Raw genomic sequence first — 1,153,433 nt, 5'->3', positions numbered from 1 at the left:
CCCTTCCTCCCTTCCTTCCTTCCTTCCTTCCTTCCTTCCTTCCTTCCTTCCTTCCTTCCTTCCTTCCTTCCTTCCTTCCTTCCTTCCTTCCTCCTCCTCCTCCTCCTTCTCCTCCTCCTCCTTCCCTCTCTCTCTTTCCCTTTCTTCCTTCCCTCTTCCTTCCCTCCCTCCCTCCCTCCCTTCCTCCCTTCCTTCCTCCCTCCCTCCCTCCCTCCCTCCCTCCCTTCCTTCCTTCCTTCCTTCCTTCCTTCCTTCCTTCCTTCCTTCCTTCCTTCCTTCCTTCCTTCCTTCCTTCCTTCCTTCCTTCTATTTTTGAAACTAGGATTGAGCCTAGCACATAGCATGCAAGCTTCTATCACTGATCCAGCTGCCTAGTGCCTTCCAAAGGCAGCAGCACCCAGGCCCTCTGGACTGCAAAGCTAAGTATGCAAAAGTCATACAGCCAATGAGGTGTGCCAAAATATAGCTTTTATGTGGCTAAAACATGGCAAAATATCACAGATGGATGAGTTTAATTACTGTGTGTGCCTGGGTGTGCTGCTGATGCTGTTGTCTGCATGGTTAATAGGGTCATAATTCATAGGGTTGCTACTGTGCCCATAAAATTTACTTTTCCTGAATTTCTTTGGCAAGTCACTGATTCTAACATAGATCTTCACAGATTCATTCATCCTATAGCAGAGACAAGCCAGACAACCTTTCTTGAACCCAAATCATTTTTATATCTATCTTAAATTTGGTTTGGAGCACTTCCTTTTGCTTAGGCAGGAGTCTCTGGAGTTGCCTAAAGTTCTTGATACAATGTTAGTTTTGGAAATTAACCATGGGTCAAATGTATCATGATTGAATGCTAGAGTCAGCCATCAAAATAAGTAAGTGGGTTTTCGTCACTGCAGAAGATATTGTGAAGTATTTTAATGCTTTAATTTCATAACAAAAAAAAACCTTGTTAAGCTCATGGTTTTCAGTCATTCTTATTGTTCCAAGGTCATTTTTGGATTTAACAGCTCAGCACACACTAAGTCATGGAGCAGTCGTCTTCCACTGAGCACAGACTTCCTGTTCTTCTACCTCAGCTGACTATGATTCAAAACTGTCAAATGGAAAACCCAGAAACAATTAAGAAGTCTTAACCTCTGTTACAGTCAGTGGTTAAATTGTATTTTGTTGTTAGTTACTATTACTTTAACTGCGGTTAACTTATGAATCACACTTCTCTCTCTCTCTCTCTCTCTCTCACACACACACACACACACACACACACACATACACACACACACACACACACACACACACACACACACACACACACACACACACCATATATGGGAAAAAAGCTGTGTGCAGGTGTCAGTGGTACCCATGGGTCCAGGCATCATCTGGATGCCTTGGGGTACGTCTAGTGTGGATGAATGAGGAAGATGACTATATATACTCAGTGTTGGTTTGTCTCTTGACAACTTGACACATCTGTGAGAGGGAACCTCAGCTGAGAAAATGACCCCATCAGATTGCCTTGGGAGCAGGTCTGTGGTGCATTTTCTTGGCTGGTGGTAGATGTGGAAGGCCCAGCCCACTACAGACAGTGCCACCCCTGGGCAGGTGGTCCTGGGTTACATACAAAAGCAAACTGAACAAACCAGGCAGATCAAGCCCCGCTCCATGGTCTCTGCTTCAGTTCCCACCTCTTCGGTCCTCCCTTGAGGTCCTGTCCTGACTTCTTTAGGTGTTAGATTATGATGTGGAAACATAAGCCAAACAAGTTCTTTCCTCCTCATGGTACTTTTGGTCATGGTGTTTGGTCAAAGCAATAGAAACCCCACCTAAGACACCCACGGAGAGACTTGGGTTCTCCCTGTGTCACTCAGATGTTGGGATGGTAACTTTATGTGTATTGCCTTCTGACCTTCTTTTGTAGTGGATGCTCTTCCTACATCCTTGGTGGGAATTTTAGAATGTCAGTCTTCAGTGATAATTCCTTTTCTGCAAGAATTTTTCCTTTTCTAAAATTTACTGATTTTTTTTTTTTGAGATAGGGTCTTATGATATAGTTCTGACAGGCCAGGAATTCACTTTATAGACCAGGCTGGCCTCAAACTCGCAGAGGTCCATCTGTGTCTGCCTTCAGAGTGCTAGACTTAAAATTGTTCGTCACTATGCCCAGTTCCTGCACGAGTTTTCATTTGCCTTTCACATGTAGAGCGAAGACACCAGTGGCCCAGGAACGACTGTGACATCATCCTTAGACATTTCTACAGCAAAAAGGAGGTGTAAATTTAGATTCCAAAGCCAGATATGATGGGCAGAATTCTAAGATGTCTTAGGATTCCCATCTGTCTTAGTTAGGGCTTTACTGCTGTGAACAGACACCATGACCAAGGCAACTCTCATAAGGACAACATTTAATTGGAGTGGTTTACAGGTTCAGAGATTCAGCCTCCATTATCAAGGCAGGAACATGGCAGTATCCAGTCAGGCATGGTTCAGGAGTAGCTGAGTGTTCTACATCTTCACCTGAAGGCTGCTAACAGAAGACTGGCTTCCAGGCAGCTAGGATGAGGATCTTGAAGCTGACACACACAGTGACACACCTACTCCAATGGGGCCACACCTTCTAATCGTGCCACTCCCTGGGCCGAGTTTATACAAACCCATCACACCATTCTCGAGCAGCACCTCTACATACTGCCTTCTTCCTGAGTGTGTAGAGTGGTCTGGGTCACAGGTGTCACTTTCACGAGTGAGGCATCTGGATGTCAGCTTTGAGATCACCAAGGAGCCTGTTCACGTTATCCTGGGCATGCCTGACCCAGTCAGAGGAGCCTATAACAGAAGGTCAGAGTGACCTGACTTGGAAGGTACAAAACTGCTGTGTTGTTAACTGCTTACGGGGCCCAGGGGATGGAGGTGGGGGAGGGAGCAGAAGGGCAGCATCACGTGACAGGTAAGTCATTAGGTGACCTAAATTACTATGGAAGTGGTGGATTCTAGTCTTGTACTATAAGATTGAGGAGAGTCAGGTGATGAGCTCCATACAAGGGATGTCAGAGTGGGGCATGGCGAATCCCCAGGCAAAGGATCTTCTTGGCTGTGTGTGGACTCCTTGACTTACCAATCTCTTCAGTCAGTGCTGTGTATGTGGTGTGGTTTGCCCTCTGAAGGCTCGTGTGTGGGATGTTCAGTTTCCTACTTGGTCCATGTTGGGACCTTAAAGAGATGGGGATTAGTTGGAGGGGAGTGTGACCTGAGGTTCTACCCTCATGAATGATCGATCAATGCTACACCACACCAGTGGACCAGGCCTTATGGGACTGGCTAAGTTACCACGTAAATGTTACTGTAAGCCTGCCACCTCCCCAAATTCCACTTTAAATGTGTGCCTACCTTTGTGATGTCATCCTCCAGATAGCCTTTCTCAGAATCCAGCCAAAATGAGGGCCACACTCTTGAGTCTCCTAGCCTCTTTTATCATTAAAATACACAGCTTGGGGGTTACTTTGAAGAAGTGGGAACTCTCAATCCTATCACTACAAGATGGAGGGGAGTCTCCTGGCCTTAGATGGACTTTACCAGCAACCTGGATCAGTTTGGAAGGGAGACGATGGTCTCCACACAGGGGCTGATGGAGCCAAGGGACTCAAACCACACCAGAAGAGTTATCCAATTAGGGTAATTTGTTTACCAGGGTAGAAAAAAGCCACATGTGGCTCAGATGGCAGTTTTTGGTTGTTCTCCTTTATGCCCTTCCCCAAACAGCCTCCTTTCCTGGACATGTCTGTGCTGGTAAAGGGAGCGTTGTCCACTGTCCCTTGAGGCTTCAGCTCTCATTCAGGAGCTTCAGGGAGGACCCACTGGGGGATTTCAGTCCTACCTGCCCCCCGCTGGCCCTGGCATTGCTGCACTACTTTGGGAGACCTTAGTTAGGGATGATGTTTTACTAAATGGCCCATGACAGTATTCACTCTTCTAGGTCTCTCCTCTTTCCCCCTGAGAAGGGGCTTCACGTCCATCCACTTGCAGGGGAGTGAGCCAGCAACTGTAGATGTGCTGGACAGCTGGTCCCAGAGGGTGGGATGAGAGAATGGAGGGAGAGAGCCATGCGTCATTCCTGGATATTTCCAGGACCATTTCTCTGAGAGAAAAATGGGGTCGAAGATGGGTGTCTTTGGGGTCCCCTCCCCCCAAAAGACCTCAGGTAGGTCTTCTTCCTACACAGTACTCTACCTCTGAGCAACTCTTGTGGTACCCCTCCTTGGGTTTCTGGGTCATAGTCTGGGAGTGATTGCCAATGTCAACCGTCACCGCTGAAGCATTCATTGGTCTGTACCAACTTCTCTGAGTCCTCTCCCACCCATGTGCAGTTAGTTATTGGCCACACGGAACTATGCTATACCCAACTGTGTAAAGAGAGAGGGAAATCAGAGCTCTGGGCTGCCTATAGCCACCGCCCCCTCCTTGGTTCTGTGGAAATATCTTCTGAGATTTTTTTTCATACTTCTGTCCCCTTCATACTTCACTCTCCCTCTCTTTCTCCTAGGTCATGTGACTCAGGTTCATGTTACAAACTGAGTTCCAGAGCCTGGTTCATGGAGATGCTGAGGTCCTGGAACCTCTGGGCCTGGGGAGATGTCTGTGGAAGATGCTACTTTCAGAACTGCCCACAATAACTTGGACAACTTGGACACTCAGTCCCTCACATGGTAAGCGTTTAGGACCTGGTCATGGTGGGTGGCTTTGCTGGGTTACATCTGAGGCTTAGACACCTTCCATGTGTTTTTCTTGGGACATTTCCCTCCCTGATCCCAGACACCATGGTGTGAGGAAGTCCAGGCAACACAGGGAAGCCATGAGTCAAGGTTCTGGCCGACAGCCCAGCTCAAGTCCCAACCACCAGCAGCGTTTGACTGCCACATACGTCAGGGGAGAGCCTTCCGCTGGTCCCAGACAGAGCTGAGGAATCCCACAGAAACCACAGTGGATAATAATTGATTAATATGCCCTTTTAAAATTAGCCTTTTTTTGTTTTGAGGTAGCTGTAGAAGAAGTCAACAGTGCTGAGAGATTCTCCTGTACCCTCCACCAGTTCTGCCAAGGGTAACATCCTGAAAACAAAAAAAGAAAAAAAAAAAAAACCAAAAGAAACATAACACCCAGACAGTACAGGCGAGAAGCAGCCACACCCACAGAACTCCTGCCCAACCTGGTGTCCTTTTATATGAAGCCATGAAGGCAGTCCTGGTATTCCCGCACACCTTTCTTAACTCCTGACGACCACTATACTATGCTATGGTTTTGGAAATTTCATTTCAGAAGTGGCACAGGGATGGAGTCTCAGTGTTTTGCTGTTTTACTCAGAGTGACTCCCCCCCCCCTCCCCCCCCGCCCCGGAGGTTCATCCCAATTGCATGTGTATTAGCTTGTTCTTTTTGTGGCTTCTCGTTAAGCCTTTTTCGCTTGTTGAGTATCTGGGCTGTCTCCACGGTGAATCTCTTACAATCCAAGCTGTTCCCGGCTCTCCTGTGCAAACTCTCGTGTGAACAACACGCATCGTCATTTTTCTGGGATGAGCGCCACGGTGCAACGGCTGGGTCCTACGGTAGTCACCCACTCCATATTCTAAGCTGCCAAACTGTCTCCCAACGCGTCTGTGCCATGCCAGATTTCCTCCGTCTGTACGAGTCACCCCTTTCTAGTTCTCTTTGCCAGAGTTTATTATTTTTAATGGTGACGAAATATGTGTGACCTAAAACTTACCATCTTAGTTCTGAGTGGAGAGCCCAGCGTGTTCAGAGCACTCGTAGCTGGGTAGTGGGACTCCAGAAATCTTTCCTCCGTCTTGCCAGTCTGAAACTGTTCTGTTATCAAACACAAACTGTTTCTCCTCCCTTCCCCCACTGTCTGGCCAGCCTCCACCCACTTCCCATTGTTGGTTATCTGCTTGATGCCCTAGAGCCTTCAAAAGAGTGACACACAATACTTGTCTTTTTAGGACTGGCTGTTTGTCAGTACGGTGTCTTTAAAGTTTATCCCTATGGTAGCACGTGTCAGAGTTTCTTTCATTTTTTAGGGTCAAATAACATTCCACTGTATGGATATACCATATTTTTTATGGCCCACCCACCAATGGACACTTGTGTTTCTTCCTCTTTGGGGCTACTGTGGATAATGAGCACAGGTATAAAAATATGTTTTCAAGTCCCTGCTTTCATTCTCTCTCAGTACCATGTCCAGAAGTAGAATTTCTGGTCATGACAAACCTTTCAACTTCTTTTGTGTGCATACATGTATGCACATGTTCATGCCTGTGCAAGTCTGTGTATGTTTGTAAAAGCAAACATTTTACGTACAGAGCCATCTCCCCAGTTCTGCACAGGCTTTGTGAGTTTTGAGGAATTGAATGATTTTGTTCCCCCTATTTTAATGGGTATGATTCTGCTGTCTTACTGTGGCCCTGTGTTCCCTGATGCTTAGTGATACCACGCTTTCCCCTGTACTCGAGGCTATCCGTGTGTGTTTGGTGAAACTTTTATGCAAGACTTTCTCCTGTTTTCTCATTCCTTTTGGCTGCTGCTTTGTTGTGGTGATTCTCTCTGTAATCTTTATAATAACCTTTTATTAACTTTATGACTTGCAAACGCCCTACTCCCCTCACCCTCATTCCATAGGGCTCCTCTTCACTGCAGTGGTTGTATTCTCTGATACATGAGATTTCAGCTTCAGTATGGCCTGACTTCCTTAGTTTAATGTATTGCCTTTGCTTTTAATGTCATGCTCAAAAAGTTATTAGCAACCCCAAGGCTGTGGAACACTTCCCCTCTGTTTCTTCTAAGAGATTTATATTATTAGCCCTTACAGTTAGGCCTCTCTCTGACACATTCAAACTCATTCTGTATTTTATAAGAAAAGGGTCGACCTTCTTCCCTTCCTTCCTTCCTTCCTTCCTTCCTTCCTTCCTTCCTTCCTTCCTTCCTTCCTTCCTTCCTTCCCTCCCTCCCTCCCTTCCTCCCTCTATCTTTCGTTCTTTTTCTCTTTCTTCCTTTCTTCCTTCCTAATTCCTTTCTTCTTCCTCTTTCTCTTTTTTTAATTTTTAATTTTTTATTATGTATTTTCCTCAATTACATTTCCAATGCTATCCCAAAGCCCCCCATACCCTCCCCTCCACATCTCTACCCACCCATTCCCAATTTTTTGGCCCTGACGTTCCCCTGTACTGGGGCATATAAAGTTTGTGTGTCCAATGGGCCTCTCTTTCCAGTGATGGCCGACTAGGCCATCTTTTGATACATATACAGCTAGAGTCAAGAGATCCCGGGTACTGGTTAGTTAATAATGTTGTTCCACCTATAGGGTTGCAGATCCCTTTAGCTCCTTGGGTACTTTCTCTAGCTCCTCCATTGGGAGCCCTGTGATCCATCCAATAGCTGACTGTGAGCATCCACTTCTGTGTTTGCTAGGCCCCGGCATAGTCTCACAAGACACAGCTATATCTGGGTCCTTTCAGCAAAATCTTGCTAGTGTATGCAATGGTGTCAGCATTTGGAAGCTGGTTATGGGGTGAATCCCTGGATATGGCAGTCTCTAGATGGTCCATCCTTTCATCACAGCTCCAAACTTTGTCTCTGTAACTCCTTCCATGGGTGTTTTGCTCCCAATTCTAAGAAGGGGCACAGTGTCCACACTTTGGTCTTCATTCTTCTTGAGTTTCATGCATTTATCAAATTGTATCTCATATCTTGGGTATCCTAAGTTTTGGGCTAATATCCACTTATCAGTGAGTACATATTGTGTGAGTTCCTTTGTGATTGTGTTACCTCACTCAGGATGATGCCCTCCAGGTCCATCCATTTGCCTAGGAATTTCATAAATTCATTCTTTTTAATAGCTGAAGAGTACTCCATTGTGTAAATGTACCACATTTTCTGTATCCATTCCTCTGTTGAGAGGCATCTGGGTTCTTTCCAGCTTCTGGCTATTATAAATAAGGCTGCTATGAACATAGTGGAGCATGTGTCCTTCTTACTGGTTGGAACATCTTCTGGATATATGCCCAGGAGAGGTATTGCAGGATCCTGCGGCAGTACTATGTCCAATTTTCTGAGGAACAACCAGACTGATTTCCAGAGTGGTTGTACAAGCTTGCAATTCCACCAACAATGGAGGAGTGTTCCTCTTTCTCCACATCCTCGCCAGCATCTGCTGTCACCTGAATTTTTGATCTTAGCCATTCTGACTGGTGTGAGGTGGAATCTCAGGGTTGTTTTGAGTTGCATTTCCCTGATGATTAAGGATGTTGAACATTTTTTCAGGTGCTTCTCTGCCATTCGGTATTCCTCAGGTGAGAATTCTTTGTTCAGTTCTGAGCCCCATTTTTTAATGGGGTTATTTGATTTTCTGGAGTCCACCTTCTTGAGTTCTTTATATATATTGGATATTAGTCCCCTATCTGATTTAGGATAGGTAAAGATCCTTTCCCAATCTGTTGGTGGTCTTTTTGTCTTATTGACGGTGTCTTTTGCCTTGCAGAAGCTTTGCAGTTTCATGAGGTCCCACTTGTCAATTCGCGATCTTACAGTGCAAGCCATTGCTGTTCTATTCAGGAATTTCCCTCCTGTGCCCATATCTTCAAGGTTTTTCCCCACTTTCTCCTCTATAAGTTTCAGTGTCTCTGGTTTTATGTGAAGTTCCTTGATCCACTTAGATTTGACCTTAGTACAAGGAGATAGGAATGGATCGATTCGCATTCTTCTACATGATAACAACCATTTGTGCCAGCACCATTTGTTGAAAATGCTGTCTTTCTTCCACTAGATGGTTTTAGCTCCCTTGTCAAAGATCAAGTGACCATAGGTGTGTGGGTTCATTTCTGGGTCTTCAATTCTATTCCATTGGTCTACTTGTCTGTCACTATACCAGTACCATGCAGTTTTTATTTCAATTACTCTGTAGTAAAGCTTTAGGTCCGGCATGGTGATTCCACCAGAGGTTCTTTTATCCTTGAGAAGAGTTTTTGCTATCCTAGGTTTTTTGTTATTCCAGATGAATTTGCAGACTGCTCTTTCTAATTCGTTGAAGAATTGAGTTGGAATTTTGATGGGGATTGCATTGAATCTGTAGATTGCTTTTGGCAAGATAGCCATTTTTACAATGTTGATCCTGCCGATCCAGGAGCATGGGAGATCTTTCCATCTTCTGAGATCTTCTTTAATTTCTTTCTTCAGAGACTTGAAGTTTTTATCATACAGATCTTTCACTTCCTTAGTTAGAATCACACCCAGATATTTTATATTATTTGTGACTATTGAGAAGGGTGTTGTTTCCCTAATTTCTTTCTCAGCCTGTTTATTCTTTGTGTAGAGAAAGGCCATTGACTTGTTTGAGTTAATTTTATATCCAGCTACTTCACCGAAGCTGTTTATCAGGTTTAGGAATTCTTTGGTGGAATTTTTAGGGTAACTTATATATACTATCATATCATCTTCAAAAAGTGATATTTTGACTTCATCTTTTCCAATTTGTATCCCCTTGATCTCCTTTTGTTGTCGAATTGCTCTGGCTAGGACTTCAAGTACAATGTTGAATAGGTATGGAGAGAGTGGACAGCCTTGTCTAGTCCCTGATTTCAGTGGGATTGCTTCAAGCTTCTCACCATTTACTTTGATGTTGGCTACTGGTTTGCTGTAGACTGCTTTTATCATGGTTAGGTATGGGCCTTGAGTTCCTGATCTTTCCAAGACTTTTATCATGAATGGGTGTTGGATCTTGTTGAATTCTTTTTCCGCATCTAACGAGATGATCATGTGGTTTTTGTCTTTGAGTTTGTTTATATAATGGATTACGTTGATGGATTTCCATTTATTAAACCATCCCTGCATCCCTGGAATAAAACCTACTTGGTCAGGATGGATGATTGCTTTTATGTGTTCTTGGATTCGGTTAGCGAGAATTTTATTGAGGATTTTTGCATCTATATTCATAAGGGAAATTGGTCTGAAGTTCTCTTTGTTGGATCTTTCTGTGGTTTAGGTATCAGAGTAATTGTGGCTTCATAGAATGAGTTGGGTAGAGTTCCTTCTACTTCTATTTTGTGGAATAGTTTGTGCAGAACTGGAATTAGATCTTCTTTGAAGGTCTGGTAGAACTCTGCACTAAACCCATCTGGTCCTGGGCTTTTTTTTTTTTTTTTTTGGCTGGGAGAATATTAATGACTGCTTCTATTTCTTTAGGGGATATGGGACTGTTTAGATCGTTAACTTGATCCTGATTTAACTTTGGTACCTGGTATCTGTCTAGAAATTTGTCCATTTCGTCCAGGTTTTCCAGTTTTGTTGAGTATAGCCTTTTGTAGAAGGATCTGATGGTGTTTTGGATTTCTTCAGGATCTGTTGTTATGTCTCCCTTTTCATTTCTGATTTTGTTAATTAGGATGTTGTCCTGTTGCGGCCCGCCCGCGGTCCACAACACGAACGGTTCACTGAGAAAGGCAGTTCAGGCTGAAAGAGAGGAAACTAGACGGGGCGGAAGAAACAATGGAGTCTAGACAACATTCTGATCAAGACTCAATTTTACTAATTCTAGACACTCAGTTTATAAAGGAAGGGGGAGGGAACCCAATTTCCCGCCAAGTAACTCAGGGTCCAGTAGCAGGACGAACACGTGTGTGACTCCAGGCAGCAAGGGCAGGTTCCAGCAGTGGGCGTGGCAGGACGAATGAGCCGGTAGCTCCACCCTTGAGCAGGCAGGTTTCAGGCTGGGGGGAAGGGAGGCCACATTTCCCCCCATTAGATAACAAAACAAAAATAAAAAAAGGGGGTGGCCTGTGGCAGAAAAATTATCTATGTTCAATAGTTCTGCCTGAGTTCCTAGGGCTAAAGAAAAAACCTATTTCCGTGGGATTCCCTAACTATTCTAATGGTAAACTGTATCTGGCTGAGACTGTCTTAAAAGCACTGACTGAATAGCAGCACTGGGCTGTAGGCTCTGACTTTATAATGCTAATTAGTGCTGAATAGGTAGCTACCTGTTTACATTTTAAATAGGGCGTTGGAACCCTGGCTGAGTTTAACTAAACAATTTTAGAATAACACTGAACTGATAATCCTCTGCAATTTTGGGTAAAAGGCAGGGGAACAGTGAGAAGGGGTTAAGACTGGCTGGCTCCTAGTACAAGGCCAATTGGCTTTTTTATTTTTTGGGTGGGAGGCAGTGAAGGGCCTGCTCTTACAACAGGAAGGTCTCCAATCTCTCTCCCCCCTATTAACTAAGTTTAAATAGGCAATGCTTAACAGAGGTGATCAAATGATTTTCTCATCCGTAGATGAGTGGGCCTTTAACCTTGACTTGGGTGGACATTGGCCTGATTCCTCCCGTGAGCATTGTAACAACTCACATCTGTGGCTCTTGGTATCTTTTGGGGAGGGGAGGCAGAGCCTTAAGTATTTTTGGTTTTTAGCTGGAGTCGGATACCAACCTCCTTTAAATCAGGTGTGTCGCACAGGGAACTCAGAAACGGTCAAACTGGACCTTCCCTCCGCAGTAATCTCTTGCGCCAAGCGGTACCCATACCGTATTCATATGATTATGAATCAGTAGCGCAATTCTGAGTTATTGCGAGGTCTCTATATGAGACTTGTCAACTTCAGATTTAGCAAGGCCTAGACAAGAATTATGTCAGTATTAACACCATTAATTTTGGTTAAAATAGGAGCTGAAAGTCTTTCCTCTTTATCTCTGTTATTCCCAGTAGCCTGAGGAACTAAGGACACCGTGCAGTAACAGCAAGGGTGAAAAGCCAGAGGCCAGCTAAGGGACTAAGCCTATATCTATCAAAATAAGAACTAATCTTTGTAAATATATATGAAATTTCTACTTTTCTAGCTCTCCTGTTAAATCTAAATCTTCTCTAGACTGAAAAGCCACATGCTGGGATGTCCCTGGAAGGGAGATTAGCAATACCACCTGTTTGCTCGTAGGGGCGGAGAACCGGAGAATGTAGATTGACCTGCTTGAGAGAAGGAAGAATTCTAAACAATGAGAGTGTAGCAATGTAAATTTTCTGTTCGGAGAAGTCAAGGTACTTTATTTAGATGCAAATTGTAAAGCTAAAGTTAATCTCCGGCCTCTTGTAGGGGAATTGGGAAACAGAGGAAAACAATTTTTTCTGAGAGCTTCCACTCCCAGCACAAGAGGAATTTTAGTCTTTAGAATGATACTTACGAGGAGAGACAGAATCTGTGTTTACCTGACGAATTAATCTCTCTGGTAGCCACCGTGCTTCATCTTCATTTCGTGAAAAAACACAAACCGAGCCTCTTCCCCAGATTAGAACTGGATCTGGACCCTTCCATTTATTAGTCAGGGCGTCCTTCCATTTTACCAATGCATAAGAATTAGAAGTAACTGGGTGCCAGTGGCGTTTTGCTGTAGACTGACCTTTAATGTCAGTTTGCAAAAAGTTTAGGACAAATAAGGTAAAGGCAAGGTGAGCCTTTGGTGACTTTGGGGGATATGCTCTGAATTAACTTTGCTAAGTAATTTAGAATATAGGAATCTCTAATAATTGAACTGAATATTAGACCAGTCTAAGATTGAGTTAGAATGGCTGGTCACACTGAAGAAGAGTGAAAAATCATTATGACTCTATTAAATGACTAATTTTACTAAGTCTGAATATACAGTCTCTGATGTACTATTGCCATAAAGTTAAAAGGCTAGAAGCTAGTCTAAACTGGAAAAATGACAAGTAAGGATGGATCTAAAACATGAATTTAATCTTTTAGTCCTTTTAATCAGGACACTGAGTTAACTTACCTGTCAGCTCAGCACACGAATTACCAATATGCTTCTGTAGAGTTCTGTGGAGAGAACCTGTCTTTTCCTTTCCTAATAAGGTAGCTGTTTTAGGATCAATTTATAAGCCAATAAGTAGATCCTTTTAAGATACTAAAAAGCATTTATTAAATTTGACATTTTAATCTCAAATTTTGAAAATAAAGGTATGTTTTAAATAGTGTGCATGGAAATGCACTAAATAGTATATATGGGGATACAATTTTTCTCTTTTGTCTTTTAAGAGGTTAAAGTTTAAAATTTTACAATATCTAACCTTTTGAATTAATAACTTTTTGGACAAAACATTTTAAATATTTGGCTGTAAAGGGGCAGTGACTAATTGTACTTTCAATCATTTTTCTTAAGGAACGGTTGTAACTAGAAAGCTTGAAAAGTTATTAAGAGTCACACGTGCATAATTTATTTATTTATTAACTAAAAATATGTATAAGCAATTGTAAATTTGAGAATTAATAGTATCTGAGGGACGAACAATTTTAAGTAATTATGAGCTCAGAGATATAGCATTGACTATTAATATATAAATTATGGTTTGATTGTTTAGCATTTTAAAACACCATCTACAGCACACAACCAGATTATTTGTGCTGGAATAGGGGCAACTGTGTGTCTTAAGACTCTGCCCCACAGCAGCTAGTTGGGCCCACGTGGGCCAAACGATCGGCTGGGAGGATGAGAAAAATGACTTTACAATAATGTTTTTTTTGGCCAAAGAATTGTCTTTGGCACAACTAATTTTTAATTACCAATTAACAACAATTATAAAAGCTTTCTTTATTTTTTGTAAAACCTTTTGTAGTAAACTAAAACACTAAGTAATAAAAGGATACTGTCTCTGAATCTTTTGGGTGAGAGCAAGGATTTAAGGTAAACTTCCTTTGAGAAGCATTAGTTAATAAAATACTTTCCACTTAGGAAACAATATATACTGAAAAATTAAAACTTTTGGCTTCTTGTAAAGAAGCAGAAACAATAAACATTTTTTTTTTACATAATATAAAGCTATATTAGCCATACATAGAGGCAAAATTTTTTAGTGATTACCAGTTTACTAGAAGCAAAAATCTTTGAATTTAAGCATTATTTTAAACATCTGAATAGATCTGTAACACTGTTAAAAAGAAATTTTCTTGAACACAGGGAAAAACTTTTTTAGGCATTGTTTGCAAAACAAAAGAAAAGGCCACAAGCCGCTCTGGGACTGCCCAGAGCCCTGTATTGACTCAAAGGTAAAATACTTTTTAATCTGAGCATTAATCTTAAATTTGCAATCAAACTGCAAGCTGCAGTCAATGGAACAATGGCAGTTTTAACCATAATTTTTAAGTTTTTGTGCAAGGTTAGGATAATATCTACAACGTTGGGAAAGCAAAACCTATGTTTAAAACAATTTATCACTGTTAAAATCAATATTAGAAGCATTACTATCATATTACGAAGTTTGGATATCAATTAATACCTATGAATACCTATTAAAGCAAGCTTTAACGCTTTAATAAAGAGGCATTGCTTTATATCTTATCTTAAATTTTACTATTTAGGATAGGAACCACATTAATCATTATCTAAACTAGAAATATCTCAAGAGACTCAGCCTCTGAAGCTTAATCTCAAACTTTAACTTGCTTCAGGGCCTCACCAACTTTTTCCCAGGTTCCACAATCTATCGTTTCTTCTTCTTTGAACCATGGACAACAGCTATCTATCTTATCTAAAAAATTTCTTACTAATTGTACTTCAAGCCTTACTCTTTTTTCCTTAAGCAACTCCTGAAAACTAAAAACAATCGCCTGATCCATGATTTTGAACCCTTCTTTCTTCCACCTAAGCAGTTTTCTAAAAAACTGCGGCACACCGCCTGTCTCCGTATCTAGTTCCGATTAACGAACTGCTGACCCCAAGCAGAACCAGTGTTGGGTCAGCACTGCTTCAAACTTGATTCGTATCCTACCGCATCCTCAGCAACACTTTACAAAACTGAAAATTTTTTAGGCTAGCGCTAGCATGTGTACCTGTCTGTTGCTCCGATGCTCCTCCGATATGAAGATTCTTTCCTTTCTTGTGGAGCTCCACACAGCAGTCGTTTCTCTTAACATCCCTCTGCCATTCTTCAGGTCCCTGTTCGGGCGCCAACTGTTGCGGCCTGCCCGCGGTCCACAACACGAACGGTTCACTGAAAAAGGCAGTTCAGGCTGAAAGAGAGGAAACTAGACGGGGCGGAAGAAACAATGGAGTCTAGACAACATTCTGATCAAGACTCAATTTTACTAATTCTAGACACTCAGTTTATAAAGGAAGGGGGAGGGAACCCAATTTCCCGCCAAGTAACTCAGGGTCCAGTAGCAGGACGAACACGTGTGTGACTCCAGGCAGCAAGGGCAGGTTCCAGCAGTGGGCGTGGCAGGACGAATGAGCCGGTAGCTCCACCCTTGAGCAGGCAGGTTTCAGGCTGGGGGGAAGGGAGGCCACATTGTCCCTGTGCCCTCTAGTGAGTCTAGCTAAGGGTTTGTCTATCTTGTTGATTTTCTCAAAGAACCAACTCCGTGTTTGGTTAATTCTTTGAATAGTTCTTCTTGTTTCCACTTGGTTGATTTCACCCCTGAGTTTGATTATTTCCTGCCGTCTACTCCTCTTGGGTAAATTTTCTTCCTTTTTTCTAGAGCTTTTAGATGTGTTGTCAAGCTGCTAGTGTGTGCTCTCTCCAGTTTCTTTTTGGAGGCACTCAGAGCTATGAGTTTCCCTCTTAGAAATGCTTTCATTGTGTCCCATTGGTTTGGCTATGTTGTGGCTTCATTTTCATTAAACTCTAAAAAGTCTTTAATTTCTTTCTTTATTCCTTCCTTGACCAAGGTATCATTGAGAAGAGTGTTGTTCAGTTTCCATGTGAATGTTGGCTTTCCATTATTTATGTTGTTATTGAAGATCAGCCTTAGTCCATGGTGGTCTGATAGGATGCATGGGACAATTTCAATATTTTTGTATCTGTTGAGGCCTGTTTTGTGAACAATTATATGGTCAATTTTGGAGAAGGTCCCGTGAGGTGCTGAAAAGAAGGTATATCCTTTTTTTTAGGATAAAATGTTCTGTAGATATCTGTCAGATCCATTTGTTTCATAACTTCTGTTAGTTTCACTGTGTCCCTGTTTAGTGTCTGTTTCCACGATCTGTCCATTGATAAAAGTGGTGTGTTGAAGTCTCCCACTATTATTGTGTGAGGTACAATGTGTGCTTTGAGCTTTACTAAAGTGTCTTTAGTGAATGTGGCTGCCCTTGTATTTGGAGCATAGATATTCAGAATTGATAGTTCCTCTTGGAGGATTTTACCTTTGATGAGTATGAAGTGTCCCTCCTTGTCTTTTTTGATAACTTTGGGTTGGAAGTCGATTTTATTCGATATTAGAATGGCAACTCCAGCTTGTTTCTTCAGACCATTTGCTTGGAAGATTGTTTTCCAGCCTTTTACTCTGAGGTAGTGTCTGTCTTTTTCCCTGAGATGGGTTTCCTGTAAGCAGCAGAATGTTGGGTCCTGTTTGTGTAGCCAGTCTGTTAGTCTATGTCTTTTTATTAGGGAACTGAGTCCATTGATATTAAGAGATATTAAGAAAAAGTAATTGTTGCTTCCTTTTATTTTTGTTGTTAGAGTTGGCATTCTGTTCTTGTGCCTGTCCTCTTTTTGGTTTGTTGATGGATTACTTTCTTGCTTTTTCTAGGACGTGATTTCCATCCTTGTATTTTTTTTTCTGTTATTATCCTTTGAAGGGCTGGATTCGTGGAAAGATAATGTGTGAATTTGGTTTTGTCGTGGAATACTCTGGTTTCTCCATCTATGGTAATTGAGAGTTTGGCCGGGTATAGTCGCCTGGGCTGGCATTTGTGTTCTCTTAGTGTCTGTATAACATCTGTCCAGGCTCTTCTGGCTTTCATAGTCTCTGGTGAAAAGTCTGGTGTAATTCTGATAGGCCTGCCTTTATATGTTACTTGACCTTTCTCCCTTACTGCTTTTAATATTTTCTCTTTATTTAGTGCATTTGTTGTTCTGATTATTATGTGTTGGAAGGAATTTCTTTTCTGGTCCAGTCTATTTGGAGTTCTGTAGGCTTCTTGTATGTTCATGGGCATCTCTTTCTTTAGGTTTGGGGAGTTTTCTTCTATAATTTTGTTGAAGATATTTGCTGGTCCTTTAAGTTGAAAATCTTCATTCTCATCAACTCCTATTTGGTCTTCTCATTGTGTCCTGTATTTCCTGGATGTTTTGAGTTAGGATCCTTTTGTGTTTTGTATTTTCTTTGATTGTTGTGCCGATGTTCTCTATGGAATCTTCTGCACCTGAGATTCTCTCTTCCATCTCTTGTATTCTGTTGCTGATGCTCACATCTATGGTTCCAGATTTCTTTCCTAGGGTTTCTATCTTCAACTTTGCCTCACCTTGGGTTTTCTTTATTGTGTCTACTTCCCTTTTTAGATCTAGTATGGTTTTGTTCATTTCCATCACCTGTTTGGATGTATTTTCCTGTTTTTCTTTAAGAACTTCTACCTGTTTGGTTGTGTTTTCTTTGATTTCTTTAAGGACTTGTAACTCTTTAGCAGTGTTCTGTATTTCTTTAAGTGAGTTATTAAAGTCCTTCTTGATGTCCTCTACCATCATCATGAGATATGCTTTTATATCCGGGTCTAGCTTTTCGGTTGTGTTGTGGTGCCCAAGACTAGGTGGGGTGGGAGTTTGCATTCTGATGATGGTGAGTGGTCTTGATTTCTGTTAGTAGGATTGTTTTCTTTTTTTCTTTCTTTTTTTTTTTTAGGTATTTTCCTCAATTACATTTCCAATGCTATCCAAAAAGTCCCCAATACACTCCCCCCCAGTCCCCTACCCACCTACCCCCACCCCTTGGCCCTGGCATTCCCCTGTACTGGGGCATATAAAGTTGGCAAGTCCAATGGGCCTCTCTTTCCAGTGATGGCCGACTAGGCCATCTTTTGATACAAATGCAGCTAGAGTCAAGAGCTCTGGGGTACTGGTTAGTTCATAATAAAGTTCCACCTATGGGATTGCAGTTCCCTTTAGCTCCTTCGGTACTTCCTCTAGCTCCTCCATTGGGGGCCCTGTGATCCATCCAATAGCTGACTGTGAGCCTCCACTTCTGTGTTTGCTAGGCCCCGGCATAGTCTCACAAGACACAGCTATATCTGGGTCCTTTCAGTAAAATCTTGCTAGTGTATGCAATGGTGTCAGCGTTTGGAAGCTGATTATGGGATAGATCCCTGGATATGGCAGTCTTTAGATGGTCCATCCTTTCTTCACAGCTCCAAACTTTATCTCTGTAACTCTTTCCATGGGTGTTTTGTTCCCAATTCCAAGAAGGGGCACAGTGTCCACCCTTTGGTCTTCATTCTTCTTGAATTTCATGCGTTTAACAAATTGTATCTTATATCTTAGGGTATCCTAAGTTTTTGGGCTAATATCCACTTATCAGTGAGTACATATTGTGTGAGTTCCTTTGTGAATATGTTACCTCACTCAGGATGATGCCCTCCAGATCCATCCATTTGGCTAGGAATTTCATAAATTCATTCCTTTTAATAGCTGAGTAGTACTCCATTGTGTAAATGTACCACATTTTCTGTATCCATTCCTCTGTTGAGGGGCATCTGGGTTCTTTCCAGCTTCTGGCTATTATAAATAAGGCTGCTATGAACATAGTGGAGCATGTGTCCTTCTTACTGGTTGGAACATCTTCTGGATATATGCCCAGGAGAGGTATTGCTGGATCCTCTGGTAGTATTATGTCCAATTTTTTGAGGAACCGCCAAACTGATTTCCAGAGTGGTTGTACCAGCTTGCAATCCCACCAACAATGGAGGAGTGTTCCTCTTTCTCCACATCCTCGCCAGCATCTGCTGTCTCCTGAATTTTTGATATTAGCCATTCTGGCTGGTGTGAGGTGGAATCTCAGGGTTGTTTTGAGTTGCATTTCCCTGATGATTAAGGATGTTGAACATTTTTTCAGGTGCTTCTCTGCCATTCGGTATTCCTCAGGTGAGAATTCTTTGTTCAGTTCTGAGCCCCATTTTTTAATGGGGTTATTTGATTTTCTGGAGTCCACCTTCTTGAGTTCTTTATATATATTGGATATTAGTCCCCTATCTGATTTAGGATAGGTAAAGATCCTTTCCCAATCTGTTGGTGGTCTTTTTGTCTTATTGACGGTGTCTTTTGCCTTACAGAAGCTTTGCAACTTTATGAGGTCCCATTTATCGATTCTCGATCTTACAGCACAAGCCTTTGCTGTTCTATTCAGGAATTTTTCCCCTGTACCCATATGTTTGATTTTCCCTACTTTCTCCTCTATTTTCCCTACTTTCTCCTCTATAAGTTTCAGTGTCTCTGGTTTTATGTGAAGTTCCTTAATCCACTTAGATTTGACCTTGGTACAAGGAGATAGGAATGGATCAATTCGCATTCTTCTACATGATAACCGCCAGTTGTGCCAGCACCATTTGTTGAAAATGCTGTCTTTTTTCCACTGGATGGTTTTTGCTCCCTTGTCAAAGATCAAGTGACCATAAGTATGTGGGTTGATCTCAGGGTCTTCAATTCTGTTCCATTGGTCAACTTGTCTTTTGTTATACCAGTACCATGCAGTTTTTATCACAATTGCTCTGTAGTACAGCTTTAGGTCAGGCATGGTGATTCCACCAGAGGTTCTTTTATCCTTGAGAAGAGTTTTTGCTATCCTAGGTTTTTTGTTGTTCCAGATGAATTTGTAGATTGCCCTTTCTATTTCGTTGAAGAATTCAGTTGGAATTTTAATGGGGATTGCATTGAATCTGTGGATTGCTTTTGGTAAGATAGCCATTTTTGAAATGTTGATCCTGCCAATCCATGAGCATGGGATGTCTTTCCATCTTCTGAGATCTTCTTTAATTTCTTTCTTCAGGGACTTGAAGTTCTTGTCATACAGATCTTTCACTTCCTTAGTTAGAGTCACGCCAAGGTATTTTATATTGTTTGTGACTATTGAGAAGGGTGTTGTTTCCCTAATTTCCTTCTCTGCCTGTTTATCCTTTGTGTACAGAAAGGCCATTGACTTGCTTGAGTTAATTTTACATCCAGCTACTTCACCGAAGCTATTTATCAGGCTTAGTAGTTCTCTGATGGAATTTTAAGGTCACTTATGTATACTATCATGTCATCTGCAAAAAGCGATATTTTGACTTCTTCTTTTCTGATTTGTATCCCCTTGATCTCCTTTTGTTGTCTAATTGCTCTGGCTAGGACTTCAAGTACAATGTTGAATAGGTAGGGAGAGAGTGGCCAGCCTTGCTAGTCCCTGATTTTAGTGGGATTGCTTCCAGATTCTCACCATTTACTTTGATGTTGGCTACTGGTTTGCTGTATATTGCTTTTATCATGGTTACGTATTAGCCTTGAATTCTTGATATTTCCAAGACTTTTATCATGAATGGGTGTTGGATTTTGTCAAATGCTTTTTCAGCATGTAACGAGATGATCATGTGGTTTTTGTCTTTGAGTTTGTTTATATAATGGATTACATTGATGGATTTTCATATATTGAACTATCCTTGCATCCCTGGGATGAAACCTACTTGGTCAGGATGGATGATTGTTTTGATGTGTTCTTGAATTCAGTTAGCGAGAACTTTATTGAGGATTTTTGCATCAATATTCATAAGGGAAATTGGTCTGATGTTCTTTATTTTTGTTGGGTCTTTATGTGGTTTAGGTATCAGAGTAATTGTGGCTTCATATAATGAGTTGGGTAGAGTACCTTCTGATTCTATTTTGTGGAATTGTTTGTGAAGAACTGGGATTAGATCTTCTTTGAAGGTTTGATAGTACTCTGCACTAAACCCATCTGGTCCTGGGCTTTTCTTGGTTGGGAGACTATTAATGACTGCTTCTATTTCTTTAGGGGATATGGGACTGTTTAGACCATTAACCTGATCTTGATTTAACTTTGGTACCTGGTATCTGTCTAGAAACTTGTCCATTTCATCCAGGTTCTCCAGTTTTGTTGAGTATAGCCTTTTGTAGAAGGATCTGGTGGTGTTTTGGATTTCTTCAGGGTCTGTTGTTATGTCTCCCTTTTCATTTCTGATGTTGTTAATTAGAATACTTTCCCTATGCCCTCTAGTGAGTCTGGCTAAGGGTTTATCTATCTTGTTGATTTTCTCAAAGAACCAGCTCCTCGATTGGTTGATTCTTTGAATAGTTCTTCTTGTTTCCACTTGGTTGATTTCACCCCTGAGTTTGATTATTTCTTGCCGTCTACTCCTTTTGGGTGAATTTGCTTCCTTTCATTCTAGAGCTTTTAGGTGTGTTGTCAAGCTGCTAATGTGTGCTCTCTCTAGTTTCTTTTTGGAGGCACTCAGAGCTATGAGTTTTCCTCTTAGAAATGCTTTCAGTGTGTTCCATAAGTTTGGGTATGTTGTGGCTTCATTTTCATTAAACTCCAGAAAGTCCTTAATTTCTTTCTTTATTCCTTCCTTGACCAAGGTATCATTGAGAAGAGTGTTGTTTAGTTTCCACGTGTGTGTTGGCTTTCTATTATTTATTTTGTTATTGAAGATCAGCCTTAGTCCATGGTGATCTGATAGGATGCATGGGACAATTTCAATATTTTTGTATATGTTGAGGCTTGTTTTGTGACCAATTATGTGGTCAATTTTGGAGAAGGTACCGTGAGGTGCTGAAAAGAAGGTATATCCTTTTGTTTTAGGATAAAATGTTCTGTAGATATCTGTCAGATCCATTTGTTTCATAACCTCTGTTAGTTTCACTGTGTCCCTGTTTAGTTTCTGCTTCCATGATCTGTCCATTGGTGAAAGTGGTGTGTTGAAGTCTCCCACTATTATTGTGTAAGGTGCAATGTGTGCTTTGAGCTTTACTAAAGTATCTTTAATGAATGAGGCTGCCCTTGTATTTGGAGCATAGATATTCAGAATTGAGAGTTCCTCTTGGAGGATTTTACCTTTGATGAGAATGAAGTGTCCTTCCTTGTCTTTTTTGATGACTTTGGGTTGGAAGTCAATCTTATCAGATATTATAATGGCTACTCCAGCTTGTTTCTTCCTACCATTTGCTTGAAAATTGTTTTCCAGCCTTTCATTCTGAGGTAGTGTCTATCTTTTCCTCTGAGATGAGTTTCCTGTAAGCAGCAAAATGTTGGGTCCTGTGTCTGTAGCCAGCCTGTTAGTCTATGTCTTTTTATTGGGGAGTTGAGTCCATTGATATTAAGAGATATTAGGGAGAAGTAATTGTTGCTTCCTTTTATTTTTGTTGTTAGAGTTGGTGTTCTGTTCTTGTGGTTGTCTTCTTTTAGGTTTGTTGTGGGATTACCTTCTTGCTTTTTCTAGTACGTGGTTTCCGTCCTTGTATTGGTTTTTTTCTGTTATTATCCTTTAAAGGGCTGGATTCGTGGAAAGATAATGTGTGAATTTGTTTTTGTGGTGGAATACTTTGGTTTCTCCATGTATGGTAATTGAGAGTTAGGCTGGGTATAGTAGCCTGGGCTGGAAATTGTGTTCTCTTAGTTTCTGTATAACATCTGTCCAGGCCCTTCTGGCTTTCATAGTCTCTGGTGAAAAATCCGGTGTTATTCTGATAGGCTTGCCTTTATATGTTACTTGACCTTTTTCCCTTACTGCTTTTAGTATTCTATCTTTATTTAGTGCATTTGTTGTTCTGATTATTATGTGTCAGGGGGAATTTCTTTTCTGGTCCAGTCTATTTGGAGTTCTGTAAGCTTCTTGTATGTTCATGGGCATCTCTTTCTTTAGGTTTGGGAAGTTTTCTTCTATAATTTTGTTGAAGATATTTGCTGGTCCTTTGAGTTGAAAATCTTCATTCTCATCTACTCCTATTATCCGTAGGTTTGGTCTTCTCATTTTGTCCTGGATTTCCTGGATGTTTTGAGTTAGGATCTTTTTGGATTTTGTATTTTCTTTGATTGTTGTGCCGATGTTCTCTATGGAGTCTTCTGCACTTGAGATTCTGTCTTCCATCTCTTGTATTCTATTGCTGATGCTCGCATCTATGGTTCCAGATTTCTTTCCTAGGGTTTCTATCTCCAGCGTTGCCTCAATTTGGGTTTTCTTCATTGTCTCTACTTTCCTTTTTAGGTCTTGGATGGTTTTATTCAATTCCATCACCTGTTTGGTCTGGTTTTCCTGCAATTCTTTAAGGGATTTTTGTGGTTCTTCTTTAATGTCTTCTACCTGTTTAGCAGTGTTCTCCTGCAATTCTTTAAGGGATTTTTGTGCTTCCTCTTTAATGTCTTCTACCTGTTTAGCAGTGTTCTCCTGCAATTCTTTAAGGGATTTTTGTGCTTCCTCTTTAATGTCTTCTACCTGTTTAGCAGTGTTCTCTTGTATTTCTTTAAGTGTGTTATTAAAGTCCTTCTTGATGTCCTCTACCATCATCATGAGATATGCTTTTAGATCCAGGTCTAGCTTCTCCGGTGTGTTGGGGTGCCCTGGACTGGGCGAAGTGGGAGTGCTGGGTTCTGATGATGGTGAGTGGTCTTGGTTTCTGTTAGTAAGTGTACTGGCTATTTTTGTGTCAACTTCACACAGCTGAGTTATCACACAGAAAGGAGCTTCAGTTGAGGAAATGCCTCCACGAGATCCAACTGTAAGGCATTTTCTCAATTAGTGATCAAGGGGGAAAGGCCCCTTGTGGGTGGGACCATCCCTGGGCTGGTAGTCTTGGGTTCTATAAGAGAGTAGGCTGAGCAAGCCAGGGGAGGCAAGCCAGTAAAGAACATCCCTCCATGGCCTCTGCATCAGCTCCTGCTTTCTGACCTGCTTGAGTTCCAGTCCTGACTTCCTTTGGTGATGAACAGCAGTATGGAAGTGTAAGCCGAATAAACCTTTTCCTCCCCAACTTGCTTCTTGGTCATGATGTTTGTGCAGGAATAGAAACCCTGACTAAGACAGTAAGATTATTACGTTTACCTTTCACCATCTGGTAATCTCCGGGTTAGTTGTTGTCGTTGTCACTGTTTAAAGATTCGAGCAGACTCTGTGTTCCACTCACCAGAAGTCTTAAGATCCTGTGGCGGGTGTCGTGGGTAGCTGGCAGGTGTCAGCTGACCCTGCGCCCTAGCTACCCCTGTGCTGGTCAGACCGGAAGAGGCTTGTGGCCGTACTCAGGCCCGTTTTCTGCTTCTCTAACTAATGCAGTCTCAGGTCCCGCGCGCAATTGGATTGGAGCAGAAGCTGTGTTCCACTCACCAGAAGTCTCAAAATCCTGTGGCGGGTGCTGTGGGTAGCTGGCGAGTGTCAGCCGACCCTGCGCCCAAGCTACCCCAGTGCTGGTCAGACCGGAAGAGGCTTGTGGCCCTACTCATGCCGTTTTTCTGCCTCCCCAACCAAAGCAGTCTCAGGTCCCGAGCGATTGGACTGGAGCAGAAGCTGTGTTTCACTCACCAGAAGTCTCAAAATCCTGTGGCGGGTGTCATGGGTAGCTGGCGGGTGTCAGCCGACCCTGTGCCCTAGCTACCACGGTGCTGGTCAGACCGGAAGAGACTTGTGGCCCTATTCAGGCCGGTTTTCTGTTTCCCTAACTAATGCAGTCTCAGGTCCTGCGCGCAATTGGATTGGAGCAAAAGCCGTGTTCCACTCACCAGAAGTTTTTTTTTTTTCCTTTTTTTTTTTTTTTTTTTTTTCTCTAACAGCAGTTTATTCAGCAAGCTTCAATCTTCTTTCTCCACCAGAAGTTTTAAGATCCTGTGGCGGGTGTTGTGGGTAGCTGGCGAGTGTCAGCGGACCCTGCGCCCTAGCTATCCCGGTGCTGGTCAGACCGGAAGAGCTGTTAGTAAGATTCTTTCGTTTGCCTTTTGCCATCTGGTAATCTCAGGAGCTAGTTATTATAGTTGTCTCTGGTTAGAGCTTGTTCCTCAGGTGATTTTGTTAGCCTCTATCAGCAGACCTGGGAGACTAGCTCTCTCCTCTGAGTTTCAGTGGTCAGAGCACTCTCTGCAGGCAAGCTCTCCTCTTACAGGAAAGGTGCACAGATCTCTGGCCTTAGGACCTCCCTCCTGGCCGAAGACCAAGGCCCAAAACAGGATCTGTCCGGAAGCTGAGTTGCTTTGACCTGTCCCAGAAGCTGTTAGCTTCTGTATTCTAAACTCTCACCTGTGCAGAATATACTCGGCAGGGTCCCGGAACCAAGATGTCTGCTGCCGATGCTCAGATCTTTTTTTTTTTTTTTTTCTTTTGGTTTTTTGAGACAGGGTTTCTCTGTATAGCCCTGGCTGTCCTGGAACTCACTCTGTAGACCAGGCTGGCCTGGAACTTAGAAATCTGCCTGTCTCTGCCTCCTGAGTGCTGGGATTAAAGGCATGCGCCACCATGCCTGACTTTCTTTCTCCTCTTCTTCCTCTCTCTCCCTCCCCACCCCCTTTCCTAGCTTCCTGGCCATTCTTTCAAAGTCTATGTCCCTTTGAAGAGTCTTGACTCCTTTTCTCATTTACTCTACTTTTTGGAATGAAGTAATTGTCGAATAGAAGCTAAAGCCAACTATAAAAAGAAAGTTAAATATGAGAGGTTAGCTCCTGGGCTCTCTATTTTATTCAAGGGGTACATGTCTTTGCCTTTCTTCCAGTCCATACCATTTGAATGTTAGAGCATTCTATACAGGAAGCATGAAGCCTCTGGCTTTGTTCTTTCTCAAGAGTATTTTGGCTGTTTGGGGCCTTTTGAGACTCCACATAACTTTTAGGATGGGCTTTTCTATTTCTGAGGAAACAATAATTGGGATCATTAGGCTACTTTGGAAGGCTCGAAGAGTCATTGTCCTAACCCTCTGGCACCCAGAGTCCCTGGAACAGCAGGACAGATTGGCCCCCAAGATGGAAACAGTTGCTCTCTCTGATGGAGAGGTAAGCCCCTGGATCAGGTCACCTTGTAGGGAACAGATCCGTCCCCTCAGGTGGTCACTGCAATTGGCAGATTATCAGTGTGGCAGATGACTCTGTAGGACAGGAGCTGAGAGAAGGATCAACATGACCACACCTAGAGCAGGTCTGCTTCCATGTATACCCACCTAGAGCAGGTCTGCTTCTGTGTATACCCACCTAGAGAAGGTCTGCTTCTGTGTATACCCACCTAGAGCAAGTCTGCTTCCGTGTATACCCCTTTGCTCGAACCAAGGTCTCCTCTGCTTAACCTGAAGCTCTCCTTGATGCAAACCTGGGATCCCTGAATATTCTTACTTGTTCTTTTCTTCCCAACTCACTAAATCTTCCTTTTCTGCTTTTGTCATTACACCTCTCCTGAATGGATGGATGAGGCTGGTGGCTGAGCCCAGACTGGTGTGGCCATTAGAGTCTGGCCTTCTGCCTTAACAGTTCAGTTACAATATTGACATCTTAACACATACTCATCTTCAACAATCCATTTGTGTGTGTGTGTGTGTGTGTGTGTGTGTGTGTGTGTGTGTGTGTGAGAGAGAGAGAGAGAGAGAGAGAGAGAGAGAGAGAGAGAGATCTTTAACTTCTTTCAACAGTATTTTGTAGTTTTCCTTCTTAGATTAAATTCATTAAATATTTTATTCATCTCACCACTGTTATAAATAAGGATATCTTCTTCTTTTTTTAAAGATTTGTTTGTTTATTTATTTATTTATTTATTTATTTATTTATTTATTTATTATATGTAAGTACACTGTAGCTGTCTTCATACACTCCAGAAGAGGGAGTCAGATCTCATTACAGATGGTTGTGAGCCACCATGTGGTTGCTGGGATTTGAACTCCAGACCTTTGGAAGAGCAGTCGGGTGTTCTTACCCACTGAGCCATCTCACCAGCCCCAGATATCTTCTTCTTCTTCTTCTTCTTCTTCTTCTTCTTCTTCTTCTTCTTCTTCTTCTTCTTCTTCTTCTTCTTCTTCTTCTTCTTCTTCTTCTTCTTCTTCTTCTCCTTCTCCTTCTCCTTCTCCTTCTCCTTCTCCTTCTCCTTCTCCTTCTCCTTCTCCTTCTCCTTCTCCTTCTCCTTCTCCTTCTCCTTCTCCTTCTCCTTCTCCTTCTCCTTCTCCTTCTCCTTCTCCTTCTCCTTCTCCTTCTCCTTCTCCTTCTTCTTCCTCCTCCTCTTCCTCCTCCTCCTCCTCCTTCTTCTTCTCTCCCTTCTCCTCCTCCTCCTTCTCCTTGTTCTTTTTTATTGATTTTCACCTACTTCTGTTCCTGAAGGTAGATATTTAAACCCCTACCATGTACTGTGGAGTTTTCTATTGCTCCCTCCAATTCTGTCAATATTTTCTTTATGTAGTTAAGAGATCTGTCATTTGGTGCCTATATATTCATAATAGTTTTTACATCTTCTTGGGAATTGTGTGTTAGCTGTGTCATCACAGTGTTTGTGCGTGTGTGCATATGTGTATGGTATGTGAACATGGGCGTGCATGTGTGACTGCAGGTGTGTATCCATGTGTGTAAGACTGATGCTGATGCTATGCTGATGCTGATGACATGATGTATCCATGTGTGTAGGACTGATGCTGATGCTGTGCTGGTCTTGATGCTGACGACAAGCACCTTTCGTCAGTGGTTCTTCACGTTTATTTTTGTGATAGGATCTTTACTAAACCCAAAGCTCATCAATTTGGCAGGCTGATTGGCCAGTTTACTTCATAGGTCTTCCTGACTCCATGGCCTCTTACAGATATGTGCTGCCATGCCCACTTTGTTTTTTAAAACCAAATTCAAGTACTCCTGCTTGCATGGAAGACAATTTGACCATCTGAGACATCTCCCTCCCTAGTCCTCAATCTTTTTATCTATGTATAATTTTCTTCTGTGCCATAATACTTTTTGTGTTTGTGTTTGATAAGAGACTATTTTGTCTAGTATTAGTATAGCGTTATCCCAGATCCTTCTAAATTACTGTTCCTATGGATTACCTTTCTCCAATCCTTCTTTAAAAAGTAGAATATCACAGGGCCCCTAAGGAAGGAGATAGAGAAAGCACCCAAGGAGCTGAAGGGGTCTGCAATCCTATAGGAGGAACAACAATATGAACTAACCATTATCCTCAGAGCTGTGTCTCTAGTTGCATATGTAGCAGAGGATGGACTAGTCGACCATCAATGGGAGGAGAGGCCCTTGGTATTGTGAAGATCATATGCCCCAGTACAGGGGAATGCTAGGGCCAGGAAGTGGGAGTGGGTGGGTTGGGGAGCAGGGTGAGGGAGGGTATAGGGGGTTTGGAGATAGCATTTGAAAGTAAATGAAGAAAATATCTAATAAAAAAGAAAAAAGTAGAATATCTTTTATTCACTCTTTAGCAATATCATACATGTAAACAATGTGCTTTGATTGATTCACTACTAATTTCCCCTCCCCAATCCCCTCAGATGCCTCTAGCATGCTCCTCTCCCATGAGTAACCAACCCCTCACTTTTTTTTGGTAACCCAGTGAGGGCAATTAGTGCCAAATGCTGAAAGCTTGTGGGCCTGCTCTTGTTCATGTACCAACAGCTGCAATGGGTTACTAGTGCAGTGGTTCTGTGGTGTCGAGAAGACAGTGTTTCACAGCCTTCTTCCTCATCTGCAGGCTCTTCCATTCTCTCCACCCCATCTCCTCCACGTTTCCTGACCATTGTTGGGAACAAAGGGGATAACGTTGATAAAGATGCTCCATTTAGGGCTGGGAAGTCAATAGACACTGGTCCTCAGCACTTGGCTGGCTGTGAATCTCTACACTAAGTGACCACTACTACATAGCCCTCCTTTGCAACCTGTTGACTCCATAGATTTAAATAAAACAACCCCCTCATAGGTCACACATTCAACTCTTCCTTCCTTCCTTCCTTCCTTCCTTCCTTCCTTCCTTCCTTCCTTCCTTCCTTCCTTCCTTCTTTTCTTTCTTTAACACATTCTGCCAACTGATGGCTTTCAACTGTGGAATTTAACCCATATATCTCTAAATCTCTAAATTTCTTTCTGGAAAAGACCATACTATTGTGTTTTAAAATTATTTTATGAATATCAAAACTTTTTTTTGGTCTCTTGGGTAATGATTTTTCTTTGTGTTTAACTGATTTTTATGGCACTACACTGTTATTCAATTCTCATTTTTGGCTGCATATGTCCTACAGGCTTTTTTCTTTACCGTTACTATGGTGATTACATAAGATAGTCGAAAGTTAAAAAACATTCCCTCTATTCTCAGAAGCGCATGAAACCTTCTCTAAAACTGATTGCAATATAGACCACAAGGCAAGACTTAAGAAATGCAAAAATGAAAACAACCTCTTGAATTGCATCAGACCACAGTGGAATAAAGCTACAAATTGAAAGCTCATCTCGGAAAATACACAGATACCTTGAGACTGAACAACTCACTGTTGAGTGAACGGGGGTGGGGTGGGGGAGGCTGTTGAAGAAATCAGGTAGGAAAATTAGAAATTTAGAAGTCAATGAAAAATGAGACCCAACCTCCCAGAACCTCTGAGATGCAGCCAAGGCAAACTTAAGAGAAATATTTATAAGTACTCATATTAAAAAGTCAGAGTCTCCAATAACTCAATGATACACCTCAAAGTTCTAGAAAATCAAGAAGAGGCAAACCCAAGTGCATCAAATGGCCAGAAATAATGATCAGAGTAGAAATGAACTAACCAGAGAGCAACACAGAGAATTAGATAAAAAGCTGGTCATTTGAAAGGATTGTCAAGATTGGCCAAAACAGACCGAACTAACTAATAGAGTAATAAATAATAAAATTAGAGGTGAAAAGGAGTTATTATAATAAATTTCAAAGAAATCTAGAAGATCAGGGAATGCTATAAGTACTTACATTACAACAAACTGGAAAAATCTAGAAGACATAAAGAAAATTTTAAGGGCATGTCAGCTAATAAAATACAGTTAAAGGCAGAAGGCAGAAGCACCTTAAATGGACCAGTCACAATAATAATACTGAAGCAGCAACCAAAATTCTATCCACAAAATAACGTCCTGGGACAGATGGACTCACTACAAAATACTACTAAACTTTGAAGGAAGTTCTAATAACAATACTTTCATACCATTTCACAAAATGTAAAGCGAAGGAACACTGCCCAACTCATTGTTTGATACCAGTGTAACCCTGTCACCATGACTGGATAAAGACACAGTTGTAAAAATAAAACTACAGGCCAATATTTCTGATGAATGTAGATGCAGAACCTCTCAAGAAAATACATTAAAAGTTAAGGTTGTATTAAAAAGATAATGTAGATGAAGAAAGGACCATCCAGAGACTGCCCCACCCGGGGATCCATCTCATATACAACCACCAAGCCCAGACACTATTGCATATGCCAGAAAGATTTTGCTGACAGGAGCCAGATATAGCTGTCTCTTGAGGCTATGCCAGTGCCTGAAAAATACAGAAGTGGATGCTCACAGTCATCTATTGGATGGAACATAGGGCCCCTAATGAAGGAGCTAGAAAAAGTTCCCAAGGAGATAAAGGGGTCTGCAACCATATAGGAGGAACAACAATATGAACTAACCAGTACCCCCCCAGAGTTGTGTCTTTAGTTGTATAAGTAGCAGAGGATGGACTAGTCGACCATCAATGGGAGGAGAGATCCTTGGTATTGTGAAGGTCATATGCCCCAGTACAGGGGAATGCCAGGGCCAGGAAGCAGGAGTGGGTGGGTTGGGTGAGCAGGGTGGGGTGAGGGTATAGGGGGCTTTGGGGATAGTATTTGAAATGTAAATGAAGAAAATATCTAATAAAAAAAAGATAGTGTACCAGCACCAAACTGACTTCTCACCAAGGATGCAAGACTTGTTGAAAAAATAGAAATTAATAAGTGTAGTACACCTTATTAATAAACATAGAGGCAGAAATTACATGATCAGATGACAAAAGGGTACTTGATAAAGCTAACACGTTTTTAAAAAAATATTTATTCTTTGAGAAATTCATATGCTATATTTTGAAAATATTCATCCACCCTCATTCCCTACCACACATTTTCTCCTCTTCTTGCTTCTCTTCCTCCTCCTGCCCCTCTTTTGTTTTCTTTAAGACAGGGTTTCTTTGAGAAGACCAGGCTGATCTGGAACTTAGAGTTCCTCCGGCCTTTGATTCCTGCTTGCTGGGATTAAAGGCATGTGTGCTGACCAAAAAGTCTTTCATTACAGTGTTTCATTGTTTCATTACAATAATATATCATGTCATCTTCATACTGAAATATATTAGAATGATTTGTTGTTCAGTAATAATTGTTCATTGCAGTATCACAATACGCTGTTTTACCACAACAACATATACCATACCACCACAATGCTGAACTGTGGAGTCACAACACTGCATTCTGTCACAAAAATGCTCCATTTAGACATCACAGTAGTATATTGTGACACCATGATGATGCTCCATTGTTTCATTAAAGTGCTCCACTTTGCTATTACAGTACTCCCTGTGCTATCACAGTGCTCCACTGTGGCATCACACACAGGCCACTGTGGTGTCACAGTATTCACTATGGGGTCAAAGTGTTCCACTGTGGTGTCACAGTGCTCCATGTGCTATCACAGTGCTCCACTGTGGTGTCACAGTGCTCCACAGTGGTGTCACAGTGCTCAACTTTGCTGTCAGAGTCCTCCACTTTGCTGTCACAGTGTAGCACTGTGATGTCACAGGGCTCCACTGTGGGGTCACAGTGCTCCACTTTGGTGTCACAGTGCTCCACTGAGGTGTCACAGTATTTCATTAGGGGTCAAAGTGTTCCACTGTGATGTCACAGTGCTCTACTTTGCTATCACAGTGCTCCACTGTGGTGTCACTGTGCTCCACTGTGGTGTCACTGTGCTCCACTGTGGTGTCACTGTGCTCCACTGTGGTGTCACTGTGCTCCACTGTGGTGTCACCATGCTCCAATTTCCAATCATAGTGCTCCATGTGCTATCATAGTGCTCCACTGTTGTGTCACAAGCTCCACTATGGTGTCACCGTACTCCACTGTGGTGTCACCGTGCAACACTGTGGTGTCACCCTGCTCCAATGTGCTGTCAAAGTGCTCCACTTTGCTGTCACAGTTCTTCACTGTGGTGTCACAGTGTTTTACTGTGGTTTCACAGTGCTCCACTTGGCTATAACAGTGCTCCACTGTGGTTTCACAGTACTCCATTATGGTGTCAACCAGCTCCACTGTGGTGTCACCATGCTCAACTGTGGTATCACAGTGCTCCACTTTGATATCACAGTTCTCCAATGTGATGTCACCGTGCTACACTGTGGTGTCACCCTGCTCCAATATGCGGTCAAAGTGCTCCACTTTGCTGTCACAGTTCTCCACTGTGTGTCACAGTGCTCTATTGTGGTTTCACAGTGCTCCACTTTGCTATCACAGTGCCCCATGTGCTATCATAGTGTTCCAGGGTAGTGTCACAATGCTACACTTTGCCATCACAGTGATGTATTTTCCTGTCACAGTGCTCCACTGTGGTGTCACAGAGCTCCACTGTAGTGTCACAGTGCTCCACTTTGCTATCACAGTGCTACTTGTGCTATCATAGTGCTCCGTGGTAGTGTAACAATGCTCTATTTTCCTGTCACAGTGCTCCACTGCAGTGTCACAGTGCTCCATTGTGGTGTCACAGTGTTACAGTTTGGTGTCACAGTGCTCCACTCTGGTGTTATAGTGCTTCACTGAGGTGTCACCGAGCTCCACGTTGCTATAACAGTGCTACACAGTGGTGTCACAGTATTCCACGGTGGTGTTAAAGGGCTCCACTGTGGAGTCACAGTGCTCCACTATGGGGTCACCGTGCACCACTTTGCTATCACAGTACTCTATGTGCTATCACAATGCTCCACTGTGTTGACACAATGCTCCACTTTGCTATTACAGTGGTCCACTGTGGTGTCACAGTGGTCTACTGTAGTGTCACAGTACTCTACTGTGGTGTCATAGTGCTCCACTTTGCTATCACAGTGGTCTACTCTGGTGTCACAGTGCTCCCCTATGGTGTCACAGTGCTCCACTGTGGTGTGAAACTGCTCCAATTTGGTGTCACAGTGTTCCACTGTGTTGTCACAGTGCTCCACTTTGCTATCACAGTGCTCCACTCTGGTGTCACAGTGCTCCACTCTGGTGTCACAGTGCTAAAGTGTGGTGAACCTTACTCTACAGTGGAATCACAGTGCTCCATGTGCTATCACAGTGCTCTACTGTTGTGTCACACTGCTCCAATTTGCTTTCACAGAGCTCCACTTTGCTATAACAGTGCTCCACATTGGTGTCACAGTACTTAACTGTGGTGTCAACGGGCTCAAATCTGTTGTCACAATGCTCCACCTTGCTGTCAGAGTGCTCCACTGTGGTGTCACCGTGCTCCACTGTGGTATCACAGTGCTCCACTGTGGTGTCAGTGTGCTCCACCTGGTGTCACAGTGCTCTAATCCGGTTTCACAATGATCCACTTTGCTATCACAGTGCTACTTGTGCTATCATAGTGCTCCGCGGTAGTGTAACAATGCTATATTTTCCTGTCACAGTGCTCCCCTTTGGTGTCACAGTGCTCCACTGTGTTCTTACAGTATTCAACTGTGATGTCACATTGGTCCATTTTATAGTCACAGTGCTCCAATGAGCTGTCACAGTGCTTCACTGTGTTGTCACATTTCTCCACTGTGCTTGCACAGTGCTCCAATGCGGTGTCAAAGTGCTCCACTGTACTGTAACAGTGCTCCACTGTGGTGTCACAGTGCTCCACATTTCTTAGTGCTCCATTGTGGTGTCACAGTATTCTCCTATGCTGTCACAGTGCTCCACTGTGGTGCCACATTGCTCCACTGTGCTTTCACAGTGCTCCAATGTGGTGTCAAAGTGCTCCACTGTACTGTAACAGTGCTCCACTGTGGTGTCACAGTACTCCACTGTGGTGTAACAGTATTCCATTGTGGTATCACCGTGTCCACTGCTTTCACAGTCCTCCATTGTGGTCACAATTATCCACTGTGCTGTCACAGTGCTCCATTGTGGTTTCACTGTCTGCTCTGTGGTGACACCGTGCTCCACTGTGGTGTCACAGTGTTCCTCTGTGTGGCAAAGTGTTCCACTGTGCTGTCACAATGCTTTACTGTGGTGTCACATGCTCCACTATGTTGTCACAGTGCTACATTGTGGTGTCACAGTGCTCCACTGTGCTGTCACAGTCCTCCATTGTGGTGTCACAATGATCCACTGTGCTGTCACAGTCCTCCACTGTGGTTTCACTGTCTGCACGGTGGTGTCACAGTGCTCCAATGTGGGGTCATATAGCTGCACTGTGCTGACACCGTGCTCCACTGTGGTGTCATATTGCTGCATTTTGCTGACACAGTGCTCCACTGTGCTGTCACAGTGTTCCTCTGTGTGGCAAAGTGTTCCACTGTGCGCATTGTGGTGTCACATGTTCCACTATGTTGTCACAGTGCTTCATTGTGCTGTCACAGTGCTCCACTGTGTTGTCACAGTGCTCCCCTGTGGTGTTACAGTGCTGAACATTTGCATCTTATGCACCATTGTGGTGTCCCAATATTGCCCTGTGCTCTCACAGTGCTCCACTGTGGTGTCAAAGTGCTCCACTGTGGTGTCATAGTGTTCCACTGCGGTGTCACATTGCTCAAATGTGCTGTCACAGTGCTCCACTGTGGTGTCACAATCCTGCACTGTGGTGTCACATTGTTCCACTGTGGTGTCACAATCCTGCCCTATGGTGTCATAGTGCTCCACTGTGGTGTCACATTGCTCCACTGTACTCCACTGTGATGTCACAGTGCTCCATTGTGATGTCACAGTGCTCCACTGTGGTGTCACAGTGCTCCACTGTGGTGTCATAGTGCTCCACATTGCCATCTTAGTGCTCCATTTTGTTGTCACAGTATTCTCCTGTGCTGTCAATTTGCTCCACTGTGGTTACACAGTTCTCCACTGTGCTGTCACAGTGCTCCACCGTGGTGTCACATTGCTCGATTGTGGTGTCACAGTGATCCAATTTATTGTCAAAGTGATCCATTGTGCTGTCACAGTGATCCATGGTTTTGTTGCAATGCTCAACTATGTTATAACACTGTTCTACTGTGGTGTCTCAGTAATCCACTGTGGTCTGACAGTGCTCCACTCTGGTGTCACAGTGCTCCACTTTGCTGTCATAGGGCTCGTGTCACAGTGATCCACTCTGCTGTCACAGTGCTTCACTGTGATGTTACAGTGCTTGACCGTGGTGTCACAGTGCTCCACTGTAGTGTGAGAGTGCTGCACTGTGCTGTCACAGTGATACACTGTGCTGTCAAGGTGCTCCACTGTGGTGTCACATTGCTCGATTGTGGTGTCACAGTGATCCAATTTATTGTCAAAGTGATACATTGTGCTGTCACAGTGATCCATGGGTTCGTCTCAGTGCTCCAATATGTTGTAACAGTGCTTGACTGTGGTGTCTCAGTACTCCAGTGTGGTGTCACAGTTCTCCACTGTGGTGTCACAGTGCTCCACTGTGCTGTCAGAGGGCTCCCCTTTTGTGTCACAGTGATCTCTGTGCTGTCACAGTGTTTCACTGTGGTGTCACAGTGCTCGACTGTTGTGTCACATTGCTCCACTGTGCTGTCACAGTGCTCCACTGTAGTGTCAGAGTGCTGCACTGTGGTATCACAGTGAGCCATTTTGTTGTCAGACTGTTCCACATTGTTCTCACAGTACTCCACTGTGGTGTGTCAGTGCTCCACATTGCCATCTAAGTGCTCCAATGTGGTGCAACAGTACTCCCCTTTGCTGTCAAAGTGCTCCACTGTGTTGTCACAGTGCTCTGCTGTGGTGTCACCATGCTGCACATGGTCGTGTCACAGTGTTCATCTGTGGTGTCACATAGCTTCACTGTGCTGTAACAGTGTTTCAAGCGGCTTCACAGTGCTCCACTGTGGTGTCACAGTGCTCCTTGTGGTGTCACAGTGCTCCACTATTTTGTAACAGTGCTCCACTGTGGTATCACAGTACTCCACTGTGTTGTCACAATGTTCCACTACAGTGTCACAATGCTCTACTGTGGTGTCACAGTGCTCCACTGTGTTGTCACATTGTTCAATTGTGGTGTCACAGTGATCCAATTTGTTGTCAAAGTGATCCATTGTGCTGTCACGGTGATCCATGGTTCTGTTGCAGTGCTCCACTATGTCCTAACAGTTCTCTACTGTGGTGTCTCAGTTATCCTCTGTGGTGTCACAGTGCTCCACTTTGCTGTTACAGCACTCCACTGTTGTGTCACAATGTCATAGTGTTCCACTCTGCTTTCACATTGCTCCACTGTGGTGTCACAGTGCTCCCTATGGAGTCACTGTGCTGCTCTCTGGTTTCACAGTCCTGCAATGTGATGTCACAATTCTCCACTCTGCTGTCACAATTCTCCACTGTGTTGTTACAGTACTCAACTGTGGTGTCACAGTGTTCCATTTGGTATTCACAGTGCTCCACTGTGGCGTCACAATGATCCATCCTTGTCCCAAGGCACCACTGTGGTGTCAGAGTACTGCACTGTATTGTCAATAGTGCTCCACTTTGCTGTCAGAGTGATCCACTGTGGTGTCACAGGGCTCCACTGTGGTGTCACAGAGTTTTTCTCTGTTGTTACAGTGGTCCACGGTGCCTTCACAGTGCTGCAATGTGCTGTCACTCTTCTCTGCTGTGGTGTCACAGTGCTGCACTGTGGTGTCACTGTCCTGCACTGTGGGTTCACATTGCTCCACTGTGGAATTACAGAAATACTCTGTGTTTTCACAAGGCTTCACAGTGCTTTCACAGTGCTCCACTGTGCTTTAACAGTCCTCCACTGTGATGTCACAGTGCTCCACTGTAGTGTCATAGTGCTCCATTGTGGTGTCACAGTGCCCCACTATGGTGTCACAGTGTACCTGTGTTGTGCCGCCGTGCTTCAATATGGTTTCATTGTGCTCAACTCTGGTGTCACTGTGATCCACTGTTGTGTCCCAGTGCTCCTCATTTCCATCTATGTGCTCCAATGTGGTGTAACAGTACTCCCCTTTGCTGTCATAGTGCTCCATAGTGTTGTCAGAGTGCTCCACTGTGGTGTCACCATGCTGCACTGTCATGTCACAGTGTTCATCTGTGGTGTCACATTGCTCCACTGTGCTGTCACAGTGTTCCACTTCCCTGTCACAGTGCCCCACTGTGGTGTCAGTGTGCTTCTTGTGGTTTCACAGTGTCCACTGCGCAGTTACAGTGCTCCACTGTGCTGTTACAGTGCTCTTCTGTTTTGTTGCAGTGCTCCACTATGTTGTAACACTGCTTCACTGTGGTGTCACAGTACTCCAATGTGTTGTCACAATGTTCCACTAGGGTGTCACACTGATCCAATGTGCTGTCACAGCGCTCCACTGTGATGTCATAGTGCTCCACTCTGCTTTCACAGAGCTCCACTGTGATGTCACAGTGCTGCACTGTCATGTCACAGTGCTGCACTGTTTCCTCACAGTGCTACACTGTGGTGTCACAGTGCTCCCTCTGGAGTTACAGTGCTGCTCTCGGGTGTCACAGACCTGCATTGTGATGTCACAGTTCTCCACTCTGCTGTCACACTGCTCCACTGTGGTGTTACAGTACTCAACTGTGGTGTCACATTGGTCCATTTTGTAGTCACAGTGCTCCAATTTCTGTCACAGTGCTCCACTGTGGTGTCACCGTGTTCCACTGTGGTGTCACAGTGCTGCACTGTGGTATCACAGTGAGCCATTTCGTTGTCAGACTGTTCCACATTGTTCTCACAGTACTCCACTGTGGTGTCTCAGTGCTCCACATTTCCATCTATGTGTTCCAATGTGGTGTAACAGTACTCCCCTTTGGTGACACAGTGCTCCATAGTGTTGTCACAGTGCTCTGCTGTCGTGTCACCATGCTCTACTGTCGTGTCAAACTGTTCATCTGTGGTGTCACATACTCCACTTTGTTGTCACAGTGTTCCTCTACGGTGTCACATTGCTCTAATGTGCTGTCACAGCACTGCACTGTGATGTCATAGTGCTCCACTCTGCTTCCACAGTGTTCCACTGTGTTGCCACAGTGCTCCACTGTTTTGTCGTAGTGCTCCACTATGTTGTAACAGTGCTCCACTGTGGTGTTACAGTGCTCCCAATGGAGTCACAGTGCTTCTCTCTGGTGTCACAGTTCTGCAATGTGATGTCACAGTTCTCTACTCTGCTGTCACAATGCTCCACTGTGTTGTTACAGTACTCAACTGTGGTGTCACAGTGTTCCATTTTGTAGTCACAGTGCTCCACTGTGGCATCACAATGATCCATCCTTCTGTCCCAATGCTCCACTGAGGTGTCAGAGTACTGCACTGTGTTGTCACAGTGCTCCACTTTGCTGTCAGAGTGATCCACTGTGGTGTCACAGGGCTCCACTGTGGTGTGACAGTCCTGCATTTTGGTGTCAAAGCGCTCCACTGTGGTGTCACAGAGTTCTTCTCTGTTGTTACAGTGGTCCACTGCGCTGTCACAGTGCTCCAATGTGCTGTCACTCTTCTCTGTTGTGGTGTCACAGTGCTGCACTCTGGTGTCACTGTCCTGCAATGTGGGGTCACATTGTTCCACTGTGGAATTACAGATATACTCTGTGTTTTCACAAGGCTCCACAGCCTGTGCTTTAACAGTGCACCACTGTGATGTCACAGTGCTCCACTGTAGTGTCATAGTGCTCCATTGTGATGTCACAGTGCTCCACTGTAGTGTCATAGTGCTCCATTGTGGTGTCACAGTGCTGCACTATGGTGTCACAGTGCTCCACTGTGGTGTCACAGTGTTCCTGTGTGATGCCACCATGCTCCAATATGGTTTCATTGTGCTCCACTCTGGTGTCACTGTGGTCCACTATGGTGTCTCAGTGCTCCTCGTTTTCATCTTGTGTACATATGTGGTGTAACAGTACTCCCCTTTGCTGTCATAGTGCTCCATGGTGTTGTCAGAGTGCTCCACTGTGGTGTCACCATGCTGCACTGTGGTGACAGAGTGTTCATCTGTGGTGTTACAGTGCTCCACTGTGCTGTCACAGTGCTCTTCTGTTTTGTCGCAGTGCTCCACTATGTTGTAACAGTGCTCCACTGTGGTGTCACAATGTTCCACTAGGGTGTCACAGCGCTCCACTGTGATGTCACAGTGCTGCACTGTCATGTCACAGTGTTGCACTGCCTCACAGTGCTACACTGTGGTGTCACAGTGCTCCCTCTGGAGTTAGTGCTGCTCTCGGGTGTCACAGACCTGCATTGTGATGTCACAGCTCTCCACTCTGCTGTCACACTGCTCCACTGTGGTGTTACAGTATTCAACTGTGGTGTCACAGTGCTCCACTGTGGTGTCAGTGTTCCACTGTGGTGTCACAGTGCTCCACTGTGGTGTCACAGTGTTCATCTCTGGTGTCACAGTGCTCCACTGTTTTGTCATAGTGCTCCAATATGGTTTCACAGTGCTCCACTCTTGTGTCACTGTGATCCACTTTGGTGTGTCAGTGCTCCACATTGCCATCCAATTGCTCCAATGTGGTGTAACAGTACTCCACTTTGCTGTCAAAGTGCTCCATAGTGTTGTCACAGTGCTCTGCTGTGATGTCACAGTGCTCTACTGTGGTGTCACAGTGCTCCTTGTAGTGTCACAGTGCTCCACTGCTCTGTCACAGTGATACACTGTGCTGTCACAGTTATACTGTCACTGTGCTGTCACTGTGGTGTCACATTGCCCGATTGTGGTGTCACAGTGATCCAGTTTGTTGTCAAAGTGATCCACTGTGGTGTCACAGTGATCCATGGTTCTTTCGCAGTGCTCCACTATGTTGTAACAGTACTCAACTGTGGTGTCACAGTACTCCACTGTGTTTTCATCGTGTTCCACTATGGTGACACAATGCTTCAATGTGCTGTCACAGCGCTCCGGTGTGATGTCATAGTGCTCCACTCTGCTTCCACAGTGCTCCACTGTGGTGTCACAGTGCTCCCTATGGAGTCACAGTTCGGCTCTCTGCTGTCACAGTCCTGCATTTTGATGTCACAGTTCTCCACTCTGCTGTCACAGTGCTCCACTGTGTTGTTACAGTACACAACTGTAGTGTCACAGTGGGACATTTTGTAGTCACAGTGCTCCAATGTGGTGTCACAGTGCTCCACTGTGGTGTCACAGTGCTACACTGGGATGTCACAGTGCTTGACTGTGGTATCACAGTGAGCCATTTTGTTGAAACGGTGTTCCACATTGTTCTCACAGTATTCCACTCTGGTGTCACAGTACTCCATTGTGCTGTCACAGTCCTCCACTATAGTGTCAGTGTGCTGCACTGTGGTGTCACAGTGCTCCACTGTGGTGTCACAGTGCTCCACTGTGGTGTCACAGTGCTCCAATATAGTTTCACAGTGCTCCACTCTGGTGTCACTGTGATCCACTGTGGTGTGTCAGTGCTCCACATTGCCATCTAAGTGTTCCAATATGGTTTAACAGTACTCCCCTTTGCTGTCAAAGTGCTTCATAGTGTTGTCACAGTGCTCCGCTGTGGTGTCACCGTGCTGCACTGTCATGTCACTGTGTTTATCTGTGGTGTCACATTGCTCCACTGTGCTGTCACAGTGTTCCAAAGTGCTGTCACAGTGCTCCACTGTGGTGTCACAGTGCTCCTTGTGGTGTCACAGTGCTCCACTGCGCTGTCACAGTATTCCGAAGTGCTGTCACAGTGCTGTCATAGTGCTCCACTGTGGTGTCACAGTGTTCCAAAGTGCTGTCACAGTGTTCCACTCTGCAGTCAGTGTGCTCCACTGTGGTGTCACATGCTCGATTGTGGTTTCACAGTGATCCAATTTGTTGTCAAAGTGATCCATTGTGCTGTCACAGTGATCCATGGTTTTGTTGCAGTGCTCCACTCTGTTGTAACAGTGCTCGACTGTGGTGTCTCAGTAGTCCACTGTGGTGTCACAGTGCTCCACTTTTCTGTCAGAGGGCTCCCCTATTGTGTCACAGTGATCCACTGTGCTGTCACAGTGCTCCACTGTGATGTCAAGGTGCTCCACTTTGCTGTTACAGTAATACACTGTGGTGTCTCAGTGCTCCACTGTGGTTTCTTTGTGATCCACATTGCCATCTTAATGCTCCATTGTGGTGTCACAGTTTTCGCCTGTGCTTCACAGTGCTCCACTGTGTTGTCACAGTGCTCCACTGTGCAGTCACAGTGCTCCACTGTAGTGTCAGAGTGCTGCACTGTGGTGTCACAGTTCTATACATTGCCATCTTCGTGCTTCATTTTGGTGTTACTCTATTCCCCTGTGCTGTCAATTTGCTCCACTGTGGTGTCACACTGATCCACTGTGCTGTCACGGTGCTCCCCTGTTGTGCCATAGTGTTCCACTGTGGTGTCACAGTGCTATACTGTGCCTTCACAGTGCTCCACTGCCCTGTCAGAGTGCTCCTCTGTGCTGTCACAGTGCTTGACTGTGGTATCACAGTGAGCCATGTTGTTGTCACAGTGTTCCACAATGTTCTCTCAGTACTCCACTGTGGTGTCACAGTTCTCCACTGTGCTGTCACAGTCCTCCAATGTAGTGTCAGAGTGCTGCACTGTGGTGTCACAGTGTTCCTCTCTGGTGTCACAGTGCTCCAATATGGTTTCACAGTGCTCTACTCTGGTTTCACATTGCTCCACTGTGGTGTCACAGTTCTCCACATTGCCATCTAAGTGTTTCAATGTGGTGTAACAGTATTCCCCTTTGCTATCACAGTGCTCCATAGTGTTGTCACAGTGCTCCACTGTGGTGTCACAGAGCTCCACTGTGCTGTTACAGTGCTCCACTGTGGTGTCACACTGTTCCACTTTGTAGTCAAGTGCTCCACTGTGGTTTCACAGTATTCCACTTTGGTGTCACAGTGCTCCACTGTGGTGTCACAGTGTTCCTCTGTGGTGTCACAGTGCTCCACTGTGTTGTCACAGTGCTCCACTGTGCTGTAAAGGTGCTCTACTGTGGTGTCACAGTTCCCCATTGTGATGTCACAGTGTTGCACTGTGGTGTCACAGTGCTCCACTGTGCTGTAAAGGTGCTCTACTGTGGTGTCACAGTGCTGCTCTCTTGTGTCACAGTCCTGCATTTTGGTGTCACAGTTCTCCATTCTATTGTTACAGTGCTCCACTGTGGTGGTACAGTACTCAACTGTGGTGTCACAGTGTTCCATTTTGTAATCAAAGTGCTCCTTAAGAAAGTACCCAAGGAGTAAAGGGATCTGCAATCCTACAGGTGGAACAACAATATGAACTAACCAGTACCCTCCCCCCGTAGCTAGTGTCTCTAGCTGCATATGAATCAGAAGATGGCCTAGTTGGCCATCAGTGGAAAGAGAGACCCATTGGTCATGCAAACTTTATCTGCCTCAGTACAGAGGAAGGACAGGGCCAGAAGTGGGAGTGGGTAGGGGATCGTGTGGGGGAATTTTCGGATAGCATTGGAAATAAATACCTGGTCGAATCCACTGTCTCCTGCGTGGGATACGGTTCGACCTGGAGCTCTGCCATTATGGCTCCACCATGTGGTCAACACCTCTGTCTCCTTCGGGAGATACATGTCAGCCTGGAGCTCCGTCATTAAACTACCTCATGCTTTTACATCAAGATGGTCGTCTGTTCGTGATTCTTGGGTGTACGCAGAAGGGGAATTGAGTGGGGGTTTCCCCACTAGGTTCTTTCATTTGGAGGTTCCACCAAGATCTGCGTGACACCCAGGAACCCCAAAAGACCCCTTGGAGGTACATTTGTGTGCGTCTTACATGTTGTCTGTTGTCTAAGTGTGGCATCACTGAATTTGTGTCGTGGTTTGTGAATTTGTGTTTTGGTTTCAGAGTTCCGAGTTCATGGGTTCGAGTCCCACCTCATGCCTTGGTTTTCTGTCTTGTTTTTGTGTTGCTGTCTTGTTTTTGTTTGTGGTTTTCATCATAGGACAGACTGTGTGTGTGGTGCTGACTATGGACTTGGACTGATGTTAAGAAAGAATTTGTCAGTGATAGTTAAGAAAAACAACTCAGCATGTGTCCCTGGCTGCAAGCAGCCGCTGGGCTGGACTGAGAACTTCTGGCTTCAGTGGCAGCGGTGCCACTGGCCGAGGCGAGGTGCCACATGGGAAACTGTGGCCCAGGGGGGGAACACCAATGCGGAGGTTTCCCCAGGATGCCCGCCCCACCACCACCACGCATTTCACCGCCTGTGGGACAGGCAAGAAAAGAAAGAGGGGCGAGGCCCACGGGGCCCCTGTGCAGGCCCCTCCTGGCTTCCTAGGGCCGACTAGAGTTGCTGCCTCTGCAGCCTTCTCCCCCCCCCCCAGTTGGCCCGGTGCATCCAGCTGTGAGAGCTGCCTTCCCTTCCCTGCCCCACATGTTTTCTCTTCTAGGTCGGCCCTACCCTAAGCTGCTAACCAGGAGGGAGACATCTGCTCACTTAAAATTTCTGTCCTAGGTAAGGAGCACCTACAAGTCTAATCACCAGGCTCTGACAAATGGATATAGAGGTCTAGAAAAAGGTGAACTTAGACTGTAAGGAAGAGCAAAGCTTCAGCAGACTCAGGAGAGAGAGGCAGAAGAAAGAGAAGACAAGAGGGATCGTAGACAAGAAAGAAATTTGACTAGAAACTTGGCCATGGTGGTTGGAGAGAAAGAAAAGACAGGATCTAGACAGGAAACCTGGGCAACAGAAAACTGAGCCTCAGCTAAAAAGGCTCAGCTGTGTTAGACTGAAGTTACTTATTTGGGATACACCCTTCGACATGGGAAGCAGTGCCTAAAAGAAGCCAGAAAAAGACTGTAACTACACCAAGGCAAGTAAGAGAATTCTTGGGTACTGGTGGCTTCTACAGACTCTAGATGCCTGAGTTGGCGACCTTAGCTGCCCGTTGTACCCCCTAACCAAGGAAGGGGAAGTGTTTGTGTGGACCCTAGATCACCAGAAAGCCTTTAAAGAAATTAAAAAGCTCCTACTGACGGCCAGCCTTGGCCTTTGCCTGATCCAACCAAGCCCTTCACTCTTTATGTGGAAGAGAGAACAGGGGTTGCCAGAGGAGTCCTTGCTCAGACTTTGGGACCTTGAAAAAGGCCAGTGGCTTACCTATCCAAGAAGTTAGACCCTGTTGCCAGCAGGTGGTTTCTTGCCTGAAAGCTATTGCTGACATAGCTCTGCTTGTCAAGGATGCTAATAAGCTTACTTTGGGACAGCAAATAACTGTAGTGGCACCCCACACTCTTGAAAGCATTATCTGAAGGCCCCCTGACTGATGGATGACAGCCAACGCTCCTGTGACACATTATCAGAGCTTTTTGTTGACTGAACGAGTGACCTTCGCTCCACCTGCTGTCCTCAATCTCTACCCTACTGCCCAAGACTTCCCCTACTCATGACTGTGCTGATGTTCTGGCAGAAGAAACTGGTACTCGAAATGATCTGAAGGATCAGATCAGCCTTGGTCTGAGAGTTTGAACTGGTACACAGATGGCAGTAGCCTCGCGGTTGAAGGACTGAGACGGCCAATGTGATAGCCAAGAAGATCCTAGAAGAAATCTTCCTGAGGTAATGGACATGCCTTTGTTGCCCAGGTAAATCAGGGACTGGCCACGATATTGGGGATTGATTAGAAGTTACATTGTGCATACAGGCTCCAAAGTTCAGGACAGGTAGAAAAGATGAATAGAATTCTAAAATAAACTGGTGCAGACTTGGTGCTCCTTCCCCATGCCCTATTTAGAACTAGAAATACTCCCTTTTGATTCAGCCTTACTCTTTTTAAGATCCTTTATGGGGCTCCCATGCCCATAACTGTCTTAAATGATGTTTAAACCTACATGTTGTTGTAATAATAATCTGTATGCTAAGTTAAAAGGCTTGCAGGTGGTGCAGAAAGAAGGCTGGTCATAATTGGGTATAGCAAATGAGCCGGGTACCACAAAGACAATCTTACCAGTTCCAGCCAGAGATCTGACCCACGTATACCTACATCATGCCCAGACCCTCAAGCCTCACTAGAAGGGTCCCTGCCTAGTTCTGTTTACCATCCCTTCTTATTCTGTTGATTTCTATTCTCCACATAGAGATATAGACTTCTAAAATTCTAAGATTAGAATTACTTAGTAGAAGAAGAGGGGGATGAAAGGAAATAAAACTTGAGACCTGTGATTCATGTAATGTATGTCAAATAGCCCAAAGAGTTGTTTGTGAGCTTTGAAACCTGGGGCTGAGAACATAGCAGAACAGGCCAGGACATGCCCAGGCAGGCCCGTCATTAAGACATTCCTGAGGCTGCTTGGTCCTAAAGATAGAGATAAAGAGAATGACATGCCGAACATGCCTGCCAGACTGGCCTGGCACCTCCCTATCTCCCACCCTTGTGACCTAAGTTAAATGTTAACAGGCTGTTAATGTTTAAATGGACCAATCATGTGAAACTGCGCCAATTCCTCCCCCAGCCCCACCCCTTTTTCTATAAAAACCCCTAGCTTCCAAGCCTCCGGGTCGAATCCACTGTCTCCTGCATGAGATAAGGTTCGACCTGGAGCTCTGCTATTATGGCTCCGCCATGTGGTCCACACCTCTGTCTCCTGCAGGAGATACATGTCGGCCCAGAACTCTGTCATTAAACTACCTCATGCTTTTACATTAAAAAAAAAAAAAAAAGAAAGAAAGAAAGAAAGAAAGAAAGAAAGAAAGAAAGAAAGAAAGAAAGAGAAATACCCAATAAAAAAGAACATAATAATATAAACAAAACAAAACAAAACAAAGTGCTCCAATGTGGTGTCAGACTGCTTCACTGTGCTGTTACAGTGCTCCACTGTGATGGCACAGTGTTCCACTGTGTTGTCACAGTTCCCCACTGTGTTGTCACAGTGCTTGAGTGTGGTTTCACAGTGTGCCATTTTCTTGTCACAGTGTTCCACTTTGTTCTCACAGTATTCAACTGTGTCACAGTGCTCCTCTGTGCTGTCACAGTGCTCCACTGTAGTGTCACAGTGATGCATTATGGTGTCACAGTGCTCCCCTGTGGTTTCACAGTGTTCCTCTGTGGTGTCACAGTGCTCCGCTGTGGTGTCGGAGTTCGCCAGTGTGGTTTCACAGTGCTCCACTCTGGTGTTAGAGTGCTCCACTGTGGTGTCACAGTGCTCCACGATCTTGTCACAGTACTCCACTGTGGTGTCACAGTGTCCACTGTGCATTCACAGTGCTCCATTCTGTTTTCACACTGCTATCTTAATGTTCCATTGTGATGTCACAGTATTCCCCTGTGCTGTCACAGGTCTGCACTGTAGTGTCTAAGTGCTCCTCTGTGGTGTCACAGTGCTCCACTGTGATGTCACAGTCCTGCACTGTGGAGTCACAGTGCTCCCCTGTGGTGTCAGTGCTCCAAAGTGCAGTCACAGTGCTCCAGTGCAGTGTCACAGTGTTCCACTGTGCTTTCACAGTGCTCCACTGTGCTGTCACAGTGCTAAATGGTGCTGTGTAACAGGGCTGCATTGTGGTGTCACAATGCTCCACTGTGCTTTCAAAGTGCTCCAGTGTGTTGTCAGAGTGCTCCACTGTGGTGTCACAGTGCTGCACTGTGTAGTCACAGTGCTCCACGGTGGTGTCACAATGCTCCACTGTGATGTCCAGTTGCTCTCTATGTAATCACAGTGGTGCTCTCTGGTGTCACAGTCCTCCATTGTGGCATCACAGTTCTCCACTCTGCTGTCACAGTGCTCCACTGTGATGTTCCAGTACTCAACTATGGTGTCACTGTGTTCCATTTTGTAGTCACAGTGCTCCAATGTGGTGTCACAGTGCTCCACTGTCCTGTCACAGTGCTCTACTGTGGTGTCACAGTGTTCCACTGTGTTGTCATAGTGCTCCACTGTGGTGTCACAGTGTTTGACTGTGGTGTCACAGTGTGCCATTTTGTTGTCACAGTGTCCCACTTTATTCTCACAGTACTGCACTGTGGTGTCACAGTGCTCCACTGTGATGTCACAGCACTCCACTGTAGTGTCACAGTACTGCACTGTGGTGTCACAGTGCTCCACTGTCCTGTCACAGTGCTCCACTGTGGTGTCACAGTTCTCCCTATGGAGTCACAGTGCTGCTCTCTGGTGTCACAGTCCTGCATTGTGATGTCACAGTTCTCCACTCTACTGTCACAGTGCTCCACTGTGGTGTTACAGTATTAAACTGTGATGTCACAGTGGTCCATTTTGTAGTCACAGTGCTCCAATGTGGTATCACAGTGCTGTACTGTGGTGTCACAGTGCTTGACTGTGGTATCACAGTGAGCCATTTTGTTGTCAGTGTTCCACTTTGTTCTACCCATACTCCACTGTGGTGTCACAGTACTCCACTGTGCTGTCACAGTCCTCCACTGTAGTGTCAGAGTGCTGCACTGTGGTGTCACAGTGTTCCTCTGTGGTTTCACAGTGCTCCACTGTGCAGTCACAGTGCTCCACTGTCTTGTCACAGTGCTACACTGTAGTGTCACAGTGCTACACTGTGGTGTCACAGTGCTACACATTGCCATCTTAGTGCTTCATTTTGGTGTCACAGTATTCCACTGTGCTGTCAATATGCTCCACTGTGGTGTCATAGTGTTCCACTGTGGTGTCACAGTGCTCCATTGTGCCTTCACAGTGCTCCACTGTGGTGTCACAGTGCTCCACTGTGGTGTCACAGTGTTCCTTTGTGGTGTCTTAGTGTTCCACTGTGGTGTCACAGTGTTCCTCTGTGGTGTCAAAGTGCTCCACTGTGGTGCCACAGTGCTCCACTGTGCAGTCAGTGTTCCACTGTCTTGTCACAGTGCTCCACTCTGGTGTCACAGTGCTACACTGTGGTGTCACAGTGCTACACATTGCCATCTTAGTGCTTCATTTTGGTGTCACAGTATTCCACTGTGCTGTCAATATGCCCCACTCTGGTGTCACAATGATCCACTGTGCTGTCACAGTGCTCCACTGTGGTGTCATAGTGTTCCACTGTGGTGTCACAGTGCTCTACTGTGCATTCACAGTGCTCCACTGTGGTGTCACAGTGTTCCTTTTTGGTGTCTTAGTGCTCCAATGTGCTTTCACAGTGTTCCACTGTGTGTCAGTGCTCCACTGTGACAGCACAGTGCTCCACTGTGGTGTCACAGTGTTCCTTTGTGGTGTCTTAGTGTTCCACTGTGGTGTCACAGTGTTCCACTGTGGTGTCACAGTGTTCCTCTGTGGTGTCAAAGTGCTCCACTGTGGTGCCACAGTGCTCCACTGTGCAGTCAGTGTTCCACTGTGGTGTCAGTGTTTTACTGTGGTGTCAGTGTTTTACTGTGGTGTCATAGTGTGCCATTTTGTTGTCACAGTGTTCCACTTTGTTCTCACTGTACTCCACTGCGGTGTCACAGTACTCCACTGTGCTGTCACAGTACTCCACTATAGTGTCACAGTGCTGCACTGTGGTGTCACAGTGTTCCACTGTGGCGTCACAGTGTTCCACTGTGGCGTCACAGTGTTCTTCTGTGGTGCCACAGTGTTCCACTGTGGTGACACAGTGTTCCACTCTTTTGTTACATTGCTTCTCTGTGGTGTTATAGTGCTCCACTGTGTTGTCACAGTACTCCACTGTGGTGTCACAGTATTCCACTGTCCTTTAACAGTGCTCCACTGTGTTTTCACAGTGCCATTTTAGTGCTCCCTTGTGGTGTCACAGTATTCTCCTGTGCTGTCATAGTGTTCCTCTGTGGAGTCATAGTTCTCCACTGTGGTGTCACAGTGCTCCACTTGGTGTCACAGTACTGTATTGTGTTTTCACAGTGCTCCACTGTGGTGTCACAGTGCTCCACTTTGATGTCACAATGCTCCACTGTTGTGGCACAGTACTCCACTTTGCTGTCACTGTGCTCCACTGTGGTGTCACAGTGCTCCACTGTAGTGTCACAGTGCTCCACTGTAGTGTCACAGTGCTCCACTGTAGTGTCACACTGCTCCACATTGTTGTCTTTGTGCTCTATTGTAGTGTCACTGTACTCACCTCTGCTGTCACAGTGCTCCACTGAGTTGTCACAATGCTCCAATATGCTCTCACAATGCTCCACTTTGGTGTCACAGTGCTCCACTGTGTTGTCACAGTTCTCTACATTGCTATCATAATGTTCCACTGTGGTGTCACAGCTCTCCACTTTGCTGTCACAGTGTGCCACTGTGGGGTCACAACACTCAACTGTAGTTTCACAGTGCTCCACTTGGCTATCACAATGCTCCATGTGGTTTCACAGTGCTCCATTGTTGTTTCATAATGACTAACTTTGTTATCACAGTGCTCCACTGTGTATCACATTTTTCCACTTTGTTGCAACAGTGATCCACTGTGGTGTCTCACTGTTCCACTGTGGTGTCACAGTGCTCCACTTTGCCATCGCAGTGCTCCACTGTGCTGTCACAGTGTTCCACTTTGCTGACAATGTGTTTCACTGTGGTGTCTGTTCTCCACTTTGCTATCGCAGTGCTCCACTGTGTTGTCACAATGCTCCACTGTTCTGTCACAGTACTCCACTGTGGTGTTACAGTGTTCCACTGTGGTGTCACAGTGCTCCACTTTGCTGTCACAGTGCTCTACTGTGGCTTCAGAGTACTCTACTTTGCTATCACAGGGCTCCATGTGCTATCACAGGGCTCCACTGTTGTTTTATAATGCTCCACTTTTCTCTCACACTGCTCCACTTTGCTGTCATACTGCTCCAATGTGGTCTCTCAGTGCTCCACTCTGGTGTCACACTGCTGCACTTTGCCATCACAGATCACCACTGTGGTGTCACAATGCTCCATGTGCTATCACTGTGCTCCACTGTTGTGTCACAGTGCTCCACTGTTCTTTCACTGTGCTCCACTGTGCTGTCACAGTGCTCCACTGTGGTGTCACAGTACTCTCCTGTGGTATCATAGTGCTCCACTGTTGTGTCACAGTGCTCAACTTTGCTGTCACCCTGCTCCACTGTGGTGTCACAGTGCTCTACTCTGGTTTCAGAGTGCTCTACTTTGCTATCACAGTCCGTTCAAATGCTCCACAGTGCTCCATGTGCTATCAAAGTGCTCCCTGTTTTTGTCACAATGCTCCACTTTCCTATCACAGTGTTCCACTGTGGTGTCACATTGTTCCACTTTGTTGTCACAGTACTCCACTGTGATGTCACAGTGCTCCACTGTCATGCCATACTACTCCACTCTGGTGTCACACTGCTCCACTTTGCTGTCACAATTCTCCACTGTGTTGTCACAGTGCTCCACTGTCATGCCATACTACTCCACTCTGGTGTCACACTGCTCCACTTTGCTGTCACAATTCTCCATTGTGTTGTCACAGTGCTCCACTCTGCAGTCACAGTGCTCCACTGTGGTGTTACAGTGCTCCACTGTGGTGTCACAGTGCTCCACTGTGGTGTCACAGTGCTCCATTGTGGTGTCAGACTGCTCCACATACCATTTTAGTGCTCCATTGTTGTGTCACAGTACTCCCCTCTGCAGTCACAGGGCTCCAGAGTGGTGTCACAATGCTCCAATGTGCTCTCACAGTGCTTCACTATGGTGTCATAGTGCTCCACTGTGTTGTCACAGTGCTCTACTGTGGTGTCACAGTGCTCCACTTTGCTTTCACAGTGCTCCACTGTGTTGTCACAGTGCTCTACTTTGCTCTCACAGTGCTCCACTGAGAGGTCACAGTGCTCCACTCTGCTGTCACTGTGTTCCACTTTGCTGTCACAGTGCTCCGCTGTCCTGTCACATTGTTCGACTTTGTTCTCACAGTGCTCCACTGTGCTGTCACAGTGCCTCCACTGTGGTGTTACAGTGCTCCTCTGGTGTCACTATGCTCTACTTTGCTCTCACAGTGCTCCATTGTGGTGTCACAGTGATCCACTGTGCCGTCACAGTGTTCCACTTTGCTGTCATAGTGCTCCACTGTGGTGTCACACTGCTCCAGTTTTCTGTCACAGTGCTCCACTGTTTTGTCACAGTTCTCTACTTTCCTATCATAGTGTTCCACTGTGGTGTCATAGTGCTCCACTTTGCTGTCACAGTGTGCCACTGGGGTCACAATGCTCCATGTGGTTTCACAGTGCTCCATTGTTGTTTCATAATGACTAACTTTGTTATCACAGTGCTCCACTGTGGTATCACATTTTTCCACTTTGTTGCAACGGTGCTCCACTGTGCTGTCACAGTGTTCCACTTTGCTATCACAGTGCTCCACTGTGGTGTCACAGTGCTCCCCTGTGCTGTCTCAGTTCTCCACTGGGTTGTCTCAGTGCTGCACTTTGGAATCACAATGCTCCACTGTGGTTTCACAGTGTTCCTCAGTAGTGTCACAGTGCTCCACTGTGGTGTCACAGTGCTCTCCTGTACTGTCTGTTCTCCCATGTGGTGTCACAGTGCACCACTTTGCTATCACAGTGCTCCTCTGTGGGGACACAGTGCTCCACTGTGGTGTCACAGTTCTCTACTTTGCTATCACAATGCTTCACTGTGGTGTCACAGTGTTCCACTTTGTTGACACAATGCTCCACTGTGGTGTCACAGTGCTCCACTCTGCTCACAGTGTTCCACTTTGCTGTCACAGTGGTCCACTGTGGTCAGAGTGCTCTATTTTTCTATCACAGTGCTCCACTGTTGTATCACAATGCTCTACTTTATTTTCACTCTGCTCCACTTTGCTGTCACAGTGCTCCAATGTGGTCTCTCAGTGCTCCACTCTGGTGTCACACTGCTGCACTTTGCTGTCACAGTTCACCACTGTGGTGTCACAGTGCTCCATGTGCTATCATTGTGTTCCACTGTTGTGTCACAGTGCTCCACTGTTCTTTCACTGTGCTCCACTGTGCTGTTACAGAGCTCCACTTTGGTGTCACAGTACTCCCCTGGGTGTTGTAGTGCTCCACTGTGGTGTCATTGTGCTCCACTGTGTTGTCACAGTGCTCCACTGTGGTGTTACAGTGCTCTACTGTGGTTTCAGAGTGCTCTACTTTCTATCAGAGTGCTCCATGTGCTACTAAAGTGCTCTGCATTTGTGTCACAATGCTCCACCCTCCTATCACAGTGTTCTACTGTGGTGTCACATTGTTTCACTTTGTTGTCACAGTGCTCCTCTGTTGTGTCACACTGTTCCTCTCTGGTGTCACACTGCTCCATGTTGTTGTCACAGTGCTCCTCTGTGGTTTCACAGTGCTCCACTGTTGTGTCACTATGTACCACTTTGCCATCACAGTGCTCCACTGTACTGTCACAGTGTTCCACTTTGCTGTCACAGTGCTCCACTGTGGTGTCATCGTGTTCCACTTTGCTATCACAGTGCTCCTCTGTTGTGTCACAGTGCTCCACTGTGCTGTCACTGGGCTCCACTGTGCTGTCACAGTACTCTACTGTAGTTTCACTGTGCTCCACTTTGCTAACACAATGCTCCATATGTTATCAAAGTGCTCCACTGTTGTTTCATAATGCCTAACTTTGTCATCACAGTGGTCCAATGTGGTGTCACATTTTTCCACTTTGTTGCACCAGTGATCCACTGTGGTGTCACAGTGTTCCTCTGTGGTGTCACAGTGCTCCATTTTGCCATCACAGTGCTCCACTGTGCTGTCACAGGGTTCCACTTTGCTGACACTGTGCTCCACTGTGGTGTCACAGTTCTCCACTTTGCTATCACAGTGCTCCACTGTGGTGTGACAGTGCTCCACTGTTCTGTCACTGTGCTCCAATGTGCTGTCACAGTGCTCCACTGTGGTTTCACTGTGCTCTACTTTGATTTCACAATGCTCTACGTGCTCCACTTTGCTGTCAAAGTGCTTCACTGTGGTGTCACAGTGCTTCACTGTGGTGTCACACTGCTCCACATTGCCATCATTGTGCTCCATTGTGGTGTCACAGTACTCACCTCTGCTTCACAGTGCTACACTGTGGTGTCACAATGCTCCATTGTGCTCTCACAGTGCTCCACTTTGCTGTCAAAGTGATCCACTGTGGTGTCACAGTGCTTCACTGTGGTGTCACACTGCTCCACATTGCCATCATTGTGCTCCATTGTGGTGTCACAGTACTCACCTCTGCTTCACAGTGCTCCATGTGCTATCACAGTGCTCCAATGTGCTCTCACAGTGCTCCACTGTGGTGTCACAGTGCTCCACTGTGGTGTCTCAGTGCACCACTGTTCTCTCACTGTGCTCCACCTTGCTGTCACAGTGCTCCACTGTGGTGTCACAGTGTTCCACCTTGTTGACACAATGCTCCACTGTGTTTTCACAGTGCTCTACTTTGCTCTTACAGTGCTCCACTGTGGTGTCACAGTGCTCCACTCTGCTGTCACAGTGCTCCACTGTCGTGTCACAGTCCTCCATTCTGGTGTTACTTTGCTCCACTTTGGTGTCACCGTGCTTCACTTTGCTGTCACGATGCTTCACTGTGGTCTCACAGTGTTCCACTTGCTATCAAAGTGCTCCATATGCTATCACAGTGCTCCATGTGCTATCACAGTGCTCCACTCTTGTGTCACAATGCTCCACTCTTGTGTTACAATGTTCCACTTTGCTTTCACATTGCTCCACTATGGTGTCATAGTTTTCCACTTTATTGTCACACTGCTCCACTTTGCTGTCACACTGCTCCACTCGGTGTCACAGTGCTCCACTCTGGTGTCAAACTGCTCCACTTTTTTTGTCACAGTGCTCCACTCTGGTGTCACAGTGTTCCACTTTGCTGTCACAGTTCACCACTGTGCTATCACAATGCTCCATGTGCTATTACTGTGCTCCACTGTGGTGTTACAGTGCTCCACTGTGGTGTAACAGTGCTCCACTGTGCTTTCACATTTCTCCACTTTGCTTTCTTAGTGCTCCACTCTGGTGTCACAATGTTACACTTTGCTGTGACAGTGCTCCGCTGTGGTGTCACAGTGCTCCATGTGCTCTCACAGTGCTCCATGTTCTATCACAGTGCTCCAATGTGGTGTCACCGTGCTCCACTATGTTGTCACAGTGCTCCACTTTGCTGTCACAGTGCTCCACTGTGGTGTCCAGTGCTCCTCTTTGCTATCACAGTGCTCCACTGTTTTGTTAAGGTGTTCCCTGTGATGTCACTTTGCTCCACTTGGTGTCACAGTGCTCCACTTTGCTGTCACAGTGCTCCACTGTGGTGTCACAGTGCTCTACTTAGTTGTCACTGTGCTCTACTGTGATTTCACAGTGCTCCACTGTGGTGTCATAGTGCTCCACTCTGGTGTCACACTGCTCCACTTTGCTGTCACAGTGCTCCTCTCTGGTGTTTCAGTGTTACACTTTGCTGTCAAAGTTCTCCATTGTGGTGTCACAGTGTTCCATGTGCTATCATAGTGCTCCACTGTTGTGTCAAACTGCTCCACTTTGCTATCACATTGCTCCACTGTGGTGTCATAGTGCTCCACTGTGGTATTTCTGTGTTCCACTGTTGTATCACACTGCTCCACTGTGGTGTCACAGTGCTCCACTTTACTGTCACCGTGTTTCACTGTACTATCATAGTGCTCCACTTTGCTGTCTCAGTGCTGTACTTTGCTATCACAGTGCTCCATATGCTATCACTGTGCTCTGCTATGCTGTCATAGTGCGTTTGGTCACAACAATGCATCACAACATATGATGTCATCTCAGTACTCTATTGTGTCCCAAATGCTGAGCTGTGACATTACAATGCTTCATTGTGCCAAATAATTTTGCACTGTACTGTCACAGTGCTTTATTTTACTATAACCAGCTACAGTTTAATGTCACAAACCTGCTATGTACCATTATAGTCCACACATCGTGTCATCATTATGCAAATCTGTGATGTCACAATGTTATGTCATGATGAAGCAATGTGTCATGACAAGGCTTCATGTTACCAGCACAGTCTACATTTGACATCACAGGGCCCCACTTTTTCATTACAGTAATGAATTGTGTCATCATAAGTCTCCATCAAGGTTCTCCACAGCACCATCACAAGGGTGTATTTTCACATCACAATAGCACACTGTGATATCACAGACTTTCATCATGCTAACACAACGGTAGACTTTTTCACCACACCCTCCCCTTGTATATCACAACCATCCATTGCAACGCTGTAATACTCCATTGTACCACCACATTGCTGAATTGTCAAATCACAGTGCTTCATATTATAATGGAATTCTAGCATAATCATTGTATCTAGGGTAAACATTGGACCAAAACAGTTGTATCTAGAGTAGACAGCAAAATAAATACTTCTTTTCTAAAAGTGCTATGAGTTTGAAGGGATCACTGTAGAAAGCAGTGATGTTTTCTGTTAGCTGTGGAGTTGCTTTTCCAAAGGAGCTTGACAGCCTTTGCGTGATTTTGGTCACAAGAGGCTCCTGGCCCCCCTGGAATGTCTTGCATTATCAGGTGCACTGCAAACAATGCACTGTAGGGACTGAAGTTGCAGGGACATGATGCTTTCCTTCACAAAACATAGAGATTAGATTAGGGGCTTTGGTATGAGGAACAATCAATAAATATGCCGCTACTGGGACTTCAAGGTTCACTTCATTGAGACTGTGCCTTCCTGCTTTCTCAGAGCCCAGTTTATGTTCTGGAGTGGACACCTTTCTTTGATTGACCTGCATGACTCAGACCACCAACACCACAGTTTCACCACAATACACTATTCTTCTATAGAACTGTTCTACATTGTGTCATCACAGTGACATATTTTTTTCAGTGTGCCATCACAATGGTATGCTATGCCTTCGCCATGTTCCAGTGTGTTATCAAGTTCTACATTACAACATCACAGTGCTGCTCTGTAACTTCACTGTGGTCCACTGCTCTTCAGAGTAGTTCACTGTGTTATCATAATGCAGATTAGAGACAATACAATGCTGAATTTTGTCCCTACATTGCAGAATTGTCCCACCATAATACTCCATTGTGACACCACAAAGCTCACCATTTTCTTTCCTTACCCTTTCTTTCTTTCTTTCTTTCTTTCTTTCTTTCTTTCTTTCTTTCTTTCTTTCTTTCTTTCTTTCTTTCTTTCTTTCTTTCTTTCTTTCTTCTTTCTTTCTTTCTCTTTCTTTCTTTCTTTCTTTCTTTTTCTTTCTTTCTTTCTTTCTCTCTTTCTTTCTTTTCTTTCTTTTTCTTTCTTTCTTTCTTCCTTCCCTTCCTTCCTTCCTTCCTTCCTTCCTTCCTTCCTTCCTTCCTTCCTTCCTTCCTTCCTTCTTTCTTTCTTTCTTTCTTTCTTTCTTTCTTTCTTTCTTTCTTCTTTCTTTCTTTCCTTCTCTCTCTCTCTCTTTCTTTTTTTTTTTTTACCATTTTATACATTTAATAAAATAATTAGGCAGTATATGTGGATTCAACAGAAAAAGACTCATTGACCAGTCAATTCTAAGATCTAACTCTAAAGAGAAATGCATACTGCTCATAAAATACATACAGCAGGAATGACCTAAACATTCATGGATACAGAAGCCTATAGCTGTATTCCCAGAATTCAGGATAGTTTCCACTATATGGCAGAAACAACAATAGCAGCAGCAGCAACAACAACAACAAAACAACAAAGTAAATTTTGTAAGTGAAAAGAACCATTGATAGATTACTGAGTTACAATTATGGATCTGAATTTAACATTTTAAAATGTGAGAATCCATATTATCATTGAGAAACTGATTTGAAAAATGGTGCTGGTTACCATAAGAACAACAAAAAAATTGATTTTTTTTCTGAGATTGGCTTTTTCTTTTTTTTAATGGAGTGTGCTGGACATTTCTACAATTCTATTTAAATTATTCTAGAACCTAGAAAAGCTATTGCTGATATTGATGCATAATATAGTTCTATTATTGATATATAATACATATGATATATATAAATATTAATGCATATTATATACATGAATAATCTGAATTTTGGAAACTTCAGCTATGCTGTCAACTATGGAAACAGTATCCCAGCTTACTGTGTTCAGTTGGCAATATAGAGAAATTAATAGCTATATTAATCTAGAAATATTATCCTTAATTTTTTTATTTGTAAAGGACTGTATTAAATATGTAAATATGTAAAGTCTTATCTACATGGAGTTGATTATAGAAACTAGTAAAAGCTCTCTTTTAAAAAAAATTACCTATTTATTTTATGTAAGTACACTGTAGCTGTTTTCAGACACACCAGAAGAGGGCATCAGATCTCATTATGGATGGTTGTGAGCCACCATGTGGTTGCTGGAATTTGAACTCAGAACCTCTGGAAGAGCAGTCAGTGCTCTTAACCGCTGAGCCAGCTCTCTGGCCCTAAAAGATTCTTTAAATAATAATAATAATAATAATAATAATAATAATAATAATAATAATAATACTTTAATGTGAAATTATATTCTACAGTTTTGATAAATGATCAAAATAGATGATAAAGTAGCCTACAAAGTTTGATCTCAGTGAAGGAAAATTCTTTCTCTGTCTGCCTATACAGACACAAGCAGACTTCTAGAAATAGAAGAATGGGAATTGGATAATTTCCACTTTTTTCTTTTTTCCCTTCCTTTCTTTCCCCCTCAACCCCCCCCCAGATCCTCTCCTCCTCTCCATCCATGCAAATCCACACTCTTTCTCTCTATGAGAAAACAAACCAACAACTAGGAAAAAAATCCAAACAACTATGTAAACTACAAATAAACCCGAATAGGACGAAACAAAATAACATAACAATGAGCCAAATATATAAGCACAAGAAACACATATGGACGGACACATACACACACACACACACACACACACACACTCACACTCTTACACAGAAATCTCATAAAACACAAAACTGGAAAATACAATACACAAGCAAAAGGCCAGACAAGGCATTATGAAGCAAACCTGAACCCCAACCCAAACCCAACCAAGCAACCAACCAAAACAAAAATTCGAACAAACAAAACCCCCTCTAAAATTACCACCGAGTTCTTTTGTGTTGGCCACCTCCTGCTGGGCACCAGGTCTGAATTTAAGTGTGGTTTGTATACCCAGTGAGACATCCTGGGGGAGAAGTAACTTTTTCTTTGTGAGCAGTTGCCAGCTGGAGAGAGTTTTTGGGTTAGGGTTGGGGGCTTGTTTCCACTTCCCTGTCAGCACTGGGACACTATCTCACCTATACCTGTGGAGGATCTGTGAATGCGGCCATAGACTCTGTGAGGTCATATGTTCATCAGCCCTGTTGTATCTAGAAGTCCTCAATTCTCTGGTGTCTTCATCTCCACTGGCTCTTGTAATCTTTCCACCTCCTCTTCAGTGTCCCCTGAGTCCTGAGGGGAGGAATTTGATGTAGTCACCCCCTTAGGACTGAGTATTCCAAGGTCTCTTACCCTCTCCACTCATAATCCAGTTGTGGGTCTCTGTCTTTGTTCCCTTCTACTGCAGGAGGAAGCTTCTCTGATGAGGGCTGAGCAAGCCATTGATTTCTATGTATAGAAGAATATTGCTAGGAATCAATTGATTGCTATCAGGAAAGTAGAATTTGCTTTTCCCTAAGTCCATGGACTGTCTAGCCTCAGGATTTTGGCCCACCGAGCAGTGTCAGACATGAATTCCATCCCATGAGCTCAATATCAATCAAATAATTACTGGTTATAACTTTTTCTGCCACTGTTATACTCGGATAGCACACTGGAAGGTCGCCATTGTAGACGGAAGGGTTTGTAGCTGGGTTGGTGTTTACCTTTCTCCTCTGGCAGCGTGTGAAGTACCTTCTAGCACTGGTCGGCTGTTAACACTGGTTGGCTGGGGTAAAGGCTCTAGCTCAGCACCAGCTCAACTTTTCCACGTTCAGTGTGATATGTAGGTATTGTCTTCATCAACAACTGGGCCTTCTTATCAGTTTGTGGAGAGCCATTAATAGTCTTTGCTATAGCTTGGGTTGTTTGTGGGTTCCCATAGAGCTCCCTTGGCCAACAACTCAATTCCTGGTCTTGGGCTTGGTAATAAAAGACATCTAGTTGAAGTCGTGTCTTCCCCCACTTTTTAGTGATTCCATTTAGAGTTCTTACAGATATGTATTAAGAAATGTCTAGTTTATAAATGAGCCCTCAAATGGCCCTTAGTTTTAGTTAGTCACACCCTGTCATCTCTCCCTAACTTCCTTCCCTTTGTCAATCCTCCCATTCTTGCCCTTCTCATCCACCCGTAAATACATATTCTATTTCTCCTTCCCAGGGAGATTCATCTCCTCCCCTTAGTCCCTTACTTTATACCTAAACTCCATGGTTATGTGGATTGTAGCTTGCTTATTGAAGACCTTAATAGCTAGCAACCACATACACGTGAATATGCACCGTATTTGTTTGGGTCCGGGTTACCTCACTCGAGCTGATTTTTTTTTTCTAGTTCCATCTATTTACCTACAAATTTTATGATTTCATGTTTTTTAACAGCTGAATAATATTTCATTGTGTAAATGTACCACATTTTCTTCATGCATTCCTCCACTGGCAGACATCTCAGCTCTTTCCAGTTTCTGGCTATTATGAGTAGAGTAGTCAGGAACACGGTTGAGCAAGTGTCTCTGTAATAGGATGTAGAGTCCTTTGGATATGTGCCAGAGGCAGCGTAGCTGGATTTGGAGGGAGACCTACCCACAGCTTCCTGAGGAACCTCCATATTGATTTCCATAGTGGCTGTACAAATTTACTAGCGATGGATGAGTGTTCTCCTTATCCTACATCCTCACCAGCATGAGCTGTCATTTGTTTTATTGCTCTTGGCCATTCTGACTAGTGTAAGATGAAATTTCAACGTGGTGTTGTCTTGCATCTTCCTGATGACTAAGGACTTTGAACATTTCTTTAAGTGCTTCTCAGTCATTTTTGTTTTATCTTTTGGTAACTCTGTTAGGTAAGTACCTCGTGTTTTAATTGGATTATTTGAGGTTTTTTTTTTTAATGATTTGGGTGTTCTTTATATATTTTAGATCTTATTCCTCTATTGGATGTGTAGTTAGAAAAATCTTTCCCCATTATGTAGCCTGTCGTCTTGTTCAAATGGGTGTCCTTTGCCATATAGAAGGTTTTCAGTTTCATGAGGTCCTGTTTTTTGTTGTTCTTAGTGCCTATGTCATGATGTTTTGTTCAGACAGCTTTTCCTGTGCCAGTGAGTTCAGGGCTACTCCTCAGTTTCTCCTCTATCACATTCAGTGTATCTGGCCTTATGTTGAGGCTCTTGGGCCATTTGGAGTTGAGCTTTATGCAGGGTGATAAGTATGGATCTACTTAATTTTTTTCAACATGTAGCTATCCAGTTTGACCAGCACCATTTGTTGAAGATGCTGTCTTTTTTCCAGATGCATTTCTGACTTCTTTATACAAAATAATCAGATGTACATAGGTGTGTGGACTTAAGTCTAGCTCTTCAATTTGATTCTACTAATCAATGTGTCTCTTTTTGTGTCAAGCCATAATGGTTTTTTTATTACTATAGCTCTGTAGCACAATTTGAGAAGTCAGGATGGTGACACCTCTAGCATTTCTTTTATTATTCAGATTTTTAAAAGCTATCTTGGATTTTTTGGGGTCGTATACGAAGTTGAAAATTGTCCTTTTAATTTCTGTGTTTGAATTTTAATAGAAATTGCCTTGTCGATTACTTTTGGTAGGATGACCACTTTCACAACGTTAACCCTAGGGATCAATCATGGGAGATGTTTCCATCTTCTAATATCTTCTTCAATTTCTTTCTTCAACATCTTAAAGCTTTTATTATATAAATCATTCAATTGCTTGGTTAGAGTTACACCAAGATTTTATTTTTTGAGGCTATTGTGAAAGGTATTGTTTTCTCAACCTCCTCCCCAGTCTATTTGCCATTTGTATATCGAAGGGTACTGGTTTTCCTGTGTTAATTTTATATCCTTCAACTTTGCTGAAAGTGCTTTATCGGCCGTTAAATTTCCCGGTGTGGTTTTTAGGGTTATCTATGTATATAGTTGTATTATCTTCAAAGAAAGATATCCCCTTGATCTCCTTCAGTTGTCTTATTGCTTTAGCTAAGATTTCAAGTACTCTATTGACTTGATATGGAGGAGTGGACAATCTTATGTTTGATTTAGTGAAATTGCTTTGAGTTTCTTTGCATTTAGGTTGATGTTAGTTGTGGGATTTCTGTAAATCATCTTTATTATGTTGAGCTATGTCCCTTGTATTCCTAGTATCTCCAAGACTTTTATCATGAAGGGGTGTTGGACTTTTGTCAAAGGCCTTTTCTGCATCTACTGAGATGATCATGTGACTCTTGTCTTTCAGACATATTTATTGATTTACACATGTTGGATGATTTCTGCATCTCTGGGATCAATCTTACCTAATCATGGTGGATGATTCTTTTGATGCATTCTTATTCTCAGTTTGCAAGTATTTTATTAAGAAAATTTGTCTTTATATTCATAAGGGAAATTGGTCTGTAATTTTCTTTCTTTTTTTTTTTTAAAGATTTATTTATTATATGTAAGTACACTGTAGCTGTCTTCAGACACTCCAGAAGAGGGCGCCAGATCTCGTTACGGATGGTTGTGAGCCACCACGTGGTTGCTGGGATTTGAACTCTGGACCTTCGGAAGAGCAGTCGGGTGCTCTTACCCACTGAGCCATCTCACCAGCCCCTGTAATTTTCTTGGGTCTTTGTGTGGTTTAAGTGTCAGGGTAATTGTGGCCTCATAAAAAGAATGAAGCAATATTCTTTCTCTTTCTATCTTGTAGAAGAGTATTGATGTTAATTTTTCTTTGAATGTCTGGTAGAATACTTCACTGAATACATCTAGTCCTGGATTTTTTTCTTGGAAGACTTAATTGCTGACTCTATTTTACTAGGGGTTATAAGTCTTGTTTAAGTTGCTTATCTGGTTTTAATTTAACTTCAGCATGTGGTATGTATTGAGAAATGTGTCCATTTCTTTTAGGGTTTCCAATTTGACAGTGTGTAGGTTTTTAAAATATGTCCTTAAGAGTCCTAGGATTTCCTTGGTCTTTTGTTCTGCCCCCTTTTCATCTCTAATTTTATCAATTTGCATTTTCTCTTTCTGTCTTTTAGTTAATTTGGGTGTTTATCAATATATTCGATTTTCTCAAAGAACCAACTCTTCATTTCATTGGATTCTTTGTATCATTTTTGTTTGTTTCTATTTTATTTATTTTAGCCCTGAGTTTGATTATTTCTTGATGTCTACTCTTTCTGTGTGTGATTTCTTATTTTGTTCCAGAGCTTTTGAGTGTGATGTTAACTTGGTAATGTAAGGTTTCTCTCTTTTATTTGTTTAAATGTAGACCTGCCTTCATGTGTCCCATACTTTTGGCTATGTTGTGGTTTTATTTCATCCAATTCTAAGATTTTAATTTCGTTCTTGACCCATTTCCATTCAGTAGTGAGTTGTTCAGTTTCCATGAGTTTGTAAGCTTTCTGTTGTTTCTGTTGTTGATATCCAGCTTTAATCCATGGCAGTCAGGTAGGATATAGGGTGTTATTCAATTTTGTTGTATCTGGTAAGATTTGCTTTAAGTACTAGTATGTGGTCAGTTTTGGAGAAAGTTTTATGAGGTGCTGAGAAGGTATTTTTTTGTGTGTGTTTAGGTGAAATGTTCTGTATATATGTTAGGTCCATTTAGTTTATAACTTCAGTTATCCTTAGCATTCTTCTGTTTAGTTTTTTGGATGAGACAACCAGTATTGGTGACAACTGGGTATTGACATCTTGCCCTATCACTGTGTGAGGGTCAATATGTGATTTTAGCTGTAGTCTAATGTTTCTTTTTATGATGTCTGGTGCCCTTGAGTTTAATGTATAGTTATTGAGAATTGTAATATCATCTTGGTGGATTTTTCCTTTGATATGTGTGTAGCATCCTTCCCTATCTCTTTTGATTATTTTTGGTTTGGAGTCTATTTTGTCAGATGTTAAAATGGCTACAAAAGCTTTTCCTTGAGTCCATTTGTTCGGAATATCTTTTTCAATTTTTTTTTTACCCTGACATGATTTCAATCCATGATGTCAAGGTGTGTTTCTTGGATGCAGCAGAAGGATGAATCTGTTTTTGAATCAAATCTGTCAGTCTTTGTCTTTCTATTGGAAAATTGAGACCATTGATGTTGAGAATTATCAGTGAGCAGTGTTTATTGATTTCTGTTATTTTGTTGCTATGGTGTGGGTTTTTCTTTTGATTTGCTGGTCTGGGATTACTTCTCCCTGTGTTTTCTTAAGTCTGGTAGTCCTCTTCAGGTTGAAGTTTTCTTTCTAGTGCCTTCTTGTAGAGATGGATTTGTAGACAGATATTGTTGCAATTTGACTTTATCATGGAATATCTTGCTTTCTTCACATTGTATGGTAATTGAAAGTTTTGCTGGGTATAGTAGTTTGGGCTGGCATCTGTGGTCTTTTAGAGTTTGTAGCACATCTAAAACCCTTCTGGCTTTTAGAGTCTCCATTGAGGATGCAGGTGTTATTATACTAGGTCTTCCTTTGTATGTTACATGGTCTTTTTCCTTGCAGTTCTTTTTTTTAGGTATTTATTTCATTTACATTTCCAATGCTATCCCCCAAAGTCCCCCACCCGCTCCCCCACCCACCCACTCCCACTTCTTGGCCCTGGCATTCCACTGTACTGAGGCATATAAAGTTTGCATGACCAATGGGCCTTTCTTTCCACTGATGGCTGACTAGGCCATCTTCTGATACATATGCAGCTAGAGGCACGAGCTCTCGGGGAGGGGGGGGTACTGGGTAGTTCATATTGTTGTTCCACCTATAGGGTTGCAGATCCCTTTAGCTCCTTGGTTACTTTCTCTAGCTCCTCTATTGGGGGCCCTGTGATCCATCCAATAGCTGACTGTGAGCATCCACTTCTGTGTTTGGTAGGCCCCGGCATAGTCTCACAAGAGACAGCTCTATCTGGGTCCTTTCAGCAAAATCTTGCTAGTGTATGCAATGGTGTCAGCGTTTGGAGGCTGATTATGGGATGGATCCCTGGATATTGCAGTCTCTAGATGGTCCATCCTTTTGTCTCAGCTCCAAACTCTGTCTCTGTAACTCCTTCCATGGGTGTTTTGTTCCCAACTCTAAGAAGGGGCAAAGTGTCCACACTTTGGTCTTCGTTCTTCTTGAGTTTCATGTGTATGCATGTGTGCAAATTGTATCTTATATCTTGGGTATCCTAAGTTTCTGGGCTAATATCCACTTATCAGTGAGTACATATTGTGTGAGTTCTTTTGTGATTGGGTTACCTCACTCCACTCAGGATGATGCCCTCCAGGTCCATCCATTTGCCTAGGAATTTCATAAATTCATTCTTTTTAATAGCTGAGTAGTACTCCATTGTGTAAATGTACCACATTTTCTGTATCCATTCCTCTGTTGAGGGGCATCTGGGTTCTTTCTAGCTTCTGGCTATTATAAATAAGGCTGCTATGAACATAGTGGAACATGTGTCCTTCTTACTGGTTGGAACATCTTCTGGATATATGCCCAGGAGAGGTATTGCGGGATCTTCCGACAGTACTATGTCCAATTTTCTGAGGAACCACCAGACTGATTTTCAGAGTGGTTGTACAAGGTTGCAATCCCACCAACAATGGAGGAGTGTTCCTCTTTCTCCACATCCTCGCCAGCATCTGCTGTCACCTGAATTTTTGATCTTAGCCATTCTGACTGGTGTGAGGTCCCATCCTCGTCGTCTGTAGCTTCTAAGGTCTACATTCCTTGCAGTTCTTAATATTTTTTCTTTTTTTTTTTTTTTTAGGTTTTTCGAGACAGGGTTTCTCTGTATAGCCCTGGCTGTCCTGGCACTCACTTTGTAGACCAGGCTGGCCTCGAACTCAGAAATCCGCCTGCCTCTGCCTCCCGAGTGCTGGGATTAAAGGCGTGCGCCACCACGCCCGGCTTTTTTTTTTTTTTCTTTGTTCTATATGTTAAGTGTTTTGATTACTATGTGCTGAAAGGAGGGTTGTTATTATTGTTTTCTGATCCAGTCTACTTGGTTCATATACCTTGATAGGCATCACCTTCAGGTTAGAAATTTTTTCTTCTATTATTTTGTTAAAAATATTTTCTGAGAGAGGCCCATTGGACTTGCAAATTTTATATACCCCAGTACAGGGGAACACCAGGGTCAAAAAGTGGGAGTGGGTGGGTAGGGGAGTGGTGGAGAGGGTATGGGAGACTTTTGGGATAGCATTTGAAATGTAAATGAGGAAAATACCTAATAAAAATATTTAAAAAATATTTTCTGTGCCTTTGATCTGTATTTCTTTTCTTTCTTTCTTTCTTTCTTTCTTTCTTTCTTTCTTTCTTTCTTTCTTATTTTTTTTGATCTGTATTTCTTCTTCCTCTATCCCTAGTTTTTATAGAGTTGGTCTTTTCATAGTACAGATTTCCTGGGTCTTTTGTGCCTGACGTTTTATTTTGTTTTGTTTTTTGTTTTTTAAGAGTTAACATTGTTGTTTGAGGAATCCATTTCTTTTATCTTATCTTTAATGCCTGAGATTCTCTCTGCTATCTCTTGTTGATGAAAGATTCTCTCTTTCATTCCTGTGTGTAAGGTTTGCTACTGAGGTTTTTGTTTGATTTCATGAATTTTTTTTTATTTCCAATTTTACCTCAGTTTGCATTTTCTTTAGTGATTTTATTTCCACTTTGCTGTCTTGGACTGTTTTAATCATTTCATTCCACTGTTTGTTGTGTTATCACAGACTTCACTTAAGGATTTATTAAAATCTTCTTTAAGGTCCTTAAACATATTCATTATAGCTATTTTGAAGTCATTATCTAGTGCTTCAGCTATATTGTATTTCTTGAGGGCCTACTGTAGTAATGGAGACATACTGTCTTGGGTGTTATGGTTGTGTTTTCATTGGTGTCTAGGCATCTGTGTTTGGGATAATTGTAATTCTAGGTGGTGATATCTGATCTTGTCTTTGTTGAGAGGGTGTTATATTCTTTGGTTTCTATTGCCTTTTCTGGAAGTATGGGGGCTGTGAGATGGTTGGTAAAGAATGCTTCTGAGTCCCTGCCAGGTGTAACCACTGGGGGTCTAAGGTAGAATGTGTTTCTAGGTGTTGGGAGTGACATGAAAGACACTCTTGGTCTTCCTATGGAGTTGCCATCCCCTTCAGTAATCTGGACCCCTGGGAGCTACCAGCGACTTAGCCACCAACCAAAATACATACATGGGCTGCTCCAAGACACCCCTCCCCCCATCCCAGGTAAATATGTAGTAGAGGACTACCTTGTCTGGCCTCAGTGGGAGAGGATGCTACTAATCTTATAGAGACTTCATGCCCCAGGAAGGGGAGAGGCCCAGGGAGGGCACAGGCCCAGGGAAGGCACCTCTGAGAGGCAAAGGGGAGGTGGAAGGGGGGAAGAGGAAAAGGGGGAAAACTCTTTGAAGGAGGATCAGGAAGGGGGCAACATTTGGGATGTAAATAATAATAATAATAATAATAATAATAATAATAATGATGATGAGTAGGGTAGGCTAAAAGGCAGTGAGGTAAGAGGGTCCACAGGAAGGAGGAAAACTGGTTCTGCTGAGAGGTTTGTCAGAGTTCCTAGGGAATGGAGACAGAGAGGGAGGACAGACCTCTGCATGTAGTCTGCTACAGGGCTGGTGATAAGATGCCATTCTCTTTCAAAAATGACTCACTCTGCCGTCACAGTGTTTATTCTTGCATCACAGAGCTGATTCTTTTTTTTTTTTTTTTTTTTTTTTTTTGGTTTTTCGAGACAGGGTTTCTCTGTGTAGCCCTGGCTGTCCTGGAACTCACTTTGTAGACCAGGCTGGCCTCGAACTCAGAAATCCGCCTGCCTCTGCCTCCTGAGTGCTGGGATTAAAGGCGTGCGCCACCACGCCCGGCTGGGGAGCTGATTCTTGACATGCAACTATAATACTTATTTGTGGCATATCACAATACTCCAGTGAGCCACCACAATGCTTGTTATTGTGCTAATATGTCATAAATCACAATGAACCATTGAAGCGCTTCATTGTGACATCTCAACATTCCATCTTGACTCAAAATGCTGCAAACTGCCATTGAAATGCTGTGCCATTTCATTACAATGTCTTATTGTTTCATCACAATAGTATATTGTGATGCCACAGTGACCCATGGTGGTACACAAATGCTCTCAGTGCCATCGCTAGACTCCCATGCACTATTACAATTTTGCATACAACTCCATTTGTTATCACAGTAGGACACAGTGACATCACAATGCTCCATTGTTTTAACAGAGTACTCCACTGTGCCATGGAAATGTAGGAGTGTGGTATCACCAAGCTCAGTGGTGACATCATGATCTTTCATTGTGTCATAATGATACTTCATGGTGTCATCACAAAACCAATGTTGTGATGTCATAATGTTCTCCAGTGTAATCATCTGCCGATTTGTAATATCACAGCACTCCATTTGGCCATCACAATGTTCCATCTGTTGCCATAATGATATAACATCATAGTGACTCATTTTGTCTTCGTGGTGCTGTGTTTTATTATGTAGGTATGCTCCATTGTGCCAACACCACATTCCGAAGCATGTGTGTGTCTGCACAAGTAAGTGTATGAAGGCCAGAGGTCTGCCTCAACCGTCACCTTTTCTTGTACTAGTCTGGAACTTGCCAATAGGCTAGATTGTTTGCTAGATTGTATGCTCCTGTTTCTGCCTCTTTGGAGCTGGGATTACAAGCACTCATTACCACTCCTGACTTTTTAAATGTGGGTCCTGGAGATGGGACTCCCATCTTATGCTATCAGAGCTGTCTCCTAAGACTCACAACGCTGTGTCTTTTGTTTTATTCACACTAGTTCCAAAGACTTTGTTTATTTTCCCAGGCTATTTTTTTCCCTCATTGCTCAAACTGAGTAAGTTTCATTAGTCCATTTGCATTTTCACATAAGTTCCTTGAGTGGATTGTTAACCCTTTTGCTGTAGCTTTTCAGTTTTGTAATTAGCACTTGGTTATTTTTATAATTCCTGTTTCCTTGTTGAGGTTTCGTTTGCAATTAATTACTGAATCATTTTGATCATGACTGCTTAAAATGTTTCTATCAAATAATTCTAAGACCTGATTCTTTCTTCTCAGTGCTATAGTTGATTACTCTTTTTTCCAAATTTCAGTGTTCTTGGTTCTTAGTATGCTGGATGTTTTTGTCATTATAGTGTGAAAGGCTGACTCTTCTATGAGGACAACCCAGACCACACCTAACTTTTCTCTATTTGTAGGTATGCTGTTAGGTTCAGCAGTGCAGGTGGGACCTGCTTTGTGGGCTGTGGTTGCCTGACATCTGATTTTCAGAGAGAGCCACGGTGGTGCTGTGGCTGTTTGCCTGTTTTTGTTTTTGTTTTTCTCATGTGTCTTGCTCTCCCATGGGTTCCTTTGGGTGCTGCTTGAGAACTCAGAAAGACCCTTTTCAGCCCCAGCTGTTGTTTCTAGAAGGAAGAACTGTCTATCCTTAAGAGGCCAAGTGTTCTTCCTGGGCTATGCACTTGTGCAAGAAATGAACACTTGTTTTGTGGCTGCGTTTATCTTGACTGCACTGTTCACTATCTGGTGTCACAGTCCTAGAGGGACAAAGATGTTTCCTGGGATGAGTTCTTGATAAGGTGGAATCCTCTTTGCCCATGCAGGCCACCTCTGTTCTTTCAGGGCATCTCCCATGCCATGAAATGAGAGGTGGGGCTATGTCCTTGGACTTGCTGGGGAAGGAAAGCCCTTCCACAGGGTGCTGATCACCAGCAGGGTCTTGGATCAGCTCTCCTACATTTCTGCTGCAGTTGATGGCTTTGCTGATTGCGTTGGTTACTTCTGTGCTGTTGTACTGGTCTCTGTTGTGATTTGAATATTGAACATTTCCCACAGAGTCATGAATACAGATGGTGGTGCTGTTTTGGAAGGTTGTCTATTGTAGATGGTGGAGCTTCACTGCAGGAAGTGGGTTACCATGAATTTTGAGGTTTCTATAGCCTGGCCACACTTTCTGTTCTCTCTCTGCTTCCTGACTACAGGTGCAAGGGGTCTAGGTACCCAACCCTACTGTATGTAGCCATGCTTTCATCATGGTAGACTGTATCCCTTCAAAACTGTAAGCTAAATTTAGGCCTGCAAGATGGCGCCATGAGTAATGGCTTTGGCTGCCAAGCTCCCAAACCAGAGTTTGATTTTCAGAACCCACATGTAGAGAACTGACTCCAGCAAGTTGTCCTCTGACTTCACATGCACGCTGTGGTATAGGCTTAGAATAGAGTTCCCATTCCAGAGAGGAAGATAACAAGAAAGAAAGAACCAACATAAGACCAAACTCCAGAAGATCAAATCCTACAGCCTCATGTCTGACATTCAGGGCACAGTGTCATCACCAGGGCTCCAACAGTGTTGGGCAGCCTATGTTCCTACATTTATAACATACATGGCCTCTCTTGAGTCTGCTACACCCAGTGCCTAAGCCATCCCTTGTTGCAGGATTTTCCCTGTCCAATTACATTACTGCAGAGGAGGCCTGTGATTGGACAGGGAAAAAGGAGGTGGAGCTAATAGTGGCAGAGACAGAGAGCTCTCAGTGGAGAAGAAGGAAGGAAAATGGAGGCAGATATGAACCAGCGTGGCTTGAACCAGCCACAGTTATGATATAATAAGATTAGAATAATTGGGATAAAGCTTTTATCATTATCAATTGGCTCTGAAATTATTGTATTGGCACCTTGTAAATTGTGATTTCATCAATACATAAATCTGATTGGTTAAGTATACCTTTAAGAGTTTGAATTCTACCGGGTAATTGGGTGCTATGATGGCTGACCATGGGGTGCATGGGGGAGGGGGCAATGCATGGAAATGAGAGGAACTGGGGATGGAGGGTGGCCTGCCAGAGAGTTGGCAGGTTGAGAGAAGCAGGAGAATGGAGAGTTGGCGGGTTCATTTTTAATATTTTCGGCAACAACCCCTCAGCAGACACCCCAGTTTGCTAACATGCCCAACATCCTAGACACTTAAATGAAACCACTACACTTTCCCTATCCCTCACTCAAGAGCTCAGGGAAATGAAAGGGATCTGATCACTCTACATATTACCTATCCCCTTCTTGGTACAAGCCCCCATGGACCCATAACTCTTGCATTGCTGATAGCAAATTCTGCAGCTAGCTCCAGAAGTAGCCACCTCCCCTTTGACCACAGTGGCACTGGTCTATAAGTGCCTGCATGATGAACCTGGAGAGATGCTTCCCTGCATGGCCCCTTACAGCAGGACATCCTGGAGACTATTTAAGCATTGCCTCCTCACCCCCACAGTTTTTTTCCACTGAAATATTTTTGAATGAATTTACATTTGTACAGCATGTGCCCTTCAACCACCTAGCCTTGTGTTCTAGTATAAAATATGTGGCTTCTTTTTAATGCTTTAATCTCATTAACAATGGCAGATAGTTGAGATAGGCGTGGTGGTGCACACCTTTAATCCCAGCACTCAGGAGGCAGAGACAAGCAGATCACTGGGCTACAGAGAGAAACACCATCTCTAAATATACATACATACATACATACATACATACACATATACCCTGTCCCAGTTGTAAGTATCCTTGAGCTCCTTTCCCTAATTCACAGGTTGTGTTTTGTACCTTTCTGTTATGTTCCCAGCCATTTCTGCCAGATTCTCACTGTAAATCTCACTAAAAACAATAAGCAAAAAGAACACCACAGCCCTGATACATCGTATTGAAAGTTCATTTGTCAAAGAAATTAATAAATTGCTCTGAACTCAGCTTCACTCAGACTTTCAGGGCCAAATGGGAAGAAGTTTTCTTCTACAGAGTGTAATGCAGATGACCTCTTGTCTGTTTAGTGAAAGAATTCTTGCTCCCATTCAAAGCCTTAGGAGCAATCTCGATTGCCTACAGCATTCTGGTCTTCTGAATCATCTCACATGCATTCTCCGTTAACCTGTTTATAACGTATCAGTAGGTTTGGTCTTCTCATTGTGTCCTGGATTTCCTGGATGTTTTGAGTTAGGATCTTTTTGCATTTTCCATTTTCTTTGATTGTTGTGCCGATGGTCTCTATGGAATCTTCTGCACCTGAGATTCTCTCTTCCATCTCTTGTATTCTGTTGCTGATGCTCGCGTCTATGGTTCCAGATTTCTTTCCTAGGGTTCTATCTCCAGTGTTGCCTCACTTTGGGTTTTCTTTATCACGTCTACTTCCCCTTTTAGGTCTTGGATGGTTTTATTCAATTCCATCACCTGTTTAGTCGTGTTTTCCTGCAATTCTTTAAGGGATTTTTGTGCTTCCTCTTTAAGGTCTTCTACCTGTTTAACAGTGTTCTCCTGTATTTCTTTGAGTGAGTTATTAAAGTCCTTCTTGATGTCCTCTACCATCATCATGAGATATGCTTTTAAATTCGGATCTAGCTTTTCAGGTATGTTGGGGTGCCCTGGACTGGGCGAAGTGGGAGTGCTGGGTTCTGGTGATGGTGAGTGGTCTTGGTTTCTGTTAGTAAGATTCTTACGTTTACCTTTCACCATCTGGTAATCTCTGGAGTTAGTTGTTATAGTTGTCTCTGGTTAGAGATTGTTCCTCTCGTGATTCTGTTAGCCTCTATCAGCAGACATGGGAGACTAGCTCTCTCCTCTGAGTTTCAGTGGTCAGAGCACTCTCTGCAGGCAAGCTCTCCTCTTACAGGGAAGGTGCACAGGTATCTGGCGATCGTACCTCCCTCCTGGCCGAAGATGAAGGCCCAAAACAGTATCTGTCCCCAGAAGGTTGTGTTGCTTTGGCCTGTCACAGAAGCTGTTAGCTTCTGTAGTCCACAGTCTCACCTTTGCAGACTACTTTCGGCGGAGTCCCAGAACCAAGATGTCTTCTGCCAATGCTGAGGCAAAGCCCTCCAGGGCCGGGCGGACACCTATCCTCTGGCCAGGAAGGTGCCCAGATATCTGGAGCCTGAAAAGGGGGCTGCCTCAGAAGCTCTGTGGCTCCCGCCTGTCCCAGAAGCTGTTAGCTTCTGTAGTCCACACTCTCACCTTTGCAGACTACTTTTTGCGGAGTCCAGGAACCAAGGTGGCTCCCGCCTATGCTGAGGCCATAACGTATCAGACCAGTGGTTTTCAACCTTCCCAATGCTGTGATGCTGTAATGCAGTTCCTCATGTTGTGTGACTCTCAACCACAAAATTATTTCATTGCTACTTCATAACTGTAATTTTGCTAATTATGAATCAAAATGTAAATATCTGTGCTTTCTGATAGTCTTAGGTGATCCTTATAAAAGGGTTGTTCAACCCCCAAAGGGGTCACTACCCACAGGTTGAGAAGCACTGTTCTAGAGCTTCCTAGTCCACAGCTACAAAATTTTTACATTCTATCCACAAACTGTCTCTAAAAGCTTATAACAGGTGGTAAAGTTTATCAGTAATGGCCCCACTTCACTGTTAACCGATTTTCTGTATTACTATTTTTTACCACTATGACAAAATAGCTCATAGAAATAGCTTAAGGAAGAAACATTTATTTTGGTGCATTCTTTTAGAGGTGTTTCAGTTTGTCAAAATGGGGGAAATAAGGAGGTTAATTCGTCTAAATGACTGACATGTTCATCTTCAGATGCCGACAGGGAGACCAGTTCAGAGCCAGAAGCAGGTATAACCTTCAAAGACCAACCTTCAACGATATCCACTCCTAGAGAATGACTTCTACCAGACCAGCCCCGCTTCCTAAAGACCCCACAGCCTTCATAATAGTGCCACACATTTGAGACTAAGCATTCACAACATTGGGGCGGGGGAGGCTCAGTGGGAGGAATTTTCAATTTAAAAATTGGAAGCTATTGCTATGACAATACCGAGAGAAAAACTTAAGGAGAATAGGTCTTTTTTGGTCCACGGTTCCATCTCACAGGAAGGGATGATGTTGTAGCTTAGTTCATGGTAGAAGGACTCTGTGGTGGTGTCTTTTCTCATCAAAACAGCCTAAGAGGCAGAAATCCTGAAAGGACACAGGAGAGTTAGATACAACCTTCAAAAGCCCATGCCTGGTAACTTAGTTCCATCAGCTATGTTGTCCTTCCTAACATTTCCACAGACTCCCAAAATGGCACCAGCAGTTCAGTAGCACGTGTTCAAACCATAAGTCTGTGGGAGACATTTAGAACTCCAACCATAGTAGGGGTGGAACTCAGGCTCCAGGTGGAGCAGGGAGGAGCCTGCCTTGACTTCCTTACCCTGATTTTGAGAGGCTCGGGGTCTAAGTCATCTTGTGATGTTGGGTCCCTAATTAGTTTGCTTTCACCTTATACCTCTCTGAGTTCTTTGATTGTATTTATTATCTCTAGGATGCCTAATTAGACTTCTCAGGGAGAAGCAGGAAAGGACAAGTCCAAAGCACCTAATGCAAATAGGAAGTCGGGTCTAGTTATTATTAAGAATCAGCAGAGGGCCAGGCATGGTGGTGCACACCTTTAATCCCAACACTCTGGAGGCAGAAGCAAGCAGATCTCTGTGAGTTCTGTTGTAAGCCAACCTGTGGCCCACATGAACCGGGAATTTCTGGAAGGCAGGCTGGGGCTGAAAAAGACTTAGACTGCAAGAAAAGATAATGAAGCCAAGACAAATGTTCTGGTCAAGGCCCGTGAGTTTACTAAGAGACCGTGCTTATAAGGGGGAAGGCCCATCTTCCCTCCCCCCCCCCCGCCCACCAGTCCATCCTCGGTGCTTTGTCGCTATGCCATCAGGACTTGGTCGCCAGACTGGTTGCTTATTCAGGAATGTCTCAGGAAGACAGGTTCAGCAGGTAGCAGAAGAGCAGGGCAGTTGTTACTTCAAAAGGAGCCAGCCAAGTCAGGTGGCCCCACCTCAGTGGCGACAAGGTCTGTACCAGCCCGCTTCAGGCTGGGGGAGGCTACAAGTTCAAGGCCAGCATTGTCTACAAAGTAGGTTCCAGGACAGCCAGAGCTGTTACATGGAAAAACCCTGTCTCAAAAAGTCAGTAGGACGACTCTTTCTTATGAACACAGAAAACAAGACAATTTCACCATGACACCACCTGTGTTCTTCCTGGAGTTGTGGGAGGGTTAGGGCACCCAGCAGCCCCAAGAGGACACACCTTTGTTTTCCTGATGGAATGGCCCTAATTGTAGCCTCCCTGTTCTGCAGCAACTTGTTCCCTGAGTCTCACATGAGAGGACCAGACTCATTGGAACCTGGCCTTCTTTTTTGCCAAATATGCTGTTTAAGTCTCTCACGTGTAATCCATGGAGTCCATTTTGTTCCTCTCAAGTAATCCCTGTTTTCATTAAGTCCCAAATGAAGTTAGATCAACATCAGTGAGTGTGAAGGCTCAGGCTCATTGACACTCAATGGTGCATGCCTCTAGTGCACATTGGATCTATTAGCATGGCCTCTTCTGAGAAGTTTCCCTTTTAATGGACCTAGAAACATCCAAGTGGGGATTCTTGGTTAGAATCTCCCCTGATTGTGAAGAAAACTGTAAAACAGTAAAGTCATAAGTGAGGCTCTTTCTCTCTCTCTCTCTCTCTCTCTCTCTCTCTCTCTCTCTCTCTCTCTCTCTCTCTCTCCCTCCCTCCCTCCCTCCCTCCCTCCCTCCCTCCCTCCCTCCCTCCCTCCCTTCCTTCCTTCCTTCCTTCCTTCCTTCCTTCCTTCCTTCCTTCCTTCCTCTCTTTCTCTCTCTCTTCAATACTTAGAAAGCTGGTAGTGAGTGGTTCAGGATGAAACAGAGGTCTGTGACACCCTTGGGGACATAGACTCCCAAGGCTCCATATCTAGTGAATTGTTTTTATCCTCACATTTGGAAAGCAGCCTACTCACATCCAGATCTCAGGCAGGTGACACGGCATGGGGTGGGGTGGGGGACGAGGAAGGAAGCAGCAGAGAGGAAGAGGAGCACCTTCCCTGAAGAATCCCCCCACTGGAGACCCCCTCCCCACAAGGTTCTCAGCCTGGCAAATTTGTACTTCTTGTTGACCAGGAAGGACACAGTCTCCCAGGGTGCAATGCATAGGCAAAGGAAGTTGCTTCCCTGAAGGAAAGCTTCAGGAGCTAAGGAAGGAGCCAGGTGAAAGGGGTATTAGGAGCTCCTGCAGCTGACTTTGACAGCAGTGCCTGGTGCACAAGGGCTCAGTCAATGACTGAGTCTTCCTAGGCTCAGTTGCTCATGCCCCCACTAGTCAAAGCATGGTTCAGGCTGGCCATGTGATCCTACACCTTTAATCTCAGCACTCAGAAGAGAGAGGCAGGTGGATCTCCATGAGTCTGAGGACAACCTAATTGCATAGTGAATGTCAGGCCAGCCATGGCTACACAAAGAAACCTTGTCTTAAAAACAAAATAAAAAAAGAGCAAAGCATGGTCTTGGGGCAGCAGTGTGGATGAGAAATGGGGTGCTAACATGATCTTCAGGTGATCAGGTGCAAGCCAAGATGGGTGGTCCATCTATTCTAGAGAAAGGGATGTTCCAGGATGTCAAGATGGAGTCTGGAAGATCAAAGACCAAAAGCTTTGGAGGTGGCTGTCCTGCTCTTTAGGAGCCCACACTGATTCTGAGGGTTGGTCTCTACTGGAATCAGCCTTGACTGAGCAGCATGGTATGGGCATCAGGGTATGAGAAGTAAAAACAGTAGTAGGGTTAGATGGTGGGTATAGGCAGTGAGGTGTAGATAGTATGGAGAAGGCCATTGGTATAAACAGTAGAGTGTAGATGGTTGAGTATAGATAGTTGGTATAGACAGTAGAATAGAAGTGTTGATTTAAGAAGTAGGTATAGATGTGGGTGCAGCCTTTGGTTAGTTATTATATGGGTGATGAGGTACAGGGGTTAGAAAGTATGGTATAGCAAACTGACAGAATACAAGTGTTTGGCATAAACAGCAAGGTGCAGATGGTGGAACACAGGTATTTGACAGGCAATGAAACTGCTGGTGAACTGCGTGGGATGGGTTTCACAGTATCTCCTCTTAGTTCATGTCACTGTAGAGTTATGAATTTGATAGGCACTAGGAACACAGATGATGCTGATACTGGAGTATTTAATCCTGATCACAATTTAAGCATCTGCTGCCTCTCGGTCTCATCTCCCGCTGGTGCACCTGCTGCCTCAGTGTGGTGTGGTGTGTCCTACACTGGATTGCTCCGAGTGGCCCAGGTAGCCTGGCAAAGACTGAAATGCTATGCCGTCTTCCTCCATGTGCTCTCAATGCCAGATGCTAAGATCTGTGGGTCTCATTAATGAATATAAAGTCTTCAGAACTCAGAATTTTTTTCTTGTTCCTCAATATCACTCCCACTTTGTGCCTTGGTGCCCCGAGAGGAGAGACTCCTGCTGACCTAGACCAAGGACTTGCTCAGGAAAGAGTGAACCAGCTGTGGATCCACATCTTCTGCAAAAAGACAATGATTTGCCCCTACTGTGGAGCTCCCTCAAGCCTCTGCTTGACATAACCCACCAGTGAAGTGTCTTCTGGCCTGGTGTCATAGCACAGCTGTTTGTAGAGGTCAGGGAGGGAGAGCATCCCTATTCATGGCTGCCTTGCTGTTTCTCTGCAGTGTCTCAGAGACTTCTGTGGGCATCCATACAATATAATCACTGCCTGTGACTCCCAGGCCATGGCCCTGCCTATGGCACACCTGTAGTTTGGGTGTTCTCTCTCTCTCTCTCTCTCTCTCTCTCTCTCTCTCTCTCTCTCTCTCTCTCTCTCTCTCTCTCTCTCTCAGTGTGTCAAACATTTGATGACATTTCTGTAGCTGAGCTTTGGAGCCTTGGGACTTCACACCAAGTATGAGCTCTCCAGTGCTCTAAATGAAGTGAGTTTGCTACAGTTGTCTCTCCTCTGAAATGCTCGTTTTCAGAACCTGCTAGAATTTCATCTTCATGCCTGATGAAGGGTGGTGAACTAATGTGTCAACAATCAGCACTTTCAAGAATCCATCTGAATGACGTCATGCCTTCAGGATGAACTCCTCCGCTTGCTCTCTTCTTAATGCAGAAAGCACAATTGCTAGATTCTGTCTCAGTCAAAGGTGGGCGGTTTGTAGATCTTGTGCACAAAAGCATGGTTTCATTTTAACCATGCAAACTTTCAAAGGAGCCAACGCAGGGAGATGATGGAGTAGCCTTTAGTCACTGCAAATGTCACTATGCAACAGGGTGACCCAGCACTTCCCCTTGTCTACATGACCATTTAGGGGCCTCTGTCCACTTCACAACACTCATTGTGCATCAGCAAATGATAGTCACTCAGTACTGCTTCTGTGGTGGTATGAGCCTGAGGCCTGGATACTGCTTGCAGGAAACAAAACTGGGGGAGGGAGGAGCTAGGAAATAGCTCACGCTGTAAAGTGCTTGCTTCTCGAACATGAAGATCTGAGTCAATCTTCAGGACCCACATAAAAATGTCAGACTTATTCTCATCTACAAAAAAAAAATGTTTCTATCATGAGGGCTGACAGCTATACTAATCTAGACACAGTGGGTTTAAAACAAGACTACATGAAGTTGGGAGGGGGAAGTGGTAGAGGGGTGTGGGAGAAATTGGAGAGAACAGAGTGGTGGTTCAGATCAAAACATGCATATATGGGCTGGAGAGATGGCTCAGTGGTGACTGCTTTTCCAGGGGTCCTGAGTTCAATTCCTGGCAACCACATGGTGACATACAACCATCTATAGTGAGATCTGATGTCCTCTTCTGGTGTGTCTGGAGACACACCAGCTACAGTGTATTCATATACATAAATAAATCTTTGAAAGACATACATACATGTATGACATTCTCAAGTAATAAATTAAAAAGCTTTTAAGTGTGTATTCTTGAAGTCAGATATGGTGGCCTGTTCTTCTAATCCCAGTACTGGGTTCTCACAGGCATCCTGGCCAGCCAGCCCAGGTAGAGCTCTAGGCCAGTGACAGACCCTGTCTCAAAAGGGATGGGTGTTGTTGTTGAGGATAATATCTGAGCCTATCCTATAGCCTGCCTACACACACACACACACACACACACACACACACATAAGCCAAAGCATAACAAAATGAAATTCAGGGCAGTATGTAGTATGTGCATGGCCAGGGGCCTCTGCAGCCATGAAGCCTTGGAGCACAAAAGCAAATGAAGTTCAGACAGGATCTCTCACACAAATGTTCTCTGCCTAGGCCTTGTACATAACAAGACATCTGTACGTTGGAATGGTAATGTAAATGTCTCCATAGGCTCGTTGAGTAATAATAATAAGAAAAAGAAATGAAAAAGGAAAGGAACATGACTGCTTCTGAGTATGGTGGAGGAGAAAGTTTATTGTACCTAAAAGGGAGAGCATTTTCAGAGGCAGGGACTTCTTGGAGAGTCCAGAATGAACAGGAGCAGATTGAGCTTGGCCAAAGACAATGATGAGTGGAGAGGGGAGAGCCAGACCAAGAGGCCAGGAGGGTAAAGGATAGATAGAATGACAACCAAATGGCTAGATTATATAGGGAAGGGCAGCTGGAAGAAGGGCAGCCCATCCCCTGGGCTGAAGAAGCTTTGAATAGAGGTGGGGTATGCCAGCCAGGAAGGCCTTGTAAGGAACAGAGATTCAGGGAGACCATGGCAGCCAGCATCCACTTAGCCATTTGTCCCGGGTTTGAGACCTAACACTTGTATATTTAAATACCTGGTCTCCAGCAGGTGGAACTGTTTGGGAAGGATGAGGAGGCATAGCTTTGGAGATTTCTCACAAGGGCAGGCTTTCAGGTTTCAAAAGCCTTCTTCCATTTCCGGTGCTCCTCTGTCTCCTGCTTCAGGTTTGAGATGTGAGCTCTCAGATCTTCTGGGCTTCACAGGCAGTGCACACATAGGAGCACACAAACATCTCTGTCTCACCATCTGTAACCTGCTGTTTATACACTTTACACCATCATATCCTATACCATGCCTTTGCTCCACCGTTATGGACCATCTAGTCAGGGTTCTCTAAGGCGACAGAGTTGACAGAATGAATGCATATTAAAAAGAGATTTGGGATGCTTCAGTCCTTCTTAGAAGGGGGAACAAAAATACGCACAGGAGGTAGAGGGTGGAAGAGACTTGGGAGGAAGAGAGGAGAGGGAAGGGAAAAAAGGGATCAGGTATGAGAGGAGACAGGGGTGATAGACAGAAGGTTCGAAAATTGAACAGAGGTGTGTAGCAATGGGGGATGGAGAACAGGGGGTAGCCACCAGAAAGTCTCAGATGCCAGGAAAGCAAGAGGCTTCCAGGACCCAACAGAGATGACATTAGCTGAAATACCCAACAAAGGGGAGGGAGAACCTGTAGAGACCATATCCAGAAGTTAGGGAAGTTCCCTGGTTGAGGGATGGGGACACTCACTCATCTCCAAAATTTAAACCCATAGTTGCTCCTGTCTAAAGGAAATATGGAGACAAATTATGGAGCAGAGACTGAAGGAAAGGCCATCCAGAGACTGCCCCACCTGGGGATCTGTTCCATATGTAGACACCAAACCTAGTTACTATTGCAGATGCCAAAAAGTGCTTGCTCTGCCATAGCCTGACCAATACATATGTGGATGCTTGCAGCCAACCACTGAGCACAGGGACCCCCAACAAAGGAATTAGGGCAAGGACTGGAGGAGCCGAAGGGGTTTGCAACTCCATAGGAAGAACAATAATATCAACCAACCAGACACTCCAGAGCTCCCAGGGACTAAACCACCAACCAAAGTGGACCTATGGTTCCAGCTACATATGTAGCAGAGGATGGCCTTATCTGGCATCAATGGGAGGAGAGGCCCATTGTCCTGTGAAGGCTTAATGTCCCAGTGTAGGGGAATGCTAGGGTGGTGAGGTGTGAGTGGGTGGGTGAGTGGAGGAGCCCCCTCATAGACGCAGAGGGAGGGAGTTTACAAAGTGAAAACCAGGAAAGGGGATAATATCTGAAATGTAAATAAATAAAATATCCAACAAAAATAATAATAATAAAAGGATTTGTTAGAGTAGCTTACATGCTGTGGTCTGGCTAGTTCAACAACATCTTTCTCTCAAAGGAATGACCAAGAATTAAGTAGTTGTTCAATCTACAAGGCTGAATGTCTCAGTTGGTCTTTAGTCTACCTTGGAATCCCCAAGAAGTAGGTTCTAATACAAGCAAAACAAGTATTCTCAGTTAGATGAATTTGCCATTGAGAGTGATGGCAAGCAGGAAAAAAAAAGGCAAGTTTCCCCTTTCCACACTCTTTTATGTGGGCTACCACCAGAAAGTGTGGCCCAGACTTAGAGTGGGACTTCCCACCTCATATGACCCAGGCAAGAAAATTCCTCACAGTTATGCTCAGCTGCTTGGGATTTAATTGATTTCAGATACTGTCAAGTTGACCACTATGATCAGCCATCACACCCTGTGAAGCTGTAAACCAAATGAAACATTTTCTTCTATAAATTGACTTGCTCATGGTGTTTTTATCACAGTGGTAGACATGTAGCTAAAGTAGTTGATATTTGCTTTCTTCAAGAAGGCCTTTCAGATAGGACATGCTTCATGCTTAGCAAATCCTGGGTCTTTTCCTTCTTTTTGTACCACAAGCCTCCATTGTGTGTGATCAGTGGAAGTCCTTGCCTGGGGGACACTGAAAACCCTTTTCCCATCTTTCTCGGAAGGAATAAGGTGATCTGCTGACAGATTCCACACAGTGAAGGTGACCCATGAGAAAAGCAAGTGAGACAGGACGGTCCAGAACACTCAGTGACAGGAAACCAGACTCAAGTTCCTGCATCCTCAAAGCCATGGGGGAAACTGATCCCCTCAGAAATAGGGCGTTGGGCTGGAAGGGTTGCTTGGCCATTATGAGCACTTGTTGCTCTTGCAGAGGATCTGGGCTCAATTCCAGCCCCCACACAGAAGTTAAAACTGACCTGTAACTCCTATTCCAAATGCACCAATGTCCTCTTCTGGCCTCCACAGGCACTGCATATGCACAGTGTACATATATACACACAGGCAAAATACCATCTCTCACACACATAAAAACTAAGAAGGAGGGAAAGGGGGAGGATAAAAAGGAGAAAGCGGAGGAAGAGGAGGGAGAGGAGGAGGAGGAGGACAATCACAGGGCATTACTAGAAAGAGGACAGACAGCAGCCAAAGCCAGGCCTCAAGGGGGCTTTATCCTGGCAGCAACCAGGCTACATGTGTACCCCTCCCACCACTGCCAACTTTGTCCCCTCACCAGGCCAACTTGGGCTTCTAGGAAAGCAGTGTTCTGAATGAATTCACTAAGTCATTCACTTGTTGTTGGGCCAATAATGGTTCTATGTGCCCTAATGCCCTGGATTGGACCAAAGACTCCTGGAGCTGTCAAAACATGGCCCTGTCACAGGTCTCTTCAAGCACTCAAGAGAACAGTTCAGCTAATGGGCATAATGAAGAACTGGGGATGGATGGGGTTCCTTATAGCATGCCCCAGAAGTTATATGTGGAGACTGGAGTTGGGGATCTCCCAGAGGTATAAGTCTCTCTAATCACTATGCTGGCACTCTAACTCTCATAGTGGCTACATTTGGAGACACGGCCTTAAAAGAGGCAACCACATTAAAATGAGACCTAGGACACTGATCTAATATTTCCTTAGAAGGAGACAAAGACACTATTAGGACAAAGACACATGCAGAGGTAGACCATGTCAAGACACAAGGAGAACACAGCCATCTGCAAGCCAAGAAAGACGCCTCAGGAGAAACCAGCCCTGCAGACTCTTTGATCTTGGAACTTCCAGTACCCAGAACTGTAAGTCAGTTCTGTTGTTTAGCTCCAGTGTGTGGGATAGCTGTGCTGGTTGGTTTCCCACATTTGTGGCCCAACCACTTGGGAGAGTAACTTAAAGGTGGAAAGATAAGAATCTATTTTGCTTCCTGGTTTCAGTCCATGCTCACTTTTCTCCATGTTCCATGTTGTCAGGAGCATATGACAAGGGATGCTGTGTCATCTCATTGCAGAAAGAAAGGTGACGATGAGCCAGGAAGGGGCCAGGGCTCAAATGCTCCCACGTACTTCCTAGCAGTGACCCATGTCCTCCAGGCCTGTCCTACCATCAAAATGTCACAAAAGAATGTCACATTCTGGGGACTATCTTCTCAATACAAGGGCATTTTGTTGGCTGGAGAGGGCAGGGACAGTCTATAACAATCGTTAGGGTAGCTGTTCTCAGCCTTCTTAACGCCTTCAATACAGTTCCTCATGTTGTGGTGATCCTCCATCCAGAAAATTATGCTTGTTGTTACTCTATTTTTTGTTTTGTTTGGTTTCGTTGTTTGTTTGTTTGTTTGTTTCATGACATGGTTTTTCTGTGTAGCCATGGCTATCCTGGTACTCACTCTGTAGACCAGGCTGGCCTCAAACTCAGAGATTGCTTGCCTCTGCCTCCCAAGAGCTGGGATTAAAGCCACACGCCACTATTGCCTGGCTTCATTGCTACTTCATAAATGTAATTTTGCTTTTGTTATGGATAATGATGTAAATCATTTTTGGAGATAGAGGTTTGCCAAAGGGGAAGAGACCCACAGGTTGAGAACCACTGTGTTCGAACAGCCCTACCTGACTAATGCAAGAGTCACTTCTGCAAAGTCATCATGTGGTTCCAGCGGTATGCTGATTGGAGCATGAGCTCTCTCCTTCTCTCTCTCTAGAAAACCACATCTGTAAATGGATGTGAGCCTTCCTCCATGCTAAGCCATCCAATGATTTCCTGGTCCTGCATGTTAGTTATCTTCATGCGTTCTGTGTCTGGGAACCAGGCCTTTGAGCATCAGAACCCAAGACCACCCCTACTCTTTGCTGACTCCTCCCAGTACAGTTCCTGGTAAAAATGACTTGCTAATGCTTGTCCCAGCACATGGATGCAACTACCTAGTGGGAATGTGTGTCAGTTTTCTGTCACTATGACAATGACCCGATATAAATCAACCCAATAAAGGAAAAGGTAGATTTTAGCTTAGAGGTACAGATGTTTCCATCTGTGGACTGTGGTGCGGTACAGCATTATGGCAGGACAGTATGATCAAGGCCATCTACTCATATTATGGCATTCAGAAAGCAAAGGGACAGACATGAAATGTGCAGGGTCTCAATGTTACCTCTAAACGCATACTTTCACATGACCTGACTCCTCCTACTAGGCCCTTCCTCCTAAAGGTTCCACCATCTCTGAAGAGCCCATGGACTAGTGAGCAGTCCTTTAACCCATGGTCACTTGTAAAAACTTTAAGATAAAATCCATGTAGGACATGTCTCTGGAACCATGATACCCCAGCACCTCACACTCAAACCTGTTCTGCCCCAGCCTGGGCTCAAGACTCCTCTGGGAAATCTAACACTTTTGGAATAAATCCTAGCAGTTTGTCCCATGCTGTGTGGGGGGATGCAAGTGGAGCCTGGATATTATACACAGCATCCTCTGGAAAGTTTGTTAGAAGGAGCCCTCTCATGGTCGCCCCTTGAACATATAGTGCAGTGGCCAGATAAGGGAACTGGTCTCACAGAGGTGGTGTGATGTGTACGGGATTTACTGCCTACTGAGGCCTGATGGGAGTGGTTTCCAGACCCTGGATTGTCTTGCCTTTGGAGCAGAGAGGATATGAAGCAGTGACCTAAAGCAACAGCTACCAGATGTGACATTCGATCCTGCCACCCCTGCTGTAGGAAGACAGATTCCTGGGTGGTCTGTAATTCTCAAAATAACAGTAATGTGTACAGATAATGCAGTATTTCAAAGTAAAGAGGAGCTAGCAAAAGCCCCCAGGCAATGTTTGTGTGCCTTCTAGAACAGAATGTTCTGAAGTTGTTAAGCTCAGCATTCCCAGTGAAGCTAGGGTTTAGAACCCAATGCAGAGTGTTTGGGGGTTCTCTGACACATGGAGGTGGGTTACACAGACCTGACTCCCACTGTCCCATGCAGTTTTCCTAGGCCTTTCAGTGTCGGCTCGCCATTACTCTTAGCAATAGAGCTCATCTCTTGCAAATATCAGACACCAATAGTGAAATGGTTGCAATGAAACCCTATGCCTGTGGACTACTGTGCCTAAACTTAACAGCAAAAGCAGACAGTCTGCTAGCCGCAAACCTTCATCGGAGCAGCTTTCCTGTAGGTCTTTGCTAGCTTTGTCAACTTAACACCACCTACAGCCATCTGAGAGGAAAGCCTCGGTTAAGTAGTTACCTAGATCAGATGGGCCTATGGCCATGTCTGTGTGGGATTGTCATGATGGCTAATTGACACAGGAGGGCTCATTCCACTGTGGATAGTCTTGGCTGTATAAGAAACCCAGCAAAGCATGAGCCTACAAGCAAAACCAGTAAGCTGTATTTCCCCCTTCTTCTGTAAGTTCTGCCCCTATTTTTCTCAGTTCTGGACTCTCTAAGCTCAAATAAATGTTTTTCTAAGTTAGTCGTGGTATTTGTCCAACAACGAAGATCAAGCTAAGACAAACCTAAATCATGGAATATTCTGTGGTTTATAAATAACTTCTGCACACATTAAGAGCACTTACCCAAACAGAGAGTGACATGGGGCCCTGACAGTTATGGAGAATAAAACTGAACAAAGCCTATAGCTCCCCATGGAGGAACTTGTGCTGGCTGAGTCCCTACCTAGCAAAGAGCATGCAGGCTTTCAGAGCTTGGCCACCTGTGTCTTGCCCTGTGACACAGGGGCAGGTGGACAGCCAGATGTGTCTCAGAGATAAAAAGTCCCATCCCCATCCCTGACATTGCTAGATAACTAACACAGGTGTGCCCTCGATTTCATGCAGGAGCTCAGCTTTGCCTGTGGACGGGCTTGCCTTTAATCCTGATTTAGTGCCCTCCAAAGTACAGGAAGCTTAAGCCTGGGGAATGGAGACAGAACAATAATGTTTGGGCTTAGTGTGAACTTAATTCTTCCCACTATTTGGGGTCTAGAGCTTTACAGTAGTACATTTAATGACATGGCTCTCTTGTGATCTATTTTTCCTTCTAGAATTAACCGGCTTCTACCTAGGAAACACCTTCCCGTCAAACCCTCCTGCCAGTGCTGCCTCTATGTGACTCTGTTCATCGGCCTCACCCCAGCAGAGTTTTCCTGTATCCTGACCAGACAATACTGTGCAGTCCTTATTTAGAAGGCCATGAAAACTCACACTAGTTATGAAGGGTTGGTCCCAGAACCTATGGATGCTCACATTCCTCATCCAAAATGATGTAACATTTGTGTATAATGTATGCAGTCTTCCTGATTCCTCTAGGTCAGCTTTAAACCACTTACAAATACCTACTGTGATACAAGCTGTGTCACCATACTATATATAATTCGTAGGAAGTAATAAAGGAAAAAAAACCCTTCATGTTTGGTACAGATAATTTTATTTTTTTGAGATAAGCTTTCTCTGCATAGCCCTGGCTGTTCTGGAACTCACTCTGTAGACCAGGCTGGCCTCAGACTCACAGAAATCTGCCTGTCTCTGCCTCCTAAGTGCTGGGATTCAAGGCTTGTACCACCACGGCACAGCTAACATTTTTTTAAAAAATGTTTTCATTTGTTGTTAGTTGATTCTTTCTGAGCATAGCCCATAGATACTTGGGTCTAACTGTACAGTTTTAAGGAACAGACTGCAGGTCACTAAGAGAGGGGAGGAGGAAGGAGAGACAGACCCAGAGAAACAGAAAGAGAAACTATACAGAAATAGGGATGGAGGAACTCAGAAATCCAGGCACGCGGATGAGCTGGCATATGGGGTTCTTGATGGAGACCTGAGGCTCTGAGACTGCACCAGACATGAAGCCCATGCCATCTCATGCCACAAAGACAACGGTTGCTTCAGTGTCTTCCCAACCCAGCCATGGTCATGCACAGTCTGGCTGCTGAAGCTTCCAAAGCACCCGCGCCACGCCGCATTTGTGGGTTCACCTGCTGCAGGGTGAAAACACTGGAGGAACAGAAGATCCATACAGAATATATGGACTGTTTTCTCTCGTTGCCATAACTTCCCAGTGACGTAGCCTACAACTGTGGGCACACACAGTACTACTTACACTGCCATTTTAAGTCGCTGAGAGAGGATTTAAAGCTTAGGAAAGGGTGTGCATGGGTGAGATGTGGAAACCACACCATTTACCGTCGAGCGGTGGCTCTCAACTTCCCTAAAGTGTGATCCCCCAACCACAAAATTATTTCATTGCTACTTCAGAACTATAATGGTGCTACTGTTATGACTCATAATGTAAACATCTGATACATGATCCCCAAAGATGTGGGGACCCACAGGAAGAACTGTTGCGAACTGTTGTCACAGAGGACTTGAACATCCATAGATTCTGGTATCTGAGGTAGAGGCCAGAGCCAGCCCACACATACTGAGGCATGGCTGTATTGGTCAGGCTACTCTGGCAGAACAGTGGTTCTAGTTTTCCTGGTAAATATCTACTTCCCACTGGAGTGGAGCTCCTCAGTGGGAGGGCCTTGTTTCCCAGAACGAAACTGAACCAGTGGCTTCTACGGCTGAATGCATCGGTCCCGAAAGCTCGTTCATTCTAAATCAGTTCCTCTCCCCACAACACCGAGGTCTACAGCTCAAGCCACAGGCTTCTGTCAGGAGATGCCAGTGTCTTTCCTCAGGTTACAGAAAACAGCCAGGGAGGAGTCTTCCCAGTGAGCTGGCAGGAGAGGTCCCATAACTCTGGGGAGGCTGGGATGGGGTCCCTGGGTTAAGTCAGATGAGAGAGGGAAGGAAAACCTCCAGGCTTGCCTGAAGCTGGAGGATACAGGCAGTGTGGTCATCAAAGAATGCAGGTGGTGGGCTCTTGGGGAGTTATAGCAGAGCCTTCTGAACACACCACAGGCTCATTCTCCCATGATCCAGTGGTGTCGTCCGCCATGTAAAATGGTTCCGTTTTTAAGAAATAAACTATCGTAGAAGTGATTTGTGGCAGTGGAAACTGGACTTCTGAATTGTGATCTTTCTCCAGCCTGGAGATGTTCAGCACAACCTCTCTCCAGATCTGGGTAGGTGCAGACTCAGCCACGTGACTGAGAGGAGCAACCAGAGCTCCAGACAGCCCTGCTGCTGGCCTTGATGTCTGGTAGCTTAGAATGTTATCTCCTACTTAGGATATTTTCGATCTATGTATGATGGGCCCATTGAGATGTAACCCATCAGAGCCCAGCGAGCACCTGGATGTCATAGCTGCTGGGTCAAAGTCTCAAGTAAATAGAATTACATCACTATGCGTGCCAAGTCTTTAACAACTGGGATTTTTCGATTAATTAAAACATCACAAATGGGATAGATTAAGAAAAATAGCTATGCAATGCCCCCTCCCCTCCTCTTGCTCAACACATCTGGGCATCACGGCGTGGTACCCATCTGAGTGGTTCAGCTTAGGTTCAGCTCTGTCTCTCACTACTTTTTCCCTTCAGTATTACTTTGAGAAAAATCCCATAGCTCATAGAATTTTACATATAGCTCTTTTGGTAAGAGCACACACGCTCTTTACAGTATCTCCTCTTGGGTTAATGCTCTCAGGGGATGGGAACTATAACCTGGACACTGGAGAACTCCCAGAAACCTGTGAGGCAAATGACCACGACATTGCAACCATGGATGCCTGACAGGTTCCAAGTATGGCCCATCCGTTTTTTTGTTCTGTACTGTTTGTCGTCTGCCTGTCTGTCCTTCCTAGTCCACCTCTCAGAGGGGTCCAAATAGCCAGTTCAGACTGTCCTTGAGTTTTGCAACCCTCACACACTGACCACTGCCCCTGCCTAGCTCCTCATCTGCCTGGCTCTACAAAGCCCAGCTGACCCATTTTCATAACCCCCTGGGGACAAGTTCCTCTGCCTTTGATTCTGCTAGCGATAGTCGGGTCCTTTTCTGTGGTTATGCTGCACAGCCTACATGACCCTGACTGAGACAGTGGGTTAGATCTAGATTTCTGCATCAAGAAACACTTTATGTGCCTGAGCTCCCAAAAGCAGAAGAAAACAAAAGATAAGCGACCTGCAGATTTCAGTGAAGGATCCTGCCCCTCCTACCCCACCCCCCAGCCATGTAGTTCTGAAGACTTCTTCACAGAGCCTTCTGCAGGAACAGCAGCAAAGCATCTGACCAGGCCGGGCAGAGCCCTCCTCTGGGTGTGAGCCTCTTCATCCATGCTGGAGTGCCAGTCTTAGGAGCCAAGGCCTGTGCCAGCCTTTCTGTCGCCCTCTGTTCCGGTTTTTCACAGTGAGAACCCCCAGCCTCGGGAAGAATAAAAATAACAAATGCACCATGCACCTTGCTGTCTGGCTATAGAGAGCTTTTCTTTTTAAAGAGACAGCAAGCTACCGTGTGAGCAGGTGCTCGGCCTCCCGGCTGCAAGGTAGCCAGGTATCTTGCAGTACCAGTTTCTTAGCTCTTTAGGGACTCCTCAGCAGAGCCCAACCCCTACCCCAGAAAGAAGTTGAACAAAAGCTGGGACTGTCAGAGCTGACTCAGTAGGCAGAGCTCAAGCACATTTGGAAATGTCTGCAGGCAAACTCCTGGGTGGGCAGGAAGGATGTTGAGAAAAGATTATCATCTCCACCCCTCCTCACAAAACATCAAACAAATGAAAGAAAATCATTACATATACATGGATGGATGGATGGATGGATGGATGGATGGATAGATGATAGATAGATAGATAGATAGATAGATAGATAGATAGATAGATAGATAGATTAAAATCTGGCTACCTTGAGATAGCTAACATTAGAAATGAGGGGCTATTTTTGTCTATGTCTCATAGTGCACACACACATGTGGGCACACATGCCTGGTGATGGAGCCATATCACACAAGCATCATAAAAATTTAAACACCTTTTTAAAATGTATTTATTGTTCTTTTGAACATCTCTCTTGGACCCCCTCACCTCCATCAAGCACTAATCTTTTAAAATCTATTATGGACTTCTGGTTAAATGTAGTAGATTGAAAATGTGCATTAACCTCTGCTCCCTCTCAAAACCTCACTAAAATGATGGCGAGTGGATAACAGAGGCATTATCCCTAAAGAACAAAGGGATCAGCGGAATCCGAGGCAGCACTGAGAGATGCACACGGTTTTAAGGACTAGAAAGCAGATGGGTGGAGCAGTGGTCAGATCTCAGCACAGGGTGCAGAAATGAAACATGCCCGCCTTCAGATGAAAGCTAATGGCACCCAAGCAGAAGTTCATGCGTGGGTATACATGCGTGGGTGGGTACATGGGCACGTGCATGGGTACTTGCATGTGGAGGCTACATGTTGAAGTTGAGTGTCTTCTACTATTGTTCTCCGTTTTTGATACAGTTTCTCAATGTATCCAGAGCTCACTGACTGGCTAGACTGCCTGGACAGTGAACACCGGAGATCCAACAGTCTCTAAACTGCCTCCAGATACAGGTTACAGATGTGTATACAAACACCTGGCTTTTATGTGAAGGGTGCATAGCTATACTCAGGCCCTCATGCTTACACAGCAGGCTCTTTACCAACTGCAGACTCTATTTCTGAATGTTTCGATCTTTTCCCAGTAGTAGCACTCTGGGGACTGTGCCTTTATACACTGGCCTTGGGAACACACTCTAGTTCCAAATTATAGCAGCAAGCTGCCCAGACCCAACTACCAGACCAACAACAAACCCTTCAATGCTGAGTTTACACGATAGGTAGGCACACACACACACAAATCCTTAGTTTTAAAAAGATCATTTGAGAAGAACCCAGACAGGAAAAATACAGAGACCAAAATAAATCAAGCTAGAAAGAAATGGAATTGAGACGTGATTAGTAACTTCAGACAGAGAAGCCCAACGTTATGGGAGCTCTATGACATGTTCCCGGTGCATTTCAGAGGAAATTCAGAGGATGAACAGCAACTATTGAAAAGCGATAGTTCATTGGTTAAATTCAGTGTAAGAGGTAGTGAGGAGAGTTAAGGAAGAGTCCCAGAGGTCAGTCTTCTAGGACAAAAGTGAAGGTTGTGAAGGGCAGGAAAGTCTTAAACTCGGGTCATCAATCTAGGAGGCCCAACCTCTGAAGAACAAGGGTCTCTGAGATTAAACGAGAAAGCTGCAGAACGGGAGGAAAGAAATTAAGAAATAATATTTCTTAGAACTGAAAAACTTGGTTTTCCTGACTGAAAGGGCACATACAGTATGTAACAAGACAGGTTTTTATTTTTTTATTAATTAATGGGATTTTTTAAATTGTTTTTCAGAGACAGGGCCTCACTAAGTAGCTCTGGCTCTTTTAGAACTCACTAAGTAGACCACGTTGGCCTTGAACTCACAGAGATCCACCTGCCTCTGTCTCTTGAGTGCTGAGATTAAAGGGCTGCACCACTATGCCTGCTTCACAACAGATTTTTAAAAAGGCAAACTACGTAGTGTTCAAAGTTTGGTACACAAGAGAGAATTATAACCAAAGAGGACAAAATGATATGGAAAGGTTGTGAATCAGCCGACACAGTGCCATATGTCTGGAATCCCAGCACACAGAAGCCTAAGACAGAGAATCATAATTCCAAAGCCAGCTTGAGCAACATAATGAGTTTCAGTCTAGTCTGGGTTGAATAATAAGACCCTCTCTCACCCCCCTTCCCAATTGTGAATGGTGGCACTTCTTGATGTTCAGAAAAGCTAAATTGAATGGAGAAAAATGTCCCAGAGATCTAGGGAACTGACTTCCACCCGATGTTTCATACCTAGCCAAGTAGCTATAACCAGAAAGTTGAACAGAGATACTCTCAGACATTCAGTGTCTTGAAAATGAACTCCCCAGATTTCCTTTACCAAAAGCTGCTCTCAGAGATGGCTCAATGGTTACAAGAACTTGCTGCTTTCCCAGAGGACCCAGGTTCAGTTTCCCAGGACCCGTGTGTGAGCTCACAAACATTGGTAACTGCAGTTCTAGGGATCCGATGACGTCAGACTTCTGGCCTCACGTCACACACCCACATCACATATATCACATCCTTAAAAATAAATTTTATTTTTTTAAAAAAAGCTATTTTCAAATAAAGAAGCATATTGAGAAATAGGAACAGACGGGCCCCAGGGCCAGGTAGAAGGAGACCCCATAGAGACTGTCAGCAAATTCCTGCACTACAATTGTGTAGTGAGCACTAGAACACCAATGATGAGCAACCCTGTTCTTGTTAGGAAAAGGGAGGGTGGATGTTACCAACTTTACAAATATTGAGAGCAACATTGCAGGTTAGAGGTACAATTTAGTGGTTCTAAACATTAAAACAAGTAAAAACATAATTAAATAAAAGAAAATACATCAAGTTTCAACTTCAAAGGGGGGAAAAGGCAGAAAGCAAATTATAGAAATATTATGAGTTATACATAATAACTTTGTAATAAATGTCATGAATACATTAAATTAACTCTTCTGCTGAGCTATGCTACCATTCCATACAAAAAGTGTAGAATTACGGATAGGGAGGAGGTGGTGAGTTCTGGTGTTCCACATCTGCATGTTTATCTTCCTTAACCCAATTCAGTGTCCAAAATCACAAGACCAAAGTACAACATCGAAAGCTTGTTATGTAGAATCTATAAGGACGTAGCAAATAAACAGAAACTGTAGTCAGAAATGATGGTCCCTGGAATGAGAACTTCAACTTCCATATATGTGTACTCAGTACCCATATCAACTGCTAAATGCTAGAACGAGAACAGAGGCAGACTCATTGTATGTCATCTGCACTGCTTTCGGGCGTCAGAGTCACTAAGTAGATGACTGGTAGGCGATAGGTGTGAGCCTACCTACATTTTTAAGGGAAAAGCTCATTGTAGAACCCTTCTGCCTCTGCATCTCACCCTACATGACAATATATCCCAGAAATCCTTGAAAGCCAAGTGATGTTGAACCAACTTTGAAACCATCCTTTGAGACTTTGAGACTTCCATGCAATGTATTTTAACCATACACATCCACACTCCTCCTTTAATACCTTCCAGAGTCATACACTTCCTTTCTCAACCTGGTGTCTATTTTGTTTTGTTTTCCGTTTTTTGTTTGTTTGTTTGTTTGTTTGTTTTTTGAGACAGGGTTTCTCTGTGTAGCCCTGGCTGTCCCAGAGCTTTCTCTATAGACCAGGCTGGCCTCAAACTTAGCGATCCACCTGCCTCTGTCTCCTGAGTGCTGGGGTTAAAAGTGCCATCATGTCTTGGTTTTGTTGTTGCTGTTTCATTTTGTTGTTTTGTTTTTAAATAACCCATCAAATCCAGTTTGTGCTACGCATATACTCATGAGTATATGCCTTCATGATAAAAGTCCTGGAGATGTTAAGGATAGATGCAGCATATTTCAAAATCAAATCATAAAGGTTGTAATTAATACTATACCAAATGGAGATACACAGCATTTCCTCTAAAATCAGGAAGGAGGCAAGCAGGCCCCCTCCCCTGTCTGTTGTTATAGTGCTTAGAGTCTTAGATATACCTATTAGAGAAGAGAAAAGCATAGAAGGAAAAAAATAAGAAAGGAAGAAGTCAAACGGTTCCTGTTTGCTGCTGGTATGATTCCTATGTATCCAACTCTGTAAAATCTACTAGGAAACTCTTAGATCTAATAAAGACTTACAGGAAAGTTACAGGATAGAAAAACCAATATACAAAACCATATATATATATATATATATATATATATATATATATATATATATAAACAATGAACTCGTGGAAAATAAATTAGGAAAAATGTCCCATTTATGATGTTTGTCTTCTTGATGAAAAGGCCAACCAGCCATGTGAGATCTTGGATGGAGTGACCACAGGCTGCTTTTATAGGTGGGAGGCTGGGGATGCTGAGCTGGGACTGAAGGTACTGAGCAAACTAAAGTTGAGGACAGAATTAGGGTGCTGAGCTAAGACTATCGGGGAGGGCTCACTAGCTGCAGGAGATTAATAATTGAACAATAAGGCAATTTGAAATTGAACAACTGTGTGTGTCTATTATTTTCATCCATGGATCCAATATTCTCTGGGCAGGGGCTAGTAGCATGGTCTGTCCGTTCCCAGAGCTCAAGTGGGGTATCGAAAGCTACACACAACAGAGGTGTCATATGTTCTAGACACAAATCCTCTATCAGAGACTCTACATCCTATAGGCAGGCTCGGTAGCTGATTGACAGCTTCCTTTGTGGCACAAACACTTTTTAATCACATGAAGTCTCACCGGTTGCCTTTTGGTGTTCCCTGCACAACCAGAATCCTGTTCAGAAAGTTCTTACCCGAGCCTAAATCTTGACACGTACTTCCTACCCTTTCTTCTTGAAGTTGAGAGCTTCCGATCTAACACGGAGATCTTTGGTCCATTTAGAATTGGGTTGTGTGCAGGCTGAGATGGAATGGGTTTTATTCTTCTGCATGTAGGTTTTCAGTTTTTCAACACTGATAAAGATGCTGTCTTCTCTCCAGTGTGTGGTTTTAGCATCTCTGTCAAAAGTCCGGTGGCTGCAGGTGTGTGGACTTTCACTCTGGTCATTGGTCCTGTGTCATAGATCACTGTGTGTGAGTTTGCATCGGTACTATGCTGTCTGTATTACTATAGCTCCATGGCACACCTTGAAGTCAGGAGTGGTAACAGCTCCAGCAGAGTTTTTATTGCTTCTGTTGTTTTGCTTATCCAGGGTCTTTCATGCTTCCATATAAATTTTAAGATTAATCTTTTCCCCTGTGAGATTGTATTGGAATTTTGACAGAGATTGCATTGAATCCATATATTACTTTTTATTTGAGGGCATTGCATTGGAATTTTAGTGGAGATTGCATTGAACCTGTGTTCAGTAGGTTGGCTATTTTCTCAATATCAGTTCTACCCATCCACGTGTGTGGGAAGGGCTCTTTATCTTCTGGTGTCCTTTTCAAGTTCTTTTTCAATGTTGTATAGTTTTCATTGTATAGGTCTCCTGCTTTGAGATTATTAGGAATTATTGTTTCCCTGATTGTTTTCTTAGTCTTTTTGTCTTTGGTATGCAGGGAGGCTCAGATTATATTGATTTTGTAGCCTACTACTTTGCTGAAAGTGTTTATTAGCTCTAAGGGGTTCCTGGTAAATCCTTTGGGGTCTCTACTGAATAGAATCATGCTGTCTGCAAGTAGGGATACGTTGAGTTCTTCTTTCCCTGTTTGTATCCCTTTTATTTCTTTCTCCTGTCTTATTCTGGCTAGGACTCCAAGCTGCCTGTGACTAGAAGTGGTATAATTATACTCTTTCAACTGCTTTCTGATTTTAACAGGAATACTTCAAGTTTTTTTTCCATTTAACAAACTACAGAATTTCCTGCATTCCTAGGTTGCTGAGGGTTTTTGTTTGTTCTTGTCTTAGTAAGGACTGATGGCTGTATGTTGCCGAACATGGAGCCTTTTGCTCTTTTTCTTGGTTTCCCCCCGTCCCCCCCCCCCCCCCCCGCCTGGGATGGGCCATATGGCTTCTGCAGCACCAAGATGATCATAATGCACCTTTGTTAATCTGTTAATGTGCCCAACAGTATGAATGGATTTTCTTGCACTGAGGATCCCTTGCATTTTGGGAATGTGGTGGAGGCTGCCCATCATGTGGGTCCATGTTTTAGAATTCTGGGAGTCTCAGTTTGTGCCTATAGTTGTTATGAGTTTTTACTTCTGCTATAGCTTCACAGCAGATTGGCCAAAGGTGCCCTCTCCTGGTCAGATTTTTATGCTAGGAGTGTCCCAGCACCATCACGCTTTCTCATGTTCTAAAAATTAAAGATATGGTAGAATTAAGTCATGTGAATCTAACAGACCCAGGGAAGGCCTCCAGGAGCTCCAGAGGAAAAAATAGGGGAGGGAAGGAGGGAAGGAGAGAGGAAGACAGAGAGAGAGAGAGAGAGAGAGAGAGAGAGGGAGAGGGAGAGGGAGAGGGAGAGGGAGAGGGAGAGGGAGAGGGAGAGGGAGAGGGAGAGGGAGAGGGAGAGGGAGAGGGAGAGGGAGAGGGAGAGGGAGAGGGAGAGGGAGAGGGAGAGGGAGAGGGAGAGGGAGAGGGAGAGGGAGAGGGAGAGGGAGAGGGAGAGGGAGAGGGAGGAGAGGGAGAGGGAGAGGGAGGAGAGGGAGAGGGAGAGGGAGAGAGAGAGAGAATAGCTTTACACCCACAGACTACTACCAGTGTCTTTTGGTTTTGTTTTGGTTTTGTTTTGTTTTGTTTTTCAAGACAGGGTTTCTCCCTCGAACTTAGAAATTTGCCTGCCTCTGTCTCCCAAGTGATTAAAGGAGTGCGCCACTACGCCAGGCTCACTACCAGTGTCTTAAGTGTTTATGTGTTGCTGAGAAAGTCAATGAGGCTCAAGGAGCTCAGAGGAAGGTCAAGGAGCAAAGGTCAGCGCAGGACCTAAGAAGTGGGAAGCAGGGTAGCACCCTGGGGGCAGGCGAGGGATGGGTTGGCCTAAGGGCCAAGGGCTTTGAAAAAGTATGACAAAGGCTGATCTTTGAGCTGTCTGGGAGGCCACAGTTTGGAGGTGGCTAGGACAAAGGTAGGGGATTCAGGGCAGTGACTATCTCAAAGACTCCTAGGATTTTCACCTTCTTCACAGGGTATTGGCCATTGTGGGGAGGAGCCTGGAGGCAAACCAGCTGTGGGAAATAGATCAGGGAACAGTGAGAATTGGCCTGGCTCTGACCTGCATGTGTAGGGAGTTAGCACGGAAGATAGTGCAGGATGCTAGGCCCAGAGCCGTGGATCAGGCTGTGGGTGTCCTTGGGAATTATAATGGCTGACGGCCAGAGAGAAGTCATTTAAAGCTAGAAGTGAGGAGAGCCCGAGACTTAGAGCCTTAAAAGAGACAACAGTCACAGATCAGATGCAAGAAGCTGGACCACTTGGAATGTTGAGGGTTTGCCAGTGACCAGGAGGAACACTAGGACTACATGCTCAGGAGGCATCCATACAGTTCAATTCTTCAGTGAGACCACAAAAACGTCGGAACTGACTATATCATTACTTCTAGTAATACAGAGGTCAGAGCATCCCCACACCTGCTCCCCACACAGCCTTCTTTGGGATTTTGGTTTTGGTTTGGTTTTTCTTTTTGAGATAGACTTGTGTCCCTCTGTTTTCTGAACTGTCTTTCAACTCCCTGAGCTAAAGATAACTCTCCTGCCTCAGCATCCTTTGTGCTGGGTACTACAGGCCAGCACCGCTGTATCCAGCCAGTCTGCACCTTATTGGAGGGACCCCCATCCTTCCAGCAGCTCTGGCCTGATTGGTGCCTTGCAGTTCCCTGTTATTTATCTTCTCTTTAGACCAGGCACCCAACCCTTTAGCACATCCTTTTGGCTTCATTTACAAACTCTCCCTGAAGTCAGGCCACCACCCTAAAAGGCTGCAGTTGCCACTCTGTGTCAGAGGCTGTCATTCTACTGAGCTGACATGCAGCTTGGGTTCCGGCTAGTCCAGTCCAGGGACTATCATATACCCTTTAGATCGTAAACCAGAATGAACAGAATCTCAGGCCTCAGTGCTTAGGCGTAGTTATATTCTTCTGTTCTTTCCCATCAGCATTCCTTTCTAGCTACTTCCTCTTCCAGATCTTTCTGGATTGTGCCAGGCACACCTTCAAGTCTAGGCCTTTGTTCTCATCCCTGTGTTTGCCTGAAAATCTTTCCCTAACCCTGACTTCCTGTAAAGTGTGATCCTATGCACCCTGGCCCAGATTTTTGAAGGTCTTCTTCTGAGACTTTCCTCTCTAAACTTAAGCAATCCCAGCCTGATCACTGACCTATCCTTCCCTCCCCATTCCCCATTCCCCATGATGTGTTTTATTGCTTAAGGGTAGCACATCTGATTTACCCACAGTGTGGACTAGTTTTATGTCAACAGCTAGAGTTATCTGAAAGGAGGGAACCTCACTTGAGAAAATACCTCCATAAGCTCTGGCTGTAAGGTAATTTTCTAATTAGTGATTGATAAGGGAAGGCCTAGCCCATTGTGGGTGGTGTTATACCTGATCTGGTGGTTGTGGGTTCTAGAAGAAAGCAGGGTTCTATAAGAAACAAGCCAATAAGCAGCACCCCTTTATGGCCTCTGCATCAGCACCTGCCTCCGTGTTCCTGCCCTGTTTGAGTTCCTGTCCTGACTTCCTTCAGTGATGAACAGTAATATGGAAGTATAAACCAAATAAGCCCTTTCCTCTCCAAACTGCTTTTCAGTCATGGTATTTCATTGCAGTAGAAACCCTAAGATATCCCCTTACTAGGAAGGAGCTTCAGCAGAAAAAGGACAGTCACCTGTTTGTCTCCAATGTGTTCCCAGAACCTGTTTGAAATGACCGTAGTAAAAGCTTGAACTGCACTGACTGAATGGTGGCAGAGAGTGCAGAGTGGAATGTGTTAGGGAGTGCACAGCCAGCACTCCTTGGTAGGTATGTGCTGGGAAGATCCTCTTCCCAGTCTTCTAAGCCAGACTTCTAAAGGCTGTGGCTCTACCTTCTGAACCCCCACAGCCAAGCAGTTCTCTTGGGGCAAGAAGCCACACCCAGGGAGGAGAAAGTTGGATCTTGGGTTACATGGCTGGCAAGTTAGCTTTTACTTACCTCCAGCCTTGTCTGTCTGTACTGTGTGCTGATTTTCTTTTTCTATGCCAGTGGGGCTCCTTCTCTATGTTCTGTGAGCCTTGTTTTTCTCCTCTGTACATTAGCTGATACAAACACCCAAGGAAGTCATCTTGAGAGGGTGACACATAGGTGCACTAGAATAGACCTAGGAGAGCTGCTGGATTGATTTCCTGTGTACCACTACCCTTCCCCTATTCCACACAGCAGCACAGAAGACCTGTGTCCTATCCTAGCCTGTGTTTTCAAGAGGGAAGACCATACCCCTGAAATATGATGGACAGAGCCCTCACGTGGAACACAGAATGGATCTGAGATGGACATGGGGCACACACAACAAGGTATACTGCTTTGTTACCCAGTTCATGGGAGAAAGCATCCCCATTGGCTTCTAGGAGGGAGCTTCCATCTACCCAGTCTAGGCCTGGAAACTCAGCCTACTGATATATGAATGCCATGGGAACCTTGCCTCAGTCTTTGCCAGTCAGATTTTGTCAACTTGACACGAGTGTTATTTGGGAAGAGAAACCTCAGTTGAGAAATTACCTCCCTCAGGTTGCCCGTAGGCAAGTCTGTAGGGTGTTTTCATGACTAATGATTGATGTGGGCAAGCTCAGCCCACAGTAGTGTTTGTGGAGTCACACTTGGGGGCAGGTGGTCCTGGGGTGTATAAGAAAGCAGCATGAGCAAGCTATGAGCAACCAAGCCTGTAAGCAGCACCCCCTCCATGGCTTCTGTACCTCTATGGCTTGAGAACCTGCCCTGACTTCCTTCAGTGATAACCTGAGAGTATGACCTGAGAGTGGAAAGTTGAAATAAACCATTTCTTTCCCAACCTGCTTTTCATCATGGTATTTTATCTGCACCATAGAAACATTAACTAAGACATAGCCCAACAGGGGCCTTGGGCACCAGTGTTGAAGGTTCTCACAGTTCACCTTGCTGGATCCCCAAATCCTCATCATGTGCCCACCCCAACCCCTCTGCAGTCACCACTTTCTCAAAGTAGATTTTACTTCCAATTGCCATTTGCTAAATCTGCCTCCTAAAAACCTTGCGGGGGGAGCAGGGATTAAGGCTGATTACAGATGTTACAGAAGCCATGTAGTCTCTGAGCACTGGGTGGGAGTCCAGCCGGAGGGTGAGAAGCAGTCCAGCTCCTTCTGAGCTGACTGAGCCAACAATATCACCCCAAACTCTGAGCCCTGCTGTCCAGTCTCATAAAGAGGACTCTCTTACCTCAACTGACCGGGGTCTCCCATGCAGCAGGCTGGACCTCACAGGGAATGCAGAAGCACCCATGGGGTCCATGAGGAAGATGAGCAGCTCCTTCAAGCGTGGTTCAATCAAGAGCTCCACATCAGGGTCCCAGAAGGTGAGTGAGCTTTGTTTGAGGCCCAAGGGCAGATGGATAGCAGGGTCAAGGGACATGGGTCTCTATTCTGTTTGACTGCTGCTCCAGTGGGCTCTCATCTTCCAGGTGTGTGTGTCTGTGTGTGTTATGTATATATACTTTCTACTGCATCAAGATCCTTTCTTAGGAGGTAACCCCACATTTCCTGCCTCTATGTCCCATGTCTGATGTCTTCATTCTCTCACTTTCAGGATGTTGTACTGGTACCCGTGACCAGTATCCTCACAGCTCTGAGCCATGACATCCCTTGTCTCTACATGGGAAACTGTGAAAGGGTTCTTATGTGGCTTGCTTGCCCTTGCTTTGCTCTGTTCCAGATTTATAGAATAATTGAGGGGACTTAGAGGTATACTGTTGCTTATAGAAGATGTGAGGGTGGCCCTGAGTGAGCCCTGTGTTTGGTATAGGTTTCTGTGGCCTCTGAGCAGGCTGAGTGGATGTGCCCTTCTGGAAAGGCCACTTGCTGTGTTAGGGTCACTTGTCTTCTGCACCTGGTCTGTCTAAGGCAATAAAAAACTAGCCCAGGAGTAGGTGGCCTTCAGTACCTTGGGCTGCAAGAATGGGTCTTTTGGACCCAGGTTACCATGGCCCATACAACTGGAGACCTGATTAAGAGAATCAGACACAAGTTAACTGTAAAGTTAGGATCTCATGGGCTATGCCCTCGGATGGAGACACACTATGTGCTTGGTTACTCTGTGTTTGTTACATACAAAGTAAATGAGGAGGCAGGTCAGCTAGTGCGTGTTTATTATATACAGTGTGAACAAGGAGACTAGCCAGCTAATGTGTGTTTATTATATATAGTATGGACAAGGAGGCTGGTCAGCTAATCTTGGTAGATGGTTTCTATAGAGAAGCGGCCTCAGGGGATTTGACCATGAAGTCATCTGGGATGAAAAAGCTCTGTACAGTTTGCACTACTGTTTTTTAGCTAACTGTCACCCATTCTTCAACATCCATCCTTGCACCAGGGAAAGGCCTTGCCATCCTATGAATCTGAGGTACTGGTGTCCTTGACATGGTCATGCTCATGACTTGAAGGCTCATTCAACAAGTATACACTCTCTTCCCACAGTAGGTGGCCTGATAGGTCATCTTACTCAGCTGCCCTCAGGTAGAGCACAAGGAGGAGGTAGAGGCTCCTTCCAAGACACTGCCCCTACAGTGGATGAAGGAGGCAGGAAGGAGAGGGTGTGAGCAGAAGGGTGCACCCCTGCAGTAGCTCTTTCTGACATTTCAGCCAGTGCCCTGGTCAGTGTTGGGGACAGAAGCTAGGACAGCAGTGTGATCCAGGTGAGTGCCTCAGGGAAGGTATTCCCTCAGGCAGGACACTGGGTCATCTTAGGAGCTGACCAGGCGGTTGACCTCATAGCACAGAAACAGCTAGGCATTTATCCATCCAGTTGTTTCCTAGTGCCTGATGTCCTAGGAACCTGAAAACACACACAAAGTAAATAGGAAATGGTTTATTTTTAAAGGCTTTTTGCAAGTTTCAAGAATAGAGAAGATCCATCCCCAGGGGCTCCTTGTGGGTGGTAGAAGGTACAGCTCTGTTCTCCCAGGCGTGTGAGAGTTAGCAGTCTTTCTGCAGAGCCCGCACGCCCACGGGCGTCCTGTAAATTAGCATTCACAAATCTACCGCCACACTTGGCAGAAACTCGACATTCACATGCCTCTAGCTGTGCCACTGCGCATGACCCTCCCTCCTCCCCAGAACACAGCTGCTCCCACTGCTAACTGATAAGCTCCGGAAAGGAAGCAGGCTGTGCTGTTCTGGAATTCCATGTCTCTGTTGCCCTCTGCCGGGTGCTTACCCTAGTGAAGTAGCAGAGTCTGGGTGTGGGGAACTCACCAGATGGGAGGAACACACTGAGTGTGGTCAGCTCTTGAAAACTAGCACTTCTCTCTCCTTTCTATTCCCCCTTCTCCTCTTCTCTCTCTGTCCCACTCGCGCTCTCTCTCTCTCTCTCTCTCTCTTCCTTTTACTCCCTCCTCCCCCCATCCTCCAGGACTACACATTTGATTTTACTTCAAATTTAAGAGGGTGTCCCTCCCCTTCCAAGGTGAACTCATCCCATGGCAATTTCTGACCCCCCCCAATCCTAATTCGCCAAGTCCTCACTGCCAGATCCGGTCCCTGGCACCTCTCCCCCAAATCCCGAGTCTCCAAGCCCTCCTTGCCAGAACCCGACCTAGTTAAAGGCTCCGTGTAGCCCTGGGCATGTTCATGACAATCCTCAGGCCAAGAATGAGATCACTGAAGGGAGAAGGAAGGATGGTTCTTCCATCTGTTTCTGTTACACTGTGTAGGAGTGTTACTCTGTAGCCCAGGCTGGTCTTGAATTTACAGCAATCCCCCTGCCTCAGTCCCCTCTTCCCCCTCGGCTTAGATTACAGGGGTGAGCCACTTAATCTGTAAGGGGATGGTGAGAAACAAGTTCCCAAAGTATGCACGTTCCTTTGTTTTTGTAAACACTTGAGACGCCTTTGTCCTTAGGAACTTGGTGCTCTTCCAAGGGTGATCCTGCCTGGCCCTCTGTTGTCAAAGACACTTTTGGCCTTTGGCCCCGCTGGTCAGCTTTTCCTGTTAGGCAGCTCCTCACTTGGCCTTAACACCACCACCCTCCACCCCCACCCCCTAAAAAACCAAAAACAAAAAACCTCCCAATATCCAGCCAAGGGAATTGAATCAGTGACTAAAGGGCAGCTACCTCTAGTGCAGGAGGCTCAGCCTTCCGCAGCTGTAGGAAAAGCTGCCAAGTGGCCATGTGGAACATGAAAACCCTGTCTACATTTTAATTTGCTAAACCATACAGATAAGATTTGGAATTGAAAATGGAGGTCTTGAACATATTAGATGGTAGCACAGCCCAGTAAACTGTACCTTAGATCCCCTTAGAAAATTCCAGCACAGGTCCTGAAGGACATACACAAAAATGCTTATGTCAGCATTCCACGTTACTGCAAATAAGAGTGCCCTGGAGCTCACTGGCAAGGGTGTGCTGGGATCCCTGCAGCTCTGAACAATGGAATACTATACAGTACTTAAAATAGCAACACAGATAAATTCTGGAACATATGTTATCAAAACAATAAGCTTCTCATAAAATCTCCAAAACACACAAGGAAATTCTAAAAATGACATGTCCTTTTAGGATAGAGGTGGTTAGCTCTATCTGTAATCTTTCTTTCTTCATGTGCTAGATGTAATCATTTTTCCTTTTCTTGGCCTCTGTGGTGGTTTGAATAGATTTTGCCCCTGTAGATTCCTGTGTTTGACTGCTTGGCCCACAGGGATTGGCATTACTGCTAGGAGGTGTGGCCTTGTTGGAGGGGCTGTGTCACTGTGAAGGTGGGCTTTGGGGGTCTCAGTCCTAAGCTTCACCCAGTGTGGAATTCGAGTCTCTTCCTGGCTGCCTTCAAATCAAGATGGAGATCTTTTGGCTCCTCCAGCCCTATGTCTGCCTGAAAGCTGCCATGCTTCCTCCTGTGATGATAATGAATTGAACCTCTGAAACTATAAGCTGGCCCCAGTCAAACGTTCTTGGTAAGACTTGCCTTGGTCATGTAGTCCCTTCACAGCAATGAAACCCTAAGACAGCCTCCTTCCTTTTTTTACACGGCTCACCTGTCTGTCAGCCTTTCTTATGATTTTGAAATCAAAGCGGTGCTTTCACAATTGAGAATTGTTTTCATCCTTCTCGAAGAAGCCCAGGTGCAGCAAGGAGAGCCTCGGAGTGCCTTGCCTGCCTCTAATCTCAGAGAAAGAATTCTACAGCGCTGGCTTTTACCAGCAGCCCTTTTGCCTCCTCAGCCCAGAAGCTGCACACAGGGGACAAGCCAAACTGGTCTACCCTCTGTATCCCACCACCCTCTGTAGCAGCTGCAGCAGAAAACATATCTCAGATCAAGGGAACAGGAGCTGTGATCTCGGGAACCAAGCTGGGGAACTAGACTTGGTTCTGTGGAGTGCGCCACACTTTTCAGAGAGCATGGCTGTTATCCGGGAGAGGGAGGGATCCCAGTAGATTTTCATGTTAAGCCACCACCCAAAGTCACTGTGAAATGATCAATATCCCCCCCCCAAGAAAATGTTCAAATTTCAGAACCAACAAACTGAACAGAACATGAGGAGGAGGCAGGTTGTTGAAGAAGCCCAGGGTCCACCTCAGATGCAGTATGTGAGTGAGTCTCTGCTCAGAGGCTCTGAAAGATTCAGGAGGGCCCCTGTGGCCCTGATGCCAGCAGTCTTCAAAAAAGCAGCAAGCTCATTGAGTTGAGGCAAAGAACACGCATGCGTCCTTCTCTACGCTGTGCTGCCATTTCCTTGGGGGCTGAGACAGGCGTGGCACTTTAGAGATCAGAATACTTTGGGCTGGCAGAGACTTCTGAAAATCCTCCTTTTCTCCTACCCTACCTTAAAGCCATCAGACATACCTGGCTTCCTCTGGCATAGTCATAGATGGACCAGTACATAAGTTTGGGGCTCTGCAACTGTGCCCCACACTGCTGGCAACCCTGTCCCCAAGAGCCAGAGAGAGTCATAGCCTGGCAGGAGCCTTCCCCAGGCTTCTGGCTCCACCCTGTCTTCCTCCTCCTTTGTCTCTGGGATTCAGAGATGAGCGGAGCAATTCCAAGGCAGCTTCTTGCCAGGCCTTCCCAGCCTCTGTGGGGTCTCGCACCTGCTCACATCCCCACAGGTCCCTCCCACGCAGAGCTGAGATGTATGTAGGTCGGATGACTCTAGGTTGCCATAACACCCCACACATAGAGCGTTCACATCAAGGGTCTTGACCACCCCTGTCTGCAGATGTGCTTAGGGTGCTGCTGTGTGATTACAGGAAAGCTATTGAACCTCTCTGGGCCTAACTTCCTCATTAATAAAGTGAGGAAGACATCATTGAAGACGTCTTCAGTTTCCACCCGTGTTAAGCCACTAGACTAACTACTCTTGTAACAAGTGTAGACTGAATGTTTACAACAGCGACTCAAAAGCAAAAGCAAAACTAAACACAAAAACTTGTCGTGAGAGAGTTGTTTGTAGCTTGTTCTTTGTTAATTTTTTTCTGTAAACCCATTGTGGTGTTTGGACAAAGGCTGGCCTTTTATAAATGCTCGCCTCCTTTCTCTCACAAGCCTTTGCCAGCATTGTAGTGGGTTCAGCAGTGTCCCTGGAGCTGGGGTCTAGAATGTCAAGACAGAAAACAGCACCACACCCAACAGGGGTGGGCTTCCTAGTGCTATCAGCTATGCACTCAGTAAATGGTGTGGAGAAGGACAGGGGAGAGGCTTTGGACATCAGGGTAGGGGGCTCACTGAGGCTGACAAAGGAAGCCATGCAGACACCCACAGGAAGAGCAGCAGGTGGCAGGGAACAGCCAGTGCACAGGCTAGGGAGTTTGAGGACACTTGGGGCAGAGGGGAATGGAGGTGTGTGTGAGGGATGCATAAAGGGAGAATCTGTGCCAGGACCTGCTGGCTCTCTGGCCCACAAGGCAGGCTTCATTTGCAGTCGTCTTTGACCTTTGATAGATCATTGACCCAAGAGTAAAGGGTGTATGCAGGGAAAGGCCACCTTGGGATTTAACCTTTGAGCCAGTTGAGGTGGCACCATGGCTGTCTTTAGAAGCAGTTGGACTTGAGCTGTGAGATCGGTGGCTGTGGGGGGGAGGGGCAGGGAGAGGGGGAGGGAAGCTGTGCATCACAGCTGCAGGCAATGCCCCTGAGCACTGAAGGCTGCAAACAACCCAGCATTAGAAACAGCCTGCCCTGTGTATTTAAGGCCACAGACAAAAACTCCTGTTTGTAGAAGCTGCTGGGAGATTTGCAGTCATGTGGTATCCCAGGCCACCCGTGCCTCCTGCTGCCTTGGGGACACCAGGGAGCTCTGGATGCTCTTCCCACCCCCATCGGGCCACCCATCCAAAGGAAGCAGAGCCCCTCCCTGCCTAAGAAAGGGTTGGCCACACCCCTTCCCATCAGTCTGAAAGTGTATGTATGCACAAGGGATCTGTTGGCAGAGCAACTTGGTCTTGGCTAATACAGAACTAAAGTCGGCTCAATTTTTCAACTTCATTACTGTCCTACTTCAGCCAGTTTGGACTGACACCACCACCACCACCCCTCTTGTGTGTGTGTGTGTGTGACTGACACATACATATTACATTTCCCATGTATGAGTGCAGGTAGTGTGTGTAAAGGTCAGAGGACAGCCCCAGGTGTTACTCCATGTCTTCCACATGTGATAGACAGGCTACCTGGAGCCCAGAATTGACCTCTCTCCACTTTCCCCCTCTCTGGGTGGAATTCTGCGACTACAAAGACATGTTCCAGTAGCCAGCTTTTTAACTGGGATTTGAACTCAGGTTTCTCCTGTTTGAAAGCCGAGAACTCTATTCACTGAACCTCTCGCCAGCCTCATTTTTCACTTCTTAAAACCAACAAATAAAAATAGTTTTTCTCTTCCATGCCCATGTACATAACATGACACTTTGAGGCACAGGAAGGGCTCTCTCTTTATGCCTTTGAGCGTTCTTCTTTCTCCCAAGAAGCCCATGATAGCTTTGGTGGTGCAGAGCTGTCTGCTCAAGGGAGGGTGTGTGCTACTGTGTGTGGGAGGTGGCACAGGCATCCAGGAGCTTCGGCAGTGTTTCTAACATAAGATTTGGGGGATCAGAGTCACTCTTTCCTTGCATTCTCCATGCTGAGACTCCCCTAGGCAGATCAACACACGAGTAACTGGAACAGATGTTTAATGGCGTGACCACCTACTGAATGCACAGGAGAAAACCCAGAGAGAAACGCCCACATGAGCATCTCCAGGATCCTTCTTCAACCCAGGCTTACACAGAACCCTTGAAATAAAGACAGAAAGGAGGGTGTGGGCAAAGCCTGTGCAAACAGGATAGGGCTTGCCCTGCAAATGTGGCTTGTGGTGTGTGTGTGTGTATGTGTGTGTATGTGTAGTGTGTGTGTCTTGGGGGAGGGGGGTTGTTCACATAAATGCAGGTACCCTTGGAAGCCAGAAAACTGAGTCTCCTGAGACTGGAGTTTGAGAGGGTTGTGAGCCACCCTTCGTGGGTGCTGGGAACGGAACTCGGGTACTCTGGGAGAGCAATGTGTGTTCTTCTCAGCTGAGCCCTTTCTTCAGCCTCACCTATGAAAATCTCTTCTGACACAGAGTCACCCTTGCTTCCTAGTGAGGAGAAGCCACACGAAGCATGGAGAGATTCCATTAGCGATGGGTGTTTACTTCTTCGAAGAGGCGCTTCTGCTCCAGTCTTAGAGTTGCTTTTGTCTATGGTTTTCCCCCTTATAATAATAAGGCAGACCTACGAGTTGGATCTTGGGGTGGCATGTGTTAAAACTCACCAGGACAATTTTTAATGCTTTTCTATGTTTTGTTTTGATTTGTTTTGTATCCCTTCCTGTGTGTGTGTGTGTGCACTTGTGCCATAGCAGGCATGTATGTGAATGTCAGAGATGAGCCCGAGCGCCAGTGTTCACTTCCCCAGTGTGTTTGAGGCAGGGTCTCTTGTTGTTTGTTGCTGGATATTGTGGGTCAGGCTAGCTGGCTTTCAAGCCTCTAGAGATCCTCCCACCTCCACCTCCCACCTCCCATCTTTCTACAGAAGTATTTAGATGACAGACGCATGCTGCCATGCTCAGTCTCACTGGGTTCTTAGAAACCAAACGCAGGTCCTCACGCTTGTGTGACAAGCCCCGCACTCTCTGGGCCATCTCTGCAGCTGCTTCTTCTCTGTGCTTTAGAAGCCACGTGATTTAAGAATTTTAGCAGCCAAAGCTGTTTTGGGGGACATGAAGAACACAGTGAGCATGGCTAGGCCCAACACAGCCTTTCCTGGGCTCAGTCTGCTGCAGCATTCCAGCCACATGGGCCTCCAGCTGCTCCTACCAGCTGGCTCAAGGGAGGCCTAAGTACCAGCTGGTCCCTGTCCCTCGAAGCCTCTTCCCAGTCGGCCACTGTCCCACGTAGCTCATTCTTCAGACCACTTGACTCTGAATCAGTCAATCCCATGATCGGTTCCCCTCAGAACTCATATGGGATGTGCTTGCTGTGGATTCCATCCCAGCCTCAGTAGAGGAGAAGCTCCAGAAAGCAGATGGGGCTACTTCTGTCTCAGCTCAGCAAACACACTTTCAAGACTTGCAGGGGGCAGTGGGGTATAGGGCTCGGGCTGCCTGAAGCCCCTCCATGGGTAGGGTTTCTGCTTTGTTCACCCCTGCAGCCTGACTCTGGGCCTGTCTCACTACAGTCTCCAGTTGTCCAAGAGACCACTGGGCAGAATTCCTAACCAAATGGTGACATAAATTCTTGCTGTAGGTCACTGGCCCAATGTGAGTAACTGATATTGTTCTCAGGTCCCCTACGAGGAAGGGGACTCTCGAGTTTACCACATGTGTGTTTCTCTAGGGCAGTGGTTCTCGATGTTCCTAAAGCTGCAGCTGTTTAATACAGTCCCTCGTGTTGTGGTGACCCCCAAACATTATAAAATTATTTTCATTGTTATTTTATAACTGTAATTTTGCTACTGTTTTGAATTTGTAACGCAAATATTTTTGGAGACAGAAGTTTGCCAAATTGATTGCGACCCACAGGTTTTGAACCACTGCTATAGGGTCTATTAGATCCTGAGCCTTCTGAAACAAATGTGCTTTTTACTATTAGTTGTCATGGTTACTAGCAAAAGGAGCATTGCTAGCTGGAAGTACTGAGGGGCCCTCCTTTTGTTGGATGCCTCTATAGTCCAATAGTAGGACATTTTGTATAGTCAGGAGAAATAGACCGTACCTAGCCATATGCAGACTGGAACTGTATATGAAATATACATAGAAATATAGAATAAAGCCCCTGCCATGAGGTCACGTTAGGCTGGACAGTGGTGCATCCTAGGTTAAGTCTGCTTTGAGTGGTCAGCTCACCATGCAGAGGGACATGTGCTATGGCTTCTGGCCTCCAAGGCCTTTCAATTCTCCATAGCCCTGGTACCCGCTGAATACCTGTTCCTCCAGATTTGGGCTCAGTCTTTTCTACTCTGGCACCTATAGGGGCACCCACTTGCCTTGGGCCTACAGAGCCTCCAGCCCATGGGGGAAGGCAGGTTCCCTGCTTTACCAGGCTGCCAGCATGACTGAGCATCAAGTCAGGAGGATGTGCTCCAAGGTCAGCAGAGCCATGCGAAGGGATCATCACATCTGCTTGGGGAGAGGAGATTCCTAAGCAAAGAAGTCTAGGGGCCATTACAGAGAGGGCAGGAGAAAGCACAGGTACACAGAGTGCTGGGTCCTCGGCTTAACGATCAAGAGTCCCACATCCCCAAGCCATGGGTGCCGAGTGCTGGCTGGGTCCAAGCATAATCTCCTAATGGTCCAGGCAGGCGCACAGCATCTGGTGGGGCCTAATGCCCTGGGAATATCTGCTTTCATGTGATTAAAGGCTGTCGATAAGACTTTGATCCCGGAAAAGCAGGCCTGGCCGATGAGCCCAGCTCCCATCACTTTGTGATGCTGGGAGTCTGGAGTCATTTCCGTGAAGAGGTGAGAATGGAGCTCATGGGCAGCTCAGAGAGACAAGGGGAGACGGGGGCCAAGCCTGGTGTCGAAGATGTAAAAGCAGCCAGGGGCAAAAGGTTCTTATCCCAGGAACCTAGCTCACTGGCCCCATGTCCACATTCCTGGGGCTTAGATGAAGTCCCTGGAACGATTCCCACTCACCAGTAGCCATGTAGTGAATGCTCTACCAACACATGATCTGTACCTGTTTTCCTCTGCTCTGGCTCACCTCACCTTCCTATCCTGGCCAGGCAAACAGCTGTTGGTGCAAAAGACCAGCTGCCAGGCAGGCACAGGGGCAGGTCCTTTCAACTCTGGGTCCTAAGATGGTGACCTAGGGCCCAGGCAGCCCTGTGGCTCCAAAAAGGACCTTTATCTAGACCTGGAGAGAAACATACTAATGTACCATTAACCTTTATGTTCACAGGTTTGAATCTAAGAATTTAAACAGGCTTTTTTCTTATTGCTGTCTCCTAAACAGTACAGGATAACATGGTTTGTGTGATAGTTAGGGATAAGGCTGTAGCTCCATGACTTAGTATGTGGGATGACCTTGGTTCAAGACCTAGCACTGCCAAAATACATGTATGTGCATCTTCATCAAATATGTACACAGAGCAAGTGGGCTCTTGTAAATATTCTATGTCATCAAGATATGTCTTAAAGAATGTACATAGGTTCTGTGCACACACAACCTTATCTTTTTTTATTAGGTATTTTCCTCATTTACATTTCCAATGCTATCCCAAAAGTCCCCCATACCCCCCCCCCACTCCCCTACCCACCCACTCCCACTTTTTGGCCTTGGAATTCCCCTGTACTGGGGCATATAAAGTTTGCATGTCCAATGGGCCTCTCTTTCCAGTGATAGCTGACTAGGCCATCTTTTGATACATATGCAACTAGAATCAAGAGCTCCGGGGTACTGGTTAGTTCATAATGTTGTTCTACCTATAGGGTTGCAGATCCCTTTAGCTCCTTGGGTACTTTCTCTAGCTCCTCCATTGGGGGCCCTGTGATCCATCCAATAGCTGACTGTGAGCATCCACTTCTGTGTTTGCCAAGCCCCGGCATAGCCTCACAAGAGACAGCTATATCAGGGTCCTTTCAGCAAAATCTTGCTAGTGTATGCAATGGTGTCATACAAAACCTTATCTTGTCTAAGGGCCTTGAGCACTTGCAGATTTTATAGACCTCGGAGTCCTGTGACCAGTCACCCTTGGGTACTTAAGAATAATTGTATCCCCTAAATACACACTTGCTGAAGATGAGGCCCCATGCCGTGACATGGAGGAGTAAGGGCTGGGGTGCCAAACCCACACACACAATAGCAAAGGCTCCAGGAGCCCACAGAGCATGTGGAAAGAGCTCTGTTAGGGTATCTTGTGGGTGCCACAATGCACTGTCCAGAGTTTTCTGAGCCATGGTGAGGTACCAATGTCCCCCAGAGCCACCATAGACCTCTGGAGCTGTCTACAGCAGGCACGGAATGTGTTTTAGCATTATCCTTCTTAATGCCTTCCACTCTCCTATGGCTTTCCACCCCTACTTATAAAACCCCTAGGACTAAATGGGATTGCTTTGTGCAAGTTCAAATTGACATTGTGCAGGTCGGTGTTTTGACTGAAAAAAAAAAAAAAAGAGCAGCAATTTGAAAAATAACTTTTATAGAAGCAAACCACAGCTAGGAGTCAGATTGGCTCTGAAGACAGCCAGCTGAGGGCAGCAGAGCGCTGAGCTGGCAGAGTCGGGCTCAGCAGTAAGGAGAGAAAGGTGGGCCATTGAAGGGAGGTAAAGGGTGCCAGGTCTCCCCGCTGGACAGGCTGACCAGCTGGCACAAGCTGGGGTACTGTTGTTGCTAGAAAAACAGCGGCTCAAGGGTTCCTAGCCCTCCTGCCAAGCCTCTATGGCGGGAGACACCCCACACTCGGGAAGTCTCCTGAACTGGCCCAGGGTAGACAGGCTGCTCAGCCAGTCAAGGTTCATGAGTCACTCACTTGGATACTTGCTTGTGACAGAGGTACTTTGTCAGAGGTTTGGCTGGAGTCATCTCCACCCTCGGGACCTAGAGGAAGCCACCACCTCAACTGCAGGCAAGCCTTTGGCACTTGGTGGACTCCCTTGGGTTTAGCATTGGTGGGATTTTCATCAGGGATCTGCTGTAACATTTGTGGGCTGGAACACAAAACAATAGGCGTGCTCCCTTGTTTTAATTTTTTTTTCCAAAAATTTTAAGACAGCAGTAGAATATGGAACTGAATTCAGGGCCACTCCAAGTACAGAACCCTATAGGACAGCACACTTCAGCTGCCCATATGATGATGCCATTGGCCTGATTTAAGCCCAGAGCCTGCTTGGCTTTTGAGTGATGCATAGGTGGTGTCTTAGGGTCTCGGTTGCTATGGCCAAAGCAACTTGGGGAGGAAAGGGTTGATTTTGCTTACACTTCCACATCACTGTTCATCTTTAAAAGCACTCAGGGCAGGAACTTGGTGGCAAGGGCCAATACAGAGGCCACGGAGGAGTGCTGCCTACTGGCTTGTTCTCCATCACTTAAGCAACCATCCCAGGGTGATCCCACCTACTGTGGGCTGGGCCCATGCACATCAATCACTAATTAAGAAAATGCCCTACAGGCTCGCCTATAGCCAGATCACATGGAGGCATTTTCTCAGTTGAGGCTCCCTCCTCTCAGATGACTCTTGCTTGACATAAAACTAGCCAGCATGGCTGGCTTCATGGTTCTCAGATAGAGAAGTCAGTTCTTCCCCCCATTGAGGAATGAGATGGATTCCTGGCACATACCCCACCAGCTGTTGAGGCCACCTGGTAGAAAAAGCTCCCTTTAACATTTAAACCACTTTAGCTTGTATCCCAGGAGGCCCAGACGCCTGATAACTGTGCTTTCTAATTCCACAACCGCTACTTGTTCTGAGAATCACTGGTGCACATGACTTCTCCTGGGGAGCCTATTTCAGTTTCCACAGAAAGAGGCAGCAACAACAGGCCAGAGTAATAATTCCAGCTAATCTCACCCTGGTAAACCGCTGAATTTCTTGGGGTCACTTGCAGAAGCACAGGTGAGTCAGACAACTTTAAAAAGAAATGCCCACCCAACATAGGTGAGGGCTCACAAAGGTGCACCCCTAAAGTCCTTGCATGACTTGCAGGCAACAGCACTAAAGAGTCTCCTAGCCATCAGAAACTGTCCACTGCTGATGTAACTTCACTGAGGGCCTCGGAGACAGGGCTTTTTGTGAGTTTGATATGCATCCCAGCACACCAGAGAGATGCATTTCAATCAAAAGGAAGGAGCCCTCCACTCCCTCTCTTGGACCGACGTGTTCAAGAGGCTCCACCTCACTAGCCTGTCTGTCCCTTTTGTGGCAACCCCCTGCCTGCCAACAGGCAGTTGTAGGAGGTCTAGTTGTGTGGGCTCAGGAATAACAGCAAACTAAAGCTGTCCTGAGACGCCCTCAGCTGCCTGTCTGTCCTCAGCTGTCACAGAGCTCTGCCCGCTGTCATTTCCTCTGTACACCCCACCCCAAGTCCTTTCTCTTGCAGAACTGTGTTGGCCTTCATTCAGAATTTCCTTGTCTGAATCTTGCCTTCCCCAGAAATTCGGGCCTTAAGATGATTTCTACAGAGAGGTACCAGCTCAGTGGGAGAGCACTTGTCCTAGTTCTGATTCCTAGCACACATAAACACACACATACACACACACACACACACACACACACACACACACACACACACACACGGGGTGGGGGCGAGGGGGAGGGGGGAGGGAGAGGGAGAGAGAACTACAGCCAGATAGGTGGCAGTTGCACAAGGCGGTCCTCATGTGACAGACTCAGAAATGCACATGTAATGACTTCCACAGAGGACTGTGAACTACACTCTGCAGGGTACCGTTTTGAGATTTTCAAGAAACTGCCCAGAAACCCAAGAAAACAGGAAAATACAGGGACTCAACCTGGGGCATTCATATACCTGCTTGGCAGGGGCAAATCTTTCAATTTTTCCTTTGGAGAAATGCAGATGTTCGCACCCTTCCCACCAGCCTCTGCAGCTGTGAAGGTGGCGAGGACACATTTGTAAAGCGTGAAGAAACCCAAAACATCTCCTTAATACAGTGTACACACACATGCCTGGTGTCAGCTCATGCCTTTAATCCCAGCCCTTGGGGGTAGAAGCAGGTGGATTTCTGAGTTCGAGACCAACCTGGTCTACAGAGTGAGTTCTAGGACAGCCAGGACTACACAGAGAAACCCTGTCTCAAAAAACCAAAATAATAATAAGTAATAGTAATAATAATAATAATAATTAATAATGATATTGTGTACACGCATGAAAAAAATCTTAAAACACCTTGGCTAATTGACTCTTTTTTCTTAATTTTTGTCAGAATAATGAACTTTTTATATTTTTAAAGACACAATTACATCACTTTTCAACCCTGCCCACTTGTTTCCATTCAAATTCATGGCCTCTTTTTCTTCATTACTCTTACATATACATATATATGCAAACTCTATACACGCCGCCTGTTCAGTCAGGTTGCTTTGCTTGCATGTACATGACTTCAGGGCTAACCAGTTGGCACTTAGTAACTAACTACTAGGCTCATCCCCGAGGAAGACTCTCTCTTCTCAGCGTTCCCTAGATGCCTGTAGTTCTTTGTGTAGGGCAGGGTGATTTCCTCCTTCCATAGTATCAAGAGCATAGTAGCATAAAGGCATGAACTTTAAAAAAAAATAAAGATCAATTTACTGTAAAGAATTTGCACATAAAAACACCATGCAGGGAGGTCAGCATAGCTGTCTAAATGAGCACTTGTCTAGACTCAGTGAACATCTACACCCTTAGATGAGCCATTCTGAAGCCGGAGAGCTTCTCTTTGGAGTTAAGGCTTTCCCCATGGACTGCATTTTTATGCACCTACCATGAAGACACGAAGCATCCATGGCAGAGTTAAAACTGGAAAGACAAGTAGCCTCAGCTGCTTCGACACAGCTCATTGTCTTGCTGAGTTCCGGTCTTCCTCACGGCCTAATGTTACCCTCCCTTGTTCTTGATTCTGTATGTTATACTACATCCACACGCACATTTGTTACCTGAAATACACATCTACAGCACAGATGAGGGTCCACATATGAGGGAGAACACATCTGGGTTGTTTTTTTTCTGAGACTGAGGACCTTATTTAATATATATTCTATTTCCATCCATTTTTAAAAGAAATTTTTCATTTTATTTCTCTATAGAGATAAGTAGTATTGCATATGATATATATACACCAGATTTTTAATATATCTCATTATATTGTATTGTATTATATTATTCTTTTGCCTTATGGTCTTTACCTAGATCAGTGGTTCTCAACCTATGAGTTGAGACCCACTTGGGGTTCAAACAATCCTTTCACAGAGGTCACATAACAGATATACTGCATATGATTCATAGCAGTAGCAAATTTATAGTTATGAAATAACAACAAAAATGTTGTCATGGTTGGGGGTCACCACACCATGAGGAACGGTATTAAAGGGCTGCAGGATTAGGAAGGTTGGGAGCCATTGTTCCTTTTGGTTTCAAGTTTTCTGTAGCCTTGTATATAAGCAGACTGACTATAAATGACATATGATAATTTGGGCCTTTTTAAAAAAGAAGTACAATGTTTTAATCATTTATGTAAAGCAATTATAGTATTACATGCAATATAATTTTGACTCACTTATGTAAATCTGCCATCTTATGACATCTTAGGTCTTATGTTTGATCTACTTCTGTGTTTCTGTCTCTTTTTTTAGATTGGCTATATGTTTTTTATTGTATTGGAAGACATGTGTATACATATGTGTGGAGATATACATATATGTATATATATATGTGTATACACACACACACACACATATATATATATATATATATATATATATATATATATATATATATTACATTTCATTGTTACCTGGGATTCCAGCTAGATAACTTAATTTGAGTATTAACTACCTAGGCACATCTCAAGATCCCAATCCCTGTAGTTCCCTCAGCAGACCTCAGGTCCTCAACCTGCTCTAACCCCCTCAGTGGCTCAGTAAATGAAGGAGATTGCCAGAAGCCTGGCAACTAAGTCCACTTTTTGGAATTCATGTAAAGGTAGAAAGAGAGAACCAACTCCATAGACTCTTTCTCTATGTCCACTCACACATACTAATGACTTTAAACTAAATCTTCTGTGCCCCAGCTGACCTACCCATCCTTGCCTCTACCTCCCAGAACCCACACAGTAGGGTTGGACTCATACTGTATGTGGCCCTCTCAGACTGGCTTCTTTCACTATGTGATTTGCATTTAAAGTCATTGATATCTGTGCCTTGTTCTTACTTAGAAATGGCAATACTCTCTTGTGTAACAGGTAACATTCACCTTTTGAATGACACCTTGTTTGTTTCTACTTTTTAGCAATGTTGAACAAAGTTATCATCAACATTTCTAAGCAGGTTTTTGTGGTTTGAATATATTCTATGTCCATCCATTTGTTTATTCATTTATTTTAGAAATTTTTGCATTTTATGGTGGTTTGAATATGCTTGGCCCAGGGAGTGGCACTATTAGGAGGGGTGGCCTTGTTGGGGTAGTATGGCCTTGTTGGAGGAAGTGTGTCACTGTGTGGGTGGGCTTGGAGACCCTGCTTCTAGCTGCCTGGAAGCCAGACTTCTCCTGTCTTCCTTTGGATGAAGATGTAGAACTCTTAGCTCCTCCAGCTCCACATTTGCATGGACACTGCTGTGCTTGATGATAAAGGACTGAATCTCTGAACCTGTAAGCCAGCCCCAATGAAATGTTGTCCTTTATAAGAGTTGCCTTGGTTATGATGTCTGTTTACAGCAGTAAAATCCTAACTCAAAAATTTTGTTTGTTTGAGCTTTTGAGACAGGGCTGGCCTGGAACATGCTTATGTAGACCAGGTTGGCTTCTAACTTTTGGCAATCTTCCTGCCTCTGTCTACAGAGCCCTAGATTCACAGTCATGTGCTATTATGTCTAGCTTCACATTTAAGTTGTGGATTCATTCAGCCCCTGGGGCACATGACAAGACAGTGTTTAGCTCATAGGATGCTGCTTGCCTGCCCTTCAAAGAGACATTTAAGAGCAGCACCGAGGAGCATTTGTCGATCTGCATCCTCGATGCGGTCTGTAGTGGTCACTTTTTGCATTTTAGCTATTCCTATAGAAGTTTCATTGTGTGTCATTGCTGTTTGAAACCCCTGCTGATCCTGATATAGGATGCTGAGCATCTCCAAGGGACTGCTTCCCATTCCTGCATCTTGTTTTTTTTTTTTTTTTTTAAAGACAGTGTTTCTCTGTGTAGCCCTGGCTGTCCTGGAATTCACTCTGTAGGCCAGGCTGGCTTTGAACTCAGAAATCCACCTGCCTCTGCCTCCCAAGTGCTGGAATTAAAGGTGTGTGCCACCATTGCCCAGCAGTATGTAGATCCTTACACTATTTAGAGATGGTTATATGGGGCCAATGTGATGACTGTGTGGGCAAAGGTGCTTGCTGCTGACACTTATGACCTGAATTTGATTCCTGGGGTCCGTATGGAGAGAATGAACTCCTGAGAATTGTCTCCTGGCCTCCATAGACACACTGTGGCATCTGTGTGCCTCTTGCCCAACATAATATTTTTGTAGATATCAAGTCATCTATGAATTTATGCATATTTGGATCAAATTCCTTTTCATTTGATGTTTTCTTCCAGTCTCTGTTTTTCTTTCATTCTCTTAATAATACCTTTTAGAATGTAAGTTTTTCATTAAAAATTTTTAAAGATTTATTTTATTTTATTTTATTCATATGAGGGCTTGTTTGTCAGTATATTTGAACACTGCATGTACATGAGGAGGGGTTTGGACCTCCTGGAACTGGAGTCACAGAAGGTTATGAACCATTGTCTGGGTGCTGGGAATTGAGTCTTTTGCAAGAGTAATGAGTACTTTTAACCAATGAGCCATCTCTCCAGCCCCCAATTTTTATTTTAATAAAGTCTGACTCATGATTTTTTTCTTTTATAAGTCCTTCCTTTGACACTATATCTAACAAGTCACCACCATGCTCAAGGTCTTGATTCTCATAGTTGGTGTCTCTCTATAGTTTGTCAGTATCCAAAAATATCTTGCATTTTGAAAGCTTGATTGGTGCTTGATTGGAATCTATGGATCATGTTGAAAGGAACTGACATCCTAAGGATGCTGACTCTTCCTATCTGTGAGCATGAGATAGCCCTCTGTTTAAAACTTGATTTTGTTCTTTCACTGGAGTTAGTAGTTTTCCTCCCTTCCCTTCCTTCCCTTCCCTTCCCTTCCCTTCCCTTCCCTTCCCTTCCCTTCCCTTCCCTTCCCTTCCCTTCCCTTCCCTTCCCTTCCCTTCCCTTCCCTTCCCTTCCCTTCCCTTCCCTTCCTTCCCCCTTTTCCCCTTCCCCCTTTTCTCCTTTCCCCTTCCCCCCTTTCCCTTTCCCCCTTTCCCCTTCCCCTTCTTCCTTCCTTCCTTCCTTCCTTCCTTCCTTCCTTCCTTCCTTAATTTCTTCTTTTGTTTTTTTGAGTTAGGGTTTCACTCTGGCTGCCCTGGAATTCACTCTGTGGACCAGCTGGTCTCAAACTCAGAGAAATACTCTTGCCTCTGCCTCCTGAGTTCTGGAACTAAAGGCATGTGCCACCCTGTGCAGACCCTCATGGTTTTCTGGTACACCTTTGCTGTGTTTGTCTCTAGATACTTCATTTGGGTGCTAATATAAATGGTATTGTGTTTCTCATTTCAAAGCCAATTGTTCCTTGCTGGAACATGGGAAAATGACATTTGTCTCTTACCAGCACATCCTGCAGATTTGCTGTCACCATCTCCTAATGTCAATGACTTTTATGTGCACTTCTTAAAAGCTTCCTAGAGATCATCAAGTCATCTGTGAACAGTTGTACTTCTTCTTTCCATTGATATACCTTCATCTCCTTTTATCTTGGGACATTTGCTCTGATTTTTAGTATGATTTTGAAAAGCAACGGTGTCCTTTGGAAGAGAACTAGAAGCTGTCTTGTCTTGCTTCTGTTTCTGCTGGGCATGATTCTGCTTCCTTGTCAGACGCTCACAAGCTATGGCGGTCCCTCTCTGCTATTTCTTGGAGACGTTCCTTTTCATCATACAGGAATGCTGAACTTTCTCAAATGCTGTGTTGACATCTATTTAATGTGATTATGTGATTATCTTCTTGACTTTGTTAATATGGTGTTTTACATTAATTAATTGAACTAATGCTGAACCAGCCTCCCATACTTGGAATAAATCCAACTTTATCATCTTTGCATGGTTCCAACTTACTGATATTTTGTTGAGAAATTTTTCATTTACATTTACGAAAGATGTAGTATACAGTTTTTATGTCTTATAATAGGTGATCTAGTCCTTATTTAGGGTAACACTAACATCATAAAATGAGCTAGTTTGGGATTGCTCATTCTGCTTCCATTTTAAGATTGCTACCTAATGAACATTGTTTGCCAAGTATTTGGAGGTTTCCTTGCTCTTTTTTTTTTTTTTTTTTTTTTGGCATTGTTTCCTGGTTTAATTCCACTGTGGTCTGATTTGTGTTCTTTTAAATGTATTAGAGGTGTGTTTTATTTATTTATTTTTTTATTAGATATTTTCTTCATTTACATTTCAAATGTTATCCCAAGAGTCCCCTATAACCTCCTCCACCCCGGCCCTGCTCCCCTACCCCACTCAGTGTTTGATTTTTAATATAATATTTTATCATTTGAGAATTTTATATATAAAAACAATATATTTTAATCACAGTCACCTTCTCTTCCCCTTAACTCCTTCCAGATCTACCCACATTTACCCACCCTTTCCCAGCTTCATGTTTATTTGTTGGTTTTAAAAATTATAACCCACTAAGTCCAATTCATACTGCCAATATACTCATGGGTATGGATCTAACTACCGCAGCATGCTTGACCTACCCAGAGCCACACCCTTAAAGAAAACGGACTCTCCCTCCCTTAGATGCCACCAACTGTCAAGCCCTCAGCTGTGGTCAGGGCTTGTGTACCCTTCTGCCATCCATGCTGGGTTGTTGACTGACTTGACCATGTATAAGCAACCACAACTGAGAGTTCATGAGTTCAGTAGCCTTGTCTAGAAAAGGCATTTCATTGTGGGTCTTACCCTACTTCTGGCTCTCACAATCCATCTGCCTCCTCTTCTGAGTGGTCCCTGAGCCTTGTGTGTGTGTTGTCTCATATGGACATCCATTTGTGGCTGAACACTCCACTGACCCTCTGCTCTCTGACCAGGGGTGGGTTTCTCCTCTAACTACTGTCCATTGCACAAAGAGACATCTCTGGTGCGCTCTGAGAGCCACTCTGAGGAGGTCTGCCTTCAGGGGTGTGTGCATTTAGGCAGTTGCTGTAGTTGATGGAGTCTTTCGTAAGGCTGGTTCCAGTTTCTGGATGCTCACTAACATTCTTCCGATTAGCATGACAGTGATAAACCTTCCCTTATATTTTTATCTGTGTCTTTCCAATTAAAATTGAGTGTGTCCTATATCAAGCCTGACTCTACTGCTTGCCTACTCTCTTCAGACTCTGTCTCTGTCTGTGTCTCTGTCTCTCCCTCCCCACCTCTCTCAATTGCTCATGCACGTGTGTGTGTGTGTGTGTGTGTGTATAAAAAACCCACAGAATAAAAGTTGACCTTCAAGCTAAATATGAGTGATCACGGCCAGGAAACAGACTCAGGTTTCTTCCAGTACTATGTCCACTTCTTAGTTACAGAACAAGGAAAGTTATAAAGCAATTATTTACCACATACATTGTGGGGTTAGGTAGGAGGGTTACAGCAAAGAGTGGAACTCTACTGTAAGTTTCTGATGACATTCTTGGATTTTGGATCGATGGAAGCTAGTGGTCTGCTAGGAATACTTAGTAAAGGTTTGATGGCCACAAGAATGTTAGATTAAACACAGTGAGCAGTGGGTGGCTTTCAAAAGGGCTGAAAACAGCTTAAGGTGATTAGATTCTAATCTGTAACATTTTCACTTTCCTTAACCTTGATGGGTAGCTTGTTGACTCATTAATATTGGTGCTGGATCTGTCTCCCTCCCTCTCCCCGAGTTTTCTTTTGGGAACTTCACTTCTCACTTGTCTTTGGCAAATCTTTTTTTGTTAAAAGGGCATACAGGATCATGGGATGGTAGAGAATGATGTGGGGTATCTTGCTGTGGACAATGGGGTAGGGAAGCCTGCTGGAGAGCATGGAGTGGAGCAGCCACTCTGTGAGGCTGGCTTTTCCCGGCTAGCATCCACTGTGTTCACTATTAACTACAGTCATATATGTTGAGGCCTTGTCTTCTTTGAGCATCTCTGTTTCTTCTACCTGTTATTTCTACAAATCTTTTTTCACATTTTTATTGGTAAAATCACTGTATTGTAATGAATGCACAAATAAAAAATCTCATGCAGACTGTTTAAGGTAGTCACTCAAATGCTTGACCAACCTAACTCTACACAACTCAATGGGCTTTTTCACAGCCAGAATGGCTACTCTGAAGCCATGGAGTTTTAGTTAGCTCATCATCAAGTACATCTGATTCACCTGATCACCACAGAGAAAGAAAAAAAATGGCAGCATTGAAGCTAGAAGAAAAATTAGCTTCATATGTTCTTTCATGACCCATGTATCTGTTTGCCTGCATTCCACCCTTCTTCCAAAATAATATTAAGTACTGTCTTAGTCAGGGTTTCTATTCCTGCACAAACATCATGACCAAGAAGCAAGTTGGGGAGGAAAGGGTTTATTCAGCTTACACTTCCATACTGCTGTTCATCACCAAAGGAAGTCAGGACTGGAACTCAAGCAGGTCAGGAAGCAGGAGCTGATGCAGAAGCCATGGAGGGATGTTCTTTACTGGCTTGCTTCTCCTGGCTTGCTCAGCTTGCTCTCTTATAGAACCAAGACTACTAGCCCTGAGATGGTCCCACCCACAAGGGGCCTTTCCCCCTTGATCACTAATTGAGAAAATGCCTTACAGTTGGATCTCATGGAGGCATTTCCTCAACTGAAGCTCCTTTCTCTGTGATAAGTCCAGCTGTGTCAAGTTGACACACAAAACCAGCCAGTACAAGTACCTAGAAGTAAGTCTATCCAAAGAAGTGAAAGACCTCTACGAAGAACTCTTCAAGTCACTGAAAAAGGAAGCCAAAGATGCTAGCTGATTTTTATGTTCCCAGACTGGCAAAATTAATATTGTGAAAATGGCCATATTACAAAATTAATCTACAGATTATTTTTTCATTTGTTTTTATGAGGCAGGATCTCTTTATATAATCCTGTCTGTCCTGAAATTCACTATGTAGACCAGGCTGGCCTCCACCTGACCGAGAGTTATCTGTCTCTGTCTTCCAAGTGCTAGGATTAAAGTTATCCATCACCACACAACCTACTCTAAAGATTTAATATATGACCATCCAAATTCCGATATCATGTCTAAAAAATATCCAGGAATTCCTGTGAAACCACCAGCGATGAGACATAGCAAGGGCAGTTTTGAGGAGTAAGAACACAGAAGTATCACAACACCTGCCCTCAAATCATACCCTGCTAGAGTGATAAGGATGGCCTCGCAGTGGCCTGCAAACAGCCAAAATCATGGGACAGAAAGATACCTGGGATTACACTGACAAACCTGTCTCCACAGAATCCTTAACAAAGGCCACAAGTGGAAAAAAAGAACCCAGTCAACAAACTGAAAAGTGAGACAAGAGCCAGATCCTTCACCTTGTACAAAAATCAAAAAGATCAAGAACACCAGCTCTAAAACACCTTAAACGCTGAAGCTGCTGGAGGGAAACACAAAGGATGTTCTTCATGACTTTGAGACAAGTGAGAACTTTCTGAACAGAACATCAACAGTGCAGGGTCCTGCCACAGGCGGGGGAGAAGGGCGGCATGAAATTTAAACATTTCTGCACAGCAAAGGAAACAATCAGCAGGGTCCACAGACAGCTCATAGAATGGAGGACAATCCACACCAACGGCACTACAGACAAAGGGTCAATATCTTGAATTTACAAAGCTCTGCCAAATTAAACACCAAGAAAATAGAACTTCCAACAACAAATGCACTCACTTGTATAGGACGTTTTCAAAAGAGGGAACAAAGATGCCCTATATCTGTTTAAATTTCCCCTCAATATCCCAAGTTCTTTCTTGGGCCACATTGGGTCTGACAGAGATTTCAGAATAAAAGAGAAATTCCACTTAAGTTTTCAGAGAGACTGGGTTGCCCAGAAGAAAAGAGCTTTCCTCACTGGGAGAGTCCCCAGTAGTACTCCAATAAATGCATATATATTAAGAGCCTCAAGAGGAAAACCTACATGCAAGTTGCCTAAATTCTGTTTACATGGAGAGAGGTTTTGCAAAGGCCCAAGCTTTGACTAGGCCAGTTTTATTTTGGTTTGCGTTTATTTGCCTAATTGCTTGTTTTCTAAACAGAACGGGGAGGGGGGGCAAAGTTGGGGTGAGGAAGGAGGATGGGGGAAGGGAACCATGATCAGACGACATTTTATGAAAAAAATTATTTTCAATAAAAATAAAGCCCTTCATAAAAAATAATAACTTAAAAATACCATTCCTTGAATTCTAGAGGAGGGACCATTTCTGAGCTAAGGATTCTTCAAAATAGATGGCACTCCTTTCATTTTAGCCAAGGTAAATCTGTCTTTTGGGAAGAAGGAGCCATGGACTGTGGAAAGGAGAAAACTCTGCTAAATGAAGGTTCCATGGCTCAGGGAGAACTGGGGATAAACTGTTGACAAACTCTTTAACCAGATATTCTTATCTAAAAGAAACCAGAGAAGCAGACGCTTTGGACCGGCTGAGATGGCTCAGTGGGTGAAGCTGCTTGCTGCCAAGCCTGAAGATCTAAGTTTAATTCCAGGGCCCTACAAAGTAGAATGAGAGAGCCAGCTACAAGTTGTCATCTAACTTCCATACCCAGGCCATGGCAGGTACACACACACACACACACACACACACACACACACACGTGCACACATACACACATACATGCACAGTCAACCAATGTAATAAAATAATGGAGGAGAATAGAATACCAGAACATCTTGTGCTGTGTCCTGGTCTTGAAAAGCAGGCCCTGTATTCCTGCAGTTCTTTGCTCACACTTGTGACCCGTCAGCAGCCTCCAAAGATGCTCAGTGGAAGATTAAAATGCAATGTATTTCTAATTTTAACAAGAGAGACTCGAGTAACAGTGTTCTATCCTGGCCTTTCATGTGATTTACTGAGCGCATCCAGATATTTCTTTGATGACTGTTCCTGATTGTCAACTTGACGACATTTGGAATTAACTAAAACCCAAGTGGCTGGGTACATCTGTGCAGGATGCTTTCTTAATTAATTCATTTGAAGTGGAAAGATTCGCTTTTAATCCAGATCTTTTGAGGTGGGATGATCTGCCTTTAATCTGGGCCACACCTTCTTCTGGCTGCCTGTATAAAGACCTGGAAGAAGGAAGCTTGCTCTTTTTGCCTGCTTCCTCTCACTTTTGCTGGCAAGTCTATTTTGTCCATTCCATCACTAGCCATTGTTGAACTAGCTTTACCATATTCTCAAAAACCACTTTATTAAATCACACACACACACACACACACACACACACACACACACACACACAAATTATTCTATCCTGCTCTTCTACAGAATCCTGACTAATACAGGGTCATTTTTCTTTAAAGGTTATTGTTCTCTAAATTGAGATAAAAATTCATATTTTAGGAGTGATGATGTATTACTCAAAAAGGAGGGGACTGGAACAAGATTCTCGTGATGGTTTTGAGTGCTCTTGTTTATGTACAATGCATGGACCAGGAATCATGGCTTGTCTGAGAGTACCGACCCCCAGCCCCTGAGCATCACAGCCTCACTATACAGCACTGGCAGCAACAACAGCTCATGATGGTGTGTGTCTTAGTCAGGGTTTCTATTCCTGCATGAACATCATGACCAAGAAGCAAGTTGGAAAGGAAAGGGTTTATTCAGCCTACACTTCCAAATTGCTGTTCATCACCGAAGGAGGTCAGGACAGGAACTCAAGCAGGTCAGGATACAGGAACTGATGCAGAGGCCATGGCGGGATGTGACTTACTGGCTTGCCTCCCCTGGCTTGCTCAGCTTGTTTTCTTATAGAACCCACGACTACCAGCCCAAGGATGGCACCACCCACAAGGGGCCCTCTCCGCTTGATCACTAATTGAGAAAATGCCTTACAGCTGGATCTCATGGAGGCATTTCCTCAACTGAAGCTCCTTTCTCTGTGATAACTCCAGCTTGTGTCAAGTTGACACAAAACCAGCCAGTACACTGTGCCATGTGTCCATCCCATGCAGTTAACTGCTGCAAACCAAACAAGTGTGCAGGCAAAAATAATCTCATATGCTAGTTCCTGCCCAGATCTCTTCTCTGGAACATAGACATCTTGAAAGAGGAAAAAGCCACATTGGCTTGTCTGTAATGAGACCCACATCCACATTCTGGGAAGTTCATGACAGCCCCAAGTGACTGAAGAAGCATGAGTCCTGGTGTTCCTGCAGAGGGCAGCCAGCACAGTGACACTGGGACTTCTGCCACTGACTGACTAAGGATGGATGAGATGGTGGAGACATGGTGAGCCATCTCTAAGGCTGTTTCCTTGGAACATCTTGAAACTCCAGCTGTGACCCTTTGTTGTAATAGAGCCCAGGGCCTGCCCTAATGTGCACCGGTTCTATGCACATGAACCCCGTGGGGCAGCGTGGACAGAGCTCCAGCCCAGGACACTCTTTTGCTGCAGCCACGACTGTTGTCTTTATCATAGAGATTATCCTACAAACTAAAGCATATTAAATGCTTGGCAGGTCGTTCACACCAACATGTCAGTTATCCCAGAGAACAGCATCTGCCAACATTATGACAACTCTCTGAAATGCAGGAAGAGAGAGAAAAGACAGAGGGGAAAAGAAAAAAGGAAAGCCGTACAACCTGAGAGGAAGACACTGTCCACTTGAGATCCACTCCTGGATTCTTCCACCATTGATTGGTTTTTCTAGAATGTGCATCCCCCAAGCACAGGGAACACAGCTCCTGCTAGTCTGGAGAGTGTGGAGGGCTGTGTTCCAGGTGAAGGATGCTGTGATACTAAATTATTGATAGGCTTGGATTCCTTTGAAGAATGGCCTGCATTATTTTGCCTAGCAGATGTTGTGGGATCTTACTTCTTGCCTAGCTGAACTAGTCTCCTCTCTGGAAAGGCCCTCTGGCCTTCAGACAGAGAGAGAAGTTCCCAAAGCCTGATTTTTTTTTCAATTTTTTTATTAGATATTTTCTTTATTTACATTTCAAATGCTACCCCAAAAGTCCCCTTTACCCTCCCCCTGCCCTTCTCCCCTACCTACCCACTCCCATTTCTTGGCCCTGGCCTTCCTCTGTACTGGGGCATATAAAGTTTGCAAGACCTAGGGGCCTCTCTTCCCAATGATGGACGACTAGGCCATCTTCTGTTACATATGCAGCTAGAGTCATGAGCTCTGGGGGTACTGGTTAGTTCATATTGTTGTTCCACCTATAGGCTTGCAGACCCCTTCAGCTCCTTCGGTACTTTCTTTAGCTCCTTCATTGGGGGCCCTGTGTTCCATCCAATAGATGACTATGAGCATCCACTTCTGTATTTTCCAGGCACTGGCATAGCCTCACCAGAGACAGCTATATCACGGTCCTTTCAGCAAAATCTTACTGGCATATGCAATAGTGTCTGCGTTTGGTGGCTGATTATGGGATGGATCCCCGGGTGGGGCAGTCTCCGGATGGTTCATCCTTTCATCTCAGCTCCAAACTTTGTCTCTGTAACTCCTTCCATGGGTATTTTGTTCCCTATTCTAAGGAGGAATGAAGTATCCACGTGTTGGTCTTCCTTCTTGATTTTCTTGTGTTTTGCAAATTGTATCTTGTGTATTCTAAGTTTCTGGGCTAATATCCACTTATCAGTGAGTGCATATCAAGTGAGTTCTTTTGTGACTGGGTTACCTCACTCAGGATGATATCCTCCAGATGCATCCATTTACCTAAGAATTTCATGAATTCATTGTTTTTAATTGCTGAGTAGTACTCCATTGTGTAAATGTACCACATTTTCTGTATCCATTTGTCTGTTGAGGAACATCTGGGTTCTTTTCAGCTTCTGGGTATTATAAATAAGGCTGCTATACATAGTGTAGCATGTGTCCTTCTTACCAGTTGGAACATCTTCTGGGTATATGCCCAAGAGAGGTATTGCTGGATCTTCCAGTAGTACTATGTCCAATTTTCTGAGGACCCCCACCCCAACTGATTTCCAAAGTGGTTGTACAAGCTTGCAATCCCACCAACAATGGAGGAGTGTCCCTCTTTCTCCACATCCTCGCCAGCATCTGTTGTTGCCTGAATTTTGATCTTAGTCATTCTGACTGGTGTGAGGTGGAATCTCAGGGTTGTTTTGATTTGCATTTCCCTGATGATTAAGGATATTGAACATTTTTTCAGGTGCTTCTCAGCCATTTGGTATTCCTCAGTTGAGAATTCTTTGTTTAGTTCTGTACCCCATTTTTAATAGGGTTATTTGAATTTCTGGAGTCCATCTTCTTGAGTTCTTTATATATATTGGATATTAGTCCCCTATCTGATTTAGGATTATTAAAGATCCTTTCCCAATCTATTGGTGGCCTTTTTGTCTTATTGACAGTGCATTTTGCCTTAGAGAAGCCCAAAGCCTGAATTTTTAATGTCTGAAGATCTTATTGTCTCCCAGTTGGGAAAGCATCTGTGCTTTTATTTAGTCAGCCCCGGAAGAACCAGATAACCTGAGAGACCACCAATGGGTCAATCTTCCAACTGCTCCCTCATCTAGCCACTCTTAATTGCCTCTTGTAATTTTCCTAATTCAGAATCAAAGATTTTTTTAAAAAAATAATTTATTTATATTTCATGTGCATTGGTGTTTTGCCTGCATGTATGTTTATGTGAAGGTGTCAGATCCCCTGAAACTGGAATTACAGACAGTTGTGAGCCACCAGGTGGGTACTGGGAATTCAATACCTGTCCTCTGGAAGAGCAGCCAGTATTCTTGACCACCGAGCCATCTCTCCAGCCCCCCGACCCCCCAAATCAAACATTTTAAAGTTACCACTTGGCTTCCTTTGTTCATGATATGATTCCACTTTAAAATAGTCATTCCCGTTTCTGCTCTAGAGTCTCTGATCACTAGATGAGACATGGAAGAGCAATGGAAAGGCATCTTGTTTAATATGTAAGTAAATTTCAAATAGGGACTACATCTGCTGCCAGTCTCAGGAGTAGCAGTGTTTTCTCCCTCCCCCTCCCTCTCCCTCTCTCCCTTTCCCTCTCCCGTCTGCAGAATAAATCTTGTCAGTTTTGTGATAGCAAAGCCAGATGAGGAAGAAAAACTATAACTAAACTATATGGAAACACCATTCTTTAATTAATTAATTAAATTTAATTAATTAATGTATTTATATTCCAAATGCTACCCCCATCCCATTCTTAAAGAGATTTGCAAAAGTCAGTCTAAAGTTAAGCATTACCCCTGACGTGAAAGGCAAAAGCCCTCAGGAACATTGGTGGAAAGCAGCCCCTATGCAGCGGGGCATTCGTATTCATTTGCCCTCCGTTGCTCATTTCTAGAAGCCCCATTTCTAGGAGCCTAACCCTAGGATTACTGGTAAATATAAAAAGACTCATGGAGAGATTTCGGGTTGCAGTGTGGTTTGTAAGAAGGAGAACTACCTAAGAGGTAGTTCAAGAGGGCACTGGCTCCATCAACTTCCCTGAGAGTCATTAAGAGGGGACCAACTCCAGCAACCTCAATACACTCACCCCAAAATCACAGATCATGCGGAGCTATGCACAGAAACTGGGGAATTTTTACCATCTCCTGAAAAAGAGACACTGGTAAGCCCAAGAATGAGGCTGGGGAGGAGTGTGAAGGAGAGGAGGGAGACCTGTGGGCATATTGAAACTCAAAAGAGGACCAAACATTTCTCAGGTTTACTTGTGGAGAAGGGTGGGGAGGTGGGGAGAGGAGATACACAGTAGCTAGATTCTGCAGAATAAATCTTGTTTGCATATTTGACTTTACAGTAATGAAAATATTTCATTTAAGTTGAACTCAGATTTAAATCTAAAAGCTAACTCATAAAAAAAAAAGAAAAACTAACTTTTCTGTGCAACAAATTTTTAGAATCACTGGAAGAGAATTATTTTTAAGAGATTCAAAAGAACATTAAGAGTCTTTTCCTAAAGTTGAGAAGAACAAGAAAACATTCGAAACTGTTTTCAGTAGTTAGCAGCAACGCTGGTATGGTTTCCAAACTGTACCCAGGAGAAGGGGAACTGTGCTCACATCATTAGGAATGAAACTTTCAGAGGAAAGGGACCTGGGATGTATGTAGCATTAAGGATGTTAAGTCCCCATGTTTCCAAATTTGAAATCAAAAGAATGCAAATGAATTGGAAAATCATTTTGAAGTCATGAAACACTTCAACATCATACAGATGTGCACATGTGTGCATACACCTGAATTTAGCTCCTGGTACCCACAAAGTGTGGAAAGACCACACACACACACACACATTCACACTCAATCACACACTCACACACACTCACACATACACACACTTGCACACACATACACTCACACACTCACACACTCATTCACACACACACACACACACACACATACTCACACACTCAAACACTCACACAGACATTCAAACACACTCACACTCATTCACACACTCACACATAGACTCTCTCACACACACACTCTCTCTCTCTCTCTCTCTCTCACACACACACACAGAAACATACACACACACACACACACCCCTTGATCCGTCTGCCCTTTACACTTTCTTTCTTGGGCCAAGAACTAGCCCGAAAAGAAGCAGACACAGAAACCAGGGTTACTTGGGGAATGTGTTCAAACCCACAAATTTGTACCAATAGTAAGAAAGAAGAAATATGGTCTCCCTGGGATGAGACCAAGGATCCAACTCCACAAAATAAAAGCTGTCTCCCTGCCTCTGCTATGTAACCAGATCTGACCAGCACAACCTTCTTTTTTGAGCTAGGGAGTTCAGTAGAGATCCACACCCACCGAGTTCTGTTGACTATCATCTAACCTGCAGCTTGCAGGCCTTGGGAGCACTCAGGATCCTCCAGTGACATCAAGCCCCCATCTTTCAGCCATGCCGCCTCTCCTGACCACTCCCTGGCAGATTCCTTGTGCCCAGGAAGTACCCCGTCTCTCAAGCTCAGCCTCTACCCATCCAGGCAGAACTGTAGCAGCCTATTTAGTACATTCCTCCTGCCCCCAGTGCAATTTCCCAGTGGAACTGAAAACTCATTGCCTAGAAAGAAGAGGGAGACCTGTGGCTGGGCTGCTGTGGTATAGGCCTGCCATTCTGGGTCTGTACCCAGTTCAGTGTTTGGGAAGCCAAGTATTGGTCCACAGTTCCTGACCCATAGCACAAAGGGTTCCAACCTTTGGTGGGCCCGGAGCTGGAAGGAACTAAGGAAAGAGCAGACTCGCTCTAGTACCTAGCCTGGCTGGGCTGCCCCAGCTGCATCCTCTGGGGAATTTAGACTCCCTGTGCTCCTGGATACCTGGTAGACTCCTGCCACGGTGTTCTACAGCCTACTGGTTATAGGAACATCTCCAGGTCCAGCCTGTATCCCATCCTCGGGGCTCTATAGTGAACAGAACAACCTAAAGTGTGCAGCCGGGCCTGCTCCCATTCCCACACTCTCTGGGCAAGTCAGCCACTCCCTACCCTCGGTGTCCCCATGTGCAGATGGGAACCTGTCCAGACATCCCACCCATCTACAGGTATATAAGCCCCTACTAAAGCAGAGAGGGGTCTGCTCCCAGGAGCCCCCCACCCCAGACCTGTGCTGAAGAGCTGCCCAAGGGGAGTACATATCAAGGGGCCTTTCTGGACTTTCCTTCTAGCAGGCAGAGAAAGCACGTCAGAGGCTAGGACACATGCAGGTGTGTTAGTTGGTACAGCAAATCCACAAAGCTCTCACTGTGGTGGCCACTGTGACCCCAGTCAGGCAGATTGCTGGTGGAGTGGAGACAGAACGGGATTAGAAGCTTCACATGGGCCTGAAAGTCATGTGGGACTCACCCAGCATTTGCCGTTGGAGTCATCCCAACCTCTGGCCCAACTCTGACCAACTTGAAAAGGCTCAGCAGTAATTGGAAGCACGTGGCTCCTCTTCCTGGCTCATGAGGGCTGGGGCATAAGCTGCCTGCCAGTGGGGGCTTCTGAAAGAATGATTATGCCCAATTGTCTCAATTATGCAAAGTGGGCTGACATTTGCAGCACTGGAAGGCTTGGCTGGGGCAGGGGAGGTGGGGACCACTTCAAAGGGAGGTGGCTTTTGTGCATAACTCACTGAGCAGCCTGGGAGCCAGGTCATGAGGCTGCCTCTGTCTCACGGGGATCATGAGGACCGGGCATAGGCACCCACATGCTCTTCATGTGGGCTGCTCCTCTTAAAGAGTGAGCCCCCCTCATTCAGTTTCCTGCCTGGGCCCAGGAGGAGGCTGAAGGAGGCTAGGCTGCACCCTTCCCGCTTGCTCAGCAGCTGAGGCAGGTAAGTTCAGTGACAGAGTTTGGCTCTTTCTGCCCCTTGCTCCTCTCTGCAAACGTGGCTTCAGGGTCTTCTGGGACTGGGTACTAGATCCAGACTGAGCCTGGGTTCCCAGAGGCCTGACAGGTTGATTGGCAGAGAAGAAGGTCTGTAGGGTTGAGCGCGATACTCTGAGCTTCCCTGGGGAAAGCTTCTCCATGCGCATGCCTGGGATTTGCTGGGAAACCTCAGCTTCAGAGCTGGGCAGCATCTCCCTCTTCTAGCATCTTACCCCCACCACTTTCTTCTGGGGAAACAGACATCTTTAAAAGCTCCAAAACACTGAAGTTCACCGATGGGTGAGAGTGTGTACTTCAAAGCCTTCAGCTGCAGGAATATTGAACTGTTAAAGTTTAATTAGGCTCAGGGGAAATCTGGGTGAAGGCTGCATTTCCTCTTATTGATCACCTCACAACAGAAGTATGGTCAGGACTCTAGACATGCCCAACAGCACCTGCCAAGGCCAGCAATTCCACATGGAGGACTCTGTCTGGAGGAAATGACCTGAAGGTATGAGGACATTCACCCAGCACTGTGTACCACAGTGCAACCCAGGCTCATCCAGGGACAGAGGATGGAGACATAACCATGGTCTATCCCTATAACATATCACAAGGCACTTTAAATGACAGAGAAAAAGGTACGTCAGCCTTGTGCAGAACAATCGTAGCTTTGGAATTTGGATTGCCTGTGCCTAACCACATGTCTAATCTATTTGTAGAGAAAAGGCAGGAGCGAGCAGGTGCAAACATTATCAATTGTCCTTTTAGGATGCGGCCTTGGCAGCATCTGCTTCTTTGAACCTTTGTAAGTCTCACTTTTTATTTTTCTCCTGTAAGTTTCAATAACAAATTTTTAAGCCAAAGTATGCATGTTTTCAAACCACAGCAATTTACCTAAATAGCGGGAGGAGGACACTGTGCGTAGAGTGGACTCGTGCTTATGAGAATGAAGGTAGGGAGAGAGGAGAGACTTGAGCCCTGTCTGAACTCAGTGCAGTCACAGGAACAAAGCCCCACCTCGCCACAGGAGGAAGACGGGTTTGACTGGGGAAGAGTTGTCTCTGGCAGTGTATTGCCTGGCATTTACAGTTATATTTGTAGTGTAAGTTGGCCACTCTCTGCAGCTTATTTTAGACCCCAGAAAATGTCACTGGAAATGTCAATTCCTGTCACGTGTGTTTGCTATAATCGTTGTTTGCTTGATTACTTTCTAGAAGTCTAGAGCTTGATTTGACTCTCTAACTTCTAAGTTCATGAATGGTGCAAGAAATGGAGTGGGCCCCAGACATTTGAGCTTGCTTGTCAAACCTCACCCCTCACCCCCAATGAGTGGAAATAGATTTTCCAACAAGCTATAAGTCTCTTACTTGGGGGACAAGGTGTTAGATGGTTTTGAAAATTTCTTCTTTCACTTTGGCTGAATTTTTTTTTCAAGATATTCTGGAGACACACAGAGAGATAGAGACAGAGACACAGAGAAAAAGAGACAAATGGAGAAAGAGAGAGAGAGACAGAGAGACAGAGAGACAGAGAGAGAAATTGGAGTTAGAGTCTGGGCCTGGATCTAGAAACTGGAAGTCCCCAGCTAGGAGTAAGTGGATCCCTAGTCACCAATATCTTCTGCAACCTAAAGGAATTCAATGTCTAAAAACTCAATTAGAAAGAGTAGCCTGCCTGTGCTTGCACACACCTGCAATGCCACAATGCCAAAACTTGAAAGGCTGGGTCAGGGTTCATCATCATCTAAACTACATCGAGAGACTGTCACAAGCTTGGGGGGGGGGAGGCAGGTTCAGCTATGGATACATCAAAATAGCATGCATGGGCTGCTACTGTGATTGTATATAGAATAAAGCCACTTACAAAAAAAATGAATAAATGAAGTCAACTTCAATTCTATAGGTTTTTAACTCAATAAACATGTCAACACCAAAAAGCTTATTTATGAGATACTTCCTGTCAGGATTCTCGGGTTTTTGAAATCTTGCAGACTCTGGGGCACACCTGACCATGGTGAATGGCTGTGTGGTGGTTTACCCTGTCCTCGGCATATCTCAACTGAGACCATACTCAAGGGCTCAGCCATGTTTCTGCCATGCTAGACAAATCAGTTCTAGTTCTTTCCATTTCAGCAGGGATGTCCCTTTCAGGGCAGGGCAATCTCGAAATCTCTTATTCTCAGCACCTGGAGCAGTTATGAGTCTATATTGCTGCCCCAGCAGAAAGTGGCTTCTCTGGTCAAGATGGAAGGCAGCATTGATCTACGAGTATAAACATAAATATAAGGCAGTTTAACATGTTCATTTAGCAAAACAACAGCAGTAGGTTCCCCTTGGGCCCCCTGACTACCTGAGTCATTGGCTTTTGAGCGGTTGTGCAGTACCAGGCATGAATTCCCTCCCCTGAAAGAGGCCTCAGTTCTGATCAGAAAGCAGTTGGCTGTGCCCAGAGTCTCATGCTACTGTTGCACCAGTGAGCATGTCTTGCCTGGCAGGTTGACATTGTAGTCTAGTCCAGCACTGGATAAGGCCAGTTTTTTCTCTCCCACTGGCATGCCCAGCACTTTCCAGTGCGGTGAAAACTAGTTGGCAGGGATGGTTTCAGGCCAGTTTCAAACTTCATACCTTATGTCCTGCAACCAAAAGCTATGCTACCTTCCTTGGCTCCTTCTCAGCTAGCTTGTCTTTCTGCTGTTGAGTGGCAAGACACTCTCACATGATCTAGGTACTAGACCCTCACCACATAGATGATTTGAGAATATTTCCTCCTGCTCTTCAGGATGCACCTTTAATGCGCCTTTATGCACAGTTCTAACTTAATGAAATTGTTTGTCTACTTTCTGTTGTTGTTCATGCTTTGGTACCATTTAGACGTGCACTGCCAAGTCAAGAGTTAGTCCCACGTTCCTCTTCCTTCTAAAAGATCTATGGTTCTAGCTCTTACTTCTAGGTCTGATCCCATTTGAGTTAGTTTTTGTGAGGGGCATGAGGTAAAGGTCTAAATTTATTCTCTGGTGTGTGAAAATACAACATTTTCAGCACTATTTGTCATAAAGACCTCCCCCTCAGCACTGAGAGAGCTTGACGCCCTCAGTACACATCAGTTTCCCATAGATACGTGGGGTTGTTTCTGAACACATTTATCATTGCAATTTTAAAATTCCTGTCTTGAGCATAGCCAAGGGAACATTATGATGGAGTAATTAATAACCAAAAACATCATTTTGGTTATTCGTATTGTTTATGGTTTTGTGATGGATTCTAGGCATCTGGAATTAGATTATTGGTGGTGTTTCTTGGGGTGGATATTTGGTCTTTCTTTGTTGAGTAGAGGCTTGGAACTTTGTTTGCTGTTACCCAAGCTTGTCAGGTGGTGGGCCAGATAAATGGCACTTGGAGTTCAGTCTTGGAGCCAATCTGTATTGATGTGAAAAAGGTGTCAAAAGTGGTCTTAACTCAGTATAGGCACAACTTCTGAACCCAGGAGCAACCCTCAGTAGGCTTAGAAGGTGTGTGTGTGTGTGTGTGTGTGTGCATGTGTGTATGTTTTGAGACAGGGTTTCTCTCTGCAGCCCTAGCTGCCCTAGAACTTGCTCTGTAGACCAGGCTGACCCCTAACTCACAGAGAGTCACCTGCCTCTGCCTCCTAATACCAGGAGTGCATCACTACCCAGCATGCTTAGAAGGCTCTTGCTGTCAATCTTCAGGAATGTGTGGAAGGCTCATTAGTGGTCTTTAGGTGGCAGAGGCTGGAGTTACAGTGAATGGTGCTTTGTAGAAGTGTGGATCAGGATGCTGTACTATCTTCTGGTGGAGACATGTAGGGTAGAGGCCAAGCTGGAGGTTCTTATCTGGATTCAGGGACAGAGGACACCATGAGGCACCAGGCATCTTGATATGTGGCATGACTGGGTCTGAAGATCTCTAACTAAGGATATAGTTGTCAGGAATTCACATGGTTCTGGGATGGCACCATGGGTGGGTGGGGTGACTGGAAGGCAAGCAAGAGGGAGTGAGTCCAGGGGTCCCTGCTTCTCTTTCTGAATTTGAAATCCTCTTTTCTTGGTCTATGCCAGGTGTGAATTTTGGCTGAAACTGTGAAACATGAGTTCTCCAATCTTGTTCTTTTTTCTTTCCAAAGATTCACAGTATTTATCCACTGAAACCTCCTTTGAACTTGGGCATCAGCCCTGATTTTGTTTCTACAAAATAGGTCCATAGAATCTCCACAGGGCTGCCTCTAATCTGAGCATTGCCTTGGGTTGTTTTGCTATCTAATTTTCCATCTTGGCCAAATAGAGTGATACAGGTTTGCCATTGCAGTTCCCAGAAGCAAAAGCAGATAAATCACGAGTTCAAAACCATCAAGGCTATGTAGCAGGTATGGGACCAGTCTGGCAGCCATGAATCCTTGTCTCAAAGCGAACACTAAAAAGGTGCCTCATTCGATCTCCCAGTGAGCAAACAAAGATTTCTTCCCTTGCCTTTATCATTTTAGCTTGCTTTCTATTGCTGTAGTAAACACCAATTACCAAAAGCCATTTGGGGAGGAAAGGGTTTATTTGGCCTACACATTGCTGATGGAAGAAGCCAAGGCAGGGGCTCTGGTAGAGCAGGAACCTGGAGGCAGAAATTGAAGCAGAAGCCATGAAGGAATGATGCTTACTGGCTTGCTCCCCATGGCTGTCTCAGCCTGCTTTCTTATAGAACTTAGGACCACCTGCCCAGGGGTGGGGCTACACAAACTAAGCAGAGCTCTCCCATATTAATCATCAATGAGGACAAGATCTATAGGCCAACTTTATGGAGGTGTTTCCTCAACTGAGATTTTCTTTTCCCAGATATATCTAGTTTGTGTCAAGTTGACAAAAGCCAGCCGGCATAATATACTCCTTGCCAGCTTGACATACAACATTTCACTGTTACTATAAACTTTCCTTTCTTGTTCGTCCCTAAGATCTCATATTAATAATGTTATAATATAAAACATTCTAACTTTTAAAAGTCCCACACTCTTTAGAAATTCAAATACTTTAAACGTTCAGTTTCTACCCTGTACCCCCAAAACCCAATAATATGCAAATAAACCCAAAATGCAAATAAAAGTTCAGTCTCTTTAAAACATCCAATGTCTCTTTCAAAGTTCAAAGCCTCTCTAAAACTACAAAGTCTCTCTAGAAGTCCAAGGTCTCTTAACAGTGGGATCCCATAAAATAAAATAAAAAGTTACATAATTTTATACTCCAAGAGGGAAGAGTCAGGGCATGGTCATAATAAAACCAAATCAAACCAAAACCAACGTCCAATAGTGTAAAAAGTTCAGCACCTGGCATCTGCAATGTACTCATGTTCCTGTGGGCTCCAAAGACCTCAGCAGTGACACTTCTCCAGCTCTGCCCTCTGCCACACACACAGCTTGACTTGTGGGCTCAGATGGGCATCCCTCCATGGCTGCTGCTGTCCTTGGTGGTCATCTATGGTACCGGAGTCTCCAAAATGTTGGGCTCTGTACTGTAATTACACTGGACTGTACCTTTACCAATAGCCTCTCCTGGCCTCTCCTCAGGGACTCTAACCTTGTTACTTGGGGCCAGGCCTCACTCTCTTCCCATGACCCCTTTGGTATTGAAGCTTCAACTGCAACTGAGTCTGCACCTTCTCCAATGGTTCCTTATGGCCTGTGTGTGTGAATGTATATGTGTGTATGTGTGTGTGTGTCTCTGTATATGTATACATATGTGTGCATATGAGTGTGTGTGCCTGTGTGTGTGTGTGTGTATGTATACCACAGTGCAGGTGTGGAGGCAGAGGACAGTTTGTAAAAGACAGTTCTCTCTTTCTCCAGTGTGGATTCTGGGGACAGATTCCCAGGCTTGGTGGCAAGCACCTTACCTGCTGATTTACCTTACCGCATGACTCTTTTATAGGAGCCATGAAGACGTTCTGGATGTAGACGGTGCCAATGGTTATATAGTCCCTGACGTGGACCAAAAGCAATGAACTACAAGCTTTAAGGCAAATTTTAGGGCTTGTGGCTTATATCTCAATATATTCACATTTTGACAATTTCACATATACATACAATGTGTTTCGATCATTATTCTTTTATTACTTTCTTTTATTCCCTCCTTCTCTTACTAACTCCCCTCTTTCCCCCAACTAGTCCCCCTTCCAGTCTCTCTGTGTGTAGCACACTGAGTTCAATTGGGGTTGATTGTGTAGGTGTGGGTGGGAGGAGATTCACCATAGACAGACAACGTATCAGTCCACACTACTGAGGAAGACAGCTAACTTAAGATCACTCTTCTTCTTAGGGACTCCCAATTGGAGAATGGTTTCTTAATGTGTCCAGGCAATGTCCCCTGGCAAGGACAGCATGAATCCTGTCACTGGCAGGGATGAGCTGGGACAACTTTTGACATTTCACATAGGCTAGCCCTGTGCTTCTGAGGGATATTGAGGGCCAAGCACCAGAAATAAAGTCTTCATGTGAGAGTCTAGTTAAACCCCCTAGGCACCATGACTCTCTGAGTCTGACACCAGCCTCAAGCCCACAGACAAGGGGCAGCTTCTCCTTCATTTTCTGGGGGCAGTTTGGAAGTGTTAAGAGCTGCTTCACCACAGAGACAGAGAAGCTGTGTCTAAACTTGAGACACAAGAGCCAGAAAGGCCAGTTGGCTCTAGGTCAGGGCCTCCCCTGAAGCAGAGGGTGGAGCAGGAAGGAATGACTGTGGGTTTTAATCCCTTGTGCACAGAAAGCTCTCTGGCTGGGGACCCTGTCTGACTTTCTGCAGTGGACAGTTTCCTTGGCCAGTTGGTGCTGCCCCAGGTGCTCCCCTTGCGGCCGGGGGTGGGGTGTTCCACAGTGGAATCCCACAGTCACCTGCAGTGTGCATGACCATCAGTCAGTCACTTCGTTTCCTGTAGGCTATAAGGAGAAACCAGAGTCTAGACCTCTTAAGTGCGACTGGCAGCTAGTTGTACTTTGTATGCCTGAGTCCAGCTAAGCCCCTGTGAGGGATGAGCAGCCATGGGTGAGAGTCAGGGTCGTCTGCTCTAAATATACACATGAAACGAGTAGTTTGTCCTGGCTAAACTGGTCCAGCAGTCAGTCATTTCACTGTGGACTTTGCTGTTAATTTTGGCCCAAGAAACGGCCATTGCGTAAACAGTCTCGCGTAGCAGAAAGCCAATGTTTATGCCTGGAAGCCACTTTTCCCATTTCTGCCAGAGTAGAGTCACACCCTGCCTTTACAACCCACAACTCACCCTCGTCCCTGCCCTAGACATCTCAAGAGTGTGCCTGCTCCCTCCCACCCTCCCTGTTGGGCCCTGTCCTTCATGTAGAGACATGAAGGTCAAGTTGTTAATGTGCCTTGTAGCCTCTCATCCCCCTAGAACCCCGACTTCTCTCAGCTCTTGTCATGGGCAAACTTCTCCAGCATCTGACACTGTCTCTACCTCCTTACTCAGCCCTTTTACTGTAAAGCTCTGTTAAAAGCCTAGAGAATGCACTCTTAACAGGACACCTCGGCCACACTCACAGGTCATTCTACCAGAAAATAAACACCAGTCTCCATTGCTCATCAGCCTGCTCTCCCTCACACCCTTCCCACTGCTTGTCCAGGACCCACATGCTGGTACTCTCGAGGGGAGAAGCCAGTATTCTGAGGGAAGCAAGGGTAAGAAAAGAGACTGTACTTGACCAGGACCACAAACAATGGCAGCCACTCAGAAAACCCCACCTTCTCAGAGACTGAAGGACAAAAGTCAAGCAGACACCACCCCATGGGGGGGTCACAGATGCCCTGCACAGGCCGAGAAGGAAAGAGAATCACACCTGAGATGGCTCCATCTCAGTGCTACCTGGGTGGACCTAACCGCCAGAGGCACATTTCTCCTGGTCAACCTCCTCCAGCTCCTGCCTTCTCATTATAATTATTTATTTATTTATGCTCCAATCGGTGCTCTCTTCTAGTCCCCTCCTCCGCAAGGCCCTCCCCACCCCCTTCTCCTCTGAGAGAGTTCCCCCTCTGTATCCCCCCCACCCCCACCCCCCACCTGCACATCAAGTCTTTGCCAGATTAGGTCTCTCCTCTCCCACTGAGGCCACACAAGGCTGCCCTGCTGGGGAACGGATACCACAGTCAGGCTACAGCTTTAGGGACAGGCCTCCACTCCAGTTGCTGGGGGCCCCACATGGAGACTGAGCTGTACATCTGCTACATATGTGCCGAGGACCTCATTCCAGCCCGTGTGTGTGTGTGTGTGTGTGTGTGTGTGTGTGTGTGTGTGTGTGTGTGTTCGTTCTGTGGTTGATGGTTCATTCTCTGAGAGCTCCCAGAAATCCCGGTTAGTTGACTCTGTTGGTCCTCCTGTGGGGTTCCCTTACCCTTTCGCTGTCCCAGCTTCTTTATGCACCTTATGGGACTACAGAGGAAGGCCAGTGTGAGCAGGTCACAGCCGGGCATCTGCTGTCTTTCCCATGCTCCCCACGTAGTGCCTTGAGAAGGCTCTCTCACCGAGCTGGAAGCTCAGAGTTTCAGTTAGGCTGGCCAGCCAGGGAATGCTCAGGACCTACCTGTCTTCACACACCTCCCTGCACTTCTGACTTACAAACCCATCTCTTTACACGTGTGCTGGACTCAAACTCAGGTTACCCAGAGAGCCGTCTCCCCAACACGCCCTGCTCCTTGTCTTTCTTACTGTGACATGCCTGAAAGCAACAGAAAGGGTAGAGTCTAGGCACCATGTTGATTTTGTTGTTATGGTTGTTTATTTTTAGTATTTTATACATATAGGTGTTTTGCCTGGGTGATGTCTGTGCATCACATCAGTGCCTGATGCCCAAATAGGCCAGAAGAGAGTGAAGGATCTCCTGGAATTAGAGTTACAGATGACTGTGAGCTACCCCGTGTGGGTGCTGGGAATTAAATCCCACGGACCTCCAGAGTAAAAGCTGGCACTCTTAACCACAGAGCCACCTCTCCAGCCCTTTGCTTTGTTTTATCAGAGAGTGTCTTGCTACATAGTTCAATCTCTCAGCAATTCTCCTGCATCAGCCTCCCAAGTATTGTGTGTCTTAAACTGTGAACGGTGACCCAAGTAGAGCAGGGTGCCGATTTGGAGACCCAGAAACATGGCTGCAACAAAGGCTTCTGAGTTGGGGTGACCAGAAATCAACTCAAAGTCAAACACAGGATTTGAACCTGTTTCTGGTGGTGCTCATGGGTGTGGTATATCTTGTTTCCACGGCGCCTGGGCCTTGAGCTCACTGCACAGAGCAGACAGGCATCCTCAGGTCAGGATCTCTCGCTGTGGCCACCTAAGACACAAAGGCTCAGGCTGCGGTATCTGACGAATCCTTGTGCTTCTGTTAACTGCTGTGCACTTGAAAAAAACAAAGTGACTTAATTATGGAGAGCAAAGATGTTTAATATTTTCTAGCCACCTCTCCGCATATAAGCACCAAATTAGTATAGCTTTAGATATGTCAGCACGTCTGACTTTAAAAATTGCTGTCTGATTTGTTGACACGAGTTTCATTTTAAAAAGTGATTGAATGAGTTTTGCCTTAGGATTGAGAAAACATTTCCAACAACTTCTGAAATGGCCCTAAACACATTCTGCACTGTGTGGTTTTGAGAGGCAGCATATTCAACACTGACAATTATAAAATTAAAACACCAGTCAGTTCTGAAAGCTGTGGTAGATGATCTGAATCATGCAGTATCAAATATTCGGCAAAGACAGAATTCATTATAAGAAAATAAACAAGCACATTTATTCAATTTATGTGCAGAATTGCTTCACCTTCGACAAATAGTAAAATTACATATTATAACATCAGAGAGTTATTATAACACAATGTGTAATCAAATAATTATTTTAAACACTTAAACACTTTGTTTCTTATTGATGAATGCTGTACTTATTCACATCTATGCTTTATACACCAACTTCTGGTAAAGACTTGATGTGCGCGGGGAGGGGTGGAGGGAGTACACCCTCTCAGAGGAGAAGGGGGTGGTGAGGACCTTGTGGGGGAGAGGACTAGAAGGGGGCACTAGTTGGAGTGTAAATAAATAAATAATTATAATAAGAAGGTGGGGGTTGGGGGAGGGATTGACCAGGAGAATATGCCTCTGGCATTTAGGTCTGTGTTCAAAAAGATATATAAGCCAGCATATATATATATATATATATATATATATATATTGCACATTCCACATAATACACACACACACATACACACCATCCATATATCCCCATTACCTCACCCCCAGAAACCATAATGTACATACCTATGCACACAGATACTGGTCGTGTATCAATAGGCATACATACTTATACATGATGCTCAGGTTGTCCACATGCGTACAGTGGCACAAATACAGCACACACTCGCACACATGCGTGCACACAGATACACACATACATACACACACTGAGTAAAGCCTCATGGAAACTGAGACTGTTAGTTCTCCTCTGGCTAGCCTGGATGGCTTTTGCCAGGGCCTTACCAGCACCTGTACCCAGAGGGATCTGCTGAGCCTCCACCTATGGTCACTGGGAGACAAGAAGATCCATGTGAGGAAGGCCAATCACTGCTCAGAGCCTCCTCCTCCATGTAAGGGTGTTTCCCTGAGTTCAGTATGACTTGAATAAAGGCCTCTGCCTTACAAACTGTGGTAAAGCCACTACAGGAAGTTCTCTCAATCCTTGTGGCCTGGAGGCAGCCTGACGTGGCCCCACCCCTCCTCCTGTTTTCTCAAGCATCACCTGCTATTTTGGGAGGGTGAAGGACACATTTTCCCTGCTCTCTTTGCTTGGAAACTCTCCACAACACCCAGCACAGAGCCATGTACACAGAATATCTTCAGCCACTGGATGCCTGTGAACTAAATTCAGCAAATGGAAACCATAAGTACCTGTTACCAGGCCACCACTCTTACAAAACACAGATTCTTTTCTTTTTTTAAGATTATTAATTATTATATGTAAGTAGACTGTAGCTGTCTTCAGACACACCAGAAGAGGGCATCAGATCTCATTATGGATGGTTGTGAGTCACCATGTGGCTGCTGGGATTTGAACTCAGGACCTCTGGAAGAGCAGTCAGTGCTCTTAACCATTGAGCCATCTATCTCTCCAGCCCCAAAACACAGATCCTTAAACATAAGCAACCCCTTCATTGAAATGACTGTTCAGTTATCATAGGCAAGGACAAGGCCATAGCTCAACAGTAGAGACCTTGAGTGAGGCATAGGTTTGATCCCCAGCATGACAAAAAGAAACACACACACACACACACACACATGCACACATACACATACTCACTGGGGGGCATAGGAAACCTCCTATTAATGGCATGTTATTTTTTAAAATTACATTGATGGACGGATGGACAGATGGATGGATGATTGATTGTGTTCATGTGTCATGGCTCACGGGCAGAGCAGAGGACAACTTGTAGAAGTCTGTTCTCTCCTTGTATACGGGTTCCAGGGAGATTGAACTCAGGTCTTCAGGCATGGTGGCAAACCTTAACCTCCTGATCCATCTTGCAAGCCCATTTGATTTCCTCCTCATGAACTGTAATAATGGCTTATGGCATCTAATTTTCATTCCTTTCTCTTCCAGGGTCAGAAAGCATGGATAGAGAAGACATTTTGCAAAAGGGAATGCATCTTTGTAATTCCCAGTACAAAAGACCCTAACAGGTACGTTGGATGCTATTGTAGAGACATGATCCGAGTCGGGGCTGGTCTGGCATGTCTCAGCAACTATTCTTCTAATGTCTGTGGGAGAAGGGAGAGGAGGCAAGGACATACTAAACTCTCTCCCCACCAGAGCCATTAATACAGAGTCACTGGGATAATCAGCTCCTCTTTTGAGAGGTAAATGCCTTGGCAGAGGACTTTTCTTTACAAGTCTCTTGTGAGCTCTCTCTCTCTCTCTCTCTCAGCCAGATGTGAGCAAGATCTTTAGACAGTTTCAGGATATCTTCCAGGGCCTCAGCAGTCTAATCCTCTAATTTATTTATACAAAAAGGAACTTCTATCCTTGGGAAAGATGTGAGTGACTGAGTGAAATGACTATGACCCTTGTTCACAAGATGGCCAGTGCTTCCACTTACCCGTCTGAAATGCATGCTATAGGGTAAACAGAAAGCCTTCCAAAATACTGCAAGCAATCTGGAGGATTCAGCTGAAACATATCCTCTGAGAGAAAAAGCTGAGGCTAAGCTGAAGGGTGGGGGAGACTTACCCACAGGCTCTCCCTCCAATTCATGTGAGCAGGGTCACTGGTGCAGGAGGACACAGATGCTTGGGCATCACCTGGTTCAGATTTGCTTGGTGTCTCTTCCCAGTATCTCATGTCCTCAAGCTCCCTGTTCCCCCAACCCCGTACCCTGCAGGTCTCACCGAATCCTTGTATAACCAGGAGAGAAAGAGGCCCTCCATCACAGGCCTTCTCTTTCTTCATCCCAACGACTGAGAGGTGAATGGCTCTGTCCCTCCTCCTCCTCCCTGCTATGAAGGACAAAGGTCTTTAAAACAATGAGAAAAAGCTTTCCTCCTTATTCCCCAAGTCACATGACTTTGTTATAGAAATTGAGAATCAAGTCCTAAAATTCACATGAACTTTTGTAAGAAGAAGGGAAGGAAGGAGAGAAGAGAGGAGCAATGCTTTGGTAAATATTATTTTGAGGGTTTTACCCCACTTAGACCATATAGTTTCTGAAATAAAAGACACAGAAGCCTTAATATTTATAATAAACTTAAAAGCACTAGAGCTGGGCAGATATCAACCCTCTGTGCTATTGTGTCTACTTCCTTGTCAATAACCCAAGATATCACTTGCCATGTTTCACCTAGACTACTCCTACTTCATCGCTCATGATCTACCTAGCCTATAGCAACTTCTCTCTCTTTCCTCTTATTCCCCTCCTGCTCCAACCCTCACTCTGTCCTCTCTCTTCTGCCCAGCCCAGACTTTAGGCATCTTAGTAGCCGATCAGGAATAACTTGGGGCGGGGGGAGGTTCACACAACAAAAGTTAGTGTCCATGAAGATTTTGGGTAGAAAAAAGGTTTCACTGAAACAAACAAGCAAACAAAAAAACCTTGAAGAACCATGCGGCACCATAGAATTCCAGAAGGGCACTTGTCTGTTCCAAGGCTATGACTATACTTGCTACAAATTGTTCAGCAATGTTCACAGGGCTCTGTTCATGTTCTTGAGACAGTAGAAAGATAACCAGTCATCCAGCGAGAAAGAACAGCCATGCAAAGAACAGCCATGCAAAGCAGACTGGTATATAAGTAGTGATGTGTTGCTCTTTGGGAAATGGGCATTTCAGGGGACACCTCTGTCCCTGATAAAGCTGATAACTAAGATATTCTTGGGGGCCCTGGCTGGTCCTAGCTCATCCACTCAGGCTACCTTACACTCACTGGTTGGATGGGAGGGAGGAAATGCTGCTGAGTGGCCTGCTTTGCTCTTCTTTCAGATGTTGCTGTGGTCAGCTCACTAACCAGCACATTCCTCCTCTGCCGAGCGGGGCTCCCAGCACAACAGGAGAGGACACCAAGCAGGCAGACACGCAGTCTGGGAAGTGGTCTGTCAGCAAACACACCCAGAGCTACCCAACAGACTCCTATGGGATTCTCGAATTCCAGGGTGGGGGTTACTCCAATAAAGCCATGGTAAGAGGGGTGATGGGGTGCTGTACACAGCAACTTTGCCTTCACTAGGGCCTGTACTCTTGGCCCTTAGGATGCAGAGACCTGGGTCTTCTTCGGGCTTACAGCTCAGCTTTCATAGGCACATTACTGCAAGTCCATGAGATGATTCTGTGCAGATGGATTTTACTCATTCATCAGAACTTGACATCACTGTACATGCAGCCTCCGAGAATCCACCCCAAGCTCTGAACCTAATGTACGAAGCATGCCCAAGCCCAACCTTGCACACATGCGCCTTTGCCCCATCCCCAATGTCCTCCTTTGCTTTGTATTGCTATGATAGATACTGCGACCAAAGAAACTTAAGAAGAAGCAGGGTTTATTCCATCTTATGTTTCTAGGTGATATAATAGGTCATCGCTGAGGGAACTCAAGACATGAACCTGGAGGCAGGAACTGAAACAGAGGCCACAGAGGAGTGTCGCTTACTGGCTTGATCTCCATCACTTTCTCAGCCTGTTTTTTATACATCCCAGGATCACCTGCCCAAGGGTGATACCCTCCACAGCGAGCTAGGCCCTCCCACATCAATTATTAATCAAGAAAAATGCCCTACACACTTGCCCAAAGGCCAGTCTGATAGATAAAAAGCATTTTCTCTCTCTCTTTTTTAAAAGAATTATTTGTTTTTTTTTTATGTATATGAGTACACTGTAGCTGTTTTCAGACACACCAGAAGAGGGCATTAGATTCCATTATAGATGGTTGTGAGCCACCATGTGGTTGCAGGGAATTGAACTCAGGACCTCTAGAAGAGCAGTTAGTGCTCTTAACCACTGAGCCATCTCTCCAGCCCAAGGTATTTTCTCAATTGAGGTTTCCTCTTCCCAGATGACCCTAGCTTGTGTCAAGTTGGCAAACAAACAAACAAACCAACCAGCATACCTACTGGTGAGAAAGTTCTTTAAAACAATATTAATAACCATGGGCTCTCCATCCTTCTCAGTCCATGTGGATCTCTGCAAGCATTTTCCTCTGAAGTCAGCTTCCCTGTGTCTTCCCTTCTCAATAAGAGGAAGGGAGCAGTCTCTCATAGTTTGCCATAGGTAGGGCTGCTACCTATATTTCATTGGTCCAACATTATGATTCAAATACAATTGTTATGTTCTGAATACCACAATACAAGGTTCTCTGGGATGGCTTCCTGTGTACTAGCGTGGGCACACATAAGCAGCACAGAGGGGCCATGGCCTCTGGACACTAATGTCTTTTTCACCCTGAGGAGAAGAAGGGTCCATGACCACTTTCTTCCTCACTCATCGGACCTTTGTTCTAGCTGAGTCAGTTTGGAAATTATCCCTTCAAGGCTAAGTTTGCAAATAAGTCACAAGACACTCAGGTATGTTTGAATGTCAGACAAAAGAAGAGACCATTTTTAGTACAACTCTATACCAACTCTTATGTGATGTCCTGCATTGAGAAACGATACTATGCTAAACCATTTTAAATATTCATCTAAAATTCAAATTTAGACAGGCACATTAGCCTGGTCAGTTGATACTACCATACTTTAGATGAGGTGATTTATAAACAGAAATATACTCTATGCAATTTTCAAAGCTGAGAAGCCTCCAATCAAGGTCTCAATCGATTATAGTTTCTCCCCTTGCTTAATAAGTGTTACCTTCTTCGTGTGTGCTCACATATGTGAGAAATGAGCAAACCCCTGTGGGCCTCAGAAGCACCGTCTCTTATCTACCCCTTACCCCTGCTGCACTGGGATGGAGTTTACACATGTTCCTGTCAAGCTGACACAATCCCCATCTTCAGTACTGTCACATTAGGGGTTGGTGCTTCAACAAGGAATTTGGGAGATGGGTAGAGTACAGATCTTCAAATAACACTGCACAATAAGATAGCATTTGATAAAAAAGAACAAATTAATGATATAAACCTATATGGTTTGATCTCATAAGCATTATTCTAAGTAAGAGAAGCCAAAAACCGTGTACCTTGTGACTCAACTTAGAAAGTATTACTAAAGATAAAACTCTGGAGACAGAAGCCAGTCAGTGATGCCAGGAATTATGTGTTCAGCAAACACTTGAATCATGGTACCGGTGTCCTGAATTTTCCTTTGCTAAGTCACCCATCTTTCCCCAGGTTACCTTTAGCCACTTGGCTGCAGATTAATGCAGAGGGCCCAAGATATAGAGAGCCTCCAGACACTGGGGGAGTTCTTGTTTGGATACGTGTCATATCCCTGCTCCCCTTTGATAGGCACACGAAGCCAAGCACGGGCGCGCTGAGCACCACCCCTTCTTTTGCAGTACATCCGAGTCTCCTACGACACCAAGCCAGATTCCCTGCTCCACCTCATGGTGAAGGACTGGCAGCTGGAGCTCCCAAAGCTCTTGATATCTGTGCACGGAGGCCTCCAAAGCTTCGAGATGCAGCCCAAACTGAAGCAGGTGTTTGGGAAAGGTCTGATCAAGGCTGCCATGACCACTGGGGCGTGGATCTTCACCGGGGGTGTGAGCACTGGTAAGAGCGATCCCGCCCTTGCTGTGAGTCTGCGCAGATGGACTCACTGAAGCTACTGAAGGGCCTCCTAGTAAGAACTGGCTGGAAGACTCAACACAAGGAAGCCTGATCCCAACTGTAACAGCATATTGAGCTTTACTCAACATGGTTTTTACTATTATCGTGATTGATTTGTTTAGATAGTACAAACATACTTTTGTTAGGTGGCTTTCCATCACCATGACTGACAGCTGAGATGACCAGTTTATAAAGGGAAAAGGTTTACTCTGGTTCACAGTGTTAGAGGTTTCAGCCTATGGTCCATTGCTCTGGGCCTGTATGTATCTCATGGTGGGAGTACACAGCTCTTCAAGGGCACTTCCCAGTGACTGGCAGATCACACGCTGGGTCCTTTCTCATATAGTGTCCACCACTTCCCAATGGTGCCCTGCTAGACACCAAGATCTAACATGGGACTTTGCAGGGACAATCGAGACCTAAACCTCAGCGAGCATAACAGCGATGATAGTGAACCTCTGAGTCAGCTAGTCTGTGCCATTCCCTGGGCACAGCCATGCAGAAGTGTCATTTCCCAGGAGCCAATAAGCATTGTTTCTACTCCGTATGGGAGAATGAACTGAATCATATATGAATTAAGGAACATCCCTGGTGGCCTGGCTCTTACTGATAGCAGAATGTAGCTAGGACTACGAGTGAGACCCAGTGACTTCCAGCTTTGGGTCATAGAAATCCATGCATGGCTGTTTGGGGCTCTGCTCATATTTTCCCTACTCCAGGAGTTAACACAAGATCAATGGTTGTGATGAGCACAGACTTGTGGGATGTATTTTCTTCGTGAAGAGAATAGGTTCCATCCCTGATCCACAGGGATTATGGAGGCTCAGAGTAGGCACCCCTGAAGTTCATCAGTGGTGTGATGTGGCTCAGCAGGTCCTGAAATGTGGCATGTGGCTGCTCACAGGTGTCGTCAGCCATGTGGGGGATGCCTTGAAAGACCACTCCTCCAAGTCCAGAGGCCGGCTCTGTGCTATAGGAATTGCTCCCTGGGGCATGGTGGAGAACAAGGAAGACCTGGTTGGAAAAGATGTAAGTTTTCTCTGAAGGCATTGGCAGGTTTTAAAAAATTGAAGTCTGTATTTTGAGACTGTGGTAAATTTGTATATTGTTATAAGAAATGCCAGAGAGCACCTTTCACTCCTTCCTCTGGTGGAAGGTTCTTGCAAAATGGTAGTATAATCAGGATGCTGACATTGCTGCCACCAAGATACCTCACCAACTGAAGGAAGTCTCCTGTTGTCCTTTAATATCTATACCAATTTCCTCCCATCTCTCCTTCCTCCTTAACCCTGACAACCACTTCGGTGTTACATATCTCTATCATTGTTGATTATGTTCACAATGTGGTATCACACAGTATGCAACCTTAGGAGGATAGGCTTTTCCCATATGGACACTCAGATTGCTATGGCTTCCTTCTGGGATATGGATAGACCACTGTAGGTTGTTTAACCACTATCTCTTGAAGAATGTCCAGGCTGTTTATCTCTGGTCTATTAAAAATAAAGTTGCTATAAAATGTGTGCTTAGGGTGCTGGGGAGATGGCTCAGTGAATGGGTAAAGTGCTTGCTGGATAGGCATGAGGGCTTGTGTTTGTATCCACAATACTCACATACGAATCCAGGTGTAGCGTGTGGCTGTAACCTCAGGGCTAGAAATGAAGGCAGGACGTTCCGGGGCTCACTGTCAGCCACTCTAGCAAGCCAGTGGGCTTCATGTTTAGTGAGGGACCTTGTCTTAAAAATAACCTCTGATCTCCACTGGCATGTGTAGCTACCACACATGTATACACAGAGACACTCACCTGTGCTCAGGATTTTTATGTTACTGTTATTTTTCATTTCTCTGCAGTAAATATATGTTCAATTATTGGGCTGCCACTGTCTAAAGCAAATGAGTTTCTTTCTTTTTTTAATACATTAATTGAGAAAATAGCCTTCAATGTGTAGAGTAGAGAAATGACACTTAAGTTTACATGTGGTAGCTGGGCAGTGGTGGCACACACCGTTAGTTCCAACATTCAGGGGCAGGGGCAGGGGCAGGGTCAGGGGCAGGGGCAGAGGCAGAGACAGAGACAGATCTTTGTGAGTGTGAAGCCAGCCTGGTCCCACAGTCTATACAGAGGTCTACACAGAGAAACCCTGTATCAAAAAACAAAACCAAATTTGTATGTTGTATGTTTACACACGTTTCTTGTGTCTCCTGTGACACTTAATATCTAAGTTCTGCAGCTTTGATTCACATCGTGCTTTGTCAGGTAACAAGAGTCTATCAGACCATGTCCAACCCTCTGAGCAAGCTCTCTGTGCTCAACAATTCCCACACTCACTTCATCTTGGCTGACAACGGCACCCTGGGCAAGTATGGTGCTGAGGTGAAGCTTCGAAGACAGCTGGAAAAACACATCTCCCTGCAGAAGATCAACACAAGTAAGTCCTGGGAGGCCATGGGCACCAGCTTGGGACTGACTCTACCAGGGTGGAAGCCAGCTGAGAAGGAAATTACCAGAGGGTGCTGATTCTTGCTAGGTCCAGGGACTATGCTCAGACTCTTTGACCTAGCCACCTAGCAAATCACCCTCCCAGAGCAGCCATAGGATGTTTTGCCCAGGTTCACAATTTGGTCTGAGACTTACCCTTACACTGTTTGTCACGGTTATCATGGTGATGGCACTGCCCACCACATTGCCCTCGTTCTTGTTCAATATACTTACTGCTATTATTTTCCTTCATGTTTTATCATGGAAAAAAAAAAAACTTGTTCCCAAAGAGTTGGTATGATTCAGATCATGAACCAATGAGGGTTGTAGGGTCATTACATTCTCTGTAGCTCTCAGTCTCTCACATGGACTAAGATGGTGAGATAAGGAAATCCTTAGACTTGGCTGCAGGGCCATCTGTTTCTGATGGGCACCATACTTGCTGGTCCAGATGGCACAGCTCACTGCTGGGGGGAAATGTGAGGATAAATTAGGGAGAAAGAACTGGCTCCCAACCAGATGAGAGGACCCATAACCTTCTGGGAAATGCCCACATGCAAAACCTCTGTCAGACAATTATTAAATGATCTCACAGAATAGTTCATTCTTAATATCACCAATAATATCTCTGTGCACCATAATCTAGAACTAGGAAAATGTCAGAATGTAAGGAATTGTGGTATCACTCAAGTGGTTAGAACTAGGGTGCCTACTCCTAAAGGCTATAGATTTCCGAGAATCATCTTAAACTTTTTCTATTAATTCTCAGTGAGTCTTATATAATGTAGTTTTATACAATTAATCTATTCCTCCCCTACTTGTCCCAGATCTACCCTCACCTCCCAAACAATTTCTGAATTCATGTCCTCTTTTAAAAAAAATGACTCCTTGAGTCCTACTGTTCTGACCATGCATTCACAGGTGTGGGATCATCCACTGGAGTGTGGTCAACCTACCAGGGCCGCACGCTTAAAGAAAACTGACTCCCTTCCCATAGAAGGGAATTTGTCAACCCATCCCCATCCCCATACTAGAATACTGACCAGCTTAATCCTGTACAGCCAGCCACACTGAATTCATGAGTATGGAGGTCCTAAGAATCAGATCTTGGTGGATAAATCAGTTGGATTTAGTATTTTTGGACTTGTAAGTTCTGCTTGGACCTGTGACCTGTGGGCTTCCCTTTGTCATCCTTTGCCTAGGCCTCTGAGTGAGGCAAGGACAGCAAAGGGGGGCTCAGTGGTCACCTCTACTACAGAGAGTTTGGAAGCCTAGCCTGAGCCAAGAGCAAGTTCTACTCTGCTTCTGGAAATGAAGTCACCACGATCCCGACAAAGTAAAAATCCCAAGCCTGCTTGGATGAAAATCTCAGAGACAGAGACGATGCCACCCTGATCCATTTTCTACTATTTCTTTTCTTTCTTTTTCTTTTTCTTTTTCTTTTTCTTTTCTTTTTTTTTTTTTTTTTTTTTTGAGACAGGGTTTCTCTGTGTAGCCCTGTTTGTCTTGGAACTCACTCCATAGACCAGGCTGGCCTCAAATTCAGAAATCTGCCTGACTCTACCTCCCAAGTGCTGGGATTAAAGGTGTGCACCACCACCGCCCGGCTTCATTTTCCACTATTCCTTATTCATGGCTTAGTCCAGTGGGTCCCACCCTTCCTAATACTCTGACTCTAATACAGTCACTCGTGTTGTGGTGACCCCTCAAACCATAAAATTATTTTTGTTGCTACTTCATTACTGCAACATTGTTACTCTTATGAATCATAATGTAAATATCTGATACGCAGGATATCTGATACGTGACTCCCCTAAGGGGTAGAGACCCACAGGTTGAGAACTGCTGGCTTAGCCCATGACATATCTTCAACGTTTGCTGGCTGGAATAAACTCAACTGTAATTCTTCTAACAGGAGACAACAAAGTTATCCTGAATCCTTAAGTATCCACTGGGGAAAGCAAAGTAGAAAAAGAGAGACTCGGAATTCACTCATTGATAGTCTCAAGGCTTCTTATAACCTGTGCTGGCAGATTTTATCGGAAGCTCTTGAGAACCATAACAACAAGGACATTTCCTTCCTCTTGCCTCTTGTAATGTTGCTCACAACTACAGAAACCAAGAAAAACCTGATCAGCAGTCAGTGATCCTTGGTGTTGCCAAGGTCCAAAGCCTGAAACTTCACTGGTTATAGACAGAAAAACATTCAGGAGAGAAATTCTGTCTTTAATTAATGTGTATGGAGTTTTTTTCCCAGTTGTTATCCCTCAGCAACACAATATAATAACTACTTTCATGTCATTGCATCATGCCAGGTATTATGAGTCCCTGGAGATGGCTTGAGGCATACAGGAGAAGATATATGCAGATGCTACATCATTTTATATGAGTCCTGAGCATCTTGAATTTGGTGTCCGGGGGATATTATAAGGTTCTGGAACCAATCCCTAGTAGATGCCAAGGAACAACTCTATAATATGTCCTGGCCAGGCAGAGATGACATTTGGAGGTAGGCAAGTTTGTCACAAAGCCTCCTCTCCAGCACTTCCCCCCAGTATTATCTCAGCTTCCAGAATTCTCCCATCACTTCCTGCTAGATCTATCACCAAAAATTTGTCTATTCCTACTGTGCCCTTGAAGAATTCTATTATTTATTTATTTTAAATCAGAGTAGACTCTGGAAATAAGCCATTGGCAATGGGCTAATAGTACTCCATGCTTTCACCCCTAAGGTAATATCCTGGGGCCAGAAGTGTTTTAGTCTTGGATTTATAAATTTTGGACATATTTGCATACCCTTTACCAATGATCATCTCCAATCCAAATATTTAGTCTTGGAAGATGTTTTGGGCACAGGTGATGCTCAACCTTTTCTGCTGTATTCAAGGCTCTGGAGGCAGCAACAAGAGCAGATTACCACACGTGTGCCTCTTCAACTTCCCAAACACTACGTAAAAGCCAAATCTATTCTTTTTTTTTTTCACATTTTTCAAAAGTTGCTTTACTGTATTTCACTTCTTCCAAAAACACGACATGTGACAATAGGCAAAAACCCTGCATCTCTACTGTCCATATGTGTAGGGGAGGGGCTATGTGAGGTAACAATTAGTGAAACAATGATTGCAGTTTTCAACAGCACCTGGAAATGAATCCTTAGGGTCAAGGGTCCTGGTATTCTCAGACCTTGTTTCTTTTTTTTTTTTTTTTTTTTTTTTTTTATATTTTTATTACATATTTTCCTCAATTACATTTCCAATACTATCCCAAAAGTCCCCCATAGCGCCCCCCACTTCCCTACCCACCCATTCCCATTCTTTTGGCCCTGGCATTCCCCTATATTGGGGCATATAAAGTTTGCAAGTCCAATGGGCCTCACCATTGATGGCCGACTAGGCCATCTTTCGATACATATGCAGCTAGAGACAAGAGCTCCAGGGTTCTGGTTAGTACATCATGTTGTTCCAACAATAGGGTTGCAGATCCCTTTAGCTCCTTGGGTACTTTCTCTAGCTTCTCCATTGGGAGCCCTGTGATACATCCAATAGCTGACTGTGAACATCCACTCCTGTGTTTGCTAGGCCCCGGCATCGTCTCACAAGAGACAGCTATATTTGGGTCCTTTCAGCAAAATCTTGCTAGTGTATGCAATGGTGTCAGCGTTTAGAAGCTGAATATGGGATGGATCCCTGGATACGGCAGTCTCTAAATGGTCCATCCTTTCATCACAGCTACGAACTTTGTCTCTGTAACTCCTTCCCTGGGTGTTTTGTTCCCAATTCTAAGAAGGTGCACAGTGTCCACACTTTGGTCTTCATTCTTCTTGAGTTTCATGCGTTTATCAAATTGTATCTTATATCTTGGGTATCCTAAGTTTTGGGCTAATATCCACTTATCAATGAATACATATTGTGTGAGTTCTTTTGTGATTGTGTTACTTCACTCAAGATGATGCCCTCCAGGTCCATCCATTTGGCTAGGAATTTCATAAATTCATTCTTTTTAATAGCTGAGTAGTACTCCATTGTGTAAATGTACCATAATTTCTGTATCCATTCCTCTGTTGAGGGACATCTGGGTTCTTTCCAGCTTCTGGCTATTATAAATAGGGCTGCTATGAACATAGTGGAGCATGTGTCCTTTTTACCGGTTGGGACATCTTCTGGATATATGCCCAGGAGCGGTATTGCTGGATCCTCCGGTAGTACTATGTCCAATTTTCTGAGGAACCGCCAGACTGATTTCCAGAGTGGTTGTACAAGCTTGCAATCCCACCAACAATGGAGGAGTGTTCCTCTTTCTCCACATCCTCGCCAGCATCTGCTGTCACCTGAATTTTTGATCTTAGCCATTCTGACTGGTGTGAGGTGGAATCTCAGGGTTGTTTTGATTTGCATTTTCCTGATGATTAAGGATGTTGAACATTTTTTCAGGTGTTTCTCTGCCATTCGGTATTCCTCAGGTGAGAATTCTTTGTTCAGTTCTGAGCCCCATTTTTTAATGGGGTTATTTGACTTTCTGGAGTCCACCTTCTTGAGTTCTTTATATATATTGGATATTAGTCCCTTATCTGATTTAGGATAGGTGAAGATCCTTTCCCATTCTGTTGGTGGTTTTTTTGTCTTATTGATGGTGTCTTTAGCCTTGCAGAAGCTTTGTAGTTTCATGAGGTCCCACTTGTCAATTCTCGATCTTACAGCACAAGCCATTACTGTTCTATTCAGGAATTTTTCCCCTGTGCCCATATCTTCAAGGCTTTTCCCCACTTTCTCCTCTATAAGTTTCAGTGTCTCTGGTTTTATGTGAAGTTCCTTGATCCACTTAGACTTGACCTTAGTACAAGGAGATAGGAATGGATCGATTCGCATTCTTCTACATGTTAACAACCAGTTGTGCCAGCACCATTTGTTGAAAATGCTGTCTTTCTTCCACTGGATGTTTTTAGCTCCCTTGTCGAAGATCAAGTGACCATAGGTGTGTGGGTTCATTTCTGGGTCTTCAATTCTATTCCATTGGTCTATTTGTCTGTCACTATACCAGTACCATGCAGTTTTTATCACAATTGCTCTGTAGTAGAGCTTTAGGTCCGGCATGGTGATTCCACCAGAGGTTCTTTTATCCTTGAGAAGAGTTTTTGCTATCCTAGGTTTTTTGTTATTCCAGATGAATTTGCAGATTGCACTTTCTAATTCGTTGAAGAATTGATTTGGAATTTTGATGGGGATTGCATTGAATCTGTAGATTGCTTTTGGCAAGATAGCCATTTTTACAATGTTGATCCTGCCAATCCATGAGCATGGGAGATCTTTCCATCTTCTGAGATCTTCTATAATTTCTTTCTTCAGAGACTTGAAGTTTTTATTATACAGATCTTTCACTTCCTTAGTTAGAGTCACGCCAAGATATTTTATATTATTTGTGACTATTGAGAAGGGTGTTGTTTCCCTAATTTCTTTCTCAGCCTGTTTATTCTTTGTGTAGAGAAAGGCCATTGATTTGTTTGAGTTAATTTTATATCCAGCTACTTCACCGAAGCTGTTTATCAGGCTTAGAAGTTCTCTGGTGGAATTTTTAGGGTCACTTATATATATATACTATCATATCATCTGCAAAAAGTGATATTTTGACTTCATCTTTTCCAATTTTTATCCCTTTGATCTCCTTTTGTTGTCGAATTGCTCTGGCTAGGACTTCAAGTACAATGTTGAATAGGTATGGAGAAAGTGGACAGCCTTGTCTAGTCCCTGATTTTAGAGGGATTGCTTCAAGCTTCTCACCATTTACTTTGATGTTAGCTACTGGTTTGCTGTAGATTGCTTTTATCATGTTTAGGTATGGGCCTTGAATTCCTGATCTTTCCAAGACTTTTATCATGAATGGGTGTTGGATCTTGTCAAATGCTTTTTCCGCATCTAACGAGATGACCATGTGGTTTTTGTCTTTGAGTTTGTTTATATACTGGATTACGTTGATGGATTTCCGTATATTGAACCATCCCTGCATCCCTGGGATGAAACCTACTTGGTCAGGATGGATGCTTGTTTTGATGTGTTCTTGGATTCGGTTAGCAAGAACTTTATTGAGGATTTTTGCATCAATATTCATAAGGGATATTGGTCTGAAGTTTTCTATCTTTGTTGGGTCTTTTTGTGGTTTAGGTATCAGAGTAATTGTGGCTTCATAGAATGAGTTGGGTAGAGTACCTTCTGTTTCTATTTTGTGGAATAGTTTGTGAAGAACTGGGATTAGATCTTCTTTGAAGGTCTGATAGAACTCTGCACTAAACCCATCTGGTCCTGGGCTTTTTTTAGTTGGGAGACTATTAATGACTGCTTCTATTTCTTTGGGGGATATAGGGCTGTTTAGATCATTAACCTGATCTTGATTCAACTTTGGTACCTGGTATCTGTCTAGGAACTTCTCCATTTCATCCAGGTTCTCCAGTTTTGTTGAGTATAGCCTTTGGTAGAAGGATCTGATGGTGTTTTGGATGTCTTCAGGATCTGTTGTTATGTCTCCTTTTTCATTTCTGATTTTGTTAATTAGGATGCTTTCCCTGTGCCCTCTAGTGAGTCTGGCTAAGGGTTTATCTATCTTGTTGATTTTCTCAAAGAACCAGCTCCTTGATTGGTTGATTCTTTGAATAGTTTTTCTTGTTTCCACTTGGTTGATTTCACCCCTGAGTTTGATTATTTCCTGCCGTCTACTCCTCTTGGGTGAATTTGCTTCCTTTTGTTCTAGTGCTTTTAGGTGTGTTGTCAAGCTGCTAATGTGTGCTCTCTCTAGTTTCCTTTTGGAGGCACTCATAGCTATGAGTTTTCCTCTTAGAAATGCTTTCATTGCGTCCCATAAGTTTGGGTATGTTGTGGCTTCATTTTCATTGAACTCTAAAAAGTCCTTAATTGCTTTCTTTATTCCTTCCTTGACCAAGGTATCATTGAGAAGAGTGTTGTTCAGTTTCCATGTGAAGGTTGGCTTTCTATTATTTATTTTGTTATTGAAGATCAGCCTTAGTCCATGGTGATCTGATAGGATGCATGGGACAATTTCAATATTTTTATATCTGTTGAGGCCTGCTTTGTGACCAATTATGTGGTCAATTTTGGAGAAGGTACCATGAGGTGCTGAGAAGAAGGTATATCCTTTCGTTTTAGGATAGAATGTTCTGTAGATATCTGTCAGATCCATTTGATTCATAATTTCTCTTAGTTTCACTGTGTCCCTGTTTAGTTTCTGTTTCCATGATCTGTCCATTGGTGAAAGTGGTGTGTTGAAGTCTCCCACTATTATTGTATGAGGTGCAATGTGTGCTTTGAGCTTTACTAAAGTTTCTTTAATGAATGTGGCTGCCTTTGTATTTGGAGCATAGATATTCAGGATTGATATTTCCTCTTGGAGGATTTTACCTTTGATGAGTATGAAGTGTCCCTCCCTGTCTTTTTTAATGACTTTGGGTTGGAAGTCAATCTTATCAGATATTAGAATGGCTACTCCAGCTTGTTTCTTCATGCCATTTGCTTGGAAAATTGTTTTCCAGCCTTTCATTCTGAGGTAGTGTCTATCCTTTTCTCTGAGATGAGTTTCCTGTAAGCAGCAAAATGTTGGGTCTTGTTTGTGTAGCCAGTTTGTTAGTCTATGTCTTTTTATCGGGGAGTTGAGTCCATTGATAATAAGAGATATTAAGGAAAAGTAATTGTTGTTTCCTGTTATTTTTGTTGTTAAAGTTGGCATTTTGTTCTTGTGGCTGTCTTCTTTTAGGTTTGTTGAGGGATTACCTTCTTGTTGTTTCTAGGGCGTGTTCCACTCACCAGCAGTCCCAAAATCCTGCGGCGGGGGTCGTGGGTAGTTGGCGGGTGTCAGGCAACCCTGCGCTCCTGCTACCCCGGCGCTGATCCGGCCGGATGAGGCCTGTGGCCCTACTCAGGCCGGTTTCTGCTTCCCTAACTAATGCAGTCTCAGGTCCCGCACAATTGGATTGGAGCAGAAGCTGTGCTCCACTCACCAGAAGTCTTAAGATCCTGTGGCCCCAAATCTATTCTTATATTTCAGGTCCATTGCTCTTCTTGAGATAAGTGAGGCCCTGATCCTTTTACAACTGGTCACCTGAGAGATGGTGCTTTAATCAATGGCCCAGCAGTATATTACTGATACAGGAGAGGCCCTGGATTGAGCTGAATTCCCCTCTGGCTCAGTCCAGCCCTCCTTATACTGGATCATTGTTGGAAGACAGCCCCCCAGCATTTCACACCTAGGCAAGGCAGAAGAGGAGCCTTCATTGCAATGCTTTTAAAACTGGCCCAGTGTCCCTGTGTGGATTCTTACCAGAGTTGGGTCACATGGGCGTGTCAGGGAGTTTAAGAGTTCTGAAGTTTGGAGTTTACAGTGGGGGGCCATGATATGAAGTTTGAATGCAAGAATGAAGACAGTCACCCTTCGCTTGACTTAGTCGGATCATTGGTCAACATTAAGGGTACAAGGAAAGCCCTGTGGCAGGAAGTTTGTGCTTTTTGCTGTTTCGACATTTAATGCAAGTTGGAGCTGTTCATGTTCGTGTGAGCAACAAGTGTGGTTGTGTTGCAGGGCTGGGCCAGGGTGTACCTCTCGTGGGCCTAGTGGTAGAAGGTGGTCCTAACGTGGTTTCTATCGTCCTGGAGTATCTCAAAGAAGACCCTCCTGTCCCTGTGGTGGTTTGCGATGGCAGTGGACGTGCCTCTGACATTTTGTCCTTCGCACACAAATACTGCGACGAAGGAGGGTAGGTTTGGTGTGTGACAAGGGTGAGCTCTTAATGGTTTTTTGTCAGACTGGGGAAAACATCTGACACATCCCCTCAGATATCCCCCAAAATGTCTAACTTACAAGGGGTTCTCTTGATCTTCTCTCCTGAGCTCCCGAGATCAGCATGAGAATGCCCAGGAGCTACTGTTCCTGACTGAATCCTCTCTGCTGACGTCTCTCTTACAACTTTATTTTACAGTATTAAGTCTTGCAAAGAGCTAAATGCAGGCCAATTTTTAATGCTGCTTTTAGGCTGGGTTGGCTTTTTGTCTCCTGTACACAAATCTCACCCATTAGCAGTCCAAAATCAAAAGTACCGGGTGGGCGAAACTGTCTGGCTCACTTGGGAGCTGATCTAATTCCCTTGCTTCCTTCCCTCTCTTTACCCCTTTGAACAGAGTCATAAACGAGTCCCTGCGGGACCAGCTTCTAGTTACCATTCAGAAAACATTTAATTACAGCAAGTCCCAGTCGTATCAGCTGTTTGCAATTATCATGGAGTGCATGAAGAAGAAAGAACTCGTGAGTGTCTTGAATTGTATTGCCAAACAAGTTCCAAGGAGAGAGCTCTTTCTGTGTCTAGCTCTGCCGGGCTTGCTGGATGGGCCATCTGTATACTTCAGTTGACCTTCTCAAAAGGCAGCTTAGGAACTCATCCCAAACTAGCTGCCAGTGCACCCCTGAAGGAATGGGAAAAGCCACGGAGCAGTGGTTCTCAACCTGTGCGTAGGGACCCCTTTGGGTGCCAACCAACTCCTTTCACAGGGGTTTCTTAAGACCATTGGAGTAACAACAAAAATAATTTTATGGTTGGGGATCACCACAACATGAGGAATCGTATTAAAGGGTCGAAGCATTAGGAAGGTTGAGAGCCACTGCCACAGAGGACCCAGGTGGATCCAGACCTTAGTGAACATAAGGTGATGCCAATCTTGTCACTCAACTCAGAAATTCAAATCACAAATGAGATGAAAAGTCCCCAGGGAAGAGAGACACAAACATGCCGTTAGATGTGACAGGTCACAAAGTCAAATTCACTTCCCTTTGCAAATGCAGGGCTCATTTCTCATTTCTTCCTTCAGCTTCCTTTAAGCTTCCTTATAAGGCGTAGGCACACCTAGTTCACGGATGATGACATATTCAAAATTCTAAATTCACGTTCACATATTCCTGCTGACTAGGCATGTGTTCAGAAGCTCAGATGGCTATTTAAATATGGGGCTATCCTGAGGTGCTTACCCTCTTCCCAAGGCAGGATGATAAATTCCAATCCCGGGCAAGGATTCCATCAGCTTAAGACAACAACATGGAAGCTCCTGGGGACTGAAAACTGTGAACATCCATCCAACCAGCTCTCAAGTCTGCTTCATTGCTCTAGTCTTTGTGTTCAGTTTTTAAAAAAAAAAAAAAAAAACAGCTCAGTCCCCCCCCCCTCATTTTCAATGTCGCCTTGATTCTGTCTTCTCCCCATTCACCTGTTTCCAGGTCACTGTGTTTCGGATGGGTTCCGAGGGTCAGCAAGATGTTGAGATGGCAATTTTAACTGCCTTGCTCAAAGGTGAGCTTCTGGGATGTGGAGATTCTGACTTCTGTCTTCCCAGAGCTGCCTAGCAGGGGCTTTGTCAGTAGTGAGAGCTCCTTCACATCCCCACCCCCCCTAAGAACTCACAGTAAAAGAACCCCGAGCTGGCTAGGTTGCCCCGGGTGACCTCTGCATGGGTTGCTGGGATGAGCAGACTCTGAGAGGGCTTTTGTGAGAGAGGGGGGTTGATGGATGCCCATAGATGTTACTAAACTGTCAGAGCTGAGTCCATCCATAGCTGTTCTAGTGGGGCTGCCTGAACACAGCAACCCACCTCTAAGGACAGGCTGCAATCAGGAGTTCATGATACAGGAGGATTGCCCTGGGAAGCCCGTGTCCTCCCTGTCTCTCAGCTAGCCTGGAGCCATAGGGACAAGAGGAAGTTCACCACTGTCTTCTTTATGCTGCACTGGGCTCTGTGCTGCCCTGGGGGTTATGGTCCTTGGGTTGTCCTGGCAAAGGTTGATAGTTTCAGATTTCTCTCCTTTTCAGATGAGGGCCACGAATTACTCGGCTCCTTCTCCATCCCTTCCAGGCAACCATGCCCCCTTGGCTTGGGATGAGGCTGCCCCTGGCTTTCTCTCAGGAAACATTTAAGGAAAAAAAGAAAAGCAGAATTATTAGCTTGGGTGGTGATTTGGGGGCAGGCAAGAAAGAAGGAAGTGGTAGGTGCTTAGTTCTGAATCAGTTCCCGGTGGGAAGCCCAGGTTCCCAAACCAGAACCTGCCAAGCTCAAGCCGTCCAGATGTGAGTGAGGAAAGCTCTCTCTTCTTCTTTTCCAGGAACCAACGCATCAGCTCCAGATCAGCTGAGCTTGGCCCTGGCTTGGAACCGGGTCGACATAGCGCGAAGCCAGATCTTCGTCTTTGGCCCACACTGGCCGGTGAAACTGTTTTTCTGTTGTTGTTTTGTTTTTTTTTTTATTTCTGGAGACAGGGTCTCATATAGTCTAGCCAAGAAGGTGCCTATGTAGGCGAGATTGGTCTTGAACTCCTGATCTTCCTGCCTTTACCTCCCTCATGCTGAGGTTAAAGGCATTCGCCACTGTGCCTTGCGGAACTGTTTTCTGTTTAGAATATTAATTGTGGCTTGTCATGGTGCTGTATTAGTGGGTCCTTGCTCATGATGTGGATCTCTGGAGAAGATCTGAGGGTGTGCTGATCTGGGTAATCCATGAGATTACTGGAAGATGTTGCTGTTTAACATCAAAGAAACAAAGGTTCTGAGCACAGACTCCACACTGAGTGGGTCTTCCTGAGGAAACTAACCACCGAACCTTTCATCATTGCTGGTAAACAAAGGTTCTTAGCGTTTGAAAGAAGAAAATGGATCATTAAAATTAACTGCAGCAATTCCTTCTAGAGGACTGAGTTTTCAGACTATGTTTCATGAAGCTTTGGGGGGGTCTAGAGAATGCCATGTGTGATGTAGATGTGATCATTGTGTCTGATGTCTCTGATCTAGTATCTGTGGTGTGGTTTAATGTATTGGATGAAGCAAGTCTGTGGACAGCATGTATGTAGAGTATGTGACTTATGATATACAGATGTAGTTTAGCATATGTGGTGTTTGTAGATTATAAATAACATGTATGTAGTACCTGTGTGAATGTGAGGGAATATACACATATAGCTTTCCAGATGTGTGTATATCACATCTGTAGAACAGTGCCTGTCTGTGCTCTGTGATGTGCTTGTGGTATGATGTGTGGGTGAATAATACATGTGGGCATGGGTGGTGTGTGTATGATTAGCAGGTGTGTGTACATGTGCATGTGTGTGATTAGCAGATGTGTGTGCATGTGTGTGATTAGCAGGTGTGTGTACATGTGCATGTGTGTGATTAGCAGGTGTGTGTACATGTGCATGTGTGTGTGCATGTGTGGGTTTAGCAGGTATATGTGTGTGATTAGCAGGCATGTGTATATGTGTGTGCATGATTAGCAGGTGTGTATGTATATGTATATTGTGATTAGCAGGTGTGTGTGCGTTTGATTGAGGAATATTTTATATGTTTGTGCCTATGACAATGTAAATGAAAGAGAGTCAGTTTGTGTGTGGTCAGAAGATTGTGTATGTTTTGATGTAGGACAAGCTGTGTGTATGTGCACACACATGTTACCATGGTAGACACAGTCTTCCATGTCACAACCATATCACGGTTTCTAAGACCCCAATTATATCATCTACCCGATTTTCCTCGTGGCTAAAGCAAATGTCATCAATACCCTTAGCACACATAGCATGCGTGATAAGTGACTCGGGCATCCTTCAGCCACTCCTTCCATCAAAGCCACTTCTTTGCTCTGAAAATTAGAGCATAAACCAGACTATAAGGCTTGTAATGAGCTAGAAAGACACATAAGGATCCCAAAGGAATGCCAGGACAATATTTCCAGCAATAATTGCTCAATCCATATTTGAAGTTCAAAGCAAAGTTTCCTCCTTGTGGATGTGGTCCATTGCAACCCACATCCTTTTAAGGGTGTGGCACCTACAATGTAAATACCCTGTGTTGGGTGTGGTCTCACCTGCACAGCACAGATGACTATCACCTGCCAGTGCTGGCTCTACACACACTTTGGCCCAGAAACAGACTCACTTCACCCCTGTTAACCCATGTTCAGAAATCCCCACAGGTTCTGTCATGCACACCTCTGACTACACAACTCCCCCCCCCCAATTCCACAGCTCAAAGGGTCAGGCAGGTGGCACCCAGGGGTAGAGGTGAGGTAAGTAGGGTGGGGATTCTGTTCCTTGTTATTTTTCACTTTTCTATGTTTAGTCTACCATGTCGCAACCATATCACATTTTGTAAGACTCCAATTGTATCATCCACCTGATTTCCCTTGTGGTTGAAGCAAAGACCATCACTACCTGGCTTCTTTCTAGGCTACCACTCTTTACCTCTTCTCTGGGATTCCTCCATAATATTCCATTTTAGCCTATTATGACAGCTCTAGTGTGGAGCATCCACATCTCATGTGTATGATAGCTACATTCAGCAATCAGCTGCCCTCTTCCTGACAGCTACTGAGGCCCCTCTTCCGAAGTGTAGGCTTTGCCAGCTTGGGCTACAAGCTCTTCTTCTGAGGTTACCCAGAGTGCTAGGCATCCTGAAAGGTAGCCAGGAAGCCCAATAGGTGAGCTCATTTGAGCAACTAGAAGCTCTCTTCCCATACCAGCCACACATGTAGTGCCTTCTCTACACCCAACAACAGCAAGGCCAGAGCTGCGGCAGGGAGATAGGTTACCGCTGCACACTTGCTCCATGTGTTTTCAAATCTGTGTATTTTTATTCACTAATTTAGGAAATGTTGGTTGACGGTTGCATCTTGTGTCTGGGGCCCATGTTCCATGTGCTGGGGACACAGAAGTTAATAGAATAGACTCACAAGAGCCTTTGATGAAGTCTTCATTTGGGCAGACATGAAGGTGGGAGATTGAAGACAGAAGGAGGCTAGTGTGGAATGAAAAAACAGATAATTATTGGATTCCAACATGTAGGAAATTGACAGCACATAGAGGGTACTAATTTGTACCTAATTTATTCCAATAAAGACACTGCTGAGTGGACACTGGGTGATTGACAGGTAGATGCTGGCTGCTGGGCCATGAGGAGCGAGCACCTTCCCTGCAGGGGGAAGGGCAACTGAAACCAGCTGAGGCAAGAAAGAAACAGGCAAAACAAGTGCAGGGAGATGGGAACATTACAGTTGGAATACAAAGCGAGACTGGGTGACTCAGGGGAAGGCTGAAAGCCAGGATGTGTGCTTCTGAGTCCTGCAAATACAATCCGGGACTGAATGCCAGGGTTCACAGAAGACATTTTTGTTTTTAATGCAACAGTAAGTATCTGCTATCCTGTTATCCTGTGGTGGCTGGTGTACACCTTAAATCCCAGCAGTTGGGAGGCAGAAGCAGGTGGAACACTATGAGTTTGAGATCAGTTTGTTCTACAAAGTGAGTTCCAGGCCCGTAGGGTTACACAGTGAGAGACCCTGTCTTGAAATGAGAGGGGGAGAGGGGGAGAGGGGAAGAGGGGGAGAGGGGGAGAGAGAGGGGGAGAGAGAGGGGGAGAGAGAGGGGGAGAGAGAGGGGGAGAGAAGAGAGAAGCCCTACCTTGTGTGTGTCCACACTGCTTCTCCATCCAGCCATCAATGAATCCTAGCCGTCATGAGTAGCATCACTATGGATGTGGGTGTGCAGGTGTCCATTTGAGTCTTGCCATAAATTCCTTTGGGAATATATCCAGAGGTGGACTTCTGTCATAATTCATAATTAAGTGATAATTCTGCGTCTAATTTTTTGGTGGTTACCAAGGTATTTTCCATGACACCTTCACAATTTTACATCTGCACCCAAAGTGCAAGCAGTCACATTTCTCTGCCTTCTCAGAAACATGTGTTATTTTCTGTTGTTTTATATTGCTGTTTACCATAACAGCCATCCCAGTGGGTTAGGATGGCATCTCAGCTGACTTGTATTTGTGTGCCCTTCGTGGTGGTGAGCATCTGTGCCGTCCACTTGTAAAATTCTTTGGCGAAACAGCTATTCAAGTGTTTTGCTTATTTTTGAATTGGATTTTTGATGTTGAGTTTTAGGAGCTCTGTATGCATTCTGATAATCCCTTTTCATATTTCTGATTTGCCATATATTCCCTCGTCCTATAGCAGTGGTTCTCGGCCTGTGGGTCATGACCTCTTTGGGGGTCACGTATCAGATATCCTGCATAGCAGATATTTACATTGTGATCCATGACAGTAGCAAAATTACACTCATGAAGTAGCAACAAAATAATTTTATGGCCTGGGAGGAGGGGTCACTGCAATATGAGGGACTGTGTTAAAGGGTGCAGCACTAGGAAGGATGAGAGCCTGGGCTATAGGCTGCCTTTACTCTTCTGGCAGTATCATCATTATCACTATTCTATTCTCTCTCTCTGTGTGTGTGTGTGTGTGTGTGTGTGTGTGTGTGTGTGTGTGATTTTTCCAGGCTGTAGCTGTTCCCACGCCTTTCCCCAAGTTTTTGATACAGCAAAGAGGTCCAGGGTAAAGCTGGCCCCATGTTACTTGGAGTCTCAGCCCCCAAAACTGTAGGCTCAATATACAGTGTCAAGCTCCTTGTATTTCATTGGAACAGCAAAAAGCTGACTGATACAGAAGTAAGGAGTCTCTGAGACACGCATATGCCAAGTTCACCAGAGGAACTCTGGGAAGGAGAGTGGGCTGAAACTGGGCAGGGAAGATTGCTCATCAGTAAATAAAGACCTGTGGTGTGAGCATGGGTGAGAGTGGTGGGTGGTGTGAGCATCAGTGAGGCTGCTGAGGGAGAGAGCAAAATGAAAGTGAAGCAGGCTAAGGGCAGAGCCCAGCCTTGGCATTGAGAAGCACTGACCACACAGAAAAGAAAACCTGGAGCTTGTGGTGCCCAGTAACCTGGGAGAGATGCCTAAGGGAAGATGCGGCTATTGAGTCAGATGATCTAAAGATGTGACATGAAGGGAGCTGGGTGATGCCCTGGATGTGGGCATCAGTACTGTCGCTGGTGACCAATGCCAGAGCAATGGATAGGCAGAAAGATGCATCAAAGCAAGCAGAGGAAGAAGTAAAGAGGAGGGAGTGTGTCTGTGGACAACCCACCAGCAGAGCCTGATGGGAGGAAGGCGGTAGGGAGAGGCTGTCAGCAGAGGGTCCAGTGGTTCTGACACTGGCTGTGTTACCATGACAGGCCCCTCATCCCACACTTACCAGGGGATCAGGCCCACTTCTTTCTCCCTCCTATTCCACTGAGTGAGCACCCTCTGTCCTTGAGGCCTTCCGTCTGTCACTGTACTACATTGAGCCCTTGAAACTTCTAGTTCATCACCACACTGTAAGTGTCCTCAAGGCTCCTGAAGCCTCTCTCCCTCCATCACCACATGCATGTGCTCCTGAAGTCTTCCTCCATCACCACATGCATGTGCTCCTGAAGCCTCCCTCTATCCATCACCAAATGCATGTGTCCTTGAAGTCTCCATTCATCACCACATGCATGTGCTCCTGAAGCCTTCCTCCATCCATCACCACATGCATGTGCCCCTGAAGCCTCCATCCATCACCACAAGCATTTGTTCCTGAAACCTCCTTCTATCCATCACCACATGCATGTGCCCTTGAAATCTCCATCCATCACCACATGCATGTGCCCCTGAAGTCTCCATTCATCACCACATGCATGTGCCCCTGGAGCCTCCATCCATCACCAGATGCATGTGCCCCTGAAGGCTCCATCCATCCATCACCACATGCATGTGCCCATGAAGTCTCCATCCATCACCACATGCATGTGTTCCTGAAACATCCATCCATCCATCACCACATGCATGTGCCCCTGAAGTCTCCATCCATCACCACATGCATGTGCCCCTGAAGTCTCCATCCATCACCACATGCATGTGCCTCTGAAGTCTCCATCCATCACTATACTCTATGGGCTCCTGAAGCCTCCATCCACCACCACATTACACAGCTCTAAGGTACCTGCCAGAGCTGTTTTAGCCATAATAATCTCTAGCTCACATTTCTTCTGAAATAGCAACTTGCATTATATCTTTTGCCTCTGACCCATTCACAGTCACATTCTCCCATCATTAGAGGACTATCAGCACACCTCTGGTACCTTTTAGTTTGTGTCTCAGCATCCTTTCCTTAAAATATACCCATCAATCAATATGTTATTTGCTTCAAATATACACATTAGGCCAACTAACTCTTTGTGCCTATCAGGAACAGTGGTTCACAGTATCAAGATCTTCTTCATCAGACAGCCAGGCCACAGTTGACTGTTTGTGTGTGTACATGTGTGTATGCCTGTGTGTGCTGGTGCATATGTGTCTTGGGTGTGTGCATGTGTGAATACTTATGTATATGTTCATAGCATTAACCATGGATGCATAACTTCACCACGTGCACACTGAGGCATTGTTTGCAGGTATAGGAATGTGTACCTTACAATGTGTACGTGCATCTGTACTATTCGTGTGTGTGTGTGTGTGTGTGTGTGTGTGCACATGCACACATAGAGTTCAGGGTGTCCCTGTGCATATCTTAAAATGAGGGGGGCCAGTCTTGGTACCTTTTCCCAATATGCTTGTTGTGGATTGCAGCCACTGGGAAGCCTGGCTCCTCCTGTGGACACCAAAGCCGCAGAGAAGGAAAAGAAGCCACCCACAGCCACCACCAAGGGGAGAGGAAAAGGAAAAGGCAAGAAGAAAGGCAAAGTGAAAGAGGAAGTGGAGGAAGAGACGGACCCCCGGAAGCTTGAGCTGCTCAACTGGGTGTGTGCTCACGTGCTCGTGTCCTTGCCCATGTGTCTTCAGAGTTCTGTACTGGCATTCCCCAAGTTCTCCAGAGAAGAGACCCCCTTGTAACCTTTTCTTCATCCCTGCTGGGATGGGGGACAGCTGGGTTAATGTCAATACTTCATGGCAATAGTGTGTTCACTTCAGTGTAGCCATCGGTGGTCACAACTGTTTCGTAAGGAGGAGTGGCTATCCCTGTGGCATATGCTTGCCACTGCAGAGTCCCTGCTTGCCTGTGTCTCAGCAGCAGGGAGACCTGGAAAACATGCATGATGGCTCCAGCCTCCCAAGCCGGAGGCTAGCTACTGCTAACCACCCATCACTCCTTTCTACACTACCACTTCAAAAGGGTTTTGTGGCATGAATTCTAAATATGTGGTTTGTTTCCCATATTTTCCTGCCCTGAGTGTCTGCATGCCTGCCAAGCAGAGAGAGCTACTACTGAGTAAGATGACCAGAACTTCCTTTCAGAGTGGTACCTTGGTTCCATAAATAGGAGCGTGTGGTCATCACTCACCCAACAGCACCCTAATGGACTATGACATGCCCACATGATCTGACCACTGCCAAAAAATGCTCCCCAGTCAAGGAAACAGCAGAGAGAAACTTAGCAGGGCAAACACTGGGATGGCTGTATTTAATTCATTAGAAATTTGTTTAGATTCACTTATTTTTACTATTTTACATGTGTAAGTATTTTGCCTGCATGTATGTATGTGCACCACCACGTACATATGTCTAGTCCCTACAGAAGTCAAAAAAAGGCACTGGGTCCCCTGGGATGGGAGTTAGCAGAGAGGTTGTGAACTAACATGTAAGCACTGAGAATTGAACCTGGGTCCTCTTCAAGCACAAGAAGTGCTTGTAACTTCTGAGCCAACTCCATGGTCTCTTTGACTCTTTTTTGTTGTTGTTGTTTTGTTTTTCGAGACAGGATTTCTCTGTGTAGCCCTGGCTGTCCTGGAACTCACTCTGTAGACCAGGTTGGCCTCGAACTTAGAAATTAGCCTGCCTCTGCCTCCCAAGTGCTGGGATTAAAGGTGTGCACCACCATGCCTGACTCTTTGACTCATTTTTAAAAGATAGAATCCCTTACAAACTTTGACAGAGCATGAGGGGACCAGACTGAAAACAGAGCGGAGAAGGTTAAGGCATGGTTATTCAAAGGAAACAACCTTGGGAACCACCGACTGTCGTGCAGGTCCTTAGTGCAGCTCTTGACAGGCATATGTGAGGCCTTAGGCTCAATTTCCAGCACCAGGTTAACAAAACATGTCCCCAACACACACATGCATGCACACATGTGCACAAAACAAACAAACAAAAAATCAAAACATTCCGGAACTTTCCATGGGATGTCCTAAGGTCTCATGACTGGAGTCTTCTGGGAGGCCACTCATGGTCTCCCTTCTGGATTTCCTGCAGGTGAATGCCCTGGAGCAAGCCATGCTGGATGCTCTTGTCCTAGATCGGGTGGACTTTGTGAAGCTCCTGATTGAAAACGGAGTGAACATGCAGCATTTCCTCACCATCCCGAGGCTGGAGGAGCTTTACAACACCGTGAGCATCCCGGGAGGAAGGGTGGAGGCGAGCTAGCACCGCGAATATGCTCATCATTGATGTATATTATTTCCCCCCAAAGCAGTGGGGGCAGAGTATAGACTGGGACAGCTTCAGCCAGAAGACACATATGTAGTGAGAGGCATCTCCTTCCTACTTGTTCCTGACCAGTGTGCATTCATCATATTCTTAGTAACTATGCTATAGCAGCCAGCCAGTCCTTCCAGCTGCAGTGGACAGATGATCCTCGTTGTACAGTGGGCTCACATCTTTATAAAGCCATCTCTGAGGTGAAAATATCCTAAGATGAAGATGTACTTGATGGTCCCACCCCACTGAACATCATGACTTAGCAACATAGACCACTGAAGCATCAGGCATTTCCCTGGGGCATGGGGCTTACCAGGAGCTGCAGCTCATGGGACTGTACATCACTAGCCTGAGGAAAGGATTCCCATTCTGTTTATCGTGAAGGCCTGTGTGGTGCTCGTGCCAACAGGGAAAAGTCTAAAATCAGCCAGATCGTAAGCCTGCGTCTACACTGTATGCTTGTGAAGCAAGAGGACATCATACCCTAAGGCATCAGCCGACTGAACAGTCACCAGGGCTGTTACTCAGTAGTTGCTTGGGATCCTCGAGTGTCCAGGGGCTACACTGAGAACAAGGTTTAGCAGTCAGGAGCGGTGCTGTCTCAGAACAGGAAGTGGTAGGATGAAATTGACATTGCTTCCACTAGAACAATTCAAGTTTTAGAAATTTATAACTCCTTCCCCGGTCTGACCTTCAGTGGCAGAAATGGTGTAAAACATGCAGGTATTTCACACTACAAGAACACCAAAAGTATTCAGAGTATTTCACACACGTTTGAGTGGGGTAACCACAGCCAGTTGTCTTATAAAAGAAATGAGCCAGGAGTACACTACAGACTCCACATTTCAGTGGGGCAGGAGTTTGCTCAAGAGCTGAAGAGCCAAGTGTGCTTACTGTGGCTAATGCTTCCCTTTCAGAGACTGGGCCCACCAAACACCCTTCATCTGCTGGTGCGGGATGTAAAGAAGGTGAGCCCATTTGCCCCCTTTCAGCCCTCTGCCAGCATCCATCACTAAAGTAATTCTTAAAGACAGTCTTCTGTCTTTAAGATGTATCATCTTCGTATTTAGGATGTAGGGGATAATGATTTCATCTATTCATAGTAAGAGTTTACTTTACTTTACTTTAAAGAGCAGAACAAAGGGCCAGGGACATAGATGGCTGTAAAGTGCTGGAAAGCGTGAGAACTGAAGTTGGGATTTCTAGAATCAAGTAAATGCTAGGTGGGGTCCTGTGCGATGACTCCGCAGGGGAAGGTGCTTGCTGATGAGTTTGATTACCTGAGTCGCGTCTCTGGGACTCATATGGTAGAAGAAGAGAGCTGATTCCTACAGATTTTTCTCTGACCTCAACAGGTGAACTGTGGTGTGAGTGCTCAGGCACACACACATACACACACGCACTTGCTCTTTCTCTCTCCCTTTCCATATACATATGCTTGTACATATACATATAATTTTTAAATCTAGTCTGGGTGGGTATGATACCTGCCCCCTCCATAACCCTAGCCTGCCAGAGGTAGAGGCAGGGAATCCCTGAAGTCAGCTGGCAAGCTCCAGGTTCATTGCAGGCTCTACTTCAGTATATAAGATAGAGAGAAGTTGAAGAAGACACCAGAAATCAACCTTAGATCTCCATGCACATGTGCACACATGCACAAACACAGATACATATATGCATATCAAAAACCACATTCAGACGATAAACAGAAATAAAACTTGAAATGGTGGGGGGGAGGGGGCTAGAATAAACTTTATCACAGCCTAGGAACACACTGACAATTGCTTGGTTATAGTAGTTTTAGCACCAATGTCACCCCAGAAGTGCCAACAGAAGGCTCCCCAGGAAGTCTGTATGTATGTCCTATGGACTGCATCAGAGGTTCTCTTAGCCTTTGCAATTTCTTGGGGAAGCTGCTCTCCTCACTCTCCAGGGCTCCTCACTATGGAGAGACTGTGTTCCTGTGGCATCTCTTGTGTCCTGTCATCACAAGTTAGAGATGAGATTAGATTCTCACAGGAGCAACCCATCTCTCTAGAATGAGGGAATGGGGCTCCTGGACAGAGTCCTGGACAGCCTGGTTACATTTTGTATCGATAATCAGTTCTAAGAATGTGAAAAAAAAAAAAAAGATTTCTACAGAGCAGAATAAAATCAGTGGATCTGGGAAATGGGAGATATCAGAGGCCTCTGGTCTAGAGTCTTGTTCCACACACAAGAATTCTGCTTCCTCCCTCAAGACCCAAGTGGAAGACAGTGCAAACTTTCAAGGTGAGAGCTACCCAAGTTCAAGCTCAACCACTTCTCAGCTGAATGCATGACTTCAGTAATTGCTCCTCCTCCTGTAGTCCTCCCTCCTACCACTTGATTCCCTGTTCATAAACACCACCTCCAAGCTGCCATGGCTGCATATAAAGTTCAAGCTTGTTCCAATACGCACAAATTCCCTCTGATCCTGGCCCATGCTCAAGACTCCTCCTACCACATTCCACTACATCTACACTGACCCATCCGAACATGGGGAGGCCTGGGAGGCTATATCCTGCCTGGGACACACTTCCTCACATCCACAGCACCCACTCTTTCTCATCTTACCTCACCATCCCTGCTCCTCTGTTCCTATGTCGGTCGCCATTTCTTGGAAACCCTTACTCGCCCTAACACCCCGCCTTGGAATCAACAGACCCTCCTTCTGTGAGTGACACATGTTGCTGCACTGATCTCTTTACAGCCTCATCCCTCTCTCCCGGCATCCACCTCAGAGAAGGTCTACATCTCCTTGTCACCAGTAAGAGACCCTTGTTCTGGGATGTGCTCATTGGTAGAGTACAAACCTACCATGTAGGAAACCCTGAGCTCAATCCACAGCACTGAGAAAAAAAGTCCCATTAATAAGCAATACCCAACAATGACCATAATCAGAGCAGAAGAAATGCACATTTTATTAGCAAAGTATTCAGCCAGTATAAAAAGTCTGCTTATAAAAAGGACATTCAGTGGATCCCAGGGTACCAACATCATTTCAGTTCTTACAAAATCAGTGACACAATGACATATGAACCAGTCTGGGATGTGGAGGAATGGCACAATGCAGGAAGGGCCTCTCTTCAGGCCATTGCTTCTCACCATTGGGACTGTGTCCCAGCAAACCCTCTTCCACATTGATTAGATTTAGTCCTTTTGGTAGTTCCTAGTCATACCACAGCTACTGGCTGTGTTTTACTGAAGATCCAGTGTCTCCAGAGTCACTGAGAACCATTTGTTAAGACCTAGGCAAAATATTAAGGCCTAGATGGAATGTTAAGGCCTAGGTAACTGTTACCTGGCTAGCCTGGTAACAGAACTGTTTTGTATAGTTACCCACAATAAGCTTAGACCCAAACCAACCTCCCAGAAGTACTTCCTGCACCTGTGTATAAGCCTTTATGGTATTTGTTTTTATAAGCTGCTCCTAGGATGAACCTCAGTGTAAGAGAGACTTCTGCACCAATATAAGAAACTATTTGAAATAAGACTTCCATTTGAGTAAGGGTCAAGTAAAATTTAAGTTCCCAAGACCTCCTTCTATTTGGCAGAAAGAGACATATGTGGGTAACTGGCACTCTGGTTGGCAAGTTAAGACATGAGTGTTAGACAAGGCAAGCCCCCTGCCAAAGATGAATTTTCCAACCAATGGGAACAGGATAAGCGTACAGCAAATTCGTGTTCCGAAGGAAACCCCCTAGCCCTAAAGCTTGATTGGTGGAATAATGTGCCACAGATGTTTGTAGATCTTCACTCAACGTCACAACCAGCTTCCGTGTCTGGGTTTGTGACGCTGACTGATCAGCCCTACCTGGGGTGTATGCTCAATAAACTATCTCTGTCTGACTGAGATTGGTGTTTGAATGGTTTGTGAGGTAACTCCCGAACCTCATCACCATTTAAAGCTTTCACTAGTGAGACTCCAGTTCTAAGAAGTACTCTGGTCTCCTACGGGTGTCCATGAGACTCACTACTTCCTCCATGAAACTCAGCCCCTCCCTGAGGCTAGCCCTTCCTCTGCAAGGGCTGATCTGCTGGTAGTCGGGGGCACCACACTGCTCCCTCCACCTCCATATACCAGCTACTGATCACTCTATCTGGCCACAGGTGTGCCATGGACTCTATAGTAGTTGAGTGTCCAACTTTTTATTCTCAATAGAAGTCAATTTCTGGGATATAATTTAACCTGTCATTCCGGTATATCATATGGTAACAGAATGAACACTGTTGTTATAGTAACGACCAGCTGCTCCTGGGATGGTGACACACTGTGAACTTCCTTTCTTGCAGAGCAACCTTCCACCTGATTACCACATCAGCCTCATTGATATAGGACTGGTGCTGGAGTACCTCATGGGCGGTGCCTACCGCTGCAACTACACTCGGAAAAGCTTCCGGACTCTCTACAACAACTTGTTTGGCCCTAAGAGGGTAGAGCTCAGCAGACATGCAGTGTCCTGTGCCTCCCAGAGTGACATGTGGTTCCTTGATGTGCTTCCCCAAAAGCCCACCTGTGCAGAATGCAACTCTTCACGTCACCTGTCCCAAAGTGACACCACCCCGCCTCTGCCCTGACACCCAGTGCAGGGCCTCCTAGCTTTCACCTGCAGCCATTCACATCGCCTCTTAAGACTGGGCCAGGCAGTGCAACCTGTCAAGCATGTCTGTCCTCCCTTCCTTCCTACAATAGCGCCCCCTCTGGGCCCCATGCCTCTGTTCTCTCAGCCCGTACTTCTCCCACCCATCGCTGGAGCTCCTGTTGTCTTCCAAGGCAAGGAACAAGGAAAAGCATCTTTTGCCCACAAAAGTTTAGGGCGCCCCGCTGTTCAACCATAGCCGACCTCACTGTCCATCGGAGTCATCCAGGCCAGCTGCCACACACAAGCCTTCCCCACCCTACCCCACCTACATCAACGCTAACTCCTGACCTGCCACATTGCTTCTGCTTGCTCCAGCCTGTTAAACCTCCAATAAACGTCAGATCTGTGGGAAGCCTTCCTCACTCCCACTCCACAGTTTGTACAGAGAGCGAGAGCCTCGTTTGGTTCTACTTACAAGGAAGGCGTTGTGTCTGTCTGTCCTTCCCAACTGACTTCTGTTGACAGAAGCAGTTTCCACATGAAAGCGTTGACCCACCTGGATGTTGTCATTAATTAATAGTGATACAAAATATTGACACTTCTTTTCCTGCTTCTTTGTTATGCAGCCGAAAGCACTTAAGCTTCTGGGAATGGAAGTAAGTAGGACGTGTTTGTGGCAGTTTATTTACTATATATACCTTTGTCATTCTGTGGAAGCAAAAATTGAGCAATGTTTTCCATGAATAAAGTACTTTGTACAACTCACCAAAATCTTAGATGAATTGGCTGAATCATAAAAAGTGCATATACCTTTAAAAAATTAAACTGCTCTGTGTGTGTGTGTGTGTGTATGCATGCCTGCTTGTGTGTGAGGGGCTGTGTTTTCCTGCATATGCATGTGTTTGTGTGTGTGTGTGGCCTGTGTTTTCCTCTGTGTGTGTGTGTGTGTGTGTGTGTGTGTGTAACACCTGTGTTCTTTCATGTGTTTGGGTGTGTGCAGGTCAGAGGTTGTCACCATGTGTTTTCCTCAGTTGTTCCCCCCTGTATTTACTAAGGCAGGAGCTTTCACTGAAACCTGAAGCTTGCTAATTACAACTACTCTATCTAACCAGCATGGCTTGGGGAAACCTCCTGCCTCTGATCTCCAAGGCCTAGGACTACAGGCAGGTGTGGCAGCTGCCCAGCTTTTACATGATTTCTGGGCATCTGAACTTAGTCCTTATACTTCAGAGACCAGCATGTTGTCCACTGAGCCATCTCCTCAACCCAAGATTATCATTATCATTTTTTAAAAATGATTTTCTTTTTTATTGAGTTCATACATGCATATAATGTGTTTTAATCAATCAAACCCACCCTCATTAACCACTAACTCCCTCCAACTCCTCCCATATCCTCCCTGCCCCCATCCTTCCCTCAATATAAGACTCAGCTCCCAGTCCTGGTTTTGGTTTATTTTTCATTTCCTGATGACAGACACTGGAAATAAAAGTTCATTTCAGGCTTCCTGCCTTAACAGTTGAGTTAAAGTTGGTAATTTTCATTTTCCTCAAAGTCACTTCATCTAGACTCTCATGTTCACTTTTACAAGTTTTCACACAACATTCTGGCCTCTTCTGCCTGCCTAAGAACTTCAGTGACGTGTCATGCTTCTTCTGGGTTATCTTTTTAATTACATTTTATTTGTGTGTGTATGTGCGCACGTGTGCGTGCACACGTGTGCTCAGATGTGTGTTACACGCCAGTAGAGGTCACAGGACAACGTGTAGAAGTCAGTTCTCTCCTTCCATCATGTAGGTCCTGGGAGTTGAACTCTGGTCCTTAGACTTGGCAGCAGAAACCTTCTGGGCTACTGAGTTTTTAAAAAATGCACATATCCCCCACCCACCCCCTCTCTTTCCCCTCCATCTTATTTTTTGAGACGTAGTCTTTCACTGAAGCTGGGCCTTGTTGATTAGCTAGACCAGCTTGCCCACCAGAGCCCAGGGATCGTCCTGTCTCTGCTTCCCAATGCTGGGGTTATGGGAACAGTCTGCTTCAGCTGGCTGTCTACGCTGCACAGGGACACAGACTCAGTTCCCCATGCTGTACAGCAACCCTGTTTCCTTTATTTTGAGGCAGAATCTCACTCAGTTGCCCAGATTTGCTGTTGACTCACTCCATAGCCCAGGCAGGTCTTGAACTTGCTTACCTCCTGCTTCGGTCTCCGGGTGAGTTGGTATTATAGCCCTATTTCCACCAGGCCCCACTTTGCACTGTTTCTATCAGTTTCTAGTTCAGCTACATCTTACAAACAAGTATTGATGTTCTACTGTGCTGGAACATATCCCTGAAGAGACAAACAGTGACTTCACCTTCCCTGTTGTGCTATCAGTATTTGGTTGATGGGGAGGTGGGGGAGAGGGGTCTCCTCCATTAAAGAAAGCCCTCTGTGGGGGGGGGGGGACTGAAGCTGCTCACCCAGTGGGATAAATTATTCAAATAGCAACATTCCTTTTCGGTTCACTGGCTTTAAAGTGATTTGCTTTTCATAATAAAAACTACGTGCCTTCTCCAAGGAATCAGTATGCGGAATGACAACCAGAGCCTCGGCTTACCAAGTCTCTTAGCGCTTCTGACCCGGAAGTCTCCAGAACCATTTGTTGCCTGTTGAGGAGGAACCTTTTTTTTTTTAAAGTGTGTTTCTCTCCCCCTCAGGATGATGAACCCCCAGCCAAAGGCAAGAAGAAAAAGAAGAAGAAGAAAGAGGAAGAAATTGACATCGACGTGGACGACCCCGCCGTGAGTAGGTTCCAGTACCCGTTCCATGAGCTCATGGTATGGGCCGTGCTCATGAAGCGCCAGAAGATGGCGGTCTTCCTGTGGCAGCGTGGGGAAGAGTGCATGGCGAAGGCCTTGGTGGCCTGCAAGCTCTACAAGGCCATGGCCCACGAGTCCTCCGAGAGCGAGTTGGTGGATGACATCTCCCAAGATCTGGACAACAATTCCAAGTGAGTATCTCGAGGGATTCTGAGGGCGAGGCTGCCTGCGGTCTGGTGCTCTCTGCCTTGAAGGCGTGCCAACTGTACTTCTCATTTAAGGACCATGTGGTTAAGGCTTACTCATAAAGGGCTTTCCCTATCACATCTGTCAGTATTATTTCTGAGTTGTTACCGGTTTCATCTGCTGCCTTCTCATGCATATGATCAAAGACAGTAAAATAAATTTCTATAAAAAAATATTCACGGCTGCTGTATATAAACTTCAACACATCTATGTGTTGGGCACTGGATGTCAGGAGGACTTCTGGATTTTTCTTCCCCTAGAGCTGGGGCAGATGTCCAAAGAGGGGTAGTAGTGCCCTTTTCTCTTCATATAGATTAGGCACTTAGTGGACTTTTCTGTTTAGCTCATTTCTCCTGACGGCAGGCCCTGCTAAGGAGAGCAGAGTACTGCCAGATTTCAATGCCAGATCTCCTTTTCCCCTACATCAGCTGTCATAATCTGGTCGGGTGGGGACCTGGACTTGATCACATTTGGACTTGGTCACAGCAAACATTCAGCAATTCATAGGTTATAGCTTATGTTTCCTAAGCCCGCCCTGGTTCTGCAGACACGTCTGCTACGGTAAGTGATAATTCTGAATCTGCTTGCTTGCCCCTGCGGTCTGGGGACAGCAGTCTTTCCTGTGATGGACTGAAGGGTCCTGCTTGTTCAGGGGATTGTCTGTTGTTAAGAGAGACCAGCTCTTTGCAGGTTTGTCATGTGACAGACTGGAAAGCTGGAGGCCAGAAATGACGTTATGGGCACATGAACTTGGGGCAGCCGAGCCAGGCAGCTGAGCCGGCATCTCACAGCTCTGCTTGGAGTCTTTCTGTTTGCTGTCTCTCTGGTTTCTGTGATTTCCACATGATTAGCTGGTTTCCAAGAGTTAGACCCCAAGGTTTTAAATGCTTTTCTCTTGGGTTTATTTTACTTTATTTTATGAGGTTTTTGCCCATTTGTGTGTGTGTGTGTGTGTGCGCGTGTACCATGTGCATGCATGCATGGTGCCTGAGGAGGTCAGAAGAAGATGTTCTGATCTCCTTGAACTGGAGTTACAGGTAGTTGTGAGCCACCATGGGGATGGTAGGAACTGAGTCTGGCTCCTCTGCAAGAGAGACACATGCTCTTAGCCACTAAGTCATTCCTGTAACTCCAGAACCCAATGCTTTTAAGAACAGAGATATGTTCACTTACCTTGGGTTTCTAGATGTGGTCCTGCCTTCTAGAGAGTCCCCCACTCCCACCCCTTGATGATGTGTCACCCTGAAGCCTAGCATCAGGCCCAGAAAATACTGTACACTCCAGAATCTTCAATGGACAGGAATGGCCATTCTCCTAACCTCATCTCCATCTTCATAACTGCAACAAAATCTCCTATACATGGAGAGACAAAACCAGAGGAGAATGATAACTATGTGGTAACTATAATGATAACTATTTTAACCACATCCCATGACAAAAAAAAAAAAAGGCAAAGGAGCTGGAAATGACTCTAGCTGTCATTAAATATTGGAATCAGGGTCATGAGGAAAAAGAAATAACAAACTAGGTTCAAAATTCAGTTGTGTCACTTTCTAGGTGCCCCTTACTCTTACACTTCCCCTGCTGTGGTTCTGTGTTCTATCTTGCTGCTGGGGTGTGTGAACTCTGCTTGGGCAGACAAAATGGGTAGCGTTAGGCTAAGAATTAGCCTAAGATAGGGGGCCCAGCCTGAGTGAGAAACAAGGCAGGCTGAGGCTGAGGAGACAGGAGTTCCCAAACTCCGGGGTGTCCAGTTGTTGCTGGAAACCTCGTGGAGTCTGGAACTGGGGCTGCATGGGTCTGCAATGACCAGCCTGGGGCAGGCGGAGACAGGGGGTACAATTCCAGCTTAGCTTAGCTGTGAGTGTCCAGGAGCATGGAGGGGCCTTCTGTGGGAGACGAAGGTGTGGAGGATCTATATGATGAAGGCTCCCCCCTCACAGTGGTTCTTGATGAGAGAGAAAGCCCATGCTTGTCCATACTGCTTATTCATTGTTCAGCATGGAAAATGGGTGAATACAATTTACTCAGGGAGAACCAGGAAGTGTCCAAGAAGGGAAGCTTATTGGCTAAACCCTCAGGGTGGCCCATCTAGATAACTCATTTACATGGAGAACTCTGTGCTCTAAGCTACATGACTAGGGGTCACAATCTTAATGTGGGGTGCTATGGTCACATGCTCCAGGACTCAAACCATATCGGGAGACGATAAAACACCTACCAATCTCAGATATGAGAATACTGGAGTTTCTGAATCCGTTCAACCTTCCCAGTTTTTGTCTGGTGACCCTTGCCCCACACCCTGCCATTAGCAATCAGATCTCTTGCTCTGGGCCCTATGACAGCTACACTCTGTTTTATTGCACAGAGCATGTTAGACTATCTTGGAATCAAGGACTTGTTGAATGAAGTCTTACACAACACATGAAAAGCTCAGGGTTGAAATGTTTGACTTTTAGCAAACATGTGGGGTATGGCCAACACCCACCATTAGAATCAGAACCTAACCCCCAGAAGTCATCCTGGTGATCCGAATGCCCCATTCCTTGGGGTTCCAGAAGCAGCCACTGGTTACCACTCGCAATCCCATAGATCTTGCCTGTTCCATCTGCCCCACTGTTGCTATGTACAGCCCAAGGAAAAGAGCTTTGTCTCCTTGGGACCTAAGGGACACAGCGAGTTCACCTAAAGCTCAGTTGCAGGAAGAGCAACCAATCTCTTTCCTGACCAATCACAGAGCCTGCTACTTGCCGCCCCTTCCTCTGGTCTTGAGAATGTACAGAGGACCTCAAAGCCACTTTCAACCCTGTGGTCTGTGTCTTATGGCTCCCCAAGTTACCTTGGGCACACATATTTAAGTACAAACTCATAACCTCTATGGTTTCCTCACCGCCGACATCTTTTTCTCTCCAGAGATTTTGGCCAGCTCGCCGTGGAGCTGTTAGACCAGTCTTACAAGCACGATGAGCAGGTTGCCATGAAACTTCTGACCTACGAGCTCAAGAACTGGAGCAACTCAACCTGCCTGAAGCTGGCTGTGGCAGCCAAGCACCGGGACTTCATTGCTCACACCTGCAGCCAGATGCTGCTGACAGACATGTGGATGGGAAGGCTTCGCATGAGGAAAAACCCTGGCCTGAAGGTGGGTGTGCTGTGGCCATCCCATCACTAAGTGTTAAATAAAAAAAAAATAATAATCAATTCATAAGGTTCCTTTGTTTGTTTGTGGGGCAATCTAGGGCCTGATGTAAGTTAGATGAAGGCTCTGCCACTAAGCTACACCCTAACTCCCTTGCTTGAGTTGTAAATTGCATTCTGAGCAGCACAGTGAAGTCTCGTATGATCACACTCTGTCCCACCCAAAACATACACCATCTGCGTGCCCAGTGTATCTACAATGTATTCTGCACCTACCTATTAGTCATCTAGCAGATATCCTGGCTACCAGATGAACTGTCACAACACTTCAGTGCTTGTATTCAAGTAACCCTAAAGTTCCTTACCAACAGCCTCAAAGAGGAGCGGCTCCCAGAACACACCAGGATGTACAATGTATGGCACCCTAGCTGTGCCACTAGGTGGTGATGCTACAGGACATATAGACAACACACAGAGGAAGCACAGATCAGCACTATATGTTTCAGGCATCCACTGGTGGTTAAGGGGGATAAGGAGGACACTGTATTCTCCTGAGCAACCCCACGAAGGAAACACTACAACAGTTCTAGCTTTACAGATAAGGAATTCAAAGCTTGGAGATTAAGTCACCCAAAGTCTGAGTTGCTCAGTGTGGGATAGGACCTGAGCTGAGGTGGTTAGACACTCCAGTCCCAGTATAGCCGGCATGCCTGGCTTACAGAGCTCTTGGTACAGTCTGTGTTTTCAGCTGGAACCTACCATGATCGTGCTTTCCAGAAGGGTCACCAACTTACGATTGATCCAGGGACTGAAGAGATAGCTCAGTGGTTAAAACCACCCTTGCAGAGGATCCAGGTTCCATTCCCAGTACCACAGTGGTTAACAAATGTCTGTAACTACAGTTCCAGGAGATCCAGTGCCCTCGTATGGCCTTCCCGGGAACTGCATGCACATAGTGCACAGACATACATGCAAACACAACATCCATGTGCATAAAAATAAATTAATCTTAAAAAATCAAAGTATCGATCTGACCTCTGTTTCTACAGTATTTTAGCTGACAATATCTCCCTTACAGGTGGCTTAGGAAAAAATATGGAGCAATGAAAAGGTTTGAAGAAGATATGTTGGGAGAAAAATCACTGTTAACAAACCCCTAGATTATCTTGAGAAACGTTTTGTAACCCGGCTGTCTAATGGTTATACTATGGTGGCTCTATGGGATCTCAATGAGAATGGAGTCTGAACACAACAGGCTTAGCATCACTTTTCTGAAATGTCTGGGGCCAAAAGTGTTTCCAGTTTCTTTTTAGGTTTGAAATTATTGCATAGCCCTAATAAGATATTTTGGAGATGGTATTCAAGTCCAAATGCAAAATTAAGTATCTCACATTCAATTTATATGCACAACCTAAAGATTCATTTTATTTGCTATTTCTAGGGTGCCTGACTTTTGACTATGGCTCATTACATTAAGTCAGGTGACTTCCCACTTATGGTATTGTATTAGGTTGAGAGTTTGGAGTATTCAAAATGTACTCACCAGGCAGTGGTGGTGCACACCTTTAATCCCAGCACTTGGGAGACAGAGGCAGGTGGATTTCTAAGTTCGAGGCCAGCCTGGTGTACAGAGTGAGTTCCAGAACAGCCAGGGCTACACAGAGAAACCCTGTCTCGAAAAACCAACAAAACAAAACAATCAAAAAAACAATAAAACAAAAAACAAAACAAAAGAATTGCACTCATCCTGTATGGCACAGTGACTAGCAGAAGAGACTCTACCTCTTAGAAATACAGACAATATGCCTAGCTATCCAATTCTATACAAGGCATAAATTTGCTAGATTGATGTTGCATATAGCTTTCGATATTAACAAATATAGTTTGTTTTCAGAATGGCAAGATCAAAGAGGCATTGAAGAAAACAGGTCAAGTGTGAAGTGAGGAATGCTGGGTCAGCATCACGAGTCATTGGCAGCATCAAAGCCTAGAAGGCTGCAGAGAAGCAAGGCCTTTGTCTTCATAGTTTTGAATGGAGAAACACTTAGAACCTGGAAACTTAAAACAAAACAAAACAAAACAAAAAACTGGTTCAGCTATTTAACACACATGAGGAGAGCCAGGGATGTTCAGTGGTACAATGCTTGCCTAGCTTGCTTGAGGCCCTGGGTTCAATCATGATGTGGCAACAGAATAAAAAGTCATATGCACAAAGAAAGCAGATTGTCTAAAAACAGGCAAAGAGCTAGGCTAGCGCTGACTGTGGTCACCTGTGGTCCTGGCTCTGTGGGAGGCTGAGGCAAAAAGGTTGCAAGTCTAAGGCTTGCCTGAGCTGAAGAGTGAGCTTGAGTCCCCTTGGGCAACTTAATGAGCTGTGGGCAAACCAAAAGTAGATATAGGGCTATACTGCTTAATGGCAGAGCCTTTGCTTGGGGTACATGATGCCTTTAATCCCAAGTACTTCAAAAATAAATACAGAATAAACTAGACAAATATTAAAACTTTGTTTTCAACATATATATCTCAAAATATTAACAGATTAAGTCCCCGTGTTTTACAACACCTCCTCAGCTCTCCCCTGCCCGCTGTGCAAAATTTATGCAACTGAGAGGCATGTAGACTAAAAATGTACAGAGACTTAGTTGGACCTGAGAACGTTGTACCCAGGAAGAACAGGAGGAAGACAAAGGGATGCTTCAGTCACTCAAGCATGAGGACCTAAGTTTGATTCCCCAGAACACATGTTTTAAAAAAAAACAACCAAAAAAAAAAAAACCAGTCAGACATGTAGTCTCATTGCAGGGGGACAGGACAGACTAGATGGGTGCCTGGAGTTTACAGCCAGGCAGGATACAGGCCTGTGAGAAACCCTGTATCCAAAAACAAAACAAAGTAGCCACTCCTGTGGAATGACACCTGAGGTCCTCTGGCTTCCCCATGAGCTCATACACCACACACACACACACACACACACAGTGGTGGGGGGAGAGGGAGGGAGGGAGGGAGGGAGGGAGGGAGGGAGGGAGAACTGATAGAATGAACAGCTAAAATGCCCCCAAGTGTCAGGGGTGCAGGTTCAGGGAAGCAAACACTGTAGAACTGTTGATAATCCTTAACAAGAAAACAGAAGGGGAATTAAAATTTCAGGGTGAAATTAAAGCCACGCACACAAAGTTGAGGTTCAGGTTTGGTTAGGATTAAACTTGGAGTCTGTAGAGCAATCAGTGGAGCATAGAGAAGCACCCGATAAAACAGCGGCGAACCACCGAGTATCCTTTGATCCTCTGCGCCGAGCTCAGCCCTTCCTCTGTGAGTCACATGAACCTCCCAACTCTCAGTACACATATTCTCATCATGCTGAAGTAGTTTTATATAAAACAGAGGTGGTACTAGATTTTAATGTAGTCATGTTCTTGCTTTGTTTGGGTAGTTTGCTTTTGTGGTGTTGGGATCTAGTGCAGGGGTGCATCCATGCAAGCAAGTATTCTAGCTAAGCCTCTGTCCCAGCTTACCTGCATGGAGAATCAGTGTGAGATCGTAGCTTTTTAGAGTCTGGATTACACACACCATTGCTTGTCATTTCTCATCTGAAAAAATGAAAATTAGCGGATGTTTTTCAAACGTCTCATGATTCAACTACCCAGCACACAAAGCCATGGATCATAAGAGCAGGGATGGACGCAGTCCAGGCCCCTATGTAACTGACAAGTGTGGACAGCCTAACTTTATACATTTAACTGTACACTCAGCCCTCCTCCAGGTCCAAAGATTTCATGTTTTCGAAATCAACCAAACACATACCAAAAGCCTCTTTAGAGGCTTTCAAAATAGCTTGGTGGGCAAAGGTGCCTGATGCCAAGCTGGTCAGCCTGGGTTCCATCTCTGAGACCCACAAAGTTGAAGGAGAGAACCACTTTCAAAAGTTGTGCTCTGATTTCTACAAATTCACTGTGGCATGGGATATGCACACGCCAGATGGGTGGTGGGTTTGTCATAAAAGAAAACAGTATTTGTAAATACATCTGAACTGAATGAGTATAAGCCATTTCTCCCTCTTTACTCCCTAAGCAATATAGTATAACAGCTTTTAACCCAGCATTGACATTGCATTAGGTTAGCAGCTCTCTAGACATGACTCAGAGCATGCGGAAGGATGTGTGCAGATGATATGCAAATACTGTGTCACTTAATGACCATAAGTATCCACAGGTTTTAGTATCAATGGTTGGTGAATCAGTAGAGTACCCTCTGGGTCTGCTAGGAGTGCATATCCAGGAAGGATTAATTCAAGAGACCTGCCCAAAATGTGGCTAGCACCGGTCCATAGGCTACCAATGGGTGATATAAAAGAGGAAGGAGAGAAAGCCCAAAATACTGGCTCATGGTGGGGGGTGGGGGAATCAACCCCCCCCCCCAGGATGTGAGCTGCTTTGCCCTCCTCTTCCCTCCCCACTACGATGAGTTAAAACAAGTCTTTCCTCCTAGAACTTGCTTTTTTAGGTATGTTGTCACAGCACACACACACACACACACACACACACACACAAAAGTAATCGACAGAGACTATATTTTCCTAGAATCACACCACAGCTTAAACCTTGGTTTGTTCCTCCTCTCATAGGTCATCATGGGGATCCTTATCCCACCCACCATCTTGTTTTTGGAATTCCGTACATATGATGACTTCTCCTATCAAACATCCAAGGAGAACGAAGATGGCAAAGAAAAGGAAGAAGAGAATGTGGTCAGTGGCACCCAAGAGGGTCACGTGGCTATCACTTTCAGTGTTAAGATTTGGCTCACCATTTAGAAAGCTTGCTAACAGGGGCACTTGGAGAGTTTTCCCTTATTAAGTCCACTTTGTGCTGGAAAGGTCCACCTGCAGGCCACCTTCCATGTGTTGGGAATGGCCTAATCCCACCTGCAGGCCACCTGCCAGATGTTGGAGATGGCCTAATCCCACTTGCAGGCCACCTGCCAGGTGTTGGAGATGGCCTATTCCCACCTGCAGGCCACCTGCCAGGTGTTGGAGATGGCCTATTCCCACCTGCAGCCTGCCTGCCATATACTGTGCTGTTTTCCAGGATGCAAATGCAGATGCTGGCTCGAGAAAGGGGGATGAGGAGAATGAGCACAAAAAGCAGAGGAGCATTCCCATTGGAACAAAGATCTGTGAATTCTATAATGCGCCCATTGTCAAGTTCTGGTTTTACACAGTAAGGCCCTCCCTGACGATTGCCCTTGGTCATGTGGGGAATACTGAGAACTACAATGGAATCAAGAGAAACTTCTAAAGTTTCAAAAGGTGTCCAAAAGTTCATTGAGCTAAAAACAAAACTAGGACCAGCTGAGAGCTTTATAATTAGATCACAATACATTGTCATACATATTTTATGTATGTAAGGATATTGGCTATCCGAGCCCCCCCCCATGACTTCCTGAAGCAAAATAACCATATTCTATGTGCTGAAAGGATTTTTAAAATGCTTTTAGTAATCAAAATTTAGGGAAGGGGGGGCTGGATAGATGGATCAGTAGTTAAAAGCACTGTCTGCCCTTCTAGAGGTCCTGGGTTCAATTCCCAGCATCTACATGGTGACTCACAACTGTCTGTAACTGCAGTCCCTGGGCATCCACCGATGCCAGGCACATGGTACTTAGACAAACATACAGCCAAAACACCCACACACAGAATGATTTTTCAAATAAATGTAAGAAGATGTTTTTAAACATTTTTAAACATTAAAATGACTAATGAATTAAAGAGCAGAGTCACAGATCCCTTTTTTCCCCACTAACTTGACATGGATATTTTCTATCACTTTAATACTGATCAGCTTGTAAAGAGAACAGGGTTCCTTCTGCTCATGGTACTGATGTTTCAGTCCCTGTCAGTTGGTCCTGGTGTTCTTGGACCTGTGGTAAGGTGGCGCACCATAGCTGGGAGTCTGTGGCAGAGCAGAACCACACTTCCCACAGCTGTGGAACACAGGAAAGTAAACAGAAGGTGCTCAGCCCCAATATTGCCTCAGAAGGCCCCGCCCCCACTGACCTCCTTCTGGGCCCCAGATCTTAAAGGCTGCACCACAGGCTGGGAACAAAGCGTTTAACACATGGGCCAATGGGAGCATTTCCAATAGAAACAATAGCAAGGCTGAACCCAGATCATAAACACACTCAGACTGTCTTCTCCAAAGCCCTCACCAAACAGATGTGCTTGGAATCAGCAGGTCATTTTCCAGGCTTGGGTCTGTCTATACTCCTTTGAGAATGAGGCTCACTAGTTGCAAGAGCAGGACAGGACACAGGAACAGATTGGAGCAGTCCCAGAGTCATGCCCAGAGTAGTTTAGGCAAAACACCATTCTGGAGAGCCAGCTGCAAACAACCTCCCTCCAGCTGTGCCCTTTCCCCAGGTGCCTCAACTCTTCCCCCACCCCAATCCTATCCCCTTCCTTGTCAAAATGATAATTTGTTGTGGCCACAGAATATCACAGACCTGTCACTGGAAATTGGGGAGTGGGGGGCAGGGACTCTTAGGTCAGCACTGTGACCCTTCGCTGAGAATTATCCACATGGCCTCTCCTAGCTTCTCAGTTGTCCATCTACAATGCGGGAATTTAAGAGCAAGTTGGGTGAGACAGGAGTGCTAAATCACCCTTGCCATTTTCCCAGAATATAAAAGACATACCAACAAACTACCAAAAAGGGTTCCTTGTAAAATATGATTCTTGCAACTTCATAACAAAGGTATAGCTGGGCAGAGCATAGGCTGTATATGTCAGAGCCTGTACTGCACCAAAGTGTAGGACACCCCCAAGCTACCTCAGTTTCCGAACCCGTGATAGACCCACAGGAAGGATGTCCTCGCAGTAGGTCAGTCTATGGGAAGAAGCCTTTGTAGATGAAGCACCGAATGTTATCCTGAGACACACCTGCCATCTTTTCCTTCTTCAGATTTCCTACTTGGGCTACTTGCTGCTGTTCAATTATGTCATCCTGGTGCGGATGGATGGATGGCCATCACCCCAAGAATGGATTGTCATCTCCTACATTGTGAGCCTTGCATTGGAGAAAATCCGAGAGGTGATTCTTGAAAAGTCTTGTCCCACCCCCTAATGGCTGAGTTCAATTTCCGGTGCTAGTAATGCAGAGTTGTGTGCAGATGACGGCTCCCAGGGAACCTCCCTCCCTCTGAGGCGTCACCATCTCCAGTCATTCCATTTGCTTGTTTCAGATGTATACACCCCCTCGTGCTGACTGAGTTGCAACTCACAGTTCAAAACGCAAGGAAAAATAAATGACATAATAATAAAACTAGGTTTGAATATGTAAACAAGCTATACCAAATGCTGCCAGCTACTTGAGATGAGCCAATAGTTCCAAATGGGCACAGATTTTGGCTGTCTTTTGAGACCTGAGAGCTAAACTGGAGTGATACATGAGATTGCACTTTTTAAAAGATGTGTGTGTGTGTGTGTGCATGTGTGTGTGTGCATGTGTGTGTGTGTGTCCCCCACACATGCACACTCACACCCTTGCCTGCACATGCGCTTGAGAATGTGTGTGCCCGTCTGTGTGAATGCACCCATCCATGTGGGTAGACTTGCCCATGCTCTCTTAGGTTGGCTTCATTTGTCTACCTTCAGGTTTGAAGCAGAATCTCTGAAATGAGCCTGAAACTCACTGTTGTAGTTAGACTGGCTGGTGGGAAAGTCTCTAGATCCCTCGGTCTCTGCAACATTCCTACCCTCATCACAGTGCTAGGGTTATAGGCACACACCACCATATCCAGATTTTACATTAGTTCCAGACATCTGAACTCAGGGTCTCATGCTTCCCCAAGAAGCACTTCACCCACAGGTCCTCCTCCCAGCCCCAGGAATAGGATTTATGCTGTAACTTTGGACTTTGGGTCACACTATGCACTTGAGCAGTTGGTCTCTTGTTCACAGGGTGCATGGAAGTAGAGTTCTCTGTTTGAGGAAGAGAGGCCTGGAGGCCATAGGAGAAGGAGCTGAATAAGGCGTGGCTTCAGAAAGAGGCTGTTCGAAATGTAATTCCACTGAAAGAAAAAGAAAAAATCCTGAAAGAAGGGAGAGGAGCTGCTTACCCATATCAGTTGTTTGGCACGACGCATAGCAGTGACTCCAATTACCCAAGGGCAGGCCTCCCAGAATGGGGCAGGTGTGAGCCTAACAGGAGCACCTGCAGCAAATGGGTGGCATGCCCACCTGGTGAGAGGCTCCAGAGAACCTGGGTGGGACCCAGAACAGCTGCTGCAAGCAGAGGGGCCCAGTTTCTAAAAGAAGTGCTGAAAAAGAACAGACAAACTCCTACACGGGACATGGTGGGGGGTAGTCAAGAAGGCAGTTTCTTCAGGAAGCGGAGGAAACACCCCTGAGGATGGGTCTTCTGCTGTCACCCAAAAGTCTGAACTTAACTACATTCACTCCCAAACAGCAAGTTTTCATCCTGGCAGAACAGGAGTTAAAGTGAAAAAACCACCCAGTACTGATTGCCGATCTTTTCCCTACAGACATAGAACCAATACTGTTGCTTCCTAATTACTGTTACTTTGTACTTACTGTTGAGCTCATCCAGTAGAGTAAGTATGATGTCTGTCGCTGGTCAAATGACAGCTGAGCAATCAAGAGTGCTGGGAATTCCCTCTCTACCCCACCCTCTTGCATGACTCCTATTGCTTCTCTGGCTCGGTTCCATTAGATTTCTGTGGCTGTTACAATCCAGGACTTCCCAGGGGGCCTGGATTACCATTATATAATGTGTACGATGCAGAGGTGAGGAGACACACATGTAGGAGTCAGAGGACGATTTTGAGAATCCATTTTTGTCTCTCTACCTTTACGTGGGTTTCAGGCAACCAAACTCAGGTCACCAGGCTTGTATGACAAGTGTTTTACCCACTGACCCAACTTGCTATCCCTCCATAAGATCTGGATCCTGTGAATAGTTACAGGAGAGTCAGGGAAGCTGTTGGCCAGTACACATGGCTTGCTGAGACATTGAGCCCTTCTGTGTTAGTTGATAGTCAGCCAACACTCCACTGTCCCTGGAATCCCAGGATCTCTCCATGATTTCCAAAGCTGAAGGGGTACCCTGGCATTGCTGCTTTGTACCCTGTATGCCTCTGCTGTGTCTGCCATGACTTTATATGCATGACTCTGCATACTGCTGGCTGAATAGTTTCCACTTTATTCTGTGTGGAAGTGTCCTGTTAGTCAGCGGTGACCCAGAAAAAGGATATCTCAAACAGGAGGGAAAATCTGGTTCAACTTTCCCTGACTTCTCATGTCTAACTTGAGAAGGAATTTTGGCAAGCCCATGCTTCCCAGTCCCATCCAGCCATCCTCTGCCAGGTGGGTCATCCCTCTGTGGTGACAGAGAACTTGTCCCTGCTCTAGAGTTGTCCTTCTGTAGAGTTCTGGAATGTGAGCCAACAGGCATGAGTCCAGATAATTAAAAAGGGAATCAAAAGGCAGCTGCTCTAATTACAGCCAGAAGGAGACAATTTGGAAGGCATTTCCTGAGTCTATGAAACCCCTGCATCTAAGAACACAGAGGATTCTGTGGAATTTCCCCCTCTAGATATACCCTCTGCCAGAAAAATTCATGTGCAGAATTCTTCAGCCACAAAGGCCCCGGGTGCCCTGACTGTCCTGGCACTCTTATCTTTCCAAGAATCTAATGATGATAAGGTTTCTAATAGTACCCTCTCAGCTTACTGCTCTTTGGGGTTTACTTGTAGATCCTCATGTCGGAACCAGGCAAACTCAGCCAGAAAATCAAAGTGTGGCTCCAGGAGTACTGGAACATCACAGACCTCGTGGCCATCTCCATGTTCATGGTTGGGGCCATCCTTCGTCTCCAGAGTCAGCCGTACATGGGCTATGGCCGGGTCATCTACTGTGTGGATATCATCCTCTGGTACATCCGAGTGTTAGACATCTTTGGTGTCAACAAATATCTTGGTCCCTATGTGATGATGATTGGAAAGATGGTTAGTAACAATTCCCCATGATTAACCAGACAACTTGGCATTAGAGCACCAAGCTAAGCTAGGGTGTGGCTTCCTTTGATTTCGTTTCAGTCTTTCCTTTGCAGCTGGCTTAACACATGCAATTGTCCTGCATGCTGACATCTTCATAAACTCCAACAGGAAGGCATGGGTTGCACATTTCCTATACATGCCCTTACATAGACATTTATCTCTTACTGTGCACCAGGGACTTGATACATGGCATCTTCCTTCTTCCATGTCATATATAAACTTAGTATGATAACTGCATTTATCAAATTTGTTCTGATTCGATACTGATTATATTTCAATAGTAAGAGAAAAGAAAACATCCTTTGCTTTTCTAAGAATCTGCTTTGCAGTCCCAGGACATCAGAGAGCCTAAGTTCTTAGAAGTAGTCGGAGTTCAGAAGCAGGTAGCTGGGGAGTGACTAAGAACACTGGCTGTTCTTCCAGAAGACCTGGGATCTATTCCCAGCAGCCACATGGTGGCTAACAACCATCTGTAATTCCAGTACCAGGAATCAAACACCATCTTCTCGCTTCTGAGTGCACTATATACACGTTGCATAGACATACATGCAGGCAAAGCACACATACACATAAGATAAAATAGTTTTAAATTTAAAAAATATTTCGGCGACAGTTGTATCTAGATATACTTGTTCTGCATCTTGGAAGCTAGAACCATCACAGAAATGATTCACACTGGGATCTGGATTTCATGTTTTAAGAAGTTGCATCCACTTTAGAAAGCTTTCATAGTAAAATTCAGATTGATAACTCCCTAGCCTTTGGCAGAAGTCGGTGACAGTGAGACCTAAGGCTTGCCCCTACCTGTGTTTGGTTCTCATGCTCTACCCTGGGTGGCTATGTTCTTTGGGTGATTAGCATGAGAAAAATCCATGATGACACTTACTTCAAAACAGGCCACAGAATGTGAGACTGCTCACAAACCAGCAAGTTATTCCTGACTACTAACATGGATTGTGTTAGGACTAGTCCCAGAATAAAAAGCCATCTTCTAAGTTATATAACAATCAACTAATGGAATAATAGAATAATAATTATTAACTTAATAGAGCCAGTGGGTTTGAGCTACAGGACATATGGTTTAGTTAATTCCAGTAAGGACTCATACTTATATACTTATACTTAAGAGGTGTTCAAAATTAAGGATTACAGGATCTAGAGAGATGGCTAAATGGTTAAGGGCATTGGCTTCCAGAGACTCTGAGTTCATTTGAAACCAAACCACCTCATGTTGGCCCACAACTATCGGCAACTCCAGTCCCAAGTGATCTGACACCTTCCATTGGCACTGCATGTGTGTGGTGCAGACAGACTTGTAGGCAAAGCACCCATATACATAGAAAAGTGGTTTTGTTTAAATTGGGAGTTATAGTAGTTTAGCACTGGCAATGCAGCTCAGTGTACCTGCCTAGCAACATATGGTTCAATCCATAGCACCACATAAAAAGGAGGAAATGGTATTTATACCAGCTTAGCACCCGGAGCACTCAGCATTCACGTGTCCTCACAATTCTTCATGTCTTTACTTCCAAGATGGATTCTCTTTTGCTGTTGTTCCTAAAACCTCCCATGTTTTCTGATATGAGTCATTCCTTCCTCTATTTCCTTGTCATCTGTAAAACAGGGTCTTTGCTAGCCCTGGCTGGCCTGGCAATCATTATGTAGACCAAAGTGGCCTCAAATTCACAAACCACCCCCGCCCCCACCTCTGTCTTCAAGTGTTGGTGTGCCACCACGGCCAGCCCCTTCTCCATTTGCAGTTATAATTACCAGAAGAGCAGCTGTGTATGGGTGTGCCTTGTGGCTTTTTGTCACCATAAATAAAATACAACTTACAAAAGAAATTGTATATTACAGCTCACAGGCATGGTTGGCTGAGCCTGTCACTCTGAGTGTGTGTCAAAGGAGTCACAGTGCATGTTAGAGCAAGCATGCTTACAGAGTAAGCCTAGGAGAAGAGAGAGAGGGAGGTAATGAAGTCCAACCCTCATCCTGAGGCCTTAAAGACCTCACAAAAGTCAGGCGTGGTGGCGCATGCCTTTAATCCCAGCACTCAGGAGGCAGAGGCAGGTGGATTTCTGAGTTCGAGGACAGCCTGGTCTACAAAGTGAGTTCCAGGACAGCCAGGGCTATATAGAGAAACCCTGTCTTGAAAAAACAAAAAAACAAAAAACAAAAACAACAACAATAACAACAACAACAACCCCCCCCCCACACACACACACACACCTCTCAATGGTCTCAGCTCCATCCTGGGGATCAATAGTGCCAGCTTAAAAACTAACCCTGTAACACATGGCCTTTAGTGTTGGCTATTCTAGATACAAACTCAAGAGCATAATTCAAAATTGTGAGAGGCATTCTAGAACCAAACTAGAGTAATGAACAGCAATAAAGAAAAGAAAAGAAAAGAAAAGAAAAGAAAAGAAAAGAAAAGAAAAGAAAAGAAAAGAGAGAAGAGAAAAGAAAAGCAATAAGGATCCCGTGCAGATGAAGGCAACAGGGTTCTGGAATAACAAATGGAAAAAGCAAATGCTTTATAAAGGACATAAAGAGCCAGTGGATGAGAAGGGAAGAGGGGAAAACTTGCTTCATCATAACTAAAGTTACACCTTTGGGGAGCACAATAGCATGAGCCAGTGTGAACGTGGTCCAGAAGTCGAACCGTGAAAACCGTGTTCTTCCCGTGCAGATGATTGACATGCTCTACTTTGTGGTCATTATGCTGGTTGTGCTGATGAGTTTTGGAGTGGCTCGGCAAGCCATCTTGCATCCGGAGGAGAAGCCTTCCTGGAAACTGGCCCGAAACATCTTCTACATGCCGTACTGGATGATCTACGGAGAGGTGTTTGCAGACCAGATAGACCGTAAGACTAGAATTCATAGTAAGACTCTCTTCCCTGCTTCCAGGACAGATGATCAGTTCCAAATTAATAGAAGAGTGCTCATTAATTTGGAAGTAAAGTAATGTTTTTATTTCGCCATAGGCATTTGATGGTTTTATGAAGAAATAAGTACAGACTGAAGTATAGATTTTGAAGTATCAGCTATTTTTTTTTCTAAAACCCACTCTCTAGAGTTCTGAGTCTCACTTCCCTTGAGCTGTTGGCTGTGATATCACATGATGTAGCCCTAGATATTACATTCATTAACTCACAACAACTCTAGTTACTTGTACAGGGCCCACACCAGACCAGGACTATCAATAAGTCAAGGAAATGGGATGGGTTCACAGGCCTCTACCCTTTACCTCTGATCTATTGGCTATCACTATCAATAGACTCTGGGAAAGGGGAAGAATCACTGTCTTTAGTTGTGTGTCCTCTGCTGAGCTCACCAGACTCCAAAGACTAGCGCAAAACTCACGGGCATACAGGTGGTCCTGATTAATCGAAGTGGGTCACAAAACAAATGACTAGTTATAAATAGGAGAGAGACATTTGTGGGGGTGGGTGGGGAGGTTGACAGGGGAGATAGAAAGGTGGGGATGTAAGTGGTCGGTATACATTGTATACATGTGAGAAGTTGTCTAAAATGAATTTAATTAAATATATATTTCAAGCAAGCAAACAGAAGGTTCTGGACTATAGACTGTAAGATTTTTATTGCTCGTGTTTTTAATTATACTGGTTAATGAGAGATGATAAAGGGATAAACAAAAGACTATACTTTTTTCCAGTAACGCCATTAAATGCAGGTTTTTAGTTCCACATCTGGCTGCTTCGCTGTCCCTTGGTATCCATTTGTGCTGATGAGGTTTTCACGGTAGGATTCAGGGAGTGCTTGGTTGTTCAACTCAAAAGTTAAAAGGATCATCTGCCAGCAACACTGTGTCTTTCCAGTACTTTAGCTCAAGCTGTGGCTCACAGACATATGACTAGGTAAATACTCATGACATCCATTTCTCAGAATTAATGATGGGCACTTTTATTCTAAGCAGATCACTGCTTCCCAGCATCAGCGTGTAACTCTCAGGCTTGAGTCTTTGTATCTCTTAGCAACAAATCAGTGCTAGTGCTGGTAGATTGTTTCATGTTCCTCTCAACCATCATCTTGTTTTCTTTCCCTCCCTCCTGGGACGACTGAAACACAACACACACTCCTCGTATCCAATGATCATCTAGTCTACGCCATGGAAATCAACCGTAAGTTCACATGGAATTGGTGGGATTACTTTGAGAAGTGTTTCATTAAATAACCTTTTCTCTCAGCTGATCACTGATCCTCTAATCCTATTTTAAAACATGTCTTCAGTTTTCTCAGGCCAATAGACTTCAAATAAAAGTAAGCAGACTATAAGTTCCACATTGGGATTATCCAATTTCCCTATTTTGGGAAATAGGTCTCTTAAGTGAACAGATTCAAACATGACTCCACAGTTGATCTGAGAGGGTGGCAGATACCCTCTACCCCATATCTGAACCAAAGTGTTTTCAGACTTAATGCACAATGCAGCTAAGAGAATAACAAGAAGACAGTGTCAGCTAATGGCAAACAGTTAGAAGACAGCAGGCTTCTAACAGACAACACAAGAAGATACAATAAAGGTAAATGAGACAGTTTAATCATTGAGAACTTGGATATAATTGGGGTGTGGCTCAATTGTAGAATGTCTGTCTAGCTGTGCAAGCCCCTGTATTTATTTTTCTGGCACTACCAAACAAACAAAGCTTCTAAATGAGGTTGGGGGTGAGTGAGAAAATGGAAATTACCTGCAAATACAACAAGCTCACTATCACTATCTCAGAGTGGAAATATGTTTTATTACCTTCTTCATATGATTTGATATTTTTGCTTAGAATGTTACTGCTTATGAAACACAGAAGTCAAAATACGTCAAGTAACTGTAATCCTAGCACATGAGAGGCTGAGGCAGGAGGATTTAAAGTTAGAGACCAGCCTGGGCTACATAATAAAATATATCTCAGAGTAACTAGGGCTGGGGAGATGGCTCAATGGGTAAAGTACTTGCCGTGAAAGTACAAGGCCCCAGGTTCTAGTCTCTAGAACCCATGTAAAAACGTCAAGTGCAGCAGCACATACTTAACAGGAAGGTCCCTGGGGCTTGCTGCTCTGGCCTCCACATACAGATACATACATGTGCATGTACTATCATCTATGTATCACTCCAAAAGAAATGGGTAATTTAAAGCACATATGATAGATATTTGTCCTTTTGTTACAAAGAAGTTCCCCTTCCCCCGCATTTTTTTCAGCTCCTTGTGGTGAGAATCTCTACGATGAGGAAGGCAAGAGGCTCCCTCCCTGCATCCCTGGTGCCTGGCTCACACCTGCCCTCATGGCCTGTTATCTCCTGGTGGCCAATATCCTGCTGGTCAACCTACTGATTGCTGTTTTCAAGTACGTATCATGACAGAGCATGACAGAGGCCTCATGGCTGTTGTCCACTGCTCTACAGATCTCTAATTCAGGTTATGGTGATACCTGCATATATGTACAGAGAAGTTTACTAAAGCTTTTAAAGGGACAGGGGTTTTGTGCAGTCCTTTTTTTTTTTTCCCCAACTTTAATCAGTCTGGCTGTAGTCATAAATCAAGTGTCCACACTCAGATACATTTAAATTTACTCTCAGTTAGTATTTTAACACTGAAGGGAACATTTTAATCTAATGGAAATATTTTCATAGGCAGAAGTCTCCTGAGATAGAGAAGTCTTGAAGAAGGTGTGCTTTTCATTCACTGCCAGACACACACAAAACCACTAACTCCACAAGCTGTGATTATTTTATACACAAAATAGCAAATCTTATTAGGCAAAGTGGCTTAAATTACCAAGTCCAGCTTTTTATAGAACTGCCCATTTGATAGCCACCAAGGATGGTGACAATACTTGATACACGTTGAAAAATATATTTTTTACATTCTAAGACAGATCTGGGTAGTAGAAGCAAGGTGATCAAGGTGTTCAAACTCACCCTCACCACAGAGCAGGTTTACGCCCAGCTTGGACTACTGGAGTCCCAGGCTCAAAAAAAGTAAATAAAATAAAATAAAATAAAATAAAATAAAATAAAAGGAAGGTAGGAAGAAAAACTAAATATCTGCTAAACTTAAAAATATGGAAGAAATTTCCCCTAGAATTGTAGTCATGTCATATAACAAGACAAGGCATTGTAGAGAACGGGCCCCAGCTGCAGCTTGAGAAAGGAGACTGCCATGGTCTCTAGACAATAATGGGCTTTCTTAAAGCCCTGGGGCTAGCAGACAATGCAGTCACATGCTGACTGGTTCCTGCTGGAAGCTAAATATGACAAAGATCACACTTACCCATATCCAAAATAATGTGCGTTCCAGTCAGATAAGTTCAGTAATTAATCGCCAGCTCATCTACAATGTACAAATTCTTTGATTTGAATCAAATGTTTTAACTCTTCAAAGCACCTTTCCATATGTGGACTAGCATGCTGAGGAGACTTCTGTGTGGGTTTTTAAGAAAACAGTGTACACCAAAAGCCAACAAGCATGTGTCTTTGAGCATAGATAATCCACACTGGGATAGCTCAAACAATCAGGTGACCAAGGAATCAGCCTCAGCAGATTATACCAAGTCTATCTCATGATGTATTTTCACTTAAACCCAAGTAACCAATGATCCTGAAATCACAAGAGAAAGTAACTGTAACGATGTCTTCCTTTTAAAGCAATACCTTCTTTGAAGTCAAGTCAATATCCAATCAAGTGTGGAAGTTCCAGCGATACCAACTGATCATGACATTTCACGACAGGCCGGTCCTGCCCCCGCCAATGATCATCTTAAGCCACATCTATATCATCATTATGCGTCTCAGCGGTCGCTGCAGAAAAAAGAGAGAGGGGGACCAGGAGGAGCGGGACCGTGGGTTGAGTACGTTGGCGACTCTTCATTTCTATTTGTGGGCTAATTTAAAAAACAAAAGACACTTCCATAGCAACCTCAGCAAAATATTGAGGTGTGTGAAAAGCATAATATCCAACTGCTGAATGCTTTAAAATGTTTCTTGGGTTTTTGTGTATTCCAGCTTTGCTCACTTATATTGTAATCAGTAATGGTAAAACCAAATCATGGAAGCCAGAGACTGAAATTCTCAAAAGCCTTTCTTCTATATATACTTCCATATGCTTTGACACCCCCTTTAAATGTATTAATATATTCCATCTAAAACGGGTGAGAGAAGAAGCTATATAAGCTTGGCTGCTTGTACAATAACATGCAAAACGTTTTTCTGGGAAAGCTTTTTGATTTCCAAGCAGACAGATGTAATTCACTTTGTCTTTCTATTTTAAATGTGACCCTTTTTGCTCCAGTCTTGGGGGGTGATGGAGAGACGGGGGCGGGGTTTAACAACTACTTGATCAGGAAACTACCTACCTACCCCTGGTGTAGAATTAAAGCCTAATCAATGTCAGGGTATAAAATTCTCAATGGCACAGCTAAACCGATCCTTCTCGAGTGGTTCCTGACGTGCCCCACGGTTTTTCTCCTACACAGAGTTGTTCCTCAGCGACGAAGAACTGAAAAAACTGCATGAGTTTGAGGAGCAGTGCGTGCAGGAGCACTTCCGGGAAAAGGAGGATGAGCAGCAGTCGTCCAGCGACGAGCGCATCCGGGTCACAAGCGAGAGGTACGCCAGGCTCTGCACCCCACTCTGCGCAGGGTGTTGAAATTCATTTTAAATCACATGTAGTTGCTCAGAGTTCTTCCGCCTTTTCAAACTGTGTTTTAAAGACTCACTTCTCCCACTTGTGTAATCGTGACGCACATTGTACATAAAAGTGAAAAATATCATTTGTTTCAAATAGGCAGGAAAAAAAACCCATACTTCCTTCAGTGGGATGTTTACCTCAAATCCTATGTCAGCTACAGGAAGCCATCATTTTCCAGCTTCTAGTGTGGTGTTGCTTTTGCCAAGCCAGTGACCCACTGGGGACTGAGCTCCTCACCCTGCCTGTGTGCATATTTCCTTGCTGCTGCAGTGACAACCAGAACAAAAATAGACTCCCACCTCTGGAATGGCATGAGAGTGAGATCTGGAAGGGCTGGGGCAAGGAGGAGGTGTGTGCTTCCTATAAGTCTCTGAATTGGGCAGGAGCTGTTCTGCAGACAGAGAAATCAGCATAATAGTGCTTAACCATGGATGGATTGATGGGTGGATGGATGGATGGATGGATGGATGGATGGATGGATGGATGGATGGATGGGTGGATGGATGGGTGGATGGGTGGGTGGGTGGATGGATGGATGGATGGGTGGGTGGATGGATGGATGGATGGATGGGTGGATGGATGGATGGATGGGTGGATGGATGGATGGATGGGTGGATGGATGGATGGACAGACAGACAGATGGACACATAAATCATTGAAGGGAAGTCAAGGAAGAACAGAAAGCTAGTAGTGTACCAGTCTGATATATTTCTGTACCCTACACTGGGAATAAATAGCCAGCAAAGAAAAGGTAGGCAGCAACAATGAACTCTTTTTATCTATATTTTTTTGAAATCAGCATTGATACAACCCTTTATTGCTTAAGAAAAAAACAATGTAAGCTTTTCCAGATCTTGCTAGTATGTTGTTCACGAGTGTTTAACTAACAGTGTGGGTAGAAACAGATGCAGGAGACATGCCTGGGTGGGGGGCAGGCTCATCCTTATATCCTTGAGCACTTAGAAATAGTTTCCTGATAGAGATGCCAATGTATACTGAGAAGTATAAACATGATAGGATTTGAAACAGGTTCCTCAGCTAAACTTGACCAACAAGAGCCCAAATAAGCTACTGAACTCACAGATACATCTCCAGCCCTCCCCTCAGAGTATGTGAGGCTATTGATTCTACCCCAGCCCACAGGACTAGATACGCCTCTGACATCAGTCTCTGACCCCTCCTGGTCCCCATCACTTTGTAATTCAACTGAGTCCAGACAGCTAAACGGAAAGGTTTCCTGCATCAACATTTAACCTTAATAAAATACATTTTTAATAAGGCTTTGAAATACTCAATTGATGGTTTTACAGTAGTTGCTAAGCTTCCAAATTATTATTATTTCTTCATATGTAGTAAAAATTTTCCGTTTAGACGTTAGACATTAACTTAATTGTAATTGTCAGTCCTTCACAATGGAGATTGTGTTTGGTTTTGTTCTGCCTCTCTTCCATCTCCCTTCCCCTAGCATTGTTTGGATTTTTATCATTCTTGGACCAATGATTCATGAATGTAGTTATCAGTGCACTACCAAATTGCATTTTTCTCTTGGGGCTCTGTACAGACGTAATAGGTAAGAAAGCGCAGGGCAATACAAACACACCACTTCCTGTTTTCTTGGCTGAGGCCCCCACAGGAGAAGGGAACATATTCCTGCCCCTCAGCTTCCTTTTGTTGCTCTTTGCCAAGGCTGACTCACAGGTGAACGCTCTAGGCGAGAGGAGGAGCAGTCATCCCAGTAACCAGACCACCAGAGGAGCAGGTGATACGGAGGAAGGGAAAGGATGCTTCTTGTCTGTACCTAACTTGGGGCACTTGTGGTTTCTTTTAAAACAGACATTCGTGTATTTGGAAATTTCTGCTAATTCTTCCACCTCTTTAATTTACTCGATCAATTCATTTCTGGACCATACTTGGCATTTGATGACTGCTCTTTCTCTCAGTGGTATCTGCGTCTTCCATCAGGTGTGGGTTCGGGTCTGGTCTGCTGAGGCATGGATCAGACCTTCTCTGTTGCCCAAGTACCTTTGCAACACACACCAGGGAATCTCAGTGCTTTTCTCCTAATGTGCTCACACAGAGCTTTGCACGTTAGGTACGTCCCTCCACACAGGGTCGGCTGATCATGTCAGCGTGGGGACTCAACTCATGGCTTCCTCCTGATTCTGGGAAATGAACATTAAGTTCTAACACTTTTGTTATCAAATGTCAATATTTTGTAACACCCAGCGTTTAGTCCCTCAGAAAGCGATTTACGGTATGACTCAGTGTTAGATAACATAGCCCTGAGTTGAAGCAGAGGGTTCAACCCAAAGCACCAACAACTTGCATGTCATCTCTCATAGTTCCCTCAAATACAGGCAATGTCTCTGGGGCACAAGGTTCCATAAATGGCACCATCATGAAGCTGCTTCGACAAGGCAGAAACTGAATGTCACCATGATTCCATATTCCTTACTTTACACTTCTTTGGCTTCTTCAAAGCACCTTTGTCTTTCTGTCACAGGGGCTCTGCCCATGCCAATCCTTCTGTCTGGTCTACCTACACTACCTTCCCTACGCATCCTTTGAATCTCTGCTCAAAGCCAATGCCATATGAAAAAGTTTCCCGACCACTAAACACAGTTCACTGGCTCAAGGCCATTGAACCTTAAGATGCAGTCAGCATGTCTGGATTTTACCCACCAAGATAATTCCACAAAGTATGAACAGAGTTTGATGAATGAATGAATGAATGAATGTTTATATCTTCTGACTTAACTACAAATCTCTAATCCATTCTCAGTCAGTTCATTTGAGGCAGGTGATGAGACTCAACGTTGCTCCCTCCTGGCTCAATTTTTCTTGGTTTTGACTAATCAAACTAATAATGGCAGACTCTGATGCCCCAGAACTTTCTATACTAGAGGTTTGGGCTTTGTGTGTTTGTTTTTAATTTTCACAGGCTTGTGCATGAATCTAGTTATAGGGCCTTCTCTTTACTCATTTTATGTCTTCTGATACTTCAAAATATACAGGACATAATGCAGCTCAGGGAGTATACATTTAGATGTAGTTGGTCCTGTAAGAAAGATGCTACTAAATGGTCCAAACCATTAATAGCAGGTAGGTTCTAATTCTTCTGAGCCCTGTTAAGAGGTTGTCTGTCAGATTTGTGTATCTGAGTTAAGGTTTGGGATTCCTGAAGACTTGGTGGTTACTATTAAAAATGGGAAAAGCAAAGGACCATACAATGCACAGCTCCCAGAACATTTGGTATCAGCTGGGCATGGTGGCACATTCCTGTAATCCCAGCACTTGGGAACTAAAGCAGAAGGATCAGTAGTCTGAAGTTATTCTGAGGTTTGTAGTGAGTTCCAGAGCAGCCTAAAATATATACCAAAAGAACAGGAAGGGAGGAATGGGAGGAAGAGGAGGAAGGGAAGGGGAAAATGGAGGGGAGAGGGGGAAGGAAGATAGGGAGGAGGAATGCTCAGTATTAGCAACACCAAAACAAGGGATATTGTTAGCAAGCATTGTCTCTTTCCACAAACAGCAACAGCAAACAGCCAAGACTTGGGAACACAAGACTGTAATAATGTCCACCAGCAGAACCAAGTCAGAACTTGTCAACTTGAGCATTTCATCTTCATGCGCATTACTTATGTTCCCTGCTGCTGTGATAAAATCCCTGATAAAAGCAGCTTAAGGATAGAAGGGTTTATTTCGGCTGATAATCTGATGCTGACTGTGGTGAGAAAGCCTGGCAGCAGGAACATGAAGCTGTCCATCCCCCTGCATCCTCAGTGAAGAAGCTGAGAGATGACTGCTCAGCTCACTTCCTTTAGTCCATTACTCAGTCTGAGACCTCAGTTAATAAACAATGCCATCTGCCTTGAGGGTAGGTCTCCCGACTCACCTAACCTTCTGTACAAACACCCTCATATACACACAGGGCTATGTCTCCTAGTTGATTCAAATCTAGTTGAATTGAAAATGAGACCACCCATCACTTCCTACCTGATGACCAGTTGGCAATTGGAATGGTTGGCAATTGCTGTATCAACATCTCCCCAAGTCTTCTGCAAGTCTAGCATTGAATACTTGGGTCTCTTCATGTCCTGCCCCTCTGCAATGGGTCCACAGGGCCAACTGGGTTGGAAAGAATATTTTCTGAAAAGACCTTATCAGAGATTTAACTTCTATTTTTCAAAAATCAAAAATTATGTTATCAAAAGTGTTTACCCTTTCAATGTAGCTTCAAGGAAGTCTAGCACCAAAATTAATATTTAATTACAATAAATACCTTAGTCTCAGTTTTAGAATATGTGATATATTTCTTTTTCTTTCCCCTTAACAATTTTGTTCTGCTGCCATTTATATTGCTTTGTTTTGTTGGTTTGGCTGTGTAGCCCACTCTGATCTCAAATTCAATATCTTCCTGCCTCAGCCTTCAAGTGGAGCACTAGCAGAAATTTTATTATGTTTATCTCAAAACATGAGGGCCAGAGTTTGCAAGTTACACATTTTGAATGCAACTGGTCCTGTACCTAGAGAACAAGTCAAAATTATATCCATAGATTCTGCTCAGTTGGAATTTTTGTCAGATTCATGGATCTGGGTTAAATCCTCCAGCAGACCTGACAGGAAATCAATAGTCCATGGCCTTGAGATGTTATTGGCCTCCTCTTGGCATGTGACTAGGAAGAGAAGGCACTGGTAATAGAGGTCTCAATGAGAAGGAGGCATGATGATAACTAGACAAAGAACTGAGATGTTAGTCTTACAAAGAAAGATGTAGAGAACATAAAAAGACAAAACACATAGTGGTGAGAGAGACATTTGGGACAGATCCTGGCTGGTTGCTTTCATCGTGTAAATGAATGGGAATTTGAAGGCTGTTTGAACAGAAAGGGGAATGGATTAAACGCTGGAGCTTTGAGGGCTCACTGAATGACATTCTCCTCATCTGCCTTTGAGAGCCTGTTTTAGTTACAGTTTCTATTGCTGTGGTAAAATACCTTGACCAGAAGCAGTCGGGAGGAACTATTTGGCTTACATATCTTGGATCATAATCCCTTAATGAAAGCCAAAGCTAAAGCAGGAACTCAAAGCAGGAATCTGGAAGCAGGAACTGAAACAAAAGCCAACAAGGAACGCTGCTAACTGGCTTGCTCATCCAGCTTTCTCATATCATCCATGACTGCTTCGGGGTGGTACAGCACCCAGTGAGCTGGACCCACCCACATCCATCATCAATCAAGAAAACGGCTTCCTACATGCAAATCTTATCAATCACATGAGGCATTTTCTTAGTTGAGAGTCCTCTTCCAAAGTGATTATAACTTTTTTCATGTTGACATAAAACTAACCAACACAGAGCCAATTGAGAGAGAGACACACACAGACATTAAGCAAATAGATATAGAAAGATCAACTTCATCAGCAATGGAGTTGTACTGGATGGTGTGGCTCAGTGCTTGCCAAATACTTCCAGGGTTAGGCATGCCAGCTCAGTCACAGGCAGCAGTCATTGCCTGTGGCACCTGCTCACTGCACCATCAGCAGCCCCACCAAGCTTTTACAGGACAAGACAATAGAAAACCACTTTCCTTGCAGGCATCTGACTCGCAAAGAATGAAGGAAAACTGGGTGGATGGCAGGATTTCAACCTCCAACCAGAAAGCCATTCCTCCTGAAGAAGTAAAGGCCACAAGAAAGGCAGGAGCATTAACGAGAAGACTAGGAACATAAGGGGAAAAAAAAAGTCAAGAATCAGGGCCATGGACAACCACCCACATGAATGCTAAAGTGGCCGTGAATCCAGTAGAGGTGATTCTAGTGGCACAAGCTTAGTTTCAGGAAAAAAGTATACACGGAACGGTTGTGGCCATGGAATTGTTTGACAGAGTAATTAAGATGCAGCCATAACAAGACAGCATGGCATTGTACTGGGCCATGTCGGTGTACCTCCCATGGCCTTCATCAGTGACATCCTGTCTCGGTTTGGGTTTTTCTTGCTGTGACAAAACACCATGACCAAAGCAAGTTAAGGAGGAAAGGGGTCATTTGGCCATATAACTGTTCATTGTGAAGAAAGTCTGGACAGGAACTCAAACAATGTTGGAACCTGGAGGCAAGAGCTGATGCAGAGGCAATCGAGGGATGCTGCTTACTGGCTTGCTCCCCATGGCTTGCTCAGTCTGCTTTCTTATAGAAACCTGGACCACCAGCCTAGGGATGGTATCACCCACAATAGTCTTGGCCCTCCCCCATCAGTCACTAGTGTAGAAAATGCCCTACATCTGGATCTTATGGAGGCATTTTCTCCACTGAGGCTCCCTCTTTTCAGATGACTCTAGCTTGTGTCAAGTTGACATAAAACTAGCCAGCACACCCCCTAGAGCTCAAAGATAAGGATGCACAGAGCATGGAGGAGCAAGAGGAGCTCTGCTCCCCAGAACTGACAGCAGGGATACCATAACAATGATAATGTCACCACTGGCAGCATAAACACACTTGCTTGCCTTCTGGCACCATTTACCTTCGCCAGGCTCTGCAGCCCTGGTCATGATAGATGAGGGGTGAGGCACGAGGAATGTAAACGGGAGAAGCCAGGATGCAAATTGACTCCACTCAGCAACCGACCCCAGGGTCTGGCCCACACAGAAAGTGCCAGGAGAGCTAGCGATTCAGATGCCTAGAATTCTAGGAGCCCGGAAGACTTCAGGAACAGCCAGTGGTAGAATATAAGTGAGGAACACAGCTAGCATCCCAGAGAGCCTAATACCCCTTTAGCAACTGCTCAGTGTATCGTGGATGACACAGAAGGAGGAAGATGAGAGATTTAAGGCTAGAGCTCCATTCCGTCACGATTAGTCTTCATTCAGCCTTTCGTGTATAAAATCTCTACAAGTCAGGACAAGGTGCTCCCCTGGGTGTTCTGCCTGTAATTACTCACCTTAAAGACAGCCCCATGAAAGGAAGTAACTGGAAATTAAAACAACCAGATGTAACATTTTAGAGTGGATTAGACAACCTTATGATCTATGGATCTGGAATAAAATTATAGAGTAGAAGCAGTCTTAGAACTCAAGCGTGGAATCCCAGGAGATCTTGAAATATGGGTTTATACAAGAACCAACTGGACCTAACTCTGGCAAGATCGTGTTTTGATATGAATATTTTACTCTGTCATTACAGAAATGTTCTGTGTAATTTAGGAGGTGCCTTGCAGGTAAATTGTGACTGTTCCACATGAAAAAGTGACTGCCCCCCTCCCAATGCATCTTAATAACTGGCTCCACATGCCTAGGTTCTGTCCTTCAAAGAGACACAGAGTTTCATCAGGTGAAGATATAGGCACAACTTACATTAACAGATGAGAGCCTATGAAAAAATCCAGCAGACCTGTACCATGCACAGATAATCCCATCGCAATTACAACAAAAATTCCACATATTGTCCAGAAGTTCTATATTGCTAAATCTAGTACAAGGTTTTGTTCAAGTTCAAGGTTCATGGATATGACACTAAAAACAAAATACGCACTTAGAAATCAGTGTAGAGAGCTGCGAAGATGTGGAAGAGGCTGGCAATGAAACCTAACTCCACACAGTCCTAATCTTTACACCTGCACAGCATCTGCAGTTCACAGGGAACCGGCACATAAACAGTTTCAATCGAGTCTTCCAATACCACTGTGCTGCTGAGGGGACTCTTGGTGGCAGGTGCATGATAAAGGGAAGTTGGGGGGTGTCACTCCATCCCCAACTCTAATAGAATTCCAGAAGTTGGTACTAGGTTAATCAGAAGTAGCCTTGAGATTTTTTTCCCTTTAAAAAATGAAACAAAACAAACAAAAAGAGTGTGTACATGTGTCAATTTCACCCATTAATCTGAAACCCTGGGAATGACATTGCTATTTAGGGTACACCCCTTTAACAGAGAAATCCAAAGTCAGTATACTAACCTCTGAATGGGACAGAGAAATATGAAGGGGTACAGGACACCACAATCATTAAAGTCTAAACTGACCCAGAAGATGCTCCAACATGTAATAAGGACACATGCCCCACTATGTTCATAACAGCCTTATTTATAATAGCCAGAAGTTGGAAAAAACAACCCAGATGTCCTTCAACAGAGGAATGGATACAGAAAATGTGATACATTTGCACAATGGAGTACTACTCAGCTATTAAAAACAATGAATTCATGAAGTTCTTTGGCACATGGATGGAACTAGAAAACATCATCCTGATTGAGGTAACCCAATCACAAAAGAACATACATGATATGCACTCACTGATAAGTGGATATCAGTCCAGAAGTTCAGAATATCCAGGATACAATTCACAAACCACATGAAGCTCAAGAAGAAGGAAGACCACAGAATGGATACTTCAGTTCTTCTTAGAAGGGGGAACAAAATACCCATGAGAGGAGATACAGAGACAAAGTGTGGAGCAGAAAATGAAGGAAAGGCCATCCAGAGACTGCCCCACCTGAGGATCCATCCCATATATGGTTCCCAAACCCCAACACTATTGTAGATGCCAACAAGTGCTTGCTGACAGGAGCCTGATATAGCTGTCTCCTGAGAGGCTCTGCCAGTGCCTGACAATTACAGAAGTGGATGCTCACAGCCATCCATTGGACTGAGCACAGAGTCTCCAATGGAGGAACTAGAGAAAGTACCCAAGGAACTGAAGGTGTTTGGAGCCCCATAGGAGGAACAACAATATGACCCAACTAGTACCCACCCAGAGCTCCCAGGATCTAAACCACCAACCAAAGAGTACACATGGAGGGACTCAAGGCTCCAGCTGCATACGTAGCAGAGGATGGCCTTGTCAGACATCAATGAGAGGAGAGGCCCTTGGTCTTGTGATGGCTCTATGCCAGGGAATGCCAGGACAAGGAAGTGGTGTGGAGAGCCGTGAGCAATCGCCATTACAAGATGGCGCTGGCTTCCGCTGTGCCTAACTAGTAAACAAGTCTTGTACGCAGGTGCGAGAGTGAATTCACGCCAAGTCACTGCCTATCTCGGGGCGTAGTAATGAGGTGATGGGCGAGCAACAAATCAGGTGCTGACACGCCACACTGAGGGCTATATAAGCAGCACCATTTTCCGGGTTCTGGGTCTTCCCTCCTGAAGAAGCAATAAAGCTTTTGCTGCAGAAGAATCCGGTCGGTCGTCCGAGTGTGTTCTTGCCAGCGAGAACAATAGCTCGGGACAAAGTGGGAGTGGGTGGGTTAGTGATCAGGGGTGGGGAGGTGGGGGAGTGGGGATGGGATAAGGGAGGTTTTGGACGGGAAATGAGGAAAGGGGATAAAATTTGAAATGTAAATAATGAAAGTATCCAATAAACATAAATTTTAAAAAGAAAAAAAAGAAAATATTCTATACCTGTAGGACATCAAGAATGTGTTAAATTTTAAAAGTAGAATAAATTTGAATGTTAGAATTAAAAAAAAAAAGTCTAAATAAGCAAATTAGTTTCTGGCCTCCTTGATGTCTTTAGAGAAAGGAGAGGTGAAACAGGTGATGTTTGAGATTAAATGGAAGTTAAACAATTCTCCTCAAAAGACAAGGGAATGGCACCTATGGCCCTGAAAACTTGCAGATCTCATTTGTGTATAATTTTCTTTCATATAAAACAAGGAGAAGGCCAGCCCTTGGGGATTTTCTGCTGCGCTGCCAGTTGAAAAATCTTGTTTGGCAAGGGAAATGAGCCCTTTGCAGAAGTGTTCCAAAGTGACCTATGCTGTGAATAAATACCACTGTGGTATGTGACACAGAACCCAGAGCTGCTTTCTGTGGTCCTCAAGTGAGTCCAAATGCAGTAATAGTTACAGAAACCAGGAGCTCAGTCTGAAGGGAAATCATGAGGAGAACCAGTAGGGAATCAATAGCAGGGACATTCAAGAGCACACTGCATCCCAAACGACCTGCTTGCTTGCCAATCAAGGAGGTTTGCTCTTGAGCTTGGAGTATCAGTCATCCTAGCAAAACAGTTGTGAATGGCTTGATCAAATGATTAGAAATATTTGAATGACAGCTGTGTGCATGATAGCCAGGGCCTCAGAGACGTCAGGGAAAGGCAAACATTACCTGCCTCCAGATGTTAGTTAAGTAGGCTGGTTTGACTGTGCTGCTTCCTAAATAGCTTTTATGTTTATCAAATATGTATTTTATAAAAGGTGTCAGAACCCCATTCAAATATTCCATGTATATGTGGGCTTTCTATTGTTTTTGTTGTTATTGAGGACCAGCCTTAGTCCATGGTAATGATAGGATGCATGGGATTATTTCAATCTTCTTGTATCAGTTGAGTCCTGTTTTGTGACCTGGACTATGACTATGTGGTCAGTTTTGGAAAATGTATCATGAGGTGCTAAGAAGAAGGTATATTCATTTGTTTTAGGATGAAATGTTCTGTAGTATAATGTAATAATCTGTTAAATCTATTTGGTTCATAACTTCTGTTAGTTTCACTGTGTCTCTGTTTACTTTCTGTTTTCCATGATTTGTCTATTGATAAGAGTTGGGTGTTGAAGTCTCCCACTATTATTGTGTGAGGTGCAATGTGTGCTTTGAGCTTTAGTAGAGTTTCTTTTATGAATGTGGGTGCCCTTGCATTTGGAGCATAGATATTCAGCATTGACAGTTCATCTTAGTAGATTTTTTTTCTTTGATGAGTATGAAGTGTCCTTCCTTATCCTTTTTGATAGCTTTTGGTTGAAAGTTGATTTTATTTGATATTAGCATGGCTACTCCAGCTTTTTTCTCAGGACCATTTGCTTGGAAAATTGTTTGCCAGCCCTTTATTCTGAGGTAGTGTCTGTCTTTGACACTGAGGTGCATTTCCTGTATGAAGCAAAATGGTGGGTCTAGTTTACATAGCCAGTCTGTTTGTCTGTCTTTTATTTGGGAATTGAGTCCATTGATGTTAAGAGGTATTAAAGAATAGAAATTGTTGCTTCCTGTTATTTTTGTTGTTAAAGGAATTATGTTTGTGTGGCTATCTTCTTTTAGGTTTGTTGAAAGAATATTACTTTGGTGCTTTTTCTAGGGTGTAGTTTCCCTCCTGGTGTTGGTGTTTTCCATCTATTATCCTTTGTAGGGCTGGATTTATGGAAAGATATTGTGTAAATTTGGTTTTGTCATAGAATATCTTGTTTTTCTCTGTCTATGGTAATTGAGAGTTTTGTGGGGTATAAAAGTCTGGGCTGGCATTTCTGTTCTCTTAGGATCTGTATTACATCTGTCCAGGATCTTCTAGCTTTCATAGTCTCTGGTGAGAAGTCTGGTGTAATTCTGATAGGTCAGTCTTTATATGTTACTTGGCCTTTTTCCCTTACTGTTTTTAATATTCTTTCTTTGTTTTGTGCATTTGGTATTTTGACTATTATGTGAAGAATTTCTTTTCTGGTCCAGTCTACTTGGAGTTCTGTAGGCTTCTTCTGTATTTATGGGCATCTCTTTCTTTAGATTAGGGAAGTTTTCTTCTATAATTTTGTTGAAGATATTTACTGGCCCTTTAAGTTGGGAATCTTCGCTGTCCTCTATACCTATTATCCTTAGGTTTGGTCTTCTCATTGTGTCCTGGATTTCCTGGATGTTTGGGGTTAGGATATTTTTGCATTTTCCATTTTCTTTGACTGTTGTGTCAATGTTTTCTATGGTATCTTCTGCACCTGAGATTCTCTCTTTTATCTCCTGTATTCTGTTGGTGATTCTTGCGTTTATGATTCCTGATCTCTTTCCTAGGTTTGCTAACTCCAGGGTTGTCTCCCTTTGTGATTTCTTTGTTGATTATATTTCCAGTTTTAGATCCTGGATGATTTCGTTCAATTCCTTCACCTGTTTGGTTGTGTTTTCCTGTAATTCTTTAAGGGACTTTTGTGTTTATTCTTTAAGGGCTTCTACTTGTTTACCTCTGTTCTCCTGTATTTCTTTAAGGGAATTAGTGATGTCCTTCTTAAAGTCCTCTATCATCATCCTGAGGTGTGACTTTAAATCTGAGTCTTGCTTTTTCTGGTGTATTGGGGTATTCAGGGCTCACTGTGGTCGGATAACTAGGTTCTGATGGTGCCAAGTAGCCTTGGTTTCTGTTGCTTATGTTCTTGCCCTTGCCTCTTGCCATCTGGATATCTCTGGTTTTGGCTGGTCTTGCTGTCTCTGACTGTAGCTTGTCCCTCCTGCAAGCCTGTGTATCAGTACTCCTGGGAGACCAATTCTCTCTGGGATGGATTTGGATATGGAGAGCTGTGGCACAGGGTTAGCTCTGGGGCACAGGCTGAAACCTGAAGGATCCTGTCCTGGGCTGTTCCTTGGTTCCTGTGTACTGATGACTCTGGGCTGGTCCCTCTTGGGCCAGGAATTTGAGCAGAAGTGGTGTTCTTACCTGGGCTCACAAGTGTGCTAGCACTCCTGGGAGACCAGTTCTCTCACAGTGGTATTTGGGTATGGAGCACTGTGGCACAGGGTCAGCTCCAGGTGAGTATGGAGCATGTTTCTTAAAAAGGAAGAAATAGAACTATTTTTATTTGTAAATAACATGGTTATCTATGCATTTGCTAGCTAATCACTTCACTATGAGCCTCTGTCATAAAAAAATAGAGATTCTTCATGTTAACAACTAAGCACATTGAAAGACATCAAGTAAACTCTAGGTAGCTAGTCATTGCCATGTGGAATCACTCTGTGCACATGCTAAGATCATTAAGAAGTCTCAAAGCATGACTAGAAAAGAAGATAGTGCTTATGGTGCTTGGAATGAGAATAGCTCCCATAGGTTCAGTTATTTAAAGACTTAGTCCCCAGTTGGTGGAACTATTTAGGAAGGATTATGAAATGTGCACTTGTTGGAGGAGGTGTATTACTGGGGGCGGGGTGAGCCTTGAGATTTCAAAAAAAAAAAATCCTTAGATTCCTAGTGTGCCCTCTTTTTCCCTCTGCTTTGTGGCTGTGATGTAAGCTCTCTGATGTTCCTTTGTTCCACCATCATGGACTAAACCTCTGAAAACAGAAACCAAATTAAACACTTTATCTCAGAAATTGCTTCGGTCATGGTGTTTTATCTCATAGAAATGTAACTAAGAGAGAAATTGGAACTAGAGAGTACACTATTGCTGGAGAGTAGGCCTGACCATGCTGGGTTTTGGGATGTGTGTGTGGAAGACTATGGGTCTTTGGGCTATAAAAGCAAAACATCATGGGCATTTCTACTAGGAATTTGGAAGACAGTAGTGTTGACAGCTTGCACACTGTAAAGGGTCAGTTTAAGATGTTTCAGGATAACAGTGTCAGCAAGGGGACTAGAGACCATTCTTGTGAAACTTTGGCAATGAATGTGGCTGCTTTCTGCCCTTGTCCTAAGAATTTGCCTGAGGCTAAACTGAAAAGTAGCAGACTAATTTCCTTGGCAAAGAGATGCAAGATTAATATTGACTGCCATGATGTAATTAGTAATCGTTCTTTTTGTTTTGTTTTGTTTTTGTTTCTCAAGGTAGGGTTTCTCTGTGTAGACCTGTATAGTAATCACTCATATGCAAATCTATCCTGAAAAATGACAAGTGAAACAAAAAGAAATATAAAATGTACAGTAAACAAAGAAGGGGGAGGAGCCCCAATGAATTTAATTTTGTAGCTAAGGCCTGTACTAAAAATAATGAGAAAATTAAAAAGAGGTATGGTGAGAAATGGAATTAAGAAAGGGGTGCCCTCAGGGTAAGACCCCACACACAGCTAAGCTTCCAATTCATGAAAAGACACGGCTTAAGGAGTTTTCTGACCTGAAAAAGCAATAATAAAGCAAAGCTGCTACAGATACTATTCAGGGGCACCTAGATTCACCCCAAGTTGGTAGTCAAACTTGAAAGTGTTTTCCATGTGGTTCCAGCTTTAGAATTATGGAGAATACATGGATACAGAGGTTGTGGATCTTCTATCTGGGGTTAAGGTGATCCCTTGAGGCCAGATGTGTGTCAGGGAAGTCTGCATGGAGGTCCTGAGAGGCCATTGCATGACATTGTGAAAGTGAAGCCTGGATTGTGTTAGAAACACCAGGATGCTGGAGAGGCTAGAGCCATGGAAGACCTACAAAGGAGAGCTGCAAACAGAGAGTGGAACCAGCCCAAGAGAGAGAAGTATGCTGCAGACACAAAGCTGGAGGGGTGGGGGACATCTAAGCCCTCAGACATCAGACCGTTTGCTACATCAGATATGGAGCAACAGGAGTTAAGTTTGCCCTCCTGGATTTTGGTCTTGTTCTGGTCCAGTATTCCTCACTAATTCCCCCACTCCCCCTTTTGGAATGGTACTGTATATCTGAGCTACTTCATGTTGTAGGTGTATAATTTGCTTTTTGATTTTACGGTGGGCTATGTAAATTTGTTTTTTTAAACCTTATTTTTATTTTTATTTTTTTGGTTTTTTGAGACAGGGTTTCTCTGTGTATTCCTGGCTGTCCTGGAACTCACTTTGTAGACCAGGCTAGCCACGAACTCAGAAATCCATCTGCCTCTGCCTCCCGAGTGCTGGGATCAAAGGCATGTTCCACCACACCCGGCAAAACCTTATTTTTAATGATGGTTCTTAAACGCTGTAATCTCCCTTTTAGCCCACCAGCCACCAAAGGTAGTGGGAAGGCAAGGATACAGGAGAAGTAGACTTGCTTAGGGAAGTTATTTGGAGCAACTCCTGTCTATCATGTCTATGTTGTCTGGAAATGGACAGTTCAGTTTACAGATTAGCAGCAGAAGCTTGGTTCACTCCTAAACACTTCACAGATACACCAGCAGTCCAGTTTGGTAGAATCGGGTTAACAACAGCTAGGAGAGATACCCAGGCCTCAGACTATGCACAAGTCAGTAAGAGGAACCAGGAGGAATGCCAGGAGTTCCTGGCTGTGCCTCTCTTAGGAAAGCAAAGGAAGATCAGCGAAGACGAGAGACTCACACGCATTGCACAGCTAGCTCTATAAGCAAGCCCAGCTCAGCCCCACCACTGTTTGTCGAGTCCTATTTATACTCTCCAAATATCACGTGTCCTCTACGAGTGTTGCCTCAGCATCTGTCTTGCCTCGGCATGTGCATCAGTCTTAGCTGACAGCACTCTGCCAATCAGCCCGCGTCCGCAGAGATGGCAAGAAACTGCAGCACACCACCAGAAGGTTTTTGGTGTGTTTCTCTCTATGGAGCCCCAACAAATGGAGCTCAACTACACAATGTAAGGCGGACCAATACTTGTGTGTCATTTAGCAAAGAATCCTTCATCACATGTCCTTTCACGTGCTTGCTTTATCAGAACATCCTTTCACCTGTGTCTGTTTCAGCTAAACATTCCTTTACAAGTCTGCCTTAGCCTTTCACCTGTGACCACTTCAGCTAAATGTTCCTTCACCTGATTGCCCCAGCAAAACACCATCCAACCGACTTTCCAAAGAGCACATATGTTTCCACTTCAGAGCTACAATTAATGGATTGTCTTCAGTCTTAGAAGAGACTTTGGACTTTGAAAGTATGTTGAGACTGTAGAAGAGTATGAAAACTTTTAAAATTGAACTAAATTTATTTTGCATTATGCTTATCCATAAGCTTATGGGCTCAGGGAGTGTGAAGTGTGTGCTTTGAATGAGAATAGCCCCCTTAGACTCATTTATTTGAATACTTGGTCCCTAGCTGGTAGAAGTGTTTAGGAAGGATTAGGAGGTGTGGCCTTGTTGGAGGAGGTGTGTCACTGGGGGTGGACTATGAGGTTTTAAAAGCCCATGTCATTCTCAGTGAGCTCTTTCTCCACCACCCTCCCCCTTCATGGTTGTAGATCAAGATATGATCTCTCAGCTGTTCTTTTGCCCCATCATCATGGTCTCTAACCTTCTAAAACTAAAAGGCAAATGGCACAATTTCTTTCATAAGAAATTGCCTTGGTAATGGTATTTTATCACAGCAATAGAAAAGTAACTAAGCCATTCATAATTTGTTATTTTCATTAATCATTTCAAAAGTAAATGAACTCTACCCATTTCCCCTTCTTTTTGAGTATAGATAGCATGGAGAAAAAGGGTAAAAAACAAAAAGAACAGCACCTCAGGTCAACCTCCTTCTATCTGGCAGAGTGACTGAAACTTTGCTTTCTCTAAGTAGCAGCAGGTTGTGGATTCTAAGAACATCAGGCAGCTTCTTCTGAGGTCTGTTGCTTGACAACGTATCTCCTCCTCAGCTTCAGGAAAGAGTAGCCTTAGAGAAGGTGTGAGAGGCCACAATGGGATTCCTCCCAGAGGCTGGACCAGATTCAGGGTGGTGGGATGGAGGGCTAGGGGGGTAATCAGCACAAGGGGAACAAGGAAACAATGACTTTGGGGGTTCTTTCTTCATGTATGAATAGCTGTCGAGGTGTACTCTTAATTAGTTAATAAGGAGGTGCAGATAAGTATAGAAGATGGCAGAGGAAAGATGCCTATCTCTACTTTTTCCAGTTTATTTCCATTTAGCTGTGTGCACAGCTGCACTATCTCTTACTGTGATGTTTGTTGAAGGATTTCACGTTTGACTGTCACAGAGGCATTGTGGTTTGACATAGTAGACTGAGGAGAGCAAGGAGCATAGTTAACAGTGAATTCCAAGTATCCTTTAGAAGTAATGGAAAGTTTTCAGTGAGATTCATTCATTTGCACACCCCTGAAGGGATAGAGCTGAGAGAATCCGCAGAACAGGACTGGCTGACAGGGAAAGGTTTTACCGTAAGGCAGCCATTTCTTCTCGTCCACACTAAATTAGGTCCTGCTTGGTGTGAGCTTCCAGGAAGCCAGATCTTGCTGATCAAATAATTCGCCTAATCAAGGGGCACATAAATAGCTCTCTCTCCAAGAAAAGAGTTAAGAATAGAAGCCAGGACTCTGCCACACAGTAGACTGCATCTGTCAATGTGGGCAGTAGAAGACCAGCACTGACCAATGCAGCTCTAGGCAAATGCCAGGCAAGGGTTGCTAGTGCAATGGCAAGCTACGTGTGGCACACTGGATGTCCAGTATGGGCAGAGGTGGCAAAAGGAGAGCCCCATGCATCACCAGATGATAAAAAAGAAAAAAGAGAAGAAAAAGGAAGAGCAGACTCTCACAGGGAGGTTGTGTGGAAAGTCAGCAGGACACAGAGGAGTTTGTTATGCTATGTAGCACACACACCAAAGACCTTCTGGAAACAGACTGTGCTACCAGCCAAGTTATTATAGAAACCACACATATTCTCTTAAGAAACTTGGGACAGAAATCAAAGCATGGTAGTATCACATCAGCCACCATAGAGGGAGGAACCTGCCTAGACAAGCCACTGCAGCACTCTGGAGCCAGGACTCCCAACTTATCCCTGGAAGAAATTCAACTTTTAGAAGGCAGTCCATAATCCTGGGCATATTTCACTGCCTCCTAGAGATGTATGTCATGAGCCTATTCACATGTACACACTGAAATATAAAACAAACTTTATTCTATTAGGTTTCAATCTAAGCAGCGTAAGTTTCATAAGCTGTTGCTTATGTTGATCTAGGAGATTTTTTAAATTATATAACACCAGATATTTATAATTTGTCATGACCTTTTCTTGTGTAGCCTTACTAAGAAAATATTAAATATAAATAATAATCTTGCATATATAATTTACTTGTGTAATTTACTGACACATTGTCTTCAAGTAAACCACATGATAATCTGCATTTAACTATTAACATTTATTTTTTTGAGTCTCTTGAACTTCCAGTAAAAATGTATTTATTTATTTATCTATTTTGTTATGACCCATTTATTGTTGGTAGCCATAGTTAAAACTATCAAAAGAATCTACTCATACTCTTAGCCTTCCAAATCTGTGGGTTCTGCATCTACGGATGCAACAACCTCAGACTGAAACATATATTTTTAAAGGCAGGCACAGTTGCTCAGTCAGTAGATGTGCTTGCCACCAGGCTCAACCATCTGAGTCTGATATCTGGTCCCCATGTAGTAGAAGAAGAACCAGTTCTGCAAGTTCTCCTTTGACTTCCACACATGCCCTGTTGAGCATTCACCCTCCCTACTCCATGGCACAGGCACTGAATGGTATACATGCACACGCGCTCGCGCGCACACACACACACACACACACACACACACACTTCAAATAAAAATAAATAAATATAATAAATCTTGAAGTGTTTTTTTTTAGTTCCCTCTATTCTGAACATATGAAGACTTTTCCCTTGTCATTATTTCCTAAGCAATTCAATGGAACGAATGTTTACATAGTATTTATATTACATTAGGCATTATAAGTCATCTGTAGATGATTTAAAGCATTTACCAGTTTCTGGTAAATACTTAGGCTGTATTGTATTTATAGAAGCAACTTAAAAGAGGAGGGTTTTACTTTGGCTCACAGTTTGGGGTACAGTCCTTCACAGCTGGATGGCAATGGCATGGCAGCTGGTTTGTGCTCTGGAGGTAGGAGCTTGCTCTCTCCTGGTGGGTCAGGAAGCAGAGAGAGGTGGGCGCCAGCATGACTCGTGGGTGTACTATTGCAGCGGCTTTCTCCTTCCCTTCTTTAAAAGTGGGAATACCAACCTATGAGAAAGTTCAGCACATAGCGAGCCTTCCCCCTAAATTCATCCTCTGTGGAAATACCCTAACGGGCACTCCTAATGGTGTACTCAGTTGGGTCCTGGGTACTTGAAAGGTTCCTTAATCCAATGCAATTGACCATCAAACAACCATCACAGTATCTTTTTGGTTACTAAGACTATGGCTGAAGCAAACGTTGAGTGCCCAAATCACACATATATATCCTGGGCTTATTAGCTGTGACTTCGGGCGAGTTCCATTGCTTAACTTCCTTTCTGTAAAATGGGGATGACAGTAATAGTGTTTACCTCATTAGGGCAGTGATGGGATTTAAATATACCTAAACCAGCACCGAGTAAAGAAATATTAGTGAGCATCCACTGCTCTAACAGAATGTCTGGCATTCCGTAAACACTATATGTTAATGGATATTTCTTAATCTCGTTATTTAAGTAAGAGCTTTTATTGGGGGTAGGCAACATGAACAAACAGGCTCAGCAAAGCTGGTGATCAAAGCCTGGGGGCTCATACAATGACATTATCTCTACTGTGTTCAATGTTGAATTAATCTCAATTTAATAAACTTATCTCTTTGTATTTACTAGGGTTGAAAATATGTCAATGAGATTGGAGGAAATCAACGAAAGAGAAAATTTCATGAAAACTTCTCTGCAGACTGTTGACCTTCGGCTCTCTCAGCTGGAGGAGCTATCTGGCAGGATGGTGAGCGCTCTGGAGAATCTGGCAGGCATCGACAGATCTGATCTGATCCAGGCTCGATCTCGAGCATCCTCAGAATGCGAGGCCACCTACCTGCTGCGGCAGAGCAGCATCAACAGTGCCGATGGCTACAGCTTGTATCGCTACCATTTCAATGGCGAGGAGCTTCTGTTTGAGGAGCCTGCTCTCTCCACTTCGCCAGGGACAGCGTTCCGGAAAAAGACCTGCTCCTTTCGCGTGAAGGACGAGGATGCAAAGTCGCACCTGGACCAGCCCAGCAACCTGCACCACACCCCTGGCCCCAGCCCACCTGCCACGCCAGGCCGCAGCCGGCTCGCCCTTGACGGTCCCTTGAGCACAGAGCTGAGACCTGGACCGGACCCTGGCATCTCCGCAGGCGAGCTCGATCCGCGGGCGGATTTCAAGAGCACCGAAGCTGCACCAAGTCTGAACGCAGCGGATATTACAGGCACTCAACTGACTGTTGAAAGCACTGATTCCCACCCTCTGCGGGAGAGCAAACTCGTGCGCTACTACCCCGGAGACCCTAACACCTACAAAACAATGAAGTCCAGAAGCTTCGTCTATACTGAAGGAAGAAAGCTAGTTCGAGGTGTTAGCAACTGGGGTGCAGAGTACAGTTCAATCATGGACCAAGCATGGAACGCGGCAGAATGGAGATGTCAAGTTCAAAGGATCACGCGCTCCCGCAGCACAGACATCCCATACATCGTGTCCGAAGCAGCCTCGCAAGATGAGCTTGAAGATGAGCACAGAGGATCTCTTCTGGATCCTCAGATCTCCCGTTCAGCCCTCACAGTCTCCGACAGGCCAGAAAAGGAAAACTTACTGTCTGTGAAGCCACATCAGACTTTAGGATTCCCCTGCCTACGGTCAAGAAGTTTACATGGCCGTCCTAGGAGTGCTGAGCCCGCTCCTAACAAATTAGACAGGGCAGGACATGCCAGCAGCACTAGCAACTTAGCAGTTATGTCAGTTGCTCCAGAGGGACAAAACACCCAGCAAGAGAAAAGAAGCACGGAAACTGAATGCTGATGGGTTTTGCTTCTTTGATTAAAACAAAAACCAAGCACTCAACAGCCAGACCATCAATGGCTGCCATCTTGACCATCCAAAACATCATCAAGTTTAGGAAATACATTCATTTTGAACTTAGTTTTGAACTTAGTTTTAAATTTAATTAAATTTAATTACAATTTAGTAATGAGCATACAGTAATGTTCTGTTAAGCACTTTTTAGAAAACTATGTTGTTTTTAGTAGTAGAAGAAGAGAATGAAAGCCACACTAGAGCAGGCTTGGGCTATAGCTCAGTAGGTAGAATGCCTGCTCACAGAGTACACCCAAGTCCCTGGCTTCAAACACTAGCAGCACATGAAACGTGTAGCAGCATACACCTGTACAGTTGTAATCCCAGCACTCAGGAGAATCAGAAATTCACAGTCATCCCTGGCTACATGGGAAGTTCCAGGCTAGCCTGATCCACTTAATAATGTCCTAAACAAACAAACAAACAAGTTAAATGTCAGAAGACATTAGGCCAGTGAAGCTAATTAGTTCATCACTATCAAGGCTGCATGAGCTCTTTGCTTTGTGGGCCACCTACTGTCTGACAGAGGCCTTAAGGTACTGAAATCACTACTGAGCCATTTAATAAGTGACACAGTGAAGTTGAGGAGATAGAGTAGATGTAAAAAAGGGAAGGAAAGGAGGAAAATAAAAATCAGTAACTACAAGAAGTCAGCAGTGGCCACACCATTTATACATTTTTATGAGGAGTTTTATGTTTTATGTTGGTTTTATGTTTTAAAATTATGTAAGTCTCTGAAATCTCACACTGTAATAATACAGGAGGTTTGTGAATACAAAGTCACTGAGTGCATTTTTTTTTGTCATTGTAGTTCTTAGTAGCAAACCAAAACCCAACAAACAAACAAATAACCTCCCGCAAAGGATCCGTGTATCTTTCTCTAGGAACAGCTTGCGGAAAGCTGTAGATAAAACCTAAAGGCAAGCGGTTCAACAACCACAGCCATGCCTCAAGGCCGAGAACACAAGAAGCTACACTGCAACCTGATGTTCGTGCAAAATAAAGGCATGCGTATCCAACAAAGCCACTTTTGCTTGGGACTAAAGTTAGGACTGCGGTCTGAGACACATATACCCAGGTGCGGGTGGAATGGAGTGTGCTCCGAGAACAGAGGGAAGGTTGGGGTTTTAAGGCTGAAAATGTCATGCACGCTATTACAAAAGAAGGCTCAATGGCTTTTCCAGTGAGTGCAGGAGCAGGCAGGAGCTCAGTGCCTGGTGGAGGTAGCTCCCGGGCAAGGCTGGTCTCATTGGGATAGTGTGGTTCCATCAACTGACCCTTTACTTCCTTTCACTGAACTATGACAGGGTGAATCCATTTTCTACAATGAATTCTCACAAAGTCCATGGATACTATTGGCACGGGGTGGGGGTGGGGCAGAGGGGCAGGGCACCATCTAGGCATGTCACCACCCAACTATACACAAAGGAACAGAAAGGACTTTTCTGGCCAAAATGGAGGTTAGTTAGTGCACAGTACTGCTTATAAGGACTCAAGAAAGTCTCCAGCACACACACATACAGAGCAGAGAGCCCAACCCTTGCCTAGAATCACCGACGGCTCTCACTGAAGCCAAGGACTTCATAAAAAGAACCGTTGGCTGGTAGATCCCAGATCTAAGAACAAATGGTGGTAGTAAGGGACCATGGTGGATGAAAATGGGAGATGAAGTTTAAAAGAAAAAGGGAACAAAGGAGCTGAGCAAGGCGATTTCCTTCTCTGCATGGAGGGAGAGATAGAGAGGAGACACATAAGACAGGCAGACCTAGACAGAAGCACAGAGCATTGCAGAGAAGTCTGTGGTCTGCTCATCATTTGAATGTCATCACCTCAGTGGTGCCTCAGGAAGCGAGCAAATGTGATGACTAGGAAGGAGACTGAATTCTTTTCCTAAAATAAGACTGAGATTTTAACAGATTAGAACCCCAGAACTTGGATGAACTTTTCCAAAAGGTCTGATCTAGCACTGAAGTGGGCAGGTCTTTGAAATTTAATTTATTTAGTAAACAAAACTATTACTTGTTTGTATGTTGTTGCATGGAACCTATTGAATCATTCTGCTCCATGTTCCTATGTGATTTCATGTTTCATGAAATGATCCATACAAGATGGCTCTTGGCAATCATCCAAAGTTTTAAGTCCCTTCTATTGATGGCCAGACCAACAGTGGCCTTGTACCTCTGAAAAGTCTACTAGTGCCCAAGCTCAGGGGTATAGAGGTTTTAGAAGTTTTTAAAACCCTCAAAGGCCATAATTTACATCAAAGTTAGGTGAGGGCCCGAGTACCCTGAAATGTTCATTTCTGGCAGAGCATAGCAATTATTTTAGTTGTAACCTTCTAATTATTTTTCCCTTATATCTTTTCTAGTTATTTTTGTTTACTTTAATTATTTTAATTAATACATCTGGACCATGGTCAAGGCCATGGAAATCTCAAATGTGTTGCCAAGACAGACATGACCATTGGGAGGCTGCAGGTGGAAGGCTGAGAACTGTCGAAGCAAACAAAAAACAGAGTCAGAGCGAGAGGGTATTATCTTGGCCATTTATTTCACACTTGTTCCCAAACCTTTCCTTTTGATAACAAAAACCATGTGTGTGTGTACATATACATAATAATATATGTATGTATACATATATATCTTTTATTTTTTAAGATTAATATAATTATATCATTTTTCCTTTTCCCTTGCCTCCTTCCATGACCTCTTTTTCCTTAATTGTTGTTACACATACAAACAGACACACACACACCCTTAAACACGTAAATATAACCTGATTAGTCTGTATAATGTTAACATCTTTTGTGTTTGTGTGTGTGTTCAGGGCTGATCATTTGGGTATTGAATAATCAATTGGTGTGTGCTCTTCCTTGGAGAAGGCTTTCCCTTGCTCTCAGCATCCCTAGTTGCCTGCTATCCTTTGTGTGAGACTGGGGCCTCCTGGGCTTTCTTCCATTGACATTAGCATAACCATTGTCCCTGCTCAGCTCATGTTTAGGCATGAGTGGTGAGACTTTGGGAGGGTTGCTTCTGACATTCCAAGGAGACAAAAATCTCACCAATAAACTTCCTGTTCCTCTGGCTATTATAATCTTTCCTCCCCCTTTTGATTCCTGAGACTTAGGTAAAGGAGATTTATCAGAGATGGGATTGGACTCCACACCTATACATTTTGGTTGTTTTCTGTAGTGGTCACTCTCTTTTAACAAAGAGAAGTTTCCTTGATCTGGCGGCTGAGACTACCTTTGTCTGTGGGTATAAGGACAAAGACTTAGACTGCAGCTAGGAATTATTAGCATTAATAAAGTGGTGATTATAGATTCTCTCCCAAGCTCCATGGTTTCACTAGCCCTGGGTAATTGACTAGATTCCCAGTACCAGGATGATTTCCATCTTGTTGAGTGAGTCTGAAGTCCAATCAGAGAGCTGGTGGTTACTGCCAAGGTGTGTGTGTGCCACTATTATAACCTCAGGATTCTCATGCCATGCCAAGGTGTGTGTGTGCCACTATTATAACCTCAGGGTTCTCATGCCATGCTGGTTGTTGTCCTGGTTCACAGGCATCATACCTGGGTAGTATTGTTGGATGCTCCCTTTGAAAGTTTTCCACCATGGAAGCTGGTCCTCAGGTCAGTTCCAGCTCTGGGTCCTGCATCTGAAGTATACAGTGTCTTCAGCAATAGGGACTTACATTCCACCTCCAGGAGGCAATAACAATAGGCTGTACCATTTTGAGAGTCTCTTGGACAACCCTGACCAACAATTCAAAATATGGCTTCTCTTGCCCGGATATTGGTGTTTTTATCACATGGTCTTTGGCTCCAGGGGGATGCATTGTCACCCCAGATGGGGAAATTTCATTTATTCTATTCATGTATATTTATACACTGACTTCTGTGTGTTACAGGTATTTTTAGGTAGCTAATAATGCAATTCCTATCCTTATTGCTATTTATCTTTCTCTCTCCTTTTCCTGCATTTTGATAACAAAAAATGCTTAGCCTTAGCCAAGTTCAAGAAAAGAACAGATTTCTTAAAACAACTTGAAGATCTGTAACTATGGTTGTTTGAATATGCTTGGCCCAGGGAGTGGTACTATTAGGAGGTGTGGCCATATTGGAGTAGGCGTGGCCTTGTTGGAGGGAATGTGGAGGTGGGCTTTGAGACCCTCTTCCTAGCCAGGAGGGAGTCAGTCTTCTCATTTTTGCCTTTGGAAAGTGTAGAACTCTCAGCTCCTTCAGCATCATGCCTGCCTAGATGCTGCCATGATGATAATGGACTGAACCTCTGAACCTGTAAGCCAGCCCCTATTAAGTGTTGTCCTTTATAAGAGTTGCCTTGGTCACGGTGTCTGTTCACAGCAATGGAAACTTTAACTAAGACAGTAACTGAACAAAGTTGGTTTGAAGAAGGGAAAGCTTGACATTGAATTTTCCATGTCCCTGTTCAACATGCACACACACACACACACACACACATACACTTGCCAAGAGTTCTATCTTGCCTCAGGTGTGGGTTACACGTCCCATCCCTGTAAGTCTCCCTACGAATGGTGGCACTCATATCTTATTAAGGTGCTGTCTAAAAGCAACTTTAAACACCATGCTTTTTGGGGGATATTTGCATTACAGATATAAATGAATAGCTCCTAATGGTGAAATCTGAGAACCTGTGGCAAGCCAGATATTAAGAGCTCTCACGCATAGCTTAAATTGTACAGTGTAACTACTTTCCCAACACAGCACGACTCAGGTGCTGAGGAGTTTATCTACAGGCCTGGGCCTAACTGCTTGGTATGGCATTATTACTGTCCCATTGTCATTGCAACATTGTCTAAAGAACCAAGTATTAGGAACAAATAGTCAAGGTAGTCAAATATATAAGATCATCTAGTACATTCAAGTAAGAATACTACATATGTGAAACTATATTGGTGGAGAAATACAGAGTCCACAAATTCTATTTTTGTCCTATATAAAATATAATGGAAAAATATAATAAGGTTTTTATACCTATATCCCCACCCCCAAATTTGAGATTCACATATAAATTATGATTTTTGGTAGGCACTAAATGTGACAAACTGAGCTGGTAGGCTGTGAGGCACTGCATTTAGGATGTCCAAGGGAGATTTGCCTTTAGAACACGCTCAATGTATTCACACAAACACTCCTGACAATACCACATTACTACAGTGTAAACAGACTAGGGCATACAGAGCAGGGACCAGGCAGGCAGGAAATGCTGCAGGCTTCCTCTGGGGAATCCTCGCCAGTGAGGGTGCTACAAGGAAGTCCTTCAGCTGTGGCAGGTGAGAAGGATGACGCTGTTGGAAGTTCCTTGAGAGTTTTGGACAGAGGCTAGCCCTGACAGGTGGGCCTGGGTGAACTCAGCAGTGGTCACCAAAGCCAGAGTCACACAGTAGCCAGTCTCAAAGTCCCTTTGCCAACAGGAATCCGTGAAGAGGCTCTAGATATTCTGTGTCTGGACTATGGCAGTGGGATTCTGCTATTCGGCTTTTTGTATTGTTCCAGGGGGTGTTATCTTTGTGCTATCTGGGCTCAAAACTTAGGGTTGATTCATTAACCTATTAGAGTCACCTTGGGGTTGGTTATCTGAGCCTACCTTAGGTGTGGCTCACATCAAGCTGCTTTGTGGCTGACTCCAACTTGCAAGCATTACATTATCCCAAGTCACACAAGATGGTTTCACTTATGATCCTAATATTAAGCTTGTTTTAAACTGTCTTATGGGAATTAGGAATGTTGAGTATCCAAAGAAGACACAGTAACATCTCTTCTTTGATACTATGTAACTGTTTCAATTCGGATTCTATTTCAATTCTTATAAGACCACCCGGTTTTGTTGGTCTTCTGGGGGCTGGTGGTGGTGGTGGTGGAGATGTCTCTGCAATGGAAGACAGAGTAATGATCCATGTGAAGCAGAAAGGAACTCCAATTCAACACAGCGCAGTAGCCAGTGTTGGCTCAAACTTCTAGAGTCCCACATCAGGTGTTTTACTTTAGGCATTCAGTCACATTTTGGAAAAAAGTTTCCTAGTGACAATTATCTCAATCTTGTGTGCACCGTAAAGCTTAAGGCATGACTAAATTGAAACTCTTGCAAAGTACATGTGACCTCTTCCAAGAATGGGTGCTATAGCTTAAGGGCCTAGGGGAAGATATGGTGTGGTCTCTGTCATATTGACAGTGTAGAGGTCCCTGCTATGATTTATAATGTGTCGTGGGGGTACCTGGGGGGCCTATGCCATGGAGTCCCCCTGAGAAATCATGCCATGCAACAGATCTTGTGTAAGGGGTTTTACTTGGGGGAAGGAAAGGGAGTGTGGGCCCAGAGAAGGGGTAGAGGCAGATGAGTGGACAAGTACAAAGGCAGACAGATGGGAGCAGAGCGAGGACGGCAGAGAAGAGGATGGGGCACAGAGGACTGAAAGGGGGAGAGAGAGAGATCTGCCAAGAACACATGGGAACACAAAGGGAGAACTGGGCTGGAGAGCAGCCCCGCCCCTGGCAGTAGGCTATGGCAGCAGATGATGACAAAGCCATTGCTAGGTCCCTAGGAGGCCGCCAGTGGAATTGCCTGTAAGCTAACAGTCCCCAAGCTATAAAGAACATGTGACATTTCCTTGAAGGATGGGTTCAATCGCCTGGAAAACAACGCTCAGGATTAAGGTTGAAGGAGGAAGAGTCTGGGACAAATATAATAGTCTAGGCGATTCAGGTGTAACTTGATCTTACAAATAACACTGGTCATCATGCTATTTCCAGCTTTCTGGGTGAAAAACAGGTGTATACATCTTCTGTTGAAGAGACAACTCTGCATGTTTAACAGTCCTGGTTTCCCTGGTGCTTGTCTGGGAGCACAAGGGCCTAGTGCCCTCTACAGTCTTCCATAATCTAGGTTTCAGCTTTTACACTTAAAATGTTAATGTTATTGAACAGTAATTCCATATTCAGATATGTGTTACTGAATACATTGGAATAAAGGACAAGATATCTTTTAAAAATGATTTATTATAAAGGATACAAGGACACGTGATACCATGAATATCCTTGCAGCCATCACTAATTTTAGATAATTTATCAACTGAGTTGCATATCTGTAGGGATCACTTATGAGGTTAAGACTAATATGGGGCAGAATAGTCAGGCCCCCATCCCAACATCAACAATTATGATCAATTAAAAACTGTGAGGCATTTATAAAAAAAAAAAAAGAGAGAGAGAGAGAACTTGCTATTCACTCCAGAAGTCACCATACCCATCTTCTCTCAAAAGAAGCAAGACAGTAATCTTGTTCACAAGGATCATTCCCTTGCTGTTCCAATCACATTAATTATGTCCTATCCATAATTAATGACTGTCAAACCATGTGGCTTATCTCATTTACCACATGAATTCTGGGGGTCAAAAGTTCAAAGGCACAGCCAGTAATTAACACCCTGATTTGGATGCTTGCTGATTCCTGTGGTGTAAATAGCCCTACCAATTTCAAACTACTAATGTGGGAACCCTGGGTATAGCATTGAATGAAGATGCCAATAATTGCCTAGACCTGCAATCACACATTACGGTTTCCATTCCATGGCTTTCGGGAAAGATTCAGCATCTGGAGTTGACTTAAAAAACTTGGGGCTGAAATAGGGCAGAGACATTTTTAGTCACGAGTCTGAAAGCTGAGCCTGACTCTGCGGGGGATCTCATCTCAGACCAGAGCACCCATCCGTGGTGTCTTGGGGAGAGCCAGGCTCTATCACAGTTAATCAGATTTCTCACATGGTGGCTCCCATTTCCAAAAGTGAGTGTGCTTGCAAGCAGGGAGGAAATGTCAGCATTTTTGTGGTAGAAGTCATGCATACTTACTTCCAGTGAGTTCTGTTGGCTATGACTGAGTCAGTGACTAAAGCCAGCTCAGATTCAAGGGGTGGGGTCACACACAGGAATTGGCTGAAATTTTTGCAGACAGGTTTTAAAGTCAAGGCACTTGTCACTGCCTGCGACATGAATGACTTGTCATTAGTCATGACCTGAATGTTTCCTGGAACCGTGGTTATCTCTTTTTGTCTTTATTTGAAGGTCTTTGAAATCTGTATTAACCTCGCTGAACCTGACTGACCCTCTGATTTCTATCACCCATACAGTTTATTTGTTAAAGATCATGGATCATATATGCCAAGTTCCCTCTGGTCTAAATTTTACCTTAGAATTTTTGGTACTTAGAAGCATCTTGATGTGTTCTTCTGATCTGCACAACAGCAAGAGGATTCCCAGGACTGCTTACACTCGTGTTTTGCAGCAAGACAAAAAGATAAATTAATGGACAGGAGAAGAAAAAGAAGCCCTGCAGCCTGGAATCCAGCTTGCCTTTCCTTCTTGCTGAAAGTGAAGAGACTTTGACAGCACTGGTAAAGCCATAATGGCCTGCAGAGATGTGTATTTTTCTAAAGACACCTCAAATAAAGATATTAAAAACAGTAAATGAATCATGTTTATTTAGGATCAGAATGCATGTGACCTTGAGGCTTACCAAGTATTGCCACACCTCTCTCATCCTTACATCTAAATATACCTCATTAGGCCACCTTATAACTTTACTTACAACTAACAACTTTTTTCTTTTAGAGAAGCAAATTAAGCAAACTGGCTCCCATGATTTTTTTTCCTTAATTTTCTTAAGTAATTTAAATTACTTTAACTTTAGCTCTGCTTACTCAGCAACATAACTTTGAAAGTCACAGAACCGTGAGTGTAGCCATCACAAAGATACCTAAAATGCTCGCATCCGACCTTGTGTTGTATACGCACAGTTGTGCAAACATCTCTCCTACCGTCTGCTCTCAAATCTAAAGTGTGTCCTTGCCCTTATAATAAACATAACTAACTTTGCTTCACCCTGACTCATCCTGGAATGTCTTTTAGTGGTTTAGTTAAAGTCTTCGCTTTACTCGAGTGTAGGTCCCTAGGTGAGTGTGGTGGGGGGGAGCTTCTCAGGCTGTTGGCAGCAATGCTGCACCTCATTTCCCAAGGCTTCCAGCAGGGTTCAGGGCTTGAAACTGCTGGCAAGATAGTGTTGCCCCGCTCATCTTGAGCCCCACCCCCACTCCCGGCCATTTGTACTTGGTTTTTGTTACCTCAGCAGGTGTTGATGCTTCCTTCATCCATAGGAGATCAAACATGATAATATGGGTTGGCAAGATGGTTCAGTGGTTAAGGGCACTTGGCACCAAACCTGACACCTGAGTTTGATCCCAGAGACTTAGACAGTGGAAGAAGTGAACTGACTTCCACCGATTTCCCTCAGACTTCCACATATGTATTCCCTCAAGTTAACTAATTAATTTAAAAATATTGTAACATCCCAATTCTATTACTCTTTTGGTTTCTCCGTTGAATGGTTCATAAAGAGGTGATGGCCTTGATCCACTGGCTATGAGCACAGCAAGATGGCTCAGCCTGTGACTCAGAACTGAGTGATTGGTCCCTTGTATGTACAAGGCCCTTGCAAAGAGTGATTGCTGGTCTCATTTTTTAAAAAATGCATTCATGATCCAATGGGCTTACACACACATGTGGTAGAGTTCACCCATCGTATTTATTATCTTCTCGAATTTTCTTTCTTTCACAGTTTAATTATGCTACCTTATTTCCTTCTGGCATAGAATGTGGCCACCAAAAATTGTGATAACAATCTGACTTCTTTCACCCCAAACTCATTGCTTTGCTTGTCTAGTTTGTCTAGTTACAAAAATATTTTTCTTATTTTTCTTTCTTAAGAGTCTGAGTGTTTGAGAAGAATGTGTTCCAGTGCTGATAAGTCCAGGTTAGTGTTTTCAGTGAAATCTGTTCTTTCAGTTTGTGGCTTCAAACACATATTTTAGTGTCCATCAAGTTATTCTTTTCAAGCAAGAATAATTTCAATTATTTTAGCCAACATGCAAAGCGATGGGTTTCATTGTGACCTTTCCATACATACATGTCATTACATTTCACTCCTTTTTTTTGTCTGGACTGACTCATTCCAACCCCCTTCCCCTTCTCACTTATCCCCAAATATTATCCCCGTCTATTTTTATGTCCTGTATATCCTATTACCCCCACTTAATTCCTCTCCCCTCCTTTCGATTTCCCTCTCCCCTCTCATACTCCCTTCTTACTTTCATGTCAATATGTACAGATATGAGAGAAAATGCTTGTCATTTGTCCGGTTTATTTTGCTGAACACAGTGATCTTCAGGTCTCTACATTTCCTACAATGCCGTAATTTTATTCTTTACAACCGAATAATATTTCAGTGTTTATGTATATACCACTTTCTTTATCCATCCATTGGTTGGTAGATATGTCTGCTGGACACATATCTTGGGTGTTATGAACAAAGCATGCAAACATCTCTGTGGGGACTGACTTAGGGGTAGTATAGCTGAATCATATGATTGTTCTATTTTTTGTATTTTGAGGAACAACCCCACTGGTTTCCATAGTGACGGCACTGGTTTACACTCACACCAGAAGTTAAGAAGTGTTCCTCTTTCTGTACATCCTCTTTGGCATCTGTTGCTATTTGTTTCTTGGAGACAGACATACTGATTGGGCTGAGACAGAGGCCCCAAGTGGTTTTGAATTGCATCTTCATGGTAGCCAAGGATATAGAACATTTTTCTTTTTTCTTTTTTTTTTTTAGAACGTTTTCCAAGCACGTACTAATCATTTGTATCTTGTCCTTTAAGAAGTGTCTGTTCATGAAGAGATTGTTCATTACTTAAGAGCATTCATTGCTTTTCCAGAGAGCCAGAGGTCAGGTCCTCCCACCTACATGACAGCTGATGACTATCCAGTTCCAAAGGATGCAATGACCTCTTCGGGCCTCTGTGGGCACCAGGCACACATGTGGTACACAGAAATATGTGCAAGCAAAACACCTAGACACATACATTTTAATTTCAAAAAATTAAAAGAAGTGTCTGTTCAGTTGATTAGTCAGTTATGATTTAGGGACTATGGACTATTTGTATTTCTTTCTAGATCCTAGATTCTAGATTCTAGGTCAGTATAGTTGGCAAAACATCCTCTCATTCGATAAGCAACTTCTTATGGTGTTTGCTGTCTTTTTTTTTTTTTTTTCTGTGCAAAAGGTCTTTTAATTTTGAAATTGCTTTATCAGTGATGAACTACAACCTGTAACCTAAAAAACAAACAAACAAACAAAACAAAACCTTTTCTTCCCAAAGTTGCTTTTGGTCATGTTATCTTTTTTATTATTATTATTATTATTACTACTACTACTACTACCACTATTTTTTATGTATGTGAGTACACTGTTGCTCTCTTCAGACACACCAGAAGAAGGCATTGGATCTCATTTCAGATAGCTGTGAGCCACCATGTACTTGCTGGGAATTGAACTGAGGACCTCTGGGAAAGCATTCAGTGCTCTTAATCGCTGAGCTATCTCTCCAGCCCAGGCCATGTTATCTTTATTACAACAATAGAAAGCAAACTAGGGCAGAGTCTTCTCTCATTTGGGGGAAGATTTTAAAAGACATTTGTGTTCAAAGCTGAATGGGATGTTTTATGGGAGCTTGTAAGGTCAGAATGTTGAGAGATATGTGGACAATGAAGACCTGGCTTGTGACATTTCAAAGGGAAGTTGGAGACTTCATTGGGGCTGTTCCTGTGACAATTTTTAGTAAGAGTCTGGGTTCTGGTCAGCTAAGGCTAAAGAGTCAGCTGTGGTTAACAAGGGATCATCTCCATTGAAGTAAAAACTTGGTTTCTCTAGATTAATGGATGCTGGTTAGCTGGAGCTGAGAAATCTAATGTTACTAAAGATTGACCAGAATTATTAAGATGAAATCTGGGAGTATTTCCTCGGGGTTATCTCACAGAAACTGTGGTCTGTGGTGGTCAAGGCTGCATCTCATGCTAGTAGCTAACCATGGTAACAGTCTTCCATATGGTTCTGGGTTTGGTGTCATGGAAGCTGCAAGATTGACAGGGAGTCTGAAGATCATTAGTGAATCCCTGAGGACAGATATGGAGCTACACAATTTGATTTACCTTGCTAGATGTTGATTTTGCCTTCATGATAGTTGTACCCTGGTTCTCTCACTTGTAATAAGAAAGTATTTAACGTTTATTTTATTTTACAGAAACTCAAAGTTGAGAGACTTTGGACTTAGAGATGTTGGGTATTTTAAAGAGACTGAACTTTTAAAATGTTTGAAATTTTCTAAATAGTATGGGATTTTTAAAGTTATATTTTAAATTAACCCAAGATTTTGGGGATAAAGAAGAAGAAAAGGTTATGGTTTAATGGTGACAGGTTTGTGTCAAAATGACAAGGAGTCAACTATGCTTGTGAGTTTCTTGTCAACTTGATATAAGCTAAAAAAAAAAATGTGTCTATCAGATTGGCCTGTCTACAAGTCTGATGAGGATTTTCTTGATTCATATGGACGGCCCACTGCATTTTGCTTTTTATGTGGGTCCTAGGGATCAGGCTCAGATCCTCATCCTTATGCAGTAAGTCCTTACGGACTGAGCCATCTCCCCACCCTTCTCATTGCATTGGGTTTTGTTGATGTTGTTGTTGGGGATTTTTGTTTGTTTGTTCGTTTTATTTCAAACCTCGACTCATACTTTCCTGAGACCGTTCTCATGTGAAATGTACTTTCTTACACTTTTGATCTGGTGTGAGACACTTTTCCAGCACATTGTGTTCTAATTGTTCTGTATTCTCAGCTGACCTTGTCTTGCCTTCCTTCTTGTCTACTCCAGGATGCTTCATCCTCAGCAGTTGTCCTCAGAGTGGACCCTTTTCTGCAAGAGAAGGCTCCATACACTGTTTTCCCAAAGGTCCTTCAGTCCCTGTACTCAGTCCTTCCCTCCGCCAACACACACCTTATAAGGAGCCTCCTCAACCCGACTGGCTGGATCTTCCCGTAAACACCCTGGGCTACTCTGGAGTTCTCTGGATGCCTCACTGATTCCTGACACTGATACCACAAGCACTTCAGGGTGATGAACTTGTTCGTGTCTTGTGCTCTATCTTGGAAAGCCCGAGGACATAATTTCCCTTAGATATGTTGCTGATGCTTCTCTTGGGTGGTTCTGGGGATTTTCTGTTTGTTTCCTCTGCTTTACTATGTTGTTGTTTTATCTGTTTTATGAGGACTAAAGAACTGTTGTGGCTTGTCATCTTTGCTGAATTATCCTCTAATACACTTTAAAATGCTTACATGTCTTTTTGAAAAGCATATACCCAGCCAAAGGCATCGTTTTGCAGCCATCAAGTACAGCCGGTTCTAGCCATGTCTCTTACTTGTATGTACACTGTTACCACAGCCCTAGCTTCTTGCCCATGCAGGGCCACCCCAGTAGTGGCTGTTTTTAAAACACTCAGTCAGGTCACTGTCATTTCTCAGCTCAGTTTCCAATTTTGAAGATCTAGAGCCTGGGCTGTTGTTTCCCTCTGACCTCCTCTCCATTGGTTTAGGCTGCTTCCTTCAGGCATCCTGGCCTCAGACGCTAACCTCAGGGGATTCGTGCTGCTGACCTTAAGTTTCGCCTTTACTCCGTTTAGTCTCTGCTCAGATGCCATCGATGCAGTAAGGCCGCCCTTGACTTAACCTAAATCTTTATTGATAAATACAATTACTCCTCTCCCTCCATTCTTAACTTCCTTTACAGTACCTTTAAACTATGTTACACGTTTTATATATATATATATATATATATATATATATATATATATACACACACACACATACATACATACATATACATTTTTTTCTTTCTTTCTACTCATTTCAGTAGAATGCCATGAACCTAAAGAACATTGGACTCTTATGAGTCCTGATTCAGGCCCATCACAAAGCTGGCACTCAATAAAAATCTGTTAACTGATTGAATGAGTGACCAAATAAAACATAAAGTATCTAGCACCCAATAGGTATTCAAGAAAAAAATATATTCTCTCTTTCTCTCTGTCTGTCTGTCTGTCTCTCTCTCTTCTGTCAATGAAAAAAAACTGATCTCTCTAGGGAATGCCAGTGTTCTCTAATATAGAAAAATCAACAATGGAAACTGATGTATAATTAGACAAGCAGCTTAAAACTTTAACACAAAAGCCCAAAGCTGGGGATGGTCTAATACACCAAACACAGTAGTGAAGATGAGAATCTAAGAAGGGGCTGCAAAGCCTATCAACAGACTGACTTCTGTCACTCCAAACTCCCAAAAGCACACTCTGAAACACTGACACCTAATGAGAACATACTTAGAGACAGGGCCTTAAGACAAAAAGTCAGGGTGTTAATCAGATAGGATTAATGTTCTAAGAAGAAAGTCCCCCCCTTGTGAGAACATAGCAAGAAGGGAGCTATTGGCTAAAGATACTGGGAGCCCTGGTGGGAAACGTCTTTGAAGCTGAGTCTGGTAGTACAGGACCTTAATACCATCTACTGATAGGCTCAAGTTCAAGGCCAGCAACTCAGTAAAACCCTGTCAATAAAGGAGTTGGGGGCTACAGTTCAGTGATAAGTCACCTGCTAAGTACATGGGGAGTCTGGAGTTCTGTTCAATTGCTAGCACAGCAAGAAAAAGAAAAGGGAAGGGAAACTCAAAATCCATCTTTACAGAGCCTTGCTCTTGTGCTTCTCTGACTCCATCACTGAAATAATACATTTTTGTTGTCTAGACTAGGATGCCTGGAGCAGCCTAATTCAGCCAGAGAGGAATCAGTAGCAGCAGGTCAGACAGTAACCCAAGTGCCTAAGTGGACTAGTACAACTAGATATGCAGAATATGGTGTTTAAAAATTATCCAGAAAAATAACAAATCTGGAGTTCCCCCATTTTTCAGTTTTTGCTGACATGCATAAAAGATGCAGATTCTAAGAAAATATGGACAACACCCCCTCCCCCCAAAAGAGCACAAGTGTTTGAAGACTTTTAGGGAGTAGATCCATTTAAGGTAGAAAAGTAACAGAATCGTCATGAAAGTTAAATACGCACCAGTATTTTTTCATGAGTAGTTCAACTGAATTTACATGTCAAAATACAGTCAAGTGTTATAAACAGATTAGCTAGAAAGATTCGGGGCTCTGACTCCAAGACAAGCTGGAGAACACACACACAGAGTATTAGTGATGTCAGTGCACTTGTCTGCATGATGACTGTGATTTCTGGGCTCATGTCAGTTTCCCTCTGACATTCACAATAAAATGTTGAGTTTGGACCACTATTTTTCAAAGTATAGGGGCATGGAATACCACTGGCCCCCTCCCATCAAAGTCTACTTCATTTCAGAGGCACAACAAATCTAGACATACCCTATGCTGTGCTGAAGTTGGGCAGTCCTTTGCAGCTAAGTGGCAGATTCTCATTTCCACAACCTACTGTATGAATGAAGGGAAAAGGGAAAGAAAAGAAAGGCATGACTACTCTTTGGTATGGTGGAGTAGAAAGTTTTTTGTAGATAAAGGGAGATCATAGCCAGAGGCAGAGAAATCTGGGAGAGTTCAGAGTAGACTTGACCATGAGCCATGTGAGGAGAGCAGGGCAGAAAGGGAGAGAGGAGAGAGAGGAAGAAGGTGTAGCAGCCAAGAGGGCAAAAGGTGAAAGAGGATCAGTCAATAAATAACCAAAATGGCTGGATTTTATAGAGAAGAGCCTCTGGGGGGAAGGGCAGCCCAGTCCCTGGGTTGGAGAGTTCATGGGTAGAGGGTTGGGTATGCTAACCATAATAGGGCCCATAAAAGCTAGGGACTAAGGGATGCTGAGAGAACCTGGAAGCCAGGTATGCTATATGTTAAAGACCTATTAGCCCCAGGGTTTGAAATTTAACAGTGTTTAGTTCTCACCAGCGACGGGGTCTTCTCTCCCTGGAATTCTGATAACTTACCTGTTGAATAGCATCTTTATGAGGATGGAAAGGGGCGTGGGGAGACAACTTGCTTAATATCCTTTTTCACTTAAAGTTTAACGAGAAGAATAAAATCAGAAAACTAAACTGGAGATTCTGGTTTGCCAGCCAGTATCATCTGTCCCAGGCACTCAGCACAAGCCAAGTCTCAAGGAAACCAGTGGTTAAATCAACTGGTAGCAAGAGGTGAAAGAAAAATCTTCCCTCCTTTGAGAACGTTGAAGCCTAGATCTTTGGGTGTTCCAGTGTGGATGGCCCTCAACACGCAGACAACTGTAGTCGTGAGTCTTGGGGTGCTGGGGGGGTCTGTGCAACTCTTTCGCTTAAATAACAAACACCAACAGCAGCAGCACCACACACACACACACACACACACACACACACACACACACGATGCTAGTGGTTCAGGAGGGATGATTAACATTATAGCAGCCATCGCAGATGCCCGAGGACTCGGGTCCTAGAACAGCAGCTACCGTGCACACCGGTCACCACAGGCCATTGCAGCTTTGCGAGGCCCGCATGACCCTCGTGAGTCGCAGTAGGCCCGTGAAAGCCTCCATGACCCCTGCGGGCCTCCGTAGAAGCGCGCTCTCAAGATGGCCTCTCGGGGCCCCGTGGCGCCCCACTCCAGCGTCGCGCTCCGTGACAGTACCGCCTAGAGACCGAGAGCTTTGACTGCAGCTCCGCGCGAGCCGCTTCCGGGGATGGGCGTGGCTCGGCCCGGCTCCGCCTATTTCGGGCGGGCGCTCTGCCTGGTCCGTCCCCGCCCGTCAGTCCGCCCGGCGGGGCGGGCCGCAGACCCGGCCTGGGCAGCTGCACCGGGAACGCTGAACCGGGAGGCGTCTGGCCGGCCATAGGGCCGGGGCGCACAGGCGGCGGCACCATGTTCTCTCTCAAGCCGCCCAGACCCAGCTTCAGGTCCTACCTCCTGCCGCCGGCCCAGGTAAGCGCTCGCGACTCGGCGGGCGGCTCGGGACCCAGACGAGTCGCCGGCAAGCGCGCCTCCCGGGAGCCACGGGCGCAGTAGAAACTTGTAGCGCTCCGCGGCGGCGGCCATTCTCTGGCCGAAGTCCTGCGGTCCCTAGACCTGCCGTGTGACGAGATCGTAGGACGGTCCGGAGCTGCATTTCTTTCCTTCCTTCGGGGCTGGGCACCGACCCTGCGGTGACTGCCAGATGGTTGCAGCGCTGTGGACACCTCCCAGAGCTTACCTGTCTCATAGCTGTGAATTCTTGAAAGCGGCTTGGGCTGTTGTAAATATGTTTATTGTGAGGCTCTCAAGTGGACGAGAGGATCCTAAAACGATCTCTATTTGGACCTGAAAGAGTTTTAAATAGGGGATATATGTCTGTTGCATGTGTCATCACTTAGAAAATCTGTCTTAGTATCTTGTGACAGGGCGGTGTTTGGATTTTGCTTTATTTTGTTCCTGTATTTCAGACTGACGATAAGATCAGTTCCGAACCGAAGATTAAAAAGCTGGAGCCGGTCCTTTTGCCAGGTAAATTTCAGAATTTGAATGTGCCTTGGACTGAGATTGTACGGAATAGTATTGTGTAGTTCTCTTTCCCTTTCCATTATTTTTAACTTTCTCCAGAGAGTTGGCTAGACATAATTGATGTTTGTCTCAGAAAGTTTAAAGTACAATAGACTTTCAAGAGCATAACTACCTCATTTCTTTTCTGTCTCCTGAAAGGGTAGCTTTGAAAGATGAATCTAATTGCTTGGGTAGTGAAAGTTCTTTTGCTTTACATATGTGTTACCACCTAGTGAAATCATGATTAATAATCCAATCATTTTAATGTGTTTTGAAAGTATGAAAAGCATGTCTGTGTTCTAAGATAATGACAAAGCTTAGCAGACATTTACTGACTCTGTAATTGGCTTTTGAAGTTGTCAGCTGTCTGCAAGTTTGCTTGTTTCAGTTTAGAACTTTGTTTCCCAGTAGAGACACTATTGACCTTTCAGGCTGGGCAATTCTTTGTTGTGTGAGAAGCATCCTGAGCTGACAGCCATCCCTACCTCTTTGGCCTCTATCAGTTCCATGACAGTGGTGCCCCCATCTTCTGCTAACTGCTAACATCCTCAGTACAACCGATGTCTCCAGGCATCCCTCACCCCCCCCCCCCCCTGTGTGTGTGTGTGTGTGTGTGTGTGTGTGTGTGCTCGTGCCTCTTAGGGTCATCCTCAGGTTGGAAATCATTTGTTAAGAACAAATTTACCTTAGATGGAGACCTTACAAATAGAAGTAGGGATTCATAGAAAACAGTTTTACAATGTAGAAAAACTATTATTTGATTACTATTTTTGAATTGTGTAGCAATTACACAATATTTAAAGAAAAGTCGGTGTTTTAATAAGATTATTGGGGCAAATAACCAGACATTTAGGAAGGCCTATCTGTCTTAAGCTTAAAGCATGATCAAATACCAGTTTTGTATGTCAGAAAAAAAAATCTCAAATTCATCCCTTTAATAAGAGAGCTAAGACTTCACAAGTGTGGGAACTTAAAATGTGTAGTAGAGATGAACAATTAAAGCGTCAGCCTCTGGTTCTGTATGGCAGATGCCAACTCTTAAAAGTTCTTGTAGACTACTAGAGTTATCTTTTTTCTGGCTTTTGTTGGTGTCTTCTCCTCAGTGTTTACTGATGAACCCTTTCTGCTGGTCCTGAGAGTGAGCTGCAGCAGTACTGAGTAACCCTTGCCCCTGTGCATGCTCTGTGTTGGTATTTGCCACTGTAGGCACAGCAGAGACAGCCAGGGAAGCAGTATGCGTGTTGACCAAGTGTCTGGAAGCTGTTGAACTTTGCCTTTGCTTTGAACTGGTTTTTAGACAGCCAGTTCTCCCCTCAGCAATTCTGTGCTTTGACACTAAAAAACAATGTAGTCCTAGCTATTTTTTAAATTAGCTTTTAAACTTAAGCTATGTTTAGGAAAAGTGTGATTATGAATATGGTTGAAGAATTTTCTTAATGAAGAATTAGTCTTTGAAATTACTACTACTACTACTACTACCATTTCTGGGGAAGATTTTAACCCCAGTTCCTGACTGTGAGTAGTATACTTTTCGTAGAAATAACAGTGTCTTTTGTTCAATGCCCATTAAGAAACTTGCTGACTTGAATGATAACCCTGATTGATGTCCAGTTTCTCTTTGCTCCCTGTTTATCTACAGAAGACTGGGCTGCTCCTGAATTGTAAAGCCTTGCCCCTTGCCTAGCCTCTGCTGTTCTTACCGTCTTGTCCAATGCTTACCCACTTTCCCAATGCTCTTTGAGGTTGTGCTTTGGCTGAGCCTCCCATTCTGGTCTCCCTTTCCTGCCTTAACTCTAATGTCAAATCTGCAATTACTGCTAAAACCCCAGTTGTATTTCTTCAGCCTACAACATAGTACTCTGCATGTGTAATCTGGAAAACGAATAGGAAGTATTGTGATCTAACAACCTAGGCTGGGGTGATGCGGCTTCTAGCTCATAGTAGAGTATGTGCTTACCATGCTTAGCATGTACAAGACACTGGGTTTGGTCCCCACCACCACAAAAATGACAGCGAGCAAACTATAAAGACCTAAGCTAGGAGAGCACTTTTGACTGAGGGCTTGGCTAATACAGTTCTGCCCTTCATTGCCACTGGGGGCAAGAGAAAATGTTCTCAAGTCTCCTGTGGCTTTCTTTAGCCAGGTACCAAGAACAAGAAGTAATTGTTAGTGATATAGTATCATACACTGCCTTTTGGCTTACTGCCTTGGGTCCAAGGATATCCTACTACAGTTGCCCGAAGTTTGAACTTTTAATTCAATAAGCAGATGAAAATTAGAACACAAAATCAATTGTTTACTTGTGGGCCTTGATCATGTGCTCCATTGGGCCCCAATGCCAAGTTTAAAGTGGTCCCCATCATTTATTAAGTAAAGAAAATTGAAGAAAATGATGAGTAATTGAATTCAGATTCTGGTTTATATTAGTAATTCTCAACTTTCCTGATTCATGAAGCTCTTTGAGATGGAGATTGTATCAAATATAGCTTTGTGATCCTGTTACCTTAACACAGTGCCTGAAATGTGACACTATGCTATCACTGAGTGAATGACTGAACAGTAGGACCCCACCCTGCTCAGACTGTTACCTTAGGTGTGCCTGCATGCAGAAACCAACTCCTGGGTTTAGGAGCAAGAGAAACACTGCTATTTCATGCTAGACATCTCATGAGAATTACATCTGAACCTGTAATTGGAGTAAAGTACTGTGTCAGCTTAGTTATCATCTGAGCCGGCTTCTCTCTGTCATTAGCTCATTATATGAATCCTGTTCTCTTATGTATAGATGTCAGTCATCCCATGCTTTTAGAAAGTACAGAGTATTGTAGTCAAGTCTGTAACTCTGTATGTATTTGTGTATGGGAACATATGAGCACTATCCAGGTTTTGTGTAGAAGGGAGAGTTTCCTGAAGTATAGTGAATCTGGAGGTTGTGGTCTGATAAGTGGTTCCCAGATTCCAGGCAGGGCCTGAGTGATGTTTAGGGCAATTATCTATCACTATCTATCTATCTATCTATCTATCTATCTATCTATCTATCTGTCTATCTATCTGATTGGTTGAAATAATATTGTCTAGCGTGGTCTCAGACCCTTGGGGGCTGGCACTCCAGGCCATTGTGCTCTCAGTCTCAAGTGGTGTTTTTGCTAGGCCATAGTCAAAAGAAAAGTTAGGAATTAGAGCTTTTTTTCATCAGTTTGAAGATACTTGATTTAAAAATTGCACTGAGATTACCTCCTAACTTCTTTGATATACAAAGTTAGGAACTCTGTTTTGGCCCCCTAAATTGTTTTTATGCATAGACATGGTTTGGAATGTAAACTGGAAATTGCAGGATGAGTACGGTTTAGTGAGCACCGTGTAGAGATGACTAGTTACTTTGTCTGTATAGGTGTCCTCCCACCATCTTTCAAAACACGTCTCCTTTTGACAAATTGTTCTAACCCAACTCTACACAGCCATAATTCGGTCCTCACAGTACAGCTCTGCTCCCACACATGCATATGTCCAGGTTCACACTAAGGAAGGTGTTTGGCGGTGCTACCTGTACTGTAGTTCCAGAAAATCCATGCCAACGAAGGAAGAACACTGAGGGGCTAGCATGACAGTGCGCAGGCCTTTGGGCTTTGCTGCCCTTGATATCCAGCTAACTCAGAGCCACAGAATGTCCTTGTTGCTAACCTTGCTCCAGGCATGCTTCTGATACCTGAGCTCACATCCTTGGCTGATAAACCTTATAGGTCAATCCTCACAACAGCCCTGTCAGGCAAGGTACTAGTTTGCCTTCAGTTGACAGGTGAGAGAATTCCTAGCAAGAATTAAGGAAGCTGCCCAGTGTTGCATAACCTGCAAAGGCAGAGATTCGCTGTGCCTGCCTCCCATACTGTGTGTGCTGTTAGCCACTAAGCAGCACGGCCCACCTCGCTCCATTGGTGACTTTCTCGTTCAGATTTATGCTTTGGAACTGTGGAGGGCAGACTGAATGCCAGTCAAGAGAAGGTTCTCTAGTGACTTGAAAAGAGCCATGTCTTCAGCTCAGCTTTTCTCACAACAGTGACAGATTTTGACCCAGCTTGAAGAAGAACTTTCAGTGTCAGCTGCCAGAAAGAAAGTGGAATGTCTTCAGAGGTAGTGATTTCCTGTTGCTGGCCTTGCTGAGGAGTGGCTGGTAGAGTGCCACTGGCTAGCTTTGTGTTTGGGATTTAAGATTGCAGTGATAGGGCTCCATGACCTTTGCTCTCCTCCCTCCCTGAGGTGGGATCTTTTGAAGCATCCTGGAGGTGGGAGGAAGAAAATTGAAATGCAGTGACTAACTATAATGGATTTCTTTGTTCAGCAGGTGTGGAATGTATGCCAGTGTTGCTTGGCAGAGGGTTTTTGTTTGTTTTTGTTTTGGAAGGTGGTGGGGCAGATAGATTCTGCCCTTACACAATTTCTGATCTTTGGGAAAAGTGCTGTAGTGGATAACAAAGCTTGTGAGGGCTCAAGGTAGTCACCTAAGTCAGATTTGGGGCTCACTATGGACTGCCAGCAAGCTTTCCCAGGAAATGTTTGTGATCTGAATTTTGAGTGTCAGCTAAGCCTAGGCCACTGCTCTGAAAGCCCTGTGTCAGCTCAGTTCATTCTTCTCTTGCCCAATACAAAACCAAAGGCACTAGAGTTACAAAGATTAGCTAGTAGGTCGAAAACGCATGCCCTAATTAACAGTTCTTTTGTAGTCAGACCAGGGCATCCACAAAACTGAGAACAGTCATTGGTATGCAGCTATCCTAATTTATTTTATACATATTCATTGTTTGTGCAGTTTCGATATCATTCTTGTCTTCTGCCTCACCCTAAGTCTCATTTCCTCTGTTGGGTTGTAAGCCACTCTCTGGCAAAACATAAAACAAAACTGTCTCTTAACTCATATAATACCCATTCAAAGATGGCTACCTAGACAACAGACTGATTTTACTTCCACAGTACCAGGCTTGACCATCCCCTGGAGGCATCCTGTGTTTACAGCTGCCCATTTCTTATGCTCCTGCTAAGTACCTCAGGCCAGCATGATGCTAACTCTTCATACAGTCTTCCCACTGGTGCTTAAGCTTCTTAAATAAACTCTACCTTACTAATTTGTGTGATCCCAGGCACTGATGCTTGTTTCAGTTAGTCGGGCTCTCTGCTGCCTCCCAGATACCTTATTCATGATTTGGGTCTTTGTTACTCTGACCACACACTCTGTACATCACTTTCCTGTTCACTACTGAATCCTGGTCCTTTCCTAAGACCTGCACTGGAACCCTGGTCCTGCTCCCATTGTGTGCTGCTCCCACTGTGTGCTGCCTTTACTGGGTGTGATACCTGATGATAGGCCTTTTTTTTTGTATTGTGTATGCCCTGTAGGGTCACTACTGATGGCAGTACCACACATTTTGTTTACCTAATACATAGCTCAGACTTGCAGTTACAACTTATAAAACTTTAGGGTGAATCACTGGTGCAGCTCATTCCATACTGTCTTTTAGTGCTGTAAGCCCCATGCCCAGGGAAGGCTTTCTGTATTTGGGAACTGGGGAGAATTGGTCCTCCTATTTTAAGTCATTTGCTAAATTACAGAAGATTTTACCCTTAACTACTTTCCAGCCTGCAATTTATGGGAAATTTTATTTCTATTTACCAGACATATATTGCCTTTTTAATTGCATGAGGAATTAAAGACAACATACATGATCCTTTTTGATATTGGAGATTAAAAATTTTCCTCTCTATACCATTTGGAGACTATTCTCTTTACATTTCTTTCTCTCTCTCTTTTTTTTTTTTTTTTTTTTTTTTCTGTAAAGTGCCACACAATAAATGTTGTAGGTTTTCTGGGATAAGTCTATGTTACAAGTACTCAGTCTTGCCCTTGTCCTATGAAGCAGCCAAAAGCAGCCCAAGAATAAAATGTCAGTAAAAGAGTATTTACAGAGGTATCCGTGTAGCCCAGGGGCTGTGGTTCCCCATCCCATGGAGCCGCCACCCACCAACGCTCTTCCTGTGTCTCATCCTCACTGCATTCGCAGTCGCCTGCCTTGCTCTTGCTGCATGGGTAAGAATCCAGTGGCTAGAGAAGGGCTGTTGTGGGGCTGAGGAGAGATGGGCAGGTGGGTGGGTGGATGGATGGACAGACAGAATGAATGAATGAATTGACAGATAATTCGAGCTCAGACATGGTGTCCTAGTCCAGAAGTTCTTTCTCCGTTTCTTACCATGAGTGCTTCTGCTCCCCGTCTCAGGAGATCCTGCATTGTGACTGGACACTGTTGTTTTTAGGTGGTTTTTATCTGAGTGTAACATGCATGCAAATGTGAATGAATCCTATTTCATTGTGGCTCCTGACTTTCTGTAGCATTGTTTTCAAAGTCCCAGTTCAGGAAAATCGGTTGAGGGATGGGCAATGTGCGTTTGGGTTACAAAAAGGTGACTTCTGTCTGCAGCAGAAATAATTAGTTCCGTTATGAGAGTCTTATAATTGACAGCTAAGACTGGGAAAAGTGGTTGACTATTCAGTAGCCCAGATTGTGATAAGGCAGGTGATAAGCTCTCTGTGGAAGGCATTGTAGAAAATTACATTTGTTTCTCATTAGAATGTAGTTAGGAACAACATTGAGTCTTTAATTCAATGTTGGTACTTATTCCAAGTCACTACAACACATGTCCATTTAGGAAAGTTTGTAGAAACAAGGACAGAATGCTTTTGTGACTGGGTTCCATATGTGTGGAATGAGCCGACTCTTGGTGGCAAATCTCTGATCACAGGTAGTGAACAAGCACAGAGTTGTCTTCTTGTCCTTACTCCCTGAATACTGTGTAGCAACATAGCACATACATTTATTAGGCACTTCAAACCATCCAGGATGCTTTAAAGACTGTGGGTAAGTTGTATGCAGTGCCCTACCATGTATATAATGTTAGGTTTACAGGGTCTGAGAGCCAATGCCCCATGGGTGCTGAAGGACACGTGAAGTTTCACATTTATTTCTGTCTTTAAAGCCTTAGGAGTATGAAAATGATTTAACCTGTTAAGTGCCAAGTGCCTGATCTTTGTAGTAGAGAAAACATCTGCCTTTCTTTCAGAGTGGTGGTGTAAGAATCAATCAGGACAAGCACTGAGTAGCCACCAATCGTAGATTACACTGTTCCCTGTGTGTTGGGGGACAGCCGTGGCAGTTCTGTGATTATATTCTGCCTTTGCATATCCAAACAGTCCTCACCTGCCAACTCAGCTGGCTGCCAGAGGAATTACTGGTCCCGCTTCTCTCAGAGCAGCGTGAGTTCCACGGCTGCTGGTTGTCTGCTGGGAATGTCCCTCACTCACATTAAAAACTAGGCTAGAGAGAACAGGCTTCCTAGAGAAATAGAGTTAGGAAGTTTGGTAGTTTATTTCTTGGTTTGTTTTGCTGTTGGTCTAACTTAGGGTCTTTGTACATGCTCTAACACTTAGCTGTGTCCCCATCTATTGCATTTTAGGGACAGTCTCACTGTGTACTCAGACTGGTCTTGAACTCTGGATCCTTCTGCCTCTGCCTCCTTAGTGCTGGGTTACACTGCCACATCTGATTCAGTGAGATGATTATAAGTAATTTATGTTTTTTATCCACTCAGATCGCTGGTTTTATTCCTTTTTTTTGTAAACCAGAGGTACTAAGTGGATTTCAGTCCTTTATTCAGCACATTCTTAAGAGCCACCAACATGTAGTAGATACTGTTGCATGCGTTGCAGTTTCAGCAAATGTCTATTTCCTCCCATCATTAGATATATAATCCTGACTGAGGCAAGCATGAACTTAAAAATAAACGTAATAAGTAAACGTGTGTCAAGTTGTAGCTGTGATGAGCAGTGCAATTAATTACAAGTATATAGTGCTGTGATTAGGGAAATTTCATCTAGGCAGGAAGATTTATTTTAAGGCATTCTTTAGCACAGTCACTGTCTGAAAGAAAGAATCTTCCAAGACAGGAGTGTGTTCAAAGACCCATAAATGGAAGCAGTGTGGTATATAAAAGGGGTTCACAGAAGGCCATTGTGGCTGCAGCGGGAGGGTAAGAAAGACAGCTGAGCAGGACTTGGCATTCAGGGCCTGAAGCCATGTGAAAGAAGCTTGTATTCAGGATGGAAATTTTCTCAAGTGATTTGAGCCAGGAATTTGACATGAGTCTATGAGTTAAATCCTCAAGTAAATATTAGCGGCTGTTCTTAAAATTAGCCTTATGAATTTTTAAGAGCGTTGAGTAAAATTTATTCATTGTCACTCAGTTTATTGTTAGCTTTTTTGTTGGAGAGGGTTGTTTTGAGACTAAAGTTCCATTCTTCATGAATGAGGTGTTTGGGGATTGTCAGCAAACAGGTTCTGGGCATCACTGTGAAATCAGTTTTCTGATAATAGAAAGTGCAAAACAGATTGTATCCTGGCTTTCTGCCATTGACCAAAGAGGCTGATAGCTTAAAATGTGCCTTGTCTCATTGCATTGTAGATCTTAAAGTGATGATCACGTTCTAAATGCCTTTGGAGAAATTACTCCTTTCCACGGCACGTGAGAGCCCTTGCTGGGGTTTCCAGTGTTTGTTCTTCCAGTCTTTCCTTTTAACTCAAGCTTGACTTTAAAGTTTTATTGTTTACTCTGTCACAGTTTGAGTGCAAAGATTTCATGAAGTGTACTTTAAAGCAGATGAAACTGGATGCTGAGTCTCATCCTTTACAAAATGATCAAAGACATGATTGTTAGTGAATGTCACATCTTAATAAACCCAGATGTCCATCACAAATGTCTCAGGAGTGCCTTGGGGGCTAGCTAACTAGAGGCAGCAGAACAGCTGAGGCCAACTTGCTGGTTCTGTCAGCTCCGACCCCAAAGCTTTTGGGGCCTCATTTTGTACCATACTCCAGTGCCCACGAACGCCAGCAGCCATGGCAGCTCTTCTTCACAGTCATTCTTTCAGCCACCAGCAGCCACGAAGTCCTCTGCTAGCTCACACAGTGCTTTCAGGATTGTCGGTATAGTGTTTGACTCACTGTGATTTCTTTTTTTTTCTTTTTAGGAGAAATTGTTGTAAATGAAGTCAATTTTGTGAGAAAATGCATCGCAACAGACACGAGCCAGTATGATTTGTGGGGCAAGTTGATATGCAGTAACTTCAAAATTTCCTTTATCACAGATGACCCAATGCCATTACAGGTATTTGCTTGTGTACTGTTTAATTATGTTAGGACTTTAACTGTAAGTAGACTATACTGTTATATAATAAAAGATTTGGAAAATAGTAAGAATCATCAGCAATGCATTACTGTTAGAAATACACTCTGTAAACAGTGGAATTGATCGACTTAGCAAGACGACACAAGTTTGTGTGTTTAGGCAAGAAGTAACCGATCTGGGAGGAGGTGAGTGAGGGATGAATATGACCAAGATCTATTGTACAAAATCCTTAAAGAACTAATAAAAATAATTTTAAAAAATCAAAATACAGTGAAGAAGAATGTCACAACTTTGCTTGAGGAGTAGAGTGAGTTATGTGATTGTTGGTTTGGTCCCGTCTGCTGTAATATTAGAGACCAGACTAGGGTCTTTGCACATGCTCTGCTACTGGGCGGGGTTCCACTCTACAGAATCCCCCTGGATAGTTCAGACTGCCTTTGAACCCTTGATCTTTCTGCCTCTACCTCTCAATACTTGATTACACCTCATATTAAGCTTAGTGAGATGACTTTAAGTCAGTTTGCTTTATTTATCCTCTGGGATTACTGCTTATAGATCTTTTTAAATAGGAAAGTTATTTTTTCCTTCATTTTTAGAAATATATTTAAAATATTCCTTTTGACTAATCATGAGAGAAACTTAGTTATTTGGCATATGATATTATAAATGGTGAACAGTTTACTGATTTATTTGTTTGCTTGCTTGTTTTTTTTTAACTAACTAGCTCTTTTTCCCAGAAATTTGATTGAATGTTTCTTTAATAACACAAGCATTTATTTGAGTGATCTGTATGTAAGTATTTTATTTCATGTAGTCATTCACTAATTTTTCAATATTTTCTGTATATTCATGTATGTGTTAATCTGTTGAATTATATTTAGACTAAACTTAAGGCATTAACAATGCTGGGTATGCAGGCATACCAGCTCACCTGATGTGGATGTAAGCTTTTCCTTTGCTTTTGCCTTCATTGAAGAGTCTCTGGCCGCAGACTCCATTCAGTGAGCTGGGGAAACCTTTACCTGGAGTAGCTTCTCACCTTTTCCAGGCTCTCAAGTGCCCCAGGCTAGCTGCACACTCCATGTGTGGTTGAGAATGACCTTTCACCCCTACCTCCTGAACCCAGGGATTACAGAAGTGTTCCACTTTGCCAGAATAGTATGTGTTACTGAGAATCAAACCCAGAGCTGCTACCTGCATCCCCAGCCCCAAAGCTTTTTATAAGGTTATTGTACTTGGAAAACTGAGGCAGGAGAATCACAGTTTTAAAGTGAACTGGAGGAAGACTCCTATCTCAAATCAAAACAAATCTCTTTTAAAACAATGTTGTGGTCATTATGTTCTAGAAAGTCATTTCCCATACTAACTCTGTATCACAGAACTCAAATGTGAGTTACTCCTTAAAATCTGATGACCTAAGAGCCCCCTTTCATTATCTTGTGACAGATTCTTCTTAAACTAGGTATGTACTTGTTTACCTATGAAATAATTGATCACATTACATCTCTCAGATATTACAGTAGCACTGTGGGGTACATTTTAATTTCCTTCTGTTAGAATAAAAGTGTGGGAGCTAGGTATGGTGACCTGTGCCCATAATCCTAGCATTCAGCCAGCTGAGGCTAAAGAGTTCTCCGGAGTTAAAAACCATCCTGGGATACCTGGTGAAACCCTGCCTCAAAAATCACAACACATATCTTCTACCTCAGCTTCCAACTGACCTGTGCTGTCAGATGCCATTTTCTTTGGATGGTCCTTGCTGCACAGCAAAGGTTTTTGTGCCCCTTGGCAATAGTATACTGAATTTCTTAATACATTTAACATAAGGCTTGTTATTACCAATTTGATGCCATTGAGAAAAGAATTCATATCAATATCATTTTTTATTTCAGAAATTCCATTACAGAAACCTTCTTCTTGGAGAACATGATGTCCCTTTGACATGTATTGAACAGATTGTCACAGGTATGTAGATTCTGCACGTGCTCTCTCTAAAAGTCGAAGCTGCGTGTGATAGCTCCACACATAGGATATTGGGAGCTACTTGGGAGGCTGAGGCAGAAGGGTCACTTGAGTTCCAAAGCTCAAGTCTGGCCTGGAAAGCACAGTGAGATCATTTCATAGAATGGAATGGGCCTCTAATGGTTGATTGAAATCCAGAAGTATTCCTTAAAGGGCCAAGGTCTCAAATATTTGAGTTGGAGTTTTATTTCTGTAGACAGAAATAAAAACTTTTACATTTACTCCTTTGTAAGTCCCAAGAACTCAACTGAGAATCAAGACATTCTTGTAAAATGGAGATATAATTTTTTTTAGTTTATAAATTGTATTGTCTTTTTAATTAAAAATTAAATCATTAAGTGTATCAATGCAAAGATACTCTAAGATATCTCCAAACTCAGAGTTAGAGCCAACCTTCCAAAGTTCTAGGAGCCTCAGGCAGCTATGAAAAGGCAGGACCCCAGCAATGGATCTGCTCCAGCAATGGCGGCATGGTACTCATCTCTGCTGAGAAGCAGTTTAGAACTGTAAATGAGCACCAGGAAAGAACTTTGTCACTTTTATTTCTTCTTCTTCTTCAGTGAATGACCACAAGAGGAAACAGAAAGTCCTAGGTCCCAATCAGAAGCTGAAATTCAATCCAACAGAATTAATTATTTATTGTAAAGATTTCCGAATTGTCAGATTTCGCTTTGATGAGTCCGGTCCTGAAAGTGCCAAGAAGGTAATGCTGTTAAGCTGTATTGTTTCTGAATTCTACACTATTTCACCACTTTTAATCAGTGAAAGTTGCTCTTTACATAGAAGTATTCTTCATTTCATTTATTTGTTATGTATGTATATATACAAGCACACATGTGGCTGTCCAAGGGCCAATTACTGTAGGTGGGCTTTCTTTCTACTATGTGAATCCTAAGGATAGAACTCAAGTTCTGTGGCGTAGCTGGAAGCACCCTTACCTGCAGAAGCCTCTCCTGGCCATGTGTGCATGTCTTAATTGCTTAGGAGTTTTAGAAGTTATTATTAGCTATCTTCAAGTAAAACTAAAGCCAAACATATTAAAGGAACTATTTTCCTGTATAAGTTCATAGATACTTTAAGGTAATCTGGGTATTTTTTTTATCAGCTGCTAAAATATCAAAGACTCATATGTCTATATATACATATACACACATACACATAAACATATATGCGTGCGTATGTATATATAAATATGAAGAAATGAGTATATTTCCTTCTTTATGACCGCTACTAGCCAGTTCCTTTTTTGGCTGAAAAAAAGTTGGAGATCTACTATCATTACAATTAGTAAGGCTTTAATTTTAGGATAAGAGAACTTTCTGAACAAAGTAAAAGGTAGACTCTGGCTTCATACAGATTGGGTAAATGGGTAGGTGTAGGAGGGGCCTAGTGGTTATTGGTAGTTTAAAGAAGCCTTAATGAATTCATCTGGAATAGGTGGTACAGGGGCAACTCAAGGCCAGATGCTTTTGATTGACCAGTTTTCCCCTTAAGAAATGTTTCTTATTTATTCGTGGAGTAAGTCAAGAGCAGAAACCATTTCTTTGGTTCCTTGTTTTAGCTTTGCCAGGAGAATGAAGCCTGGAGGCCACCTGCCTCTCTGTTCAGTTTGATGCAGAAGACATAGAAAGAAAGCTAAGAGAATCCCTAGGAGAAAGGCTGCTCCTCCATTAGCAGGCACAGAGCAGCAGTGTCCTTCCCGATGGCCTGGGACTGAAGCTAGGTTACCATGGGTGCTGTTGTTTTCCATGCTCAGTAGACTGCAGGAAAATTCCTGTTGTTGCCAGTTAAGGCTGTCAGAAATATCTCAAGGCAGCTGGCTGTCCTCACATCCTCTGGTGAGGAGGTGGCAGATGTGTGGAACGCAAGCATGAGATAGCTCTCTAAGAATGCATGGCTGCTGGTGCTGACCTGAGTGACAGCGGTGTATCTGAGCAAGTGTCTTTATCCACAGTTGACATAACCATCTATCATGAACATTCAGCCTGGTAACTTTAAGGGTCTTCTCAGTGGTGGGATTCTGCTGTTTCTGATTTTGTCATTTTACATTCATTGTGCCTGTTCTTATATAGAAAGATTTCAGGACTGATTAAGTAAAATACTGCATGTAAAATATTTAACCAAGTCATTTTCTCAAGCTTAAATATACGCTCATAATTTCATTGACCACAGAAGCTAGAAGCAGTGAAAACTTGATCATTGTGATGCACAGCTTGTTGAGAGTAGGGTTCCCACAGGACTCATGAGATCAAGTGAGAGTGTTTTACCTTGAAATCCAGAGATGGCCTAAGTTTCTGTCAGAAAGTTTAAAGCTCTCTCACTCTTACTCTATTTTTCAGATGACGAGTTCAGTGAATGGAAGTCATAATCATTTTGGTTGTTCTAGAGAACTTGTTGGTTATGTTTTGGTGTGTACTCTGTGAGGAAGTTTTCATTTTTCAGTTGCTCACATTCTTCTGGGGTGCCATGGTTAGAGTTTCTATTACTGTGATGAAACACCACATCCAAAGCAAGTTGGGGAGGAAAGGGTTTACTCAGCTTATACTTCTACATGGTAGTCCAACACTGAAGGAAGCCAGGACAGGAGCTCAAGCAGGGCGGGAACCTGGAGGCAGGAGCTGATGCAGAAGCCATGGGAGGGTGCTGCTTACTGGCTTGCTCCTCAAGGCTTGCTCATCCTGCTTTCTTATGAGCACAGGACCACCAGTCTAGGGTTACCCTATTCACAGTGGACTGGGCCCTCCCCTACCGAACACTAACTAAGAAAATATCCTACAGACTTTCCTACAAGGAGATCTTATGGGAATATTTTCTAAATTGAGGCTCTGTCCTCTCAGAGGACTTTAGCTTGTGTCCAGTTGACATAAAACCCTCCAGCACAGGGTGTGTTGGGGTTGGGGGTATAGCTCATTCACACTGTGCTAGATTTTCAAGCTGGGAAAGATAGGCAAGCTGTAGCTTCTTTCCCTAAAGAGTGGGGATTTAGTCAAGGTGGACAGGAATGGTTGAGTGTGCAGGGACAGTCACAGCGTGATGTACTGTGCCCGTGGACAGTCACTGGTGAGCAAGCACAGGAAGTGCCTGTAAGTTTAGGGTACCCATCCCTTGTTTGTGGTCATTGAACTGTCCCTCCACCCAAACAGGCCAGGCCTTTTTATGTTTTCCCTCAAAGCCTAGCTTCTAACAAAAATCTTTTGCCACAGTGTCTTTAAAAAAAACAAAAACAAAGTATTACCTGAGGCTGGAAAGATATATCACTTTTCTTTTGTGCAGTGATAGGAAAACTGAAGGGAAAAAGGGAAGCAGGGAATGAAGCTGAAGAATTTTCCCTGGTTTACATGTTTTGAATATAGAGTTATATGTGGGTACCAGAGCTTACTGGGCTTTCTTAATTTATTTTTATGCATAGAGTGTTTTTCCTGCATATTTGTCTGTACCACATGTGTTCCTGGTACCTTTAAAGGGTGGAAGAGAGCACTGGATCCCCTGAAACTGGAGTTACTGCCATGGAGTGCTGAGAATCAAACCTGGGTCCCCTGGGAGAGCAGCTGGTGCTCTAACCACCATCTCTCCAGCCCTTGGGTTTTTCATTTCAAGTGAAGGTTTTTGAGTCAGTTCCGTGGGAGCTAACACCATGGCACATACCTGTATTCCCAGTTACTTGGTACCACGCAACCAGAGGCTCTAGAGTGAGTTAGGGTCAGCCTATGCTACAAACTGACATTCCATCTCTGAAAAACAATGAGTCCTGCATTTTCAGCTGGGCATGACTGTGTGTATCTATGGTCCCAAAGACAGGCTGAAGCAGAAGGGTTACCTGACCACAGCCAGGAGTTCCAGGCTGGGTAAGCAGCACAGTGAAACCCTCTCTAAAGTCAGAATGCAGTGAGCGTCAGTGGGGAAGTGAAGGCTGTTTATTTGCTTCCTGGAATCTCTAATGCTAAGTTCCCTATGGAAACGCTTTGACTTTTGTTAAGTTCTTTTTAAATGGCTCAGATCCATACTTGGCATTCTGTGTTGCGTGAACCATGGATCAGTTTTGAAATAATGAAAGGGCTTCTACTTTTTGTTTGAAATAAGAAGGCTCAGAATACTTGATAGCTCACTCATTCACATTTTGTCAAGTATTGCCCTAATAATTGCTGGCTGTCTAATTGGCTCTCTGTCAATTGTGTCATGACTAAATTAGGTTAGTTGGTGCAGCTGTAGCATAGCACTGCTCATCTTTGCTATTCTTGTGCTGTCATGGGAAATAATGGAATAACTTGGTGAAGGTCTATCCATAGGAAGGAGTTTGAAGATACATAATTTGACATTTTCCTTATAGCAGCTTTGAACCACCATTTCCTTTGGATATACCCTTGCTCAAAACTGAGATATTTTAAAAAAGGGATTTTTATTACAATATTTAAGATGATCTTTAATGATTTATTACTTTAAAAATACATAGGTAAATTGATGAAAGGTTATTGAATTAAATATCTGATGACTCTGTTTTATTCTCAGTTACAAATACATTTCATTAATCTAGTTAAAGAAAGTGGCTGGAGAGATGGCTCAGTAGGTAAAATGTACCCCTGCTCTTACACAGTCCCCGAGTTCAGTTCTGAAGACCATGTGAGGCAAGCTCATGACTGTCTATAATCCCAGCTCTAGAGGCTCTCACGCTGTCTCCTGGTCTCTGTGGACATGGCAGGCACACACACACACACACACACAATTAAAAAATAAACAAAAACACCAAAAGGGGAACAACGTTGGAGAGGCAGCCAGGCCTGGTTAAATACCCCGGCGTTTGGGGAGAAGGAAAGCAGGGGATCTACAGGCAACCTGAGCTACATAGTCAAACTCTTTAAAACAAAACCAAATCAAAGACCAAAGCCCTCAGTACTGCCCTGTGTCTGTGTGGGCTAGGGTCAACCGCAGGAGCTAGCTACCTTTTTCTTTTTTGTTTTTGTTTTTTTTTGAGATGGACCTAGAGCTTGCCAAGTAGCAGACTAGGCTGGCTGGCCAGTGAGCCTCAAGGACCTGCCTGTCTTCCCCTCCCCACCTCTGAATGACACGTGGCCTCCATTCTTGCTGTGGTTTGGGAGATCAAACTGGGCTTTATGTCTGAGCAGCAGGCATTGTATGAACTAGCCTGCCCCACTGGCCCAGTTTTCCCAAGCCAGTCTCACTCTGTAGCCTTGGCTGGCCCGTAAAGTGGCAATGCTGTCTCAGTCTTCAAAATGCTGATGTGATTGCAGGTGTGAGCACACCTGGCTGGCTGTCATTTTTGCCTGAAACCTGACACTCCTTCTTGGCATTAAGCCACGGGAATGTAGGAAACTCTGTTTGCAAATGTGATAAGCTGGAAATTAATCATCTCTTGCATTTGATTTCTCCAGTGCTGTGCTTCCATTGAAGATAAATCTACCTTGGGTTTTTCCTTTGAAAATTATTAATTAGGGAATATTTATATAATAAGAATAACTTTACATGCAAACAAGATCTTAAGAAGTCCCTTACAAGTAGAAGCTAGAAATTCGAGCATAGGCTTTTAAAACAGTGTGTTGGGAAGAGTGCAAAACAATGTGCATCTGGCTTTCTCTCTTCTTGGCAACATGACTGTCCTCTTGATAGGCAAGTGTACATCTCCCTGTGCCAGACAATAATCTATGCATGCCTGCAATTACAGTTCTGAACAGCAAATTCAGTTTCGTCTATAAGCTCCCTCCTTATCAGAAAAGCAGCTGTCATGGAAGTCACTGAGCCAAGTTCCAATTTCACAATATTACTTATTGTCTTTAAGTGTACGGCTATTTGACATACTTGCTTCCTAAGCTAATGTGCCACTGTATCATTTTAAGGGAGCCTTAGAAACAGGCTGTGTTGGGTTTTGCTTTGCACACAGGCTCTATGCTCTTGTGCTTCATAAACATACGTTCCACCATCAGTGATCTGTGAATTTCTCCTGTGTAAAGGGGCATATGCAGCTTTCTAATTTTATTAGAAAACACAGTAGACTAGTTAGTGGTGGGTAGCACTTTCATGGTTATCCCAATAACTGATCTGTCTACTGGCATGTTCAGTGCTGTCATCACTAGACACAGTGCCTGTCTAGAAAGTCACAGGTGATGCTACAGCATGCACAAGTTTCAGCTTCTTGAGCTCCAACAAGGAAAGTTTGGTAAGAATCATATTGACCAGACATGGCTGTTTATACGTAAGGATGGCAGGCTGAGAGGAGCAGTGAGCATACAGAGGATCAGGCAGAATGTATGCGGGCTGGCCATAGGTGACTAAGGGAACCTTGGAAAAGTAAGAGTTTTCTTGTGAAGGCGGCTATGCAAATGACATGGAAACCAAGTTCACTGAGCAGATTGCCAAGACAGACAAACAATTAGCAAAAAACACAGTTTAGAGACAGTAGTTAAGTATAAATTTTTAGAATTCAGAGAAGTCCATAGAGGTACCATAAGATATTTCTGGCTAGCAAAATAGAGCAGTCATAAAAATTTCATAGTGAAAAATACAGTGTTTGTATATGGAGTAAACCTGGTGCCCAAAGGAATAAGAAGAGATGCAAACTTTGTCGAGGGCATAGACTGCAGAAGTCTTTGCTGCTGGAAGTCCTTCAAGGAAGACTGTCTTAGTTTCTCTTCCTGTTGGTGTGGTAAACTACACTGGTGTGATAAACTACACTGTTGCTGTGGTAAACTACACTGGCCAAAGCAACTCGAAGAAGAAGGGTTATCTGGCTCACAGTTGTCACGGTTATAATCTGTCCTAGCAGCAAAGTCAAGTCACCAGGAGCTTGGAGTAAGCATCAGCTCCCATCATACCATAGTAACGAGACCTGCACCTGCACAGTGCAGGATCCCTTGCCCAGGGAATGGTTCTGCCACAGTTAAGATGGACCTTCCCAATCTAGCCTATCAGGGCATATCCAGAGTCTCATTCCAGTTAGTCTGGGTTCTGCCAAGGTGACCGCTAACACAAAACAATATACAGATTGGAGTACAGACTAGGAATTGCGAAGAGGAATATGGGCAGTCTTATAGAATTGTAAGTGGGACCTTACAGGATGCTCTGTGTTTGGGAACAGAGAAACCAAGGCAATAAACGTTTTAGGGAGCTTTTCCTTTAGTTAAAAAAATCTAACCATAAGTTTTGGCTTCTTGGTTTTATGTTTTGACTCTTTATGATGGGAAATGTTATTATCTGGAAGATGCTTTAAAATATAGTTTAAGCCACAAGCTGACAGATATTTAATGGTTAATAGATTTTTCATCAACTCATTCCAGATACCACTACTATGAAATGAGCTAACAGTTAACTTTTCTTATTTGAAAAGCGTTTCATTGTTGTTTAATCTTCACACCTCAGTTATAAACAACCACTTTGAGAAAGGCCATCTACCCTTCTTGCTCAACACACATCTCGGATGTCTTTCCCTCTTTACTCGGTGGTGATGGTCTCCTTCTCAGTCTCTTTCACAGCTTCTGAGCGTGGGGCACTGTCTTTCATTCTCTCTAGTAGTTTTTGAGAATAATAGCATTTCCATATACAGAGTTCCTTTGAGGCCAGGCTTGCTCAGTTGTTAGTGTTAAAACAGCACAGGAATCTCCATCATTTCACAGATTAGGAGACTGAGGCTATGAGAAAAGAAACAATTCACACAAGTCCTAGCAAGTGCTTATAGAGCTCTGACTTCACCGTGACTGGTCAGTTTGCTGGCCATGCTTGTCTAGTCTCAATCCATTTCACTTTCTACATGTGCTTCTCTGGGCTGCCATGTCTCTTACCTCTATCTAAATATAGATTTTGCTAACTTTAGATTTTTTCCAATCCACTGAAATTGAAACTTGGGGTCTTGTTGTTGTTGAGTGGTTATTATGTTTCTGTCATTCTGGAGAATGCTTCTTTAGCCTTCAAGTTTTATTTACCAGATAAAGTTCTTCCACTTACAAAATGAACTCAGCAAATGTACTGAATACTTACAGCATACTAATTAAAGATTAAGCATTGTTGTGGGGACAGAACAATGAATGAGATACTTGGCCTTAAGTAGTTCATTCATATTCTAGGTCAACAGAAAGTCATGTAAATAGTATCCATAGTCACTGCCCCAGGATAACTCTCCCAGCAACCAAGGCCTTATTGTACATTTCATTTAAGAAAGTGTGTTAAATTCAAATTCTAAATGTAGAATTTTTCCTAGGTATGCCTTGCAATAGCTCATTATTCCCAGCCAACAGACCTCCAGCTACTCTTTGCATTTGAATATGTTGGGAAAAAATACCACAATTCAGGTAAATATGAAAATACTAAATATTGTGACTAACTTTACATGTGTCCACTTTATTTGTATGTTTGTTAGTGTTTTAATGAGTGTAGGGTTATTAGCTTTGTAGCTGCTAAGAAATAAACACAGTGCATAAAAGAGCCATTCTCAGAGTTTCTTGAGAAACGACCACAGTCATGAGCACCAGTTTACAGGAGTCCAAGCACCTATTTCACCTGTAGGCACTCATTTGTATTTTATGCTCAGTAGATCTCTAGCTATTTGTATTCCATAGTTGAATTTTAAAACTGACAGAAAACCAAAAGATAGTTGAAAACCACAAACTTTCTGGCAAAATATGATTTTTATAAAAAAGCTAGAATGGTTAAACCCTTTTAGAGAACTTTGTTAAGATTTCCAAAATTCTGACTTTCTGTTCTGAATAAGATCAATGGAAGGAATATGAGCATTTGTCAAAAACTAGAAACATTCTAGGCAATATTGAGGTAACTAAATGATTTTCTCCACATATCTATGTTAACTCTGACATCGTCAAGAACACTTAGATTCAGTCATATAACTCCATTTTAAATAGTGTGTTCCAGATAATGTAAGTGCTAACACAGAGGCCATGGATCGATCTCCTGTTAGCCTCCTAGTAGGTTAGTGATTGCACAGTGACGGCTGCCTGAAGTACACATCCACCACTGTTCCAGGAAAGAAGATTAATGAAAGGTCTCTCTACTCCACCATGCCTAGGGCAGTGGTTCTCAACCTGTGGGCCACACCCTCTGTGGCAAACTGCTCGCTCCAAAAGTATTTATATTCATAACAGTAGCAAATTTCAGTCATGAAGTGGCAGTGCAAATAGTCTTATTGTTGGGGTCATCACAACCTGAGGAATTGTAGTAGTGGGTCGCAGTATTAGGAAGGTTGAGAACCACTGGTCTGTCTGCAGTTTATAGATTACTAGTTGTACTGAACTTTTGCATTTCTTACCTATAACCCAAGGTAGTAATTTAAATAACCTATGATGCAAGCATATTCCTGTTTCACTGTGGTACTGCTGCATTAAATGTGCTGTTAGCACTTGGGACACAGATGCTTTAAGTCCATCTTCATTGCTTTGAAAGGTACTTATCACACTCTAGAAAGGACACATGAAAATAATGTCTCAGAACAGCTTTCAACTTGTACTTCATAGAAATTGGATACCACAAGTATCTGTGGCTTAATTTTTCTTATCCACATGCATAGTAATTACAGTTTAGGCTTTAACAACAGTTATTTTTTGAAGTTGATATTTTTATGTAAATTCACTTCCTATCTAAAAACCAGACATACATCCTTGACAGTCAGCTACAGAGCAGTAATCACCAAGCTCATTGTGAGATACCCCATTTCCAGAGAACAGCTAGTGTGAAAGTTTCCAGAGTCAAACAAAAAAAAAAGCCTGCTTCCGTTTGTTTGTGGCACAGCCCACTTCTTCTCACTACTTTTCTGCTAGGAATAATTCGGTAGCAAGATTATGACTTTTGCATAAATATGGTGGCTGGGCTTGTCAAGTACAGCCATGCAGCTGGTGACCTGATGCCTGCACTTACTTTTGAGTCCCACCTCCTTCATTTCCTGTGGGTGTCTCCAGCCTATGAAATTTGAAGTACTTTATGTTTTCTTATAAACTAGTCCCTCTTACTTTCTTATAACTGGCTGATTAATAATTACTTAAATTTTTAAGGAGTACTTTTTAATAGTACATCCTCTCTAAGTTCTCCTTCAGCAAATCTTTCATAAGCATAGTTCTGGCCAAAGCTGTGCTCAGTTTCCTCGAGGGTAACATCCTGTGATGTCCTTCCATGCTCTTACAGAAGCATGAGCTGCATCCCTAAGACCCAAAGGAGCCTGAGCTTTGCATGCCCTGCAGTCACAGTTCACTAATTTGTGAGTGAGAGATGCTCAGTTACCCTCTCTTGACCCTCTGGATGGCACCCTGACTCAGTGGCTGGATTAAAGAAGCCCCTTTTTCAGGCAGGTAGGTGACAAAGGTGTTTCCACCAATAGGATCTGAAGTTGGAGAGAGTTCCCTGCAATTCCCTGGAGAAAAGCTCCTGCTCTCCTAGGTAGTGTGAGGTCTTCTGTGTCAGCATCACATGAGTCAGAACCATTTCTGAAAGGATCAGTAGCCATACACACACACACACACACACACACACACACTTCAGTGAGTATCCTGAGGTGTAGGGCAGTGTGCACACAAACACCTCAGCAGGTTAGCACAAAGGAGAACACAGTTCTGCCTCTCTTATTTTCAAAGAAGCTGAGGACCTCACCGTTCATCAGTCAGATTGTTATTAGGCAGATGGTGTTCTAGAAAAGTACAGATTCACCTTTGTTCCAAAGCTGGCAAGGTGTCAGATTTTGCTCTGGACTAGAAGACCTGCAAACTTCATGAAGTTATGTGCAGGCTCGATGTTAGCAGCTTTCCATTACAACAGACAGCTAAAAATGCACTGTAGTCTAAAGCTGCCCATTAAAGCATGTACGCTTTTAGTGAACTTCATGACATTTGTTGCTTCTAGCAATAGAATTTTAGTATTTCAGAGTTTGTTTTAAATGCTTATTTGAAAAAAAATACGTAGTATGCAACTATTTACAACAGTGTAGGAATTGTCAGTTTGTTGCTTGGGAACTAGTGTTCTCAGTGTGACTATAAATGATGTGATCAATCTTGTCTCTTGAATGCTAGCTGCCAAAGCAGCAGACTTGCTGGAGGGGCCTGCAGCAACAGAGCCATGCTGGCTCCCTCACAGGCTCTCAGGGTCTGCTGGAGGGGCCTGTAGCAACAGAGCCATGCTGGCTCCCTCACAGGCTCTCAGGGTCAGAGCCTTCACTAAGAGCAGCCTCAGTATTCTGAGGTTACCTAGTCCCTTCCTTGTGACTTCTAATTCCCACTGTATATCTTAGTGGTAGGCTTTCTTTTCATATACTGTTCATTTTTTCTATCTTTCTTATTATGTAAGGCCAGACTGGGTGCCAGTGTGGTCAATTACATACAAGCTCTAAAATAATGTCATCATTCTAGGGCTAGATTTCTGAAATACTGTAGAAAATGCCAGCCTCAAGAAGGCATAGTGCCTAGGTTCATTTAGTCTATTGAAGAGCTGCGTTGTAAAACCTCAGTCAGGTAGCCATCAGGAACTCCAGGTCTCCTAATGTGACTCTGCTGGACCAGCTTGCTGCTGTGATCGCATGGATAGAGCAGGCCTTGGGGATTTTTAGGAAGCATTAGAATTTGCAGTCTGTGCCATCCTATTATTATCACCCACTGCGCAATGAACTCTCTCCAGAGGAGGCTCAGAGCTAATGACAGTGCAGTCCCAGCTGTTGGGAAACCTGCAAAATAGTGCAGATACATAGAATCCTAAAGAGCTTTCACTTTATGTTCAAAACAATCTGTCTATTCATCAGTAGGCCTAAAGATCTGATCTCAAAAATGGGAGAGCATCCTCAGTGTGGCTTCAGGAGTTAAGAAAACTAAACAAGAACTCAGCTGCGGATTTGCTGCTGAAGTTCTCCCCCACCCCACCCCAGATGAGTTCTCTGTTTATATCTGTGTTTTGGTTTCGTGGTGGTTGTCCTGGTTAGTGGCCAAACTCTGTGCTACAATGCTGAGTAACGGCAGAGCTGGAGAGACGGTGCCACTTCTGTCCTTGGTTTTAATGTTAATGCTGTTTGTTGCAGGTTCTAAATAAACTTGATAACTCTTTATCAAGATGAAAAAGATGTCTTTTTAAAAAAAATGAGCCCTACCAAAAGTTTTTCTGTACTTACTGAACCAGTCATGGGTTTCCCCCTTACATTTGTAACATAAGTTGCTTAGTTCTCTGGAACATTGTATTGAGTCACCTGACAAGCCTGTAAGTCCGCCAGCACAATTTCTAGATGATATGGTCCATAGAGAAAGTACTGAAGTGGAGTGGGATGTGAGGATACAGGACAGTTAGCATGATCATCTCTGTCAAACCAGCTTAAAATCAGACTCACTAAGTCTAAAGTGGAGCCATGTAGGGGGTAAAATTCAGACTTCCTAACCACAGCACATCAGACTCCTGGTGATCTAGACTAGTGCTGTCCAGTGGTAGAAGTATCTCTTCTTCTGCATTGTCCTATAGGGGACCCACCAGCTCTGTGTGGCTACTAAGCATTTGAAATGTCCTTAGTGTACCTCAGTGATTAGCATTAGTTTTTAGTTCATTTTCATTAGTTCATTAGTTTAAGTTTAAATGGGCTCTGTGGCTGGTGAATGCTTCCAATGTCAGGTAGCACAGAGTTTAGGCCTCATGTACTCTATAGCTGCTCTTCCACCATGTCTGGCTTTCCTTCTCTAAATATGTGGATTTCCTGAGGCTTTACCACTGTCCCAGGCTCTGCTCATCATGTCCACCTCCTCCTTCTCTGGCAACTCTTGAAGTTTCCCTCAGGATTCTGTTCAGATGCTGTCAATCAGGACAGCTCTCGTGGTCATCCTTTCTGCATCTTTATTGCACATAGGTTTTGGTGCTCATTGTTTTTGTATCTACCCACTACTGTCTTGCTGCTGCTTTCAGAATAATAGGTAGAAAACTTGCCTTTTTGTTCTCAGGACTTAGCTTATCATAAGTTCTTCAGATGTGTCTGCCCCGTACCAGGAGTTAATAATTAATCACTGAGACTGAGGCTCGGAATGTCCGTGTGATAGTTAGGCATCAGCACAGCTACGAGAGAGAGAGCTGCAGACAGTGGGAACCTACCGTTGTGCAATGGATCTCTGTGTCCCACAGAAGCCATTTAGATTAGATTCTTTTGAAAAAGGAGCATCATTGAAAGGTTGGGGTGAGACACAATATCACAGAAGCATTATTTTGTGTGAAAACACCATTGAGTTTCATCTCGTCAGGACTGTCAGCTTAGGAACTGCCACTTAAACCTGTGGCAGTAAGACGCTGGGCCAAGAAGGGTTTTGCCATCACCCTAAGGCATATCAGACTGGTTGGCACAGCTCCTCTCCTGATGTTTTTCAGGTGCTCCCGGGCTCTAGGTACGCTCCTGTCTTTGGACACATTTTTTTGCTAAGAAGTGAAGTCTAGACTTCCCTCTGACACACCATGTGGGACAGGGCTGTGGCTTTTAATGACGTACAAGCAGCTCTGTCAGCTTCTCAAGTTGAATAATTATACAAAGCCAAGAATCATTTAGTGAGCAGATGAGATGATGCTTGAAAAAATAAAATATTTTGAGGACTTGAAAACTGTTGAGTGAATCCATGCACCCCTACTTCATAGTGGAAAAAGTAAGCAGATGGCAGATTTCCCCTCAGTTTGGAGCAGTGAGATACTTGAGGCTCAGAAATAGTTTCCATAATTTGTTAGGAATGGGAGAGACTGAAAAGTAAGGGCAGTCAGTGGAGACAAATATGGGCAGCAGGCTTTTGTTCATTGAAGGAAGTACCTAGTAGAAGAATGAACTGTGTGTGGCACGGCAGCGTTAGCAGCAAGTGGGATGGGGGAAAGGCTTCAAAACCAAATTGAAGACTTGCTCAAGACCTGCTCACCTGCAAGCATGCAGGAGATAAAGCCAGTAGAAGATGAGGACAGTAAAAGGTGTCTATACAGTAGGAAAGTGCTGGGTGAAGACCCGGGTGGATTTTGGACACAGAAGGTCACACATAGGGCATGTATGTGATAGAAGACAGAGCAAGCAAATTCTGGGTGAGAAGGGAGTAGTTCAACAAAATTAATAATATTGCCTTTCCTATAGCCAACAAGGTTAATGGAGTATCCTCAGGAGGTGGAGGAGTATGGAGTGGAGCTGGCAGTACCGGCAGCCAGAGGACGCCACTGTTCGAAACTTACTCAGATTGGGACAGAGAGACCAAGAGGACAGGCGCTTCTGGGTGGAGAGTTTGTTCTATCAACGAGGGTTACATGATATCTACTTGGTAAGTCTTATTTAACTTATGCATAACACACACACACACACACACACACCTGGAAAAGACTTCTGTGAAGAATAGTCTAACTCCACGTCCATTGATATAACTAAATTGATAAATTTGCCAGTTTTGGTTAATACCTGCTTTAAATGGGGTTTAAAATAAAATTAAAAAAAAATAAAGTTAAGGCTTTTGTAATATAAGTACACCATCCATAGCATTGAAAAGCTGTTGACAGTAGTTCGTTATTAGTGTCAGTGATCTAGTGAGTGTTTGTTTGCAGTTGTTTTTACAACTGTCTTTTCAAGTTGTCTTTTAAACTGTCTTTTAAAGAAAGTTTCACTCTAAATTTGAGTGATGTGTCCCATAGGTTTTTTTATTTTTATTTATTTATTTTAATGGTTTTAGAGCTTTATTGTAGAAAGGCGGAGAGAAAGAGAAAAGGTAGAAGGAGAGAGGCTGTCCGTGGCCACGTGGAGAGAGGGGGAGAAAGAGAGCTAGAGATAAGAGTGAGAGGTAAGAGCTTAAGAGCCCCATAGGCTTTTTACCATACAGTGTTCTTGTCTTACCTCTATCATACCTACGCCTGCCTTTACAGTTAAACCAGGGTGTGGCTCTGTGGCGTTTCCCACAGTCTGCCATTACTGGTTTTACTTCTGTGCTGTTCTTTAACATGTTCTTCTGCATCGTGAGGAGGAATTGGATCAAGCCTCAGTGTTCTTGCAAGAATTCTTCAGGTGGTGCTCTGTCCCCTGGGCATCCCATCCAGTCTCTGGCTTGCTTGCTGTATCTCCTCCTCTCTGTCCCTCTCTGCCTCCCCTTGGTCACTGTGTCTCTGTGTACTTAAGTGATGACTGACGGACAGGCCCCAAGGGTTGTCTGTCTGTTTAATCTGTCTAGTGTAAAGTTCCATTTTTTATATCATGGTTTCAGTGTCCCAAGTAGTTTTCACACAGTGGAGGATGGCTGCATGGGTCTGCTATCTATGGTTACTTCTAGTTATATCCTAAGTCTGCCATCTGTCTACTTTCTATCAGACTTTATCCTTCAGCTCTAAGTATCATGAACTAAAGTTCAAATAAAAAACCAAGATAACCCAGGCGTGTTGGTGCACGCCTTTAATCCCAGCACTCGGGAGGCAGAGGCAGGCGGATTTCTGAGTTCCAGGCCAGCCTGGTCTACAAAGTGAGTTCCAGGACAGCCAGGGCTACACAGAGAAACCCTGTCTCGAAAAACCAAAAAAAAAAAAAAAAAAGTGACTAGGTACTGGAGAAATTTTGAGAATGCTTTGAGACCATTGAAGTCTTCATTGGCTTATACTCAGCTTTCTTGGGGGCAAAATCATGCTGCCATTTACTGGTCAGTGCTGTCGAGGGACCTCCTCGGTGTACGTGTCTAGGTAGGTGCTTTGGATCCTGCCTTCTTTCCTTTGGATTTCACTGTTCGTCTTTCCAGCATGTGCCGCTGTCTGTCCTGTGAAGCACATGGTGCAGCATGGTTGGGCCTGCCTCTGTCTGCCTGCTGGGCTGTGTGGAGGAAAGAAAAGAGGTAACACAATCACAAAGGAACTCACACAATATGTATTCACTGATAAGTGGATATTAGCCCAAAACTTAGGATACCCAAGATATAAGATACAATTTGCTAAACGCCTGAAACTCAAGAATAATGAAGACCAAAGTGTGGACACTATGCCCCTTCTTAGAATTGGGAACAAAACACCCATGGAAGGAGTTACAGAGACAAAGTTTGGAGCTGTGATGAAAGGATGGACCATCTAGAGACTGCCATATCCAGGGATCCATCCCATAATCAGCTTCCAAACGCTGACAGCATTGCATACACTAGCAAGATTTTGCTGAAAGGACTCAGATATAGCTGTCTCTTGTGAGACAATGCCGGGGCCTAGCAGACACAGAAGTGGATGCTCACAGTCAGCTATAGGATGGATCACAGGGCTCCCAATGGAGAAGCTAGAGAAAGTACCCAAGGAGCTAAAGGGATCTGCAACCCTATAGGTGGAACAACATTATGAACTAACCAGTACCCCGGAGCTCTTGTCTCTAGCTGCATATGTATCGAAAGATGGCCTAGTCGGCCATCACTGGAAAGAGAGGCCCACTGGACATGCAAACTTTATATGCCCCAGTACAGGGGAATGCCAGGGCCAGGGGAATGGGAATGGGGTGGGTAGGGAAGTGGGGGGGGGTATGGGGGACTTTTGGGATAGCATTGGAAATGTAATTGAGGAAAATACATAATAAAAAAAGAAAAAAAGAAAAAAGAAAAGAGGAACATGTTTCAAAGGGCAGGGAACTTTCCCACCAGTAACTGTGGTCTGGAGAGTGTCTGGGCGAAGAGGGTAGAAGAGGAAGACAGTGAGGGCCGGGAGCTTCTTTGCAGCGTCACGGGCTGTCTTGGGCACTATTTTATTGCTGTGAAGAGGCACCATGACTCAGCAACTCTTACTATAAGAGAAAGCATTTGATTGCGGCTGCCTTACAGTTTCAGAGGTTTAGTCTGTTATCATCACAGTGCGGAGTATGGCAGCATGCAGGCAGCCACCGGACAAGAGCTCAGAGCTACATCCTGATCTGTAGGCAGAGAGAGCAAAACTGGTCTTACTGTGGGCTTTAGAAACCTCAAAGCCCACCCCCCAAGTGACACACTTTCTCCAACAAACCCATACCTCCTCATCCTTTTCAAATAGTGTCACTCCTGATGGCTAAACATTCACATATGGGCTTATGGAGGTACTCTTGTTCAAACCACTACACAGGGCTTTGGTTTAGTTTGCCTGCTATCTTTTTTTTTTTTTTTCCCCACAGCCTATCAAGATGTATATATACACAGGAAGATGCTTCCTAGACAGTGAATATGAATTTGACAGTCATTCTAGGAAATACTTTAAATTGCTCTGTATTTTTCTCATGGTCAGAATTTAATTTTATGAGGACTGTGCACATCACACACATACACTCAGGATTATCAGTACCTCCTTAGACGGATGCAGTGCCATCCAACCAAGTGGAGATAAATGTGCTTCATTCTGGATGGGGGCCACAGAACACATCACTGTGTCACAATTACGGGACTTTTCTTCCTTTTAAAGAAGTCGGTGGTGGTGGGGTGTATGTGTGCATGTGGAGGCCAACAGCTTCCGGTATCATTCCTCGGACTTTGTGCACCATTTTATTTTGAGATGGAGTGTCTTGGTTGGTTAGGCGTGGCTGGCTGGCTAGTGAGCTCCAGAAATCCACCTGCCTATGCCTCCCCAGCCCTGGGATCCTAAGCAGGTACCACCCATGCCAGCTTCGTCCATGGCTTTGGGGACGGAAGTCAGGGCCTCGAGCTTCAGTGGAAGAAGCTTTACTGCCTGACTTGTCTCCCAGCTCCTGAAACTAAGATTTTAGTTTTAAAACAGTGGGTTTCATAGTGCCATTTTCTTACATATGTGCCATTGTATATTGTTCTAAATCATTCCCAACCCCCACATTCCTCTCCAGTTCCTCTGTCCCCCTCTCAATGGTTTCTTCCCCCTAAGTAATGCCCTCTTGCTTTCATGTCATGTGCATTCCTTTTCCCTCTTCCCCACTCCCTTAACACATTTCATGTTTCATTTCCCCCATGGTCCCCTTCCTAGTTCCATGACCTTCACATACACTCCTCATAAATCTAGGTTTGATAGGAAAAAAATGTAGTATTTGTCTTTTTATGTTTGGCTTGTAACACTTAACAAAATGATTTTCAGTTCAATCCATTTTTCTGCAAATGTCATGATTTCATTCTCCTTTGCTACTGAATAAAATTCCACTGTGTATATGAATCATATTTTTATTGTCTAGTCATCGGTGATGGGCAGTATCTTAGTTAGGGTTACTGCACTGTGATTAAACACCATGACTATAAGCAACTTGGGAAGTAAGGCTTTATTTTGCTAGTACTTCCACATCACTGTTCATCATTGAAGGAAGTCAGGACAGGAACTCAAACAGAGCAGAGACCAGAAGACAGAAATGGAGGCTGAGGCCATGGATGAATGTGGTTTGCTGGCTTGCTCCTCATGGTTGGCTCAACCTTTCTCATAGCGCCCCGGACCACCATTCTAGGACTGGTACTAACCACAGTGGGCTGAGTCCTCCCACATCAATCATCAATCAAGAAAATGCCTCAACAGTGTGCCTGCGGGCCAATCTGGAGGAGCATTTTCTTAGTTGAGGTTCACTCTATTATGACTAGAGTTAGAGTGGATGTAGGTGAGCACGAGACTCATGCATGACCTGTTTCTCTCCCTTCTAGCCTTCCAGAATACTTTGTCGTGCCAAGTTCACTAGCAGACCAAGACCTGAAGATCTTTTCCCATTCCTTTGTTGGAAGAAGAATGCCAGTAAGTGACTTCTGTTGGGTGTCATTGATGCTGAGGTCCAGTTCCTCTCCAGTTAAGTGAGGATTCTGCTTGTCTTCTAGTTCTGGTGCTGGAGCCACTCTAACGGCAGTGCTCTTGTGCGGATGGCCCTCATCAAAGATGCGCTGCAACAGAGGAAGATTGACCAGAGGTAACTGAGATCAGTGTTTTTCTGAAAAGAAGCAATAAGCCTCTTCCTAAGTGGGAATAGTTGGTATCACCACATATTATATATAACAATTACCATTTTGAAAACACTGAATATAGAAAAATGATCTTTGTTTGATAAAGCATTTGTCTTTGACATTGAAAATACAATGATTTCCATTTTAGAAATTTCAGGATAAATTAAACTTCTTTCAATTTTCTGCATCTTGTTTAGGTCTATGAAGTCAGAGTAGCTTAGAAAATGGTTTTAATGGGTCTGTGCATACAAGTTCAGCAATGTGTATAAAGTCAGCAGTAACCTCCCTGTTACTAGGAGGAAGCTTCTCTTGCTTGCACTCATAGCTGTGTGTTTACAGTTGACCAGTTCTCAGTGCCCAGGATCCTCAGCTACTGCCCTTGTTCCTTGCTGGGGCTGCATCCTCCACGGCTGGTTCTCATGACTTCTCCTTTTGATCTGTATTCCTTTCTGCAGAAGGACACCAACGACTGGCTTTAGTAACCAGCACATTGATATCATCTCTAGTTAGCTTGATGTCTGCCATGTGGACACCTTTAAGGCCCTTTAAACTTTATGTCTAAAACTGAACTAAAGGATCTGCCCAGCATGTCTTCTGGCCAGATGCCTCTGTCTTTCTCCCATTTGTCCACTTAGTTTTCCAGAAACGTTATAAACCCACGTACTGCCACCCCCAGCTTCGCCCCATGTGTGTTACTGGTGCAGTCATTTTCTCTTTCTATGTTCCATTTCCTGGGCTCCAGCCGCCGGAAAATGACCTGGTCTTTTCACTCTCCCAACAGGGCTCTTCTCTCCTGGGTCACCTTCTTCATGATCCTCCACGAACACTCCTCACCCCACCACCTTGTCCTCTCTACCTCTTAGTTCTGAGGCACCTTACATTCCATATGCTTTATGTGCGATAGCCGTTTAATTACTGCCTGTCATCCTTTCTAGGCCCCATAGGCTGACACCATTGTATGATTATCCCAGGAAGTATAGAGTACTTTTGACTGTAAATGTCTGCTGTTGAAGAAATGGATGAAGGTTACTATGGATACTAAAGGATTTTGTCTTTACTAGGATCTGCAATGCCATAACTAAAAGTCACCCACAGAGAAGTGATGTTTACAAGTCAGATTTGGATAAGGTGTTGCCCAACATCCAAGAAATACAAGCGGCATTTGTAAAACTTAAGCAACTGTGTGTAAATGGTAATGACATTTTTATTTTTATTTTGTGCCTGTATCTATTTCTATCTATCTCTATCTATCTATCTATCTATCTATTTATCTATCTATGAATGGTAATAAAGAATTATGTTGGAACAATCAGGAAAAGTGATGTTCCTTAAAAATATAGAAGATACATCTAAGGAGAGACTCAGTCCCTAGAAAATGAAGTCTAAATTTCTCTTGGTTTTGGAGAGGTAAAAACCACACCTGTTAAATTCCCCCAAATCCTGAAGGCTATAGACTACCTTAAAGAAGCGTTTGCTCAGCAGACAGATGTAGCTGAGATCCCAGTGCATAAGCTGAACTGCAGGATGAGTGGCTCAGCTGAGCGGGGACTGTATGTGAGCCCTTAGAGTTCTGCCCCATAGACTCGGGGTTGCGCTTTACTCTGAGAAGATGTCTCATGGAAGCATCTTTGGAGTAGAAGGCCTGTGGAGCACTGGCTTTGTGGCAGGTCTTGGATGATGAGTAGGCCTTGTTATGGTAGGAGATCTTAGCAGTGTGTGGCCTTGAGTGGTTATGTGCACCCTGGGCAGGGCAGTGCTTGGTCCAGGGCTACATGCACACAGAGGTGACACTGGCAGCTGTGAAGGCGAAGAGACATGGGGAAGATGGGACCTGGGGCGGCAATGCTGTGACATGGGATCTAGTCCAGGCATTGCTTTCTGTGGAGCCAGGACTCACCAGTCCAGCTGTAGCTGGACTTACCAGGATTTCCTTGAAAATGCCAGACGGTAGAAGACAAGACTTGAGGGAATGCTGTCTTCTGCTTCAATATAGAACCGTAGCACGTCACCTTGGTGCAGTGGCCCATGTCTATGACTTCAGCATTTGAGAAGGTGAAGAAAGGAGACCCAGAGTTTTGAGTCCAGGCTAGGCTTCATGGCAAGGCACTGTCTTCAAAAAACAAAAAAACAAGAATCATAAGCATGTCTTCCTAGTGCTGACTTCAGTAAAAGTGTGTGCTATTTCCTCAAAGCTAATTGTTTAATGTTTTTGGGATATTGCTTAACTCTGATGTTGACTGTATAAAGCTAAGTTTAACAGTATTGTTATATGTAATGCAGAGCCTTTTGAAGAAACGGAAGAGAAATGGTTGTCTTCACTGGAAAGTACTCGGTGGTTAGAGTACGTCAGGTTTGTCGACTTTTCTTTTTTACTTTTTATTTTGAAATAATTACAGGCTCACATGAAGTAAAAGATAGTAGAGGTAGCCACGTGCCCTTCACCTAGCATCCCTCAGGGTTATCTTATCTAGCTGGAGGGCAGCATCCAGCCTGACCACCAATGTTGCTATCATCTGTAGATTTCATTAGTGCCCACCCTTCAGCCTTCTCCCCAGTCTTCCCCTGATCCCTGCCCTCTGACAACCACTACTTCATCCTTGCCTCTAAAGCCTTGTTTCCTGAACATTATGTAAATCAGCCTGTTTTGTAATATATGGTTGGTGAATTTCCCTGATACTATTCCCTAAAGAATCATCCTGTTAATACCAGAGAGCGCCATAAAAATAAAAGTGTAGTGTGTGTATAGACAGGATAATGAGCTTTGCTTGATTTTAAGCACTTTTAAAATATATTTATGCAGGTGGACAAGACGTCACAGCAGGCAAAGGCATGTGTATATGGTAGAAGCTTGATATCTAACAGTGTTTTTTCCTTCTTTCTCTTCAGGGCTTTCCTTAAACACTCAGCAGAACTTGTATACATTCTTGAAAGCCAGCGTCTCTCTGTAGTCCTGCAAGGTAATTAAAATCATTCCTGAGAATACTACAGGAGTCCACTGTGGCTCCTGGCTGTTCACATTACCATAAGTCTTAGCTGTCTCTTCTGTCACAGTGCTGCCGTACCACCCGGCACACTGCAGATTGTGACTGTGTCCTGTCATGCTGGACTCTCCCACTTAGTACGTCTTTCCTCTTTTCTGGGAGAATGGGTCCCCATCCCTGACCTGACTGATATTCAATGCTAATTTGGACAAGGTATCCTCTCTAATCTTGCTATTTCTTATTCACATTAAATTGTGAACCTAAGGAAATAATTAGAAATGAAGAATTCAAATGAAATAGACAATGATTTTTCTCCTCTTTACAACTGAGTGCTCTCATCTTATTGGGAATGAGCCCGGTCTCTCCATGCACATAGGCTTTGGGAGTACTGAGCCTGCTTCACTAACACTTTAGTGTGGTTTAACCCATTAGTTGGGGTATGATGCATATTGAGCATACTGGTAACTCAGTAAATAGAAAGCCTCGGTATTTTGTTTGTGACTGTGGCCGCACAAATGCAGTGCCACCCAGGAGATCTGAGGAAAACCCTGAATGGTGGTTTTTGCCTTTCACTTTGGACAGGGCTTCTTTTGTTCATTGCTATGCACCGAAGGCTAACTGGCCTGCAGGCTTCCAACCCTGCTGCTTCTGACTCATCTCTCAGTAGGGGAGCACAGGAATTACAGATGCCTGTCCTACCACTCTATCTGGCTTTTACATGGGTCCTAAGTACAAACTCACATCGTTCTGTCAGTGATAGAAATTTTCATCATTCCAAAGGTTGTTTTGTTTTAAGAGGTGATGGGAACAGTTGAGACAAGATTTCACTATATAATCTTGACTGGTTTGAAACTTGCTGTGTAAGGCTAGGCTGGTCTTGAACTCACAGAGATCTGCCTGTGTCTTAGCACCAAATCAGTAGGCTACTTTCTGTCTCTGTAGATATGCCTTTTCTAGATAGCTTATATAACTGGAAACACACTGTATGTGGTCTTTTGTCTCTGGCTTTATTTATCTAACAAGTATTTATGATTTTCATTCATGTCATATATATGAGTGATTTTTTTTTAAATTGATCCCATTGTTTGTAAATCAGTTTATGTATTTCCCTGTTGGTGGGCATTAGGTTGTTTCTATATGGGGACCATTACAGAGTGTGCTGTGTGGAATAACCACACAGTGTGTTTGGGATAGTTTTATGCTGGTGAGTTATGTAGCATGTTCACCTTGTTAAGAAACAGGCAAACTATGTTCTAAAGTGGCTCAGTAATTGCAGTTGGGGATCACAGTTTGTGCACCAAGTCAGGTCTGGTCACTCATCCTCAGTGAGCCAGTAAAGGGTCAGATTAAAAGTGGAAAGTCTCACAGCACTTGGGAGGCAGAGGCAGGCAGATTTCTGAGTTCGAGACCAGCCTGGTCTACAAAGTGAGTTCCAGGGCTATACAGAGAAACCCTGTCTTGAAAAACAAAACAAAACAACAACAACAACAACAAAAAAGTGGAAAGAATTTCTGAGTTCAAGGCCAGCCTGGTCTACAAAGTGAGTTCCAGGACAGCCAGGACTACACAGAGAAACTCTGTCTCGAAAAACAAACAAACAAACAAACAAACAAAAAACAAGACAAAACAAAACAAAAACAAAAAAGTGGAAAGTCTGGAAAGGACTTATTCAGTGTGACCATATTGGGAAGAGGGACAGAGATCCAGCAAAAATCCCTCAAGTCCATTGGACTGAGTCCCGAGGTGAGATAGTGTTTAAACAGGGCGTGCACAGCTAAGCCGTCCAGTCAAGGTGTGCTCCCACCCAGCACTGACCAGCACTGTCTGAGCCTCAGTCTCATCCTGTACAGTGTCTGACAAGTTGTTAGTACTCTGTGAAGTCTCTCCCTGGGAAACAAGCTCACCCTCTGACTAGCACCTTTTCCTCCCCGGTACAAGATTCCTGGGGAATCTCCATTTTTCTGGGGTCTGATACTCCGATCTAGAGACACAAGTGTCTCTTTAGACTATCTTCACCTGCCAGACTAGTTACAGCTGGCCCACATTTTCCTTCTCAGTGTGGATGAGGATGCCGGCGTCCACACCCTTACAACTCTGTTGGCTAGCGTGCCCCGCTCAGGCACAGGTGAAGTGGTGCTCATCAGTGTGCTTTTCCTTTCGTTTCTCTATGGTGTTTCACCTGCTGTTGAGTTCTAAGACTTAGGTATGCATTCTGGATACACTCTCTTTTAATCCTACATGATCCACGAGCATTTTCTCCTACAGTATCCTGTCTGTTCATTCTTTTGTCTTTTGAAACACTAATTTAATTTTTTTGAAGTATAATATTTCCAGTTTTAATGGATCATATTTTTCTTTATCATATTTAAGAACTATTTGCCCAACTCAAGGTCACAGAGGGACATTTCCTTATGTTTTATTTTATAGAATGTTTATAGTTTTAGCTCTTAGAATTTAGTCCTTTGATCCATTTTGAATGAATGTGTGTGTGTGTGTGACAGAGAGAAAGATAAGAGACAGAGAGAGAAGGTAAGAGGTTGAATTATCTCTTTTATGTGGATATTATGTGGGTCATTTGTTGAAAAGACTTTTTTTAAAGGTTTATTTATTTATTTATTCATATGTAAGTACACTGTAACTGTCTTCAGACACTTTTTCTCTCCAGCCCTGCTTGCTCCAGCCCTGCATACTCTGGCCCAATGATTTATTTATTTATTTATTGTATGTAAGAACACTTTAGCTGTCTTCAGACACCCCAGAAGAGGGCATCAGATCTCATTATGTGAGCCACCACGTGGTTGCTGGGATTTGAAATCAGGACCTTTGGAGGAGCAGTCAGTGCTCTTAACTGCTGAGTCATCTCTCCAGCTCCTTGAAAAGACTTTTATTTCTCCATTAAATTGCCTTGTTTTAATGAAAATCACTGAATGTAAATGGCAAAGTTTATTTTTAACTATTTTACTCCGTTGAGCTATGTCAGTTCTTTATGCTACTACCACATTATCTTGAGTGCCATAGTTGTTCAGCAAGCTTTAAAGTTGAGACATTTAACTACACAACATTGTCTTTGGAACTGTTCCAACTACTCTGGGTTATTTATATTTCCATGTAATTTCTAGTGTTTAAAAAAAGGCCCACTGGAGTGTGTAAATGACTATGTCGGTTATAGATGAGTTTAGAGAGGATATGTCTAGGAGTCCTCCAAACTGTGAAGGGAATGCCTCCCCATTTACTCTGATCTTCCTTCATTTGTTAGCAGTGGTTGCAGGTTTTACTGCACAAGGTTTAGGCAGAGTGTATTAAATCTCTTGAGTATCCTTAAGGTATTCTGACGTCTCTGTGATTACAGTGTTTTCTTAACTGCAGCTTCAGGTTTACTCTATACTCATGATTTTACAGAGAGAGTTCTTGTAAGCTTACTCTTTTATTTTGGTAGTTATTTTCTGGACTCCTTAAACATTTTTTCTTGTATATGTGTGGTATATTATGTGCATGTTCATGTGTGTAGAGGCCAGAGATCAACATTAAATGTCATTGTCCATCACTCTCCGCCTCCTTTTTTGACAGTGTCCTTCATTGAACCTGGAGCTCATATATTTGGTTAGCCTGGTTAGCCAGTGAGCTCCAGGGATCCAGCTGTTCCTTCCTACCCAGCACTGGGCTCCCAGGCGCTCACTCAGCTTTGTATGTGGGTGCTGTGGATCTGATGCAAGTCCTCCTCCATGCGTGGCGAGCACTTTACTCGCTGGGCCATCCCTCTCTTCCCCATCCTTGATCTTTAACGTACAGTGATTGCAGTTAATGACAAGTACGGTTTTTAAATCTCTTTAATACTTTTGCCCTTTATTCCTTTTCCTTTGTCTAATTGTTCTGACTCAGCCTCTGGTACAGCATGCTGTAGAAAGTATTGATGGCAGAGATATTTGTTTCATTTCTGATTTCAGGGGGAAAGCATTCAGTCTTCAACCATTATGCATGGTGTATTAGTTGTAGGGGTTGGGAGAAGCCTCTGATATGCTTTCCTTTAATTCCTAGTTTGCTAGGAGCTTTTTTTTTTTTTATAAATTAAGAATAAATATAGAAGTAAATTAGATGGTAGTTTGCCTCTAGATAATATTATTACATTTATTTTATAATTATACTATTTTTTTGTCAAATGCTAAAGCAATTTTGCTTTCTAGGGAAAAATTCCAGGATTTTTCACAATAATTTGTCATTAATATTTTATTAATGAGTATGACATTTGTATTTGCAAAGGCTGTCAGTTGATAGTTTTCTCATCATTTTACCTGGTTTTGATGTGAAGGTAATTCTAAACTCATTTAAAAGGACAATAGCTGCATGACAAGGTGCACAACTGATATTAGCACTGGGGACATAGATATAGGAGGTTCATTGCCACCCTTGGCTTTATTGCAAATCTGAGGCCTGTACTGACACCTTGTCTCAAAAAAACAAAGATCTGCGAAGAAACGGAAACTAGCTGTAAAGGGCAGGAAGGAAGTGCTTGCTACCTTTTCACGTGATGGAGACAGTTCCACCCCATCATTCACTTCTGAGTCACGGCACGTGAAGGACATTCTCTCTGGAGAGGCAGTGTGTGGCTTGTAGTCTTTTGTTTGTTTGTTTCTCTGTATAACCCTCGCTGTCCTGGAACCGCTTTGTAGACCAGACTGGCCTCAAACTCATAGGAGTCCACCTGCCTCTGCCTCTTGAGAGCTGGGATTAAAAACGTGCACCAGCACTGCTCAGTGGAAGACAGTGTTTTATTTACTATCCTTGACAAAACAAAAGCAGAATGCATCCTAGAAATACATTCTACCCTAAACTATGAGAAGTAAAAGATGTGAGCACTGCTCTGCCTGCCATTGGACCCTTTCCCTCCTACTGGGTGGCCTCGTCCAGCCTTCGCGTGAGGAGAGATGCCTCATCTTCTTGCAACTTGATATGAAATGTTTGGTGGATATCCCATGCTCTTTTCTAAAAGGAAAGGAAGAGTGGATGGAGGAAGGAGGGGTGGCCAGGACAGGAGAACGGAGGGAAAACTGTTTGGGATATATTACATGAGAGAAAAATAAACAAGAAAAAAATGTGAGCAGTGAACTGCTGTTATCTGCCAGTAGTGACATATGAGAGTCCATTTGCTACTGAGCCCCACAGTCAGTGCATCAGGGTGGAATGGCATCTTCAGTGTGGTGCAGTGAATTAGGATAAAGATTGTGTTTAGTTTTTACTTACTGATGACTTGCTCTGATACTTCTCTTGGTTCATATAGATCTCCAATAAAAATAGAACATGACATGTAAAAAATAAGTTTATTATATTTGAGAGCTGCTGGAATCCATTAAATTTTCTTACATAGACTATTTTGAAGGCAATTTAAAGTATAGAATGTTGAATTACCTAACTTACATTCAGGATTTCTCTTGGTCATCATTTTCTTTCCATTTTATTGACAGAGGAGGAAGGCAGAGACTTGAGTTGTCTGGTGGCTTCTCTCATTCAAGTGATGATGGATCCATACTTCAGGACAATTACTGGATTTCAGAGTCTGGTACAGAAGGAGTGGGTCATGGCAGGCTATCAGTTCCTAGACAGATGCAACCACTTGAAGAGGTCAGAGAAAGAGGTAACTAGTCCTGTTGCTTTCCTAGCACTTTTCAAAAGTATGTTTATTTGTGTGTGCGTGTGTGTGTGTGTGTGTGTGTGTGTGTGTGTGTGTGTGATGATTAGTGTTATGAAATATAGTGTGGCAAGGGGATATGTCGGGCCCATGCTAAGGTATGCCCTGAGGAATTACACTATTGGGAGAAGGAAGGGAGAGTGAGGACCTAGAGAAGGGGTAGAGGCAGACAGATGATAGCAGAGCCATAAGGGCAGAGAAGAGGATGGGGCACAGAGGACAGAAAGTGGGGAGGGGAGAGAGAAAAACTGGGTACAGAGAGATTGGGGGCTGGAGTGCCTGGCAATCCCTTTATGGGAAGCCAGCCACCTGGTGGTGGTGGTTGGTGATGTCAGCCCTGGGAGGAGCCTAGTGGAAGCACCTCTATAATCTGACAATTAGGGCATGCCAGGACATGCCTGTGGAGGTCGGAGGACAACTTTAAGAACTCAGTTCTCATTCTTCATGAGATTTTTGGGGTCAAAATCAAGTCTTCATGTTCATGTGGTAAGTGCAGTTACACTGAGCCATTTCATAGACCCCCCCCCAAACTAGCACCTTTCAAATATGTATGAGATAAAATTTTACCATTGTGAAAATGACAAGGGCCTCTTTAATTTTTCAGTATTGATTTAACACATTGTAGCTTTGTTAAAGCCTAACTAATAGATTAGAATCCACATTGATGTAGAAGATTACCTTAGACACAAAGATGACCCCCTATCCTCTGCATCTTAGAGAATAGAGCCAACAACTTCTCTTCAAGCCAGTTGCTTGTAGGGTGTGTTGCAGTTTGTTTCCTCATCCCTGCACCTTAAACACATGGTCAAGTGGCTACCAAGCTGCACTGCAGCCCAGTTGTCAGAAAGTCAAACCTAGTGTGTCTGCACCATGGTGAGTATTTCAGCTGAAAGAACACATGGTCAGTGTCCCACTCAGTCCTATGTAGAAGCACAGAAAACAGGAGAAAGCAGAGCAGCAGGGCCATCCACTGTGTAAGTCCACAGTAACTGAGCGGATGATAATGACTTCAAAAGAATGATTATAAGGATGATCAGTGGAACCAAGGAGAGGGCTGAAGGCCAGAATGTATTGGAAGAGAGTACAGATGAACAGCTAGATGTAACAACAACAGCAACAAAGACAACTCAGGATATGAAAGAGGAATGCAAGTGTCTCCAAAAAAAATTGAATTTTAGAAAATGAAACAATAAATTGAATAAACTTTGTTGGAAGCCTCGCCAATATCAAGTATCAAGTGAAAACAGATTACCAGGATGTGAAATTGTAATAGATGAATGAATTGAAACATTCAAACAGTAAGTTTTTAAAAGCAGGCATAGTACATGCAGTATTTTTGGAATATAATTTAAAACAACCAAACAGTTTAAAAGCTGGACATGGTAGTGCATGCCATAGAGACAGAGGCAGATATCTCTGAGTTCAAGGCCAGCCTGGTCTACAGAGTGAGTTACAGAACAGCCAGGGCTACACAGAGAAACCCTGTCTTGAAACCCCAGTCTTAAAAAACCAACTAACCAACCAACCAAACAAAACAACTTAAGAGTCATGGACATAGAAGAATGAAGAGAGATATGAGCCAGAGACTACTGAGTAAAATAATAGCAGAAAACCTCCCAAATTGGGAGATGGACATCCAGATATTGGGGATTTTAGAATCTCAAGTACTTATGACTAAAAAGGGACCCCCCCAGCTATCACAATACAGCTTTAAAGAGTGTGTGTGTGTGTGTGTGTGTGTGTGTGTGTGTGTGTGTGTGTGTGTGCAGTGCCTATGGCAGCCAGGAAAGGGCATTAGATCTAGACTCTCCTAGAACTGGAGTTAGAGGTCCCTGTGAAATCACCTGACATTGGTACAGGGCATTAAATGTGGGTCCTCTACTAGAATAGTGTTTGCTTCTTTGTTTCTGTGATAAATACCATAAACAAAAGCAATTTGGGGAGGAAAGGGTCTGTTTCCCCTCACACTTCTAGAGGACGGTTGGTCACTGAGAGAAGTCAAGGTAGGAACTATGGAGGAATGTTGCCTATTGGCTTGCTTCCCACGGTTTGCTCAGCTTGTTTTCTTATATAACACAGGATGGGATAGGACTGGCCGACGGGTGGGATTGTCCACAGAGGGCTGAGCTCTCTTATAATGACAGTTAATTTCAAAATGCTCTGCAGACACCCCCACAGGCCAGTCTAATGGAGGCAGTTTCTGAATTGAGGTTCTCTTCTCCCAGGCTGACAGAAACTAACCAGCAAATGCAGCAAGTGCTTTTAATCCCTGGATCAGCTCTAGCCCCACAGTAATATAGTTTCTAATATTAAGGGTATAGGAAAATAAAAGACTCTTGAAGATTGCAGGACAGAAATGTCAAGTTACATAGAAAAGCAAGCCCATTGTAATAGCAGTGGATTTCTAAGCAGAAACTCAAATACGCCCCCCAAAACAAACAAAACTATAAACCCAGGTTATTGATACCAGCAAAGTTATGCTTCATAATCAAAAGAGAAATAAAGACCTTTCATCATAAGCTTAATTAGCTAAGTTAATTAAAATCCGTTAAGGAGTCTCTGCAAAGGGCACTGAAAGGAATCCTAGACACTGAGGAGGACGAGAAAACAACCAGGAAACAATACGTCTCACTAGAGGATTTGATAAGCAGATAAGACTGAATCCAGAATTATAACAAATGACAGGAGCCAGTTCATATTTATGAACAGTAACTCTAACGTTTTAACATTTCAAGTCTCTAACTGAAAGCCACAAACTGTCAGAGTGTTAGATTAAAAACCAAGACCCAAGTATTTACTAGCTGCAGTAAATATACCTCACAGGCAGTAAAAGGATAGAAAAAGATGCTTCAAGCAAATCAAGCCTGTAAGGAAGCAGAACTAGCCATGTTCACAACCAACACAGCAGACTCCAACATTAGTTATGAGACTTCACGAAATGAACGATTCATCAAAACATTTAACAGTTATACACATGCACGCATCAGATTCTGGAGTTACACAAAGCCAACATTACTGGACATAAGTGCTGACCCCAATACAACAATTATGGATGGCATAACCCTTTGTTACAGCATGAATATAAAAATGGACCTTTTAGGTTTATATGTTTGAACTCTTGGTCCCTGAACAACAGGTTGTTTTCTTAATTTTTTATGGAACCTTTATGAGGTAGATCCTCACTTAAAAGGTGAGTCACTAGGGTGGGCCTTGAGGTTTTTAACCTGACTACCTCCTGGTCCATGGGATAAACCACTGCCCAGCTTGTACTGAAGAGCCAGCCACCGGGTGGCATCTTCCGTACCATAATGCATTTTATTCCTTCAAACCACCAACCCAAATCAGTCACCTGTAGGTTGCCTCCTTGTCAGGTATTTGTCATAGCAATGGGAAAATAAAGAAACAGAAATTTGTTAGCAATCAGTGGAGCCACTGCTTGGCACTACCTGACTAAAGTTTTAGGCCTTCAGAGCTGGTGCTGTGGGGATGTTGAAGCACTTGGAGGTTCAATATGACAGCCCTAGAACTCTCTAGACACCTGATGGGCCGTTCTGGTGAGTGGGAAAGACAAGAGTGTGGAAACATGGAGAGTGAAGGCCATGCTCAGGGCTTCAAAGGGCAACAAGGACTAGCAGCCGTTCATGTCTGTCAGACAGTCTAGCAGTGCTATCCTCGGGTCCTAAGCCTTGAATAAGACAGAGCGCACAAGAGATGGGCTATTTTGTTTGGAAAAAAATTTCAGAGTACCTGGCTGGCATATAGCAGCCAGGAAAGTGCTTTCCTAGGTTCATTGGCAAGGTACTCAGTACTAGCACCAAAATACTCAATCTGCAACTGTGGACCAAGGGATTCAAGCAACACCTTGAGCAGTCAGTGAACCTGTTATCGTCCACGTGGTCATGGTTTTGTAGGCAAGCAAAGTGCAACAGTGGGAATGGGCTGTTAGATGGGGGTTTGCACCAATTTCAATAAAACCATGTAATGGGGATGGCTTTCCTGTGTGGACACCTAGGCGTGCTATACCTGAAGCTGTGAAGGTGATACCTAAGTTGTAGTGGGTTCCCCAAGATACTGGAGATGCCAACAAGCTGCAGGCATTGAATGGAACTGACCCAAGAGAGGTCGTGTGTATCAAAGGCACTGGAGCTGGAGGCTGGGCTACAGAAGCCCATCTGAGAACATGTGATCTGTCACATGTTCCAAGTGCCAGGCAAGGTTTCAGCCTTGCTTTGGTACAGCCTTATCTTGTCTTTTGTTGTTGTTTTTCTTTTGTGTGTTTTTTTTTTTTTTGGTTTTTTTTTTTTGTTTGTTTGTTTTTGCTTTGCTCCATCCCTGCCTTTTGAGTGGGAATGTTTACTCTGTATTAGCTGTCTATGTTGGAGGTAACTTACTGTTTAATTTTATAGGGGATCACCAATAAAAGTTTACTTTGAGCCTCAGAAGAGACTGGGATTTAACCTTTCAAATAATGTTAGAGCTGTAAGACAAGGGGACTTAGGGAGATGAACGACATGCATTTTGCATTGAGCTGGCCAGGAACCTATGGGGCCATTGGCACGGTGTTGAAGTTTGAAAGTGAGTGTTTCCCATAGACTCATGTATTTGCACACTTGGTCCAACTGTCCTGCTGTTTTGGAAGGATCCTCACTATAGAAAGTGACTTGCAGTGTTGGACTTTGTGGTTCATAGCCTGGTACTGCTTCCTGTCTGCTCCCTGCTCCTTGTAGATATGTGCTAGCAGCTGCTGCAGCTGTCACTCCTACCTGCTACCCTGCTTTCCACTATGCAGGAGACACCTTCAGACTGTGAGCCAGAATAACCCTTTCCTTCTGTGACTGCTTCTTGCCAGGCGTTTGAGTCCAGCCATGAGAAAAGCAGCTAACACCTCCCAGATTTATAGGTCATTGAGAAGAATACAAGCAAAACCATCACAATTAAGCTGCATTGCAGATCATATATTGACATCTACAGAGTATTCTACCTAACAGCTATACGATACACATTTTTCTTAGTAGCTCATGGAACTTTCTCCAAAATAGATCCTACTTTAGGACATAGGATGATTAGCAAAAATAGAAGAAGCATTGCTAGAGGTACAACAATACCTCATCTCTAGTCTTACTGTAGAGCAAAGCTAACAAAACCAGCATATGGCTAGCATAAAGGGAAAGAAAAGGAGAGGAAACAAAAGAAAAGATAAGACAAGAAAAGACAAGAAAGTAATACTGAACTAAGAGATAAGTGCATGCAGTTGCAGCTATGTGATGTTCAGAAGTACGGAAAATACACATTGAAGATAGTCTCTTTAATAAGTGGATGCGGGGCAAACAGATTATCCACATTCAGAAGACTGGAACTTGATTCCTTCCTCTCCCTGTTAAAAAATCAATTCAGAATGAATTAGAGACCTTTAATATAAGACATAAGCATCGAAGCCACTAGCGGAAAGCAGAGAGGAAGTGCGGGCATAGGCAAACAGCCAGTGCTGTTCAGATGAGTGCTCGCAGGAATGTAAACTAGTGCAATCCCCACGGGAATCAGTATGGAGGTTCCTAAAAATCGAAACCAGGAGCTACCCTATGATCCAGCTGTGTCACTCCTTGCCATATACAAAGAGGGTCAAAGTAGTAGCTTTCTTAGTAGCTCATGGAACAACGATACTGTCCACGTTTACTGTGGCATCATCCCAACTTAGTGGGTAAGAAAATCCAGCATATGTATGTATACAAGACATGGTACTGCACCATGAAAAGAAGGAGCGGTGAGGGAACTGGAAATCATGATGGTAAAGCAGAATAAGCCAGGTTTGGGAAGACACATAGCACATGTTCTCTTAAGTAGGAGGACTGCTGGGGAATAGGGAGGGGATAATGTGTAAGAGGGCAGGTGGTAACAATCCAAGGCACCTCACACATGTATGGAAACGCCATTATGCAGGCCCCTATTGTATACAGTTAGATGCTAAGAGTAACCCAACTAACTAAAATCATCTTTGGTGTCTCATTTCTGGAAATGAGATTTTGAGAGAAACATCTTTCTAACACCTGTGTGGCTTCCTGGGCTCCCTGTTTGGCTGCAGAAGGCCAGGCAGCCAGGTTGGAAAGCACCATGGACAGGTGGCAGTGCATCCAAGTGAGGCCCAGCAGCTGCTTCCCAAGGGACTCCATATGGCCTAGGGCTGATGCCAAACTCTATAATCTTGGGGGAGTTCCTGGATGGTGAGCATGCAGATCAACCACAAGTTACAGAGTTTAGCTGAGTGCTTTGTGTTGTTGTGTAGGACCGCTTACAGGATGTCTGAACCTGTTTGCTTTCTTGCTTCTGCACATGCCTGCACACTTGTTTGTTTGGTCTTACCACACTTGCCAAGCACAGCTCCTTTTTTTTTTTTTTTTTTTTTTTTAAATTAAATGTGTGTCTTGACACAGATAGGCTTAATCTGTTCAGGTGGTCTTAGGTCAGCTCTGCCAACTGTTTGAGGCTTAGATTTTTTTTTGTTATTCTCTGTACCCGCAGTAAATCTGGGAGTAAACATGACAACCAGAGAGCAGCATTAAGTAACCCCTTTGTCTGTCTGTTCTTGCCAGTCTCCTTTATTCTTGCTGTTCTTGGATACCACATGGCAGCTGCTCGAGCAGTACCCAGCTGCCTTCGAGTTCTCCGAGACGTACTTAGCAGTGCTGTGTGACAGCACCCGGATCTCGCTGTTCGGCACCTTCCTCTTCAACTCTCCTCATCAGCGGGTGAAGCAGAGCACAGTAAGTGACATGCTGGCTGTAGCTGCTGTCTGTGTGTACGCATGCATACCTTTTGTGTGTAGCATACGTGTATGCATGTATTCACGTGTACGTGCAGCTGTACGTGCATGAGAAGCTTGGAAGTTGATTGTGGTGTCTTCCTTAGCCTCTTTCCACTCTGTTTTCTTGAGGCAAGTCTTATAAAATCTGGAGCTTCCAGTTTTGTCTTATCTAGTTAGCCAACTTGCCACGGGAAGTCTCTCCATCTCCTGGGTTTGAGGATCACCGTTGCCACCAGACCTGCCCTATGCTTACATGGGTTCTGGGATCCAAACCATCATGCTTGCACCACCGGTGCTGTGTCTACAGAGCCAGCTCTCCAGTGCCCCTCCCCACTTTACAACTTCAAAATATAACTGAAGTACAGTTAACTGACATGCTTAATATGTATAATCTAAACTTACCTTTCAAAATTTTCAGAATACATTAAAGAATCTAATAAGTTTATTTTTATTAACGACCATTTGATTTTTGTCTATAAATTGCTCATAATCAATGTGTTTAAAGATATCAATTAGTTTAATCACTTTAAATACACTTTTGGATTTCTTTGGTGGAACATCAAACACAGGGCCTTGTACATGCCACTGACCTACAGCCCTAGCTCAGTGCCTCCCCACTGACATCTTTTATTGTTTCTTGCAATACTGAGACAATGTCTGGCAGTTACTCAGCAGGCCATCCCTCAGCCTTAGCCTCCTGCATAGCTGGGCTCACAGTCCTGAGTACTTCACTTGTACTTTTGGGGTTACTCCTTGCACATCAGAGCTGTTGATCAATAATTAAAAACATTTATTTCCTTATAGGTCAGCAGAATAAAAGTTGTATTTCATCTATTTCTTAAGAAGTTGTAGAATAGGTAGTTTAGACACAATGTTAGACTGAAGTTCTCTGCAAACACTATTACACTCCAGAGTACTTCAGGTCACATGGCAGCCACTGTGGGTGGGATCGCATCTGTAGGACAGTTCATAGAGCTAGAGGACGAAGATGGAGGACTAAGAATATGGAGCCATACTGGAGACTCCCCTCCCTACTACTGGTGAGAGTGTTCTTGGTTTGTCTCATCCCGTGTGAACCCACAGTGGGAAGAGCTCAGAATGCTGCAGTAGCTGGGGTAGGGGAGCGGAAGGGTAGCTTCTGTAGCTTGAGGGAAACTAAGCAGGAGCCATCCATTTCTCTGGCCTTCAGCTTCAGCTTTGAGATCCCAGTCTAGGCAGCAGAGCCTCCGAGTACAAATTCTTAATTCTATCCCCATCTAGAAAATGCTAGGTCCATGCTTCTCTCAGAAATAGGCCTATACGCCCAGCTCCACACCTGCCATGTGGCCATCAAGTGCCTCTGGCCTCATTGTGTATAGTGGCATTGCCAACTGTGATGCATTCACATGTCCAGGTATGAGAGACAGAGAGCACAGCCAGCCTGCTTTGCCTGGGAACGAGGAGCATCCTAGAAAAGACTGGGCCTGAGCCTTGATCAAGGAGAGAGCAAATATTGGGGGTAGGTAGGGTGGGTAAAAGGCCTTGTCTCACACTCATGCGAATGCCCCTGGAACATAGAGGCAGCCATACTGCCCAGCACTGTGGCTTTGGGGAACCCAAAAATCAAGAGAAACTCTTGTTTCTGTGTTAGAGAGTTTTTAGATTGATCGGTTTGAGAAGGAAATTTTGTGAAATTTATTCTGTCTTCCTAGAAAGATTTAACATTTCCTAATGTAAAACTGGGACCCAAATGCTTCTGAGGTATAGAAAACTTACTGTATCCCTAAGTTAAATGGGCTCCCAGTTGTGCGCCTGCATTCTTACCGCCTCATGATGTGTGTGCCTTCATTACTGGGAACTTAATTCTTCCAGGCTTTTCCTGCTGCCCTCAGCAGCCATCTCTCTCCCTCTCCCCCTCCCTCTTCTCTTCCCCCTCCCTTCTCCCTCCCCCCCCCCCTCACACACACACACACACACACACACACACACACACCCCTTCATGGGCTTACTCACAGCTCTCTGTGCTCTTATAACCTGATTACTCTACATTCTTCTCATAACATTTATAATTTGCCCCTTCTCTAATTTCAAACAAATTTTTGGCAGTGTCTGTTTTTTTGTTTGTTTGTTTGTTTAAGACAGAGTTTTATCTTTACTATGCAGTCTAGTTGTCCTGGAACTTACTCTGTAGATCAGGCTGGTCTTGAACTCACAGAGATCCACTTGCTTCTACCTCCAGAGTGCTGGGATTCAATGTGTGTACCACCACTGCCTGGCTCAAATTCTTGGCCTTTTTAAATGAAAAAGTTTATAAAAGATTAAAAGGGGAGCTGGAGAGATGGCTCAGTGGTTAAGAGCACCGTCTGCTCTTCCAGAGGTCCTGAGTTCAAATACCAGCAACCACATGGTGGCTCACAACCATCTGTAATAAGATGTAATGATGCCCTCTTCTAGTGTGTCTAAAGAAGGTTACAGTGTATTCATATACATAGAATAAATAAATCTTTAAGAGATTAAAAGGTACCAAGTAGACAATAAGAGTCAGTCATATTTTTTCTTATCTATTTCTTCCAGGGAGCTTTCTTATGTGAACTTGATATAACCTGCTGTCACTGTGCTCAGCGGAGGGTCCTTATTCTGTGTCACTACGGTGACTGCTTACGTTTTTTTAGAAAGCTTGAGGGCTGCCTTCCAGAGGAGCCCATGTCTGTCTTCTGCTCCAGGAGGAGGACATGCTATCACACAGCTGTCTGGGTTGTTGCATTTGCTGTGGTGTGAACCCAGGCCACTATGCTCAAAGCCCAGAGTAGGACATCAGTGCTGTCTAAGGTTTGCAGTGCCATTTTAGTGAAGGTGTTCCTCTCTGCCTAGCACCTTCCCTGCCCAGAGTGCAAAGCCTCCTTGGTTCACAGCTGGAACATGAACAGCAGTGTGCGTTCCTTACTCAAGTGCTCATCGTCCTCAGGGTGGTGCTCCCATGAAAGCTGAGTGCTCTAGCAGAGAACTCCCCTGTTGGTGGAGGTGGGAGAAAAAGTGGGTGTGCCTCTTCTCACACATGTGCTTTGCTTTGCAGGAGTTTGCCATCAGCAAAAACATTCAGCTGGGTGATGAAAAGGGCTTGAAATTCCCCTCAGTGTGGGACTGGGCTCTTCAGTTCACTGCGAAGGACCGTACTCTTTTCCACAACCCCTTCTACATTGGCAAGAACACACCTTGTGTACAGAATGGCTCCAGGAAGTCTTTTAAGCGCACAAAGGTAAACTGTAGACAGCAGCATATTAGCAGTTGAGATCCTTGTTGCTGCAGCACCAGACAGTGTCTTTGGGCCAGTAGACAGTGCAGCTTTTAACTGACATGACAGTTTCTTGACGTTTTCTTGGTGAGCGAGGCTCTTGAAGCCCAGTCAGCACTAGAGTTGACAGGTGGCAGCCCTGAGCTGACTTCCAGCTAGTCTGCCCATTCTTCCTAGAAATCAGCCAGGTTAGAATTTCCCCTTACCCCTAAAGTCTTAGGAGCATGCATGTAAACAAATAAATAGACAGGCTGTACTTGCCTTCCTCTCTCCCTCTGACATAGTAGTAACCTGGGAGAGTCAATCGAAAAGACTGGTTCCAGAGAAGGCCAGCCTAAGTGCCACAGGGGAAAGGACCATGTCCTTCAAGTCTGAACCCTCCTGTCACCTGTTTATCCCAGCTGGTTGCCATAGTGCCAGGAGTTCTGTTGGAAAGCAGCTGCTCCAGTAGAGTAATGCCAGTATCTGTCTTCTGTGCAGAAGAGCTACAGCTCCACACTGAGAGGAATGCCCTCATGCTTGAAGAATGGAGTCATCAGTGATCAAGAACTGCTGCCTCGGAGAAACTCCCTCATCCTGAAGCTGAAGCCGGACCCACCTCAGCACTCCGACAGCCAGCACAGTGGAGCCGAACAGTATTTTAAAGAGTGGTTCTCCAGACCAGCCAACCTACACGGCATTATCCTGCCACGTCTCTCCGGAACACACATAAAATTGTGGAAACTGTGCTACTTCCGCTGGGTCCCTGAGGTCCAGATCAACCTCGGGGGCTCCATCATGGCCTTCCACAAGCTCTCTCTCCTGGCTGATGAGGTGGACATGCTAAGCAGGATGCTGAGGCAGCACCGCAGCGGCCCCTTGGAAGCCTGCTATGCAGAGCTGGACCAGAGCAGGATGTACTTCCGGGCCACGGGGCCACATGACACACTGGGGACACCAGAGTTCCTCTCCTCTTCATTTCCATTTTCTCCTGTAGGAAATCTGTGTAGACGAAGCATTTTAGGAACGCCATTAAGCAAATTTTTAAGTGGGGCCAAAATATGGTTATCTACTGAGACACTAGCAAATGAGGACTAAATTGAGGTATTTTTCTGGACATATTGAGAGAAGCTGGACATTTCCCTCTCTGAACTGAAATTGCTAACTGAGGCATTTAAAACATTTTATATGTAAGAAATTTGCACTAATATTTAAACCATGTTTAATCATGCTGCCTTAGGTTATTCTAAGGGCAGTGTGACTTTTGGGTTTGTCCTGTATCCTTTGGGTCTGGCTCATTTGGGTCATTTGCAGCATGAATTTCCCATTGTTACACTTGATATCAAAATATTGAGGTTCATCTGCCATGCAAATTTTGCCAACATCTATTTTCCAACCTACTAAAGGTTATCTGATAGGTTACAACCCAGAGAAGGTGGATAAGGAAGTTAATAAATTAGTATATTTAATGCATTTCTAGATCATCTGATAAACTCCCAAGAGGCCTCAGTTGTCATCCACGTATTTAGCTAACATTCTTAGCTTGTGTTCTGGGGTTAGATTTTCTTACTTTAGTTCACCTCAGTTAGGACCTAGGATCACTGTGTTTCAAAATCATGGACTTGCTTCAATTCCATACAACTAACTTAAAAGATGCACTGTAATTTTTAAAGCATTCACTGTAGCTATTTAAACCTAGAAGTGCCTTTGACATTAAGATAAAAGTAACAAAGAAGCTAGAATAACAAAATTTTCAAAATTGGGCTCTTTAGGCCCCACTGTATAATGGAAATAGCTTTTTGCCAACAAGCTTACACCAATAGCCAGGAGTCTCCAGAGCCACAGTTTTGTCCCTCAGAAAGTCACCCTGCAATCCTAGAGGCTCTCCAGGTAGGAGATGCACAGCTCCAGCTGTGGCTGAGGGTGCCAAGCCCATGCACAGGAGCATGCCACACTCAGACTGCAGGCTGAAGGGATGCTCTGGCCTCCTCCTGAGCATCTCAGCTGTCATGCTGACGCAGGCCAACACTTCTCCTCAGAAATAACTGGCGGGGTCACGAGATGGACACATGTGCAGACTAGAGAGGAAGACTTCCTCAGTTGTTGCCATTTTAATACAGAGATGCACCCCTTCCAGGCTTGGGGGCAATGCCAAGAGGGTGAGAATCTGAAGCCTTGATCCAAACCATGATGAGAACCTGGTCAGCTTCACCCAGCCCTGTGCTTCTGCACGCACGAATGCTCGTGCGTGTATGCAGGGCTTCTTCTCCCTGTTTAAAGGTGGACATGTCCTAATGGACAATGGCAGTGTCTTAAATTGCCACCTTGGATTTTGAAATACTTTATAGTAAAGTGTTGATTTAGTTTGTTTCTTTTTCTAAAACTGAATTTCTCAAAATAGTTTGACCTGTATATGTGCTGCTTAGCCATTTCTACTAAATTGACCTTTTCTAACTGTTTAATAATGTCTCTGCATTTAACAGGGCAGATGTTCTTATGTCTTAAAAACTTCTTATCTTATGGCTAAACTTAATGTTTTCACTCATCTGTTGCTATAAAATAAGGGCTCTTGTCTACTTCTACAAATAGCATTATCAGCAGTGCGGATGCGCCAGCCCTTGGCCAGTTAGCCCTGGTCCGAGACACCGGGGTGTCACCACTGGAACCTGACAGTAATGGCCCCCATTTTCATGAAGCTGCTTTGCTACTTCTATAAGTTGTTCTAGATTTAATTTGTGGTTGAGAATTCATTTCTTTGTAATTTTCATCCCTCACATTTACTTCAGCTCCTTTCAGAACTTTTTTGTTAACTTACAAGAAGGTCAGGTACTATTAACAAACACTATTTTATGATGGAAATTGCATATTTTTTATGGTAATCAATTGTAAATGTTTTTCTATTTTGACTGGGTGGTTGTTACATCACGATTATTGTACTACAGCTTACTATGTGAAACAGCTCCAGAGTCCTAGTGTGGCCTATGGGACAGCTGCCTGGCACCTCTGCAAACAAAAGTGACCCTGTGGTGACAGAAGAGGTAAAGTGTGGTGGCTGTGATCAGCATACCAAAGAGCTCAGAAGCGCTGTCTCCCCGAGGCCACCCGGGCAGAGCCTGTGCTGGCGGCGCCCATGCAGGGACTGATGACACTGGGCATTCTAATGCTGACTCCAGAGGTCACACTGTCTTATTGTTGCTTTATTTTGGGAACCAATTCTAAACCAAAAATGCCTAACTTTACTTAAGGAAAGGACATTAATTTCTACTGACAGAAGATGAAAACTGTTCAACATGGTTTTCAACAAGATCCTCTTGCTGTAGCAGTAACCTCAAGCAATTAAAACTTGGTGTCAAGACAAAACTAAAACCTTTGTGCCTAAATCCAACTGATGAGCCTAAGCAGGCTGAGCAGGTTGACTGGATCCTGCTCAACAGAGTGGATGTAAAGGGGTCTCTGACTGCTAAATAAAATCTCCATGGATATACCGTTTGTAGTCGTCACCAGTATGAACCCATTAGAACACAGACTGGTGATGGAAGGCTGCAGCTCCCACCTGTATGCACACACCCTTTATTCATCTCTTTTGAAACTCTCTAAGGTGGGGTGGACTAACAGCTTTCACGTCAGTTCAGAACAGACTGCAACTCTTTAGTTCTTCCCATTCACTAAAGACTAACACGGGCATTCTGCTTCCCTGAGTCCCTGGAGACTGGGACCCCACATTGAGTTGAGCCAGATGTACAGTTAAGTCACCCTTTTCTAGGTCCTTTGTCTAACCTGACTCTCCCAGCAGTGGTCGTGAGCAGCCTATTACATTTACTGTGTATCAAATTAACCTGATCTAGCCAATGGAGATGTTCCTAAAATAAATGTACAAATGTCTTGGCATTGGTCTTGCCTTTGTTAATCTAGCCCCAGGTGCTTATAGAATAGAGATATAAGTTACTGGCATAGTTTTATTTAGTAATGATGTTTTATTAGCAAGGAGTTTCGCAAAGGCCACTGTGGCCCAGGGAAGCAGGTAGCCTAACTGCAGACCTTCACTTCTCCCTCTTCTCCAAATCCAATCCCCCAGTCTCACCCCCAGCTCAGGGACAGACCACCTGCTACAGACTGTTCTTCCCTTCTGCCTCATCTCCACTAGCTCATCTAGACCTTCTCTTCCACCCTTTCCCCTCCTCATCCCATTATCCCATCCCAAACGAGCGCCGGCATACCCCTGCCTCATCCCTAACTGTGTAGCTAACCACCTACTGTGACCTCTTACTCTTTCCTGCTCCCATCTCCAGTGGATCACATAGTTCTTTTCCAGCCTTCCTCCCCACTCATCCTGTTATCCTAACCACCAACTCCAGCGGGCATTCCTGGGATCCTGCCTGCCAAGCCTGCTACAGAAGCAAGTAGGCCAGTGAGGCAGGTAAGTGAGCTTCAGACGTTCATTCTCCCTCCTCTCCAAATCCCATCCCCAGTCTCCTCCCCAGGTCCTAGCAAACTACCTCTTAGGCTTCTCCTCAATCTGCCCCCATTTCCAGGGCACTAAGCAAAATTTGGTAAATACCCTGTTTTCTTCCTTCATGTGAACCCCATTTACCCCCTCTACCTCATTCCCTTTCGAATGCTAAGTGGCAGCTCCCAATACTTAGAATCATATTTTATGCAGAACCCTCAGTGGTCACACCTAGCAATATCCCAGAATTCCCCTGTAGGCAGCACTTACCATACCATCTTAAGAGCCATAAAGGGCAACAGAAACCAAGGAACAAAACAACCACCCAATAAAGATAAGAGCAAATATCAGTGAGTAGAATTACGGTCATCTCAAACTCCTCCACATCGGCATAAAAGCACATTAATAGCCAGGATAGTATGTCTCTACTGGGGCCCAGAAACCCTACCAAACAGTAGGCTCTGAGGATTTTAAGACAGCAGAAGAGCAAGACAAAGGCCTTAAAATAACCTTTATGAACATGATAGAGGTCCTTAAAGGGGGTATGAATAAGTCTCCTAAGGAAATCTATGGCAACAAACAATTGGCAGGAAATGCGCCAAGCCGTTCAAGACCTAAATATGGAAATAGAATCAACAAAGGAAGCCCAAGCTGAGGGATATCTCAAATGAAAACGAATACATACACCCAAACTTATGGAGCACAATGGAGTCAGCTCTAAGACGCAAGTTCAGACCACTGCGTGCCTACATAAAAACTGGAAAGATGTCATACTAATACTAGAAACTTAACAGCACTCCTGAACAAAGAAATCACACCAAGAGGAGTGGAAGGCAAGAAATAATCAAACTCAGGGCTGAAATGAATGACACGGAAACAGAATACAAAGAATCAGTGAAACAGAGTTGGTTCTTTGAGAAAAATCCCAAGATAGACAAACGCTTACCCAAACTAACTAAAAGGTCAAGAGAGAGTATCCAAATTAACAAAGTCAGCGATGAAAAGGGATATGACATCAGACACCAAGGAAATCCAGAGAATCTTAAGGTCAAACTTTAAAAGACTGCAATCCAACAAACTGGAAAACTTAAGAGACATGAATAACTTTCTCAGTAGGTATCACTTTACCAAAGTTAAATAAAAACTGGTTAATCGCCGGGCGTGGTGGCGCACGCCTTTAATCCCAGCACTCGGGAGGCAGAGGCAGGTGGATTTCTGAGTTCGAGGCCAGCCTGGTCTATAAAGTGAATGCCAGGACAGCCAGGGCTATACAGGGAAACCCTGTCTCGAAAAAACCAAAAAAAAAAAAAAAAAAACTGGTTAAACAATTTAGATAGACCTATAACCCCTAGTGAAATAGAAGCAGTTATTAAAAGTCTCCCAACTAAAAAAAAAAAGTTAACACCAATATTCCTGAAATTATTCCCATAATAGAAATAGAAGAAACTGAATAATTTTTCTTCAATCAGATTCAGCATATCTGCCTTTATGTTGAAGTCTTTGATCCACTTGGAGTTGAGTTTTGTTCAGGGTGATAAGTATGGACCTATCTGCATTCTTCTGCATATAGCATGGAAAAATTTGGGAATAGCCTTGAACTCCTTGGCATAGGAAAAGACTTTCTGAACAGAATACTGTTAGCACAGTCACTAAGATCAACAATTAATAAATAGGACCTCATATATTTCATTTCATATATATAATTTAACACAATGTCCTTCAGGTTTATCCATGTTGTTATAAATGATAATACTGCCTTATTTTTAAATCAAAATAATATCCCATAATGTTAAATAAAATATACTAGAAATATTCCATTTTTTTCTCACTTTTAAATTTTTCTCTTCACACTGAAGTTTTATTACTGTACATCATCTGCATATCATTGCATCGAAAGCCACAATGCCTAGCTTAGAATTCTGGATTTGCTACTGTTGTGATCACTCTGGGAACATTCTTTAACCTCTCTCGAGCTTCTCATACTGTGATGTGTGGGTAGGAAGAGAACCTTGTCAGGCAGGGATGCATGAAGCCCTGGGAGCAACCCTCAGACACGCGCAAAGTAGTATACCTCCAAATAGTTCCCACACTACAATATGTGTGAAGTAGTTAGAACCATGGCTGGAACTCAGTAGGAGCTACAGAATTATTTGTTTTGATGTTATTAATTATTTGGGAATATTATGATAAGAGACATTCTAGAAACTTATAATGGAGATAATCTCAAAAAATACTAAAAAAGAATACTAAAATTTCATCATGAGTGCACTTAACATGGATGCATAATAAGCCAGAGAAAACCTTGAATGTATCAACATAAGATGAATAGATAGGTGCCTTAATAGTCAGTAATAACTTCTATTGAGCTCTGCTCTTTAAATAGGCAAAGCAGCTAGGTCAATTTCCATCCATCTCTAGACCATTAATGAAGGAAGATGATGAGAGACAAGCTTCTACTTTGGCTGAGGCAGGAGACAGGTCATCAGGGGTACTTGGATCAGCAGTATGGTGTGTGGTATAGTAGTATCTGAGAATTAAGCCATTTCTGGGGGCATGGACGAGGTTCATGGTACTTAGGAAATTGACAAAATGTCCCATGTCTGGGAAAGTGAAAACTTAAAAGATTCTCAAACTCCATTCTGTAGTATTTTAAGATGGGGTAAGCGGCAGCTGGCGGAGGAGACTGTGGAGAGCTCTCAGGAGTTGCCACCTGTGTTGGAGGTGGGCTTTTGGGGTGGTACAGCTGCTTTTGTGAGTCATCTTTGTTCTGTCACCCACATTTCTGTTAGTAACCCCAATAAAAATTCATCAGCTTACCAAAATAAATAATCAAGCAAACAAACAAATAATATATATAATGGGACTTGAAACTGAGAGGCTGCTGCATGACAAAGGACACTGTCATTCAAAGTGACAGCCTAGAGAAAGGGAGAAGATGCCTGACCAGCTTCACATCCAATAGGGAACTATGGACCAAATATATAAAGAACTCGGAACTAGGTGTCATGAAAACAGATAACCCAAGTAAACAATGAGACACAGATCTAAACATTGGGCTCTCAAAACAGGAAACTCAAACGGCTGAGAGTGCTTCATAAGCTAGATGGTGGGGTAGCAACATCCTGAGACCCCAGCACTTGGTAGGTGAAGGTAGAAGAGTTCAAGGCCAGCATGGGCTACATAAAGCCCTGCTCCAAATCTGTCCCGTCAAAATCAAACAAAAAAACAGCTGCCAGCGGGGACAGACAGCTGGTTTTGTCACACTGCCTGAGCCCTCTTGGAGTTCTTTCCGCAGTCCACTGGACTCAGGTGGCTTCTGACTTCCTCATCTGTCTGTGATGGCCTCCTTCTTGGGCCACATCTATTTCAGTAAGTCCCAGGTTAGTTTTCATGCATAGAAAGTTTCCTCCTTTCTACATGGAGGAAAGATGAAAATCTGAGATGGCTGCAATTTGTTTTTTGTTTTGTTTTGTTTTGAATGTAAGGGATCAGAAAAACCAGTCAGTATCAGTTTTGTTTTGAATCTACATTTGCTCTTGAAAAGAGTATTTCTGACACTTCAACTGAAATACCCTGGATCATTCTACACTTGAAATAATTTGTTTCGCCCCCACCCCCACCAAGATCAGTTTTTGGGGTCAGAGTGCCTGGCTTAATATCCTGGTTATTTCCATCAGACCTGCCAATAGGTGCCAATGCCCACCTCCAGCTATCGCACAAATTCAAACAAAGCCCACTGAGCGTTGTTAACGTCTTAAACACATTTTTATTTATTGTGTGTATATGAGCCTGTGTATACCATGGCACATGGGTGAGGTACATACAGAGTCTGTTCTTTCCTACTGTGTGGGTCTTAGGCTTTATTAGGGTCTGGCTTGGGAACCAGCACCCATGCTTCCCTAAGACGTCACACCTCTGTGTTTCTCAGTCTGCTTGATCCACAGCACAGAGTGAGAAGAGCACTCACAATGAGCTGCTGCTTCCTTCCTTCCTTCTTCTTCTCTCCCTCCCCCCTTTCTTTTCTTTTCTTCTCTCTCTCTCTCTCTCTCTCTCTCTCTCTCTCTCTCTCTCTCTCTCTCTCTTCTGAGACAGTCTCACTTTGTAGCCTGGTCTGACCTTAAACTCAAGGTAATCCTCCTGTCTCAGCCTCTTAAGTGCTGGATTACAGGTGTGAGCCACCATTCCCAGCGACATAATGTGCTTTGACTAGCAGAAACATTTTTATTCTCTAAATAAAGTCCCCCACCCCTTTTCCTTCCTCTAGTAACTGTTACCATGTATTGTATTGTATTGTATTGTATTGTACTTGGTTATTTTCATAGATTCCTCCTACCCCAAAGCTTCTTTGTGACCACAGGAGACAAAAATCATATATTACCTTTCTGGCTTTTAAACTCCTATACCTGGCATACAGAAGCCAGTCAGTTCATGAACACATGAGTCGATCTAGTAAGCAGCTCCTTGGCAAATGGGCAGCAGAGCACAGGTCTCACTGTCCGTGCTGGGGCTGGGTTCAGCGAGGTGAGCAGGGGGAGGCGCGTCCAGCAGAGAGCCAACTTCACTTTCAGGAATGGGCTAATTCAGTTTTCTTTGATGAGGTAAACCATCTCGCAGTCAACTGTGAGAGCTGAGTGAGGTTTCAGACCAACTTCTGGCAACATTAGGATACCTCAGGAAGGTGCTGTTTTCTAATATCTTGGCACACATTTTTAATCACACATAATCCAAAAGCTCGAAGCTTGATACATATTGTGATCCTTCTTCCCTTTAAATGAAAGAATCTGGTTTTGGTTGTTTTTACTTTCCCCCTATTGGAAATCAAAATTCCTACGGGTTCTGCCCTTCTTTGATAACCACAAGACAACCCCAAATTCAGGGATCACCACTGCCAGTGCATTTAGTAGAGAAACATTTTGTATTAAAAACCTAAAGTGTCAACTAAATTCATCATGTTCATTTTCCCTCTGGCAGTTTTTTTTTTAAAGCTTAACAACATGGATGCCTTCAGCTCCTACAGCGTCCACACAGACTTCTATATTTTCAACAGTCCACCCACCCACCCACAGGGGATCCAGTGTTCTCCAGCAGAGGCCAAGTTTTGTGACACACAGAAATTGTACAAGGATGAGTCATTCCAATCTCAGGTGTCAGGACAAGTCCAAGTGGAGACCATGCAAACAGCTTTATCCTGTTGACAATCTTGTCCCAGTGGATGGCCAGATGTCCCCAGTGTGACAACTTTTATCCATCTGAAGATCTTGTCCCAGTGGATGGCCAGATGTCCCCAGTGTGACAACTTTTATCCATCTGAAGATCTTGTCCCAGTAGATGGCCAGATGTCTCTAGTGTGACATCTTTCAGCCAAGACCTTTGCTCTTAGCACCAACTGCAACCACATGGCACACTTCTACATCGGCCCCCAGCTTTTGGAGTTCGTCCAGCCAGATCATCTGCTTACATGAAAGGCGATCGCTGGGGCCTTTCACTTCCACCAGCTGCAAGAGAAGTTTTCAGACTCAACAACATCTTACTGATACAGAAAGGGACCCAGTGAGCTATAGTCACTTAAACTGCTGCCTATCTAGGTGAGTCACTGTACACATTTACAACAAATAGATATGCAACTAAGACATGCCTTAGGAAATGATCCTGTTGGGAACTAGACAGTGCTTGAGTAAACTGAGTAGCAACTGAGGTGGTTTGAAGGTGCACACTGGGTTGCTCTTTCCTACTTTAACCCCCGATTTGTTATGTTTGCATCTGAACCTAAACTTAACATTACAATATAGAAAGAAAGACCTGGCCCCTGCCAGTCAGTCCCAAGGCGTCATTCCCTCCAGTCCTATCCCCACCGAGGACCACATATGCATTTGCTGAGGATACTTCTCTCTGTGTCCCACAGGCATTGTTTCTTAGGACTCAAGGCTCTGCTAATCTCAGAGATCTTCCTGTGCACTTTCTCATTATTATAAGACCAAACTGTTCCCTTTTTGATGTTTTTAAAACACTAGGGAGTTACCAGAGAACAACTTGCAGTCTGGCAACTTAACTCAGGTTGTTAGGCTTGGTGGCAACCGTGTTTACCTACTGAGCAGAAACCCAAGGTGGGAACCTGGACACAGAAACTGATGCAGAGGCCATGGAGGTGTGCTGCTTACTAGACTGCTCTCATGGCTTGCTCAGCCTGCTTCCTTAAAGAACGCAGGACCACAAGGGGTCACAATCATCCTGTAATGCTAACATGCAGGAAGTGAGGATGGGGTTCCCAGAGCAAGCTGCCTAACTAGCTAGACAAGCTCAACTGCTGGGCGTGTGGTTCACCTAACAGACCCTGCCTGGACATATACACTGGAAAGGCATCACGGAAGAAACCCAGTGTCAAACTCAAGCCTCCATAGGCATACTCACCTGAACATATATGTACCCACATACATACATGTGAGCACCCCTCCCCCCAACACACATAAGACTCAATTATATGCTTCTTGGCTTGGAGAAATGATTCAGTCAGTAAAGTGCTTGCCGTGCAAACATGACAACTGGATTTTCATCCAGGAAGCAAGGCATGGTGGTGCACACTTGCTATCCTGGAGCCTGGAGTCGGGTAGATACGGATCTCTAGGCTGTGTGAGGGAGTAGTGCAACGGACGGGCAGCAAGTGCTCCAAGAAGACTCAGGATGTAGAATAACTGATCTTATTCTGGGTACCACGGGGGACCGCTGAGTCAGGCTCACCAGCCAGAGGCAGCTCACCTCTGACCTGGAAGCTTACATAAATGAGAGTAAGTGGACCTTGACAAGGAGGAGGCAGTATTAGATTTTGTCTGATACCAGAAAAGCCAGTGTGAGAAACTTGGCATTCATGGAGATTTTATGCCCAAACCTACAGGGCAAACATTTCAGCTCTAAAGGAGCCAGGAAGTTAGGTAGCTTTTATAGCTAAACACTAAGGGAGAAACAGAAGCCCAGGCCAAAGAATATATAAATTCAGTTCTTCACTCAGTAACTCTGGAGTTCTACTGCATGAGGAACAAAAATATTCTCAGCAGAGGCAGCACCAATGGCACCGAACAGTCAGCTACTCCCCAACAAAACAAAAAACCCACATCCCAGAGCAGACAGAAAAATACCTAAACAGATCACAAAATATATAAAATGTAAACACAGGACTTTTAGAACAAAACACAAGAAAACCTCTTTGTGGTTTCAGATCAGATATCTCACACCAAAGGTATGAGCCACTAAAGAACACTGAATTTAATCAAAATGTAAAACGTCTGGTCATCAAAAGATACTATGATAATAAAAAGATAAATCAGACTAGGATGAAATCTGAGTCAGAAAAAGGTGAGAGAAGGAAGGAGGGGCAAGTGTGTAACCCTTGGTGTGCCTTGCAGCTAGTGGCTTGTTCTAGTAACAGAATGTTGTACTGGTCGACTATCACCTCCATGATGGGCTGACATGAGACTGCCTGTCTTGCTTGCACCCCAGCTCCTCAGAGAAGCTTCTGAGCACCCAAGCCCTCAGCCTAGTGGCTATCAAGGAATTTGATCCTTCTAACAGTCAGGAGAAAATGCCCAGCACGTGAACTGTGACATAGCTGCTGCTGAAATTACAAATGGTGTTCTCTACTGACCTTGCAATGGTGGCTCTGAGAATTCCACACCACCAAGTCTGGGAGGCCCCCTCGGCAGTGCCGAAAGTCAGCAGCCAGGCGCCTGCACACACCACTGAGGACAGGACCCCCGAGGCAGCAGACAAGATCCTAAGCGTGATACAAAAGGAGAGTTAGCCACCTTGAGGACAGAAACACCAAGATGGGCTTGAGCGGCCATCAGAGGACACCAGTACAATTCAACAAACACAGGCCCCAGGAACACCAGAAGTAGCTCTGCTGCCAGACCAGGCTCCAGAGTGGCTGGCAGAAGCCCATGGCAAGCTCTCCATGGTCAGTTAACAACCTCTGCCTGGTGTGGGCATCCTGTGGCACATTTGATGAAGAGGGAGTGTGACTCAGCACTCAGGAGTGACGAGACCTTATACAATTGCCAGAGCACAGCCAGCACTGTGAAGGGCTGACTGACCACATCGCGGGAAAGTAGTACCTGAGCTTGCTGTAGGGAGGTGAAGCGGTCCCAGCTGACCAGAGAGGCCACTCTGCCTTGCTGGGCCTGCCATGCTTCGCTCACCCAGGCCCGCAGGCTCTCAGCAGGGGCGCTGTGGATCAGCTGCAGCCTGGCTTCCAGGGCCTGCTCCCTGCTTGAGAAGAAGCTGTCCGTGAGCAAATCCAGTGGGGATGCCTGTGTGGAAGAGAAAGGGAACTTTCCTAACATCCTGGGGAGGGCGCTTAAACAGGGGATGCTGGAGTTCCAGGAGATCTGGAAGCTGGCCAATTGGCTGACACATTTTTTTCCCTCAGAAGAGATGAGTTAAAATTATCAGACTCAAGGAATCTTAGCCTGGGTTTTTAGTGATTGTTTTTGCCCTGAGTGGAATTGGTTGAGCTTCATCTGGTGCTGGTGGGACTGTGTGTGAGAGCCCTTGGTTGGATGCTGGCGTGAGGCCAGGTGCTCAGCTCAGGGTTCTCAGTGCCTGAGTCAAATGTAATATTGAAGGGAAACTAGGCTTGGGGTTAAAATCTACTAGTTCCTGTTTAAAAAACAAACGGTTTTATTCCAATGCAATTAGTACTACTGAGGGTAGAGCCAAAGATGACCAAATGCCAGGCTGCTGCTGGCTTGAGACCCTGGTGCAGAGGAAGGCGTAAGACACAGGCATACATAGGAGAGACCCTGGCACGATGGTGTTAGGAGTTACCTGGTAGGCATTTCTGAAGACGTCTGGTATTCCATCCATGAAGATGATATCCCACAGCAGGAGGCCACACAGGGTGCTGAAGGTGGACCCTTCTCCATGAATCCCTACAGCAGCGTCCCAGAAGGAGAAAAACACCTGCCTTATCTGGTTGTTTAAGAATATCGTGATGCCAACCAAAGAGTACACATGGAGGGACTCGTGGCTCCAGCTGCATATGCAGCAAAGGATGGCCTAGTCGGTCATCAATGGGAGGAGAGGCCCTTGGTCCTATGAAGGCTCTATGCTCCAGTGTAGGGGAATGCCAGGGCCAGGAAGCGGGAGTTGGTGGGTTGTTGAGCAGGGGGAAAGGGGAGGAGGTAAGGGGTTTTCAGAGGGGAAACCAGGAAAGGGGATAACATTTGAAATGTAAATAAAGAAAATATCTAATAATAATAATAAAAGAGAATATCATGCCGACCTAATGTAAATTTTTCTCTTTCAGGGAAAGAACTGAGATATTAGAATGTCAGAAAGACAGGCTACTTCCAGCTTGCTCTTCACACTATATTCTTCACACACAGAAGCTTTATTTAAGGAGAAAACTTCAAATGGGCATCGGAAGGTCACAGAGCAGTGGTTCTCAATAAGCAGGCTCTGGCACAGGCCTCTGGCAAACTACAAGAAATGATTCCCGAACAGGGAATGACAAAAGGCCAGGCATTTGAGAGAGCCCCGCAGCCTCAGGTTTACCCAACACTCTTTCCATTCACCGGGCTCACCATTCACAAAGCCGATTTGGCCTGATGAGGTTACTACGGTGTTACTGATATGCAAGGCTTCTACGGAAACCGTCATCTGTAAAGACCACCTAGTTCTAGTGTCCTTCTCATGCTGAAGACACAATCACCAGGAGACATCCTCATTGAACAGCTGGGTCCTAGGGCCACTGCAAGGCAGCAGCACGGTGTGGAAAGAAGAAGGTCTTGGTATAAACTTCAGACCTGTGTCCCCGAGTGCTGCCTTACCAAGCTCCTCTCTCTAAGCTGGGTGTCTCTGCACAGCCACAAACAGCCCAGCAAAGGAAGACAGCTATGTGGTCATCTTTCCGCCTTCCTATCATGCTCACACTGGCAGCAAAGCTCCCAGGGAGCACAGGAGAGAAAGCAACATGGGAGTCAAATGCTCAGGCACACTGGTCCTCCTGCCAACCGGGAGGCTGTGGCTATAGCCTGTGGTTGTGTTCTATCCTGATCTCCAGAGTTGTGCAGGACCTTGTTTGTTCCCTCCTAGTTCTGGCTCCCGTCCCTGTGGCCTGTTTCCATGGTACAAAAGGATGCAGTGAACAGGGCTTGCTCAGCCTGGCTGAAACAAGCCCTCCAGCTACCAAGAGCACTCACACCAGGGTACCAGACTCTGGCCTGCCGGGAAGAAAGCTGGACCTAACTTCCAGGTTTCCATCCCTGTGTGAATATCGCTCCATCACTGACACGGAGGTCAGACTCATTCCTGACCGCTGCTATGCTCTGAATTCTGACTGCAGTCATTTTTTGGAATAATCCTCCTGCCCTATTCAGAAATAGCTTCCCCTGGAGGGTTTGAAATTTCCTCTACATAAATCCCTCTACAATAGAACCCAGCAGCAAGTCACATCAATTTCCCAATATATTAGAATGTAATATACATTTAAAACATCTTATGTGGAGATATCTTATGTTCTGGAAAAAGAATTCCCTGCTGTTTTTCAAGCTCCTGGATAAACTGGAAATATTTTCCTGTGCTGAATTCCTCTGGCCAGGAGCTGGAACAGTTGACATGTCTGTGACATCACCTAGCGCCTGGAATTTCCATCCTGCTCCTGCATCTCTAAGCTTTTCAGGCTCGCTGCATCTCGCTGTTTTCACCCGTGTCAGCAGTCCTTCCCTAGAACATCACCTGCCCTACGAGCAGGAAAGCCATGGTGAGCAGATTAATCCTTACACTCCACAGGAAGAAACCCGGGTCTGCAAAATCTTCTCTTCACAGCCCATCTAACCGAGACCTCCACCTAAAGCCACCATCTGATGGTACTGTATGGTTTCACACCAGTGACCCTAAAGCAGGGGCACAGGGAGACATCTGAGCACAAGGACAGGACTTGGCTGTCCCCATGAGAACTCCTCAGCAAGCACAATGAGTGGACATTGAGGGCTGGCTGGTTAGATCCAGGGGGGGAGGCAAGAGGGAGGAGGAGGATGTGAGAAGCTGAGTGGGTGTGGCCAGCACATACTCTCCGCCACCATCTCACAACACTAGGATCAGTATTGTCCACCCCAAAGCAGTCCTTAAAAAGATAAAGTAAGCCAGGTGTGGCCTTTAATCCCATCACTCAGGAAACTGAGGCAGGTGGATCTCTGTGTGTTGGAGGTCAGCCTGAGCTACAGAGTGAGTTCCTGGCCAGCTGGCTACCCAGGGAGACCATTCTGGACAGCCTACCCCCCCCCCCCCCACCCGCGTGCCTTGTCTCTGGTCCTGACAGGGAGCTTCCGCTCTATTTCTTTCCTCCAGGGTTGACTTATGCTTTCCTGCTTACTACGTTTTACAAAGGTGCCTGGGGTGGACATTTGATTTTTCCAATTAGAGGGCGAGTGCTCAAGCTTCCACTCTAAAGCACTACTTGCAGTGAGTAGACTCTCTGCGACAGACTGTGAAGAGAGGCTAAAACAGGGGAGAGAAACAGGCAGTGGGAAACGTACAAAGTCAAGGAATTGCCAACTGACATTAGAAATGCACTATTTAAAACCAAAAGCCTCTTCGCCCCTGTAATGCAGCAGGGCTTTCACACTAACGAGGGAAGCCCGAGCTGCTGTCACTCTGGGTGACTGTACCAACATTCAGCTCTGGCCACGCACATCTGACCACGACACTGTGGCCTCGCTATCCCACTCCCAGGAGGCATCCTGTGGCCAATGGCCCCTGCAAGAGCCTCCTATACACAGGCAAGCGAATTCTAAGAGGAGCGCTAGCTCCTCCAGGAACAACCAAGTCAGGAATGCGGAGACGTGCCGAGGGTCTGAGTGTGTATCATGTAATGAACCACCCCAGAGTCCTAAGGGCAGCATGGCAGGAGGACGAGTGATGTGAGGGGCACCGTGGCAAAAGGACTCAGGGTCCAAGCCGTGTGGTGGCTGTGCAGCTGTTGTTGAAGCCAGTAGGATGTAGGGAATCGCACGATTCTGCGTTGGTCAGCTCGGTACAGCAGTTTCTCAGTGGACACTCACACTCAATGGGCAAACCAGCAGGCCCTTCAGCATCCTCCTCTCCACCCGGCAACAGACCACCAGGCTCCCAGCTCCGACACTTGTGTTCTTGGAAGCTAGCAGATTTCCTCTCAAGCTCCTCACACCTATGACCTTACCATGTGCCCACTGAGATATCTATGCCCCTCAGACGCATCGGTCCTGGCCCTCAAGGACAGCTTCATTACCAGGCAGCCTTTTACAGGACAACTCTCTGTCCTCCTTCACATCTCTCCCCAATGCCAGCCTCTGGTAGCAAAGGCAGTCTCCTTACAGCGATCACCCCATCACAGAGCACTATCCACACAGCCCACATAGTTGCACAACAATAACGGCCAAACACCAAGAGACAAACACCCTGACAACCAACCCAGTTCTTTTTCACACCTCTGGCCAGCTGTGGCTGCTTCTGAGGTCAGAGAGGAGAGCACCCCATTACTGATGAGCCATCCTGCAACACTCTTCCCCGACTGACCGGCTGGGATGCAGGAAGCACTGCTCAGCTTACCTTGGTCAAAGCCACTCTGCCTGTAATAATCCAGGGCCAGCTCCTCCACAGAACACAGGACTGTGGTGGGGTTGGTGGCGTCTCCACTCTCCATGACAAACACAGACTTGCCCATGCCATGCTGTGGGCACAGCCTGCCCGTGATGGTCACCTAGAATGGTAGCAAAAAGCATCAAAGTCGAGCATGGTGGCGCATACCTTCAGTCCTAGCACTCAGGAGTCTGAGGCAGGTGGATTTCTTTGAGTTTGAGGTCAGCCTGTCTATATAGTAAGTTCCAGGCCAGTTAAGGCTACATAGTAAGACTCTCTCAAAAACAAACCCATCTGATTAGCCCCTGGAGACTTGCGTGCAGCATCCTGGGGATAGACCTGGCTACTCCTGCAGAGCAGGAGTGAAATGGTATGTGACCCACACTGGCACACTCTGAAGGATGTGACTGTCCCAGCTTCTGCAGAGCATCTAAGAGGCGCCCCCCCCCCCCAGAGAAGCAGGCAAAAGAAGTGGATGTTCACGATCTTACTCAGAAGCTCTGTCACCCAGCTCTGGTGTGGCCATACAGGGTAGCCCAGGCATAGCAGAGAAGAGGGCGTTAAAATGAAATGGACACAACGGTGACACTGCTATCCCAAATGAGAATCAGGCCATTCTGAGTCCAAGATGGAGTTACATACTAAAAGGATTCAGGGGTGGGGGAGGCACACAGAGGAATCTAAGTAAATACGTTTAAATCAAGGGCACAGCAAGGAGCACTGGACGCGGCCTGGGTTTAACCAACAACAGACACAAAAGCACCCGAAGGGCACCTACATGCTTGACGTCTCCCACGGCAACCTCGGGCAGCCGGCTGAAGAGGTGCTTGTACTTCTTGCAGCTCGGAGACTCTCGCAGGCGCACGGCTCGCTGATAAAGAGAAAGTCGGTGTCCTGTCCTCACGTGTGGGTCTGCCAGGCCTTCCCTGATGCACCTAATTGCCTAGCAATTAACAAGTCACACGTCAACATCCCCAAAGTCCCAAGCAGCAGCTGTCAATTTACTCTGACGAGAAACCTCGAGACTAATTATCCTATTTTCACAAATGGGTAAACAGTGCCTGGAGAAACGCAGGCTATTTCCTTAGGTCTCTTTTCCACGTCTAACCATGACCAGCCATCATTCACGTGGCCAGAGGAGAGCCACCTGGCAGGAGGCAAGACTTTGTTTGATTTTGTTTTGTTTAGTTTTGAGACAGGGTTCTCTGTGTAATCCCAGAACTCGATCTGTAAATCAGACTGGCCTTGAACTCACAAGAACCACCTGCCTATGCCTCCCTCGTACTGGGATTAAAGGTGTATGCCACCACACCCACTATAATGAGACATTTGGGCCCTTCTCTTCCTCAATCAGATTACTGAAACAGTGGGCCCCAAGAAACTAGCATTTCTCCAGGTCTCAGGTTGGAAGAAAAGGCTGAGGCCCTGGGGCCAGCCAGAAAAGGGGCTTGTCTCCTGGAACATGATTGTACACAGCCCTGACAACTGGTCAGACCACCCTGCAGGAGAGGTTGGAGCTGAGACAAGGCTAGCCCACCATGCAGGGCGACACCGTGCCCAGAACTGTGTGGCTCTGCGGCCTCTTGGCCTGTTTTCCTTTATGTACACATTCAGTTTTATCTTTTTTTTTTTTTTTAAGATTTATTTATTATTATATCTAAGCACACTGTAGCTGTCTTCAGATGCACCAGAAGAGGGCATCAGATCTCATTACGGATGGTTGTGAGCCACCATGTGGTTGCTGGGATTTGAACTCAGGACCTTCGGAGGAGCAGTCGGTGCTCTTAACCACTGAACCATCTCTCCAGCCCTCCGTTTTATCTTAACAAAGCAATCTGTATACTTTTAACGTAGAAAACTGAGTGTCACCTTTGTCCCCAAAGTTGGAAAAAATATATATAAAATAGCAAAATTGCAGTGAGCGGTGGGGCTGGAGAGGTGGCTGAAGAAGGACCCCAGCTGCATTACCAGAGGTCCCAGTCTCAGTTGCCAGCATCTACACAACTATCCCTGATTCTAATTTCAGGAAATCCGATGCCCTCTTCTGGCCTCCTTAGGTCCCGCATGCATGCAATACACAGACATAAATGCAGACAAAGCACCCATATGCACAATAACTTTAAGAATCACAATAAAGAGAGTTAACTTCAAATAAAATTATTTAGGCTCTGCTGATCTCTCACATTGAGTGGCAGGGCTCCAGCCATCATTAGGAGAGAATTTTACAAGTGTCACCTTAGCGGGTTGGACAGAAGTTAAGAGCACTTGTTCTTGCAGAGGACCTGGCAAGACTGAGTTCCCAGCACCCACATGATGGCTTACAGCTGTCCTTAACTCCACGTCCAGGAGATCCAATGCCCTCTTCAGACCTCCAAGGGCACCAGGCACTCACGTGGTGTGCATCCATGCATGCAGGCAAAACACCCACACATACAAAATAAGTCTAAAAAAGAATTTCTAGTGTCATCTTAAAGTGTATTGTCTATTAAACACCACAATTATACAAGATGCAAGAGAAACTATGTTGTCAAAAAAACTCCTAGGGGCCAGGTGTGGTGGCGCACGCCTTTAATCCCAGCACTTGGGAGGCAGAGGCAGGCAAATTTCTGAGTTGGAGGCCAGCCTGGTCTACAGAGTGATTTCCAGGACAGCCAGGGCTACACAGAGGAACCTTGTCTCGAAAAAAAAACCAAAAACCAAAAAACAAACAAAAAAAAAAACACCAAAAAAAAAAAAAAAAACCCAACTCCTAACACACCCAACACCCCAACCCTACCCAAGCTGACCTTCCATACACTTACATTTTTTCCCTTTTTATTAAACATGAGAAAATAGACAGATCATGTTGGTAAATAGTAACCATTCATATTCACACAGAGACACAATGTAGTCTCTGAGCCCTATATACAGAAGGAGGAAAACCTAGGGGTGGTGCTACAAAGGGGTCAAGCACCTGCTAGCCTCTGGCAGGCAAGGCAAGGGAGCAGGGTTTTCCCCACAGGCACAGCAGTGCTGTGGGTTCCGCATGTAGGTTTGTGCTGAGGCAAGAAAGGCTCCAGATGAATTTAGACTAGGAAAGTGGAGATTCTGTTCCCACTGTATTTTGCTAAAGTTAGGTTTTCCTACCTAGGTTGAGAGCTATGGTATTAAGAGACCTCAAAGCAGAGCAATTGAGCAGAATAGGGAACAACTTTTACCCCTCCTGGCTGGAGAAAATGAAGAAGGAAAAACCTTAAGGGTTAGACCCCATCAGTGTTCAGCATTTTCTTGTTTCTCTTCCTCTCTCCTCCCCTTCACCATCATCTTTATCCCCTGCAGCACAATCGGTCAGGCCCTCCCCCAACTCCTACATCATCATCTTCTCCTCCATCAGCAAACCAGGAGGCGGTTGCACTGCAAGAGATTTGGCCGAGTATCACCTCTGACAACCTTCTCCTATCCAGAGAGAATGGGCAGTAAGCCAGGTGATGAAAACCCCTGGTTCTTCTGGCTGCCTCTCTCTGCAGGCTGGGACTGCATTTGACTTGGGTGTTTTGTGGGATCCTTTCTGAGTCTCCACCTGATGTGAATGATGTCTGAAGTCAGATGGTTACTCTCACTGAGATGAAATTCTCTGGAGAGAATTTTGTTTGCAGAGTTAAGGATTCTCATGCAGATAAAACCCTGCACTGTACCCTCAGCTTCTGTCTCTTCTCGCCTGCAGATCCTGCAACACCCCGCCATCCTCTTCTCCAGACCGTGCACATCCCTGCGGAGAGTTGACAGAAGATGTTCCGTAAAGGTCTGGGATTTGGACGATCAGCTCTGACCTCTTCTTTAAGAACAGTTGGCGAAGTTCGTTCTATTTCTGTTCTGCTCTCCACGTTCCCTCACTGCCTTGTTCATTAAGTCCATTTCATTTGGCTCAGTATGTTCAACTGTTTCTTGATGTCCCTTTTCTGAGGTCTCGATGGTCCCCTCCATGATTTTAAGTGAGCTCTTTGTGTTGACTGGTGCCATGACGGTGCTGCTGGATCATGGAATCGGGAGAACAGAGAGCTCTGAAGGGCATTCGCTGGATGGAGCTGGCTGCCTGGCCTTGGCTCTCTTCCCTGGAGGCAGGACTTACAGCCAGCTCCAGCCAGTGAGTGCCCTTCACAGCAGAGCCTTGGCTCTCTGCCCTCTGTTGACCCTGAAGAAGGATGTGGGTGGGGTGGGGTCATGGGACCTCTGCATTTGTTCCTTTCTCAATATGGCTATAGCAAGTACACAGCGTGGAAAACGCTCTTTACTGTTCCTCATCTCTACAGTCGGCCTACAAGGACAGAGTCTAGCTTGTCAGTGCTGTCGGTGCCCAGGTTCTGATCCTAACCACCCCCTCACTGAGACCATGACCCGAGAGACGGCCAAGCCACAGGCTAGAGAGGACTTCCTGGAAGCCTTGGCTCCAAAGTTCTCAGGACATCAGCTGGGAAGCTGGGAAAGCCACACACACCTGACCTCATTGACAGAGAGGCTGGGGGTCTTCAGAGCAAGTTACACGGTGATTCTAGATGCAGGCAGGAACAGAGCTCAGCAGGATTCTTTATGCACAGAGAGGAACCTAATGTCCTATTTTCTAAGGTTCTTCCATGTTCAGCAGAAATACAAAGGCTACAGCAGGACACCGTTCCTTATCTTTCTCTACTCAGATGAAGATGCTCAGAAAGTAAAAACTGTCTCGTGCTGGCCAGGATGTGGAAATCCAGCGCCCGCGTGGCCTACTGGCGGGAATATAAAAATGGAGGGAACACTGCAAACAACACTGGCAGCTTTCCTTTCTTTAAGATTTATTTATGCATATGAGTGCTCTGTCTGCGTGTATGTCTGTACACCAGAAGAGGGCATCAGATTCCGTTACAGATGGTTGTGAGCCACCATGTGGTTGCTGGGAATTGAACTCAGGACCTCAGAAAGAGCAAACGGCCAGTACTCTTAACTAATGAGACAGCTCTATAGCCCTCAGTCTGGCAGCTTTTAAAGAGCCAAACATAAAGTTGCCACAGGAGATACGACGTTCCTAGGTACATCCCTAAAGAATTGAAAATAGGCACTCAAGAATTACTCCATACCCATATCCACAGCAGCAATATTCCCAACAGCCAAAGGGTGGAGGGAACCTGAGAATCCATTTACAGGTGACTGGACAAATAAACTTTGGTCTGCACGTGCCACACCACATCTATCATTCATTCATCATTCATCGTTGACAACAAATGAAGTCACAACATGCTGGAGTAAGGATGGAACGCTGATGCAAACACCAAGGCAAATGAACCAGGAAACAGGGCCATGAGGGTGGCCAGCAGGATTGTTGGAAAAAGGTTAAAAAGAGCCAGACATTGTCAGCTTCCATTGGCAGGAGCCCGGGGAGACAGCTCTGTAGGTAAAGCACTTGGGGCCCAAGAGTGAGGAATCCTCGGAATGCATGAGAACCAGGGCACAGCAGCGACCATTCTTTTGTAATCCTAGTATTCCTGCAGCAAGAGGAGGGGAAACAGGAGAAGCTCCTGAAGGACCAGCTGGCCTGGGCCATGCTGCAGTAAATCAGACCTGCCTCCAACACGGTGAAAGCTGAGGCCCACCACCTGAGGTTGTCCTCCTGATCTCCACATGCACACTGTGGCACCTGCATCAGCATGGTCATGCGCAGGACACACACACACAGATACACACGCAGATATTCATGCACAGATACTCACAGATACACACACATAAATGCCCACATACAGATACACAGACAGATACACAGTTACACACAGATACTCACACAGATACACAAATACACAGAGAAATACACACAGATATTCATACACAGTTATGCACACACATATACACACAAACACACAGACACGTACACACAAAAAAGGCATACAGATACACCCATATACAGAAAAACACACAGATATACACACACACAGATATACACACACACACAAACACACACAAATGTCCACACACAGATACACAAATACACACAGATATTCACACAAATACACATACAGATACACACACAAATACAGAAACACACACAGAAATACACAAAGATACACACACAAATAAACACACAGATAACTACACACATAAAAACAGACATACAGATATGCCCATATACAGAAAAAACACACAGATACACACACACACACACACACACACACACACACAGAGTTAAAGAGGCAGAAAGGCTAAGTATAACTCTACTCCCAAAACAGCGAGGCAGGCAGGAAGCCTGTGGAACCCGAGGGGGAGGGTAGAAATGGGCAAAGACCTCAGTCTTTTCGTTTGCACTAATAACAAAACAGGTACAACAATGTAAGTATAACACACACCACAGAATCATATCTAAAGTGGCGTAAAGGGCAAACTTTGCACACATTTTATCCTAACAGAAAAATGAGAGACTGGCAGGATGGCGCAGTAGGTAAGCCCACTGCAGCCAAGCCTGAAAACTCAAATTTAGTCCTGGGACCCATATGGTGGGAGGAGAGAAATGACTCCCCACAAGTTCACCTCTGACCTGCACATGTGCACACGCACATGCATACACATACTAGATATACTTTAAAACTTTAAAGAAAAACTTAAAAACAAAACAAAACCAAAGCCCGAGGAACGAACGGAAGCTCAAGCCTGGGGAACTAATGATGGGTGTAAAGGAACCAAGATGGGCGAGCAGGACCCTGCCTCGAATGCTGGTCCTGGAGAGGGGACCTGGCGAGGGGAGGGGTGTGTGCCTGCACGTGTGCCCTGCAGACAGACAGAAAACACAGAAGACAGAGGTTGTGGGCACAGGGTAACAGGAGCTGTGTGGATGGCACTAATGTACTGGGAAAAGGTTAAAAGGAACTAGAACTTTCCTAGTATCCATGAACAATGAGCTCAGCGGCCTGTCTGGCCCTATGACTACGGCAAAGGTCTGCAGAACTGTGAACAAGGAGGGATGAGTAACATCCTCAGCCATGAATACAGTGAGAGCCGAGAGGTAGCACAGACACACTTGCTCGCCTTCCCAGGCTGGGTTCTGGGTCAGCAAGCTTACATAGCCCCGCCTTGCTATGCAAGCCTTAGCATGCAGCAGGAGGAAGAGGCACCATGCCCACCTCCAGGACAGAAATCAGTTTCCGTTGGCTTTTCATGGGCACCTGAGGCAACAAGGTGCTGGTTTAGTAGAAAGCTGTGAAAAAATCCTACAGCATACTTCCACATTCCACGGGCAATTTTTTCCAGCCCTCTTTCCCCCAGATTCACTAAATGTACCACTGGAAAAACAAATCCTCCCTGAGACACGGTCCCTTCCATTCAGTTCAAACACAGGGCTGGAATGGAGACAGTCGGGGAGGGAACCCACAGGCCGCCACACAAAGAGTCACTGTTACCAGCCTGGCTCAGAGGCAGTGGCCTTAAAGGCCCCACCCTGCCCAGCCACAGGAGTGACAGGATCTGTCTATTTCAAGTCCCCAAGTTCCCTGGGGCCTGCCAGAGAAGGTGGCCTGTTCAGAGATGGGGCAAAATGCCCTGCAGAAGCACAGAGGATACTCTCCAAGCACCTGCAGTGAGAAAAGGGAGAGACTGACTCCCATCAGCCTTTGTAACAAGAAGCACTGAGCAACAAGTCTATTAAGCCACCATCTCCAGCCCAGACCGTGGCTGAGACAGACAGAGACACAGAGAGAGAGAGAGAGACAGAGAGAGAGACAGAGACAGAAGAGTACCCCTATGAACCTGCAGACAGCTGAGACACACCGCTCCTCTCTCTCCTTGATTGCATTTCCTGGAGCTCACTATCAACCCCTTTCCTCTTCCACTCAGAGCAGACAGACATCTCCTGCCTTCATTTAATGCTGGTGTTAGAATCACCCCTGCTATCTTGGGGTAGGGGATGGGATTGGAAGAAATCAAAGAATGTTAGCCAAAGGAAAAATATCTTCTAATTATATTTAGAAATTTCATTTATTAAGTTTTGATTTGACTATCACATTTGTTATATTAGTGGCTTCTAAAGTTTTTATTAAAAACTAAATATTTAAAGGCTTTTGTTTTTATCTGGAGTAACTCTTCCATGTACTATAGAGAAATACATCACTATTAATAAAAAACCATACATTTTACTATTTTTTCTCAGGACCATAAATTACTTTTGTGGTGATAGCACTAACACAGAAATTAATGGGAAAGGAGAAGGAAAGGGGGAAGCGGTGCAATTACATTTTAATTAAAGTAAAATAAATGGCCGGTACGGTGCACGCCTTTTACATCAGCAACGGAGAAGCAGAAGCAGGTGGATCTCTGGGTGCTTGAAGCCAGCCTGCTATACATAGTGAGTTCTAGGACAGCCAGAGCTACACAGTGAAACTCTGTTCTGACAGACAGACAGACAGACAGAGTTACACAGTGAAACTGTACCCCACCAACAAACAAATAATAATTAAAGGAAGGTGCTTTCGTAGGCTATGGCAGCTCAGTGGCCAAGTGTTTGTTTAACTATGCTTTGAGTTCCATCCCCTGTGCTGAAGCACTTAGAGCTTGCCATTAAGAACCAAATAAAGCAGCAGGGTATGCTGCCAGTACCTCTTCCAGCCGCTTCAGGTGCTGGTGCAGGTTAAGAGCCAGGCGATCCCACCAGCGGCCTCTGCTGTCAGGACAATAGATTTTCTGAGACAAGAGGTTTTCAAGTTCCTTGACAGCTTCCTATGGCAACAATGAAAAGAAAGGTTGTTGGATGCTGGGAACATGGGTTCTAATCATTGTCAGACACCAACAGGGTTGCGAGGTCCATCTGCAGTGAAGGCCAAGGACCAGCCCTGACAGGCAGGAGTTTGAGATGTTCTCCTGTATGACCATAGCTGCCTGAGCACCTGTACTTGACCCCAGGTCTGTGCCTAGTGATGCTGAGCCCTCAGAGTCTGTGGGTAGGTGCTGGTCTTCTCCATGTTACCTCTGGCAGCCCAGCCACCCAGGGTCCTGGCTATGTACAGGGAGCTAAGCACTGGCTGGTGCTGGCATACCCTGACACTCTGGGAAGCCAGCAGGCTCTAGACCCTCTGAGATTTGAGGCATGCTGTCTGTCAGGAAGGACAGATGGAAAGGGACAGAGGAAGGGAGAGAAGTCCTTCAGTCTGGGATCTGGCTGTGAGTCAGAAACTTCAGCACAACTGATAAAGCAAAACTTGCCCAGAGACTGCTCCTGTCTTCCCAGAGTATGTAAAAACAGCAAACCAGGTTCCCCTGACCTCCTTCACCCTGCCCCAGCTGTGTACCCAACAAAGCCACCTAACAATGTCAAAGGGGATCTCTCTTAAGATCAGGGAAACACCTTGAATTAATTTAATTTCCAACTTTCCTTTACCTTTTAATCTTGTCAACTCTAATACATTCCTTGTGAAATGGGGGAGCTTTAAGAGCTTCAGAATGACAGATGTGGCATCTTGCCCATGGATCATCCTGGGATTCAGGGGAGCTAAGTCAAAGACCCAGCTTGCCATTTTTCCTTTGTAAAAAGCATATACTAATACAGAAATACCAGACACAGTAAAAGGGAACTCTGGAATGTCTTAATCGAAGGATGTTACCAAATTGTTATTTGCGGCTATATCTCTAGACAATACACTACAGATGACAAGGGGGTACGAGCTTTTTACCCACAAGATCTAGGGTAACTGAGTCTCCCACCAAGCTCCGAGAGACCCAAGCTGAATGGGCTCCTCCCAGGCTCTGTGCACGGCCAGCGAGCCTTCCCAGTATGCAGACTCCTCAAGCCTTGCATCAGACTATTTGTGCTGAGAGCCGAGTGGCTTTCGCTCCCGTGTGTCACAGTCCTCTCAGTGAAGGGTGGAGGAGGGTGCTCTAACCTCGTACATGTGAAGCCTCTCTAGGACTTCAACAGCCCGAGAGGAAATCCTTGTGTAGATCCACCCGACGGTAAAGCAGCGCAGGAAGGGCGGCAAGGCCTCGTGGTACCTGAAAGGACAACGCACGCCAGGGGTTAATAACTGGGCTCATATGAACTGTAAAAAGTGACAAAATGTGGGATTTCTATCTTTAAGATGATACATTTCAATACTTTGAGTTGTGTGTTCCATTTTCTGCACTATAAAATTAGACCATCACAGCCAAGCCCCTGTCTCAGGATGCTCGGAGAGGTGAGAAGAGAAGACATAACAAGATTTAAAATGGAGGCCAGCATTTAAACCTCACCCACAAACCTGGATAAGTTTTTACATTTCCTAAAGCCTGCAGCAAACGGTGAGTCTTACCTTCTTCAAACATTATTTAAAAATACACTCTGCTATTGACCCTTCTGTATATGTTGCCACGACTACTTGAAACTAAGTTCATTTTGTAACTGACATATAAACACACAGAAACTGCATGATGCTCTAATACATGCCAACTCTGTATCCAAGGTGAACGTTAGACAGTTTCCACTTCTGTTTTGGAGCAGTGTCTCAGTTGGGGTTATTATTGCTGTGATGAAACACCATGACCAAAGCAATTTAGGGAGGAAAGCTTTTGTTTGGTTTACACTTCCACATCATTGTTCATCACTGAAGGAAGTCAAGACAGGAACCCAAGCAGGGCAGGAACCTGGAGGCAGGAGCTGATGCAGGGACCAGGGAAGGGTGCTACTTACTGGCTTGCTCAGCCTGCTTTCTTAAAAGGTCCTAGAACTACCAGTCCAGGAATGGCCCCACCCACAATGGGCTGGGCCCTCCCCCATCATCACTAATTAAGAAAATGTCCTACAAGCTTGCCAAGAGCCTGATCTCATGGAGGCATTTTCTCAATTGAGATTCCCTCTTCTCAGATGACCACAGCTTGTGTCAAGCTGACATACAACTAGCCAGTGGAGGGAGGCTGTGTACGTTTGTGTTTAGGTGTGCGCAGACACACGTGTACAAGGATGGCCAGAAGCTGACACTGTGCCTTCCTCAACCCTTCGCCTTGGTTTCTGGGTTTGCCTTTAATGTTGTTGATTTATTGACTACTTCATATATGTTATACAATATATCTTCCTTTCTCATAGCCTCCCTCCACCCCCATTACCTTCTTCTACCCCTCCAACTTCCTCTGAGCTCTGAGCTCAAGCTATGGGTCCCACCATCATCACAGGAAAGCAAACAAACAACAAACAACAACAACAACAACCCACCCAAACACTCACCTCAGGGAAGGGTGGCTTTTCAGTTGGTCCCAGTCCCTTTTTGCACTCTGAGAAAGCTCCTTAGCATCCTCCCAGTTCCCACTGGCCATGGCAGCCGAGATGTCACTCAGCATGTGTGCGGCTGCTGCGTATCTAAAGAGAATGCCATGCAGGTCTTCAGTGGAGCAGCACATACAGGACAAGTGCAACCTCCTGGCCACCGGGCTTACCCAAGAGGAGAAAAGCATGTTTGTGAAAACTCGGGGGACGTGGGGGGCACAGCGGTGCTCGCCTCCAATCCCAGCACTGGGAAGCAGAAGCAGAAAGAAGCAGGTGGATCCCTGGGTTCTAGTTCTACAACGTGATTTCCAGGCCAGCTAAAGCTACCCAATAAGATCCTGCCTCAAAAATTAAAAAAAAACAAAATGCAATAAGTGAGTATATGTAAGCTGCATCCTAGCAATAACATGATATAGTTCTCCCCTCTGCTCAATGGTCGTGAACTGATTCAGTCTGCTCTACAAAAAAGACAGAAGCATCTACACTGTAAGCTTACAAAGTTTGCCCCATTACATAAATTCCATAGTGATTGAATCAGAGTTCCTGGGTCCTGGCATTCATCTATTCAACAAGCTGAGAGCCACCAAGCGAATGAGGAACTGAATTCAGCATTTTAGCGAGATGGCAGTTTGACACAGTCAGCAATGTAATTAGAGGTGCCATAGAGATACTGCCCAAGCCCACAGAACAGCAGGGTATTTCCAAATCGGGAACGCTTCGGGGAGAAAGCAATGATGAAATTTCATTAACTATTTAGTGGAGAAATATGATGTTTCATTACTTCGTTAGATATGAAAACCAAAGACACGTGACTAACAGGATCTGAAACACTGAGAGCATATTCATTGTATTTTGGAGAAGAACAGCATGCAATACCAGTCATACAAACACTAATATTAACAAGAAAGCACCTTGCATCCAGAAGTCACATTTGCTCGCAAACCCACAGACCCAATTATTTAGGATAGTCTACTAGACTCCAAGGTCAATAAGAAAACAGAAAAACATGGGTAGGGGCTGTAGTCCAGTGATAGACAGAGCATGTGCCTGCCACACACAAAACCCTGGGTCAATCCCAGCACTGCATGCAAAGGTCTGGATCAGTATTGATTAAATGAGTTACAAATCTTACATCAATAACCAAAGTGATGTCAGGAATTTCATTTTTCTTATAAAAAGTGCCTTTTCTTTTTTTTTTTTTTTTTTTAAGAAAATACACCAACATAGTGGTGCACACCCACATACACAAAGGTCAGGAGTGTTAGGAGCAGAGGGCAAAAGGGTTGTGATTGCTGAGCCAGCCTAGAGTCCTAGACAAGAAAATTCCTATCTCAAAACAAACAAACAAACAAACAGATATTTCTCTCTTAGTTTATGACCTCCACCATTTTTTTCAATCAAAGCTCTTTTTGCTAATCAAGCCAACATTCATAAACCCCATGAAGTGCTGTGTAGACTCATATGTTCTAACTCACTGTGTACACACAAGCTCTCACCAGCCAGGGCTGAGTGCTGTGACTGGAAAAACTACACTCCTCTGCCTTATTTGTCCCAGCAACCAATGCACAAGGCAGGGCTGTCAAACATCTGTGTTACAGAAGTGTTTCCTGCCACAGCTACTCAGGAACATCACCTAATGAAAATCTTTTGTGGCTTTAACTCAGAACTCACTGACTGGCGGCCATCGGCTAAGTGCAGGTGAGCATTCTCCAGGTGGTGCAGACGTGCATGCGAGGAAGAAAAAGGATGATAAACCCACAGACGTAAAGATGACTGTGGCATGCACTCCACATTTCCACACTGGCAGGCAGGAGACAATAGTAAGGCCGCTTCTTAAATGTTAAAATGAGCACAGGTATTACAGAGACTTAGCATGGCCCCACCTGATGAGATCCTCTCTGTCCCTGAAGATCTGGGTCTTCCGGCAGATAGTGTACTGAGGAAACTCCATTCGGCCCAGATTGACCAACAGCACAGTAGACAGCTGACCTTGACCCCCACAAGCAGCTTCTTCGTCTTCCATGGAATCAGTCAATGAGAACAGAAGCAAGATTCGGGCAAACACAGCCCTAGGGCCTTTACAGACTCGAAGGGACCGGCCAGCCAAGTCTTTAGCTCTAAAATATGTACAACACAGTTACCTCTCTAGCTTTTAAGCATTTGGATATGAGATCTTACAAATTATCCTCAGTTAAAATGAAGAGAAATGTCAGTCATTGTTGGAAACATACAGCATTTAGCACCCCCTGCTTGTGACAATGGAATGTCACTTAGCCTTAGAGCTCAGAGACGTACTTAGGGACATGGAGAATAAAGAATTCTTTACCTCCAGTGGTTTCATGCGTAGTTTTACTCAGTAATGATGCTTTCTCCCCCCAGCCACATGTTATGTAGAGTTTACCATGGACATGAACACTCAAAACACCAGGGAAAACTCATAAGTGAACATATTGCCTCTGATATTAGCAATTCTCATTTATTGACTTGAATGGTCATCTAAAGACTAGGAACCCCTGGGACTGGCCCTCGGCACCACAAACAACACAGACCCCTTCCTTTGGGGCATTCACTTACCTTCTCATGGCGTCCATTACTGTAATACCAAACTCTACTCAGAGAATTCGAAGACCCCAAGCTCCCCAGCAACCTCTACAATAGGCCTTCTTTAAAAACAAAAGTACATGTATTTCTCTATTTGTGTGTATGTGCACATACTTGTGCGGACACACCCATGCCACATATGTGTAGAGGTCAGAGAACACCTGTCAAAGCTGGTTCTCTCCTTCGACCATGCGGGTACTAGGAATCAAGTCAGGTTCTTGGAGACAAGCTCTTTAACTGATAAGGATTTAATACTTCTCTAGGTCAATCCACGTTTTGTATCCTGGTACTAGGCATTGACCTGGCTGGGGTCTTGCACACACTAGGCAAGTGCTGACCACTGGGCTGTAACCCACCCTAAGACTTTATACATCCCACCCTAAGACTTTATACATCTGAAGTCAACTTCTTACATACATGATTTATTCAAAGGGAGTCATTTATAATATATGAAATATACAAGTATCTCATTTTATCCTCCACTGCTTTGGAATAATGGGCCCCATGTTAATGTAGATATACTTGGATTTTATAGATTTTATGGTAAAAGAACTCCTCAGGTTTTTATGGCCTATGTTCCTAAGTAACAGCTCAAGTGCTTTTTAAAGATTAAAGAAACCGCCAGAGTTCTAGGTAAAACTTTTTAAAAAATAATGCATATTAAGTCTGGCTCATAACATTCCAATAAAAAGTTTACTATATTAAAGGTATGGCTGACAGTTTGCCCTAAAGTCTGTAAGAACAGGCATTACAGCTATTGAGACATCCTCTTCTATGGCACATCTTAGATAATACATCATGATTATTTATACCGAAGGCTCTTTCTTTACTGCCCATATTGTAGCCTACCCGCCTCCTCCCCAGCCAGCATAGCTGTAGCCATTTTGTTCCATGTCTGCCAGCTATTTCACATTGTTGCTGTAACATGCTTGCCAGTCACTGATACAGAAAAAGAACTTAATTCAGAGCAAGGTCATGCTGATCACATATCCTGTTGTGTTTTGAGATTTGTTAATCTTCAAACAATTCTTTTTTTAAAATATTCATTTCATTTATATGAGTACACTGTCGCTGTCTTCAGACACACCAGAAGAGAGCATCAGATCCCATTACAGATGGTTGTGAGCCACCTTGGGGTTGCTGGGAATTGAACTAAGGACCTCAGGAAGAGCAAGCAGATAGTGCTCTTAACCGCTGAGCCATCGCTCCAGCCCTCCGAGATTTGTTAATCTTTAGAAATTCCACAAAGCTTTATGTAGGACCCATCAAATTAAAAGTCAATATGAACTGTTAGGTCTGAAATGGCTTGACTCAGAGCTGACCACTAGGCAGCACTTCCTGCATCTGCGTATGAGCTCACTGCGGGATTTGTGGGGTTTTTACATTTTTTTTCTTTTATAAGCTGACAGAGAAAAATGTTCGTCATCGTAGCTTCAGATAATTCTGAGCTATGTCCCTAATCTGATCAGTATTAGGGTGTCTGCTCAATAAATGATCCCTGCCTGGCTGAGGTCAGTGTTTGTGTGGTTTATGGGGCAACTCATGGACCCCAACAGCATACTGACTTTCTTACTTCTAGAAATTAGCATAGCCTTACACGAGAATTTGGAGAAAGCACCAATAAAGCACTGAGGACAGGGCAGTGAAGGCTTTCCACTGTCGATCCCAATCCAACTGCCACAATCAGGCACAGTCTGAAAAGTTACAGAGTCTAGACTATCCCGTTAGCGTGTTTACGGATACAGCGAATGTTTGCACTGATACGATGAACACAGACCTTTTTAAAATCACTGCTCTGATTCCAGGCTGAGTCTTGCCCCACGTGCAGACTGAGCGCTGTTTGGCCAGTTTGTGAAAGGCGTCTACCAGCTGCTGCTTCTGCCCACCGGGACTCACCAAGTGGAAGGTTTTGGCCAGGGCTTTCAGCTCAGGAGCAGAAAGGAGTTCAAGTACATCGGAGAGTTCTTGCAACTCAGATTCTGCAACAGTTAAGACAACCAAAAGAAAGTTCAAAGTAGTTTCCTAGAATTCCCTATCATCTAGCATTACTTACTTGGGGTAGAAAGAGAATTAGCTAGATGCAAATGAAACGAAATTTTCCTCTAGAAATTGTAATAAGTTTTCCAAAACAATCAAACTCCTTCCATTAAAGACTACAGTCAACAGCACAGTGGTGGTGGTACAAGGCCTTTAATCCCAGCACTCAGGAGGAAGAGGCAGGTGGATCTGGGCTGGAGACCAGTCTCATTTAGAGTCAGTTCGAGGACAGTGAGGGCTACACAAAGAAACCATGTCTCCATAAAAACCAACCAACCAACCCTACTACAGACAACAAACTATGAACAAAGTTTACTGGGCTACACCTTCCATCTTCCTCATCTGTAGCCATGTGAGGGGCCTCTCCGAACTAGTTCACAGAGTGAATTGGTCCTCAGTGGTCCTCTCCTCACTGCGCCCTCTGCCTACCATATGCTGCAGACTGGGAAGCCTGACAAGGCTCAGTCCTCCAGCATCCTGCTATGGTGCACACCCCAGATACCACACCAGGGGGGTGCACTGGGCTAAAGCAGACCCAGCCATGTGTCACCATGGTGAGCCAGGTCCTTGACCAAAGGGAGCTCATCTCCTACCACAATAATTACTCATGCCAGGCAGTAAAAGGTGGTAAAGAAAAGCAGAGCTAGGCACTGGGGAGACGGCTCGGCAGTTAAGAGCACTTGCTGTTCTCCCAGAGGACCCAGAATCGGTTCCCAGTACCACAGGAATCTAATGCCAGCTGCCAGTGACCCCACGCCTCTGGCCTGCTGTCAAGCACATAGTCACATGACAAACTCAGCGACACCAAAGTAAAAATAAACCTCTTTCTTTCTTTCTTTCTTTCTTTCTTTCTTTCTTTCTTTCTTTCTTTCTTTCTTTCTCTTTTCTTTTTTAAAGGAAAACCAAAATTGTTCGAGGCCAACAAAGCCTGACAGGGAGGGTGGTTGCTTTACATACGACAGTCATGTAGATGTCTTCTGAGGATAGAATCAAATGCAATGTGGTTAAACGGTGGGCGCTGTCCTATGCTGAAAAGAAATTAAGTCCAAGGTTCTGCAACAAGAACGCATCCATCATGAAGACCACAGAGGACTGAACTGTGGCTGCAAGAGGCAGAGGGACAGCCATGAAGGGTCCATAGTGAACCATCAGGGCTCTGGCTTTGTTCAGGCTTAGAGGTAAGTCCCCAGCAGCAGTCAAAGGGAGTGCCATCTGTCAACATGTTAATCTATATGCACTACATCTTCCAAGTCAGGAGCAAGCAAGATCAGCTTCCACCAGGGAATGAAAAGTACTGCGGGCCACTCAAGCTGAGCAGCTGCCACACCTCCACATGTTTACCCAGCATGCTCCACCTGTATCCCATCCAACCCCACCCTGGCAATCACCCCAACATCTTTACCTTCTGTCCCCACTATAAACTCTTCCCACTGAAGCCACCTGCTGTGATTTGTTTATTTTGTCAAAAGTATCTACCACTTGACCTTGGGTGCCCACCTCTCCTTCTCCCTACGCCCATTTGCATCCCATACAGTACAGGATAACCCAGGGTATCACAAGAGAAGGCGGATTCGCTAGGGTTCACACGGCTCTGACTAAACTCTAATTAAATGCTAAGGACAATCCGTATGCAGAGGTGGCATGTGTGCACAGGGTGGGGACCGATGTTTGCTAGAGGAACGCTAGTTTCATCCCAGCTGGCTTTATTTTGTCAGAGATGAGGAGTTTGAGTGAGATTCAATCAAGTGCTCACGGGAAGGTGGGGGCTCAAGAGGAATGGCCTCTTCTGAGGCACATCCCATCTCCAGGTGACTGAACTTACACCAGGAAAGCAATGGCAGTCCACCCTTCATGGCCCTTTCAGCGATCACCCAAGCACCCGAGAGCCTTAAATCACATGATAACCCACTGTCCTAAGTTAACAGCACTTAGATCTTTTTTTAAAAAGTAGTTGCTATTTAGCAGATACTAACCAGGGTACTAACCAGGATACTAACCAGGGTACTAACCAGGGTACTAACCAGGATACTAACCAGGGTACTAACCAGGATACTAACCAGGATACTAACCAGGGTACTAACCAGGATACTAACCAGGGTACTAACCAGGGTACTAACCAGGGTACCACACCAACATTCCCACAGTCCACTGAAAGCGAATCTCAGTGTTTTGGTTTGTTTGTTTTTGTTTTTTTGTTTTTGTTTGTTTGTTTGTTTTTTCAAGACAGGGTTTCTCTATGTAGCCCTGGCTGTCCTGAAACTTACTCTATAGACCAGGCTGGCCTTGAATTCAGAGATCCAGCAGCCTCTGCCTTTCAAGTGCTGGGATTAAAGGCATGTGCCATCATTTGGCATGAAAGCCATTCCTTAAATCCCATTTCCTTTCCAGGTCCTCCTTCTAACCATACCTGTCTGTAGAAAGCCTGAGTCCTTCAATTCTTCAACCACAGGGGTTAAGTCGGAGGCAATCTCTTCATACTCCAGTTTACTCATTTTAATCCAGGTTAATTTACGTTGAAAGAGCCTCACATACAACTTTTGACCACTAGCTGCAACAAAGGCAAGAAAAAAAAAAGCAAAAAAATTTATTAACTTTCTTCTAAAAACATACAGATTCCATTTACTTCTAGATATGAGGCGAATATATATTATTAGAAATATACACATATACACACTAGCCAGCCGGTGGCCCATGCCTTTAAACCCAGTACTTGGGAGGCAGAGGGATCTCTGAGTTTGAGGTCAGGAGGCCAGCCTAGTCTACAGAGTGAGTTCTAGGACAGCCAGGGCTACACAGAGAAACCCTGTCCCAACAAACAAACGAAAGAACGAAAGAAAGGTCAAGGAAAGCTACTGCCATAGTAACTGAAGTACTATTTGCACAGCAGATATCACCAGGCACAAGAACTGGTTTTTAATGGGCCTCTCCTTGACCCAGAGAGCCAGCCCACAGTGCTCCCACAGTGACTCCTCGTGGTGGTCATCAGACTACTGGCCCTTCCATTGCACACAAATCAGATAAGGAAACTCTGAAAGCCAACGGGCTGAAGGTACCTGACAACTGGTAAAACTTGGTGATAATCCCCTTCTCCTGCTCATCGAAGAGCTTCATGTCCTCTTCGTTCCCAAGGAGGGCCTGCAGCACCACCAGGAAGCTCCGCAGGTAGTACGGGTGACTCAGTGCCGGTCGAGCTGTCTCACTGGGACCACCACAGCTGGACCCCTGCTCCAGAGGGCAGTGTAAGACACTGCCAGCTTCCCTGACAAGCTCTCGGTTGTTACTCCACGTAGACATGTCAGACATGTCAACATCGGTAGGACCATTTGATTCTGCCTCCCCCGACACCAGCGTTTTGGCCGCAGCATCAAAAGCCATTTGTACTTCTTTGTGACTGCACACCTCAAGCGGCTCAGCAAGCGCTACATCTGCCCTTCTGGCACTTTCTTGCTTTACAAGAGTGTCTCCCGGAGAGGATTTCATGTTACTGACGAGAGTTGAATCTGAAGACAGTAATATGGAAGCATGCTCTGCAGATGCAGGGGTGAGGGCCAGCTCCCCGCAGGAAGCTTTCTGGCTTTCATCTCCCGTTATTTTATTGTTCTTTACCATCTGTTCTGAAGCATTCTCTTCTTTTAGAGGTGCACATGAATAAATGTTTTCCTTTTGGGAACTGTTCAAAACCTCATCTTTGTCTTCCATCTCTGGACCATTATCAGTCAGGCTGGTGCCAGGTGTGGACAGAGAAGTCTGTGGGCACTGACTGGCTAGTCCCTCATTCTTAGCGAGTGATTTTTTAGCTTTTAAGTATCGTCTGGACAATTTCGATGACAGACTTCCCAAAGGCATAATTTCTACAGTTTGATTTGGAAGCTCATTTTGATTTTTGGACACTAAGGCATCTTTAAAGTAGGGACTGGTCTGCTGTTGTATGCCCAGTTTTGAACCACATTGGACAGGGATTAAACTTCTCTTTGGTGGTGATAATTTCTGAGGTGTCACATTCTCTAAAGGAACACTGGGTAAATCTGATGTAGGCACAGTTGGACTCATTAATCCAGCCTGAGCAGGCTCTACTTGAACATCATCACCATCACCGTTGTTAGCACAAGACTCATCAAGGTGCCGAATGAGGTCATACCTGGGCACCATTTTATGACAAGTTGAACATGCAAGTTTAGCAGGTGGTGCACTGTTAAAATACGAAGTAATCGAATGACACTGGCTTTTTGAAGTTTTGCTGGTAGATAAGCTTCTACGGGGTCTTTTTTGATCAGGTGATTTCCTTTGTGATGGCATGACTATTAGAGAAAGTGGGTGACCCAAGAAGAAAATCAGGTAATCTCAGGTGAAGGACCGAAATGTTTTACTTTCATTCACTTGGCTTGAATTAATAAAAAAAAGGTCCCTGCTACCTCCTCATCAGTTAATACAGCGGCCATCCCAGGTGAAGGACCCTAAAGGGTTACTTTTACTCTCGCCGTGAACTAATACAAAGTGAAATAGCATTTGATGTCGTTATTCGTTCAACTTCTTCCTACAAAATAAAATACATGAGTTAAAAATATTTTTATGCATTTACGGGGTCGGCCGACAACTGAAACGTGGAATGGCAACTTCTGGAACGAGAACCCTGAACTGGATACAGATCGGAGCGGTCCTGCAGCTCCGCGCATGCTCTGTGTCCCTCGCTTCGGAAGGACCAAGCTGCACTTACTTTCAGGACCTTTCTAAGAACCGTTCGTCTTAAAAAGAGGACGCTGACTCGCTCAGACTCCCCTGAACTCACTGCAGCGGAACAGACTGAGTCGCTCTCAAAGGGCCACAAGGCGGGCAGTCGCTCTGCGCCGCCCGGACCAGCCAGAGGAAGGCGCTACAGGCATCCCCAGCCGATCCCCGCGTCTTCGCTCCAAGGCTCAGCTAGCGGAGGACAGAGTGATCGAGCAGAAGGCGGCCCAAAAGAGAAATGGAGTGTGTAGACTGTGCAAACTGTGACGTGATTGTACTCTACTACCTCAAGAGCTTTACACTAGGGTAGCAGAACATTAACCGTTGTGGTGGTAATCCCATTTTGTTTTGTTTTTGAGTCAAGGTTTCTCTGTAGACTTACAGACTCACTCTGTAGACCAGGATCACCTCTAACTCAGAGATCATCCTGCCTGTGCCTCCAGAGTCCTGGGATTAAAGTCATGGTCACCTCACCCAGCATTCCTAACACAACTAAAAATTAATGAAACGCTATGATACGCTAATCATGATAAATATTTTATGATTAATTTGATTTGACATGAAAGAAGGACCAGAGAAAGTTAGATGAACAGAGAGAAAATAAATAGAAAAACCAAATAAATCCGGTCAATAACGACAGTAAATGGTCACTGATTAATATACTCTAAAGGTAAAACTAGTCCGATTAGACTTAAAATGTAGTTCCTAGAGCCGGGCGTGGTGGCGCACGCCTTTAATCCCAGCACTTGGGAGGCAGAGGCAGGCGGATTTCTGAGTTCGAGGCCAGCCTGGTCTACAAAGTGAGTTCCAGGACAGCCAGGGCTATCAGAGAAACCCTGTCTCGAAAAACCAAAAAAAAAAAAAAAAAAAAAAAATGTAGTTCCTAACTATGTGCACATACAAGAGTCTGGTATAGCAAATTGTTAAAATTTCCACAAAAATACAAACTATGTAATAGTCAAATCACTGCTAAAACTAACACCTCAAAGTGTGGGGAGATGAGAGAATTACTCAAAAGTATTTATTCAGAGGAAAAAGATAAATCCTATTTTGAATAAAATTTAGGATGTTTCTGGGCATGGTGATACACACCTTTAATGCCAGCACTTGGGAGGCAGGAGCAGGTGGATTTGAGTTGGAGGGCAGCCTGGTCTACAAGGCTTCCTGTAGCTGCATAGTATGACTCTGTCTCAGAAACAAACACCAACTTGGGGAAATTTTGAAATGTCCTATGAGTGGTGCCATAGTCAGAGAATGGCCCCCAAACTCATGTGTTAAAATGTAATGGCTGGGACTGAAGAGATGGCTCAGCGGTTAAGAGCACTGATTGCTCTTTGAAGGTCCTGAGTTCAAATCCCAGCAACCACATGGTGGCTTACAACCATCCGTAATGAGATCTGACGCCCTCTTCTGGGGTGTCTGAAGACAGCTACAGTGTACTTACATGTAACAATAAATATATCTTTGGGCCAGAGCGAATGGGGCTGGAGAAAGAAGAAACCGTACTGGACAGAGAGAAATGGCTCAGCGGGTACAGCCTGATGACCTGAATTGAGCTCCAGGATCCATACTGACTTTTAAAAGTTGTCCACTTAGCTCCAGACCTGTGCTGAAGCATGGGAACACAGCCTTTTAGAGAATTTATACAATTAGCACCACTGTAAAAAGGAATGGGTTTGGGAACTAGAGATGGCTCAGAGGTTAAGAGAACTTGCTCTCTGGCAGAAGACCTGGGTTCAGTCCAAGCAACTAGACCAGTTAGCTCACTACCTGCAACTCCAGGTCCAGGGGGCCAGTGCACATGCATACATGCAGGTGCTCACACATACACAGCAAGGCTGGGGCAGAGCCCTGCCCTTCTACCTAACCAAGCAAGGATGAAGCAACAAAATGCCATTTTGTTCCGAAAATCCCTCTCATCAGACAACACATTCTCTGAGCTTTTAACTATAAATTATCCAAACTTAGTTCATTGTAGCAACATGAGTAGACTCAGAGAACCAGTGTTTAATCTAATCCCACATGACCTTGTTCTATCTGCTTACAGCCATATTCAGCATTAATGAAGAACTCTTTTTTTTTTTCAAGACAGGGTTTCTCTGTATAGCCCTGGCTGGCCTGGAACTCATTTTGTAGACCAGGCTGGCCTCGAACTCAGAAATCCACCTGCCTCTGCCTCCCGAGTAAAGAACTCTTAATAAAGGTAGGATCCTCACCTTTGGGGATCAGTCTTAATTTTAGTCTTGTTTTCTACTCATCTGGAATAAGGCTGGATATTTTCCGATCAAGTTGTGACATTATCAAAGGCATTCCATAATGGATTTAGTGGGACTAAACCCATTTAGTTTGGATTGGGGAGGTCTGAGGAATGAACATCTGGTGGTCACAGGGGACTCTAAAGACCATCAGTCTGCATTCAAAGCTGTATTGTTGCCTCTGGATTCCCTTCTTGACCATCTGTCCTCTCCATATCTTAACTATGAATTGCAATCTCTCCCTTTGTTCAGGCATTAAGATTTTCCAAGGGGGAAATGTTGGCGTATTTGTTGTATTACATCATTAGGTTCTCATATCTTTACTCCGTTCCATCTCTTATTCCACCCTTCTCCCTTCCACCTCCCTAACGCTAGATAGGAAAGAATATCAGAGGGGAAAGGAGGCATAGACCTCTATAGGCTACTTTCTGTTGCTTAGGGTCGTCCATCCTTCCTCATCAGAATATCCAGCAGTCCAGCAAACCAGCAATTCAGCAATAGCAGACGCAACAGCAGCAGAGGCAGGAGCACGGGGAGCAGCAGCTACCACAGGCCCTCTCCAGGCTCTGGCATTTAGACCCTCTCCAGAGTCCCAGAAGTAAACTCTCTGCAACTGGTAAAACCCCCACCCCCAACAGAAGACAGTAATATTTCACAGCTGTATATAATCTGAAGCAGCCCCGTATCCCACACCTGGGATTAAAACAAAAACATATTCATATAACCTAACTGGATATTTAAAGAAACCAAAACTACAGGGGAAGGTGTAAGCCACACACACGAAGGTGCTGTTTTGTGAAAGAAGACACAGTAGTGGGAGAAGAAAATCGAGAAGTCAAAGAACTATGTACACAGACAGCTGGTTATGAGCAAAGCGGCAGGCTCTGGGTGCTTCTCATAGCAGGAAACGCGGTGAGAAAGTAGAGAGCACCAATGCACGGAGAGGGTGTGGAAGCTCAGGCCTGTTTCACAACCACAGAAACCCACACGCTTTCTATTATTTGGTTTTTGTTCTTCTAGAGTCTAGTGTGATCCAAGCTGGTGTCTAACTCACTATGGAGCTAAGGAAAATCCTGAATTTCTTATCCTCCAGCCTCCATCTTCAGAGTGGCTACATTATGGGTATGTGCCACCCCTGGTCCCAGAAACGCATTCCAATTAAGTTTGCCACAGCACCGTGAAGTCTCAAACAGTTCCCATCAAGCAAATATGGGTTAATTATTTTTTTGTCAACTTGAGGGGAAAAAAACCCCTCAGTTAAGAAGATGCCTCTAAAGACTCCTGTAGGGAAGTCTGTGGGACATTTCCTGGACCAATGACTGACAAAGGCAAAGCCTGGCCCACTATGGGCAGTACAACCCCTTAGGAAATAGTGCTGTGTTGTATGTGAAAGATGGGAAAGCCAGAGAGAACAAGCCTGTAAACTGTTTCTCCATGGTCTTTGATTCAGTTCCTGCCTCCGAGTCCCTCCGTGATAGACTGTAAACTGTAAGATGAAATAAGCCCGTTCCTGTACAAGAGACTTTGGTGATGGTCTTTATTAAAACAACAGGAAACAAACTAAGAGAGGTCTCAGGAATTTTATTATAAAACATAGTGATGACAGAAACTTACAGATTTATACATTAAATTTAAATATATTACAGCTTTAATTTATGAACAGAAATGTCCTGTTTTTTCTTCTTTATCTTCTCGGGTTGTTTTGCATCATTAATTTGCATTTTTACTTGATCTTGTAATTTAGAAAAGAATGCCTGAGATGACTTTAAGGGCTTATCTTTTCGTTCATCCTGCAGTTAAAACAAAACAGAGATGTTATAAAATGTGGTTATGTGAGAAAACCCAAAGTCTATAACAGTATATTATGATTACAACAATGAATAAATGCATAAATATGAAAAGCCACTACAAGAATTCAACCAGCTACCTTAACAAATATTTTCCAGTATTCCAACACCCTTGTATCTTAAGGGGGAAGAAGAGAGAGAAGAAAGCTTGCCGCCAGACCTGTTTTTGTAAAGATCTGAGAGGCTATAAGATGCTGAGACCACCCTTGAGTAGTATGTCTCTAGAGCGCAGAGGCAGCGCTGACACCCTAGTTGAGAAACAGCCCAATGCATACCCTGCATGCCCCCTTGGGCCTCTCCTTACTTACCTTTAACAAGGACACCTTGCCCGTTTTGGTCAACTGTTTGAGCTTCTCTGAAGCTGCTGCTCTGCTGGACTTAGACTGATCTGGGTTGTTCTTTTCAAGCAATTTCCTCCGCTTCTCCTTCTCCTTTATTTTCAAACGCTTCTGATATTTCTTTTTCCTTCGTTCTCGTTTCTTGTCTGTAGCTGTTTTCTCAGCAGCTGTTTTTAGATCTCCAGCTTTATTTTTCTCCTATTAAATAAAACAAACAAACAAACAAACAAACACTAAGCCACCACCATACTAATTGCTATTCTTGATTGTCAACATGACTATACCTGGAATGAACTCTGTCTGCTGAGGGATGAGACACGCACACAATGGCCAGTGGCTGAGTGTCTGTGGCAGTGTGTGAGGTTGCAGAGTGAGCCTTGTTTGGTTCCAACCTCTAGTAACTCTTAAAGCCTACACTATGTTCTTTGCCAGAACTCCAAGTAAGAGTTCAGCCCCAAACTCACAAAGGAAACAGAGCTAAGCTCTCAAGCCCCCAGTACTGGTCCACAGATGCTCTTCAACATGGGTCACAGGATACATCTGACTCAGCCTTCGCTCTAAGTTGTGATGACAGGCCCTGGGTTTGGATTAGTGTGCCCCAGATATCAAGGAAGAAAGGAAGCAGGGAATCCTGTATCCAGTGAACACTAACTTCCTTATTTCTCTTGAGCTGTCAGCTCATCATACTGGCTTATCATTGGCAAAAGATGGCAGAGGTTCTGACACAAGTAGTAGCTATACATTAACAACGCAGGTGACACAGAAAGAGACCCCGATGCTATTCCACCAGAGTAGATATGGGCCTGCCAGGAGCCACTGTCTCTGTAAGGTAAGAATTATGATGTTCTGGAGTCAGAAGATGTCAGCACCCGATGATCCAATGTGTTCCAGTGTCCAAATGGTCTACTGGATTCTAGATTATAACACTGCACTACGCTTATACTGCACTAGCCTTACATTGCAGTTTATTATTATTATGGGCCAGGCGTGGTGGCGCACGCCTTTAATCCCAGCACTCGGAAGGCAGAAGCAGGCGGATTTCCGAGTTCGAGGACAGCCTGGTCTACAGAGTGAGTGCCAGGACAGCCAGGGCTACACAGAGAAACCCTGTCTCGAAAAAAACAAAACAAAAACAAATTTATATATATGCATGCAACTTTGATTGAGACTTGAATATACAGATTGATTTTTGGTATTGTATACTCATTTGGCTCACTATGTAGGTACCCATAGTCACAGAGGATCAATCCCAGGTCCCTGTAGACAGTCCAAGTTACTACATGCTCAAGCCTTATATATAAAATCAATCATTTATATCACCTACATTCAAGCTTCCATACACTTCAAATTGTGTATGGATTTGATCAATTCAGATTCAGCTTTGCTGAATATTTTCAAAGTGCAAATTGGCTGAATCCATCAATGTACAACTCAGGAGTATGGGGGAGGGGGATATACCTAGAAATTACTGAGCTCTAAACCTCAAGGGAAGTCGCATTAAATCAATGCAGGTCTTACTTGTAGGGAGTCACTAAACATCCCCTTACTGGCTTCTTACCTTGATTTCCTCTGGAGCCAGGAGGGCTGCATCACTGACACTCACTGGGGCCACTTCCTCCATGGTTATGGCTGGCAGATTCGATACAACTTTAATTTCAGGTACAGGCTAGAAAAGAGATAAGGACATTTAGTGGGGAGAAGGAAATGGAGCAGGCAAAAATCCACACTATTTTTATAGAGTCGACTTCCTCTGCATAGATGTTAGGGTTGTTGGCTTGGTGTTTGGGGGAGTGGGGACTCCTGACAGTGTGAGGGGGAGTGTCTCTGACTCTTTCACTTGCTCTTATGACACTTTCATCCTATTGGGTTGCCACACCCAGCCTTGATGTGAGGATTTTGCATCTTGTGCTCTGTTGGGTTAAGATCCCTGGGAGGGAGATGTTAGAGGGGGTGGACCTGGGGGAGAGGGAGGTGGGTAGTAAACTGAAAGAAGTAGAGGGAGGAGAATTTAAAAAAAAAAAAAAAATCACACACTGAAAACAAAACACCGCCCTACACCCAAAAAAAACCCCAGAAAACAAAATAAACAAAACATTACCATGCTGACTGGAATGACTATGACAATGGGCGACATCAAAGCCATTCCAGTAGCATTTACACCTACATATCCACATATCTCTGCCTCAGCCAAATACCACTCCATGTTACCTGTGTGGACATTCTCAAGCAATCCCATCCACTTAATAAAACTTGGTGATATGTTATGATGTTGCTTTTTTTTTTTTTTTTTTTTTTTTTTGGTTTTTCGAGACAGGGTTTCTCTGTATAGCCCTGGCTGTCCTGGAACTCACTTTGTAGACCAGGCTGGCCTCGAACTCAGAAATCCGCCTGCCTCTGCCTCCCGAGTGCTGGGATTAAAGGCGTGCGCCACCACGCCCGGCTTGATGTTGCTTTTTGTTGTAAAATATATCTAATCTTTCTGATGAAATATATGAAAAAATGCTTATGAGAAAAATATAAACTATTCAAGCTACTAGAAACCTATCTTTATATATCATCATGTAGTGGTACAAAACTATTTATAAAACCTAAAATAAGGTATATGAGAGAATGTTAGTATACTCAATCTTATGAGAGGTACTGTATAGCTACTATCATTTCAAGATACCAGTGTCCAAGTCAGGTACAGGGAACAATGTTCTGGGAAAATGTCAGAACAGCAAAAACACATGAGAAACAGAACATGAGCCCAGACTCTAAGCAAGAAGGAAATGTGGAATGTGAAAAACAATCCCTTCCAAGGAGGCCACTGTCCAAATATTATGAGAAATACTGTGCTCCCCCACAGTCAAAAACAGAGAAGAAATCTCAAAATACAATACAACATGGCAGCTGGTGAACAGCTCATACCTGCACAGAGGGCATGTAAAATACAGACACACATATGCAGGGGAAATAGTAAAAGACCTGTAACAGCCACATGCACTCCTAACGAGTTGAGTGGGAGACAACAGATAATGCTTTAGACCAAGGCAAAGCAGTGGCTGTAGAAATGGTCAGGGGCTAGGTGCTTGCTATAAAAGCGAGATCACCAGTCTCCATGTAAAAGATGGGCATGTATATGCGCACAAGCCTGTTAAGTCCAGCACTGGTGAAGAGGAGACAAGCAGAACCTGGGAGCTCACTGACAAGTTAGTCTATCTGAAATGGTGTCCTTCAAATTCAATGGAAAGATCTTGTCTCAAGAAATAGGGAGGAGAGCAATAGAGGAAGACACCTGATGTTTCCCTCTGGCCTCTGCATGCCTGCATCTAGCCTGGTCTTTAGTTCATCACAGTCAAAAGGACGGCAAAGGGCAACATGTGAGCAAGCACCAAAAGGATGGTTCAAGCTCGTTTCAGGGAACTACAGACGGCTCTTAGTAGATGGACTTTCAAGGAATCAGTAGATTCTCAGCCAGCCCAGGAAAAATTCAGGACTGGAAAGGAGACTGAGAGGTCTGGGACTGGCTGGAGCACATTAAGCAGTGCAGAGCACAAGAGCCCAGTATTAGTTCTGCCCCTCCCACACCAGCTTCAGAGTGCATCTGCAAAATGGAAACACTTTAGAGCAGCCAAAGTGATGTAAGCAAAAGACCTAATATGACTTGCAGCTGGCACCAATCAGTGTGAGGGACAGACACCATCACACAATTAAGCACTACTGAGCACCAGGAGAGGAGGAATCACTGAGGCTCAGGGCTGAAGGTGACCAGGGGCCTGCTGGAGACCAGGTTGCAGCAGGATGGAAGGCAGAATTAACCCAGGAACAAAGGGACGCTCCCTTACAGAAGGCCTGTTGTAACTTGCAGGTGTGTGTCCTGACACCAACTGAAATTGGAAGCTCTGCAGAGCTCCGAGCTGTTCAGTTCACGTATGCTGCTTTATCTACCGCGCTGTAAACTCACATACCGGTTTGGGGATGAAGTGGAAGTTTGACAGGGCATCCAATTTGAGGAAGAGAGAATCCATCATCTTCTGAATTTCTACATGCTCTGGATTGTCTTCTTCTTCAGTTTTTTGCTAAATGAGCAAGGTCAACATTAGATGAAGAAGCTTAACAATGTAGCACAGGAAAAACACTACAGGCAATGAAGTTTCTCAGACCCACAGCTTTAACTACCCAGCAACATTCCAGCCCATCCTGGCATGGGCACGCCTTTAATCTCAGTTCTCCAGAGGCAGAGGCAGGCCGATTACAGTGAGTTTGGGGTCACGCAGGACTACCCAGTGAGATCTTGTCTCAAACAAAAATAAAAAACAGAAACAAATCCCAGTCAGGGATAATGGTGCTACCAGTAATTCCCCCCACTCAGGAGACGGAGGCAGGGGTACTTCAAGCTCAAGACTAGCTTGGGTTACAGAGTGCTACCTTGAGGTAGGAGAGAAGAATGTCCCCAAAGTAAAATTACAGGTATCAACACCATGATGGTGCCAGTGTCTGCCAAGGTTGCACATTTTGGCACCCATTGCCTCTGACATGTAGAACAGGTAAATCCTTTGGCATTTTCCAACAAGAGTTAGGCTAATCAGAGCAGGATCACTAAATTTAAGGGATGTTAACAAATGTTGCTGAGGACAAAGAAATTAGATCCCTGGGAATTATATGAACCCAAGGAAATGAAAGCAGAGAAACAAACACACACACACACATAGGATTTGCTATATCCAGAAGTAGTGAACAGTCCACACGTTCAATTAAAAAAAAATGAATCAAGAAATTGTGGCACATATATAAATGGAATATTATCCAATAATAAAATAGAAATGAAGTGCTGCCGGGCGTGGTGGCGCACACCTTTAATCCCAGCACTCGGGAGGCAGAGGCAGGCGGATTTCTGAGTTTGAGGCCAGCCTGGTCTACATGAAAGTCACAAATTACATGACTTCATTTATACAAAAAGCCCAAACAGGCAAATTCACAGACCTGTAGCAGAGAGGGGTGGGAATAGGAAGCAGCAGGTTAGTGAGCTAGGCTTTGGGGAACTACAAACAGGTAGCCCTGGCTTAAAAACTGCACTAGGTGCTTCTGAACTATTCATTACTTAGTCTTGGTTTCTCCAGACAGTCTCACTATGTAGCACAGAACCATTGCAAAATATGAGCATGTATCAGTCTTTGAGGCCTAGCATTTCAGGAGTGTGCCATCATGCCTGACAAACTGTCTATGGAAAACAAATGTTTAATGTTATGTTATGTGAATGTAACTTGTTAGATTTACTCAGACTTTCCCACTGATATGGCAATGCCAGCCATTTAATTGTACAGAGTCAGGTTGTTTTATTTATATTTGCTCTTCCTCTAGCACTAAAGGTGCACTGTGAAAGGTAAAATGGTGTTTGTTTGTTTTTCTTTGTCATAATTACGACATAGTAGAGGTGCAAGAGGTGGGGGTGGGGGGCCCACAGGAATAAGAAGTGGCCGGCTCTGCCTGTGGCCCAGGTCAGAGAACATATGTCATTAGCACTCATCCCAATAAACCCAGGTGAAGAAGTAAGTCTTCCCCAGGATATGGCCTCGGCCTGCTATTTAATTAGAAATTAATTTTAGAATTTAAAAAACAAAAACAAAACAAACAACAAGAGCCTAAAGGTCCAGATCATCTCATAAAGAAATAAAATATATCAATTATTTCAAATATCAAGAAAATATTACTTCAGAATTACAACACCCTTTAATTGCCAGGAAGTCAATAGCTGATTATATAAATCAGTGCTTTTGTAGAGCAAGCCCCAACTTGCTCACACTCAGTGGGAACACTGTAAGTCCTCTATTCCTACCATGTGCTGTGAAACAGGTATCTGAGAGCTAGGTTAGATCAGGACTGGCTGACGATCTGGTTCTTCAGTCACAACCGTGCCTTGGAGGTCACCTTACCTGGTTGAGTTTGAGATATTCCTGCTCATAAATCTCAGCAAGGCTCAGCTTACTCTTCTCATGGTCCAGTGTCAAACGCTTTTTATATTCATACGCATCCTCTTTAGGTTTTTCTTTTCGTTCTACATCATCCCAAGCCTGAAATGCAAATAAGTCAATAGAATAACACATCTATTTCTATGCTTAGTAAGAAGTATAGCAAAGAAATTAATTTTTAACCTCAAAAGTGATTATCTGGGGCTGGGGCTACAGCTCAGGTGGTAGAATGTTTGTCTTGCCTACATGAAGCCTTGGGTTCAGTCCCTAGCCCCACAAAAACAGGGCATGGTAGTCCATGCCGGCAATACCAGCACCTGAAAGGTTGAGGCAGGAGGATCAGAAGTTAAAGGTCACCCTCAGGCTATTTAGTGAGTTCCAGGTCATTCAGGAGTACATGAAACCCTATCTCAATAAGAATAACAACAACAATAATAATAACGACTGCTCAATGTAATGGCTCATGCCTTTAATCGCAGTGCTTTGACTTTTAAACAAGCCCAATCTACACAGTACTCCAGGCCAGCCAGGGCTACATAGTGAGACCCTGTCTCAAAAAAAGTGGTCCTTTTTTCATGTCACAAAAAAGCATGATGAAATGTAAAGAGAACATTAGCTTAAGTATTCCTTCTGCTTTTGTTTTAAATCAGTTTTTCTCTTGATACCAACTTTAATTTCCTTGTCACCATTTGCTAGGAATTTAGCCAGAGCTTCATACGGTTCTACCAGAGCCATACCACCAGTCCTTAGATTTCTTTTAGAGCCATTTCTCCAGCCCATCTCACTACATGGTTAAATAAACCTCACATTTGTACTTCACTCTCACATGGTACTGTCTTGCTCTTGCTCCTCCATTTTAGACACACTGAGGAAGCATCCCTTACTATACTTGTCATAGAAGGCCTTTTCTGGGCATTAGATTTTCTGGGGCTGGGGCTACAGCTCAAGTGGCAGAACACTTACGGCATTTAGAATTTTTATTCTAGGCTCACAAAAACAGATCAAGTCCCAAAAATTCTTTGGTAGGTCATTAACATCTGAAAAGATGGACCCTTAATTGACTACAGCATATCCTGTGTCTAGACTGAAGAAGGGTCTTGGATATGACCACAGCAGGCCAGATGCCCTAGAGTCCACCCACTGAACAAGATTCAGAACAGATGGTACTGGCCACCCTTCCTATCAGGCTCATTACTTTCTTGGGTATGAGCAAAGAGAGTGCCCTACATACAGTGAATGCAAAAATATCCATGTCCAGTGTCAAGGCTTTAAGGTCAAGAGGATCAAATAAAAATTTTAAAAAGCATCATTTCTAAAAACTGCAGTGAAAACTAAAATTCACTCTGTTCTTACTGACCTGATCTCGTATCCTCTGTTTAATGATATCTTCTAGATGGAGGGTGGTCTCCTCTGTGATTACAGGGGCTAAAAGAAACATATCATGTTTGTTAGAAAAACCACATATCAGACCAGAAATTCTCAAATCCTTATTGGACCCACAACATAAGCAGTACCTGTGAACTTACTGAAGAAACAAAATCTCAGGCCAACCCTACACCTTTTAAATCAGACAGTGGAGAACTACTCACAGTGTTCTGTTTGTAAGCCTACACCCTGCACAGTTCACTGAATTGTACACAGTTGAACTGAAAACCCTGGCTATGTCATCAAGTTCTTGTAGCATTAAGTTCAAAGCTGAGAGTAGGGGTGCACGCCTTTCATGCCAGCATTGGAGAGGCAGAGGCAGGCAGATCTCTGAGCTCAAGGCCAGCCTGGTTCACAGAAACCCTGTTTTGAAGAAAAAGAAAAAAGAAAAAATAGAAAAGAAAAATTCTGTGTGTGTGTGTGTAGGCTGGCCTCAAACTAGCCAAGTAACCCGAGGATGACTTTGCACATCTGTGGAACTCTGAAACTTTTGCCTCAATCTCTCAAGTACTAGGCTAGGCCACCATGCATGGTTTCTGCGGTACATAGGTTCATATCCAGGAATTCAAGCATTCTAGGCAAGCATTCCACCAACTGAACTATATCTGTAGGCTCATCTGGGATTTAACAAGCCTTCTGATGTTCCTCCAAGTTTAAGAACCATAAAACTTAAATGGATCTGGTAAATGATAGCACTTCTATCCCAATGCTCTAGGACACCCTCCTTAGCAGTTAAGTGCCATGATATTGGCACTTTCCTTCTGTGTGAGTGAGCACATGAGCACACATGTGTATGTTTCACGGAGGCCAGAGGTCAACACTGGGTACCTTGCTGGAATGCCTTCCACCTTATCTTTTAGACAGGGTCTCTAACTGAACCTATGACATGAATTCTACCAAACAGCGGGTCACCAGCCATCCCCCCACCACTGCCTCCTCAGCACTAGGATCATGGGAGCTTTTTGGTGGGGAATGGGGATCCCAATTTAGGTCCACATGTTTGCAGAGCAAGTAATTTACCAACCTGAACACCTCCCCAACTCTAACAATTACTTTTTAATGATGAAGAGCACATACAATCACAAAGATGCACAGGAGACCAAAGGCCAAGATTTCAACCTGTTACCAACTGGTGAATTCAGTTAAATGGCACAGGTATTCACCGCACTATTTTTTCAACTCGTATGTTAGCAAGTTTTTAAAACAAGCAGAGGAAAAAAACGATCAGCACTCAAAATCTTTCTGAAAGGAACTACAGAAAAGCACAAAAGAAGACATGCTGTAGAAGCTCAGCAGACACCATACCCATCCTGACTGCATGGTCAAAGTGGAGGGTCTCTTCCAGCAGGCTGTTCTCTGGCCGCTTCTGCGCTGTCACTTCCCCTTGAAGCTGCCAAGGCTTTTTATCCAATAACTCTTTTTCCAAAGATGCGATTTTCTCATTCATCTAGGACACAAGACAGGAGTTAGTCGCAATGCTGTGCTTACTGAGGTGCTAAGCTCCCTAGGAGCACCGTGGTTTACTTGGGGACTCTGTTCTACTCAAATGACCTAAATCTTCACAAGCCACTGGTATGCTGCATTATCACAACTTCCTAAAGTAATTTTTTTGCCTGGAATATTAGTTTTGATGGAGACTGGCCCTTGACTCCACAGCCAATTTTCTCATTTCTACTCCACAACAGACATTTTCAAAGACATTAACAGACACAATGCAACTTGATCTTGCAGAGTCTTCCTGTTTGCCTACTCGTCCTTCTGCTCACCTGTTAGGTCTGAAGTGGTTCTTATTCTGCAAATAACAAAAGTGTTTACTTTCACCTTATCTTTTGTTTCTTTGCTGACAAGTCCAAAATAGAAGTTAGGTGACAGTGGGGACTGTAACATGGACACTTTGTCCTATTCTTGTTAAAGCAATGTTTCTAGAATCTAGCCAATAACCATGATGGCAGCTTTTGACCTGATGAATTTGTAGTTCACTGAATACAAAAAGGAATAAAATTTGGTCAGATCTCCCTGACTTATCTGCAGCTGATCATGTTTTACTCAAACGATCTAAATCTCTACAACAAGAATTATGCTTGATTCCCTAATACTGAATTAAAAGAATGAGGCCCATCTGACTTTGTGGCAATGCTCTCACCAAATTCTTTTAGATTCTTGCTTTAGTACTCAACAATGACACTCAAGACTATATGGATACTTACATGCTGAGTCAGATTTAGTTAGTCCCATTTATAAATACTGCTTTACTCTTTACATGTGGTTATCAACTAAACATTAATTATTTATTCCTCGAAGGTCTGTATAATTCCTCTGTGAAACCAAATATTTTTTGGGATGTGGGGAGAAGTGATGTGGGAAGACATTAAGGTAGCAACACATTATAAAGCTATTTCCTTTAGACCTTCTACATCTTCTTGGGACAAGGTGACAATCGTGGACTTCAAATTGCCTTTGAAAAATAATTCTTTAGGTAATTGTAGTATTTCAGTTTCTACTTGCTCTCACTTTCGTGTGATGTAACTTTAAGATGAATTAATGACAGAACCAAAGGACAAGGGCTAAAGTTATTACAACCAGTTGCATATTATCTGCCTGGCACTCAATACAGAGACACCTCCTAGAGCAGCTCACATAGTTAAAAGAAGGTCACGGGATGGCTGAGCAGAAGCTCACACAAACAGGAAAACAAGTACAGAGAAACAGAGAATTTACAAAGCAGGCTCCAAATGAAGGCTACTGGCTAGAAAATGGAGGCACTAACTTATGCAGATTACAGGATGTTCTTCATGAGGTATCTATGTACAGCATACATAGCACTGATACTATTATTATTTCTATTTTATGAGAGAAAGTTGGCTACAGTTTGCTACTCACTATGTAGCCCAAATTCACCCTGAACTTGACATCATCTTCCTGTCTCAGATTTCCAAATGTTGGATTTAAAGGAACACACCATAATACCTAGCTCAGTATGCAGAATCTTTAGAAAGCAAGGTCTTTGCTTTTAAAAGGATAGGTTAATTGTTTGAGTTCCTACCATGTTAAACATACAATATTCCTAATAATTACCTTCTCCTGTCTTTTTTCAAAAGAGGATTTAACTTCATCAGATTCTTGCTTTACAGCTAAGGGACTTGTATCTTCAGCCTCATCATCTGGCAAAGCAAATGTCACTCTTTTCAAGCCTTCTTTATGTTGATCACTATTCTCATCTTCTTCCAAGTCATTATCTTCATCCCTATAATACCAAGATGGATCAAAGGAAAAATAGAAGCTACTAGAAACTCAAAGATAAATATCCCAAATATAAAGTACTTCTTAATACCTAATGACAGTCAACAGCAAACTTCTAGGGTCACTAAGTCTCTATGGAACAAAAGATACTCTTGTTTTTTTTAATTTTTATTATTATTTTGCATACATGACATGTAGCCCACAATGTAGAAGTCATCATAAATGTAGAGGTCAGAGAACAATTTCAGTGAGAGTAGAGGATCAACTTTTCTGATCACTTAGGTTCCAAGGCTCACACAGCAAGTCCTTTTATCTGCTGAGCCATCTCACTGGCCTAAAAGGAAGAGATTTTTTTTTTCTTTCTTTCCTTTTTGGTTTTAGTTTTTTGTTTTTGTTTTTAAACAGGGTCTCTATGTAGCTCTGGCTGTCTTCAAACTCTCCAGGTCAACTAAGCTGGACTAAAACTCACAGAGCTCCACCTCTGCCTTCCAAGTGCTATGACTAAAGCTGCCCATTATGATTAAAGGTGTACAAAATTATGCCTGGCTAAGAAAGATATGCTTTAGGTGAAATGCTTGCGAGGTGGGAACAGGAGAAAAGCACTAATACACCAAATCCACACCATGCTCACTTAGACAAACAACCCTGGAGCTGAGAGATGGCTAAGAACCAGAGGATCAGGTCCCAGGAGACACATGGTGGCTCACAGCTGTCTGTCTGGTGGCTCTTGTATCTCCAGCTCCAGGGGATCTGACACCCTGTTCTGGCCTTCGCAGTCACCACACATGCATGTGGTGTGTACACATACATGTAAAAAAAACCACTCATACACATACATTTTAAATACTTTTTTAAAAAAAAAATGTTTTATTGGCACAAAACCCAATGCAAGCTCCTTCTTTATAATATAAAAGACAAGCTGGGTAGTGGCTACACACATCTTTAATCCCAGCACTCAGGAGGCAGAGGCTCTGTGAGTTTGAGGCTATCCTGCTCTATAGAACGAGTTACAGGACATCTAGGGCTAAACAAGAAACAAACAAACAAACAAACAAACAAACAAATAGCTGCTACTGGTGGTGCAAATTTTATTCTTTAAATGATCTCCAATGTTGTTGAACTTCAGAGACATTTTCTAGCTGTCTGATGGCTGAGAACCCTTTACTAGATGTATCCGACAACCTGAGAAATACCTCACAGCTCTGACTGGATCACTCCTGCTTAGAAACTCGAGAAGGATTTGAAATGCTCACGTGTCAAAGATGCTTTCTTCTGCTTCCTCAGCGAACCCTTCCTCTTCCTCTTCCTCTTCGTCTGAGCCCAGCTCTCCATCAACGCCAGTTATGTCCTCATCACTTTCAACTGGATCAAAGAAGTCTTTGTATTTCAGATTTCTGCTACTTTTATTTGACTAAAATAAAAAACATTTTTGAAAAGTTTAAAGATAGAAAAATATATAAACATACTCATGTGCCTATGTATATTATACACACAAACTGTTTCCTAACATCTCCACTACCCCACCAGAAATAGTTATTAGAGAAACTGGAACTAGTTGACCACCATAAAACCATTAGGACAACTGAAGCACAACTTAGCAAAGGCTGGCTTTGAGGAGCCACAATCTTCCTGCCTCAGCCTCCCACTTCCGAGGATTACTACACTCCTGCACCACTGGCTCAGCTCTTAATTTTAATTTATTTCTTTATGTTTGTTTGTTTTTTCCTTACTTCATTTGGGCTCAAATGAGGTCTGAGGCACATTAAATTTCTCCTTAGGAAAACATGACTTGTACTTTAAAGAAACAGTTTTTGTATTTTTTTTCCCAAAACCTTACCTTAATCTTCTGCCGCCCAAACAGCCCTCCCTCGTTTTCATCTGAATCAATGTCTTCAAAAAGGTCGATGTCCTCCTCGTCCTCCTCTTCACCATCTGGTCTTTTTTCCTCTTCTTTTTCTACTTTTTCTAAGAAGCTCTCCATTTCAGACAGTTTGAAGAACTTATCATCTACGACAGACTTTTCTCTTGGTTTCCCGGGTGGCTTGATTTGCATCTTGGTCTGCTGCTCCAATTTGCCAATATCAAAGTCAAGGTCAGAATCGTCATCGCTGAAAACAGGACTTTTCCTTGGGTCAGATTTCCTGGAGCTTTTGGCTCTGCCCCTCCCTTTAGGAACATCACCACCCTCGTCTGACAGTTGTTCTTCCTCCAAGTCTGCCTCTAGGTTCTCCTGGTTAACAGCCTCCACCTCTGAGGCATCCTCTTCGCACTCCTCATCTTCACCTTCTGGGAGAAGGCTGAGATCTTCATCCTCAACCGTCTCACTAACTGCACTCTGGAAGTATTGCAAGACCGGTTCATTCTGCAATTCTAGTTGTTGCCAAATCTGCTCATCATCAAAACTGTTTATCTCAAGTTTCTGTAAAGGACTTCCAGAGATTCGGCCATTCTCTAATATTTTATTAAAGTCATAGAGAACTTTTGTTAAAGATGTGAAGTTTGATGCTAGTCCATTCTGAATTCTATTGGAAAGAAAATTAAGTGAGAATGAATTATACACAATAACATCAAGCATTTTTAAATAAAAGAAAAAAACATATCTGATTTGCAAATTAAAATGTAAATGAAACATCAATTTTAAGTACAGATTCTAGTTCCCAACAGTATCCTGCTGATGAGCCAGACCGTAAAAACCTGACTTTGCTGTATATACTGAAGGTTACTCATCTACTTGCCTGGAGATACCCAGGAAGTCAGCCTTCAATCCTCAAATCTGCATCATACATACTCTTTACCTATTAGTCATTTGGCAAGTGATTCCCACCTGGCTTTAAGTTTGAGAAAAATTATCTAAGGATATGATATCTGAAATGGGATTGAGACCTACAGATAAAATAGAGTATCCAGCACAGATGTGGAAACACATAACTCTGGTTTTCAGACAATGTGAAGAACAGAAAGACCAAGTCAGCTGTAGTGTGACTGAGGAGGCAGAGTGTAAACCACGCAGCGTTCTGAGACAGGAACACTTTAAGCGTAATGAGAACAGAGTTGCAGGCTGAAGTTTGAAATGATAATTTACAAGGTGGAAACAGAAAGCATGATAAAGTCGAGTTGTTAGAAAGCTGATGAAGCATCGCAAAGGATTTTTATGTTGGAGACGCGGTCAGTATGACAACTAGGAATCAGTGTCTAAATTTAGCATAGGCAGGATTCCAAGGATGCTAAAGGGATAGAGAAAATAGGACAGAGAAAAAAATGAAAGCATCAAGGAATAGGACAGAAAAAAATGAAAGCATCAAGGAAGCAGACTAGCTGAATGTGAATAAATGAGATGATAGAACTGCCTTTTCGTGGCGCAGTAAATGTAAGCTTAGGTAACAGAAACGGGGAAATGACTTCAGGGGAGAGAAGAGTACAGGACGGGGCAGGGAGCTCTATTTTGGACACAATGAGTCTGTGATGCTGTTGCTAAGATTTTCATTATAAGTCAGAGTCATAATTTTACAGAACTTAATCGAAGTGCTGGGAAGAAAGAGGTCTCTCCTATTTTTTTAAATTTATTTTTCTTTCCTACAATACATCCCAATTGCAGCCTCTTCTCCCTCCTCACCTCCCCAGATCCACAGTACTCCTCCGTTTCTCTTCAGAAAAAGTAGGCTTCCAGAGATATCAACCAAACACAACCCCTCATTTCAAGGCAATCCGGCAGGGGTACAAGAGCAGGCAGAGACGCCACTACTGCCACTGCTACAAGTTCCACAAAAACCCCAAGCTTAACAACCACAACATATATGCAGAGGTCTCAGCGCTGACCAGCGCAGGCGCCTTGATAGCCAGTAAAGTCTCTGTGGGCCCCTCCCTGAGCCCTGGTTAGTGGATTCTGTGGGCCATGTTCTTGTGGTGTCCTGGGACCCCTATGGCTCCTACAGTCACCCCTCCTCCCTCTTCTGCGGGCTTCTCCGAGCTTCGTCTACTGTCTGGCTATGGGTCTCTACCACAAGTCGTGAAAATGCATTGACAAGCAACAAGTACGTACTTTCTGTGTGTATTTTGGGGACACAAATTCAGAAAGCATATTCCGCCCTCAATGAGCCTCTCTGGACGCGAATAACTGGGCTTAGTGCAATAGCCCACAACTAGGAAATCTGCACCGAGCCGCTTTTACTTTTAGCATTTTGACAGGCCAACGGAGCAAAAACTGTCTGAAGTTGGGGCTAAGCGACCTGTACTTTTCCTTCCTGGCTTTCAGAAGTTGTCATATGCTGGCCCGCCCAGCACCGGTGCGATGCGCGCTGCTCTCTCCCAGACCTGGATCTGTACTTACGTGAGGAAGCACTCCGGTCGGTTGGTGGCTTTCTTGATTTCCCTCAGACACCGTTCCAGGGTCTGACGACGAAACACGCGAGGCGCCATAGCTACACACTACGGCGCCACGCGAGGGCTTAGAGCCGACCGGAAGCAGTACGGCAAACACACGCCTTATGCAACTTGGAGCTCAGAGCCTAAAGTTCCGCGACACACAGGTTCCGGCCTATAGCCGCAAACGCTTCTATTGGGCATGCGTAGGGGTGGGGCAGACCATCGAAAAGAGCCATTGGTCATCTCAAGCGCCTTGGCACTTTCTCCAAATGTTTTGTATTTCTAAGACCACAGTGGTGTCGCGTGATTGCTTTCTGCTTTTGCATTCGATACAATAAGTATTTTAATGTAACGAAAAAGAAGGTCGCTTCACGCGGCACCCGCCACTCCCCCGCTTGTCTGGCCGTCAGTCAAGCTCCGCGTCTCGAGACCCCGCCCCAGGTCTCACGCCCCGCCCCTTGCTAGCCTAGCTCTCTTCAGCTGTCTAGCTCCCTGAAGGGTATTGGGCACCCCGGACTCGCGCCCCGCCCTTGCCCCGTTTTCCACGCCCACTTCAGCTTTGACACGCCCCGGGCCTCAGTCCCCGCCCCCTGCCCACTCTCCCAGTTGGCTCTGCCGTAGGTCGCTGTGCTAGCCTGTAGCTTCTGGACATGAGGCGTGTAGTGAAGGCCGCCGCGTTGGCTGCGGGCGCTACAGGTGAATACCGGGCACTATCAGGGACTCAGGGTGCGGGGCACGCTGGACGGGAGGCCGCGGGTGGCCAAGGCCTGGGTCTGAAGTGTTGGGCTCCCGGAGCTACACTCTCTTAGCACGGGAGTTCCTTATTGTCCTCTGTGCTCAGGGGTTGCCCTTGGCAAACATGGACCAGACAGGTAATCTGCCTAGGAACAAGTCAGGACTTGCAGTAAAGCTGGAGGGGACTTGAGTTATTTATTATATGTGTGCTCTAAGAGATAGGAGAAAAGAGCAAAGTGGCGAGTCCTGAAAGTGACTCCAAGCCTGTTTTACACACGTACCACACTAAATGTTTTCATCAGACATGTGCAGGAAAGGAACAAGCGGAAGGATTTATAAGTTCCTTGAATTCTTTCGACCTCCATCTCTTTTATCGATAAGCAGAATCTTGGTGACAGATGCCCAACTTTCCCACCTGTCTCACTTTCTCTTCCATTTTCTTCTTTCTTCATGATGGCAGTTACTACCCTCAGGCTAAGATTTTCTGCTTGGAAGAAAATATACGGCAGTATCGTTCCAGGGTTACTCCGCTACATTTGTGACAAATCCATTAGCTAGCATACTTAAAAGGTGTTCAGGAGAATGAACTGGAAGGCCTGGAGAGTTCTGTCTGCTCATCTGTGGAAACTAGTCATCTTTCCAAGTCTGCTCTTAGGTTGAATTTGTTTTTTGTGGAACGCTCTAGCCTTTCCAGTCAATCACAAAATTCCTCGTCTGCTCTAACAAACAAGTTTCCAAGGCAAAGTCATGGGCCACAAACAACCCCCGCCCCCCCCAAAAAAACAAAGCAAAACAAAACAAAAAAAGCTGGGCGTGGTGGCGCACACCTTTAATCACAGAACTCGTGAGGCAGAGGTAGGTGGATTTCTGAGTTCGAAGCCAGCCTGGTCTACATAGTGAGTTCCAGGACAACCAGGGCTATACAGAGAAACCCTGTCCAAAAACAAAAACACCTTAGTACTGTGTGTATGTATATTGTAGCAAAAGCCAGAGCACAAAAGTGAAAATAATTTTCTGATTAACAGTTAATGCTGGAGTTTTGCTAATACTCCCTGTTGTATATATGCCAGGTCAAATATAAGCCACCTTCTTAGCTCACTCATCATACGTTGGGTTTTTTATTTGTTTTTTGTAAATATCTACTAAATCAGAATCACTCCTTCTCTCTTAGCAAGCTCTCTCTCAGAAATTAGGCATTACTCGTCAGACATACTAATGATACTAAAGTCTGAGAATCTGGGCTGAGACTATAGCTGAGATGCTGGAGTGCTTTCTAGTGCACAAATCCTGGGTTCAGCCTTCGTTCCCACATAAACCAGTGAGGCGGTGCATACCTGTAATCTCAGCACTTGGGAAATATGCATGGCTCCATCCTCCGGTACACACCAAGCTTGAGGGCAACCCAAGATTCATGAAACTGCATCAAACTAAAATACGATTGTATTTTTCAATTGAGAAAAAAAGGAGTTGCAAAAGACTCTGGGTATAATTTCATGGAGAAGTACTTGTCAAGTTATATAAGGGCATAGGTTTGATTCCCAGCATGGAAGGAAAAGGAGTGAGTAGAACACATTAGTTTCTCGACATCAACTCTGATGTCTGACAATCTGGGCTCAAGTCTTTGCCATTTAAAGTGATGTTGCAAAGAACCTAATCTCGATAGGCCTAATTCCAGATTTCTAAAAATGGAGGCCATAATATCAACCTACAGAGTCGCAGTAAAGATTAAATAGCTCAGGTATTCAGTGTGCCTATATCATCTCTATTTTATGGCCGTGCAAACTAAAAGGTAAGGCCATGCTATCCCTCCACCTCAGAGCTTGCGCTTTCCCAACCTAGTCCCAAACTACATTTTACGTTTGTGACTTCCCAAGAGTCGGAATACAAATATCTTTGAAAAGTTAGCTCGAGGCTGGGGGGGATAGCCCAGCCAGTAAAGGGCCTACAGGTGTGATGACACAAAGTGTGATGACCTGAGTGCTGTTCCCCAACACATGTGTAAAAGAAGTTAGCCATAATTGCACACATCAGACGGAGTTGTGGCACTGGGGAAGGAGCACAGGCAGATCTCCAGAGCTCACTTACCAGCCAGTCTAGCCAGTCACCATGGGATTCATTTAGAGACTTGTCTCAGAAGCAAACATATAAGGATAATGTAGAGGATACCTAATTTCATCTTCTGGCCTTTGTGAACACACCCACTTGGCTTAATGTGGTAATTCATAATATATACATATATCAGAACATCACATTGTAAATTTTCTCAGTGGATATGATTTATGCTTGTCAATCATGCCTCAATAAAGTTGAGGGAGGAGTCATAGTATTTTAAACCTTTTATTTCCAGTTGCTTGGCCTACAAGATTTTATCCACAGCCTCTTACTGGAGAATCATAGCTCTTCCTCCTTTAGATAAAGCTCACAGAACGATTAAAAATGTGCAGCATGTATTAGATTCATCATGTTGTACGTGTGCCACCTTGGTCATGTTGTAAATGTTTTCATAACCCAAACAGAAGCCCACGTGCATTAAACAGTCTCTCTCCATATCAGTTATATTTCTATTGCTATGAAGACACCACAACCAAGGCAACATTGGAGAAAGAATTTATTGGGGCCTTGAGTTCCAGAGAGTGAGTCCATGACCATTACGGCAAGGAAGCAATGGCAGCAGGCAGGGAGGCAGGCATAGTGCTGGACCAGTAGCTTGGAACTTACATCCTTATCAGCGAGTGGGGAGCAGAGAAGGAGACACTAAGAAACCTCAAAGCCCACCTCCACTGGCATAATTCCAACAAGACCACAACTCCTAACCATCCCCACACAGTTCCATCAACTGGGGAGCAAGCATTCAGATATATGGATCTATGGGAACCACTCTCATCCAGACCACCCCAATCCCCAGTCTCTCTTCCTCCCAGCCTTTAGTAAGCCCATTCTGCCTATCTCTGTGCTGTGAACTATTCTAGATGCTTGATATAAATGGGATCATACTGTGTATGATCTTATGTCCAGCTCTTATCATTTAGCATGATGTTTTAGAGGTTCTTCCTTGTTAGAGTATCAGTAAGGTTGAGTGATAGACCATGGTTTGTCTGTGGGAATATGGCTGCTGCAAACATTAGAGTATCCATTCTGTTTAAATTTTGCTTTTCAGGTTTGTTTTGAGTACTCCAGAGTAGATATTGGGTGCTGTGATAATTCTGTGTTTAAATTTTGATTTGAGGAATAGCTGAACCATTGCGTGACAACCACACCATTTTACCTTTTGTTCAACATTGTACAAGGTTTTTAATTTCTGTGCATTCTACTTGCCTTCTCTGACAATCACCTACTGGAGTGTCTGATGTGTCCGTGGACTATTTTTGTATTCTATCCTTTTTGTTTGCCCATCTATCTATCTGTTTGAGGCAAGGTCTTGCTATGTAGTTCTGGCAGGCCTGGAACTGCTCTGTAGATCAGGCTGGCTGTGAACCCCTGAGTGTTGGGATTGAAGGTGTGCTCCCCATGCTCCCTGGCCCTTCGTTTTTAAGTAAATTCTGTCACTGAGTTTTCACTGTTATCATTTTTTACACCATTCCTAAAATATATGTTTTAAGGACCAAAGAAAGCCAATAAAAAGATATTTTTTTTCTCATGTCAGTTTTCTCATTTCTAGAGAATGTAGTTACCACTTATTTCTAGAGAGAAGATGGTGTCAAAGGCTTAGCAACTATGACATAAAGATACTGTTGTCTTTCTCCCATATTAAAGAAAGTTTGTTTTTGGAAGATCGAAAGAATGAGCTGTTCTATTGAACCAAATGATAGATAAGAAGCTACAGAGAAAGCTCCAATAACTGCTGCTCGCGCTTTTTTTTGGTGTGCTGGAGTGTATGTTGTCTTTAGAGCAGAATGTATGGGTTATTACGTTTGTGTTCACTTGACCACCCTATCATGTGCTCCTTGGATATTTCTGTATGTTCCTATTAGCAGTAGGATATCAGAGATAGGACCTGGACTCATTTTCTGACCTTTCCCTATAATTTCTTACTGCACACACTATCTGGAAAGCTTACTGACATTATCCATCTATATTGCTTTAAAACTACTGTATTGAACCCATTGCAAACTAGCACCTTCAGGAGAAATGCATAGAAGGAGAGGGGAAGGAGTTCGACTAAAGATGTTGCTCCCATGTGTGCATTGTCCTCCTGTGTGGGGTCCTGGAAACCTGACTGGGGTGACTCAGGAATAAAGAAAGGACAGACACACATACAGAAAAGCTAGGATGGAGTAGGCTGTGCTCACTCTGATGGAGGGCAGCAACACAACCTGGAAACTCAGCATGTGTTTTATGTGCAGCAAGAAAGGGGTAGGTTAGCTATTCTAGGTGGAGGTCTCTGCAAGGGATCAGAGTCAGGTTGCAGTCATCTGGGAGGAGGCAGCTGCTATTGCTAGATTTGGCGCACATTGGTCAGTTGTTCCTAGACACACTCCTACTTGGACCAGAGGAAGACTTGGTCATTCCCGTGGGTTACCATTGGGGTCCTTGACATGGCTATGCTCATGGCAACAAGACACATTCACTCAGGACTTTATCCTGTCTACCACACATTTGTAATACTGTGCTCTCTTGAAGTAGGTTTATGGAAAATAGTTCATGCAATTCATTGGCAAGCCATCAATGTATGTCCTTAGCTGACCCAATTCGCTGAGTAAGTGTCCCAACTGGTGAGGTATTGAGAAGGAAAACTAGGGATGCGAAAATACAAAGACAGGGATCTGGGGCCAGGAGGCCTTGCACAAGCTGATGACTTATGCCAAGGAAGTTTATGAAGAAGTACAAAATATTATGTACTATTTGTGGGGTGAGAACAGGCCATGGAGAACAGAAAGCTCACCAAACAATAGTGACTAAGAGAACATAGCTGCCTTAGGACTGATAAGTACAGGTCTTCAGGGGAGAAATTCAGGCTCCAGGAACTGAAACGTTAACTCCATGGAGGCCCTGGATCTGGTCCTAGACCCAGACCTTGTCAATTCTGCCCCTGGACAAGGACATAGAACTAATATCCCTTTGTCCTTCTGTCAAGGCCTTTGTGAAGGCCATGGATTGGTGTGACTCCCAACACTCAGCAGTGAGAATTTGGAAATTCACTGTGTGCCTCCTCTAAGTGTCTGACATTGAATTATGGTTTTGGCACCACCTGTATACTCTTCACACTAAACTGAACATTAAATATTTAGTGGATGGTCCTACTATGTTTTGAAAACAGAGAAAGAATAGAAAACATTATGGCATTTCACTTTATAAAGATTGGATATTCTCTTTGTGGGGATTGAGTTTCAATTGTACATTTCTATTTGTGTATCTTGGGTATTTATAAATTTAGATTCCATGATAATACAGAGAGTACATAGCATTGGACTACATTAACCTCTTGGTGATGAGCACTTTTGGGTGTTCTGGTAATTTGTCATACAAACCAAGTTGTAGTAGAAGACCTTCTTAAACTAAATTAAGTGGTATATTTTTACAATATAATACTTACACCATATGTATGTAGTTTTCATTCTGTAGAGCCTGGCTCTTAAAGCTTAGTGTTTAGGAAGTAAAGAAGCAGAATAACAGATAGGGGAACCACCCTCCCCTATACCCACCACTCAGTCATCTTCTCCAGTTGCTGAATGTCATAATTAAGTCTCAATTGCTGTGACAAACATCACAACCCAAAGTAACTTGAGGAGAAAATGGCTTATTTTATCTTACCCTTCAGGTAAAAGTCCATCACTGAGGAAACTCAAGGCAGGAGCTCAAGTCAGGAACTGAAGAGGAGACCATAGAGGAGTGCTATTATTGCCTCTCATGGCTTGCTCAGACTGCTTTCTTATTATACCCAGAACCACTATCTGAGGAAAGGCAAAACCCACAGTAGACTGGACTCGCCCACATCAGTCACTAATTAAAAAGATGCACCGCAGGTTTCCCCAAAAGCCCATCTGGTGGGAGCATTTTCTCAATTAAGGTTCCCACTTCCCAAATGACTCTCCCATGTGTCTGGTTGTCATAAAACTATCCAGCACACCAAAGAGGGCTTCTTCACAGCCCAAAGTAGCTCTGCTTCTATTCTGTCAAAATTATATAAAGAAGTAATGTAAAAAATGACAACAAAAAAACCTCCGGCTCAGAAGAAATCCCAACATGTTATATATACCTTGATCTTGTTTTCCACCAAAAAGTTATATAACCCCTGTCCTGCTCACTGTCTCCTTGAAAGAGTTCTAACTACAGCTTGGTCCTGCTCAGTAGGTGCAGGGCTGGAGGGTGGAAAAGTTCACATTGGCTTGTCCAGTCTTTCTGTGAGCCTGACATGTTTATGGAAACCAGTAGTTTGGGGATGTTTTTTAGTAGACTGTCAATCCCTGTCACTCCCTCCTGTTTCCTTGTTGGAATGTTTTGTAGAATTATTATGATTGTCATCTTTGACCTGATCAAAAGATAACAATTAGTTTGCTTTGTTTCCGGATTAAATTTAGTCTGCAATAAACATGGTGTTTGTATCACAAAAAAAAGTTATATATATATATATATATATATATATATATATATATATATGCTATATTTACACCAAAAGTATGGCATAGGTATGCCTTTTGTGAATTAATTCCCTGGTGCGAAACAAACAAACAAACAAAATGTGTACAGATTGGGAAAAAAAATTGCTTGTTCTTCTCATTGAGTGTGTGTCACTCACTATCACACTCAGATTTATGTAAACTGCAAACATCACAGAGTATTCCTAATATACAATTACCGCGCTAAGTGTTTGACTAAATATAGATTACTATGAAAAGTGGTGTTCTTTGTTCAGCGTGAAAGTGAGGCTTAGAATTGGATTTTTTAGAATGTGTTTTATGACTTTTAGTTATGTGGCTGTGTGTGGCTCTGTGTACTTCAGTACACAGGTGCCCTTGGAAGTCAGAGGCATCGGATCACCCTGGCGCTGAAGTTACCGGTCGTTATTAACTGCTCAACATGGGTGCTGGGAACTGAACTCCGGTCCTCTACAAGAGCAGTGAGTGCTCTATAACCTCTGAATTATCTCTAGGCAAGAATGAGATTGTAACTCTAGACAAATAGCTCCCTTCGTCCCCCACTGCAGTTTAAACCTAAAGCCTAATGCTTAATAGGTAACCACTGAACCATCCAGTCCTCTGAATCGTCTCAGCCCTCTTGATTTTTAACTTGGAGCTAGTCTCACTAATCTGCCCATGCTGGCCTTGAACTCATTCTGCAGCTTACTTAGGCTTTGAACTTCCAACCCTCCTGCCTGTGCCTCCAGAGGAGTAGAGATTATAGATCTGTGCCCCCAGACCTGGGTAGCACACAGCTTTTTAATTCTTGGCAGAGAAAGGTGAGTAGTTTTCACACAACTTTTTCCAATTAGCATCAAATAATTAAAAAGCATAGATAACATAAAGAATGAGTTTTACAGCTCTTTGTTGAATTTTTAAAATTAAATTTAGAAGGACATTAATTCTCAAAAGAGAGATATCAGTTGCTGTTTCATTTTCCAGGGCTCTTCTCCAGAGTCGAAACTCCAGTTGCAATAGGGAGAAGTTTTTCCACACCACAGTCCCAGTATCAAGCATCCAGTCCTGTGTGGAAGCTGGGTCGGCTCAATCATGTGGCCGTAGCAGTGCCAGATTTGGAAAAGGCCTCGTCATTTTACAGGGATGTTCTAGGGGCCCAGGTGAGTGAGGTGGTCCCTCTGCCGGAACATGGAGTATCTGTGGTTTTTGTCAACCTGGGAAATACCAAGATGGAACTGCTTCATCCACTGGGGAGTGATAGTCCAATCACAGGCTTTCTGCAGAAGAACAAGGCTGGAGGAATGCATCACGTCTGCATCGAGGTAGCCTGTCATCTCAGTGTCTGCTCTTTGCGATCTCTCTCATGCTTTTTGTGCTCTTGAAGATTACATGTGACCAGAATCTTTTATTACATTTTAAAAGGAACAGGACCATTCTCTCTCTCTCTCTCTTTCTCTCTCTCTCTCTCTCTCTCTCTCTCTCTCTCTCTCTCTCTCACACACACACACACACACACACACATTCTCTTTCCTTTTAGGAAACTATAACAATAATGGATGAATTTTGAGGACAACTATATCCAATAGACTTAAAATAGGCCACCAAAGTGGCTGTTTGGATTAAATGTGGCCTCTCTTGTAATAGGAATGGAAGTGCTTTTCGCTGTTACTATGAGGCAGCTAGGCACATGAAGGAAGTCACTGTCACTATGAGGCAGTTGGGCACATGAAGGAAGTCACTGTCACTATGAAGCAGTTAGGCACATGAAGAAAGTTTCTAAAATAAGAATTTCATCAACTTGCCAAGGTTTTAGTTACAGTGCCAGGGATTGAACTGAGGGCCTCATGTCGGCAGGCTAAGCATGAGCTAGACACTGGTCTACATCCCAGCCAAAGTGTTCTTATAATTCTGTTCTATCTTTAAAGACCTGAATGACTTACTGCTTATTATAAAACCAAATCAGTTTTAATTACTGATTTTTCTTTTAAATGCCCCTACTCCCAGTACCATGCCATGCATGTAGAAGTCAGAGGACAGCTTTCACAAGTCTGTTCTCTGCTTCCATCATGTGTGTTCTGGGGATCAAACTCAGGTCATCAGGATGGGTGGCCAGCATATCAACTCACTGCACCATCTCTCTGGGCCCTGAATTGTAATGTCTCCTAAGCTGCATTTTGCTAACAGCGTCTGAAAACACGAAGAAATGTTTGATAAGAGCATTCTCACCAGGGAACACTTATCTGTAGATGGTCATGTTTGACTGTTAGACTACCAGCAATGCCACTTAGGCTTTAGTTTAAAGTAATTCCATAGGACAATTCATTGGCAAGGCATAATCAGAAAATTAACAGAAAAGCCTCAGTCCTAATGCAGAAGAGAGTGGAGTAAGTCAAGGATATATTCATACATGAGTGTCTACATTCTGCCAAGTACCTAGAATTCAGCAAAATGTATTCTAACCTGTCCCCAGTGAAGAGGGGGTACTTGAACAGTCAAGAGGACTCTACTATGATAGGAGAATTAAGATGTGCATCTTCTCTGCAATACACGTGAGGTAGAAGCTCAGGCCAAGGAGCTGGACAGTATCAAGGGGCATTGGCTAGAAGGACTGTGAAGGAATTTCCCAGAGTGAAGGAGGCAAGAGCTACGACAGTAGAGGCATTAGCATGGGAAGGGCTGAGAGCCATCCTAATAGCTAGCAAACACATGACATACCCTTTGGCAGATATAAAGTACTTGATGCACTTTGTTTTCTGTTATTCTCATTGTTGCTCTATTAGGATGCCACTGACGCATGTGATGGGTGCAAAAACCAAGCCTTGGTTAACGTGCCCACAGATGTACACGGCAGGGCTCAGGTTCAAACCCAGATTTGTTCTATTTCTGGAGTGTGGTCTTAGCCATGAGGCCAGTTGCCTTCATTGTATGATCAGACCTTGTAATCTGACCATAAGACCAGGGACTACACAGGCCTAATGCCTACTATATCTTTCATTCTTGGGAGGTTACTCTGGCCTCACGTTTTGTCAGTGGATTGTGGGAACCCCCCAGGATGAAAAGCTGAACCATCTGCCTTTGAGTCTGCTCTCCTTTCTCCTACACTGTGGTCTACGTTCCACATCAAGAGCACTCATGGCATCAAAGGAGGCCAGCTGTGAGTCAGAAGTCCGGCTGAGTAGAGAAAAGTGGGACTCCAGTAAAGTAGCAGCCAATTCAAAAGTGGGGACGAGAAGAGGGGAATAGAAATGTTATGAGCGTAAAATGAAGGTAGGTGATAGTGTGGAAAGTGGTCGGTCACCACTTCAGTGAGACACGTCAGACCTGAAGTTGCCACACAAAAAAGGGGCTTAATTCCATCGATTTTATTTTCTGGTCCTGAACGAATAAACTCATGGTTTATCAGACTGCCTCAGGCATTGCTGTTCAGCAGCCAACTGGAAGGGATATCGGAAAGAGAATAAAGGCAAGTGCCTATGAGGTCACTCAGACATTTATCTGTCACTTCAACTCATATCCCGCTGACCTGAACGTAATCGTGTGGTACATTTGGCCGCAAGAGAGGCTAGGGTAAGTAGTGTTTGTCTAGGCAGCTCCGTGTGCTGTTGAAATAATAAGAAAGGTTTCTAGAATTAAAGGGAAGAAAGGCAGAGAGCATCCATCTGGGCCAGACTTGACTACCAATCTCTGCAACACTTGGCAATTTTATTCATTTATTTTTTTAGGATTTATTTTATGTGTTTGGGTGTTTTGCCTGCATATGTGTCTGTGTACCACACGCATGCATGCATGCAGTGCCTGTGGAGGCCAGAAAGGGCATAAGATCCCTTGTAACTGGGGTTATAGATAGTGAATTACCATGTGAGTGCTGAGAACTGAACTCCAGGCCTCTGAAAGAGCAGCAAGTGTTCTTAACCACTGAGCCATCTCTCTCCGGCCCCAACTTGGCAGTTTTAAAAAAGAAGGATTTCAAAGAGAGCCTACCCTTCTTTCCCAATAGACAGATACTGCAAGATGAAGACATTGGAGGATTGTTACTTCTCTCAGAGCTGTGGCATTTTCAGATAATGGTGTCATGAGGTGGACGGGGCTTGGTTCCTTGGAGAAGGCAGAGAAAAAGTTCTTGCCTTTCCTTGAACAGAAAACATGAGTATAAATATTGAGATTTCACTCAGTGTATTATAGAACTACGGCCAGTCTATTCTGGCTGAAGGCCCTGGGCCTTGAACTGTCTTCTAAAGTATAAAAGTGCGATAAAATCAGTTCAAAGAAAGCCTCCTCTGTGATCAGCGGTCCAGTTCCCGCAGCTGTGGAGTGGAGTGGAATCGGCAGTACGTTAGGAGCATGCGTCAGAGAGCTGGAGCTCTGCTGCACAGTTCCTGCTCGAAGCTTCTCGAGTGACCCGTGTGCTGTCCCAGATGCCTCACTCATGTGACTGGTAGTGAGAGCACTTTTACAGCTTGGAGCTCAGCTGGACATCTTTAAGCTAAGCATAGTCCTGAGGATGGCTGGATTTCCTTCTCTTGAGTATATATGTGTGTGTATCCCCACAAAACCAGGGATGACTGTGTGGCCCCTTCTGATGGAGCCTTCTGCCATTGCCTGTTGGCAATAGGTAGGTTTAAAGCAGGCCTTTTGTTTGTTTGTTTGTTTGTTTGTTTTTGAGAGCAAGCCCTAGATCCTGACTTTTATTTTTTTAAAGTGTGTATAAGTGTTTTGCCTGCATGTGTATATACCTGGTATCCAAAGAGGACAGAAGAGCATAGAGGGCACTGGATCCCCAGGAACTTTAATTACAGGTGATTGGGAGCTGCCATGTAGGTACTGGGGACGGAATTTCAGGAAGAGTAGCCAAGTTATCTTGCTAGCCCCTAGATCCCGATTCATGGTAAGAGCCATGCTTTCAAAGAGCTATAGCCATGAATGTGTCCTGAGGAAAGGGATAATGTGAAATTTTTCTTTTTCTTTTTTTTTTTTTTTGTTTGGTTGTTTTTCTTTTTTTTTTTTTTTGGATTTTTAATGTTTTTATTACATATTTTCCTCAATTACATTTCCAATGCTATCCCAAAAGTCCCCCATAGCGCCCCCCACTTCCCTACCCACCCATTCCCATTCTTTTGGCCCTGGCATTCCCCTATATTGGGGCATATAAAGTTTGCAAGTCCAATGGGCCTCTCTTTCCATTGATGGCCGACTAGGCCATCTTTCGATACATATGCAGCTAGAGACAAGAGCTCCGGGGTTCTGGTTAGTACATCATGTTGTTCCAACAATAGGGTTGCAGATCCCTTTAGCTCCTTGGGTACTTTCTCTAGCTTCTCCATTGGGAGCCCTGTGATACATCCAATAGCTGACTGTGAACATCCACTCCTGTGTTTGCTAGGCCCCGGCATCGTCTCACAAGAGACAGCTATATTTGGATCCTTTCAGCAAAATCTTGCTGGTGTATGCAATGGTGTCAGCGTTTAGAAGCTGATTATGGGATGGATCCCTGGATACGGCAGTCTCTAAATGGTCCATCCTTTCATCACAGCTACGAACGTGAAATTTTTCAAAGCTCTAAAATGATTTGAATTTCAGAATACCAGAAAAGAGGAAGTTGAGACCAGCAGTCTTCACGTACGCAAGAGGCAACAGCATAGATGTCTAGCCCTTGTGAACGTAAGAAGATTCAAGAGTGTTGACACTTGACAAAGTAGAAGGTTCATAAGCACCATAGCACAAATTGCTTTTCCTCAGCTTTCTCTAGCATTTTGGTCATATACGCCTTAAGATACGTATATCTTTTTTGTTACATGACTTTTCTGGGGAGACATGAAAGAAATTTCTGTCTGGATTTAAGGGTATCAACAGCCCAAAGATTAACTCATCCAACTCCACCTTGATGAGTAGAGTGGCTTTAATTTGGGGTTCACTTACCAGGTGGTGGGTGGTTAAGGAGAACTGTATCTAATTGCAAAATTGCCAGCACCCTGTCTACCAAAGCCTTATTTTATATGGCTCTCATTCTACAGCAGAACTGCTGCCATAGAGTTAGAGCACCACCTAGTATTAAAGCAGCAGAAGTGACTATGGGCTTAGATAACAAGGCACAAGCAAACGCAGAGCCAGCAGAGTTATGCTTATGTGCAGTCTGTTCTTGCTCTTACTGGGGATTCTGTTGGCATCAGGAAGCATTGTCCCGTGGAAGATGCCTTTGTTTTTCTGTAGTCTGGAACATAGACAGCTTAATGCAGCTAGCTGCAGAATGGAGTCACTCTGGGTGGGATTTGGAGAACTACACTCTGTAGGTGTTCCTAGTTCTTCTCTAGTGTACTATGTCTTTTGCCATTTCTTTCATAATACCATCCTTTCCTTGGTCCTCATAAGCCCACTCATTGGAGAATTTTGGCTTCCTTCTGTCTAGTACCAGATATGTTCTTTCTCACTGGGACCTCATTTGAAACCTCTGATTGTGTAGTGTCTGAAATGGACACACTTCATGGCTCAGGAAGTGTGTAGAATCAGCATCTGTTGATTGTAACATGCCCAGTTTCTGGCACCATGTGGCACAGCTTGAACAGATGAGACACAGCCCTGGATAGTGAGTGGAAGCCATGCGTGTTGAGAGGTCCACACTGGATTGGTGCATACATAAAGCAGTTTGAGGGAAAAGTAGTGAGAGATTCTGTGTGTGTGTGTGTGTGTGTGTGTGTGTGTATGTATGTGTATGTGTGGAGATGTATATAGACAGACAGACAGACACTGACTGGTGGCCTCAAGGGGGTTGGTTAACCAGGTGAGTGGCAGTAATGGGAACCAAGTGTTTATTCAGGAAGAATATTAGGCTTGATTTAAAGGTTATCGTACTTTTGTAAGTTGGTGAGAAAGGGTATATAAGAAATCTATTATTTTTGTTAGATAGGTAAACACTTAAAACACACAGCACTGGGGCTGGAGAGATGGCTTGGCAGTTCAGAGCACTGACTGCTCTGCCAGAGATCCTGAATTCAATTCCCAGCAACCACATGGTGGCTCACAACCATCTGTAATGAGATCTGGTGCACTCTTCTAGTGTGTATTTGAAGACAGTTGCAGTGTACTCATATAAATAAAAATAAATCTTAAAAACACACGCAGCACTAGTTATACTTTTGATGTTGGCATGGTCACATAATTTCCTGTTATTGTTTTTGTGTTTTACAGGTCTTTTTTCATTGAGCCATATATGCCTTATGAAAGTTATGTGACTTTAAAATAGAAGGGTACTGAGGAATGCTCTTCAACCAAGAAGAGAGAAGTCTACTTTCAAAAATCCTAGGGACCTAGAAAGATAGCATAGTACACTTGACACACAAGTTTGAGGACATGAACTTGATGTAAAGCCAGTGTGATGGTACTTGTCTACAATCCCAACACTGGGAAGGCAGAGACGGAGGTGTCCCTGGGATTCACTGGCCAGCTAGCCTAACCTTATTTGTGTACTCCAGGTTCCATGAGAAACCCTGTCTCAAAAAAAGGTAGAGAGTGATTGAAGAAGATATTGACCTTTGACCTACATCTGGTCACACAAATAACAACATCAGTCTACTCCAGTGGTGTCACCCACCTGTTTTCCCATCCATACTGGAGGCTAAGGCAGGAGCATCACTTAACCCTGCACACTCAAGGCTAGTGTGTGCAACATAGTGAAGTAGCCTTTTAAAAGTTTGTTTTCTTTTTGGCAATAACCTTCCTCTGGAAATCCTCCTGCAGTAGGATTGTGCCACGGTCTCCTGGATGTGGACATTTCATGGGACGGAAACATTTACAGAGAAAGATGCAAAGCAGACAAACAGGGGGACAGTTTGGTGAGGTTTCACTTCATACTAACATTGCTTTATTAGTGTATTTTACTACAAAGAAAGATGAAAGGGCAGGATGTCATCAGGCTTGCTGGCAAATAAGGAAGCTCAGGAAGCGAGTGTCATCAGAAGCAGTTCCAAGGATACGCAGGGAACCTCTGCAGAGACGTTTAAAAGATTTATTAGTCTAGGGGCCTGTGGAGGCTAGAAGGGGACTCTGGGTCTCATGGAACTGGATTTACAGGTGGTGCTGAGCCACCCAGCGTGGGTGCTGGGACCCGAACTCTGGGAACAGAGCTTGGGTGTTCCAGAAAAGCAGTTTGCACTTCAACTGCTGAGCAATCAATCCTGGCCTACTCAGAATAATGTTATGTTTATGCAGTTCACTTAGATCTAGCCTTTAGGGTAGGATTGAAGCATAAATATTTAATCTAGACTTCTCACGTAGCTTTAATAGATTTAAATCAGGTGGAAGACTGAATTCATTCATTATTGATAGCAATTAGCAATATTGTATTTTCATGTAAAACGAAGTCTCTGTTGAATCAATCAAACTACCATAAACTATTAAAAGTGGCCCATTGTTACTTGCTTATACATTTTGCTTGTTTATCAAACTGAGACTTATATGTACCTTAAGGGTACAAGGTAAAACTTGCCAACTAGCCAAGAATATATCACTGCCATTTTATTTATTTTTTTTACATTTATTTATTTTATTTTATGAGTGTTTGCCGGCATGTTTGTGTGTGCACAGCTTGCTTGCCTGGTGCCATGGAGGTCAGAAGAGGACATTAGATTCCCCTGGAACTGGAGTTACAGGTGGTCGTGACCCACCACTTGGGTGCTGGGAATGGAAACCAGGTTCTGTGCTAGAACAAGTGCTCTAACCACTGAGCCTTCTCTCCAGCCCCACACTGTCATTTCTAAATGGGACCATTGAGCACTTAAGGTGATGAAAACTTACCTGAATATTCTGAATCCTAATTATGATAATCCAAACATTTTCAAGCGTTGATAACTGTCATGCTTAACTCAGTGTGAGATGGGAAAATCAACCTCGGCTCCAGATTCTCACTGACTGACTCAGTTGTGAATAAGAAGTTAAAGTGGGACTCGGACAGCCCAGGCTTACACTAATACCACTCAGACCCCAGGGAGCTATCAGACAGATCTGCACGTGCTCTTGGATAGCAAAGACACTGTTAAAAATGCATTACTATTGACCATGCTGTTTTTATTACTTAGGGGGCTAATTCATTTCCCACAGCAAGTTTGTTTGTTGTTGTTTTGTTTACATTTCTTATACAGCTATTACAAGTACTTTCAATTAGAAAATACAAAGTTTTATTTTATACTTTTGTTGGGGTCCAGGAGTCACCCCACAAACCACAGGAACACAGATCTCAGTCAGACAGGGATGGTTTATTGAACACACCTAAAGACTGATAGACCAGGGCAACAGCTCAAAGCTGTGCTCTGGACATTTCTCTGGGCCAGCTTATAAACGCTAAGAACACAAAAGCCACAATGAGCTCATATGCAAGTGCTGGAAGTGCTGCCTCTGTGGTTGGCCCTGACTCAAGCTATTTTAGGCAGAACAGTTCATATTGACCTTTAATTTGATGGGTCCTATGTGAAGCTTATAGTTGTGTAATTTCTTAAGATTAACAAACCTCATAACATACAGAACATAACAGAGTATGCGGTCAGCATGACCCTGCTCTGAATTAAGTTATTTTTCTGTGTCAGTGACTGGCAGACATATTACAGCAACAATATGAAATAACTAGCAGGTATGGAACAAAATGGCTACAGCTATGCTAGGGGACTAGCCTCAACACTTTTGTAATTGTCAAACAAAAATTCATAGTATTCTTAAAGAATTGTACATTTGGAGCTAGAGCAGTGGTTCTCAACCTGTAGTCATAACTCCTACAGGGGTGTCAGTGGAAAACATAGGTATTCACACCACAATTCATAAAAGTAGTAAAATTACAGTAATGAAGTACCAACGAAAATAATTGTAAAGTTGGGGCTTACTACAAAATGAGAAATTCTATTAAAGGGTTGTAACATTAGGAAGGTTGAGAACCACTGATCTCGAGAGATGCTCCCGTCTGACAGAAGACTTGAGTTTGGTTGTCAAAAACATTTACAACCTCCTACAACTCCAGCTCCAGAAGACTTGATGCCTCTAGCCTGCAGTCACCTACACTCACATGCACATACTACACTCAGACACATAATTACAAACAATATTAAAAATAATTGAAAATTTCACAGCAACATTAATAGAAGGATTATGGACATACCACAAGATCTTTAAGATGGAAATGAGTCAATGAAAGAATTGGAAATAGATGCTGGTTTAATATTATGATTTTTTAAAAGGTAACTTGTTACGTCTTAGAAGTATTGGCTAGTGTGCTGGCTATGTTTTTGTCAACTAGTGTCACCTGAGAGGAAGAAACCTCAACTGAGGAAATGCCTCCCTAAGATCAACCTGAAAGTGAATCCGTGGAGGGTATTTCTTAATTACTGATTGATGTGTGAGGCCCTGGCCCATTGGGAATGGTGCTACATCTAGGCAGGTAGTCCCAAGGTGTATAAGAAAATGACCCAAGCCCTCAAGAATAAGAGTCCCAAACAGTGGGTGAGGTGTTAGGATGATAGATAAATAAGAAGACAAGCGCAAAGCTGGGATGAGGAAATCTTGTGTAAATGGCCAAAGTCAGCAGAAAGCTGAACCAGACACGATTCCCTTTGTCCACCCCCATCAGAGCCTCTAGAAAGACTTGGATTGGTCTCAACAAGAAAACAAGCCAGAAGGAGCAAGACAGTAAGCAGCGTTCCTGCCCTGACTTCCCTCAGTGATAGAGTGGGATCAATGAGCTGTAAGATGAAATAAACCCTTTTCTCCCCAAGTAGTTTTTGGTCATGATATTTTATCTCAACAGAAGAGAGCTAATTAAAACATTTAGTTTAGGATTACATCCTGGATTATGGGTAATTAAATAATACACCAGGATACAGCATCTAAACTGTGGATATTTGTGCTTAGCTAGAATGTTCTATAAATTTTTGCCATAGTTTGAATAGAAGTTATCAAAAGGCATTAAACTTATACAATTTCAGCATGGGAAGTAGGAAAATGATGAACCCCTAAATTCTTTTTTTTTTTTGATTTTTAATATTTTTATTACATATTTTCCTCAATTACATTTCCAATGCTATCCCAAAAGTCCCCCATAGCGCCCCCCACTTCCCTACCCACCCATTCCCATTCTTTTGGCCCTGGCATTCCCCTATATTGGGGCATATAAAGTTTGCAAGTCCAATGGGCCTCTCTTTCCAATGATGGCCGACTAGGCCATCTTTCGATACATATGCAGCTAGAGACAAGAGCTCCGGGGTTCTGGTTAGTACATCATGTTGTTCCAACAATAGGGTTGCAGATCCCTTTAGCTCCTTGGGTACTTTCTCTAGCTTCTCCATTGGGAGCCCTGTGATACATCCAATAGCTGACTGTGAACATCCACTCCTGTGTTTGCTAGGCCCCGGCATCGTCTCACAAGAGACAGCTATATTTGAGTCCTTTCAGCAAAATCTTGCTAGTGTATGCAATGGTGTCAGCGTTTAGAAGCTGATTATGGGACGGATCCCTGGATACAGCAGTCTCTAAATGGTCCATCCTTTCATCACAGCTACGAACTTTGTCTCTGTAACTCCTTCCCTGGGTGTTTTGTTCCCAATTCTAAGAAGGTGCACAGTGTCCACACTTTGGTCTTCATTCTTCTTGAGTTTCATGCATTTATCAAATTGTATCTTATATCTTGGGTATCCTAAGTTTTGGGCTAATATCCACTTATCAATGAATACATATTGTATGAGTTCTTTTGTGATTGTGTTACTTCACTCAAGATGATGCCCTCCAGGTCCATCCATTTGGCTAGGAATTTCATAAATTCATTCTTTTTAATAGCTGAGTAGTACTCCATTGTGTAAATGTACCATAATTTCTGTATCCATTCCTCTGTTGAGGGACATCTGGGTTCTTTCCAGCTTCTGGCTATTATAAATAGGGCTGCTATGAACATAGTGGAGCATGTGTCCTTTTTACCGGTTGGGACATCTTCTGGATATATGCCCAGGAGAGGTATTGCTGGATCCTCCGGTAGTACTATGTCCAATTTTCTGAGGAACCGCCAGACTGATTTCCAGAGTGGTTGTACAAGCTTGCAATCCCACCAACAATGGAGGAGTGTTCCTCTTTCTCCACATCCTCGCCAGCATCTGCTGTCACCTGAATTTTTGATCTTAGCCATTCTGACTGGTGTGAGGTGGAATCTCAGGGTTGTTTTGATTTGCATTTCCCTGATGATTAAGGATGTTGAACATTTTTTCAGGTGTTTCTCTGCCATTCGGTATTCCTCAGGTGAGAATTCTTTGTTCAGTTCTGAGCCCCATTTTTTAATGGGGTTATTTGACTTACTGGAGTCCACCTTCTTGAGTTCTTTATATATATTGGATATTAGTCCCTTATCTGATTTAGGATAGGTGAAGATCCTTTCCCAATCTGTTGGTGGTTTTTTTGTCTTATTGATGGTGTTTTTAGCCTTGCAGAAGCTTTGTAGTTTCATGAGGTCCCACTTGTCAATTCTCGATCTTACAGCACAAGCCATTACTGTTCTATTCAGGAATTTTTCCCCTGTGCCCATATCTTCAAGGCTTTTCCCCACTTTCTCCTCTATAAGTTTCAGTGTCTCTGGTTTTATGTGAAGTTCCTTGATCCACTTAGACTTGACCTTAGTACAGGAGATAGGAATGGATCGATTCGCATTCTTCTACATGTTAACAACCAGTTGTGCCAGCACCATTTGTTGAAAATGCTGTCTTTCTTCCACTGGATGGTTTTAGCTCCCTTGTCGAAGATCAAGTGACCATAGGTGTGTGGGTTCATTTCTGGGTCTTCAATTCTATTCCATTGGTCTATTTGTCTGTCACTATACCAGTACCATGCAGTTTTTATCACAATTGCTCTGTAGTAGAGCTTTAGGTCCGGCATGGTGATTCCACCAGAGGTTCTTTTATCCTTGAGAAGAGTTTTTGCTATCCTAGGTTTTTTGTTATTCCAGATGAATTTGCAGATTGCACTTTCTAATTCGTTGAAGAATTGATTTGGAATTTTGATGGGGATTGCATTGAATCTGTAGATTGCTTTTGGCAAGATAGCCATTTTTACAATGTTGATCCTGCCAATCCATGAGCATGGGAGATCTTTCCATCTTCTGAGATCTTCTATAATTTCTTTCTTCAGAGACTTGAAGTTTTTATTATACAGATCTTTCACTTCCTTAGTTAGAGTCACACCAAGATATTTTATATTATTTGTGACTATTGAGAAGGGTGTTGTTTCCCTAATTTCTTTCTCAGCCTGTTTATTCTTTGTGTAGAGAAAGGCCATTGATTTGTTTGAGTTAATTTTATATCCAGCTACTTCACCGAAGCTGTTTATCAGGCTTAGGAGTTCTCTGGTGGAATTTTAGGGTCACTTATATATACTATCATATCATCTGCAAAAAGTGATATTTTGACTTCATCTTTTCCAATTTGTATCCCTTTGATCTCCTTTTGTTGTCGAATTGCTCTGGCTAGGACTTCAAGTACAATGTTGAATAGGTATGGAGAAAGTGGACAGCCTTGTCTAGTCCCTGATTTTAGTGGGATTGCTTCAAGCTTCTGACCATTTACTTTGATGTTGGCTACTGGTTTGCTGTAGATTGCTTTTATCATGTTTAGGTATGGGCCTTGAATTCCTGATCTTTCCAAGACTTTTATCATGAATGGGTGTTGGATCTTGTCAAATGCTTTTTCCGCATCTAACGAGATGACCATGTGGTTTTTGTCTTTGAGTTTGTTTATATACTGGATTACATTGATGGATTTCCGTATATTGAACCATCCCTGCATCCCTGGGATGAAACCTACTTGGTCAGGATGGATGATTGTTTTGATGTGTTCTTGGATTTGGTTAGCAAGAACTTTATTGAGGATTTTTGCATCAATATTCATAAGGGATATTGGTCTGAAGTTTTCTATCTTTGTTGGGTCTTTTTGTGGTTTAGGTATCAGAGTAATTGTGGCTTCATAGAATGAGTTGGGTAGAGTACCTTCTGTTTCTATTTTGTGGAATAGTTTGTGAAGAACTGGGATTAGATCTTCTTTGAAGGTCTGATAGAACTCTGCACTAAACCCATCTGGTCCTGGGCTTTTTTTAGTTGGGAGACTATTAATGACTGCTTCTATTTCTTTGGGGGATATAGGGCTGTTTAGATCATTAACCTGATCTTGATTCAACTTTGGTACCTGGTATCTGTCTAGGAACTTCTCCATTTCATCCAGGTTCTCCAGTTTTGTTGAGTATAGCCTTTGGTAGAAGGATCTGATGGTGTTTTGGATGTCTTCAGGATCTGTTGTTATGTCTCCTTTTTCATTTCTGATTTTGTTAATTAGAATGCTTTCCCTGTGCCCTCTAGTGAGTCTGGCTAAGGGTTTATCTATCTTGTTGATTTTCTCAAAGAACCAGCTCCTTGATTGGTTGATTCTTTGAATAGTTTTTCTTGTTTCCACTTGGTTGATTTCACCCCTGAGTTTGATTATTTCCTGCCGTCTACTCCTCTTGGGTGAATTTGCTTCCTTTTGTTCTAGTGCTTTTAGGTGTGTTGTCAAGCTGCTAATGTGTGCTCTCTCTAGTTTCCTTTTGGAGGCACTCAGAGCTATGAGTTTTCCTCTTAGAAATGCTTTCATTGCGTCCCATAAGTTTGGGTATGTTGTGGCTTCATTTTCATTGAACTCTAAAAAGTCCTTAATTTCTTTCTTTATTCCTTCCTTGACCAAGGTATCATTGAGAAGAGTGTTGTTCAGTTTCCACGTGAATGTTGGCTTTCTATTATTTATTTTGTTATTGAAGATCAGCCTTAGTCCATGGTGATCTGATAGGATGCATGGGACAATTTCAATATTTGTATATCTGTTGAGGCCTGCTTTGTGACCAATTATGTGGTCAATTTTGGAGAAGGTACGATGAGGTGCTGAGAAGAAGGTATATCCTTTTGTTTTAGGATAGAATGTTCTGTAGATATCTGCCAGATCCATTTGATTCATAATTTCTCTTAGTTTCACTGTGTCCCTGTTTAGTTTCTGTTTCCATGATCTGTCCATTGGTGAAAGTGGTGTGTTGAAGTCTCCCACTATTATTGTATGAGGTGCAATGTGTGCTTTGAGATTTACTAAAGTTTCTTTAATGAATGTGGCTGCCTTTGTATTTGGAGCATAGATATTCAGGATTGATAGTTCCTCTTGGAGGATTTTACCTTTGATGAGTATGAATTGTCCCTCCCTGTCTTTTTTAATGACTTTGGGTTGGAAGTCAATCTTATCAGATATTAGAATGGCTACTCCAGCTTGTTTCTTCATGCCATTTGCTTGGAAAATTGTTTTCCAGCCTTTCATTCTGAGGTAGTGTCTATCCTTTTCTCTGAGATGAGTTTCCTGTAAGCAGCAAAATGTTGGGTCTTGTTTGTGTAGCCAGTTTGTTAGTCTATGTCTTTTTATCGGGGAGTTGAGTCCATTGATATTAAGAGATATTAAGGAAAAGTAATTGTTGTTTCCTGTTATTTTTGTTGTTAAAGTTGGCATTTTGTTCTTGTGGCTGTCTTCTTTTAGGTTTGTTGAGGGATTACCTTCTTGTTGTTTCTAGGGCGTGGTTCCTGTCCTTGTATTGGTTTTTTTCTGTTATTATCCTTTGAAGGGCTGGATTCGTGGAGAGATAATGTGTGAATTTGGTTTTGTCGTGGAATAATTTGGTTTCTCCATCTATGTTAATTGAGAGTTTGGCTGGGTATAGTAGCCTGGGCTGGAATTTGTGTTCTCTTAGTGTCTGTATGACATCCGTCCAGGATCTTCTGGCTTTCATAGTCTCTGGTGAAAAATCTGGTGTAATTCTGATAGGCTTGCCTTTATATGTTACTTGGCCCTTTTCTCTTACTGCTTTTAGTATTCTATCTTTATTTAGAGCATTTGTTGTTCTGATTATAATGTGTCGGGAGGTATTTCTTTTCTGGTCCAGTCTATTTGGAGTTCTGTAGGCTTCTTGTATGTTCATGGGCATCTCTTTCTTTAGATTTGGGAAGTTTTCTTCTATAATTTTGTTGAAGATGTTTGCTGGTCCTTTGAGTTGAAAATCTTCATTCTCATCCACTCCTATTATCCGTAGGTTTGGTCTTCTCATTGTGTCCTGTATTTCTTGGATGTTTTGAGTTAGGATCTTTTTGCATTTTACATTTTCCTTGATTGTTGTGCCGATGTTCTCTATGGAATCTTCTGCACCTGAGATTCTCTCTTCCATCTCTTGTATTCTGTTGCTGATGCTCGTATCTATGGTTCCAGATTTCTTTCCTAGGGTTTCTATCTCCAGTGTTGCCTCATTTTGGGTTTTCTTTATTGTGTCTACTTCCCTTTTTAGGTCTAGTATGGTTTTGTTCATTTCCATCATCTGTTTGGATGTGTTTTCCTGTTTTTCTGTAAGGACTTCTACCTGTTTGATTATGTTATCCTGTTTTTCTTTAAGGATTTGTAACTCTTTAGCATTGTTCTCCTGCAATTCTTTAAGGGATTTTTGTGCTTCCTCTTTATTGTCTTCTGCCTGTTTAGCAGTGTTCTCCTGTATTTCTTTAAGTGTGTTATTAAAGTCCTTCTTGAAGTCCTCTATCATCATCAGGAGATATGCTTTTAAATCCGTGTCTAGCTTTTCCGGTGTGTTGGGGTGCCCTGGACTGGGCGAAGTGGGGGTGCTGGGTTCTGATGATGGTGAGTGGTCTTGGTTTCTGTTAGTAAGATTATTACGTTTACCTTTCGCCATATGGTAATCTCTGGGGTTAGTTGTTATCGTTGTCACTCTTTAAAGATTGGAGCAGAAGCTGTGTTCCACTCACCAGCAGTCTCTAAATCCTGCGGCGGGGGTCGTGGGTAGCTGACGGTACCCCGGTGCTGGTCCAGCTGGAAGAGGCCTGTGGTCCTACTCAGGCCGGTTTTCTGCTTCCCTGACTAATGCAGTCTCTGGTCCCGCGTGCAATTGGATTGGAGCAGAAGCTGTGTTCCACTCTCCAGAAGTCTTAAGATCCTGTGGCGGGTGTTGTGGGTAGCTGGTGAGTGTCAGCCGACCCTGCGCCCCAGCTGCCCCGGTGCTTTTCTGACCGGAAGAGGGTTGTGGCCCTATGTAGGCCGGATTTCTCTCTCCCCAACCAGAGCAGTCTCAGGTCCCGCGTGATTGGACTGGAGCAGAAGCTGTGTTCCACTCACCAGCAGTCCCAAAATCCTGCGGCGGGGGTCGTGGGTAGCTGGCGGGTGTCAGGCAACCCTGCGCTCCCGCTGATCCGGCCGGATGAGGCCTGTGGCCCTACTCGGGCCGGTTTCTGCTTCCCTAACTAATGCAGTCTCAGGTCCCGCGCAATTGGATTGGAGCAGAAGCTGTGCTCCACTCACCAGCGAACCCCTAAATTCTTACCACTCAGATCTAACAGTTCTTAAGATCTTGTTACATCTTGTTTCTTTGTTAAACCATCTCAAAGTAATTTCCTCTATGTCATTTTGCCCTTACCTATCAAACAGCACTCATTAGATGACATTATGCCAACCAGAATTGAAGGTAGCTCTCTGAAATGAGCATCTATACACAGTCTATAAGTCAAACCAGAAAACTAAGTTATAGATGTCATTTTACAGTTGACTTCCTCTAACCAGTATTTAACAAGATCCAGTCTTTACAAGTGTGATTGATTTCTTCACATTATTTGTGTTAAAGAACTTCCTTACGTTAGTGGGATACCTCTGTTAGACTTACTGAACCAAGGTTCAGCCACGATTAGTAAAGTCTAGATTTTTTGGGGGGACTTTCATACTTTTAGCCACGGCCTTTTTTTGTTTTTGTTTTTGTTTTTTCAAAACAGGGTTTCTTTGTGTAGCCCTGGCTGTCCTGGAACTCACTCTGAAGACCAGGCTGGCCTCGAACTCAAAGAGATCCACCTACCTCTGCCTCCTGAGTATTAGGATTAAAAGCGTGTGCCACCATGCCCGGCTCCAGTGTACCTTTTGTTTTTGTTGTTCCAGAGTTTCATATTAGATTTAGCTGTCATGTCCCTTTAGGCTCCTCTTGCCCATGACAGTTTCTCAGACTTTGCTTGTTTGCAGTGGCCTTGACATAGGAAAGTTTTCTAGTTGCTTTAAACTGTCATTGAGAGGTGCCTGGTGTTTTTTCTCCTGGTTGAACGGGAATTGTGATGAATGCCATTCTCATGGCCTCACATCAATAAATCTGACAGTCAACAAGACACTGTTAATGTCATTATTGACATTAACCTTGCGAATCTACCTGAGAAGTCAGTCCATTTTACCACTGTAAAGTAACCAGTCCTTCCCCCACACCCCCATACTCTGTCTTCGGAAAGCAGCCATCATGCAAAGTGGAAAGATGCATCAACCTGAACTCATGATTATAGCTTCAGCTCTTGGAAGCTATTTAGATCTATGTGGGTTGACGTATCACACCATTTTTAAAGAAATGCTTTCTATTATCTGAGGTGGGAGAGGTGGCTTGGCAGTTAAGAGTACTTGTTGCTCTTCTGGGAGACCGGTTCTGTTCCACATCTCAGCTCACAACTGTTTCTGGGTGTGCTTGTTGCTGTTGTGTTATTGGTTCCAAGCTGACTAATAAATGTATCCATATGTCTTAGATAGGGTTTTACTGCTGTGAACAGACACCATGACCAAGGCAACTCTTATAAGGACAACATGTAATTGGGTCTGTCTTACAGGATCAGAGGTTCAGTACATTGTCATCAAAGCAGGAGCATGGCAGTGTCCAGGCAGGCATGGTGCAGGAGTTGCTGAAAGTTCTACATCTTCATCTGAAGGCCGCTAGAAGACTGACTCCCACATGGTTAGGAGGAAGGTTTCATTGCCCATCCCCACAATGACACACACTTCCTCCAACAAGGCCACACCTACTCCACTGAGGCCACACCTCCTAATAGTGCCTCTCCTTGGGACAAGCATATTGAAACCACCATACTATGAGTAAACACTGTAGAAGACATGAGTTGCCACTCAAAATCAGGAGAAGTGACCAAGAGGTTCTTAGCCGTTTACACATAGTAGGTACTCAGCAAATATGCTTTCCTGATCCCACCCCACCTCCCACCGACCTCCTACCTGGTTATGACCTTTGTGATTAAAACTATAAATGAAAACCCTACAAAGCTGCCATCAAAATGCTGCTCTCCATTACAAGACCCCAAACTTGTACACTGTCTCCTTCAAAGGCATAGTCTGAGACCTTCCTCTAAGCCTGGCTAAAGGCCAACAGCACCAACCTGGGGAGCAAGTGTTTACTAGTGAACTTTTGGGGAACTTAAGAGCCACACATAACAACCTCCCTTTTTTTTTCATTATAGATGAGAAACACACCTCCCTGTGAAAAAGTTTGTACAATATTAAAAGAAATCCATAAAGTATAATATACACAGTGTAGGTTACAAAAAGAAACATCTACCAATATAAACGTCTTTGGTGTTGTAGTTTTCATGTTTTTTTTCTTCTGAAAAACGTAGGCTTATTTTTGATTGATTGATTGATTGATTGATTGATTTTTGGTGCTGAGGATGGACCTCAGGGCTGACTACATGCACTCTGGGCAATGCTTCATGACTGAGTGACCCTACCCCAGCACATGTAATGGTTTAAGAATAGTCCTGTCCAAAGGCAGAGGAAACAGATGGCACAGGCTCAAGCCAAACAGTAGCATTCGGTATTTTATGATCTCAGATGCACCCATATTTTTCTCCTTTTCCCAGGTGGACAACATCAGTGCAGCTGTGATGGATCTGAAGAAAAAGAAGATCCGTAGTCTGAGTGATGAGGCCAAAATAGGAGCACATGGGAAACCCGTGATTTTCCTCCATCCCAAAGACTGTGGTGGGGTCCTTGTAGAACTGGAGCAAGCATGATTTATGAGAAACTTAATTAATTGACCCAAGCAACCCTTATCAATAATATCAGATGCATTGTGCTACTACTTCCACTACTTTAAAACTTTAATGGCAGAAAGATTAAAATATATGCACATGTATATACATTCATGTATTTGTTATTTGAATTTGGGTGAAATCTTAATTACCAAGTACTTGACATTGTTAAAATCATATTCATAGGCATTTCATCTAACCTCTCCACTCAGACAGATTTCCCATATCCTTCTCCAGGATCTAGTCCATGTTCTTCTTCATTCATACCTTCTCCTCAACCTACCAGATCCAGCCCAGGTCCTACATTGAGTTTCTCAGCTTTAGTCAGGCCTCCTCTGCCTGCCCTGCAACGGATCTCTACGCTTTTGCTTTGACAGTCCTACGTATCTTCTAACTCACAGGCCCCTCCCACACCATATCCAACCTTTGTACCCAGCCATATCTATCTTCACACCCCTAGCTTGGATGAATAGGAACATCCCATACGTCAACCCAGTCCTGGTGGTCCACCTGATTTGTTACACCCAACCCACTTCCAACAGCTACCAATCTTCCCTTCCCCCGCCCCCAACACCCTCTCATCTGCCCCATCCTGCTCTGTCCATCCCAGATAGACGAGTAACCAAAGAAACCCACAAGTCCAAATCCCATCGAAGACATACCAACAGTATGAAAGAGCCCGCTTTAAAGATAAACACTGCCTTAGAGTAAAAGAATAGACAAAAGTACTCCAATTAAATGGCACCAGAAAGCAAAAGGGCACTGTCACCTGAATATATGACATCACAGACTTCAAACTAAAACTGATCAGAAGAGGTTAGTTGGGGCACTTCATTCTAATCAAGGGAAGAGTTAACCAAGAAGATATTACTATCTTAAACATATATGCACTGAACCCAGGGGGACCCAATAGCATTTTTTTTTTAAAACACTACTAGATTTAAGGACACAAATTCACATCAATCCATGAATAGTAGGTGATTTCAGTATGCCACTTTCTCCAGTAGACAAGTGATCTGGACAAAAACAGAGAAACATTTAGAATTAATTGACGCCATACATCAAATGTACTACACAGATATGTACAGGGTATCCCACCCAAACATCAAAGAATGCACACTCCACTCAGCAGCATACGGAAACTTTTCTGAAATAGACATCCTAGAAGACAAAACAACTCTTTATAAATTCAAAGAGATTAAAATCACTCCTTGGATCCTATCTGATCACAATGTAATACAACTTAAAATTGACAGCCAACAAACCTCTCATAAGTATACAAACTCATGAATATTAACTCATTACTGAATGAGAAATGAGAAAAAAAATCAAGAAATAAAAAATTTTCCTGGAGTGACACGAAAATGAAAACATGACAAAACTTCTGAGACATGTTGAAAGCAGTCCCAGGAAGGAAATTTATAGCTCTAAGTGAGCACACTTAAAAAATTAGAAAGAGCACAAGTAATGGCTTAATAATAAAAAAAAAGTTGGAAAAACAAGAACATACCAAATCCAAACCCAGTTACTTGCAAGAAATAATAGCAATCAGAGTAGAAATCAGTGAAATAGAAACAAAAGAGTACAAAAAATAAACAAAAAACAATGAATCTATTGAGCTTAGAGAAGACAAAAAGATTGACAGACCCTTAGCCTGACTAACCAAGAGAAAGAGATGATCCAAACTAACAGAACCAGAAATGAACAAGGAAACATTACAACAAACACTAAAGGAAGTCTGAATATTATAGGAAAATATTTTATAACCCTGTCCTCCATTAAGCTGGAAATCTAAAAGAAATTAATGACTTTCTAGATTCAGTCAGATCATCAAAATTAAATCAGAAGTTAACAGCCCAAACAGACCCATAACAGAGGACATTGAAAAGTAATAATAATAATAATCATCTTCCAGCTAAATATAAATGTCCAGGGCCAGATGGATTCACAATAGAATTCTACCAGACTTTCAAAGAAGAAGATTTACAACTATTCCTTCAGAGACAGAGACAGAGAAGGACACACACAGAGAATGTGGAGGTGGGAATTTCTACAAAGCTATTATCACTCTAATATCCAAACCAGATAAAGGCACAACAAAAACTATAGGCCAATATCCCTGATGAATATAGATTCAAACATGCTCAACAAAATACTTGGAAACAGAATACATAAAAATATTACACCCTGTGATGAAGTAGGCTTTATTCTTGAAATGCAAGGATGGTTTAACATATACAAGACAGCACACTTAATAAATCACATAAGTGGAATTAAAAGCATTATCATCTCCATACATGCAGAAAAAGTGTTTGACAAAATCAAACAGATCTTCATGAGGAATGTTCTAGAAGATGAAGGGCTAGAGGGAACATAACTTGGACATGATGAAAGTTATATACAAGAAGCACACAGCCAAAATCATCCTGAATGGAAAAAGATCAAAGTAATCCCATCAAAGTCAGGAATAAGCCAGGGAGGGCCACTATCCTCACTCCCTTTGATATTGTGCTTTAAGGATGACCTAGAGCAATAATATTTAAAAGAAAGGGAAATTCAAGGGCTATAAACAGGAAAATAAATTGAACAATTCCTATTTGCAGATACCATGATACTATACATTAGAGATCCCCAAAATTCTACCAGAAAATTCTAGAGAGGCTAACCAAATTCAGTAATATGGCAGGATACACAATCAAATTTCACAAATCAATAGCTTTTCTATATATCCAATAAAAAAAATGTACAGAGAAACGAGTCATGGACACACTCCTAGTCACAGTAGCCTTAAAGAAAAAAATATCTATGAACAAACCTAATGAAGGAAGTGAAGGACCTCCACAATGAAAGTGTTAAACCTCTGAAGAATGGTAGAGAAAGACACTAGAGGATGCAAGACATCCCATGCTCATGGACTGGTAGAATTAATATTATGAAATCGACCATTTACCAAAAGTTATTTACAGATTAAACAAAATCCAAGTCCCTATCTCATTCGTAACAGAAATAGAAAAGAAGCTATCTCAAAATTCATATGGAACTAAAGGTCCAAGAGAGGCAAAATAATCCTAAGCAAAAAGGAGCAATGCTGGAGGCATTACCATTTCAGATATTAAGATATATTACAGAGCCAAAGTAATGAAAATAGTGCAAGACTGACACAAAACCATCATGTAGACCAACAGAATAAAACCAAAGGCCCAAGATGAATGCAAGATGAATGTTATCATCAGCCATTTAATATTTAGCAAAGATGCCAAAAATGAAAAAAAAAATCAACTTCAACAAATGGCCCAACCTAACACCATCATAAGAAACTTACTTAAAATATATAATATATTAATGGGTTAACAGTGCAAGATCAGAAGAATAACTGTCATGCAACACATCTTCAAGGATGACTGGAGTGGCAACGTTCTTGCAAGGTGAGTAGACCTCAGAACAAACAAAATGCCAGGAAGAAAAAGATACATCATGTAATAGTATAGAATGCTCCAAGCACAAAATGACAAATACTAAAATTAGGTATAAAAAATGATACAACTGGAAACACAGGACTCAAAATTGACACAATAAAAAAGCTCACTGTGATAACAGTTTGTAACATCAACGATCTTTTCTAACAGCATATAAAAACCTTAAACAAATAAACAACCCTCTAGAGAACTGAACTGTACCACCTGCTGCTGCTGAGCATGTTTCCTTTGAGCACAAGAGGGAGCTGACTGACATCATCAAACAACACGTACAGGGTTAGTGAAAACCTGCAGGCTATGTCTTAGTCCCGACTGAGTCAAATTGTGTCAGTAAAAGACAGCAGCGGTGTTCCAATAGTTTACACATCGAGATGAAGCAAGTATCATGGGGGCATGAAGGTAGAAGTGCAACAATTATAAAATTCATACGTTAACTTATACATTTCTACTTTCATGAGTAGAATTGAGGAATAATGTGCACAAGACGGTGTATGTGTAGGTTTTGGAGCAATCTAGTACCCATCACTTTTGATGATTTCGTAAGATACTTGTCTTTATCCCTACCCACGTACCTGAAGCCTCAGGAAGTCTGCCCTGTTAAACCTTAATTCCATCATTCTTGCCAGTGGTAGAATTACGATCAGATCATCCATACCTGGACAAAGTGTGTATGGGGGATGGGAGGGGGGAAGTTCCCTAGAAGGATCTGGAAATGTTCTCTTCTATTCCTCAGTGAGAAGGGTAGAGGTGGAAGAAGTTAGCTTGTCATAGCAGAGGTGAACAGGGAGACAGATATCTATGGTTGCTGCTAGCAACCACCGAACACCATGAAAAAATTAGAGTAATTATCCTTGTTGGCAGGGTAATGTGAAAAGGCTGACATTTAAAAATGTGTTTAGTATTGAATAGAAAATTAATTTAGTTATATTTGTGAAATGTTTAAAATTAAGAAAAAATTTTCTAGTGACATTATTTCTTAAAGTGCTAACTATCCAACACATTTACATAATTTTAAAAAGCTTGATTACGCGTCTTTGAACTTAAAATGAGCAAAATAATTACATCTTAATAAGTACCTTAGCCATGTCTGTCTATGTTCGCTCATTCTTACATTTTTCCTGAAAGATTTGATATGTGTTGGGGTTCAGGAACCACCACCCAAACCATAGGAGCACCAATTTCAGTTAAGCAAGAAGAGTTTATTGAGCACATCTCCCAAGACCAAATGTTTAGGACCACAAACAGAACTCAGAAGCCTAATTGCATCACTCACCCATCTGTCCTGAGAGCAGGGTTTTACAGGAAAATCTGGGTTCAAACATTTTAAAGGCAAGAAGGGGAGCAATACAACATTGTGGCTAACTAGACAAAGCATTATCAGCTAATCTTTAAGCTGACTGCTCCTGAGTGAGGGGACCAGTAAGAGGGGAGGGGTACAGGTAGTGAACCACGGAACTCCAGTACATTAGGATAACAGAGCATAAGCAATTCAACTGTAACTTTTTGCTTATTAGTAGCATTTCTTAGTGTCAGCTATGGATGATTACACCTGGGAAGCAGAGTCTGAGAGAACCTGAACTTAATTTCACCTTAGGAGCAAAATGGAGACTGAATCCAAAATGGCTACAGTTGTGTTAAAAGGAGCAGGCCTCAACTGTAGGAAAATAACTTTAAAAATAAAATTTTTGTTTTTAATGTCAGTTTATAGTTAATATGTTGAAAATTGCTGATATCTAAATAATTGACTCTTTCTACAGATATACCATATACTTCTTCTTTTCAAACAGACTCTACATTCTAGGGCAGTTTGGGGCTTAGAGCAAAATTCAGGATAGCCTCATTACTGCCAGCCTCTCCCCAAAGTTCTTTACAATGAAACCTGTGCTGCTACAGCAGTCACCATCAGGTTCTGTGAGGTGCATGTTATGTGGTTTGAATGTATGTATGATGTCATGTACCTTCCACTAAGTTATACAGAAAAGCTCATGCCTGAAACGCCTCTGCGCTGTCTGTCCAGGTCCTGCCCCAACCTGCTAGCCACTGAGTGTTTTAAATCTCCATACCTTTTCCCTCCCTCCCTCCCTCCCTCCCTTCCTCCCTCCCTCCCCCTTTTTTATTGTATTGTATTGTTTTTTGTTTGTTTTTGTTTTGTTTTGTTTTGTTTTTACTTGAGACAGGGTCTGACACTGAAGCCCAGGTTGGCCTAGAATTCACTATGTAGCCCAGGATGCTTAAGAAAACAACAGCCACATATTCTTCATGTGGGTATGGTCTTCTCACAAGAGAGATCGCTTCTTTTGGAATAATCTTAGTGTTCAAGGGATCTTTAGTGATGCCTCTCTCTCATTTCTGACATGAATAACAACTGCCAGGCCCTCTTATTGAGTCTGAGTAGAACCCACTAATTCTGTTGATCATCTTCAAGAAGCAGTTTTTAACTTGATTGACTTCATTTTCTTTCTTCCTTCTGTTTGTGATGCCACTCACTTCTGCTCTAAGATTTACTGGTTTGTTTGATTGTTTTCTGGGTTTCCACGCAGAGAATGAACCCAGTTCTCCTTTGGGTACTCCTTTGTTGTGGCTTGCTCTGTGTAATGAGCTCTTCTTTGTCCAGGTCCTACGCTGGAACCATAGACTGTTAATGTTAGAGATTTTGTTTCCCCCCCTAACATATTCATTCAATGCCATAAATTTCAACCTAGTTGCAGCATTTTTTATTAGTTCTGAGTATTTTTAGATTTGTCATTTCTTCACCCATCTGTGATATTTACAAGTGCCATGCTTAATCACTAAGCATTTTGGTGCTTACTAATTATTTCTGTCACTGGTTTCTAGCTTGCATGGATCTGAGAGCATCAGCTATGATTCCCCTCTCTTCAAACTTGCCCAGGCCCGTGCCCTGGTACAGAGCATGCTCTGGTGGCAGTTCCATGTGAGCTGTGGAAGAATGGACTCTGCTGTTGAATGAAGGGTTACAGATGTCCGTTAGCTCCAGCTGATGGATGCTATTGAGTTTAACTGTCTTTGCTGATTTTCTGCCTGGAGTTGAACTCTTTATCATAGTGTATTTGTCTCTTTGGCCTCACTTTTAAAAAATCTGATTTCCTCTCATATATTGGTGCTCTGCTATTAGCCACACACAATGGAGATTGTGTATTCTTGGAGAATTATCCTGTTATTTTATCATTCTGAAAAGACCTCTTTATCTCTGAGAATTTTCCTTGCTTTACAGTCTACGCTGCCTGAAGATAATACTGCTGTTCAGGGTTCTGAAGGTGGACATCAGCATCTCTGTCTTCTCGGTAGCTCTCCTTGTACTCTGAAGGTGCCTGAACATTTAAAGCAGATTTCTTATAGACAACATGTAGTTGAGTTGTTATTTTTTCCTTCTGAGTCCATTAATTGTGTATCTGAATGATCGCTAGTGTAGTAGAAAATACACCATTCACCTTACAGGCTATTGTTTTCTATTTGTTGCTATTTTTCTCTTTTATAATTTTTGTACTTTTGTGGCTTTAATAAACATTTTTAGTTCTATTTTCATAGTTTCTCCTTTCTTAGGTACTGTACTGGCTAGTTTTGTGTCAATTTGACACAGCTGAAGATATCACAGAGAAAGGAGATTCAGTTGAAGAAATGTCTCTATGAGATACAACTGTAAGGCATTTTCTCAATTAGTGATCAAGGGGAAAAGCCCCTTGTGGGTGGGACCATCTCTGGGCTGGTAGTCTTGGTTCTATAAGAGAGCAGGCTGAGCAAGCCAGGGGAAGCAAGCCAGTAAAGAACATCTCTCCATGGCCTCTGCATTAGCTCCTGCTTCTTGACCTGCTTGAATTCCAGTCCTGACTTCCTTGGTGATGAACAGCAGTATGGAAGTGTAAGCTGAATAAACCCTTTCCTCCCCAACTTGTTTCTTGGTCATGATGTTTGTGCAGGAATAGAAACCCTGACTAAGACAGGTACTAAGGATACATTTTGAAACTTTCTTTCTTTTTTTTTTTTTTTTTGTGGTTTTTCGAGACAGGGTTTCTCTGTGTAGCTCTGGCTGTCCTGGAACTCACTTTGTAGACCAAGCTGGCCTCGAACTCAGAAATCCGCCTGCCTCTGCCTCCCGAGTGCTGGGATTAAAGGCGTGCGCCACCACGCCCGGCTTATTTTGAAACTTTCTTAGCAATAGTCCTGCCATTTGTAATAGCATTAGCAAAATATCTAACTGCATGGATGATAAAATTATTCAAGGTGTACAACATGATGTTTTGACATATGTATATACTGTGAGATAAGTGCTGCAACCAAGCTAACTAGCATATCTATCACCTCAGCTAATTACCTGGATATGTATAGTTTGAACACTTAATATTTTCTTTGAAATTATATGACTTTCTCATACAATAAATACATTTTGACCATATTCTTTTCCCTTCCCACCACTCCTCTCAAATCCATCCCTCCTCCCTATTATCCACCTGCTTCTCTCTTCCAGAGTCTCCATTTGTTATGCACAGTCCAGTGAAGTTTGCTTGGCAGGCCGAGAGGCCTAGAAGCACTCATGAGGCAAAGAGTTTCAAGGAAACTCAACCTCCTGGAACCTTGGCATTCTCATAACCTGTATACACATATCCTATCCCCTTGTTAGTCTGGTGTATGGATGCACGTGCTCTCTTTTAGTATTATTTTATTATAAGTGCCTTTAAATGTTGAATTCTGAGATAGCTAAGCCTTCACCAGTGTTTCAATGTCCCAGAAAATCCTTGAAGCTGACAAACTTGGAATTCAGTAGGAATGTTACCTATTCAGTAACATTCAAATTTACTTCTAGTAGTGACTGGTGAAACTAATTAGGCATTACAAAGAACGGAGCTAGAATAGCTCAGGACTAGTCTGCAGAGTGGTTACTTAGGACCATAGCCAGTTTCAGCCGAACAAGGGAATACACAATGGCCTAGCTAATGGGTGGGTTTACCATGAAAGAGTTAGGGAATCCCATTGAGACAGGAATCTTCACTATAGCCAGGTATAGCAGGCTACATTGCATATTAGAAGCAAGTTGGTGAATTCTTCTGACAAATGGAGATTCTCCACAGATACTTAAAAGACAGCCAAGTTATAGTCATACAAGTATTTATTAAGGCCTAGGACATAGGAGGTTTGTGGTATTGCATTATTCATGAGGAGGTCTGCTAGAGCAGAACCCCCTGGTGCTAGCTTTCACAAGGCTCAAAGGAGAAGCACAAATTGTGACTAGGGTGTGAAATCCTTACCTGTCATTAGCTGACCCTAGGCAGGACTGCTTTGTCTTTATTGTAAATATTACCTGGTTCCTGTAAGTCCTTTTGAAGTCATTCCTTTGTTTTGTGTCAGGTAACTTCAATGTACTTTGTACATCCTACCCCTTTGTTTTCTGTATTGTATAAGACTGGTGTACACTTTGTGAAAATACATTTCGATTCTACACAATCTCTCCTGTGATTCTGTCTGTCATTCATTCGCTGATTCCTTGTCCACCTGCAACCAGAGACCCGTTCTACACAGACAGGGACCAAAAGCGTCAGCGGCATCCATTGAAAAGTATTTAATATGCGACTTGGCTTATTTTCTTTGCAGCTTTCACTATTCTCTTTTTGTTCTGTACATTTGGTGTTCTGATGATTATGTTCCAGTTTATTTGTGTTCTGTATGCTTCTTGTGCCTTGATAGGCATCAGTGTCTTTAGACTGAGGAAATTTTCTTCTATGGATTTGTTTAAAAAATATTTTCCCTGCTGTGGACTTGAGTTTCCTTCCTCTATACCTAGTATTTGTAGACTTGGTCTTTTCCCAGGTGTCACAGATTTCCTGACTGTATTGCACCTGGATATACATATGTACATATAAATACATGTGTGTACATATATATGCGTGTATATATACACATATATATGCCTATATATATATATATATGCACATATATAGGCATATATATACACAGATGCATATATATAGGCATATATATACACACATATATGCATATATATATGCACATATATACACACATATATATATGAAAATTGCATACTTTTTTCTTTGACTGGACTATTTCATTTTTTTTTTTTCAGGTTCTGTGGCCAGAAATTTTTCTTCTTCTTCTTTTTTTTTTATTACGTATTTTCCTCAATTACATTTCCAATGCTATCCCAAAAGTCCCCCATAACCCCCCCCCCCACTTCCCTACCCACCCATTCCCATTCTTTTGGCCCTGGCATTCCCCTGTATTGGGACATATAAAGCTTGCAAGTCCAATGGGCCTCTCTTTCCAGTGATGGCCGACTAGGCCATCTTTCGATACATATGCAGCTAGAGACAAGAGCTCTGGGGTACTGGTTAGTTCATCATGTTGTTCCCCCTATAGGGTTGCAGATCCCTTTAACTCCTTGGGTACTTTCTCTAGCTTCTCCATTGGGAGCCCTGTGATCCATCCAATAGCTGACTGTAAGCATCCACTTCTGTGTTTGCTAGGCCCCGGCATCGTCTCACAAGAGACAGCTATATCTGGGTCCTTTCAGCAAAATCTTGCTAGTGTATGCAATGGTGTCAGTGTTTGGAAGCTGATTATGGGATGGATCCCTGGATATGGCAGTCTCTAGATGGTCCATCCTTTCATCACAGCTCCAAACTTTGTCTCTGTAACTCCTTCCATGGGTGTTTTGTTCCCAATTCTAAGAAGGGGCATAGTGTCCACACTTTGGTCTTCATTCTTCTTGAGTTTCATGCGTTTAGCAAATTGTATCTTATATCTTGGGTATCCTCAGTTTTGGGCTAATATCCACTTATCAGTGAATACATATTGTGTGAGTTCCTTTGTGATTGTGTTACCTCACTCAAGATGATGCCCTCCAGGTCCATCCATTTGGCTAGGAATTTCATAAATTCATTCTTTTTAATAGCTGAGTAGTACTCCATTGTGTAAATGTACCATAATTTCTGTATCCATTCCTCTGTTGAGGGGCATCTGGGTTCTTTCCAGCTTCTGGCTATTATAAATAAGGCTGCTATGAACATAGTGGAGCATGTGTCCTTCTTACCGGTTGGGACATCTTCTAGATATATGCCCAGGAGAGGTATTGCTGGATCCTCCGGTAGTACTATGTCCAATTTTCTGAGGAACCGCCTGACTGATTTCCAGAGTGGTTGTAGAAGCTTGCAATCCCACCAACATTGGAGGAGCGTTCCTCTTTCTCCACATCCTCACCAGCATCTGCTGTCACCTGAATTTTTGATCTTAGCCATTCTGACTGGTGTGAGGTGGAATCTCAGGGTTGTTTTGATTTGCATTTCCCTGATGATTAAGGATGTTGAACATTTTTTCAGGCGCTTCTCTGCCATTCGGTATTCCTCAGGTGAGAATTCTTTGTTCAGCTCTGAGCCCCATTTTTAATGGGGTTATTTGATTTTCTGGAGTCCACCTTCTTGAGTTCTTTATATATATTGGATATTAGTCCCTTATCTGATTTAGGATAGGTAAAGATCCTTTCCCAATCTGTTGGTGGTCTTTTTGTCTTATTGATGGTGTCTTTTGCCTTGCAGAAGCTTTGCAGTTTCATGAGGTCCCACTTGTCAATTCTCAATCTTACAGCACAAGCCATTGCTGTTCTATTCAAGAATTTTCCCCCTGTGCCCATATCTTCAAGACTTTTCCCTACTTTCTCCCCTATAAGTTTCAGTGTCTCTGGTTTTATGTGAAGTTCCTTGATCCACTTAGACTTGACATTAGTACAAGGAGATAGGAATGGATCAATTCGCATTCTTCTACACGATAACAACCAGTTGTGCCAGCACCATTTGTTGAAAATGCTGTCTTTCTTCCACTGGATGGTTTTAGCTCCCTTGTCGAAGATCAAGTGACCATAGGTGTGTGGGTTCATTTCTGGGTCTTCAATTTTATTCCATTGGTCTACTTGTCTGTCACTATACCAGTACCACACAGTTTTTATCACAATTGCTCTGTAGTAAAGTTTTAGATCCGGCATGGTGATTCCACCAGAGGTTCTTTTATCCTTGAGAAGAGTTTTTGCTATCCTAGGTTTTTTGTTATTCCAGATGAATTTGCAGATTGCACTTTCTAATTCGTTGAAGAATTGAGTTGGAATTTTGATGGGGATTGCATTGAATCTGTAGATTGCTTTTGGCAAGATAGCCATTTTTTACAATGTTGATCCTGCCAATCCATGAGCATGGGAGATCTTTCCATCTTCTGAGATCTTCTATAATTTCTTTCTTTCTTTCTTTTTTTTTTTTTTTTTTGAGACAGGGTTTCTCTGTGTAGCCCTGGCTGTCCTGGAACTCACTCTGTAGACCAGGCTGGCCTCGAACTCAGAAATCTGCCTGCCTCTGCCTCCCAAGTGCTGGGATTAAAGGCATGCGCCACCACACCCGGCGTATAATTTCTTTCTTCAGAGACTTGAAGTTTTTATTATACAGATCTTTCACTTCCTTAGTTAGAGTCACGCCAAGATATTTTATATTATTTGTGACTATTGAGAAGGGTGTTGTTTCCCTAATTTCTTTCTCAGCCTGTTTATCCTTTGTGTACAGAAAGGCCATTGATTTGTTTGAGTTAATTTTATATCCAGCTACTTCACCGAAGCTGTTTATCAGGCTTAGGAGTTCTCTGGTGGAATTTTTAGGGTCACTTATATATACTATCATATCATCTGCAAAAAGTGATATTTTGACTTCATCTTTTCCAATTTGTATCCCTTTGATCTCCTTTTGTTGTCGAATTGCTCTGGCTAGGACTTCAAGTACAATGTTGAATAGGTATGGAGAAAGTGGACAGCCTTGTCTAGTCCCTGATTTTAGAGGGATTGCTTCAAGCTTCTCACCATTTACTTTGATGTTGGCTACTGGTTTGCTGTAGATTGCTTTTATCATGTTTAGGTATGGGCCTTGAATTCCTGATCTTTCCAAGACTTTTATCATGAATGGGTGTTGGATCTTGTCAAATGCTTTTTCCGCATCAAACGAGATGACCATGTGGTTTTTGTCTTTGAGTTTGTTTATATACTGGATTACATTGATGGATTTCCGTATATTGAACCATCCCTGCATCCTTGGGATGAAACCTACTTGGTCAGGATGGATGATTGTTTTGATGTGTACTTGGATTCGGTTAGCAAGAACTTTATTGAGGATTTTTGCATCAATATTCATAAGGGATATTGGTCTGAAGTTTTCTATCTTTGTTGGGTCTTTTTGTGGTTTAGGTATCAGAGTAATTGTGGCTTCATAGAATGAGTTGGGTAGAGTACCTTCTGTTTCTATTTTGTGGAATAGTTTGTGAAGAACTGGGATTAGATCTTCTTTGAAGGTCTGATAGAACTCTGCACTAAACCCATCTGGTCCTGGGCTTTTTTTGGTTGGGAAACTATTAATGACTGCTTCTATTTCTTTGGGGGATATAGGGCTATTTAGATCATTAACCTGATCTTGATTCAACTTTGGTACCTGGTATTTGTCTAGAAACTTCTCCATTTCATCCAGGTTCTCCAGTTTTGTTGAGTATAGCCTTTTGTAGAAGGATCTGATGGTGTTTTGGATGTCTTCAGGATCTGTTGTTATGTCTCCCTTTTCATTTCTGATTTTGTTAATTAGAATGCTTTCCCTGTGCCCTCTAGTGAGTCTGGCTAAGGGTTTATCTATCTTGTTGATTTTCTCAAAGAACCAGCTCCTTGATTGGTTGATTCTTTGAATAGTTCTTCTTGTTTCCACTTGGTTGATTTCGCCCCTGAATTTGATTATTTCCTGCCGTCTACTCCTCTTGGGTGAATTTGCTTCCTTTTGTTCTAGTGCTTTTAGGTGTGTTGTCAATCTGCTAATGTGTGCTCTCTCTAGTTTCTTTTTGGAGGCACTCAGAGCTATGAGTTTTCCTCCTAGAAATGCTTTCATTGCGTCCCATAAGTTTGGGTATGTTGTGGCTTCATTTTCATTGAACTCTAAAAAGTCCTTAATTTCTTTCTTTATTCCTTCCTTGACCAAGGTATCATTGAGAAGAGTGTTGTTCAGTTTCCACGTGAATGTTGGCTTTCTATTATTTATTTTGTTATTGAAGATCAGCCTTAGTCCATGGTGATCTGATAGGATGCATGGGACAATTTCAATATTTTTGTATCTGTTGAGGCCTGTTTTGTGACCAATTATGTGGTCAGTTTTGGAGAAGGTACCATGAGGTGCTGAGAAGAAGGTATATCCTTTTGTTTTAGGATAGAATGTTCTGTAGATATCTGCCAGATCCATTTGATTCATAACTTCTGTTAGTTTCACTGTGTCCCTGTTTAGTTTCTGTTTCCATGATCTGTCCATTGATGAAAGTGGTGTGTTGAAGTCTCCCACTATTATTGTATGAGGTGCAATGTGTGCTTTGAGATTTACTAAAGTTTCTTTAACGAATGTGGCTGCCCTTGCATTTGGAGCATAGATATTCAGAATTCGGAGTTCCTCTTGGAGGATTTTACCTTTAATGAGTATGAAGTGCCCCTCCCTGTCTTTTTTGATGACTTTGGGTTGGAAGTCAATCTTATCAGATATTAGAATGGCTACTCCAGCTTGTTTCTTCATGCCATTTGCTTGGAAAATTGTTTTCCAGCCTTTCATTCTGAGGTAGTGTCTATCTTTTTCTCTGAGATGAGTTTCCTGTAAGCAGCAAAAAGTTGGGTCTTGTTTGTGTAGCCAGTTTGTTAGTCTATGTCTTTTTATTGGGGAATTGAGTCCATTGATATTAAGAGATATTAAGGAAAAGTAATTGTTGCTTCCTGTTATTTTTGTTGTTAAAGTTGGCATTCTGTTCTTGTGGCTGTCTTCTTTTAGGTTTGTTGAGGGATTACCTTCTTGTTTTTTCTAGGGCATGGTTCCCGTCCTTGTATTGGTTTTTTTCTGTTATTATCCTTTGAAGGGTTTGATTCGTGGAAAGATAATGTGTGAATTTGGTTTTGTCGTGGAATACTTTGGTTTCTCCATCTATGTTAATTGAGAGTTTGGCTGGGTATAGTAGCCTGGGCTGGAATTTGTGTTCTCTTAGTGTCTGTATAACATCTGTCCAGGATCTTCTGGCTTTCATAGTCTCTGGTGAATAATCTGTTGTAATTCTGATAGGCTTGCCTTTATATTTTACTTGGCCTTTTTCTCTTACTGCTTTTAGTATTCTATCTTTATTTAGTGCATTTGTTGTTCTGATTATTATGTGTCGGGAGGTATTTCTTTTCTGGTCCAGTCTATTTGGAGTTCTGTAGGCTTCTTATATGTTCATGGGCATCTCTTTCTTTAGATTTGGGAAGTTTTCTTCTATAATTTTGTTGAAGATGTTTGCTGGTCCTTTGAGTTGAAAATCTTCATTCTCATCCACTCCTATTATCCGTAGGTTTGGTCTTCTCATTGTGTCCTGGATTTCCTGGATGTTTTGAGTTAGGATCTTTTTGCATTTTGCATTTTCTTTGATTGTTGTGCCGATGTTCTCTATGCAATCTTCTGCACCTGAGATTCTCTCTTCCATCTCTTGTATTCTGTTGCTGATGCTCGCATCTATGGTTCCAGATTTCTTTCCTAGAGTTTCTATCTCCAGTGTTGCCTCATTTTGGGTTTTCTTTATTGTGTCTACTTCCCTTTTTAGGTCTAGTATGGTTTTGTTCATTTCCATCATCTGTTTGGATGTGTTTTCCTGTTTTTCTTTAAGGACTTCTACCTGTTTGGTTGTCTTTTCCTGTTTTTCTTTAAGGACTTCTACCTGTTTGGTTGTCTTTTCCTGTTTTTCTTTAAGGACTTGTAACTCTTTAGCAATGTTCTCCTGTAATTCTTTAAGTGAGTTATTAAAGTCCTTCTTGATGTCCTCTACCATCATCATGAGATATGCTTTTAAATCCAGGTCTAGCTTTTCGGGTGTGTTGGGGTGCCCTGGACTGGGCGAAGTGGGAGTGCTGGGTTCTGATGATGGTGAGTGGTCTTGGTTTCTGTTAGTAAGATTCTTACGTTTACCTTTCGCCATCTGGTAATCTCTGGAGTTAGTTGTTATAGTTGTCTCTGTTTAGAGATTGTTCTTCTGGTGATTCTGATTAACGTCTATCAGCAGACCTGGGAGACAGGCTCTCTCCTCTGAGTTTCAGTGGTTAGAGCACTCTCTGCTGGCAAGCTCTCCTCTTACAGGGAAGGGGCACTGATATCTGGTGTTTGGACCTCCTCCTGGCTGAAGAAGAAGTCCCAAAACAGGTCCTTTCCCAGATGCTGTGTTGCTTTGTCAGGTCACAGAAGCTGTCAGCTTCGGTGGTGCACACTCTCAACTGTGCAGACTAAGTTCCTAAGTTCGGCGGAGTTCCAGAACCAAGATGGTGCTCCCTGATCCTGAGGCAGAGGGCTCCCGTGAAGGGCGGACCACTGTCCTCCGGCTGGGAGGGTGCCGGATGTCTGCGGCCAACTGGACTATTTCTATCTTGTCTTCAATATTAAGATTTGCTCTTCCATGTCTCCTAATCTGTTGGTGAGGCTTACTTCTCAGGGTTTTGTTTGACATCCTAAGGTTTTTATTTCCAGTTTTATTCCAGGTTGGGTTTTCTTTAGTGACCTTTGTTAGGTTTTACTTTCATGTCTTGAATTGTTTTCATTATTTTATTCAACTGTTTGTTCTTTTTTTTTACAGACTTCACTAAGGGATTTTTTTCATATCCTCTTTGAGGCCCTTAAGCATAGACATAATTGCTATTTGGAAGCCATTGTCTTGTGCTTCAGCTAAATTGCTTTTCTTAGAGCCCATTGCAATAGGCTCCTGGATTCTGGAGGAAACTTGTGGTCTTAGTGTACTGGCTAGTTTTGTGTGTCAACTTGACACAGGCTGGAGTTATCACAGAGGGAAGAGCTTCAGGTGAGGAAATGCCTCCATGAGATACAACTGTAAGGCATTTTCTCAAGTAGTGATCAAGGGGGAAAGGCCCCTTGTGGGTGGGACCATCTCTGGGCTGGTAGTCTAGGGTTCTACAAGAAAACAAGCTGAGCAAGCTAGGGGAAGCAAGCCAGTAAGAAATATCCTTCCATGACCTTGGCATCAGCTCCTGCTTCCTGACCTGCTTGAGTTCCAGTCCTGACCTCCTTTGGTGATGAGAGCAGTGTGGAAGTGTAAGCTGAATAAACCCTTTCCTCCCCAACTTGCTTCTTGATGTTTGTGCAGGAAGAGAAGCCCTGACTAAGACATATACATAGTTATTCACATTTGTGTTTGTGGATTTTCCAGTTGTTCAGTGTTTTGATTCGTAGGGTTTACTGGCAGCTCCAACCCCTTCCCTTCATAACTGCAGTTTTCAGCGTCATTTTTTGTTTGTTTGTTTGTTTGTTTTTCGAGACAGGGTTTCTTCTGGCTATCCTGGAACTCACTCTGTAGACCAGGCTGGCCTCGAACTAAGAAATATACCTACCTCTGCCTCCTGAGTGTTGGGATTAAAGGCGTGTGCCACCACTCATTTTAAACCACTAGATTATTCATTTCTGAAATATTTGTTTTAAACTATCTTTAAAAATTGTTTTTAGGTTCCCACGTGATATGTTGGTGGTTAAAAGCACTGGCTGCTCTTTCATGGAACTCAGGTTTGATTCTTGGTATATGGTGGCTAACAACCATCTGTAACTCCAGCTCCTGGGGATTCAGTGCCCTCTTCTGGAGTCTGAAGTATTGAGATATGTCTGTGGTACACAGACATACATAAAAGCAAAACAAACAACAATAAAATAAAATTTTTAAATGCCCCCAAAAGATTATTTCAAAACAGGGTTACACAATACAGTTCATTTGGCCTGAAATTTTTTATGAGGTTCAGGTGGGCCTCAACAATCAAACCAGCCCAAATGTCAGCAGCCCTCACCCCTTACATAGATGCTATTAGCTGTAAACAATTTCTGGGGGAAGAGAACCATTAATCTTTGAGGGAGTGGCCACTGGTAGGTTTCCCATGCCCAGTGGATGCCCCATACAAATCCTTGTATGTGCAGTACTGACTGAGCTTACTGGGTTATATATATATATATATATATATATATATATATATATATATATATAAAGGACATGAAGAGCCTGGGAGGAGGATATGTTTGGAATGTTGGGGGGGCAGATATAATCACATTTTATTGTATTCTGAAGAATAAAAATATTATAATTAAAAACCTTACAGTTGCCCTGCCTCAGCTATCACAGTCAGCATTGAACTACAGTTTATACAAGCCAGCTGAGATACTTGATCGAGCTTTTTGATTGTGTGCATGTGTGTGTGCACACTTGTGTGTGTCTGCATACTAGTGCCAAAGGGTGTGTTTGTGGAAGTCAACCATGTGGGGCCCACAGAGTTTTTGGAAAAAGCCTTTACCTACTGAGCCGTTTGGCCTACACAAATTCCTTATTTTTACAGTCAACTTGAGTCGAAGCTTCTGTTACTGGAACCTGCAAAGATTCTAATTACATAAGTATGAAGTACACAAATGCCAATGGAAAAGACCCAGCACCCATAATGACTAAGTCAATAGCTTTCCAACAAGGGCTAGAACGTGGAAATATCACTTCATGTAGTGTCTGCCAATGGGCTTTAAATTACATACTATCTTTTGAAACTTGATTTAAAATGCTTGATTAGCAGTGATTGTGGTTGGTCCTCCAGGAGTACTTCAGGGTGTCAGTTCAGTAAAAATGTGCTATCGATGCTCGCTTAATTTATGGCAAAGACAAGTAGGTCATTTACTTTTCCACAGCCCAAATAATCTAGCCTTGCCTAGTGCTAAAACCTGAAAAGAAATTTCCTCTTTACAAAAGCTCTCAGTACTTCAAGAATTTCATATGTCCTCCAGTTCATCTCAGTGATGGATATGGAACATACGCCAACGTCTTCCCTGCAAATGTCTCTCTGGTACTAATGCTACAGTACCAGAACACACCAGGAAAAGCAGTTGTTTAAGGCACTGGGGATCCTGGATCTACCGGAAAGAAAATGAGAATGTCACACTCTGGAACCTGGGGTCATACCCCTTGAGAGAAGAAATGCCAGAGAGGAGGCCAGGCTCCTCCATTAGGGGATCCAAGGAGGGGAAGCACACGGCTTCAGGAAAACAGCTCAGGGACTTTGGCTAGAGGCCCCGGAGGCTCTGAGAGTGTCTGCTCTATGGCGCCACAGAGACAGGTAAGACAATCCCGCCAGAAAGCCAGCAGCAAAATATGATTTGGAACAGCAGCCTCCAAATTGCATGCCTCATAAAACCATCAGGTAAAGGCTAGCCACGTGTTTGATCAGATAGAAGCCCTTGTGCCCCTGCCTGGTGACCTAATTTCCATCTGGATCCCACAAGGTGGCAGGAGAGAACCAGTGGGAGAACTATCCTCTGACCTCCCTTGTGTACAGTGGCTGGCATGCAACTTAAAAACACACGTTAAAACAACTGTAAAGTCTATGATCTTTGGAATACTATAAACACTGTCTTTTAAAACCAAAGTGAATTTGTCTTTTTACACTTACCAACATAATTTTAACAGGTTGGAAACGGCTAGGGTGTAGAGGTGGCTTAAGCTAGTCCCTCAAATGTGCTTTCTTGTATTGAGGATTGGTTCTCAGTGCAGTGGAAGACCTATGGGTGATCCCAGTGCGCTCTCAGAATGGTGGGACACTAAAGAGATGTGATTCCTTCCCTCCATACTCCAGCAGTTTCCTGTTATGATCATCTCCAGGAGTCTGGCAGCTAATGGGGAACCTCGATGAAGTCTGTGTCATACTGTTTGAATTCATAGCATCAAAGCTCGGAGGTAAACAAACCTCCTTACTGTAGATAGCCTGCTTTAGGTTGCTTATTATAGCAGCAACTGAAGGGACCCATGCACTGCAGGGTGTGCCCTTCTGGACTCAGACCACATCCAAACACCAGTTTCCAACACAAAGAGATCTTTCATTAATCAGAGTTAAGATGTCTGAATCTGAATTGGGCAGAAACAGCAGCAGATGGCTTTGCAGGAGTGATTTTTTTATTTAAAGGGGGAAAAGGGAGAGGTCAATTTTAGGATGAGCTAGGATGAGTTGGTAGGCTCTGATCAGACACATTAGTCAGTGTAACCAAATAGGGAATTTTGACTGCTGGACCTTGGTGATTAGCCTCAGGAAAGAGTCAGGCTTAAGGAAGTGGCAAAAATAAGGAAATAGGAAATAAACCTTTGCAGGCCAACCATCTTTAGGAATGTGGAGGTGCCTAAATAAAGGAATCTAACAGTTTCGAAGGGGAGAGGGAAGAGGGGAGGGCAAGGACTGCCAGTTAAACCCTTCAATAACCGTGTGATCTAGGAACAAAGCCTCCTGTTGTCTGCAGTAAAAAGACCATGTGGAGGACCAGAAGTTTGTGCGTGTGCATATGACATTGGCTGTAGGTTAACTGTGTGCAGCCTTTACTACACTGAAACACTGTCCTCCCTTTTCCCCTCAGGCTTTTTATTACAAAAGGTGCTGGATATTGTCAAAAAGCCTTTTCTGCATTTATTGACGCGATCACGTGACTTCTGTCCTTGCGTCAATTCATGTGATGGATTATATTTATTGATTTGCTTATGCGGAACCAGCCCTACACGTCTGGAATGAAACCAACTTGATCTTAGAAATGATCTTCTGGATTAGTTCTGGAATTTGGTTTGTGTGTATTTACTGAGAACTTTCATAACTATGCTCATCAGGAAGACGGGTCTCTCAGTTTTCTTTTGTTGTCGTTGTGTTGTGAAACCGAAACAGGAACAAGAACCATACACCTTCCAAGTTAATGGGAGACCAAAACGGGAAACATATATCTTGCAAGTTAAGAGTTCTGTCTGCCATTAAGAGTAAGTTCCTGTTTGTCGATGTTTCTTTGACCCATCTGCACCCGATGTGTTTAATCACACGTGGGAGGGAGATTTGTGGGCAGGAAATATGTCAAGATATTGCTTGAACCTGATTGGATGTAAGCAGGAGGTATAGAGGCAGCAAGTACGTCAGGATATATGCTTGCACCTGATTGGACCTGACTGGAAATATGGTGACCTCGTTGTTTTGCCTTTTTAAGCCCTTGCAAAATGTGAATAGTGGCTATTTTCTGGGAACCCAGAGAAGGAACTGGCCAGAGTCCATCCTTCTGGCCAGTATTTAATTAAAACTAGCTTCAAAGTTGGCTTTAAATTGTGGTAGTTGTCTTATTCTTGACCAGTGGGATTAACAGTGTCATTTTCTGCCTTTGATATCAAGGTAACATTTCATGCTGTAAAGTCCTCCCAGAAAGCTGCAGTGAGTCTATTCGGAGCTGGACTTTTTTCTTTTTTTTAAATTGGAAGACTTTTAGTTACTGCTTCAATCTCATCACTCAATGTAGATCCGTTTATGTCGCTCACCTTGGTTTAACTTCAGGAGGCTATTTGTATCCACATAGCCATTTCTTTTAAAATTTCTACTTTGCTGGAATATACATTTTAATATCTTTCTATGTATTCACTTGTGAGTGTGTGTGTCTGTGTGAGAGAGAGACAGACAGAGACAGAAAGAGAGACAGAGACACACAGAGACACACAGAGACACAGAGAGAGGGGAGGGGGACACACGCGCATGGATATGTCTGATCTATGTGGGGGTCAGAGGAAAACTTGCAGAGGCTGTTTCTCTCCTATCATGTGGATTCTGGGTTTGATGAAAGGTTTTAGGGCTTGGCAGCAAATGCCTTTACCGTTTTCATCTCTAGTTTCATTATTTTGGTTTCTTCTTCCCTTGTGTGTGTGTGTGTGTGTGTGTGTGTGTGTGTGTGTGTTAGTTTGGCTAAGGGTTTGTTCATCTGGTCTATCTTTTCAAAGGTCCAACTCTCTGTTTTATTGATTCGTTGTACTATTTCTTGTATTTTTATTTGTTTGTTTTGATTTCAATAGTTTCTTACCTGATTAAATATTCCATTGTAGCTGCTGCTTTGGGGTTTGGCTTGTACTTGTTCTCGAAGACCTAAGGTGCATCACTAAATTATTTATTTGTGAAATATCTGTTTTGTTTGTTACAATTTTACTTTTATTTTAAGTTACGTGTGTGTGTGTGTGTGTGTGTGTGTGTGTGTGTGTAGGAAGTGGAATGAGTGCAGGTATGCACAGAGGCTGGAAGAGAGTGTTGAATCTCCTGGACCTGGAGTTCTAGGCAGCTGTGAACCATCCCATATGGGTCCTGGGAATGGAACTTGGGTCCTCTCAATACTTGTTCTTACCCACTGATTCATCTCCGCATCCCTCCAGGCTCCACTCTTATCCACTCTCATTTCTTTAAAAATATAGGCCCTTAAAGTCATAAACTTCTCTATTAGGGATGTTTTCATTGATCCTTATGGGTTTGGATTATATTTGTTTTTTCCTTGATTTTTTTTGGGGGGGGTTGTTTGTTTGAGACGTGGATGCACTGTATAGCCTTGGCTTGGCTGGAATTCCCTATGTAGGCTAGGCTGGCCTTGAACTCCAAGAGATTCACCTGCCTCCACTTTCCAGATGCTTAGCAGGACTAATGGTGTGTACCAAAAAGCATGTTATTTGTCACGAGTTTGCATGGTGTCTGTGGTTTCTACTGCAGTTCATTTCTAGCTTTATTCTGTCATGGTCACATTGAATGCAAGTAGTGATTTCAATTTTTCTGTATTTGTTGGGACTTGCTTTGTGTCCTAAGACATGATCAGTTTTAGAGAATGTTCGGTGTGCTGCTGAGAAGAATACTCATTCTGTGGTGTTTGGGCAAAGTGTTCTATAGAAGTCTGTTAAGTCCATTTGATCCATTTAAAGCCAACATTTCTCTGTTTAGTTTGTGTCAGGCTGTTCTGTCCGTTGGTGAGAGTAGAGTATTAATGTCACATACTGCTTTTGTGCTGGGTTAACCTGTGGCTTTATATTCTTCAACATAGCTTTATGAGATTGAGTGAACTGAGTTTAATGTGGATATGTTTAGAACTGTGATTCTCTCTTCCTGGGTCTTCCCTTTAATTGGTATGAAGTGACCTTCTTTCTCTCTTCTTACTAGTATCAGGTTGACATCTATGTTGTCAGATATTAGAACAGTGCTACCTGCTCCTTTCCTAGGTCCATTTGCCTGGCTTGCTTTTTCAATCCATTTTTCCAAAGGTGTTATTTGTCTATGAAGGCAAGGTAGGTTTCTTGAAGGCAGGTAATGGATCCTGACTTAAAATCCATTTCCTAGTCTGTGTCCTTTGACTGGGGGAACTGAGACTATTAATACTCAGAGATATCATTGGAAGGTATATGTTAATTCCTACCAATTTGCTGATTTTGTCGTGTTCAGCTTCCCCCCCTAATCCTCTTTCATTTTATAATTTTAGCATCTTTTTTTTCTTCCATGTACCCTCTTAAATGTGTTTTTTTGTCTCTTTGATCTGAAAATTTCCTGCCAATTTTCCACAGAGAGCTAACTTAGTGGTTATAAGCTCCTTTAGTCTTTTATCGTGGAATATTTTTATTTTTCTATCAATTGTGATAGCTTTGCTGAGTATTGTATCTTGGGTTGGCCATCGTGGTCTGGACTTGAATACATGGCTTTTAAAGTTTGTATTGAGAGGACCAACTGTTATCCTGATGGATTGCCTCTATGTGTGAATTAATGTTTCTCTAATGTAGCTCTCAAAACACTTTTTTTTGCTCTATATGCATAATATAATATTATGTGCAATTTTTTTCTGATCCTACCTATTTGGTATTCTATATGTATCTTAATACAAGTATGAGTCTCTTTCCCTAGATTCAGGAAATTTCTTCTATGGTTGTATTGAAAATATTTTCTATACTTTTTGAATAGGGTTCTCTTTCCATGTTTGTGATTCATGGATTGGCCTTATGTCTTGGATCTTGCATATTATATTCCTGTGTGCCTTTGAGTTTATTGCCCCTGACTAAATGTTCCAGTTTCTCCACCTTATCTTCAGGCCCCAGTATTCCATCCCATGATGCCCTGATTGGTGGGGCTTCCTCTGATCTTCTTTTATTTTACTTATTGAAAATGTCATGTTCAGTATAATTTCACTTTGGGTTTTTTGGTATTTCTATCTTTTTCTAGAACTCCATTTTTATATCCTGCATTGACTTCCCTATTTCATTCCTCTGTTTTCTTTTTAGACGAACTCTGGAATTCTTTCATGCCCTCTTTCATGTCTTTGAACTTAGTTCTCCATCTGTCTTCTGAACTCTTTTTCTGGAATTTCATTTAAGTCACTCTCATTGGGGGTGTTTCCTCTGACTTCGGTGAATCTTAGAGAGGATATGCTGTCTTTGTTTTCCATGTTGATTGCGGTTTTGCATTAGGATTTGTCTGTCAGGAGTTAAACCATTGTATGAATTAAAAAAAAAAAGATTACCTTTCTTCTTTCAGTTCAAAGTATTTGTGATGTTTTGTAAGAAGTAGGTCATAGTAGGGCTGGGGTGTTATTTTCCTCTATAAGACCAGTATCAGAGGACTCAGTTCTACCACCTGACTTTCTCTGTTACAACAGTCACTCTCAGGGGGATAAATCCACTTTGAAACAGAATAATAGCCAACTATACAAAAATGCTCTGCAAAGTGCCACTCATTTTATAGAGGAAAGGAAACTGATAGCATTATACACACTACATACTAGTTATTGTGGGTATAAGTGGTAAGAAAAAGAAAATAGAATAGACACAGTGAGACTAGTGATTAGTATTGGGATGAAGGAGAAAGAGAGAGTAGAGGTGGAGGTGTGGATAGGAGGTGGAACGATAAGATAAAATAATGGGAGTGAGGGAATTCAAGCTAAAGGTGAGAGAGAAACAGAGAGACAGAGGGACACAGAGATACACACAGAAACAGACACAGAGAGAATCAGAGACAGAGAGATACATACAGACAGAGGCTATCAAATAATGTGGAACATCTTTGAGAGACTGAAACACAGGGACCCTGAGAACCTAGTCAGACTATGTTTTTTTTCCTTTTTTTCTTTTTTGAGGGAAAAATGAAAGAAAAAGATTAAGGAAAAAATGTGGAGGAAGGAACTGCAAAATAATAAAAATCAAAGAACAGATCAGGGCCAATTTGGCCTTGGGTACTGAATTCAGATGGGTCAGATGGAGAGAGAAACCTGAGTGGATCTGACTGTGGCTGTGTCTGGAGTCCAGCAGCCTCTGTTATGAGGTGGTTTTTGGATCATAGAGTACCATTCTCCAGTCCCTGGCTGTGCTTCACAGGTGGAGGCTCTGATGTGTTCACATATCTGCAAATTCCTCCTGGGAGCTGGATGTCAATGCTGGCCCCACTCTGTGCAGCTCTCACTAGTGTCCTGCATGCTGATTAGAGCCAGTGTGTAAGTTCCATGTGACTTAGGTTCCCACCACCATTTTCTGCAGTCTTGACGTGTTTTGTTTGCCAGGGTTTCAGAGTTTACTCCAGTCCCACTTTGAAGTGGAATCTTAAGGGATTTTTGGAAAGTCATTTGGATGGTGTTTTGCTGGGGCAAACATGAAGGAACTTTTAGCTGAAGTGGAAACAGATGAAAGGCTAGGGCAGACTCGTAAAGGAATGTTTGGCTGAAGCAGACACAGAAGAGAGGATGATCTGCAAAAGCAAACGTGTGAAAGGATACATGATGAATGAGTCTTTGCTAACAACACACATAATTGGTCCACCTTACATTGTGTAGTTGTACTGCATTTGTCAAGACTCCATAGAGAGAAACACATCAAAAAACATCTGGTGGAGTGCTGCAGATTTGGGCTGATAGGCAGAATGATATGAGCTGAGACAGGTGCACATGCTGAGGCAAGACTCGTGGAAGACACGTGATTTTAGGAGGGAGTATAAAATGTACTTGACGGGCAGTGACAGAGGCTGAGCTAGGCTTGCTTATAGAACTAGCTGTGTAATGCTTGGGGGTCTCCAGTCTTCGATGATCTTTGCTTCCCCGAGAGAGGCATGGCTGATGTTCCTCCTGGTCCCTCCACTGACTTGTGCAGAGGCTGAGGCCTGGCTGTCATGTCACCACTGTTGCTAACCCCACTCTACCGAACTGGACTGCTGGTGTATCTGTGAAGTGTTTGTGAGTGGAGCTGCCACTGGCTGCTAACCTGTGAACTGAACTGCTGATTTCCAGAGAACACAGGTGGGAGTTTTTCCAAAGAACTTTTCTAAACAGGTCCACTCTCCCATCCCACTCCCCGACCCCCATACCCTGTATCCTCTCTTTCCCACTACCTGTGGTGGGTGGTGGGCTATAAGGGAGGTTTAAGCATTTAAGAACCATCATTAAAACTAGGTTTTGAAAAAAATTAAAGTTACCCTCTTGGTCCGAGTTTCTCCAGAGCTTGGTTTACTAAATGTCACCAGCTGCCTTGGAAGTCGTTTAGTATGCTTTGTCAGTGGCCAGCGCCAGGCACCCAGTGCTAGCAGGGAGGAATTTTTTGGTTTCTCAATCTCCTATTGCTGCTGCTGACCTGGGCAAGAGCGTTTCTCCAGCTCTTTGGTGCTGTCCATTATTTTTCTGATAATTTATTTTTCAGTTTCCCCCAGATTATTCCCTGGAGACTCACCCTCTGCTTGAGTGTCATCCACCATCTTGGATTCCATTTTTACACGTGTGTGAATGCCTGCTGATGTATAGATAAACAGATACACATATATGCATGCTTCTGTGGAGGTCAGAGGTTAACCTCAGTGTTGTTCCTCAAACAGAGTGTTGCCCACTCTGTTTTACTGGGACAAGGCTCCTCACTGGGATCTGGACCTTGCTGATTACACACGTCAGATTGGCCAGAGAGCCCCAGGGATCCACCTGTCTCTGCCTTCCCAGTGCTGAGATTACCAGTGCGGTCTCCACACCTAGCCTTATGCATAGATGGATTCCAGGGGTGCAACTCAGGTTCTCATGCTTAGGGTGCAAATGATTTACCACTATAACTGCCCCCCCAGCTCCTTGTCTCAACTTTCGAATGAAAGTTTTACCTGCTGTTCTGGCTGGGCAGCCTAATGCATTACAACAGGACAGCAGACTGGAGACTTTATTGAGGGTTAAACTATAAGTCAGTGTGAGAGCATTTCTCTTGCTAAGTGAAAAGCTCCAGTCAGGCTGAAGTGGAATGGGGAGATACTTGGCCACCATCAGCCCCTCTACTCTATGTCTTTTAAAGTAGGTTACTTCACCCTGATATTGGACCTACAGGTTATCTGTTCCTGGGTCAGCAGAGACTTCTGATGCCTCATTGTGGCCTGGCTTGTTCTCCCATCCTGTGGCTGTTTGTTTGTTTTTATGTGATATTCGGGATATTTGTGCTTTAAAAAACTATGCACATCTCACTTATTAAAGTTTAAACTGAAGGCATTGTTCATAGACTTACCACCTAGCAAAAGCCCAGCCCTCGTGTTAATCCTTGCATGTTCTTGGAGACAGCGATGTTGCCATCTCAGCTTCTGCATCTCCTGGGTTCTGGCACCTGGCTCTCTGTTGACCTGTTTCCAGACTCTTCCTCCTATGGCCTTTTTGTACACGTTGCTGCTTGTGTAGCTATGTGGTAAGAGAAATTATATTTGTTGTGCAGTCTCCATGCATTGCCTATGGGTTTCAAACTTTATTATGACAATAGTGCTGGCTTCACTAACATCAGGACAGAGCTACAACATTCATTTTAAAACAGCTTCACTAGTATGGGTTTATAATAAATAGTATGTACAATCTTATAAGTGATTTTTTTTCTTCTGGAACCAAATATCCTATCAGATAGATGATTTTTTTGTTTGTTTGGTTTTGGTTTTTTGAGACAGGGTTTCTCTGTATAGCCCTGGCTGTCCTGGAACTCACTCTGTAGACCAGGCTGGCCTTGAACTCCAAAATCCACCTGCCTCTGCCTCTCAAGTGCTGGGATTAAGGCGTGTGCCACCACGCCCGGCGATTTTTTTTTTTTAAGTATTTCTCTTCCATTTCTGTGTCTTGTCTTTTAATCCTCTTAACAATGTTGACTGTGGAACAGTTTCTCAATTTTAAAAATATTTTGTTGAGTCTTTGTGAGTTTCACATCATGCACCCCAATTCTGTTTATCTCCCTGTCCCTTCATATCTAATCTGTGCCCTTGCAACCTTTCCCCCCAAATAAAACACACACACACACACACACACACACACACACACACACACTAAAACAGCATAGCAGAATCTCATGGAAGCTGTAGTGTGTCATAGTATATCCCTCTGTTCAAACATCGTCCCTTGTAAATGTTCATTGCAATGAGTCATTGGTCTGGTTCGAGGTCTCTGGCTTCTGTGACACCATCAATACTGGATCATCACCAGGCCTCATCCCAGTTATCCTGTTGTTGCCCTGTGTCATGGAGATCCTGCCGCTTTGGATCAGCAGGACTGGCCCTTTCATGTGCCCCAACAGTTCATGGATGATGTAGACTTTGGGGTGGGCCAACTCAAAGCCCTGGATCTGAGCCTGGGTGGTAGCTGAGCTGGTCAACTCATTGCCTCTCCCTTATCCTAACCACCAGAGTGGGCTCTCCAGAACTGCTCCAGCTTGGTCACCCAATGCTGCCATTGGCAGGAGGGAGGGTCAGCTTTCTTGTTCTCTTGTCCTTAGGGCTGCCTCACCAGCACCCATACCGATATCTAGCTCCATTGTGCTGCCCAGTCAAGGCTTGGGTACACTCTCTCAAATGCTACAGCCTTCAAGGGGCTGAGCCAGCTTTCTGGCTCTCACAACCTTGAGGCTGGCTCTTCTGAGTCTTCCCATCAGGGAAGGTATGCTTTGCTGTCCAGGTGAGGAGCAGAACCAGTTCTCCTGCTCTCATGATGCCAGGGCTAGCTTTCCTGACTGCCAAAGTGGTAAGGGACAAGGAGGGTGAGGAGGGCATCACACACACACCTCTACCACCCCACAGCAGATGAATGGAAGGGTCAGCTCTCCTACACTCAAACCTTCAGGGGTGACTCACCTGTGCCCCTGCTACCGGGGCCAGCTCCATTGTGCTGCACAGGGCCTGCTCTCCCGAGTGCTGCCACCATTGAGGGGTAGGATGGTGCTGTGGGTAGGCCTGGTGCTGTTCTTGTGAACCAATCCCCTAATGAATAAAGGAGCCAACTCCCCTGGGCAAGTAGGAAGGACTTCCGGGTGGGATGGAGGAAGAGAGGAAGCAGGAGAGAGTTAAGTCCTTTTTGGACTTGGATGGTGATAGCATGAGGACAAGGTGTAATTACAAGTGTATCTTGGTTTCAATGGCGGATCTGTTAGGATTCGCCACCAGAGGATTTAGATTTAATAAGGCTTACAAGTTAGGATTTTAGTTGTGGCACCCAGTGATTGCGTTATCATTGTTTCTGAACTAAGTTTGTGTTGTGTTCTGGGTTCAAAAGAGAAAGGTATGGTGGCAAAGCATGGATTTGCCCAGGTGCACCACAAAGGCTGTGGGGGATTTGAAGCATGGAGTTGGCATGGTAGCAACCCACGAGTGGGAACTTAGCAAGCTGGGTGGAAACATTTCAGGAGCTCCAGGCCAAAGAGTCTCCAAGAGATAAAAACAGGTTGGCCATTGACAGCTAGTAAATGGCTGGCCAGGCTGCCGGGACAGAGAGTTGCTGGCATAAGGGTGTGCTGGTTCCACGTTTAATATTTAACAGGGTGGGGGTGGGGGGTCTCCAGTGAGGGGCAAGGCAAATTGTCCTCATACCCTGGACATCCATGTACACCCAGGCAGCTGCCCAGGCCAGAAGTGTCCCCATGGTCTCTCAGGGCAATATGAGCCCCAGACCGCTACACTGACCCCTGGTACTACATAGCCATGGCCCAGACATGGACCCCGGTGGCAGGACGGCAGGGACTTCACCATGGCCTCAGGTGGCAGGACTGGTTACTCACACCAGGCTATTCCTCTCAGTCCTCCCACCTCTGGTTCCATCTTTCTTCATAATGCTCAAAGCCTTCAGCTTCTCTTTCTCTCCCATCTGTCCACTACACATTTGCACATTGTAGTGGCTCCTGCTGCAGGTAGGCCCTGTGGCTGGCAGGCCTCTGGGTGAACTCCATCCTTGCAGCCTGGCATGGTGGCAAGCTGGTCCCTAGGTATCTATAGCCCATCCTGATGGCATGGCGGCAGGCAGATCTGTGAATGCCTTACCCCTCCCACATCCATGGGATGTGGCAGCAGGTGGGGCTCTGTCTGTCTCCGAGTTTCTCATTTTTCTGAAGCTTGTTTATCGGCTATTTCTTCTATGACTCATGAATTAATATATTGCCTGAAACCCTCGCTGAGCCCAAGGTCACAGTTTCATCTTAGGAAGCTAGAACTTTTATGAGTTTAGATTTTACGTTTAGATGTATGGTCTATTTGAGGTAATTGGCTTGTACTGGTGCAGGATATTTGATTACATTGTGAACCCTGAGATTGTATACTGGAAAACCCCGTTTCTAGTTGTGGTGTGCCTCAGCTCTAGCCTACCCCTTTCATCCAAGAGCTTTCTATTTATTAAATAAAGTTAACCATAGGTCAAGACTGTATTTAATAACCAGCAAGCCACCAGTTGTCAGACTGAACATGGGGGCAAAACCATAGAGAGTGAGAGGAAGTCAGAAGGATGGAGAGATGCACAGGAAGTAGAAAGGATGGGCATTCAGCGTGAAGGGTTTTAAAGACAGTGTGGAGAAGGAGCATTTCCTCCTGAGATGTGGGTTGAGGAGGAAGGCCAGCTAGGGGATTTCTCTGCCTATCTGATCAAGTAGGCTATCACCGAAGTATCTGGCTCCCAAGTTTTCATTTGGTAGTATCGAACGACTGAGGTTTTGTTTTAAAAACAATGTACAGTGCGAAATATGGCTTAAAGTCTATCTTTTTGTGTATAGATACACCTTTATTCAAGCAATCTTTTTTTTTCAAATTTATATTAAAAAATCAATTACCTATTAGGAGAAGTATAGACTGGTGCAGCCTGGGGACTTGTTGACCAGCCAGTTTAGCTAAAATAGAAAGCTCAAGGTTGAGAGTGGAAAACCCTGTCTCAGAAATAAGGTCATAAGGTGAAGATAGCTGGCCTTCATATGTGCTCTTATAGGCACAGGCAACACACACACATACACACACACACACACACACACACACACACACACACACACACAGACATAGAGCAAGAAACAAAGAGACAGAGACAACAGAGACGCAAAGACACACATAGAGATAGACAGACAGAGAAAGAGACATATGCACAGAGAGAGAGACAGACAGACAGACACACATTCAGACCATTGCCTATAGATGTGTGGTTCCACTTGGTGGCTGTATTCAGGTTTGTTGATCTCTTTGTGTCTCTTTCTGTCTGTCTGTCCTTATGCCAAAGTTTTGTCACCTTTGTGATGTCTTTCTAAAACATACTTGGTTTTTTTTTTACTTTCCCTTTTAAAAATTATTATTATTATTTTATTTTGTGGGTCTCACTATGTAGCCTTGACTGGTCTAGAATTCATGTATAAACCATGCTGACCCTGAACTTACAAAGATCTGCCTGCCTCTGCCTCTGCCTCTGCCTCTGCCTCCTGAATGCTAGTAAAATGCACAAGCCACTGTCCCTGACAAAATACCACTTGAACTAAGGCAATGCAAAGCACCCAGCCTTGTGTGTCAGAGCTCTATTGGCTATTGTAGTCCTGACTCATATAAGTTAGCTCATGCTGTATCTGTATCTTGCGAGGCAACAGCACCCTACTCAAAGCTGATACTCTTGATTGTTCATGAGGCACTGTGACCTGGAAGAACGGAGTCAGTAAATGAGGCAGATTGAAGTCTCATGCGATCACCAACTTTATTCAGAGCAACAGATGACTTATACATTGAAGGTGAGGAGAGTCACACAAGTGTCCAGTCACAAGGGAAAGCCTCAGGTGGCAAAGGCATGCTTTTGCATAGAGGCATATAAACAAATAACAATACCCAGTATAACAAATCATCCGAAGTAAGCGCCACCTGGGAGGAGCAGGAAGTCATGACCTAAGAGCAGTTCCATGGCTTTGAAGGAGCTGAGACTCTTGCCTTAGTCTGTTAGAGTTACATGCACTCAGAATTCTCACACAGCTCCTTTCCTGGACTGTGTTCTGATAGATACAAACACTGCTTTGTTTTAACTGTATGAAATGAGCCAGCACAAAGTTACTAAGTTAGCTGGTTACTTAAAGCAAACAAGCTGCTTCATAAGCAGTCTTTTTCTGAAATATAGTAGTCACTTTATCCACCCTCTGCTGCAGCGTGAAAACAGAAAGTAGGAAATTTCAGAAATAAATATTTTCTGAGTCTGAAGTTGTGTCTGGCCTGAGCATTGTGACAAAGCTTGGTATTGTCCCTCGCTTGGGCTGTGATGTGACTTTTCCCAGCCTGGCCACATTGCCTGTGTACCACTTACCAGTCACTTTTCACTGCTCAGTGTTTTCTATTGAGCTCCCACTAGGAAAGACTTTTCTGTCTTTCTGTCTCTTCCAGGACACCCACTTGCTTCCTACTCCCTTTCTTTCAATATTCCATTTTCCCATCTTCCAAACATAATTTCATGTAAATAAAAAAGTCACAGTGTGATCAAATATCCTTCAACAGTACATGACAGATAACTCAGAGGCCATACATCTAAATGTAAAAATCTAAGCTCGTAAAAGTTCTAGATTCCTAGGATGAAACTGTGACCTTGGGCTCAGTGAGGGTTTCAGGCAACACATTAATGAGTCATAGAAGAAATGGCTGATAAACAAGCTTCAGAAAAATGAGAAACTCGGTGACATGGGATGTAGCAGCAGGTGGGCCTGTGAGTGTCTACCACTGCAGGCAGGTCTCTGGTCTCTTCCTCCTCCAGCACTGCATTGCATGGCAGCAGTGTATCTGTGTGTCTCTGAGGTTTGTTTCAAAGATCCCTAGGGAACCCAGTCCATCCTGGTTTGAAAGGATGTCTGTCTGATCATGAAGACAGCCTGTCACCTCCCATCAGTAGTCTGGAAGCATATGGAGGACAGGAAGTAGGGCCAGACTACAAAGCCTCAAGTCTTACCCCTAATGACTTATTTCCTCTACCAAGTCTCTGCCTCCTGTAGGTTCCATGGCTTTCCCAAGCTTCCCCAGCAGCTGGGGACCAAGCACACAACCCAATAGGGGGGCATTTCATATTCAAACACAGCAGTCATGCTATTTAGAACATGCTGAGTCAATTAGGAATGGTTTCAGTTGCAAGTGAGAGAAACCATCTGAAGTGGTTTTCAGAAGGGGAGGTTAACATCTCAGAAAATGTGAGGTAGCATCTGAAGGCATTGGCTGAGAGACTTCATGACCTCAGGCGAGCCATTCTCCAGCCTCTCCTCCATGATTAGCACCCAGCTGTACAAAGACCACGTCTGCACATGCAGAGGAAAGACAAAGGAGATGTGGGAACAGACTTTACAAAGAAATTGATCCCAAACAGACATGGTCCTTTGACATTATTCTAAGTCTTGCCCATGAGGTCAGTGTGGCTTCTTCAGTGTTAGGCTAGTCAGTCTCCCACAGTGAGCAGTGAGTCATTCCCAGGCTCCGTCTGTGGCATGCAGTGCTGTAGAGGCATTGCCCTCCGCTCCATTTCCTAGAGCAGATCTCTAAAGAAGGAACTGTTGATGACATCATTTACAACATCCACATTTTTGCTAATGCCACCAAAGCAATCCTTTGCATTGCCACCTGCCATTTATAGAAAGAACGACTTGTTTTACTGAAATCCTTACCAAGTTGTGGTGTTATCTGAGTTACTAATGTGCCAGTGCAGTGGCAGGAAGTGGCAGTTTATTTTAACTTTAATTTCTGTAATTATTGGAAAGGCTCAGTCATCTTTTTTGCTTTGCTTATGGTGAAACCCAGGCCTTGTGCACATTAGGCACGGCCTCTCCACCCCCACTTCTCTCAGCAGCTGTGTGTAAGACTGCTGAACAGGTCTATGGTTGTGTGTTTGCTTTTTCGTCGTCATTGTTGTTGTCGTCGTCATTGTTGTTGCTAATTACCCGCCACGTTCTTGGCCATTTTTCCCCACCAGCAGGCTTGCTTGTTCCTACTGACTTCCAGGAGTCAGTGCTCTGATTGCTACACTAATTATGAACTTGGGCAGTATTTTGAAGCATTTCTGTTTGTGATTTGTCGTTTATTTTAGTGTGCTTGCTCTCACACTGGAGCTCTTTTTATTTCTTTTTAGAATTTTATTTTTAATGAAAATGTAAATTATATCACTTTCCCATTCCCTTTTCTCCATCCATCCAATCCCTCCCATAGCCTCTTTTTGTTTTATTATCATTGTTAAAAACATATACACACATATATATGTGTATATTTGTGTGTACATATATGCATATATGTGTGTATACTGGATGGACTCAGCAGGTTGTATGTATATATGCATATAATACATATTAACGTATATATTATATATATGTATATATAGCATATGCATATACATACATACATACATACATACATACATACATTCTGCTGAGGCCATCTAATGTGGTTAGTGCATATGTTTAATTCCAGGGCTAACCACTTCATATTGGATAACTACTTAGGAGGCTCATTACTGGGCAAGGCTAGTTGTATCTCTTTCAGTGGTCCTTAGCAGCTTGTATACCTTCATCCAGGGGTGAAATGAGGTGACATTCCCCTTCCACATTAGTATGTCTATTGGTGGTGTCACCATTCAGGTCTTGTTTAGGCTGCCGTGTTGTTCAGGTACCATGAGTGTAGCTTTCCTGTCACCTGTTTGTTTGCTTTTGACACAGGGTGGCCCTAGATAGACTGGAACCATGCAGGCAAACTGGCTTGGAACTTGGGGAAATCTGCCTGTCTCTGCCTCCCTAATGCTGGATTGACAGTGTGCACCATCATGAAGGGCTCCCTCTGGCTCGTACAGTCCTCTGGCTCATACAGTCTTTCTGACCCCTCTTCTAAGATGTTTCCTGAGCCTTGGGCACAAAAGTTGTGCTGTAGATGTATCCAGTGGGGCTGGGCACACCACGATCAGCTGCTCTCTGCATTTTGGCCAGTTGTGGATTTCTGTGATGGTCTCTGTCTGCTACAAAGAGAAGATTCTCTCTCACGACCACAAGTGAAGGCTTTGGGTAATAAGCTTTAGTCATGTTGTCTATTTCCACTGTTATTGTACCAAGTGCCTGCATTTGAAGGCATTTTCTTCATGCAGGTTGGGTTTAGTGGTCTCCTTAGTGAGTTTAAAGACACTCTCCTGTATTTTTTCTAATTATTTAAAATTACTTTTATGATTTTTTTCTCTGAATTTTATTTTAAATTATTTCTACATGGTTCAGTCAATTTCCCCTGTACTGTTGACTAGATAACAAGTTATTTCTCTACTTATTCCAAATATTCTTTCCAGTAGCTAAAATAACATCTATCTGTTGTTGGGTATTTTGTTTAACATTTTCTGTTGGCCCAATCTGTCCCTGAGTTAGTATTATTATAGCATTTTTTTATTGTCTGTGATAAATTTGAGGGTATAGCTCAGTGATACAGCAAGCACTTAGCATCCATGAGGCCTTGGGTTAAATTCCCAACATGACCATCAAAAGCAGCAGCAGCAGCAGCAGCAGCAGCAGCAGCAGCAGCAGCAGCAACAACAACAACATTGAATGTAGTAAGTCTTGAGACCAAGTTGGTAAATCCATTTCTCAGAATCAGAGTGATTCTTTTTGAATGCACTCTCAAGATGACTGTGAAGATAATTTGTTTCACACAAAGCCATTGAATTTTGACTGTGGTTACACTGAGATGTGGATGAACACCAAGGCCACTGATCCTCACGAAGCAGATGCTTCTGGCTTGGCCACTGTCCTAGCTGCGCTTTTATTGCTGTGAAGTGACATCATGACCATGGCAATACTTATAAAGGACAACATTTAATTGGGGCTGGCTTACAGGTTCAGAGATTTAGTCCATCATTATCATGGTAGGAAGCATGGTAGCATGTGGCAGACATGGTGATGCCAAGGTAGTTACGAGTTCTACATCTTGACCTACAGACATCAGGAAGTGGCAGTGACTAGTGCTGCTGAGACCGCAAAGCCCAACCCCTAGTGACACACCCACTCCAACAAGGCCATGCCTCCTAATGGACCTATGGGGACCATTTTTATTCAAACCACCACAGCCACTCACCAAGCTAAGCCTTTGTGTCCCTTAGTTAAAATAGGTTTTACTACGGTGCCTTCTTTCATCTTATTTTTCATTAATCATAGATGTAGTACATAAAACTTTTGAATTTTATATATCTGGTTTTGTGTCGGATCATCTTACTGAATCCATTTGATAGTTGGTTTTCTTAAGATTTCCAGGGAAGCTATTCTCTGTGAATAATAACGAGCTCTCGACATCCTTTCAAACACTCATTCACCAATTCTTTTTTCTTTCTTGATTACAAATACAATGTTAGTCGACAACACTAAAAATCAGCACCATTATATTATTCCTGACTTAGAATGAGAGAATTGAGCCAGTCTGACTCTATCACAGGTTGTAAGATGCCAGTTCAGGGGACTAGGTGTATGTTTCTGTTCCCCAAAACCGAACAGACCATTTCCAGGAAAAATCATAGCCCACCATCTGGCCTGAGAAAGAATAGTCAGCACATGGTTCTAGAAAGTACCCAGGTCCCAACAATGGTTTTGGAAAGCCCCTAAAGCCCTGACCAAACCCAGAACTACTCATATCCCTAGAGACAGAGCCAACCAATCAGGATAAAGAACACCTACTCCCTGGGAATTTCCCTAATAGGCTTTGAATTGAACCTGTGAGCTCATCCCAGGATTGCCATTTCGATGAATGGTAGACCCTGCATGTTGGATTTCTGCAGAATAAATGATGGTTTGCTTTTACATACTATTTAAGTCTGGGGTGTCCGTCTTTGGTGATTCATCGACCCTTACATGGAGATTTTGTTATTTTTATTTTCACTAAATGTGATGCTTGCTATAGACTTTTGGTGGGTTTATCAGTTAGACCTGTATGACCAAATAGCCAAGGAACTCACTCACTCCTGTAGAGATACAGGCTGCGTGTCTGTCACGCTGGTGTGCTGAGGGGTGTTGACGCTCTGCAGCTTTCTGGTTCTGTCCTAGGTGGCTCCTGTCTTTACAATGCCAGGGTGGCCACTGTGGTTGTACTGGGAGCACAAAGAAGGGGAGAGTCAATAGGCATGCTTCCTCACCATCTGACAAGTCCAAATATTTCAAGGCTGTACTTTAATTTTCATCTTTTGGTTAGAGCTTTGTCATGGTAGCATTCTTGCCTTCCTGAAAATAAGTGTTTTTAACTACGTGGTGGCCTCATTTGTAATAAGGAAAAAGGGAGAAGAGACATCATATTAGCAACTTAACAGTTCTGCCAGAAGGCTGTTTGCAGGTGAAGGATGCCCTTTGCTGGCTCAGCAATCTTGCTTCTTCTTATTGATCACTCAGCATGAAGTTTAAGTAGTTTTGTTTTTAATAACATCAGTTGGATTGCTTTTATTGTGTCATAAATTTTATAATGTGACACTATCTTCACATTTCCAGGGTGAAAGAAACACATTTGGTCCTCTAGCACAGTTCTTAGGTTTAATAATCACTTTTCTGAAGTATGCACACATCATACACTTTGAGAAATCCCACAAAGCAAACCCATTTACATCCTCCTCATGACTTTTTCCAGTACCCTTTCTTTGCCAGGTTTTGAGGTGACCAACTTCCAATACCACTCATAAGCTCTGCTTTATTTTGAGTTTTAACTTCCTGTAATTTTATGGAACAGCATACACTGCTCATGTGCTCTTTTGTTCATAGTGATTGTGAGCTTCACCCTTGTTATTATGTAACATTTCAACTTGTCAGGTTTCATTCCTGTATAATAGTCCATGATAGGAAATCAAAATTTGCTATGTGCTACTTGGGTTGTTCTTAAATCATGTATATTATAATTAATATCAGGAAGAACATCTCCCTCCCATGTGGTTTTGAGTTATAAGATATGTGAGTCTCTGGCTTTCACAGATATTGGCAAACAGTTTGGTTTGGTAAAACATTAAATCATGTATTAAATAGCCCTATTGTATAAGGGCTAGGGAGATGGCTTAGTGGGTAAGCATACTTACTGTGCAAGCATGAGGACTGAGTTGGGATCCCAGCACCCACATCAAACATGTCAGGTCTGGATACATGTGCTTCTGTAAGGGCTGTGTGGCAGAGTGAGGGGGATCCCTCAGGTTTTCTGGCTACCAGCTTTGCTCCAGGTTCAGTGAAAGATCCTGTCTCTAGGGAATAAGGGAGAGAGAGAGAGAGAGAGAGAGAGAGAAAGAGAGAGAGAGAGAGAGAGAGAGAGAGAGAGAGAGAGAGAGAGAGAGAGAGAGAGAGAGAGAGAGAGAGAGAGAGGCGCACTGGAATTCTCCTTTGGCCTTTGTAAGTACATAGGCATGCACACTCACACACATGTGCACATACACCACACAGTCTATGCTCACAATGCAACCCGTCCCCAAAATTACTGTAGATGCTCATCCCCTAGCCTAGCATGATTTAGGACTTCATTGGATTCGTGGCCTGGCTAGTACTTGGTGTGTGTTACCTCTCTCTTCAAGTTTAGATGTCCTGAAAAGTGAAATGTGAGTGTTGCTTGCTTTTGCAGTGTCAGAGATGAAGTCACTGTACAAGGCCTTGCACATGTAGGCAATCACACTACCACAGGGGCACATCTGCAGCCTCCTGCTGTGGCTTTATTGTGCACCTCATTGATCTATATGCACAAGTAATATCTTGTGTGTTTCTAATATTTTGAGCATTCTTTTGTTTATATGTGCCTGTCCAGTCTTTTTTCTGGTTGTTCCTACTGATTCTCTGCCTTCTTTTTGTTGAGTTTCTTGATTATCTATAAATCTCAAGTGTGACACCTTTGTCACTCTGTACCTCTTCTTGGGTGATGATTTTCTGACCAACACAAGTCCTCCCATTCAAATGATAAGACCTGTCTGTATGCACACAGGATGTCAGAGTATTTTATTTTATTTTATCAAGGTTTCTCTGTTTAGCTCTAGCTATCCTGGAACTCACTCTGTAGACCAGGCTGGACTCACTCAAACTTATGGGGCAATTTACTTGCCTCTCCCTCCTGAGTGCTGGATTAAAGGAATATGGCTTAGTTTAATGTTTTTAAATGATTTCTATTGTTTGCTAGTTTACAGCTATAAATGGAATTAATGTTTGTGTGTGGTACAAATAGAGAGAGCTTACTTTTTCATAGTTGACCAAATATCATTTATTTAACTAGAGCACCCTTGACCCATCTCCTGCAGCCTTCTTTTCTAGAGACAATTGAATGATTACAGATGTGCTGTCTACTTCTGGACGTGCCCTTCATCATACTAACCCATGCCTGTGATTGCAATCACTAGCATGCTGACTTAGTTACAGATTGCTATAGTCTCAGCCCTTTGCACTTCTTATAACTAGTGTGTCAGTAACTAGGGTGTCACCATCCATCTGTGTGGCTCACATGCTCACACACAACTACCTGGATTTTGGTTGAATTCTACTGAATCCCTCAGATGATATTACATAACTTTATATCTTCCCATCTCCACATAGTAGTCACTTGAGCTTATTCCTATGTATGGGGTATTAAAAATGGAATTATTCCACTTGTCTCTGCCAGTATTCTCTTCCTCTGTCCTCCTCACACCCGATCCCTCTGATTTCTCTCCCCATCTCCTTCCCCATCCAGTATCCCCTACATGTCCCACCTTACCTATTCTATTTCCTCTTTTCAGTGAGATTCACATGTCCACTATTATCCCTCCTTGTTATTTAGCTTTTTTGGGTCTGTGGATTGTAGTATGGTTATCCTTTACTTATTGCTAATAGCTACTTATAAGTGAGTGTACACCATGGTTTTCTTTTTGGGTCTGGGTTACCTCACTCATGATGATCTTTTCTAGTTCCACCCATCTGCCTTCAAATTTCATGATGTCATTGTTTTTAATAGCTGAGTAATAACCCATTGTGTAAATGAACCACATTTTCTTCATCCATTCTTTGGTTGAGGGACATCTAGGTTGTTTCCAGTTTCTGATTATTACAAATAAAGATGCTATGAACATAGTTGAGCAAGTGTCCTTGTGGTATGATAGCGCATCCTTTGGGTATAAGCCCAGGAGCAGTATAGCTGGGTTTTGAGGTTGGTCTATTCCCAATTTTCTCAGAAACTGCCAAATAGATTTCCAAAGGGGCTGTATAAGTTTGCACTTTTACTAGCAATGGAGGAGTGTTCCTCTTGTTCTACATTCTTTGCAGCATGAGCTATTGTTTGAGATTTTTTTTAAATCTTAGCCATTCTGATACATGTAAGATGGTATCTTAGAGTCATTTTGATTTGCAGTTCCATGACAATGAAAATGGGGGGAGAGGGAAGGATCTCTGCAATGAGCTAGAAACCCAAGGCAATGGAAACTCCTAGGTATCTATGAGGGTGACCCTAGCTAAGACTCATAGCAATGGGGGATATGGAGTCTGAATCAGCCATCTCCTGCAAGACTTCCAAAGGAGGGATTGTGTTACTAATTCAGCCACAAAACCTTCAATGTACAATTTGTCTTGCCTACAAGATGTACAAGGGTAAAGATGGAGCAGAAATGGATGGAATAGCCAACCGATTATTGGTCCAATCTGAGACTCATGCTATCAGAGGGAGCCCACACATGACACTGCTAATGACACTCTGCTACACTTGCAGACAGGAGCATAACTGTCATCAGAGAGGCTTCACCCAGAAACTGATAGAAACTGATGGTGAAACCTATCAGAGAGGTCAAGGACACCACAAGACAACCTATATTACCAACTAATCAGGGCCCACAGGGGCTCAGGGAGACTGAACTGCCTTCTAGAAAGCATGCCCAGGACTGACCTAGGCCCTCTGCACATATGTGACAGTTGTGTAACTTGATCTTCGTGTGGCACTACTATTAGTGGGAGCAAGGCCGGTGTCTGATTCTGTTGCCTGACTTTGGGACTCTTTCCCACTAGGCTGCCTCTTCTAGGCTCAACAGAAGAAGATGCACATAGTCTTACTGTAACTTGATGTTCCAAGACTGGTTGAAATCTACGGGAGGCCTCCCTTTTTCTGAAGAGGAGTAGTTTAAGGGGGTTGACTGAGAGGAGAGGAGGGAGGAGAAACTGTGGTCAGAATGTAAAACAAATTAATTAATTAACTAATTAATTAAAATAAATAAAAATAACATTTTAAGACAAAGAGGAATTATTGCAAAATTTTACCTAATTGTTTCTGTTAATGTAGAGAAATATGGTTGATTTTTAACAATATTATCTTTATATTATTAATATGAGTAATAATATTAGACCATGTATTGCTTAAAATTTTTTAAATTGAATTTTATTTGTATGAATGAGTTCTTTGTCTGCATATATATCAACATACCATGGCCTAGTACCCTTGGAGTCCAGAAGAGGCCATTAGATCCCCTGGGGCTGAGGTCATAGGTGTTTGTGATTTGCCAGGTGGGTGCTGGGGGTTGATCCTGGATCCTCTGCAAGAGCAGTCAGTGCTCTTATCCTCAAAGCCATCTCTCCAGCTCATCATAGAAGTCATCTCTCCAGGTCCTCATAGATTATACCTATGTTTCTTTTAATTCTAGATATCATCTGCAAATAGTTACATTAACTAAAAACTTTAATAATTATATAATGTGATAATTACTTAATATCCAATTCTAAAAACACAGAGTTTGTTTATGTGTTATGTGTCCTTGGTGCCCTGGAAAGAGCTGTGAAGTGTATTTTGAACTGAAAGTGGATTGTGTTGGTTTTGATAGGCATTGTCTGGTCTGTTGTTTTGTTTTATTTTTTTTTCTTTTGAGAGAGAGAGAGAGAGGGAGAGAGAGAGAGAGAGAGAGAGAGAGAGAGAGAGAGAGAGAGAGAGAGAGAGAGAGAGAGAGGCACCAGCATTCCTTTTTGAGTGTGTGTACTTTCCCAGAGAGGTCAGAAGAGGGCACCAGATCATTTGCTCTGGGGTTATAGATGCTTCTCAGCTGCCTGACATGAGGTCTGGGAATCAAACTTGGGATCTTTTGCAAGAGCATCCAGTGTTCTTAACCTCTTAACTATCTCTTCAGACCTTTGTTTTGTATTTTTGAGAGAGTTTCTTTATGTGGCCTTCAACTCACTACTCAATCTCTGAAGTGCTGGGATTACAGGCACATGCCACCATGTCTGCTTGTCTTCTTCTTCTTCTTCTTCTTCTTCTTCTTCTTCTTCTTCTTCTTCTTCTTCTTCTTCTTCTTCTTGAAAAAAAAATTACTATTTTAAGTCCAAAGAGGAGTCTTCCCCCTCCTCCTCTTCTTCCTCCTCTTCTTCCTCCTCCTCTTCTCCTTGAGACAAGGTCACACTATCTAGCCCTGGATGTCTTGAAACTCAAAATTTAGAGATGTTTGGCCTCAAACTTAGAGATTCCCGTGCCTCTGCCTCCTGGGCGCCAAAATCAAGGGCACATGTCACCACTCCTGGCCTCAAGATTCTGTTTTTTATCAGTAGTCTCAAGCATGAATTCACTTCTTTCCTTTAACCTATTTTATTTGCCATATCTCTGATGTCCCCTTGAGGGAGTGATTTTATTACATGAACACACAATGTTGTGTTGATAGTAGATGAATCATGACTCCATAGAGAAGTTACGTTCTATAGGCCAGCTCCCAGGGCAGGAGGCCAATGCAGACCAGAGTGGGGAGAAGGCTCAGTGTCCCAGACCCTAGCTGGGCCCATGAGCTCATTCCAGCACTTTTGTGAGGTCTTCTCTCCTGTCCCAAGTCCTCCATACTGCTGCCTGTTGTGGACCTTGTGACCCAGGCTTCTGCTGCCAGCTCTGTGTGTCTTGTCACTAAACTGTGCTCAGCTTCGAGCTCTCATCTGGTTGGGTTGTGTCTGTATCCACCAGGCTTGTCTTCTCAGGGTGTTCCCATGGCCCTGCCGTGGTTTGTCTCCCAAGGGTTTATGTGATGAAGGTTTTGTCCCCAGTGGGATAGTACTGAAATGTGGTGGGGCCTTTGTGTGAGAATGGACGCAAGTCTCTTGAGGTGGGCTGAGTCTCAGGAAATTCCATACAGCAGGCTGCTATGACTGAGCCTGGCTCCTCCCTGGTCTCCTGCTTCCTCTCTAGTCCTGCATCTCAGTCTCTTCCCTGCTGCCCCTTCCATGTGGTGCTATGTGCCATGAGGGTTGCACTGCATCCTTGGAGTTCAACAACCACAGGAATGAGAGCCCGTTTTCTCTCTAAGATACCAAGTCTCCGTTATTTGGTTATGGCAGCAGTATCTAGGCTCTCAGCAGCCTTCCTTATCCTCCGTGTGTGGAATATCCGCTCCATAGAATGTGCCTAGTGTTCTCAGTGGCTCTAAAGCCCAGCGTTTCTTAGCCCTAAGTGTGTACCAGAATCACCCAGTGGGCTGGTAGGCGAGTTAAAGACTGCACTGAGCTGAGAATTTTTGGGTCAGTGGATCTGGGGTGAGGTCTGGGATTTTGTCCATGGCATCAGCTATGAGGTGATGCTCACGCTGCAGATTGGGAAGCAGTGTGAAACCCACTGACCGAGGCCCCGAGCAATCGGGGAACCAAATTCGGTTCACTCCTTTTGTCTTTCATTTCTGAAGCGTTAATTGAAGCAAATTTGAAGCCAGGAAATTGTGTATGCTCTGATCTTTGCCAACTTGGGGATCGTACTCACAGCCAGTAATCTGAGCTGTTGCACGGGGAGAAGGGTGGTTCCTGGGAAATACCACACATTGTCGGGTACATCTAACTTAGCTGCTGTTGGGAGGCGAGAGCCTGCTGTTCCAGTAGATAAACATACTATGTCATTGTGACCGATATGCTTTCTTCCCTGTAATTGTTTTTCTCACTAAGCAGAGTAGACTCTGGGACTTAGCTGGAATCTGGCGCAGTCACCCAGAGAACACAAATGTCACACACACTATGAGGTTCAGAAGGACCTCAGAAGAAGAAGATCAAAGAACTTCAGATAACTCCAATGGGCAAAGATGGAAGTAAAAAAAAAAAAAAAATCCAGGTAGCCTGCCTTGCCGCACCCTCAGTTAGCAGGAGTTACTCCAGCATTGCATCTAGGTCCAGAGGTCCCTCTGGTGATCCTTCACCTTCCTTCACTGCCTTCTTATGCACATGAGCCCTCACAAGTCATATACTAGAGATGGTCTGGCAGAGCTCCATGTGTGGTTTACTGGCTTGGTATTCGAAATAAATCTCAAACATGTGTTAAATGTGAAAGTCCACTAAGGTGTAGGAGGAAGACACAGGATATAGTAAACGCAAGTTCAGGGTTCTCATGGCAACCATGGAAACATATTGGAGCGCCCTCTTCCTCAACCTGGCCCTCCTTCAGCTCTGCCTGTCTCCAGGAAGGCCACCATCTCCCCTCTCACTGCACAAGCCAGAGAATGGAGAGGAATCCTGGCAGGGCTGCTCCCTCAGCAGACCTCCCGCTAAGAGCACACACACACTCACACACAGGCAGCTGACAAAGGCCTCTTTCTTTAGCTCTCAGTCCATCTGCCATCCGCTATCTCCCCCATCCCCCTTCATCTGGGCTTGCAGCATCCACTCTGGTCCCCACAATCTGTTCTGCACTTGGCAAAAAGAGTGTTATGCACTTGTGTGTCTATTGATCTATCTATCTATCTATCTATCTATCTATCTATCTATCTATCTATCATCTATCTGTCTATCTAAAGCACACCTGTGCTAACAGAATCATAGAAGCACAGCAAAAGATTCTCTGCCTCTTACACAGTGAAGCAGACTGGCTCCAGGGCACCCTGAGCTGCTATTTCTTACTGACCAGATTGGCAGAGATGAGAATGGTTTTATAACACTGTTGATAGTTGGGGGGCAGGGGGAGTGGTCAGCAGACACTGTTATATGAATCATGGCCCCTGAACGGGGAGGCTTCTGGTCCACAGTACTGTTGCTATGGTAGTTGGCAAGTTTGGTCCAAGTTACACATCCTGATATGGCTTGACCCACTTCTAGGTACTTATAGGGTAGAGTGTTAGTGATGAAAACAGTTCGTAATGCACATGGGTATAAACAATCTAACAGTGAATCACGAGATGCTGGATGGAGGGCACATCTGTTCATGGAATTCTATAGAGCTTTAAAAACACCCAAAGAAATCCTCTATGTTCCTTACCATATATGGGTATGTGAAAAAGGGACTTTGGAAAGGTGGTGTGAACCTACATATCTTTTTATAAGGCTCTTCTTAGGGAAGCAACAGGACCCAGTGACGTAAAACCCTAACAAGCCAACCAGGGAGGAGGCCACCCACTCCTTATGTCCTCTGTTGCTCCTTCAGAATTTCAAACCAGACTCATTGCACTGCCCATTCTAAAGCTCTCTCCTACCTTAGACACCATAGATCCAGGCTTACATGTTGTATGACTTTACTTGGGGAGATGTGACTTAACATCTATTCACCCCAAATCAGTCTCCAATAGCAGATCAAATGAATGACTCCACTAGAATCCAGAGTCTTGAACCAGTAGTCTTACCGGAGCTACTTATGAAGACAAAGGTCAAGGGTTACATAGAAGAGTATGGATGACTCAAGACCAGCTGCATCGCTGAAAGCCCACTGCAGCATGAGTGATAACTCAAAAATGCTCTTTTGTTGGGCCTACAGGCAAGGCTCAAAGTCACCTTGGCTGCCCAAAGAATCTTTCCTCCTCAGCAGTTCTTATTGCTCACACAACCTTGATGACAGAACTCGTGAATCTTGGTTGTTTCAGGAACTTCCTGAGACTTGTGAGTTGCTTACTTTGCCAGCCTACTTTTATTCACTTCTTGAGTTTTAATAAGCCTTGGTCCAGCGTGGGATGCTTTAATTAAAAGGAATTATTACTTCACAACACAATAGGAACTCTTCCTTCAGCCTCCACAATTCTGAAGCTGTTCAACAGTGACATGACCTGCATCCCAGGGCCCAGCTGGATTGTGTAGGATGCTCAGCCTCCATAGTCACACAGGTCATTTCCCTTAATATGTCCCATATTGCTTCTCCTTCCCTTTCTCTTTCTATTCCTCCTCCCCTTCAGTCCCCTCTCCTATCTACTGAGTCTGTATTTCTGGAGAACCCCGAATCATTCAGATAATAATACCAAATAAAGTCTAGGTGAATAGATTAAGTCATTCTCTTCAGAATTGTGCAGGTCATGGTGTCAGCAGGAAGCCTGTAGTACTTTTAGATAAAATAGAAAAGGGAAATTCAGTGAAAAGACTATTAGCAAAGGTGCATTGGAGCTAAAAGCCTAAAGGACCACACCCCGACTTTAGCAGCACTGAGTACTCATTAGCATTCTAGGCCTAAAGGAGAGAGGAGGGGCACACTTTCTGGAACCCAATGAGACTGGGAAATAAGACTGAGCTGTGGGAAAGGGCTATAGGGCAGTGTCTATAGTCTAGCAGGAGCACCTGGCCAATTCACTGGGCTCTATAAGGAGAGCAGAAGTCAGGGAGAAACCCAATACCACTTCAACTCTCATGTCTTCTTGCAGTATTCTCCACCAGACAAACCCAAACATTGGGCTAGGAGCTAGGGCTAGTTTGCATTCTATTGCTGTGATAAAACACCATCACCAAAAGCAACTAGGGAGGAAAGGGTTTATTTGGGTTACACTTCCACATCATGGCCCATCATTGAAGGAAGTTGGTCAACTCAAGGAAGGAACCTGACAGCCGAAACTGAAGCAGAGCTCATGGGGGAGTGCATCTTACTGGCTTACTCTTCATCACATGTTCATTCTGCCTTCTTACACAACTCAGGACCACTACCCAGAGATGGAACCATCCACAGTTGGCTGTGCTCCTCCACATTAATCACCAGTCATGAAAATGTCCCATGGAGTTACCTAAAAGCCAATCTGGTGGAGGTATTCAAGTTTTTCAATTGAGGGTCCCCCTTCCCAAATTGTGCCAAGTCATCAAAAATCTAACTGGCTCAGAGTTGTCATCTTCATGGAAATAGGGCACGGTAGGAAAGGGGGCAGAGTAGTCCCAGAGGAACAACAAAGGGACCCTGTGCAGCTCACTGCTGTTCCCAAGGGTGGAGAAATCCCACCAGCCAGCCAGTACATGAACATGATCATGTACTCAGCTATAGTTTTGCTTGGAGCCTAAGATGCTCACTTGTTCCATCACAGGAGGGAATGAGAGAAGCAATTAATTAATGCAAAGCTGGCCGGGTGCCAGAGACCACATTGTATGCTGTAGTCTGGCAACACATCTGGCATGATCTGGAGCCACATCTGTAACAACAGGTGCAGTTGAAGTAATATCAAATGTACGGAAGTCCCTTGTCATTCTCCAAGTCTCACAAGACATCTATCCAGAGTGAAGTCAAATCAAGTGGGAGGGAACAGCCAGCCCATTCTTACATCAGACCATTCTCATCCCACTAACAGAGGTCTCTGCAGCTCTTGTGTGTGTGCTTGGAGTGGGAGGGCGGGAGGTGGGTCCTTGTCCCACTCTTCCTACCAAGGCAGGGGCTTGTTTTCTGTGGGTATCGAAATAAGAGGGCCCACAGTGAAAGCTGCAAGCTGTTCACATATTTTGTAGGGCAAACAGAGCCTGGGATTAAAGGGAAGATTAGGGGTTAAAAACAGCAGAATCTGGAGCACTGAGGAAAATGAAGAGGGCTCTAGCAGGGAGTGAGATAATCAAGCTAGACAGATAATGGGAGGGACAGGGCTTTGAGCCAATGATAAGCAGACCAGCTGGCCCTCAAAGCCCCTGAGGAACAGATATTAGGCACTCTCGTCTTTTCATGCATCATTGCTTCTAATGCAGCTCATGGTGGCAGACTCCACTGTAGGGATAGCTGTTAACAAGAAGTTTCCACGTAGGACACCATCCCCGACCATCCTATAGACAAGGAACTGAGTTTGACATAATAAGAAGGGCTGCGGCTATATCCTGGAGACTGGGATAGAGCTAACTTTCTGCCATAGTACAGCTACATGCTGATTCAGTAAATGTGACAACAAAAACAGTACCTGAGATACCTGCAAGGTAGGGCAAGTAATGCTGGCCGAGTGACTGAGAGCTAGCAGACACTGACATCAAAATTGAAGCCAAAGATGAACTGAGCATGGCTTCAACTACTCCTGAGTGGGCAGCTCATGAGCAGCATATGAACACCACAGAGCATGTGGACTCTTCCTTCCACCAGCATGGTCCATCATAGTCCAGGTAGCAACCAATCTCTAAAGCTGTTACCTCAGTCTTTTGTTCACTTTCTTCCCTTGCTCTGTAGAAGGGATCCTAGGATCTTCTCTTTCCTTGAAACCCCTCCCAACTCTTGGGAGTTTCTCACAGTTTTTTCCCTCACTTAAGTTCTCACTTTTCCTCAATTTCTCACTTTTATGTAATAATTCTTCATCAAGTCTGGCTCTGTTTTATATACTCCCAGGAAGAGCTGTGCCATTAATTTTCTTTAGAATGAGACAATGAACTTGGAGCCCCTGTCCTAGATCAATTTTGATGGCTGTGAGGGTCTGGTATCTTGGGTACTTAGTCATATACAACCAGGCTTTGAAAAAAGGTCTTGTTTAACTAAGAACACTGCATCACTACTGCCCTGGCCCTGGACCCATGGGTTGGGGGGGGGGCTATGGTGAGGGTGAGGGGCTTTGAATGTCTGTCCCTGTCACACTAGTCAGAACTGGGAGTAACTCCAGGGTAATGCTTCAGCTCCAGGCTTGGGTCAAATGCCACCTGACGACCATGAACCATCTCGGCGGCTGAGCACGGTGACCTTTTGTTCGTCTAAGGGTTTCCTAAACATGTCCTCAGGCTAAATGTCATTTTAGAGCTCATGTCTGAAAGTATCTAACAGGTTTTGACATTTCCCTTATTCCAGTGCACATGTGTCCCTAGTAAAGGGCCAAAGATGTCTATAGGGAGGAGCTAAGGGGGAAGATTACAGCATGTGATTTTTACAGTTGTTAAAAGGTCTTCCTCGGGACATCCTAACTCCCTGTGTAATCAATATACTCTGAGTTTTTTTTTAAATTTAAAATTATTATCATTTAAAAATGTATATGTATGGGTGTTTTGCCTGTTGTTAGAGGGCACTGGATCCCCTAGAATGGGAGATACAGATGGTTCTGAACTGCTACCGGGGTGCTGGGACTTGAACCTGGGTCCTCTCCAAGAGCAGCCCATGTGCTTAACTGGTGAGCATTCTCTTTAGTCCTAAGACTCTAGTTTTCAACTTTGTCTTCAGTCTGGAGATTTGGCTGCTATTTATTTCATCCCTGGATGAACTATCTTTTTTTTTCCCATGTGACTGAAGGCTTTGCTATGATCTATGTTTTGGTTTGAATGTTGTGTGCCCACAATATCCATAGGCTGAAACCTAATCACTAGAATGCTGGTATTAGGGTGGTCTTAGAGGGGTGATTAGTTAATGAAGGAGGAGCCCCAAGGAATTTGATTAACACCCTTATAAGGGGGTTGCTTCAGCTAGTTTTTTCTTCATGTAGGACACAGTACAAAGGCAGGCCATTTGCAAAGCATGAAGATCGGACCCCAAATCTGCTTCCACCTTGATACTGAACTTTCTAGCTTCTAGAACTATGAGAGAAAGATGTCTGTTGTGTATAAGCCATTCGGTTTCTTATTTTATTTGTTAACTAATAAAGTACTAAATTAATTCATGGGAATGCTCACACACTACAGCATTTGCATGGAGGTCAGAGAGGACTTGTGAGAGTCAGTCCTCTCTTCATTATGTGGGTCCAACTCAGATCATCATCCTTGGCCACACACATCTTGACCTGCTAAGCCATTTCACTAGCCCTCTTCTTTTGTTATAGCATCCTCTGGAGACTCAGGTAAGCTGTTCAAAAGATTCTGGCATGTCAGGATCTCAGGTCAGTCTCTCCTGATAGTGATATCAAGAGAGAGATCACTCCTTAGCAGTGATAAATGTTTAGCTAGCTCGACTGTGGTGACAGTCCAAACTCTACTGGTAAGCACAGCCTTCTTCTCACTCTTCCCAGGTCCCCTTGCGATGGTGCGTAGCTTCCCAAGGACAAACAGTGGTATGAGTGGATGATCCATCAGACGAGCCCTCTGGCTCTCCCGTGGTCTCATACTTACTCTATACTGTGTACTCTCTGGTTAGGTATCAGTGTGAAATCCCAAAATCTTGTCATGTGATACCTACTCTCATGCTCTCAGGGATCCATCTACTGTGTGGGAGCCACATTATGGAATATCTAGTCTTGTTTCTTAGGCTACAATCAAGCAGTGAGGCATTTGATACTTAAATATTTAAGCTTAGATCTCTTCTCTTCTTCAAAGCGAGAGACCAGCTCTATTGCCTAAAGTTCTGCTCATGAGAGAAGTTCTCTTTTCTTTTTCAGGAATCTTCTGATTCCCACCCCTTACCTATCAGGGCCCTGACCATGGCTCAGAACTGCTAAGGCTGTGAATCCAACCACCTCCAAGGTCTTGGTCCAGGTCTTCCATGGTTTAGGGAGGTGAAGGTATATTTAAATGCTGTCACTTGACTCAACTGGTCATCCATCAATCAACCTGAGTCAGTTTCTCTCTTCTCTTCCCTTCAGTCACCAGATGCTCACAATGCAGGTATCATTGCCTTCCACTTGGCTTGTGTTTCCTACAGGTGGAGACCTCAGGAGCTTCAGAGCTCTGTGACATGGACCACAAGTTTCAGGGTGCCTCTCCTCTGCCCCTGCCTGACCACCTGTGTACCTCTGAACCCTAGCCTCGGTGCTGGCCTCCTGAACCACTTGCATACCATGCACTGCTAATGTGCTCCAGCACACCCAAGATAGAGTCTTCTGAGGAAGTGCCTCCCTGCAGAAGTGTGCCCAATAAAGCGGGCAGAGGGATAGCAGGGCAGGGTAGCAGAAGACGTTGAGTTGAATGATCCCTAGTGAGTTCCAAGCTGTGGCTCAGTGCCATGAGACACTGTGGAGGGTCTGGCAGCTCTGGATGTCTGTTCTACCTCAAGATAAGAGGGCTCCCAGACACCTATACCTGCTTGAGACTTGGCATAGGGAAGGTGGCTAGCGACAGTTCCAGTTCCAGGCTTGAGAAGGCTATGTGACTCTGGTGGTATGAAGGCAAATGCTCTAAGAGTCTAGGCATAGGCCTAGAAGAGAGTTTAGTGTTATGGATTGAATGTAAAATGTCTCCCATTGGTTCTGGCGACTGCTTAAAAAGGCTGGAGGAACTCTGAGGAGATGGAGCCTCCACAGAGGAAATTAGTCACTGGGGGTGAGCCTTGAGACCTTATAACCCAGCCCCAGTTCCTGTTAAGTCTCTGCATCCTGAATGTGGATAGCATATGACCCCCCCTGCCTCCCTGTTTCTGCTACTATGCCTTTCTTACCTTCTGCCATGTCTTCTCTACCATGACAGACTGTATCCCTCTGCAGCTGTAGGCCAAAACAAACTCTTTATTGCTTAAGTTGCTATTGTCAAGGTATTTATCACAACATGTACACAAGACACCTACCCATGAAGCTGGTAGACACTGCATGAGACATCTGCTGAGCACCACAAGGAGGCTGCTGTGTACCCCTACATCCCTATTATAGAAATGTAGCCTTTGCTAGTGTTGTAACAGTAATGTACAGTTGCTGTCACTGTTTGTGGGGAACTGATCCCAGACCCCACAATAGATGCCCAAATGCATATGTATATGCTCAAGTTTCTTGAGTAGTAGTTGTACAGAACATATACCCTGTGCTGTGTACTTTAAATCATCTCTAAATGATTTACAATATCTGATACAATGTAAATGCAGAGGAAATTATCATTTGAGTAATGACAATAAACATATCTGTACATGTTTACAATTCAGATACTTTTTTTCCAAATATTTTTGCTTTGAGGTTGGTTGACCCTGCAGATATGGAACTTTCAGTTGTGGGACTGACAGATGTGGGTAGTTGGCCATACCACAGATTGGGTTGCTTAAATAACAGATAGTAGTTGTCCCACCATTTTGGAGGTTACACATCCATGATCAGGGTGCCAGTGGGACTGATTCCCTCTGAGACTGGAGGAAGAATGTGTTTCCCTGATGGGTTCCTAGGATTGTATCTGTGTCCCTGACATGCCAGCATTGTTCACTTGCTTTTCTTTTGGGACATGTCTGTTTCTGTGTCCTGTGTTCTCTTGATTGAGGACATCAACAGCCATCTAGTAGGACACCTTCCCTGTGACTCCAGTTTAACTTGTTTATCAGTTGCAAATAAGACCATATGCAAAAGTGGTTGGGGATGGGGCTTTCAACATCTTTAGTGTGGGGCAGTGGACCATGCCACTGGACAGAAAACCTGGTAAGGTCAAGAAGATTCAGGAACCCTGGCAATTCTCATAATTGAGATCAGTAGGCATTTAAATTTACTTCTGATCAGGTTTCTGTCCTGGAACACAAGACCACAACACCTCATTGAGAAGACTGACAACCAGTCACATACCCATGACGGACAATACCCAGAGTCCTTTAGCATGCAGATGAGGCATCCCTAACATCCCAGACCAAGCCAATAGAAAGCATCTGCCTCTAGACCCCAACCCATCCTCAAATGTTTATAAGTCCTATCCACATGGAATAAAGTACTTGAGTTACTTCACCAAAGATCATCTAAGAGTGCCTGTCTTATTGAGCCTTAACACTCCAGGGAAGAGTTTTCTCTCACCAAGCTGTTGTCACTGGACCTCCTCTTGGTCCAACCAGCTGGGCGCATGAACTTGACCACAGTCACTTCCAGCCAGGTGGCCTCGACCTTTGCCCTAACCTTGGCTGCTAGCTGCCCACTGCTCTTCCCTGCCTGCCACAGACTCTGGGGCAATGGCAGCTCACCTTGCTCTGGCTTCCCCTTGGAGAGCTGTAACACTTTAGTCATTCTGGCCATGCCTAAGCCCCAGGAGATCTTTTGCTCCCACTCTCCAGGCAAAGGAGTCCCCACTGGCTGTGCCCTACACAGACCGGCACTTTAGGAGGAGACACAATGCAACCAGTGACAGATGAGAAGCATTATAAAGCTTTAAAGTGAATGCATTATGGCCTGCTCTGGAGTCTTCTAAGATGAGTAGATGCATGCATGCATGTTCAGACAGTTTGATGACAAAAATCCCATCTCCTATATGCATGACATAGCCCTTTAGTTGTATATGACACTGAAGTAGCATCAAGGTGAAGTCAAACCTTAGACCCTGGCGAGGAATGGTAGCAGGGAGACCCAGCTATTTAGGAGGAGAGTGAGTTCAAGGCCCACCTGGGCTATGAATTTAGAAGCTGGATGGACGACGTCATGTGACTCTTGTTCTAGTTTGCTTTATGTTGTAGAAAAAAAAAACATTGACCAACAAAACTTTGGGAGGAGAGGGTTCATGTGCTTATATACCCTGACCACAGACCATCACAGGGAAGCCAAGTGAAGGAAGCCAAGTGAGGCAAGAGCTGATGCAGAAGTCATGGAGGAGTGCTGCTTGCCCTCCATGGTTTGTTCAGTCTACTTTATTGTAGAACACAGGACCATCTACCTAGGGGTGGCACCACCCATAGTAGCCTTGCCCTCCCACTTCAATCATTAATCAAGAAAATGCCCCACAGACACACATGAAGCCAATCCAATCCAGGCAACAACTCAACTGAGATTCCCTCTTCCCAAGTGTGTGTGTGTGTGTGTGTGTGTGTGTGTATTGGAGACATGGAGACAGTGTATCCTAGTTAGGGTTTTACTGCTATAAACAGACACCGTGACTAAGGCAACTCTTATAAGGACAACATTTAATTGAGGCTGGCTTATAGGTTCAGAGATTCAGTCCAGTATCATCAAGGCATGCATGGCATCATCCAGGCAGGCATGGCGAAGGAGGAGCTGAGAGTTCTGCATCTTCATCTGAAGGCTGCTAGCAAAATACTGTTTTCCAAGCAGCTAGGACAAGAGTCATAAGCCCACACCCACAGTGACACCTCCTTCAACAAGGCCACACTTCCTAATAGTCCCACCCCTCTGGGCCAAGCATATACAAACCACCACACAGTGTTTCTCTGTGTAGCCCTCTCTGGCTGTCCCAGAACTCTCTCTGTAGACCAATGTGGCCTCAAACTCACAGAGATCTACCTACCTCTGCCTCTTGCATGCTGGGCTTAAAGGAGTGTACTGCCAGTGCCTAGCTCCCAGATATGTTTATGTTTGTGTCAAGTTGACAAAAACTAACCAGCATAAACCCTTTCAAAATAGAAACATAAAAAGAGGGCTAAGGCTCTGTCTCAGTGGAAGAGTACCCCGGGGCCCTAGGTTAAATTCCCATCAATGAAAACAAGCCAGTGAATAAGACCCCAAACCCTTTGATTATCATGTTATAGGAAAGATCATTCATTCAGAGCTAGGCCCCTAGAGCTGGATCCAGTTCAAGCAGCTGGGGGCTCCATGCTCTACTGATGCCCTAGCCAGATGCAGTTTCCCTTCCTGCCCATGGTGACTTGAAGGTCCTATAATAAAATCAGGGAAGGCTGATCTACGTTTTTAGCCTCTGTTCTTGCTGTCCCTACATCTGTAAGACAGACCATTAGGAGCCCTGCCTCTGAGTCTCTCCAACACCTGGGGTCTCTATGGGACCCATGTCTAGAAGGAGCTCCTGTGTTTGGTGTTAGGTGAAGCCATGCTGTGTGGCTCTCTATCTCGGTCAGGAGTCTCCTTTCTCCCAACCATTGCTCCCATTCTTTCTTTCCCTCTGCCAGGCTTCACTCAAGCCCCATTGTGTCCTCCAAGAACAACTGAGTGAAATGAATATGGGGCCTTGTTAGAACACTTTTATTTAATAGGCGATTGGTAGTTAAAGCTGAGCGCACACTCGAGTCAAATAAAATAGATTTGGGGGATAAGAAAGATCTTGAAATTACTTCTTAAATATTTTGTTTCCTCTGCTCACATGTTCAATTGGCAAATCTTTACTGAGTGACTGCTTTGCACAGGCACTGTTCATGAGCTGAGAGCACACAGTGAGTATTAGTTATCTAAGCAGGTCAGCTTGTCTGAGTGCAGGGAACTGCTACCAGTCTCTATGGGCCTCCTTTGGTATCTCTGGAAAAATAAAGGATTGTGGATACAACAGAAGTGAAAAATGGAAGGTGCAAGCTGAGACAAGCAAGCAGTCAACGTTCCCAGGTGCAGGCTAATTATGTGGGCAGTGTGTAGAATAGAGGGCTTTCTTGAAGTACTAGGGAGAAGGCTCTGAAGGAGATGCCAAGGACACCAGCAAAGGCCTCCATCAGGGACTGGACATGGCTGAGTTTTGTAAGCTGTAGTCTAGCAGAGACTGAACTTATCAGAGCAGCCTGGGGTCCCTGCCTGCAAGGCTGGCAAGAGTGGGGCTGGAAGCTGCCAGGCCATGCTGGAACTGAGCACCAGGCAGGGTAGGCGCCCTGTCTTGAAGTATCTTAACAAAAGCTCCTCTGAGAATTCATCAAAGGACTGCAGCAGAGAGGTGCCACCCCGCTGCTAAGGAAGGGCTCTTCTTTCTCTGGAAACTAGGAAGGCACTTCCTAGGTTCATACAATGTCATCTAGAGTGTGCCAAGAGCATTTCTGAGCCAGGTGGCCAGAACGTGGACGTGAGAGGAATCTAGCAAGGCCATTGATGCAGGACAAGACACAGAGGACTGGTGAGGTGGAGAAATGGGGTGCAGGGCAGCATGCCTTCTCCAGCCCTTAGCTCATCAGGGAGTCAACTGCTGCATATCTGCCCTCCATACATGTGTCAGTGATAGCTTGCTTCTCAACACTGGTCCACCAGGCCAGCCCAGACTGAGCCTCAGGTCCTCTTTCAGGGGAACTTGAGAGAGAAGGACCTTGAATTTGTTGCTCCTTCTTGTGCTGAAAGCATTTGCTTATGGGTCAGGATGCTCCTTATCAGACCTGGTCTTAAGGATGGCCAGAGAGCAAGCAGAGTATGGGTGTGGCTGACCCACATCTACCCCAGAGTAGTTTGCTGGTGACTGGGCAGACTGGAGAAGCACAGTCACACTTATGGTGGGCCTCTTAGGGTGTCTCTGGCTGAATCCAGGGGCTCCCTTTTGTTACATCTCTATCACTACTATACCATTGAAATGTAGCAACAGCTTTCCTTATTCTCAGTCACTCCCAACATGTGGCTCACATTCTTATATTTGTACAACATCCCCCATGTAAATGGACAAACACGTTAGAAGGGGCACAGTAGAACAAATGCATTATAATGGGTTTGTCAGTGTCAAGCCCGATGGCCTTTTGGCTTAGACACATGCACCTTTCTCTAGACAGTTCTTCTGTGTCCTGCCATGGGTACCACTCTTCTAGGTTTTGAAAAACCCACCTCTTGACTTTGTCAAATCATCACAAAGTTGACACCAAATAACCACCGACTGACATCCTGGCTCAGCCCTCATATTCTGAGAGGGGACTGGGGAAATGTGGTCACTCGTGGGTAAGACAAGTTCATCAAGTGGTCACTCTGCTGTCTGTACTAACTCCATGGACTCAACTGTGTATTACAGTCACTGCTATCTGTACTATCTACATATGTACATATGTACTATCTACTATGTATCATCTATACTTGTAGATGCTGTCTAGAGTCACACTATATCTGTGACCTGCTCTCTGTTCTTGCCACCAGAGAACAACAAAGATCTGTACTGTGGTGATTTCCACTCATGGTAACTTCTCTTATAACGGAGCAGAGGTCTTCTTTCTCCCAACACATCAGTACCACACTGTGTCTCCTTCCTTACAGGCTCTGCCTCACTGGCAAGGGCTGTGTTCACTCCCCTCCTCAGGCTCCCTGTCCTTCAGTCTAGACACTGTGGCTCCACAGGCCAGGATTTGGAGGGCCGGGGACCAGAGGCTTCTACTTATGACTGTTCATTTGTTGCTACAAAGTCCTGTTTTTTTTTTTTCCTTTTCAGAATCTACATCCTATACTCAGCCAAGAAATCAGTAGTATTTACTTCTTCAGAAGGAAGGTTCTTTTCTCCCGCCCTATATCTCTGTCTCCCAATACAAGGCTCAGGGCTGTAGAAGAACCCGTTAGTGTGTGCTCTGATGGGTAAGTTTCTCACGCTCTTAAATCCTAACTGTAAGCGTGCCTCAGAGCATCAAGACATGGTTGAGCTTTGCACTTCTCTTCAGATGTCCTGAATGCTAGGGATTTGAAGCCAATCTCACCAGAGAAGGAACAGAGGTAGACACTGCCATACAGACTCTCGGCCAGCAGTCCCTGGCTCACAGGTTGAGATGGGTCCCATATCAGACATCCTGCATGTCAAATACTTGTGATTCATAACAGTAGCAAGCTTACAGTTATGAAGTAGCATTGGGATAATCATATGGTCCTGGGTCACCACCATATGAGGAGCTGTAGCAAAGGGTGGCAGCATTAGAACCATGACTCTAGGTGATTTGCCTGAGGCCTTGCCACACAGGGGACATGAATTGAGACAGACTTGAGCCTCATTGCTGGGTCATAATCCTTTGGACTGTGGGGTGAAGAAGAGAGGCTCAGTGTCAGGCATTAAGGAAGGTGGAGCCCCGAGAGACGGGTGCCAGCAGTAACTCTGGGGTAGGGAGATGGTCTACCAACTCCACAGAACAGAGATGTGTTTTTGTCAGTCAAATGCATTATTTACATAGTCAGCATGGGAATAAAAGAAAAGTTTTCTGTTGCTTGCAAGTTATTAAGGTATAGCATCCTTCCCAGTATATAACTCAAAATGCCTATATTCTTCCCTACAGAAAAAGCGGTCTGTGTTATTTTAAGAAATAAGTAATGGCAGAGCTGAGTAATCTGGCCTGCAGATTTCCAGTGCCTTGCAGGAAGTTTGGCCTAGTCAGGGACTCCTGCCCTACAGACACTGGCAGCAAGCCTGCAATTTATGAATACGACCATTAGGTGGCGATAGGTAGCATAGCCGTGTGGCCCAAATACACCTGCTACTTAACCTACTTTGGTTTCTCTCGCCAAAGAAAGGGACCAGAAATTTCAAGAGTCCCTCAAAGGCCTCGTTAAGGCATGCTCTTCTGCTTGGCACTAGTGGACATTAATGGAACCTTTTAGGGGCAGGAATGTGTAAAGGTAAGTCTTCATGTGATTGAGGAAGTACCTGGAAGGAGATTTGATCCCCATCCTTTTCCATAGTTCTTCTGCTTCTCCTGACCAAAGGAGCAGCTTTTTTTTTTTTTTTTTTTTTTTTGCTATGCTGAGATATCGTAAGTCGTTTGTCCTCCAAAGGTTAAGAACTGAAGCTATGAATAATTAAAAAACCCAAATAATCTAATATTGGGTATTATACAGATATTGGATAACCAATGGAAAGTTTTTCTGTTATTCTTGGTTTAGCCACTAATTTTTATCCAGAGACGGCTGGCATCCTATTAATTTCTTGTGGTCTTCTGAAAGAGGCTTACAGTTGAATGAAGGCATCTACTGAGTTAACCTTTACTCTCTCCTCTCTTTGACTTCAGTTTTTCTGTGTACTTCAGGGTTATCTTGAACTAAATCCTCCTGCCTCAGTCTCCCAAGTATTGAGATTTCCATGTTCTGCTTCCTTTCCCTTTAATCACATACATGAACACGCATGTCTCTCTGCTCTTTGTTCTTTGACTTAACAATATGTCCCAGACCCGAGCCTAGCAGAGTTGTCATCGAAGAGAACAGAGAGACTTCATCTAGCAACTGATGGGAACAGATACAGAGTCCCATAGCCAATCATTAGGAGGAGCTTGGGGAGTCCTGTGGAGGAGTGGGAGGAAGGATTAGAGGAACCAGAGGGGCCAGGGACACCATAAGAACACGGGCCTCAGAATCAACTGACTGGGGCACGTAGGGGCTGGCAGAGATCAGGGAGCCTGTTGGAGTCTGTCCTAGGCTCTTTGCATATGTGTTATGGTTGCTAGATCGGTCTTCTTGTGAGAATGCTAACAGTAGGGGTGGGGGCTGTCCCCGACTCTTTGCTTACTTGTTGGACCCTTTCCTTCTACTGGGTGGCCTCATCCAGCCTTGATATGATGGCATGTGCCTGGTCTTATTGTAGTGTGTTACACAGTGGTCAGTTGATCTTCCTGTGGCCTGCACTTTTCTGAGAGGAGGTGGAACAGGGAGGGGTGAGTTGGGGTGGGGGAGGTGTGCTGGGTGGAGAGAGAAAGGGGAATCTTCAATCAGGATATAGTATATGAGAGAATATATATATATATATATATATATATATATATATATATATATCTGTCCCATGTCACTCTGCCATAGGGTTCTTTCTTCCCTTCTGACAGCATGTGATTTCAGTGTTCAAATATTCCCAGTGCGCATAGCTGTCCCCAATTCATGGGCACTAAGGCTGCTGATAGTCCCTTACTTTATAGTGACCATGCTCCCAGCCCCTTTGCACATGAATACTATTCCTGTAGAAATGCAATTGGAGATAGAAGTAGGTTAAAGGGCTTTCTGCCATTTAGGTGACAGTCTTCCAAAGCCCCGCGTGTTAAATATTTGTTCCCCAGTCTGGCACAGTGAGGAGGTGGGGTTCAGAGGGAGGGAGTTAGATTATTAGAGGTGTGTCCTTCGAAGTGGGCTGTAAGTCCCCTGGTGATCAGCTTCTTCTGCAGTGTACTCCCTGCCTCGGTGTCCTGTTTCAGCAGAGGTCAGGACCAAGGTCAACTGACCAGTGGACTGGAACCTCAGAGACTGAGCCTAAATAAACATCCCCTCTAAGAAGCTCTTTTTACAGGTATTTGTTAGAAAAAGCTGAGGAATGCAAAATAATGGGCATGTGTTGTTTTTAATAAGAGTGGTTGGATTTTCTTCTATAGATGTTGTGCAGTTTATACTCCTGTGGCTTGTGAGGAGGTCTGCCAGCTTTCCCTTGACTTCTGGAACATACTGTGCTATTGACTCTGGAGTCTCTGACAGGTAAAAGCAATGACAGCTTAGTGTGGTTTCGGTTCTTTTTCTTTTTCTTTTGTGATGCTGGGGTGGATGCCAGGGTCTTATGTACTCTACAATGGTGTCCCATTGTGGAGCCACACTCCCAGCCCCACGTATGTTTAATAGTTGTTTGTAAGCTGGTAGGATGGCTCAGCAATTAGAGATGTCTGCTGCCAAGCCTGATGACCTGAATTTAATCCCTGGGATCACATGGTGGAAGGAGAGAACCAACTCCTGAAAGTTGTAATGACCCACACACACACACACACACACACACACACACACACTGAAAGGGTAATAGAAGTGCTAAGAGATTAAAAGTCGTTTGTATTTCCTTTCTTGTGAGTTGCCCATTTTACTTTTTTTAACTCAGGCAAGGTCCAGGTAGGGAGGTGGAGTGCTTGCTACTGTGCACAATGTCCTGCGCCCTGCAGAGCAGACAGACACATCTGGACCTCACACTTAACAGTCAGTGCTATGGAACAGTTTTGCATTTAGAGCTGAGATGAACTTTTTGTCAGTGGGGTCAATAGAATATTTAAGGTGGTGGACAACAAGCAAGAAGGAACGCTCAGCTCTAGGAGGAGGAAGAATGGCTCTAGGGTGGACCTATTTGGTCCCTGAGCTGCCAGAGCTGCTCTGCTATTGACTGGTGAGGTGGGGGGGGGGAGGTAATGGAGGATGAAAGAGAGGGAGGCAGACAGGTCCCAGGCCTAGGAGGTCCTTACTAGGTCTGCCCCTGTATTCAGCTTTTCTCCAGGCCCTTCTCAGGGTCACCTCTGTCACTGTGGGCATCAGGAAGTTCTTTTCTCACCCCACCCACCCTCCTCTTCCTTTGGTGACATTCCTCTGATCTTCTGCCACCTGGCCTTCATCTCAGTCTAGGACTGAAGGAAGAGAGAGAGGAAGAGGGAGAACCAGGCCAATTGGAAGCATGTGGGGGCTGAAGTGGAGCCCCCGTTCACTAAAACAGAGCACCCTGTGTGCCTTAAACCTGCAAGTTGCCACAAATGCATAGGACTGAGTGAAAGGTCAAAGGTGACAATAAAGCCCAACGTTCAAGACTTTCAAGAGGTTTGTTTCTTACTGAGCCAACTAGTTCTCATTGGGGGTATTAGAGGTTAGGGGCCCTCTCCATTCTGGACATCCTAGGCAACACAGGTATCAGAGACTCGGTGGTTATCAGGGACCCGATGAGAAGATCTTGTGGCCAGTAGGCTTCTGGTGATCGACTATGGGGAAGCAGGACAAGGCTTGCCCCTCAGGAAAGGCTTTCTGAGGCCACAATACCCCAGAGATTCAAGGGATTCGGGCCGGGGCTCCGCATAGAGCTGAGCTGGCAGAGCAGGGCGCGGTCGCCGCAGCCCCTCAGCGCCGCACGCTCTCCGGAGCCCGCCAGGGGGCAGCGCGGCGTCAGGGGCAGGGTGCGGGCACCGGCAGCATCTCCTTCACCTGTTCTGCCTGCCCAGGACCAGACTATTAAGACTCCCCAACTGGCCGGTCCCAGCTCACTCCCAGGAACCTGTGTGCTCCCCAAGGCGCCACCGCGACTCGCGGAGCCGATCTCAGCCCGTATCCCAAGGACCCAGGTCCCAGGTGGGCTCGTCCGCTGTCCCCGCGCCGCACCCGGAGGCGCCGCGCTGGACGCCGAAGCATCTTTGTCTGCGCTCTGCGCGGCCGCGCGGTCTTGAATCCCTTGATTCCCTAAGGTCTCTTTAGAAAGCGTTTCCATCCCGCGCGGCCGGGCGCAGGAGGAGCGGGGGCGGTCGGTGTGGCGGCGGATAGGGCGGTGCGGGTGCGGGTGCTCCCTGGCCGCGCCGCGTGCGCCCGGTAGAGGCGGCCCTGCGTGCCGTGCGCGGCGTCCGGGGCGCGCCCGCCGCTATCCAGCTTCCCGGGCTCATTAGCAGTCTCGGTGTGCGGCTCGGCGCGGGCTCACAAAGAGCTGCGGCGGCGCCCCGCTCTCGGCCTCGCCGACCCAGTCGGGGGCGGCGGCGCATCGCGCAACCCGCGCGGGCGCAGGTAAGCGGGGCCCGGGGCGCCAGAGTCTCCGCGGCAGCAGCCTGGGTTGCCCGGTTCCGCGTGGGGGGAGCCGGGGCGCAGTGGGAGGCGCGGATGCTGTGGTCCCGGCGCTCCCTTTCGGACCTTGTGGGGCTCTGGAGAGGCAGAGGGGCATCGTCGACAGAGCGGGCCACCGCTGGGACCGGGCGGGGGGGTGGGGTGCTACGGACCAGCGCCCCTCTCTCTCCGGACCCACCGGACCCTCCGAGCCACTGACCAGCGGCCGGGCGCGGCAGGGATCAGCTGGCCGCTAGGTTATCAGGGGTTTGCGAAGCGGCGGCGCGGGGCTACCTGGTGTGGCCAGAGGAGATGGTCACTCGTCTGGGTCCCCCTATTATTGCGTTGGGGGGGGGTGTTGTCCAGAGGGGAGCTGCTTGGCACTGATTCCAAGTCCCGATGCTGGGCGGCAACTCGGGAGTTTGGGGTCGCTGCTGGGTTCGCTGCTTCCAGGCAACCGGTCTTTGATCTGTACCCCCCCTCCCCTTTCCCTTTATAATGAGGCCCGGGGGAGAAACTCAGTTAAAAATTCCACACCCCATATTCTCTGGGGGGATGCGGTGGGGACATGCCCCTCATCCTGGCTGCTTCCTCCTGGCAGGCAGAGCCGGGCAAGGGGACTTGGGTATGGAGGATGAAGGGGAACATTGATCCCAGCTTTTTTCAAGCCTTGTTTTCACACGGAGCAGTATGGGCAGCAGGCCTCTATATGCCAAAGCTGTGGGTGAACTTCCCCTGAGTGCGGTAGGGATAGGAGCAGGTACCAGTGGGGCTCTGCAAGGGCTTGCCCTGACTGTAGGCACCTTAAATAAAGCCTGCTAGTCTTAACTTAGAATTTAGTTATGGAAGACTTTTAATTCTTTAATATCTGTTTATTTGTATGTGACTTAACAGAGGCCAAACTTAAATTCGAATTTAAATATAGCCAGCTCACTCAGGCCTTGTGCACGATGACGTTCTTAAACCTTGCTTATTGTTCTTGGCCTTTCTTCATGTCTGAGCTGATTTGTCCCGGGCCTCTTAGACCCCAAGACCCCTTCTTCCTTTATGGATATAGATTTGAGGAAGGACGGTGGTTTCAAAAACAAAGACCCATAAGCTTTAAGGGTCCAAGTGAACAACTTTTTCTGAAGTAAAGATCTGCAGGTGCCAAGAACCAATGGGCAGGCTTCCTTTGGGGCCAGGCCCCTCCGAAAAGGCAAGGATGGGGCTTTCCTGGTCAGCAGCAATCTGAGGCAGGGGACTCAGGGCAGAGTGGCTGGGTGACTTTGTCCTGCACTCAGATTGCTGGGTGGTCATAGTGTGCTACAGAGGGTCTCCTGAACTTTGGAGCTCTGGAACAGAGGGGTGAGTGACACAGACGAAGAACCTGCAGGAACTCCAAGCCACGTGGAAGGGATTAGTGGGGTCGTGGAACTGGCTGAGCTGGAGGTACCAACACCTCTCCTTCCATGGCACCACCGGGTCCTTGTCTGCTTGTCCTTGGGACAGTCTCTGAGCTGGGTATAGCCATGTCCCCCCACCCCCAGCTTTTCTCATCTCTCGGGTGTCAGGCAGCGGTAGACTTACCCCACTGCTGCTTTTCCATGTCTGGGGTGCTGGGCCGCACTGAATCAGATGGTCTGTGAGTGGGTGTGAGCCCGAGTCTTTGTGCTGGAAGGGGCCAGCATTGAGGACCGTTCACTTCTGCTTGCCTTCTTCTTTCCCCTGTGAGGCAACCCCAGACCCAAATGGTAGCTTGTTAACTAGTTGGCATAACACCCTTTTGTTTCTGTTCTTCCTTTCTTCCTTTCTTCCTTTCTTCCTTTCTTCCTTCCTTCCTTCCTTCCTTCCTTCCTTCCTTCCTTCCTTCCTTCCTTCCTTCCTTTCTTTCTTTCTTTCTTTCTTTCTTTCTTTCTTTCTTTCTTTCTCTCTCTCTCTTTCTCTCTCTTTCTTCTTCTTCTTCTTCTTCTTCTTCTTCTTCTTCTTCTTCTTTTCCTTCCTCCTTTTTTGAATAAAATATTAGTTTCACAGTAATAATTGGTAGAGATGGTCTGTGAAATGGAGGTGCATAAATATCTAATTTGCCAACCGAGCTAAGAAATGCCAGATAAAAATAAAAGATAATTGTAAAAGACACCAATCTCACCCCTGGAGGCTGAGAGGGAGTGTTGAAACACCTTGACTTTTCCTAGACAAAACTGAGGAACTCAGAGGAAAAAAGCATTTGATAGTAAGGCTGGCATCTACCAGGCTTTGTTTAGGTTGGGCACTGGTCACTGTGTCCTGTTGGAGAGGCAGAATGGGGGTAGGATCTACCTGACCACAGAGGAATCCTCTAGTCTTCAGTTTACTGCTGCATCCTTGTCTGTCCTCTGCTCTCATGAAGTTCAACAGGTGAGGGTCTCCACTGATACCACAGCGGTTCTTGACAATCCTAGGGACAGATGAGTTGTGGAGGTTCTGAACAGCCTCACTGGCCTGGAGGGCCTTCCAAACCAAATGGCAGATACCTGCATATCCTGCCCGACAGCCTTCATCCTTAGTATGGTGGCAGCCTGGGCCGTGTGCCCTCTTTTCCTGCTCCTGCCTCCTCTTCTTGCTGGCGATGAGGATCAGAGGCATGTAAGCCACTGGTGAGGGGTGGTGTGACTGCTGGTTGGCAGGCAGGCATTTCTGACATAGGTTATACTTGGGATGCTGGCCCAGGGGGCAGGGGCTAGAAGGGTGCTTACTCATTCCCTTGGAGGAAGATTAGGTGACAGCTAATCTCGGGGGTGGGGGGGGGGTGGGTGGGGGGTGGGTGGGGCTTCTCTCTTCCAGCTCCTCCTCTCTGATGCCCCACCCACCAGCTGGGCCAGGGCCAGCAGGAGTCTCCAGGCAGCCTGCTGGCTGAGTCAGCAGCACTCATGGCTTCTCGCCTCTCCTGCAGCTGGTCCTCACTCTGTCCCCGTCCGGACATTCAAGGGAACACTAAGAGGACAACACCCTCAAGGTCATGCTGTTAGGCTCTGTGAAACTTCACCCACTGGTGGATACAGATGGGTAGCCCTATCTAAGTAGGTTAGGCTTGACTGCGGATTTGTGACAGGTTTTTTTTTTTTTTCTTTTTGGTTGTTGTTGTTGGTTTTTGTATTTGTTTGTTTATGTGGCAGGGAACACACACATGCCGCAGAGTAAGAGGTCAGAGGACAGCTTGTGGGAGTTACTGCTCTGCTTCTATCATAGGGGTTCTGGGGATTGAACTCAGTTCATCAGGCTTGGCCGCAAATGCCTTTACTCACAGAGAAAGCTGGTTCTGGGTTATACTTTTCGTGCTTGCCCTGAGGTTTCCTGGAGTTGATTGAACTTTTGAGACTGGTTCACCTCAGTCAATTGGAGCAATGCTAGGCTCCTACGTGGTCAGTGATTCCCCATTGTCCACACCACACCACACCTACATCCTCGCACAGCCTGATTTCTGTAGCTTTCTTTCTCTAAGCACCATCTCTTGAGGCTGCCCAGCTCCTGGCAGACAGCCCCTGCCTGGTTTGCCCTTGTTTTACCACCCACCCACTCTGCCACAGTCTTCCACCGTGGCCAAGCCATAGTATTCTTCCTTGATGACTCCAGCTAAGGTGGGCTCTTACCCTCTCATCCCTTGTTAGTCTTGTTTGTACCTCAGCATGGATTCCTGTTCCGTAGCCCCCTCAGATGCCTGCTTGGCTTGCTCTATGATTTATTCCACTGTCTGTTTATATACCAGCTCCCTGACCCCCCTCCATATGTTGGCTCTGCTTCCCGATTGTTAATGGAGCTTGTGTCTCTCCTTATCACCCAAACCCATCGGCTCACTCATATATACAGTACTCATTGTTTCTTGTCTGTCTCTTACTACTCAAATGTAAAGACCATTCACTCCTGTATCCCTAGCGTCTCGAACTGTGCCTGGCACATGGCAGACCCTCTGTGCTATTGTGGGATGAATGGATGCCTGAACCCCAAGGGCGTTGTTATCTTTGCCTTTCCCTATAACTAGGGCTGGAACCAAATGGTCTTCATATTTGGATCCTGATACCTAGTGCAGGATCTCGAGGTCAGGAATAAAGCAGAACCACAGTACTGGACCCTGCTAGCCTGCTTTTGATGGAGATTAGAAGAGAATGTGGTATAAGGCTCGTCCAGCTCATAGAATGGGCCTTCTGGCTTCCCACTGAAGGTTCTTTTGCATTTTTATTGGCTTAGATTGTCTGCAGGCAGGCAGCATCCCCACCTCGCCTCCCCAGCTACCAGAGTTAGCCTTTCTTGCTCTTACAGGTGCCTCCACAGCAATGCTTTGGGAGGCAGGCCTTCTTGCTCAGGTCTCCTTATCTTCCGTCTTTCTTTTCTTTTTTTCTCTAGTAGTTTATTCTGTCCCCCATTGTTTGTTACATTTTATTACCCTCATATGTGTGCGTGTATGTGTGCACGCTTAGGTATGTGTGCACACTTAGATACATGCACCTGGAGGTTAGAAGACAACTTGGAAAGGCCTTTCTTTCTGCCTGGGTTGCTTAGTGTCAGGTGCCCTGGTTTTCTGAGCCGTCTTTCAGCTCTTCTCTCCCTTGCTGGATGTTTCTAAACTTCTCTTGTACACAGTCAGACCCAGTGTCTCAAGGGTGCTGAGTTTTTGCCTGTCTGTTCTGGCCAGCTCTCCCTGCTGGGTGCCCTTTCTTGCCTGACTCCATTGCCTGCATTCTGACCTATGAGCTGCCCTGGTTTCCCGAGGAAATGGAGGTAGGAAGAGAGGATGGGCTCTAGAAAAACAGGAACTTGACTCCAGCCTGCCCCTGCCTCTGTCCCTGGGGCTGTGTGCAAGATTTTGGCCTTGGAACCTTTCTCTCTGTCTAAAACCGTTTTGAGGCATGGATGGAAACCAGTATTGAATTCATGCAAGCTTCTGTTATGATGGCAGTGGCTTCATGGGGGTGCCTCTGTGGCTTCAGGCTGATTGTGGCTTTTTCTTCTTTGACTGGGGAATCGAGGTTTGTGAGTTTCAATGGTAGCCTGGTAAGAGAACCTAGCATAGATGCTTTCTGAACTCTGAAGTGTTAATCCAAAGCAAGACACACCTGTTGTTTTGTGATTGAAAGACCAGACGAGAAAGATAAAAGCATGTGGTTGAGCTGCCTTCATTGACTGACTACAGAAGTGTTTCCTAGGCACTGAAGCACTCCAGCATCTGAAGGTGGTTTGATGAAGAAGCCAGCAGAAGTGAGTCTGCAAGGAACAGCTCTGTGTGCAGAACTTTGGCTCTCAGTGTTTACTGTTTTAAATGATTTTCTTTCTCACTGGAAGTGCCTGGACTTGCGGTAATTTACAGGTGAGAAGCTAAGAACCTGGAAACTGGAATCAGCCTTGGGGCTTGGAGAGGGTGTGGGCACATCTCCCTCCCACTGTTCTTTGGGATAGGGAGGATCATTTCCTAGGATATTATAAACTGGGCGGCTCTGACTAGGACTTGGGACCTTTCCCTATCCTTAGTGTGCACAGGGTTAGTTTGCCGTATGTGTTTGGAGAATCGGTTGCTGGATGGACAGGATGTCAAGTGCCATAGCGATAGGGATGGGGCTGGGGAGCACCAGAAAGGCTGCCATTGATGGGACCCTGGGCGTTTTCCATTTTACGCTTGAAGTGAGCATGGACTCAGCATTTCTGGTCTCCAGAAGCAATGGCAGAGGGCATGCTTGGTTTGGAGCCACTCAGCCACTTCTGAGTAAACCTAAATTAGTAGGCAGCAGCTAGGAGTGTGAGGCTGGTCTTTAGAAGTCTCAGTTGATGTGAGTACTTATATATGTGTGTTTATGTGTGCGTGCGTTTTATTTTTGTTTCATTTGTTTGGTTTTATATGCCTGGAATTGATTCCCAGCAAGGGGACGCTAAATATGAATGACTCTGAACCATTGTGTGCATTGTTAATTTAAAAATATATATAGTTTATGGCTTTTCCCAGTTGGCTTGATTAGCAATTTTCTTGAGGAATTTATTGTTTCCCAAACAGGAGAGCCATCCATTGAGTGAGTGCATGCATTTAGGGATGATGGATTTCTCAGGTCTCTCTGACAGCAAGCGTGCACGTTGTTCACATAAAACACAGTTTCTGGGTCTTTCAGTGTAGTAAGTGAGCCATGTGCTGTAACATCTGTCCGTATTATCCAGAGCTGCTGACAGCTGTCACGGGTAGGGCAGAGCAACAGAGTGGGATGAGTGTGAGGAATCGGAGGCTTGGGAGGGTGGGCATGGCCTGCCATCTTCCTTCCAGTGTGACTAGGCTTGTCCTGAGAAGGGCACACGTATATCTGCACTACTTTCTTCACCAGCCAGAGAGTGACAGTAAGGATGAAATGGAATCTGCATGTGTGCACACGTTCCTCAGGCAGTGTAGTCATGGTCAGAGTGTACATGTACATGTGTGAGCGTGTCATCTGAGTGTGTGTGTGTATGTGTGTGTGAGAGAGAGAGAGACAGACAGACAGACAGACACACACACACACACACACACACACACAGAGAGAGAGAGAGAGAGAGAGAGAGAGAGAGAGAGAGAGAGAGAGAGAGATCTATCCTGCCTGCCATGTGTTAGATACCTGGTGCCACCTTGGGCTGTGGCTGGTGACCATGGTAGCTGCTGCCTGACAGATGTGTGGGCTGATTCCAGCTGTGGGTCCTAGACAGATCTTGAGCCCCAGAAGCAGGAGTGAGTCTGTCTTGGTCTCTGTTCTCCAGGGAATGGCACTGAATATGGTCAGTTTTCTTAACCCACCTCCCTGCTAGATGTCTCGCTTTGTGGTAAAGATTCCCCTGGGAACGCTTTCTGCTCTTGGAGTGCCCGGGCACTGTAACTCGTGTGTGGGGCTGCCATTGGATCTGGGGCCCTGTCTTTGTGATGTTTTGAGTTGGAAACTGCCAGTCTTGACTTACTCCTGGGCATTAGCAGATTTTAGCTTTGAAATTAATTCCATTTTAGAAAGTCCTGATTTTCTCCTTGATCACAGGCAGATCTTGGCTTGATCAGCAGTGGTGAAGGAAGCCGCTATACTTGATTTGCTCTTCCCTGGGGCAGTCCCATCCCCCAACTTGCACTGATCCCATGTGGAGGGATGTTCTGAGGGGGCCTGGATTGGTAACGTTCCCTGCCCTTTGCTTTGTGAAACTGTACCTTTAGTCCGTATATATATCGTTTGATTTATCCATCATATATACTATTTATTTAATACAGGAAGTGGGGGATAGGAAGGTTTCTGGGCATTTAAAGGGTAGCCTCTCACTTAGCCATATCATTCACTTGACTGGATACACAGGAACTTTTCTATGCTCAAACTGAGAAGTCAAATGCTTTACTTTAATTGCCTCTAAGACCCTTTGTTGAGGGCTCTGCTCATTCATCCATTCATCCATCCATCCATCCAATGGATATTTTCTGAGTACTTGCTAAATTTTTCTTCTCTGTGCCCTACGTAGAGCTGTATGAAGTTGTCATGGAGTGGGGTGGGGGTGAGGGTGGGGGAAGCTGCTGGAGAGTGTTTCATGGTACCAGAGCTGAGTCCTAAACATAGATCCAAGGTTTTCCCAGGAATTCACAAACTGGGTGGTGTGAGTGTAGGGCATAGGATGGGGGTACTGTTCACAGACCTCATTCTAGAGGAGGGGCTGAATTTGCCCTTTTAGAGCAGAAGGGCTATCCTTTGTGGGGAATCCAGGGCTCAGGGGAGGGGCTAGTTTCCTGGCATTGGGATTAGTTAGTCTGTGTTGGTCAGGACCCAGATGCGTGCATGATGTTTATGCATCCTGACTGATAGGACTGGAACGGCCTTGGGTGGTCCTGAGGGGTTGGGAACAGAGCAGATGGAGTGATCATAATACAGTTTACTGAGCAAGCTATAGTGGATTTTCTGGAACCGTGCCTCAAGACCTGATAGTAGGATCATGGGTGAATGGCTGGCTGTTAGGGGCCTTATGATGGTCATATCAACAGTAGAGGTGATGCACACAGGGATATAGGGCAGAATAAGGCTCAGTTGGGGACCTGGGACCATGTTAAGGTCACCAAGAGGGGTTCTCTGAGGATATAAGAGCAGTTTTGCCAGGGTCCCCCTCTGTCCCCAGGGTGCTCTGTAGGAGGCCGTGGCTGCTGCATCCCCGCCTCATGAGCTTGGATGTTTAATTTCACCCTTTAGAGATTTATAGGCTTGCTAGATTAAATTGCCCCTGCACTTCTACAGGCACGACAAGATCTATGAGAAATCATACATCATATTATTAATTTGCTCACACAGAGTTAACCTGTGCAGCTTCGCCTGACTTACCCTAGGCTGGGCGCAGACCCCAGGAAATATGTTTCCGGTTGTCTGCTGAGAGAAGGTGGCTCTCAGGACAGACTGCAGTAGGAGGTATCAGCCGAGCACCTCTTTGTCTGCATACAGCCAGCCTTGGCCTAGCTGGGACACAGGTGACAATTTCCTGGCCTCCCATGGCTTTCTGGCTACTGCCACTTCTGGGCTGGCTATGGCCCAGGCTTGGAGCAAGGCAGAGCTGTGGTTGTGGTCAGATATCCTGAACCCTTCTGCTGGGTGGGAGTTCCCAGCCTTAACAGCATAGCAGCAGTGAGAGGATGTTTTAGTGCTTCCTTGGTAGCCCAGAGACATGAGGGCTGCAGCTTCCACTTCCTCTTCCCCTTTAGTTTCCGACAGGATGAAGCAGCCATTATTCTCTTTGGGCTGCTTTTCCTCCAGCATGCCAGGTAGCAGTCTGGGCTGCAAAGGTACCCATCTTTGGAAACGCAGCCGGCCTGTTTTATTCTTTGGCTCAGTGTGGAGGTGTGGGGCCCTGTTCTTTCCCATGAGGTCATAGTGCCCCGTCACCCTCTGGCTTCTTATTCTCAGGTATTAGAGCTGGGACTGACCTGCTGATATTTGGAAAACAGGAAGCTTGTACTTGGTGTGTGTGTGTGTGTGTGTGTGTGCACTGTGTGCAGACCCTCCTGCCATCTTGATGGTTTTGATCAGACACTTGGGGTTTCTACTGCAGTTCCCACTGACTGCGTCTCCAGTCCGCCTTCTTTGACAGCATGATGTAGTTAACGTCTCACAGGCCACAGCAGAACTGTTTTATTAACACGGCCACCTTGCTGTGTCCACCCTGGCGCTATTGCAATGGGAACCAATGTTTTATTCCAGACATGGGTCTTTGCTGTGTTGACTTGGTCATCCACTCCCGTGGCACCAGGAAGGACCCACAGAAGTCACACCTAGCCGTGGAAATGCAAGCAGAATTTATCCTCCTAGTGACTGTCCCTCAGTCAGTAGGCAGCATCAGCTTTGGTTTCCAGGTTTAGGTGGAGGCTCACTTTTGTCCTATTCACCCAGTTCCCTGCAGTGAGCAGCGTGCTGTCGTTTGTATTCCTTACTGGAAGCCATCCAAGCTGATGTTCACCTGGAGTCCTCGATGGATATTCGTTTTCTAGAGTTAATGTTAACGGATTGTTCGGACCTTACATCTGAGACCTCAGCACCTTGTTTTTTTTTTTTTTTTATTTTGCATATTCGTCTTCAGTATTTTAAGTATTTTAGCAAATACTTAAAATTCAACAGTGCATTGTGTAATCTACAAGGAAAAAGCCAGGCAACCACATAGGAAAAGGGATAGAAAATGTTATATATGCACAGTACACAAATGCCCAGACAGACAGACAGACAGACAGACACACACACACACACAGACACACACACACAGACACACACACACACACACACACACACACACAGACAAAATGGTTCCAAACTCTGTCTAGCTATTAGGGAAATGCAAAGCAAATCCCACATACACCAGGCTAGCTGTGATCAAGAGCAGGCAATGATAGGTGTAGGGAGACCGTGGAGCAACTGGAATTGTAGTTGCCTATTAGGTATAAATCCTCACAGCTGCCTGAGGAAGTAATCTCATGGTATCAGCTAAAGTTAAACTCCCATGTGCAGCTTCATGAGCAGTATCAATCCCAGTAAATGTGCAGTGTGTATGAGGGCCCCAAACACTCCAGTGTCCTAACCCCTATGGAGGTTGCCTTTGGTGTCAGTGATTTACAAACTGATTAAGGATCAGTACATGAGAGACTCCTGGGTTATCTGGGTAGGCCCTGAATACTGCACTAAGGGTCCTTATAGGAGAGTCAGAGGAAGGCTGGCCACAGAGAGAAAAAGGGCAGTATACTGAGTAAAGTCAGAGATTCCTACCGTGCAGCTGCAATGTAAGGAATACCAGTAGCCGCAAAAAAATTGGATGACACAAGGGATGATGGACTGTCTCCAGGAGCCTTCTGTAGAGGCCATGGCCCTGCTGACACCTAATGTCCACCTACCAAAACACCAAGAACTGTGAGAATGTAATGTGTTTTAAGCTACTCAGTTTCCTGACAATTTGTAATAGCAGTCAAGAGAAACTAACACAGCTGTCTGGTGTTGACACACCATGCAGACACACCACATAACCGTCTGCAGAAGAGAGGATGAGGATGCTGGGCTTAGTTCTCACACGGAGTACAGTGCAGTGCAGCAAGTGGGGAATGGAGAATCTGCAAGTATGCATCATGGGACCGATGGGTCTTTCCACAGGATGTCAAAGTCCTAAGTCCTACAGTCTGTGCTGCATGCGTCAGTTTACATGGTGTTCAACTTCATCCATGTCGGGTGCTGTCCTTGCAGGTCGTGAGTGGAGGCTGCACAGGATGGAAATGGACCTCCTTGGGGGCTGGTATGTTCCATGTGTGATATGTAGAACCTTTTGCCCGCAGACTGTATGTTAGTAAAAGTTTAAAGTAGAATAGTGTACTGCTTTAAAAATTTCACGGAGAACTTCAGTCGACTGACTGCTGACTTATTTTACTGCTGCCATGGCTAATGCTTAATGTGAGGTAAACTCTTCCATCACAATGAATGCTTATTCATTGTTAGACACCAACTGTGTTTGGAGAGTAGACAAACCAGGCAGTGCGCTGAGATCCTTCCGGATTTAGTTGTGTGGATATGTAACTTAGGTAATGTGAGCTTTTCTTTCTGTACGTAGCGCAAGTTTTGGTTTGGATGGGCATTCTCCAAAGGCCAGCTTCTTTCTAAAGCAAACCAGACCCAATTAACCCAAATGTCAAAGCATCCAAGTACTTTTTTCATTGAGTGGGAATCCAGGGGCTTGAAGAAGTGTAATCAGGTACTTAATGCATGGACAACTCCTAATTGCACGGGACATTGCCTTTCCAGTGACAGTCCTTGCGGTCAGTCCCACATTCTTGCAGCTCAGGGATCATGGGTAGAGGCTCCCTTTAGACCAGGGCCCATCATTCCAGATCCCCAGAGGAGCTGGTCCTCTTTGTGTCTCTCCCTGGCATGACCACCCTTCTACTGATGGACTTTGTGTTAGCTTTTTGTTGCTATGACAAACTTCCCAAGATAATCAATGCAATAAGAATAAAGAGCATTTATTTTGGGTCATCATTTCAAAGGTCTCACTTTGTGTCCCTTGGCCCTGTTGCTTTTGGCTTACAGCAGCGCATGGTAGGGGAAGCTGTGGTAGGTGCCAACTGCTTATGCCACAGGGGTCAGGAGTCAAGAAGAGAAACGGTGTTGGTGTTAGTGTATATAAAGTTCCAATTTCTCCTTTAAGAGCATACTACAGTGTGCTCCTCACACTAGGCCCCACCTTTTAAAGGCCCTACTACCTCCTAACATTGCCTCAGCCTCTGGAATCAAGCATAGGCATCCAGGGGACCCCCTCACTTACCCAAACAATATCCAACTCCTCATTGCTCTAGACTCTGCTTTAGCCCTCCCTGTTCTGTGCTTGGTTCCCATGTACTGACTGTGAACCCATGACAGGTCCATGACTGTAGAGGGCACTCTTGCCAGTCCTGGCCACATTGATTTCATAGGCTTGAACTGGCTGGCAAGTGTACCACCATGGCCAAGGGTCATTTGCACCTTTGTAGAGTCCACAGTGGGCTGTTGAAGGCTTTGGTATTCTGTGTGTCCACCCTGTTATGAGCGGCTCAGTGCATGCATGCATGCATGCATTTGTTTCCTCCTTAAGGTCCTGTGAAGAAGGCACAGCTCAGTGGGCTGTTCATGGTCATCCCAAGGTTTTGGGATGGAGGTGCCTCTGTGTGTGCACACTTGGCCATGGTAACCCTCATATTTGCTACTTCTTCTTGGCTTCGAGAGTCCAGTGCTGAATCAATCCTGCTCTATGTAAGTAAGGACAGATAAGAAGATGAGGGTCAAGGTCTAGGGATAGCAGAAGCAGGTAGCAGAGGCTGTTCCAGGGCTTGACCTCATGACATGGGTTCTCATGATCCTTCTCCCTGACCTTTCCTAGTCTGGCCCGGGTTCTCCAGGCTCCTAAGACCCAGTTGATAGCATGGCTCTGGGTGGGGATGGTAACAGTGCCGTTTCCTGAATATGAGCCTATGGTGTTGGGCTTTGTGAATTAACCGCTTGGTGGTGGCAGTGCTGGATGAATCCTAATGAAATGTGCTATCACCCTCTTAGATGCTCTGAAGGGTGGCATGTGCCAGTCCTGGTTGCAGACTCCAGGTCTCTGTATAACAATACAGGGATGATCTCTCACACTTGTTTCAACTGGGCTTCCATATCCTCCTTAGTATTTCCTGTCATCTTGATATTGTACTGCTGTGATGTGTCTGGTGACATTGTGACTGTGGTTATTGTGCTATGCTGTATTTGGTGACATTGAGACTGCAGTGACTGGTGACATTGTGACTGTAGTGACCATGCTGTGCTGTGTCTGGTGGCATGGCGACTGTGGTGATGCTGGTGTGGTGTGCCTGGTGACACTGTGACTTCAGTGACCATGCTGTGCTGTGTCTGGTGGCATAGTGACTGTGGTGGTGCTGCTGTGGTGTGCCTGGTGACATTGTGACTTCAGTGACCATGCTATGTGGTATCTGGTGACATCATGACTATGGCTATTGTGCTGTAATGTATCTAGTGACATTGTGACAGTAGTGATGCCTCTGTGGTGTGTCTGGTGGTATCATGACTGTAATGACCATGCTGTGGTGTGTCTGATGACATTTTTGCTGCTGTGGTGTCTGGCGACATTGTGTCTCTAGATGTACTGCCTGCTCTGATTTTTGCATAGCTTCTCCAGATGTGGTGATGGAACAGCTGGACACTCATTCAGTGTGCTTTGACCCCAGTGGCCCAGCAGATTACATGTGCATCCTGTTTTCCTCTGTGGGATGTCTGATCTCATCTATGTTTTTGTCACCGTGCAAGGACTTTGAATGTCAGACTCTTCGGAACCGAATAGCTGTTTGGTGGAGAGGGAGGCTCTTGCCTCCTTACCCTAATCCAAAGGCTATGGATGCTTCTTTGGAGTGTCCATTGGCATGTCCTTCATTTGCGCTTATACTCTCCATCACCCTGACCATGGCTGGGGCTGCTCAAGGACTCTCAACAACCCATGCTTTGCCTTGAGTTCAGTAACTGCTCAGTCAAAAAAAAGTCAAACGTTGTTTCCTCAACTTTCCTACCCTCTCTGCCGCACTGAAACTGAAGGATCAGGCACAGGTCTGCATCAGCAACCTCTTCTGCAGTTGTTCCCAGAAGATCAAATAAAATAAGGTAGCGGCATGTGACAGGAGTCACTCTGTATTCCTGGCTTCACTCTGGGGCTCTCCTCCAGCCCTGGAATCAGAAAGTACAATCATTTAGTCAGTATCGTGGAGGCCTAGAAAGTGCATCCATATTGTTCCCCTGGACAGGCAGAATATTGGGTTACTGTGCCCAGGGTCTGGCACCTGGGCCCTTAGCATCCAGCCTACATAGAGAGACCACAGCTCTCTTCCTGGGGATGTGTGCTCAAAGTGTACATGCTTGTGATATGGATGGTCTTCTACCTCTAGGAGTCCTGATGTTGCCTTGACCATGACTGGAATTTTATGAACAGGACACACGCACACACACACACGCACACACACACACACACACTCACTACATACTCACCCACACACTTATGTACATGTGCACATACACATTCACATACACATTTGTGAGCACACTCACACCTACACACTCACACACACATTTACATACACATTTGTGAGCACACTCACACCTACACACTCACACACACATTTACATACACATTTGTGAGCACACTCACACCTACATGCTCACACACACACTCACCCATACACTTATGTGCGCGCGCGCACACACACACCCAGAGCTCCAGAACTGAGTGTAGAAAGTCAGTTCTCTGAGTGTTCTTGTGCTTTCAGTCTCAGGTCTCCATCTGCATCTGTTGGCATGGAGACTGTTGATCAAACTTGAAGGATGGAGTGGTCCAGAATGTTAGTCCTTTTTAAATTCCCCCTTCACTGATTATAATGTTGCCAATAGTTGTTTTTGCTCTGGACAATAAACAGAGGAGCCAGACTGCTGACAAAAATCCCCCCCGCCCCCGTTGGCTTCTCCAAGGTCAAGACTTCTCACCTGTAGTAAAGAACTCAGTGATTTTTCTGGGTGGTTCTGGCACACATACCAAAGGCAGAGTAAGGAAGCCTGGTTTCTGCCCTGAGGGAGCTTTGGATGTGTGTTGGTATATAGGTGGATAAAAGGTCAAACTCGGGGTTCAGCAGCGTGAATGCTTGGGGTAACGGTTGATGACAGGAGCAAAGCAGGTGACATTGGTCTTACACTTCAGGGGTGGGCTTCACACTGAGACATCTTGCCAAAGCTCAGTGTGCAGAAGGGAGACCAAGATGCTGCTTATCCGAGCCCAGTGGCCAAGGTCCGCAGCCTCAGTGAATCACTGACAACATGTCTGTGGTACCGTGTGAAGAGAAAAGAGGGCTTGAGGTTTCTCTTCCTAGACCCATAACCTCTGTGTAAACATGAGAGAGAACCCCTTTAGACAAGTTCCAGCTGAGAGACATTTGACATGCTACCTCCCTGGTAGTCTTTAAGAGTGTCTAGGTCAGAGGTTTTCAACCTATGGGTTGTAGCTGTTGGGGGCTCCCATATCAGAGATCCCAAATATTACATATTTACATTACAATTTATAACAGTAGCAAAATTACAGTTACAGAGTAGCAACAAAATGATTTTATAGTGGGGGTCACCACAACATGAGGAACCGTGTTAAAGGGCTGTGGCATTAGGAAGGCTGAGGACAATGACTCTGGGTCATCATAAAGAAGGAAGGTCTGAGTAGCTGTCACAGCCGCAAGGAGGCAGACGACTGAGTCTGGTGTGGTTCTCTGGATAGGGACTTGGAACAGGGACATTTGGAGAAAGGACTTAATTAGTTATAGTGGACAAGTCTCGCTTCATAAATCATGATAAGCATATTGTCATTTTCCTGTAAGGCTCAGCCTTCAAAAACCATAAAGCTGGGGCCGGGGAAATGGTTCCTGGAGTCACACACTTGGCCAGACAAGCACGTGAACACATGAGCAGGCACAAAGATCCAGTGCCCCAGTGGTCACATCCATGCTGGCAGGACATAGCTTAATGTAACCTTGGCATGCAGGAGGTGGGAACTTCATCCCTGGTGCATGGTGGCTGGCTAGCCTAGCCAGATCAGGGAGGGTCAAGTGACAGACCTTATCTTTCACTATAAGGAAGGAAGTGATCAGAAATGCATCTGACATCAGCCTCAGGCCTCCACATGCATGCACACATATGTGCCTGTGCACCTGCAAGCACATGTACACCACATGCATATATATGTGCACACATAAAACAAAACTACAACCCCAAACCCCTATAAAAATCTCTTAAAATTCCAAATCAGATTGAGTGGCATTGCCGTTGGTGGTAGCTCCAGAGCTGGAGCTGGGACATCCGCTCTTGGCCTCTTATTTCTAAGAAAACAGGGACTGTGTTTGGTCTAGTGTTTGAGGTAGCTAGATTTCCATCTCTGTGACCGAGTATCTGAAGCAGAACTTGGAAGCAGAGAGGACTGAGAAGGAGAAAGGAGAGGACTCATGGTTTTAGAGATTTCAGCATCTTGATTCCATTGCTCTGGGCTGGTGGCAAGGCAGGGCATCACCGAGAAGGGCACATGTCAGACAGATCTCTCACTTCATGGTCATCTTGAAGCACAGGGTGAGCTTCTTTTTAGAATACTGTCTGTCCCCCTGAGACCCTCTGAGCAGTTGCTACCTCACTGGATGAATCCACTAATGAGGTCAGAGCCCTCCCATCTGGTCACCTCCATCTCTGAGCAGGGAACAAGCCTTCAGCACAATGGTGCGTTGGGGGTGGATGAATAAGGTCCAAGCTATAACAACATTTAGAATATATATTTGTGTATGTCCCAAGTATCTGAGCGCTTGAAAAATGTTCTCTGATATAGTCCCTCTCCTTACTTAGAAACCATTGTCAAGAGAAATAAACCCAGTCACATGAGCATATTTCCCCATTTTCTGGCACTGGGTGCCTGGGGAATTGTACCACTCTCCCCAGCCCACTCAGGGTATGGTCACTCTTGATTTTTTTTGATGACTTTGGACAGCTGAGCCTCTGACCTCTGCTTCTCTCTTATAATTAATCCCTGGGGCCACAGGGGTCTTTTTTTTTTAAATATCGATCCTAGTAGACAAAAGGCTGATGTGTGGTTGATGGTCCAGTGAGAAGGCAGAAGGCTGAGTGTCTGTGTGGGTGGGGCTGGTGCTGGAGATTTATGTCCATGGTCACACCGATCCATCTGTTTGGTTCCCAAGGAGGGGGCTGCCTGAAAATTGAGCCCAGCGGCTAAAACCTTGGGCTGCAGAAGTTAGGTTCAGGTTCTTTCACTTTCCTGTCACCTTCTATGTGTTTAGCCGAGGCATAGGAAGAAGTGGAAGGGAGAAAAAGCCTTTAAACAGGCTCAGACCTGCTGTGCAGTCTGAGAGGTGGCTCTGGTTCAGTGGAAGTTCACCTGAGCCTGCCAGGGACGCAAGCTGTCCCTGCAGCCTGGGTAGGTGGCAGTGCTTGTCCATCATCAGCTCCTCCCACCTGCAACACCAGTAAATACCCTTTGCAAGATCATAGGAATGCTGAAGGACATGGGACTTGGTATGCGGTACTGTGTTGCATGTGGCAGGGAAAGCAGGCAATAGGCTAGAATAAGAAACATGCCCCTTAGAAGGCAGAAGACCCACTCTACTGTGGACTAGGGTAGTTTGGATAAATGTGCCATAAAGGCCCATGTGTTAAAGGCTCATCCCAGTGGTCTGCTGTTGGGAGGTAATAATGTGGAGGACTTTTTCAGAAGAGGGGCCTGAATGGGAGTCCTTTATGTCACTGGAGGCAGGGTGTTCCTCTAAAGGGGAGTGTGAGAAGTGTGGCCCTTTCTATCTTTGTCTTCTTGGCTATGAGGTGAATAGTGTGCTCTGGAGTGCCCCCTGGTAGTCCACCCGAGGCCCAAAGCAATGGAGCATCTATGTATGGAGTGCAGCCTGTAGAACTGGACAGAATTTCTCTTCAGAAGTCAGTTCTCCCAGGGCTTTCCTTATGGGGACTGAAAGCTGCTTGCCTCCCAAGTGCTGGGATTAAAGGCGTGTGCCACCACTGCTCGGCGCCCAGGGCTTTCCTTTCAGGGATTGAAAGCTGGTAGCATGGGGACCCTGGGTGAGTCAGAGTTCCCTCCTTTGTCCTGGAAGCCTGTCAGAGGAAACGGTTCCTACAGGTCTTACCACTTCTCTGGAGTTTTGGCAAAATTAGATGGAGCCATATGAAGCTGTTATTTTTATATGTCAGAGTGATCAAATATAGGTAATTTCCTATGCTTCAAGCTCATTTTTAGCATTCAAGCAGCTTTGGTAAGAGAACATTTTTATTTTAAAAAATGTTATTTTTAGTTATTACATGTATACAATTCAGTGCATTAGGGGGAAAAAGATAAGAAAAAAACCAGGCTTGGAGCTCTTTCCTGCTGGGACTGATTTCATCGCCTCCTTCCCCTGGGCTTGGGCACACGGCCACCAGCACCCTGTGTCTCCATCTCTAGGGGGCTTCATCTGTGTTCACAGATCCTTCATTTTGCATCCTGTCCTCTGAGCTTGTGCTGTCACATTGAACTGGTTTCCAGGGTTGTAGAGAATGTTTTCCTGTTATAATTGATGTCTTTGTAGTTGTGCTCTGTCTGTCTGTCCATCCATCCTTCTGTCTGTCTGTCTCAATCTTTTCCTCTCTACTCCCCCCAGGCTCTTCCCCTTTTCCTTTTCCTTCCTTTTCTCTTCTTTCTCCTTCTTCTTCCTCTTTCTCTTCTTCTTTTAATACCCAGGAGTCTTTCTTGTGCTAGGCTTTCTGAAATAACATTGCCGAGTCAAGCTGCCTTGCTTCAGACGACCCTAGAAATGTTTTGTTGCCCATGACCTGTGGGAGAGGTGGGGGCTCCCTTCCTGACTCGACCTGCCTGTATTGCATATTTGCTTCCCTTCTTCCTTCATTCTTCTCTTCCCTCTTTCTATCCCTTTTGGTGTATACATGTGTGCTTGTGTTTATGTGCACGTAGAGGTCAGAGGTCAAAGGTCAACTTTGGATGTTGTTCCTTAGGTACTATCCTTTTTTTTTTGTCTGCTTTTCTTTCTTTTTCTTCCTTTTGGTTTTTCAAGACAGGGTCTCTCTCCATATCCCTGGTTGTCCTGGAACTTGCTTTGTAGACCAGGCTGGCCTCAAACTCAGAGATCCACATGCCTCTGCCTCCTGAATGCTGGGACTAAAGGCGCACACCACCACCTGTGTTACTTTGGTTTTCTTTTGGTCTGGAGCTTGCAGAGTAGGTTAGGCTGGCTGGCCAGAGAGCCTTACAGATTCTACTGTCTCTGCCTCCCCGACACTGGGATGACAAGCACTTGGCTACCACTTCCAAATATTGACGTGGTTTCTGGGGATAATCCTAGTGATTTCATGGTGAGCACTTCACTGACTGAGCTAGCCCTCTTCTCTCATTCACTCATGTTTGTTCCATACCCCCTCCTCATCTCTCTCATTGGAAGACTCCACTGAGAGGAACTGTAACACCTCACGCCAGCTACCATTCATATGCTGCTCCATGGAACACAGCTCCAACTTGGCTGGTGCTGTCTGGAGGGGAAAGCAAGGATTTGTGGGGAAACTTCCCCTTGGGTGGTGTTCCAGGGAGACATCCTTGCCCCTGGATGGCCCTGATTAGACCCCTGGGCTCTTGTGCTTTTAAAGATGTATTTCATTTTCCCTGTCACTTGGTAATAGACAGAGCCACAGGGGGCATCTGGGTCAGATGGCTGGTAGGAGCTGTTGGAGCCCAGCTGGTGTCCAGAGCGGCTGGCAGCCCTGGGCATCGATGGAAAAGCTGCCTGGTTCTGATTCCCAGAGGGTCTTTGTCCTCCTTTTGCAGAAGTGGTGGATTCCTGGATCCGCTCTGCTGGGCTGGAAGCAAGAACTTTTAGATTTCCTCTGGTTGAGGAACTTAAAATGGAACAATTTACATCAGTTCCTCCAAACTAGACTTTGCAGCCATTTTCTATGCATGGAAACACATTCCATGGGAACCCTCTGGTGGTGAATGTTAAAGCTTTTCATTCCCAAACACTGTGACCTCTCACAGACCAGAGGGTGTGGGACTGGGGATGAGGTCCATGTATGGGGGCAGTGTCCCCTCACCCAGAAGGAGAGAGAGGTGCAGGTCCTCAGCTTCACTGGGTCACTGGGTTGTTTGAACACCCAGGGAGGGGAAGGTGTGTGTGTGTGTGTGTGTGTGTGTGTGTGTGTGTGTGTGGTTGTGATCATTCCTTTCAGCTCCATGCAAAAGCTCACAAAGACTGAAACAGAACTGACTCCCCACAAGCTCCATGCTTCTGCTGTCTGTGGGAGGTGGAGATTTTGTGTATTGTTTCATTATCTAACAACAAAGAGCTAATAATGAAGATAAATAGATGTGACACTCCTCTGTGTGAAAGCCTGCCTCCGACTGCAGTTACCCTCTATCTTTAGAGGAGACACAGAGAGCTGTTTTCTGGCATCAGAGCTGAAGGATGACAAGACCTTGGTCCTGAAGGGGCAGGGACTTCCTAGACTCAGGCACCATTTGCCTTTCATTCTGTACAAGCAGTTTTTTTCCCCATTTACTTTTTTCTGGTTATGACACAAATATACACTAATTATAAAAATTAAAAGTGTAGAAATAAATAACCAAGAAAAAGAAAGCCTTTCTCCTTCCCCCTTTTAAATCCTGCATAGACAGATATTGTCAGCTTGGTATTTAATCCTCCCATTTTTTTCTCTATGGGAATTTTTCAACCCAAGATTTTGTTGTTGTTGTTGTTGTTCTTGTTGTTTTTTTTTTCGAGACAGGGTTTCTCAGTATTACCCTGGCTGTCCTGGAACTCACTTTGTAGGCCAGGCTGGCCTCGAACTCAGAAATCCACCTGCTTCTGCCTCCCAAGTGCTGGGATTAAAGGTGTGCGCCACCACTGCCTGCCAACCCATGTTTTATATGAATATATATACTTATTATTTTTAATATTTTTCAACAAAGTGAAATCAAATTATAGGTTGAGTATCTCTCTTCTGAATGCTTCAAAACCTGAAACTTTCTGAGCAATCCGATGTTGCAAGTGGAAAATTCCAACTTTCTTCCTTATGTAAATCTCACATCACACACAAAAGTCTTTTAAATACCAAATAAAACTGTCTACAGATAGAGTATTTCTAGAGTTCATGTAGTTCCATACGGAGCATGGCTTTCTCATTTAAACTTGGGTCATAACGACAAGATAAGCCTCAGCAAATATTCCCAAATCTGAAACACTCGGAAAGCCACACCACTTCTGGGATGCCGAGTGTTTAGATGAGGGGTCTGTACCCCATTTAGAGACTGTGATGTCTCTGTAGATGCAGCCTCATCTGGAGCAACGTGTCTGGCATGTCGTCGCCCTTTGTCAGATGTGCAAGGAGCAAGATGGATTCCAGCACTTGTGCAAGAGATGACCATGGGCTTACTGAACTCTAGGGCACTTGGTGTTTCCCAGGAGTGGAGTGCAGTGTCACAACCGTGTCCTCGATAGCCACTGGTGTGTTTGCACAGCACAGCACCCCTCTGCTGGGTGGGGAGGCTGACCATCAGATGTGAATAGGAAGGGTATGTACAGGTACGTATGTGTGCAAGCATATGTGTACAGGTGCACACGTGTGTTTGCATTTGTACGGAGGCCAGAGTATCATATCTTAGGAGTTGCCCACCATATTCCAGACAGGGTCCCCTGGCTCAGAGTTTGCTGACTAGGACTGGGTTACACTGGCTGACTCATAAGCTCTAGGGATCCACTTGTCTCCACCTCTGGGCCTCGGATGGCAAACATCTACTACCATACCTGACTTTGTGATGACAATTGTAAGTGATGCTGGCTGTGTGGGTCTGCAGCTGCATGGTCTTGTTGCTGGTGACCTTATCAGTCTTCTGCAGCTCTCCTGAGCATGAGAGCGTCCAGTTACAGCCTTGCAGTAGATGCTCATCTGTAGCTCTCAGTCCCATGGTTTCAAGTTACCCATGGTCACCTGTGGTCCTAAAATAGAAATATCTATCTGCATCTGAGAAGGGGGCGTAGATGGAGAGGAGATAGAATATTCATGTAACATTTTAGAAGGGTGTTGTAATTGTTCTAGTTCATTATTAGCTCTTTCTGTGCCTAATTTGTAAGTTGACTCTTGTCATTACACACATATGTTTAGGAAACAGTGCTGACAGTGGCATTCCCTCAGATGGCTTGGTGTACATACCCCTAAAATAAAGATTTCTTTATATATATATATATATATATATATATATATATATATATATATATATATATATGTGTGTGTGTGTGTGTGTGTGTGTGTGTGTGTGTGTGTGTATGTGTATATATATATATATATATATATATATGTCACTGTGCTACTTTTAAAATTATGAATAAGGGCCAGAGATGAGACTTAGTGAGGAAGGGTGCTTGATATATAACCATAAGGAGTTTGGATTCCCCCCTACACACACACACACACACACACACACACACACACACACACACACACACAAAGTCAAGCATTGCCCAGTGCACATGTAACCATAGTACCTGAACAGAGAGAGGCAAGAGGATTGCTGTGGCTAGCCCAGCTCCAGGTATTGGGAGAGACCCTGCCTCAAAGGAGTAAGGTAGAAAGTGGTAGGAGAGGAAGCTCAACTCGCTCCTCTGGCTGGAATTTCCATACATGCACATATACTCTTGCACAACTATACATACAAGGTTTTTTTTATTGCCATTTTTAAAAATTAGGTATTTTCTTCATTTACATTTCCAATGCTATCCCGAAAGTCCCCCATACCCTCCCACCCACTCCCATTTCTTGGCCCTGGCATTCCCCTGTACTGAGGCATATAAAGTTTGCAAGACCAATGGGCCTCTCTTTCCACTGATGGCCGACTAGGCCATCTTCTGATACATATGCAGCTAGAGACATGAACTCTGGGGGCACTGGTTAGTTCATATTGTTGTACCACCTATAGGGTTGCAGACCCCTTTAGCTCCTCGGGTACTTTCTCTAGCTCCCCCATTGGGGGCCCTGTGATCCATCCAATAGCTGACTGTGAGCATTCACTTCTGTGTTTGCTAGGCCCCTGCATAGCCTCACAAGAGACAGCTATATCTGGGTCCTTTCAGCAAAATCTTGCTAATGAGTTCTGTAGGCTTCTTGTATGTTCATGGGCATCTCTTTCTTTAGGTTTGGGAAGTTTTCTTCTATAATTTTGTTGAAGATATTTGCTGGCCCTTTAAGTTGAAAATCTTCATTCTCATCTACTCCTATTATCCGTAGGTTTGGTCTTCTCATTGTGTCCTGGATTTCCTGGATGTTTTGAGTTAGGATCTTTTTGCATTTTGCATTTTCTTTGATTGTTGTGCCGATGTTCTCTATGGAATCTTCTGCACCTGAGATTCTCTCTTCCATCTCTTGTATTCTGTTGCTGATGCTCACATCTATGGTTCCAGATTTCTTTCCTAGGGTTTCTATCTCCAGTGTTGCCTCACTTTGGGTTTTCTTTATTGTGTCTACTTCCCTTTTTAGGTCTAGTATTGTTTTGTTCATTTCCATCACCTGTTTGGTTGTGTTTTCCTGTTTTTCTTTAAGGACTTGTAACTCTTTTAGCAGTGTTCTCCTGTATTTCTTTAAGTGAGTTATTAAAGTCCTTCTTGATGTCCTCTACCATCATCATGAGATATGCTTTTAAATCTGGGTCTAGCTTTTTGGGTGTTTTGGGGTGCCCAGGACTGGCTGAGGTGGGAGGCTGCATTCTGATGATGAGTGGTCTTGGTTTCTGTTAGTAAGATTCTTACGTTTGCCTTTTGCCATCTGTTAATCTCCATGGTCCAAAGATCGTGTGGAGAGTCCTCTAGGGGACCTTGGAGGTGTCCGCAGACTCCGCGCCCAAGATGACCCAGTGCTGGCACCGACCGGAAGGGACTTGTACATACAAGTTTTAAAAATGTCTGTCAAATAGAGTACAGATGATAAACAATCACAAGCCAGATTCTTGTACTTGATAAGAGTTTGAATTTCTTCTTTAGCTGTTGTTGCCTCTTTCTTTCTTGATCTGCTCAGGGTTTCCCCATGGATTTATGGGTGTGTTTAGCATACCAGGGCTATTTCTCCTTTGTCATTGACATTGTAAATATTTTCTCTTAGATGTCTTGGTGTTCCTCAAGTCTGTTTAATGACATCTTTGGCAATGCAAGAACTCAGAATTTTTATGTTATCCAACAGGTTCTCTTTTATGGCTCCTGAATTTCCTTACAGAAAAGATATCCTTACCTTTAGTACAGATACATACTCTCTGTCTTTATTTTCATTTATTTCTATTTTAGGATAGGGTTTCCTGTAGGCCAGGCTGGCCGTGAATTGTTTTTGTTCCAAAGATGACCTTGAACTCTCAACCCTCCAGTCTTTACCTCTTGAGTGTTGGTTGTCACAGGTGTATAAGACTTCCTTTCTTTTTATACCCAGTACTTCTACACACACACACACACACACTTTCTTTTACTCATCTGCAGTATATTTTTAGATACAATGTAAATTGAAGTTTTTACATCAACATTCAGTTTTCCCATGTTACTATTAATGATTTATCTTTATATCTCTGCTTTGATATCTTTTTTCCTTCTTTTGTTGATAGGGGTTGAATCCAGGGTCTCATGCAAGCTAAGCATTCACTCTACCATTGAGGAACCCCCAGTACTCCCTCTTCATGACACTGCTTTATTAGATAATCCAAGGCCTTGAACGTGTAGAGTGTGAGTATTGGTTACTCTCCATAGTGTGACAAAATACAGAAATAAAGCACAAAGGCTCACAAGGGTGAAAGGACTCACTTTTGTTCATACTTTGAGGGTCCACTCAATCACCATGGTAGGAGCCTGAGGCAGCAGATTACCTTGCATCTGCAGCAGGGGGTCAGAGGGAGGGAGACGAGAGCTGATGTTCAGTTTACATTCATTCTGGGGCTCCAACTCATGGAATAATGCCTGACAACAGTGGACAAATCTGCAGCTTCTATTAACTAAGAAATCCCTCACAGGTAGGCTTGCCTGGTTGCTCGTCTACTCCATGCTCCAGATCCTCCAGGTTCACTGTAGCTAGACTTTTGGCTGCTGTATGGTTCCTTTCCCTTCCACCCTTATTCCTTCTTTATTCCACCCCCTAACACTACATAGAAGAGAAAGAAGGCTAGAAGAAAAGGGGGCATCAATATTGGTAGAATACTTTCTGCTGATTAGGGCATCGAATTCCTTGGGGCAAGTTTGTTCTTCACCATCAGGATATCCAATTTCTTCTTCTTGAGTCTTTGTGCATGACCATTTGACAAATGGCAACAAAACCAACCAGCAATACCACTGCCACCACTAGCAGCAGCAGCAGCAGCAGCAGCAGCAGCAGCAGCAGCAGCAGCAGGAGGAGGAGGAGGAGCAGCAGCAGCAGGAGGAGGAGCAGCAGCAGCAGGAGGAGGAGCAGGAGGAGGAACAGCAGCAGCAAGAGCAGTGGGAAGAGGAGGAGGAGCAGCAGCAGGAGCAGAAGGAGCAGCAGGAGCAGGAGGAGCAGCAGGAAGAGGAGAAGCAGCAGTAGCAGGAAGAGGAACACAGGAGGAGCAGTAGCAGCAGGAGGAGGACCAGCAGCCAGCCACCGCCTCTCTCAGGCTCTAGGATTTATATGTCCTCTCAAGAGCCCCCAGAATTTTGAATGTCATACACTTGCAGAAACTATCTGTCATTGGCAAAATAATGCCCCTGCCAGAGCAGGAGGCAAATCATAGTCTGCTGCTCTGGACAATCTAAAGCAGCCTCATATCCCACACTTGGGATTAAAACGAAAACATATTCGTATAACATTTCTGTGTTTTAAAAGAAACCACAGTTCTTAATACATTCACAGTGTTAGTCATTACAGCATGCCTAGTTACTAGTTGTTGAGGTGTTTTGGGCTATTTCTCCATGTGTCTAGATTCTTCTTTTTTGCTGTACTTGCTTATTCTTATGAAAATATCAGCTGTTAGAGTTGCTGTGACTTTCCTTGTGAGACCAACATGGGGTGCCCTTCCTGAGGTAGTTTTGACATCACTATATCAGAATTTAATTCTTTATTCACTTTACATCCCAAAATCAGCTCCCCCTCTTCCCAGTAGCCCCTCACACAGATCCTCTCCCTGTTTCCCCTCTCCTTGGTTCTCAGCCCTTCCCAGCACATCACATCACTGCAGGACGAGTTACATCCTCTCCCACTGAGGCCAGACAAGGGGCCCAGGTAGGGGACTAGGATCCACAGACCGGCCAAAGATTCAGGGAGAGCACCTGCTCCAGTTGTTGGGGGACCCACATTAAGACCAAGCTGCACATCTGCTACATATGTGCAGGTGGCCTAGGTCCAGCCCATGCTTGCTCTTTGGTTGATGGTTCAGTCTCTGGGATCGCTTAAGGATACTAGATGTCCCTCAACTGAAGAATGGATAAAGAAAATATGGTTCATTTGCACAATGAAATACTACTTAGCTTTTAAAAACAAGGACACTATGAATTTTATATGATTGAAACTAGAAATATACTGAGTGAGGTAACCCAGACCCCAAAGGACATGCATGGTATATAAGTGGATTTTAGCTGTAAAGTACAGGATAACCATGCTACAATCCATATACCAAAAGAAGCCAAATAGCAAGGAGGGCCCAAAGGAGAATGGTTGAATCTTTCTCAGAAGGGGAAATAAAATAGAATCAGAGGTGAATGGGGGTGGGTGGGAACTCGGTAGGAGAGGGGATGAGAAAGGGAGCGGGCCAGGGTAGGATCAATGTAGGGAGAGAACAGAAATCGTCTGTGGGGGGAGGAGCACCTCTAGGACTTGCCAGAGACTTGGGGGGAATGTTGGGACAGAGACCCCAGGATAAATATGTGGTTGACTATATCAGAATTTTTTTTAAAGTTCTATTTATTTATTATATGTAAGTACACTGTAGCTGTCTTTGTCTTCAGACGCACCAGAATAGGGCGTCAGATCTCATTACGGATGGTTGTGAGCCACCATGTGGTTGCTGGGATTTGAACTTCGGACCTTTGGAAGAGCAGTCGGGTGCTCTTACCCACTGAGCCATCTCACCAGCCCCTATATCAGAATTTTATGGTCATACCATGGTTTATATCGTTGACAGAAATGGCTCATAAGCACAGGACTGCTTTGTTATCTTACAGTCATGACCCCTTTCATTTTCTTCTCTTCCCATACTCCCCAAACTTTCTGTTGTGTGACTTTTCCTGGGGAAATGTGAACAATGTCTGTTCACCTCAGATGAGCACCCATGGCTGACCAAATAAATGAACCCACCAAAGTCCAGCTGAGTGAATGAAGGAGCTTTCTGGGGTCATTTATGCAGCACAGGTGACTCACTGAAAAGGCCACCCCAGCATGTGTGCGGACTTCTGGGACCTGAGTCCTGTTGGAAGGAGTTGTCTTAATGGGTGTGTCTCCCCTTTACAGCAGTTGTTATTCTTGATATAACCTGGGGAAGCCCCTTGTGAATCTGACAATTTCCTTAGCTTCCATAATCTTTGTCATACATTGACAGATTATCTTGAGAGTAAGTTACTTCATCTCCAGCTTCCTTGGGATTTCAGCTGGAATGGCTCTGTTGGTTGATGCATAGCAGAAGAGATGCTGTCTTTCATTTTTCTCCTTGTCTGGATGTTTTGATTCTTTATGCCCTTCACTGGGGCTTTGCTGTTTTGATTGTATACAGCTGTCACATCTCTGGGTAGATTCCCATTCCGATTGCAAGATTCCTGTTATTGTTGTCACCAGGATCATCCCAGTCCCTCACCCCATCTTCTAGCTGGTTATGGAAATCACTAAACCCTGCTGGCTTTTACATATGGCGACTGGTTACTGGCTTGGGTAGGGTGTTATTACTGTGAGCAGATACCACGACCAAGGCAACTCTTTTAAGGACAACATTTAATTGGCTTGGGACCCACTTGTCCACTCTGGCCTTTCTTTTGGGTGTTCTTTCCTTTTGATACTTGTTTATAATTTTTTAAAATATATATAGACATTTTGCTTTCGTGTATGTCTGGGACCCGAGGAAGCCAGAAGACGGTGTTGGGGCCCATGGAACTGGGATATCAGATGGTTATGAGTCTCTATGTAGGTGCTGAGAATTGAACACTGCTCCTCTGAAAGAGTAGCCAGTGCTCTTAACTGCTGAGCCATCTTTCCAGCCCCTCTTCATGTGCTTGTGAAGAAGAGCATCATTTAATGAAATTAACCAGCCAACCTAGTTTAGCTTACTAGGTCTATTTAGGATGGTTGTATCAGCTTGGTCCCTTGAGGGCTGGTTGGTGGGTGTTGTTTTAAATTCACATCTTCCAATTAGTGGGGATCAACAGGGACAGATGGCACTGTGCTGCCCACTGCTGGGCAAATATGAAATTAATCTTCCTATTGCATGGTCTAAACTCACTGAGTCAGAAGTCTGATAGAAAGGAGAGGAAGCTGGCCTAGAGGTGTGGGCTTGCTTAGAGCTTTTATTTTATCAAAATTCTATCTACTGGAAATCTGCTCATTGTAGCATTCCATAGGATGCTTAATTTTTCACCTTGTTCAGTCTGGATTCCTCTGCTTACAGGGAGGATGTTGGGGTAGGGGTAAGGTTGTGGGAAGAACCATTGTCAGGCTATCTCAAGCCAACTGAGGCCAAGGTTGGCCAGCTTTGTGGAGGGCAGCCAGCAAGAGGATCATGCTGCCTGAGGGCATGACCAGAGCCAGATCCAGAAGTGCACATGGGCAGAGCTGGCTTTTGGGATGTGGGAGGCTTTCAGGGATATCTCTGGAGTTGGTAAAGAGATGAAAGGAAGGAGCCATGCTCTCATGTTAGTAGTCAGTCAGGAGGATTGATCCCCTTTGACTCCAGGGTCTGTGAGCCTAATCATTAAGCTGCAGGATCACATTGGAAACCAACTGAGTGCCTCCAATGAGGCGGTCAATATACTTGACTTTGGGAATGGGTCATAAGAAGAAGATGACTGTGGGTTAAAATGTATATACTAGACCAACTTGGCCATCTTTTAGTGTGCTTTTCAGAATGGCCTATTTTCTTCCTATTATTATTATTATTATTATTATCTTATTCACTTTACATCCTGTTCATTGTAACCCTCCTGGTCATCCCCTCCCACAATCCTCCCCCCATCCCTTCCCTTCTTTGAGCAGTTGGGCACCTACCCCATCCATGTACCCTCCCAACCACCACCCTGCTCCCGGCACATCAAGTCAGTGAGGCTAGGCATATTCTCTCCTACTGAGGCCAGACAAGGCAGTCAGCGAGAAGAGCATATCCCACAGACAGGCAACAGCTTTTGGGATGGCCATCCCCCTTCAGTTGTTTGGAATCCTTATGAAGACTAAGCTATACATCTGCTACATATGTGTGGGGAGGCCTAGGTCTAGCCCATGTATGTTCTTTGGTTGCTGGTTCAGTCTCTGAGAGCCCCAAGGGTCCAGGTTAGTTGACTCTGTTGGCCTTCTGTGGAGTTCTTATCCCCTTTGGGGCCTGCAATCCTTCCTCCTATTCTCCCATATGAGTACCCAAGCTCCACCCACTGTTTGGCTGTGGGTGTCTGCATCTGTCTGAGTCATCTACTGGGTAAAGCTTCTCAGAGGACAGCCATGATAGACTCCTAACTGCAAGCAAAACCAGTTTCATTCATGGTGTCAGGGATAGGTGCTTGCCTATGGGAAGGCTCCCAAGTTGGGTCAGTTATTGGTTGGCCATTCTGTCACTCTCTGCTCCGTCTATCCCCCCATGCCTGCATTTCTTGTAGACAGGATAAATTTTGGGTCAAAAGTTTTGTGGGTGGATTCATGTCCCTATTGCTCCACTGGGGTTCCTATCTAGTCATAGGAGCTGGCCTCTTCATGTTCCATATCCCAAATGCTGTAAGGTCACTCTCATTGATTCTTGGGCACTCCCCTTATCTCAGGTCTCTGTCTTGTCCTGGAGATGTACCCCACCTCCCTACCCCCTCAGTTGCAGATTTCTACTCATTCACATGGCCATCAGCCATCTCTCCTTCCCTCTCCACACCTGATCCTGATCCCCCCATAGCCCTCTCCATCCCCTCTCCCATCCAGTTCCCTCCCTTCATCTGGCTGTTAGGACTGTTTCACTCCCCCTTCTAAGTGAGACTTGAGCATCCTCATTTGGGCCTTCCTTCTTGTTTAGCTTCTTTGAGTCTGTGGAGTGTATAGTGTGTATTTTATGGCTAACATCAACTTAAAAGTGAATATATACTGTGCATGTCCTTTTGGGATTGGGTTACCTCACTCAGGATGATATTCTAAAGTTCCATCCATTTCCCTGCAAAATTCACGGTGACTTTGTTTTTTAATAGCAGAATAGAATTCCATTGTGCAGATGTACCACATTTTCTTTATCCATTCAGAATAACTTTATCCATTCATTAAAACTTTGTAATTGATTCTTTGTGAATTTCACATCATGTACCCCAATCCCATTCATTTCCCCATCCCTTTCTATACACCCCCACCCCCACATATACAGCCAAAATTGATCTCATGTAGCTAAAATGTCACAAAAGAAGGAAGGGAATGGTGTCATGGACAGTAGCCTAAGCAGGGTACCCTTAGTACCTGTAGTGCTGTTGGTTGCTGGGGTTGTGGATTGTCGTCTGTTGGGTACCTGCAGGCACCTGTTTGCAGGCTGAGGGTCTTGGAGCTCAGACTTCCCTCAGATCTGCCTAGTTTTTTCTTTCTGTTTTCCTTCCTTCCATCCCTCCCTCCATCTCATCCTCCCTCCGTATCTTCCTCCCCTCCCTCCCTTCCTCCCCCCATCTCTCTGTCTTTTGATCCAGAGAATTAAACTCAAGATCTTACATGTGCTAGGCAAGCTCTCTAGCACTAAGCCACACCCCTTCCCATTTAAAACAACTCTGGGTTACCCAGGGTGACCCTGGGCTCTTGTTCAAGCTCTGAAACTTGCAACAGAACCTGTGGTCAGAGGGTTCCTTGGCTAAATAGGAAATTGCTTTGTCTCCTGTTCACCTTTGTCTGAGTGTGGATGCCTCTCTCCATAGGGTTGTATACACTGCTCGGTATTTTCTGGGACCATTCGACTTTCCTGGTGGCCCTATCCAGATGACTGACACTAAGGGTTGACAGGTTCCTGTAATTCTAATGGGAATCATTCCTCGCCCCACTGAATGTGAGATCTGCTTCATTTAATCCATTCCTTCTTCCAGTTTGGGGTTGGGTTCTAGAATTGTAGGGCAAATGCTGAAACTGGGATGGCTTTTGGTGACAATAATGGTGGCTTTGTCAGTCACCCTTAAACTGGGGGGACAGCACTTTTCCAGGCAAGGATTCAGCTGGCACAGCCCAGTCAAGAACACAGCATTGGCCCTCCTGTGTCTGAACATTGCTTGAGGGTGAGAAATCAGAAGAGACTTCTATTAGGGATTCCGGTGCTCCTCTTGGGCAGCCCTTCGTGTGGGTGAATTTAACATCTGCCCACATGCACATCATTTCCTTTGTCTAAAGCTGTGCAGCGGCTCTTTGATTTTCAATTTGAAACCCTTATCTTCTGACAGCTGGGCTGACCCGGAGCACAGTACTGGAAATGGGCTGCCGTCGCAGCGCTCCTAATGGGATAGGTTTGATTTTGAACGACTGCACTGTGACAGCCTTAAGCTGCCTTTGTGTGACTCTCCTCACAATAGCCCACTTTCTCCCATTTAATGAGAACTGCATAGTTGAAGCCTGCCTTACAGTTCTGTCCCATGGTGGCCTGGATGGATCCTGACTTATCTCCTAGGACCAGGGTCAAATAGACCAGCCACAGCCCAGAAGGCTTGGGGCAGAGGAGGAGGCCAGCACCTGACCTCAGGACCCAAGTGGCCTTTAGTGTGCTTTACACAACCCAGCACATGTTGTATTCAGGTCAGGATTGCTTTGCTGCAGGGTCCATGGGCTTCTGGATTGTGAAGATGCTTCCTGTATGAAGGGTCAGGGAGGAGGGCCAGGCAAGAGGTTCATTGAAGTGTTTCAGCATGTAAAATGATTTGTGTTTATGGCTGTCTTACCACCAGGAGGTTAGTGTTTAGGGAGGGTGGAGCAAAGATGTTGGGTGCCTTCTGCCAGTGTGGTTCAGAATGTTTGGGGAAGGAAGGGGAATGAAGGGGCATCTCTCAGCTTATGTCTGGGCGCCTCAGGGACTGCCCTGTAGCCTTGGTCTGCTTTTCACCAACGGGTAGGTGCAGATGTTGTGCCTCTGCTTAAATCATACCAAGGAGTATGCCAGAATGTCAGAACTTGGGCTTTCGACTGAACTGAGAAACAAGACTTTCTTTTTTCCCCTTTTTTATATATTTATTTTTTCCAATTTTATTAGGTATTTTCTTCATTTACATCTTAAATGCTATCCTGAAAGTCCCCCATACTCTCCCCCCTCCTACCCACCCACTCCCACTTCTTGGCCCTGGTGTTCCCCTGTACTGGGGCATATAAAGTTCGCAAGACCAAGGGGCCTCTCTTCCCAGTGATGGCCGACTAGGCCATCTTCTGCTACATATGCAGCTAGAGACATGAGCTCTGGGGGTACTGGTTAGTTCATATTGTTGTTCCACCTATAGGGTTGCAGACCCCTTTAGCTCCTTGGGTACTTTCTCTAGCTCCTCCATTGGGGGGCCCTGTGTTCCATCCAATAGCTGATTGTGAGCATCCACTTCTGTGTTTGCCAGGCACCGGCATAGCCTCACAAGACACAGCTATATCAGGGTCCTTTCAGCAAAATCTTGCTGGCGTATGCAATGGTGTCGGCACTTGGAGGCTGATTATGGGATGGATCCCCGGGTGTGGCAGTGTATAGTTTGTCCATTCTTTTGTCTCAACTCCAAACTTTGTCTCTGTAACTCCTTCCATGGGTGTTTTGTTCCCAATTCTAAGAAGGGACGAAGTGTCCACACTTTGGTCTTCAGTCTTCTTGAGTTTCATGTGTTTTGCAAATTGTATCTTGGGTATTCTAAGTTTCTGGGCTAATATCCACTTATCAGTGAGTACATATCATGTGAGTTCTTTTGTGATTGGGTTACCTCACTCCGGATGATATACCCAGAAGATGTTCCAACTGGTAATAAGGGCACATGCTCCACTATGTTCATAGCAGCCTTATTTATAATAGCCAGAAGCTGGAAAGAACCCAGATGTCTCTCAACAGAGAAATGGATACAGAAAATGTGGTACATTTACACAATGGAGTACTACTCAGCTATTAAAAACAATGAATTTATGAAATTCCTAGGCAAATGGAAACAAGACTTTCTAAAGTCTCTTTCAAAACTGTCCTTTGAGGGTTCAGGGGTGTTTCTCTGTGGAGAGTTCTTATTCGGCATGCTCAGGGACTAGGGACCACTTCCCTGCACTGCATTGCACTGAACAAGCAAGCAAGCCAGCAAGCATGCAATTGTGCCAACTTTCATGCAATTAAAAATGTCACCTTGTCACTGGTGGCAACATTCTCCTATGTCCTGTTACTTCTCTGACATGCCTGTGGGTGTGGGCCTGGGTCCATTTCTGGTTGTTGTCTCAGGCCTGGTGCCTGGTCTGGTACCACCTGCTAACTTACAGTCGAGCTGAGAAGGTCGTCTGTGTTCTCAGTTCTCATCTCTTCCTGTGGCTCTCAGGGGTGCTCCTCTGAGCTCTTATTCCTCATCTGTGTAAAATTTCCCTTGGCTGTTCCAGGCTCATGGTCACTCCAGGCTCAGGAATAAGTTAACTGACATGGCCCTCTTTGGTTCTTTCATCAATAATATCTTTATTTTTCTTAGTTAACAAAACAAAACAAAACAAAACAAAACAAAACAAAACAAAAACCTTATGGTAAAATACCTATAACATGAAATTCCCCAACTGAGTCATTTTTATCTGGGAGGTTAGTCCGTAAAATTGCCTTCTTTCTGCTGTGTGGAAGTTGTTCCCCTCCCTGCAGAACATTTCACCTTATCCATTCAGTCATAACTATTCATTCCTCCTGTACTGGCTAGTTTTGTGTCAACTTGACACAGGCTGGAGTTATCACAGAAAAAGGAGCTTCAGTTGGGGAAATGCCTCCATGAGATCCAGCTGTAAGGCATTTTCTCAATTAGTGATCAAGGGGGCAGGGCCCCTTCTGGGTGATTTCATCTCTTGGCTGGTAGTCTTGATTCTATAAGAGAGCAGGCTGAGCAAGCCAGGGGAAGCAAGCCAGTAAGAAACATCTCTCCATGGCCTCTGCATCAGCTCCTGCTTCCTGACCTGCTTGAGTTCCAGTCCTGACTTCCTTGGTGATGAACAGCAGTATGGAAGTGTAAGCCGAATAAACCCTTTCCTCCCCAACTTGCTTCTTGGTCATGATGTTTGTCCAGGAATAGAAACCCTGACTAAGACACCTCCCCAACCCCAGGCTGCCACCGTTTCACCTCTGTCCCTATGAATCTGACATTTCTCCACACTTCAAGTAGACAGTGTCTGCCATTTTCTGCTTGGCTCATTTCCCTTAACATGTCCTCAAAGTTTACTTGTATTGTACCTGTGCCAGACTTTCTTTCTCTCTATGTACATTTATTTTTAACTGATTCATGGAAGTCATTACATTTGCCTATAACTGATACTTTTACAAACAGAAGCTGTGTATCTGTCTTAGTCAGGGTTTCTATTCCTGAATAAACACCATGACAAAGAAGCAAGTTGGGGAGGAAAGGGTTTATTTAGCTTACACTTCCACATTCCTGTTCATCACCAAAGGAAGTCAGGACTGGAACTCAAGCAGGCCAGGAAGCAGGAGCTGATGCAGAAGCCATGGAGGGATGTTACTTATCTGACTTGCTTCTTCTGGCTTGCTCAGCTTGCCTTCTTATAGAACCAAGACTACCAGACCAGGGATGGTACCACCCACGTGGGCCCTCCCCATTTGATCGCTAATTGAGAAAATGCCCCACAACTGGATCTCATGGAGGCATCTTCCCAACTGAAGCTCCTTTCTCTGTGATAACTCCAGCCTGTGTCAAGTTGATACACAAAACCAGCCAGTAGAGTATTTAAAGTACTGTGCAAAGTTTAGACACATGTATACATCATATAAGATTTAAATCAGGCTAAACATATATTTTCTCAAACAAATACAATTTCTTTTTGTTGAAAACCTTCAGAAACCCTTCTAGCCTTTTGAGATGTACAGTATATTATGTACATTACTATTTATAATAACTCCTACTTTCTCTCTGACTTACCTGTTTAAGGTTGACTAATATTTCATTTTATGTATGTGCTACCATTTGTTAACTTATTTATCAGCTGGGCACTAGAAACATCTCCTGTAGTAAAAGAGGCCAAGAAGCAAGAGAGGGCTTAGTCCTTGGGTGCTTATGGTTTCTGCAGAGGCCGTCTCTGTGGATGGAGAAGGCAGAGTGGAGTATTTGTTCCTTCTGCATCTGAACAGCGACTCCCATGAGCATCCGAGTCTGTGCTGAGTGCAAAGGGTGCAGATGACCTCCAAGTCCGATCATACTTATTAGTTCCAGCTTCTATGCTGGGAACATGGAATGCAAAGGCAGGGCTTGTTCAGAAAGAAGAGTCTGTATCCGTCCTGGAAGCTGAGCATGTCCAGGCTTTCAGATAAATGTAGCTGTGTGCTCAGAACTGAATGGGCCGCTGGACGCCTTCGGTCCTTCTCAAGCTCTTGGAAACAATAGAAAGCCGTATTAGTAAGAGCTGGTGTGGCCATGACCACATGACCACATGACCACACCACACCAGGGCTCATGAGGTCTGTGATTTTGGAGCTCCCTTGTCAGATGTGGATGTTGGTTAAAAACTCCCTGCAGCTACATATCTGGAAACAAAGCCGAATGTGTTTCGAATTCTGGGAACCACCAGGAGAGGAATTAAAATGGGGAGTGATAGGCGAGATTGCAGCTGTGGGCTGGGAAACCCAGACTGGGTGATGTCATCTGCAGGAGATGGTCTTGTGGCACCAGGTCACGTCAGTCTAAAGGAGATGATTGTCTTAATTCTTTGGGGCCATGCACAACAAGCGAGTGGCCATCTGTTGACTTGCTCCTTAGGTCTCTTGGTAAGTGGGCGTTGGGGTATCCATCGATTGACAGGTAAGACAAGAAAACAGTCACAGTGGGAGATGTCCAATGACACCAGGCAGGAAATGGAAGGTGTCAGTAGTGGCTAGGGCCATGGGTTTGGCACAGGCTTTCCTGGCAGATGTGGTAGCCAATCATTGGAGGTGCTGTCCACAACAAGTGTGGTGTGTTTTGAGGTAAATGCTTTGTCAGTATCCTGTGTATCAGGCAGTGGATCTCAACCTTCTTGATGCTGTAACGCTTTAATAGTATGGTGACTCCAATCATAAAATTATTTTTGTTGCTACTTCATAATTGTAATTTTGCTACTATTATGATCTGTAATATAAATATCTGACATGTAGGGTTTCTTTTTTTTTTTTTTTTTTTTTTTTGGTTTTTTTGAGACAGGGTTTCTCTGTATAGCCCTGGCTGTCCTGGAACGCACTTTGTAGACCAGGCTGGCCTCGAACTCAGAAATCCGCCTGCCTCTGCCTCCCGAGTGCTGGGATTAAAGGCGTGTGCCACCACGCCCGGCTACATGTAGGGTTTCTGATATGCAATCCCCCATGAAAGGGTCTTTGGACATCCATAGAGGTCCCAACACACAGATTGAGAGACACTAGCTGTCTTAGTCAGGGTTTCTATTCCTGCACAAACATCATGACCAAGAAGCAAGTTGGGGAGGAAAGGGTTTATTCGGCTTACACTTCCATGCTGCTGTTCATCACCAAAGGAAGTCAGGACTGGAACTCAGGCAGGTCAGGGAGCAGGAGCTGATGCAGAGGCCATGGAGGGATGTTCTTTACTGGCTTGCCTCCCTTGGCTTGCTCAGCCTACTCTCTTATAGAACCCAAGACTACCAGCCCAGGGATGGTCCCACCCACAGGGGCCTTTCCCCCTTGATCACTAATTGAGAAAATGCCTTACAGTTGGATCTCATGGAGGCATTTCCTCAACTGAAGCTCCTTTCTCTGTGATAACTCCAGCTGTGTCAAGTTGACACAAAAATAGCCAGTACACTAGCCTAAGTGTTGGAGATGTTTCTGCCTATGGAAGGTTCTGGGGAAGGTGGCTGCCACTGGGCACGCTCAGTGCTTAGACCACGAGGCCTGGGTCGGCTGGGAGAGCCCCACAATGCTTCTCTGTTAACACTGGGCATTTGGGAAAGGGCATTTTGCCTTCATAGGACCCACAGCTGGGTTCTGGAACATTCAGGAATCCTGCTGAATAGCAGTGAATTTTTTTTCCCCTTTTGGTTTGTCTGTGTAGTCACATCCATTTCAAGTTTATTTCCTGTCAGTTGCCAGATGTCACTCAAGATAGTTTGCCTTCTGTAAAATGGGATCCACTATTATTTGAAATTTAAATTTTAAATATTCAGTATTTCAGAGTTTAAAAGTCTTGGGTTTCGAGTAATATTTCAGTGTCATCCAGCCTCTTGAAAAAAAAAAATCAACATCACGGAAATATTTTACAATAGGTGCCTTTTAGAGAGAAAGAGCATTTCTATAGCGGCATCTGGGTTTTGTCATACAAAACGCCAATAACTTCGATGCTTGAAAAGAACCTCAAGCAGATGAGGTTTCAGCTTTGACTTTGACAGAGGCTGGCTGGCTGCAGCATGTTCTCAGTGGCCCTGGAGCTGTGGCGGGGGGGCTCTGCTGTGCTCCAGGGGAGCCCAGGGTCCAGCAGTTTGGACTTCCCTGGCTGTTTTCCTGCTCTCTGCTCATGTACACAGAACCTGAGGAAGAAGACACACAGCCACCAGCCCTGCGTCATTTTGCATCTCCAGAACAAATCCGTTTGTCACTTAGCCACACTGGGGTGATTGCCTATGGCTCAAGCTTGTCTGCCACCCTGCCTGGTGGAGATAAGATGCTGAAACCCAGTGGAGTTATTTAGGTGCCACAGAGGAGGAAGCTTAATTTATTGCATCCCCCCTTACCAGCCTCCCCAAACCCATGTACTGTTCTGCTGTGAATGATACTGCCTCATTTTCTCTGGAGCTCTGTGTGGACTCCTTTTCACTCTTCATTTTAAAGCCGTTTAAATTAAAATGCGCATAGTTGGAGCCATTTGCTGATGTTTCACATTTAAGAAAACAATGGGTTGCAGTGGGTCCCTCAGCACCGACTCACAGTACAGCATAGCCTTGAGGAGAGTCCCTTCTCTTGTCTGAGGCTTTCTGGTGATGCTCTGAGCCTAATCAGAACAGCAGCAGCTTGCGGGGAATGGGGAGGGAGAGAGACGGCAGGCTCCTTTCTGTTTAAGTGGCAGAGAGATGAAGATGGATGTATTCCTGGGGTGACCATTCTAAGCAATGAGGGTGTGGACTAGCTAGATTGGACATCACTTAGAGTCTCCAGATGGGTGCAAAGAGAGAATTTATTATTTTAAAAGAGGTTTTTACAAGCATTTCTGAAATCTAATATAGTGATTTAAAAAGAAGATTTCGGTTGTCTTACTTCTGTTGCTATGTTTATTTGAATCGATTTTCAACGATGGGGTTTTGCTACATAGCCCAGACTGGCCTCAAAGTGGAGATCCTCCTGCCTGCGTGCTGGGATTACACCTGTGCACCATCATGCTCAGTTTTGTTATTAGTTTTATAACAATGCTCTGTAATAATGTACTTGCTTAAGATATTTGCCTTCTCTGAAATGGGTTTGAGAGGACCTTATTTTAGTAACTTTTGTTACTTCCTGGAAGACCTGAAAGTGTTTGCAGTGTTCATACTTGGATCTCAGAGATGCCTTCCTCCTGCTCATTCTGTGGGACCGGAGGCCCCGCTGTCTCATGGGCAGAGCAGAGGAGAGAATTTCTGTGTCTCAGATGATCTCACAGTATGAAGCATGGAGCACTCTCAGATCTGTCCTTTCCCGCTTTGAATCTGGGAAAGATGGGATCTGGGGAGGGGTCTTCATGTCCTTGGATGGGACTGCATCATGGGTTTGGGATCTGTATGCAGTCTGTAGAGCTTGCTGATGGCCACGCCCCATGAAGCCCCATTCCTGGCCTCTCAGCTTTCACAGGATGGAGTAGAAGGGCACACACAGGTGACAGAGCCTGGGTTAGTCTGTGGAGCTCTTCAGCTCAGGCCTTATGATATTCTCAGGCTGTCCTTTCTGTTCTTGTTCCTGATCCAGGGATATACAAGAGGAGTAAGCTTGTTTCTTGTAGGCCTTCAAAGGGCTAAGGAGCATCCTTTTAAGCCCCTGGTTAGTCTCCAGATCTTTATGCTTGTTCCCTGGGCCTTTCCCTGGATGGTGCCCTGAGACCTTGGACGTTTACTTCAAACTACAAGGAAAAGATCAGAGACATGGCATTCTCGCAGTTCATTCATGCCCTTGTTACTCAGCAAATGTTTGTTGAATACCTACTGTGTGCCAGGTCCCTGATGGGTAAGCCATAGCCAGATTGTATTCTGGTATGCTAGGTATGTACCCCAGTGTAGTCTGGGACAGGGGCTATAGGGTTTTGCTATTTACTTAGTTAGGTTTCTAATACGGTGATCAAGACCATGCTCAAAAGTAACTTGGGGAGAAAACTGTTTATTTGGGTCATGTATCCAGAGTCATAACCCATTGAGGGAAGCCAAGGCAGAAATTCAAGGCTGGAACTGAACGGAGGCCATGGAGGAATACTGCTACCTATTTTATGCAACCCAGGACCATCTGTCCAGGGGTGACACCACCCACAGTAGTCTGTCCCCTCCCACATTAATCATCAATTAATAACCCACGCACTTGACTACAGGCCATTCTGACAGAGGCAGTTCCTTAATTTTTGAGATTTCTTCTTTCTAGATGACTCTAACTTGTGTTAAGTTGGTTAAGATAAACAAACATAATTACCAGCAGTCATGCATACAGTGGAATGTTGTGCATTGGCATTTGTCTATGGTAGGTCTCAAACCTTCTGTCCTACAAATGGCTAATTGAGGTATCCATTAATAGCCAACTCTGGCCTCCAGGTTCCCCCTGAATTCCTCGGCCCCTACCTGTTATGGGTTTGGCTGACATGCCCTACATTATACCCTAAACTTCTCCAGGCCAGGGCTGGGCTTGCCTCTTCACAGCTCCTCTGGCCCCTGAAGAGCTCAGCCATTTTGGCTATGCCAGTCTCTTGGCCAAGGCATTTCCCATTTCCCCTCCCTCCTTTCTCCACATGGCTCAGCTCAGGGTCATGTCCACCCTGGACTTTCCAAGCTGCCCCTGCCCCTGGCTATGCTCCCCTTTTTATCTGCAATAAAGTTTCTCCTCCACCATACTTAGGAATAGTCATGTCTCCCCACCTCTTTCTTTCATTCAGTCTGTATTGGATATGGACACAGACTAAAGCAAGAACTTCTTGACCAGAAGCAGTTGACTTGTATCAAGTGGCTCAGTGGCTGAGGATAAAGTATCCTGCTATCCCAACCTTCCTGCCGTGGCTACCTTAGCTTCTTGTCACTCTGCAGTTTCCATGGCTACCTGCTGGCTTTGTCTTCACCATAGCCAGAGGAGTGGCATGGCAGGTGAGGTTCTGGTCTAGTTCACTCCTCACTGGGGACCACAAAACTACCATTCTGCATGTGTTCCACCTCTAAGAGCATTTAGGTCTCAGTTCCTTGGCCTGTTCATTCCTTCCTCCTGAATGCTGTGGACCATCCTTTGATTTCAGCCAAGGAGGAAGTCCCTGGGAGCTTTTCTTGAAGGAGCTGTGCTCTCTACCTCCTGGTTTGTCACCACCAAGCGGTAGCATGGGATAACTACTCAGTCACTTGTTAGTAAATTATTCTGCAGTTGAGTTCAACAGATATTAATAGGTGCAAGACTATTCTTGGTTGTCAACTTTACTACATCTGGAATTAACTAAAATCAAGTAGCTGGTTTATACCTATGAGGGATTTTTTTTCTTATATAAATCATCTGAAGTAGAAAGACTCACTTTCAATCTGTATATTTTGAGCTGGGAGATCCATCTTTAACCTGGGCCACACCTTCTGTTGGCAGCCTATATAAAGGACACAGAAGAAGGAAGCTTGCTCTCTTCATCTGCAGATGAAGGCAGGTCCATTCCTTCACTGGTATTAGAGTCTACTTCTGCAGTAATTCCAGTGTATTACTGAAGACCAGCTGAGACATCCAGTCTCATGAACTGAACAAATACTGGATTCTTAGACCTTCCATTGATAGATAGCCATTGTTGGGCTGCCTGGACCACAACCTGGAGGCCATTTGAATAAATCCCCTTTACCTGTCTGTCTGTCCATCCGTCCATCCATCTGTCCGTCCATCCATCCTTATCTATCTATCTATCTATCTATCTATCTATCTATCTTCTATCTATCTATCTATCTATCTATCTATCTATCTATCTATCTATCTATAGCTCACGTTAAGTTGTATTTAACATTTGCAAATCAAGCAAGGTTAAGGTCATTTGTAGAGCCTTACTGTCTTTGCCTGTTCTGGGCATGCCTGGTCATCATTTTAAGTGAATGTGTCTTTATGACTTCTGTTGTTATTTCAGAACTTGAGAATAATTTCACCAGTTGCAGCATAAGACCACTTAAAGTTTAGTTTTTGTGTTTGGAGTTGAAACCTCTTTGGCATATTCTGTTCTGTGTCTAATGCTTGCTCTGGTCTAACATCTTGGTAAACAAGAGGCTTTATTCTCTTCTGGGCATCAGGGACAGGGAATGGGTTCTATGTCATCCCTCTAGCACACACACACACACACACACACACACACACACACACACACAGAGATATCTTCCCCCCTTCCTCTATGAGGAAAGTCTTGAGAGGGTTCTTTAGAGAAATGGCAACTTTGGGAAAGATGTGGGCTTTCTATTATGTCTGGTCTGTGAATTACTTATTTACTTATGGTTACGCTAAGATCAGAAGGATTGGAAATCCTCTAGGAGTTGCGGTTAGCAGTGTCTGGCATGCCATGGTTAGATGGGAGACAGAGGAGAGGCAGGGTCAGACTCTTGCTCCCTTCCAGTGCTCTCACGTCATGCTTTGTCATTTTGGACCTTAGCAGAGCAGCTCAGTCTCAAGCACGGACTAGATTTGGCTGCAACCATATTAGGTCCCATGAAAGGAAAACAGGTTTTGAAAGATATGTATGTAGGAAAACACTTTGTACCTGAACACCAGCTCTGAGGCCTTGAAGCAGTTGCTTCAGTATGGGTAGAGCCTTTGGACCATCTGGGCCTTGGTTTCCCATGGTGTGTCTTGGCTCTTCTTCTTCTTCTTCTTCTTCTTCTTCTTCTTCTTCTTCTTCTTCTTCTTCTTCTTCCTCTTCCTCTTCCTCTTCCTCTTCCTCTTCCTCTTCCTCTTCCTCTTCCTCTTCCTCTTCCTCTTCCTCTTCCTCTTCCTCTTCCTCCTCCTCCTCCTCATGTGGCCTGTATTTTGATTTGCAGGTGGTGTGGCTATTTTACCTAGATACTCTGATCCTTGTGTCACACACACTGGGCTACCTGTCACCTCCCCTCAGCTTTTCAGCCACCTGCATGGTTCTTTCTATGAACTCATCCTAGACAACCCCCTGCCCCATATCCAGGAAAAGGTAAGGAGATTTTGCCAAATGGTCTCCCAGTCTCTCATTTGCTTCTACCTTGCTAAGCTCTTGATGAGTGAGCTTGGAGTGGAGCCATGACACATGCCCCATGTCCCTTTCTCTCTAAGTGATATCCTAGTGCCTAGGAGGGCCTCAATGGTTGGGACTTGGCCACTGAGCAATTCATATCCTGAGGCCTGTTAGGTACAGATGATCACTGGCACATGTTACAAGCTACCAGTGTGCCTGTTCTCTATAGTGCATATATTACCATCTATAGACAGATACTCCATACCACAAACAGATACTTCATACCACAGACAGATACCCCACACTACAGATAATTCATATTCACAAGCACTCCGTGCTCCAGACAGACCCTATATTATAGACATTTACCCTATACCACAGACAAATACATTATGCCTTAGACAAACCTTGTAGCATAGATACCCCATACCACAGATAAACATCACATACCACAGACAAGCACTCCATACCACAGATAAATATCCCATACCACAGATAAGATATTCTATACTAGCCGGGCATGGTGGCACACACCTTTAATCCCAGCACTTGGGAGGCAGAGGCAGGCGAATTTCTGAGTTCGAGGCCAGCCTGGTCTACAGAGTGAGTTTCAGGACAGCCAGGGCTACACAGAGATACTCTGTCTCAAAAAACCAAAAAAAAAAAAAAAAAAAAAAAAAGAAAGAAAAAAGAAAAAAGATATTCTATACTATGAACAAATACCCTGTACCACATACACACATCACACTTACACACAAACACACTTATTCTGTATCCCTAATAACACATCACACCCACATACTTACACACATACATGTGCATGCATGGCACCTCACACCTTACCATTATGTCATACACACAGACACACCCATATGTATCATGCCCACTCCACACTCAACAGACTATATTCCTTAACATGTATCAATATCACACCATATGCAGACACTATAGCACATCCCGCACACATTCATGCACAGGCTCTGAGTGGATCCCGGGATGGAACTCAATCAAGGATGACTTTGCCAGCTGACTTTACGTGTTGTCCCTAAGTACTTTTGAGTGAAAAGAAGAATACCCCAAGCCAGAGAGCACAAGCTGCCAAATGCAGATAGCAAGCTATCCTGCTGGCTCTGGACTGGGAAATCCTGCAGTTGGGAGAAGTTAGGGGTCCAGACAAAGGCTGGCATGGTCCCTAAGGCCTTCTGTGATGACCTCTCCCCTCCCTTCCCCTCCTCTCTTCCTCCCAATGAATATGGAGGAAGAAAGTCAAATTTCAAGGATTTTCATGAATCTTCTTCAGTCTGAAGGGAAAGACCATGGCAGCGGGGAGCGTTAGAAACCCAGGGTCTGTTTTCACTGCCTTCTGGGAAAACTTAACTCCATCTTCTGGCTTAGTGGATAGCTCACTAATTATGCCCATTCTTACACTTAGTCCCCTGAGTACCATATCACATAGGGTATTTTTAAAAATTAAGCTTTCTTCTCACCAGTTTTAGATTTGTAAAACAAAAAAACAAAACAAAACAAACAAACAAAAAAACCCAAAAAACAAAAAAGCAAAACCCTAAGCATCAAGTTTCCAGTCCGCTGGCCATCTCCTCAGTGTATCCCTGGCTCCACCTGTTCTTAGCATCTGACCTGGGCCACACTGGCCACAGCTGAGGCTGCATAGAACATGTTGCTATCTGCTTCTGTCCGTGGTGTATGTGGTGGCTCCCTTTGTGTGGCATTTGACAGAGTTGCGTGATTGGTCTAACTCATCTCTTTCATGTAAACACCTTTGTTTCATTAATTCACTCTTGTTTGAGAAACATCCCTTGTCACATCCTTTTTCATCTTTGCTTCCTGTGGCATGGGGAAAGGACCAGAAGTCCAGCTGTGGGGCTGGTGGGCTGGTGCAGAGAATGATGTTCACTGTATCCATTTTCCTCTCTGGTCTTAGCACCTTCCCTGTGTTCCTCTGGGGAGCCTAGCATAGCTGGTCACTGTTTAGGCTCCCTTGTGATGCACCAGAGCTTCCCTCCCTCAGCAAAGCAGACCCCACAGTGATGGCGACAGCGGAGTGGTTTGTAGCACCTTCAGGAGGGTGCAGATGACCCTAAGAGCCTCATGAGCATAGGCCATCTCCATGACTCATCCCACAGCATTGCAAGAGGTGCGAGGTACCAGTGTCCATTCCCTGGGTGAGGGAATTGCAACACAGAGAGCTTAAGAGGCATCCCTAGGATCACAGAGCCCAGGAAGTGGCAGAGCTGGGACTTACACGTAGGCTCCAGTGCTTCTTCTCTGCTCAAGAGTGACCAGTGGCCCACTGCAATGGTAGCTGGCATATGAGGCTTGGCCCATACATTGTGGGAGAGAAGACAGGAGCAATGCTGATGTAATATGCCCCTCCCCCTTGTATTTATATGTTCAGGACATTGAGGATCCTAAATGGGAGACATAGGGACTAGGCCTTCTGGCTGGGAGGTGCCCCTTTGCCCACTTCTTATCCTTCTTGAATCCTTGGTTTCTTTTGTTTGAGAACATTCTGGTGGGATGGAGTGTTTTCTGTTTTTTTTTCTTTTTTTTTTAGAGTTATGAATGGGTGAGTGGGTGAATGAGTGGGCATGGGTGCCTGGAGGCTGGAGAGGGCCAGGCATTAGAAAGGGAAGCGGGGCAGTAGCCGTTGCCTGCTCTGCTGCTCCATGATGGAGCACGAATGGGTGACAATCCTATATTCCTCTTGTGGCTGCTGTCATTGCCCAGAGGGAAGCACAGTCTCCCATATCCCAGGAGTTCCATGTCATTTTAATGTCCCCGTTCCTGCCAGCTCACTGTGAGGATGAATAGACACGGGGTGGGAGGGGATTTTAGAGATTTTTCAGCCCCTCTCTTTGTTGAAACAGGAAATAGCCTGGGTGTGGGTGGCTCTGAGGAACAGGCTGTCTTCCTCACCCTTCAGGGAAGCTTGGCCTGTAGCATTTGGCTACGGTGATTCAGAGAGCAGAACCCTCGCCAGCGCTCAGGACCAGCTCCTGTGCAGTAACAGATCCTGGGGGCCTGTAAGGAGATCAAGGAGGCTTTGGCTGCACCACTAAGATGTAACTTATGGCTGCACTTCCAAGACACATTCAAGGTTTCTGACTTATCTTGTCCCAGTGCTGGGACATAGGAGGGTTTGAGCATTCAAAAGTAAGTACATCTCGGGGGGCTGTATATTGAGTTGTGAGTGAAGCCTCCCAGATTCTGAAGTTGGGTCACTCAAGAAAACATTGATTTTTCTGAACTCTCAGTTCAGGGGCCAAGTCTGTCACTGAGTCCACACTCCCTGGGTCAGCATCAAGTCCAGTTGTAAGTGTTGGGATGCATACCAAGGGACACAGCAGATGAAGACAGAGGACTTCTGCCCCAGTACGTGAGGACAGTGGCAGATACTGACCTTGCTGTCAGATGTGCGTAGGGATAGGTGGGCGGGGCACAAGCAGCATCCACAGGGTCCCCGAGGAGGCCAGCCATGCTGGTACCCATCAGAAGCTGACCTGGTGGAGCTGAGGAATGACAGTGGTCCCATGGGACTGGGACAAGATAAAGGCCAGAGGGTATGGAGAAAGACAGAGGTCTTTCCAAACATTCTGAGGACTTGCTCTGGAAGACAGTTGGGGTGCATGAGAGGAGGGTGAGACCCTCTCTGCTTGCTGTTTTACTAACAGCTTTAAGGAGTTATAATTCACATATCTTCCTGAGGTTTGTCCCTTAAGGTATCTGATCCAGTGTTTTTAAATGTCTTCATGATTTTCACCATTGACCTCTACTGAATGAAAAAGAAAGAAATAAAAAGGAAAGGATATGACTATTCCTAGGTGTATGGTGGAGGAGAAAGTTTATTATAGATATGTGGGAGAGCATAGCCAGAGGCAGACACATCTGGGAGAGTCCAGCGTGGACATTAATAGACTGACTTGGGTCATGTGAGGAGATGGGTGAGGAGAAGGGAGAGAGAGGAACCAGATAGCAGCTGGGAGACCAAAAGGTACAAAGAGGGTAGATAAACAAAATGGCTGGGTTATATAGGGAAGGGGAGCTAGGGGAAGGTCAGCCCAGTCCCTGAGCTAGAGAAGTTTAGGATAGGGGGCAGGGTATGCCAATCTGAAGGCCCTGTAACAGGTTGGGACTGAAGGATGAAGGGAGCACCTGGTGGCCAGGTCTGATTTGATATGTTAAATAGGCACCTCAGCCATTTGTCCCAAGTCTGAAACCTAATGTGTGCATGTGTCCATTTCAGTTACTCCCCCATCTAATGCTGTGCTGTCTTTAAATAAGTGTTTGGTGTGCATTATCCCAGATAGGCCTGTGATTGTCCTGCTTGTACAGAGAGCATTGGTTTGTATTGATGGATACATCCTAGATGCCAGGCAGAATGGACTGGGCTAGAGGTAGAAGCTCAAGACTGGGAGATGCAAGCTAGGGTAGGAGGTTGAGGCCAGGGTGGGGTTGGAAAGGTTGTGGAAGAAGAGTCCATTTGAAGCTAGAGCCTGCTAACTCAGGAGGAAGGGCATCTAGAGGGACCTTAGATGGGTAGTGTAGCTGGGAGAGGGAGACTGTGGTTGTAGCAGGGTCCTGCAAAGGGAGGTGGTGCCAGCTTGCACCACTGAAAGGCAGTTGCCTGTAGATGTGCCTTGGGGAGTTGGTTAGGTGTGAACTCAGAGAGTGTGGAGCTGTCAGCTTAGATGAGCATTGTTTGGTCCTTGGCCTTGTAGTAGATGCACTGAGGTATGGAAGTGCCTCTCTGTCTCAGGGCCTCAGCTCCCAGCGATGGGTTAGGCCATGGGGAAGATGTAAGCCAGTGGTTTGAGGGTTTGCCATGTCTAATCTTCACGTGTCTGAGGAGCCACACAGGTGACTGATTACTCTCAAATGTCCCACAAATCTTCATCTGTCCAGTGCAGAGCACTTCATTCAACACACAGAGATATATAGCTCCTTTGGAGACTTTGTGCAAAACTTGTGACATTTCTCTGGCTTTTCTGCCCCTTTGATCATCTTGAAGATGTTTTTAGAAAAGGAGAATCTTCCTGTTGGTATAAAACAAAGTCCTCATCTTCTCAAGTGCTGACAAAGCAGAAAAGGTGTGACTGCAGCCTCACGGTGAGCATGGCTGTTCACTGAGCCCAGGTTGCTCCCAGCACATGGCAGAGAGCATGAGGGCCCTAACTCCATTGGGACTTAGCTATGAGATGTGGAGCCAGTGACTGGCTGGTGTGACAGGACAGGATGAGACTAAAATTCCCTCAGGCCTGTCACTCGGCTATGGCCTCCCTCAGGGGAGGCTCTGTCACTGCCAGCTCTCCTCATTGCAGGTCAGCCTGGAACTCTCCCAGAGGTAGATCCTCCCAGGCTGAAATTTCAGGGGGGAGGCCAGGCATCAGAATGAGTCTCCATCAGGGTCCTGGCCCCCTTCCCTGTGTGCCCCTCCTCACTCTCTGTGGAGAGGGGTTTGTGCCCCTCCCACTCCACACTCTAAGGCATTCAGGGCTCTAGGTCAACACTTTCTTAAGTGGTCTGAGCAGTTTTGCTCCTGGTGCTTGTCTGGGTGGTTCTGCCATCTTCAGAGCTTTCAGGACAAGGCCAGAAAGCAGCTGCCCATAAGGAAGGTGAGGGTGGAGGTTATTCCCAAAACATGTCTGGCTTCCATGACTATTTGAAAGGGTCCAGGACATTTTGAAGAGTTGAGAGCTGTTGATTTGAAAGCTTGGAATAGAGATCAATTCCCCTGCTCTCCAGTGAGGAGACACAGACATGGCTACAGTCAGTAAAAGGTGGGTGTAGGTTGGGGCTGGTGTCAGGGGGAAGCACTAAGCTGAGTTGGGTAGGGAAGGCTGGGGGCATATTGTAGATTAAATAGTGTGGTCAGGAAGCTGGCACTTGCTTGGTGGAGAGAATGGAGGAAGGGTGCAGACATCTGAGAGAATGGCCCATGCAAAGGTCCTGGGGTAGCCCTGTTTGTCTGTTCAAGGAAGAATAAAGAAGCCAGATCATATCTGATGAGATTAGGAACATTGCTGGCTTGTTTGTGGAGTTTAGAGGTGGAGCCTACATGGAATATGTGGGATGATAGAAGGAGATGGGTTCAGGGTGTTGCTGACCAACCAGATGCAGATACTTTGGAGGAGACCAGAGTGCTATCATTTCATGCGGCAGGGGCATTCAAGTGGGCTTTCAGAGGAAGACATATGAGGGATTCTAAAAGATTCACTTGGAGCAGGGATGTCCAAGGGGTAAGTGGTGTATGGAAGATGCTCTTGCTGGCTGCTGTTTGGCTACTTGGAAGCTAGGTCATCTCATTGTCCTATATGTCTGCAACCTGTTCCTTGTGCCCTGGTCCATGCAGTCCTGTTTGTATCAGCTGACCTACATGCTATGGTCTCTTACTCCAAAAGAATCTTCAGTACTAGGTAGATAAGGGCTCCCTGAGGCTCCTGGGAAGGAGCTGGCTGGGGACACCCTAAGAGTGGTACATGGCTATTGCCACTGTACCCGCTGACCTCTGTGAGTACACACGGGGTCAGGGACCGGGCTGGTAGTTTTGCAAGTACTAACTCTAATGACAGATGCAGCGGCCCTGATCTGGAGTCTCTGACCTTTGGAGCATGGCCTGGGGATGAAAGCTGGGTGTTACTCTATCTGGGCCTTTCCCAGTTGGCCTTGTCACCTCTGACTGGCTTGGCGTGGCTGTTTCCACCTGGTCAGCATTCATAGTGAAGTGAGCCATGGTGGGTAGTATCAAGTGGCATTGATGCAGCTTGGGATTCGGGAGCCAATCTCTTCACAGTGCTCTGTGGGTCAGGTATGGGGGAGGGGAGAGCAACTGGCCCTGGGAACTGTGCCTCTGTTGGCTGCTTTATACAACTATGGGGATTATAATAGGCTAGAGTGGCCTGCACTTCCCTGCAAATGTGCTTCCTGGGTGGGCCTGGAATGTGGCCAGCCTGAGAGAGAAGGGCAGGATGCCAGGGTACCCAGGCAGAGGAGGGTCGTCTACTGGGCAATGGTACATGGAAGAAAGCCAAGTACCTAAGCCCTGCTCCAGAAAGCCTGCCCTAGGTGGCCTACCCCACCAGGATGGAGGGCCTTTGAAGCTGTCCTGGCTCTCAGGCAGCCTCCATTTTCCCATGGGACATTCCTGGAGGAAGCTGGTGGATCTACTTTTAGCCCCAGGAACACATTGCTGGTGACACTCCCAGGTTAGTAAGGGCAGGTGTGCAGAGTGACAGCGATGGGCGTCTATGTTTGCGAGATGGACAGGCAGCTCCTGGATGCCCAGGATGCACGGCCAGGATCCAGAGGAGGCAGCCAAGGTCATGGGGACTTTTTCTTTGCATCTTTTTTTTTTTTTTAATCCAGAATGATTTTACAGCACATCCTGGGTACAGGGAGCTGCTTAGTGAGTGTCCAGTCAATCTTCTGCAGACTCTACACGTTCTTCACTAAGAGAGACCCGTGCCTTCTGTTCTAAGGCACGCCCAGTGAAGCCTGTCTCTCCCAGGTCATCATGTGCCTCACAGACACAATAGTTTCCTCCTATAGCCTGAAACTTCTCATGGCCCTCTGTGCCAGTGAGACAAGAGCCTGGAGCTGGCTTTACAGTGTCCCACCTGGTGGATGCCCTTTGAAACACGTGCTTCGTCCCTATGCTTCGAATGCTCCCCCTCCCCCCGCCCCCCCTCCGTGCACGCATGTGTGTAGGCGTATGTGGATGTGGACGTGCATGCACGTGGGTACATATGCACATGTACGCTCCAGGTTGATTCTGGGACTCAACCTTAATGGGCCTATCACCTAATTCCTTGAGGCAGGTCTCAGTCAAACCCATGGCTGATGGTGCCACTAGCCATCTTGCCCTTGGGATACTCTGTTCTTTAGATGCTGGAATTACAGGTGGGCTAACACTGGCGTTTATGTGGGTTCTGACGGGGGTGTGTGTCTGAGCTCCTGTCTTCATGCTTGCAAGGCACACAGGTTAATCATGGAGTCCCACCTCCACCCCAGCTCTTTTTGTTTGTTTATTTCATCTCCTTTCCTTTATTCTCCATTCTTGGAGGCTGCCATCGAGGTTTGCTGGTGCTGAACTATTTTCTCTGCCATTTAAAGGTTGGGCCCTGGTGAGGCTAGGCAGGGTCTCAGGGGGAGAAATGAGTCCTATGGGGGACAGGGGAAATGTGAGATACAATGAGGCCAGGTGCAGAGCGATGTCCTTACCAGAGTTCAGGGAGAAATCCTCAGTTGGTTTTAAAGCATGACAAGAAGTGTGCTGGGGTGTCCATAGGAATAAACAAGGGAATACTAAAGATGGCGGCGGGCACGCCCACGCATGGTGTGCCCCTCCCCCCCCCACTCCCCGCCCGCGTGCAGGTGGGGTGAGGCCGTGGGGCATGATGGGGCAAGGCTGTAGCTGTGCACGGCGCCTGGGTCTCAGTCATCTTGCATGCTGTGGTTCAGAGTCAGTGTCTTGTATCTCCATCTATGCCGTGAGAGTCGCAGAGCAAAAGCAGGTTTCTCTGGTTCGCTGTGGTAGGTCAGGCACAGGTCTGGTTAGGCTCATGTTTCCTCCCTCCTCATCCTTGTGCATCCTAGTGGATCCCAGACATTGGGGAGGCTCCAGCTGGGTGCCCCAGCTCTATGAGCAGGACAGAAAGCATGTCCAAGGAAGCTGCAGGAGAGAACCCTGCCGTGGTCTGCCTTAAAGCTCAGCGAAACTCTGGTTCCCAGGCAGCAGCTCCTTTCACAGACAGAGCATTAGAGGAGGAACCAAGGGCATGTGCAGAAGGTGGCGCACAAGTCACTTTTTGGGCCCCAACATCCTTTGAGGCTCAGACGCATGCGCAGCCTTCTCCAGCTCTCCCTAAAGAGCTAAGACAGAAACCAAGGTGTCTGTTTGTTTTTGTAGCTCAGGGCTGAAGAAATAGCAAGCCACTAGGGTGGATGTTGCCCACCCAATGTCTCTCTCCAAGCACTGAGCACAGTCACTGTTTCTTTGCAGAGTCCCTGTTCATTTTGTAGCTCAGGGCTGAAGAAATAGCAAGCCACTAGGGTGGATGTTGCCCACCCAATGTCTCTCTCCAAGCACTGAGCACAGTCACTGTTTCTTTGCAGAGTCCCTGTTCATCGAAGAAGCATCCCATCCACGTGTCGAAAACACTATTGTGAGAGAAGTCACTTGAATCACCCAGAGCTCTGGGCCTTGAGTAGTATTTTGCTACTTTGAGAAAAACAAGCTGGGAACAGAGCCTTGGTGTGTGGGGGAGGGGATGCGAAGGTGGGTGGGTGGATGGAGGGATGTTTGATTGATTTCAGGATCTTCTGCAAAAGGGTTTGAGAAGTCGATTCCCCATATACTTACTGTGGCTCCAAAGTAGGCCCGTTTAGTGGTCTATGCTGACCTTTAGGTGTGAATATGAAGGGCTCCCTTGAAGATGTCAGGAAACTCATGACCAGCTGCATGCTGTATTTCCAGATGATGTCTCTTCTAGAGAATATTAAAGTTCTGAATCTGTCCTTGTCTGTGAATGAGTGGACTGCCTTCCCAACCTGCTGACACTGTGTTATCTTTGTATCACAGTTCTCTGGATATTGAGGCACTGCTGGAGCTCAGCCAGGGGACCCCACCCCCACCCCCAAACCGTTGGTGGTAGACTTTCCTGCAGACAGGGACAGGGAGAGCCATCCTGTGTGTGGAGACTGCCGGTGAGTAGGATACGTTTCCCATCTCCAGCTTTTCCTGGTGTACAATTGGGACAAAGCCCCCATTAACATGCTAAGGAACAGCCTCGCCTTTCTCTAATGAGACTGTAGTACATTCATGCTGATTTTCAACTTTGTTGGGTTTGAAATATTCTCGTTTACAGTTGTCTCTTGGTATCCATGTGGGTTGGTTCCAAGGACCTCTGTGGGTTCCTGGATCTGAGGGTGCTGTAGTCCCTTATGTGTGCAATGCTCAGTGTTTGCACAGGGCATGTAACAGATGACTTCTGGTACTTCATATGTTACAGCTACTATGTGAATACTTGTTTTATTGTTTAGGGGATGGCAAGAATCACACCTGCCTGTGCTTGGTATGGACTGGTCCATTGTAAGCCCAGTACTATAACACAAGAGGCACAACACTGTGCTGTAGGGAGACTGCATGTCTGGAGGGTTTTGTAGGTGAGAAACATTTTGTGTTTTTAAGACCTGTAAAAAAAAAAAAAAACAACAACCAAAACCAGCTTTGATTTGTGTGTTGGTTGGATCTATAGATGCAGAGCCTGCATTTACAGAGGGCAAAAGACAGAGGAGAACCAGCAGTATTTGAAGGACAAATGACCAGGAGGTCTTCTATTTGTGTCCTGCCCATGGGAGCTACTGTTCTTGGGTCTGCTCTCAGGGTCCCTCCAATCACCCACAGTGTATTCTTAGAGATCGTCCCTCCTGGTCAGTGGTGATGGTCTCAGAGCAGCCATTATTAGCTCTGCAAGGGTTTCAGGAAGCAGGAGCAGACAGGGAATGGGCAGTGTCTCTGTGCTCTGTGTGGCAGTGGAAGTTCTTAAGTTATTCCGCATCTAGACCCGTGGTATGACCCAGGTAGTCAGTCCAAGGCGCTGTTGCTGTGGGCAGACCCAGTCAGCAGAAAGCAGGCTGGGGACTATATAGAAATTCCCAAGCAAGTGCATCTGAGGCATCTGCAACTATGTGAAGATGTGTTATCTCCAGGGCACCTTCCACTGGGGAATGAGAGTGGCCGGTTCTGAGTACCTCCAGCATGACAAAGTACCACAGGCTGGGTGATTTAAATAACAGAAGTTTGTAGTCTCTTCGTTTTGGAGGCCTGAAATCTTAGAAGACCAAGGTGCTAATAGGGTGGTTCCTTTGCGGGCTCAACAGGAAAGGTCTGGTGGTTTGCCAGTCACCTTCTCTGTTATTTGGTTTGCGACAGCACACCTTCACATAGCTTTCCTTTGATATGCCTGTCTCTAACCATTGGTGTAGGAAGGAAGGGGCAGATGAATGCCATTCTGAGTCCTAAGGTTAACTCCAAGGCCAAAATCAAGACAGGCCATCCTTTGGACTGTCTTATATCTCCTCAGGGATGGTGCAGATCTCAGTGAAAAGAAAAATCAGTCACTCAGAACTGTCTCAAGGGTCCACTCCTCAGAGAGTGCTTTTTCTTTTGTGAGAAAACCATGTGTCTACTTGAACCTACTCTCCACCTGTGGGTTTACTTACAATTTTTTTAAATGATTTATTTTTATTTCATGTGCATTGGTGTTTTGCCTGCATGTATGCCTGTGTAAAGGTGTCAGATCCTGAAACTGGTGTTATAGACAGTCAGCTGCCATGTGGGTGTGAGGAATTGAACCCAGGTCCTTTGGAAGAGCAGGCAGTGCGTTTAACCACTGAGCCATCTCTCCAGCCTTACACTTACATTTTTAATGCAAGTCCATGGTTCATTTTTAACAATCTGTTCTTTCGCTACTGTGTCTTGTTTAGTTCAGTGTTTGAGACAAACGATAACCACTACCAACAAACCCACCCCTCCAAAACAAACTAAACAACTGCTACATAAAACACCTAAGACATAAAAAAAAAAAAAACATAAAAACACTGTATCACAGGAGACCCACGAGCTCTGTCTAACAGGACACAGTTCCCTTTTACTTTATATGATCATCAATCACATTTCTTTCTATTCCTGTTGCTGTGATAAAATAGCCCTAGATAAGGAGCTTATTTTGACTCCTACTCTGAGGGTTCAGTTCCCCATGGGGGCAGAAGCTTGAAGGATCTGTCTACACTTGTCTGCCATCAGGAAGTAAAGGGAGGTGAATGATGTATATCAATCAGTAAGCTCTCTCCTTTTTATGCTGGCTAGGACCCCAGCCCAAGGAATGGTGCCACCCTTAGTTTGGATGGCTTCTTCTACCTCAATTGATCTAGTGTAGATAATAGTCCTTTATAAAGTGCATAAAGATTGTGTGTGTGTGTGTGTGTGTGTGTGTGTGTGTGTGTGTGACGCCTCCATTGCTAGTGGGATTGCAAGCTTGTACAACCAATCTGAAAATCAGTCTGGCGGTTCCTCAGAAAATTGGACATAGTACTACCAGAGGATCCCGCAATACCTCTCCTGGGCATATATCCAGAAGATGTTCCAACTGGTAATAAGGACACATGCTCTACAATGTTAATAGTAGCCTTATTTATAATAGCCTGAAGCTGGAAATTACCCAGATGTCCCTCAACAGAGGAATGGATACAGAAAATGTGGTACATTTACACAATGGAGTACTACTTAGCTATTAAAAACAATGAAATTCTTAGGCAAATGGATGGATCTGGAGGATATCATCCTGAGTGAGGTAACCCAAACACAAAAGAACAGACATGATATGCACTCACTGATAAGTGGATATTAGCCCAGAAACTTAGAATACCCAAGATATAATTTGCAAAACACAAGAAAATCAAGAAGAAGGAAGACCAACGTGTGGATACTTCATTCCTCCTTAGAATAGCGAACAAAATACCCATGGAAGGAGTTACAGAGACAAAGTTTGGAGCTGAGATGAAAGGATGGACCATCCAGAGACTGTCCTACCCAGGGATTCATCCCATAATCAGCCACCAAACGCAGACACTATTGTATAAGCCAGCAAGACTTTGCTGAAAGGACCCTGATATAGCTGTCTTTTGTGAGGCTATGCCGGTGCCTGGCAAACACAGAAGTGGATGCTCACAGTCAGCTATTGGATGGAACACAGGGCCCCCAATGGAGAAGCTAGAGAAAGTACCCAAGGAGATGAAGGGGTCTGCAACCCTATAGGTGGAACAACAATATGAACTAACCAGTACCCCCAGAGTTTGTGTCTCTAGCTGCAGATGTAGCAGAAGATGGCCTAGTCGGCCATCATTGGGAAGAGAGGCCCCTTGGTCTTGCAAACTTTATATGCCCCAGTACAGGGGAACACCAGGGCCAAGAAGTGGGAGTGGGTGAGTAGGGGAGCAGGGCAGGGGGAGGGTATAGGGGACTTTCGGGATAGCATTTGAAATGTAAATGAAGAAAATATCTAATAAAAAATTGAAAAAAAAAGATGTGTGTTTGTGTGTGTGTGTTTGTGCACGCACGCATGCATATGTGAATGTAAGTGATTCTGGATCCTGTTAAGTTGAAAATATTAAACATCACATCAGTCATACCAAATTAAGATGCAGCCTAATGGCCTTAATTGGCTTTGATCAAAGATGTTATATATATAAAGAGTGTCACAGCATAAGTTTTGAGAGTCAGGACCTCAGCATTATTCGGGGGCAGCACAGTATCAACTCATAAACACTCCCCTGCTTCAGTAAGTCCAGGCCTGTTCTTGTGTTCTCTATGGGGTCCAATCCCTTGTGCAGAGGTGAGAACATTGCTGTCATCTGAGTAATAGCCCCACTTGCCCTTTTCCTGCTGGGAGTTCCAGGCTCAGGACATAGCAGCACATGGCTCTGCTCTTTTACCACACAGCCTTACCCTGGGCATACAGTCTAACTCACATTCTACCTGTATCTTCCAACACTGGTTCTGCTTAGCTCCCATCCCACAACAATACTTTCCTGGCTTTTCCCCCCACCCCAGTCCCCATCTTCGTCCCCGTCCCTGTTTCCATCTCCATCCCCATCCCAGACCACATTCCCACTGAGCCAGCTCAGTTCCAAGACTACAGCTACCTTCCAGGGAGTGTCCCGACCTGCCTGTCCCAGGCTAGCCTGCTCCTGTCTGTTCACTGCTTCCCCCTCACTACATAATGATATTATGGTCAACAGTGGGCCACACACAGGAGTGGAGCTGAAACCTTCCTATAGCCTAGGCTGTTGTGCTGTCACTGTCCAGCATGTCATCCATGTGTTTGCAGGCTGCACTGCCAGTCATGTGACAGTGCAGCTTGCAGCGACTTGGTGACAGTTGTTGTCATTTGGATCTGGAGTGTCCCACGAATTTCAATATATTAGACACTTAATCCCTGGAGTGATTCCTTCATGAAGTTGTGGAACCTTTAAGAGACAGCATAGTGGGGGCTCCTAAGGTCACTGGAGATCTGCTGTAGAAGGGACAGTGGTACCCAAATCCTTCCTTTTTCTCCTCCTTCTGTGTGCCCCTTAGATGAGTAGCTTTGTTCTAACATGTGCTTTCTGTCATCATGTGTTATCTTGTCATAGCCTAGAAGCAATAGGGTCACCAACTATGAGCCCAAACCTTTCTTCTTTGTAAATTGATCATCTCAAGCATTTTGTAACGCTGGATTACAAAACATAATTCACTATGTGATTGGCTTATGTATTTATATCTATATTTCTAAAAAAAATGTATGTACCACATGTGTGTGTGTGAGTGTGCATGTGTGTGTGTTCCATAGGAGTAAATCCAAGGCCTCTATGCATTAGGTTACTTTTCTACTGTTGAGGCATATTCCAGCCCTACACTGGTATTTCTTCAGTTCCTATTGTGGCAAAGGAGACTTCAATGCATAGCTTCTCCATCTTGGAGCTATACCATCTAACTAACGCATTTCTATAGTTAACTGCCTAGTGCCAGTCAGGGCAGTCAGAACCATGCTACTCTAACAAACACCTGCCAGGTGTAAGGTGTAGGCAGCCATTGTTGATTGCCTTTCAGTCTGCCCTGTCGTGGGCCCTGGATTTTCCAGACTGAACAAGTCTTTCCAACAGCTCAGATAGTCATTAGAACTTTGAGCAGTGTTTTCCAATGGGACATGTATGGTGTATACTTTTTAGCCATAGTGTTATTGCACACGTACTAGGCATGGGGTGATGTAAACACAGATCTTGCATCCACCAGGCAATGAAAACCTCCATGACTGACTTTGTTTCAACATTTGATTCATTACGGTCGTCTGGAGCTGAGCCTGGATAACCTGGAGTATATCGAAGAACAGCTTTCTATCCTGGGCACAGGGCAGGGACAGACAAAGTGGCTGACACTGGATCTGGTGAGGGGCAGTGGAGCTGAGAACCTTAGCAGAGAGCACCCAGATTCCCTGCTGTCCCCCCATCTAGTATCCTCTCCCCTTGAGTTGCCACCGCTGGCCTCCCTGCAGCAGGGTCACCTGTCCTGACCCTTTCTCATCTCTGCTGTGCTGGGGCTTTGTGCTTTGTGCTTTGTTTGCTCTTTGGTAGTGAGTGGGCGGCGGGGGGGGGGTTCTTTACTCTCCTCCCCCAACTGGAGGGCCCATCACTCTGCACTGCTGCTGCTTGGTGCTTCGGTGCCCTGTCAAGAGAGACCTGTGTTTCAAGAGAAGACCCAGGAATGTGTCAATTGCCCCTTCTTAAAAACCAGAGGTCAGGGGAAGGGGGAAACAAAACAAAACAAAACAAAACAAAAAAAACAGAGGTCAGGATGGCCACTTTTGGCTTGCCCCATCACCCCTTCATGTGTAAGGCCACCTAAGGTGGGGCACCCCATGCACCAAATCTCTCCTCATCTCCCCAGTGCCTAAGTTCTGGAAGCTGGGCATCCTGGCTTTTATCTTAGAGGACTCACAGTACATGTGCCATCATTGGTAGGGTTTTTAAATTGGGGAAAAATACACATAATACAGAAATTTACCATTAGCCATTTTATTTATTGTTTATTTTTATTAGATATTTTCTTCATTTACATTTCAAATGCTATCCCGAAAGTCCCCTATACCCTCCCCACTGCCCTGCTCCCCAACCCACCCACTCCTACTTCCTGGCCCTGGCATTCCCCTGTACTGGGGCATATGATCTTCACAATACCAAAGGCCTCTAGTTGCACATATAGCAGAGGATGGCCTAGTGGGCCATCAATGGGAGGAGAGGCCATTAGCCATTTTAATAAAATTTAGTTTTATTTACGTGTGTGTGTGTGTGTGTGTTGTATATATGTGTGCATGTGGTATGTGCACCCAGTTAGTCCAGATATTGATATTGGGTGTCCTCCACAGTTTCCCTCCACCTTGTCTTTTGAAACTCTCTGAACCTACTCACTCGCTCATTTGGTTACCTTCGCTGGCCAGGCAGATCCTCGAGAGCCTCCTGCTTCTACTTCCTGGGCTGAGATTACAGATGTGCATTGTCCCCATCTGGATTTTACATGAGTGCTGGGACCCAAACTCAGGATTTTTACTGATGGAGCTCTATCCCAGCCCCTTGAATTTATTTCCTTAAAAACTGATATGGAAGTGTCAAACTTGTGTTTATGATGACTGGGTGATATTTTGATAAGTTGTGCATAATGTAATGTTCAAATTAGAAGAAGCCTCTATCTCTTCAAACATTTATGGGTTTTTTTTTTGTGGAATTTGTGTAGCCTTTTTCTTTTACATAAAGTTTGTAGTGTGTGTGTTGGGGGAGTCAGAATACAGGGTTTGAACTCAGGTTGTCATGCTTGGTGGCAAGCCCCTTACTCTCCTGACCTTTCTGGCAGGCATTTTGGAATGCACAGTACATTACGGTCCTCGCCTACTGTGCCACAGCATGCTTCTGGTCAGTGTACCTCCCTCCTGTGACCACCATCCCACCTCAACTTCCATGGAATCAGCTTCATACAGTTCTGCATGTGTGCTGTGAGGCAGTACTTTCTGTACGTGGCTTATTTCAGGTAGTAGAATGGTGTGCAGTTGTATCCACATGGTCTCAAGTGACAAGGAATTCATTAACTTTTATGGTAGAAAAATATGGGAGGAAAGGGTTTATTTCAGTTCATAGGCATTTTGTCTATTTATTCATTTATTCATTCATTTATTTATTTTAAAATTTGTTTACATTTCAAGTGTTTTCCCCTTTCCCGGTTTCCCTCCCTTCTTGGAATCCCCTATCCCATCCTCCCTCCCCCTGCTTCTGTGAGGGTGTTCCTCTACACCCACCCACTCCCACTCCCCTCCCTCGATTCCCCTACACTGGGGCATCTTTTGAGCCTTCATAGGACCAAGGACCTCTCCTCCCATTGATGCATGGCAAGGCCATCCTCTGCTACATATGCAGCTGGAGCCATGTGTACTCCTTGGTTGGTGGCTTAGTCCCTGGGAGTTCTGGGGGCTCTAGTTGGTTGATATTGTTGCTCTTCCTATGGGGTTGCAAACCCCTTCAGCTCCTTCAGTCCTTTCTCTAACTCCTCCATTGGGGATCCCCCACTCAGTGCAATGGTTGGCTGCAAGCATCCAACTCTGTATTTGTAAGGCTCTGGCAGGGCCTCTCAGGAGACAGCCATATCAGGCTCCTTTCAGCAAGCATTTCTTAGCATCCACAATAGTGTTGGCATTTGGTGACTGTATCTAGGATGAATCCCCAGGTGAGACAGTCTCTGAATGGTACAAGTTATCTTCTATCACGGAGGGAAGTCATGGTAGGAATCTAGAGGAACGAACTGAATCATGGCAGATCTCCATGGTCTGCTTACTACCTGCACTTCCAGGGTCAAGTTTATCTACCTTTCTTATACAGGCAAGGCCCACCTGCCTAAGAATGGTACCAGCAATAATGAGCTGGGCTCTTCTATGTCACTTATTAATCAAAACAAGTCCTTATAGACATGTCTACAGGCTAATCTGATGGAGACAAGTCCCTCTTTTCAGGTGTGGCCAGTTGACAACCACCAGAATGTCCTAGAGTATATACACTGTCTTAGCTTTGCGTTGATGTGCCAGAAAACTGGAAGACAGTACTTAAGTGAGTAAAGATTGATCTTGGCTTATGCTGTCAGAGGTTCCAGACCATGGTTAGCTGGCTCCACTGTCTGTGAGCCTATGGGGAGGTGGAGCATCATGGCAAAGAGCTGCTCTGGTGATGGCAGCTGAGGGGGTGGAGGGATGGAGGGAACAACAGAGAGAGAGAGAGAGAGAGAGAGAGAGAGAGAGAGAGAGAGAGAGAGAGAGAGAGAGACCGCAGGGAACCAGTGTAACCTTTAAGGGCAATGCTACCAATGACCTGCTGCCCCAGCTCCTGAAGCTTATACCATGCCCTACTAGTACAGAGAGGACAGTGTGTGATCTGGGGGCCTTCCAGACCCAAGCTCTAAATGGACCTGTGCTGAGCTTTTTAATTTGTATCCATTCCTCAGTCCAACCATTCATGGTTTACAGCATCCATCCTGTTCTTGGTGTTGTGGCCTTCTTTTCTCTCTGGTTGTGCCAGGAAGGAGACACTTACTGCCCTTAAGCAGAGGCTCCTCCCTCCTTACTGCCCCTCACTGTCTCTGGAGTCTTCCAGTCAGTGTTCTGCTGTTGTGAGTTTCTGGCTGTGCTAGACATGCTCAGTGATTCCTGTTAGAAATCAGCAGCTGTGGTTCTTTGTGGCTGTGGTGTTGGAGCCTGGCGGTGGTGGCAGGTGTGGGAGGAAAGCTTTCTGTCGTCCTCTGGTTTCATCCCAGGCTTCCAGTGGGCTGTGCCCCTCAGCTGTCACCTTCACACATTTCTTCTTGTGAAGAGGCTTCTTCTCTGCTTACCGTGGGCTAGCCCTGATGGCACTGTTGGGATCGGAGAGCATGCTGTCTGAGATGCCTTTGATAGACCTCAACTTCATGAACTCTGAGTAGAGATTACCTGATGGCTGGAAAAACCATCTCACACAAAAACCGTTTCACTGCCAAGTGTTGAAGGCCATGGGGTTTGAGGAACACTATTCTGGAAGTGAGAAACAGGGTCTGTTTTGGCACTGGGAAGTAGAAAAGTCGTAAGCCAGCCCAACATGGCAAGCACCTGCTTAAGGCGAGGCAGGAAGACTAAGGGTTTCCATCCCCCACCCCTCCAGTTCCCACTCTCTACCTTGGCTCCTCTCAAGGAGAACCTAGTGAGGGCCTGGGGGTAAAGTTTGAACCCTAGGACTTGTTTTTTTGTCCCAGGAGTCTTCCACTCCATGTGACCAGGGGGCTCTGAGTTCACCTGTCTCTTCACATCCTGGGGAAGGGAGGCATTTGCAGCCGAAGTTCACTGATAGGCCTAAGAAAGTTCATTGATTTTCAGATCACAGCTGGCTGATTCCCCTCTGAAGATGGGGTGACTTATGGGTCTTTACAGGTTGGGGTCCCTTCTCTAATTTTCCTGACTTTTTTTTTTCTGGAGCTGTGTTCTTTACTTGACTCCATTTTCTGTCTTGTCACCTATTCCCAAATGAGTTCCAGAGCACAGAACTTCCACTGAGGGTTGGCTCTTATCTGTACATTTATATGAGGGCCTGACAAGCTCTCGATGAAAGTATCCTGAGTGCCAACCAACAGCTCCAAGACTCGTGGTCTGCTAATTGGAGGGTTTCTCCTGTGGTTGATGGCTTTGGTGATCCTGACTGCTCGGTGTTTCGGTATGGTTTCTCTTTTGAATTCATGTGTTGGATGACTGAGCCTCAGTCTGATGTCTATGAGGGAAGGGACTCTAGCCAGCCTGAACATGGCAAGCATGGCTCTGGCAGGCCTTGCCCTTCATCCCATTCCTTCTGCCTTGCTAAAAACCATTAAATTACATTTCTAAAGCTAGCCACTAAGGTCCATTCCTTATTTGGCAATTCCCTCCTCCTGAGGCTGACTACCAAGGTCAGCTATCAAAGTATTGTAGTCCAGCAATCAAAAGTCCCCCTTGACTCACCTAATTAACATGCAGAATCAAAATTAAACATCTCATTCTAACACGGGGTTCCCCAATTTGCTTTTATAAACTGTCATTTGCCTATGGGCCACCTCTTTCTCCTCTCTATCCAGAGGGAGTCCTTTGTCCCCACCCTGGACAAACACTCGTTCCCCTCTCCCTTATTCCCTTCCCCTTCTCCCTCATCCTCTATCTCCCGTCTTCCTCTCTTATTCCCTGCTCTCTGTCCCTCTGGAGAAAATAAATCCCTTTTTGCTAAGAATTTGGTCTTGGGGTATCCTAAGCGAATGCTGGTTGCTTCAGTGAGAGATGGTGGAACTTAAAGAGGCAGGACTTACTGGGAGGATATCACATAATTGGGACATGTGCTTAGAAGCTATTAATGTCATTTTCATGGTACTCTACATAGTTCTTGTGACAGTGGCTGCTGTAAAGTAACTACCTGATACGTGTGGCCTCATCTGCATGCAGCTCTTTCCTTTGCTCTACCTTGTTCTGATGCTGTCAGGGGTGCACTTATCTGAGGTTGGAAGATAGAGCCCCCAGACATGGACTTTATGCTTCTAAACTCACGATCTTAGTAAACCTCCTTTTTCTACAAAGTCCAGACTCCCAGGTACCAAGAGAACCTGTGAGTGAGAGGTTCTCAGAGGTTCTCAGCAGGTCTCAGGGAGGAGAAGAATCAGCCTACAGTCACCATTCCAGATGCAGGGCTATAGTAGCTGGCTTCTCACTGGGCACGTTGATCTGTGTGTCCTTAGAAAAGTGCCTTGTGGTGGTGCTGAAGCCAGGGTCCCTCTGTAGCATTCCAGGCAGCCTGGTTGCCATAGGAGAAGGTGGCTTTTCTACGGTTGCTTCTGGATTTTGGACTCTTACCCTCTCACTGTATGCTCCCACCCACCCCGTCCACAGTCTTACTGCCTTGCTTTGGGGATTGGAGCGTGGGGTGCCCACTCATCCAGAGAAGCAAGCTCTCCCCGATTCCCACATCTTGTTGATTTAGTTCTCACGAACAGAATTGAAGTGCTTGCCATCTGCTCTCCTCTTAATTATTTTTCCCAGTTCCACAGAGAGAGGAGGAAGGACATCTCCCTAAAGTCCAGATCACACCAAGGAAGTGTGGCTCTGCCGCCCACCATGGCTGAGGAGCACAGCTGCCGTCCCTGAGCACAGGGAACCGGAGCGTGAAGCCAGCCCTTCTGCCTACGTGGGCCATGCCCCTGCCTGTTGCCCAGCCAGTGCTGTAGCAGCTCCAATGCAGGGACCTCTGGGCTTCAGCAGCATCCTCCTGCAGATCCCTGTATCCTGCTCAGCCAGTGGCAGAGACTAGGGAGAGCTCTGTGCTTCTGGCCAGGACTGGGTCAGTCCCTGTGAATACCTTGTGTATGTGGAGTTTTGTGCTAGTGGAAGCCAGGTTGAGAGCTTTATTGGGGAAGCATTAGTGTCTCCTGCTAGTGCTTCCCCAGGGCCATGGCTGTCATTATCTGATGCTGTTTTGCACCTTCTATTGTGTCACATTTATTATCCACTATGCTGGATACTAAAGGAGCCTCAAGGAGCATCCCCACCCCACAGTGTCTCGACACATGCCCTGTAGTCACACATGTCCCTGACTAGGGAAGTCAAATGGGTTTTGGAGCTTTCTGGTATGAAATGAGAGTCTTCCAGCTCAGGGAAATGGTGTCCAGTGGTATGGTGGATGATTGCAGAGACCCCAAGTCTCCTCCCTAGCTAGAGCCTGTCCTGTCCTGGAAAGCAGTGTGTGTGTGTGTGTGTGTGTGTGTGTGTGAGTGTGTGTGTGTGTGTGCCTCCCCTCCTTAACTGTATCCCTTCTTGTCATCAGACCTGCACCTGATCTTGCTTATAGATGAGGCTGAGGGTGTGGTATCTGTAGAAAAGGCAGTCTGGCTCCTTATGCCCATGCTGTTATTTTTAGTATCCAGCAGGTGTTTAATTCTTGCTTCTTTTGGGGGAGACACCCTAGAGATGATCCTGCTGAGAACATACTGAGCCTGATATTCATGCTTGCTTTGTCCACCCTAGATCCCTCGGAAGCCTCTTTGAGATGCTTCGAAGAACTCTGTGTCCGCAGTCTTTCTAAACAGGGGCTCTTTGACCATGCAGGATATGGCTGGGTGCTACCTCTCTAGAGGTTTAGGAGTGGCCCATGAGACACTGGGGACTTAGCCCTTGTCAGGTACCTCTAGAAGTCTGACTCATGAGGCAAAGCAAAGCCCCTGTCTCCCCCCTGGGCCACCTATCTCCTTGCAAGTCTCTGGACCAGGACATTGGGAATGCAGGCTCTTTGGTGCTTGTTGCCTCTGCTGGCCAGGTTATCATCATGGGCCACACTGACCACTGTGTCCCACTACATGGCTTCCCAGGAGAATTGTCTGAGCTGTCTATTCTGTAACTCCTAGTCCCCAAGGAGGCCCACAAATGGGAGGTTATGCAGATCCACAACCTGCCCCTTATTTCTCTGGGGAAGGGCTCATAGGGTGACCTGGTATTCCTGTCCCACATCTAGAACCTCATTTTATCACTATTGAAAGCTGTAGTCACCGGCCCTTCTGGGATGGCTTTCTCTCTCTCAGCATGTGGCTGGAGAGGCAGCCTAGCATCACTTTGTAGAGGTGGCACAAAATGTCACTTCTAGATTCACTGCTGGGCTTGCTAGGCTCAGGAGCCGTTCCTCCTCGGTGGGCCCGGAGGGTTCTTTCAGTTCAGCAGAGTGTCTGTGGGTTAACCAGGGTGTTGCCTGCATCTGGCTCAGGGATGCGAAAGTTTTTATTTCTGTTGGAATTAACAGCAATTTAAAATAACAGCGTCACTCTTAGCTCTGTGTATTTGGAATCTTATTTGCATCGTTGCAAGTATGTATTTTGGGAAGTTGTGTTTAAATGCACAGATGCTCTCATAGAGGAAGTCTCCGTGGGAGAGTTTCTGTGCTGGCAAAGGGGCTTCTGGGACAGGTCTGAAGCAGCTGGCCCTTCCCTGCCTGACTCCTAGGTCTCAGCATAGCAGTAGGAGGCAGCCGTGGAATCAATCCAGCTTGCTCATCCTTAGCACCCAGGGTGATCTGCAGGTACCTGAAGCCACTGACAGTGCTACCTGCACATCTTTGGAGTGAGGTACACATTAGGCACAGTAGGAGACTAACGATAATGAATAACCATACATTACTACAGTTCATTCATAATCTCTAAAGTGTTCGCTTCTGGAATCTCCCAATTGGTATTTTCAGATGGCAGCTGACTGTGAGTAACCGAACTTAAAAAGCAAAGTCTCTAAACAGCAGGGGTGGGGACTGTCAAGTCCCAGGAAAAAAGCCACTGATCATCTGCACTGCTGATAAGGGATTAGGGTGACAGCCTTTGGCACAGGACACGGTGGGTGTAGGTGGGGTGGTCTCCGAGACTGTGTTCACACTTATCCACAGTTATCTATACTTACAGTGAGCTCCAGGGATGCAGCTACCAGCAGACGGGTCAGTTTCCCTTGGAGCTTTTCCAAACTGACTAGCTTTTGTATCCCTAGAGAACAAGTAGTCCCAACTTCCCAACATCCTTCCTCGTCATGTGAACCTTCCTTCCCCCTCACACACTTTCTCCAAAGGCTGGACCAATGGACTGACTGGTTTTAGACTAACAATAAACTATGAACTAAATTGACCTTTTTTTTTTTCTTCATAAGAGTTCCAAGTCTCTGGTATAAATAAAATGAATATTTTAGATGCACCAAGACCCCCTTAAAGCAAATAATCCTGCCCCCATGAAGACATACAGATGTAGTCATTCCAAGTCTGTCTTATTTTGATTAGTATGACCATCTCTGGACGTGTCCATTTTCTAGAGACAATTCTATTCTTCCTGGAAAGTTGGTATGGCTACTATTAAAGTCATTATGGAGGGTCCTTGGAGGACTAAAAATAGAACTGCCACTCAACCCAGCTGTTTCTCTCTGTGTCCCCCTGAGGGACTTTGGGTTAGCACGTCTCAGAGACATTTGCATACCCTGCGTTATGGATTCATAATTCACAACAGCAGAGTCAGGGACCAGCCCCGCTGCCCAGCAGCAGAGGAGCACATTTTCTACTGTGCATACACACAATACTTCTGTCCTTTTGGTTAGAAGCTGCCACGCTCCACTGACTGAATGGAGGCTGTGTTGTCAGCCTAACCACATTCTGTTCCTAGGGAACAGACAGAGATGGCTGTTGCACCAGCCCCCCCCCCCCTCCAGAAACACCTCCCTACATGCTCTGCTACAGTGAGCCTGCCTGTTGCCTGCCACCTCTCTTTCTGTTTCTCCTCTTTTCTGAGGTGCTGAGCATAAGTGGTCAGGCACCTTAGAATCAGCACTCCAGGGGTCCAGAGGCCACGTGACACCTGCTCTGTTACTTAACCAGAGCCTGATTGGGAAGTGAGGGTCCTATTGTTGGACCTCTAGGATACAGCAAGGTGTTATACACACCACCCTTGTGACCATTATTACAAAGGAAACAAGGAAGCATTTTCCTCTTGCCCACAGGGTGAATCAGGAGAAGACAAGACTTATTTTTGCGGTGTCATGTTTCTTTAAATTGTCGTGTATCGCTGACAGTCCCTGGAGCACAGATGTCCCTAAAGAGGTCAGGAGCCTGGAAGTGGCCTGGCCCCAGGCTCCTGCCACCTGGTGCATTTGTCCCTAGCCCTCTCTACCCTACCTCTCCCTGCTGTTGTGCCCAGCCCTGCCCTAAATGGTAACATGAACTAGTCAAGTCAGGTGTGATTGGAATACTGAGCCTGAATCTTGGGGTCCAGAAAGGGCTGATCAGTTGTCCTGGGAGGTGGGGTTCTAGGGATAGCCAGGTCATCCATCCATCAGGATAGGACAGCCTGATAGGCTAAGCAAGACCTGCTAATGAGCCACTGTGGGCATGGGCAGAGGCCATCAGACAGGGCTGAGCCATGGGGGCCAAGGGGGAATCACAGGCCAGGAAGGTGGCTACGGCTCGAATGGGAACATTACCCACAAAGTCACATGTAGATGGCTTTGAGGATTAGATGAGGTCATCAGGGTTTGTGCCCATTTTGCATTTGTATGAAGAGGAAGAGAGACCCAACCCTGCACATCATCTCCCCAAACAGTGCACCTCTGCCACATTACAATACAGCAAGCAGGCCCTCATCAGATGCCAGTGCCTCATTCTTCCTGGTCTCCAGAACAGTGAGGCAAATAAAGAAAGCTCTATTCTTTTTAAGTTACCTAGCATCAGATATTTAGTCATGGCAATAGAATTTAAAGTCAACCAAGACTGAAGTTCTGAGTTGTCAAGTAAATTCAGCTGGGAGGGCTAGAAATTGAAGGCCAACTTATAGGGTGTGACTGGAGTTCATTGGCTGTGCCTTCTCTCAGCACAGGACAGATTCCCCACTAGGCCTGTCAGGAGGGACAGCTCACCTCTATGGAGAACAGAGGGAATCAGGATAGGAGCTAGTCAAGTTTTTCTCGTTAGGGACATCTAGTTGTCTTAGAGAGGACAGAACTTTTTTTTTATTTCCATTTAGCATATTTTGCACTGCTTTGCTTCATGATCCCCAAGAATCTGTAATTCCAGTAATGAGAAAGCTTTCCACGGGTGAGGCAAGATCCCTGTCCTACCCAGAGGGGCAAGAGGTGGGCGTGTCTTTCCATTCCTTTCTGGAGGCATAGCTTACTTTCCTAACTTGCTCATTGGCTGGTTTGCAGACCAATGACTGACAGTCCCAGGCCAACTGAAAACAGAGCTTGAAGGGCAGCCAGTTTCACAGCCAGTTCCCAGACCATGATCTCAGTAGCTGTAGAGACTGAGGGGGCTAGGAAGCCCTGCATAGAAAGAAAGGCCAGCAATGATCATTTTGTGCTTCTTTCTCTGATTTTACCACATGTCCCTCCCTTTCCAACCATCTTGCACATTCACATGTTCTAGGGGCATGTGGCTGGTACAAGCCGAGGGCACTCAGTCCTGAGACCAGAGACCTGTGACCTGCCAGCTCTCCGTGGGACTTAGGTGCTGACCTGCCGGGATGTCAGAGATGCTTCTGCTCAGTAGGCAGCATCAGATCTGCACCCGTGGCAGAGCCCTTTGGGTCTGGCAAGGAGCTGGTCAGTTCTGTCCACTGGTTCTGCATGTTAGAGGATAGAGTGTCCTCCAGGAGCCAGTTACAGGACACCAGGCCTGGGTTGGCTGCTTAACGGACAGGCCCTCATGCCTCCCTGTGCTCCCTTCCTTGCAGAATGGAGCAAGGGTGCAGAGAACTGATGGCCAGTGTCTGCAGAGCCCTTGGCCTTGTTGTGAAGGAACTGTGCCCTGCACCTGCAGACAAGTTTGTGAGAAGCACAGAGGCCCTGGTGGAGCTGGAGGCTTCTAGAATGTTGGGACCATGGGAGAACAGGGAGAAAATGAAAGTCCATAGAAGACTAGCCCTGTCTAATCCCCACAGCGATGGTGGCCACTCTGAGCCTCAGTAGTCCTCCCTCAATGCTGTGAAATGGGTGTAACAGAAATGCTCATCTTACTAACTTGTTTAGTCAGAAGGAGGCTCACAATGCATAAAATAGCTTTTGGACTATCCTTTTAGAACAGTATTTTCATTATGTACTTGGTGTGGCACTGGTAGAGCCAGGCTAGATTAACAGAGAGGCAACCTGTTGCCAAGATGTAGGGTGGGTGTGGGGGGAGGCTAGATGGACATGGAAAGCCTGTCCTGTTTTCTCCGTGTCCACAGAGTCTGGGCATACTCTGTTTAGGCTGCTCTGGGGAGAGGGGAGGGGCTCAAGCAGTCCCTGCAGTGACCACATGAGAGTGTGCAACCTCTGAGGGACCCCTGGAGGCAGGTTTGCTGTGGAGTCAGTCCCATTGCATAACATGCTTGTTGTGTGGCTGTAAGTATCCCTGGCAGAGTCAGATGGAATGTGGCTCCCGTGGGATGGCCTCAGCAAAGAGGAACAAGTCATAAACACAAGGCAGTGGTAAAGGGCTTCTAGGTGACGGCTGTTTGAAGTGGAAATGGAAACCAGGCTTGATTGTTCCCAGCTAAACCATCCAGAGTCCTACAGCCTTCTGAGGCCCCGAGGTGAGGGCCTCTCCAAGGTGCTGGGATTGGGGTTACGTTGTTAGCATTAAGGATTTGGGAGTTTGATATGAATGTTTTCCATCACCAGAAAGGGCGAAAGGATGTTTTCTAGCCGTTCAAAATCTCAGGGAGACATTGATTATTGGTATACTCATTGATTATTGGTATGTGAGTCTCCATGAGGACTGAGGGTGGTGAAGCTCTCGAAGGGTGAGTTTGTGTCACAGTGTCTGAGCAGACAGTGAGAGATGTGGGCTCTGCATGAACTTGATTGTCTGGCCGGCTGTGCCCATGTTTGGTGTGGTGGGTAGAAGATAACGGATGGCAGAGTAGTCGCTGTCCTGAGATGCCCTGTGTGGGCATCGGTACACATTGCACATGTGCTTGTTTTTGTGAGGGGCACAGGTCCATGTTCCATACATGCCTGCTTTTGTGTGGGTATATGTGTATGTTCTGCCGTGCTTTGGGTTTGTGTGGGTGTAGCTCATGTTCCATATGTGCTTTGCCTTTGTGTGGACACAGCTACACGTTCTGTATGTGCTTGCCTTTGGGTGTGTATAGCTATACATTCCACATGTGATTTGCTTTACTTTCTTTCATCATTTAAATTCAGGTCTGGGTATTGTTGTACAGATGTCATTTGAGGGTGTGATCGATGGCCTTCCGTTGGCCGTTGTGGGGGGAAGATGTTTGGGGACAGTTGTGCCTGTGTTGAGTTTGCTCAGGCCCTCCATGTTCTTGAGGACTTTCTTCATTGTGCGGATCCTGCATTAGTTACAGTAAGTCATCGGGGGTGGTTTGAAGGCTATCTGAGGATGCACAGAGCTTCTGGGGAAGTGTGCTATGCTGGCTTACACCGAGAAGCTCACATCGATTCTGCTGGCATCAGGGAATCTGGAATTAATTCCCCAAGAATACCTGTTGATGACCCTATATTACTGAGATAGGCTGAGGAAGGCAGGAAAATAGGCCCTAAAGATGCTGATATTTCTGATCCTGGGAATGTGTGTGTCTATTCCTTTACATGGCCCCAAGACTCCTCTGATTTGACAGTCAGAGTCTTGAGGTAGAGAAGTTATCCTCCATCATCTGGGTGGGCACATGTTATAATAATTGTATTAGTTAACTTTGTGCCACTGTAACAAAGCACCTGAGGCAGTTGGTTTAAAAAGAAAATAAAAGTTGACTTTGGCTCACATCTTTATGGAGTTTTAGTTCATGCTCTTGGCCCATGGCTTTGGGTCTGTGGTGAGACTGGACATCTGGCAGGAACAAGTGGTGGAGCCAAATCCCCACTTCCCTGCTACAGATGAAGGAGAGAGGAAGGAGAAAGGGCAAGATGCTACAGTTCCGTCCTAGGGCATGTCTCCAATGACATATGATTTTCCAATAGCTGCCAAATAGAGACTAAACCTTAAACATCGGGCCTTTGTTGGGAAATACCAGGGCCAGACTATAACAATGCTAATGCACTTTGGAGGGTCATGGGAAGAGTCAGCTTAAGGGAGAAGTTATGTGGTAACAGGACAGAGATTGGAATGATGAAGGTGAGCAAGCCAGACACTGGAGGCATGAAAGCTTTTCTCCCTGAAGCCCTCTGGCAGGAACCAGCCCAGTGCTATTGAAAAGCCAGGGACCAGGTAACTGATGAGATGATAAGAAATGAGTTTCTCACAGTTCTGAAGCTGGGGAGCCTCATGGTGAAGGTGCTGGTCTCTGGTGATGGGTTTCTTGTACCACCACACTGGTGGGAGAAGGCGGGGCAGCGAGGCAGCAAGAGAGACCGAGAGCTCTGAGCATCTCAGGGTCCCACCTCTTAACAGTAATGCATTGGGATTACGCTTTGGATAAATGAGCACTGGAGGCCCTGTTCAATGTCCAGAATCCATGCTGGATTTCTCAGCTACAGAACTGTGAGATAATGGATAGATGTCATTTCCGGTAGTTTGTTCCAGCAGCCATAGGCTAAATCTCAGTGTGGCAGCAGGGCTGGACAGTGGCTTCTCCCACCAGTGACTCAGCCACTGTTCAAGTCTTCCCTCTGTTGGAGAATAGCTGCTGCTTCTCATAAACCCCAGCTACTCTGCCTGCCCCCGAGTCACAGTCACAATCACTCACAGGTCTTGGAGATGCAAGGTAACCTTCTGAAATGTTAAACTCTGAGCGATACATGATGGAGTTGGAGCAGCTCTGTGGAGCCAGCTGGACCCCAACCCGGGACTGAGCAGTGAGTCTGCTGTCCTGTGGTTGAATAGGGTGTGCGTTCCAGGCCCAAGCTGGCAAAATCAGGTATTCATCTTGCTTGTGACCTGCTGTGGGGCAGGAGGATCAAAAGAGTAGAGACGATCCCCCAGGTATCTCCTCCCACACTTAAGGATAACGTCTCATGCTTGGCTCCTACCGGCTGGTCCATTTCTTCTCCCGTTCCTCTGGTGGTTGTCACTGTTGATAACGTTTTCATTGCAGAATACTTTTAGATGTGTGGAGAGTAAGATAATGCCGAGAAATCCCACCCCCAACCCTGGCCCCTGTGCCATTTACCACAACCATGGAACCCACCCTGGTCTGTGACCATATTTTTAGAATTTATTTGTGTCCATCTATTTGGGAAGCTAGCGGCTGGGACTTTGTAGATCACACCTTGGTTAGTTTGAATTTCCCTGGTGTTTTTTTCCTCCTGGTTAGATGGATTATGAGTTATGAAGAGGAAACCCACAGAAGGGAAGTGTCATTCTAATATCACGTGGTATCTTGATCAATGAAAAATTACCCACTTTATTGCCAAAGGACTCTGCCGAAGGAAGGGATGGGGGCTGGAGGGAGACTGTGTGCATAAGTGATTTCGGGTGACTGTAGGGAGAATGGTATTTAGTTATTCATTCATTCAGACGTTCATGAGTGTCAGAATGGATTCCTGGTTTTGCTTTTTGTTTTTGCACCACACCCCTCTAGATCCGTGGGTGCCACATCTCTGGATTCATCCCCCTGTGATTGACAGCACTTGGGGAAGTTGCATCTGTGCTGCACACGCACAGACTTTTCTCCTGTCACTCAGTTTCCTCAAGCGCTCAGCATACGGGCTATTCAGCACCTCCATCGCATTAGGGATTGCGAATCAGCCAGGCTAGCGTGACTGGAAACACACCAGATGACTCGCAGAGGTCTGTGCAGTTAGCACAACATGTCACCTGTAGGACTTGTGTTTCCCATGACTGATGTGTACAAGGGGTCCCGGATGAGCCCCGTGGATGCCAAGGGGCCATTGTGTCACAGGCTTGATTTGTTCAAAAATATTAGAAATTTCAGATGCCTTCTGAACCACTTTGACAAACCACTGCCTTCTCATGTTTTAAGCACTTTTTGTTTTAAAGAAAAAAATGATTAAATTATTTTATGTGTATGGATATTTTGCTGTGGGGTGTGTGTGTGTGTGTGTGTGTGTGCACATGCGCGCAGGGTGATGGGTCCCTTTGAACTGAAGTTGCAGATATAGCTGTGAGCTATCCATGGATACTTGGCATCGAACCTGCATCCTCTGGAAGAGCAGCCAGTGCTCTTAACTACTGATCCTGCTCTCTGGCCCTTGGTCCTTTCTTACTTTGAGACACAAGATGTTTCAGGCTTATCTTGTATTCCTTACCCATCCCCAGAGTCAGCCATTTGTCCAAGGTGCCCTAGTTTCTTTACTTGAGGATGCTATTTAGAAATCTAAGTCTGGTCAGGTTGAGTGGTACAGGCTCAGACACCACGCTCCTGAGGCCAGTCTGGTCAACGTACAGAGACTCTACCTCAAAATTAAAAGGGAAAAGGTGGCTTTGGATATGGTTTTGTAGTAGATCACTAGCCTAGCGTGTATGAGGGGTTCAATTCTCAGTGCCACAAACGAATGAATGAACAAATGAACAAATGGACAAGAAGCAGTTTATATGCTGAGTTCATTTGTTTCTACCAAGATACAGGTGCTTCTGGGCTTTCATCTTCATGTATGTGTATTCAGATCCATAAGGCCATGCATAGGCACCTGGCTCCACTTAACAGTCAGGCTTTGATCAGCCATGAGGACTCTGGGATGTCCACACATATCAGTATAGACATGAACAAACAAAGGTTCAAGAAAGTGGAATATTACTCAGGTATGAAAAATAGAATAGTGGGGAAGTATCTGGGCACCTACCAGTGAGTTTGAAAAACAAGATATGTATAAACACAGCTCATCAAATACGACTCCAGGCTGCCAATAAAACCATTAAGCTGAAGTTGCTGATCTCTCAGGTGAGGTGTGTTCTCATTATGACTGTTGATCAGTCGGGTGCATTGCATGTGGTCACTCTTTCATGGGGGTATATTGTCATCCTGACTGTTGATCATGCTGCCTGAGTTGTTACATTGTCACACTGACTGTTGATCATGGGTGGGCTGTTATTTTGTCACAGTGAATATATACTCTATTTCACACATGCTATAAAATGCTATATTACTGTGTACCCGTAGCTTGCATTTCTGTCTCCTGAGAACTTCAGCAGCTTTGTACCCTCTCAGCACTTCTGAGGAAAGCAAACCTCCAATTCTTCTGTGTAGCTAGAGAAGCTGATCATTAAAGCAGTGGCGTGAACATTGCCAGCTCCAAGCTGGTGATAAAACAGGCTCACATGGGGCTAGAGAGATGGTGCAGTAGTTAAGAGCACTTGCTGCTCTTCCAGAGGACGGGGGTTCAGTTCCAAGCCTCTCCCCCATATCTGGAGGCTCACAGCTGGGGTCTCCAGGGGACCCTGTCTTGGCCTGAGAGACATCAGTATACATGTGGTATACACTCACATAGGCACACACATGCATACACACATATAACAATAAATCTTAAAAATAAAAAAAAACCCAACAGGCTCACATTTCAGTGTGTTTAACATCACAGTTTATGTCAGGGGAGGTAAGTACAGAGGGTCATATGTGATTCTCTCACACCATTTCTGTTGGCAGGTATCTAAGAGTTTCAGTAGACTTTTTTTTGGGGGGGTGGGGGGTGGGCAGGGTTTCTCTGTATAGCCTTGGCTGTCCTGGAACTCACTCTATAGACCAGGCTGGCCTAGAACTCAGAAATCTGCCTATCTCTGCCTCCCAAGTGTTGGGATTAAAGGCATGTGCCACCATTGCCTGGCAAGAGTTTCAGAGGAAAGGGGCCTCTTGTCGTTAGTTGAGACTCATCTTCCCTTGTAGTCCCAGTTTCTCTCCTTCCTGGGACTTAATACAAACTCTCCCCTGCAGAGGTGCCCCCTCTGTACCTCAGCACCAGATGTCACTCATTGCAGCTCTGCCCTGAGCATCACATTCTCCAGTCTTGGCTCTTTCCCCACACAACACATTCCAGCAGCTGCTTTTCTTGCAGAGACATCTTGGAGAGAAAAAGCCCTGGCTCCCACTTCCTCCTCCTTCCCCTGTCCCATATTTCAGCTTTGTTTAGCTGTGGCTTCTGGAAGGTCTGTTTCTCCTGGCTGTCCCTCCCTCCCTCCCACTCACACACACCCCCACTCTAGGCAGACTTACCACACTTCTTGCAACACTTCTGTGGGTGCCTTTGACATGGGAACTGTTTCCAGCAAAGCCACCCAGTCACTTGTTTCTCTGGTCCAGTGGCCAGCCCTTAAGTATCCTTGTACCGATATCCCCAGGAATTTAGTCTTTCTTGCTCCTAGGTTGCCAGAAGCCTGGAATTTTCCTTCACCCCATAGGACTGAGTTCATTGAGTCTCTTCCCTGGACTCAGAGTCCTGGAGTGTCCCTGGAACCCATGCATGGGCCTCCTTTCTCTTCAGTCCATGTACACATGGTGGCTGGTTGCATACAGCCTTGTAGAGTGAATTATCACTGGACCCACGCCATGGCTCAGTGGGTGAAGGTCCTTGCTGCTAACAAACTAACAAGCTTAGTTTGATCCCAGGAGCCCATATTGTGGAAGGAGAGAACTATCTTTGCTGGTCTGTCCTCCACATATGTGCTATGGCATAAGTGCCCGCAGACATTTACTCTAATGAATAAATACATAAATGTGAAACCAGGCATAATAAAAATGTGAAAGTCCTCCAACATTCATAGCTTATCTGGACTCCTCTCCAGGACTCCAAACTGGTGGATCCAGTGGACATTCTAACACATCAGCTGACATCCTATGCCCCACCACCCCTCTCCTCCTCCTGTTCCTACCAGCCTCTGCTTCCCCTGCCTGTACTATATTCTTTGTGAGTCAGTTTTGACTCCTGTCAATCTCTCAGGTCCTACCACTAGCCTATCCCAGAATCCAGTGCCTGTTCACTGTTGCTGTCTCTGTGCAATATGACCCTGTCAACTCCCCTTGGACTGTATCACCTTTTGGTAGGGTTTCATTTTTGATCACAACCCATATCTTTAGGCTGTGTTCTTATGTCTTCTGGGTTATCCCTTTAGTTCTTAAACCAGATCATGTGATCTATCGGTATAGAACTTTCTAGTAATCCCACCCCCACCCCCATTCCCCCCACCCCCCACTTAGAGGAAAAGCCAGAGATCTAGCCTTAATTTATTTTCTTTCTGACATTATTTCCAAAAACTTTGCCCTTCCAAAACTTTCTTGGTTAACTTAGGACCTTCGGGTGGTGGTTTTAATTTCTCTTCTCTGATGGGCTTCTGCAGGCTGGCCCAGTTGCTACTAATCCTTTTTTTCTTTTTTCAAAGAATTATTTATTTTATGCATGTGAGTACACTGTCACTATCTTCAGTCACACCAGAAAAGGACATCAAAACCCATTACAGATGGTTGTGAGCCACTATGTGGTTGCTGGGAATTGAACTCAGGACCTCTGGAAGAATAGTGAATGCTCTTAACCTCCGAGCCATCTCTCCAGCCTCAGTGCTGATCCTTTTGTTCCTGCTTTTGCCATCTCCTCATCCAGAGGGAGCATCGTCTCTCTAACTCTACAGCTTGTGTATTAATAATGCCCTTCTTCTGCTCCAGAGTGGACGCTAGGGAGCTCAGAGCTTGACATTGGCCTCACTCAGCTCTAGGTCTGTTCTTAGGCCCTGGCACTGAGTTGGAAGAGATACTCACTGCCAGCCTGGGCAAAGGACAGGTTGCACTTGGCCACCAGGGCCTCCTTGAGCTCTGCACTCTGACACCTTCTCATGTTCCTGATAGTCCCGCAGTTGAGTAAGGCAATTTCCCATCACAAATGTTCCCATGTGTGCTCCATACTGTCTGGAACCTTGGAGAGAAGTCTGGGATGATCTGTGAGTGTGGACAGCTTCTGCATATATGGATTTCTTAAATATGTATTTACTTGTTAGAGTGTATATTCGTGGACACTTATGCCAAGGCAATTGTATGGAAATCATAGCACAACCCATATCGCACCATCAAGATGTCTTGGGACCTCCAGAACTTCTTGGGACTTGGTTGTCTGGTTGCTATGAATTCACACCCATGAGAGGGCCCTTGTTCTCACACACATGTAGTCACAAAGGGTTGGATTTTGTGTCCTCTAAGGGAAGAGGGGACCTGATTCAGCATCAGTGGGTAATCCATCCTTGGGTCTATCTGATGATTCAGTTGCCCTTGATGTCCTGGGGTGTTTGTTTCAGGAGGGCTGCCAGAATCCAGATACTCAGGTTCCTTGTGTATAAAATGGTGGCATGTGTAGAACTTAAAGCACATTTCCCTACATGCTTTAAATTTATTTATCAAAAATTATTTTATAAGGAGTAGGGTGTGTCCCTGGCTGTCCTAGAACTTGCTCTGTGAGCCAGGCTGGCCTCGAAATCACAGAGATCTGCCCCTCTCTGCCTCCTGAGTTCTGGGATTAAAGGTGAACATGTCTGGCCCTGGGGGACAGAGTTTTAATGCAAGGACTCAGGAGGCAGATGCAGGAGGACCTCTGTGAGTTCAAGGCCAGCCTAGTGTGCATATTGAGTTCCAGGCCAGCTAGGGCTACCGAGTGAGATCCTCTTAAAAAACATTAGTGTACATTAATTGGAAATAAAAGAATGCTTTTCACTGTGACATTTTCATATGTGTAGACCAAGCACTTTGATCATATCATCTCTCAGTGACACAGAGTCTTGAACACAACTTGAGTGCTGTCATACTGCTTTGTTTAGTGGATAATGATAAGGAAAAAAAAGACATGTTCATGGGCCAGGGAGATGTCTCAGTGGGGAAAGGTGCTTGCCACCAATCCTGACAACCTGAGTGTGATCACCAGGACCCACGTGGTGGAAGGAGCGAATGGGATTCCAGATGAGTGTGGCTGTCCTCTGATCCAGATGCATGCCACAGCATGCCCAGTGCCTACCCCTGGCAATAAATAAAGTGTAATAATAATGAAAAAGACACCTTTAGTAAAGAGACATTTTTTTTCCTGAATAGTTTGCCCAAGATTGGCTTATGATTGGCTAACTTGTAAGTTGCACACCCCAGGATGCAGGCTTGCTCTGCTGCGCTGAGTGGAGTCTGGAGCTGTAGGCCTTTTCCACACTCTGATTTCCTTTCATCTCCACAGAAGCTCTTTGGTTCATTAGCAGTAATGTGATGTTCTGTATTCTGTGTTGGTTTTAGAATTCTGTTGCTCTCTAATGCATTTGCCCATGATGTGCCTGTGGGGTCTTCAGAGACCCACAAGGGCAGCTTTCTCCACCCTGCCTACCATTTAGTAGGTGACAGGAAGCCTGCCCTGGAGCATGCTAAGGGTGACACTGTGCACTCAGAGGTGGATTTGCTAAAGAGCCGGGACTGGAGTCCTGTCCAGGTTCCCACTATGCAGCTGTCTGAGGCTTTTATAATTAACGCTAATGGCTGAGCCGTCATGGCTTGTTTAAATTACCCCAAGAGGAACATCAGGTCTATTAAAGAAACCTGATTGTAGCTGCCCACCTGCTCTATTCAGGGACATGCATCTTTTGTGGGAATTCTTCTGGGTAATTAAGAGGGTCTGAAAAGCTGGTTTTATAGTCATTGATTGAACTGTAGATAACAATGAAGTCAAATAATTTTTTAAAAAAGCTGTTTCCATCTTCATAAGCATATGAGGAATTTGAATTAGAAAGAGTTCTCCACGTGCTGCTCAGGCATCTGGGGGGAGGGCATATATGGCCTCTGTGAGAGCTCTGGACAGGTTCCCACCATGGGTGTCTAGAGAGCAAGGCTCTGGTGGTATGCAGGGCTATCTGTATCCCTCTCTTGGTTTGAGCCCACACAGGAGCTGCAAGATCTGCAAAGAGCTGCACCCACCTCCTCTACAGACTCAGAAGCTGCGTGAACACAAGACCAGTGTCACAGCCAGAGTGGCTCTGGTCTGAGGATGTGGGTCTCCCAATCAGGCTTTGCCACCAGGTTGGATATCTGTAGATGTAAAGAATTGATGTAGTTTGCTTACACTTGCAGGTGCTATGCCCAGTGCTTGTGTGGCAAAGGGACAGGGAGGCCCCCCCCCCCGTTTATGTGGTTGAGTATCACATTTTATAGCACCATGGGCACTTGGAGGATGTAGATGCAGAAAGAAAGACAGGATGGTGTCCCAAGCATGGGAGATGCATGCACAAAGAGCACAGACAGGTGTAGCTAGCAACAGCAGTAAGTGCAGGCTTTGGAAGGCTTTATGAAATAATATCTAAAGTTTGGAATTTATCCAGTGAGTTCTGGATGCCACGGTAAAGGTTTTAAAAATGAGAGCATGTTTTAGCTCTAAACTTAACACACAGAGACACAAACCTATGCACACCCATGCACACACACAGACACACACAGACACATAAATGTGTATACACACAGACACACACGTGTCCCTATGTGATCAGTTCCAGGTGGACAGTGAATGGCGCTCATGTGTGTCACATAGCACAGCTGGGAGTGAGTGGCACAGGGCGTTTATCTTTCCACTCATCTCCTGAACCTGCTAAGCGTGACTGATGCCCTCTCCACCCCCCCACCCCCCCACCCACCGCCTCCAACCTTCCACTATCATTCTGTCTTCTTTCTCTCTGAATCTGACTGCGTGTGGAGCTATGTCTAAGAGGCTTAGGTGTGATTTGACTTCGGAAGAATCTTCACCAAATCACTGAGAGGCACACCTGGGGCTGCGAGTGTACGTGTGCTTGCTTGCGACTGGCTTGCTTCACTGAGTGCAATGCCCTGAGGGCTCCTCCATACAGCGCATCTCAGAATTTCCATTCTGTTTGTTGGTGTGCTTGTGTGTCTGTCTGCCTATGTCTCTGTCTCTGTCTCTCTCTTTCTCGATGTGTGTTTGTGTGTGTGTAGGGTAGAAGCCAACACTGAGTGTCTTTTGAAGTCACTCTCCACCTTGTTTTTCTGAGACCAGGTCACCATCTCAGTGAGCCTTAGAGTCAGTCCTAGACCTAAGACTTAGATCTAGTCCTACTCCCACCTCCCAGCCCTGTGATTCCAGATGTGTGTGGATAAGTCCGATTCTTTATGTGGGGTTAGAGATATGAACTCATGACCTTGTGCCTACATATGGCAAATACTTTACCCACTGGGCATCTCCCTAGCCCCAGTATTTCCAGGCGGGTCAAGGGTAAGCAATGCCCAGTGTGTGTATGGATCGTGTTTTGTCTACTCACTGATGATGTGATGGCGGCCGGGAATGTTACCGCTGTGAAGATCTTTGCTTCCAGTTTCCATCCATACACACATACCCAGCAGCGCGCTTTCTTGAAGACACACCATACTGTTTCCCACGCTGGCCATGTGGGTCGAAGCCAATGCTCTTGTCTGTCACATCCAACACCAGGTGCACATGGGAGACATCTTCACATCAAATAGCCATCCTCTGCCCTGGGGTCAAAGGAGACTGAGAAAGACAAAAATTATTACTGGGCCAAGGCACTACAATTTAGGGATTTCTTGTTACCTGAAGAAGCTAGTCTATCCTGATGGGTCTGAGGAATCTGCAAAGAGCTGTAAGTGTAAATATGGGTTAGGACAAAATGATGGCACTTTGGGCCAGATCACAGGCTTAATGTCTCAGTGTAAAGAGCCCTCAGGGCGACAGTGCGGTCTCTGGGCTGGGGATGGGCTGCCTTCTGTAGATGATGCTCTTGTAGGAGAGTTAATTACCACACTCTAATGAGTGTATTTTGCAGGTGGTGCTCAGCTCCTGCTTGACTGCCCACAGCTGCCCTAGCAGGGGCAGAGCTGCCCAGAGCTTGTGAGCATCGTAGCTCTGCCAGTCTTATCAGACCCAAGCCTACATAAACTTAGGAGACAGCCCCAGACTCTGTGGACCTCATTAGACTTTCAGAGCACGAGAGTCATTTTTTAGTGGTTATTCCCAGGTTTGATTTGACTACAGAAATGTCTTTTTAATAACAGAGAATTTCCGAGGCTTTCTTTCATGTGGCTCCAAGTCATATACTTAAAACTGTTTTGGTCACTCAGCAGCCTTTTGCTAAGAAAATATTTTTGTTTTAAGCTTAAGTTTTCAATAAAGAAAAATTTAAATTTACATAAAAGCAGACAGCATGGCGCCATCAGTCCCTGGGAGGATCGAGCTCTGTTTTCCCCAAGTCTTCTGCTGAAGTCTCAAACCCATACCCTTCATTGTGGCCATATGTGGTAATAGATCTTTAAAGTGGTAATCAACTTAAAAATGAGGTCATCCCAGTGACTTCATCCAATTCACCTGATGCCCTTATAATAAGAGAACATTGAAATGCAAACCTCCCGGAAGGACAGCCATGTAAATACACAGGCACAAAGGGCCATGCACACATTGAAGAGAGGTGCCACATACATCCAAGCGAGGGAGCATGTGTACACTGAGAGAGGGGGCAGTGCGTACACTCAGGAGAGAGGCTGTGTGTACATTGAGGAGAGGAGGAGTATGCACAGAGGAGAGGCTCATGTGCAGAGGAGGCACGTGAACACTGAGGAAAGGCGTTAATGCACACTCAGGAGAAGGACCAGGAGCACCCATAGGAGAGGGGATCAAGTACATATAGGGAGCGGGCGGTGTGTGCACAGGGGGAGGGGCACTCTGGTGGGAACTAATCTACTCCCATGAAGGCAGCTCCAGTCTCTTCTGAGCGTTGGGGCCTTTGCACATGACCTAATTACTCAAGTAAGGATTCCCTTACTTCAAAGCTTCAAAGTTAGGTCCCAGGCTTTTAGAGTCTTTGGGAAGAAGCCATATCTAAGCCATAGCCAGCAAGAAAGAGGGAATGACAATGAGCACAGTGAAGCCAAACATGTCATGTGGACCCAGATCCACACCACCTTTCGGACAAAGCTGGGCCCCAAGAGGAGCCAAAACAAGTATTACACAATCAAGAAGTGGAAGATGAGAAATCACAGTGAAAAGTGGTCCACGTACTTACTGTTGGATCCAGCCAGGACTCCTTGAAATATCAAATCCCCATCTGTATTCAAAGCTATCACTCTCTCAAAAAAACACGCTGAGTGAAGGAAGCCAGACACGAAAGACTACATATTGTACAATTCCATTTATAGAACATTTCTAGAAAATGACTAAATATAGGCCCAGAAGGCAGAGGAGAGAGTGGCTGCTTAGGTCTGGAGCTGTACATGGGGGTTGGCTGCAGACAGGCATGTGGGAACACTGGAGTGCCACATGTTCTGAGTCATCGTGCAAAGCCTGAGAAACAGAATGCATTCATAGGAATGGTCTCCTACAGTGAGGATTGCGGGGGGCTATAAGCTGTTTGTTTATAATGTTGTGTCTTAGGGTTTCTATTGCTCCGACTGAAACACATGACCAAGAGCAACTCGGGAAGGAAAGGGGTTACTTCAGCTCATAGCTTGTAGTCCATCACTCACGGAGGTCTGAGCTGGAACTCAAGGCAGGAACCCAGAGGTAGAAGCTGATTCAGAGTCCATGGAGGATTACTGCTTACTGGCTTACTCCCCAGGGCTTGCTCAGCCTGCTTTCTTGTAGCACCCAGGACCACCTGGCTTTGAGCTGGATGGAGGAGAACCAAGCATCTTTGGAAGGAGGCTGGTGAACTCAATCCTGGGGTGTATGAAGAAGGTGGAGAAGCTTGTCTGGCAGGAAAGTGTTAGGAGCCTGTATTAGTCAGGATTCTCTAGAGTAGTGGAACTTAGAGAATGAATCTCTCTCTCCTTCTCTCTCTCTCTCTCTCTCTCTCTCTCTCTCTCTCTCTCTCTCTCTCTCTGAATGGAATGTCCAAGAATCCAGTAGTTGTTTAGTCCACAAGGCTGAGTGTCTCAGCCGGTCCAGAAGGTATAGGCTCTAATGCTGGTGAAGGAGTGGACTCCCTAGCAAGGTGAGAGCAAGCAAGTAAAGAGCCTAGTGTCCCCCTTCCATGTTCTTCTAGCAGAGGGTGTGGCCCAGGTTAGAGGTGGGTCTTTCCAGATCTGGATTAAAAGCATGTCTTTGACTGGGCGGTGGTGGCGCACGCCTTTAATCCCAGCACTTGGGAAGCAGAGGCAGGCAGATTTATGAGTTCGAGGCCAGCCTGGTCTACAGAGTGAGTTCCAGGACAGCCAGGGCTACACAGAGAAACCCTGTCTCGAAACAACAACAACAACAACAACAACAAAAGTGTGTCTTTGCTCCTCAAAGATCCGAGTTAGAAATTGATCTTCCTGGTTCAAATTAAGCAAAAATCCCTCTCAGGTGTTTGGGTTTCTGTTAATTCCAGATGTAGTCAAGTTGACAACTAAGAATTACCATCACAGAACCCGCATGGCGCCCAGCAGTTCTCAGTGCTGTCTGTCCACTCTCCCTAACTGGCCAGAGTTTTAAAACAAAGCTGACCAGGATTTGGATTGAGCTAGTCTATGGTATACATTCCGGCTATTACTGTGTTTGTGACTTCTTTGAAAATGAGGGATGTTCTAATTCTATAATTTCCTTTTCAGTCCTCAGCTGGGAACACTTCTATAAAGAGGTGGCTGGCTGCTGGTTTGTGGTCACACAGTGGGACCATCCATGGAGGATTCTTAGCAGTTGTAAAGATGAACAACTGTGCTTCACCCTTTCCCACCCCTTGTCTATGGCTACACAGAGTCCCGAATCTGGGTAACTGATAAAGAAGAGAGGTTTATCTTAGATGTTAGTCCCATAGGCAGGAAATTCAAGGTTACAGTGTCAGCAGTTGCCTTGGTGGACATTAATCCCTGGTGGATGGCGGTTGGTGGGGGTGGGGAAGAGAACGGGCAGCAAGTTCCCAGCATAGCCCACCCATCCCAGAGAAAAGAGCACCATACACTCACACTCCTTACTAGATCCCATCTCTACACGGTTGCTGAGGGGTCGGGGAACAGCTTCATACCACAGCCATCACGACCTTCCAGAGGTAGCCATTCAGTCTTAGCTGCCATTTTAAACTCATGGGCTTTAAACACATTCCATAGGTGTCAAGCTGAGGCGAAACTAACAGAGCAACTCATCAAAGGGCACGCCTCCATCAAAGGGCACGCCTCCAGCCCACCCAGAGGGGACCTTTACACTGAAAATGCCACATCACCACACACAACCACATCAGATGGACGGAAAAGCAAAATTAGGAAAGTGTTCTTCAAACTACAAACCCGAGAACCAAGGGCCAGAAGTGCACTCTTGACTCAGGGTGGCTCAGAATGTGACACACAAATGGGGTGAGCTATATTTACCGCCAGAAAAGCACAGGCTTTTCAAAGGAAGCTTCCTTGATTGTTTCTAATGCAAAGATACTGATGTTGTCTTGTCAGAATCCAAGGGTTACAGAGTCTCTTTAAAGTTGTTACTTTTTAATCACTCACTGGATGATACGAGGGCTTGGTATACAGACACCAGTAGGCTCCAAAGCTTTGCAGATCTTTGTGGCAGAGGAGGCTTGAAAATTCTGTGGAAGGCATTGCCCGTGTGGGAGGCATTGAGGAAGCTAGCTGGATGCTGTGGGTGAGACGTGGTCCAAAGCTCCTGACTGAGTAATGATCTCTGTGATACTCTTGACTGTGTTAAGATGAAATACATTTCATCTTGACTGTGTTAAATGAATTTGACCCAAACCAGTTTAGATAAAATTTGGAGCAAGACAGCCTTTGCTCATAGTGAACTATGATCTGGCTTGACAGGTAAACAAAATGCAAACTAGTGGTTACTGTGATAACTAAGCAGCTGACCCCCAGCCAATCATAGCAGCTTTTCAGCCGCTCATAACAGCAGGCCCTTCCATCAGGCATAACAGCCAATCATTCAACCAATCATAACAGCAGGCTTCTCAGTCAATCATAACAGCCAGCCAATCACCCAAATCATAACAGCAGGCCTCTCCAGTCAATCATAGCAAGCCAGCCATTCACCCAATCGTAACAGCAATCCCAGCCAATCGGAGGCAAGAGACTGCCAAGTTATACTCATATAAGGCAAATGCCCAAGTGTACTCATCAGGTGACCTCTGCAGTAGAGCCTGTGCTTTTCTGGCTGTAAATATAGCTCACCCCATTTGTGTGTCACATTCTGAGCCACCCTGGATCAAGAGTGCGCTTCTGGCACTTGGTTCTCGGGTTTGTAGTTTGAAGATCACTTTCCTAATTCTGCTTTTCGGTCCATCTGATGTGGTTGTGTGTGGTGATGTGGTATTTTCAGTGTAAAGGTCTCCTCTGGGTGGGCTGGAGGCGTGCCCTTTGATGAGTCGCTCCGTTACTCAGCAGTGGAAATAATCATATAACCAGGCCTGGCGAGAGACACGCGTAAGACTCTCAGCTCCAGTCTCTCCAGCATCTACTTTTTCCCAGGTGAGGGGACCGTCCCCGTGCCCTGCACTTTGTTGAAGGCCAATCAAGACCATATCTCTGTTTAGTCTGCCCAACCCCTTGGACAGGTGAGAAAACATTGAAGAGAAAATTCTAGACCACTGTTCCAAATTCTACTGCCCAGAGGTACCACAGGCAGGGCTAACCACAGGTCTAACATCTGCTGCTAAAAGAAGAGGGTGAAGAAGTCGATTCTTGTTCATCAGGGTTAGCCGTGACGAGAGCCTCACTGACAGCAACTGACAGACAGGCTTGCTATAGAAGACAGACTCCAAGAGAGCATTGGTCCTACTGACCTTGTGTTTGTGGGGTAAGCTGCTGTGTGCTTTTTAAAGCTTATTGTTTTAAAAATGCTTTTGGATTTACAAGAATGGGCAAGGAAGTGGTAAGGAAAGTCCTACCCTTCGGTGTTGACATACATCTCACGGCTTCACCCTGTTCTCCTACAGTGCAGGCATGTACCACACACTTCACCTATTTCTCCATCGTTATTGTTGAACGTATAAGCACTCGGCTGCACATACATTTGTCGGCCAGAAGTGGACATCAGATCTCCTTACGGGTGGTTGTAAACTGCTGTGTGGTTGCTGGGAATTGAACTCAGAACCTCTGGAAGAGCAGCCAGTGCTCTTAACTATCTGAGCTATCTCTCCAACCCCGTTATTATCATTTACCACATGCCTTCACCTCCTTCTTCCTTATTATTAGCCCCTAGAAAAAGTACCGTGGGAAAAGAAAACCAGGAAATCGATATCGGTAAAGCTAGGAACTTACATTTCACCAGTCATACACTAATCTGTGCTTGTGTTGTGTGTGTGTGTGTCTCTGTGTGTGTGCAACACACTAATCTGTGTTGTGTTGTGTGTGTGCATTTCATGCTGAGCTTCATGGCACTATTCAGCCATGCTGCCACTAAAAGACTTCTTCATGCTGTTCTCTGAAGCCACATTCTTGTTTTTCCACCATTCATAACTCCGTGTGATCGCTGTTCTCCAGATCTACACTTCTCGCAAATGGCTTATATAAACAGAACCTTACAGTGAGGACCATTCCGGATTGGCTTTTATCACGTGGCATCATTTCTTTGGGGTATAGGGTTCATTTAAGTTACTGTGTGTATCAGTAGTCACTTCTCGTTTTGTTGTTGAGTGTTCCATGGTATGTCTCTGTCATGTTGGTTTGTTTACTTAGTAAAGAACAGTTGGGTGGTTTCCATTTGGAATCATTATGAATATAACATCTGTGACTCTGATAATGGACAAAGTTCTAGGTATAATTGAGTTTGATTTTTTTTTTTAAATTTACAATTCCATTTTATGTGCATATGGGTATTTTGCTTGCATGTGTGTCTGTGCCTGGTGCCAGCAGAAACCAGAAGAAGCATCAGATCTCCTGGAAACTGAGCTCTAGGCAGTTGTGAGCTGCCACGTGGGTGTTGGGAATTGAACCTGGAGCTTCAGGAGGAGCAGCCAGTGCTCTTAATGCTTGTGTCACGGTTTAGGCCCTAAAAGAGTTTTCTCCCTCTGAAATCCGTTGTCTGTAGTTGCTGGGCTACATGGTGAAGATATCTTTAATTAAAAATGAAGTGCCTGGCTCGTCCCCACATGCTGCATTGGCTCACACTCCCACCAGTGCTGTGCTGATGACCTGATGTTTCGCTCCAACCTCGGCAGCATTTGAAGTCCTCGCTGTTTTAATATGAGCCATTCTTGTAGGCAGGCTTTGATATCCCATGGTGCTTTTACTCTGCGTCTTTCTAATGGCTAATATTGTTGTGCAACTTTTAATGAGCTCATTCTGTACCCATGTCCCTTCCTAGGTGAAATGTGTGGAACTTTCCCCCTAGAATTTTATTTTCTAATTAGGTTGCTGAGAGATTTAAGAAAAAAAAAATTTTTTTTTTGGAAAGTTGTTCTTCTGTTCTGCACAGGAGTGCATCAGTGGATGTGTGATTTGCCAAGTATCTCCTCTGCTGTAATCTGCTTAAGTTAAAGTTGGCAGAGAGAAGGGTTTTAATTCTGATGGGACATGTTTTTACCATGCTCTCTCTTTATATTTTATATACACTGCATTTGGTGCTGTGGCTGACAACTGCACTTAATCACAGCGCTCACAGTTCTCCCCTGGGTCTTTTTTAGAAGTTTATTGTTATATATTTATGGGTTTAAACCTACGATCTATTCTGAGTTTCTTTGTTTGTTTGTTATAATATGTGAGATTCCATCTCTCCTCTTCGCTACCCACCTTCTCTCCGTTCTTTTCCCGCATCCCTGGATGCCCCTACAGCCTAGTACCGTTTGCTGAAAGATCTTTTGATTTACATTTGCTTTTTGTAAAGAATGATTTGGTCACATTTATTTGAGTTGTTTCCCACAGTCTTTACTACTACGTCATTGTCCTGCACCTTAATATCAGGCAAAATGATTCCCTTCTCTAGAAAGACAAATACAGTTTCAAAATTATTTAGCTAGTCTCTAGCTTCCCTGGTAAAACTACAGTAAGTCTGCCTACATCTACAAAAATCTTCAGAACATTTCACAGGACTCTTGAAACTTAGAAGTAATTGTAGGCTCAGTTTAAATTTTATCTGGTTTGGTTTCCAGTCCATGAACATGGCATTTCTTGCCATGGTATTTGTTTAGGACTTTTATTTTATTTATTTTAGCACCACCTTGGTTTTAGCTCATACATCCTAGGCGTGTTTTGTTACATTTGTTCAAAGGTATATCATTACTATTTTGGAGGAAATTGTAAGTGCTAATTGCTATCTTAATTTTTACTTTTGTTTTTTGTCTGCTGTGGGCGTCTAGACAAAGCGTGGACTTTTACATGCGGTCTGTGTGCTTTTGCTGATTCAACTGCATGTTTCCTCTCAAGGCTCTCTGAGCCACACATGATATATCGGGCATATCGTCATGTTGCTTCGTGTGTGTGTGTGTGTATGTTGTAAAATTACCATGGACATTTCCCCTTTGACATATAGATTATCTAGAAGTTTGTTGGTTAATTTAGGTTTAGGCATCTCCCCTCAGTTAGTGATCTCTGTGTGATTTCAATTGTTTTGAATTCATTCATGTTTGTCTAGTTGGATATTCCATGAACCATTAAAATTGTGTCAAAAATGTGTTTAGATCCTCTTCATTTCTGGTAGGTGTGTGGTCAGATGCACCTAGTTAATGTGATAATGCTGCAAGCTAAAAGCACCCTTCATTACTTACATACCATCAGGTCACTGCAGTGTGTTGGGGCGGCCCAACCTGAAGCTCCCACTCCCTACCCAGTGTCCCATGGACCAGAACAAGGAAACAAAATGTGGTTTCTACCAAGTGTGCAGTGTCATGAGCCAGGACATCATTGTTCTGTGGCTTGTGGGTAGAATCTTCCAAGAGGGTCAGTTGGATCCTACAGATCTGGTGCTGTTGCTTGCTTTTGTATCCTTGCTGGTTTTCTGTCTAATAGTAGTCTTATTGATTATTGGGGGTGAAGTATGGAAGTTTGAGAACTTCACTGTGGGTTTCTCTGTTTTTCCTGTCAGGGGCAGTTTATTTTAGTGAAGCAGAAAGTGAACATTGAGAGTTGCTGCATCTTGGTAGCATTGTGTGATCTATGTTCTTGTCACTGTGTGATCTATGTTCTTATCTTCATTAATTTCCTTGGTTCTGAAATTGCTTTGTCTGATCTCCACAGACATCCTTTTGCTCTCTCATGATTAATCTCCGGATGACATGTCTTCCCCACCCATTTACTTTTAGATGAGACTGGATAAGGTCAGGGTGTTAGGACTTGGATTCCATCCTTTTACTACCAATCTACTCGTGTTGCTGTTGGTTTCTTGTTGGCAGTATATAGCTGGGATATACTTATCTACTCAGACAAGTTTTTGTTTACTATTGCCAGACTTTTGATATTTAAAATAGCTGTTGACACGCCGGAGCTTAAGTGTGGTGTATGTGTGTGTGTGTTATTTTGTTTCTCTTTCATCTATTTCTTCTCCTTCTCTTCCTATGGCTTTCATCAGCATACCCTACAGTCTCCCACATTGCTTTAGTTACAATGTGCTTAAATATACATGTTTATGTAATTTTTGTGGCTGTTTAGGTGTTATCACAGCCTAGTGGTGGTTAATTATCACCTCTTTGAGCAGAGTGGAGAAGACTTCTGTCTTATTTCTATGGAGTCCTTATTAATTGTCCTCATTGTTGTGACCAAATACCTGACAAGGCACAGGGAAGGTTCTGTTTTGGCTCATGGTTTCATGGGCTGCAGTCCATCATGGTGGGAAAGGCACAGCAGTATCTGTTCCTGGTGGGAGCCAGCCATTAGGATTCTCCCTTGCTTACAGATCTGTACAATAGGAAATGAGAATAGGTAGCATTCGGGTTTTGGCTATAAAACTGCAAGGCTCACCTGATGACTTACTTCCTCCAGCAGGGCTCCAGCACCAGACCTAGAATTTTTACATCCTTCCAAAACAGTGCTACTAGCTGGGGACCAAGTAGTCAAACACATTTCACTTTCAGGCCATAATATTTCACACCCACGAACACATGATGATATCACAGTGCAAAATGCATTCCGTTCACTTGGGCAGGGAGGAGGCATGGGATGTGGGACAGTTGGGATGTGGGACAGTTGGAGGGTGGACCGGGAGGGGAATAAAATCTGGAGCTGTTTGTTTGTTTGTTTTGTTTTTAAAGTTCCCATAGTTCTGTAGTTCTAACACTGGCCAAAGGTCCATTGTAGAGCATCTTCTGGTACTCAAGGCAGTCTCTCTCAGCAGTGAGCCCTAGTTATATATATATAATGAGTTACACTTTTTTCCATTGTACACTGGTACAGTCAAAACCCTTTTGTCTCTTTTTTCTCTACCTACCTTCCCCAAAGAGAAGAACTGAGGCACAGAAAGGACCAAGCAAGACTGAACTAAGCAAGGTGTACTTGCCTGGGTTTCTATTGCTGGGCTGAAACATCATAACCAAAAGCAACTTGGGGGGGTTCAGGGTTTATTTCAGCTTAAAACTCTCAGGACCAAGAACTCAAGACTAGAAAGTATGAGCAGGAACCTGGAGGCAGGAACTAAGTCAGCAGCCCTGGAGGAGTGCTGCTTACTTCTTTGCTTTCCATTGCTTGCTCTTCTTGCTTTCTTATACAGCTCAGTTCTACCTGCCCAAGAATGACGCCAGCCATGTTGTGTGGTCTCCTGCATCAGTCATTAATCAAGGATATCGCCACTGGCTCACTCGCAGGCCACTCTCATGGGGACTTTTTCTTGAGTGAGTTCACGTCTTCCCAATTGATGCTAGCTTGTGTCAAGCTAACAGAGAACTAACCAGGGCACAGGGCAAATGCCATACCCTATAGTGACATGTCTAACATCGGGTGTTCTTGGAGGCATGATCTGTTCTGCAGCACATGTGGCCCTTTTTTACCTTAATGGTACTAATCTCATCAGCACTTATAAACCCTCTTGCAGTAATTACCTTATACGCCACTTGAAACCCAGCCACCTTTCTTCTCGAACTGTACATTTTCCAAGTCTTTCTGTTTTACTTACTCAACATAAATCTGGCAAACGACCATGAGTGGTAATCATTTCACAGCCTGGATGTTATTCTGTATTTAATTTTCTTCTACCAAACAACTGACTCCACTCCTTCCCAGTCCAGTCCAAGTCCCATAGGAGTCCCCATTCCCTCGGAGGCCTCCTGAGCCTGACCTCCGTTGTCTGTATTCTGTTGGCAGTTGGACTTCTGTACCACAGTGGCCCCTTAAGCTCTGTTCACAACACCTCAGAGCTTCTAAAGCTGAGGTTCCAAACTCCTCCTTCTGCCTATCTGTTCAGAGACCTGGAAACATGGTCAGGGCGCTACAACAGAGACTCTAACTCTCAGTGCTGTCCTTTATCCTTATTACTATACTAGAAATCACCTCTATGATGCTGGGTATTCAGACTTAGAATTTTTAATGCGTTTCAGGACTTCATTAATTTTTTTTTTTCTGTAAGGAGTATCTTGAATGAGCTTTCAATATTTATTTTTGCCTTTGCTTTGGTTTTCTTCTTTAAGCATTTTCACAATTATTAGTTCTTCTTGGCCCCAGCCAACCTCAATAGTTGTCAGTTTCTATAGGGAAGAAAGGGAACATTTATGTGCTGTGTGTGTCTGTGTGTGTCTGTATGCTTGTCTGTCTGTCTGTCTGTCTGTCACTGCCTCTCACACATGCCAGGCAGGTTCTTTAACACCGAGTAGCATCCTCAGTTCTCTTGACTTTTTATTTTGGAGACAGGCTCTCACTCAGTTGCCCAAGCTGGCTTTGAACTTGTGGCCCTCTCACTGAAGCCACGCCTGATGCAGAGGTCACAGGGCAGCATCCTCCTCCTCTCAGGCTTGGAACTATTTTTCCCCTCCCCAGTTTCAGCTCCCTCAGCTTTGCTGCCTTCGCTCTCTGTTTGCTGGCCTCACCTCATCTGTTGATTTGCTCATATGTTCCTTTGGGTTGCTTAAAATTAGAAATTTCATTACTAATAAAAACATTGCTAATTCCTCCCTGAGTTCTGTCACCTAGACCCTGAGCATTTCTAATTTGGATTACGCTAGTTTCCATGTCTTTTCTTCATTTCTCCTTTCATTTTGGAGCACAGGTGACGTTTTGGAACTGCTCAGTGAGCACGTGTTTTGAATATTTTCTGCTCATAATTTACTTTTTTACTTTTTTTGTACTCTTCTTAGGTGACATGTGATCTCTGACTCTTTATTTTTTTTTTCTCAAATGAAATAAAGTCCCTCTCCCTTTATTTCTCAGGAGACATCGTTCATAGAACTTTCTTGTTTGTTGTCTGTATTGGGCGGCTTTCTGAAAGACCCTAAACCCTGGTTCCTTCTCCTGCTTCTCTTTCTTTTGTAGACCCTGACCTGATTAACTTTGACAGACCTCTAGCAGTGGCCATTTTCCACTCTGAGCACCCTGTCCCCACTGAAGACAGCCCTCTATTTCCCTCCATCTTACCTCCTTCCCTTACCAGGCTCCCCCGCAGACACCCATTCCTCTTATTTACAGGCATTCTAGGTCCCCACAGCATTCTGTGCATTGCTCTGCAGAAGCCCAGACCACACAGGTCCTGAGGACTGTGTGTTCGCACCTTTCTGCAATGTCTGGGTGTGTGTGGGAGACGCTCATTAGCTTTGTGTAAGCGCTGGCTGCCTGAGTTGCAGTAATCACCTTACGTAGATTTAGGGAGATCTGACGACAGCACCACTGTTTTCTCAACTCCTGCAGGAGGCTTGTGCCCCGAGGATGTTGTAGCTGAGCAGACAGCCTTTGGCAGCCAGCCCACATGTTATCTGTGGTTCTATCACGGGGATAGTTTATGTCCAAGAAAGCACACGAGTGTGCGTTTAGAAGCAGAGTGATGCGACCTACCCACTTTTGGAGGGCAAGCACCATCAGTCCTCTCTGTGTTCCAGAGAAGTATGGCTTTGACACAAAGGGAGGGAGCGAAGACACATTTGGAGCCAAAGAGTCCCATGGACACGAAGAGACTGTGCCTCAGTCATGGGGTGCAGTAGGGTCCTGAGAGTTGTTCACTGTTATTGGCTGACTCTAAAACTTTCAGAGATAGTTGGGAGCGACTGGTGGTTAGGAAACCCAGGCATTATCTGAGCCCCTGGGTGATGGAGAATGGCTTCTTTAATGTGTTGGGTACGTGAGGCTGCTTTAGCCTCTGTGTGTATATTGACTCCCTTGCTGGCCCTTCGAGTAGCTATGCTTTGACTTCCTTTTAAAAGCCTTACTCCATCTCCTATTCCATTGTGGGTTGCTGTAACGGCAGGACAGAAGCTGACACTCTATAAGAAAATATAAAAGTTGTTTGGTCCTAAGTTCTGGGGGTGGATGGGGAGAGGGGAAGAACACTGCACCAGGATCTGCTCTGCTTCTTGTGGGAGTCCCATGTGTAGGCATGTCACCTCACCGAGGAGAGGATGCACGTGGAAGGCAGAGGGACATGGGGCTGCCATCCTCTGTCCTGAGAAATAGCCCATTCCTCTGAGAGCATGTGCAGCCATACAAGAAAGAGGTTCCTGGTGAATCCTACTTTCTAAGCCTGCTGTATTGGGAATCTGATTTCAGCACCCATGGGGTGGGAACAGTTCCCATCTGAGGCTCTGGGTCTCTTCTATTGGCAGTGAGAACAGAGTTAGGAGGCAGCATCCCAGAGGAGCAAGGCTGGGGCTCGAACAACATGGACTCTTGCACTGTGGTTCGATGGGGGCTTCTGGACAATGGGGTGGCTTCTGTGGTGCTCACAATGAGTGATAGAGATATTATGGGTCTGACCAGGAAACTCCATGTAGTTAAGGATGAAAGGGCCAAAGGTTACAAAGCTCCTTGTGGTGTAAAGGGATAGACTTAGGTGTGTTTTCCAGAATGTTCCCAGGTAGATATGGAAGCCACATTTGGAGCCAGTGTAGCACTTCCTCGAATAGTTTGAGTAGGATGTAGGCATCCACCAAGGAAATGCCAGCTAGTTCTTCTCCAGGAGGCAATAGGTGGGGGCCTCTGCGACCACCTGTCTGGCTTCCAAGATGCCTGCATTAAGCTTTATGATGCCTGTATGATGATCGGAGGGTTTGCCTCTTGTCTATTCTGTGGTTTCTTTTAAATGCCAGACTCATACTGAACCCTTCCCATTATCTGTAAGCCCCAGATAATTCAGTGCTTACTGGCCAAGGGCCATGAAATAGTGGGGGCAGCTTTGTCAGACACACACAAATGCACATAGCATCGCACCCCTGTGGTTTTTACTTTGTTCTTTATCATTCTAGATTTTATATAACATCTTATTTAATATAAACTTATTCATGTAATTATACTGTCTTAACTACATAATATGTTAAAATGCATAAATCTGTTACATAATTACTGTTATTAAGATGATAATTTATTCTTTGTATTCCTACTCTCTGGGTATGTGTGTGTGTGAGTGTGTGTGTGTGTGTGTGTGTGTGAGTGTGTGTGTTTGCTGGAATTGGCCACAGAGACTTCTATTTGTTAACTTAGGGCTTTCCCTGAGTCCCTCTCATTGTAAGTATTATCATTACTACTTGTAATAAAATCACTTTATTCTAATTAATTCATAAATAAAAAAAGTCACACAGATGGTTTAAAGAAGCCACTCCAATACCTGCTTAGTCCCAGCCTCTACATCTTAGTGCACTTCTGCCAATAGAGTGGCTGTTCTGGGCAGGGCCTGTTAAAGGACAAGTTCAGAACTATTGCTTATGTTTCCTGTGTAGTCAGTTTGAGCTGCGCCTTGTTACTTTAAAATGTCCTTGACATTCATCCTGGTATCTTATCATCAGCTGTCACGAGGACCAGAAAATGTCCCCCATATAAGGGAGGCTGAGAACGTTTGGGTTTTTGATACTGTCTGGGTAGCAGCCCTTGGAGAGGGTTAGACAGACAAAGCAGTCCAAGGAGCTGATCTAAGAACGTTCAGTTGCAGGGCTCTACCTTCGAGGTCAGGTTTCATGAATATCCCATTCACAGGGATGGATGAGACGTATCCTCAGGAGGCTAACACATCGCCAGTGCGGTGTGTTGATATCCTGTGACCCTCGGAGGCTCCCTCAGGCCACACCTCAGTCTCTCCCAACCACTGAGCGGGATTTCCAGGGCTCACTGCAGCCTCATTCTGTAATCAATACTCTTGCTTGTCTTTTCACTTCATGATGAATTATCCTCAGGGCTTATCATTTCCAAAAATCTATAGGTTCACCCACATATTTACAATGGATACGTTTTTAGTAAAGATTTTTTTTATGGCTTTACTTGAGGCATTTTAGAGAAGTCACAATTGGATCCAAGAAGATTTTTATACAATAATGGCTTTTAAACAGAAAACCATTGGCTCAGTAGGAACATGGGTTGCCACGATTACAGCACAGCCGAGGCCATCAGGGCTGCAGGCTCTGCTCACACCTAAGGGAGGGAGGGGTTCCAGGACTAAAGAACTGGGGTCTAGATCACAGGCCATTGGCCAGTGTCACAACAGGAGGAGTCGGATAGGGCCAGAGCAGGGTTGGTGGCCATGGAGCTCAATTCACCCAAAGGAAGGGACAGGTAAGCATAACTCCCATGCAGCTGCTCGCAGTGTTGGCTGTTGAGGGAGAGAAAGGACATCGTGAGATCACATATACTCTTCTAGAAGTGGGCGCAAGGGTATCAAGGAAGGAGCAGCCAAAGGCAGGAACGTCTTCTGACAAGACCTCAGCCAGCAAGAATAAGAACCTGCACAGGATGTGAGGAGGTCGTGAGGCTCAGAAAACACTGTGCTTTGGGGCACAGAGCAGCCTTCAAGGGAACAGACCCTTCCCTCTGCTCTACTTGGTCTCCTGCTGTGCTTGTATTAGTGCTTTACAATGAGCAAGTCAAACACCTTACCCCTCAGCCTTGGTCAGAAGGACATAGGCAAAAGACAAGGGACACAGGAGAAACATAGTCAAGGAACAATGACAGGCACTAAAGAACCACCCTGACTCACTGTTCAAAGGGTCAGAAGTTCATGTCCATCCTCTGCAACTAGCAAGTTTGAGGTGAGCCTGGGCTCCCTGAGATCCTGCCTCAAACAAGCAAACAACAAAAGCAGGACATATTGCCCCAGGCCTTAAACTCTGTCACTCTAGAGGCTGAGGCAGGAGGATTGCAAGCTTGAAGCCTGCCTGGGCCATAGGGGTCCAAGAAAATAAAATGGTAAACCTAGGGTTGGTTTGTGGTTTGAGGGTCAGTCTCCAGTTTTAGGGAAAAAAAGAAGGGGGGAAGGGAGGAAGAGAGAGATAAAGGGAGGGAGGTCTCCAAGTGGGCAGACAATAGAACATATAAAAGGGAAGGTAAGCACCCTACAGGGGTACTAGCTTCTACTGAACATGCATTGAGGGTTGGAAAAGGAGGAATGGAAACAAACCAGATGTGTTGACATAGGAAAATCCTCCCTAAGGAAAAGAGTGAGTCTACATAGAGAGTCTCAATTCAAGGCTTACATGGAGCTGGAGAGATGACTCTGCAAGAAAGCTTGTAGCTCTTGCAGAGGACCTGAGTTCGGTTCCCAGACCCTGTGTTGGGCAGCTCCAGGGAATCCAAATCCGTCTTTTGGCCTTTGTGGGTACCCACATATGTGTTGCATATACCCACATACACATACAACACACATAAATAAAAACAGAATTGAAATTAAAATACATACTCGCTGGAAACATTCATTTTTTAAAAAAATAAAGATACGACCAGCTGGGGTTCTGAGCTAAAAGATTGGATTATGTGCTTATAGAGGGCAGACTGGGCTCACACTCAGGACAGCACTCCCAAAGCAAGATGGCAGGGCTAATGTCTTAGAGACTCTGAAATGGGAGCTAAAGGTTTCCTGTGCCTCCAACAATCATCTGAGAGAAAAGAGGTCTAAGAGAATAATGCTCCCGACAGTGGTACTTAAGGAAATTGTGGAATGATGGTGTGTCAGGCCCACCATGTCTTCTGCAGATGGTTACAAAACCCTAACAAAAATGCTAGCCAGCCAGCCATCTCTGTTGACCTAAGGCTGCATCACATTCACAGGTGCTACGCATCAACAGTGCCACAGGAGAAGGCCCTCCCAAGCCAGTCTTTGGTTAGCTTAATGTCTAAGCAATTTCCCCAGTGTTGCTGCTTCCCTGTAACATGAGCGAGCATCAGATGAGCACACACATCATCACACAGTAGCCACTCTGAGAAGTCTCCTGATGCAGACAGGCACCAAGGCACATTTGGTGGTTTTCCTAATGTTCAGAATCTTTCAAACCCCATCAGATGCAGGCTCTGTTCTCCGTGCAGTGCCATCTAAGTATTCCTCCATTGAGACAGCAGTTGAGGACTCAGTGGTAGCTCAGAAGATGTAAAGTCAAGGGACAGAGACTGGATTTATTGTATTTAACGATTATGTGTGTGTGAGGGGGAGGAGGTGAGGGGGAGAGGGAGAAAGGGAGAGAAGGAAAGAGGGATAGAGAGAGAGTGAGAGAGAGCGAGAGAGCATGTGTGCTATAGTGCGCATGTGGATATCAGAGGACAACTTGGGAAGTCCCATCTCTTCTTCCACCACATGGGTCTTGGGGCTTGAACTTGGGTTGTCAGGCTTGGCAGCAGGCTCTGTTGCCTGCTGAGCCATCTTTTGGGCCTTGACCTGGCTTTCATCACTGCACCTCCTGACCCGTTGAGGATGTAAGCAGTACAAAAGGGAGCAAAGTGGCGAGACGTGACCTTCTTGCTTGACAACTGCCATTTGGACACGACACAGGAAATGCCTTGCAATATGCAAATTCTATCTTGGACTAAAATTCATCTTCAGATTTTGTTTATTGCTTTAGTAATTGCAGATCTGTCAAGGGAACACTCACCCTTGCTGATCATTGTGTGATAGTTACTGAAAGCTTTTTTGGTTCACAGAAGACAGAGGTGACAGAGGACGGCATGCATCAAATAGCAGGGGACAGGATAAGATGGTGCAGATAGTTTTGCAAAAGCTCTGCTATATATTTTTTTAAAAGACCAAAACAAAGACAGAGGTGAATATGGCAGACTATATATAAACACCATGTTTTATGACAAGTGGAAATAATAAAAATGGCAAGTGATGAAGGAAGAACAGAATTGGCTTATTAAGGGCCCTCCAGGTGGTGACTTCAAAACCTGACCAAATCCAGGAGGAGACATTACTGGTGAAAATCAGACTACACCAAGTAACAAAACCACAAGCCCTCTGAAGTGTTCACAGAACTGAACAATGAGCTGAAGGTACAAGAAAGAGCGGTAGGGAGGGCAGAGAGGGAAGAGAGCCATATACGATGATAGGGTACAGGAGAAGATCAAGATGAAGCCCAGCATGTGTACACTAACAAGAAATTAACACAATAGCTAAAACAACTATTAGAGGAGTGTACACACATATACATGTGTGTGTGCACACACACACATGGACCTCACAGTGAAATGCCATGTAGATATAGCACAAATAAAGGCTGTGGAGTCAGCTCAAAGAGCAAAGTGCTTGCTATGCAAGTCTGGGAAACCTGAATCAGGATTCCAGTGTGTAAAAGCCAGGCATGGCTGTATATGTTGATAACCCTAGCATTGGGCTGTGTGCAGACAGAGGGATCCTTGGAGCTCCAGGTTCAGGGAGAGGATCCTATTTCTCAAGAAATAGGATGGAGAGTGACAGAAGAAGACATCTATTGTTGTTGGTGTTGATCTCTGGTGTCCATAAGTGCACACATGCGCACACCATGTGCTGGTTTGAATAAGAATGGATCCCATTGGCTCTTATATTTGAATGCTTGGTTTCTAGTTGGTGGACTGTTTTAGGAAGGATTAGGAGGTGTGGCCTTGTTGGAAGAGGTTTGTCACTAGGGGCAGGGTTTCGAAAGTCCATGCCACACCCAGTCTCTCTCTGCCTCTTATGTGGATCAGATGTAAATGCTTAGCTACTGCTCCTGCACCATGTCTGCCTGCCTTCTCCCATGCTTCCTGCCATGATTGTCATAGACTCGCCTTCTGAAACTGTAAGCAAGCTCCCAATTAAATGCTTTCTTTAATAAGTTGCCTTGGTCATAGTGTCTCTTCAGAGCAGTCAAAAGTAACTAAGACACACCTATCCCATGTACACACACACACACACACACACGAGAGAGAGAGAGAGAGAGAGAGAGAGAGAGAGAGAGAGAGAGAGAGAGAGAGAGAGAGAGGAGAAATACAATAAGCAGAGATCAAAACAAACCAGGTCATTGCATCAATAAATTTGAGACCATCTCTGGTAGCCTAGGCTACCTAAACCCTAGATTGACCTTGAACTCTTGACCCTCCCATTTTCACCACTAGAGAAATAAAATTACAGTCCCATGTATGCCACTCTGCCTGGTTTATGTAACCTTAAAATATGGTTGTGTTCTCTATTAATATGATTTTTAAAAGTCTGGTAATGCTTGGGACACATTTCTTTGTCCCCTTCCTTTACATGTCTCCGAGTGGCTGTAACATTGTCCTGGAATTAGCACATGCTTGTGCCTCTCTGCCTTGAGATTGAATCTGGGGTCTTTCTTGTGTGTACGAGGCCAGCACTCTACTAAATGAGCTACCCTGCTATTCTCACGTCAATAAATCTAACTGAATTTAACTCATCGATCACAAGCAGAGACTCTTAAGTAGTTCTTCCAGTTCATCAACCCTCCACTTTATAAAACAATTCTATCTAAATTGAAGTGATGCAGAAAGGCGAAGGATGGCAGCAGGGCCTACAACTGTGAAAACCAAGGCAGACCCAGGCCAGAGGTGCTAGATTAAATAGCAGACACTAGGTGACAGCTCAACGTTCAATTTGCAGACAAGATGTGGCAACTGTGCTACACACACATCACATGGACAGCACCTCCACAAATGAATACCAGAGTCAAGGCAGGGAGGCACAGGCACGTGCTAATTCCAGGACAATGTGATAGCCACTCGGAGACAGGTAAGGAAGGGGACAAAGAAATGTGTCCCAGGCATACCAGACTTTGTATCATGTTAATAGAGAATGCAACCATGTTTCAAGGTTGCATAAGACATTTATGAAATCTGACATGTATTAGATTACAAAGACAACCTCAATCAGGCCCTTATCAGGAGAATAATATATACAATATTCTCCAGTCACAATGCAATAAAAGTAAAAATTAATCATTTGGTAAAAAAGAAAAAATGCCCTACAGTGTAGAAAAATACAAGATTAAATTCTCCTCAGTATGTTTCGGGGTGAAAAACATATACAAGCGATTTCCATAATTTCCAGAATATGGCAATAATGAAGATGTATCAATCCATAAGGATATGAATAAAGTTGTAGTTATCGTCTCGATAGTAATGTAAACAAATGGAGCCATTAAACATCTAATTCACAGTGTTAGGAAAAACAGCAGAGTCAACCGAAGCTGGGATTTGGGAAAGGCTGGGAAGGAATGGACCAGTCAAGAGGAAATTAGAATCGGTTAGTGCAAAGTACTGACTGTCCACTTGGAGATCGAGTGGACAGCACTCTGTGTGACATAGGGGTTGTTGAGAAGACAAGCACACAAGTAAGTAGCCATATATGCACACACAGCACATGAACAAATCCATTGGAAGCTGCTTAATGCTGGGTTGAGAGCAAATGTGAAGGACTGGGGGAAAACAGACAGGTTGCTAGGAAAAAATGACAATTTATCTAGACTGACCTCAGGAGACACAGTTGAAGGAAACAAATCTTCATTTGGAAACAAAACCAAACCAAAACCAAGTCTCTAAACTTACATAATTTTACAAGGGAGTTGTACTCAATCAATGTATCCACAGAGTGAGAATAATATTATTGCTACTTAGAACATTTCAGAGCATAGGAAAATTTAGAAACTTCTAGATTATGCCCTGAAAGAGAGCCCCGTGCCAATCCCAGGTGATGTGAAATTCCTACAGAGTCAACAGAGACCCCTTTGCAGGTAGACTTGGAGAAAGATAAAATTTAAGCAATGCTTTCATCTTATAGGAACAAGTTTCAGTGGCTCCAGACAGGTGGCCTCCACAAACCCAGAAGAAAGCTTGGGGAACCTCTCACACTTGGCTGACAGACAGACTTATGATCTAGATTCTAAAAGCAAGGCAAGAAAAGATGGATCCATGCAGCTGCTTCAGGGAAAATGGAGAACAAGTGGGAAGAAGCGCAGCTAATAAACCCCTAGAAAGCACATGCTAGCCAACACCCAAAGGCAGAGAAGACAGATGATGTCAAGGATGAAGAGGCCTTTTACGCACAGCTAGTAAAATCCAAAAGGGGAGTAGGTGTCAAAACTCCAAAAGGAAATGGACAAGAGATCTTAGCAGATAATTTACAGAGAAATAAGTGCAAATGGCTTTCTTAGTGTAAGAAAATATATCCTATCTCTCGCAGAAGAGAAATATGTGTTAAAACCAGATGGAACACAGACTGAGGGAATGGCCAGCCAATGACTGACCCAACTTGAGAGCCATCTCATGAGCAAGGACCAATCCCTGACACCGTTAATGATACTCTGTTGTGTTTGCAGACAGGAGCCTGGCATAGTTGTCCTCTGAGAGGCTCTGTCCAGTAGTTGATGGAAACCGATGCAGAGACTCACAGCAAAACATTAGCCAGAACTCAGGGAGTTTTGTGGAAGTTGGGAGAAGGACTGAGGGATCTGAAGAAGATAGGAACTCCACAGGAAGACCAACAGAGTCAACTAATCCTGGACTCTTGGGGGCTCCCAGAAACTGAGCCATCAACCAAAAAGCCAGCATGGGCTGGACCTACCTCCCACCCCCCATATGAAGCAGATGTACAGCTTGGTTTTTATGTGGGTCCCTTAACAACTGGAGCAGAAGCTATCCCTGACTCTGTTACCTCTGTTGATCCCTTTCCTCTAACTGGGACACCTTGTCTGGCCGCAGTGGAAGAGGATGCACCTAGCCTTGCAGTGAGTTGATGTTCCAGGGTGGGTTGTTACCCAGAAGGGTCCTCCCCACTCTCAGAGGAGAGGGCGTTGTGCAGGGGATCTATATATGAGGGGGGACTGGGATGATAGTGGGGTGTGTGATCAGGGTGTAAAGTGAATAAATAAATTAATGTAAAACACAAAACAAAACAAAAACCCAAGTACCATTTTGCTGCCCCGATTGGCACAACTTCAACAGCGCCCTCTGTTGGTGAGCTTGTGGAAAACTGCTCAGCTAGCTCCTGCCTCTAGAGACAATAGGCTAACTTTTCTCTAGAGACAAAAGGCTAACAAGGGACCCAGACTCTGACTCTGCCCTGACTCCCTTCTGAATCCCTAGGAAAACGACACCCCAGGTCAGTGCATGTCTGTGGTGCACAGGGTCTTACTTTAATGGGTCTTCTTTTATGTGTCCCGATAAAGTAGCAAATATTTTCTCATAAAGCTCTTGCGTGCTTGCATCAGACTAGTTCCTAGGTATCTTTTCTTAACTCCTGTCTAAGTGACATCTGTCTAGAAGTGACCTTTTCTGATTGTTATTGAGGGTGGGTCTTCATAGTCTGCCCAGCAACCTTGCCAGGTAACCCGTGGAATCTACCGGATTGCATGCCTCCTACAAACACTGACAGCTGGGCATGTCTACCCACAGCTGTCCCCGTCCTTGAATAGCCTCTGCTTTCTTGTCTCCTTGGTTAAGGGTGATGGGACAGGACATTGCTGTGGGAATTCTTGTGTAGTCCTCCCCACAGGATGCCCTAAAGGGCTAAGTCATATGTCATGACTCACTGTAGGTCTTTACTCTACTATGGAAATCCCCTTCTAATGCAAGGAGGGTAAAGTGCTTGCCCCTGCAAGCATGAGGACTGGGGTAAAGATGCCAGATGAGGTAGCACATGCTTGTGCTGCTAGCACTGGGGAGGTGCAAAGAGGACCATCTCTGGGGCTTGCTGGCTAGCAACTCTAGTCCAACGGGTGAGCGTCAGGATAGTGAGAGACTGGACTTAAAGAAAGACTGGATTCTTCATGAGGTGCTATATAAGGTATAAAGTATAAGGATATATATATGCATGCACTTGATACCCTGCCTCCCAACAGACATGCACACATTCTTCAGTTGCTGTGGCTTAAAGAGATTCTTGATCGGATCTTGTCAGTCAGCTTTCCATGGCTCTGACAAAGTAACTGAGGCAAACAAGAAAGGGAAGATATATTTATTTGGGGTTGCAGTTTCACAAGGGTCAATCCAGCCTTCACTGAATTTATTACTTTGGGCTCAAGGCAAGGTCCATATAAGGTAGGGAGTGGATGGCGACCTGAAGCTACATGCTTCATGGTGGCCAGAAGCAAAGGGAGAAAGGGACAGGGATAAAATTACTCTCCACTGGGACACCCCTGGCCCCACCTCCTAGCAGCCCACCCATTCACTGTGATTCATGGATGGAGTAGCGCACGGCTGAGATAAATTTCTCCTGATCCAATCACCTCTCAATTTTGCCACTGGCTGGACAACAAGCCTTCAATGTATGACATTTTATATGCAAATCACAACATGGTCCTAATTTGTGAGGGGTTTCTGTTCTCCCTTTAATTCTGAATGCATTATACATTTTAATTTTATGAAATGGTTTCTGCATCAGTTGACTTCAACATTTCCCCTGACAAATTATTTGATGCCATTAATAGCTTTTCTAACATCCCTGCTCAAGCCACACCCAGTTGCGAAGCGTTTCCTACCAGATACCGGGCCCTTGTGCTTTTTTGCTTTTTGGCTTTGGGTGCCTGTGTTTATGAGTGAGCGTGGCCTGTTCTTTGTCTCTCTCACCATCCTCTTTGGCTTTACTGTGGGGCACATCTAAAACTTGTCAGGTTCAATACCTCACCCTCTTCTCTCCTGGACTGAGGTGATCTGTTCCTGGATGGCTTCCTTGATGAGACTCCTCTGTAGGCCTGATACATTGTCAGGAGCAATTTCCAGCTGCTCAGGAGGCTGTGGGAGGAATGCCCTTGAGCTCAGGAGTTCAAGGCCAGCCAGCTTGTGCTCCCACTGCATTGAAAGTGGGTACATTTTAAACCACGGGTTTTAAGTCTGTTCCGAGTGGGGAAATGAGTTTCACCTAACTGGTCAGTTCTCTCCAGGGGTCACTGTGGCATGCATGGCACAGTCTCCTGTGTGTGCTTGCTACAGCTCCGTGTAGCACCTTTGAGCCTTCCTTGCTTAGAGGTGCTGAACAGTGCACATAAGGAGGGTCTTACTTACAGACTGTCAAAGAGTTGGTGACGGTTAGACTCACTCACCTATCCTCCCGGTCTTCTCCTTAGAGGCAGTAAGATACTGGGGCTATGGATTTAGCTGAGCTGGTCCAATCCCAGCTCTGCCATGTAGGGGCTGCACATGGGACTCTGCAGATGGGACCTAAGATACTGTCTAAAGCCAACACTCGGGGGGTGGGGGAAGCAGCCTATTTCCCTGGGGTATGGAGATGGCTTCGTCAAAGAGCAGTTGAGTGCTGCTGGGTCAGTAGGTTAGCCTTCATCTCTTTCTCTCTGTTCCAATCTTCTATCTCATTCAAGGGTAAAGCCACTGTCACTTATCAAAGGATGGTTTTGATGTCCACCTCCCCACCACTTGTTCATTTGTTCCTATTATGTAGCTGCTTGCCTTAGCTTTGTTACAGATTGGAAGATTTAAGCAGTGCCCATATAGTTCACCGAAAGAGAATGCTGCCCAAGCCATCTTTGCTTAGGTGGCCGCTTATCTGTAATTTGGACTTGCTGCATTTCAAATGTTCTAGAGGCTGGGAAGGGGATGCTGACCTGAGTTGTGCACGTGAAGGCCGGAGGTAGCTGTGTTGCTGCTGGCTGCCCCTGGAGGGAGGGGGTGGCACACAGTTTTTATGATAGGGCGGAAGGAAGAACAAAGAGTTCCCAGGTGCCCAGCTGCCAGCCCTGCAGCGTGTTTGGAGGACAGCCAAGGGGGCTGCGAAGGAGGTTCATTTCCCCATTTTTTTCTTATAAAAACTGTGCCGGTAGCTTGTGAGCTGTAGCAAACCCAACTGTGAGGATGCCTATGGGTGCACTGGTATAGGGGACATGTCCTTCTATGGTGCGTCTGCTCCCCCAGGGCAGCAGGAGGATGGGTACTAGTTTCCTTCTGCATAGCGTGCAGTTCAGCAGACTGGGGAAAGAACTTTGCTAGCTGCAGGAGCTGGGCTGTATTTTTCTAAACCCATTAAGGCTCTTGAACAGCCGGTGTTGCTTAATGGTCCTGAAAACATTTGATTAGTCCAAAGGCCTCTGCACGGCAGGCCCAGGGACTGAGGTTTTTAAATCCTCTGGGTCTGAGGCCCTGGGCTCTCTGCAGTGTCAGCATAGCCTGCGTCTCAGTCACTGCCACCTGCCATCTTCCCAAGGGTACTTAAGACTAGCTAGGTACAGGCAAGCACTTTTGAGGGTACACTTTGGCAGGCCCATCTATCCCTGATGGTTCTTCTACTCAGGACTCCTTGCGGTCTAGACCTCTGGCATGCCTCCTGCTGCTCCCCTTACTCTCTATAGCCTTTGCTCTCGGGTCACACAGTGGCCTTGGCTGTCCTGCCTCCCAGCTCTCTCCTGACTGTTCTGCTCTGTCCTTGCTCTTCTTCATTGGCATTTGTGGCTCTGCTGGGCTCTTATTACTCTTGTCACATCGGGAGAAAGTCATTTCATCTCCTTGGGGCCTTTGTTCTTCCTTCAGAGGTCAAGTGTGTGGTCCTCTCAGTACCATTTGATTTGTCCATCAAAGGCCCTTACCACCCACATCAGTCAGGGACTGGTGGCCCCTGCCAGCACTCCATCCTGTTTTCGGATAGTATGGTTCTCTGAGGCGAGATGTGGTGCAGGAAGGTAGGGGCCCCTTTTGGGTAGGGTCCATCTTTTATGTCATTCGCTCCCTGTGTGTGTCAGCCTATTGCTGTATCTAGCATGGTGAGGGGACTTGGCAGGAGCCTTGTGTACAGTTTCCTGCCCCTCTAGAGTCCTTCTGAAGCACCTATGGCCACCAACTGCATTAGCAGATGGTTGTAGGGTACATGTTACCTAATGGCTGGGAGACTGAGTGGGCTGATCTGTGCCGTACATTTTCCTGACATTGTGTTACACCTTGTCTATGACTGTAAGCAACTCATTCCATTCTGGGACCTCAGGTGCTTGAGCTCTGAGTGAGATGGGCAGAGGAGTTCCAAAATGAGTTTTTCTGATTGTGCTTTGGTTCTTTGCATCAGTTACTGAGTGAGGCTAGGGTGGGGTGGGGTGGGGTGGGGGGCAGTGGCGAGAGGATCGAACCAATGCAGCAAGAGCCAGCTGACCAGCAGAACAGTGCTTATTTGGGTTGCTAATTAAAAGAAAATTCATTTCGGAAGGCTGCCTTAAGATTTCCCATGAGCACAAGAGGGTGAGCCAGGGTCAAAGCTGCCTTTTAGAGATGGGAACCACTCCATGTAGCCCAAGCACTTAGTAGATTCACTGCTGACCATTAGGCTCAGGGCAGTATGAGAGCTCCGACTGAATTTCATTTCTGATCATTTCTACTGAGTAAGACTGGAAATGTGGACCTGCCTCCAAGGTAATAAAGAATAAAGAAATTTGCATTTGTTTTAAATCACATGGCCCAATATTTTGATGTGAGTGTAGGGACTCGGTAGACTCTAATTTGTCTTTAACTTCTGGTTTTTGGATGGTCTTGGTCATGCTGTCTCTCTGATATCCATTAACACACTGTATGTAAATAACAAAACTGAATTTCCCAGTGACATGAATCTTTTTTTTTCTCATGCAATTGAGAAATCCAGACCAGTTGTTTGCAGACAAGATTTGATTTGACTGTGTTATCATAGTCCTGGTTCTCTTTGCTCTCTCTCTCTCTCTCTCTCTCTCTCTCTCTCCTGTATTAGCTTCATCTTAGACCTGGTTCATGTATTTTTATGTGCCTTGGTGCATACATTTTTGTTGTTGATATTTCGATTTTTTTTGCAATGGAAAGATTATCTACAGTCCTCAAAGTAGTCATGTGCTATTAAAACTTAATCATGGGACAAAGAATTGATGAAGACAGACACAGACAAACCAAACCAATGAATCTCATGGTCAGGAAAGCTAACAAAGAGGTACTGGAGAGCCTTGATAAACCCGGAGACATTTGGCGGTGTGCTGAGAGCATACATCCCTCCTCAGCTCACAGGAGGATGACATGGCTGCCCACAGAACCGGTGTCAGCCCTCTCTAGAAACCAAATTGAAATTGGGTAATGGGCCACTCTTGGCAATGACTCTAGGTTGCTGTCATCTCTTTGTAACAATGAGGAATGTGATGCAAGACTCCATTCACACCAGTGGAAGCTGTGCGCTGTGTTCCCCTCTGTATTAGGGTTCTCTGGGAGAACAGAATACAGTGAATGAGGATTTATTAGCATTCCCACAATATGTTCTGGGTAAGTCCAGAAATTACTGTGTCCCCCTTCAAGAGACTGAACACTCAGTAACTGTTCATTTCTTGAAGCTAATTATGTCAGCATTCCTGATCGGGTGCCAAAGGCCTGGGGGGGGGATTCCAGGAGAGCTGCCTTCTCTTCAGTCTATGTTAGATGCTTGAAGATGCTGGGTTCTGAGATCAGGAAGGGATGGGTCGGCAGCAATCACCGCAGCAACAGCAGAGTAGCTGACCTCATCAGTGAGATGCAAAGGCAAGCAGGCAAAAAGCAAAAGCTCCCCCCTCAGACCTCCCTGAGGCAGCCTCCCACATTGAGGGCAGCGCCTTCACATTTCAATTAATGTACTCAAGTCTCTCCTTAACAGCGATTCTCTGAGGCCAACCTTAATCTAGACAATCCATCGCAGGTGTGTCCTGGAGGAGGACTCTTAAATCATTTGCATCTAGTCTGACAATGGAGATTAACCTATAGACGTCATAGGCATATCAAGATGGGGAGGGGCTGGAGATGGGGCTCAGCAGTTAAGAACATGTATTGCTCTTATAGAGGACCCAAGTTCGGTTCCAAGCTCTCACATCAGGGGCCTCATAATCACCTGTAACTCCAGATCCAGGGATCTCTGATGATCTGATGTCTTCTTCTGACTTCTGAAGGTGTTTGCCCTCATGCACACACACACACACACACACACACACACACACACACACACACACACACAGAGGCACGCATGCATTTGCACATGTGCATACACACTAAATAAAAAAATGTAAAGAAAGCAGAACTAAATTCCTTGCTTTTATTTCTACTGGAGATGTGTATTCATGGTATATATGTGGCAGCTGAGTAGTTGGTTTTAGTGGTGATTTGGATGTCACCACCTGAGTGCCATTTAACAAGAAGTTTGACGTTTGGGGCCATACAGAGCAGTTTTCTGTGTCTTTAGCTTTCCGGTGCATTGTTTTCCAGAGTCTCTTAGCATATTGAAAAAAAACAAACAAACAACCCAAACTCAGAAGTCACTGTTTTTTCTTCAAGGCTTGTGTGGAATATAGAAATCCTCAGAGTGCAGGATGTGAGAAAGGTCATCACCCGGGCACCCTCAGGGTGGGCCACCTGGGCTGTGATGATTAATCCTGATTGTCAATTTGATTGCATGGAGAGGTACACCTCTGGGTGTGTCTGTGAGGGTGTTTCCAGGGGCAACTCAGTAAGGGGGAGGATGCTCCCGGAATGGAGGCACTCTGGTGGGGGTGGCCCAAAGGAGGAAACATGGCAGGAGGCACAGGCATCCTCTGCTTCCCCCTTCTGTCTGCCATGAGGTGACTAGCCTTCTTCTCCCCAACCGTGTCTGCAGCCTGGCTGTTCAGCTTGAGCTCAAGCCCCACAGTGGCAGAGCCACCCGCCACTCCCCTTGGTTGTTTTTATAGGTTTTTGTCTGTTTGTTTGTTTGCAATTCAGAGTACCTAACACATCAGTTCTGCTAGCAGCTGAGCTCCTACCTGTGAAAGACAAGTTCCAGGGCCCTGGGACAGACTCCGGGGAGCCCCATGACAGCAGAGGGGACGAGTCTAGAGCACACATGGGAAGGGCATTAGGAGACAATTCACAGAACCTTCTGATCCAAAGTACTGAGGCCATCTTGTGGTCCCCACTCCTGGACCAGATTTTTTCTTGAGTATTAGCCATGCTAGAAAACCTGTGGCACCCCAGGAATTTGGTCGGTCTCCTCTGCTGATTTTCCCTTTAAATGTGTTTTAGAGAGTATTCAGACTCTCCTCCTTGATGTGTGGCATAGGCAGCTCACAACTTTGGCGATTGTGGGTACAAAGTGGTGGGCTGTGAAGTCAGCTACCCTACGCGTGGTACTTGGTACTACTGATGCCGGGCATGGTACGGGGTGACTTGGTGTGCACATAGCAGGGATGGTGACTAGCATCACCTGTGCTGGGGATGGTGTAACTACGGGTAAGGTAGCTCCGGCTTGTATGACTCTGACAGCCTTAGAACAAAATACATGTTTTTCACAGTTCATTTAAGCCACACAAGTCTGTGACACAGGTTCCTAGGGAACCCCCTTTCCATTTAATGACTGAGGTTGTTTCTGACCAGGGTCCCTATTATAATTTTAATGTTGAATGCCTCCTCTCCTCTCCCTGACATCCCTACCCCCCCAAAACAAAAACAAAAACCCATGCATGAGAAACTTGGTCTCCATCCTGTGACATTATTGGAAGGAGGCAGATCTACAGTCAGGAAGGAAGTTAGGTTGGTGGAGACATGCCTTGCAGGGCACAATGGGATCTTGCCTTCTCTCACCTTGTGTCTAACAGCTCTGGTTGGTTTCCTTTTGCCATGACTGCTGCTTCCCAGTTCAGAAGTAATGGGACTGAAGCATCTGAACAGAGACAAAGCAAACTGTTCTCCGGTGTTCTGTTACAGTGACAAACAATGACTGCTACAGTCACAGAGCCCCCAATCTCCATCTGGCACCAACCTCAGGCCCCCAGTGGCCCCTTGGAGTTGACTCCTCTCAAGAAAGGTTATTTTCTCAAAGGCCAGAGAGGAACTCCAGGGCTCTGTTTCCAAAGAACAGCTGAGCTCAGCAGTTGTCATAGCTCGGTAACATAAGCAGATGCTCTTGCCTCCTGCTGTCTATGAGGGGACTGGGTCTTGGGTCTCAAACACCATAGTGCAAGGTTGCCTGTCATCCCCACCCTCCAAGATCTTGAAGGGCTGAGTCTGAGGTGGCAATGGCTGGGAGGCTTTGGCAGCAGGCACTTCAGGGAAGAGGAGGCAGCCAGTGACTGAGCTGGCCACATCCTACTGAAGTGCTAGCCCCCTTGGTGCTGACATAAGTGCATGTGCTAAGGACCAGCACACTTTTTTTCCTGTTTGCATTTCTTACTCGACCTCAGTCCAGTTGGAAGGTGATGAGAAAACACAGTGTCATTTTCTGACAAACCAAGGTCAAAAGACATCAGGAAAAGCCTGGATTAAACTCTGTCAACTCAGCCCAAGAGTTCTACCAAAAGGGGATGGAGCTTGGGGTTCATTAGGCATGATATTATGTCTGTTCTCAGCTATATGCTTGTGTGTGTGTGTGTGTGTGTGTGTGTGTGTATGCATGAGCACACATGCATGCCACACACTTATGTGGAGGTCACAGGATAACTTTAGGAGTCATTTTCCTCCTAAAACCCCAGGTCCCGGGAATTGAACTCATGTCAAAGGGCCTGGCAGGAGGTGACTTTACCTGCCGAGCCATCTTGACAGCCCGAGATCCTGATTTCTATTCTCAGTAAAGATTTATAATAAAACACCTTCAGTAGCTTGTTGGCAAGATGTTGGGATGGATCTAGGCTCGTATCACAGTGGCCAGGTCAACAGGAAGCATCGTGTCCCCAATGTCTGGTCTTAGTAGTCACAGTGTCAGGTCTGCTTTCTTCTTTTTACTAGGAACAAGACACCCTGCCCAGTGCCCTAGGGAAGGGGAAATGAGTCCACTTTTGAAGGGTTTAACAAAAAGTATGGGAGCACATCTAAAACACTAGGGGGAAGATCAGGATCTGACCTCTCCCTGCTCATATCTTCCTGCCTCTCGAAGGGAGCACTCTTCCTTTCATTTGTTACTTTCCTGCACTGCGTTTGTAAATATGCCTCTACCCGTTATTTTTACAGGCTGTCTGCAAGCATGTTGTAAATGATACCAGGTCACAGCATTTATTTTTTTCATCTGTAGCTGCCTTCTTTCTTAACCTTCTGCTGGAGAGTTTCACCCACAGGAGTCGCAGCTGGAGCACGCCCTGTTGGGGTGGTGCTGCGTGGCGGTGTTGCTTGTCGGCTCCCATTGATGGATGTCCAGCTGCTTTCCAGTCTCTGGCTGTTACGAACAAGGCTGTCATGGATATTTATGTGTGTATCTTGGTGAACGTGAGCCAGATTCGTGAGGCGTGCTTAACAAGGAATTGCTGTGGGGTTGAGGCTGTGAATCTTGAATTTTACTAGAAGTAGCCAAATTGCTTTCTGAACTGGGTGGGTATAGCAAGCAGCTTCCTCAGCAGTGCGTGCAAGGCTCCCCTCTGCCCTTTCCCTGACGACACTCAGCATTCCAGTTGTTTTTAGTGTTTGTTAGTCTTAATGCAGGCTCTGTCTGTGGTGGGTTGAATGAGAATGACCTCCACGGGCTCATAGATTCGAATGCTCTGTCCGAAGTTAATGGAACAATTTGGAAAGGATTAGGGGGCATGGCCTTGTTGGAGAAGGTGTGTCAATTACTGGGCTTTGGGGTTTCAAAAGCTCACACCAGACTCAGTTCTCACACACTCTCTATCTGGCTCCTGTTTGTGGATCAGGAAGCAAGCTCTCAGCTCCTGTGCGCCCTGCCACGGTGGTCATGGGTTCGCCCTCTGAAGCTGCAAACCCCCAGTTAACTCTTTCTTCTATAAACTGGTTGGTTGTGGTATGTATGCAGCAATAGAAAAGTCACCAAGACACCACATGTGGCTTTGATTTCTATTCCCTGCCTGCCAATGAGACAGTACACCTTTCATATATTTATGTTTATTTCTAATTGATTTTATCTACTTGTTCTTTTGGGATGGCTGGACCTACTCTTTGCCCCATTTTGTCTTTTCTTGTGGTCAGTCTAATCTATTGTTTGACTTATGCATTGCAGATATGCTTTCTCTCTTACTGCTTTCAGTGTGGCACAGGGCTGAGAGTGTGGACTTGAGGGCCATCCTGCCAGGATCAAATCTTTGGCTCAGTATTTCCTCTGTGGCCTTGAGTGAGCTAATTCATCTGCCTCAGTTTCCTCCTCTGCGAATGGGGCTGAGAAGGGGAAGAGGTTTGTATCCATGAAGCAGATCTTTGTCCCCCTTCTACTGCTGTTGTACAATTCCACAGGTTTGATAACTTGTAAAGAATAGATATTTCTGTGGCTCACAGTTCTGTAGTCTGGGAAAAACAATATGAAGGGACTGGAGTCTGATAAGACCTGTATCACCCGGGGCAGAAGATGCAAGGGGAAGACAGAGAAGGAGACTGAGAGGGAGGAGAAAGAGAAGAGAGCTGAGCTCATCTTCCCTCAGAAACCCACTCCTGTGATAGCTGGACCACCCACATTAATGGATTCATGAGGACAGAGACCTCCTGACCTAAATACCTTTGAAAGGTCCTGCAGCTCAGCACTCGAATTTGGGTTAGTTCTCTGGTGGGCGAACTGTGGCGGGCACAGCTGAACCCCAGCACATGATGATGAGCTTCATCTAGCCCTGCCCTTTGAGGTCACATGGGAGCCTATACACGGGCATTGCTGCCCTGTGCACACCCTGTGGGTTCTGTGTGTTCCTTTGATGGGCTGGCAGGCACTGCTGCGCTTGGCTCTCAGCCTTCTATAAAGCCCTCCCTTCAGTCCCCAAGCTGCCTGAATCAAAAGCAAAATCCCAGCCTCCCTCTAGGGGACACCTGGGAATTGGAAGGCATCAGGCTCCCCACAGCAAAAATAGAAGCTTCATTTGCTTTGGAAAACAAATGACAGTGAGAAGGGAAGCCAACTGAGGTGGCTGAGGAGGCTGGGGAGCCCTCAGTGGTCCTGGGCACTGTGAGGTTGGATGCAGCTGTGCTGATCTGCCAGCAAGCTGACCCGGTCTCTTTCATCCCGGCCTCCCACTGGCATTGCGGTTGGTCTGTGACATCCACAGTCTTGGCATCTGAGGCCCAGTTTTTTTAAATACCTGCTGCACTGTCCTCTGGCCAGACTCCAGAAAACAGGACGGGTTTAATGTGGAGAATCATTGGGAAAATATGTCAGAGATTATAGGGAAGGCAGGCCTGCCAAGAAGGGTACAGAGAACTGTGCTTGGTCCTGTGATGGCATAGGCTATGTAAGGGCAGAGTTACTGAAGTGCAAAGAACCGCTGAGGCCGGCAGCCACTAGTTGCAGATGACCTGTTAATAAAGTAGCCAGATTTGTAGTCATGTCTCGGTCAGGACATGTTCTGAGAAGGTTGTGCAGATCCTACTTACAGACACTAAGGTAATCTACGCCTAGTGTCAGGTATGTGCCGTTTTACATCACATGGATACTGTGATATCACTGAGTGTATGAGCTTGGTCTTCTGTCATCAGTGTGGCACGTTACTGACCAGCTGTCATTATGTGCTATGTGACTGTTTGATGGTGCCTTGCAGTAAGCTCTGCAGAAACAGATGCGGGATGGTGCTGCCTCTTTGGTGCATTTTTGAGAGAGAAAGGCTGGCATTCAAAGAACAAGTTTTTGAGTATCAAACCAATAGTCTATATCTGTACCCTCAACTCTGCCTGTAGGGTGGTACCAGGGGTTCAGCGAGCGGCAACAGTCACCCGAAAGAACTAGTCTGAACCGGTGGAGACATGTCCCACACAGTCTCTGCTTCAGAGCTGGGGCGGGAAGTGAGAGGCTGAGAGCTCAATGCTACTCGTTGCCCTGACCCATCACCTCCAGTTTCTGAATGATACCTTTCCAAGTCTTGGGTTTGTACCCATCTCAGGAATGACAGTTTGCATGTTATTTTTAAGTCTCTCCAGTAGCGTTAGTCGGAAGCACCTGCTGTAACAAGCAGTTGTTTTTGAAACTTTGAGATCATCAAAGACCCACTTTAAATCCAGCTTGTTCCCAAAACATTTGCACAAATAAGAGTCTTGAGATTTGAGCTTTTTTATTCTGAAGATGCAGCTTGCACAGGAGGAAAATAACACACTCTCATCTTTATAAATAGTGTTATTAGCATTGAAGACTTTGCTTTGCAGTCAGCTTAGGGACTTGGCTATTCAGAATCGTAGCATCTTACTTATAAACGGTACCTGGGCCTCCACTGTGGCCACCTCTCCTTCCTACTGGCTCTGAGGACCTGGGGACCCTTTCTGGGCTCAGTCTCTCTTTGCCCACAGAAACACTGCTAAGACCAGCTCTTAGAGTTAGGCCCCTGCGCCTCTTTCCTTCTTTGTCCTGGAAGATGCTTGTTCTGTTCACCTGAACACAGTCTCTATGTATCACATCAGTTAGTGGCAGCCAACGCGTGCTCTTGGTCTGGGGAACATCCATTTTCTTATCCCAAGAAGTCTCATCCCCCCTCCTGGGTGATGTGTGGGCCCTGCTCCATCTGTGGAGATGTAAGCCATCTCCATGTATTCTCTCCAGGGCAGATTGGATGGGGGGTCTCCAGTACCCGGTGCCAGGAGGCCATCTATTCTGTAGCCTACCTGTGCAGTGCCTGCTTCTTTCAGTGAGGCAGCCCCAGGGCAAGCAATGGTTACCCAACCAACAGTCCTGTGTGTGCAGACACAAGTTTGGTGCCAGGCTATGTCATGGGGGTACAGGAGGAATCCTTTGCCTTTGATGCTTCTAGATGTAGGTCAGCCCTTCTGTCAGGGACTCCTTGAGCCATCCCAGGGCCTCTGCAGTATGTGGCCAGGTCCTGTTCACAGATGTCTGCAGGGTTATTATTCCCACTTCACAGTGGGCTCTCCCTCCATCTCCAACATAGAGTTCCAGACATCCCCAGACTGAGCCGAGCATCTAGCCCTTTACAATGTGGAGTTTCCCAGTCCGCACACAGACATTAATATATAGCTCTGTGGTATTAGAGGCAGCCACCCAGTCCTCTGCCGCGCTAACGGTGATTCCAGTGTGTGGTTGGATAAGATCAGAATTCTCAGCTCTAACCAGTGAGTTGGATATGTTTATTTCTCCATCTTCTTGGCTCCTCACCCCTTGCAGGTCTGGGACTTTATGAAGCTGTAACAGTTGCCTTAAATTTCTTAAGAAAATGGTTTCTAGGTTGCTTTTGATGTGCCTGTGCCACCCCTGGGCTCTTTCCCTGGGAACCTTGGCTTTAGATGGATGGTTCAATGAGCTGTCCTGACAGGGGTGGGAGTGGGGTTCTGCTGAGTGTGTATGTATGTGTCTGTGTGTGTATATATATATATATATAATACATAATATTTATCTATTATATATAGCATATTTATATACTATATAATGTTTGTGTATATACTTATGTATTTATATAATTATATATTTATATATAATATATGTATATATTTGTATGTGTATATATATGTATTTATTTATGTGTGTATATACTCACATCTCTATCTCTCTCTTTCACACACACACACACACACACACACACACACACACACACATGATTTGGGACCTCCCATTAGCCATCAAAAGTAACCAGTGAATTCCCAGTCATCCCGCTAAGGAATCTTTCCTCCTGGAATGCCTGGAAACAAGTGTCTGAAATGCTAAGTTTGACCATGGATGAGCTCATTCCCAGAGCCTTGCATATTGAAAAGCACAGGACCAATGGCAGCAGTTGAAGTGGTGTCCTGTGAGGAAGTTAATGAGTTCTGGTACCTGATTTCCAGCAATCATAATGTTATCTTCCTGTGAGAAGCTGGTTCTCAGGAGTGGTATATGACATCAGATAGCTGAAAGCTATTCATCAGATGTACTGTCTGTGTCTCATTCCCTCTGTGGACACAGCAATAGCCTAGAGTGCCTTTGCTTCTGTGGTGGCTCCCAAGGTAGGGTGGGAGGCCCTGTACCCTGGAGGATCCTAAGGTAGTCATGGAGAAGGAAGAATCCTTTGGTTTGAATTTGCATGTCTTTCTTGGAAAGCTGAGCTGCGGGGTCAACCATCTCCCACCTCCATCCAAAACCAAAGCCTGTGAGTGGATGGATCTGGAGTGCAAGGCATCCTGGCCCTGTGGGGAGTCTTCCAGTCTGAGGATGTCGAGGGCTAGGAAACGATTCTGATGATGGCTTTGGAGTGGAGGAACAGGCGCTGTCTAATCACAGATGGCTAGGGAGGCCTGCCATGCCCACTCTTGGGGAGGGAGAAAGGAGCAGGAATAGAGTTTGGCAGTGATGGGAATGGCCGGACACGGTAGATGTGCAGAGAAGCCCAGGTAACCCAGCAAGCATGCTATATTTCTCTGTCCCTTTTAGCTATTGGCAGGGGCCAGAAATTTTTTTTTTTTTTCTGATCCAGTTACCTAGAGGGATGGCTACCGGACTCTTCTGGCCTTCAAGGGCCTTCCCCTGCTCCCATGAAGGTCCTGGAGAGGGTGCAAGAACCTGGTGGTGGTGTGGTAGGTGACCTTGCATTTGAATTAAAAGGCTGCGGGGAAACTGGAGAAGATAAACATGAAAAGAATGCAAATGAATTGCATCAGAGTGGACAGGAGCCCTGACTCCACATCCACCAGAGATGGCTGCTTGGAGCCTATAAATAGGCACTTAAAGCCTGCTTCTAAATTGAGTTCAGATGTGGGCCTGTTTCCTCGCACGGAGAAGTATTTGTGTAAGGTATAACACACCCCACCGTTTCCAGGCTGGAGGATTTTGTGCCTTCTTGGGAACTCTATGTGGAGCAGGCGGGGGATGCGCTGCTCCAGATGAATGAGACTCTGTACTTTTCAGGGGCCTCTGAGGAGAGAGAGCTTGTAGAGAGGGGCTCTCCAGGGAAGGAGGCAGCAGCAGTTCTCTGAGGGCAGGGATGCGAGTCCCTAGACAACTCCTGGGCTTCTCCCAGGTGTCCCTGTTCAGGAGCAGGTAGGAGAGTCTTGGACCCAATGCACACAAGGACCTCCACAGGCTCACAGTGAATTGGGATGATGCCAGATGGTCTGGAATAGAGGCTGAGACACATCCTTAAGGGGAGGGGCGTAACCTGTATGTATGGTGGGATGGGGATCCTGGTTTCCCAGATCTCTCTTCCTGCGTTACTCCATTTTCTGCTATGCTAGTCGTTACCTCTGGATGGGTACTTTTGGGGGGGAAAGATGCTTTATTTTGGTTCTTGGTTCTGGATCTCCAGAGTTAAGAGCTGCATATTGGGATGGCCATCCTTCTGGCAGCGCCCAGGGGTGAGTGCGCGGCCTCAAGTGGTGAGCAAAAGAGCAAGTTGCTTGTGTGTTCAGATTTCTCTCCCTCTTCTGGTAAAGCCACCGGGTATGAGTTGTGGGAGCTCAAGATGGCTGGTCCTATCCTGATTATCTCCTAAAGCTCCCTCCCCACCCCAGTGTCCCCCCAAGCACCATGGTCAGAATAAGTTCTCATCTCTAAATATCTCACAGCACAAACTAAACTCTGACAGTGTCATAAAGGACAAGCTGTCCTCAGGTCTCAGCACTGGCTGACTCTACCTCTTGTCTACTGCTCTGGAGCAGTGGTGCTGGCTGGTTCCTCGTGGGCAAGTGAAGTGTTTTGCCCACGGGACTGTATCAAGTATGCTATGCACCAACTCATTCATTAATTGATTTTGAAGGATCCTGGGTGGCAAGCTCGCACTGTGTCCCAGGGCATTTATTTGATGTGAATGTGGCTTAAGGTGCTGGTCTGGGGGTTTTGCTGACTGTCACTTACCCAACTGCCTTTCAAACAGCTTTTTTTTCCTCTTCTGCCTTACTTTCCTAATGTGTTTGTTAATATGTGTGCATTCTATTCTCCCCCCTTGTACCTTCCTCATTAGTATGTGTGTGTGTGTGCATATGTGTGTGCATGTGTGTGTGCATGTGTGTGTGTGTATGTGTGTGTGTGTGTGTGTGTGTGTGTGTGTGTGTGTGTGTAGGTCGAAGGTTAACCTTGGGTGTCATTCCATAGGAGAGACCTAACGTGCCTTTTGAGATAAAGTCTCTCATTGGCCTGGATAGGGCTCACCAGTGCGTTCCAGGGATCTTTTTATCTCTACCTCCTCAGCTCTGGGATTACAAGTACAAGCCACATTGGTTGGCTTCTCTTTGTGTGTGTGTTGGGGGGTGGTGGTGGAGGGGTCTGGCTCTCAGTAAGCACTGTGCTAACTGACCTACCTCCACAGTCTCAATAGGCACTCTCCTCCACAGCCATGCACAGGCTGTGCAGGCCTCTGTTGATGCTCACACAGGAAGCAAGCAGCCCATACTGGCTGCACTCTAGGAAGTGGGTATGCGGTTGAAATGCCTCATCTGTGTCCCCCACAAAGAGGCCTCCCCAGAGAGCCAGAACCTGTAAGGCATTGAAGTGCTACACATACACCAGACCGTTGGGAAGGACCTGGGTAGCTATGTGAATGCCAGACCCCTGCCACTCCAGCAAGGGCACAGAGGTGAAGGGTCTGTAGATCCCTTACCAGTCCTTTAGAGGATTCTAGTCAGTTTTTTTTCCTCTGGACTGGAGGCGTTCGCATGGGCTAGGCTGGGACAGATGAGATTCTCCAGTGCTGGGAGGACCTGCCACTAAGAATGTCTGCCCAGGGAACCAAGAGTGACTGTCTGGCTTTGTTGGAAAATGTGATCGTGCAAGTCCAGAGTAGACGCCATTGTTTGCTTGTGCCTGTAGAAAAGACTCATTTCTTTCTCCCCAGTGAATGCAGCTGAGCTCTCTGACCTCAGACCTCTCAGCAGGTAAGAGGAAAGTTGTCTTTCTACTGCAGCTGCCTAGGGAGCCTCTGCCCCAGGGTTTCTGTCTTGGAAGGTCTCAGGAGGTGGCCTTTTAAAGGGGAGCAGAAGAGCTGGAGAGGTAGCTCAATGAGTAATGTGTTTACCCTGCAAAGAGGAGGCCCTGAGTTTGGACCCTCAGGTATGCATGTAAAACTCCGGGTGCAGGGGCCTGGGTCTGTAACCTCAGTTCTCAGAGGGCAGAGACTGCAGGAAAGATGGATACCTGAGGTTACGGATTAGCCAGTTAGTGAGCTCTGGGTTCAGAGAGACTGTCTTAAAAATAAGGAGAAAGACTGAGGAGGAAGACTCGTGATGTTGGATTTTGACCTTCACACGCATCCACACGTGTACACACACAGCACACAAAACAAGAAAATCCTTTGTATTTTTCATCCTGCTTTAGCTGTAGCATATGGAGAAGGGGATTAGAGTCAATTCTGAGGACAGATAAACCAAGCTTTCCTTCTGGATCCAACCCAGGTCTGTTGGGTTTTCCTCCTTAGCTTTTACTTGTAAAGCAGTCTCCGTTTAGGGAAGTTGAGGGGCCTGGTCTTCCTTCCTGTTCTCTAATGAACCTCATGGCCAGGAGGGAGGGCAGAGACCCCTGACAGAGAGAGTGAGGGAATCTTTTCTCTTCTTTTACTGACTCTTCATTGTCCTCCAACCCTCACATGGACCCCAGCCTTCTTTGAAAGTGTCATAGAACAAGGGTTCTGCCACCGCTGGGGTCAAGCTTTGTTGTGGGGAAATGCATATTCATGAGGCCTTTGAAGCACTTCATTAATATGCAGGTAGTCTCTCCTTCTAGAGTGGTACATAAGCCATCATTATTTGCCCAACACGCTTTTTTTCTAAGGCAATAATTATGCAATGGAATGGCTAAAGAAACATTTTTAATTATTTGTTTAGGGTACGTTCTATCATCTCATTAGAATTATAATTCATTCGCTTTTGCAGGTGATTTGGAACCCTCACATTTAAATTGGTATGCATGGAAGAGCACTATACAAGCACCATTGCCATTCTAGAACTAAAGCCATTTCTTCTGTTCCTTCTGCTTTATTCCAGGAAGACTGGATCACCAGGGAAGTTCTCAGGACATTATCACAGCACTCATTTCTGGTAAGAAATCAGAGGCAGTCTTGCATTGATTGAGCCAGGTGGTCTTACCTGGAATTCCTTCTTGCTTCTGCCATATGCAAACTGGGCTTGCCTCAGCAGAACAGACAGACGTACAGGGCAGACGGACCAGTTCTGTGTCCATTTCCAGGGAAATGCAGGGGTTTAGTCCTGTGTTTCTGAGCACAGACCTTTGAAGCTGGATTTGATTGATGGCCAAGGAGTAGACAGACCCTGAGCTCACCGCTGCTTATTTGCTTTGCCTGGAATTAGTCTTTGCCCACCATGGGACATATAATAGTACGCATGGAGACGTTTTGTCCTTTCTCCCTCAGGCTAGTGTTCCTCTGAATACTTGTCCTTCTGGAGAGTCCTTTGTACTAAAGGTTGAGATGAGCAACTGACCCAACACAGACAACTGCTGTAGGTCGAGTGTCCCCAGTCTGAAAATTAGATATCCCAAAGGCTGTTGAATCAAGTTGGCTTTTTGAACATTGATGTGCAAAGTCCAAGGGTCAGTCTCTCACACTGCAAGCAAAACCAGTAAACACAACCCCCTATCCCCAACAAAACAAAAATAAAAGAGCAACCACGCAACAAAGAGTTGAGCAGAGATTCCCATGTCTAAACACCGATGTCCTAAGTACATCTAGTCCCAAGCGTTTTAGATAAGGCTTACTCAACTGGTAGTATGCTTTGAGAAGCTAGCCACTGGGGAAGGCTAGGAGGTCAAGCACAAGACATCCAATTCAGATCAGAAAGAGGCCAGGCGGTTCCAGGTTACCATCTGCCTGTGTTTGCCCTGTAGGATCCCCCAGGACAGAACCCGAGGCCAGCCTCGTGTTGAAAGAGCAAAAAGGACAGTGGAAAGGTGAATTCTGGCTTGCAAGGGAACTAACTGGTTTATCTTCCTGGGCTAGAAGTGTACCAGGTAGCCTGGATATGGGGAACCTGCTGGATGGGTTTGAGAGTAGGGAGGGTTGTTAAGGTCAGGAAGTTGAGCATTACATCATCTCTGTGTCCTGACCCAGAGCCAGTCAGCACTCCATGACTTCCCCTGGATTCATGAGAAGGAGCAGCCACTGGACTAGGATGGAGTAACCATGCCGTGTCACTCGAAGGGAGGTGATGGTCTGTGGTGTTCAGAAGGAGAGGGAATATCCTATGTGGGGAAGCTATGTAGCAGTTCTGAGGATGAAGAGAAGGCTTACTGGGGCAAGAGTGGGATTCTGGAGTCGAGGCTGTAGTCAGAAGCAGCAATTTGCTTTGCTGTGGGTAAGACAAGTCCAAGGATCATATATCGTGATTACTGTTTGCTTGTTTGTTTGTTTTTGTAAAGCGAGGTAGCTCTATCGATCTCCCTTCTCAAACCCAGCATCTACCTTTTTTGTTTGTTTGAGGGGTTACTCAGAAGGCTGGTGCAATACCCAGGCAGGAATTCCTATGCAACACATTGGCAAAGTTCTTGTCACAAATGTCGTGGATACATTGTCTCTTGGCTGTGGTGTATTCATAAGCAGCTAGAAGTGGTAGAACAGTCAGAGCCATTCGGAGGGGAGGATAGGGGGACAAGGCAGAGCTCCAGAGTTCCTCTGTGGCTTCTGATGGGTCTTGGCTGGGCGTTTCCAAACTGGTTCTGTCTTCGGTTTTTAGATACTCTGTAGATTTACTCTGTACTTTCCATAGGCCTTTCCCATCTCATTATACTTTCTGTTGAGAGTTGTGCACATAATTCACCCTTAATCTCAAGGGGCACATTGGCCTTTCTCAGCTTTGAAAATGTTAGAACATTTAGGGGCCAGGTTCTGTAAAGGGACACGGTTTTGTTTGTAACTTGTGGGGAAGACAGTTTGTGAGGGGAGACCTCCATAATAAGGGCGTAGCCTCGTGAACTGGAGTGAAATTCTAATCCTTTGGAGCCTTGGTCATACAGCCAGTTCATCCCTCCTATCCTCCAGGAATTGGAGGAATTGCGAGGAACTGTGGAATTGCCTCCTCAAAATCTTCCAGATGAACTCCAGGTATATCACAGTCAGATGGTTCCGTGGGGTGGTTCAATTTATACCCCCAAAGTAGAAGGGTTTTTTTTTTTCTTCTGAGCCTATGAAGAGGCCTGATGGGTTTTATGTGTCCTGAAATACTGACAGAGGATCTGCAGCAGTTGCAATAGCCGAGGCCCTCCCAAGCGCTCTTACTTTCTGCAGTGCGATAACCCATCATTTACGTGAATGTGTTCATCACCCTTCCCTACAGTGTCCCCGAAGGAAAGTGTATGCCTTCTTAGAAAGAAAAGTGGTGATGAAATGGATAGTTTTAAATGTCAATTATGCCAGAATGGATCTCTGCTTGGAAAGGAGCAAAAAGAACCAAAGGCCTGGCTTTATATCTTTTTCTGCTGCAAATGGAGCCATTTTATAATCGCAGAATACTAATGCCCATGATATGCCTGGTGTCTTGTAGTAAAATTACGTTATAAATGTGCTTCCACATTCAGTAAAGGTTTGAGATCCCTTTCTGGTTTTGCCTAGGACAATTGATTTGTAACCCTCATCATTCTCTGTGTGTCTATTGGGCCTCTGTTTTCGGAATGCCTGGGGAATAAGATCATAAGCTCAGTGGTTATCCTGCAGGATCATGGAGACTCACGTAAGCTGCATCTAAATTGCAGAGGGCTCAGAGTATCAGGAACGAGGTGCTGCAGTCATGAACACAGCTGCTGGAATAAGCAAAACTGTTCCTGCCCCAGCACAGATGTGTGTCAGGGCTGTGTGAAGCCCTGACAACCATGTTTGAAAATAAGCACACAGAGCCAGAGCACTTGAGAGGGTGGCTTTAGGCCAGGGCTGGGGGTTCTGGATGTAGGGCTGCCATGATTGGAACTGTGGTATTTGTGTGGTGACAGAGGCACAGGTGACACAGACAGTGAAGTGACTCTTATGGTAAGATGTCATGTGTGTAGGAACGTCCCAGTGACAATGGCTCTGCTAGGTATTTTCCCTACTGTATGACAAGAAGCCTGTCCTAGTTGCTTTTCTATGGCTGTGATAAAGCAGCCTGAGTAAGGCGATGTGTAGATGAGAGGATTTAACTTGGCTTACGGTTTCAGAGGGTTAGGGTGTAAGACTGGGAAAGGAAGGAAGAACAGAGAGCTTGCCTCTTGACCCGCAGGCACGAGGCCGAGAGTTAACTAGGAATGATGTGGGCTTTTGAAACTTCAAGGTTCCCTCCAAGTGACACACTTCCTCCACCAGTCATACTTCCTAATCCTTCTCAAACAGTGTGACCAACTACGGACCAAGCATTCAAACATACGAGCCCGTGAGGGCCATTCTCACTCAATCCACAACAACCTAACATGATACAGGCAACTTGAAAGGGGAAGAAGTTTTTTAAGCTCGTGGTTTCAGAGGTTTCTGTTCAGCAGGGTGGGGGAGGTGTGTGAGAGTATGGCATATCTGGGGAGGTGTGGTAAGACGTGGCCATTTAATTCATATTATGGTGTCCACGGAGCAAAGAAAGAACCAGAAGCATCCGTTTAACCGTCAGCAGCCTGTCCTTAGGGAGATTCTAGTCTTCCAACTAGATCCCAAACTCCTAAAGTCTCCATTTTCCAAAATAGTGACCCCTAGCTAGAGGTTAAGAATTCACCATACGGACTAGTGGGAGATGTTTCATATTTAAGCCGTGACATGGAGGACAACAGATTGACTGTCTAGCAAAAGGTAAAGTGGGATCCCATACTATAGCTCACAGGGATGAGAAGACTTGTACACGAAGAAGAAAAGTACAAGGAAGCCCTTCCCTCCCCGTCTCCATCTCAAAAGAACAATTAATTATGCGTCAGTAAACATTTTAAAGGGATTCAGGCTGCAGTAGTCATAATGGATTACTGTAAGAGGTTAGCTTTTTGTCTGTGCAAAGAACTCTTTTAAATCAGTAAGAAAAAGATAAGAGAATTGAAAAATGGGCAAATATCATGAAAAGGAGACAAATGAACCCTTCTTGTCTTCAATTGGGAAGCTGCCAAGAGAGACAATGAGAGACTGTTTCACACCCATAGTTTGGCAGATGGGGATGAACCAAGAATGGGATGAGCAAGGGAGGCTTTCGTGCCTTTCTTATTGAAGGCAGAGTGGTTAAATGTGCCCCAGAGAGCAACTGCAGTTTATAAAAAGAACAGAATGCGGAACCCCATGACCCAACCATTCCACTCTTGGGTGTCTATGCTTTGTGCTGGCCATGAGTTATTCAAGGTTTTCCAGAAAACCAGAAGTCAGGAGATCAGCCTATTAACCTAGCATTTTACATGTCTTAAGATGTACGGTAGATGGGTTTATTTTATTACAGTTATTGGCTCACATGTAGCAAGGTCCTGTGATCTGCCCATCACTGGAGATCCAGCAGAGCCCATGCCACACAGTCTTAAGAACTAGAATGTGGAGTGAAGCTTCCTGCCCAGGCCCAGCAGCCTCATAGCACAGAGGGCAGGGCACTGATGTCCGGTCTCAAGCAATCAGACAGAGAGTAGTTTCTGTCACCGCTTTGTTCTACGCAGCCTCTCCCTAGATTGTTGGTGGTTCTCTAAGCCCGAGAGGGACATCTGCTTTATCTAGGACATCAGTTCAAATGCACATCTTCCAAAAATACCCTAAGCGAGGTGGCCAGAACTCACTGTAGTTAGCCAGGTGTGACCCAGTCAAGCTGACACATAGAAATTACCATAGGTCACATGAACTTTTTTTATTTTTGAAAGAAATTAAAACATTATAGAAGCTGTCAGGGCCCTTTTTACATAGGAGGGAATGTCTTTACTGGTGTTGTGGGTCTAGTGGTGTGGGAAATAGAGACTAATTATGGTTCAGCCTGAGTGGTGGGTGCTCATTGGTCTATGTTCTCTCTATCTCATAAAGCTGATGGAAGGAGAGGTTGGGGTAGGACTGGGGAGATAGCTCAGTTGCTAAAATGCTTGCCTTATAAACATAAAGACTGAGGTTTGACTCTTACAGTGCACATACAAAGACCTAGCTGTATGTTTTTAATAAATACCAGCACTAGGGAGACAGAGACAGGTGGATCCCTGGGGTTTCCTGGACAGCTCACCCAGTCCTCCCAGTGAGCAACTTTATATCCAGTAACAAGATGTAGAGAGTGGCAAGACAGCTCAGCAGGCTCTTGCTCCTAAACCAGATGACCTGAGTGTAACTGGGAGAAAAGTGAACCCCTCAAATTGTCTTCTGACCTCCACATTCTCACTGTGACACTTGTGTGCCTACACACACATACAAATATCATATAAATAAATGTAATAAAGGAAGTTAAAAACCAATAAAAAATGAAAGGCAGATGGTACCTAAGGAATGACCTCAGATTTTCACTTTATGTGCACGTGTACCTGCCCACACATAAACACGTACACAAGATTATGTGTGCACGTGTGCACCTTGACACTCATACACACACAAACACATACATAAGACTGTGTATGTGTGTAAGCCGACATACACACACACACAAGATGTTGTAGTAAACACCACATTTGGCACCCATTCCCACTCTGTACTCTTGTGTCCCTTTGTGCCCCTTTGCTTTCATTTCCTGGTGGACCCACTCACTGGCTGGCTTCGGCCCCACCTTTTCACAGATGGTCCTGCATTTGCTGCTTCTTTGCGGTGCTGGGATTTCTCATGAGCCAAACTGTGCTCACTGACCTAGCCCGGTGCTCACAGCAGCTACATTCCAGGTTGCTTTGGGCCATGTATGTCCATCCATCTCTCATGCACTTCTGAACTTCTTCCCAAACAAGGCTCACAACTCACCCTTTGGGGTGTTGGCTGGAAGCCTGAGCCCACAGCCCTGCCTTCTGTTGGTCTTCTGCTCCTGAGCTCTAGTATTGGTGTGGACTCCTATGACCTCTGATCCATGTCCTTAGCCTAGTGCTTCATGGGTAATGGGGTGCTCTGGAAATATGGGGTCATTATTTAGTTCTACTTTCTTAGAATTAAGAATTTAATTAGAATTCAAGAGTTGTGGGTCAGTTGGGGTGAGCAGCTGATGGGCGCTCTCTGATACCGTCCTCTGGAAAAGGCATGAAGGAGACATGGTAGTGGCCCTGATTATTTGTTCTCAGATTCAGAATGTGTTTTCAAATATTTGGAAACTTCTACTCCGACACAGACTGTGTGTGTGTTTTAAGTTGTGTTAAGAGAGGGGGAAAAAAATCACCAACACCCTGTATAAAAAGATGAAAAATGTGTTAAGAAACTAGCACGGGGAGCTGCAACTAGGTTGAGCACAACATAATTAATGTGATTAAATTGAAGGAAGTCAGCCTTTTCTGTAGGTAATTTTTTATTAATGATATTCGGATCGGGTTAATTATGTCCAATTCTAATTAATGACAGCACTGTGCACAAATGCTTTCCCAAACTGTATTCTGTGGAGTCCCAGGCGACGCTCCTGAATATAGTCCACATATCCCCAACTGGACAGTCCCCAAGAGCCATGCTAAATGCAGGTCTTGGGAAGTTCTGTAGGGAAGAAACCTATTTAATTCAATCATGTGCAACTCTGCAAGCTTGTTCCCTCCACAGTGCTGGCAGTTACCCATGGAATTGTTAAGCTATACCACACCTGTGCTTTGCACCTTTAGGGAATAACAGATACCCCTGTGAAGACATTCACCATTTTCTTTTTTCTTTTTGGGGGGGATGGGGTGGGGTGGGGTGGGAGTGTCAGCAGTTCAGTTTTGGAATGAGCTGGAGCCATAGAGGATAGGCGGAATTCTCAGCCTGCCAGTCAGGGTTCAGCAGGGATGGGTTTTGAGAGATTGTGAGGAAGCAGTTTATGTGGTGATGCAGTCTGTGTAGACAGGCCTGAAGCCCATCAGAAAGGCTGTGAAGAAGGGTAGCTGAGCTTCCTGCATGGGCAAAGCTGCAGTCCACAGGCAGAACATCTTTCTAAAGGATGCCTCAAATTTGTGTTATCTTGATCCATGAATTGGGAGTGGTGATTCTTGGTAGGGAGGGTGTGGCTTTGCTGAAGTAGGTGTGGCCTTGTTGGAGGAAGTGTGTTCCTAGGGACAAGCTTTGAGGTTTCAAAAACCTAAGCCAGGCCTAGGAGTTCTTTCTTCCTGCTGCTTGAGGATCCAAATGTAGAACTCTCAGCTCCTTCTCCAGCACCAGGACTCTCTGCACGTTGCCATGTTTACCACCATGCTTGCCGCCTGACATGCTGATAATGGACTAACCCTCTGAAATCGTAAGCAAGCCTCCAATTAAATGTGTTCTCTTATAATAGTTGGTTTGATCATGGTATGCTTTCACAGCAATAGAACAGTAACTAAGAAGTTGGTACAAGCAAGTGAAGTGTTGCTATGACAGGCATGATCATATGCTGCTTGTCAGCAGAATGGGGGTTTTGGTACATTGGATTAGGAAGGCAGTTGAGCACTTTAAGCAGGTCTTAGTGGGCTGTCCTCATAGGAGCATGGAAGACAGTGGTGCTGAGAGCAATGTAGACTGTGACAGCCTGGCTTGAGAGGTCTCAGAAGGGAATACTATTGGTAAGTGTCCTAAAGATCGTTCTTGTGTCATTTTGGCAATGACTGTGACTGCTTTTTGCCCTGCCCTAATAATCTCCCTGAAGCTAAGTTGAAGAGTTTTAGATTAGTGCCTTTGGAAGAAGAGATGTCAAGACAGTCTAGTATTGACTGTGTATGGTTATTAGTAGCCACTGTGCAGATTTATAATGCAAAGGAACGGGCCAAGCAAAGGAAAAGTACAAAATGCAGTTTGAGCAGGACCCTTTACTGGGTGAAGTCTTGCTCTCAGGATACCTTTCCCTTTGTCCCAGTGCAGAGCATGCAGTGTTTGATTTTCCATGATGTTAACTAACAGCAATACTGCTTACACCCTGCCTTGACTGCAACTGTACATATCCTTTTGCAAACCATACACTTACATCTCTATTCCATTTGACCTCCTTCATTGTAAACCCAGATAAATTCAATATGTAGTAACCATATTACAGGATAAATGCTTTCCTATTTGAAAGATAGTCCCACCAAACAATGTAGCTGATTATATTTTAATTCACTCTCAAGGTCTCAGAACAGAGGCAGGATGGTGTGAAACTCTTTTCCAGAACATAACATGAATGCCCCTATTCTCCGTCTCTGAGTCCTTATCGCCCTCTCAAACCTTATGAGCTAGTTCTCCATTGTTTACATTCCTCTTGGCATTATTTTCTTTAAACTCCCACTGGAATGGCACTTTTAACTCCATTTAAACCACATTAGAAATTTTCTAGTCCAAAGTTCCAAACTCTTCTACATTCCTCTTATAGAGTAACTCTAAAGGGCTGAGAACCACACAGTCAGGTTCATCATAGCTATGGTCCCACTTTTGGTGCCAGTTTTCTATATTAGTTACTTTTTTCCTTGTTGTGGCAAAAGCAATTTGAGAAAGGAAGCAAGGGTTTACTTCAAATTGAAGTTTGAGGATACAGCCTCTGTGGTAGGGAAGGCGTGGTGTCAGGTGGTTCCATGGTAGCAGAAATGGGCGTCTGGGACTCCTGACATGTTGGCAGATTAAGACACAGAGAGTGGACAGGCTATACTATCTTGATGACTTCCCGCAGGGATCTGCTTATTGCCGTGAGGTTCCACTTTCTAAGTGGTTCTGTAGCTTTCCAGACGGTGCCATCATCTGGGGACCAAGTGTTTAAACACTGACTCCATGGAGGAACATTTCCCATTCAAACCACAACAATGTCCAGAGGTTGCTAGAAGTGCCCATGTGATATTTTTGCTGATTTTTGAATTTTAAAATAATGGATGTACTATTTTGAGATAACTTCTTTTACATCATGTTGTGCTTATGAGTTATCCACTGGCGTTGAGTATGGTTGTCATTTCCTGACGACTGCTGTTCTATGTTTACATGGTGTTGATATGCAAGAGTTTGTGTTTCTTCATTTGATGGACAAAGATCCTCTTCCATTTTGTGGTCGTTATTGCTTCTAGGAATATCCTTATATGTTGGGTGCTCATGATTGCATTTCTAGGGAGTATCTCTCTAGGGATCTAATGGAATGGCTGTAGGACCTGGATGCATTTGTGTTTTAGCGAACAGGACGACTAATCCATTTTCTGAAGTGATTGTTCCAAATTTCACTTTCAGCTATAAGTGCCAGGGTTGAGTTTGCTTCACATCTTGCTACTAATTGCTGTTGTCAGCTTTAATTTTATATCTGGCAGATGTGTAGTGAGATCCTGTAGCCTAAATTTGCATTTCACAGAATACTAATGAAGTTAAATATCCTTTTAGAACTTTATTGTTTTTGGAAATCTTACTTGAAGTTACTGTTAAGGTACTTGGCTCAGTTTTTCTGCTGGCTTTTTCCTTATATCACCCTGTTGGAGTTCATATAGTCAACACATTTAGCATGTTATATGTATGAGTGTGTGTGTGTGTGTGTGTGTGCGTGTGTGTTTGCTATATTTCCCCAACATATATGTAGATGTTTTCTATCTTGGTTTCAAGGGTAGCTTTTGATGAAGGGTTATCAGCATTATATTTTAAGTCAATATGGTAAATGTCCTTGTAAGGACATTATACACACTTCAAAAACTTGAAAGCACTCTGCAGTTCTTTTAAAAGTTAATTAGTAACTATGTATGGGTAAACACCTGCAAGTATGCCCACATGGAGGACAGATGAGGGTGTCAGATGCCCTGGAACTGCAGCTAAAGTCAGTTGTGAGCCACCATGTTGGTGCTGGCAGTTAATCCCAGATTCTCTGGAAGAACAGCCAGTGTCCCTAACCACTGAGCAACCTCTTCAGCCCCTGTAATTAAAATGTTTGCAGCGTTGTTGCTTTGACTTTGAGTTGTTTTTTTCTGAATGTCTGGATTGAAGTATATGCCAAGATTTGCTCTCCTTTTCATGGGTGACCAGTGGACCGAGCATAATTAATCAATATCTTCACGGTTCTGCTTGAGGTTTGGCAGTTTTCAGAGTTCGTTCTCATTCTCTTTTTGCCCCACAGCCATCCTAGGAAGGGTGGGATACCATTGCTCTTGGTACTGAATACCATTGCTCTTGGTACTGACAACTTCAAACCTTGTCAGCCCTGTTACTGCCTGCAGAGTCCTCCAAGGCCTAATTTCCTAACCTCCAAGGCCCCTTCCACTTTCTCCCTTGTTATTGATGCCATGTGCCTTCCTGGCTGTCTGGTTCTCTTCCGGGTCATATGTGCCATCCAGCACCAGTCTCCTGTTTGAACTACATTTGGGTAAGAGACCAATCCCACCTCCCTTGGCTTGATGTCAACACTGTGGTCTCATGTTTTCACAAATGAGATCATTGACAGCATTCAGCCCCACTGGCCTATTTGTCAGAGGATAAACACTGCAGCGTCTTAATTACCTCACTTTTATAAAGCACTTGCTGCCCTGTGTAGATCTCCAGTTGTTGATCTTCAAGAGTATCTTACTGCATTTATCCTTTGCATTTCCACATAAAATTTAGATTAAATCTTTCAATTTCCATGTAAACACTTGTTTCTAAACACGAACCTTGCAGAGACTCTTTTGATGAGATCCTTTGGGGTCCAGCTCCATCGGGAAGTTGACAAGAGTATAACAGGAAGTTTTCCAGTCCCTTCATTGTGGTTTTTTCTTCCTTCCTTCCTTCCTTCCTTCCTTCCTTTTTCCTTTTCCTTTTCCTTTCCTTTCCTTTCCTTTCCTTTCCTTTCCTTTCCTTTCCTTTCCTTTTCCTTTTCCTTTTCCTTTTCCTTTTCCTTTTCCTTTTCCTTTTCCTTTTCCTTTTCCTTTTCCTTTCCTTTCCTTTTCCTTTTCCTTTTCCTTTTCCTTTTCCTTTTCCTTTTTCTTTTTCCTCTCTCTCTCTCTCTCTCTCTCTCTCTCTCTCTCTCTCTCTCTCTCTCTCTCTCTGCTGGGTCCAGCCTGGCCTTGGTGGGGAGAGAATGACATGGTTCCTGCCCCTGTGACAGGACCAGCCTTCACGAGTGTCCATGACTGTCATGGGCATAAGGCTTGTTTGTATAATAACATACATATTTTCACATTCCTCCGAGGAATGTCCTCCCTGTTAACATTAATGACTCCATGATAATCAGAGCATGAGTCTGGGAGGCAAAGGTGTGGCTAATGTCTCAGCAAAATGGTAACCACTGGGACCTTCAGGGAAGCCCTTAAGGATGTGGAAAAGAACTCTAAACATATGAGTCCAAAAATATATAACTTCTCAACTATGCAAAAAATAAAGATGCAATATGAATTATATGAGGAGCTTCACAAATCTAGAGGAACAGAGGCAGCCACGCTATGGGCCAACTTGTCAGAAAGATACCAAGAAAGGAGGTAAAGAAGTGTAGGGAGGGTATGGTTTTAGCTGTGGTATCAAGGCCTGTGTTTGGGATCTAGGCAATGGGTGCCTCATGAAGTGTTAAGAGGTGCCGCCTCCTCCTCTCCTCAATAGAGTTTGGTAAATATTGGCAGCTTTTCCTTCCTTTTACCTAAGTCAAGGCAGGAACTTTTAGTAGCTGTCATTCAGGAGAAATAAATGTATATCCACTTGTTCACTTGTGCTCTGACATACTTCAGGACCCCCTCTCTAGGGAATGGTGCCATCCACTATGGGCTGGCTCTTCCTATATCAATTAACTTAATTAAGGCAACCCCCCACATACATGCCCATGGGCTAATCCACTGAAGACAGTCACTCATGAAGACTGTTTTCCCAGGGGAATCTACATTGGGTCAAGTTGACAGGACTTAAGATCACAGTAATTTCTTCATCTCATAAAAATGTCACACTTACTGGTATTGAGTTGCTCATAATGTTTATTACCATCTTATGAGAGCTGGCCACATTTTTACGATGACTCACATTTGTGAATTCACATCTCTTCTCCCCCGCCCCCATTTTCATCTTTCTTTGGGGGAATTTATTAATTTACTTTCCCCCGAAGAATCAATATCTGGCTCTGTAGAGCCCCCCTTTTAATTTTTTGAGAAAGGACTTGCTGTATGTTTCTAGCCCAAGGTGGTCTTTAATTTTCTATAATATTCCCTACCCCATGCCTGGGGATTTCCTATTTTAGATATGTTATCCATTTCATTTTCTGCTTTTTTGTGTGTTTTTTTTTTTTTTTAAGAAATATATCTTCTCTTCCTTTTTTTTTTTTTTTTTTTTTTCAAGACAGGGTTTCTCTGTATAGTCCTGGCTGTCCTGGAACACACTCTGTAGACCAGGCTGGCCTTGAACTCAGAAATCCACCTGCCTCTGCCTCCCGAGTGCTGGGACTAAAGGCGTGCGCCACCACGCCCAGCCTCTTCCGTTTGTTTTATTTGGAATTAAACACGTTGTTACTTTAAAACCACATGAGAGAGAGAGAAAAAAAATAGGGGTCTACTTTCCTACTCCCTTTTTCTAACATAAGAATGTAAAGTTATAAATGTCCCGCTAAACTGGCTTTCACATTGTTGTTATAATTGTGGTAAAACACAGGCATAGAGCTTAGGTCTTAACACCTTGCAGTGTGCAGTTCAGTAGTGCTTTTGTATTTTTAAAGCAGTCTCTAGGTTCCATCTTGCCTGTCTCCCCATCTGCCATCTTCTGACCTCTCTGAAATCTGTGTATGGTGCGGACCTTTTTAGTTTCCCCATTCAAATGGAATCTAAAAGGTTTGCCAACTTCCTTTTAGCTTTTAAAATAAATAATGGCTTTCATGTTAGGACTTCCCTGTTTTAAGACTGAATAGTATTCCACTGCATATGTAACTATATCTTATTTCTCTGTTTATCCACAGACAGACACACTAGCTGACTTTTATATATAGCTATTATGATCAAGGCTACTAAGAACATGAACAAGAAACATAGTTTGTTGACACATTATATTTTCATCATTAACTAACCAAAACCGTGTTTAACTGTTGCAGTTTATCATTTGATCCGAGGGTCATTTTAAAGGAGTTAATTTGCTCATGTTGTGCATTTTTTTCTCCAAGTTGTATTTTGTTGTTTATTTCCAACTCAATTATGCTGTAGTCTGAAATGTCCTTTCGGTGTCAATGTTTTGAAATGTGTTTATTACATTTAGACTTCCCTCTATAATTAATTTTGATGAAGTATTCTGTGTGCACTGGAGTGTAGGTCCCTGGTTCAGGAACGTGTGTGGCAGTGAGTGAGGGTTACTAACTGTAGTGTGTACATCGTTGCTTTCATTATTGACTGGCTGCTTGTAAATCATTATTTCACCTCTGACTTAGGTCTGACTTTCCATGGCTCTGCCAGTTCTTGCCCTGTCGAAAGTGAGGCACACATCTGCCTGGTGCTCAGGACTGGTGGGCTGTTCATTTCCATGTGAATTCCTTCTCCTTTCCTTTGGGAATGCTTCTTTTTCTGAAGTCTGCTTGAACTAATTATTACCACATCGATACTGAATGGATAAGCTTTGGCATGCTTTCAGATATGCAGTGGTACTGACTGATAAAGGCTGAGAGAGCCAGGTGCTCCCTTATCCAACACGTTCATTCCTTTGTTGCTAGCCTCTGGCTATATGTACAGATATTGCAGCTGCTAAACCTGCGTCCATACGAGATTGTTAACTGATGCCTGCCCGTGAGTTATATTTTCTTAGATTTTTTTCTTAGATTTTTTTTTTAACCTGTGACCATATTAAGTTCAGGAATTATGCCTGTGGAGGCTTTTCCAGACAGCTATGTATATCTTACTTGTCTTTGGTGACCTTGATGGTTTTGAAGAGCACAGATAAGGATCACAATGTCTGATGTTTTTCTTCTGGTTAGGCAGGTGATAGGTTGGGGCCAGGCAGTCACTCTAGGAAGTGCCACTGTGGACCTCTTAAATCAGGAGAGCATAACTTATGCTGCTGACAAAAACCTTGATCTTGTGAGAGTGAAGTGACACCCCCATGAGAGGACAGCATTCACACAGATGATTGGGGATTCTCTGTGGGAATATTTTTCTATGCTTCCAAATTTTTCTAGTATTGCTCATTTGCTTACATTCATATCAATTTGGAATATTCATTTTATACTTTGGGTTATAAGCCAAACCTATATGGTTGAGCATTTCAAATCTAAAAATATAAAATCTAAAATATAAAATGCTCTAGAATCAGGTCTTATGGGGACAAGGGTGGAAAGCTAAGTTGACAAAGGTTGGAGTTGTGATGGCTAATCTTAAATGTCAGCTTGACACATGTGAGACTAACCTGGGAGATAGGCCTCAAATATGTCTATGGGGGATTATCTAGATTATATTGAGAAGGGAAGACCTACCTACTGCCAACAGCACCATCCCTAGGCAGGGGTCCTGGAGCAAGGGAACAGAGTGCATGCCTATATTGTTCTCTTCTAATGATGGGGATAATGTGGCCAGCTACCTCAGGCTCCTCGCTGCCTGACTTCTCTGCCATGATAGATGGTATTTTGATATGTGAACTGAACTTAGTCCCTTCTCCCTTAAGTTGTTCTTGTCAGATATCTTATCACAGCAACAAAATATTGCATAGATCAACTTCAGGCTATATGTATAATCTGTGAAATATTTAATGTTTTCATTTAGACCCAATCTCTACCCTTAAGTTTCTTACTATGTATATGCAAATGTTCTAAAACCCTAAACACGTTTGAAATGGAAACTACCTATGCTCCTAGGTATGCCAGGTAGGGGATGCATAAGCACACTGTTTGTCCTGTTACTATGTGTTGGGGGGGGGTATGTATTCTGGTGCCACTATGTATTTTATTGTTAAATTCTGTACCCCAAGATATGGCGGCCCTAAGACAAATGAATTCCTCCTAACACTTTGTTGTATAAACTTTGCTCCCCAACTTAAAACTGTTGGATAAATAAAAGTGCTAACAGCCAATTTCTGGGGAGAACAGAGGGAGACAGGGTTTTAGTTACTGAGTTGAGGGGTTACAGGTAGGGACCATGAGGAGAGAGGAAGGAGAAGGAGGTGAAGAAGAAGGAAGAAGGAGAGGACAGAAGGTCTCCATTAGACATGACAGACCAGGAACACATGCCTGAAGTAGAATGGACTTTGAGGACATACGGATGGTACAGAAATACCCCAGGAAGAGTCAAGCTGCAAGTACCTGGGGAACACAGCTGGGGAATTAATGGTCTAGTGTTAAAAGAATAGATTAGGGTTTTTTTTTGCCCAGTAATTGCACTAAAGCTAAATAAATAAATCATAGACTTATTCTCATTCATTTGGAAGCTAACAGGGTTAGAAATAATTAAATGATCTACATTGGCTCCAGCATCTATCTTTCCCTAAGACTCACAGGTTCAGGCTCACTTCTGTGTCCCTGGGAACGTGGCTCTTGGTTGTCCCTGCTATATTAGTCATAGGTTATAGCTTCTCTCAGCCCCTGAGACAGCCAGAAGCTCTGCTTAGTCCTACTGTTGGGATTTGCTGTCCTCCCATCCCACCCCACCCCCATCAGCCCTGTGGCTTGAAGATATCTGGTTTCCATATATTGAGTAGCAGGAAGCTAACACTAAGTGGCGAGTTAACCAGACATATTTCCATGCAGGTCCCTACCTCAGACTCTCAGATCCTAGTTACTGTGGCAGCTTTCCAGTGCTCTTCAAATGCCATTAAGAGCTTCTGGGTGAAGGAGCTGAAGGGTTCTGCAACCCTATAGGTGGAACAACAATATGAACTAACCAGTACCCCCAGAGCTTGTGTCTCTAGCTGCATATGTAGCAGAAGATGGCCTAGTCGGCCATCATTGGGAAGAAAGGCCCCTTGGTCTTGCAAACTTTATATGCCTCAGTGCAGCCGTTTCCTCTTTTGTAGCTGCTTTAGAATGTACAAAGTGTTATTGTTAACTACGACTACCATACTATGTAATCGAATATGAAAACTTGTTTCTTCTTTTGGTTACAAGCCGGGACTCACTGGTCAGTCTCTTTCTCCACAGTTACTAACCTCTTTGCTACCCTCTAGTACCCACTGCTATAGTCTGTTTCCATGAGAAAACATTTTCTAGATTCACATATGAGTTGAGATCATACAACACTTATCTTTTCTTGCCTGGCTTATTTCACTTAACATCCCCTGGACTCATTCAGGTTGTTGAAAATAATCCAACTTTATCTGAGCAATATTCCATATGCTAATGGTTTTCAATTTTCTTTATCCATCCATTGGTTGGACATTTAGGATGATGCATACCCTAGCTTTTCTGAACACTTTGTCAATAAAAGATGACACATGCTGTTGGGGATGTGGCAGAAAGGGATTCCTGATATACTCATGGTGTGTGGGGGGTGTTGCTTACTGCAGCCACTGTGGAAGACAGAATGAAGGCTTCTCAACAAACTGATAAAGAGATACCATATAGTCCAGCCATCCCACTGTGTAGCCCAAGGAAATGAGATTGGTATGCTGACGACCTGGAACCTTCCGGTAAAAGGTTCTCGGGGAGAGCCTTTACTTTGGGTATGGCCTTTATGGGTATCTTATGACAGGCAATTAGTGGTAAGGGTTTCTGGTTAGTCTGTAAATGGTGTGAGCCTTTCTGTGCAGGCTCACAGAGGACCTGGAAGAACGATTGTGTTGTCCTGTTCACGTATGAAGTGGGAAAGCTCCCTGCACTGTGCCTAATGGCTTCTATCCCTCAGCTGTGTGCCTGCCCTTCTGAGGATGGTTGGACTTCTTTGTCACCATCTAGGGATGAAAAGACTCAAGTGCTGGGAACTCTCTGTGGCCAACAGTTACCCAGGGAGCAAGGCCTTTGTCTTGCTGTTACTCAGTAGCCAGGGCCTAGCCCACCTTCTCTGCCTCCTCTGATTTGCATATTTCTGGGCAGTACCCAGCACTTGGGAGAAGAACCTCTTACATAACTTGCTAAAAAAAATCCAACCAATCCCTCCTACTTTATAGAAACCCAGGAGGACCTATTTCTATGGAACTCATCCTAAATTCTAACTGGTTTTCTTCTTTTCAAACCATCCCTTTAATAAGTGCATCTTGGAGCTAGACTTTTAATCTGACATCTGCTAGCTGGGTGCAGCTTCATAAATGAAGTAAAACATTACATCTTTAGTTCCTTGGCTGAACAGGCCACGTCTCTCGCCTTAGCGCCCACAGTATGGGGCAGAGCAGGTAACAGTCTACTACTATAGAAAGTTCTCAAATTCTCTACACGAGGCTGGTGCACACCAACCTGCAGATTTTTAAAAATGTGACTTTCCAAGGTGACATCATTCCTTGCTTAGCTATGTGAGACTAAAACTTAGGTGTGGAGTGTTTGTTGTCAGCATCCAGGCTCCAGCAAGCCTCCGTTCAGAGCCAGATTTGATGGGCATGGCTTTAGACCTGAAATGGCACTGCCTAACTACTGATGTTTACCTGACCATCTCTGTTTTCCAGGGTAAGCAAGAGCCACAGGCAATAGCCCAGGATGTGCTTGCTCTAGAGTGTTAGAGCTGAGATCTGTTCTTGCAAAGCAGCCTTCTCCTCCCATTGATGCATGATAAGGCCATCCTCTGCTACATATGCAGCTAGAGCCATGTGTACTCCTTGGTGGATGGCTTAGCCCCTGAGAGTTCGGGGGGGGGGGGTTGGTCTGGTTGGTTAATATTGTTCTTCTTCCTATGGGGTTACAACCCCCTTCACCTCCTTCAGTCCTTTCTCTAACTCCTCTATTAGGGACCCCACGCTCATAACTACTGAGCCATCTCTCCAGTTCTGCTCAGTTTTCTTAATGAAGCTGCTGCTCTCTATCTCCCTGTCTTTCTTCCTGAAGCTCCCGTTCCCTGAGGTTCGACTTTCTGTTGATTTACCTGTTTGTCTTGCTTGTGCTTTCTTGCTGGTTTTGGCTCTGTCTTCCTGGTCGCCCCACTTCTCGAATACCTCTTTGACTTTATTATTATGTTGCTGCTTTGAAGCTCGCCCATAGTTTCTTCCTTTTCAGGAGTTGCCCCTCCATTCCTGTCCTTCTTTATTCCTTCTGTTTGGGCTGTGGCTGCTTTGTGCTTTGGAAGCTTTTCCTCCTGTCTATCCTCTGTTGGAGGTACCAGTTAGTATTCTTTCTCTTTAGTAGATGCTTCGACTCATGCTGCCGTCTTTGTGTCTCCCCTGGCTTCTTGCACCCACTCACAACACCTGCATTTTCTTCCTCCTTAGGACTGTGCTAAGTGAAAACAATTGGCACCCCTGTCTGCACAGGAGCTAATCCTGGGATCTGGGACAAGGTCTCTAAGGGGAGTATGGGTACTGATAAATTAAAATGGAGTGCTGTTGGTGAAGAGGCATGGATTTCAGCTCCCCAGTAGTTCCCATTGCTACTTGGCAGAGAGCTGGATGTGGCAAGCTTTTCCTCTGGAGGCGCCCTGTGACTATCAGCACTGAAAGCATTCTAGTGCTTTTTACCACCATGCTGCCTGGGAGACTCTGATTGTATCCATCTGATTTTTGATTTCTCAGCTCCTTTGACTCATTACATAGTGACAGTGGTGCATTCCTACAGGGCCCGTAGAATTAAGTTTCATGGACCTTTGGGTAAGAGGAATAACCTGCTCTCCCAAGGGCCTGGGACATCCTCTTGCCAGAGGCATCTTCCCAGGAGGAACTGGCAGTTGGGGAAGAGTAGCTGCAGAGAAGGAAGTCTGGGCATAGGGGTATCTGATGGCAGAGAGGCCAACGAGCAGCTCCTGACTGTGGATGGGAGGGATGCAGGGATGCTTAGAGGCCAAAGCTTTGATGCTGAGTCTGGTGAACCATCACTTCTTTGTAAAAAGTGGGGTCCAAGAGGCATGGGAGATGGCAGAGCCATGAACAGGAAGAACCTGATGCTGGAGAAATATCAGAGAACATGGGCTCTGTTCCATCAAGGGAGAGGTCACAGCCTGGGCCACTGTACTGCTCCAGTGTCACCTTGGGTCAACTGCACTGCTCCTGGGCCCTTGACCTGAGCTGGAGAATAAGGCCTCTACCTTCTGCCCGCAGGAACATGAATGCCGAGGAGGGGCAGGGAGAGAACTGGAGACTAGACAGGAGCTCCGGAGTCTTCTGACTCTTGGAGGCTGATGGAATTTTCCTCCATGCAGTGGTTGGTTGGGGATGCCCTTCAGTCCAGCTGTGCAGGGAGGAGGATCCTGCAACCTGCATTGCTGGCAGTGAGTTAGAAGCTGTTTTCATAGGCTCTATATTCTCTCTGCCTTCTCCTTTCCTTCTGGGGCTGGTCCAGTACTGTCTTCCTTCAAGGAGAGTGGCCCTTTCATATTTCTCCTTAGCTTGGTTCCTTATTGCCTTCTATATTTGATATTAAGAATAGGCAGAAATCTGTGCTTCCTTCCTCTCTCTCTCTCTCTCTCTCTCTCTCTCTCTCTCTCTCTCTCTCTCTCTCTCTTATGTATATGGGTGTTTCCTCTGCATGTATGGTGGTGTGCTGCTTGCATGCCTGGTACCCACGGAGGCTATAAGAGAACATTGAATCCATTGGAACTGGAGTAACTGACTGTTGTGAGCCACCATGTGGGTGCTGGGAATCAAACCCAGGTCCTCTGGAGAAGCATCCAGTGCTCCTAACCACAGAGCCATCTCTCAAATCCTGTATTTTCTTTTAACTAGAGGTTTGTTTTTTTTATTTAACTATGTGTATGTATGTGAGCATGTGTGTGTGTGTATGTGTGCACGTGTGCTGGTCGCTTGGAGATCAAAGGGATTGGATCGCCAGGGATTGGAGTTATAGGTGATTGTAAGCTGCTAGACATGGGTACTGGGACTAGAACTCAGGTCCTTGCAAGAGCAGAGTGTGCTCTTAATTGCCTGGCCATCTCTGTAGCCCTTATATTTTCTTTAAAAACATTTGCATAATTTTGTGTGACATCATGGCGGCGGTGGTGGTGGTATGTGTGTATCTTACATTCTCTCTCCTCTCTCTTATAAAACAAACAAACAAACAAACACCCCCAAACAAAACAAAACCCTAGGAATTCATCATTGGGGCCCATCCTAATATGACTGTGTTTATAATACATCACCATAAGGCCCACCTCTGACTACCCTTAGAGGAAGTGGTTTCTGTCTCCATAGCTCAGTGACTGTAGTCAATTGGATTGTTTCTTTCCCCTGGAAACTTTATTGTGGGGATTAAATTTCAACACTTGAGACCATGGGGGAATACACACCTTATCCAAGGCTTAACAACAAACAGGCAAGGACAGAGTCCCTGAGTCTTTGTGATGTTTGCCTCTTCAGGGAGAGCTACCCCATCAGTCTCCTCGGGAGCTCTGCCTCATTTCTGTTAACTGCAGCAGAGGTTTCCCCCAGCCGCCTTACTAGGTACCATGTAATGAATGTCTTCCTGCTAATGAACATTTAGATTGTTTCCTGATGGTTGCTCGCACCAACAGGATGCTTGTGGGCTAATGGTTCTCTCGAGGAAACAGCAAGGAAGTGGAATGGCGGGATCCTCTGCCTCCCGAGCTTCTCCGAGGCTGCCATGTTGCTTCCTCAGTGGACTGTGGCATTCGGTGCTGATCCTGGAGCATTGCTCACATGAGATGGGGGGTTTTGATTCTCTGGTTTCCTAGACTCTTTATGAGGTCAGTAATACCAGCTCGTCCGTCCCTCTCTTTGGTCAATTATCTTCCTGCATTTTTTTTCTTATTTCCCATTGGGCTAATTGTTTGCTTTTTAAAAAATTGATATGCAAAGTGCAGTAGGTCGATACCCCTTTGAGGGGGCCTCATGTCAAACAACCCTTTCACAGGATTGCCTAAGACCATCGGAAAACACAGATATTTACATTATGATTCATAATGTAAATTTGAATTACAAAATTATGAAGTGCCAATGAAAATAATCTTATGGCTGTTGGGGGGGGGAGGGTCGCCACAACACGAGGAACTGTATTAAAGGGTCTGCAGCATTAGGAAGGTTGGGAACCACCTGCAGAGGGTACATTGCTACCCATATGGCAACTGATTTCTTCCAGGCTGTGAATTGTGATCCATCTTTTTTTTCTTATAGGTCTGTAAGTTTTTCCTTCAAATGCAGGGTTCAAATATTTTTGTGGTGGGGGTTACATGGTTGACCTGATACTCATCTAGAAATCATAAATAGGAAATGTCAAAAGGAAAATTGCATATTTTCCTCATTAGTATCATCCAAATTCTTTTTCTTAAAAACCACAGACGCCGTACATAATGAGCACATGTGACTTCTCAGCCTGAGAGATGGGTGAAAGCACTGTGCAGTCACTCTGTCACTTTGGTCTCTGCTGTTGGCATCCACCTGGAAAAACTGATCATTGCCCCCCCCCCCACACACACACACACAACATAATAGAAAATGTACCTCCATAGCCAATTTGGAGTATGTGGTCCAATGTTAACTTTGCTTTTCTTTGCCTTTCTAGAACATGCTCATTTGCATAACTGAAGCCTTGTGTCCTCTGCCCAACCCCTGCCTACCCGCTCTTGCCCCCCACCCCTTGGTCACTGCTCCGCCCTCTGTGGCCCAGAGTCTGCCTGCGGTAGATTCCTCATGCCCGTGACAACATGAGATTCAAGGTTGTGTGCTGGGCTTATAGCACCTGATGTGACTCTCTCCAGCTTCATCGGTTGCTGTAAATAGGACGATTACCTTCTTTCTGAGGGCTGGGTCCCACTGTCTTGCGTGTATGCCATATCCTCTTTACCCATCCATCTGCCCCAGGACGTGCAGGCTGTCTGCGTGGTGGAGATACTGTGAATGATTCTGCGTTAGAGTGAGCAGACTTTTTTTTCCACAGCCTGAATTCATTTTCTTTGAATATATATCCAGAAATAGGGTTGCTAGGGCACGTTATACTTAACCTTTTAATTTCTTGAGGACTCTCCACACTGGGTACCATGGATGCCATGCTAATTTGCCTTGTCACTAGCAGCTCATAAGGGTGCCACCCCTCTACTGCCCCACCCACATTTCCTCGCCAGTTTTAGTCAGCAGCCTTCCCCACAGATGGGGGATGGGGCTCTCTTACTCTTGTCTGATGGGGGCCACTCTTTTTTTCCTTGAGGGCTGTGATGTCTGTCATTCACAAAGGCTGAGCACCCAGTGTTATGGGGTTGTCTCCTTTCCACCTTAGCCTCTCTACGGTGCATCTTTGTGAAAAGTTTGGGGGCAGATATAGCTTTTTAACTAAAAAGGTTACAGAGATTATAGCCCTACCCTCACTATCTGAAAACTGACCATGATCACATGCTAACTTCCCACATGTGTTGGGCTGTTATGGATGGTCTTGATACTCCCGTATATTCTTATGCCATGTAATTGTAATGTTCTGCCTTTTGGTGCTGTCCTACAGTGTCTCTGCGGTCCCTTCTCCAGCTGTCATGGGTTTGCTATTCTCACTGGGGATTCTGCTGGAGACGCACTGACTTTATACATTGATTTAAACCAAATTAAAAATTTTTTACAGTATTCTTTCATCCCAGAAACAGAGTGTCTATTTTCATGCAAAATGTTTGTCTTTTTTTGTTTCTTTATAGATGCTTTCTAATTCTGTGCCCATGGGATGCTGTTCATTGTCACTTTTTCTAACTGCCGGTGAATAGGACAGCCAGTGAGTCTTCCTACTGAGGCACTTGGCATCTGGCTGAACGTTTTTTCTTAGCTGCACTGTTTCGTCTGTCCATTCTGTAAGACAGCCTTTTGGTCTGACAGATAACTGGCCTGTCTCAACTTTTCAAGATCTCCAGAGCGCAAGACCTGTCCTGTAGTGGCAGCGGTAACTGGGATGACCTGTCCAAAACTGCTTGGGAACAGTTGCAGCTGGGGCCCTGCTCCTTGTCCTTGCCCCTCCTCCTACAGAAAGCCTCCTGTTGTTTCCCTGTCCATAAGGATGTCCTGGTGTTGCTGTTTCAGAAAGTTGCTTCTCGGTCTGTTTTGTGTGTGTGTGTGTGTGTGTGTGTGTGTGTGTGTGTTTGTTTGAAAAGATTATAGGTATCTTTGTACATCTATATGTGAGTATGTGCATCTGTGTAAAGGTGTACGCAGAGGCTAGAGGAGGAGCCAGATGCCCTGGGCTACAGTTACAGGTGATGGTGAGCTGTATGATGTGGGTGTAGGAACTGAAGCCTAGTCCTCTATAAGAACAGAAAGTGTTCTTTTTTTTTTAATTAGGTATTTTCCTCATTTACATTTCCAATGCTATCCAAAAACTCCCCAAGACACTCCCCCACCCCACTCCCCTACCCACCAACTCCCACTTTTTGGCCCTGGTGTTCCCCTGTACTGGGGCATATAAAGTTTGCAAGTCCAATGGGCCTCTCTTTCCAGTGATGGCCGACTAGGCCATCTTTTGATACATATGCAGTTAGAATCAAGAGCTCCGGGGTACTGGTTAGTTCATATTATTGTTGCACCTACAGGGTTGCAGGTCTCTTTAGCTCCTTGGGTACTTTCTCTAGCTCCTCCATTGCAGGCCCTGTGATCCATCCAATAGCTGACTGTGAGCATCCACTTCTGTGTTTGCTAGGCCCCGGCATTGTCTCACAAGAGACAGCTATATCTGGGTCCTTTCAGCAAAATCTTGCTAGTGTATGCAATGGGGGCAGCATTTGGAAGCTGATTATGGGATGGATCCCTGCATATGGCAATCACTAGATGGTCCATCCTTTCGTCACAGCTCCAAATTTTGTCTCTGTAACTCCTTCCATGGGTGTTTTGTTCCCAATTCCAAGAAGGGGCACAGTGTCCACACTTTGGTCTTCGTTCTTCTTGAGTTTCATGCGTTTAACAAATTGTATCTTATATCTTGGGTATCCTAAGTTTTTGGGCTAATATCCACTTATCAGTGAGTACATATTGTGTGAGTTCCTTTGTGATTGTGTTACCTCACTCAGGATGATGCCCTCCAGGTCCATCCATTTGCCTAGGAATTTCATAAATTCATTCTTTTTAATAGCTGAGTAGTACTCCATTGTGTAAATGTACCACATTTTCTGTATCCATTCCTCTGTTGAGGGGCATCTGGGTTCTTTCCAGCTTCTGGCTATTATAAATAAGACTGCTATGAGCATAGTGGAGCATGTGTCCTTCTTACCGGTTGGAACATCTTCTGGATATATGCCCAGGAGAGGTATTGCTGGATCTTCTGGTAGTATTATGTCCAATTTTCTGAGGAACCGCCAAACTGATTTCCAGAGTGGTTGTACAAGCTTGCAATCCCACCAACAATGGAGGAGTGTTCCTCTTTCTCCACATCCTCGCCAGCATCTGCTGTCACCTGAATTTTTGACCTCAGCCATTCTGACTGGTGTGAGGTGGAATCTCAGGGTTGTTTTGAGTTGCATTTCCCTGATGATTAAGGATGTTGAACATTTTTTCAGGTGCTTCTCTGCCATTTGGTATTCCTCAGGTGAGAATTCTTTGTTCAGTTCTGAGCCCCATTTTTTAATGGGGTTATTTGATTTTTTGGAGTCCACCTTCTTGAGTTCTTTATATATATTAGATATTAGTCCCCTATCTGATTTAGGATAGGTAAAGATCCTTTCCCAATCTGTTGGTGGTCTTTTTGTCTTATTGATGGTGTCTTTTGCTTTGCAGAAGCTTTGCAACTTTATGAGGTCCCATTTATCAGTTCTCAATCTTACAGCACAAGCCTTTGCTGTTCTATTCAGGAATATTTCCCCTGTACCCATATCTTTGAGGCTTTTCCCTACTTTCTCCTCTATAAGTTTCAGTGTCTCTGGTTTTATGTGGAGTTCCTTAATCCACTTAGATTTGACCTTAGTACAAGGAGATAGGAATGGATCAATTCGCATTGTTCTACATGATAACCGCCAGTTGTGCCAGCACCATTTGTTGAAAATGCTGTCTTTTTTCCACTGGATGGTTTTTGCTCCCTTGTCAAAGATCAAGTGACCATAGGTGTGTGGGTTCATCTCAGGGTCTTCAATTCTGTTCCATTGGTCTACTTGTCTGTCGTTATACCAGTACCATGCAGTTTTTATCACAATTGCTCTGTAGTACAGCTTTAGGTCAGGCATGGTGATTCCACCAGAGGTTCTTTTATCCTTGAGAAGAGTTTTTGCTATCCTAGGTTTTTTGTTGTTCCAGATGAATTTGCAGATTGCCCTTTCTAATTCCTTGAAGAATTGAGTTGGAATTTTGATGGGGATTGCATTGAATCTGTAGATTGCTTTCGGCAAGATAGCCATTTTTACAATGTTGATCCTGCCAATCCATGAGCATGGGAGATCTTTCCGTCTTCTGAGATCTTCTTTAATTTCTTTCTTCAGAGACTTGAAGTTCTTGTCATATAGAACTTTCACTTCCTTAGTTAGAGTCACGCCAAGGTATTTTATATTGTTTGTGACTATTGAGAAGAGTGTTGTTTCCCTAATTTCTTTCTCAGCCTGTTTATCCTTTGTGTACAGAAAGGCCATTGACTTGCTTGAGTTAATTTTATATCCAGCTACTTCATTGAAGCTGTTTATCAGGCGTAGGAGTTCTCTGGTGGAATTTTTTAGGGTCACTTATATATACTATCATATCATCTGCAAAGAGTGATATTTTGACTTCTTCTTTTCCAATTTGTATCCCCTTGATCTCCTTTTGTTGTCTAATTGCTCTGGCTAGGACTTCAAGTACAATGTTGAATAGGTAGGGAGAGAGTGGCCAGCCTGGTCTAGTCCCTGATTTTAGTGGGATTTCTTCCAGCTTCTCACCATTTACTTTGATGTTGGCTACTGGTTTGCTGTAGATTGCTTTTATCATGTTTAGGTATGGGCCTTGAATTCCTGATCTTTCCAAGACTTTTATCATGAATGGGTGTTGGATTTTGTCAAAGGCTTTCTCAGCATCTAATGAGATGATCATGTGGTTTTTGTCTTTGAGTTTGTTTATATACTGGATTACGTTGATGGATTTCCATATATGGAACCATCCTTGCATCCCTGGGATGAAACCTACTTGGTCAGGATGGATGATTGTTTTGATATGTTCTTGGATTCGGTTAGCGAGAACTTTATTGAGGATTTTTGCATCGATATTCATAAGGGGAATTGGTCTGAAGTTCTCTATCTTTGTTGGGTCTTTTTGTGGTTTAGGTATCAGAGTAATTGTGGCTTCATAGAATGAGTTGGGTAGAGTACCTTCTGTTTCTATTTTGTGGAATAGTTTGTGAAGAACTGGAATTAGATCTTCGTTGAAGGTCTAATAGAACTCTGCACTAAACCCATCTGGTCCTGGGCTTTTTTTGGTTGGGAGACTATTAATGACTGCTTCTATATCTTTAGGGGATATGAGACTGTTTAGATCATTAACCTGATCTTGATTTAACTTTGGTACCTGGTATCTGTCTAGAAACTTGTCCATTTCATCCAGGTTCTCCAGTTTTGTTGAGTATAGCCTTTTGTAGAAGGATCTGATGGTGTTTTGGATTTCTTCAGGATCTGTTGTTATATCTCCCTTTTCATTTCTGATTTTGTTAATTAGAATACTTTCCCTGTGCCCTCTAGTGAGTCTGGCTAAGGGTTTATCTATCTTGTTGATTTTTTCAAAGAACCAGCTCCTCATTTGGTTGATTCTTTGAATAGTTCTTCTTGTTTCCACTTGGTTGATTTCACCCCTGAGTTTGATTATTTCCTGCTGTCTACTCCTCTTGGGTGAATTTGCTTCCTTTTGTTCTAGAGCTTTTAGGTGTATTGTCAAGCTGCTAATGTGTGCTCTCTTTAGTTTGTTTTTGGAGGCACTCAGAGCTATGAGTTTTCCTCTTAGAAATGCTTTCATTGTGTCCCATAAGTTTGGGTATGTTGTGGCTTCATTTTCATTAAATTCCAAAAAGTCCTTAATTTCTTTCTTTATTCCTTCCTTGACCAAAGGTATCATTGAGAAGAGTGTTGTTTAGTTTCCACGTGTGTGTTGGCTTTCTATTATTTATCTTGTTATTGAAGATCAGCCTTAGTCCATGGTGATCTGATAGAATGCATGGGACAATTTTAATATTTTTGTATATGTTGAGGCTTGTTTTGTGACCAATTATGTGGTCAGTTTTGGAGAAGGTACCGTGAGGTGCTGAGAAGAAGGTATATCCTTTTGTTTTAGGTTAAAATGTTCTGTAGATATCTGACAGATCCATTTGTTTCATAACCTTTGTTAGTTTCACTGTGTTCCTGTTTAGTTTCTGCTTCCATGATCTGTCCATTGGTGAAAGTGGTATGTTGAAGTCTCCCACTATTATTGTGTGAGGTGCAATGTGTGCTTTGAGCTTTACTAAAGTATCTTTAATGAATGTGCCTGCCCTTGTATTTGGAGCATAGATATTCAGAATTGATAGTTCCTCTTGGAGGATTTTACCTTTGATGTGTATGAAGTGCCCTTCCTTGTCTTTTTTGATGACTTTGGTTTGGAAGTCAATTTTATTAGATATTAGGATGGCTACTCCAGCTTGTTTCTTCCTACCATTTGCTTGGAAAATTTTTTTCCAGCCTTTCATTCTGAGTAGTGTTTATCTTTTTCTCTGAGATGAGTTTCCTGTAAGCAGCAAAACGTTGGGTCCTGTTTGTGTAGCCAGTTTGTTAGTCTATGTCTTTTTATTGGGGAGTTGAGTCCATTGATATTTAGAGATATTAAGGAAAAGTAATTGTTGCTTCCTTTTATTTTTGTTGTTAGAGTTGGCATACTGTTCTTGTGGCTGTCTTCTTTTAGGTTTATTGAGGGATTACCTTCTTGCTTTTTCTAGGACATGGTTTCTGTCCTTGTATTTTTTTTTTTTTCTGTTATTATCCTTTGAAGGGCTGGATTCGTGGAAAGATAATGTGTGAATTTGGTTTTGTCGTGGAATACTTTGGTTTCTCCATCTATGGTAATTGAGAGTTTCTCTGGGTATAGTAGCCTGGGCTGGAAATTGTGTTCTCTTAGTTTCTGTATAACATCTGTCCAGGCCCTTCTGGCTTTCATAGTCTCTGGTGAAAAATCTGGTGTAATTCTGATAGGCTTGCCTGTATATGTTACTTGACCTTTTTCCCTTGCTGCTTTTAGTATTCTATCTTTATTTAGTGCATTTGTTGTTCTGATTATTATGTGTCAGGAGGTATTTCTTTTCTGGTCCAGTCTATTTGGAGTTCTGTAGGCTTCCTGTATGTTCATGGGCATCTCTTTCTTTAGGTTTGGGAAGTTTTCTTCTATAATTTTGTTGAAGATATTTGCTGGTCCTTTGAGTTGAAAATCTTCATTCTCATCTACTCTTATTATCCGTAGGTTTGGTCTTCTCATTGTGTCCTGGATTTCCTGGATGTTTTGAGTTAGGATCTTTTTGGATTTTGTATTTTCTTTGATTGTTGTGCCGATGTTCTCTATGGAGTCTTCTGTACCTGAGATTCTCTCTTCCATCTCTTGTATTCTGTTGCTGATGCTCGCATCTATGGTTCCAGATTTCTTTCCTAGGGTTTCTATCTCCAGCGTTGCCTCAATTTGGGTTTTCTTTATTGTGTCTACTTCTCTTTTTAGGTCTTGGATGGTTTTATTCAATTCCATCACCTGTTTGGTCTGGTTTTCCTGCAATTCTTTAAGGGATTTTTGTGCTTCCTCTTTAATGTCTTCTACCTGTTTAGCAGTGTTCTCCTGCAATTCTTTAAGGGATTTTTGTGCTTCCTCTTTAATGTCTTCTACCTGTTTAGCAGTGTTCTCCTGCAATTCTTTAAGGGATTTTTGTGCTTCCTCTTTAATGTCTTCTACCTGTTTAGCAGTGTTCTCCTGTATTTCTTTAAGTGTGTTATTAAAGTCCTTCTTGATGTCCTCTACCATCATCATGAGATATGCTTTTAGATCCGGGTCTAGCTTTTCCGGTGTGTTGGGGTGCCCTGTACTGGGCGAAGTGGGAGTGCTGGGTTCTGATGATGGTGAGTGGTCTTGGTTTCTGTTAGTAAGATTATTATGTTTACCTTTCGCTAACAGAAAGTGTTCTTAACTGCTGGGCCATCCTTCCAGCCCCTTGATTTACTTTTAAATGTTCGCTTGTTTATTGGTTGATTGATTGACTGAGCCTGACTTTATAGCACCAGCTGGTCCTTAACATTTATTTTTAATCAAGAAGAGGTTAGGCTTCTTTAAACTGTCAGTCCTGCAGAGCTTCAGTTGACCTTGATGTTTTGGTCTAAGATACTAGCAGATGGCAGAGGATGCCAGGGCTGGTGGTCCATCTTCGCTGACCATTGTTTCCCTCTTATTGAATTTAAACATTTCTCATTCACAGTAATAGGAAAGCCATTGTAGTTATCCACCATCATTTGTCCAGGAGGTAGGAGCCACGCAGTAGGTTAACTAGTGAGAGGTTTATATAAGGACAATTGAGCATGGTAAGAGATTGGCTGGAAGACAGAGGCAGCACTGTGCAGGGACCGGTCCAAGCGAGAGTGTTCAAGTTCTTCAGTGGGATGTGATTAGGTACCAGAGTTGGTGTGTTAGAAGCTCCACCTCCAGCTGATGGTCCTGAGAGGTGGTGAGGTCTGTAAGAAGTTGACCCAGGAAGAGGTGGCTCAGTTATGATCTTCTAATGCTTGTCTCTGGGACTGGGAGTTCCTCCATGGCTGTTCATGCCTGATGGATGGCTTGAGTTCCATCCTAGCAAACATGTAATAGTGAAAGGAGGGAACCAACTCCACAAAGTTGTCATTTGAGCTTCACATACATGCACCAGAAGTGTGGCACCCCATGGCCCACACTCATACAAATTGTGCATACAGTAAGAGTAACTTAAAAAAAAAAAAAACATGAGGCTGAGAGTGATTGAGGAAGGTGTAGAATCTTGTGTGTTGTATGGATGCATCACCTGTCAATTAAAGAATAAACAAATAAACCCATGACCTACGGGAAAGATTACAATAGAAGGTGGGAGATCCAGGATGCAGAAAGGATTCTGGGATAGAGCCAGGCATGGGAGATTCACCCAGGAAGATGTGACGAGATGGACGCAGGGTACCTGGGCATAAGTAACCAGCCACGTGACAAAATGTAGATCAGAATAAATGGGTTAATATTAGGTTATAATCTAGTCAGAGAAGACCCTAGCTTTATGGTCAAGGTATTTGTAAATGTATTTCGAGTCTGAGACTTATTTCTGGGAGCATAGGGCTGGCAGGGAGAACCAGACTTAACTTCTACAGAAAGGCGACACAGTCTGCCATAGGCCACAGACCTCCATATGTCTATGTGCACACACACCACCAAGATGAAATGATGTCAGATACTATTCCAGGTCATTTCTCAGAAGCCCCACCTCTAAATAAGACAGATAGACGTAGGGGTGTGGCTTGGTGGAAGAGTACTCATTTCACAAATGTGAACCCTTGGGCTTAATCCCCAACACTACAGGAACAAACAACACCCCAATGAAGCTCTGACCCCTGACATACCTCACAGTGGGGTTTAAGTTCCAAACCACTGGGGTACTCTCTTGAACCACATCCACAGCAGCACAGTGGCAAGCTAGAAGCTGTTTCTCAAAAGAACAGTTTCTAACAGGGAAGAGCCTGGGTTTGCTTTAGTATCCCAGAGGCAGGCCAGCCTGAGATTATCCTGTGTGCGCTTGCTCTTTACTGGGGACACTAAGTGTCCTCATGTCTGCTATGTCAGGGCATCGAGGCTTAGCAGAACAAACAGTGCTGCAGACTGAACACCACAGTGCCTCTGTCTGCTCTGGTTCCCACTCAGAGGCAGGTGACTCTGCAGACAAACAGAAACTGAACGATCCCATGTGATTGCATTGCCCTTCAGTTAGACAAGGGAAGTCCTCAATATTGGGTCTCTTCCCCTTTGGAAGGTGGCACAAAGAGTATGACTTGTTTTCCAGTATAGAGGGGAGTCCTGATCTGATGTGCTCTGTGTCGTGGAGTCCCCAGAGGCTTCAGAGAGGTACTGGGCTCAGGACTGTCATGGGGTGGCTTTCCTGTCCTCTTCTTGCTGGATTCCTTACAAGGCCTTTTCTCACTGAGACTGCCTTCTTTTCTTTTTCTTTTCTTTTTTTTTTCCTTTTGGTTTTTCAAGACAGGGTTTCTCTGTATAGCCCTGGCTGTCCTGGAACTCACTTTGTAGACCAGGTTGGCCTCAAACTCAGAAATCCACCTGCCTCTGCCTCCCGAGTGCTGGGATTAAAGGCATGCGCCACCACGCCCGGCTGACTGCCTTCTTTCTAGTAAGAGTCAGTCAGCACAGAGTTGTTTGTGGAGAATGTCCTGGGATGGGTCTTTGGAATGTTAAGACAGTTGTGAGTTTGACAGATTCACTATAGAAATGAGAATTGCCTTAGTCTGGATAAAGCACTGCAAAGCTGTACCGCTGGCCTAGCCAGCAAAAGACACCCTGTTTCTGCTTGATACTTTCAGGTTGGTGTGGAGGGAAAGGCCTTCTCTGGGGCCATGGCTCCACACCACATACCAAAGGCTGAATTATTTTTCTCCTACAGCAATGTCATATCTGAGATAACGACTGTAAATAAAATCACTATTTGACTGAGGCTATGATAGCCCATCATCCTTATCTAAGTCATCGGCTTTTGCAGAGGACAAAGCGATGAATTAAACAAGATGGTGATAAGAATCAGCAACCCCGCTTAATGTGTCTTGATGGTGGTGTGGATTTCCATACCTCCCACCACACACACCAAAAATGGGAACTTATGTTCATTGTACTATCTCGGGAGTGCAAAGAAGTTCCAGAAACTTCCACAGTAATGGCCTTTTTTCCTATGAGTCACAGATGTGCTGAGTAGATTCTGTCATTTGCAGAAAATGTTTAATCCAATTGAATATTCAGGGATTGGGGAAAGTAACTCCATAGTGGGCCCATGCACCAGCTGGGCCCACTATGAGTCAGAACTGAAGTAAGCAGGCCCTTATTTTAACTAGTGGCTATAATGATGTTTTGGGTTGCCAGAAACTGTTTCTTATTCATAACCAGCATCTACTAACCCTCTCCCCCAAGGTGCAACTGGTACCCCACCCCATTCACAGTCTTCTAGAGAGTGTTACCAGGCCATTTATGGAACAGTTGGCAGTGGTGCAGTACTTCCTCAATGGGATGCCTGCCTCCCCTTCGACACAGGGACTTGAGATGTGCTAACTGACTTAATCTGGAATGGGGAGAATTCATGAGTCCCTCTTTCAGAAACTCAATACCATTTCTCTGGGATGCCCATTTGTTGGTCCCCAAGTCACTGTGCATAATCAGTCACTCCCAGAGATGACCTTCTGTAGGGTAAAGCATTCTGACTGTGACTAGAGCCCTGCTTTTCCTTATGGACTGCACGTGTCCTTTTGACATCTGGCCTCTACTATTCTGAACATCCTGAAACCTATCTCAGATGTGGGATTCCCAGAAGTCTAGGAAGCAGAGCAAACATGGACATTTCCAGGGTGCAGTCATTCACCTCACAGGTCTTTTCCCCAGTGCCTTTGTGAGGAGAATGTCTTTGAGACTTTTCTAGGAACTTAGCTGGGGTAGGCGTTCAGGTCTCACATATAAATCATCCCAATAGTATTACCTTTGGATTTCTTCCTCCATGGGCCGATGTGACAGAGAAGCTATCATACAGGAAGTTATCCAAGGTAGATCATCTTCCTGTCCAAGTTTTAGTCAGCTAATCAGGTGTCCTATTGAAGGCCACTCTCCCTATATCCGCCTGTATATTAGGTTCCATTCTTCACAGCTCACCTACCATCCTCCGACTCCACTGTCTCCCATGTGCTCCAGAGTTCTGTCTATTTCTGCAAGATCTCATCCTCCTGGCTTATACTGTGTGCCTGGCCTCACAGCCTATCTGACGTATCCCAAGTTATGTCTGTCATGGTAACAGTAGTCATGGAGGGGGGTCTCTTGGAAGAGAATGAGCATCCCATGGAGTACCGGTCCTCAAATAAGGATTCCATGAGATGTGAGCATAAAGTCTCTCCGCAGACACCTCTGGGAGAATTATGTCTGGAGACATGGGAGTGTCAGCACTGGCTTGGACTTCACCCTGATCCCCTTCATTTGTGTCTAGTTAGAAATTCCTGTTCCCGGTTTCAAGGTCTCCTTCTTTCCTCATCATTGCTGTGACAGAAGGCTTGGCCAATGTGTGCATTCCTGGTCTCACTCAGCAGTTTGCATGACTCAGTTTCACGTGTGACTTCTGGCAGCAATAGCCATGTGGCTGCAAGAAAGTCTTCTTTTGTATCATTATGGAAGGGGTTTTATTCTCAAACCATGACTTGGTGAGTCAGGTGCTCAAATGAACGCCAAAGAATCCAGCCCATTTCAGTCCATGTAGCCATTACGGCTGCTCCTGGAGTAATTCCCAGGACACTCCTTGTAGTCCTAAAATGATGACAGTTACCTCTTTGACACAATGGCTGCAGATAATAACTGGACTGAGTGTGTTGTGTGCTGAAGGAAACAAGCATGTCGTTTTCCACTGGCAAGATTTCAACATGGCACTCCAGCTCATGGTACCGTGACCAAGCTAAGTTGCAAACTTGACTTCTAATGGGTATTTTTCTTAGGACCACACCAACCTGTAGTCTCCTAGCAGTTTGCATCCAATCAGGAGACAGAAAAAACACAGCAGGTTAAAGAGAGGACAACTAGGAAGAGAATGATTAACTATGAAAAAAACAGCAATTATAGATATGGGAGCATAGCTGGACATGGCTGTGCATGCATGTAATCCCACCACTCGATAGGCTGTGGTGAGAAGGGCATGAGTTCCCAGCCAGCCTGAGTGGCGTAGTGAGACATCGTCACAAGCAGAACAGAACTGAACAAAACAAAGCATTACAACAACAACATCAACAACACACACACACACACACACGTACACCCAGAAAGAAAAAAAACAGATACAGCCAAGAATAGACAAGAAAAAAGATGAAAGCCAAACCAATATCAAGCAAAACCATATAGTATTCTATGTGGAATCGTAGGGCTAAGAATACCCAAGTAGAAGAAAATATGGAAGGCCCAGACTGCACTGGGGAAGGCAGTATTCAGCCTGTACCCATCACAGAAGCTTGCTGCTCTCAGAAAGGCAGAGCTGGTCTGCAGTTTCTGTTGTACCAGCAGACCACCCTGGGGAGTGCAGGAAGGGACAGCGCTGGCTGGCTGGAGGCAAAGGGGTCGGGTTCAGCCTCCAGCAAGGCAGAGGCTGTGGGAAAGCACAGAGTATGTGGCATGAACAGGAATGCCCTCCTGACCACATGGAGCTCAGGGTTTGCTGAGGGAGTGCAGCGGCTGAGACGGAAGCTTGGAGGTTGTAATGTTCCAGGCCTGTGGCCTGAGCTGGAAATGACAGCTGACTTTTTCTTCCTATGAAGAGAGCACAGAGCTTAGGGAAATTCTGCCACTCGTCACGGAGCATGCATGGGAGGAAGTGCTTTGAATTGCAAGGCAATGAGCTGATAACGGGCACAAGCATTTTGTCATTTCTCATCTTTCCCCATATGTACTCAGTGGCAGGCACAAATTGCCCGTCATAAAATGTGGGATTTCATTTGATGTTTGAGCTACCTACCCATCCAGGGCTTGCTTAAAGCTCAGCATAGATGTGTGTGTGTGTGTGTGTGTGTGTGTGTGTGTGTGTGTGTGTGTGTGCATGCGCACAAGAGAGAGAGAGAGCACATAGAAAGCTTAACATATGTATGTGTATATATAAGTTTAGATATGTATGTGTGTATATGTATGTGTATATACGCACAATGGGTACAGAGTTCTAAGTAAGCCTTATTGTTATGTACATTTTATGTCTTTCTTATTCTTATTGTTTTATTTTGGTTTCTGTGAATGTTTCACATGTGGACACAGGTTTCCAGTCTCCCATTCACTCACTGTCATGTGTGTTTGGAGGATGTGTTGCTAAGTGGATGCAGACATCATTTCCTTTGTATCTGTATATATTTCTCTGTTTACATCTGTCTTGCATGATCAGTATCACTTACTTTGTTCTTATTAGCACTCGCTTGGTAGATTTTCCCTCCTTGTTTATTTTTGGCAGTCCTCAAGGGTTTTGTTTTGGGCACAGGGGTCCAGGCATCTCAGTTTAAAAAACCAGTCTGAAAACTCTGTTTTTCTAGGACAGCATTAAAGTGAAGTGTGAAGAATGGTGGAGTCAGATCGTAGGGCTTCCAAAGCTGTCCCCGCAGCTGTGCTGCTTAGCTAGTGGACATGCATTTTCTTGCATTCTTGTGATTATTTTCATGTAGGCTCACCATTCTTAGGGGGGGTCCTTCAGTCAGGGTATGGTGGTGTACACTGCATTCCCAGCATACAGAAGGCAAAGGGAGGATGATTCTAAGTTCCAGGACAGCCTGACCTTAATAGCAAGACCTTGTCTGAAACAAAACAACAAAATCAGAAAGAAAAAAAGGAAGTCTTCTTAGGCTGGCACAGTCATCATTGGTATCCATGGGGACTTGGTTTCAGGATCTCCATGAGTGCTCAAAACCAGTGAGTGTTCAAGTCTTACATATCATGCAACAGTATAAGCTATACATATCCATCCACGAGCTTTAATTTCTTAGTTCACTTAAAGTCTAACACCATGGATGCTAACTAAGTAGTCATCTATGCACTGTGGCTTATGGCAAAAATCCTGTCTGTGTTGGGGAATGACAGAATTTCTTTTTGAAATAGTCTCAGTCCTCATTTGGTAGAGTTCTTGGGTGAGGAGCCCTTAAGTCGAGAGCCTTGAGTGCACTGATCAGATTCTAAGATGCATGAATCACCCACAGTGCTTTGTGCTTTGTGTGGTTTCCCAGGCCTGTCTCCCAGCGTTCCAAACAGAGTGGTTCAGTCTTCAGCTTGGTTTTCTGTTGACTTCATAGTCTTTTAAGAACAGGTATCTCTGGTTGCCTTGAAAAGCAGGAGACCCCTAGAGGCTTGAGAGAGTAAACAGACCATTTCTAGGCCCTCTGTCCATGAATGTGATCTACGATAAGCTTTTAATTATGGGACACTTGCTTTAAATTCGACAGATGGAGGTCTGTTAGAAGCTCTGGTGAGCTGCTATTTGTATGTGGATGGCAAGAATCTCTGTGTGTATTTGAAAATTGGGTAAGTAAATTGAGCTCTGATGAAGACATCTACTGTGAAATATAAGCTTTGGTTTTTGGAAGGTGTTTCCCAAAAGAGAAACCCATGTCTTAGTGGGATCCTGGGGACTGTGCTGGAAGTAAATAGCACCCATCACCAAATACCACTGCTGCCCAGGTTACACTAACCTAGTTCTGCATCTCAGGATGGCCACACCTGCTGAAGGAAAGGTGGAAAGAGAGGAGGTAGGATGGAAGTGTGGAAACAAGGAAAGGGGTCTTGTTAACAGCTTGACCGTGGCTATGCAGCAAAGAAAGGATAGGGCACCTGGAGGATGTTAGGAAGAACAGATAATGCCTACACTGGGAAAGTGATGTCTTATTTGCCTTGGCCCATTGATACTCTTGGCTGATGTGTGCTGAGGTCAGACGGATGTGCATGCATTTATGGTGCAGTTTTACATGGCAGCCTTGCTAGGCTCTGAGGCCCTGGTGGTTGGCCCAAACACCAGTGTGTTGCTGGCACAGTATATCACTGGACTTTGAACAAAGTACACTGTCTTCCATGGGCTGGGCAGATCTCATTCATCTACTGGAGGCCTTCTAAGAAATGACCAAAGTTTTCTCACAGAGGAAGGAACTGTCCTCTGGGCTGCCTTCAGACTCAAGGTGACATGATGAGGCCCTGCTCCTGTCTTTAGCTCATCCTCTCTCACTAAAACCTTCAGACTTTACAGCCTTCACAAGCATGTGAGCTGTTTATTTGGAACCAATCTCTACATGCCCCATTGACTGTTCTTATTTTTTTTCTAGAAAATTCCTAACAATTCTTTAGCTCTACATCCGGTGATCTATGATTACGTCATTCATTTCTACCTTAGAACAGTGTCAGATTCAGAAAAGAGCTACTTGCTATTAGACATTTCGTCCCCCAAATGCCATTGCCAGCCCTGTCAGTACCCTGAGTTCCCACAGGCCTTAGCACTTCCTCTCAGCTGCTTTCATGTCTCTGAGGCTGCACCTCTGAGACCTAATCCTGAGCCTTCTGAAGACACAGACCGTTCCTTAGACCCTGGTCCAGCCCCGCAGTAGGGATCATGTCGGTGCTGGATAATGCATGCAGACAGGTCAGACAGGTACATAGACACACTGAATGAACATCCACGGTGTGTGTCGTATGGGCCCATTGCAAGGCCTGTCTTCCTGCACGTTAAGGAATGAGACTACTCTCCCTTCCCTTCCCTTCCCTTCCCTTCCCTTCCCTTCCCTTCCCTTCCCTTCCCTTCCCTTCCCTTCCCTTCCCTTCCCTTCCCTTCCCTTCCCTTCCCTTCCCTTCCCTTCCCTTCCCTTCCCTTCCCTTCCCTTCCCTTCCCTTCCCTTCCCTTCCCTTCCCTTCCCTTCCCTTCCCTCTCTGTCTGAGCAGCCTCACTGTGGCTGTATCTGGTCCCCACCCCACACTTTAGATCAGAATTGGAATATCATCAAGATGCTCAAGTGATATGTGTGCATAGGATGGGTTCAGAAGCTATGCAGTAAAACACCTTCAGAAGCCAGAAATTGACAAGGCACTTGCCACTCTGTCCTTCCCTCTTGGATGTCTCTCTTGTGCTGAACACCTTCCTTATGAGTCCTTTCTTGGTTTATATCCTGAGATTCTCAATGCACCAGAAAACTTCTTCCTTCTCCACCATCCTTGTATTCCATCTCCTCTTAAACCAGTGGGTCTTATTAACCTGTTGAGCCAGCTGTTTAGGGTTAGCCAAACTAAACATTAAAAGATAGTTTTCTGAAGACCACCCTCACTTCTGACAAGTAGACCTCAGATTCTGGGTTTCGAACTAGCAATCCTCATTTGGTGATTTTCCAGAAAGACCCCAGGGAAACACTAAACTTAAAGGTCTAATTATAACCAAAAATAAAAGAAGAGACATGGAAAGTAAAGGCTGTGAGGCTTCTAGACTCAAAGCTTCTATTACTCTCAGGGATTTATGATTCCTCCCTGCCCTGAAGGGTGATAATAAACAAGGTATAGCCACTAAGGAAGGCTCAGCTGAGCTTTGTCATCCATGTTTATTGGGGCTTCATTGAGTAGGTATGATTGATTATGTCATTGGTTGAACTTCATCTCCAGCCTCCTTGTCTTCTCTTACAGATGTCAGCTTGTATCAGGTACCTCAGATTCAAAGCCTCCAACTCTGCAGTAGTTTGGTTGGTCCCTTAAGGGTGAGCAGCCTATAGCCTTGATTTATAAATTTGGGGACCTATCATGATTAGCAGCAGAAACACTTCTATTGGGAAATGTCTAGGATTCAAGGTCTCCCTCCCAGAAGCCAGGGGCAGAAGTTACCCAGTTGCTTATTATGCAAAGGCCGATCGCTTTCACTTGGTGTTAGTAAGGAGCAAGTGAAGACTACGTGACAAGAGATGGGAAGGTTACATACATATATGTGCTTATTCCAAGAGTGATGTTTAGAATCAGGCGAGAGCACAAAGCTGCTATCCCAACACAGTAATGACATGTTAAGATAGACTCAGATGGGGGAGAGGCTGGATTGCAGTATTCTGCCATGAAGTTTCAGCTTGCCTGGAGTGATACCCAGAATTTTCCAGTCTTGACAATTTCCTAGATGATGCTGCAGTTTCTGGTCCAGGGAGCACATTGAAACACCACTGAAATAGGTGTCCTTGGGTGTTTTCATCTCAGAGTCTTGGCCATGCCTTTTATATTACAACGATAGAATAGAGAATTAGGCAGGAATAGAGATTACTTCCACACACAAGCTGCCAGCAAGGATTCTCCTGCCCTTCTGTCTCTCCTAGGGTCTCTTCTCAGCTGTCAGTGGGCATCCAGGCTCTGAATCTCTGGATTGTGATAGAATTTGGTGGGCATGTGTGGGCAAGTTCTGTAAAGGCCGCTGCTCTTGACATCTTTGAGTGGTAGGACATTGGGCTCTGGAGAAGGACAGCAGTAGCCTAGATTTTGGAGTCTCTACCTTCCAGGAAGATATGTGACATTTGCCCTGTCCTTGAATCATAAAAAGAAGCCAAGCCAGATCCCCCTGGGCATCTGAACCTCCTTCCCTGGAGACACTGTCTTCCCTTCAGTCTGGTAGAGGCCAAACACTAGTCCAGGAATGCTGTGAGGGAGGCAAAGGGGAGAAAATATCATGGGCTATACTCAAGGGTTCTATAGGATGTTTAGCCAATAGTCTTCAAATTCTGGAAGTGAGATAATCTGGGGAGTTGTTACATTTGTCTGATGTTGACAGGAAACAGGAATGGGACTTTAATTCAGGTGGCTCCTGTCACCCAGCTCTATCTTGTTCATCACAGTGGACATGCCTTTGACATTACGAGTTCTCTCTCATGGTCAGTGGCATGGTGGGAATTAGGGATGGATCACATTTTAGTCTCTCTCATATCTGGAATCTGTTACCTACTTTTCTGAGAAGTCATCAAAGACTTGAATAAAAGAGATGTATTTTTTATTTAATGTCTGTAGGAGCAGTGAGTATATGCATGTAACTATACCATGTGTGTGCAGTACCCACAGAAGTCAGGAGAGGGAGTCAGATCTGCAGGTTATTGGTGTCTTTCAACTGTGGGTGTTGGGAACTGAACTTTTGTCCTCATCATCATGCATCATGCACCTTGAACTGCCCTGCCATCTCTCTAACCACATAGCCTTTTTATTATGAATTCCATAAATGTGACTGCTGAAAGATGGGCAGAGGCCCCTGTCACTCATCATGTGACAAGAAATCTATGTGATACTTTGCATTTGAAGCTGTGGTGCTTGATAGCATTCGGAGCCCATGGTAAAAGCACAAATTCTCAGTTCCACCCAAGCCCTGCTGCATTAGACCTGGGAGTTTTCCAGCTCTCAGATGGCTGTCACACAAAGATGATGTCAAATGTGCAGGTGGCATGAGGGGACAGAGAGAACTGAGATGAAGTATGACCAGTGGAGGATGATGAAGGGACACTTTCCCAAGTCCAAACTGTTCCATCCCCAGTGACATCATTCCCCTGGCTCTGGCAATATTCTTTGGAGCAAGAGGTTCTAGGAAGGTAGGAGAGTCCAAGGCTGTGTGTCTCTGCAGTGAAACTCCAGGCTCATGCTTCATTGTAACCTGTCAGCTATGGCTTGCTGCTTGATAGAGGATTCTGTTTTTAATTCTTGTCATAAAAAGTCACAGCCAGGGCTTTTTCTTGAAAGTGCCCACTGTCTCTGCTCCCACCATGCTGTTCTTTAGAGAACATGTTTTTCCCGAATCACAAGATTTCTACATGGGATTGGAGAAAGATAGCATTGGCAGAAATGCTCTCCTGCAGAGAATGTCCCAGGAAACCACAGAGCACATAGGCCAGGAGGGATGACTGCTGTCCTGAGCCCAGTGCTAGAGATAAGCTCAGAAGAGTCTGGTAGGCTCCTTGTAAGCTGACCCCATAGCTTGGGCATAGGATGCAGTCACCTTTATCTTACCCAAGGACATAAGGATCTCACCACAGTGGTGTTTATAACCAGAAGTGCCGTGGTCACTCCCACATCTCTTCTGTGAGAGTCTTCTGCTCTGTTCCCACAGGGAACATTTGTGTAAAGTCTGTTGTACATAAATAGAACTGGATGATTTAAAAATAAAGAAAGGCGAAACTGATGACTTAAAGGTACCCCCTTGGGAGATTGTCATTCCGATTTGACAAGGTGATGGAATAGACCATACTGTATCCATTTGAAAGTTTTCATTTCAGCATTCTGAGTTTTCCTTCATCTCCTCTGCTATCAGCCATCACTGAGCCCCAGAGAAGAGCTGCTAACAAGGGACACAGCTCTTGCTGCACTGGCTTTAGGCTGCAGAGGTGTGAAGGCATCATGTATAGCTGTTACCATGGTGGGGAATGCAGGTCATTAAGATCCTTTGTAAGTGAGGGCCTGGGGGAGGCAGAGAGAGGCAGCTGGCATCAGGAGGGACTGGGACCTATGCCCTAACTCCTGTCTTGCTCTGCTACCTGTGCAGAATCCTTGGGACTCTGCTCCAGCTGGACAGCTGGTGCTGTGATTTTTATCTCTGTACCATCATATTCAAGTTTCCTTCTAGTACCTTCTACCATCATATTCAAGTTTCCTTCTAGTACCTTCTTCCGTAGCAGCTCTGAAGAACTTACCCCCTGGAGATGGAAGGGTGGCTGGGAGTTGATATGGACCCTAGATGTGGAGGATACAGAGTGTGGGAGCTGGCACCATAGGCCATCCTGGATGCTTAGTTGGAGGAAATGTGTTTATATTTTCCCATGGCATCGATTGGGTTCTTATCCTGTCTCCACGATGCTGAGCCAAATCACCAACACCATACTGTGCAGAAGGACAGTTTAGTATCCCTGTCTGTGGTTCAAGTCCCTAGGATGATAGGAATGAAGTAGTATGTTGAGCATGAGGGCAAACACCAAGCTCCTTCGCCTGGAATAGAGATCATGAAGAGATGTGCACATGCATATGTATATACACGTACACACACATACATGTACACATGTGTGTACCTCTCAGCCCCTTAGCCATCTGTGTGAAGGAACTTGAGATAGTGGCACTATTATTGATAAAGTTAGGGCTGGAGTTCCTGCCTCAAGTGTCCCTTGATCATACAGCCTTATTCCAGTGGTATGTTAAGGTGTAGTAAGAAAGCCATACTCCTTATGTGTGTATGAAGACTGAGAGCTGGAGCCTGGGTAGGTTCTGAGGGTCTGGACTGATTCTGAGGTCCACATGGTAGGTTAGTATAAGGGACTAGAGTCAGAGAGGCCTTGGAGGGTATGCGTATTAGTAGAGAGTGAGGTTTCTCATTACACATGCCAGTGGTGTCTAATTCCACATGACAAGGGTCTCAGATGCTCATGGCCATAGGGGAGTAAAGAGGGGATGCTCGGCCAACCTTCAGCAGCGCCCCATCCTTCCTTAGCTCCTCCCTGTCCTCTTAGGATGCAGATGTATACCCCTAAGGGTTACAGGACCCTAATGCAGCATGGACCCTTTCTGATTTTACCACATCTCACTCTGTCTTCAGCTTTAACTAAGTGCTAATCACCCAGAGACTTCCAATGTAGATGTTGGAACACTACTCAGAACTACCGCTAGGATGTGACCCACAAATTGATATTTTTAGAACTGGTGGCTTCATTGTAACAGGCAACCTGGGTTGAAGTCCCCGGGGCTGGTAGAATTTGTCCATATCCCTGTGGTATGGCTGTTCCTGCTGCTGCTGCTGGTGCCCGTGCTACCCGGCTGAGCCAAGCCAGCTGCATTGGTTTGATGAAGTGAATGAAATAAAAACATGTAGATTTTAGCTTCAAGTGCCTTCCCAAATCAATATACAGATCAATGGAGAGCGCCTGGCACTATTCAGATGCAGTCACCACACCATGACTAGTCTCTTTGCTGGACAGAATTAGAGGAAATGCCCTGGGAAGGTTGGCCAGCGCTTCGGTGCCCAGTGCTTTGGCATTGAGTTCTGCTTTGAGGCTTTTTCTTCCCTTCAGTATTTGTGCTGGCTCTGATGGGAAACTGCTTAATGAGGAGGGAGGGTGAGACCCTGAGAATGGGCCTTTGAGGCCAGAGGACAGAAAACTTTGAGCAGGCTAAAGGGCTGAAGGAAGCACCTCGTCTGTCTCTGAACAAGCCAACTAATTAGGATGTGAACATCATGGAACTTCCCCTCTCCATGCCACGTTGACTTCAGCCTGACATCCAGCTGTACAAAGCCATGGAACTGGGTAAACTCTGAGAAGGTCTAACTGTGTGGCGAGAGAAGCCAGAGCAAGGAGTCATTTGGTGGTTGGACAATATGAAAGAAATCTTGGCGAGTATAGCTACCTACCTACCTACCTACCTACCTACTACTTACCTACCTACTATCTCCCTACCTACCTACTACTTACCTACCTACTATCTCCCTACCTACCTACTACCTACCTACTACCTACCTATCTACTCCCTATCTACCTACCTACTACCACCTACCTACCTACCTACCTACCTACCTACTATCTACTTATCTACTACCTATCTACCTACTTACCTACTACCTACCTACCTACTATCTACTTATCTACTACCTACTTACCTACTTACCTACTACCTACCCACTATCTACCTACCTACTATCTACATACCGATCTACCTATCTACCTACCTATCTATAAGTCTCAACCAGTGGCATCCATTGAATGCACCCACAGAACCTTAGCCAGGACTTTGTAACTAATCTGCAGTATGAGCAGTATGAGTCTTTGCCCGTGTTTAATCTCTAGGCATGAGAGGCAAAGACTCAGTGGTCACAACCAAGCTTTTGAAACTGAGTTGGCATCAGAGTCACCTCCTAAAGATACTAGAATGGAGCTGACGTCTTAATCTAAGTGGGTGGACTGCTCAAGGAATCAAATAGAAGAAAATTCACATTACTAGACCTTCAGAAGGGAATCCTGACAAAGTCTGGGGAAAGCCACAAGTTTCTTTGATCTTCAAAGCACCAAGAAAAATCTACATAATTCTCCAGTCAGTCACTGATTTAATTTTAAAAGGTGACCAGCCCAAAGTTGGGAAGATAATAAATGTCACCCTAGGGTATCCTAGACATTGCAATCATCAAGGACTTTGAGGTGTTCCATGAAATAAATGTTAGAGCAATTTTTTAAGTGAATAGAAAGAAAGACATTAAAAATAATTTTTAAAGAAGTAGAAGAAAATGGAAACTTTCAAACTGAAAAGTACGTGTGAAATAAAGATATCCATTAGATGATATCAAAAGCAAAACAGACATGACATAGGGAGGAGTTAGTTAACTGTACGTGGTAAGTATGAATATAAATACCTCCTAGTAACAGAAAAAAATAGCAAGTCCTTGGAGACTACTAAAATAATATCAGAAATGCTGGCATCCATATCATTGAAATTCCTGAGTGAAAGAAAGCTGTTTGTGTGTATCCCCTCTGTATGTGTACACACACACACACACACACACACACACACACACACAGTGATAGCACAGGCACATGTATCTGAATCAAGGTGTGGTGTTGTCACACTCCCACAGTCCTAGTGTTCAGGAGGCAGAGTCAGAGGGATCATAAGTTCAAGGTCAGAGTTTCAAACAACAATCCATACCAAACTAAAACTATTTGATGAAATAAAAGCCCTAAAACATCTCATGTGAAAGATAGAGGCTTACAGACTACAGAGGCTCAAACATCCGAATGGCATAAACCAAAAGAAACCATACATAGACACACAGTTATCATCCCTCTGAAAACTAATTACATCATCACAGTAGGCTCATGTAAGTGAGGAAGCAGGGGCTCAGTGACTTGATTTCTCCTCAAAAAGCAGAGAGGCCAGAAGTCAGTGGAATGATGTCTTTAATGTTAAGATGAAAACACACACAAAGCAGGAGCCGTGAAGTCTGTATGCAGTGAATGAGTCCTTCAGGAATGGACATGAAATATGGGCTGTCAGATGAAGGAAGCTCAGAGGATTTGTTGGCAGGGTCCCTGCCTTTAAAAAGTGGCTTCAAAAAGTCATGGGCAGTCATCAGATCATAATTAAAGATATTATTCAAAGTGTGTCATTAAGGGTTTTGTTAAAGAGAAATTCCTGTAGTACACATTAAACAAGCTCTGAAAAACATGGTATCACTAGGCCACTAGGGAGAGCTCTCTCTCTCTCTCTCTCTCTCTCTCTCTCTCTCTCTCTCTCTCTCTCTCTCTCTCTCTCTCTCTCTCACTCATATATTAATCAGTACCGTGTGTGATGACCACTTTTCCAGCTGAGCAGAAGCACTTGAAATCTTAGAACTGAAAGAAGAGCAATGTAAATGGTGAAGACCTAATTAGATAATATCGACTGACTTCACTCCTTAGGCGCTTTAACATGCATATGAGTGTCTTCCTTAAGCATGACCTTCATCGTGTGTGCTGATGTATGTAGATATAACGTATATGATGTGTAGTGTAAGAGACCTGGGTAAGAAGTTCATATGGTAGTAAGGCTTTCATATTTAAAATGGTAAACTATTTACTCAAAGTAGACCATAAAACACTAGGCGTAGAGAGTGCAGTCCATAGAATAAGCATTAAAAAAAATTATACTAAAATCTACGTGTAGCAGGGCCTGCCTATAATCCCAGTGTTTGGGATATTGAGGCAGAGGAATTGAGAGTTTTAAAACCTTTTTGGGATATATAGTGAGAACTGGGATATATGTATGTGTGTGTATTTAAAAAAAAAAAACCCAAAAAGGAGAAATAAAGCCAAACAGGGAGTAAATAAAGGGAATACTAAAGACTTGTGAACAACAAAAAATCAAACAGGAAAGGCAAAGCAGAAGGACAAGAATGCAAAGCAAACAAAGAGGAAAATAACAGAAAGGCAGAGCCCAGTTCAACCGCATCCACTGACACACTAAATGTAAATGGCCTAAAAGTCAACCTAGAGTGCCCGTGACCAGGCTGGCTTCTCAGAGTGGCTTACCCCCTGCACTCTCTAGTAAGGAACCACTTTTAAAGAAGTTTATAGCAAGAAGGTAGAAGCTGAAGCTGTAGCTTGGTGAGAGAGCACTTGCCAAGCATGCTCAAATCTCTGGGTTTTCTTTCCAGCACCAGAGGTAAAATGTTCATGGTTGAAATAGAAGGAAAGTGAATGATACAGGTCTTCCTACCTCAGCTTACAGAGCTGTGGCTGGAGTGGTTATTTTAGTGTTGGAGAAAGTCTTCCTGAGGATAAGGAGAATTCCCAGCAGTAAAGAAAGACCCCTATCGATGACAGAAGTCTGATTCACCCAAGAGGCATAAATGTCATATGTATGAACGTGACTAACAACAGAGGCCCTAAATACACAAAGCAAAGGCTGATTGAACTGCAAGGAGAAGCAGGTAACTACCAACCTCGGTATCGCCCAGTCTGTGAGTGGGAGAGCAAATAGGGCAAGGTCAGTGGAAACGCAGAGCGGATGGGCAGACTGACCCACTAAAATGTTCTATGGTCATCTATAGAAAAGTCTTCCCATTTACAGCAAAGTAGATGTTGTGAAGTTAGTATAGTGCTACTACCAAGGTAGATCATATTGTGTGCATTATAAAACATATCATAATAAGCATAAAAGAATTGAAATTTTGCAACGTATGTTTTTGATCATAGTGGGATTAAACTGAAGGATGTAGAATAAAGACATTCTCAAATATTTAGACATGAAACAACATACTTCTAAAGGACTCATGAGAGTCAAAGAGGAAATCTCAAAAATGAAGCAGGTTGAGAGAAGTGAAAATTAAATTGTAATATGTTAAAACTTGTGCCATGCAACTAAAATAGAGTTTTGAGGGAATTTTATATTGCTGAATGAAAGATGTATACCCTCTATCGGTCTAAGCTGTTACCCAGAGAAATGGACCAATTCATTAAAAAGATGAACCACCAAGAAACTCATTAAAAGTAGATAGCCTAAAATTTCCTATAGCTATTAAAATTGTCAAATTTATGGTTTAAAAAAAACTTCCAAAAATTCCAGTTAATTTAAATGGCTTCATTGCCAAATTTTTCCAAATATTTCAAAAAGAAGTAAGATAATTATGATGATAGCCATGCTCCATAGACTCTTTTAAGGAAACAGAAAAGGAAATTCAGAGGTGACAGCAGCATTGCTTTCATAGGAGAGACAAATAAAAGACACTGGAAGAACATTTCACATCCGCTATCCTATGAAAATAGATGTGAAAAATCCCACAAAATGCGTGCAGCATACCTAAGGCAAATACATCACGGCTGCTAAATAGGCTAATCCTGGAAGTACATGGCTGGGATTCAAAAGTAAACAGTTCATTAGTGGTAGCAGTAAGAAGAAGAAAGCCATGAGTGTCTCGGTAAGGGTAGAAACACTCAATGAAATCCAACATCCATTCATGCCCCTGCCCCCCAATAACCCATAAAACAGGGTTAGAGGGAGGAAGAGAGGAGGGCAGGAAAAATGGAGGAACATGGGGTCAGACAGAAAGGGAGGGAGCAAGGAATGAAGAGACAGACAAGAGGGAGGATGGGACTGAAGGAGGGAGGGGTAGGGATGGACAGGGTGGGGGGAGGGAAGAAGGACAAATACTGTCTCTGCCAAGTCTTTGTGCACACAATGTGATGAGCTAAGCCAGCTCCTCTGGCGGGTGTGTGTGCGTGTGTGTGTGTGCGTGTGTGCGTATGTGCATGTGTGTGTGTATGTGTGTGTATGTGTGTGTGTGTGTGTATGTGTGTGTGTGTGTGTATGTGTGTGTGTGTGCGTGTGCGTGTGCGTGAGCGCGCGCGCGCGTGTGTGTGTGTGTGTGTGTGTGTGTGTGCATTATTGTCAGAAGAGTCCTTACTATCTACAAAATCCTCCTGGTTCTAATGAATAATTTTAGTGAGGCTAATATTCAATAGTATGTGATATTTCTATACCAAACTCAATAGCCAGTTGTAATAAAAAAAAGGCATTTATAATAACATGAGGAAGGAAAGAAAGAAGGCAGACAGGGGCATCGGGAGGGAGAGAGTAATTATATTAAGAAAACGTGCAGTGTGCATGCTGGGATAAATTGCTGTTGAAACAAAGGGAAGATGACCTAAATAAATGAAAAGATTTGTCACATTTATGCACCTGAAGATTCAATATAGTTCTGATGTAAATTCTCCCAGATTGTTCTATGGACTCAAAGCAACCTTAGTCAATCAAATGCCTGATAGGACTTTAAATAGGAGCCTGATATAGCTGTCTTCTGAGAGGCTCTGCCAGTGGCCAACAAATACAGAGGTAGATGCTCTCAGCTGGACTGAGCACAGAGTCCCCAATGGAGGAGCTACAGAAAGGACCCAAGGAGCTGAAGGAGTTTGCAGCCCCATAGGAGGAACAATGATATGAACCAACCAGTACCCCCAGAGCTCCCAGGGACTAAACCACCAACCAAAGAGTACATATGGAGAGTCCCATGGTTCTAGCTGAATATGTAGCAGAGGATGGCCTTGTTGGGCATCAGTGGGAGGAGAGGCCCTTGGTCCTGTGAAGGCTCAATGCCCCAGTGCAGGGGAATACCAGGACAGGGAAGTGGGAGTGGGTGGGTTGGTGAGCATGGGGAGGAGGAATGGGGTAGAGGGTTTTTGGAGTGGAAACCAGGAAACGGAATAACGTTTGAAATGTAAATAAAGAAAATATCTAATAAAATATCTCTAAAGAAAAAGTTAGATATTGGAAAATTACATCTGAAATTTATATAGAAGGGCAAGGGAATTGAACAGATGAAACATCAGGCAAAGACAAGCCTGATTGCTTGTTGAGACTTGGGAGAGCTAACTTTGAGTGATGGTCACATTATCCTTATGGATAGTGCTAGTGTGCCAGGGCCACCATAACAAAGTCCCCACAGTGGTAAAGCAAACAGCAGAATGGCCTCACAGTTCTAGAAGCTAAATATCGAGGTGCTGTCAGTAGGTCAGTTCCCTCTGAGCTCCAGGAGGGGATCTGTCCTGCTTTCCCTTCTAGAGCTGTCTCCAGAAGTTTCCTTTCCAACGCTGTCATCCCAGATCAGGGCCTTGTGGCTTTTGACTTTCATATGTGCATTTGTGATGGGGGTGGGGATGGAACCCAACATGTACCTGCAGTATTTTTTAAGTTTTACTTGATGCATGTGCTTGAAAATATGGGCAAATAGCAGGACAAGAGCACAAACAACCCTTTAAAGCTATGCAATCTTGTAGCTGTTTTCTCTGACAATGCTAGACTTCTTTGTTTCTGAGAATAGGTTCAGGGATGGTTGTAGTTAGCAGCAACATTATTGTTCTTTGGAGAAGTCTTTTCTCAACCATGTTGAGACAAAGGAGAGTGTTCGGCCTGTTTTGTGTCAGTTACCACCTTTTCATCACTCTTGCTTGTCTCCAGCCTTAGTCAGCTTCCCAGTCCTGTAACAAATATCTGCCACGATCAACTTATACACACAAAAGGTTGATAGCCAGGAACCACAAGACAAGTAGAGGAAGGAACTAGAGGTCCAATAGCCCTCTCGAAGAGCACCGACCTAAATGAGACACAGCCAGGCCTCTATAAAGGGTCTGCAGCTCTCAGTAGTACTATTTTGTAGACCAAACTTTTATCATGGGCCTCAGAAAGACTTTCAAGACTGAGCACGTAGCACCTACAGCATGCAGAACAAATGTGACTCTCAGAGGCTAACTTTCCTAAACCACTACCTTTCCCACAAGTTACTGAGAAGTTTTTGTGTGAGAAAAATCACGTTTTTTCCTAGGTATAGGTTACCAGTGAGGATCCTAAAGTTTCTGGGCAGAAGTCCACACATTACCTGTCACTGACCTGTATGACGTTAACTATGGCTTCTGTGGAGCTTACACAAAGGGATTCTGGAAAATCAGTTCTTGTGGCCTTGCTGCTGATTGAGTGGACTTGACAGTAGTTTGTGACTGCATTTTTAGACCACTCATCTTTACTCTTTCTGAGGTAAGAATGTGGTGGGAAAGCCAGCTGAGCATAGCGACATCTGGAAGGCAAGAAGAATTAGCCTGCACAAGTTAGTCCAAAACCCTACCGTGCTTCCTGCTTTAGAAATGCCACCCGACAGTGTCCCTGCCTGTGCTCCATAAGGCCTGCAGAGGGACTCTAGATTTTTTATTTTGGCTATAGTAGTACCATGAAGAAATGAAGGAAGCCAGGGGGTAAATGTCATTGTCCTATGACTCAAAGGCCCTGCTTGCTAATGTGTCTATGTGTTTTCTCAGTTCTGTACATCCATTCTGCATTCTCTGTGTTAAACTCTGTGAATGTTTCCATTCTCATGCACTCATCTTGGTGCTCATGCCAACACTGGTTTAAATAGGATTCTGTTAATGAAGCTTTACTGTGGTCTAGACAGTCTTGTGCTTTCAAAGAAAAGCACATTATAGAGTCTTGCTTGACAGTGGTAGACATCAGCCTAGGTTCCAAAAGAAGAATTTATGAACTGGCTCCTCTGAACTTGAATTGCTTGGGATCTTGAAGAAAAAAAAATAATTATCTGGTGGCTTCTGTCTAGGGCGTTTGGGCTGGTTGTATTGTATGAGTGTACTCTGAAGCTATGTCAGTGTGAATCATGTATAGTCAACGCAGCTAAGTCACACTAGAAAGAAACACAAACGTATTATCTTTGTAACACTTGAGGCCACCCTGGAAGATGGAAATGGTTTTGGCACCAGCCTGGCTGTGTCCATGTCTTATCCACATCACAAACTCTGCTCAGGACCAGCTAGTGCATTCTTCCATACAGGAGACAAGTGTGACGTGTAAGGAGGACATCGCAGCTCTTTCTTGTCGACAATGAGCCTTTATCCCGTCTCATTAGGATGCTTCAGGAGGCCAGGGCTCGGCCGTGTCAGAGGCTGTGTTTCCTGTTGATTTATGTGCTGTCACAGAATTAATTGAGTCTGGACACGGGGTCTCATTTTCTTGGACATGTAGCGGGTAATCGTGCTTCTCCTGTAACATTCAAATAGCTTTCCAGATGGTCTGTTACGAAGGATCTGTCTTTAATATGACTAATCAGAAGCAAAGGACTCACTATGTCTGTGTACATGCTTTGCAGTAGGAAGCCTCTGGACCCCTGTGCCTGTGCACTTAACTCTCTCCTGGTCACACTCCTCCCTGTGCTCTTCTGAGGATTGTGGGCCACTAAATGCAACAGAGGTTTTTAAGTATTCTGAACAGAGGACCTGTGGAGGGGGAATGGTTTCTGGCATATGTTAAGGAAGCCTCATAGCATCACCTATGCAAGATCAGGGTACCCTGTGGTCCAGCAGGGGGGTGGTTTCTTTATCAGTAGAAGCCGCTCTAACAAAGAGACTGCAGGTAGGCGTGACTCACGCTGCAGCATCCATATCTTATAGTTCAGAGGCTGCCTGGAAGGGGACTGTCTAAGATCAAAATGATGGTGTATTGATATTTGAGGGGGTTCTCACCTGGTTTATAGATGGTTTCTTTACACTGGTTCCTTACATAGTGGAAGGGATAAGACAGGTCTTTTGACCCTCTTTTATAAGGCTCATCTTTTCAGACATGAACCCCCCAAATCTCTATCTCCTAATGCCATCCTTTTAGGGTTAGGATTTCACCATAGGAACTTCTGGGGGACTCAACCATGCAGTCTATGTATGACAGACTGTCTATTCATTTAGGACCTATGATGCAGGTACTAAAATAAAACTCATGGACCATTTTTACTGCTTGTAGTGTTGTGTTATAGGAGAAGAGGAGGGGCTGAAGAACATGGCTCAGCACTTAAAGAACACTTCCTGTTCTTGCAGAACACTGAGTTTGGTTCCTAGCACCCATCTTAAGCTACTATAACTCTGGCTCCATGGGATTAGATGCTCTCTTCTGGCCTCTGTAGGCACCTGTACACACACACACACACACACACACACACACACACACACACACATACACACAAATAAATAAATAAAAGTGTAAAATGCACTTTAAAAAAAAAGAAAAAGAGGAAGACACAAAACTGTCTTTCGAGCAAGCTCTCAGCCGTGTGAAGAAATGAGCAGAATAAAGAACTTCTGTAATACACCACAGAGCCTGGAGTAGCTGCCTTTGCCTGCATCACACCATCCTCCTCCTTCCCTCTGTTTTTGCCTGGATCACATGACGCTCCTCCTTTCCTATTAAATGCACAGAGCACCGGATCACCATTTTCATCACCAGAAAATAACTACCACGCAGAAGCAGCCACCTCCTGAATATGAAACTGCCCATATCATTGCTGCAGACAGCATGCAGGATTGCTCAGCCTCTGGCTCTCTCCTCCTGAAGGGAGAGAAGCTCTTGGAGGCTTCCCACAGGGAAGCTGTCCCCACCAGGTAGTTGCACCCCTAGACATGGTGGTATGCACTTAAGCAATTGAAACCTGTCCACTAGTTGATGAGTTCTCTGATGATGGCAGTTCAATAAATGTGCTGTCCTATGAAACAGTCTCCAAGTTGTATACACCTGCCATACTCACCACTGCCCAAGACCCTACATCCTAGTTTCTCTCCATCCTGAGTCCACTAATACGTAACAGCTGATGGGGCAGGGGCCCTAGTCTCTTAAAGATCTTCAGGCAGATACAGCATTTCCAGTTTCCTAAGTGGAGAAGCCATCTGAAATAATTTGCCCAAAGTCTCAAAAAAAAAAAAAAAATCCTGACTTCTGAGTTTGAACAAGGGATTTCCTGTCTGTCTTCATCAGGAGAGTACCCTCTTTACACTGAAGGTGCCCAGTCATGGAAATTGAATTCCTGAGATTCTTTGAAGATCCACTCCCTCCTAGTTTGCCACCATGGGTCATTTTTGTTTGTAGCCACTGAAAGGAGACCCATATTACAACTATGATATCAAACCCAAAAGCCACAGACACATTTTTATAGTGAGACATTTACAAAAATAAACAAAAACTAGATCCATGTGGGAACTGAAAGGGGCCTAGGGGAAAGGAGGTGGGGAGGATAGCCTGTACCCAGCCAGAGTTCCTCCTATGCTCTGGGCAGGCAGATGCAGGAAGGCTGCCAAACGCTTTCCACTCAGCCCTGGGTGGGCATCTAAGCCTCTGACCCCACTAGACAAGGGGCAGTTCTCAACCAGGGCAACACCCTTATCACCCAGGGGTTATGGGAAAGAGGACTTAGGCAAGAGTCTGTGCAACAGGCCTTAATGAGCAGAGACTGTCTATGGTTTTAGAGTTTTATTATAGAAAGGCAGGGGGAAAGAGAGAAGGCGGGGGTGGGGGGGGGAGAGATGTCATGGCCAAGAGGAGACAAAGGGGAAAGGGAGAGAGAGAAGAAAAGCTAGGGAGGGAGAGGGAGAGAGAGGAAGAGAGAGGAGAGAGGAGAGGAGAAGACAAAGAGAAAGGAGAGAGAAGTGAGAGAGCAAGGAGGGGCCAAACAACCCCTTTTTATGGTTATGCTGCTATCTTCTCTGTTGCTAGGTAACTGGGGAGGAGTTTAGCCTGAAGGTCAGAAGCTTGGGACATTGCTTACATGACTACTAGCCATGGTTCTCTTATGGGGGCTGAGGGGGCAGTAACTTAGACAGGAGCCAGGATTCCAGAAGATATGCGAGAACTCCTTCCATTCCATGTAGGTGAATTATCACGACCAGTCCTGGGGTTCAACATCTAGCCTCAACTGGAAACTAGGCTGTCTGTTTATAGCCCAATGCCCAACAGATCCATACCAGTGCCCAGTTGAATCACATCGCGGCTCAAAGCAAAATAAAAAAAAAATATCAGTAATATCAAAGCTATCTTTCCTTAATATTCTGATATTTGTTTGTCATTTATTTGTGTTGTTTTTTAAACCATTGTAATTAAAATATTACTTATTTTGCTTCAGTAAAGTACAGCATAAAGATTTTATTCAGGTTAGGAATAAGAGGGTGTGTTAGGACTGGAGAGATAGCCTAGTGGTCAAGTCTTGCCTCCTTCTCTCCATTAGATGAAGGTGCATTTGTTATGCTCTTGGATCAATTCATTTTTTATAAAAAACGCTATTAGAATACAGTCTTATCCACCAGTAAAGGAAGAAGAATAACAACCGACCCACAAAATTTTGACCCAAAACTTGTTCAGTCTAAAAGAAATGCAAGGACAAAGATGGAGCAGAGACTGGAGGAATGGCCAACAAATAGCCAGCCCAACTTGAGACACATTCTATAGACAAGCACCAATCCCTAACACTATTAATGATACTCTACTCTGCTTGCAGACAGGAGCCCAGCATAACTGTCCTCTAAGAGGCTCTAATCAGATGTAGATACCCACAGCCAAACACTGGATAGAGCTCAGGGACTCTTATGGAAGAGTTGGGGGGAAAGATTGAGGACCCTGAATTGGAAAGTAACTCTACAGGAAGACCAACAGACTCAACTAACCTGGACCCTGGGAGCTCTCAGAGACTGAGCCACCAACCAAACAGCTTACACGGACTGGATGAAGGCCCTCAGCACATATGTAGCAGACATGTAGCTCTGTATCCATGTGGGTCTCCCAACAATTGAAGCATAGGCTATCCCTAAAGCTGTAGCCCGACTTTAGAATCCATTCTCCAACAAGCCTGCATTATTTGGCTGCAGTGAGAGAGGATGTATATACCTAATCCTACAGAGACATGATGAACCGGGGGGTAGGGGGGAGTACACAGGGTGGCCTACCCTCTTAGGGAAGATGGGGCAAAGGACTCTATGAGAGGGCCTGAGAGGAAGGAGCATTTGAGATGTAAACAGATAAATAATTTTTTAAAACCATCATAATTTCAGTACATGTACATTTACTACTTAAAATAATAATTATAGTTATTAGACAATAATGATTCTTTTTCACTTTATCTTTTTTAAAAATGACACAATACCTATGCTACTTACTATTATGGAGAGTGATGTAAAAGATTTCCTCCTTTCCTGACAATTTTATCAATAAACTTATTGTTATACAAAAAAGAGAAAAAAATACTAAGTTGACTAGAATCAACTTATAAAAGAGTTTATTTGAGACTTGTGATTTTGGAGGTTCTATCATGACCAGAACGGTGTGGTGGCAAGAACAGGAAGCTAGGCAATCACATCTTGAGTCAAAAGCCCAAGCAGGAAGCAAACGACATGGCACAGAGTCTTTCAACTCAAAGCTCACCCCAGTGGTGGGCTGATTCCAGCAAAATTGCACCCCCTAAACCTCCCCTACAGTGCTACTAACCAGTGATTAAGTGTTCAACCACAGAAGCCTGTGGAAGACACTTCTCCTTCAAATAAGCAAAGGTTGTCGCATGATGAGAAGGAGAAGCAAGTCTGTGAGGACATGTGAGTGGTGTCATTTGCCTAGGGACATAACAGTATCAACTAAAATCAACCAGGAATAAGTATATGTTAGTAATATGTAATTTCCTATAACCAGTACTTTTTTTTCTGTATATATACCAGCAACAACCAGGTAAATAAGGGGAGAGAAACTTCATTGTAACACAAGAATAATGCGAGAATAAAGTTACCAAAGGATGCTGATAAATCTGAAGCAAACTACAAAGCCTTTGAGATCCATTTAGGACTTAGGTAAATGTGGAGTTATTTGTGCCGCAAAATTGGATAAAAAGATCCAACATCGTGAGTTTTGAAAATTTCTCTAAAATAATGCATAATTGAAGGCTATACCAACCTCAATGATAATGGGATCCTGGAGGACGTTTGGACTCAATAGCTCTTCAGTTCATCGGGGAGGAGGAATGTGAAAATAGCTAGAGGCCATTTAAAAATGAGAATAATGGAGAAAATTGACTTCTCTGGTGTTAAAATCTCACAGCCGTTGCAATTAAAATGGCACGGGGCTAGGGGAGAACAGATAGCCTAGACTGGAGTGGGAGAGAGCTAGGCTTCCACAAAGGCTAGTGCACACAGCCAGTCTTAGGACTCAGGACTCAGGCTTATGACTGTGTGCACACAGCCCATCTTAGGACTCAGGACTCAGGCTTATGAATATGTACCAGGGTAGCCACACATCCACCCTGCCTCTCACCACCAGCACAGCATTGAAAATCCACATGAGTTATTCCTTGACTAGTGGGGGATCTACCTTGTGTTATAGAATTTTCCCAAAGGGTAGGTGAATGCAAGGACTCTGTGCGTGTTTGGGGTGGAGGAGGGGAAGCACTTATACTCTAGGTTAGATGGATTGAATTTATGTTTTACTTATAGCATTTTCTTTCTTTCCTTTTTGTTAGAAAATTAATCCATTACAAAAGCGAAATGTTAATTTAGTTATAGGACTATATATAGTTATATACTAGATAGTTACTTCAGCATCAAATGACTTTCTCAGTGTGTCTTATAATCACAATGCAAGATTGTTACTTTGGGCACAAAACGTGTTTCATATCTCAAAGTGGCTATACCTGGTGGCTCATGCCTTTGATCCTGCAGGGGCAGGAGGATCTGTGCGAGTTTGAGGCCAGTCTGATCTACTACAGAGCAAGTTCAGGACAGCCAACACTATCTCACAAAACCAAAAAAAAAAAAAGCAAAAAATGACTAATAAAGAAGTTGTTAGCAAGAATTTAAAAGTTTCTAACAACTCATTCATTTGATAAATGTTTTTCCAGAATTTATAGAGACTTTATTTTTAAAGTACCAGCTCCTTCGTCAACTACTTTGCCAGTGAGTCTCAAACACCCAATTCTGAAACAGCACTGGAAATAACCAGTGAATTTTTCAGACTTCCCTTGAGTTTCAAGAAGCCTTAGCTATAAACTACAGTCATAAAATCCAAAATAAAATTATCCCATTAATCTTTTCAGTTTCTTAAAAGTATTGGTGGAGATAAATTATGAACTTTAAAAATCTAAACTTTAAGCTGGGCAGTGGTGGCACATGCCTTTAATCCCATCACTAGAGGCAGAGGCGCAGAGGCGCAGAGGCACAGAGGCACAGGCACAGGCAGATGTCTATGAATTTGAAGCCAGCCTGGTCTACAGAGGGAGTTCCAGGATGGCCAGGGCTACATAGAGAAACTCTGTCTCAAAAACTAAAAGCAAAAAACATAACAAAACTATATATAATTTGATATATCTCATATTAGATCTTATATATACGTGCAACTGTATCAGGATGTGTCCTCATAGTAAGTTCAGGACTGTCCAGGCCTATCTTTATGTGGTGTGTTGGGGTCAACAGCTGTCACAGTGTATGCTGTCAAAATATAGCAATGTGGTTTTGGTCACATAGCAAGTGGCACATGTCTTGGGTTGGCCATGGTCTAATGTGAGGCTCTCTCTGCCTTCCTTTCCACAGTGGCTGCTTCTAGGTAACAATGGCTGTGTGAGTGTCTGCCATGGCCCACCGCAAGCGTCAGAGCACTGCAAGCAGCATGCTGGACCACAGGGCCAGGCCAGGTCCTATCCCCCATGACCAGGAGCCTGAGAGTGAGGACACAGAACTGCCTCTGGAGAGCTATGTACCTACAGGCCTGGAGCTGGGCACTCTGAGGCCAGAGAGCCCCACGCCCGAGGAACAGGAGTGCCACAACCATAGTCCTGATGGGGACTCCAGCTCTGACTATGTGAACAACACATCTGAGGAGGAGGACTATGATGAGGGGCTCCCTGAGGAGGAGGAGGGTGTCACCTACTACATCCGCTACTGTCCTGAAGATGACAGCTACCTGGAGGGCATGGACTGTAATGGGGAGGAATACATAGCCCACGGTGCACATCCCGTGGACACCGATGAGTGTCAGGAGGCGGTAGAGGACTGGACAGACTCAGTGGGCCCTCACACTCATAGCCACGGGGCTGAAAACAGCCAGGAGTACCCAGACGGCCACCTGCCTATCCCAGAGGATGACCCTACTGTCCTGGAGGTCCATGACCAGGAAGAAGATGGCCACTACTGTTCCAGCAAGGAGAGCTACCAGGACTATTACCCCCCAGAGACCAATGGGAACACAGGTGGCGCTTCCCCCTATCGCATGAGGCGTGGGGATGGGGACCTAGAGGAGCAGGAGGAAGACATCGACCAGATAGTGGCTGAGATCAAGATGAGCCTGAGCATGACCAGTATTACCAGTGCCAGCGAGGCTAGCCCTGAGCACATGCCGGAGCTGGATCCCGGGGATTCCACTGAGGCCTGTCCACCCAGTGACACTGGCCATGGACCTGGTAGGCAAGAAGCAAGGCCCAAGTCGTTGAACCTTCCCCCTGAGGTTAAGCACCCTGGAGACTCCCAGAGAGGACTCAAGACCAAGACCAGGACCCCAGAGGAGAGGCCAAAGTGGCCCCAAGAGCAGGTATGCCTTAACTACCCCAGGGAAGGGGTGGCCCTAGAGAGTATGATATCACCCAGTAGGTAGTGAAGCCCATGGTGGTGGTGGGGGTGATGACAGGTGGAGGGGTGGGGTGGGGTAGGGGGAGCTAGCAACTACCCAGTTCACACTGTGAATTAAGTTAATTGTCCAGTAACCATGATGATCAAGGAATGTCTTGTCACCTTAAGGAATCCATCCCTTAAATTCAGGAACCCATCCCACCAAAGGGCTGATTGGCAGCTCTGATCTCCGAGGAAATGCCCTGAACCCAGGCTGTATTCCACTGCCTGACTCAGCTCACGGTAGGAGAGGATCCATGCTACTCTTCTGATTACCTGAGGTGGCCTCCTCAGGCCATCAGGACCCTGGTCAGGATGGCGGTAAAGGGATGCAGGCATTCACGTACTTCCCTACCTCACAGTGCCCATGGCAACGTCTCCAAAGCCATCTTGACCCCATGGGCGCTTAGTTGTGAGAAACTACTGTCTTGGAAAAAGAAATCACTATTTCGAAATGTGACCAAGTCATAGAGAAGAAGTGCATACTAACACGAGGGATAGAACCACAATCACGCTTTATTTTAGTTACATCAAAGCAAGTATGTAGTCTAATAAACACATCTGAAAAAACCACCATCCCACCCCACCCCACCCCCACACAAAACAGAAAAAGAAATCACTGTGAGCGCGTACAAGGAGATATAATTACTGGATTTGTATAAAGGACTTCTCTTTGGCCCATTATATGGACAGCTTTCCTGGTTTGTAAAGCCTTAATTATTTTCCCCTAGAAGATTTCATGAGTTTGAATATTTGTTCAATACATACTGAATTGAACACACACACAGAGGGGTGAAAGCTTGTGCTTGGACTGTAAATCACGTTGATTTGCTGTGGGATTCGCCACACATTTCGGTGCCTTTTATTCTCATTGAGTTAGTAATTGCCAGCTGACTTCACTTTCGGGGTGCCCTGTCATCGACAGCAGTTCTGCCTTCATGGGGAGGGGCATACTGTGAGGCATAAACTCTATTGTACTCGTAAATGTTGGAGGCAGGGGCTTGGGGCTCTGGTCTGGGCTTCAGGCCAAAATACCCACATTTTTATTCATTCGTTTTCAGAACATGGGCTTCTCCCCAACAACAGCGATGGCACTGCAGGAATGGGCGTGGGATGTAGATCATGTGACACACTGTGTTTTGTTGTAATAAGTGGCCTCCCCGTCAAGGGTCTGTCAGGAAAAAAATTATCTTGGAACCTGGTACGGAGTTAGAACACCTGGGTGCTGTTCTGTTGTGTTTTCGCTTTCCTTCATGATAACCAGATGAATGAATGAAGGTGAATAGAATTCCATAGACCTTTGGATTAGAGTGCTTGGGGTGAGTGTGTGTGTGTGTGTGTGTGTGTGAATGCAAATGGTTAAATAAATGAGTGTTGGTGGCAAGTGGAACTGGGGGACGCCTCAAGCCATCATGGGAGACAAGAAGGAAGTTTGTTCTTTCAGAGAAAAGTGTTGAATGGAAAAGCGGGTGCTTCAGTCTCTCAGCCCAGGGTGTCCTTTAAGCAATGCTCTTAGCCAAGACATTGGAAAAACTTCTGAGAGCCAGTTAATGATTATATTCAGTTCTTTTGTTATTATTGCTTTTGTAGTCATGTATTCATTAGTTTGTCTGTCCATCCATGGACTAATCCTGTCCAGAGAGAGCCTAGAGGACCTAGCTCCAGACTGCCCAGGCCCCCAGGAATGAATGAGCTGTGTGTTCCTCTGGAAGGCTCTGTTGGGTCTTGCCATGCAGATAGGTTGTATATCCTGTTGTCCCGAGTTGCTCATCTCACACAAGGAATTCTGAATCTGGGCCATTAACATCCACTGGTGAATAAATTGAGCCATAAATATCCACTGGAATCACCTTGGAAACCAGATTCTCTAGAAAATGCACAGCACTGGATACTTCGAAGGTGCTTCATTTGAAATCACAGCTGTGTTCCTAAAAGGAATCTTACTCCCCTGGGGACAGACAAGCTGTGCCAGGAACAGTCCAAAGCCTGGTCTAGGACAGAGAGTCAGAGTGTGTCTGAGGCCCCTGCCCAGTTCCTGGAGCCCCATCTGCGTGTTTAGTGCAGCACTGCCTAGAACCAATGTTACAGCAGAATGAATCAGGAGGCAGGGGGTTGCAGGGGTGGATTGGAGCGAGCACCCTGGCCTCCTGGTAGACTTTCTGTATAAAACTTGCCCTTGACCTATAACATGGGCCCAACAGGGGGCACCCCAGAACTACCTGTTTGCATTTCAACCAGATGGCACATTCAAATCGGAGAAGCATTGCTGTGGAAGTCCAACTGGAGGGACATGGTGGCATCCCTTATTTCTCCCCTACTTGTTTTAAAGCTTAAAAATTATAGTCAGGGTTAGTTTTTGAAGTATGGTTTGAGTGTCTCTAATCTGAAATTACAGAGTCCTAAATACTCCAAAGCTTGTTTCTTGAGTGCTGACATAAGGCTATAGCAGAAACCATCACACCACCACCCTGAGACAGGCCACGGTCAAAGCACAAGTGTGTTAAGCTACCCCCCTCCCGGGCTTTTCATTAGAAAACATACATGAATTCTCGTGTTACAGTCTCATCCCAAGCATGTCTCATTATGTACATTGTAAACATTACAAAGTCGGAAAAAAATCCCCCAAATCTGAACCCAGGGATGCTCTCAGTCATTTTGTGCAGGATGTTTAGGCTGTCCTGAGGAACATCCTTCGGCCACTGTAAGTACATGGTATGCATGTGAGACATGCACTTCCCACAGGCCCATGACCCAGCATAAAGACCTGTCTTCATAGGCTCTGTGTTCCCTGAAGACCCCAGGACTGAACATAGAGCACACAGCTATCATTACGGCACAGATGGTGGGTGGCGTTTTCTCCCATGTGTGAGACTGGCACAGACATCTTTTTACATACAAATGGTGTTTTCTGTCTTTTGTACTTCTTGAGGGCCAGGGCCTGAGTGATACATGTTGTTGTAAAAGGGTCTATGTTGACCCTTTTACATTCCCGCACCACTAACTTGCCTACTGTGTTCTCTTGGCCGTGAGGTATGGTCCCAAGCCTTATCTCTGGGATTTTTTTTCCTTTCCTATTTCACAGACTGCTTCATGCATATTGCTACGTTTCCTTTAGCCTGTTTTCCTTTGGACTGAGACTGTTCCATTCTCACCGTCTCCATAGTTATTAAGACACAGGTGACCCATCAGCTGTCAGTCCACCTCTTTGGGGCACAGAAGGAGTCAGTGAGATGACTCCTTCTCACATATGGGAGATGAATTTTTTTTTGATTTTTAATATTTTTATTACATATTTTCCTCAATTACATTTCCAATGCTATCCCAAAAGTCCCCCATAGCGCCCCCCACTTCCCTACCCACCCATTCCCATTCTTTTGGCCCTGGCATTCCCCTATATTGGGGCATATAAAGTTTGCAAGTCCAATGGGCCTCTCTTTCCATTGATGGCCGACTAGGCCATCTTTCGATACATATGCAGCTAGAGACAAGAGCTCCGGGGTTCTGGTTAGTACATCATGTTGTTCCAACAATAGGGTTTCAGATCCCTTTAGCTCCTTGGGTACTTTCTCTAGCTTCTCCATTGGGAGCCCTGTGATACATCCAATAGCTGACTGTGAACATCCACTCCTGTGTTTGCTAGGCCCCGGCATCGTCTCACAAGAGACAGCTATATTTGGGTCCTTTCAGCAAAATCTTGCTAGTGTATGCAATGGTGTCAGCGTTTAGAAGCTGATTATGGGATGGATCCCTGGATACGGCAGTCTCTAAATGGTCCATCCTTTCATCACAGCTACGAACTTTGTCTCTGTAACTCCTTCCCTGGGTGTTTTGTTCCCAATTCTAAGAAGGGGCACAGTGTCCACACTTTGGTCTTCATTCTTCTTGAGTTTCATGCGTTTAGCAAATTGTATCTTATATCTTGGGTATCCTAAGTTTTGGGCTAATATCCGCTTATCAGTGAATACATATTGTGTGAGTTCTTTTGTGATTGTGTTATTTCACTCAAGATGATGCCCTCCAGGTCCATCCATTAGGCTAGGAATTTCATAAATTCATTCTTTTTAATAGCTGAGTAGTACTCCATTGTGTAAATGTACCATAATTTCTGTATCCATTCCTCTGTTGAGGGACATCTGGGTTCTTTCCAGCTTCTGGCTATTATAAATAGGGCTGCTATGAACATAGTGGAGCATGTGTCCTTTTTACCGGTTGGGACATCTTCTGGATATATGCCCAGGAGAGGTATTGCTGGATCCTCCGGTAGTACTATGTCCAATTTTCTGAGGAACCACCAGACTGATTTCCAGAGTGGTTGTATAAGCTTGCAATCCCACCAACAATGGAGGAGTGTTCCTCTTTCTCCACATCCTCGCCAGCATCTGCTGTCACCTGAATTTTTGATCTTAGCCATTCTGACTGGTGTGAGGTGGAATCTCAGGGTTGTTTTGATTTGCATTTCCCTGATGATTAAGGATGTTGAACATTTTTTCAGGTGTTTCTCTGCCATTCGGTATTCCTCAGGTGAGAATTCTTTGTTCAGTTCTGAGCCCCATTTTTTAATGGGGTTATTTGACTTTCTGGAGTCCACCTTCTTGAGTTCTTTATATATATTGGATATTAGTCCCTTATCTGATTTAGGATAGGTGAAGATCCTTTCCCAATCTGTTGGTGGTTTTTTTGTCTTATTGATGGTGTCTTTATCCTTGCAGAAGCTTTGTAGTTTCATGAGGTCCCACTTGTCAATTCTCGATCTTACAGCACAAGCCATTACTGTTCTATTCAGGAATTTTTCCCCTGTGCCCATATCTTCAAGGCTTTTCCCCACTTTCTCCTCTATAAGTTTCAGTGTCTCTGGTTTTATGTGAAGTTCCTTGATCCACTTAGACTTGACCTTAGTACAAGGAGATAGGAATGGATCGATTCGCATTCTTCTACATGTTAACAACCAGTTATGCCAGCACCATTTGTTGAAAATGCTGTCTTTCTTCCACTGGATGTTTTTAGCTCCCTTGTCGAAGATCAAGTGACCGTAGGTATGTGGGTTCATTTCTGGGTCTTCAATTCTATTCCATTGGTCTATTTGTCTGTCACTATACCAGTACCATGCAGTTTTTATCACAATTGCTCTGTAGTAGAGCTTTAGGTCCGGCATGGTGATTCCACCAGAGGTTCTTTTATCCTTGAGAAGAGTTTTTGCTATCCTAGGTTTTTTGTTATTCCAGATGAATTTGCAGATTGCACTTTCTAATTCGTTGAAGAATTGATTTGGAATTTTGATGGGGATTGCATTGAATCTGTAGATTGCTTTTGGCAAGATAGCCATTTTTACAATGTTGATCCTGCCAATCCATGAGCATGGGAGACCTTTCCATCTTCTGAGATCTTCTATAATTTCTTTCTTCAGAGACTTGAAGTTTTTATTATACAGAATTTTCACTTCCTTAGTTAGAGTCACGCCAAGATATTTTATATTATTTGTGACTATTGAGAAGGGTGTTGTTTCCCTAATTTCTTTCTCAGCCTGTTTATTCTTTGTGTAGAGAAAGGCCATTGATTTGTTTGAGTTAATTTTATATCCAGCTACTTCACCGAAGCTGTTTCTCAGGCTTAGGAGTTCTCTGGTGGAATTTTTAGGGTCACTTATATATACTATCATATCATCTGCAAAGAGTGATATTTTGACTTCATCTTTTCCAATTTGTATCCCTTTGATCTCCTTTTGTTGTCGAATTGCTCTGGCTAGGACTTCAAGTACAATGTTGAATAGGTATGGAGAAAGTGGACAGCCTTGTCTAGTCCCTGATTTTAGAGGGATTGCTTCAAGCTTCTGACCATTTACTTTGATGTTGGCTACTGGTTTGCTGTAGATTGCTTTTATCATGTTTAGGTATGGGCCTTGAATTCCTGATCTTTCCAAGACTTTTATCATGAATGGGTGTTGGATCTTGTCAAATGCTTTTTCCACATCTAACGAGATGACCATGTGGTTTTTGTCTTTGAGTTTGTTTATATACTGGATTACGTTGATGGATTTCCGTATATTGAACCATCCCTGCATCCCTGGGATGAAACCTACTTGGTCAGGATGGATGATTGTTTTGATGTGTTCTTGGATTCGGTTAGCAAGAACTTTATTGAGGATTTTTGCATCAATATTCATAAGGGATATTGGTCTGAAGTTTTCTATCTTTGTTGGGTCTTTTTGTGGTTTAGGTATCAGAGTAATTGTGGCTTCATAGAATGAGTTGGGTAGAGTACCTTCTGTTTCTATTTTGTGGAATAGTTTGTGAAGAACTGGGATTAGATCTTCTTTGAAGGTCTGATAGAACTCTGCACTAAACCCATCTGGTCCTGGGCTTTTTTTAGTTGGGAGACTATTAATGACTGCTTCTATTTCTTTGGGGGATATAGGGCTGTTTAGATCATTAACCTGATCTTGATTCAACTTTGGTACCTGGTATCTGTCTAGGAACTTCTCCATTTCATCCAGGTTCTCCAGTTTTGTTGAGTATAGCCTTTGGTAGAAGGATCTGATGGTGTTTTGGATGTCTTCAGGATCTGTTGTTATGTCTCCTTTTTCATTTCTGATTTTGTTAATTAGGATGCTTTCTCTGTGCCCTCTAGTGAGTCTGGCTAAGGGTTTATCTATCTTGTTGATTTTCTCAAAGAACCAGCTCCTTGATTGGTTGATTCTTTGAATAGTTTTTCTTGTTTCCACTTGGTTGATTTCACCCCTGAGTTTGATTATTTCCTGCCGTCTACTCCTCTTGGGTGAATTTGCTTCCTTTTGTTCTAGTGCTTTTAGGTGTGTTGTCAAGCTGCTAATGTGTGCTCTCTCTAGTTTCCTTTTGGAGGCACTCAGAGCTATGAGTTTTCCTCTTAGAAATGCTTTCATTGCGTCCCATAAGTTTGGGTATGTTGTGGCTTCATTTTCATTGAACTCTAAAAAGTCCTTAATTTCTTTCTTTATTCCTTCCTTGACCAAGGTATCATTGAGAAGAGTGTTGTTCAGTTTCCACGTGAATGTTGGCTTTCTATTATTTATTTTGTTATTGAAGATCAGCCTTAGTCCATGGTGATCTGATAGGATGCATGGGACAATTTCAATATTTTTGTATCTGTTGAGGCCTGTTTTGTGACCAATTATGTGGTCAGTTTTGGAGAAGGTACCATGAGGTGCTGAGAAGAAGGTATATCCTTTTGTTTTAGGATAGAATGTTCTGTAGATATCTGCCAGATCCATTTGATTCATAATTTCTCTTAGTTTCTCTGTGTCCCTGTTTAGTTTCTGTTTCCATGATCTGTCCATTGGTGAAAGTGGTGTGTTGAAGTCTCCCACTATTATTGTATGAGGTGCAATGTGTGCTTTGAGATTTACTAAAGTTTCTTTAATGAATGTGGCTGCCTTTGTATTTGGAGCATAGATATTCAGGATTGATAGTTCCTCTTGGAGGATTTTACCTTTGATGAGTATGAAGTGTCCCTCCCTGTCTTTTTTAATGACTTTGGGTTGGAAGTCAATCTTATCAGATATTAGAATGGCTACTCCAGCTTGTTTCTTCATGCCATTTGCTTGGAAAATTGTTTTCCAGCCTTTCATTCTGAGGTAGTGTCTATCCTTTTCTCTGAGATGAGTTTCCTGTAAGCAACAAAATGTTGGGTCTTGTTTGTGTAGCCAGTTTGTTAGTCTATGTCTTTTTATCGGGGAGTTGAGTCCATTGATATTAAGAGATATTAAGGAAAAGTAATTGTTGTTTCCTGTTACTTTTGTTGTTAAAGTTGGCATTTTGTTCTTGTGGCTGTCTTCTTTTAGGTTTGTTGAGGGATTACCTTCTTGTTGTTTCTAGGGCGTGGTTCCTGTCCTTGTGTTGGTTTTTTTCTGTTATTATCCTTTGAAGGGCTGGATTCGTGGAGAGATAATGTGTGAATTTGGTTTTGTCATGGAATACTTTGGTTTCTCCATCTATGTTAATTGAGAGTTTGGCTGGGTATAGTAGGCTGGGCTGGAATTTGTGTTCTTTTAGTGTCTGTATAACATCCGTCCAGGATCTTCTGGCTTTCATAGTCTCTGGTGAAAAATCTGGTGTAATTCTGATAGGCTTGCCTTTATATGTTACTTGGCCTTTTTCTCTTACTGCTTTTAGTATTCTATCTTTATTTAGAGCATTTGTTGTTCTGATTATTATGTGTTGGGAGGTATTTCTTTTCTGGTCCAGTCTATTTGGAGTTCTGTAGGCTTCTTGTATGTTCATGGGCATCTCTTTCTTTAGATTTGGGAAGTTTTCTTCTATAATTTTGTTGAAGATGTTTGCTGGTCCTTTGAGTTGAAAATCTTCATTCTCATCCACTCCTATTATCTGTAGGTTTGGTCTTCTCATTGTGTCCTGTATTTCTTGGATGTTTTGAGTTAGGATCTTTTTGCATTTTACATTTTCCTTGATTGTTGTGCCGATGTTCTCTATGGAATCTTCTGCACCTGAGATTCTCTCTTCCATCTCTTGTATTCTGTTGCTGATGCTGGTATCTATGGTTCCAGATTTCTTTCCTAGGGTTTCTATCTCCAGTGTTGCCTCATTTTGGGTTTTTTTTTATTGTGTCTACTTCCCTTTTCTAGGTCTAGTATGGTTTTGTTCATTTCCATCATCTGTTTGGATGTGTTTTCCTGTTTTTCTGTAAGGACTTCTACCTGTTTGATTATGTTATCCTGTTTTTCTTTAAGGATTTGTAACTCTTTAGCAGTGTTATCCTGCAATTCTTTAAGGGATTTTTGTGCTTCCTCTTTAGTGTCTTCTACCTGTTTAGCAGTGTTCTCCTGTATTTCTTTACGTGTGTTATTAAAGTCCTTCTTGAAGTCCTCTACCATCATCAGGAGATATGCTTTTAGATCCGTGTCTAGCTTTTCCGGTGTGTTGGGGTGCCCTAGACTGGGCGAAGTGGGGGTGCTGGGTTCTGATGGTGGTGAGTGGTCTTGGTTTCTGTTAGTAAGATTATTACGTTTACCTTTCGCCATCTGGTAATCTCTGGGGTTAGTTGTTATCGTTGTCACTGTTTAAAGATTGGAGCAGAAGCTGTGTTCCACTCACCAGCAGTCTCAAAATCCTGCAGTGGGGGTCGTGGGTAGCTGACGGTACCCCGGTGCTGGTCCAGCCAGAAGAGGCCTGTGGTCCTACTCAGGCCAGTTTTCTGCTTCCCTAACTAATGCAGTCTCTGGTCCCGCTTGCAATTGGATTGGAGCAGAAGCTGTGTTCCACTCACCAGAAGTCTTAAGATCTTGTGGTGGGTGTTGTGGGTAGCTGGCGAGTGTCAGCCGACCCTGCGCCCTAGTTACCACGGTGCTTTTCTGACCGGAAGAGGCTTGTGGCCCTACGTAGGCCGGATTTCTGCCTCCCCAACCAAAGCAGTCTCAGGTCCCGCGTGATTGGACTGGAGCAGAAGCTGTGTTCCACTCACCAGCAGTCTCAAAATCCTGTGGCGGGGGTCGTGGGTAGCTGGCGGGTGTCAGGCGACCCTGCGCTCAAGCTACCCCTGTGCTGATCTGGCCGGATGAGGCCTGTGGCCCTACTCAGGCCGGTTTCTGCTTCCCTAACTAATGCAGTCTCAGGTCCCGCTCGCAATTGGATTGGAGCAGAAGCTGTGCTCCACTCACCAGAAGTCTTAAGATCCTGTGGCGGGTGTTGTGGCTAGCTGGCGAGTGTCAGCCGACCCTGCGCCCCAGCTGCCCAGGTGCTTTTCTGGCCGGAAGAGGCTTGTGGCCCTATGTAGGCCGGATTTCTCTCTCCCCAACCAGAGCAGTCTCAGGTCCCGCGTGATTGGACTGGAGCAGAAGCTGTGTTCCACTCACCAGCAGTCCCAAAATCCTGCAGCGGGGGTCGTGGGTAGCTGGTGGGTGTCAGGCAACCCTGCGCTCCAGCTACCCCGGTGCTGATCCGGCCGGATGAGGCCTGTGGCCCTACTCAGGCCGGTTTCTGCTTCCCTAACTAATGCAGTCTCAGGTCCCCTGCGCAATTGGATTGGAGCAGAAGCTGTGCTCCACTCACCAGAAGTCTTCGGGAGATGAATTTATAATAGACACTGCTTTAGTCTGGCCTCTGTGGAAAGCAAGTTGCTCATTGTGACAGTAAATGGAATGTATGACCTGAAGCATCTGCCTGTGCTTTGGATTGCTATGTGTGCTCAGAAGGCTCCAGTTCCTCTTACAAGTTACAGTAGTCCATCAACAGGGGAAGCCAAAGCAGGAATTCAAAGCAGAAACTGATAGAGAGGGCATGGAGAGATGCTGCTTGCTTTTCATGGCTTTCTCAACCTGCTTATAAAACTCAGGACCACCATCCCAGGGATGGTACCACCCACAATGGGATCGGTTCTCCTGTAGCAATCATTAACCAAGAAAATGCCTTCCAGGTTTATCCATAGGCATTCTGATGGAGATGTTTCTTCTTTTCTAGTTTGTGTAAAGGTGACAAAAAGCCAACCAGGACACATCCTGTGTCTTATGGAGCTTCCTTCCAAGGTGGAAGGCTGCAGTCACAGATGAATCCGCTACTCAACACCAGCATCTTTGCAGCAGAGAGGCTTGTCTGAGAGGGCAGCTTCCAGGATTGCCTGAGATTCCCCCAAACCCACCAGGCTCCAATCCCTGAGAACAGCTTTACTTATGCTCATTTTCTAACTCCCTGCCGCCATCTTTACTTTCGCTCATCTCTGGATGGTTTGTAATGCCTAATACAGTGTCATGCTGTGTAAATTGTTGTCCTGCGTTGTTTACTGGAATGTTGACAAGAAAGTGGGGATGCGTTCCAAGCAGAGTCAGTTTTGTTTTTTATGAATATTTCCCACCCACACCCATTTGAATCTTGAGATGTGAAACCCACGAATGCAGAGGACCGCTGTGTTTTGGTTGGAAGATGAGTTGGGGAAGTTCTTTGCTCTTCAGGCTGTCCATTCATTGCTGTGCAGGGCAACTACTGCTTGCTCAGCCAACACCCTGTAGCCTCAAGACCTTTTCTTTCCATTAGAAGAGAAATACATGGGGAATGGCAACCTAAGTCTCATTCTAAAGTTCAGAATCCCTTACTCAGTTCCAGGATGGCTTAATGCCAGCTCAGAATGCTGATAAATGGACCCCTACCAGGACCCTTCAGGGCTGAAGATTTACTGATTGTTTGGCTTCAATTTATACAAAATTCTTGAGCAATTGTGAAGGGCAGGGGAATCTGTGTCATGGTACAAGGGGCTCAAAGTCTCTGAATTCCTCAAGAAGCCAAAGGTTCAGTGCCGAGGTTGTCCTCTCAGACAAATGAGGTGTGTGCTAGTTCCGGTTCTATTGCTGCAGAGAGGCACCTGACTAAGGCAGCTTATAAAAGAAGGCGTTTAACTAGGGGCTTGCTTATAGTTTTAGAGTGTTAGTCCATGATCCTCATGGGAAGCATGGTGGCAGGCAACAGCCATGGTGTTGGAGCAAGAGCTGAGAGCTTACATCCTGATCTCTGGGCAAGAGGCAGAGCGATTGGGCCTGGCATGGGTTTTGGAAACCTCAAAGGCCTCCAGTGATACACCTCCTCCAACAATGCTGTACCTCCTAATACTTCTTGAACAGTCTACTAACTGGGAACTAACCATTCAAATATATGAATCTATAAGGTCAGTTCTCATTCAGACAAGCACAAGGTGGTTGAGTCCTGTGTAGTATAAGTAGCCCCCCCCCCCCCGGTTGTACAGCTTGAAAGGGCTGAGTTTTGTTCTGTGGGATTGTTGTTCTGTGCTTTTGAGGAATACTGCAAGAACATGTCTGTCCAGTACCAAAAGAGCCTGTCCTGTAGGTGTGTATGGTAGTCTGTGATGGCAGGTTTTCTGTGTGTGGTTTTAGCAAGTGCTACATAGCTTGCTTGAGAGTCCCCCTTGTTCCTGTCCTCTCATCTGCTACCTTGGCTATGATCTTTCATGAGGTAAATCTACCTAGAGAGATTTAGTCTGTTGGACTTGGAGATTTCAGGCTGTCTAGTTTGTCAGCTCTCCATCGTGGGTCCAGTCAACCAAATATGCGTTTTGATTATTTGTGGTTTTCATGATTTCTATTTATCACCACCCCAGCAGTGTTTTCTAGCAAGAGCCCTCTGATAATAGAAAAACAAGAAGATCAATACCTCATAGCCAGCTTAATACAACAGCTAAAGTGAAGTGTGATCCAGGGCCTTCGGCCACATTGAGTGTCATGTCCATCACTGTTCACCACAGAGATGCTCTGTCTGTGACATTGTTTTGCAAAGGACTCTTCAGGATTGCCATGTGAACATTAGTGCCAAATAAGCAGAGATAGCACTACCTGAAGGCCTGACTTTGACCTGCTTCTGGTGGAGTTGGTAGCACTATGTGCCTTCTGGAAAGGTGCCTCACTGTGTCTGATCTGATACTCCATGAAGCAAGGATTAGCTCCCACTTTATAGCAGAGGACTGACAGCAGAGCTCAGTGGGGCCATTAGCAGCCCGGTCCCTCTCTGATCTGTTTGCAGTGGGAAGAAGGGCTTTAGTGTTTTCTGTGCACAGAGGATGCAAACTATCCACGCTCAGATAGTGTTTTGGCAAGTGCCTGACGCCAGGGGTTTGGGGGTTTGCTGAGAACCACTCCAGTCTTACTCAAGAGGAAAGCCTCTGGGAAGGCCCTGGGTCTCTGTGGAGGACATATGGTTTCTTTCAGACTATAACCCTCCTGCAACACTTCTTTCTCTGCCCACACATGCCTCTGTTCACACATGCCTTCTGTGGCTGCACATCAGCTGGTTTCTGTAGTCCATACTGGTTGCACTCAGCCTTTATTTTTAATCACCTTTCCCTCTGGTCAGTGTGACAGGGTGACCTCTGTACCTACTTTTACAAAGTCCCAGGACTGTTTTGAAAGAGGAATCCCATGGGTGCCGCTTGCTGTTGTTGCCTGCCTCCTCTCCCAGAGCTTCCAAACTTGAATGTTCCAGTCTTGTTGGCTCAGCCAGCAGAAATGCTCTACTTGGCTTTCAGAATGGTTGGTATGTCACCAGAGGTGGCTGTGATTATCTGGAAGCAGAAAGTGGGAATGTGGGCAGGAATTTATGGAGCACTGTTAAAGTCAGGGTCTAAATTTTTTGGATTCCAAAAATTAATTAATATATACACATATTATTTTACTGCACAAATTAAGGGAGTTCAGTGTTATAATTTCATCATATATATGGTGTAAAATGACTTAATTAGAACCTTTAGAAAGTTCAGAAAGTTTTCAAATATTCCTGATTCTTGTATGATGATTTTCAGTTCAGGGACTAAGAAGACAGCTCCACTTGTTCCATAGGGTAATGATCTGCTCAAGGCCCAGCAGTTATGTAAAAATGAAGCCTTTAATCCCAGCACTCAGAAGGCAAAGGCAAGATCCTCCAGGCAAGCTGGCTAGATAGCTGAACTGGTAAGCTCCAGGTTCAGCAAGATATCCTGCCTCAGTGAATCAAGTGGCCTCCATCCACCTGGGAATGCACGTTAGTGTGTTAGCATTAGCACACACATGCACCCACCCATGAAGAAGCTCACATGCACCTGTGCACTCACACCTCACACATGCACCCTCCAAAATCATCAGTCCTTCTACTAATAAATGTTCAGAAGGTGTCCTTCCCCTGGTCCCTAGAGAAGTCAGCTTGTGATCATTGAGACTACATCTCCCAAAGCCAGAAAACCTGGATCTCACCCTGCTAAATAGAACAGTTTAGGCAGGTTACCTGCACGGGGCACACCCATCTCCAGAGGCTGGACAGGAATTGTGACTTGGACCTGGGTGCTGATGGAGTGTAAAAGGTGGGTGGCACTGGTCCTGATGGTGGTGGTAGTGGTGATGATGATGAGAATAATGAGTTTTAAGACTGGGGAAATCATCAGTTTGGGAGATGGCCCATGCTGGCCAGTATGGGGGGCGGGGTTACAATGGAGCAAATAGGTGGCCTTGCTATCAAGATTGACACAGGAAGAAGTAATCCTAGCTGATGAGGTAGGGCAGGAGACGGATCAGGACTACTTAGAGCCACAGAGGAGCAGGTGGGGTGAATGGGACAGCCGATCCTCTCCAGAGGTCACCTCAAGGGGTGGGGTTCTCACATGACATCTCCTCAGCCTCTTTCCAGGAGACACTCACAGCTCTGGTCATGGCCTTGGTTTTCTTATGCCTGCTTTCTGATGGAAAAAGTGATGGGGAACTCTCACTGGCCTCTCGCTGACTTCAAATGCTGCCTGGAGCTCTCTTTACTATAGGCATCTTCTCACTAGTGTCTCCTCTTAAAGTCTGTTTTCTTTAAGAGCCAACTCTCCCCTACAGGACACCCCACATCCTCGGCTAGCTGGCCGCACATCCCCTCTCACCCATTCAGATGGGCAGCTATGTAAATCAGGCACTGTGGTCGCCAAGGTGAGAGTAGCCCTACTCTTGCACTTGAGAGTGGCCCTACTCTTGCACTTGAGAACTCATTCTGGATGGCGGCAGACAAGGAGAGACTGCTGCCCCACCCTTCACCCATGCAGAGCTGGGTACTCAAGAAAGTTGCCCACCCAGGCAAGGAGTTCCAGCCAGAGGTCAGACTCCAACATGGATGAGAAGGGAAGCTTTGGGAAATCAGTTAATGAGTGAGGCAAACCATGGGGGTTGTGGGGGGGTGTGAGTGCCCTCAGTGTGGACTGCAGCTGTAGCTGTGGTGGGCTGCGGCTGTCACTGTGGTGGGCTGTGACTGTAGCTGTGGTGGAATGCGGCTGTAGCTGTGGTGGGCTATGGCTGTAGCTGTAGTGGGCTGTGGCTGTAGCTGTAGTGGGCTGTGGCTGTAGCTGTGGTGGGCTGTGATCTCCCAAGAGAAGACAGGGAAATCAAGCTCCAGGTTGAGGATAGTGATGAGAGAGAGACAGAGAATGGTCATCCTGAGAGAGGAGCAGAGCTAGGAGAGATTCGGAGTCTAAAGGCCAAGTGCTAGAGACATCAGAAGACCAAGGTCAGCAAGGCAAGTGTGGAGGGCTTCTCGGGAACAAAGCGCTTCAGATCTGTGGCCATGCAAGTCCCTGGGGCAAGGTAGAGCAGGTCTGGTGGGTTGGGAAGGGAGAGAGTCACCCTTGGAGATGGAAAAGGATACAAAACATTATAGGGGCTTACAAGGGTGGACCTGAAGTGACAGGCTGGAGAGGATGACCCACCCACTGTGTTTGTGACATTGACTAGAATTTCACTAATTTGCCAGTGGGAATGACTCTAGATGAGTGACCTGAGGCAGGGAGCTGGCCTCTGGGCACATCCCTCCCTTTCTCCCTGGTTGGCTTCCATCTGTGACCCACAGCATCTCACAGGGCCAGAGGTTAGACCAACATCCAGTTGATAGACAAGGTTAGTCACATGGCATTGCCTGGGAAGTACAGATCTCCATGTAAGAAATTTTAGAAACCTCATCTGTTTGGGAGGGAAGGCAGCATGGATAACTGTGACACATGGAAATGCATAATGACACACATGGCGTGTTCCCCTGATGTGTTACTGACGTGTGATGTGGTAGTCATGGGATTTCACCCCACAGCATTCATTCACACCCAGTGTTAAATCAGACACTTACAAGACAGGGGGTGTGGTAGCAAGGGGTTCATCAATAACGTCTGTCCATATGGCAGATGGCACGGGAACACAAGCACAACCCAGGCACCTCAGGAAAGGATGTGCACAGGGTGGTGCCCCTGGAATAGATGGTGATATCCAAAACCTGCTGAGTCAATGACCAGCATGGTCTACCTTCATAGAAGGGAATCTGCTGTCTCTCCACCTGAGACTAAGCCAAGATCCAAACAATTGGAGCTGAAAGAAGGCCACACCTACGTTTCCAAAAGCTCAGTGCCAGCTTCCCCTTGTTTTAACCCCTGACATGTAGGTCAAGAACACAGAGGTTTGAGCTAAGGGCCAGCTCCTGATAGCAGATGGGCACTGTCCTTGGTGCTGACAAAACTTCATGGTGGCCTGCACCTCATGGTGGTCTGCTCAGCCTACAGCTGGGCTGGGTAGACTGTCAGCCCACTCTGGATGATGGCGGATGGAGAATTGCTGATCCAAGAGAGGAGTTTAGAGCAATGGCTTTCTGGATGGATGGGCACAGGGTTGGGGGGACATTGTCCATTAACCTTCATCATCCCCTTTGGCTTGTATGCTTGCAGGTAGCCTATGATTCTGCCTATGAGATCTGTGTGCCTGATCCACTTTCTGTACCCTAGCAGTGCTGACACTTCCCACAAAGCCCCGCTTCTCCTCAAAGCAATTCTAGAAAGCAGCTCAGGGACACCCATCGGTGACCTCTGCTCTGGGTGATGGTGGGGGGGGGGGGCTGGTATCTGTTGATTTTGACATAGTGAACTCCTACATAGCTTCTAGTGCCTAAGAGCTTCAGACTGAGACCACTCCCTGTTGTGGCCAGGACTCTCAAGTATCCTAAGCCCTTTTGTTATTCCTTTCTTTCTAAAGACCTTGCCTCGGCCTAGTTCTTGCTCCATCTGCTTGCCCCCTAACATGTTTTTTTGTGGTATTTGTGGTGGAAACTCACAACCTTGTACATGCTAAACCAGCACTCTTACCACTGACCTATACTTCTAACCTCCTCATTGTGCATTCATTCATTCATTCATTCATTTTTTCATTCATTCATTCCTTTATTCATTCATCTCTATGGGTGTGGAAGACAACATGACAGCCTCTTTTAGAAGCGTCAGTCAGTCTTCAAGAAGGGAAAGATCATCCAGTCTTCAAAACTCAAAGGCACAAAAACAGTGCCTTCTACTCTTTAGTAGCTTAGTTAGCTTAGACTCCCTCCCACTTTTCTTCCCCTTTGAACTTCAGGAAGACTGTGAAAATCCATTACACCTCCAACATGGATAGTCTGGCTTCTGAAGGAGAGGCCGTGGGCTGGTTATGTTTTCAGGGCTTTGTGGATCATCTGCGCCTCAGTTGTTATGAGGAATGGACAAAGAAAAGCATTTACCTACACTGACATTAGTCAGCGTTTACAACACAGTAAGCCCTAAGGACAGGGTACAGACTGACAGAAGCCAGACACAAAAGGACAGATGTCGTGTGCTACACTTCCATGAAGCTCCCAGTATGGAAGGTAGAGTCGTGTCTTCCAGAGGCTAGAAGAGGTTTGAATGGAGAGTTGTGATTTAAGGGGGCATGGGGTTTACAGCTGTGCAAGGGAGACCTGGGTATGAGTGGTGGTGAATATCTTCAAGCCACTCAACTGACAACCTAAAAGTGCCTGTCAGAGCAAACCTATTTGCTATTGTAAACGAAATAAATGTCTTTGTGTTGTTGACTGATTTGAGCCAGTTTGGAACATCAGTACCCAAGCTGGGCCAGTCTGAATGTGAGTAGCCAGCATCGCACACACAAAGCCATTTAGGACCAACCAAACTGGTTCAGACAGAACAACAGTGGCACTGCATACCCTCTTTTAGGATGTGGACACAGAACACACATGTGGCCATGAGGTAGTGGGTCTGCGTTGCTTTAGCGTACACCAGGGCTATCACACCCTATGAGTAGCCCATCACACCCTTTCTCGCCTGGGTTTTGGGCTGTGGTCAGTATTGAACATGATCTCACCTTGGCAGGAGAGTGTGACACAAAAGATTATCCAAAAAATGTTATAAGCACAGACACATGGCAAGGGGAAGCAGCTGAGGTCGTACCCTGTGCATACTAAAATCTGCACACTGACATGCCTTGAATTACAATGGGTTTATATTCTAATAAGCCTATAAGTCTTACTTTAGAAAATTGTAAGTTAAAAAAAAAAAGTGCAACCACAGTCCCAACATCAGGACCAAGCTAAGCGGGATTCTGTAGATAGCTGTGCTCTCTGATCCTGACTGAGAGCTATGGCTTGCTATGGTGGTCAGCATCCTGACAGACAACTGCATTGCATGCTCCTAGGCTTCAGGCAGTCCAAGTCTACAATCTAAAGTGCAGTTCCTCCTGAATGCATATTGACTGTTGCATTTGCACTATGTAAAGTAAAAAACAAAAAAAATTGGAAAACTCTCGTCATAAATTGAGACCCTCCTTTCTTGTAAAAATCTAACACTAAACATTAATTCTACTCTTCCCCTTCCCACTAGCTTTAAAAAAAGCAAACATTCCATTTTTATATTCCCAAAAGCGTGGCAGGGAGAAGCTAATTGGGTCCTTGGTATCGTCTTACTATGTTATCTGGTGAAATGTCTTTTAAATTCTGAGTCACAGGATTTAGCTTTGGTGTCTGCTGCACTGGGTTGTTCCTGTGAGTTGGAAGTCAGTCAGTTATTACTGAGCACTAGTCATCCTGACTGAAGCTGGGGACTCTGTTTCCTCTTAGGAGAGCACAGCTCTGGCGGTAGCAATTCCGTGCCACTCATGGCAGTCCACGTGGACTGGTAGGAGTTAAACACAGAAGATGTCCCCTGGAAATTGAAACCTAATATTGACTTAGCATTAGTCACCGACTTTCTTTCTGACACTGGCACCTTTGTTTTAGATGTCAAGCTAGTTTTCTCAGAATGTGTGCACAAGGCTTGAGGCTAAGTGCAGGGAAGCTAAGGGAATTCAAAGGATGGTCCAGGTTCCTGGGAGGACTCCAGGTTTGAATTGCGGATAACGGCAGGCAATTGCATCTGTGAGCATCTGTATCCATCTGATGTCTTACCTTCAGGTGGGTAGGAGGAATTGCTTGCAGCTGTTCATGGCTAGCTAGCAGAACTGGTGGTGGAAGAAGCCCTGTTGATACAAGGCAGGCCTTAAGAAGGTTAGGTGGAGATATTCTTGTCTGAGACTTAATCAGAACCAAAATAGACTTCTCCCTTGCTATGTAGTATGCCTTGTGTGAAACCATGGAATTCCCATGTCCCCTTGACGTCCCTTTAATGTGACCTCTCCAGAGGTGAGGCAGGTGCACCAGGGAAAAACAATTACATGAGTCCCAGGTGTGTGTGGGCCACCCCTTCCCTTGGCCACCCCTTCCACTTTGCCTGGATGCTGAAGCTGGAGGCTGACCTGCATGCATCAGGGTACTGCTACGCTGAATGGCTCACGAGGAAGGCAGGATGCTTAGACATCTGGAGGGCTCAGCTTATTCTTTTTTCCTCATATTTTCATTTCATTCGTTTGTTTGGGAAGGGCTGTGTATATAACCCAAATCCTCACTCTTGCTAGGCAAGAGCTGAACCCCTACTGTATACTGACTGTCAGCTGCCATTGCTTTGAATGTATAATAATGCACTCTAGGCATATGATTTGACATTGGGCCTATTTTGAAGTGAGGGTTCATTCAATGGCTTTCAGTAAATGCTTTGCAGCCATCACTGCCATCTAGACCAGAAAATTCCCACTGTTTCATAAGAACTCTTACTCTTTAACAGTCTTCCCTTGCCCTGACTTCTTGCAGTGAGACACTTGTTTTCTATCTCTATGCGTTCATCTATTCTGGATATCTCGGTCCTATGCTATGCCACCTTTTTGGCTGGCCTCTCCCTTAGCCTGCCTTAGTCTGGCATTGCAGTAGTGCATTGGGGCCTTATTCCTTTCAGGCTGAATGATCTTTCATGGGATGAGTGGTGTGTGTCCTGCCCCTCTCCAACCACCGAGGAACGTTAGGGTTGTTTCTACATTATGACTAAGGTCAAATGTGCCGTGAACAAGTTGTCATGAACTCTCATCTTGAGCTTTATGGGATGCATAGGAAGGAGCAGAATTTCTGGGCTATATGATCTTAAGCTCCTACACTTGTACAAGAGCAGAGCATTTCCGTTCTCTAGCACCAGCCAGTGGGGCCTCTGTTTACTCTGAAATTGGAAAACATGTAATAGCCCTGATCCTGCAGCAAGCCAGACTTGGCCTCTCCAGCTCCCAGACTTAATCTCTAGAGGATGGCTTTTGTTCACTGCAAATCTGTTTATACCCTGGCTTATCCCAGGAAAGGTTTAATCTTGGCAAAAACACTAAGTGTAGCTACCATAAGTCCAGTTTCCATTTTGCCTGTGGAGTATCCAGGGTAGAGTTCTCACTGGAAATTTCTCTGTCCTTAAGTAGAAATGCCCTGCGTGGTGCAGAATAAATAAACACTTACTCAGGATTGGCCACCTGTGGACAGGACAGTCCCTTCACAAAGGTGAGCTTAGAGAAAAAAATGGGATTATGCTCTGAAATGAGTAGCCAAGCACCTTCCTCCACTGCGTGCACTCCGCAAGGTTCTATGGAAAGGCCACAGGAAATAAAGTAGAGGCTGTGTCCGGCTGGTTATACTGATCAGTAGTGGGGAGAATCTCAGAGGGCCAGGCCTAGTGTCCAAAGCCAGGCTGGAGAACAGGCACCAGCCACCAGTCCCTGGAAAGGTGGCCAGATCGACAAATAGTACAGTAAAGGGGACCTTTAAATTAGAGGGCTGAAGTCCAGCCTTTCCAAGATGAGAGGATAGTGGTAATGATGGACATGTGTAAATGCATTTAGTGATACTGAACTGTACACACACATAATCGAGAGAGCGAGTGTTATGCAATGGAAAAGCTGGAGTTCAGGCAGCTGATAAGTAATTTTGAGTCTAAGGTGTTCCATGAAATGCTTAGCATGAGCATGGGAGTGCAGTCTTTCCCTCCTTCCAATCATGAACCTACCTAAAGATTTAAAAAACAAATCGTCTGACCAGCTTGGTCCCTGGTGTGTCTGCCTTGACACTTTTAAGCCACACATCTCTTTGTAAAAGTGGTCACTCTGTGGGAGTGACTATCACAAGAATAAATACTTTATCCCAGGCCCCTTTTGCTTAAGGTAAGTATTACAGAAGTGGCCTGAACTGTAAGAGGAATAGAGACAATGAACAATAGCATATTTTGGGTATATTTTTCCCCTGGGCCCTGTATGTGTCAGAGGGTTGGTTCTAGGTGCTTTTGAAAGAATATGTCCGCATCCCTGAGATAGACCCTGGCAGATGATGCTTTTGGCTTGTCCCCACTCAGAGCTGCCCTTGTGCAGCAGAATTGGTCTGGTCCACTTTTGGATGGAGGAAGAAATCTTTGTAGGCATATCAGATGATTGGGGCTGGCTGGCTCTTTTGAGAACAGTATGAAATGGTCCCCAAAGGACACAGCTGTCTGAGTCATCCATCATCCCTGGGGTTTCTCTGTTGTAGGGTCATGTTGGAGGGGGAGATGTGGCCCAGTGAGATGCTGTGACTTCTCCAGATCTAAACTGATGTTGTCAGTTCCCAACATGTTTGTCATTTGAAAGGAGGCTGTTGTTCCAGATGGCGAGAGCTGAGTGGGTGTGAGCTGGTTGTCTGTGAGTTCATCTCAAGCAGTGTGGGTTATAGTACTGGATTTTCAGTTGTGTTAAGCAGACAAATCAGAATTGACACTTTACAAACCCCAAACTTTAGTTCGCACCAACTGGAGCCCACATATTTATTCCGATGACTTATTCTCATTAGTGTTTTTATGAAGGGTGTTTATCTCGGTGCTGAGCAGCTGTCCCTGGGTCCCAGTGTGAGCAGCCAGCTTGCACTATACCACACACTCATCAGTACTCCACAGTGGAGCTTCTCCACCTGAGAGCACATTTCATTCACACACTCTGTGAACGCTCTGCCCTCTGGTGGGTGGCTGATAGTTCCGGCCACAGGAAAGGGATGGGAACTCTGCTGGTGGTGTGGAGGAGCCCTGGTCCAGTCTCACATGTACCTGGCTGTTGGCCCAAGGGAATGCCAATGGGATTTCAGTGTCACTTTCACCGAAGAGGCTTGGAGCCCCAGATCCATGTGGGCCTTTGACACTGAATTTCCAATGGAGCTTCCATGCTGCTGGTCCCCTTAACATTCTAGTCTCCTGAAGAAAAACTCATAAGCCCTCCTGTCTTCCTCTTTGAAAATCAGCTTAGCTGTTTATGCAAAGCTGTGGTTGTTATGGTGATGAAGAGCCCACTTGGGAAAACCTTAGTGGAGTAGTTGACATTGAGGAAAGGTGGTGCCTAGAGAAGACACACTTTTTCGTGGATGTCCCATACTGTAGCCCACATCAAGCAATCCCAGGGGCAGGACATAAGGAGGGAGTTGACACCTCTCCCATGTCCTCCTGGCTAGTCATGAGCTCTGATCTACAGTTACCCAGAGGCCTAATGGCTGGCCTGTTTCCAGCTCAGGGGGCAGGTATAGCCTCCCATTGTCCAAATCCCCATATCTGGTATAAAGACCTCTCTTCCTATCTGAAGTTTAGGTACCACCACAGCTATAGCATGTATGGAAGGCTCTGTTTGTTGTTTGATAGTTGCCTTCTCGAGGTCTTCTTGGGGATGAGCAGACCTGATCAGCAGCAGGAAGCAGGGTAGGCCTCCAACAAAGGGAGACCCTGTGGGAGCTCATGTGCTAGAATCTTCCAGGTGAGCCACATTCTGGAGACCCCCAGAATCAGCAAGGTGCACTCAACAGTGAGGGGTAGGGAATTTCTACAGCCAGTAAAGACTTAGAGAGATGTCTGAGGTATCTGAGGTGACATCTCAGACACCTTCATGGGTAGGCATCAGGATCCCCACAGCTAGACTTTCCCTTAGGGAGGGAGATCCTATCCACAGTGGAGGTGACATCCCAGTGGGGTGTCACCCCCTTATTTGGGGTCTTTCTCCTGGTCAGCCTTGGCCATGAGATAAGGCTCCTCACATCAATGGAAGCTTGGCTCTTTCAGCTCCTTTCGGAGCCCTGTCCCTAGTCATTCTTTATCAGCCCTGTAGAAGCCAGCACTGTCCACAAATTCAGCTTGGCTGGCATGGGATTGGATGGGGTGGACTTCTGCGGACATCCTTAGTGATTGCAACCTACTGTGGGAAGAGGAGTGGGCTGTATTCCTGAAGGGCATTTGGGAAGGGAAGAAACTTTCCAGCAGTGTTGGCAAGCTAGATGCTGGCCCTGGAATGCACCAGGACAGAAGGGCAAGGCTGGAGCTCACCTGTGTGGTCTGGCCAGGCCTAAGAATTCATGTGGGTCAAGGATAAGCACAGCTGTGGTTTGGGTCTACTTTCAATATCTATATATTCATATTTAGACCTCATTTTAAAGTATTAAAAGGTTGGAAACAGACCAGGGAGTAGTAGTACATCCCTTTAGTCCCAGCACTTGGGAGACAAAGGCAGATGGATCCCTGAGTTCAAGGCCAGCCTAGGAAGGAAGGAAGGAAGGAAGGAAGGAAGGAAGGAAGGAAGGAAGGAAGGGAGGGAGGGAGGGAGGAAGGAAGGAAGGAAGGAAGGAAGGAAGGAAGGAAGGAAAGAAGGGAAGGGAAGGGAAGGGAAGGGAAGGGAAGGGAAGGGAAGGGAAGGGAAGGGAAGGGAAGGGAAGGGAAGGGAAGGGAAGGGAAGGGAAGGGAAGGGAAGGGAAGAAGGGAAGGGAAGGGAAGGGAAGAAAAAGAGAGGGAGGGAGGGAGGGAGGGAGGAAGGAAGGAAGGAAGGAAGGAAGGAAGGAAGGAAGGAAGGAAGGAGAAAGGGAAGGAGGGAGAAAAAGAAGAAAAGAAGAGATGAGGCCGGTGAACTGGCAACACTTGAACCAACTATATGGGGTCTTTTGGAGGTAGTTAGATAAGCTTATCAGGTAGAGGGTCCCCATGACTAGATCCTGGTGGCTTTATGAAAGAGAAATCAGAAGAGATTCCTTGTCCCATTCCCTTTCTCTTGCCTTGTGACATCCCCAAAATATACATGTTCTTGACCTCCACTTCTCTGAACCTTTTCTTTAATACATACCCAAGTCTTGGGTATCACATTGTTAGCAATAGAGACTGAACTAACACAGGCTTCTAGAAGGGCCAAGGGAAGGAATGGACCAGCTAGATCCTAGACCTGCCCAGGTCCCAATTGTGTCCTAGTACTTCCTTACGGTAGGAGGACAGGTTACGTGCAGGGTGTCTGGGATGTCTGTCACAGTCATAGGATGTGGGAGGAACACCCTCTTCATCTTCCCTGTCCTCAATAAGCAGCCTCAGGTCCTGGTTCTTAACCCACCTCACCTCTGAAATCTAGTAAAACCTGTGGTAGAGCAGAGAAAGATTGGACAAGAGTCATTCTAACTGTTTGAGGGCCCATGCTTGTTCCTGTAAATGCCAGTGGGTGGCTCCTGGTTCTTTTTCTGTAAACCCACCAGAGGAGTGGACTCCATCAGCAGAATACCACAGTGACCCGCATCTCTCAACCTGTAGTTGTGACCCCGTTGGAGGTCAAATGACCCTTTCACAGAAGTTGCCTAAGACTGTCTGCATGTCCAATATTTATATTATGAATCAAAATTGCAGCTATGAAGTAGCACAAAAATAATTTTATGACTGGAGGTAACTACAGCATGAGGAGCTAACTGTATTAAAGGGTCACAACGTTAGGAAGGTTGAGAACCTCTTCAGGTGACAGTATAGAACCTGCAGTATAGACAGGATAGGCAGGATAGACAGCTGCACCCTGAGACATTCCTTACACACCTCATGAGGCTGGCAGTTGCCAGAAACAGTGGCAGTCACTGAAGCAAGTGAGACCCCGCCCCTTCAGAAATGAGGGGCCCTGTTGTATAAAAACGACCTCCTGCGACTGGGTTATCGTGTCAGCATCCTACTGTGTGCTACTATTTCCGGGAGATCATATTACTGTTTACTGTTATTCCTTTGGAAATCATGTTACCAATCACTGTTAATTCCGGGAAGTCCCATGACTTAGGATGCTGCTCCCCAGAGCTATTTGGTTAGGTTGGTGACCTCAGTATCTTGGATCTTGCTTCTGTTTTCCGCCTGGTGTAAAACATGAAATGCAGAAATATATCTTGTCTTAGTCAGGGTTTCTATTCCTGCACAAACATCATGACCAATAAAACAAGTTGGGGAGGAAAGGGTTTATTTGACTTACACTTCCATAGTGCTGTTCATCACCAAGGAAGTCAGGACTGGAACTTAAGCAGGTCAGGAAGCAGGAGCTGAAGCAGAGGCCATGGAGGGATGTTATTTACTGGCTTGCTCAGCCTGCTCTCTTATAGAACCCAAGACTACCAGCCCAGAAATGGCACCACCCACAAGGGGCCTTTCCCCCTTGATCACTAATTGAGGAAATGCCTTACAGCTGGATCTTATGGAGGCATTTCCTCAACTGAAGCTCCTTTCTCTGTGATAACTCCAGCTGCGTCAAGTTGACACAAAACCAGCCAGTACATATCTTAAGTATTAAATCATATTGTTTGAAATAAAGGAAGTTATGGGTTGAGATCATATTTTAAGAAGAGATGTAATGCTTTATGGCATTTTTGTGGTAGTAATAGTAGACTGGCTCATTTGCATTTATTCTCACCTGAGAACCTTGATTTATCCTAACACTATTTAACTCTGGAACAATGCGAAAGGAATGTACCACCATGGGAAATACTATAGAGTATTCATTCAAAACAAAACAAGTGCATTCAGCATCTCATTCAGTGGTTGTAGGTCTAAGAAAACAGTCTCACAGACATGCTCACACACCCGAGGTCTCAGCAGTACTACTTGGAAGAGTCGAAAGGTGAAGCAGCCCAAGCTGCCTTCAATGGGTGCATAAAACAGTGCATCACATACATACAGTGGAACACTGTTCATCCTTCAAAAGGGAAATTCTGGTAATACAACGTGGATGAGTGTTGAGGACATTATGCTAAGTGAAACAAGCCAGTCGCCAACAGATAATACTATATAGTGCCATGCATCCCAGGTACCTAAAATGGTCAATTCATAGATCTGGAAAATCAAGTGGATGGAGGTGATATGGCGAAGAGGACTGTGGAGTAGGGTTGTAGTCGCATGGACTCAGATTGTGGGTTATTTTTTGAACATTTGCTTTTATTTTTATTTATTTGTACGTATCTTTATGAGTGCCCACAAAGGCCAGAAGAAAGTGTCACATTCCCCTGGAGCTGGAATTAAAGACAGCTGTGTTTGTGTGTCTGGGAACTGGACTCAGGATCTCTGGAAGAGCAGTACACACCTTACTGCCAAGCAGTCTCTCCATCCCAGGTTCCAACGTTGTATTACGAAGTGTGTCCTTACAATGGATGGTGAAGATGGCTGGCTCTACCATATTAATGCACTTTATGCCCTTCAACTGTACACTGAAAATAATTCCAATGATAAAGTATGCATTTTATTAAAATAAAAATAATAGTAAACAATAAAATGTAAACATTTGGGGAATGTAAAAGTATATACATATTAATGGCATAACAGTTGGGCACTTGTATACGTGTACTCCCATCTAGGTATTTATAAGATTGGGTCTCGTTGAATATCCAGTTTTCTGTTTTGCATCTGAGTTCATTTTTCTACTATATAAAAACATAATCAATTCTCTGGTTTCCAGGTTTGCAATGGCTTAGAGCAGCCAAGGAAGCAGCAGCGCTCTGATCTCAATGGGCCCACTGACAATAACAACATCCCAGAGGTAATTTTCTTCCAAAGATAAGAGTTCTGGACCAGAGTTCTCATGATGGAATTGCCGGCTGTGGTATGGTCATCTCATCTCTGGGGAGAGAGAGTCTAGATCAAGCCAGCCTGGGACTACTGTCATAGGAAGAGATTTGGGTGCCCTGTCATGGGAGGAGGGGAAGGGCATATCCTGAGGACTCACAGCTGCACTGTGCACTGTTGGTGCACTGCTGATAATGCAGGGAACCATGGTATGGGGATCCTTGCTTCTTCCTGATAATGGTGTGGACATTCTTGTACTCCTGGTTATGGGGTTGGGCTAGGATCTCTGATAGTCCCTGGTGATTGTATTGGGATACCTGGTACTCCCTGATTATAGTGTTGGATTGGGGTCCCTGGTGCTCCCGATCTAGTAGAAACTCAAGGTTAGCCTGGATTTCTCAAGAGCAGAGTCATTGTCATTTAGGGTGGTTCATGAGCATCCCCACTGACCACATACCAGCAGCCACTACCCTACACCTCAGTTATGACAACAAAACCTCTCCAGATATTGACCTTAAATGTGTCCTTAAGGAAAAAAACATCCTGATTGAGTGCCACGGTTCTAAACCAATAATATGGTCATGTGATTCAAATTAGGGCTTAGGAAAGTTACTTTGCCTCTTTTCGGGTAGTAGAAGCAAGATGTTCTAGTCCTGTTGAAATAATTGTGATCACCAATGGACTGGCATCCACTCTCCTTTATTATGGTCTTGAAGACATGCCCAGGTAATTCTCATGCCTGGTGGTTTGAGAACTGTTGCGCTAACTTGTCTTTAGGCTTCTTCTAACCATGACATGCTAAGTTAGGTTTGGCTTGCAGGCTTTTGTGATCCTTCTCAGCATCCTGTTTCCCATATAAGGCACTACTGGGATGATCTGAGTTCTTGGAAACATATATGGGTTTAGACCTTTTCAGCCTGGGGTGTACATGTCTTGAGAAGATTCTTATGAGTCAGCTTTTGCAATCAGTATGTTCATTCTCTTTGTTATTTCCCAACAGACAAAGAAGGTGGCATCATTTCCAAGCTTTGTGGCTGGTAAGTGACTTCACATCTCATCACTGGGGAGGCAGGGGCACTTTATGTCAAAGTGAATGGTCCTTTTGTTCATGGATTTCTCCTGAGAATCTTTCCAGAAAAGCACCGTTTCTCAAGAAAGTGCCCTTGGGCATTTGGCTCTTTGGATTCTGCATTAGCCCACTATGGGAGAGGGGTTTCCAGCTCATCTGCCTGGTTTGATGCAAGGGACAGTAAGGACCATTTATGTATGTGTCTTGCCCTCATTAACTGCATCACAGATGACACTGAGGGCTGGATTAATGCATTGAGATGTGTCTATGTATGCAGTTCATTATGATCTATGTTCCATCAGCATGGTTATAATGACATCTGAATGCAGGCTTTCCTTTTCACACCCTCTTGCACTTTCTCCTCCCACCCTTATCAAGATTATCAGTGCATGTTTGCACTTTATAAAGACCTAGGCAGACTTGGTTGGTTCTGAATAGTGTTTGGGGTGAGGCACTTCTGCTTGGCATTTGATGGAGGTGACTTACAGTGGTCTGCATGTATCAGCTTTCCTCACAGGGTCCCTTGCAGAGCAAATAACCCCGTAAGTAGGCCCTTTCTCAGCCAGGAGAATCTTTCCTGCTTCTAATGTGCTGTAATAAACAATGTCAGTTTTATTAATTATTTCAATAAGCTGATAATTAATTCTTATGAATATTTATAGGAACAAAGTAAATGGATCTTTGAAACAGCCTTAAACCTTTCCCATTCTGCTTTATATTTGTGGTAAACAACAGAAGCCTCCAAGTTCTCCTTTAAGAATGAGTTCAAACCAGACTTAACCGGTTTCAACGGGTTCACTCTGTTGACTGTTATAAGCAGCTTAATGCCAGTTAATTTGGAAGAGAATTGGTTTTAACTGTGAGAACTCATATTTAAAACCTAAGTAGACTGGACTCCTCGTAGCCCAATGCATATAGGCTCAGATGGGTTTGGCCCAGCCTTTTGCTTGTGGCTGTAGATGTATTTTTTCTGGTTCTGACTGACTCAAGCTGTTTTGCATTAGAACACAGCAAGCTACATGATTGTAGCAATTTGTCTGGTTGTAGTTTTCCAGGGTCTAATGATTGGCAGGAAGAGACCACACCCACCCTCCTTGTTACTCTATGGTGGTCTATGATTGGGTTCTGATTGGAAGGAGGCAACATCAATGAAAAACTGTCCCATTTTCCTTGTTGGACTGAAGCAAGGGGGAGCACGACTCAGTCACACCCTTCAGGGCTATGGAGTTTTATGGATCTAAGAAATGGACTCATCAATAAATTCTGGCTTCATTTAAAAAATACCTTCAGTCTCTGGAGAGGGCATAGTTACCGCAGACAGCCCCTAGTCTTATCTCTCTACAAGGAGGGAGGGAGGAATGTGTTCTGGAAGCTGTCCACATATTCTGACTATATCTTGTAGCTTTCTAAAAGGCTTGTGTGTCTGGACCACTTAGGAATTTCTAACTGCATCAGAATGAGTTAAAGCTTTCATGATAGTTTGGATGGTCTAAAATGCTTGTGAACAGCTCACACCAGTGTGGACAACTCAAAAATCAATCCTAATTTAGGAGAGAAACTAATCGATCATCATGAAATTATGGAAACCATAATCAAAAGCCCATTCCTTCGTAGGAGATAATTAATACCCACCAAAACCTTCATGGACCAAAAGTCCTATAAAATGACAAAAAGAGGGCTGGTGAGATGGCTCAGTAGGTAAGAGCACCCGATTGCTCTTCAGAAGGTCCGAAGTTCAAATCCCAGCAACCACATGGTGGCTCACAACCATCCGTAATGAGATCTGATGCCCTCTTCAGTGCATCTGAAGACAGCTACAGTGTACTTACATTAAATAAATAAATAAATAAATAAATAAATAAATAAATAAAATGACAAAAAGAGATAGTGATAAGGTCACAGAAAAACCTACACTATAATGAAGGAGTTTACGAGAGCCATCTGATGTTAAGACGCCTTTGCAAGCTGGGATGGACTTGGGTTCTAGGCCGTGCTTGACATTTGCTTATATAGCAGAGAAGCACTTGAGTGGTGTGCAGAGGTCTAGCTGGTAGCTGCTGATCATTCTGTGACTGTGTCAGATTAGCATCCTTGCTTTCCTTGGTCTTCAGCCTTGTAACCTCATTGTCTGGATGGCTCTAGCCATTGCTTTCTATTCCAACAGAGAGAAGAAAGGGAAATGCCCAAACCACCTTTGGTGTCTCCCCCTTTATGTTAAAGCATTTCTGTGAATAAGCACAAGTAAAGGAACTGGGAAGGTGGCGCTGTTGTTAAAAGTGCCTGTCATGTAGGCATGAAGACCTGAGTTTAGGTCCTCAGCACCCATGTAAGAAGTTGGGTGCAGTGATGCATGTCTGTAATGCCAGGGCTTGGAGATCCCTGGAACTCTGGCCACCAGCATAACCAAATGGATGAGCCCTGGCTCTCATGTTCAAATAAGGTGAAATGCAATCATGGAGCATGCCCAGTGTTGACTTTGGACCTCCACACGCATGTGCCTATATGAACACATCTGCACCACACACACACACACACACACACACACACACACACCGGCATATAGCTGGGAACTGTGAACTCGACTTTCTGTGGCTGCAGGGAAGGTCTGAGGAGGTGTTGATTGAACAAGCCCTAATCTGCTAACCCAGTGCCTCCAGCTAGTAAGCATGTCAGCCTTCTAGACTGAAGAGAACTGTGGTAGAAATCCCAGCGAACTGAGAAATGCAGGGTCGTGAGAACAACAGTCGAAACTCAAGCAAGAGCATCTTCATCCTAACATTGACCATGTGTCTTAATTAGGATTTCTATGACGTGATAAACACCATGGCCAAAACAACTTGGGGAGAAAGGGGCTTATTTCAGCTACAACTCTTAATGCCATACTTCATCACTGAGAGAAGTCAGGGCAGGAACTCAACACAGTGAGAAGTGAAGAGGCCATGAGAACGCTTCTTACTGATTTGCTCAGCCTGCTTTCTTATACCATCTAGGACCACCTTGCCAAGGGATGGCACTGCCCACAATGGGGCACATCTATACCACACACACACACACACACACACACACCCTCCCCCAATATCAAGTCATTAATCAAGAAAATGCCCCACATTGGCCTGCCTATAGGCCAATCTTATGTAGGAATTTTCTCAATTGTGGTTCCCTCCTCTCAGATGACTATAGCTTGTATAAGTTGATAAAAAGCAAAATAAAATCCTAGCCAGCACAGCTAGACATGGTGTGACCCAACCCTGTGCTGTGTACTATGCCTTTATCATGCCACATGACCAGTAATGCTACAAGGAATATAGACTTTCTGTCTTATGGCACGGTCAAGCTAAGGTAATGTAGCTGATGGTCCATGGCTGAAGAAGCATGGTGCCATGCCTAGATTTAGAGCCATGTCTAGGTTCTTGAGACTATTAGTTCTTAGCCTGTGTTTTCTAACCATAGTGCCTCAATCATGAGGATAACTGAGGGTGCGGGCTGGTGATAAGACTCATTCTTGGCATATGAAACTCCCAGATCAATCCCAGCACTCAATAGATAGATAGATAGATAGATAGATAGATAGATAGATAGATAGATAGATAGATAGAGTGAGTGGATAAAAAGATTGGAATATCTGTACAAGAAGGTAAGTAAAACCCAACAGGTACTTAGCTTAAGTCAGGCACCAGTGATCTAAGTGCTCCAATATATCAGCACTTCAGTCACTGTAATAGCAATAAGAGATAGGTGCCATCACAGAGGAAGAAGCAGGTTCAGTGAGAGAGAGTCATTGACTTGAAGTCACCAGACATGGAGTAGCAGAATGGGTTGGAACTTGGGCTTTGATCTCAGCTCTTCATCCTCATGCTAAGATGCCGGTGTGCAGCCACCCCTGGAGAGGAAAGCGATGCTTCCAGAAGATGCACCATTCAGGTTTCAAGGAGTTCACAGGAAAAGAACCTGCAGATATCAAGAGAGATTCCTAGAAACTTCCCAAAGTGATGAAAGATAGAAGGTGCCTTCCAGATGTCTCCTTCTGCAGGAATCATTGGCTGAAAGCAACAAATTTAGGAGTAGAGGATGTGTCAAGAGTTGCACCCTATGGAAAATCTTATGTAAGAATCTAGCATGCATGTGTTTTCTAAAACCCAAAGGTTAGCACTGATCACAAGCAATGGCACCTAACAGTGGCTTGTTTGGTCCAAAATACAAAGATCTAAAACTCATACTTCATTCTTCACACAGTTCTCTTGTGAACTGAAGCTCTTGTGGGATGTCTGCAATCCCAACTCCCTACCTTCAGCTCTGGGCTCACCCTGCCATAGTTCTTGGCCTTGTGTGTTGGGGACTAGGGTTCATTGATAGCCCATCTATAACTCATATACGGGCTATGCCTGGCCTGTATGTTGTCCATGTGAGAGAATGGGAACTCCAGTGTCTGAGGCCTCTGGTCCTAGAACTGAGACTGCCCTTTAAACCTTCCTTCTCTCAGGGGTCTTCATATGACAAAGCCACCTTGTTGGGTGCTTAGATCCAAGGTTTTACTTGCTCTTAAAATGAATACTTAGAGCAAGTCTGTCCAAAGAAGACTCCTAAATAGAGGTGTCCTCTTTGACTGTGAGTGGACAAGGCTCTGGCGATGGCATGATTCTGGGGCAGTGTTGACAGGTTAGGGGTCAGGTGACTCTGTGGAACCACAGGGGTCATGGGAGGGGTTAAGAAAGCAAACAGCTTTTCTCTTTTACAAACACGATCAATTTTTCACTAGTAATCAATGACGGGCATTATACATGCTTTATAATGGGAACTTTTATTGCTTACATGGGGCTTTAAATTTTTCTTTAAGATAGAGTTTGGTTCAGGCAAAGATCTGCATAGGTGAAATTAAATTCCCTCTAGAAATCTCTGTGGAATGTCCTCCTTTTGTATCTGTACAATATCAGAACCTCCAGATCCTGTCTTCTCTTCAGTGGACTCCCTTCTCCTTTGACTCCCTCCTGAAACTTCCTGAATGTATACCAGCTTATATACAGACCTTCCCTTCAAATAGATACTGCACTGGCCACATAGGGCCTTCACCTTGCTCTTTCTTTTCTTGGTAAATGCTGGATAGTGTTCAGATCCAGCTGGCTGTTTAATCAGTCACCCAGGGCATAAACCATGGATGGGCAATGGTATATTAACCAGCCCATTACAAACCAACTCTTAGGAGGTTTCTGGCAGCAGTGAACAGTCCTCTGTTGTGATGTGAGTTGTTTTATAAGAACATGTCCTGCATAAATCAGGGTTCGCAGCTTATGTCAACTTTAGAGCATGCTAACTTTGATGGACACAGCTGAAGTGTCTTGCAAGAGGGGACAATAGACACAGCTCTTGGCCAATGTGCCAAGTTTTTATGTGGCTGTGACAAAATACCTGAATAAACAACTTAAGGGAGGAAACATTTAATTTGTGTTACTCTTTCAGACCATGCTTTCCCAGCTCCATTGTAGAGGGCCTGTGAGGGCCCTGCATGAATGGCAGACAGGAAGGGGCAAAACAGAGAGATGTAAGACCTACTTTCTCTAACCAGGCCCCACTTCCGAGAGCTTTCTTTACTTCCCAGTGATATCATCAGATTATGCACCCATTAGTGAATTGATCCATTGATTGGGTAAGAGACCACCATGATCCAGTCACCCCCAATCAGTGACTGATCACTCTCTGGGGACCAAGACTTTCAGTGAGAATCTTCATATCCAAGCCATACCAGCTCTAACAGCTGTTGATAAATTGCTGACTCGCCCAGACTGTGCCATCCAGCTAGATGACCTTAACCTGCACACTAGGTATACAGTGGCATCATGTTGATTTCACATGCATATCAGTCATCAGAAGTGAAGTCAAACACTATGTTCTAAGTTCATAAGCTAAGCTAAGCCGTCTATGCCTCCCTCCTGCCATCCTTTCTGGTTTTGTGTCTTCCATAGAGTCTCTTTGTAACCCCTGTCAGCCTCAAAGTCATAATCCCCCTGCTTCTGTCCCTCAGATACTGGGATTAAGGTACAGATTGCCATGCTTGGTTTACATCTCCTTTCCTCAGCCTTTCCTGAACACTGTTTCTGTAACAGAGTAATTAAGATTTACTTAAAGGAGGAAGGATTCATTTAGCTCATGGTTTCAAATGTTTCAGTCTGCGGTTGGTTCACTCTGTTGTTTGGGGGTCTGTGGTGAGGTAGAACACTATGACAGTGGGCAGGTGACAAGAGTCTACCTTGTGGCAGCTAGGATGAAAGAGAGAGAGGAAGGCTCAAGGTCCCAAATCCTCTTCAAAGTCACACCCCAATAAATAGCCTCATTTCCTCCAACTATGCTTCATTCTTAAAGGTTCTATTGCTTCATAGTAGAGCCATCAGCTGGGGCCCTGGCCTTTAGTGCAAAGGCTTCTGGGGGACACTTCAGATCCAAATTGTTAACATAGCATCTGTGGGGCCGAGGAGATGGCTCAGTGGCCAGCTGCTTACTGCACAAGCTCAAGAGCAGGAGTTGCGATCTCTAACAGCCACATAACCAGACACAGTGGCATATGCCTGTAACCCCAGTCTCAGAGAGCAGGAAGGGGCTGCTGGAAATAGGCAAATCCTGGGGAGTAGGAGGCTTGCAGCCAGCTAATCTATCTGAAACCTCAAGCTGTCAGTCAGCAAGTGGCCCTTCCCCGAAATGTAGAAAACAGCATAAGAAGTCATTTGGCATTGACCTTTGGCCTCCATATGCACACTTGAGTGTCTGAACCCTCAAGTATATATCTCTCTCTCACACACACATACACACATGAACACATCTACATACCCCCAAAACTACACTAACAAAAACCTTACCCTTTGTCCATTGCTCTATAGGATCTAGCCCCTCCGCCCCCCAAGATTTATTGGAGGATAATTGGAAAGTAGAAAATGTGCTTGTAAATGTGTACAACATGGTTTTTGTATAAAAATACATTGTGCTCTAATTTCTACAACTGAGCTAGTTAACACATTCTCACCTGTCACAGTCCCCTTTTGTGTGGAGAGAGAATACTAAGATCCATGGTCTTAACAAATCCCTAACATACAATCATCCCTTTGAGATCCAAAAGCTCCTCCCAGATACCCAAACTCCACAGATTCTCCAGTTCTGTATAGTAAATGGTGTAGTGTATGCTTGAACCCTGTGGTGTACATACTCATGTGTACCTGATTGACCTCTCTGTGACATAGAACACCGAACGCAGGTAAATGCTGTATAACTGATTATTATGCTATAGCGTCGAGAGGATAAGGACAAGAATACATTGCTGTACAGGTTCAGTTCACATGCAGTTAAAGGTTATTTCAGTCCACAGCTGTCTGAACTGAAAGTTGGGATTTGTATCTGCTGGTGACGGTCACCATGTCCTATGCTAGTTCTGCAGGGCTCACTCTCCTAGGCTGAATGCTCTTATACTTTGACCAGTGCTTGCCTTAAGCCCCGGATTGGCCTTTGTGTTTCCTATGGATCTGTGCTACTTTTTCACTTAAAGGAAGTGAGCTCATTGGGAAGTTTTCCTGGGTTATGCTTATCTATATTTTGGTGGTATTGTTTTTCTATATTTAGACAGAATTTCACCCTGTAGCACAGGCTAGCCTTGAACTTGTAAGCCCCCTGACTCAGTCTCCTCAGTGCTAAGGTCACAGGTATGAACAACTGTACCCAGCTTTGGTTTCTTCTGACACACGCACACACACACACACACACACACACACACACACACACCACCCCTTCACACCCCAACCCCACTCCACCCCATATACCCCACATACCCCACACCTGTGTACACACACTCACACGCATGCCATACCACACATACATTCTTACATATTACTTTGCCAAAATTCTTATGGTTTCAAATGATCAATCTCCTTCTTTTTCAGTCTTTAAGGTCTGCGTAATCCTTATCTTGTTCATGTTGTTTTTTTAAAAGTTTTCATCTAGAACTTTTATGATTTAAAAAATTAAATTCGATTCATCTGCAATTTTTTGGCATATGGATACAAACAGAGGTTAGTTACATATGGAGCGCCATGCACCCAAGCAGTTGACTAGCTGTGGCAGAACATCACTGGTGGAGAGCCCTGCCTTTGCTGTGTTTCTGGCTCTGAATCTATGCAGGGATGGCTCACTAGGTTCCAACTGAGGCTGCTTTACACATAGGATTTATGTGCATTTTACAGCATGGTATAGTGTGTTCCTGTCCCCATTTTTCAGACCTTCCCTGGAGACTTTGTATGGCTGTGTGTGTCTGTGTGTTTGTGTATGTACACCCCCCACCTATCTATCTATATCTATATCTATATCTATATCTATATCTATATCTATATCTATATCTATATCTATATCTATATCTATATCTATATCTATATATATATATATATATATATTGGATCAGCTTGTCTAGTTACACACACACAAATTTCTCTTGACATCTTTATTTGGTGTGCATTAAATTTATCTAGTTAGAAGGAGAGCATCAGTTCTACAGATAGATATCCATCATCCCAGCCCAAAGAGGCTTTCTGGCCCCATGAGGTCAAACAGGTTTATCTTTAAAGCTTGTTCATAAACTCTGACACATATCCCTTTTGTTTATTCTTTGGTATTTTATCCCACATATTGTTTTGATAAATGTTATCTTTTGCTTCATTCCATTTTTCTGACTTGTTTGTAAGTACAAAGAAAGTTATTGATTTTTTTATATTAAATTCTAAACCATTGGTTCAGTCAATTTTCTTAGATTTCTTTTTTTCCTTCAGCCCAAAATACATTCTTATTTGTTTTCTTGGCTTCTTCCTGGCATGGAATCTTACCATCTGCAAATTAGAATGTTTTCCATCCTCCTTTCCTGTTTCCTGTCTCTTTTTCTTCTTGTCTCAATGAATTGAGTAGAAAATAAGGAACAGTGTTGCATAATAATAGTAGGAAATGCCACTAGTTAAAGATAAAGCACCACCCTTTTGAGAGACCCATCCTTTTACTTTATCATAAAATTTTCATACCTACAGAAATTAGCAACAGATCCGTCCCCCTCACCCTGCATGGTCGCCGGCATCAGACTCACAGTCACCACCTCTTTACGACTTGTGGTGCTCAACCTCTATCTGCTTTCTCCTCTGATCTCTAAAGCAATCCCATTTTTCCTTTAAGTATTTCAATTATGTATCTTTAAAATATAGGAACTCTATTAAAAATAACTTCAATACCATTGCCACAACTAAAATAAAGCTAGCAATCTTTTCTGTGTCATTGGTGCCAGCTAGTGTTTGCTTTTGCCCATGCATGGTGTCCCTCTGAATAGAAATCTAAACAAGCTTCCCTACTGAGCCTGGTTGATAGATTTTATAATCCTCTTCTATCTCTTATAGATCCTGCACTAATCTTTTTCCCCTCTAATTTTCTTTCTGTAGCTGTGAGGAAAACACTATGACCAAAGCCAACTTTGGAGAGACAAGGTGTATTTGATTTACATTTGCCGGTGATGGTTCATCATTGAGGGAAGTCAGAGCAGGGACTTGAGCAAGAGCTTGAATCAGAAGCCATGGAGGAACTGCTGCTTGTTGGCTTGCTCAAAGACTATATGTGCTTACCCAGCTTTCTTATATAACCCAGCATCAGTGTTAGGGAAAGTGCCGCCCATAATGAGCTGGGTTCTGCTCCTTCGATTAGCAATCAAGACAAGCCCCCACAGACATTCCCACATCTGATCTAGACAGTTCCTCCAGGGAGGCTGGTTCAGAGGACGCATCATGCTGAAAATTGAAGCTGACTATGACTGGTTTCTTTTTCATAGCAGTCTTGTTGACACACAGTGTAAATCTGTATCATTCACTTGATGGCACTTTTTGCACCCTAGGCTAGGATGGTTGCTTCCCGATGGCATTGTCTGCATGGTCCTCTGTCTATGCCCAGGAAAATGGTCAGGGTTTAGATATGGAGCAGTCATAATCAGTCTGATTGTGTGGGTAGAACTTCATAAATATCATTACATCTTTTATTAGGAAGCTCACAATACCTGGTTATCTCTCTTGATGATTTTAGTGACAATAAATGATCATTGTCTGGATCCATTTACTGGTTATTGTGATAGCATCCTTTCCTGGCTGTTGGTTCTGTGAACTCCTATATGGACAAACTTCTCCATGTCAGGCATTTGGTTATCCTGACTATAGTGCACACAAGAAAAGCTGACAAAGTCTTGATTCCTTCTCTTTAGCAATGTTTAATAGAGTGGGTTTCCCCACCAACCTGTAAAAGTATAAACAGTGGGCTTAGGGACTATCACTGGGCATCCTTGGGTCACAGCCTGATGAAGTGGCCCTGAAGACAGCTTGCTTATAGATGCCTCCATACCTCTAACCAACTGGCCTTTGGAGGTTAGTTCCTAAGTCTTCTCATGACAGCCTTAGTGTGTTCCAATATTCTGACATAATTTATTTATTTTGTCCTGGGAGTGGAGTCAATTATTTATTTTATCGTGGAACAAGGTGAAGTACTGCTTAGAGACTAAAGTCTGGGTGAGGTTGAGGCTCCTTGCTGCAGAGCTTAGGAAGCAGTCACATGTGGTATGTGGCACAAAGCTCACAGCAACCCCATCTCCTGATGCTTACTGCCATGCATACCCCTCACCCCGACCATGAGCTGGTAAAAGTGATGAACAGGATGTTGCTTCCAAGATTAGGTTATAGACAGAGCAGTTTGTGCTTCTCTCCCTCTTGCTTGTTCTGTAAGGGAGCCAAGCTGCTGTGCTATGGTCCTCAGCTGCCCTCCAGAGAGGCCAGCAGGCAAGGGACCTAAGTCTCTGCCAACAGCCCTGGCAGGGAACTTGGAATTGGTCTTTCTTGTTCAGCCCTAAGATCGTAACAGGCTTCACAATTACCTTGACTACAGCCTCCATGGAGATTCTGAGCCAGAGGCCTCAGCTGAGCCATAGCTGGAGTCCCAAGATAATAAGTGTTTGATGTTTTAAGCCACTAAATTCAGGGGTAATTTTTTATGCAATTATACTCAATAAACAATAACTAGTATGCTATATTTTCAAAGTTGCACTGCATAATGATTCACAGGAACATTTTTCCTGGGGCTTCGGGGGTCCTTGCACTTGAGCTTTCTTGTTCCTGCGTCCCAGGTTCCAATTCTCAATGGGACTGGGATTATGCTTTTGTCTTAACTCTGCTACTCACGCTCCAGTTCCAGAGACAGCAGCATCGATGTTGCCAAGGATGCAGCCCAGAGGCTCAGTTAGGAGTTCCTGGCTTTTATTCTTGTCTTTCCAGCACAGCCCAGCAGCAATGGACCACCAAATGGCCTCAAGTGGGGGAAGGAACCATCTCCATGCCCGGGGAGGCTCTGCGACCTATAGTTCCTCCCTTCCCATAACACCCTATCCCAGATCCATGCTGTGCCCATGACAGCTTTGTGTAGCTTGGGAGCCATAGTTAATTTTTTTATTATGTCACAAATGAGTATTCAGATTCATTTATTCTCCTCCCCCCCCCATTTTTTTTAATTCTTAGAAACAAGCATTTGGGGCTGAGGAGATGGCTCAGTGGTTAAGAGCACTGACTGCTCTTCCAGAGGTCCTGAGTTTAATTCCCAGCAACCACATGGTGGCTCACAACCATCTGTAAGGGATCCAGCGCCCTCTTGTCAAGAGTGCAGGTCTACATGGAGGTAGAGCACTCGAATACATTAAATAAATAAATAAATAAATAAATAAATAAATTTTTCTTTTTTCTTTTTTTAAATCTAGTTCAATAAACGCCAAGCTTTTGTCAGTATGACTATGACTATGCAAAGTGCTTGCATGGGTCTAAGATAAACACACAACACAGGGCGTGCATAAAGGTGTTCAGTCCCGGCTGCTTCCCTCTTACCTTCTCTGTAGAAGCCTTCCCCATATAGACAGCCATATATAACATTTAATATAGTTAGCAGCATAGTCTTTTTAAGTTTTATATAGGGTTTTATGGGGGGTCATTTGATGTTTCTTTACATACTTGGTTTATGCAATGGTTAACGTTTCATGTACCGTCATTGTCAGTTTATCTCCCCTCTTTCAGTGAGAGGCAGAGAACTTAGGTTTCCTCTCTCCACCACGCCTTTCTCCTAAACACCGGTCCTAGCCACTCACTCAGGTCCCGCATGGCTCTAGTCACCTTCCAGGCTGCTCCATCAGACCCCAGTGTAGGATGGCTATGCCCGGGTAGCTCCCAGGATTTTGTGTTCACAAACAGTGCCACAGAAAATGCCCCTTCCTGTTTGTCCAGGTTTTATTTTGAATTTATTATCCTTTTTTCTTAGAAGTTATTCACCCAGATACAGGCTAATACCTAGGGTGTCCTTGGCAGAGCTGGAGACTGACCTGCACTAGGCCCTGATCTTTTCTCCTCTGCCAAGGCTTCTCCTCCTCCTGCAGCCACTGACCCTTGCCACTCACCGTGTTCTAAAGTACCACACTGTATCACCGTGACTTGTCCCTGTCCACGACAGTCCTGCCTGTCTCAGGCCTGGATTTACAGGTAGCGCCATCTGTTAGTAACAGAGGCCACTGTGTTCAGGGGGCTTCTTGGAGGAACGAGCTGCTACAGAGCTGAGCCTTGCTCTGGAATAAGCTGGTGTGAACAGGAGAGCACAGTAGGCCTTAGAGCCTTCCCAGCCGGCCTGGAAGCGATTCCTTCCACACTTAGGGGCTCCTTCTCATGGATTGGCTTTTCATTGACCTGGGTGGCTACCCTGGTATGTGGACTTAAAAGAGTAACACACCCCTCCCCCCCAGAATGACACATCAGATGGGTGGCCTTTCTGAGGCTGTGGAAACAGGTGTCTGTCCCTCTGTACCATAGTCCTCACAAGATCTGAGGCCTATTCTCCCCCCTTTCCCTCCCACTGTATCCATCTGTCTGTCTCATATCTCTGCACACTTGCAATCCTCTTTTTTCTCCTTGGAGCCAGAACTGGGGAATGGCTCACAGTCTGTCCCTGCCCACGTGCTTCACCCCATGGGCTGGCTCCCACCTGCTATTCCTTGAAATGGCTCCAAGGTCACCGCTGGCTGCCTTGTCAGGATGCCCAGTACATGGGAGCCCCTTGTAGATGGCCTCCTGCCAGCCTGGTACAGATGGGCCTGTGTCTCTCTCCAAGCCCCTTCTCATCATGATGCCTGGCAAAGCTAGTTCCTGGGGCCTCCTTCCACCCCCTTGCCCCATGTCCTCCTCGCAGTGACTCACCCATGCCCATAGCTTCAGTTGGCACCCCTCAAAGCTCATTCTTAATCTCTCGTCTAACGTGGGCGGCCTCCTGAGCTTTACCTGGAAGGTGACCTGGCTCCTGCAGCTAATGGTCCAAAATCCTCACTCCAGAAGCCAGTCCTTTGCCAAGGGACCCCTCATAGTAAGTAGACACCCCAGTCATCTACCACGGATCCTTTTGACAATCCCTCCCAACCTCACTTCACATTCAGTGCAAATTTTGACTAAATCTTTCGACCCCCATCATCTTCCTGGTCTACACCATCTCTTGCTTGCTTGGACCACTGCAGTGGCCGCTCACCCACTTAGCAGCTTTCTGGTTTTCCTCTCGGTTGTTTGTCTCTCTAGAGGAAGTGGTGCAGTTGGGCCATGTCTCCGGCTGGTAACCTGAAATGACAGTCTCTGGAATGGCTCCAGAGTCCTCACATCTGGCCAGTGTTTACTCTACACTTTGACTTATTCCAACTGCTGGCTCATTCCTTGCATCAGGTCAACTGGGCATCGTTTGGTTCTTCTGAATTGGTTCTCTGTCTGTGACCCCAGGACCTTTGTGTCTGCTCTTGCCTTAGCCTAGAAGGTTCTCTTTGGCGTGCTGATCCCTTCTACTCACAGGCAGTCTCCTCCTGTTCCTTTAGCTTTTGAGGCCACACCTTCCCTTCCCTTCCCTTCCACAGTTCTTCCTGATGAGTTTCTGTTGTCCTGTGGTCTGCTGTCAGCCTCACCCTCTGGCCGGTGAGCCATGTTTAATGACATCACAAGTCCTCACAGGCAGGATACTGATTTGGAGAAAGCCATTTGACCTTGCTTAACATGGCCTGTCTCATAAAATGGGATAATGAGGTTGCTTTCATGGAACTGTAAACGACTGATGACCGGGACCCTGCTGTCACACAGGGCTGGTGAGTCAGACAAAGCAGTGCACCTGGGGCCTCCCAGCTACACAAAATTCTACCCATTTGACTCTGTGCTCCAGCCCCACAACCATACCCTGGGGCACCCAGGCAGGAGTGGGAAGGTTTGGTGCTCAGGAGACTTAACAGACTTGGCTGGCGTGCTGGCAGCCTCTGCCCACTCCTTACACGCAGGATTTATTGTCCCACCCTGGTAGCATGGCAGAGATATGTGATACCGGGTACAGCTCCATAAGACCCCAGCACTTCCCTGTCCATAGAGCTGACAAGACGCTGCAGGTCCAAGTGCATACCCCAGGGTCACACAGAGAGCACAAGGACTCTGCACAGGACAGCAGGCTCGCTAACTAAGCTGCAAACAAAGGCTGCTTCCAGCAGGGAAGGAAGAATAGTATATCACACCCCTCTCAACTGCACACAGGGGACACGCACCATGTGAGTCAGAGGTACAGCAAGCAGGGGCAGGCTGCCCTCTGGGGACTCAGGTTCACCTGTCTGTCAAGCATTTGTAGTTGTTCGCTCTCTGTCGCCCTCTGCTGGTGTCAGCTAAGTTTGGCAAAGGAAGAGCAAGCGATCTTTGTACAAAGGGTCTGCGCCCTCCACTGGTCTCAGATTAGTGAGAAGTAACAGTCCTGTCAGCAAAGATGAAAACGTGAGCGTGAGCCTCATCGAGGTCCAGAAAGCTGGTCAGGTCACCTAGGTAACTGGCAGGTCTCCAGGAAGGGAGGGAGAGGGACTGGGGCAGCAGCTTCTGAAAGTGGGAGTCAGATTCAGAAGACAAGACCTGCCCCAGTCCCTCTCCCTCCCTTCCAAAGAATGGAGGACACCTCCATAGTGTAGGTCACAGTATTGGCTGAGACTCACTAAGGGCAGAAGTCCCTGCACCATCCATGGGACACAGTATTATACCCATCTCCTCTTTACACACACACACACACACACACACACACACACACTTACACTTATACAGAGGTGGGGTGAGGGAAGGAAGAGGGGGAGGAAGAGATTATTATTGTATTGTGCTCCACTTGGAGGATGCAGGCCTGTGAGATGCCCGTTGGCCAGTAGACATTTCTGATCCATCTTCACTGGAGAGAATGAAGCTTATGATGAGAAAACTAATGTCCTTCAGCCTGAAGCCTCAGAGGTCACAGTGGAATGCCCTGCATTGATAGTACCTGCCCCTTATGTTGGATGCCCTCAGAACCCCCTGGCTGGTCCACCTGTACAAAGGCCATAGCTGCCATCAGCCAGCTCCAGACCCAGGGCTATGATGCCTTTGATCACAAGAAGGAGCCTGATTAGACTCTAACCATGGAGAGCTACAGGGCCAGTGAGGCTGTCTTGTCCTTAGAGGCAGGGTGTGGGAGATTTCTCATGAGAAAGCTAGTGTGGGTATATGACCTTTCCGGAAGTGCTTGATCTGGAAAACCCCCAACTGGGGAGGAGTCTCCTGACTCTGCTCTCTTCTACTGTGGCTACCTTTGGTTTGAGCATCCCTGTACCAATCCTGGGTCTTACTGAGTTCTCATGGCCTGCTCAGATGCAGAGCAAGGTCCTTGATTCACCCCCTGAAGTCTCAGTTGTACACTCAGAGCAAGGTCAGAGTCTCGGGGGGCCATAGGCTTGCGAGCCCAAGTCTGGATTCCTTCTCTTTATTCTTTGACCATTTGATACATGTATATAATTAACTTTGGTTATTTTTATACCCTGTTACCTACCCTATCTCACCCCTCCTTCTCCTCCTGAAACCCTTCTTTCCCAACAAGCCCACCCTCCCCTTCCATGTCTTTGTGGCATTTGTGTTCATGGTATGTGTGTGAGAGAGAGGGATGGGAGGGAGGAGAGAGAGGAAGAATCACACTAAGTTTCTTGGCAGCTTGTATGGCATGGGCGGGCTTTATTTACTGGGACATGAGCAACTTGTCAGAGGTCACACCACTCAAGAGAGTGACTCCCCTTCCCAAGCAACCATTTATAGATCTTGGGGATGGGAAACCTCACGAGCCCTTCCTTCTTTCAGGATAAAATGTTGATGGACCCAGTCTTGTGCAGGTGACCACAGCTGCCTCGAGTTCATGAGCCCTTTCTCTGGATGGCTCGCGTTCCAGGAGTTTCTCTGAGAGCAGTGACCCCTCTGCTCCCTCTGTCCCTCATAAGAGTGAAGTAGCTGGCTCACAAATGCTGTCACCCTGGGACTAGGCACCTGGCCATCAGATGCTAGACTTGCCTCCCTCCGGGTGCCAGCCAATCCTTCTCCTCTCATCTGAGTTTGGACTAAGATACTCAGACACGTGGTTGCATCAATAGCTGAAGGTGCCTTCCACGGAAGCTATTCCTTCCCACTCAGAGCCAAGAGCTCCTCATTGCTGGAAGCTCACACCTCTCTGCTCCCAAGAGCTTGGGGCCAGTGTGTGAGGTCCAGAACCACAGCATGTGTCCTACCTCCACCCCCAGCAGCTTCCCTTACTCTGTGTGCATGTATACAGTATGTGTTCATATGGGGTACTGGTGGCCAGCACTGTGGGATGGGAGCCTGATGATCTAGGATGGAATTCTAGGTGAGTGGGACTTCATGAGAGTCCATGATGGACTTACATCCATCAGATGGATTCAGCCGGATTGGTCTTTTTGACCCAAGCCATCACAGAGCTAGAGGCTAGAGTGGGTGGCTGGAGGAAGTGTGATAACAAAGCTGCCACCCCAGTGACAGAGGATGCAGCTGCGCTGGCCATCAGCAAGGTGACAGTGGCATTGGGAGGAACAGCCTGTGATGCGATTGTTTGCCAGGCCTCTGGGTGCTGTTGCTGAATCCCCTGTTAGAACCCAGAAAGCCTGGTCTTATTGCCTTCACCTACATCCTGCCCAGCCATTTCTGTATCACCCATGGGAGCTTTTGCATCTCAAGTGTAGAACTCAGTCCTTGCAACAGACAGGACAAGTCCTGAAACAGTCACCATCTGCCCGTTCACTAGAGCTACAATGCCCAAGAACCACCAACTTGACTTATTTTTGTTTTTCTTTGGGAAAGGTTTTCTCTGTGTAGCCTGGGCTGTTCTGAAACTCGGTCAATAGATCAGGCTGGCCTTGAATTCATGAAGTCACCTGCCTCTGCCTCCTGAGTGCTGGGATTAAAGGCATGTTCCACCATGTGGATTTAATGGTTTATTTTATTAAAATTATAGTCATTCCTCCTCTGTGTCAGTGGAGAACTGGTTCCAAGACCCCTTTGGGAGCCACCCACATCCCTTGTATAAAAAATGTAGCTTGCACAATCTCCTGCACACTCAGATGCGTCACTAGATGGCGTAACAGTGCCTGCCATGTGAACAATCGTCACACTGTATAACCACAAGGACAGAGTCTTCACTTGACCAGTGTGGATACAGCCATCTCCGGTCTCACAGCACAGCGTGTGATCTGAAGTTCACAGGTGTGGACCCCAGATACAGAATGGTAGCTGTGTGTTCAGGAAAGAAGTCAGTCTTCCATTGAAGTGCTCAGAGCACGCGTGTCCGTGGCCCTTGCATGAACAATAGAGATGGAGCAATCCGTTGGCAGAGTTTCTGCTGTACCGTTGTGGTCTAGAAATAGCAGATAGAGCCAGGACCGTGTTGCCTGGCTAGGGCCTGGTTGGGTGGGATAAGAAGCTGCAGGCTAGCAGGAGTCCCGCTGCATGGTGGAGAAGGGACCTTTGCATACCGTCGTGAGAATGTTGAACATGCTGCTGTGTCTGGGAAGCATTCACACGGCAGGTGCCTGTCCCCTGGGAGGCTGAGCTATCTTGACAGACAGTCATCTGGGGTCCTGGAGTACCCCTCACCCCATTCCTGCAGAGTGATCTAGCCATGTTTCAGTTATGTGGCTCATACTGGCTTCCCCTGAGCTGCAGGTGCATAGCAGAGCTCAGCCCTCCAGCTTCACCATCCTGGTCACCGTACCTTGTTCGGGGTACATTAAGTCCCTGGTTCCTGGTGGTCCTCTTTCAGGAAGGTTCTCACTCTGCACCTCTTCAGTTCCAGGGCCCTGTGAGGCAGAAGACCTCATTGATGGAATCATCTTTGCGGCCAACTACCTGGGCTCCACCCAGCTGCTCTCTGAGCGCAACCCCTCCAAAAACATCCGAATGATGCAGGCTCAAGAAGCCGTCAGCAGGGTCAAGGTGGGGTGTGCTTCTGGGCCCTGAGGGTTACTTGGGTGGGCCCCTGGAGGGAGCTCTGAAATGGAGGGAGTAGAGTGGGGTACAGGTGCTCTGTCCAGCACAGAAAGCAGGCGTGCTTTTCATTTCCACGTGTTCATTTTCAAATGCCCAGCATGTCAAAAGAGACCTATAGCCTGGCTGGCCAATGCTCAGCTGGACACCATTGTCACTATCTCCTTAAGCATGGTCCACTCAGTCTCTGGGAAATGATTTGCAAAGATAGCTGATAGCTCTAAAGCATCCCTACCTTTAAGCATCTTTGTATGGAGACTTAAATCCTGTCCCAACAGTATATTTTTAGCACTTAAGTGTTTCAGGAAGCAGGGAAGAATCCATCAAATGTCACTCAAATGCATAGCCTCGAGGAACACTGACACACTCAAAGCTCTGTAGGCTTTTTGGTCTGTGCAGTTTTTCCAGCAGGTGATGATGGGCAAGGGACATGTGAGGCCACATTAACACCAGGGGGAGGGAATGTGGCAGTATTCCCCACCCTGGGTAAAGTGGAGCCTGCATATACTACTAGCCCGTGGGAGTGTGGAACAATGTCAGCCCCCCATCTCACTCCCACCACACACTAGCCTCCATGGATGGGAACAAAGGGCACCGTGAGACAAGACCATCTGTACTGATGAGGAGAAGATGAAGCACAGAGCGCCAGGGCTGAACCCAGCCAGCCCTGTCCCTTGACAAAGTCTCTGGGCCCTATGGCTCCCGACCCAGCCCTGCCTGTTCCTTGGTACCTGATCCCATCTTCTGGTATAGTCTAATTCCTGCCACTGGGGCTGGTGTACATGGATAGGTTCTCTTTCCTGTGTGTTCTCAGCACAGTGGTGGTGACAGTCCATCGGTCCCTGCAGGGGACTTGCCGAGTTGGAGTTCTTCCTATTAAGCACGAGGCTGAAATAAACCTCACCTCAGCTTCCTCCCTGATTTTCTTTTCTCTTTTTTGCTACTCAGAGGATGCAGAAGGCTGCTAAGATCAAGAAAAAAGCGGTGTGTAGGGCCCATGTGGGCTGTGTGTGTGTGTGTGTGTGTGTGTGTGTGTGTGTGTGTGTGTGCATCGGTGGGTTGGTGCATGCATGCCTTCTTCTATGCATGGGGGCTTCTGGTGGGAATTCAGACAATACCACATAGTTCATAGGCTTTACTTCCCTATTAAGAAAATGCTGGATTTTAGGGGGTGCAATAAACTCACCCCTCTCCCTCTGTCCAGGCAGGCTGGATGTTAAGAGTCTCTTAGCAAAGTAAGATAGCTTGCAGGCCTGGGGTTGGGATGTGCTTCCCTGCAGGGGAGAGCCTGCTTGCTTGCAGTCTCCTGTCCTCCTGTGTGCTGCCCAGAATTGGGGAAGTGAGAGCACCGGGATCCTTATGAATTGGTGGGGTTCTTATTCTACTTCTGGGTCTATAGGCCCAGAAAGTCTATAGAGAGACAGGCTCTGATGGAGCTAGACACAGGGCAGCTCTTTTCAAAACAGCCGTCAGCTGCCAGGCTACTTTGCTCAAGAGGACTTCTTTCTGGGCAGCACCTGGAGGTCATTATGCAGGGTCCCTTTTATGATCTGGCTACAAATAGTGGGGAACACTGTGCTGGCTGAGTCAAGGCTCATCCCGATCTCTGGTATCCTTTCATAGGATGTAGCTTCTTTCCATTTTTGCCAGGGCAGGTCACAGATGACCAACCCCACCCTTTTGCAGGTCCTAGATGACCTACCTCACCCCTTTGCAGGTCACAGATGACCTACCCCATCCTTTTGCAGGTCTTGGGTGACCAATCCCTTCCCTTTTCTCAGTTTCTCCTCCATGCATTTACCCACCATTCAAATCTAGTCCACATGAGTTGCTTCGCTCAAATTCCTTTGTTGAACTCAGCCAACCTATAACATTGTTTTAATTTACTTCTGGCTTTTCCTGCTTTTGAGCCACGATCCCATCACATAACATTTAAGGTATAGTGCCACCTGTGTTTGAAGATGTCATGGTGGGATAGTGAAGCCCATTTCCATTGTATGCTTCCCTAAACAATTAATTTAAAATTGTGATGCTGGGGACTCCATTGATGTCAAATACAACCCAGGGTTTTTTTCCCGAGGGAAAAGCCCTTCATATTCCAGAAGATTTTTCTTCAACTGAATTGTCTAGAAGGGTTTTTTCCCCCTAATTATTTCACAGAAGCATTATCTTGTGGTAGATGGAGAGCCCCAAAGATCTTTAAAACAGAACTAAAATGTATATAGTCCCTAAAATACAGATCCTCTCTTTGAATTAGAATTCTCCAGAACTTGTCTGCTGGGAGAATTGCAATTGGAAGTTTGTCTTCTGAGTAAACTAAATCCAGCTTTCTGCTCTGTTGTCATGGAGGATAGCACCGTGCCCCCACCCCCAGTGACCACCCTGAATTATTTACTCCAGCAGGCAAAGCGGTCCTGCTCCTGCGGGGGTGGGGGTGGGGATTCTTTCCCAGTGCCTCTGTGAGGTAACTTGGATCCTCACAGGTGTCAAAACCAATTAGAAGCTGTCCTCCTTAGGGGCAGGCCTTGATTGCTCCTCAGCCTCCAGAGCAGGAGGTTGAAACACAGCTGACTGACAGAAGCAGCAGCTTCCAGTGATGGCCACAAACAAGGAGTGGCAACTTCCCCCTACCTGCATGTCACTGCCACTTGATGCTCTGTCCTGGTTCTGTCCTCTATCTCTCATGGTTTTAGGAAGGCCTAACCATGCATCCATGTGACTGTGAATCTTTAAGCAAAAAGGAAGAGCTAGGCCGGAGTCAAACCTCTCTGAGAACATTTCCCCCATGTCCTAGAGTCTCCAACCTCAAGAATATACCTGGAGTCATGGTGACAGTTACTGAACCCAGCAAGAATTAGCCAGGGGACCCTGCTTGCTGCCAAAGAGGGCCAATACAACCCCAGGCACCTTCATGGCAAGCTGCCTCTTCTCTCTGTGCTCTGGGCCTTTAGAAGGAATTCCTCACCAAGCAAACAGGCTTGCTGTGGCTTCTCCATTTTGGATTAGTGTTTCCTTGCATGTCGCCTCGGGTCACTGAGTGCCAGGCAGTGAACTGTGGTGGCCCTTTGGGTTGTAACCACGCATGCTGTTCTTTCTTAGAATTCTGAGGGTGATGCTCAGACACTGACAGAAGTAGACCTCTTCATTTCGACCCAGAGGATCAAAGTCTTAAACGCTGACACGCAGGTAAGCACTTGAAAGACAGTTGTCCAGAGTCACCATAGTCAACTCCTACACCTGGGACCTCAGGAGAGCAACCAGCTAGCTGCAGAAGTGGAGTGTGTGTCTGTGCCCAGGTGAAGGGCACTTTTGTTTATCTGTCACTGTCAGAGAATCTGGGTGACGTACTGGACTACTGATTTTCAACCTTCCTAATGCTACAACCCATCTACATACATCTCATGTTGTATGACCCTGCCCCCAACTATAGAGTTATCTTCGTGGCTACTTCATACCTGTTAAGTTTGCTACTTTGTTATGAGTCATAATGTAAATATTTTTGGAGATAGAGGTTTGCCAAAATGCTGCACTAGGCTTGCCCGGATCCCTTTCACCCTGAAACTGATGCTCTTGCCAACATTCCTTGCAACGGGAAAAGGACAAAATGGTGATTTAAAATGACACCACTCTATTGCTGACTGACATCCTCCTATGCAATGCTACTCCGAGTTTTCCCTGCTCACTTTCTCACGAGACTCTGAGAACCTGATGGTTTGGGGTGTCACGTTGACGGCCTCCCGCCAACATTTGAACACTTTTAATGTTTTGCATTCTGAGACTGTAAGATCTTTGTCAATAACCTTATCCTTTACCTTCCTCAGACCTGAGCCAGGCATCTTTCTCAGGGACCCATAGTTTGTTTTTGGAGACAATGACCATAGAGAAACAAGGATCTGGCTGTGGCTGTGTGCCTGTTACTGAGTGTCATTGCTACTGGGCCCTGGCAGTTCTCAGAGCTAGACTGCGCGTGTGAGTTCATCATACTCGGGTCTCTGACTGGGACTGTAGAGCTCGTCTCCTCATTCCACACACACTCCTTTGTCTTACAGTATGAACCCTGGTTACTGGCACTTAATTAACTCTTCATTCCTGGGGTGGGGGTGGGGGATGCCCAAGCCAATCAGCATCAATGAGGAAAGGTTTGCTTGGCTCACTGTTTGGGTGGTGAGATCTGCAGCTGTGGTTCTCAACCTGTGAGTCGTGACCCCTTGGGGTCCCATAGCAGATATTTTATACTACAATTCATAACAGTAGCAAAATCACAGTTGAGTAGTAGCAACAAGATGATTTTATGGTTGGGAGGGGGGTCACCACAACTTGAGGAGACCGGTATTAAAGGGCCGCAGGATTAGGAAGGCTGGTCTACACACACCTATGGTGAAGCAGCCACCATAGTGGGAACACAGGGGAGAGGGAGTTGCTTATTTCCTAGTGGTTTTCAAGAGAAAGGAAGGGAACCTGTGGCCTGAGGTTCTAATACTCATAGGGTGTGTTTCCAGTGATGTAGCTTTTGTTCAGCCAGGCCTAGCTTCCTGAAGGTTCTGCCACTTCTCAGTGGCACCACAAGTGGGGCCCTCTGGGGACATTTCTGATCCAGCTGCAGCAGCCTACAGAGGGAAGGGTATCAGGGTGGCTTACAGGAGAATCCTGCTGCAGTTGACCGAGTCTGTTCTTAGGGACATGTCATTTCCTGCCGCAGTGAGTACCACCACCATGACGTATAGCTGCCAAGGTGGGGGCTGGCCACATTAGGACCCTCTACCTGGCATGTAACAAGACTAGGGTCCCAAGAAGAATGGAGGCCCCTAGGCCCTGCCTTTGACACCATCACATCAGGCAGTGGGGATCCCACTTGGCAGGTAATGTGGAGGTGGCTTCTCTGAAAGGTACATCCCATGTGCCCCCTGAGGGTGAGCATGGCCAAGGGGGTGGGGCCACCACAATGATAGGCGGCTTCTGCCCACGAGGGACCAGAGCTGAGGGATGACGTAGGAGCTTCTGATAGTGGACAGTGTCGCTCACGCTGAAGACCTGGCCACCACTGTCCCTGGGCTGTGGATGCTGAGCCCCTCTATAACCTTAACAAAAAGTAGATCACTGGCTGGATCAGTGGATCCCCAACCTGTGGGTCCCGACTCCTTTGGGAGTCAAACGACCCTTTCACAGGGGTGGCATATCAGAAAGCCTGCATATCAGATACTTACATTACCATTCGCAACAGTAGCAAGGTTACAGTTATAAAGTGAAAACGAAAATGATTTTACGGTTGAGGGGTCACCACAACCTGGGGAGCTGCATTAAAGGGTCACAGCATTAGGAATGTTGAGAACCACCGGCCTGGACAGATGCAGGCTTTGCAAGCCGCTCGCTCGAGATAGATTCTGTGCAAAAGAAAAGAGCTCCCGAGGTCAGAGACTCAGAAACACCAGATTTCCCTTTGTGACAGGAGAACAAAGGTACAAAAGGCCAACTGATTAGTTTCTCAGAGCCTTTGTGAGTAGCCTTGTTAGGAAGGGGTCATAGGCAAGATGCCCAAGGAGATTCCCGTCAAGTGACAAAAGACATCAAGAGTTATAGGCCTGGAGAGGGACCGCTATGGAGACCCACTGAGGACCGCAGGCTACCTCAATACTTCATCTCCTGACTTGTGACAAACTCATCTTTTGGCTCCCATGCAGGAAAGCTGAGAGAGCATAGAGCCAGCCTGTGTGAGAGCATTATATGTTACTGAGATGGGGATGGGCCTCAGCACAGTGCCACTCCTTATCGGAGGATAGAGAGCCCCTCCTCTACGTCACACAAGTCACATTGTCCAGGACCGTCATGAAACACTCTGTTTGCTAGAGCTGTGATTCTCAGCAAGGGCCACTTAATTAATGTCCTCTCCAGGACGTTTGGCAATGACCAGAGATATTTCTGGCATGGCATCCCAGTGAGTAGAGGCCAGGGATGACTACCATCTTGGAGTGTGCGGGACAGCCCCCGCCTTCTACAATAGAGTGAACTGACCACAAATGTTAGCAGGGTCCAGGTTACAAACCTCCAGAGCAGACTGATTGTTAGAGGCTAATTAATACTCTGTGTTCCCTGATATGGGTCTCTCCTCCTCCTGACAGGAAACCATGATGGACCATGCCTTGCGCACCATCTCCTACATTGCAGACATTGGGAACATCGTGGTTCTGATGGCCAGGCGCCGCATGCCCAGGTCAGCCTCTCAGGACTGCATCGAGACCACGCCTGGGGCCCAGGAGGGAAAGAAGCAGTACAAGATGATCTGTCACGTGTTCGAGTCAGAGGATGTAAGTAGAGGCTAGGACGTGGGTGAAGGAACTGCCCCTCTCCCAATAGCCATCGAGCCACTCAACTCCACAGTCCACCCAATGGAGACCCCAGGAGAGGAACGAGTGTCTCAGCCCACACTTGCATCTCTGAACAGAGTGAACAGTAGTTTTATTTCCCTTCACTGACAGGTGCTTCCAGAGCTGTGAGATGCATAACTCCTGTCTTACCAAGGAAATCGTTCTACACAGTCTCTCACCCCTTAAATGAAGTTCATCTTTGCCTAAGTTATCTGTTATTAAAATGCACATGCTTGCATGCCAAGGTTGCACAGAAAGATGCACCTGTTCCGAGACTGGGTAGACTCTGCCTTTGCTGTGTCATTTTGCCATATAACATTGTTACAATGTAACAAGTTACAACATGTTTTTTTTTTTTTTTGAAAATTTAAATACCATGGATCCACTAAGAGATCCTAGGGTTGTAGAAGCCTATAATCATAGGTCCTCAGAAGCTGAGGTAGTGGGATCATGTCTGCCAGACAGAACTGCCAAGAGGAGAAGGAAGAGGAAGAGGAGGAGGAGGAGGAAGAGGAAGAGGAGAGGAAGGAGGAAGAAAGGAAGGAAAGAAAGAAAGATGGAAGGAAAGAAAGACGAAAGAAAATAAATATTTGTTTCTAATAACAGAAACAAAACCACCCCTTTGGGGTGGGGTGGGGTGGGACACTCCAGCATCTTGATTGAGGTCTTTGAAGGCTGACCTTCCTCAAGCCTTCCTGAAAGACTGTAGTTGGGCTGTTATCTTTTCTCTGTTGACCTATTCCTTCTGTGAAGAGGCCATCCCAAGCTTTCGTCAATGGTGGCAATATTGTGACATCAGGAATCACCCAAGGGGCCAAGGCATGCTTGGTCACAGAAGGACTCACAAGCATCAGTGTAGGATCCATACATTTCACGATCTGAAACCCAGTGGGGAATCTTCATCTGAAAACAAGGTTCAAAGCAGTGTGTGAGGACTGTGTTACTTATTTTCTAAGGCATCAGTGGAAAGTGCTTTGAAGCAAGGGGTGTTTTATAATACAGACCAGGATTTCTGTATAGACCTACCAGACTGTGCGCAGTCTTACACTTCCCACCATTGCATGGAGATCTGTGGACAGGTGGACAGGCATGTTTTTATGGCTGGGAGTTTGGGGATGTCTTGGAGAGACAGTGTGGTGAGTGTCGAGTGATAGGGAGAGCGAGCGAGAGTCGTCAAGTAAGGCTCACGTGCAGACTGTGGAGGAGACAAGCATGTGAGGAGCCCCAATTCAGCTGGTGCAGACATCTTTGAGACTCAGTGAAGGTAGAACCCAAGCTACATAGACGTGAAAGAGTGAGAGAAAAGTGCTTGATCAATGTCAGGCACCCCCAGAGCAGCTGCTGGGAGAGAGGACATGACGGTAGCCCTGTCCTGCTGTGTCCTGGGTAGCCCTCTGCAAGGCAGAACTCAGTGCTCTAGGGATAAAGGAGGAGTGGATGTTGCTATGGAGGTGACAGAGCCAGGAAGAATAATGCTAGGCATGACCTCCTCCCACCTGCAGGAGGCCACCAGGCACCAAGGCTCCTGCACCTACCCCTCGGGCCATCTGGGGTCTTTAGCAGCCTGTGCCCACAGGCCTGGCTGTGAGCTGGAACAGGCAAGGAAGGCCTGTTGGATGGGCTGGCATTGTGCCTTAGCTAGTGAGCCCTTTGAATTGGCTCCTGTTCTGACAGGAGGGAACCAAGGACACAAGGACAAGGGGCAGGGTGGGAAGGCAGTGTGTGTGTGGGGGATGTGGGGACAGTAAGGGCAGGGGGGACAGTAAGGGGAGGTAGGGACAAAAGGGGAAAGCAAGAGACAGCAGGAAGTACAAACTCCATGGATTGTTCTTGAAGAGGGTGATCATTCTAATGTGTTAGCTGACTTAAGTCTCGGGGCATTTCCATAGGGAGAGGAGGAGGAGGCATAATATTGCAAGAAGAGGAGGTTGGAGGATGGGAGGTGGGAAGAACCCAGTCTGGAGCTTTCATGGTAAAGACGTCTGATGCAGTCATTCTGCCCTTCCCAGGCGAAGACACAGGGTTTTGGCAGCTAGGGCACTGATATATCAGTTAGGGCAGCCCCTCCAATCTGTGGTTCTTCTCTAAGACCTTCCCTCTCTTGTGGTACCACAGTCACCACTTTGCAGGTTTACTACTTGAGAGACGAGAGACCCTCAAATGCTGCTTTCCTTATCTGAGACAACAGCGCCACCTAGTGGTTGATGGGCCACCACATCCACCCGCTGCTAACATGCAGATGTGGGAACAGTGAGAGCATTGTGGCATCCTTCCTCTGAGCTGTGCAGGGTCTGATTTGGGCAGGCAGTTCAACCTAGAATCAGTCCATATTTAAAGCAAGCCCCCTCCCTCATGCTAAGATGTGATCCAGCCCAGCTTAATTTTAGATGAGCTTACTCATTTGGAAGCACCTAAGTCATATATTGCGCAGAGGGAGAAAAGAATTGAAGCCAGCCCCTTTGTTCTCAAAACAAGGTTTTCAGGGTTACCTGGCAGAGGCCCCTCAATGGCAGGTGTGTGGGAGGAGGGACATAGGGAGGACTTGGACTGGGTGGGGCTTACACAGCAAGGAGGTTGGGGCAAGGGAGGGGGATGTTGGTTTTCCTATGCACTGAGAGTTTCCACACCTTCCTAAGGCTGCACAGCTTGGAGCATGCTTGATGTGGTTAAGGAGATGTCCACCTTAGAGCTTGCCTCCCACTGTCCCATTTACACTGCAGGCAGGAAGGCCCTGCTATCTCTTATCAGTGTCCAGGCTTCCGTAGGCTTCTTTCTGCTGGCATAGAAAGAAGTAATGTCCCCAGTGGCGTGGAGTCTGCTCTGAGTCCCAGGTCCTGTAACCCTCAGCTTGGCACACCCTTTCATATCATAGCAATGTAGTACACACACCCATCTCCTTATATTTAGGTTTTGTACTTCTGGAGGGATAGAAGAGACAGCTAACCATGTATGTGATACTTCTGGGGTTGGAGTGGGACCTCAGTTCTGTTTTTGGGTCTTTTTTTTTTTTTAGAATAAAATAGGTAAAAATAAGAATACATTACAGTTTCTAATTAAAGCAAGAAAGTCTAATATTTAGCAAACACTCCTACGTCACCATTTTCTGTGATTTTACAAAAACCTTGCTTTGTCCCAGTGTCTAGACATGAAGTAGCAGGGACAGCAGAGAGGCTCATCATGGTGGCCTGAGGCAGGGTGTAAGTGGCAGACAGCTTTCCGCCAGCCTAGAGCTCACAGTCACTCCCTCAGTCTTTTAAGCCCAAATGAGGACCCCTATGAAGGTTTATGGACCCCTAGTGGAGCCTGTGTCTGTGCTTTGGTCTAGCATGCCTTTCTTCCTTCCCACAGGCCCAGCTGATCGCCCAGTCCATTGGGCAGGCCTTCAGCGTGGCTTACCAGGAGTTCCTGAGGGCCAACGGCATCAACCCTGAAGACCTGAGCCAGAAGGAATACAGTGACATCATAAATACCCAAGAGATGTATAATGACGACCTCATCCACTTCTCAAACTCAGAGAACTGCAAGGAGGTAAAGCCACATCGGCTGGGGCCTCCAAAACTTTCTCTGCTCGACTTTGCTCTCCAAAATGAACCCTCTCGGAGATGGGCTAGGCAGCTGGGATGTGGGGGCTATCTCAGTGCCTCCCCATCTCAGCTCACCAGGCAAAGATGAGAGCAAGGCTTCCTTACTCACACTAGTGTGTCCAGCACAGGGACCCTCGGGGCATGCCTTGGTCCTGCCATGGAGGTATGCACTTAGATATGAGATGAGATACTTGCTACAGAGACAAAGATTTCAATCAGTCTTAGTAACCCTGAAAATGTGCCTTTTCATGTTGTCTCTATCCACTGGGCTTAGCACTAGGAGATATTTCTGCAAAGCTCGTGGGAGGCATCTTTAAAATAGGGAGCTTGGGTGCGTCGGCGGGGACGTTCTGAAATTGCCGGTTGCAGAGGCCCTAGCCGATCCCAGAAGCTTTCCCTGGGGGCTTTGGAATGAATGAATGTGCTCATAAGGGAATTAGTGAATGAATGCTTTTGTGTGTCTATGAGAGGGGTGAGTGAATGAATTATCCTGGATCCTTGTTGAGTGCATGCCCAATCCTGGCTTCTTGGATGTGTGGCAGATAGCTTTCTAATCAGGCAAAGAAAATTTATTTCAAGATGAGAGTAAGGGCAAGATCGTGGAGTAGGCATCAGAGGGCATCCTCTGGCCTCCTAGGGTTTGGTGGGTAGGAGAGCTCCAAGGCCTTAGAGCATGGCAGGAGAGGGGACTCTATACTTCTCTTTTCCCAGAATGCTCCTGGGTCCTGGATAGGTTGGAAGCCAGGGCGGGGTGAGCCCAGAGGAAGGGTAGTCCTCTCAGGCCTAAGTGTTTCTTAGCCAAGGTAAACTGGCTTTTGCCTAAGGACAGAACAGGAGCCACGGGACCAAATCCCTCCTGTTAAGTCTTTCCCTGTGCTTGCCCACAAGTGGGCCCTCTCACACTGTCCTTTCTCCTGCAGCTGCAGCTAGAGAAGCACAAGGGTGAGATTTTGGGTGTGGTGGTCGTGGAATCAGGCTGGGGCTCCATCCTGCCCACTGTGATCCTGGCGAACATGATGAATGGCGGCCCAGCGGCTCGCTCAGGGAAGCTGAGCATTGGGGACCAGATCATGTCCATCAACGGCACCAGCCTGGTGGGGCTGCCCCTGGCTACATGTCAGGGCATCATCAAGGTGGGCATTCTGGGGTCCTGTGCTGGTGACCTCCTCAGCCCTACCTCATGTGACCCATAACCTTCACTTGACATAAAGCCCAGAGAGACCTCCCCAGGGAAGGGTCTGTGACAGTCAGCTGAATCTAAGACTAACCATACCTGAAGTCAGAGGAAGACCCAGGCTTCCCCAGCATGGGAGGAGGGAGGTGTCATCTCACTCCAGGCAGGATGTTGAGAATCTATGTAAGTAGAGTGATGACTTAGTCTGCTGTGCCTGGGATATTCCCAGGTAACCCCACGGGAGGCACTCCCAGATGCTTAGTCATGGCAACCTAGAAGTTGGTCTGTGTTATATGGACAGGGTACAGGGAGGCTGGCTTTCTTTCTGACTACTTGGCCTGTGAGCTTGGGACTTCGGGTGGTATCGAGGCAAAGGGAACACAAGTAGGTGGGGTTGGGTCTTCAGTTCAAGGCTCAAGGCTCAAGGTAGTGGCATTGGTGGCAGCACTACACATTGTGCTCCGCTGCCCCATCTCCCCTACCCTTTGTAGTCATGCGACTGGGGTAAGCCCCACTATTCTTTCAACATAAGGGATGTTTCCAAAGACTAGAATGTTACATGAAGGGGCTCTAGGGGCCTGCCTGAAGAAGCCTCTATCCAATGTTACAGATCCATATAGGCCCAGCCTAGCTTTTTGCTGCGGCATGTTTCCTGGTAGCTCTGTATACATGTCCATCTCTGGATAAGTTTAAATCACGGCCATGAAAAGCTCAGCCACTGTGGTCTGGGGCACTGGGAAGGAAGGACATGTCTGCTTCAGAGCCTGCAGTTCCTCTTGGCTCCTAACCAGCCTGTCCTATGCAGCTCCGGAGTTCCCAGCAACTCCTCAGGTTCTCATAGAACAGGAGTGTTCCTCTTGGGACACCCCATCTCCCAAGAAGAGGGCATTTGGTTAGACAGTGAGAAAGTTCTTTTGTATACAGCCTGGTGACAGCCCCGCCCCGCCCCGGGCCCCCTGAGTGTGATGCTGGCATTCAGCTCCTCAACTTTTCTTAGCTAGGACCCAGTTAGTGACTTTAGTGACTTGCCTCCATGTTCTGCAGGGCCTGAAGAACCAAACCCAGGTAAAGCTCAACATTGTCAGCTGCCCCCCGGTCACCACCGTCCTCATCAAGCGTCCAGACCTCAAGTACCAGCTGGGTTTCAGCGTGCAGAATGGAATCGTGAGTCGTCTCCCCCACCCGCACTCCTGGCCTGGGCTACCCACTCCATGTGTAGAGGCTGGGCTCTGAAGGCTGGGGTGCTACTCTGCCTACGGAGAGCCCTCCCAATAGGTCTGGATGGGGCAGGCTAGCCAAGGCAGACAGGGAGGGCCAAGGAGTGGCTGGGATCCCTTAAACCCATAGCATCTTCCCTTGGGGACTATTCTCATCGAATGCTTACTTGCAAGGGGGGCAGGCAAGGCAAGGCTCCCTAGCCATTGTAGCCTGGACACAGCCAGCCACTAGCTGGCATCACATGCACTGTAGTGAACAAACACATCTTTATCTATCCATCGTTTCATCCATTCAGCAGACATGTGTAAACTACCTGCTCCGTGTCGGGCTCTGCAGCAGGCGTTAAGGACACAGGAAGACTTTCTAGAGGGAGAGATGCTGGGCCACGCACCTACTTGCTTGACTTATCCTAAGCATAAGTTCTTCCGTTGAGCACTACTTTCTCTGACCTGTTTAGCCAGCATGACCTGGGGCTCCTTGTATTTCCTCCCCTGCAAAGGTCCTGAAGGGCCGCCACTACTCCCACTGAATAAGTACAGATGGGGTTGTAGCCCTGTTGGCTTAAACAAGCTCTGAGTGCTACAGAGAGAGGATGGAATTTGTAAGGAAGAGAGGGTGATGTGGGTACTCTCCAACAGCCTTGAAGAAAAACACTAGGAGAGCATTCTAGAAAGACAACCACCAATGAGAGAATTGTCTTCACTGTTTCCTGTGGGATCACAGGCCTGGGGTCCAGGTTGCTTTTGGTTTAGGTCACATAGCCTGTAAGGATGTCTATGTCCTGGAGGGGGCGGGGGGGGAGATCATGTGCTAAGAAGTAGGGGGAAGGGACTGGATTCAGCCTGTAGAGGCTAAATTAAGTGAGTAGGGTCAGAAGGAATACCCAGTAGCAAGCCAAGTGGGGCATGAGCCCATTCCTCGGAGGACAGAGCAGAAGGCATGCTGTGTACGTTGGCAGGGCTAGGCATGGAGGCTGTGGTCTAAAGGGCCAGCAACACTGTCTTCCCAGAGGAGGCCTGTGGGATGGAGGGTAGCCGGTTGAGGACAGTGAGGTGTGGGTATTGGAAGTTTGGGGTGCAGAGTTCCAAAGCCTGACTCTGAAGCGTTTGGAGTTGATGGAAGGAATGTATAAATTTGAGTACAAATTGTTGTTAGTCTCCAAAGGTCACCAGCATATAGGAGTGGGTTTTAAGGTGAGGCTGGACCTTGCTCAGGGTCAGAGTTAGTGGTGATGGTGAGGACCCAGTCAAGTGAGACTGTGAAACTCTGGGATGTCCACGAGGCACCCAGCCCTACCTGCCATTGAGTCCCACCTTCCCAGGTTTCCTGGCTAAGAAATGATCCGAACAGGATGAAGGCCCTGCTTAGGCTGTGAGTGGCTGTTGAGGTATCAGTGGAAGGCACACATAGATTCGGGGACACATGGGACAGTGATGTGTTCTATCTAGGACTTAAGATTTCAGTTGCCTGTAAGGCTTTAGGTACTTCCATCAGCCACACCAGTGACTGACCAGCTAGCCTCCCCCCCAACCCCCCACTGAGCCTAGGGGAACATAGCCTCCCCATTCCCCACCCCACCCCCCTTATGCACTCTGAGTCTCCTGGAGAAGCCTGCCTCCCTCAGAACTGGTTTTGCATAAGTGCTTTTTCCATTTGCAGCCTCATCGAACTCCAAGTAGAATGCATTAGTTTGCAGACAGGCCCCAGATGACCCAATTAAGGCTATTTCCACATGGATCCCACTCTCTCTTCCCATGCTATCTCCCAAGGAGTCAAGGATTTTTTCAGCTTAGAGACTCCCTAGAGTGCATACTGAGAGGTTAGAACAAGCAGAGGCCCCTGCAGTGGGGTGGGGAGGGTGGGGGGTTCCTTTTGGAGGGCCAACAGCACCATATACATGACAGCTCCCTCAGGCCTCTCCTGTTCCCCTTCCCTGCTTCCATATTCCCAGTGCCTCGTAATCCACAGCCTGAGTCTACCTCCCAGCAGACACCCTACTAAGGCACAAGCTTCATTCTTGCCTTCTTTCCCCTTTGTCCTTTTTCTCTAACTTCCAAGGGTCAGTGGCCACAAGGAATTGAAACAAAGTAGCATCCTCAGACCACCTTGCAACACTTGGCTCAAAATCTTCAAAGAACCTGTTGCTGTTATCACAAAATATCCTTACCCCACTTTGGAGAAAGACTCAAATCAAAGCTCAGTGCTTGTGTATAGTAGGTGGACCATCTGATAAGAAGAGTCCTGGAGGGACAGAGCTGGCCCCAGCTTCCTGGGCAGTGGTGACCTCAAGCTTAGGCTGCCCCTCCTGCTCTGACACCTCTGCTGGATCCTCATTCATTAGTGTCAGGGCTCTAGAATGGTAATTGGGCTCACCTGGGGAGTCCTGGTGGCCTGACACAGGCAGTGTCCCTGGGTTGTGACATCAGTATTCTTTCATGTCGCAGCCAGGGCACAGGCCTCCTTCCAGGAAGGGAGGGATCCTGAGTACTGGGAGGGTTACACTGTGGTATCACATCAGGCTCCCCACTCACCCTGCTATGGAAGCTAAGCAAAACCCACCAAAGAAATGGCTACAAGAGGCGTGGGGCTGCCAGAGCCAGCCTGTGGCAGTAGATTTAAGCTTCGCTCATGTGGGTGATGAGGGAGATGAGGGTGGGCCCAAGGGTCCCAAGGAGAGTTGTCAATAAGGCAAGATCATCTGTAATTAAGGAACACAGCCATACCTTTCCTGCCTGGCTCCTCCCAGCACCCAGGCCCATGTCTTCTGCGGGCATCTGATCTTTTAGGGTGCTTGACCCTGTGTCACAGTTTCCTACCTTTAAATCTATAACCTGTAAAGTATCATAAAATCATGAGACATTAGCTGGGCTGTGAGTGTTGTCAGACTGAGAAAGTACCATCAATAGAGCTTTAATATGCAGGGGTCACGAGTCAGCCTGCTGGGACTTTCCAACTTGGCAGGGGAGTATTGATACCTCTGGGCCAGTCTTCCTGTCTTCAGACCTAGCCAGTGAGGTGTGACCATGACCCTGGCTGGGGATGCTTGAACAACATTGGGGAGATATATTGGTCTGGGTTCTCTATAGAAACAGAACTGATTAATATATAGTAGATTCTAATTAGTATGCACACACATAAGTATGTATTTATTAGAGTGTCTGACAACTTATGGTCTGACTATTCCAATAATGGCTACTTCTGAATGGAAATTTCAAGAATCCAGCACTTGTTTAGTCCACGATGCTGCAAGTCTCAGCCGGACTTCAGCTTATACCACAATCCTAGAATCCTGAGGAAGTAGAATCTTATACCACTGAAGGAATGAACTTGCCAGGGAAAGTGAGGGTAGGCGGGCAGAGACCACACGTCCTTCTTCCATGCCTTTTCTAGAAGCTGCCAGCAGAAGGTGTGGCTCAGATTTGAGGTGATCTTCCCACATTAAAAGATCTGGATTTAGCTAGGTCTTCCCTGTTCAAATGATTCAATCAAGAAAAATCCCTTACAAGCATAAATGTACCCAGCCACTTGGGTTTTAGTTCATTCCAGATGATCAAGGTGACAACCAAGAATAGCCAGGACAGGAGGTGTGGGAGGATTGTCCCCAGATGCCTGGGTAGATTGCAGGTTCTCCTGGGAGCTCACTCATGCAGGCCAAGGTGTCTGAGGCTGGGGGATAGGCTGATGAAAGCCCCTGGGTCTGATTGTGGCTTCTTTCTGATGGCCTCTCCTCCAGGCTGTTGCCTTTTAACCTGGCTAGCTAACAACCATGCTTTCGAGGATTCATGAGGCCCAGTGCATCACATCTCCCCTCCTCTCCCTGGCCTTTCTGGAGGCCATTTTTCTAATGTCTTGGTTTTCAGTGAGTTCTGTGAGGGAATGGGTACAGCCTTCTGGCTCTGTGTCATGTTCCCAAACTACATTTGTGCCTTAAGAGTTTATCAACTCAGTCTCTATGCGGTAGGTAAGGGAGGTATGGACTGTCTTCCTTAGAAAGAACACCAGGGTGTGGCTGGTGGGGAGATGTTCACTGTAGGCAGTCCCAGGAAGAAGCTCTCTGCTCTACCTTGGAATTCTGACACTCACACAATGGTGCTGGTCTTCTTCTTAAAGCCACATTCTAACTCACAGCTGTTCTTGCTCATGAGTCAGGGACTGAAATGCCAGGATCTTCTGCAACAATATCTCTTCCCCCATCTGTGGGACATGGTGGAATATCTTCAGGGTGCATGGGAACGTGTATGCTGACTTCACCTGTCCCCGTAGATCTGCAGCCTCATGAGAGGGGGTATTGCAGAGCGAGGTGGTGTCCGAGTCGGCCACCGTATCATCGAGATCAACGGACAGAGTGTGGTAGCCACAGCCCATGAGAAGATAGTCCAGGCTCTGTCTAACTCGGTGGGAGAGGTAAGACTGCTGGTCTGCCCCTCAAGTCCAGGGGTGTTTGAGCTCCTGTTTTCTCTGCCTAGCTAACCCTGGAAGCCATTTGATATGTTTTGAAAAGCCACTGGTCCTTCCAACAGAAAGCAGCCCTGTTTAGAACAGCGTGGGCATGTGGGACCTTGGCCTTACCTCCACCTCCTGTTTCATGGATGTGCCCCACTTTGACCTGTGAGCCAGTTACCATCCACTGGATGTCCGCTGAGGAGCAGACTGTGTCCCCACCTCACAGTGGGAGCACAGTGGGGGGTGGTACTCTTAGACTCTCTGGTATCTTAGGACAGAGGCTCCCAGGCACAGCCACTAACCCCATTTCTGAACAGAATCCCATACATCCAGCTGCCTACACCAGGAGGTCTGGTCCACTCATAGCTGCTGTGTCATGGGTGTTGCTCTGTGCCCAGGGTCAGGCTGCTTTTTCTTTTCATAGTTCGCTAGCTTGCAACCATCCCCTAGTTTGGCCCTTCGTTGGTCATTTGCATTCTAGCAAGACCCTTTGGTCCCCGCGTATAGCTGTCCTCAAGGATCACACAGGTGAGCATCATAGTGCAAGGTGTGGATGATGCTGCAGTGCACAGAGAGGAAACTTACGCGGTATGGGTGAGGTTTGTAGTATGAAGGTGTGTGTGTGTGCTCGCGCATGTGCAGCTGGTGGAGAGGAGGTTATGAGTGTCCGGATGTTAGTGTGTCTATAGTTATGGGTAAGAGTGTATTGTGTAGGTGTGTATGATTGTGTCTGGGAGAGTGTGGGTGCTAGTCAGTATAGGTGTGTGGGTAAGAATGCGTGTGAGTTTGTGAAGGAAAAGTGTGTTTTGGTGTATTCGTGGTTATGTGTGAGAATAGGTAGGCTAAGAGTGAGGTATTTGTGTTAGTGTTTATGTAGATGAGTGACTGGATCTGTGATATTGTGGGCTAAGTGTGTGTTTGTGACCTGTGCCTGTAGTTGTGTACAAGAGATGGAGTATGCTTGCCGGTTTGTATGAGTGGGGGGTGTTAGTGTATGGATGCATGTGAATTTGTGGAGGAGACTGTGTTTGTGATGTGTGCATAAATGTGTTAGAGTGAGCATAAATGAGTGTGTGTGTGTGTGTGAGTGTGTGTGTGTGTGTGTGTGTGTGTGTGTATGCAATTAGAAACTTACAGGGGGCGTGTATGGTCATGATGTATACATCTGAGTGTGAGAGTATGCGTGTGCACATGGCAGTCCAAATTTCCATGAGTATGGGGGTGTGAGTGTGGGAGTGGGAACTGTGGCGGGGTGGTCTCTGGGAAACTGTGAGTGCTGGCACAGAGGGGGAGGCTGGTGCTGAGCTGGAGAGCCTTTGGCTAGGGGAGTTGCCTGCCCGCTGATCTTTTCCTGGGATTCTGCTGTGGTCCCTGCAGGGCTGCCAGACTCCCTCTAGTGGCCACTGGGTGCTCATGCAGGGCAGATGGTCCAGGCTCCCATTTCCTTTGGGCATGGAAGGATGGGAGTTGTTATTTCCTCAGGGGATCCTGGTTTATGTCCCTTAAATCACCTCTCTTGGGGCCACATTGACCAAGTCAGCATCTTTTGACATACCAAAAGGGGTTTGGCGGAAGAGGTACATTCTTTGGACTGGCTGCAAGTGATGGCTAACTCTCAAGGAGGGGACAGGAGGGGGCCATTGGCTGCTTCTAACTAATGGCTTCCAAGAAAGGACAATCCAATTTTCCTAAGTAGGCATTCAGAAATGACTGCCCTCATGGGAATAATCAGTCTCACACCTAAAGAAGTCAATCCTGGCCGGGGGAGGGTGAGGGTGGGCCGGGGACCCCAAGAAACGACTCCACCACCTCAGACCTGAGATAACTAATTGATAACTAAGGAAACAGCAGAGAGAGGGAGTGTGGCAACTCCCTTTAGCCTGTTGGGCAAGCAAGGCTGCACCCACCCAGCTGGTGACAGAAATGTCTGCCTGCATTTCCCACCAACCCCCAAGCACATTTGGAGAATGAGTCACCCCATTCTGAGACGCCCTCACGGGTTGTGGGTAGGGTAGGTTTTAATTGAAGAATTACGGCAAATGATGCTCCTGAGGGAAAGGCTGTCCTGTGGGCTTGTGGAGGAGCTAACGTATGAATGAAGCAAACATCTGCACGTTTCACCTGTATGCGCTCCGCAGAGTACGGTCTGGGCCAGAACAGGCCTCGAGGCAACTGAGACCCAGAGCCCAGCACGGCCCAAGTCCAGGAGCACAACCCCAGTATGGGGAGTGGAAAAGGGGAATCAGAGCTCCCTGCTGCTTGTCTCTAGGGACTCAGAGTCATCCCACCACCCAGGAAGTCATCCCATGGTCTACCCAGCCCAAGTAGAGCCCAAGGGCAACTGGGCTGTTGAGAGTCATTTGTTAATTGGGGGACTCCTTGTCTCTCCAGCTCTTCCCTCGCCCCACATCCTCTTGCCTCGCCCCACATCCTCTTGCCTCATCCAGAGTCTGTGTATCCCCTTCTCAGAAGCACAGCACACTTCTTGCAGCTCTGGTGGGGGGGAAGGACCTGTGCCCAGTCACCATCAGAAGTCTACTGTCCCATTCTGTTGGTGTCAGCTCCAGATGAGAGAGAGACAGAGTGTATCAGAAGCCCTGTATGGGAGGGGCACCCACCCTTCCACCCCAGCCTGCTCACTGAGAGCCTCTCGGAGACTGGGCACCTGATGCGTTCATTTCACTAAGGAGAAGCGGCAGCTGGCTCAGCCTTTCCTCTCTGTTTACAGATTCACATGAAGACCATGCCTGCAGCCATGTTTAGGCTCCTCACGGGCCAGGAGACCCCGCTCTACATCTAGGTACACCCAACCTCACCGTGGAGCCGGGACACCAGGCAGACCCACCTGGGTCCAGACGAGCCAGAAGCCAGGACAAAGCCCTGACCCCTTGACCCCCCTGCAGCCACCCCAACCAGGACCTCTGGCTCCCTCAAAGGAAGGGTGTGTCCTTGTCACCTAGTTTTTTTGTTTGGTTGTTTTTGTTTTGTTTGGTTTTAGTTTTGTTTTCAGTTTTGCCACAAAAAAAAAAGAAAGAAAGAAAAGGGGAAAAAAGAGGTATGTCCTTACTGAAGGAGAGTTGCAGGGCAATCCTTTGTGAACCTTACCAGTCTTCTGCCACATTCTCATCGCGGCTGATGAAGGGTGCTCACGGGTAGTTCTGTGTGGTGTGCTGTGTCTCTACTCCCTGAGGCTGTGGAATGTGAATGTGGTGCCCACCCCTCCCGTCTGCGTGGCTGTGAAAGGAGTCCCCCCTGTGATGCAGCTGCAGCCTTTTCTGCCCTTGGCTGTGACCCCTGGGGTCCAGGGGTGTCCTAGAGGGCCCATCTGTTGGCCTTGCCTCCTCTGCACAGGCACAGGGGCAACCTGGCTTCCAGGCTGAGACTTGTGCCAAGTGTGGGAACGTGTGATTGATTGTAAGTATTTACGCAGCAAGGGGATGCTCCCGAGTTAAATAAAAAATCATGGTCACGATGTCAAAACTCCATATTTATTTAGCAAATAATACTGTTTGGACTTTGACCTTGGCAAGCCATTCTCTGGATGTTTAGTTTTCCCGACGATCTGTGACCACTGCTGCTTCTCCCGTCCTAGACTATTCTGAGTCCCCTGAGACCCTGTGAATTTCCCTGGGCATCCTTACTTTGACTGACTCCTTCTCCACCACAGGGCTTCCTATTAGGGGGCAACATCCTGCCAGGGACAAAGGCAGCGGCATGGGGAATGTTCCTATTTAAACAACAACAAAACTCTACAGACACCTACACACACACACACACACACACACACACACACACCTGTCCCCAATAAAGGAAGCCCACATCAGAAAACCCCACCTCTGCCCTTCCAGAAGGGACCAGCAAGAGTGCAAATTACTTGTCAAGCAAACTGCTTGGCCATCACTCACAGAGCAGTGTTAGTGTGTCATGGACCAAGGAGCGCAGGGGCTGGCTCAGCACATTAGAGGTCAATGTTAACTGACGTCATTTTGTCTGGCAGCCTCTTTTTTTTTTTTTTTTTTTTTTTGGCTCAGGCCTTGAAGAATACACTGTGACTTAAGAAGCCTTACCACACAGTAACTAAAGATTTAGGATTACTGTACTGGAGGAGTAACCTGTGTGTTGCATGCAGCTGACCCTAGGAAGACTTCGTGCATATTGCTAATAAACCTCACGTCGTGATCAAAAGCACTGTATGTGCCTCATTTGTCAGCTGGGCAGTACATGCGCTGTGGGCCTCTCATTTCCACCGTTTGGACAGTGGCTCTGAGAGTCTGCCCTGTGGTAACAGGACCCCTCCCTGGTTTGCAACCTTAGCAGCTCCCACGCAGGTGGGCACTGGAGGGGGCAAGGGCTAAAAGCCACTATGTGTCACTGATGGTGTCCGGCCAGCTTCAGGTTCTTCACTCAGCTGCAGCATGGAAGAGATGGCTGAAGGTTGACTTAATAAAGGAGCAGTGGAGACCAGGGAGTCTCCAGATTGCTTCCCTCAGAAGTATATGTATGTTAACCTGGCCTACACCTTTAGCCTTTCTCCAGACCTTGGGAATCCATACCTGTAGAGTGTTGGCAGGGCATCTTTGCAGTTCTGTACCTTGCTTCAGGCCTGCTGTTGCCTGATATGAGGAGGGAATGGGGTAAGCTTGGGATTGTCTCTGGAGGATGAGACAGGGGACCTTGGCAAGTGAGAGTCTCCTCTTTGGCCCACCACAGCAAAGCATACCCATGACCAGGTGTTTTCTTTGCTCATGATTCTGCGGGAACCGCCTGAGGGGCCTGAACCATGTGCCCACTTCACTTTTCTACCCATCAGGAGCAGGTGAGAAAGAGCCTTTCACTGTGAACTCTAGCCTCAAACAGTGGCCTAGGATATGCCATCAGAAATGCAACAAAGGTCTCCAGGTCTGTCACCTCACTCCCCCAAAAAACAGAAGAACTGAGAGCCAAGAAAACTGTTTCGCTATGCCAAGATTCAAAAACCAGTATCTAGATGATGGCTGGCATTCTTGCAGAATGAGATGAACAGTCCCCGAGGTGAAGGCCAGACAGCAGAGGAGCTAGCGCCTGCTGCTAGGCCCACGGACTGCCCATGTGTGTCCTAGACAAGCACACGCCCTGCTCCAGAGAGAAGAGGCACAGTCAGAGATGACAAAGAGGGTATAATGTCTATGGACTGGTAGTCAGCGTGTGCACAATGTGTGCATGTGTTTTCACCTGTGTGCAGGCACATGTGACCATTTGTGCACACATGGATATATCGTCCTTTTTCACGCCCCATCTTATTTTGTTGAGGCAGTCTTTTACAGAACCAGGGGCTTGCTATTCCAGCTGCTCCGGTCAGAAATTGGTTGGCCTGTCCCTGCACACCCCAGCACTGGGGCTACAGTGTGCCCCTCCCTTCCTTAGAATCCAAACGCAGATCCTTATGCTTGTCCAGCAAGCAAGCTCTTTACCCAGTCCCTGGTGCACATCTCTCAGAGCCTTAACTGGAACACTTTGGAATATAGGACCATCTTCCAGGTCCCCTTGAGTGTCAGGTCCACAGAGGGGCAGCTGTGGTTTGGACCTGTGAACATCGGGAGCTGCCTTCTCACCTCAGCTCCTGGAACTGGGCAGCACCTCGTGGGTAGCTGTGGCAGCTTCTTGCTCCCCCAGATCCAGCACCCCCAGGACCCTCTTAGTCCCAGTTAGAACTCAGAGACCAGAAATACTTTTTATTAAAACACTGATCATTATTAAAACACCTTGAGGTACATTAAATAAATACAACCTTTCCAGTTGTACGAACAGGTCTCTGGTGGCCTGGAAACAACTTCCTATAAACTCTGCCTCAGCAGCAGCTGTGGGCTGACACAGCCGCATGGGGTGGGGGAGAGAAGACCCAAAATGAGCTTTCCACTCCAGGGCTGATTGCAAGCATTTCAAATTCTACTAGGGCCTCCCTGGGAAGGAGACTTGAGTCCTTGTCATGAAGCCTCCAGCCTTCTTCACAGTAGAGTTGCTGCCCATTGTGGGTTCACATCATCAGCATCTTCCTGCCCCCAAGCAGAGTCAAGGGATGTCCTAGAAGATACTGATTTTTTTTGGGGGGGGAGTTCTGGGGGCCCAGGGCTTGGCGAGCCAGGCATGATAGCATCTCCTCCCAAATGGTTACTATTGGACCCAGTTAAGATATCAACACAAGAAGCAGGGACAGACCTTCCAAGATGGAAGGTTGTATAGGCAATGTAAAGAAAGACAGCTTTGCTTCTGCAAGGGACCCACATAACTGCCTGGGGTTCTTAGCACTAGCTCACCACAGAGGCAGGGTTAAGGAACCCAGAACAGACAAGTCAAATTGCAAGACTGTTGTCTAGTGGCTGTTACCAGTACCTCTGGCTTCCTGGAAGCCTGGAGCTTGGGCATTTTTAATGCCCTCTTGGTCCATCTGGGGCCCAGAGAAGGTAAACAAAGACATATCTGTCATTAAACACCCACCCAATAGCATGAAGTGCTGTAGTTTCTTTATCCATCTTATAAGCCTGTCAGGGGAGCCATCTCATAACCTAGCTAGGATGGTTTTTGTGTATCACTTCCTTGAGAATGTCTGGGACTCGGGGCTTCTCGGTCGTAGTGTTAGTCTGCACCTGAGAAGAGGTGCAACTTGAGGCAGGAGTGCCCATGATAGTTGAGGGCCATCTGTAAAGAGGCAGCAGGAAAGCCACAGTGTCCTGTGCTGTATCCAGAAACTGGTCACCCTGGCCACACTATGAAAATACCTCCGAGCTTGGGTCAGTTGGGATGGGGTTGGTCCTGGCTTCTCTTGGATCATAGCTTGTTCTGAGATCCACAAGTGTTTAAGCACACTGCTGCATGGCCCCTCCAATCAGGCGACACCCTCTTGCTACCTCCCTTCCCCTCATCTCTGAAGTGGTGAGAAAGCCCAGCAGCCAGGCATGAAAGTACTTCGTGCTATGAAGCTTGGGGCAAGCCACTCTACTGAAAGGGATTTTCTCATGGGGGATTTTCAAAGTCCTCACTTGAGGGAAAATTAGAGAATTTTATAGTCTGAATAAAGTGCTCAAATATTCATCTCTATCATGTCTCCTGTGGAAAAGGCAAGGCTACTGTCAAATGCCCAATTTATATTTTCCAGCTTGCTAACCTCACAAAGGCAACAGATTATGGCAATGGTAAAGCCATCGGGGCGTGGAGAACTAACTGATGGCTGCTAGGGGTTTTCCAAGGCCATGTGTGGGCTGAAGTCCCACAACTTCCAAACACACAGAGGTCTTCAGCATAGTGGCTACAGGGAATTTGGGGTGGGGGGGACTGAATCAGGGTAGTAGAGGATGAAGGACAGGCAAGGGCAGGCAAGATGGAGAGAAGAGCATCCTATACCTACCAGCTGGCCACTGAACAATGGAAGGAACACTCTGGTCCACCCACAGACTGAGGGCTTCTGTGCCTATATTGAGGCTCACAGGCCCATGGTGGTGCAGTGATTGCCCTTGATTATACCTGCTGCTGTGGGGGAAGCAGATGTGGGCGTTTCTGGCTTTTGCAGGAAGTGCTTTCAAGCAGTGCTGCTCCAGACCCATTGCTGAGAAGTGGTTGCTGTTGATCTTGCCAGAAAATGTGGTCTGAAACAGCCAAGAATGTCTTGGGTGGCCATTTTGCCCCAAGCCACCTGGTTGTGCCTAAGCTGGGTTTGCCTTGCTTCTGGATGTCCACCATTGGCATTCTCCTAGAAATAAGGCATTGACCATTTGCATCCTTCAACACAAGTGTGCCTGTTGCCACCTGAGTTGAGCAGGGACAACTCTGGGTCATGAGAGAGGCTTGCCTAAGCCGGAGGTGCACATATAGCAGACAGTAGCTTCCTAGCCCAGACTGTGACCTACCCAGCACAACTAGGTGAGGTCAGATACAAGGGGAAGTCCTCCAAGGGAAGAGAAGGGAGCTTATTGTTAAAACACAAGTAACAAGTATTTGCTGTGGTTCAAGGATGGGAGACTGTGGGGGAGGAACCTAGAGAGGAGTTGGGGATAGCAGCCCACAGACAGAGGCCTAATGGGGAGGCCCAGTACACACGAGGAGGTGGGCATTTCAAGCCCCTGTGACACGTGCTTGCTTCCCAAGAGTATGTAGGAAAGCTTTCATTGATTTATTTGCATGATAGCCCGGTGGGCGAGAAGGTGGTCCCAGGCTGTGCTAGCATGACCTTTGAGAGGAAGTAATGGGTCAGAATCTGATAAAGGTGTCATTGCAGAGTGATAGCAGCCACAGGACTCCATTGCCACTGCTACTCTCTAATCTTAACACTGAACCAAACCAGGCACAGAGGAGCATCGAGTGTTAAAGGCCTTGACTTGGGACAGATGCAGTGTCTTTGTGTTCCACAAGTGTCCCCTGTCCCAGAATTGGTATTCCCATCACATTCTTCAGTTCAAGAGGTGTTATGCCCCTGAAGCAACCAGAGCTCACTAAGGGCAGGAGAGAAATATCTCTGAGTTAGTGGGACAGGCGACAAACAGTCCCCAGGAAGACAACTGATGGGAGAAAGAGTAACAGTTCCTTGCCCAAGCCACCAGCGAGCTTCCTGGATATCCTGGATGTTCTTGACCCAGCAGGCCAAAGGCCTTTCTCTACCAAGCACGGTGGCATCTTGCAGGACCAGACTTTGCAGGCTTATCAGTGTCCACATCCAGGCCCATAGCAGCTTCACAGCTGGTCCAGGACGCCAGCACCAAAGATGGCCTCCTCCACCCTGGGCTCCTCCGAGGTGGCTGTTGATCGTATGGTGCCCACCACATGTCGTACCTCTGTAGGGAGGCTGCAGTGTGTGTGTTCCAAAAACTTAGCCACCAGAACCCTGGTGTCTGCATAGGCCTTGCTCTCCACTAAAGAGTGTGGCCGCTCTTTGGAGACGGTCTGTAAGGTCTCTGGCTTGGTCCCTTGGCCCATTTTCCAGGTATCTGGGTCACCAGTGGATGAGTGCTGGTGCTGACAGGCAGCCATGGCTGGCCGTGATGTGGAGACTGGAAATCAAAGTGAAAGAGGCAATCTGAATACAACCGTGAATTGAATGAAACCGAAGTTCCAGGAAACAAACAAACAAACAAACAAACACAAGTGTACCAGGGGAGAGTTGCTACCACTGCGTGTGACCTTGTTCCCTGGGTCACTTAATTTCCTGTCAGCCTGGCGTGAATTTCCTGTTGACCTCAAAGGGTTGAAGTGAGGTGAAATGAGTGGTGGGCCTATGAGAAGGACTGGTGGGGGACCCTGAGCTCTCTTTGCAGCCTTCTCCAACTCTATGACCTCCATCCTTTGTGGTCTGATGGCTTACAGAGAGTAGAGTAGGAACATCTAGAGACAATCTGATTTAAGACTACAGCTGAGGTGGCAGCATGGCAGTGAGATCCCCCACTATGTGTGTGGGGACAGCAGCCTCTATCCACAGTCCTTCCCCCAATATCCTTTAGTCCAGGCCTAGAGAAATGAGTCTGGTTCCCATCTGATGTCACAATGGCACTCTACCTCAAAATTAGGACACATACCGGTTAAATGGCTCCAAGAACTAGGGAGATCTTTGGATAGTGAGATATGGTCCACTGACCAAGGATCCTATTGAAAACCAGTTTGCAGAACAATGCCACTTAAAACAGACATGCTCTGGGTGGTCCATTCTGGGGTCCTGTGGGTGGTAGTGGGCAAGATCCAATCCTAGCACTCCAAGACAGGAACTTGAGGTCGGTTTGGACGACCTAACATGATACTGTCTCAAAACAGAACTAAATGTAAGTTAAGCCATATGTATGCTGTTAGTTACAGGTTTGGTGGGATTACATTGAGTTAGGAATCACATTCTGGGTCCACAGTTGGAGCAGCTGAATGCAGAGGCAACAAGCAACCACTAGTCAGCCTCCCCTAACTCCCATCGCCCTTCACAGTAAGCAGATGTCAATATGGTTGAGGAGTGTCTCAGCTCTCCCCAGAACAGCCCAACATGATCCTGACTGCACCTCAACCAGAAGAACGGCCACTTCCCACAGGAAGGGGCAGAACGGATTACTGGGAAAATTCACCAGCTGCTTAGGGCTGAGCAGTATGTTAGATGGCAGAGAAGCAGACACAGGTAGATAAAGGGAAGCTGCCTTGTAGTTTTTCAGGTCCAGCTCACACAGGAGCCCAGTAGGTGCCTGTGAATACCCTCCAATTCTGGGGTTCTCTCTCTGGGGACCTAGAAGGCACATACCTTCAACACACATAATAATAGCAATCTGATCTAAGAGGAAGCTGAAGTGACAGGCTGCTCTGTGGACCTCAGGCATGGTGACCAACCCTCACTCATTCCATCTCTGTGATTGTTTGTCACAGACCATGAATTCCACTGGGAGGGACATGCTAAAGAACGATATCCTGAGTCCCTCCAATCATACGTGATTCTCAAAGTTCCATAAGTGGGAGTGGACACAAAAGCCCACATGCTGCTCTTGGGGGCAGAAGGAAGGGAAGCTCTGTGGCTCCACATAAATTAGAAAGAGAGCACTCCAGATTTCAGTTGTACTTTCTCCATGGGAGGTGCAAGGGGTTGAGGAATGTCTTTCCCCAAATCTACAGATAATGCAAAATCTGATGTTTCAACCAGGAAGAGGCTGGCCCTCCGACACTCTTCTGGTTTCTTCCAAAGACTCTGCTCTTGCTTAGCATGTTCAGACCCTAGGCTGCTTGGTGTTCAGCTGTACACAACCACTGAGGTGAGGCTGGCACCTCCCTTGGGTTCTTTCAAATCCATATCAGAAGACTTTTTACTATGATATGGTCAGAGTCAAAGACCATTAGCCAGTCATTATTGGTTAAAATTACTCCCAATAACATTCTCCAGCCTCAGGCACACAAGAGTCCCAAGGAAGCTGGTGTGGCATATGCGTCCCTGGGCAGCTGGCCACAGAGATCTTGTAGTCCTGGACAGTGCTCATTTGTAACCACAAAGGAAAATAAAAACAGCTGGTGGCTGAGGCTATGAAGTGTTGAATGAACACACTCAGGGCAGAGGACAGAGCAACCTACACACAGGAGTCACCCTTGGTCACCTACTCTGACCTGGACCTCAAATCATGCATGTGGCTCAGTGCATATGCTCATGTTGGAGCTGATGGTCACCTGCTGAGATCTCATTGCCCTGCATTCTTGAATCCTTCCTCCCTGGGAACACAGCAAGGGCCCAAGGCTGTCTACCCCACTCCATCTCACGGTCTTCAAACATTCAGATGACATGTCCCCAGGAACCAACACCTGGGCCCCAAGTGTCAGAGGTCACTTGCTTTATAAGTTGGGTTCACCCTGAGGATCCAATTGAGCCATACCTGCTTCGCTCGATGTGCAGGAGGTGGGGTCGCTGACTGAGCGGGCCACACGTCCTGGGCTTGGTTGTGCCTGTGTGCTCAAGCTGGCTGCCTCTGGAGACATGTGGTGAGGGACTGGAGTGGGTAGAAGGGGCGTTGGGGTGTCTAAAGTGCCATCAGGGGATGGGTGGCTTGGGCCCAGTGAGGTGGCACCCTCTGATGTTGGGAGACTCGTGCTACTTGCAGGCACTGCAAGAAAATAAGCACAGTGTTAGATAAGAGATGACAAAGGTACCTGGATCCCGAAACAGCCAGCTGCCTGCCCCCAAACCACCGTCTGTCTGTCTGTCTGTGTGGGGTATGTGTATTACAATACACATTCTGATATATATATATATATATATATCAGAATATATATTACAGTTAGATTTCACACACACACACACACACACACACACACGCACACACATTACAGTTAGCCATTCAAGCCTTAGATGGACTTGGATGAGCACTAAATGGTGAGCACCAGCACTGTGGACCAGCGAAGCTTGTCAGGTCTGTGCCTCTTTCCCATTGGGAGGAGGCCAGAAGCCTGCAGGCTGCACCAGAGGCTGTTTAATCCATGGGCATCCTAGACACACCGGCAGCCCATTGACTCAGTCTAGTAGCAGATACTGCAAGGTGAGGACCTGCCCGAGGTACACTTGCCCCATCGCAGCAGCCTGAATCCAATCAATGGTTGGAAGTTTCGAGCTTTGCTCCTCCCTTCTCTTTCCACCGGGCCCAATCCATGCTCCAGGCTCCCTTGTGTCCATGACCTTGCCCTAGGTTGAGCCTTTTAGCCCCCTACCACTCAGTTCTCACTGCTACTCTTGAGGCAGCCCAGAGAAGGGAGGAGGGTCTAAACTGCCAAGAGGTAGAGCTAAGCGGAAGATTCTAAGGCATGCCTAGCTAACCACTACAACCCCTATATAAAAAGTTGGAGACAATTGGTGGCCCTTTGAAAAACATAAATGGTACTACATACATCATATACAAACAGACTTCAGGATAATTAACCCTTCTTTTTCGAGGTTATAAAATCAGCAGAAGGAAATTCACAATAGTAGATCTGCAGCTAGAGGCAGAGACTTCATTGTTATGATAGAAACTGTAAAGGGAAGAAAGAAAAACGAAGCCCATGGCTTCAACTCAGTAGGGCTCATGGAGGCTCACAGAGACTGAAGTGGCAATCACAGAGCCTGCATGGGTCTGTGTTAGGTCTTCTGCATAGCTGTTAGGGTTGTTGACTTGGTGTTTGGGGAGACTGCAGACAGTGGGAGTAGGGTGTCTCTGAATCTTTGCCTGCTTTGGGAATCCTTTTGCTCCTGCTGAGTTGCCTTGTCCAGCCTTGATGTGAGGGCTTGTGTCTTATTGTCTGTTGCTGTGCTCCGTTCAGCTGATGTCCCTGGGAGACCTGCTGTTTTCTTGGAGAAGACAATAGGGGTGGGTGTGGGGGTGGGTGGGTGTAGGGGTTGTGAATCTGTGGGAGAGGGGAAATTTGGGGCCTGGGAGAAGTGGAGGGAGGGGAAGACGTGCTCTGGATGTGTTGTATGAGAAGAATAAATAAAAATTGTTATGCAAGTTGTGTGCTTGCATAATAAGTGTGGTACCAGTGGAAGCAAAGCAGAGACTGAGATTCCTGCCTTAACTAGGAAGGTCTTGGCCTTACACATTTTCTCATGACTTGATTTAATAAGCACTTTTTCTTATGAATCTAGTCCCAAAATATCTTCTAAAAAAGAAAACGCTTCAAATGAAAGAAATGAATCAAATCCAGATATACACATGGGCAGCAGACCTGTAAGAAGTCGCTCTAAGCCAAGGCTGGAGAGTGGTTACCCCCTTGGAAGGGCAAGAGAACTCATCGGCAGTGAAGGTATTCTGGTTCTCACTAGTGGGTGTGACTTTTCTACAGTGCAATTTGACTGCTCTATTAACACTTAAAATACATGCTCCCTTGGACTTAGCAGTTGCTTCCAGGAATTTATTACTGGACATAATTTGACAAATGCTCAGAGATGAAAAGAGTGCATAAAAAAAAAAAAAGAAGCAATAATTTATCATATCAGAAAACTTCAAAGACAGAAAGTGCAGTTACTAACCCCAACCAACCTCAGCTAGTTATCCCCTAGGGAACTACACAGTGGTATACCAAAATCATCTTGGATAAGCTGAGCTGTATGGTACAGGCCTGTGATCCCTGCTGCAGAAGAGGCTTGAGGCAGGAAGGCTTCATGATCAAGGCCTGTCTGGACTAAAGTAATTTTCTAGCTCATCCTAGGCAACTTAGGGAAAAGCTGTCTTAAAATAAGAAGTAACAAGAACACTGAGGGTATAGATCATTTTAGAATGCTTGCCTAGAATGTGCAAGGCCCTGCCTCAAACACAAATACTGCTACCAGTGTGTGTGTGTGTGTGTGTGTGTGTGTGTGTGTGTGTGTGTTCACCTTTTTGGAAGAGATTTAAGTGCGTATGTGTTGGGGGGCACTGTGCATTTGACTATGGGTACCTAGAGCCTGAGGCATCAGATCCCCAGGAGCTGCAGTGACAGTTATACATCAGCAGATATGGGTTCTAGGAACTGAGCATGGGTCCTCTGCAAGAGCAGTGTGTGTCCTTAACTGATGTGCCATCTCTCTAGCCCAACACCAGAAAACATATTTTAGATAGTTTCGATTTATACCTCCTAACTCTTCTCAATCTAATCTTTTTTATCATCAGTGCCAACATAATCAAGTCACAGACAGGCAAGTGTGACTTTGCTCTGAATATATATAATTACTGGAAACACAAAATTACAGTAGACACTGAGAAAGCTCCCAGCCCAAGACTGGTGACTGTTTTTCCCTGCTGTTGCCAGGGTATCAAAGCATGCCTGTTTTTATGACAGTTATGGTCCTAATGGACTTCCAATTTTTCACCCGAAAACCCACTCATATTTTCTTAATTAATGTAGAATAATGTATCTAGCACATGCTACCTATTTTTTAGGACTCTCATTAAAGGTCTCCACTGTTCCCCCAGGTTTTCACAATTAGGAAGAATGAAAACACTTTCATTTTTATAGAGTTCTTTTCCTTATGTTAGACCCCAGTGCGCTCCCAGAAGTGTGGATTGCTTCATCTAACAACGTAAACATGGATTCTAGATAAAGAGCCCTCAAATGGCAGGCTGCTTTATAAGATGCCAGGGAAGAATAGGGTTCCCTGTGGTCTTGCCAATGTCCAATCCTCATCACTGTGACATTATTCACAATAGTTTAAAACCAACGAGAATCTATGAAGAACTGTGAAACTGAACATCAAGATCTACATAGTAACAAGTGACAAGGTCAGCATATGAGTGAATCACATTCTATCACACCATCGCATCACACTCAATAACAATGACCAGGGGACCTGGAAATCCCAAATGCTACATTGCTCCTCAGCGAAGACAAGGAAGTTCTGAGGCATACAGCTGACTCTGTGTGCATGAGTTCTGCATCCATCCATTCAACCAAGTGTGGCTTGGAAACTTTTTGTGTCTCTGCTTACCACGTACATACTTTGTTTTATTGTCCCCAAACCACACTGGAGAACCATTACAAAACACTGATAAGTACTCTAGAGATCACATTAGAGGACATGCATGTGTTGCATGTAAGTATTCTGTCATCTTATGCAAGGGACTCAAAGCCCTTGTATCTTTGGGTTTTGACAACTGAAAAGTGACCTGAAACCTGTCCTCCAGAGATGTCGAGGGATGACTGTGTACCTAACAAACTATGGACACTAAGTATCTAGAGGCTAAACATTATCAAGAGGAATTAAAAGAAACCAAGAGTAGTCCTGGGAATGGGGCAGAAGTCATGGACTGGAATGCTCAGTGTAGGCGAGCAGAGCCTCTCCAGATTGGTCTATGGGTTTAGTTTGGTTCGTATAGAATCCCAGCAATGGTTTTTGAAGGTAGAGATAACTCATTCGGAAATGCACATGGAAAATCACAGGCCGTAGCACTGAACCATCTTGCATTAAACAATAACATGGGGATGATATCCTTCCAGATTTTTCAGCCCACTCAAGGACTGTTGTCATGAACAGTAATGCATGGTAACAGAATAGAGAATCCAGAGACAAACCTTCATAATTATGTCCACTGAACTGGTTATTTTTTTCTTTCCAATATGGGAGTTGAACCCATGGCCTCACATAGGACTACTCCAGAGATACACCCTCATAAAGGTGTATCTACTCCAGAGATACACCCTCATAAAGTACAAGAGGAAAAAATGGGCTGGAGCAACTGGACATACATAAGAAAAAAACAATAGAAAAAAGACTTTGATCCAACCTCATTGTGGTATAGCAATTACCTGTGCAATGGTATCTTTTCAACCATTATGTCTCCTGGCCTGCAGGCCTCCAAGGTATTAAATACAAAGCTCCTAGTGCTTGTATCACCACCAGACAACTGGGTGCTAAAATTACCCCTTGGTCTTATGGTCACCTCCAGAGTTCACTGATCAGGTCCTGAGCAAGGAATACCCAGATCCGTCTGCCCAACTCTATCTACCCTTGTGTAAAATCCAGAAAAGGGGTCCACTCTTTTAATCATATTTTCCCAAGAACTTGTAATGTGTGTAGGCATCTTGTGGTTGGGAACTGTGGGGCCCAGGGAAGCTTTTGCTGGCTCCTTGGAGTGACCAGAGGAGAGATACAATCACTTCTGAATTCCATGACTGCAGAAACTTGGGGTTTCTTTCTGTTTCTCTTTAGATGTTAACTTTGTGTTAGAGTCAAGGATTAATTGTGGTTAGTCATGAGATGGGATGAATTATATGACTTTGCTTTCCAAATAGGCTGTACCTATGAGTGTAGATCGAATCCCCCAATAAAGGGGTTCTCTGAATCCCTATCCTCTCATTCCCTCTGATGTGGAGGTACATCTGCTTTCTGACTTCTTCCTCCCAGCTCAGTGCCATGGAGGTTCCAATGTGTTTAGGAATCTGCCCTTTCATATTTGCCCTTCAGAACTATCAAGTTCATGACTTCCAGTTTATCCCCTGGCCAGCTTTGTCCTTGGAAGCCCCTTAGTCTAGCTTGTTTCCTGTTGAGGAAGGAGCCCAGTCACAGTAGCCTCATCAAGTTGTGGTCTCTGCAAGTGGGAGACAGATGTAGCAAATCTCCCGAGCATCACAATTCAGCCTCATCTGCCTTCAACATGCTTAGAACATACACAGCAGCCTATGGTTGAGCACAATGCGAAGTTTAAGGCAAAGTCTCTTTCCTAGGAGTGTGCTGTTAAGTCATGCAATTTATGAAAATATAAGATCTTAGCATTGAAAGCAGTTTCTACTGAACAGCATGTGACTTTTCTACCACCATAAAGTCAAAAAGAAGCCCGAGTCAAATCAGCAGCAGCCAGTGACTGTCTAGAAATTCCTTTTTGTTCCCGAGAGGGTGGACCTCAAGTTGAGTAGAACTTTTTCTTCATATTCACATCTAAAATGAAGGAGGAAGGACATGGAGGGAAGAGGCGACAAAATACAGCCCAGAAGGAGGGTGAGCTCTACCACAACACAGCTTATGATATAGGTTAGGGAAGAACACTGTGGCTAAGACTCCATGTTACAGAGTCCGAGCTAGAGAGGAGGGAGCAGGAAGAGGCAGGAGGCAGGGACAGGGGCAGGAAGCAGGAGAAAATCCATATCTTGGAAAACACACAAGCAGTGCTTTGAACTGAGAGAGAGATGAATACCTGGAGTGCTGAAGTCAGCAGCAGTGTTTGGGTCCCCAGAGCTGGAGTCAACCACCTGGTGATCAACACTTGCAACCTACGGTGAGAAACACAAAGTATTACCCTTGCTCAGGAGAACACCCGGGCAGCCACCAGCCACACAGTCAGCCCTTCAGGCCCTCAAATTCCAAGTGATCAGGGAAAAACTTTCCGGAAAGTTCCAAAGGGTGAAATAGAGGTCTCCCTGCACCATGTACTGTGCTGAGAGCATGTGGACACATCCAGTTGGGTGTAAAGTACAGGAAAGGACACAGGTAGATTCTGTGCAGACAGCAGTCCGGTTTACATGAGGGATCCGAGCATCTATGGATTTTCATATCTGGGAGATGGGAGTGGGGATCCTGGAACAAATCCTCCGAGGAAAAACTGTACAGGTTCGCTTTAAGGCTCACCTGGAGAGGCTTGGAGGCATATATACATACACTTCTTTCTTCTCACCTAAACTATGGGGTGGGGTGTGAGAAATGAGAGAGTGCAGGTCATCATTGCTAAGATCAAAGCCCATGTCCCTGGCTACTCTAAGCCTACTCACCTTCCACCAGGGCACTATATGGAACCATATAGTGTTGGGTAACTTTCTGTCAACCTGACAGAGCCTAGAGTCATCTGAGAGGAGAGAACCCACATTGAAAAAATACATCCATTAGATTTGGCTGTGGGCCAGCCTGTAGAACATTTTTTTTACCATTGGTGGTTGATGGGGGAGGGCCCAGCCCATTGTGGGTGTGGCCATCCCTAGGATGGTGGCCCTGGGTTTTATAAGAAAGCACTCTGAGCAAGCAATGGGGAGCAAACCATGGCGAGCATGCCAGTAAGCAGCACTCCTCCATGGCTTCTGCATCAGCTCCGGCCTCCGGGTTTCTATCCTGCTTTAGTTCCTGACATCTTTTGATGAAGAACAGTGGTATGTAAGTGTAATCCAAATAAACCCATTCTTCCCTGACTTGCTTTTGGCCATGATGTTTCATCACAGCAATAGGAACTGTAGCTAAGACAAAAGGTCACAGAGGAGTCTTCCTTGTCATGCTGAGACTTAGGACAGCCAGTCCTCCGTGCCTTTCCAACTACCTTCTTTCATTCTCTTTTCTTGTGGCTCCAGAAAGAATAAAACCATGGGATGAATGGCCATGGGACCTGACTTAGTTCACAGCAGCATGAATGACCAGGGCATGGGATGAGCACTGGGTGAATAATGATCACATCCCAAGTCTGGTAGTTGGAATATGCCCTGCCCATAGGAAGTGATGCTACTAGGAGGTGTGGCCTTGTTAGAGTGGATGTGGCCTTGTTGGAGGAAGTTCATCACTCTGTGGGTGGGCTTTGAGGCTCCTATGCTCAAGCTCAGCCCAGTGTGGAACAGAGATCCTCCTCCTAGCTGCCTGCAGAAGATGTAGAAGACTTCTGCTGCTGCCTTCAGATCAAGATGTAGAACTCTCAGCTCCTCCAGCACCGTGTCTGCCTGGATACTACCATACTTCTTGCCATGATGTATGAAGTACTGAACCTCTGAAATTGTAAGCCAGACCCAATGAAATGGAGCTACCTTGGTCTCAGTGTCTCTTCACAGTGATGGAAACCTAACGAAGGCACCAAGTAGCCTTATAGCCTTTCCTTGACCTGCTTCTGCCTTTTCTTCCCTTTGTTCCCTTGCAGATGGGATGAGAAGAAGTGCCTAGGCTACTCTCCTGACTGAGTCTAGGTGCACACGGGGTGGGTGCTAGTCCAATTGGCGGCCCACATCATGACAGTGATGATCCCATTAAGATCCACCCTTACTCGGTGGAGTGTGGACTTGGAGAGTTCTCCTCAAGTTGAAGCCATGGAGACTCTGACCTGGGGAGAACTCCAGGAAACAGGACTCAGAAGGCTGAGCCCCCTAGCTTCCTGCCTCATCTTACCTTGCCCTTATCATGCATGCTGCAGTTTCTAGCCAATAGGCATAACTCTTCCAACTGTGTTGCAGGCATCTGGCGTGGGCCCTGGGCTTGAAACATAGCATGCCCCATCCACACTCCCTCCTTTACCAGCCCAGGAAACAATATCTGACTTCTTGTGTTATTTTGGAATTGCTTTGGGGACACACTGGCGAGTAATGAGCTCTAGAGGAGACTGGGGAAGGCGAGGCAAGCCCCTGCGGCTTGGTCCGATTCCAGCTCAGGTAATTACATTCCTGCCTCCTGTGTCACCCGGCCACTTCAATCAGTGAGCTGATATTCCTCATCTCTGCTCTGCACACTGTGCTGGGGTGAGAGCAGGCAGCTCCAGCTGTGGCACTGACACAAAGGGTGTGAGCTGCTGCTCCCTGTTCTGGTGGCCGGGAAGTGGGGTGTTGAGGGGAGCTGGAAATCAAGCTAAGACCAGGGGGGAAAGCAGCCTCGTGCTGCCTTTCATCCTACTGATATGATTTGGAGCAAATGACGCACATGCCATTCTTCTTCCTGAGCTTGTCCTACTGGGGAGGGAGATGAGGGAGGGAGAATTCACACCACCATCAGCATCTACACACACCTTTTCCCCTTCTGTATTCACGATGTGCCCAGAACCAATTCTGAAAATGTCTGCGAAGAATCTTCTACTAAATAACAAAAAAGAAACTGCCTAAAGGGCTATTTTAGTCCAAAAACTCTCTTCCCATATCAAATCCCCGCTTGTGCCTGCCCCCCCACACACACACAAGAGGGGAGGGAAAAAGGGAGGGAAACATAGAAACCTGATGCCTGAGAAAGAAAGCTTTGGCAATAAAGAAATACAAATAAAACAAGAGAAATAAAATCCACAGAGGGACAAGGTCAAGAGGAAATTGGATTTGTTTCATATTCCCCCACTTCCCTCTGGCTCCCATATTCAAGCACCAGGAAATGTGGTTTGGAAAAGAGATGGCTCCTGGGAGTGCATCTATCACTTCTGAGTAGAGTGTTAGGGGCTTAATTTGAATCTGATGGCAGAGGCTACCTCACTGCACAAAGTGGTGGGGGAAATGGCCATTTGGTGCAGAAGCACAGCAGAGACAGTAAAGAGGGTGGGGAGGGAGGACATCTATGATGAGGGAGGACATCTGCTGAGAGGGGGACACTTGTGATATGGAATCTTAAGTTGAGATTTGAGTTGAACCATAAAAGCTCATGAACAGGGATCCTGCCTGGAAGAGGGGTGTGAGGATTGTGAGAGACGAACTTCCTACATAACTTGTCCAGGGCTCCCCAAGGCATGTTGGGCTGTAGCCATTTTAGTGAAAATGCTGCCATAGTCTTGGGCATGTGAACACTTGGTCTCCAATTGTTTGGGGAACTTTAAGGGGTGTGACCTTGCTGGAGGAAGTGCGTCACTGGGGGTGGGCTTTGGAGACGAAACACCATACTACTTCTAGTTCCCTCTGTCTTGTTCTGTTTCTGTTTTACTTGCTCTGATTTCTGCTTGCAGCTCAAGATGTGAGCTGTGAGCTTGCCCCTTCAGCTGTCCTGCCTGCTCTCTCCCTGCTACTGGAGCTCAACCCTCTGGAACTGAATGCCACAAAAGTCTTCTGTCTTCAAGTTGGCCTGGTCATGATGTGTTGTCAAAGCAGCACAGAAGCAAACTAAGGAAGAGACTAAACATGGGCACTGCTAGTTCTGAGATGTCACTTGGACCAGTCATTTTAACTGAAGACCAATTGGAATTGAGGCAGATCGGCTCTGTGGTGAGCTCTGCCTGGGGATCCTGCTCTATTTCTGTGATGTGTTTCTCACACCTGAATAACATCGAGTACCAGATTTATGACAAGCTACTGTTTGGGGGCAAGGGTCAGCTGTCCTGGAGAATGAAAGCCTTAGCTACTCAGGGTCATCTTTGAAACACTTGCTTGCCAGTTTTAAAACACTGACGTCATTTTCTTTGAACATACAATATATAGGAGTCAGAGCTAGAAATACCACGTCTGCCCATCTCCTTTCTCATAATTTCTAGTATCACAATAGGCTCCTTTCTTAGCCATACTGCTACCGAGTCTGAATTTCTCAAGTAATTCCTGGTCAGGTCAACGTAGACACTGAGTTTGTCAAGTGCACTTCTATCATAGTTGGATACGCAAGGTCAGAAAACCTGCCCTGAAGCAATTTTGCTGACCTCAGATCTGTGGAACTTTTCAGCACACGTTACCTACCCTTTACGCTGTTTCGTATGGTGTGTTCTCCACTGGGGTGACTTTTCTTGTCTCCCACATACCTCAGCCCTATCCTGATGGTCAGGTGCAGTTCCCCACTAGAGTCCCAGAGAAGGTGAACTGTCCTTGTCCTGCTATCACAGGGACTGTTAATCCCACAAGGCAATAGATTCATGGTTTTATATGCTGTGGCTACAAAGCACAGCTTCAAGTGGTCCCTGGAGTGTGAGCTTGTGTCTAGTCAGGAGCTCTAGTGAGAAAATCTCAGTAACTTTGCTGGCATGGTTGGCGATTCACCTCTGTGACCTCCTGAGGAGCACAGCCTGGAGCCCTGGGGAAGAATGGCCTCTGTGCCTAAGCTGCTCAAGGAAGGGAAGAGGTCTGAATGAGTACCCTCCATTAAAAGACTAAAAATATCCTCTCAGGTGCACACTGGGCATCTCAAATATTCTGGAGGCTGAAGAGGAATGCTCCTTTGAGGCAGGCATTCAGGGCCAGCCTGGACAACGTAGAACGCGACCTTGCATCAGAAAAGAAAAGAAAAAAAATCTTCCCAAGGCTGCCATCTCCCACTCCCCTTCTTTCTGTGTACTACAGTGACTTTACTCATATCCCTCTGTCTCGTTTGCCTTGCCATGACCAGTGCTGTGCTGCTAGGCAGGTTATACACCCTTTGTCTTGCAGGGGCAAGCAATTAACCTACCCCCCCACCCCCACCCAGAGAAAACTCTCACGCTGTGAAGGGGGCAGCTCTTTGATGTCTGGTCAAGGGAGATGGACCACCCTGGAGGAGGGGACAGGTGGCTGCGTGGCCTTCCCTCTGAGGACGGTAATGGGTTTCACTCATTTCTGGACCCCCAGAGATGTCTGTGGAATTGAAAAGTGCTCTGAGACTTGAACATCAAAGAAAACTGGCCAGGGGGCTGCAGGCCCTTAATCAGCAGATGTGTCCCTGCTACACAGGTGGTCTGGAGAGGGGGCCATGGGACATGCTACACATTTACCTGGCCTGCTCCATAGCAGATTGAGTTTGTGTCAGTACCCACCGAAGGTGGCAGGTTTCTGAGCTAACATAAGCTAACATGACACGGCTTTGACCTTCAGTCCTTCTTACCCAAGTTCTCTGAGAGAAATCAAGGAAGAGAGAAGTTTTCAGTGCCTTGAAAGTGTCATATTGATCTCAGAACCACTTATTAACCTGAAGCTTACTGTGTTCTTCAGGGAAAGAGAAAATTGATGATAAAACATGAAACAATACCCTTCTAGTGTGTAGTGTGTACTGTGTAGTGTGTGTGTGTGTCACTAAATGTCCTACTCAAAGTCTGAAGTGACTGCCTACACCTGCACTCAGGGAATTACAAGTCCTGCTGGCAAGCAGAAGCTCTGACAGAGCAGAGCCCAGCCCTGTCAGTGTCCACAGGGAAGGGTCCATGGAATCATGATCTGTCCACATAGCCCTCTCTTTGGAAAACCCAAGTACCATCTCACAAAGGGAAGCCAAAAAAGTATCTTTGTAGCAGGAAACTGTAATTCTACAACAGCTGCAGGACGGCTTGCTGAGGAGCAGGAGATGGCAGCGCCTCCTGCCTGAGACAGCACTGAACTCACAACGACTACAGACTGGCTTCTCAGTCCCCACTTCCCTGGATGGAACTGCCCAGTTGCGTCCTGACTTCCTAGGGTCTGCCATCCTCGGAGGACCTTGCTCTGATCCCTCTGTACCTTCCTCTGGGTCCTGCCATGTGGGTTTGATGCTGCTGCCCCCTTCTGGGCCCTGTACCACATTCTCCTCTAAGGTCCATTCTGTTCTCATCCCTTCATTCACCACAGGCCTTCCCACAGTGATCTACTCCAGTTCTCAAAGTCCCAGTAACAGCAGAAGCTGGGACCTGCTAGGGATGCAAATTCCTCACTCAGCCTTCTTCCCTAACCAATCGCTGACTTAGAAATCCTGGGAATGGACCCAGTATTGGGATTCAATTGCCAAGGCTTTGTGGGACTGTGATGTTCACTGTTATCGACAATCCATGGCACACTTCCTCACATCACCAAATCTGAGCTTTCAGATCTGATATGGATGCCCAAATACAAGCAAGGAGCTTCTAAGAACTAAAACCTGTCATCACGACCAAGGTCTTCACTGCTATGTTAATCATAAATGGAAAGCTAGGCCTCATTGCTGAGTCAGAGGTTCCTGCCCAGCATAGGAAGTCTAGGAAAATGGCCATCTAAACTGAGAGACTGCAGGGTCTCATTTTCCCTAACCACTAGGATACCTTGCCTCTCAGGCAAGTTCCCACACCATGACCTTTACCATGCATACAAAAAGAGAATAAGATCCTGGGTCTGCAGCTGCTGCCTGTAACCACTGAGCCACCCAGTGCATTTCAGGTCTGGAGTGGACACAAAGATGTCACTCAAGGATCCTCTGGTTGTTTCGGGGCAGGTGGGATTCACCAGGCTGGAGCAGGGCTAAGGGAGAATCCCTGTGTTTCTTTTTCCTGTGATGCCAACAGTCTGAACACAAGGTCTGTACTCCTAACTGTTCACAGAGTGCATGTACCTCGCTGCCTTTCCCTGTCCCCTGACCCAGCCCACAGAGAGTGATGCACCCTTGTTATCAAGGTTTATCTTTGTGGCGGCGGCGGCGGCGGCGGAGGTTGCACCTGTACAGTGGACAGGCAGCATTCCATCCATAGAGCTTCTTCACGGAATCCATTACCTGTCAGTGGCTGAGATAAGCACCCAGAATGGCCACTCTCCTCCACCCCTTCAGGTTGCTGGGCTGTCCAAGGTGCAGGATGAGAGCCTGAGGTGATGTCAGAAGGCCGCGCCTTGTGCTAGGGTGGTCATGCAGGGGTTAGCAGGGGTCCAGGGAGTAGAGTTTGGACATACCCAGAATGCCCTGTAGACCCCACATGTTGTGGTGCTATCCAACTCTGTGGCTTATGCTTGGGGCCAGCTCTTAGCACATACCGCCTGCGCTACCTGACTGTGTGCCCACCTCTGCCCCACTCCCTACAACGTCCACTTAAGATCTCCCTGGCCCTGCCCCATGACCTCACCTCTCGGTCACACTCAATAAAGACAACAATAACGGACAAGATAAAGAGGCTACCAGAATGTACCCAGAGACATCTTCTGAGTACAGTATTACCATGTTCCCACCAACACCGTTCCTTCCCCATGTGCTTGTCACTGATGTGATTTTGTTTTCCCTCGTCATTTTTCAGATGAGGAAACGAAAGCTCTATAGACACATTCCAAATGCCTGCTGGCGGCTGGAACCATGAAGCATCAGGAGCCCCCAGAATGCACAGCTTAGAGAAAGTCCCAGATACCTGGCAATAGAAGCGCATTCCTGGCTTAGGGCTGACTGGCCTCTTATAGATCCATTAGACCATGTATGCAACAATGGCCAAGGCAGGCCTTGGTGCACTAAGTCTTCAGTCCACAAGCCCAGCTCTTTCTGCTCTGGCCATGGGTTAGAAGCTGTCCCAGTTCCTTCTGTGCCCTCTCCAGACACACTGGGCAGCGTGGAAAGCAGACACATCTGAGTTGGGCTGTGTGTCCTGTCGCAGGGATTAAGCTGTGTATCCAAAGTGCAAGTTTACACATTGATTCTGGGCTGGAGCTAGAATCAGCATCCTAAAGTCTATGCAAGGGACACATATGTTGCATGAAGAGGCTTCAACATAGGGCAACCACTGGTGACTCTGTCTGAGAGCCAGGAGCAGAGCATGCAGAGGAACCTTGGTAAGGGCTGGGCCTCACCTGGCTGGCGGGTGTCTGACCCACCACAGCTTCATATGGTGGGGGTAGCTCAGCGGGGTACAGGATGCCAGGGCTGTTGATGGCAACATCGTACAGAGTGCTGAATGGTGAGGAGGCAAAGTCCAGGTGGAGACCCCTAGAAAACAGAACAATCCATGACACAGTCAGCCCCTCAGGATGAAGCATGGTGTCTGACATGACATGGTCCTCCCCTGAGGATGGAACACAGTGTGTGAGATGACATGGTCCTCCCCTGAGGATGGAGCATGGTGTCTGACATCACATGGTCCTCCCCTCAGGATGGAACAGCATGCCTGAGATGACATGGTCCTTCCCTGAGGATGGAGCAGTGTCTGACATTTCCAAGTGTTGACTGTGATCAACTTGTCATGTGGAGAAACCAAAGCCTGAACGCTAGGGCAGGTTTAACTGTTGTCTTTCTTCTGGAACAATGTCCAGAATTTATTAAACACTTCAGCTCTGTCATTTACAATTAAAATGATGATAAAGCTGATGAAATTTCTAATTAATGTTCCACGCTCTGTGATGACTGTCAATCGGGAGCAGCCGTGCACATGTAAGAATATTTAAAAGCTCATCATTGGCCTATGAGACAGACTGTGTGATGCTTGCCTCTAATTCTAATACTTGGACACTGAGACAGGAGCATTATAAATATGAGGCCATTTGGGGGCTACATAGAGATATCAAAGCCACCCTGGGGGGCTGTATAGTGAGGCTCTGTCTCTAATAACAACAAAGTAAAACCATCATCTCACCGCCAATATCCCAATGAACAATAACAACAAAATAAAAAAGAAGAAGAAGAAGGAAAGAAATATCCTTTTTGCTGTATTCTAGGTCACAGCTCCTTTCTTCATTCCCTGTCCGTAGGAGGCACAAGTATCTGATGTACTGGTTCTTACTCTAGTCCCTTCCACCCCTCCTCCCAAGATGCTTCCTGTCTTCCTCCTTCTCAAGCATCATGGGACTCAGGACACCGGACAGAAGACTGACCTGTGGGCCTCCGCCGTGGGTGTACAGGTGTACTCTGGAGGGTAGTAGGGCGGAGGCGGGAGGGGGGCGATAAACTCATCAAAGTCCAGAGTCTGGTGGAGAATGGTGCCATGGGGAGTCACACAGGCAGCGTTGGCAGAGTGAGACCTATGTGGGAAGAACTGGAAAGCACAGAGAAGCAGCGTTACCCCAGATCTCGTATGGCTGGTGGCCAATGGCGCTAAGTGCCCACACCTCATTGTTCAAGCTGCCAAGCCATGACCACCAAGCACACACTTGACAGAGGACAGCTCTGAGAGGGCCACCTTGGAAGCCGCCCTCTGTTCTGCTTCCCACATGGCTAGGCAGAATACCTCTGATTTTTTTTTTTTTCTTGGTGAGGTTAGAAACTTCTTTAATACAGTTCTCACTGGGAGACCTCACTCCCGTGACTCTAATGCTTCAACATTGCAGTTAAAGGATGCTTGCCATGCATGCTTCAAAAGAAAAGCACTTCATGAGGAAAGGCTAGACTTTGAGCATGCTCACTCTGCAAGTTCCTATCATGTGCTGATCACTTGGCACATGCCCCATACACAAGTCCCCTTCTGAGCCCTGCAAAGTACTTCAGGCCTGTATCTCGAGCCTGGCACGTCTGACACACTTCCCTATAGCTCACTGTGGCCCCTTGGAACACTAGTGTCTAGGGATCCACACACTTTGTAGGACATTGCTCTAAAGGTGAAGAGTGTCAGCCATGAGCTCCAGAAAATTCTGTGGGGAAATCAGGTACACGGGATGCCACTTAAAAGTATCAAGGGAAACACACTTTAATGAGTGCTGTCTGCCTGGATCGCTGTAATAGAAGTACTAATGCTTGTTTCTCTTTCCACCTGTGGGTCATTCCTGCCAGAGATTGCATGTTCCACAGAAATGCCCTGAGACACTATTTCATCTATAGGTGTGAAATAAGCCACACTGCATGGGCTCTGGGAAGTAAGTGGAAAGAAACAGTCACTTGTACACAGTTAAGCACAGCCTCGGTAGCAAATACACTCCTCCAATCAGTGTGGGAACAGGGGGTGTGCACTCACAAAGCAGATGATATCTAAATGGACCATCAGAAACTAGGGGGTAGCAAAGGCTGGGGCTACAGGAGAGCATCCAGGCTCAAAAACGGATGACCAGTGAACGATGTGTTTCAAAAAGGCAAAACAATAAGGATCTACTCAATTATAATTCTAGGGATATATAGGAGGCAGTGACGATGTTAGGGCTGTGTGGAAGGAAGTACCATGTGGTGGCAGGGATAGGGTGGGCTGGTGCAGACACAGGGGCAGAGAGTTGGAGAATTTCTGTCCTAGCAGGGCTGAGTCCAGGGTTCAGAATATGATCTAATGCAGTGAAATCAGTGTGCTATGGGCTGATGGCTATATCTGAATGAGGGATGCATCCGATTAAAAATGGCCCCCACCAGCCTTCCCAACACATAGCACATTCCCTGCCCTTTCAGCTAGTCTGGCTCATTGCTGTTTCTTTAATTGTTGGAAATTAAAGGGGGAGGGGGTTGATGGCCGTGAGTGGGCTGGATGTGTGCTGTTATCCTCTGGCTCTGAAACTGTTAAATCTCCTGCCTGCTCCTCAACTGCTTCACAATGGCTCCATGGTAAGGAGAGCACAAATGTTCTTGAGGTCTAGTAAGGAAATGTTTTGAATTAGTCTCTACCAGACGTTAGAAGAGTCAATAAAAGTATACTCAAGCAAAACTAATGAGATGCAAAAACCACCCGACACACAGAGGCCTGACAAAGGTTAAAAAGACCAGGGCACCCATTCTGAGTGACTTTGCCTCTCTTGGGCTGTGCTGGCCCCATCTCTACAGAAACTCCCAGAGTCCCAGTGCCAAGTGAAGCCTTTTCCTAGGCTTTTTGCCTTTTCTAAGAGGCAGCCCACTAGTCTCACAGGATTCTCTCCTTTCCACCGATAGTGTGTGTCCAGTGAGGACAGGGTCTGCCTTGCAGCTCAAGGTGAAGCTGGAGAGCTTTGTCTTCTGCTCTGAGATGCTGGAGTTTGAACACAGTTGGTAGAACTGTTTGGGAAGGATTAGGAGGTGTGCCCTTGCTGGATTAAGTGTGTCAGTGGGGGCAGACTTTGAGGTTCTTAAAGACTCCCTTCCTATTTCCAGTTATCTGTCTGCCTCCTATCCTGTTTGTGCTTCGAGATGTGAGCTTTCATCTCCACTGCTCCTGCCACCTTATCACCGTAACTTCATCCTACTGCCATGCATTGTGACTCTCTGGAACTCTAAGCCCCTCAAGATGCTTTCCTTTATAAGTTGCCTTTGTCATGGTGCTTTAATCACAGCAACAGAAAATAGTGACTACATAGACTGTCAGGCTGCCTTCGTTTTACTGCCCTGTTCTTTCCTAATTGGAGCACAGCACACACTCAGCCAGCACTGGCTGAGTGGATGGATGGATACCTCTCTGCTGTGGTAGTGTTCTTGCCCTTCTGCCCCCAAGAAGCAGTCAACAGGGCAGCTCAGAAAGCTAGCAAGCTGCCTAGTCTCTGCTTCTGGGATGCAGCCTCCATCTTGTGCAGGAGCTATTTTTAAAGCAGCCCAGATGAGCTCATGCTGTTTGGAAAAAAAAAAATCTTTGCTCATCAAGGTTCTTCACACTGAATCCCACCCAGTTTCCAGCCTCCCACCAGCCGATGCCAAACACCCCCTGCTTTGAACAAGGTCTGTTCAGCCATCCTTCAGACCACACGTTCTTTGTTTCCTCTTTCTAGCAACTTAGCTCCTTCTTACCTGGCAAGCTGCCAGGCCTCCTTTAGGCCCAGGCAGAACATTGGTGACTGGAAGGTCTGTCTGCCAGCCCACATCCTCCATACTCAGGCTCCCTGCTCTGGAGCCTCATGTCTACAACAACATGGTCAGGTATAAAGCGTGATTCTGCATCTCCTCAGGAGGGTAAGAAATGGGCTGTAAGACATCTCTTCTGTCCTGGCTGGTTCTGTCTTCCCTGGGCTATCTAAACCACACAGACACCAGGACACTTGTGGGTGGAAGATGGCTGAGGTGTTCACAGATACACCCTGGGTTTGTCATTCATATAATAACAGTATGCTCCTGAGACCCTAGGTCCTGTCTGTTAGGAGGGAGGGGGCTTCTTCCGGGAATATAGGTCCCTGAAAGCAAGGGGCACTGAGAACTTCAGTTACTTGGCCCTGGGCAGCTTCCAAAGGCCTACAACACAAAGCTCCTAAAATTAGGCTCGGCCCACACAGCCTAGCTTCTATCGACTGGAGGAGACCATGAAGAGGTTAATGGACCTCAAACTATGAGTCAAATGCCTGGTCTACAGACACTGGCCAACCGCTGAGCACCACGTGACTTTGGTCACTTTACTGACCTATCAGTCTCAGGCTCCCTTTGCTTGGAGCTACCAGGATTGTTATATGAAATGCCATCCTCTGTCACAGATTCACTCAGCAGCATCAAAAGGCTCAAACGGAAGCCTCTGTCATAGTCTCTAGCTCTGTCTGGTGTCTCCATGTCTGATCTGCTGCAGGGAACAAGGTGAAGAGCAGGGTTGGTCGGCAAAAGTCTGGATGTCTCCTGGTGGGATTTGCCTGGCCCCTGTTCAGCACTGCCTTCCAGCTGCCCCCCCCCCCAGAGGCTGTCCCCAGCTTTCCTTTGGCACTCTGGCTCTCTCTGGATGGCAAACTCCTGGGGGTGGGGTATGACCTTGAGTATCCCACGCACCTGCTAGTTCCATGTTCACACTTATTAGGCCTATGCAAAGCGAACACCCACCTGCCCTTTCCTAGGGGGTTCTACTTAATGAACCCTGTGAGCAGAGGTGAGAACACAGGGCAATCCTATGAGATGACTGTGGCAAACTAAGCTATGTAACAGCTGAGGATACCTCTGAGGCGAAGGTGGCTCTGAGGGAAACAGTGGGGGCAGGGGGTAGGGGACGAAATTACTTTTACAAACAAAACCAGAAACGACACTGGAGACACTTAGGAGGTAAAAACGCCATCTCTACTGAGCTATATCAATAAACAGAATTGTATCATTAGGCAGCTAATATTTCTGCACGTTAGAGTGTCTGGGCTTCAGTGGTTCTGACAACAGGAGTAACGCTTGCTGTCGCAGGCATTCATGATGTTAGTTCTAACTGCAGCTAATTATCCCCAACACACATTTAAATGATAAGGAAGATGTGGGTACTTAGAATTCTAAAGTCCTAACAGTGCTGCTGAGCTCCGGGGTGTGGTAAAGACCTTGAGTTGCCTGTACAAACTACAGAGCAAACGCCCAGGAGCCCAGTGGCTCTGAAAATCAGCTAAGAAGGCCACAGAGCAAACAGAATGTGTCAGCCTGTGCCACGCATTTGGGACTCAGCCCAGCACCTCTGTGTGGAGAATAGTTACACACGGCAGCAGGAGCTGGGTGCGTGTATCCGAAGTACCCTACGGTTCTCTCTGAAAGCAGCCTTTAGTGTTGGTTATCAGGAGTGGGCACCAGGAGCCTGCAAAATGTTTACAGGGTCGGCTGCCCCATACTGTTCTTGTCATGAATTAGTACTTCTTAGAGGAGCTGTGGCTGTGGTATGGCACTTGTCAAGCATGTCCATGACCTGGGGTCCAATCTCCAGTATCACACAGATACACAGATTTATATATATATATATATATATATATATATATATATATATACAGACATATACACACATACAGACATGCATATAGGCACAAATATACACAGACACACAGACACACACCCTCCCTACATACATAGACACACCCATGCACAGACACATATACACACAGACACATACATACACAGACCTACACACAGACACGTATACACAGACGAACACACACATACACACACACATTGACACACTTAGACACACAGAGACATGCATCCTTAAATAATACTTCTCAATTTGAGAATCTCGAGTAAAAGCAACAGAAGGATGATTGGCAAGTACCACGAGACCCAGCTGAGCTCACTGATGGAAATGCACCCAGAACTGAGATGTCAAAACAAGGGACGATGACACTGAGATTGTGGTGAGCGGCTCGTGGCAGAACTGCCACACAGATTTAATACAACCTCAGTGTGATTATTTTTCAGGAACTGACATACCGATTCTGAAATTCATAGAGGATACAGGGGGAGAGAATTTTCACAACCATCTTGAGGAGAAATGAAGCTGGAGGACTCTCTTAAAAGCTCTTGTAACATGGTAACCAAGGCTCCATGGGATAGCCATAAAGGTAGACAGAAGACTAATGAACTAGAACCGAGGGTCCCCAATAAAACCATACATCTGTGGTCAACTCACTACCACCCAGTGTCACTAGTCAACTATTACTATTTTCATTTCAAGAAAAGGTGCTAGGAACCACACAAAACTGGCCCTCTGCCACACGGCGTACGTGACACTCAACTCAAGATATCCCTAAACATCAACTGAAGACTACAGAACTTTCAGAAGGAATAATTTCATTTTCTAAGATTAGGTGACAGGGAGACAGGACACCAAAATAAAAGCGGGAACGGACACAAAAGACACACTGGGCCTTATTCAAACTAAAATGCTGTGGTTTGAGATGTGACCAAGTATAAAGATAACCAACGGGAGAGGGGGAAAACATGTGTGCACGTCTGAAGAGAGACGTGAATCCAGAGAGAACGAGGAACTCTACGACTCAGCAATAAGAGATGACTAAATGTTAAAAATGGGCACAATAATGTCCATTTCTCTGCAGAAGATCTATAAGTAGCCATTAAACACACAGAAAGAGGATCAACATCATTAATCATGGGAAAAGTACAAATCTAAACTACCACGGGTAACACCTCACAACCACGAGGCTGGGGGAGGGGGACCGGAGGGAAGACGGTTATTTATAAGCATCTCGATTGGCACTCAGATATAACGGATGAATAGAAGGGCTCCCTGCAAAGCTTTAGCATCTGTCTCTTCCATGGGCAGGTAAGGAAGGTCACTAACTTATTTTTTTTATGTACTACTATCTAATTTAGCTTCTTCCAATAACCATATAGTATTCCTTTAATTAAATAGCTGAATGAAATGCACTATGAAGCCTGAAAAGATTTCAAGGCATCCCCCTAAATATCCTGGTTCCATCGGACAGGGTACATTCACAACCCCCTTGGGCCAGCCCACTTCTTCCAGGATGCAGCCACCACAGCCAGCCTGGACCAACTGTGGCCCACCATGTGACCACACTATTCTTAAAAAACTCATTTCCATAGTGTGATAGTTTAATTATGCTTGGCCCAGGGAGTGGCACCATGAGGAGGTGTGGCCTTCTTGAAGTAGGTGTAGCCTTGTTGGAGGAAGTGTATTACTGTAGGGATGGGCTTTGAGATCCCTCCTTTCTAGCCATGTGGAAGTCATTCTTATCCTGTTTGCCTTTGGAACAAGATGTAGAACTCTCAGATCCTCCAGCACCATGCCTGCCTGGATGCTGCCATGCTTCTGCTATTGTGATAATGGACTGAACCTCTTAGAACGGTAAGCCAGCCCCAATTAAATGTTGTCCTTTATAAGAGTTGCCTTGGTCATAGTGTCTCATCACAGCAATAGAAACCCTAACTAAGACACATATACTATATGATCTATCATCTCAGCAGTTCTGGCAGGAAAGAAAGGCTCAAATACTTAATGGCCTTTAGCACTAAAGAACTAAGACCAGTAGGTGGAGATGTGACTACAAGTTTATAAGCTGGTCTCAAAGCTACCATGGCTATCACCCGCTCTTTCCTCTGACTCCCCCCATGGTTCTGGGCACATATAGCTCAGTCTGACTAGGAGACCAGACCCTTACCTGTCCCATAGCATATGGCCACAGAAGGCCTCACCAGCAGCAAGCCTAAGTATTCCTACTTCTAAGCCAGGTTTCTGGTGGCACCTTGTTATGGCTTGTGTGCATTTAGTCATTCACTGTCCCTGTGTTGGAGAGTTGGTCCTTAGCATGGAGGTGGTGTGGAACCTTTCAGAGATGAGGTCTCTTAGGAAGGTGGGAATGGTGGGGGTGTAGATAGCCGACTGGAGCAAGGCCTTCGGAAGGAAGTCATGCCATGCTTTCAGTTCAGAGAGTTTGTTATGAACATGTCTTCTCCCACTGTGATGCTATCCACCATGCCATTCACTATGCCATCTGCCATGCTGTGACACAGGCCAGGGGTACTGATGAGTGCAGGCACCATGCTGTTTTGACCCTTTGGCCTTCAAAGCCGTGATTTAAATAATCTCTTTATAGGAATCTACCCTAGGGTATTTTGTCATCATAACAGAAAATTCAGACATAGCCTTTATAATTTCCATAATAATTTGCTTGTTTACAGAGCACCACAGTTAGTAAAGTATAGTAAAACAGTATGTTCAAAACCACTTGAAGTCATAGCTGTGACAACCATAGCTGTGATGTCATTACTGTGATGGGTACTGCTGTGATGTCATTACTGTGATGGTGCCACTGTGATGTCTTAAGTGTGATAGTAGTGCTGTGATGTCATTACTGTGATGCCATAGCTGTGATGTCATTATTGCAATGGTACCACTGTGGTGTCATTATTGTGATGGTGCCACTGTGATGTCATAACTGATGTTACCGCTGTGATGTCATTACTGTGATGTTCAGTAATTGGCTGATATTCCCACCACATTAAAAAAAAAAAAGAAGATAAAGCTAGGGGCATAGCAAAGTGGTAGAGCTTTTGCCAAGCCTATGCAAGGCTCCATCCCCTGCACTGCCAACAAATAAAAATATCAAACAAAAAAGTAACAGAGATCAGCAGTTTTTGAGGAAACTACTGGGCAAGTGGGTTCAGTGATGTGCTCAAAGTCACCACATATGCAAAGACAGTAGGGCCCAGATGTAGACATGTCAGACACATGACCCCAGGCCTACTGTTCTACATGGCCTCCAATAAGAACAATGTGTGTTTTGGTTTAATTCTAAAAGGTTACACAGTTAGAATATACCTTATTCTTATTTAGCTGGCAATTTTCATTTTCGTATTTAAAAGTAGGGGGAAACATATTGCTATCTTCTGCAGACTTTAGTTCTGTTAGTTTGGCTGAATTGGTGTGATATTTACAGATCAATAGCAAACTTTACTGAGATGGGTAGAACCTTCTGGTATTTAACCTTTCCTTTATACAGCATGCTGGAGAAAATTGCCAACACGAGGCCTCAATGAATGAGGCCAAAAGTTCATCCTGCTGAATAACTGCTTAATTAGACACCTTTCAGAATACTGTGACCTCTCAGAAAGGCCAGCTCGCTATGACAGCTGTGTGGATGTATGCTGTGGGTGCCAGGCTGCATGCCACATACAATTAGGACCAACGGATTTTAACATATTGGTAATGATGCACTCTGGCCTTATATCTTGATTAACAGATGCACTGCTAAAGGGTGGGTGATGGGGGAAGATTTAAAAGAAAAACCCACTACAGGAATAAATTATCCTTTCGTGAAATGCAGAAAGCGCTGGGTGGAGGGCACAGAGGCCTTGCAGGTAAGGCTGAAAGACATAGAGATGCACATAGAGAGCCTTGGCTAGGATGTGGTTTGTCCCAGCTCAAAATGGTGTTGTTGGGAGGTAGGTCTACTGGGAAGTACTTGGATAACAGGAATCAGCCCCTCCTGAATGAATAGATTAATACTATGTAGAGGGAACAAGGACTCACTCTAATAAGCAGAGTTAGCTACCACTTGGAGGCAGGGCTGTTAAAAAATAAAAGGAGGTTAGTTCTTCCGTTCTATCTCCTACACATACCCCGTTCCCTTCTGCAATTTGCCATGAGGTTTTACATCAGAAACTAACCACACACAGTTGTGCAATCTTGGGCTCCCCAGCCTCTAGAACTGGATGCTAAGTAAAACTGCTTTCTTTATAAATTACTTGGTCTTGGGTATTTTGTTACAGTAAGAGAAAACAAACTAAGGCAGACGGAGACTGCAGATGGGAGGGGGAAAGGGAGAATGGGCACAAGAGTGTCTCCTAAACTAAAACCAATACCAACTTCTCTTTACTATGAGTTTCACAATAATGGATTGGACCCTAGGCCGTGGTCCATTCATGCTGAGACAACAAAGAGCCATCACAATTTATAAAGTGTGTATCCAGAGATGTTTATTAATAAGCATGTGACCCCTGCTTTGGCCTCACCACCCCCACGGGAGCAGAAGGACTTAAAAAAAAAAAAAAAAAAAACAGATCCTGACCATAACACCAGATGAGGGTCACTAGACCATGATCTCAGGGTTAATTAGCAAATTTCACAAGTAAAGGACAGCCGTTTTTCATTTTCATCTAACAACCTCAAATTTCATCTATTACAGGGAATTCTGAAGAAGGACAGGCCTTGCTCTGAAGGTTCTGGGTCTGCAGGGTGTCCAGCAAGGCAATGCTTCCACTTACTCAGTGACACCTTCCAGGGGCTCTGCAGGGGATGTACTCTATCATACCATGGAACTCTGCAGATGTCTGAAGTAAGGCAACAGCAGCAAACAGAGAGTGCCTTTCTTCAGAGGGCAGCAGGAGGTGACTCCAACGCTCTCTGGGCATTTGGACTGACAGAACTCATGATTCTCTACCCAGAAGGAGCCATTTCTGTATTTCTATATTGGACTCAAGATGATTAGAGGAGGGAGGGCCGGACTGGCCATTCTGAAAGGGCCTGGGGCTGACTGAGGGCACTCACCATCTGCAGGACATCAGCAGAGACCATCTGCATGCAGCACATGGCTGTGGCCAAGGCACACACAATGGTGGAGAGGACATTGAGGGCACAGACACTGAAGAGGAGATCCTGCAGAAAAAGAAGGAGGAGAAGGGTCAGCTCTTGCTCATCACACAGACACAGAGTCCAGGGCACATTTACGTAAGTCTGGGTCTGGTCCAGCACGGGCCCAGCAGTCAGCTGCTTCACAGGTTGGCTTTATGCATGGCTGTAGTTTATAGCCATACTCAGAATTAGCCTTTAAAATACACACATTTGTTTCTTTCTTGACTGTGCAGCTCAAACTGTTCTCAATACTAAAATACGCCTTTCATAATTTTCATAATTGCTAAGAAGTCAGTAAAATAGTTAAGAAAATATTGGGAGATTCATGTAAGAAGGTGGGTAATTTTTATCAATCATACTGACATTCCACACTCTGATGAATGTTTAGTAAAGTGTCAAGTTTTTAAATGGTGCTTTTTATATTTAGGTAAGTGCAGATTCACGTGTTAATTGTCGGAAATAATGCAGAGTTATCATGCGAACCCGTAGGTAGAATCTTGCAAAACCATAGCTTAGTCCACTTTTACAGCCAGGTTACTGACAGTACAGTCAAGACATTGAACACTGTGGGTCTCACATGCTACTTCTTATAAACACCCTTCTCACCCCACCCCCACTGCTTCCCACCCCCAACTACCTTCCGTCAATGACTAGCTTGTTCCGCAATACGTGTTTCAAGAACAGTATATGAATAGAATCAGAAAGCATGAGACCTTTTGCATTTTGTTTTAATTCAGCACAGTTGTTTTAAGATCCACCAAGGCTGTTGTACACATTAACAGTTCATTCCTCTGTATTAGTGAGTAGTAGTCCTCCATATACATGTCCCCCCAATTAGTTAACGATCACCAGTTGAGGAGTACCTGGGCGATAAGCAATTTGAGACTAATATAAATAAAACTTGCAGGTTTTTATTTCTCTGCCGCAATTGTTCGAGACAGCAATCGCTGGGTATGGTTATTGCATAGTTGGTTTTGTAAAGAAGAGTCAAACTGCTCTCTAGGATGGCTGGGCCATTTTGTATTCACACCCGTGGTGCATGAGTGACCCGGTTTCCCCGCATCATTGCAAACATTTTATGTGGCTTCTGTTCTTGCTGTTCTGATAGGTATGCGTGGATTTACTAATCCAGCTCTATTTTCAATTTCCCTGATGCATAAAAAATGTTGAACAATTTCTCTTTGCTTGCTATTTGCCATCTGGCTCCCCTTTAGTAAAATGTCTTTCAGGTTTTGCTCATTTTCCCATTGGCTTGTTTGCCTTTTCATTCCTGACTTTTAAATGTTCTTTATACCAGTTCTTTCTCAGGAGTGTGATTTGCAAATTGTTTTTTCGGACTGCAGGGTATCTTTCTGAGCACTTCCCGTGGTGCCTGAGGTTTGGGGGCAATGGCAAAAATGCCACCAGATGGGTAGCCATCACAACAGGTCATTTGCTTCCCACCTTGGAGGCTGAGGATAAGATCTGGTGACCAATTTCTTGCTGAGGCCTCATCTCATGGGAACAGGGCAGCAAGCTCTCTGGGTTCTCAAATCCTTGGAGAACTCCACCTTCATGACCCCATCACTTCCTAGAGGCCTGATGCCGTAACAACATCACACCAGGTCGGGATTTCAGCAGATGGATTTGGAAGAGGGAAATGCTCAATCTACTGCGTGTGAACGTCTCATGGAGGATACATGAGTATTCATGTACTTAGTATTTAGAATACATTTAATATTAAGTATGAGCAAACAGTACAAGTTTTTATGTTCTAACATCCAATCTCTCTCCTTCCCCTCTCTCTCTCCCTTGCCTTCTCTCCCTCCCTCTCCCAGCTTCTCTCTCTGTGGACCATGCTTTGTGTACTAAGTCTGCCTAGCTCTAAATACTTAAACATTTTCGTATGTTTCTTTTTTAAACATGTAATGTATGTTCATGCCCATGATCCATTTTGAGTTAATTATTGGATAAGGTCTAGGCTGTAGCTCATTTTTTGTCGTTTTAATTTTAACATGCTCATTGTGAGTATAAAGAAATGTGATGTGTGTGTGTGTGTTTTCATGTGATATCTTGTGGTCTTGAATTCATTAGTTCTAGCCATATTTAAAGGTACTTCAGTATTTTCTATGCAGAGAATCAAGTCATCTGCAAATGTTGTTTCTCTGAAAATTTTTCTGCTGCTTATTTTTCTTTCCTTGTAGCACTAGTTGAGACTCTGACCACTGGGAGAAACAATGAGTTTAACAAGATGACAAAAGGTGCTTTCAACTTGGTCACCAAGCAACATGGCATTATTTTCCATCCTGGACAGTCTACTTAATGGCACTGTTCGTTGTCTTAGAGGGTCTACTTCATGGTATTTAACTGTCAAAAGGTAATTCATTCTTCTTTAGGAAATTCATTTTCAAATCCATGCCATAAACAGGAGTCAAAAACCTGACCAAAATTCACAAAACTGACCAATGATACTTCATTCAACTCCAACATTTTAGAGCAGGCAGAATAGATTCATCCCAAAAGCTACCAATAAAGATGATCTTTTCATGGAAGGACAAGGGTTTTGAGGTTAATCATGATGCTCTACCAAAGGGTAAGCATCCTTGAGAGGAAATAGAAGATGATGTCCTAAGTGACTTGACATTGTGCACGCGTGGTGATCTGTGTCTGTCCATCTGTCTAGTCCAGCAGCAATTCTAGGCCTATTCCTATCATCATGAGCCAGTGTTCTGTCTGTCACTGCAGAAGTGACTGTCTACTCCTTTCTCTCTGAACCCCCAAGGCCAGCTTGTGAGATACACAATAGGGATGATTGTGACAATATTATGGAGGATAGATTTAGCTCATGGCATTCCATGGTTCACATGGTTGTGTGGCCTATTGTGAATTTGGAGTCAGAAAAAGGATTCTGAATGTTAAGATCTAGCAACCCTCACTCTGAGGTTTATTATTCCCATCCTGGAGGTAAAGCCATCTCGATGCCTTTAAACAACATGAAAAATCAGATTCTGCCCAGCCCTGTGAGCCCAGGCTCTGCATCTCTAATCCTTTCAAATGTCTCTCCCTGGCCTCAGTAGCTTCTTCCCCAGCATATGCTAACAGTGTTCAACAGAATACCCAAGGGACACCCTCCTCAGAGCCCACAGTTCCGTCTATGTGCAGGTCTCCTCTCTCCTGAACTCTATCCTGAGAACTCTACTCCTTGGCTTGGTGATCTCACATTCTCAGCTGTGTCTCCTCAGTCCAGGAAGTCTCAGGGGGGCTCCTAAGTTCCTTTCCTTAGTACTGATCCCTGGGAAGTTTCTTCGGGAAATTAGCAGAAGCGGGGACTATGGGACTCCCCTTGTTTGCTGACCTTCTCTCAGTCCTTTATTGCATCTCCATACATTTAGTGGTTGTTTCAGGCAGGAGGTAATTCCCTGGTTATACTACCTTGGGAAGAGGCTCTGGGTGGTATTTTTTGTTTCACAGCATGGCAGAGCTGAACAGGCTGTGCAAAGTTGCTATGGCCACTTCATGTGCTCTCTCTGCTCCTGCAGTCACTAAAGAACTTGGTCACGAAACAGGACACAGGCACCATGCCAGAGAGAGGGTAAGGAGCTTGAGCTGTGTTATGTGGGGAACGAGTTACCAATGAAAATGGCCGATGTTGGAAAAATGGGAACAAGATTTTAATGTACAAATGAACAAGAAAGAAATTTGAAGGGTGTGGCACCGAACCTGAACTTCAATGGAGCTCAGCAAATATTAGTTGATTGAAAGTCTGGAAACATTGAAGGGCCTGGTGATGTGCTATTGGAGAGGGGTGTGATCAGGGACCACAGAAGTATGGAGATAGTGTCTGAGTGAGACTCCAGAGGCCAAGACAGTCTTGTGTTGGAATTGAGTGTGGAGGGGTGGGGGGTGGGGTGGGGGCAGGGGGGGAATAGTTGAAATGTGGAGGAAGAGATGGAGGGGGGCACGGGGGGGGGGAGAGGTGATCCTCCTGAGAGTAAACATGAGACTCCAGCAGCCCCAGAGGTTACAGAAAATGACCATTTCAAACAAGTATATCATGGAGAAGCTTAATTGCCAGGGTGCTATTCCACAGACAAACCAGACAGCAGTTGGAAAAGTAAGACTGCAGCTCATGATAGTGACCAGAGCTGGCAAATGAGAGGAGGAGCTGTCCTATGACCTTGGCCTTGAGGATGTCCTGAGGTGGCCAGTGGTCTAGTTTTACCCTAGAGCCACCACACTGCAGGGGTCAAGATTCCCCAGCCAACGTCCTGTAGAAGATGGGTCTTTGCAATGAGATCCATACTCTGGAAGATCAAAAGAACTCTTCTTTATCTATTTTACATATCTCTGAGGGTAATTCCAAATTATAACTAACACAGTGATCCCTATCAATGCAGTGTAGCTAGAAATAGAATAAAACCACCCGGAATTTCAACTTTAATGACCACATGACCCATTGTCATTGAAATGAATGTCCTAAAAATAGCACAAAATTTGCATACACTCCCACCAGCCTCATAACTTTTTGTTATGGATATGCATCGTCCCGAGGCAAACACTGCTCTATGTCTTGTGAAGTGTGTTTATCTGAAACACATGCCAAACTGACTCCTTTTCCCACCATTCCCCCAGCTGCTTCAGTGTTTGGCTTCTTCTAGCTGTACACCACTGGAGTTAGGTCTTAGTGTTTCCTTAAAGTCTCTTTCTGCTTTAAGCAATGCCTTTACCCTGGCGACGGCTTTCTCAGGAGAGCTCCATGGTGCTAACACCCATGTAAAGTCCCTTTCCACGGCCGGTCGAAACGACAAGCCTGGAACCAGCACATCTGTCACTGCTGACACTGAGTGTGACCTCTGCACATTCTGCAAGTTACTCTCCAAGGTTATTAACACTGACACCCAGGAAACTCACACACAGACACATCACACAGAGAACAAGAGCAAGAAGAAGAAAAAGAAAAGTTTTAGATACTTGGACACATGATGAACTCTCTGAAAATTCTCTCCTTTCCAAGTAAATCTGGAGACTGACAGCGTAATGCCTAGAGACAGGTGTCAGCAAGGGGAACTCACGGATCTACACACTAGGAAACCCAAAGCTCACTTTGATTCCTTTGTCTTTCTGGGACTGTCCTTGTACAGATGACACGCTCCTAGATTCCTTTCTACTGGTTCATGTACTCATTTTTTCTCTTCTGACATATTTTCTCTCTCTGAATAATGAAAGGGGTTTCGTAGGCCATTATCAGCAAGGGTGTTGTACATGAAGCTGAGATCCGGAGACAACAAATACCTGATGTAATTGGATGTGGGTGGCGTTGGGCTTTACCTGGAATATCTTAGCTATCTACTCCTTGGACTGGTTACTGCCTTGGCGTGTCTGACACTGACCGAGGGCTCTGACCTGACATTACTGATCTGTGTTGCGGGAGGGAGACAGTCTGCCATGGCTGTGGGCACACCTCCAAGTCCCTGCTGACTGAGACCTTGATTGTTCTGCACAGCTCACTTTCCTGGGCTGACTTTGCAATGAGCAATCTGAAGAAAGAGGAAGGAGGTGACATGCACCCAGACAAAGTGTAGGTTTGGAATGCAGGCACTGACTCCTCAGGTTTTACATTCCTCCTCTGTCACCCGAATCACCTTGTGTGCAGGCATCAGAATCCCTGTGTGTACAAGAGTCTATGATGGGAGCTCTGACCAAGGGCAGACACAGGTCAACTCTGCACAGTGCTTCTGTCGTGAGCAATTAGACTTCCCATCTCCAAACCAGGAGTCCCCTGTCTTCTGTCATAGAAATAACTGCAACCAGGAGCAACCAGGAGCAACAGGCTGGTTTGTTAGTTTGAAAGGAGGTGAAGTCTCAGGCCCTATGGTGGAAATACAAAATATTCCTATTCCATCTCAAAGAATATCAAGGCCAGAGGCCATGACTTCTACCACTGTAGATGGTAGAATGGTTTGTTTAAAACCAGGGACCCTAAACCATCACTTGAAAATGAATGTGTTATCTCATTGTGCTCTTTTGAATTTTAAGTTGAAGCTAGAAGGAAACAGTGTATTTAATTCCCACATTTCCAACCACACACAGAGGAAAAAAAAAACAAATTTAATGTTTTCATAAAGTAATGTAGAAAATGAGTCAGTAAAACAAGACACATGAAACAACCCTCTTGGTTTTGGTAGTATAATTAATGTGTGTGTGCATATGCATACTGTGACTTCCATTTTCCACATTTATTTTTTTTCAAAGAATTTGAAAATTGTGGAGCAGGTCCTGACCTACTTAATTTGCTTCTGCAGAGGGCCATGGTTGGATGCAGAAGTCTGTCTGGATAGCTTGAGTTCAGACCCTAGGAAAGGAGCTAAAATAAGGCTGCTCTCTAAAAAAAAAAAAAGCTGAGTGACACCAGTTTGAGCTGGGGTAGCAGTAAGCTTTGTGTTCAGGATGCAAGCATCCTGTTTAGGACTTGGGAATGTAAGCAGACTGGTCTGGCTCTGAGCACTAAGGGCTGCTTCTCATAGGAATGCCGCACAGGCAATGGAACTTCAGCTAAGGAGCTAGACTAGCAATTGATAGCTTCTGAGAGAGGGAGAGTCAGTTTTATTTTAAAGTGTGGCCCCCGGTGGGTCAAGCACACTCCAGTGAAAGACTATACATCCAAGAGGATATGAGAAGCACTGACTGACTACACCTGATGAGCTTGAAATTCTGAAAGGACAGGACACTGGGTTGGTAGAGAAGGTGTGGATCTCGGAGGAATGAGGGGAGGGTGTGAATGTGATCAAAACACTCAGAATGAACTTCTCAATGAAGTAGTTTAAAAGTGAGGGGAACGCGGCATGTTTTGTGGCCTCTGTTCCAACAGCTGTGTTGCTGAACTAGATGTGAAAAGAAAAACAGAAGAAAATTCTTCCAGATGAATTGAGGTGCAAATACCCTACATAAGATGTTGACGAGCTAAACTCTATTACCTGTGAAAACTCCACAATGTCACCAAGTTTAAGTTTATTTGTTTTAATATAATTCACTCTCTTAATGCTACTGGCCATGTTAAATGTAAAACACTATATAGTTATAGTCATCTCAATATGGATATATAATATAGGATTTTTTCAACACTAGTATTAAAGAATTTCAACATGCTAGAAATTGACAGGGATTTCTGTAATTCAAGAAACTGCAGCGAAGATGTAGGACATGAGGCAAAATTCTTAGCACTCACTATTAACTCTGGGCAGGAGGCTGATGAGATAATAAAAGAAGTGTTCAAATTAGAATGTAATCATTTATATAGGAACAATAGTTAAATTAAGTATGAAGCTCAAGCAGTGTTGTTCCAGACAAAGCAGATTGCACTACACATTCTCCATACTGCATTCCATCCAGAACCAGGACGTATTCTTCAAAGAATGTCATTGGCATTAGCAATGAAAGTAGGTGCATACTCATGAGTAAAGACAGAAAAGGGTGGGAAGATTGTGGGTACTCAGAAAGAGAAGGCAGTCAAGACAGTCATGACAGTGTGGCACAGTCTCACTGTCCATGAACTCCTATCTATACAGTCAGCCAACTGTGGATGGGAAGATTCAGGGGAAAATGAACCTATAGTGAACACACACCCACACTTAAAATATTCATTTATTTCTAATTCTTGTGTGTGTGTTTGGGGGGGGGGGTGAGGGTGCAAGGAAACCCATGCCATGATGCATGTGTGGAGGTCAGAAGGCAACTTTGGGGAGTCAGTTTTCTCCTTCTACTGTGAACTCTAGAGAAGAACTCACAATGTCAGCAGGGCAAGCACTTTTATCCACTGAGCCATCTCACCCGTGGAGTTTTGTTCTTGTCTTTAAACAATACAGTAAAACACTCATCTGCATAGAATTCACATTGCTGGCACCATGTTATTCTAAGTCTTCATAAGAATACAAGATATATGCTAACACTGCTCATATTCTATAAGGAACTTGGGCATCTTCAGAAATACCCTGCAGATACTAAGGAATAACACTGTGGCAGAGAGAGGAAATACAGACATATTTGGCAGAAGAGGATGCAAAGAAATATTAGAACTTGATGTGTGACTAATGAGGCAAAAAATGGATTTTTATGGAAAGAATGAATTAGTCAACAGTATCAAGAGAAATAGCTGTCCATACAACACCCATGGAGAGCAATGCCAAACAGATTAAAAAGGTTATGCTCAGAAAATAACAAACAAAACACACAAAACAAAACAAGCACACACAGAAGCATAGACAGATACATACAGACAAGGAAACATACAAAGACACACACGGAGACACAGGCACACACAGAGACACACAGACACACTCACACAAACACACAGGCACACTCAGAGGCACAGATTACAAACAGACACACACAGACATACACAGGCACACACACACAAATAAATAAACAAATAATAAATAAAGACAGAAGAAGCAAAGGAAGGAGGGAAGGAAGGAAGGAAGGAAGGAAGGAAGGAAGGAAGGAAGGAAGGAAGGAAGGAAGGAAGGAAGACAGGCAGGCAAGCAGGCAGGCAGAGCCAGATTTCAGTAATAGCTGAGAAATGCACATCAAAACCACAAGATAAGCTGCTGAGCAGACAAATTCTATAAATAACTATGCCACGTACTGGACTCAACAAGGGCGCTGAGACATTTCAGGAGGAACTGAAAACTGTATTCATTATGGAAAATAATTTGGTATTATCTTTAAATGTTAAATATTTCTACCAGTCTTTGCGGGTTGCGCTCACCTCCTGGCCTGTTCATGAGCACACAGGCGCTCGCTCACTCCAGCCAGCTCTGCTGCCAACAGCAAGTTTCCTTCTACAGGGCAGGTTGGAAAATTCCAGAGCGGTGAAAACAAGCTACCAACACCCAAAGCATAACCGAGGAACTCGTGGGTAAATGATCTAGTTATAATAACAGAGCGAGTAAGGTGGAACGGAAACGGTAAGAAAGCAGGAAACTGGACAGAGCAGAAAAGCTCTAGGAAAGAGCCAGGAGCCATACACAGCAGATCAATAAGAAAGTCTTAGGTCACGATAAACAACACCAGGCCCATCATCTATGGATGGAGGACCATAGGCAATGCCACGCCACCCACAGGGGAGAATTTGAAGACCATAAATCTGAAATATGCAAATGAAACGTTTGAATGAAAACATGAAAGCAATCTACAGCTCTGAGGGGGAGGCAGATAGGTGCCTCTCATTATTTGTGAATTTTATATCTGCAAATTTGGCTACTTGCTAAGACTTATTTTTAACTCCCAAATCTTTCTCTCCTCCTTTCTCTTCATCTCCCCCCCTACACACTCACACACACACACACACATCTGGATGCATGTGCACTGTGTGGGTCTGTGGCATGCTTGCGTGTGGTACATGCATCCATGAGTATGTGCATGCATGTGGAAGTCACAGTAGGATGCTCAGTGTTTTCCTCTATCACCCTCTGACTTGAGATGGGGTCTCCCCCTAAGCTTGTCCTCTGGCTTGATTGGTTGGCCAGTGAGTACTCAGGACCTGTTCCTCTCCCCTCACCCCAGAAGATGTCCCAACCGGTAAAAAGGACACATGCTCCACTATGTTCATAGCAGCCCTATTTATAATAGCCAGAAGCTGGAAAGAACCCAGATGTCCCTCAACAGAGGAATGGATACAGAAATTATGGTACATTTACACAATGGAGTACTACTCAGCTATTAAAAAGAATGAATTTATGAAATTCCTAGCCAAATGGATGGACCTGGAGGGCATCATCTTGAGTGAAGTAACACAATCACAAAAGAACTCACACAATATGTATTCACTGATAAGTGGATATTAGTCCAAAACTTAGGATACCCAAGATATAAGATACAATTTGATAAATGCATGAAACTCAAGAAGAATGAAGACCAAAGTGTGGACACTGTGCACCTTCTTAGAATTGGGAACAAAACACCCAGGGAAGGAGTTACAGAGACAAAGTTCGTAGCTGTGATGAAAGGATGGACCATTTAGAGACTGCCGTATCCAGGGATCCATCCCATAAGCAGCTTATAAACGCTGACACCATTGCATACACTAGCAAGATTTTGCTGAAAGGACCCAAATATAGCTGTCTCTTGTGAGACGATGCCGGGGCCTAGCAAACACAGGAGTGGATGTTCACAGTCAGCTATTGGATGTATCACAGGGCTCCCAATGGAGAAGCTAGAGAAAGTACCCAAGGAGCTAAAGGGATCTGCAACCCTATTGTTGGAACAACATGATGTACTAACCAGAACCCCGGAGCTCTTGTCTCTAGCTGCATATGTATCGAAAGATGGCCTAGTTGGCCATCAATGGAAAGAGAGGCCCATTGGACTTGCAAACTTTATATGCCCCAATATAGGGGAATGCCAGGGCCAAAAGAATGGGAATGGGTGGGTAGGGAAGTGGGGGGCGCTATGGGGGACTTTTGGGATAGCATTGGAAATGTAATTGAGGAAAATATGTAATAAAAATATTAAAAATTAAAAAAAATTGCTTGTGGCCCTGAAACATTAAATAGAAAATTCCAAAACAAAAACAAAACAAAACAAAACAAAAAACAAAACACAACAACAACAACAACAATAACAAAAACCTACTGCACATTTAAAATAATGTATTATGGGGCTGGAGAGATAGCTCAGTGGTCAAGTGCACTGGATGCACTGGATGCTCTTCTAGACGTCATGAGTTCAATTCCCAGCAATCCCATGGTGGCTTACAACCAACCATGTATAATGTGATCTGGTACCCTCTTCTTGCATGCAGGTATACATGCTTGATACAGTATTCATAGATATAAAAATAAATCTTTTAAAAATGTATTATAGCATATTTACACAAATAGTCAATTTTGCTTTTAGTTCCTGCCAACCTCTCACTTTGCTTACTGTATAAATCAAACTTTTATGTAAATGCATATGTATAGGGAAAGGCATAGTGTGGATATATGTACCTAGGAACCATCCCTGATTTCAGGTCTCTCCTGGAGGCTTTGGTGTATATTTTCCATATATGTAGGACACTGTTGTGTGGTATTATAATGGCTCTGGCTTTGGGTTAAACACTTTTGTGTATATAAATTGATACTGCATAGAAAAATATCTAGAAGAGAATTAATATACTGTAGGGTTTCCTACTTCCTAATCTAGCCTAACATGCATGCACCTGCCTATAATCTAACAAGTTTCTAGTGTTTTCACAGAGGTCAGAGAGTGTTTAGATGTCCTCCACAGGCACTTGCATTTGAACCCTTTGTCCCCAGCTGGTGGCACTGTTTGGGGAGGCTTAGGAGGTGTGGCCTTGCCGGAGGAAGTGTGTCACTGGAGACAGGCTTCAAGACCTTAAGGCCTTGTCATGCTCCCAATTGGTTCTCTCTGCGTTCAGTTTAAAATGTATGTCCTCGGCTTGCTGCGGCCACCCCCATATCTGCTGTGATGCCTGCTACTTCCTTATCATGGTGATGCCCTCTTATCACTCTGGGACTGTAAGACCAAGTACATCTGCTATCCTGTAAGTCCCTTGGATCATAGTGTTTGTTTGATCGTGGAGATGGGTGAAAACAAGTGCAGTCTTATATGCTGAGCTCCACTGAGCTCAAGGTTCATTTAGAATCATAGAATATTGAGGAAACACCTTTTACTGTGCAACATTCTTCTCAGAAAAATCGTGGGATTCTGTCATAACTCTCTAGGTCTGTACTGAATCAGTCTTACAATTACAGGGTTTTTTTTTTGAATAAATGCCAAGGTAGCATAAAGAAGGATGAAAGAAAAACATTAATTAAATTCCAGATGACAAATGTTTAGAGCCAGGCTGCCCTGGGACTTTATGGCGATGAGTAGCTTTTGGTTCTTTCTTTACCAACACAATGTGAAATAAAAAGGGAAAGGCTGGAGGTAGCCAATGGGGCACTGGAGACTTCAGCTGGTACTAGAGCTGGGAGTAGGAGGCCACCACATGAAGAGGCACCACCCATGGAGTGCCTCACACCCCTGTGCCTATCCGATTTGTCATCTGACAAAAGTTTCATCTGTTCCTGACCTCATACCCAGAAGATGCCACTGGTAAGACCAGCACCCTTGCAGCGTTTGCTATTCATGGTGTGCCATCCTGGGCAGTCTTGTAGAGAGTGCTGAGGACAGGCTGGGGACAGCATGGTTTGTGTTCAGAAAGGAGAAGTGAGGCTGAGAGCTAAATGGCTGCACCTGGAGGCCAGGGGGGAGGTTTGCTAGGCTTGGGGCCAGATGGGACATGACCAGACTGTTAGAGTGGGATCATGTTGGGGTGTGTGTGTGTGTGTCTGTGTGTGTGCATGTATGCATGTGCATGTATGATGTTTGATATGCTGTGGCATGAGATGTTTGTGTCTGGCTCTACAGAGATTTAAGGTGATTACAGAGATTTAATGTCCAGGCATAAAGGCACCTGCGTGGGAGGTTCATGTCTATGAGAGGGAAGGGACATCACCCCTCATTACAGAACCCAGGGAAGGGGTTTAGAGTGCAATTACTGTTGAGGTGGGAGGGGGCAGGCCTTCCTGACCCTTGGAATAGGCTGAGCACTAGGCAAGTTTGCCACAATGCAGAAGTATGCCATCCATGTAGAGTCTGCCACAGAGGCAGGGCAACCCACAGTATCAAATTCCTATCCTTCTGCCATGAGAGGCAGGACAGTCCTTCTGAGATCATGACCTGAGGCTCATGAGTAGTGACTACTGCCCAAGAGCAGTGACTGGAAATAATGACTAAGACCTAAGCTCTGAGTGGTGACCTGTGACCTATTGCCTATGACCTGTGGAGAGAGCTACTTGAAAAAGACCCAAGGCAGAAGAGCAAGGTCACAAAAGGGTCAGGACAGGGGTATGTTGTGTCAACAGCTGCTGGAAAATTGCCTATGTCATTAACTTCTGAACCATCAATACCCTTAAAATGTATCTATTACATTTTAAGAAGAAGGAATGTCAGCAGAAATTAAGATACAATTTTCCATTTTAATATTTACATTTGAAAACATTTAGTTCAAAGCACAACAGTACATTGAAAAGATCCTTAATAAATTATGACTTAGTTGTCAATAATATAGATGTTTTGGGAAAGAATACAAATGAAAAAAATTAATTCAGCTCATTTAAATGCATTGTAGTGTTAGTGAGTCCTGTGGCCTGAATAGTTTTATCCCCCAGAAATCCATGTTTTGACAATGTTCCTGTCAGGGCCATTGCATCAGGAGATGGGCTCTTTCAGAGAGCAGGTCAGGAGGATGCAGCTCCTGTGGGATTAGTGCCCATGTGAGAGACTTGGGAAGAGGACTACCCATTCCTCCCTCCTCTCCCTGGTGTGTAATAGTAGAAACAAGGCATCAGCCATTCATGAGCGGGGAAGGGAGCCTTTGCCAGAGCCTGACCTTACTGACTCTCTCTCACACTGGGGACTCCCAGCTCCATGATGGGGAGGGGGAAAGCCAGGCAAAGGTGTGGGTGTCAGCACGCTCAGTGCTGGAAAGATCACAGAGACAGGTGAATTCCCAGGGCTCGCTGGACAACCAGTCTAACTGAAACAGCCCCAGCCAGGTCCAGTGGGAGACCCTGTAACAAAGCATACACTGAACAGCGACAGGGGAAGACATTTGATGCTAACAGGTGGCCTGCACATATGCACATACCATATCTACAGCCACATGGTTTTTATATAGAGAAGCAATGCTCTGCTGTTTAAGCCATTGGGTGTAAGCAGTCTGCTGCAGTTGCCTGCACTGACCAAGCCAGGTCTGCTTGTGTTCCTATCATTAAGATCACCCCCATGGCCACCCTTCTTCTGACTGCAGGGCCTGTACCATTTTGTGCTTCCTGGGGTACATGTGCACCAACCAATAATGAGACACAGCCACCTGCACACCCTAAGCATTACAGTGAAGGTTCACACCTGGTATTCCTGAATGCATCGTAGAGACATTCAAACCATCTACCCTGCAGGCACCTCTCCCTCTCCTCCTCCTGCTGGAAAAGCCAGCGAGGTGTTGGAAACAAACTATTATTTTATCAGCTGTTTTAATCTCGACAGAAGGGAATCTTTTATTTTCATTAGCAATCCCCTTTCCCGTAAGGGCGAAGGTGCTTATAAAATGTCTCAGCTGTTCCAAGCTAATTAGTCACAGGCTAAAACAACAACAACAACCCACAAGGCGTTTTCGTGTGGAATGATTTGCAAGGAAAACTTTTGATAAAACAAAGGTTTGCAGCTGAGAACGCCGCAGAGCAGGCCAGTGAGGACCTCACCTGTGTATCAGAGCCCTCTCATCACTACGGCCTCAGAACACTCTACCAGTACTGAGGAGGAGTACTTAGCCCCATTCTGTCACTCTAGGGGGACACTGGTTTTTAACTTGCACTGCCTTCAATTACTGTGTGTCATCTCCCACGGCCAAATTATACGGCAGGGACACATGGAGGTACAATGTGTTTGCTCTCAAAACAACCCTGAATGTACCTGTTTTGCTTAGGAATTGAAGGCCAATTAGGTGTGGGCATGACTGAAACAAAATGTCAATATTGAAGAACTCAATTAGTTAGCCCTCTAAGCCCATGGTTTTGAGGCTGGGATCTCTCCAGATTTCCGCATCAGGCAAAGCAGCCAATTACTGCCCCTTCGTTAGTTATTGATTCCCTTTGAACCGCGAGGAGCACAGATGCATTGTGTAATTGGGCAGTGCTCTATTAATTCAGTGTTCATGTGTCCCACCTCTGTTAATCCCAGGGTGGGAACTCTGGACAGCTCCAATGGCATGCTCCAATGTCTGATGCACTCCTGCAAATGGCCTGTTCAGCCACTGGGGATGCCCCAATATCCTCTAGTGGGACAGGGGAGCAAGGCCCCCTGAGGGGAGCTATGGGAAGGGCAGGGAACGAGGATGAATGCCTAGAGGTAGCTGCATTTGAGTTGGATCCACAGTCACCTAGATGATTTCATTTGAACAGAGAGAGGTCAGGCAGGTGGAGAAGCTTTGAGAAAGGCAGGACTCAGATCATAGCATTCCCTCTCGGCCAGTGACATCACAGGGGTGTGTGTGTGTGTGTGTGTTGGGGATAGGGAACAAAGATGCCTCACCTGGACTAAGTTAGCAGAAATGGACAGAGAAAATTGCAAGTCCCACTGCCAGGATACTCAACAGGGACAGCAAAGGTGAGAGAGAGAGGTTGGAGAGGGTTGTAAGATCACCACCCTTTAGTCTCCCATATTGTCCTTCTTTATTCTCGCTTTAGACTGTGTCCCCGAGGGGGTTGGTGGAGCCAGAGGACTTGTGTCACCCACCCTCCAAACCCCAACTTCTGTTCTTATGTCATATGCCCCCAGCGAAGACTGACACAGAGGTCAGAGAAAGCAGTGTTTATTTGGGAAGTGAAGGTTGTAATCTGGGAAAACTGAGAGAGAAGACCTGACTAGTGTCCCATAAGGCAAATGCCAGAGATGTTTCTTACAGGGCATTTGCACAATAGTTATGCTCAAAGGCAGTTCACTGGCTGGGGAGAAATACTAAATTCAAACTGCTTCCTATTGGTTAGTGAATTACTATCCCCAGCAGAAGAGGTTGCTGGTCACAGACACCGACTTCAAGCTGTTTATCTAAGTCTACTGGAACATTCTGCAGTTGAAACCTTAGCAGGGGTGAGTACCGAGGCCTCTTGGAGCATTGCCACCCCACTTTAGGAGAGCGAAGTCTTCATCCTGGCCTTTTTCTTTCACACAGGCTTCCAAGCTCACTATCAAGCACGCCTGGGGCACTCACTGGCTTGTCCATTAGCTGAACTCAATGCTCTCAGAACCTGAGACCCAGGTCCATTCTTGCTTGTTGTGGTGATGGATGCAGACTCCCTGAGTGTTGACGAGCCTGCTCCAGCAAAATCTGGCTTCAGTCTCTTGCAGGTTATAGTCTACAAAGGGTGGCCAGCCACTATGGGTTCACTCTGTACTCTCCAAAGCCTCCTTGTCTTCCTCCTGTGTCTCTCTCTCTGTAGAATAGCTTCCTGGTAGACCCCCTGCTCTGCCAGGACTGGACACGGCCTTAGTTTTCTGATCCCTGGTCCCTAGCTTAGGATGGGTATCTGCTTCCTGAGATCATCTGGTTAGGTATCTATTCCTGGGCCAGTCAGCTATGTCCAACCTAGCTGACAGATAGGAGGAGCGCCTGTATCTGAGTGCTCACCAAGCCTGGGTGACTTTAGAGCTCAACACTGAACAAGTCCAGCAACTCAGTATTCTCTAGCCCCATTTCTATGAGACCATGACAGAAGCCACTCCCTCTCCTCAGGAATTCATTTCTTGGCCATACTGCACAAAGTCACCCTGGACAGGAAGCCTTCTTCGTGTGGCTGTTACTCCAGAGTGTGTGGCTTTGAGTGATTCCTCACTATATGGGCTTACCTTTATCATCTGTCAGGCAACGTAGCCTTCTTACAGGAATCCCTGGAACAACTTCCATCGAGCGGGTGCAGCTATCTGCCTGTGGCATCAAAATGCTCATTACTGGGGGGAGGGCTCTCAGTTACAAGGGGCCTAGGCCATTAGGGGAGGGAGGGACCATTCATTTTCCTTGTCTCTATGATTGATTGTCACAGCTGGACTGATTTCACTCAACTCAGAAACTCATCCAGAAACCCATCCCAGAAAGCAGGCGATAACTCGGTTATTCACCTCTAGACATTATGAAGCGCTTCAAGGAAGTTATGGTGGAGATGATTATTCCTGTATTTAAGTTCCTGTTGAGTGGAAACAAAGTTCTAATTGCTTTAAAGTACGCCTTGGAGTCTCTCATTAGCAATTACAGCGGCGGCTGATAACTATTCATAAGAGAGAAACTCTATAGTTCAGATTAATCTCTTGATAGCCAAAAATAGAAAGAAAAATCCCACTCTTTTATTTAGACGATAGAGGAATATTTAAGACTCGGGAAAATAACAGGGCTTATTTCAAACGTTATTTTGGGAGGAAAAGGCAATCTTAGCCCTTGAGAAAAAATGTGCACATGAAGGCTTATTACATTAGTAAATTCTGAGATTCAGGCACCTGCAGCTCTAACTGCTGCTAGGTTAGGAGATGTGACCTCCCTGGGAAGTGGAGCCCTCGAGTCATGTGTAGTAATGTCTGTATCGTGGAGGAGGCATTGTCCTTTCTCCTCCGTGTCAAAATGACAATTGACCCTTCACATGATAACAGAATGGGTACACTGGGTAAAGGGACACATTGCCCTTTCTAAGAAGTCTGACAAAACTCAAACACTTTAGATGGGGAGCCATACAACTTTGCCATTACACTGTAAAGTATGAACTTCACTCAATGGCTATTTATTTCATAGGCAGAATTCATAGCACACTGAAATCTTGGCACCGGGAAAACATCCATCAGAAAGCATTCTGTTAGCAAGAGAGCATGCCTGCTCGATATGGAATATGTGAAAACGAGGCTTTTTCGTTTTCAGGTAATTAAAAAGAAAGATATTAAACATATGCAAGAGTGAGCAGGTTTATTTTACAAGTCCAGAAGGGAATCAGTCCCTCACTGGGCTCTGCTTTGTTCCAGCCACTCACATGCAGCTTGCAGTGCCTGAGCGATTACCTCCTGCCTGCCCGGGACTCCCTGCTCCACCTTTGAATGCTGTATGATTCTGGGATTTAATGTCACATGCCTTGGGGTCTTCATCTGCTAAATGAGAACAATAATGCTTGTGTCTTGTAGCACAGTTTCAAGGGTAATATTAGTTTAGAAGTGTGCTTCCAGCAATGGCTGGCACACAGCAAGGTTCAATAAACATTACCTATAATTACTGCAAACTGTTAATCACCTGAGTGCCCGAGTCTAAAAACAGAGGCATGTGAGAATGAATTCAACAGAGCTCATTTAGTCCTTACGTCTGGTGCTCACGTCAATCATTACTATTGATTATTGGACAGCTGCATGGCTCAAGTGTCCCCCCACCAAAACATGCTGAGATTGCTCCCTCTTGGGAGGTATTAAAATGCTGGGCCTTTAAGAGACAATTAGTAGTCACGAACAGGTTAAGCAAGCATAGACTGATTAACGGGTTAATAGACTGTCTCAGAGCAGACTGTCACAGAAGACAATCTGGGCTTCCTTCAGTGGTACATAGACCTTGTCAGCATGTAGCGCCAGGCCCTCACACTGAGGGAGATAGCAACATCACGCTTTTGGACTTTCCACCCTCCAGAGTTTCGATCCAATTAACTCCTGGACTTTATCAATTACCCAGTCTTGGGTATTTTATTATAGCAACAGAAAATAGACTGAAACCACGTCGATCCAAAGAATGCTCTTGTGTGGCCTGAAGATTATGCCATGTCCTTTTTCTCTGTTTGATCAAATGATCAAATAAAATTCAGATGTCATCCCAACTTTCATTATTCTGCTATTTTTCTGTCTCTCAAGTGCTCTGTCTCATGGTGACTTGTTTTACCCTGAGAAGGTTAAGTATAAGTAAAAGCAGTTTGATTAAAGTCTAGGAAGATTAAGAATGAAGTTAAAAAGAATGAAGAGGCACTTGTGGGAAATGGTGACAGCAGAAAAAAGTCATGTAAGTGATCGTATTAACCTTTGCCTCCTGAGTGCTTGGGAAATGTCTACCACCAGAAGTAACATTCCTAGTCTATTCAACTCCTGTAAAGATGTCAGTGTGCCTCCCTCCTCATTCTGCCTGCCTGGATAGCTTTCTTCAATGTCCTCCAGGGCCAAAGCACATTTTGGGATACAGGGAGCAGGTTATTAAGGATCATGGTGAGGATCGTGTGTGTGTGTGTGTGTATGTGTGTATGTGAGTGTGTGTATGTATGTGAATGTGTGTGAGTGCATGTATGTGTGTGAGTATGTGAATGTGTATATGTATGTGAGTGTCTGAGTGTGTATGTATGTGTGTGTATGTGTATGTGTATGTGAATGTATGTATGTATATGTGTGTATGTATGTATGTGAATGTGTGTGAGTATATGTATGTATGTGAATGTGTGTATGTGTGTGAGTGTGTGCATGTGAGTGTGTATGTGTGTGAGTATGTGAATGTGTGTATGTGTGTGAGTGTGTGAATGTGAGTGTGTATGTGTGTGAGTATGTGAATGTGTGTATGTATATATGTGAGTGTATGTATATGTGAATGTGAGTGCGTGTATGGGTATGAGTGTATGTGTGTGAGTAGGTGAATGTGTGTATGTATGTGAGTATTTGTGTGTGTATGTGTGTGTGTGTGTGTGTATGGAGGCTAGAGGTTAATGTTGAGACAGGGTCTCTGACTGACCCTGGACTGACTGGTCTTTGACTGAGTCTGTTAACTCAGGAAAACTAGCTGACCAGTGTCATCCTCCTGTCTCATTTCCCCAGAGCTGTCATTACAGACATGTACTACCACACCCAGCCAACTTGTGTGCTTTAGGGGACTGAACTCAGGTCTTGATGAATGCCAAACTCATTACCAACTGAGTAAGCTTCCAGGACCAAGCATGGAGGTAAATTCAGGCCAGTGATTGAGAGTGGGAATAGGCACAGGGGGATAAATCTCACCACAGCATAGAAAACAGAAAGCACCAAGGACCATGAAGGGGCTGACACCTGAGCCCTGTGAGATGTCTGTGAGGAAAAGTGACAGGAACCTAGAGTCCCCACATTTTTATTACAGTCTTCAATTCTGTCCCTGATCAAGTCCGTGCCTGATGGGTAATCCTGGGACTTCATTGTTGGGGCCAGGCCAGGAGGCCTTGGAATGTTTCTCCTCCTTGTCTCCTGGCTCCAGTCTTGACAGCTACTTTATGTCTCTCTGTGGAGGATATGTCCTAAGTCGCACAGTGGATGTCTGGAACCCACACACATAATGGTCCTGCTTCTTTCAGTCGCCAGCATCAACTACTCTTGCTCCCAGTGCCACTGGTGAGTGCTATGATGGGTATTTGCACTGTGATGCCTCTGCAGTTGATCCTATAACCCAGATGGTGTAAGTGACTGACAGCCGGCAGTGCGTACAGCACAGATACACTGGGCAGAAGCTCCTCCCTCCCCCTCCTTAGAGAACAGGGTCTTACAATGTTGCCCAAGATAGCCTTGGCCTTCTGGGTCCAAGTAAGCCTCCTGTCTTGGGTCTCATAAGAAGCTAGAATGGAGGCAATGTGTCAGCAGGAGGTAGTTGATAATGAAGACAAGATGCACAAAAGGGAGGAGGAGGAAGAGGAGGAGACCAAAGAGGAGAGAGGAGGTGACAACTCCCAGCTCTGAACCTGAGCAACCAAGAGTTATAATGATACTGCCCACTGGATGTTTTGGAGAGAGAAGGGCAGGAGATGAGATGGTCCCATTTGGGGACTGTTTAAGGGAGGACGGTGAGGACCAGTCCCAAGGAGTCCTGTTTGCCTGCTGAGACTCTGTGACTTCACACAAATAGAGACTTGCAAAAGCTCACTTATGTGGGAATCGTCATCTGTGATAGGGTCTAGGAGTATGGAATGAGTGACAGACCTACAGTAGCTTGGACCGGAGTGGGCAGTGAAGGTCAGCCCGTGGTGAGTCAGCAGAATCTTGGATGTTAAGCTCTCAGCGGAAGGCATTTAGTACCTAAGGGAGTGCATTTGGGTAAGAGTCATCTCAAATATGGAAGGGACCAACCCAGAAATAGGAACTCATAGGACTGTGGAAGTGGGGTGAACTTACCAAGGAAGGGTATGCTCCATAAAGAGTTTCCAGCTGAAAACTAAACCAAAACTAGATGTCTTTAAACAAGGAGACTTAGACTGTGTTTTGTAACAGCTGGCGATTATTTACAGACAAAAATGAACTGAAAATATATGTATGTTTGAGATAGGGTCTCATGTAGCTCAGGCTAGCCTTGAACTCACAATCCTGCCTCAGCCTCCTTCCTGAGTGTTGGGATGATAGCTGCATGCCTAGATTCATATTTGTAACATATACAAAGTTAAACCCCAGATGTGAAAGGCCAAGTTTTGAAACATAAAATCTAGCCATTTCTGAGTTCACGACAGGAAAATATTTAAAATGTAACACAAAGATGACAACCACAAAGGAATTGAATTTTCTTGATTCACAGCTATGACAAACAGTGCCCAAACAATGTGAAGGGGTGAGGCACAGTCAGAAGGACACTAGAATGACAGAGAATAATTGTTTAGAATAAAGAACAAATAGCCTACTGGGGAAAAAAATGACAAGATTAGCCATCCTCAGACTAGAGACACAAATAGCCACAAGTCATGTGTAAAGTGATAGCATCTAGAAGCCAGGGCACCGTTGCTAATGCCCATGCCTGGGCTTTATTGCACTGACTGCATGAGTCAATGCAGTTGCCATGGAGAGCAAGACAAGAAAGTCTGGCAGGTGCATTCTTCCTCCACCACAGGCATCCGTGCTAGAGAAAAATCTAGCCTGAGCTGCAAAGTACACATGGCTATTGAGTGCGTGCTGCGACACCAGAGAAACTGGAAACCAGCCAGGTCCACTCACAGAAGACATAACAAGAATTGTGGTTGCCCATGTCTACATGGTACAGAAACAAGAAGAGGAGTAGAAAGGGAGTTTCTCATGATACAACTAATGGGTGAACGGTCATGTAAATTTTAGTGAAGTGTGCAGCTATGCAGAGAAATGGTAAAAGTCACACACACACACACATACACACCCTGCACAAAGGTTGCCTCTAGGCAAGGTGTGAGGGAATGCCATAGAGCTTTACAATGAACTATGGTTGACTGGAATGCTTTGTCCCCAAAGTTCCTGTGTTTAAAACTTAACCTCGATTGGGCTGGAGAGGTGGCTCAGTGGTTAGGACTACTTGCTGCTCTTGCAGAGGACCTAGGCTGCATCCCCAGCACCCAGATAGCAGCTCACAACTATCTATAACTCCAGTTCCATGGGATCTTATACCCTCACATTTGACCTTCCTGGTCTCCTGCATACATATGTGCTACATCCACTCCAGTAGTGACAAACTCGACGGGCCCTGAAAACCTGGGTGCTGTCTTGAGGCGAAAAGTTCACGGAAACTTGAAACTCCTGGAATCGTGGCATTCTGTATAAAGAATGCTCCAATGTCCTTGCTTTAGTCGGTAAACAGATCTGTGTGCTTTCCTTTAATATTGCTTTATTACAAATGTTCCTAAGGATTGATTTTTTGACATATAGCTAAGTTAGATTCTAGGCAGTCCTTGATCTGACCTTGGGCATGGATAGCTAAGTCACTGCCCTACACAGAAATTTACCATTATCTAGGAAGAAGGAAGTTTGTGACCTAAAGAGGAACCAGAGTAGATACTTAGAACTATAGATAGCGGAGTTACACCCATGCACAGTATTTATTATGGCCTGGGGGGAAGGTGGACTATACAATGGACTAGAGTAGGAACTATGACAAGGGCACAAAGCCCTTGCCCCTAGCTTCTAAGATTAAGTGCACCTTAGGTGGAGCTGTTTTTGATCCCAGTTGTTAACATTGAATTTTGTCCCAGTTGGTTCCTGCCAGTCCTTCCATGTTTGCATTCCTCTGTTTTGTGTAAGAATTCAGTAACCTCTTTGTACCTTGCCAGTGTGCCACCCAACTTCCCTATTTTCTTCTGTATAAAAAGTTTGATGCTCGACTTGACAAATTACACTCAGATTCAGCACACTCTCTTGTGTCTGAGTCTGTCTGTCAATTCCCGCCAACTCTATGCCCATCTGTCCGAACCCCTGATTCCGACAGATTGAGAGGGGCCGACTAAGCCTGGTCCGTGGCACACGTGGTGCCTATAAACTCATGTAAGCTCACAGACGTACACATAAAATAAAATAAATAAAATTAAACTTAAATGTACACGTTGAAGGCAGTTGGAAGTGGGTTCCTTGTTGGGGGAGTCTGAAAAGGACTAGATGAAGCCATGTGTGTGGGGACCCCCCCCCAATGACAGTATTAGTGGCTTTATATAAAAATGGAGACCCAAATTAGCATGCTTGCTCTGTCTTTTTTTTTTTTTTTTTTTGGTTTTTCGAGACAGGGTTTCTCTGTGTAGCCCTGGCTGTCCTGGCACTCACTTTGTAGACCAGGCTGGCCTCGAACTCAGAAATCCGCCTGCCTCTGCCTCCCGAGTGCTGGGATTAAAGGCGTGCGCCACCACGCCCGGCTTCTTGCTCTGTCTTAACATGTGACACCCTCTGCCTTACCAGAGATCAAATGTCACACTTCTGGCATCCCAGTGTTTAGGACCATGAGCTAAATATAATTCTTATATACTTTATAAATTACTGTGTCTCAAGGATTTTGTTATAGCAACAGGAAGCATTACTAACACAAGCACTGTGGCTAGACAAAGCTTGAAGTTTTTCATTACAGTATCCTTCTCTCTCTCTCTCTCTCTCTCTCTCTCTCTCTCTCTCTCTGTGTGTGTGTGTGTGTGTATGTGTGTGTGTGTGTGTGTGTGTGTGTGTGTGCTTGTTGAACTTGTTAATCAGTTCTCAGGGACAGGGTATATATGTTAATTGATTCTCGGATGTTCCAGCAGGTGCATGGACAAGGGCTACTGGAGACATCCTAGTCATTTGAACACCAAGGCTTCCTTGGCTATCCATGAGTTGGCCATAGTTTTTCAGGCACCACTGTGTCTCCATCCTCTAGCAAGTGGATTACCCTGTGGCAGAGGATGGATCAAATCAAGTATGGAAGCCAGAAATCTAGACCTGCCACCAGTTGTAAGATTATAGCTCTGTCTCTGAACATTATGGTTCCCTCCTCTGTCCTCTCTAGAATGAAAATAACAAGGTCCATCCCACTAACCTCACTGCCATTGAAAAACAATACAATGTATTAAAAGGGCTGTGCATACAAGCTCACAAAGATGCCACTGAGAGAGCACACACACACACATCATACTATCCCATCTCATCCTGCCTCTAAGTAGTTTCTGCCATGGTACGTTCCGTCTTATGCCACAGGCTTTCTCCTGTGGCCTCTCTCAATCTGACCACCTCCCCTGTGGCCTTGATATAACAAGCCACATGAAATAATTTTATTCAGTTCTTCCATGATTACATTATTCCTCCTCGGAAGTTCCTGTAACCGGTTGCTTACTGATTGCCGAACCATATCAATGCCCCAAAGAAACCTCCTAATTTCTCTCTCTCTCTCTCTCTCTCTCTCTCTCTCTCTCTCTCTCTCTCTCTCCCTCTCCCTCTCCCTCTCCCTCTCCCTCTCCCTCTCCCTCTCCCTCTCTTTCCCTCTCTCCCTCTCTCCCTCTCTCCCTCTCTCCCTCTCCCCCTCTCTCCCTCTCTCCCTCTCCCTCTCTCCCTCTCCCTCTCCCCCTCTCCCCCTCTCCCTCTCCCTCTCTCCCTCTCTCTCTCTCTCATTCATTCCCCCCTCCCTTTCTCTCTCTCCTCCTCTCCTACCTCCCCTTCCCCCAAGACAAGACACCTTTAAGGTAAGAGCACACATGTACTCACTCGGAATTCATTGGTTTCTTGAGAAATGTTGATCCCCTAACCTGTGGGTTAGCTTTCCTTAGGTTATTTGGCTTAGTGTAGCTTGATAAATTTAATCAGGTACATGAAACCAGGTCTTCCAGTTTGTTTTGAATTAGAATCAGGTCCCTACAATAAATTCATACTGACTTTTGAAATTAGCAAGGTTTTTGTGGGAGGGGGAGTTGTACAGTATAGCACATGATACATATCCCACTAATTCATTCTGATTTTATAAGTTTCTGTTAATACTGAATAGAAAACGTCACAGGTTTTCGCTGGGTTTGGCTTGGCAAATGCAATCTTTAAATGCCATTAAAAAAAAAAGCTTATCATTTCTTCACCATCTTATCTTAAAAAAGAATCAACAGTATTTCATCCAGAAAGATCCATAGACTTGATTTCTCAGTTACATCGACTCACCGCTGGCAAAGGTTTGAGAAAGCAGATACCCAAATCCTCATTTTTATATCCTGTTTCCTGATGACTCAGAATGAAAAATGCCCCTCCATCAGGGGCAGGGCAGGGATGGTGGGGGGCTGAGAGCCACAAAAGAGACCAGCTTACTGCCTCGACTGATGGGGACTTAGGGGCTCCTTCTGACCTCTCCCAGGTTGTGCTTTTCTCACCCACACAATGAGTACTGGACAGTAGGATATCACCACGCTCCTGTCGATACAGATCTGAGAATCCTAGCCTGGCACAATGGAGTTCTGGGTCCCCTTAGGTTGCTGGTTCTGTTCTGTCTTCAACTTGGTGGCTACAGAATACAACATTTTGCTGTGGTCTGAGGTGTTAGGTTTAAGAAACTATCAATATCTTTGACAGAGAGGGTTTCTGCCCCAAGGGTTCTCTACTAATGCTTCCGAGTGGTGAAGGGCAGGGCAAAGCAGGGAAGGGGAGGTAGGACAGAGCAAGGCAGAAGGCAGAAAGAGATTTATGGGCTTCTGAGCCTCCAAAAAAGCAAGGACTACATGTTCTGCATCTTACTCTGGATTCTGAGTCCCTTCCTCATCAGACACAGGAATAGCCCCCAGGCTCTTTCCCTGGCTGGCAGGTTGTTCAGGTGTAACATCATGGTGCCACTCAGGAAACAGGGAGGGCACTCTGATAGGTGACAAACATTTAGCCAACCCTCACTAAGTCAGTACCAGTTCATTCTAACACTACCAAAATCAAAGCTCTTTGACTGTCAAGCTAATTATATGGGATTTTACCAGCATCAACTGAGTTCATTAGCTATAAGGATAGATAATCTATAATTTAATATGTAGAGTTGGATATGGATTGTTACTAATCAGGTAAGTAAGACCTCAAATGAGACTATACAAAAGATCAATGAGCCCACTGTAATTGCTGTCCTAAACAGAGATCAAGGAAACCAATCAAGAAGTATTTCTCCAGCCTCCACCTCTGCTAGGTATAGGGATCTTTCTTCAAAGGCTAAACAAGGCTCCCATACACTTCTGTGCAGATCGGCCCTGCTTAGAATGGCCCCATTCCCCACCATGCAGATTCGTTCTGGGACCCGAGAGCTTTAATACTAGCAACGCTCCCTGAGAAGCCCCAGCTTCCTAGGAGGAAGTCATACACCACAGCGTGTCTTAAGTTTTCAAAAGCAACATCAGGTTAAAAAGGACTGGGCTAGTAGTTATGAGAAAACTCGACAACACGATGGGATTCATGGGTCTCTCAGAAGAAGTATCTGTGATTGTGAAAAGAAAGTAAAAAATCCTTAAGTAAAGCCCACTTAAAGAACACAAGTTTGTGTTAGCATTGAGGGGTCAGGAATCTGCTCTAGGGCTTTGACGTGACCATGTTGCTCAGGAGAAAGATCTAAGAAAGACTAGAAATGGTACAAGTTCTTCTGGCCAAGAGCCAGACAAAGGGAGAAGATGGCAGCTGCTGGGGAACTGTTTGAAAATGTTAGCCTGGCAGAGATGGAATCTTCTGGAACGGGATTCCTTATGCCCCACAGGCTAGAGAAAGCTGGCAAGAGCACTGTTCTACAGTTATGACAGAACACGGGAACACTGGGCAAAATCCCAATTTAGATTGAGCCCACTGACACTTCAGGCAACCAATCAAATTCTAAGAGAAAGATGGAGCCTCTGAGAAGAAATATGAGAACTCGCCTGGAGAAAAGTTGGAGTGGAAAAGATGAGCAATGAGTAGGACCATCAGGTAAGTGGCCAACTGGATAGAAGCAAGGACCAGCCTAATGGAAATGCTAGGAACAGGGAGTGGCCAGGAGTAAGTGGCTCAAACCTGTAATTCTAGCAGTTGAAAGGTTAAGGCAAGATTGCCCAAAGTTCAAGGCCAGCCTAGGCTACATGGTGAGTCCCTGTCTTGAAAAAAAAGAGAAAAGGAGTTACAGATATGAAAAAAAGCCTTAATGTATAGTATCATCAATAAAGCCAAAGTAAAGGGACCAAAGGACGGTATAGGGGATGCAGGTTGGCTCACCACTGAGAAGTCTATTTAGTCACCATGTTATCAGACTGCAGAAGATAAGAGTATGAGATGAGAGAGAGAGAGAGAGAGAGAGAGAGAGAGAGAGAGAGAGAGAAACAGATGCTAAACATTTAGTGTTCTGTGATGCTGCTGCCCTGCACTGTGATAGCTTACCAGTTTCTGCCTGAGAGCTACAGAGCTACAAGATTAAGTAGAGCCATAGGATTAAGATGTGTTAACATTTTACCAAGCTCTGCTTGTATCCCTGCTTGTTTCAGTTGAATCCCTTTCCTCTTATCTCAAGAAAGCAAAGGTTTGCAGAGCATGTTTGCAAAGATGTCCTGTGACATGACTGACATAGCTGTCCTGTTAAACTGCAAGAGCCCATTTACTGAAGAATGACCTAGGGGCTGTCTGCAATAGCTTCATCTCTACGTATGCTTAAACTGCAAAAGAAATGTCCCTTCAATGGTTCAAGACACAGAGACCACCCTAGGATGCTCATATAGACAGAAACCAGAGATGTCATAGTCACATAGAGAATTCATCACTGTTGCTCAAACTGGAGAAGCTGAAAAACACACAAACACACAAACAAACAAACAAGCTTCAGGATGGGGCTGGACTTCCAGAACTTTAGCTCTGTCCGGTGCCTGCTGGGATCCATCAATAAAGCTGGTGTTTGGTTTTCTGGGAGCCTGATTTCTATAAGGAGGTGACCTACGTCAATGCTGTGAGAGACCAACAAAATACAACATCTACTCATGGACAGGAGTGGGCTTTACTATCCAATGATGGGAATCACTGATTTGGAGCAAATGGTATGTGCAAGATCTAAAATCAGGAGCAGCGAAAGAATGTGTGCCCTTGACACCTCTGCTAGGCCATGTTCTGGAGTCTCCCATTACAGAAAATAAATAAAAAATGGTCAATCAATCATCCAAACTGGGGCACATGACAGCTCATCTTAGGTGTTGACTAGACTGGATGAAGGATACCAAGAGAACCAGTTAAGCCCTGTTTCCAGGTGTGCCTGTGAAGGGGAGTTGCATACAAATCAGTGGACCAAGTGAGAAGGTCTACCCTCAATGTAGTTGCATACCATCTAATCAGCTGGAGTCTCAGACATGACAAAATGTGAAGGTGGCACAGCTCCTCTTTCTCAGCCCTCTCCTGCTGGGACATCAGAGAACTCCAAGCACTCTGAACTCTGAGACCTCCATCAGTAGCTTCCCAGGTCTTCTGGCCTCTGGCCTTAGGCTGAGTTACAATCTGTCTTCTTAATTCTGAAGGTTTTGGCATTAGACTGAACTTCACTCCCAGAATCCCAGGCTCTCCGGCTTGTGGATGAGGCTTCTCGGGCCCATAGGCAAGTGAATGAATGAAGTCCCCTGTCCTGAATCTATGTCTACAAGTGCCCTTGTGGGTCTGTTCTCTGGGGAAGCCTGGGCAATCAGAATAGGACATGTAAAATGGCCTCTGCAATACCACAGGGGCAGCTACCACAGAGTCCCTACTGCTTGCTGGTAACTGAGTTTACTAAGATCACAGGATACAAGTTCAGTAACAAGCGTCAAATCTGGATTCAATGATGAGAGATGATTCTAAAGTATTATGGAAATAGCACCAATAAATGGAAAAGAAGGACAAATAACTCAAAAACATGTGAAGATCTATAAACTGAAAATTACATGCTGATGAAGATAATAAACACTGTTGAAATAAAAGAAGACCTAAATAGACACTTTCAAAGCTACGCGTGGGTTCCACGTGATCTCAATCAAAATCCCAGCAGGACCACCACAGAAACTGACAAGCTTATTCTAAAGTGTATGTGGTAATGCTAACGACCGAGGATAATGGAAACAGGTTCAGAAAATAGCAAAGCTGGAAGACAGCAATGAACCAAGGACACTTCCGATCGTCTTTGTCTTGCTGATCTCAGGGAAGAGCAAGTTTTTAATCCCAGTATCACTACTCCCTATAGAGAGAGGCCTCCACCAGGGAACGGGGTAACGGTATGCTTCTCCTAATTCCAAGTCACGGCTATGGCCAGATCATCACCCTCGCACCTCAACCATCAACCCTGTCTCCCTTGAGCCTCCTGCCATCAGCTCTGACAGCCTCTTCCTTGAGAGTATTTATTTTTAAGTAGCAATGAGGTTTGGGAGAGCCTTCCTTTGCCCTCATCTCTTACCAGTGTCCTGGGTATCTACACCCACATGAGGAAGAGTCACTGACAAGGTTCAGACACTCAGCTAGGCTGGCCAGCCTTGACTTGAATTCCTAGGCTTCCCGTGGCTAATCCATAAAAGTATTCCCCGTTCTTTTCTCTTATTAAGGTAATAGAACAGCACACAACAATAGAACTGCACAGCCCAGGCGACCCAGGCCTGAGCCTGTACCTTAAAGAAAACATCGTTTCCCCAGACTATCATTACCTTCCAATTCATATCTCCTCAGAGGGCTCATGAAACTGGGTTCTGCGTCTCACTAAATAGAGATGCCAAGAAGTTGGGGGCCCTGGGGGAACAGACCAAATACTCTATATAACCCATTATGTGAAAGTAAAATAAAATAAGTAGCAGAATGGTTTGGCTAAATGTCTGCCTAAGGCCCACTGTTAGAAGCTGGGTCCTTGGGACTGGGAGAGATGGCTTAGCAGTTAAGAGCACTTGCTGTTCTTATAGAGGAGCAGAGTTTGACTCTCAGCACCCACATTCTCAGCAGTTCATAACTATCTGGAATCCCCATCCCATCCTGTTCTGGCTTCTGAGGTTACCAGGCACATGCCAGCAAATAGTTGTAAAATATATATATATATATATATATATATATATATATATATATATATATATATTACATAGTAAAAAGTGGGGATTCAGGAGGAAAGACTTTAGAAGTTCTCAGGTCACTGGAAAATAACCTGCAAGGGGGTTGTGAGAGACTGGACCTTTCTTCTTTTGCTTCCACTCCCTTGCCTGGGGTAAGATGAATAGTTTTATCCCACCACACACTCTAGTCGTGGTCTGCCGGCTCCCCATGGTCTAGAGAAGAACGCATCACTTGACCACACATTTGAAATACTAAAACTGTACAACAAACTAAACCCTTTTTCTTCCAAGTAGATTACATATATATAATTACACACACACACACACATATATCGTATCAGAAAGGTGATTGACACACATAAGTGGTCCCCAGAGCCTTAGATTCCCTGGGAGTTTGCAGGCCTCCCAGGAAGTGGTGGTCCCGTGGTCACTATAGCAACGTACTGTCTGATTATATTCTTTACATATGGAAAGAAGGCACGAGCCGGGCGTGGTGGCGCACGCCTTTAATCCCAGCACTCGGGAGGCAGAGGCAGGCGGATTTCTGAGTTCGAGGCCAGCCTGGTCTACAAAGTGAGTTCCAGGACAGCCAGGGCTACACAGAGAAACCCTGTCTCGAAAAAAACCAAAAAAAAAAAAAAAAAAAAAAAAAAAAAAAAAAAAAGAAGGCACACCTGAGCTTAGGCAGTGACTTAGAAGTTATCAGAGTGAGATCTTAGAGTGAGCAATGTCTGCCTGCTCCCTTTTGCGGTGGGTTGTGAACAGCCATGCAGGCCCTGGGCACTGTTCCTAAGCAGACCCCAGCATGTAGGATGGTATGTCATGTAGGACCACAAGAGATAGTTGGTACCTGAAAAGCACCCTCCTGAACCTGCAATTCTGGCCTCTTCCGTTCTCACTGACGATCTCACTTTGGTGGGTAGCAGGCCTGTGAACCTGGCCCATTTCTCCATGTGGACAAGGCAGGTGTTGGGGAAACTGCCTACAGATTACCCAAGCACAGGTACACCCCAAGTGGCTACCCTTTTTCTTCTTCCCCAATTGGAGGTGGCTGTCTTTGAAGCCTATGGCCCTTGTAAACCCTGCTTTCTGCCATGGACAATAGCTCCCCACATACTGTAAACAAGCCTCAACCCCAACCAAGAGGTCCCTTAATATCAGTGTGGCTTTTCAAAACATTTCAGCCACTTCTGTTCAGCAGCAAGAAAAGACCTGCATTGACTGTTCAGATGGATTTTTAAGCAGCCAGCTTGGGTTTTCAGTAAGGTAACCCTTGTAAGAAGACAGATGGAAGCTGGGTGTGGTGGCGCACGCCTTTAATCCCAGCACTTGGGAGGCAGAGGCAGGCGGATTTCTGAGTTCGAGGACAGCCTGGTCTACAAAGTGAGTTCCAGGACAGCCAGGGCTACACAGAGAAACCCTGTCTCGAAAAACCAAAAAAAAAAAAAAAAAAAAAAAAGAAGAAGAAGAAGACAGATGGGGGGAAGGATAATATAGATAGCTTTTCCATGTGCTCTTCCCACCTTTATTTTGAGACAGGGTCTCACTGTGTATCCCTGACTGGCCTAGAATTCTGTATGCAAAACAGGTTGGCCTTGAACTCAGAGACCCAACTGGCTTCCCTCCTGACTGCTAGGATTATAGGCGCTCTATCATGCCTAGGCTTCTATGCCCCTTTATAAAAGATCGAATGCTCTATATGAGAGTAGATTACCGTGAGACTTTTTGTAAGACTTCTTTCTTTAAATATCTTTTAATCACTTTATTTATTTGTTTGTTTACTTCTTGTGGGTGTGCACGAGCATGTGTGTGAGGAGAGAAGACAATTTTCTGGAGTCAGATATCTTCTTCGTCCACGTGGTCTAACTCAGGTCATTAGCTTGGTGTCAAGGGCCTTTACCCACTGAGCCATCTCACCTGACCTAAATATATATTTAAAACTAAAATGAATAACCATGTGGTCCTTGTCAGAGTTGCATCAGAGACTGTGAGGAAAAGAGAAAAAAAATTCATGGCAACCTTATGTGTAAAGAACTCACTCAGACATTCTTATCAGAGGCAGGAAAATGACACAGCAACGATGGAAACAAGGGCCAGAATGCAGAGCTTCCAAATTGTCTACAGCCCTTTAAGGTGCTCTTTCCTGAAGGCTGGTCCCTCAGCATCCGAGCGCCCAGATGAATCATGAGCAGAAAGGAATCTATATGCTAATAAATCTTCCTTAATGTCTTCAAGAGAGGGAAGAAATGCATGCGCAGGCAGTGCCCAGCCTCACCTTCAAGGTCAGCCGCACAGCGTTACAGTTTTCCTGCAGCGGGTTCAGCTTCAGTGTCTCCCCGAGGTTGCTGCATCCGGATGAGTGGTGTTGCAGCTCACAGCATACACACACCTCCACGCTGTCAAACTTGATCTAAACAGGGACACAGACAAGCCTCACCATTAGCACAGCATCTGGCCTCTGAGGTATGACATAGGAAGGACATGTGAAAAGTGACATATGATTACAGCTAAGACAATCTCCATTGACCAAGGCCATGAATGCCACTGTGAATTAGTTCAACTTCTGTTTAAAAAGTAATGATTAGAAAAGGAGAAGTCAGAGCTGGAGAGCTGGCTCAGTGGGCAAGGCACACCAACATCTGAGTTTGAATACCCAGAGTCCATGGGAAGCTAGGCAAGGTAGCATGTGTCTCTAACATATATGTCTATGTCCTTGTCTATGTCTGTCTATGTCTAGGTCTATGTCTATGATGTCTAGGTCTAGGTCTAGGTCTATGAGTTAAAATAGCTTGGAAAACTAAGGGCCACAGAAGGAGACAAATGTATCCAAAGAACTTGGAAAAATAATGGCAAAGCAAGAAAAAAATAGGAGATTTTCAGCTATAGGGAAAAGAATAGATTTAGCAGTGCTGGAAAGAAGAAATAAATAAAGAGAGGGGGAGGAGGGCGGGAGGGAGGAAGACAAAGAAAGAGGGAAAGAAAGAAGAAAAGGAAGGAAGGAAGGAAGGAAAGGAGGAAGGGAGGAAGGGAGGAAGGAAGGAAGGAAGGAAGGAAGGAAGGAAGGAAGGAAGGAAGGAAGGAAGGAAAGGAGGAAGGGAGGAAGGGAGGAAGGGAGGGAAGAAGGAAGGAAGGAAGGAAGGAAGGAAGGAAGGAAGGAAGGAAGGAAGGAAGGGAGACAAAGAAAATCTGGATATAAAATGCCTAACCAGAAAAATTCACTTAAATCTGGGGGATTTTATTCAGAGCGGATGTAACATAAAACAAATTCTCTTCTGTAGATGAGCAGGTACCCCACTTTCAATAAATCCTGATGAATGTTTCACACCAGGGGACTCATTGCCTGTGCTTTTTTTTCCTAGACAAGTATTAGCCAAAAGTAACTGTAACAAATGATTTTCCATTGTACGGTGTACTGCAAAGGATGGTGCCACAGGCTTCTATGGATCATGCCTGTCGTTCTTTATCACTGGGTGTGGGCTCAGACCACATCCACAGAGCTAAGGGATGTTCTGGGATTCAGGGCATGCTGGCTCTCCCTACAAGACACGCCCCCTGCAGGTGAGGAGCTCAGGGCCCTGATGCCATGCTGCTTAACCATTTGACCCACTTAAGCTATGTCCCAAGACAACGTCTACACCCAGGTCTTTCCCTGAGTCCCTATGACCGGTTCATCGTGCTTCTTACCTGGGCTTCTGCTTATCAGAAGGGCTTTCTGCTTTTAGCTTTTGCTATCGTGTGTTCCCAGCTTCTCTACACCAACCCACAGGAGAACAGCCTCAGATTCAACCCAGTGCCCCCCTCAGCATGATTCATGTTACATCAGGGGGATGGAGGACTTTGTGACAGGCTCTCACCAGCCCAGGCAGGCAGAAGGGATGGGCTCAGAGCTCTGAGCCTCAATCTTCCTTGGCTTTGTGATTTTTGTACCCACCCCCACTTCTAGAACTAAGGACCTTCAGAAAAAAACAAGACTAAGCCCAGGGGAACTGAAGGGCCCCAGTCCAGGCCTTAGCAGGAGATTCACAGAGTATAGCTATATATCTTGTTTGCCTATTGATACATGACATTATTATGAAAAGGCTGATGGTTTTCAAATTATCCAAATGAAACTTCTACCAACAAGGGCATAAGCATTCAAGCTCACCTACATCTTCACCAACGCTCCCTAGGTGATGCTAGACTTTCACACTCTTGTCTGTGGGGTGTAGGTATGATAAAACAGCATCGCATTTTAGGACATAGGGCTGTTTTCATCCTTCCCCATGTTCTTTATCATTCATCCTGTGAAAGCACATGTACATGCGCGCGCACACACACACACACACACACACACACACACACACACACCTGTGTAAGCACACAGACCTCCTACTCTCTACCAGGAAGTTCACCACATCCCTCCCTGCTTTGGTGAGCACTCACATGTTTTCAACTGTATATTTTTTTACCATTGACATTCTGATTAATTTCACGTGTTTTCCTAGCTTTATGCACTTCAAGAGTGTTACTATTTTAGATGCAGTTGAGTGATGCTTGTTGGCATCATATTGTACAGTATGAATACACTCTATTTTTTTTTAATGCCTAATTTACTGATGGACACTTCAGATGCTGCCAATGTTTGGTAGTTTAGAGTACTCTGCATTCATGTCCCAGGACACGCACATGGCATTTCATTTGAGTATAATCTACCTATTGGATGGAGCTACTGGGCCTCTAGGGATCTTTGTAGTAGATCATGCAGGAAAATTTACACAGCACCAGAACAGTGATGGCATCCTTAAATTTCACATCCTGGCTTTTGAATTTTGGCAGGAAAAGTAATGAAGGGAGAACCTCACCAAAATGAGAGAGTAGGTCAAGAAAAAGAGGAGGGGGAGGAGGGAAAAGAAGAATGATGTACACAGACAAGAGATAAAGGAAATTCTAAGGCCACGAGAAAAGAACAAACAGACCACCTCTGTGACCAAGCAAGTCACACTGAAGAGGCTCTGGGAACTATTCTGAAAATGGCAAACAAAGCTTGCCAAGGCCACTGGAATGGCTCACACGGACAGAGCTCCAGTCCTTTTGGAACAACTGAGGAGAATTGGAAGCAGGAATATAGGACACTAAAACAGCAAAAGAAAGCAATTATAACTCCAGAATCTAAGAGCCACTACACACATGCATGGTTCTGTTAAACACGTGGTTTGCAAATTCTACGGTGTCTCATACTCCTTCTCACCGGTGTCTTATACAGCTTCTCTTCATCACCCAACACAATTATTTGTAGTTTCCAATTTTGGTGATTTTGGAATTTTTTACTCTTGTATCCCAACCATTAATGAAAGAACTTTTTGCTGAGCCCTAGATTCGGATGATTTTCTACTGATTTTCTTTAAAATTTTCTCAAAAAAATTTTTTATCGTTGCTTTTTGATTCATCAGGATTTTTCCGTTAATTTTTGTGTAAGATACAAGACTTTGGTTGAGGCTGATTTTGCCTAGAGATGTCTAACTGATCTAATGACTGTGGCAATGCCTTTTTTTCTGCACTGCTTTGTCAAAACTTAGCATATTGTATCTGTGTGAATGAATCTATTTCTGGTTTCTCTGTTATATTCTACTGGTCTGTCTATCTGTCTATCTCTACTATACACAGTCTTGATTTCTACAGCAATAATGCAGAAATAGGTAAAATGTTCCCATTTTATTCTCTTCTAAATTTCTTCCTCCCATATGTGCTTTAGATATGATTGTCAATGTCTATAGAATTTTTGTCTGGGATTTTGGTAGGAGTCAAATAAACCTACACATCAATTTGGGAAGAAAAGATACTGTTTTCATGTTCAAATGCAAGAGTAGAGTACATATCTTTACTTTTAAAATAGATGAGTCTGATATATGCTTTGTTAGATTTATATGTATTTTGAATAACTATAAATGGTATTTCAAGGTTTCCTGAACTGTAAACTTCTAGTTTCTTTGGAAAGGCAAATTCTTATGTCAAATTATGTTTTGTTGGGGCACACAGGTGAAAGAATGTTTTGCTATAGCAAACACATGAAAGGATACATGATGTTCAAAAGAAATATAAATATGACCCCACAGATAGCGAGAGCTTGAACATTAGTTTGCTTTGCTCTGCCTCACTATTCTTTGCTAATGACATACAAGCATTTGTCTGCCTTACATTGCATTGTTGAGCTTTGCTTGTGGCTTGTGGTCATAGAGAAAAACTTGCCAGAGAACTTCTGAGGTTCCTATACCTTCTTGCTGTGCTTCTGAGGCCTCCAGCCAGTTGGTGAGCCTTGCAGTTTCTTCCAGATTGAACTTCCCTTGCTGGTTCATGTGTGGTGACTACCTAGTGGCCTGGACTGCAGCTGCTGGTTCATGCGTGGTGTTTGCTACTGGACTGAACTGCTGATATCCTCATAACAAAGACTGGACTCATCCCCAAAGAACTATTTTTAAACAGCTCTACTTCCCCTGTATCCTAATGACTTTTCTACTACCTCTGGTGGGTGGTGGATTAGAGGGGAGGTTGAATGCTTATTAAAGAAAAATGTATGCCTACATTCTCCTTTCTCCTTTCTAAGGTAGAGTAATTAATCAAATTGTGTGTTTCTATGTGTCCTATAACCTTTCCAAACCCATTGATTAGCTATCTTTTGGTGTTAGCTATTTGTATTGTTTGCTGTCTTTTAAAAATGTCATTGTGATTTTATACATCTATACCAATATCATATAAATTGAATTGATTTAATGTTATCTTTTGCAATGTGTATGTCTCTTATTTTATTTTCTTGTCTGACTACATTGGCTTGAGCTTCCAACACTGTGTCTATGTTGGATAATACCTATGAGATTAAGCATGCTTGCTTTGTTCTTGATTTTAAGAGAAAAGTATTCAATCTTTCATATCAATTGTGTTGATATAGGATTTGGCAGTCACTTTTCTAGCTTGAGGGCATTACTTAGGCCTATTTTCCTAAGCTATTTCTTGACTGCTATATTTTTCTTTAAAAATATGAGTTTACAGACAAATTAGCGAAAGCATTGAAGGAGCTGAAGGGGATGACAACTCCATAGGAAGACCAACAGTGTCAACTAATCTGGACCCTTGAGAGCTCCCAGAGACTAAGCCACCAATCAAAGAGCTTACACGGGCTGGTCCAAGATGCCCCCACCCCTACCCCTGAACATATGTAGCAGAGAGCTGCCTTATCTGGCCTCAGTGGAAGAGGCTGCACCTAATCCTGTAGAGACTTGATGCCCAGAAAAGGGGCATGCGCAGGGGAGGGGAGCACTCTCTCCAAGTCCAAGGGGGTGGGGGAATGGTGTAAAGAACTCTGGGAGGGGGTACCTGAAGCAGGGGCAACATTTAGAATGTAAACAAATAATTAGTTAAAAAAGAAATGTTAAAAAAAAAAAAAAAAAAGGGGCTGGCGAGATGGCTCAGTGGGTAAGAGCACTGACTTGCTCTTCCAAAGGTCATGAGTTCAAATCCCAGCAACCACATGGTGGCTCACAACCACCCATAATGAGATCTGATGCCCTCTGCTGGTGCGTCTGAAGTCAGCTACATTGTACTTATATATAATAATAATTAAATCTTAAAAAAAAAAAAAAACAAAAAAAATAACAAAAAAAATATGAGTTCACTTTAATTAGTTTAAATATTATTCAATGAGAAAAATGCTAATATAGTTGGTACATAGTACCCTAAACTGCAGCTAGATTAAGCACAATTGTCATTTCACAAAATAAAATTATTCAAAAATAGTCTTGAGCTGGGCGTGGTGGCACACGCCTTTAATCCCAGCACTTGGGAGGCAGAGGCAGGCAGATTTCTGAGTTCGAGGCCAGCCTGGTCTACAGAGTGAGTTCCAGGACAGCCAGGGCTACACAGAGAAACCCTGTCTCGAAAAAACAACAATAAAAAAATAGTCTTGAATGCTTTCCAATTCGAAAGATTAGATCAAGGATTTCTGATTCCATTTTTCATGGATAATATATTTTTTATACAATAATTCTGATAAGTTATTTTTTTTAAATCACAAAAGGATGTTCAACTTTGTAAAATGTTTTTTCTGCATTAGCTAACATAGCCATGTGGTGTTTCTTCTTTTTCCTGTTAAAAAGTGGATTAAATTGATTGGCCTTGTAATGATGTATATGATTTATAAACATGAATATGTATTTCCTTTTGCTATTTTCAAGGACTTTTGCACATTTATTACTGAGTGATCTGTGGGCTTTTTTTCTGCATTATCTGTGCCTGCTTTTGGTAAAATGATAGTAGTTTCATTAAACCAATTAAGAACTGCAACGTTCTGGCCGGGCATGGTGGTGCACACCTTTAATCCCAGCACTTGGGAGGCAGAAGCAGGCAAATTTCTGAGTTCGAGGCCAGCCTGGTCTACAGAGTGAGTTCCAGGACAGCCAGGGCTGCAGAGAAACCCTGTCTCGAAGAAAAAAAAAAAAAAAAAAAAAAAAAAAAAAAAAAAAAAAAAGAACTGCAACGTTCTTTTCTATTTCCATAAATAGTGTGCAGAATTGACAATACCTTTTAAAATACTTGGTGTATTCTCTAGTGAAGCCTCTGGCTTTGGGTGTTTTGTTCTGGGCAGCTGTGAAATGATGAATTTCCTTCCCTCACTAGATTTATTTCCTATTCCCTATTATGGTAGCCTGCACTTTAAAAAAGAGGTTGGTAATTTGAATGTAACTTTTGAGACTTGTACAGGTGTCTCACATCACTATCTTATTATCCATCCATTTGACGTTCACAGGGCCTGGAGCTGTACTCACAATCTTGGCCATAAGTGTCTTCCATCTTTGTTTTGCTAGATGTTTGTCAATTGCCTTGAATTAATATGGCTATGCTATATTTTCAACTAAAATTAATTATATACATTGTAAGTCTGTGGGGGAATCCAATACAGTGTTGATTTTACATTGTGAATTTTAATGTTACACTAATTAACAAATCTATCAATCATTCCACAAGCCAACTCTTTTGTGGTAAAACATTTACTTTTAGCAAATTTGAAATATATACATTATTATTTTTTATTATACCCAACATTGCACAACAGCTCACTAAGGCTTACACCTTCTATCTAACTCAGTGGTTCTCAACCTTCCTAATGCTAGGACCCTTTAATACAGTTTTACTGGGACCCCATGGTATAGTGGCCCCAATCATAAATTCATTTTTGTTGCTACTTTGTAACTGTAACCTTGCTACTGATATAAATCATAATGTAAATATTTGATATTTCCCTTGGGAAAGGGTGGTTCAACAGATGGACTTCTGCTGAGCCTACTGAAGAGCACAGCTCAGCCTCACGAGCGCTCAGAATGCTCACATTCGCCTCCAGTTGGACTTAACCGAAAACAGTCACCTCTTCACTGCCTTCTATGATCTATGGAACAGTGAAAGGAAAACACAGCCTCAGTGGGTATGCTTCCAACTGACACAAAGTTTAAAAAAAAAAAATGAAGTTGTGACTTTGGTGTGCCCTCTGTGACTCACCAGTTCACTCACATCGGCCTCTGTCCCCTCGGTCCTGCTTTGCCTCCCCTGGGCTAGTGACATGACTCCTAGCTCAGCCTTCCCCCAGTGCTGTCCTTTTGGCAGCATGCAAAGGTCACACATCCAGCTCATTTGTGCTTCTATCAGAGAATGGCAGGGGTGTAGCATCCCTCTTTTTGTTGTGTAAGCCCTTTATCCTCCCAGACAGGCTGATGGACCATAAATAAGGGGGCAGGTTAGCTTTTAAATGCTCCAAAGAGATTCACAGAGAATTACTGTGGTTGCATCTGCAAAGCTCTGCTGTGTTTTTCCCAGTGACCCCAACGCCAAGGGGCACTCTTGAAATAAATCTGTCAGTTGCCTGCACATCTAGATGTCAAGGTCAGGGAACTAATCATGAGGTTTCCCGAATTCTTCTTAGAATTAATCACAAAGTCAGTGAAATAACGGATGGAAAAGATTTATTTGGATGTCTCTTCCCTGGAGCCACTGGAGGGTTCTTTGGAGAGGAAAAGCAAGCTTTTCAGCTAAGCCAGCCCACAACCTTCCTCTCCCTGGGACTATCCTCCCTCCACTGCACAAACAGGCTTGCCTTTTAAATGAGCTGCTTCAGTGTCAATGCTGAGCACAGAGATGAAGATAAGATTGTGTGATTTCTAAGCATTCGTGAGATGGTTGAAAATAAACGAGTCATCCCCCACTATCCACTGGATATTGGTTCCAGGACACACACCTCCCTCTGAGGATCCTCTATACTATTGTATCTGTACACAACCTGTGCACCTCTTCCTGTGTGCTATCAGTCACCTCTAGGTGACTTATAATGTTCACTGCAATGTAAATGCAACTTATTGAGTCAGCAGATAGAGCTCACAGAGAAGGGGAATTGTTTTTAAAAAGATGTACAATGGGAGCTGGAGAGATGGCTCAGAGGTTGCAAATACAGGCCATTCTTCTAGAGGACTAGGGGTTTGACTTGCAACACCCATTTTGGAGCTAACAACAGCCTGTAACTTCAGTTCCAAGGGATTTGACACCCTCGTCTGGCCTCTGTGGGCACCAGGCATACATATGGCACACAGATATACATGCAGGCAAAACACCCATACACATAAAATTCACACACACATTTGAGCCAGGTGTGGTGGTAGGAGGATTGTGAGTTCAAGGAGATCCTGATCTATATAGTTGAACTCATTCTACAAACTAAATAAAACAGCAGAACCGTAAAGCAGCTGAAGACATTGACAGCCAGGCTCCGAAGTCCTGCTGCTGTGGTTACAACCCACCTACCTCCTTGCCCAAGGTTATAATGTATTGCAAACTATACAGTGGGACTCGACTGGAACTGATGTAATCACAAGGAAGGGAGAAAAAAGCAAACATGTGGCATGATTCTTATGGTTTCTTCCTGTGGGTTGACTAGTGCTGAACCAGAGGAGACCATTTACAGCCTTGTGACCGCCCATGGCATTCACACCTGGTGCATGGTGTTTACTCAGTCAACTATCTGGACTTTTCCAGGAATTGAGAGCTTTACTCGATGGGAGGGGGATTCAGGTTGCATACCACATGGATGCAGGGTATGTATCATGAGGATTTCAGCTGTGTACCACATGGACCCCAGCTATCCATTTAAAGGGCAGGATAAGTTTGTCAGGCCCCCACAGGTCCTCAGCTAGTCTTCCAAGACCCATTGTTAGTGTGCTGTAGTTAATATGTCTTTACCACTAATAGCATCTCCTCTGTAAAACTGGGCATGCTTGCGTCTGTTATGTACACGTTGAAAGCTGTGATGTCTTCTTGGTAAATTGTTCTGATTAATGTGGACTGACCTTTCTTTCTTCTGACGACTTTTGGTTTGAACTGCATTTTGTCAGCTATTGGAACAGCGTTATGCTTCTAGAAACACTAGCTTGGAACACTTTTTCCACACCTGCAACCTATGGCTGCATGAGTCTTTGATGCTGAAGTATGCCTCTTATATGTAACAGTAAATGGATCCCATTTTATAACTGAATCTGATAGCCTGTGTCTTTTGAGTGGGATATTGTGACTGTTAATAATCAGAGTTAATACTGAAAGGTATGGATTCAATTCCGCTCAGTTTGTTGATTTTGTAGTGTTGGTTGTTTTCCTATTCTTCATCTGCTTAATTACCAAACTAGCGTGGCTAACTCATATTTCCTATCTTGGATAATCTAAAGGAAAGGAATGGATGTCTGAATACCTATAACCTACCAAAATTAAACCAAGATGAAAAAATTATTTTAAAAGGCCTAGAACAAACAACCACACTAAAGCAGCAATTAAAACAAGAGTCTCCCAACTAAAAACAAGATGTGGGCCCAGATGGATTCACTGCTGAGTTCTATCAGAACTTTGAAGCCAAACTACTATCAATAATTCTCAAACTAGTCCATAAAATAGACAAGAAAGGGACACAACCCACCTCTTTATAAAGCTAGACTTATCCAGATACCAAGATCAGATTTAAAAAGCAATAGGAAGAAAATTATATGTCAGTCTCCATGCTGAACATAGATGCAAAAATTCTCTATAAAATACTTGTAAAACAAATTCAAGAGTACAGCATAAAGATCATTTACCATGATCAGATTGGCCTTATCCCAGAGGTTCAGGATATATACAAATCAATAGATGTAATATATCACACAAGTAGACTCAAGCATAGAAATTACATTATACTCTCAATAGACACAGAAAAGGCTCTTGACAAACAGCAGCATGTATTTATGATGAGACTATGAATAGATGAACACATCTCAATACAGTAAGGGCTACATATGACAAATATACAGACAAATTATACCATGTGGGGAAAACAAAGCATTCCCACAAAAATTAGGATCAAGAAAATGGTTCCACTGTTTCCACACTTTTTCTTTTTTTTTTTTTTTGAATTAATTTTTTTATTAGGTATTTTCCTCATTTACATTTCCAATGCTATCCAAAAAGTCCCCAAACCTCCCCCCCACTCCCCTACCCACCCACTCCCACATTTTGGCCCTGGCATTCCCCTATACTGGGGCATATAAAGTTTGCAAGTCCTATGGTCCCTCTCTTTCCAGTGATGACCTACTAGGCCATCTTTTGATACATATGCAGCTAGAGTCAAGAGCTCTGCGGTACTGGTTAGTTCATAATGTTGTTCCACCTATAGGGTTGCAGTTCCCTTTAGCTCCTTGGGTACTTTCTCTAGCTCCTCCATTGGGGGCCCTGTGATCCATTCAATAGCTGACTGTGAGCATCCACTTCTGTGTTTGCTAGGCCCTGGCATTGTCTCACAAGAGACAGCTATATCTGGGTCCTTTCAGCAAAATCTTGCTAGAGTATGCAATGGTGCCAGCGTTTGGAAGCTGATCATGGGATGGTTCCCTGGATATGGCAGTCTCTAGATGGTCCATCCTTTTGTCACAGCTCCAAACTTTGTCTCTGTAACTTCTTCCATGGGTGTTTTGTTCCCAATTCTAAGAAGGGGCAAAGTGTCCACACTTTGGTCTTCGTTCTTCTTGAGTTTCATGTGTTTAGCAAATTGTATCTTATATCTTGGATATCCTAAGTTTTTGGGCTAATATCCACTTATCAGTGAGTACATATTGTGTGAGTTCCTTTGTTATTGTGTTACCTCACTCAGGATGATGCCCTCCAGGTCCATCCATTTGCCTAGGAATTTCATAAATTCATTCCTTTTAATAGCTGAGTAGTACTCCATTGTGTAAATGTACCACATTTTCTGTATCCATTCCTCTGTTGAGGGGCATCTGGGTTCTTTCCAGCTTCTGGCTATTATAAATAAGGCTGCTTTGAACATAGTGGAGCATGTGTCCTTCTTACCGGTTGGAACATCTTCTGGATATATGCCCAGGAGAGGTATTGCTGGATCCTCTGGTAGTATTATGTCCAGTTTTCTGTGGAACCGCCAAACTGATTTCCAGAGTTGTTGTACAAGCTTGCAATCCCACCAACAATGAAGGAGTGTTCCTCTTTTTCCACATCCTCGCCAGCATCTGCTGTCACCTGAATTTTTGATCTTAGCCATTCTGACTGGTGTGAGGTGGAATCTCAGGGTTGTTTTGAGTTGCATTTCCCTGATGATTAAGGATGTTGAACATTTTTTCAGGTGCTTCTCTACCATTCGGTATTCCTCAGGTGAGAATTCTTTGTTCAGTTCTGAGCCCCATTTTTTAATGGGGTTATTTGATTTTTCTGGAGTCCACCTTCTTGAATTCTTTATATATATTGGATATTAGTCCCCTATCTGATTTAGGATAGGTAAAGATCCTTTCCCAATCTGTTGGTGGTCTTTTTGTCTTATTGATGGTGTCTTTTGTCTTGCAGAAGCTTTGCAACTTTATGAGGTCCCATTTATCGATTCTCGATCTTACAGCACAAGCCTTTGCTGTTCTATTCAGGAATTTTTCCCCTGTACCCATATCTTCGAGGCTTTTCCCTATGTTTCAGTGTCTCTGGTTTTATGTGGAGTTCCTTAATCCACTTAGATTTGACCTTAGTACAAGGAGATAGGAATGGATCAATTTGCATTCTTCTACATGATAACCACCAGTTGTGCCAGCACCATTTGTTGAAAATGCTGTCTTTTTTCCAGTGGATGGTTTTAGCTCTCTTGTCAAAGATCAAGTGACCATAGGTGTGTGGGTTCATCTCAGGGTCTTCAATTCTGTTCCATTGGTCTACTTGTCTGTCGTTATACCAGTACCATGCAGTTTTTATCACAATTGCTCTGTAGTACAGCTTTAGGTCAGGTATGGTGATTCCACCAGAGGTTCTTTTATCCTTGAGAAGAGTTTTTGCTATCCTAGGTTTTTTGTTGTTCCAGATGAATTTGCAGATTGCCCATTCTAATTCGTTGAAGAATTGAGTTGGAATTTTGATGGGGATTGCATTGAATCTGTAGATTGCTTTTGGTAAGATAGCCATTTTTACAATTTGATCCTGCCAATCCATGAGCATGGGAGGTCTTTCCATCTTCTGAGATCTTCTTTAATTTCTTTCTTCATAGACTTGAAGTTCTTGTCATACAGATCTTTCACTTCCTTAGTTAGAGTCACGCCAAGGTATTTTATATTGTTTGTGACTGTTGAGTAGGGTGTTGTTTCCCTAATTTCCTTCTCAGCCTGTTTATCGTTTGCCACACTTTTTCAATACATTACTTAAAATGTTACCAGGGTCAACAAGACAACAGAAGAAATAAAAGAATATAAATAGAAAGGGATGGTATGATTATATGTATAAAAAGCCTGAAAACTATTTTCTCCTTTTCTATGGGATTCCTTCCTCCTTGACCTGTTGATTGAACACTAACAAATTCTAGATTTTAATATTTTAATACTGCTGCCTCATTATAGTCCTAAAGAGACAAGCAATCATGGGCAGGCTTCTTTAGAACTCTGAGCGAAACTAAACCTCAATTCTTTATAACTTGATCTTCACAAGCATTTTGTTACTACCATAGAAAGCTGACTTTTATGCTTGAGATATGTCACAGATCCTAGAGTTCACAGGTAGAGTATGGACTCTGTAAACATGGGGTTATCTAACATGCAAGATCAGAAGATGTGATAGAAGACAATCTTGTGTGAAACCTTCAGTCTCTCAGGCTGCAGAGATGGCCTGTTACACAAGCAAGAGGACCTGAATTTGGACTCACAGTACTCATATAAAAAGCCAGGTACAGCAGCACCCATTTTAACTCTAGTTCTTGGGGGACAGAGACAGGCAGATCCACAGATCTCATTGACGGTTACTCTAGTCAGTTGGCAATTGTTGAGTTCTATGACTCTATCTAAACAAAGATAAGATGATGAGCAAGGAAGAGAGACTGCCCAGTGTCAACCTCTGGCCTCTTCCGTGGGTCCTGGCAGTTTGCGTTTAGGGATGGGGGACAGGGGTGGGGAGTAGGGCCAGAGCAAAAGTGAGGTCAAAGTGTCCAAACCCCAGAAATCTCATCCTGATTGGCAGGAGTAGGATTGCACCCCACCACCTCGGCCTGCACAGGTAGCCCTGTGCTCCTTCCTACCTTTGCCCCACCAGAGGAGGTGACATAGTCTGGTGGCCAGGTTAAACTTCCTCTCTCCTTATAAGGTCATGTCCGACAGCACATGAAATTCCTCCTTATGCAAATGAGGCATTCCCAGTACCCTGGCCTGTACCAATGATGTATGCTCACTCCAATAGCCCCTCCACATCCCCAAAGGTTTCGATAGCCCCCCCTGCCACATCAAGATGAGCTATCTCACTAAAGATGCCTCCTGAGGATCTGTTCTGTTCTGTCCTCACTGCTACCCGTGAGTCCCACTGTTTCCCACACTCACAGGCTGATCACACTTCTATGTGTGGGGAAGCTGGGGAAGCAGAGCCTGAAGTACACTCAACATGTATACATGCATGTACCCATATACACATGCCCAGACATGTACATATATACACACATACTATAGTCTGAGAAAATGGGAAAATAAAGCTTTAGTTAAGCTGTGTGAGTAAGAGAACAGAGACAGTAAGTAGAGCAGGGCTTCTTTACTTGATGCCAGTGTGCAAAAATATCTTTTATTCACTAAGTAATTGTGTTCTCAAGCTTACTGCCTCCATCTGCTAACCTAGGCCTTGTTCTGGAAGCTTCTAGCCACCATTCCATCTAATGTAGACCTGGAATGTTTTCAGCTTCTGAGATTTGCTGCTGAATTAGCTTGCCCTATCTTCTTTCTGAAATTTGGTTGGCTGATTCGACTAAGCTGTTCTGGCTCAAACTCCTCTCCCAGCTGACTTAGACTGGCTTTTCTCTGAGCCTCTGACTTGCTCTGCTTGGCCTCAAACTAACTCTAGAAATCTTTTCTGTCTTTCTTTCTTTCTTTCTTTCTTTCTTTCTTTCTTTCTTTCTTTCGTTCGTTCGTTCGTTCGTTCGTTCGTTTGTTTGTTTGTTTTTCGAGGCAGGGTTTCTCTGTGTAGCCCTGGCTGTCCTGGAACTCACTCTGTAGACCAGGCTGGCCTCGAACTCAGAAATCCTCCTGCCTCTGCCTCCCAAGTGCTGGGATTAAAGGTGTGTGCCACCACTGCCTGGCTTTAGAAATCTTTTCTAATCTTCTGGCTCCCTCTCATTCTCTTGCCCCTTCTGTCTTTACCTGTATCTAGCCTGTTCTCTCTTTGATCTGTCTCTATAAAACACTCCTTCTCTCTCTCTGCATGGCTATACTCCCCCTCTCAACTCTACTGTACTGCTCCCCACAAACTCTACTGTATTCCTGTACTATAGTCTCTTCTTCCTGTCTGTCTCTCCCTTAAGTAGCTTCCCTTTCTTCTCTCTCCTCCTGAGAGTTTAAGTATATCCTATTCTGTCAAATCTTTCTCTGATTCATCACTTTGTCTGCCACTCAATTAGACATCACTTTCAAATATGAGTACTTCCTTCTACAAATTAACTTTACCTTCATTGTTTGGAATTAAGGGTGTTTCTATTTTCCAGCCAGAGGGATTAAAGGTGTGTGCTAGAGGCTGAGCCACACCAGGCATGCCAGTCAGGCCCCTGTCCCCTCACTGGTTATTTGAGGAGACGGTTTCACTATGTAGCCTTGGGCTAGCCTAGAACGTACTATTTAGACCAAGCTGCCCTCTGCCTCCTGAGCAGTGAAATTAAAGGCATCTTTTATCATGCCCAGTGCTTATATATTTTAAAATGACAAATAACACTGTATGTCTTTATCCTATACGATATAATGTTTTGAAACCCCCACATACACACAAAGTGGGGAGAGAAGCCTAAATGCAGCTAGTTAACAACACATGGCCTCACATACTCATATTTGTACCCCTCATATTCATTCTTTCTGCTTTCTTCAGACCACATTTTACCCTATTGCATGATCTCACTCAAGCGTAGAATCTAAAAGCACTGATCTCACAGACATGGAGGACAGACCTAGCATCAGGATGGGAGCGTCCTGGGGAGTTGCTGGTCAAAGGCTCAGTCACTTCAGACATACAGAAGGGAAACCTCTCAAGCTCTGCTACACACTAAGATGACAATAGTTACAAAGTTCACTTCAGACACACAGAAGGGAAACCTCTCAAGCTCTGCTACACAGTAAGATGACAATAGCTACAAAGTACTATATACTCTTAGAACTCCTTTGCACCTAGGGCAGGCTGAGCCACCAGCCCACCCCAAATCTGTGTGAGCTCTGCTCTGCATCACTGACCTGTCAGCTCTGGGGGCTGGATTACCCATCTTTGGGGTTTAAGTGTTCTCAACTAGCTCATGTGAATTCAGAGGAGCTGCAATCATAAAAGATGCTTCTAGCCCTGACCTGGCTCCTCCTAAGCTTCCTAGTTGAAATTTACCACCCCTACCCCCGACCCCTGTAAAACTGAGCAGATGTTCCTCAGTGAGTCACTTTCACTACAATGTTTCAGGCCATCCAGGAAGCTGGCTGATAAGAACTGATTACGATTTCTGATGTTCATACCTTAGAACATAGGAACACAGACTAGGAAGAACAATCATCTGTTCAAAGGCCGCACTCTTTGTTTTCTTAATAGCCCATTGGAGCATACACAGGCAGGGATGGTGGGAGACACGCAAAAAAAAAAAAAATCCATTCCTTTAAAATGAACAAGCTGAAGAAAGTCTACATTTGTTAATTTTTCGCTGCTAAGATAAAGTACCATAGATAATGAACTCAAAAGGGAGAAAGATGCATTTCGGCTTCCTGTTTGATTGGCTGTGTGGTTTTGAAGTGTGATGAAACAATACCTTATGGAGAGATGCAGCAAAAAGGAAGCAAGAGAGAAGAAGGAAGCAGGTATTTCCAGGGTTCTAGTGTCCCCTCCCCAGAACACGCCCCCATTGACGTAACTTTCTCCTGCAAGGCCTGACCGAGTCCCATAAGGCTTGACCTTAAGTCTTTTGTCCAAGAGGATTTTGAGGGACACTTGTAATCCAAACTACAGCACTAACACTTCATATTTATTTATGTGTGCATTAAAATATTCAAAGAACTACTCCAAAAGATAGGGCTTTTATTCTTTATGTCAGACAATTAGCCTGAAGTTATCCTTAACCTCATTGGGAAGAAAACGACCAATTTATTCCTTTCATCTAAGCACTCCGATTAACTGTGAAATGGTCAGTCTATGCCCAGTTAGAATCTTTACTATCCTAGTACATATGTCCTACCCTGATAAGAGATAGAGTGAGAAAGAGAGGATCTGAATGTGAGGCTGGGTGATACCAGCTGGAGCTTATGACAGTGGGGCACCATCACCAACTTTCCATGAACTCTAGCTTATTCCCAAGGGATGTGGCATCAGTCCTGGGCCTTCTCACAGACCTCCAAGACCACTGTCACTAAGCCAGGCATGTTTACATGCTCCCTAGCTGAGCAGAGGAGCCAAGCTGCTTGGTGTTCCTATCACCTGAGAGGAGTTGGTAAGCTTCCCTGTGGAGAGCAGAGCTGTAGAGGAGGTTGGAAAGTCCACCTCCCACCCCACCCTCCACGGTCCACTTTTGTTAACTATGTGAACTAGGTCGAACTTTTAGTTGAAATCTTATCAACTTGCACAGTCATCAGAGAATGGCTGCATTTTGCTGGCAGAAATATAGAAAAGTTTGAAGAGAATGGTACTAGTTAACGGTAAAATAAACACTGAACATCTTTCTTGATAGAGACTCAAGCAAAAACAGGAACAAAAGACAAACCAGTGAGATGCCTAAAGGAGGAAGGTTCGTGATCAAACTCTCTAGGAAAGTACTGTTTCTCAAAGTTTAATGATTGGGGAGGTGGAGGCAGGAGGATCAGAAGTTTGAAGTCTTCAACTACAGACTACACAGGGAACCTTGCCTCAACAAACAAACTCCAAAGCATAAAATGGCTGACCAGCTCAAATTTTCTAACTGGTCACACTCTACAGCACACAGATGCCTCCAGGAAAAAAACCAAGTGTCTCCCACCCTTCCTGGTCTTTCTCATCTCTGTGCCTTCATGTGAAAGAGCACTAGCCCACCCCCACTGTCACTAGCCCAGGAGCTGTGCTGTGAGGAGTGCAGAGCAAGGAGCCAGGGGAAGCTTGGCAGGTGCCAGCCCTCCTCTCGAAGGGCTTGGTTTGCAAGGGCCACATGCAGAATGCAGGCTCCCTCATCACATGTTCCGGCCCCTTCTCTCCTCTACTCCCAGACACAAATGCAGGCCAAGTAGCATCGCATCTCTTCCTTCCTAGTCTGAAAACACAGTGCAACAAAGCACAACATTTTTATGAGTTAAATGTTTTTTTCTAGTCTCAAGCTTAATAATGTGGGCTTTGGGTTTTTCCACAGGAAAGCACAGGCCTGGAACTCAGCATTTTTACAAAAGAAACTTGAAAAGAAAATTATGTGGCGTTCCCATATTTTACCCCGAGCACAGTGTGGCCCTTCCTGCACTGAGGAGTGAAAGAAACCTTAAGCTTTGGGTTTTTCCAAGCTTTGGGGTTTTCCACAGGAAAGCACGGCTCATAGAAGTGAATGCATTTCTGGGAAAACTGGAAACATGCATACAGCTCCTACAGATTACAGTTATAATTCCATGCCCATGGAATTCGGGGACTCCAGGACATGTTCAACTCTAATCCTAGAATACCCAAGTCCCTCCAAGTCCTTCACACAAAAAAATTGCACAGTGTTTGTATAATATCTACACCTTTTGATTTTAAATAATCTCCAGGTTATTTATAATTTAGAACAAACACGATGCCTACACACATCACTTACATGGATTCTGCAAAGTACTCAGTCTAAAGCACATTTGAATTTCATCTTTTTCTGGAATTTTCTGGAATCTTTTTTCTTTCTTTTTTGCTTTTGAGTCAGGATTTCCTGTAGCTAGCTCATTTTGGCCTTGACTTGAAAATCCCCTTGTCTCAGCCTTCTAAGTGCTGTGTGTTGTTGGGGTGTTCATGAACTGGGGGTGCTTAGATCTGAAGATGCATAACCAGTGGCACTGGGTTCTGTGTCACTGATCAAAGTTAATGGTGCAAACACATTAAATAATAAAGTTGGGCAGAGTTGCCAACTGGTTGCCCTTGGGCTAGGGGGGCAGTTATTCAAACTTAAGGTTTCTTTCACTCCTCAGTGCAGGGAGGGCCACACTGTGCTTGGGGTAAAATATGGGAACGTCACATAATTTTCTTTTCAAGTTTCTTTTGTAAAAATGCTGAGTTCCAGGCCTGTAGACCTTTGTGGGAGCGCTAGTCCGTCAAGATGAGGTCTCCAGATGTCACGAGTCTGTGTCTGGCCTGGTCCGGAGAGACTGTGAGTTTCACTCTACTCTTGAGAAGTTAAGTCAAGTCCACTCTCCAAGCACATTGCCCTTGCAGTAGACACCTCTCCTTCACTGACACACTGAGGGTCCCAGGGAGACAGATGCAATATAGGGTTGTGTCAATTATAGAGCCTGGATGTCAGTTTTATGCCGTCTAAAAATGAGCCATGACTCCACACAATGAGGGTCTCCCTCTCCTCCTCCACCTCCACCCCCACCTCTCTCATAAACATTCCAACAAACATTAAGGCCCCGCTCAAGGGAGAAGAGAGTCAGCTCTACTGTCTTGATGCTCTTCCTGGGTCCTTGGTCCGATTCCCAGCCCCCCACATAGTGACTTACAACCATCGGCAAGCAACACCAGATCCATGGGAATCTGACACCCTCTTCTGGCCTCCTCCAGCACCAAGCAGGCATGTGGTGCACAGACATGCATACCAACACAACACCCACACATAAAATAAAATTAGAAAGTAAAATTTAAAAGGCCCCTGTTAAACACCCTCCTCCCCAGAAGGCCTGAATACAGCAGTGTCTGAGAGAGGTAGAGAGAAAGGCAACATCACCCAATGCCTGCAGCATCTCCCAAAACCCTGAATCGGGGAGCTTCTCACCCCACTACATCCCATAGATCCCGACAGGTAGACACTCTCTGGAGAGCACTCAGCTGACAGAGGACTGATGGGAATGAAGTCCCAACGGAAGTTAAGCAAAGTCCAAAGCCACAGGCAACCAGCCAGAAACTTGGAAGACCAGATAAATCCAGGCTAACAGGTGTGAGCTGGACCACACAGGGTGATGTGGGCTCCCTGGAATGCTAACAGATTTATCCCAGTTCCTGTTGCTAAGCGAGTTACCCTCTGAGTTCCTCCGTTGCCCTCCCTGGAGCAGCTGTGAGAGGGAGGCTGACAGTCACAGACTCGCCTCCTAATTATGCATCTGGTGCTGGCTAGAGACAGAAGGATCTTGGTGTCCCAGCCCTAGAATCACAGAGAAGAAAACCCACCAGAGGGCGGCCTACTGAGCGCGCTGCCCGACAAGCACCACAAAAAGTACAAGGGGACCTAGAACCTGGTGAGGAAGCCAAGCCAGACTCAGCTAGGTCACAGCTGCACACGCCCAGCACCTCAGCTCCAGCGCTTCTTTCCAGCGGTGGCTACTAGGCCTTCCCTTCAATTCCGAGACCACACAAGTTTGCCCCGGGCCTCTCCCAGACACCTGTGGACCCGCGATTCACAGGCCACCTGCTTAAACGCCCCTTACCTACATACATCCGGACCCCCGCTCCTCCCCCGCCCCCACCACACTTCTCCCCACCTTCTGTCCTTCCTTCTCTCCTGGTAGCAATTTGCCTAACACTGCCCCCTGTTGAAACATGAGATTTTTCTGAGGTAGGTGAGTCAGAACTTTGTCTCTCCTTACAGAGAACCAGGAGCATGCCGGATATGGGGCCCTCCATGGGTCAGAACGCACCAGTCCAATGAGCAAGAGATAGCCCATTTGGGCAGCACGCTGAGAAACACTTACCTGGAACTGTTGCTGGGTTACTGTGTTGTTGCTATATTTATTATGTTAGGGGGTATTTCCTCTGCAAGGAAACTTTTGAGCTTGGAATCAACTTTTGAGTCATCACTTTTGCTGTGAAATCTATTTGTTCACAACAAGACAAATTCACTTTATGATAAAGTAAAATAGAATCATATTCTCAGAGGAGAGAAAAAAATATGTATCATTATAACAAGGTACCAGTGGAAATCAAGCTCTAAATTTCTCATGAGGCCAAAAGAAGCCAAGACCGCTGCTGACCAGTGGTTGGTATACTAAACCATTAAAAAAACAACAAAAAACAAAACCAGAAAACCTTTAGCACTTCTAAAACCCACCATGAGACAAAAGCTAGCAAGACCTCCGGAGCACTGTGCCGCGTCAATCAAGTCTCCCTTTACTTTCAGAGCCAGACCTGTCTAACTGCCCCAGCCCGAGGCTGTGTCCTTTTCTAATTTACTATTCATAGTCATGAAGCTAAATCAGGGTTTCCCTGGTTACTGACAGGCTCTTCTGAAGGATGTGGCTATGTAATTGGTGTTGGCTTGGTTACTGGATGTATTCAGAGCTGAGAGCACTGGTAGTAAATGCTGCTATGAACCTGCAGAAGAAACTAACAGGCTCTGGATAAACTAAGGCAGTCTCAAGATTAAGATGTGCCACTGGGTGCCCCTCCTATGCTCCTGACATCCCCAGCAGCGGTCTATAAAGGAAGTGGATCATGGACACGGTTAGCTCTGAAAAAACCCACTATCGACCCAGGAAACTAATTAGGCAGCTTCAGCCACCTGCTGGACTGTCGCACAGCCTTGGCCATGAATAGTCTGTCCAGATTACCACGCAGCAAACGTTTCCTGAGCTCTGTCATCGCCCCGTGTTGGAGACAGACATGAGGAGACTTGGGAGCAGCCCCTTAGAGGACAGGCGAGCGAGTGAGAATGGTGTCGCCCCAGAGCTGACAATTTTAGAAAGAGAAAGATGGGGGCCTCATGGTTCCTCCAGACTGAGGAAAGGCACAGGCTTAGTTGTCTGAGAGATCCGAAGTCTGGGGTTGTTCACGAGCAGCTGGAGAGCTCTGCCCATGGCAGGAACCTGGTCTTCTGCCCCAGATGCCAAACTCATGCCGAATCTACTACCCACAGGGCTATGTGGCTCCGAGTGTGTTCACACACCCCTGCCATGATGTTCTGTGTCCTCCCCATGCCCAGGAACCATCGGAAAGAGGATAAGGGAGTGACCACCTCCTGGAAAGAGTGTTTAGACCAGCTGACTGAACTTCTGTGCAGTGCTGAAAATCACATTTATTTTTGTCTCCCCATGAAGATGTGAGTCATAGAGAACAAGGTATATGATTCCACATGTCTAATCATATTATGAATTGTAATTATTCTTATATAAGAGATGCCAATAGGATCACATTCAAACACTTCCCGTAATTAACCTTATTAATAAAAAGAAAAATGAGATCTTAAGAACACACTAAAAAAAAAAGTCATCCACTAAAGGACCGACACTTTGTAACTCTACTTAGACAAGTTACCTAGACTGGCAATCACAGGAATAGAGTGCTGGTTTCCCCTGGGTGGAGGAGGGGACCCTGAGGTCATACATGACCATCAAGTTTTGGTATAAGATTATGAAAAAGTTCTGGAAGTGGGTAGGTGCTATTTGCACATAGTATGAATGTCTTTAATGGCGCTTCTCTTTACGTGAAAAATTGTTAAAAATGAAACATTTACATCGTGTCTATTTTACCATAATAAATCCCCACACTCACTTTCACAAGCAGAATGGCAGATCATTTCATTATCAGTTTACAAGCTAAGCCAATGAAACATAGCAAAAAAAAAAAAAAACCTCAAAATATATAAATTATCAATGGATAGTAGATAAAATTTGGCCTGGCTTACAGGTTCAGAGGCTGGAGGAACCAAAAGTCCTACATCTTGATCCAAAGGCAGACAGGAGAAAACTGGCTTCCACATGGCTAGGAGGAGCGTCTCAAAACCCACCCCCACAGTGACACACTTCCTCTAACAGGGCCACACCTCTTAACCGTGCCACTCCATGGGCCAAGCATAGACAAACCACCACATCACCTCTTCACTGAAGTAGCTGAATAAGCAAGACCAATCTTCTTAACTGTTCCTGAAGCCATCAGTCTGCTTCCCGACTGTGGATGCAGTGGGACCCTCCACTCTGCTGCAGTGACTTGCCCTGTGATGGCACGGCACCCTCACACTGCGAGCCTGAATAAGCCCCTCCTTCCAGGTTGCTTTTGTCAGACTCTTTATCACGGCGATGAGAAAAATAACAAGTACACTAACTGTCCTAAAGATGAGGAAAGAATATGTATGCTGTAGTACACTTGATAGACCAAATATTAGCCCAATACCACAGTCAAACAACCACAGGACTCTCAGTTACTTGGGAGCTGGAACAGGAGAATTACTAACTAAAGGCCTGCTTGAGGAGTTTGGTGAGATCTTGCTTTAAAATTAAGAAAGAAAGAAAAAAAAAATGAAGCAGGCTCTCCAGATAAAATGGTGGATTAGAATTAGAAGCCATGATGGAGCTAGTGGTTTATTAAATTTAGGGAAACAAAGGCAAGAGAGTATTTGATCACCGTATTCTTCTGTCCCCACGATCACAAGGTTTATTGTCCCCAAGGAAATCCCTGACTCCCTGCTGCCACTATAGCCCATGCAGCTGGAGCCACCACTGTGGATGTCTGCTGGAGCATGAGCCTTCAGGACTTCTTCCGTGTCCCCCAAACCTACAGACGCTTCTTCAGTTGGGCTCTTAATCTAGGGGTCTCCAGTAAACTGCTCCCCAAGACTGTCTTCAGTGTGCAGCACAGGATCATGAAATAGAAGAATACCCAAGCTACAACGCAGAGTGCTGCAGCCCCACCCCAGACCTACCCTCACCCAACTGTACCAACCTCCGCTAGGGCGGGGACTCTTAAATTTCTATCTCCCAGAGTAGCAGTAATTACTTTCATGAGAGAACTTCACACAGAGGGTCTCTAAGGGAAGCACCTGAAGTGTGAAAAGCAACTTGGAGTGTAGTCTAGAGCAGGACTTTAGGGGAGGCCAGGCAGAGGCTTTCCCAGGGGTGAGACAAACCCAGTGTTGAAGCTGATCACATTCCTTCTTTTGTATCTCCATCCAGCTCCAACCCCCCTCTGCTATTCCTTGTTCATAAATACACAACATTAATAGCAGCCCACCCAGGTCCCCATTCTCTGCTCACTATATCCTTTTTCTTTGTTTTCTCCTTTCTCTATACTTTTTTCCCTTTTTCTTAGTCCTCTTCCAAATAACACAGCTTGATTGGTTTACAAGGTCTCTATAGTTTGACTTCCTGGGAGACGAAGCCATTCTATGTGATCTAATTGCAAAGCTCTACCCTTTTCTCTTTGGTTTGTTTTTAAGCAAAACTCCTCCATCTTCCTGCTACCTTTAACCTTTTCTGTGCCTCGGTCTTTGCCCATTCTGTGTATGTTCCTCACAGTTCCTATCCAGCAGCCTAATCCTAACCAGTAGCCCCCTGAGATCCCCTCCTCCCCACTCACACCCACAGTAACTCACCTCTTAGTGCCCATCATGTCTCTTTGCTCCTAAATCAATTGCTTCGGATGGAGTGGCTGGTTTGTAGTAATAGGGAGGCTACTCCTGAGTAGTGACTATTGCTGCAGGCAGTGTTCAGTTCTCAATAGAGGACAACAGATAGAGCCTGATGCTCAGAACACTAATCTAATGGAGGAAGAATATAACCTCAATCATAGCACAACCCAGTTTCTCCTGAATGCTACAAACTCCTACAGTGGAAGATAACAGGTAACCTAATTTAAAAACAACACAAACCAAATCAACAATCTAACCACAGATGGTAAAGTCCCCACACAAAAACATAAGCAACAGGAAAAAACAAGACAACAGTCTCCTCCAAAAATTACAAAAACAAATTGCAACCCACAATAAGAGTGATTTAGACTAAACTCTGAACAAAGAACTCAAAGAAAATGCAACAACCTCCTGAATTCCAGGAGAATACACACAAATGAGTAAAATAAGAACATCCATTTGGGCTATAAAAATAGAATTCAATAAAGACAAATACTGAAGAAAGATGAAGCCAAAATAATGTGAAGGAAAACCGGTGAATCAAAAGCTCAGCAGAAAGCCTGGCTGCTGTGCAGGAGCGAATGCCAGGCTTGAAGACAAGGCAGTCTGACCAGTCAGTCAAGGTCATTGATAATGGTTTTTGTTTGGTTGGTTTTTTTTAAATCTATGAACATAGCATGCAAGCTCTAGGGAAACCATAAAAGTGCAAAATATACCACTATGAGCATAAAAGAAGAATTCCATTCCAAAGGCATAGAAAATATTTTCAATAAAATCTCAGCAGAAACTTTCCAACATGTGTGGAAAGAGAGGCTGATCTGGATACAAGAAGCATACAGAATAGCAAATACACAGGACTAGAAAATAAACCCATTACATCATGTTATAGTTAAAACACTGAAAATATGAAAGAAAAACATTTATTTAAAGCTCTAAGAAAATAAGGCAAATTCAGACATAGAGGCACCCCCCCCCCCCAGAAGAACAGCTGATTCTCCAATGGAAAGCTTAAAACCAAGAAGAGCTTAGAGAGATGCATTTTATATTTCAAAAGGCCACAACTGCCAATCCAGCCCAATAAACTCTCCCAAACTATCTGTTATAACTGAAGGAGCAGGAAAAACATTCTACAGTACACAGGCTAAAAGAATTTATGAGCACCAAGCCAGCCCCACCGAGGAGACTAGAAGAAATACTCAGGGTGAAGCAAAAAAATAAACACAGAAGACACTACAAGGAAAAACTAAACAATGCTAAGGTAGTCATTAAGCAAAAGAGGGCTAAGAAAACACAACATCACAAATTCAACAGAATGACAGATAGGCATGCATGTCTTACAGAGAAAACTCTGAATATAGATAGTCTCAACTTTCCTATCAAAAGGCACAGACTAGCAAACTAGATTACAAAAACAGAGTTTTTTTCTTTTTGCTTCCTCCAAGAAATGCACCTTGGCAACCAAGCTAAATATTATTTTAGGGTGAAAAGATGGGAAAGGAATTTCCAAGCAAATGGATCCAGGAGACAAGTGGGTGTGGCTGTTATAATATGACAAAATAGACTTCAAACTAAATCAAGGCAGAAGATATAGATATATAGGTCACTTGATACTAAGGGAACAATCCATTAAGAAGAAATTACAATTCTGAATATACTTGCCAAACACGGGTATACTCAATTTCAAAAACAAAAACGAAAACAAATAGCATTAGCTATTAAGATACAGGTTAATCTCAACACAGCAATAGTGGCTTTGATACCCCACTCACCATTAAGCAGATGAACCAGATAGAAAAATAAATGAAGAAACACTGGAATTAAATGACATCATAAGTAAGATGAACTACACAGATACCTACACAACATTCCACCCCAGTCCGAATGGCCTAGAAAATGAAGCCAACAAAAGCTTGGCAAGGTTGGTGGAAATGTAATTTGGTACCACCACTATGAAAATGAGTGTGGAAGAGCTTCTCACAGGGCTAAAAATAGAACTGTCATATGACCCAGTCATAGCAGTCCTGGGCACAGGCCCAGAAGACTCCACATTCTTTCTACCAGAGAGATACTTCATCAACTGACTCCACCACTGCTCTCTCCATAATAACCCGGAGATGAAAGCACCTAGCTGTCCATCAGTTTATGAATGGATACTGAAATTGGGGTACATCTTATTCAGGTATAGGCAAAAATTAAGCTCACAGGTACTTGAAGCAGAAGGTATTTGGAAGAAGCAGCCCAGGCCCAGAAGAGAAATGTCACATCCTCTCTCTCAGATGCAAGTCTTAGCTCCAAGTCCTTAGAGCAGTGGATTTCACTGGGAGGCCAAGAAGCTATTGTAGGAGAATGGGGTGGGGCTTTGAGGGAAGGGATATCAGAGAGGACATGTGACATGAGAGTTGTGATACTGAGGGTGGGAACATTAGGTGAAGAGGGATTGAGAGGATACAGAAGAGACCAGTAGAGGAAAGTTCACCCAATAGCCATGATAGTTAAAAAAGACATGCGTGAACCTTGAAGGTGAATGTCAAAACACAAATTTTTAGAAACAATTTGAACAGAGGTAAACGGTATGGGTGAATAACATTTTACCCAGAGGCCATAGCTTATTAAATAAAAGCTCCAATGCTGGATTTGGGGTGCCTCCTTACACATTGTTTGTCACAGAGGCCTCACTAGCCCCCAAAACAATACAGACCAGGCCATTGCTCTTGGTTGCCTAACAGGACTAGACATGAAGACCCCCGTTGCTGAAAACACCTAATATTTGGGTTGCAGGACATAGAGAAATCGGTTGGAATGTAGCTGGAAGCTTTCATCCTGTTGGCTAATTTCCCGAGTGCTGCAAGGTGCTCCGTAAGCTGCTGGGGAAAAAAGTATCAGAAGTCCTACCCAGCTGTGAAGTCTGGGGGCTATGACACTGAAACTGATCATGGTAGCATGGCGCCTGTAATCCCAACACTCGGGGAGGCGGGAGCGGATGTTCATTATCTTCTCCGGCTGTATTGTGAGTTCAAAGTCAGCCTAGGCTATAATGAGACCCTTTCTCAAAAAAAAAAAAAATAGGGGTGGTGTAGAAATTATAATAACCAAGCATACCAAGGCTTCTCACGGCACCACATGATGCTTGGTTTTCTTTTGCCATTCACTCCCCTGGGTTGAAAAAAAGAATCCTTTGCCAATTACTCCTAGGAAATGGCTGCATTCTGAACTGAGAAATCAGGCACCATACGTGGGAGGCACAGACAGAGTCTGAGGTTAAGCACATCAGGCAGAAAGGAGGAGGCAGCTGACGGGTTTGCATGCAATCGGCTGCAAACATGTTGGATCTCCTGGGCTACCACTTTTGTTCTGGGAGACACAGGTGCATACCAGAAAGCCTGGATAGTGACTGGAGAGACATCCAATTATTGTGCAGATTATGGTCAAAGGAGGGATAGGGACGCCCTGGCTTCACAGCTAACAAGGACAGATCATACTATTCCTGCAGATCAGTATAATTTAAACAGAGCCAAAATCACTGGCATAGCTGTGGTTAAACAATAGAGGTCATATGTTATTATTTGCTGGGGGTGGGGGGTCCTTTCCCCACTTACAGGCTTACAAAGGAAGTGCTCATGCTTTGTAGAAAGCAGCCCAGGGTCGCCTCTGCACCTCTTTGTTGTGACATCTGGTTTTAGCTTAGAGTTTCGTGGAAACTCTGTTCTATATGGAGGCTGTGTTTATGCACTCATAGCGTTGCCTTGTTGTGTAACATCTGTGATGCCCTGGGTTCTATCTCTCAACATTACAAAGATAAATGAATGAAAGAACGAATAAATAAATAAATAAAATTATTTAATTTTAACGTCTACTCTGGCCAAAAATAATTCTTTGCCATCTACTGTCCAGCACGTAACATCAATTCCCCATTTCTTAATAGTCAGCACAATTCTAAAGGTCAAATGGAAAGATTTGCTAATGGTTAAGGGCCGAGGCTAGAATCAGATGCTCACAGGTATAGCCGCCTGACTTTAGAACAATGCACTTAACCCCTGAGGACTCTGTTTTGCTGCCAGTAAGATGGGGTGCTGTGTCTGTTCAGAGTGGCCAGGAGTAAATAAATGGGCACATGCAAGAGGCTAAGACAGTGGTTCTCAACCTGGGGGTCAAGGCCCTTTCACATGGGTTGAATATCAGATATCCTGCATATATGATATTTACATTATGGTTCATAACAGTAGCAAAGTTGCAGCTGTAAAGTAGCAATGAGATAATTTTATGGTTGAGCATTAGCATATGAGGAACTGTATTGGAGGGCCACAGCGTTAGGGAGGTTGAGAACCACTGGGCTGGGGGCTATGCCATGCACATAGGTAAAGAAGGCAGCCATGATAGTCATCATTGGTACCATGTGTCATTCACCGTTGGCATAAACACATTGAACAGCACATCTGAAGACTGGAACTGAATGAAATGAGTCAAACTTATGCCTCACCCTTTACCTGCACTCCTGGTGTCTGTGACAATACTAAGGACAAATGGCTCCTCCGTTCATCAGTGGTTGGCTCTATCCTTTATAAAAACAAGCGTTACCTGTTTGCATCCAAATTTTCCGGACATTCAGGCAACAGTGCTTGTTTATAAGGCCGAGTAACAGTGGTAGAGGGCAGGACAGTGCATCCCGCATCTCTAAGAGACACGTGGCAAGAATGAAACAGAGCCCTGAACAGGAAAAGCACCCCATGTAAATAAGCACATCATGAGCTTTCTCATTAAAACATAAAGTTTATAATGGGGCACATATAGGTACATATTTTTGCATGTAAACATCTATGAATATGAAAGACATGCTTGTACCATTAAGCAAATACCTGTGTGGTTGGAGTGGGAAGCAGAGAGATAGAGGGACTTACAGTTTTCTTCCAATTTATGTGCTGCTTGCATCTTTTATATGACACCAAATTCAGATTTTATTTCAAATTTAAAAGGAAAAAATGAGAAACTGGTGTCTTTTCATTTAAGACAGATTAATCATCATCCAGTGATCTCCCTCCTCCTCGAGTCCTCCTTGTGGTGGTCCTCCTCTTCTTCCTCCTCCTTGTTCTCCTCCTCACTCTCATCATCATCCCCCTCTTCCTCTTCCCTTTCACCATGAATTTAAGTGTAATAGCATGTTTGTTTTAAATCCTTAGATGATTTTTCAACATCCTATGAGGGCTCTTAGGGGAGAAATTGTTGGGAAAGTGCTCATGTGCTCCTTTCTGGAAACTGCTCCCTCGTTGTCCTACAGGATGCCACTCACCATGATATCCCCACTTCTTACCCACCTGTGTGTTCTTTATTGTTACTTTTAAGGTATAGTAATAATAAAAATAAACCTAGCAGATGGAGGGATGACTCTGTGGTTAAGAGCACTGGCTGCTCTTGCTGAAGACCTGGTTAGGTTCCAGCATCCACATGGCAGCTCACGGCTGTCTGTAAGCCCAGTTCTAGGGGGCCTCTGTGAGTCCTACATACATGCGGTATACAGACATACAAACAGGCCCACATACATCCACACAAAGTAAATAAATATTTAAAAACCAAAAATACAACATTTACCAACATTTAAGAAAAAAAGTCTCTAAAATTTAGAGAAACCAGAAGACTGTTCATAAACTTAAAGTTGGGAAGCTTTTCTAGGCAAACCACAGATCTGGGGAGTCAGACGGGGATGCAGATGGACAAGAACTGGATACAACATAAAATTTCACCCCAGAAAGAACACTGTGACGAACATCAACTTTTAAATAACAAACCTTAGAGAAAAAAAACCCACTATAATAGATATAATAAAGTCTACACTTCTTAACACAGTAAGTACATATTAACTATAAAAGTGACAACAGAATAGAAAAAAAAAACAACAATGGCAACTAAACATAAAATATAAATGACAAACAAATATAAATCTTACTTTTCATTAAGGCAGGGAAAATTATGTAATGATTGATATCCCACTTTCCTGCCAGATTCTTTCAGGACATTTTAGATAATACACAAAACAAGAATTTGCCTGGGGATGGGCAGCCACAGTGTTGGCAAAGGTGTTACATGGTACCTTGTTTTTGAAGATGAACTAAGGAGTAAGTTGATAAATCTTATTCATTTGTGTGTGGAGGTGGGGTGGGAGGCTTTGAGCTACCTTACTAGGCAAGAACTCTCCTCTTGGTTTTCTGAAATAAAATCTCCATATGGAGTCCAAGGTAAGTTGTGATTCTTCTGTGTAAGCCTCAAAGTGATGAGACTACAGGTATTTCCCCCTAACTGAGCTATGTTATCAAACCAAAGTGCATGAGTGTCCTTTATCTTCTCCATGTCTGCTTACAACTTCTGGTCTCACACACAGCCATGCCTTCAGCACCTAGGTCAGCTCCCTGCAGCAGGTACCCCACTTTGTGCTTGATGACTAGTGAGTGTGTAAGCAGGGCCACATTCTCTGTCATCTTCCTTTGATCAAAAGACCAGGCTCCTTCATGAAGGTGTAGCAACTAGAGCACCACACATCCTCCAAGCAGTATGCCCACTGGTCTCTAGTTAACAGCAAAAGTCTTTCCAAGAATTCATGTAGAAATTCAGCAAGGTACACAACTCTCTGACAAAAGCAATATGCCTATGTGTAAACAGCAATACACATAATAATGATATTCTCTCTCTCTCTCTCTCTCTCTCTCTCTCTCTCTCTCTCACACACACACACACACACACACACACACACACACACACACACCACCATGCATGAAATAATGGCTAGAAAGGTAAGAATAACAGCCGGGCATGGTGGCGCATGTCTTTAATCCCAGCACTCGGGAGGCAGAGGCAGGCGGATTTCTGAGTTCGAGGCCAGCCTGGTCTACAAAGTGAGTTCCAGGACAGCCAGGGCTATACAGAGAAACCCTGTCTCGAAAAACCAAAAAAAAAAAAAAAAAAAAAAAGAAAGAAAGGTAAGAATAAACTGTTGGTTGCTACTTCTGGAAGACAGGGTATATTTGAGATGTTTAGAGTAAAAAAAAATTAATTACTTTCACTTAGATATCTTTTTTATGCAGAGAAAACTAGATGACTTTAAATTATGCATAGAAAGAGACATAAACACTACATGTCCATATGGTTATGTATGAGCTATTCTAAAGAGAACTTAAAACCACAATTAATTATTAGTTGAGAAAATTTAGATAAAACAAAACATACACTGTGTCTTGGTTGGGAAGGCAAAAATCTGTCTAACATCAATTCTCGAAGCTATGTATAAACATTATATGATTCCAATTAAAATATCATATCTTTTCTTTTGATTCCTGGCTCCCTGAAAATGTCAAAGGTCATCTTTGAGAGTAAACATTTAAGAACAGCCAAGAATGATTTTAAGAGGTAAGCTAAATGCTTGTGACAGGTATGGGAGCAGGGATTTCCAGCCAATTATAAAACTTGAGGAGATAATTTGCTGGACAAGGGATGTACCTTTAACCTCAGCTCTTGTAGGGTGGCACCAGGTGGGTCTCTGTGGTTTTGAGGCCAGCCTGGACTACTTAATGAGTTTCAGTCAAGTCAGGGCTACAAAATGACACCCTATCTCAAAAAACAAGAAGATAAAAGAGAAAGTAATGAATGGCCAGAAACAAAATTGGGACAGAATCAGAAGCCCAGAAGTAGATAAATGGGTCTACCTGTCTATGAGTATATGTGTTCATGCATCCAAGGGCACTGGGAGGGTAGACACTAGTTGCATGTTGTTTGATCATCCATTATACACTTCTTGTTTCCACCACTTTTCCTTATCGTTGCAACAAAATACATGACAAGAAACAACTTAAAAGAGGAAGGCTTAGTTTGGCTCACAGTTTGAGGTTACAATCCCTTATGAGGGGAAAAGCATGGTGGCAGAAGCCAGAGACTGCTGGTTACTTAGCAACCAGAAAGCAGAGACAGGTAAACTCTGATGCTCAGCTCAGTCTCTTTTTAATGCAGTCTGGATCCCCAGACCATAGGATGGCTCCACTCACATTACAGGAGTGGTTCTCTCTTCTCAATTAACCAGAAACCCCACTCATGGCTATGTTCTAAATTTTTCTCAAAGGAGATTCTAAACCTTGTAAAGATGACAATATTGATCACCACAGCTTCTGATTTTGAGTTGGTGAGTTACCTCTTGAATGCTACTGAATTCAGTTAGCTGTAAAAAATGTGAAATAATATTTATGACAATTACAAAGCAAATCACAAAGGAGCATGGAGAGTAGAGCACACATGACTCTACATTGTATACAGACTCGCCTGTACATATGTATACGTGGTATGCACAGAGAAGGCTGGGAAGATACTATACACTGATTGGGGATGGGCTTAGTTCTATTTTACGGTAGAAACAAGATTCTGTTTTCATATTTTTGTAGAGTTCTATCTCATTTAATACTCTATGAAGAACAGAGGGGGCAGGTAGTCATCACATACAATACGAAAGAGAAGAAAGGACAGCAATGTCAACCAACCAGACCCTCCCCACTCCAGAGCTCCCAGGGACTAAATCACCAACCAAAGAGTACAAATGGAGGGATCCATGGCTCCAGCAGCATATGTGGCAGAGGATGGCCTAGTCAGTCATCAGTGGGAGGAGAGGCCCTTGGCCCTGTGAAGGCTCGGTGCACCAGTATATGGGAATGCCAGAGTGGTGAGGCAGGAGTGGGTGGTGATGGGAGGAGCACCCTCATAGAAGTAGGGGGTGGAGGGGTGGGATGGGGGTTCTGTAGAGGAAACCAGAAAAAGGAATAATATTGGAAATGTAAATAAAGAGAATATCCATTTAAAAAAAAAAAAAAAAGGAAAGGGAAGGAAAGGAAAGTTGGGGAGAAAAGAGCATTGTGTAAAGTCAGATCACATTAGCAGAAGGCCTTGGCTCCAAAACCAGAGCTCTCCATGTCACATCCATGACCCCACAGCCTACGAGGACAGGCTTGTGTGTGCCTGAGCAGAGAGACACCGTGTCCCCTCTAAGTGAGACAGATGGTGATGCATCCACAGCACCAGCTAGCCAGAGACCTGAGGGAGAGGACGCCAGTGCAGCCCTCTGTGCGCATATGACTGATTGCTCTTCTCCTTCACTCATCGGAGGAAGAAGACACCAGGAAACTGGAGCTGACTCTCCTGTTCTTCCTTACAGCTCGGGATGCTCAGAAAGCAACAGGGTGGGTCTGAGATTGACAAGGTGGCTTGGAGGGACCCGACACTGTGTGAGCTTTCTCTTCTATCTGGCTGTCAGGCACTATCACTTCACCTAGGTTTCCCATAGTGCTTTGCATAGGAAAATAAGAATGCCAAATGAAATCTCCTGCCCCCCTGTAGACAGCTAGATTATCTTATGCCCACTGCATGATGTACTTAGGATCAAAGAGAATGCCGAGTTATGGAGACAAGATGGCCAGTCTCCAATGCTGATCAAGATGGCATCCAGGTTACATGGGTTCTTAGTAACTGTGAGGACACAGCACCTTGGGAGGATGGTGCTGTGATCGTCACAGTGAAGGAAGCCTAGTCTGTGATCTCTAGAACAGTTAAGACTAAGACCCAACAGATAGTTTCTGTAACTCAGAAGCTTCCTCAGTGTTGAGGAAAACTGTGCCTAAGCAACATGGACAAGAGGAAAGACAGCACAGCCCTGTCTGAGAAATACTCCACATTCTTCCCTCCCGACTCCCAGAGTGATCGCTGATGGGCACAGCAAACGGCCCAGCAGCTGGGGAGTAACATGTCTCCAAAGGGGAGCCCAGCACTGTCTTCAAGATGAAGCAATGCCAATGCCCCTGCCCCTGCCCCTGGGAGCCATGGCCCTTCTAGGAGTCTAACTCCACCCACACATGATGCTACTAGATGCACTTTAATTGCTGTTCTAGAGAAGATATTGTAGAATTATGAGCTGACTTACCTTGAGGTGATAATTCTGTTCAGCAAATCACTTACTGATCCTCTTTAAGGTGCACCACACTGCATCCAATTTTTCTAGCGCAAACATCTTTTGAGTGCCTACAAACAGGCACAGGCATACCCATGTACACGCACAAAGGTGTGAGTGCACACACCCCCTCCCCACACACTGTGCTGGCCATTTTATGTCAATGTGACATAGCTATAGTCATCTGAGGAAGAAACCTCAATTGAGAAAATGCTTCCCACCTGGGGATCCATCCCATAGTCAGCCATCAAACCCAGACACTATTGCATCTGCCAGCAAGATTTTGCGGAAGGGACCCTGGTATAGCTGTCTCATATAAGGCTATGCTAGTGCCTGGCAAATACAGAAGTGGATGCTCACAGTCAGCTATTGGATGGAACACAGGGCCCCCAATGGAGAAGCTATAGAAAGCACCCAAGGAGCTGAAGGGGTCTGCAACCCTATAGGTGAAACAACAATATGAACTAACCAGTACCCCCCAGAGCTTGTGTCTCTAGCTGCATATGTAGCAGAAGATGGATGGCCTAGTTGGCCATCACTGGGAAGAGAGGCCCCTTAGTAGTGCAAACTTTATATGCCCCAGGACAGGGGAATGCCAGGGCCAAGAAGTGGGTGTGGGTGGGTAGGGAAGCAGGGCGGGGAGAAGGTATAGGGAACTTTCAGGATAGCATTTGAAATGTGTATAAAGAAAATATCAAAGAGAGAGAGAGAGAGAGAGAGAGAGAGAGAGAAAGAGAGAGAGAGAGAGAGAGAGAGAGAGAGAGAGAGAGAGAGAGAGAGAGAGAGAGAGAGAGAGAGAGAATGCTTCCATAAGATTGGGCTGTATGTAGTCAAACCTGTAGGGCACTTTCTTAATTAGTGATTGATGTGGGAGAGCCCAGCCCATTGTGGGTGGGGTCATTCCTGAGCTGATGGGCCTAGGTGTCATAAGAAAGCAGGCTAAGCAAGCTATGAGGAGCAAGCCAGTAAGCAGAAACCCTCCATAGCCTCTGCATGAGTTCCTGCTTCCAGGTTCCTGCCTGGTTTGAATTCCTGATTTGGCTTCCTTCAGTGCATTGAGATTCGGGATATGTAAGCCAAATAGTCTTTTCCCCCAGGCTGCTTTGGCAATGTTTCATCATAGCAACACTAACCTTAATTGTGAAGCATACATACTCTTTCTCTCACATATACACACACACAAACACACACACACACACAGGCACACACATACATACTCATACACACACAGGTGCATGCACACACACATATAGGCACACACATACATTCTCATACTCACCACACACACATACACACATAGGCACACACATTCATGCTCATACACACATAGGTACATGCGCATGCACGAGCACACACACGCACATGCACACACTCAGACAGAGGGAAACTAATTGCAGTAAGTGCTTGTCTGCAATCCCAGGACTTGGGAGGCAGATGTGGGAACACTGTCAAAAGTCTGAGACTATCCAGCTCTACATAATGAGTTCCAGGCCAGCCATGGTTACTTAGGTGAGATCATTCCTCAACAGGGGGGGCGGGGGGGGGACAAAAGGAATAATTTACATGCGTAAGTTCTAATCAGGATAATTTATAGACATGAGACAGGAACCAGTGTGACTGAAATTCCCTAAGCAACTAAAAAGCTAATGAACGGATAGGACTTTCCCTGAGACGTGAAGAACACAGTACAATTAGCCCTTAAACGTCTCCCCACACCATCCGAGCCTCTGACCTTTCCAGAAGGTTTTCACAGGAAGAAAACCTTCACTACTCACCAACTGGCAGCCTTCGAGAGAGCTGACGAGCTGGGCGTTCTGGCAGGAGAGGATGGAGCCGGCCAGGTTGAGCATCACGCACACTGCCGAGAGCAGCATGAAGAAGGTAATCTGGAAGCCAACCAAACACAAATTGATTACCCACTCGGCGAGCCGAGGAGAGAAAACGGCTTGGCTTTACAGACGTTAGCTTAATGAAGTAATTACACCAACAATATTTATGTTTTAGAGGAAAATGTGATTGTTTCTCAAGATGTCACCTTCCTATTACTCTGAATAGCAAAAGTGAAAGCACTGAGAAACCACGGCAAGTTACCAGGACTTTCTTTGGAACCTACAATTTTAATTTTAGAAGCTAAACCTGAAAATACTATACATTCCAGGCACTCAATGGGAACATGCCAGAACTTATTAAACAAAACCGAGGGAGAGGGCTGTATTGATTAGAAGGATGTTAAATTGATTTTGTTTAGTTTTTAGTGTGGAAAATTTTGCACATGTGCAGAAGAGAAAATGTAAAGAGGCCCCGGGCACTCGTCACCTAGCCTCAGGAATCAGCCAACTCTGCGCCAGCTGTCCTTCAATGCCTCGTCCATGGGGAATATTCCGCCATAAATGGAATCCATATAATCCCATCCCTAAATGATTCAGTGTGTATTTCTAGAGAATTGTGAGCCATTCCTGAAAATATTACTGAGTTACTGTTGTCAAGCATGTTAAAAGTAAACACTTGTTAGTATTGAGTTCTAGAACTGCTTATCCTGCTCTGAGTCAGGTCACACAGGATACATTGTAACCGTTATGACTCTTCCCTCCTCCTCCCTCCCTGGCTCCTCCCTCCTCTCTTCTTCTCTCCACACAGGGTTTCACTACTTACCCCTGTCCAGCCTCGAACTCACAATCCTCCACCACCTGCCTCCTAAATCTTATATCTATGGGTTTTCACCTTCCTGTTTTTTTCCTTAAAATTTACTGAAGAAACCAATTCATCAGCCCCATAGAGTGGATAACCAGGCCGAGTCATAAAATACCCTATTTTGCGATCAAGAGTAATCTAAGGCTAATATGATCAAAAGCAGGGAGCATGTCAGGAAAACTTGATAAAAGAGGTGAAAAAATACTGACTGCCAATGGTTCCTAGTGCACCCTTCTGGGCTCCTTTGCCCTTCATGGTCATTATGCCATTTCAAACCATTCTGAGCTACAGAAAATGGACATCAGTTGGAATGACTCCTGGAAATGCAAATGTAAAGACATTTTGTCTGGTGGAATGGAACTAATTGTCACCCATGGCTACCAGCAACTTTTACATCTACTTCTAAGTGTATTTTAGGGTTACGGGATTCAGGACAGCCCGTGCAGACAGTGTTTGAATTTCTAATACAAGTGCCAAGAAAATGTATTGGTTCTGTCTTGAGATCGTAAGTTTTATCATCTTTAACCTATGTTTAGCATGATGTTTAAAGATGCTTCCTGAGCAATAACTAGTAACTAGTAACTTCACTGTGTGTGTGTGTGTGTGTGTGTGTGTGTGTGTGTGTGTACTGCGTCATTAGGATCCATGGACTTCAGTTCAGTGAACATGTTTCAATCACGTGCATCACTATACACTCAAGTTGACCCCTGGGCTCTTAGGGTTTATGGGCTTCAACTTCTTGCTTGCTCCACGGTTCTTCGGGGCCACCAGGGCTCACCTTACACACTTCCTGCCTCAGACCTGGAATAGTGTAGGCACCTTTCAATGAGAACAAGATTTAGATGCCACAATTCTTGTGTGCAAGGTGTTCTTCGCTCTTTTGATGGTCATTATTTTCAACTTTTCAGTTGCCAGGCATGCCTTGAGTTTATACTGACATTTCTGAATCAAATAGGAAGCTTTTAACCTAACCTATCCATTCTAGGTCTGCATCTCCTTTCAACCATGCCAGAACCCTTTGTCTTCAATATAATTGTGGTTAATTTCACAGCTCCATAAGCAGCCTCGAACTACCTTACAACCGCCAAAACACACCATAGAGACAGTTTAAGATGGAGATCTCTTTGCATCTTTAGAAAGCATTCTACCAAGAACAGTTAAAAGCATTTCGTTGTAAACCCATATGTCCTCTTCTGTGGGAGCCGGGCTCCCTTTTCGCTGTTCTGTTATGGTTTCTAACAATTCATGGTATTTCTGGTTTCCAGAATAACTGACACAGATGAAGGAACTGACCCTTCCCTGGAACACTGAGCAGGTGGTAAACAGTTGTAAGATTTAGAGTCAATCTTAAGTTAGGTTTATATTGTAAGTGATCATCCTGATGTTCATTTCCTACAGATAAGAGAAGAACTGTAGACCCCTCAACTCGACACCACTCAGCAGCTGTTGGTCTGCCCCTTGCTTCTCTGGCTTCCATGAGCAAAGGGGCTTTCAGTCAAGCAGCCAGACAAACCAACCTTCTGCTAACACTGGACATTTTGAACACTCCAGGGACACTGAAGAAACTACATGGAGATCACAGCTCTTTACTCTGTCTCCTGAAGATGCAGCCCCAGTCAGGACTATTTCAAATAACTCATACCCAGTCTTTTGCTACCATAAGCCTTGCTGAACAGGCAGCCATTTGTTCCCAGGCCAGCGGAGGAACACGTTTCCCATGGTCTAATAGGACTATTGTGACCAGTGGAAGAGACACTGTTGTGATTGGTGCCAATCTTTATTCATCTGAGAAATTTGCTGTGATTAGGGCAAGGACCGTTTCTCTGGCTGTTCTATCAGCACAAGTAGCTGGGGACACCTTCCTGACACCTCCCCTGCTTTTGCAACATTAGGCCTGGTAAAGGCTTCTCTTGTTGCCTGTTTTCAATAGGGTGTGCTATGTCGGTAACACATAGGAAGAAAAGACGAAGATAGAAGCACCAGAAACAGTGGAGTGGTGGTGAGGGCAGAGGTACCGGCACAGTACCAGTAGCGATGGTGGGCACAAGAACACTAAGTTGCAGGATTATCTAGTGGCCACCTGTCTGGCTCCTGTAGAAGAGTCAGAGGTGAGCAGCTCGCATGCTCGGCTGCAGAAGCAGCAGACTAGCTACCTATTTCACAGCTGAAGAAGAGGCAGGGCAGAGCCATTAGCAGGCCAAACTGCAGAAGCACCAGAGTGCCCGGTTGCATCGATAGCTGCAAGAGATGCAGAACTGCTAGACAGTGGCAGCAGGTAAGAGCAGCTATGGACCTCTCCTGAATGGCAGAACTATGACAGTAACCACAGTCCCAGGAAGCATCTGAAGAGTCCCAGAGAGTAGCCATAGCAGGGACAAAGAGATGACAGGGTAGCAAGAGGGTAGGAAGCTGGGGCTGAAGGACAGAAGGCTGTAAAGAGAGAGAAGATAAAAAAAAATGTAGGCTCTGGTGACAGAAGAGTCCCGGAGTTCTGTGACAACTTTCAGCAAAGATGTTAGACCTCCCAGGGTCAGGAACTGTGTAGTACTGATCTCTGTCAAGGGCTGAGAAATCCTAAGGGCTGAGGAATTCTAGTGTCTAGGACCTGTCCAGAAACTGCACCAATGGTCACTAGTAAGGGCAGAAAAATCCCATCTTCCTGGAGCCACACAATGGCCCTAACAAAAGAGAAGAGCCCTACTACCTGAGGCCTCAACACAATGTTAACACTAGCTCCTGCTGCGGCTGCGGCTGCTGCTGCTGGGGCTGTCCTCAAAAGCCTAAAGATTAAGACACCACCAAACCCCAATACTTGAGGGGCTTTTTCTTTCCCACCTGTACTTTATATCTGAGCAGAGCAAGCAAGCTAATTGGTACTGGGCATTGATTCAAGGGTCCCAACAACGTTCAACGAAAAGTTACAAAACATAGGAAGAAACAGTAAATTATGGGAACTCACAGCCATTGCCACACAAAGCATCTACAGACAGCTCAGACATGGTGTTTTAGTCGAAAACCTCTTAACCCTCAGTGTTCTGAACATGCCTCAGGAAACCCAGGACATAGAACTAAACCAAATTAGGAAAATGATAGATAAGATGGTGTTAATGCAGGGGAGTACAAAAAGAAAAGAGACAGAAACTGAAGATAGAGAGCGACATAGTTGAACGGAGACACAAAAAGAGGGCAGCTGTAGACAAGGGAGAAGAGAAGCTAAGAAACCTCCAGAATGTACTAGCCATAGGTGCAGACTACTGATGGCAGGTCTAGGGGAAGCAGGGAAAGACAAACTGGATCTGAAGGTCTCAGGGCTAAAATCTCCTGGTATCTGCTGAAGGCATGCTTGCATATTCCAGTTGCCCCAGCAACTCCAGGCAGGGGACTTAGAGAACCACAACTGAACACAACAAAACCAAGCGAACAGAGGCCAATGGTGTGATGGGAGGCTTGCAACAAGATGAAACTCTTTCCTAAGGAAGTAAGATTAGTAACTGACTGTCCTTTAGACACCACGCAGGTGACAGGAAGTGGGATAATACATTTACAGTTCTAAAAGGAAAAAAAAAACCAACAATAACAAAAAGAAAAACAATCTGCCAACCCAGAATTCTATATCCTGCAAAACTAGCCTTGGAAATTGAAGGTGAAAGCAAGACACTTTCAAATAAATAAGCTAGTGCTCAAAAGCAGAAAGGTATGGCTGGCAAGAAATCTCACAGGGACTCTTTACCCTGAAATGACAACCTACTAGAGTCTAACTAAAGCCATACAAAGAAATGTATTGTGTTAAAAGGATAATTACATGTTTAATCTATTATTTCTCTTTTGTTATTGTAGATGGTGTAAAAATGAATTAAACAAGTCAATGGTCACACAATATTAAAAGATGTGATAAGGAGGGAGTGGAGTCAATAAACATAAAGTTAACAGACACTGCTGATATTAAGTTGGGACGAGATGATCAGAGGCTTAAGGTGTTGCTAAGGTTTGGATTCGAGTTATGCCCCAAAGGCTGGTGACTTGAAGCTTGGCTCTTGGAGTCAATACTGGGAAGTGATGGATGTTTAAGAGGTGGAGCTAGGTGGGAGATTCTTGGGCCTTTGTGAACACTGACCTTGGAAAGGATCGACAAAGTTCCTGAGCAAACCCAGTTAGTTTCTTTGAAAGTGGATTGCTAAAAGAGAAGCCTGGCCTTCTGCCCTCTGGCTTCCTGCCTCTCCAGGGTATGCCTTCTCTTTGCAAGTCTCCTCAGGACACCATACATCATCAGGGTTTTAGCAGAAGCTGAACCCAGAGGGCACTTCATCTTGGACTTTTCTGCCTTCAAAATTGTGTACAAAGTGTCCAGTATCGGATACTTTGTTATAGCAATTGAAAAATGATCAATATACATGTTAACTATAACTTTCTAGCTTACCCCTGAAAAGCAATGAAAAGATATGCATCAGGGTCTGGAGAGATGGCTCAGCAGTTAAGAGCACTGGGAGGACCTGGGTTTGGTCTACAGCACCAAATGGTGTCTCACAACTATCTGTAACTTCAATTTCAAGGGATCTAACACACTCTTATGGCCTCTATAGGCAATGCACACATGATACATGTGGTACAGACATGTAGGCAGGTAAAAAAACCCCATAGGCACAAACAGATAAACATAAATAAACAACAGGGTACTTAATTAAGATAGTGAACAGATATAATAGGAAATAAAATAACACACTAGGAAAATTTATCCAACCAAAATGAAATAATCATTGAAAAGAATGGAAATATAAAATATATACAAAGCAAATGAGATTGTAGAAGTAATCACTTAAGCCATGGTAGTTTAAATTTTGATTTGCAGTCAGTGATGGCACAGTATGTGTCTTTTAAAAAGAGATCTAAATTATATGTTGCAAAGCAGGACTAACTTTAGGTACAAAGACACAAACATTAAAAAAAAATGTTTAAAAGGACAGCACAAGAAAATAGGTCTGGCCATTAGCGAGAGAGTTAGTGAGGCTACACTAATGCCTTCAAAACAGATAAGGTGTGAAAAACTGTTACAGGGACCATAAAATGTGCAGTAATGCAGAAGGGGAAAAATCTAATTCATAAAAATAGGCAACTACAAACATATGTATCAAAACAACCACATCCTCCAAATGTGAATCAAACCAAGACAGGACTGACACTTTCATAATTTATTTTTATGATAAAAATGTCTACATGGAATACCAATAAAGAATAAGGACCCAGAAATATCATAGGCAACGAAGACTGATAGAGATAAAGGACATCCCAACCTCGGGGACATATGAACTCACCAAATAAAGACCGGTGAGATCTAGGCTCTGCCTGCAGAAGGCAGGTGGTTCTCAATTCACTGGGAAGGACTGGGTCCAGGTAAAGCACCTTCCCTCACTAACAGGACGTAATGCCAGCAGTCAAAACAGAACCCAAGTGTGCCAATTAGCCAGACACCCCTAAGCAACCAGTATGTCAAAGAGGAACTCACTAGAAAACAAGAAAAAGAAATCTTTACAATAAAAGAAAGAAAAGCGAGAACCACCACAAAGCATGTGGAATCCAGGAAAAGCTGTGTGCAGAGAGATTTCAGGCAGTAAGTATCTATGTCCAAAAGAAAAAAGACCTATGACAAGATTCTGACATTTCAAAGTAAAGAGTGAAAAACTAAAAGAAAATGAATAGCCCAACCCTCAGGAGCAGGAAAATAATACAGAGCAGATTAGAGGCAAGTGAAGTCCATGTAACAATAACAACAAAAATACTAGATATGGGCACAGAGAACCAATGTTGGGTATTGGCAAATATTACCAAAATTGGCAAGCCTTCAGCTGAAGAAAAAGAGAGAGAGAGAGAGAGAGAGAGAGAGAGAGAGAGAGAGAGAGAGAGAGAGAGAGAGAGAGAGAGAGAAGATCCACATGAAATTGTTTTAAAAAACGGAGCTATTAATACTGGACCCACAGAAATCTTAAGGATTTTTTAATATTAGACAAATGTGTTCATATGATAATGTGTTCACTCATAAGTTAAATATGAATGTGAAATTGGCAAGTTTTGAGACATAGAGATTTTCCTCTTGACCAATTCAGCGGGTGCTCCTCTGTGTCCCGTAAGCCCTCATCCACAGCCCGTGAGACGTGAATGGAACGTGACAGTCTGGTAGCTCTGGACACAGCCCTGGGATGGAACGAATTCTCCTTGGCATGACCACTGAGCAAGGTCTCCACAGACTGCTTTTTGTTCCAGGGCAGCTGGAAGATGGAGCCTTGCCTCCAAGAAACTGGGATATTAGCAGGAGCCCAGCTTTCTGAACAAACAGAGATGAAACTCTTACACATCAGGTCTCACTTCTGATTCTGAAATAAGATCCCTCCTCAATGCACACTCACTCTTCCTAACTCTGTCTTCAAAATGCCCAAGTCTCCCCTCTACAAGTTCCTGACCCCTCAACAATAACATAGCGTCAATGACAGTGTGTCCTTACTATCTTAACTGGTGTTTGACTTCAGCTTGGGCACAATGACTCAAGAACAATTAGAAGGGCAGTGAGATGGCTCAGACAGTAAAATCCTCAACCATGCAACCCTGAGGACCTCAGTTTGTTCCACTGAACCCAAGGAAAAAGTCAGGTCTGTAATTGCAACACTCCTGTGGAGAGATAGGAAGTGAGAATATGGACGTGAAGCATCTCTGTGCAGAACAAATGCAGAAGTCACAAAGAGGAAGCAGAGAACCAACTTCTCAAAAGCTGTCCTCTTCCTTCACATGTGTGGAAGCTTCAGCACACATGTATATATATGTGTGTGCACACACACACATTCATACACACATACATTCACATACATACACACACATAGACTCACATACATTCACACATATACACACATCTTATACACACCACACATACATGCACTCATACAGATACCACATACATACATGCACACACACACACTACATAGACACATACCACCACATATACAATACACATGTGAACACGTACTCCTACATACACACCATACCAGATACACACATATAAACATGTATTCATATATATTCCATGAATAGACACAGCATGCATATGTACATACATACATACATATATACATACACACACACCACACATAAAAGTAAATGGTAGTGAGGAGAAGCTGCTAATACATTCACAAGAGATTAAACAGAAATCAAAATCCTAGCAAAGACTAAAAAAAGTTCAGCCCTCCCCTTCATTTCCCAGTGAATTGTCCTAAGCACTTAAAGAGTGAATCACAATCCTACTTTTTCCAAACTTGGAGGGAAGGGAACACTTCTTAACTTGTCACACAAAGCTGTCTTTATCATGAAACCAAAGTCAGGCAAAGAATGCTGTAGACAAATAAACAGCCATGGAGACACACAGAAAACCCTCAACAGATACAAAAAGATCGTAATTATATGCAGTGCATACTCTGGTCCAAACGCAGCAGAGCTAGAAATGGACAGAAGACAGTGGGTCCACACTACAGCCAAGGGGGCTCTGTTTCAGAAGAGCAAGAGAGTCAGTGTGAGAAGCAACACAAACTGAAAAGGAGAGGCATCCCAGCATTCCAGCAAATACAAAACTCATCTCTCTCGCTATGAGAACCCATGTCCTTCTAAGGCACATCTAAAATATATGCAGATGATAGATTCTAAGGAGACTATGAGGAGACATGGGTGGAACATAATTACCCAAGCAGTAAAATGATTACACTGGCTTTCTCCGCATGGAATTTTCCAAATAAAGGAATTAAAGTTGGATTCCACCCCCCCACTCCCACCCCCACCCCTAGGTACAGTGCCATATACTAGTAATCCTAGAACATGCGGTGCTGAAAAAGAGGACAGCCTGAGCAGGCTGTTGCCACTGTTCTAGGTTGCTCACCAGGACTTAATGGTAAGAGCCTATTGCTGCAGATACTGAACACTTTAGTCACAGGAAACAGAGAAATCAAATTGATCTTGGCCAGGAAGCTTCCTCTGAGTTGGCTAGATTTGTAGTACTGGAAGGTGCCTGCCATGCAGACTGTGGGATCTTGGGAGGTCATCAAGCCTGACTCAGCTTTGGGCCCTGAGGGGTACAATAATGAGCCAATGACTGTCCTTAGGTGCAATAGTGGCACAAATGTTACATACGTGACCAACTGCTATCTGATTGGATTTAAATCCTGTGCACTGGAGGAAACACACGTGTAGCTCTGTAAATCTGGTCAAAATACCCATGATGGGGGTACTCACAGGCCCAGGTATGAATCTATTGCTATTATTCTGCTAAATGGGCATAGTATCCAAGTGTCCTCAAAGTTTATATTTCTCACCCTATAGATCAGCACTGTTTCCAAATTTCAACAGAGACGTTCTTTGTGTGGTAGATTGTGGCAACTACAGAAACTCACGATGGGGCAGAAGCATGAAGTGACTGTGGAGTGCTGAGCCCCAAATGAGACATCTATATCAGGATACCTTTCTCAAGGGCTTCAGGGACATCGCGGAAAGATAGTAGGAGCTAGAGGATGTGGTGGACTGGAGCAAACAGTATCTTCTAAACCCAAGAGGACCAGCTGCCAGGGGAGGAAAGACAGTCTGCTCTAAGGATGTAACCTGTGCTAGGTGAACTACACTCCACTGATTGACACCACACCCTACTGTGTATGGGCAGTACAAATTGAACTCTGTGTGTTAAAAGTATTTTTAGAGGACACCAAGTTGGGAGCGGATTTTGACAGAATTAGGGGGAAAGGGTGGGTGAATATATTCCAAATATATTATATACATATATGAAATTCTCAACAAATTATATACTTTAATGTATTCATAAATATCACTGAGCCTATATAATCTTATACAGGTGAGGTCCTTTCAAACAGTCAAAAGCATACAATAATTAACTAGTTCTTATACAATATGGCAAAAGAAAGTTCCTCAGCACATTTTTTGAGATTGGAATATTTTGTTTCTTGAACAATTCACTGTGTCAGCCATTAAAAGAGGAAAAGAGAGCCGGGTGGTGGTGGCACACACCTTTAATCCCAGCACTTGGCAGAGGCAGAGGCAGAGGCAGAGGCAGAGGCAGAGGCAGAGGCAGAGGCAGAGGCAGAGGCAGAGGCAGAGGCAGAGGCAGAGGCAGAGGCAGAGGCAGAGGCAGAGGCAGAGGCAGAGGCAGAGGCAGAGGCAGAGGCAGAGGCAGAGGCAGAGGCAGAGGCAGAGGCAGAGGCAGAGGCAGAGGCAGAGGCAGAGGCAGAGGCAGAGGCAGAGGCAGAGGCAGAGGCAGAGGCAGAGGCAGGTGGATTTCTGAGTTGAAGACCTGCCTGATCTACAAAGTGAGTTCCAGAACAGCCAGGGCTATACAGAGAAACCCTGTCTCGAAAAAAAAAAAAAAAAACAAAAAACAAAAACAAAAAAAAAAACAAAAAAAACAAAAACAAAACCAAAAAAACCCCAAACCAACCAACCAACCAACCAAACAAACAAAACAACAACAACAACAACAAAAAAAGAGGAAGCAAGAATGGGGAGATTCTTAGTCAGCAAAATGCTTCTACACAAGCATGAGGACCTGAGCCTCATCTCCAGCACCTACGTGAAAAATCCCAAGTGCATGCTCACGATCTCACTGGTAGGTGGGTGCAGACAAGAGACTCCTCAGGACTTGCTGGCCACCCACCCAGCCTGGCCTATCCAGCAAGTTCCAGGTGGGTGAAGAAAACTGCCTCAAAAAGCAGATAATGCCAGAGACATGGCATCTGAGGTTATCCTGTCTTCACAAGTACTTATACATTATATACCTTACCAACACAGAGAGAGAGGGGAGGGGAGGGGAGGGGAGAGGAGCACTGTTAGGATAAAGCCCGAGGATATAGATTTCTGTTGGGAAAGACACGTACGCAGGTGGGAAGGGAAGAACTAGAGACAGTGGGGTTGGGGTACAAATGGCACTGCAGATGTAACCTCGGTGTTGAGAACACAGTGAGCAGATGGCTCCCACAATTCTGCCACCTAGAGTGCTGGCGGAAGCCCTTCACCAGGAAGGAGCAAACCTAGCAACCCTGCTTCTCAACTGCAGTCTTCCAAAGGCATGGGAACTCCCAGGAGAAACAGCCACCTCCACCAGGGTGAGAGCAGGCAAAGTTCAAGTAAGGTGATCTTGTACTTTAAAGAAAAATAAAAGTAGTGCAAGAATAAAGGGGAAAGATTAAACACACAAAGGGCTTTCATTGGCCAAATCGGGTGGAATTTGTGATTGTGTCTACGTGATATAACCTGAGGGTGAATACAGATATAAATAGGTAAACCCACTGAAATTAGGGCACTGTGCTGAGGTTAAGAACAGCTTCCAGGAGTCAACTTTTTCTTTCTGCAGGGTGGGTCCCAGGGATCCAACTAAGGTTCTCAGGCCCTGGTGGCGAATGCCTTTACACACTGACCTGTCTCATTAGATCCACATTGAGATTTTGTTGAGACATCTAATACCTAGGGGATTTCAAAAATACCTTTATGTAAGTTAATAAAGAAGGAAATGAAAAGTTCATAGTGACTGGAGAGGACTAGAGACGTACTTGTCTTAGCTCACTAACCAGAGTTGCAAACTGAAAGTGCAAACTGAAATTTTACATCACCCAATAAGGGTCTGAAAACATAACACGGCACCATTTCTATGATATTCCTGTCAAAAATGCATAATTCAAGTTTTATCAAGAAAACACATTAGTCAACCTAGGCTAAGGACTGATCTAATACAAACTAACAACCAATGGCCTAGATTTAAGTGTCAAAATCAGAGTATCCAGAATCTACAAAGAACTCAAAAAGCTAAGAGTCAAAACAAAACAACTTCTTAAAAGTGAGCTAGCATCTAATCAAAGAATTCTCCAAAAAGACACAAAACTATCTTTAATACGAATTAAAACTACTTTTGAGATTTCATTAAAGCCGGGTCAGAATGGCTAAAATGAATAAAAAAGCTGACAGTGAATGCTGAGGAGGGTGTGGTGGGGAAGGAACGCCCTCATTCACTGCGGCTGAGTTTGCAAACTGGTGCAGCCATGATAGGAATCAGTGTGGAGAATCCTCAAAAAAACTGAAAGTAGATTTATCACATGACCTACTACACCACTCCCCATCCTATTCCATAGACACCTGTGCGGCCATGTTCACTGCTCTGTTCACAATAGCTAGAAAACGGAAGCAAACCAAATGTTCTTCAGCTGATATACTGACAGTGAAGATGTGGTGTATAAACACTACAGAATACTATACATATATAAAGGAAAAATGAAAGACAAACAAAGTGAGCTAGAGATCATTATACCGAACGAGCTAACCCAGAACCAGAAAGACAAACACTGCATATTTTCTCCTGTTTGTGAATCCTAACTCTGAATCCTTAGATGTGAGTATATAAACTGGAGTAGCTACAGATACCAGGAAAATAAAAAGGGCAGTGGGGAGGAGGGAAGAGTGAGCTCCTAGAAAGGGGAAAATGGGAGAGTGAGGGATTAACTGGGAAGGATGCTGGAGGGCAGGGCTGAGGGAGGGGAAGGGATAAAGAACACTTAGGATGTTTGAAAAGGTCATGGGGAAACATACTATGCACTTCATCTACATACATACATACATACATACATACATACATGCATACGTAATGTGTGCACACAGTGCCAGCCGTGGGAAACGGCTTTGAGTTGTTGGTCAAAGGAGTCAAAGAGACTCCCCCAAATAACAGGCTACTGTCATTGCTCTTGGTCACTTGAATTAGAAGCCTTCTCCCTGAGGACTAGCTTTCATAGTACCCAGAGATGCTGTGAAAACAGCCAAGATAGAAAAGCAGTTAATAATGGCATCCAGTGCAAAGCCTATGAGCATAAACCATAGCAAGACACACCCAGGGGTGCCAGAGTGGCAGCTGCCATCTTGGGGATAACTAACAGCTGTCTAGTTGAATGTTAAGACCCACTCCATAGGAGGGAATTCATGCTTGGTACTATAAGACTCACCTGTGGCTGGGGACGTCAAGAACCCTAGAGAAGAACCTACTCCTGCTACTTCCTTAAACCACTGTAATTCCTAACTCCACTTTCAACACTTATCCTTAAATCCACAGACAAGCACAGCCCTCCCCCCTCATCAAAGCATCTCCTTTCTGCAGCGGATGGAGACTATCACCAAAATCTTCACCTGCTCAGAACGCAGAGAAGAGCTAAACACTGGGTGCTCAACCACCACACCCAAGGCCCAGAAGTGGCATAGACGACGGGGCAGGAAGGTTATAAGAACCAGAGAACTGGGATGTCTGCAGTGAGATTGTGTCCTTTACGGATGACAGAGAAGCTGAGCCTACATAATCTTAACAATATGGCTGCCTAAACATGATCTAAAAAATGACAATAGTAGTTGATACTCCAGTGTGGGTGGGGGAAATCTCTTAAGGCCTCACCCCTAGATGAAGAACCGCAGGCTATTAAATGATGGCTGAGAGGGAGAATTAGTCCTCTTCAGGGATGAGTCCCTTACTTGATTGTCTAATCCCAACTGGTCAGTCTAATGTTCTCAGCAGTTAGGATTTTGAAAGAGGCGGGGGAGGGGGGGCATAGGAAGAGTTGAAGTGGGGAGGGTAGGATCAAGGTAAATAGAGTACTTAGTAGGAAATTCTCAAAAATAAATACCTTCATAATTAAGATTAGAATTTTAAAGAGGTATTACAAAATACAGGGCTACAATACTGATAATTAAGACACATTAAAATATGGCAAAACCAAAAACGCAGATGGTATTTGCGACTGGACTGATGCACAGAAGATACAAAGAGTTCTCACAAATCAACAAACAAAAACATCTGCTGTTTAAAATCTAATGGTCAAAATGGAGAGTAAAAGGCAGGCTGATGCTTAATGTCACCACAGGAGAGCTGATGGCACAGTGAAGCATTAGCGATGCACCCACATCCACCACAGGGCTGTAAAAGCTGAGTGTTCACATGGGTTGCAGAGCGTGGGGCGACTGGCAAAAACAGTAAGAACTGTCTAGGTGCTGATGAGGGAGCGAATGGATAGGTTCAGGAGCCATTTGGCAAGTGTCACTGATAACTGTTGGCTTCTGGCTTGAACTCCTGAGGCACACACCTCCCTGATGGGAAGACATTAGAAAGTTGTACTCTCCCTTCATGAAAGGAAGTCAAAATGAATTAATCAGATCTTGCATACATTAACTTCAATGTATACATGTAACTTCAAAGATACAGTAACGTCAAAAATAGCTGGTTAAAAAACCGCTGTGATAAAGGACACAAGGCCACTTATATAAGCCATGAACGCCCACAAAAGGAAAAAATATTCTCCCTGAACGTGCACATGCATGTAAAGTTATATAATGGCATGATATGCAGTCCTGGAATCTGTCGAGAAAGATAAGAGCTTATCTAGCCTCTACTGTAGCACAGCATCTCCAACAAAATAGCTTGACAGTAAACCGTGAAGCCCTCGGAAAACCGGGATACCATTGCTGTATCTGACAGTTCTGAGACAACGGGCACAGAGGACAACTTAAGCAGCACAGCACAATCAAAAGCTGACTCAGGTCAGGAGCCCATGGGCAGAAGGTAACTCATACACTAACCTAAAAAGTAGCCAAAAAGGGGGATTCAAGGATAAACTAGTCCTTGCCTAAAAATTTCCAGATCTCCTCGTGCTGTTTAATCAACTTGACATAAACTGGGGTCATCTGGAAAGAGAGACTCTCAATTAAGAGCATGCTTCACCAGGTGGAAAACTTTCTTGATCGCTTTTTGATGTGGGAGGACCCAGCTCACTGTAGATAATGCTATCCATGGGGCAAGTGGTCCTGAGCTGTTTAAGCAGGCTGGGCAAGCCAGTTAGCAGTGTTCCTTCATAACCTCTACTTTATTTCCATCCTCCAGGATTTCTCAGTGATGGACTACAACTGAAATAAAACCCTTACCTTCCAAGCTGCCTGTGGTCATGGTATGTCACAGCTGGAGAAAGCAACCTAGGACACTACTGCAACACAAGTCAACAATCAGTAGCCCCTCTCGTCCCTTCAGACCTTGTAGCTACCAGAGACTCCTCTAGTTGAGGGCTGATTAAAGTCACCTGTCCTCACTGCCACCCTGTTCTTCTGATGACAAACTTGCAACTCTTCTCAGAACAAGCTGCCTGTGCCCAGTGTTTGGCCAGATACGATGAAGAACTCCGAGGAATCTGTGAACTTGTTTCCTGACTCACCTATAGCAACATAAAGTGCCCCTCATCTTGTGGTAGCTTTGTTCACACTGGTCTGTCCGCACCAGACATCACCCTAACGATTTTTACAACTTGCTCTAATACACATTCACACACTTCTGCAACACCATTGACTTAGCTGGTATCATGGCAAAAAAAAAAAAAAAAAAAAAAACGTTTGGAATCATGACATTTCCTTTTTAGCCGAAATTTCTAACAGGGAAACAATAATACTAATGGTGAACTGACTCAAAAGTATAGTGTTTGTTATACTAGAAAAGAATCTTAAGTAGAGCCCATAGGATAACCGAGTGATGATTATGAATATAAAAATGCCAGAAAACACATCACATAGATTTCTTGGGACCACAAGTGCTCACACCCAACAGAATATGCATATTTAAAGCTGTGTTGACAAGAAGCTAAAACAATTTTATTTTCAATTTTAAAAAGACTTTTATTTTTCCCCAGGAACTAGTCATTAAGATAATAGCTACCCTGTTTCTTTATCGTCTAGAACATCAAAGCAATTTACCAAAGTGTTCCTTCTTGAATATGTTTGACATCATACTACAATTTCATTTAGGTTTAGAAAGTTAGAAAACTCTTTATAAACAAAAAGACAATTAAATGAAAAATTTCTTCCCTCCCTTTAGCAATGAAAATTTAAAGCTCCAAACCATAATAATAAAAAAAAAAAAAAAATCAAACAAAAAACCCTGCAACACATCCTAACGCTCCAAGGCCTTTATGCGTAGCAGAATCAAGCTTCTTCCGACCCCCTTTCCCCTGTTCTTTTATACTGGATCTCCGAAGTCCCTCAGACCATAACTCAAAAGAGTTCAAGAGGATGTGGCTGGGGCACTCGCAGTTGCAGGTCTAGCCCTACTCTCCTCATCTGCCAAAGCCTCGCAGTATTGTGTGGGCCAGTCTTTGGGGTCCTGATTATGGACTTTGGCCACAAACTTAAGAACTTTCATCTTGCTGGTTTCCAGGTTGGTTCGCGGGCCCCACTGTAATTCATAGTCCACAGGATCGGTGTGGGGTATCCTCCGGTACTCCAAGTAGCGCTGCCGCACAAAGTCTTCGGTAATGAGTTTCTTTGGGTCGCCAAAAATTAAGTGCTTCTTAGTGGGGTACACTCCGAGCCGTCGCAGGAAGTCCCAGACCTCAGTCTCGGTGATGGTGTTGCCTTTCATGAAGATAAGCCCCAGGACTATCATAAGCAGGCCCGAGATGGGGGTACCCTGATCGCCCCTCATCTCCGCATCTGCCTCCACCGGCTCCAGCATGTTGATGAGGATGTAGCTGTGGCTCTTGGGCTCAAGCTCCACCAGCTTGTACCCGAACACGTATTGCAGGCGCTCGGCAGCCAGCTTCAAAAGGTTGGGGTACACATCCCGGTAGTCGCCCACCACGTGCTTCAGGATGTCCGTCCGCTTGATCGGGATCTTCTTCTGGTCCTTGATCAGCAGGAACTGCACCAGCTCGGCCACCTTCAGCTCCAGCTGCTTCTGGGTGCGCGGCCCCACGGTCGGGGCGGACAGGGAAGCGCGGGAGCCCTGGGAGGAGCCGCCCGCGCCGCGGGACGTGCTGGGTCCTTCCTCGCCAGCGCCTCCCCAGTCCGGCTCCGGATCAGCCTGCGTGCTGGGCCGGCCGCGGCCCCTCGGCTTCTGCAACATGTCCCCGGTCGGCGGAGAGCAGGCCGCGATCGGGAGCAGCAACTGCCAGGAGACTCCGCCGAGCGAGCGCGCCCCAGAGGCTCTGGGAAGCTGCGGCGCGCGCGTGACGTCACGTCGCCGGCGCGCTGCGTCCGGGAGGCGGAGCGATACGACTAGGAGCCAGCCTGCGGGGGCGGGGACTCTCCATAGCTACTGCGCACGCGGAGGGCCTCGGCAGTGGCGGCTGCTCCTCCTGGGCTCAATCCCCAGTTTTAATGAGAATCGAATGGTGTTTATGAGCTCATATAAATAGAAAACAAGAACCAAAACTTCTCGGCAAGTGTGCGGTTGGATTCTAGGTCACACCTGTTTAGACACGTCTAATAGTTTTCGGTTAGTGTTTAAGCTACAAAGTTTGTCTATGGAACACAAAGGATAAATGTGTGCGGGTGGGAAAATAAAGGGAGAGGAGGAAAAGACCTGGAAAGTCAAGGAAAAAAAAAAAAGAAGTGTTGCGGGGCAGTGGTGGCGCACGCCTTTACTCCCAGCACTTGGGAGGCAGAGGCAGGCAGGTCTCTTGAGTTCGAGGCCAGCCTGGTCTACAGAGTGTGTTCCGGCACAGCTAGGGCTACACAGAAAAAAAACTGTTTCGAAAACACCCCCTCCACCCCCAAATAAAAAGAAAAAGTGTTGACTTGTGCACCAAATGCGGACATGAAAGACTAGGGGGACCCTGTCCCGGTATCTATCCTTGGCAGAGTTCATTCCCACCTGGCCAGTTAATTTCTATACAATCCCTTGAGTCTGTAAGAGAAGTTATTCTTAAAAGCAAGACTTCTGCTATTTTCAGGTTCACATTCTCTTTATTGAATTTCAGTTAGATGACCATGAGAAACCACGTAAGCATTGCCAATAACGTGACTTAGTTTGGTAATGTGGGCTGACCTTTTGAAAGACATGTTTGGGAAAACTGCCGCGGACCCACATCCACAATTTTAGCAGAAACATGTTAGAGGAATGTTAACCCCAGAGGCACTTGCTCTCTCCAGAGATTACCGTTTAATTTAAGTTACCAATGATTGGGAGTAGCAATAATGTGAATTTCTTAATTCTCTCTCTTAATATATAAGCTTTAAAATCTCAATAAGAAAGAGAAGAGCTATCATCCTTTATAATTTGTGGTGTGTGTGGTTTGTAGATGGTTTAAATTGTGCAACTCTAATAGACAAAATGAGTCATTTCATTAACTCAAACCATCAGCAGTCTGTTGCTATTACTGCTGTGGATCTCAGCAAATGGGTTTCTTCTCCATTTACTGACAACGGAACTGAGTTTTCCTCTCTCTTTTTTAAAGCTACCAAGAAAATAGGTAAACTATTCAGAGAACGAACTCAAATTGATTTCCTCCTTAATGCAAATATATTCAGAGGAAAGCAATTCAGATCACATTATTTGAATAATAACACCAAAACATGGCCTTATTAAAATTTCATTAAATGTAAGCAGCATAAAATTTTTGTTTATAATTCAATATGAAAATGCACTCTGATAATGGGACCTGCAATGCTAATATAAAATCCCACCCCATGTTGTGATTCAAGTGTTCTGAAATCTAGTGAGCTTTGAGCAGTAACTTTCTATTCCATACAGGGTCTACGAAGACATCATCAAAGGTTGATCGCAATGGCAGAGGCTGCAACAGTTTGAATGTGTCCTTTAAAGCTTGCATGTTGGAAATGTAATCCCCCCCACTGAAGAGGGCTTTGTCCTCATGAGTGAATGAATGCCATGTTCTCTGTAATGAGTTAAGATTAAATCAGTTTTGCCATTGTACTCTCTAAACCTCTCACGACACAGTGATGCCCCACAGATGTGATACCTGGCCCCTAGTCCTCCCACCCTTCAGAGTCACGAGTGGAAGACAATTCTCCTATTTCCAGTTTACTCACTCTGTGCATTATTTTACAGCAACACAAAATGGACCAAGACCAACTAAATAAAACACGGCATCATGACACTCTTCCATTCATCTGCTTCAGTTTCCCTGCACACTGAAATCTGTATTTAAGTTCATCAAAGCCTCCTGCGATCTAAAAAACCTGCAAAAAGGTCCCTCCAGAAGGATCAGTTGTGCCTTGAGCCAAACAATTTCAGCAGCCAAGAGATAAGAGAGAAATGGAAAATAAGATGAGAGCTGCTGTCAGCCATCAGGCTGCGTTTCAGTATTTTCTGTGTTAATTTCTTCACAGAGAACCATGCGACTCCAGAAGCTAGGCTAGCACCCAAGACTAGAAACTACAGCATCTTTTAGCAGCACCCCCACATAGACAGCAGATGATCATGACTCAAAACACAGGAAAAAGGATACAGTTTTAAATCTCAAAACACCTTTCTCCACGCCATCCAGGATGCAGACGAGAAAACACAGGCACAGAATGATGTTATTAAAATGGAGGTTAGAAGTTGCAATGAGAAGGTCACCCAGACCCTGCATCCCACTTCCAACAGACAATGGAAACGATGAAGTCCTAACACTGAAGGTGGCAAAGGCAAGAGTCAATGCCTTTGCAAACACTGCCTCTTCAGTCTCACAACAACCCTGTGGGGCCCGTTCGTTTATTACTTTCATTCATGGAGAAACAGATAGGTAGAACATAGACAAGGTGACCTTGAAGAATATAACTTTGGCCTCAGGGAATCTAGACTACAATTCTGGAAAAGCTACCCACACTCCAAATTTCAGCTTCCAGACCAACAATCTGAAACCAAGGAATTCCAAATTCAAAGAATTAGCTGGGATTTGTTTGCTAAGGACCTAGCACAGGGTCTGGCAGGGTGCGTGGGTCCTGTTAGTTTCTGTTTAGGGGTTGACTTTCTTAGGGTCCTGGTCGGGCTGCAGAATTAAAGTCATGAGGCAGTTTTAAAATTTAGTTTGGTTTTTGCAGGCCTGGGGGTCAAATCTGGGGCCTCTCATACATTAGGCAAATGTGCTGCTACTGTGCTATGCCTGCAGCCCATGAGACAGGTTAATTAAATAAACGTATACACCTTTAGTCCAAGTGGAAGGAGACACAGTCCCTTTTTTAAAATAACAAAACCAAGTTTCAAAGAAGCCATAACAAAACCAAGTTTCAAAGAAGCCGCAAGACTGCCAGGAAGTGGTGGTGCACACCTTTAATCCCAGCACTTGGGAGTCAGAGGTAGGTGGATTTCTGAGTTCGAGGCCAGCCTGGTCTACAGAGTGAGTTCCAGGACAGCCAGGGCTACAGAGAGAAACCTTGTCTCAAAAAACCAAAAAAAAAAAGAAAAGAAAAAGGAAGAAGGAGAAGAAGAAGAAGTCCCAAGACCTAGGTGCTTTTGTATTTGAACAAAGAGGTAATTGTGGAAATGTAACTAAATTATATGGGAAGGCTAAAGGAGAGTAATTATAAGAAGAGGCTGACTGCGACCTCTTGGCCAGGACCCAGTAATGTTTCCTTTCTCTGGCTGTGGGCAGGCACCTTGCACTTGAAAGTTTTTATCTCCTGTTTTCAAAGGAAGAGAGGAGCTAAGGCTGCCCTTCTCACAGCTGCTGTTTTTCAAGTGCTTTAGCTCGAAGTAATCCTTATGCCAAAGTGGCATATTCTGCTACCTAGCACTAGAAAGATGTTCATCTCAGTGGAGCACATGCACATATAAAAATCAGAGAAAGGTCAGGAAGGAATATATAGACATGGCTGTGCCATTAAGGCTGTGTGCTCTGAAAAATAAGAAGGTTGATTTTTATTGTTGGTTAGAAGATAGATGAAAATCATCTCCTTGGTGAAGCCTCGCTCCGCAGTGACATAATGCTCTGCCCGTTAGGAGGTTCAGATTTTCAGTAAATCCGATGCCATTGGAATATGGCAAGTGCAACTTTCTGTGGAAGCCTTGGAGTCATGGAGATAAATGACTAAAGCAGAAAAGAAATGTTCAAATGCTTGTGTAGATGACCTCTCTGCGTTTATCGCCAGACCCCAAAAGGAGGGAAAATAAAAATTCTTTGAGGCAAACCCCACACTATCTGTGATTTCACAGGCACCTAGCAAGGCTACTCAGAACTCTTTACATTTCTCTAAGTAATTAAATGCATTTTCCCATCTCCTTGGCAGCAGGTGCCCGCCAACAAGCTCTAATCATCTATATTATCTACTAGAGGCTGCTACTCATTCACTGATATTTCTTGTTGAAGCAGAACACGATTTTAAGTCCTCTAACAGCAACACAGTGCTAAAAGCAGGTGAGGGCCTTTTGGGAAGAAAAGGGGATAATCAAAGCATGCGGCTAGCATGCTCAAACAGCTTTCCCGCCTTTTCTGTGTGGCAGGCATGCAATGGAGGTGAGGCACAAATACTGGTTTTGGTGCTAGGTAACAATGGCCACCATGAAGATTCAGTGAAGTGCTTCGTGTCCACTCATTGTTTACTCGTAAAAACCATGTCTACCCATCCCTAACAAAGGCCCTCCAGATTGGACCGCATGGTGGACTGCATAGAACATTTTGTTCCTCGTAAAGGTTGATCAAGCCTAGCAGAGCTTCCCTTGACTAGGAAAGGGGTGGGCTGATGAGACAGTGCCTTGCTAGTACAGCAGCCACTTGGCACAGAGCCTCTTATTAAACTCTCTTCTCAAGAAACAGAAAGTACACAGTGTCTAAGGGCCCCCGATGAAAACCATTAAGGTGCATTGAATTATGATCATACAAGGTCTCAAGCAGGAACAGGACTTGATTTGCTTGCTTGGTTTCTTCCTCCCACTGCATTTTTTTCCCTTTAGAAATTGCTTTTTCCACCTCTAGGAGACCTTGATCCTACTCCTTCCATTGCTGGTGCACATGATTTGCGCCAGGCACAGTAATTATGCCATTCAGCCAGCATCTGACAAGAGGGGCCCACACAGGTCCTCTTTCCTGCATTAACAAGATGAAGGGTAACAGACAGCTAGCTATTATTGCTGTGGTTTGCACAAAATACCCTAACCAACCAACCAAAACCCAACCAACCAACCAACAAACAAAAAAACCCTCCATAATGGTGATGCCAACTCTAAAGATACCTTGAGAGATGGAGAAATAGTTCAATTCCTGCCACCTGAATCCCTGTGTCCTGGGTTCAAGGTTAGACTCCTGCAGATAACGGAACACTGGGGCATCTTTCGCTAATCTCTTCTGTGCTGCTATCTGGCATTTAAAATTGGATGAGCTTTAAAGTCTGCAGCTAAACCAAATACTCAGGGGAAAGAGGATGTAAGGGGGAAGGCTCTGGTGCACAGGAATGGGGGTAGGGAAAGTTAGCATCTCCTCTGAAGACATTGTAATGCCATGGGAAGATAACTAAAAACAATCTGACATAGTATTCTGTGGCAGGGGAATTTGCTTATTAGTTTACTTGTTGGGACTACAGACAGGGAGAGCCAAGCAATGAGGGACCACACTTTTGCATATAAATACATGTATGTGCTTTCTGGCCATTTACCTCTGGAGTTTCAGACAGCTTGGAGCACACAGTCATATGTCATTTAATGATGGAATATTGTTAGGTGATTCTGTCATTGGGTAAACACGGAGTATATTTACACAAACTAAGATGATCACAAAGGGACCAGGCAACTTAATCTTAGAGGATGGCCATCTCATGTAAGGTCCATGGCTGACTGAAATGTTGTATTGTGTGACGTGTGGCCCTGCTTTAACACACCTGATACTCTAGACTGTCCATGTTATTTAACCCAAAGCATTTTTCCACAGTTCCCTCCATGCAAGAAACAGGCCCTCATTCTTTGAAACTACATCTAGGAAGGCAGTTGAACTACACTCACAAAGCAAGGGCACCAAAGAGAGCTGAGAAGGCCAACAATGCAGATCATTTTTTGCAAAAGCCATCCACATTGGGATGGGAAATAAAAGCTGGCAGGAAGAAATGATTAAAATGTTAGAAAAATTAAAGAATCCAAACATCACACTGTTCTTCATAAATATCATAACATCTGTGAAAATATCAAAGCAATGAGAATATTCAAGGCAGTCAGGAAGATCCGAGTACGCGAGGTTGAGGGAGATCACCACAGACAGTAGCAGATGGGCTGTGGGATCCTGAACCATGGTGAGTTTACACAGCCCATGTCTCTGCTCCCTTCTCCTTTCTGGCTTCCTCCCTTGACCATGTAAGCTACATGGCAGGCTTTCTGGGCTAGCATGAGATAATCAGAGGCCATGGGCTCTCCAAGGTCTGCAGAGGCAGGGACAAGTGGAGACTTCTTCCTTCCCAAGAACTTGAGTGCTGATTGTTGAACTAGCAGGCTACTTTCCAAGGTCAGGGGAGACCCAGGAGTATGTTGTAAGGCCTGAACTCGCAGAAGCTTAGGTCTCTATTCTGAGAACTACTATAACCATCTCTTGTTTGTGGATGTCCTCCATGCCTCGCGCTAGATTGTTGGTTAACAGCCTCCAGGGGAAACTTTATGGGCAAATGAAAATGAACCAGGCCTTGAGGTTGGGAAAGTCTTGGGCTCCAAGAAGCTTCTCTGTGAGGTTACCGACCACACTGCCAGAACCCCCTAGGTTTTCATTACCTGGCAGCCTAACAGTCTTCTAGTGATTCCCAGCCACGTGCTCAAAACAACAACAGCAACAACAACAACAACCCAAACAACCAAACAACCAAACAAAAAGACGAACGGAAGAATCACAGCACCCTTGCGTTTGTGGCTGAAGTGAACGTCACCATTACAGGTGGTCCGAGAACTTGAGTGAGGAACCAGGAATCGTCAGATACCCTGACCAACCTCTGATCCCATCAGAGAGAGAACACCCAAATAATAAATCCATGAGAGAAAGTCAGACATCACTACTGATCCAAGAGAAACGATTTATAAGGAAATGTTAAGACCCATGCAATGCACCAATAACACTGTGTACACCAAGGCTCCTGATGTAGCATTACACGGCACAGCTCTGTCATGGGCTTGTCTGTGTTCTTGCCAAAGTCTATATGTTTAAGTTCCATTCATACTGCCCTAGACTGTAACTGTATTTGGAGGTATTTTCTAAACATAAATACACTAAGTTAAAGTGGGACATTTAGGATGAGGGCCTAAACCAGCAGGACAGGTGCCTTTATCAAAGAAGAGAGATCAGTAATCCACATGCATAAAAGAGAAAGTTCTAGGATGATATCATAGTGGAGAGTGGCCATTTTACATGCTAAGAATTGAAGAGATAAGGAGACACCAGACTTTCTTCTTGGCTTTGTGGCCTCCAGATCTATGAGATCTGTGTAAGCCACCAGTCTGCAGTATTCTGTTACAGTAGCTATAACCAACTAATGCATATACATATTAGAGACAGAGATCAGAATTGAGGGTTCAGAAATATTTCCACACATCTGTGATCAATTTTCAGGAGAGGCTACAATAATCCAATAGATTAACAGCAAGTGATACAAGCCATCTGGGACAGTACAAAGCAACGAGTGGATTTTGACCTTGACCTTACACTGTGCACAAAGCAATGCAAAATGAGACACATGCCAATAATGAGAGCCAGCACTATAGAACTACAGAACACAGCGCCATAGAACACAGAAGTAAATCTGTGTGAACTTTGGCATAGTGACCTTTTAGATTCAAGACCAAAAGCAGACTTGATAAATGAGAACACTGAGAAGGCTGGGCCTGGTGGCTCAGGGCTGAAACCCCAGCTACCTAGAGTGTGATTCATCAAGGGTATGCGATGTGGACAGATGAATATATCAGGAAATTAGACGATGCTGCAATAGCTGTAAATATCCTGAAAGAATTCTAAAACTGAAATAGAAACAGAAGGTACTCTACCCAACTCATTCTATGAAGCCACAATTACTCTGATACCTAAACCACAAAAAGACCCAACAAAGATAGAAAACTTCAGACCAATATCCCTTATGAATATTGATGCAAAAATCCTCAATAAAGTTCTTGCTAACCGAATCCAAGAACACATCAAAACAATCATCCATCCTGACCAAGTAGGTTTCATCCCAGGGATGCAGGGATGGTTCAATATACGGAAATCCATCAACGTAATCCAGTATATAAACAAACTCAAAGACAAAAACCACATGGTCATCTCCTTAGATGCGGAAAAAGCATTTGACAAGATCCAACACCCATTCATGATAAAAGTCTTGGAAAGATCAGGAATTCAAGGCCCATACCTAAACATGATAAAAGCAATCTACAGCAAACCAGTAGCCAACATCAAAGTAAATGGTCAGAAGCTTGAAGCAATCCCTCTAAAATCAGGGACTAGACAAGGCTATCCACTTTCTCCATACCTATTCAACATTGTACTTGAAGTCCTAGCCAGAGCAATTCGACAACAAAAGGAGATCAAAGGGATACAAATTGGAAAAGATGAAGTCAAAATATCACTTTTTGCAGATGATATGATAGTATATATAAGTGACCCTAAAAATTCCACCAGAGAACTCCTAAGCCTGATAAACAGCTTCGGTGAAGTAGCTGGATATAAAATTAACTCAAACAAATCAATGGCCTTTCTCTACACAAAGAATAAACAGGCTGAGAAAGAAATTAGGGAAACAACACCCTTCTCAATAGTCACAAATAATATTAAATATCTTGGCGTGACTCTAACTAAGGAAGTGAAAGATCTGTATAATAAAAACTTCAAGTCTCTGAAGAAAGAAATTCTAGAAGATCTCAGAAGATGGAAAGATCTCCCATGCTCATGGATTGGCAGGATCAACATTGTAAAAATGGCTATCTTGCCAAAAGCAATCTACAGATTCAATGCAATCCCCATCAAAATTCCAAATCAATTCTTCAACGAATTAGAAAGTGCAATCTGCAAATTCATCTGGAATAACAAAAAACCTAGGATAGCAAAAACTCTTCTCAAGGATAAAAGAACCTCTGGTGGAATCACCATGCCAGACCTAAAGCTCTACTACAGAGCAATTGTGATAAAAACTGCATGGTACTGGTATAGTGACAGACAAATAGACCAATGGAATAGAATTGAAGACCCAGAAATGAACCCACACACCTATGGTCACTTGATCTTCGACAAGGGAGCTAAAAACATCCAGTGGAAGAAAGACAGCATTTTCAACAAATGGTGCTGGCACAACTGGTTGTTAACATGTAGAAGAATGCGAATCGATCCATTCCTATCTCCTTGTACTAAGGTCAAGTCTAAGTGGATCAAGGAACTTCACATAAAACCAGAGACACTGAAACTTATAGAGGAGAAAGTGGGGAAAAGCCTTGAAGATATGGGCACAGGGGAAAAATTCCTGAATAGAACAGTAATGGCTTGTGCTGTAAGATCGAGAATTGACAAGTGGGACCTCATGAAACTACAAAGCTTCTGCAAGGCTAAAGACACCATCAATAAGACAAAAAAAACACCAACAGATTGGGAAAGGATCTTCACCTATCCTAAATCAGATAAGGGACTAATATCCAATATATATAAAGAACTCAAGAAGGTGGACTCCAGAAAGTCAAATAACCCCATTAAAAAATGGGGCTCAGAACTGAACAAAGAATTCTCACCTGAGGAATACCGAATGGCAGAGAAACACCTGAAAAAATGTTGAACATCCTTAATCATCAGGGAAATGCAAATCAAAACAACCCTGAGATTCCACCTCACACCAGTCAGAATGGCTAAGATCAAAAATTCAGGTGACAGCAGATGCTGGCGAGGATGTGGAGAAAGAGGAACACTCCTCCATTGTTGGTGGGATTGCAAGCTTGTACAACCACTCTGGAAATCAGTCTGGCGGTTCCTCAGAAAATTGGACATAGTACTACCGGAGGATCCAGCAATACCTCTCCTGGGCATATATCCAGAAGATGTCCCAACCGGTAAAAAGGACACATGCTCCACTATGTTCATAGCAGCCCTATTTATAATAGCCAGAAGCTGGAAAGAACCCAGATGTCCCTCAACAGAGGAATGGATACAGAAATTATGGTACATTTACACAATGGAGTACTACTCAGCTATTAAAAAGAATGAATTTATGAAATTCCTAGCCAAATGGATGGACCTGGAGGGCATCATCTTGAGTGAAGTAACACAATCACAAAAGAACTCACACAATATGTATTCATTGATAAGTGGATATTAGCCCAAAACTTAGGATACCCAAGATATAAGATACAATTTGCTAAAGGCATGAAACTCAAGAAGAATGAAGACCAAAGTGTGGACACTGTGCACCTTCTTAGAATTGGGAACAAAACACCCAGGGAAGGAGTTACAGAGACAAAGTTCGTAGCTGTGATGAAAGGATGGACCATTTAGAGACTGCTGTATCCAGGGATCCGTCCCATAATCAGCTTCTAAACGCTGACACCATTGCATACACTAGCAAGATTTTGCTGAAAGGACCCAAATATAGCTGTCTCTTGTGAGACGATGCCGGGGCCTAGCAAACACAGGAGTGGATGTTCACAGTCAGCTATTGGATGTATCACAGGGCTCCCAATGGAGAAGCTAGAGAAAGTACCCAAGGAGCTAAAGGGATCTGCAACCCTATTGTTGGAACAACATGATGTACTAACCAGAACCCCGGAGCTCTTGTCTCTAGCTGCATATGTATCGAAAGATGGCCTAGTCGGCCATCAATGGAAAGAGAGGCCCATTGGACTTGCAAACTTTATATGCCCCAATATAGGGGAATGCCAGGGCCAAAAGAATGGGAATGGGTGGGTAGGGAAGTGGGGGGCGCTATGGGGGACTTTTGGGATAGCATTGGAAATGTAATTGAGGAAAATATGTAATAAAAATATTAAAAATCAAAAAAAAGATCAAAAAAAAAAGAACTCTAAAACTGTTCTATCATTGAGTATATTTTATGGTGTATTCATTGTGACCCACTAAACCCAACCTTAAAACATAACAACTTGAAGAGTAAGCCAGAATCCTCTACTAAATGTAGTGAGATGAAATGGGATAACAAACCAGCATTAAGACCATCAAGTGGATCAAGTCACGTGCCAAGACTTTCTGCATTAACAACAATGTAAAAACATTTCGAATTATAAAATCAATCAAAATCTAACAAAGGAGAGTCTCTTGTGGAAATAATGATTTCAGTCACAATCAGGAAGCGTGCTTATTTGCATCTTAGATTACATCTAAAATGGGCATTTTTAAAATATGCTGCACTGTTCAGGAAAGGTGAGCTCTGATTAGAGCTCTTGCCACCAACTTCCCATGGGTCCAGGAGGAAAATATCAAACTGGTTAGGGCTCAGGCTTTCCCTACAGAAAGAAGGGCCTGGGCAGGTAATAAATATATTTCAGTTCTAAAATACAGTATTCTAGGAAAGAATTCAAAACAAAACTAAACAAAAAACATAAACAAGAATTGGAAAGAAAATTAAAAGCCATTCTAAAAGTTAACACTTAAAAGTATCTATGGGTGTGTGTGTGTGACACACACACACACATACACACACAGAGAGAGAGAGAGAGAGAGAGAGAGAGAGAGAGAGAGAGAGAGTTTGTGTTTATCATGTGTATGTAGGTGTCTGTGAAGGGTTAGGCACCCTTTTGTTTGGGAACTGAATCTGGATCCTCTGCAGGGGCATCGGGTGCTCTTAAGCCATGGGGGCATCTCGCCAGCCCCAATAGCTAACAGTTCTTAAGTGAGTTCCTACTTCCTTATTTCTTGTGTGAGTCACTGGCAGCAGCTGGTGAGACACAGGAAGTTTCCTATCTTGACTCTGTCTTCATTTATGCCACATAACAAGATGACTTCTGGAACACAGAGGTGCTTTCACGTAGAACTACTCAGGAGCCAGACTTCAAGAAGGATAGTGACAGTCCTTATGGCAATGGAAATGGGAGCTCTGGCTGCCACCTGCCCCCCACCCCTCCCTGTATTTAACTCATCATCTATGGAAGAGTCTGGATCTCTTTCCTGACACAGGTGGAGGCAGAAGTTGTCCTTCCTTACAATTTAGACTGTTGAAATTAGCTGTGTGAGAAGCAAGAATCTTGTGCATAGTTTCCTTTAGGGTGGGGGGAGGCTTTGGGGGGAAGCTAGTGAGAGCCTGCTATTATTGAATCCCATTCTTCCTCTGACCCAGGCAGTTTGGTTATCTCATACCTAGCCATAAGCCTTCATATCCATCTTCCTCTGTGCTTCAGGCTTTGCCCCTTTAACCCTTAATTTTCCTTTTAACCCCAGCCTCTGTCTTCCCTGAAATCTATGGGAGCAACTTGTAGCTTTTCCCATGAGTCAATTTTGCTTACTATCTACAGAGAGCAAGCTCCTGCCAGTAAATATAACCCAATCCAGAATAATCTGAAATTTTTTTTTTTTTTTTTTGGTTTTTCGAGACAGGGTTTCTCTGTGTAGCCCTGGCTGTCCTGGCACTCACTTTGTAGACCAGGTTGGCCTCGAACTCAGAAATCCGCCTGCCTCTGCCTCCCGAGTGCTGGGATTAAAGGCATGCGCCACCACGCCTGGCTCTGAAATTTTTAAAATAAATTAACATCTGTGAACATTTGTGGTAGATATGATTTAAAACTAAATTTTTCCCCTGTGTTTTATAGGCATATTTTTAAATTCCACACACAGCACCGAAGAAACCTCTACTGTAGTTAAAAACAAAACAAAACAAAAAACCAGCTGTTCAAGTAGAATGGATTAAGCAAGTCACACTCAGAATTACATACACATCTGCTGCTCATCTGGCCCGAACCTTCATAGGTTTCACATATCCCAATACCATCTGTCATAGCTTGACTCTTGAATCCCCCCAAAGACCTGTGTGTTAAAGACTCGTTTCCCAGATCATTCTGTGATTGAAAGGTGGTGAAGTCTTTCACTCCTAACAAAAGGGTATAGTTGAAAGAAGTTGGGTTTACATGGGGAGAGTGGGGTGGGGCAGAAGTGTTGCCACTAGCGACGATACTCCGACCTTGGCCCCTCCTCTTCCTCTGTTTCCTGATTACCAGAACAATAATCTAATAAGAAATGTCCTCGCCCGGCGGTGGTGGTGCACGCCTTTAATCCCAGCACTTGGGAGGCAGAGGCAGGCAGATTTCTGAGTTCGAGGACAGCCTGGTCTAAAAGAAAAAGAAATGTCCTCAGCTGTGTACTCCCCCAAGGTATACTGTCCTGCCAGGGGCGCAAATGCAACAGAGCCAAGCAACCTCAGACTAAAACCCTGAAACCAGGGACCAAAATAAAGCACCCTCCCTCTGCATCTTTTTAAAATCAGAGGTACCGTAACAGAAAGTGGACTGACACTCCCACTCTTCACTGAACCGTGCTCCTCCGCTTTAATCGATCTTAGTGCCAATCGTTTCCTAACTGTGCCTACTGAGAACAGTGAGGTAAGGAAAGCACAGAGTCCACTTAGCTGACTGGCCAGGCTTCTGTCTGGAAGCTGCCTATTTGGCAGCTCACGACGCACTTTCTATAAATTAATAACAGTAGCAACAATGATTACTCCTTTGCTTAATGTAGACAAACAAATATAACGCTGTCTCCCTGGAACAATCTGCAAACTGTACATTCACCTAGATGCATCTTCACTGGAGGCAACTAGCTTCAAGAGTATTGTGCTTGGAGCCAGAGCAGCCCAAACCTTTCCCCAGAATATCTGGTTTCTAAGGGACAGTACATAAAGGTCACATAGAACTGTGTAAAGTCTCTGCTTTTCTTAGAACGAAAACTGTTCAATCCAGAAACGTTGGTGCCCAAACTCCTCATCTTTATCTTGATGCAGTTATACTTCACGGTGCAAATCCTGGGACAGGTGTGTAGATGAAAGTGAGATACCCCTGGGCAAGCGGGTCGTCACTTCTACCACAGAATTAAAAGGCTTGTCCCTAATCCCCTGTCAATGTGTAGATCATATATATGCTGGCTCGCAATTTCACTCAGTAGCAAAGCTGACTGACTTCATCAGTTATAACATTAGGTGGACAACGGCTAGAAACCCAGCATAAAAGGAAACTTCACTTTGTCCCCTGCAGCTACGTGCGTGACAGGATTTCTATTTTTAGTTAATGTATATTAACTACTCAAGACAATGAGTTTTGTTTCTAACATTTTCCTACATCTATCAATTCTTCTCTGATCATGTTTGCTCCTCTCGAGTCCTCTCTGGAATCTCTTTCTCCAGCATGTCTCCCTCCTGCTAGCATCCAGCCAGATTAGGGGATTGTGTTGCCAGCTTCAGGGAAGCTACAGCTTTTGATCTATATGAAGCTGTCAAAAGCCTTGAGGAGAAAAGAAGGAAAGAAAGACCGAGAGAGGGAGGGAGGCTTGAGGAAAGAGACAGATAGACAGTTAGACATTCATTTCAGGGAATAAACAAATGTACGCTCAGTAAGACAAAAGAAGGTACAAAGTTCAGATAAGAAGCAGGAAATGGAAAAGACAAGAGAGCCACTGTAACACCACGAAAAATACAAAGATGGCAAAAGGTAAACAGGAGTGAGCACTTCTGTTGAGAAAGTAAGGCGAGGGCCAGCTCTTCAGATGAGACTTGCATGAGCCTGCCTCGTGGCTCCGCCTCAGCTGGTCTGGCTGAAGCCCTGCTCATCAGTCAAGGACCCACCCTTGGGAGGATGACCCTAACTGAGTGAAAAGAGCAGTATCTGGACTTGCTGGAGCTTTTCTGCACCCCGAAGCTGTCAACGCAGCCCCCTGATTTGGCTGGATACACCAAGGCTCTTGCTTTTTATTTATTTATTTATTTATTTTTTTGAGATCTTATTAATCCCACAAGCTTGAATGATATGGTGTGGGAAAAGCAAACAACAACTAATTAGCTGCTTCCTTGGATCTAACCAACCACTAGCCACATGCCAATGAATTTTTCTCTGATGGCCCAATTGTCTATAATTATCTAAATGGTCCACACTGTTCATGCATCTTTCCCCCTAGCATATTTACCTCTAAGCAAATTACCTAATTCAATGTGGTTATTATTCTGGACATTTAAGAGCCGTGCACTGGGAAATTTCACATAGTAATTAATTAATGTGGCTACATCTGTTATGCTAATTCTTCATGTCTAAGTGTGATTATTAGATGCAGCTTACAGAATTCAGCACGACTCACTGATACTTAATATCAACAACCACCCACATTCTTACTTGATGAACCTTACTCAAGGATGATATTTCTAAATTTATAAACAAATTATGCAGCTCATTGCAAATGGACACATGACCCTATTCAAACCAATGAGCAGTGAGGGATATTTTGGGCCACATCTGAAAGCTATCTATTTGCTCTTAAAAAGAGGTTTATAGGCAAAGAAGAGAGAAAACTGTCCTTCCAAGCTGGCCATTTCCATCTGCATGATTTTTCCCTAAATAGTGGCAATCACCTTATGACTAAGAAGAGGTAAGCTAACACATTAAGAACAAATTAAAACTGGCAGGATGGAGAACTAGAAAGAATGCAAGTCCTTGACTTTGGTAGGCTGTGACCTACACATCGGTACTACACATCTGTACAGATGCTACACTTCTGTAGCAGCCTCTCTCTCTATTGTTTCAACATAGCTACCTTTGTTAAGATTTTGTAAGTTACATTGTAACTTACACCAGCTGCTAAGAGCAACCCTAAGGCTTCCCAACCAACACTGATAGACTTGGTAGATTAGCAGGAGGACTGGGCACCCAGCTGCATACTGGCTCCTATAGTAATACTGGGACTCCACCTGTACCCATGTGCCAACTGGTCTACCTGTCTCCGCTCTGAGCACACTTGAAGGTTGAACCTGAAACATTGCTGAAGTCCAGACCTTAGTGCACAAACAATGACAGTCGGCTTCCTTCTCTGTGGCAAAAAGACATCTAGCTGTTACAGAGGACTTGGGTAAAGGGGAAGGTCAATGGCTTGACCAGTTGTCTAGTCAATGTCTGTAGATGAGAAAGACAAAAATTGCTTCAAAATTGCCCCATGTCTTCATGTTGTGTGGACATAATCTTAGCATAAGTGATCCCTGGAGCCCAGCAGTGGTTCCTTGAGAGCATCCATCAAGGCTAGTCCCCCACCTGACACTGGGCCTTAGGGGTAATCCTTGGACTAGCACTTCTGTATCTGGAGTCACCACTTCTTCACTCACCTAGTAGTCTGATATACAGACACTGACAGTGACCTCACCTGGAGCTGATCCCAGCCTTCGGAGGCTTTACTGTGTAGTAAACCCTGGGCTCTGTTTAGGAGCAGACAGGAAGTTATCACCCAATGTCTGAAAGTCTTTAGGACTATGAATGTCTCTGACATCTGGACTCCTGCAGAACTTCCAAATTTGGACTTGTTTTCTGACCTCTATATTGTAATGAGCAGACCACAGGAAAACATAGAAAGTTCCTACCCAGCCAAATACACATTCCCCAGTCTCCAATGGTCACTAATGATACCTGAGATACAGCTTTGTCACAGTCTATGGTGGAAGAACGCATTCAAGACTGACAGTTAGGCACAAGGATCCGAATTCAGCAACAGTCTGCAAGTCACAGGTCATATGAACTGGAAAGACACCATATTTGTGCTAGAGCTCAGGATACAGCGAGGGAATAGCTATACCAGGACACAGTGTAAATCCGCTGATCTAAGGGTTTCCAGAGTAGCCAGACAGGAACAAGAACCATGCAAGGAAACTAGGTGTTAGTTCTGGAAGGGTTCAGATGTCCTCTTTGAAAGGTACGTTGTAAATGAGGCTTGAAGATGATTCCAAAAAGAAACTATCTCATTCCACCCTAGTTATATATAAAGAGACAGATTGGTAGAGTGTTTGCCTAGCATGTCTAAAGGTATAAGTTTAAATCCTAAGAGTGTACACACACACACACACACACACACACACACACAGAGAGAGAGAGAGAGAGACAGAGACACACAGAGAGAGACAGAGAGAGACAGATACACACAGAGAGACAGAGAGACACACAAACACACACAGACACACACACACAGAGAGAGAGAGAGAGAGAGAGAGAGAGAGAGAGAGAGAGAGAGAGAGAGAGAAGGAAGAATGAAAGGGAAGAAGAAAAGAAGACGGAGGTTTGCTGGCTTCTTTGGTACAGCACCACAGAGAGAAAGCTATCCCTGCATGCATCCATGACTTCCTAGTAATGCATATGGCCTTATATGGGTTGTAACTACTACAGTCTAAGCTGAGCCTAAACCAGCACTGGGGAAGATCTGTACCCAAGACAATGATCAGAGAAAGCAGACCTGCATGCCACCTAGATATACAGTGGCTTCAAGGAAGGAGGCAGCCAGAATCCAGAGCAGATGTCTATGGTGGAGCAGAACTAATGGCAGAAACAGAAGTAGAGTTTATAATAAAAAGACATAATGAGAACACATAAGGAGTTATTATTAGAGTGTGATAAAATACTCTGAGGACGGAACAGTGCTTGGTATTTTAATTTAAAATTTGAGGAGAGGATCTGTAAAAAAAGGACTGGTGCCCACTGAGAACGCATTACTGTTTTAGGAGACCATATGAGACATGAGTCATATAATACAAGACAACGAGTTAATGAACCAAAAATCACAGATGAAGAATGAAGACGTGGAGGACAGAAGCAGGCGGCACCCTGGGTAAATAGTAGGAGTTAGGGGAGGACACAAAGCTACGACAGGGGAGTAAACAGAGTGGGAACCAAACTGGAGACTCAATCAAAAGAGACCTGAAAAGTCCACATTTCAATACACCCCAGCAACGCCTCTGAATGTGAAGACTAACAAGAAACCATACAAGCTCCCACACAGAAAGAACAATGAGCTTCTGGGGAACTCTTCATGCCACAGTTCTCACCTGTGATCATAGAGAAGCACAGAGCAGGAAACACCGAGCAGGTAAGCCGAGCAGGGCTCAGTAAGAAGTGAGAAGGCTGGGCCAGGAATTTTCTACCCAGGAACACTAACTATCATTATGCTAGTATAGAAGAAGAGATTATTGGGCACCCAGAGTCAGGAAACAAAGAATTTCTATGTAAAATAAATAAAATTCTACACATTTCCACCAGAAACAATGCAAATAAGGATTTTAGGAGGGAGAAAGAGGATAGTAATGTTAACAATGGATTTTTACAATGTAGTTACATGCCATTTAACAATGAATACACTGTGGGGAATGGGTTGTCATGTGGCTTTCACTTACAGATCAAAGTATACTTAACAAAAACCTACATAGCCTAGCTTATATAAACATACTTTGTATGGGCTAGCCCACTGTTCCTTGGCTATACATCTGTGCAACATCCTAAATACTGTCGTCAATGCTAGGGCAGTGGTACTTTTATATTTAAACACAGAGGAGGTATAACAATATTTTATAGGAGTTTTCAACTCCAGTACTCCAATGAAACCATCATAGGATCCTGACCATCATATATAGGATCCTGACACTAATCAAAAGGCATTGGCCATATTTTTAAAGATCTTAGTATTGATCATAAGGATCCTTGAAGTGAGGATGAAAAATATCACTGAATTCTGAACCTAGACAATCCTGACACACCCCGGGAATAAGAGCAGAAGAACACAGATGAAGCGAAGAGGAGGGCTTTGCAACACAGGGGGGTGGAGAAGGGGATGTGGGAGGTAGAGACAGACATTGATCTCCACTGCTAGAGCTGAGTCTCTCCACAAGGGTTTTCTTTTTGTTAGCTGGGGCTATGGATAGGGTTTGAATCCATTTTATACAGTGATAAGAGCAGGAGAGAGAATCTGGTACTTTAGGGACAGGGACCTCAGCTCTTGCCCTTGGTCAGAGGCCTGAAAGGCAAGGAGGGTTTGGGCCCTGGTTCCTGCTCTAGTTTTTTATGATCATTCTCCTGTTACACAGCTGCCTAGAAACTATCTGTGAGTGTGTGACCAAAACTCCAATCCAGCCACTGTGATGGAAAAACGCACAGACACCTCGAAGCTTTGCCAACTAGACTAGCCAGCTCCCCTGCCACAAGCCCTATTAGAAAGCACCGAAACCGGAAACGTGATGGCACCCATCTTTGGGACTGGCTCCTGCAATATAGGAGATCTGTTAGGCTCCCGCCTATGGATTCAGAGTCAACTTGTTTCTAAATGCCTGCCTCATTGTACCCTGTGAACTTCAGCCTTTGAGTTTGCAAGACAAGAACCTGGAAGCACTAAGTGAAAGCTTTGAACAGCGGGGAGCTCGTGGTGTCTTAACTCAAGGTAAACCCACCCAGCTAGAGCTCACCCCTCACAGGGAAGGGCTGAGATTTCCCTGCACCAATGAATTCCTGTGTTGAGAGCTTTGCGCTAACTGCAGTGATGTCATGAGTATTGGAACCTTTAAAATGAAGGTACTTAGGTCACACTGCAAGCATGAGACCTTTCTTCTTACACACTCTGCTGGCACTATGACACTACCTGCTATAAAGTTCTTGGCTGAACCAAGCTGATGCTGGCACCATAAACCAAGAGCTAAATAAACCTCTTCTCTTCCGAAACTATCATCTCTGAAGAGAAAGTATTAAAGTATAGTTAGCAGAAACCAGACCAATATCCCGGGGTGCCTCACAGCTGGCGTGCATGGAGCACAGCTGGAGTGTCACAGCAGGCTGCTTGGGGAGACAGAACACAGTCCATCATGGGGGCTCAGTCCCTGATTTCTTAGATGGGAAACAGTGAGGTCTGAGAAGATTGTTGTGGTCCCCAGTGTCCTGTGTACTCGGGAGACACTGGGGTACCACTGGGAGTTCAGAATGGGGCTCCCCAGTCCATGCTTCCCCTCAGGACATCCACATGGCAGGCAGGAAGGAGAAGGTTGAACCCTGAATGGAGGTGGAACCTGGTTTAGTTCAAAGTGAAGGACAAGCATATGGAAAGGCTGAAAGAGAGGCTCTTTATCAGGAACCTCTTCCCCTTGACGAAGAGGTGGTCCTTGTTTGTCAAGACTGCTTTACTTGATGTTGAATGTAAATGCATACACGGTACTCGGGGTGAACCAGGGACTCAATACTCTTTGCAGGAAGGGATGCCCAGGTAGGGAAGCTCATCCGCTAAACACTCAGGGCCTATCTAGATACCTCACTAGCATGGAGAGCTTCCATGCTACCTGACTGACCACCGTGGTCCTCTCAGTGGGGTGTCATGGTTCTGTATTCCAGAGCAGTTAGTTAGCCAGGGAGCTGACCCCACACCTACCATACTCAATTCTGAGTTTCTCAGGGTTTGGATTCTTCTGTCTGGTGGCATGGTTCACTTGCCCCATACAAATATAGACGGAATTCTACTGAATTCCTCCAATGGGAGGCAATGGCGGTAACCTGAAATGTGAGGCAGAGAGGGCATCCTGCCAATTCCTGTTACTTACTGCTCTTGTCAACACGACTGGCAGAGTCTCTGCTGCGCTTTCCAGCCTCTTTTGGCACAGAACCATCTCAGTGCTCCCTCAAAGGAGTGGCCAACAGCAACAGCACAATAGTACGCATAACATTTGCCAACAAACGTGAAGCGCGCAGATGAAGCTGGAAAGTTCTAGGATGCAACCAAACAAAATTAGTCCGAACCCTGAAATTCGAATAGTCCCTATAACTCACGAACTCAGAATTTCAAAACTAACTTTAAAATAAATTCTAGACCCAGATCACTGTACTGGTGAGTTCTTCTGAGCATTTATAGAAGAAATCGCATCAGCCCCAAGTAAATGTTTCCAGAAAGAAAGAGAACTATCTCCTCAGTATTTCTTATGAAAAAGAAATATAAAAATATGGCAAGGGCATTTTAGAAAAGGAAGATCAAAGGTCAACTTCCCTCATGAGTATATAATCACAATCTTGAATAAACTCTGAAAATAAAAACCAAGAGAATCTGTACAAGCAAGGTGAGTTCCAAGAAGGAAATCCCCTTCATTTGACATTCAAAAAGCAGTCACAAAAGCTTACCATTTTACCAGAATAAAGGAGTCACCTTGTATGATCTTCTCAAAAGAAAAGCATAGCATATAGTTATGGCCCAACAAAAACTTAGCAAGCTTGAAACAGATGAAAACTTAGTTAAGCAGACAACTGTGTAGAGCCCGCATCACTGCCACACACTGGGAATGTCCTGCTGCGATGAGAAACAAGCAAGGACCCTCATGCCCACACTTCCCTGGAGGACCAGACAGTGGAGTCAGAAAAAAAGCAAGAAAAGCCAGACATATCCCAAAAGAAATGATTTTGTTCTTCAAACAACTTAGTATAGGCAGAGATTTCAGAAGTAATACAGTTAATAACTAGATGTATTAAAGTGCTTGGATATAAAAGTTAATATGCATACACCAGTTTTATATCTATTTTCTCATAACAAACAGAAAATGGAGTTAAAAAATATGTGGTACATTTTTTTTCTAAAACCTGAATGCAATAATATGGCTTAGTGGGGCTGCCTGATTTCTCAATGAGGAAGCAGGGACTATTGCTCCATTCTCAAATGTGATCTAATTTTGGGACATGGTTTGAGTAACAGCATGTGGCAGAGGTTATATTTGTGCATGTCTGGGGCCCAGGCCTCTAGAGACTGGCACTGTTTGCTTGTGTCCTCTGGAAGGGCCTTGGCGGTTTCCAGTATCACAGACAGAAGCCCTGTCTAGACCAGGAGCTGAGTGATGACTGGCTCCCCCAACTCCCAAGGCCACTAAGTCCACTAAGCTTTCCCAGTCCTCATCAATGAGTGACTGGAAGCAGAACAGAAGAAAACCACACCAAATCATGAGGAATGTTAGGCTGGTGCTGTCTTAAGTCACTGACTCTTGCAGTGGTTTGAGGTACAGCACCAGCATGCACACCACACACACACACACACACACACACACACACACAACATACCATACATATCACATACCATATGCCACACACACATATACTACACACATACATACCTTGCACACACATATATACCATATACACTACAGACCACACACATAAACACACTACACCATACATACATACTACATATACATGACACACACTACATACAAACTACACACCACACAAACACACTACACACCACACAGACACAGCACATACCATACTACACACACACATACACACACACTATACCATACATACATCATATACACACAACACAAACCACACACACACCACATACCACACCATATATACATGTTCACTACACATACCCCACACATCATATACATACATATACCATAGACTCACACATCCCCACAATACACAAACACACACCACATACCATATACACTACATATACACATGAACATATAATACATAAAATATAATCCACCATACATACATACCACACATACACTACATACAACACACACACTCCACATTCCATATACACTATACACACACATACACACAACAGCACACCATATATACACATATACCATAGACACATACCCCATGAACCTTAGACATGCACACACCATATACCACACACACACAAACACACACACTTACTTTAAATTAGACATATAGCTAATGAAAAATAATGCAAGACTCAGAACATGGTAGACCATTAGTAAAGGTTCAAGAAGGCCTGACTAGAAGGCTCGTTCCACTCAGGGTGACAACTGTGCTCATCCTATTCTCTGGCTCCATCCCAGTCCCATCAATGTTTCCAGAAGGGTTTCTTCCCAGAATTTTACAAACTATGACTCTGAGCCTGTCTGACAATGTAGAGGACAGAATAGCTGGACGCTGTCAATGAGCACAGTGCTGACGGTGCTAGCAGAGATACTTCTGAAGCTACCTACAGGTATTGAAACAATTAGGTTTTACTCAAGAGTACCTGAAAAGATCAATAATTCAAACAATGAACCTAGAAAGTAACCTAGGACACAGGCTACATCATTTGTCACCAAAGAGCAGTGCACAGCTGTGGGGAAAGGACTTTCTCTTCAGTAAATCGTCCCGGATCCTCTCAGTGAATATACGAAAAGATGAAACTGTGCTTTTGAAACTGTAAGAACTAAGTCTTGGTTCTTTGTGTGGAAAGGAAGCTAGTGATGCTCTCTGACACCAGGGGACAAATCCCGGTCCCCTTGAGATAAGAGCAACTCCTTTTAAATCATAATATCATCAAGACTACACTGAAGTGGAAAGGCAGGCTCTTAAATGTAAGACATGCATGCATGTGTTTCTGCATTAGGGTGCATGTGCATGTGTACATACATGAATATCCAACAAGCCACAGAAGCAGACAAAGTGTTCATTTCGAGAAAACACAATTATTAAGAAAAATGGATTTTGCTGACAGGACCCTGATATAGCTGTCTCCTGTGAGGCTATGCCAGTGCCTGGCAAATACAGAAGTGGATGCTCACAGTCATCCATTGGATGGAACACAGGGTCCCCAATGAAGGAACTAGAGAAAGTACCCAGGGAGCTGAAGGAGTCTGAAGGAACAACAATGTGAACTAACCAGTACTCCCAGAGCCCGTGTCTCTAGCTGCATATGTAGCAGAGGATGGCCTAGTCGGCCATCAATGGGAGGAGGCCCTTGGTATTGAGAAGATCATATGCCCCAGTACAGGGGAATCCCAGGGCCAGGAAGCAGGAGTGGATGGGTTGGGGACCAGGGGAAGCGGGGGGGGGCATAGGGGATTTTTGGAGAGGAAACTAGGAAAGGGGATAGCATTTGAAATGTAAATGAAGAAAATATTTAATAAAAAAAAAAGAAAAGTGGAAACAACACAATGGAAATTGGGCAAGCTCTTCAACCAACAAGTTATCCAAATCTTTAATAAATATGAAGAGAAGAGACATTTGGTTTATTAACATAGGCAAGGACATGATTTACCTTTTTGTATCATATTCCGCCCAACATTTGAATAAAGCTCCAGGAGAGTGTGAACCTTGCCTGTTTTATTCCTTGTTGTTAGGTGGAACGTCGAGAGTGTTTCCTAGTGTACGGGTGCATAATACTTTACAGAGTTACGACAACAGCCCCAGCCAAATCCCAGGGGTTATTCTTTCTCTTGAGCCTTGAAGTTGCACACTAGAGCCCCCATCAGTCCCTTGCCACTGTGGAGACTAGTAGCCAGCTTCACAGGAGTCAAAGACAGCCAAGGGCAGCTATGATGAGCAGGTAAATAGCAATCTCACACTCCTCTCCATAGACTTCTGCTCCATTGCAAGAAACGGGGAAGACCCATGTGCTTAACATCCATAAATGCTCATGCACTTCCAGCCTTCTTTGCAGTAGGTAACTGGACATGTGTAGGAGGCAAGTCTCACCTCTGCTTGGGCACACTCACCATCAGGGTGACTTCCTTCCCTCCAGCAGCAGATCTGGGAGCCAAAGGTAACCAGCAGACCCCTTTTTAAAAAATTTTTTATTGATGCTCTTTGAGTTTCACATCATACATCTGAGTCCCAGTCACCTCCCTGTGCCCTCATATCCACCCTATGCCCTTGCAACCTCCCCAAATAAAACACACACACACACACACACACACTTACAAAGCATAGAACATATCTAATCATGGAAGCTGTAGAATGTCACAGTGTGTCCCACAGTATATCCCTCGGTCCACACATCTTCACTTGCAAAAAGGTCACTGTAATGAGTCATCTGTCTGTTTCAAGATGTCTGGCTTATGTGACACCATTAGTACTGGACCCTTACTGGGCTTCCTCCTGGTTGTTGCCCTGAGTCATGGAGATTTTGAAGTTCTGGATCAGCAGAATTGGCCCTTTCTTGAGTCTCAACTGTTCGCAGATGATATAGATTTGGGGTGGGTCAACTCAGAGATCTGGGCCCCAGTAGTAGCAGAACTGGTCCACTTGCAGGCTCTCCTTGATCAGCACCATCGCAGGCAACCTCTCCAGCACTGCTCTACTCTGGCTAGACCATCCTGCGCTGTCATTGGGGCAGCAAGCAGGGTCAGGCTCTCCTGCTCTCATGGTCTCAAGGCCAGCATACCTACTCCCTAGCCACCAGGGTGGGTCAGCTCCACAGTTCTGCCTAGGCCAGGAGCAGCTAGCTAGTGAGGGTTGGGACTAGCTCTTCAGAGTGCCATAGCCAGTAAGGGGCAGGGCCAGTTCTGCACAGCCCCTGGACATCCACTTGGTTCCCAAACAGGGATGTCCCCATGTTCTACTGGTGATATGAGCCCTGGATATCGACCCTTGCTGTTGCATAGTCATGGAACCAGACGTGGCCCTCAGTGGCAGCTTGGACTGGGAACTCACCATGGCCACAGGTGGCAGAGCGAGTCTCCAATTCCATCTCTCTTCACAATGCTCAATCTGCTCCACTTCTCTTTCTCTCCCATCTGTCCACCACATACTCACACATCGTGGTGGTTCCTGCTGCACACTGGCCATGCATCTGGCAGGCCCCTGGGTGACATCCTTTGACAAGGGATGGCTTATACAGGGCAGGTCTGTATAGTATGGTGATTTACAGGTTTCTGTCTTTCTCCTTCAATGCTGTGCTTTGTGGTAGAAGGCAGGGAGGGCTCTGTGTGCCTATGGCCTGCCTGTGGGTGGGGAGGAGGACAGGTCTGTGGGCTTCTTTCCCACCCACATCGCATGGCAGAGTGGAACACAGGTATCTGCTGGCTTCCTCCTCTTGAGCTGCATTGATCTGCTTTGCTCTGCTTTGCTTTGCTTTGCTTTGCTTTGCTTTCTCCTAAGCATAAAACAGCTTTGGCCACCAAGCTAGACATCAAGCTAGGATGAACAAAGGACTGCCATCTGTTCTGCCCCTGACTGATATGAGAGCACCATCACCAATAAGGTGTTTCCAGGGGGCCAGGCAGGGCTTTCCAATGGAAGCAGTCTCCTGGGCTCTCTGGCCATGCAGGGGAAAGCTGTCCTGCAGGCTCAGGGGAGTTTCTGAGGGTTTTCTAGTAGGTTACTGCAGTACAGACTCCCATGCTATCAGGCAGCTCCCTCCTGCCTCAGCTAAACTTGGCATTCCTAGGCTCTGATGTAGCAGTATGGTTTTTCACTGGGCTCACACGGGACAAGTTCATTGCTGTACTAAGGCGGGCCATAGGCACACGGAGCCTGGCCAATCACCACCATGCACAGCATGGGGGAAGAAAGACAGAGACTCTGAGCAGTGTTCTCACTTATCCCAGACTGTAAACCAATCTTTTAGTGTTTAAGCCCCCTTCAGCCAGCTGCTGACTAATTCCAGAGCCTCTGCAAGACCAGGATTCAGGCAGTCAGATTCCTCCTGGTACCAAGCTTCTCCCTCAGTCCCCAGCAGGGTGAGAAGGCAGAGAGAAGCCCACCCAGTCACCGCACAGTGGCTGCTTTTTTTTTTTCATCCTTCCAAAATGCTGCTGACATTTCCCATCTGTCCATTTCCTTTGAGAGTTTCAATCTTTCTCCTTTTGTTCTTTTAATGTCATTTTAATGTCCTTTGTTCCTCGATCTTAACTCACATCATCTAATTTTAATTGTGTTTCGGGAAGGGTGGCTATAAAAAGACATATTTGTCGAGTGTGTGTTTACTTTGAATATGCATTGTAACTGTTGCTAATACCAGCACATCTTTTTGGTTTACACGGGGTCCTTTTCTTCCCAGAAGTTCAAAGCACATTTTAAATGTCAGGTTGAAGAACAAAAGGAAAATGTCATTATTACCATTTTAAAGTTAGATAAAGTGAAACCTTGTGAGACCCAAGAGGCCACCACCACCTCGGCTGCCATGGCTGTGGTGCAACCTGCTATTCCCAGGTCAGGGTCTCCTAGTTTTCCACTGAGGTCCCGCTGTGAGTGTGCCATTTATATTCCTTTAGGAACTATTTAAAATTACAGTTATTTACCTATTATGTATGGGGGGAGGCAGGCATGTGCCACAGCTGGAGGGCAAACTTTGGATCTGGTTTTCTCCTTCTACCACTTGGGTCTCGTGGACCAAACAAGGGCTTGGCAAGCAAGTGCCTTACCCACTGAGCCATCCTACCTGCAGACTACCGCATTGAGACCTCAGCATAAAGTTGTACATCCTATGGCCTGTTCCCAATGATAAGGGTCAGTAGGGTGAGCTGCCAAGGGGAAGGTAGACCTAAGTGTGCAGCTGAGACTGGATTGGAGGGGAAAAGCCCTACAGCCCCACAGAGGGGAAGTGGGTAGATGGTTGTTTCTTTGGTTGCCAAGCCTATCGTCCTGAGTGGATCAGTGGACAGATCTTTAGACTTCGCCTCCTTCCTTTCCTGCCTGGGAGACAATTAGCTACATAGAAACAATAATGGTCAAATTTTAGGTACAAAGTTATGCAGACCACTACAATCTTCTGAGAGGAATTACAGTGAATGACTTGAAGAAATAAGATCTCCTTTTTCACTAGGAGACTGAGTGTGTATCATGTACAGTTATCCAAAAATCAATGAACACGGCAGGGTGTTCCCACCCCAGGTGCCAGTCAGAGCAGTGTCTGTGAGTAGATACTTCATCCTGGGGAGAGACAGCCTTAGTCTGTGAGGCTGTAGGAGCCTTCCTGGTTCCTGGCCCACTGATCTCCTGTGGGCAGTGTAGAGATACATGGCATTAGCCAGGCTGGAGGGGTTCATGGGACCCCACCCAAGGAACCAAGAGGTCACTGGAGCCACACTATTTGGAGGGGGAAGAGGAGGCCAGGCATGGTGACAGGAAACAATTTGTGAAGGTCTTCCAATTTGATTTCATTCCAAGAACACTGAAAACAGCAAGTTGCTCATGACAGGACCTTGTAAACGTATTTCTGGCTTCCATCATAAGTGGCTAATGACCCTGCCTCTGCCTCATCTGCAGTGTAAACTCTAGTATTAGGCTAGAGTTGGGAATCTAGGACAACAGGGATCAGAGGGTGGCTGGGACAACATGAGGATGTGGTGCAGACAGCTAGATTCCCCAAGACTGGGAAGGCAGAACCAGGTAGGATCCTACAATGGCAGTGGCTAATTGTGTCAGTGTCCCACAACCAACTGGAAGACTTGACAATGGTGCCTATGCAAAGCAACATCTACAGATACACAATTTAGCACAAACATTTTAAACATTATCCATTTATGTTCTTCATCCAACTACCCAAGGGCCTCAGTAGAATAAACACTACTGCCGGGCATGGTGGCGCACGCCTTCAATCCCAGCATGTGGGGGGCAGAGGCAGGCGGATTTCTGAGTTCGAGGCCAGCCTGGTCTACAGAGTGAGTTCCAGGACAGCCAGGGCTATACAGAGAAACCCTGTCTCGGAAAAAAAAAAAAAAAAAAAAAAAAAGAAAAGAAAAGAAAAAAAAAAAAAGGAGGGCTCTACCGGCAGACTGCCCTTGTCCTTGATATTCTTGTGCCTTGGATCTTCTTGCCAGCCATAAAGAGTTTGAATTCACCAAGCCTCCAAAACCCCATGAGCCAATCCCTTCAGATGACCTTTCTGTATGCATGTCACACACACACACACACACACACACACACACCCTTGACTCTCTTTATCTGGAACCTCCTGATCAATATAAACTGATCCAGATAAGAGATGCTGATGGCTAGGACTGGGACTAGCACAGGAGGAAATAAGAAGTGACAGATGATAAGTGATGTTCAGGCTTTCCCAAAAACCTAGATGAGATGACAAGAGGAACAGAAAGGTTGAAATCGACTCAAAAGGTTACAATTTCTAGCCAAAAAACATTAATAAAGAATATAGTCAACCTTCTGTATTAGCAAGTTCTGCTGTCACACACTCAGTCAAACCTGAGCTGAAATACTGGGGGAAAATGCATCTTTAAAGAACTATAAAGACTTCACATCTGTCATTACTCCCTCAGCTAATACTACAGAACAGCCATTACATAGCACACACACACACACACACACACACACACACACACACACACACACACACACTAGAGAGTCGGAAGCCATCCAGAGACAATGCAAGGTACACAGAGACTTCGTGAAGAGGTTCTGTGAAACCACTACCCACCTTACAAAAAGGGACTCAGGAATCAAAGGATTCTGATATCCATGGGATGTCTCAGAACTAATTCCCTCAAAATACTCTCCATGATAACTATACTGAAAAAGAGAGCCTTATAAAAAGCTATGGAGTCCCTGCTCTCAAAAGAACAAGAGGTATTATGAACCTATAAGAAAATAAAATCCCCAAACTGTACAGAAAACTACAAAATGTAATTTTTAGAAATGCAAATAAAAATAACAGTTAAAAGATTTATATACTATGCTTAGTGAATAGACAACCAGATGAGTTGAAGGCTAGCCTAAGCTACATAGTAAATTCAGGGCCATTCTGGGTTACCTAGTGAGACATTGTCTTTAAAAACCTATAACATAAAAGTTCAGTAATGCAAATTAAAATAACAGTTGGGCTAGGCTATGTGTCAGTCAGTGTCCTAGTGGTGTGTAAGGAAATACTGCAGACTGGCTTAAGAACACAAAGCATCCATTAGCACAGAAATGGAGAGAACTCAGGGCTTTTGCTATCGATGCATGGGTTAAACTGTCTTCAGGACCACTGGGTAGAGTTTATGGCCAAGGCATTAGAGGACTCCACAAACCAGGTTTTAATGCTATACACCATGGAGTCACAGGTAACAGACACAACTAGAACAGGCAGCTATCGTTCATCCAACATGATGTTCTAAATTACTTCTGCTCACTAAGCATGAAGGGCCCAGAGGAAAGCACTTGTATTCTGGGTCCCCCAAGGTTGCAGTAACACGATGTACAGAAAGGCCGTAGAAAGACCAGATTCCCAGAAAATACAGCTTCAGTTAGTGGCGTCAAAACTAACTTCAACTGAACTGTATCATTCCTGCCATTTGGGCTCACATATGCATTTAATGGAACCAGGGTAGGCACCGCATAAATAACTGCCATAGAAAATGCAGAGCTGGGAAAGGGGGAGTCAGCTTTCTTCAATGGTGTGACCCCTGCTAGATCAACCACATTCTAGGGCAACGGGATCTCTTTGAGTTCAGGGGTAGCTTGTGCTATGTTACATAAAGACTTCCAAGCCGGTCGGCAGCTACTTGGTGAGATACTGTCAGAAGGAGGAGGAAGAAGAAGAGGAGGAGGAGGGGGAGGTGAGAAGGAGGAGAGGGGAGGTGAAGAAGAGGAGGAGGAGATGAGGAGGAGGTGGGAGGAGGAGAGGGGAAAGGGGAGAGAGGGGGAAGAGGGAGAGGGGGAGGGGAAAGAGGAGAATGAGAAGAAAGGAGAGTGAGAAGGAGAAGACAAGGAAGAGGAGAAGGATGAAAGAGAAAAGAAATGGAGGAAAGCAAACACAATCCAGGTTTTGCTGAGATATAGCTCAGTAATAAAGTGTTTTCTCAGAATGTATGAGGCCCAAGGATCAGTCTTCAGAAACGCACACACACACAGACACACACACACACACACACACACACACACACACACACACACAGTTTGTTGTACCAGGCATGATGGTACATATTTGTATTCCAAATACTTGGGAAGTGGAGGTACATAGTAAGGTTCATAATGAGTTCTAGGTCAGTTGGGCTACATGAGCCCCTGTCTCAAATACAGAAGAAGGAGGAGGAGGAAGAAGAGGAAGAAGAAGAGAGAGAAGAGGATAGTATGAGAACACAATATTTGTATTGTTTTTTATCAGCTCCTTGTACATTTCTCACCAACAATGACTATCAAATGTAAAGAAATGACTACTTTAGAAGTCATCCTGCAGACTGCTTTCTGCTCTGATAGAATGAACTGATCTTCCACTGCCAGCACTTGGCAGAAAAACGAGGCCTCACTTTCCTAGGTTGTACAAAAGCCCATCTCTCAAGAGCCAGAAAGCATGCATTTCAAGCTGTCTTAGTTTTCTGCCACATGCAGTGCACACATTACAGGATAGAGCAGAGGGAGGTGAAGCCCAGGCAGGGCCACACATCTCACTGAGCCTGGTTAGGGGGACCATTGAGAGTATCATTGTTCCTAAGAAAGGACTTTATGGAGAAACATATTAGAATGAAGGAACTATGTGGGCAAGCTCTAGGAATCATCAGAGCTAATTATTTTCCAGACCCAAAGATGCACACATCAGAATAAGATCCTCAAGGACTTGCAGAACACATTTAAGAGCTGTGCTATGAAACAAGAATTCTAGCCACAAAGAAACAGCATCCATACTCTTGGACACTCAGCCAACTGCCCAGAAAGCCATGGCTTAAAGTAGGTCACCTGATCCTTGGGGGGAAAGAGTGGCTAGCAAACTGCCACAGATGAGTCAAATATGACCTGCTGGCCCACTATTGTAAAGCCCATAGCTAGATAGAGCTTTTATATCTGAGTGAAGAACTATATAGTGGATACCATAAGTGGTTCCCAATACTGGCCATTTATAAAAGGTTTCACAACCTTTGATTTAGACCCATCGAAATAAATCTTAGATATTCAACCTTGGCAATCCTTGGCATGACAGGTGCTGTAGCCAGATAGCCAGCAAAGGGGTTTTGAAACAAACTCTTAGAGACCAAATCATAACAAAAATGGAGACCTCCCCTTCCCCCCAAAAATGACAAAATGAGGCCACAGAAACAAAAATTGACAGATACGATTAGATCAAACTAAAAAGCATCTGTACAGCGACGAAGATAATTCGTAAAGGAAACCTACAGAATATGGTAGAAACTACTCACCAGCAAAGGATGAACACCCAGAGTCATAAGAGACAAACAGCATAATTATAGTAATCACAGTCATCTGATTCAAACAGGCAAATGAGCTAAGTATACATGTCCTACAAGTGGCCAACCAGCTCTGGAACACAATGGAAAAGCTGAGACCACACTGCTCCAGCTCCAATCAGAAAGGTAAGAGGGAGAGTGGAAGGGAGGGAGGGAGGGAGGGAGGGAGGGAAGGAGAGAGAGAGAGAGAGAGAGAGAGAGAGAGAGAGAGAGAGAGAGAGAGAGAGAGAGAGAGAGAGAGAGAGAGAGAGAGAGAGAGAGCCTATATGTGAAAGGTAGAGATATAAATTAGTATGGTCTTTACAGGAAACAGGATGCATGTGCCTCAAGAAGTATAAGTAGAACTACTGTAAGACTCAACAAGCCTGCCACGGGGTGCCTCACAGAGGAGAGGAAATCCATACGGCACACAGGCCCCCCCACAGGCTTGTTTATGGCAGCATGATTCATAATAGAAAAGGTGCATACATGGTCAAGCCAAGATTCCATCAACAGATACGTGGATATAGGCAGTGTGGCACTATATATACTCAAATGGAACGTTAGTCAGCCCTATAAAGCAGGACTCTGCCATGTCCAGCAACATGGATGGGATGGCAACACATTATGTCAAGTGAAGTAGGCAGGCCCAGGAAGATAATGTCTCACGTCCTCGTTCCTGTAGGAAATCTTAAACAGCGGATATGAGTGAAGAATAGCAGTTACCAGAGGTGGGGAAGGAAGGGAAGAGAAACAGAGGGGACAGTGAGTACAAGGGTCCAGGCGCATTAGGGGCACAAGCTTTAATGTTCTATTCCTGTACAGGACAGTGACTGTTATTTATATCAATCCGTTGTAAATTTAGTTAGGATTTTGAATAGTCTCATTCCTCAAAGACAAAATGTTTGGTGTTGATGGCTAGGCCAATTATCTGTTCTGAGGGTTATAAGTTGTATACAAATGTTGACATTTCATAGTACACTCCATAAACAAATACAATTGTAATCTATTGATCAAAACTAAAATAAGAGCTACTTGGTTGCCCACCACAGCTATATGGTAAGACCCTCTTGCTGACCCTCATGATACATGATGGTTCATATATAAATTGATGACAGAGAAACCAAGCAAGAACTAATCTGGAAAGTCCCTTCCTTCTGTTCAGCTTTCATAGAACCACTAGACTGTCCCAGCCATGGACATGTTTCAATAAATACTGACCGACTAAGCAAGATGTGTCTGTTATAATCGTGGTATAACTGTTATGGGGCTAGCCAATGTTTCCAAATGAGAGAATTCACACCTAGTACTGTAAGCCTACTGAGAAGCCATGGCTGGGAAGTTCATAGGCCCTGTTGGAGACCTTACTACTGTTGGGGTTTGCTAAATGGACATGCCAAGCTGCCTTCTACATATTTGTATGTTTATCCACAGATTAGTGCTACTTTCCGTCTTGTTCAGAGAAGCTCCTGCCTGCAGTGGACATCAGTCAATATTGAGCGGTATACATGGTCAAAGTGCTGAGAATGAGTGAGTGGCTGCCAGGTGGGCTGCTCTAAATAAGACATTAATATCAACACACTCTCCCCTCCAGCTACTGCTCAAGGAACACTGGGAAAGGTGGGGGGCTCTAAGACTGTATTAGCTGAAGAATGTGGAGGGACCCTGAGAAATGCTGTCTTCCAGACACAGTGTGGTCATTGCACCCATGAGAGATGGTGCCCATCAACACTCTGGCTTGGATGAGGGCGGGGCTCATGAGCTTCTGCCCACAGCTGAGTCGCTGCTGGCAACTGATGGCCACTGGAGAGGAGAATTTAACTTTTCTTCATGGTGTGGCCTCTGACTGGTTGCTTAAGTGGATAGTCTTACACTCTTACAAATTCTGGCGAAACTAATTGGATTTAATGTTTGCTTGTTTTGTAGAAGAGAAGATGAAGGTTAGAGGGGAAAATATTTGGTGGAAGGATCCAGAAGGAGCAGGAGAAGGGATTCTGGTAGAATAGGATTGAGGTACATTGTATACATGCATGAACTTGTTAAAGGATTAAAAAATAAATAAAAATAATGAAACAAGAACACGAGACAAAGCTCAGGGATAGAGCTGCTGCCTAACGTGCAAGGCTCTGGAACTGGCTCCTGTCACTGAAGATGAATAAATATATAAGAAATTACAAAATGGCATATGTTTATAAAAACTCAGTGTTTATATAGATATAGACCTAGATGTAGATAGATAGATATAGATATAGATATAGATGTAGATGTAGATGTAGATGTAGATGTAGATGTAGATGTAGATGTAGATATAGATATAGATATAGATGTAGATAGATATAGATATAGGTATAGATATAGATATATGCTCACACACACATATATATGGTTAGATAAGGTTAAAAGTATGTTTGGGGTTCTGGGCTCAGTTTTTTAAAGTGAAAAACAATGAAAATAAAGGTTTTTTTAGAAGACAAAGGAGAAAGCAAAGAAATATTTTGTCGTGTCAATATTAAGCTCTTTTTTCTATATATTTTTTAAAACATGGATTTAAAACTTTTTTGAATAACACTGCCCTAACCATCTTCCGCCTGAATATTAGAAGCCCTCTTTCTATAAACTAAAACAAAGGTCTAAGAAAAGGTCACAGGAAATGAATAGACTTCTTCATTTTAAATTTTAAATTTTTTTCAAAAATGTTACATGTATGCATGTTTTTGTTTCCATGTATGTGTGTGTACCACATGTACCAGGTACCCATGGAAGTAAGACCAGGACACCGGCTCCCCTTGACCTGGAGTTACAGTCAGTGGAGACATACCTGAGAGATAGAATGCAAAAATCAAATTGCCCAGAGCTAAAGGATGGCTGTTGTTAGACACTGAAAGCAGAGGAAGGACAAATCTGACATGAACCCTGACAGAGGATATAAAAAAGAATTATTCTCCCTTGTGTTTCATAAAGGCAGCATAAACTCTGGCAAGGATCCATGGAAAAGGAAAATTACATAATCATTTTCTCTTTTGTGCACATAGATTCAAAAATCCCTAACAAACCTTAACAAATATGGCTTAAAAAACATTGAGAGAAGAAAAAAGGAAGGTAATATTCATGTAAATTGGAGATTTGTACAAAACAACAACAACAACAGCAAAAACAAAACAAAACAAAACAAAACAAAAAACCATCATGACCCTGTAAGATTGGAGTCAGCGAGCTTTGTTTGCCTAAGGCAGCTTTAAGGAATACTTTATGATTCCCCAAACTGAAGATGAGTGTAGAATGATGCTTTGCAGAGCATCCAAATGAACTTGGTATAGGTGCTGTGGCTGCTGGCAACAGAGGACAGAGCAGTCCTAATTTGCATGTCTGAAGTCTAAAACACTAACGTTTCAAACTGGAAACTTCCTGGGCACCAATATGACATCACCAATGGAAAATCCCTCCCCTGACCTCATGAGACAGCTCCGTCAAATGCAGGGGCAGCAAGAATGCTATATAAATTGATGTTCATGCTCTGTGGATATGACACATACGAATATAAATGATGTTTGCATTTACACTTGAGTCTTACCAAGATTCTTATTATCTGTCTAAAGTATTCCAAAATTCAAACAAAATTTGAAGTCTGAAATACTTCTGGTCCTATGCATTCTGGGTACGAGTGAGCTGACCTGTACTCACTTGGACCCCACTGGCTTTTCTCATCCTTGTGAATTCTGCTGGTCAGGAATTCTCAGAGACAAAGTGGTAACTTGTCTGCCCCATCGTATCTGCTCGGTGGCCATGGTGCTCTGCTACCACTCCAGTCTCCTCTTACCATCTGCTCACAGGCTCTCTGAGTTTCTAGCCTGTTCCTTCAATTCTCTAGGTAGCATCTTGCCTCAAAGCCTTCAGGTCTGTTCTCCCTTCCATCTAGAGCCCTCTGAACCCAGACATCCACCAGGCTGGACATTCAAGTCTCCTCTCAGGAAGCTTTCCTTGGTCAACCTGTGAGAGACTGCGTCTTCTCCATCCCCCCGGAAGCTCCCTATAGTCTTTCTGCCTTTAATCACTTCACACAATCTAATTGTCTGAACAATTTTTGTTCCCTGGTTGTATAGGTATTCCCTCCAAACTGAAATAGTCTACTGTGAGGGAGGTTCATTGAGACTCAGGAAGTGAATCACACTTATTCCCAAGTCTTAGGAAGTTCCTGAAATCTGCAGGATTAATGAGTCCTCCCAAGGCAATATAAATAGGGATAACTGTGGGTGAGAAGAGAGTTGTTGTCCGTGGTAGAGTGGGAGTGTTGGTGATGAATCTGCTGACAGTCCACCACATTCCTGTAATTAACCCCTTCTCAGGCTCCTGTAAGTAAACCCAACACCCTTACTGGTTCACTAAGTTAGACTTGGGCGGAGCTGTTTCTTTACTCTGTCGTCAGTGCCCTATCTGGGGACATTTATTAACCTCTCCCAAGGAACAATTAAATAAGCCCCAGTGTTTTCTTAGTCACAATGCAAGCTTTACAAAGACAGCTAGCTATGTTTCACCTGATTTGTTCATTGTCGCATTCCATGAGCCAGCCTGTCTTTCTGGGTGTGGTGTCTCATACCTGGAATTCCAGAACTCTAAAGGGTATGGGTTCAAGGCTAGCCTGAGCTACCCAGCAGGACTCTGTACAAAACCAACCCTTATCAACCAACCAACCAACCAACCAAACCCCTTGTTTTTTTGTCAAAACAGTGGCTAAAAAGACAGCCGAATGAGTAAAAATTCAAGGTATGGTCTCTGATCTCACACAGCAGGAGATCACTGGCTTCAGGACCTTAGACAGAACAGAGTCCACCCTCTGTATTCAAGGGAGAATAAATACCAGAACGTTCCAAATAGCAAAACTGGAATTTGTTGCATGCCGAGCACCAAGCCCTCAGGACTATGGTGATGTATATGCAGGCCTTGCTCAGGCCACACCATGTCACATAGCCGCTGTCATGCCCAGCACTGGCTGGATAAGCACCCCACTTCCTGTGTCACTCGGGGGCTGTGTAGTTAGGCCCCAGAGGGTGCATCTGTAATGACCTGCACAGGCTTCTCACGTTGTCATTCCTAAGAAACACTGCATATCAACTCTCCATGTGGAGTTTACATGGTATGGATGTTATAAGTAATCTAGATAAGCTGTACAGTGTATGGAAGGAGGCTGAGGGCCACACAAGGACATTATGCCATCTTTCACAAGGGACATGAACTTCTGAGCATCTATCACAGGGGTCCCTGTCACCCTCCCAGGATACTGACGGATGGCTGCATATGCGGCTGTTCAGAAGAATGGGTGACACTGTGCAGGTATGAACAATCACCACTATCTATTGTAAAAAGCAAGTTATGGAGCAGATGCTGCCAAGTCACTTTTGTTTCCCTTAGAAAACATTTTGTATATGAATAAATGTGTAGATACAAAATCACCAGAGATTTCCAGAAGCAGACAAAGCCACGATTCATACTAGAGATGTTTGGGAGGATTGGAGTAGAGGTGTCATACTGGCCTTTACACTGTTATTGGCTATTTTGCATTTTTCTGCACAGTTGGAATTTGCTAACTATGCTCTTATTTTTTTTTTTATTAAACTATCAATATTTTTTTCCTGGTAAGATTATAGGCTACTTAAAAAGATTTTTTCCTTTGTAGTTTTTGCTACTCACTGTTATAAAAATAGAGGCCAGAGGCACTCTTACTTAACAGAATTCGAGAAAAGCATTGTTAGTTTTTAGGAACTTCCTTGACGTCCCGAGAGAGTTTCATTTATCAAATAAAGCTTCTATCTGAGAAGGCAAAAATACATTTTCTGTATCCTTAATGTTTTCAGCCACAGGGATCTCAGATATTCAGAGCACTTGGTTCTGAACACCGTCTGCTCTTCTGTAATTCTCCTGCGATTTACAGTGTAACAGCATTGACAGGGGAAAAATGTTTAGCCAATGGCTGTGGTTTAAAGTCTCCTATGGTGAGTCTGTATGTCTCCAGACATTACCTTCGTCTGGGTACTGGCATTGGTGTTGAGTCAATGCGTGACTCAGCAGAGTAGCATTTTGGAAATGCTGGTCTGATGGTCCAAATGGTCTCTCCCACCCAGTTCACCTGTCGGGACCTAATGCAGAATACAACGGTTTTAAGAGGTGAAGTTCGGGGTGGGGGGAAGTGATTAAATCAGGCTCTGTCACTGACCTGAGAGCCATGCCTCTAAAACAGAGGCTTGGGGGAACCTCCCTGACAATGTGTATACAGAGCGGTAGAAGACCATCCTGGGCCAGCAAGATGGCTCAGTAAGAAAGGGGCTTGCTGCCAAGTTTGAAACCCTGAGTTCAATCTATAGAACCTAGATGGTGAAGGGAAAACAAAACAAAACAAAACAAACAAACAAACAAACCATGCACGCACATGCATGCACTACAAGTATTTGTAATTCAAGAAAAAACAAAAACAAAAACAAAAAAAAACAACCCCTGGAGCAGAGACCTTCACCAGCCCCTAAAGCTGCTGGAATTTTAACCTTAGGCTTCCCAGGCTCTCATAATGTAAGCAGTCAGTTTAAATGACGTATACATTACCCAGTCTCGGGCATTTCGTTATCATAGCTGGGATGAGCTCAGACATCCAGGATCATGTGTAACTGCATATTTAAGCTCTATGTGCGGTGTTAATTTTTCCTTGTGCATTTGTATTTTTTTGTTTGCTCAGCTATGGATCAATTTCACCTCATCCCTACACTACAAATGTCTGAGATGAGAATTTGGTGAGAGATTCTTTTCCAATACCATGAGGAAAAAAAATTGGGAAAACAGTTTTGATAGAAGCCTTCTGAAGAAATTAATTTGGATAAGATAGCCCAGATAAAAACACTTGCCACTCAAGCCTGTGGACCTGAATTCCATCCCTGGAGTCTGTGGTGGAACTGACTCCTGCAAGTTGTCACCTGATCTCCACAGACGAAATCTGAACATGCACACCCTGTGCATATGTGTGTGCACGTACACACATGTGCACACGCACACATACACCACACACAGATTAATAATGAATTAAACTTTCAAAAAAGAAGTGTATTTGATTACTAACATTGAGACTACAATATGCTACTGTTTCTAAGGAGTCCATCCATCTTTTTACATTCAACTGAGAGCTATGAAGTCCTTGCTCACTGCCTTGTAGTAAGTGGTGATGCTGTTGGGACAGAGAGGTTCAGACCCCATTGTCTAAAGACACTTAGCTCCTTTATACTAATGTAGCAATATCTTCAGCAAGCTGATGGCAAATGAAAATTAATTCCACTGCTAGTTGATAAAGCGGAGTCCATTAAAAGCTAGACTACTTTAGATTAGATTTTCAAATGAATGAGACGAGAGCCCTCACAATGGCTCCAAAATGGGCATATTTATAACCCTGCCCTGCCTGCCAAATATAATTACATCTTTTCCCTGCCAACCATTTCAACTCATTTCACAGCAATGAGAGAGAGAGGGAGGGAGGGAGGGAGAGAGAGAGAGAGAGAGAGAGAGAGAGAGAGAGAGAGAGAGAGAAAGAGAGAGAACACCCTGTTGTAAACGGTGCTCCCCATAAGAAGAGAGAATCCCTTTTGAAATCTTTGAGCAGTTAGAAGGCCTGTCAACTTGGAATGTTCTGTCTTGGATTTTTCCATTCTTCTGTGTATTTGTTTAGATATCATTTATTATCCAAACCAATGCCACACATTTTCCGTAGCCGCACAGTGGAAGGCCTCCTGCTGGGAGCTGTTTCTAATGGACCTTCAGCTGCAGCCAATCACACTGACCACCAATCTGACTGAACTCTGGCTATGGCCTCAATTCATTTTCTCCTTTTAGGTGTTGCTGTGATAAACACCATGGCCAACAGTAACTTGAGGGAAGGAAAGGTTTATTTCAGCTTACAGGCTACATACAGTCCCTCTTCAAGGGAAGCCAGGGCAGGAACTTGAGGCAGGAACCTGGAGGCAGAAACTGATGCAGAGATCATCAAAAAATGCTGCTCACTGGCTTGCTTAACTACTTTTCTCACATAGCCCAGGCCTGCCTGTCCAGGGATGGCACAGGGAGGGCTGGGCTCTCCTACACCAATTACCAATTAATAAAATATCTCCAAGGCATGGACACGAGCCGATCTGATGAAGACAAATTACTCAATTAAGGTTCTCTCTTCCCAGGTGTGTCAAGTGGCAACTAAAGCAAACTACAGCTAGCACCCTAGAGGAAAAGCTACTGTGTATGAGCCGGAAATGCTCCAGCAAACACTGCTGTGCTAACGCATTGGTCCCCAGCCTGTGGCACTATTGAGGTGTGATGCTGATACACCAGCACTTCTGGTCTCTCTTTTCTTCCTGGCTGACCTGAGGTATGCATCTTCCTCTGCTGTGCGTTCCTGTCATTGGTGCTCCCTCTCCACAGACACAATACAATTATGTGGTGAGAGAACCACAAATAGAAACCTCTAAAACAGTGAGCCAAAAGAAAACGTTCCTTCCTGTAAATAGTCTCAGTTATTGTGTCAGTGACAGAGAGCTGCTTAACTCAAAGGATCATCTGTCAAGGCAGGCCTGGGAGGGCTTACTCCTCTTAGGTTCATCTTGCATCCAGCACGCCCTGGACCTCTGATACACTCCAAAAGCCACCCAGCCCTCCCTCCCCCTTCTGGGAGCTTGCTTATCTGTCTACAAGATAAATGGGCTACGAGGCAGTGTGGATGAATGTCTGAGGAAAGGGTGCTCTCTCGTGACTGGGAGGTTGGAGGGCTCCACATCTGCTGTTTCCTGCTGATCAACTGAAAGAAGGCACAAGGGCCATTTTCAGTGTTGTGACTGTCCTTGGCGAGTTCATGTTTTTGCATGGTTATTTTTACTTCTACACACTTGTATCATGTCATATAATCTGAACCAGTTGTGTTTTCTTGATACAATCAACTCCACAGAAATGTCTAGTTCTTTTCTGGGGTTCTCTCACTGCTGTAGTTGGATATGGTATAATTTCCCCTAGGGCTCATGTGTTGGGGCTCTGGAAGCTGTGTAGGGTGGGACCCATTGGGAGGACTGGGAAACTTGAGATAGGTACTTGAAGGTTGTTTCTTGAGAAGTCCCCTCCTCGATTTCCGGTTCCTGTTTTACCATATGGTCTGTTCTGAAATTGCTCCTGTCATTGTAATGTCACCTGCAGGCCACAAAGCCCTCAGCAGAAACTGAATGGAGATGCCCTATCTTGAAATTCCATCCCCCACAAGAGTAGGCTAAATATATTACATTCATTACAGCAATGGAAAATGGACCGATACACCAGACATTAAGAACAATTGTGATTCTGGACAGATATCCCAAGGGCCAGTCATATGGATACAGAATAGTAACTGTCATGATTACCAGCTGTTTGTCAGGCCCTACCCACCAGACTTGATCTACTGTCCATTCCTGCCCAGTAGCCAAAGTAACCCCTTTAAAATACCCAGTTGGGGACAGGTGTACCTGGATGGTCTGGGCAACTGAGAAAATGTCAGTGTGTGGGCTAAGCTGGAACACTGTGAAGAGAAGCAGACTTGGGTGGGGGGATACCCCAGATTCCCCTGCTGTGTTCCCCAAAGCCTGTTTTTCCAGCGGCACTGTTCATAGCCAAGATACAGACTTAACCAAGATGGTGTGCTGACCTACTAATCTACTGACCTACGGATGAACAAAAGCATAGTGTATTAACACAAATATTATTCATTCACCAAATGACAAAGTCCTATCATTTGAAACAACATGGATGGACCTGGAGGACATTATGTTAAGTGAGAGAAGGTCAGACACAACATGTTCACTTGCCGACTGTAGAAGCTCAAGGAGGTGGCCATGTTGAAAGAGAGATGAATAGTGTGCTGCTATAGGAAGAGTATGGGGAAGGGAGACAGAACCTGGCTAACAGGAACCAAAGTATATTTACTTACGAGGCTTTTATGCTACTGTCTCCAAGCACAGTGGTGCAACTCTAACAAGAGTGAACCCTGTGGATTCCTAACACCGAGAAGCGATATTGTTTGCAAAGACAAAAATGGAGATAACTCTGATTTGATCATTAGGTCTGCAGGAGTATACTAAACTGTTAACACCCTGGAAGTAATTATGAATATTATAAGTCATCTTAATTGGCTTTTAAGTCCTTGAATTATTCTTCTGTTGTGGTGTGTTTAGCCAGAAATTCACATACACACATTGCTCAGACAGTAGAATGCACGAGTCAGGAGAGGAAAGACAGAAAACCAGAGACATTATTAAACTGACAAATGTGGCTGAAATCACAGTAGAAAGATGAAGTGGACAGAGAGAATGACTCAGGACTTGGTCTTCAGGACATGGTGAGAGCCAGAGAGGGAGGGAGGGAGGAAGGGAGGGAGGGAGGGAGGGAGGGAGGGAGGACAGTAAGACCCTGCTGACCTGGAAGCCACACAGAGAGCTCACAAGGTCAACCAACAGAGGACAGATTTGGAATATGATGGGAGTGCCTCAGGACACCAGTATCACGATGCCCTGTGGGCACTGGTAGTGTTCCTTGAGGATGGGTGAAATACAGAGCAACATTCAGTGAGGCAGGACATCAGAACCCTGGGGATGTCTCCAGCACAGGCTTGGACCCTTGGTGATAATGGGGAAGGATCAAGAATGCTTAACTATGGAGTGTGGGGTACGAGGCAGTGTGGATGAATGTCTGAGGAGAGGGTGCTCCCTCATGACTGGGAGGCTGGACGGCACCAAGAAGCATCAGTCTGCGGGAAAGAATGCTTGCTGGTGGGGAAGCCATGTAGGACGGACACTTCTGGGATGTTCTGTGCCAAGGTATTTCTTTTAAGGAACTTGAGAATTCACTTCTAAAAAGATGAGCCTCTTTCCACTCACACCCTGCCAGTTTTTATACTTTTCTAACATTTTCCCCCCAAGAGCAAGTTATAGCAAGGTTCCTACGACCTACAGAAAAATTCAGCAATGTTCTATTTTTAAGCTTCATTGCTAAGAACCCAACTGTTTAAAGCTGTATTTCTCCCTGGTTTTCTGTAACTGAATCAGAACATTACATTCAAATATATATCTCTACTTATACCATGTAGGACATTCTCTCCTTTTTATAAAAAAAGAAAGAGAGAAAGAAAGAAAGAAAGAAAGAAAGAAAGAGAAAGAAAGAAAGGAGGAAAGAGAAGATTTTTACTTAACTATAATCAAAATCTGAGAAGCTGAGTTTAAAAATTGGTGACCTGTTATTTTTAAATTAATATGTAAAATGCCCAAAGTCAATTTAAATGGGTAAGTAATCCAAGCATACTGATAACTACCCATTATTTCCTTTAATTTTAGGAAGCCATATAAGATAGTGTTGCTACGTAGCCCAGGCTAGCCTGTAACTTGCTATGTAGTGTAGGCTGTCAGGGACCTTATCATGACCCTTCTGCCTCAGTGGCCTGGATTCTGGGATTACAGGTGTGTGCTTCTGCCCCAAGCTCATTTCTCACTACTTCCTATCATTACTATCCCATGACAATGAAAAAGTAAATAGAAAATTCTAGATGGCTTGTAGGTCAGACATTTAGAAGCAGATGTTCATCCCTCGGTTTTGCAATTTAATTATAACCAATATTAGATGTGTGTTAAATAAACGTGGCCAAAAACAAAAATGGAAGAAATTAGATTAAGAGGAAAAATAATTTCTCCATTTCTATACACTGATTATGACTAACACCACCTCCAGTCCATATCCTGCTGCCAAATCCCTATGGTGACCAGATTTGGAGTTTTAGTAGGTAATCAAAATCACGTGAAGTTATAAGGTTATAAAGTTCTGTCTGACAGAGCTACTGTGCTTAGAAGAAAAGAGATGTCTGACTGTGATCTGTCTCTGGTTGTCCTGTGATCCCCCCCCCACCATGTGTACACACACACACACACACACACACAAAGTTAAAAAAGACCCTGGAACAAAACACCCATGGAAGGAGTTACAGAGACAAAATTTGGAGCTGTGACGAAAGGATGGACCATCTAGTGATTGCCATATGCAGGGATCCATCCCATAATCAGCTTCCAAACGCTGACATCATTGCATACACTAGCAAGATTTTGCTGAAAGGACCCAGATATAGCTGTCTCTTGTGAGACTATGCAGGGGCCTAGCAAACACAGAAGTGGATGCTCACAGTCAGCTATTGGATGGATCACACGGCCCCCAATGGAGGAGCTAGAGAAATTACCCAAGGAGCTAAAGGGAACTGCAACCCTATAGGTGGAACAACAATATGAACTAACCAGTACCCCGGAGCTCTTGTCTCTAGCTGCATATGTATCAAAAGATGGCCTAGTCGGCCATCACTGCAGAGAGGCCATTGGACTTGCAAACTTTATATGCCCCAGTACAGGGGAACCCCAGGGCCAAAAAGGGGGAGTGGGTGGGTAGGGGATTGGGGGTGGGTGGGTATGGGGGACTTTTGAGATAGCATTGAAAATGTAAACGAGGAAAATATCTAATAAAAAAATAAATTAAAAAAATAATAATGGAAAAAAAAAGACCCTGTGAGCACACATAGCCCTCACCTGGCCATGTCATACTTCTTAAAACATACTTTGAGAATACCATGCATGAACAGAATGCATTTCTGGTTTTGTTTGTGGTTTTAAAAACTACTTCTTTTATTATTAATTATGTGTATGTCTGTGTGTTGTGTGTATTGGATTTGGGCACATGAGTACAGAGGCCAGAAGAAGACTGTCTGATCCTCTGGAGCAAGAGTTACAGGAGCATTGTAAATCACTGGACATGGGTCCCCTGCTAGAGCAGTAAGCAGTCTTAACTCTGAGCCATCTCTGTAGCCACAAATTCAAAGCATTTTGGTCATATCCTCCCTTCATTCCCCACTCCAACCCTTCACTGGTTCCTCTCCTATATTCTACTCTTAAATTCACACACACACACACACACACACACACACACACACACACACACCTGTTACGTTGCTATGGGTTGCCAAGCAGAACTTGATGCTGACACCCAATTGCTGAAGACACCAGACACTTTTAGTGTTTGACTTGGAGAGATTGACATAGTTCTGACCCCGAAGTCTTCTCCTTGCTGGCTGGCTTTCATGGTGCTGAGAGGTACTAAATAGAGGGATACAAGTTATCGATCATCTAACTCAGCTCTGTGAGCTGCAATAAGGACCCACCTGATGAGACAGGCACAGTGGTACCATGAACACCTTGCAGGTGACCGATGACTGTCCAATTTGATCTAAAGCCTACACAACATGAGGAAATCCAGGTCGACTTGAGGTTTCCAGCCTCCTTCCAGGCTGAACCTTAGAGAATAAATGTCTGTTTTGTTGGTTTTGTTTGTGTGTTTGTTTGTTTTTATTTTAAGGAATCCAGTCTGTGGTGTTTTGTTACAAGTCTGAGCTAAGACACCTAATTAAAGAGGTTTTTATTTGTTTGGTTTTTAGTTAGAGAAAGAACATATTGCTACAATGTCTATCGTGATGTGATGTCACTGTTTAGCTTATTGAGACAGTCTCATTCTGCAACCCAAGCTGGACTCAGACTTGCAGTCTTTCTTCTTCAGCCTCTGGAGGGCTGAGTTTATAGATGTGTATAGCCCTGCCTGGCAATGAAAATATTTAATACACATATATGACATTTTTGGAAGATAAACAACTGAAAATTCGACAATTTCTTTCCCTTAAAATGCCTGTCTACAGGTTACTTCATCTATTCACTCCAACCCTGCCAGTCACTCCTGGCAGGAATGTGGGTGGCCTCTCCTGATGTTTATTTGCCTGGTCATGCCTGGTCCCAAGAACAGGCAAAGCAGAGGGCTGAACAGTGACTCAAAGCAAGCCTGGCCTTGAGAACTGAAGACCTGCACTAGATTTCAGAGGCCTACCTCCCTCGCGGGGAGGACACCTCTCTCTCCTTCCGATCCCCTGTTGATTCTCCTCTGTCACACAGTTATTCCTGCTCCCTTGTAGGTCACCCAGGAGAGTGAAGGAGCCACACAGGTTAAGTGTTCAGGACAGGGCCTGGCACAATAGAGGAAATATTTCCAGACCAATGTGAAATAGTTCAGAGCACCCCATCTCAAGAAGGCTGCCTTAGTGTGCTGCCTAGTTTAAGTTAAAGTTTATTGCACTTCTGTGAAGAAGGCTTTATTATTCTTTATAGTACTAGGGACCAACCCCAGAGCTTTGTGCATTCTGGGCAGGATCTTTACCACTGAACTGTTTGTATGCGGGTGTACATGTGTGTGTATGTATGTATGTATGTATGTATGTATGTATTCTTGAGACAGGGTCTTACTCTGTATAGTTCAGTATGGCCTAGAACTCACTTTGTATTCCAGACTGAACTATTTAATAACACAAACAAAAAATAACAGAAATAGTCTAAATAAATAAACTCATAACAAACTTCTTCCTAGTCCCCCCACCCCCATGCTGGATCACAGACACACCTAGACGAAACAAGACTACCTAATCTCCTTTCGTCTTCCTGAAAACAAGACATAGAAGAAAAATCTCATCTGAAAGCTACTCTTCCCCCACCAGGGGAAAAGAGACATTATCCCACAAGGAGCCACAGCCAAGAGAATTTGGAACAAACAGCCTTGTTAAAATAATTATCTTCCTGTACCTTCCCCACAGTTTTCCGGCAACCGCCTCCCTTGTTCATCCAGGATAAAAGCATGTGGGCTTAGCTGTTTCTGCTAGCTGTAATTTTTTTATGAGGGCTCTTATGTGCATAAAGCTGTGTAAGTCTGTGTGCATTCTCCTTCCTGTTAATCTCTCCTATGTCAATTTAATTATCAGACCCAGCTAAAAACCCTAAGAGAGTAGAGGGAAAATTGGCTTCCCTGCAATTCAGTGTATATTTATAATGTGAGAAAATACACTCAGAAGTCATGGCGTGGAGGATAGTGATAGTGACAGCTACGAAGCCAAGCCAGTGTCAGTCCCTGTGATGCCACGGCCCGGGCAACAGTCACTAATCCAGCGCCATGTTACAGGGTTTAGTGGAATCCCTTACTCCCTTCTCAGAGGCAGCCACATTGGTGTGGATGTAGACAAAGTCTCTCTGGGTTCCATCCAAGTGAGGAAACCACGTACCTCAGGGTCCTTGTCTATGGAAGGCGTGTGATAAGAATGCTGATCATGCAGGGCAACTGTAGCACTGCTCAGAGTAAAATGCTACCCTAGTTGCACACAAGCACCCTTAGTCACTGCTCATGCTAACTACAACAAGGTGGGAGCACAGGCTGGAGGAACCATTCTAACGTGTGCTCCCAGGAAGTAACGTGCAGGAGAGGGGAAGAGGGAGGGGGCAGCTGTGTGCCAAGGATGACGCACATAGCTATGTTTCTCACCAGTTGAGACACAGGGTCAGAAGTTCAATGCCAACCTGTACCAAAGATGACTCTATCACAAACAAACAAACAAACAAACAGACAAAAAATAACACAAATAGTCCAAATGTCCCCTCCAAGAGCACGTCCATAAAGGCTTAACTTTGTTCTCTAGGCTTTGAAGGACAATTATCTGAACTGTCTCACAGACCACAGTGACCTGATTCTTCACATGAACAAATCAGACATCTTAGGACTTACCACTGACAGCAATTAAAGAGAGGAGGAGAATGGTATCACATATATGAACCAGAAAGGTCACCAGGGACAGCATTCAACAGAGAAGGGGAGACCACACTGGTGTTTCCCCCTACCCACTGCGAACAACCACCTCACACCCAAGAGCACTGTGAGCAGACAGAATCAGGAGAATTCTCATCACCTCATCGTTTTTTTCAAACCTGAGGAGGCAGGAGCTGAGCTGGCCATAAGCAGCGCTAGGGAGTTTAAAATTGTTCTCTTTGTTGTAAAATTTCAAGCATTACCTGCACGTGATCAACCAAGAAAGAAAAGTCCAAGCTGAAGTGAGTGATGCTCATAGCTCTGGTCCACACCCCTGCCTGCCTCAGCCAAGAGGACACACTACCGGGCTTCAGAAAGGACCCAGGACTCCAGAGCTGTAGCAAGAGACTGTGGAGTAGCTGTGCACTCTGGATGCCCATTCTTAGGTGGGACAATCTTTGATGACATCATCCATGTCTGAAGTGAGCTTCTGTCAAGAAGAGACATGTCTCCATGGGGGTACAGAGCCTGTCAAGAAGCATCCACACACATCCCAGCCATGTTCAAGAGTGCAGGGAGGGACGGACTCTATCCAGCTTGAGCAGGACAAAGTGTTGGCAGGGCACATGTGCAAACACAGATCTATCAGACAAGGAAGCAAACGGACCCAGACGTGTGAAAACAGAGCTCACGCACAGGGAAGAAAACGCCCAGAGACAAGCTCCCTCCAGCAACTGCCTGGAGTCTAGGAAGCTAATGAGAATATGAGACCAGCAGAAGAAAAGATTGGAAGTGATAAAAGATGAGGCTAGGATAAAAAGGAGACCAGAGACAACGCTAAAGAAACCAATTACAAAGTGAGAATTAAAACCCCACCATTGCAAACCTCATAAATAATTTAGAAGCAGCCGGGAACAGAAGAAGACAGGAGTGAAAATCAAAGCACTGGCATGGGAGGAAGTGTGACACTTCCAGAGTTAGTCTGAGGAGGGAAGGGGCTGCCTGCGCTAACTTACAATGAGAGGCTTTGTATAGACCCTGGAAGCCTTTTGTGAACTCTAGAAATGAAGTGCTGCATAAGGGAAGACTTATAATCTGAAGACTGCTATGAACTCCAATTCCACTTATTCCAAAGACAAATGTTCAAAATGTAAACAGGGGCTCTGTGGTGTGGTAGGGAATATGCTTAGTTGGGGAGGGGGAATTCAACCCTCAGAACTGCATGAAATAAAAAGGAAAAATAAAATAGAAAGAAGAATTAATACTATCTATCCCATTAAACTAACTTTAATACAACTTCTTAAGGCACACACACTAGACAGGCATGGTAGAGTATGCCAGCACATAGGATATGGAGGCAGGAGGATTAAGTAGTTCAAAGCCAGCCTCAGCTACATGAGAAGTATAATAGTCACTCCCAATTGTCATTTGATGGGCACTGGGGTTGCCTAGGAAATAGGTATCTAGTCACTCCCACGTTGTTCATCAATTTCCTTAAAAATGAAATACCCTGTCATAGGTAGAGACTCCTTAAAACTCGATAACTTTTGTTTTTCATTTAATTTAATTTAGGTTTTTTTTTTTTTTTTTTTTTTTTTTTTTTTTTTTTTTTTTACTTATTCACTTTACATGCTACTCCTGCTCCCTCCCAGTCACCTTTTCCCACAACCCTATCCCCTTTGGGACTCACAATCCTTCCTCCTATTCTTCCCTAAGAGTCTCCAAACTCCGTCCACTGTTTGGGATGTGGGTATAATGCATCTATCTGAGTCAGCTGCTGAGTAAGGCCTCTCAGAGGACAACATGCTCCTGTCTGCAAGCATAACAGAGTATCATGAACAGTGTTAGGGATTGGTGCTTGCCTATGGGATGGGACTCAAGTTGGGTCAGTTATTGGTTGGCCATTCTCTCAAGACTCAGTAACTTTTAAAGGGAAACTTGTTAAGACTCATGAAGTTCCACTTTGAAACTTCCATCTTAGAAGGGGGCTCATTAAGACTTCAGAAAACAACTCACAAGTCTCAGGAAATCCCTGAAACTTAACAGATTTTTTTCCTTCCCCAAGGTTATATATGCAGTAAAGACTGTGGAGAGGAGACTCTCTGACCTTTCAAGATACCTCACCTTGTACAGAAGAGTGCTGGTTTTCATTAGCCCAAGCTGGAGTAGGCTTTTGCTTGATGCAGTTAACTGCCTTTCTCACCCATACTCCAGTAAGTAACCCTAGCAAACTCAGTGCTTCAAGCAAACTGGACTTCGGCAGTTGTTAATTTGGCCTGCTATCCATGCTTTATCTTGGGTGAATAAATATTTGTTCCTATCTCCTCAGTAATAGTGTCACGTGGCAGCATGTGGGTAATTCTCTTGATTAGGTTAATTAAGGTGGGAAGAACCACCTACTGTGGGTGGAACTACGCTTGAGCTGGGGTCCCAGGCTGATTAAAAAGGAGAGGTCAGGTTGAACATGAACATTCATCCTTCTCCACATTTGACTGTGGGTATCATGTGACCAGCTGCTTCAGGCTCCTGCCACTGTGACTTCCCTACCAGGATAGTAGGCAATCTTGAGCTGTGAGACAAAACAAACTCTTTTTCCTTTCAATTGCTTTGTCAGGATATTTTACAATGGCAGCAGGCAAAGGAAGACAGGGAATTCAAGGTCAGTTTGGGCTGTATAGAGACCCTGTCTTATAACACAGACAACAAACAAAGAAGTAACCCTCAGTATTGCTCCTCCTCAGCTCAAATCTGTTATAACTATATCAGCAAGTGCTTCTGGATTTATGGACATGTAATATTAAACTGATCATTTCTGTGCACTCTGGAAATTATTGTTGCTTTTGCTACTTTTCCATATTGCTTAGTTTATTGGGAAAAATGTACTGTCTGTTTAAAAAAGCATATCTTTATCGTAAGGAGAAGGAAATGGATACAAAATTCCTGCAATAAATGAATATTAGAAAGTACTACAGATAAAGGAGACAGGAACCAAAGACCATGTCATGCTGTGACTCAATTTATGGAGGGTGGCCAATTCAGGAAGGCAAGAATCAGTCAAAGTAACTTCACTTCAGAAACACATGCATGATTCACTACAAGGAAACACATGAATACCATGTTGACAGAGTTGGGGAAAGCAGCTAAATGAGGTAGAAAATTCGTGACATTCCTTCATTTCAAACCAGTAAGCGAGAATTGGAGAACATTATCATCATACTCTAGCATGGATGTATATTCACTTGTAATGTATACATCTTAACAATCAGCATTTAACTGAACAGAATCAACTGGACTTCTCATACCTGGATATGGAATAAAGGGGCATGGAGTGTGCCCAGGGAGCTTCAAGGTAGAGTCCATAATGTTAGCCCCAGACAGGTAAGCAAGAGATGATGACTAGAGGAATAAGGCACGTGAATGAAGTTCAATTCTCTTATTTGTAGAATGTGTGGCTATATTTGTATAAAAATTTTATATAAACAATAAAAAGCACAAGAAAACGTTCAAAGGGTTGTAAAACAAATATATAAAAATTGGTAATGCATATTTGAACCACAGACATCCAGTTACAGACTACAATAAGAGGGAAAGCATATCTACAGTAGTAAAATACACAAATACAAGACTGAGAACATTTCAGGTATCGCCTAAAAGCCATGTGATGAAACAGCACCATGCTCACGAAAGGAGAGAGCTTAAATAGGCAGAATGATAGGCTGTGTGCAGGGAAAAGAGGACATCAACACCAGAGGATAGGTCTTGTGTGTAGCTCAGTAGAGTCCTTTGCCTAGCATCATGAAGCCCTGGGTTAGAACCACAGCACTGCATAGCCAGGTGTGGTGGTGCTTGCTTGTAATCTCAGCTGGAGCTAGGAGGAGGATGAGCCGTAAGTCATCCCAGGCCAGCGGGATGGTTAATGATGATAGGATCCAGAACCACTTAGAAGACCAATCTCTGGGTGTGTCTGTGAGGGGGTTCTAGGTTAGGTTAGTTAATGTAGGCAGACCCACTCCAGCTGTGGGAGGTGCCATTCCATGTGCTTGGGTCCCTGGCTGAATGGAAAGGAAAAAAGGAGAGCACTAGCTGTCATCGCTACCTGCCTCCTGGCTGTGGATGCAGTACAATCATCAGCAGCAGCTCCCGCGGCGACTGTAACTTCTCTCCATCACTTACTGCAGCTTCAAATGGTGGGCAGAATAAGCCCCTCCTCCCTTAAATTGTTTCCAGAGATATCTTGGCTCAGCAAAAGTAAGTAATACACAGTAATTAAACATAGCAAGTTCGAGGCCAGCCTGGTATCCATAAAACTCCATCTAAAAGTAAAATAAAATAAAATAACAAAAAGAAGACAAAAATAAAGCCAGCTCTCCCAAAGTTAATCCATAAACTTAATGTCATTATTGATAATGCAAAATTACCACCATCGTTTCCTAGAGAGCGGGAGAATTGATTATATGCCTCATCTGGAAGAACAACTAAGCAAAATCAATAAAGAATAACAAGGAAGGCTCGCTCACCCTGGAGATATTACAGTACCCTATAAAGTGTCTGTTGGGATGAGACTGAGTGATACTGACCTGTGAACTGATAGAGAAATGGAACAGAAACGAAATCTCCCGAACCAGACACATTCTTCTCCAACAGTCTAGTAGATGAGGAGTCACTTCGAGCCACCGAGAAAAGGCAGGGCTAATAACTGGCACGGTGTAGCTACGTGCTGTCCAAGGGAAACAACGCACCTGCTTCTTGCCAATTACATCAAAATGATTTCCAAATTGAACAGAAACGCAAACGAGAGGGTAAGTAACGGACAGGAGAGGGAGGTAGCAAGAAAAAGAGAGACAGAGAAGAGCTATTTAAGTACTAGAAGAATATTGAAATCCCTCTGTAGCTTTCGAGTTGAGGAATAGACCATATAACTGGATTTCCACAACAACAAAATCCTGATCCATTTAGCCTTACAAAATAAAAATCTTATGTACTCTCTATAAAAGTCACTACAGGTAAATCAAAGACACAGGAGGAGAAGAGGATTTAACGTCCATCCCACTGATGGCTCCGACGATGCAACTGTGGAGGGCTTAAACACGTCTACATAGCCACCCTCTGACCCCCAGGATGAGGCACTGTGTGCGTGCATGTTACAGAACGGAGAGCGATGGCTGCACACAGGGAGCGCATGCATACTGCACTCGGTGGACGAAGCACTGTTTACTCGTAAGTTCTCGCAAACGCAGAACGTGGGTGAGGTTTAATTCCAAGCATTCAGAAAAACTGAGAAAAAAACACAAAGGAGAGCTGGTAATCATGGGGGATTGGGATTCGGGGAGGGTAAAGAAAGAGGTTAGGGAGAAGAGGGATGACAACTACAGGTCTCAAGGAGATCCTGAATTATACATGTTTACCTCTGTAACAGTATGTGTTTTATATAGCACTGAGGGCAAACTAATTGAAAAGGAAAAATGAAAATTCATAAAAGCAGAATCATCATCATCATCAACAACAACAACAACAAACCAAAGGAAGCGAGCCTTCTACTAGGCTAGTGTGTAACTGGAGAGTGGCCTTAAGTGACTTTAAAACTAAGTACTTAGTGGTAGCCATGAACTATATGAGGATGCTTTGACTGGCCTTTCCCTTCTCTTCTCCCGGCCCCTACCTTTCTGAACGTTAGTCACAGACGATTGCCAACACTCCCAGCTTATGTGGTTGTGAAGACCAAACCCAGGACATTGTTCAGCCTAGGTCAGTGCACTATCAACTGAGCTATGCCTCTAGCCTGCATGCTAGAGTTTTAAATCATTATTTAGAAGGGTACTCCTACCTATTAAAAATCAGCTGACCACTGCCCACACTAGCCTCCCAAGACCTCCCTGTTTCCTGGCTACACCAACAGGCCACTTGCTTATAGCCTCCTGTTTCTGCAAATGACTTCATAATATTGGGTCAATGATGAAATCAATTGACATCCCATTTTCTGAATGCGCCTCCACTGTTTAAGCAGTTTAAGACTACATTTTTCTAGCACGTGGATGTAAGGATCATAGATGGGTATGTGGTTTCCAGCAGCAAGGAAAAATAGAAAGGAGGGGTTTAAAAAAACAAAAAAACTAAGCGAGACAGCCAAAAGCAAGAAGAAGAAAGACAAAGAAAAACCTGAGCACAAGGCACATTTAACAATAAAAGTAATTAACTATACTTACAGGACAATCATGGCAGGCTATTCTGAGAAGGGGCCACGTTCTTTGGTATCTAGAAATGAAATAGTCCGATGTCTCATGCTGGCTTCACTCATTATAGCGGGAGCAGCAATGGGTACCAATGACAAGAATGGCCAGGAGCAAGTGCTGCTCACAGCAGGCAGCAGAAGGCCAGCTGGGTACACTGTGCTCTTCTTCTGCATACATATAAGGTTGTCTGAAGTTAACACCTTTTAAAAGGTGAGAGATGACGGCCTAGATCCCTGTTATGCTTGCTGACACAACCCATCTGCCAGAACCTCTTACATACTCACAATCCGAAGTCCTCTCAAGTTACAAGGCAAAGTAGTGACATTTTGGAAGCCATATGCAATATGATTGTATTGTGGACAAATTTTTTGGTACAAGTATAATTTTGCCAAGCAGTAAAAGCATTGTATTAAAGAAAAGTGAAAGTAACCATTCAAAGGACGTTTTAGAGGGAGAATAAGGAATTCAGTGTTTGATAATTAAACTGCAATGGTCAAACAGAACTCAGTATATGGCCCCAAGTACTTTCAGTTATTGCCACTTTCAAATGCTAGGTCAAATGGAGACACTCTGAGTAGCATCTAAAGCCCTATATGGTTACTGCCACCAACGCAATGCAATGCGTAGGAGCACAAATGTCAACTCTGCTATACCTCAAATTTTTCAGGCATATTTTGCCTATTGGTCCATTAAAAAAAAGTATAGTAATCAGATTATGGTAATTACAAAGCCAAAGGCAAAACTATGTTCTTTTTCAAATGCCCTGGTAAATGGAATCATGTAAAAACAAAATACTTGAATCAAAATCCTCAGAGGCAGACAATGAAGCATTAAGGAATTCCATCTTTATTCTCTGAGGATTTGCATTCAAAGACTCAATCAAATTTAAATTCATCACTTATGCAAAGTGGAACAGGAATCTCCCATTAAAATTACCATAACTGCTGGCTTGTTTAAATGCTCAAGTGCATTAGATATACCATAGAAAATCCCGATTGGGTGATTGTGTCCATGCCAATAATATTTATGTATTAACCCAGAAAGCTTGTACAGTGGCTGTGGGGCCAACTCATGTGACACCTTGCTGTTCTAGTGGTCTCAAAGAAACCTACAGAAAGGTATGGGGTAATGGTCAAATGAATGAAATAAGGTCACATGCTGCCTCCTCCCAAGGTGTCACAGTGTGGCTTCTGTACAGGGACAGTACAGGGACAGGGAATTTTGAAGCTCTGTGGTGACATCCACAGCTTGGCTGCCCTGTCCTCCCTTTTATTTGCAGCTTAGATCCTTCATAGCTGAGTGTCTACCTGAACTTGGTTCTCTCAGTGACCCCACAGAAGTGTCCTGATTTGAGGTACTATTGTTTCAATAGAATAATATACACATCGCTGGCAAATTCTCAGCAGTACAAATAGGGACGATTGTGATAGCGTAGCTTCTGGCTTAGCGCAACAGACAGAAGCAAACTGGCAACAAATAGGTAAGAACCAGTTTCTGCAACCAGATGTCCTCTTTGCGCAGCACATAGCTCCAGTCCTTTCCTCTGCAAAACTGAGCGACTAGAAGCCAATTTGCTTAAAGGCCCATATTAAAAAAACCCCTACATTTTGACTGGATGCCGTTTAAAATAACTATTCTATTCAAAACAGAGGTATAAAAAGCAAGGCTGTCTTATTTTGACATCTGTGCCACCCACTCACACTGAACGGGAGCTCGCAGGGAAGGTTCCAGGAGCACCTCCGTGCTGCCCGGGGCATTGCCACCGGCATCAGAAGACAGTTTACTGCAGGCTGTCATTTAATTTCAGATGTATGAGAAGAGAGTCTTAGGAGCTCCAGAAGCTCTTGTGTTGTCAAATGAGACCCAGTGGAGAGAGGGAGAACAAGAGAGCCAGACACAGTTATAAAGCATTAGCCATTCTGGAACCGGGCGTTGAATGATAGGGTTTTGTTTAGTTGTTGCTTTCAGAACAGGCCTTTCTGTCTAGCTCAGACTGTCCTCCAATTTACAGTCCCCCTCCTCCCTCAGCCATGCTCCACCATGCTCAGCTATGCACCCTAGACTTTCTGTCTAAGCTGCTTAGGAGAGCCCCAATTCCTTTGCAAGAATACAAGAGAATTCAGGTCGAATCAACCATGACATCCTTGACGGTTCAGAAGCCCTGATTCTCCAACCACTGAAGCTAATGGCTGCTGTCAACTGAAGCACAGCAGAGGACACTTACATCCCAAGACTAGAGGTAAAGATGCCCAGATTCCAGACACACAAGCCACTAGTGGGAGATTCATATGGAGTAACGATTCCTATGTAAAATGCAAATGGCGACATCCACCCCTCTGTTCCTACAGGTCGGCACAAAAGAGCACACTGCAGATGGTTGGCTTTGCTCTGATTCTCTAGAGAAGTGGAATCCAAAACAAACTTCTTTGAGATCTGAATCCTGTGAAGCCAGAGTCCAGCATCTGCTTAGCTGGAGAAGATTTTGGAGCCCTTGAAAGACTGGTTGCCAAACGCTGGGAGCTGCGCCTAGCCTAGCCAAGAGTAAAAAGGTGCTGAGTGCCAGTGCGTAGGAATCCCCAGACTTCAGGACATCCAGTCTCTAAGAACACCCTCCTGTTCTCCTGGCTAAGAGCCCAGGAAGATCACCTGTGAGCTGTGCATGGGGAAGCCTGGTCTTGGTAGAGTGTAGACACTGTATTAGTCTATTCTGCAGAATACAGACTGTACCAGCACATTCTCCCATGTGGATAAAAGGTCTTTCCCCGAGAGAAAAGAAGTCTAAGAAGCATTTGTGATGACCACAGCCCAGGTGCATGTCCCACAAAAGTCTGTCATCAGATTACATCACCCCACCCCCACGGCTTCCAACACCAGCAAAGTTCCAGGATGATCACATGAAACAAACAACAAAAACAAAACAAAACAACCTCCCCAGTCCCCCCAAAAACCCCCAAGGCAGACTCAAGATGAGCCCCTGGTACCACAGTTAGAGCTAAACAGCCTACACCTGGCCCATACCCTTTATCTCACCTCACACCTGATCTGTTTACCTCAGCTCTCATTATCCATTCCAGCGATATGGCTCAAAGTTAGTAAAGTCAAAACTACAGCCATAGTGATTGCAGCCTAGTGGAGCCAGTGCTTGCCAGGCAGTGGGGAGGGATGGATAGCTGAACTGTGCATGGAAGCCACTTTTACAATGCTGAGACAGTGGACATGTGGCAACAGGCACATGTTTGAGCCAATGCTCCATACAGCACAAAGAACAAATCCATACACTGGCCAAAAAATGTAAGCATTTAAGATGACAGAGGATCCTAGAATGGAGTGATGAGTGTGTAGGAGGAAGAGGACTATGTTAGAAATGTGTAAAATGGCCTCATGGAAGTAGGGGACATGCTCATACCAGCAATTTGCATGTGTGTGTGTGTCTATGTGTGTATTCTTTCTGAATTTCACATCATGCTTCCCAATCCCACTTATCTCCCATTCTCTTCATGTCTGTCCTCCACCCTTGCAACTTCCCATTCAAAATGAAAATAAAAAACAAACAGAAATCTCACTGTGTGTGATGGCTTGTATATGCTCAGCCCAGGGAGTAGCACTATTAGGAGGTGTGGCCTTGTTGGAGTAGGTGTGTCACTGTCGGCATGGGCTTTAAGACCCTCACCCTAGCTGCCTGGAAACCAGTCTTCTGCTAGCAGCCTTCAGATGACCATGTAGAACTCTCAGCTCCTCCTGCACCATGCTTGCCTGGATGCTGCCATGTTCCTCCTTTGATAATAATGGACTGAACCTCTGAAAGTGTAAGTCAGCCCCAGTTAAATGTTGTCTTTTATAAGACTTGCCATGGTCATGGTGTCTGTTTACAGCAGTAAAGGCCTAACTAAGGCACTGTGGAAGCTGCAGGTTTTCTGTCACTGTGTGTCACACACCATACCCTTTTGTCCACACTCCTCTGCTTACAAATGTTCACAGCAATGAGTCATGGGTCTTGTTTGAGGCCTCAGGCTTCTGCTACTCTATCAATACTAGATCCTCTCTCCTCTAGGATATCCTGCTGTTACCCTGAGTTATGGAGATCCTCAAGCTTCAGATCTGCTGCAGGACCAGCCCCTCATGCACTCCAGCAGTTCATAGATGGGTAGATGTTGGGGTGAGCCAACTCAAAGCACTGGATCTGGACCTAGGTGATAGCTGAGTTGGTCAGTCCAGCAGCTTTCCTGTACTAACACTGCCAGGACCAGGTCTCCAGGTCCTAGCTAGCTCACTCAATTCTATAGCTGTCAATGAGCAGGGCTGGCTCTCTTGTTCACATGCTCTAAGGACCAGCTCACCCATACCCCCATACCCATACCCCTCAAGAGCCAGCTCAACTGTGTTGCCAAGGTGAGGTGCAGGGCCACTCTCCCAAGTTACATAGCCAGCGAGCAGCAGGGCCAGCTCTGTGCAGCCCTCAAATATCAGCATGGACCCAGGCACCAGCCAAGACCAGGGATGCCCACATGGCCTTTGCTGGTAATATGAGCCACAGACATCAACACAGACCCAGACATGGCCTTCAGTGGCACCACAGGCAAGGAATTCACCATGGCCTCAGGTGGCATCTCAGGCTACTCACATCAGGCTGTTCCTCTCCAGCCTCAGGTCTCCAGTTCTGCCTCTCTTCATAGCGATCAAACCACTCTGCTTCTCTTTCTCTCCCACCTCTCCACATACTTTTACTCATAGTGGCTAGTCTAGCCTCCGAGTGTCTACTCTCTGCTGGCAACTCTTAAGGATGAGCAGTCTGCACAACTGAGGGCAGGTCAAGTTGTATGTGTGTGCCAGCACCCTCCTCTACTTGCTAAAGCTGCCTCTCAACCAGGGGTACCAGCTAACAACTAGCATCCCCAACATGTGTGCTGGAATTAAACAATGGAGCAAATAAACAGCAAACGGCAAGGGCTATCTCACTGTTGAAGTGAGAGCAGGGGAAGGAGGCTAGGATGAGCCTGTGGCCCAGACTGTCACAGAAGCCATCACTCTGAGCTCATGTTTAGGTTCATACAGATAAAGATGGCTACTGAGGGAAACATTTGAAGATACAGATATATAGTGTTGACCCTTCACAATAGTCACAAATAATAAAAAATAGCTTGGTAAGACGTTAATTAAGTAGGTGAAAGATCCGTATGATAAGAACTTCAAGTCTCTGAAGGAAGAATTCTAAGATCTCAGAAGATGGAAAGATCTCCCAAGCCCAAGGATTGGCAGGATTGATATAGTAAAAATGGCCATCTTGCCGAAAGCAATCTACAGATTCAATGCAATCCCCATCAAAATTCCAACTCAATTCTTCACAGAGTTAGAAAGGGCAATTTGCAAATTCATCTGGAACAACAAAAAAACTGAGGATAGCAAAAACTATTCTCAACAATAAAAGAACTTCTGGGGGAATCACCATGCCTGACCTCAAACTGTACTACAGAGCAATTGTGATAAAAACTGCATGGTACTGGTACAGCCACAGACCGGTAGATCAATGGAATAGAATTGAGGACCCAGAAATGAACCCACACACCTATGGTCACTTGATCTTTGGCAAAGGAGCTAAAACCATCCAGTGGAAAAAAGACAGCATTTTCAACAAATGGTGCTGGCTCAACTGGCAGTTAGCATTTAGAAGAATACAAATCAATCCATTCTTTTCTTCTTGTACAAAGCTCAAGTTCAAGTGGATTAAGGACCTCCACATAAAACCAGAGACACTCAAACTTATAGAGGACAAAGTGGGGAAGAGTCTCAAACATATGGGCACAGAGGGAAATTTCCTGAACAGAACACCAATGGCTTGTGCTATAAGATCAAGAATTGACAAATGGGACCTCATAAGATTGCAAAGCTTCTGTAAGGCAAAGGACACTGCCAATAAGAGAAAAAGGCAACCAACAGATTGGGAAAAGATCTTTACCAATCCTAAATCTGATAGAGGGCTAACAAAGAACTCAAGAAGTTAAACTCCAGAGAACCAAATAACCCTATTTAAAAAACGAGGTATAGGGCTAAACAAAAGAATTCTCAACTGAGGAATACTGAGTTGCTTAGAAGCACCTAAAAAAAAATGTTCAACATCCTTAATCATCAGGTAAATGCAAATTAAAACAACCCTGAGATTCCACCTCACACCAGTCAGAATGGCTAAGATAAAAAACTCAGGTGACAGCAGATGCTGGCGAGGATGTGGAGAAGGAGGAACACTCCCTCCATTGTTGGTGAGATTGCAAGCTTGTACAACCACTCTGGAAATCAGTTTGGCGGTTCCTCAGAAAACTGGACATAATACTACCAGAGGATCCAGCAATACCACTCCTGGGCACATACCCAAAAGATGTTCCAACTTGTAATAAGGACACATGCTCCACAATGTTCATAGCAGCCTTATTTATAATAGCCAGAAGTTGGAAAGAACCCAGATGTCTCTCAACAGAGGAATGTGGTAATACAGAAAATGTGGTACATTTACACAATGGAGTACTACTCAGCTATTAAAAACAATGAATTTATGAAATTCTTAGTCAAATGGGTGGATCTGAAGGATATTATCCGGAGTGAGGTAACCCAATCACAAAAGAACACACATGATATGCACTCACCGCTAAGTGGATATTAACCCAGAAGCTCAGAATACTCAAGATATAATTTGCAAAACACATGAAACTCAAGAAGAAGGAAGTCCAAACTGTGGATACTTCGATCCTTCTTAAAAGGGGGAACAAAATACCCATGGAAGGAGTTACAGAGATAAAGCAGAAACTGAAGGAATGACCATCCAGAGACTGCCCCTCCTGGGGATGCATCCCATATACAACCACCAAACCCAGATTCTACTGTGGATGCCAACAGGAGCTTGCTGACAGGAGCCTGATATAGTTGTCTCCTGCTAGACTCTGCCAGTGCCTGACAAATACAGAAGCAGATGCTCACAGCCATCCATTGGACAGAGCATAGGGTCTTCAATGAAGAAGCTAGAGAAAGTACCCAAGGAGCTGAAGGGGTTTGCAGCCCCATAGGAAGAACAACAATATGAACTAACCAGTACCCCCAGAGCTCCCAGGGACTAAACCACCAACCAAAGAGTACACATGGTAGGACTCATGGCTCTAACTGCATATGTAGCAGAGGATGGCCTAGTTGGTCTCCTCAAGGGAGGAGAGGCCCTTGGTCCTGTGAAGGTTCTATGCCCCAGTGTAGGGGAATGGCAGGGCCAAGAAGTGGGAGTGGGTGGGTTGGTGAGCAGGGGTAGAGGGTAGGATATAGGGGGTTTTCAGAGGGGTAACTAGGAAAGGGGATAACATTTGAAATGTCAATAAAAGTATATAGTGTTGATAAGAACATACATTTTCTTACTTTGTCTACTGAGGAGACCTAGAAGCAAAGAACTCAAAACATACTCATAGGCCAGCAGCCAGGTTTCTCAATAGTGTTCTCCAACAAAAGAAATCCAGAATCGAGCCTCTGAGCCTCCTAGGGGAAACAGCTGATTTGCTCAGGAGCTTGGTGGGAAACAAGATGAGCCAGGATGTATTTTAATACTAGAAAGTAAAGAAATGACGAGATGGGTTGGGAATACATTTGCCTAGCACAGGGGAGGTCCTAGGTTCAATTCCCAGCACACACTCACACACACACACACACACACACACACCAAAGGTCAACAGCCTAGCAATGCTGGAACTGTATTAGCATGGCACAGGAGTTGAATGGAAATAAATTCAACAATATAAAGCAATGTTGAATAAACATTGAGTAAAAGAACACAATGAGAAGAAGGTTAACCTTTCATAGAGATATCTGAGTACCATTCCGTCCACCATGTGAGCAAGATCAACCTCCAGACTTTACTGTACATCATGACACTGTGAGCCCATGAAATTATGGGATGAGGATGGCATTTTCCCCTGTAGTTTTTCCTCCAAACTCCATCGAATACAGGAGCCAAACATCAAACCGAGGAGGGGAAGGGGAAGGGGAAGGGGTAAGGGGAGGGGAGAGATAAGGAGTAGAGGGAGAGGAGAGAGGAGGGGAGAGGGGCAGGAGAAGGAAGGGAGGAGGAAGGAGACAAGGAAGAAGCGAGAGAGAAAAGGAGAGGGAGAAGGGAGGTGAAAGGAGAAAGAGAAGGAAAGTGAGAGGGGAGAAGAAAGGGAGAAGGATGAGGAGGGAAAGGGATGGGGGAGGGAGACAGAAGGGAAGGGAGAGGAAGGGAGAGGTTGGGAGAAGAAGAGAGGGAGGTGGTGGAGGAGGGTAGAGGGATGTGGGGTCATACCAGATTCAACCCCTAACGTGGCATCCCGGATGAGATCTGGGCATACACTAAAGAACTATGAGTTAACTGTGGGCTTGAATTAATAATGCTGCATTAGCACTGGCTCATTAACTTTCATAAATGCACTGCCCAAATCCAAGATGTGACCAGTGGAGGAAACCCAGGGCATGCTTTAGACAGCCACCCTAGTTTCCCATACATGTGAAACTGCTCTAGAAGATGGCGTTTATTTTAGAAGTCCAAACAGCAATCACAAAGCATAAATATCTCCCACAGTCCCACTCTACCTCCCTGTAAGCTGCTTTTATAAATAAGTGGATGCTCCCATCCCCAGGGCTGAGCACAAGTACTGTATTTTCACAACACCTACAGCATGCCAGTGAGCTGTCAACTGCCCTGATTTCATCCCTGAATCAAATTAATTCACAGAGGAGATGAGTTTGAGTCCAAATGAATGGGCTTAATGTAATGTTTGCTTGCTTGATATAGGAAGAAAAAAATGTTAGCGTGTGGTTTTTAGCCATACCAAAGAGGAGTTGCTTCTCAGATTGCTTCGGGGCATGCTGATCACCAGCTGGCATATGCCTTCTGAAGAGCAGGCCCTCTGAGCACACAGGGAAGACCCAGCACTGCAGGTTGGCCATCTTACCACCCTAAGAACAATCTAGACAACTAGAGGCTTCCCAGATGACATCTGAACAGGAACGTACAGCATTAATGCTGGCATACCACGCCCATCAGTGACAGCATGGTACTAACATACCAAGAAGACAAGCTGAGCAGCTGGGTTAAGACAAACTTTTCACCTGTGCACGTGCCATCTTCTCATGGTGGCAGAACTACCTAAGTCAGAAATAGAGCATTCATGTGTCAAGTTCCTGGTAACCCAGGGATCTCAGGGATGGGGACTGGTGCCTGATAGAACTAAAGTCCAGGTTTCGCTACAACTAAGTTGCGGGCAGATTTAAGGTGTTTAGCCAGGAGTACCAGAGAGAAGGGCATGCTAGCCACGGGAGGCTTAGAAGAGCCCAATTGCTGCCTATGGCTCTAAAGCAGGTTAAAAATGAGCTATGTGAATGTGTGTCTTTCATCCACAGATCCAAGGAAACAAGGGCAGTGGCTAGTAGCGTGGGCTACCCAGAGCTTAAAGCAGGGAAGTAGAAACTGCATGGTGCCCAATGTCAGTTATGCAGCATGAATCCACCTGAGGCAGTCGAGGTGGATAGCTGGGTGCCTAAGGAGAGGAACATGGTATTGTCCCAGAACAAAACTGCATTTCACTAAGTTCTCCTGACACTGTCAGCCATCACCTCTGCAAGGCCTGGGTGAGGAGAGCTGGCTCAGTGGCACTAAAGCACAGATGACATATGTCAACAATTTGCACAGTCAATGTGATGATAATCTATGGTTCGCTAGGATAACCAGAAGAAAATGTGCCTTGGTATAATGTATGCCAATGCTAGGCTCGCACAAAGGTCACAGGGAGTTGCTAGGCTCCTCTTCTTGCCCTGGGGTGTGTGTGTGGGGGGGGGGGAACCAGATGAAAAAAACAAAAAACAAGCAAACAAGAAAACCAAAAAAAAAAAAAAACAAAACAGGCAACACAAAGCCTGGTGTGTGGTTCACATCTGTAATCCCAGCTCTGGGAGGCTGAGGCAGGAGGGGCAAAGATGGTCTGGCTATACAGAAAATCCCATGCCAGTGTGGATTACAGTGTGAGATCCTGTCAAGAGAGGAAGGGAGGGAAGGAGGGAGGGAGGGAGGAAGAAGGGAGAGGGAGGGAGAAGGAGGCAGGAGAGCACAAAGGAGAGAAGAAGGAGGGGAGGGGAGAGGAAAGGGGAGGGGGAAGGGGAGGGGGAGGGGGAGGGGAGGGGAGGGGGAGGAGGAGGGGGAGGGGGAGGGGAGGGGGAGGGGAAGGGGAGGAGGAGGGGAAGATTCCAAAAGGAGCACGGATTGAAAGCACACCCTTCTGAAATGGTGACTACAATGCAGTCTGGTGGCCGTAACTTTACACGTGAGTACTGGATGTCAAATGTGAAACCCAAGGTTCCCTGCCCAGCCCTGCGGCCTATGCATTTACGCTGCTTACACATAGGTACCTGCTATGGGAAGTGCAATGTTGGACAGTCTTTAAATAGGACAAAAGAGTGGACTCTCATTTGGTGAAAGTCTACAGAGTTTGGGGGTTTGTTGTTGAATTTATTTTGTATTCCCTGGCAACTGACTGGGTGGCTCAAGAAGTCCTCTTTCAGCCTGCGGTGCTGTGGTAAGGACTTGGCAGTGTCATGACGGGCCTGGTGGCAGACACCCTTAATCCCAGCTCTTGGGAGATGGAAGTGTGAGAATCAGAGGTTCAACACCATGCTCACAGAGAGCCTGAGGCTACCCTGGGTTACATAAAACCTTGTCTTAAAAACCAATAAACAGATCAATCAAACAAGTAATAATTGCTAAGAAGCAATATTGCCAAGAACAAGAACAAGAACAAGAACAGAGCAATGATGTGGTTCTCCGGCTCCTTCTTTGGGGAACTCAGAGAGCCCCACTACTTTCCTAGGTACTTTTAAACGTGTTATCTCTAACATGCTGCACACCACAGTTCACTACAAGGATCTGGGCCAGGCCAACTGTATTCCTTTCAGACAACTAGTGCGGTAAAGCAGTGAGACCCTGATGAGACCCTCAGGGACATGAAGCATGACAACAGTAAATGGTTGCTCCTGCCATGCTGGGAAGCCAGGAAGAGGCCTGGGGGTGGGGGTGGGGAGTGGCCACAACCTGCCTTTGGAAGAATTGAAAGCAACATCTCAAGCTGTGTTAAGAGCTGATCTTGCTGGAGCTGTGGTTACTGGGGCTGGAGAAGGTGGTGAGGGGGTACAGAGAGGGGTTGAACGATGGCACAGAAGTGGCCTGGGACAGGATGAGTGACTCCTATTCTCTAGCACAGTAGGAAATCCTCAGTGATTAACAATTATGTACTTAAAATGGGTGGCAGAAATGATGTCGAATGTTCCTAACACAAAGATAGAAATGCTTAAGTTTATGTGTGTTTATGTGTGTGTGTGTGTGTATACACCATATACCAGTTACCCTATATGACATTATACATGGCACACACTCTTGAAATGATACTCTGTCATACAGATATGTACAATTACAATATTTTCACTAAATAAATAAATAAATCATGATAACAATTTTAGAAGATATGAATAAGTTAGAGCATAAATAACAAAGAGAATAGATGACTCATAATCTAAATTAAATAACCATTACCCACACAGTCTCTCTGAAGCCTCCTCCACACAAGTGAATTCAACTCCTGAGCTGTGAGACCAGAAAAGTCTGTGAAGGGCCAGTGAGGAGGCTTAGAAGTGAATCATTAGTCCCAGAAGAAGGAAAGGCTGACTGTCAACTGGGCCTTATGATAAGGGTGGCCTGGACAGCTATCTGCATGCATAGCACAGAAAACCACCTCCTTATAAGTCACATTTCATCCCTGGTGAAAAGTACATGCACTTCTTTCTGGGGAACCTGGTCTTGAGGGACACATGGACAATTACATGCATTTGGATGCATTACTATTAAAATTCAATGACCTTAATTTCTTCAGCACAATACCTCTCTGTCTTGATTTATATTTGTTTTAGAATTACATTATTCTTGTGGCTTTATCTGCTTATTTTTCCATGGAAAAATCATTAATTTTCAAAGGCAATCCCATGTTGTGAGTTGAACTCTGTCTTTGAAATTCATATATTGGCATCCCAACCCTCAAGACCTCACCTGTGGCCTTATTTAAACCACCACAGTCAGCATCCATAGAGATGAAGCAGTACTAGAACAGAAGGCTCCCAACCCAATCCAACTGTGTCCTTATAGAAAGAAGAGAACTGAGCAGAGACATGGGGAGGATGTCATGTCACCAGGAAGGTAGATACCAGAGTGACATATCTATGAACCAAAGAAGAAAAGTTTGCCATCGAACCACCAAAGCTTGTAGCAGGTCCTGGAAAAGGCTGTTGGGAGGGAGCGACTCTGCCAACACCATCACCTCCCGCTTCAGCCTCCAGAGTACCGAGAGTACTGAGACAGGGTACTGAGACAGAGTACTGAGACAGAGGAAGTTTCTGTTGCTTGCCCTGTGCAGTCTGCAGTACATTGCAACAACTTTCTCAGAACATAGCCACCCAGAGAGCAAGCACAGAGGACCCAGGGCATATGTATAGTTGTCACACATTTATGGTGACCATTACTTATAAGCAGCTCCAGTCTTTTGCTGGAAACCAGGTGACTGTCCCCAGCAGGACTGGAGATGAGCCTGGCTCCCTGGAGACAGAATGCTTTGCCCCAATTTACAGCAGCCAAATTTCTTTCTTTCTTTTTTTTAAAAAAAAGACTTATTTACTTATTTTATGTATATGAGTACACTGTAGCTGTACAGATGGTTGTGAGCCTTCATGTGTTTGTTGGGAATTGAATTTTTAGGACCTCTGCTTGCCCCACTTGCTCCAGTCAACTCCACTAACTCAGTGCCCGCTTGCTTTGGTACACTGTAGCTGTCTTCAGACGGGCCAGAAGAGGGCGTCAGATCTCATAACAGGTTGTTGTGAGCCACCATGTGGTTGCTGGGATTTGAACTCAGGATCTTTGGAAGAGCATTTGGTGCTCTTATCCGCTGAGCCATCTCGCCAGCCCCCAGCCAAATTTCTAAGACAGCCATTTGTCCGTTTGTAGCAGTTTCTCTTCACACACCCGCCAATTCTAAGAAACATGTCTTTACAGTTTGAAGATCTTAAGGGCTAGGATGAAATGGTCTCTGCTCTTATGTGAAACATTTGAAAAAATATTAAATATTAAAGTAAGACATTATGTTGAATCTCATCTGAGGGTATTAAAACACTTTAAAGTTGGAATTTAAAAGGGGCCTTTTGCAGAACATTAGAAGTGGCTTCTCTTTCTGTTGAGCAGGAAGGTCTAATTCCTTCCCCATACATGCGGGTCAGCCTTTGTGGCTTGCATGAACAAGAGAAGGTACTAGAGATGACACTCAAACAAAGAGTCGAGTCATGAGAATCCACGCAGCTTTGGCCCAAGATCACCCCATACGTGTTGTATGCCACGTAGCAAATATGACGCCAGGAAACAGACACACCCTGTAGACAGATCAAACAGTCACATGGGAAGACCATGCAGCAGGAGAAAGGTGACTGGGCAGTGACTCCCACCTTTGCAGCCTCCTTCCTGCTATAATGTGTGAAAGGAACAACTGTGTCTCTGTCACCTTTCAGCCATGGTGACAAAGTGTCCAACCCTAACATATTTCTATTACACCAGCTCATGGTTTGAGTCCGAGGTTACTTGGCTCCATCTTCTCCTGGGCTTGTGGTCCAGAGCGCTGGGTGGAGAGGAGCTGCTCAAGTCTTGCAGTCAGGAAGGAGAGAGAAGGAGACTACAGGACCAGCTGTTTCTTTCAAGGACATATACCAGTGAGCTCTCTTCTCCAAGTAGCCTCTCTGTCACCTCCCTGCAGCCTATTAAGCTATTATTCCATTAAGGGAAGTCATCTCCTGCATGACTCAATCGCATTCCGACATTCTACCTTTGAACTCTCATACACTGGGAAACCAAACCTTCAACACCTGTGTTTCGGAGGGACATGTAGGGTCCAGTCCATAACAGAACCTTCTTGGACACACCACCCCAGGAGGAACACCATGGAGAACCAAGAAAGTTGACCAGTAGACAAACTGTGACCCCAGTTCAAACATCCCAGCTATCTTTGGGAATTGATGTCACAAGTAAAATGTTTCTGCTGTGCCCTTCCTAAATTCCTCCATCACAAAATCGTGAACACAAATAAAAATGGGGATGTTTAATGTTACTACATTTCAGGGTGGTTTACATCCACAACAGAAAACCAAAGCTCGGCTTCCCTATCAGTGAAATATGTTCTCATCTCGGGCTTTTTAACAGAGTTAGGTAGGTTTATCCAGGGGCTGCAGTGCAATTGAAATTCCATTAGAGATGCTTTTTAACAATCAAGTGGGATTAATATAGCTTCTCGCTACAAAGGACTGCAGGATTTCTGCCAAACCACATCTTACACAGTGTTGCTGCTACCCAGCAGAAAAGCATCTTGTGTTCACTCTCCTAACAGCTGCCCAAAGAAGGTGGCAAGGACAGGGAGCCAGAACACACTACCGCAATGCTCAAAGACCAAGGGAGACTCTGCTCCAAAGAAGGAGTCAAACAGTTAACAGAAATGAACTTCTAGGGGCACGGATGAAATTCAGGGCCCTGAATTCAAGGAGGCATCAAAGATGCTGGCCAAAAAACAAAAACAAAAACAAACAAACAAACAAACAAACAAACATGTCTCAAGACGCTAGCAATGTGGGCTCTTTGACACAATAGGGAGTGGGAGTTACCCGTTGCAGCCAGAGCCAGCTCTTGAACTCAAGTGTTCTTGCTACAGCCAGTGTTCACCCCACAACCAGAGAGCTGCCTTCTATTGTCTCTCAGTTGGTTCAAAACACACTGAACTTTGAATGCAAACAAGGACGGTGATCTAACTGTACTACATGCTCACCATTGTCCTGCATACTGGAAGCCTTGTTTCAAGCCTGCTTCATCCTCATTTCAGCAGAACAGGAGGCAGCCTCAACACAGTTGGCTCCTGGAATGTGAGTCCAAAGTAGCTTGACCAGATGTCAGCTCATGCAAGATAAGGGACTGGAAGAAACCAACCTGTGTCTCAACCCTCACCAAAGCATGCCGGGGTCTTCCATCTGCTGGATACCCACCTCCACTCCATGCACTTTGCCTCTAGAAGGCCTTGCTATGCATCTCTTCCCCCAAGATACTCTGCAGAATGCTCAGAACCTCCAGGTCTGAGGTTGTCCGCTCCCTTGTTTATTGCAAATGAAGTTTTATTTCGGTTATCTTGTTGTTAAGGGGAAAAAATTATTAAGGGGAAAAATTAATTTATGTATAGCAATGAAATTTAATTTGAGACTATGAATTTCTTGCAGACTTCAAAGAAAAGTATTACACAGCTGTTAAGACAAAATCACAGATCCCCATTGATAGACTTGGATGATTATGCAAATACTAACTGAAAGTATAGGGCTTGGGGGACTGTGGGGAGTGTAAACCCATTTCTATTTAAGATGAAGCCAGAATACTGAAAGGCCTTTCAGAGGCGGGGGGCGGGGGGGGGGGGACACAGTGACCTGTGTGGCTGTGGTTCTCAAGACCTCACAGAAGCTGGAATGGGAGAGCTGAATTGAGCTAAAATTCTTGTTTCTCCAACATACCTGCCCTGCTGCAGGGCTGGCCACAGGGAGACTCTGTTAAGCCCCATAGACATCTACTGTTCTGATTTGAACCTGAAACTTTCCCTCCAGGCTTATAGTTTGAAAGCTTGGTCCCTAACTGGTCTTGCTGGTTTTGCAGGTTCTGGAGACTTTGGGGAGGTGGGGCCCAGCTGGAGGAAACAGGTCATTGGAAGTCTACTGGGAGTCTATTATTCCTGGTGCCTTCTTCTTTCATTCTTTGCTTCTGGGTCCCCCTCAAAGGGAACTTCTCCACTGTATACTCCCATACTCTCCGCCACTGTGACATTCTGTCTGAGCAACCATGGACAGAACCCTCTGAAACCATGGGCCAAGGTAAACCTTACCCCCTTAAGTTGTTTCTGTCAGGTATTTGTCAAAGTGACAAGGAAGCAGATAATACAGACAGAGGCACAAACTAGCAGTCACTGTTGGAGCATGGGGTGAAAGGGACACTGTGCATATTTCCTATGACTAGATGCTCAGCACTGAGCTTAACTCCAAAGAAAATAAGGGTCAACATCGCTGAAGATTTAACCACACATTATGTCGGCCTGAGCTTCCTGCATACAGTAAGCCAATCAGCTTTTATAATTGCCCATAAAGTTCTATCTCGTTTTACCAATGATAAGCTAAAGAATGGAGAGATAGTAATTGACCTTTGACCCTAAAGTGATCAGGCTTAGGGCTGGGATCTTGACCCAAGCACTGCAGAGCCTGAGCTGTCAAATAGTATACTGTGACATTTCATAGCAGTGTTGACTCTAATAAAAGCATGAAATGCAACCTCTGTGGGAGGCACTTTCTTTATCTGTTCAGTGAGAGCTACCATACCATTTTTTAAAACAATCCTTGAGGTGGGATGTACCTGTATATGTGTAGGCCTGTGTGTGTGCAGAGTCCTTTACCTGTATCCATAAGAGACTGGTTCCAGGATATCCCACCTGCCAAAGGGACCAAAACACAGGAATGTTCAAGTCCCCTACACCGAACAGTATGCTAAGTGCATAGAACTTAACTGAGCTGTATCTTCCTATATACTCTGTGCCATTTTTAGATGACTTTCTACAATGTAAATGCTATATAAATAGTTCTATTATTCTATCAACAGAACAATAATAAGAAAAAAGTCTTGTTCATTGTAACAATTTTGTTTTCTTGGAATATATTCTACCTGTGCATGATTGAATCCATGAAGGTAGAAGCACAGACATATAGTGCTTCCTGTATATGTTAATATGTAATCTACTATATATACTAATACACATCACATATATATATGTGGACTATAAGGGGTATATCATATATATATATATGGAATTGTATATAGGTATATTATATAATATGTTATATATGTTTGTTAATATAACATATATACCCATATAATATATGTAAAGCATATTATATATTCTGTACACACACACATACACACACAAACACACATACACATAGTTCCTGCATAGAGGAGTTTCTTCAGGATTAAGCATCACCTATATAAAAATCTATAACAAGGACATACATCACTGATACCATATCATAGCTATGGCCATGTTGGCATCAAAAGCATCAGCAGAGAGAAAAAAAACAAGTGCCACTCTTCTGTCAGAGCTATAGAGTAAACAGGAAGGTTGTCATGGGATAGGACAGGGCTTGGAGACAAGGTCAAGACACCATGCAGGTATGGGCAAAGTCCTTGGAGCAGGGCAGTTTTCTTGGACAGAGCAGAGGGAACTGCCCCAGAGGCAGGGAAAGCTTCACAATTATTTCTTCAATTTGCTTCACAGGACCTCAGCCTCTCCAACTACTTGGCTGTCTGTGACTCAGATAGACACTGTCTTAGTTACCTCTCTTCTGCCATGACAAAACACTGTCCAAAAACCACCTAGGATGATTTATTTTACTTACACTTCCAGGTCATACTCCATCACTGAGACAGGACAGAAACTCAAACAGAACCTGGAGGCAGGAGCTGATGCAGAGGCCATGGAGGGTGCTGCTTACTAGCTTGCTCCTTATGGCTTGCTCAGCCTGCTTTCTTATAGAACCCAGGACCACCAGCCTAGGGATGGTACCACCCACAATAGGCTGTACGCTCCTCCATCAATCAATAATAGAGAAAACTACCTAAAGGCTTGCTTATAGCCTGAACTCGTGGATCAATTTCTCAGTTGAGGCTTCCTCTTCTCAGATGACTCCAGCTTTTGTCAAGTTGACATAAAGCTAGCCAGCACAGACACTAATTCACAGTCTTGCTGATCACCTGTTATGGCCTCTTTCCTCAATATCTCAGCTAATGGTCTGAAAATAACAGTTTAACACTCAGGCAGAGGGACAGAAGTCAACTGTCAACTGGATTTCTCTTAATTAAAACAAAGTTTCATTCTTCTCTTTACTGATAAAGCAAGCTATTTGAAGATACCATTTTCCAAATAAAACAACAGAAGGAGGCATGAAAAAAATGGGTCTAAATTTAGGTCTTAAAACAAATAATTGATTCCCAGCAAATGGTACATTCAATTCTGTTTCAGTTTTCAACTGATATATTTGGGCCTTGGAGCCTACAGCTTGCTGCCCAGTCTTCTCCATCGTAGGGTCAGAGAACACTGGGAGTCAATCTGTTTTCCTGTGTGTTGGCATTGCCTCAGGTTTCCTGCTACTCTCAGAAATGGGAACACACTTCTCTTAATTGATCGGCTATGGAGAGTTCATTCCCTGAAGACACTTTTATCCTGGACCTGCATTTATGATCCTGCCCAGTGACATCTGGCTGCCCAGCCACATGGGGCTTTAGTTGCTGCTCAGTAGGCTCACCCAACCATGCAGCTCCAATGTCAACTGGAAGGAACCAGTGAGGGTAAAAGTCTGGGGACCATGCCTTCTCAGAGAGCACTGACATGAAGGAAAAGAGAAATCCAGAGGGAAGAATCAGAAGAGGTTTGAAGAACTAGGGATGAAGAGATGGAAAAGGCAAACAGCTTTTCAGGGGGACAGTGGAATGTAAGAGCCCACAGGAGGACCTGTGGTTTTCTGGGAGTGTCTTTAGCCTTGAGATGCTCAGAACTTTGATATGACGCTACAGCAAGAAAATCCACACAGGGGAGCACTCAGTCCTTCCTCTGCTAACTGTCACAATAATATTTCAATCATTAGAACCGAACTAAATACAGATCTAATTTACCAAATAATGTTTTAATGACAATGCCAGTGGCACCCAGCAGCGCTCCAATTTATGCATAACTGCAAGATAAATTACATCTTTTGACTTGCAGAAAAAGATGTCTAATTAGGGAGGTTTTCAAATATAAAGAATCATCACGGTGAGGCATGCAATCTTGTTGAATCTTGTTGCTACAAAGTCACTCGATAAGATATGAAATGTGACTGTTTAATAAACTGCTACATGAGGCATGATCCCAGTAGCACCTGAAAATGGCCTATGACAGCAAGGCACTTTTGAAGGACCTAGCTAGGGTCCAGGGCTTCCTATCATCTTCAGGTACAGCCACAAACCGTTTTTGCCACAAAACATATTTGGTCAAATTCTAGTTTTCTAGCTAGCTATAAATTAGGGTTAATATAAGGGTAAGATATTTAGGACTTTTTTAAAGCCCTGATGTTTAACAAAGCCACCTTAAGGGTTGTTTCAAACCTACTACAAGATAAAACCACATTGAAAAACTCTGTCCACCAGATGTATCCAGAGCAAATAGCCAGAATTCTGCAACTTTGCACCAAATAAAGGTGAATCTGAGATGGGTGTTGGGGTGGAAGGATGGATATGAGAGACCCAAGGAAAATGGCAGCTGGGTCCCGCCAGCTGTCTCCTGGTTGGGCAGGAAGTTAGACATGAGGGAACCAAGGACACTGAGCTCTGTCTTGGCTGCTATCATCTCCAACAGTCAAACTGTCCCTCTGTGCCAAGGCATGCTTGAAGCTGCAGTTACAGTCTTCCTCCTACGTCAGAAAATGGCGCCCTGTCACTTTGCCAATTGTTACGCATATGTACTAGCAAAAGGTTCATGACCTAAAGAGATCTTGGGTTCATCATAACATGTCATTTGCAGTATAATTTTGACCTCCTCTGTTAGCTTTTCAAGAGGATCATGGAAATAAATATCCTAAAATGGAAAGCTGGCCCACACTGATTAAGGGTTGGGATCTAAGGAATATACCACCCACCTCATAAATATTCATAAAAACTCCTCTAAAAACCACAACATAGGACCCAATGGACTGTTAATCATCCCTCTCCAAGACCACCCACCGCAATCTCCCTAGGAGTATATTCTTCGCTTTGATTTACCAAGCAAACTTCTGTTTAAGCTGCCACTGTCTCTGCCTCTCAGCTAAATTCTTTCAAGAAAGGAAGGATGGAGGAGAAACCTTCATCCATTTGCAAAATGAACCAGAATACAAGCCAACAAGCTCATGAGTCCTGCAGGTCGGACAGGAGTTTGACAAATGGGATCAACTCCAAGAAGAGGTCACAATCACACAGAGCCCCTGAGATGAAGCCACACAGAAGGTGTTGCAGGCCGGCCATGTGCCAGCTGACAGACACAAAGGGGAGCAGGAGAGCACTGAGCAGCGTGCAAAGACATCTAGAAGGAGGTTCCAAGAGAGAAGGGTTTGTGGAGGAATGGAGGCAGACAGAGTGAGAGTAGGGAAAACTTGGGAAGACTGGTACAGTATTTCTGATTATGCGAGGTAGTGGCCTTCTTGGGAAAGTTGAGTCACTAAATGGAAAGACAATTAAGAGAAACAGCAATGACCATGAAGAGTAAAAATGCCATTCAGCATGCAGAGGTTCGCAGGTTTGGGTGACTCTAGCACTATGACTTTCATAAAAACATTCACTGTCCAGGGGACCCACTAGGACCTTTCAAATGTCCCCTAACCATATTTGTGAATAGAAATATTGCTAAGGCATTAAATAAAAAGGCAACAATGCAGATCTGGCAATGTGGCTGAGGACTGACATACATGAGAGATGTTTGGGTTTCATTTCCAGGAGCCAACACAAAACAAACTGGCCGGGCTGACAGTCCAGGGGAAAAAGCATCCGCTCTGCAAGCCTAGTGACCTGAGTTTATCCTCAGAATCCATGTTAAAAAATCCATGGCCAGATGTAGTAGCTCACATCTGTACCCCCCACAAGCCCAAGGCAAGAGGAAGGAATTTTAAAAAGAATCAGCCAGGAGTTTGCCAGCTAGCCTGAACCATGCAACTCAGCAGTAGAATCGACTCTGCTGCCACAAGGCAGGACGAGAACCAACTCTCTAAGTCGTGTTGTGATCCCCCCACATAAAATAAATAGAAATGAAAATGGTTTTAAAAGCCTCCAGAGCTGGGAACTGCTCACAGAAAATCCAAAGTGCAAGGTTAGTGGTTAACTATCTATGCATCCTGCTTTAGTTTTGACTTTCTTTTCCTTGTGAATTTAGTGCTTCACCTACTTATGATGCATGAAGGCCAGACACCACAGAAAGAGGGAGCTGTGGTACATTTGTGATCCAGCCAGAACCAGCTTCCATGATGCAGGGCTTGCGCTCCATCCAGAGAGGCCTAGGTGGAGAAGAACTCTGTGATACTCCAAGGAGAGGTTGAGAAGTCTAGACACTCCTGAGGTTGGCTCATCACGCTGTTCCAAGCTTTCCACAGAGGGGTAGCTAAAGCTAGAACCCCTAATTCCTACCACACTCACTTCTCACGTTCATTCAGGATTTATTTCTTTGTTGGCTCCTTCACTTGCATTTCCGTTCCTCTCCCTGTTCGTTCTTGCTCTGTTAAGTCAGTTATTCATCTGTAGCCACATACGGTGCAGGAAATGAAGATACAGTGCCCTGTCAGAGCTCAGCTGTGGAGTCAGGGACCTTAGGAGGGTGATGAGCATTTGATGGGTCAGGATGCAGGTGCCACAGGCACACTGAACCAGAACCCATTTGCAGCAGACTGAGCCCAGCAGGGATGGAAGACTCTCTCCCGAATCTGCAAATTCAATTACATCCATGATGCGCCATACATGCACACACAGGCCTGTGGATCTAGTGCTGAGCTCTACAGAGGGAAGAGACAGGCTGTGCCCACAGGGGTGGGTGAGGATCATCAGCTGGGGAGGTGGCAGAACTTGGGACCTGGAGTCCCTGGGACAGGAGGAAAGGTAAGGAAGCGCATTCCAAACACAGGAAAGAAATCTCAGGTATTTCCAGAAACTGTCAGAGGGCCACAGCTAGAACACAGGACAGTATCAGAAGAGCAGACAGTTTGGCAAACTCACAGGCCAAGGATAAGACTTTCACTTTCTTCCTACATGGGAGAAGGTAATGTGCTGACAGGTAATGTGTGACTTTAATGAAGCTCACTTGGGCCCTCACTCCCATAATGGAGTTTGCTACAAGTAAAGGCCAGCCCAGGCTGGGAAGCTCTGAATGCTGCAGCCCTCTGCCAAGCCTCACACAGAGCACACACTGCTCAGATTCTGGCTGCTGTGCAGACTAGGAAATGGTGAGCAGAACCGTGGAGGTGCAGTGAGGATGGAGATGAATGGACTGGGGGATCTTATGTGCACATTTGTCAGGTGAGGTAAAGGCACTACTGTGCACCCACACCCTTAGGCTATATTATCTGTGCAGCTCTAATCCATGCTTTCCCTTTACAGCATTGCTAATTAAGTGACTTCCATCCAGCTTGGGTCAAAGTCGGCCAACCCCTTCCTCAAGATGGACCCCGGCGCCTTCTGCATCTCGTGCATTGCTGAGTTGAAGTCTTACTTCCCAGCACAGGCCTGACTTCCAGAGCAAATCCCACAATGAAGATTGGGAATTAACGCAGAGCTGGTTACACCCTGCCAAGTTCTCCTCCTGGGGGCTGTTCCATTTAAACCCCTGTTAGCAAAGCAGAAGAACACATCTGTCCTTATGGCCTCGTGAGAAGACTGTGCTAGCCAGCTGTGGGGCATTTGCCCAAACGTATAGGTAAAATTCGGTGTTTCCATGCCACCCCTGAAATTTGTGGTCCCATAAGAAGCCTGCCGTGTTCACATCTCCTTTCTCCATGAAGTCTGTATGTTCAGTTTTGTTTTCAATATTTGTGGCCTTTTTCTAATACATTCCTAGGAAGTCTGACCTGTGTGTGATCTGACTTGGAAATATGATGCTTATTATGCTTTGGGGTTTGTTTGTTTTTGGAAATAATGTTTTATTTATTTGTTTAGTCATGCAAAAGTTGTTTTTATTTAACTTTGATATAATCACATTTATTCTGATTTTATAGCTGTAAAGAATGTCATGTGAGTGTGTAAAAAGGAAAAGGGGAGCTCTTGGGAAAGATCTTGGAATGAAAAGCCAGCAGGAAACCGCAAAGCGTGGTTAACTCCTTCCCCGCTGAGGCTGAGCCGAGAGAAGGACGAGGTAGCTGCTCTTCCTTGCAGACGTCTTCATTAAGGAACGGCTATGGACTATTTTATATGCCGGCTTGGGCGGGCCGTGGTTCCCGACCACTCTGACACAGAATCATCTGAGTGGAGTTGTGGTGCTATCCTTTAGATTTGTTTAATATCTAGAGGAAGATTATGTAAAGCAGATCTTGCTCCAAAATATGTGGGCATCATCCAATAAGTTGAGGGCTCTAAAAGCAAAGACTCGGATCCCCCAAAGTAGAAAATTCCTTTCTAGACTATGGCTTGGGGCGGGGGAGGGGGTGCGGAGGGACATCTGAGTTCCAGCCTGCTGCCCTATGGAAGTGACTCGGGACTGCTATTTGAGCCTGTATCTGCAGCCCACAGGTGCTTTACGCACACCACACTGGCCCTAAAGCTTTCTCTCCTGCTGTTCTGTCTGCCTCTGTCTCTGTTTCTGTGCCCATCTCTCCCTCTGAGTCTGTGCTTTAGAGAACCATGAGTAATGCAGTAATCTTACTATTTCTCCATTAAGAAATGAATAAAGTAATTAGGTGTGAAGGGACGGGGCTGGGGCGGCAGAGGCAGAAATTCTCTATTTAAGTGTTGCTATATTTAGATTTTTTTTTCCTGGTTCCGGGAATCAAACCCAAGGCCTCGGGCAAACTCAGCACGCACCCAATCACTGAGCCAAACCTCCAGCTCCATACTTAGAAATGTTAAACCCTGTAACCACTCAGGATGGGGGGGGGGGGGAGCAGAAATAACTTTCAGGTATAAAATAAATTCCATGTAGAGTAAGAAGCAAAGGTTATATATTTCTATAAGAAATGATTCAAGTGCATTCTGAGGAATTTTCAGGGGGAAAAAACAAACAGTTTTTGTTGTTGCTTGTTGACAGACGGGAGCAAACCCAGTCCCTCACACACGTTTGGCAAGCGCTCCACCACAGCCTGCCCCCTGGCCCTTAGAATACACATGTACTAGTCCTGTGTCATATCTGCATTATATTTAAAATATATAGGATATGAAAGAATCCTGGTTTCTCCTAAAGACATAAACTTTATTCCTACTCCTGACCCCAAGCCAGACACACATACTGTGTGTCTATGGATTTCTCACAGGGCCACTGCTGGCCTGAGAGACCCCAGAAACTGGGGATCACTTCTTCAAGAACTGTACACATGTGCATCCATACGCAAGGATCCAGGCGCTCCAAGGCGTTCCCAGTGTGGGTGGTTACTATGTAGTTCCACCTGGCCTGCAACTGCTATGTAGGCCAGGCTAGCCCTGTATTCACAGAGATCTGCCTGTCTCTGCCTCCTTAGAGCCAAGGGTAAAGGGATGCTCCATCATGCCCATAAACTGACATTTTTAAAGACCATTTTAAGCGGCCAATAAAACCAAGAGCAAAGCACATGGAAACGGTTGCCTTGGAGGTACAAACTATTTTCCAGAACCCTCCATCGTGCCAATTTATGCAACCCCGTTAGTTTGCAGTAATATCCCTCCACGCTAGAAACGGTGTCAGCATCAAGTCATGTGACATGCTTCCTTACTGTCTTCAGAAGGGCGTTAACAGACAGGATCCTAGGAGCACTGTCCTGCAGTGACTCACTGTCGCTTAGGACACCAGGCTCTCAGGGCTGCGTGGATGACTGCTGAGCTGTACAGCCCCAAGGAGGACAGTTCTACAAGCTACTGCCTCAGGCAACAGAGCTAGCTAGTCCACCAAGGCTGGAGAGCAGAGGTTCTTCTGATAAGCTGAGAATTCTGAGCCCACAGGAGGATACACAGTGGCCATACAAACAGCCTGCTCTCAAGCGGCCGCACACACTGTCCACAGAGCAGCCTAGTGCTTGTGGATAATGGGAGTCTGCACAAAAGCATGTGCTAAAAGGATAATCCATCTACTAAGAACACACTGGAAGGAAACTACATTAGTGGCCTCTGAGAGCCCGGGAGGTCACACGGAGAGTACTGTGGTCAATTAAACATAGAGACACCCTATGTCTTGGTTTGCTCTCTATTGCTGTGATAAACAGCATGCCAAAAGCAACTGGGGAGGAAAGGGTTTATTTTAGCGTACAACTCTAAAGCCATAGTCTGCCACTGAGAGAAGTCAGGGCAGGAAATGAAGCATGGGCCATTGAGAAATGCTATTTACCGGTTTGATTGGCCTGGTTTATTATATAACTCAGTACCATGGTCCAGAGGTGGCACTGCCCAAAGTGAGCATATCACATCAATTATCAATTATGAAAATGCAACAAATAGTTAAAATATAAAAGAAAATCCCCCCACAGATTCCCTATAGATCAGTCTGAATGAGGTGGGTTCTCTGTTGAGATCCCCTCTTAGGAAATAAGTCCAAGTTTGTGTTGAGCTGGCAAAAACCAACACACCCTACATACATGCAGATGCCACAAAGATACATGCTCAGATACACACACACTACACACACACACACACACACACACACACACACACACACACATACACTCATCCACCCACCACTCAACCATACAATGTCAGATACTCATACAACAATGTATTTACCACATACACAGTTACTTGAAAATACCTACACGTAGCACAGGCATAGAGAAACACCCACAGCACAAACATATATACACAGTGCACACACATAGACTCATAGCACATAGACATTCAAACACAGGTATAAACATACATAGAAAGATACAGCACACACACATATACATTCAGACAGGCACACACAGCACACACCATGCACACACACAGTCTCACACACTCACAAGCACAGGCTTGTCTACACCAAGATTTATTCACATATGCCTTGGGTAAGTTGCTTCACTTTGTCAAGCCTGCTTTTCCCTTTGTAAAGTGGGCAGCCTTGTCCTAGCCAGATAAACAGCGAATGATGACAAATCGTGGCTCTTTTACCACAACCTTCGTTCTCACAGGAGATAACTAAGGGCTTATGTGTCACCTGGGGCTTATGTGGGGTTCTGTAAGTGGATCCCTTGAATGGAGCCCTATGCCTTCTCTAGGAGTCAGAATGGACGCCCAAGGGGCTTTCTCAGCAGAGTGTGGCTGGAAGGGGCCGGGGACTGGAGAAATAAAGGCTTGGCCCTTGGGTGGTACAGCCAGGGTTGAGAGCATCTGACCTCAGGTCCACACTCCTTCTCTCTGCCTCCAGCAACAAGCCCCTCTACACTCAACCAGGGAAAGAGGACCACTGGGCCAAGCCCTTGCTGATACACAGCCTGAGACATGTCAGGACAGGTATGTGAACACGAGCATATGGTGAGCTGAGATTCCTTGGTGGGGAAAGCCACAGCTCACCTGTGTGAAGAAGACGCTGCAAAGCTGACTGATGAGAACGTCCATGCTTGTGGAGAGTTGGAATGCTGCAGATGATGAGAAAGAGAGATGCTCTTGGATCCACTTAGCCCCCTGAACAGTACTCATGGACCACCTCTGTGTGTGACCTAGCATTGCTTTTAACTACCAGATGCGATTGTTTATGGAATGCACTAACAAGTCCTAGCTACCACCAACCCAAAAGCTAAAATTTAACCATCAGGCAATACCTGATGCCTTTAACACAAATGTCTTTGCTCTGCTGTAACCCGCCTACCTCATGTTCCCACCAATGTACTTTAAGAGTGTCTTAGTTTATGACTTTTTTTGTTCCATGTCATAAAAACTTGGGAACCAAATTCCTACCATGTTAGAACATGATATTTAGGGAAACCTGAATTGTGTTTCTGAGCTATAATCATTCAAATTTGACTTCAGAATAAACTATCTCTTTCATTCTTTGAAGCAAGAATTCTTTTCACCAATAATATACAGGCAGTCAGACACACACTACACATATAGGCATACCTGGACACATCTCTCTCTCTCTCTCTCTCTCTCTCTCTCTCTCTCTCTCTCTCTCACACACACACACACACACACACACACACACACACACACACACTTCCAGGTAAACATACTCCACACACAAGCAGTCCCTTTCTGGTGTGCCTTTTGCAGGGGACTTTTCCTGGTTCACACACACCCGTGTTGGCTCTGCCAGCTACAAGATCAGCTAATGCCTCTGTGGACATTGTGTGTTACTTAGGAACAGACTCTCTGCCCAGGTGCCATGTGCTCTTTGAGTTCCCAGACTTCTGTGTGCCCAGGGTTCTCTGTGGTAGATTCCCTGTCTGAGGACCCTGTGTCCCTGGCTGATCCCAGGGACAAGTCTGGGTATCCTGTACAAGTTCAGGTCACCAGATCATTCAAGTTCCAGCCCATATGAGCATCCTTACTAATGCCCTTCAGAGAATCTTCCAGCATCCTGGCTTGCCCTCCCTGCTTCCTTGTCTATGGTTTAGAGATGATGGAAAACCAAAATGAGTGTGGAGAGTTCTTATGGCCCTATGAACTCTAGGTCTCAACTCAGCTGTCATCTCAGCTACCCCTCTGGGAGTGCAGGCCGCTGTCTTTCAACTGCACATGCCCCAGTGAGGCAGACTCACGATGGCAGCTGAATTCCTCAGTAGAGACTGGACTGAGCACTTTATTATCAACTATTGAAATTATCGTGACAGCCATTTGAATCACCATGGTGATCGCCAATTTTCAAATGGGGAAAAGGAGACACAGAGAGTGAGTGACTTTTGGAGGTCTGCCCAGCTGCTAAGCAACGAAACCAGGGTCCAATTCAGGCAGGTGCCTCAAGAGCAGACAACGAAAGAAAGGCATGATGGGAGCTTTGGAGGTTCAAGGTAAACAGAAATCAAGGAAGAGGTGAACAGCCGGGCAAAGTCGAAGATAAAACAAGAAAAAAGAAAAAAAGCAGATGTCTGTGACCAAAGCCCAGGTAAGAAGCCAATGGGAAACAGAAAAATCGCCAGTTCCTGGGGACATTACGGAGAGAGAGGGGATGCAAGGAAAGGCACCAGTGAAGCCCCTCTGCTTCAGGGCAAAAGCTCCTATTCACAGCTCTCCACACACCCTACCCCAAGATGGCAGCAGAGAGCAGCGAGAGCAAAGGGAGCCACAGGCAGTGTTGGACGTCCCTTTTCTAGGGCAGTCAATTTGTTAGCATCCACTTGTCTCCATAAATTATGCCCATTAAATAAAATGTTTGCGTTATCTACATTCTTTATTATTTTATGGATCAGCTCCATGAAAGAGTATCTTCCTTTAGCTTTAAGTATCCCTCTCTGCCAACTTCCAAATTCATTTCACTCTCCTATCATCTCTGGTCTTGACTTCCAACCTGCCGAGTAAGCAAAGCTTTGTGATAGCACTGTTAAGAGAGTTCCCTTCCTCTTTTATGAATGAGGTGATGTGATGTTCAGAAAATGCTCTCATTTTGTAGATCCTCAGCAATAAAGAGGGGCAGATGACCTTAAGTGAAATCTGATCTCAGCTAGTCTGTTCCACTCTGCTTGGGCAAACCTGAGAATTTTAAGCCACAAGTCAAGAGCGCTAATTTGCTTCCAATTGGGTGAATAACTAGTTATTTACAGGTCATAGAAACGTTTGGAGCCGATTGAGGTTGGCCTGACATAAATAGTCATCGAAAATGCCCTTGAGATGCCCTGGTTAAATGTAGCCTGAGGTTCATGCTTGCTGATCTTAGATTTCTATTAGAAGAGGAGAAAGAGGAGGAGGAGGAAGAGGAAGAGGAGGGAGAAGAGGAATTGTTGTTGTTGTTTTATTCTGAACACTCCTGCATCTATGATAGAGTCATGTCTTGATAAACTTGTAGCAAACTGAAAATACCACAGGCTGCAAATGTACCAAGTGTAGCTAAGTTACTGAACATCATAACAAACACACTGCTCAGCTCAGTACCCTCTGCAGTGATGAACAGGTAACTGGGAGAGCAGATTCCTGCCACTGTCCAGCCTGCCTAGAAAAGCCAGGACTTCCATGTTTATGTAGGAACTAACATTGGCTTCTTCTAAATGTCTATCTCCTTCACATCAGGGGGAAGTTAAAAAGTCACTACATCGAACCTTGATAGTAAGAAATTCTGGTTTTGGTTTCTTAATTTTTAAGTTTTCATTGCTTACCTATGTTATACAGGGCTATTAACTATATTTTACATGAAAACATATATAAACACCAAGAAGCATGTGTTGCAACAGACCTGAGACATAAGTCATCCCACCACAATGTAATCGGTGTTTTTGTTGTTATTGTTATTTGTACACTCCATAATAACCTTTCAAACAGATGGGGGATGGGATCGCTTGGTTCTGAGTTGCATTTCTCCACTGATTAGTGATATCGATCCCTCCTCCTCCTCCTCTTCCTCCTCCTCCTCCTCTTCCTCCTTCTCCTCCTTCTCCTCCTCCTCTTCATGTTTTTGGTTTTTGAAAGGATAACATAATTACATCATTTCTCCTTTCTCACCTACAAACCCTCTCTTATACCTCCCCCATTCTCTTTAAAATCATGAGTCCTTTTCTGTAACAATTGTTACATGTGTGTGTTACTAAATACATAAACACAACCTGCTCCATCTGTATGATGTTACTTGTGAATACACACACACACACACACACACACACACACATATATATATATATACATATATGCTTCATTACTGACTGTTTTGTTATCGTGGAGCCAACTGGTGTGCTCTTCCCTGGGGAAGACTACTTTCCCAGCATTCCTCAGTTGCCTGTGGTTGAGGCCTTGTGGGCTTCCTCATTCACATCAACACATCTATTGTTGTTGTCCTTGTTCAGGTCGTGTTTAGGAAGTCATGTTGGTGAGACTTTATGGGTGTGGTTCTGACACTTGCAGGAGACAGTCTCCCAGCAAACTCCCTGTTCTTTTGGCTCTCACAATCTTTCAGTCCTCCTGTTTTTCAATGATTCCCTAAGTCTTAGATACAGGAGTTATGTTGTAATGTATCAGTTGGGAATGGGCTGCACGACTCTACATTTTGATTGATTGGGGCTTTCTATAATAGCTTCTGTCTATTGCAAAGAGAAGTTTCATCATGAGAGGTGATAACTACACTTGTCTGTAGACATAGGACAGATGGCTTAGTAAAGGGACAGTTGTGGGTTCTCCTCCAAGATCCCTGACTTTATTAGCCCTGGGCAGTTGGCTAGGTTTCCAGTGCCCGGCACAATCTTTATCATGAGTATCATAAAGGGTCTGAATGTGTGATCTCAGCATCCAGAACAACCAGTTGTTCAGTAAAAGCCTGGACTACATAAAAAATTTCAAGACTAGCCTGGGTTATGTTGCAAGAACTTGCCTCAAAAACAAACGAACAAACAAATAAACAAACAAAAACCCCCAAGAGCACATGTGTATCAGTGGCAGAGAACTTCCCCAGTATGCACAAGGCACTGGGTTCCATACTAGGTGCTTAGAAACAGAAAAGAAAGTACTAGACGAACACATTATTATGATATATCATAATGTATTATTATGTACATATACACATACATAAATATGTGTATACATACATACATACAACTAGAAAGAGCCAGGGATTCAGAGGAATTAACACAGGGGCTTATTAGATATCTCAGATATCAGCAATAGACAAATGGCAGGCTGGTTTTCCACAGTGGTGCACACACTGTGTAATTGGTCAGGCAAAGATAAGCCTGACTTTTAATTTCGGTCTTTCAGCAAAAAAGAATTAATTGAAGAATGCTATGGGGGACCAAACTTCCAGCTCACTGCCATGTGTCTGGGGAAGCACAAATCACAGAGGCACAGAATGGGATGAACAAAGAAGATGGGTTTCTGAGCCAGGGTCTAAGAGGTCGGTGGGCTCCTTAGGGAAACCTGTTGGGAGTCAAATGCCCCATCTTGAGCCTGTAGTTTATAAATTCTGAATTCATCTATTGAGCCCCAAAATAAATATCTGAGCATATGTTCCATGTCTCAGTTTGGAGGTACAGCAGGAATGACCCTAGTGAGTGACCCTCAAAGAGTGAGAGAATAAACAGATCATAGTGTTTAGTGTGGTGCTGTAATCTGGTTGAGTATTCCTCAAAGGTCCCTGTGTTAAAGACGTGGTCCCTAAGTGGTACCAATAGGATCTTGAAGAGGCTAGAGGAAGAGCTTTAGGTCCATCAGGATTATGCTACCCTCAAACAGGCCATGAGACCTTCCTGTGTCCCCTCTCACTGCTTCATGAAGACATGGCATGTCCTACCATGATATATTCATAAGTAGTGAGTGTCGAGTATTGCACTATAGTGACACAAAACTATACAGGTGGGACATGGAGGAAACCAAAGAAAGAGGAAGCCCAGAGGAGGAAGGGCGATTCTCAGTGGAGTTGGCCTCAGTGAAATCCTGATAGTTTAATAAAAACTTAAAGTTGAGGGCAGTGACTATAGCTATGTCAAGAGAGAAGGTTCTACACTCCATGTACAGGAAGGAGGGGTGTGTCTGGGGTTTGATGATAAGGGGAGTCAGGTGGAGTATGGCAGGGAGAGAGATGGTGACATATTGAATGGACTGACTGTTGGAATGTGGTGATGGGGATATTTGGAGAGTTTCCAACATAGAAATGACCGATTTGGAATGAACTTGGAAAAGGACTTTGTTCGTCACAAAAGTCACACTGAGAAACAGCATTGTGAAGCTTCTGTAGTGTGGCTCACAACTGCCCACACCCAGGTAAAAATCCAGGCCAGTGGAAAACTGCCTGAGGCTACAGAGAAGAATTCACACAAGAATTCAGAGATAGTGATTCCAGCCACACCCCGTCATGTAAGTAAAATATTGTAGTTCAAGTTCTGCATCGGGCAAGGACCTAATCCTTATCAAGCCCTCCTAACTTTAAAGGCCTGAAGGAAAACTTAGTGGCCATTTTTTTAAAAATTCATATAAATGTGAACTTTGATCTGAATTCTAATCTAATAATTTAACGTGGCTCAACAAGAACATTCAGTGTTACCCCATATCTAATTTGAGGGCTTCATCTCAAGTTTACCTCATCAAGGATAGTTGTGATTGACAGGTGGGAGGGGACAGCTGCTGTGGTGGAAGCTGCTCAGCCAATGGGGTCGCTTGATCTCACATGCACAGCTGATAGGCTGGCTGGGGTTGCTTGATCTCACATGCACAGCTAATAGGCTGGCTGCGGGGCAGGCCTTACTTCACAATCTGCCTTCCCACACCTTCCAGAAGGTTCCTGATACCTTCATATATAAACAGCACTGCCTCTACCCTGAAAAATCTGCCCCCACCAAGAAGTGCACATGCCCCACTCACTGTACCATGCTCAGGTGCGTCATGAGTCACACAAAGCAAAGCAGTGACATCTACCCCAACAGATGGAGGGAAATCAGAAGGAAGCTCTGTGTTTACACAACTGCAAAGACAAAACAAAGTCGGGATGCGGAATCCAGATTGTTCGTAAATCTACTAAAAGAAACAGCCTAATCAGGAACAGATAGAAACTATATTGCAAGTAACTTGGCGTCAATCACGAATACATGCATTTTGGCTTGGAGATTGCTATATATGGCATACTGGCAAGCCCGACTGTAAACTAACAATATAAATGAGACCACGGATTAGAAACATCTCTAAGCTGCCAGAAAGAGGGAGAAGACACTGTTTTGGCTACCAGTAAGAAAAACTCAGCAGCAAGGCAAGGGATGCCCCAGGAGCTGGGGGGTATAGCGCACAGACAGCACAGCGGCCTGTTAGTGCTTCTCACGTGTGCAAACAGTGAAAACATTTATCCGAGACCAGAGATACTTCTGCTTAAGGACTCCCTATACTGGAAATACAAGTGCTGCCAACAAAACTGTAAAGCACACAATGCTTTCTACTGTTTCTTAAAGTAAAATTTACCTGTGTAGTTGAGGTCTGCTATCCAGCAAGGAACAGCAGAGTCTCAGCCTGACTCAGACATTGGATTAGGTATTGCTCTATTTGGGTCTGCTTCTTGGGATGAAATTGTCTCTTTAAATTACTCACTAAAACTAAGCATTTCTTCTAAATTTTCAAATATATTGGCACAATATTTTTGATATTTTGATGTACTGATATTTGATACATTGCTGATTATCACATCTAAAACCTCTATATTGTTTTCCCTTTTTTATTTATTATTGTATCTAACAATAAGATATTAACACAGCGATGAATATGATCAAAGAATGTTGGGTTTCTTTGATTGTTTCCATTGTTCTCGGCTTTTTAATTCATTACTAGTCTTTTGTCTCTAGTTTAATCACTCTTTTTGAGGATTTATGCATTTACTTTCATTAACAATAATAAACAGAAATTTAAATTCATCTCTGGTGTTAGTAAAGGTTGAAAATTCACCTTGGAAACTGAAAAAAACAAAACAAAACAAAACAAAACAGAACAAAAATCCTGTGAAACTCCCCCAGAGTCTATACTGCTTCCTCCTACTGTGTGTATGAGCTAGTGAATTCATCACTGTTCCATGTAGCCAGCAGACAGGACTCAAGAACTCTAGGGAGGGTGGCATTTGCTTAATTAGGATATGAAGGTGTATATGACATGAATGTGTACCACAAGAAGGAAAGAAATAAAGAGTTAAACATAGGGTGCTGGACTTTACTGAAGGAAATGGAGGAGGAGTGGATGGGGGAAGAAGGGAGGTGGGCAGGAGGGTCTGGGAGAAGAGGAGGAAGGGAAGCTGCAGTAGGGATGTAAAGAAGAATAAGTAAAAAGGATGATAACAATGAAAAAACAACAACAACAACAAAATAGGGGGTGGAGAGATGTTTTAACAAATTCTAGCTCCAGGGGACCTGACACTGTCTTCTGGACTCCATGGACATCTGCATGCATGCACATGTGTACGAGTATGCACGCATCTGTGTGTATGTGTGTATGTACATGCACAATCACACATACAAATAAGTAAATAAATACACCCAGGTCACCTTTTTAAAGTTAAAATGACTAAGGATAAGAGGTTAGCAGCAGCATCAACAACAAAGAGTCGTCTTCGTTACCTATATGTTAGGAATATTTTCAGCATTTTGAAATTTGACCTTCAGATGACCTTTAAGGGAAGGATGGATGGTGCTATCATCATCACTGCCACCTTACAGACAGCAACCCTGAGGGATGAGGATGGGGAGTGTTAAAGCAGTTAAACAGGATGCACATCACAGCCAGGCCCACACTAGATGGTCTCAGGTTTCCCCGAACAGGAGTTTCCCTCTGTTGAGCCAGCAGTCTGGGCACCTACTAGCTGCAGGATCCTTCGGCTCTTGAGAGAGCACCTCAGACCCTTTGATCCAGGAGTTGACATGCTGTCTTCTCCATTTCTTTCCTAAGGATCTTTTCCCGACACGTGTCAGTGTGTGTCACCAGCTCATTCATCATCCGACAGATGTACTAACTCATCATCTTGCCACTTGTGTCCGTCCCCATTCCTCTATCCTGGAGTTGACATTCTGAAGCCTGTCTGCTGGCTACTGAAGCCAAACTGGTTCTTTTTAGAGGGGTCTGCTATCACCTCATTTATCAAATTATATCCTAACCTTTTGTTTATTAAGTCCCCCTTTTGATAGCTTAGGTTTCCCTTTCTTCTTGTCCCCCTGGAGCCAACGTTTGGCCCATTTAGTGACTATCACAGGGCCTCGCTCCCTTATTTTAACAACCTTTCACATCCCATTAGTCAAGATACACTAACAGTGGAATCCCAGATTTTGTTTCTGTAGAGTAAGCCATACAGATTTTTGTGATCAAATGACTTAGAACTCTGTAAAGATGATATTCAAGGTGTCTTCCCCCATGGAATATGAATACCCATGTTTCTTCAAGTGCCCACTTCCTTTCAGATGGCTGTAAACTTAGGAAAGAAACAAGATTTAAAAAAAAAATCACAAAACAATATTTTCTAAGAACTCTGTGTGTGTGTGTACAAAATAGCAACAACGTGTTTGGGTTTTTGGTTTGTTTTTTGGTTTGTTTTGTTTGGATGATGGGAAAAGAGTCTCTTTGCTCTCCTATGGCTCAGGCCATTTGATGGAATGTACTTCATAGAAATGGTATAACTGCACTATACAGCAGAGGCCATATTAAGCACCATGTGAAGTTTGTGTTTCTGCACTGGAGTGATAGGACCTACCGAGACAGGCTTATGTTTGCAGGTAGGTGGGTAATTTTATATTGTGTATGAGAACCTGTATGTGTGCCTCTGTATGTTTGTATATGCATGCATCCACACATTTGTATGAATGTTCTTGCAGAGTTTTTGTGCATATGAAGCTCTTGTGCATGCAAGCAACACTGGCCGTGCGTACCGTGCTAACAGACCCCTGTATTCAACACAGAGTGATGGGGAATTTCAAGAGAAATTTTGACAGAGCTGAGAGACTTCCAGAGAGTTGCCTGAACACCAATTTCTGGATGTGGTTGAGCTATTTTGGGGAGAGGTTAACATTTAAGTCAGCAGACTAAGTACAGGAGATCCACCTTCTTTATGGGGAAGGTAGGGCAGGATCTAACTCATTTGGATCCAGAATAGAATAGAAAGCCAGAGGAAAGGAGAATCTGCCTCCTTGGGTTTGGACATCCATTTTCTCCTGTCCTGGTTCTCTGGCCTCCAGATTCCAGGATTTATAGCCCCCCTTAGGTTTTCATATCTCCAAACTCTACTTACTGGCACCACTAGATCTTCTGGGTCTCCCTACAGGTGTCAAACTGTAGAAGCACCTGCCTCCATGATCTTGTAAGCCATAACACTCTCTCTACTGATATATTAAGTAGACACCCCACTGGCTTCTTGGAAGACCCCTAACTCATTTTGAATTCCCTTTCAAAATGTATACAAAGATACACACATACAAACCAATGAGCAAACACAGACCACCTAAATAAGGCCTTTCTATAACAGACCGGAGGCATGCTCCAAAATACTAAAGGCTGCCATTGGTTGACTCTAAGATATTTTCATGACAGCAGAAGAAATCCTTGAGTAATTTTGATGAATCATTTGATGATAAAAGGACATTTCCTCTATGAAACTGCAGTTGACTCGCAAAGACAGAAAGGGAAGAGATGGGAATAGCTGCTCTCCAGAAGGAAAAGTAACAAGACAGGAAGGGGCTTCTCGAGAGCAGAGAGACAGTCCCAATTAAAATCTGTGCTGCAACTAGTGAAAGGCAGGCCAGACATTTCCACCAATTAAAATTAAAGTGCTTCTATAGTGTTGAATGTTAAATTTCCCCAGTTTTTCTAGCTTCATTTTCCTCTCTCCGGATCTACCATACATCCCTTTCAGCTGTGTGGAAGCTGGTCTCAGTGGACTCAGATTCCCTGTCTCCTATGGGGACGCATAAGTGAATACACAGTCAGTGTCCCCTTGAGCCCTTAAGGAAATAGTATTACAGCCCTGGTCCTTGGCCAAAAACAGAGCCACTGTATCTTTACATCCCTTTTATAAGCTGTGGTTCTGGGTCATAATTTTAGTTTTTAAAGAGTTCCATGCCTTTAAAAATAGTTTAGAGACACTGATGACAAAGAACTCAAGCATTCCTGAAAGTACTAAAAGGACAGGAAGTGCACGAAAAGAGAGAGAAATGTCACACGTGGAGGATGAGAAGCAGAGACTTGGACAGCCAATCAGACGCATTTTCCAGGGAGAACCCAGAGCAAACATTCTGCTCTCATTACAAAAGGAAACTGCCTTGGCCTCAGGATTTTCTCAAATTACTAACACCAGAGAAGCTAAAGAATTCCGAGCCTAACTAAACTGCTCTTATGTTAAAGTGGCACACGGCTGCTTTGTTCAGACTCAATGGCTTATGTATGGATATATCTACCCAAAGAGATGAATGGACGCTCATATTTGTAAGAAAGCTACAGTAGTCAGTCAGGGAACCAGTGGTGGGAGAGTGGAACCTGGGCTTGGTAAACAGTTTCTGAGTAAGTTCTCCTCAGTAAGGAGACCTGGGGATGGCTCCTGTTGTCAACCTGACAGGACCTAGAACCACTTAGGAGAGACTCCTCTGGACACACCTGGGAGGGATTATGGAGATTAAGGTGAGCCTCTGAGGAGGAAGGCTGTGAGGGATTATCTTGATTAGGTTAATTGAGTTGGGGAGACCCAGTTTAGCTGTGGGTGGGGCCATTCCCTGTCTGAGGATCCTGACCTGTATGAAAGGGAGAAAGCCAGCGGAGCAGGAACACATCCCTCTCTGCCTCCTGACCCTAGGCATGAGGTGATCAGCTGTTTCAAGTTCAGGCTACCTTGACTCCTCCCACCATGAGAGACAGCACCCTTAAACTGTGAGTTAAAAGCAAGTCGTTCTCCCTTAAATTGCTTTGCTTGGGGTATTTTATCATAGCTACAGCAAAAGAAATTCAGTCAAGATGTTTTCATAATCTGAATATCTATACAAAATTGAAATAGGAAGGGGTTTACACAGACAGGATAAAAAATGCCAACTTACTCATTTTTCATGTGGATTATCTTTAAATTGGTGCCCTTCGGAGTGCACTGTACCTATGATGCAATGCTTTCTCTTCTAATGGTGATGGGGGAGGGTCACTAAAGCATTAACTTTTGCTGAAAAAAAAAAACACCACTAAAATGAAAGACTGAAAATAAATTATAAAATCAGAAGATAGACCAGAAAAGATATCATTGATAAAGCAGTTAAAAATAAGATGCATTAAAAGGCAGGCAAGTCCTCCTCAGAGAAATCATTGCTTTGTAAAAAACCTAAATAAATGAAAAAAAATTATAGTATTCCATGGTAAGGACCACTCAGCATTACAAATGTAATGTCTGTCACAGGCCCATGTGTTAAAGGGTATAATCCTCTCTGAGCCATGGGGCGACTGAGAGATGGTAAAACCTTTGAGAGGTGGAGCCTGGTGAGAGATGCTTAGGTCACTGAGACTCATCCATCAGAGTAGGACCACAGCCTTTCCCATTTCCCTTTTTGTGCACCCTTGCGATGACCCGGTTCACTATGCAGTCCTCTCATCATGACACACCCAAAGTGATAGAGCCAACCAACCAAGGATTGAAGTCACATCAACCTGTTCTTTCTAGAGGCTGGGTAATCTCAGCTGCTTTGCTAGAGAGACAGGAGGCTGACGACCACACTTCCTAAGGGACAGACAACATAGATCCAATAAAATTCAAGAAAGGACTCTTCATAGCTTCAGAAAAGCTGCTCCTAAACCCTCCGTGATGAACCAAGGGCCAGGAAAGTCAAGACAATATTGGAGGAAAACATTCTAAAGACCTTTGGTGTCTTTGGTGAGGAGAACAAAGATGTAGGAAAGGCTCGGCTTCCACAGTCACTCTGCACCTAACATCTTCTGGTATCCATCAGAGAATACTGTGTATGTAAGCCTCCTTCAGTCAACCTCAGTCAGTTCTCGGCTGCTAACACACAACCCGAACACCAAAGCAAAGGTGAGCCTTGTGCTCATCCCTAATCGGGATTTTTACCTTTCGATGAAACTCTTAAGCCTACAGCGATTTGATACACGCACAGAAAAATCAGAATCCAGGATGATTTGCTACTGCCAGGACTTACTGGATAGCAGGGGATTACTCAGGGATCAGAGATAACACACAAGAGTGATAGTGTTCATTAAGAGAAGCTGGGCATTAGAAAGACAATTTGATAAGTAATAGCTTATGTGGTCGACAGTGTTCCTAAGCTGCATAAGTAGGAACCACTCCTCAGAACTGCATATTAAATTCACTTTCAATTAATATGGTTCAGCATTTTATTCTGATGATTTGTATGGTTGGTGATACTTTTAAAATTAACTGTGCCATGGACAGACAGATCACATACTTCCCAGCTGTAATAATTCTCCTAATGCTATATCTTTACAACAGTAATTACCTTCTTTCTGAAAGAATATGCGTTTTGAATCTCGTGACACTTCATCTATTACTTTTCCTATATTAGAGCTACCTCAGCGTATTACATTTTTTTCCCCCTTAACGACTTTTTTCTATTAGGAGACCACAAAGGCCCCAGGGCAAAGGAAGTGCATTAGGAAGGGGAAGCATTTCAGCAGAGTTGGGATTTCGAAGGTGCACACCAGACCACTCCTGCCAAGAACAAGCTCAACAGCTGAGCCTCGATTTCCTGACAATCTTGACATACATTTCAAAAGAAAAGACTATGAAGTTCACCATTAGTGGAACAAATGAAATTGCCAACACAAGAGCTGGAGAGATGGCATGGTGGTTAAGAGAACTGGCTCTGCTCTTCCAGGAGGCCTGGGTTTGACTCTGCATCAACCTGATGGTCACAACCAGTTATACCTATAGCTCCCGGGGCTAGAGTTATAGGATGCCCTCTTCTGGCCTCTGTGGGCACTAGGTATGGATGTGGTACATAGACATATTCACAGGCAACACACACAACATTGTGTGTGTGTGTGTGTATGTATGTATGTATGTATCTATCTATCTATCTATGAACTGGGAAAAAGATTGCCTTCATGGTAATACACACAACAACATTCCACTGGTCACTGATTTCACATTCTTCTCTGAGGAGTCCCCCTAATTCACTCCCCTCAGTTGGCTCACTAGCTGGCTCAACCAGCTGAACAGAGAGGAATCCATTAGGCCTGGCAGCTGGCTCTTTCATTTGCTGACCATGAACATCAGGTGATCACTTACTGGGAGGACAAAAAGCCTTCATAACCAAAGACCTACTTACCGGAGCACTTCAAAGAAGCTACTGCTGCATGGTGGGAGTGAGTCTTCTGGGGTTCCTGATATCAGAAGTGCTCAAGCACAGCCTGAGGGCTACAGCAAAGCTGTGGAAAGGATCCAAGAGCCAGCCAGAGGTGCCTTCACTGCTAGGCTCTCTCTCAAGAACTTTGACAGCTTTTTTTTACCCCAGACCCTCTACCCTGTGCTTTTCCTGCTTCCTGGATTTTGTTTGTTCTGCTCTGTTGACCCACAGGGAGTGTCCTCTGATTCACCTGCCCACGTGCCACCTATCAATGCTGACGCTCAACCCCACTGTCACTAAAAGGTTCAGTGTGAACCCATCTTTTTTATGTCAACCTCAAAGGAAGCCGCGGAACATGATGGACTACATACCCTTGGAAAGCAGATGAGACCAACTACCCATGCTGTGGCGGTTACTGCCCCAGGGCTATAGTCAATTATGAGTATGAGTATGGAAGGCCACCTTCTTCACGTCTAACAGGACTCTAGTCTTGAAAACATGTGGTGGGCTCACATATACAAAAGCCTCCCTTTTTTCTTATACTATATTCATAGAATTCACCCTTGATTAAATATGTTCCAAACTACTACAGTTTCTTCACACTCTACTTACACAACCAGCCCTTCACAGCTGAAGGTTCTGCATCTGCAGATTCAACAAACTATGGTTTAAAAATATTTGGGTGGGAAAATTGCTTCTATACAAACACAAGCCTTTTTCCTTGTTGTTATTCTCCAAGCAATACAGTGTAACTATTTACATGATATTTACATTGTATTTTGTATTATAAGTTTCCTAGAAATGATTTACAGTTTATCAGAGAATAATTTGTACGCAAACATTATTCCACTTTAATATAAGGGACCTAAGCATCCACTTACGTTGAAACCTACAGGGAGTCCTGGAATCAATCTTCTACAGATATGAGGGATGACTATAAAACTATTTTAATATTTTATAGCTTGCTGTGGGTTGGATAAGTGCCCTCAAAGGCCCATGTGTTGAAAGCTTGGTCCCCTAGTCTGTGGTGCTTCCAGGAGGAGGCAGACCTTTGAGCAGGTAGGGCCTAGTGGGAAGAAAGTAGAATCACTGGGGTTATGGCCTTTGAAAGGACCCAGTCCCTGTGCTTCTCTCTCTCTCTCTCTCTCTCTCTCTCTCTCTCTCTCTCTCTCTCTCTCTCTCTCTCTCTCCTCTTTCCCTTTGACTTTCTCTCTGTGCTTCTCAGCTACATAAGTTTTGGAGCTTGCTCTACCACAAGTTTTATTAGGGTTATTCTGCCGGCCACCGGCCCAAAGGCAATAGAGCCAAACCATCACAGACAGATCCCTCTAAAATTCCAAGCCAAAATATACATTTCCTCCTTTAAAACCATCTAAAGCATTTTGTTACAGTGATAGGAGGTTTACTTATGCATTCCCAGCTCACACCACTTCCTTATCTAGAACTCAAACTTTCTTTATTTTATTTATATGAGTAAACTGTTGCTGTCTTCAGATAGACTAGAAGAGAGCATCAGATCCCATTACAGATGGCTGTGAGGCACCATGTGGTTGCTGGGAACTGAACTCAGGACCTCTGGAAGAGCAGTCAGTGCTCTTAACCACTGAGCCATCTCTCCAGCCTGAACTCAAACTTCTTGAAGGCAAGAATCATCTCTCATGCTTCTTATTTCCAATCCACCACACAGCTCAGGGCTTTGCACAAAGTATTTCATTGTCTATGGAATACCGTGGGTCAGGAGACTCAGTCCCACTACTTGGTATTTCTAAGAACTACTGTGAGGCGTCTGTCTTTCACTATACAGACAGAACAGACAGTATGAGAAATTGTATCCCATCTTCGAGATCAGTGCCAAAGCACACCAAGACTCACGCAGCCTACACTGTAGCAGCTGGAAAACTCTTCTCTGTCGGAAACTTGCTTAAGCTTTATTGGCGCTCACTGTAGGGTCCTAAATAGTTGATGATAAACTGATTACTTATCAACGTCTTAGGTCGGGATACACAGCTCAGACCACATTAACCAATAGGCACAAATTACATTATAGCAGTCATCAATATAAATATGAATACTCAGTGGAAAGGGTGTTTCTGATGCTTTGATCTGGAATTAGTGTTTACTGGCACTGAAGATCCTTGCCCCCAATTGGTTTTGGATCTATCAATAAAGATGCCAGCAGCCAGTGGCTGAGCATGGGGTGGGACATGGAGAGTTGCCCGGTAGGATGAAGAGAGAATTGGGAGGACTGGAGAGAGAAGAAGGGGATGTGGTAGCAACAGGAAAAAGGCCAACCAGCCATGCAAGTTTTCAGGGAAGTGGCCTCTGGATTAACTGGGGAAGATTTAGGAGTGCTCAGTCATTGAGTTAGCCAAGGCATTTAAAAAATAACACACACACACAAACACAGGCGCGCGCGCGCGCGCGCGCGCGTGCACGAGCTCGAGCACAGATCCGAGATAGCTCCTGGGTGGGTACACATATGCCAAGAACACAAGACAGAGTAGACAAAACTACCTGCTACAACTCAGGATATGAGACCTCATTCCAGGGCTTCCTAGCTCCCAGAGAGCCCATCTCTTCAGCACTGTTTCTATGGAGGTTGCCACCTATGTTATGGTGGAAATGATGCAACATTCTCCAACAGAGCCATGGAAATAATTAATTCTTTCTGAGAACATTCTCGATGGCACTCAGAAGCAACAATCAAGAAAAGCCCATTACAACTGTTTCCATGTGAATTTTAAGATTATGCATTTAACTCACTGTGATGTTGAATGCATAATTACCTTATCAAGAATCTTTGTCAACCTTGTATATATTCTGCTCATCATCTCTTGCCAAAAGTTAAGTATTAGTACATTTCTAACTAAAAAACATGCCTGGTGGATCAAAATAAAACAGCTTATGTTTCTCACTAAAGTCATTTAAGGAACTCTAGATCACTGTCAGCTTCACTAAGAAGGAATGTTTACCCATGGCAACTTTTAATTTCCTGCAGTGTCTTAGTGTTTTGTTTTGTTTTGTTTTTCCTGTCATTACTGTAATGAGCTATCTGGACGAAAGAAACTTAAAGAAGAAAAGGAGTATTTTACCTCAGGAGCTTGAAGTAGCTAGCTCCTATCTCCAATCAGAAGAGGAATATAATGGATGTATGCGTACTAGTGCTCAGCTCAATTCTGCTACTTTCATAAGGTCCAAGGAAAGCTGCCTAAGGAATGGCGCTACCCACAGTGGATAGATCTTCTCACCTCAATTATCACAGGCAAGATAATTCCACAAAGACATGCCTAGGGGACCATCTCTTAGGAGATTCTAACTTCTGTAAAGCCATCAATCAATCCTCATCATCACGCACGATTTGGAATGGTCTGCTTAAATCTGTTTTCTAGGTAGACACTCTTTCCTTGTTAACATGACTAACTGCTAGCAATTTAAAGGGAACAGGGACTGAAGCACCGGCTCAGTGGCCAAAAGCACTTGCCATGCAAGCATGAAGACTTGAGTTCAAATCCTCAGCTGTCAGTCTAGCTCCATATTCAGTAAGAAAGCCCATCTCACAGGAAGAAGGTTGTTGTAAGTGATGGAAACTTATGTTCTCCTGTGCCTCTGAACACACATGTGCATTTATCACATACACCACATACATGAGATACACACAAACAGGAAGTCAACACACATGTATGCATCACACATACCACATACATGAATTACAAACAGAAAATGAACACACACGTATGTATCACACATACTAGATACACCAACTACACACAAACAGGAAGCACTCAGATCTACTTTCATAAACAACATGGGCATTTTATATACTTAAACAGCTTTGCTTGAAGAGTAAAATTCCCCATAGCTTCAAAGACCTGTATGAATAAGTATGTGCACACCTTATTCCTTCTCTCTGATAATTAACCCATGAAGATTCATCTTTAATGTGACCAAGCAAAATATACTCTCTTAAGAAGAGGTCCTGCTCTTTCCTGACTGTAAGAAACTCCCAAAGTGGATTCATAATGAATTTCCTGAATAATGACTTCAAACAGATTTACATTAAATATATTAACCTTTAACTCACCTATATTTTAATAGCATATTAAAGTTATATTTGAGATCAATTCATGGCTTAGAAAGAAAGCCCCACAGGCTTTCTAGAACTCATATTAAAGGTTAAAGTGATTCGTAATTTTTTCCCCCACAGAATCTGGTCAGACATATGACTTTGTAGTATGACTGGGGATGAATTTCTGATAGGCACAGCAGGAATCATTCCTGTTGGTACAGAAATTCAAAGTCACTTTTGGAAAGAAGATAATGTATGCAGCCCAAGGTTTTAAGCCTTCTTACATTAAAAAAATGATCAGCATAGCAACGAAGAGAGAAAAATACAAAAACACTAATTCTGGATGAAGTCCATCCATCACATAGCTCCCATTCCTTGGTGTGTGAGTGTGTTTTGTTAAATACTGCAGTTGCTGAAAACAAAAGCAAGAGAATCCAGCTGAATGGGGGTGGGGGGCAGACAGGCAAAGCCATTTCTCTCCATCTGTGCATTTCTAATAAACTCCAGACCATGACAAGAACTAGTCAGTTGTGGTTATTCACAAATACATAAGGTTGTTTTCCCCAGTCCGGTGATCTACTGCTTCCATTCCAGGATGACACCAGCAAGCTCTAGTGACTTAAAAGATCTAGTCAGAGTGCGGAAGAGTACTCAGCTGATGTCTCTTAATGCCACACAGGTAGGCTTATCGGGGACAGAATGTAACCTTGAGCCTAAGAATTATCTCAATACCTGCCCGAATTAATGTAAAACTCTACAAATTATGTCGGTGCTATCCAACAGCTGCCCAATTTGACTTAAGTCCCACTCAACCAGAGGGAAACCATGCCTCGTACTGGAAACTTATCAGCTTCCCAGGGCTAGTGAGCCCATGCACCTTAGGAAAGAATCTATGACTGACACTTGGCTAGCCTAGTATAATTCCTTACTATATTCTAAATCCTGTGCTCATGCCCACAGATAAGTATAGCTGCTATCTTTCATCAAAGAAGCCTGTTTGATAGCAAATGGGAGCCAGAAAACCACACCTGAACATGATGCAAGAGAGTAACAGCAGATCACAGAAAGCTCAGGCCCGACAGATACATCTGCATCATGGCTCGAGTATCTACAGCTCTGAGAACATCATGGGGGAAAGGGCAGAAAGACCACAGAAGCCAGAGTTCAAGGAGCCTGCTGTGAAACAGTTTCTACTGAAAATGGCTGCATAGACAAAATCGGAACAATGGCAGTATCAATGGACGTGTTAGCGTGGAAGGGGGACAATTTCTTAGGATTCAGCCCTAGAGAAGAACCACAGGAAATAATGATTTCTGGGAAAATGAGAGTCAGCTTATCCCAAGGGTCAGCACCCAAGTAGGTTGTCTAATGTAAAGTGGCTAGCCTTGAAATCTCTCTCTCTCTCTCTCTCTCTCTCTCTCTCTCTCTCTCTCTCTCTCTCACACACACACACACACACACACACGACAATAATAAAACCCTGAGCACAGGGTCCCTGGTCCCCAATGAAGGAGCTAGAGAAAGGACCCAAGGAGCTGAAGGGGTTAACAGCCCGTAGAACAACAATATGAACTAACCAGACCCCCCCCCCCCAGCTCCCTGGCACTAAACCACCAACCAAAGAGTACACATGGTGGGACTCATGGCTCCAGCTGCATATGTAACAGAGGATGGCCTAGTTGGTCATCAATGAGAGGAGAGACCCTTAGTCCTGTGAAGGCACTATGCCCCAGTGTAGGGAAATGCCAGGACCAGGGAGCAGGAGTGGGTGGTTTGGTGAGCAGGGGAAGTGGAAGGGGATAGGGGGGTTTTGGAGGGGAAACCAGGAAAGGGGATAACATTTGAATGTAAAGAAAATATCTAATAAAAAATGTAAAAAAAAATAAAAAGAGGCCATGTATATATCCTCATGTATGACAATAATAATCAAAGAAAAAGAGGCTATATCAGCTTGAGTGGGAGAAATGGGAGGGGTTTGAATGAAGGTTGCTGGGAGGGAGAAGAGAGGGAAAGATGTTTTAATTAAAGGAATCTTTTTTAAAAAGGAAAAAGAAAATAAAGGTAGGAAAAATGAAAACCCTCCCTCTACGTGATAGCTCCTAATCAAAACAAAAGCTGAAAGAATCCTTGGCCTCACATTTATTTTTCAATTCTGATATTCTATGATCTCAGTCTGAGCTAGGGTCTGAATACACCTTAGTGAGCTGATGAAAGGGGACTTTTGGCTGCATAGGGACCTCTGATTATAAATCAGTTTGTCCTGGCTGGAACCACACCTACATGTACCTGCTGTATACCTGTCCTGGGCCTCCTTGGGTGGAACAACAGGGATGCCTCACTGGGTATCGGGAGAACTAAATGGAAGCAGTATGTGAACAGGTCTCAGCCCATACCCTGTGGCATGCCCACCTTGTTACAGTGGTCACCCTGAAGTGATGGCATTGTGTGACTGTGGTTTCTGCCCATTCAACTCTCATACGGTCCATCATCTCCAGAGTCTGACCCCACCCATCTAGAATGCAGAAACAACTGATGTAGGAGCTACCAACTGCTCCTTCATTTTCCATAATTATTAGTCATTTCAAATAAACTGGATGCATCCTAGTTTCAGTGTCTATCTTTGCAATGTTTATAATTTAAAGCATTTTCATAGATTTTATTTTTTATAATTAAGGTCCATAGTAAAATTGAGCAGGGGGACCTGAAACTTCCCCTCTGTTATCTCCCTCAGCATATTCATAGCCTCCCCTGCTACCAACACCCCCACCAGGAAGGCACATTAGCTATCATCAGGAACCCCGCTGATTAATCATTAAGACTCCAAGTCTAGGGCTTATGTTGGGACCCACTCTTGGTGTTAAGCATTCTGTGCTTCAGACACATGTGCAATGATGTGTATTCACCTTCACAGCAGCAACAAAAGCCTTTCACTGTCCTAAGAACACTGCTTCCCTTTTCTGTAACTCCCAATTATTGACCTTCTCCACTCCCTTGTAACTTCCCATCTTTTGACCTTCTCCACTCCCTTGTAACTTCTGATCTTTTGACCTTCTCCACAAATTGACTTTTATCAAAGGCATGCAGCCTTTCCTGGATGGCTCCTTTGTTTGGTGATAAGCATTTCAGGTTTTTCCTTGTCTTCTCCTGGCTTGATAGGTCATTTCTTTTAACACCAAGCGCTTCCTCTCTGTATGCACCTGCTAATTTATCCATCCTACTGAAGGACAGAAGAGACTGAACTTTTAACCTACCATCTGAGACTCTGATTTTTAAACACCATAAGAATACCAGAGAAATTTCAGTGTTTCTGAAAGCCGCTATGATGTGTCTTCCTCCTACAGAAGACCATAGGAAAATGGTGTATAAATGGTGCTTCTCACATGTTCATGATATGGACACTTGACGTTATGGCCTTCCACACCTTCCTGTCTACTGTCACCTCTGTTAACCATTTCTACTTAAGACACAGAAGCCAGAATCCTAGCACCTGCCAGCAGCCCCCAAGCCTGAAAGCCTGCAGTAAATTCCAGCATTCATTCTAACATTCTGAATGAATGTCATTGGTGCTTCTTAGGCACATGGTAGCTTAAGTGCCATTGAGGAATTCTTCAATGACTTCTGGGTCTCCTGGGCTTGCTTGGTTAATAATGATGAATGCAGTTAAACAGAATGAGTTATTTAAACTGGGGTGTTCTTATTGTATTTATTAAGGTCTAATTTACAGAAAAGAAAATTTAATTATTTTAATTAAACAGTTGGTAAATCTTAACACACACACAGGTAGCCATGTAAATGCCACCAGATGAAAGCATAGAATGTTCCAGAGAACCCTTAAGTTCCCCAGTTCCCCTTTGCTGTCAGTCTTCTCCAAGCACTAAAGCTCTAGGCAAGTAGCATCGACTGTCTATCACCAGAATCCCGACAACATGGTCTTTCATGCTTGGTTTCCTTTCCCTCTCTCCTTTCTCCTTTCTTTTCTATCTTTCTTTGAAAGTGGCCTACCACACAACCCAGGCTGACCTTGATATTGCAATCTCCCAAGATCTAGGATTACAAGCATCCGAGATCACAACAGGTCTGGCTTCTTTAGCCTACTTCTGTTGAGATTCATCCATGGTGCACATAGCGGGTACAGTGACCTCTTCAGCCCCAGCAGAGTTCTATCAGAACCTAGAGAAATCAAGCTAATAATGACATGGAAGCCCCATCCTTCTGGGCTAGCATCCTAGTTCTGAAGGCACTCTGCATACTACCAAAGGGGAAAAGTCGTCAGTTTAATGCAGGTGTGACCCCTATGTGTACTAAAGTAACAACTGACCTGGAAAGACATGGCACCTGGTGCAATGTCATAGAAACAATCGAGCACTTTCTGATTGGATTTAAGGTCTCCTTCACAAAATTAATCCCATACCTGTTACTGTCACTGGACCAAGAGCCTATAGCTGGATAGGCCACAGGTCCTAGGAGAGAACCTACTACTACTACTGTTCTGCTAAATGGGCATAGCATTAAAACAACCCCCACTGACCTGGATTATGCCTGTAGATTAGGACATTTCTCAGCCTTTATCATAGAAGCTTCTATTTGCAATAGATGATGATAAACACAGAGACCCATAATTGGTCAAGGTACAGAGAGTGAGAAACTACAGAATTCCCATCCATAAATAGGATTATGTACATGTATACATAGTTTACATATATATATATATATATATATATATATATATACACATATACATACACACACACACACACATATATAAAACTTTTTGCCTCCTCCAAAGGCTCAGGAACAATTGTGAAGAGCAATTGTGAACAAAAGAACACAAGAGCCAGAGGTGGCAGATGACTACAGGGAAGCAGTGTTTTGCTGCACATAGCAACTCACAGCAGATGTGACAGCATGCACAACCTGTGTAAGCTCAAGCCAAAGTCCCAACATTATCTTTAATGTTGGGAGTTGAGGGGAGTTGAGCGTGAAGCCCCACCCCTAGCCAAGAAGCTACTGGGAATTCTTAGCTGCTGGGAGTAGGACGGTCAGCTTTCTCTAAAGTGTAGACCCTGATGAATTGACCACAGTGCAGTGGAAGCCCACACATCCAAAACTATTTGAACAATACAAAAATGCCTTGGTGTGGGTGTCAGGAGCCAAAGACACAACATTGTGTGGGAAGGGATAGAGGGTGATTCTGGGAAGAACTGGGGAGGGAAGGTGAATAAAATCAAAACATACTGTAGGAGAGTCTCAAAGAACTATTTTTAAAACAAAACATACAATGTAACAAAAGGTGCTATATGTGCTACATTCAAGTTCTCCAAGAGCATAAAGGCCTGTGTTCAACACGTTCCCAAGGACACCTAGGACACCAGGTGGGACTTACCAGGGGATATCAAGAGAGCAGAGCTCTGTGCAGTAAGAGAATGGTCTTTCCAGATGTGCCATCCATTGGTGAACCTGACAGACTTCACTTCTCACCTCTCTAACTGACAACTCTGGAAGGGGTTTTTCCAGGGCAACATCAGGACAATGACAGAGTGATGACCTGAAAACTCACTGCTGCCTAAAAGGAAGTAAATTCCCAGACACGTTCCCAGGATCGATTTGCTAGGGACTCTGGAAGTGATCCAGGATCTGTCAGACAACCTTGGGATTCCTTTGTCAAAGTAAACGAATCTTGGGTTGGAAAAGTGAACTCTTTGGTTCTATGGCTTGCCCTCCTACACCTCCCCCTACTCCATATTAACCTAGCAAACCATCAGCTCCCGTTCCTGGTACACGTCGAGAAGCCACCTGAAGGAAGAAGGCAACAACAGCCTGCTTTCAGAGCCACTCCCAAATGACTGCCACCCACATGGCCATTACAGCAATTATCTGAAGGCCATTCTCCATGGTGCTCTGTACTTGACCTTACTTGTAACCCACCCAGTAATGAAATGTCTGACCCCTGGGGGAGAATTGTCACATATATTTATAGGCAAGTATTTTCATACTGTAGTTGCCTACGTAGTAGATAATATCCACGACAGATTCTGTAACCTTTAGGTCCTTTCTATGTCTGTCCCAGATCCCAAATAATGACACGGAGGCTTACTTATTTATGAATTACTGCTTAGGCCTTAAGCTAGGCTGTTCCCCAACTAGCTCATAACTCAGTTAGCTAACCCATTTATATTATTCTATGTCTGCCACATAGCTAGTTACATCTCAGTTTCATACCTCCAACTTCCTCTAGCAAATCTCCTGTGCTGACTCTTTGCCAGAGGTCCTAACTCTTCCTAGAAGTCCCACCTTTTACTTCCTGCCTTTGCTATAGGCCATCAGCATTTTAGGAAACCAATCAGAAGGTGAGAGAGGGAGTGTTTACAAAATGTGATGTATCATATGAATAACAATAAGTCCAGTCTGCACTCAATTCTCTGTTGGCACAGAAATCAGCATTTGAACAATACAAACACAATCTGTACACAGCATACAATAATATTATCCCAACAAGATTAAAAGGGACCATCTAAGAAGACTATCAGTAAAAGCTAGGGAGTAATATGACCATAAGCCTTTGGAAAGCCCAAGTGCACTTCTGGGCATACAGTATGCAACCTGGACATGGAGAGTTGTGTAGATACCCTGGATGGACTTGAGACTGCTCTGAACTATAGCCTCTAAGTCTTGAATTCATGTAAGCAGAAACTAAACACTAAAGCAGATTGTCGACTGCCTGATATTATGCCCAAAGCAAGTCCCAGCAGACAAAGCCCCTCAGCAAAGGTTAGGCATTGGCTGCACACGTTTAAGGGGATTATTGCCCAACCATGATTGGCTAACTACCAGCTTTACTAAACTTCAGTATGACAAGGCACCCTACTCTGCAGAATTAGTTAAGAGTCACTAAATAAGTGGCAAAAGCTACAGTAAACAGTATCAACAATAAAATATGCAGAAGGGTAAAGTTAATTGCCATAGGTGATATGCTGTATTCTTGAAAATGTCTGGTTTGCAACAGGGAGTTATAAGACATGCAAAGATATCACACGCATGTCACAGTGGGGAAAGCAGTCAGTGTAAACAGTCCCAGAGGAAGGCCAGATGGTGGGCTTAACAACTTCAGCTTAACTCTTTTAAATACACTGAAAAGACCTAGAGGAAATCTTTTTTTAAAATCTTGTTTTAAAAACTAAAGGAAAAAAAAAACAGACAATGATGTCTCACTAAGTAGAAGAAAGATAAAAAAAAAAAAAACAAAATACGCAGAGGTTAGAAGAAAGTATCAATTGCAAATTACAGAACTGAAGAGAACAGAACTACAAACAAAAATGTCTTCTGAGAAGTTAAACAGTAGGAATGGATGGAGCTGAAAGGCAGGCTAATTGACATCATCCCTTCTGCACAGAAAGGGAAGCCAAGAACAAAGAATCACAACAGACCTGAAGGGAGCAGTTCTTAGTCTGTGGGTTGAAACCCCTTTGATAAACTTCTGTCTCCTAAAACATCTATAATACTACTGATAACAGTAGCAAAATTACAGTGAGGAAGTAGCAATGGAAATAATTTTATGGCTGGGGTCACCACGACATGAAGAACTATACTAAAGGGTCACAGCATCAGGAAGGTTGGCAACCACTGCCTTAAACAATACACCGGCCACCTCCAAGGAGGCTAAAACACACAAGACAAGAGTATAAGGAGGGAAGGGGAGAAGAAGAGATGAAGGTTAGAAAAACATTTTTAGAAGTTATGGCCCCAAACTTCTCAAATTTGATAAAAGACATGTATCTCAAGTAGGTCAAACTCAAAAGGGCTGATGCCGGGGCGAGCCTTAAGTCAACTGTCAAAAGCTAAAGTCAAAGAGAAATCAAAGAAAAAAGAACAAGTGTCCCTCACAAAGAAGCCCCAAAAGATCAATAGCTTCTCTCTCACAAATCACACATGATAAAGGGCGGCCAGGCCATATTCAAGGCCATAAAACACAAGAGAGAGAAGAACCTATAAATCAAGAATTCTATAGATAGCAGAAGCATCCTTTTAAAATTAAGGAAAAATTTTGAACCATTCCAAGATAAAAACTACGAGCATTTGTTATGAGACATATCCTATAAGAAATAAGAGAAAAGGATAGCATCATACAGAAACACAACTTTTCTTCTCCTATCTGACTGAAAAGACAACCAAGTAAATCAAGAATGGCAAGGTTGGCGTGAGAGGCACACAACATACAAAGATTTAATTTGTATGGAAACAGCATAAAGAGGGAAGCCAGAAGTCACAGAAGGCCATCTTTTGTATAATATTGACATTAAGTTAGAATTCATCTGAAACAGCTAACTATATGTTACGATGTTCATCTTGTTACTAAGGATAATAAGTAGGGAAATGACACAAAAATATATTATTATTTAAAGATGTATTTATTTATATGTATGTATGTATGTATGTATGTATGTATGTATGTATGTATGAGTACACTGTAGCTGTCTTCAGACACACCAGAAGAGGGCATCAGATCTCATTATGGACGGTTGTGAGCCACCATGTGGTTGCTGGGATTTGAACTCAGGGCCTTCAGAGAGCAGTCAGTGCTCTTAACCACTGAGCCATCTCTCCAGCCCCAAATATAGATTCTTAAAATAAGAGAATTAAAGTGGTATGCTAGGAAAATGTCTTTTTAACACTACAGAAAGCAACAACAGACAGTCAAACAGTTTAACAGACAAGGCACTTAGAAAGCACAGAGGTTGAACCAGGATCCTTCCTTATCAGAACTTAGGTTAAGTGGAAAAATATATTCAGTTATAAGGTACACATTGGCAACATATATTTTTAAAACAGCCCAAGTACATAATGTCGATAAGAGACTCACTTTATTATTCATCAACACAGAGAAACAGCAGTGATGGAACATGATTTACTGCAGCTTTGCAAAGGAGTTGGCTTAGTCACCGTGATTATAGAGAAAATGGTCGCCCACACCTCAAAAGCACCCAAGTCTAACCCACAAACAGTATCCTGAACAACTTAATGAACGGCCCTACTTTGAAATAAAAATATGTAGCTTGCCTAAGTTTGTAAAATCCTGAGGAATAAGTGAACCCTTGGAAAGGTGGTGGGCTCTCACTCTTGCTACAGAACGGAAGGATCCAGTGAATTTAAAAAGTATTACTAGATGAGTCCTATAATAGAAATTCAGATAGCAGTGTAGAGTGGCATTGGCTAATACATTCAGGTGTTCTAATGTGCAAGCAGAAAGCAGAGACACTGAGAGGTAGGATCACAGGCCCTGGGTTTATATCTGAGCCCCTTCTAGCTTCATTCATTCATGTATGTGTGTGTGTGTATGTATATATGTGTGTGTATATATGTATATATATATATATGTGTGTGTGTATATGTACATACACACATACACATATATAAATATTATGTGTGTGTATACACACACATATATATTATATATATATATATATATATATATATATATATATATATATATATATGACTAGATCTAGCTATATTGACACCATCGAGAGACGGGCCCAAGAAATGATCGATGAATGTTAACAGATAATATTTTCATCATCATAACTACCATCCACCCATGATGAGCACAGTTCCAAGTCACTCTGAACCTTCAAAGGGGACCATGATGATCAGGACCGAAGGAGGAGGCAGCTTTGCCTGACAGAAAAATACGCTCAGCTGTGGCACCATGAGGTTACATCATCCCCAAGAACACCTAAAGCAGATGATGTAGTCATTGTTGGTCTTGACATTCAGGGAGCCCCAATATGGAGTCCTCAACCTGGGTCTGGCTGATTACAATGTAGTTTAACGGGGAAGACGATGAATTCAATTCAACCTTCCCATCCACTGAACAATCCTAAGGAAGCCGCCAACCTACTGTGTGCACGTATCACTTATACATGATCCTTTCTTCAGAGAGGAGAAAAGGGCAGCAAGATTGCTGGCACTGAGGCAATAGGTATTCTCCTAGGGAAGGCCTGGGAAGGATAGGCTACAAACTGACCTGTGGGCTGTGGGTGCGAGTTTCATAAAACGCAAAAGATGCCATGAAAAGGAAAGTCAGCCCAGAAGAACAGAAAGTTCTTAACAAGTTGCACAGCTGTCTGTCAAAATGAATAGTTCAGCACTGGGGTTAACCAGTAGAATGGATGTAGTTGAAGCCCAAATAAGCTGTTGGGGAAATGAAGGAGGAAATATACCTAGAGAGAATGAAAAAGACGAGAGAATGTTAAAGATCCTAGAAGGTCAGTTCAGCAGGAGAAATGTCCGCTTGGAATTGAAGAAACAAAGAAAGACAAAGAAAAAATAATGTTTTAAAATTGCAGCAAAATGTGTTTTGAATTATCTAATAAACAAATAATCAGAATGAGTCTAAGTCTCTGCAGCATGTGGCACCAGATCTGAGGTCAATATATTAATAGCTTTTTTCAGGGAATTTTAACAGATAGTGCTTCTCAATATTAAGTTATCATTTATCCAGAAATTCATTGGTAAAATCAATCCATTCACAATGAAAATTAAGGCGCAGTCATTAGGGAAATTTATACATTTATTCTAAATTTTATTAAAGAGAAAAATGCACAGAAGTAGCCAAGAACATTACTCACAAAACAAAACCATGACTTGTTAGAAATGTTACCGTATTAACGTGGATGACGGTGGCTTCAGGAGAGACCGACAGGTTCATTCAGCAGCACGGGTGTCAATCAATAAACAGACTCGCATCCAGCAGTCGCAGGGGGAGACTCTCCACCCAGGAGAGGAAACCCTAACGTTCAAAAACTGCTGGGACAGTGACTACCCATCCTCAGCTACATGAAGAAATATACAGAATCTGGGGTATATAAATTTTTCCCATATAAATGGGGGAGGGGACAACACATTTTACAAGATAAAAAAGTAATAATAATAATTATAATAACAATAACAACAACAACAACTAACAGGGCTGGAGAGGTGACTCAGCAAGGGAAGGCACATACTGCCAAACCTGAGGCCCTGAGTTTACTCTACAGGGAACACATGGTGGGAGGAGAGAACTTGACTCCTGAAGGTTCTCCTGACCTCCTCACATGTGGCCTGACACATGCATATGCACCTATACATGCACAGGCACAGACAGACAGACAGACAGACAGGTAGATAGAGACAGATAAGACAAAAGATGTGCCGTTAAAAATTAAAAGACAGCCGGGCGTGGTGGCGCACGCCTTTAATCCCAGCACTCGGGAGGCAGAGGCAGGCGGATTTCTGAGTTCGAGGCCAGCCTGGTCTACAAAGTGAGTTCCAGGACAGCCAGAGCTACACAGAGAAACCCTGTCTCGAAAAACCACACACACAAAAAAAATTAAAAGACAACAGCATTCCACACTATTATTCATTTAAAACTAAAAGGCATCCATGTATTAAGAAGTCCCACCAACAATGACACAGTCTCCTGGAAATAAGAAGGAGCAATCACAGAGGATCTGGCCAAAACGTCAGATTCCTATCAGAAAAGGCAACCCCTAAATCTCTATGGTACCATATCACTACCGATCAGGACTCTTTAAAATAGACTCCCAATGATTTGCAATACATGAGATAATCTGTAATTTGTTGTGTATAAGAATAGTGCAAACTTGTGGGTAGTTTCCTCTTGGGAGGAAGATAAGGGTTTGTTTTATTTTTAAAATGTAATCTTTTTCATGTAAAAGCCTCTTAATAAGTATTGTAATTATTGCAAATAAGATAGGGAGGCAGGATTCAACGCACTGCTAGTTTACATATGCTTTTTTTTTTAATTATGTATCTGTGATTACACATGAGAGTGTTGCCATTAGGATCATGAATGTCATAGGGTGCTTCCCCAAGTCTTTTGACAAGTCCTCTAATTAGACCTGTGTGGTCTGGGTACTAACTTGAGATTTGTTTACTGCAAAGAGAACAAGTCTCTCAATCACAGGAGATACTTCATATGACAAATGACACACAAGGATGCACACACTCAGGCACACACACACACACATCCACGCACATGCACACACACAGCATTTTTCTTCTACTGATCTCTCTGGAATCATGCTCACAAAGTCTTCTTCCCCAAGGGCTGGTCAGATGCCTGCTGTCCCTTCCTCTCCTCCCTATCAGAGCCTTCTTCCTCCAGTGTGTCACCAACTTTGTGTTAGATGTTGTCTTAGTCAGGGTTTCTATTCCGGTACAAACATCATGACCAAGAAGCAGTTGGGGAGGAAGGGGTTTATTCGGCTTACACTTTTCACCTTGCTGTTAATCACCAAAGGATGTCAGGACTGGAACTCAGGCAGGTCAGGAAGCAGGAGCTGATGCAGAGGCCATGGAGGGATGTTCTTTACTGGCTTGCTTCCTCTGGCTGCTCAGCCTGCTCTTTTATAGAACCCAAGACTGCCAGCCCAGAGATGGTCCCACCCACAAGGGGACCTCCCCGATTGATCACTAATTGAGAAAATGCCTTACAGCTGGATCTCGTGGAGGCAGAGTTCCTTTCTCTGTGATAACTCCAGCCTGTGTCAAGTTGACACACAAAACCAGCCAGTACAGATGTCTTGACTACTATTCAAACCACAGTCCATGTAGAGGCTCAGAACCGTGCAAAGGGACAGACACATCCCAGATAGTAAACAGCTCATTTGTTTAGAGTCTCTGGGGGTACCCACCACTACCATCAGCAGGGTCTCCTACAGGCATCTTACATTACTTCTTTCTAACCACCATGAGGGCCACTTCCCTTCACAGAAGTCAACTCACTGTCACCACAGAGGATAAGAGAGGCCAGTGAACTCCCTGGGAATGAGAAGGCCAACTGATTAAATATTGAAATCATAAAAATGAGACCCTAGAGATGAGTAGGAAAGACAAAGATTGAGAGGAAAGGGATGTGAGGATAGATGGTTCCACAGAATCCGGGCTGGGTATGGCAGTGTGAGAGACGATGTGCAAGTCAAAGGATGCGCAGTTAGAGGAGAGCCAGTAGGCAGAGGGAATATCTATGAGGCACATGGTAGGTTAGGTGGAAAAAAGGGAGGACTTTGGAGTGAAAGACTTGGGTTCAAGTATAAGGTAGGTTTGTTAAAGCCTGGTGGTTGCCTCTACTCTTCTAAAATACGAAACGGACTCTTGCCTATATACCAGGAGAAGTGTGTATATCACACTTGACCAATGGCCACCACCATTACCCATAGTATCTCACTGGAATTTCTACAGATAGATCATTTGAGGCCATTCACCTCAGAATCCTAGGTGACAGCTACTTTCATGTGTCAGTGTAGCAAGCACATAGTTCCCAGCCAGATACTTGGTGAGACACTACTTTGGATGCTGCTATGATGTTTTTTTAAGATGAAATGAACATTTAAGTCAATAATCTTTGAACTAAGAAGATGCCTTGCCTAATGTGGTAGGGCTTCAGCCAATCAGATGAAGGCCCTATGAAAAGAAAGGAAGACATCCTCTAAAGAAAAGGGACTGGGCCTCCAGACTCAAGGGACATTCATTCTCTCCTGAGGCTTTAGCCTGTACGCTGAGGCTATAGAATTTGACCTTGTTAACCATCCCAGGAGATTTGATAAAGTAAATACTCTAATAGATGAGCAGGCAGAGATTAGCTAGCTACATCCTATTTGCTGTGTTTTCTGGGGAATCCCTGGCTGACACACAGATATGTAGGTATGTAGAGTTTGGTCTTTGTACCCACAGATTCTGCACAGGCAATAGGCCATTCTTATGGGAGAGACAACTAACTACCCATCAAAACTTCCCTCCCTCCACAATGTGCAGCTGCCTCTGAGAAATGTCTGTTCAGACAGACAACATCTGCAAGCTTCCTCTGGAGCAAGAATGATTTGGTGACAAGTTCTTACTAGGAGATGCACACATGATGTCCATCACTGTTAGGCCAAGGAGACCCATCCATCTATCCCAGAGAACTCCCCAGGCATAGGGAATAGGGGGACCCCCAAATGTTAAGACCCACAATCTCCAAAACCTTCTGAGGAAAAAGTATCTGCTGAGCACAGTGCCTGCACTGGAGAGCCAATGAGAGCCTATCTCTGCTGCACTGAGCCACTACAAATCCGAGGTTTGGCAGAGTGGCTAGCATTTCCCTATCGAAGCCCTTCATCCTCCAGCTGGGGCCTGGGAGGAGCTCAATCAAGGCAAGGTGAATGTGAGCATCTTCCAGAGAGCAGCTGGTCCTACACTCATCACCCAGCAGGACTTGGGAGCAAGCCCTTGGAACACTGCCTGGGCAGGTCCAGCTGCTGCCATCCCCTCCTTCCATGAGGCTCCAGACACTCTCCCCCTGGTTCTCCCAGGACACACCTGAGCCACATCCATGAGGCATTCCCCAGGTACCTGAGTCCTGGCTACCATGTGAGCATCTCCATCCTGGGGCTAGGACAGGAAGGGAGTGAGGGGGTGGCAGGCTGTTTCTTTCTACATCCACCCCAAGGAACACGGTTTCCTTTTGTTAGTAGGCATCATAGATCTTAATCTGTATGTCCTGTTGGGGTATTGAGGAGGAATGGAACAGTCTGTCCCTGGGTTGCTAAGGACGGCTCAGAAGTTATGGCTGGTCTGCAGCCAGTGTGTGTACTGCCAATCCATTCTGCACAGAGCCAGCTCCTTGATCCCCATGCTGGAGTTGCCATAAGGTCATCCATCCAAGAGAGGGAAGAGCTGGGGGCTGGGATAGAGAGGGCACAGAAGAAACAAGAAAGACCAGATGGTTGTGGTTGTTGTTGATGTTGTTGTTGTTGTTGTTGAATCTGGGTGGAGGCTACACCAGGATTCACTATGCCAACTCCCTTCCCCAGTCCACTTTTCTGCACATTTGAATTTTTCTAGATTAAAAAAAATATCTAAGGCAAGCTGTCCTGTGAACTGAACTATACAGGAGGAGGCTCAATGGAATCCAAGCCACTCTCTCCCCTGACACCATTTCAGGATATCAGTCACATTCCTGAAGGAAGTATCTTCCTCAAACACATTTGTTTTCCCCCTACTTGCATTAATATTTAGAACGCATCACTATCTCCGAGTCCTAGCACTGAAAACAAGAGTTTAAATAATTGATTAATACAAAAGGGGAACACAACCACCCTGCCTTGTTCAGTGCCCATCAAAGTTTTTCTGGTCCTGACACAGATACATCAATATATTAATGGACACACAGAGAAGACCAAGCTACAGATCAATACACACAGAGATGTGTGGGGTACTTCTCACAGGGAAAACCCAACATTCTTCCCCACCCCTGGTGTGGTCCACGCCTCCATACCCTGCCCAGTAATGATTCTACTCAAGAAAGAATCTTTACCCATGCAGTTTATAAAGCGTGCGCGCGCGCGCGCACACACACACACACACACACCCCTCAAATCAGTGCTGACAGTTATCCTCCACCCTCGGCTCTCCAACAATGTCTTCAAGATATTCTCTCTCTAATTCTGGGGAGGCCCTTGTCTTCTAACTCTCTGGGCCTCTGGGCATCTGAGTCTAATTCTTTCAAAGGTCTCTAGAGCCATACACTTGGCTTTTGTCTCCAACCCTCCCCCCATTCACACACACACACCCTAAACCTAACATTTCTTGAACTCTGGTAGAATGTGTGCTGTTCTATGCTTCTATATAAGTATCTGCACACACACAAACAGATCTTAGTGTCTGGAAAAAGCAGCATCCAGACTTTCAAAATGTCTTTGTTTTCTAAATGTCCTCAAGGAATGTCACTAAAGCAAAGCAGACAGAAAGGGTGGGAGAGGACGACCTTAGGAGTCTTTCAAGTGGCATGCTGGGAAGTACCACATGCCAATGTACAACAGTTCTTGAGAGTCAGCCCATCAGCGCACAGTAGACACTATGCCCCACCTCCTGCCAACAGCTGAACGCTGTCTGCTACTGCCTATGCCTCTCTCAATGCTCTGCAGGTAAAGCACTGTCTTAGGCCACCTGGGGCTCCAGGTGTCACTTACCACAAGCGAGAGAGGCCTCTTCCAGGAGACAACACCAATGAGTCCAGACAGCAGCACCTGGGAAGGAGAGTAGAGGGAGGTGAGACACTTGGAACCATCTTTCAGACCAACTTCAACCTGTTCCATCCAGAATAGGGCATGTAAAGTTCATACAACACAAGAGACAAAGCTACTCCCCTTCCGACGTCTAGAATCAGCCTCGGTAACTTAACAGAAACTCTGCTTCTCAAGGTCACAGAGAGGTCACCACATCCTACAAGACACTATTCTATAAGGTCCATCACAGGACTATCCACCAAGAAGACCCCTTCCGTCCAGGCAGGAAAGGGAAGGAGGCCCAAAGAGTCCCTCAAGAGCTTGTGTCCAACTACCCGAGGGCTTCCCATGTGATGTCTCACAGCTACCATTTCCCAATCACACCAGCCAAGAAACTGAGACTTCAACACATTGGCTTCTAGGGGACATTTAAGATCTAAATCACTGCATGTGTTACTCTACCTGGAGTGGGGCACTGGATTCTACAGTATCAACCTGCTCTCTCCCCATGCTCCACAGAAGCAGCAGGCATCCTGCCTCTAAATGTAGAAACACTGGGTCAGTTCTAAGGGCAGCAAGGGCCATGCCAGAACAGATCAGTGAAGGATTCTCAAGCTCAGGGGAGGGGATGCTTCCTGCCTTTCTTGCCCTTGTCCATTTGTGACCCGAGGGAGCAAGGCCCATCCTTCAGGGCACAGTTCAAAAGACATTCAGAGCCTCTGCTTCTTGACTATTGGTTCTTTGAGCTAAATTTTACCCAAATCCAGCTTCCAGGGAGGATCTGTGGCATGTTCTGGTGACTCAGTAGTTCTGTAGGTTTCTTTTATATCATGCTTGTGAGGGAAAGGGTTGTGAATCAAGCTAGCTGTGAAATTACGGTGCCACGAAACTGCTAACCCGTTTAATTGACCGATTTTGTTACTCAAAGTCCACAATTTGCCAAGAATACAGAAAAACGGCAGAAGGTCAGAGAAGAGTAACATATAATTAAACAGCTGTGGAAGAAAAGGCAAAGAAAATAGAGGAGGCAGGACGATGCTGCCGGAGAGGGGAGGCGTCACCTTTCAAGCATGTCGTGTTATAAGAATACCAAGTCACTCTTTCCCATTCCCTACCCAACCTAGGGGACACCACAGATTAAAATCAGAATTGAGACAGAAGTTCCTGCTACAGATTCGATGAAGCAGGCAACAGACTGTCGGGTAGCAATGGCCCTGTTAGAGCCAAAAGTCTTTTCCATTGACGGTACCACTGCTGGGCAAAGAGGCCTGGAATACACTAGCTCTGTAGATCTCGTCTTCTCGGTGCTAGAATGTTCTTTTGATGCCGACAATCAAGAATTTTGTTCAGATCATCAGATCTGATTCAAAGGCAAATGATGAGGCGACGTTTTAAGCAGCAAAACGTGTCCTTCTAGAAGGAAGATGAGAGCCAATTCAATTACTTCCCCCAAACACATGGCAGGTGTGCCCGACAGCTATTGCGAAGTCAGCTTACTGCCAAGAAGCCGCGTTTGCTCCGTGCCTAGAGAAGGACGCTGTTGCAGAAATGGAGCAAGTGATCTATCTGCCTGGCTGAATGATGCCTAGTTAGCTGTAACCGCCACAGCACTTCAGCCTGCAGCTCCGGCTCCAGCCTTTCCTGGTCAGGTTCACACAGCAGGAGAGACCCTCCTTGTCTGTGTTCCTCTCCTTGTCTGGCTTTCAGCCACACAGCATGGCATATCTAGCTGTAGTCTTGCATTCTTCTCTAGCACCAGGAAACAAACTCACCATCATGCCAGCCCTGTCCATGGCTTCTCTTGAACTCAGTCCTCACCATTCCCTCTCATTGCAGGCTACTTCCAGCCTGTGGTCCCAGTCTCTTCCACACCATCTCCTCATGCAGGCTGCACCAGTCTACCACACTCATAATTTCCCAAAGAAAGCCCTTAATGCACTATTATGGGTTCTGTCACTTTAAGGGACCAGATCTCACAGAAAGAGAAATCAGGCTGTGTCCCCTCCACAACTCTTTGAAACCGAGTTCAAAAGCTATCTGTGCTGTGATTTTACAACCTCTAATTGATGGTCCAACCTGGTACCTGGCTCCTCCATGCTCATTGTCACACAGGCTATCTCAGACTACATTATATGGCATAGAATTTCCTGTTACCCTCGAAAGGATAGCAAGGTCATATATTCTCCTTTGTTTGGGGCATCTCTCTAAAGACTCCTCCTCTGCCTCTCCTCCCTCACCATCCTGGCCATGACAGCTGTCTCTGTTATTCTTACTTAAAGCTCTATGTTAAATTCTTTAAAAATGTATTCATTGAGGGTTCTGTACAATTATATCTATCTATCTATCTATCTATCTATCTATCTATCTATCTCCCCGATGATTCTCTCTCTCTCTCTCTCCTCTCTCTCTCTCATACACACACACACACACACACACCTGGGCATGGTGCCTGCTCTGGAATGTGGTTGATGTACCAGGTGTCTCTCCATTGAAGAAAAGTGACATTTTCTCATCCAGGAGCTATCAAATACCAATAAATCTTTAGCTCAGGGTGGGGTTCCACGCAGGGATGCTGTCTGGCTTGAACTCGCTGTCACACTGTGCATGCTGTCACAATCTCTGCGAGGTCATATAGCTATCCACCCTCTTATGATTGGAAAACACTAGTTCCTTGACGGCAACGATCACCTCTGGCTCCTACAATCTTTCTGTCCCATCTTCAGCATAGATCACTGAGCCTTGAGGGGGAGAGGAGTAACCTAGACTCATAGTTAGGGCTGAGCATTCTAATGTCTTTTATTCTCTTTACATTGTGGGTTCCTATGTTAACTGGCGTCTACTGTCAGAAGCCTCTCTGATGAGGACTGAGCAATGGACTGATCTATGAGTATGGCAATATGTCATCAGAAGGCATTTTATTGACATGGTAGCAGTAATAGGTTTCCCCCTAGGGTCCATCTGCAAATAAGGATCCCCTTGATTGCCCTCAGTTGTCTTATTGCTCTCGTTAAGATGTAAAGCACTGTGTTGAACAGAATGGAGAGAATACCAAGACTGAGTCACCAGAGGTGCTATCGCCTACCCTATAGAACTGGATGGCAAGGCCCTATTGGTAAAGAGACCACACACTTGAGTTATAAAACATGGAGAAACGTAGCTGGTACTCTACTAGAAGCCTCATCCCCATTGGCTAGCTTACACAGTGCTTGAAGGTGCTACCGGAGGAGGATCTAGCATCATCCATCTCAGCCAGCTGTGAATCTTGAAGCTGCAATAACAGCTGACCTAGTGGGGCATGCCCACTGGTGCAAGAGCTGCACAAATGCTACGAGAAGAAGCAACTGCTGTTTTGTTTTGTTTTTAAATGAGATTTAAGGCCTACACCACAAGACAGAACACATCCATACCTGACACCATCAATAAGACCATGAACCTGTAGCAAGCACTGATAATAGTTTGTGATGTTTTAAGGGGTCTCTGGTACCCCTTTGGCCAACAATTCAAAAAAAAAAGATAACTCATTCTTGGTATTCTCTCCATTCTGTTCAATACAGTGCCTTAAGGCTTCGTTAGGGCAATAAAGCAACTAAAGGCAATCAGGGGGACCCTTATTTGCAGCTGCTATAGTTTTATACACAGAAGACCCTAAAGATCCAAGAGGAACCTTATGAGTCAGAAAATACATTCAGCAAAGTAGTGGGATAAAAATTGGATACATAAATATCAATTGAATTTGCAACAAACATACTGAGAGGAAGACATCAGGGAAACTATTCCATTCACAATACCCTCAAAAGAAAAATCTTGGGATAATTCTAACTAAGCATGTGAAAGGCTTGTCAAATAAAAACTTCAAAACATTGGAGAAATTGAAGAAGACACCAGAAGATGGAAAGGCCTTCCATGCTCATGGGTTGGTAGGATTAAAATAGTAAAAATGGTCGCTTACAAAGCAATCTACAAAGTCAATGCAGTGTCCATCAAAAACCCAACATAGTTCTTTATAGAAAATGAAAAAAAAATCTTCAATTTCATATAGAACCAAACACACACACACACACACACACACACACACACACACACACCAAAAATAAAAACACAGCTTAGCTAAAACAATTCTGAAGAATAAAAGAACAGCTAGAACACTGCCATTCCTGGTTTTAAGTTATACTCAGAGATAAAGTAATAAAACCAGAATGATAGTGGCATGGAAACAGACTGCTGATCATTGAGGTTGAACTGGAAAAAAACACCTAAATCCATACACCTGAGAACCTGAAATTTGACAAAGGAGCCAAAAACACACACTAGAGAAAAGATAGCATCATCAACAAATGCTGATGGTCAAACTTGAATGGCTGCTTATATAAGAACAAAAATAGATCCATATTTATCACTTGTCAACTCCAATGTAGACATGGTACCCTGAGTGTGACAGAAGAGAAAGTGGGAACAGGCTTGAACCATCAGCACAGGAAAGGACTTTCTGTAAAGGACGCAATAGCACAGGCACTAAGACCAATTATAAATGGGACCCCATGAAACTGAAAAGCTTTTCAACAGCAAAAGACACTGTCATTCAAGAAGATTGGGGTTCTATGGGAAACAAAATGATAGCTCAGGAAGAAGACATGCATTGATAAAAGTATTAATTAAGTAAAGTATTAATGTAGCAAGAATCCTGGGAAGGCCAGCGCCATCATCCTACATAGGCAGCCGCCCGTTTCCCAGAGCTGTTGGTAGGATTTATTTTGGAGGTAACATGATGTGGGTCTTGTCTTTCTGTCTGCTCTCAGCTGTTAGACACAGTCCAGCCTGGCTGTATGTTTCCTTAGGGTAAGCAGTTAAACCTACAGGGTTCCTCTCATGCGTCACAGCTTTGACATGAGTTGTGGTCTAAGGTTTTCAGCAGGCTAGGCCCACTAGGATAACCACTCCTTGCTCCATCAAAGTGATCTGAGACCTAAAACACAATACTGCCAATGAGAGACCACATATATGATAATGGGTGCTCCAGATTCTAGAATGTTATTGGTATAAGTGTAATATTCTGTACTTTTTGTTTGCTTTTTTTTTTTTTTTTTTGAGATATGGTTTCTCTGGGTAGCCCTGGCTATCCTAGAGTTTACTCTGTAGACAAGGCTGACCTCAAACTCACAGACCCACCTGCCTCTGTCTCTGTCTCTGCCTCCCAAGTGCTGGAATTAAAGGCATGTGCCACCACCACCACCTGGCTATATTCAGCTATACTCTGTATTTTTTAATCATTACTTTAGAAAGCACACCCATTAATTAACAAATATAAAGCTGTATATTTTATCACAGAGATGTCAGCAGCAACTTTGCTCATCTGGATCCTCATTATCAAAAAGCCATGGGGTGGGGTGGGGGGCACATGCCTGTAATCTCAGCACTGGGGAGGCTGAGGAAGAAGACTGGGAATTGGAAGCCAGTCTACTAGATACTCAGTAATTCATTCTCTCTCTCTCTCTCTCTCTCTCTCTCTCTCTCTCTCTCTCTCTCTCTCTCTCTCTCTCTCTGTGTGTGTGTGTGTGTCTCTCTCTCTCTGTCTCTGTCTCTCTCTCTCATACACACACACACACACACACACACACACACACACACACACCCCAAATTATAAAAGCAAATGAAAGAAACAAAGAGTAGCACCATGGAATGGCTGACTGGCTGCAAATAGGTTTGTAAGCACACTCTAAGATGTTCCCTCAGCGGGGGTGGAGGGTGGTGGGGGTGGTGGGGGTGGATCGCTAAGACACTTCCTACAATGTGTCCTCTGGATCAGGAGTCCATGAACTGTACATGATAAAATTCTTTCTCTTTGTCAGAGTGTCACTCACTTAAGGATTCCATCTCAACCACAGCCCTGCCAACATGCAGGGACAAAGGTCAAATAAATGTGTCCGTATTGGGAGAGGATGTTCCAGGTCATCACATAGTTCTGCAAGCTACATTAGTATGTTCAGAAGAATTTTAGGAGTAGAATACCTGCATCTTGAATATTAAGTTTTATCAACTGTTTTTGCATCCACTGAATAATCCTATTTTTCATGAACATTACTATACCTCTCCCTACCTGAAGCACCACTGCACTCTTGATATGAACCCCCCACATTATTTTCTTTTAAAAGTACTGATGAGCCGGGCCGTGGTGGCGCACGCCTTTAATCCCAGCACTTGGGAGGCAGAGGCAGGCAGATTTCTGAGTTCGAGGCCAGCCTGGTCTACAGAGTGAGTTCCAGGACAGCCAGGGCTACACAGAGAAACCCTGTCTCAAAAAACCAAAAAAAAAAAAAAAAAAAAAAAAAAAAAGTACTGATGAATCCAAATTCCCAACACTTTCACCAAAGCATCACACCCTTCTGTTCAGATTTATTGTTCTGTTTCCTACTCTTGTGCTAGCTTAGGTTTGAACTTTTCAGGCTGACATCTGCAAAGGAATCTGGAGTGCATTCAAACCCATGCAGGAAACCAGACCCAAAGTTCCCAGACTCCTGACCCATGGAAATGCAGAAATACTAACTTTGTGGTGTTCTGAGCCACTAGGCTTGTGGAATTCAGACACACAGCAACAAAATCCCAAAGCAGAGAACTGATACGCTAAGTGGGAAGAAGAAACCTGTGAGGACTGGAAAGAAGGGGGCAAGACTACTCCTGTTAGATAAAGCAAGGCTTTCTGAAAAGTCTATGGGAATTATGCAAGAGGGGAGAGGAGGAAGGAAGTGGGAGAGGGGGAAGGCAGGAAGGAAGGATTGAGTCGGTATACTACCTGCTACAAAAATTAGTATGCTGAACTATGATGTCAGTAGTTACATTTATTGAGCATTGGCTGCACGCCAGACACCTGCCATGAATTTATGTTTTAACTCTGCCATGACCATTCTCAAAGGTGCGTGCGATTGCTGTGTCCATGCACAAAAGGACAGGGCACCACAGTGGTTAACTTTCTGTCCCTGTTTTGTCACGGAAAGGTGTGAGGACGTACGTGTGCCAAGAAGAAATGGAAAAAGGAATGAAATTGAAAACTCCATTTATAACAGCAAGCAAAGAGGTAGAGTGGCCTCGAACCAGCAGACCAGATAGGAATAAAAATGCAGCAGTGTCAGGAAGGCTTAGAGGCTCTGCATGGTCCTTCCTTCAGTCTCTGCTCCGAACATTGTCTCTGTAACTCCTTCCATGGGTATGTTGTACCCCCTTCTAAGAAGGATCAAAGTATCCACACTTGGTCTTCCTTTTTGAGTTTCATGTGTTTTTTGCAAATTGTATCTTGGGTATTCTGAGCTTCTGGGCTATTATCCACTTATCAGTGAGTGCATATCATGTGTGTTCTTTTGTGATTGGGTTACCTCACTCAGGATGGTATCCTCCAGATCCATCCATTTGCCCCACCTGGGGATCCATCCCATAAACATCCACCAAACCCAGACACTATTGTTGATGCCAACAAGAGCTTGCTGACAGGAGCCTGATATAGCTGTCTCCTGAGAGGCTCTGCCAGTGCTTGACAAATACAGAAATGGATGCTCACCGCCATCCATTGGATGGAGCACAGGGTCCCCAACGAAGGAGCTAGAGAAAGTACCCAAGGAGCTAAAGGGGTTTGTGGACCCATAGGAGGAACAAAAATATGAACTAACCAGTAATGCAGAGCTTCCTGGTACTAAACCACCAATCAAAGAAAACATGGTGGGACTCATGGCTCTAGCTGCATATGTAGCAGAGGATAGCCTAGTCAGTCATCAATGGGAGGAGAGGCCCTAGGTCCTATGAAGGCTCTATGCTCCAGTGTAGGGGCATGCCAGGGCCAGGATGGGAGAGTGGGTGGGTTGGTGGGCAGAGGGAGGGAGAGTGGATAGGAGGGTTTCTCGGAGGGGATACTAGGAAAGGGGATAATATTTGAAATGTAAATAAAAAATATCTAATTAAAAAAGGAGAAAAAAAGAGAAAGGCTTAGAGTATTGGTTCTTAACCTTTGGGTCGTGACCCTGATGTGGGGGGTTAAATAACCCTTCACAGGTGATGCTTAAGACCATCAGAAAACTCAGTAAAATTCATAACAGTAGCAAAATTTTAGCTATGAAGTAGCAAGAAAATAATTTTATGGTTGGGGATCACCACAACATGAGGTACTGTATTGAAGGGTTGCATCATTGGGAAGGTTGAGAACTGCTGTCCAAGAGAGGACACAGGAGGTTTTATTATTAGATGGGGGAAAGCATTCCTTGTTAAGATAGAAAGGATTAAGTAATGTGCATATGCCCTGCAATTCTAATTAAAATATTTAAAAGAGATAAAATGATCCATGCAAATACAAAGTGAACCAGCTTAGTCTCTTGGAAAGCAACAAAACTGAATCTCCATTTTAATCTTTTTATAAGAACAAACTGTAGCGGAACCAAAGAACAAAACCCAAATGTTCTAGAAGAAAACAGGACAGACATTTAAAAATGTTCCAAAAGTCAGCCTTAAACATAGCACAGCATGAGGAGGCTTAACAGGAAAAACAGATGTGTTGACACGTTTCAAGTCTGTGGTGAATGTTTTTTGCACACTTGTGTGGGTGACTAAATGCTGATGGTTTTTACACACATGTGTAAGTGACTAAATACTGATGTTGTTTACATGCTAGTGTGGGTAACTAAATGCTGTGACCTGTCGTTCTTGAAAATCTAAGTCTGTGCTCTGATGTGTCACTGGGTGGAGTGCCTGTCCCCATCTCAGGACTGGGCTTGGCTAAAGACTTGCTTAGCCATGCTGGGTGGAAGCAGGGCCACACTGTCACCCCTGAGGCCTGGGGACTCATCATCCATGCCTTCTGGTCTCCTCCTCACACATGTGTCTGCAGTCCCTTCAAGCCTGGGTCCTAGAACTGTCCTATGGTTTAGACCCTAGAGGAAGCTATCCACACTGACCTGCAGACCCAGAGGAGAACAAACCACTAAGTTTTGGGGTGATATTAAGTATAGTATTATTTATGGAAAAAGCCAAAAGGCAAATTTATAATTTTAAAAGAATATAAAATCCCCAAACAACTTTTATTGGAAAAATAAATTAATAATGGATGGAATAGAAAGGATTGATTTTCTTAATTTACAAGGAGTTTGTATAACATTACTAAGAAAAATGAATAACCTAGGTGTTTACCAAGAGGGGAATGCTGCCATTCGACGAATCCTTCCCCCTGGCCACCATGCAATCATGGCTTGGAAATGCAGTTATACCCCAAAGGCATGTTTTCTCTCAGTGAAAGACAGAGAAGAGCAAAGGGTAGTTCCAAAGGGCTGGGAATGCGGTTTGCTCTCCCGCTAAGCAAGCAAGTCCGTATGCATGCCAACGCCCAAGTGGGCAGAGGAGTCAGAACTGTATCTCAAACCCATCTCCGCTGTCTCTGCACAGTTCATTTGGCTTCCTCTCTTTTCATTTGTATTTCTGTTTTACATATAATAAAAAGCACATTATTAAAACCCAAGCCAACGACTGCTGCTTCTATCTTCCTAGGTGGATGAAAACCTATGTCAGTGGGAGAAAAAAAGAAAGAAAGGAAAAAGGAAAAACAAACAAGGCCAGAAACTACTCTCAAGTCTTCCTGTTACATGTAAGAGAAGTGGGTATTCAGAGCCAGGCAGCAAAGGCCCCTGACTGTCACTCAGAGAGGACTAGGTTCCTGGTCATAGTTAGCCACTGGCCTGCATAAAGAGGCAGGGAAATAGATCACCTTTCTGTGGTAGCAATGGGACAGGCTGGCCAGAGAGCAATGTGGCAGGGTGGGGAGACCTGAGTGTCCCAGAAAGGTGCCTGCTGGGTAGCTGTGACCTCCCTGTCTGAGTCCAGTGCCAGCAGGGAAACTCAAAGCGGACCTATCACCCAGCTCAGGGAAGAACATTATATGAGCTACAAAGCATTTTAATTCTCTCATTTTAGAAGTCTCCTCTTTCTTTGCACAACAATAAAAACAATGTATTTGTTGATACAGAACATTAATTCCATTAAAATCACATTATGTATAATGAAAAGCGACCAGACTATAATTACAACAGCAGACTCATGGACTCACACCAACTTTTAAATCCACTGGAATTACAGCAGGAACAGAAGCTCTCTGGAGGAAACACTGCCACCTCCTTTCCAGACAACTGAATGGAGATCCTCTGTGCTGATGTCAGAACTTCATACTCAGTGGCAACTCTAAAGGCAGGCCCATCCCTGAGGCCACCTTTGCCTAGACAGACACTGCTGTGCTATGCCTAAACCCAAAGGACACACACACCCTTCTGGGAATTCTTCCCCTGGAGTGAAATACCCAGAGACCAGATTCTCCAGGTCTCATAGTGGCCTCTGGGGCTTGGGACTCTTACTGTGCCACACAGGCTAGCCTGTCCAGTGCCCTCACAATGGACCCTCAGGGCAGAGTGCACCCTCTGTCCTCTCACCTCAGGGCTTCTGAGAGGAGGCAGAGGGGAGGGGAGGGGAGGGGAGGGGAGGGGGACACAGAGTGGTTCTTGGGTCTTGATACTCCCATGAATCACTACCCACATTGAGATACTGGTGGACACTGGGGTTCAGTGGATGCTTGCTCAGTAGGCCAAGTGTATCTTTATACAGTGCCCATGGCCCACTCCCATGATCCCTCAGCATCCTCTACTTCCATCACCCAGGTGTGTGCCTACCAGAACCCCAGCATCACACCAGTTCTCCTGTCCTATCCACCCAAACCTCAGAAACCCACTCCTAACAGGTGTGCCTTACTAACCATCTCACAGCAGACTCTGCAGCACACCCTGCATTGCATGCCTGGCTACCACCTCCTACAGAAGTGCTCTGCCACTCCTATAGAGGTCTCCCTGCTACTTTGGGTTTATTTTCTATGCTGTAGACTAGTCCAGTTAAAATGCAAGTCTGACCACTCACTCCCCACTCCCATTACACTTCTTTTCACCATAGCTCCAGCCTCCAGCACTGAGAGCTAAGTAAGCATTTTTTTTTCTTTATCAAGTACTCAGCCTTGGGTTATTTGTTACAGTAACAGTAAACGAACTAACATAGCTTCTCCAAACAGGACACCTTCCCTCACTACACTGTGACCAGGACCACATGCCCTGTAAGTTCCATGTGATACCATTACCATCTTATTCTCATTGTCAAATGAGAATATCATTTACTCCCAGAGACACCTACTATTGGTCTATGATTGGTGCCTGGAATCACAAAGCTATGTAAGTAAAACCATGTGAATAAAATACCCAGAGACAGACTCAAAGAAATGGGAGTTATTTGATTTCATCTTCCTGATCCCAGTCACTCTTATCACCGCTTGAGAAATCAGGCTGCTCTTCAGAGTGCTGGGGCTGGCCCTGCTGCTGTTTACAATCGTCCATACTTGACCCTTCAGGAAAGCTCAGGGCTCCATTTCCCCAACACCCCCATCCCTGCTGGCAGCCACAGACCCTCACATTTCCTCCGCTGAGCAACAATCCAGCTTTTACTTCAGCATTCAGCACTGACACTGTGATCTTGAAAATGCCATCCGTAGCTAAGCCACAGGAGTCTGATAATTAAAGGCATTTAAAATACTTTTTCAGATCGCACTACTGTATTTAAGGGCAGCTAATTGATTTGTGTTTTGCATCAGCCAATACTCATGGTGAGTTCTCCCACAGACCTCAGACACCACCCCCATCCCACCCCCCACATGTCTCAACAGACAAGTGCCCTCCTTGGCTGTGTCCCTACGGAAGTCCCATACCCTGCTCCTCTTCGTCTTAGCTGTTCCCCAGCCTAAGAATGGGCTCTCGTTTCCTTGAACTTTCCTCTCTCCTGGAGTAAAGCAATTTTTCTGAATCCTTGGCTTCCTTTTTCTTGACTGCGCTTGTTTTTAGCCCAGGCTCTCACTGTGTAGCCCAGACCTGGCCTGGAACTCATGGTCCTATACCCAGCAGTAAATGGCTAACCCAAAATAAATGAAGTGGTATTTTTGTAGATGTTTGTCTCATATTGCTTTGTCTGGGCATGTTTTTGTCATATGGGTCTTTTGCTTGTTTATTCTTGTTTCTATTTTTTTTTTTAAATATTTGTCTGTATCTTATGGGGTTTTTTTTTCTTTTAAAAAATTCTAGTTTTGAGGGGATTTTTCTTTTTTGTTATTTTCTAAAGGTCTGTTTTCTAAAGACAAGGAGAAAAAAGTGGCTGGGTAGACAGGTAGCTGGAGAGATCTGGGAAGAGTCAGGAGAAGGGGAGCAGTGATCAGAATATACTGTATGAAAAAATATTTTTCAAAATAATTTCTCCCTTTGAGAGCAGATTGATCAATTCATCTCCAAATGCCACTGAGTTTCTTTAGCTATTGTGCAGCTCTTTTATTAGATGTATATAAAGTATAAAATTATATCTGTGTAGTACAGTAGTGAAGTTTTCCGAGGCAGGCATCTCCTCTGATTGTGAAATAACTGCCAATGTCCTGCTGGGAAATGCCTGCCGCTGGCTTCTCCCTGCCTCTACTTCCTTCCAGTCTCCCCACCCTAGGACTAAGGCATGCCTGTGGGACAGGAATTTGCTTTTCAGCCTTATCTGACAATTCCAAACACCTGTGTCTGTTCCTTGGGCATTTAGTAATATCACTAAAATATTGGGATCTCCTCCTTTCTTTTGTGTTATTTGTTTTGTGTGCATGTGTGTGTGTGTGTGTGTGTGTGTGTAGTGGTGTTGGAAAATGAAACAACAAACCAACTAAAACCCTTACCACAGCTACCAGAAATTATTTTTTCCTATACCACTAAGAATTCCAGGATCTGAAAAGTCTTGTTCAGATATCCAGTCCCTTTCCTTGAGTCTTCTACCCAAGTCCCCTTTCCTGTCCTGACTCATGTCCATAGATCACGCTAGTGAATTACTTGGTGTTAGCCCAGTCTCAGCCTGCTCCTTGCTAGTGTGTCTATAAATTATGTTTCCTTGTCTATGCCCATGCCTTTCAGTTCACAATTCCTCCAAAAAAAAATGTATCTGGTATAGTAAATTGTATTTCAAATGATTCTCTCTTACACCACCTGTTGTTTCTCTGGGGTTGTAACCCAAGCCTAAACTCTATGGTATCCAAGATCTATATGACTTGAGCTTATCAATGAGCCCTACCCACAGTGCACTTCTTCAGAGCCATCTCTCTGCTCTCCCACCAGACTCGGTACAGCTTTGTCACTTTGTTCATCTTCCAAAGATGACGATGACTAAGCAGGAATGTGCATCAGGATAGAGATCACCTGCTGTGCCCCAGACTAGAGCCCAAGGGACAACTCAGCCATAGGCAACATGATGTCATTAGATCTCAACTTCACAGAGATACCAAGTCTCCAAGGGGGGAAGGAACTTGCCCAAGGACACAGGTCTCATGAACCATGAAGTCAACACGGAGAAGCATCATCGATTCCATGAGTGAGTCAACACCAGTGAACTCCACAGCTGTACCAGAGAAGTGTCCCTCCAAATGGGAGTGAGACTATGTTAGGTCTCCAGGCTAAGGTGCCTGAGTAAATTGAGATTTTAAAAAAGGAACTTTCATATGGTCACGGTAGGTAAGTAGGTGCATATTACCTTGAAAATATAATTCATGAGGGCTTTCCATATAAATTTTCTCAAACCAAGATTCAATTTTCTTTAATAACATGAATCCTCAAGGAACATTAAAAGCAGGGCAAAGATGTAGACGGTCATGCTTCTTTAACTGCATTTTCTGCACAACTCTGTAATTCTGTTTTTAACATTTGATTACACTGCCAATGAGTGTATATTCCACAAAAGCAATTATGTTTTGCTCAGTAAAATAAAATAAAATAAAATAAAATCAGAATGGAATAATATGGCATACTAACAACTGTAAGAACAGAAGTAAATTCAGAACATTTTAGAGTAACTAAAGTTATTCCAAAATTACAGCAGACATGTTTTTTTTAAATATTTTTTATTACATATTTTCCTCAGTTACATTTCCAATGCTATCCCAAAAGTCCCCCATACCCTCCCCCCTACTTCCCTACCCACCCATTCCCATTTTTTTGGCCCTGGCGTTCCCCTGTACTGGGGCATATAAAGTTTGCATGTCCAATGGGCCTCTCTTTCTAGTGATGGCTGACTAGGCCATCTTTTGATACATATGCAGCTAGAGTCAAGAGCTCCGGGGTACTGGTTAGTTCATAATGTTGTTGCACCTACAGGGTTGCAGATCTCTTTAGCTCCTTGGATACTTTCTCTAGCTCCTCCATTGGAGGCCCTGTGATCCATCCAATAGCTGCCTGTGAGCATCCACTTCTGTGTTTACTAGGCCCCAGCCTAGTCTCACAAGAGACAGCTATATCAGGGTCCTTTCAGCAAACGCTTGCTAGTGTATGCAATGGTGTCATCGTTTGAAGGGTAATTATGGGATGGATCCCTGGATATGGCAGTCTCTAGATGGTCCATCCTTTTGTCTCAGCTCCAAACTTTGTCTCTGTAACTCCTTCCATGTGTGATTGTTTCCAATTCTAAGAAGGGGCAAAGTGTCCACACTTTGGTCTTCGTTCTTCTTCAGTTTCATGTGTTTTACAAATTGTCTCTTATATCTCGGGTATACTAAGTTTCTGGGATAATATCCACTTATTAGTGAGTACATATCATTTGAGTTCTTTTGTGATTGTGTTACCTCACTCAGGATGATGCCCTCCAGGTCCAACCATTTGCCTAGATATTTCATAAATTCATTCTTTTTAATAGCTGAGTAGTACTCCATTGTGTAAATGTACCACATTTTTTGTATCCATTCCTCTGTTGAGGGGCATCTGGGTTCTTTCCAGCTTCTGGCTATTATAAATAAGGCTTCTATGAACATAGTGGAGCATGTGTCCTTCTTAACGGTTGGAACATCTTCTGGATATATGCCCAGGAGAGGTATTGCGGGATCCTCCAGTAGTACTATGTCCAATTTTCTGAGGAACCGCCAGACTGATTTCCAGAGTGGTTGTACAAGCTTGCAATCCCACCAACAATGGAGGAGTGTTCCTCTTTCTCCACATCCTCGCCAGCATCTACTGTCACCTGAATTTTTGATCTTAGCCATTCTGACTGGTGTGAGATGGAATCTCAGGGTTGTTTTGATTTGCACTTCCCTGATGATTAAGGATGTTGAACATTTTTTCAGGTGTTTCTCAGCCATTCGGTATTCCTCAGGTGAGAATTCTTTGTTTAGCTCTGAGCCCCATTTTTAATGGGGTTATTTGATTTTCTGGAGTCCACCCTCTTGAGTTCTTTATATATATTGGATATTAGTCCCCTATCTGATTTAAGATAGGTAAAGATCCTTTCCCTAGCAGACATGTTTTAAAGACATGGCTGTGGTGCCTACTCCAGGTCTAAGCTGTATACTGCACAGAGCAAGAACGTACAGAGACAGCATTAATAAAACATATTACGAAAGCCCACACATTTATCCCAGTCACAGCTCTCTCCACATACGAAGACATTTCATTGAAATGTTCTTTCCCACATTTCTAAAAGACATGAAGTAGAAACGTTCAACCAACAAGAAAGGCAGACAGGTGGCTGCCTCTCTAGCGACACACAGAAGCCAGCCTCATGGCTCACACACAGTTTCAAGCTGAAAGTCAATGCCACCTCAGGAGCCTTTAACCTTAACTTTGGAATGTGGCTTAGAGTTTGATTGGCACATCATATCTCACCTACATTCTGGCCACAAATAAGCTACTACAGCCTCCAACGGGATGGAGCTGCATTTGACTGTTGCTTATGAAAAGCATTCTGTGGTATTACAGGCCCTCCCTCTCCAGAGAGCACAGAGAAGTTCACACACAACATGTCTGTGTCCCCAGCAAGAAGAGGAGGGAAAGCTGGAGAAATTACAGAAATCAAATCCCAGGGTTTGCTTGTTTGTTTACTCATTGGACACCAACAAGAGTCTGCAATCTGGGGTTTAGAAAGCTACCATAATGGAGGTCGCAGGGTGGGCGTGGGGTCCTAGCAGAGTCTGGTTTTGCCACTGGCACGTTTTCAGATTTAAAGGTAAGAGACTTAATTCTTAGGAAAAAAAAACCAAAATAACAACAACAACAAAACAAAAAACAGAAAGCAACATAAAGCAAACAGTTGTAATTAGAAAATTTCAAGGCTGTGACGTAATAGAGAGGATCCCCAAAGGCCAGGAAATCAGCACCATCTTGCCCCTTAAAGGCTCCAGTCATCTCTGAGACAACATAGGCCTGCTTGGTGAGAGGTGACAGCTACCAGAGAGTCCAGAAAATGAATTTGGTGGCCAATTTAAAAGCAAGTTTATATATTATCCTGTCTACCAAAATGGAGAATTAAATGAAATGATGAAAGTAAGAATTTCACCAGAAAATTATGACATTAAAAAAATAACTGGAAAGAAGTAAAACTAAAAAAATGTAAATTCCCTAAATGAATAACTCAACACATGAGTTTAACAAAAATTAGACCCAGCAGAAGGCAGTTTTCATAAGCTAGAAGATGGGGAAATTTAGACATGAATTCCCCACAACAACATAAAGATGAAGTAAAGCTTTCGGCTTAGGAGAGCAGCCCAGAAGGAGGCCCACATGCCCTTGGGGGAATAGGGCTCTGCCCTAAGTCCTGCAAAGACCAGAGGCCCAACAGAAAAGCCTGTGTGTGAGCTGAGATGGAAGTTCCAGACAGAGAGAAAAAGAATAGTTTTTATTACTGTGGCAGCCTTATGTCACCATGGCAACCCTACTGATCACGTATACAGGGAAAGGGTTTATTCAGCTCACAATTCTAGGAGAACTGCTCTGTGACCGAGTGGCCACATTTCTTTGGTTTCTGCTAAGACACTACACTGTGGCAGAGATAGACAAGAAACCAACCATTCACTTCACCAGACAAAAGTGAAGGGAAAGGAAAAGACAGTGAGGCCAGGAAGACCCTTTGAGTCAATGTCAGATGGTGCCACTCCCAAATTGTCCATTACTTTCCAGCATACCACCCTGGAAAATAAGCCCTAACAATATGGATGATACGGGCATTCAGCACCCCAACGCAGCAGGTATTATAACAGGATATCTGGGGCAGGGTAATGTTAGGAAGACAAGTGGTTGACTTCGGCACAAGCTCTAGAATCTGGTGATAGCCATCATGCTGACCATCCTAAGTCAGCATAGCACACCACCGTGTGACAAGGGACAGGTACCACCTACCACACTGACCTTACAAAAGCCTCTACACACCATCGTCAAATTAAATGTCCACACTCTCAGAGCCTCACAGGAGGATCAAAGCTTAACACCTCAAGCCTTGTGGGGGACACTCAGACCACACCCACGGCAGAGAAACAAAGGATATGAAAGGATGGTTAGGAATCTAGAAAAAGGAAAATCACATACTTAAGAAAGCCAGCAAAGCCCGGTGTGGTGGTGCACGCCTTTAAGCCCAGCACTCGGGAGGCAGAGGCAGGCGGCTTTCGGAGTTCGAGGCCAGCCTGGTCTACAAAGTGAGTTCCAGGATAGCCAGGGCTACACAGAGAAGCCCTGTCTCAAAAACAAACAAACAAAAAAAGCAAGCCAGCAAAGCCAGCTGGCCAACCACATAAAGAGAAAATAATGGAAAGTGGAAACCATCTTAAAAGGAGCAAAGAAATGCAAACACACTCACACATACAGTACACACAAACACACACACACACACACACACACACACCCCTGAAAACACATATTTACAGACCAGCACACATGCATACACACACACACACATAATCACACATACACACATACCTTCACATATACAAATACACACATATCAGCACAATACATATGATATACCTGCATACACACTTACATATGTATACACACCAGCACACACACACACATACTCAAAGGAATGGAAACACACACACACATGAAACACACATATAAACACCAGCACACATACACACACCTGCACACACATACACATACATTAATGTAATAGGTGGTAGGATATTGGTGTTTTAATAACTAGAGGTAGAGAAATCAGAACATGCATAAGCTTCCTGTCTCTTGTCACATGGTGTGCTGTGCCTATACACACATATCTATCTACCTCCATATACACATACACCTGTATGCATACTCGTACCTGCACACATACATACACACACCTGCACAGATACCTGTATACACGCTCATACCTACACAAACACACATAACTGCATGCATACCTAAATACACAAAAACACACTTTCATGCACACACACATATCCACATTTACATATACCTGCACATGCACCTTCATAAACATTTGTACATATACACATGAGAACATAAACTAACACACACATACATCTGCATACACAAACACACACACACCTGTGCACATACACACATACACCTGCATGTACACTCATACCTGAACACATGGACACACACACACCCGTATAGACACCTGCATACACACAAACACACCTCCATATACACACATCTGCACACACACGTGTATAAAAATGCAGACCTTCAAGGAAATGACAAAGTCTGACAGACAACTTCTGATAAAAATGATGGAAAAACCTTTTTGGGGGGAGGTATTTCATTTATTTACATTTCAAATATCCCCTTTCCTTGTTTCCCCTCTGCAAACTCCCATCCCATCCCTTTTCCCCCTGCTTCTATGAGGGAGTTCCCCCACCCATCCACCCACTCCCACCTCACCGCCCTGGCATTCCCCTATATTGGGGCATTGCATCTCCACAGGACCAAGGGCCTCCCCTCCCATTGGTGCCTGATAAGGCCATCCTTTGCTACATATGCAGCTGGAGCCATGGGTCCCTCCATATGTATTCTGGTTGGTGGTTTAGTCCCTAGAGCTCTGGCGGGGGAGGGAGGTCTGGTTGGCTGATATTGTTCTTCCTATAGGGTTGCAAACCCTTTCAGCTCCTTCAGTCCTTTCTCTAATTCCTCCATTAGGGTCCCCAGGCTCAGTCTGATGCTTAACTATGTGCATCTGGATCTGCATTGGTCAGGCTTTGGCAGAGCCTCTCAGGGGACAGCCACACCAGGCTCCTGTTGGCAACCACTTCGTGGCATCAATGATAGTGTCTGTGCTTGGTGTCTGCAGATGGGATGGACCCCTAGGTGGGGCAGTCTCTGGATGGCCTTTCCTTCAGTCTCTGCTCCACTCTTTGCTCCTGCATTTCCTTTAGACAGGAACAATTCTGTGGTAATATTTTTAAGATGGTAGGTGGCCCTATCCCTCAACCAGGGGCTATGTCTAACCTCTAGATATGGTCTCTACAGGTTCTCTCTCCCCTTTGTGAGCCATCTCTCCAGCTCCTGGAGAAAAACTTTTTAAGTGTTGAAAGAAAACAATCTCCAGCCTAGAATTCTATACCCAAGAAAACATTCTGTTTAAAAAATGGAAGTAAAATAAAGGTCATTTTAGGAACTTAAAGTGGAATTTATCCTCAGGTGTATGTGCAGATATGTGTGTGTGTGCAGGTATGAGTGTGTGAACAGGTGTATTGTGCATACAGCTATGTGTGCAGTTACACTTGTGTGTGTGTGTGCTCGCACACGCTGCACTAAAGCAAAGCAGAATGACCCAGAGGAAAACCAGATGAACAGGAAGGAAAAAAGATGGAAGGAAGCAGACAGTAAACTCTTCTAAAATTCCGGAAGCCATGAGACAGATCCCTCTTAGCATAGCAAGAGTGGCAAGACAAACCAACAAACAACAGTCCAGTGTGTATCAGAAAGGAAACAGGACTCAGATGCAGGTCCAATGGGCTCCTCGGGAATTTAACTTGCATAAAGGGATAGGTGGGCTGATGGAGAAAAGAGACACAGCCAAAACAATCAGGGATGCATGAGCCTTTTCAGGTGGTGCTTGTGCAGGCTGACTGGGATGAACAGCCTCTCATGGAGTTGTCCAGACTCTAAAGGTCAAGGGTACACCACGGAGAAGGGGAGGTGGAAATGCACAGAATGAAGGGAAGTTAAAAATGGGGCTTCCATACCCAATGAGGGTGGCACTCACCAGCACAGTGGTCATCGCTGGGTCAGAGCCCTGGAGAGCAGTGGTGGCTTCCAGTCTTACAGCCACTAAGGACTGTTTTATCAGCAGTCAATACGTGCTGGGGAGGTCTTACGGGGAATGCAAAGCAAGAAGGATTTCAACAGCTAGGATCTCCTTAGGTTATGTTTTTTTAAATATTATATGTATGAAGTTTTGAGATAGGTACCAGGAGTCTTTCAAACGAACAGGTTTCAGCTTGCTTTGAGGAAATTAGCAAGCCAGGCCCTTGAATTCAGAGGCCATCTGGAAAGGCTTGGGTATGATTTGAGTGAGTGCCCAAAGGCTCATGTGGTGGAAGCTGTCTTCAGTGCGATGATGTTGAGGGTGGGATCTTTAGACAGGGAGACCTTGTTAAAGGTCTTTAGGTCAACATAGGAACTGTGGGACTCAGTTTCTCTGGCCTCCACTCTTGCAAAGTGATCTTTCCTTCTCAAACCTCACACCTCTCAGTGCTAGTCGCCATGAGGTGATGCTGCCAACAGGACCTCACCAGAGTTGTTGCTGTGCTATTTGATTTCAGCCTCTACATCCATGGGCTGAACAGACCTCTTTGCTCCAAAAGTACTCAATCTCTGGTATTTTATTATAGTAATGAAAAACTAGTAAGGCATTGCCTTTGGTCCACTTTTCATAACAATTAGGAAGGAAGGGCCAGAGTAATGAAAGCAAAGGGAAGGGGTAACAGTCCCTGGCTTTCTTCACCTGAAGATTTCCAAAGGACCGTTCCCTAAAAGCTTTAAAACACAAGGTCTGTGACATGGGGACTGACTGGCACCAATCTGCATGGCAACAGCATGAGCAAAACTGAAGAATACTGAGGCAGAGCCCATCATGCCTTCTGCCACTGCCACATTTGTACGTGCATGTTCACACAGGTGCACATATGTGTGCAGGTGCTTGTGTACCTGTGTGTGCATGTGGAGGCTGGAGGTTAACCTCAGAAGTCATTCACCTCTTTTTCTTTAAGATAAGTCATTTTTTGCATGAAGACTGTCAAGTTCGGTGGCTGGCCAGTGAGGCTCAGGGATTCTCCCCCCTCCACCTCTCCAGCACTGGAACTAGCATGAGTCATTTGTTTATATTAAATTAATTCAGGATGTTCTCCATTAATGTAAGGGAGCATCTAGAATCAGAAACAACAACTTGAGTTCACACACACACACACACACACATGAAATGCCAGAGACAATGTCAAGGAAGAGTCTAGAATGGAAGCGTGTGTCATGCCTGAAGAGCCACAAACCCAAGGAAATAAACGAATTCTCGAGAAGAAAGCAGAAATAGAAAGATAACCTGCTGAAGCTGACCTGGTACAGAATTCTAGTAAGAGGCAACTGCAAATGGAAGTCTGGATCAAACCAATGAAAAATGAAGGCAACTGAAAACTTCAAGAAAACAAAAAGTTAGGTAGCAATCATACAACCCAACACACAAAGCTCTCTGTGAGTAACTTGTGCATAGATATGGTGATGTCAACTCAAACACTGAGTTAACTAAACACACACCTATTCCGGCAGGTAAGGACGAGGAAGCCCAAGGGAAAGTGGAGTAGAGTTAAATGTTCACCTCCCTAATAACAAGCCCAAAATGAAGCCATGTATGGGAGTGCATGTGTATAAACCAGCTACTCAGAGTCTGAAGAAAAGTAACAATGTGAAATCTGGCCTGGGCCACACAGCGAAACGAGGAAGAGGGAGAAGGAGGGCCAGAGGTGATGCTTAAATTTAATTAATCAAACATCCAGATGCCTGCATCGTTCATAGGAATGTGATACCACGGTGCCCAGATGTGGGAAGGCTGAGAGTCAAAAGTAGTTCCATTTGGGCAAATTAAGACAGAGAATCACCATGTTTTCCTATTTGATATGTGACTTTTAAAACTATGTTATTTTGCTAGATGACAACACATTAATTTAAAAAGTAGACATGGATGCGTTTTTTCCCTTTTAGTAGCACAAAACATATTATGCCCAAATCATATTAAGTGGCATTGGCATTTGTAACAGTGTTGGGAGAACTGTTGATCCCTTTACAATTTTTTTTTTTTTTTGATTTGTTGAGACAGGGTTTCTCTGTGTAGCCCTGGCTGTCCTGGAACTCACTCTGTAGACCAGGCTGGCCTCGAACTCAGAAATTTGCCTGCCTCTGCCTCCTGAGTGCTGGGCTTAAAGGCGTGCACCACCACGCCCAGCTACATTTTTTAAAAGCAAAAAAATATATATTATTCTCTTCAATTATGCCAGAATTCTTAAATCTTTCTATTTTCATGGCACCATGAGGAAGGAGAAATCTGATATTTCTATACCCCTAACTACCAAAAGGGTTAAGATAAGCTGGTTTCTCCAATTATCATTTCATGAATAAAGTACCCTTGGAGCTGGAGAGAAGCCAATATTTAGTCAGTTGATGAAGACAGAACAGACACAATCCTGGAAAATCACTCCAAATGAGGACACACCAGCTGAATGGCTGAGCAAGATTCTTCTCACCTGAGATAAAGACACAATACACTGATCAACTACTGCTCCGGGGACTTTAATACCACTGAAGTCTGAGATGGGCTACAGAGGCTAATCTAACAGTCTTTGAATTATAGTGGAGAGCTGAAAAAAAAAAACAAAAACAAAACAGAAAAACAGCCAGTGTAACAAGCTCTGGGAATTTCAAGGAAGAGTATCATGTATCAAGTTTATATGCAGTTAGTCAAGGGTCAACTTGACACAAGCTAACCTGAGAGTCTTAATGGGAAATTATCTACATCAGGTTGGCCTCTAGGCATGCCTGTGGAGGACTGACATGTTAATTGGGACTGGAAGGTCCAGCCCAGTGTGGGCAGCAACATTCCCTAGGCAAGAAGCAGTGTGGGCAGCAACATTCCCTAGGCAAGAAGTCCTAAATAGTCTAACAGAGGGGAAAGGTAGCTGACAGCAAAAAAAGCTTGGGTGTATTTAATGTGTCTTTGCTCTTGACTGTGGATTCGATGTGACTAATTGCTTAAGTTCTTGCCCTAAATTTCACAAAATGATGAACTGGTCTTTATAAAAAAAAAAAAAATCAAATGAGCTCTCTCTATAGAATGAACTCTGGCTACGGATACACTTGACTATTCCCATTGATTTTTTTTTTTTTCTGTGTCAGCCTTATGAGTGATTTTTATTTTCTTCTCTGTAATTTTTCATATTACCTAATTTTAGTACCGTAAGTATGTATTACTTATGTAGTCAGAAAAGGATATTTTCATTCTGAAGGTAAATCAAATAAACGCTTTCCTCTCTTATGTAGTGTTTTGCCAAGATATTTGCCACGGCAACAGAAATGAAACACGTTAAACCAGGAAAGTCTCTGAAAGATGCCAGGTGGCTGTAAGGCAAAAGAAAACCATGTAAGGTTGGAAATCTCTGGCTCTCTTGGCTGTGCAAAGTAAACCCTGTACCTATTCCCCTACAGAATCATGAGGAAGAATGTGTGTGTGTGTGTGTGTGTGTGTGTGTGTGTGTGTGAGAGAGAGAGAGAGAGAGAGAGAGAGAGAGAGTAACCTTTAAATGAAAATAAAGAGACACCTATGCATATTAATCTGACTATCTGACTACTGAAACAATGGACCCTAAACAAATTGTAATTTCCCCAGAAATCTCATGCTGGGAGGAGGAGGAGGTACCAGCTGGGTGGGGAAACTTGTCTCTGGAAAGAGATGTCATAGAGTTCTAACAACTTGTCAGACACCGTATAGGATGAGACTCCGAGGCCCAGACAGTGCTGGGTCAGTGCTGGGAAGGAGCACACTTTGACTGGACGGCTTAGCTGTGCACGTCCTTGTCCCTCTATTTAAAAGTTAATCTCATTTCAGGACCTGGAACACAGATGTGCATTTCACCAGATCTCTGCCCCACTTCCCAATGTGGCCATGCTGAATAAATCTCTCTTTCTGCTTTCTGCTTGCAGTTTGGCTATTTTAGTTGGCTTGTTAAAGATGGGTGGCCAGATCTGGCAAGCCCCATAACAAATGCATGTGTGGGTATATGTATATGTATATGTATATGTATATGTATATGTATATGTATATGTATATGTATATGTATATGTATATGTATATGTATATGTATGTATGTGTGCATGCAAATGCCTGTGCACATATAATTAACTGTAATTGGGGGTTTGTGTTTGTGTGCTTGCAGGTACCTGAACACATATATTTAGTGCATGTAGAAGTCAGAAACTAAAATTTCTCAATCGTTCTTTGCCTTATGTTTTGAGAGAAGGGTTTTGTTTTTGTTTTTGTCTTTGTTTTTGTTTTCTGATCCAGGCCCTTACCACTTGGCTAGACTGTCTGGCCAGAGATCTCCAGAAACTGCCCATCTCTGTTAGCTCTACAAAGGGATTACAGATGTGCATAAGCACAGCCAGCTCTCTCTTTGTGTGCTGGGTATCTGAAGTCAGCATCTCCCATTGGCACCACAGGCACGTTACCCACCTCTCCAACTAATTTTTGTGTTTTGTTGTTGTTGCTTTGGAGAAAGACACTGTCGTATGTAGGGACCAAGACAGAAAGTGACAAGAACTCAAAACGACTGCTTTGAGAGTATAAAATTGGAGTAAGTACTAAACAAGGCCCTGGTCCTAGGGTTCAGAAGGAGCATGGAGCCCATGAAATGGGAGAAAGAATGGGAGGGATGCTGAGCTAGGCATGATGGCCAAGGAAACCAAGTATGTCCAGTTAGACTTATGGGAATAGGATAGAACTGAACCCATTGAAGAATCGAGGGCAGTAGTTCTCAACCTGTCAATCACAACCCCCTTGGGGGTCACATATCAGATATCCTGCATATCAGATATTTACATTATGATTCTCAACTGTAACAACCTTACGGTATGAAGTAGCAACAAAAATAATTTTATGGTTGGGAGGTCACCACAACATGAGGGACTGTACTAAAGGGTTACCGCATGAGGACGGTTGAGAACCACTGCTGCTAAGTGGATGTGTCTGAAAATGTTCTCTATGTAGTATGAGCTTCCAGGGAACATACATACAGTGTGTTCCATAGCCACTGAGACCTGGAAATAGGGTGTAGTAGATATCCTCACCAGGAAAAGTCAATGTTGGTATAGCTAACCAATCTCAAGATGACCGGCAGGGTAACAGCTCAGCCTGGAGAACACAGGCCTGGCCCACTCCCCAGTGCAACCTAATGGTCTTTAAAAAAATTATTATTCAAAATGCATCCTTAACATCTCTCCTAGGCAGGCACTACTGCACATGCTTCAGAAAATACTGGGGAGGAAAATTATAGTGGAGATTCGGGAAGATAGAACTGTGCGTTTTACCTTCAGAATGAAAACATCCTTTCCTGACTACATAAGTAATGCATACTCATGGTGCTAAAATTAGGTAATATGAAAAATTACAGAGAAGAAAATAAAAATCACTCATGAGGCTGACACAGAAAAAAAAAAATCAATGGGAATAGTCAAGTGTATCTGTAGCCAGAGTTCATTCTATAGAGAGAGCTCATTTGATTTTTTTTTTTTTATAAAGACAAGGCTGAGAGCTTTTCATTTAAAAATATATTACAGTCTATCTTGAGATGTTCCCCTATGGAGCATGGGGACTGGGGATTAGACCGAGAACGTTATATAAGCTTGTCAATTGTTCTAGCACCAAATTACATCCACAGGCCTTCTTTATGTCTAACTTCCCCAGGCTAGACTTGAACTCTCAGTGTAGCACAGAGAAGTCCTGAACATGCAATCCACTTGTCTCAATTTCCTGAGTAGCTGGACTCAACAGGCATGTGTGACTGTGACTAACTTAAGACTTTCTCTACTATGGAAGGAGATACAGACTCCTGCTATGGATGCAGACATGCTTTTGCCCTTTTTGGACAGATTTCAACTGTTCAGTGGGGAATGAACAAGACAGGATAAAGCATGCCTCATGCTACTCCCCCAAAGAGAGAGAGAGAACCAACAGCAGGGAGGAGGTCAGAGGAACCGCCACAGCTAACTCTCGGCATAGCCCATCGTATTTCCTTTTTGTTGCTGGGATAAACACACTGATCAAAGGATTTATTCAGTTTATGCTTCAATGTCATAGTCCATCACTGAAGGAAACCAGGGCAGAAACTTAATGCAGGGACTGTGGAGGAAGGCAGCTTGCTGGCTCACTCTCTGGCTCTTTTATAACCAAAGATCCCCTGTCCAGGGATGGTAGCACCCACTGAGGACCAGGCCTTCCTGTATGAATTAAAAGTCAAACAATCTCCTACAGACAATACCAGACCAAGCTGGTAAAGACAATTTGCACATTGACAGTCTCTTTTCCAGGTGACGATAGGCTTGTGTCTGTCTCCCCCACTGACATCAGAACCCAGATTCTAAGGTCTTCAGATGTCTAGTGAAGAGCAGTGACTCTCCAGGAATCTTCTTGCCCTCAGTGCTAGTGTGACTGCTAGGTCATCCATGTACAAGCTCTCAGGATCCCCAGTATACAGACAGCCATTGCTGCCTACCTAGGCCTTTTGTGCAAGCCACTATAATAAATCCCCTTTTGTTATACAGCCATGATACCTGTTACTATTCTCTAGAGATGCTTGATGAATACGCTCTATTAAGACCACCTTCATATTGCACACTAATTGATCTCCAATTGACAGCCATGCTTTCTTCTTCTTGACCCGTGACATTGTCTTTGTCAGTTACTACGAAATATTTTTGGTGAATAGCAACAATCCATTTTTTTTATTTTTATTTTTAATGAATCCCAAAACACTGTCACAGATGTGTTAAATAATTCACTTTATGGTGATGAGATGGCATGTCTTCTGCCTTTTTTCTTTTTCTTTTTTTCTTTTTTTGGACTTTCCTATTTTATTGCCTTTGGTTCTCCAATTTTTTCTGACTTTTGCTCTTTTAACAATTTTTTTTTTTTTTGGTTGTTGCTTTCATTCTCTAGTGAGCAATGCCTGTTACACATACATCAATGGCAAATACCACAGCTTTCAACTGACTTTGGCTCTCCACTCTGCTCTGCCCCCTGCCCCCGACCCCCCAGATTCTATCCAGGAAACCACATTAGCATCTGGAACTCAAACTTCACTTTACATCGCACGGCTTTCACTCACCGCTGACTTCTGCATTATTGATGCCAATGCCTCCCACTTCCTGATTTATCTTTATTGATAAATTTTTCTATTTTGCTTATGCACTCCAAGTGGTTTCTGCCGTCAGGAGTGTTCTCAGGGGCAGAGGTCATTGTCCTGCTGAGAGTGACTTTCATGTGCACACTGACAGGGATGAGCTGAGAAGCCTGGAGAATCCCCACTTAACAATTAAGTCCCTCTAAAACATGGAGACACTGGCACCTTTTCTTCTAGCTCTTGGTCTTCAGTGTTCAAAGCTAGACCAGGGCTAGCTGGCAAGGTGGCTCAGCAGGTAAAGGTATCTGCCGCTAATCTAAGGACTCACGTGGTGGAAGGGAAAACCTGACCCACAGCTACATCACAACAAGCTCACACGCATGAATTAACTAACTAGCTGACTGACTGACTAAATAGATGAATAAAAACAATTTTCAAAATCTTGTATCACCTGCTTTGCTTTTCTCATAAAGTACCCTTCCTTTTCTGCCGATGATTATCTTCCGTTATTTTTATTTACTAAAACTCACAGAACTTTCTAGAACATCAAAACCAAAGCCAAGGCACCTAGCCATGCCTTTCTGAGCCCCTGCTTCCTTCACGGTTCCCCATTCCCAGCCTTATTTCTCTCCTCTCAGTGTGAGGTGTGACCCTCCGGCTGGTCTTCTCACACCCTCATCCAGTTTGGGTATCCTGGTTTCTCTCTCCACAGTAACACATTCCTGCCTCTGTCATGCCTCACTGGTTTTTCTCTTTTGACATGTGGCTTCCGCTCAAATCTCGCTGAGCTCATAGACCACAGTCTTTGTAAAGTCTTTTTCCAGTCTCTATTTATACACACAGCATTAACTCCAAAGCTGTTGGAAGTTGGAATGTAATAGCGGTCGGGGGAGGGGAGTCTTCACATGGGCGTGGGTCTAAATAGATGTGTTCATTCTTGCAGACACATGTGGAGGTCAAAGGTCAATGTCAGGATGTCTGTCTTCTTTGATCAGTTTTTCACCTTGTTTTTCGAGACAGAGTTTCTCGCTAAACTTTCAACTTGCCGTTTTGTCTAGTATCCCAGTGGCTGGGATACTGATGCAAACATGCCAGCATCTGTGTTGGTTCTGAGGAGCCTGAACTTTAGCCCTTATGCTTCCATAGCAAGTGTTTTCCCCACTAAACCAGCAAGCACTAAACCAGCTCTGCAGCTCTTGACTGCTATGGTTGGATTGTGGTTTGTCCACAACCTACCTCTCTCATCCTCACCAGTGTGGGGAATTCCCAGCCTGCCTTTGTGTTGAGGTGTGATTGCCACTGTGCTGTTGAGGGAGCTGAAACCTATTGGGAGGTAAGGAGAGGGTAGAGTCTAACGCATGGATGAAGACCTTCCTTGAAGGAGTGAGTTATCATCCTCATGGGACTACATGAGTCTCCTCAAGAACAGCTTTTTAAAAGGCTACTCATCCCTCCATGGTTTCTCTCTTTCTCCCATGCCTTCTGCTTCCTACCATGAGGAAAAGCACACAAGGCCCTTGTTTTATACATTCTCTTTATAACCCACTTCCCAGGCCCCAGAGCTATCAGCCCAAATCACCCTCTTTTCTGTATATATTCTGTGTCTAGTTTTAGGTATTGTTACAACAACAGAAACAGGCTCAGTCAATGACAAATCCGAAACACTGACAAGTGCTACCAACATGATGAGTTGGATGGTCATCAACTCATCAGAGAAATGCTTGAAACCACAGGCAGTACTCCACATGCACAGAGAGAAAACAACTGTTCAATCAAGATTAAGCATGAGGACTCTGCCTAATGCCCACTGGAAATGAGTGACGTGGGAAGGCCAAAGGGGACTGTAGAGACTGGGTTCCCACGTGCTGTGGATGGTGGTATCGTTTAACTGATTTCCTTTTGATTTTTGAGCTTCATCTTTTACTTATATTTTAAGCAAACTACACATTTCTGCTATATAATTACAGAGACTCTATATTTTACAAGCATGAAGTATATATTATCAGTTAATGTGTTCTTAATTTTCCCATTCTCAAAGATTTTCAGATTTAACTATTATCCTGTAGCTACAACAGAACAACATATTTCCCCTACTCCACTATTCATATAAAACACAGTGGGGATGGAATTAAGAAAAGTAGATCGCTCAAGCCCCAAATCCCAGCATCTAATTTGGTATACCTGATATGTGGTCAGTGTATTAGCGTCCTTCTGCTGTTGAAATTAACTACCACACACCCAAGGACTTGAAACAACACAAATTTAATATGTTGTCCTTCTGGAGGTCTTGGGTCCCACATGGACTGGTGGGCCTGTGCCTTATCTGGAGGTCAGAAATCCCAAATGGGCTGGTGAAGCTGCACCCCATTCAGAGGTCAGGAGTCTCACATGGGCTGGTGGGGCTGCACCCCTTGTGGAGGCTCCTGCAAGTATATCTTCCCTTGCCTTTTCCAGCCTTGGTCATTCTCATTTCTCTGACTGAATCCCAGTATCGCTTTTCCTCCTATATGGACCCTAGTGACTACATTGGGCACCTCAATAATCCTGATAGTATCTTTACCAAGGGCACCTTACTTAACCACACTCGAACTGTCCCTCTGTCATGGAAGGCAACACATCCATGGGTTCTCTTGATGAGAACACACAGACTTCTGCTTACACAACTAGGAACACCCCCCACTTTCCCCTCTCTTTTTCTATCCTTCCCATCTGTGCTAGGGATGGAACCAGGAACCAGAGCATAACATACACACCCTGCCTCTGTGTGCTTCATCCCAAGCACCCAAATGTACCTGAAATGGGGCCAAACAGACTACAAAGCAAGAAGTACTGACACTCATATCACCACTTGGCCACTGGAACCTGCTCTCTTTTTTTATTGGGTATTTTCCTCATTTACATTTCCAATGCTATCCCAAAAGTCCCCCATACCCTCCACCCCCCACTCCCACTTCTTGGCATTCCCCTATACTGAGGCATATAAAGTTTGCACGACCAATGGGCCTCTCTTTCCACTGATGGCCGACTAGGCCATCTTCTGATACATATGCAGCTAGAGACACGAGCTCCGGGGTTACTGGTTAGTTCATATTGTTGTTCCCCCTATAGGGTTGCAGATCCCTTTAGCTCCTTGGGTATTTTCTCGAGCTCCTCCATTGGGGGCCCTGTGATCCATCCAATAGCTGACTGTGAGCATCCACTTCTGTGTTTACTAGGCCCCGGCATAGTCTCATAAGAGACAGCTATATCAGGGTCCTTTCAGCAAAATCTTGCTAGTGTATGCAATGGTGTCAGCATTTGGAGGCTGATTATGGGATGGATCCCCCGATATGGCAGTCTCTAGATGGTCCATCCTTTTATCTCAGCTTCAAACTTTGTCTCTGTAACTCCTTCCATGGGTGTTTTGTTCCCAATTCTAAGAAGGGGCAAAGTGTCTACACTTTGGTCTTCATTCTTCTTGAGTTTCATGTGTTTCACAAATTGTATCTAATATCTTGGGTATTCTAAGTTTCTGGGCTAATATCCACTTATCAGTGAGTACATATTGTGTGAGATCCTTTGTGATTGGGTTACCTCACACAGGATGATGCCCCCCGGTCCATTGATTTGCCTAGGAATTTCATAAATTCATTCTTTTTAATAGCTGAGTAGTACTCCATTGTGTAAATGTACCACATTTTCTGTATCCATTCCTCTGTTGAGGGGCATCTGGGTTCTTTCCAGCTTCTGGCTATTATAAATAAGGCTGCTAGGAATATAGTGGAGCATGTGTCCTTCTTACCGGTTGGAACATCTTCTGGATATATGCCCAGGAGATGATTGTGTCCAATTTTCTGAGGAATCTCCAGACTGATTTCCAAAGTGGTTGTACAAGCTTGCAATCCCACCAACAATGGAGGAGTGTTCCTCTTTCTCGACATCCTCGACAGCATCTGCTGTCACCTGAGATTTGATCTTAGCCATTCTGACTGGTGTGAGGTGGAATCTCAGGGTTGTTTTGATTTGCATTTCCCTGATGATTAATGATGCTGAACATTTTTTCAGATGCTTCTCACCCATTCGGTATTCCTCAGGTGAGAATTCTTTGTTAAACTCTGCACCCCATTTTTTAATGGGGTTATTTGATTTTTTGGAGTCCACCTTCTTGAGTTCTTCATATATATTGAATATTAGTCCCCTATCTGATTTAGGATAGGTAAAGATCCTTTCCCAATCTGTTAGTGGTCTTTTTGTCTTATTGGCGGTGCCTTTTGCCTTACAGAAGCTTTGCAATTTTATGAGGTCCCATTTGTTGATTCTCGATCTTACAGCACAATACATTGCTGTTCTATTCAGGAATTTTTCCCCTGTGTCCATATCTTCGAGGCTTTCCCCCACTTTCTCCTCTATAAGTTTCAGTGTCTCTGGTTTTATGTGGAGTTCCTTAATCCACTTAGATTTGACCTGAGTACAAAGAGATAAGAATGGATCAATTCGCATTCCTCTACATGATAACCTCCAGTTGTGCCAGCACCATTTGTTGAAAATGCTGTCTTTTTTCCACTAGATGGTTTTAGCTCTCTTGTCAAAGATCAAGTGACCATAGGTGTTTGGGTTCATTTCTGGGCCTTCAGTTCTGTCCCACTGGTCTACTACTCTGTCGCTATACCAATACCATGCAGTTTTTTTTTAATCACAATTGCTCTGTAGTAAAGATTTAGGTCAGGCATGGTGATTCCACCTGAGGTTCTTTTATCCTTGAGAAGAGTTTTTGCTATCCTAGGGGTTTTGTTACTCCAGATGAATTTGCAGATTGCTCTTTCTAATTCGTTGAAAAATTGAGTTGGAATTTTGATGGGGATTGCATTGAATCTGTAGATTGCTTTTGGCAAGATAGCCATTTTTACTATATTGATCCTGCCAATCCATGAGCATGGGAGATCTTTCCATCTTCTGAGATCTTCTTTAATTTCTTTCTTCAGAGACTTGAAGTTCTTGTCATACAGATCTTTCACTTCCTTAGTTAGAGTTTCTTTATATAATGGATTACGTTGATGGATTTTATATTATTTGTGACTATTGAGAAGGGTGTTCTTTCCCTAATTTCTTTCTTAGCCTGTTTATCCTTTGTGTACAGAAAGGCCATTGACTTGTTTGAGTTAATTTTATATCCAGCTACTTCATTGAAGCTGTTCATCAGGCTTAGGAGTTCTCTGGTGGAATTTTAAGGGTCACTTATATATACTATCATATCATCTGCAAAAGTGATATTTTGACTTCTTCCTTTCCAATTTGTATACCCTTGATCTCCTTTTGTTGTCAAATCGCTCTGGCTAGGATGCCAAGTACAATGTTGAATAGGTAGGGAGAAGTGGGCAGCCTTGTCTTGTCCCTGATTTTAGTGGGATTGCTTCCAGTTGCTCACCACTTACTTTGATGTTGGCTACTGGTTTGCTGTAGATTGCTTTTATCATGTTTAGGTATGGGCCTTGAATTCCTGATCTTTCCAAGACTTTTATCATGACTGGGTGTTAGATTTTGTCAAATGCTTTCTCCACATCTAATGAGATGATCAAGTGGTTTTTGTCTTTGAGTTTCTTTATATAATGGATTACGTTGATGGATATATTGAACCATCCCTGCATCCCTGGGATGAAACCTACTTGGTCAGGATGGTTGATTGTTTTGATGTGTTCTTGGATTCGGTTAGCGAGAATTTTATTGAGGATTTTTGCATCGATATTCATAAGGGATATTGGTCTGAAGTTCTCTATCTTTGTTGGATCTTTCTGTGGTTTAGGTATCAGAGTAATTGTGGCTTCATAGAATGAATTGGGTAGAGTAACTTCTGTTTCTATTTTGTGGAATAGTTTGTGAAGAACGGGAATTAGATCTTCTTTGAAGGTCTGATAGAACTCTGCACTAAACCCATCTGGTCCTGGGCTTTTTGGGTTGGGAGACTATTTTAATGACTGCTTCTATTTCTTTAGGGGATATAGGACTGTTTAGATCATTAACCTGATCCTGATTTAACTCTGGTACCTGATATCTGTCTAGAAATTTGTCCATTTCATCCGGGTTTTCCAGTTTTGTTGAGTATAGCCTTTTGTAGAGGGATCTGATGGTGTTTTGGATTTCTTTAGGATCTGTTGTTATGTCTCCCTTTTCATTTCTGATTTTGTTAATTAGGATGCTGTCCCTGTGCCCTCTAGTGAGTCTGGCTAAGGGTTTATCTATCTTGTTGATTTTCTCAAAGAACCAGCTCCTCATTTGGTTGATTCTTTGAATAGTTCTCCTTGTTTCCACTTGGTTGATTTCGCTCCTGAGTTTGATTATTTCCTGCCATCTACTCCTCTTGGGTGAATTAGCTTCCTTTTGTTCTAGAGCTTTTAGGTGTGTTGTCAAGCTGCTAGTGTGTGCTCTCTCTAGTTTCTTTTTGGAGGCACCAGAGCTATGAGTTTCCCTCTTAGAAGAAATGCTTTCAATGTGTCCCATATGTTTGGGTATGTTGTGGCTTCATTTTCATTAAACTCTAAAAAGTCTTTAATTTCTTTCTTTATTACTTCCTTGACCAAGGTATCATTGAGAAGAGTGGTGTTCAGTTTCCACATGAATGTTGGCTTTCCATTATTTATGTTGTTATTGAAGATCAGCCTTAGTCCATGGTGATCTGATAGGATGCATGGGACAAGTTCAATATTTTTGTATCTGCTGAGGCCTGTTTTGTGACCAATTATATGGTCAATTTTGGAGAAGGTACCATGAGGTGCTGAGAAGAAGGTATATCCTTTTGTTTTAGGATAAAATGTTCTGTAGATATCTGTTAAATCCATTTGTTTCATAACTTCTGTTAGTTTCACTGTGTCCCTGTTTAGTTTCTTTTTCCACGATCTGTCCATTGATGAAAGTAGTGTGTTGAAGTCTTCCACTATTATTGTGTGAGGTGCAATGTGTGCTTTGAGCTTTACTAAAGTTTCTTTAATGAATGTGGCTGCCCTTGCATTTGGAGCATAGATATTCAGAATTGAGAGTTCCTCTTGGAAGATTTTATCTTTGATGAGTATGAAGTGTCCCTCCTTGCCTTTTTTGATAACTTTGGGTTGGAAGTCGATTTTATTAGATGTTAGAATGGCTACTCCAGCTTGTTTCTTCAGACCATTTGCACAAGTCCCTTCCAGTCGGCGCCAGCACCGGGTCACCTTGGGCACGGAGTAGGCTGACACTCCCAAGGTCCCTAGAGGACTCTCCTCTCGATCTTAGGACCTCTGGTGAGTGGAACACAACTTCTACCATCAGGCACATTTGAACACCAGATATCTGGGCACCTTCCATGCAAGAGGAGAGCTTGCCTGCAGAGAGTGCTCTGACCACTGAAACTCAGGAGAGAGCTTGTCTCCCAGGTCTGCTGATAGAGGCTAACAGAATCAGGAGAGGAACAAGCTCTAACCAGAGACAACTATAACAACTAACTCCAGAGAATACCAGATGGCAAAAGGCAAACATAAGAATCTTACTAACAGAAACCAAGACCACTCATCATAATCAGAATGAAGCACCCCCACCTCACCCAGTCCTGGGCACCCCAACACACCCAAAAAGCTAGACCCGGATTTAAAAGCATATCTCATGATGATGGTAGAGGACATCAAAAAGGACTTTAATAACTCACTTAAAGAAATACAGGAGAACACTGCTAAAGAGTTACAAGTCCTTAAAGAAAAACAGGAAAACACACCCAAAGAGGTGATGAAAATGAACAAAACCATACTAGACCTAAAAAGGGAAGTAGACACAATAAAGAAAACCCAAAGTGAGGTAACACTGGAGATACAAATCCTAGGAAAGAAATCTGGAACCATAGATGCGAGCATCAGCAACAGAATACAAAAGATGGAAGAGAAAATCTTAGGTGAGGAAGATTCCATAGAGAACATCGGCACAACAATCAAAGAAAATACAAAATACAAAAAGATCCTAACTCAAAACATCCAGGAAATACAGGACACAATGAGAAGACCAAACCTACGGATAATAGGAGCAGATGAGAATGAAGATTTTCAACTTAAAGGGCCAGCAAATATCTTCAACAAAATAATCGAAGAAAACTTCCCAAACCTAAAGAAAGAGATGCCCATGAACATATAAGAAGCCTAGAAAACTCCAAATAGACTGGACCAGAAAAGAAATTCTTCTGGACACATAATAATCAGAACAACAAATGCACTAAATAAAGATACAATATTAAAAGCAGTAAGGGAAAAAGGTCAAGTAACATATAAAGGCAGGCCTATCAGAATTACACCAGACTTTTCACCAGAGACTATGAAAGCCAGAAGATCCTGGACAGATGTTATACAGACACTAAGAGAACACAAATGTCAGCCCAGGCTACTATACCCAGCCAAACTCTCAATGACCATAGATGGAGAAACCAAAGTATTCCACGACAAAACCAAATTCACACATTATCTTTCCACGAATCCATCCCTTCAAAGGATAATAACAGAAAAAAACCAATCAAGGACAGAAAACACCTCCTAGAAAAAGCAAGAAAGTAATCCTTCAACAAACCAAAAAAAGACAGCCACAAGAACAGAATGCCAATTCTAACAACAAAAATAATAGGAAGCAACAATTACTTTTCCTTAATATCTCTTAATATCAATGGACTGAATTCCCCAATAAAAAGACATAGACTAACAGACTGGCTAAACAAACAGGACCCAGCGTTTTGCTGCATACAGGAAACCCATCTCAGGGAAAAAGACAGACACTGCCTCAGAATGAAAGGCTGGGAACCTGCTCTTTTAGAACCCCTCACCTTAAAAGCAAGTCACTAGACTTGATATTAGCCAAATGGCCAAGAAGCAGAATTTGAGGGAAGGACCAACCAATGACTGGCCCAGTTTAAAGGAGCATGAGAGGAAAACTACCCCTGACATTACTGATGCTATTCTGCTAAACATGCAGACAGAAGCCTAGCATAAATGTCATCAAAGGGGCCTCACCCAGCAACTGTTAGAAGCTGATGCAGAGACCCACAGCTAAACACTGAGAGGAACTTGGAGAATCCTGTGGAAGAGGGGAAGGAAGAACTGAGGGAACCAGAGGGATCAAGAATGCCACATGAAAACCTACAGTCAGCTACCCGGACCCATGGGGCTCATGGAGACAGAACCACCAGTCAGGAAGCAGGCATGGGATAGGGCCTCTACACACGTGTAATAGTTGTGTAGCTGGGTCTTCATGTGGGACTCCTAAAACAGGAGCAGGGGCTGTTTCTCAGTACATTGTCTGCTTTTGGATCCCTTTTCCCTAACTAAGCTGCCTTGCTTCAGTGGAAGAGAATATGCCTAGTCTTGCTGCAGCTTGATAAGCCAGGACTGGTTCATGTCCTTAGGAGGCCTCCCTTTTCTGGGGAGGAGGGGAAGAGGGGTGAGTTGGATGTCGAGGGGAGGGGAGAGATAGTGACTGGAAGGAAAAGAGGGAGGGGAAGCTGCAATCAGAATGTAAAGTGAATACATTTTAAAAAGTAAATAACTAAAACCTTTGATGTTATGATGATCATTAAAAAAACACACACACAGTTACACAGTTACACAGTTAAAAAAACTCACCCCAATTACAAAGAACTATATGGTATATACCTAGATGTACCTATTTCGAAAATTAAATTTCAAGTAAGAAATCAAATTTATTTAAAAAAAAAACATGTTGGTGAATCAGTGAACAAAATAAGAATAAAATGAAAAACCTGGAATGATGTATCCCTAAATTCACTTCCTCAATTAAATACAAAGAGCCCTTGGTTAGCCTGATAAATCCCTTCTTAGCAATTGCAGTAATCTTTTTGGCTAACTAGACTCTGTCCAACAGAAATAGAGTTCAATTCTATTTTTAAGATTGACTTTTCCATTTTCTCTTAAAACTACTTTATCAAAACAGTAAGATTTAGGAATTGTTTATGTACATTTTTAGGCAGAAGAAAGAATGTCTTTGCAGTCCATGTGCCATATTCCACGTGTGTCACTATTTCTATTTAAATGCCCCCGGAACTGACAGGCTTCGTGATGGGGGCTTCCTGAGCTGTCTTCCACTGGCAGAGAGAAAGCTGGGGATAATGAAAATGTCATGGAATAACACCACATTTAGGAAGTATGGAATTTTTTAAAAATGCACCTATCAGTCATTCTTAATGCTTGCCAAATACAATGTGTAAAATCCAGTCATGGATCATCAGACACCCAAGTTGCAGCATTTGCTGCACAGAAGACGCACCAGGACAAGCAGTGCCTGAGGTCCGCTGGGCAGCTGGTCCCCTGTGCTCACCCTGAAGTTGCCTCAAACTGACCCATCCTGACCTGTCTGCACACTGTCGAAATATCAGCCAGTCTTCTCCAGCTGAGGCATGCACACCTACTATGTGGGGTTTAAGTCTGAGTATTCTGTGTTAAAGTCAAGACTGGGAGAAGGTGGCCAGGGTCTTATAGTGTAGCCCAGACTGGCCTGGAACATGAACCAATCCTCTTGTCTCATCCTCTTGAATACCAAGATTACAGGCATTTGTATTCTTAGCTGGTTTTATGGGGTGCTAGGGACTGAATCCAGGGCTTCATGAATGAGAAATAAACATCCTACCAACTGAGCTATGTCAGCCTGAAGTTGAGAGTTTGATATCAATGCATTTGATGTGTATACATGACATTGTCTTCGTCCCATTAGAAATGCCACTCATAATTGTTAGTTGAACTTCTTCCACCCTTCTGTCTTAATTCTGGCAGGATCTAGCAGGAAAGGTCAAATCAGTTTATGGTTAAAACCTGTCGTGATGATTTGAAGCTACCGGTCACATGGTTCTTATAGAAGTAACTGCATCATCTGTGATGTCATGCAAGCAAGATGAAGAGCTGCCCCACACTACCCACAGCCATGTGAGGATACCTCCACACTTAGGCCTGATACAGGCCACTAACTCCCACCTGTTCAACAGGATGGCCAGGCTTTCAAATACTCCTTAATCTTTATCTTCTCTGAACACCCGAAGCCTATGTTAGAGCCCCAACCATCTTGCACACTTCTCCAAGAAACTGACTTCTAAGGCAATGTTCAAGGAAATGCCCAAAGTAGAAGAGAGAACAAGAACTTGTGTTGGCCATTCTGCCCAGGGATCATTCTACGAGGAGCTGATAAGGAACCAGAGTCTCTGTAGATGTGACTGACATTCAAAGCCAAGGTAGACTTTCTTGTTGTTGCACACCCTGAGTGATGGGGAGGCAAAAACCAAGAAAACAAACTGCCACTAAGATGCAGAGATAAGAGATGGCAGAATGCTCAGCTCTAAATAGGATTTCTTCCCAAGGCTCGGGAATCATTTTGGAAGGGGAACTGGAAAGACTTTAAGAGCCAGAAGCACTGGATGGATATATCAGGCAACACTGTCCTTAGAACATGGAAGAGCAGCTGCACATATGAACTCATAGCACTTGGGACAGCACACACAAGTCCTATACAAGCTCAAGTCAGGACAAATCCCAACATGGAGTGGGGTTTGGGCATGAAGTTCCACCCCTGGCTGAGGAGTGACTGGCACTTGAAAGCTGCTGGGAGGGGAAGTCAGCTTTGTTTAAGAGTGTGGCCCCCATAAGTTGACCATGCTCTAGTGGAACATCCATATATGGGTAGCACAAGTTGGACTTGATAGGTACAGGGTAGGAGGAGACACAAAGTTGAGTGGGTAAAGAAGAAGGGGTGGGTAATTATGATCAAAATGTACTGTGCAAAATCCTCAAAGAATGACTTTTAAAGTTAAACAATAATAACAAAATATATTGGTGTTTTCAACAACACAGGACGTGAGGAGAAGCAAAAAGTCTTTCAGGGCATAATCTAGAAACTTGAGTACTTCTACTATTGATAGGCAGCTTCTCCCATGCTGGATGTATCTACATATTCAATGCCAGTTCAAATGTCACCAACACAAGGAAGTTTTCAGTCCAAAGCAGAGCCCAGTGCCTTCTATGGCAATGTAGTCTTATTTACAATATATTTGTCTGTAATTCATGTCTCAATATCCTAATCTTGATATGTACTCACTAGGCAGAGACCCAGTCTGTACTATCTACAACTCTATCTCCAGAAGCTAGAGAAGGCCTGGCACACAGCAGCATTCTAATGAATACAGATACATGTGTGGCTGGGTAGGTAGATGGACAAATGGATGGGTGAGTGAATGGACAGATGGAGGGAGAACAGAATGGGAGAGAGGATGAGAGAGTACAAAGAGAAGCTAGAAGAAGCTGTGGAAGCTGTGGCATTAGTCATCATTGTACCACCAAGCCTAATCTAATTAGCTTTAACTTTTCCTGGAGATCCTTCCCTCCCCCACAAAGAGCCAACAACCATGCTGAATCTTGGATATGGTAAAGGAAGTGAAGGGAAGACAACACGGTATTGAATGGAAATGCTCATGGTCTCTGGGTTGCCCTTTCCTGCCTGCATAAGTTCCGCCCTCCCCAGTGCCTAGCTGCAACTCCCCTTTGTAGAAGTCTACCAACGCTGGCTTCTGTTGCTTGTTCCAAAATAGAACTGTCCCAAAAGTTTAAATTGTATTAATGGGTTGTTGGTACTCAACTGTGTACCAAACTGTTTCCTTGCTCACTCCATCCTCACAAGGATGCGATGGAGGACAAACCATTACAACAACTCAGTATTCTGAAGATGATAAACAATGGATCTCCTTGAACAGGTCACGAAACCTGAATAAGCCACATGGGCAGTAACAGGGGCTAGGGGTTAGAGCTCGCCTTCTGGCTTGGTGCCAGATGCCTAAACTACTGGAACATTCTCCTCCCCGCTAAGCCCCAACCCATATAGCTCTATTGTGTAAATAAAGAACAAAGCATGACAGAGGCTCCTTTTGAACTTGCTTTTAGTGGGCTCCACCTATGTCACCTTTCACAGCTGTGACCTTGCTGAGAATCACTCTCTCATGATAAAATCTTACAACTGGCTCTAGGTGCATTTTATAGGCATGTCTTAAACAAAACTAACAACTCCAAGAATAATTTCTTTTTTCAGGACCCTCTACATCCAAATGGATGCAGCATTTAAAAAATCATTTTTAGACTTAAGTAACAGTAAACCTCGTTTGGTTAGAATCTTATACTCCCTGGCATCTACAGGTATAGGGTATAAGGAACCACTTGAGGGAATGCGATGAGTAAATTGAAAAGCAAAATAAATCTTATAAGCCTATTTCCACACACACAAAAATTTAGATAACAAGTTTTTAAAGGCCAGGAGTGGGAGGCAGACGTGAGGAAATCAATCCAATTTCCTCTCGTTCTGGGAGTAGGAAGCCTCCTTTTCAATTCTTCAAATTAATGAAATGAACACAAGACCACTCTGATTAGAGAGTCTGTAATAATGACAGCCTGCCATGCATTTGCATTTTCTTTCAGTGCGAACAGGCTATTTTGATAGTCAGAAAAACCATGACAAATTGGCTGAGATTCTGCCCTTTGTTGCTATAAAATGGCTCTCTGGCTGTAGCAGGCAGTATCACTGTGAAACACACTTACCTTCCAACAGACGGGCAGAGTGAGGCCGTTAAACATGAAATTCCTGGCATGTTCTCTCTGTGCAGCGGCTCTAATTGTAACTTAAAAGACTTCTGTTCACTCCAGGCAATGCCTGCATACTCCTATGTACAACTTCAGTTCACCTGGGACCACAGTAAGCTGCATGTCTGGTCCTGGGCACAGTCATTAGGTTCAACCTCCCTGGCCCTCCCTGCCCACGCATGTCAGGTCAGAACCATTTCATTTATTTTTCTGTTATATTTCAGTCAGCTGTTCACCAACCCTCTCCGTTGATGCCTTCTCACAGTCTCAGTCTCCTTCTGAGCGTCACCTCTGGGTTGTTTGCCTGGACAGATGCCCTAATGCCCCTTCTTGCATCTGCACCATGTTACATCTTAGGACAGGTGAGGTATTTCCCACGCAAACTTCTCTCTCACTTGCCAGTTCAGCCCATATCTGGTCACTTGTTCCAGCAGGCATCACTGCTATGGAGGGGTGTGAGAGCTGGTGTTCACATAGCACCCAGAGTGGGCTGTGAACACCACTGCAGTACATGCATGCAGGAGCTGGAGGGGCTGTCTCAGAACCAGCCTCAGTTCACATACTTTTAACTCCTGGTGTCAGCTGTGGCTTCACCTAACTGCTATAATGGATCTTTAACTAATCATGAAAGCCTAGAATTGGCCAGTTCCACTGTGGTCCACTTTTGGCTTCTGATACATTCCTGGGCATCAGTCTCCAATGGGGAACCCAAGGTTAATCATTGGTTGTCATCTATGTTCTCATCATATTCTCCCAGCATGATGTGTCAATCATGCTCAAGGTCCTTACCAGAACCCAAGCTATCCACCTGAGCCAGCACACTGGACCCAGAGTCAGTGCTTAGGGCTAAGACTGTATGCCACATCCAGAATCACGACAGGAGTGAACTGAATTCAGTAGGATATGCCACAACCAACCTTAGTTAACTCAACCTTTAGGCTACATTTTTCTTTCTACATAGTGAGTAACCACAATCTAATACAGCTCATCCTGACTTCAAATGGTTCCACTTAATTATTTTCTTCTGAATGACAGTGCAGACTTGATTAAGTACTCAGTAGAAACCATACTGGGTTATGAACTTTGTCTTTTCTTGGACTAAAGATAGGTAGTATAATGAATTCTTAGGATGTTGAGCAGCAGCAGTGAGCCAGAGCCCCTACTGACCCACCAGATCCCCAGGGGATATAATTCCAACATTCTCCAGTGCTGTTGAAACCTACAGTGCCCTGGAGGTCATGGGTAATAAGCACACTTTGAACTCGTGACATATTTGTATTAGGACAGATTTGTGACTCTAACACAAGTGCAATGTGACAAAGTCTATGCCTGCACAGGAAGGATCACAGGCATCTCTTTCCTTTTTGTTCCTTTCCATTTGGAACTAAGAGTAGGTGGCATGGGGACGTGTCTCAGTGGTAAAGTGACTGATGAACATAGTCAGGACTCCAGCATCAGGAAATAGTGTCAGCAATGCTTAAGTAAACGAATGGTCAAAAATCCCCTTTGCCCTTTGCAATTGCAAACTGCACTGGCAATTTCTGTGCATTTCGTCTTAAGACTGTTTATGTTAGTACACACATCCCCAAGAGAAAACCAAAATCATTTCATGGTGTCTTACTCTGCAGCACGTAATATAGCTAGTTTAAAATGATTGTTTTGGAGTCAACATAATCTCCACAAAGTCTCTCTCACTCAGATTTCATTCCTCCAACGGTAGAGGAAAGCCACCATCAGATGTTCTGGGCCTGCCACAGAGCCCGTCTGGACTTGGGTGGAGATTCCACCCAAGCCCCCCAGCACCCTTACTCCTCAAGGCACAACCGTGGAGAAACCAAAAGAGTCTTCAATATGGGCTTGCTCTCATGAAGAAGGCACAGCTACTTTTTAGCCCTACATTCTAAACAGCTTCCTTACCTAGAGTGGGCCACCCTCAGCATTTCTGCTAACCTGAAATTGCATATCCTGGCAAGATGGCCCATGACTACCTTTATACATTGTATGAAATAGAGGACCAAAATAAAAACAACTACAAAAGGAACAACAACAACAAAAACAAAACAAAACCCCCAAACCAAACACACTGTAGAACAGCTTATGTTTCTTATAGCTCTCGCTGTCATGCTGCTTGAGTGCATCTTGAGGAATTCAAGAATTCCTGGAAACCTTTCAGAGCTGACCTACAAGCTTCCCTGATTGCAGAATCCGGCAGTATAAGCAAGTACTGATGCATTTCACTCATGGTTTCTGCTTTGAAAGAGACCGCTGTACTAAGCCCAAGGATCACTTGGTCTTTGAAAAAGGGGTTTCCCAGGTGCACAGGTCTATGCTGTAAATTGCCTCAACCTCGCCAAACAAGCCTCGCATCTGACAGTTTATGATTCACGAGAGCTGGATAATTAGAGTTATACTCCAGCCTTTCATCGGCATCCCTTCACCGGTTCAGGGTCCCAAGCTAATCTACAACCTCACAATGTATCATAACTAAGATTCCAGGTCCCCAAGAAGACTGCATACAAAACATCAGCGAGCATTCAGATGCACACAAAGTACCTCCGCACACTGCCAAATAAGCCACCAAGAAAAGAATGTCACTCTGGTGGGTCCAACCCAAGGCAAACATGAGCAAATGACTTCTACCTGAATTAATTCCACCTGGAGCTCATTTTGTGCTTTTCAAGCTAAGATCACCAGGGCAGGGCAAGAAGGCAGCAGTTGGTACAGCCAGGTTTCACATCTGGGATCTCGTGATTTAGCCTCTGAAGAAGCAACCTGTGTTCAAATGAACAGTTCAGGGTAGACTTTCTGATAAAAAGAATTCGCAAAGAAACGTGACAGACCTGGCTCAACTGTTATGAAGACTCCGTGACTGTTTCTCAAAGCAGTTCATGGACCCCCCCAAAAAAAATCCCAGTTAGAGCCATGGCTGCAAGGGGCTTCCAAACCAGCAGTTTGCCTCCCTCAGATGCCATTGTATACCCCACAGCTATTGAGCACCCTGCTTTCTGTTCTTTCCCATGTTCCCCCATCTTCCCCACAACTCCCCAAGGCATTTCCTTCTTATCCTGTTCTACTTGACAAAGAGGCATTTTCTCCTGTCAGCAAAATTCCTTCCTCCCCATTGTCCTTTCTGGGGAAGTCTGTTTTTGTCTGGAGTTTTTGTTTTCCCGCTATTGAATATGTGGGAATAGAGATCACTGGCTGCACTGTGGTCGGGACGTGGTCCAGACAGAGAACAGTGAGTAAGACTTCAGCCTCTCCTGCAGATGCTCCTCAATCCATGGGAAAACCCTGATAAAAAGCACTGTAAACTGAACTAGCAGGAATTCATTAATATATACGAGACAGGAGACAGAGAAGGGCCTTTTGTAAAGAGGATGAAATGTGAGATCATAAACTATAATGTCCACAGATACTGGCCAGACATAGTACTATAGAGTATGTTTCCTTTCATGACTCTGTGGCTGGCTAGAAACACAGCTCACTCCACTACCACTGCCCAACACCACAGAGAGGTATGGAACACATACTGCTAGTCTCTGAAAATATCAATATTCAAAACCGAAATATTTATCCTACTGAATATTAATCATTTTGACATCATGTTAATTTAAATATTACAAGGCAAATTATCCAAAGTTGGAGAACCAGTCATCTGTGATGTGGATACTAAAAAAGAAACTCTCCCAGATCTACCCAGATGCAGTCAGTGATGCATCTATATGATGGTTTGTATATGCTCAGCCCAGGGAGTGGCACTTTTAGGAGGCGTGGCTTTGTTGGAGTAGGTGTGGCCTTGCTGGGGAAAGTGTGTCATTGTGGGGGTGGGCTTTAAGACTCCCTGGAAGCCAGTTGTTTGCCTTCGGAACGAAATGTGAAACTCTCACCTCTTCCTATATATATCATGCCTGCCTGGATGCTGCCATGGTCCTGCCTTGATGATAATAGACTGAACCTCTGATCCTCTAAGCCAGCCCTAATTAAATGTTATCCTATATAAGAGTTGCCTTGGTCACGGTGTCGCTTCACAGCAGTAAAACCCTAAGGCAATCTACCTAGGTCTAGGATGGGGTAAGGGTTGTTTGCAGCATTACTTGTTTAACTTCAGTTGTATTATTGCTCCTAGGAAGAATTGAACATCCATTCACTCATGTTAGGGCACTGGCAACCAGCCAAAGACCAAGCCTGGACGAACAATGATACCAACTAGGGTTACTTCCAGGAGCATAGGCGAACGACAGGTTATAGGACCTTAGTTGATTCTGAGCTACACCATTGAAAAAGAGTCTCTGCCCTCACCCCAGCAGCTCTTAACCATTTATATCTATTCTGGAGGGAGGGGCTCACATGTTGTCTTATCTGCTCTCTCATTCACTATCTCATGAGCCCTACTAGGTTTAGTTCGTGTTAGTAAGCCCAACTCTGTGAGGACCTTGTAAGGGTGCTCACAGCTGCTCTGATTTTTGGCAGCAGTGATCATGTCATGTCTGAAGGACAGAGTTCTAGAACATTCTACCCTTCCTCCGGCTCTTATGTCCTTCCTCTTCTGTGATAATCTTGGAGCGTTAGAGGCCATGGTATAGGTATATGAGTGTTTTCTAACATTTAGGGCTGAGCACTGAGCCACCATGCTACAGAAAAAGTCACTTTTTCATAGTGCATTAACTGGTTGTGAGTCTTCCCAGTAACCACTGCCCACTTCAGAAGGAAACTTCCCAAAACCCATCAAAGACTATGAAGACAAACAGAAGTATTTAGAAGGCAACTTGAAAGATGCATCATTATCCACTCAACAAAAGAACAGCGGGAGCTTCTCACTAGACCTGTGACTTCTACAAGCCCCAGGCTTGCCCTGGCTTCCAATACTAAATGTGGGTTCCTTCTATAGAACACGTCTTAAGTCCAATTAGAAAGCAACTGCAAGACACCAACCAAAGAGCATACAAGGACTGAACCAGATGTGCAGCTTGATCTTCATGCGGGTCCCCCAACAACTGGAGCTAGGACTTACCCTGACCTTTTTGGCCTTCCTGTGGATCCAGTTCCCCTGACTGGGCTGCCAAGTCTGGCCTCAGTGGGAGAGGATGTGCCTCGTCCTGCAGTGACTTGAAGTGCCAGGGTGGGTTGGTACTCAGGGGAGGGTCTCCTCCTTCTCAGAGATAAAGGTGAGAGGTGCTGGGGGGAAGGCCATGTGGGGAGGGGAGACTAGGAGAGATGGGACTGGGATCAGGATGTAAAGTGAATAAAATAAATAAATTGATGGACAAGAAGAGAGCAACTGGTTGCCCTCACAACAGCTGTGCCAGTGTTACAGACCCAGGTGAACCTTCTCTGGCACGTTGGCAGTGGAGAGTATTGGGTCTATAATTGAGCAGGACAATCCTGTCCCAGGCACCCTGAAAGTTAGCCACAGCTTTACTCCATGTCTTGCTACAAAAGTGTGAGATGACTTAGCAACAGGTTGTTCCATCTTCTTCTGGCATTCAATCAAGAGTAGTGACAACAATTGTACTGTTTGGGGGTGGGGAGGGGGAGTCAGGGATCTCCCAGATGACAGCTTGGAGGGAGGCTGCCAAGTCCGACTAATGGGATTTCCAATCACTGATTGTGCCTGCTCCGCTTACCTTCTCCCACCTGTGCAGGGTGTCTCCTGCTTTTAAATTCCCGAGTTAGTGTTCTTATACTTACGGGCACAGACTGCTATGGGATATTCTCCATCACCTTCTAGGCATCTGCACCTTACCCAGTCACAATACCTCCAAGAACTCCCAACTGTGCCTGCCCTGTGCCCTGTGGGAACTGCTTTCCACTCCTTGTTGTATTAAAGTATTGCATACATTTCAGATGCTTTCCCAAATCTATGGGACACTTAGAGGTTAGCGTTACACAATGAAACATTTTTACAGAGTGGGGAAAGGTTTCCAAATCCACACATCACACATTCCAAGCTAGGGCCCAGTTGATCTCAGAATTAAGAGATACTAAAAATGTTAGCATGGTCCAAGTGTAGCAGGAAAGATCCCATCTCCCATGCTAATTCTAACTACTTTCTCTAAAAAGTGTTTTGGGTAGAATGGCATGGAGAAGAGGCGTTGTTTTATTTATCCCTCGGGAATGCACCATCCTTCTTTCTCAATGAGCCACCTAGCCTGCTCACTCTGAGATCACTGGAGATTTCCTCATTCCAAATGGCTAAGCTGGTGCATGCTGTCCCACCTCTCTTTGAGCTAAGAAGGAAGAACTGGACACTGTGCTGGCAGCTCCCAAGTTCTGACAGGATTGGGACTCAGACTGCCTCTCTATTGGGTACAGTAGAGAAGGGAAAGCAGATGATGGGGGCCATAGAATTCTGGGTCACTCAGAACTGAATGTGGCCAATGCCTCTCCAATGTCCACAGTGCCTGCCAAGGGGTCCTAGACTTGATAAAATGTACATAGTATACACAGGGGTGTGGGGTAACTGCATGTCCCTGGAATGAACTTAATCGTCATAATCTGTACTGTCTTATCATTTATGTCCACACTGACTTGTTTCTTTTAGGCCTCAGACTCACAAGCACAGAATTTGGCTGTCAACATTTTCACTAGGCATGCCAGCCTGTCAGAAATTTGTTTCTGAGTGACCCAGAACTCTACAGGCCCCATCATAGGCATCCCCCCCCCCTTTTCATTCCCTCCTGAGTGTCTACTCACCTTGAGTTACCCAGTGATGTCAATAACTTTAGATCTGCCAGAGCCCCTATCCATCATGAGGCTCAGCACAGCCACTAAAACCTCACAATAGTCTCTAGGTCCCTGCTATACTAACTTCTTTCTCAACTTCTGCAAGCACAGGTCTAGCCAGACCAGTAAGTCAGCATTAAACACCACCTCTCACATACCCAGTGTCCTCAATAACACCTGTCCCTCTGTAACCTGCCAGTTGCAGGTATTCCTTAGTACTTTCACCCAGTGGTAGCCAGCCAGAGTCCTCACTGGCTCACATGAGTCACGCCATCAGGGACTGGACCCTCGCACATTACTTTGAATTATGTAGCTGTTGTCTCAAAACGGGATGAGTAACTATGTTACTCAGTTTCTCTGCTTCCAACTCATCAAAAATGACTCCTGTGTCCCTCTTTTACCTCTTGGTTAAAAGTCTTCACAAAATCAATCGGGTTCAGAAGGAGAGTACTCCCTGGTAATCACAGTTGACTGTACTATGCAATATTAAAAGAAAGGCCTCAGGGGATCCTCTGCAAGGCATCCCCATTCTCTTCCTCCACTGTGCAACTCTTCCTAAGGATCCTGGGAAGGGACATTTAACACAAATCGAATTTGTACTCCTTCCTTTATACACCCACCACCCACAAATAGCAAGGAATGGCAGGCGAGCCTATCCATCTCACCCTGTCCTCCTTTTTACCCACTTTTTCTCCCAACTCAGAAACCAGTGTGAAGCATGTCATCCACACACGTTGTCATGTGGCCAAGTTCCTTGTGGACAGACAGCTGAACATCAGTAGCACATCATATTACCCACAACCTGCTTATAGTTATATCCCATAATGCTCCCTCTGGGGATTGCAATCTTTTCTCTATTCCATCATCCATTCTGGGGCATCCCATACTTACACGTCTGAGATCACCTCTCAAGGATAGGTGTGCTGCTTCACACCATATAGAGGAAAGCCAACCTGAGACTTCCTCCATGGATACCCCAGCTTCAGACACAGCAGCCTCAGCTCTGCCTTAACACCAAGTCTGCAGCAATAAGGCGTGCTAGCCCAGCACTCAGGAGGCAGCGGCAGGGAGGAGAAGAGCCGCACCAGGACTGCTATGACTCCACCCTCAGACTGCTTAACAAGTGTCATGCAACCACTCCCCCAAATTCATCTGAGATTCTGTTATGTCCCTGTTTCAGGTGCCAAGTATTGTATCATTTCTTCCCCAGGCAGAAGCAAACAAACATCTATTTACCTCAGATAGTATACCAACAACAGATCAAAGAAATGATTCTGCTCATGTCTAGCTAGGTAAACGAATATGTTTAATTGGGGCTCCTTACAGGAGCATAGGTGAGGGACTGCCTACTAGAACATGGCATGACTCTTATGCAGCTATGCCTTAAGGAAGAGTCCCCTCTCCAGAATTGTTAAAAGGGGGGCTCATGTGCCACCTTGCGAATGGAAGGCTAGTGTGATCAGCCTGCAAGGGTCTCATGTAGGTAGTAAGTGCTTTGATTTCAAGGGGACAATGGTTAACATCCGGGTTCCCTAATGTATTCTTTGGAGGCTAACAGTTGCCCAAGCTTTCAAAGCATCTTGATAATATAAGTTTAGAGATCCTCTTTTGGTTCTGATCCATCATTGTGATGGAAGAATAAGAAGGGCGAGCCCAAAAATAAGACCCTCAGTTTCTTTCAAGACAAATCCTGCCCAGGAATACATGAGTGGCAAATGCTCACAGGGCCTGGAAGGCGCTCCTTCACTGTGGCTGAAAGAAAGCGTCACACCTAGCAGTGCTGTCCATCCTGGTTGGCACGGCATGGCGCTCTGGATGTGGCCACTGGAAACCCCTCGTCCTCAGGCCTGGCTGCCCATCCTGATTTACTGAAACATGACAGCAGGATGTGCGTATCAGCTGGGAGCATTAAACCCCTGGCTGCTGCCAAGGCAGCCGCTGCAGCAGGGAGGCCAACGGTAACAAGCTGGATGTTGGCTCTGGGCTAAGAAGACTCGGATGTCAGCAAAATCATCCTCACTGGCTATTTCACTTACAGGATGAGAGCAAGTGAAATTCTTGGCAAGAGTTCAGTTGTCACCTTTTGTCATTTTCTGTACAGTGTCAGGTGTCATAATGTAAAACACCTGATGTTCAACTAGAGAAGTGTAGCTGCTTGATTCATTTATAACATTTAAATGTTTCTCTTTCCTATGCCAATAATAATATCTCATGGGTCTTAGTCATATGCAAAGAGACCTGGGTTCTGTGATTGGAGAATAGGGATGTGGGGAGAGAACCATTAAGATTAACATATGAAAGAAGCCATAGACTAGAAACCCTTCTGCACCTTTGTACACGCAACAAACAAAGCACATATGATAGAAAAAAAAAAAAGACCAGGGTATCCAAACCTAGAAAAAAAGGAGTTGTTATGTAAATGATGAATAAAAGGTCTTGAGACTGGTAGCACAGTGCATTTGAACTTGAACCTCTGACTTTCCCTGGCCACTGGCTTACCTGTATTTTTCTCTTTCTTAATAAATGACTTCTCTTTATACTACCTCACTATGTATCCCTGATGCTAGTCTTGTCCTGGGTCCCAAGAACCTTAAAATCACAGCGAGCAGTGTCTCCCCACATCCACACACAAATACTCTCAATAGATCCCCTCTGAGGAGGTGTCAGGCTGGGCCCTCATGTAACACGGACAGTCTTTGAAATAAACAGCAACGAGACACCTTCTTTTCAGTCTCTAGCTCATAGTTTTCAAAGTGTGTGAGAATTTCCATTCCCTAAAGCAGCCCTATGCACTCAAATACATAAATCAGTCAAAAGTGGCTATTTCGTTAGTGGAGATCAATTTTATAAACTCATATTTTAAATATGGGGGCCGGGGAATATAGATGAGTGGCAGTGTCTTATGTGAAATATGTATTACATAATTAGTAAAGATATTTATACTGTCTTTTAGGGTTTCTGTTCTGCTCCAGGAGCCATCAAGCAAAGAGGATGTTTCTGGCTTATCCCGTGGCTTGCCAGCATGTGCCAGCCATGCCAGAGACTGGTGTGGAGTCAGCTCATTGAGGCGATCTGTGGTTCCTTCCAGGAAATAATGAAATGACTTCTCAAGTCTACAGTGGTCTGTGAAGCTTTCTCTATGCAGCACCTCAACCAGCAGCCAGGATTAAATCATAATAATGATGGCAGCAGTTTCCAACTAACTACAAAATATAAATCGGTAAACATGTACATTGTAAAATCCGCCCACTTAAATAGATTCAATGAAGAAATTAGTAACCACTTCTAAAGACAAAAATAAATACATAAATGTCAAGGATGTTTTTTTTTAAATGCTGTTTCTCTATCGCATGGCCTGCTAAGGGTGGACTGTAATGTTCCCGTTCAAACTTCTGTAACTTGTCACAGTTCTGACACTAGGCTTTGAGTCTGGATAATTAATAAAATCTTCCCTTTCCACCCACTCCTGATTATCCTCCATCAGGGCCGTGTTTGCACTTCTCTTGTCAATTGTAATCATTTATTTGAACCAGCTCGGCGGTTCATTAGCTCTTCATTAGCGCCTGTGGGTTAGGTAAAATGAGCATGGGTTTCCAAAGAACAAATCTCACTGGCAGTGCGGCACGACACGAATTCCCAGAATGCTTTACTCAAGACAGTTGCAATCAAGACCTCGGTTCTTGAGGGAGACAAGTGGTGTCCTTGAGAATGAAGAGAACTCCCCCTCCCATCTAGTCACAAGCTTCCATTCTAAAGCCCTTCAGTGACCACAACGGACAGGCTTCATCGCAGACTTCACCTTGGCTCACATACTGATATTTCTTTGTCACTTAAATAAAAAAAAAAAAAAACACCCTGCAAGGCAAAAGAACTCAACTCAAATCTGGACAGCCAAAGTCACCTTGTCAGCAAGTTTTGTTTGGTTTGGTTTTGTTTAAATTACAGCTGCCAGGTGCCACTCTGGAGGTTCAGTGAGCAGCTCGAGCCTTCCACAAGACAGAGACAACTGATGAGAGAGACCACACAGCCTCGAAGCCGCACAGGCCTCCAGGAATGGCTGCCCTTATAGAGACCACGGATTCAATGTCTCCAGAAAGTGAGAAGTGGAACTCAAGGGGTTGCACAGAGACAGAAGGGCAGGTCAAGCATCCTCACGAGGAGGTGATTACAGCCACCTAGAATCTGAGGCCTCCCACAGGACAACTGGCTGAACCTCCTCAATCTCTCTGATGAGCTGCATCATCCCAGTTCTCCTTTGAGCTGAGATGGAGGAGTTCCCCAGATGCCTGTGGGCCAGCGAGCCTGTCTTATCTAGTGGCAACACCCTGTCTGAAATAAGGTAGATGGTGAAGCCTGGCAATCAAGGCTGTCCTCTAACATCTACATGCATGCATGCCATGGCATAGACTTGTAAACACATGCATGTACACACACACACACACACGCACACACACACCCACACACCCTTAAATGCATCAAGCACACAAAGACACAAACCAACAGTCAATAAATGAGAGTAAATATTTTTTTTTCAAAAAGAAACATCAAGGTAAAAGCAAAACTCTCAAGAAATAGCATATTATTAAGCCAATTATGAATGACCATGACCCAGAAACAAAAGTCCAGGTTACCCCAAATGCCATATTCCAACAGGGTAATAGCTTCACAAAGAACTTTACAAATTAAGATATTGTAAAGACACACCTGTGGGAATAACCAGGTGATGTGGGGTTCTCTGCTGTAGGCTGGGGACAACATACTCAGCCTTTGGACTACTGTACATTAGAAGTCTGCAGCATGTTCCAAAGGGACTTACCTAATCGTCACGGGATAGATACTGGGTCACACACAGAGGTGGGAAATGAATAGCTACTGAAGGGCTACAGGTGGCTCCGGTAATTTGGCCCCAGACCCGTGGCATCTAGCTTCCCACAATCATAGGAGTAGATGTGGCTTCGTCTCCTGGAACTTCTGTTCACATCAATAAGCAAGGTGGGGAACAAAGTCCCCTAGTGCTGGCCTAAAGCTGGAAATGTCAGTAAGAGTGCATGACCATCTTGAGATAGAGAAATATAGAAGCAGGCATAGAAGTGTGTGTGTCTTTGGGCTTGTGTATATACAACAGAGCCTTATTATTCACCAGGTGCACACTTGCCAGTTCACCTATTAGTAACATTTGTTTGCAACCCAAAGTTCAATAGTTAGGGCCCTTTGCAGCTCTGCAGGTACAGGCATGCTGAAACAAATATCCCGTGTCACCAACATGTGTGTTCCCACATGAACTAAGAGGAATGAGCTCCTGTCTTCCCCCAGTAACTCTCACATGTCTATTTTAAAGCCTAGTTGATGTTATTACATTTTTTGTTGTTGTTAATGTTGAGTTTTCTTTATAGGTGACTCTTCTAGTTAGGCAACCTCAGAGTATCGAAGGGCTGTTATGGTGTTCCTACGTACAGAAAAAGATTATATAAGTAAGTTCAGGCATGAATGTTAGTACTACGGGCTATAAGGCCAATGTTAATGAATCTACAACACACACACACACACACACACACACACACACACACACACTGTAAACAGAAGCACACATAAAATAAAACAAGGTTTACTATTGATCCATTGACAGAAATATGACCAGAGGAGGGCATCTGGCCCTGGATTTCCCTCAGGAACAATGCAGCATTCACTACTTCAGAATCTTTGAGATTTTACAGAACATAACAGCTTCCAATAATTAGACCTAATTACATGTGTATTTCCTCCTTCAGTCCCCTAAGAGAGTCTAGAAGCAATTATATTCCAGTAGTTTCCAACAAGATTCTCTGATAAAAGAAATAGATAAATAGCTCATGATAGGGCTAGGGCATAGAAAACATAAGATGAGGCCAAAGACTTTCCTACTGTGGCAGAAAATGGGAAATTGTTAAGGAAAAAATAGGTGTGTAAGAAATAAAAGAGAACATATGTTGGAGGGAAGCAAAAGCCAAGTGGCCAGAAGTCATGCAATACGAGCATCAAAATAAATAACCACAGTATTTAATTATGATCTAAAGAATAAAATTATCACCTGTGAGCCACATGATATACAAATTACAGACAAGTAAATAGGGGAGGTGGGACAAACCATCCTTTAGGAAGAATTCAGAAGGAATAAAGGCCAGGCCTAGACTTCCAGCACGCAAAAAGGTAAGGGAGCTGAGCTCCAAATCAGCCTGGCCTATACAGCAAGGCCCTGACTCTCACACACAGAACAGAAGAGTAAAGAAAGAAGAAAGATGAGAGAGGGAGGAGTAGGGAAAAGCAGGCAGGAAGGTAGGAAGGCAGGAGGGAGGCGAGTGGAGGGAGGGAGGGAAGGAGAGAGAGAGGGAGAGAGGGAAGGGGAGAGGGAGGGAAGGAGAGAAGGAGAGAGCAAAAGAGAGAAAGAGAAAGGGAGAGAGGAAGGGAGGGAGGGAGGGAGGAAGGAAAGAAGGAAGGAAGGAAGGAAGGAACGAACGAACGAACGAACGAACGAACTATGTTCCTGTCAGAACACCACCACTGTGGTAGCTACTGAGCCAAGGCCCACAATCAATGGCGCAAACATTAATTCTTGAATGGTCAGGAGAAGCGTTTGCATTTCACCAAAGTGCCTCACCTGAGTCATTACTGACCACTGCGTGCTACCATGTGTCCCTTACCTGTGTGATGCTCCTTCCTCTGGGAAGCAGCCCTCACTCCTCTTCCCACTAGCTCAGTGGGCTTGTAATGAATACAGGAAGGATAAGGATAGTAAGCACAAAGAGAGGATGAGCAGGAGGTACCACCTTGCCCAGATGAGGGAGGAAAGCATCACCGGCAGGATCACCATATGACAGGCAGAAGAATGCCTTACCTCTGTGAGGCTCTTCTCTGAAGTCCACACGTCCAGTCCAATCACAAATAAGCATTTGGAAGTACAAACCCCAAGTCAGGGGTTTTTCTACAAAATATATAGCCAGTATTCTTTAAAGTGCCAAGGGTATAAAAATCAAGCAAGGACTAGGGAACTATCAAAGAGTAGGGAGACTAGTCATAATGATAAAGAAACAGTACACTAAAAACCACTCACGAAATCCAACAGTAGTCTAGTCCAAGTTGTTTGTTTTAGTGGTCATACCTTGGTTATATGAGATGTTAACCCATGGAGGATCCGGGTAATGGGTTAACATCTAAACAAATCTCAGAGCAGTTCAGAGACATTTCCACCTGAGTTCAATCACATTAGCTGGGTCAAAAGTGACTGAGAATTTCACCGTCAATATTCTAGTAATGGAGTTTGTTGGTTTTTAAATTCCTGAATACACCTATAAATGAACATGAAATTCTGGACTATCATTAAAGTCACACGAGAGGCAGCATCAGGAAGGCAAAGGGCAGAAGTCATAGAAGAGGGCTCTACTGACATAAAGAGCTCAAAAGATCCTGTCAGAGAAGTGTGCATCAAAAGAGGACTCTAATAGACTCTTTTTTTTTAATTTATTTTATTAGGTATTTTCCTCAATTACATTTCCAATGCTATCCAAAAAGTCCCCAATACACTCCCCCCCAGTCCCCTACCCACCCACTCCCACTTTTTGGCCCTGGCATCCCCCTGTACTGGGGCATATAAAGTTGGCAAGTCCAATGGGCCTCTCTTTCCAGTGATGGCTGACTAGGCCATCTTTTGATACATATGCAGCTAGACAAGAGCTCCGGGGTTCTAGTTAGTACATCATGTTGTTCCAACAATAGGCCATCTTTTGATACAAATGCAGCTAGAGTCAAGAGCTCTGGGGTACTGGTTAGTTCATAATAATGTTCCACCTATGGGGCTGCAGTTCCCTTTAGCTCCTTGGGTACTTTCTCTAGCTCCTCCATTGGGGGCCCTGTGATCCGTCCAATAGCTGACTGTGAGCATCCACTTCTGTGTTTGCTAGGCCCCGGCATTGTCTCACAAGAGACAGCTATATCTGGGTCCTTTCAGCAAAATCTTGCTAGTGTATGCAATGGTGTCAGCGTTTGGAAGCTGATTATGGGATGGATCCCTGGATATGGCAGTCTTTAGATGGTCCATCCTTTCTTCACAGCTCCAAACTTTATCTCTGTAACTCTTTCCATGGGTGTTTTGTTCCCAATTCCAAGAAGGGGCACAGTGTCCACACTTTGGTCTTCGTTCTTCTTGAGTTTCATGTGTTTAATAAATTGTATCTTATATCTTGGGTATCCTAAGTTTTTGGGCTAATATCCACTTATCAGTGAGTACATATTGTGTGAGTTCCTTTGTGAATATGTTACTTCACTCAGGATGATGCCCTCCAGATCCATCCATTTGCCTAGGAATTTCATAAATTCATTCCTTTTAATAGCTAAGTAGTACTCCATTGTGTAAATGTACCACATTTTCTGTATCCATTCCTCTGTTGAGGGGCATCTGGGTTCTTTCCAGCTTCTGGCTATTATAAATAAGGCTGCTATGAACATAGTGGAGCATGTGTCCTTCTTACCGGTTGAAACATCTTCTGGATATATGCCCAGGAGAGGTATTGCTGGATCCTCTGGTAGTATTATGTCCAATTTTCTGAGGAACTGCCAAACTGATTTCCAGAGTGGTTGTACCAGCTTGCAATCCCACCAACAATGAAGGAGTGTTCCTCTTTCTCCACATCCTTGCCAGCATCTGCTGTCACCTGAATTTTTGATCTTAGCCATTCTGACTGGTGTGAGGTGGAATCTCAGGGTTGTTTTGAGTTGCATTTCCCTGATGATTAAGGATGTTGAACATTTTTTCAGGTGCTTCTCTGCCATTCGGTATTCCTCAGGTGAGAATTCTTTGTTCAGTTTTGAGCCCCATTTTTTAATGGGGTTATTTGATTTTCTGGAGTCCACCTTCTTGAGTTCTTTATATATATTGGATATTAGTCCCCTATCTGATTTAGGATAGGTAAAGATCCTTTCCCAATCTGTTGGTGGTCTTTTTGTCTTATTGACAGTGTCTTTTGCCTTGCAGAAGCTTTGCAACAGGAAACTCATCTCAGAGAAAAAGACAGACACTACCTCAGAATGAAAGGCTGGAAAACAATTTTCCAAGCAAATGGTGGGAAGAAACAAGCTGGAGTAGCCATTATAATATCTGATAAGATTGACTTCCAACCCAAAGTCATCAAAAAAGACAAGGAAGGCCACTTCATTCTCATCAAAGGTAAAATCCTCCAAGAGGAACTATCAATTCTGAATATCTATGCTCCAAATACAAGGGCAGCCACATTCATTAAAGATACTTTAGTAAAGCTCAAATCACACATTGCACCTCACACAATAATAGTGGGAGACTTCAACACACCACTTTCACCAATGGACAGATCATGGAAGCAGAAACTAAACAGGGACACAGTGAAACTAACAGAGGGTATGAAACAAACGGATCTGACAGATATCTACAGAACATTTTATCCTAAAACAAAAGGATATACCTTCTTCTCAGCACCTCACGGTACCTTCTCCAAAATTGACCACATAATTGGTCACAAAACAAGCCTCAACATATACAAAAATATTGAAATTGTCCCATGCATCCTATCAGATCACCATGGACTAAGACTGATCTTCAATAACAAAATAAATAATAGAAAGCCAACACACACGTGGAAACTAAACAACACTCTTCTCAATGATACCTTGTTCTAATAGACTCTTAAAGTGATAAAGTAACCATGAAAAGAAAGAACAATTACAAGCAGCAGAATTCAAGAGAACACAGCAAAGGACTAATTGAGACTATCCATGTCCACCGATGCCTGTGACCAACAGACGCATGAACAGATAGTGACCATCATTCATGACCAGAGAATATAAATCCCAAATCCTTTTATATTCATCTAATTGTAAGGAAACATTAAAAGCTTGATGATACCTGGGACTAGAGGCTATGAAGCCATGAGAGAAAGGTGTAAGAATTGAAGGAAGGAATGGAATAAACTAAAGAGCATACTCTCAGGAAGACTGCAGCATCATCTCCTGGCACTACACATCTGCAATCCTATTCCAGATGTTGACTCTTGGGCACAGAACACAGGAAACCAATGGACACCTGTACCTAGAGACGAACAGGGGAATGTTTTCAGTGGGCTATTTACAACAGCAACAACGTATAAAATGCCCCACATTCCATGCATAAGATATCAGATCAAAAAAACTGTGAAATATAGCTGGGCAGTGGTAGCTATATTACCCAATATCAGTTATGAAAAAACAAAATCTAAGGTTCATAAACTTAAGGTTAACTGTTGGTAAAAACCAAGGACAGAACAACACTTCTCTTACAAACCACTATTTTCCAACATAAAACCTAGACTTGCGTTTGTGGTATCTCTGTAGGAACTGTTTGTTAGAGAAGACCCAGAGATCTTCTAAACAATACAGGCTCCTGCCATTTCTTTTTGATGTCCACTATAACCAGACGATATGAGCCTACTGCTGAACACACCATACTCTTGGGTTGCAAGATATATAGGAAGCAACCGGGAACTGAACTAGAATCTTCCTTGCTGTTAGCTAGCTTTCACAATGCCAGAAGTCACTCTCTAGGTTGCTGGAATAAAGAAGGCATCAATGATATTATCCAAATGTGAATTCTACCAACTATCATACTAATATACCAGGCAAGATGTACCCACTGGTGCAATAATGATATAGATGTTATGGGGACAACCAAATACTCCGACTTGCTTTGAGACCTATTCTACAAGGAGGGAATAAATACCTCTTACTGTAAGCTCAGTCAAAATGCCATGGCTGGAGGTATCCCAGGCCCTAGGTTCACACGAGTAAACTCACTGCTTTTGTGCAGCTAATTTTATATGGTACAAGTTGAATTCGAAATATTTATGATTATATCTACAGACAAACACTGAGCTCATCCTTAATCAGAGAAGCTTCCCTTTGCAGCAAACAGCAATGAACACAAACTCTTATGGCCCTTGAGATACCTAGAATAAATAACAGTTAAGTGCTTATCCCTAATCACGATACCGAGGCAAGAGCTAGAAGACAGGGAAAAGGCTGTTAAATGCTATGTTCAGGGTATGGCACAGCCATTGCAAACATGATCTCACAGCAGCTGTGGTTGCCTGTACTTGGACAGCCAATCGTAGAACAAGGAGGGGCTCATGGGTCTCCACCCCTCCATGCTGAACTATTTTGAGAGAGGAATAGTCATTTCCTTCACTTGTATATACACTGGTGATTCCAATAGATACCAGTGTATAGTTGCAAACATGAGGCCACACAGACAGTCTTAGTTAAAGCCAGTGAGTCACAAAACAAAAGAAAAAGGCCTGGATGTGGGAAGGAGAGAGGGAGGGTGTCTTAGTTAGGGTTTCATTGCCTCGAAGGGACAACATGACCAAGGCAACTCTTTTAAAAGAAAACATTTAACTGTGGCTGGCTTACAGTTTCAGAGGTTCAGATCATTATCATCATGGCAGAAATCATGACAGCCTGCAGGCAGATGTGGTGCTGGGGAAAGAGCTGAGAGTTCTACATCTTGATCTGAAGGCAGATTGAATGTACCTTTCACAGGTAGCCAAGAGGAGGGTTTCTTCCACACTGGTGGAGCTTGAGCACTAAGAGAACTCAAAGCCTGCCCACACAGTGACACACTTCCTCCAACAAGGCCACACCTACTCCAACAAGGCCACACCTCCTAACAGTGCCACTTCCCGTGGGTCAAGCTTATTCAAACCACCACAGACAGCAAGGCTAGGAAGGCGACAAGAGGGTGGGAGTAAGAGTAAACAAGATGCACGATACATGTGATGGAACTGTCAAAGGAAGAATTTAATCAATAGGAAATGCAAAGACCAAAAGAATTGAGAAATAGAAACAATATATGACTATTGGAACCCTGATCTTCCTCTTCCTCTCTGTACTTCCTGGGCGTCATGGGATGAACAATTTTCTCAACATTCACGACAACACTTGATTTCTGGTTCATCAAAGGCGCAAAGAAACAGGGCCAACCAAGTGAGACACAATAAGGTAATTACTTGTGCTTGTTACTGTAATTCTTACCTGGTTGATCTGAGGAAGTTCAAACACACACATGCACACATGCATGCACACACATACACATACACATACCTGAGAGAGAGACAGAGACAGACAGAGACAGAGAACACAAATACTCTATCCAACCCTACCTCAGAAATTCTGTTATTACTATGCTGTCTTAGTTAGGGTTTTATTTCTGTGAACAGACATCATGACCAAGGCAACACTTACAAGGACAACATTTAGTTGGGTCTGGCTTACAGGCATGGTGCGGCAGGAGGAGCTGAGGGTTCTACATCTTCAGCTGAGGGCTGCTAGGAGAAGGCTGACTTCCAGGCAGCTAGGATGAGGGTCTTAAAGCCCACACCCACAGTGACACACCTATTCCAACAATGACACATCTCCTCCAACAAGGAGATACCTCCAAATAGTGCCAATCCCTAGGCTAAGCATATTCAAACCACGACATACGCTTAAAGTTGTAGATCTCAAAAAGAATCTTAAGTTTCTGGGATTATATCAGCCCCTAAACATAATTTTCTCATGTCTTTCTGTTTGTCTAGGACCTGAAAGGGTAGCATAATTCCAGAGCATGGCCTTCTCCCATGTTACCAATGGCTACTGTGGTAAAACTTACTATCATCAAAGCCAGCATCTGAAGATGACTTTTCAATCGACCCCAACCCCACGGCAACCACTCCTTGGATCTCTATCAGTAGAAATTAGTTTTGCCTATTTTCAAATTTCCTATAAATAGAATCCTAAAAATTACCTTTCTTTATGGGTGATTTTGAACCACTGCCCTGGCTGCCTCGCTGCTGAATTAAATGATTGCTACAGTAGTGACCTAGTTTGCTTTTTTCATTTGATTAACTGGTCCCAGAGAATATGCATGTCATTTCACATTCTCCTATGTGTGATGAAAACAATTTTTATTCTGCATATACCAGAATGTCATGCATTCATCATAAAATTCTCTGCAGTAACCTTGAGTTAACATTGTACTTATGAAGTTACAACAATCATGCCTTTCAACAGGTTCCTCCCAGCTATGATTTCTCCTCGGTTTCCTCCTCGGTTGAGTGAGTCTCTGATCATCTAATCCTTCAACTTCTACCATTGCTGACTCCCTCTACCACAGGACTCCCTTTCAGGGGTCATGCTCACCCAACTTTCAGAACATCATTCCCATCCCCGTCACCACGTAAATCCCACCAAGCTGAAGACTTCGTGGCTCAGCAGAAGGCATAGCACAGTAAAAATCGTTCAGCTTCCAGAGTCCCAGCTCTTGGGGTGTCCATGACCAATGGAATAATGAGAAAGCAATTAAAACAGAAAAATACTGCTCTTACTGGCTGGTGGTACTGCACAGTCTTTAAAGACAAAAGCACTGAACAGACAACCCCTAGGATGTCCAGGGGCAGCTGATCCCAGCAGAGCACAGTCAGGGCAGCAGCCTTGATCTTCAGTGGATAAAACTAGGGTCTGTAAACAAATTCCCCTCATCTCAGTTCTGTACTATGAAGACAAGGTGTCTCAGAAGCATTCTGGTCCTAGAAGCTGAGGACCTGGTAGGCTGTAACCCAGACCTGGCAGTGTCTGGGATTTCAGGTCTCCCTGAACAAAAGGTATTAGCAGTGCAACAGAGGACTCTGAACTTCGACCTTCCTATTTGCCACCACTTATTTAGTCACCCTCCAGATATGGCTATATACCAGTCTGTCACCTACACACTTTAAATCCACAACCAATGGCTCTTGAAGGATCCTCCAAACACCCCCGGAAGCTGAGAAAGTATGTGGTCTCACCAGTTCCTTCAAGACCCAAGACTTCCTATACTGACTTCAAAAAACTTGGGTGCTACTAAATGAACATCAGATGTCCAGGGAGAAAGAGCCTGCAGGGGTATTAGTAAGTTGGGTAAGAACCAAGAAACAGGACAAACCAATTGCAAGTTAGCCCATAAGAAGAGACCCAGCCAGGACATAGCATGGGCATTGCAGCCATGGCCAGTGTCCCTGGGAGAGTTGAGGCTGGATCAATCTGTGCTCTACCAAGAAAACCAACAGGTGAGGATGGCTGAGAGATTGCCAATCAACCACTGACCTCTGGAACAGAGACCAGGACTTCAGAAGAGGAAGAAATGGTAGATGATAATGAGATGTAAACGTGAATAAAGTACACAGAGGGAAAAGATTAGAAAAGACACCAAGATGAGTACCAAGATGTTTGTGTGCCTAGTCACTTTTATGAATTCATGTGTTTAAACATCAAGAAGTACAGCTTCTAGGGGATGATTAGAGGCTCCACCTCCTACTATTTAAATGAAGGAACCCTTCTGAACAGGATTAATACATGGACTATAGATAGGAGTTTCAGTAGGCTACTGAGTGAATGACCTGTGTAGTCCAGAACTTCTGGGTGTCTAAACATGGGGGATGGTTGTTAGGAAGCCAACCATGTGATTAGAGCGGTAGAGCTTTGGGATTACTTCTGACCTCAAAAGAGAAGAGCCAGTGTTTTAACCAATAATTCCAAAAAGAACTGGATGTAGAGTTTCCAAAGACTGAAAAAAAAAAAAAAAAAACCAGAGGTTCCTGCAGGATGGCACACTCTCAAAGGGCACGGCAGCCCCACACCCTTCCCACATGCCTTGTTCTGAGAGCAGCTCTTGCCCTCTGCTTGTCATCCACACTTCCATGGCCGTCATAGTAAATGGATAGAAGTAAGTAGAGTGTTTCCCTGAGGTCTGAAGCTATCCTGACAAATTAATCAAGTCTGATACTGAGAGGTGCTGACCCTAATTTATAGCTAGCAGGTCAGAAGCACAGGTTACACATGAGAATTTCGAATGGGCTGTGCCTTCAGTCTATGGGAGCTGGTGATGCTTGCCAGGCAGACAGGTGGAGCCAGGCTGAATCGTAAGGCATCGTGTCAGTATGTGCCAGAGATGCTCATATGTGGGGAGTCAGTCCAAACATGGTTTGGTGACCAGAGGTGAAGCATTATTCAATATTGAAAGTAAGAGTACCAAATCACTCTGAGTTGTTTCCTTACAAAGCATCTGCTAGCTAGCTTCTTCCACCCCAAAAAGATACTACTGCCTTTGTGATGGTTTGAATATGCTTGACCCAGGGAGTGGCACTATTAGAAGATGTGATTTAGTTGGAGTAGGTGTGGCCTTGTTGGAGGAAGAGTGTCACTGTGGAGGTGGGCAATGAGACCCTCCTCCTAACCACATGGGAGCCAGTCTTCTCCTGGTGTCTTCAGAACAAGATGTAGAACTCTCAGCTCCACCTGCACCATGCCTGTCTGGATGTTGCCATGCTTCTGCCTTGATGACAATGGACTGAACCTCTGAGGCTGTATAAGACAGCCCCAATTTAAATGTTCTTTGTAAGAGTTGCCTTGGTCATGGTGTCTCTGCACAGCAACGGAAACCTTAACTAAGACAGCCTCTGAGAAGGGAAGATCATCATTAGAGTGTTTCTGCAGGGACCTTGACCTTAGACATTCTCACATATAAATCTGTAAGCAATGATTTTTTTTAACTGTCTCAACTACCCAGTCAAGGGCTTTTTGTTACAGTATCCCACATATATTAAGACACCAATTACCTCTTTGTTTTTTCAGACTACCTGTACCATTGGTTGCCATGTGAACCAATTCTGCCAAAGGGATATGTGTAAGCCTGCTTGGCTGCGGGGGGGGGGGGGGGGGGGTTGGGGGGAGGTTGCACTGGGGGAGGGGGGTAGAAGGGGGTGTGTCTGTGAAGGTTGCTACTTGTTTCTACTTCCAATTCCTGCTACTTAGAAGACAGACTTGCTTCTTGAAGAGACAGTGGCCCTGCAGGAATACGCTTGAGGCAAAGCCAGCATGTTAAAGGCAGCAAGGAGAAATGGGGAGCCTGGGCACACAGCACTGTGGAGAGGGGCTGGGCTGGATTGGCATTTTTCTTATAGAAGTTAATACTGTTTCAGTAGGACGTTTGTTTTCCATAGCTATCGTGGCAAATGGCCACATATTTAAGCAGCTGAAAGCAATCTAAGGTTACAGTGTCTGACATGAGTCTCACCATGGAGCCTCACAAATGAAGCCACATGCATCACCCCCTAGTTTCTTGGTGGCATGCACTTTCCACATAAACCCAAGGCCCTCCACGCCAAACCACCAGTATCACATGCCTCTTGGGCAAGTCCTCTACCCTCACATCTTCTCAATCCAGCTACTGCCTCTGTCTTCCACCCAGCCAGGTAGTACAAGGTCATTCCTGTACTGGGTACATTGGGTACACTCAATAGGCATACCTCCTTATCCATCTAAGACCTTAATTCTTCCTTCCCATAAATAGCACAGCAGGTTTCAAAGTTAAAACATGAATATAGTGAAGAGACCATATTCTGTTAGCCATACATATATGCAACAAGCAAACTCCACTTACAACTTGAGACAGAAATCCCATAATTACAATTAAAATTTTAAATTCAATATAAAAAGGGTTATGATCCAACAAAAGTTTACATGGTGAATCAAGAAGGCTACTGTGGTGCTTAGAGGGAGAATGGTCCCTGTAGGCTCATGGATTTGAATGTTTGGTCTTTGGTTGCTGGACTGTTTAGCTAGGTTTAGGAGGTGTGGCCTGTTGAGGTGGGTGTGGCCTTCCTAGAGAGGATGTGTCACTGGTGGTGGGCTTTAGGGTTACAACCACATCAGTGCCAGGCACAGTTTCATTCTCTCTGCATCCTGCCTGTGGATCAGGATGTAAGCTCTTAGCTGCGGCTTCAGCACCATGCCTGCCTGCCTGCTGCCATGTTCCCCACCATGCTGATCATAGATAGACTCACTCTCTGAAATTGTAAGTGAGCTGCAAATTAAAGGTTTTCTTTTATCATCTGCCTTGGTCATTGTGCCTCTTCAAAGCAATAGAGCAGTAACTAACACAGCTACCTTGAGATTCTCATGGAAGAGATATATCATTCCAACATTAGATGAGATTGGACCAAGTCTGCCTATTCGAGAGAGTGATGTGAGTGCTCACTGAAAGAAACCAGGCAGGCCTTACAGAGCACTCATTGCTACCTTAGTCAGGATGGCACTCCTTCGCTGTGTGTCTGTCTGAGCTCAGGCTTACCATCAAAAGCATCCAGTATCAAGTGGGGTAGGGTGGTTTGTTATAGTCCTAGCACTGAAGAGGCTGAGACAAGAAGACTGCCCTGAGTTGGTGGCCAGCGGGAGAGGGAGGCTACATAGCAGGTACCAGACTACTCTGTGAGACCTTGTCTCAAACTCATCCTCACACCCTCCCCTCCAAAATTAAATGTTATTCAGCGCCTTGCATGTTTTTAGTTAATTTTTTTTAAATGTCATTTTTTGCAACTTTCAATTGGAGCTGGCTCTCTAGATCCACGGGTTCCTCATCTGAGCATTCGAATAGTAGCAGAATCAGAATTTAAAGAAAAATGCCATCCATACTACACACGGAAAGACTTTTTTTCTTGGTATCGTTTCCTAAACAACACAGCATGACAGCGATTTACAGAGCATGCACACTGCTACAGGCATCCCGTGCAACTAGAGAGGAGGGGAAAGACATAATAGGAGGTGAATACTTCTGAGAGAATGGGACTTGAAGAGCCACAGATTTGGGTATCCTCAAGGGGTTCTGGACCCAACACCTGCAGCTACGGAGGAGCAAGTGCTTAATTTAGTAACCCTAATAAGATGGCTCACCTTGCTAATTAAAGGCACCAGCTGTGCTTCTTAAACAGGAGCCTCTAGACACAAGCCCTGTGTGTAAACAGAAAGAGGAGGGGGAGTCCTTAGGTTCCAACCACTTATGGACAGGGGGGCCGTGTGGATTTAAAACAAAGAACCCAAGGATCCTGACATTATCTACCAAGCCCTTAGTTCCCTCAGTTCTGGTCTCTGGGTCTTCACAGTGTGGAGCTCACCTCCCTCTGGGACTTGAGGCTAAGCATGCTGGACAGTGCAGGGCAGCTCTAGGCCCTGCTGTGTGGAGTGAGGCCAGGTCAGATCACTCTGTACCAAATGCTAACTGCACACAGACTGTTCCTGTGGGGTCCTGGCACGGGATGCTGACACTGACCTATTGAATGTTAAGTGTGATACTTCCTGTTAGTCAGAGAAATCAGCCACAGGCCACAGGCCACAGGCTTTGTTCCAAGAGAGAATCAGATGAATGAATAATGCAGAGGCTCATTTTTTCAAATGAATAATAAAATAGTTCATACGCAAGCTCCGAGCCCTCCTCCGGATGATAAATATCCCATTACATCAGCAGAGACGAGAATTAGACTGTTCAACCAGGTGAAGCAATTTAATCACGACCCGCTCTTTCCGTCCTGTTTTCTTGGAGTCTTAAGTTTTTTTTAAATTGCTTTGAGAAAAACTAATCTGAAAAGAACTTTGAAAGTGTAAAAGAAACAAATAAAACCTGGATCCTGCAGAAAGTCCAGGAAGACTCAGCTATGAGCACAGTGTGACCCTCAAGACCTAAAGTTCCCCCAGCCTGGGGTCAAGAAACTTCTTCAACATAGCACTTTCAATGCATGAAATTACCCAAAAGAGAAAAGACAAAGTCTTGCAGTCGCTGCAGATCGAGCTACGCGAGGAAGGCATAATCAGTAGACTTAGCTCATCCCTTTGTTATTGTGTGGATGTACAATGTGTCCCCAAAGGCTCATGTGTTGAGGGCAGGCTCCCAGAGTGGTGCTATTTGGAGTTAGCAGGGCCTTAATGAAGACAGGCCTTTTGAGAGGTCCTTGGATCACTGTGGACAAGCTCTCAGGGGGAATGAGCAGTCCCTGGTGTGTCTTCTTTCACTCCTTCCTGACTGATGAGGTAATGGTTGGTCCCATGATGCACACCAGCTATCAGGTGCTACCTAGTCTAAGGCCCCTGCAATGAGCCCCCATCGTTATGAGCCGTAGCATGGAACCCAAACAAGTCTTTTCTCTTTATGAGTTAATTGTCTCAAGTATTTCATCATAGCAATGGTAAGCTAATATGTCCTTTATTTAAGGGAACAGAATAATGAGATCAGAAGGATCAGAGAGAAGAGGGGAATGCTAAGACAGTTCTAATTAGAGAGGACAACATTTACAGAAGTCTGCAGTCAAGATGAAGAGATAAGGGAAAGCAGCATAGACGAGAGAAGGTAGTATGCAAAGTCGGCACAAAACAGGACAACATCCATGGCGCCCTGGGGGGTCCGCTCAGGAAATGGAGAGGGGCACTCCTCAAATGACAGAAACCTTGTCACTATCTGAATGGCAAATGACCAAAAGAAGGAGCCTGACAGGTGAGCACAGACACAAATAACCAGAAGGGACCAAATGTGAACAATGGCCCAGCATTCTTTCATTGTAGGAGACAAGTCTCAGCAAGATTAGTTAAAGCATCAACACACCCCCAAAGCCATGTGGTACAGAGGAATACACCCAAGGAGAAAGGCAAGGAACACCCAGTGCTACTGCACTGGTTACACTTCACCACCAGGCCAACATGGTGGCTGGCCCAAGGCTACTACCCTCAGCGGACATCCCAGAGCACTGTAAGGTTTCAGCCAACCACACAGTTTGAAAATGATGATGAATGGCATGGGAACACTTTTTAAAAATATATGTTCTTCAACTTACAATGGGAATCTATCTCAACAACCGGAAAATATTTCTAAATCAAAAATACACTTAGCAGTATAGTCATTGGGACTGACACACACCACACACACACATATATATATTTCATTCAGGAAGCTCTGGGTTCTATTTCCAACACTGCATACACTAGGGGTAATGTAGGATACCTGTAAGGATAGCTATAACTATAGATATAGAGATAGAGATGGAGATGGAGATGGAGATGGAGATGGAGATAGAGATTGTATGTATGTATGTATGTATGTATGTATGTATGTATTCCAGTAGGTGAGCACTTTCCTACCATATACAAAGCCAGAATCTCAATCACTAGTATGGGGCCAGGTTGGAAGGAAACTGCATCTAATGCCTCTCACTCACCTCACACTCTAGCTCAGCCCCATAGCACAGTGCACAACAACTTCTCTAGTGTTCACAGGGGTTCACTGGGACTCACCATAACCATCACAAAAGACTCATGTCACTAGCCACAAAGAGCTCAAACTTGAAGGTGTAACTCTACTGAATACCCATTGCCTCTGCCCCATTCATAAGATCAATTACAACATCCAATCACAGTAAGGCTGAGGGAACCTGTATTCTTTAACCTATGAGGACAAGAGGGTTTCTTTGTGCTCTCATCTGCATTACACAGTGCTGGTTACTCCAAATAAATAAGGTAAACTGGAAGCATGACACCAAATGCACCCAAGGCTCCCACTGAAGCCAGATGGGGCTGCCCCCCAAGACCCAGCAAGAGCGTCAGCCTTCCTCTGGTCCAGGGTGGATGCTGTGGTTGCGTCAGCTCCCATTACACACCCAGCAGCTCCACATCACCACCTCACCTGTTAAGTGCTCCCCTCCCTCTCAGCCCTCCTCTCTCTCTTCCCCCTCCCAACAGTCTGCAAACCTAGCCAGCAGGGGGCCGCCAGAGCAGCTATACACACACACACACACACACACACACACACAGAGAGAGAGAGAGAGAGAGAGAGAGAGAGAGAGAGAGAGAGAGAGAGAGACCGACCGAGACCTTACAGAAGCCAAGCCCACCAACACTGGCTGCACTGGGAGCTTCTGTGAGAGTGAAGGGGACAGGGAGGTATGCAGAGAGCACACATGGGTAGCAGCTGAAGATGCTGTGTATGGCAGAGGTTTAAGGACAAACAAAACTCAGGCTGCCTAGCACGGAAGGCATCAGTACCTCTATAGAACAGAGTCCCTCCCTGCCTGCCTCCTTAAGAGCTCCCCCAAGAGTCTACAACCTTCACCTGGTCCTGAGAGGCTGGCTCAGGAAACTGCTGAAAAAGCGATTACAAGCATCATCCATCACAGAATGGATTTAAAACTTTTCTCCTAGAAAAATGAGTCTGAGGCATACAGTGCTGACTTCCCGTGCCTACGTGGTTTTCTGGCTAGTCTTGCAGACTTGTTTTTCTAGGTGACCCTCAATTAATTGCAAGCCAGAACAAGGGAAACAACACAGTTCATTTAGAAAAAGGCACAAAAGACCAGCTCAGAGCCACTGAGTTCTGTACACTCCTCTCTCTCACTGGCAGACAGTGGGGGAGTGGACACTGGGAATCCCTAAGCAGTTGTGGGTTTAAGAGAGAGGTAGCTATGCCCATGTCCTGAGTCCACAGCCTCTGGTTTTAGAAGGCTTTCTTGATACCTTGAAAGGAGTGGGCTTACATACTTGATTGTGCCCAATAGAGAGAAGGTGTGGGAAGACCATGGGCTGTCTGCAAGTCCTATCTGCTTCACTGTACCACATTCACCACCTTGCCCACCTTACTTATGCCCTAGGATAGACACAGCATGGGTGGAAGGACAAAGGGAGGGCAGGAGGGAGGGAAGGACTATTCCGGGTGCAGAACTGCCCACATGCCAAAGCCTCCTTCTGTTAGTAATTGTATTTGTTTTTATATTACCTTTGTTAACTATTGGGAGCAATTTTATCTTTAGAGTAACGGCTGCAGTTCTCATATTTGAAGGCCCATAGCTGATGTCTGCACATAACACTTGAAGCCAAACCCCAGAGCAGGAATGGTCAAAGGGAAAGCAGCTATATCCTGACGAAGTACCAGGAAGGAGTCAGAGCCAGAGAGAACTGGCCAGGCCAACAGGCGGCATGTTGGGGGTGGAGATGAGATTGAGGGATCAGGAACACTGAGAGAAAGTGGAAGGAGAAGAGCCACAGAATCTGTCACCATGAAAGGAGCATGCCCCCTGCTCCCTGATCTTCTAAACCCACAGGGAGGACCAGAAACACCTGGGGCTGCAATAGCTGTGATAACAGCGCTGTTATCGCAGCCATCTCCAGCATTGCCCTGCACGGTTGCAGGGGAGCCCTGGTGTTTCAGCCTGGGTAGAACAATTTCGCAACCATGTCCTAACAGTGGCAGAAGGACTGGGGACCATGGGTCAACATGAACCTCATGTCTTTTTTGAGAAATTAAGAACATCCATTTCTTTAACTGAAATGTGAGCTATGGGTCTCTGGCCATGGTAGGGAAAGCAATAAATCCTGACTGCTGAGCAGTCAGACTCTCTAGCTGGCTGGGTGCTTCTAACAACCTCTTTACATTACGTGGGTAATAAATACTCAAGGAATGAAACAGAGAAAACACTCACACACATGCACACACACACACACATACACACACTAATAAAATAACACCTCTATTCAGCAATAAACAGTTAAAACTTTGTTCTGTTTCCATTCAAGCTTTTGTGTGTTGGGGCCATGTGTTTGTATATGGTATGCTCATGTGTAGGAGCATACATATATGTATATGACATATGTATATGACAGAACATGGGGTGAGAGACAGTTGATGTCTGGTATCATCCTCAATTCCTTTTCACTTTAGGGAGGCACAGTCCACCACTGACCCCACATCTTTCCTACTCTTACTGGTCTAGCTAGCTGGCTTGCCCGGTGTCCATCACCCAAGTGCTAGCCCTACAGGTAGCTGCCATGCCTACAGGCTTTGACCTAGGTTCAGAACTCAAACCCTAACACTTCCACAGTAAGCACTGTTTGTTCTGAGCAACTCCCCCAGCCCCTCCATTCTGGCCTTTTCATATCTCTACATACTGATCACAACTAGTAGGAATTATGTTCTGTGCATTTAAAATAATGTGAGGATGCCTAGGCAACTGAATAGTCTTTAAAAACATGGTCTTCGTGGCCACGGCATGGGGAATAGTGTTTTATAATCACCCTGCTACTGTTTGTGGTATTTCAAGTAGTGTGCAATATTCAACTAAGCTAAATAAGGCAGGTGACTATTTCATTGTAAAAGTTTTATTGTGGTCTCAGATTTCATGGAAACCCTTAGCGGGTGACTGGAGCAAAGGGCACAAACATTTACTTTCAGAAGGTTACACCTGTCAATCTCTCTCCAGTTGTCTGGAAACACATTTGTTCCTCGACACGCACGCCCTTATTGACAGCAGATATTTAAGTTGCTTTACGCAGCTTCTGGACCTCTCAGAGCCCTACCTTGCTAGGAGAGGCTTTTCATTTGCATTTCTATGATTACTGGTGAGGTTCAGTGTTTTGTGTTTCTTCAGCAGCTGGCTGACTGGAGCCCATACAGCCCCTCTCCATTTGATGTTAATGTTTCCGTATTGATTTATGACTGCTTTTAGTATAATAAGGATGGATTGGCAGGTAGATAGCATGTGTCCTGATTTGGCAATTCTGTGATGGTGTTTGACATACACGGCACACTAATGGATGTGTGGTCAATTGTATCAATCTCTCCCTGTATGATGCCTTCCACCTCCGGTGCGGCGTCACTGTCCTTCAGCGTGAGATCAACCGCAGCTCCAGGACTTGCCATCAGTGTCTCCATTTCCGAGATTGAATATGGAGGATAATGAGAGTACATTTAATGTGCAGACATGGAAGGTGGCAGGCAGTCTCAGAGACACTCCCAATGGCTCTGTCTTCTGATATTCACACATCACCCAATTCCAGCTGGGGAGAATCAGTTATCATGGAGTAATCTTAGAAGCTGATCTCTCTGGTGGCAGCTAAAGATGACACAGAAACACTCAGGAAAGTTGGGCCGAGACTCCTGATTTGAGGAGGGGGGGAAGTATGAAAAACATGCAAAGATACAAATGTATGAAAGTATCATAATCAAGCCCATTCTTTATTTTTGTCTTCCCTGGCCCACAGAAACTGCAAAAAATAAAAAATAAAAATAAAAGCAAATATTTGTTTTTGGTGGCTATGTGTGAGGCCATTTGTTATATAGCAGGAAATAACTAATGTGTTATACAGAGGTGCCTCCTTAATGGTTTAAATGGATGGTAGCTTATTTCTCAATGTGGTTATTGGAACATTAAGTGCATTTTCAATTTACAGGGGTTTGGGGATACAACCCCATTGTAAGTCAGGGAATATCTATACATGAATGCATATAACCGCAGCTATGGTAGATTACAGAGGGTTGGGGGAAGGAAGGCTTATCGCTCTGTCCATGAAAAGAAAACAATATAATCCTTCTCTACCTCTGAAACTGGGCTTGACTGTGGGACTTGCTGTGGCCAAGGGAGCAGTATCAAAGATGAGGCAGAAGCCAGGAAGCCACCTGTACACAGGAACTCACTGTCATACAACTGTACCACTACTTCAGGAAGGAACCAAGCCTGCCGGATAAGACTACATGACCCACAATTCCTTCCAGCTGACCACCTATCAACCCTATGAGGAGGACCTCGGTAGCAGGCTCAGCAGCTTATGAAAGGCCTAGACAAAAGAAACATGTGTCTATGACCACACTAATCTTCCATGCTAAATGTCCCCGTGAGTGTGTGTCAAGGAAAGCCACAAAGCTCTTGGCTGGTGTGTTACACCAATTTAGCAACTGGTGTCACTGTGACTGTTACCATTCTGATTATGGGTGTGGAAACAGCTCAGTGGCCAAGACTGTCTCTTAGAAGTATGCTCCAGGTTTCCCTGTTGACCCATCCACTGGAAAATCAGTCAGGTAAATGACAATAGGCGAGTTTCTTAGTGTTCCATCTTCTTTTTCCATAATCCCCGAGACTTTGTTTCAGGATGCCGCTTCTACTGATCACTTCTATCAATACAAAAGCAAATCATGGCCCGTCACCATGACAACTGTTTTCATTTTTTTTTTCCAGAATAATGTTATCTGATCCTCTTCTTAGAGGCATGCTCACAATTACCTATGGGAGCAATGAGGCTTCCAATGAAGGGCTCCAAAGAAGGATGCTGGTAACATCGCTAGCTAGATGGACAAACAGACAATGTAGATGACTCCATGGCAGTTGCTTGCCTACAATCAACCAAACCTCTAAGTCACTTAGCAGCCAACTTCCCCAAGGTCATTCCGCGTGCAGCCCTAAGTGGGGATAGCGGGCACGTGTGAAGGCATGGTACCACACTCTACAGCCTCTGTGAGAAAGAGCATCATAGGGGGGAAAAACCCTCAAAAGCACCACTTAAAGCTCAACATGAACCAAATGACTAAGACCCAGGCAACAGACAGCATGGAAGAAGTTACACTGCAGGACAATTGCAGAAGGATCTTTGGGTGGGCGGGGGCGGGGGGGGGCAGTGTCCAGATTCTGAAGAATAAGCCTCAGCACAGAGCAGATGGGTTCAGGAGCAGGAAGCAGGACCAAGTTCTGTGGGGTTATCAGTTTTTGAATAGAAGTTTTGTCTTTGTAAAGAAAGGAACTGTCTAAGTTAGGGTTTTACTCTTGTGAGCAGACACCATGACCAAGGCAACTCTTACAAGGGCAACATTTAATTGGGGCTGGCTTATAGGTTCAGAGGTTCAGTCCATTATCATCAAGGCGGGAGTATGGCAGCATCCAGGCAGGCAGGCATGGTGCAGGAAGAGCTGAGAGTTCTACATCTTCATCTGAAGGCTGCTAGCAGAATACTTACTGCCAGACACCTAGGACTAGGGTATTAAAGGTCACACCCACAGTGACATACATACTCCAACTAGGCCACACCTTCTAATAGTGCCACTCCCTGGCCCAAGCATGTAGAAACCATCGCAGAACTCACCCTTTTGTTGAAGTCCTCAGCATACCACTGCCGTTGCCATAGTGACTGAGACAGGTCTTTTACTCAGTCTACCAACCCAGATGCTCACTTTTTCAGGCAGCACCATCACAGGTACTTCTGCATACAGTCTTTCCAGCCAGCACAGCATCCCTTAGCTGGGGCAAGTCACTACCTTACATTAGCTATTATAGAACCTTAGATTCCACAGGAAAGAGCCAATCCTAAGCATACCTAAGCCCTGATCCAATTCCTTTAACTCTTTTACCAGATTTGAAGCTTCTAATCCATTCCAGAAGTGTTAGGCCAGCTCCTAGGACTCCTTCCCCATCCAACTTCTCCCAGCTCAATGTCAAACAATCATAGCTATGAGTACACTTACAAAAACTTACACTTACAAAAATGATGAAGCAAAATAAAGATCCCTGCTCTGCTTAATGCAGTCCTTTTCTTGCTCATGCTCTTGTTCAGAGGAGGGCATCACTGACTCTTCAGGAAAGCATCCTTTTATTTGGTGCAGTAGTAGCTTGGCTTGGTTTGATTTTTGATAGTTTTTTTCCTTATGTTGGTCTTCTCCAAGGTGATGAGATGCAGCTGGATGCACAGCTTGTTCAGCGCTGGCAAGTGTTGATTTCATGAGCATCCACCTTCTGTTCTCACACTATCTCAGGTACAGAGCTATAATGACTACAGTTTCCAGTGTGACCTGGCTGGCTGCAAGGGATATGTACTGATTCCATCCCAGTCTATTCAGTAGAACACTATAAATGCCACCACAGCCAGCCAAAACACATCACTAAGCCTTCCAGTCCCAGTCCCAGACCCTCTGGTCAACCCAGTCTTCTCCTAAGAATATAGTCTCATAACATAGCAAGAAATGGTAGGAAGGAATAAGAACCTGGCCATAGGCAGTAGTGGTGTGTTGTGTCACAAAAGGTCTAGTATGACATGGTGGTGGTGGTGGTGGTAGTGGTGGTGGTGGTGGTGGTGGTAATGGTGGTGATGGTGATGGTGATGGTGGTGGTGAAACAACAGAATGTCATCTTGCCTTGGGGACAGATGCTTTCCCCTAGGAGCTGAAGTGAACTGGGCTAGTGACTTGACTTGGTAGATCAATTACTTTTGTTACCGAAACCACTTCCTGCAAGCTATGTTGAAGTAGTCAGCCCTTATTAAGCGATGGAAGGGATCCATCTTTATCTTCTGCACCAATGTATACACACCTAAGGACAACCATTTCAGACTCAACAGTTAAATCTCAAACTATAAGACAATATACATGTCAGACATCATTCCTTAAGTGATTGTTTGGCCAGAGTCAGCCCACTGGAACACTTCCAAAATTTAGTAGTTAAAAAGAAATGTGGACACCTCTATGGTTCCAACTTCCAACTGAAAATGCAACTCTAGCTCACCACCATAAAGGAATGTGATATGCAGGGCATTCTTACACTTTTCCCAATTAATCAGTGCTTGGTGGTGAAGGTCACCTACAAGTCAATCTCCCACCAACTATTAGCTGACAGGAAGGATGCTATTCGCCTTCATGTGCATTTCTGGATCTCTTGCTGGCTTTCATTTAATAAACGGCTTGTCAAGTTGCACCTCTCTCGTGTACCTTGCTATGAAGCATTTATTTTCTGCAGATGGGATATTCTTCAAGACAATAACTGTGGCATCAACAGTACACTGGCAGCAAGGAATCTATTTTACCCATTTCCCTAGGTGTCGGACAAGCCTGTCTTGAAGCTCCGAAACTGTGTGTCACCTTGCTTGCTCTGTAGGGTCACTTTGATCAACATGTTGTCACAGAGAATTTTTCTATCCTTTAGTTCCCTTCATTACTTAAAGGCCAAGTGTATTTAAATCTTCTGTCATAAAAGTTTTTCAGCCAGATGTAATTGCTCAGAATGTGCTTTGAAACAATGTCTGATCATTACTGGTAAATAAGACAGTGTAAGTTGATTCAAAAAATGTTTTTATTTATTAAATTTGTTCTTTAACAAATTCATGTGTGTGTGTGTGTGTGTGTGTGTGTAATACTTTCTGATTGCACTCTCCCCTCGACTTCTCTTATCTCTCCCTTCTACCTCTCCAGCCACCCACCCCACCCCCATTCCCGTATTTCTATCTTTTTGTTTTGTGGTTTAACCGCCACCTTCTATGTGAATGTGGGTTTAGAACTATTCATCAGAGCCTGGAAATCCCCATTTTGCCTGCCATTTTGCCTGTGCCTCAGCCCAGACCATACTTTCTGTCCCTATTCCTTGCATTCAAGGCCTGAATACTCTGAATATCTTACAGTATTCATATTTTGTGATTGGCTTATCTTATTCAGTCCAATATCCTCAAGATTCCTCCATGTCATCCTGTATCAAAAGTCCTCTCCCTTTATGGCTGAATAATATTCTAGTCCACAAAGATAGCACATTTTGTTTCCATAAGCCTGCCAGGATACTGAGGATAATGCTGCTATGGACATCAGTGAACAAATATCCCTGCTCCCAGTTCTTTCCTGTAGAAACTAATTCTGTCTAATCCTCACAAAGGTACACTAATCTATTCTTTATTTGATGTTTTAGAGATAAAAATCGGCTTCCTCAAGAGGACGTCTGATGGCAGAGTAAGTCATGTGCTTGGAGCCACCAGGAGACCTGCCATCTTGATGACAATGCAGCCTCCTCTTGGGCATGACCCCTGCTGGCCCAAGTGTACGTGAGCCAGGCCCGCAAGATGGTGCCACTTACACAGAACAACAGACATTCCAACCATAAGAATCCTTCACATTATCACATATCTCTAAAATGTGTGGCTTCTGGCCCCATTGAAGCAAGTGTTTTTCAGGATAATGAAGAAATTCTGGCTATAAGTGATTACTTGACCTTTTATCGCCTTTCTCCCTCTTGAAATCACAGAGGCAATAGATTCACAAGGCCAGAGAAACAGAGCAATCACAGGCCAGGGAGTCCAGCTCCTTTATGGAAGCATGGACACAGTGTGTGGGGTGGCTGTGAAGGACAGCCCACATGAAGGACACACCGAGGAGGCTCTGCTCGGCTCCCCTGAAGGAGAAGGAGATTATACCGCAGCGTCACAGGGTATCTGGAAGGCATGCTGCAGAGATGCCCACTGGCTGAGGTCACAGATGCCCCTGCCCATCCAATGAATCCACATGGCCATATCCTGCTCTAACAAATACCAAAGATCAGGGGTTATTTCTTTGTTTGGTTGATTTCTGTTTTTTTTGTGTGTGGTTTTTGGGGTTTTGTTATTTTGTTGGGGGGTGTTCTGTTTTGTTTTGTTTTGTTTTTTGACATGTAACCTGGGAAAAAAGAGGTTTGGAGCTGAGGTAAGAGTTAGACACAAGGACTCATCATCAAACTTCCAGGAGGCTACTTAAGGGGTTAACCCTACACTAGGTAAATGACCACAAAACCATATAATTTAGTAAAGCCAGCAAGCTCTTCACCTCCAATGGGATAATGGTAAGACTTATAGAGTATAATTTACCAAAATAAAGGCAAAGAGATGACAGAACTAAAGTCAAATAGCAAGCATTGGATGCTGTCCCTTCAACCTGGGTAAATGTAAGCCAAGACCAAGACATGGCCAGTTTTAAGTTTTAAATGGCTACCACCCAGTAAAACTTTTATACTCAAGCACACAAATCAAAATAATTGAAACCATGATCTCAAATATTCATATACCTATGTTTCCCCAAAGACTACACAATAGCTGAAAGGTGGAAACAAGCCAACATCTATCAGTGGTTGAGTGGATATACAAACTGGCATGAAAATACAAAGAACATAATTTGGCCTTAAACAAGTAAGGAAATCTGACATGTCACACATAGATGAACCTTGAGAGCTATCAGTCCAGTTTCTGATGCTATGACAAAGAGAGGGAGAGAGACAGAGACAGACAGACAGACAGACAGACAGACAGACAGACACTAGGTAATCTACAAATAAAGGAGGTTTAACCCTTATAGTTTAGGAACCTAGAAAGTCCAAGAGCATTGCATTGGCCTGTGGTTAAGGACCTGGGTTACGTCATCCATTGAAGAATATGGAAGGGTGAGAGATCAAGAGAGAGAACAAGGAGGGGAAGGCCAAATGAATTTCTATAACAAACCCACTGAGCAATCAACCTACCAGCTCCTGCAGTAACACCAGTAACCATCTGCTCAAGAGGAGCTAGACTCCACCTGCCACCAGTGCTGCCCTGGGGGTGGAATTCATACCATATGAATCTTGGGGGACATTTTCAAACCCAATGAATACTAAGTGACATAAGCCAGCCTTAAAAGGACAAAGAGTATATGGTCACACTAATAGAGTTGCCTCAAGCCACCAGATTCCTACAGACAGAGAGTAGAATGGCAGTTGTGAGGGGCTAAGGACTGGGAGACAGGGGAAGGTCAATGGTGAACCACTGTTGAAGGGTTCTGAGCTCTGGAGATGGGTGACAGAAATGCCTCTGAACATATATCCAGAAGTGGCTGTACAGTAAATTTGACTACTTTACTGTGACATAACATTAATTAGGAATGCCTTTTTAAAATCATCTTAATTTACAAAAGCATACAAGAAAGCAAAAATCTCAGGAGTATGTAAGTGGGGAAGTCAAGTGTCCCCAGGGTTGGGCTGGGCGTATCTTCCTCGCCATTTGATTTCAACTGTGTTGTGTGCTCAGTGGATTATTAAGTGTTAATTTTAAAACATAACACAGGACAGTAGAGATGAAAAGAAAAAAAAAAAAAGCATAAACGCTGCGTACCAATAAACCCCTTGTCAATCACGGACTAGAGCCGAGCGGGGATTATCAAGCAGAAGGCTCTGAGTGCTTCAGGAAGCAAGTGCTGGGCCAAACTCATCTCATTTTCTCTTTTAATAAGGTTACAAGATTGGCATATTAGAGAATGGCTAAGCAGATGAGGGCCTTTATTTCAATATGATGTTAACACTGTCTTTTATGTGCCCTGGGAGGACAGTGGAGAGAGGGAGGGGTTGGCAGGCAACACAGGCTGGGAGACAGCAGTTGTTGTCTATCAGAACTCAAGAGTTCAGAGCCCAGCCAAGTGGCAGGGTCAGGGAAGAGGACTATGACATCAGAGCAAGACACCAAATTTCCATGAGATCACCTCAACGGGCTGGAATGTTGTTGAGTTTAAAAATGAACAGCTGAATCTACCCATGATACAAATGTTCTACATTTGGGTACCAAATTTTTTAAATACTATAGCGGCCTGTGGTGGAAAGAGAGAAGCCACGGAGCTTTGAGGGCTCTCAGCTCCTCCTGGGGCAGTGAGCTGTTACAGGTGCTAGCTACCCATTCCATAGAGGAGTCTGTCTGTCCAATGTCTGACAACACCATCCCCTCTCCCTCATCAGTGATGGAACCACCTTCAAAAGGACTCTAAGCCCAGAAGAGAAGAGCTGGGTGATGAGAAGCCTTCTAGTGCACAAGTAGATAAGAGCTACAGGGAGAGCAGATATGGAAGTGTCCCCCAACTTATAAGACTTTAATAAGAAGTTTGTCAGCTCCGTGGAATGAACTAGGGTAACTTAGTCATGGGGCAAAATAATTTGCCTGACAGTCTTGTAATATGCTAAAATGCATCAGTGGCTCAATCAGAGCAGAGTCCATGTAGCACCACTGGGTGTCTGGCTGGAATAAAATGCAAACGTATTCTAATGCCCTACAGCTGAATATTAAGATCAGCCGTGAGAAGAACAACTTATATTTGTGAAGCTGTGAATTTGAAACGCTGGGGCTAGAACTCAGACCTGGAGATGTTAAGCAAGCTCTCCATCCAACCTGAACTACATCCCTTGTCACATCTTCCATTCGTGCTTTGTTGCCTCAGCTGGACCAACTGAGGTACAAATGTTTCTCTGTAGGTCTCTGGTTCTATCTGTCCATTGTCAACATAGCCAAGGATCAAAGCAAGGACTCATGAAGCTGTTTAATGTAGACTGTGAGTTCTTCTGGATAATCGTTGTATTTAAAGCTTTAAAATTCTTCCCACTCAACTTTCCATTGTAAACTTATCAATTTACAACAAAAAGTAATTGTCTTCAACAGATTCAATCCCACAGCCACAGGGGAGGAGTGAAACCTGGTGTTCTTATAGCAATAGCACATAAGAACAAATGAAGCTAGCAAGAAAGTGTAATGTATCACAGAACAGCTGAAAGAGATGGCTTCAAATGCTCTCACCATCAAGAAATGATAAAAGTTTAAGGCAATGGATATGCTAATTGCTCTGATTTTTATAATTATAAAATGCATGCATGAATCAAAATACCACATTGTATCCCATGAATATGCACAATTATTATATGTCAAAAATAAAAAGACCAAAATCAAACAAATGAAAACTAATTGCCTATCACTAACAGCTAATCAGCAGGAATATCTGGCAGCTTTGTCAAGTGATGTGACTCCATTTCAGAGTCAGTGAGTTTTTGCTTAACTAGAGTATTCCTTCAGCTTGCTGCCTAGGACCTGGGGATAGCTGATAGCCTGGGCCAGGCTTGACTCTGGTGAATATTTATGCAACAAATATTTACTGGATATCTGTTGTACACAGGCACTGCTCTATATGTGAGCAGAGAGGGCAGTGACCCCATTAGGCAAGAAAAATCCAGCTTAAGGATCAGGAAAATGAACCTAAGGACATGGTGGAGCAAAGCAAGAGTACACTAGGGAAGAGTAGCCTAGAAGGCAGGAAGCACACAGGCGAAGGTGGAGATGAAAAACAGCGAGAGCAACCACCCAGGAGCACACTCAAGTCTGGCTCAGGCATTTATACAGGTTGTGAAAATCTGCAAGGGAAGATGGTCAGCTGATGGGAAGAGAAGGCAGCAAAGGCACAAACCAGTGAGAACGCCAACAGTCCAGGAGAGAGCCCAGGGAAGCATGCTGTGTGACATACCGGCACGCATCCTAAGGAGGCTGCTGTGACATACAGATGAGAGCCCAGGGGATGACTCTCCCAGAAGAGGATGCTGTGACACCCAAGGGAGATCCCAGGGAGGATGCTATGATGTCTAGATGAGCACATAGATGGGGATATTGTGGTACTCAGGTGAGAGAGCCCAGGAGAGGAAGCCGTGATGTCCAGAGAAGACTGCAGAGACCCAGGTTGTGGTTCTACCCCGTGGAGGGCCTAGAAGACTACACTATGGCCTCAGGTGACAGCCTGGGTGTAGTGTTGCTGTTCATTCATTCAAGATGTTACGCGATCTTTGCAGTCTTGGATCAGAGCATCCATGATCATCCACAGGCACCTCACAAGATTCAGCCCGTTAAAGTCCTCTCACAGTCGGAGGGTGGCCTTCCAGGCTAACTGGTTGCGTCCCTCTTCCTGAGTTTATGAAGTGTTCATTGCTAGGAGGTGCTGGGGTGCATAGGAAGTGGGAGGCTGACAAAGTTGCATGCAGCCTTTGTCATGCAGCCTTTATGAGCAGTCAGCCAAGTTGGGGCAGGCTTTCCTCAGTGCTGATTTACCTAAAGCCCTGGAGGCTGCTCTGACTGGTATCACCCAGGCTCCCATAGACTCATTAGTCCACTAGGCCGAGTTTGGATCAAATCAGTTCTTTGGTCTACTAAGAGAATAGACATTTCTGAGCCTCTTCCCTAGAAAAGTCATGTGATACCACATAAGGATGCGACAGTCCCCAAGAGAGACCCAGGAGCTTGAACAAAAGAAGCAGAGGTAAGGATGGAGAGAAGGGAGAAGCCCTGGATGTATTCAGGCAAACAGGCAGTGCAGAGAGAAAGGCCATATAAAAGATGAGGGGCCTCTCAGGCGTGGGAGCATGGGTAAGAACAGTATTCCTTCCCCCAGAGGCACCCAGGCAGTGTTCTGACCAACGTTCCAAGCCCAGGGTCTGTGAGTGCAGCAAACTTGTAGCCTATTTATCTACTGCTGAACACAGGTAGATAAAGGCAGAACATCCCTGTCACCCTCAGAGACAAAAATGTTCAGAATAAAGCATTAGCCTGCTTCCTGGATGGCAGCTCAGTTAAAATGCTAAACACACACACACATACACACACACATGGGGTGGGGTTGGGGGTGTTCTTTGGAGACACAGTGTGAAATACAGAGGAACAACAATGCATTTGAAGTCTGCAGGGTTTCATGGTTGGTCTGTCCTAGTTAGAGAACCTTCTAAGGCCGGCAGAGGCATTGCCTTACAGGGCATAGCCGGTAAGGCAAAAGGACCACCTCCTCCACTTCCATTACATCATCCCTCCCAGGAGGGACAGGAACCCTTAAAGATTTAAAAGGTGAGTGTCCACAGTCCAATTAAGACTTCCATGGTTCAGCAGGTCACACATTGGCCAGCCTCACTCCTCTTGGCTGGGTCTACTCTACATCCTTGGATGTATTCTGTTTCTATCACCCACCCTAATTCAGGGCTACCACACTCCCAGTGCTCTTCTTTGCTGCTGGCTGAGTTAACTCCTCCCATCCATCACTCCTGGCTCTGGCTTTCCTCCCGGAAACCACTTTGAATGCCATCACCAAAGAAACTTGGGGAGGAAAGGGTTTAATTTATTCGGCTTATACTTGCACAGCACAGTTCAACACTGAAGGAAGTCAGGACAGAAACTCAAAACAGGGAGGATCCTGGATGGAGACAGGACTTGATGCAGGAGCCATAGAGGGGTGCTGCTTACTGGCTTGCTCCTCAGGGTTTTGTTTAGCCTGCTTTCTTATAGAACCCACAAACTACCAGCCCAGGGGATGGCACCACCCATAATGGGCTGAGCCCTCCTATATCAATCACTATTTATGAAAATGCCTTTCAGCTGGATCTTACGAAGGCATTCTCCCTCCTTTCAGATGAAAGGCTCCCTCCTTTCAGGTGACTCTAGCTTATGTCAGGTTGACGTAAAACTAGCCAGGACAGGAAGTGTCTCTCTCTCTCTCTCTCTCTCTCTCTCACACACACACACACACACACACACACACACACACGGACTGGAATGCCACAGGCTAGCAGAAAGCTGAAGAGTATAACAGTCACAGTTTCCATCACAGTTTCCATTAAGGTAGATGAGGCCATTGCATTGGGAATGCACTGTGAATGTCAGAATGGTTCAGACGGGGAACTCACACCTGCACTCTTAACCACAGTTACAGCCTTTAAAGACATGCAAGCAAATGCGTCCGACTGTTCTGCAGCACAGCTGGTGACCATGGTGATGAACACACAACATATTTTACTAATGGCCGGAAGAGAAAGATTATAAAATTCCAAACACAAAGAACGGAGGAGATGAACGTGGCAAGCAGCCTGACTTTACCTGTATGAACTATATGACAGAAATATCACATGTACGCCACCTTAAACCTGGACCACAATTAATTTCTGTTAGTCAGACTTTTGAAACAAATAAAGGCCAGTGGATGAAGAAACGTACATATGAGGCCCCTTGTTTTCTCTCTTTCATCCTGAGCATAAATAAATTAAAAAAAATAATAATTAAATAAATAAGTTTAAGGAGGAAAAACTTTAAATAAATAAATAAAGTTTAAGGAGAAAAAACCCTTTAAATACATTAAAGTTTAAAACAAGATTTTCTTCTAGCTCTGAAGGCTTCCTTCAACACATTCCCAGAGACACTGGCTCAAGTCACAAAATTGCACAGAGAAATCACCACCTCTATATTTCTTTACAGCTAAATTTTTTCACCACCCTGGAAGCTGTTTGCTCCTTTCCATGTCTGTGAGAAGTCAGAAGTGCTTAAGCACTGATTTCCAGCAAGCGATGGAGGTTCGAGATTATGTTAGAGCCAGTAAGACTACGACAGCGGAAGAATGGGTTTCTCTGAATCATTTTTTTAAAAGCCTCTGACAAGATCAAGGGGTTGGTACAGAGTTAAATAAAAGCTCTCTATCATGGCAGAGAAAATCACAGCATACACACGGCCATTGGAAGAACAAGGCAGAGGCCTCTGGGTGGGTGAAGAAGCACCCCAGTGCGCCCCCAATGTGTGCTGCCATTACTGTGTCTACAGTGCGGTGCGGGACATGAAGAGACTGGGAAGTGAATTAAAAAAATCCAGGGCCTGCTGGGCCCAGTCCCAGGGGACACAGGACACATGTCAGGTGGTCATCAGTCCCCAGGGCCTTGCTACTAACTCCTGTGCAAGCTTTGTCCCAGCTGTCAATGCATCTATCCCATCCTCACCCTGGGCAGCCATCTCTCCCACCCTCCCCCTGGGTAGTCAGTTCTGTTCACCTCATCTCCAGCCACCTCCCTGTACCATGGCTGATACTGCAGGCAACCATGTCACCTTTTCGGAAGTCCAAACAGGGAGAATTCTTTGCAATCTTCCAGAAACTACCAGAGTTGCAATCAAGTAATGAACAGGTCATGTGACACCCATGATTGACTTGGACAGTGACCTCTCAGCAGCTAGCTCTCTCAGTGTGACAAAAAAGGATATTTTGCCTTCATGATGTCCAAGAGGATGGAGTGTAGCTTAGAATGCTCGAAGCCCAGAGTTACAGCCCTCAGCACACACACACACACACACACACACACACAATGTTTGAGATGAGATACACCCATAACACTGAGTGTGATCCTCCTTTGTCTTTCATCCTAGATTAATTTATTATTTAATTCCCAATTAATGATGGCAAGTCACAACTAAAATTGCTCTGGGCTCCCACAGTCTTCTGACAAATGTAATTTCTTGTTTTACATTAGCAGATTCACCATTACACATACTCTCACACCACTGTAACAGATGCGCCTCTGCTCACAGTAAGTTAGAGCCCAATAAACCCACTTAAATGTAAAATGAGGGGGGCAGTGAGAGCAAGGTAAAGTAAGAAAAAAAATTAATTTTAAATTTTTTTAAAAGATTGAAAAGCATGATTTTTAAAAATGTAAAAACAATGAATTTATGAAATTCTTAGGCAAATGGATGTATCTGGAGATTATCATCTTGAGTGAGGTAACCCAATCACAAAAGAAGTAACTTGATATGCACTCACTGATAAGTGGATAATAGCCCAGAAACCTTGAATGAATACCCAAGATACAATTTGCAAAACACAAGAAAATTAAGAAGGAAGACCAACGTGTGGATACTTCATTCCTCCTTAGAATAGGGAACAAAATACCCATGGAAGGAGTTATAGAGACAAAGTTTGGAGCTAAGACGAAAGGATGGACCATCCAGAGACTACCCCACCCGGGGATTCATCCCATAATCAGCCACCAAATCCAGACACTATTGCATATGCCAGCAAGATTTTGCTGAAAGGACCCTGATATAGCTGTCTCTTGTAAGGCTATGCCAGTGCCTGACAAATATAGAAGTGGATGCTCACAGTCATCTATAGGATGGAACACAGGGCCCCCAATGGAGGAGCTAGAGAAAGCACCCAAGGAGCTGAAGGGGTCTGCAAGCCTATAGGTGGAACAACAATATGAACTAACCAGTACCCCTGGAGCTCGTGTCTCTAGCTACATATGTAGCAGAAGATGGCCTAGTCGGCTATCACTGGGAAGAGAGGTCCCTAGGTCTTGCAAACTTTATATGCCCCAGTACAGGGGAATGCCAGGGCCAAGAAGTGGGAGTGGGTGAGTAGGGAAGCAGGGATGGGGGAGGGTATAGGGAACTTTCGGGATAGCATTTGAAATGTAAACAAAGAAAATATATAATAAAATAAAATTTTAAAAAAATGTAAACTATCATGAAGTCAAAGCTGTGCTTCAGATCCAGGCTCCAGAACACTCTGCCGTGAAGTAGTGAAGTGCTAGCTGTCGGTCCTCACAATGGCGGGGCTCGCTAGGAGCTGCTGGGTAAGAGGACAGCACTGTGCTCGTGCTGTAAGCTCAAGAACAGATCAAAACTCAAAACCTGAGGTTTGGCCCCTATCAAACGCATATACCGGTTAATTCCCATCCTAAAGCCAAGGCCTCCTAACTGGGACTCTGCAGATCAGAAGTGGCCTGTACTGGTGCCTTTGGGCTCCCAGCGCCCTCACATGTTGAAAATAACTAAAGGCAAAGGAGTGGCATTGAGATTCTCTTGCCTGCTCCCGAATTCATCAGGTGGAGCTTGGTCTAATACAGTGGCTATTAGTGGAGGCCCCACAGAATTCCAGAGGACTTATGGAAGAATTTCATGGCCTCACAGGGGAGAGTTGGTAGGTGGGGGGAGGGGGGCAGATGTTGCATGACCTGTCCCCTACCTGCACACAGATAAACTCCATTTTCCCATAATAAGATATCTGGTAAGATCTCACTAGAAGAAAGAAAAGGCTCCATTATTTACAGAATTAAAAGAAAAAAAAATCAAAGAAGCAACAAACAAAACACCTCCTATTTTAATATACTGTGCACACAGATAGGAAAGCCCCAAAGAGCCTTTTTTTTTTTTTTTTTTTTTTTTTTTTTTTGAGGCAGCCCAGAGACCCTGGAGCTGCAGAGGTGATTCAAAACAGTGAGGGTCTCAGGGAGTAATACTCATATATTTCAGAGCCTGAGTGGCACAGGGCATGGGAGAGGGGACCAGAAGGTCTCTGCTGAACTCGGAAGCCAGGAACCATGAAGGGCAGCCCTGATGATCCCCTGCTGAGGAGGCAGAGCCTTTCACAAAAGGACAAAGGAAATGATCCTTCCATCACCTAGAAAAGGGAGGGGGACAGGAAGCCAGGAGGGCAGAAGCTGAGGGAGGAGACAAAGGGCCAGGGAGCTGGGAAAGTCAGTGTGGGAGAGAGTAGGAGGTCAAGGGCAGGGAGCAGCGGGCAAGGACAGAGGAGCCATCTGAGAGACGGACAGACAGACTGGCAGCCCCTTGGAATACATGGAGTAGATGGCTCTGGTCACAGCTCCACCAGTGCCCCGATGCCCAGCAAAATCCCCATAACAGGACAGGGACAGGAACACCAGGGCCAAGGCACAACCCAGACAGGTAAGGCTGAGGCCCCTCACAGTGTGATAACACAGGCCCAGTGGAGAGAGGCTCTCTGGAAATGTCGTATGAGTCTACAAAACAGTGCTCCCCAGTTCTTTTTCTCCTGAGAGTTTAATGGAAAACATCAGTAGCATGGCTATGTGTGCCTTCGCTCATACACCCAGAAACAGTGTGCGCAGCTCCAGCAGGATAACCAGGTTCAGGAGGTGTAGACAAGTGTGTGCAGCCAACGTGTATCAGGCAGGTGTGTGTCTTAGTGATTCCTCTAGGCTTTGCCCAAACGCTACCTAGTAATCCAGATGCCTGATCGGATGCCTGCCTCTCTTCCCCCCAATAAACCATCATACTAGGTCTGTCATCCTACGGCTTGATTGTTCAGGAAGACACCTTGGCTGGGCTGGCTGTTGTGCTCTCTCCTGCTGCATTATACCAAGTTTTATAAAACACAACAGCATGGGGTGCTGTTTCAAGGATAATGGCTCTCAGACAGGAGGCAAAGAGCCCAAGGGCAGGAAGAGATGGGTACAGTCCAGAGTAAGGTACACAGTGGACTCCTTAGCAGGCTCTGCCCAGACAGACAAGCACTGCAGTGGAATGTGGCAGGGCAGGCTGCATCTATACAGCGTGGTTCTCTTGATCTTTCTCTAGATTTGCTCAAGAGCTGCGTGCAAGCAGGGACCACGGCCAGTGACCTCGATACGTTCATTTTACAGAACAAATCTCTCCTGACATTATCGACTGCCTCACCTTCTCCATCCCTGGGGATAGCTCAACTGCTGAAGCTGGGTCCCTAATCTAATTCAACCAATGTCAGCAGGAGCAGTTCAGGGTGAGGGGCTGGAGGCAGAACACAGCTTGGGAAAGACGGGTTTTAAAAGTCATCTAAAGCTACATCAAAGATGGCGCCAAACAATGGGCTGTTTAGACAAGGCATCTAGGCTTCAGTAGATATACTGAGAATGTAATTCATGTAATTAATAGTAACAGTTACAGCTACATTAAAATGGCAGAGCCATATTATGCTCACAAGTCTCCATTTGATTGGCAGAAGGCAAATGAAAATGAGGTTTGGCTCATGAAGCTGAAGGCAGCTGCTTCACAAGGCTTCACAGTGATTCCTGAGGGGCGGGTTAGGAAGGAACCAGAATGGGCTAGAAATGTCTCTCAGCACTCCCTGGAGCCCTGCCACCCTCTGTCCCCTACCCCACACTTATTATACCCAGGCAAAGAGGAGCTGCCATCTCCACCCCTTCCTGCCCCCACCCCCTCCCATGTCAACACTGGTTTTCCTTCAAGGCCACACACCAGGATCAAGCATCTCCCCTCCCTGTCCTTCCTTGCCACTTCTGACTACCTCTTTGTCTGGGACAAGGTAACTTGTCCCTGCACAGTTGTGACGGGCCCTCTTCTAGGGCTAAAGGCTGGTGTCCACTTCCATGGAAACCATAGCACTTCCAAGCAATCAAGGAATCAACTGACTCACGCAGGGAGGCTTCATGTCAGGTGAGACCCTAGTGTCGGGCAGCTTGGTACACACCTCACACTTGATAGAGGGTGTCTATGAAGGCCATGGCTTTGAGGACAGACCGGGCTGTCACAGAATGAAGGAATCTTAGGAAAGCATGCTCCATAGATCTTCCCAGAGAGACAATTCCCTTCCAGGGAGGGGGCTACTCTACCCTGTGCATAGCTCCCCACATATGAATTCTCTGCCCTGCTGCCTCACAGACTCCAGATTTCCCTATTCTTGCCTAAAGAATTCGGAGTGTATTTTACTATGGACTCTCTCAAGTTTTATGAACTAGGACAAAACCATTTTTGTTCATTTGTGTTTTTAAGGGAAGTTCTCGCTATGTAGTCTAGGCTGGCCTTGAACTCATGATCCTCTTGACTCAGTCTCTGGAATGCTGGGATTATAAGTCTGGTTAAGAAATTAAACAGTGCAGCAGCTAAATAAAACTCAGCAGAGGCCAAAAAGCTACTTCAGAACCTTGGTTAAACAACCCTACCAGACTGGGAATGGTGGCCTAGGCTTTACTGCCAGCATTGGGAGGCAGAGGCAGGAGGTCTACATATGGTCTACATAGTGAGTTCCAGGACAGCTAGGACTAGAGAAAGACTCTGTCTCAAACACCTGCATCCCCACCCCCAAAATAACAAGTCTACTCATGATAAAAAGACAAAAATTTAAAAACAAAGAAACAATGATTGCCAGAAGGCCTTTTATCCCGACTCTTTATGTCAGCACCAGGACCTTCCTTCTTGTGCACATAGGAACATTACTCACCTATAAAACCTGCATGCCCTAAATTTTATAATCTAGAATAGGCTCTGACCCTCCACAAAGCCACATGTTCACACTGAACACACAGGGAAGCAAGCATGGACTTCTTTCAGAGAGACAGAGTGAGTGGGGATGACCAGTACGGCCTGTGGGTAGAGCCTGTCCACACTCCAGTTCTTCCCTGATGAGAGCAGCTGCTTCCAAGGAGCCCAATGGTGACTGGCACCTTCATCCAGCCTCAGGATTCCAGCAAGCACACAATCTAGGCAAACTCGAAACATGCTTGCTATTACTGCTGGCTGGATTAGGAAGTCCTACCTGAACCTGATTCTCCTGGCAGCTGAGTCTTGTGGGCACAGTGCAACTAATAGATTGCCTGGCTCTGGCTGGCCACCTTGGAGACCTCACATGGTCCCAGATGCAGAACAGGGTCTGCAAGGTCCATCAACTCAAAGAAACCATGGGTTACACTGAACCCTAGAATTTGAAGCCATCTTCCACTAAGGCTGATAGATTAAAATGTGGGTAACAGGGCTGGCCAGGAAAAGTGGGAGCCAAGGAAGGCTACACACAACCCCAAACATCTACAAAGAAACAAAAAGCCAACAGCCAGGAGACAGAAAAGCAAATCCAGTGACCCAAGTTTGTGTCTCTGGTTGTTGCTGATCCTGGTCTGCTGTGTACCTCTGGAATCTATGCAATCATAGTCCAACAGAAGGAGGGCCACAGGTCCCTTAGTCTCCATCTCAGAGATGCCCCTGCCCATCCAGGTCAGAATGGCATTAAGAAATATGTGCAGGAATTCACTTAAAGAGCATGCAAAAATTGTCAATAAAAACAAATGGCATACAAGATACACACGTATGAGTCAGATAGCCTGAATGTCAGTGACGTGCAAGCACGTGCAGAATGTAGGTAGCTTGTAGGGTGCTCCAGATGAGGCCCTATCTCCATCATGTTTATAATGGAAATCTGGAATTCCTTCCATCCTAACAAATGGTGTTTTCACGACGCACGGCTGATTTTTATATACTAGGGTTAGTTTGAAGAGGTATTTTGTATACCTTATTATATTAATTACAGTGATGAGGACCACTCTAAAACTGACTTACCAACTTATCTACCACCACCACTGCAAAAGGAAAAAAGGTCCGGGCTCATATTTTTTTAGAACCCAGGAGAAATGACACCAGAACTCTCATTCCCCAAGCAGATACTGAGTGTCTTCTACCCCAGGCAGCAAGGTCTATGTAGGGCCTCAGAGAAGAAGAGTCTGTTCATCCTTATGGCCCAGCCACCAAGGTGCCATGGCCCAGATGGGACTGGCCTTCGACACGTGTCCCCTGCTGCGCCATCTCAGCCTCTTCCTGTCCAGGTCCAAGTCTCTGGATCTTGACTGTTTTTATCAAAACCTACAGAGCAGATGCTATCTACTCTTCCATGGCTCCCCTTTAATCCTGAAAGCTACTACCTTCCCTGCAAAGTAAGCAAGAAGGAGGCAGAGGGAGGGAGTTTCTACCATACCAACAAGCTGCTTGGCCCACTAGGAAGGAGCTTAGCAGCCACCTGGGATCCAAAACAGACATGGCCAGACTCTGGTTCTCCACCTCCTTCCAACCTTCACAACCAAACACAGGCCCTGTCGGGTTCTAGCAGCTGCTCTTTGCCTGCTGTCCCCGAGTCCCTGGCCCTGAGAACAGAGATGAGCAGCCACAGCAGTGAGCATGTGCTGCAGAGCAGGTTGGGGGCCAAGCTCCTGGGACTGCTGGACCCAGGCTGCTCTCACATGCTGGTTGTGTCCACAGTGGTGGATGTTACCTGTTGAACACACAGCTGTGCCAGTCAGCAGAACAAGCGCACCTCCCCCGTCAAGCCTCTACAAATGACTCATCTCTTCCTTGACATAAATACTCAATACTCTTGAGAATTTTCCCAAGTATCAAAATAAATATATGTTGACTAAAGAGGCTCATCCTAGACAGAGCCTTTTATGAAGTTATCTTTACTTAATATATCATAAATATATTTTTCATGCCAACGGAGGTGCTCATGGAATATTTCATGACGACTTACAATTTTCATGGTAGGTAAAACAGAGCACCTGTGTTAACTGCTGTTCTGTTAAGGGGACAGCCTACCTGGCATGTCAACTTTAGAGGAGGCGAAGTTTATTTTGGTTCATAGTTTGTCTCTAGGCCCTTTTTGAGAGGGTGGTGGTGTAGGAGTCATCACAGAACCATGAGGAAGAGAGATGTTTATTCCTTATCAGTTGGGAAAGAAGGACAGAGTGGATGTGGGAGAGAAACATGAAGAGGGAGGAGGAAAAGGTGGGAGGGGGAAGTGAAGGAGAAGGGGAAGGTGGGGAGAGGAAGGGGAATGGAGGAGACTCTAGAGGCCAATATCCCTTCCAAGGGCATGTGCCCAATGGCCTAACTGCCTCAAAGACCAGCCAGCATCGCCGTGTGATCAACAGCACCTGTGAGGATCCAGGGGGCACATCAAGAAGGCAGCCATTGTCACTGTCCTCAGAAGACAGTCAAACAAAGGGGCATGCAAGAGAGTCTGAATTGCTTCATCTTCGCCAACAATGGGTTTTACCATCCTTCAAATCATCTGGGGCTTGTCGGACAACAATAACAATAGCGGTCTCGCTGAGGCCCATATATGGTATGAAGAGTTTTGTACACGTCCATTCTCAGGATGGCTCAGTCGGGAATGTTGACACCCACCTCGTACATGAGAAAACTGAGGTTTGGGAAACGAAGGGGACATGACCAAACCACAAGCTGAAGGTAACCAAGGGGACACAACACCAGCTTGCATTCATCCAGTTCCAAAGTCCGGAAGGTGCTGGACAGCCCAGCCATCTTTATAAGCCTCCTGGCTTTATAGGCAAGTAAAGTTTTACTAAGATTCAAATCCCATGTCTTATTTATTCTCTAGTGATATGTTTCTCCTTTTTAAAACTACTCATTTGCACGTTTCCTAACTGACTTTTCTACTCATTCATTTTCTGTTACTGATTTGTTAGACATTTTGTTAAGGCTTGAATATGGTTCCTATCTCAGGCAAGCTCTCCTCAGAGCATCCTACTGGCACCTAATTTTAGTGAAATACGTTAATATGCTTTAATGACTGGCTGGAGCCAGCTCTATTTTACATTATAAATATCTCCCTGATGGCACCTTTCCCAAGCCCTCCTTAGATGTGATGGTATCTTTTTAGAGAAAACCCCTCAATTCATTATCATTTTTGAAAACACTGGAGTGGCTAGACGTTCCGTGTATGTAACCACTTCTCCCTCCATCGCCCATCCTTTCAGCGTGATGCGTTTTCTTTCTGCGTCTGCTTCGTGGGGAGGAAGATTTATTAAGACAGGATCTGAATCACATTCGTCTTTTCTGAGAATGAGTTCCTGGACTTAAACATCAGCTCTTATTTTCTGTTCCCTGTCTCATCTCCACTGTTCCCTCAACGCCATCCTCATATATTCCCTCAATTGGAACATTATTTTTTTCTAGTTTGTTTACAGTGATAGGTGTTTATCTTATTTTTTTTAATTGTGTCCTTTGGTTGATTATGGTGGTTTGAAAAGGTATGGCCCCCATAGACTCATGGTTTGAACCCCGCAGACTTGAATGCTTGACCTTTAGGGGGTGGCACTATTAGGAGGTGTGGCCTTGTTAAAGGCAATGTGTCACTGTGAGAGCAGGCTTTGAGACCCTCTACGTTCAAGAATGCCCGGTGTAGTACACAGTTCCTCTTTACCGCCTGCAGATCAAGATGTAGAACTCTTCGCTCCTCTAGTACCTTGTCTGCCTGCACAGTGCCATGCTTCCCACCATGATGATAATGGACTGAATCTCTGAACCTGTAAGCCAGCCCCAATTAAATGTTGTCCATTATAAGAGTTGTCTTGGTCATGGTGTCTCTTCACAGCAGTAAAACCCTAAGACCTTGAAGGCTTGTATGTTTATGTGTTTTGTGTTTGTGTGTGTCTCTCTGTGTGTGTATGTGTGTGTGTGTCTCTGTCTGTGTGTGTGTGTGTGATATGTGTATATGAGTACAGGCATGTAAATGTCATGGCACGTGTATGAAGGTCAGAGGACAGCTTTTGATTCTCTCCTTCCAATATGGGACCAGAGACCAAACTCAGGTCAGCAGGCTTACACAGCCTGACTAAGCCACGTCAACAGCCCCCAAATTGATTTTTTTCTTGATTAGCAATAAAAGGACTAAACCTGTAGATATGCCTTTATGGATACATAAGTATCTTTGTATATGTATGCATACATGTATGCATGTTTGCCATAGGGTGGTGATGTCATTTCTTGAAGAGCCTAACATGGGCTTCACCTATGGCTTAAGAGTTACTTTGACCAGTTGCCTACTTGATTGTTGGGCTAATGAACCAAACAACTCATTGTCCAACTCACCCCCTACTGACTGAAGCTTTATAAAATGGTGATCATAGACAAACAGTTTCAACATTTTTAAATAAGCTGATGTTTTTCTTGAGTCCTAGATTGCCATGGGTGTTTAAATGACTCATCGATACTTGAATCGCATGGTATGTCTGTGTTGCTAGGATTGACTATTAGTATGTAACTACTAGATTATCCTTTGAACCTTTCATCATTGATCACCATTCATACAACTACCCACTTTGTTTGGGGTTTTCAAAAAGTGCACAACTTTCAGACAGCTGTGGTCTTGTAGGTTTCTTACTACTGTTTTTAGTAGTTTTTATTGTCCGTATTTGTAGTGAGTCTATTTTCTCTTCATTGCAAAATGCACCTTTGTTAGCGTAAAATACCCTGACGTGTTTGTTTCAGTGCGTCCTCTCTAAGTATTAATGCCGGTCCGTTCATCCTTATGAATCTTTGCTCATTATTTTTAACCTTCCTTGGCCCCTTTGTTTTACCCATGTTGCTTTGTTAAAGGTCGGGGATAAATTTTATTTGAGCTAACCTAATGCAATAGAGGAGTTGATGCTGTTAGTGCAGGGACATCAGCTTCACCTTTCTGCCTTCCTTGTGTGAGTGTGTGTTTGATGCACACTCCTGCAGCTAGCCCCCTGGGTTATCTCTTACTGTGTCCACGTGTCTTGATTGCTGTTTCTTGCGTACCTTGCTCCTCCTTAGCAATCTGAGGCCTGCGCTGCACCAATGCAATTCACTGAAGTTCTATCCTGCCTATGTCAGAGCTCTCCAGTGAGTGACAACTGAGGAAGGAGAAAAAGGTGCCAGAGCCCTAAGTTAGAAGCAATGGGTGATGCCAGCAGTTATGGGAAGGGACAGAAGTTCCATAAGCTCCACAAGGGCCGTTGATATCTCACTAAGACTGCCAGTTCCAGCCAAAACACCTTGCATGTCTCTTTACTGCAGGCGGTTTAAATTCCTTTACTGTAGACAGACTGCTCTCTGCCCACAGTTTCCAGGAGAGCTCGTTCCTTGGGTAAAACTGCACATCTCCCATGTATGTCAGGCAGAAGAGGGAGCACAGCCACCCACATAGATGTGTATGCTTACCAGAGGTTGTGAACGAGAATGCATCTGACCGTGTCGAGCCAGAGAGAACGTCCTGCAACCTACCCAGATGTCCATCAACAGTGGATCTAACAAATGACCCTGCCTCGTCCACCCAGCACTGAGCACAAACCAACCGCAGCTATACAGCACAGTAGGTTTTCAGAAGACCCCATTGAGTGGGAGAAATCAGACACTACAGAATACCATTTGTATGATTCCCTGGTGACAGATTCAAAACCAGCCACAATGAATACATGCTGCTAAAAACAAGAACTGGGATTCCTCGGGGGGGAAGGCTATGACTGGGGAGTCATGAAGAAGCTCCTGGAAAACAGGTAACATCCTGCTTTCTGATCTGTGGGGGCTGGTTCTCCTTGTAAAAACATATTAAGCTGTGTTCTCAAATATTTGTTCAGCTCTCTACATATCTGTTAGACTTCAACACAAAGTTAAAAAAAATAAAATAAAATAAAAAACGGCTAAGGGCTAGGGAGAGGATCTGTTGCTAGGAGACAAAGATCCCAAGATTTAGGCTTTTGTTGTTAGCCTGTGGAGCTGGAGATGAAGGCAGTGAGCTCTGAGGAGATTTTTTTTCTGGGAATTTTCCTACCAGGTCTTGCTAGCTTATGGATTCTTATCACCTTACACCCACCAGTCCACAGTCCCCTAGTCCACTGCATATGCTGCCTCTCCAAAAGAGCTCTTCTGCAGGCCACGGACACCATCAGGGCTTAGGAGAATCTGCACACCAGGGTCCAAACTGGAGAAATTGATTGCAGCGCCCCCTGGTGGAGTAGGCAAGTACACCTGCAGCATCCCTGCGCATCCCCAAGGTACAGGAAGGGAAGCAATGGATGAGGACCACACAGACAACTAACTGTTCGGCTTTTGAACACCATGATGGCATCTCTCTAGGCTACACCATTCAAGAGAAATAAAGTACAAGCATTGGCTGGAGTTCTAACTTCCTAATAATCACAAATAAATTATGCTAAAAATTAATTTCTATTCTTCCTCCAATCCAACATAGAAATCATATGATTTCAACAAGTAAACAGCCTTAAAGATCATTTACTCATTGTACATATTTTTAGCATAGCCAGCCTTTGATATCTACTAGGGGTTTGAAAGGTATGGCCCATCTCAATCTCCTCGGACATCTCAAGACCCAACCAGCTAAGCATGCAGCTTCTCCCTCATCTCCACACCCCAACGTTGCTTAGATTTCTCTGGAATTGTATCCCCATTGAGAACCAGGATGTTCTACAGTCCTCGCTGCAGGGGTCTAGTCAATATGAGGCACTGAACATATGCTAGGAATTCTGCCAAGCAGAGGCCACTCTTCCTGCTGAGCTGGCATGGGAGAGGAGGGGCCCTGAGATGAGGAGGGCGGGGCCTGAGATGAGAGGGGAGGGGCCCTGAGATGAGAGGGGAGGGGCCCCGAGAGTGTTGCAGCTGGGTTGGAGCTGTGAGGGCAGACAAGAAGGGGGTGGGGGCGGGGGAGAAACCTGGTCTCATGGACACTGCAGGAGTTTCTGCATCAAGACATACTAACCCTACGTTTAGATTTTCCGCTTTTTTATTAAACAGCTTTGGATTACACTGGTGTGACTTTAGATTAAAACAGAACTAAACAGTAAACCTTGTTATTCAGATCGTCTGCACTTTGTTTTCTCTGGTGATTTTAAAGTTTCATATTATGGTTGTATTATTCATAGTGGTTCTAGTTATTAGCATAATTCCGATAGCACGACTATATATATATATGTATATATATAAAGCTAAAAGTATCGTAACTCTTCAGAGGCCAAGATTTCACTTTCAGGTTCATCCAAAGAAAATAACCAGATAAGTATTCAAAAGTGTACAGAAAAAAAAAATGTTCATGACAATATGAAGAGAAAACGCAAACATGTACCAGGAGAGAACTAGGAAGCCAGAGGATGGCTCAGAGGTGACAGCGCTTGCTGCACAGGCTTGGGGACTGGAGTTCAGGTCTCCAGCACCCACTTAAACATTTGGTGGGTGTAGCTTCCTGCCTGCAATTCTGGTATTTGGGAGGTAAAAATATGGCTTCACCAGAGCGAGCTGGCTAGGAAGATTAGCAAGAGAGCCTGCCCCAAAATAGAATATGGAGAAACATACTCTATACCATAGACCTCCACATGCACGGGCATATGGCTACACACACATGCCCATAGACACACCCACATACCCCCCCACACACATACATGTCCCCCTCCATACACACGCCAATACACATGCCCATGCACACACGTGCACACACACATGCACACACATATAGACACACCTGGGACACACCATAGGAGTTTCTATACTATAGATCTTAAATGTCCTTGCATGTTAAAGTCTGAGTCCCTAGCTTGGAGCTTACTGGGATGCAATGGCACCTTTAGGAGATACTGGCACCCCATCCTCTTCTCTTTCTTCTCTTCCTGGCCATGAGGTGAACAAATAACTCTGCCAGGCACACCCTGTCATGAATCACGACAGCCCCAAAGCAACAGGATCGATCTGCAAGGAGCTAGAACCCCACAAACTGTGAACCAGAGAATCCTCCTTTCCTTGAAAGCCCTGAGCTCGGAGCTCCTAGAGACATGGAAATCGTCTAGAGCCCGTTCACCAGCAAGGGGAGGGGTATGTGCAGGAAGCAGAGCCTTACTCATGCCATGGGGTGCCATGGGGTGCCATGGGGTGCCATGGGGTGCCATGGGGTGCCATGGGGTGCCATGGGGTGCCATGGGGTGCCATGTGGTGCCTTGAGTGAGATAAAGCATGGAACACCAAATCTCTCTGACTTTCCAGACACTGAGCAGAACTCAGAAAGGCCACAACCGTGATGGTGGCATGTGAGAAATCTGAGAGTCAAGGAACCCCTAGAGAGAGCAGGAAAGGGGGCCCTGAGGGTCTGCTGGGAAAGCATCAAACACAGAAAGACCCTGGAGAAGCCAAGGAGCTATGTGAGTGAGTGGGGTCCTCAGCCACAGCCAAGCACAATGGCCAAGGATCCAAGTGCTTCTGGTGCAGACCCAAGAGGCTGTCACAGTCCCATTCCTCAGCTCTGACTAGGTCGGAGAGCCCCAACACCCCCACCACCTGATGCCACTCGGGAGGGAGGCCCACAAGGCATGGAGGTAGCCAGAGAGGCCAAGAGACTTGATGGGATCGAAAGGAATTTTCCAAACTCAAGTATGGATACAAAAACCAAGGGGATCTGATCTTCTACATGGGACCCGAAGCCTTGAACTTCTAACCCCTCCCCCGCCACACACACACCCTGTAGATGCAGAGAACTCAAATATAAAGGCTACACACTGACGGAGAAAGAGCCCAAGAAACTTGCTTGAATTAACAGAATTAAAGCATCCTCCCTCACATCCCCCCTCTCGAGCAGATCAGCAATATAAAAATGAAAAACTAAAGAAGCAGAATGTTCCCTCCACATCTGCGCTCGGTGTGAATAAACTCGGGGACTCCGTAATACCTACTTATGTAATCTAATGAAAATTCTGAAGGAAACATTTATAAGGCATAAAGATGGAAAATATTAAATTATATGCTTCACATAGCCTGGTTAAGTACACTCTGGGGGTTGAAGCAAGGATACGGCCATAAATAAGAGAGTGGTCCCTTCATCTTCCTTTATAAATCATGGAATGGAGCCCCAGACAACACCTTCCCTGATAGGAGCACTCTCAGATCTGATGAATAAGCAGATACTGCCTTCTACCCCACACACTGCTGAAGAGTATGGTTTTTAAAATGTATTTAATTAAAGAAACAAAATGTACAGAGTTCCTACACACACACACACACACACACAGGCATACACGCATACACACACAGAGAAACACACACAGAGGCACACACACACAAATGTTCATATACACACATATGCACAGGCGCACACACACACACATATACACTCACATGCACAAGCACACACACAAATACTTGGCTCTCCCTTCTTAGCTCACCCCAACCAGAAAGGAACATTTGTGGTTCAGTTAAATACAGTACTTGCACAAAATAAGGCCCAGAGTTCAGATTCCAGTTCCTACATTAAGAGGAGGAGGAGGAGAAGGAAGAGGGTAAGGGGGAAGAGGAGGAGGAGGACGCAGAGGAGGAGGCGGAGACAGAAGAGGAAAAAAAAACAAGCATAGCAGCATGTATCTGATGGAGAAATGGCAGCATGTATCTGCTGGAGGAAGAGGATCCTCAGGGGTTGAGAGAGCTGGCCCAGCAATTCAGAGCACATGCTGCTCCTGCAGAGGACTCAGGTTTGGTTCCCAGCACCCACGTCAGTTGGCTCACAGCTGCCTGTATCTCCACCATCACTGCATCTAACAACCCCTTCCTGCCTCCCCAGACACCTGCTTTCATGGGCACACACCCACACACCCACATCATTTAAAATAATAAAAATCAACCTAAGAAAAGAGACGCTTCCTCAAAACTAAGATGAAGAGGAAGAAAAATTCCCAGTGTTGATCCCTGACCTCCATTTGCATGCATATGCACACACCACACACCACATCACACACACATGCACGCACACACACACACACACACGTGGTGAATCCACAGAGGAACAGTGGTCATTACTGTCCACACTCACACTTCACAGAGTGGCTCACCTCATTTCTGTCCACTCTGTGTGTCTGGATGAACAGCTCCTGAGATTGCTCACACTCACAGGATAAATCACAAGAGTTCCTCGCCTCCACACTCCTGAGTTCTTCCTTTTTATGCATCTCCTTTGCTCTAGCTCCTGAGAATCACGGAGGCCTTTATTATCTGAACAGTTCCGTCTGTCTGTTTTGTGGCCGTTACCAACCAGCTCCTGTTACCTAGTCAGACTGAGTCACAGTCCACCTTTGGATTGGCTGTGGAACATTTATCCACTCACCCCTGGAGGACATCCCCACTGCTTCACATTGTCTCAATTATGAATAAAGATGCTGTAAATACACCTGAGTGGGGCTGGGGAGCCAGGTCGGTCAGTAAAGTGCTGGCCTTCGGCACGAGGACCTGAGATTGAATCATCACCCACATGAAAAGCTGAGCAGAGTGGTGCATGATGTAATGGCAGCACTGCAGAGGCATGATGTAATCCCAGCACTGCAGAGGCATGATGTAATGGCAGCACTGCAGAGGCATGATGTAATCCCAGCACTGGAGAGGCAAAGATAGGAGGCTTTGGGGACACTGAAAGCCAGCAAGAATAGCTCAATCTGTGAGCTATGTGTTCTGTGAAAGACTCTACGTCAAACAATAAAGTGGAAAGCAACCAGGAAGATAGCCAAAATCAAGATGCATATATACACACTTGTATACATGTACACACACACATACACACCACACACACAGGCACACACACACACACACAATCATGTACTCACATATAAACATGAACATACACTCATACTACACACATGAGTTTTTGTGTGCATGTGGTTTCCACTTCACACTGGTAAATAGTAAGAACTGTGATCACATGATCACGTAATAACGGCATCTGGCTCTGATATGCTCCTTAGAAACAAGATTTCATAAAGACTTGCTTACCAGCCTGTGGCTTACTGGAGCTAATGGAACCTTCTGGAGGTCAGGCCTAGTAGGAGGAAGTTATGTCATTGAAAGGTGATTTTGAGGGATAATGGGACCATGGCCTTTTGTCCTCTCAGCTGCCTATCCACTCGAGGTAAGAATGTTGCCCATGTCAGGCTGTCCCACCATAATGCTCTGCCTTGCCACAAGCCCAGAGTGACAGACCCAAAATACTATCAACTGAAAACTCTAAAAGCATTGGTCAAAACAAACTTCTTATCCCTTTAAGTTGTTTGTCTCAATTGTTTTATCATAGCCAAAGGCTGATTATTATATACTGTTATAATAATTATTATTATATACAGTGCACTTGCCAGGCATGGTGCATGTGGGTGGCTGAGAGAGGAGGGCCATGGATTTGAAACTAGCTTGGGCTACGTGACATAAAGAAAAAGGTTTTATTCTTAAGAAACTGAACTTCCCTGCGTTCTTCCTTTGGCGAGCATGGCGCAACCTCCAGGGTCCAGTCTTCCTGTTCTAAGGACATTCAGGGGAGCCCATCACTATAATGTGACCTTCCCTGGGGCCATGTCATATGCGTCCTGATGGCCTGTCTGCAGTCTGTGCATCATCTCTGCGAGGTATCTGTTTCCATCCCCTGCCAAAGCTTTAACTTGGCTGTCTGGCTTTGTATTTCTGCGATTAGAGTCCTGTATATGTTGGAGATAGTCTTTCACATTATATGACTCCAGCAAACATTTTCTCCTAATCTGTGGCTCAACGGGGGGCTTCCATAGAGCATGCCTTTAACTCTAATGAGCTTTAACCTACCACTTCTTTCTCCTACGTATCATCCCTCTGATCAAAAGAGTCACTGCTCAAGTCCTCTGAATTTTTTCCTGTGAACCACTAGGATGCTACACAGTGAGGTTTTGCATTTGGCTCTGAGATCCTTAGTTCCTTTTGCTGAAGAGTTTGAATATGGGTAGCCAGTACAGTTTGTTGAACATGCTGTCTTTTTTCCCACTCGATTGCTTTTGTTCCATTGTCAGGGATGAGTTAGCTCTATCGAGTGGGTCTATTCTTGGATATGATCTGTTCCACTGATCAGTCTGTCCGTTCTCCATCAACACACTGCTGTGATTACCTTTACAGTGAGCTTCAAAGTCGGCAGCGCTGCATTTCTGCCTTGATTGCTCTCCTTCATTACCCTATCAACTGTTCTGGGTCCTCAGCCCATCACACAAACGTCAGAAGCCATTTACCGACAACCATAAAAGGGCCATCTCAAATTTCTGATAGTTATAGTTTTAAATAACCATAAAATAAGTGATTATATTAATCTGTGGAAAATTCTATGGATATATAGGAATTATATAGCTTATGTTTAATACTAATATAAACATTGTGTAACTTACATTAATGTAAAATTATGTATTTTAAATCTCAGCTCTTGTAAAAATAGACATACAATATACTTTGTAAATTGTTCCTAATCCCAGATTTTAAAAAAATCATCCTGTTTTGCTCACTGTACTGCTGTAGCGTCTCCCATGGTCCTGGGGTCCCCGTGGGGTATGCATGACTTGTATGGGTAACATGTGCAGCCTGAAGCGCAGACAGGGTTTCCTCTGGATTTTAAAGCCCAGGAGCAAGGAAATATGTGTTTCAAGATTTTATGGTTTTACATGTTTTAACTTGTTACAACTCAAGTTAAAGAAAACAGGCTCCTTCAAGGGCTAGAAAAATTAAACCTTACACCTCATCATGACAAGAATTCCATTCAAACAGAAGCTCCCCATGCCCCACCCCCTTATTCCCAACACTACACTGCACACCTTCACGTGGACTTCAAGTACATTGGTTGGCCCTGCCAAGGTCATCACTTAGAACGTTGTGACATCATTGTTCTCCTTTGTTATCATGTCTATTCTCCTGGCTCCTAGAGGAGTAAGTCCTCAGTCAGTGCTTGCCCACCCATTCAGGAAGCCTAGGAGCGTGGCTGTAGAACGAGTTAACTTTGGTGCTTTTTGAGCATCAGGCCCAGAGCTGTCCACGGTGTAAACATAAACTATAGCAAGTACAGAAATTTTCACAGGAAAGTGCAGGTGTTCCTTGACTTACTGTACAGTCTGCCCAGACATGCCCATCCTGAGCTGAAAACCAAAGGACACATCACACCATAGTGACAGCTGTCTCCCTCAGCATCCCATGAGTGTCTAGGATCTACTCAGTCAGCAGAGCAGGACATCACAGATCACTAGGATCAGAGTTCAAATTTCTATTGAATATATTTAATTTCTGGATCATTTTCACTAGGTTAAAACATCCCAATGTGGAACAAGGTGAATCATTGTACTCCAAACACACACACAGATACATAGAGATACACACATACACAAACAGAGAGACACACAAACACAGAGATACACACACACAGGCACACACACATGCACACACACAGAGACACACACAGACATACGCAGAGACACACACAGACACATACAGATACACAAACACAGACACACACACAGAGATACACACAGAGACACACAGATACACACAGAAACAGATATACACACACTTTATTTGCTTATATTTTTCTGTGAAACAAACTTAACATGAACAGAAATTCATGCCACATTCTGCTCTGTTAATTTACACATTGCTCCCCCAGACCCCCCAGAGCATGCCACGCCTCATCCCATACAGTATACTTGTGGAATAAATTCTTTAGCAAATGAAATATGTACTAAAGTAACAAAGTGTCTATTGACTAAACATGGAGTTAAGAGCCCTGAAAACAACCTTATCTTCATGCCTAAAGATACAAAATAAAAGGGCTCTAGCAGGAAAGGATATACAAGTTTTAAGTTAGCTGTTTTTATTGTTCCATTGTTTATTGGGTTCTATTGAACAGTTACTCTGTTTAAAATCTAAAAGCTTTAACCCTCAGCCTCACTCTGCAAGCCAAAACCTTATTTTGTTGACAACACTTAAACACATCTGGATTCTGGCCAGAAGCATCAGCAAAAAGGCCGACCAGGCATCTCCAAGGGCTATCTCTCTGCAGAAACATCAACAACTCACAGAAATGATCAACTTTGTCAGAAACCGGGAAAACAGTAAAAAGTTCACAGTCACCACAAAAATGCTGAATCAACGAAAAAAAATGTTAAAACAGAAGAAAGCCTCTGTGGGTCATTGCTGAGTTTTTGCTTTTGTTTATTGCAAAGCAGGAACTCACAATGGCACCGAGGCCAGGGGGACGGGGCTCTTGAAGACAGCAACTGAATGCCCAGTCAGGCCCTGGTCCTTGGTTCTAAAGGGCACACAGAAGAACTGATTCACATGGAGCTGTGCATCTGCAGACTGACCTGTGGGAGACTGATGTAAGACTGACCCAAGACTGGGGGGGTGGGGGGGGACTCACTGTTTTACAAAACAGAACTCACTGGGGTGGAAGAGAGTGGCAGGTGTTCCAGAAAAACACAAAGCACAGCCACCTGGGACAGGAGATTAGCACTGAGCCACCTCAGGAGAGGGTGCTGAGGCCATAAAAGGAAACCTCACAGAGAGTGGAGAGGGAAGAATTTAGAAAGGCAGATAGGTTGTGAGTGCCCAAGAGAGGATCTATACTCAGGAGACCTGAGAAGGCACTGGAGGTGTGATGGACAAGCTTAGTATGAACAGCAAGTAAGGGCTCAGGCAGAGCTGTGTGTGTCCTGGCTAGCTGATGGCCCAGAAATGATATGCAACTGTCAGCAAAATCGGCCTGTCTCCACTCACGTCCCCTCCCAGCTCTACATCCCCCCACCTGTCTCCACTCACGTCCCCTCCCAGCTCTACATTCCCCCACCCAGCCCCCTCCCTCCCTTCCCTCTGAAGATACTAGATGAACGTAGAGACCTCAGAGACCAGAAATGACAAGGAACACAGACCTTAGAAACAAAAGAACAGTGGCATAGCCTATAGCCCAGCTTTTTAAACTGTGGGTCACCATAGCATACAGGGTCATATAACTGGATGCAAGGAATGAGTCACACACACACACACACACACACACACACACACACACACACACAACAGTAAAATATATCTGAAAGTAAAGAATCAGAACTTAATTAGGAGTCAGATGGGGACTGGACCTCCACTGCTCACCCATGCTGAGTCATGTGACTTCACTGCAGCCTGAGTCTGAGCACAGAATGTACACACTTTGCACTGTGCACACGTCAGGCCTCGCAGGGCACAAGAACTGCAGGAAGCATCTTGGCACAGACTGTTGTCATCGAGAGACTGTAATTACTACATGGTATAGACTTTCTGCTCTTCTAGAGACAGGGTGGAGAAGCAGACAAGCAGAAACTTCTTATGATTTTCCTACTGTCTTTCCTAGCATGCAAGGGTCATATTGTCTATCTCTGGATGGCATTGTGTTGGAATGCTTAATTTTAGAAACTGTTCTCTGAGTTCCATAGAGAAAATTTGCTGAATACATTTTGGCTCAGAATTAGGTTAGCATTTCCAACAATTTCTACAATGGCCCTAAACACATGCCTGCTGTTTGGTATTATGTATTTATGCAAAGCAGCATTCTCAGGAATAACAATCAAAAAATCAAAATATTGATCAACTATGAAAAACATTGAAGATGTTCTGTGTCCCGCAGTACCAAATATACAGCCAATTCTTTATGTAAAAAAATCCTTTATGCAAAAATCTAAACAATCGCATCTACTTTACTAGTATGCAAGTTTGTTTTTATCTTCAATAAATGGTAAAATTATATGGACACTGAAGAATTGTTTTAAAAGAAATTTCTTTATGATTTATTATCCATGGTTGTTTGATTTGCTTACCTGTTCCATTTACCTATATACCCAGAATAACATGACAATATCTTGTGTGAAAAGGAGGTCACAAAAAGAAAAAGTCCAAGAAGCTCTGGTCTACAGTAAGCAACAAGGACCTGGTCTACAGTAAGCAACAAGGACCTGGTCTACAGTAAGCAACAAGGACCTGGTCTACAGTAAACAACAAAGACCTGGTCTACAGTAAACAACAAGGACCTGGTCTACAGTGAACAAGGACCTGGTCTACAGTAAGCAACAAGGACCTGGTCTACAGTAAACAACAAGGACCTGGTCTACAGTGAACAACAAGGACCTGGTCTACAGTAAGCAACAAGGACCTGGTCTACACTAAGCAACAAGGACCTGGTCTACAGTAAGCAGCAAGGACCTGGTCTACAGTAAACAACAAGGACCTGGTCTACAGTAAGCAGCAAGGACCTGGTCTACAGTAAACAACAAGGACCTGGTCTACAGTGAACAACAAGGACCTGGTCTACAGTAAGCAACAAGGACCTGGTCTACACTAAGCAACAAGGACCTGGTCTACAGTAAGCAGCAAGGACCTGGTCTACAGTAAACAACAAGGACCTGGTCTACAGTGAACAACAAGGACCTGGTCTACAGTGAACAACAAGGACCTGATCTACAGTAAGCAACAAGGACCTGGTCTACAGTAAGCAGCAAGGACCTGGTCTACAGTGAACAACAAGGGGCCCTGGTCTACAGTAAGCAATGAGAGGTTTTAGTCTACGGTAAACAAAAAGAAGTACCAAGGAAGGAAAATAGTTACTCTCTAAAGCTTCTATTCTATAATATAAAAATGTCCACTTTTCAACAAAACCAAGATGTTAAGCATAATAAGAAACAAGAAATCGTGGCTCTTGAGAGATGGCTCAGATGGTTGCACTTGCTGTTCTTCAGAGGACCTAAGTTGGGTTCCAGCATCCACATGTCACCTAAGCACATGCTATAAACATTATTTTTGTGGTTTCAGGGACTATGGTCACGTGATTGTCTATATTTGTGTACTCCATTAGATATAAGTGCTAATTTTATTTTTGCATTAGATGTCTAGCTTTCCCAACTGTGTTTACTAACGACCTCTTCCTTTCCTGTGTGGCCGTCTGGTCATCTGTGGCTTGTCACTGGCCTTTGTGCTGTGCTTCATTGAGCTATCTGTGCTTCCCATGCTCATGTCTCATTAACCTCTTTAGAGGAGCATACCTTCATAATATATTTGAAATAAAGTAAATAGAACAACTCTATTTTTATTCTGTTTACCAAAAAAATATTTTAAAAAATGCTAGTTCTTTGAAGACTCCGGGGTTCTATGTGATTTTGGTAATTGTTTTCCATTTCATTTTTCTTTAACCTTTCTTACTGAAAATTTTTCATACATTATTCTGATCACAGCTTGCCTGCCCTCAACTCCTCCCAGATCCTCCCCACCCCCACCTCCACGTCATTTCTTTCTCTCTTCAGAAAGCAAGCAGGCAAATAAACAAACTATAACAACAAAACAATAATAAAAACAGAGAGACGCACACACAAAGCCAAAATTCATAAAAAAACCCACAAAATTAGAAACCATAACATATAAGCAAAAGGCCAGTAAGACAAAAATAAAACAATAAAAAGTGGTAAAGATTCTATTCAATCTGTACATTGGGCTGTATGGATATCTGACAATCCTGAGTCTCTATTCTTAAACACAGGCTACTTCTTGTTTGTCCTCAGTATCTTTAAGTAACAGTTTAGTTTTCTTCATGTTGCCTCTTCCCCCTTCCCTGGCTGAACTTACCAATAAGTTCCTTGCTATATCTATGATAATATAAATGGGTTTGTTTTTCCATCCTTTTTTCAGATGATTCAGTGTTAGTGCATAGAAACACAACTGATTCTTCCATGTTGGCTTCAAATTGTGCCGTGTTACTGAATTTATTTATGAATTCTAACCATTTTTGTTATGTCTTTAATTTTCTCTGTTGTCATCTGAAAGATGTTGTCCTCTGAAACAGGCACTTCCATTTCTTCCTTGGCAATTGAAAGTGATTCTTCTTGCTAGGGCTTCCAGCCCTGTGGTGAGTGGAAGCCATTGAGAGTGGCTTGGGTCTTGTCCCTGATGGGTGTGAGGCTAGATGGGACTTGTGTATATGACATGTGTGTGTGGCAATGTACTTTCCATCTAACATATTTGTGAGGGACATTTAATCATGAAAAGATGTTAAGTTTTGCTCAACTTGTCTTCTATCTCCTGAGATGATGATATGTTTATCCTTTTTATGTTTATGCATTATGTCTTGGTTTGTGCATGTTGAGCCATTCCTGGCCAGGAGTAAATCACTCTAACCATCTTCAACACTCCTCTAAAAGTGTTGCTGAAGTCAACTTGCCAGGACTCTATGAAGGATTTCTGAACTGTGTTCATAAGAATAATGGCCTATGTTTTCCTCACTATCAGGATAATGCTGGCTTTATACAGGTAGCTTAGAGATGCTCTCTCCCTACCCCCATTGTGGATGAGTTGAAAAGTTCCAGAGTAAGTCTGATTTCAGCCTTTTGTAGAACTCCTCCAGGAAGCCAGAAGTCCTGGGCACTCTCAGTTCTTAGTGAACCAATGCAGTTCTTTATTCTGCTCAGATGTGTAGTTCCTGAGTCACCACCTACAGCTTGTGCGGCTCTAGGAACGCATTACCTAATTTGTTGGTGTATAACGACTCACAGCACTCTCCTCCCAGCCTTTGTTCTCTGTGGTATCAGCCATCATTTTTTTTTCATGTCTGACTTTATTGGAATCTTTTCTTTCTCTTAGTCTAGTTAAAGTGTATTGCTTTTTAACTTTCTTTTATTTTGATAATTTCAAACATTAACAAATACACTGTATTTGTGTCATTTCCTTTTCTCCCCAATTCAACCCCTCTCATGTCCCCCAACCTCCTCTTGAACTCATGGCCTCTTCTATAACACACACACATACACACACACACACACAAACCAACCAATTTGGAATTTTTGACCTTATTTGCATGTGTTTAGGACTAACCACCTAAACGGAGGTCTCATCACTGAAGAAACAAACAAACAAACACAACAACAAAACCATCCTGGTTGTCCCTCAGCAGCCTTGCTTGCCTACAGCTTTCCATTTAGGTGTAAGGGCCCTGTGAAACTTTCCTCCATTCATATTGATGTATGAGTTGGTGTGGTTTGTGGAGGTCTTGTGCAGGTAACCATATTGTTCATAGAAGTAATATCCCTGTCCAGTTGCCAGGCAAGAGTGATCCTCGTCTTCAGGACCTTAACTCCCCAGCCTTGAATGTAGTTGTATAATACACACCCAATTCTTGGCTGGGCATCACACAGTCATGTGATATCTGCATTTTGATGGGGTATAGATCTTTCTAATTGCCTCTCCATCTTCTGTTAAGAAAAACAAAGTTTTGTTGGTGGTGGGAGGTGATGGCTGCCTTCATCTATGGATTGGAAGGTTCTATGCAAGCTGCCAAGGGAGAAAATGCATTCATTTAATCTTTTAAGAACGAGTTTTGCTGATTTCCTGTGTTTTTTTTTTCTTGTGTGTATTAAGAATTTATATTCCATTACCATGGGCTGGAATACTCTATTATGTCTGTAAGGTTCATGTACTCTTCAATGCAGCTGAAATCTGTTTCCTTAGTGATGTTCTGTGCTGATGAACTGTTGAAAATGAGGTGTTTAGACCTTCTAGTGTGAGTTCTGTCTTTAAAATAAGTGTTTGCAATAGCTAACCCAAGGACATCTCCAAGAAAAAAAATGATAGTAAGCACACAGTTACAAAATTATTAGCCAAGAGAATGAATAGTGTTGTGGGGGGTTGAAGAAGGTATCTCCCATATTCTAGGCATTTGAGTACTTGGTCCACCTTTGGTCATAATGCTCATGGGGCTTTCGGAGGTACAACCTTGCTATAGGAAGTATGTCAGTGCAGGAGGGCTTTGAAGTCTCAAAAGCCTCCTGGCATCCCCAGCTAGCGCTCTCAGTTTCCCCTCTTGCATTTAGAGTTGTGAGCTCTCAGCCTCTCCTGCTGCCATGCCTGCCAGCTGCCATGCTCCCCACCATGATGGTGATGATGATGGTGAAGGTGAAGGTGACAGACTCACCACTGTGGAACTGTAAGCCCAATACACCCTTCCATCTATAAATTGCCTTGATCATGGTGTTTTATCAGAGTGATAGATAATAAATACACATATTAACAGAATTAGATATTCACCATGACCAAACAAGACTTGATTCCTAAAACATAAAATATGCCAAACATGCAAAAATCAATCAACATAATAGAGCTTCTTAACTGAAGAAAGCACAAACCTACATGACCATCTTGATTGATGGAGAAAAGGTACTTGACCAATTCCAACACCTTTTCATGGTCAGAAATACTCAACAGAGAACAGAAGGAAATTCCTCAGCTTGCCACCGGACATTCTAAGAAACTGACACTGATGCTGAAGATGAAAAGATTCCCCACCCAAGATCTGAAGAAGGAAGCCAGGCTTGGTAGCACACATCTTTAGCCTCAGTACTCAGAAGCCAGAGGCAGGTGGATCTATACAAGTTTGAGGCCAGCCTGGTCTACAAAGCAAGTTCCAGCACAGCTAAGCATACACAGGGAAACCCTGTCTCAAAAAAATATGTATCTGAAGAATGTGAGGATGTCAGTTCCCATTCAGCATTATTCTGGAGGTTCTGTCCAGGTACAGAAGTCACAGGCAAGAAAACTATATAAAAATAGACAGGCAGAAGTTAACTAATTTCTTCCTGAAGATGACCCAACTTTGCAGTAGTAATAGAAGTAGTAGTAAATCTCTATAAAGAACACACACATATACATACAATTCAAGCTAATAACCCCAGCTACAGAGTACAAGTTAAATATACAAAAATTAATTATATTTCTGTATACCAACAATGAACAAATTGAAAATTAATTTAAGGAATATAGCCAAAACTAAGATATAATCTAGTGCCTCATGTAAAATGGCTTGGTCCTCATACAGAAGCCGTAGACACCCTCCAACATATTCATAGGTCATAGTTGACTTAAGATACAAAATATAAGGAAAATACTATATAAGTACTTTTGTAACTGAACTGTTTAGCAAACAGTTCCAGGAAAATGGGAGCGTGTTCAGTAGAGATACCAATTATTTTCTCCAAATATTTTCATCTGATTTGTTTGAATTGGCAGTTGTAGAACCCTAGCTGGAAAGCCACACACGTTCTCAGGGGGAATTACGAACAGGAATTTATGCAAATCAACCTGGATGGATGCACTAAACAAAATCAAGTTGTTAAATGCAAGTTTCAGAGTGGCACACATAGTTAATAATGCTTGTGTGCTTCTTTTAAGCATGGCACATAGATTATAAGACAGAGAAATGCAGCATTGGAAATACCCTGTTTATGACAGGACAGGCTAGAGGAGGGCACAAAAGGCTGTAACTGGATCTGTAATTTTTTTGGTTCTTTAAAAACAAAAACAAACAAACAAACAAAAAAGATGAAAAACTCCAAAGAAAGAAAGAAAACTGAGGCAGGTATTTATAAGCATAGGCAGCCATTACTCTGCATTATGTATGTAAGCTTCCGGGGAGTTTTAGCCTCTCTCTGACCTTTTCTGTTTGAAGCTAGATTAAGAACATTTTACCTGAGTGGAAGAAATATTTGAATTTTAAAGAGCAAATGCCAACGAAGAAGAGAAAAAACAGGCATGAGAAACTCATGAAATGCTAAGCAAGACAGCAGCACACCTTTAGCATTTTTCATCAGTCAAATCAGAAATGCTGGTGTCCCTTCCCCGTGCCCAGCACATGAGGTGGTACCCAAGGCTGGTGAGGACACAGGGGTGTGGCGGCTCTATCACCTGGTCTTTACAACCCTGGGAAACACAGAGATCCCGAGGCAGAAGTAGATTTGGGGAGGGGGGAAGGGGTCCTAAAGGAGCCCCTCCTGAAGCTGTGCAAGGATTGTGACATGCAGACAAGCACTAAGCAGCCAAATGCCTAGTAAATAAAAAAATGAAAATCTCTAGTGAACTGAGATTTATGAAACAGGCTATGAATATACAGTGGTGAACATGAAGACAATATTGTGACATGTGGAACTGAGAAGATGGTTCAGTCAGTGAAATGCTTGCTAGAGAAGGCCAAGGACCCCAGTCCTGATTCCAGTGCACAGGTAGAAATCTAGACAAACACCTGTAATCCCAGTGGTGAGGAGGTGGTCACAGGAGGACCCCTAGGCTAGCCACCAGTCTGATCAAGTCACTGAGTTCTGGATTCAGTAAAAGGCAATATCTTAAACAACATACATACATATGTAAAAAACACACACACATATGTATGTGAATATATCTATGCATATCCTTCAAGTCAGCCAAATGTAAATCAAATACACTTTTGAGTAACACCTATATTGAAAAAGCTTTTTTTTTTTCCTATGTCAATTCCCTGAACAACATAGAATGACTGTCTCCACTCATTTACTACATACCAGATATTATAAATCATCAAGAGATGGTTTAATAGGAAACACAACATTTTGCAAAGGTTCTACACAAATGCCCTGCCATTGTGTAAATGGACACACATCTTAGAATCTGCAATGTGCTGGAATCAGTCTCTGGGAGATTCTAGACAAGGCTGTACTTAGAAACCACCCCAAATGCACATAAATATCTCAGCCTCTGTCCAGGCCAGGAACCTGACAGGCCACTTCTAAGGGATAAATAATGGCTTGATGGAGGAAATGAAGCATCTATACTCTTGTGCGCATGTACACATGCACACATGCACACATACACACATACACGCGTGTGTGTGTGTGTGTGTGTGTGTGTGTGTGTGTGTGTGTGTGTATGCAGATGCCTGGGATCTGTTCTCAGGTCCTCACTCTTGAATACTAAGTGTTCTTACCAATTGAGCCATCTCATGTCATATGACACTATTCCCAGGGAATACTGAATCCCAGACAGAGAAACAGCAATAGACCAAAGTACATATACACTCAAAAACCAATGTCCAATTCCTTAAAGCAACAAGTTTTATTGGGGTTACTTAATGGAACCAAAATGACTCAATGACAGCCACATCACCAACATCACCAAAGCCCACATCGGCATGAGCAATGACTCACCAAAGATGGAAACCTAGAATTCACTGTACCACCTGCAGGCAGCTGAACAAGTTGAAGGCATCTCTGCCAGGCAGCTTGGCTTTTCTGAACCTCTTCTAGGTGGCTCTTCCTGTCTGGTAGTGCTCTCAACAGTCCTTACTATTTATATAAGTTTAGGGAAGAAGGAGCCTAGAATATCTGGTCAGTTTCAGGGACTTCCTGAAGCTTTTAAGTTGTTTATTTCCTGAGTTTCAAGGACCCTTCCTTTAGAATACCCTGAGTCTCTTTAGGAGCTTCCCTCCAAGTTGAAAAGTTTGTTCTCAGAGGAAATTGCTGAACAACACATCTGAATCCCAGAAAGAGAAACAGCAATAGACCAAAGTGCAGATACACTCAAACACCAATGTCCAATCTCAACGTCCTCAGCCTCCAAACCATACTTTTATAAATGCCTGACAGATGAAACTCATCTTATCCAATCACCTAATGATCCCACTAGGAAATATATTCTAATCTTCACAAGAAGATGACAGGAGGGCAGTAACAGTGACCCATCCATCCAGAGGCACATGACAGACACCAGTGAGGTGACATTGCTACTCGAATCACTGATGTCTGGTCTTCCATCATCTTCAGCCTTCACAGAGCTTCTCAGTGTTGCACGTGTAGGACACTCTCTTGCCTCAGCCCATCTAGGACACTGACTGAAAGGCAGTCAACAGTGGGACACAGTCAGCTATTGGATGGAACACAGGGCCCCCAATGGAGGAGCTAGAGAAAGCACTCAAGGAGCTAAAGGGGTCTGCAACCCTATAGGTGGAACAACATTATGAACTAACCAGTACCCCCAGAGCTCGTCTCTCTAGCTGCATATGTAGCAGAAGATGGCCTAGTCGGCCATCATTGGAAGAGAGACCCCTTGGTATTGCAAACTTTATATGCCCCAGTACAGTTCCCCTGGCCAGGGGCCAAGAAGTGGGAGTGGGTGGGTAGGGGAGTGGGGAGGGGAGAGTATGAGGTACTTTTGGGATAGCATTTGAAATGTAAATGAAGAAAAAATTAAAAAGAAAGAAAGAAAAGGGATGAACCCACAAGATTTTTAAGCAACTAATGAAGATGAAGCATTGGAGATGCTCACAGGCCCAGGCTCCACCCACAGACACCTGTTGTCTTTGCCTTGTGCATAATTACAGTTTTGCATTACCCATCATGGAAAGGTTCCCAGAGTGCATTGCTTCAAGCTCCATACAACTAAGATGTTTTTTTTGGAAAAAAAACGAATTCATAATACCAACCAATCTCCTCTAAGAGAAAGACGTGAAAACAGTTCCACCTCGTTAAGGGCTAATGCAAACGCAGAGAACCACATTCAGGCAACCGACCCATCACCATTCTCCTTCTCTATAGACCATACGCTTCCCTCACACTTGATCACTGGAGTTCTGCTTCCCAATGGGATGGAGATAAGGGTTAGGTAAGCCATGACGGTGGAACCCTGTGTGTTAGAAGACAATAAAGCTCTTCCCACTCATGGGGGTGTGGGTGGGGCACAGCACAGAGGCAGCACAGCACAGAGGCAGCACAGCACAGAGGCAGCACAGCACAGAGGCAGCACAGCACAGAGGCAGCACAGCACAGAGGCAGCACAGCACAGAGGCAGCACAGCACAGAGGCAGCACAGCACAGAGGCAGCACAGCACAGAGGCAGCACAGCACAGAGGCAGTACAGCACAGAGGCAGCGATCTGCAGGCCAGGAAGCATGTCCTCACGAGGGACCAAATCCACAGGGGACTTGGCAGTCTCTAGAGCAGGGGGACTGTGCATCTGCTGTTTAAGCCACCCAGTCTGTGGCATTGTTATGCAGCAGCCCAGAATGACTAATATACCTGTCCTCCATCTCTAATAGCTACAGCAGGACATGCCCAAACCCTGTGGACCCTCCGTTCTTCAGACTTCTGCCAAGCTGTGGGACTGCTGAGGTTTTCTATGCAAGTGATCCACTGCCAACACTTGGTAAATGCTCTAGGGAGTAATCGTGCAGGCACTCCTCCTTCTCTAGAGTCCATTAGGGTCTTCACACATCCTCTTCTCTCCTGCAGAGAGACTTCCTTTTGAAAGACCTCTTGGAACACTCCCCTTTGTGTGAGGCCCAGGCCTTAAGTGCTGAACTTTTAGGAAAAGCAGCTCGCTCACTTGTTCACTGCCTTGCTTTATTTAACTGAGTTCTCTCTGACCTTCAAGACATCAAATAAAGAATCTTGGCAACAAGGAGAGCCCCCAGCTTTGCAGGACCCAGAAACAAAAGGGCCAGCTGGCAAGCTGGCTGAACACTTAGCTCCCAGTACCTTTGCCACATAAGACATTAGACTGAGCGTCAAAATGTGACGTTGCTAAGAGCTCAAGTCCTGTAAGCTGCAAAGGCACTAAGAATACTAGGGTTCCACGGAGGCTTGTTTGAAAACCATGTCTATACTAGCAAGGGGCTTGGAGAAGGGAACACTAGTATGTTTGTAAAAGCCGTGTCTTCCCTGTCCTCAGAGAGTGGGCTGCATGGGTGATAGACACACCTGCCATGCTGTAGGAATTCTCCATTCCAGTGAAGCTGCCCTATCTTCATTCAGCCAATGGTGAAGGAACAGCTCGAGATCATAAACACTGCTCCAGATCAGAGAGAGACATCGGCACTGCCCACAGCCTGCCTGTCTGTCCCCATACAGCACTGCTAGCAAAACTCAAAGTCTCAATGTAGTGAACAGAGCTCCCCCTCCTCTTGCCAGAAGCCCCTTAAAGTCCATGTCTGAGCTTTGGGGAGCGGGTTCCGGCTGGGACCAGATTTAAGGCACACACTTATAAACCGACTCCCTGGTGCTAAGCACTTTTCTAGACCTCCAGAGAACGAAACAGGAATCTCAGCCTTGTGGCCTCTACGCTCCAGAGGAGAGACCGTCAAGGTAGAAAAAGGAGGCCCACGAAACAGATGCATGTTCAAAGGAGCAAACGGCTCAAACAGAGGCACATGAGTGACGGGTGAAGACAGAGTACTTTTTTGTTTGGTCTTGGCTAGTTTTTAAATAGTAAGAATGCACAGCATGAAAATTTCCAGCCTAACTATTTTTAAGTGTGCAGAAATGAAATGTTAAGTGCATGCAGTTTGTTATACAACAGATCTCCCAAACTTTCTCATCTCTATATTTATTAAATAACACCCCTCTCACCCCTTCTCTGGAACCCTACCCACACTGTTCTTCCCTGTCTCAGAGAAGACTTCTCCTGGCGCCTCGCTGAAGTAGAATCACATATGATGCACCCCTCTGATGACTGACTGGACTCCACAAAACGCCCTCCAGGTTCATCATGCTGCAAGCTGGGCCAGAACCTCTTTCCTTTTTTGTCTCACGGACAGCATTCCACAATACATGCGTGTCACATTTTGTTTATTGCTCTCGTGTCCATAGATACGTGGGTTGCTTCTGCCTGAAGGCTATTAAAGCACTCCTCTTGAAACATGTGTGCACCAAAATTTGCTCTAAAACAAGTTCTCAACCTATGTGTCACTGCCCCACAAGGGTCACAGATCAGATATCTTGCACCTCAGCTACTTACATTACAATTCATAGCAATGGCAAAATTATAGTTATGAAGTACCAACAAATTCATTCTATGGTTGGGGGTTACCACAACACGAGGAGCTGTATTAATGGGTGGCAGAATTAGGAAGGTTGAGAACTGCTACTCTAAAGAAAGGAATAACTTTATAGAGAGTAATCAAGTTGGTTTCAGTGAGAAGTTGGCATCTGGAGAAAGACAAGAACAGCAAGGCATGAGACAATGCCTAGAATGAGAAGGGACAAACAGAGACTTGGAAAGACTCAAATTACTATAGGGAAAGAGACCATAACAAGAGGCTGAGCCAGGAGACAGTTATAGAGGAAGGGGAGGAGAGAGGGAAGCAAGGACAGAAGTCAGAGTGAAAGCGATCACACAAAGGTGAGTAGGAACCCCGAAGTCACAGACCTACATTGCAGCAGGAGACCCATGAGATGGCACAGCCTTCAACAAAGATGGCAGTGGGAGAAGGTGGGCACCTTTGGCCTTCCCTTGGGAGTCAGCCCCACTGCAGGATGCTGCCGAATGTGACAGCAGCATTCTGGCTGACTGTTCAGACATGTCAAGTCAGATGTCACCAGGGTCCAGCCTATGGGCACACCAACCTTCTTACCCATCTCCCAAGCTCTTTCTTTACCTCCCTCAGGCTTCTCTACCCCCTCTGAAGGTCCTCTTCAGCCCTACACACCTGCCTTGAGACATTTCCAGTTTTAATTTTCCTTATACTTTGTCACCAGGAGGGCAATACTTGGCTTCTCGTAACTACTACCACAGACTGCAGAGGACTCAAAATCACCTATTGGTTAAATATGGTCTTCTCTAATGTCTGGTGCAGTTCAGTCCAGAGTGCACAGAATGAGCAAGGGATGGAAAATTAAATGTGAACTGTTGACAGGAGCATGTAACTCAAATATTCTAGTGCCTACATCAACTGTGGCCCTTCATCCTGCCTTGCAGCTAGATGAAAAGGCCAGACCACATAACCCAGGAGCCTAACAAGAGCTCTGCTAGCCTACCTCCCAGGAAGGAGTTCCTTCACAGAATCTCAGAGTGGACATGCAAAATATTTAAATATTTTGGATGAACAAATTTTAACACCTGTGTCAGGAAGTTTAAAAAATCACAATTTGGAAAGAAAATCCCAGCTGGGCAGTAGTGGTACATGCCATTAATCCCAGCAATTGGAAGACAGAGGCAAGTGAATCTCTGAGTTCAGAGCCAGCCTTGTCTACAAAGCAAGTCCCAGGACAGCCAGGGCTGCACAAATAAACTTTGTCATGGAAGGAAGGAAGGAAGGAAGGAAGGAAGGAAGGAAGGAAGGAAGGAAGGAAGGAAGGAAGGAAGGAAGGAAGGAGAGAAAAAGGGAGAGGGAGGGAGGGAGGGATGAAGGGAGGGAGGGAGGGGAAGGGGAGAAAAAAAAAAAACTCCCAAAAGACTTGATCATAGCACAAGCTACGCAAACATTCAACAACCCTAACTGAGGGACAAACCTTGAGCCAGACAAGGCAAGGAGCCAGGATAGGTCAGCAGACAGCCTGAACTAGGAGCACAGATCTCCAGTGAAACACTCCAGTGCTAACAATACCACTTTCTGGGAAAGAAGTGCCATTTATAAGAAATTTAACAAAATGTGAACAAAATCTATTTATTTTAAATCTATTTATTCTCTGAGAGTTTCATACCAGTGTACAAAGTATTCTATCACATCACCCCTCCAGCTTCTTCCAGAGCCCCCAACACATGTTCCTTCCAAATTTATGTCCTTTTTTTTAAACTCACTGAATCTAGTTAGCGCTGTGTGTGTGTGTGTGTGTGTCTGTGTGTGTGTTGGTGCGTGTGTTTGTGTGTGTATGTGTATGTGTGTGAGTACAGGGCCATCCACCAGAGCATGGGCAACCTACCAGGGCCCACATTGCTAAAGAAAGATAATTTCCTTCCCCCCAGCAGCCATCAACTGCCAATGGCTCTTACAATCTTTCTCCCTGTTCTTCCACAATGGTCTCTGAACCTCAGGGTGGGGGGCATGGGGGGGAGGAGTGATATGAACGTCCTATTGAGGCCTGCGTATCTCAAGGTCAGCTATTTTCAGCATGTGACCAGCTGTGAGTATCTGCTAATGAAACTTCTTTGACACAGGGGAGGGGGCGGGACGGACAAGATGGACCAACACATGAGCATAAATATTCAGAGAGCAATGTGATGCTACATCCATGTAGTGAAAACACAGTAGCAGGTTTCCTTCCTAGGGCCTATGAGTACCTTTGTGGAGTTTCTGTTTTGTTTTGTGTGTATGTATGTTTCTTGGTTTTTATTTTGGCTTTGCTTGCTTGATTGATTGTTTGCTTGTTTTTGAAAGAGAGAAAGAAAATATTGTAAAGTTGGCTGGGTAGAGGGATGGAGGAGCTGGGAGGGGCTGGAAGGGAAGAAAACATCAAAATATATTGTATAAGAAGATTAATTTTAAAAAAGATTCTCTCTTCCCAGATCTATGCAGGCTTGTGTCAAGTTGACAAACCAACCAGTCCAGACAGTAGATCTATGTCTAGCTTTCTGAGGATCCTCCACACCAATTTCCATGGTGACTGCAGTAGTTACTGCTGGGATGTGCAAGCTGGCATTCCCAACAGCAGTGAATAAGGGATCCCCTTTCCCCACGTCCTTGCCATCTATGGTTTAAGTTCAAGAGAAAAGAAACCCCATCACTGAGATGGCCAATTCCAAAGAACACACTCTATATCAGAGTCCAATGGACTCCTGGGAAGCAGCCAAGAAGAGCCTGAGTCACTCTGCAGGGGAGATGGGACATGGTGTATGTGGAGACGGTCCCCAGGGCAGCAGCTTGGAAAGGGGACAGCTGAGTTCACAAAGGACTACATCTGAGACACTGGGAGATGAGACCACGTGGCCTGTCACTCCAACTAGAGCAAACGAATCCTGTCTTTGCCAATACACACACAGGATAAAATTAATCATAGCAGGGAAGACTGGGGGGAGCAGAGGAGCCAGCACAAGCTTCTCTGGTGGCAAACAAAACACCGTATGCTAACAGTGACACAAATGTTCCCTTACTTGGCTTCCAGAGCCTTGCTGACATCTCTGAGGGGCTCTCATTTCATCCCTGAAAGCATCTGTAGAAACTGCCCTGAGACTGAAGAGGCTCTCTGTTGTGGGGAGGGGTCTATGTGTGACTGACCAATCATGAAGTAGAGCTGCCTGTCAAAATGGTACATGCTACAAGACCTCCTGCCTAGGACCTTGGATTTCAAAGAGTGATTAGATGACTGGACACTCCAATGCAAAGTTTATCTTGACGCAGCATGCTTAAGGAGGAGGTCATTCAAAAGGGAAGCCTTCTTCTCCCCGTCCTCTTCTCTCTCCCCCCAGCCCCATTCCTTCTCTACCTCGATGTGGAGAGCTAGTACCATGACTCAGGTATGCCCGTCACTGAGCAGAAGCCCAGGGTGATACCACAGTAGTAAGTCCAATACCCTCTGCTTCCGACTCTGCGCTTTTGTTTTCCAAGCTGTTTACAAATGTTGCACTGACAAATGAGGAGAGAAAACGGTAACATTGATAACTTCCATTTTGATTGCATGGCCAGATGGACTAAAGGAATGTGTTCACTTCTAATTTATGAACCTATATCGTAATATGGGTATGTCCTCACTAGATGCTTGGGATTTGGTCTCTTAAGCTTTTTAGATGTTGTTTAAGGCACTGTGATCTTCACTGACCATTCACAAGCCCTCTAGACACTGTTCTAGACACAAGGGAGAGCAGGGAATAAAGGTGACAGAAAGCCTCACCTTCATACAGTGGGGTACAGGAGAGGGCAGACAGCCCCTGAATATCAGTGAGCTTCAGAGAATAAGATGTTTAAACATGGGTTTCAAAGTCTTTTTAATTTTAAATTTAAAAAAACTTCTCTAGTGATGTGTTAAATATACTTACACTCTTTTTGTGACAATAAAATTTCTAGAATCCTTAAAGTAACCCCACACACACACACACATATGCACGCACACACATATACACGCGCACACACACACTCCTACCTACCTACCTCTTAGGCACATATTCTCTGTTTGCGTGTGTATCAGAATATACTCCTTTCCTAGGCAAATGGATGGACCTGGAGGGCATCATCCTGAGTGAGGTAACACAATCACAAAGGAACTCACACAATATGTACTCACTGATAAGTGGATATTAGTCCAAAAACTTAGGATACCCAAGATATAAAATACAATTTGTTAAACGCATGAAACTCAAGAAGAACGAAGACCAAAGTGTGGACACTGTGCCCCTTCTTAGAATTGGGAACAAAACACCCATGGAAAGAGTTATAGAGATAAAGTTTGGAGTTGTGACGAAATGATGGACCATCTAAAGACTGCCATATCCAGGGATCCATCCCATAATCAGCTTCCAAACACTGACACCATTGTATACACTAGCAAGATTGTGCTGAAAGGACCCAGATATAGCTGTCTCTTGTGAGACAATGCCGGGGCCTAGCAAACACAGAAGTGGATGCTCACAGTCAGCTGTTGGATGGATCACAGGGCCCCCAATGGAGGAGCTAGAGAAAGTACCCAAGGAGCTAAAGGGATCTGCAACCCTATAGGTGGAACAACATTATGAACTAACCAGTACCCCAGAGCTCTTGACTCTAGCTGCATATGTATCAAAAGATGGCCTAGTCGGCCATCACTGGGAAGAGAGGCCCATTGGACTTGCAAACTTTATATGCCCCAGCACAGGGGAACGCCAGGGCCAAAAAGTGGGAGTGGGTGGGTAGGGGAGTGGGGGGGAGTGTATTGGGGACTTTTTGGATAGCATTGGAAATGTAAATGAGGAAAATACCTAATTAAAAAAATGAATAAGAAAAAAAAAAAAGGAATATACTCCTGCATCAGCAGCACCTGGTACTTCACTGCATCCTGCATTCTTCGCCCCTTCCTGAATTCCTTGGATGCTCCAGATGAGAACCGATCGCTCTTCACTGTAACAGAAGTTATTCCAACTCAAAGCCCATGGTGACAAGGAGTGGAAGTCAGCAGCAGGACTGAGCTCCAGGGATGTCTGCAGATACCTGAAACCACAGATGGCTTCACCGGGTACAGATGAGGCTTCCTATACTTAGTGTGGGTTTGACTGATAAACCAGTTACAAAATAGTAACAGCAGCAATGATAAAAGTAACCATTGTAACAACATAGTCCTTAAAAGCAAGTTTGAGCTGATGAATTGGTTATTTCTAGAGTTTCCCATTGGGAACACGGTTGAGCTCTCAGAAAAGATACTGTGGAAATTCCAGGGCAGGGGATCGGGGGTAATACTGGGGCATGAGCTGGGTACTATACCAATCATCGGGATACCTGCAGACATGGAAGGCAAGTGAAGCCCTGTGGACAGTAAGGAGAAAATATCTCCTAAATTGATCTGAAGGCCTTTCTGGACTACCATCCTGGTGGGCTGTAGGCAGGCACAGACGTCCCGAATCAAGCGCCTGAACACATAGAAGCTTATGCTCAGAAGGTACAGAATGGGGGCCTCGTGCACAGAACTAGGCAAGATAAGGAGGCGTGCCACGCAGACTAAAAATACCACCGTTGCAGAAGAAAACTCCACACAGAAGGAAGTGCAAACTGGTGATACAGAGGAAAGCGTCTGGGATCCTCACAGGATGGCCTGATGAGAAGGTGCCTAAAGAGAATCTCATGCAAGGACAACAAGGAAGAGAGGGTCCACAGGGACGGCAGGGACAGCAGATTCGCGGAGAGGGCGGGGACACTGCGTGGATAAGAGGAACTTCAGAATAAGCTGGGCTTTCCAAACCCATGTTCACACTACTGCAAGACAAGAGGAGTCCCCTTTCCACAGGAGAGCCAAAAAAGCTCTATGCTCCAACAGGACCAAGTCACCTCAACAAGTCAGGGAATGTGCCCACATATTCAAAGGCAGCACCCCTCTCTTGATATTCTCAAACAAGGCATACCACCACCAATCTCTCTCAGACCCTCCACACTCACAGTAGCCAGGAACTCCCCTCCAAGCCAACTCAAGGGAACTCAAGCCCAACCTTAAAATGAGTAGCTTTTTAAACGTCTAACCTACAACCTATACACTGAATAACCATTCTGGCTTTATCTGAGACATTAAGAATAAAAAATCGAGCCGGGCGTGGTGGCGCACGCCTTTAATCCCAGCACTCGGGAGGCAGAGGCAGGCGGATTTCTGAGTTCGAGGCTAGCCTGGTCTACAAAGTGAGTTCCAGGACAGCCAGGGCTATACAGAGAAACCCTGTCTCGAAAAACCAAAAAAAAAAAAAAAAAAAGAATAAAAAATCACTCCCAACGTACACAAAAGACAGCAGAAGCACATAGACTTCAAGACCTTTCAGCTGACGTTTATTGGGATAATTACACAGCAAATTAGCCATCAAAGATCCAGTCAGCCCGTGATGCATGAGCTACGAGTCCACCATCCACCTGGACCCTCTCAGACTTATTTATATCACCCGTGATGAACAACTGTCATCTAGAACAAGGGCATTTCGAGTCCGGCAAGGTGGCCCTGTATGAGACAGCATTCATCAGGGCTGGGAAGACAGTTGTCTGGAAGGCCCTGGTCTCCCAAGCAAGCTTTGATGGTTAGCTTTGAAGATTCTCAGTGAGAAACTATCCAGAATATATTCACCTGTAAGTCTGTCTGGGCGTGCATGCGAGTGTGCGAGTGTGCGAGTGTGTGTGTGTCTTAATTGTCTTAGTTGATGTGGGATGGCAAAGCCTGACAGGAGGCAGCACTAGTCCCTGCTTTGGGTTCTGGACAGCAGAGAATAGAGGAGGGAGAGTCTCCATAAACTTGCGCGCGCTCTCTGCTCTTGTCTCTGGGTGTGTCTAGAGAGTTCAAGTCCTGCCCTTCGCTGCAATGATACACTGTGGCTGGAATCACAACCAAGTTAATACCTTCCCTTAAAGTTACTTTTTCTTTTTAAACCGGAGGTATTTTATCCCAGCAACAGAAATGGAACAGAGACATGTGAGGTCCTGAATTCAAACACCAGAAGCCTCATAAAAATGTGGTGGTTCACGCTTGTCACCTCAGCACTGGGGGCGGAAGATGGGCAGGGCCCTGGAGCTTACTGACCAATCAGCTCACTCCACCTGATGAACTCCAGGCCAAAAAGCAAGGTGGATGATACCTGAAGAACAACCCAGGGGCTTGCCCTATAACCTCATATATGCACTTATGAGTGAACTCACAAGCACACATACACACACACACATGAACGTGCCCACACACAAAAACCATACTTATCGATTCTACAGAACACTTTCTACAATGGCTAATTAAAAAATTAGAATTTTTTAATTCTAAAAATTGGAAGAGAAAACCATAGGCAATTTAAACCTAAAGCAGAACTAGAGGATAAAAAAAAAAATACTAAGGCAGTGTTTTGTGAAATTTTGGGACAACGGCTGGGTTTAGCCATGTTGCAAATGAAGGTCAATGCAAAACAGTCCATTCCATTTCTAAACCCCAGGCACTAACAACAAACGAGGCTTGGCTGAAAGCTCCTGAACACGGTGTGCAAAGACTGAAATGGAGAAGGACATATAATGTCTTTAGAGCTGAAGACTTGGGATTTTTTATGTCATCAATTGTCCCCAAATCGATCAACAGAAATGACTTTTCAACCACGGGTGATCCTCCCACCCCAGGCAATATCGGTCATGTCTGGAAACATCTCTGCTTATTAATCCCTGGGGACAGGGCACTACTTTGATCTGTGGGTCAAGGCTGAGAATGTCACAAAACACCCTTCATGCAGAGGACAGCCTCGACAGAGATGGTCCAGCCTGCTCATCAACCATAGCCCTGTGCAAATCTCCTGATCGACAAAGGCAATGCAATTTCAATCAAATCACAGCAGGCACCAAAACAACCAACCAATGCTAAAATTCACATGCATAGTCAAAAGCCATAGAAGATCAGAATCAAAACCATGTAGAACACTAGCTCAGCCTTTCAGAGGGCTGTTCAAAGTACTCCAAGGCTTGACACAGAAGTCCCAGTGTAGTGAGGAGCCATTCTCTGTGAATCCCAGGTATCAGGGCTGTCTAAGGAGGCATCAATGAAAACATGTCTAAAGTGTAATCTGAACACCATGAAGGACAGACATAGTGCCTTAGCAAGGGTTAGATGCTGTTCCCTTAAAGCCGTTGGCTGTCTTTCAGTGTAAGGAGACTGGGCATCTCTAGAGAGATGTGTTTCATCAGGGTCTCTCTCTTCTATTTGCTTTGTCTCCCCTCCCCCTCACTGCCTCTCATGAGATGGTTAACATTATCACCTTGCCAGGATCTACAATTACCTAGGAAGGATTATCTAAATTAAGTTAACCTCTTGGCATACCTATGAGGGTTTACCTCAATTAGATTAATTAAGGTGGGAAGAAATTATGGCAGGCACCATTCCATGGACTGAGATTCTGGCCTGAATAAAAAGGAAAGCAACTCCACACTCAGGTGCCACACTGATGGCAGACACGATGCATATGCACACACACAGACACATACTCAGGTACATAATTAGAAATAAAAAAAAAAAGGGCCAATTTACAAAGACACAAAATGTAAAATGTTAAAGTTTGTAGAAGAGAGAGTCAGCGATATGGCTCAGCTGGTAAAGGGGCCTGCTGCCAATCCTGACAACCTGAATTCAATCCCCAGGACCCACATGGAAGAAGAGAACACACCTCCACAAGTTGACCTCTGTCTTCTGCATGCATCCTCTGGCACACACACTTGCCCACACACACATACACTCATGCACATATTAAAGAAAGATTGTATAAGGAACAAATCTATACATCTCTAGACTAAAGAAAAACTTCAGTATATCAAAATATATCATGTCTTGTCTTTAAAACGTGCTGTTATAAGAAAAGACAATCCACTTCCTGGAAGGAAATATTTGCAAAGTACAAAACTAATACAGAATTTGTAGCTAAAAAAGAAGCTTTCAAATAAATAAAAAGATTAATGCAAGCAAAAAAAGGAAGAAGAAAAAAGAAAAAAATAATCTCTGTTCCATAGACATGATGAGAAAATTGGCAGAAAGTTGTCAAATCAACTTTTTTTAGAACTCGAGATATTTTAAAGCAACTTGTCGCAATCTGCGCACGGTTCTTTGAGTGGATAAGAGGAACACTGAGGCGCAGGGCACGACCTTTGACCTATTTTCATCTCACCTGGAAATCTCTCCGTCACCCTGAAAACCAGCACACAGTTCATGCCAGTGCCTGGACAGACACAGCAAGGGTTCCTTCAAAGTCATCGTCGTAGTCCCAGAGAACTGTCCTGACTTGACCTGTCTGCTGTTCATCTTGTAGAAACACTAGGAAAACATAGTCCACTCAGTGTGACAAGGCTCTTCCTGGTTGGGAGGTCCCCAAAACAAGAGAAGGTACCTGCTGGCCACCAAAGCTGTAGAGATTTTTTTAAGGGGGTTGGGGTGGGGTGGAGACATAATGACTTGAGGACACGAGACATCTATGTCTCCTATATAGGTCCTTAAGAAAGTTCAATATAGTCCTGAAAATTTAAAGGGCATCCACACAGGCAGGGCCATGTCCCTGACAGAGATTGTCTCTCAAGCCCAGGAAAGGCCTGGGAAAGCTCCGGACTCCCTCCTCTGACTGATGTGAAGGCTCTATCCAAACAGCAAGCAAAGGCCATGGCAGACTTCCAAATGCCTGTCTGAGGAGTCAAATCCTATCTGTAGATGACTTGATTGTCTCCATAGGAAACCCTGAGCCATCTACCGACGTAACAGCAAAAGCCATGCACGTGTCCAGCCAGATTTCCAATACAAAATCAATACACAAAACCAGTTGTCTTTCTGTACATATGCAAGGAACAGATCAAAAATAAGAATAATTCCACTGATAACATCATAAAAATACTCAGTAAAAAAAAATTATCAAAAGTGACCCAAGCCTTGTACACTGAAAACTGAAATTGATAACTCAAGCGAAGGAATGGAGACCTGGATGAAGGAAAAGATGTCACATTTCTGGGCTGGAAAACTTACCGTTGTTTAGATGCCAACGTCTTCAGAGTGATCTACAAATCAAACGGAATTCCTACAGAAACCTAGCCAGATCTGTATTAAAATAGACAAGACCATCCTGCAGCTCGTATGGAAATGTGATCCAGAGAACATGGAGAATGTAGAACAGAGCTGGGCCACTCAAGACTTTTTGGTTCCAAAACCTTACCATAGAAATACAGGAATAAACCCACACTTCGGTCAGCTGGCTTTCAAGGAACACTAAAGTAACACAATACAGAAGGAGTAGACTATTCAAGGAGTCATACAAGACAACTGGAAAGCAGAATGAAAAAGAATAAAACTAAGCTCTGGTCTCCCCATCACACATAATGTAAGCCACCACGGATGGCTTCGAGACTCACATATAAAAGCTAGAACCGTGAAAGTCTTAGGAAAAAAAAAAAATTAGTGAATGCAATCTCCTATTTTTGGATGAAGCATTGATGGTTTCCTGGCTGTGACACAGAAAAAATACTGGAGGAGCAGCAGCAGCAGCAACAACAACACCACCATAGGGAAGCTGGATGCATAAAATGAGACCCCATTCCCTTTGAGGGACACCACTGAGAAAATGAGAAGACAATTCACAGGACAGGAGACCATTTTTGAAATCATGTATCTGACATGGATCCAGCACACAAAATGCATAAAGGCACCTCACAGGCCAGTAGTGATCAAAACAACACAACCGGGGAAAAAAATCAAGCAAAGGATTTGAGTAAACAACATCTCCAAACATGATACTCGAAAGGACAAAAAGTTTGGCATCTTTATTCATGACGGAAAAGTAAAACAGAAGCAGAGTGTGGCATAGGCCCATGGTGACGGTAGTGACGCTGGGGCAGGAGGGTCACAAGTTCAAGGCCTGCCTGGATTGCAGTGCCTTATGGGCCAGCCTATGAAGTTTAGCAAGACCCTGTAGGGAGAAAGAGAGAAAGGGAGAGAGGGGGAGAGGGGAGGGAAGGAAGGGAGACAGAGAGGGAGAAAGGGAGGGAGAGGAGAGAACAAGATGGGGGAGGGAGGGAGAGATGGAGAGGGCGAGGAAGAGAGCACTCTGGGATGTAGCTGAGTGGTAGTGTGCTTGCCTATTATTGGTGAGACTGTGGACTCAAGACTCATTATCGTGAAAAGAGAAAAATGAAAAAACTAAGTGTTGGCAAAGTAAGAAGCTTGCCCTGTGGCTAGTGGGAGGCACCACTCTGGAAAATGATTTGACAGACCTGGGATATTCAATGTCAAGCTACAGATGACGCAGCGTCGTCCCTGAGACCGGAGAGCATCTTCTCCCTCAGAGACCCATACAGAAAGGTTAGTATTGGCATCAGCCACAGCAGCCAGGGGGGCAAAACCATGACCAGGCAAACACAATACATCACCATGGACCCAACTCAGCCACAGTATGAAATAAAACCCATCAGGTGCTTCAGCTTGCGCTAACGTTGTAAAGATTTTTGCCAAGGACAAGAAGCCCACCATAAAAGGTGACTTCAAAACACCTCGTTGAGGGAGAGTGAATCCTACGTAGCAAGTCCATCAGTCAGTTCTGCTGTGGTGACGGTTCCAATGCCACCAACGTTTCCAAAGCAAGAGTACAGTGTAGAGAACAGGCCAACGAGAGGTCTTACAGAGGGGCAAGGGGCCACCAGGCAGCTTAGAGTAAACGGTCTCCATCCTGACTTTGGTGGCGTTTACAGGAACCTTTTCGTGTGGTAAGAGGCACAGAAGTACTCACTAGAAAACAAAATAAATATTCTATCCCCAGAGAGCCAACAGAGGAATCAGGCCTCCCTCAGCTAACACGCACATTCCTCCATAACAAGAAAGAAACTTCTGCACGTCCGGTATGAGCAAGTTTCACCGATTTACCTCAAGAATGAGCTAATCAATTCTGTATTCATTAAATCCAAATGTTTCCAATGGGTAGATTTAATACGCTATGGCAAGGGGGGGAAGGTGTGTTCTACATAATGAAGCACAAGAATTAATTGTTTAAGCTTGGATGCAGAAACAGGGAAAATTAAAATTCCATGCGCATGATGTAATGCCACACTTGGAGGGAAACATTTCTGTAGAGTGAGCTGAACGGCAACTATGAACGAACGTTGCAGTCACCTGGTACAAGAGAACGAGAGTCTGTCGTCGCAGGGACAAGACCAAACCCTCACCCAGGCTGCCATGTGGTTCTCTTCTTGCACAAAGGTCTCTGCAAACTATTTCCTTCCTTCCCTGAGTTCCCTAGCAAACCCCAGCTTTAAGACAAGCCCGAGCTGGGCTCCCCTCTCTCCAAAAACTGATCTACCCTCAACACACAAGGCTCTGTGCCTACTTGAAACAGTCTTCCCCAGGAAGCCTGTTCAGACTCCCGGGACCCAATGTGGACACCCTGCCCAGTGGTCTCTTCTAAGGTCCCTTTGACTCACACAGGCCTCCATCCTTTCAAACTTCTCAGGTCTGCAAGTGAGACTATAAGCAACTGGTCCTGTTGACCAAAGGCTTGATACCCATCAGTCCTGCCAAGACTTTCATGTAATTCATTCAGCAAACACCTGGAGAGCCTTCCATGTCAGGGGAAGGGGAACGGGGAGAGAGAGAGCTCTAGTGAAGACTGCAGATTCAATGGTTCCCCAGTCTCAGAGACAAGAGCTCCAATGAAAGGCTGTGTATTAAGGACAGTAGCAGAAGGCAGGGATGGCCAGACAGGTGTTCCCCATTACTACTGTGACACCATACAGCATCTGACTCCACAAAACTCCCAGTGAGGTCTGTAAGCCCTCCAATACCTTTCTAATAACAAGCAACGGTTTCCATGTTAAGGGCAGAACACAAGATTAGATGAACTAAAAACGATGAATCTGAAGGAGCGACCATGTGTCCTTGTGAAGTAATGAGGTGATGCCCACCCTCCTGGCCAACAGCTCCCAGCAGAAAGCCAGCCTCTGACACCCAAGTGAGAGTCACTTGGCATGCTGTAGTCAAGACCATCTGGTAGGATGGCCTCATGCCCACATGAGAGATAACGAGCCAGTTTGAAATGGGAAAGGAACCCAAAATAAAGATGCCAAAACAGAACCCATCAACTGAGCCAAATGGTGCTTCCTCAGCAAAGCACTATGATGGAGAATCGGGGTCTCGTGTTAAAGAACTGCAACTCTGGACAGAAGGAGGTTGTGTGCCATGATGGCGTTCTGTATGCTGAAAACCCCTTGTACTACAGTGCCCTATAGATCGCTGCACATTTCTGTATTCCAAATGCCAAAAAGAGAAACTAGCTAAGCCAAGAAGAATGACTACAAAGATTGTTCATAAGACAGAATAATATGCAGCCATTAAAAATAACTGGGTAATACCACATGACTCAAATTACATGTCATTTTATCTGCCTAAAACTCCATTCTTATAAATGTTCTTCCATTTCATGTGATTCTGCTTAGGAATTTCACTCCTACTCTTTAACCCACGAGCCAGTGTGGCTGGTCCAGGAATTACACCATATAATACCAAGCAGGCCAGTCTGTGTCTTCTCCAGGATCAAAAGCCTCTTACACAGCCTCCTTGCTTGAACACACCAGCCCCACCAGAGTTGTCAGGGGCACAAGTCCACATACACACCTGTGAAGATGTGGCACAGTTGCATTTGTGTGCACACACGGCTGTCTCACTAAGGCACATACACACTGAACTGAGAAAGTCTGGCATGAGTGTGCCTTAGTGGCATGGGGGTGCATTTCTGTGCACACTTGGCTGTCTTGCATAAGACCCAGGATCCCCCACATTCACAGGGATGAGAGGCAGGGAGCAAGGTTACCCCACATGCCAGATTCAAATGAAAGGGTTATCGCTGATGTGTTTTAATAAGTTTCAAATTGAAGGGAAAGTTCTACAGTCTGTCATTGCCAACACAGCAAGTTATACCCCATAACTTCTCTTCTGGGTCAGCTTCCTTAAACTGGAAATATAGTGAAACAAAACAAGTTATAAACAACAAAGGTCAGACCTCAACCTAGGCCACAGACACATTTGAACACATACTTACTTTTGGAAACTATGTTTCCAAGTCCTTTCTCTGTGTCAGGCATGAGATCCTCCTAGAATATTAACTCTTACTTCTCAAAACAGTCACTGATGAAGTTCCTTCTACTCTGGGAAGCTATGAGAGCTGTGATGTCCCTTAAAAGGCTGATTTTCCTGCCTTCAGCCATGGCATGCCCAGATAACAGGCAAGGAGGAAGAGAGTGGAACTTCTTCCAAAGGTTTTCCGTGTATATTCTGGATCCTGGGTCTCCATTAGTGTTCTTGTGTGTTCTCTTTGCTAAATACACACACACACACACACACACACACAGAGAGAGAGAGAGAGAGAGAGAGAGAGACCACCACCACCACCACAACCACCAAACCTTGATATCTGCCCCACCCCAATCATCTCTCTCCCATCTCCACACACCCCCAAACACACTCTACTCAACAACACCCTCATAAAATCCAACATCTGTTCTGAACTCTGAGAAAGTTCTAGAACAGGGAAAGTTCGTCAACCTCCCTAATGCTGCAACCCTTTAATACAGTTCCTCATGTTGTGGTGATTCCTAATCATAAAATTATTTTCATTGCTACTGTAGAAGTTTAATTTTGCTACTGTCAGGCATCATAATGCAATTATCTGTGTTTTCAGACAGTCTTAGGTGACCCCTGTGAAAGGGTCGGTGGACCCCAAAGGGGTTGCAGCCCACAGGTTGAGAACCACTGTTTTAGAAGCTCTAGGAAGTAGATTCAGTAAAATGTATGTCACTGGGGGTAAACCTTAGGGTATATTACCCTTAGCCCTTCCATCTCTGCATCCTGTTGCCTGTGATATGAATGAATATGCTCATCTCACACCCACCTACCCACTGCCTCGATGGTCCACTCAACACAAGGAGCCAAGTATCCAAGGGCTGAGCCCTCTGAGACCGTGAGTCAAATGTAACCTTCCTTAAGATTTCATTTTTTTTTAAACTATTCTGGTTACAGTGGTGCCAAAACAAAAACCTAACAGAATATATGAAGACCTGGAAAGTCCACTGACTATACTCCAGGCCTGCAGACTGAAGCTCTACAGAGCAGGCACTGATGGCCACACCTTTCTCTGTCGTCTGCACCATTTCTCTCTTCCTTTTCTGCCCCCACTTCTTGGACCTTTCCTCTGCCTCTTCTCATTCTCTGCCCAGCTCTAGCATTGCTCTCCAGGATTCTGTCTCAGCCACAAGTTCTCTCACACAGTCACTATTGGAAAACACATCTTCTCCCGCACCTTAGCCACCATCTCTGACACAAGGAAACCCAGACATCACAGCTTGAACTAGAAATAGGAATCACCACATAGGGAAAAGGACCAACTCTGAGCTGTCAACCATCTTCTAGCCTGATACTCTATGGAGCTTCACTCCAAAGCTCCATGTTTCCTCTACCTGACCTCATGCCTTCTCACCAGCTCACTAACCTCCAGTCCCTCAGACTTACCGTAAGGCCCATCATCATCAGATAGGATGTTTATGAGAGATGAAGACACCACCAGCAGGAGGGACTCAGCCATTCCAGAGCGAAGTCACTGTGTATCCACACTTTGCATATAAGAAGGTAAACAACTTTAAAAACCTTCCCATGACCAGAACAATCACCAAACTCTGTTTGGCTCTGCCTCTTTCAAAAACCAACCAAAGTCCAACCTTCTCCTTTTGTTCAAATGAGCAGCCTGGCCACCTCAGTCAGGGTTAGTGTCAGATCCCTTCAGCCCAAGTCTGTTGACTCCAGATTTCATCAAAAGCACCATGACTGTCTTGTCTGCAACATGGGCCTGGTCTCTTTTGTGTTCACACTATGATCTTCACTCCTATCAACATGATCCCAAACTGAGCTTAGGATAGGTTCTCAACATCCCAGCTCTGCCCCTGACTCACTACAGAAGGACCACATGCGCACCATCATGCCACTTGAGGCTGCCGTGTACAAGGATGGTGCTTTCAGGAGTCCTCCCTGAAAACTGACAAACTAGCAGGGGCAGTCTCCATGTATGTGCCACGTTTTGAGGGTACTCGTGGTTAATTGTAATCAGTGCAACACACAGACGCAGAAGTGAGTGTCATAAGGAGACTTCATTCAGTAGTTCTCGAGAAGCTACGGGCACAGCTCATGACAGAGTCTACCAGAGAACCCCCCACCTCCAGACAATAGCTAATGGCTCTTGGTTGCCTGCCTGCCAGAATTTGATGGTAAGACCCTATGGCTGAAGGCTGAAGACATCACACACTTTGGTCAAGGGACATGAAATAAAGCTGGTACTGACTAGAAAGTGTCCTCCCTCCCTGCTGGCCTCCATTCCCAGTACCAGAGAGTGCTATGCAGACTGCTGAAAGGGGAAGGTCAGCCATGGTCTTACCCAGGTCTGAGTGTTGTGAACCACAAGAATGACCATCCTGACAAGACCTGCCTATGGGTGTAACAGTGGCACAAACATCATAGGGGTCACCAATTGCTCACAGCTTGGGTTTAGGGTCTGCTTCACAGGAGAAACACATGGTATTGTAAGTCTGGCTAAAAACTATAGTTGGAAACCTCACAGACCCTAAGGGTGAACCTATTAAAATACTGATAAGTAGAAAAGATATCAAACTGCCCTCTAAACTTATATCCTATACCTAAAGATTAGTTTAACTTTCAGACTTCCTTAGAAAAGTTTCCTTGTGTGGTGGCTCCTATAGAAATTCACAACCGTCAAACGTAGATGATGTGCCTGTGGTGTTCAGCCATAAATGGACCATCTACATCACAGCTCGCGTCAAAGCTCAGGGGCCATTTCGTGAGAGGACTGATTAGGATTAGAAGAGCCACAGATCAGAGATGACTTGGTGGAAACAGTATTGTGTGGACGTGGAAGGACCATCAAACTCATTGTACCTATGGTCTCAGCACAAGATTAAGCCATCAGCATTTTATCATGGAGTGGAAAGGGCTCACAAACCTCCATTCCTAACAGAGGAGCTGTATAGATGTGTGTGCGAGGAAGCTATGGATGCCTTCTGGTAGACTGAGAGTCACTTTTCTTTAGTGATGAGGGCCCTGGTAGGTCAACCACACTCCAGTGGATGGTTCTATACCAGGACTATATGTGCAACAAAACTGGACTCAGTGGATTATGTTTTTAATGAGGACAGGAAGCTGGCAGAGGGCACAGAGGTGGTGGGGTGACTCAGGAGTTATTGGGAGGAGTGGTCGTGAACATGGCCTAAATACATTGTATGAGATCCTCAAAGAATGAACAAAAGTATTTTAATCTTATATAGTTATACTGTACAACATAGCTTGAAATATGTACACACTGGCAGAAAGGAAAAATTGAGCTAAATAACAAATCCATTACCTCACACACTTCTTTCTCCATGCCAACAACACTTCAAATGCACAGCAAGTCTGCAGTACACACTGCCCAGTTGGGAACTGGAGCTGTCATCCTGCACACTGGCCTGAACTGAGCTGAAAGTCTGCACTCTCCCACTCTCAGCCTTCATCCTACAGTAGAGGACACATTCTAGTTCTTCTCACCTAACTGCAACCTGAAGGAAATGGTGTCCTTGGGAAACATCACCAGCAAACTCAAAGCTAGAGCAGTCACCTGCGTTTATTAAAACTTCCCAATAAATTTTAAATACACTGTGATGGTTTGTATAAGCTTGGCCCAGGGAATGTCACTATTAGGAGGTGTGACCTTGTTGGAGTAGGTGTGCCACTGTGGATGTGGGCTTTAGACCCTTGTGCTAGCTGCCTGGAAGGGAGTATTCTGCTAGCAGCCTTCAGATGAAGACGTAGAACTCTCAGCTCCTCCTGCACCATGCCTGCCTGGATGCTGCCCTGCTTGCACCTGATGATAATGGACTTAACCTCTGAACCTCGAAGCCAGCCCCAATTAAATACTGTCCTTTATAAAGCTTGCCTTGGTCATGGTGTCTGTTCACAGCAGCTAAACCCTAAACTAAGACATATGCCCTGCACAGATAAAGATGTAATGATATAAAGAAGAAAGCCAAGCATGCTCGTTTAGAGTAGTCATGGCTGAAGCATACTACAAACAACACTTCTCTGAGTGACTTAGGCTTCTATTTAGCATCGTGGGCAGAAAACATGGCTGTACCTTCCTACTGGCTCACACACAGTATTACCTCCCACACACTCGCTTTAGTGATTTCAACACCGGCTGTTCGGGCAACTATGGAGAGAAGATGCAAGTGTAGGCTGAAGATTGGTCACTGGTGTGCCGAACAGCATCCAATTCTAACTGAAAAACCAAAATCTTATTTGGACAAATGGGCTGGCCATGTGAAATCGGGTAAACAAGCGGTCAAGTCTGAGACAGTCATCTTTCAGTCTCTCTCTGTGCATGCTCTAGCAGCAAATGTGAATGCAGCTGGCTGCAATCCCTACCAGACTTAAACACCTATGAATCTGAGACATCCCCAAGAATAAAAAGCAACCCTCAGACTGAAAGACTTGGAAAGTGTACACATTTCACAGAAATTAAGCAAAAGATAATAAATAGCATGATAACCTTTACAGCCAAGAGTCTCAACTACCCAGATGAAAACTGGTAAATATCTTCAATGCACAGGCAGCAGACCGTGCTGTGCTACAAGCCTTCACAGAAGGCAAGGATCAGCACACCCAGAGCACATTCCACACCAGGTACACCTGAGACATTTCATTCCCCTCTCCCTGATCTTGTTGTTCCCCTGGGCTGACTTCTTACCACCACTCTCCGGGCTCAGAACCCAAGTCTCTGTCTTACCCTCCTGCCCAGCCAGGAAGAGCTCTCAAAAGGTTAGAACTTCTGGTGTGCTGTTTCCACTCTCAGAACCATGCCATGTGTACCTTTAGTTCTGCAGACACTACTTGGCCACTGGCTCCATAGAACGGTGTGTATCTCAGCTACAGTTTTATGGCTGTGAAATTATCATGACTACAACAACTCAAATAAAGGAAAACATTTAATTGGGACTGGCTTACAGTTTCAGGGATTTAGCCCATTATCATTGTGGAGGAAAACATGGCAGTATGTAGGCAGACATGGTGCTGGAGAAGGTGTTCTACAACTTGATCCACAGGCAGCAGAAGGAGACTGTGTGCCACACTGGGAGTAGCTTGAGCATAGGAGACCTCAAAGCCTACCCTTTACTGTGACACACTTATAAGACCATATACACTCCAACAAGGCCACACCTACTAATAGTGTTACTCCTAATGAGCATTCAAACATAGGAGTCTATGGGAGCCAAACCTATTCAAACCACCACAGTGTGTTTTGGTAGTAATAGGGTCATGGTCAGAAACAGGCTTTCTGCAATGCAGCTGTTGCACTTTGAACCATGAGAAAAATGATGGAATAACTAGGGACAAGAGGTAGTTTCTTATCTTCTCCTAAATGAAATAGTCATGTTTCTTAATGACAAGGATCAGAATTCTTATAGATGAATATAAAAATACACACAACACACTCACCTGTTTAAAACCCCCAGCTGGTGGCATTGGAATACCATAGAACCTTCTAGATATGAGGACTAGCTGCCAGATACAGGACCATAAGGGCAGGACTTGACTGGCCCTGCCCTGAGCTGAGCTCATCCTTCAAGAATACATCCCCTGAGAGGATACTCCTGCAGTTAATGGCCCCACACCCATGTACATTAGCAGTATTAAGAAGGATAATTAGGAGGGAATAGTGGTGTGGTTGTATTGGGGAGTGGAGGAAAAGGAAGGGAGGTGGGATTTAATCAAAGCACATAATATACATACATGAATTTCTCAAACAATGAGAAAGAATGAGTAGGGCTGGTTGCTCTCTTTGGACATGGTACACTCAGGCAGGGCCCAGGATTCCTCACAACTCAGGAACGATAGGAGACTCAGTAGGCAGATGCCTATACTGATACTCACACTAGCCTATATGTGGCCTACAAAAATATCAACGTGTCAACCCAAATGACACACTAGTGGGCTACATATGCACATTCTCCTTAGCAAAAAGGGAGATGGCACATGGGTCTTGCTCTCCTTCCCCATAAAGGATGAACAGGAGAAGTGGAGTAAACTGACTCTTAAAGATGGGTCTTAAGTCTCTGGCACTTTCCACCTCTAGTTCTCTGCCAGAATCAAGACGAGGATCTGGTTGTAGTGGTACCCACCTGACATCAACCCGAGGGGAGGAGCTGAGACACAAGGCTGAGGCAAGAAGACCACGAGTTTGGCCAGTGCTACAGCAAGACTCTCTCTTGAAAAAGAAAAGAGAGTGTAGCAGACCCTGGGTGAGGTGTCATGGAGACAGCCTTGTGTCTCCTTTTGTGGAGCTAACTTCTGAGGTACAGCTGCCTCACTTGACTGAGCATCACATCCACCTGCCCTAACCTGGAGAGTTGCAGTAGCTTGCATTTCCTGGTGGACCTTTCACCTGCCTCCACTCCTTACTGTAACCTGTCTGATTCTGGATTTTTCCTTGAAAGCATCAGACTCTATATTAATTGGGCAAAATGGGAAAAGGAAGTATTCCAAACAATACGGAAACGCTTTCAAAAGCCCTAAAAAGGAAACTGGAAACTAAGTGGAAACTTCTAGTTTCTCTGGAAAGTTAGTTATGTCAAATGATGTTTTGCTGGGTCACACAGGTAAAAGGATGTCTTGCTAAAGCAGACTCGTGAATTTTCCTGAAGCAGACACAGGTGAAAGGATGTTTGGATATAGCAAACATATGAAAGGATGCTTGATAAAGGAGCATAAGTATGAAGCCACAGACAGTGGGAGACAAGCCCTGAGCTTTGGTTTGGTTTGTTCCTCCTTGCTATTCTTCACTAAGGACACACATGTATTGGTTTGCCTCACATAACACTGTTAATCTCTAGTAGTAGTGACACCAGAGAGAAACTCGCCCAAGAAATGCTCATGAGGTTACTGTAGCAGTTTGCAGCTGCCACCGCCTCACCTCAGGCTGATTAGTGAGCCTGACGATTCCTTCAGGATTGAACTACAGCTGCCAGTTCATGCCTGGTGTCTGCCTGGCTAGAGAACTGGTCTGCAGTGCTGAATTGTATTTGGTGTTTGCTACGGGACTCTACTGCTGTCAAAGAAGATCAAGCTTGCTCTCAAAGGACTATTGCTGAGCAGGTCCACTTTCCCCATATCCTAAGAACTTTTCTCCTCCACTACCTCTTCTGCTCTTCTGGGTGGTGGACTAGAAGAGAGGTTGAACCCTTATTAAAAGTAACCCTTATTAAAACCCTTATTAAAATATTTGCAACACACACACACACACACACACACACACACACACACACACATATATATATATATATATATATATATGATATGCCTACAGGAAAGCTTAATGCCACCTGGGCATGGCCAGAGATAATGGTCTCTGTCCTGCCCACAGCTGGCAGTACATCCTCATGTTGCTAGTTTACACACCACACTCCACCTTGGAAGTCATCTAGCTCCACACGTTACACTAATGTTCTTTTTCTTGAATGGCTGGCCACCCAGAATGAGTAGACAAACAATAGGGCACACACACACACACACACACACACACACACACACATACACACACACGGCAATTGCTCCTCCATACCCGAGCTGTCCAGGGGCTCTAAAGTCTGAGTTAAGCACAGAGCTGAAGCTGAGGCAGGTCAGCTCCTTAGACCACACTCCAATCACTCCACCCTTTCTAGAGCCTTTCCCCTCTGTGTTTTGTGTTTAGATGAAAGAACACAAACTTCAAGGAGAGGTCAGTGGGGGAGGCATTCAAGCTTGTACCCATCATGGCTCTATGGCATTGTTCTTGGCACCATAAAGGAACAAGGAGGGGGCACATCCCTCAGGGGGGAAACCAAACCAAGACAAGTGGACCTGTCTCCTGCTTGGCATCCAGCCACTCTCACATGGAATTGCAAAGGCCTGGTGCTTTGATGGCCATCCAGTACAGACTGGCATGATGACAGGTCCCAACATGTCTCTAATCATCTTGGTCATAAGCATTAAGATGCCATTTATAAAATGAGGTAGCCACACTGCACACTGCAGGGAGCTCTCCTCACAGTGGGATCTGAGGGGCACGCAAGCACAACGCCAGAACTGTTAAAAGCTTTCTCTAAAGACAAGAAGTTGAAAAGCTAGCCTCAAAAATAAATGGAAACCAGACAAGTTGATCCTGCGGCTTGAAACAGTTATCCTGGGCAACATTCTAAAGACGGTGGGGCTGGAACAGACTCTGTCCATGGCTATGAGGAAAGTTATCTTTTTAAATTAAAAAAAAAAAGCCCATTAAAAAAAAAACCCAGTTGGCATCTCAAGATGACAGAGCTGGTACTGTCACCTGCACCATTCCGGACTTAATGATCATAACCCACCAGGCATGTACGGGGTCTGCATTGGCCAGAGGACATCCTTCCTATCCAGAGATGAAATGCTTAGCAAGGGGAATGGCAAGCTGAAAGGAACCAACCACCCCACTTCAAGACCCAGAAAACTGGCCCAGAGTACTGTGTGTTCTCTGGCCTGTATTCCATAAGCTTCGCTAAGCATCTGTAAGACTGGAGATGAGGTGGACACTTCCACCCATCCCCTCGCTAAGAAGCCTGTGTCCCAGGAGAAAAACAGATACCAAGAGAAATGTGCTTTCACGTAGTGAGAAGTGTTGAGCAGAAGACAACACAAGGAGAGACAAGAGTAGAAAGGCTGGAGTGAGGATAGGACAGGGTCCTCTGCTAAGACGAATAGGAACAACTCCTTGGAAAGTCAACAGTAATCAGACCTAAGGCAGAAAAGGACATAATGAATTGCCTGGGGTAGTGGTGCGCACCCATAATCCCAGAACCTGGATGGTAAAGACTGGAGGATTTGGAGTTCAAAGCCATCCTTCACAACAAGCTGGAGGCCAACCTGGGCTACATGAGACTATGTATCAACACACACACACACACACACACACACACACACACACACACACCATGGGTTTACAGGGACCTGGAGTTCAGCGTTATAAAAGAATAAAAGTGTCCTAGGCAGCAGGAAGGAGAGACAGGGAAGTATATCTAATGGGAGATGACTGGATAAGCAACTGATTTGGGCACACACACAAAAAAGAGATCTTCAGGCCTGCCAGAGGGCCACAGAGGAGCCTAGAACCTAAGCAGGAGTCTAAGAACCAGCCATGGGGGTGGGAAGGTAGGGAGTGGTGCTTGGTCCAGAAACAGCAGGATGGAGACAGGGTTCGAGCTGCTGGGGTGATGTAATGGAATGCATGCCAACATGGACTGGAAGTAGGGCAAGTCTTTCTTCACAAAAAGAGAACCAAATCACATCCATTTTTAAACTGACACGTAAAAGCATCCAAATGTGCATATCGGGCCGGGATATAGCTCAGCAGCAGAGCATTCATGCCTCTCACACATAAGGCTGCAGGTTCAGTGCCTGGCACCACAAGAACAAATGTAATAGGGATGATGTCTGCACTGCATATGTGACTCTCCTCCCTGGCATTTCAGCACATGCCGCGTCTGTCTTTGCTGTGTCTCTGAATGAGACAGTTCCTGTGGTTTCACTTGAATGAGCAAGCTTGCCAGATTTTTGATCCATCCAAATACTGTTCTAACCTTCTTACTTAAAAAGTTAACAGTGACATTTTTAGTATTTTTTTTCTCAGTCTTTAAAAACTATAGCAAAACATAGGCAACAAACATTTACTGGGAGCATCCTTTTTTTATGATTTAAAAAAAAACATTAAATCACATGTACATGTGTGTGTCTACACATGGGTGTGTGCAGGTGAGTAGAGGTGCCCATGGAGGCCAGAGACCAGAGGCACTAGACACTCCTAGAGCTAGTGTGAGCTACCTGATGCAGGTGCTAGGAACTGAACTGAGGTCCTCTGGACAAGCAGCCCATGCTCGTACGCACAGATCCATGTCTCTAACTGCCAAGGACTGACCACTCGGTATTGGATAACCAACTGGAGTACTATCCACTTGGTAGTGGATAAGCGACTGGTGCACTATCCCCTGGGGAAGACTATTTCCTCCATTCTCAGCATTCCTTGCTTGCCTGTAGTGCTGTGTCTAGAGCTGAGGCCTTGTGAGCTTTCCCCTTTCCATGTAGCTAACATGTTCATTGGTATCATCCTTACTTGGATCATGTTTCGCAACCATGGTGTTAAGTATCCAAAGGTATAGTTTCTCTGACATTTCTAGGAGACACAGTCTCACAGCAAACTCCCTGTTCCTCTGCATCTTGCAATCTTCTGGTCCTTCTAGAATGTTCCCTGAGCCTGAGTGGCGGAAGTTGCCCAGTATCCATTTTCCCTGGGCTTGGGCTCCACATCCCTGGCATTTTATTGCTTGTGATTTTCTGTAATGGTCTCCATCTGTTGCAAAGAGAAGTTTCCTTGATGAGGGATGAATACTGCATTATTTGTGGGTATAAGGAAGAATATTTAGACTGTAACTAGAGTTTGTGCTGCTTTAGTAAAGTGATGGTTGGGTTCTGCTCCAAGAGCCATGACTTCACTAGCCATGGGTAGTTGGCTAGGTTTCCAGCACAGGTGTGGCTTCCCTCTTGTTGGGTGGACACACTTTTAAGTGAAGAGTTCGGAATCACAAAGTACATCCACTGTGCAGCCACTACTATTCAGTCCAGCACTCTCCATCTTCCTGATCTGAATGCCTGTCCCTGTGAAAGAAAAACATGCCCACAGCCTCAGTCCCTGGCAACCAGCCTCTACCTTGTGTCTAGGAGCCACCAGTAAGTGTAATAAGACAAGCTTGGCCCAGAAACTTAGAATACCCAAGATACAATTTGCAAAACACAAGAAAATCAAGAAGAAGGAACCAACGTATGGATACTTCATTCCTCCCTAGAATAGGGAACAAAATACCCATGGAAGAAATTAGAGAGACAAAGTTTGGAGCTAAGATGAAAGGATGGAGCACCCAGAGACTACCCCACCCGGGGATCCATCCCATAATCAGCCACCAAACCCAGACACTATTGCATATGCCAGCAAGATTTTGCTGAAGGGACCCTGATATAGCTGTCTCATGTAAGGCTATGCCAGTGCCTGGCAAATACAGAAGTGGATGCTCACAGTCAGCTATAGGATCCAACACAGGGCCCCCAATGGAGGAGCTAGAGAAAGTACCCAAGAGCTGAAGGAGTCTGCAACCGTATAGGAGGAACAGCAATATGAACTAACCAGTATCTCCCTGAGCTTGTGTCTCTAGCTACATATGTAGCAGAAGATGGCCTAGTCAGCCATCATTGGGAAGAGGCCCCTAGGTCTTACAAACTTTATATGCCCCAGTACAGGGGAACACCAAGGCCAAGAAGTGGGAGTGGGTGGGTAGGGGAGCAGGGCGGGTGAAGGGTATAGGGAACTTTTGGGATAGCATTTAAAATGTAAATAAAGAAAATATCTAATAAAATAAAATAATAAAAAAGACAAGCTTGATCCTTTGGGGTTTAGTTTGTTTCACTTAACATCACTTAACATCAAGTCCTGAAGGATTATCTACTTCAAAGAATGTTGGAGTATCTTTCCTTTTCAAGGCTGGGTGATATACTATTGGTGATAGACTATTGTGCCCATTTTATTTATTGCTTTGTCGGTGGGCATAGCTTGCTTCCATTCTATTGTGAACAATGCTACTATGAACATGAGCATGTGAGTTCATTTCTTGCTAGTCGTCATAGCCCACATTCACTGGTTATATGTGACTCACAATGGTCCAGGTCCAGAGCAGGCTACTGAGTTGTGACTGTGTCCATTAGCACGTGTGAAAGGCACAGGCCTCCCACTGTGGACAGAGATGCAAAGCCCTGCTCCCAGGGACCTACACACACAGACACAAATCATCACCTCCATGCTCACACAAACCATTTGGTGTCAGGAACCTGATAAGGACAGTTTTCCTCTAAAATTACATACCAGGGAGAGAATTCTTTGCTTAAGTCTTATGGAAACTCAAACTATGACTTCAGAAACTTCATGCACATCTCAGGCTAAAGAAAGACAAAAAAAAAAAAAATGCCACCCTATCTCTTGCAGATGGGTCTGTCTTTAAATCACATGAAAAGTGGCTGATACAATAGGCTTTGGCTCTGTACTAAAATACTCTCAAAGTTCATGTCCTAGCTCCTCGTTTGCATGTGTGTATGATATGAATACACTGGTGAGTAACTGTATGGGTGGTATGTTCACACATGTGTAGGTACATGGGTAGACATTCTCTTTTGCCCTCCACCATATATGTTGGGGCAGGATCTCTCTCCAAACCCAAACCTCCTATAGTGTGCCCAGACAGGCTTCCCTGTCACCACTACTTGTAGGCAGGGATTACAGCTGGGCCCTCACAGCCTGTGGGCTTTAATGTGGAGTCTGGGAATCCATCCTCAGGCCTCACACAAAGCCCTCTGACTTGCCGAGACATGGCCTTGGCCTGTTCTGTAATTTTTGCTACTTTTCAGATTTTTTTTCTTCAATTGAGGTTTCTTCAAATGAGGCTGAGCTTAATTCGACCTATTTACAAAGCACATTCTATTAAATATAACTGCATATGTAATATTTATGTTTTGTTTTTTATTTATTTTATAAAAATTTATACTGGCCAAATCTTTTATTCGAAATGTTATTTTGAAGCTAGATATGGTGACTCACACCTCGATGGCAGCTTCTGGGAAAACCGAGGCAAGAGGACCAGCCACTTGGGGTCTAGTTTAGCATAGAGAGACCTTGTCTCAAAACAAACAAACACACACAAAAAAAAACCCATAAGTAATATTTCACTTTAGTACAGTGGTAGTCCATTTATACATGCAAGGCCTTGAGTTCAGTCCTTAGGGCTGAAAAAATAGTAATTTTGAATAATTTTATTCCTACATTTACATATGAATATTGCCAAATAAGACTTTAAAAAGTAATAATTTTACAAAACAGTGTACTACTGAGAAGAGATCACAAGTTTTAATGCTTAACTGGATAGCTAGATACTAATGCAGGACATGTCCTTGTTCTAGGCTAATCAGCACTAGACAGGAAATAATTCACTAATCATACCGCAGAGGCAGGCCATCAGATGGTAGTTACTAGAGGCTGTCTGGGGAAGGGGGGATGGGAGGATAGAGTTTCAAATTTGCAAGATGAAAATTATCCTAGTAGTTAGTTGGCTGTGATGATGGCTCAACAACAATGTGAACTGAAGCACACACTTAAAAATAGTGAAGTAAAAGTGACGTGCACACTGGACCGCAATTACAGTCTTCCATATAAGAAGTTCATAGTTATTCAACTAATACAAGCTAAAATAGTCACTGGACAGTGGTGGGGGCAGGGGAGACTGTTCTAGGTGCTACATAAAGGGGCAGTCAATCTTTGGCTTTGCTTTCAGCAGATCGATGACAGAAATCTTCCTCCAAGCACGATGTCAACACCAGGATCCATTCTGCATTCCCCTCTCACACTGTCTCTCCTCCCATGTTAACACTCTGATGTTGAGGTGCCTCGTGCAAGCAATGTCAAAAGAAATCTGCTATCTGCCAAGCAGAGGAGCAAACTGAGAAAGAGCTGTTCGTGCTCCCCGATTAGCCAGGCAAGAAGATTCTGGTGAGAGGTGGCTGTCTGCACCAGCGATACATGGTGCAGAATCTGGACTTCAAATGAAACATCGGACTATCCCGTTAAACACTGTCAGCAAGCTTACGTTGCGATAAGCACTAAAGCTAGGAATTACTGGATGGACAGAAGGCTGCCTTTCACATGGCTAAGTTCTGAAGTTAGATAAGCATCGGCTGCGAGATCTTTGGGGACGATCGGAACACATTTACGTCAGGGTAGGTTGATGAGACCAACTCATCCACAGTAAGGACCATCACTGAACATTTTCCAACGCTAAGTTCCAGCTGGCTTTCCTGAACAGCTGTTTAATTTCCACAGACACAGAATGCAATTAAGGATAAGGTGAAATTCTCAGATTAGCCAAAGAGGAAAGGCAGGACATCTGGTGATTTTTAATATGCTTTGAAAAGGCAGGCAAGGTCAAGATCATGTGTACAGATTACCAGCAGTATCTAAAGGGCTAACAGGAACACAAGGGAATTCTTTGAAAGAAAAGAAAGCTTACCACTCAAGCAACATGGCATTTTCTGGGTTTGGTAGTCACAGCTTTAATTCCAGCATGTGGGAGGCAGAGGCAGGTGCATCTCTGTGAGTTGGAGGCCAGCCTGGTCTACAGAGTGAGTTCCAGGCTAGTAAAACTGCAAAGTGAGACCCTGTCTTTAAATTTTTTATTTAATTTTTTTTTCAAAAAGAGTGTGGCATTAAAGAAGAAAGTGGGAAATATGGGGGCGAATGTCACTTCTATTGGCTGGAGTTTTCATAAAAGAAACATTTACCATGCTATTTCCTTTTCTAAAATACTTCCTAGAAGAGCAGCCTTCATATAAGGGTGAATCACAGTACACTACACTGCTCCAGCCATGAGCCAAGAGACTTTTGTCACAAAACAGTTGCTGATGGCCACCTTGTCTGCTACTTTTTATTATTAACATACCACAAACTCTTCTGATGAACTCACAGTGTAGGAGTCCTTCCTTATCATCAGACAACACATTACCTGATCCTGAGCGGATACTTCAAAGTACCTTCCACAGCAAACTACCTACTGACCTAGCCATTCAGACTGCTTTTCATAAATGCATACATCTGCAATAAAATTTAATTTATAAACCAGACATATTAATAGATCAACAACAAAAATTAATAGCAAAATGGAACAATTACAATATCCTATAATAAAAATAGTATGCACATAGTCTCTCCCTCATTCTTCTTTCTTTGCACTGCACCCTTCTTGTGCTGATATTAGAGGATACAATGTATATGTGATGAGAGAAAATGAATGATGTAGGTAACTGTGATTCAGTGCTGGGTTACTTTGTGGAAGGTGCTGGAACAAGGCACTACAGTATCATCAAAGTCCATGTGCTAAGCAAGGCACCTACCAGGTGACTAGGGTGGATGGTACAGACCATGTGGATACCCTGTACAAAGGAATAATTCCGTAGGAGACCACACCAGTCAGAATGGTATACAACATAAAACATACAAATTGTTTATTCCTATATTTCTCCACTTTGTGATGTCAGGTTGTGGTTGACAATGAGTAACTGTAAACAAAGAGAGAAACCACGAATACAGATATAGTTGTATTTTTTCTGCAGATAGCCAAAAGGGGACACTGTAAATACAATCTCCATTCTAAATAGAGCCCGAGCATTGTTGATGCTGAAGGCTTGTATAACCAACCAGGCTCACCAGAGGAGAAATCGTATGCTCAATCAAGAACCTGAAATCCATGATAATTCTGCTTCGCTACCAGACACTAGCATTTCACAAGAATCACAACCCGATGAAGCTGTTGTCGCCTTTCCCACAGAACCATGCTGTCTCAACAAACATAGACATCAGACATGACACACTGGGAGATGACTTGATACTAGAAATTCTAAATAAAATGTCTGAAATGGTACCCAAACTGACTACTCTAATACACGAAGAAAAGCCCTGACCCCACGGCATTTAAGAGGTAAAGTAAAGGAAGTGACTTCTCTAAGGTCAAAGCCACACAAGGTGGAAGGAAGGCAGCAGGAGGAGAATGACAGAAAGGATCAGAAGATGCTCAGAGTCACCAACAGAAATCTGGAAAACAAACAACTACAAATGGAAGCCAACTGGGGATGCGCAGGAGTAACAGAGGAAAATAACGGGAATGCTAGATAAGGGTTGAGAAGGAGTCTGATCAGGGACAAAAAGAGAGCACTGGCTCCTCTTTCAAAGGATGTGGGTTCAAATCCCAGCACCCACAGTGAAGTTCACAACTGTCTGTAACTTGAGGTTCAGGGGAATCTGACAGCCTCACACAAGACAGATATGCAGGCAAAACACCAATACACATAAAAAATAATAAACTAATAAATAAATAAATGGATAAATAAATAAATAGATAAAGTGAATCTCAAAAAACTCACCTACAAAGTAATCACCACTTTATGAAACTAACAGAAAAATTAGACACAGATACACGTGAAGTTCTCATTGCTGACAACTGATTGCTTGAAATGAATGAAGCTGGAAATGTATTCTCTCTACAAAGAGATGATAAAGTTAGGACACAGAACAGATGGTGGTTTTAGTGATACAAACAGTGCAGGGGCGATGGTAAGATGGATCTGTGGGGAAGGCACTTGTTACATAAGAATAAAGGCCTGTGTTTAGATCCGGAACACCTACACAGGAGCCAGATGTGGCTGGGAAGCCTATAGCCACAGGGGATAAGTGGGTAGAAGCAGGTGGCTCTTGGAGACACAGTGGTCAGTCAGCCTTGCTAAAATGCAAAGATCCAAGCTCAACGAGAGACTGTCCCACAAAAGGTAGAGTGCTGGAGGAAAACACCTGAAGTCAACCTACAGGCAAGCTTACCCATTCACAAGTGCGTGTGTGTGCGCGCGGCACACACAAACACGCACACACACCCCAATACAACGCTGAACAAGATAGAACATTTGTGAGAAAATGGTAAAGACAGATAAAGAAGGGCCAACATAGGCACAAGGGGAGTCCTGACACTCAAATGGTAACAAGTGAAGCTGCTTCCAAAGGTACTTTCCAATCCCACATTGATCCATTTTGTAAAGTAGGCAATCAACCTGAGCACACATTCTTGAAAGAAGATGGACCAGTCTCACCAGGTGCAAGAAGAGGGATCCAGCATCCCTAATGCAGGAAAGGTGAAGCAAATCCACAGTAACTGGCTGGAGATGCAGTTCAATTGTAGGTATGAAACATTGGTATGAAAGAGACTGATGTACATACATACATACATACATGCACACACACACACACACACATACATACACACACACATACATACATACAATACATAGGAATACACACATACAGAGAGAAAGACACTGTAGAGCACATAAGTAATTGTACATGAAAAGATGGAGGAGACCTCACATCGCTATGCAGCACTCCTGCTAGGAATGTGAAATGCTGTGAATACAGCCTGGGGGGCCACCTGCATTGCAATGTCACTGAACCTCAAAAAGGAATGGAACTCTGACCCCTGCAGTCACCTGGAGGAGCCCCAAGGGCATTGAGCTAAGTGAGTAAGCCATTCCAAGAAAGCACACAGACTGTGGGGCTCCATTGACATAGGCTACATACAAATCCAAGCTCATAGAAACAGGAGCTCCACCAGTAGCTGTGAGGGCCTAAGAGGAGAGGGAAATAGGGAATGTTTGATGGGAGTGGAGTTTTAGTTCCACAAGATGAAAGGCCCCAGGAAATGGTGACATAGCCAGTCTGAACAGTGTTGAACTCCACCCTTCCTGTGCTTGACAGACGCTGCAGTGTGTGTTCTAGCACCGTCTTAAAAGAACTATGTTAATTTAAATTAAACTGTGTATTGAAAGAATACATCACGCATTCAAAACCAATAAAATCCAGACCAGCCATACCCACTGAACGAAGTTATTAAAGAGGAGAGGATAATGAAGCTCCGTGGTACGAGAGGGGATCCCAATTCTATCTGTTATGCTTCCGTTTGTTGGGAGGAAAACAATTATGTTCTGAAGCAGATAAAGATGAGTTGTAGTTTTCATTACAGAAGTCCATAATCAGGCACCTCGATCTTTATCTCTGAACTCACTTGCATGCACATAACAGTGGACCATGCTTGACGGACACAATAAAGAGAACCCACTGGCTCTCAGGTTGACAAGCTTGGATATGTTGTCAGGGCGATGCTGGACCAGGAGCTCAGAGTCACTAGAGTCGTGAGTTTTCCACACCTTCTGTTCTGCCTCTAGTCTGGTGGTCCACATAAGCCCCCTCAGGCTATCTCCTAATTATGACCAAGTGTCTGTGATGGCGTATCCTAAATCCTTATACTATGGAAGACAGTGGCGTCTGTTCTAGAAACTTCCTCTGGGTCTTGAAATCCACTGAACCTGGTTGGTGAACTCATTCTTTGAGTGGGCTATAGTAACTGGCTTAAGTTTCCCAGGATCACCATGTGGAGCTGAGGTAGAATCAACTCTAAGAATGAAAAGGGGAAAATGGAAGCAGACACAGGAAGGACATACAGCATTACTTCCTTCCTACACACAAGCTCCTTCAGAGAAGTGAAAGCCAGCCCTCACAGCACTGAGTCGATCAGAGCAAATTAAAAATCATTGTTCCCCACTCTCCCCTAACACTTGAAAAAGCAAATTAAAGGCAAGCAAACGGACAGGTAACTTAAGAGCTAATGAACAAGCCCTCACAGAGGCAGCCAAGGAGAAGTCACTCAGCAAGCGTTGCTCTACTCTACCCACAGCTAAGCGGCACTATAAATAATTTAAGTCACTAGGGAAGTTCTCCCAGGAGCTTAGGGGAAGGTTTGTTATCTGGGCATGCCTCACTGAAGTCGGACAGCTACCAAAGCAAATAATAGTCTCATGTAAATGCTACAACTATGTTTATTGAGATGAAACTCCTTGAAACTGTTACTTCCTTGGTCTTGTCATAAGTTAATTCTCTTTAACATGTAAAAATGTTGAAGACTTTTAAGACCACCAGAATGCAAACACATTTTAATTGAAAAACAGTGATGGCTCAGCAGGTTAACAGAGCTCACCATGAAAGCCTGGCAACCTTGGTTCAATTCCCAGGATGAGTTCTGGGAAACAAATGACGAGCTCCTATAAGTCTTTCTATGACCTTCATACATGTACCCAGACACTCATATCGTACGTGAATGCACATGTGTGTATGCCCCCCCACACACACACACACATAACTATAGGCAGAGTCTAATCCATCAAAATACCAGAGGACATACACTACATATACTCACAATGGAGATATGGGTAGTAAAAAAATCAAAGATAAAGTAGATGGTTTATGGGACAATGGAACAACCCAAAAGATCTGTGGTAATAATAAATGGAGAAAAGAAAAGGTCATTAGTATTATCCCTGGTAAATGACAAACTACATTCCCAAAAAACACAAAAGAGTAAAATAATTAGCTACTAGAATAATTAAGAGTCTTCATGAAATTGACTATAAAATGTGAAAGTTATCTTTCTCCTATAAGCAAGCAAAACTAGTTAGAAAGCCCACTGGGAGAGAATTAAATTTTAAATAGTCCCACCACTAGTAACACCTGAAAAGAACTTGTCATATGTGGGCAAGACTATAAGAACTGGACAATATAATAATTATAATACTATCCTAATATAGATAGGATGATATAGTCTCCAAGGGTCATGGGTCAGAAGCTCGGTGCTGTGGTTTGAAGGTGAAATTACCACAGTCTCACCCATTTAAAAACATGATCCCCGTTGGTGATGCCGTTTGGAAAGCTGGCTGGAGGAAGTGGGTTCCTGGAGACTGGCCCTGAGATTTCATGGTCCTTCCACTTCCTGTTGGCTGCCTACTTCCTGACTCCAGCCCTGAGTGACCAGACTGCCTCACACTCCTGCTGCGCCTTCCCTACCATGATGAGGTGTGTTCCTTCTTAAGCTGTGAGTTGTAATAAACCTACCTTCCTTCCCTCCTCCCTTCCTTCCCTCCTCCCTTCCTCCCTTCCTTCCTCCCCCCTCCCTCCCTCCCTCCCTCCTGTCCTTCCTGCCTGCCTGCCTTCCTTCCTTCCTTCCTTCCTTCCTTCCTTCCTTCCTTCCTTCCTTCCTTCCTTCCGGTGCTTTTGTCCTTCATTTTGTCACAGCATGGAGAAAAGTAACTAATACAATTGGGTCCCAGGGTGGCCATGGTAGGAGGCCAAGGGACAGACTGCTGGTAGAGCCTCAGGCTGTTATTAGACTGTTTCAGGGATCTTGGATCGATTGTTATGAGGGAGTTATTACAAAAGACCAAGACTGGCCAACTACATCTCCTACCTTCTTACTCCCTACCCACACTCCCCAGCCCCCACCCCTGGAATTCCTGTCCTGTCACATGATCTCCTCTCACAGCCCCACAGTACCATCCACCATGATGTGAGGCAGCCAGGGGAACCACACCAGAATGAACAGCACGGTATTTGGACCTTCCACCTTCAAAACTGTGAGCACTAAATATACCTTTTTCTTATGGACTATCCATCATTATATATTTCATTACAGAAATGGAAAGGAACCAAATGTGAAATTAAATGAAAAATAATAATATTCTCCCAGGGAAAAAGTTCAGAACTAAGAAGCTATTAATTCTCCCCTAGATTACCTCATAAATTTACTGCAAGCTAATTAAAATATCAGGACAATCTGGGAAACTGTTTTGTGGCAAGTAAATTAGTAGTCCACTGGCTGTTCTTCCAGAGGACCCAAGTTCAATTCCCAAAATCTACACTGCAGCTCACAACCATCTGTAACTCCAGTTCAAGATCTACCACCTCTTTCTGGCCTCTGTGTACCAGGCACCTAAGTGGTGCAAGGGCATGCATGCAGGAAAAGCACCCATTCACGCAACGTAACATAATATTTTTAAGTTAGTAATGTAAAAAGAATGTAATAATCGCCATGTGTGGCCAACTATGTTATCTGTTGATGGCCATGGTGATATGGCCCGCCAAAGGCTTCTCGAGTTGTGACCTGCCTCCACAGGCCAGGAGTGAGGAGGGCACATGTGCCTTTCCCTCAGGTGTGGGCAGCTTCAGCCAACAGAGGAAATGACACCATGGGACTTCTGAGACTGGACTGGAAAAGGCTTTCCCCTTCTGCCTGGTACTCCTGGGTCTCCTGGAGAGACCCAGCCCAGCTGCCAGCTGGCCAGTAGGGGCTGCCAGTCCCTTGAGTAAGGAAAGCATCAGGCATTTTACCCCAGAGACTTCAGATGATCACAGTTCCAGCTGACAGAGACATAATCCCAAGAGACATTAGGCAAAACACCCAGAGAGCCTTTCCAAGTCCTCCTTAGCAAAAAACCACGAACAGAACAAAATGCCAGTTTTAAACTGGGAGGAGGGGGACAGGGGAGTGAAGAAGCAGATAGCCCAGTAAACTGGAAGGTAGGAAGAGAAGGAAGGAGGGAGGAGAGAGAAGGGAGGAGGGAAGAGAGGGAGGAAAAAGGAGGAAAAGAAAGTAAAGAGAATGAGGGAGAGATGTCAAGGAGGGGGAGGGAGGGGAAGGAGGGGGCGAGGGATAGAGAAAGTGAGAAAGGACCTCACATACAACCCATCAGTCTCTTTGCCACTTCCTCTGACACATACTGAAGTGACAGACATTCTAGTACAATAGCATACAAAAAACTATGTATTTATGGAGTTTGTATTAGTAAGAAAGACAAACAGATTTAACCAGGTAGTGTAACTTCTCAGGAAGAAGAGAAAAACCAGAGTAACTGGCCAGAAAACCCTGCTTAAGACCTAAGCAAGGCACATCCCAGGAGGTGAGCAAGGAAGAGGCCAGGTTGGGGTTGTTCATTCCCAGGAGGTGAGCAAGGAAGAGGCCAGGTTGGGGTTGTTCATTCCCGCCACTGTGGCTGTTGTTGCTGCTAGTCTGCAGACTCTAGGGACATGCTGATGTGGTCTGAACAATGTTTCAATCTACGTCATAAACCACCCTTGACCTAGAAACCTCAGAGGAGCTCGATGGTCTAACCACCTTCAGGATGTGTTTCCAAGGGCAGTATGGTAACAAGGGGAAGCAATGCACTGGCCACTACAGATGTCCCATGGAGAGCCAGAACGACTTTCAGAACTGTAGGAGAGGAATACACTAACGAAGAGTGAGCTAGGAAACCCCATGTCATGGGTCAGTGAAAAGATACACATGGACACAGTGAAAAGATACACATGGACACAGTGTCTTCTAACTCACTTCTTTCTTTTTGTTTTGTTTTGTTTTTCAAAACAGGGTTTCTCTATATAGCCCTGGCTGTCCTGGAACTCACATTGTAGACCAGGCTGGCCTCGAACTCAGAAATCCGCCTGCCTCTGCCTCCCGAGTACTGGGATTAAAGGAGTGTGCCACCGCACCCAGCTCTAACTCACTTCTTAAAAACTTGCCCTTTGGGAATTTCATACGGTGTAGTTTGATCATAGTCACCAACTCCCCTCCCTAACTCTTCCCAAACCCACCCCACCCACCTACCCCCAAACACATGTTCGTTTTTATTTTTTAATAACCTACTGAATCCAATTTCTACTGCCCATATAGATCTGGTGTGGGTTCACCCACTGAAGCTTGATCAACTTACCGGGAGCCACATCCTTAAAGAAAACTGATTCTCTTGCCATTAACTGTCCACAGCTCCTCAGTTAGGGCTTGGGGCTCCTTAAAACCCTCTCAGCCCGTGACAGAGTGTTGGTGGCTTGTAGTTAACACAATTCTAAGAGACTGGGTCTGAGAACATATTCACATTAGTCTTGAGGAAATCCACTCTTCCTAGGGGAAGACATCTCAGAAGGGAGAGCTTTGGCTCTTCATTGTGTCGCTCAGGATCACTTGGCTTTCTCCTGAGATGCTGTTGAGGTCTTACTCTGTCTTCTCAATGCCCTCGGGGGTCACCTAGGCTGGGTGAATCCAGTGTATGGCAGTTCCCAGCAAGGGAAGAGAGTGGGTGCCAGAGGTCGGGGCTCCGTTTTGCACTCACTGTACCCGAACGGCAGATTTTTTTCAATAAAAAAATTAAGAAAGGAAACTTTCACACAACAAAATATTAAATTGTGCTAATAACATTTTCATTCTATTTATTCTAAGAAAGACTCCAGAATTCTACTGTGGCATACACAATTAGCCATAATTTAGTGTATATATACCACACTTCCATACTGTGGCATATCACCTGGACCTCAAGCTTTCATCCCTGCCTGGTCACCCACACATACCCTTTACCGGAATCTTGATGTGCCGTGGTTTCCTGACCCCCAGCCAACAGAAGGGAGCATCCTCCAAGATGGTATCAGACAGAGAGCACATTTGTGCAACATTCCATTCATTTTAGTGTTAGAGTTGCCCCAGATTGTTATTTTATTAATATTATTTATGACTATTTAGTCAGGACTGGTGGCACAGGTCTGTAATTACAGATATCTGAAGCTGAGGCAGGAGAATCACAAATTGAAGGATATTTTTAGCTACCTTAGAGGTTGTTAATCTCTAACTAGGCTAATTTGTAGGTTAAGCCTTAACATGTGTGTTTATCTCTCTCTCTCTCTCTCTCTCTCTCTCTCTCTCTCTGTGTGTGTGTGTGTGTGTGTGTGTGTGTGTACAGTCATGGTATATATCAGGATCTGCATCCTTTGAGGACCTTGGATAGAATCTCCATGGATACGGGAAGACATCTGTTTTCCAGAACTGCTGCTCCAGCCAAACATTCTAGTCAGTTTAGAGCTGGAGCAGACAGATGCCCTGTCCTCCTGTCTTCCTCTTATCTCCTGACCTCCCTCCTCTTTCTAGAGCTTAGTTCTCTCAAACAAGGCCAACACAAAGCTGGGCACAAACAGGACAGCCCATTGCACACCAGTGCCTCTGCTACACACCCATTAACTCCTCCTCCAAGGAATCTCCCCAGATTCCCACAGCACAGGAAGATAAAGAAAATACTTCCTATCTCATTGCTTCATCCAATGTTTTCATCCCCAGAAAAATGTCAGTAAGCGTTCTGACCCAGAGTTGTGGAAAGATGTTTTCTCTGGGCCTTTCTGGCAAAGTCTTCCAGGAGAGCCACCTGGGTATCCCATAGATGTTGTCTCTCACATCTTCTAGAATCATCTCCGCCAGAGGTTCGTCCTCCATCCAAGGATCTTCCTCTATGCTTGGGTTCCAACTTCAGGGCAGCTCCCTAACCTGATGCCTGGCCTTCTGATTCTCAGCTGGGAGACTCTGTAAATATGTCACCCATTGAGGGCTAAGAAGGAGTGGCTAACGAGCCTTCAGGGTCTGCATGATGTAAAGACCTAGCATGACCTTGCTCTACCCACTGCATGTAGAGGTAAGAGCCTGCATATTCCTGCTATTACATTAGGTGAGAAATCTTGGAATCAAAAACAAAAACAAACAAACAAAAAAAAAACCCAAAAAACAAAAAAGCAGTGCTCTGAGAAACCTGTACCACCTGCTCCTGGTTTATCTCAGAGCAACAGTACTGCATTGTCCACTTGGATATAATTGATGAGGGATGAGATGGGTTTCAGGGTTTCTACCAGGCTCAGCATGGTCTGCTTGGGAGGAAGCACAGATTTAACACTCAGCCCCACTTCCACAAGTGGACAGGGACACCTGAGAAGCAGCAGGCTGCCAGCCCTCTGATCCTTCTCTCTGCTCGAACAACTCAGCAGATTCATTTTGCTGCTGGCACACACACACACACACACACACACACCGCCTCTTCACTGGAGCATTCAGGACCACCAGGTAGGAACATGTGAAGCCTCGTGGATTTCCAAACACACATGTGGGCTCTGCTGATTACATCCATGTCCGTGGCCCCAGCTAGGTGCCCAGCACCCAGGCTCCACACCCTTGTTCTCTACATCACCATCCCAGACAACCCTGCAAATCTTCTATTTTCATTTTCTGCACAACCACCCACAATCTTCTCCTTGAACAGATCTCCCCAGAGAGAATATGCCTGACATCTAACCTTCACAAACAGGCAGAAGACACCAACTCAGTCCTCCACAGACTACTGAAAGATTTGAATGAGGTAGTATATGCATATGACTCTCTATGAGCAATGTCCCAAAGGACACAACAATATTAGGCCTTATGTCTGCCCTGATTTGCTTACACTGTGGCTACCAAGACACATCTCTTCATTAGCTGTCACCTAAGCCAGTCTCTAGAAGTAAGACTGTGGGGACAGCTCCTGATCTATTCTGAATCCAGCAAACCTGGGCTCCACTAGACTGAAGCATAACTAGATTGTTCATATTTCATGCTTGGACAACCAGAACAAAAACTACTGTCTTCTGTTTGCCCCGTATCCCCCTGAACTTCTCATCCATATCTCTTCCCACTGATCTTCAAATAAATTACCATCCTACTTGCTTCAAAGCCACACCACTGTTTGATACCACAGTTCTGGGAGTCAGAAGTCTAAAAGTAGGTCTGACTCAGCTACATTCAAGGTGACAAGATACCTCTGCCACTCCTTGTTGAGACATGAACAGAGAACCCTTCTCCCTGTCTTGAACAGAGAGGACCATTTCCTGTCTTGAAAAGAGAAGCATTCCCCTGTCGTCATTTACTGTCTTTCCCAGCTTCCATGGCTGCCTTTGGCATGTGACTTTCCCTCATGGCATCCTCTAGACTGTCATCAAGTCTTTTGACACAAACCTGCCTGTCTCCCTCCCTTGTGCCGACACTGGCCCACTGGATAACCTACCATGTGCTGGCCATTTCAACACCCATAGTTTAATCACATATGCAAATCACCTTTGTCCGAGAGGACACACATCCACATTTCATCATTCATCCCTGTCACCCTAATCTCATCATCCAATGTATAGAATCCAAGGCCTCTCTCATTCATTGCAGAAATAGGAAAGGAAAAAAAATATCCTAAAATTTACATGAAACTAGAAAAAAATCCACAATAGCTAAAACAGTCCTGAACAACAACAAGGCAATGATGGGGGGCGGGGGAACCATTCCAGATCTTAAGATATACTACAGAACCATCCTAATAAAAACAACGTGGTACTGTGGACCAACAGAGACATATAAACCAATGGAACAAAACTGAAGGCACAAACATGGTACATGTAGTGTTGGCCACTTACTATTAAACAAAGATGCTGAAAGTGCACTGGAGTAAAGAAAGCATCTTCAGCAAAGGGTGCCGGGGGAAACTGGATATCCACATGCAAAGTGTGCCATGAGACCCACATCCCTTACCTTTCACAAAGGCTGACTTTAAATGGATCAAAGACCTAAATGTGAAATGTGAAACTGGAAACACTGAAACTGACAGAAGACAAGCTAGGCAGAACCCTGCGTGAGATCGGTGTGGTCCTCAACAGGAGGACTCTCCTTGACACGTGCCCAAAGGACTCAACATCCTATATCCAGATACTTGCTCAGCCGTGATCATTGTTCACAATAACTGAGGATCAGAAACACACTGCCCTTCACCTGAAGACCGCATAATGAAAATGTGATACGTATACACCATGAAACACCATTCCCCTGTAAAGACAAATGAAATCACGAAACTTGCAGATACATGGATTGAACTGGAGAGATCATATGGGGCGAGGTAACCCTGACCCAGAAAAACAAATGTAGTATGTCCTTCCTCATCTGAGGTTCCTACTTCCAAATCTTCAGACCTGAGTTCATAGCCTGAAACAACTGAAGAAGCCAGGGAAGTAGGAATGGACCATTGCTGGTGTCAGGGAGCAACAGGGAAGGGGTCAGCAGGGTTCCAGTGGTCTGATGGGTGAAATGGGAAATGTGTGGGTGATCCACTGTGGGAGTGAGACAGATACAGGAGAAGGAAGAGGCAACATAACACGGACTGTGATAGTTGAATCTGGCCCTGGATACTTTTTGAGCTGAAAGGCTTTCCATAATTATTTCAGTCTCATTGTTATGGGTCTATTTAGGTTGCCGAATTCTTCTTGTTTAATTTTGGTGGTTTGTCTGAATCTAGAAATTCATTTATTTCTTTTAGGTTTTCAAATTTAATGGCATACCAGTTCTAAGTGTGTTTCCTCAGAACATTCTGAATTTGGTGTCCGTTGTAACGTTTTCCTGCTCATTTCTAATCCTGTTCACTTGTATCCTCTCTTTTTTTCTTCTGGGATTGGGCCAAGAGTCTGTCAATCTCGTTTATCTTCTCCAAGAACGCCCCTCAGAGATTCATTGATCCTTTGGAGTTTTCTTTTTTCTGTTTCTGGACCATTAACATCTGCTCTGGCTTTTATTATTTCTCGATCTCAAGTGGATTTGGGTTTGGTTTGTTCTTCTTGTTCCAAAGTTTTGAGTTTCATCATTAAGTCATTTATTTGTGTTCTCTCTGACTCTTTCATGTAAGCATTTAGAGCTATAAATTTCCCTCCCAGGACGGTTTCCATGCGTCCTAGAGATTCTGTTGGGCTGTGTTCTCGTTTTCATTTAGTTCAGGAGGTTTTTTTTACTCCTTTCTCTATTTCTTCTTTGATCTATTCATCCTTATAACGGGTTGTTTAATCTTCACGAGTTTGTGTATTTACTAGAGAAGTTTGTTTTCCTGTCAATTTTAGGCTTTGTTGCGTTGCATTCAGATAACACTGAGTTATTTCAATCATTTTGAATTTGCGAAGATTAGTTTTGTGTGCCAGGATGTGATCTGGTTTAGAAAAGCTCCCACGTGCTGCTGGGTAGAACTGATCTCAGGAGATCCTGATGTCCCTCTGCTTTTGGTCTGAATGACTTTTCTATTGTAGAAAGTAGAGCACTGGAATGACTACCATTGATGGGTTAATGTTAGTCTGTGTCTTTGTATCCAGTAGTATTTTTTCATGAGATTGGATGCACCAGACTGCACATAGAATGCATATATGTGTAAAGAACAATAATGTCGGAGTAGGGCCACAGGCCTCATCCGGCCGGATCAGCGCCGGGGTAGCGGGAGCGCAGGGTTGCCTGACACCCGCCAGCTACCCACGACCCCCGCCACAGGATTTTGGGACTGCTGGTGAGTGGAACACAGCTTCTGCTCCAATCCAATTGCGCGGGACCTGAGACTGCATTAGTTAGGGAAGCAGAAACCGGCCTGAGTAGGGCCACAGGCCTCATCCGGCCGGATCAGCGCCGGGGTAGCGGGAGCGCAGGATTGCCTGACACCCGCCAGCTACCCACGCCCCCGCGCAGGATTTTGGGACTGCTGGTGAGTGGAACACAGCTTCCGTTCCAGTCCAATCACGCGGGACCTGAGACTGCTCTGGTTGGGGAGAGAGAAATCCGGCCTACATAGGGCCACAACCCTCTTCCGGTCAGAAAAGCACCGGGGCAGCTGGGGCGCAGGGTCGGCTGACACTCACCAGCTACCCACAACACCCACCACAGGATCTTAAGACTTCTGGAGAGTGGAACACAGCTTCTGCTCCAATCCAATTGCACGTGGGACCAGAGACTGCATTAGTTAGGGAAGCAGAAAAACGGCCTGTGTAGGACCACAGGCCTCTTCTGGCTGGACCAGCACCGGGGTACCGTCAGCTACCCACGACCCCTGCCACAGGATTTAGAGACTGCTGGTGAGTGGAACACAGCTTCTGCTCCAATCTTTAAACAGTGACAACTATAACAACTAACCCCAGAGATTACCAGATGGCGAAAGGTAAACGTAATAATCTTACTAACAGAAACCAAGACCACTCACCATCATCAGAACCCAGCACCCCCACTTCGCCCAGTCCAGGGCACCCCAACACACCGGAAAAGCTAGACACAGATTTAAAAGCATATCTCCTGATGATGATAGAGAACTTCAAGAAGGACTTTAATAACACACTTAAAGAAATGCAGGAGAACACTGCTAAACAGGCAGAAGACAATAAAGAGAAAGCACAAAAATCCCTTAAAGAATTGCAGGAGAACACTGCTAAAGAGTTACAAATCCTTAAAGAAAAACACGATAACATAATCAAACAGGTAGAAGTCCTTACAGAAAAACAGGAAAACACATCCAAACAGATGATGGAAATGAACAAAACCATACTAGACCTAAAAAGGGAAGTAGACACAATAAAGAAAACCCAAAATGAGGCAACACTGGAGATAGAAACCCTAGGAAAGAAATCTGGAACCATAGATACGAGCATCAGCAACAGAATACAAGAGATGGAAGAGAGAATCTCAGGTGCAGAAGATTCCATAGAGAACATCGGCACAACAATCAAGGAAAATGTAAAATGCAAAAAGATCCTAACTCAAAACATCCAAGAAATACAGGACGCAATGAGAAGACCAAACCTACGGATAATAGGAGTGGATGAGAATGAAGATTTTCAACTCAAAGGACCAGCAAACATCTTCAACAAAATTATAGAAGAAAACTTCCCAAATCTAAAGAAAGAGATGCCCATGAACATACAAGAAGCCTACAGAACTCCAAATAGACTGGACCAGAAAAGAAATACCTCCCGACACATAATAATCAGAGCAACAAATGCTCTAAATAAAGATAGAATACTAAAAGCAGTAAGAGAAAAAGGCCAAGTAACATATAAAGGCAAGCCTATCAGAATTACACCAGATTTTTCACCAGAGACTATGAAAGCCAGAAGATCCTGGACGGATGTTATACAGACACTAAAAGAACACAAATTCCAGCCCAGGCTACTATACCCAGCCAAACTCTCAATTAACATAGATGGAGAAACCAAAGTATTCCACGACAAAACCAAATTCACACATTATCTCTCCACGAATCCAGCCCTTCAAAGGATAATAACAGAAAAAAACCAATACAAGGACAGGAACCACGCCCTAGAAACAACAAGAAGGTAATCCCTCCACAAACCTAAAAGAAGACAGCCACAAGAACAAAATGCCAACTTTAACAACAAAAATAACAGGAAACAACAATTACTTTTCCTTAATATCTCTTAATATCAATGGACTCAACTCCCCGATAAAAAGACATAGACTAACAAACTGGCTACACAAACAAGACCCAACATTTTGCTGCTTACAGGAAACTCATCTCAGAGAAAAGGATAGACACTACCTCAGAATGAAAGGCTGGAAAACAATTTTCCAAGCAAATGGCATGAAGAAACAAGCTGGAGTAGCCATTCTAATATCTGATAAGATTGACTTCCAACCCAAAGTCATTAAAAAAGACAGGGAGGGACACTTCATACTCATCAAAGGTAAAATCCTCCAAGAGGAACTATCAATCCTGAATATCTATGCTCCAAATACAAAGGCAGCCACATTCATTAAAGAAACTTTAGTAAAGCTCAAAGCACACATTGCACCTCATACAATAATAGTGGGAGACTTCAACACACCACTTTCACCAATGGACAGATCATGGAAACAGAAACTAAACAGGGACACAGTGAAACTAAGAGAAATTATGAATCAAATGGATCTGGCAGATATCTACAGAACATTCTATCCTAAAACAAAAGGATATACCTTCTTCTCAGCACCTCATGGTACCTTCTCCAAAATTGACCACATAATTGGACACAAAGCAGGCCTCAACAGATATAAAAATATTGAAATTGTCCCATGCATCCTATCAGATCACCATGGACTAAGGCTGATCTTCAATAACAAAATAAATAATAGAAAGCCAACCTTCACGTGGAAACTGAACAACACTCTTCTCAATGATACCTTGGTCAAGGAAGGAATAAAGAAAGAAATTAAGGACTTTTTAGAGTTCAATGAAAATGAAGCCACAACATACCCAAACTTATGGGACGCAATGAAAGCATTTCTAAGAGGAAAACTCATAGCTATGAGTGCCTCCAAAAGGAAACTAGAGAGAGCACACATTAGCAGCTTGACAACACACCTAAAAGCACTAGAACAAAAGGAAGCAAATTCACCCAAGAGGAGTAGACGGCAGGAAATAATCAAACTCAGGGGTGAAATCAACCAAGTGGAAACAAGAAAAACTATTCAAAGAATCAACCAATCAAGGAGCTGGTTCTTTGAGAAAATCAACAAGATAGATAAACCGTTAGCCAGACTCACTAGAGGGCACAGGGAAAGCATCCTAATTAACAAAATCAGAAATGAAAAAGGAGACATAACAACAGATCCTGAAGACATCCAAAACACCATCAGATCCTTCTACCAAAGGCTATACTCAACAAAACTGGAGAACCTGGATGAAATGGAGAAGTTCCTAGACAGATACCAGGTACCAAAGTTGTATCAAGATCAGGTTAATGATCTAAACAGCCCTATATCCCCCAAAGAAATAGAAGCAGTCATTAATAGTCTCCCAACTAAAAAAAGCCCAGGACCAGATGGGTTTAGTGCAGAGTTCTATCAGACCTTCAAAGAAGATCTAATCCCAGTTCTTCACAAACTATTCCACAAAATAGAAACAGAAGGTACTCTACCCAACTCATTCTATGAAGCCACAATTACTCTGATACCTAAACCACAAAAAGACCCAACAAAGATAGAAAACTTCAGACCAATATCCCTTATGAATATTGATGCAAAAATCCTCAATAAAGTTCTTGCTAACCGAATCCAAGAACACATCAAAACAATCATCCATCCTGACCAAGTAGGTTTCATCCCAGGGATGCAGGGATGGTTCAATATACGGAAATCCATCAACGTAATCCAGTATATAAACAAACTCAAAGACAAAAACCACATGGTCATCTCGTTAGATGCGGAAAAAGCATTTGACAAGATCCAACACCCATTCATGATAAAAGTCTTGGAAAGATCAGGAATTCAAGGCCCATACCTAAACATGATAAAAGCAATCTACAGCAAACCAGTAGCCAACATCAAAGTAAATGGTGAGAAGCTTGAAGCAATCCCTCTAAAATCAGGGACTAGACAAGGCTGTCCACTTTCTCCATACCTATTCAACATTGTACTTGAAGTCCTAGCCAGAGCAATTCGACAACAAAAGGAGATCAAAGGGATACAAATTGGAAAAGATGAAGTCAAAATATCACTTTTTGCAGATGATATGATAGTATATATAAGTGACCCTAAAAATTCCACCAGAGAACTCCTAAGCCTGATAAACAGCTTCGGTGAAGTAGCTGGATATAAAATTAACTCAAACAAATCAATGGCCTTTCTCTACACAAAGAATAAACAGGCTGAGAAAGAAATTAGGGAAACAACACTCTTCTCAATAGTCACAAATAATATAAAATATCTTGGCGTGACTCTAACTAAGGAAGTGAAAGATCTGTATAATAAAAACTTCAAGTCTCTGAAGAAAGAAATTATAGAAGATCTCAGAAGATGGAAAGATCTCCCATGCTCATGGATTGGCAGGATCAACATTGTAAAAATGGCTATCTTGCCAAAAGCAATCTACAGATTCAATGCAATCCCCATCAAAATTCCAAATCAATTCTTCAACGAATTAGAAAGTGCAATCTGCAAATTCATCTGGAATAACAAAAAACCTAGGATAGCAAAAACTCTTCTCAAGGATAAAAGAACCTCTGGTGGAATCACCATGCCGGACCTAAAGCTCTACTACAGAGCAATTGTGATAAAAACTGCATGGTACTGGTATAGTGACAGACAAATAGACCAATGGAATAGAATTGAAGACCCAGAAATGAACCCACACACCTATGGTCACTTGATCTTCGACAAGGGAGCTAAAAACATCCAGTGGAAGAAAGACAGCATTTTCAACAAATGGTGCTGGCACAACTGGTTGTTAACATGTAGAAGAATGCGAATCGATCCATTCCTATCTCCTTGTACTAAGGTCAAGTCTAAGTGGATCAAGGAACTTCACATAAAACCAGAGACACTGAAACTTATAGAGGAGAAAGTGGGGAAAAGCCTTGAAGATATGGGCACAGGGGAAAAATTCCTGAATAGAACAGTAATGGCTTGTGCTGTAAGATCGAGAATTGACAAGTGGGACCTCATGAAACTACAAAGCTTCTGCAAGGCTAAAGACACCATCAATAAGACAAAAAATCCACCAACAGATTGGGAAAGGATCTTCACCTATCCTAAATCAGATAAGGGACTAATATCCAATATATATAAAGAACTCAAGAAGGTGGACTCCAGAAAGTCAAATAACCCCATTAAAAAATGGGGCTCAGAACTGAACAAAGAATTCTCACCTGAGGAATACCGAATGGCAGAGAAGCACCTGAAAAAATGTTCAACATCCTTAATCATCAGGGAAATGCAAATCAAAACAACCCTGAGATTCCACCTCACACCAGTCAGAATGGCTAAGATCAAAAATTCAGGTGACAGCAGATGCTGGCGAGGATGTGGAGAAAGAGGAACACTCCTCCATTGTTGGTGGGATTGCAAGCTTGTACAACCACTCTGGAAATCAGTCTGGCGGTTCCTCAGAAAATTGGACATAGTACTACCGGAGGATCCAGCAATACCTCTCCTGGGCATATGTCCAGAAGATGTCCCAACCGGTAAAAAGGACACATGCTCCACTATGTTCATAGCAGCCCTATTTATAATAGCCAGAAGCTGGAAAGAACCCAGATGTCCCTCAACAGAGGAATGGATACAGAAATTATGGTACATTTACACAATGGAGTACTACTCAGCTATTAAAAAGAATGAATTTATGAAATTCCTAGCCAAATGGATGGACCTGGAGGGCATCATCTTGAGTGAAGTAACACAATCACAAAAGAACTCACACAATATGTATTCATTGATAAGTGGATATTAGCCCAAAACTTAGGATACCCAAGATATAAGATACAATTTGATAAACGCATGAAACTCAAGAAGAATGAAGACCAAAGTGTGGACACTGTGCACCTTCTTAGAATTGGGAACAAAACACCCAGGGAAGGAGTTACAGAGACAAAGTTCGTAGCTGTGATGAAAGGATGGACCATTTAGAGACTGCTGTATCCAGGGATCCGTCCCATAATCAGCTTCTAAACGCTGACACCATTGCATACACTAGCAAGATTTTGCTGAAAGGACCCAAATATAGCTGTCTCTTGTGAGACGATGCCGGGGCCTAGCAAACACAGGAGTGGATGTTCACAGTCAGCTATTGGATGTATCACAGGGCTCCCAATGGAGAAGCTAGAGAAAGTACCCAAGGAGCTAAAGGGATCTGCAACCCTATTGTTGGAACAACATGATGTACTAACCAGAACCCTGGAGCTCTTGTCTCTAGCTGCATATGTATCGAAAGATGGCCTAGTCGGCCATCAATGGAAAGAGAGGCCCATTGGACTTGCAAACTTTATAAGCCCCAATATAGGGGAATGCCAGGGCCAAAAGAATGGGAATGGGTGGGTAGGGAAGTGGGGGGCGCTATGGGGGACTTTTGGGATAGTATTGGAAATGTAATTGAGGAAAATATGTAATAAAAAAAAAAAAAAAGAACAATAATGTCTTCTTGGTTCACTGTTCTCTTGATCAGAATGAAGCGTCCCTCTTCCTCTCTACTGAATAGTTTTAGTTTGAAGTCTACTTTGTCACCTGCTTCCTTCCTGGTCCCAATTGATTAGACTGCTTGCATCCATCTTTTTATCTAAGGTGACCTAGCTTTAAAGCTAAGACATATTTCTGTAGGGCATGTGGGACCCTGCTACCAGGGAGGCATAAGAACTGGTGGGGTGAGATCTGAGAGGTTAGGAGCTGTCCCCTCCCAGCCTCTAGTTCCCACTCTGAGGCCACCAATGAGAGGACCACATGTACTGAGTCAGGAAACACTGAACCTGCAGTTCTTCATGCTAATGAAGCATCTAGGTAGCCTTGAGCCTTCAGCCCATGACCTTCCCTTCCTGGGTATTCACACACCCTTCCCCAAGAGGTATAGAATCCCTGGGCCACTACAAATAAAATGTATGCATTCACATCCACCCCCAATAAAGCAATATGAACAAGCAAGGGTTGTCTCAGAGAGGTGCTTCGTTAAGATCAACACAAGGAAGGCCTTCCCCTAAAAATTTCTGGAGAAAGGGTTTTCCTGGTACTTGGCACTCACTCCCAATTGGACTAGACCCTACTTGTCTCAGACTCAGCTTTTCCCTTCCTGCCTGTTATACAGATGCTCTGGGCAGGGGGGTGGGGGTGGGGGACCTGTGGACCTGCAGTGCCTGGGTACCAAGAGACAGGTAACTGAGACATTCATCTGATGCCCTGAAGGGAAACAGGCTGTAGACTCCCTTTCCGGACTTTGCTCTGCCTTCTCTAGGCCAATGTGCTGGTGGTGTCTGGACACCCATGACAGAGAGGTAGAATGCAGGAAGATATATTTCTTAGAGGACATATTTCTTGGAGAAAATGGATGTTTATTTTTTTGAATCTTGATCCAGTCAGTTTGTGTCTTTTGGTTGTAGAACTGAGGCCATTAAAGTTACTATTGAAACGTTTCTGTTAATTGTGATCATTGTGTGTGGGGATGCTTTTGTTGTTGTTTTGTTTTGTTTTGTTTGTTTTGGTGTTGGTGATCTCAGTGGTATTTTTGTTTTAGTACTTATGGTTCATATTTCTTGCCAGTGTCTCTGTTACGTTTATTTCTCTCCTCAGCCTGGAATACTGCCTCCTATGTTTTCTCCATGTTTGGTTTGTTGACTATATTTTTTAGACTGTTTTGTGGAGAGGTTCTTTCTCCTTCAACTACAAAAGATAGTGTTGATGGGCATGTTAGTCTAGATTGACCTTCGTGGCTGTTTAAGACTTGGGATGCATTGCTCTTATGACTTTCAATGTTTCCACTGGGAAATCAGCTGTTGTTAGTCTGATGCCTTTGCCTTTATACGTAACTGGTGCTTTTTTCTCTTGTAGCTTTCAACATATTTCCTTTGCTCTGTATACTTAATGTTTTAGCTATGACACACTGGGGATTTTCTTTTTCGGTGTTGTCTATTTGGTGTGTTGTGTGTGTGGTTCTTGTACCTGTATGGTGTGTATTTGCTTAGCTTGGCGAAGTTTTTGTCTATGATCTTGGTAGAGATCTAGCCTCTGCCATTGACTTGGGATCTCCTTCCTCAGCCCTGCCCATATTTTGAAGTCTTAGTCTTTTCATGGTGTCCTGCATTTCCTGTGTGTTCCTTTCCTGTAGTTTAATTTTTTTATATTCCTTGTTTACTTGTTATTGATCCTCTTTGAGTCCTGATATCCTATCCTCTGTTTAATTCATTCTACTTGTAATACTTCCTTTTGAACTTCCTAGTTGAATGTTGGGTTTGGGTTTTTTTTTTTTCAATTCTTGATTTCAGCTTGAGTCCTCTGCACTGTTTCTATCCCTACTGAATTCCATTTTCAAATCCAGAACTATCTGCCTGTCCATCAGCCTTATCTGTGTTTCCTTGACCACCACTCCAGCATTCACTATCCCCAAGTTCTTTCCCTTTCATTTCATTGAAACGTTTCTTTTGTGTCTTCTTAAAAGTCCTTGAATTCTTTATTGAAGTTTATGATTGTTCATTGAAAGTCTGTGTCCTTGGCTTGATCTAGGTAATTCTCATTGGCAAAAACTTCCATGGGACTAGTGGGCTGTGGAGAAGGTATATGACTTGGTCTTTCATATTGTTTGTACTTTTGTGATGAGATCTGGGCATACGGATTTCTTATGTCTGATATGGAAAGAGTGTGTTGAGACAGGAGAGAGGATGTGAAGGCACGTTGGACCATGAGGCTGGTAATGGTGTAGGTGGGATGAAGTCAGGTGGACTGAGAGGACTGGACTGATGTGTGGATGTGCATCCTAGTACAAGCCTAGACTGTGGTGGTACATCTGACTGGGCAGAGAGTTTGGGTGTGGCTGGGGAGTGGCCTGAGGGTCAGGAGCAGTTAGGTCTAGTCTTGGAGGAAGACTAGAGGTTGGTTGTGGCAGAGGCAGGGTGGCCAGACTAGGCAGGAACACTGGATGCATGAACCAGGCTAAATCAAGTAGCTTGAGGAGGAAGGAAGAAGGGAAGGGCAGTGGACTTGCCAGGCTAGACCCTGGAGAAGGATTTAATCTACCTTCAACAGGTCCCACACATGTTGAGCTCCATATATTATATATGGAAACTCCGTATATTATTCTCGTATATACACTTCATAAGACATTTTAGAACTAGAGATGTTGACCAGAGGCCAACAAATTCTGACACTTGCCTGCTTTGCCCTGCTACACTGACACATAGTATTACTACTGAGCTTTGGCTATTCGTTTGCTTATGCACGACCTCTAGCTGCTTTCTCATTGCAACAGCAGAGTTAACAGTTGCCACTGAATCCCCCCACAGCCCACAAAGCCCAAAGTATTTACTATCCTGTGCAGAAGAAGGCTTAGCATCTCCCACCCATGAGATACCTTACAGCTCCTGCGATAGGCTGAAGAATAATAGAGTGTAAGAGACTAGCAGCTGTTTACCTATCTGCTGTCTACTGTGTGGATCCAGAAGAAGGCTCCTTCCCTTTCTTCCTACTTCCTGTTCCTTTTCCTTCCATCACGTCTTCCATCCAAGTGCTCTCTAGCTTTGCTCTCAACATACGAAGTAAAGTTTCTGTAACAATATTCTTTCTTTTCCCTTATAATAAATCCTGTTTTTCGTGGCTATAGCCTCTCTAGAGACTCAAGAAAGTTAGCTTTGGGACTCGAGGTAGAGTAATGAGTTTTTTGTTCTAGATAGTCTCTGCTCCTCTCCCAAAGCAACAACTGCCCTTGATTTCACTGGCACAACATGCAGTAACACACTTCCCAGGAAGAATAAAAAAAAAGGGGTCAATTCACATTTTCAGAAATATCACCCTTCCAATAACTATAATAAGGGCAAAAATGCTTCCACCAAACAGCAGGAACTGAGACACAGAATGCATAGAAAAACTGGGGCCATGCTTGAGGGACGGCTGCTGGAATCAGGCTCTGTTAACCACCCCTGGACTGTAGCCACTCCCCAAGAGTCCTGCTTCATTCCATGACAAGGAAGACAAGTGAATATGGGAATGAGTTTGCATCAGTTATGGATAGAGGTAGTAGAGGGGAGAGCCTCAGCTCACACCTTGAGAAACTTTGGAGGGGTGCAATGTCTGTATCCATAGGTCTGTATGGCCTGCAGGTATGAAAGTATATATGTATCTCAGCCCCTCACACCCCTGGCACTAACACAACTAGCAGGTGTTCCAGAAGCCAAATGAACAGCCCTTCAACAACAACAACAACAACAACAACAACAACAGCAACAACTGAACCTTCTGTCTCCTGCGAGAGGTCACAGCACAGAGCAGGTCCTTCAACACAGTTTCAAAAGAGCAGCTCACTATGCCTAGCCCATGCATCCTCGGGTGGAGCTTGCCAGCTGATGAGCCCTAGGTACACCCCAACAGAACTAAGCCAGGCCCTCATTCAATGGAGAGCGCGAACGTGTAAAGAAAACATGCCCGCATCTCTTCACATCAACCCTATAGACATCAAAGGAGAATCAAGAACCATGAAGCCATTGAAGAAAAATAAAGTCACAAAAGCTTCAGAAAAATAAACAAACAAATCTTATCCCTGATGCAAACAAGAAATTTATTACACTCAATTCCAATTAAGACCATCAAGAAGAAATGAAAAATTACTGCAACCAGAAAGTTACACCAATGTTAAGAAAATGAATATAAAATATGAAAGAGGTCGGGCGTGGTGGCACAGGCCTTTAATCCCAGCACTTGTGAGGCAGAGGCAGTTGGATTTCTGAGTTCGAGGCCAGCCTGGTCTACAAAGTGAGTTCCAGGACAGCCAGAGCTACACAGAGAAACCCTGTCTCGAAAACAAACAAACAAACAAAAAATATGAAAGAGAACAAAAGAGTACCTATGACTATTGTCCTGGGTTGCTTTCTGTTGCCATGATAAAATGTAGACCAAAACCAACTCGGGAAGGAAAGGGGTTCCAATCCATCCTCCAGGGGATCTGAGGCAGGACCTCCAGCAGAGTCCATAGATAAGCACTGCTTACTGGCTGGCTCCTCATGGCTTGCTCAGCTGACCTTCTTATACAACCCAGAACCACCACCCACAACGGGCTGGGCCCTCCCACATCAATCATTAATCAAGAAACTATCACATAAACAAGCCCACAAGCCCATCTGATGGAGTCAGTTCCTCAACTGAGGCTGTCGCTTCCCAGAGGATGCTAGTTTGTGCAAGTGACAAACATTCTACAGAACAATTAACTCCCTGGAAGAACAGATGACTCACCTGGTCTGCTGCCCCCAACTGCCACCTTGTAGGAGTCTTGGATAACACAGTCATCATCTTCAGCTAAGCCAGAAGAACGTGCCAATCAGCAATCATTGTCAGCCTCTGCTATGGAGGATCTGAGACAGCCCAGAGGGCAGCCCATAGCGACTGTTAGATATTTGCAGAAACGTTTGGCATGGTAGCTTATACCTGTTTCCTATTAGTCTTTGCCTGAATTGGTCAAGAAGCCTGGGTCTCACTACATATCCAGAAAAGGTAAAAATGTCTCCATCTCTGATGAGCCTGTTGCTCCTAAAAAGGACCCTGAGCGCCTTGCATGGGTACTCTGGACCCTGAGACTTCCTGTGCTTCTCCCGCACTGCCCCATGTCTCTTTAATAAAGTTTTACACAACCATACACTATCCAGTATCTGTGCCTCATGACTTTCCTGGAGGAGATATGAAGCACCAAAGAAATAATCCCTCCCAAATCTATCCTGGGGAACCTGTGAGCTCACTGGGATCAGGCAGGAGTGTGGGTGGAGGTTGCTCACAGACGCTCAGTAACTCAAAGGCAGCTGCACCACCCAAAAGCACATCGCTGGTTGTCCCTACACAACAGGCAGGCAAACCCATACAAGTCTCCTCTTCTCCAGCAACTGTTTACTGCTTATGGAACATCACAGAGGAACCTAGAAGGTCTCGTGGGCTTTCTAAGCATGCGGAGCTTCATCATCTTCCTCAGGCCAGTGAGCACCTCTTTACCCTCCAGGAGGAAGCGCTTCATTTGGAGGAATGGCGGTGACCAAACACTCTGGAATCCATCCCATCATTCACCCCGCCGTCTCTGATGCAGTTATCATTAAAGATTTCAGTAGATGGTCCAGAAGATGGATCTGAACAAATGTCCCAGATTGAAAAGCAAAAAGCAAAGAAATGAAAACTAGGGGAGGAAAAGAAGAAAAACCCACACAGTGAACATGGGTAGTCAGATACATAGCTGGAGTTCCTTTCAAAAGAATAGTCTGACCCTATAGGTGGAACAACATTCTGAACTAACCAGTACCCCAGAGTTCTTGACTATAGCTGCATATGTATCAAAAGATGGCCTAGTCGGCCATCACTGGAAAGAGAGGCCCATTGGACACACAAACTTTATATACCCCAGTACAGGGGAACACCAGGGCCAAAAAATGGCAATGGGTGGGTAGGGAAGTGGGGGGGAGGGTATGGGGGACTTTTGGGAGAGAATTGGAAATGTAATTGAGGAAAATATGTAATAAAAAATATAAAAAAATAATAATAATAGTCTGCACTGCACGGGTTAGAAAACAAACAAGCCCTCAGCACCAAAGAAGAGACATTTGAGTGGCTATGGCCTCCTGAAAATGTGGGGAAATAGATATATGAGGACCTAGAATGAGAGGACCCCAGACAGGAAAAACAGGTTTTTTAGGTCAGTGGCATGAGATGTGTTTCTGTGGTGTCAGATATGAAGTCAGTGATGCTCAGGACACCAATGAGGAAGAATAAAGTTCAAAAAGACTGACCGTTGAGCAAATGAGAGCAGGCAGGAGCTCAGGACTGGGTTTTACATTTCTGCTTGTGCCTCTGAATTTTAATTGCCATATACTAAAGTCAGAATTGTGATCATTATCACGTCCTTAAATATATCCAGTAGCCTCCACTTTGCTTTCTGGCCCTTGTTTCACACAGTCAGTCATGGTCTGAATTTCTAAGGAAAAAAATTCCAGAGATGATTGGTGAATTTCAAACTGCATGCTGCACTAAGCGGTGCATTGGCCCCTCATACCATCTGCCCTGTCCTGCCAGAGACAGGAATCGTCCTTTCATCCAGTGTATCCACACTGCCGGCTCTGGCCATCTCGTCACTAAGCCATCTGTGTTTCCACATCAGGAGTTGTGGTATGAAGCATCTGTACTGAGGTAACCATTATTTTACTTAGTAACAGCCCCGGCACACAAGAGTAGTCATGCAGGGAGCTCAGATGCAGCAGCAGAAAGGAGGTGGGAAGTGCGTCCCTGTGTAAACAACGGAAAACTCTCCATTTAGTAAGAAAAATATATGTGCTAAGGCTGCTACAGTGTACACTAAGAACAGATCTCCTATTCATGAAATCAAAAAGGAAACATTTAATGCCAGTTTGTTGTTAGATCTCAAACTGCCAAAGTTATGCCTAGGGTGCAAGGTAAGTACAAAGAAGCACACAGTCTGCAAAAGGCTGGGCACTAGCCAAAGTTTTGGCATCCCCTAGGGGTCTTAGGAGTAGCCCCAGTGGACAAGGCAGGGCTGACTACACCACTTCCAGTGCCAGAGAGTGCATGGTGCCAGGTTCTTTCTCCACAGCAGAGCACCGCTTGGCTCCCTCATTCCCTGAGCTCTGATTCCATTCCTGTCATTGAAATCCATCCATCATCTGGGCTACTAGGAAGAACCATGAGTGTAACTCTCAACATCACTGGGCACTAAGGATATTCTGGGATTTCTCTATGGTTGTGGTTGGTTGATTGGCTGGTGTTTGGGTACTGATGATAAACCACACACACACACACAGTAACAAAGTAAGAGTGTTTGTATATTATATATGTACACATACAGGCATATACTTACATGTGTGTATGTACATATGTGTATGAATGGATATATGCATGGATATGTGTGTATTTGTATCATGTATGTATTTATGTGTACATGCATCTATGTGAATTTGTATGTATCTGTATACATTTATGCATGTATGTACTTATACATGTATTAATCATGTATTTAGATGTAATATGTATTTGTATGTATGTATGTATGTATGTATGTGTTTATATCACAAAGAACATGACAGCTTTGAGCAGCAACTGTATACTACATGTCATGACAGACAGGCTGCTCTGTCAACCTATGGCATTTCTTAAGTATGCTTCCCTCCTGTTTGAAGAGGCAATACTACTGGGTCCCAAACCCTCTAATGGCGCCCAATGGTGCTGGCAAGCCAGGAGAGGGGATCTGTTGACACCAAGTCTACACTGAACGTGGCAGGTGTAAAACACACTCTGTTTCTGCTGACAGGGGGTCAAAACATCAGTTTCTATAGAGATCCTCTCTTTGCGTGTGGCTGAAAATAAACCTTAGGTGTAACTGGAAGATAATGGTTCAATCAGAAGGTTTGGTAAACTTATGTTCATCAAGGCCATGCTGCTTATCAACATGTTAAATACCTGTAGTCATTCGAGTCCTTCCAATTTTGCTGAGCTCCTAACCTCTATCTCAAAACCACCATGTATGTTCAGTGAGAGCCACCACAGCTGTCCCTCGGTGTCTATGGCTGTCCCTCGGTGTCCCTTAGTGCTCGTAGCTACTCCTTTATGTCTGGAGCTGTCCCTCAGTATCTGTGGTTATTGCTTTGTGTCTGTGACTGTTCCTCTGTGTCTGCAGGGGCTGTTTCCAGAACTCCACTCCCTAATAGACACCAAACTCCAAGAACACTCAAGTCTCTTATATAAAATTGCACAGTATGTTTAGGGAGATGGTTTATCTGGTAGGAACACTTGCTAAACACACCTAAGGACCTGAGTTTGGCTCTCAGGCACCCACATAAAAAGCTGGATGTGGCTGTGCACACTTCTGCAGCCTCAATACCACAAGGGATAAGGACATAAGACTCCTTTGCTAGCTTCCAATCTAGTTCCAGGTTCAGTGAGAGACCTTGACCTCAAAGGTAAAGGGCCAAAAAGGATGGAGCAGGGCACTGGATATTTTCATCTGCCTTCTCAGGCATGTTCTGGAAAACACACACATACACACACACACACACACACACATGCACACAGGGTTGGCCTGTCGGTCTTGGCACAGAGCCTGCACACATCCTCCCGTGTACTTTAAATTGCACCTGAATAATATACAATGCCTAATGGAACATCACATAGGCAGTTGCTCTGTGCGCTATTCAAGGAATGACTCAAAGAATCCCCACACATTTAGCACAGATGCAGTGGTTTTTGTTTTTGTTTTTTTTTTCTGAGTATCTTTGATCTGCAGTAAGAACCACAGATGCAGATCCCAAACACACAAATGACTCACTCTGACTGATCTCATTAGAGGTGACAAGCCTGAACTAATCTTATAATTAGATGATGACCAGGTTTATTTTTCAAATAAAAATTTACTGTCTTGTCATGTTTCAATTTTTTTTCTACTAGAGAATCAGCTTAAGTTTTAAGGATTCATTTCAGAGCCATTAAGTTTCATGTCCATCCGAAATATATTATTTAGGCTGAAGAGATAGCTTAGAAGCTCAGAGTACTTGCTGCCCTTGCAGAGGGCTAAGGTTCAATTCCCAGCACCTTCATGATGGCTCCCAACCCATGAACACCAAGAAGGGACATTTCACAGACATACATAAAGGCAAATATTTACCCCCAAAATAATAAAATTAATGCATATTTTTAAAGTTTAGGTTTGTTAGGGTAGACTCAGGTATTTTAAAGTACGTGTCTGAAATCTGGAAGTGTGGTGGCATATTTTCAGAGACCAAGCACTCAGAGAAATAGAAAGCAGTGGAATCAGGTGTACAAAGCAAACCACAGTTAGCTACATAGCAAGTGCAAAGGTAGCCTGTATTACAAGTGACACTGGTTCATACATACATACATACACACAGAGAGAGAGAGACAGAGACAGAGAGACAGAGACAGAGAGATAGAGAGACAGACAGAGACACATAAACACACAGAGAGAGAGAGAGAGAGAGAGAGAGAGAGAGAGAGAGAGAAGCTCTGAGACTACTCACTACAGGCCCTTGCAGTCACTGATACAATGAAGTGCTTTATTTATGTTTACCATCCCCCGGCATCTCACACACACACACACACACACACACACACACACACACCCCTAAGAATGCCAATATTTTTATTCTACACACCTGTTTCCCCCAGGCTTACTTCATACGTCACTGCCTGTCTCACCACACTGTGTCCCATAAGTAAAATATGATCCCTCTCAGCTACAGATGAGAAAAAGGAGCCGAGTAGGTCATCACAACATGAAGCCACCATCTCAAACGTGACCCAAAAGTGAGACGTGGCTCACATGCACAAACCTTCAGGTACGAGTTCTGGTACCTAGTCCATGCGGGGACAATGGCAGCTAGTGATGAGCTGCATACTGGAAGCTGACTATGGGGACTCTGTGATGTGTTCACCCCACACCCATAGGGAACTGCTGTCCGATGCGTTTGTTAATTAGTTTGATTGTGGAATAATCATCACAGGAGATACACTAAAACCCTATGTCACCACTTAAGTGCGTATGGTTTTCTTTTATTGTTGATCGTAGCTCAATAATGCAGGGGGTAAAAGATTGGCAAAGATACCTAAATGCAGAAATAGAATCCAGGTAGGTCTGACACCCTAAGAAGACAGGCGTGTAAATCCCATTCTCAACTTGCCAAGTCTCTACACAAGAAGTCTAGGACACAGGAAGGTACATAGCCAGTGTACCCAGGACAGCAAGCAGAACCCACTACAGCCACCAGGGACTATAGCTTGACTATTCAGTGATCCCCAAAGAGGTATGTGCTGCAACCTTGTTCCCAGAGTTGATACAAGTGGGAGATAATAGGACCCTTTAGGGGCTGATGCCCAATGGGAGATCTCTAGGTCACTGCAAGATCATGCTCTTAAAAAGAAGAACTCGATTACAGTCACACACACACAAACACACACAGGCGCACATACAAGCACGCACACACACACACGCACACCAGATGAGCAGTGCCACCTTACTACCTGCTCCCCACGAGTTCTCCATGATGTGTTTCCTCACTCTAGGCCTATCAGCCCCAGGGCCAACCAACTATTGGCCAAAACCTCTCTAAATGGGAGTCAAACTATTTCTTTCCTCTTTATAGAATTATCTCAAGGTACATAAGGCTTTGTTGGTTTGCTTGTTGGGGGCATGGATGGGCATGGATGCTACAGTACATGTGTGCAAGACAGGGGACAACCTACAGGAAGTGGTTCTCTCCTTCCACCTTGTAGGTCTCAGGAACCTCAAGCAAGCCTGCAAACTCTGCGGCAAGTGCCTTTATGCACCGAGCCATCTTGTCACTGCTCAGAGTATTGTTAAAGGTAAACGAAGCATCCAAAGAGCCTGAGGGCGTCTCCTATTCATCCAGACGATAGCCTCTATGGTAGCAGCCCAAGGGGCACCAAGAAGGGATGAGGTTCCAAAGCAGTGGTTCTCACCCCTTCCTCCTACTGCCACAACCCTTTAATATAGTTCCTCATGTTGTGGTGACCACCCCCCACCATCAAGCCATTTCATTGCGACTTTATAACTGTTTTGCTGTTGTTATGAATTATACCGTAAATCTCTGACATACAGGGTATCTGACATGCAAGTTTGAGAACCACTGTTCTAGCAGCTGAGAGGAAGCTGTGTCAACATCTTTCTTCCTAGGACCATCACACTTATAATGTGAAGCCATCATTAAAAAGCAAAACCTAGTACAGGCTTCATTTTGCCCCCTCTACTCTGGTAAAGCCTGAAGGTGCAGTGCTGTTGGACCTCTTCAAAGCTCCCAATCAAAGGCCCCCAGCAGGAACCTGAAATGCAGAAGAAAACATCTTCCTTATACAATCAAACTATACAGATTGGGGCTGTTCCAAGTCTGCTTCCCTTGGGAGAAACTTTTAGGATGAACCAGCAGAGGACTCGTCCTGTGAGCTGTAGGTTTGAGGATGGTGATGACCACAGAGAGAAAGAAAAAAAGTGTAGACGTGTGATGAAACTGGAATGGATGGAGTCTGCGGACTGAGAAGAAAGGTTGTTCCAATGTTGATTTCTTTATCCAGAGAGGTCTGCACTGGTCAGACAGTACCCTTCAGTGGAGAAGGCACACTGAACCTGGCAGACATGATGTCACACCGAGCTGGCAACCTGGCACCCACAACGTTCAGAGAAGGACAAGGCAAATGATGCCATGTTCGCTTTTTATAGAGAAAGCACCCTCAAGCACGAGAGGGACGTGTGGTTGGGGCACAGGCCCCCATTCCTGCGCCGCTACCTGACGGGGTCGGCAATCATTTCGAAACTTTCCAAAAGCATCTTGTTTTAATGAACAGACTCTCTTAGTCCCCAGCATGGGATTTGGCTATGGCATTCCAAAGTGCCTACCAGAACGCAGGGTGTTTGCTGTGCCACACAACTGAACCTTGGTCTCAAAAGCCTACTTGAAAGCCTCGTCTCCACTCCTTCTGCCTCCTGATGATTTTCCTGTCTGCTCAGTGGAGCCTCTCAAGGATTTTTTTTTTTTTACTTCAGGAAAATGCTTTCTTGCATCGTAGTTCTAAGAATTTATCTCACCTGCTGCGTGGTTCCCCTTCCCTGCACACAGGATCCCCTTGTGTTGGGCCCATTTGCCTGTGTTCTGTTTTCCATTTTATCCCATCCTTATCTTCGTGACATTCCCCCTCTTCATCCTGTTTTCATCTCCATGGAATCCATTTGCTCCTGCTTTCCTTATCATTCAGTCATTTCTAAGTTCATTTTCTTCTGAGTAATCCCTGTTGTCTCATTCCATCTCTTCTCTACGTGTATTTTTGGGACCCTTCTGATGTCTGACTGGTACGGCTCCTACAATGCTACTAGCATACACTGAAATATCACGTTTTAATCTTCTGGCATGTGTGCAGTGTGAGCACATGATTGCATGTGCACATACACATGTGCACATCCATTTGGGGACCGTACGTTGACCTCAGGTGGCTCCCTCAGCCCCTCTCCCCCTTAATTTTTTAAACAGGATCTGCCACTGAACATAGAGGTCCCTAATTCAGCTAGGCATGTGGCCAGCACACTCCTGAGATCCACACGTCTGGGCCCCACCCACGCTGGTGTTATAATTACACACCGCCACAGCCAGATTGTTCTACACTGGTGCTGTGGATCTGAACCTAAGTTCTCAGACTTGCACGGCCAGTCCTTGAACAAGCCGGTCATCTGCCAGCTCCAACCTTTCCTGCTTGTAAGGTGGTTGCCTCAGGTGTTCTATTGCCATAACAGAAAGGTGACATAGCAGTTTCTGAGATCCGTTTTTGGATGATCCTCCTTCTCCTCACCTCCCCCATCTGAGCCTACTCTTCCTCGCCATCTGTGTCCCTGTCCTGCTCAAGTCAGTATACATGTCTAGTCATGGTTTCTCAGAGGAGGCTTTCTGGACTTATTGTGTCTCTAAGGTTTGCCAAGGTGGTCTGCTGTTCTCAACTACATTAAAAAAAAGAGAAACCCTTGAAGACCTTTTCAGTTTTACCATTTGCTCTTGAAAGTGCCCACCACTGTACTTTTAGGAGTAACTCATGGTGGTCCTGATGCTGCTAGTCTATGGCCTCTTCCATCTAGTCCTGGAGCTGCCAGGAGCAGCAAGTGCATCTTCTCTGCTGTGATGTCATACTTCAGCTCATCTCGTGGCAATCTCATCCACCTGCTGGCTTAATGTTCAATGGAAGTCTAGGAAAAGAGTGAAGAACTGCTCTATCATGAAGACCACATCACCACGGGATCTTTTCTAGAATGTTTTCAATGGGCAGATTAATGAAGAGACACAACACAGTCCTGACCTGGAAGATTCAGAGCTTCTGAAACCTACACAGATAATGTGTTTCCAACCCTAAGTCAGCCTTGGTCAACGGGCAAGCATTTGACACGGATACAGAAGAACAGTCAGATCGACTCTGAAGCAGAGACATGGTGTAGACAGACTTGTCTTACCAGCTAGCAAAACTCACCGTGAGATCTGCAAGATCAAAACTGTGGAGCTGGAGCTGTGGTCCGGTGGCACACTGCCTGCCTGGTGTGTATATACAAGGTGGCTGTGGTCCGGTGGCACACTGCCTGCCTGGTGTGTATATACAAGGTGGCTGTGGTCCGGTGGCACTCTGCCTGCCTGGTGTGTATATACAAGGTGGCTGTGGTCCGGTGGCACTCTGCCTGCCTGGTGTGTATATACAAGGTGGCTGTGGTCCGGTGGCACACTGCCTGCCTGGTGTGTATATACAAGGTGGCTGTGGTCCGGTGGCACTCTGCCTGCCTGGTGTGTATATACAAGGTGGCTGTGGTCCAGTGGCACACTGCCTGCCTGGTGTGTATATACAAGGTGGGGGATCCAATCCCCAACACCTGAAGGAGGAAGGGAGAGAATGGAGAAAGAGGAAAGTGGGCCAGAGGGGAGGGGAATATTTGACCATAAAATAGACAAGAGAACAAAACTGAATAGAATCCAAAATAGGACTTGCTTACATAGGAACTTTGAAGGCAAACAAAGTTAGCTTTCTCAATACAGTGTGTTTAAAAAAATGCTGGGTGAGTAAAGACAAGGATATAAAAATTAAATTCTGTGTCTGTGGGCATAGCTCAGGTGGTAAAACACTCATGGAACAGGCTTGAGGATCTGAGTTTATCCCCAGTACCCAGGCACACAGTCAGGCATGGCGGTGCAGGCTCTCAGTCCCAACACTGAGGAGGCAGAGACAGACAAACCCAGAACCTAATCAGAGCGTTCCGGTGAGAGACTCTGCCTCAAAACACAAAGTAGATATCGCCTAAGGAGGAATGGCGGCCAAGGTTGTCCTCTGGCCTTCTTGTGAGTGTGTGTGTGTGTGTGTGTGTGTGTGTGTGTGTGTGTGTGTGTGTGTGTGTGTATACAAATAAAATAAAAGAGAAAATCCGGATTAGTAAATATGTTGATATAAAAAAGTATCAGAAGGGAACTCTTGGGGCTATCTGGGTGGCCTTTGTAATGATCACTAAGGGTAAACGACAGAGAAACTCTGAAATGGAAAAGAACGTATGACTGTGGGTGTCTTAAATATTGCAGAAGACAGCAAGAACTGAGCCCAATGAGGAGGTATGTGCAACACTTAATAAAGTGGCCAGGAAAATTCACATCAGATGAAAACAGATGTCAATCTTCCTCCATCAGATTAATAAAAGCACTCAAGGCTGCTAATGGCCTATGTCTCAAGAGTGGGGAAAGTCAAATCCTTGTGCAAGGCTCCTGGGGGGTGAGAATGATTTTCCCTCAACGAATCTAACAACACCTCACCAAATCCCAATCAGAACAGCCTTTGACGACTAACAAGTCCACTCTAGAGCTCACGCTCAGAAGCAGGCACTGGCATCTAGGGTAAGCAGCATCAGACACCAGAAAGCGTCACCAGAAAGTTCCCAGCAGCAGAGAAATGGGATACAACACAATAATCTGCAGTTTGCACTATTATTACACACCCACTCAAAGAATGGGTTCAAATTTGTCACCAGTTATGGGCAAGGGACACATCACATTTCTAAGGGAGCGACAGAGTAAAATGTGGGTGGTGGACTCCCATTTTTCTATTCTAGAAAGAAAAGGAAGCATTCCGCGTGTAAGCAGTCTGATATACTTGTGACTGTGAAGTTTGTAGAGGGATACTAAACACCACTGGTGATGTCAGCTACCGATCGAGAGAGCACTGATGGAGAAGAGAATGCATGTTTGTACATTTCCTGGGTTTTAGTTATGGCAACAATTACATACTGCTTTAGGAATATTTTTAGAATTCTAGCAGCATCGCTCTTAAAGGGAACACAAAGACTGAGCTGCTTTGCCAGCAGCGGCTGTGCAGGTGATTTCAGTGTCCTGGCACTGGAAAGATTAGAAAGAAAAAGAATGAGTCGCCTCAGCTCAAAGGCAACTTGTCAAGACCCCACCCAGCTTGGTGCTCTTGTATAGTCAATCACTACAGAAATGTGCCAGAGGGTCATACATAGGAGGCGACCCATCTCCTAACATGCCAGACGGTAGAGCCTAGGAAGGAAACTCTACAAAGTGCTCCTCAGAATCAAAGCGCCATGTGGATTTTGTCCATCACTGACCTCTGGCCACAGCTTCTTCACCTCACCAGCCTCCAGCTTTGCCAAGCTCCCCTCCTACAGTTTAGAGCTAGAATGTCCCCTAAAGGCCCATGTGGTAAAGACTTAGTTCCACATGGCATTTCTCAAAGGACGTGGAGCCTAAGGGGAAGTCTTGAGTGACCTACAAGGGAACGGTGGGGCTCAGCCTCTTCCTCTTCCTTTCTCCTTTTGGCTATCTGGTTCAAAGTAAGCAGCGTATACACTCCTACCACAATGTGCTGCCCTGCCACAGGCCTGCCTGAGGCCAGGGACTGAAACCTCCACGTGGCAATTCTGTGAGTATACACAGACACACATATATACATATACACACCTATACACAGAGACACATACACATACATATTCACACATTCACACACATACAAACACATACACATATACAGATGGATATAAAAATATACACATATATACACACAGACACATGCATATATGTATATATATACACACAGACACACATATATACACACATTCACACATATACACATAGACACAAACATGTACATACACATAGATATACATACACAAACACACACATATATATATATATACACACACACATACACATATATTCACACATTCTTACACATAAACACAGAGACAGACACGTATAAATACACCTACACATATAGTCACACAGACACAAACAAGCACATACAGCACACACATACACACATCTCACACACATATACACATGCACATAGACACACACATATGCACAGGCATTCATACACACACATACAAACATACATATACATACATATACATGAATACCCACATATATAAACATCTTACACAAATACACATATACACACAGAGAGACAGACAGACAGACACACACACACACACATACACACAGAACTTTTTAAGTTTTCTTAATGTCCCCAGCGTAATGTGTCTTCAAATTTCTTGACCCTTTACCTTTCAGGCATGGTTAGGGTTTTCCTAAGGAACAGAGGGTGTGGCTGCCTTGCCAAGGCAATTTCTTCACCAGCAGGCTTTCGTCCACCCTCTGCCACATGGACAGTTAAGTGTCATCTTCAGTTAGGCACCTGGTGTTTCTAAAGTGAGAGCAGCTAAATTCAAAGCCACATCCTGGCTCAGTGACCTTGGGGCAGTTACTGATTTCATCTTTATTCTTCTCAGATCACTCACCACAAGTTGCTAGGACTGCTTGAGGAGCAGTCCCTGAAAGAGGCTGGTGCTGCATCCCCCTGGCTAAGACAAGTGAGATGCCTGATGGAAACTCAAAGGGAGGGAATCAATTGGCCAAGGCCCTGAGTACCGGGAGGTACAGTCCACTAGGCTGCCAGTGAATGGGCTATTGTCCATTAGAAGGGACTGTCAGGTCCAGTACATAGTAAGTGCTCAATAAAGAAAAGAATTGTTTTTCTTCATATTACTTTTTCCTAAATACAAGAACTGTTGATCTAACAATTCTTCACCAGGTCTAAACCACAAATGATCAAGAAATTTGAGGCAGCAGTTAAGTACCCAGTATCCTTTCAGAGGGTTCATATAGCAGAGTCCAGCACTAAGCCCAGTGTGAGTTTCCATAAAAGCCTACCATCTTGGTCACCTATCTTAAAGACCTTTCAAGGTAGTTAGAGCAAATATACCCATTACACTGGGAGACTGATCTCAAGATCCCCCAACAGCAGAGGTTCAAATCCCTTCTATGTCTTACAATTTGCATATAACCCACACACGGTTTCTTGTGTGCCTGAAAAATCATCTCTAGGCAGCCTAGAATAACTAATGCAATATAAATGCCATGCAAATGGTTGCTATATTCTGTCGTTTAGGTATGAACTGACCAAGAAAATGTTGTGCATGTGTCTGTACAGATACAGGGCTTTCTGGATATTTTCAGTGTCTGGTTGATTGGATCCTTGGCTACAGAAGCCGCTGGTCCTGAGGGCAGGCTGTACACGGAAGGCAAAGAGCCCATGTTACTCACTCACGATCACATCAACATGCGAACCTGTCCCAACTGGAACTAAGCATTCTTTCTGCGGGGCAGAGACAATGTGTGAACATTGCTATACGCTGTATTGAACGGATTTAAAGGCTGGAGACGTAACTCAGTCTAGCACATGCCTAGTATGTGTGGAGAGGCTCCATCCCCAGCATAGAAAAAAAATAATTTTCAAAACACTTGTAGCTGATTCAAGTCTGAAGGGTAAAAAGAAGCCTGTGGGAAGACAGAGGGAGGAACAGAGGGAAGGAGGGAAAATGTGTAAGCATTTTATGCTGGGTTCATGCTATTCTCCAGAGCTCAGAGAAATGGAAGCCCACAGCCTAACGCCAGGACAGGACTCAGAACTGTGGGAAACTAGAACTAATCACCTATAGCTGTTGACGACAACAGCATTTGACATACAAGCCGAATTACTGTTTTTCATATGTAACTTAACTCCTGAAACAAAATGTAGGGGATGTGTATTTTGTATGAGTTTTTCTACTGTCTCTAATTAATGTTTTACTTTTGAGGATATATATATATATATATATATATATATATATGAAGAAAAGATGTAATATATCTCCATATATAATATCTCTCTGTGTGTGTGTGTGTGTGTGTGTGTGTGTAAAATCAGTTCTCTTAGAACACCCTAGGGAATCCAGCTAAGGCTCAGAGGAGGTGGGGGAGGCTCCGGAAAGAGCCAGGAATCCTAGCTAATTCACCAGTCTGCCACCTGTAGGCTGGTTCCAGCAGGCTGAAACTCAGTACCCACTAGACAGACATGAAAACAACGCATATTAAGTAATGCTAAAAACCGAGCAACAGATGTGTGGAGACTATATATAGGGGCGGGTTTGGACCACGGCTCCCTGGAGGCTGCCTCCCACCTCCTCTCATCGATCTGAACACTGGGAGCTGTGACCACACGTTCTGCCTTCCTATTCTGCTCTCCCAGATGAGTCCCCACCCCTGTCTGAAATAAGCTTTGAAAATTAATACCCCATTAGGATGAACAGCCACACCTGTATCGATCCTTGATTCCAGGATAGTTTTGCTAAGATCTCATTTTAAACCAGACAAGGAACTTGCCAGAACAAAGGCCATTCCAAACTAAATAAATAAATAAAAGCCATGCAGGACTGAACTATTTTTTTAATTACAAAAGTTAAGAACAAACGACGAACATTGATTACCAAGGCTTGTTTTGGGTCTTTGTACGCGGAATTTAAACGCAGAAGGTTCACTGTAATGTATTTGTGCACCATTGACCAAATGTAGTTACAGATGTCAAGAGTTCTCGAAACAAGTGCCCATCGTTATAAATACCCGTGCCGCATTTATCCCTATTCCCATATGTCCATGCTTTATTAATATAGAATATAAGCAACTTTCACCAAAACGATACAAAATACCAAAAAAAAAAAAGAAAGAAAGAAAGAAAGAAAAAGAAAAGAAAGAAAGAAAAGAAAATCATCTCGAACCAATGGCTTCTTTAATAAATGTTTGCTGGAGGAAACATTTGAGGGTCAAGAACCCGAAAATCAATCTGGAGTTTAAATAGCACACTCCCGACTCCGGATCTCCAGAAGGTCCAGCCAGACCGTCCTGGGCTTAAGGGGAAACAAGATGTCCCCGCGCCCGGGAGGTGCCAGAGCAGGGACCAGTCGGTCCTCTCCAGACTGACTCGCAGCCCTGCGCGCCCCCGGCGAGAACCGCATCGAAGGGAGCCGTGCACAGCGGGTACTGCACCGGGCTCGGGCGCCCCCGTGCCGCCTCGGTCACGGTCGCCCGCTGCCCGGGTCGGTCATCGGCAGCGAGTGGGAATCCGGGCAGTTGTCCCAGGCAGGCACCAGCCACCGACTGCTACCCACCAGGTGGCGAAGGGAGGGCGCCTGGCTGTTTTCCCCTCAGAAAAGTAACTCCGGGCGCAGAGCTTTGGAGCGGCAGCGCGACGCGCGGCGGTCCCCGGAGTTCCCCTGCCCGGACTTGGAAACTGCTCGCCGAGCCGCAGCTGCCAGACCCGGGCGTCCGCTCCCCCACTCGGCGCCGGCCGCGTCCCCGCCACTGCAGCTCCGGGTCCCAGCCCGCGCCGCCGCCGCAGACACTCACCGAGAAGCCGGCCCAGAAAGGGCAGGAGTGGCGCACGCGGGCGGAGGTGGTGAGAGCCAGCGCCGCGAAGCTCACGGCCACGATGAGGCATCCGAGCGCCATCTGCGTGGCCCCGAGAGCCAGCACGATGCGGGAACGGCCCGGGCACTCGCGCAGGCGGGACAGGCTGCGGGGCAGCGCGTGCGGGCGCGGTGTGCGGGGGCCGCCGGCCGGAGGCATCTCGTCCCGCAAGCTCTCTCCGCGCTGCGCTCCTCTCACCGAGGCGCCGGGGCAAGTTGCGCCGGCTGCGGGGACCGCCTCCCCGCGGGCAGCAGAGGCTGCGGCGCGCGGCCGACGCGAGCGGCTCGGGCCGGGCGGAGAGCCGGGCGCCCGCAGCCCGCACCGGTGCCCGCGCCCATGCCACCGCCGCTGCGCAGGGCCCGCCGGCCGCGCTGCGCCCTCTCCCGCTCGCCCGCCCGTCCGCGCGCTCCCCTGGCCGAGCGCGGGCGCGAGCCGCCGTGCCGGGCGCGAGCCGCCGCGGGCTTCGGGAGCGAGCCTAGCCGCTGTACGCGGGGACCCGGGAGGGAACCGGAGCCGAAGTGGGGACAAGGCGGGGAGCAGGAGAGGTCGCAGGTGTGTCCTCCGCTTTGGTGCCTCCTCCAGGGCCGAGGCGGATACTGGGGAGAGGATGGACGGAGCCTGGACACCGGCAAGGACAGAGGACTCCGAGAGGACCCTTTGGCCAAGGCGTGGGAGCCGGGCTGTGGGACCTGAGGCTCTGAGAGGGCTCGGATGTGGATTTCCTGAGCTGAGCCCCAGGCATGGTGACCTCCAGTTAATAAGCCTAGCCGCCTTCGTGCAGTTCCAAAATCACCCTAGAAGCCACCTAGGACACCCCTAGGGCACGCAGTTGCCTTCTATCCACCTCTCCTTTGCGGGGCGTTTTATAAAACAAGTCCCAAGTTTAGCCTTTAAAACAGTATGCAAGAGCGAATGTAAATGGACGTTGTATTAACCTATTAAACAGCCTATACTCCCTCTTGCCCACAGATTTTAATAATGATTAGCTTCCTTGGAATTGCAAGGAAACCTGGAAATTCGGTTGTCCCAATGCCTTTTGTGGTCCTGTTGATGGGACAACTTTAAGCCTATTAGTGTTGAATGGAGTCTGCAGCGTCGGAAGTATGAAGGACTGGCCCAAAAGGAAAGTTGAAAAAGATGAAATTCAAAGGTCATTCTTCCATGACCTCTTGGCAGGACTTACCTAGTCGTCCATCCCTGTCTGCCTCCTCCCCCTCAACCCCCGCCCCATTGGACTGGAAATACCGAACAGTGTCCTCCCGAAAATATCTCAATTGCTGGTGCTTGAAATTTCAGCGTTAGAGATATTGATTCCTTTGGGGCTTGACGAGCCCCTATTAAAATGCAAATTCCCCTTGAAGGGGCAATAGCTCAGCCTTTATCAGCCAACACCTTACCAGGGATGGGATTTATTTTCCAATTTAACTGGATGGCCAAGGGATGAAGAGAGAGAGGGTGGGAATCCCAGGATAAAGTGGATGACCTCCAAATATTGGCCTGTGGCCAACTGCTGTCGTCTTTCCCAGTTCTTTATAAAATGAAATAAGCCTCTGGCCAGGTGTTTAGAGCGCCCTAGTACAAATTCCAATTTCCTGGAGGTATTTTCTATCTAGAAGTTCTCAGGAAGCATTTTTGTCAGTGCTTGAAACAATATCAAAGCGTGATACTCGACTGCCCTCACCTCCCTCGCCCATTCAGGCATTCTTCTGAAAACCGGCTCAGACTAGGGGGTCTAAGCAGAAGCCATCCATTTAAGGCTCTTAGAGGTAAGTACCTCAGCAAACAAAAACCAGACAGAAGCTTTGCCTCTAAGACATCAAAAGAGAGATAATCGGCATTACAAATGAGCAAATTACTTAGCTTATCCCACATTGTATACTAGTCAAAATTATGTTTAAAAGTCCACTCTTTGCCAGGGAGAAGGTCTGAGACAAGCAAAAGCAGGCAGGCACCCCCCCCCCCGGGGGGAGAAGCTTTTTGGTCTCCGGGGGACTTTGTCAGCACACAGATAATTGCTCCAAAGTCAGTTGCATCTGGGTTCAGTGGGATAGAAAATACTGCTACACCTGCCGCCCCGGCGACTGGAAAGGAGCTTTCTGACCACACTGTAATCCAGAAGACATTGCTATCAGCATGGCAAGAGGGGGTGACAGGGAAGGGTGGGAGTGGTTTCAGAGGTGAACAAGAATTCTATTTGGAACTAGGTTCCATGATACATTCTGTCAAAGAAACTGGCTGCAATCTGCCATGTCTTAAGACCTTGAATAACGTTGAGCTGAAAAATATGGAACTAGTTTGTTTGGAAGACGAAAGTTTAAGACAGTAAAGCATTCAGACCAGTTGTAAGAAAGCTACTGTAATTACGAAAGAGACAATGACTGAAGAGAATCCTCCTGCACTGAACTAGGATACTTGGAGAGATATCCTTAAGGTGGTAAGGGAAGACCCCATACATCTAAAACTCTACTTTGTGAAGATTCAAATTCATTTAAAGAAGAGAAGCTTTGCTAAAGGGTTCACTGCTCAAAGATGTGTCTGGGGACACATTTCCCATGGCTTAGCTGTGATCTAAAGCACCTGTGGTCTCAGGATACCAACTTGAGTCTCAATCTGGCAACAGAGCTTTGCACCATCATTCACATAGAACTGCTTTGGGAGGTGTGGAAGATTGGAGGATTATGGAGTCCCATTCTACTGCTTCGGTGATCAGCTGGGGACAGGATTGGGGTCCTTGCAAGAAGACCCTATGAGACCTTCTGGGTGATGTCAAGTTAAGTCAAAGTTGTAATTGGAACCCCAGGATATTGCAGATGCCAAAGAACATCCAATGATGAAAGCTATAGTCATAGAGTTGGAGTAGAGCCAGCCTAAGAGAGGCTATGTGTGGTGCACATAAAAAGGTTGGGGAAGTGGGGCTAACTTAGTCCTTTGGAGCCCAGCCAATTTCATCAAAAGCCAAACATGGAGTTAGAGGATTTGTTGTTTTCCCTGCTGGATTTTGATCTTCCTTCGGTCCAAGCATTCCTCTGTTATACTCCTGTTCTTCCATGCTGAATGAGAATGTATATCTGTGCTAATTGCACGTCGGGAATGTGTTATTTTTTTTTATTTTATTTTATAGCAGTTCACAGTTAGGCTATCACCTTGAAACTCAGATGAGGTGTGGACTTTGGGGTTTAAAAAGTTGGAATTCCTGAAGACTGTTAGCAATTTTAAAGTTGGATTTGCATTATGTGATAAGCATGGGATTCCGAGGACAGGGGATATATGGTTTAAAATGGCATCTCTGGGTATCAGATTGTCAGGGTGTGGAGCTGTGATGGTTAATATCAAGCCTCTGCTTGATGAGCTCTAGAATAACCTGAGGGTGCAGCCTGGGCATGCCTGTGGGGGATTGTCTTCATTAGGTTAACTGAGACGGGAAGACCTGCCCACTGTGGGTAACACCATCCCCCTGGCTGGGATTCTAAACTGTACAAACAAGAGAAAGTGACCTCAGCACAAGAATCTTGTGTTTTCTGTTTGCTGACTGTGATCTGACCAGATGCTTTAAACTCCAGCAGCTGTGATGTCCCATCATGGTGGACTGCAACCTAAAGCAATGAGTCAAAATAATCCCTCTATACTCAAGTTCCCCTTGTCAGGGCTCTTATTACAACAACAACGAACAACAACAAACCTAAGACAACACTCAAACAAGTTTGTGGAGTCTGGGACCTCCATTTTTCTCTTTTCTTTTCTGGAGATGTGGTTTGCTTTACCAAATCCCTGCCTTTGTCATCGGGTGCCATCCAATAGATGTATCAGAGACTCGGACCAACGAGTCCACTCTATTGTGCATCAAAATCTCCAAAACAGTAGGTCAAGGTAATCTCATTTTCTTTATAAGCTAATTGTATCAGGTTTTTTACTATAGTAACAGTTGACTGGTAAATCATGACAATAAAAACATGAGCAATGAATAAAAAATCAGGTAGATCATACTCAAGGAACTAAAACCTTTTATGAATCAAAGAACATTATTAAGAAAATTAAGCCCAGAAAATAACATGTACTGGCAAGGATGTGAAGAAATAAGACCAGCTGTACGTTGCTACAATGTAATAGAGCCATTGTAGAAAATGACTCTAAGGATTCCCCAGTGATTTATCAAGGGATTCCTAAACACCTCTGGGTACCTAGCCAAAAGAAATTGAAAGCAGAGACTCAAAGAGATGTTTGTACATTCAGGTTCACAGCAATGTTGTTCAGCTATCCGGTAACAAATTAGTGGAGTCTGGGAGGTGGATTGGTGAGGGAAACCCTTGCCATGCAAGCTTGATGACCTGAGTTTGTATACAAAAAAAAAAAATTAAAAAACCAGAACAGTGTACACGTGTCTGTACATACGTCAACACACACCTATGTGAAGATGAGGGGCTGAGACAGGAGAATTGCTAGAAGCAAGGTAATAAAAGAGACCCCATTCCAAACAAGGTTAAAGGTGAGAACTGTCACCCAAGGTTGCACTCTGATCGTCACATATATGCCATGGCATATGCATGAGTACACACACACACACACACACACACACACACACGATAAATGAGTCAACAAAATGTGATATATACAGACAGAAGAACAACATTCCACATTGAAAGGTGGGAAGGTCTCATGCACATTGCATTATGGGCAAGCCTTCATCACATTATGTTAAGTGAAACAAGCCAGCCACAAAAGAACAAACAATTGTTTTGTTTATAAGAAGAGTCCAGAATAGCCAGACACATAGAAGAATTGCTGTTCTGCTCCCTGGGCGGGGGGGGGGGGGGGGGGGGGGGGGCAATAGAACGCTGGTGTTGAATGGGTACAGAGATTTAACTTGGGTAAACTAAAAACTTACACCATATCTGATGGTCATACAATACTTTATTATACCCTACGCCACAGAAATTGCTCACTTATAAATGACTAAAATGGTAAGCTTTGTGTTAAATGTACTTTACCACAGTAAGAAAAAGACACGCTGAAATGCCATTTCCTATGCACCAGAATGGCTGTAATTTAAAAAACAAAACAACATCAACAACAACAACAAAAACAGGAAATAATTGTTGGGTAGGAAGTGAAAAAATTGAAGCTCATTGCTTTGGATATTTTAAATAGTGCATCTGAAAAACGGCATGGTAGCCCTCTCCTCGCCCCCCCCCAGGTATGTGCCTACAGGGGCTGAACTGGACCACCAGCATCCCCTGCTTGTCACCACCAACTCTAGAGCATGTTGGCTCAGACAATCACTGTCAGGGAGTTGGAAGCATGAGACTCCCAAGGCACTGATGGAGAAGAGAGTCAGTATGAATGTGGCTTGTTTCTGGTTTTGTCTTAAAAAGAAAAGAAAAGAAAAGAAAAAGGCCTATCCTTTTGCCACCAAAATAACTGAAAGGCAGCCAAGTCAATGACAACCAAGCTACAATGTGTAGAACCACAGGGGTTAGGTATAGAATAATTGACTAGAGGAGACAAATCTTGTTCGGAAAGGGAGTCAGAATAGATAATGATGGATGAATGAGGGGGATGGAAGGAGAGAATCAAGTGAGGAGGGGGAGGGGAGAAAAGGACAGAATAAAGAGAGAGACAGCTAAACTTGAGGGCCATCTGAGGGGTAGTACTGAAATGTAATACAGTAGAGGCTCCTGGAAATATACAAACATAGAAAGGCAATCTAAATAAAATTGCCAAATAATGGGGGAAACAGAGCCATCTCTTGTCACCAAAGGAAGCCTCCAGTTCCAGGATTGGATTATGTCTAATTGAGTTTTTGTCCAAAGGAGTCCCACAGGAATCCCTAAACAACCCAGTCTTGTTGTCAAGACTGTAGGTTGCTCTCCACACACTGATGGCAAGGCCCCATTGCTGGAGTCAGCACCTCACAACTCATTGAACATGAAGAAGTTGAGTTGGTGCCTACATAGAGCCTCCACCACCTACCCACATCCCAGTCTTTCGTACAGGAGTGTGCTCTGTAGGCTACAAGAAGAGAAACATAAACACTAACCTAGCCACAAATCCTCTGATCTACAGTGTAGCCTACCTGCAAGGTATGCCAGGGCAATGCTGGCACAAACCTTGTAGGAGTAACCAACCATTTGACTGAAGGTCTACTGTTTGCAATGGAACCCACCATATCTGACACTGTTTGGATGACCTTGAACCTGAGGTTAGATAAACCAGAGACCTAGGGGAAAACCAACAGCTACTGTTCTAAAAAGAAATGTAGCAATAAAATAACTCCTAATGATACTCTGTCTACTCACAGATCACTGCCTTGCTCAACCATCATCAGACATGCTTCCTCCTGCGGCAAATGGGAACAAACACAGAGAGCCCCAGCCAGACATGTAAAGAGTGAGAGACCTTAAAATATTCAACCCTAAAAGGGATGTCTCCATCAATTCCATTCCCTCAGGGCTAAGTGAATCCTGTGAAAGAGGAGTCAGAAAGAGTGTAAGAGCCGGGGGTGGGGGTGGGGGACAACTTAAAAAAAAAACAAAAAAAAAAAAAAAACAAGGCCCTGTGAATCAACATAAACAAAGCTTATATGAACTCAGGGACACTAACGCAGCATGCACAGTACCTGAATGGGTTTGCACCCAATCCCGTGCACCCCATCCTCTGCATATATATTATGGCTTCTGCTGTATTGTTTTTATGGGATTCCTGGGTGTGCAAATGAGTGGGTCTCTGATTCTTGTGTCTTCTTTTGGGCTCTTATGTTTGTTTTGCCCCATCCCAATGTGCTAGCTTTTGTTTTATCTTATTATACTTTCTTTTATTATCATCCCTGAGATGTTTGTTTGTTTTCCTAAGGAGAGATAGACAGGAAGTGGGTCCAGATTTGGGGGGGGGGGCTTGAAGGAGGACAATCAGGATACATTATGAGAGAAAAAAAGTTTATTTTAGATAAAAGGAAAAAAATAACTGAAAGGAGATCAGTCATCCCGCCAGACCCTGAGAGATTGTTACTTCACAGGCTCTAGGATGAGACTTTAACTCACTACGCATAGGAGAGGAGACACTGGGAGCCGAATGCTGAGCCACATAGTTCTACCAATCTTGTGCCTAGTCCAGTCATGCGTGCCATCCTAATGTACATGGCCAGCCCTCCACAGATTATGTTAGTCACCTCTATTTATTAAATTAACCCCGTACCCTAAGCTCGGTGTTGAAATGGAAATTCTTATCACTTCCAAGCTGCTATTGACTAGAGTTTTCTGAAAATCCCCCGAGAAATAACTGATGCTGGATTATCCGGAGAGGGTAATGAGGCTAAGAGGGAAGTTCCAGTTAAGTTAATTCAACTCGCATTATTAAATCAGGTTATTAGAAATCTATGTATTCTAATGATTTCATTAGAATAAGAAGCTATTCATATTCATACACACTGATTCTGACAAAATTATACATGAAGGAAATGTTTTGCCTTTAGGAAAACTATCAAAATTATGAAGCAAGCCACATGAGACTTGGTGATTCTCATCCATCAACTGAACAGAAAATAATGAAGTGAAATTTATCATTTGGAGTTGAAGCATGAGAGTCACCTTCAACCAGAACTCTTCCACTAACAATTTTTAAAATAAGGAAAACACTTTGCTTGTGGATAAATAGAAAGTCCCCAGAAAACAGTTATCAGGATTCACTGTCCTGTCCTCTATGTTTCCATATAGCAATGGTGAGATAACAGAAAGCCCAAGACCTAATCGTCAGAGAATGGGGTGGCCTTTCCAATCACCTAATCTCGGGGCTTAGTGGAAGCAGCTTCCCTCCACATTCTCCAGGAGGTCTACCCAGTGCATGGCTCCAAAACACCCACAGTCTTTGCCCTTCCATGCTCCCAGAAATCAGTGGGTCATTCTTGCTAAGGATGACTTTTTTGACCCCTATGTGACCTTCCTCCAAGCTTTGGGGTTCTTCTTGTTTGTGCAGAAGTCGGGGCCACCCTGCTTCATTGCCTTGGCGTGATTCCGCATCCTTCTGGAAGCACTGATGGTACCCACCTCTTGAGTCCCTGTGAGAATTAAATGATGTGATAGTGTAGAATCCTTAAAACAGCACCTGGCTTATGGCATACCCTAAGATCCAATCATCTTTCTGTGATGTTTCTATTATTACTCTTCCCTAAATTTACCTCTCTGAGCTCCAGCTTCTCGCCTAAAAAAAAAGTTAAGTGGGAAGAGAGCAAAAGGTAACTTTGAATCTGCTACAAGAAGAAACAAAAAGAAACAGTACTATAGTTTAAGTCACATATTCATCCTCACATACTGACAGTAACTTCAATACCACATTCTCACCAATGGACAGGTTATCCAGGCAAAAACTAAACAGTAATGTGGAGCTAATTGACATAAACCAAATGGATTTAACAGGTATCTATAGAACATTTTTACCCAACTACAAAAGAATACCCCTTCTTTTCAGAATCCCATGAAAGCTTCTCCAGAATTGACCACATATTTGGACACAAAGCAAATCTCAACAGGTATAAGAAAATTGAAATAACTCCCTGTATCCTATCTGACCACCACAGATTAAAACTGGATATTAACAACAAGAGAAAGAACGGAAAGCTTATAAACTCATGAAAACTGAACAACTCTCTAAAAAAAAAAAAATGGGTCAAGAGAAAGATTAGGAAAAAAATTTTTAACTTTCTAGGACTGAATAAAAGTGAAAATCCAACACACCCAGACTTGTTGGACACAATGAAGGAAGTTCTACAAGGCAAGTTATAGCACTAAGTTCCTACAAAAAAACATTGGGGTGATCTCATGCTAGTAATTTACTAGCACACCTGAAAGATCTAGGACATTCAGTCCTAAAAGGGATGTCTTCATCAAATCCCTCCCCCTCGGTGAAAGGACTCTGACCAGCTCTAGCATGGCAAACCTGGTTCTGGCAGGCCCTGTCCTTCTCCCCATGCCCCCTGCCTTGCTAAGAACCATTAGATTACACTCCTAAAGCTGGCCACCAAGGCCTATTCCCTTAATTGCCCACTTCCTCCTCCTGAGGCTGACCACCAAGGTCCAGCTATGACAGTGTTAAAGTCTTGGCTTACCTAGCTAACATGCCCAATTAAAATTAAACGCACCATTCTAATACAGGGTTTCCCCTTTTACCTTTATAAGCTGCCATTTTCCTATGGGCCATGACCATCTCCTCTTTATCCAGAGGCAGTCCTTGTCCTGTTTGCCTCCAGGACAAATATCCCTTCCCCTTCTCCCTTGTTCCTTTCCCCTTCTCCTTCATCCTCTATCTCCTGTCTTTGTCTCTTATTCCATGTTCTCTGTCCCTCTGGGGTAAATAAATCCCCTTTATGCTGAGAACTTGGTCTTGGGGGTCCTGACCAATACCATTCCTTACATACAGGGCTTTTGTATGTATGTAATCCTATTCCTTACATACAGGGCTTACTCTGTAGAAGAGGAGACAGAAAGAGTATAAGACCTGGAGGGCATGGAAGACACCAAGAAAACAAGGTCATCCAGACGCAACAGGATTGGAACAAATATGAAGTCACAGAGACTGAGGAAGCACGCAGAGGGACCTGAATGGGTCTGCACCATAGGGTCCTAGAGCTGAAAGGAGAAGTGGACACATGACCCCACCCCTAACCCAGAAGCTGTCTCCAAATGATAGCCACTTACCAATCAAAAATGACTGGGAGGAGTAGGGAGAGGGAAATTGTAATGAGAATATATTGTATTATAAAGTAAGTTTTCAGAAAAAAGAAAATGCTACTCACTCAGATGTTCCTCAAACAAACTAGGAGAGGTAGGCAGACCAAGACATATAACAGGAAAACAAGAAAACAAGAAGCGGCGACCTGACAGGATTCCTCGGAACAATCAGAACTCCTTACCGACTGAACTCAGGATAATGAGGTCAAATCTTGGATGAAGGCTTCAAAAGTGATTCCTAAGAATTATCAGTTGGCCTCAGAGAGGATAAAAACTAACACATCAATTAAATGTAGAAACTGGAGAAGAAGCCAACGTAGAGGCGCCAGCATGGATAAAATAATCAACAACAGATGAAAAGGGGAACAGCAGGACAGAAACAACCCAGGAAGGAAATACATTTTAGAAAAATAGAAATTTTAAGAAAGGAAAACTCAATGAAGAAAAAAAAACCATGAAAAACATATCAACCTAGACTTGAACAAGCAAAAGAAAAATATCAGGGATGGAAGACAAAACTGAGAAAAATTTACATTTCAAACGTCAATAGAGAAAAAAAATAAATAAAAGTATGACCACAATGTTCAAGAACCCTAAGAATATCAAGAGGTCAAATAGAAGAATCCAAATCTGAAATAAACTCTAAAGGCATAGAATATGTATTCAGTGACACTATAGCAGAAAACTTCCCAGATCTGAGCAAAGAAATAAACATTCAAGGACAAGAGTGTAGTGAGAATTCTGGAATTTTTGTCTCTTTAAAAAACAATGAAATATGCCACCACTGCCCGGCAACTTCTAAGTTCTTAACCTAAGGGAGGGAATTTGTTTCAGAGAATTATAAATTTCTACAAAAGGTTGATTTTGAGTGCTAAAACTAGGGGAAAATGAATGTTGCACATGATACCCTAATAACTACAGTACTGTCACCTCATACCCAGATGGGCTATGTGAAGCTAGACTATCTTGCTCACCTATGAGTCACCAGGTCTGCATACATGGACAGCACTTGGGAGGCAGAGGCAGGCAGATTTCTGAGTTCGAGGCAAGCCTGGTCTACAAAGTGAGTTCCAGGACAGCCAGGGCTACACAGAGAAACCCTGTCTCGAAAAATCAGAAAAAAACAAAACAAAAACAAAAACAAAAAAAACTTAGAAGTGGTCAATGACTGTGTCTTTAAACCAAAGACAGATAAGAAAGGCAAGTAATGGGCATTTTTATAATGGTCATTACCAAGGCTTTTAGAATGCAGTTTCTCATTTGCTGTGGACATGACCATAAAAAGAAATTCCCATGAGGTTTTTCATATGCTACCACCTGTTGGGAATATGGTTCTAGAATGCTCATCTGATGTTCTTATGGATGGGTGAATGGTCGGTCGGTCAGTCGGTCGGTCGGTCGGATGGATGGATGACATTTGAGAAAGGTGACCTGGATGGACAGCAAAGGAATCAAATCCCGCAAATAATTTATTTGACTTAATTTTTAAAAATAAATAATTATATACAGGAAAAAAGCCACAATGAAATAAGGATGCACTTCTGTTTTAATCCCCGTGTGGGGACGTGACACAGTAGCTGGCTAGGATTTGCCTACTGCTCTAGCAGAGTTGTGGTTTTGCCAGCTGCTGATAGTTTCTGCAATTGTGTGACATTTGGAATTCTGGGCACTTTTCAGAAGACATATAAATGATAGGGCCCCAGGGGTTGGTTATTGTGGGTTGTTGGTTGGTTGCTGGTTGTTGTTGGTCACAGTTTATTAAGTAGTCATATGTAAAGAAGAAATAAGAAGAAATTAGATATCCTGACAGTGAGATCAAACTTGCCCCAAGGAACTCTGTCCCCTAATCAGCAGGATGTAGTCTAATGATACCATTGCCCCTTTCCAACCCCTGACTTTATTCAAGGATCTCTTTCCTCTCACCTCCACTTTTTTTTTCTCTTCAATCCAGTGTTAGGGGGCTGAAAGGGTTAAAAAAAAACAGTGGAAGAAAGAAGAACCCACAAGGTAGCAAAAAACAAGTTATAAATGGTGGCCCAGATGTGGACCTAGGCAGAATAGGAAGTTTAATTTTAAATGTCATAGAGGAATTGGCAGGGGACAAGGGAATGGAGTTTTTTCAAGAGGCCCGTAAAAAGTTTATTGCAGTGGCTACTTCTGGAATATCCCCCACTTTGCTCCCAGAGGGGAGCTTTTCATTTCTTTTTCATTTTCTTCTTTCTATCTCTGTTCAAAAGCTGAAAAGGCAGGAGGACATTTTGAGAGAAAGTGTTCATCTCAAACCAACTACACTGCCAGATGGGGAAGAGGGGCAGCCCGGGTTTATAAAATCGCCATCAGTTTTCCCGTAGCCATACAGCAAATGCCTGCTAACAGTGAGGAACAAGGTTACGATGAGATAGGATGGTGTACTATAGAAATGATAGATCTAAGCTGTCTTAAAGAGGCCATCATTTCATATGGGATGAACTCGCCTACGGAAAACAAATTCTGAATACCTAGGCTACTCAAAATAGAGTTATTCCCCAAGTGTGGAAGGGGTTGATACAGCTGTACTAGATGCCAGTCCTCAGTTGCAATGGTTAATATGGTGGAGGAAAGAAGACTTGAATATTGACCAGCTGAATAGAGCAAGGGGAATGACTATATTAAAGGATCAGTTACTGGGTGAAGGGTGGTACTCTGGTGTACAAGAACAGGTTCAGTTGGATGACACTGCTACAGAGCAATGTTGTTGTGTGGCTTTAAGAGCTTGGGGCAAAGTTGAGGAGGCTGGCAAAAGTCTACCTCACATACAGAGATTTTACAAGACTCTGGAGAAGTCTTCACTGACTTTTTTTTTTCTCACAAAGATTAGTCTTAACTGTGAACAAAACTGTATCAGACTCTGACACAAGATAGGTATTGATAGAGACCTTGGAATATGAAAATGTGAACACTGAATATACAAAAGTTATTAGACTATTAAAGGTGTGGGCAGCTCCTATAGATGAATAGATAAGGGATACAATGGATATTGGTTCTCATAGGTACCATACTAGAATTGTAGGTCAAGCTATAGCTAGAAGTCTCAGATCTCAACATGCCCAGTGCTTTAATTATGGAAAATATGGTCATTTGTGAACAAGGCATCTCTAAGAGCAATGGTTTTTTTCTAAATTTATATCAGAAAGATCGCCTAGGATTCTAGGGGAGTACAGTCCATGTGGCAAGGGTTGCCATTGCACCAATGAGTGTAGGTTCAAGAGAGATATCCAAGGTGATTTCTTAGTGTCAGGAAATAGCCTTGGAAGCCTGGCTTGAGGCCCTGAATTTAAAAAATACAAGCTGTTACAGCCAAGGAGTGAAATCAGCCTACATATTATATACTATAATGGAAGTCCATGGAAGCTTTGCATTAGGAATGCAGATTTTTTTATGCCTCACAGGAAATGAAAAGCTGTGGATATCATCAAAACTGATAAAGAACTGAGAAAGAAAGGTCTCCTGAAAACCTTGGCCACTGAACCAAAAAGTACTTATTTCATTTAAAATGTCTCTGCTTATGATTTCCCATTACACGTGGCACAATTAATGGCTAAAAACAAAAGGGGGGAAATTTAGTGAGAATTCTGGAGTTTTGGTTTCTTAAAACACAGAGAGGGAGAGAGAGAGAGATAGAGAGAGAGAGAGAGAGAGAGAGAGAGAGAGAGAGAGAGAGAGAGAGAGAGAGAGAGAGAAAGTAGGAATGTGCTTTTGTTTTAATCCAAAGTCTGGGGACATGAGGCTGCTTCAGATTGTCCACAGCACCTGACTATGATTCACCTCATCTCTAGCAGGGGCATGGTTTGGCCAGCTGCAGATACTTTCCACGATTGTATAACATTTAAAATTATGAAGACTTTTCAGAGGGTGTATGAATGCTAGGGCCCCAGAGGTTGGTTGTTGGTGATCAGTTTTAGGTGGGTTATTGGTTGGTTGTTGGTTGTTGTTGGTCACAGTTTGTTAAATAGCTGTGTGCAAAGGAAAAACAACAAGAAGAAATTGGATATCCTTACGGCAAAGATCAAACTTGCCCCTTGTCAGCAGGAAGTGGTCTAATGATACCAATGCCCCTTTTGTGACCCCTGACTTTATTCGGGGATCTCTTTCCTTGCCCCCTCCATCCTTTTTTCTCTCCTATCTAGTGTTAGGGGGTTAAAGGGTGCAAAATGGTGGAGAAGGGTGGAAGAAAGAAGAATTCACAAAGTAGCCATAGTCTAGCTACACAGTGGCATCTGTGGATCTTGCCAATATGTACCTTTCATCCCTGGAGCAGCTGGGAGCCCTGGGCAATGTGCTAGAAGACCCAATAGATGAGGAGACTGGGGCAGACCAGAAAGATGGCTCTGGGTCTACAAGATTATGGTAGGAAATAGATTTTTTGTTGAAGAAAATAGAAATCAGTATTGCAGAAGCAGAACAGGGAGGGGGACCTGAAAGAAATGCTGTGAACGTGAAATTAACATTTAGTGCTTACAGCATCAAGACTTGGTCAGCTGAGCATGCTGACAGTCATGAGTTTCAGCTATGGAAACTCATTTCAATAGCTTCCAGTGTGCTTCCCACACACGTGGTGCCACCTCCTCCAGAAAAGCAGGCAGAGTTCCTTTGGCATAAAGTCTCCACTGACATGCATGGATCCAGACATGTGGAGAGATGGTGACACAGAAGATTAGAAAACTCTCTTGTGGGTCTTTTCACATCTGACTCTTTGTAGAGATAAACTCTTCTATTTGTTTCTAATGCAGGACAGTAACTGGAGGGCGAATGAGTGAGATGACATTTCAGCTGAAGGACAACTCCAGGTTAAAAGCACTCAATGCAACATTCAGAGTGAAAACCCAGATAGATTCACTGAATGGAAGCACCACAGTACTAAGTTACAGTCCGTGATCTCACATCCCCTTCGAGTAAGAGCTGAAGTAGCAAATGTGCTCCATGGTCTGTATAAAATACATGGGAATTAGGGGGCAGTTTTTAATGAATGGAGCGCCATCAGCAAAAGAAATGGGTGATGGACTGTAGAGTGCTGGACATCACATGGGCACATATGCATCTTCTTTTGATGATGCTTTGGAAGATGAAGAATGCTATGCAGGTCCGCTAAAGGAGTATCTGTTTTCGCAGAAGCACCCTGGGCTGCCTGCAGCAGGAAGCAGGAGCTTATGCAGTATGACTTGGAGATGGCTGCTCAGGATTTGGCTTCCAACCACTGGGGAATGTGAGAACATTCTTGTTGAAGGGAGTGACTACCAAACTCTTTGGTTGAGAAACTCCAGAGTAGAGAGAAGCCAAAATAAAGGTGCTAGAAGAATTGATAAATGATGGGGAACAGCAGCTGAAGTCTAAAAGTCTAGAAGGCAGAGAATTTGTGTAAAATGCATGGGCTAACACCAAATGCTTCAAGGAGCAAACCAGCCAGGACCTGTAGGGAGCCCTCATAGGATATGAGGTCATGCAGATCAGCACACGAAAAAAGGGAATCCAAGTTTGTACCGATGCCAAGGAATGCTTCAGCAAGATTTAATCCTGTGAAATGACTGTATCTTCAGAATACCCCAAAACAGAAGCACAAGTCAAGAGAAATTCAGTTGCCACCTAATATACATAAACATGTATAGTAAATTGAACAAATCAGCCTTCTTTGACCTAAATATAGTTGTGTTCATATAACAAAAAAGAATATATTTTAATGAAGACTGAATGTTACAAATTAAGTTTGGAGAGACTGGTGCTGATTACAGAATGTTAAGTTAATAAGATATAACAATGGATTATCACACACAATAACTGAATGTTGGGATGTTAGTTAATTTTCACGTGATCCTCTCAGTCCCATTTGTTTCAGATCTTTTCATGTAGGGAGTCTTCCAAGGATGAAATTCCCGTTATTGTCTGGAAGGATCCACTTCTTCTGTACCATTTTATTCTGCCTAAGAGGCTAGCTGTTTGGTTTGACAAAGCTCAGCAGAAACTTGTTAGGAGCCATAATAGGACCAGCTAATAACTAGCAGGTGATCATCCTGAAGTGGCTGCCTCAGGTTATTATATACTCTGCAACAGGTGAGCCCTCATTAAGCAAGGCTGTGAGGGACTAATTTTAGGAAAGAATCCTGCTATTAATACGCTTCTCCTGTTATTATTAAACATATATAATAATCACTAAGTAGGAGCACACCTCCTTTGAAGCAAATCTCTACAGATCCATGAAGATGTACTATCTATATAGAAGATGTAGTGATGCTATATAGACAAATAGATGACTTAAGTCTTAATGATGATCCTATAAGAATTCTTAAAATCATATCTGTGATTATTAAGCTCTTTTATAATGGGACTGCTATTAGGTCCTTTTCTGATAGTCAAAGCTGCAGTGAGAACTCTGACAGTCTCCCAAGTGTTACCAGTTAATTGCTCTTAGATGGTAACCAGACTTTCTCCTACTCAGAGCACATTCCAAGAGGTTGTAAAACAATTAACCAAAGGTCATTAAAAGACAGCTAACGATTTATTGTAGGTGCTAGGACAGAAGATAAAATATCAACTGGGTTTATCTATACAAAACTTCACTAATAAATTAGTTATGGTTTTAAACCTTCAGTGAATCTGTGGAGCTGAGACGGGTGATGGATATTTAGCCAGATAATTACTCTTAGTGGATATGCATGTAAACATTTGCTGTTGTAAACTTCTATCTCAATTTATTATTTGATTTTTTTGTGTATGTGATGAACTTTGTAACATGTGATCATGTATTCTGAAAGATGTATAAGTACTGAGGACAAAGAGAAGCGAGAGAATCATAAATGGAGAACTAAGATCAATAGAGAGCTAAGATCAATAGAGGAGACGTTTTTCCCTTTCCCCACTTAGAGAATTTTTCCCTTTCCCCACTTAGTATCTTTCCGCTTTTCCCCTTAGATAGCTTTCATAGGAAACTTTTTACAACTTGGTCATAAACTCTATAATCACTTATCTAAGTGTCTTCTCTTCCTGTGACTTCAGACTAGCAGGCTGAAAGTTAGAGCCCAGCAGTTCCTGCTGAACTAGACAAGGCTATTTACTTAATCCCTTGTGGCTTGAAGAAGAGGTGTTAGGTGCCAGAAACTGCAGTTTCTGGCCTCAGAGGATCACAGAAGGCAGGTCAGCTACAATAGGATAGTAACTTAGGCTTAGATAAGTAAACTTTTTATTATACAGCAACCCTAAATATCTTGAAAAAGTCCTACCCTCCACCTAAGCTCTTCCCCCACCGCTGCCTCAAGCAGAATGGACAAGATAGAACATCCCATGCCAGGGCTGGCCCCTGGCAGAAACTTATAGTGAAATCTGAGGTTTCCTTCCCCGTTTGTAGATCCCTGTACCATCTGCCTGCACTAACAAACTCCTTCAGTGTATATTTCACCCAAATTTTGATACGAGTCAGAAATGTTATATTGTCAACAATGAAGTCTCACCTCAGATACACAGTGGAATCAATATATGATTGTGATCTAGGAATTGCTATTTAGAAAGTTTTACACCATTATTATTATTCTCAATAATTGTTCACTCAGCAACAAGTCTCAATGTTTTTCTCCTTGGCTCTCTTCTCTGCACATGACATGTCAGGGTAGGAGATATGGCATTTCTATGTGTAACACACTCATAGTGAACACGTGTTGATAACCTTCATCATTAATGTGCTTTTCTGCTGCCTAGTTGTGATTTTACAATGATAAATTATGCTGTTGCTCTTTGAACATATGTTGCATGGTACATGTTCAGAAGCCATGCACTCCTGCTCTGCTAGCTTGCAGAATCTTAACTGTGCACTCATTGTTTTAAAACTGTACTCAGTCCTGTTTAACATTTGATATTTAAAATTTTAAATTTAAAAATTAAAAAATATTGACATTCTTTTACATGCTTAAAAGGTTGCTGGACTTTGTGGTGTTTACCAAACTTATAAAATAAGTAGAGGTAATGTCATGTTGATTTTTTTTTAAGTTTTAAAAGGCAAATAGAATTGCACAGCAGCATAATCACAGATGACTCTCTAGCTGGCATGTCACAGTCACAATGTCAAACTACAGATTTTAAAAGTATTAAAAGCTATCAGGGGAAAAGGCCAACTCACCCACAAACACACCAGAATACCACGAGACCCCAAAGCCAGGAGGAATGGAATGATAGATTTTCAAGCCCTGAAGGTAAACAATTGCTAACAAAGATTTCTATATCCAGAAAGGCCCAGAAAGACCATCTTTTAAAATTAATGTAGAAAAGAGAAATCTTAAAATACAGGCACAAACTAAGACAGGTCATAACCACAAAACCAGCATTGGAGAAAGTACAAGAATGCTATACACAAGTAAGAAAGACAGTCTCAACCAGAGAGACTGGGAAAGAATACATTTATGAGAAAGAGGTGCCTAACAAAACATAAGAGGCATATGGGACATGACATGGCCAAAAAGATATAATAACATAACATATAATAACATATAACATATAATAATCGACATAAAATGTACAGAAGAATATTAAAATTTGCAAGAGAAAAAGAGCAAATCACATATCATTGTGAGCCTATTAGAGCAACACCTGAGTTTTCAGCGGTGACTCTGAAAGCCAGAAGGGCCTGGGTGGATACTCTGAGAAATATCAGACTACCATACCCAGCAAAAGTATCACTCAAAATCAACACAGAGAGAAAAACATCTCAGGATAAAAATGGTCAGGTTTTGGGTTTTTTTGTTGTTGTTTTTGGTTGGTTTTTTTTTAATCTGGGCTGTAATTATGTATATAAGTAGTGATAGAAGAATGAGGAGTTCAGAGACTTGTACATTATGTCCATGTGAAAGATTGCAGATTAGTTGGACTGTAATATGGCATCACCCAAAACAGCAAAAAGGCTTAGTGTTGCTTTTTCTGAAGAAAGCCAGTTTACTATATCCAATACTGATTCTGCCATTTGTCTGTAGAAATACTGATTTACTGTCTGGAGTTTCCAATGTTTACCTATAACTGATTAAAATAGGTAGAACATGGAGTTTTCTATTTATTTTCCAGGTGAATTCTTCACATTTCCTGGCTTCTGAAAAATTTACTTCCACAAATCTTTTACAGCTATGTACCCTCATAATGCCCAGTCATATAATTTCTCTCCAGTCATCTGGGCAAAGGTGATGGCTTGTTGTGGGTCATAGATGGGCACCAAATCTCATGAAAAAAGGAGGATACACCAGCTTCTTTATTTTTGAGCCTCTAGCAAAAAGGAGTCCAACAAAACCAGCAAAACCAATAACACCAAGTCTTGGGAAAAATCAAGGAGGTGCACTTTGAAGATAGTTATAGTTGTCTACTCCCCAGTGGACAAAGTATTCTATCTTGGGTATAATATGGGAGTATATTTCCTGACACAAACTTGTATATGGCTCCCAATGATGTCGGAGTTGTGAGATGTTTCCTTCAGTTGGGTCCTTGGCTCTTCCACATATTTAGTCTGGCCCTTAGGAACTGAACAGAGTGAAAGCTTATTGATCTTCATGTAGCTTTTGTTAGGCGAGTCCTTTTTGGGTGAGGCATAGACTCTGAAGGTGAGCAGGCTCAGGCTGGCAGTCCCCACAGATCTCTGAATTACCTTGAACATGTCACTGGCAGCCATGGCTCAGGCAGGGTCACCTCTCCCTTGGCCCCTCCCACTATCAAAAATGTTATTTTAAAAAAAGCAGTTCATGACCACCAATTCAGCTAGCTCTGAAAGGGGCACTCGATAGGAACCTTGAGTATGGAGGAAAGTTTTACCATAGCAAAGATGACAAACAGCAAACCATCCCAGAAGAGCTAGTCAGAGGATGGGGGCAAACACCACAACAAAACGACGGAGATTAATAGGCACTTCTCGTTAATAACTCTCAATATTAATGGTCTTAATTCCCCTAATTAAAAAAAAAGACATTGATGAACAGATTATATTAGAAAACAATATCTATCTTTCTGTGGTATCCAATGATAACACCTTACCACTAAGGGTAGATAATCACCTTATGATAGAAAGATGAAAAAGGGTGTTCCAAGCAAATGAAACAAAGAAGCAAGCATATGTAGCCATTTTTATATCTGCAAACCAAAACTAATCAGAAGAGATAGGAAGGACACTACATACTTATTAAAGAAAAAATTTGAGAGGCAGGTTCAATTCTAGAAATTTATCCACTAATCTCAAGAGCACCCAAGTTGATTAAGAAACAAAACAAAACAAAACAAAACAACCCACTCCTATAGCTAAAAATTACATATTGGCCTTCATATGGTGATAGTGGGTGGCTTCAGTACTCCACTGTAGGCAATAGACAGGTTATCCAGTGTGTTGGCTTCAGTAGGAAATTGCCCCCATAGTTTCATATATTTGAAAATTTAGTCACCAAGAAGTACCACTATTTGAAATGATTAGAAGAATTGGGGGGGGGGTGGCCTTGTTGGAGAGGTTGTGTCGCTGGGAGTCAGCTTTGAGGTTTGAAAATCCTATACTAAACTCAGAGTTCCTCCCTCTGCCTACCAATAAGTATGTAAATTTCAGTTATTGTTCCAGTCTACAGATATGTGGCCATGCCCCCTACCAAGATGACAAAGGCTAAATTTCTGACATGGTAGCCAATTAAGTTAATTTTATTTCTCTTAAAATAGCTGTCATGATCATGGTGTCTCTTCATAGCAATAGAACAGTGACTAAGACATCCAGACAAAATCTAACAGAGAAATGCTGAAATTAAATAATATTATAAATAAGATAGACCTAACAGACACCTACAGAACATTCTACTAAAGAGTGCTTTACATACTTATAGAATATGTATGGAATATACTTATACAAACACTAGAGTTTGTACTTTCAGGAGGACAACAACCATCCAGAGATCCACTTGATGCCAGAGGCCTGCCTGCCTCCACACTATGTGGTGGTGCCTGTAAGCAGAGGACATTCAGAGGCCGACTTGCCTGTAGACACACAGAGATCTTCCAGCAGCCACCCCAAAGGTGTGAGTATGTGGAGGACACCCACAGACCTGCCTGCCACCACAAACATAGCATAGGTAGAGAACAACATCCTGAGGCCCATTAGCCACCATGCCTGTGCAGACCCACAGTAGCTCACCCAAAGTCATGTCATGTGGTGCAGGCAGGTAAAGGACATCCAGAAGCCCAACAACCTTGTGGTCTGCCCACAGCAGTGGGAGCCACTAACAATATGCAAATATGTGGTAGACAGATAAAAGAGAAGGAGAAGCAGAATAGTTTGAGCATTATAAAGAGAGGTGGAACTAGAGACACAAGGGTGGGGAGGAATAGCCTGTTGTAAGCAGCTAGGCCTGCCACCTGAGGACATGGTGAAACCCCAGCCCATGCACCTGCTGAGAGCCATGTCTGGGTCCAAGACCATGAAGCACCAGGGGTCTCTGTTGATGTTCATGACTAAAGATCATGTGGACATCTCTGGTCTGGGCTGCCACCTGGGACCAAGTACATGTCCAAGGACTGTGCAAAACTGGCCCTGCTCCTCACTGGCCTTGGCATTCTAGAGAGGTGGCCCCACCTTTTGCGTAGGTTGCAGCACTTGGGAGAATGGTCTCTGCATCTCACCTAGGCAGCACGGTACAGCTAGCCCTAGTGGTAGGGGTGAGAATGAGCTGTGTCAGGACAGGAGAGCTGGTCCCAACTGACATTTGGGGAAATATGAGTCCCTTACCTCTCAGCAGCTGCAGCACTCAAGAGAGTGGGTGTCAAACCTCAACTAGGCAGCATAGTAGAGCTGGCTCTGGTTGTGGGTGAAGGTAAGCAGACAACAAGGGCATGAGAGCAGAAGAGTTGACCCTGACCCTTGCCAGCTGCAGCATTGGGTGAGCTAGCTGGGACAGTGCTGGAGAGCTTGCCCTTGTGGTCCCAGTATGGGAGAGCTGGCAGGCTCACCCACTCAGCCATCACCCAGGCTCAGATGCAGGGTTTTGAATTGGCCCACCCAAGATCTACCTCATCTCTGAGCTGCTAGAGCATGTAAAAGGGCCAGCCCTTCAGATCCAAAGCTGCAGGATCTCCATGACACAGAGCAATGGCTCATTGTAATGAACATTTGCAAGTAAAGATATATGGATAAAATGGTATATTGCAGGAAACACTGTGACAGACTACAGCTTCCATGACAAGATGTTTTCTATGCTTTTGTTGTTTGTTTGTTTGTTGTTTGTTTGTTTGTTTTCTTTTGGGAGGGAGGTCGCAGGGCAGAGGGTGGATGCATAAGGGACAGGGAGGTAAATGGGATTAGGGTGCATGATGCAAAACTCACAAAGGATCAATAAAAAGTTAAAATAACATAAAAAAGAATATACTTCCCTCTCAGCATCCCATGGAAATTCCTCTAAAACTGACTATACTACACAAATCAAGTTTCAACAAATATTTTTCTAAACTTGAAATAAAACTCTGCAGCCTAACTGACCACCATGAATTAAAACTGAAATAGAAATTTCAGAGACTATACAAACTCATGTAGTCTTAATGAAAACTGGGCAAAGACAGAAATCAAGAAGGAAATTAAAAACTTTTCATAATGGATGGAATTGAAAACACAATATACTACAAATCTTTGTGACACGAATTCAGTCCTAAAAGAAAAGGTCATAGCACCAAATGCCTACATAAAAAGAATAATCTGGAGAAACCCCACACTGATAACTTAATGACACACTTGAAAGCTATAGAAAATCAAGAAGAAATACTACCCCAAGAGAGCAGAGGAGAAGAAAAAAAAATCAACCTCAGGGCTGAATTCAATGAAATACAAACAAACAAACAATTCAAAGAATCAATAAAATGAAGAAGAGGGGATTTTTTGAGAAAAAATTTACAAACTTGATGATTTTTAGACTAATTAAGCAAAAGACTTCACCAAACAAGAATCCAAATTAATAAAACTAAAGACAAGATGAGGGAATTACAATAAATATGGGGGAGATTCAGAAAATCATAAGGGTGTTCTTTAAATAAAAATCTTTATTCTACCAAAATGGAAAGTCTAAAAGAAATTTCTTGATATATATATAACCTACCAAAGTTAAATCAAGTTGAAACAAATGATTTAAACAGACCCAAAAGCCCTAGTGAAAGAGAAACAGTAATTTAAAATATCCCAACCATTAAAAGCTCAGGACCAGATGGAGGCAGACCAGAATTCTACCAGTTCTTCATAGAACTAACACCAATCCTCACTCCTCAAATAACTCTGCAAAATAGAAACTGAAGGAGAATTTTTCTAAAGATTTTTACAAAGCCATGATACCAAAACAACACTATGAGCAGGAGTAAACAATAAAAGAAAATTACAGACCAATATAATATCTCAGATGGACACAGATGCAGCAATTCTCATTAAAATTCTTGCAAAACAAATTCAAGAACACATAAAAAAAAAAGAATCCACCAAGAACAAGTTGGCTTCATCTCAGAGGTTCAGGGATGGTTCAACATGCACAAATTGATAAATGTAATCCACCACATTAAATTAAGACAAAAATATCACATTTTATTTAGGAAAGGCATTTTACAAAACCCAATATCTGTTCATAGCAAAATTTCTGAAGAGACTAGGGATACAAAAGACATACGTCAATGTGATAAAGATGTTTTACAGGAAACCTACACTCAACAGCATCCTACACAGAAAGAAATTCAAAATATTTTCACTAAAATCAGGACCAAGATAAGGATGTCCACTCTCTTCATACCTATTCAATACAGTGATTAAAATCTTAGCTAGTGCAATAAGACAACTGAAGGAGATAAAGGGAGTACAAATAGAGAAGGTAGAAATCAAAGTCCCCTTATTTGCAGATGATATGATTTTAAACATGAAAGACCCTTAAAACTCCATCAGAAAACTTCTGCAACAAATAAACACTTCCAGCAAAGTAGCAGTATACAAAACTAATGCACAAAAGTCTGTAGTCTCCCTATTCACAAAGGACAAATGAACAGAGGAGAACAAAAAACATTCAGGGAAACTTTTTATGATAGCCTTTTAAAAAAAAAAAAGAAAGAAAAGAGAAACAACAACAACCCACCCTCTGTGGAGTACAGTGACTGTGCTAGGAAACTTTGTAGGGTTGAGTGTGTTTGCATACCCCAACACCCAGGCACCAATCTGAGGATGGTAGGCATCTCTCTACTCCCTATAAAAATTCTTGGCCCAGAACATGTGACTACACTCCCCACAAAGGGACTTGACCAACAGTCACATAGCCCAAAACAGAGTTCTCCATGTTAATGAGGTATCTAGAGGCCCCAAGAGTTTAGCCAGTAAGCTTCCCTTCCCAGACATTCCTCCCTACAAAAGGTATTTAATCTCTGGTCCACTGTGAGGAACTGGTATGCACCCATTTTCCAGTCAATAAATGCTACGGAGAAGCATGGATTGTCTCTCTTGTCAAGAACTGCCATGGGGAACATGGAGCCACACTGCCTAAGCATCCAACAGAAGGCTCCTCCTCTTTCCTGGCCTTGCTGCTGCTGAGCTAGGCTGGAATTCCCCATTCCCCAGGCCCAGGGCTCATCCTCAGCCCATAAGATGCATTCTCCCTCCCCCTAAGCAGTGCAGTGCACTGGCACTTCCCACACACCCAGCACCCAGTGACTGTGTTGGGTAAAGGCAGTCTGCCTGACAGAGTTCCCACACCCCAGAAGCGATAAAGACTCATATAAGAAAAATGCCTCAGCGATTGAAGAAAGAAATTGAGTATTCCAGAAGATGGAAAGATTTCCCATGCTCAGTAGGGTCAGTGGGATTATTGTGAAATGGCCCCATCCTACCAAAAAACGATCTCCAGATTCAACACAATCCCCACCAAATCTCAATTCAGCTCTTTACAGAAAGGTCCACATAATAAAACCAGGCTGTCATAACAGATCCCAGGGAAACCCAAAAGTTGATTAGCAAATACTTTCAAAGCTTATATATTCTTAAACCTGGAAAATACAAAAGTAATGAGTAAATTCCTAGACATCTCTGACCTGAAATCTTGTCAAGAAGAGAGAGAACATTTTAAAAGATCCACAACAAGCAATGGGGTTAAAGCAATACTAAAGTCTCCATGGAAATACAGCCCAACAGGCAGATGGTTTCATTGGGAAAGTGCTTGTAGGAGTTCAGCTCTTCAACACCCACATAAAAAGTCAGGTACAACATTGTGCAACTGAAATTCTGGTGTATGGGGTAGGGTTGGGGGTATTGTCTCCAAAACCAACCAACCAACAAACCAACAAACAAACCAACCAACCAACCAACCAACCAACAAACCAACAAACCAACCAAACAAACAAACAACAAACCAAACCAACCAACAAACCAAACAACAAACCAACCAACCAACCAACCAAACAACCAAACAACCAACAAACCAAACAACCAACAAACCAAACAACCAACAAACCAACATACCAACAAACAAACCAACAAACCAAACAACAAACCAAACAACCGAACAACCAACCAACAAGATGTGGTGTGGGGGAGAGAAAAAGACACTTGGCATTGATCTTTAGGATCCACACTAAACAAATAGTAAAAATAAAGATAGAAATAAAACTTTACAACCAGACATATTTATTAACAAATGGTCTATCCAATATTTAAGAGGGAACTCACATCAATACTTCTTAAACTGCTCCACAAAAATGGTAAAAAATAAAAAATACTGCCAGATTAATCCTACAAACCAGTATTCTCCTAGTACTAAAACTTGATAAAGGCACAACCGAACAAAAACAAAACTATAGATTAATTCTCCTGATAAATATGGGCCCAGAAATCCTCAGTAAAATATTTACAAATTGAATTCATGAGGGCATGATGAAGATTACACCCCATAATCATCTTGGTTTTACTTCAAGGACTCAAGGTTGATTTAAGCATATAACATATGCATAGCATATTGTGTGTAACACAGCACATAAATAAACTGAAGGACGGAAATTACATGATTAAAGGGTTTGTTAGATCTCTTCTTCGGTGGTGTTTGTTCAGCATTTGTATTCTTGGCTTGTTGGACATGACCTTCCTATGTGATGACTTTTGTGCTTGCATTTGGAAACATGTTTCTAAACAACACAATCTTGTGTCTGACATCGCTCAACAAAGATCTATGTGCTATTCCCCTGGAATCTGCCTCTGTGTGTCTTCATTCTTCATGAAAAAGTGGCTGCATATCATCTCACAGATGGTGCTTGACAAGTGAACCCTTTATGTAATGAAAGGAAACCAGGGTCTGTGGACACCTCGTTCGGCTCTCCGGAGCTCTGCCACCTCTGCAGCCTTTGAGATGCTAACACACCGTCTGCCTGCCATAGATTTATAGCTATTATAATGTCACCTCTCTAGCCCTCCCAGTTTTAATCTACAGATTGATCGACACAATCGCAGTCATACAGACTGGGCTGAAACAGCAGACTCAGAATCTAAACATTCAGCTACTGTGGCAACTTCACCCTGCTGTGTAACCAGGGGCAAACAACTCAGTACTCCTGCATCCCTTTTCTTGTGTGGACATGGTGGTGATGACTAGGGTTGCCGGGAGGCTATAAGGAGGGAATGGATGGAAAGGCAGCTCGATACACATTGCCACTATGAGATGACATCAGCATGCTTATACAGCTGACTCTCAATGAGTTTCTTTCTTGGTGTCATTTTCTACAGTCACGAGTAGATTTTAACATCTCCCTACCAGATACCACACAAAATAAAAACAAGAGCTTACTGGCCTAAGACTGTGTCATAGCTTTAGAAGCTGAAGATAAGGGAGGTAGGGTCTTAGAATATCTCACAACCATCCTGGCCTGAGTGTCACGTTTCTTCTGAAATGTGTGAAACATTTCCTCTGATGGTCCTGGCACTTCCTGGCCAGCATCAAGGACTATTGATGGATCAAGAAAGAGAGGCAGGCACTATGCTAGCCCTCTACTTCTGCTTTGGCTGAACTAGCTATGTGTCATTTAATTGGTTTCTTTGTTTGTGGGAATTTTGGGGGAGGGGGATGGGAGATGGTTTGTATATGCTCAGCCCAGAGAGTGGCACTATTAGAGAGTGTGGCTCTGTTGGAGTTGGTGTGGTCTTGGAGTAGGTGTGTCACTGTGGATTTAAGACCCTCATCCTAGCGACCTGGAAGTCAGTCTTCTGCTAGCAGCCTTCAAATGAAGATGTAGAACTCTCAGCTCCTCTTTTATCATTCCTGCCCAGATGTTCCCACCTTGTTCCCACCTTGATGATAATTGACTGAACTTCTAAACCTGTAAGCCAGCCCCAATTAAATGTTGTCCTTATACAAGTTGCCTTGGTCATAGTGTGTGTTCACAGCAGTAAAACCCTATCTAAGACAGGGGGGCTGTTGTCTAGGGTTCTCGTTTGTTTGTTTATGCAGAGTCTTAGTGTGTAGCCCAGGCTGATCTCAAACTCACAGTCCACCTGCCTCAGCCTTTCAGGCATAAGACTACATCTATGCACCACATGCCTAGCTCATTCAATCTATTTCTTTATGACACACCTAAGAGTCCATGTTTCTAGACTGAGGAGGGGCAGACAACAACAACAAAAGATATGTGTTCTAATTCTTGGCTTACATCTGAGAATGGAAATCTAGAAGAGGCAACAGCCATACATTAGTGCGACATAGGCCCATAGCTAGAATGTATTTCATGTCAGTATCTTATCAACTCCCTCTCCACAGTGCCTCAAGACTTTGTCTCCACCTTAGGACTAGAAATGGAACCAGTCACTGGCCAGAGCAAGAAGTCACATCAAAGACTTCTTTTTTTTCTTAAATAACTATTAAATTTATTTTAAAATATACAACTCAGTTTTGACATTTTTAAGTCATCAAAATAATTTATAATAAATGCCTCTTAAATATACATGATATCTTCTGAAGCTAAAAGTAATATGCACTCAACCAGTTTCTAAAATCTATTTAGAACATTAAACACGATAGCAGTAGAAAAAAATCTCTTATGAAGTCCTCTATGAAAAGAAATTGTGACAAGTTCCTAATTAGACAGAAACTGTTCCCATCTCCAAAGGAGAATACACAGCATAATTATGGCTTTACAGAATGAACTGGGTAGTATTCCTTCTGTTTCTATTTTGTGGAATAGTTTGAAGAGTATTAGCATTAGGTCTTCTTTGAAGGTCTGATAGAATTCTGCACTAAAACCATCTGGTCCTGGGCTTTTTTTGGTTGGGAGACTTTTAATAACTGCTTCTATTTCTTAAGGGGTATAGGACTGTTAGATGGTTTATCTGATCCTAATTTAACTTTGCTATTTGGTATCTGTCTAGAAAATTATCCATTTCATCCAGAGTTTCCAGTTTTGTTAAATATAGGCGTTTGTAGTAGAATCTGATGATTTTTTTAATTTCCTCAGTTTTGGTTGTTATATCTCCCTTTTCATTTCTGATTTTGTTAATTTGGATACTGTCTCTGTGCCCTCTGGTTAGTCTGGCTAAGGGTTTAATCTCTCTTGTTGATTTTCTCAAAGAACCAGCTCCTGGTTTTGTAGATTCTTTATAAAGTTCTTTTTGTTTCTACTTGGTTGATTTCAGACTCGATTTTAATTATTTCCTGCTGTCTACTCCTCTTGGGTGCATTTGCTTCTTTTGTTCTAGAGCTTTCAGATGTGCTGTTAAGCTGCTAGTGTATGCTTTCTCCAGTTTCTTTTGGAGGCACTCAGAGCTGAGTTAACCTCTTAGCACTGATTTCATTGTGTCCCATAAGTTTGGGTATGTTGTGTCTTCATTTTTCATTAAATTCTAAAAAGTCTTTAATTTCTTTATTTCTCCTTTGACCAAGTTATCATTGGGTAGGGCGTTGTTCAGCTTTCATTTGTATGTGGGCTTTCTGTTCTTTTTGCTGCTATTGAAGACCAGCCTTAGTTCATGGTGATCTAATAGGATGCATGGGATTATTTCAGTCTTCTTGTATCTGTTGAGGCCTATTTTGTGACTGATTATATGGTCAATTTTGGAGAAGGTACCATGAGGTGCTGAGAAGAAGGTATATTCTTTTGTTTTAGGATGAAATGTCCTATAGATATCTGTTAAATCCATTTGGTCCATAACTTGTGTAAGTTTCAATGTGTCTCTGTTTAGTTTGTGTTTCCATGATCTGTCCATTGATGTGACTGGGGTGTTAAAGACTCCTACTATTATTGTGTGAGGTACAATGTGTGCTTTGAGCTTTTGTAGAGTTTATTTTATGAATGTGGGTTCCCTTGCATTTGGAGCATAGATGTTCATAATTGGGAGTTCTTCTTGGTAGATTTTTCCTTTGATGAGTATGAAGTGTGTGCTTTCTTATCCTTTTTGATAACTTTTGGTTGAAAGTTGATTTTATTCGATATTAGAATGGCTACTCCAGTTTGTTTCTTGGGACCATTTGCTTGGAAAATTGTTTGCCAGCCCTTTACTCTGAGGTAGTATCTTTCTTTGACACTACAGTGTGTTTCCTGTATGCAGCAAAATGTTGGGTTCTGTTTACGTATCCAGTCTATTATTCTATGTCTTTTTATTGGGGAATTGAGTCCATTGATGTTAAGAGATATTAAGGAATAGTGATTGGTGCTTCCTGTTATTTTTATGTTTGCGTGGCTATCTTCTTTTGAGTTTGTTGAAAGAAGATTACTTTCTTACTTTTTCTAGGGTGTAATTTCTCTTCTTGTGTTGGCATTTTCCATCTATTATCCTTTGTAGGGCTGGATTTATGGAAAGATATTATGTAAATTTGGTTTTGTTATGGAATATCTTGGTTTCTCCATCTATGGTAATTGAGAGTTTTGCTGGGTATAGTAGCCTGGACTGGCATTTGTGTTCTCTTAGGGTCTGTATAACATCTGTCCAGGATCTTCTAGCATTCATAGACTCTGGTGAGAAGTCTGGTGTAATTCTGATCGGTCTGCCTTTATATGTTACTTACCATTTTTTCCTTACTGCTTTTAATATTTTTTCTTTGTTTTGTGCATTTGATGTTTTGATTATTATATTACAGGAGGAATTCATTTTCTGGTCCAATCTATTTGGGGTTCTGTAGACCTCTTGTATGTTTATAGGCATCTCTTTCTTTAGGTTAGGGAAGGTTTCTTCTATAATTTTGTGGGGATATTTACTGGCCATTTAAGATGGGAATCTTCACTCTCTTCTATACCTATTATCCTTAGGTTTCATCTTCTCATTGTACCCTGGATTTCCTGGATGTTTTGGGTTAGGAGCTTTTTGCTTTTTGCATTTCCTTTGACTGTTTTGTCAGTGTTTTCTATGGTATCTTCTGCACCTGAGATTCTTCTATCTCTTATATTCTGTTGGTGATGCTTGCATCTATAACTCCTGATCTCTTTCCTAGATTTTCTATCTCCAGAGTTGTCTCCCTTTGTGATTTCTTTATTGTTTCTATTTCCATTTTTAGATCCTGGATGGTTTTGTTCAATTCCTTCACCTGTTTGGTTGTGTTTTCCTGCAATTCTTTAAGGGATTTTTGTGTTTCCTCTTTAAGGGCTTCAAGCTAAGTTTACCTGTGTTCTCCTGTATTTCTTTAAGGGGGTTAATTATGTCCTTCTTAAAGTCCTCTATCATCATCATGAGATATGATTTTAAATCAGAGTCTTGCTTTTCTGGTGTGTTGGGGTATCCAGGGCTCACTGTGGTGAGAGAACTGGGTTCTGATGATGACAAGTAGCCTTGGTTTCTATTGCTTATGTTCTTCCCCTTGCTTCTCAACATCTGGTTATCTCTGCTGATAGCTGGTCTTGCTGTCTCTGACTGTGGCTTATTCCTCCTGCAAGCCTGTGTGTCAAAACTCCTGTGAGACCCGTTCTCTCCTAGAGGAATTTGGTTATGGAGAGCTGTGGCACAAGGTCATCTCCAGTGTGCAGAAAAAAACCAGAAGGATCCTGTCCCTGGCTGTTTCTATGTCCTGATGACTCAGGACGGGTCCCTCTTGGGCCAGGAATTTGAATAGAAGTGGTGGTCTTACCTGTTCTCACAGGTGAGTCAGCACTCCTGGGAGACCAGCTCCCAGTGTTTGGGTATGGAGTGTTGTGGCACAGGATCAGCTACAGGCACAGACGGAAACTGGAAGCCTTTTCCAGTGGTTTTTCCAGGGAGTGTTTAATCAGTTTGCAGTCATTCAAGACTTCTTCAACTTTTGAAATAAACCTTTCCCTCTCCTAGGCTATGGTGAAGGGGGTGTTAGGCCACAGGCCACATCAAAGACTTTTAAGTCAAAGAAGCAGTGGCCATGAATAAAGGCTGATTTAGCTCACCTTCACCTATCAGGCTGAGCATCCTTGCCTAGGGCTGGTTCCTTTGTACTTCCTAATTAGCATATGGATTCTGTATCAACTAACCACAGCCATGTCTCCCAAATGACCAATGCAGAGTGCCAAAGTCCTGCTTCTTTCTTCTGACAGGTTTCAGAGCATTCCCAATTCAGCCTGACAGCATGCCAACTCTCAGGAATAGGACACAGTGAGTTTGGGATGAAGCCAATCTGGTTTTGTTGTTGTTGTTGTTTGGTTGTTTTGTTTGTTTATTTGTTTGTTTGTTTCAATGAGCATGTCTTTCAAGTTAAGTAGGACTGGAAACTGTAATAGCTAGTCCAAGCCACTAGGGTGCCATTTAGGAAATGATTTCCTTGGTAAAATGGTGCAAATTACTATTGTAATTTAGTGAGAGAAGCCTACTCTTGGGCAAATTAGTGCTTCATGGCTGTGGGCTCACTTAATGCATGCAACTGAGTGGCATCCTTGTGACCCATGATCCTTAATGCTCTTCTAAGTGGTTCGCACAAAGGAGGTATTCCTATTGGAAAAAAACATCCAGGTAAATTACAATCTGTGGAGAAAGACATCTTTCAGAGGCCACAGAGTGCCCCCTCTCTTCTCTAAGTAGGACTGATCTCAAACCACCACAGACAAATGGTATAAGCCACCTTCAAAAACACAACCTTGAAAGCGGAAAGGAAGGGAATTTTGCATGGTTGCTACAGTAGTAGATTTTAAAGGACTCCAAATGCCCATTCTAAAAAGTGTTCTGGCACAATTTCCTGTTGGTATGCAGATAACACCCAGGAGACCTGGGATGAGATTCTCCTCAGCTCAGCAAACTACTGTGCAAGGAAGTAACTCGTAACACTTCCTCTTATACATTAATTACAGCCCAGTCTCCCAACAGATATCAATAAGTACAATTTTGCCTTCCTATCTTTCTGAAAACATTTATCTTTCTCCCTAGAATCTTTTTTTAAAACACCCTAACACACCAAAACACTGGAGATTATCTTTCTTTGCTAAATAAGTCTATGGCCAATCAGTCCTTTCTAAATAACGGATACCCTCAAGATGGATGCCTATGTAGTTTCTCAATGGAACCATTCAATTTAGAGAACTCTTGCCAAGAAGAAACTTTCTCCTCATCTTCACAACACAGAAAGGGAGTTATTGAAGCACATCCCCCACCTCTCTCTCTCTCTCCATTTTCTAGTGAATCTATAATCATCTCCAAATAGCTAAGTTATTCAAACTTCATTCCTAGCCTGTGACCAGTGTTGAATATGCAGCCCAGAGCCTACTTTATCTTCTTGTCTTCATGTTGATGAGAGGGGACAATGAGATCAGTCATGGCTCCCATCTCTCTTGGAGAAAAACAGATCCTGAGACCCCAGGCTCCCCACTAGGCTCTGCCAACCTGGCCATCTTGCCACCACACCGTCTTCAGCAATCACACTGGAGTGCAGCAGGTTTCCTTCTGGATCGTTTCCAACTTGCTCACCCTTAAGAAGCTCCTGATGGATTCTGACATGGTAGGGTTCCCGGCCATGCTGTCCTGGCTCCTTGAATGTTTTTCCCCCAAGGAACAAAACAAAACCCCTCATATCCCTTATTACATGAGAAACTCAAAGTTGTCTTTGATCATGTTTAAATCCTAAGCATCTTGTGTTGGGGACTAGAATCTAGGATGCATTCAGTATGACTTTTTTATGAATGGGTGAATGGCTGGAAGGACTTTAAGCAGGGTAACAATTTGACTTGTCATTTTAAAACTAGACTTGTCTTAGGACTTATTACAGAATAAGTACAAGAGCAGAGCAGTGCTTCTGTTTCCTAATTATGAACATCTTACTTCATCATGGTAGATTCATCACAATTACTGAACTGATATTGATATATAATGATGAATGGAGTCCATAATTCATTCATTCAAGTTTTCTCCCAAGGGTTAGCCGATAGATACATTGTATCTAGTTGTGGTGTCTCCTTTGACTTTTCCCAGGTGTGACAATTTATCAGACATTCTGTATTCTTTTAAGGCCTTTATATTTTAAGAATTTAGAACTAGTTTGTATACTTTCACTTGGAAATCTGGGCGTGTTTTCCTCACAGTTAAACTAAAGTACTGTCTTTTGAAGAGGAAGAAGTAGCATAGGGCCTTTTCCTACCATGTCATGTCAAGGCCATACACTGTCACCACTATCACTGTTCACTGTGACTTTGACCCTTACTGGCTGTGTGTCTGTCTGTCTGTGGTGGAGTTGGTCCTGTCCCTCATATTGTCCTCATAGCATGAAAGCTACAGAGTATAACTCACACTTGGTTTCCATCGTCTTAAGGACGAGATGGTCCATACATTATAACGCTTCTGCTCAGTACAGCTGCCCCCTTTCCCCACCAATGTGGAGATGTATTTTGTGAGCACTTCCTAGTTACCAACAGATGCACCAGCCTCAGTCTAAGAAACATTCGTTGCTTCAATTGAAAAAAATCACATCAGAAACCAATATCTATATACCATACATACTCCTGGCTGCTGGGGAGTCATTGTGGTTGAGCCTTCCCAGTCACACGTGAGTAAATGCACATCTGTACATTGACCTGTGGTCATACCTGTATGTATTTCTGGATGTAACCATTTCTGTGTATGTTAGAAAAGACATGAATTCATGTGGTGCTTTCTACCCCAACATGGGTCCTTACAGCCTCTCCTCCTCGTTATTTATAACTCCTCATTCTTAGAGTGAGAAACTTTCATCATTTGTTTAACTTACTTTATTTTTTAAATTCCAAATACACAGGTGCAAGTTTCAGAACTGTCAGGCCACACTGCACTGGAATAACTTCATCACATGTGCCTTTATTTTTGTAAACTCTGTGTCAATTTTGATGATTGTTACAAAGTATTGGAGAAATTATTGTAAAGAAGGAAGATTTCTTTTGCCTCATGGTTTCAGAGTGCTCTGTCTGCATTTGACCAGTTCTGTTGCTTTTAGGCCCGCCACAAGGTAGAAACTCATATTGGAAAGGACTTTGCTCAGTTAATTGTAGACAGGAAGCAGACAGGAAGAGACCAGGATAAAAATACACCCACCAAACACAAGCTGGTGTGACCTACTTCTTCCAGGAGTCCTATCCCTGAAAGTCATTCATTGAGGGATTCTTTAATGGAAAAGTCCCTTTGTGAAGTTAGAGATGTTGGGATCCAATCCCCTCTCCACAGAGCCACCATCTGAAGACCAAGCCTTTAACACTGAACCTTTTGGGAAACAATGGACTCCACTGGGTTCAAACAGGATTCAATCAGTGCTTTATTCCTTGCTACCTTCGGTGAGGTTCATTTACACAACTGCATTCCATTTAGATCCTTCGGTCGGATCTTATATCTCATCCTGGGTTCCCAAACTTCTCATTTAAAAAAAAATTGGCTAAGATTTGCTCTGTGCTGTAAAGTTTTTAGAATTCTCTCACATGACTTGGACAGATTCTTGAGTTCACCGTTAGTCCATTTGCCCTACTAAGTTCCCCATCCTTCACCTCTTTGACTCCTGCGGTCAGCTTTGGCAGCCATCAGTACCTCTATTGTCTTCATATTTTTGTTTTTTCATGACTGTCATAGGGTTGGAACTTTACAGCCCGTCATCTTTTAGACAGACTCCTTTCAATTATCGATGCGTGTGTGTGTGCAGTAAGATCATCCACGCTTTCACGCCTGCTTTTCTCCCTTGCTTCTTGACCCCTTGTTCTGGCCCCACCTCTCCCCATTCCCTGCCCCCTCTCTCATGGCCGGCCTCTACTTCTCTATTCTCTCCTTCTCTCTGCCTTCCTCTGCCTCTATTGCCCTCTTAACTCCCCTCTCTCTTACTCTTGCTTCCTGCTTGCCCCCCCCCCCCATTTCCTTTCCTCCCTCTCTCCACATGGCCATGACCGGCCTCTACTTCTCTACTCTCTCCTTCTCTCTGCCTTTCTCTGCCTCTGCTACTCTCTTAACTTCCCTTCCCATGACCTAACTAAACTCTAATCTATAAAAATAAATAAATAAGTCAGGCGTGGTGGCACACGCCTTTAATCCCAGCACTTGGGAGGCAGAGGCAGGTGGATTTCTGAGTTCCAGGCCAGCCTGGTCTACAGAGTGAGTTCCAGGACAACGGGGGCTACACAGAGAAACCCTGTCTCCAAAAACCAAATTAATTAATTAATTAATTAATTAACTAATGAAAGCTCATCCACAGTCACACTTTGTGGCTCTGGCTCAATATTTCAGTCTCCTGATTGCTAGGTACTATTCTATCCTGTGGACTGACGTTGGTGTGGTTGTGTCTCCCACTGAGTTATATATTGGTTGTTTACAGTTTGGGGAAATTATGAGTAAAGCTGTTGTAAACATTTGCACCAAGGTTTTTGAATGGACAATTTCAGTCAGGTAAGACCGTGGCCTCTGAATCAATGATGGGCTTGCTTAGTTCTGCAAAATCTACCAAATTATCTTCCAGCGTGCCTGTACAATTGTCATATCAATGGCAGCAATGAAGGACGGCCCTCCTGGCTCCTCCTCTCCTCTGATAGTTTGTATAATCAGGTTGGAGATGAGGGTTATTGTTTATAGGTGTAGGAAGGCATCTCATTTATGAACAACAATGGAAACATAATTAGTAATTCTCCAGTAACAAGTGATGGTGAGCTACAAACTATCCTAAAAGCATCAACTAGGCAGATGTGCCCACTATTTAACTGTCTTACAACTAATGATCAGATTGATTCAGAAATAAGATTCAGCCACAGACTTAGAAGGAAACTTAGCTCCTAGTTTTGCTTGTGGTATCTAAGGGGTCATTACATAATATAAAGTGTTATATTTACATTGCTAAGAGATTTTTATCACCAAGATTTACTATTTTCAAAGAAAACTCTCTCTCTCTCTCTGTGTGTGTGTGTGTGTGTGTGTGTGATTTTGAAGACTTTTATGTCCCTCCATTCATCCATTTCTGAATTGACCTTAAATCTTGACCCAATACATCCTGAACTGATCTACATGCGGGAAAGCTCATCTTTTTGTAACATGCTAATAACAAATATGTTATTTTACTTAAGTGTCTAGTTAACCATAATTGTTAAATCACATCACTGAAGTGACTCGGCAGCACGCTCTCCCTCGAAGACAGGCAGAAATTGTAGGTAGAAATAACTGAAGGCAGTATTGATCGTCCACTTGATTAGACTAATAAGGGCAGACAGATTGAACACGTTCCCAGCGATGCAGTCCCGGAGAGACACACCATGAGGACCTGCTTTCCACAACCCCATTATCATGCTGGGCCACACCCTCTGCAGGCTGATAGCTGAGCTTCTCTTTTGTTCTCACGGCTGATGAACAAGCAGCAGTTCCTGGAGTAGAGGCCAAACCATCATATGAGGCATTAAATGGCTGAATCCTAACCTCTGTCCTTCCTGGGTAAGCTACTTCAGCTTACTAGGCCTGCGTCTTCACACCTGCTGCGACCTCGACCTCGGCTTTAGCAAGACCAGATAAATGCTGTGTATAAATAAAACAGCACCACTATCCGGCAGAGCAGTTGTCACTGGCAGCCTGAACCAGCACAGGACTGTGCTGTGTTTTCTTGCCCAGTGATCCATTTTTTTTTTCCAAAAGTTTCAGCCAACCTTTTCTTTTTTCTTTTTTTTTTTTTTCAGTCAACCTTTTCAAATCAGGAAATTTCATAGAAAATCAAGGATTCTAGTTTAAAAAAAAAAGAAAAGAAAAGAATTAATGAGTTGTATCCTCCTGGGTCTACATGCCCAAGAGCTAAGTAGCGGCCTAGCTCGTAAGACTCCGTAGCTCTCCAGGATATCATAACTCCGAACCTTCCCAGTTGTCTCTGTTTATAATAAAATCATAACTGAACTATAGGATTATAAGTGACAAGTATTGTTAAAGGGGACTTGGTTACAGAGGACTTCTTAATGCCTGAGCTGTGGCTACATGTTATTCTGAGTAGGGCTGAGGGGACCCTCCAGCGCAATGTTCCTCAACCTGTGGGTTGAGACCCCCTGGGGTTGAACAACCCTTTCACAGGGGCTAATTATCAGATATCTTACATATCATACATTTATATTACAATTTATAACAGTAGCATAAAGGAAATTTTTCTGGTTTTTTTTTTTTTTTTCTGGAGACTCAGTTGTATGATACGGTGTTTTTCTGGAAACTGTCTTAGGAGAGGATGTTTTTGCTGAAGCAGACATGTGGGAGGATGTTTTGCTGAGAACAGATGCAATGTTTTTCTGGGAGCTCGCTGGAAAGGGGCAAGATAATGTTTTGTTAGACCAGATGCTTGAGAGAACAGGTCAAGTGTGGAAAGGGTGATAACCCAACAGACAGTGGATGATGCTGTGTGGTATTGGCTCGCCTTGCCACTCTTTGCTGGTCATCACAGGGCTTGACTGGCAATGTCTTTGGTGACAATGCTGTGTGGTATTGGTTCTCCTTGTCATTCTTTGCTGATCATCATTGACCATGATGTGGTAGAGAGAAATGCATCAAAGAACTTCTGGTGAAGTTCTGACAGCTTCTTGCTGCTTCCACAGACTTGGACCAATTGACAGAGCCTTGAGTGTGTTTTGTTTTGGTTTTTTTTGGGGGGGGAGGGGAATGAAACTTCCATTTCTGATTCACAGATGATATTCGTGAGTGAATCAAGCTGCTGCTGCTGATTAGTGTGAGCTGAACGGCTGATATTCCTGACAATACAGATTTGGATTCACTCCAAAAACGTTTCTAAACAGGTCCACATCCTCCATTGCCCTATTAACCTTTCCTTTCCATGCCTCTGGTGGGTGCTGCGCCAAAAGTGAAGTTAAGGCATTTAAGTACACTTATTAAAGTAGGTTTTAAAAAAGCAAGCCCACAGTAGCAATACTGCAGTTATGAAGTAGCAACAAAAATAATTTTATGGTTGGGGTCACCACAACACGAGGAACTGTATGAGAGGGTCGCAGCATTAGGAAGATTGCATTAGAAAACTGCTTTTTAGACCCATACTCTGACATCAAGAAATTTGCCAACAAAGTTTCTTAAGGGTGAAAAATGTCAAAGCCAAACGGTGTCTCTTCCGACACTGAAGGGTTACTGTGTGCTCTGTCACTTTGTCCTGTTGATTTGCTGCTCTCCTCTGTCCCCCCCCCCCCCCGCCCTTCTTTCACTGTTCTGTTCAAATTGGAAATCCCAAATCTTACATTATCATTGCCATCATCATCACCACCATTATTATCACTACCATCAGCAGCAGCACCGCCGCCTTCATCTTCTCTCAGTCTACGTAGTGGATCTCTCCCTGCTATGAGCGCACAAGGAAATTCATATTTATAACAATTATTTTGGGCCAGGAACAGTGTCACAAGCCTTTAAAGCCAGTACTTGTGAGGCTGTGGCACGAGAGTTCAAAGCAAACCTGGGCCACATTGCCAGTCTCTATTTTTTAAAATTAACTAATCAATTAGCCATTAATCCTAGGTTTTTGATGCCTTTTGTATAATGTCTTACTGTATAGTCTACACCTTAACTCTTCACATGTAGGTGAGCCCCTGATTCAGCTAGAAAGGGAAGAGAGAACAAGTTCACATGTAGGTAAAGAGTTAAACTATAGACTATAATGGGAACGTAGAACTATTATAATGGCCATGAAATCTGAAGCCACACAGAGAAATATTATTAATCAATAGGGAAAGCAGGACTTTTCAATGACACTGAGAAACACTCGTCCGAACATTAAAAACCTGTCTTGCCAGCAGTTAGGAAATGTATAGAGAAATTGGGTTAGGAGTGTGGCCCGATGATAGATGCTAGCCAAGTATGCCTGAGGCTCCGGGCTGGATCTAAGCACCACAGAAATGAACAAATCAGTAAAGCAAATAGAATGTTTCAACACATTGTAAATTTAAACAATGGCATTTGAAACCTGAACTTCTTCATTTCTTTATTAGAAATTTGACAGGACAGAAAGGATGAGCACAGCCTACCTCCTCCTCATTTAAAGGGATGACGAGGGAGAAGAGGTGGCCTTTGTGTCTCAGGGCCTCGGTGAGCTGGCCCACCCTCCTAAGTGAGGATCCCGCCTGCTCTCCCCTGTGGTTTGAGTGTCTTGCCTGCTCTCCCCTGTGGTTTGAGTGTCACTGGAGTGTCCGGACAGACTCCTTTCCTATGAAGTGTCTTTTTGCTTGGGTTTGGAATTGACTGACCTTCCTTTCCCCGGGATACATCCACCCTCGTCACATCATCCCTCTGCCTTTAAGTCTGTCAGTTGGGCGTCAGCAAATCCCTTCTGTGGTCACCCCTAGGGTTCTCCAGAGGTGGCAGGATTATTGAAGTGACAGAGGAATGCCAAGGGTCCAAGTGGAACAGCTATTTCTCTTAAGCTTGGCGTTTCTGCAGTGCTGACCTTTTATGGCAGGCTTATCGCCTAACTAGCATAGGCTCCAGGGGACACTTAGAAGGCCAGCACAGGTAAGACACAGCTCCCCTCCCCTCAAGCAGAGCAATGACATCAGCTGTTCAGCCAAACTATACAGCACAGCCCAAATCTGCCAGCACCTGATATGACTTGCATGTTCCCAAAGCCAGGGGACATACGATAAACTCCTCCCCACGGTTTGACCAGGATCCCTCTTCTCTGGGGTCTTCCCACCCTGGATGGCTGAGGTGATTTGAATAAGGAATACCCCTCCACTGGCTTGGGTTTTTGAACCCTTGTTCCCAGTTTGGTGGTGCTGTTCAGGAGGCGTTACCTTGATGAAGGGAGTAGTCCCTGGAGCTTTGGGAGTGGTTAGCCTTGACCGTCTACCTCTGCTTCGTGTCTACGGTTAAGGGCATGATTTCTCTGCTTCCGGTTCCTGCCGCCATACTCACTCCTTGCTGCCCAGTGTGATGGGCTCCTGTCTTTAGAACCAATAGCCAAAATCAACTGTCTCTTCCTTAAGTTGCCTTTGCTCGTGGTGGTGTGGCCCATCACTGAGTGTGATCTCAGTCCATGGACTTGTGGACTCTGTCCTTCCAGAGTTTGTACTCCGCAGTTTGTATTCTCGGCTAGTAAGTATGTCATGGCAACTGAAACCGGAGCCCGGGTTTTTGGAAAATGGAGTTACTTAACGAAACCATAATAACTGAATTTCACGTGTATCAGAACAATGAAAAGTGAAGACTGCCAGTGTTTGTGTTTTGCCTTCACAGATCCAGTATGAGCCCGAAGCCAGCAAGACCCCTTGCCCTGACACAAGCCTCCCACCCTGACCTACAAACACCTACCATGGCACCCCGTGTCAAAAACAAAAACAACCAAACAAAAGCCCCACTCCATAAGGTCACTGCCTACTTCCTTCATCAGAGAAAGGACTGTGCAGATGTAACATAGCTTCAGAAGCCAGGAGACCTCAGGTCTTGGACACAATCTGTCTGGCGTGGATTGTGTATGACTTTCAGACTCTCAACCTTAAAAATAAATGACAGACTATGCACCTAGTCTTTATGTGTTACCTATGGATATGATCAGAACCCTAGCAATTGTAGTGCCTTAGTTACTTCAAAATGCAGAAGTAAAGCTCTGTCTGGTAGGACTAAGCAGGGAACTCCGACAAACTCACCCGTGCAACAGGTCTCACGTGGGAGGTTTCTTTAGGAGGGATAAGGGGGGCACAGAGGTTGCCTCTGGGTGGAGGAAGGGAAGGGGGGTTGAGGGGAGGAAAAAACGTGGCTTTTGATCGGGCGTGGTGTATGTGTAGGAAGATATGGGACAGCAGCGGCAATGGGAATGTGTCGCTTCTGCCTTGCTAACGGTGACACGCCTTGTTGTTGCCAGGTCCTTAAGGGCTGGCCATGGAGCTGCCTGATTGCTAACATTGTCCGCTAGCTGCTTCTGTCAGAAGTGTGAACAACACAGCCCAGGTATCAGCCCTCCCTACGCTAGGAGAATCTGCTTATACTAGGTGAGTCTGCTCTACAGAAAGAAGGCACCATCTGGCTGGTTTCCATTCTCCACTGAGGCTGGCCCTCTCACCTAAGTCTCCATGTGCCTAATACATGTAATATGTCACGCTGCTCCCCCTAGTACAGAGAGGAAAAAAAAAGATCTGCTCAAAATGCAATCTAGAGCCTTACCTGGGTATTCATGAAGCCCAGAGCCCAAAACTTTGCAGATTTTCAAAGTAGCGCCCCCAAGTGGCTCTGACGCGTGTAGATTTCCCCTAAGGCTAAAAACGACACCTGGAACCTTCTGGGGACTTTTAGATCTGAAGCTAGTCCATAAATGTTGGAATAAAGTCTTTTGTGATTTATAAAGCTAATTAAAGCCCAACCGTAGCAACCCTGAGTGATATTAATTATGAGTTCTTCCAACTGCTGAAACAAAGCTCTTGAAATGCTACCGCCTTCGCATTTTCCCACAAAGCAAGAGGATGCAGTAGGTTTAGTCATTTGATGAAAGGCTGAGCCGTGAAAAGTCTAAGGCAAGCACAAGTGACAGCCCATGCTGGTGAGGACAAGGGGGAAGCACCCTCCATTGCTGGTGCGAGTCCTGACTTGTGCAGCCACTATGAATATCGATGTGGTGGTTTCTCAGGAAGTTGAGGATCGATCTACCTCAAGACCCAGTTATATGGCTCTTGGGCATACACCCAAAGGATGCTCCATCCTACACAAGGATGAACCATGTTCATTGCAGCTTTATTCATAAATATCCAGAAACTGGAAACAACCTAGATATCCTAGTGTCCAACTTGGCTCTGATAGTTTTTCTCCATCTTGTCATATTTTATTTTGTCATGTTTGGTTGTTATCTCATAGAAGCCTGCTCTTCTCTAATGAGAGACAGAAAAGGAGTGAGTGAGTCCCCATGAGAGGTGAGGTAGGGAGGAAATGGAAGGTGTGGAGGAGGGGAAACTGTAGTCAGGATATACTGGATGAGAAAATAACCTATCTCCAATAAAAGAATGAAAACGCTTGAAACAACAACGAAAAAAATCAATATATTTCAAAGGAGATTTTTTTTAAAGAGATGACCACCTTCTATTGCTTTTCCTATAATCCCATTAGTTCTCAAATAAAACCATCAGAGTGCCTGTGATTGACATGCATCTCTGCTAACTGGTTAAAACTTGACCTGCCTTATTTGTGCCACATCTGTATCAGTCCAGAAACATAACAGTTCAAATGACGCCAAGTCCTCGGACAGAATAGGCATATGCAGTGCTCATGCCACGCTCTGTCATACCTTAGGCTCAAATGCTGGTTCTTTTACATGATTTTTGGGAAGTGGTTCATTAGCTTGCTGCAATTTCTGAATTTCCTTGTAGAGGAGGTATTGTAGATTTGTTCTGCAAGATCTCTCTAATGTCATCTGTAATCTGTGCTGAAGGTAAAATGGCCACATTACAGGCAAAGGCATGGCATCGAGTGCTTTAAATTAAGCTTCAGATGATCTCCAGGGTATTGGAAAACTTAAAGAAAAACCTCTTAGAGGTAACAATAAAGAAATTGTACCAATGAAAGAAGTTGTCATATCCTGGGATCCATCAACTGGTGGGGTTAGAATGATTCTTTGACAAAAGTAAACAGATCAGAGAACTTCAAATTACTTTATTTCATCTTATTTATCTATATTAACTTCTATTTATTGCTACTGATAAAATTTTTTCACTTAATGTATTAATTTAATAATTCATGTTTTAAGCTCATTTTTTCTTTTAAATTGTCAGAAACCATATCTGTAAAGTCTCACCAACATGGCTACCTAAACAGGACCAAAGCAAGGTTGTCACCAGCAGACATGCTAATGTAATGAGAGGAAAGATCACGAGACCTCAACTCTACATTAAAACTAAATGCACTGAAGGAATGCAGGGGATGGGGGGCGTCTTCTTTAGCAAAGAGCACAACAATCAATTATCCAATACTAAACAGCCTGCCCTGAAAACATATACATAGAAGTAACACACATGTAAGTAACACACATGTAAGTAACGTGGCATACACTGAGCAGATTGTATGTCTTTAAGAATACAAACATATATATAAAAAAGAATACAAATATTTATTTGTCAACAATGAATAATAAAAGAGACAATGAATTTGGAAAAGACAAAGGAGGGGTGTAAGAGAGGATTTGGAGAGAAGAAAGGGAAGGAGGAAGTGATATAATATGATAATCTTAAAACATAAGGCCCCCTGCACACACGTAGCAATGTGCAGCTGGGTCTTCATGTGAGGCCCAAACAACTAGAACAGGGGCTATCCCAAAAGCTGTTGCCTGTACTATGTGGGGTATGTTTCTCTAGGTGCCTTGTCTGGCCTCCGTGGGAGAGGATGCACCTAGCCTCACAGAGACTTTAAGTGCCAGAGTGGGGGGCATACCCAGGGGGACCCCACCTGCTCAGAAGAGAAGGGGAGGGAGGATAGGGAGAAGGATTGTGGGAAAGGGTGAGCAAGAGATAGGCAGTGAGTGGGATATAAAGTGAATACGGAGAATAATCATCATCATCATAATAATAATAAATTTAATAAATAAGAAAGCACAATAGGAATCACACATTTATCTTGAAGGGTTAAAATCAAAGTACACAGAGTTGGGTTGGGAGGGAGGGTGAGCAGATCTAGAAAGATTTGGGAGGGGAATATAATCAAAACACATTATGAAAACTTTCAGTGAACTAATAAAAATTTTAATATCCTAATCTCATAAATAAAAGGAGTAATTTTTAAAATGTCATTTGAGGTGGTGCAGACCTGTGATCCCAGAATTGATGAGGCTGAGGAAAAAGAAGAGTTTTGTGCCCACGGCCCTAGGCAGCTCTCATCCCTGGCCAGAGGCTTCACTTGGAAGTAGGCATCGAGTCAGTGGAAGGATGCATGTTAGGAGAAAGTGAGGAGAAGCCGGTCATGTCCCTGGCTCTAAAAGATCATCTATAGCAATGCCTGCAGCGTCGTGTCTCGGAGAACATCGTCAAGAAGGAGGGCGAGAGAACCTAAGAGCTGGAGGAAAGGAAGCAGTGTAAGACACGCTATATAAGACACACTATATAAGGCACATAGACACGCTCTATTCTGTACTTGACGTGGGTTTTGCACTCATCAACTCTGAAGCACTGGTCACCTGCACAAGACCCGACAAAGATCAGCCAGATAAAATCCTAGGATAGATGGGCTAGAGCCAGGTTACAGGCATTGCTTGGGAGCTATTGATGGTTAATAGGTGCTAGAGAAGAGAACATCTTTTTGAGGATGTGGCCACGTGTGGGTTTCCCATGCTCCAAAGAATAGACCCTCATCCATGCATGGATGTGCAACACCAGCTGAACCTAGTGGGTTATCAAACAAATATGACCTTGGAAAGGGGCAGTTTGGGTGGGCATGAGGAGAGCTGGAGAGGGGAAAGAAAGTATGATCATATTCATAATAAAATGTATGGAATGCTCAAAAGCAATATGTTTTTTGGTTTGGAGACAGGGTTTCTCTGTCTAGCTCTGGCTGTCATGGAACTTACTCTGTAGACCAAGCTGGCCTCAAACTCAGAAATCTGCCTGCCTCTACCTCCCAAGTGCTGGGATTAAAGATGTGCGCCACCACTGCCTGGCCACATATTTTTTAAAAACTAAGACACAGACTGTTTTCATTACCCTCACCATTGATGTTCATTTTCTTTAAAGGCCATTTTTCTCAATGGAATGTATGTACTGCTTCTTAGAGTGCTCCTGGGGGCCACTTAATGAACCCAAATGTAAGGCTGCTTGGTCGTGAGATACTGGCAATCAGTAGCTTCAGTCCGAGCTGAGTTATCACACACGCACACACGCGCACACACTCAGCCCTGAAGCATGGTAGCCATCCCTTCCAGCAGCTCCTTCGTGGCTACCCAGGATTACTATTGGCGACTTCTGGCAGCAGAAGTGTGAAGTTCCGGGTAGATGTGCTGGGTACCCAGTAGACGCTGTGCCCCATTCCCTGAGGCCTTCTCAAGGCTGACTCGGGCCACTGGTGGACCAGTTGTTGTTGTTGTTTTTTCCGGGAAACCTACTCTTCCATTCATGGCTACAGTGTTGGAGTCTCCTGAACACACACTCCCACAGGCCTCCAGAAGCCAGGTCACATCCATCCTGGACAGCCCAACAGCAGGGCCCCCCTCCTGATCTGTCAGAATCAGCAGCCTGCCCAAGCTTAAGTGGTGCTAGGCCAGAGCCCACTGTCTCATCCCTCCCTATAAACTAGGCAGGCTGAACAGACACCAGCAGGAGCTGGAAAGAGCCCCTTCTTGGTTCACAGCACTCAGCTTTCCTGACCCCATAACTGTGTCTTGCACAAAGAAGAAAATAAACTCACAGCAGCTATCAGATAGATAGATAGATAGATAGATAGATAGATAGATAGATAGATAGATAGATAGATAGATAAAGGAGGGGGAACGCTCTGGAGCAGGTGACCGCAGAGAAGAGAAAGTGGAAGGTAAGGGAGAGTCACTCCGATCAGGACCTGGCTCTGACTAAGGAAGGCTCTCCCAGAGCCAGAGAGAAAGCTCTGCCGAATATTGAGCAAGATAACACAAAAGCTGCCCCAGAACAAGACTTGAAATTCCTATTTTTTTCTCTTGAAGGATGGATTTGGTAACATAAAATCTTAATTTTTCCACGTGGTAAGATTTCTCAGCAAACATTTCAATATGCAGCAGAGGTAGTGGCAATAGTTGTCACTCTCTGTTTAACAGGAATTAAAAATGCAAACTACTCATAATATGCAAATAAGTCAATTAAACAAACAAACAAAAAAACAACCCAGTAGGAAACCGGGTGAAAGACATGTACACAAAAACCGTTCACAAAAAGGAAAGGAAAGGGACAGATAAGTGGAAGACTAGTCACTCTGGCCACCAAGGAAATGTAAACGGGACTGGGCATGGTTGGGTGTGGTGGCACACACGTTTGGTTCTAGTACTGGGAGGCAAATGGATCTCTGTGAATTCGAGGCCCGTTTGGTTTGCATAGAGTTCCAGGCCAGCCAGGACTACATAGTGAGGCCCTACGTGAGTGCTGTTACTAGGAACTATCTAGACACAATACTGTTTAAAACTGAGCTCTCCTGGGAAGGGGGACGAGGAGGGGGCGAGGGGGACAGGAGAGGCCTGGGAACAAGCAACCATCCGTCACAAGGTTTAGGAAAGGAGCTGACCCTGGATTTCCATTCAGATCAGGCTTTATTAGAAGAGAGATTTTGGAGATGGGGCGGGGCATGCTGGAGACTTGAGGCTGGAGAGCTCTGAAGAGCTTCACACCAGACAGCGCGATGCTTTCCTGAAGGGAGAGAGTCTTCAAAGCCCAGAGGATCTGTGAGACAGCCGCCATGTGGCAGGGAGTCCGAAGAAAAGAGCCTCAAATCCCACACACCGAGGGGCTTTTGACTCCGATTTGCAAAGGAGTATGAGGAAGTTCCGTACCATGTGACTTAGCTTGGCCTAGCCTACACGCCAAGGGGAGCAGCAGACAGTGGGTAGGACTACAAACTTACAGGGGAATGGCTGGGAGTATTTTCCATCGTTCTCTGTCACACAGACTGCAGTGAGGCAGTCTGACTGTCCCCAGCTGCTGCATATGACAGATCTTAAAATGGCAGGTCTAACCTGTGACAGCCCCAGAGTGAGACGTGGCCACCTCAAGCAGTCACAGAGTGGGATGGACCAGATGCTGACAAGCCAAAAACGTCCAGGCAGTGGAAGTCTCAGCTTGGGCAGTGGAGTGCTTAGCTCTCAGAGATGACTTCATTACTGCATAAAGCTCCAACTTGAGATCAGCAGGTGGATTAACGGCTGGAGCCATCGAGTCTGAGAACTCTGAAGCTGGTCAGGTGACACAAAGGCCGGTCTCACTAGCAGGCTGTTTAAATACTCCCGGGGTTTAGAAGGACACAAACATATCTGCCTGTCCAGCACTGTCTTTCTCTAGTCCTTTGAAGTGTGCTGAGAATAGAACACTCCCGTTAGAACCTTAGCAAGCCCATAGGGTAATGGCTTCTCCGGAGAATGGAAGAACCTGCTTGGCCCAACAGACTGAAGAGCCAAGTGTGTCCAGCAGAGGCCTCTGGTGGGCAAAAAAAAGAATCTCCTGAAGTGAAGACAGTGCTGGTGGACACTGTCCAGAAAGGCTCAGCAGCCAGCTGGGACATAGGAGAGACAGTTCACAAGGGCAACTGACCGTATCTCTGTCTGTCTGCCTAGAGGATGGCACTTTAGAAGACCCAGAAACAAACGCTCCAAAATCCATTTTTCTTTGCCCCTTATGTTTCCCTTTTTTCTTTTCTTTTTTTTTTTTTTTTTTTTTTTTTTTTTTTTTTTTGGTTTTTCGAGACAGGGTTTCTCTGTATAGCCCTGGCTGTCCTGGAACTCACTTTGTAGACCAGTCTGGTCTCGAACTCAGAAATCCGCCTGCCTCTGCCTCCCAAGTGCTGGGATTAAAGGCGTGCGCCACCACTCCCAGCTCCCTTTTTTCTTTACACTACACTCTTACAAATACTTTGACTCTTAGAGAGAGGGGGGGGTGGGGGCTTTGGTGATGTTATTTTTTTCATTTAATTTTATGTATGCATTTTATTTACTGTCCAATCAAATTTATGTTCTCTCTCACTCTTCACAACCCTCCTCCCCTTTCATTCATCCTAGATTTCCACACATAGAAATAAACCCCTTATTTCTTCATCTGTCCAAATATTGAATCAAAATGGATAAAGACCTTAATGGAAGATCCCAAACTCAGAAACTACCAAGGGGAAACTTGGGGGACCCTTGAGAGTCAGCTTAGTATAGGAGAGGCGTTGCTGGGAAGAACTCCAGAAGCTCAGGAAATAATCTTGAGAACTGACAAACAAGATCGTATGAAATTTCAAAGCTTCTGCACCACGATGCCACGAGTCGTCAGGGTAAAGTGGGAGCCTATAAAACCAGAGATCTACAGCTGTACATCAGAAGGGGACTGACACACAGCATCTATGGAGACTCCTCTGAATTACATACCATCACCACAAAAATTAGCAAACAAATCATCCACTCAATAAATGGACAAATGAATGAGACCATTCTCAAAAGCAGAAATACAAACGGCCAATAAACATTCGAAAGCCAGTCAATATCCTGAACTAGGAGGGAAATGCAAACTGAAATCACATTAATAGACCTTCTCACCCCATCAGAGTAGACATCGTCAACAAAATGAACGGGCAGAAATGCTGGCAGGGATGTGAAAAAAGAGGGACACGTAGGCACTGCTGGTGGCGTACACTGCTGTGGCCACTGTAGAAATCTGAATGGAGTTTCCTCAAAAAATAAAAATCAAATCACCAAATGACCCAGATGATCCTTGATGGATACCTGAAGGAATTTAAGTCAGCCTGCCACAGAGATTCTCACATGAATCTATTTATGGTAGCTCTGTACACAATACTGAGGGAGAGTCTCAGGAGAGTGGCACATGGCTCGTGGTTTGTCCTTTGGTTGAGATTATACATTGGTACAACCGTTGACAATAGCAACTGATTGTTGGTTGGTTGGTTGGTTGGTTGTGGTGCTGGAGATCTAATCCAAAGCCTTGCATATTCTAGGAATGGCTGTACTGCTGAACATTCTCCAGCCTTGACTGTCTCTTTTGGTGTAAAAATGGTGAAACATGGGCCAGCAAGATGCTCAGTGGGTGAAAACACAGCACAAGCAAGCCTGAGTTCAATCTCTAGAACCCATGGTGGAGAGAGAAAGCCAACTCCTGAAAGCCTTCCTCTGCCCTCCACACACACACACACACACACACACACACACACACACACACACACACACAACTAAAAAAGAAACTGTGCCATGTCCTAAAAAGTGGCCAGACTTGGAATGGTGGCACACAGCTCATAATTCCAGCATCTGTAAGATTGGGGGGAGGTCAACCCAGGCTACATAGAAATCAGAGAGAGAGAGAGAGAGAGAGAGAGAGAGAGAGAGAACAAATATAAAGATGTTCAATTACATGGCCCGGGAAAAGAAAAAGAATATCTATGAAACACAAGCCACAATAATTTTTTAAAAGAAGCAAAATAAACTTTAAGACAGTTTAACTTCTGCGTAGACATCCTCTTATTCAGAACACACTGTACCAAGTAATTCTCAATTTTCTTTTCAGATATTATAAACCTCTGAAGTCACTGTACATGTCACCCAAGAACGTATAATGCTGAGGAATAATGGAACATATTAAAGAAGCAATCTACCAAAACCATTTTGAATATTGAAATTCTATGTGAAATGTAGCCTAAGTTAAATACCTCAGTGCCAAGCTATTTCTCTAGGGGAAAGGGGGCTGTGTGAAATCCCGTACATTCTAAAGCAGGTGGGTAAAGAAGAGAGCTGACTTACTGCTAGGGAGAACAGCCTTTACCAGACACAGGAAGAAGGGCCTCTGGAAAAGCCAGGGCTGCTGCCCACAGTGGATAGTGTAAGGAACACACTGCTAGAGTTTGGATCTCTATTCCATAAAGGTCCATTGTTGAAGCATTTTGGTCCCAGAATGGTGACATTAGCATGTGCTGGGGCCTTTAAGAAGTGGAGCCTGATGGGAGGTCTTTGGGAGTGTTTTAAATACACCGTGGACTGGGAGAGTGGAGCCCACACCCTCCCTCTGCCTCTCCTTTACTTACTGTCTATGAAGGGAGGAACTCCGTTCACTGTGCTCAAAGCAACACCTAACTGACCACGAACTGCGACCTCGAGAACCAGGCAAAAAATGATCGTTTCAGAGAGGATCATTTCAGGCATCTGCTCCCAGGTCAGAAAGCTAACGTCCCCATACACATTCAGTGGTGTTCCTGAGGACAGCCAAACGCAGGCTAACTTCAACCACACTCAGCCAAGAAACTATGGCAGAGTCGGGATGCTGAAATGAGAGAAAGCCTTATGGTTTGTGTAGCCTCAAAAGGCGTTGAAGTGGAGGCCCTGCGCCCCTGCCCTCTGAGCTTCTGCCCCTGCCCTTTCCCCCTCCCCCTGTTCTCCTTCCCCTTTCCCCTCCCTCTGCGCCCCTGCCCCTCCCCCTGCCCCTGCCCCTGCCCTCTGAGCCCTTGCCCCCTCCCTCTAAGACCTTGCCCATGCCCCTGCCCTCTGAGCTTCTGCCCATGCCTCTTCCCCCTCCCCCTGTTCTCCTTCCCCTTTCCCCTCCCCCTGCCCCTGCCCCTGCTTTCTGAGCTCCTGCCCCTCCCCCTGAGTCCCCGCCCCCTCCCCCCTCCCCTGTCCCTGCCCACGCCCCCACAGCTGTCAGCCCCTGTGTGGCAAACAGAAGATTAGAGGGAACAAATCTTCTGACTCATTGAGAATGGTATCCTTTTTTTAAAGAAAGAAAGCAACAACACATTAACTCATTTTTTTTGGAGGAATAGCCAGGGGCAGTGAAAGTTCAAGAGGTGCATAGTGAAAGTCTGTTGGCTTTTCACCTTTGTCCCACATTCTCAACAATGTGTCCTGAGAGGGAATTTGCCTACACACACACACACACACACACACACACACACACACACACGCTCGCGCGCGCGCACATGCACATACACTATCTTTCCTTCCTCTTTCCCTTAGCACTGCCCCGTTCCATTTTAATTTCTCTTTCCAAACTGACTGCTTCTGTCTCCTTGTTCCTTGTCCTTGGGCTTTTCCATTGTTCCTTGCTGAGCAGACCTCATGGTTCCCCCTTCTCAGTTGGTCCCCTGAACTTTTAATTGTTCTGAGACTCCTTTGTTGTTGGGTCCTTTGCCTCTACCTTTCTCGATTCCTTACTTCCTTTGAGAGGAATATCCTTCCGAGAGGATAGCATGCAGGTCTTGGTGCTACCTGCTTATATACATTGACGTTAACAATGCTAATTTGTAGCCTAGTTTACTGTAGATGTTGCTCTTGGGCTTTTGATTTTGCTCCCTTGTTATCCTGGAGTGTGGCCTCCCTTCCACCAGCCTGGAACCTGCTTGCTCAAGGGTGGAGCTACCTGCTCATTCGTCCTGCCACGCCTACTGCTGGACCCTGCCTTTGCTGCCTGGAGGCACACACGTGTTCGTCCTGCTACTGGACCCTGAGTTACTTGGCGGGAAATTGGGTTCCCTCCCCCTTCCTTTGTAACTGAGTGTCTGAAAATAGTAAAATTGAGCTTTGATCAGAATGTTGTCTTAGCTCCATTCTTTCTTCCGCCCCATCTAGATTCCTCTCTTTTCAGCTCGAACTGCCATTCTCAGTTGAACTGTTCGTGTTGTGGACTGCGGGCAGGCCGCAACAGTTGGCGCCAGAACTGGGACCTGAAGAATGGCAGAGGGATGCTAAGAGAAACGACTGCTGTGTGGAGCTCCACAAGAAAGGAAAGGATCTTCCTATCGGAGCATCGGAGCAACGGACAGGTACACATGCTAGCGCTAGCCTAAAATTTCAGTTTTGTAAAGTGTTGCTGAGGATGCGGTAGGATACGAATCAAGTTTGAATCAGTGCTAACCCAACACTGTTTCTGCTTGGGTCAGCAGCTCGTTAATCGGAACTAGATACGGAGACAGGCGGTGTGCCGCAGCTTTTTAGAAAGCTGCTTAGGTGGAAGAAGGAAGGGTTTAAAGTCATGGATCAGGCGGTTGTTTTTAGTTTTCAGGAGTTGTTTCAGGCCAGAGGAGTAAGGCTTGAAGTACAATTAGTAAGACATTTTTTAGATAAGATAGATAGCTGTTGTCCATGGTTCAAGAAAGAAGAAATGATAGATTGTGGAACCTGGGAGAAAGTTGGTGAGGCCTTGAATATCGCTCAGACAGATAATTTTACCCTAGGTCTCTGGGCGCTTGTAAATGATGCTATAAAAGATGCAACTTCTCCAGGGCTAAATTGCCCTCAGGCGGAGCTTGCGGTATCTCAGGAGGAGTGCCTATCAGAGAAGGCCTCCTCAGAAAAAGATCTTCTTAACTCAAAAATTGATAAATGTGGAAACTCTGATGATGGACTGAATTTTAACAAAAATCACTCAGATAGAGGAATTGCCCATTACCTTAAGATATCTTATTAATAATCAACAGGTTATCGTAGAGACTCCTGGTCTCTCGGCTCAGCTAGCCGAATTAACAGCAGTGCTAAAGGTCTTTCAGTCTGTACATGAGGCTTTTAATATCTTTACTGACAGTTTATATGTTGCTCAGTCAGTACCCTTATTAGAAACCTGTGGTACGTTTAACTTCAATACGCCATCAGGATCCTTATTTTCAGAATTGCAAAACATCATTCTTGCCCGGAAAAATCCGTTTTATATTGGCCATATACGGTCTCACTCTGGTCTTCCTGGGACTCTGGCCGAGGGTAATGATCGCATTGACAGAGCTCTAATAGGAGAAGCTTTAGTTTCGAATCCTGTTGCTCTGGCCCAACATGATCATGAAAGGTTTCACCTCTCTAGCCAAATCCCCTACAGGAGGCCGGAGATTAGCTTTAGTTTTACAATTTGCATCTAAATAAAGTACCTTGACTTCTCCAAACAGAAAATTTACAGTGCTACTCTCTCATTGTTTAGATTTCTTTCTTTTCTCAAGCAGGTCAATCTACATTCTCCGGTTCTCCGCCCCTAAGAGCAAACAGGTGGTACTGCTAATCTCCCTTCCAAGGACATCCCAGCATGTGGCTTTCACTCTAAGATAAGATTTAGATTTACCAGGAGAGCTAGGGAAGTAGAAATTTCATATATTTACAGAGATTAGTTCTTATTTTGATAGAGATGGGCTTAGTCCCTTAGCTGGCCTCTGGCTTTTCACCCTTGCTGTTACTGCAAGGTGTCCTTAGTTCCTCAGGCTAGGGAATAACAGGGATGAAGAGGAAAGACCTCCAGCTCCTATTTTAACCACAATCCATGGTGTTAATACTGACATAATTCTTGTCTAGGCCTTGCTAAATCTGAGGTTGACAAGTCTCATATAGAGACCGCGCATCGCTCAGAACTGCGCTACTGATTCATAATCATATGAATACAGTATGGGTACCGCTTGGCGCAGGAGATTACTGTGGAGGGAAGGTCCAGCTTGACCGTTTCTGAGTTCCCTGTGCGACACACCTGATTTGAAAGAGGTTGGTATCTGACTCCAGCTAAAAACCAAAAATACCTAAGGCTCTGCCTCCCCTCCCCAAAAGATACCAAGAGCCACAGATGTGAGTTGTTATAACACTCACGGGAGGAATCAGGTCAATGTCCACCCAAGTCAAGGTTAAAGGCCCACTCATCTATGGATGAAAGAAAAAAAATCATTTGATCACCTCTGTTAAGCATTGCCTATTTAAACTTAATTAATAGGGGGGAGAGAGGTTGGAGACCTTACTGTCGAAAGGGCAAGCCCTTCACTGCCTCCCACCCAAATAAAAAAAAAAAGCCAACTGGCCTTGTACTAGGAGCCAGCCAGTCTTACCCCCTTCTCCCTGTTTCCCCTGCCTGTCACCCAAAATTGCAGAGGAATATTAGCTCAGTGTTATTCTAAATTTGTTTAGTTAAACTTAGCCAGGGTTCCAACGCCCTACTTAAAATGCAAACAGGTAGTTACCTATTCAGCACTAATTAGCATTATAAAGTCAGAGCCTATTCTGTTAGTGGTTTACTAGGACAATAAAGACAGTCTTAGCCAAATACAGTTTACCATTAGAAAAGTTAGGGAATCCCACGGAAACAGGTTTTTTCTTTAGCCCTAAGAACTCAGGCAGAACTATTGAACATAAATAATTTTTCTGCCTCAGTCCAGCCTCTTTTTTTTGTTTGTTTGTTTTGTTAACTAATGGGAGGAGATGTGGCCTCCCTTCCCCCAGCCTGGAACCTGCTTGCTCAAGGGTGGAGCTACCTGCTCATTTGTCCTGCCACGCCTACTGCTGGACCCTGCCTTTGCTGCCTGGAGGCACACACGTGTTCGTCCTGCTACTGGACCCTGAGTTACTTGGCGGGAAATTGGGTTCCCTCCCCCTTCCTTTGTAACTGAGTGTCTGGAAATAGTAAAATTGAGCTTTGATCAGAATGTTGTCTTAGCTCCATTCTTTCTTCCGCCCCGTCTAGATTCCTCACTTTTCAGCTCGAACTGCCATTCTCAGTTGAACCGTTCGTGTTGTGGACTGTGGGCAGGCCGCAACACTGGAGAATAAGGTCAGAGGTAATGTGTCGCAGTTTTCAGTTAGGTGATGTGAGTTTATCTATCAGAGTGATGACTTGTTCAAAGGGATGTGCACAAGTATCCACTTACATATTCAAAATGTCTCAGGTTCTTTATTTTTTCTTAGTGTGATCCAACGTTCTGGGTTCTCAAATGAAAGACACACACACACACACAGCCTTATATTTTAATATATGCCTTAAACAGCTCAATGGCTGAGCCACTTCCAAACCTCCACATGGCTAATACACTCTCCTCTAATATTTCTGAGTTATTACTTACTAAAATCTATATCCCATCTCTGTTACCCCCAGTCCAGGGCTCCCTGGGGCAGCTCTTCCCGGCACTTCCACATTGGCTGTCTCTCTGTCTTGCACCTCTCAGGCATGATGTTCCCTCTCTTGCCCTGGTATGGTGGCTTTCTTCTTCCTGTTCTTCCTCAGTTCTTTCCCCAGGGAATCCTAAAGTCCCGCCTCTGTCTCCCTGCCCACAACTTGATTTACCAATCAAAACCAACTGGAGGCAGGGTCCCTCAGTGTCTTACATGTGGATGAGCAGATTCTTGTGCAATTTTGGGGGACCAAATTAACATAATATAAGCAGCATTAGACCAAATCCACAACAGTAATGAGCATGTACAGTTATTCCAGAAGACCTGGTATTGATTCAAAGCACCCACATGACAGCTCACAATTGTCTATAATTCCAGTTCCAGGGCATCTGATGGCCTCTTCTACCTTCCATAGGCACTAGACACATGTGTGGTACATACCCTTACATATATGAAAGAAAAACATCCATACAGATAAAATAAAAACAAGACCCTTCTATTTAAAGAATAGCTGTATCTCTTGTAGAGGGTCTTCTATACTCACTGTAACAGTCCTTGGTTGATAACCAGGTAGGTTAATTCAGAGCTTTGTCATCACAGTCAATACACAATGCACAAGTGTGAGTGTATCTGCACAAGTGTGGACATATCTGTACCACTGTGCAAGTGTTAAGTTTATCTGTCAGAGTGATGTCTTATTCATAGGATATCCACTTGCATGTTCAAATTGTCTCAGATTCTTTATTTTTTCTTAGTGTCATACAGGGGATTGCTACCATAAGAAATACTGCTGGCAAACAAACTTTCCTCATTTGTCCCCTACTCCTATCACCACATGAGGCTTCTCCTCGACTTGCTTTTCCAGACTTTCCCAGCTGGTAATAAAGTCAGCTTAAAACTCAGCAACTTCCCCTTTCAGGGACTTTGAATTACAAAATTTCAGAATCAGCCCAGAAATGACTGTCTTAGTTAGGGATTTACTGCTGTGAACAGACACCATGACCAAGGCAACTCTTATAAGGACAACATTTAATTGGGGCTGGCTTACAGGTTCAGAGGTTCAGTCCATTATCATCAAGGTGGGAGCATGGCAGCATCCAGGCAAGCATGATGATCTCGATTAACACACACATTCAGGAATAACTTGAAATTTTAGTGACCTCAATTCTCCAATCAAGAAACATAGGCAGAGCTGGGTGGTGGTGGCACACACCTTTAATCCCAGCACTTGGGAGACAGAGGCAGGCAGATTTCTGAGTTTGAGGCCAGCCTGGTCTACAAAGTGAGTTCCAGGAGTGCTATACTGAGAAACCCTGTCTTGAAAAACCAAAAAAAAAAAAAAAAAAAAAAAAAAAAAAAGAAAGAAAAGAAAAGAAAAGAAAAGAAAAGAAAAAAAAAGAAACATAGGCAGAATGAATTTGTCAAGAAACAAAATAGGGCATGTTATCCTAATATCTGAAAACACAGACTTCAAACTAAAACAAATCAGAAGAGATGAAGAAGGATATTTCATTCTAATCAGAGGAAAAGTTAACTAAGAAGATATTACTATTATAAACATATATGCACCAAACTTTGGTACATTCAATTTTGTTAAAAATGTACTACTGGATTTAAAGGCACAGATTAATATCAATCCACTAGCAGGTGATTTAAATACACTTTATTTAATAAGCAGATCATCTGGACAAAAACTCCATTAATTGACATCATACACCAAATGGACCTGATAGATTTCTATAGACCAAACAACCAAGAATACACATTCTACATAGCAACACATGAAATCCACTTCTGGGATTCAAGATCAGTTTTTACAAGTTCAAAAAGGTTAAAGTAACTCAGTGTATCCTATTTAAACACAATGCAATAAAACTTAAAATTGACAGAAAAAAAACCTCTAGTAAATATACAAACTATTAAACAACTCATTACTGAATGAGTCAAGGAAGAAATCAAGGAAGAGATAGAAATTGCCCTGAACTAAATGAGAATGAAAATATAACACAAGTAACCCCCCAGGGCACACTAGAAGCAGTGCATAGGAGAAATCATGATCTCTAATTGCCGACATTAAAACTTCAGAAAGAACACAAATAAATGAATTAATGGTGCAACTTGAAACTTTGGAAAAACAAAGAAATTCAAATTCACTTGAGAATAAGAAGTAACAAAAATCAGAACAGAAATTAATGTAATAGAAACAAACAATAATACAAAGGATCAGTGAATCTAAAAGCTGGTTCTCTGAGAAAATAAACAAGATTGACAGATTCTTGGCCTGACCAACCAAAAGAAAGAAAAAGCAAAATGAAAGGAACAGAATGAGAAATGAATAAGGAATGTTACTACAAACACCAAATAAACTCTGAATACATTTTTTAAAATGTACTCCATTAAGCTGGAAGACCTAAAAGAAATGGGTGAATTTCTAGATTTATACAAGTTATTAAAATTAAACCAAGAAGAATTAAACAACCTAAACAGACCCATAACAAATGAGATTGAAATTATAATAAAAATCCTCCCAGTGTAATTTTTTTAAAGTCCAGGGCCAGATAGATTCAAAGCAGAATTCTAACAGACATTGAAAGAAGATCTACAGCCAATTCAGCCAATTCTTCTTAAACAATTCAAAAGAACAAACACAGAAGACTTCTTCTATGAAGTCAGCATCACTCTGTGGTAGTTTAAATGAGAATGGCCTCCACGGGCTCATACCTTTGTATGCTTGGTCCCTAGTTGGTAAAACTATTTTGGGAAAGTTTAGGAGGCATGGCCTGGTTGGAGGTATGTCTCTAGGGGTGGGATCTGAAGTTTCAAAATCCCACATGTCAGACAGGCTCTTCTAATTGGATAGGTGCTCTCTGCTACTGCTCCAGCACCATGCCTGCCTGCCTGCCTGCCTGTCTGCTGCCTTTCTCACTGCAATGATGGTCATGGTCTCACCCTCTGAGTGTAAGCAAGCCCCCAATCAACCACCTTTTTTAATAAGTTGCCATGGTCACAGTGTCTCTTCACAGCAATAGAGAAGTAACTAAGACATATTCTAATGTCAAAGCCAGCAAAGACACACAATAAAGAAAACTATAAGTATACATGGGGGGGGACCAAAATATTCACAAACAGAATACAGACTAATAATAATAATAATGAGAATGAGCATTCCAAAAGTTCTCATATGCAGAGGAATTCACTCTAATAGCAAAACCAGTTAAAGAGGCAAGAAAAGAAGAAAACTGCAGACCAATATTCCTGATGAACATAGATTTAAAAATGCTCAATAAAATAGTTGAAAACAGAATACAGTCATCCATCAAAAAGACTATCTGCCAGGACCAAGTTGGATTTATCCCTGAACTGCAGGGATAATTCAACATACAAGATCAATAAATGTAATAAAGTACATAAATGGACTTAAAGATAAGAAGCATATGTTTATCTCAATGGGTGCAGAAAAAGCCTTTGACAAAACTCAGCATGTCTTCATGATAGAAGTGTTAGAGAATTTAAGACTAGAGGGAACATACCTCAACATATAAAGGCTATCGATACAAGAAACACACAGTCAACATCATCTGAATGGAGAAAAACTCAGGAATGACATGTGTTATCCACTATTCCTGTTCATTTTAATTTATGTTCAAAATACTAGCTGGAGCAATAAGACAAGGAAAAGGGATACAAATAGAAAAAGAACAGTCCAAGTCACTATTTGAAGATGATATGATATCATGCATTAGAGATCTCAAAAATTCTACAAGAAAATGTCTAGAAATTATTCTTTTTTAAACTCGGCAATATGGCAGGATACAGAATCAACTTGCACAAATAGCTCTTCTAGACACCAACAGCAAACCTACAAAAAAAGACATCATGGACACATTCCCATTCACAATAGCCTCAGGGAAAATAAAATATCGAGGAATAACCAACCAAAGAAGTGAGAAATAGAAACTTTAAACCTCTGAAGAAAGAGATAGTGAAAGACACTAGAAAATAGAAATTTCATGTTCATGAATTGGCAGAATTAATATTGTGAAAGTGACCATTTTACCAAAAGCTACTTCCAGATCCAATGCAATCTCAATCAAAATCCCCATCTCATTATTTATAGAAACAAATTAAAGTTCATTTAAAACTACAAAAGTCCCTTGAACGCTACAACAATCCTGAACAAAAAGAACAATGCTGGAGAGTTATAATTCCAGATTGTAAGACATATTGTAGAGCCATACCAATAAAAATAATATGGTACTGGTGCAAAGACAGACATGTAGACCAATGGAACAAAATCAAAGACCCAAACACCAGCACACATAACCACAACTACTTATTATTCAACAAGTAGTATAATTTGTTTCTATAAATGATGAGATGGGGATTTTGATTGAGATCGCATTGGATCTGGAAGTAGCTTTTGGTAAAATGGTCACTTTCACAATATTAATTCATGCCAATTCAATGGCAAAAATGTACATGGGAGGAAAGAAAGCATCTTCAACGAATGGCACTAGGAAACTTGGTGTCCACGTGCAGAGGAATGAAATGAGACCCACATCACCTTGCACAAAACCTAACTCCAAGTGGATCAGTGACCTAAACATGAAATCTGAAACACTGAACTACTAGAAGATAGATAGGTGGCACCTACATGATGTAGGCATAGGAAAGGACTCTCTGATAGGACTCCATTTGCCCAAGAATTAAGGCTGACAGTTGACAAATGGGACTTCAGGAAAAGATTCTGTACAGCTGAAGACACAATCAACTGGATGAAAAGGAAGCCCACAGAATGGGAGAGAATCTTTACCTTTGCCGTGTGTGTGTGTGTGTGTGTGTGTGTGTGTGTGTGTGTGTGTATTATGCAAAGTACACACCTAGCAGAGAATTAAAATTCAGCATATATAAGAAACTCAAAACACAAAACAAAGAGTCAAAAACCATGTGACTTATTAAAAAATTGGCCTGGGATCTGAATAGAGAATTATCCAAAGAACAAGAAAGAGGAAGAAGAGGAGGAAGAAGAAGGGGAGGAGGAGGAAGAGGAGAAATGAGAACAGAGAAAAGAAAAATGGCAAGATTCTACCTAACTAAATTTAGATCCAGGCATAATGGTACACACCTTTAATCCCAGGAGACAGGCATGCTGATTTCTTCATTCAAGGTCAATCTACAGAGCAAGATCCAGCCAGGACAGCCAAGCTGAGGCAGTGAGGAGTCTGAAAACAGAAAGCCAGTGACAATGTAATAGTACAAGGGGGTCATGTTCTAGTTCCTGCAAGCAGCAGAACTCAGCAGCTTCAGCCATGTGGCTCTGGCTCTAGAGTTAAGAATGGAAGGAACTACTGGGACAATTGGTGCTGGTTAGCTGGAGCTAAGAAATTAGCAATGATTAAGAAGAGACCAGCACCCTTCCCATATGCGCCAGCACTGACACACCTTGGGCACGAAGTCTGTGGACACCCCCAAGGTCCCCACAGAACTCTCCATGGGATCTTAGGACCTCTGGTGAGTGGAACACAACTGCTGCTCCAATCCAATCGTGCTGGACCTGAAACAGCATTAATTAGGGAAGCAGAAAACCCAGCCTGACCAGGGTAACAAGTCCCTTCCAGTCGGCACCAGCTCCAGCACCGGGGCACCTTGGGCGCTGAGTCTGCGGACACCCTCAAGGTTCCCAGAGGACTCTCCATGGGATCTTAGGATCTCTAATGAGTTGAATACAACTTCTGCCAGGAGGCAGGTTCGACCACCAGATATCTGGGCAGCTTCCCTGCAAGAGGAGAGCATGCCTGCAGAGAGTACTCTGACCACTGAAACTCAGGAGAGAGCTAGTCTCCCAGGTCTGCTGATAGAGGCTAACAGAATCACCTGAGGAACAAGCTCTAAACAGAGACAACTGTAACAACTAACTCCAGAGAATACCAGATGGCAAAAGGCAAAAGTAAGAATCTTACTAACAGAAACCAAGACCACTCACCATCATCAGAACGCAGCACTCCCACCCCACCCAGTCCTGGGCACCCCAACACACCCAAAAAGATAGACCTGGATTTAAAAGCATATCTCATGATGATGGTATAGGACATCAAGAAGGACTTTAATAACTCACTTAAAGAAATACAAGAGAACACTGTTAAACAGGTAGAAGACCTTAAAGAGGAAGCACGAAAATCCCTAAAGTATTGCAGGAAAACACGACCAAACAGGTGATGGAATTGAATAAAACCATCCAAGACCTAAAAAGGGAAGTAGACACAATAAAGAAAACCCAAAGTGAGGCAACGCTGGAGATAGAAACACTAAGAAAGAAATCTGGAACCATAGATGAGAGCATCCCCAACAGAATACAAGAAATGGAAGAGAGAATCTCAGGTGCAGAAGATTCCATAGAGAACATCGGCACAACAATCAAAGAAAATACAAAATGCAAAAAGATCCTAACTCAAAACATCCAGGAAATCCAAGAAAAAATGAGAAGGCCAAACCTACGGATAATAGGAGTAGATGAGAATGAAGATTTTCAACTTAAAGGGCCAGCAAATATCTTCAACAAAATTATAGAAGAAAACTTCCCAAACCTAAAGAAAGAGATGCCCATGAACATACAAGAAGCCTACAAAACTCCAAATAGACTGGACCAGAAAAGAAATTCCTCCTGACACATAATAATCAGAACAACAAATGCTCTAAATAAAGATAGAATATTAAAAGCAGTAAGGAAAAAAGGTCAAGTAACATATAACGGCAGGCCTATCAAAATTACACCAGACTTTTCACCAGGGACTATAAAAGCCAGAAGTTCCTGGACAGATGTTATACAGACACTAAGAGAACACAAATGCCAGCCCAGGCTACTATACCCAGCCAAATTCTCAATTACCATAGATGGAGAAACCAAAGTATTCCACGACAAAACCAAATTCACACATTATCTTTCCACGAATCCAGCCCTTCAAAGGATAATAACAGAAAAAAAATAATACAAGGACAGAAACCATGCCCTAGAAAAAGCAAAAAAGTAATCCCTCAACAAACCAAAAAGAAGACAGCCACAGGAACAGAATGCCAACTCTAACAACAAAAATAAAAGGAAGCAAGAATTACTTTTCCTTAATATCTCTTAATATCAATGGACTCGATTCCCCAATAAAAAGACATAGACTAACAGACTAGCTACACAAACAGGACCCAACATTTTGCTGCTTACAGGAAACCCATCTCAGGGTAAAAGACAGACACTACCTCAGTGTGAAAGGCTGGAAAACAATTTTGCAAGCAAATGGTCTGAAGAAACAATCTGGAGTAGTCATTCTAATATTGAATAAAATCGACTTCCAGCCCAAAGTTATCAAAAAAGACAAGAAGGGACACTTCATACTCATCAAAGGTAAAATCCTCCAAAAGGAACTCTCAATTCTGAATATCTATGCTCCAAATGCAAGGGCAGCCACATTTACTAAAGTTGAAGAAACTTTAGTAAAGCTCAAAGCACACATTGCACCTCACATAATAATAGTGGGAGACTTTAACAACCCACTTTTATCAATGGACAGATCATAGAAGCAGAAACTAAACAGGGACACAGTGAAACTAACAGAAGTTATGAAACAATAGGACTTAACAGATATCTACAGAACATTCTATCCTTAAAAAAAAAGGATATACCTTCTTCTCAGCACCTCATGGTACCTTCTCCAAAATTGACCATATAATTGGTCACAAAACAGGCCTCAACAGATACAAAAATATTGAAATTGTCCCATGCATCCTATCAGACCATCATGGACTAAGGCTGATCTTCAATACCAACATACATAATGGAAAGCCAACATTCACATGGAAACTGAACAACACTCTTCTCAATGATACCTTGGTCAAGGAAGGAATAAAGAAAGAAATTAAAGACTTTTTAGAGTTTAATGAAAATGAAGCCACAACATACCCAAACTTATGGGACACAATGAAAGCATTTCTAAGAGGGAAACTCATAGCTCTGAGTGCCTCCAAAAAGAAACTAGAGAGAGCACACACTAGCAGCTTGACAACACACCTAAAAGTTCTAGAAAAAAAGGAAGCAAATTCACCCAAGAGGAGTAGACGGCAGGAAATAATCAAACTCAGGGGCGAAATCAACCAAGTGGAAACAAGAAGAACTATTCAAAGAATCAACCAAACGAGGAGCTGGTTCTTTGAGGAAATCAACAAGATAGATAAACCCTTAGCCAGACTCACTAAAGGGCACAGGGACAGCATCCTAATTATCAAAATCAGAAATGAAAAGGGAGACATAACAACAGATCCTGAAGAAATCCAAAATACCATCAGATCCTTCTAGAAAGGCTATATTCAACAAAACTGGAAAACCTGGACAAAATGGACAAATTTCTAGACAAATACCAGGTACCAAAGTTAAATCAGGATCAAGTTAATGATCTAAACAGTCCCATATCCCCTAAAGAAATAGAAGCAGTCATTAATAGTCTCCCAACCAAAAAAAGCCCAGGACCAGATGGGTTTAGTGCAGGGTTCTATCAGACCTTAAAAGAAGATCTAATTCAAGTTCTTCACAAACTATTCCACAAAATAGAAGTAGAAGGTACTCTACCCAACTCATTCTATGAAGCCAAAATCACTCTAATACCTAAAGCACAGAAAGATCCAAAAAAGATAGAGAAATTCAGGCCAATTTCCCTTATGAATATCGATGCAAAAATACTCAATAAAATTCTTGCTAACCGAATCCAAGAACACATTAAAACAATCATCCATCCTGACCAAGTAGGTTTTATTCCAGGGATGCAGGGATGGTTTAATATACGGAAATCCATCAACGTAATCCGTTATATATACAAACTCAAAGACAAAAACCACATGATCATCTCCTTAGACGTGGGGAAAGCATTTGACAAAATCCAACACCCATTCATGATAAAAGTCTTGGAAAGATCAGGAATTCAAAGCCCATACCTAATCATGATAAAAGCAATCTACAGCAAACCAGTAGCCAACATCAAAGTAAATGGTGAGAAGCTGGAAGCAATCCCACTAAAATCGGGGACTAGACAAGGCTGCCCACTTTCTCCCTACCTATTCAACATTGTACTTGAAGTCCTAGCCAGAGCAATTCAACAACAAAAGGAGATCAAGGGGATCCAAATTGGAAAGGATAAAGTCAAAATATCACTTTTTGCAGATGATATGATAGTATATATAAGTGACCCTAAAAATTCCACCAGAGAACTCCTAAACCTGATAAACAGCTTCAATGAAGTAGCAGGGTATAAAATTAAATCAAACAAGTCAATGGCCTTTCTGTACACAAGGGATAAACAGGCTGAGAAAGAAATTAGGGAAACAACACCGTTCACAATAGTCACAAATAATATAAAATACCTTGGCGTGACTCTAACTAAGGAAGTGAAAGATCTGTATGATAAGAACTTCAACTCTCTGAAGAAAGAAATTAAAGAAGATCTCAGAAGATGGAAAGATCTCCCATGCTCAGGGATTGGCAGAATCCACATTGTAAAATGGCTATCTTGCCAAAAGCAATCTACAGATTCAATGCAATCCCCATCAAAATTCCAAATCAATTCTTCAACGAATTAGAAAGAGCAATCTACAAATTCATCTGGAATTACAAAAAACCTAGGATAGCAAAAACTCTTCTCAAGGATAAAAGAACCTCTGGTGGAATCACCACGCCTGCCCTAAAGCTGTACTACAGAGCAATTGGGATAAAAACTGCATGGTACTGGTATAACGACAGACAAGTAGACCAATGGAATAGAATTGAAGACCCAGAAATGAACCCACACCCCTATGGTCACTTGATCTTTGACAAGGGAGCTAAAACCATCTAGTGGGAAAATGACAGCATTTTCAACAAATGGTTCTGGCACAACTGGTTGTTAACATGTAGAAGAATGCGAATCAATCCATTCCTATCTCCTTGTACTAAGGTCAAATCTAAGTGGATCAAGGAACTCCATATAAAACCAGAGACACTGAAACTTATAGAGGAGAAAGTGGGGAAAAACCTCAAAGATATGGGCACAGGGGGAAAATTCCTGAATAGAACAGCAATGGCTTGTGCTGTAAGATCGAGAATTGACAAATGGGACCTCATAAAACTGCAAAGCTTCTCTAAGGCAAAAGACACCATCAATAAGACAAAAAGACCACCAACAGGTTGGGAAAGGATCTTTACCTATCCTAAATCAGATAGGGGACTAATATCCAGTATATAAAGAACTCAAGAAGGTGGACTCCAGAAAATCAAATAACCCCATTAAAAAATGGGGATCAGAGCTAAACAAAGAATTCTCACCTGAGGAATACCGAATGGCTGAGAAGCACCTGAAAAAATGTTCAATATCCTTAATCATCAGAGAAATGCAAATCAAAACAACCCTGAGATTCCACCTCACACCAATAAGAATGGCTAAGATCAAAAATTCAGGTGACAGCAGATGCTGGCGAGGATATGGAGAAAGAGGAACACTCCTCCATTGTTGGTGGGATTGCAAGCTTGTACAACCACTCTGGAAATCAGTCTGGCGGTTCCTCAGAAAATTGGACATAGTACTACCAGAGGATCCAGCAATACCTCTCCTGGGCATATATCCAGAAGATGTTCCAACTGGTAAGAAAGATACATGTTCCACTATGTTCATAGCAGCCTTATTTATAATAGCCAGAAGCTGGAAAGAACTCAGATGCCCCTCAACAGAGGAATGGATAAAAAAAAAAATGTGGTACATTTACACAATGGAGTACTACTCAGCTATTAAAAAGAATGAATTTATGAAATTCCTAGGCAAATGGTTGGACCTGGAGGGCATCATCCTGAGTGAGGTAACCCAATCACAAAATAACTCAAATGATATGTTCTCACTGATAAGTGGATATTAGCCCAGAAACTTAGAATACCCAAGATATAAGATACAATTTGCCAAACACATGGAACTCAAGAACAACGAAGACCAAAGTGTGGACACTCTGCCCCTTCTTAGAATTGGGAACAAAACACCCATGGAAGGAGTCACAGAGACAAAGTTTGGAGCTGAGACAAAAGGATGGACCATCTAGAGACTGCCATATCCAGGGATCCATCCCATAATCAGCCTCCAAACGCTGACACCATTTCATACACTAGCAAGATTTTGCTGAAAGGACCCAGATAGAGCTGTCTCTTGTGAGACTATGCTAGGGCCTAGCAAACACAGAAGTGGATGCTCACAGTCAGCTAGTGGATGGATCACAGGGCCCCCAATGGAGGAGCTCGAGAAAGTACCCAAGGAGCTAAAGGGAACTGCAACCCTATAGGTGGAACAACATGATGAACTAACCAGTACCCCGGAGCTCTTGTCTCTAGCTGCATATGTATCAAAAGATGGCCTAGTCGGCCATCACTGGAAAGAAAGGCCCATTGGACTTAAAAACTTTATATGCCCCAGTACAGGGGAACACCAGGGCCAAAAAGTGGGAGAGGGGGGTAGCGGTGTTGAGGGGCAGGCTATGGGGGACTTTTGGGATAGCATTGGAAATGTAAATGAGGAAAATATCTAATAAAAATATTTTTAAATATTTTTTAAAAAAAAAGAAGAAGAAGAGACAAGCATCACTGGGATGAAATCTGGGAATTGTTTTCTGGGAGTACAAAGAAGCTGTGTTCCAGAAATAGCCAAGGTTGTACCTTTGTGCTGCAGCTGGACTTGGTAATGTGTAAGAGTCATCCAGGTGGTACTGGCTTTGAAGGCATGAAGGTGTCATGAAGAACAGCTGAGGCTTGGCACTGTGAGAGGTCGTGGTAGGCCATTGGAGAAGGTACAGCCTCAGTTGCAGTTGTTGGCCCAGAACTGAAGGGGTCATACAAAAGATTTGAGGCTTGGCACCATGAAGAGAGCCTATGAAAGGCTATTGGTGAAGCCTAGTTGGAGTGGAATACCCCAGTGTATTGGAGATGTCAGTACCATGGAATGATCACCAAGAGCAGCAGCCATAGTGGAGTGGATTAACCTGAGCTTAGAGTGCTACAGAGCTGGAGAAGTGATGGACCCTTAGGACGAGCCCAAAAGATCAAGTGGAATCCCAGACACTGAAACAAGAAGCTGTAGCATCAAATTGCCTTGGAGACTCAAAGATGTTAAAGATGCAAAGATGCCAGAACCATGGGATACATGCTGAGGAAAGCTGCTAACTGGGAGTGGAAC

General features: G+C 44.5%; 8 protein-coding genes and 3 pseudogenes across 19 annotated transcripts; 6 read left to right on the top strand and 5 right to left on the bottom strand.

Moving 5' to 3' along the window:
* Window positions 1-142,008: 142,008 nt before the first annotated feature.
* Trpm1 (transient receptor potential cation channel subfamily M member 1) lies at window positions 142,009-217,756 on the top strand. Its single transcript, XM_085840895.1, has 23 exons — window positions 142,009-142,027; window positions 143,787-143,986; window positions 146,296-146,509; window positions 147,471-147,595; window positions 148,825-148,996; window positions 157,624-157,798; window positions 158,220-158,343; window positions 159,307-159,379; window positions 160,186-160,286; window positions 168,170-168,304; window positions 169,312-169,362; window positions 172,709-172,889; window positions 175,583-175,988; window positions 178,957-179,185; window positions 183,803-183,975; window positions 184,280-184,397; window positions 186,138-186,266; window positions 188,950-189,201; window positions 191,945-192,119; window positions 194,469-194,613; window positions 195,914-196,116; window positions 196,741-196,873; window positions 216,136-217,756. The coding sequence occupies exons 1-23, from the start codon at window positions 142,024-142,026 to the stop codon at window positions 217,304-217,306; spliced, it is 4,689 nt and encodes a 1,562-aa protein (XP_085697021.1). The 5' UTR covers window positions 142,009-142,023; the 3' UTR covers window positions 217,307-217,756.
* A 16,312-nt stretch (window positions 217,757-234,068) lies between these two features.
* Mtmr10 (myotubularin related protein 10) lies at window positions 234,069-287,123 on the top strand. Of its 2 annotated transcripts, XM_021167676.3 has the most exons (16): window positions 234,069-234,252; window positions 234,750-234,810; window positions 243,915-244,051; window positions 245,965-246,037; window positions 246,655-246,797; window positions 254,298-254,388; window positions 260,157-260,337; window positions 264,631-264,718; window positions 264,799-264,887; window positions 265,983-266,113; window positions 267,202-267,271; window positions 267,808-267,878; window positions 273,362-273,531; window positions 280,173-280,343; window positions 283,437-283,619; window positions 284,136-287,123. In XM_021167676.3, exons 1-16 carry the CDS (start codon window positions 234,193-234,195, stop codon window positions 284,730-284,732), a joined length of 2,316 nt encoding a protein of 771 aa, XP_021023335.1. In that variant the 5' UTR covers window positions 234,069-234,192; the 3' UTR covers window positions 284,733-287,123. The 2 variants fall into 2 exon arrangements, with proteins under 2 accessions (XP_021023335.1, XP_085697803.1); XM_085841677.1 differs by lacking the exons at window positions 234,069-234,252; window positions 234,750-234,810; window positions 243,915-244,051; ... (1 more) ...; window positions 246,655-246,797; window positions 254,298-254,388 and adding an exon at window positions 256,247-256,392.
* A 2,678-nt stretch (window positions 287,124-289,801) lies between these two features.
* Fan1 (FANCD2 and FANCI associated nuclease 1) lies at window positions 289,802-321,425 on the bottom strand. 2 transcript variants are annotated; one of them, XM_021168413.3, is made up of 14 exons: window positions 321,261-321,425; window positions 319,600-321,080; window positions 318,954-319,094; window positions 316,287-316,488; window positions 313,792-314,025; window positions 311,870-312,001; window positions 310,557-310,665; window positions 309,277-309,396; window positions 301,469-301,633; window positions 300,661-300,811; window positions 296,899-297,002; window positions 296,187-296,381; window positions 295,718-295,846; window positions 289,802-293,576 (listed from the first exon to the last, which is right to left on the bottom strand). In XM_021168413.3, exons 2-14 carry the CDS (start codon window positions 320,840-320,842, stop codon window positions 293,439-293,441), a joined length of 3,063 nt encoding a protein of 1,020 aa, XP_021024072.1. In that variant the 5' UTR covers window positions 320,843-321,080; window positions 321,261-321,425; the 3' UTR covers window positions 289,802-293,438. The 2 variants fall into 2 exon arrangements, with proteins under 2 accessions (XP_021024072.1, XP_085697802.1); XM_085841676.1 differs by having other exon boundaries at window positions 319,600-321,425.
* A 3,653-nt stretch (window positions 321,426-325,078) lies between these two features.
* On the bottom strand, window positions 325,079-340,927 carry Mphosph10 (M-phase phosphoprotein 10). The gene is made up of 11 exons (XM_021167223.2): window positions 340,655-340,927; window positions 338,165-338,849; window positions 337,581-337,738; window positions 336,163-336,331; window positions 334,393-334,534; window positions 333,020-333,087; window positions 331,627-331,764; window positions 329,662-329,772; window positions 327,270-327,377; window positions 325,682-325,909; window positions 325,079-325,316 (listed from the first exon to the last, which is right to left on the bottom strand). Exons 1-11 carry the CDS (start codon window positions 340,741-340,743, stop codon window positions 325,167-325,169), a joined length of 2,046 nt encoding a protein of 681 aa, XP_021022882.1. The 5' UTR covers window positions 340,744-340,927; the 3' UTR covers window positions 325,079-325,166.
* A 335-nt stretch (window positions 340,928-341,262) lies between these two features.
* On the top strand, window positions 341,263-368,010 carry Mcee (methylmalonyl-CoA epimerase). 2 transcript variants are annotated; one of them, XM_029479909.2, is made up of 3 exons: window positions 341,263-341,385; window positions 348,984-349,159; window positions 367,732-368,010. In XM_029479909.2, the coding sequence occupies exons 1-3, from the start codon at window positions 341,340-341,342 to the stop codon at window positions 367,882-367,884; spliced, it is 375 nt and encodes a 124-aa protein (XP_029335769.1). In that variant the 5' UTR covers window positions 341,263-341,339; the 3' UTR covers window positions 367,885-368,010. The 2 variants fall into 2 exon arrangements, with proteins under 2 accessions (XP_029335769.1, XP_021023798.1); XM_021168139.3 differs by having other exon boundaries at window positions 348,984-349,321.
* Window positions 368,011-428,874: 60,864 nt separating this feature from the next.
* On the top strand, window positions 428,875-672,609 carry Apba2 (amyloid beta precursor protein binding family A member 2). 8 transcript variants are annotated; one of them, XM_085841674.1, is made up of 17 exons: window positions 429,245-429,475; window positions 434,671-434,831; window positions 480,894-480,943; window positions 481,360-481,484; window positions 548,767-548,820; window positions 605,738-606,731; window positions 633,201-633,281; window positions 634,308-634,344; window positions 652,590-652,735; window positions 653,735-653,770; window positions 655,886-655,972; window positions 658,903-659,088; window positions 662,497-662,676; window positions 663,653-663,865; window positions 664,951-665,070; window positions 669,388-669,528; window positions 672,296-672,609. In XM_085841674.1, exons 6-17 carry the CDS (start codon window positions 605,778-605,780, stop codon window positions 672,365-672,367), a joined length of 2,253 nt encoding a protein of 750 aa, XP_085697800.1. In that variant the 5' UTR covers window positions 429,245-429,475; window positions 434,671-434,831; window positions 480,894-480,943; window positions 481,360-481,484; window positions 548,767-548,820; window positions 605,738-605,777; the 3' UTR covers window positions 672,368-672,609. The 8 variants fall into 8 exon arrangements, with proteins under 8 accessions (XP_029335900.1, XP_085697798.1, XP_085697801.1 ...); XM_085841671.1 differs by having other exon boundaries at window positions 480,894-481,032; XM_085841672.1 differs by lacking the exon at window positions 434,671-434,831 and having other exon boundaries at window positions 429,221-429,475; window positions 480,894-481,032.
* Window positions 672,610-675,258: 2,649 nt separating this feature from the next.
* On the bottom strand, window positions 675,259-1,087,142 carry Entrep2 (endosomal transmembrane epsin interactor 2). Of its 2 annotated transcripts, XM_021167781.2 has the most exons (10): window positions 1,086,564-1,087,137; window positions 903,222-903,278; window positions 773,025-773,135; window positions 737,529-737,663; window positions 705,387-705,494; window positions 695,644-695,804; window positions 694,627-694,762; window positions 686,676-686,751; window positions 680,916-681,143; window positions 675,260-678,584 (listed from the first exon to the last, which is right to left on the bottom strand). In XM_021167781.2, exons 1-10 carry the CDS (start codon window positions 1,086,780-1,086,782, stop codon window positions 678,268-678,270), a joined length of 1,548 nt encoding a protein of 515 aa, XP_021023440.1. In that variant the 5' UTR covers window positions 1,086,783-1,087,137; the 3' UTR covers window positions 675,260-678,267. The 2 variants fall into 2 exon arrangements, with proteins under 2 accessions (XP_085697796.1, XP_021023440.1); XM_085841670.1 differs by lacking the exon at window positions 773,025-773,135 and having other exon boundaries at window positions 675,259-678,584; window positions 1,086,564-1,087,142.
* Nsmce3 (NSE3 component of SMC5/6 complex) lies at window positions 788,630-789,988 on the bottom strand. The gene has a single exon (XM_021167782.3). The coding sequence runs from the start codon at window positions 789,878-789,880 to the stop codon at window positions 789,041-789,043; it is 840 nt and encodes a 279-aa protein (XP_021023441.1). The 5' UTR covers window positions 789,881-789,988; the 3' UTR covers window positions 788,630-789,040.
* Window positions 1,087,143-1,097,562: 10,420 nt separating the features above from the next.
* LOC115031628 (small nucleolar RNA SNORA32) lies at window positions 1,097,563-1,097,671 on the top strand (annotated as a pseudogene).
* Window positions 1,097,672-1,100,612: 2,941 nt separating this feature from the next.
* LOC110297957 (sorting nexin-4 pseudogene) lies at window positions 1,100,613-1,101,887 on the top strand (annotated as a pseudogene).
* Window positions 1,101,888-1,105,284: 3,397 nt separating this feature from the next.
* Window positions 1,105,285-1,105,994, bottom strand: LOC110297958 (MICOS complex subunit Mic26 pseudogene; annotated as a pseudogene).
* Window positions 1,105,995-1,153,433: the final 47,439 nt, after the last annotated feature.

This window comes from Mus caroli, unplaced genomic scaffold (genome assembly GCF_978045245.1).
Source record: "Mus caroli unplaced genomic scaffold, Mus_caroli_1 scaffold_8, whole genome shotgun sequence".
NCBI lineage: Eukaryota > Metazoa > Chordata > Mammalia > Rodentia > Muridae > Mus > Mus caroli.
This window is presented reverse-complemented; position numbering and strand designations above follow the sequence as displayed.

What these genes read in the sequence shown, in the direction of transcription:
- Trpm1 (XM_085840895.1), top strand. An exon ending in GTTACTCCAATAAAGCCATG is followed by an intron (nt 143,987 to 146,295) that starts GTAAGAGGGGTG and finishes CTTCTTTTGCAG; the next exon opens with TACATCCGAGTCTCCTACGA. An exon ending in TCTTTGGCCCACACTGGCCG is followed by an intron (nt 160,287 to 168,169) that starts GTGAAACTGTTT and finishes GATTTCCTGCAG; the next exon opens with GTGAATGCCCTGGAGCAAGC.
- Mtmr10 (XM_021167676.3), top strand. Translation starts at nt 234,193, where the DNA reads ATGTTCTCTCTCAAGCCGCCCAGACCCAGCTTCAGGTCCTACCTCCTG. An exon ending in TATTGAACAGATTGTCACAG is followed by an intron (nt 246,038 to 246,654) that starts GTATGTAGATTC and finishes CTTCTTCTTCAG; the next exon opens with TGAATGACCACAAGAGGAAA. An exon ending in TTGTTGGAAGAAGAATGCCA is followed by an intron (nt 264,719 to 264,798) that starts GTAAGTGACTTC and finishes CTTGTCTTCTAG; the next exon opens with TTCTGGTGCTGGAGCCACTC.
- Fan1 (XM_085841676.1), bottom strand. Translation starts at nt 320,842, where the DNA reads ATGCCATCACAAAGGAAATCACCTGATCAAAAAAGACCCCGTAGAAGC. An exon ending in CTCAGGCTTTCTACAGACAG is followed by an intron (nt 316,489 to 318,953) that starts GTATGGTTAGAA and finishes TAACTGTTGCAG; the next exon opens with AATCTGAGTTGCAAGAACTC. An exon ending in CTCAGAGCCACCATTGCAAG is followed by an intron (nt 293,577 to 295,717) that starts GTCAGTAGAGAA and finishes CTTCTCTTGCAG; the next exon opens with CTGGTGGAAGTGAAAGGCCC.
- Mphosph10 (XM_021167223.2), bottom strand. Translation starts at nt 340,743, where the DNA reads ATGGCGCCTCGCGTGTTTCGTCGTCAGACCCTGGAACGGTGTCTGAGG. An exon ending in GAAGAAAGCATCTTTGACAC is followed by an intron (nt 336,332 to 337,580) that starts GTGAGCATTTCA and finishes TTGGTATTATAG; the next exon opens with GGATGAAGATAATGACTTGG. An exon ending in AATATCTCAAACTCAACCAG is followed by an intron (nt 329,773 to 331,626) that starts GTAAGGTGACCT and finishes TTGCTCATTTAG; the next exon opens with CAAAAAACTGAAGAAGAAGA.
- Mcee (XM_021168139.3), top strand. Translation starts at nt 341,340, where the DNA reads ATGAGGCGTGTAGTGAAGGCCGCCGCGTTGGCTGCGGGCGCTACAG. An exon ending in GTTGGCTGCGGGCGCTACAG is followed by an intron (nt 341,386 to 348,983) that starts GTGAATACCGGG and finishes TTCATTTTCCAG; the next exon opens with GGCTCTTCTCCAGAGTCGAA. An exon ending in TGCATCACGTCTGCATCGAG is followed by an intron (nt 349,322 to 367,731) that starts GTAGCCTGTCAT and finishes TCCTTTTCCCAG; the next exon opens with GTGGACAACATCAGTGCAGC.
- Apba2 (XM_029480040.2), top strand. Translation starts at nt 605,778, where the DNA reads ATGGCCCACCGCAAGCGTCAGAGCACTGCAAGCAGCATGCTGGACCAC. An exon ending in AAGCCGTCAGCAGGGTCAAG is followed by an intron (nt 652,736 to 653,734) that starts GTGGGGTGTGCT and finishes TTTGCTACTCAG; the next exon opens with AGGATGCAGAAGGCTGCTAA. An exon ending in ACTCAGAGAACTGCAAGGAG is followed by an intron (nt 662,677 to 663,652) that starts GTAAAGCCACAT and finishes TTTCTCCTGCAG; the next exon opens with CTGCAGCTAGAGAAGCACAA.
- Nsmce3 (XM_021167782.3), bottom strand. Translation starts at nt 789,880, where the DNA reads ATGTTGCAGAAGCCGAGGGGCCGCGGCCGGCCCAGCACGCAGGCTGAT.
- Entrep2 (XM_021167781.2), bottom strand. Translation starts at nt 1,086,782, where the DNA reads ATGCCTCCGGCCGGCGGCCCCCGCACACCGCGCCCGCACGCGCTGCCC. An exon ending in AGAGGCCTCTCTCGCTTGTG is followed by an intron (nt 773,136 to 903,221) that starts GTAAGTGACACC and finishes GTTGGCTTCCAG; the next exon opens with ATTACCTTCTTCATGCTGCT. An exon ending in TGCTGACTTCAGCACTCCAG is followed by an intron (nt 681,144 to 686,675) that starts GTATTCATCTCT and finishes ATTTTCTTGCAG; the next exon opens with TGCCTGCAAGTAGCACGAGT.